This window comes from Camelus dromedarius, chromosome 2, assembly GCF_036321535.1.
Source record: "Camelus dromedarius isolate mCamDro1 chromosome 2, mCamDro1.pat, whole genome shotgun sequence".
In the NCBI taxonomy this organism is placed as follows: domain Eukaryota; kingdom Metazoa; phylum Chordata; class Mammalia; order Artiodactyla; family Camelidae; genus Camelus; species Camelus dromedarius.
This window is the reverse complement of record NC_087437.1, coordinates 21,076,793-22,048,573: the sequence shown is the minus strand read 5'-3', so window position 1 is coordinate 22,048,573 and position 971,781 is coordinate 21,076,793. Positions and strand designations below refer to the sequence as shown.

The 971,781-nt window shown below is 38.2% G+C and overlaps 12 protein-coding genes, 2 long non-coding RNA genes, 3 other non-coding genes and 4 pseudogenes across 47 annotated transcripts; 10 read left to right on the top strand and 11 right to left on the bottom strand.

Moving 5' to 3' along the window:
* Positions 1–40,962: 40,962 nt before the first annotated feature.
* PAQR9 (progestin and adipoQ receptor family member 9) lies at positions 40,963–45,211 on the top strand. The gene has a single exon (XM_031447786.2). The coding sequence runs from the start codon at positions 41,325–41,327 to the stop codon at positions 42,456–42,458; it is 1,134 nt and encodes a 377-aa protein (XP_031303646.1). The 5' UTR covers positions 40,963–41,324; the 3' UTR covers positions 42,459–45,211.
* Positions 45,212–96,623: 51,412 nt separating this feature from the next.
* PCOLCE2 (procollagen C-endopeptidase enhancer 2) lies at positions 96,624–161,565 on the top strand. Its single transcript, XM_064491819.1, has 9 exons — positions 96,624–97,004; positions 97,967–98,075; positions 136,199–136,454; positions 142,933–143,057; positions 145,813–145,949; positions 151,021–151,175; positions 156,050–156,133; positions 158,316–158,483; positions 160,976–161,565. Exons 1-9 carry the CDS (start codon positions 96,904–96,906, stop codon positions 161,104–161,106), a joined length of 1,266 nt encoding a protein of 421 aa, XP_064347889.1. The 5' UTR covers positions 96,624–96,903; the 3' UTR covers positions 161,107–161,565.
* LOC135322566 (large ribosomal subunit protein mL50-like) lies at positions 141,433–141,916 on the top strand (annotated as a pseudogene).
* Positions 161,566–170,269: 8,704 nt separating the features above from the next.
* Positions 170,270–230,440, bottom strand: TRPC1 (transient receptor potential cation channel subfamily C member 1). Of its 4 annotated transcripts, none has more exons than XM_010976822.3 (13): positions 229,804–230,440; positions 219,136–219,290; positions 212,990–213,091; positions 208,819–209,021; positions 201,554–201,685; positions 198,436–198,631; positions 194,114–194,450; positions 188,931–189,070; positions 187,119–187,262; positions 178,671–178,846; positions 173,971–174,172; positions 173,446–173,640; positions 170,270–172,298 (listed from the first exon to the last, which is right to left on the bottom strand). In XM_010976822.3, exons 1-13 carry the CDS (start codon positions 229,979–229,981, stop codon positions 172,071–172,073), a joined length of 2,388 nt encoding a protein of 795 aa, XP_010975124.3. In that variant the 5' UTR covers positions 229,982–230,440; the 3' UTR covers positions 170,270–172,070. The 4 variants fall into 4 exon arrangements, with proteins under 4 accessions (XP_010975124.3, XP_010975125.3, XP_064347887.1 ...); XM_064491814.1 differs by having other exon boundaries at positions 172,156–172,298; positions 173,505–173,640; positions 229,804–230,053; XM_010976823.3 differs by lacking the exon at positions 212,990–213,091.
* On the bottom strand, positions 199,959–200,050 carry LOC116155905 (U6 spliceosomal RNA; annotated as a pseudogene).
* A 2,533-nt stretch (positions 230,441–232,973) lies between the features above and the next one.
* On the bottom strand, positions 232,974–329,868 carry PLS1 (plastin 1). Of its 5 annotated transcripts, none has more exons than XM_010976820.3 (16): positions 329,736–329,808; positions 276,919–277,024; positions 272,719–272,882; positions 270,447–270,576; positions 266,492–266,624; positions 265,082–265,163; positions 257,648–257,813; positions 257,424–257,566; positions 256,506–256,601; positions 253,764–253,959; positions 249,163–249,241; positions 245,317–245,431; positions 240,021–240,154; positions 239,425–239,548; positions 235,333–235,457; positions 232,974–235,091 (listed from the first exon to the last, which is right to left on the bottom strand). In XM_010976820.3, exons 2-16 carry the CDS (start codon positions 276,986–276,988, stop codon positions 234,956–234,958), a joined length of 1,893 nt encoding a protein of 630 aa, XP_010975122.1. In that variant the 5' UTR covers positions 276,989–277,024; positions 329,736–329,808; the 3' UTR covers positions 232,974–234,955. The 5 variants fall into 5 exon arrangements, with proteins under 5 accessions (XP_010975122.1, XP_064347874.1, XP_010975121.1 ...); XM_064491804.1 differs by lacking the exon at positions 329,736–329,808 and adding an exon at positions 320,216–320,292; XM_010976819.3 differs by lacking the exon at positions 329,736–329,808 and adding an exon at positions 302,743–302,861.
* On the bottom strand, positions 271,247–271,322 carry TRNAD-AUC (transfer RNA aspartic acid (anticodon AUC)). The gene has a single exon. It is a non-coding gene; the product is annotated as a tRNA-Asp (tRNA).
* A 10,517-nt stretch (positions 329,869–340,385) lies between the features above and the next one.
* On the top strand, positions 340,386–424,650 carry ATR (ATR serine/threonine kinase). The gene is made up of 47 exons (XM_010976818.3): positions 340,386–340,559; positions 348,307–348,398; positions 349,471–349,620; positions 351,097–351,974; positions 352,805–352,983; positions 353,464–353,655; positions 354,668–354,858; positions 355,336–355,488; positions 356,077–356,269; positions 356,499–356,761; positions 357,677–357,867; positions 357,959–358,059; positions 358,254–358,425; positions 359,045–359,215; positions 360,881–361,075; positions 362,345–362,530; positions 365,177–365,269; positions 367,049–367,179; positions 368,580–368,723; positions 370,668–370,761; positions 371,749–371,874; positions 374,295–374,501; positions 375,206–375,319; positions 378,540–378,655; positions 382,011–382,131; positions 383,465–383,602; positions 384,415–384,625; positions 386,748–386,926; positions 389,433–389,597; positions 390,640–390,731; positions 393,233–393,324; positions 393,559–393,736; positions 394,928–395,107; positions 396,002–396,161; positions 397,864–398,043; positions 402,482–402,624; positions 408,264–408,361; positions 408,837–409,069; positions 410,011–410,145; positions 411,636–411,836; positions 412,865–413,008; positions 415,623–415,773; positions 418,376–418,532; positions 418,649–418,802; positions 420,034–420,185; positions 422,934–423,039; positions 424,270–424,650. Exons 1-47 carry the CDS (start codon positions 340,501–340,503, stop codon positions 424,441–424,443), a joined length of 7,935 nt encoding a protein of 2,644 aa, XP_010975120.3. The 5' UTR covers positions 340,386–340,500; the 3' UTR covers positions 424,444–424,650.
* Positions 424,651–425,595: 945 nt separating this feature from the next.
* On the top strand, positions 425,596–514,105 carry XRN1 (5'-3' exoribonuclease 1). Of its 7 annotated transcripts, XM_010976811.3 has the most exons (43): positions 425,608–425,929; positions 436,536–436,768; positions 440,495–440,592; positions 441,799–441,908; positions 442,000–442,110; positions 443,338–443,420; positions 445,317–445,404; positions 445,488–445,656; positions 446,424–446,491; positions 446,807–446,944; positions 448,647–448,710; positions 448,914–449,019; positions 451,822–451,911; positions 453,525–453,681; positions 455,234–455,353; positions 457,705–457,874; positions 458,804–458,924; positions 459,022–459,120; positions 462,942–463,045; positions 465,570–465,701; positions 468,070–468,232; positions 468,913–469,026; positions 470,705–470,803; positions 473,417–473,532; positions 474,046–474,192; positions 478,199–478,288; positions 478,663–478,798; positions 482,232–482,288; positions 482,425–482,557; positions 485,253–485,322; positions 487,621–487,828; positions 488,900–488,995; positions 492,441–492,543; positions 497,359–497,420; positions 498,622–498,732; positions 498,888–499,010; positions 499,464–499,623; positions 501,329–501,510; positions 503,124–503,237; positions 503,329–503,431; positions 508,044–508,082; positions 508,440–508,600; positions 509,085–514,105. In XM_010976811.3, exons 1-43 carry the CDS (start codon positions 425,855–425,857, stop codon positions 509,385–509,387), a joined length of 5,226 nt encoding a protein of 1,741 aa, XP_010975113.3. In that variant the 5' UTR covers positions 425,608–425,854; the 3' UTR covers positions 509,388–514,105. The 7 variants fall into 7 exon arrangements, 6 of the variants coding, with proteins under 6 accessions (XP_031302801.1, XP_064347866.1, XP_010975113.3 ...); XM_010976813.3 differs by lacking the exon at positions 498,622–498,732; XM_010976812.3 differs by lacking the exon at positions 508,044–508,082 and having other exon boundaries at positions 425,609–425,929.
* LOC116151696 (uncharacterized) lies at positions 508,370–526,991 on the bottom strand. Its single transcript, XR_004135234.2, has 2 exons — positions 526,702–526,991; positions 508,370–508,607 (listed from the first exon to the last, which is right to left on the bottom strand). It is a non-coding gene; the product is annotated as an uncharacterized LOC116151696 (long non-coding RNA).
* Positions 526,992–536,260: 9,269 nt separating this feature from the next.
* On the top strand, positions 536,261–595,769 carry GK5 (glycerol kinase 5). 3 transcript variants are annotated; one of them, XM_031446718.2, is made up of 16 exons: positions 536,261–536,542; positions 544,356–544,449; positions 546,112–546,187; positions 556,252–556,345; positions 560,830–560,961; positions 566,024–566,099; positions 566,654–566,715; positions 566,797–566,870; positions 567,078–567,138; positions 568,629–568,755; positions 569,831–569,935; positions 579,575–579,669; positions 585,582–585,685; positions 586,540–586,599; positions 587,383–587,482; positions 590,212–595,769. In XM_031446718.2, exons 1-16 carry the CDS (start codon positions 536,381–536,383, stop codon positions 590,236–590,238), a joined length of 1,449 nt encoding a protein of 482 aa, XP_031302578.2. In that variant the 5' UTR covers positions 536,261–536,380; the 3' UTR covers positions 590,239–595,769. The 3 variants fall into 3 exon arrangements, with proteins under 3 accessions (XP_031302578.2, XP_010975112.2, XP_064347857.1); XM_010976810.3 differs by having other exon boundaries at positions 587,383–587,516; XM_064491787.1 differs by lacking the exon at positions 560,830–560,961 and having other exon boundaries at positions 587,383–587,516.
* A 6,358-nt stretch (positions 595,770–602,127) lies between these two features.
* On the top strand, positions 602,128–758,366 carry TFDP2 (transcription factor Dp-2). 15 transcript variants are annotated; one of them, XM_064491736.1, is made up of 14 exons: positions 602,128–602,452; positions 618,663–618,755; positions 640,201–640,321; positions 647,932–647,998; positions 712,205–712,281; positions 716,721–716,842; positions 718,247–718,294; positions 734,247–734,409; positions 737,795–737,941; positions 740,575–740,643; positions 743,168–743,319; positions 747,727–747,893; positions 751,767–751,872; positions 752,052–758,366. In XM_064491736.1, exons 3-14 carry the CDS (start codon positions 640,307–640,309, stop codon positions 752,233–752,235), a joined length of 1,317 nt encoding a protein of 438 aa, XP_064347806.1. In that variant the 5' UTR covers positions 602,128–602,452; positions 618,663–618,755; positions 640,201–640,306; the 3' UTR covers positions 752,236–758,366. The 15 variants fall into 15 exon arrangements, with proteins under 15 accessions (XP_064347806.1, XP_031302271.1, XP_031302124.1 ...); XM_031446411.2 differs by having other exon boundaries at positions 602,129–602,452; positions 712,178–712,281; positions 737,798–737,941; XM_031446264.2 differs by having other exon boundaries at positions 602,129–602,452; positions 712,178–712,281.
* LOC116151047 (large ribosomal subunit protein eL21-like) lies at positions 723,833–724,327 on the bottom strand (annotated as a pseudogene).
* On the top strand, positions 731,891–731,963 carry TRNAN-AUU (transfer RNA asparagine (anticodon AUU)). The gene has a single exon. It is a non-coding gene; the product is annotated as a tRNA-Asn (tRNA).
* Positions 758,367–770,182: 11,816 nt separating the features above from the next.
* On the bottom strand, positions 770,183–807,927 carry ATP1B3 (ATPase Na+/K+ transporting subunit beta 3). Its single transcript, XM_031446185.2, has 7 exons — positions 807,634–807,927; positions 789,242–789,370; positions 785,746–785,853; positions 780,107–780,291; positions 777,607–777,657; positions 773,131–773,217; positions 770,183–770,859 (listed from the first exon to the last, which is right to left on the bottom strand). Exons 1-7 carry the CDS (start codon positions 807,740–807,742, stop codon positions 770,689–770,691), a joined length of 840 nt encoding a protein of 279 aa, XP_031302045.1. The 5' UTR covers positions 807,743–807,927; the 3' UTR covers positions 770,183–770,688.
* Positions 807,928–843,755: 35,828 nt separating this feature from the next.
* Positions 843,756–877,690, bottom strand: GRK7 (G protein-coupled receptor kinase 7). Its single transcript, XM_031446103.2, has 4 exons — positions 877,079–877,690; positions 875,149–875,586; positions 850,982–851,256; positions 843,756–844,092 (listed from the first exon to the last, which is right to left on the bottom strand). The coding sequence occupies exons 1-4, from the start codon at positions 877,688–877,690 to the stop codon at positions 843,756–843,758; spliced, it is 1,662 nt and encodes a 553-aa protein (XP_031301963.1).
* Positions 877,691–896,893: 19,203 nt separating this feature from the next.
* Positions 896,894–903,408, bottom strand: RNF7 (ring finger protein 7). Of its 2 annotated transcripts, none has more exons than XM_010976801.3 (3): positions 903,091–903,408; positions 899,523–899,570; positions 896,894–897,892 (listed from the first exon to the last, which is right to left on the bottom strand). In XM_010976801.3, exons 1-3 carry the CDS (start codon positions 903,263–903,265, stop codon positions 897,774–897,776), a joined length of 342 nt encoding a protein of 113 aa, XP_010975103.1. In that variant the 5' UTR covers positions 903,266–903,408; the 3' UTR covers positions 896,894–897,773. The 2 variants fall into 2 exon arrangements, with proteins under 2 accessions (XP_010975103.1, XP_031301868.1); XM_031446008.2 differs by having other exon boundaries at positions 903,098–903,339.
* A 1,960-nt stretch (positions 903,409–905,368) lies between these two features.
* Positions 905,369–947,898, bottom strand: LOC105086322 (ribonuclease inhibitor). Its single transcript, XM_010976800.3, has 12 exons — positions 947,666–947,898; positions 943,911–943,981; positions 942,905–943,114; positions 941,047–941,199; positions 936,615–936,760; positions 934,467–934,607; positions 933,924–934,069; positions 927,734–927,829; positions 919,333–919,468; positions 912,937–913,043; positions 906,121–906,258; positions 905,369–905,680 (listed from the first exon to the last, which is right to left on the bottom strand). The coding sequence occupies exons 3-12, from the start codon at positions 943,082–943,084 to the stop codon at positions 905,676–905,678; spliced, it is 1,248 nt and encodes a 415-aa protein (XP_010975102.1). The 5' UTR covers positions 943,085–943,114; positions 943,911–943,981; positions 947,666–947,898; the 3' UTR covers positions 905,369–905,675.
* On the top strand, positions 921,385–954,422 carry LOC116150808 (uncharacterized). Its single transcript, XR_010383202.1, has 6 exons — positions 921,385–921,702; positions 933,882–934,044; positions 936,509–936,773; positions 951,821–951,978; positions 952,208–952,440; positions 954,193–954,422. It is a non-coding gene; the product is annotated as an uncharacterized LOC116150808 (long non-coding RNA).
* Positions 954,067–954,139, top strand: TRNAP-GGG (transfer RNA proline (anticodon GGG)). The gene has a single exon. It is a non-coding gene; the product is annotated as a tRNA-Pro (tRNA).
* A 1,180-nt stretch (positions 954,423–955,602) lies between the features above and the next one.
* On the bottom strand, positions 955,603–956,168 carry LOC105086343 (large ribosomal subunit protein uL6-like; annotated as a pseudogene).
* Positions 956,169–971,781: the final 15,613 nt, after the last annotated feature.

Sequence of the window (971,781 nt, the reverse complement as noted above, 5' to 3'; positions counted from 1 at the left end):
ACCTGTTGCTTAAGGGTAATATGTTGTAAAACAAGTTATCAAGCTGTCAATTTGGTGGTTCAATAAATTGTATTTTCCTAGTGGAAAAAAAACTACAATGCTAGGGAGGTAAGAGGTATATAAACAGGTTTTGGGGTTGGGCAGAGGGATAGCTCAGTGGTAGAGTGCATGCTTTGCATGCAGGAGGCCCTGGGTTCAGTCCCCAGTACCTCCAAAGAAAGGATGGGGAGGAATAAATCAGGGGTTGGGGATTAACAGATACACATTACTATGTATAAAACAGATAAACAAAAAGGACCTACTGTATAGTACAGGGAACTCTATTTAATTTCTTATAATCATCTATAATGGAAAAGAATCTGAAAAGAAAATATATGTATGTGTATATGTATAACTGAATCACTTCACTGTACACCTGAAACTAACATTATAAAAATACTATGCTTCAATAAAAAAAAATTTTTAAAGCATATAACCCAAGAATGGTCTGGCGACATGTTGAAGATAATAAAAATATCAGCTATGTTCCTGGGGAGATTACCCTTACCATGTAGCAACCAATTTATCAACGAGATAGTAAAACCTAGGATGGTCCAGGAAAGTCTTCCTTTCGAGGAACACGGCACGCCTTTCTTCTTTCAAGTTTTGTTCAGTTTCCTTCATGTTCACTTTGCACATCCCTTGTTACCCTAATTCTTAGGGTGTTTTTTTTTTAATCTTTTCTGTTGTTACTGCAATAGAACGTTTTCCCATTTTTCATATGTGTGCTAAGTGACTTTATCTGTTGATTACTACACATGAATGATGTGCCCAACCACGTTGCCAAATTCTTTTATTTTTTGGTATAGTTTTTCAGTTTTTTCTCTTGGGCTTCCAGGTATACAACCATCTCATTTGCAAATAACTACAAGTTTACTTCATCTTGTCCCACTTTTTTTTTTCCTATCTTTTGTTTTTCTCTCGTGTAGTAGCATTAGCCAGTATCTCCAGAGTAACTAAGTAAGAACGGTGCTAATGGATACCCCTGTCCCTTTGCCACATAAGTTAACACATCCACCGTTTCTGGGGATTCAGATGTGGATGTCATTGGAGGACTATTATTCAGCCTACCATAGGATCTAAAATTAACTCTCGGTGTCTGTATTTTGTCCCTGGCTGGCAGGCATAGCTTTGGTCCAACCAGAAAACTGACATGGGAATGGTCCTAATAAATACAGTCTTCTCGAAGCAACTGAGTTCTGAAATTGTTATTGCAGAATTAAATGGGTAGAAGGTGTGGTTCCAGGGAGATGGAATGAAACAAGTTCCTGTTATAAGAGGACTTACAGAGAATAAACGATCCAGATGTGTCACAACGTGTAATGAGTAAAGACTGAAATTTTAGTCTGATGTGTTTACTGCTGTATCTTCAGTGCCTGGAACAGGGTCAGTACCCTGCAGGCACTCAGTGAATATTTGTTAATGAGTGAAATCTACAGCAGAGGCTGTTTTTTGGGGGGCACACAGAAGATCGACGCTGAATAAGAGGAGTCAGGAAAGAGCTGGTGAAGATGCTGTAGAACCTGTAGGGGTATCTGTCCTGCTCTTAAGAGGTCACCTCTGGGACTAACTCCCAGGATTTACTAGAGACTCTCAGAGAGCAGGATGGAGACCTTGGTACAGTGTTGTCTCATTTTAAGAAAATGCAAATTTTGCTAATTTTAAACAGAAAAGTCTCCCTTCGTGTGCAAATTTTGAAATAATGCGAAGCTCCTCTCATCCCTAATTTAAAAAGTGTTTTTCAATAATTGTGTAATTTCTGCACAGACAGGCTCAAGGGACGGCAAACATCGTTTACTATTTAGCTACATGGTGGTGCTGCTGCAGCTGGTAAACAAAAACACCCACCATCCTTTGTAGGTGTCTGCTCAACACACCTGGAACATCTGTGAGTGGTTTTGGTTTTATGGTCAATTCAAAATGTTCCTAATATATCCTGTCACTGATCAGTTGTGCTAGCTCCAGTGCTGAAAATAATTTAGAAAGGAAAGTTAAATGCAATAAAACAATGGTATAATGTATTGTTCATTTAGAGAGAATCAGTCCACAAAAATATCAGAGATAAAATATTAGAGATGACACTAGAGATCATCTCTTTCCAGTCGGGCTTGCCCTGCTTCTGGAGGAGGGCAGCAGGACTGAATCCCTGCAGCTGTTACTGTACACACAGTAGGCAAGCAATAAACCTGTGTTGAATAAATAAGAAATGAACATGGAAGATGGCTTCCTTCTAGCTACCAGCCACAGAGCCACTCACCCTACACAGAGACTAATAAAAAGTTCCTGGAACCAAATTCCAAAATTGCAGCAGCGAGTTTCTGAATAGTCCAGCTCAGATTAGCTGTTCATTCTGGCCTAATCAGCTGTGCCCAGCCAATAGGGCCAATAGTACAAATGGCTCCCAGATGCTAACTGTAGGACGAATGAAGATTTCAGGGGAGGGGCAAGGGGAGGAGCCAAAGCTAACTCTAGAGTGTATGAATAATAGGTCTCAAATACATATGCAATTATTTTTCAAATGTGTGGAGATGCTGCTGGGATTGATAAGATACAATTTGTTTTATTGTGGTAAAATGACAAGTAACATAAAATTTGTCATTCTAACCACTTTAGGCATACAGTTTAGTGGCATTAAATTCATTCCCATGTTGTGCAAACTATCACCACCAGCCATCTCTAGAAGTTTTTCATCTTCACAAACTGAAACTGTATGCATTAAACACTAACTTCCCATCTTCCCTTTCCCAGCCCCAGGAAACCATCATTCTACCTTCTGTCTTGATAAATTGGACTACTCTATCATGTCATATAAATAAAATCATACAGTATTGGTCCTTTCATGACTGGCTTATTTCACTTAGCATAATGGCTTCAAGGTTCATCTGTGATGTAGCATGTGTCAGAATTTCCTTCCTTTTCAATGCTGAGTAATATTCCATTGTACATCTATACCACACTTTGTTTATCTGCTCATCCATCCATAAATATTTGGGTTGCTTCTGGGTTTGGGCTATTGTGAATAATGCTACTATGGACATCATCAAAGCATTCCTTTTTTTTTTTTTACTGAAGTATAGTTGACTTACAATGTTGTGTTAGTTTTTTGGTGTACAGCATATCAAGTCAGTTATACATATATAGATTCTTTTTCATATTCTTTATCAGTGTAAGTTATTACAAGATATTAAATATAGTTCCCTGGGCTAAACTGTAAGATCCTGTTGTTTTTCTATATCAAAGCACTCTTGAATTCACAACAGCTCTCTGTCGTTATGCATGTTCTCAATCAATGGTCTTAAAAGTATACTCACAATCATATGAAGATCATCAGAAAAACTGGCACTATGGGTGCCCTTGTGCTTGACATTTTTTTGAATCTTAGAACAGGAGTATGTTCAGAGGAGAGGAATCAGGGCGGTAGTGCCTCTGGAAATCAATTCCTGGGAAGAAGGAATGATGCAAAATAAAGTCATCAGCCTGGAGAAAAGCATACAGAAGGAAGCTATGGGACCTCTTTACAAGGAAGAAAGACTTTTCCCCTGGGAGTCTATAAGGCAGATGAGGAAGTGTTGGGTGGGGACACAGAACAACAGACTTCTGATTTCAACTCAATGTGCAAAATAATTTTTAATCTCTAGAACTGTTTAACAGTGGAACAAATCTACCTTAATGAAATAAATGTATGCATATATACAATATATTTCTTTCAACAGTGTCCACTGTACTTCCCACCAGGGAAGGAAACTTAAGATTCTGGCTATCAGGGGTGAGGGAAAACTTACTTTTTACTGTAGAAACTTTGATCCCTTTCTGTCTATTGTTTATTCAACAAATGAACAAAGAGACAGATAACAACATTTTTAATATCCTCCAATAAACAATAATTCCAAAGGCTCATTTCTAAAATTCTCATATGAATTTTTTTTTCTGTACTACATACATTAACAACTTACTCACAAAGAAGCTTTTTCATACTTTCTTTAACTTAGGCACATATCATATCACTTCACATAAAAAAGGAGACTCTTTCCTTTCACCTCTTTGGGAGAACAGGAAAATGCCTTCGTTTCAGTCCCTCTGTCTGCCGCTTGTGGCCTGATCACCTTGTACTCCAGACACACCCAGGGTCCCAGCTCCACCACTGAGACCTATTTTCATCTTTGTCTCTTAACTCACACCTCCTCCCAACTTGGAATAATATCCCCCCACAGCCCCTCCCCTGGCTCGTTCCCATGCAGAATACCCAACTCCAGACTCTTCCTCTTCCCACTCCTGCCCCAACCCCCACTCATGCCTATACCTCCTAATCCAGCAATTCTGTTCCTGGATATGCATGCCAGAGAAGTGGGTCTCTTGCTTCTTCGGGCTATCCTTGTAGTTTACACTGAGTCTCAGATAAGTCTTCACCCACTGTCACGTCATTTTTTCTGTCTTCCCTACTAGACAGGGAGCTCCTTGGAGATGAGAGGGGATGGGATAGAAGGCAGGCATATGAAAACTGTGGTACTACATGCCCTGTTCACTCCCCTACTCCCAGTGCCTACTCAGAGCAGGAGCAGTGGATATGGTTAGCCCCTACAGAGGTCACATTCTTGACTTAAAATTCACAAGAGATATTTGAGGAGTTACATCACCTTAGGAAGCACTTTAGTTGCAATGGATGGGAGTCTCATCACTTGTGCGGCTTAAACTACAAGGAAATTTTATTATTTCACTCATCAAGAAGTTCAGAGGTAAGACTGTCCCAGGATTTGTTAATTTAGTGGCTCAGTCTCATCAAGGACCCAGGTTCTTTCCACCTCTCTGCTTTGCCATCTTCAGTGGGTCAGCCTGCTCCTCAGGCTAATTTCCCTCACAGTCACAAAATGGCTGCTACAGCTCCAAACATCACACCAGAGGAAGAAGTGTTCCTTTCTTTCTGAAAGCTTGTATGCCTTTTTTTTTTTTAAAGACTAAGAAAAAAACTTCCTAAAAGCCACCCGAGCAGGCTTCCTCTTCTTGTCTTATTTGCCAGAAATAGGTCAATGCCCATTCCTAAACCAACTGATGGCAAGGTGGGTAGGATGACCATGACTAGCCAAATAGACTAAGACACCTGCTATGTTTATGTTTCTCATTGCTTTCTGTTTTTCACTTTAGAACCTAGAATTTTCACTCAGATTTTTGTAGTGAGTTTTTTTGTTTGTTTGATTGGTTGGTTTTGTTTTTTGATGGAGATCGTGGGGATTGAACCCACAATCCTGTGCATGCTAAGCATGTACTCTACCACTGAGCTATACCCTTCACCCCACTCAGATTTTTTAAAACACAGAATTTCTTGACTTTTAAGAAAATGAGAATAGCCTTTAATGGAAAAGAATATGAAAACGAACAAAAAAAAGAAAGGAAAAGAAAATGAAGAGCTGTAAGTTTGAAAGTGTTTTCTTTAACCACTAGAGGGCACACTACATTGGCTGTTTTGCTTTTATTCTAATTCTGTGTAATTCAATTTTTTATTTTTATTTTTGTGTGAAATTTTAAATGTTTATTTCAAGAGAATGTCAAAGAATAAGAAGAAGAATGAGTTTTTCAATGTCAATAGTTTTTAAAACTTTCATTAAACTAACAGTAAATGATTAAGCATGAAGAAAGGGCCAAAATAAAAGGAAAAGAAAATCCTCAAAACCTAAAAATTGGTAAATCCAGGTACTATACTTGACAATCAAATAAATAAACGCAGACACTTTTCTCTTCAGTTCCTAAGTGGTAAGAAGGTAAATCTAACTCTCTAGGAAGCAAAAAAAGAAAAGAAAAGAAAAGAAAAAGGAGAGAGAGTTGCAGCACCAGGAAAGAGTTATACTGTGAAGTGTAGGCAAAAGAATATAAAAATGAATATGTGTATGTTCGTGTATAACTGAAGCATGGTGCTGAAACAACATTGTAAACTGACTATACCTCAATTAAAAAAATTTTTTTAAGTACAAAATAGTAAGTCTCCCTTCTCCCTACAATACAGTTCCCCTTTTTAGAAGCCACCATTGTTACTAATTTTTTATATATCTTTCAAACAAACCTACAATTTATAAACATGTAACTGGACATATATATTGAGTTCCCCACCCTACAAAAATGGCAGTGTGCTACCTACACAGCTCTCAGTTTGCTTCTTTTTTTTTTTTTTTTTTAACTTAATGATATATCCTGGAGACCCTTCTCTGTACCTTATTTCTGCCCTATTATCTTTAGTGGCTGCTTGCTATTGAAGTAACATTATTGTTTTATAACTATTGAAATTATATCTATCATTTATTTCATCACTCTGTATAAATGAATATTTAAGTTACTTCCAATTTTTTTCTTTTATAAACACAATTGCAATGAATACCCTTTCACATAGGTTGTTTTGCACTGTGCATATCTGGAGTATAAATACCAGGGTTGAGTCAAGGCATATACACAATTAAAGTTCAGATAGACTGTCAATTTGTCTTCTACAAAGGTAGTACTAACAAAATTCCTACCACCTTGTTTTTCCGTACCTTGCCCACACAGTTTGTACTTGATTTGTTTTTTTAAATCTTGGCCAATCTACTACGTGAAAAATATCTCCTTGTATTTTGCTCTGTTTCTCTTAACTTAAGGGAGCTGAGTTCTTTTTCACATGTTTAAGGAAAGGCTGGTCTTAATCAAGGTGAACTCTACTATATAAAGGGATAGAATGTGGAGATATTATCACCCATATTAAGACCAGAGGGGAGGACATGTTCATGGGAAAAGAGAATCTGTGAAAGTCTTGAACTGACCCTGTAAACAAGGCCCTCGACATCACCCCAAGCCATACTACTGCTTTCTATGCTGGGACCACAGCGCCTTGGCAGGTCTCGTAGGAGCCCTCCCCATCAAACTGAGAGAAGACCAGACACCCCCTGGGATCAAAATGCACCAAAGCGAACCCATCATTTCCAGAATATCTCTCGTCCCCACAATCTCAGCCCTGCTTTGACCTGCTCCCCATCTCTCAACCTTTTCCCCTACACTTTCTATGCGTTACTGTGGAGTTTTAGGGGGTGGGTAGGTAATTAGGTTTATCTATTTATTCGTCTTTTAAATGGAGATACTGGGGATTGAACCCAGGACCTCATGCATGTTAGGCATACATGCTACCACTGAGCTATAATCTGCCCCCTCCCCCTGCACTTTTTAGATCAACTCTATCCAATAGAAATATAACATGACCCACATATGTAATTTAAAATTTTCTAGGAGCTACATTAAAAGAGAAGATGCGGTTGCAATTACTTTTAATAATATTTTTATCTAACATAATACATCCGAAATATTATCATTTCAACATGTAATCAATATTAAAAACCATTACTATTGTATATTCTTCTTTTTGGACTCAGTCTTTGAAATCCATTGTGTATTTATGCTTACAGCACATCTCAAGGGCTCAGGAGCAGCAGGTGGCTAGACCAATATTGTCCAATAGAACTTTCTGCAATGATGTTAATGGCAGATCCTTGTTCCCATAAATACCCTCTAACCTCCTCTACATTCAGTCTTTCCCCAGAGCACTTCTTTCCTCTTCTGGCATCAGTGGGACCCAGGCCCACTCCTAAGGTCATGACACCGTCCCTTGGCATTTCTAGCACAGGCCACTCATTCTTCTATACCCCAAACAACCGGAACCCATTCCTCACACAGCTTGAGTCCGTTGTCCCATGTGATAAACACGAATAGCATGTGGCTACTTAAATCTAAATGTATCAGAATAAAATCTAAAACTTCATTCCCTCAGTTGCACTAGCCACACTTCTAGTGCTCAGGACCCACATGTGGCCAGTGGCCACCATATTAAACAGTATTTCTCTTCCACCACCAGATGAAGACTTCTCTCCTTGGAGACCTCTGCCATGCAGCTCTAGAACCTCCCTCCCAGGAGGCATGGAGCTGCCTCTCCTAAGTAAGACTACTAGAGGGGCCTCCTCATCCTTCAGAGCCTTCAGCGCTGCCCCAAGGTGTCCCCAACCCCAGCTCCCAGCATCACCCTGGGGCTTTTCACCACCTGCATACCTCTAGGTATGCAGCTTGGCTGACTATCTCTGGTACCTCCTTAACTCCAACCTCACCCTCACTTCATTTCAATCACCTACTCCCAGAAACTGATCTGGTCATCACCCGGCACCACTCCACCCCACCCAAGAAATCTTTTTTATTCCTTTATTTATAATTCATTCATAAACAATACATACTATGCTCTTCTCAGGAAAAAAAAAAAAAAATTGAACCACACAACTGAAAAGAAAGTCCCCTTTGGCCAGCCCACCCCCTCGCTCAGGCCGCCCTCTCATGCCTTTCTCCCAACCCTAGTCCTTGTATTTCTAAACTTTGATATGCGTGTGCATGTTGTTCAGCAACTTGCTTTTCTTAACAGTATGTTTTGCAAAGGGGGAGGGTATAGCTCAGTGATAGAGCACGTGCTTACCATGCAGGAGGTTCTAGGTTCAAGCCCCAGTACCTCCATTAAAAATAAATAAATAAACCTAATTACCCCAAACCCCCCAAAAAAAATTTTTAAAAACCAGTGTCTTGCAAACCTTTTAATGTCAGAATATGTAAACCTACCTCTTTCTTGTGATGTGTAGGTAGGGGAATCAGCAAATCGACACTTATTAACTTAAATTTATGAGTTAGCCCAGCCCTGCTTTTCCTTCACATTCCCCCCTCTTGATGCTTTCACAACCTTGTTGGAGTAAGCATCATCATTTACCTGTTGCAAGGGCTCATAATTGGAGGCTAACATCTGGAGTTTTATAGCCTCTATCCACTCACTGACAAAGCAGGTCAGGAAGTTTAGGACACAGGGCCCAAACAGCAGAACTGCAAAAATCAGGAGCAAGGGACTTATGAACAGTGACAGCCGGGAGGTCCAGCCCCAGGGGCCTGTCCATGGGCTCTTGTCTAAAATATGTTTTCTCTTTTCCACTCGGCTTGTAACTCTTGAACCGTCCCTCTGACAATTCCTGATTGATTGGCATAAAAACAGCACTCTTCATTTAGGAAGACACGTATTCTCCCCTCTTTGGCCGTGAGTAGGTCCAGACCCCTCCTGTTTCGTAAGACCACCTTGGCCAGAGAGTCAATCTGATTTTGCAGAGCTCCCAGGGTATCTGCTATTTGTTGGAGATCTTGGCTGAACTCACCTGTAAGCTGGTAATAGTAATAAGAGGATGAGGCTATGCCACCGACTCCTGTGCCTACCCTTGTTGCCATTCTGAGCCCCACTAGCAAGGGGGTCAGTTGTATGGCTCCTTTTATTCTCCGTGGATGCTGGTGAGTTATGACAGGGACAGGTAGACTTTGATTATTAGGCATAGTGTTCATTCGGGGAGTGAGATAAACCAAAGAATTTAACCCTGCCTATCCAGCAGGGAGGCATCGGTAGGCAAATTCGACGCACACAAAATAAGTCCCGTTATTAGAACAGCATCCTTGTGTGGGCTGGCACCCTAGACCCATGTGAGGTTTTAATACATTGTTTTATAGTTAGATTGCCCTCTAAAGGATTAGTTCCATTATTGAAATAACATTCTGGTGCCTTGTAGGCGAGCTGTACCCAGTTCAGCCTGGAACTCCTAGTGGTAGAGGCAACATCGCTATTAGTCGTAGTGAAAGTCTTAGTGAGGTTTGTCAGAAGTAAATAAAGCCAGGTGCTGGATGGGGCCGGGATGCAAGCAAAGCCAGCAATCTTTAGCCAGGTCTGGATTGGAATGATTGAGAATCCTGTGGACTGCAGCTAACAGCCCTTTTATTTGTGGATCCAGATCCTGAGGCTCGGCTAAAGATGGAAGCTTTATTGGCTCCCAGGTAGGTAATAATTTCTGGTGTTGCCTCTGGACTGCTTGTTGGACTGCTTGCCGGCGTGCCTGGTCCTGTGCCCCTCCTCCATCACTCATCCCGTAATGTGTTTGCTTGAGCCAGCACACCAGCTTGCCTGGTGTGCCATAGCACTTGATGCCAGATACATAATAAGCCTTAATCATGCCGATCCAGTAGGATCTGCCCTGATATGTGCACTCTGAAGCAGAGTCATAGCATCGACTCAGCTGATAAGTATAAGCTGAAAATACAGGTCAGGACATGGACAACCTGTCACCCAGTTCCATGCAGGTGCATTGTGCAGCCAAGGGGAGTGAGGGCATTAGCATCAGTATCATCAGCCTTATGATTATCTTAGACATGATGCTGCGGTGATGGCACTAGTTATAACAAGGTATAAAATCGCTATCAGAATCTTATGGCCTATAGTCCAGTCAGGTGGGGCGGTGCTGGCCAGCCCCACTGCCAATAAGCAGGCTGGTATAGCAAACAAGGAAAGAGGCAAGGGAGCACAAGAGGAATACATTTAACAGTTTTGTTGAGCCTTCCTCAAGCTTCGGCCGTGCATTGACTAGGCAGCTTCCGGGTGTGGCTAGAGCAGGGATCATCGATCTTTCTCTGGTCCCTCTTGATCTTGATCTTGAGAGGGTCTCCCAGGACACTCTCAATTTTCCAGGGACCCTCTGTCTGAGGTGAATTTGCTCTCTTAACCCTGGAGTGTTGGATCCAAGGGATGATTCCTGCAACTTTAACAGCTGTAGGGCTAGTTAATACCATTAAATATGATCCCTTCCGTGTTGGTTTGAGAGGTTCCTTTTTCCAATCCTTTACCTATACTTGGTCACCTGGTTTATGGGGATGCACTTGGACTCCTAACCAAATGGGGTTTTCTCTATTACCCAACCCCAGACTTCCTGTAGTACTTGTCCTAGTCCCAACAGTTGTTGGTGGAGCCCTAAATTTCCTATCTCTGGGGTGGGAGTTCCCATCCTGACTAAAGGTGGTGGTCGCCCATAGAGGATTTCAAAGGGAGAGTACCCAATATTAAATCTTGGGGTGCATCTAATTCACAACAGAGCCAGGGGTAAAATGTCCACCCAGGGGAGCTGGGTTTCTTGGCTGATTTTAGCTATCATTTGTTTTAGAGTTCTGTTCATTCGTTCTACCTTCCCTGAGCTTTGAGGCCGGTATGCTGTGTGCAGGTTCCAGTGGATGCTCAGTGTCTTTGCCACTTGCTGTACAATCTCTGCCACGAAGGCGGGTCCACTGTTGGACCTGATGGACGTAGGCATTTCAAACTGAGGGATGACATCCCTGAGGAGAGCCTTTGTTACTTCTTTTGCTTTCTCTGTCCTGGTGGGGTGGGCTTCCATCCACCCTGTGAAGGTGCAGACAAAAACCAGCAGGTACTTATACCCCTTACTGGGCCCAAGTTCAGTAAAGTCCACTTCCAAATCTTCGAAGGGAGCCAATCCGCATTGTTGTACTCCTGTTGGCCCAGTTGGCCCTTGTTTTGGATTGTTTTGAGCACAGAGCAAGTAGCATTGGGAGACTGATGCGCACTGAGTAGGAAGATGAGAAATCAAGAAATACAGCTTTAGGAGGGCCTCCAAAGCCGTTTTTCCCTTATGTGTGGCTTCGTGTTGTTGTCAGACTATGCAATAAGCTAGTCGTTCTGGGAAGAAAACCCTTCCATCCTTCATGATCCACCATCCATCCTTTCCTTTCTTTCCCTTGTTCAGCCTGTGCCCACTTGTTTTCATTGTAGCTAGATTCTGGGGCAGTGGGTAGCTCTGGCGCTGCCATAATTAATTACTGGGTGTTCCCAGGTGGCTGCCTCTCTTGCCTTTTGATCAGCCAGCCTGTTCTCCTGGCTCACAGGGTCATTTCCTTTTTGGTGTCCCTTACAGTGAATAATGGCCACTTCCTTTGGATCCCATAGTGCTTCCAGTAACTGTAAAATTTTTTCTTTGTTTTTGATTTCCTTTCCCCCTGCAGTCAAAAGTCCTCTCTCCTTATAGATGGCTCTATGTACATGTAAGGTTGCAAATGCATATTTGGAATTGGTGTATGTATTGACTCATTTTCCTTTCCCTTCCATTAGTGCCTGCCTGGACCAGTGCCCAAATCTCTGCTCGCTGAGCAGACCATCCTAGGGGAAGGGACTCTGCCTTTATTACCTCTTGGGTTGTTGTTACAGTGTAACCTGTTCGCTGTTGTCCATCCTGCACGTAACTGCTGCCGTCTGTAAAAAAGTTCCAGGTCTGGGTTTTGCAGGGGCTTGTCAGTTAGATCAGGCCTACTTGCATATACTTTTTTTGATGATTTCTTCACAGTTGTGGTAAGGCTGCCCTTCCCCTTCAGGTAAATATGTGGCTGGGTTTAAGGTTTGCACAGTCTCTAGATGGACTCTTGGATTGTCACATAGAAGCCCCTGGTAGTGGGTCATCCTTGTGTTAGTTATCCATTTGTAACCTGGGCCATTCATGAGGGCCACCACAGAATGGGGCACTTTTACATTTAAAGTCTGTCCCAGTCTCAGTTTGTCTGCCTCGTTGACCAGGAGGGCTGTGGCAGCGAGGGCCCGTAGACAGGGTGGCCATCCTGATGCCACAGGGTCCAGTCTTTTAGACAAATAGGCCACAGGGCACTGCCATGGCCCCACATTCTGAGTCAGGACTCCAAGAGTAAGTCCCAGTCTGGTCTGGTGTCAGGGGCCCGTGTCATGGCCCACCCCTCAACATCCAGTGTGTCCCTGGGAGCTAGTCCTGCAGCCATTTTCGTGCTTCAGTGAGAATGTGTCTCTTTTCCTCCATATTGAAAAGAGTCAGAAGCGGCTGGTGAACATCTTCCCAGGTGAGCTGGTGAGAATGGAAGACAGACTCTACAAGGTCAATCATAGCCTGCGGTTTGACAACCTGATTACACACATCACACACCATTGTGGACTGGACAGAGACCAAACATTGGCATGTCTTCACGACAGAGCCCCATGACTGTCCCAGCATCGCTTCGGGACTGGGCAGAGGTCGGCGCTCCCCTTCAGTTGCCATTGCAGCGGTGGTGGCGGCGGTGGCGGCGGCGGCGGCGGCGGCGGCGGCGGCGGCGGAGGCGGAGGCGGCGGCGGCGGCGGCGGCGGCGGCGGCGGCGGCGGCGGCGGCGGCGGCGGCCGAGGTGGGGGCGGTGCCGGGGCTGCACGGGCTGCTGCTGCTGCCACCTGGCGGCCACGGCCGCATCCGCTGCTCCGCCGGCCGCCGCCACTCAGCGCAGCTCCCCCTGACGTCATCCGCGGCCCGCTCTGACACTTTTTGCTCCTTCTCTTTGGAGGGCAGGCCAAAAATACTGACTCTTCAGTATTTACCAGTTTACCAGTGGCTCTTCATCTGCTATTATTGTGGAAGCTCTTTTTCTTAATTCTGTTCAGACCATAATATGACTGAAATGCCTGCGGCTTTTCAGAGTAGGAAGGAGTATGATGGCGCCAATTGAGAAGATCTGTAGTGCTAAAGGGTTGGTAGCAGAGTATGGGGCGCCCAGGATGAACAGTCCCGTCTTCCCCAACTTGCTGCGGCCCTTGTGTCTCCGGCAGTGGCATTTGGAGGGCCGGTGGTGCTGGTCTCCTGGCTTGTGCTGAGCAGAGTCTCCTTCCTACCAGCTCAGGCTGGGGGCTGGGCTCTGCCTCTGGGTCCTCAGGTTGGGGAGGTGGTGACACAGAGGGTGGCGGTGTCTCCAGTGGGACTAGGGTGGCGGTGCCCCGGGGGCATACGGAGGGGGCAGGCACATCTCGTCCTCTGTGTCTCCCTGGAATATAGGCTTTTCTTTGTCTGTCTTTTTGGCCTGGACTGGCTGAGCTGCTAATATCTTGCATTGCCCAGGTCCATTTGAGCAGAACCAAATCCATGAGGGTAGAGTCTGGGCGATATTCAGCCAGGAGTCAATGTAAGGGAATTGATCTGGGTGGCCTGGGGTTCCAGTGATTATTTGATAGACTGCTCACACTAGGTCCAGAGTTCCTCCTGAGGGCCACCTGACTCCAAAGGTCGGCCATTCAAGCTCACACAGTGTGGAGCCTGCCAGGGGTCATTCAAACTCCATAGTCTCCTGAGAACCCTTTTTGAAATTCTTAATCATGTAGTCTAGGATGATGGGTTTCAACTTCGAGTCACCCATTCTGTCTATATGCTTAAGAATAATAGATCTGTTGCTTTGGGTGTTTAGGAAGGTAGCCTTTATGTCTTTTCCTTCTTCACTCTTCAAAACACTGGAGTTCCCGGAAAGACTGCTCTCTTGCTGGCTCTATGAGTCATTTGAAGGCTAATTTGGTCAGGGAGTCTGGGTTCCAGTCATAGCTGATGTCTCTGGAGCTCAAGGCCCCAAGCAGTTCCAGGGGCTTTCTCATTAAATCCTCTCTATATCCTGAACTAACATACCAAGGGCATGGAATTGACAGCTGATGGCAAAACAAATGGACTAGAAAGGCAACCTCCAAGGCCAGGTGAGCCCAGTCCTGAAGAAATTCATCTTCTAAACTCAAGTCCTGGGGGTCTGAGGCTAGGCAAAAGGGGCACTCCCTGGGTCAGTTCAGTAGGGGAACAATAAGTCTCAGGTGTTCTGTGACAGAGCCAGGTAGGAGACTTTCTCAAAGAAACAGCATCCTAGCCTCCGAGGGCACAGGGGCATTGACTCATTGGCTGTTTTATGTCCTTTTCCCTCCCAGTGTAGCCACCTTGTGCCGGTGTCGCAGACAAGACAAGGGAGGGTTTTAGCTGCATCTGGCTGGCCACTCCCCTCATGGGGACGAAGGTGCCTCTTAGCTTTGGTGGGTCAGTATAAGCCACTGACTCCAATCGGGACCCTGAGGGACCGATACCACCCTGAGCCGTATGAGATCACCACAGAATGGCAGGTTGGGACTCACTCGAACTCAATAGCAGAATGCCATGGAGCTACAAACTCGAGCCTGATCACGTGCTTCACAAGCCACACATTCGCTCACACACGCACACACAGAGGTTAACAACAGTCCTCCCACCAATCCCAATGTCCTGTTTCCTGTAGGAGGGGATCCGCCTCCTCTTCTGTCCACTGGGACAGGACCTGATTTCTCCCTGGGGGTTCCTACCTTGTCCGGACGGCCACGTGGTGAGTCTGTCCAAGTCTGTCCGTCCCTCCACCGAGTCTGGCTCTGGTTGTAGCCCAGCCACCCGGGGGGGGGGGGCAAGTCACCATCACGAAAGAGAACCCAGAATACTGTTGGGCGGCGCCACCTCATTCACTGCTGGAGTCCTGTCCCCCGGTCGGCCGGAGCCACTAGTCCAGCGGCTCAAGGGGCCAGCGTGGTTGTATCTCACTGGGGCCTCCAGAAATGTTATGGAAATGACAGGCCAGCCAAGAAACAAGCACCACTCGGAGGGTTGGAGTACTCAGATTTATTACGCCAGCGGGCTCAGAGGGGCTTCTGCTCCAAAGCTCTGAGCACCTCCAAGACATGCGCATGAGGTTTTATAGGGTTAATTACAAGCTTGGGGTATTTGGCCAGTAGGCATGGAACAGCTTTAGCAGCATCATTATCACAAAAGTAGAGGCAGGGAGGCAGCAAACCAACATTTCAAGGCCAGATATGTCCCTCTGAAAATCCAGCTGGCTAGCAAAAAAAAAAAAAAAAAAACACGAGCAGAGAATCAGCAAACTGACACTTATTAACTTAGATTTATGAGTTCCAGCCCAGCTTTTCCTTCACAATACCACTGAGTGGAAATTACAGGCAGGCACTCCCTCAGTGGGCTGAAGGATCTCTAGTCTGGGAAACACTGTGGCTATAGCATTCCTGTTTTGTCCTAGATTGCTACCTTTTGAAGCTAATTTGTTTCCCCTTCTCTCGCAGAAGGTAATCCGCTTAGTTGACTCAGGACCTGGGTCTCCTTCCCTCTAGAGGATTTAGACCCTGAGGCTCTAGTCACATTTTCTCCCGCTTGCCCTTGCTCCTCTCCTTGACTAGTCCGAAGGAGCCACCTCAAGCTCATGGACAGGGCATCCTAACCAAGATGGGGACAAGTATCCCAAAGAACTCCCCATTAGGATACATATTAATAAACTGGGAGAAGTTTAAACAGGGTAGTTTAAGGAAAAAGGAATTAACTTTCACTTGTAATACTGCATGGCCCCTATACAAACTAGGGGACCAAGAGGTCTGCCCAAAGAATGGGTCATTAAATTACAATGCCATCTTACAGCTAGACTTATTTTGTAAAAGAGGAGATAAACGGGGGGAAGTCCTATACATCCAAATGTTTCTGACCCTATCCCAAGACTCAGATCTAAGGAACTCCTGTTGGATACGCCTGGCTCACGCCCCTTCAAAGTGGCTCCCCGCAGGAGCTCAGTGTTTTAGATGACCCTTTATGGGTCCACCTCCTCAAGGTCCACAGCCAGGAATTTTACCTCCCCCGACTCTGAGGTGGGGATAACCTTCCCAGTCATCTACCCCTAAGGCCCCTTCTGGGCAGCTGGGGACCCCAGGTCCCCATGAATCAGCTCATGGATCTGGCACTTGGAGTATTTAACAATAGAGACAGGGTTGAAGAGGCCAAAAGGATTCAGGGATAACAGCAAAAGGCACAATTCTTAGCAGGAGCTTTAATCCCTGTACCACCTAAGGGTTACTTACCCTCCACAAAGACCTATGGCAAGGACAGGATCCAGGATGCCTGGATCAGAGCCACTGTCTCACCAAAAAGGGATCTGTTTTAAGTGCAGCCAGAGGGGCCACTGGGAAAATGAATGTCCCATGTATGGGGGAAGTCCACCAGGACCCTGCCCCATACGCAAATAAAAAGGCCACTGGAAGCGGGACTGCCCCCTGTCCCAAGGGGGCTTGGGGCTCCCAAACCAATGATGGCTGAGATGACTAAAGACTGACAGGGCCCAGGACCCTCCCTGGCTCCCACAGGACACCTGGTCATTTCTCCCCAGGAGCCTCGGGTAACCCTTGATGTGGCAGGTTAAAAAAAAAAAAGATTGTCTTATTAGATAAGGGAGCCACCAACTCTGTGCTGACTGATTTCCCTGGACCCTTGTCTTCCCAATCCTGTGTACTGACAGGGATCAATAGAAGTCCCCAAACAAAGTGCTTACTACAAAATTTACTTATACACCTGGGTTTTTGCTGGTGGCTGAGTGCCCCATCCCCTCATTGGAAAGGAACCTACTTGCTCAGTAAACCCCCAAAAATGATCCAATTTAAAGACCCTCATATGAAAGACACCCACCAAAAGAAAAATGTCTACTCTTAGCTTTGGGAGCCTGCCTCAGTCCTTAGCCAGAAGAGGTCTCCCTTCCACCCCGTATTGTTTCTCAGGTAAACCCTGCTGTCTGGGAAACTGAGGTCCCTGATACAGCTACTATTGTCAGGTTATCATCAGAAATGGGACCACATGAGGCTATAGGCAAGTCTCTTCAGATCAAGGGCCAAACCAGAGCCTTAATTTAAAAATTTCTCAAACCCAGAAAGGCTCCTCAAAAGTGTTTGTAAATAGATGGCCAAATGGGAGGCCATTGGTTGGTCTAAACTGACCATAGCTGATATTTGGAGCCTAATAAAAAAAATTTTGGGGAAAGTCTCCCCTAAGCTAAGTGAGAAAAAGCAAAAGTCTTTGTACTACAAATCTAGTCTTTACAGGACCAGAGGTGTGGCCCCCAAAATGATACAAAGACCACCAATCCTTCTACCACTCCCAAAACCTCCCCTAAGTATTTACCTTAAGAGACAAGTATTCAAAAAATATTTTTTTCTGACCTTAAAGAAACAGTCTTTCTCAGAGAAACTTGCCTTCCTATGCCTTTGAGATACAAATATTCTACCTTGTCTTCTCCAAGAACTCTGATCTCACCATCTTTTTAAAATACAAATCTCAAAAACAGGGGGAATAAACAACTTGGAACTTAATTTGCTAAGGACAAGTTAAAATTGTATCTCTTTTTCACAAATATTAGTAAAATGGCTTAGCCATCTAGATGGGCAACTTTGATTTGTTCCATCTGCCCAAATTCCCAGTTTAAATCCAACCTCTCTTGTAGCCAATAGGTTTTACTTTGTTATATCTGATTCATGACTAAAATTTTAAAATAAAAACTATAAGGTGTATGGTTTGTATGTCATAGATGTGTTGTATTGGCAAAATTAAATGGTAAAAAAGCTCCTTAATTGGCTTACAGGAAATTAAGTACTTATATAAATACTCAAACACAGAGAAAACTGGCCAAAATAAATTTCGGGTTCACTTTATCTAAAAAGTATTCAGTACTGGTATTGGTATTAAAACTAACTTAAGCTTGTTGGTTTAATTAATATAAACACGTCTTTGGAGACATCAGTGTTAAGTATAATACTTCTGTTGTGCCTAGGCTTATACAAGTCAAATAAGACTTTATTATATCTGTTACAAATTTATCAACAAAAAAAGTAACTCAATGTAAAAAAATTTTTCAAAAAAGTAAACAAAATAAGAAATTTGGGGTAAACTCTATAGGAGTTTTATTTTGGAAATATCTAACTAAATTGTCTCCAAATTATTGTACTTAAAATTTGAATTTAAGTTAAAAGGTTCGCTGACTACCTGCATCATTTATAAAACATTAAAACATTAATTGCTGGGCAGGTCTAAGTTTATCTACCTTTGCCTTAGGAGAAAAAAACTAAAACATAAGTTTCTAGTCAGGAAACGGTGATATGACAACCAATTCACAGTTGTTTGCTTCTTGACTTTTGCCAGAGATTTAAGGTTTTTAAGGGCTAAAATTATAATATATGTAATTAAAGCTCCTAAAATAAGAAATATTTCAATATACAGTGGAAAAGTAAGATGTATGTTTTCAGTAAAAAAAAAAAAAAGTTTTGTAAAAAAGAAATACTAAAAATTTCATGCATAATCAGGATTTTAAGTATTTAACAAATTCTAAAAATTCTTCACAGCTCCAGTTCACTTTAAGATGCTACAAAGAAAACCTGAGGCATCTTAGATGTTAAGTTAACTATGATTATTTAATATGTTAAATTAAATATAATCAGTCATAATTCTAGTAATTACAAACAAATCTGTCTATGAATTACAGATGTTTAACCATGCCTTTTAAGTCTTTTTTGTTGATACAGACTGTCAAACTGTTGTTACAAAGATGCTTCATCTTTTAAAAAACTCATCAAAAGTCAATGAAAACAGTGGGTTACAGCACTCCCATGTCAGATGATGGCTATGCGAGGATTCCAGCACATACTCCCCTCAGACGCAAAAACAAAAGGCTCTCCTATCCCTGGGGCCCCTAGATTAGACATTCAGAGATTTTTACTCCCTGATTGGCAAGGTCAACGCCCCTACTCATCCTGGAAGTAGTTTCAGAAGACGGACTATCACCCCTCTGCAACCTCATAAGATTATAGGAGTAAATCTCTGAGCGGGGAATGAGACAGGAAGAGGGCAGGGCATGGCCATTAAAGGAATAACACAGCAGTTAACACCAGAGTGGCGGAAGATTCAACCCCAGTAGGCCTTGAGGCTCAAGATAGTGGGAGATTTGACTTCCTTGAGCTTCGTTATATGCTCACTGTAACATATTAGCATGGTGGATAACACGCCCACAGGTGCCATGGCAGTCCCAAGGCTAGCCACAAAAGGTCAAAGGGTGGGAAATGGCCAACTTCCTGGGAATCCCAGCCCCTTCCCCGGGCTAGTTAGACTGGTCCTTCCACTTATTAACATATGAAGCCACTGAGCCCATAAAAACTGGCAACACAGTGCCTCGTGGCTGCCCTCTCTCCCCCTTCAGAGACAGCGGCACTGTCTATGGAGTGTGTACCTACTTCTGCTCTAATCTGCTCTAATCCAACCCCCACACCTTGTGGCCTATCTCTTGCCTTTCAATGTATCCCTCTAAATAAATCTACCTTTACACAACTGTGACTCGCATGTGAATTTCTTCCGTGAAGCCAAGGATCCACACTTGAGGGGGCACATCCCAGGGGCTCAAATGAAGCTTGGGACACGGCAATCCTCACACCCCACATCCATTTTTCTACATCAGTTTAGTGCGCTGATAATGGAACAGGCAATTCCACTGACTTTCAATGAGCGTATTTGGCTGACTAGCAGAAAAGCAAAGAGAATTGTTTTATAAATGTATGCACATTAAGAAAAATTAGGTAGTTTTTCAATCTTACGCTCTCCGAATATGTGACAAAGATGTTCTTAAATGTAATTTCCTTTTCCTACAAATTTTTTTTCTATAGATCTTTTTAAAATTTAAAACAGTAATCTGAGGAATAGTGCTGTTAAATTCTGAAACAATAGGAGTTATCCCTAGCTATTGGGATTTTAAAAGACTTTCTTTGGCTTGGAGGGCTTAATTAAGATGATTTGTTTTGGCAGTTATGGAGTTTTGCCTTCTCTGCGAGTGTATAATTCAAAACTGACAGAGTAATGGGATGATAATAGATACAGTACCTGGTGGATTCAGGTCATATCCACAGTGGTAATGTGAAATAGCATTATTTACAAAATCATCAGAGCTTTCCACTCAAGGACAATAGATTACCAACGTGTCAATTCAAATGTTAATACTCTTCATGTATACCCTTCCCTACTTTCCTCTACCCTCAGTCGAATCTGTACAAATCAGTGGACGCATATGTAAGGCGGGTTTTCCCCTCTATTTCTTGTTTAACAACATGAAATTAAAGGATTCTGCTTCAAGAGAGTGGACCAGACGTTTGTCTCCTGCTGTTCCAGAGACAATTACTGTATAGACAATCTGGCAGCGGGTTGGGTGGTAGGAGGGAGGGAGAAAATTAAAACAGCAAAGAGAACAGGAGAGGATGCCACCAATGGACAATCATTTCTGGAAGATAAGTCAGATAAAACAGCAGAAAAAGCCAAACCCCAGAATACACCAGGGAGGAGGATGCAGATACAGATACAGTGAGAACGAACCCTGGCCATGGTGTTTAATGTAGAGCCCATATTTAAATGGCTTAGCACGTTGGAAGTACTCAGTAAATGTTAGTCATTATGTCACTGATGCAGGAAAACAGATGTGGGGCATGAGAAGGGCTGTGTCCCAGGCTTCAGTTGAGCCCCTGGGACATGCCCTGCCAAGTGTGGGTCCTTGGCTTCGCGCAGGAAAGAATTCAAGAGCGAGCCACAGTTGAGTTAAGGTAAATAAATTTATTAAGAGAGATACATTGAAAGGCGAGAGAAAGGCCACGAGGTGTGGGGGTTGGGTGCTCAGATTAAAAGTAGGTACACACTCCGTAGACAGAGTGTGGGCCGTCTCAGAAGAGGGAGAGAGAGTGACGGCTATGAGGCGCAGTGTTGCTGGTTTTTATGGGCTTGGTGGTTTCACATGCTAATAAGTGGAAGGACCAGTCTAAGGGGAAGGGGCTGGGATTCCCAGGAAGTTGGCCATTTCCCACTCTTTGACCTTTTGTGGCTAGCCTTGGGACTGCCGTGGTGCCTGTGGGTGTGTTATTCACCATGTTAATATAGTACAATGGGTCTTATAATGAAGCTCAAGATCTACTAGAAGTTAAATCTCTCATCATCCTGAGCCTCAAGGCCTACTGGGGTTGAATCTTTCACCATTTGGATGTTAATTGCTGTGGCATTCCTTGAATGGCTGTGCCCTGCCCCCTTCCATCCTGTCTCATCATGACTCAGGAACTTGCTTGTTATTCCAGATCAATACAGAACATGTAATGTCTTCTTCTGTAGACATGAGAGTCCCTAAACTGTTTATCCATTTCCTTATTTGAGAAACCTTCAGCTTATTTCCAGTTTGTTTTTGTTTTTGTTTTTTTTTGAGGGGATGGTGTACAAAAAATGATGCACCTAATTATCCCACCAAAAAAAATTTTTTTTAATGGTGCAACAAATTTCCTTATACACCTATCCTTTAATTATGCTCTTATTTCTACAGGCTAGATTTTCAAAAGTGAGATTGCTGGGTCAAAAGGTATGTGCAAGTTTAATTTTAACTAATTAGTCAACTGATCTAACTTTCCCAAGGAAGTTGTAACTGATATACTCCGGCCAGCAACATTGAGGACCACCTGTTTTTCTAGCCTCTGGCCAGAGCTGTATGTTACCAGTATTATACATCGTAAATTTACAACTTTTGCCAGTCTGTTGGAGTAAAAAAAAAGACATCTCAGTGCTATGATAATTTGCATTTCCCTGGCCTAGTAGATTTGAGCATCTTTTTATACATTTATCTACTATATAAAGTTCTTAATTCAAGAATTCTTAGTTCTTATTCATATCTTTGACCATTTTTTTTCCTATTTTTAAATCAGATTGTATGAGTTCTTTGTATTTTAAAGATATTAATTTCTTGTTTGTCCTGTATTGACTTTGATTACCATTTTTTGCTAGGCAGAAGTTTCTAGTTTTTATGTTGTTCAACTCATCAGATTTTTCTTTTATGGCTTTCGGGTTTCTGTCTTCCTATAGGCTGTCTCCCTCAAACTGAGGCTAGACAAATCCTCTCCTATATTTCTTTTTGCTCTTTTTTTTTGTTTTAGGTTTTAAACGTAGATCTTTAACCAGTCTGGGATTTATTTTTATCTGGTGAGAAGAAATAATAATAATGAGCAACAATAACAGCTAACATTTACTGAGCAATTCCTACGTGCCAGGTGCTCACTGCTTACAAAGCACTTAATACACTTCACATAGATAAGAAAATTAAGGACTATGGAAAACAGTATGCGGATTCCTCAAAAACCTAAAAGTAGACTTACCATATGAACCAGCAATCCCACTTTTGGGCATGTATCTGGAGGGAACCTTAATTCAAAAAGATAAATGCACAGCTCATACGACAATAAGAAAAAAACAAACAACCCAATCCAAAAATGGGCAGAAGACCTAAACAAGCAATTCTACAAGGAAGAAATATAAATGATCAATAGGCACATAAAAAAATGCTCAATATCACTAATTATCAGAGAAATACAAATCAAAACTACGATGAAGTATCACCTCACACCAGTCAGAACGGCCATCATTCAAAACGCCCACAAATTTATCAAATTGCTGGAGAAGCTGTGGAGAAAAGGGAACCTTCCTTCACTGCTGGTGGGAATGCAGTTTGGTGCAGCCACTGTGGAAAACAGTATGGAGATGCCTCAAAAAACTAGGAATAGACTTACCATATGACCCAGTAATCCTGCTCCTGGGCATATATCCAGAAGGAACCCTACTTCAAAAACCTGCACCCCAATGTTCATAGCAGCACTATTTACAATAGCCAAGACATGGAAACAGCCTAAATGTCCATCAACAGATGACTGAATAAAGAAGAAGTGGTATATTGATACAATGGAATATTATTCAGCCAGAAAAATGACAACATAACGCCATTTGCAGCAACATGGATGTCCCTGGAGAATGTCATTCTAAGTGAAGTAAGCCAGAAAGAGAAAGAAAACTACCATATGAGATCACTCATATGTGGAATCTAAAAAGGAAAAAAGAAGAACATAAATACAAAACAGAAACAGACTCATAGACATAGAATACAAACTTGTGGTTGCCAAGGGGATGAGGGGTGGGAAGGGACAGACTAGGATTTCAAAATTTGTAGATACTGACAGGCATATGCAGAATAGATAAACAAGATTATACTGTATAGCACAGGGAAATATATACAAGATCTTGTGGTAGCTCACGGTTAAAAAAAAAAAGTGACAGTAAATATATGTATGTTCATGTATAACTGAAAAATTGTGCTCTACACTGGAATTTGACACAACATTGTAAAATGACTATAACTCAATAAAAGTATGTAAAAAAAAAAAAAGATAAATGCACCCCAATATTCATAGCAGCACTATATACAATAGCCAAGACATGGAAACAACCTAAATGTCCACTGATAGATGACTAGATAAAGAAGTTGTGGTATATTTATACAATGGAATACTACTCAGCCATAAAAAGAATAAAATAATGCCATTTGCAGCAACATGGATGGAATTAGACATCATCATTCTAAGTGAAGTAAGCCAGAAAGAGAAAGAAAAATACCATATGATATCACTCATGTGGAATCTAAAAAAAGAAAAAAAGAAGACACTAATGAACTCATCTGCAAAACAGAAACAGATTTGCAGACATAGTAAACAATCTTATGGTTACCAGGGGAAAGGGGGTGGGAAAGGATAAATTTGGGAGTTTGAGATTTGCAAATGTTAGCCACTATATAATAGAGTAAAAAAAAAAAATAAATGTATGTATAGCACAGGGAAATATATTCAGTATCTTGTAATAACCTTTGATGAAAAAGAATATGAAAACAAATACATGTATTAGATGCATGACTGGGACATTATGCTGTACACCAGAAATTGACACCTTGTAACTGATTATACTTCAATTAAAAAAAAGAAAATTAAGGGTTAGAGAATTTAAGGAACACAGCCACTAAAGCACAAAACTGAAATGTGAACCCCAGCAACATCACTCAGGACCTCTTCCTTCTAAATGTCCAGATGAACAGTTAATTATGCCACTCCCATTTAAGAAATATCCTTCCAATTTAACTGAAGCATGAATTTCATAATACAAGTTCTCAAATAGAGTCTGTCCATCTCTGGATTCTATTGTAGTTGTTTCACAACTATATTGTTTTGATTCTAGTAGTTTTATTTTTAAATTCTTTTGTTGAGGGGGGTGGTAATTAGGTTTATTTATTTATTTATTTGACAGAGGTACAGGGGATTGAACCCAGGACCTCAATGCATGCTAAGCACGTGTTCTACCACTGAGCTATAGCCTCCCCCAACCCTAATTTTAGTAGTTTTATAGTATGTTTTCTCTGTCGGGTAAGGCAAGTCCTCTCTCACTAATCTAAATTTATCCAAGAAACTTTTAAATATTTTTATTCCATACAAACATTTAAATCACTTGCTCAATTTCAAAGAAAATGTATCTTTTTGATTTGGATTGTATTAAATGTGCCTATTAATTTGTTCAGAAATTGACAAATATGTTATATCTCTCTGTTCACGAACATGGTGTAACGTACAATTTATTTAGGTTCTTCAAGAAAATTTAGAGTTTTTAAAAATAGAATTCTTGTGCCTTTATCGTTGAAGCTGCTCTTTTTGTCATCATTTTGAATGGGATTTTCCCCCCATATCTAATAGGCAATAGCTACTATAGAAGAAAGAGTCATTTGGGTGAATTTATCCGGTATTCAGCAATTGAGCTAATATGTCTAATTGTTCTCATTGTTTTTTAATGGAGGCTTGCATTTTCTAGGTACACCACAAACAATTTCTTCTCTTTTCCAATATTTATACCACTTGTTAAATTGATGGAGGAGTCTCATTACAGTAGTTAAAAATTTCAAAACATATTGAATAGTAGTGACTGTGCCTGTCCTACCTTTGTCCCTGATTTTCATAACGGCAGCTTCAATTTTTCACAAAATAATATGATGTTGCCGATTGCAAGTCATAGTCTTTAGCAAGCTTAAGTAGTTTCCTTTTGTTCCTATTATATTTGGAATTTTTATTAGAAAACCTACTTAACTTTATCAGATCTTTTCATCTCTATTGCCATAATCACATAATTTTTAAATGTGATAATATTCTAGATTATGTTGATATATTTCCTAATGTTATAAAGTGATATAATTCTGGAATAAGCACTACATGATTATTCCTGTTTCCCATACCGTTCCAGACCATGAACAAAGGCAGAAAGCACATTAGTCCTCTATATGATTTTACTATATCCTTAACACTAAAACCGACTACAAAATATATAATACAAAAATTATGGAACAATTTTACTTCTGAAGATAGGGATAAACAATTCTAAATAAAACATTAGCCAGTTAAATCAAGCTCTGTGTTAAAAGTATGACAGCAAATGATATGAGAGTATAATTCAAAGACTGAAGAGATTCGACAACAAAAATATACCAGAGTAAAGGATTTGGGGGGAAAAAGGCTAGATACCAAAAATCAATCATACTGAAAATCAATAGCTGTTCTATACATTAACAACAACCGGCTAGAATTGGAAATGGGGGGAAAAATCCTATTCATGCCATTGTTTTATTTTTTTAATAGGCTTTTTGGAAAAAAATTATTTTCTATGTTATTTGGAGATTTGTGAAACATAATCTTGAAAATGGAAAGTACACATGGGTGGGGCCCTGTGTATCGTCTAATGATTAATTCAAAAAAGGCCATTTAGAGATAGAGTCCTGGGTGCACGGCTGACTCACCAGATCTTCATTTTCACAACCAGAACCAGTGGCACCAACCAAATTCACAATCATCCTGTCCTTTCCCTAACAGGTACTGAGTAAATTGCATTTCACGAGAGAATTTCTGAAATGAATTTCCTTTTGTTTGAGCTGGTTTTTACATCAGGGCATGGTTGGTGTTCACTTTAGTCTCCTAAATGTTGTGCTGTCACTGTTACCTATTTAAAAAAAAAAAAAAAAAAAAAAAAAAAAGGAAGGAAAGAAAAAAAAGAAAGCACCACATGCAGCTTGGATAGAAAGTCCCCTGGAGAGAAAGAACTGGGTTGTCTTGCTGATTGGAAGTTTCTTCTTTCTAGGAAGACATTCATTCACTTATGAATTTTACAAAGATCTCTTGCACTTCAGCTGTGTACCAGCTGCCGGGGACAGGGAGGCAGCACAACTGGACAGGTACCACCCTCATGGAGCTTACAGACTAGTGGACTGAGCAGAGTGCTCCACATTTGTGATGCAGTTGTGATGGACTCATCACTTTCCTTCAGAACAACCCAATGGAGAGCCATTGGTGAATGAAGCATTGGTTATCTCCACTTCTAAATGAGTAAGTAGGGTCTCTTAACATGAAACAACCCGATAACAGGACAGTACAGGAAATTCTATTACTATCCATGGGGAGGTCCCTTTCCAGTTCAGTTCTGTATCCTGCTCCCCTTCTCCACACGTTCTCTAAGCAGAATGAGCAGCATTTCTTCTCTGCCTTCTCTCCCAGGCTGAGGTCAGCCTGGAGCCAAGGCCATTGTGAGTCAACTTGTCCAGCACCAAGTCTCGCCTCTGCCTCGAGGCTGGCCTTCTAAAACCCTGCTGCACACATGAAGTGTGTCTATCCGGGGTCCAGGGCAAAGGTGGGGGCACGTCCCTGTGGAATACGGGGTGTGAGACCTATGTGGGCTTTCGGTTGACAGGGTAGTGAGGACAGAGATTTCAGTTTTTTCCCAAAAGAAATTTATCACTCATAACAGAAGCCACCAAACTGTTCATATATTTGATCACATAATTTTCTTGGGAGGAATTTAACACATTACTACATATAAAACAGATAAACAACAACTGTGTAGCACAGGGAACTATATTCCATTTCTTGTAATGAGTTGTAATGGAAAAGAATCTGAAAATATATATATATATGTAAAAAAAATTAAAGTGCTGAGCATAAAAAGAAAATTCTAGGGGAGGGCATAGCTTAGTGGTAACGCATATGCTTAGCATGCATGAGGTCCTGGGTTCAATCCCCAGTACCTCCATTTAAATAAATAAATAAATAAACCTAATTACCTCCCCACCAAAACAAAACAAAAACATTTTTTAAAATCTACTTAGGGGAATTTATGGCAAGGAAACAATGTTAAAAAAAATGTCCAAAGAGTCTCACAATAGTGCAATTGGTAATTATGATAAACTCTTAGCATCCTAAATCCGTCCAGTGGAGGACAGTGATATAATCTGGATGAGGCCTTGTGGAGGTATTAAAAATAGAAAGGATGTGTGCAATGTTAATTCACGGAAATATCTCCATTTAGAACAGAAGATGGAATTCACACATGGATTGTAATCATGTGAAACATCTGTAAGACTATTGAGAAAGATTAGAAGAGCATTTAGAATATTGCTAATGGTTTAGAATTTAATTAGTTTTTTCCCCTTGAATTCTCCATTTCTTTTAATGCTTTTATGAGAATAAAAATAAATGGCAACTGACACATCGACTTACACAAGCTACTCTTGCTAGACTTAAAAGGGAAGCCCAGAAGCAGTTGTCTGTGTGTTGGGATTTGTCAGTCGGCCCACCGCCAGCCTCGCCAGGACCACACATGAGACCAGGTTCTGTGGTCCCCCTACCTCTCAACAGAGCGCCCTGATGTTAGACCTGCAAGCGTGCTTCTCAGCTCCTCTGGGTCTCTGGTTGCTGTGCTGTGTTCCTCTTCAGGCTAACTAGATGGCATGATCTGAATATGGCTACCTCCCCTGAGGCTGACTGGAGCCCTGGACACCACTCTATCTGTCTTCCTGTTCACGTGTCCTCCTCACCCAGATCCCCTCCTGGCACCTTCAGGGGAAACCCTTTCCCTACCACTTAGCCCATCCCCCTGCCTGTAGCTGGATTGTGCTCGGTTGTCCACCTCATTGCTCACATTCAACTCTTTATATCCAATGGCTTTTTATTTTCAAGGATTTCCACTAAAAAATACTCTTCAGTAGTGTTTTGTAATATCTGTGGCTGGGTTTGTTTTTCCTTGAGTAAGTGAGGGGGTGGGTGCAGGAACAACATAACAGCTGCTTTTTATTGATACCTAGTCTGTGTCTAGAACTTTTGACACATCGATCTTTACAATAAACTTGCAAGAAAGTGTTCCTTTTGCAGATCAGAGAGGTTAAACAACTTGTCCAAGGTCACACAGTTAGTATATAACAAAGTTTTATTTCAAGTTCAGGCCTATCTGATTCAGAAGTCAGGGCTCACAATGAACCACAGTTATGGAGTTTCCTCAAAAAACTAAAAATAGAACTATTATACGATCTAGTGATCTCACTCCCAAGTATATACCCGGAAAAGATGAAAACTAATTCGAAAGGATTCATGAACCCCAATGCTCACAGCAGCACTATTTACAATAGTCAAGACATGGGAGCAACCCAGGTGTCTGTCAACAGATGACTGGCTTAAGAAGATGGAGTGTTACTCAGCCATATTGAAATATTGCCATTTGCAGCAACATAGATGGACCTAGAAACTATTATATTCAGTGAAGTACGTCAGACAGAAAGGCAAATATTATATGATATCACTTTTATGTCAAACCTAAAAAAAAATACAAATGAATCTATACAAAAAACAGAAGCAGACTCACAGACATAGGAAACAAGCTTATAGTTACTAAGGTGGAAAGGAAGGGGAGGAGTAGATTAGGATTAATGGATACAAACTACAATACATAAAATAGATAAGCAATAAGGATTTACTGTATAGCACAGGGAACTATATTCAATATCTTATAATAACCTATAATTGAAGAAATCTGAAAAAAAATATACAACTGAATCATTTTGCTGTATACCTGAAACTAACACAATATTGTAAATCAACTATACTTCAATTTAAAAAAAAAAGCCAGGGCCCTTTCAATCACCTCACACGGTCACAATGTGTACCCTATGAGTGTCAGAGAAAGCACCGGGCTGGGAGTCAGAAACCCTGCTGTGTGGCTGAACACAAGACTCTTAACCTCTCTGGGTTCTAGTCTCCTCATATGTAAAATGAGGGAACTGGACCTAAAAAGCTGCCCAGTAGGAAGGAATATAAGGGGATGAAGAAATGGCAAAAAGGGTCTCCAAAGGCCCTCCTTTCCCATTTCATCCCAGGACCACTGCCAGGCCACCACAGGGGCCCAATAGCACCATTCAGGCAGCTACCCATTCACAGGGGAGAAAAGGAGAAAGGGCCAAGGGTGGTCAGCACCGTCAAACTTCCCCCAGTTGTCACATGAAGAAATGAGCACAGGACTCTTTCCACACTTGTAGAGAGAGTCCTTTCTGATAGAGAGCTCTCAGCTGGCAATTGCAAGCCCTGCAATACCAAGACCTTCCCGTATAATATGGACATGATGTGGGGAAAATCCTTGTGGGAACGTTAGCTGCCATCACCCTGGGTGAAGAATTAGCGATGAGAAGGTCCTCTTGGGACAGGCTCTGAATTTGCTGAAAGGGTAGGAAGGAAGAAATGTATCTGGTTGTAGTTTTCGCTCACACACCTAAGTACTGTCATAGCCTCTGTCATCAAAGAAAATACACAGGATGCAAACAAGAGGGAGCATTACGTCTGGAATATTCCCCACCTATCCCAGCCACTCGCCTTGGAAAGGTCAGGTAACAAGGCACAGATGGTTCTTTTCCCAGGGGCTACCACCAGGGGCAGCCTTCCTGTGTCATCACACACAGATATAAAAGCACCCCTTTTGAAAACAAGGCTAATACTTTCCTAAGTTTCTTATTAAGCACATCAGATGAAATGAAACCTCAATCAGGCATTTAAAAATTCAAGGAGGCACTTTAAAGTTCAGCTTCAACCCCTCAGTTATTGATGCAGAACTCAAATCTTCCACCTCTCCCGTTTCCCAGAGATGTTTTCCCCTCTGAATCTGCAGCCAGCACTGGGCTAGACTCAGCCTTTAGCCTCCATTCTCCGAGGGAGGCTGTCAGCTCACTTAGCACCTGTTGGAGCTGCCCCGTCCGGGAGAGGGCATGTGGAGAAGGCCCCCAACAAGTCTCACTTTACAGCCGAGGCTTGGCTACTCCCCCCGTTCTCCCCAAACTGAGATGCCTCAGGGCCACATATGTGCTGGTGAGACAGGCCACCCCAAGTGTTGGTGCCTGAGTTGGGAAGAGACTCTGTACAAGGCAGAGTTTCTCTCTGTAGCTGCAAGCTCAGCTGCACCCTCATTAGTGGATCAAAAATTAATGCAGTGGTGAAGCAACCTAAGTGTCCATCAACAGGCAAATGGATAAAGATGTGGTATATATACACAATGGAATACTACTCAGTCATAAAAAAGAATGATTTTTTGCCATTTGCAACAACATGGATGGACCTGGAGAGTATTATGCTTAGAGAAATAAATCAGAGAGAGAAAGACAAATACTCTGTGTTATCACTTATACGTGGAATCTGAAAAATAAAACAAACAAATGAATATAACAAAAAAGAAACAGACTCAGATATAGAGAATAAACTTGTGATTACCAGTGAGGAGACAGAAGAGGGTAGGAGAAAGAAAGGGGTAGGGGATTAAGAGTACAAATTACTCCATATAAAATAAACTATAAAGATATATTGTACAGCACAGGGAATATAGCCATTATTTTATAACTGTAGATGGAGTATAATCTATAAAAATATTGAATCACTATGTCATATACCTGAAACTAATGTAATATTGTAAATCAACTATACTTCAATTAAAAACATTTTTTTAAATTACTGCAGTGTTCTTAAAAGCTCTTTGACGTTTGCAAATCCCCGAACGAGGCTTTCAAGAAAAGGATGTGTTACGTTCTCAAAGCTCAGGCCTTAGGCAAAGAGGGTGTAAATTTTTTATACCTCTGTGGCACTATATCCGCACTGACATTTGTTTCTTTATTATCTCAGTTAAGGTGAAACCATGGTGAGACAGAATCCTAAACAGGCTCTGCGGAGCTGCCGCGGTGCAAAATGATGCTATTAATAGAAGAGATTTGAGGAATTCTCTTTGATACAAACTACTTTGTTAGAATTGACCTTTAAAATTCAAATCAAAACACTGTGTCTTTCCTATCAGAATAGCCCATGTTATATACTGTTTCTTTCCAGATAAATTACTAGTCCACCAAGTGTTCAGCTGAGGGGAGAGGAGGGGTAGGGGTTTGTTCTGCTGTTGAGATCCCCAAGTGATTGATTCTGAAATGCAGAAACCATGGCCCTAGTCACTGAGGTTCACAGCCAACAGCTTTTGTGTTTTCTATTTTTGGTTTAGCTTTTCTGGGTTGTGGAGATCAGTTAATTAGAGAAGAGTCTGCTTGAGCAGGGTCAATACAAATGTTCTGAACCGAGCCTAACTGGGCTTAGAAAGCCTTGGGGATGGATGTTTTTTAAGCATTCCACAGATGTTTATTAAGTGCCTACTATGTGCCAGGCCCTCTGATAGGCGCTGGGGACAGAGCAGAGAGCAAGCCCTCGCCCTCACAGAGCATCTATTTCAGCAGGGGAGAAAGAAGGAATAAATACATATTATGTCATATACTGCATGGTGTTGGGCAGTGAAATACGAAGAAAATAAAGCAGGATGAGGAGGCAGAGAGTGATGGGGCTGTCATTTTAGATCAAGTGGGTGTCCGAGTTTTCCGAGAGATGGTGACGCTGAACAGAAAACTGACTGAAGGGACAACGTCAGGGCAGAAAGCATTTGAGACAGAGGAAGGCAGAGAGACATAGCAAGTGCAAGGGTCCAGGGGCAGCTATCAGCCCAGCAGTGAATCAGGAAAAGGCACCCCTTCTTCTGGGCAGATAGGCCATGCCTGGGCCCAGGGTGTGGCCGGCAGATGACGGACTGCCTGTCAGGCCTCACTGCCCCTCTGCCGGGCTGCTGTGCAGGGGACAGCCTGTGTACAGCCATACAAAGCCTCTCCTAGGGTATGTGTTTTTAGAGGAACAGCAGGAAGGCTGGTACAGTTGGATGAGAGAGAAGACAGAATGAGGGAGAGTGGTAACCAGCAACCTCAGTCTTAAAAGATGAGTGATTTAGATTAAAAATCCTTTTCACATATGAACTAACCACCAACCAACCACATGGGACAGGATTTAGGAGCAGCCTCCCCACCCCCACCCCCACCCCACCAAGTAGACTCCCCTCTATCCCCCTTTGGGGCAATGGTTTTCTGCCATCAACCATGAGGCTGACATAGAATTTTAGAACCACATCAGCTCTCATGACATTATCATTCCAAATTGGAAACCTCAGGCTGGCTATTTCCATGCCCATCTCACACAGAGCAATTCTCTCCTCCCTTCCACATTTTATTCCTTCCTGTATAGCATTTGTACCATGCCCGTCTCTCCTGACGCACGACACTTTGCGCAGCAATGTCAAAATATTCTTGGCGTAAGTGTAAAGTCACTAATGTTTTTTAAATTACAGAAGAAAACAAGACAAATAGCCTTTCCTCACCCCTTCTTCCATCTCTAACCCCCTTCCTTCTTTATAAGAGATGTTCATTTTCTACTCTATTTCTGAATTGTTTAAAATATCTTACAAATCTACTGCTTTGATGAGCCCAGGTCCAATTACTCACTATTTGTTTTAATTTGTTTTAATACTATGAGAAAACGAAGCGTTGTGTGATCTTGCATTGACTTCTGCCAGACCTGGATTAGCCTGCCTCCCTAAATTATTACAAAGGAGTTTGATGCCAGTGGATAGAAGGTCTTTACGTTACTGAAGGACCGGTGAGAAATGTTCATTGAGGATTTCCGATGCAGCCTGGAGCTGGGAATATGAGATAGAATTGTAGCCCGCCTGCCGAGCCATTCCATTCCTGCTCCTCTCCCTTCCCAACACTGACCCAATTAAATAAAGTCAGTATAATCAGGAAGCCTCCAAAATATAGGAGTGGCCATTCATGCAATTCACCATGGAAAACAAAGTAAATTCCATTTCCCCAGCATTCAAATCTATTTGTTAATTAGAAGTGAGTGAGCCTGGGCATTGTTATGGTGAAGGGGAAATGAGAGAACCGAAATGCAAACTAAGGGACAGACAAACAAATAATCCAGGATTGACAGTTCTCTTTGAGATGAACAAGGGCAGATGGCTCAGAAGTCTTAGTTTTACATGGTTTTCTTGCCAGATGGTGCTTAACCCTCGCCCCAGCCCTGACCTCTGTGGGCAGGGTGCAGGTGTCTGTCCGGCACATTACTTAACAGTAAAAACATTGGAAGCTTAAGGGTGTTCGAAGCAGCATTGAAATGTTCCTTGTTTCAAAATGACTACATTAAATGAATAATCACAAAGTGGTTGCATTAAAATATTGTGGGCCCATCATCCCTACAACTGAGATAGGGATGGTTCCCACTTCCCTTTGTTGTGCTCCAAAACTTGCTCCTATGCTCTTCCAGGCCCTGAGACAGCCATGTGCATAGGTGGGGTTTATGATTGCTTGTTAAATAAACAACTGGCCTGTCTCCTGAATGTTCGCTATAGATTTATTCCATAATCCTTACCCATCACTGGGATCTCTCTAGTCAGTGAGTTAAGTGTGCATGATAATACGGGGTCTAGAGTTGAGATTGGTGAAAGGAAGGAGGAAGATTGGAGGAGCAGGGCAGGGACCAAGAATAAAACAAAACTAATGCATGTTGACCATAGAATTCTCAGAACAGGCAGCTCAGAGGAAATGTCCCAATGGGTGACCACAAGAATACCCATGTTCCTAAAGAAAATGCTCCTTGTTCATTGTGTAGAAATGAATTAAGTGTGAGGAGGAGATTCTTATTGGTAACCCTACATTCTTGTGGTTCTCATATGAATGGGGAAAAAAGTGAATGAAACATCACTGGAATACACTCTGTGAAAAATCGATATATATAAGATTTGATACTGTCACTTAGTTTAGTGATCAGTCCCAAGATAATTATGTTGATAAATAATTTCAAGAGACATTGCACCTCAAAGAAGAGGAAAATCATTACATTAAAAAATCAAATGTACAGGGGCATGAAAAGATGCTCAGCATCACTGACCATCAGGGAAATGCAAATCAGAACCACAGTGAGATATCTCCTCACACCTGTTAGAATGGCTAGTATCAAAAAGACAAGAAATAACGTGTGTTGGCAAAGCTGTGGAGAAAAGGAAACCCTTGTGCACTGCTAAATGGAATGTAAATTGGTGCAGCTATGGTGGAAAACAGTATGGAGTTTCCTGAAAAGATTAAAAATAGAGTTACCATATGATCCAGCAATTCCACTTCTGAGTATTTATCCAAAGCAAATGGGAATGCTAATTCAAAAAGATATCTGCACCCCTATGTTCATTCCAGCATTATTTACAATAGCCAAGCTATGGAAACAAACCTAAATGTCTATCAATGGATGAATGAATAAAGAAGATATGTATATATATATATACAATGGAATATTATTCTGCCATAAAAAATGAAATCTTATCATCTGTGACAACAAGAATGGACCTTAATGACATTATGCTAAGTGAAATAAGTCAGACTGAAAACGACAGATACATATGCATGGGGTAGGGGTGGGTAGGATGGGTGAAGGGGGTCAAAAAATCAATTTCCAGTTTCTGCATCCAGGATATAATGTACAGCATGGTGACTATAATTAATACTCTATTGTATACTTTAAAGTTGCCAAGAGAGTAAGTCTCAAAAAGTCCTCAACACACACAAAAAAATTTTGTACCTATGTATAGAGATGGATGTTAACTAGACGTATTGTGGTGATCATATCACAATATATACAAACAGCAAATCATGTTGTGCACCTGAAATTAATATAACATTACATGTCAGTTACACCTCAATAAAATTTTTAAAAAGAAAAAAAAAAAACTAAATGAAACCACAGCAGAATATTTCTTTTCCGTATTAACCAATCACTGTAATCAATAATATTGAACTCAATGCAATGATCATCTATAAAATCATAGAATCTGCTATTTGCCTCTTTGTAGAGATCTGGGTTATGGGAAGCCCCCTGGTAACAACAGATGTTAATTGTTTACAGGAAAATGCTCTTTACATGAAATGTACCTTCCAGCCATGCCTGATCAATATATAGTTGTCACATACTGCATGCACACAAGCCTTACTCGGCATCATTCTTTTCGGGGACTTTCTAACCAGATCAAACCGGTGACCACATTCAATAACACTTATGGTTGAGCTTTAGGCCAAGGTGCAACAGTGGGTTTTTTTCTTTTTTCTCATCCATTGTGCTTATTTAAGTATTTATAAAGTTTTCCAACAACAACCATTTTAAAAGCTTAAAATGGAAGTGAGGACCATATGAGGGAGTTAAGTGCCTTTACTGGAGGTGTTCAAGGCTGGTTACAACAGCCTCGCAGGAGGCAGCACCCTGTAAAGGAGAGTGGAGTGTTTGGAATTAACGGTTTGCCTCTGGGTCTGCCACTCCACTGCTTCACATCTCAGAGCCTCTGGTTTCTTCTCTGAAAATGGGGAGAGTGGATTTATCCTGCAAAGAGTATCCTGAGAATTAGAGACAATATATGTAAAGGGTCTATCCCAGTACCTGAATACAGTATACGATCAATAAATTGAATCAACTACCATAAATGGGAAGAGAGTTGGACTAGATGACCAGCTCTCTGGATGACCAAAGGATTACATGACATCCCTATTTAAGATTCCAACCTGTTAAAGATTTACAGTACTGAAAAGAATTTCCCCAATCACAAATAGGTGCTGTGTGCTTACTATGTGCAGAGCATGCTGTCTCAAGGAAAACTGTCCACGAATAATGAGGAACAGGAACTCAATCATCTAGCTTATACACTTGTATCACTGTTTTTAAAGTTAAATAAATGGAAGCCACCTAAATGGCCCTACCCAGAAATCCTCCTCCCCACAGAGTAACTGTGAATTAGGGTGAATATAACATGTAAATATGAGGCCTTTGTTGGAAGACAAGTCAGGCTCAAGTCAGGAAACAGGAAAGGCAGAATTGGGAGAAGTAACTCCAGACTGGAGACTGTTAGCTCAAGGAAGCTGCAGGTGGGGCTGAAGGCCTGGGCAGTTCTGGTCAGAGCATAGGGACCGTCGGCTGACAGATGGCGACCCTGTAACACCCCTTCCAGTGACCTGAGAGGCAGGAAAGCGGAGTACCTCCTGGACATGGGCAAGGGGATGGAAGCACCCGGACAAACCAGAGCAATGGACTATAGGGCAGAAATCAACAAACAGTTTTGATCGTGAGCCTTTATCAACCAGTGTTTAGCTGTTCCTCGTGCCCCAACATGTTATTTATAAATGACCTGCATGGACTCCATATTAAGTGTATGATACAGCCTTCACGGAGTACAGGCATTTAAAAGTTGTGACATGTTATTCTCTTGAAACAGAAGTTGTGACATGTTATTCTTAACCTGAATCAGTCTTCTGGTGCACCCGACTTTAGAGAACACTGGGAGAGAGCAGGTGAACTTGTGTGGGAGAGAGGGGAGTATGGAGCTGTCACTCCCGGCATAGAACCTCAAAAGAAAAAAACACCCTCCGCAGGACTCCTTTAGCTCTTCTTTGAAAGGGAACCCATGTCAGTAACTGGGCAGGAACAGTGTCAGATAAGAACTCAGTCTCCCACCACTCTCTCTCTCTCTCACTTCCAGCCCTCTACCTGGACTTTGGATTGCATTTTGCCCTGAAAGTTGCCATGGTGACAGCTGATGCCACTTGCGGACCCTGTAATCTGGTAGAGACCATATCTATGGAAGAGTTTGGATGATACCATGACAACTGTTTTCAACATGAGGGAAAGGAAGCATTTTGCTTAGACTGTATGTTCTAAATTTATTTGTTTTATTATTATTTTGGGGGGTAATTGGGTTTTTATTTACTTACTTATTTTTAATTGAGGTACTGGGGAATCGAATCCAGGACCTTGTGCTTGCTAGGCACGCACTCTACCACTGAGCTATACCCTCCCGCTTCGGCTGCATATTCTAAAGAGAGGGATTGAACCTTATGGAGTTCTCTTCGTAGAGAGTCGTGGTGCAATTAAGCACTGGGTCCATACTGGGTTTTGTTTGTCTGTTTGGTTGGTTTTGGCTAAAAATGAGGCTAGCAAAAAATTATTTCCTCCCAAAACAGCTGGAGTATTAACAAATATCCTAGCATATTATTTTTTTGCAGTTTTACAAATCTGTCGTAATCCTTATTAGAAAACATCACATTTGCTGTGGAATTTTTATATATGCTTTATCTTATTACTATAGACAGAAACACAAATAAACCTATAGTTGGTCTATAAGAACATCACCAGAGCAAACCATCAGGGCAAAAGCATTCGTCCTGCTTGCTACAGTTCCTATATATGATTGATTTTTGCAGCCAGGACCCCTTAGTACCCATATGTTCAGAGCCTCCACAGAATTGCAATAAACATATTTGTGGCCTTAGTTTGACAAGATTCCAATTGGAAGAACTAGCTGGTTTCTGCCTCTAAACGCTGGCACTGGCTTTCCAATCTGATACCTGGTGACTCTTCTCTGTCAAGAACTTGGTAGTCAGTTCTGGTTACCTTAGAGATGCCTTATCTCCTGGGGCACCTTCGGGGAATGGCAGCCAGCCCGCTGCTTCTATCTGTTTAGCCAAGCCCAGGGGACATGACTGGGGCTGTCACTGACAAGGGGGAGTTAGTTTACTGGAGTTAAAATAAATTATGAAACCCAGCCTGTGTAGGATTTGGTGAACAGTGTTTTGCATCTGAAAAACCTTAAGAAAAATTAATCCAATAGATTGGTAGTAATTGAGGAAAAGTCATATTGCTGGGTTTGGGCTTTTTTAAATAAGTTAGGTCAATTTTGCTGCTTTTGTAGTTCCTTTTGACCTGGCTTTGTCAAGGTTTAGCCAGAACACCTATCTTGGTTGGCACCAGAGAGCTTTCAGAAACACCACGTCATGACAGCAACTGATTTTAGGCCTCATGTGGGGTGGGCAATGGATAAGAAAAGAGAAAAGCAGAAATCACAAAGACTTTCTGAAAAACTCACAGGAATGTTACAAGAGATTTTCTTGACTTCATAAAATACTGAGTGCTTTAAAGGACACAGTACCTTATTATAGCCAGTCTCACCACTCTTAGTCATAAAGATAAATGTTTTTCTATCTAACCAGTTTTTTTACATCCATTTACAGTCAATTCCATTATTTTACTTGATGTGAACTTTCTATTATATCCTCCCTGATTATGTAAGTGAGCTGATTATACAACTAAGAGGTTGGTAAATATGGGAATTATTATAAGATCAACTTTTTTTTTAAAGGCTACAGCTCAGGTTGTTTGTGGAGCAACAAAGAGAATATAAAAAAATCTTTTTCTGGTCTGCCCTGGATTCAGTTTTATTGTTCCTAGGCTTGATTTATAAATGTCTGAACCGTAATTCCTTTTACAAATTAGCCTGGGTCCTTAGTCCAGATGTGAAAGGAAATAAGGCTTTAAAACAACAAGGCTATAGACAGTGGCAAAACAAATTACTAGAACAAAAATACTGGCTAAGTAACTACAACAGTATCTCATTTATTTAAAATCCATTAATCAGGAATTTGTGATGGTTCAGAAAGGCACAAGACCCAAGTGTACCTCTGGCCTAATTGTGTAAGAGTTTGCTATATCAATAACTAGTGGAAAACATTTTTTTTTATTTTTTGAAAGAGAAAGCTGAAACTTCTAAAGAGACTGTTTCTAGTAGCCTTAGGTAAATTTAGACATTTACAATACTAAATGATTTCTTAGTTATAAATAATTCTTATCCATAACTTAAGTCCTTCTGAGCCACCAATAAGTAAATCTTCCTTGATCTAATTATAGGATTTGTTGTAGTGATGAAGGTAGCCTTTCATTTATAAAATGAAAATGAAAGCCTTTTCCTAAACCAGACTATCCTTTCCCTACTAGTTTCCTTTGAGCAAATCAGGTTGTTGGATGTTCTGCTTTAAGTACATGAGATCTAGAAGCAGCTTGCTGGGGTCAAATCCCCCTCCTACCAAGTGGGCATTTTATTTGTGGTCCCAGTGCCTCCACTTCCTTATCTGCAAAATGGGAAAAATAATAATGCCTCAAAGATTTAAAACTGTAAAAGCACTTAGAATAGTGCCTGGTTCCTTAAAAGTTAGCTCTTGCTCCCATGACACTTATCAGTGATGCAAGGCAGACTCAGTCACACCCCCAGGGCATCACTAAGAGAAACTTCCCTGAAATGGTAAACATTTTACAGGAGGCAGGCTTTTTTGCCCCTCTTTTCACAAGGCTCAAGGGCATATTTTCACACCGTAGTGCATCACAACCGTTTTCCATTCTTCAGTCTTCCTTTCTTCTGGCCTCCAGCCATCCAACCTAGCCTGCCAGGTACTTCTGCTTAATTATGCGAAAGCTTTTTTTCAAGCCACTCCTCCCAGTCCCTACGAATTTATCTCTGTTCTCTTTTCAGTTCAGGTTAGAATGCACCTCCTCCCTGAATCCTCCCTCTCAACGCTCCCCGTTGTGATCACCTCTTGACTCGGGCACAGTTCTGCTTGGGAATCCCTTTTTAATAAATCTCACAACTCATTACAAGCTTTCTGAATCGCCTGGACTTCATCTGAATTTTTTCATTAAAACGTGGAGTTTGAGCAGCCTGCCCTGAATGGTAGGACTTCGAGCTCCAAACAAGATTCCTAGTTAAAGACACAAGAACAGGAGTACGGGTGAGCTGCGGCCCCTGAGGGCTGGTGAGCGCGACCACAGGTCAGTTTAGAGGACGGTTCGTTTGGACAGGACAAGGACTAAGGAAGGTTAGTGACGCACCTGAATAAGTCCGCTAGACGAAAGGAGATTAATGCTTGACATGGTGCCGAGTGGGAACCGCGCGCGCGCAGGCGCGCGCACACACACACCCCGAAAGAACGGCAGTCCCAGGTATCTGACAATGATATGGTCCCAATCCAGACACGGCCTCAAAGCTCCCTCTCCCCTACCCCCGATTTCTGGAGCGCTCCGACCCCCTCCGGAGATTCCTGTTAGCACATCTCTCCGCCCTGGCCCAGCTCCCGCTCGCCGGCCGCCCTCCCCTACCACCCCCCACCCCGAGACCGCAGCTCCCCGCCCCCCGCGAACGCGGCTCCCCAGTGTCCTCTCGAACGCCCAAGTGGCTGTCGGGTTTCGAATCCCCGCGTCGACTCTCGCCCTCTGCGCGGGCTGCCGAGTCGCCGGCGGAGACTTTGGCCCCCTCATCTATCATTAACGGGCCAGCTCGGGCTTCTGCGACCCGAGCAGGGGGGATGGTACAGAACTCGAGACAGGGGACAACTCTATCCCACGAGGCGGCCACGAAACACTAGCCGGGGAGGTCCCCACCCTCCCTCGGTGCGCACTTCCCTCCCTCCCTCTAGCGCCTCGGCTCCCACATCCCCGCCTTCCGCGCCGGGGGCGGCGGCGGCGGCGGCGCCCGCACCGCGCGATGCCCAGTCACCGCAGCAGCGCCGCCGCCGCCGCCGCCGCCGCCGCCGCCGCCGCAGTCAGCCGCGCCGCCGCCGCTGCTGCCGCAGCGCGGGCGGCCGCGAGCAGGTAGCAGGGAGCCTGGCGAAGGGGCCGCCGAGCCCGGCGCGCTCCTGCCAGTCGCTGCGCGGCTTAGAAATTGATGATTCTTTTTTTTTTTTTTTTTAATTTATTTATTTAGGAACGGTTGCTCCGAGGCTCAGGTCTTCCCTTGAACCTGCAGCGACGCGCCCGGCGCGTGCACAAAGGCTCCGACGGCGGCCGGCGGGGACTGGCGAGCCCGCGGGAGCCGGCGCCAGAGGTCGCCTGTGCGCGCCCTAGTCAAGCCCCGGGCACCATGCCGCGGCGCCTGCAGCCCCGGAGCGCGGGCACAAAAGGCCCGCCCGGCACGACCGCGGCGGCTTCAGAGGCCGCCTCGCGCCCCCACCCCTCGGCCCCCGGGGACCCTCCGGCATCCGCCAAGCCGCTGCTGCGCTGGGACGAGGTGCCCGACGACTTCGTGGAGTGCTTCATCCTGTCGGGCTACCGGCGGCTGCCGTGCACGGCGCAGGAGTGCCTAGCCTCGGTGCTGAAGCCTACCAACGAGACGCTCAACTTCTGGACGCACTTCATCCCGCTGCTGCTGTTCCTGAGCAAGTTCTGCCATCTGTTCTTCCTGAGCGGCCGCGACGTGCCCTTCCACCACCCATGGCTGCTGCCGCTGTGGTGCTACGCGTCGGGGGTGCTGCTGACCTTCGCCATGAGCTGCACGGCACACGTGTTCAGCTGCCTGTCGCTGCGCCTGCGCGCCGCCTTCTTCTACCTGGACTACGCGTCCATCAGCTACTACGGCTTCGGCAGCACGGTGGCATACTACTACTACTTGCTGCCGGGCCTGAGTTTGCTGGACGCCAGGGTGATGACCCCGTACGTACAGCAGCGTCTGGGCTGGCACGTGGACTGCACCGGCCTCATCGCCGCCTACCGCGCGCTCGTGCTGCCCGTGGCCTTCGTGCTGGCCGTGACCTGCACGGTGGCCTGCTGCAAGAGCCGCACTGACTGGTGCTCTTACCCGTTCGCGCTGCGCACCTTTGTCTTCATCATGCCCCTGAGCATGGCCTGCCCCATTATGCTCGAGAGCTGGCTCTTCGACTTGCGCGGCGAGAACCCCACGCTCTTCCTGCATTTCTACCGCCGCTACTTCTGGCTGGTGGTGGCGGCCTTCTTCAACGTGAGCAAGATCCCCGAGCGCATCCAGCCAGGCCTCTTCGACATCATCGGCCACAGCCACCAGCTCTTCCACATCTTCACTTTCCTCAGCATCTACGACCAGGTGTACTACGTAGAGGAGGGCCTGCGCCAGTTCCTCAAGGCGCCACCTGACGCGCCCACCTTCTTGGGCACCGTGGGCTACATGCTGTTGTTGGTCGTCTGTCTGGGGCTGGTCATCAAGAAGTTCCTCAGCAGCGCCGAATTCTGCAGTAAAAAGTGAGCCTCCGCCTCCGAGGAGGCGGCCGGCTCAGCCTACCTGTTTGTTTGGAGTTTCTGTTGTTGCTGTTGTTGGTTTGTTTTCAAGTTTTGTTGTGTTTCCTTCTTTGCTCCAGGACGGTGCTGCAAAACCACAGGGAAAAATTCAAGGGGGTCTCAGTGCTTTGGGCCTTTGGAAGATGGAGGTGGGTTAATCAGGAGGGAGAGAGCAGCTGGTTCTTGCCCCTGAAAAAAAATTCAGGTGGTGTCTGTGACATCCAGGGATTTTTCTAAGGCAGCGAATAAAACCCCAAACATTTCGATTTTCCCGTCATCTTCTCTGCCAGAGGTAATAACAAGTAGCTCTTGTGAGGTCAGGCCTGCGGTAAAGACGGTAAGTAGACAAAATCCCTGGCTACTTCCATTTCAGTCTGAGGAATGCTTGGATTTGTCAAAGAATAGAGCTTTGTAGGACGCAAGCATGAAGACACAAACCCAGGGCTTAACCTACTAGAAAATGCATGGAATGTGAACACACGTTAATTATTTCAAAATGTTTCTCATACGTTATTTAAATAGTAATATATACAACGATTTTTCGTAATTTATGAAAGCCCGTGATCTGCACTGAATTTTCTTTGTCATGTAGTTTTGAGTTTTTGCAGCCCGTCTGCACTGCGTACTCTTGAACTGGACATCAGGGCAAGCTGCTTGAGCGTTCTCACTTTTTTAAACAGTATTTTTTGAAGGCCTGTGTGTGTCATGATATAACTGTGATTTCTCCTACCTTAGGAACTCTGGTTAAACTATTGGAAAGGAGCTCGGTTTGTATAGATCCCAGTTTCCTGTTTACTTTCATGTATTCCACAAATCCCATCCTATTTTTTTGTTTGTTTGTTTTTAATCTTAATTTTTCCTTCTCTACTAATTTAAATTGCCACTGGAATAAATGTGCCTTTTGAAGCAATGCCCAAGTGACTGGTCCTCACACACAGCTTCTTGCATGGGGAGAGCAGTAGGAGTAAGCTGTTCGTATTTCCTTACAAATCAAGGTTTGACATTCCACCCAGGAGGGAAGGAAGGTGCTGTTGGTTGTCAGTTTGGGGTAGGACCGAAAGTGGCTTACCAGGACATGCAGAGCATTTGACTTCTCTGCAAGGGGAAGACGCCAGCCCACTACTGTGGCTGTGGTTCTTAATGCAGCCATCATGAAAGGTGAGAGGACACTGTTCTAGACTGAGCCCATCTAGCCTTGCTTAAAATTAAAATTGTAATATTCAGGAATAAATATGGCAGTTATATTATGAAAGTCAGGAGGATGTTACTTGGGTCGTAACTGAAAATTTTGAGCTGCATAAGGTTACCTTGGCCTAGTTAAGCACTAAACTCTTGTTTGGATCCAGACCATGGAGATGAATGGCAGGTACCCTAAATCGCTGGAAAATTAGTGAACACGCTCCTGAGATCCTGTCTGACAACCACATTGGCCAGTGTTACGAGAATAAGCGCTAACCAGGACCTGAAGTGGCAACTCTAGATGAACACAAACCACGAAGTTGGCTAATTTAAATACTTATCGCACTTCCTGACAAGTTTTTTTGGTTAAGAGCCGAATAAGTCATTGAATGAGGAAGCCTTGACTTCAGTGGTATGATTTAGATAAAGCACATAAGGTGGATGAACACTTACCTCAGCAGCGGTAGGCTGGCACTCCTACCAAGACTGCTGTTTTTGTTTATGCTTTTAATCCCTACTGTATTTGTAAACAGGGAGGCTCAGCACAATTCCCCGGAGGAACCAGTATCCTTGTGTGTTCATTTGCATACAGAAGATAACTATATATGGCTATATTTAACTTAGGACTTCTTAATGGGATCACAAATAACACTTTGCACGTTTGCTGATGGGTGTCAGTGTCTCTTTCGCAAAGTGCAAGAGATTCTTTTCAGGTTACAGAGGCTGAATAATTGTGCCTGCCACAGTTGTTATTCCTCAGCTGTGAAGTAATTCAGTACCTGCATTCAAGGACAACTGTGGAAATCAGGATGTTTCCACAGGCAAACTTAACTTGCATGTCATTGTTGTCTCTTCTGGAGCCCCAGAGACTGTTAGTTTGGTGACTAGAAAAACAGGTTGAGGAGTATTTTGGATCCTCCTTGTAAAATGGGACCTTCTTTTTCAAAAGAAACTTTCTAGAGACAGACTGTTAGAAAAGAGTCGATGAGTTTGAGAACAGGAAATAAACCCTGTATCTGTCATTTTAAATTTTTGTTGGAGAACTTCCGGGTCCTCAGACGGAATTCTCTTCTTGCTCTGTGTCTTTGTCCTTAAGCAGAGGCCACTTAAGGATAAAATTATACCCATATCACTTTCCAGTGATTATGATGCATGAGCCCAGTAAGATGACACGCTTTTCTCCTGGAAGGTTTCAGCAGCGAAAGCTCACTTTACTTCCTAGACTTTTCCTTCCTGCACTTCCCCTTTCTCATTCCACCTTAGCTTTTATAGACCACACACAACATTGACAGAGGACATTCTAGTTGAAAACAGCGGTTTGGCTTCATTTCATGTCTCCAAATAGGTACTGTATACACTGCCTAAGACCAGGGATGATGTGTGCAGCTTTAGGTGTTATTTGCTAAATTTTATCGGATTTCTGTCAGGATAAATGATATTTTAGAATCAGCAAATACTTACTCTGTCTCCACATTCACATGGAGCTATCCAGGTATATTACATATTTCAGGGGTACTAGGGCAAGCTGGATAAAATCTCTTTTAAAATATTTTTTCACTCTGTCCATTTTGCCACATCCTTTAAAATTCAGGCTTGGTTGATTGTGGTTAGCTGTTTGAAATGTAGGACAAATGACTCCATTCTCTCTGTACCAACGATTTTGGCAGTAGAATTTTGAAGCCTATTATGTAATGCATCTTCTTTTCCCGTGTTAGTCATGATCTAGATGACATCTCAAAGAGCAGAATCAGAGAGTCATGCCTGGGAAATGAGGGTGTTTGACTTCCATGCCTGTCACCCTGTGGGTTGGTCTCTGAGGTTGACTCAGGCTGATTTAGATGGCTAAGGAAGGTGGAGGGGGGGTCCTTTCTTCTCTCGTTCTTGTATCTGCACCTTCAGGTGAAGAGGATGACCTTCCCAGAGAGAGGAAGTGAGTTCTTTGGTCACGTCATGGCTGGCTTGTAAAAATAAACGTGATGTTTTCCACTGGCCATACACTTTCTATAAATAGCCCAGGAAGAAAGGATGGGGCTTCAGAGCTGGCCTGAGTGGCCCTCTTGTGTTTCCATTCATAAGTCCTGCCTCTAAGTGATGGCAGTCAAAAACCATTTCACCTAATTTCATCATCATTTTGAAGACTGCAAAATTGGGGGATGGTGGTGATTATTAGTAATTTTTTTCTAATTTGGTGCTGAATTGGAGAGCCAACAGCAATAATAAACAGGGATTTCTAATCTTCAAATCTCTTCACAACTTTATTTAATCTGCACAAAGCTATAGCAGGAAACAAGTACAGGAGGAGTTATCTTCATTTCAAGCTTATACCGCTGGTCCAAGGTGACAGAGTTAGAATGTGGAGGTGATGGTGTGCTTCATAGTTCGCATGGCTGTGATGCCTGGCCAAGTACATCAACACTAATTGGATATATATATTTTTTTCCCCTTAAATGACCCTTTAATTATAAAACAGAGCAAAGTAAAATATGGCTATCCTTGAATTTAAGTTTTAAAATGTGATCAGCCACTTAGGTAGTTTTTATCTCCTTGGATTGTTCATCTGTTGAAGTTTGCCATCTCTGACTTCACTCTGTCAGGGTCCTTTCCATTGCTTTTCATTTGTTGGTTTATGTAACCCCTTTAGTGATCACTGAGCAGCTTTTGCATGTAAGGCAAGGCAAGGATCCATCCGTACGATTACAGCGGTTACCCTTTTGTCTGCTGGTGGGAGAGACGTAGGTGCACCAGAAAGGCCCTCTGGCCAGGGACCAAGCTCTGGCCCTGGCCGTGAGCACGGTGCCTAAGCCGCTGAGCTTGGTTGTTTCTCTGTCTGTTAGCTTAAGAGCTATGCATAGTATTTTATTTCAATTAACATGCTAACTTACCCACAGTCAATTTCTTTATTTTTTTTTTCTATCTGCTTCTAGGCCTATGTGAATTTTATTGGTAAAAATAACTAGAAAGGTCAATGTATAATCCACATGAAGGGAGAGCAGGCATACGTAAATGTTGAAAAATTTATTGTGACTCCTAATTAACAAAGACACTACTATCGATCACTTTTGGAAGGTTAGTAGTATTCACAGCACTATGAAGCAAGGTTCATCCAAAGTGCCTAAACTGCGACGTCATCATGAACTGTCTGCATTTCATAGATAGCATGATGAAGTTTTAAAAAATGCGAGCTAACAAACAAGCGAGCTTAAATGCTGCTATCTCCAAAGATTAGCTAACATTAACTCATGTTCTTTAGCCTTTTCCCTCTTTTAAGGTCTTTGTGTCGTAACCTATGAAAACTGTCATAGAAAAAAAATTAATCTGGAGGGAATTATAACGAAAAAGTATCAGATGTTAAAATAGGAAGAAGATGTGGGAAGCAGGGAACCAGGAGGATTAGATTCAAACAATTAGAGTGGGACAATAAGTTCAACCATAAACAATTTGATATTTTGTCCCTGGAAAAGCATGTGCACCTCCATGGCATTAGCACTCAAATAGGCAAGCGAGGAATTCTGTTTGGCAGCCTGACCACATCCTGTAGCAATATACCTGAGCTCTAGTGCCTAGGTATATTTTGAGTAGCACACTTACCTCTGGTTTAATGTCCTTAATTTGTTTTGATAAAATTAAGGCATAAAGCAAAAAGGCATTAGGAGGTAGCACCAGCCAATTGTAAATCACCTTTTGAGTCGTTTTCTTGAAGGATTGCCAATATTCTCTGACATGTCGCCAGAGAAAAAGCGCACAAGTCTAGATAAACGGAAAAAAGGAAGCAGTCGTTGGTGGACGCTGAGCACCACTGTATTCCATTGTGATGGGACGCACATCTTCCTACTGAAGATTTTATTCCTTCAATAATGATGAATAATTATTTCTTCATTGTGAAAATGGATGTCCACTCTTCTTAGTCACTATTCCAAAACTAGTACAAATTTTTATTGCCGTTAAAAAAGGACAAATGGATTGTATTTCTGGTTTGCAGATTTCTAACCAGTTGGTGGGCTTTTTTTTCAGACCAGCTTCTTAAAGAGTCTGTGAGTGCGTTGCAGAATTAGAGTGTTTATTTATAGGTCGAGGCCAAAAATGCTCATTTGGCTGTTAATTGTGGCAGGATGTGACTTCGGAAGGCTCTGAACACATACCTAGATGCAGCAAAATGCTCACTTATTGACTATTTACCTCCATGGAGAACAGCTTTTGGTTTGAGCTTTTGAAAATGTTCTCCAATGTATTGTGCTTCTAAATGAAATGCATGATCTTTGATACTTCTTGTTCTTGAACAATCTCTGAAAGCTATTGCAAACGTGGCACTTCTTGATTGTGCAGAATTATTCTCGAATGTGTAAAAGTGGCTGGCCACCTTTCTCATGCCTTATACTCCACCTAAAATATGCAATAAGCACTCAAGTAGGAGCGGAGGGTCTTCAGTTGGTTTTTTAACCAAGCTGTAGAGACAGCCCTGTTCCTCACGGCTCACCCCAACATTGAGAAAGGACACCATGTAAATAAACCCTCGTTTCTGGATGAAGGGAGGACAGGGAAATGTTAATTTCATTTCTTCTGTTAGTTCCATCTCTAGTTAGAAAGCATGATCTGTTTTTAATATGCTGGATGCAAAAAAGAAAACTTAACAGGAAAAATTTTTAGAGAAGTATTCTAATTTTATATTTTAAAAGTTTATAGCAGCAGTTTGTTTGTAAAAACAGGCCTTAGCACATAGATGAGAACCGAGCTTTTTGGAAAGCCTCATCTTTTGTCCTGGGAGTTTAATCACCTTGAGCTCTTACCCAAATGATAAAGACCTAGTAGGTCTTTAAAAATGTAAATAATGTATAGTTTCAAGAAGGATAAAACCCTTTTTTAAAAAAGAAGAAAATAGGTCAGTTATGTCATAGGTGTGTAACAAGGCTAAATTTAAGTCTTTTTAAAATTATAGTTAGAAACTTCATTAAATTCACTCTCCCAGCAAGGCTTAGCACAGAGGGTCTAATTTTCTACAGAGCTTTTCTTTTATGGATGCTATGAGCCAAATGATTCCAACTAAGCAACTGAGTACCCAGGCAAGAAAGAAATGAGGCTCAGTTGACTTTAATGGGGGTGCAATCACAGTGAATATCACAGCCAGTGAAATGTGCTGCCGCAGACTCTCTGCTCCGTGTTTCTTTGGAGCAAAAAGAAGAATAATACCCCAGCCATCATCCCACAGGCCAGGAAAATGCTGTCTGTGTTTCAGGGCTGGGGGACGGGTCGGGGGATGCCGTGGCCACGCTTTCCTCTGAGTAAAGCGCATGGAAGCCCTGAACTCTCCCCGTTTCAGCCTTCTACCAGACCATGTCCGTCAGCCCTGAAGCCTTCACTTTCCACAAACTCAGCCTTGAAGATGGAAGGTTTCTAAAAGGATGCCCCCTGTGTATTTAAGCCTTCTCAAACCATCTGCCTTAGGAAGTTCATCCATTTCTAAACGAAGGATTTAAACACAATTACTGTACTCAGATTTACCAGAATGTACAACCAGCAGGTCCCCTTTTGCAGTAAAGGGCATTAGTTGAAGGGCCATACTCATTTTTTTTTCCTCAGGGCAGAGGCAGAGGGAGGATTTAATAGTGACCAAATAGAGACCTCCTGGTGTCAGTGTTTTGTTTTGTTTTTTTAAGTTCATTTAATGGTGATAGTGGAGGAAGAAGGAAGTAAAAGATGATGCAGGCACGAATAAAGAAACTGAACAATGTTTTCCCACTGTTTGCTAAATCAATTCTTCTTAGGCTACCTTAACTCCAGTCGCCACCTACATCCTAAACAGCCGTGTTTAGCAAGCTGGCGATGCTTTCTTGGGATGTGTGGACTTCCAGCAGGGACTACAGTGTGGTTTCAAACCGTTGGTGAATTCTGCCAGAAAAGCATTATTTAATCATAATTCCACATTACCTGATAAATTAAGGGAAATATTCCATAGAAACAGATATCACTTGGTCAGTTCTGTGCATGTAACTGAACAAAATCGTGACTCATTTCTGTTGTATAGTTTGCTATGATTTTGGTTTTCTGAGACATTTGTTCCCTACGATCTTGAATATGAAAATCTGTAGAAACAATCAACTATGCATTTTTTTGCTGAAAAAACAAATGTATGGAATAAGAATAAATTATTTGTAAGCATCGTGTTTAGGACTGCATTTGTATGACTCTGTGTATGTTCAGAAGATATCCTTCAGCCAACAGATTATTCCTAAATTAATAGTATGTATGACACTAATAAACATGATAAAAAAAAAAAGAAACAACAAGATTTTTCTTACCAATATCAGCAGGCAGAAGGGAAGAATGTAAGTTTTTCCTGAAGAAGCACCGTTAGGATATTACCTTTACAGTTTTAGTTAAATGAAAAAGAAAAGTCATGAGTTTCTTTGAAACCATATCATCTAAGAAAATACTTACATTATCCCAGTAATGAAGCTTTTCCTGACACCTCACTATTTTTCAAGGGTACATGTGGTCCACAGACTTCTGTGCAAATGCAGCCTGCCCCAGAACCCTGTGATATGCGTAACTTTGCATCGTCTCGGTCCCAAATAATATTCGCAAGGGAGATTCAACTTCAGTTCTTAAGCTCTGTGGTGATTGCTAAGCCTTTAAATCATGTTGACTTTTGTTTCAGGTAGGGGTTTTTGGTTACGAGGAACAGAAAAATCTCTGAATTCAGCATGTAAAGGTTCATAGGCAGGATACTGGGGAGTTCCCAGAATGCACAGAGCTGACCTCAGGAAGGTCAAAGACCAGGGCAGAACTGGAGACTCCAGCTGGGAACTCCTGCCCCAAGTCAGCGGCTCCCCAGGGTACTGCTACCAGAGAGACCAACTTCAGCTGTTTTCTGACCCTGTTATACCTGTCCTCAAATCAGATTCCTGAGAGAGAGTATCTGATTGGTTTGGCTTAGGTCACATGGCTCTTCAGGTGACCGAGGGTACGGGTGCTTGTGATTTACAGCCCTTTCCAGAACCATGGAGAGGGGAAAGATTATTTCCCCAAAGGAAAGGGTGATGGGCAGACAAAAACAACAGCTGTCCACCGCATCATCCATCCCCTTGGCTGTCTGTACACAGACATACCTCTGTAATCCCCACTTCTGGGGAGCATGAGGACAAGGACGATGGGAGACTGAAGGTTTGGGCTGATGGGTACTATGTAAAGTACTTGTCCAAGCCCAGTGTCTTACCAATGTGGGCTTGCCGTCCAAGTTCTGGAGCACCTGGTTACAGAAGGAAGGAGGGAAATCCTGCCTGAAACCCAGAACTATAGCAACCACAGCCCAGTGCCTGGCTGGTTAGCTCACACTTTCCATTCTCTCTATGCTTGCCATGGGAAATACAGATGCTACCTGTGTAATCTGTGTTCTTGCCCCTTTTCCCCAAGTCAACCCGAAGTCCTCGTTTAGAGCTACAGCCACCTCCCGACAGCCAGGATCTCCATGTTAATGAATTTCTTTCAGCAAGACATTCAGCCACCCCCCCCCCCAACTCAATGCACAATGGCAGAGAAGAACAGGATCACTGAGAGACAAACTCCCACTCACAACAGCATACACTTCTAATAGCATGCTGTGCCACCAGCACATGGCAGCTGTACCTCCCTTGATGTCGGAAGGACAAGCCCTCCATGAGCTGGCTGTGGGCTGAGCTCCTCAGGTTCCATGTGCTGGGAGGATCTCTGTCTACCTCACTCCAAGGCCACTTCATCTCCTGGGCCTGTGCCAGATATCTGCCTGTTTGCCTTTGGATCCATTTCCCCATCTTTCCCATCATTTGTTCTGTGCTGGAGCTGATTCTAGGCCTCCTTCCCTTGACTTTTTGTTAGGTCCTGCGAAGGGGAGAAATGGTGGGGGATTGGATGGAAGGAAGAAGGCAGGTATTTTTTTCCTACCCTTCTCTCCCCACTCTTCCTTTGTGGTTCCAATTTTTTCTGGAATCCCTAATCCTGACTGCTGCTGCCTGTCCAAATGTAACCCTGAGAGAAGCCAGAACAAGAATAAAACCAGAACATGGAGTGGGGCCAAATAGAGTAAAGCACAAAGGGAGCCTTGATCAATCTGTGCCTGAAGCCTACCCATTTTTAAACTTTTCCTTATGAGTCAATACATTCCCTTCGTTATACAATCTAGTTTAAGTTGTATTTATTGCATATAATCAGAAGCATCTTAACTGATCCATATGGTTTGCTAACATCCTAGGAATGTATAATAGGATTTGCATACCCCCATTCCGCCTTCACTCAGACAATTCCATATTTTAGGGTCTGCATATTAGATGTTTGAAATAATTCATTCTTAAATTTCTATATTAGGGCTCAGTGCTGCCCAGGGACCCTCCTGTTCCCCATCGCAAGTATTTCATCTCTTTGATCCTCTCACTCCCACTTCTCAAATCTCTCATCCTAACCATTTCCATCTCTTCACACCCCATCTACTGCACATTGTCTCCTGTGTGTTCAACTACTTCTACTCAATATGGTTTTTCCTCTGAATGTTTTAAAATGTGCTACTAGTCTCTCCCTTCTTCTACAAAAAGAGTCACCCTCTCCCCACTGTGTCACACTCTAGCAGCCACCCCCTGCTCTCTCCTCCTTCACAGCCAGGCTTTTTGCAAGAGTGGTGTACACTTGTCTTTGTTTTCATACCTCCCACTCACTCCTTCACCCACTGCATTCTGGCTTCATTAATCTCACTAGAACAGTTCTTACAAGATTTCCAACCTCCTCCTTATTGACTCCTGGGTGTTTCTTAGATCCTCTTTTCCATTCCCTTCTGCTGAAACTCTTCCCTTGGCTTCTGTGACCCCATACTCCCTGGATTCCCTCCTACCTCTGTGACTACTCTTTCATAGCCTCTTTTGCTGACTTCTCTTTCCCTGGTCATGCCTGACATCAATTTTCTCAAAGTGTGAACACAGACCATCTACGGTAGTATACCTTGGGGGCTCACTTAGCAGCCTGATTCTGCTACTTCCTGTCAGCTCTCTGACTCGCAGCAGAGGCATTGTCATTCTTGCCCCAGGAAGCTCAACCTGCTACTCCTCCAGTCCTTCCAGTGGGTTTCTAGCCAACAAGTGCCTGTTAACTAATCCTCTTCAGCCTCAAGTAGCTTGTGTAGCTTGAGTGGATTCTGTTGTCTGCAACTGATGCCAAATTGATACATCAGCTAAGCAGAGAAAGATGGTGATGAGGAGTGCTGGAAATGGGAAGCTATAGCTCTTTATTCCCCAAACCAATCATTGGCAAGTAGTCTATTAAGCCTCTGATTCTTTACCTTTAAGTCTCCTTGGAAGACAAAGCAGATTCTGGATCAGGCAGCTTCTTCAGAGAGTTAGATTCTATTTCAAAGGAAAAAAGGAACATGGGAAAAAGAACTACCTAGGTTTTTTTTTTTCCCTTAATGTTGACTTTAAATAGATGAAAGGAGCCATAATATGCATACTCAGCATATACATCAAGTAAAAGAAATCTAAAATAACAAAACCCATAAAATAGTAAGAGACATTCCCATTTATCAGCCTAGTTTATATAATTTTTATATTGAGATTCAGCTCCTAATCACCAAAAACCCATTAAATATAAAAATACACAGAATTATAACATTGGAGAGGAAGCCTACAAGTGCCTGATGTAAAAAATTAATTGTAGTCCTCCATCCTAGTGAAAGGCACTCAGAAGTGAGCCAGCAGCTGCTTGGTTTTCTCTTTCCCTTGGCTTCCTTCTATCCCTGTAATGCATTCCCCCTCCTTTCTCTAGCAGTACCCTAAATTTCCTTTTAGGGAGAGTCCCTCTCTGAACCTTGGTGGGACTGCTATCCTTGGCTGGGGTGGGGAGGTGGGACTCGCATGTGACCCAAGGTAGGCCTGCAAGCCCGGAGCTTCTTTAGATTCTGTACTTACCACGACTTCCCTGCACATGCTTTCATGCAATTCTGTGAGCCATCCATAGTCTTCAATAAATTATTTCTTTTTTTCTTTTTATGTTAGCCAGAAGGTTTACATTTCCTGCAACTAAAGAATTCTTTTGTTGTCGGTTTTGGAGGGAGAGGTAATTAGATTTTTTTTTTTTTTTTAATAGAGGTACTGGGGATTGAACCCAGGACTTCATGCATGTTAAGCACCATGCACCTTATCACTGAGTTATACCCTCCCCCTGCCTCCAACTAAAGAATATTGACTGAGGACTTCCAGTGTCTGGTCTGGCATGTAAGAAGCTTACAAATTGTCACTCTGTCTTAACAACAACTAAAAATATGAATAAAACAAAATGTCAACAACTCTTCTTGGATTTATCGGAGAAGTGAGATTATGGGGCAAACCACTGTCCTCAAAAGTAGAGATCCAGACAGGTGGATACAGAGAATTAAAACTTATCACGTTAGGAATCCACAGTCAGAAACTTCTGTGGGAACAAGTACTGGGTTCCTTTTACTGATGCACATCAAGTCTAGTTTTAAATTAAAAATTACAAGGCTACTAGAAGGCAAAAAACAGTTTGAAGGGCCAGAAGCAAGCATCAGAACCAGACTCAGTTAAGGCAGGAGTGTTGGAATTCTCAGACTAGGAATTTAAAGCAATGATGCTAAAGGCTCTAATAGAAAAAGTCAACAACATGCAAGAACAGATGGCTAATTGTAAGCAAAGAGATGGAAATTCTAAGAAAGAATCAAAAATAAATGCTAGAAATCAAAAACATTGTGACAGAAGTGAAAAAAATGCCTTTGATGGACTCATTAGCAGACTAGACACTGCTCAGGAAAGAATCAATGAGCTTGAGGATACATCCATAGAAACTTCCAAAACTGAAAAGCAAAGAGACTGGAGAAAAAGATGGAAAAGAATATCCAAGAACTCTGGGACAACCACAAAAATTGTAACATATGTGTAATGGGACGACCAGAGAAAAAGGAGAGAAAGGAACAGAGCATAGTGCCTGATACAACACCTACTCAAAATCTGTAGAAAGGAAATTCTGCTCATAGACATGACATGACTTTTGAAGCCTTTGGAAATCATATCTTTCTCTCCTGTCTTAGGAGTCCACTATCAGTTTCTGACCTCCAATTTTTTTTTTTTTTTAAGAGCGGAAAGAATTCCAAAAAGATGGTGGAAATTTAAGAAACCTGATTAACTTTGCAATTTATAAGTACTTCCTAAAATCATAAGATTAATAAAAAGAAGTCCCACATCCTGCCTGCTCACATAATTTCCATCCTTCCTATCCTGAATCTATATAACTGTAAATATATATGTAGAAAACAGAGGTAGGGAGAAAGCATGTGAATACTTATCAGTACAAAATGTAATTCTCTAAGAGCTACATTTTTTAAATTATTATTGTTATTGAACTGTGGTTGATTTACAATGTTAATTTCATATGTACAGCAAAGTGATTCAGCTATACATATACATACATACATATTTTTTCCCAGTTCTTTTACATTGCAACCAAGAGCTACATTATTAATTAAAGGTGATCTGAGTGGGTTTTTGCTCCTGTTCGTAATTCAGTGGTTCACTGTATTATTGCACCCTTACTCTCTATAAATCTGTTTTGATAGTAATCTATAAATATTAGTTTAGAATTCTGTCATATTCATATTTTAGTTACACAGAAATGTCAAAAGTACAGAAAGAAATGAGTTTAAGGAAATAAGTATTTCTACAGATAGATGCATATAATATACCAACTATAAGAAGGCCATGATCTTATCTTGCAAACAAGGCAAGAAAAAGATGCATGTCCTCATTATCTCTTGTTGTTTGTTTTGGTTTGCTTTTTTGGTTTTCATTTGATTTTTTGCTTTCGGTTATGGTGTTTTCCTTTTGTCACTTTTAGATCTCAGAGAAAAGGTCAAATATAAAAAATGGTATATGTGCAATCCTGTCAGAAGCCCCTCATTTTGATCTCCAGTGTTACGTACATCTTACCAGATGCAAAGCTTGTTATTTTATAGGTGCCTATTTATCACATGAAAGCATAAAGAGATCCAGGGTAAGCGGTATAAATCTTCGAGGGTCCCTTAAATTTTGTTACACAAGAGAAATCAAGCTAAAGTGAATTTTAAAATAATAGTTTAAAAAGGAAACTTTAAGGGCTTTTCTTAGCACTGGGTGGCAATTCTACACCGTCTCGCCATCCTTCTGGTCCACTGAATAGTTTTAGCTCCGGGGCGGTCATTTGCTCCATCGTGGCAGGGGTAGCTGTCCTAGAAGGATGAGTCGCAGCTATCTTGTGAGTCAGACTCAAGTCTGGTGAAGATGAAGTTCTTCCTTTCTTTCTGAACGTAACACCAGCATAACACAAAGGGGCTCGTCATATGAATACCAGGGTACTTTAAAAACTAAACATTTTCCTTTCTGTCCTTGCTGTCCAGTGCCATAAATAGTTCTGATAAAGACATCTGTCAAGCCGCAGTGTTACCTGGCTTGCTGCCACCCCACCGTCCCACCCCAACAAGAGCTGATGACTATTCACAGTCCCTCCTAAGAGATCCTAAACAAGTGCCTTCCTATAAAACAGGAGGCTGCATCTGGAATCGCTGCCCAGGTGTTCGGGGGCATCTTCGCGTCCAGCCTGATTGTTGTGTCTGGTGCTCTGGCCCCACTGTCCCCGCTGCGGCCATGGAGCTGGATGACTGCCTACTCAGGCAACCTTGCGGAGGCGCAGCCTGAAGTTCCTGACAACCGGGAAGAAAAAGCTCGACCCCCAAGTTGTGGGGGAGGGTGTGGAAGTGGGGATCCTGCCCCTTCAGAGAGTGGTATCTAAAGAGTTGTGGACACACACATCCCAAACTCAAACACCCTGGTCCCTCGAGATGGCGAGATGACCCCTAAGCGGTCAAGATCCCCAGAAAGGCCTCTTTCAGAACCTAGGCAGGCAGAGCTGGCGGGGAGATGAGGAGCTGGGAGGGAGAGGAAAATGGCTCTCGCTGGGCTTTTTGCAGGAATTCCTGCAGCGCCGACGCGGGCTCGGGAATATATTTCGAGCAGTAGAAGGATGCGGGGTGCTCTCCCCGCGTGCGCGCGGGAGAGGTCACCAGGGGACCGAGGTTTGAACGGCCGCAGGTCGCGGGGCATCGGCGCCCGGGGCAGCCGCGGAGAGGGCGGACGCCGGACAGGTGGGTCCCCCCGGGACGCGGGCGCGGGCGCGGGCGCGGGCGGCGGGGTCGGCTTGGACCTCGGGGAGATCGGCGCCTCGGCCTCGGCCTCCACCCGAGGGAGCCAAGCAGAGAGCGCGAGCAGGATGGAGGGATGGCGGTGGGGTCCCGGGGACTGAAACTCGAGGACCAGGGAGGTTACAGGAGACCTGGCGATGGTCCTGACCCTGTCCATGCTCTAAGCACCTGCCTCCTCCTACTGCAGCTCTTGGCCTCTTGCATCATCAGATCTGGACTGGGTTTGCTTCTCACACCGTGATATCTTCGTCTTATCATCTTAGAAATTTACTTGGCCCCTCCATTTCCTCGTCTGTAAAATCGAGTTGGAAATATATCTTACTTCATAGTAGTGTGAGGATTCAGTGCATGAATGAAAGATTTTACTCAGTGCCTGACACACGGCAACTCTCCAGTACATTTTAGGTAGGGTTATATTAGCTCAAACTCTTAAGAACCCGTAACATCCCCAGTCCATAAGGATCCTTGGGGGCATGTGTGCACTCCGGAAAAAAGTGGAATTGAATTAACTTTCTTTCTAGATCAGTGCTGTCCAATAGAAATATAATGCAAACCATATGTGTAATTTTCTAATATCCACATTAAAAGGGTTAAAAAAACAAGTGAAATTAAATTCAGTGATATATTTTATTTAACCCACCATGTATTCAAAATATCATTTCAACATGAAACACACCACATTTCAAGGGCTCCCATCTCCCATGTGCTGGACAGCACAGGTCAGATTCCTTGTCACTATTTGGGTCTCAGCTCAAACATCACCACTACATTTGACTATCCATCTCCCCACATACACACGCATTCCCTGTGGCTTCACCCTGCTTTATTTCCTACACATCATTTATCACTGTGTGAAACCACCTTGTTTATTGTTTCTCTCTTCCTCTTAGAATCCACGATCTAAGACTGCACAGTTGGATCCTCAGTACTTTGCACAGTGCCTGGCATACCGTAGGCACTTGTTTAATACTTGTTATATGTGTGAGTTGTTGAGTTAACAAACGAATAGATGACTGCATGTGGTAGTATCTACCTATCCTACAGACAGAACTACCTGGTTTTGACTAAGACGAGCTCTCAGCATCCTGGACACAATAATATTATATTTGAAGAATACAGGATGCAGCGATATGAAAACAGGCTTCTGTAAGTTTGACGATTAATCAGGCAATGACGAGTGACTCAGCTACCACCTTTATGCTTGGGTTTAAAAACTCTCTCAACTGCGATGTGAGTTTCAGATGTCCTTCAACAGCCTTTATTTATTTCATAAATTATCTGAAATGTAATGCGAACTCAAAGATTTAAGATTTTTAAAAAGAGCTTTTAAAATAAAACTTAATATATAAAAATATTAGACTAAGCCCAAATGGTGAAGAGTCAGCCAACTATTGATGGGTTAACCTTCATGAAAGAGAGAGCAGATGGGCTGGCATAGGAGTATGTATATAAGCTCTGTTGAGACCGCTAAAACACCAACACTTTCTTGATAAAACTGAACATTTGGGCTATGGAGTCGGTAACAGTAGTTAAAACTTATTTCTGGGCAGGCTACACAATTAAGGCCATAAATGTGTTTGTAGTACCAGTTCTAATGGACTTATTCACTATTTATAAATTAGTTAGTAAAACTGTGGTCTCCAAACCTGGCTGCACAGTAGAATTGCCTAGGGAGCTTCACAAGACAGCTGATTCTTGGGCTCCCTCCTCAAAGATTCTAATGCAGGTATTCTCTTGGGGCTTTGAAACCTGTCATTGAAAATGCTCTTGGTGTCTCCAGTAATCAGGGAACCTCTGCAGCAGAACTGTCCAAGTATCACCAGAGGCAGATTCACCAGGACACCAAGAAGCTTCATTGTCAAGGGCTTCCCTACTGCCTGGGTCCTTCCCAAAGTCCTGTATCTAATTTCATATTTGTAATTTTGTTTTCTTTTCTTTTTTTAAAAGAAGGTCCCCTTGTAAAGGGCTCTCTCCTAACAAAACCTGCTTCTGACGGTAAACTATATATATATAGTAGTATATATATGTAGTTTTCTGACAACTATATATATATATAGTTGTCAGAAAACTACAGCCACAGAGCAAATCTGGCCCTCTGCCTGTTTTTGTACAGCCCATATGAATAGTCTTTACACTTTTAATGGCTGAAAAAATTAAAAGAAGAATAATACCTTATGATATGCAAACATTAAATGAAATTCAAATGTCAGTATCTACAGGTAAAGTTATATTGTTCACAGCCATGCTCATTCATTTACAAGTTGTCTGTGACTGCTACATGGCAGAGTTGAGCAGTTGCAACAGAGACTGTACAGTCCACAAAGCTTAAACTCTTTACTATCTGGCCTTTCAGACAACATTTGCCAACCCTGACGTATACTATCAAATGATAACGTCATAGATACCACAGAAAACTGAATTGAAAGGGTTACTTTATTTAATGTGAAAAGCATGCTAGGCGAATTGTTTAACTTAAACAACTTATAAACAATCCCAACTGTAGAAGTGAGAAGTTTATTTTATGAAAATCTACAAGTGATTGCATTCAGATATGAATATCAAAGACTTTATAGAATTGTAGCATCTTATTCAGTATCATTTAGCGTCAGCTGTGCCTGGTCTATGAGTTAGGAGCAACGTAATGTAAGACAGAAGGATTTGTGAGCTGATTCAGGACAGCATGATTATCATTAAAAACCTTCCCAGGTAGAAAATACTGGAAAAATCTTGGAGGGTAGTTGCAAAAGATGTATGCAATTAATGAGTAACCATTAGGCATAAGATAGTATGTGCTCTGGGTTGTGGAAAATGTTGCTAAAATTATACTTTGTAGTTTAGTTATGAAACCAGTTAACCCAATACTTTTAAACAAGGCTAAAACCATTTGAACAATAATGATTAGGTGAATTCGGCAAGAACTGTGACAGATCATTGAATTCTGGCAGCAAAACAGATGAAAAATATTGATTTAACTGTCCCTTTTCATGGAAGTATGATGGAAACTTATGCTGGGCAGTGAGGGTCACTCTGGAGATCGGAGATGAAGGGGGAAATCTATCAAAAGGATGGCCAGTGTAGCAACCTGTGTTGGTGTGAATGCTGACCGGTCAGATTCTGTAGACAAACAGCCGGTGGAAAACTAGACCAAAGGACAAATCAAGTGGGAAGATTAGTCAGTGAAATGTTATTAGATTGGGAGGTCAATGATAAAGGCAGAGCTTTTTTTATCAGTCAGTTGACTTTACAGAACTTACGACAGAATTGTACAAAAGAGAACAAGAGATATTTCTTAAATGACTCAGGCACCCAGTTCTTTGAAGATCTAGCTTCGGATGAAATCTTGGCTGTTTGAAAACAGTTGCTTCTGTGTCTTTTGGAGGGACTATGGTCCTCTGTGTTCCAAATACCATCTGGGAATAATAATCCCAACTGCAGTCCAACCTTTCCATTTCAATGATAAGAGAAGGATCTTGAGAGCTGGAAGGTAAGAGACTTGTTGAGTTACTCTGAAAGATGAGTGATTTACCAGGCAGACATAGAGAAAGAGGAAATAAAGCAACATTTTGGAGCATCTGCTATGCTGTAGGTACTTTGTGTATGTTCATTACTTCCACATCCCCTCAATATAATTATCATTGATTCCACTTAACACCTGAGGAAACAGAGAGGCTCAGTTTCATGCTTTCAACCATCCAGCCAGTAACTGTAGAGCTGAAATAGGAGCGCAGGTCTGTCTGTTTGCCTGGCCCTGAGTCCTGCCGCCTTCCTTCCTTCCTCACCCTTTCCCAGCAGGCTCTCCAAGCAGAGAAAGCAACAAGCAGAAAAGCACAGCATCATAAATACATTTTCCCACTTTCAGTGACCACTAAGACATTTCTTTAAGTTTATTAGAGTTATAAAAATAAAACTAATACCCTTCATGAATTAATAATACTGTCTCCAAGGTGGAAGGTCACATTACCCATCGTAAACTAAGTGCCAAACTCTAAATCTAGGAAATGTCCTTGATTAGGTCCCTTTGAGAATTTACACTATGTCTGTAAAAATTGTCTCAGATGCAGATGCAAAGCTTTGCAGACTACAAGGTATCCCAGACAGGCAAACAGCTGTCCTGACCCCTCATTCCGGTTGTGACTCGTTGTCGTTTTCACCGCACTCCAATTAAAACTGAGGTTGTAGTTCTGTCTTTCCTCCCCAGGGAGTTTCTTTCCATGGGCTGTTACAGTAATGAGTCACATGACCATTCTTCCCTTAGGTGATGGTCAGTGGTGAAAACACATGACACAACAAGTTTCTTCTGTATAGCACCAGGAACTATATTCAATATCTTTTGTAACCTAGAATGAAAAAGAATATGAAAACGAATATATGTATGTATATGTATGACTCTTATGCCATCCACCAGAAATTGACACACTGTAAACTGACTACACTTCAATTCAAAAAAGAAAAAAAAACAAACATACATTCAGTAGATCATTAGAGGAATTATTACCAGTGTCTTTAAAAATTGGTTAAAGAACATATACCGCCATTTAGAAGTCCTTTAATAAGTTATTGGATCAATTTATAGATATTTCTTTTCCCTCTAAAACTGCATCCTCAAATTGGTCAGAGTTTATGTACCTTCCCCCCCGCCATTCATTCACAAGCCATTCAGAAGAGGTTGTGGGAAGAAACTACTCTCAAGTAATGCTGTCTTCAAGCATCCTGTCTGCTCTAAATTTAGTAGGTTTTTGGGGGGTAAACCTAGGTCTAATCTCAGATTAAACAAAACAAATGGTAACTAAATAGATGGCCTTTTTAAATCTGTTCACTTTACCACAATGAACAAGCCAAGACTATCCTAATTTGCAGTTCAGAAAGCTCTCTTCCCAACTTAGAAGCAGCAGGAAAAGAAGACCAAGCATCAGCTTAAACAGATGTTTCATAATTACAGGATTTTAGGTTTGGAATCACTTCACTTAATCTTTACATGGCCCAGAATTCAACGCAGAAGGTTAAAAGAATAGCGTTTTCAATTCCATTCATGGAAATAAAGGGCTTGGTTAGAGTTAATAAAGCCAAGGAAAAAAAGTATAAGCTGTTAATCAAAGCAACATAATCCTCATTCCAAAGCAAAGTGAAAACAATTTAGTCGTATATTATTTCCATGATACTAGGCAATACTTCTGCTTATAGGTTTGTAAAAGAGGACATGATATCCTGAAGGTGAATCTCTCTCCATGTGGGTGAAACATATTAAGATTCCACTGTTGGAGCAACCCCAGAAGCTTATCAGATCTAAATAAAAGATTGATGATGATTCTGAGTTTAAAATTTAATGTTCAGGCTAGCTACTAAATTTTACATTATGAGAATGTTGATGGTACTGTAAATCAATAAAATCATTTATGCTGTCTTTATGGGGTAGATTTTATGTGATAAAAATTATTTACATATCACTGTGCTTTGTCAGAGGGCAGTATTTACTTACTTCATTCACTGTCGTTTATCAAGTTTTTCATTTTGATGGATTTAATGGGTCATATTTAGTATATGATACATGAGAAGTCCTATTCTGCTAAAAATGCCCATTTTCCTTATAAATTTTGAACAGACATAGTTATTTCTACTTATAAGCTTGATATACCAGATCTGCAGATACAGTGTAATAACCTGATATCCAAATTTAAGGAAACAGTTCCCAACTTCTAATTATACTTAGGAGCTTCAAGACAGCTATCTTGTGCTATGAAGAAACAATCAAAATAATAATCCTAGCCACGGGGCTTCTTTGCAAATAAATGGTAAGTGTCTGTTTATCCAACACCTTAGTTACTATGTAAGTTTTTCCTCAAAACCAGGTTACCAATTCACAAGGGCTTAACTTTGGCTAAGCCCATCCCTCAAGTGAGTTAAAGGTTTGTAAGAGAAGGTAAATGAACTTCTGTTGGTTTAAAACGGGCTGTGAGGTAAAGAGCTATGAAATGCCACTTGAAGACAAGAGCTGGCAGTGTTTTCTCCTGGCTCTGTCTTATGTTCTCTCACTGATCTCCCTTTCCCAACCTCCAGGAGGGAAAAAACCATCTTACTAAATAATGCAAATGTAAATACTGTAACAACATATGCAAATTGTGGTTTCATAAAACTATAAGATTGAATTGTGTTTTCATAAAATTATAACATCAAGATTTTTGATCATTTAGGCTGATCAGATACTTGGTTACATTCATAATCAAGAAATGAAAAATGCCAAGGGGTAGGTATAGCTCGGTGGTGGAGTATGTGCTTAGCATGCATGAGGTCCTGGGTTCAATGCCCATTACCTCCACTAAAAAAAAAAAAAAAAAAAAAAAAAAAAAGGTCACTCTCCCTTCTGAGTGAGACAGCCCACACTCTGTCTATGGAGTGTGTATCTACTTTCACCTTAAACTGAGCACCCAACCCCCACACCTCCTGGATTTTCTCTTGCCTTCTGAAACAGTCTGCACTCTGTCTATGGAGTATGTATCTCTCCGAATAAATCTACCTTTACTCAACTGTAGCTCACTCTTGAATTCTTTCCTGCACAAAGCCAAAGACCCACACCTGGCAGGGCACATCTGAGGGGCTCCACCAAGACTTGGCACATGGCCCTTCTCATGCCCCACATTTATTTTTCTGTATCACTTTTTAAAAATTACTAATGCACTGGTACCTTTAGGTTACCTTGTTAAGAGCACACTTGCCTCATATTTGGGTTACCTGGTACTTTAATTTTTGGAAAGGAAAAGATAGGTATCCCTTTATCACAGAGGTATGTTCCAACTGGATGTAGAATTTGAAATGAACTTTTTGAAATCTTTTAGTTTGTATCCACTTTGAAATGAAAGATATTCAGTCTCCCATTCATTCCACATTTTTCCAACTTGTTGAATTATGAGAAATCTGCAAACAATTTGTAGGGAAGGTGCTCTAAGGAAGTCACTGACATGATAGCTCTTTACTAAGGAATCAATTATATTGACATTAAAGAGTAAAGATTTTAAGACGAAAGTCAAGACTAAAGACTTGCCTTAGGTGAGCTTCGTTAGCTACTAGCACCCTGTAAGTATTAGAATGTCTAAGTCTAATTCATAAACACATATGCAAACAGATGAAAATAGTTTTTATTTTTATTCAAGAGATGAATGTGAAGTAGATTGAAATAATATACTGAAATCAGACTCAAGAAATTTAAATCAAATAGCTGACATTAAAAAAACAAATCTGGATTATTTATATTTTAATAACATGTACTATATTATCTGTTATTACTTTTAGATAAAAATAAAATTCTTTAGAGGAACTTTATTTCTAAAATAAATCTTAGCCCCAGGAAACACTTATATGTAATTAACTCCACTACAAGATATGACTCTTTAATGTTTCTGATGAAAATTTAGCATAGTTTTCTTCAACAAAGAGAGCCCATTCTGCTCTTAAAACATGTGATTCATCATCTTATTTGAATATATTGCTTAATCTAGTAAATGTGTGATGAATAGTAGTTAGTACTGACACAGAGCTAAAACGAGGTACTTTCACTCCCATAACTCATTATCCACCAGGAAAGCTAAAAATCTGAATTGTGGAAAGGTGATGTATCTAGTCATGACAATATCAGGAGGGGACAGCCCAACACTTTTACCCACTGTTTGTCATATTTCTGCATGGAAACATGTTTTAAAATAAAGTGGACCTAACATAGAAAAAAAGAAAAAAGAAAAGAAATGGAAGATGCCAGTGTGGAAAAACAATCTCAAATATTATCATAAAGGATCATTCAAAGCATATTTCACAATAAGTTATAAGAACTTATAACTAGTTTTTAACTCAGAATCTGAGAAAGACAAATTTCTAGGACAATAGTGAAATACTTTATTTTTTGTTTTCTTAACATGGGGGTGGGTATATTTTAATCGTTGAGGAGAAATCCTGTTTCCAGTTACTAAATATATTGGATTATTGTCACAGGTGCATCCACTTAACTAGAAAGAAGGACATTTCAAAGAGCGTTAATCATGCATATTAAAGGTAAAGTTATAAAAAGCAATAATAAATTATATTTAAGTTTGGAAATCAATAATTTACTCAGAAAAGCTTTTCTAGGTTTTTTTTTATCAGCTACTATGATTATTAGTTTTAAAATGTTTCTAGTATCAAATTTAAGCTTTTTTCCTTTTTTCCAGATCACTTACGTCATTTCCCCCTCTATAAAAAAAACCCCATATTTGAAAAAAACCCACAAAATATATGACACTCATTTTAAAAATTTACAGGGCTTTAAAAATTACAAGCTATGAACACCTATGTACAAGCCAAACATTATGGATGTATGTAAAGAAAAAGTTATTAAACTTCCCTTCCCTCCCTACATCCCTTGAATCCTATCCTCCTGAGAAACCCAATGTTAAAATTTTAGTGTATATTCTCCACACCAAATACGTACATATGCATTTATTTGAACACAAGTGCCTGATTACAGAGGCTCTGTTTCATATAAGAATCAAATCATTTACATCATTCTACATTTTTGGTTTTTGGTTGCAAGTAACAGAAACAGAAAGTAATTTAAGTAAGAAAGGGGATTTATTGGTTCACCGAACTGAGAAGACTTCAAGCTTAGCTGGATCTAGGGACTTAAATTGGCACCTGGCTTTGCTTTGCCTTAGCTCTGTTCTTCTCTATATTGTTCTATTCTTGAGCAAGTCTCCCTTTGTGGTGGCAAGAGGGGTGCTACAGCTTCAAGTTTACATCTTCACAGATCCAAACCCAGGAAGAAAAGAGTCTGTTTCTCTTTCAACAGAATCAATGAAAAGTTCTGAGATTTTGAATTCACTGCCTCTGATTGGATCAGTCAAATGTCTTTTCCTGAATCAATCCCTGTGGCCAGAGGAATGCTCTCATTGTGATCATCCAGGCATGTGTCCTGGGCACACATGGTTTGAGAATAGGCTTCTGGTCTGGGTCTGGGCTCTTGTAACAAAAATATACTAGACTTAAACAACAAACATTTACTTCTCACAGTTCCAGAGGCTGGAAATCCAAGATCAAGGCACTAGAAGATCTGATGTCTAGTGACTGGTTTGTAAACTCAGAGAGAGAGACAGACAGACAGAGACAGAGACAGAGAAAGAGATGGAAATGGAGGAGGAGGAGGGGGGAGGTGGGAGAAAAGGAGGAGGAGGAGATGGAGAAAGCTCTCATGTCTCTTCTTATAAGGGCACTAATCCCATTCATGAGGCTCCACCCTCATGAACTAGTATCTAAGTCCCCACTTTCTAGTATCATCTCACTGGTGGTTATGATTTCTTTCAACATATGAATTTGATGGGGTGGGGAACATGGACATAAACACTCCATTCATAACACTCCCAAAAGAACCCAGGTTCTGATTTACCAGAAAGGTTAATGAATCTTGGGTCAGCAGAAACAACATATTGTCCATTATATCCTGTATCTCTCTTTCTTTATTTAATAGTACCACATGGACATCCCTCCCTATAAAGTAATCAATGTACAGATAATGTCAATAATGGGAAAAAACACCTCATTTTTTGTAAATCCCTACAGAACATACCATTTCGTTACTGACAGATGTTCAGCTGTCTCTGCTCCCCCCTCACTTCCCACAGAGGGAACAGTGCTGCAGGTAACATCTTCGTATGGTCTAGTTCATTTATTTCTGCAAAATAGATTCCTAAAGTTCAAAAGATGAACACATTTAATGTTTTAATATTTGCTACCTGATACTGGAGGATGGAGTGCCCACCAACCCTGGGAAGGCATCTGGAGACTGAAAAACACGCAGACAGCTCCACATCATCAGTGAATCTGTTGATCGTAAGTAACTTACTCGCAGGGTGGGATCCGGATTGGCAGACAAAGATCTAGCATTTGCAGCTGCACTCAGCACCGCCAAGGGGCCACTGGGACAATTTTATAGTTAATCCAGGGTATGGGGGCAGGTGCTTGGAAAGAGGACATGCATTCCTAAGATTTTGAATGGGTAACTAGTCCCATGAGCACTAGGAATACATCAGTGAAGCTCTTCATCATTGTTTGGGGACTAACAGAGCATAGAAGCCACATGCTCCTAATGATTATTAAACAATTTCCATTAACTACAAAGCCCTTGACAACAGAGAAGTGATTTACCACACAGTACAGTCCCAGGTAGCATCAGTGGAGGGACAGGAGGAACTCAACAAGCTCAAGATGGCGTTAGTTATGCTAACAGCCATACAGCTTTTGTATTTCAAAATCTGTTGTTTGCACTCCCATCAATAACATGGGATGAGAATGTCAGTTTCCTCACATCCTTGACAACGTTATTATATATGTTATCATAATCTTTTCAGTTTTTGCCGATCTCAAGATTAAAAAATGATACTACGCTTATAAAAAGAATAACCAGTCTGCATACATGAGAAACATTTTAAATCTGCATGTCAATAAAAAAGGCAAAAAATTTGAAAACCAGAATCAGACCAGAAGAGAATATTAGCTGCAGATGTGACAAATGAAGAATTTCAGTCTCTAACTTGTGTTTTCTTAACAGTTTAATAGCAATACGAATTTTTTTCTATTTTTATTGGCCACTTACTTTTCCTCTTCTGCAATTAACCTCTTCAGGTCCTTGGCATATTTTTTAATTGCTTAAAATTTAATTTTAATAATTTAATTGGTTGCTGATTTTTTTCCATGAACTTTAAAAGTTCTTTATATGTTAGGAATGGTTTCTGAATTTTATCAATTCCTCTTGTAGGGGCATATATTTATTCTAACATAAGATTATTTACTTTTAATTAGTTAATAATGTATATTGAATTATGTTGATATACTTCCTAAGATTGAATCGTCTTTGCATGTGACCACAGGGCATTATTCTCAATCCACTTTTAATCCAATTCAATTTCTAGTTATTTTATTTTGAATCTCTCTGTATGGAGATATGTTGTTTTCCTTTGTTTAGACATTTTATTTTTAAGTTTTTTTCTACATATACACATTTATAAAAATTCCTGAACGTCATCACAAATTTTTGCATCTTTTGTTCCCTTTTTGTTGGTTTGGTTTTTGGGGAGTAGGGGGTAATTCGGTTTGTTTGTTTCCTGGAGGTACTGGGGATTGCAGCCAGGACCTCATGAATGATAAGCAGCAGCTCTACCACTGAGCTACACTCTCCCCACTTGCAGGCTCTTCTTATACTCACTGGGAGGGAGTCACCCATAAGTTTAAAGCCCACTCTGCCACTAAAACCTTAAGTATGCCATTAACTACTCTGTGCCTCAGTTTCTTCATCTGTAAAGTGGAAATAATATTAACACCTCCCTCATGAGGTTATTGTGAGGACTGAATAATTTAACACATTTAAAGCATTTAGAACATATATGTATATAAGTATGTACATACATGTGGCCCAGCAATCCTTCCCTTGGATATTATCCAGATCAGTTCTCACTCAGATCCTCAAAGGGACAAAGATGAGAATACTCAGTGCAGAGTTGTATATGGAATCTGGGAACTGGATGCATCCTGAGGGGACATGAAAACACACTACAAAGTGCTAGGCATTAGTTGGGAGCAATGAATCAGAGGTATGTATAGCAAATATAGTTGGATGTTTAAGACCCACTGTTGAGTGAAAGACAAGAAATAGACAAGTTCTGTTTCACAAAACTATTTACAAAAATTGAAAACATACACAACAACTCGATATTTTACAATATTACACTTATGTGGAAGGATACATATGTAATATTTTATAGCGGATGCATACGTGGAAGAAGAGGGAATGGAAATGGAAACCAGGGATGAATGGGAGAAATATCCATGAAAAAGCAGTAATTATAGTACACCATGAATTGAAGTATATGACTTTCCACCCAAGAGTTAAGCAAAATAAAGAAAGAACAGAAGGGAAGAATGGAGGAGCAGGAGGGAGGGGGGAAAGGAAAAAGATAATTTGTTAGCTGGTGTCTGGGCTGCTGGTGAGGTGATTAACAGGAAATAGGCTTGTCCTCAAAAGGCTGCTCAGAAGAGGTGACATTTAGGCTGAAGCCTGCCATACGGTGATCTGGGGATGAGTATTACTGGCAGAGGGAACAGCATGTGCTAAGACCCTGAAACAGCAACATGTTATATTCAAGGAATGGGGGGGGGGGGAGGGAAACAAGTGTGGTTGGAGCACAGTGAAAAAATAGAAGACAAGTTTTCATTTTAAAAGATGGTCTGGTGAAGGCCTATGCTCATATGCAAAGTCTGTACATATGGTTTAGGATAATTAGTTTCCTTGGGAACCAGTAATTCCCAAGAAGAGGGGAAGTCTTTTCCAGGCTCTGGTGAAGTGGTTTGTGACAGGGAGGTGGGAGGTGAGCCCCAGGCAACCAGACGGAGGCAGAACTATACTTTGCTCCCACTGGTATAGAAGGAGCCAATTCTCCAGCCCCTAACTGTGGGAGGCAGACATTATAGCTGGGACAGGACCTGGGGCCTGTGATCTAAGTCCCCCACTGAGGGCCAGACAGCCCAGTGAGGAGCCTGGTTGGACAGCACTTTGGACACAGTGCTTTCCCTGCTGTGGTCCTGCTCACGGCCCAGCCCCACCACTTCCCAGGGATGCTGTCCACACCTGTGCCCTCTGGCATTTGGACTCTGGTCTCCTTCTGCCCCTTCCAGACCTTCTTAGACATCAGATATTTCTTGGTTTCCTTCAAAAGAGTACCTGGTGCATCAAAAATACAAACCCCAAGTTTTCTTTCTGTCCTGGAGTGTTAGTCTTGTCACCCTGTCAAGTGCTGACCACCTCCTTCTAAAACAGCAAACAAATAAACAAAAACAAGAACAAGCTGTGTTTCATGAACAAGAAATCCTTGAGGACAGGGACCTCGTCTGTCTGGATCTCTGTCTATCTTCTTGCCTAGAAAAAGGCCAGGCTTAAGATAGGTGCTCAATAAAATGGGTTGAGTGAGTTCACACACACACACAAACGCATACACTTAAAATGATGAAAAAAATCATATGTTCTTCTTATGGTAAAATCTCCAACTGGAATTCATCTATCTCAAGATAAGTATAGATGTAGCCATGTTCAGCACCAGTTTTTGCTCATAAAGAATTGATTTCCCTCATCGGGACTGCAATGGGTGATGATAATGATCATTGAGCAATATGTGCTAGACACTGAATTATCTCATTTAAAACCCATGACAACAGTATGACATAGGTACTCTACTATCCTTATCTAAACAAAGAGAAAATTGAAGCTTGAAGGGATAGAGTAACCTTTAAGTGATGGCTAGATCCAGGTTTTTAATCCCAGGTCACCTGACCCCAGAAATCTTGGTTCAACCTTTGAAACTCTGGTCAATTTCACAAAAATAAAATGTATTAAAGTTGTACCTAAAACAATGATTACTCTTCTGAATATTGTTTTTTCTTTTCTAGACTAGTCACTAGCATCCTTACACTGAAGCTGGTTTTAAAGAACTGAAAGCTTTCCACAATATTGTGATCATTTAAAATAAAAGGTTTAAGGACATTTTGCAAGTGAGCAGCAGAGATAATAGAAGTGATCTCTTCCACGTCAGAAGCTATTCTTTGCCCTGTGAGTCCATGTCTGTTTTCATTTCAGTTTCCAGCTTTGAAATTCCCCTTTTTCATCCTCTATTTTTCCTTCTGCTAATGATTTAATTACTTTTTGTGACCATAAAACAATGTCTGAGCATTGTGACAATTTTGCTGCAGTAAACATTCTTTGTCTGAGTTGAGTTCCCTAGCAATTATGACCTGACACAGATTTTACATTCTGAAGCTTTATTGGAAGAATGCAAACCCGAGAAACAAGTGAGAAGGGGAATGGGGCAATGAGGCAGGAGGAAGGGGAAGCAGATGGGAAGTGGTGTGTGACTGAGCTGGCCCCACTTCGCAAGAAGGTACAGCTGGATGCGTAGTCACATGGGAAGTATCCAGAGGCCACATGGAAACTTTTCTCAAAAGAGTACTTTAGGGGAGAGGAAGGAGAATTTATCCAGGGATTCTTCCCCATCCTTTACCTCTGAGTGATTAATTTTCTTTGATTTTTTTTATTGAAGTCTAATTGATATGCAGTATACATAACAGGTGTACAATATAATGATTCATAATTTTTAAAGGTTATACTTCACTTATAGTTATTATAAAATATTGGCTATATTCCTTATATTGTGCAATATATCTTTCTAGCTTATTTTAAACATAATAGGTTGTGCCTCTTAATCCCCTACTTAGGTCCACTGCTTGCCTCTCGAAAGCCAATACATGTGTTGGTAGAGAGTAAAGTTTGCTTTATTCAGGAGGCTGGCAACAGCAGGGGTGGGGGGGGGTGCAGAGGGAGGACTCGTGTCCAGAGGACATCTCCTCCCTTGCCGATCAGTAGGCAAGAGCTTTTAAAGGGGGGTTTCAGGAGTGTATAGGCAGAGGAAGGGGACTACATGCAGAAAAGCACAGTCAGCTCTGACAGTCATCTCAAAATTGGTCCTGCAGTGGTCTGATCAGTGTCATCTTGATTGTTTTAAGTGCAGTTAATCTTCAGTTCCAGGGTCAGTTTGTTCCCCTCTCTTTGAGACCAGTTCTCAGAAAGTGGAGACTTATGTCATGGCCACAGTCTGGTCAACAAATAGTTAACTTCTTCCATCCAGTGGGGGTTTCAGTATCTACAAGATGGCTCAAAGGATACGGCTCAGAATATTATCTACAGCCCTTGAGGAGGAACTAAATGTCCTTGACTTTGCTTAATGACTGAACTATTATCATTTTGCTTTACTTGACTATTTCCCTTTGTTTCTGTATTTTCTTATTTCTCTGATTAAACTTTTTCTTTGACTAAAGACTTTCTACAGACAAGAGGCAGGCAGAGGACATGGTGGGAAGGTCTGTCCTGGGAAGGCTCCATAGGGTCCTGCTCCATTTCACTGCCCATCTTACCCCTCCCTGCTTCCTTCTCCCCTCTGGAAACCACTAGTTTGTTCTGTGTAAGTTGTGGTACATATATACAATGGACTACTACTCAGCCATAAAAAATGAAAATTTGCCATTTGTAACAACATGGATGCACTTGGAGGCTATTATGCTTAGTGAAGTAAGTCAGAGAAAGACAAATACTATATGATAGCACTTTAATGTGAAATCTAAAAATATAACAAACTAACAAAGATAACAAAAAAGAAGCCCACTCACAGATACAGAGAACAAACTAGTGGTTACCAGTGGCGAGGTGGAGGGGCGATACAGAAGTGGGGGAGTGGGAGGTACAAACTATTGGGTGTAAGACAGTCTACAGGGATGTAATGTACAACTCGGGAAATATAGCCAGTATTTTGTAATGACTGTAAATGAAAAGTAACCTTTAAAAATTATATTAAAATACAGATTTTTAAAAAGTGAATGGCTGGATCATCGGGAATACTGTCTTCAACTGTACCAGGTATTGTCAAATTTTATACTCCAAAATGATTTCTTCTTCTTGACTTGGTCTCATTCTTTTCCTTTCCTACGGTTATATCTAAAACTCAGCTATTGTTGAATAAACTCACCCTGGGGTGGGGTGGGGGCGAAAATCCCTGAATATACCTTCACAGTTTCCTCCTGCTTATAGGAATCTCTGACCAAACTCACAGGAAAACTGAGAATACGAATTAAATGGTGTCTGTGTGGTATTCTGAACTTCTTGGAGAAGCTGTCTAAATCCACATTAATTTTAAAACCAAAATTTCCCATTGTTTCCAGGAGAGGGCACAAATTCATTTTATGTGTATTCTCAGGGCTCTTTACCAGCCTTGCTAACCTCACGCCCACAGGCAAACATGCATGTCTGCACGCAAACACACCCTAACTCCTGCTACGCACTCACGGGTAGACACACGGCCTCTGCTGTCATTTCTGAGTCTATGATAAGCAACCTTGGGCAGGCTCCTTGCCCTGCGAGTTGCCGGGGCTCCCGTGGCTGCGGAATGGGGAAGGAGGGAGGGTGTTACAAACTGAATACATCTGGCTTTAGTTTATAGTTCCTATATTAATTTTCCTAATTTCCTGTGGCACTGGTGTTCCGAGAGTAGTCATAAGAGTGGTCCCAGGCAATAAGGGAGTGAATTGTCTGCAGAGACTTTTAAAACAATGATAAAAACAGACTAAGTTGGCCTACTTTTAAAAAATAACACACTCGCAATTTTACTCACCGTCGGATACAATGTGAGATACTCTCCCTCCCAAGTCTTTTGTTTATCTAAATTCTAAAAAAATTCTTTAGCTACTCTTCAATTTTATAATGGATAATATTAGCATGTTTAATTGCTTATCCTTTAATAAATATTATATTCTACATGGAAGTTCACTCACAGAAGCCCTGGCATAAATGGCCTTATCTACATGTGTCTGTTGGAGAGTGTAGTTCCTAATGGTTTAGAATCATTCATGCCTGCTTTGGGCACACTTTATGGCTTTAACTCCAGTGCAACTCTCTGCTTCTGCATTTAAACGCTAGATTTGAAATAAGTAGCGGCAGTCTCAACGGCAACAGAACTAGAACTATTTCAGTTCTCTCATTCAGTTTAATTGTCTCATTTTTATGTGACCACTTGGAGCTTTAATTTGTGATTAAAATTTAAAAGAGTGAAAGAGTGCAAACTGCAAGGTGTAATATTTTTGTCTGCTAAGTGCAAGTTTTAGTTCATTCATGAAAACTTAACAGCATTTGAATAATATCTTTAAAACTGAAATTGATTCCTTTTTAATCATCATTTTTCTTAATTTTTATTCACTTACTATTAACCTTAATGTTATTTATTTCTGTGGCAGACCAAGACATTCATTTGAAAAATAATAATGTAATTTTGAAGTATTAATCCACTACTTTTTCCTCTTTTTGGATCCTGTAATAATTTATCTTATTACTTAATTATTTATTTTTATTGGTGTGATTGTGTATACCAAGTTCAATAAAAGAAAAATCTCACTGTGTTTTTTTTTTCTGTTCATAGTATTATCATTTTACTTTATTATTATTATTACTGGAAATGATGTAGGGAGGAGGGTCTGTTAAACAATGATTTGCTCTGTGTGTCAGATACAGAGTGGGTCCTCCTGCCTCCCAGGATGGTAGGACTAATAAATTATCACATGTAGATCTGCAGAGCCAGCGGTGGGCGAGCTGCCTCAGCTGAGAAGACTGCCCCCTGCTGCTGGGGTGTGAATCTGCCCACAAGGCCGATGGAGGGAGATTAACCCTCACTTTACCTTCATCTTCCTCTTGGCAGTGCCAGAGACTCTACAGTTGCAGACTGACTAATTGACTACAAGGTCAAGCCTCAAAACCCTATTCTGATGAAACTGAAAATGGGCAAGGAGTTAAAACTCAATACGAAATAGCATTTCTAATTGTCTTCTTACCCTCTTGCTGATTTCTTTTGGAGGGAGGGCTACTCATCAGAAAATAAAATGATCAGCTTATTAAAAGATAATATACCTGATACTAATCTTTGCCAAATTTTAATAATTTACTGCTCATTTATATAACTGATGCTGGAAAATACATCTAACTATGTATTAGAATTACTAAAGGTTATATTCAAAGTTGGAAAGGAGGGCGAATGTAACTTTTAAAGGATCTGAGTAGCTCAGGTAAGGTGTTCTTTCAAAGATAAGTGATATAGAATGTTAAAGACCCTAAAGATTGCATAATCCAGCTTCAGTTTATCAGTAAAGAAGCCAGAGCCCAGAGAACATAAGACTTTTGTCCAGCCTCACAGTGTAGGGGGAGTCCCAGGGCCAGAAGCCAGTGACCGTGACTTTTAACTACAGGCTCTCCTCCTAAATGACAGAACTTCTAAATGGCAAGAAAATGCCCTTTACTTGTTTATTGTGTCAACTTAAAGTATTTAAGATAGGTGCTCCAGAGTTACCGCTGTCTATAGTGGCCATGGACCAAATAATGAAAAAGAACATTATAAAGATATCCCTGGAAATATACACAAAAGGTTATGATAACTCACAGAGAAAAAAATGTGACAATGAGTGTGTATATGTCCATGAATAACTGAAAAATTGTGCTGAACACTGGAATTTGACACAACATTGTAAAATGATTATAAATCAATAAAAAATGTTAAAAAAAAAAAAAAAGCAATTGAACCCATAGGTGCAGTTAAAAAATTTAGAAAGGAAGACAAAAAAGTATGTGTGCATGTAAATATATGTGCATGCTAAATAAGATATGTAGATATATGTGTAATAAACCAAAATCTTCCATCGGGGAAAAAAAAAAAAGGGAGTATCATCATAATAGTAGAATCATAATTATATACATTTAATTATATTAAAACAAAATATTTAGGTTTGTGTGATTATTTTTAAGTTCCAAATAAAATAATAACTAATATCTAAAAAAAAAAAAAAAGATATCCCTACCTTGGCAAATAGCTAGATACTGATTAATGAAGATATCTTTAAGAACCATTTGTTACAGCACCTACAGCTGCAAAATAGAATTAATAAATATTTACTGAGCATCTACCATGTACATGACATGTATTCCCTGTGGAGACTACTGAAGGACTAAATAATAGACAGCCTTGCATAACACACACCATACGCCAGTCTCTGTTCTGTGCAAACTATGATCCACTTCTCATTTTAAGGAACATAAATCCAGGAAAGGTGAACGGCTGTGCAGATCTAAAGAACAGTTAAGGAAGACAATAATGTCCACCGGGCAGTACACAGAGATGAGGGAATGGTAAATCAGAGCTCTTTGGGTCCAAGTGGCAGAAACTAAACTAGAAATAGGAAGAAAAGAAGGAAGGAAGGAAGGAAAAGGGAGAGAGAGGGAGAAAGAAAGATAGACAGACAGACACTACTTACTTGCAGTCCATATTTGTTGCTATGGGCTAAATTGTATTCCCACCCCTGCTCTCAAAATTCATATGCTGAAGACTTTAATACCAGTACCTCAGAATGTAACTGTATGGAGAGAGGGGGCTTTAAGAAGTAATTAAGGTAAAATGAGGTCATTAGAGTGGGGCCCTACTTCAGTCTGACTGGCATCCTTCTAACAAGAGGAGATTGGGATGCCGATAGCACAGACAGAGGGGGGACCACGTGAAGACACTGGGGGAAGATGGCCATCTACAAGCCAAGGAGAGAGGCCTCAGAAGAAACCAGCTCTGCCGATGTCTTCACCTTGGACTTCCCAGCCTCTAGGACCATGAGGAAATACATTTCTGATGTTAAAGCCACACGGTCTGTGGCACTTTTGTCATGGCAGCTGCAGCAAACTAATACAGAGGGGTACCGGGTAGTTGACAGAATTGAAGGAAGGGTTACAGGAACCAGTCAAAGCCAGTCACCTCAAGGACTAGAGCCAGGGCCTCAATACACACACACACACACACACACACACACACACACACACACAAACACACACACACACACAATCTCTCTTTCTCTCTCATCTGTGTTTGACTTCATTCTTCTAACTCTGCCTTTCTCTACAAACTCCAGAATATAAAAACACCAAGGATGGACTTAATTGACCTAATTTGGGTCTCATGTCCAACTCTAGACCAATCAGTTCATTCTCCTCCAGTCAGGTGTGTCTACCACCCTTGCTGGCCCGTATCCTGAGTCTGGAGCCTCATCCAGTTCACTCTCCCCAAAGAGTAAACCTGGTGTCTGCTGGGGTGGGAGAAAGGTAGCCATTTGGCTGCTGACTGCTCCTTCAAGATTTTCCATAAACCTCCTGTTTGCAGCTCTGCCCCCTATCCTCTCTTTCAGAAGAGGCCAATTCCAGGGCCTTTCTAGGGTGCGGTGCCATGAGCTGCCTTCCCTCTTAACAGCTCTCCCTCTGCCGACACCCGGATTTTTGTTGTGTTTCAGTTCTGCTGGGTTAGTCACCCTGGTCCAGCCCCTGTCCCTGTTTCCCCACAGAACTGACATTGACTCTTCACCGCTTCCCTCTGTCCTTGTGGATTTGGACCGTTTGGGCTTGTTTGCTGTCATTTCAGTGGCTTTTTTGGAAGGGATCAAAGAAAAGTGCATGTTTTTAAATGGCAGTGTTTAACCAGAAGTCTATTCTGGGGATTTTCACATAATCCTCTCTGAACATGCCGCAGTGGCTGCCTTCCGGCTGGGGGGTGCAGGTGGGGACCAGGGGCCCTGGCCCCCACCCCTCTATCAAGCAGAAAATCTCTGCTTTTTTTTTTTTTTTTTCCTGGTTTATATTTTGGGCTTCTAAGATTTCATTCGGACAAAAAGCCTTTGTCTAAAAATAGAAAAACCTTAAAAACCACTGCACAACACGAGGCTGACTCCCACATATTTTATAGAGTTGGAATCATAGTGTATACCCAGTTTGGTATTCTGGTTTTGTTTAGTTATTTATTTTACATTATATTGCAGTACAAACATGTTTTCATTATTTCTACTGTAGCTTTTTCATGACCACTTTCTCAACCCAGTGCCTGGCACATGATAAATCCTTAGTAAACAGTGATTGAATGAATGAATGATAAAATTTAATAGCTGCTGTTTCTAATTTTTTGTCATTATAGTCATAACTTTTGTTGAATTCATGCATTCGTTCACCTAAAACATATCTGTTGAATACCTACTATGGTCATGCACTGGTGAATGGTGCTGGAAATACGACAATGAATACATTAGACATGGTCTTTTCCACACCAAACTTACAGTCTAAAAGAGGAATCTGGCAGGTGAGTTGACAATCACAATACAGAAGCATAAATGCTAGAGGAAACAAAAAGAACAACTGGAGCACTTAGTAGGGCCCCTAGCCTATACTTGAAAGTCTGGAAAGGCTCCCTGGAGGAAGAGACCAAGGAAAATAATTTTTTAAAATAAACAGGACATGCCAAGTGCAGAAGGGAAGACAAATTCTCCATGCAGAGGAAGCAGCAGGTACACCATTGGGCACAGAGGAGACCTTAGCCCATCCCAGGACCTAGAAAAGGTTCAAGATGATTGGAGGGCAATGTGCACATAGGTGAAAGTCCAGGGAGGAGCTGGAGAGGCAGACAAGAGCCAGGGAATGAAAGATCTGATGAACTCCCTGCGTTTGAGGGCAATGGGAATCATTAAAGAATCTTAGAGTAAAACCCATTGGACATTTCAAGGTCAGTTCTGCAGATCCTGTAGGGTCTGTAAGCCGTGACAAGTCTGCAACTCATCCCTAAGAGTAATAGGTACTATTGAGGGTTTGAATTAGGGGACAATATTTGCATTCCAAAAAGCCCCAACAAAATAATAAAAAAAATACAGATATATACACATATATGTATAACCGAATCACTTTGCTATACACCTGAAATTGACACAATACTGTAAATCAACCATATTTCAATTAAAAAGAACAGTAAAATAGAAAAAAATTCTTGATCAATTGTCAACAAACCATTTATTGAATAAACCTCAATTTAAAAAAAAAAAACACACACCAACTGATTGCAATGTGAAGAATGGATGGCAGAGAACAGAAGACCACTCAGGACTAGCAGAGGCTAGAAGAGCATAGCGGTGGGGAGGAAGAGAGACAAATGGATTCAAGGAACAGGCAAGGGCAGAAGCAATAGGTCTTGGTGGCTGAATGTGGGAAATAAAGGAGAGGAAAGAGGCTCGGTCGACATCAAATTTCTGGCTTAGGCAGCGCGTGGATTGTGGCGCCGTTTATTAAGGTAGAGACCACAGGATGGGGGAAACCAATGAGTTCAGCTGGACACACTGCGATTAAGGTGCGTGAGGAACACCCAAGTGGAGCTGTCTGTAAGGGAAGAAGGAAATGTGATGCGAAAGCAGATGAGGATCTGGGTATCTTCAGTGGTAAGAGCTGCGGAGGAAGAGGCAGGAGGCCTGTGGTCAGATCCCCGAGGCATGCTGGTAGTTCAGGATGGGCAGAGAGAGACGAGCCTGCTAAGGATCTGAGATGAGAGAGAGCCGCTCCAGGTGTTAGACGAAATCCAAGGAGGTGCTGGGTTCTGGAAGCTGAGCAAAGACAGTGCAGGAGGAAGAGTCAGTGTGTCAGTGTGATACGACTGCGAAGTGGCACCAAGAATGTCCCTGGTGCTTGATTAGGCAGCTCCAAGCAGAATGATGGGACAGAAGCCAGGCTGCAGTGGTTCCGAAGCATCTGAGTTTCAGACAAAGTAGGACTTTCAAGAAGCAGGACTGAAAGGGAGAAGAGAGAGATCGGGTCTAGCTGGAGCGGAAAAAGAAAGTAACAGAGACTTGAGCATGTTTGATGCTACCAGTGGCTCCGCATTACCACCTATTTAAAAACAAAACCAATCAACCAAACTCCCTAATCCACTTACTCCTCGGGGTTCTCCAAAGTTGGGCTCCAACCAGCTTTATTTCCTACTATTCTCCCACCATCACCCTGTGCTTTGGCCAAACAGGTTAGCTCGGCAGATAAACTGCACGGTCTTGTTTATACTGTTTGCTCCCCTGAAATGTCCCCATCACGTCTCCTTGGTCCAACCCTAGCCACCTGCACCACCCACCTCTGGTTCTCGGGACCCAACGACACGCCATCCGGAGACTCTCCAGAGCTCACTGCTTGTCCCACTCTCAGATCCCTTCTTATCTTCTGTACCTAAGTCACTTGGACTTTCCCTCATGACCCTTCTAGACTACAAATTTTCTGAAAGCATGGGTTGTAGCTTACTTAGCACTTTGTAAGCACTTTTGATACAGTAAGAGTTCAACAAATATGAATGAAAAGTTTCAGTGAACTTCATGGAAGTGTTTCTCTATCATACACAGCTGATGCCCTGGCAAGAGGTGACCCTCACTCCAATCCTGTTTGAGCTCCTGCATTTTCATTAAATAGTGACTCCGTGGGCACACACAATGTGTCAGGCATAGAGTCTGTTTTACCCGTCACACCTATGAGGTTCATCACCCCATTTTATAGATGAGGAAATTAAGGCTCTGAGACGTTAAGTAACCTGCCCAAGGGTCACACAGCTAGTGAATGGCTGAACCAAAACTCCAAGTTCAGATCTCTTGGCCCTTAGTGGCTTGTGATCTTCTCCAGGACAGCACGGTGACATTGTTGTCTTCTCTCTGCTTTCACTGCTGATTTGAAAAATGGAGAAAGGCAATTTTAGAAAATGCTCCAACAGTGCTCTCAGTAACAGTCATGCAAAAGATTGTGAAATATGCTACTTGAGAAAGCTCTTTCCGACTGGTAGAAAAGTCATGGATTCTGTCATTTTTCCCTCTTTAAAATTCAGTAATGAGTAAAGAGCATAAACAGCAGGAGCCTCTGAGAAATAGTCAAGTTGAATACAGGCACTGAGAAAGCAAGGTACTGGAATACCAGAAGGGAGGGAAGGAACTAGACAGGAGAAATACTCACTTTTCTTGGGGCTTTTATCTGGCAACACTTAATATTTAATAAATTCTGAATGTTCAACTCCCTGGCCTGATTCTGAACACCAATTTTTTATAAAAATTGTATTTGTCAGTGAGTATCCTAGGAACATTCTTTCATGGTGACACAAAATTAGGTGGCCTTCGTTTTCCAAACTTGTGAAAATGATTCTTTGCTCATATGATTGTGTTTTTCTATTAGAGAAACATCAAGGAAAACAACTTATCACTGGCTGGAATGAGAGCCCTGCCCTCATTCCTAGGTAGTGATCCAGGAGCTGGATTGTCTCTTCTGTTTTCACAGACACGTCTGGGTTGGCCTTTTTCCATTCATCTAATAACGTTACTCATTATTTCTTGACAAACATTATTTAACCACTCATTTATTTTTCTTTGGGGTACCAGTTCTAATTAGATATTCATGAGGATGAAATTAAAACATAGCTCAATTTCTGCTAGTGGACTGTGGCATTCTTCATATTAGGGGGAAAAAATTCTATCTCTAAGGCATTATAAAGACATTGAGATCCAGGAATATGCTGAACAAAGTCAGAAATGGCCGGTCATAGTCCCTTCTTTGGCCAGATTCCAAGTAATGTCATTGTGCCTTTCCCCCAAGTAGTCTATCAGAATGAGGTTCCTCATCTTTTAACGATGAGCACTCCATCCTTGTCTGATGTGAAAGATTTCTCTTTTGGCCTCTCTTTCTTCTCTCCAACCACCTGTCTTCCATCAAAAAGCGTTTCCTGAAACACTTTTAAAAACAAAAGTGAGATTAAAATAGCTGTGTTTTGAGATTCCTTCCCCCTCGACAGAATTCTGGGTCAGGCCCAGAGAATCAGTTTCGGTCAAGATCATTTTATAACCCTTAGCACATCCTTCTAGATTCACTAGCACCTAAAAGTTTTATCACTGATTTATTATTTACGTCTTTTTACATAAATGAAAAATTGAGAAGTTGGTTCAAATAATCATCTTAAAGAGAGGGTTTTAGAGAGGAATACAGCTTTTGGAGGCAATGTCCCATTTTTAGCTGTGCAGCAGCCATGCCAGATCCTGAGTTCCCAGCCCCAGGGCAGTGGGTTGAGTATATCCCATCACGGAACTGGGTGAGGCCAAGGCAGGGATGGAAACCCAAGGGTGACCTGGAGTGGAAGCCACATGTCCTATCTCAGCTGTGTTATATCGTGTAGAGTATCCCCACACCATGCTGGCATCAGGTAGGTCTGGGCTCAACTCCCAGAGAACCACTCTGTGACCTTGGGGAAGTCCTTCACCAACACAAACCCCTATTTTCTCATTCATAAAATGGAAAACTGCTATGTCCATCAGGGGCCAGTCAAGAGACAAGAAATCATACCAGTTATCTGGGCAATGAGAATTTAATATTTAAAAAAAAAAAAACCCCCGTTGACTAGGGATAAAGTTGTTAACTGGGAGGCTGAAAAGGTAAAAAGAAGACACTAAGAAATCACCAGCAGGGCAGTCAACACTACTGCTACCATCCCCTCTCCAGTTATGGATTTACATGAAGAGGGCAGCCCCCAAGGGAGAAAGAGTTGGAAATCTGGGACTGGCCCAAGAGCAATCATCACCTACCCCTGTAGGAAAAGCCTGGTTCTCAGTAGTCTACCCTGTGCACTGATGGTCAGCCCAGCCTCCAGAGACTCACAGCATGAGAGGACTGCACGAAAGAGTATGGAATAACACACAGGGAGGTTTGACTAACCTCTATGGCCAAAAAAGCACAGCCTGTCTCAGAATACCATGCCTGCCCAGCCAGCATCTCTGGGAAAGGGGGTACACATCAGGCCATCAACTCAAGCTCAAGTCCATTTCTCCATCTGGGCGCTTCTCAGCTACCTGCTCCCCTACATCCCTGTACTTAGGCTACAAACTGGGACTTGAACAGGGCACTGCATCCAGGAATTTCCTTTGGTTCCGTGGATCCAGTCCCTTGGCTTTACAACCACAAATGGTTGTGTCTTGGCCCTAACCCCTGGCTTACCGGTTGGCTAGGCACATACCACCTGATCACCCATCCATCAGGTGAGAGGGACTGGATGGCAGAAATGGGAGTGAAGGGTATTGTCCTCATGTGGGGTCCTTTGGGGGAAGTGAGAAGAGACACCATCTTCTACAGGGTTTGCTGAACAAAGTCAGCAAACAGTCACACCATCCCTGCCGCCTTGGTGGGCATTGGGGCCTGGGGCAGCAGCACTGTGTTTGGGGTACCTTGGCCTTGGCAGCCATAGAAACATCACAGGAGGCCATAGCAAAGGGGGAAGGGGTTGCAGGTCCCGAGCGTTACCGAAAGAATTGTTTCACAAGTGCACATGGGACTCTTCGCTAAAGTCTCCCAGAATAATTTGGGAGGAAGCTAATGGGCTGGAGCTCCCACACAGCAGGTGGGGATAAAGCCAGAGGAATCCTAGATTGCATGCTCTCATGACTCACTTTGTTTCTCCCATCTGCCTCCGGCCACTATCACCACTCCTGTGTAGCCTGAGGTCTAAGGAGTTACACATGGGTGATTAACATCTGTTATTTTGTCACTTAGCTCTGTTCTCCCTACTGGTAACCAGGGCACAATTTCCCTTGGGGGATCACCAACTCTTCCTCATAAAATGATGGTGGAGTGGATTGTACCCTTGGCTCCAGGTATGGTCAGGTGACTACCTTATCAATCAGAAAAAAATATGACTTTTTTTCTGGTCACAATGATTGGTTTGGCATTGGGCATGTGATCAAAAGAGTCAATAAAACTCAATGAGGTTTTTGCTGAGAATCTTAGGAAAAGGATAATTACTCCTTTCCAACAGACATGAATGAGGTCTGCTGCTCCTGGAAGCATCTTGTGACCACAAGGGCCAGTAATATATGGAAACGGAGCCAACACCAAGGAGAACAGAGGTGAGAGAGAGGGGTTGGGTTTCAGGGTTGCCATTGGAGTCCAGGTCTATTGGGATTTTTCGGTTATGAGAGCCAATGTATCTTGTTTTCACTTAAGGCTATTTAGGTTGTTTTTCTCTGTCACTTGCAACCAAAAAAATCAGGACATAAGCAGTCTCCAACAGGTGCAGTACAGGGTAAGGAACAGAAAAGGTAGGCAAACTCACTTCAGTTTATGTCTCTCCCTTCATTTAATCTGCATTACAACTATGAGATGTAAATAGGGGTGGCGATTTTATTGAGCCATTGAAAAGGTGATAAAATTATACCTCTGTTATGCTGAATGACTTACCCAAGGTTTCCTAGCTAGTAGATGATAGAACTTGGGATTAGTGACCTTCTGATTTGGGAAAGAGGAAAAGTGAACAAGACGAGTAAGCCACAGCATGATAGGTAATCAGACCTACTTACTGATAGTGTTGTCTTGAAAACACTTTTGGGGAAGTATCTGATGCTTCAAACATTTTCTGTTTACATCCACTAATGTCATCTTATTCTGTCATTGGTCATATTTGCAACCCCATGCAGCTTCTCACATTAACAGAGCCAAAAAGTACCTGGAAGAAACAAATTCCATTGATCAATAAGAATTTATAAAACGCTTAGAAACTGTTCCATCACCTTCTACCTCATTCCCTCAGCTTTTGTGCCCCTGGCTTTCCAGAGTTGCTCACTCAGATCCCCACCTGACAGAGAATAGAGTTGGGCAAGAGTTGCCACAAAAATCAGTGCTAGGCGTGGGTGGCATTTAAACAGCCCTGGATTTCCTATTCCCAAGCATGCATCACTCCCCCAGCCTGGGAGTCCGGGTTGTGAGTGATGCCCGAGGACATTCAGACAGACAGAAGACTGACTGAATGACTGACTAACCGACAGATTAGTTCTTTCCCTTGTCGATCCCAAATTCTCCACAACCTTGCTCTGTCTACCTGCTGGGATGTGAATATCACTTATTGGAAATATTGGGTGCAGACTCTTACCTCATTCATTCATTCATTCATTTGTAACCAGTGCTAGTCACGCACCTACTGTGTGTCAGACACTGGGCTAGACTCTAAGGATACAAAGCCCACAAACAGACAGTCCTTGCCCTCAACAGCTTTGCAGCCTCCTAAAGAGAGAGCCACAATCAGAAGAGTGAGGATTCTCAAGCACTTTAGGTGCTGTGATACAGATGTGTACAGAGTACAGCGGGGGGGGGGAAATAGAGGGAGGGTCAGTTCCACCTAAGGCAGGAGAGCCAGGAAAAACTCATTGATGATTGGTGCTCGAAGTGAGTCTTGAAAGAGAAGGACGTATGTGCCAGTCGGTGGGGGTGGCATGGGGTGGAGAACAACTTGCCACTGCAGTTGTGTGTGACAGAAAGTCTGAGCCCAGAGGGTTTAAGCAAGAAGGGAATGTACTAGGGAACTGAGTGAGAAAACAAAAGTCCAAGGATGGATCTGTCAGGCACGGCTGGATGCTGGACTCAAGCCCTGTCTTCAGGACTCGAGCTCTCTGTGGAAGGTGATGGAACAGTTTCTCTGGAAATCTCATCTGACTTCTCTGCGGTGGCTCCAGTAGCATCGGGATGGTGACAGCAGATCCGACCCTACATCCTCTTAGGTTTCAGCTTCCGAGCCAAAAGTACTCCACGTCCCACTCTTCTCAGAAATGTCTCATTCTCCAAAAATGTTTCATGGCAACCCATGGCCTCTAGGGAGGGACCAGTCATATCCCCATCCCTGAAGTCACTGTGATGGCCAGGGCAGTGTGAAGCTCTGATTTACTGTGGCCTGAGTCACTGCTCTCTCCAGACAGCCGGGGTGGAGCTGTCCTCACCAGGACAACTTGGACCAAGGGTAGGGAAGGACCATCAGGGCACTATTATCACAAGAAAGGGGAGTTGACCACAAACATCTGTTTCAGCATCAGTCCTGCTGACCTTCGCTGTTTGGTGTCATTCTGACCAGGAACCTGGAACCAAGCAATTCAACACCACAGAGCCCCAGGTGACCAGCACCAAGTCTGATTCTCAAAAGGACCAATTTCTGGTCATGTCTCCTGTAAGCATCGTCTACTCTGGAGTCCACACTTGGGGTAAGGTTTTCTCTTCATTCCACCAGAGAGCCCCCACCTCTGAGGCGAGCCAGCGAGCAGCTGCAGTCTGGAGTGGTCCCTGGAGACTCAGGGGAGCCTGGCCAACTCCCAGGACCTGCCAGGGCCAGGCCACAGGCAGTGCCACCTCAGTTCTCTATTTCCTATTATACCTTACTAGAATCTATGAGCAAACAGTAGAACCAGCTTGAGGCTTCACCTCCCAGGAGCTGAGCTTCAGGTTTGTGCAGTGGCCTCACGCCTATATCTTGGAACCTATTTCTACCAGCTCATTGCATGGTATCCTCAAATCTAAGACATGGTTTCGTTCTTGGTACAGTTTATTCCTTGTTTGGAGCTTTCTGACTTCTATACTGTTCCCTATAACCCGATAGCCCTTCTTATACAGATGAGGGGAAAATTATTCACACACACACATATATCTACACTTTATGGGTAGATATGTATTTGTAAGTTGTTTTTATTGATATAAATTGCATACAATAAAACGCACCCATTTAAAGTGTACAATTCAGTGGGTTTTGACAAAAGCATACACCCGTTAAACCACGATCACAACTGAGATATAGAACATCGCCACCACCCCAGAAAGTCCCCTTGTGCCCCTTTGCAATCTATACTCACCCACCACCCATCCCTGTTCTGGCCCCAGACAACCACTGAGGTGCTTTCTGCCACTCCACATTAGTTTTGCTTGATACAAGGTTTCATACAAATGGAATCTAATATGTACTCTTTTACGTCTGGCTTCTCCTGCTCAGCGTAATGTTCTTGAGATTCATTCATGTTCTGGCAAATATCCGGGGTCCATTCCTTTCTATGACCGAGGAGTTTTCCATTGAATGCATAAACCGCAGTTTGCTTATCCAGCACACCTGGGCCCCTTCAGCTTTCAGCTATTAAGAATAAAGCTACAATATACTTTCCCGTATAAGTCTTTGTGTGGACATACATTATTATTTTGCTTGAGAAAATACCTAAGAGTGGGGTTTCTGGGGCAAAGGTGTATTTTAACTTTGTAAGAAACTAGGCAAAGCAACAAGGATATATTGTACAGCACAGAGAATTATAGGCATTATTTTGTAATAACTTTTAATGGAGTATGATCTATAAAAATACTGAGTCACTATGCTATACACCTAAAACTAATACAATATTGTATATCAACTATACTTCAAGGAAAGATAAATTAATTTTAAAACTAAGCAGATGGATGTTTAACAGAGAATAGAAGCACTCATACATGTCAACACTCCAGGCCTTGGTTTCCTGTAGCAAGATGGGAATAACATCTGCTCTAATTCTTGCCACCACTGCAATGATCAGAATGGATAATGCCTGTATTAAACATCAAAAAGTGCTACACTGCCGCATGGACAAAGGGCTATATGGGTTCTTAGGGAAGGGAGAGAAGTAAGAGTTAAAGGAGGACTGAGTGGAGAAGGACCTCACCCTTGGATGTTCAGTGTAATCTGCCCAAAAGGTAGATGGATGTACAGATGTGTATATAGATGGATGGATGGATAGATGGATGACACGGCCTCAAGGAATAAATAATAATATAAAGACTATAGGGAGAACATTAGATTTATTTTAATTACATATTTTAAAAACTCACATTGGCATAAAGAAGTTTCCTAACAACTTTGTAATATATATTGTCTTGTTCAGGTGCTCGACTGAGGCAAGTGACAATCGGCCAGTGTGGTCCTGCAAGAAAGATGATGCTCCTGTGAAAGAAAAAGCATCATCTCGGCTCTTACTTCAAATTATGTTATATCGAGCTCTAGACTTTCCTAATATTATTTCTATTTTCTACTAAAAGTCAAAAATAAGCAATGCAAGGAATATAAAATAAAAGGGGAGAAGAGCACAAGTTTATCAAAGAATGTTTACTCTTGTGTGGTAGTCAAAGTCTAAGATCATATTAAAGTTTCTCTTCCCTAAAAGCTGCTAGTTGCCCAAGTCCCTTCCTTACTGAGGCAGCCTGATGCGCAGCTCTGGGTCAGGGAGGAGGTGCACCGCCCCTCAGTGAGTACTGGAAACCATCAAAGCCTTCAGAGACCAGAAGCCATGCTCCTCCTCACCTTGGAGTCTCTGCTTACTGTTCCCTTCACCTGAAGCTCTCTTTCCCCCTTTTCATGGCTGGTTCTTTCTTATTATTCAGTTCTCAGCTTAAGTACTACGAGTGAGGATTCTGCTCACGCAGGCCTCCCTACACTAACATACTGTTTAGTTCTCTTTAGAGCTTTTACTACGGTCAATATTTTTCATGAATTTATTTGTTTGCCTTCTCATTGTCCTCCCTCCTCACTGGAACATATGCTCTATAAGAGCAAGGACTTTGTCTTATTTACCACCATATCCCTAGGGCCTAGTTCCTGGTAAACAGCAGCTCACTAACTGTTTGATGAATGAATGAATGAGATCACTCCTTGAAGAAGAGGAAGAGAAGGGAAGTGATGACCACTGAACTGCCTGAGTAACTACCCAGAATAAACTGAGAAGAATCTGGTAATGGCTTAGGTTTAGACTCAATAGGTAAAATGAGGCTTTCTGAAATTGAGGGCTTGAGAGATGGTGTCCTGTCAGCTGTAGAAGAGAAGAGAAAGTTCCATTTTTGTGACATCTAGATCTACCACTATAAGGTTCTGCACAATTGATCAAATAAATGAATGATTTTACTCGTGTAAAGATTGCTCCATTCAAAATTAGTGTGGGGTTGGGGAGGGTATAGCTTAGTGATAGAGTGCCTGCTTAGCGTGCATGAGGTCCTGGGTTCAATCCCTAGAACCTCCATTAATTAATTAATTAATTAATTAATTAATTAATAAACCTAATGTGACATTTGACCAAAGTAAATATAAAAATATTTCTGACTTCTTTAAAATGCTGGTAAGATTTTTACACATTGTAAAAAGTTTTAGAAATATGTCTTCAGAAAGAAGTCATTGATTTTTAAAAAATTCTCCCCTCTGAAAAGATAAAGCTGTTTTTCCTGACTTTAATATACTTTTTTTGTAAGCTCTTTTTTATGTTTACTTTGGTAAATAAATCATATAATTTTTTAATGTTTACTTGGGAATTAAGATAATATGATTTTGTTTAATTTGAAAAGCTTGAATTTATCCTAGAAGGAAAGCTCACTTCCAAGAGGAAAGGTACAAATCTCCAGTTGGTTACTATGAAATTCTAACTGATCTAAAGTCAAGCTTTTCCTTTGGGCTTAAACACCAGACGCAGGAGGAGCAGGCGAAACCTGTTGAGAATATTTACTAGACAGCAGAAGAATAAACAAAGGAAAGGAAAGAAAGACAAGGGAGGAAGGAAAGCAAGGAGAGGAGTTCTCACAGCAAAGAGAGAGGTTATAAGCATTTGGTAAAGGCAAATGCACCATTTAACCATTTGCAAGTGAGAAGCTGTTTGACTGTCTGAATACCAGGACAATTTATTTAAAATCTAATCAGCCATCTAGATCAGCACTGTCATAGCAGCACTATTTACATGGAAACAACCTAAATGTCCATAGACAGATGAATGAATAAGGAAGATATGGTATGTGTATATATCCATAAAAAAGAATGAAACAATGCCATTTGCAGCAACTTGGATGGACCTAAAAATGATCATATTAAGTGAAGTGAGTCAGACAAAGACAAATATCACATGGTATCATTTATATGTAGAATCTAAAAAAAGATACAAATTTTATTTACAAACCAGAATTAGACTCACGGACATAGAAAACAAACTATGTTTACCAAAGGGGCAAGGTGGGGGAGGGATAAATTAGGAGTTTGGGATTAACAGATACACACTACTATATATAAAATAGATTAAAAAAACAAGGACCTACTGTGTAGCACAGGGAACTACATTCAATTTCTTGTAACAAGCTATAAAGGAAAAGAATCTGAAAAAAATATACATGTATATGTATAACTGAACCTCTCTGCTGTGCACCTGAAACTAACATTGTAAATCAACTACGCTTCAATAAAAAATAAAATTAAAAACAACAACAACAACAACAACAACGAACTATCACGAGCTGGCAGCCTCCAGCTGCTGCACCTTAGGGATCTACAGTAGGATGTGTGCCAAGGCCACCAGGCTATTCCCAGCCCACAGCGGGAGGACTAGAGTCGGGCTGTTCCTAGGCAACACAGGTCTCCTCTCACAGGCTCCTGGCTCCAGCTCCTCGTTGCCCCGCCTGAGCTATTTTACTCAGGGCTGTACTGTCGTGTAACGTTCTTCCAACCCAATTCCCCTTTCCTCTCTAAGTCCTTTCCCAGGTGCCAGACCTGCACTGCAGCCTGAGGCTCCCCACCTACTCAGGCCTCCTCTTCCCTTTACCCTCCCCATTCGTTTCTCCCAATACATCTCTTGCACATCGAAGTCTGTATTGCTGTCTGCCTCCCAGAGGACTTGAACCAACACAAGGCAAAATGAATGTGATTAACCACTTAAAGAAATAACCTTGAAGGGCATTCTCCACTGTGAGGACACAACCTGGATCTGTTCTCTTCAACACCGTATCTCCAGGGCCTGGTGCAGCAGTTGGTACAAAGCATGAAACAGGCTGTCAAAAACTCATGAAAGGAAGGGAGGCAGGAAGGGAAGATTTGGGGTGAGCTGGGATTAAAAAGCAAATCAAGCTTTCATGAATGTTAAAAAAAACAAACTGTAGCATTAGAAGGAAAAACATGTAGACAGAAGAGGGTGGTCAGTTTGGAATATAGAGAAGGGAACTTCAAAAAGTAAAAATCGGTTAGTGTCTGGAGAGGCACTGTCTGGGGAGGCTGTGTACACACACAGATGCATGCACACGTTAATACCTACATCCACATCTACATGCACGTAAATGATAACCTGCGGGAAATAATAGGTATATCACACATACATTCATATACCCTTTCCTTTCCTCAGAATTCTCAGTATATGCCAATAATACCTAAACATACCACAAAGGTAAAAGAAAATGAAACAAACAACAAAATCTCCTCTAGAACAGCCAATGGAAACATTCCCAATTGAGAAAACAGATCATCGCCAGCTCCAGGCCCAGACACAGCACTTTTGTTGCTACAACTTCCCATTTGGGCAATTAGTTCTACACAGCAGGCCAGGCTACTCCTGTCACAGGCGTCTGGCAAACATCCCTCAGTTAAGAAGTGGCAATTGCAGAATCCCTGAGAAAAGGCTCTGGACTGTATCAGGAGCAGCAGTCCTATTAAATTCCATCAAAGAAGTCTCCTGCTAATTTTTAAAATGAATCACCATTTAATATCTACAATAAATATGTGGTGATGTTCCAGCATTTTGGCTTTATTTAAAATGTACTGAAAGTGGTATTTTTCCACACATATCTTCTTTTGCAATTATCTTAGTGGAAAAATGTGTATTCGGAGTTCGACTTGTTTCTTAGGAAAAATGAAGTTTTTGTTGGGATTATTTCAAAAGCATTTACATGATTGTAAAATGTTTTTAGAACTCTGAGGGTGAAGGACTCAGGACACATACTTTAAACTAGGTTTATTAATAGCGTGGATGTATAACTGTGTTCATACCCATAAGTTTATATATTATATATACATATATTAATTACATATAAATTCTTTACATATGATTTTTATATTTATATATTCTTTATATTAAAAGTTTTTGGATAAATTCTTAAATTTTAATTTAACTTCCATTCCCCTTTTTTTTTTTAAAGGGGAAGAAGTAATTAAGTTAATTTATTTACTTATTTTTTAAGTGGCGGTACCGGGGTCTGAACCCAGGACCTTGTGCATATTAGGGAGGCACTCTACCACAGAGCAATCCCGTCCCCTTTGTTCTTTGATTCTTAAATCTGGAATACTCTACAGAAATGCTTAAAACTAACTGCCAAATTCATAGAACTCTAAAGACTCTCTTAATGACTCAGGCTCATAGTTCTAATGTCTTTGTTTGCATATAGTATTTATTTGGATAATGCCTTTTAGGTAGTTATCTTACTTTTCCAAAAACAATAACCCTTAAGCAATCTTGCAACTCATAACAAACCAAGTTCATATTGGAAATACAAATTCTTTTATTCTAGATGTTTAATGAGCAAGGAATGTGAATCTTTTCCCTGAGGAACAAATAGAAGACTCTTTGAGTTGAGGTAGATTTGTCAGCTCTGCCTGTGATTAGAATTGGCTTCTCCAAACAGCAGTTTAGAAGAGCGATGAGTAAGCAGGAAGTTACTTGTGAATGGAGTTAAAATGGAAAAAGATCCACTACCATTCCTCGGGAAGTCATATTCAGTCTGTCACTGCAATAATGTTAACACTATAAAATCGTTATCATTGATTTTCTTTATTGGTAACTTTCCTAAAATCAAAGAAGGGCTTGGATTTAAAGCAAACTCTTCAAATCCTGAGATATAATTATATAGTAGAAGCAGCCCATCAGAAAGGACGGGAACCTAAAGTGACACTAGTGTCCTCTTTGGGTGGCAAAGTTCATGGTGATTTTCTTCTTTCTCTTTTTAATATTTTCTCGATTTTATGTAATAAGCATGTATTTCCTTTATCCTCAGGACAATTTTTACTTAAAAAACAAAAAGAAGAAGAGACAGTGACCAAAGATGGAAACCCACACAGCTTGAGAGAGAGCTGCAGTTTTCATTGCTGGGCATTGGTTAGCATTGGGTGCTGTCAGCAAAGTCTTGCCTGGAGCTTTGAGAATCACTGAGGAGGGAAGAGGGACCCCAGTGTCATCTGGGATAACGAGATCTGGGCTAACACCCTCTGGTACTCAGGCATTTCTTGGTTCAGACTCCTGGGTCCTTGTTAGTGGGCAGTCATCATGGCGTTCCTCTCATCTCTGGAGTCCCAGCCCTTCCTGCAAGGGACCCCATTGCATTACTTTCCTTGAAGACAACTACCAGCTTGGCCTGGACTCAAGATTAGGAGTAATATTGAGTCCCAGTGAGACAGCCAGATGAGTGAGCTACAAAGAGCACCCAAATGCTAACTGGATCAATCTATTGAGGTTACTGAAATATGGGGATTATACCATGAGCTTATTTAAATATGGGGAGTGTATCTAACAAATAAAAATACATTTCTTACCTACAGTTAATACTAATCATTCTTATAGGAAAAGATTTATCCCCAAAAGTCAGCATAATAAAATAATTCCAAGTGTTTGGGTTTGATCTGGCAGTGTTGTTAATTATACACTTCACTTCATGGCCCTTATTACCATCAATTTTTTAGGATCAAATTAGTTTTTTGATTAGCACTTGCATCTTTTTCACACGTTCAAGTCTCCATGTTATATGGTAGAATCTGGGTTCTCAATAGAATCTTTTTCAAATTCTTGTAGGGCTATCCTCACGTGGAAGTTGGGCGTCCTATTACTCAGAAGCATTCATCTCAGGCTTGCTCCTCCTATCCTGTAACACTTGCTTACAAGCTGCTTCCAGGGAAAGAAAGAGGGTAGGAGACCCTTTCCCCCAATACCTCCAGTAGAAAAGTCCTGGGAGAGCTCTCCGATTGGACAGTCCTTGGTCACGTGCCTTATGGGCTGGAGGAGAAATGACTGGGATCAGTGGTCCCAAGTGGATGCACAGCATCTATCCATCCACTACCCACACCATCTCCATGTACACTGAGCACTCCTGGGTCCCAAGAGAGGCTCTGCTGGATGGGTGTGCAGTTTTGATCAAGAGCTTGAAATTTCCAGTCAGCCTGGGTTCAAATCCAAGCATTTCATTTACACATCGCAGGTTTTGGATTAGTGGTTAACCTCTATAAATCTCGGAATCTTCACCTGTAAAATAGTGATAATCTCTCTTATTGCACAGGGTTTTTGAGAGAATTAAATGAGACATAACTGCAGAGCACTTATGTCAGAGTTCTTGGTGTATAATAAGTACTCATTAAAAGTTAGGGATGATGATGATGATTTATCATGGAGTGTTTCCACTGGACAAAGTTTCATCCAAACAGCAAAAAGCTGCTGACGTCTTTCTCCAGTGTGGGCAGGTGAGTGGAGTTGGTTTTATTCGGCATACATTATGTCATCTCTCGACCCTTAGACATAAAGACCACCTTGGAGCTGTTTTCCTTAGCAAAGAGGCTAATTGATCATTTTGTATCCTTGTCATGGGCATTCATCATACTTAGGCCTGCCATTATTTTCTGAGTAGCCTTTTAATATTTGGGGAAATTTCTATAGCAGGTGGCCCTTATCCTCTACGAAGAGTTGAGTTCCTAGCCTCACAGCCGAAACAGGCATATGAAATAAACATTACCACATGCGCTCGCATAAGACTGATTCAGAGCCCCACCTAAGGAAAGAGGGTCTGGGGTGTTCCTCAGGTGCCTTTCAAAACAATTGGAGGTTGTCCATATCTGAGATTAATTGTATTGGGAAAGGCCACTTAAAACTAACTTAAAACAGTTCCAGATCTTCATAGCAGATATTGAAAAATTGCTTACGGTTTTAGCTTCAAAAAATGAAACTGAAAAATTTTGAATCAAATTTATTTTATATTTAATAAAATTTCCTTTAGATTTGAGGCTATCTGCCAATTCTCATACTTAACAAAGAACGAATCAAATGTGGGGTTTTTTCGCATAATTTTCCCTCCAAAATGCATTTGACCAAAATACATTGTTCCCTTCACTTTCGACCTTTACAACATTCTAAGGCAGAAGAATACTTTTGAAAAAACAGCACAGGGATTCTTCATTTTTCCCATGGGGCTTTCTTTAATATTTTTTGCATTAAAAATCATTCTTCTTTGAAGGGACTTTCGGTCAGTGACCTTTAGCTTTTTTCTTTCAGTTGTTCACTGGAGTAATTCATCCAGGTCCTCATTTGCCAAAAACAGCCCATCAATTCCTCACTTCTTTCAGCAACACTTACATCCACCGTATGAAATTCTGGATCTTTTAGGAGATCATACTGCATCATGGATTAAATGTGCATTGTATTTCCACTGCATTTTCAGACGTTTGTAAGGTTGATGACTTGACCAGGGACTAACCAACAAAGATGTTGACAGACTGGGCCCAGCTAGGTGTAATATTCTGCAGCAAAGTATATTTTACTGGGGTCTAATTTTATTAAGTGCTCAGTTCACCGGTGAATATTTTCAAATTTCCATGACTATGGACTGTGACTCTCTGAACTTGGTTAACTGCAGATTCTGGATAATAGATACTCTGGACAACAAAGATCATTTCACTAACTACCCTGCTTTTTTTTTGAGGATGCATGCACAGGGCTTTTGTCCTCTCCACCTCTTCCCTTTCCAAGTGCCTGGAGTTCTGTGGCGCCCTACCATTATGCCAACTCTGCATCACCAAAGTCCAGAAATTGGTCTCACAGAAATGGACCTTACATGAATGTTCAGAATCCACTTGGAATCTGTCTCAATTTTAACACATTAAGCTTCTCAGGGCATTTAAAGATTGTAATTTTGGTCAGAACTGTAGTTCTAAGTTAATATGTATTTCTAAAAGAGCAAATAGTAAGGTCTTAGTAAACTTTTAAAGTCCCATGGTAACATTAGTGTCTTTCTGCATGTCTCAACAACAACAGGACCATCAATGTTGGAACCCCAACTTCTTAGTGAGGATACAAACACAGTCATCAGTCTATAAATTAAGAAAAGAATTGTTGCACATTTATATTCAAATGGTTTTCTGTCCACTTATCCTGTTGAATACTTTATTTTTTAATTTTAAATTCTGAAAACTTAGCTTAGTCCTAAGAATGAAGTATTTTCTGGCTATGATGACTTCAGATCATTACCAGAAAGTGAATTGAGCAATATTTTCACTTGATAATTTAAGGCTATGACTTTTTAATAAAATACCATCTAAAACACTTATGCTATTGGATAGCATATTCTTGAAATGTGTGCAAAGTAAACAATCATTTATTTTCCTCTTTGCTGTTTTCAGACAATTTTTATTGGATTGAGCGTAAGCTTCAGGATATAATGCAGTTTGCCAAATTCTGTAATTCTTTTTATTTTTTATTTTTAAATGTCATACAGGGTGTGGTGCTTTTAGAAATTTTTTTAAAAGTTGTAGTTCTTCGTGTTTTTTTCCTTCATTTTTTCAAAAATAGTAAGAAAATCTAAACCCTACAGGCAAATTCTGGTTCCTACTATTGACTCCTGGATTCCCTCCCTCTTAAAAGTAAGATCACTCCTGTATGTAGTTTTTGTTTATTTCCTTGCTGGGAGTATTTATGTTCTTAACATTACAAGCTCATTATTAGGAATGAAGTCTTGATAAGTACTATTTTAATGCTATATATATATTTATATTTATATGTATTTTATAAATATATATATATTTGCTTAGGATGGTGAAAATAATTTGAGAGGGACAACAAATGAGGCAGCTATATCCCTCTTGTGGTGATGTGATCATTGAAAATCTTGAGGAATCCATTCTGTTCCTGTATTTCTTCTATTAATCCCTGGTTATTGGGAAATACTTACCAAGATAAATACTTGATTTTATGTTAGTTAAAATTAATTACTAATTAAATAAGGGAAAGCCTTGATTCCATAAGGCTGCAATTGCTCTTAGAAAAACAAATTCTCTCTAAATCTCAGTATTAATACTACATAAAAAGACATTGCTGGAAAAGATCTTTTAAGAACAGAGACGCCAGGAAAGAAACACTTGGGATGGGGAAATCTGATGATTTGGATTTTGTCTTCGTTATTTGACACAGTATGACAATTCACTCACAAATAGCATGGCTGAAGACTCATTTCTAAAAACCCCGCGCCGCTCAGAAACTCTCTCTATTCTCACACATCAGCGAAAACAGAAAAGAATCTACTGAGGCTGTGTGTGTGTGTTTAAAGTAAGAGAATAAGAGTTAAAATATGATAGAATCTCCCTTCTACTTTCCTTGGATCTGGCTGTTTGAAGGAGACTCCCTAGGTTTTCCAGCAACCAGCAAACGCTAATACTTTCTATTTAAAAGCAACTAAGGAAAAACACTTCCCCAAAGCAAATTAAGGCAACCTCCTGCCTCCAGCGCCCCCACCCCACCCCCACCCCCCCATCATCTGTAGAGCATGGAGCCAGGTCCCATTTGGGTACCACTCGGCAGGGGGTTCGCTTTCATCCCTCTCCCCACCGCCCCTGCCGGCGGGATGTGACTAGGGTTGCGGGTCCCGGGGTGCCAGGGAGGAGCCGCCCGCCCGCCCCAGGAGAGGAGGCGGCTCCCGCCTGGGAGCCGCCCCCTCTCGTCGCCGGAGAACAAACGGGATATTCAGCAGTGGCCTGTGGCTGCCAGAGCAACTCCTCGGGGGAAATTGAGCGGCGAGGCAGACTGCACCGTGATCGCCTAGAAAAGCGCCCGGGCCCCGCTTGCCGCGCACACCGGGTACCTGGGCTGCCCCGCGGCGGTGCGCGCGCGAGAGAGCGGGAGAGGGCGAGCCGGGGTGCGGGCGCGCCGGGCGTGAGCCTGGGCGCTGCGGAGCGCGCGTGCTCCGGGCTGCGCGCCGGGGGCCGGGGGCGAGCCCCGAGCGTCTCCACCCGCCATGAGGGGCGCGGGCGCCTGGGCCCCGCTCTGCCTGCTGCTGGCCGCGGCCGTCCAGCCCTCGCGGCCGCAGCCGCAGCCGCAGCCGCAGCCCCAGGAGAGGTAACGCATCCCCCTCCATCGCTCCCTCCCTTCCTCCCTTTCCCTCGCCGGCTGCTTTTGCTTTACTCAGTCCGCTTCGGGGCGTCGGGGAACCCACGAGCGACCGGGACCTCAAGACGGCGCCTGTCCGCGGGGCTCCCTTTTGCGCCGCTGGCTCCGCCGGCCCGCCACCACGTGGTGGAGCCTTAACCTGCCCTGCGTCTCCTCTCCCCGAAGGTTTATGCAGGCGAGGGAAGCACTGGGGCTCAAATATGTGAACTTTGGTTTACTTCTGTTTTCCTCCCTGGAGAGGCTTTGCTCAGAAACGTAAGCCTAGGGAAAAACTCGAGTCGCGCGGGCGCCCGGGCGCCCGGGGAGCCACCGTCGGAAAGTTAACTCTTTGCCCACCTCCTAGCTGCCGGATGGCCCCAGAACCTGGGCTGGGGGACCCACTCGATGGCCAACTTTGGTATCTCCTCTTCCACCCCCATCACTGTCAACCTCCATTTTCAATGCGAGGCTCTGCCAGTGGCCAACGATTTTAAGAAAAGGGGAAAATTAAGCATCTCTTCAACTCTAGGACATTAAAACTTTTTTTTTGTATTAGCCAATTAATTGTCTATCTTTAAAACCATGGACCCCACAGAGCCTAGCTCTCACCTTCTCTCTTACAACCCCTCACCTCCCACCCCCACCCTCAGTTAAATTTTCCGTTTACCATTTGCTTGTAAGTTGCATACCACTACCTGGAGGACTTGATTGCATATGGATGGATGAATGGATGAATGGTTGGTTAAATGGATAGACGGATCTTGTGTTATTATGCTGGAGACAGATGGCAGCTGGGCTGAATATTTCATCAGGCTGTAATTTAAATATTCTAAGAGCCAGCAAGTATTTAAAATCCCTTATATTATTGCAGGCACTTAATAATCAATATTAACTTTATCCAGATTAAATTTCCTTTCCTTTTATTTTCCCAGACCTGTTTTCACATGTGGCGGCATTTTTACTGGAGAGTCTGGATTTATTGGCAGCGAAGGTTTTCCTGGAGTGTACCCTCCAAATAGCAAATGTACTTGGAAAATCACAGTAAGCATTTTTAAAAAGGGTATTCTCCTAGAAGTGAATATTGGAAACAGTGGAAGGCTGCTGCTTTTTCCCTCTGGTGTCAGAATTCGGGTTGGGGGCAAATGTCTGAAATAGTGAAATGTTGAATTTACCTCAACTATTTGGGAGGTTTTTAATAGAACTAATGGTGTCCTGCATTAGCGATTAGAAAGGGCTCAAGATAATGCTTGGAGGGATAAATTCTTAAAGCAGATGTGTTTCTGAAAACCTAGTGTGACTCAGTTGAGTTTCATGGATTCAGAATAAAGCTATTTTCAGGCAAAGGCCTGCCCTGAAAGACTTAGAAGCTATTTGCTGCCTGTGCCTTGCATATATGTCTCCCAGTGGGAGATAGAAGATCAAAGGTAATGATCACCTCTGACTACTTTATATCCATTAGGGGGAAAAAGTGGGAAAAGAAAAAGAAAAAATATACCACTTAGTGTCCCTGACTTAAAACCACCACCAAAAGCAATCTAAGAATAGAAAATAATAACTTAGGGGAGAAAAGTCTAAATATCAAACAGAAACGAATAAAATAGCCATGCTGGTTAGTAATGGCATGGATTATGTGGAGTCAAGATAAGAAGTCAGATTTAGAGACAGCCAGCTTTAAAAAAAAAAAGATCTGGAGTAAGTCAGCTAGACTGAGTTTGCTTTCCACTTAGCATTGTAGCAACTGTTATCTTCTTCATTTCTTTATTGTTGGGAAGTTGGTGATTGAACACACTGGTTCCCTGAAAGCTTCATCCAGATTGTGCCACCCATGAATTAATGATTTGTAAAAGTAGGTGCCTCTTATTGGGCACTTACTGTGTGCCAGGTACTGTCTCAAGTAGTTAACAAGCATGATTTCACTGAATCTTTGAAATCACTGTTAGAAAGTAGTAGTATTATCCCCATTTTATAGATGAAGAAGCTGAGGCCCAGAACAATGATATAAATTGGACTTGATCAAACATTTGGTAAGTCCCAGCTTTCTGTCAAGTGAAACCTATTTTACCAATGAGGCCTTCCCACCAGGAAAGTCATCTGACAGCCAGAGAGGAGGGGTTTCCCTCCTTGATGTAAAACCTGGCTCCTAGAGGCATTGATGGTCTCCTAGAAAATAATCAGCTGTCTGATGAATTGATATATCACATTGCATAGTATTTCGTTATGATATTGTAACACGTGGGGCCAGGAGAAGATGGGTCATAAAAAATAGCTTTGAAATCTTGGTATTAGCATAAATGTGAAATCAGGCTCTGAAATATACATGTAACTTGTTTTTCATATTATAGTTGTGTTTCCATTGTAATGAAATGGCTATAAAAATGATCCGAGGAAATTCACGACTGAGAGCCATCATGTGCCTAACAAGTGGAAATTCATGGTTAGCCAAGTGTTTTGGGTATTGTGGGCGTTGTTAGTGTGGAAACAAACTTTGATAAGAGGGAGGGTGTCCAGTGAAAGTTTTCCTTGAGAGAAGAAAGGTGTGCCCTGGGAGAGTCCTGACTACCCCATTCTTATGTGGGGGGGGGGGGAAATGTAATGATGCTTCCGTATAAATACAATGGAAAGGTGAGGCCAGTGGGCACTCATTCCATCACTCATAAGTTGGGCGACCAGGATTTATCTTCCTTAAAACTCAGGACTTTTTTGCTTTTTTTTTTTTTTTTTAACTTTATTTTCTTTAATGGAGGTACTAGGGATTGAATCCAGGACGTCGTGCATGCTAAGCATGAGCTCTACCAGTGAGCTATACCTCCCTTCCCAGATCTCAGGATTGTTGTGAAGATAAAGTGAGATAGTACATATTACAGCCTTTAGCTGAACGCCTGGAATATAATAAGTGCTCACTAAACATTAGCTACCACTGTTAACCATTGTTGCTGGTATTGACTTGTCTTTCCTTCTGACCTGCAAGCAATATGGCAGCTCACTGCCGCCTCCTTACATCGGCTAAACTGGGCTCGGCATCAACTTAAAGTGACTCAGACTTTCATGGAACAATCAATTATGTCATGTATATCTAGGAAAACTTACTTCTGTGCTTGGGTTCTCCTGTGCTCTCACTGGAGAGGTTCTGTGTGAGTTGGGACTAGGTGGGCTCCTAGTGACAGAGATCCAGAGTAACAATGGCTCAGACAGAAGCTTGGTTCTCTCTCCAGTGAAGGAATCTGGAGGTAGGCAACCCAAGGTTGGTGTGGCATCTTCAGACCACTAGGCACTCACTATCCACTCAGATGTGTGCACAAGTTCCAGCCATCAGGTTCATGTTCTAGCCAACAAACAGGAAGACAAGAAGGGCATAAATCCTCCCTTTAAGGACGTTGTACAGAATTACATGCATCTCGATGTTGGTTTCATTGGCTGGTTGTTAGTTACATGGCCACTTCTAGCTACAAAGAAGCCCTGAAGTGAAGGTTTCATGTCCGCAATCCTTGTGCTCCGCTAAAATTCAGAAGTCTCCTTTTGAATAAAAGTCTTCTATCAACTGTGGAAAGAAGGGAAAACAAGCAGACGACAAGCAGTCTCTGTGACATATTTATTTGTGGTTTGCCCAGGATGCCTGACCTCATGCTCAAAAGTTGAGTAACAGATGCCAGCCTTTTTTGAAAAATATGTATTTTTAGAAAGCATAGGCAATGCAGAAGAAAGGACTGCATAATTTGCTTTTCTAGTGAGAAGCTTTATGGTTCTCACTCTTAGCCGGTTAAGTTGATTCTATTTCAAGGGGCTGCCTCTTTTATGTTTGCATATGAGTAGCTCCCAAGAACTTCCAGAGGAGCCCAGCACATTCTCCTGGTTATAATTGTAGCCTCAGCAGAATGTTCACAAAGGCCCTGGGTGCTCTCAAGGTCTCAGTTTGACAATATAGTCATTCCTTTGTATTTTACAAGGAATAACACTGAATCGCTGGTAAAAATCTACCCAGTTCTTCATGGTTTGTTAGTAGCAGAAGGGAGCTCCCCAGCTCCTGGAGACCCTCTGGTTGATAAAAGGAGGAAAACTGGTAGAGTTAAAGCTTGTAGAAGCTTGTAGCCTTAAGATCTGTTATTCATTCAACACACATGCACTGGGTGTTGGGTGCTATTGGAGTTATGGTGAACAAGGCAGCCAAGCTCTTTGCTCTCATGCAACTAGCGTTCTAGTTTGGAGGGACAGGCAATTAATGTTTAAACAAGTGAGTAATCAAGGAAATATCAAGTAGTGATAAATGATTTCTGAAAATAAAAATCAATGCCACTTTGTATCCATTACGATAGCTACTATAAAAAACAACAACCCAGAAAATAACACCTGTTGACAAAGATGTGGAATAATTAGAACCCTCGTGCATTGCTGGAAAGAGTAAAATGGTGCAGCTGCTGCAGAAAACAGTATGACACTTTCTCAAGAAATTAAACATAGAATTTCCATATTACCCAGAAATTCGGCTTCTGGATATATACTCAAAAGAAGTGAAAGCTGGGATTTGATCAGATTTTTGTGTGTCCACATTCATGGCAGCATTATTCACAATAGCCAAAAGGTGGAAGCAACCCAAGTGTCTATCCACAGATGAATGGACAAACAAAATGTGATATACCAAAAGAAAAAGAGAGGGAAATGTGGTATACAAAGGAACATTATTCAGCTTTAAAAAGTAAGGAAATTCTGACACATTCTACAACATGGATGAACCTTGAAGACGTTATGCCAAATGAAATAAGCCAGTCCACAGAAGGACAAATATTGTCTGATTCTACCAACATGGGGCACCTAGAGTAGTCAAAATCAGAGAGACAGAAAGTAGAATGGTAGTTTCTAGAGGCTGGTGAGGGTAGAGGAATGGGAATTAGTATGAAATGGACACAGTTTCCGTTGGGAAATATGAGAATGTTCTGGAGATGGATTGTGGCGATGGTTGCACAACAATGTGAATGTACTTAATGACACTGAATTGTACACTTAAAAATGGCAAAAGTGGGAAATTTTATGTATATTTTATCACAATAAAGTATTTTAAAAATAAAACACAGAGGTGGGATATTATATAATAATAGTATCATTCCCTTACACAAAATATTCAGAAAAGGCAAATCTATAGAGACAAGGTAGATTAGTGGTTGTGGGGCAGGGGCTAGGTATGGGGATTAACAAGTTCATGGTCACTAGGGATCTTGAAAGGATGGAAATGGTCTAAAACTGACCTATGGTGCTGGTTGTACAACTTGGTATACTCACTAGAAATCATCCAGTTGTGCGCTTACAATGGGAGAGTTTTATAATATGTTAAATATACCTTAAGAAATTTGTAAAAAAAAAAAAAATACCCTGAAACCATAACATAGCAGTGGATAGAAGTAGCTGTGGATGAGGTGGTCAGGAAAGGCCACTCTGAGGAGGTGACATTTAAGCTGAGGCCTGAATGACAAGGAGTCAGCCAAGTGAAAGTCTGGGGAAGAGCATTTTAGGCAGTGGGACCAGAAAGTGCAAAGGCCCTGAAGTGTAAAGAAGTTTGATTGTATGAAGAGCAGCCAGGAGGTCAGTGTGGCTGGAACAGCATAAGCAAGTGGGGGGATGGGAGGAGAAGTGGAAAAAAGATGAGCAGCGTCCTGTGGGCCACAGAGAAGAGTTTGAATTTTATTTTGAGTAGGAAGCCACTGGAGAATCTTAAGCAAAGGAGTGAGATTACCTGATTTTAAAAGATCATCCCGGCTGCCTTGTGGAAGATGAATTGTGGGGAATTAAGAGTGGAAGCAGGGAGGCCTATTGGGAAGCTCCGTGGTACCCAGGGGTGAGAAGATGGTAGGATGGACAAGGGGGTAACAAAGGAGATGAAGAAATGTGGACTCTTCTGCCTAAAGCAGTTGTCTTAGGAGTTCTGAATGCAGCTCGGGTGTCATGGCACCAGGCGAGAGGCCGGATGCACTGGGCTCTGGACTTTCTTGACAGCTGCTCCAGGCAGGGCTGTGCCCTGCTGTGGCCTCATCCAACGCAGTCTCTTAAAGGCTTTCCTGAAGCCCGTGGATCCTGTCCATTTTCCAGCTCCCGCCATCAGTAAACCAAGAATAGCATTCCCACTGGTAATTCATTATCATAGAGGCCCCTCTAGATGGAAGAGTTTCAGAGTAGCCCTCAAACTCAAGTTCCTATACCTAGAAACACCCTGCCTCTCACTGCTCATCCGCCTCGCAGTCCGTTCTTCCGGGCTGGAGATGTGTCCCAGCAAGGTGGCTTTCATCACCAAATTGTCTTCATCGAACTGTGTCTATCTCGTGGGAGGGACTGGGGAGAGTCCGATGTTAACATCAGTTCAGTGCTAGAAAGGAGAAGGCTAGTTGTTACCACCAAACTTTCCAGCCCTTCGTAGGAGACTTTCTGATAGAGAACGGACATCGAGATTTAAATTTGGATGTGTCCTTAAATTACAGTACTTTAACATTTTCATTGCTATTTCTTGGACAGCTGCACTGTCTAAACACACTATCAACGTTGGCTATTTAAATTTAAACTGATCAAAATTAAGTTGAAAATTAAAAATCCAGTTCTTCAGTCTCACTGGCCATATGCCAAATGCTCAGTGTCCACATGTAGATAGTGGCCACCATATCGGATATATATATATATATATAATATCCATATAATATATTATAATGTAATATGAATATTTCCATTCTCGCAAGAAGTTCCTTCGGACAGTGCTGTTCTAGAAAAATCATGAGGTTAATCTCGCTCATGTAAAGGCCTGTTGAGGACGCAGGTGCTCCACGCTGCTTATGTGTACTCCTGCTTTGCAAACGGGGAAGCTCACGCTTGTTCTGCGTGGAGTTGAAGCTGTGACTGGAACTCGAGCCTGTCGACTCAGCTTTATCTTTGCAGCCACTGACTCTTGGTGACCTCAGCTGGTCTTAGGTCTTACTAGTTAATTTTGCTGAGTGTGCTCAAAAATGTATGAGTTCAGGTCAGAGAATTTGAGGGTCAAGAAATTGTTAAGTATTTTGTAATCAGTGATGCAGTTGAGGGTTTCTTAGTTTCCTGTAAGAGCTGATTTTCGGGACTGTCACCTAAGGGGCATCAGGATAAACTGCTTAGTCTGCCTACGCTCGGGGTGGGCAGGAGTTAAGTCTAATTTGACAGCTACTGGATGTATTATTCTTTGGAAAATGGTGGCTGGTCTTCTAAGCAGGCTTGGAAGGACAACATGATGGGGTTGAGGCAAAAGTCACCCTAACTGAAGGATGAGAACTAGGAACTCTCCTGTGTCAAGCCAGGCAACAGGAAATGAAACTTATTGCAAACTTGGCAAGTCACCAGTACTTCTATTCCTTGAGCTTTTCATCCATAACTTGTTCATTTTATAATTCCATAGTAGAATTAGAGATTCACATTGATGATTTGACACAATTTAAAAAGAAAAAGAGGCATCAGTAGCAAAATAATACCTTGTGAAAGCAACGCCGTCAGAGTCTGACTTGGGCTGCCTAGGGTACGGCCAGCTAAGTGGAACCAGCTGAACTTCTGTTTATAGCAGCTATGCAAATTAGAGGAAACTTGAAGCCTAGAACTTTCTGGGAACTCTCCTCGAATAGGTATGTAGGAATTGTTATTTTAAATTGGTTCCTGAAGTTAAAACTAAATATTGCCTCTGAATTGCTGTTATTATCGAACAGGACCAGCCATTGGTGTGCAGATGTCAGTGAGGAGGATTTTGTTCTTAGACTTAAAGCCTGAGCATAATTTACAGAACAGTCTCTACAAATGGGATAATTCATGTGTGTGGTCCTGTTGTTATAAATCATCATCGAAATTACAAGGTGTTTATTTATTATTTATATTGCTGCTTTATTTTCAAAAAAGGTTTCAAGGTAGTGAAATTAGAGAGCAGATCAGTTATTATTTTCGGCAGAAATCTGGTTTGGGAAAATCCAGCAAACGTTTGAGCAGTTTAAAATGTGGTATCAGAGTTTCCTTTAACTTTGAAGTGTTAATGTGGGAAGATCAGAAAGTCACAGACCCAGGCCAGAAGTGGGAGCATGATTATAGCAATCCCATTTAAGCTGAGAGTTTGTGGTAAATTTTTCCTTATTTAACTAATTCATGCAAAAGGAGAAAAGCATAACTTGTCATATGTAGACGATCTTCAGTTCTCCAGGTTATTCACATACTGTCACTTTGATAACTACTCACTGTTTTCTAATCAGCTGGAATTAAATATACCAGTTATTATATAGTTGCAGATCCAGAATAATAACATGGTTTTCAGCATCCCTTCAAAAATATAGTTATCATTCTGTCTCATGTACATCCAATTCTGTGATGTCAGCGGATACATGTTCGGATGTCCTTTTCGCAAATGGGGAAGCTGAGGCCTAAAGAACTTGTATGCTGCCTGATACCATCATCCCTGCAAATGGAGTGAAAAGATTGGGTGACAGAAATGCACCATCATGCACCTATCTTTTTTTTTTTTTTTACTTTTCTTTAGTGGGGGTAATTAGGTTTATTTATTTATTTACTTATTTTTTATAAACAGAGGTACTGGGGATTGAACCCAGAATCTTGTGCATGCTGGGCAGGCACTCTACCACTGAGCTATACCCTTTCCCCTTATGCACCTATTTAGCAAATAAATATTCACTCAGTGCTTATTGAGCATCTGCTGTATACCAAGCATTGGTTTGAGCCCTGAGGGTAAAAAGGGGCAAGGCACAGTTTCTGTCCTTAGGGAGCTTATAATCTGCTAGGGAGTAGTTAGACCAGAAAATCAGTAGCAATTATGTTGTGTAAATAATTATGCTGCTCACTGTTAAGTAGTTTTAAGTATTGATAATGTGGAATAAGGCTTATTGACATTTTAAAAATTATCGAAGATTATTAAATGAAAATAGTGATTACCTCATGTGGTGTAAAAGATGGTATGACCCATTTTATATCTGTGCTACTCTAAGACTTAACAGATTGTTACTGGGTCCTTCATTTAACAGCACAGGGCTGTTTTACAACACACACCTTGATATTTCCAAATACACCTAATAGACAATTATGTAAAGGCATTCCTATACGATTGCCTTGGGGGTGAGTTTGTTGCTAATGTATGTTAAAGTCGTCATACTGAATCCATCCACCAAAAGCCTGATTAAATGTAAATGGCGTTCACATTTAAAGAAATGATACATTAAAAAGGTGATTGGGATTTATGTCTTCCCAATAACCTTCAAATGGCTTCATGAAAAGGAAAGTCAGTGGTGGTGGGGCATGGGGTTGTGTGAAAATTGAAGCTTATAGTGATGCTCCAGTAAGGTTAGTGCTAGGTATGTAATTTGAGAAAACAAATAGTGAATTTAGACGGGAAGTCAACATTTAAATCACTTAATTATACCAAAGAGTATGGCAAAGTGTTCTAAAACTACTGTATTATTTGCCTGGCATTAACACAGCAGGATAGATAGGGGAATGGAATTTTGGCCTTACACACATAATTCCTGGCTTTAAGCTACACATAGGATTTAAAATTATATGGAGACTTAAATTCCTTAACTATGGGTTTTTAAGGTGTACATACACATTTGTTGGACTAGGCTTCGTTATTTCAGCTGCCTGAATAGTAATTTAACCCAATACCTGACTTCATATTATTTACATCTGATTCCTTAGTAAAGATGAGTGTAATTAACAGAGAATGTCTACATACCCACGCTTGAGGACTGTGTAAATGGGAAAAGAACACTATAGCTGTTTTTTATTTGTTTTTTAGTGAAGGGAGTCTAATTCAGAAACTGATTCTTATGATACTTAAACTGTCCCAACTAGGTTTCAACTGATAAGATACTGGAAGAATTAAAACATTTTCCTTGCTGCCTTAAATCCTTGTGGGAAGCAGGGAGAATATAAATCCTAAATAAATAAGCAAGTAGGTGACGTTTTCCCACTGGGGCCTCACTTAAATTTTTCTAAATTTGTTTAGTTTCCTGTTTGCTTTTAAGGGCCTCTGTTGTTTGTTTTTGTTTTGTTTTTCTTTGCTCTCTCACATGGAAATCGACTATGTTTTTATTGATTGAAAACTTGATGTTTTATTAATGTACTTACTTGTACTGCTTGTGTTTTTAGTGCTGGGCTAAGGCACCCTTAGAAAGGGCTTAATGACTAGAGAAGAAAATGAGAAACCATGAAAATGAAGCCTTCATTGCGTGTTTCTTTTTTTCCTGAACGAGATCTCTTTAGTAATACACTAATGACAAAAAAAGTCATTTTTTCCTGAAACATTGCTATAATAATAGAGCGCAAAGATAACATATTTAAAACCCCTCTATTAAAAAGCAGTGTAATGAGAAAGCATTTGACAGAAGTAGAACACCCAGAAATGATTGGGAAGAATTTGTTTTCAAAAAGACTGGTGGAATTATTTTCACATTCCTTTCGCATCTCCAGAGTTTAATTTATGATGTGAAATTATGGGCAGATTTGATTGTTCCATAAATTTGCAAATTCCTACAAGGCATCAGGTATTGACAGAAAAAAACAAAAGCAAAAACAACAGAGCATGTTCTCATGTGTTGGCTGCTATATGCTGGAGACCAGAGAAGCATTTAGAGGGCTCTTAATTCTAAGACTCTCTCTCTTTTTTTTAAACTTTCGCATGGTCCTGCTTTTAGGTTTTGGAAAATGTTCCCGGGGATGGCTGCTCGCCCTTGTTCCTTGCACAGTCAAGTTTAATCTCTGTGTAACCTCTGTGGCTCGTTGATCTTTGATGCTATGAAAAATGCAACCATGACCTTCAGCTTACACACCTGCACCTTATAATTTAGCAACTTTTTATCAACAGTGGCAATGGTGGTTCTGGGGTACTCTTGAATTTCTTACTCTTGGAACTTGGGAGAATAGAAATGTTTTCTTCAGATATATTATTTGTTAGATTGTAAGAGTCAATGTGGCAAGTCTCTGGAAAACCAACATAAATACCTAAAAATAAATGGAACACCCACAGAGACGTGGGGAGTTGCAGTCAAAGCTGCGCAAGCCCTGCCACTAAATATCACCTCTCTTTCACCACCTCCCCCTCAAGACGCTCCTGAGCACAACATATAATAAAACAGTGTTTCCCAAAGTGTGGAGGAAGGGACTTTTTAGTCACAAATGGGCTATTCTATGGACCAGGCTGATAAGAAACACAGGGAAGCCCGGTGGAGATTTGTGGCACTGCTTACTGCTCCTGGGAATGAATGAATGGGGTCTGAGACGAGTCTAACACAGACTTTGTAAAAGCTCTGGGCTACGACCGACCTTCTGTGAAGAAATCATAATTCATTAAAACTATTTTAAGGTACCTACCAGAGATCAGGTGTTGGGTTGAACACAGAGACAGCAATGATTGGAAAACCACGTCCCAGAACAGGGCTTGGCGAGGTAGGGAGGCTTTGAGTCAGGGAGATGTCCTGGAAATGCCTAATAGCACAGGGTGAGAGGGTTCATGGTGCAGGGCCGTATACGTGTGGCATTACTCAGTGACTAGAAGAATGGACATTGGCAAGTTGTACTGAAATACAAGCCATTGTACTGAGCCGTTTACTAGGTATGTGATGCAGTTTCCAGAACTTTCCGAAGGTGGTTGTCACAGCCAGACCTGCCTCGTAAGGGTATGGTGAAGACTGATGAAAGGCCCTTGGCACACTGCTTGATGCAAGCAAGGACTCAATAAATGTTTTTTTTTTTTTTTTCAACCTCTCTTCCAGGGCTGTAATAAGGCATAAAAGTGTGGTGTTTGTGTAGAACTTGACTGCAAGCCAACACATTTCAAGCTGGATGGTAATCCCTTTGGGGCATGGCTAGTTCCCATTGGAAATACTCATTCCTGCTCACTATGTCCTTTCTTCACTTAAAATATGGTCTTTCATAAGACTTTGTCCACAGAAAGTCTTCCAAAACTTCCCTAATTCTCCTCGAGCCTTGTGCCCTCAGCTGGCCACCTCCCACCCAGCACCAACCGAGCTGCCCCTTAACTTTGAAAACTAGGCTGTTTAGAGGCACAGAAAGCCTTGTCAGATAAAAATTACAAATAATTTTCTGTCTTTAGAGATGGAGACTTTAATTCACCTTTGGGACCTCAAATCATCAGAGTAGCCCCCACAAGTTACACAAATGAAGTAATGCATTTATTTGTTTATTCCTAATAGAGACACCCCATGATACATAGTTAAGAATGTAATTTCTTGAGCCAGACTGCCTGGGTTCAAAGACCAGCTCCACTATTGTGGTGGTGAGTCTCCAAAGATGACCCTAAGTACCCACACTTCCTGGAATTTGCACCTTTTCCCAGTACTGCCAAACATGGAATCTGGGCTGGCCCTGTGGGAAAATAGGATGGGGCGGACGTGACACTGCATGACTTCCAGGCGAGGGCATGTGAAATCTTAAAGCTTTGCCTTAGTCTCTTAAAATGTGAATTCTAGGGGAAGCTAGCTGCCATGTAAGGACCACCATGCTGTGAGGAAGCCCAAGCTGGCCATGTAGTGAGGCTTCATGGAGAGAGAGAAGGATGCTCTGACAGTCCCCAGCTGCGGTGCCAGGCCTGTGAGTGGAGAAGTCATCTTGGAGGACCGGCCCAGTCAAGCCTTGGGATGACTCAAGCCCTAGTTGATAACTGATAGTAACAGCATGAGATAATTCAAGCAAGAACCACCAGCCTGAGACCAGTGAACTCACAGAACCATAAGAAATAAGAGAACATTGTTGATTTAAGCCCCCAAATTTGGGGGTTGTATGTTATGCAGCAACAAATTACCAAAACAATGACTTACTAGCTGTGTGACCCTGAGTTTGTTAACCTTTCCATGCCCCAGCTTCCTCAACTATAAAATACGGCTAATAATACTCCCTGCCTCATAGGATCCCTTTGGGCATTAAATTAGCACATGTATGGTACTAAGAACAATGCTTAACATGTGGTAAATACTGAAAAAAGAAAATTTATTAATTCATCCATGAAATATTTAGTGAATGCTTAATATGTGTCAGTCCCTGTTTTGTATTCTGGAGATATAATAGTGAAGGTTCTTGCACTGATGGTGTTTACTTTCCAGAGGGGAAGAGAGACACTAAAGTAGATCACAGAGAGCGGGGTGGGAATAAGTACTATGAAGACAATGAAACAAAGTGATGCAGGTGATGGGACATTTGAGCTGAAACCTGGATGATGCAACACATCTCTCCACTGATGGTTCTTGAAAACATTGTGAGGTCATCACTGCTCTGAATGCAGATGATTGGGTATGTGGCATTAAGCAACTTCTGGGGTTTCTAGTCCATTATAAGTAGAGTACAAAATGTATTCTGGATGGTTATGAGTGGGAAGGCCTTACTCATGAGTTAAGTTTAGCTCCTGCAGAGAAAGTAGTGGATTTGGTTTGCCTCTTTGCTTCTTTGTATTTGATTTGTTTGGTTTTTACTTTTGTAAGGTGCTTTGGGATGTGGAGAGGGGACGGGCTGAATGGTCAGTTTTTGTGAGTAGCTTTGCCTTGGGTGCCAGGTGACACGGTGTGATGCAGAGTTGGGAGGAAACTTGTCATTGTCCCCACAGAGCATCAAGAATTAGCATCCTTGAAACAGGTAGAGGCTTCCTCTTCATCAGCCTGTTCAGGGGACTTGGAGGGCACATCCATCAACAAGAAAATTTTGTTTATCCATTTATTTGTGAATGGACACTTTTTGGGGGGCAATTTTGAATAATGCTGCTGTGACCATTGGTGTACAAGTGTCTGTCTGAGTCCCTGCTTTCAATCCCTTTGTGCCTACGCCTAGGAGTGGAATTGCTGGACCATGTGGTACTTCTATGTTTAGCGTTTTGAGGAGCCACCAAAATGTTTTACAGTAATAAGAGAGGAAAGACATGTGGACGTTACCGCTAGGGAGCCAGACGGCTTTGTGAACCTGTGTATGCATCCCTTGGAGGTGCTCCAAAACGACTGGGATTTTAGGGGGGATTCTGGCACAATCATCAAGCCTTAGGAACTTGTACCATTGTCCATTGCCCTTCAGAGATTACAACTAAGCATGTATTATTTGGAGATACATCTGTGTGGTAGAAAAAAATTTTTTTAGAGTCAGGGAATCATCAGGAGCCAGGCAGCTACTTTAAGAGTTAGCTGCCCAATATACTTGTTTTTATCATTGTGAGTTATAATTTTAGTGAACTTGATTTATTGTTCTCCATAAATCTTATATACATTTATTTATTCCTATAAATCTTAGCAAGGTGTATATTGTTTCAGTATTCTCTATAAATCTTAGCTGTATCCATCTGAAAATAATGAAACTACATTTCTCAACATAGAAATAAATCATAGAATTATTAAGTCAGAAAAAAGTTATCAGACAGCGTTCCTATCTCTCTATCCCCCAGTGCAGGCTGGAATCTACTGCCTCTGTGTTCCTGTAGCATCTGGGGAGTATCTTTATTGCAGCGCTGATCACTGACCATCTGCGTCCTTTACTAACTGTAAAGCTCTTGAGGACAAGACCCTTATTTTAGTTGTCTGTTTTCCAAGTAGTTAATAGAGTGCTTGGCACAGGCAGTAGTAGTTGAAAGAAAGAATGGATGTATAAATAAGTGAATGAATGAACAGGTCAATTAATTACTGCACCTGCTTTTAGGCAGAACAACACGGAAGCCATAGATCTCTGCAGAAGAGTATCTGTTTATTGCCAGAGATCTCTGGGGAAGGCGACTTGCTCTGAAAATGTTCGTAGTCTGTAGAATGCTGTCGTTGAAAGAGAGGCTCTCTTCCTGTGTCCTGCCCGGCTGCACCTCTAGTTGTGTTCCACGTGTGTGCTGTCTGCAGCCCCCCACCCCGGTTTGTGCATTGTCAGTCACTGTATGGTTGTCCTTGTGTGACCACCAGTTCCTCAGCATATCTACTTCAGTGACATGAACTAAACAACGCACCATTTGGATTTAATGTTGGTTACTGAATATTTACTTTCCAGTATGGGTGAACATTTCTTAGCAGCATCACGGACTGAAGGTCTTCTTATTGTGGCTTCTATGTTGACATCCCAGGGCACAGTTAGTTACAGTATAAATGCACATTACACTTCGCGTATGTGCAAGAGTCCAATGCTGCATTATTAATGTTGACTTTGATAGCTGCTAATTTTATGTATAAAACCATTTGGGGTTGGAATTTGTAAATAGTTAAATAGAGAAATAGATGAACAGTTAATATGAGTTACGGGTGTATTCTGTTAGCTATTTAGCTTTGGGAAAAACACTTTCTTTTAAAGCCATCAAATCCTTATAAAAAGTGGCAAAAGGCTGAATGAAAGAGATGAGATTATAGCATAATTCTAACATTTGTAGAATTATTTGGTGAATGAGCATTTATAACATTAAGTCACCTCCCCTAAAGTATTATGTTTAAGTTTAAATATTTCATTCCATTTTGGTCATAAATCTTTTGGAAAAAAGCCACTTGGGGGGAATTCTTCACATCTCGTGAGGATGAATGAACTGTAAAATCACCGTTCTGTTGATGATTATACCTGCCTCTGGCTGAACAGTGATTTTCACACTTACCCCAGTGATCCTGGAAACCTTTATGAGGGAAACAGACACGGTAGCTTCTGTGGCAGAGCCAGGCCAATAAGAGGCGAGATTTTTCTTTCCACTTGGTGTTATTTTGTGGACTGTGATGAAGACCAAAGCAGGACCAGTAGGAGATGTACATATACACACAAGCCTGTGTACAAACACATGCATATAAATACATACCCATGTATGCATATAAACATATGTACACACAAACATACACACATGTGCATGTAAACACACACCTGTGTATACGTATAAACACACGCACACAGCAACATACACATATGTGCATGTAAATACATACACGTGTATATATGTACATGCATAAAGAGATTTGTTTCAAGGAATTGGCTTATGTGATTGTGGCAGCTGGCCAGTCCGAAATTCGTAGGGCTATAGTGGGTAGACTGGCCAGGAACTGGTGCTGCAGTCTTGAGGCAGGATTCCTTCTTCCTTAGGGAAACCTTGATTTTGCTATTAAAGCCATTCAGCTGACTGGACGAGGCCCACTCCCATTAATCAAGATAGTCTTCTTTACTTATGGTGAGCTGATTGCAGGTGTTAACACAGCTATGAAATACCTTCACAGCAACCCTAGGTTAGTGTTTGAATTATGGGTTCTGCAGCTCAGCTGAGGTGACAGGTGAAACTAACCATCCAGCGGCACTGCAGGGTTTTGGGCAAGGAGTGACGTAATGTGACTTGAGTTTGTAAAGGATCACCCTGGAGGCTGTGTTGAGAATAAAACATGGGGTGCAGGGACCGACGTGGGGAGACTAGTTAGGAGGCTATTCCTGTAATTCAGCTGGGAGATGATGATGGCTTGGACCAGCGTGGGAGCCATGGAGGGGGTGAGGCATGGTCAGTTTCTGTATACTTTAGAGTAGAGCCAATAAGAATTACTGATGGACAGAATGTGGGGTGCAAGAGAAAGAGGGGAGCCAAGGATGACTTCCAAGTCATTGGTCTGAGCACACTGGGAGGATGGAAGTGAGAGCAACTGTGACAGGGAAGGTCAGGTGGAGCGGATTTGCCCGGGGTGATCAGGGGTTCTGTTTCAACATGTTAAGCTGGGGTGTACATCAGACCCCACAGCAAGATGTCATTCCAAATACTGCTTAACCAGCAGAGAGAACAGGAGGCAGGTAACATTTGCTTTGTATTCTTGAATCTGTGCTTCAGGAGAAGTTACAAAAATGCAAACGTGATCAGATGGCAACCAGTGAGCCCTGTCTTTAAAGCGTGCGGTTCCAGGACCTGGCTGCAGGAAATGGCTCTTAGGTGTGCTGGCTGCTGAAGATAAAGGTGCTCATGCAAGTTTCTGAAATGAAGAAGGATATATAGTAAAAAAAACAAAAAAAGAACGCTTCCCTTCACTGATAATGTCAATAAAGCCATTTCCTCTACTTCAAATGACCTGCTCTGGTGTATTACAGCAATAAATCTTATTTCTTGCCCAGCCTAAACCTATTATTCAGAGCCTACCATCACTATTTTACATTGAAAATAAGGTATTGGAATCTTTTGAGACTGAACTGTGGTACAGAGGGCTTGGTTGCTGAGAGTTTGGCATATTCCCAACACTGGAGATTTTTCTTCACTTTTCAACAGTTTATTGGGCCTGTTTTCAAGCCGTGCTCAAATGCTGCAGCAGAATGTGAAAAAATGCTTTCTAGAGCTAAACTGGGGGAGGGGGGGAGTGGTTTGCAGGGGGGGAAGTAATTAGGTTTTTTTCCTTTAAAACTTTTTTTGTGAAGGCACTGGGGAATGAACCCAGGACCTCATGCATGCTAAGCATGTGCTCCACCACTGAGCTATACCCTCCCCACTCTAGAGCTAAATGTTATCTGAGACAGAATCAGGAACCCGTGCACTGTTCCTGCCCAACTTGAAACAGTCAGCTTTCCAGGTCTTGAGTGTGATAGGTCCATCAGCCTAACATTTTACAGAATTTTACCCTTTATAATGAGCAATCACTCCATTACTCTGAGTCCTAATTTGATTTGACTCTCCGGATCAGCCTGACAAAAACAGCAAACACATTCTTGACATCCTGTTATTCTCAGGAGTTTCTGACTTTTAGAGACAAGAATTAAAAAATAAAGCTGACTGCCTTTGGGACCGTTACCAGATGTATCGGTGCACTTTAGAATCAGCCCTCTTGTTTATGTGAAAATAGTGTTAATTGTAAGACAGTACATTAATTTAATTTTAGACTTAAAAACAGGCCTAAAGTTGTCAAACTGTGTGTATTCCCAGTATCCATTAAATGGTCCTTGGAGGCTGAAAGTTTGAGAAACATGATCTGAGACAATGTTCTCAGAAGCTGTTCTCAGAAGCTGCTGAACGCAAGGTCATGTGCCAGATGGACAGTGAGGCCAAACAAATTGAAACATCGGAGTCTGGAGCAGAGAAAGTTTTAAGGCCGGGCCAAGCAGGAAGAGTGGGTGGCTTGTGCTCAAAAACTCTGAACTCCCTGATGGTCTTGGCGGAGGGAAGTTTTTATAGGCAAAATTTGGAGTGAGGGCTGCAGGATGCGTGACTTTCTTCTGATTGTTTGGTGGTGAGGTAACAGGGTGTTGTCCCAGGAATCTTGTGCTCAGCCTGAAGCTGCCATCCTTGACCTGGGTGGGGGCCTTCTTTGGGCAGAAGAACTCAAAGATATTGTTGTGTCTATTCCTTGAGGAGGAACCAGGACCCTGCTTTAGTTGCTGCACTATTGTTTCTTGACTGTTCCACCTTGTTTCTGCATCCTCTCCCCTGATGAGCAGCTGTTCGAATCTGCCCTTTGGAACTCCGGGAAGGTCTAGGAGGCTGAAGCCTATCTTCTGCAAACCAGAAACGGGACACTGAATGTATATGTACGGGGGTGGGGAAGGGGGGGGGCACACAGGGTCCTGCTCAGTTTCAAAGCCATAGTTACCTCTGACCTTTTCTTAGAGTCTAACAATGTGACCTGACACATGGTACATTGTTGATAAATATTTGATAAATTTATTGAAAAAAATTGGATAGCCTTCCTGGGAGAAACAAAAGAAGTAACATCGTTCCCTTGTGTTTTTACCCCTGCCCTTGAGGAACTTACATTCATTTGGCAAGAGTTTACAGCCATTGTGTTCCTGTGTTTTACTGACAAGTTATCAATACGTTCTGCTGCAGTTTTCTCACACAGTATATTTCTGAGCAGAAACCAAGAACCATAAGTCACAACCCTCCGCAACAATTCAGCTTTAGCTCTCTTGGGAAACTATCAAATTAACCACTGATATTTTCTAGTTTTATTTATATACAGAATGGCTGTTATTTCAGATTGAGAGTACAGTTGGTGTTAATGTCACTGAGCCAAACTTGGGTCCGCTTGCCTGCCCACTCTGCAGCAAAGCTAATATACTGACTCCCTGGTTGTGGTGAAGGAAAGTACAGTGTTTATTTGCAAGGGGCCAAGCAAGGAGAATTGGCAGCTTATGCTCAAGAAACCCAAACTCCTTGATGGCTTTCAGGGAAGGGTTTTTAAAGGCAACATTTGGGTTGAGGATTGCAGCTCATGGACTTTCTTCTGATTGGTTGGTGGTGTGGTAACAGGGTGATGTTTTGGGGATATTAAACATCAACCTTCCGGTTCCAGCCAGTCTGGGTTCTGAGTGCTTGTGGTCAGCATGTAGGCACCATCTTCCATTACGGTGTGGGTCTTATTTTCTGCAGAACAACTCAAAGATGTGCATCACATTGTTATGTATATTCCTTGAGGAGGAACAAGGACTCTGTTTTATCATTGAACTACTGTACAAGCTATCTTGCTTAACTGCTTTTCCTTTATTTCTTAATTTTTTTTCAACTTCTCTAATTAGTAAATGCTTGGTCTGCTCTTTGGAACTCAGGGAAGGCCTCTAGGAGACTATAGCCTTTTTCTACAAACAAGAAATAGGGGACGTGGAGATGCTTTTGTACCCAGGTGGGCTCACAGGGTCCTGCTTGATTTCAGTCCCCCCTTTTCTTTGATACTCTTTGATCCTGAGGGGAACAGGGGTGGGACAAGAAAGAGAGTAAAGTTTTGGATAGAGAGATTAATTATAAACTCGGCAGGGGAACCCAGTTTTAGGGAGACTGGGTTTCATTAACAAGACAGGATAAGTTGGATGTGGCATGTAATAAATTGTGGGATTTTTATAATCGACAACAGGGTGATTGACTATGTCTAAACTTTATAGCAATTTGTTATACAGATTCATATCAATTTCAAACTTTTTTCTAAATAGCAGATTTAAAGTTTGCACAGTGTTGTGGATAGCATTGTCATGATAGATAACACTTGTAATTTTAGCCAACATTTATTGGGCATTAAGTAAGCTTGGCAAGCACTTTCCTAGTTGATAGACATATGTTTGTACCACCTGCATGGCATTGTGTGTATCTGCTTGCTTTGGTTAGTTTTTTTTTTTTTTCTGGTATACTTTACAGAGTGAAATGCACAAAATTAAAATTTATATTTTAATGTATTTGACAAATGCATACACCTGTGTAACTGACACCTCTGTCAAGATGAATATTTCCAGCATCCAGAACATCCCCTCTTGCTCCTTCCTGGCCAGTTCCACATCCCTCCATGGTATAAGCACCACAGATTAGTTTTTTCTGTTCTAGAACTTCATTAAAATAGAATAATTTGGAATGTATTCCTTTTTCTTCTTCAGAGTTGACTCAGCTTAATGTTTTTGGATTTATTCGTATTGTGTCAGTAGTTTGTTCCTTTTATTACTAAGTATTGTTCCATTGTATGAACACACCACAATTCGTTCATCCATTCTCCTGCTGAGGGACATTTGGGCTGTTATGAATAAAGCTGCTGTGAGCCTTCTCGTGTGAGTCGTTTTAGTGCATATGTGTTTTCTTTTCTCTTGCCTAGCTACCCAGGGGTAGAGCTGCCCTGTCGTGGGATAGGTATATGTTTAACTTTATATGAAACTACCAGATCAGTTTCCAAAGTGGTGGTCCCTTTACACTCCCACCAGCAACGGTAGAAAGTTCTGTTTGAGCCAACATTCTGGCATTTGATACCATCATCAGTCTTTTTAATTTAAGCTATTCCACAGGATGTATAGTAATGTCTCACTGTGATTTTAGTTTGCGTTTCCTTGATGACTAATGAGGTTGAACTCTTTTCATGTGCACATTGGTCTTTCTTTGTAAAGTGTCTGTTCAAGTCTTGTGTCCATGTTTCTTACCAGATTGTTTGTCTCTTTCAAGTTGTGGGAGTTCTTTATTTATTCTGAATAAAATTCTTTATTAGGTATATGTATTGCAAGTATTTTCTTACCATCTATGGTTTGTCTACTCATTTTATGAGTTTCTTTTTTTCCTTTTGATGGCCAGAAATAGAAAAATATTTGAAGTCCAATTTATCAGTAAAAAGTCTTGAAGTTAGTCCTTTCTTGCTAACAGGGATTGTAAAGATATTTTTCTATATTTTCTTCTAGAAGTTTTATAGGTTTAGCTTTTATGTATGTCTGTGAACCATTTCAAGCTAATTTGTGTATGATGGGAGGTGGGAGTCAAGATTCATATTCTTCTGTGGATTTCTAGTTTTTCCAACATCTTTTTTTGAAAAGACTGTCCTTTTACCCATTGAAGTGCTTTAACACCTTTGCTAAAAATTGATTCACCTTGTAAGCATGTGTCTTTTTCTGGACACTCTGTTCTATTCCATTGATCTGTTTCCCTATCCTGGTTGTTCTTCTGTTGCTCACAGGAGTCTTTTGGACATGATTATTATGGTGATACCAAACAACAAATTAAGTGAACTCCATTTTTTTTAAAGGGAAAAACAAGCCTTAGATTAGGTGGTCTTCACATTTCTGTATCTCCTCTTTCTCCCCAGTCACACAAATTATTCTAAGCTCTCCAAACTTAGTTTTTGCTAATATATTTATATCATGAGTTAATGTTGATTACATAATATTAGTATTTGCAGTTATTTCTAAAATTTCCCCATGTGTTTAATTGTTGCTTTCTTTCATACCTCCTCTGAAAAGCAGTGAGGGGACTTCCATCCTTCACAGGGTGTTGTTTCTTTCTATACTCTGCAGAAATTGTTGCTGATTGTTCCTACCAAAGCATTCTTTAAGAGGTGCTGTTTTCAGCTCATTGTTATTTTGTGTAGAATAACTTCATCAAACAAAGTTGCTAGGGGGGCCTTGCCTCTACCTCTTGGCATAAAATGGATGTATGAAACCAGATTTTGCAGTGTGACTCAAATGCTCATCTTTATTACAAATTAAGTTTTGATGCTTTTCTTTCCGTTTGTAACTGGAAAGTGTTTTAGGGTGGACAATTTAAAACAACAGGCAAAAGATCTGAAAAGACATTTCACCAAAGAAGATACATGAATGGCCAACAAGCACGTGAAGAGATAGATGTTCAGCATCATTAGTCTTTAGGGAAATGCAGCCCAAACCACAGTGTTACCACTTCACATCCACTAGGATGACTATAATTGAAAAACAGATAATAAAAAATGTTGAGAATGTGGAGAAACTGGAACTCTTGTACACTGATGGCAGGAATATGAAGTAGTGTAGTAACTTTAGAAAACAGATTCTTTTAAAATTAAACATTGACTATATGACCCAGCAGTTGCATGACTCTTAGGTGCATGAAAAATGAAAACACACGTCCACATAAAAGTTTGCACAAAGATGTTTATAAAAGCGTTATTAATTATAGCCAAAAATTATACATCTCAAGTATCCATCAACTGATGGATGGATAAATAATAAGAGGTATATCATACAATGGACTACTGCTTATCCATAAAAAGGAATGAAGTACTAATTCATGCTACAACATGGAAGAACTTCAAAGCCACTATGCTAAGTGAAAGAAGGCAGATGCAAAAGACCACACATTGTATGATTCCATTTATATGAAATACCCAGAAAAAGAAAATCTATTGAAACAGAAAGTAGATTGGTGGTTGTGTGAGGCTGGACATGGGAGTGGGGAATGACTGAGTGGGCGTGAGGAATCTTTTTGGAGTGATGGACATGTTTGAAAATTGGATTGTGTTGATGGCTGCCCAACTCTAAACATTTACTAAAAATCATTGAAATGTACAATGAATGAGTTGTAGAGTTTGTAAATTTTACCTCAGTGAATTTTGTTTTTAAGTGTTTTAGGATTGAAACATTCTGGCCTGAATGGGGTCAGAGATATCAAGGAAACACCAAGACCCTACCTGGGAACATGGCCAAGTTGGGGGTGATAAAAGGAGAACTACTGTATCTGGCACTGTAGGACTTTAGTTTGAAGAATCATTTTCTTGAATTAAAAACCCACAGAATAACACATCAGCCGTCATTTTATAGGCAGCCAAGGGCTTTGAGGAAAGGGTACTTGGTGAAATGTGGGTTTTCTCATTTTATGAATAATCCCAAGGTTTGCAATTGAAGAAATAAGAACGGACAGGGGATGCCATGGAGGAGTGCCAGGTCCTGTTTGAATGTAATTGAGACAGGAAGGAAGGTGGCAGAGCACAACCACTGAGGCCAGGACATAAACTGGTTAGAACCAACGCCACCCAAGATGGCAGAAGGTTTGATTTCCAGGAAACCTTGAGTCTCATTATAGGTTCATTGTAATACATAAGCATGCTAAATGACACACTCACAGGCACCATGACTGTTCCCAGGCTGACCATAAAAGGCTAAAAAGTAGACAGGGCTCAATTCCTGGAAATCCCTGCCCCTTCCCCCAAATAGTTGGAGTAATCCTCCCACTTGTGAGCGTATGAAGTTACCCAGCCCATAAAAACAAGCCACCCCTGCACCCCAGGGCCACTCTCATTGTCTGAGACCACTCTATCTCCTGGGGCCTCTCTGGCCTTCTGAGATGGCCCACACTTTGTCTGTGGAGTGTGTATCTTCCTGAATAAATCTACTTTCACTCTACTGTGGCTTGCTCTTGAATTCTTTCCTGCGTGAAGCCAAGGACCCTCAGAGTGACAAGGCCATCCTGTCACACCCCATTTTCTAGCAACATAAGTACCTCTACCTTGCCATAACTTTCCAAGCCACCTGTGCCAGTCATACACAGTCTGGACTAGTGAGTTTGTTCTAAGCCTCTCTCCACTTTTCTTCCCATCCACTAGTGCCTTCTTTTTATGATTTTTTCCTAAATGTGCTGTTGTCACAGAACATTTCATTTAAATGTCACACCATCTGAGCAAAATGATTTGATGTCTTTTCTCCTGCTGACTAAACTCTCTTCTGGGAATCCTGGGCTTTTTTACTTAAATAGCATGTCAGTTTATCCATTTTTCTTTTGGTTTTAATTTCATTTATGTTTTTCGAAAAGCTTACTTGGGGGATAGGGGTCCGAGTGGAGGAGAATTTATAAGCAGAGTTAGCTAGGAGGTTGGCAAGCTTGGAGATACGGTCGTGGAAATAATGGAGGTGCCGCCTCTGTTTACGCTGCTAACCACCGTCCCAAGGACGATGTGCCCTTTGGGTTGTGGCTTCTGGCATCTCTGAGTCCCTCACACACCCTGTTTCTCTCTTGCTCTCTCCTTGTGGCTTCACATTTGTGAGACATCTGGCTAGAGTAAGAGTCATCTGTGGCCTCAGACTGTTTTCTCTTGTAAAACTTTTCCATGCCCTCTTTCTTGAGAGAACCACACCTTTTTTTTTTTTTGGAGGGGGGAGGGTAATTAGGTTTATTTATTTACCTATTTAATGGAGGTACTGGGGATTGAACCCAGGACCTCATACACACTAGGCATGCACTCTAGCACTGAGCTATACCGCCGTCCCAGAACTACACCTTTTAAAACCGTTTTCCTCCCTCAAACTGTCATTCCAACTGCCTTTTGATACTGAAACATATACCTCTAAACTTGTCATACTTGAAAGTGAACTTATTACACCCTCTGTCCCTCCCCCTCTTTCCTCTACAACAAAATAACACAAAAGCTTTCTCCTTCTCACTGCCTTTCTAATGTGGATGGTGCCCATAGGGCCTGAAGCCTCCAGATCACCTTTCATGACGTTCCTCTTCCCTGTCCCCTTCTCTCTTGTCTCCGCCACCTTACGTGAACCCAGCTTTCCTATGCAGATACTCACTGTGAAATGAAAACAACGAGCTGTCGGGTTTTTTGCCTACCAGATGGGCGGGTATTGACAATACCAGTGGAGTTAAGGGTGTGAAACTGGGAAGGTGAATTAACTCAGCTTTTTTTGGATGTATTCTATAGTGATCTAAAATGCCCATACTCCTTGACTCAGCAAATCCACTTCTAAGAATTCATTCTACAGAAATACTCTGTTAAACACAGAACGATTTATATAATTGTGATCATTATAGCTTCATTTACAGTAATGAAGAATTAGAACATACTAAAGGCAGAAAAATAATGTGATTGTTTCTGTAAATTATGGTACCAGCATACATTAGCATAAATAAAGCCATTGGAAAGGGTGATATAGCTGTCTTTCAGTTCTTTTGAGTCCTCCATGGCATCGAGCATAATTCTTGGTATTTGATAAGTGCCTAATAGAATCTGGCTTCTGTTTTTCAAATGTACTCTTCTATGTAATTTTATAATGGTATACATAACATACTCTTACAAATAATCTTAGAATATAGTGTCATATCATTCCTACTACTTCTTAATAAAAATCACCTTAGTGACTTCTGGTTAAGCATGGTAGATTAAACACATGTGTTTATCTCTGCCACCTCTCAAAACCCCACCAAAATTACAGTAAGGAAATTAAAAAATGTAAATCCACAAAGACAAAGGGAACTGAAATGGAAGGAACAGTAGATGAGAGATACCAACACAATTTTGGAAGATAAGAAAGCAGATGGTCAGTGGTAACTGAATTAGCAAAGGAGAGAGAATGAAATCATGTCAGCCAGAGCAGGTGGGGAGCGGTGCCACCCAGAAGCAAGCTGATTTGTGCCACAGAATCCCTGAAAGGCTTAGAAATTGGGGGCACCAGGTTTCTTGGATGAAGCAGAGCAGGGGTTAAAAACTGGAGTTACATTTGAAAGCCTTTTAAGAGCTGCTAACCTCCTAGGGTCCCTCCTCCATTCCAAGCAGCCAGGGGGCCGCCTCCCTTTCCTGTTGCTCCACCCCACTGCCATCATGGCAGGGCTTCTACTCTGGAACCAGAGGGCTTCTGGACTTGAGAACTGCAGGTCCAGCAGAAGGGACCAGGCCAATGTGTGGCACTGAAAACTGGGTAATTAAAGTCTACATATTGCATGGGGAAGGCTTCCCAATCCACCTTCCCCCTGTTCCTCCTGTGCAAGCTGCAGCAAGGTCTTTACTCCTCGGGTAAGTCACTGAAGGATCTTAGAGAAAATGAGCAGCCCAGAGGAAGGACCTCCAGACAGTGACTTTTGGAGGGCGCAACGAAAAAGCCAGTCTGTCCCCAATTACACTGTGGTGATAAGCCCTGCCACAGACCTTCCAGTCAGCCTCGCCTCAGCTCTGAATATGAATAGACCATCAAGGGTTCCCAGACATTTGAAGGAACCCTCTTACATGAATGAGTGGACCCCCAAACAGACAGAAACCAGAAACTCTCAGGAAACAGAGACAGTGCAGATGGTAGAAGAAAATTTCAAAATGTGTATGTGTATATTTGCATATTTTTAAAATATGTGTGTATGTATATATATACATAGTTAGTGGTGGTACCTGAGGATTGCATCCAGGACCTCATGCATGCTAAGCTCTACCACTGAGCTATACACCCCCTGACCCCGAAAATTTCAAAATGAATGTTGTTATCCTCAGAGAGATCAAAAAAGATGTTGTTTAAAAAAAAAAAAGGATATTGTTCATGTAAAATAAAACCAAGATGCTAAAAAAAAGAAAATAATAAGGTAAGAAAAACACTCCTGGAAATTACTAACTTGGTAGAAATGAAAAAATTGAGAAGGACCGTGAGATAAATTTGAAGAAGACACTCAGAAAATAGAACAAAGGAGAAGAGATAGAATATTAGAGGAAAAGGATAAGAAAGTTAGAGGACCGAGGAAGCCCTGATGTGACCAAGGAGAGTTCTAGAAAAAGAGAACAGAGAATATGAAGGGGATGGAATTATCAAAGAAATCATATTCAGTACAATGAATAGAAAAAGACAAACACCAAGGCATATCTTTGTTAAACTTAGACAAGAAAGCTTCTGGAGGCAGGGAAATTACATAGAAAGGGAAAAAGAACATTAGCCTATTGGAAGCCAGAAGGCAGTGGAGCAATGCCTTTAAAATTCTAATGAAATTTCTTTTTAAGCTACAATTCTATACCCTGCCAAACTGGCAGACAAATGTGAGCACAGAATAAAGGTGTTTTTAAGAAATGTAAGATCTGAAACTTTGTATCTCTGAACACCCCTTGTAAGAAAACTACAAGAGGATGAGCTCCAGAAAAATGAGGGAATAAAGCAAGCAAGAAAAAAGATACAGGAGCCCCGTGGGGATTTTCTAAGTTGATGGTGAAGCAGAGTCCCAGCCTACCAGCTGTGCAGCAGGCCTTGAGAGTGGCCAGGCCAGACTGGAGAGAGAGAGAGAGAGGTCAGAGTGTTGGAGGGCCCAGGAATCAATGTTTCCAAGAAGAAAATGGAACTGATAGGCCATTATTCAGAGGGGTTTTAGTGCCAGGCAAATGGAAGACAAAGGAAACTTAAAGAACAAGGCAATTTATTTGCCCTAGGGAAGACATAAAACTGTGCAAGAAATGGAACTTGTTCAACAGTGAGTAATATTTATGTGGTCATAGTAATGGAAATCCTGGATATTGATTTAACCAGAATTTTGGTGGAGGAACAGAGGCAATAATAGTGAGCAAAGAGATAAAGTTTTAAAAGGATAAATCAAGATACAGCAGCACAAACATTTTATTAAGAAGCATTTTATTAAATGCCAGATGAAACAGAAAATTGGTTGTCCCTGAGAGGCGGGAATCAGGGATAGGAAGAGAGACAGGACTTTATTTTCCATTAAAGCCTTGTGGTGCTATATTAAATGATAAACTATGGAACTGAACTTTGGGGATGAAAGAATTAGGTTCAAAAGCAATTTTTGTTCTTTCTGTAACAACCTAAGGCGGCCATGTGAACCCTGCTTCTTATTCCTGCAGGAGAACATTGGATGCTCACATTTGCATCTGTTCTGCTTGAAATGTGTTTATTACCTTCCTGTGACTTCTCTCATCCCAGAAGGGAAGGGCTTTCTGTTTCATTCCTAGTAAAATAGTAGAATTTTGTGTTCCTGGGCCATTACAGATTTCTCAGATTTCACACATGACAAAAGTATTTTCTTGAAAATTTCATAGCAGATTTTTTTTCCTTTAGATCATTACATAGAAATCAGTGCTGTCCTGTAAAAGCTTTCAAAGAAATTACACCCACAGGTCATTAAGAAGAAAACAAGGGTGCTGTAGGACAAAAAGGCCCCCTGCTAACAAAAAAGCAACCCTGGCTTTTATGTGCTGTACTCTTTTTTTTTTTTAAACCTTCATTGTGGTATATGGTTCCTGTGTAGTAAATTACACATATTTCAAACGTACAATTTGATGAATTTTGGTAGATGTACTCTTAATCCCAGCTGTCAGCATGTACCAGTGGCTTAGAGGAGAGACGCTTTTTCTCCAAGAATCTGCACCAGTCATGTTATCCCATTCTGGATTAACTCCTGTTGATGACTTCTGGAGAACTGAAAAAATATCCTGAAATGACTTAAGTACTTTTTTCCATCTTTTTTGCAGGCTTGAAGAAATTGGCTAGATTTAATTTCTATGACCTATCTGCAGTTTTCTTTCATGAAACACATCTAGGAAAAAGCAATGAATATCCTGACTTAAAAAAATATAGAATCTAGTATATGCAGATTGAGTGATTATAACAAAGCAGGCTGTTTGGGATGGGCATTTTTACAAAGTTCTGGTGCCATCTCTCACATGCTTCATTGGAGCCCCGACTTGCCCTAGGGAGGCACCGCCAGGTTCCAGGGCACATGGACCCTCAAAGTTGAGGTTTAATCGTTGCTGGCTGTATGTCCCTGTGCCGGCAGCTGCTGTTTAGCGAGTACTTACTGATTTGCAGAGCAGATAATCAAATGGCATAGAAAGTCCTCAAACTATTCACAGATCTGAGACTAACATGAAGATAAAAAACTCTTCTGCATCTCCAGCCTCATCTTCACTGCACTTTTTTGATGCCAGGCCTCCAGCTGCAGGTGGGTTCAGACTCAGACACAGTGAATCCAAGTCCTGCCCGTGAAGGGTTCACAGCCCACCTGGGGGCAGGGAACACACCCCTGACCCTGTGGGACTCTGTGGGCCCCATAGATGCTGTGGGATCTACCAAAAGAGAGGGGAGAGCAGCAGAACCTTGGACCCTGGGAGCGGAAAGGGGGAATGTACCGTCCCCCTGAAGTGTGCACATTGGTCGAGGAGAGGGAGGCTGGTGAGTTTTTAGAGAGGGTGCATTTGGCCCAGACTTTGAAATTGGGGTGGCAGTCTATAGTCTGAGATAGTCTGAGACAGAGAGGGAGGATTCCAGGCAGGGGATGCACACAGGATCTCCTGGAGGTGGGGAATGAGAGGGGCTGGTGTGCTTGAGGATGGGTAGATTCGAACCCAAGATACAAAGGATTGGGGTGAGGGACGGGGAAAATGAGACCAGAATGTCAGAGGGGTGGGCCTTACACACCGTTATTCTAAGGAGTTTGGACTTCATTCTGCAGGTGACAGGAAGCCATTCTGTTATCCTTTCATCCTTTTATCCACTCAGCAGCTGTTCAGTAGTCAACCTATAGTTTCTAACAGGACAGCTTCAAACTTCAGAGGAGGAGCCCAGATGCCCTGAGGCCAGGATGCCCAGGTGTCCTCATTTGCCCTGGACAGTTCCAATAGGTGACTGTCATTTAGGGCATCTCTTGTGATTTACCGTTTGTCATGGATTATTCATTGTTTTAAAAGAAATATTACTCTGAAGAGTTGCTTTAAAATAATCCAGGATCAGTTTGGTAGAGCATCCCTTTGTGTTTTCGTCTTCGGCCGTGCTCATTTCTAGAAGCGCGTTCTACACATATGCAGTGCCCAGAGTTCTCTCTTCAACACGGGTTAAATGTGAGACAATTAGTGAGAACCATCTCTCTTTTGCCAACACAGTTAAGACCTTCCAAGGACAGCATTTGGGACATGCAGCAATCACATGTAGTAGCTCGGGCATTAGGCACAATGTTCAGCTACTCCTTCCAGTCTTGGGGCGGCGGGGATGAGTATTTGCTGCTTCTGCTCCCGTAAGCCACATGGCACCAGTGCTGTGGTTGTTGCTGTGGCCAGTGGGATGCTTGAAGCCACCGAGCTGTCAGTTGGCTGGTTCGATGGACAAAATGGCAGGTGTCGGTTCGTTGTACGTGAAATACATGCTGGAAATGGAGTGCTGTAAAGTAGTCTGAGTGCTCTTGCTGGGGCGGTTGCATTATTTATAGCTCGGTATAAATCTACGGCTCTCTGTTTTATAAATCTATCTTAGTGTTCGGTAGTGCTTTTTAAACTTTATTGTAGGGTAAGTCTGTTTTATTTTGCAGTAAACCCCTTGAGGAACAAACAGCTAAAAAGACAGCTCATGTTTGGTGAAAACGTTAGTAGTGAATTTCTGGTTCTCAAGAAGGTTGACGATGGATGCATGATGTGGTCAGATTTGTCATCACCTACACCCACGGGAGGGACCTAGTGATACCCTGAGCCACAGGAAAACCAGAAGAGGCACCTCTGTGAAAAGGATTACCTACATTTACACCTGGCTATAATTTCTCCACCCCCACAAAACCTAAACCGGCAGCTCTCTGACCAGTTGCCTGTCTTGCAGTCCTGCTCGGATTCCCTCAGAGTTCCTGTTGCTCTGGGTTCTGCCCTGTTGTTCCTTCACTTTTTTCCCATCTGCGTTTCCCCCTTGGCAGACTTGAGTTCAGTAGCGCTCTCAGTGCTGAGAGGCACCTGCCCCTGACTTCTTCTTCACTCTGAGGCTTAAGACATGTGACCAGCTTCTTGTTCATTTCACAGCCAGGTCTTCGGTCAGAAAATCCATTTCTCTTCTCAGCTCAAGAAGTTCTCATGGCTGCCGCCTGCCATCTTCCCTGAGCGGACAGCCTCAGATAAAGGAGTCAGGGGTCGTGATGGTGGTGCTCGAGGTGCTTGTTAGACTTTGCAGGGGCTGTTCATTTACGGCATGTACCTCGGTGATGCCTACTGAATTTGCTCACTTTTGTGATTGCTCCAAGTTGTCTGTCGCCCCTCTTGCTATTCACGCGGCCTGAGACTGTGTCTGATTTGGGGGGGGGGGCATATTACAGTGCTGATTTGTATAGAACTTATAGACACCAAAAAAACAGCAGAGATGTCTTCAGAGTTGCTTGTCACAGAGCAGCTGGTTGAGGACAACTGGCACATGTCACTTTCTATTTTTTAAAAAAAATTTATTTATTTATTTAGGTGGGGGGAGGTAGTTAGGTTTACTTATTCCGTTTATTTTTAGAGGAGGTACTGGGGACTAAACCCAGGACCTTGTGTATGCTAAGCATGCGCTCTACCACTTGAGCTCCCCTCCATTTGTTAATCAGGATAATTAACCCAAAGTGCAGAGCTGAAACAAACAACCCCCCAAATACCAGGGGCCTGACTTAGACAGCACACGGTTATTTCTTGCTCCCTTCACAATCCAGTGCAGTTGGGTGGCTGTCCTGCACAGCTCTCCTTTGAGCATTAACTCCTGTGTGGCTCTGGCATCTCCTACAACCTTCCTGTTTCCTCTGTTGAGCCGCCTCCTTAGAGCAAAAACAGAACTCCAAAAGGATTGCACAGAGCACTTTTATGGCTGGGCCTGGAAGTGGGCACATCACTTCCACCGCCATCCCACTGACCAGGACCTGGGCGCCTGGTGCCAGCCTAGCTGCATTGCGGGCTAGGAGATGTCGACTTCCTGCATGCCCGGGGACAGTAAACGAGAGTGGTGAGCAGCAACTCAGCCTCCGCCAGAGTCAGGCCATGGGAGACACGGGGGTAGAGGTCAGGAGACCTAGGCTCTGCCCCGACTTGCTGGGTGTCTGTAGGTAAGTCATCATGGCCACTTCCTTCCCAGAGGGGTGCTGCTACTGCTTGCCTCGTACCTGTTAGTAAGTTTACATTGTTGTGTAAGCGTATGTGCGAGTACTAGGAGTCGTAGTCTGCACTGTTTTCTTTTAAGTTAAGATTTAAAGGATCCAAGACATTTATTCAATAACTACTTTTTGAACTCCTGTAATAGCTAGGTATTGGACTGGCTATGGACAATCTCTGATCTCTGGATGGAACATTCTGGTGGAGAGCCAGATGATAAGGAATCGATAAAGAAACAATCAATAAACATGGTGATGTGGTCTCCATGGTCTAGAGCAATGGATGGGCTCGGGATGGCCTCTCTGGAAAGGTGACACTGAGCTAAGATCTAAATGATGAAGTAGAGGAGACAGATGATTAGGGAGGGGAGTGTGCCAAGCAGAGGGGCCAGACTGTGCAAAGGTCCTGAGACAGAGAAGCAGCTTGGAAGGCTTCTTGAACAGCCAGATTATTGCATGAGAGGGAAAGATGATGTCAGAGAGCGAGGCAGGGGCCATATTCTTCAGGGCCTTAAGCCTCTCTGTGCCTCAGTTTCCTCACCTGTAAACTGAAAAACTGGGCTAATATCAACTTCATAGGGTTGCTGTAATTAAATAGAATAATATGTGTCAATTGCTTAGAAAAATCCCTGACATCTGATACACACTACGTAAGTGTGTGACTATAGGTACAGTGAGGATTTTATTCCAGGAGAGATGAGAAAGCTTTGGACAGTTTTCAGCAGGGGAGTGTCACCCCATCTCCATGGGTGCTGATGGGCTGGGCTTGAGGCGCTGGGCATTTCCACCCTCCTTCCAGACATGAGGGTGTAAAGGGTTTTTTGGGTAAAAATCCCCAACAAAAAAATTTTTTCCCCAAACATCACATGTTATTCCCCTTAATCAAAATGTACGTTTTATTTTCCAAACATTTTTAAGATTCCATCTTTAAAAAGGGGAATATTTAAATATACACGAATAAGATCTTGAAGTGTAGCCAAATATTTGTGCATAATTTGTACATAAATTTCCCTGGATTACATTTGGGGGTGTAGGGGAGCTGACACAGAGCTGCCATGCCTCTTGAACTTGATGTAAATAAAATGTGGCCTGCACCGTAGAACACGCTTTCCCAAAGGGCTGTTTGTGGAAGAGGAGGATCTTAGATTAAAACGATTGCTTTAAAAAAAATCAGGTAGGCTGCAGGAATAGATCGTTTTGCTCAAATTAGTAAATGATGTGTTGGGGGCAGAAAGCTGCAGACACAAAGGAGCACTACCACTTCTACAGAAATCTCCTCCTCCTCACAAAAGAAGCTGGCTTCTATCTGCGTTTGCTCATAGTATCCTGAAAATGCAAACCAGCAGCTTAGAATGCAATTCCCCTTTCATTCTCTGGCAGCAGCCTTGCCATTGGCATCAAGTGATTTGGCACGTTGGCCTGTGACCGTAGGCACATCCCAGGGGCCGTGGGGTGAGCTGAGGTCATGGCTGCAGTCCTGGGCTTTGGCCCACACAGGACTTGGCCACTGATAGGGAAAAATGTGAACACAGAATTCTTTTTCTACAGGCAGATAACAGATCCCCTGGTCAATATAATCTCACAAATCAGTAACCTGGTCTATTTTGCTACCAAAAAAGTGTCTTGATTGAGTTTCTGCATTAAGTGTTAGCTTTTACAGGAGATTTAAAATATAAAGTCTCCCCAAAGATACGTATCTTCTCTTTTGTAAAGAATGACCTAGAAAGGAGAGGGGCATTCTGGATGGAATATGAACTATTAGAACCCAAGAGGTGCCTTGTCCAGGATTTGTGCAAAGCAGCTGGCGTTCCATTTAGCTCTTGGTGGGTTCATTCATTTAATACATCTTTATGATGCACCTGTGCGCGGAGCCACGCACTGCCTAGAAGCTGGGGGTGCAACAGGGAACGAGGCACGAGAGATCCTTGCCTTCTAGAGCTCCATCTTTCAGGGAAAACAGAGGGAGTGAGCAAGTAGGTGCGTTGAACCATCCAGCGCTCGCAGACCCGAGGGGTGGGCTGCTAACTGGGCAGCACCCATTTTGAAAGAAAGAGGTGGGAGGGTCTAGAAGTGCCTCCAGGGAGATGTGACCTTGAGACTGAGACCCTAAGCCAGAATGAGAGAAAGACAGAAATGGCAAAGTGATCTAGGCAGAAGGAATAGCTTGTGAAGGCCCTGCTGTTGTTGTTTTTCTTTATTTCTCCCCCTTTTTTTCTTCTTCACCCAGAAGATTCAAGGATGCTGAGGTTGTAAAGTGATACGTACAGCATTGTTCCATTTTCATTAATTTTTAAAACAGGTGCGAAAACACAATTATATATTTTGCATGGATACATACTTATGTATATAAGAGTATTTTGAACAGACACAGAAGAAAACACTAAATTTGTGGTAGTGGTTGTGAGACAGGAGGGAAGGGAGCAGGGCACAACCACTGAAGGAAGGATGCAGCAGCTGAGGACAGGACAAATGGGTCAGAACTAAGACGGCGAAGACTCGACTTCCAGTAGACCTTGAGCCTCATGGTGCACCCACAGGCGCCAGGACAGTTCCCAGGCTGACCGTTAAAGGTCCAAAAGTGGGCAGGGGCCCAATTCCTGGAAATCTCTGCCCCTTCCCCAAAGTAGCTGGAATAATCCTCCTACTCAGTAGCATCTGAAATTACCGAGCCCATGAAAACTAACAGCTCCGCACGTCATGGTCTCCGTCTCCCTCTCCCTCTTCCCCACTTCCTCCCCCTCCCCCTCTGTCTCTCTCTGTCTCTCTCTGTCTCTCTGTCTGTCTCTGTCTGTCTCTGTCTCTGTCTCTCTCTCTCTCTCTCTCTCTCTCTCTCTCTCTCTCTCTCTCTCTCTCTCTCTCGCCTTCTGAGACAGCCCACACTCCTGTCTATGGAGTGTGTATCTCTCTAGATAAACTTGCTTTCACTTTACTACGCCTCACTCTTGAATTCCTTACTGCGTGAGGCAAGAATCTGTTCTCCGACAGCACTTGCTTCTGAGAAAGGAGGGCGAGTGAGACTGGGGATGAGGACAAAGGAAAACTCATTTTATCTAAAATTATTTATTTACTTCATTAAGGGAGACTTTAAAAATGTGTTTACAAGTGTTAACAATAATCAATTCAGGATGGTTGGCACCCAGGTGTTTGTTACAGTACTCTATGTATCTTTCTATATTTTTAAAATATTCATAACAAAGAAAAATCAAGGATACAGACTGTAGATTCTTTACCTACAAGGTCATTTTACTGTAGATTCTTCAAGTGGAAAGTCATCTTCAGAGAATACACTTTCCAGAGACCTTTAGAGTGATAATCCAGGAACTCTCAGCAAAGTTCACATCCCGGGGCATCAGACCATCTTGGTTCCTCATATAAATATGCAGAGCAGCTGTGTGCTGTAGTGAAAGGGTTCACTGCGGAGTGCATCTCACTTGCAGTAGAATTTCTCCTTGGCCTTTGGTGCAGGATGGCACTTGTCTCTGGTTCCAGTAGACCCACAGCTGGTACAGAGCTCCCCTGCAACCTTCCTTCAAAAGAGGTTTTGTCAGGGTTGTTGGGCTTTGTGTTCAAAATTACAGTGATGTAATCCATTTCCGACGCCAACGTATTTGTATCTTATTCTCAGAGAAGCTTCAACCTTTCATTGCATTGGGACCAAATAAAGAACGTTTGAGAAGGAATGATTTGTCCCATGGGGAATGAGTAAGCAAGCCCCTATTCCATCTCAGCAGCCTGACTACAGGAACGAACAAACACGATTTCTTAGTGTCAGAGAACTGAGAAATGACCAATGAAACAAGACTCTGATGCCCAGTGTCCTTCCTTTTTTCAATCATCTGAAGACTCCAGGAGAGTCTTCCTCATTTCTTATAAATTGTAGCTCCTGGCTTGTGGTCACTGTCTTCTGCACGCTTCCTTGTCATAATTCACAGTCATCTCAGTATCTGTGTGGATGATCCTTTGGGTTTTTAGCCTCCTCTCCTCCAATGAGCTTACCCTGCCTCAGTCCTCAGACACCCACTTCCATTGTCATCATCCTTGCTGCCGCCACGAACTAGGTTGTCACTGTCCTCATCCCACTGTGTCCTGATTTCTGTTCTTAACCCAGCTGGGATTCCGTGGTCCACCACTGGAGCCATTCCCCTGCCTCCGTCCTCTCTCCCCTCATAGTCCTAAGTTGGCAAACACCGCTCCACCTCCCCAACCTCCCAGCCACCACTGCTTAAATCCATCTCCACCAGCCCTGCGCCTCCACCCAGGGAGCCGAATGTGGCTGGGGAAAGGTACAACCATGCAGCGAGGACTCACTGTTGTTCCTTTCTATTGAGGCACAATTGATGTATAATATTATCTAAGTTACAGGTATACACATAGTGATTCACAATTTGTAAAGGTTACACTCCATTTATAGTTATTATAGAATATTGGCTATATTCCCTGTGTTGCATAATATATCCTTGTGGCTTATTTATTTTACACAGAATAGTTTGTACTTCTTAATCCTCTACCCCATCTTACCCCCTCCCCTTCCCTCTGCCCACCCGTGACCACTAGCCTGTTCTCTGTATCTGAGATTCTGTTTCATTTTGTTATATTCACTAGTTGTTTTATTTTTTAAGTTCCACATAAAAGTGGTACCACACAGTATTTGTCTTTCTCTGACTTATTTCAATAAGCATAATGCCGTCCAAGTCCATCCATGGTGCTGCAAATGGCAGAATTTCCTTCTTTTTTTCACAACTGAATAGTATTCCATTGTATATGTACACCATATCTTCTTTATCCAAGTCATCTGTCAGTGAACACTTAGGTTGCTTCCATGTCTTGGAATCTGTAAATAATGCTGCTGTGAACACTGGAGTGCATGTATCTTTTCGTATTAGTGTTTTTGTGGGGTTTTTTCCCCCTGAGTAAATAGGCAAGGGTGGAATTGCTGGGTTATGTGGTAGCAAGGACTCACTTTTAATTTATTTACTTCCAGTAACCCCTCAGCACTCATGGCAGCCCTGTGGCATTTCCTTCATCCATTCACACACCTTCTCAGTTCTCAGACACCCAGTAGCTCCTCTCAACATCCACTCTTGCTGCTGATGACCTTGTTTCCTATTTTACTAAGAAAAACAAAGCAGTCAGAAGAAGAATTTCATATGTGCTCACAACCTGATGTCCAATGTCTGCCTGCCTTCCTCTCACTGGGCAGAACCATCCTGTCTACAACCGCCCCTCCGTCTGTGTCTTGGATCACATCTCCCCTTGCCTGCCCAGCGACATTTCTCCAGCAATTCTCCCTCCCTTTTCCTTCATCAATTTTGCTCCCTCTACAGAATCATTCCCACTGACATGCAAACACCCATATTACAGTTGCCCCATATCACTGTGTTTATCTCTCCAGCAAAACTCCTTGACAGGTTTGCCTGTATTTATTAGCACCAATCCCTCTCACTCCATTTTCTCTGCTTCCTTCTCTTATCAGGCTTTGCCCTACTGCTCCACCAGAATAGCCTCATTGGAGCCACCAGTGACCTCTGGTTGCTAAACCCAGTGGTCATTTCTCAGTCCTCATCTGCTTGGACTCAGCAGCAGCGTCTGACTCAGCTGACCAGACTTTCCTCCTTGACACACTCTCTTCCCTTGGCTTCTGGGCACCACACCCTTCTTGGTTGCCTCCAACTTACTGACTCAGCCTTTGTGGTGGTTTGACCTTATCTTGAAGACCCGATGACATTGGAATGCCCTGGAGCCTCATCCTTAGACCTCTTCCCTTTTTCATCTACACTCACTCTGTGGGTGGATGAGTCTCATAGCTTTTTTGCTATGAGCTGAATTAAGCTGAATTGCCTTCCCTAGGTTTATCTAAACATTTACACAAAGTCATTATTCATGCAAGGACAGTCCTAATTAATTTAGTTTAGAATGTTTTTTGGGGCTGGGGATTTTTTCAGTGGCTCATGGAAAGCTTGCTTTTTATTCAAGGTTACAGATGTGACATCACATTTTGAGAATTTTCTGATCATGGAATAAACAGAGATTGTATGCAGCAAGACAAAACAAACGGAAAAAACCCAAGGATGTTCTACAACAGATATCTCAGTGAGAATGTTGAAAAGTTAAATTGCATTTTCTACATCAGTTTCTTAGACTGTGGCTTGGGATACTCACCCTATTAATATGAGCTCCCAGCAATTAGAATGCAACCATGGCAAAGCCAAACCATCCCCCTTCCTGTGACTACTCCACTACGGTTTCTATGTTGGAGTGTGTTTCTGTGTTGGAGTGTGTTTGCAAAAAAGGCAGATAGCACCAAAACGCTTCTTATCATAGGAAGAAAAAAATTAATGGTACTGAACTTACCAACATGGGGAAGCCATAGTTATGTGAAAGCATCTGTTGATTCTTGAGTCTGAGGCCATTACTTAAGATGGATGTAAACCAACCAGTGTTCCTTGTGGGTTGTTGTTGTTTTAAATCACTGAGCTTTCTTATCTGCAAGTTTTTACAGATTGAAATTGTTATACTACTGAGTATAAAACAAATCAGATTAAGACTTTATGACTTGAATGAAGAAATTAAAAGATAGTGTGAACTGGGAAAGAGATGGGGCTTTTGTAAGAATCCTGTCAAATGCTTTTGTAGCCATTTTTTCCCCCTACCTATTCAGGAAACAGGGAGGGATGAATCATAAGAATTATGTAGAGGAAATTATAGTGAAGAAAGTCTTATGAGAAAGTGAAAACACCTTTTATTCATCAGTGTGTGGTGTCTCAAGGCTGCCTGGTATATAAAATTTTCTCCTGGAAAACAAACAAAAACTCAGTGACTTTGAGAAGAAGTGATTCAACAGTTACTCAGTTAACATAATCAATAGTTGGTCTAGATTTTTCAGGACCCAAAGTGAATTATCTATAAATTAACTGCACAATTGCCAGATCACCCCTTCAGTTTGAACTTCAGAGAAACATTCTGTATATCGAGATTGTCCTGTTGTATTAGTGTGAGGAATGACATTTCAAATGTTTCTCTGCCAAGAGATGTCTCTGAGTGCCACAGTGTTCTAGGACCTGCACATGTGTGCTAAGGTCCAGTCAGGACTGGTAGTCTTTGTCAGCAATGACTTATCAATTAATGAGACAGCCAATATTTCACAGCTTTGTTGAGACAAGCTTCCTAGGGATAAAATCATGTACCCTAGAGAAGTGTGGAATTTGTTAGCAAACGCTTCTATTTTATCAGGAAAGCATTATGGCAGAAAACCTTTCCTGGCTTAGTTCAGAGCTGAGGGAAGAAAGAGCATCGTCTTGGGCCTTAGACTTTTGTCTGCTCATCTTAGTAACTGGCTTCAGACGTGCTGTTCGTGACATGATTTTCCTTTTGGCCCTTTTCTTGGCAGGTTCCCGAGGGAAAAGTAGTAGTTCTTAACTTCCGGTTCATAGACCTCGAGAGCGACAACTTGTGTCGCTATGACTTTGTGGACGTCTACAACGGCCACGCCAACGGCCAGCGCATCGGGCGGTTCTGCGGCACCTTCCGGCCCGGAGCCCTTGTGTCCAGCAGCAACAAGATGATGGTGCAGATGATTTCCGACGCCAACACAGCCGGGAATGGCTTCATGGCCATGTTCTCTGCCGCCGAACCAAACGAAAGAGGTATCGTTTCCACGTGACAGCAGTAATAAGGGCTCAGTTATTGAACGGCTGCTGTGTGTCCGTCCGGCACTGTTGTAGGCACTTTCTATGGACTTCCTCATTTAATCTAAAGTTTAAGAGCAGCTCTTCTCAAACAGAGAGCTAATAAACGCCACCAAACCATCAAGAGACCATTAAAAGGACAGTCTCTTTTTTTAAAAGCCCATATATGTTCTCATAAAAATTCAAATATGGAATCTCCTCAAGTAAAAATGTGAAGCTTGCATATAGATATACACGTGCAGATACAGAAACATTTCACCCCATTGTCGTCCCCTCTTACAGTCAGCCACGGATGGTGGTTCTCACACCTTCTATGTGCACTTGTTTGTGTGTGTGTACTTTTGCAATAGCTTCTAAAATACAGAAGTGGGATTATACATTCATACTGTTTCACAACTTCTTCGTTTCTCTTGATGCAACGAGTTGGGATATTTTCATATCAGTACACGTGAGTTCCCAAGGGTGGAAACCTGTACCGCTGGACCGAGACTGCAGTGGTCAGGATCTGTTAATTCTGCAGTCTTGTGCCTGAGGGCACTCCCTAATCGTCTCTTGCCTTGGGCTACAGAACAACATCACTGGTCTGAGATATTATAGTATGACGTACAGAATCTGGGGCTGACAGCAGCCAGGACATTTGGAAGGAAATCCTGGAGCTACTGAAGAACTGAGGCACAAAATAGACATATAAAATCCACTCAAATCTTTGGCTAACAGCTAAACTCTATAGTTGGGGGGAGCCCGGTTGGCCTGGCATCATCTGGAAGATGAATAAACCTAATAGAGATTACAGTTGCTACCCACTGCCAGGGCGACAGATTTTGAGCTTGCGTCTAACCAAGTTGAATGCCTGCTGAAACAAAAATCACTTTTCATAGGAACACAACAGAATCTAGAGACTTTATAATGTATCATTCATTATGTCCAGTATCCAGTCACATGATGAAATCAGAGATGTGTGTCCATATTCAAGAAAAAAAGAATCAATAAAATCTGACCCCCAAATAACCCAGAGGTTACAAGAAGCAGACAAGCACTTTAAAGCAACTATTATAAATATATTTAAGGATCTAAATGGGAAGTGTATGTGGAAAAATAAATGGATTGAGAACCTCAGAAAAGAAACACTATTTTCAAAAAACAAACAAAAAAATCTTAATACTTGAGCTGAAAGATAGAGAATATGAAATTTTAAAATTTACTTGATAGGCTAATAAGCAGACTGGAGATGGTAGAAGAAAAAGGCAGTGGATTGGAATAGAAGTGATTCAGTCTGAAGAACCAGGAGGAGAAAGATGAAAGAAAGAGAGCGTTGGAGACCAGTGAGACAGTATCACGTGGTCTAACATATGTGTAATTCGTGTTCCAGAAGGAAGAGAGTGATAATAATGCAGAAAAAATATCCCAAGAAATAATGACTTGAATGACTCCTCACTACCCAAATTTAGTGAGGAACACCAATTTATAGAGCCAAGAAGATGAACAAACCGCAAATAAGGTAAATAAAAATGAAGCCACACCTAAGCACATCGTCATTAAATTACAGAAATCTAAAGATAAAGAGAAAATCTTAAAGATTAATCAGATAAAAACCAACTTACATACAGAGGAGCAAGGTAGGAGCAATGACTTTCTTATAATTGGAAATAATGGAGGCCAGAGGGCAGTGGAGCAGCATTTTTAAAGTGCTGGAATAAAACTGAATTCTACCCAGAATTCTATAGCCAGTCTTCAAAAATGAAAGTGAAATGAAGACATTTTCAGAAAAGCACCTGCAGCACAAGAAATATTGGAGGACGTTCCTTGAGTTGAAGGGAAATGACCCCACAGGGTAACCCAAAGGTAATGGAAGGATTGAAGGCCACTGGAAATGGTAAATATCGAAGACTATGGATTCTTTTCTTTTCTTCCCTTAATTTCTTTACAGGGGACTGTTCAAAACAAAACTGACAAAAACGTTTAATGCTGTATTGGGTCGAGCGTGATGTATGATACATATGACAACATAGAACAAAGGATGGAGAGGCCAGTGGAAATATCCAGTAGACGAAGAAATACACTGTTAACACTAAATAGGTTGTGATAAGTTAAAGATGTGTATTGTAGTCCCTAGAGAACCCACGAACAATGTACAAGTTTTAGCTAAAAGCCAAAAGATGAAAATAGAATACCAGAATTATTCAGCTAACCTGAAGAAGGCAGACAGGGGAGCAGATGGAACAAGAGAAAGGTGAGACAAACAGAACAAAGTAGTAACAGGCACACTAAACCCAAACCCAAGCATGTCTATAAATACATTGAATGTAAAGCATGAAATGCTCCAATTAGAAGGCAGTAAGTATTAGAATGGTTAAAAAGCAGAGCCCAACTGCATGTTGTCTACAAGAAAGCACTTGAAATATGAGGACAAAGTAGGTTGAACATAAAGGGATGGAAAAATATGTACCACGCAAGGGCCATTAAAGTCAAAACTAATGCTTATAAAAAAAACTTGTTACAGGGGAGGAGGGTATGTAGCTCAAGCAGTAGAGCACATGCTTAGCATTCACAAGGTCCTGGGTTCAATCCCCAGTACCTCCTCTAAAAACAAGCAAACTAACAAACCTAGTTACTTCCCCCCACCAAAAAATAAATGGATTAATTAAATTTTTTAAAAATGCAGATGCCATTTTTTAAAAAAAAGTTACAAAGATAAATAGGCAATCTACAGAATAGGAGAAAATATTTGCAAAAGTATCTGATAAAGGATTTGTGTTCAGAATATACAAAGAACTCATACAACTTAACAATAAAGAGCTAAAAATGCCAGTAAGTATAAAAATAGTCAAACACTTGAATGGATACTTGACGAAAGATGTCATATGAATGATTAATAAGTACCTGAAAAACTGTTCAGTATCATTAGTTAACAAAGGAATGCAAATTAGAATGACAGTGCGATACCATTACACACCCGCCAGGTTGGCTAAAAAACCCGACAGCACTAAGTGGTAGCAGGCAAAGTGCTCATCCCTTGAGAGACAGAAAATGCTACAACCACGTGGGGAAAAATTTTGGTAGTTTCCTATGAAGTTAAACATCTACATCTACCCTTGGCCCAGCAGTTGCATTCCTGGATATTTATGCAAGAGAAATGAAAATACATGTCCACAAAGAGATTTGTACAGAAATGTTCAGAGCAGCTTCATTCACAGTAGCCCAGACTGGAAACCAAAGGCATATCACTGGGAGAATGGGTGAGCAACTCATGGTCCCCATACCCTGGAATACTGCTCAGCAACGTCAAGGAACAGACCACTGATACGCACAGCAACATGAATGAATCTCAGACGTTGTGTTAATAAGCAAGAGAAGTCAGGCACAGAAGAGCACACACTTTAATTCCATTTATATGAAGCTCTAGAATAAAACTCCTCTAAGGAGAAATTTTTCAGGAAAGTGGTATGGAGCGCCAGCAGATGGACCAGCGAGGGATACAGAAATTTTGTGGGAAATGGATTCTGTTATCGTTGGAGTGTGGCTCACACGTGTGTATCCATTTTTCAGATTTTCACAACTAAGATTTGTGCACTTCAAAGTATTGAATTTACCTCCCCCAAACCTATAAAGTAATAATAATAGTAATAATAATGCAGGTGGTGGGCACTGGGTAGTGATATTGATATAAAGAATAGTAGAATAGTGATAATTGTTGAAATTGGGTGATAAACACTTAGAGATTTGTTATATTGTTACGTTTACTTTGGTATATGCTTGAAATTTTCCATGAATAAAAAGTGAGAGAAATTCCAACCTTATAATACATTGTCTTAAATTTAGAGCTTTAAGAATGATTTGCTTCTGTGTCAAATATTTTATTAAAGTATATTAATTTCTTTCAGTTTTTCTTTTCTTTATTGGTTAAATCCAAGTAAAATTTAATGTGAAACCTGGGTTAAAATATCTTTCTAAAATTATTTCTGTCAATCTTTTAGGAAATACACGTAGAGGTATCTGAAATGAGATTTTTCAAATATTAATTGTGGTTAGTTTTAGGTGGTGAGATCTGAGGTAATCTTACTCCAAGTTTAAATTTTTTTTTCACCAATGAAGAAGCAGTCTTAGTAGGAGTCTAGATGTGTCCAGGAATTGCAGTTCAGCTCCAGAGAAGAGAGGCTATGCAGGAGTCTGGCACTGCAGAATATTCTCTTCAAAACCAGGTGTGACACTAAACCTGCATCTTCGTATCTTAACAGAAATAGCACTGAGTTCAGCTCTGGTGCAACTTCGGGAAGCTCCTAGTGAAGTAATGAGACTTGTCATAAAGGGAGAGCCCCCGGCACTGCTGATTCTGAGCTCTGCGTGAGCTCTGGGCTTGGGAGAGAGAGGGGAAGGGTCGGGAGAGGTTCTCACCTCCCTCACAGGATCTCAGTGAGCAGGTGGACTGAGGGATGCTGGCTGAAGATACAGCGCCCGGCGGGCTCTGGCGTGCCGCGGAGGGCCTGGCAGTCTGCTGTGAGGGCACCCGTCCCTGAGGCCCCGGGGAGAGGCCCTTTCCACTTCTGTTCTGATCTCATTCAGAACAGAGCTGCCAGTGCCCAGCGCCCAGGCCAGGGTGGTGGCTGTGAGGAAGAGCGCTCCCTCCCGCCTCCCCGCCATGACTCCTGTACCCGTTAATCTAGGACACTTTCCTGGAGCAGTCACCTTCTCAGAGCAAGAGAGAGAGCTTGCCAGTACAGGCCCCATCTAGAAACCACTCCCACCTTCTTAAGGCTTTTCTGTATTGCTGGAAATGGATAAACACATATTATTTTTACAAACAAAACTTTTCTTAAAAATTGTTGAAGATATATGAAAAGCTTTCTAGTAATGAGAGCTGTCTGTAACAACTAATTCAAATTTTATCCATGGACATGACTTTAGCCTTATTGATAAATACCCCTGCCTCGCCTCGAAGATGGCGGTGCTCAGGTTGTCTGCTGTTACCAGAAGAGGCCTCACGTGGATAGCCTTAGGGGCATCACGCAGAGAATCCTGGTCTCAATTCAGAAAAGAAACAGCCAGTGGTCGCTGAGACAGTAGAAGAGGTGAAGAAAGAACCTATCCTGGTGTGTCCACCCTTACGAAGCCGAGCACACATACCACCTGAAGATCTCCAGAGTCGTTTGGAATCTCACGTTAAAGAAGTTCTTGGCTCATCTGTTCCCTGCAGTTGGCAGGACATCTCCCTGGACGATGTTCATCTGAAGTTCCGTTTCTTGGCACATGTGGCTGATGACTTGGGCCATGCAGTGCCTAACTCCAGGCTTCACCTGATGTGCAGGGTCAGAGATGTTCTTGATTTCTATTATGTTCCTGTTCAGGATGGATCTAAATTTGATGAACTTATTGCCAGTAATCTGCCTCCCAATTTAAAAATCACTTGCGGTTACTGAGTAGTTCCGAAGAGGAACAAACACATTGGAATCATTTTTTTTCCCTGAAAAGGGAGCTGTTTATCAGACTGTTTGATACTTTTCCATGTGAAATGCTGTCAGAACTGTTCTCTAAACCCACCTTTTTTGTGGAAGAATGTATTATCTTTTTTTTTATCATCATGAATTGAAAAATAGCAGGATTTTCTCTTTTTGCCTTTGCTGAAACTTTTTTTAATGGAACCAGATTATTAATAATTTATGGAAATACTCTTTTCTGGAAGACACCATAATTAATTTGGGTTTAACATATAAGGCTGTTACATTTCAGATTGTTCTTTTGTTGTTGTTGTTGTCGAGGTGTGGTCAGTTTGCAATGTTGTGTCGGTTTCTGGTGTATGAGTCACACGTGAATATACATATATTCTTTTTCATATCTCTTTTCACCATAAGCTACTACGAGATGTTGAATATATTTCCCTGTGCTGTACAGTAAGAAAAAAAAATACCCCTGCCTTGAGAGTTCTTAAAATCTATGTAATTAGTTGAGCCTGTGTGATTTCTGAATGGGCACATGCCCAAATGTTTTGTCTCATCCAAAAAAAAAAAAAAAAAAAAGGGAAAAAGAGAAGAAACCATGGCCCTGATTTTATTCCTTCACTCTCTTGTGCTGATATAATGTCAAGTAACCTAGAGGTCAGCCTGTGTGTGTGTGTGTATAGAGGAGACTATGTAACATTTTGGGGTATTTATTTATTTATTTATTTAGGAGGGGGAGGTAATTAGGTTTATTTATTTATTTACGTTTAGAGGGGGTCTTGGGGATTGAACCCAGGACCTCGTGCATGCCAAGCATATGCTCTACCACTTGAGCTATACCCTCCCCACCCCCTGTAACCATTTTTTAAAGAGAAAATTTAAGAGCTCCTGTCCTTTATTTACTATACTGTCAATATTTCAAATCCATAATTTCCACATGGTTGCATTGCTATAAACTTAGATGTATTTTTTCACTTTTAATAAACTTTTTTTTTTAACTTCAGGGGATCAGTACTGTGGAGGACTCCTTGAAAGACCTTCCGGCTCTTTTAATACCCCCAACTGGCCAGACCGTGATTACCCTGCAGGAGTCACCTGTGTGTGGCACATTGTAGCCCCAAAGAATCAGGTGAGATTCCCTGAAAGTATGAAGGAGGCCCACCTGTGTGAATTGCCCAGACTGTGTGAGGGGCCCAACTCTCAAGAGCCCAGGATGCAGGGCGAGGAGGGGCCCTGCTGGGCACAGTACTCCTTCATGCAAAGACCCAGGGTAAAATTGCCTTTTCACTATTTGACTGGCAAAGTCATGGGTTTAATTCACTATTAGAGAATTACACTTTTCAAAACAGGTTTTGAAATGCAAATGGTAGGCAAATCCCATGTGAGATCGTTTAAGCCCGTGGAAGATGTAAGCGTGGGGTCATAAGCAGCAGTGACTGACTGAGGGAGGAAAACACATCCCCAGGTTCATGTCCACTTCAGGTTGCCATCTGCTCACAGAGCACACCCTTCGGGTCCTGATAAGCGCCATTCTAGCCACCAAAACAAAAACGGTCTGAATGCTCCACTTCGACAAAGCCAATGCAAGCACACCACGTCATCTTTTCTAAGAACAAGGTGTTTGATGTGAAAGCTGGTCTGCTCTGTGGTGTTTGTTTATCTTGATTGTTGTTTAAAATAAAATTTGTGCAGGTTCCCACAAATAACTTTATTCATTACTCTAAACCAATCAACAGAGAAGGTCTAGTTTTCCAGTGTTTATTGGTTTGTGGTTCTATGAATTCTTACCCTTTCTGGGGACCGCTTTCAGATATCAATTGCAGAGCAGAACTTAGCGTGGGAATAGACCAAGCCTATGTTGTGGGATTTTGAAAATAGCTTTTAAAAAATTGTTATTCTTACAAACATTACAGACTTTAATCTAAACACTATACTGTGAGCAGGATGATGTTGTTAAAAAAAAAAAAAAACAACTTTTCCAAACTGATCTTTTGTATTGCTTACACAAATACTATCTGCCATATATTCATTTTTTAATGGAAAGTTATTCAGGCAAATATACCATGCAAGTTAGTAATTTGAGCACATACAGACACTTTGATTATAATCCCAAAACTCAGTTTTATTTTTAAGAAAAAAATATGTTCTGTAACTCTATTGAACATTTTATAGCTTAAAATAGTATTTAAAAAGTTAAATTTCTCAAATACGTAAGCCATGATGTAATTCTTGAGATGGTATTGATCATTTTTCTCTGTGTCATTTGTGAATATGTTAGATTATATAATTTCAAATTACTGATACTCACAGATTACAATTTAGTATCTTTTCCCCACTTTTTTTCTCTTTATTTAAATTTAAATTTGGGTTTTATTTTATTTATGTGATTTTTGGCTTCAGCTGATTGAATTTTTAATCATTGTTGTAGTATCTGAAATCACTGGAAACTCTGTCCAAAGAAGAAAAATAAAATGAGACAGTTAAGTCTTGAGTAATTTCTCTGTAAATTGATAGGTATTTTCTTCTCTTAAAGACTTACTTTTTTAAATCATAGCTTTCCCCTTTACCCTGCTATTTATTTACCTATTTTTAGCTTCTCTCCAAAAGTTATGTGACTAATTTCTAAGTAGAAAAAGTTCAGCCAATTTTTTAATAACCTGGAAAGAATTTTATTACTAGCTGGTGAGAAGTTAGTGGACCCAAAAAGAAAATAGTTTAATATAATTTAAAGTGTTGTTAAGTATGAATAAGCTATTATTCACCCATCACTGGCACTGACTTTTTTAAAATGGGTAAATATATGGGTGTGTGGCAGTTATGTTCAAAGCCAAAATTTGCCTTGGTGTCTCTCTGTGATACTGTTTCTGTTACCATCTTCACTCAGATTATGGTGTCTAAGTCTCTGTTAGCTAATAGCTAATGGCTGTGTACCTGTCCTAATAGGAATTAATGCCTGTTATCTTCCATAAGCAGTAGGGAGGGTTGCCTGCCCACCTGCCACCCAGCAAGGATGGGGACCAGCTGTCTGGGTGCCATGGGTATTTATGAACATGGTGAGACTTCCTTTGATTCACACATTGGCTGTACTCTTGAAAAATCTGCTTACAAGGGGAATCAAAACTCTTAAATCAAAACTTCTTATTGACTCCAGTAATTTAAGACACTAGTGTTGGTACTAGCACAAAAAATTAAGAAATACTTCAGAAACACTGACTTTGTGTATCAGTGCTTCTGTGCAGCCTTTTAAAAAATCATGCACATCACCAAGTAGACTGTGCTTGGTGGGCACATTTATCAAACATACTTCCAGAAGACATCAGAGTCAATTCCCACTTCCCTGAACTTCTGGTCCTAAACAATTTGACTTCTTTACATGTGATGGGAATGTTAGTCTCCTTCCTTCAAAAGGGGACCAACTCTGTCCACCTGTCTCACCCACATAGACACCACACTCCAACACACACTATTTCAGGGGCCATCTTAGATTACTTTTTAGTTTAGTTTTCTTCTAGAGAAGAATGAAGTTGGTATATAGCCCTCTTCCCCACTCCAACACAAACTCAGTTTAAGTCTTAACATAGATTGTTAGGGTTACATAGTGTTTCTATACTTTCTTAGCTGTAGGTGAACAGAGTTCCCACGTTTAACACCCTAACTAGGGTGGATCTGGGCTTGAGATGATCTTTTGGAATGTTTAAAAATGAATGCAAAAGAACACCACAATTTTGTTAACCAAAGAAGTGTGGAAACATAAGAAAAAAATTTTAATCAGGATGGGTAACATTTTCTACAAAGGAAAATCACGGTACCCTAACAAATGTGGAGAGAGGAATAATTCTGTTCCATGCTGCTTTGACTCTTCTAATGTTGTGCTTTCCCTAAAGCTTATAGAATTAATGTTTGAGAAGTTTGACGTTGAGCGCGACAACTACTGCCGGTACGACTACGTGGCTGTGTTCAACGGCGGCGAAGTCAACGACGCCGAAAGAATCGGGAAGTATTGCGGCGACAGTCCCCCCGCGTAAGTAGCGCCTGCTTTATTTCATTAGTATTTTAGAGGCTCTGAACTTGTTTCTTGTTAAATTGCCCAACTACATTTTATTTTCTGGAAGATTTTACGTTGTGGTTCACAAATTCTTGGGTTCCGTGGCGGAGGAGTCCCATAAAGCAGCAGCACAAAGAGGTGCCCCCCCCCAAGAAAGCGAGAGACCTCGCGGCCGTGCGGACAGACACAGGCAGGGCTGGGGACGCGCCAGGGCAGGTGCTGAGCCGAGACCTGGGTACCTCGCTGCCCTGCAGGGGTGAGCTCAAGCATCAGTGGAACGAGGAAAACTCTGAGCGAAAACCAAGGGGCTGAACATTGGAAATTCAGACGAGGAAACCTGGGCGCTTACAACAGATCCAGATCAGAGATCTGTCTCGGACGTTTTGGGGCTTTATGCCTCCAAATGGTTGCTCAGATTTGTTGCTGAGTGAGCCTGAAAGGTACTGTGTATCAGCAGACTGGTGCCCCGAGCTCTGCCACTTACTTAGCTGTGTGACATTGGGTGAGTTACTTAACTCCTCTCTACTGTATTTTGGTGCAGCACATGAGTGTTTGGGTGCAAGGTATTTCACACCCTTACATACATTACTAGGAAAAACGGCAAATGAGATGACTACAGTTTGCCATTAGGGTCACCACTGTGCCAGTTTAAATAGCTTTTCCTACTCTGTTGCTTACACATAATTAGGTTATATGCTTCACTTGATCTTACACAGGTTTCTATGATTTCCTATAGACACATCTGAGTTAAAGCAGTTTCCAGTTTAAATTCATCTATATTTATTAAGTTTGATAGTATTAAGAATTTTCAATATATACAGATGAGTTATAAATTAAACAGTACTATAACCAGATTGGGTTTTGCTGAGGAATGTGTGGAGAAAGGCCCATTTCTGAGCTTCTGGAGGAGGTTGTCCCTCTGAGTCTTTTCCTGTCGCCACTGTGACAACTTACCATAGACTGAGTGTCTTAGAACAACACCTGTATTCTCTTACAGTTCCGGGAGTCAGAAGCTGAAATCAGTTTCACTGGGCTCCAGGGTCAGCAGGGCAGTTTCCTTCTGGAAGCTCTAAGAGTCCGTTCCCTTGCCTTTTTTCAGGTCTTAGAGGTGGTGGCTCCTCCCTCCCTCCATCTACCTTTGAAGCCCATTACTCCTGTCTCTGCTTCTGTCATCACATGACTGTCCTGTAGTCAGACTTCCCTCTTCTAAGGACACGTGTGATTACATTTAGGGCGCACCTGGATAATCCAGGGTCCTCTCCCCTTCTCGGGATCCTGAACTTAATCACATCTGCAGAGTCCCTTTGCGTATAAGGTAACATATTCACGGTCTGGACATCTTTGGGGCTGTTACTCAGCCGACCACACCCTCCTTTATTCAGAGCCAGTCTTTTCATCTCCATCTTCCTCCTGACCTCCTCCTTTAATCCCTTAAAACTTCCCTGCCACCAGTAACCGTCCTCATTTTCTCCGTCTTCACCCTCTGCCTCCCTTTTTTGTTCCTTCCTCATATAAACTTAAGTTCTCCCAAGTTAAAAAAGTCACTCTCTCGGCTTTGTCCTGCTGTAGCTTTTTCTGCCATGTCTCTCCTCTTTATATCCAAGTATTTTCTTGAACTAATTTCAAGTGTTATTTTTTAGCAGTATAGACAATAAAATATTCTTTTAAGAAATCTTTAAAAATTAATAAGGAAAAGACAACAACTCAATAGAAAAAATGGGCAAAAGACATGAAAAGGCATTCCCTAAAGATGAAAGCTGTACAGTGAATAAATCTTTGAGGAGAGTATAAACTGGCACGGTCACTTGGGAAGTCAGTTTGGCAACATCTAATGAAATTGAAAATGAGCTTATACCCCTGACCTTGTGGAGAGTGTCAGCCCTACCCTCCCGGTGTGTCCACCGAAGGCACTTTTGTCCATGTGCGTCACAAGGCATATGCAAGACTGTTCTTATCAATATTGTTTGTAATGGGGGGAGAGGAAACAGCCCAGTGTTTGTCAACAGGAGGGCAGTTAAATTCTGCTGTAGTTCGCACTGTGCAGCAGTGAGCACAGTGGATGAATCTCAACAGTTATAAATTGAGGGTGAAAAAAGTAACAGAAAAATACACACCATACCCTTCCATTTATATGCAGTTTAAAAGCATGCAGACGTATAGAATACATTGTTTAATGATGCATCTGTATTGGTAAATCCATAGATAAATGAAGAGAAAGAAAAGCACAAAACTCAGGGTAGTGGTTGCCTCCACAAAGGTGGGTGGGGGCAGGGGAGGGGCCGTTGAGCATCGCTGGCTTCTGAGAAGTTTGCCTGGAGCCACTGGACTGCCAGCCCACCAACTGACACTTCTGCGAGAGGGATATTTTTGCATGGTCAGAGTACTTCTGGGGTGGGGCAGTGCAGAAGATGAGAAAACCATCTGGGAAGCTTTTCCCCTGCTAAAAGTGTGACTGCTTTTAACTGGAGTAGTGTTATGATTGGTGGGACATCACTATCCCTGTGTCTGGTTCAATGCAGTATCCGTACCATTGGATTCAGGTCAGAAATGTTTACTACAGTCCAGCCGTGTGGTGGACACTGTGTTAGGTACCTGGAATTCAGAGATAAATAAAAGATGCAAAGGTAAGTAGTGAGAGGGACTGGAACAAGGCAGTTGCTTATTATACATAATTTATAGGTGGATTGGCAAAGGAATTGTCCTGGGTGAATTTCTGACAAGGATCTTTTGGTCCAGTTGGGGCAAGTGGCGGGGAGTTCAAGGGAGGTTTTGGGGAGGAAATTGTTCCTCTGGAAGCCAGATCTTGAAGGCAGAGTTGGAGTGAGTCAGAGACAGAACGGTGGCCAGACTCATTCCAAGCAGAGGGGGCTCCATTAGTAAAGATGCACAGGGGAGATATGTGCTATGCTGGAGCCCACACCTTGCGTGGGGGCCGAGACAGAGAGGAGGCTGAGGATTGAGCTGGGTTCCACGCCCTGCAGACATGAGAGCCCTCTACATGCAGTTAGGGGAAGTGGGAGGACCAGTGCCTCTGGAGCCCCCGTCCTAGACAAGATGAGCAAGTGGCTGATGAGGAGGCTATGGCAGTGGTCCCGGTAAAGCTGAGAAGGTGGGGGGGAGGGTTGATAGAGATGAAGAGGAGGAGGTGGGTCAAGGGATACTTAGGAGGCAAAATTGGCAGGACATGGTGGTTGGTTAGCTGCGGTGATTGAAGAAGGGGAGATTGTGGGATGACAGAGCAGAGACAAGTGACATGGATTCTGTACGACATGAAACAGTATCCTCCATCCACTCCTGGGATTGGCCCGTGGGGAGTGGGTCCAAGTGCGATGTCCTCTTGCCTTTCTAGGGATTTGTAACATGAATTTGCAGATGCAACACTTGGCCCGTGGGACATTTATGACACTGCAATTCTGTCACATTCATAAGAAGGCTCAGTAGCAGCATAACAAAAATGTGTCTTTGTTACTAAAATAATCTTCTTGAGAAAATTCAGCTCCCAATATAGTGCTTCCAAGATTAGTTCATAGAAGAGGCAGTGAATGGTCACTATAATTAGAGCATCGTGCCTAGAATGCTGACCTGGTGGGATCTTAAGGTTTTCTTTGCTATTTATATAGTAAGTGCTTTTTGTAATTTTATCATCTAAACAGGATTAACGTATCTTGTTTGTAATTGTAGCTGAGAACTGTGTTTCATGTACACTGTATGTTTTTAATGAAATGTGTTTTCCAAAGCAAGATAAAAAATTTCTGCTAAAGGCTTGATTCTCAAGAGCATTATTTAAATGACCTTGGTCACTTTTGTGACTGGAACTCTAAAGGCAGGTGGCAAAGCTTGCCCTTGGGCTTGTCTCATCCCTTGGCTTGGAAGGCAGTAACCTCCAGGACAGAAAATATCCTGCAGTTTTTCTAACTGGTTGGGTCAAGTCCAGCTCTCCCTTCCTCCCCACCTGCCCCACTCACGATAGCTGATAGGTGGGGGTAAAGAGAGGCGCCTCATTATTTCCTGTCCATGATGGCTAAGAAGTGGTTTGGCTGAGAAGACGCCTGAGAAAAGGAGTTTAATCAAACCACCAATTAACTCAATTAAATACTTTAATTTTTTTCCACAGCTGAATTAAATAGAATCAGCCAAACAGCATTTTAAGCCATTGTTTAAATAATAATAGCAAAAGATAAAGTGAAGCCACTGTCTTGTATAACACAGTAATCCCCGAAGATTTAAAGAGCTTCAGAGCCTTGGTGATTATCACCACTAAGTCTTTAGTACCCACTAACCAGCACGCTCCTAAAATGGCTTTAAAATTAGAATCCTTAATGATGTTGTTCACGACCACGGCATTTTGCTACCCAGATTATAAACAGAAATGTTTCCATTTCAGGCACGCAGAAGAACTCTCATTAAAATGAAAGTCCCATTAAACCGTGCATGGCTTTCTCCTCCCCAGGTGACCAGCCCACTGAGATGATCCCTTTGTGGGGGAATTTGTTCGTCAGATTTCTCCACCTGACTCTCCATGGCCAGTGACCTTAGCTCCCAGCCAGCTTGAACTCAGTCTTAGTTCAAAGAAGCTGTGTGGCTCCCGAGTCAGGCCAGACCCTGTGGTGCTTGTGCCAACCCAGCCGCAGCTTTAGTGTTTACAGTGGTCCCAGTGTCTCCCAGTCTCTAGAGTCACCTTGTCCTGGGTTGGAATCCTGACTCCCCCACATACTAGTGGAGGACCTTGGGCAAATCACTTGGGCTCTCCCATCTTTATTGCCTGTTTCATAAAGGGGATAGCAGCAGGACTGTTGTGAAGACAGAATTCAGGTCTGCATAAAGGACAGTGCCTGAGTGAGCAAACGTTCAGTAAATGTCTGCTATTAGCATTAATAGTCAGCGCATCAAGACCATCACCTTTTTAAGTATTTTTAGCTTTTAAGTTTAAACAAAGAATAATCTATTGTCAGAAACTGATGGAAAGTTAGGAAACATTTCAAGAGAGATGCCATTTAACATTTAAATATATATATATGTATATATTTTAACTTTTTTTTTCTTCTAGGCCAATTGTATCTGAGAGAAATGAACTTCTCATTCAGTTTTTATCAGACTTAAGTTTAACTGCAGATGGATTCATCGGTCACTACAAATTCAGGCCAAAAAAACTGCCGACAACTACCATACCCCCTGTTACCACCACCTTCCCTGCAACTACAAGTAAGTTTTCTGTTTTGAAGTTTGTACACAATCTTGAGGAGTATAAGAAAAATTTTTCTGAAGTAGAAAAAGAATTAAATAAGAGGAAAATACTTGAAACTAAGTTAAATAAGATGAAAACTTATATAAGAGAATAATATGGTTCCATTAATGAAAGAAAAGTATAAGGTGTAGGAATGCTTATAAGCTAATAATTTTTAAATGTTATCTAAGAAAATTATGGTCATGTAAAAATTCTGGGAACCCTGTTGTAGGCACAGATCATTATAAGCCTAATTTTTCTTTTCTGGCACTTATAAAATTGTGTTTTTCTTTTTATTACATAGGATTGTAGTATTTTAGGTTCAAGTTTTAGGGCCTTGATACCTCCCTATTTTCACATCTGTATTTGGACTTTATTTTTTGGTGTGCTCCAAAATGTGTGCATACAAAATATATTATCTTTTCCAATTAGAGTAAATTAAACAAAAATATTTGACATGTTATAGAAGCCAGTTGGGACACTGGTCTGGGTGTGACCTAAGAAATGGAGGGGCAGGAGTTGGGTCCCTGTGTCTTGTCTCTAACACCCTGTCAGCTCCAACCACCAGGATTTCAGGCTTTAGCTCTCAAACTCTAAATCCAAGGGGGAGGGAAAATGTAGGAAGGAAGGATCTCTGATAAGCTATGAAGTAAGCTGAAATAAGCCCAGCTTTATTGCCCATGATTTTCTGCGAGTACCCAGGGTAGGGCTGTCCTGAGTACGGGCACTTCTGGAAGGGCTGATTTTTCTGGGCACTCCACAAATGTGCCACCTTGTGGCCTGGATGTGTACTGCCTCATGTTACAGCAGTATTTCTGCCCCTCATTTCAGTGGTCCCTGGTGTCCTTATTCCTTCCAGTGAGTTGTCCGTCTGCACTTATGTGGCTCCCCAGCTTTTGTTCTCCAGCTTTTATCTAGTGGTTCCCCAGCTTTTATCTTGAGCCCTAAACTTTCTCTGAAGTTGCAAACATGAGTTTGCAATGATCTCTCCTAGAGTTTGGCAACTGCTAGATATTTAAATGAAAACATATCAAACTCAACTTGTTTTTATCACACTATTTTCTGCCTCAAATCTGCTTCTTCACCTGTTTTCCCCAGCATGGCCCACAGCATCCGTAGTCACGCTGCTAGGATCCCCTTTGACTGACTTTGTCTTAACTTCCCACAGCACCCCCCTCCCCACACACACACAGAGCAGACCGTGTCCTTCTCCCACTTAAATTCCTTGTCTCCACCTGTGCCATCCAATATGGTGGCCACTTGAAACACTTGAAATGTGACTGGTGATACTAAGGATCTGAATTCTTAATTAAATTTAAAAAGCCTCATGTGGCCAGTGGCTACCATATTAGACAGCACAGGAGTCAAGTCCTTCTCACTTTGTCCCTAGCCTCTCTTTCTAACTTCATCTTTAAGCCCTACCACCTCACTCCTTATGTGCTAAGTATTTGGGATTTTATCCTAAGTGTGGGGTAAGCTGTTGATGGATTTAAGCAGAGTTCAGGATTAGATTCACATTTTATGGGGGCCGGTCTATAGCTCAGTGGTGGAGTGCATGCTTAGCATGCACTAGGTCCTGGATTCAATCTCCAGTACCTCCTCTAAATAAATAAATGAATGAATGAATAAACCTAATTACCTCCCCCTTCAAAAAAGAAAAGACTAGATTCACATTTTGTGACGATCACTCTGGCCACCGTGAGGTGAATGGGCTGTAGGGTCAAGAGCATCAGCAGGTCCTGGTGTTTGTCCAGGGGAACTGTGCGAGACAGAAATGCAGAGACAGTCAGGAGATGCTGACTTGTGCAAACCAGAGACCTTGGGAGATACTGACAGGGTTTGGCGGTTAACCAGACTAGAGGGGTCAGGGAGAATGCCTCCCGGGCCCCTGGCTCACACAACTCTGGGGATGATGATACCGTTCATAGAAGCAGAGAACTAGGTTTTGGGGTAGATTCATAGGTTTAGGGGTAGATTCATAAGTTAAGCTGGTGACCTTGTTGGGTTTAAGGTGTCTGTGAGACCGTTAAATGGAGCTGTTTTGTAGACAGATCTGTGGGCCTTGAGACCAGAAGAGAGATTTAAGCAAGAGACTTAAATTTGAGAGTCATAACATATACGTGGTTCATACCATGATCCAGAATGAGACAGCCTAGGGAGAGGTTACCGTGAAAGGAGAAGGGCTGGAATTAAGTCTCTAGAAACTCCAACTTTTTGAAGAGGAGAATCCGCTGGCAAAGGAGACTGGAAGGGAGCCGCTACGGAGGAAGGGGGAGACCAGGAGCATGTGTCATGGGGCCGAGGAAGAGAATGTTTTCAGAAGGGAGTGGTCAGGAGAGCCAGGTGTTGATGAGACTTCAAACAAGGGCAAGATCAGAATGTCTCCATCTGATTTCATGACATGGAGGTGACTGGAGACCCTAGCCAGGGTGGTGAGTGGAGTCGTGCAGGCAGAAGCCAGGCAGGGGCGAGGGGCGTGTAGAGCAAGAAGAAACCGAGACAGTGGGTCCAATAACTCAGTCCACTAGTTCGGTCCTGACAGAGGGAGAGAGGCCACGTGTTTGAATGTGATAAAACAGATGGGAAGCAGCCGGCAGAGAAGGAGAACAGAATGGCAGAGTGAAGGAATAACCTGAGGAGGAAATTTCCACCAAGGTGGGGGGGGGGGGGGTGTCTGGCTCCAGAGGACTCGCAGAAGGACAGACCTGAGCCCGGAAGTGGGCAGGCTCCTCTCTCCGGGGAGGAAAGGAACTGAGGGTGCAGATAAGACACCTTGGAGGTCTGGGGGGAGCTTTGAGGACATCCTCTTCTGTGATCTCTGGTCTCTCTAGAAAATAGGCAAGTTCACCTGCTGAGAATGAGAAGGGAGGTGGGAGCCCTGGGGGGTCAGGGGAATCCGAAAAACAGCTGTGGAAATTGGAAACAGCTTGTCACATGGAGGAGGGTCCATTTGTATACTCAGCTGTCTGAGTGCAGACACAGAAAAAAAAACCCAGAGGCTCCAACAGGATTCATCCACAGTTGAAGGACAGAGGCGAAAGGGAGTTGAAGGTATTGTCAAGAAATTGACTGAAATAACGGACTGTGGCGACTATGTGGAATAGCTGAGGAAGCAAAGACAGGACAGGACTGATGGAGTTGGAAAAATGAGAAGGGTCATTTGCTGAACCTCTAAAGAAAGAAAAAAAGTAGTCATGAGAGTCTGAGACTGGTAAATAAAAAAGCTTGAAGGAGTGGAGGCTCTACTGGATAGCAGGATGCTTACAATTGGGAGACTGATGATGAGACTTTAGCAGGAGGATGTGTGAGGCTGGGACTGAGGGACTGGATGGAGCAGAGGGGGAAAGCCTCTGGGAAGGATGAGGCCACAGCACGGAGAGGGATCATCACAAGGAGGGTGGACCCACCGAGACGGTCCAGGAGCCCCTGGAGAGGAAGGCTGAGGACCAGTACCACGCCAGGAGCACAGGGCAGTCGAGAGAGGACAGTAAGATGGGCAGGCTTGGGGTGGTATAGCTGATGGCTTGAAGGCAAGAGTGCAGGATTGTACCACAGGGAGAGAAGAAGCTTGTGGGACGCCCTCCCAACCTCCAGACTAATGTGCTGAGGCTGAGAAGGAGCTGGTTTCCAGTGGTCCATGTAAAGAGATACTCTTTCATCGGGCAGGAGAACCACTAATGCCACTTCTTTGTGACTCAGTGAATTAGAGAAAATTAGGTCCCCAACTCCTAGAACAATATTCCCTCTAGTTGCTCTCTGAGCTTTTTCTCTTAAAAAAATATATATGCTGTTATGTGTATTTAACATTAATAATTGTATATATTTTAATATTATCATCCATTTCAGATCCCCCTTGTAGTTAAGTATCCCTACAAATTGAGTTAGCAGAACATATTCGAAGGGCAGTATTACACTTGCAAATGCTTACCAACGAGTACGATTCTGTGACAGTTGTTTTGTTTAGTTCTTCCGAGCATATTGCCACATATAAGTGAATCATTGGCACATATTTTGGAAACATTTTTAATGATGATAATGAGGGTTAAATATTTTCATTTATTAATCCACAGTCTGTCAGGTAATTAACTCTGTGCTGTTGGAGGCCGCTGTGCTCACTGTGTTTAGCAGTACCCGGGTACCTACCCGCTGGATGCCAGCAGCATACCCTAGGTGTGATAACCGCAGATATTCCCAGACATTGCCAAATGTCGCACAGTGGGCAAAATCACCTCTGGTCAGAACCACTGTGTTTGTTTCGTTGTACTTTCGACATTTGTCTCCTTCTCCATTCTTAAGATCATTACTGGTAATGACAGGCTGAAAGTAAATATTGAGTGATGGTTGCATCTAATGACAGCTATAACCCACTTCCTAAAAACCCGGACTGCTCACATTTGAGCAATTGCATATTTCAAATGCACCAAGAAAGCTCCTTATACCCTTAGGGGGACGCCATAGGATTCCTTTTGTAAAGTGAAGAATTAACCTATATTTCCTGTGTTCATATGTGTTTGTTCTGGGTTTTTCTAAGCAGAGCATATGAGACTGTACCTATTTTTGGTTATGCTATTAGTTACATATAAAGAAAGAAAAGAATAGGGCTAAATTTGGGTTATCTTTGATCTCAGGTTTAAAATTCAGCAGAGGGTACTGAGTTAGCCTAAAGAAATTAGAGCAGGAGTTGGTAGCATGAAGAATTTCTTTTGCATCCTTTTTAATTATCTCACTGCAGTGACAGATTGGTGGCTCAGGGAAATACAGAGAAATTTTAAATTGATAGATTCAGCTCTGAACACCGATTATAACTTGAATTCACTTTCCTGAATCTTATGTCTTTCTTCTTTGAATTAAGGTTTAAAACCCACCGTGGCCCTGTGTCAACAAAAGTGTAGACGGTCGGGGACTCTGGAGAGCAATTACTGTTCAAGTAACTTTGGTAAGAAATAAAACCCAGGCTTTTCTCTTTCATCAGAAACCTGAAACTGCATGCTTAATCTCAAAGGAATGGCCACGAATGTGATGGTAAAGGGTCAGTTACACTCTTCATTTGCCCAAGAAAATATTTTCCTACACGCTGAGGTATGTTGACTTGTGCCCTTCAAAGTGTTAGATTTCACAACTGAGAAAAAGACGAATACAGAAAATACACGTTTTTCACATAAACTTCATCATTTGACTCCTGGTACATGATACTGCCGCTCTGTGTATTCTGGCTGGCTCAGTACTCCTGGAGGGGGGAGGGGGGCATGTATTTTTTTTTTCTTACACGGCTTTCATAAACCTGTATTTTTTTTTCTCACACAGTTTTCATGTACTGAGTATTTTTTCACACATCTGTAATTCAGCTTAAGTAAATTAGAAACATATCTAGGCTGGCCTCTCTCAGTAGAAATTCAAGTATTTCCCCTGTAGTGTCTTTCCAAAGTACTAAATTAAAACTTGGAAATCTGAAGTCCATTTGGAACCTCTTATAAATTGGAACCTGAGGAGATGTTACCTAATGACTTCGAATCTCTAAGTGCTTTTTCCAATTTGAAAAAAAAAAAAAAAAAAAGCCACACTTGCTGTGAAAATCACTTAAGAGCAAAAGATCCCAAGTTTAATTATGTTGGTTGTGTTTAAAAGGAACATTTAAGAAAAGTCTTACCAGGAACAGAAGGTTGCTGCAGCCTAAGTAGGTCACCCAAAACAAAGAGCTTCCCAGAAGAGGCTTTGCTTGCTCTTTCTATGCCTTCAGGTGGGAACTGTCTGCAGCCCAGGTGGACTAAGTTGTAGCGAAGGTGTGATGGCACTAGAGAATCTAGGGCCTAAATCTGACGGGAGTTTGCACACCGAAATTCAAGTAACTGGCATAGACATGAAAACCGGCAGCTCCAGGTGCCATTGCTCCCACATCCAGGGTAGTCTTCTGTAGGCGGTGCTGAAAGAAGTCTCCCTCCCTGTCCTTCAGAGCCACTTGATTTCACTTGGGTATGGACTGACATTTTGCAGTGAACACTCATCACTGGGAAGCAAAGCAAAGCATGATTAGAATTGTGATGTTATGAGCTTTGCACACTACGGAAGCAGTGAGTTCTCACTTTATCCTGAAAGGGTCGTATCAGCCACGTGCAAAACTTGGTCTATTACACTGTGACTCCCTTACATGGCAAAATGACCTAATACCATCACCAGTGGCCCACTGGTTCTCAACCAGCATTGGTAACACGCCTTTTGGGGCAGGTTTTGGTTATTTTGAGGTGCCACTGGTTTTTCTGGATAGGGACAGGGTTCATAAAAAAGCCAGTCCATGCAAGTCCTGCATCACATGGAATGCCCCCCCCCAAATGCCAAAAGCACATCTTTGAGAAACACAGCATCTGTCTTTCTGTAGCTCAGTAGTGAGACTCTTAATCTCTGTCACATGGCAAAAAGAGAGAGTTACATAATGAAAAGCAGCAGAATTTTGCCTGAGATTTTTTTTTAAAGCAAGAAAATGTTTTCGGTTATACCTCTGTGCCATACTCTGACTTGTTAAAGGAGATAAACAGGATGGATAACAAAGACAATAAGAAAGACCCAGAAAAAGACAGATATTTACTGATTAATTAGAGACAGGGACCCCATAGACGAACCATAGCTGAAGGAGAGGGGAACAGGGTGAGTCACAGAACGGCAGGCGTTCACCTACACAGACAGAGACACAGGGACTCAGGTCTTCGTGGCTCAGTCCACCATCGTGCACCTGTTAGTACTGTATTGCCTCCAAAGATTCACGGTCTTGTGGAGTAGTCCCAGGTAGAGGCTCATGAGCCCAGTTATTTGGTAACTGATCCACATGTTGGGTGAAATATTGGGACGAGTCCCCATCTCAGCAATGGATTGCAATACGGCAGGTATTTTGGTTTCTCCCCTCGGTATCAATGCCTAACAGATGGGTGCCTTCCAGCTCCGTGGCCCATATTTTCAACCTGCATTTTGGAGACAAATGTACAGAATCAAATTCGACAGCTCTCTTGGGGCCCTCTCGCTAACATTAAACTCTCCCGTCTGAAACTTAGAGGAGTGTAGAATTGTTTTCAGTTCTGCTTATATTTGTCTTCATGGTCACATTATTTCAAAAACATTTTCCTCTGCAGTCTTGGCTGGCACTGTTATCACAACCATCCCTCGAGGTGGGAGTCTGCACGCCACGGTCTCCATCATCAACATCTATAAAGAGGGGAACCTGGCGATTCAGCAGGCCGGCAAGAACATGAGTGCCAAGGTCGTCGTGGTCTGCAAGCAGTGCCCTCTCCTCAGAAGAGGTGAGTGGGAGGAAGACGTCAGTCCTTCTTCTAGGGGAGTTCAGCAACAGAGAAGGGGACAAGAGAGCCCAGCCTTGCTGGGTCTTTCCATGCTGTGTCTAGTCTAGGCAAATAAAGTCAGGGCTAATATACTGCCCACTTCTGGTTTCGAAGGAGGGCCTCTGGAGTCAGAGAGAATTGGGCTCCAATCCCAGTTCCTGTCACTTGTGGAAGAAGACAAGGTAGTGGAAAGGATGAATGAGTCCAAGAAGCATTTGAAGTCAGATCACTAGGGAACAGACACAAAAAGAGCAGCTCAGCAGAAAGAAGTTTTCAATTATTGCACTTAAGGTGCTGATACTAAGTTTAGAGGAAACTATCCATCAAAGAACAGGAAGTTCAGAGCTGGAGTTCAGAAGACAGAGGTATGTATATATGGGCTAGAATGAAAGATTCAGGGCTCATTTGTAGACATAGGATTATTAAATCCAGCAATGAGAATGAGTTTATTATTAAGAGAAATTTTGAAAAAAGGAAAGTTACTCCAGAGACAGAGGCACATGATTTTTTTAAAAACAGGTTCTTTAACTTATAAAAGTAATGTTAAAAAGTTCAGCAACAACATGGATGGACCTGGAGAATGTCATTCTAAATGAAGTAAGCCAGAAAGAGAAAGAAAAATACCATATGATATCACTCATATGTGGAATCTAAAAAAAAAAAAGACGAACTTATTTACAGAACAGAAACAGACTCAAAGACATAGAAAGCAAACTTGTGGTTACCAGCCGGGGAAGCGGGTGGAAAGGGATAAACTGGGAGTTCGAGATTTGTGGATACTAACTACTATATATAAAATAGATAAACAACAAGTTTATACTGAATAGCACATGGAACTATATCCAATAGCTTATAGTAACTTATGGTGAAAGAGAATGTGAAAACAAATGTATGTATGTTCCTATATGACTGAAGTATTGTGCTGTACACCAGAAATTGACACAACATTGTAAACTGACTATACTTCAATAAAAAATATATTAAAAATAAAATTAAATTAAAAGTTTAAAGAAGTAGAGAAGGCTATAAAAGGTGAAGCCTTTTCCCTTTCTCCAGAGGCACAATGAAAAGTTCCTTTGGGAAAGTTCTCTCCATAGAAAGCATGCACCTACGCACATAGATGGGATCATGCTACACACAGCCTACTGCAGCTTTTCCCCCACATGATGTGTATGCAGACATCTTTCTGTCAACAGCACAAAAAGGTCTCTTTCTTTCTTTGGAGTGGTAATAATGCCTGGTATTCCACTGTGTGATAGATCGTGATTTTCTCTATCCAGTATCAGCTCATTCCTTTCCTCCGTCTTGTTACAAACCTCTCCCACAACCAAAACAAACCAAACCCCCACCACACACACATACACAGAAATACAAAATACCCACTTCAAGAAAGCTTCACTATGACTTTAGATTGTTCAGAAAAATCAGGAGGCCAGCAGCCTCACGCTGACTCTTCAGAGGGAACAGCAAAGTAAAAGGTGACACTTCTTCCCCAGAACTGTCAGGAGCAGCAGATAATGCACGTCTCGATACTTACTTACAGGCTGCTGGCATCTCAGAGTGATGCCAGCAGCCCGGCCCTGCGGTGGCATCGACCTGCCCAGCCTACCAAGCTTTCTGAGGCTCAAGACCGCTATGATGACAACGGTGGCCCACAGAGGAAGTGTTATGCAAGAGAGAAAGGAAACATATATTTTCTCTATGACATACAGGGTGAGAGGGAAAATAAGGGAGGTGATAACACACTTCCTTTACGACATTTTTCTGAGGGAACATAAATCTGCAGGCTTGAACCCAACATAGTTCAGCGTTGGCCCCAGTCTAGTCCTGATCTAGCCAGACACACTAATATATTAAAAAAAATAGTATAACAGATATAAGTACTTTTTAGTACCTATCTTTTTGCAAGGGACTATTATAGTAAGAAGGTAAAGAAGTGTATGATCCAACCATACCCTCAAAAAACTTACATAGTATAAATGTTCACAATGTTAAAAAAAAAAAGTTCAAGACAACAGCAACAGAAGACAGTGGATCATCAGTTGCCAAATGCCTGGGGAAATCCAGACGCGCTGTGGGGCCACGAGAGGCCACCTGAAGATGGCGTTTCAGGGAGCACTGGCGGCCCCTCGAGGAGGGACAGCCTCTCACAGGAACACAGTGTGTCTTTCATAGTGGAGACTCAGTAAGTACACTGGGCCTGCAGCACTGCTGGGCTGGACGTGACTGGATGTGACCATTTCGTCCAGTGTCCTCGTGTCCACAGACCTGGGACAAGTCATTCCGTTGAATTTAGATTTTTTTTGATGAGAGTCTTAAACCACATTTTATCCTAGAGAGAATAAATGTCTAATTATATCATTTATAGAACATTTACAGAGAGGTAAGTGATAGTCTAAGCTCTTTCAAACCAACACAGAGAAAAAAAATAATAATCTTATATTCTCTTTTAGGCCTAAATTACATTATTATGGGCCAAGTGGGTGAAGATGGGCGAGGCAAAATCTTGCCAAACAGCTTTATCATGATGTTCAAGACCAAGAATCAGAAGCTCTTGAATGCCTTGAAGAACAAGCAATGTTAACAGTGAACGGTGCCCATTTAAGCTGCGTTCTGTCACTGCCTCTGAAAGATCTATTTTTTTCTCAGTAGAAAAAAGAAAAATTTATAACATGAAATATTGAGCATCCAGAAAGATTTACTCTTCACACGATGTAGGTATGAGACCTCCGACATCGCTGATGGAAGTTGTGTGCCTGCGCGGAAGAGGAACAGACGTCCGATTGAAAACCTGCAGACGTAGTGGGGTGATGAGAAACTAAACATATCCAGCGTTGACAATTCGGAAGCCATTTATTTATACGTCTCTGTCAAAGGATATTTTAGAAATGAGTTGTGTGAAGATGTAAAAAAGAGATTTTTATATGTGCAATATTTATAGTGATACTCGTTCTGCCTTCAAGCATTTGCTCTGAGGTGTTATATTCTTCTCTTGCATTTTTTAAATCAATGCTTAATAAAATATTTTTAAATGATTATATAATAGCCATTAAACTTGTTTTTATAGAAAATGGGACACTGTGAAAAGAATATTCCCCACTATAGACATATAAGGTTGTCTTTGTATCAATTTATACTTTGCTAAAAAAGCATGCCAACAACTGCAGGACGGGATGGATCCAGGCATGTAAACAGACTATAAATCATCTCTGCAGAACCAGAGGATTGTGTGTCCCTCAGGAATCTGGTTCAGGTCTTTCATTTTGTAATAGAAATGGGAGGTCAGGCATATTGCGTGGCTTGTCCAGAGCACACATCTCCCAAGACAACAGAAGACAATCAAGCTCAGAAGTCCTACTTCCAAACCCAGTACCCTTCCTTCCACTACAAGCAGCTTTCTCTGCTCTAGAGGAAAAATCCTCTTACCTTGCAGAGTTCGGTCTTTGTTTTCCTGCCCTGTATCATAATTTGTCATCTTACAGGACTTGAAATTAGAAGTAAGCCTGAGCCCCCTATCCTGTTCATCCCTACTCAACTGCATCAGGCTGTATCAGCTAGGATGCTTTTCTGCCATTGCTTTGAAAAATCTACTCTCACTCAGTAATGGAAGAACTGTGCAAGGACCCCCATCGTTTGCATGGAGCTGCTAAAAATGCAGCTGGACCTGCAAGGATTGTGGCAACCAGCCCTCAGGAGGTTGCCTGCCGGGAGCTGTGGGAGAGGGGACAACCACCCCTATTTGAAGAAGGTTAGGGATAAACAAAGACTTGGGTCTCCAGGTCTCCCACAGTTGAAGCAAAGTTCTAGAACTAAGTAAAAATATTCTTTTGGGTGAAGACAATAATTCCCAGCCCTAGAAGTGACCAGACATTCAAAGAGCAGCAAAATGGAAGTTCAGAAGGAAGACAACTGTTTGGCAGCTGAGGGAACACAAGAAAGCCATGAACGTGGGCTGGTTGGCAGGATCAGGAATCACTCCTCAGCTCTCCCCCTGGGATGCCATCAGTACCAGAGAATTCACCAGCTGAGGAAGTGGAGGAGCTAGAGGAGCCACTGGCAGGCTCCATGGGCCAGAGGCACCTTTTAGAAAGGCCGTCTCCACCAGCTGAGGGCGCAGGGCACCCAGCCAGGCTGTAACTGTGGAAACCTGATTGAGTCCAGCATTCTCTTTCAGGAACGCATGTTGTGGGGCTTTGGAGTGATTACTAAAGATTTTAGCATTTTCTCTTTCAGCAGAACTCCACTGTTGGTGCGCTACAGGCAGCAGGCTTGCAGCTGTCAGCCTCCTGCACCCCCACGGGAAGACTCCCACAGGTTTCTGAGTGGGGGCTTGAGTCACAGTGAGGTTAAAAACTGGGTAGAGCAATCCAGACTTTCCAAACCACTGACATCTCTGACACAAGACTTAACAACTGTCTGTGGGATTAGTGGTTAACAACAGAAGGCAATGGTTTGTCTTTTAATTCAGTTATTCAAAACATAGATGTAAGCTGAACAGTGACACTGCTTTTTCTGCTCCAACAACCATCCCTTAATTTCTTTTCTTGTTTATTATATCATTTATTTTAACTGAACTTCAGTTTCCTTAGTTATAAATTGGGGTTAGGCCAGATGACTTCTGGGGTCCTCTACTATTTTCTCTTTTGGGACTTACTTTTAAAATTTTTTATTTCTTTTTACAGAATGGTGAAAAGGTTTTGTTTTTGTTTTTAGGTATTTGTACTTGGGGAATCAATTTACATGTGACAAACAAGTGAATGACCATATAAACATTTCAAAATGATAAACCAGACTCTGATGTGTTTCAGAGGATTCTGCTAGCTTAACTTTCATCCTTTGAATTCAATTCAACTCCTATAACAAAAACATAAGAATCTTGCAAAGTTCCCAAATCTTAATTCTGTTATATTACTTAATTGTTTGAAGGTTAACCTTAAGTTGGAAGAATTTTACCTTCTTTTTTTCCTTCCTGTAAGAGAGTACTGCTAGGCTTCCATTAGACCTTCTGGACTATTCAATGAAATAAAATAGTGACAAAAATCTTCTTTAAAGAAAAGCCCTATAACAAAACAGTCACTAATCAGGAAGCTCTAATGTTAGTCAAGTAATATTAACCAGAAAACCCTTTGGTTTAAATTCATGTAGAACAGTAAGTTCATGTAGAAAACAAACATTAAAAAAAAAAAAGATTTGAGCTAAGTGTTCTAAGGCCTTTATATTGAGAAAGAGAAGGATAAAAATATTGATTAATTTGATAACTTTTAAGTATTTCCATTAAAATATCTAGGGTTACCATAAAAGAATATTGAGTTTGAAAATTTAAAACTAGCAGAGAAAAAAAGGTAAGAAGTTCAAGAAAGTGAAATAAAGTAAAAATAGAACAAAATATGATGGTAGAAATGCAAATGTATCAATAACTTCAATATACATAATTAGACTAAATACTTAAATTAAAAGCCAAAGATTATCAGACTGAATTAGAAAAACAAAATCCAACTATATGCTATTTGAAAGACACATCTAAAACATAGGGACACAAAAAAGTTGAAAAGCAAAGGATAGAAAAACATAAATATATCAGGCAAATATTAACCAAAACAAAACTGATGTGGCTTTATTAATATTAGGGGAAAAGACTTTAAGTCATTTCTCCAGATGAAGAGGGCTACAAGGAAATACAACAATTTTAAAATTTGCATGCAGCTAAAAACATTCTTCAAAATATATAACTAAATTTGGCATAGTATAAATGGAAATTGACAAGTTTATCATCACAGTGGGAGATTTTAACACATTTCTCTCAGTAACTGGCAGATTTAAAAGGGAAAAAAAAATAAAGATACAGAAGATTTGAACCACACAGTTAACTAAATTTGCCTGATGGACATAGATAGAATCAAAAGCTCATTTTTAATCTCAGTATGAACAACTTCAAAACTTGACCACTGCACCATGAAACAAATCCCATCAAATTTCAAAGAACTAGCATCGCATGGTCATCCTCTCCAGCAACAACGAATAATTAGAAATTAATGACCCAAAGTACACAATAGTTAAAATAAAGAAAAAACTTGATGTTGGAAATTGAGAAATGTACTTTTAAATAACTCATGATCAAAAAGAAACTAATGGAAAATAGGAAATATTAAAAATTTGAACAATAATAGAAACATTGAATATTAAACTGTGTGGAATGCAACTTAAATAGCACTTTAAAATTTATAACATTAAAGGTTTACGTTCTAAAAGGGTGAAAATATTTTGTGAATGGTACAAATTAGGAAGTCAGTAAAAGAACAAAAGAACACCCTCCTAAAGAGTAGGAGGAAATAAGCATAAATGCAGAAATTGAGTAAAATAGAATTTAAGTAGAGAAAATTAACAAAATCAAAAATTGGTTCTCTAAAATGACTAATATAATTGACAAAACTGACAAGATTAAGCAAAAAAATAAATAAATAAATAAATAAAGGACAACAAAACAACTTAGGAATGAAAAGGGACCTTACAACAGATGTTACAGACTCTTAAAAAGGATTAAGAGGATATTATGAACCACTTATGTCAGTAGATTTGAACACTTACATGAAGTGGACAAATTCCTGGCTGAGGGGTGGGGACTTACTAACTTAGACTCTGGTAGAAATAGAATACTTAAATAGTCCTATAACCACTAAAGAAACTCAAGCATAATTTTAAAACTTTCTTCAAATAAAACTCCAGGCCCAGATAGTTTTATTTAGAAGGTCTACCAAACATCTGGGGGCCAAAGACTGCCAATCTAACATATTCTATTCCAGAGTATAAAAAAGTAACATCCAGCAATTCTTTTTATGAGATTAATATAATCTTAACATCAAAACTTTAGCAGACAATAGGATCTAGGAAGACCACTAGTCTGATTTTACTTACGAACATAGGTGCAAAAACCCTAAACAAAATATTACCAAAATCCAGCAAACAAAATAGGTCATGATCAAGTTGGGTTTATCCCAGAAATGCTTGATTGATTTAACATGAGAAATTCAATGGTCAAACTTCCTGCAGTGCCAACTAGGGAGTCTTAGGCACAACTAAACATTCAGATTCAACAGTACCACAGGCCTCCTTCGATATCAATATCCTTAGAAAGACAGAGCACAGGGACCAGAGCTTAACAGGGCTATGTCACACCTTCTTCTTCTGTGGGAGCCTTTGCAGCCATCTGGCAGCTGTCCACACAGCCATCCATGAGCTGTTTTCCTTGGCCTCCCTACATGATGTCTCAGATGCCAGGAGACAAGATTCATGCCAAGTGGATGCAGACACTCCAGTTAAAGGCCGCATTTTCACAGAAGCTGGTATCTCTTGTAACAACACCATAGGCCCAGCTTCCAGACTCCTCATAGATGACATAAATAGTTATGAGTTACACACTCAGGAAAGCCCAAAGCTATGGCTTCCCTATCAGGTATTCATAGTTCCTTTATATTGGATTAGATTCCTTCCAATCCAATGCAGTTCACCAATCAGGGGTCATTCCTACCATAAACAAGTTAGCCTAGCAACATAGTTGACATACTGTATTATCAGATTACTAGGTAGACTAAGCTAGAGCTAAACAAAGATCAACCGTTAATGGGGAAAGGTTCTGTTAAGCCCTATTCATGACAGATTAAAGAAGAAAAATCATTTGGTCTTAATAATGCAGAAGCACTTGATATAATTCAACATTTATTCATGACAAAAATAAACCCTGAGCAAACTATGAATAGAAGGGAACTTCCTTAAGCTGACAAAGAAACTTGCAGCAAATCTCATATTTAATGGTGTAATATTGAAAGCATTTCTTTTAAGATCAGTGGTAAGAATGCTTAAAATCACCATTTCTATTAAAAATTGTACTGGAAGGTCTGGTCAGTGTAGCTAGGCAAGAAAAAGAAATAAATGATATTGGAAAGGCAAGAAACAAGACTATTATAATGCAAAGATGATATGTTTATCCAAATAGAAAACTTGAAGCAACCTGCGCGGAAGTGATTAGAATTAATAGTTTCACAAGTTTGTCTCTTAGTCCTAGCCCCAAACAAAAAATAAATATAATTTTATTTTTTATAACTAAGCATCTTGAATTAGGGATTCAAGGGTCAGAGGGTCATTATTCACACACCAACAGTCCCTTTTTAACATAGAGCCTGTGGCAGTGCAAGCATCGGGGTATATACACATGGATGTACAGTTAGGTATGCAGACGAGGCACCTCTGGGATATATATAGACGTTTCTCTGAGGGATTTTAAAGTTATTATTTAAAATTTTGACATTTTGTTTTTGTCATTTGCTTTTTCCTCTTAAAAACAAAGTCAACAATTAGGTTTAAAAAGGCTAAAATTTGATCAGATATAAATTTGAAACAGTATCTTTTGCTTGAAGGATGTCCCTATGGCATTATGATAGTAAGATCAGGTTAGATTTAAACACTGAGATGGAGCTTTTAAGTTCAGAAGTATATTAAGAAAATCTACAAGCTCAAAGTACGACTTTACACAGCTGACCAATTTGTTTCACAGATAAGAAATTAGTATTAACAGTAACAATGCAATTAAGAGCATCCTGGATGAGGAGGAGAAAGACTTGGATTCTCCTTCACAGGGCAGCACTGGGAATTTTAGTTTCATTATCTGTAAAATGAGGAAGTTGAAATGAATTCTTTCTGAGATCCTGTATAGGTTTAAATTGTTTCCAGATCCTTGAATAACCAAATTGATAAGGATTTAAAGTGACAAAGAAAATTAACCAGTTTCTCCTTTCTAAACCCTTTGTCCCTCCATGGCCTGGCTTATTTATTTTCTAAGACTGACTCCTGCTTTTTTATGTTTGCGACCTCACTGCTCATCCTTTCCCCCTGACTCTGGCTCATCTCGCTGGTCTCTGCTTCTGACCTTGGTCATAAACTTAAAAGTCTTTAATAAACAATCACTTAGAAAAGCAGGAACTGAACATCTTAAATTCTGTTCTCTGACCAAGATGAACCTACAATGGGAATTCATTCAAAAAAGCAAAGGTTTGGAATATATCTTTCCTAATACAAACAGGAAATTGAGTTCAAGATCTCAAGTCAATCATTATACAACCTGGATAAATCACTTAAAATGTCAGTTTTCTTACCTATAAAATGAGAAGTTTGAAGCAGGTGCTCTGAGTTGTCTTCCAGTCCAACCTGATGAAATAGGACCGAGAGCCTGCAGTTGTTCGATGGCTAACCAATTGGATGTCAATTCCAGGATATTTACACAAACAGATAATGGCTAAATTTTCATTCAACAAATTTGTGTCATTTAACATCAACACTGTACTTAAGCTGAGGATATGGAGAAGAATAAGAGAACTGTTCCCTCCTATGCTTAGTTTAGTTTTATAGCTTAAAAAGAAAAAAGCCCTCTGTGTTAAAACAATCATTATAGAAAATACAGTGATTTCTTGCTACTTCCACTGAAAAATAAAGTGGGTGAAATGAGTTTTAAAACATGGAGCTGAATTATCCTCCAGAACTGCTTTAATTTCTGAGTGAATGAGGTGGCTAGTAAATTTTCTTCCTCAAAACTCTTTTCAAATGGCACTTGATCGTTTTAATATCCTTCAATGAGAATAATTTTACCTAAAACTGAAAGGATTGATTCAATAGTCTTTCTAATGGAGAGAGAGAGAGTGAGAGAGAAACCTCTAGATTGCTGGTAGCAGGTTGAAGGAGCCTGTCATTATCTGGCTGAAACAGTTCTTTTTTGAAACATACATTTACCTCCTACCCAAACATGCTGTTTTGCCTCTTGTATCACTGTAATTTAATTTACATCTGAAATCATATCTCTTAAAGAAATCATATCTCTTAAAGAGTTATTTTTAAAGCATGCAACTAACACATAAAATTTTTCTTAGTTTTGATTTCTATATTCGAAGTATTTATTTTAAACTAGGGGCAGGGGAAGCAGGAAAAGAAAAAATAGTGTGAAATAACCAAAGGAAGAGAAACACTGTCATTGTCATGTCTAAGTATATCTTCAAGAAACAACATGTTTACAAATGGGGCAGTGATGCCAGAAAGCTAACAAATTTACTTACAAATGAGAGATTCAGAGTAGCCATTACCCTGGCGCTATTAATATTTTCTTGGTGTAATTTTGAATAATTAGACTCTCTAGGGCCTATAACCTCAGCTTATTTTATATTTTATAAATGTATTTTCTGAGGAAAACCAAAAAATCAGTTTCAGTGCAATTCCAATTAAAATCCCTACGAGTTTTTTTTTTTTCAAGACATTGATGGACAGATTCCAAAATTTACATGAAAAAGCAAAGAACCTAGAATAGCTAACAGTTTTGAAAAGTACAAAATTCTTCACCTTGGCATTCATTACTGTACTTGACCTGACTGTTGTAATAGCAACGGGCTTGCGTATCACTGTTTTCTTCTGGGGTGGTAATAAGTCATAAAACTCCACTGTCATTTTCTTATTTCTTTATCTTAGAATGTTGTAGCATTATGTATTTTTGTCAGGTTTCCTGAAGCATAATTGAAATGAATACAGTAAAATTCACTTTTTTTTTAAGTTTAGAAAAGTTTAATAGGTATGCTGCTACAGGCAACAACAGTGGCCACACAGACGAGAGGTGCCTGTGTGAGCCAAAATTCACCCTTTTTAAATGTACAGTTTGAAGAGTTGTGCAATCAGTCTCCTCCCACCACCAGGTCCTGGCAACTAACGATCTGATTTTGGTTTCTACTGTTTTGTTTTTTCTAGGATGTCCTATAAATGAAATCATACAGTAAGTAGCTTTCTGTGACAAGCTTCCTCACTTAGCATACTATTAAGATTCATCTATGGCATTGCATCCATCAGCAGTTTGTGCCTGGGTCAAACTGAATTATGTTTCTTAGCATTCTCTCCCTTGTATGTTTCCAGTTAGGGTGGGCCACAAGACACATGTCAGTGGAATGTTTTTAGGAAGCAGCAGCCACTTCAGCTTTTTTCATAGTTCACACATGTTGAAACTTACCTGCTGGCTCAACTTGTTGGAGTGGGGCAGCAGGCAGGACTATAATCATTCCATCTTTCCTTGGATCGTCCTTCAGTGTCTCTGATTCCTGGGCCACTCGTGTATTTAGCAACGGAGCACAGGGCAACTTCTCCCACGGGACACCCACATCATCAAGGATGGAGACAGTGAGAAGGGGAATGGATCTCAGTCCATCCTCATGCGTTCCAGCTTCTCTGTGTTTCTTCCAGTTGACCCTTCTCTTCCCCTCCCAAAAGCCTACCTGGTGAACGTCAAGCTCTAGTATTAGATGCAAAATCAACAGCCTTAGAGTCTGCTTAACCAACTTTAATAACTGTGTAATGTCAAATCCCTGTCAACAAATCACTGTACACACATACATGTGTGCCTGCAAACATCCTAGTGGTTCTGCTTCTCTGACTGAACTCTGACGGATACAACTCTTTTTTATCGCTGAGCTGATTTCCATTGCACAGAGGTACAACTGTTTTATCCATTCACCAGTTCATGGGCATTTGGTTGTTTTCAATTTGAGATCATGAATAAAGCTGCCATAAACATTCACATACAAGTCTTTGTGTATACGTATTACTTCAAAACATAGTATTTATAAATATATGAAGAAATAGCTAAAAGTGTTAAATGTGACTGCCATTGGAGGTATGAAGGGGTACAAAGGGGTCTGATGTTGATATTTTGCATTTTAGCCCTTCGTTGCCATAATTTGAAAAAAGCACTAAACTGTATACTTTAAAAGAGTAAATTTTATGGTATGTGAATTATAGCAATAAAAAGTGTAAGAGTATATAATAATACAATGAACAGACTGTCAATTTATAATCTAATGTCAAGTTTTATTTACCTTTTTTCTCACAATATGCTGTCATTCAAAATACACCTTATAAGTAACTCATGCATACAGTAGGCACTCTATAAATATTTTGATTTAATAATTAGGTATTTTTTTTTAGAATGACTAAAAACCCTGATGTAAAATCCCAATTGGGAAGTGCATAATCCCATCATAGACAAAATATATTAACTTTACAATAAACATTTTTATAAGAATTTGCCCAAAAAAGGGAACACTTACAAGTTGGAAATTAAAAAATAAAAAGTTAAAAGTAAGATGAAACACAATACTAACATATTTCAACAATGATCCCTGGATCGGTGGTGCTTACAGACCAAGGGCTACCTGCACCCTGTGGCCTTAAGACCATCTGACATTCAGTTAAGAAGATAATGATACACCTAATAACTCTTAACTGGAAATGCTGCAAGAATATACAAGCAATATGAAAAAATGTTAACTATATCCCTTATATGAACACAGGGAAAAAATTTAAATACATATTTTATTCTCTAATTTAAAAAATCAGTGCTTTTCATCCTAAGTATCAAGAATGAGCCACAAATAAGCATGAAGTCACTTTTATAGAAGCTATATTAAATCTGGTGGAAAATAATTTGGGAGATAAGCTCAAGAACCTCAGCTCAAATATAAAACAAATCCTTGCATTAAATGGTCCACCAATGTTTACAAAAACAGAACAGTCTGTGATCATACATGATAAGGAAATATCTTCTAAATCCTTATTTTGAGTTAGCTTGATAACTAGGAACATTCACTCCAACTTAAAAAAAAATTAGCACTATTATGATAATGAAAAATTAAAAGCTAATAAATACCTAATCTTAGAGAAATAGTTGTGCAAACTTATAGACATAATCAAATACTCTATAGCTACAGAATGAAAAGTCTACTACATTTTTCAAAAACTATATAATTCTATAAAAATTTAAATACGTGAACTATATCAATATATGGAAATGTATATATAAAATACTATTAAGTGAAAAAAGCAAAATTAAAAATATAAAGTGATTACAACCATGTAAAAGTAAATATATTACAATAACAAACATTGAAGTGAATTTAAATTTACAGACACATAAATAAATTCAAATATTCATTAGGGTTTTATCTTTGTTGCTTAAAATTATAACAAAATAAAAAAGAAAAATAGACTACTATTTTAGGTAAAACTATACTCCTAAACAATAAATACTGAATTATATATACTCCTAAAACAAAGATTTTTAAAAAAATGACTTCTATATCTCAAGTGTAGCCTGTGGAAGGAGACCAGTCCACATTTGCTGATCTTCATTTTTACAAATCCTTCTGGAAAGTGTACACTTCTAACTGCCCTTCTTAAGCATAAAAAGAAAAACTGTTAAAGCACTCTTCAAATAAGAAAATGAAGCAGCATGCTAACAAAATCTATTACTTAATCTGTTTTACTCCTGCAAAAGCCACTAACAGAGGGTTTAAAAAAAACGAATTCTATATACATATTTTACATAACATATATTTATGCTATAAATATTTTAAAGAATGGCTTTCACATAATTATTTTAATGTATATCTTATTAACTTAATTGCAAGTTATGCAAATGCAGTGCTTCAGATTTATTATTGAAAATTATTCTCTACATGATTTAGAAAATGGCTAATTTCTTGGATAAAACATAGCATATTTAGAAGTCCGAAAGCCAAGTAAATCTCTTATTTCATTTCGGAATTTTGACAGATCTTGGCGCAGTTCATTTAGATTTTCCACAGTTGCCTGATCTGTACTTTGCATCTTTTGTCTCATGGAAGTCAAGTAACGATGCACTAAACAGCACATCACTTTTTGGTAGTTTTCATCTCTCTTTTGTTTCAAATTTCTCCATTCCTTCAAAACAAAATAATATAATACTAACAATGTGCACAGAAAATATTTAAACAAGGTGAATTTAAAAAAATTTACAGATACAAACACATATCTTGTTACACTGTATTAGACTATATTTTTGCCACTACTTATTACAAAATAATATTTAACACGTGTTTAAAATAAATATGCCCTCCATATTTGTTTTATTCATTTACCTGTATGTTTCTCTTGATTTAAAAATCCTCAGTTTAGCAGGGGAGGGTAGAGCTCAGTGGTAGAGTGCATGCTTAGCAGGCACAAGGTCCTGGGTTCAATCCCCATTATCTCCATTAAAAATACATAAGTCTAATTACCTCTCCCCAAAATAAATAATAAATAAAAAAATTTTTAAAATCCTCACTTTATAGTAGGGATTAGCAAACTATGACCCACAAGCCAATGTGGCCCACTTCCTGTTTTTGATGGCCTGTGAGCTAAGAATGGCTTTTACAGATGAACATTTGTAATCATTTGATGATAGGGAACACTAACTTTGAACCCCAGTTAAACAAAATGTTATCCCCCCCCAAAATGGAATTCCATTCTTTTCATTAACAGACCTGTATTATAAAAATAATTATTACTCCATTATTGTTATATTTTTAATTTTACCAATAAAAATTTTTGGAAATTTGTTTTCTCTCTCATTATATTACTACCCACATAATATCTACAATTTTGTCACGGCCCACAAAGTCTAAAATATTTCTTATCTGGTCCTTTACAGAAAAAGTTTGCCAAGTCCTGGTTTATAGCAACATGTATTGAATTATTCATATATCAAACAACTTTCAATAAGAACCAGAAATATATGCACTGACTCTAGGAATCACTCTTTATTTATGATGACAGACCAGGTATTCTAAATATTTTCCATGTTTTAAAACTGTTAGATGAGAGTTTGTGAAAAAAAATGCAGCTCTATCTCTCATTCTCAATAAATATTTATTGAATCCTTACTTTATGTTAGATACTATGCCATGTATTAAGGATACAGGAGTGGAAAAAAAACAAAAACAAGACAGTTCCAGCCCTTAAGAGACCTGCATATTATGCTTTAGGAAGCATCTGAGATTAGGAATTGTTTAAATTACCATGTTACATGATCGAACAGCTACCTTCTTACCTTTAAACTGTTCTGCCGTTTAACCTTGCCTTTTGATGTATGAGAGCAAATCCACTTACTGAGGCTGCTAATCATATAGCAGATAGTCTTGGGCGAAGGAATGATATTGAAAGGTGGGGGTAATGTACATTTGTCATCGAAGTAGCTAAGCCACAACTTTGCTCGAGCAAACTTCCATTCTTTGTCTTCATGATTCTGTAAGAGGCAAATGAAAAAGTAACACAAGATATGAATTGGCACACATGCGCACACACACACACACACACACACACACACACACACACACAGTGGGGGCCAGTGGGGAGAGATTGTTCAAAATTGTTCAAATGTTTCCACACTTTGCAGATAAAAATTTGGTTCAAGACTTGCAGTTAATATCCATTACTTACATTTTAAAAAATCTTTATTTAATTTTAAAATAATACTAATTCTTAATTCTTTTACATCTTTGGTTGCCTTACCTACTACATACATTTGGTTATGATCTGGAGAGAATATAAAGGTTTTAAACAAACGAACACTTACTGCTATCAACTGAAAACTTTTGTGAAGCATTGCCACCAGCAGCTTGGTGAGCACAATCACAACCACGACATTGTACGTCCCAACAATCACGGCTCCCACAAAGGACTGCAGTTCTTCTCCATAGCTAAATCTTGTGACAAAGATTGCCACATGTGCTAAGGAGAAAATATACCAGAACAAAGCAAAGCAAGTGCCAATGAACCTGTGAAGATAATTATACATCTGTTTAAAAAGAACTTAAAGAAAATAAGTAGCAAAAGTGAAGAATTCATTTATATCATTATTACCTAAGGGATACATTGATAACCCAGGATTAATATTTTATAAAATAAATGAAGTTGGACCCAACATCACAGATATGCCTTAAACAAAGAAATAAACTCAAAAGATAAATTATTTCTGTTTAACCACTTACTGCTTTTCTGTCTTTCCACAACACAGTAACCTATGTGATCTTGTTAATACTTAATTACAGATTTTCCCACTCCTTTGCTCAAAAACTTCAAATGGCTCTCAATCGCAAAAGCCCAAAGTCCATTCACAGGCCAACAGAGTCCTACATGATCTCATTACCTTTCTTTTCTTTTCTTTTCCTTCCTTCCTTCCTTTCTTTTTTTCTTTCCTTCCTTCCTTCTTTCCTTCCTTCCTTTCAACTGAAGTATAGTTGATTTATAATATTATGTTAGCTTCAGGTGTACAACATAGTGATTCAGAATTTTTGCAGATTATACTCCATTATAAATTATTACAGGATAACAGCTATAATTCCCTGTGCAATACAGTATATCCTTGGTGCTTATCTATTTTACACATAGGAGTTTGTACCTGTTAATCCCATATTCATAATGTGTCCCTCCCCAATTCCCTCTCCCCTTTGGTAACCACGAGTTTGCTTTCTGTATCTGTAAGTCTGTTTCTGTTCTGCATATATATTCATTTGTATTATTTTTTAGATTTCACATATAAGTGACATCGTAAGGTATTTGTTTTTCTTTGACTTATTCCACTAGGCACTATTATTTAGGTACATGCACATAGCTGCAAATGGCAGAATTTCATTCTTTTTTTTTTTAATGGCTTGTGATATTCTGTTGTGTGTGTGTGTGTGTGTGTGTGTGTGTGTGTGTGTGTGTGTGTATTCCATCTTCTTAATCCATTCATCTGTTGATGTGCCATTCATTTGCTTCCACATTTTGGCTATTATAAGTAGTGCTGCTATGAACATTGGGGTGCATGTATCTTTTTGAATTAGTGTTTTCATTTTTTCTAGATATATAGCAAGGAGTAGAATTGCTGGGATCATATGGTAGTTCCATTTTTAGTTTCTTGAGGAACCTCCATACTGTTTTTGCAATTTTAATTAATGGTATGTCTTGGTGTGGGTCTGTTTGGGTTCATCTTATTTGGGACCCTCTGTACTTCCTGTACCTGGGTATCTGTTTCTTTCTTTAGATTTGGAAAGTTTTCAGCCATAATTTCTTCAAATACATTTCGGATCCCTTTCTCTCTCTCTCCTCCTTCTGGAACCCCCATTATGTGAATGTTGGTGTGTTTAATGTTATCCTAGAGATCTCGTAGACTGCATTTTTTTTATTCCATTTGTCTTTCTTTCTGCTAGGTGATTGGGTCATTTCTGTTATTCTACCCTCCAGATCACTCATGTGTTCTTCTGTGTCACTCAGTCTGCTATTCAGAATGTTTTTTATTCAAGATATTGAATTATCTATTTTTGATTGGGTCTTTTTTATATTTTCTAGTTCCTTGTTAAAATATTATTTGTTTAGATCTATCCTCTTCCCTAATTTAGTTACCATTTTTATTACCAATGATTTGAATACTTTACCTGGTAAAATGTATATTTCTATTTCATTATTTTTTGAAGGTTTTTCTCTTGCTTTTTCAAATAGTTCCTCTGCCTTTTCATTCTACTTAATTTTCTATGCCTCTATGACTTCAGGTGAAACAGCTATTGTGGTCTTGAAGGTGTGTTCCTATGTGGGAGCATCCCTGTGCAGACTGTGGGTACCTAATGCCTTTGGTGGGAGGGCTGAATTTGATCCGGTCTTTCCTCAGGGTGTGCTGCCAGCTAAAATCTTGGCAGGGGGTGTGGCTAGAAAGGAAGGAGCCAGAGATTCCAGGGTATGAGGTGGGACATCCTCTCTGCTCAGTGGCCATCACCACCCTGAGGTCAGGGGTGGGGTCTGCTCCCAAGTTGCTGGAGTGGGAGCCCTGAGGGTACGGCTCAAGCTGGCTCTGTTTCTTTAAACTGTGTGCTTTTCCTTCTCCCCACACTGGGATCTTGCCCCAAACGAGAGGATGTGCTGAAGCAAGTAGGGCTTGTGCACTTACGGTGGTCTGATGCATTGCCTGTATAGGTATCTGCAGCTCTGCTCAGACGCAGCCCACGTTGTGTCTTATCTCCAGTCATGGCCACCCCGTGGCCACTCCACATCTAGTGCTGGGCTGTGGCATGGATTGACTGGGGCTAGAGTGTTCACTCAGCCTAGGCTGGACACATAGCAAGTTGGTCGCAGGAAACCCAACAGCTGTACTACTGTCAAATGTCTGGGCTGTTTCTGGGGCGCTGCTGGAGTAAGCGCCAACACGGCCACCACCCCACCTGGGCCATGCCTCAGGACTGAGTTGCCTCTGCATCCCAAAGTCCTGGCTGCCCTAGATCCAATGCTGGACTGTGATGTGGAATGAGCAGGGCTGGGATATTTGCTCAGCTTGGGCTGGGGGCCATGGCGAGGCAGTCACAGGAAACCTGGAAGTCACTAGGGCAGACCTCTCTCCACCCTGCTTCGGGGCAAGCCAGCACTCATGCTCCTCATAAGTGGAGTCCAGGCTTCTCCAGCCTATCATCTGTCCCAGTGGTTCTCCAACCACCTGAGGGGGCTGGTCTCCTATGTGCCCAGTGAGCTTGACTCGCTCATTCCCCAGGGCAGATGTCTACCCATGCAATCTCCCCTTTCCGTTGAGTCCCCTCCCAGGGGCACAGGTCCTGACCTGATCACTTTCTTCCCATCCTACCAGATTACGTGTGCTATATTTCTTACAGTCTTGGTTGTAGAGGAGTCCTTCTGACAGTTTCCAGCTAGCTTTCAGTGAGAGCTGTTTCACACGTAGATCTATTCCTAATGTGTTCCTGGCAGGAAGTGAGCTCCACGTCCTCTAACTCCACCATCTTGATCTGCTTTATTCCCCATTACCTTCCTGACTTCATCTCCTACAGCTCTCCCTCTGATTCCTACACACCATCCACACTGGCCTCCTAGCTCTTCTTTGAACATGCCAACCACACTCTCATCTTAGGTGTTTGCCTTTGCCATTCTCTGGAAACTGCCAATGCTCTTTCTGCAGATAAATTCATGGCTTGATCCTTGACTAGCTTTAAATTTTATATCATATATATATGTCCATCTCTTGTGAGGCCTTCCATAGCCTTCCATTAAAACTACACTCTCTCACACAAAAACTCCCTGGCCCAAGCTTTATTTGGGCTATAGGCCCTTATCACGTGTGATATACTACTTATTTTATTTCTCTTTTTATTTCCTGTATCACCTTACTAGAAAATAAACTCCACAAGGGTAGTTTTGTTCATTTATACTTCATTCACTTAGCAGTTAGAACAGCGTCTGGTATACTGAAGGTGTTAGATACATATTTATTACTCATTTAATCTTATTCATTAAACTGGAGAATAGGTGATACCTAACAGAAACACAACAAATGTGTAATTCCCTATCCCTTTTCCATTATTTTATTTAAAAATGAGTTTTTTCCCCCCAGAATTCTCACAGGGGCTGTGAGAACGGAACAAGGATACCCCACTTCCACAGGGGGTTCAGGCAGAGCTTCCCCGAGGAAGGGGCATTTGAGCCCAGATCTGAAGGATGAATAGGTGTCAGGGCAGAGAAGATGTGACAAGTGAAATGAACCTGGAGATGAGGGGGAGGCTGGTACGGGGCAGAGAGGAGAAAGCCTGCACCAACGCAGGGAGGGGACAGATGGGAAACAGGACAGGCAGGGCCTGGCTGATGGCTGGAGGCAAGGGATTAAAGGCAGATGTTAGGGACTCCTGGGCTTCTGGTTTGCAAGCTAGGAAGGATGGGATGCTGAGATACTGCAACCCTCTCCCCAGTGCACAGTCCCCCTTTCATGCTTTCTCTTTTGAGGAGAGGTATTTTGCCTGCCTCACAATTGGTTGTTCAATTCCTTATGATACAATAAATTAGAGAAAAAAGTTGTTCATGAAGCTTTAATAATCTCAATTCTAATGATCTCCTAGGAAGTACTGAAATGTGAGATGAGAGTGTCTTGGTTGTAACAATGACTGAGAATTGCTACTGACGGTGAATACTTAAGGGGCAGAGATGCTCTATATCTTGCAATGCATATAGAGGACCCACAAAGAACTGTCCTTCCCAAAATGCTAACGGTGCACAAAATGCAAGAGTTCCCCTGTTAAGACAGACTGTAGTCGAGGAGACAATGAATAAATAACTCAGGTCTATTAATTATTTAAGATTCTACATGTAAAGATGACCATCAAATGATTCATGGAAAATAAGTATCTCTTATCAAAAGTGAATTTCTTAAAGAAAGTCTGAAGTTCTATTTCTGTAAGTATGAATTCATACATAACAGGACAGAAAGACGGAAATATATTTACTACAAATTTAAAAGACACTCACGAGTGGAAGGTATCATTGCTTTGCTGTTCGCAGAAGATGCCGACACAGTCCTTCTGTTCTTTTGGAGTATAGCCTTTATCGTACAGTTGTGTCAGTCCAATTGTGAAAGAAAAAAGAACAAGAAGAAACATCCCAAGAAATTTTCCAAAATCTTGTAACATCTGTCCCATTGAAATCTGTGGAATATATTACACAGGCATTCATTAAAATTATCAGGAAAACAAGATATTAAATATTAAATGACCAGGCAACAAAAGGAAGAAGACATACAATCCACATGCTATGACTTTTATTCCATCTGTGTGAGATATTCCAACAGTTTTAAAACATCAAAAGTCCAGTTGCCTAACAAGCAGCCATTCTTATCATGCCAGCACCGTGAGTGTCGGATGGTACATTCCTTGAATCTGGACCAGGTCTGTGGGGGACATTGTTGGTGTAAAGGCAGAGACATGGAGATTTAAGAAAAGGCCTAATTTGCAAGGGATGAAAGGAAAATTCCTTGCTAAAACTGAAAGGGAAATAAATGCTTTTATTTATAGCTTCTTAAAGTTTACAAATATAAAGCCATTATGACATAAAGCATTTCATTTGATTTTTGCAACCAATTTTAAACTAATTCTTAAAGGATAGCATTTCTTCCTCTAGGACTGCCCTAATCTCTTTTGCTAAGGTGATCAATTTTCTTTCATTTTGGGTCTATTATAAGAAAAAAATTATGCATGTAAGTCAAATGAGAGGGTCTAATACTTATATGAGTATCTTTTGTAACTTAGACATGTGTAGTGCATTTAGGAGCTTTATTCAAGCCTAATTTCATTCTCCCACAATACTCCTTCAAAATCTGGGGAATAGGTACTTTTCATAAATTCTTGGTGTTTAAATTGGCATACAAATCTGGAGAAAAACTTAACATTACTCTTTTGACCCGCAATTTTATCCCTATGAATGTAGCCAATAGGAAGTACACAAAGATGCATGTATATAAAGGATTTAGAACATCCAAAATATTGCTGTTAAAACAGAATGAAGTACACCTGTATGTGCTGGCACAAAAGGGTGTCTACAAAACATTAAGCAAACAAGCAGGGTGTGGAACAGTATTATAACAGCTATTTTTAAAAGGGTAGGTCAGATATATATTGTCATACAGATAAGGTTTAACACACACAGGAAATGTCTGGAAGTTTATGCAAGAAGTCATTAACAGTGTTCATCTATGGGACTAAGGGGTGTGGAAGGCAGACTTTCTCACTTCATACTCCTTTGATTTTTCTTTACTATATGCATTAATTACTTTTAAGACACAAAAACTAGTGTCTAGAAATAATCCTTCCTTGAATGTAAACAGGTCAAATTTATATAATTAATTAAATCCAGCTTCAAAAAAAAATTCCAAATTGCCTCAAGCCTGCCAACATAACATATGCCAACCATCAATGACACAAAATGGGAGCATCAGGCAAGTGGCCAAGCCTCTCTTGTCCACTAAAGTGAGCCAGCTAATTAAGTAGAAGAGATGTGCCAAAATTTTTAGGCACACCTCAAGCTAGTAACCCCAAGCTACTACTTGGCATAGAGAGGTCCTATATGCCTGAATTCTGTGCATTTAACTAGCATGTGGGGCTTTACAAAGTCTTATGCTTCCCTCACTTGGCCCCCTTGCAAAATTCTGACAGAAGAAAACAGAGAACTTTTACAATCAGAAGGCTCAAATGGGTGAGAAAGGGAAGAAATACATTTCTCTCTCAACCAATGATAGCTTTATTGGGTCACTTCGGAAAAGAAATCATTTATTTAGACTGTGAGTGCTCAGAACAAAGCCGTGTCATACTAGTAGGGAACTTGATAAAATTAGGACAGTAAGGATACAATAATTGCTTTAGACAACTATTGAAAAGACTGGCTTTGAAGAAAATTTAGACATTATGAGCTTAAAGGTAAATAGAGTTTTCCAAGAGTGATTATGTATGCTATTATAATTTTAATTTTAAAAATTTAGTCCAAAACTAAAAGCTTTAATTTAACATTACTAAACTTTTAAAGAGTACATGTAATTCAATTTCAGTATCAAGATGAGCAATATTTATTGAGAACACCACAAACTTCATGACTTAGTTTTTAAAAACACGATATTAGTTCTTGTATAAGATAGAAGAACCAAAATTAGCTACAGTGGCTATTACTCAGGTGAACATTAGCTTGAAGAGCACACTAATGAAACATTCATGTAAAAGGCAAACATCAAAAGCAGTGAATTAATTTTCATCTGAGAAAGATTATAAGGCTCGTCTCTTTGTAAAAATAATAACCCTGCTTTTTAAAATATTTATTCACTTAAAACTACCTGGCACTTTTACTTGAGAATATGATGGTAAGAAATGAAGAGATAGGTAATTAAAAAATTAATACTGAAATTTACCCAGTAGTTAACACTAGTATACACAGAGAAAAATATTTCCCTAGTAATCAAAAAATGGAAATTACTAAGATAGTATAACAAAAAAAGATAGCACTAGATGTTATTTATGTGGTGAACACACAGTATGCTTTTACACTGTGTGACTGAAAATTAACACATCCTTTTGTAAAGGGACAGAAATAACTGAGGCACTATAAGAATCCTATCTTTTGATATGTTAATACTACTGAAGACGTATCCTTAGCAAATAAATTAACAGAGGCAAAAGCCTCATACACGGAGTGTTATGTGGAACAGTAAAAATATGCTAAATTCCTGATAGAGGTAAAAGCTGATAATCATTAAGGTTCATAGTAAGTGTTAAATTATAAAAGTTGCTGACAGAAAGACAACTTCTAGTCATTCTCCTTCCAAATCTTTCTTCAGAAAAACCCATAATTATCTTTAGAAAAGTTGTATCTACTCAAGCAATTCATGCTCAAAATGTCCTTTACCTGTGTCAAAAGAATCAAACTGGACTACTTTCTCATACATTCTACAAAAACCTGAAACCATAAAGCTCCTAGAAGAAAACATAAGCAGAATGCTCTCTGCTCAGCCTTCGTAATACATGTTTGGATCTGTCTCCATAGGCAAGGGAAACAAAAGAAAAAAAAAAAAAAAGGCACCTACTCAAACTTAAAAGCTTTTACACAGCAAAGGAAACCATTAACAAAATGAAAAGGCAGCCTACTGAATGGGAGAAGATACTTATTTACAAACAACATACTGATAAGTGGTTAATTTCCAAAATATACAAAAAGTTCATACAACTCAAGTTTCCTGACTCCTTGCAAGCACCAACTCAGTCATGATCCAAAGTACCTTGTATATAATCTTTAAAGCAGCATTTTCATTTTATACTGGTATTTATGTTTGTCTCTTCCCAGCAGTCTTAAGGACAGGCATAATGTCAGTAAGCTCCTGAGCCTGGCATATCTTGTCAGACTTTACCCCAATCTATTTAAACAGTATCTCTGACGGCAGGACTGAAGAACACAGATTTAGTGTGTTCCCCCACATGATTCTGCAGCCTCTCTAGTTTTGGAATCCCCTAGTAGACCATATGACTTCTAAGTTTCCCTCTAGCTATAACATTCTATACTTCTTTCAAGAAATATATCCATTCCCAGTATACCATAAAATCACTCTTTACTCATTACAAATGAAAATAATATGCCATTTATGTTACACAGGCCACTAAATTAAATCTAATAATTATCCAATAAAGACAAATAATTCACTAGGAATAAGGGATACACTCATGTGTCAGATGCTACATTCACTTTCCAAGTTTTCTTATATTATTTTTTAGGTCTGCCAAGGTTACCTCTACTAACTCTAAGGGCATGGAGGAATGGATCGAAACGTTTATGTTATATCATGTTGTCAGGTCCTCTGCTCTGTCTCTGATAGACAATGACCCATTTAATCCTCACAACAGCAGACACTGAAACTGAGATCCACAGAGATGAAATAACAGTAAGCTAAGGAACAAGATTCTGAACCAAGCTGTGTGATTCTGTCTTGTCCTTCCTGTCTAATCACCCAACTATCTTAAAGGCTGTTTAAGTCATCTGAAACACATGGTTAAATGAAGAAGAATTTTAAAAACCTATAAATTATGAACACTTGCCAACATAAACATTGTACAGTAGAAGTTAATGAGGGAATCCTATTTCTCAAGAAAACTCTGAGATGCAATTTGGCACCATGGTTAAGACCATTAGCTCTAGAGCCAAACCCCATGGGTCGGTATCCCAGTTCTGCTACTTACCAGCTGTGTGACCTTGTGCAAGTTACTTAATGTCTCTATGCCTCAGTTTCTTCCTCTGTAAAAATGGAAATAAAAGAGTCTGCCTCTTAGAATGGTTGTGGGGATTAAATGAGGTAATAAATGTAAATAAAGATCTTAGAACAGTACCTGGCACATAGTAAGGACTCAAATGTTCACTGTTGTTATTACTATTATCATGATTATTTATAGATTCTGTCTTCATGTCTTTTTTTGTTAAAGTATGTAACGTTACTGATTTATGTCCAACCATGACTCTTACATCTGCTGAGGTGGATGAGCTGGCGTCCTTCATAAAAGCAGGGAGAACTACCTTCAAAGTGGAGGATGGCCTCTGGAGTCAGACAGACGCAGTTCAGCTCTTGACTCTGCCACTTACTAGTTCTGTGAACTATTTCTCTCTCTAAGCCTTAAACCCCCCTGTTTATAAAATGAAAAAAAAAATTAAAGTGACAAGGTTTGTGATGAGGGTTAAGTAAATGGAAAATGTTTAGCAGAGTGCCTGGCCCACATGAAATGTTCAGTAAACGTTAGTTGCTTTATGACTATGATAAGCAGCTACAGCAAAGGCTAGGATATAGCCCTATTTCTCCATCAGCTTTTTCCTTTTCTCAGACCAATCAGTGTTTGTCTCTATCAATTCTATTCTAACCAGTTTTTCAACATTCATTAAGTAGCTACCATAGCAAGGTAGTGAATAAAGTGCAGATGAGAAAATGAAGATATATTCCCTACCTCAAGGAATTTTTAATTTAGTAGAAAAAAATAACTTACAATTTAAGACAAGCTAAATTTAAACTGTCCTATAATTAAGGCTAGCTATAGGAATTGCTCATTAGAGGTTCAAAGTATTAAATCCATCAAATGGAGATACTCATTCACGTGGGAGTGCAGGAATAGATTTTCTAATGGAGGGGACACTAAAGCATGTGCATGTTCCCTTTCCCTGGAATGTTCTACACCCAATCTCCTTTCAACTCATCTTCCAAGGCTTAATTCCAGTGTCATCTCTTCTGGGAGGTCTCCTCTGATACCTTAGACTGAAGTGAGTGCCCTTCCTCTGAGCTCTCTGTTATACCATTTATCATTCTAAATGCTGTCACTGGCTTGTTCGTTATCCTCAGTGAACTGTGACCTCTTTAAAAAGAGATTGCAACATATTCATTTTAGTATTCCCAGTGTCCAGTACCTATTAGACACTCACTCAATAAATATTTACTGAATGAACAAATAAAGTTTCAACAAGCAGAGGATATGTCTGGGACATTTTAAACAGAGTAAAAACAAAAATAACATGGAAGTGGGAAAGCACAGGACCTGCATGAGATTAGTGACTGGTCTTGGCCAGATAGACAAGTATTTCAGGAAGAGACAAGGAGATGAGTGTAACGAGCAATGGCTAGACAGTAAGTAAGGCCAGATTACAGAAGGCCACCTTCCAAAGTCTACCTACAGCATTTAATGTCACAAACTTAATGAATACAGTCATACAAATGTCAAGTACTAGAATAAAGGATTCAATCACTGCTGAATATAGTACTATTTTATGTATTCCATTATAGGATAATCCTATGACCTTGATTTGCCTGATTCAGTCCCAGTTTACACCTGTTATTCCCAACTTAGTAATGAACAGCGTCCTTTTCATTCCCCAAAGTGTCTCTGTTTATATGATAAATTATGGTCATTCGAACCAAGGGAGAGATCTGGACCCCTACTACAGGTTATATAACCAGCTAAAATAAAAGTCTGTCAGCTTCTAAATCTACAAAGGTTTGGAAGAAAAAAAAATTAGTAAATGGAAATAAATTTAACAAACAACTGCAGGAATCACATAAAAACATTATCTGACATAGGTTATGTATGTAAAGAAAACAAGTTGCACTTTAGCTAAAGTAGTCCTTATTGCCAATTTTTCTTTTGCATTTCTTTTAGTTTTATATTCACAACTGGATCACTCTATTTTAATTGAGGTCCATACTTATGATTAACAAAATGAAAAAAAGTATTATAAATCTTCTGCACAAAAATACTCTAGAATTCTTTGTCATTGATATATTAATACAAATTTATTAATAAGACTACACTGGAAAACAAATGTCTTTATTTGAGAAAATTTGTAAGCAAAAGCCTGAATCTAGAACTCTACAGATTCTATTTCAGTATCTATTTTTCATCCTTTTCCTGACTAACTAGACCCTTCATTTCTTAGGGGGCAATATGCTCAATTAAAACTACTCATCTCCTCAGACTTTCTCGTAGCTACAAATAGCCATGTGACCTAATCCTGGCCAATGAGTTATAAGTGGAAGTATTTGGTAGGACTTAAGGGAAAATGATTGTTCTCTTGATTAAAAAGAAGAAAGACAGCTTGTCATACTTTCTGTCTTTCCTCCTCTTCCTGCTGGATGCTGACTTGATATAATGGCTTGGAGCAGGGAGCTTGCAACCATGAGAACCAGTCACATTCTAACCAAGTTCATACATTTGCAAAACTCATCAAACTATACAGTTAAGATAGGTGAATTTTATTATATGCAAATTATATGTTAATAAAGATAATTTTTTAAAAAGCATTTGCTAGACAAGATCATAATATTTAAACATATATTATGACCCACCTGCAGACCATTTTAAAAATAGGAACACAATAAATATTGTTATCCTGCTGGAGAAGAAAAACACCACAGCTGAAATGACAAATACCCGCTTGTGTAGTACTTGCATACATCTATAGTTCTTTGGGGAAGAAATTAAGTTAGTAAGATCTTACTCAATAGTTCTAAGAAAAACAAACAAATAATTCATTAAAAAAATAATAATATACTCTCTCCTTTTTAACATTTTGTAAAAATCTGTAAAAAAGTTTCCAGTATAAAAACTTAGTGATACCATCAGTTTTTAGCTTAAAAAACCCACAAAACCCAAAAATCAATGTGCAGTAAAAATACTGTTGACCCTTGATTAAAATTTATAGAAGATAACAGTGGCAAATGAAATCAAAATAATACTTAGTTGAAATCAGTGCTTCACATATGATGTTCTGGAGAAAAAATAGAGACTGAGCATATTTCATGAAAAATGGGTATGACGTTAAGTGAATTTAGGTGATGATAGTTTGAATAAGGTTAAACAAGTTTCTTTACTTCTTTCTTGTAGGCTTTAAAGTGATACTGAGCACTCTGAATTCCCAAAAGGGGTAATGTTGAATGCAGTGTGTCCCAAACTTATTTCAGTCAGAGCATCTCACAGGACTTGGTTAAGGGACTCATACTTTGGGAAACACTGCTGCAGGATGATAGCACAAGCCAAATCAAACCAGGCTTTTCCTACGTACCTTATTTTCATATCTCTGTTGGAGAAGGTAATTATGCATTTTACTTAAAATATCTCCTTTAAAAATATAAAAGAGAATCTAAATTGTTAGTAAATTTTGACTTATTGCTTAGATTTTCAGACTTACAGGATAACTTAGAGTACTTTGTAGAGCTAATCACCTTGCAGAGTTGATCCCAATTTTCAAAAACAATCAACTACTAAGATCTGTGAGGTACATTCAACCAATTAGGAGTCCTTTCTTTAGTGTAAAGAGACTTAGAATTTAGTCCTGGACTCTCAGGCATAATGACCATACTACTCTGAACAAACCACGTCCCATCTCAAAAGCTCAATTTCCTTAACTGTAAAGAATTATGAAACATAAAGCTGAACTACATAAACTCTATGAAGTTTTTAGCTCTAAATATGCTATTTTTGAAATTATTACATTTAATATTTATTAAGCAAAGTGAAAGAGTACTTTTTAAATATAACTTAACATAGTTTCCAAATCACCACAAAGTATGAATTCTGTTTGCACACTTCCCTTAAACTTATTGCTTTAAATTTTAAATGTGAAATTCATTTTTGCAAATTTTTATGTCCCTCCATTGTCTTATGCATAACTATATTTTAAATGTATCTATGCCTACGGACTAGGGAGAGAGGGACAATGGACCACAGTTTAATAAAGTCTGAATATCTGAAAGCATAGGATTATCATTCAGCCAGAAGCAAAAGCAGGTGAACACACTGTGTTAATTCTCAAAAGCGAAGTTTAGCTTTAACACCGTGAGAGAACAATGTCCCAGTGGACAAGTAAAAAGATGTGATAATTCTAACAAATATTCTTTAAGAAGTTTTGGTTATTTACCTGTAATGGACCCAAGATAGAGCTTGTTGTATACATAAAAAAGAGACGAAGATAACTCAGAACATTTGCAAATGCAAAAAGCCCTTCTGCCACCAGTGTAGGATGGAACGCATCCCAGTCCTTCCGATCAGCAAAATCATGGAACTATGGTTAGGAAGAAAAAGCCAAAGGTAAACAGCTCTCTCGATTGAGGAAAATAAAAACAAATATTCTGACTGTTGAAAGAAAACTATTTTTATGTCTCCTTGTGGAGGAACTCCATTTATGTTTTATGAAGTTCTCTGCTTTTAATAGAAATTGTTTTCACTAAATAAAGGACTTCTACATATGTGAGGCAGTATACGTACTATATATAAAGAGGTTTTCTCAGAAATTCTTAGGTTTTAAAAAATTACATAATTTTTTATGAATGAAATGTTTGCTAGTTTTTCTCAAATTCCACAACAAAAACTTAAAGAATGTGTGCTGTCAGTTAATTAGCTATCATATTAAATTAACCTAGCCATTTGACTCAGGATTCTGGAATGAAACTGAGAAGCTCTTCTCCCTTCTAAATATCAAGAAAAAAAGTGTATTATTATACCCAGACATAGAGTGGCCACATGTTCCAATTGCTTGGGACAGTCCCAGATTACATACCAGTTTTCCTGGCATAATTATTAACAGCATCCCCCCCCCCCCCCACCACCACCACTACATTCTCAAAAGTGTCCTGGTTTGGATAATAAATTATGTGGGTACCTTGCTTCTAGAACTAAAGAGTCCAGTCTAAAAAACCAATGACCCTCAACCTCTCTATTGAACCATTTATCTATATATGATCAATTCTTATTTTCTTAATAATTTCACTACTCTGATCATTGAATATACCTAACAAACATGTTTTGTACTACTGATCAATCACAGGAATAGAGGTTTTAATAAAGTAAAATGATATAAGATAACCAGTTTGCTTTCTCTATAGTCTATAAATTAGTCAAAAACCAGAAAATATTATATAATAGTTCCTTGAATGTGACACCTCAGAATTCTAAACTCAGGTTTAAACAAAGATAGTTAACATAAACTCCATTACATTTTCTGGGCTTTTATAAATCATTACAAAAGTAAAATTATACGATGTCTATAAGGTTAGATTTTTGTCAGATTTTAAATTTAAAACAACAGGCATCAGAAAAAATAATTCAATTTACATCACTTTTTAAGCTGTGGAAGATAACAGTCATGATATGGAATGTGTAAAATACTATATAATGAATTCCATTCAGATAGACTTTCTCTGGCAAATATAAAGATATCTAACACTAATCAATTTAAGTAACTTTGTGTTCTCATTTTAAGTATATATAGGTTAATGAGGTAAATGAACCTAGCTCAGATATAAGGAATCGGCATCTGGTAGAAAGAAAATGCCTAGACAGACCTGGATTTAAATCCAGTCTTGGTTTCTTACTGTGTGGTCTTGGACAAGTTACTTATTATCTCTGAGCTTCCTTTTCCTTATTTGCAAAATGGGTATAAGGACATCTGTCTCATAGAATCCCTGTGAGAATAAAATGAGATAAAGTATAGCAAAGTATCAACCATGGTGCCTGGCATATACAGGTAACCAACATTTAAAGGTTATCAACACCCTTTAAACCATCAGAAAGGGAGGAAACAATGTGCACTATTCCCTTGCACAGGGGTAGGTTTAAAATGAAAACACATCAGACACAGATTTGGTCCAATGTAATTCTGAGTTACATAGCTAAGTATCTCGGGTTTTTCCTAAATTCACTTGTGTCTCCAATTGACACAGTTAATAGTCACCTTGTTGTGAGCAACCACTTTGAGGGCAAAGGTTGCCAAATAAAGTGAATTCATGACAAAACTGAGTTGATTACGAGATTCTTCTAAAAAGTCTTCCAACCCTTCATACCAGAGTCTTTTAATGTCTGACCAAATCATTCCTAAAAAAAGGAAGAAAAAAATCAGGTAATGCTCTCTTAATTCAATAATAAACTAAAAAATACTTTAAAACTCAAAATATTAAATAACATGTCACCTATAGTCTCACGCAGAAGAAAAAATAACTTCTTAGTAAAACATTCTCAAAATTTGAAAGAAAATAATATTAAGTTTCATATGGCAATATATTTCCCAGAGAGGGATGTTAATAAATGATGTGAAACACGTACATTAAAACAAATAAACTGATGTTAAACACACCCCCTACAAAGGCTGTTACCGATTCTTTTCTTTTCTCTGTCTACACTCACTCCTATAGTGAATTTACCCAGTCTAGTCTAATGGCTTTAAATACCACCTATGTGGTAGACTTTCAAATGTTCATCTCTACACTCAATCTGTATTTATATAATAAATAATATTTCTAAACCTCTCTCCTAAACTTAACTTGCATAGGTACCTGGCCACTCTACATCTCCAACTGGATGTTCTAACGTGTCCTAATCTCTGCCCCTAAATTCACTACACTTGAAGACTTCGACACCTTGGTTGATTGAACTCCATCCTAGTTGCTTACTCTAAATGTCCTTGAATCACCCTTGACTGATATTCTTTTAAACCACACATTCAATGCAAAGGCAAATTCTGTTTGCGCTACTTTCAAAACAGAGTTAGTATCTAAACTTTCTCATCACTACATCAACTTCAAGCCCTGAATTTCTCTGGCCTGGATTACTGAAATAGCTTATCTGGTCTCCCTGCTTCTAACCTGATCTCCTGAAAATCTATCCTCAACAAAGCAATCAAAGTAATCCTTTAAAATGCAAATGTTAAACTTCTCTCCTCAAAACCTTGTAGTAACTCCCAGAGCAGAAAGGATTAAATGCAAGACAGAACTCCTTCCCCGGGGAACATAACCTCATGTTATCCTCTATTAAAGTGGTTTCCTTGGAAATGTAGTCTGTTAAGAAAAATATGGAAGGTCAGCTGTATCCAACATTGTTATAAAAACAGCCACCGACTGGAAAACTGCATCTGTAGTGGGAGGACAATCAGTGGATTCACAGACCCTCAAAATATGTACAACCAGGACTACATCAAAAACATACTGAGAAACCGGGGCCTCAGCTTCTCTGTGCGGTGTCTCTCTTAATTTGATTAAGTGTGCCTGTACTGGGAGCTACACGCTTAGTCTTTATAAAATACGGTTCCTGACTGATCTGAGGCTTCTGTAGCTGGGGTAGCGCACACCCGTGAACGTGGCCTCATCTCATGCAACTGACTGTGCCCACCATGGGGCTGGGAAACAGCCTGGGTCTTTTGTGAGAATCACCAGTAAAGATATATTTGAAGCTGTCATGCTGATATGCTCTATTTCCTGTCTAATATCCTTCTAGAAAGCTAAGGAAACGTGGTGCCAGGTTTCTGCCTATTGCGTCCTGTGAATGTGAATGTCAATGAGAACCTAAGATCACTGCTGCTGACTGTGCAGAGTGGGCACTGCCCTTTCCCTTATATCTCACTTTACTCAGAGTCCAAATCAAATTCCTCACAGTGGTCTACAAGGCCCTACACCACCTCTCCTCCCAGACCTCCCCTATCAATCCTTCCTTCCGCTACTCTAGTCACACTGGCCTCCCTGCTTCCTTGCTCTTTTCTAAACACACAAGACTCCTGCCTTAGAGCCTTTTACATTGGCTCTTCCCTTTGGCTGGAACCTCCTCACCCAGATATCTGTTTGGCTAACACCCTCACTTCACATCTTTGCTCACCACCTACTCTGATCATCTTGTTTAAAACTGCAAACCCCATGCCCCTACTCCCAATCCCCCAACTCTTCTATCTTTCTTTTCCCTTAGTATTCACCCCTTTTAAATAATGGATATAGTTTACTTATTATGTCTACTATTAACTGACTATCTTCCTCTCACTTTCCGTAAACTCTTCAAGGGTAAGAATCTTTGTTTTATTAACCAATGTCCTAAATGTCCTAAAGAATGCCCGATACACAGTGGGTGCTCAAAAAATTTGCTAAATGAATAAAAATACACAAATAAAAACCAACCAAACAAAATCCTTCCCCTTTGGCCAGAAGTTCCTCTATAGTTATATATTTCTAAGAGCACCAGAGAGCAGTATTATAATCCAGGATAATTTCATGATACATTCCTCCATTAAGATATTTTTAAGGATAAATAAAGTGACAAAAGAACAGGATGCTACAACATAACATATGGGTGAAGATCAAGCTAAGCCAGAGTCATCCTCTGGCTTACCAGTAGGCAGAATAATTTTCTTGGGAAATATATGAAGTATTTTTGGAAAACTCTGTTTATAACATCTCAATTATACAATATCCATATTTTATGTAAAAAAATTAAATATTTGCAGATCTGACAGGTAAAACATTTTTTAAAAAATCCTATTCTATTTAAACTTCTATTTAATGTATAGATAAAAACTATCCAAAAATGTTAGCTCAAACAGTCTATATGTTATTAACTCAAACACTGTAACACTAAAACACTAAACCAAGAAAGTTGCTTAACAGAAATAAGTGTTTTTTTCTGTAAAAGGCAATTATTATACCTAAGGGGAACTCTTGACAAAAATTACAACATGAATTGGAGAAGATTTTTGATCAAGAAAGGCAGAAATATGAACCCCCGAACCTTTACTTAGCAGCACTCAACTCACTTGTGATTCTTAATTTATCTGTGTGATTCTCAAGTTATTGGGTTTTTTTTTTTTTTTAACCTTAATTAGGCCATAAGCTCCATGAGTGTTGGGCTATCTCTATTCCTGCCTGCGCTTGGACAAAATTGGTATGTAACATTTCAAAATGCACATTTTTATAATAGCTGTCTTATTATATTTTAACAGTAAAAAAAAATTAAGTAAAAGGATACCATTAATACTCTATGGATTCATCAACACATTGTTTTCTTTTTTCCTACCTTGTTTTTTTAATAACTTAACCCTACTTTTTTTCTGGAGGGGTAAGAAAAAGAACAGGAAACACACGTACAAAAGTCACTCATCATTAGTCAAAAGTCACTATGCTCACTGCATGAAATTGTAAACTGAATCAAGGAGTGCCTTTAAACAAGTAGGCAAATGGTTCTTAGATATTTCCTTAGAGCAAGTTCAGACATATGTATTTCAGGAAGCCTAGAGTGAGCTAACAACGTAACAGGTTCAGAAGACATCCTTGGCAAGGTTTATTCAGATCTAATTGTTTCAAAGCAGAAGCTGTGCTGGGAAAAGTAAAACACTTCCAGGAATTTTACTGGCTTAATTCACACTGCACTCTTCTACCAAGACAGAATATGGTTAGAAAATTAATAATATTGTGGGTGTGTTCACTAATGTTATTGGAAACAGGGCCATTGTGATTAAAAAAGAGTAGCTGAGTAGCCATAGTTTAACCATTTGTTATGAAATTCAGTGACACAGCAATATTATGCTATGCCAAGAGTGGTATGATTCTCTGATTTCAATGAGTTTTTACTCACTAAGAAATATAAACTTTAATTCTTATACAGACTAGGGTAAACTGAAACTTATTTAAAAAACAAAGAAAATATTCTTTCTCACTACTATTTAAATAATAGGTTATAGAAAAATAATACAACATTTCCTTTCTTATAACTAAGGTATATATAACAATCTCTCAAAGGTAGTTTAAATAAATAGAGGGGGAAAGTGCTTTTTTGGGCTTCCTTTCAGCCTAACTTACTCAAGGAAAAATATAAACAAATTTCACACTGAAAAGATCTGCAGCAATGCAACTTGGAAGCAAATATGATAAATTATAAATTATTTCCTAAATTAAAATATTAAATTTTAGATAAGACAGCAGAAATATCAGAAAGAGGAAAATATTAACAAGAAGAAATTATTTAATTCTCTTCAAAATAGAGTTCAGATGTGTATTATTTTTACCTTATCTACCTAATTTTAAATATTAATGCATCATGGATTGAATACTGCTTAAAGTAAAACTTTGATTTAAAATCAAGGTACTGGAAGTGAATTAATTTCCAAATAAAAATAAAAATCCCAAATACACAAATTATTTTTATAGCTGAAGAACTACCAGTGAACATTCATTGTACATTAACTCATCTTAAATTATTTAATAACTGAAACAATGAAGAACAAATTAATCAATCAGTGCTTCATACCACAGAAGAAACTAAATTTCAATATTCTTTTTATTCTATAGCAAATACTAAAAAAAGAAGAAGAAATGGTGGGAAATGCTGAGGTTATAAATAAGGTTGACGATCCAGAGGGAAATAAAGGAGATATCATTAAAAGACCATAAATAGACTATGTGATTACACCTCAACTCCCTGCCTTCCCCCATCCCTCCAAAAAAGGGCAAGGGTAGTAAAAACAGCAGAAGGTCATTCAAATATTTATTATAGCGTAATACTTATAAAAAACAATTTTCAGAAAACAAATATCTTTTTTTAATGTCATTTCTAAAGAGATCTGGCTACCATTATGAAGAACTGATTTAAAGACTGTGTCAACAGGGAATGCTTAAATTTAAACTTAAGTAACGTTCTATAATAGAGATAAGATAAGGTGTAACTACAAAAGTTCACAGGTTTTTAAAAGTAAAATTAATGATATAATAAAACAAAATAGTTAACTCTCAAAATGCAACCAAGTATAAAATGTATTACATTTCAAAATATCCAAGAAAATGCTCATAGTCTCATAACAAAAGAAATCATCAGCAAAATTTGTTTTTCTGTTTTAACAATCATAAACAATCTTAGCAACTGAGCATTTTTAACTTCCATGTAATTAAGTAATATTAAATAAGAGATCTGCTTCCTTATCATCAAGTTCAGGAATATATATCTTTAAAAAAAAGTTAGCTAAGTCTTCAATGATGATGAAAGTGTTCAAATTCTTGCTGTATCAACAGTATAAAATTACAGATTGAATGCAGTTTATAATGCCACCAAGCAAGGGAGAATTAATGGGCTAAATAAAGGCAGAACCTTTCAAACTAACTTGATACTTACCAATAATCCACAGTATAAGAAGATAGTCTATTCTTTCAAGGGCTGGCCCCATTGTGTTTTTCTTATCCTCATTATAGACAAGAGAGTACAGGTTGAGTAACAGCAGGAATGTGAAATATGATGCTCCATGAATAATAAATTTCATAAAAGGTGTGTGAATGATCCTCCCAAACTGAGATTTGGGAGCTATCAAATAACAAAGTGACAAAACTGGCCAAAAGATGCCAACTGTCAAAACAGTCATTATCTTCTTACAGGTAGGCTTACGTCGGTAACCTGACATCTGTCCAAACCAAACAGTGTTCAGGAACTGCTGGCAGTTAGACTGGGAGACAAACTGAAAAGGAAACACAAACATAGAGAAAAGTAAAATATAACCTGTAAATACGATCTGATAGTACCCTTATTTAACTGATATTCAAAGTTTTAGTAACAGTTTAAAATCAATTCTGTACAGTCCACATAGTCGTTTTTTTTTCCCCCTATATGTAATAAAAGAGTGTAGCAGTTAAGAGCATAGACTCTGGAGCCAGACTACCTGGATTTAAATCCACTTACTTACTAAATGATCTTGAGCAAGTTTTTAAACCGTTCAAAGCCTCAAATTCCCCATCTATAAAATGGGGATAATAGTAGTATCTAATCATACACTTGCTTTGAGGATTAAATGTAAAGCTCTTAGAATAGTGCTTGGTAATAGCATGCACTATATAAGTATTAGTAACTGTTACTAGCCTACTTGGTCATTTTGAAACACTTAATTTATAAAGACTCGTAATGTTTATAAAATTTCAAAATTAACAAACAATCCATAGAAAGAGACTTCAGAATAGAAAAACTAAATCATTTCAGTTATAAGAAAGCAACATGTTAAGACAGCAAAGCAATTAAAGTCTAAACATCAGATGTTTTATGCGCCACAAAGGCACTGAGGATTTCTTAAATCTGCTTAAAATGGACTTCCGTGTGAGAAAAGGAAAAATATTCCCAAATAGGAGGAAAATTCTAGTTCAAGTACAGAAATTAATTTACCAAAGTTCACAAAGCTTCTTAGTTTATAAAATTCAGAACAATATTTCCTCAATATAATGCTCATGCTGTGGAGTATAACTTAAGGATTTTGATAACTCTGGACACAGTAGTGTAATCAGGTTTGAAATCACCAAACCACAAGTGGTCATAGTATCATTCAGATACTAAATAATATTTGATCAATCTTCTGTTTTAAAATGATTTATCCTGAGATAGAATATAATTTATAGAATGCAACAACGTAGTTTAAAAAAACTGGACAGAGTTTTTCTTTTTGTTTTTTGTGCTTATCAAGAAATTTCCTAATGTACTAATACCTATTTTTGGCAGTTAACTCAAGTCTTACTCCATTATTTATCCTTCTGTTTAAATTCCAGGTTCTTAGGGAATCGTAATTTATCCCTCAAGAGGAATTATCAAGGAGAAAACAAGCTTTTCTTCCCACCAAACACCCAGTTTGGTAGCAGCCCAACCTTAGTGGTTTTACCCTTCTCCCAAGTATCAAAGCAGTCTCAGGACTGACTGCTACCCTTGCCATCCCTCCATATAACGGTGATGTAATGAATGGTAATGTTAAATATGTGACTGGAAGAATAAATTTTCAGCTGGAAATGTTCTAAGTCTATGGTGGTTTTAAAATATAGACACAAACTCTTTGATATTCTTCTCATCAACAGATGGGCTACCAATATTCCTACCTTTCAATTCAACAACCTTGTGGTTGCTTTAACCAACAGCTTCTGGAAGAAGTGATGCTCAGTGACTTCTGAAGGTAGGTCTTAAAAGGTCATTCAGCTTCCACCTTGTTTGAGAAATCGTGCTCTTGGAGCCAAAACCTGGCACGTAAAAAGTTCTACTACCCTGAAGCCACCATATTATGAGAAAGCCCAGGCTACATGTAAGCACTCTGGTCAGCCCTCAAGCCATCTCAGACCATCTCCTTGCAGCCAACCCACCACGATGGCCATGCCCCTCCATGGTTCCAGTCGTGAGTTCTCAGGAGGCCCACCCTCAATAGACCCATCCACCTGAGCACCCAGTCCATGTAGAGCTCCCTGTTGGAGTCCTCAGCTGCTGCTCAGGCACAAGACAGATGACTGTTAGCTCCCAGCCATTTTGGCCATCTCCAGCTGAGACCCTTGACATAGTCAAGCAGAAACAAATCAACCTTGCTGGGCTCCTTCCTGATTCCTGACCTACAGAGTCCACGAGCATAATAAGATGATCATGAAGTTATGGCAAAATGACTGTGAAATCCTCTTTTATGCTACTAAGTATCAAGGTAGTCTGTTATAAAGGATGGATTACCTGAACAAAGTCTACCAACTATTTGGGAAAATATTATCTTCCCCTTTGATCATATTTAGAAATCTATTTTAAAAAACTGATTTACATTTTCATTCATCCTTAAAATTACAGAGTATTTTCCTTTCAACTCAAAAATTACTATTACTTCTATTACTTCTTGTTTCCTTATGCCTAATCTTTTTTTTAGAATGGAACATTTGGCTATCCCCTGTGAGTCCTTCAGGGATTTTATATATATATGTATATATATGTATATACACACACACACACACACACACACACACACACACACACACACATATGTATTTAGGAAACTTTCTCTTAGTTTTTTCTTCCCTAAACGGGATAATCTTGGTTCTTTCCACTTTTCTTCGAGGGTCTTTTCCCAATTACTTAAGTTGATTTTGTATTTTGATATATCTTTATTTTACCATTTTCTAGTACTTCGTGTCTATTTTAGGTTATAGAACACAGAAATAAATAAATTAACCTAAGATCTAGTCAGTAAGATCTAGTCAAAATGTATATTAGAGGAAAATTACATTAGGGTCCTTGTTTTCTCTGTTTCTACTTATACAGATAAACATTGTATTTCCTTTTTTTCTTTTTCTTGCATTGTATTTCTCTTTTAAGCCACATAGTTATGTTGTTGATTTATAATCTTATAGCTACACTGATCCAAATTCCTATACTTAACTTTTTTTCTTATAAATGTTTTACCTGAAGCAAGAACTTTGCAGTACTATAAAAAGTATAGAATTTGAAGCCAGAGATCTGGATAAGAAATATAATATATAGGTAACCTTAAATATCTTAAAATTCCTTTATCAATTTTCTGAGTCACAAGCTATTGGGAGGCTCAAACTATCCACCAAGATTAATAGAAAACTCTGCCCCTAGCATCAAAGCTCCTATATCTTGCCTTCTACCATTATTTTGGGCCCATTCGAGATTTGCAGATACTAACTTATACACATAAAATAGATAAACAACAAGTTTATACTGTATGCACAGGGAACCATATTCAATATCTTGCAGTAATCTATGGTGAAGAAGAATATGAGAACAAATGTATGTTCCTATGTGACTGAAGTATCGTGCTGTACACCAGAAATTGTCACAACATTGTAAACTGACTGTAGTTCAATAAAAACATTAAAAATATGTATATATAAATTTGATAAGCAAATTTTATTCTAACATTTATGTTGATAACAAAAGTAATGGGTCTTAGAAGAAATACTTTTATCAACACCCTCTATTATTAACTGAACATTGTTATCTACATATAAATAACTATGTCTAATAAATTATCTCAAAAAGTGAAATAAATAATGCAAACCTTCCTTCTTCAAGTTCCTGAATTATGTGTATGTGTGTGTATGGGGAGTAGAAATAGGTATTATCCTTAACAGGAAGGGATGATGCCAGAAGAGCCAGATCCAACTTAGTTATTATATCATGCATCTCTCCACCTTTGAGTTTCACAATGAATTAACAGGTAAGAATAAGAAACATAATATCTGATACTTTATTTTTAAAGAGAAAGGCACTATTACTATAGAAAGGGCTATTTATAACCAGATCAATAGAACAAACCTATGACAGACAAAACACAAGATGGAAACTTCATTACGAAGACACTTACTACCCAATATTTTACCTGTTAGCCACTGTTTAGCAAAAACATTAAATTCACATCCATATTATTATAATAATTAATATTGCTAAAAATAATAGCAACTACCATTTATTGAATACTTGCTTAATACTAGAAATCATTGTACTAAACTCTTTAAATATATATACCCCTAATTAATTCTTAAAACTAAAGCTCAAACAGATTCAGTTAAGTTTCCCAAGGATACAGTTTCTATCAAGCAGAAGTAGGATCTCAACCTACATGTGTTGCCTCAAAGACTACTCTGAACCACTAGACTACTGGGGGGAAATAATTAAATATATCACAGAAAACCTCGTACCTCCTTTTGGTTATATTTGATAGCGAGTTTTAGACGACTTAAATTCATTCTTTCTTCTAGTAATCCCCGTTTGTCAAGAGGCTCATCACTAGATGTATGGTTTAGGATAACTTCCAATTCGCGTGAATTCCGGGCTTGTGCAAGCAAATCTTTAGCAAACATTTTACATTGCCGGGCTAGTTCTTCATAATCATTCCTGCAAAGTGCAACAGTCTATTATTAGAAGTGTCACTTCCATCTTCTAATTAAGCTGTTTTCACTAGAAAATTTTTTACTCAGTTACATTTTAATTCTGATAGTGCTAAACAAAATCTGAAGTCATTTGTGCTGACAGTCAAAGAAACCTACTGGTGCATAAATTCTCCAAAGCTTTGGGGAAAACTGTAACACGGTTACATTCTCTGTTTCACACTGATAATCTTAGATAAGCACAATGTTTTCTTATATATACTGATATTCCTAGAAATTCTGGTAATATTTGTCAACCAGTTCTTCACTTAACTCATTTGTCTTTATTCTCTATGAGTTTGGTATAAAACTTCCTTTTATATTATTTATCTAAATGACAGATAATATTTTGATGCTATCCAGAAATATTACTGTACAATTTTTAACTAGAAGTTCTTAAAATAATAGTCTACAACATGTTTATGCTACTTCTAATATTAAAACAGTATTTTGTTTCATTTTTAAAGTGATCATTTGAACAAAATTCAAGTTAGAAAAAAAGATACTAAAACACGCCTAGTAAAGAATTCTCTTTCAGAATCACTATTCCTTAAAATTTAAGATTTAACTGCTTAATAAAGGCAAGCCTAAATCAACTTGTGAGAAACTAAGAAGTTTTAGTAGATAATACTTTTAAAAACTATCAATTATATTAAGCTTACGACTGAGTGTTACAACTTAAGAATAAAATTAGAAATAAATAATTACATGTCAGTTGGGGGTTAGACTTCAGAAAATAACTTTTCATTCAGCATTTTTTTTTAAAGGGAAAGGAAGGGGAAACAGGAAGATTTCCTATTGATTAATGGTTTTCTGTGAACTGGCTGCATATGATTACAATTCAGAAAATTAAAAACTTTTCCTTGGAGGCTAACATTTTTCTCATCCATTGTTTGCATTTGCTACATAACCAAAATTATCTAAGAATAAGTAGTTAGATTTCTTTAACAAACGAAGTGTTACCTGCTTTTTAGTCTAGGAATCTAATTGGAGATCAGAACAACCATCAGAAGTGTATGTTACTCTGAAGATATCTCATCTTTAGATAAATGTTGACAGACCACTATATTCAAAGGTAAAATTACTACATTTTATCAGCCTAATTTGCTTAATCTCTAATAGATTACTGGAAGACTAATAAGAGGCTGTATAGTTTACATGGAAATATAGTAGACCAGAAGCCAGGAGTCCTATGTTCTAGTTACAACTCTGCTTCTACTTTCTTTTTTGTTTGTTTGTTTGTTTGTCGTGTGTATATATATATATATATTTTCTGAAGTATAGTCAGTTTACAAAAATACATGGAATGCTTTAAGAATTTGCATGTTATCCTTGCACAGGGGCCATGCTAATCCAATTTTAGTATGTGTGCTGCCAAAGTGAGTGCTCCTACTTTCCATGTCAATTCTGTTCCTAATTAGATGCTGATACCAGCAAGACATCTAACCTATACAGATCACTTTCCCTGCCTATAAAAATAAGGGGATTGAAGTTAATGAATTCTATGATCACTTCAAAATCTATCTTTATTCTCCTGTGATTACAATGCAATCATAGCAGTTGTTTTCAAATCCTTTCTGGAAGGAGTTGAATGAATTCTGTTTCATATGGTAATTCAGAACTCCAATTATGAGATTATAAGATATTTCATATTTCTTCATATTTAAGAGGAATAATTTTCAATAGCCTCATGTGCAAATAAATTTAAAAGTACCAAGTTACATTTTAACCATGTCTTATGTGCTCAGCAAAGTATATACTTTATCTCGTAACAAGTTTAAATGAATTAAAATTAAAATTAAATTAAATTAAAATATGGTAGTTGTAAACTAGAATACTTACAAAACAGGTATTTTTCAGAAGCTTCCAGAACTAGGAGCTATCAAGAACACAGTGTACTGATGTTAAGGCAAAAGAAGACTGCAAGCTTCTTATTGTCCTTCCAGTAAGCATAAGTTTGAATTTCCCAATCTAGTTCTAGTCAAGTCACTGAGGGAGTGCAATGCAAGACATGGGGCTCCAACATGAGCTGGACACGAAAGGAAAGGTGGGTCAAGGTATAACCCCTGCTGGAAACCTCACAGCAGGGACTGGCAAGAAATCTTGATCAATTCCTCCTTCTTTGGAGGACACCAGGGATACTTTGACATAAGAGAAAAGTCTCAAAGTTTTTCCTTAAGTCTACTAAATGAAGTTTTCTAAGAATTTTTTTTAATGTTTAAATCAGTAGTTTAATAGGCTGCTTTTTCCAAAGCCTTTTTCTCCCCCCACAACTTACTTCTTTAAGGGAAAATGATATCAGTGATTCTTTGAGTATGCAAAGTTCCAGAATCACACTTAACTCTTCATTTCAGAAAAATACCTCAGACTGAGTATTCATCACTCTTAGTTTAATTTTATGTCTACATATTAAGTTTCTCTCACCAGTGAAAAGGGACAGTGTCTGTGTGCAGCATACGTGACGTACAGAAAGCACTCTATGCTTCTCAAAGTTATAAAGGATCAGACTCCAAGGATGATTACAGAATCTAGGAATGAGGGGAGGCAGGACAGAGAGCAGGTTTAACTAAATTTGCTCTTGCTTAAAGCTACCACTCCCACTGTTCTTCACACTGCCCTAGAAGGCCCCTGGCAACGCTGAACAAAGCAGGGATTTAAGGGCGATGGGAGAGAGGAAGAGCGCAGATGAGGAAAGAGTGACCTAAGTAGCACCAGGGTCTATTCCACTGAGGGAAAAGAAAAATCCCAAGTACGTGGCAGCAAGGTCTGATCATATTGAATGAAATGTAAATAAACAGACATGATGATTTGGCCTATGAAAAAACTCAGGTTGAAAAGATTCTGAAAAAAAAAAAAAAAGATATAATTTACAATTTCCATTCATTCCCACCTGAATTCCACCTCCACAAGACTTAGTTCTTTTAAATCAGCACTCAGTTCAAATGCTCTCAGGATTGGATCCTCCTCTGTTAACATTATTAGAGCTGGACTGGCCAAGCAGCGATATATATCAAGACGAAACCTGTGATAAAATTTGATTCCATTATGTAAAATAAACTTGTTATATACATATGATTACTAGTTTTAACCTATAATTTTCACAAATTTAAAATTACATATCATAAAAAAGAACATAAAACAACTATAATATATTTATTATAAGGTAATCTATATAAGAAGAAAAAACTAAAAAATTAAATATTTTGAGATAGAATATTAACAAATTTTATATCTATTGCTTTTAAATAAATTGTTTTAGGATATCTTTTCATAGATTCAAAATTCAGTTTGAATTTTCTTCAGTTAGTATTCTTCAATTCAGTTAAATTAAAAATTTTCTATTCCTGAATCTAGTATTATTTTAAATGAGATATGCTGATAACTAACACATTTCAATTATGATGTGGATGATTATCAAATTTTTCCTTCCCCATTTATAAGTCTACTTTAATATACTACATATATATAACACATGACTCATTCAGCCAGGTTATTTTTGAAAGATGTTTCAAATCTTAAGAATGAAATCACTGGTTTATGCCTAATCTCTAGCTAATGGAAAAGTACTCCCTTTACTTTCTATAAATTAATGATCATATTCAATATCTAAGTAGGAATCCAACTAGAGAATATTTGCTATAGCTCTTTCATTTACAAATATATAATTCTTAATTTATAAATTTGGTAGATGTTATATAATGTATATTTTTCTTTTAAATATAAATGTAATACATGCATGGTTTTTTTAAAAAAGCAAGCAGTTTAGAAACATAATGCTTCCCAATTCTCCTCCTTCCACCAACTCTAATCCTCAAAGATAGTCACATTTCATAGAATTGTGAATATTCTCCTGATGTTTTCTATTAGCACACGAACATAATCAGACATACTATGTAAAGGGACAACTATTTCTACGTCACTACATACAGAGTCATCTCAGTATTTCCTAAAACTGGATGGTTTCCATTTGATGGTGGTACATTGCATCTCCATTACTGGAAATTTAGGTTGCTTTTAATTTTTTACTTCCATAAATAATGCAACAATGACTATTCGTTAGTTCACATATGCATGGCACACTTAGAATTGCTGGATAAAATGGCATGTATATTGTAAACTCTGATAGATGTTTCCAAAGCACTAACAATAAGGAGAGCTCATTTTCCCCACATTTTCATTAGTACTTTCCCACCCTAATAGGTGAAAAATGTAATTTTAAGAGTCGTATTACTCTGAATTTCTTTAGAAGCTTAAGCATCCTTTCGTGTTTACTATCCATTTATACTTCTTCTATAAACCACCTGTTCATTTTCATTAGCCTATTTTTCTGATGACTTTTTTAAGTCATCAATTTGTAAGATCTCTTTATATATCAAAGAAATTAGCCTTCTGTCTGGTCAAAGTGTTTTAAATATTTTTTCCCAGTTAGTTGTCTTTTTACTTTGTTTGCAATGGAGTTTTTTCTGTATGGAAATTTAAAACTTTCATTTAAATGAATTTATTGAACTATACCTTATTTACCTGATAGGCTCCATATCATATTTAGACATAAAAATAGATTCTATATAATGCATTTTTAAGAAAACAATATTTGTGAAATCTAGTTATGATCTAGCTACTCATATATTATATGATTATAAACAAGTATAATCATCTATATTTTAAGGATTTCAAAGGAGTATTTGCCTACACCAAAACTGCCCAAAAACTTGAGAAAAATATTTACAATTAATCAACTTATCTTTCTGTTTCTATCACGTCTATAGTAACCACTTTCTATAGTAATCAATTTTATCAGATTGTTTCTAAAAATGACTTTTGTATTGATCTACATTATCATGTCTCAAAATATGGATTAGTGACAATGCACAGGAAGCATGACTGCTAGTAATGGTGGCAACCAGTTATGCTGGAGTAACAAAATGACATTGTATGGAAAGCATTTAGATGTAACTTGAACAAATAATGAGGCAGCCTCACTTTATAAAATATCATTTTTGGTATTCAGAACATAATCAAAAGTAATGGTGGGTGAGATAGGAAGAGGTCAGTGATTCCACTACACAAAAATATGCATAAAAATGGACAAAATTATTTTTAAAAATTAACCATTTCAGGTCACTGAAAATTACATATCAAGAATCAATGATTGGAAAACTTTCAGAGCTTCAGGCAAGAACGGCTAGAATCTGTGGCCTTCTTGCCTGAGGCTGCCACCATCACCTCTGCCCCAGTTCATTCAAGGAGAACTGCAGTTTTCCAGACCAAAGCTGGTAAATCTGTACCTTTGTGCCAAATAAGTAAAAATCAATTTGTTGGGAGGCAAAAACCTATAGCTCCACTGGCAAAAAGGGTTGGATTTAGTAGAGATGAACAAGGAAAATCTGCAGTTTTGTAAGACCAAACTTGCAATCTAAGTTGAAGCAAAAAGTAGACCAACCAGAAATTTAACAGAGAGATTTTGGAAATGAGAAGAGACATTCAAAGATTCATATAAGATCTCCACAGATCTCTGGCTGACTTAAAAATTATGTGCAGAACATCAGAAAGTCTGATAAAAAAGAAAAAGGCAAGGAACTCTTGAGAAATGGCTACAACTCTGAAAACATTCCCCAACTAACCACAGCCTGCTCAAGGAGATAGCAGAACCCTTACAGGCTCAAAGTGTATTAATGTAAGCTTAGCCCAAATCATTGACATGGATAAAGATGTGGTATATATACACACAATGTGATACTACTCAGCCATAAAAAAGATGAAATCTTGAAGAGCGGCCGAGATGATAGAGTAGGAAGATCCTGAGCTCACCTCCTCCCTGGGCACAAAAACCCTTACAACTATTTATATAGCAACAATTGATGAGAAATAACAGAAGACTAGCAGAAAAGACCCTTCTACAACTAAAGATACAAAGATGGAACCACAACTAGATGGGTAGGAGAGGTGGAGATGTGGTCTAGTCAAGACCCACACCCCCAGGTGGGCAACCCACAAACGGGAGGATAATTACACTTGCAGAGGTTCTCCCTAAGCAGCAAGAAGTCCAAGCTCCACAATGGGCTCCCCAGCCCAAGGGTTCTGCACTGGGAGGATGAGCCCTCATAATGTTTGGCTTTGAAAGCCAGCAAGGCTCAATTTCAGGAGAGTGAGAGGGCTGTAGGAAATAGAGAATCCACTCTCAAAGAGCACACACAAAATGTAACATACTTCAGGACCCGAGGCAGAAACAGTAATTTGAAAGGAGCCTTATCTCAAACGTACACAAAACTTTACTAGATGTAGATCCTAGAACTATAAAATTTCTATAAGAAAACAGGAGAAAATCTTTGATCTTGGGTTATGTGAATTTCATAGGTATGACACTAAAAACTGAATCCACAAAAGGAAAAACTGATAAATTGGATCTCATCAAAATTAAAATATTTTGCTCTTCAAAAGACCCAAAAAAGAAAATTAAAATAAGTCATAGACTGAGAGAAATCATTTGCAAAACATATATCTAATAAAGGACTGTGTCCAGAATATACAAAAAACTTTTCCAACTCAATAAGAATAAGGCAAACAACTCTTTTTTTTTAAATCATTTTTCTTTCTTTCTTTCTTTCTTTCTTTCTTTCTTTCTTTCTTTCTTTCTTTCTTTCTTTCTTTCTCACTTTTTTTTTGGGGGGGGAGTAGTTAGGTTTATTTATTTATTTATTTTTAGAGGAAGTGCTGGGGATTGAACTGAGGACCTCATGCATGCTAAGCATGCAGCTCTACAACTTGAGCTCCTCCCAACAACAACTCTTTTTTTTTAAATGGGTGAACGTTTTTAATAGATACTTCACTAAAGAGGATATATTAATGGCAAATAAACACATGATAAGATGATTGGTATCATAAGGCATAAGGGAAATACAAATTAAAACCACAAAGAGATACTACTACACTTCTGCTAAAATGGCCAAGATCAAAAAAAAACTAACAATATCAAGTGTTGGTGAGTATGTGGAGGAATTAGAATCAACATACATTACTGGTGAGAATGTAAAATAGTACAACCACTTTGAAAAACAGTTTAGCAGTTACTTCAAAAGTCAAACATATGCTTAGTATACAACCCAGCAATTCCACTCCTAGGTATCTATTTAACAAAAATAAAAACATGTGTCTACACAAAGATTTGTATGGGAATGTTCACTGCCAAAAACTAGAAACAACTCAAATGTCCATTAATTAATAAATGGATAAAGAAAAGGTCAATCCTTACAACGGCATACTACTCAATAATAAAAAGGAAAAAACTACTGATGTGTGCAACATTATGGATGAACCTTAAAAAAAGTATGCTAAGCGAAAAAGACTATAGACATAAGTTAACATATTTTATGATTCCACTTATATGAAATTTCTAGAAAAGAAAAAACTACAGACTACAGACAGAAAAAAGATCTGTGGTTACCTGGAGCTAGGGATGGGAATGAGGACTGACATACGTGGGCATGAGAGAAGTTTTTCCAGTGATGGAAATGTTGGAGTACTGGATTATGGTGATGGCATATGACTGTACACATTTACTACAAATCATCAATCTCCACATTGAAAAAAAAAGTATTTGGAGGAGGGCACTGTGGAGTTACGTGATTATATTCTATGTAATTTTCTGAGGTTTTTGTTTTAGCCACATTTTCTAGGGTTTTTGTTTTAGCCACATCAAGAAGGATATGGAAATACGTAATTCCATTTGTCCAAAGTATTTTTAAAACAGGGATTTCATATGGCTCAGTCTAAATATTTAGACAATATTAAGAAGAATTGGAGTAGATGAGGCAAGAGTAATTATAGGCAAAATTAATAAGAAATAAGAAAGGAAACTTGAATGGAATCTGTATAGGTAGAAATCAGGAGAGGAAATTTCTGAATTAAACATGTAACTGACAGCCACTGATGAGACTCTAGTTTCCAATCTAACACTGGGGTGAAGAGTCACATTTCTAAACAAAAACAATATTAGCTATTAAGGAGCAGATATAGAACATCAAACTCATTACAGTGGTTAGCTTTAGAGAGGAGAGGAGAATTGGGATTGGTCAAAGGACTTCTGCTCAAAATTAAAGTTAGAATTTTTACAAGGATTTAATAAGAATTTATTCACATATTACTTGTGTAACTAAAATACTTTTAAATAAAAGAATTGCATATTCCTAACATTACTTTAGCCTCATAGTTAACTGATTTTCTCAATGCCAAGAGTTTACTTTCTTCGTGGATACCTAACCCAGTTTTTACAAATTCAGTTGCTTTGAATTGCTTCACTCAATAATACAAGTGAAGATGAGTATATGGGGCTTACAGGCATTCAAATTCAAATATTTTTTAAAAAAACACAGATTAAATAAAGCACTTCTGCAAATTAAATTTAATTGGCAGTCTACTACTTTGCTCTCTCTCCCAATTTGTGTTTTTCAATTCAAAGAAACTTTTTCCTTCCTTTAACAGATAACAAAGATTTCATATCTTCTTTTAAAGTTATTTGAAATTTCATAACACATCAAATATTGAGACAGAAATCAAATTACAGCAATAATATTACTGAAAATATTTTTCTAAATGACCCCATTTAAAATTATTGCCCCCTGACCTTACCATTACCTGCAAGTGCATCATCTCTAAAATTTAAAAATCAGTATCTTATGAATAGATTGCCTCTGTTCCTTATTGCCAGTACAGTGGCTCTTCAACTTCACTGAAACCTTTGCCAGTTTCTCTTTTTACTCATTTTATTAGCCTCTGTCTACTTAGTAATTCCTGGAAATGACTTTAGTCAGAACTCTTTGACATTTGCTATAACTGTTTTCTCAATCAATAACAAACTCTCTCGAAGTCTTCCACAAATACACCAAACCATTTTCAGTTCCCTAAATAAACCACAATCACACTTTGTACTTTCTCTGTAAAATGTCTTTCCTTTTTTAATTCTTATTACTCTAAAAGCTTTCAGAACAAGTTTTTTCCTCTTCTCCAACCAAGCCAGGTTAAGCGTTCTCTCTAGCTCAAATCCACCCACCCCACCAACCAACTGCTTCAACCACTCACATATTTTACAAGTATACTATTTGGAAAATATTTATATTTGACATTAATAAAAGATTTTAAAATCAGATAAAGCCTTAAAGATCATTTCTGCTTGTCATTTTATAGACTAGTCATTTTAAAACTAAAAAGTTAAATGATAGAGTCATAGCTATCAACTAGATCTTATCAAAGAGAAATAGGGATCTCATTGCAAAAGGAAATTCAAAATAGAAAAAATTTCTTGTTCAACCTCTGCAAACAAACATTAAATTAATTCCCAGGAGACATTTCCAATTTATGGATTTGAGACTATCTGTCGATCCACCAAAGATCTGTTCTTAAGGTGAGGAATGAGTGAGGGTGGATGGTTTGCAGCTTTAAAGCTAATTTCACATATACTGTACAACAATCTGTAACTTAAAAAAGTTTGTCAGCAGACTGCCTAGGACTTCCAGACTACATTTTCTGTATTAAATGCTATACGTGATACTATTTCAACTGTATCTGATTACTATACAGGTAATATTTACATAAAGGCTTATGCTGAAAATTAGATTCTCAAGTCAAGCCCAGAACCTTACAGCTTATACCACATGCATGTGTATGATCTTGCTCAACCTGGTACTTTCCTGTCCATTCACTCCTCAACTGTTCTTAATATTTTCAACTGGGGAGAACGGGAAGAGAAAATGACTTAAATACTGTGTGAAAGGGAAAAAAGAGGCATAACAGGTTGAATATTTAGTTAGGTAGATAATAGTTTTTATTTCTCTATAAATAAAATAGGAAATGGTATCTTCGCCCCTTCCACTACTTGGAAGTTCTCTTAGATTAATAAACTCTGCTTCCAAAAAGCAAATGGTAACCCCATCCCTCACCAGCAGGAGTATGAGATAAACCTTATTCATAATTTGAAAAATTTTCCTAATTATTCATCATTTGGTAAGTATTTCTTTAAAATGCAGAATTCATTGTATAAAGCAAAGGAGCTAGAAGTTTGATTTTTGTAAGTCACCCCAATTGCATATTTCTTAAAATCTACGTAGAAAGAACAATACCTTACTGCATCACACATCTTAATTTAAATCTTAATTTTCTAACCTGGAATGTCGGAGGCTGTCCTTTTTGTTTTTTGCAGAACACAATGTGCATTCACAGCCAACTGCATGGGGCTTAGGTAGGGACACATCCTGCTTTAACAACATTGTAAGAATCTCATAGTTGTTACGATGAGCAGCTAAAATGACAGGGGCAACATCCATAGTTGTTGAATACTCAGGATTCTGAATTCGCTCCATTAGTTTCTGAAAAATATTTATATAAATATCCAAAAGTTACTATTTGTGACTTTAAAATAACATTTATCTAAAAAATGAAATGAAAAAAATTGAAGGCACAAAAAAACAAAAATTATTTTAAGGAATATAATAAACATTTTACTAGGACTAACATTTTTTTTAAACCTCAAAACCTAACTTTAGTTAATAAATGCAGTATAATCATGACAGACAAAATCTTCAATAGGAAACATTCATACACTCAGAGTTCTGTTTTCCTAATAAAGAAGTGAGCACATCTAAAGAAATACTTTAAGAAAAAGTGTTTAATTTTTACAAGATTATGGAGACATACATGACAAGACAAAGAAGAAGAATTTTAGAAAAAGAGCATAATAAAAAAACAGAAATTTTGAAAAAAAAAAAAAGGCAGAGTATAAATGCATGAGAAAAAAATATTTAACTCCACCTCTATGGCAAACCTTGTCACATTGATAGCAATAAAGTTACTTAAAAGTGGTAAGTAAATAGAAGGCACTCTTCCTTTTATATAATTCTCCACATATTCTCAGTAACCATCTATAATGTTCCCTGTTACAAATGCACAAAAACACTAACAATCATAGCTACTGGAAGTGTTAGGCATTTATATTTATCATCTCATTTAATCCCCACAATAACCTGCAAAATTGAGCATTATAATCCCCACGAAGAAACTGAGGCTCAGAGAGGTTAATGTGCCCGAGCTACACAATAGAGTGGCAAAGTGCAGAGAACCCAGGTGTGTGTTACTCTGGAGGCTGGGCTCCTTTCACTACACCGGCTTATGCTTAGTGATGGCATGATACGAGAAAAGAAACATTAGTAAATAAAGATCAGGGTTCAGTTTTAAAAGGTTGACTATTTTATGGCTACTGCATATTCTTCCAAAACTTCTCACTTTTTCACAGATATTTTTCTGAGAGCTATTTGATTCCACAGTATAAGCTCATCTAGTTCACAGTTTATTTTTGTCATTTTTATTAACATTGTAAAAGTAGTGCACACACATTATAAAATATCTGAAAAATATAGAAAAGTGAAAAGAAGAATAAAAATACCTATCTTCCTACTACTCGAAAACATTTACCATATTTCCTTCTAGTCCTTTCTCTACCACACCCACTTTTAAGGGTAACATTGGCATGAATGATTTGGCACCAACAATTAAAAACAATGGTCCTTAATATTTTGAAGATCAAAGACCCTTTTAATGATCTCATAAAGCTATAACCTAAAATCTTTTGGAAAAAAAATCCATGTAGAGAATTTTGCATGCAATTTAAGGAAGCTAATAGATCCTATGTTCAAGATATTTTATTTTGCTGATTTAAATAACACTACCACAAACATCTTTATGAATATAGTTTTTTCAAAATTTAGGATTATCACATTAACATAGAACTCATGAAGTGGAATTATAGGTCTAAAGGCCATGAACAGTTTTGAGGCTTTTGATACATAGTATCAAAGTCCTTTAAATAAGTTTATATTACCAATAATACAGGAATGTACCCACACACTAAGGTTTACTCACCAGCACTGGGCATGATAACTCCCAATTTATGAGTAAAAAAACTATCATGAAATATTAATTTACTCTTCCCTGATTACTGATAAATTTTAATGTTTTCTGACATACTTATCTTTTTTCCCTCTTTCATGAATAGTTTGTTTATATACTTTCCATTTATTTATTGGGGACTTCAAATTAATGAACTTATTTGACACAACACTGTAAAATGACTATAACTCAATAAAAAAATGTTTAAAAAAAAAAACTACAGAGAAATCTAAAAATTTACTCCATTCTCCCTAATTACAAAAAAGAGGTTATAAAGAGGAGAAAATCATATTTAATCCCTTAGGGAAAAAATAGTTCTCACTTTTCCTATGAAACACACTTAACTATATGAAAAACACTATTAGACATAGATGATTAAAGTTCATAATTCCATTGCTCATAATATAAGCTATACACTATCAAAAAAAACCACCTGTATTTGAAAGTCAAAATTTATCAAAAGATAATTTTTATAAGCCAGGAATACAGAATAAATTCACTGAGGTGGTAAAAAAAAAAAGTATATAAAAATATTTGACATTGCCTGTCTAGAAGTAATAGGGCTATTAAACTATAATTCAAGCAAAGGCTGGATAACCTTTTTTGTTAAAGGTAAAGTAGAAAGTATTTTTTCACTGAGTAGGTGAGGACAGCCCACCCTTGCAACTCAAGATTCAATTGGCAGTGGTAATGGTGATGAAATAATATGTCAGTTGCTCTAATATCCTGACACACTACACCCAACCTCCCCAAGAAAGTAAATGGGTTAAAAGGCTAGAAAGTGGAATAGGTCTACCAAAATATACTAGTAACTGCAGGTTAGGTGACAGAAATTGAACAGGATTCCAGACATTTCTGATTCTTTGGACAGGGGCTATATTCTTAGCCTTTTCCCCCTCAATTCTTGTTGGTTTCTTACCACCACTTAAACTAGTTGGAACTATCCTCTGGAGAATGTCACGCTTACACAAACTTTGTAATAGTTTAAATGAGGGTAAAATATTTCAGCTAATATATGATAAAATATGTAATTTAGGGGAGCTTCTCATTGTTCTCAGATAATGGCAGATAATATGCATCCAATTGATAATTCTTTCTTAAAACAATATTTTTCATATGAGTATAGCTAGTTTACAGTCCCAGAAATTATTTTTACTGATTATTTCACTACATCCTCACCAGTAATGAGTGTTACAACTTTTAAATTCTGATATACAACAAATACCTCATTTTTACAGAATATATTTTCTTATTAGTAACTATCTTCTTAATTATAAAAACAATAAAGAAAATAAGAATAAGAAAAAAAATCCTTAATTTGGTAATGAGAGCCATACAGTTCCTTTTCTATGCATATTTTTAACCGTGGATTGTATTATATGCACAGCTCATTATCCTCATTTTTTTCACTTCCTCTATTATATGTTTTCATGTTCCTAAATACCTTTAAAAGTACCATTTTAATCATATGTAATTATTTATATTTCCAATCTTTCATTTTGGGATATTTAGAGTGTGTCACATGGTTTTTTCACTTCTACAAATAAGATTACAATTAATATTTTTGACCACTTCCTTGATAAATTTCTAGAGGAGGAAGCACAAGGTTAAAGAATATGAACATCTCTCTTGTGTATGACATATCCTGTCAAACTGCTTCCCAAAACACCCTCCCTACTTGTGATGTATGAGACTGGACTACTCCTTTGCCATCAATGATTTTTTTTAAAAAAACTTTGCTAATTTGATAAGCAAAAATTAGCATCTTCTATTTGATTGTCAGTAAAGTTTAATATTTTGTACCTTCTTTTGAGATTTTTTTCATGTCCTTTTCTCATTTTGGTGTTTTTCATCAATTCGCCTAATATTAAGATTATGAATTTGTGATATATGCTGAAAATATCTTTTGAAAGTTATCTATCTGCCTTTTAAATTTTGCCTGATGCCTTGATCCCAGAAATTTAACTTCTGTACAGCCAAAGGCTGTGCCGCATTGTCCATTGTTTTTATGCTCAGAAAGTTTTTCCCTCCCAATCATCTAAATATTCACCTACATTTTCTTACAGTTTTATAGTTTCATTCTTTATTTTTAATTCTTAGATCCATTTGGAAATGAATCTATATTTTCAACTTAACCTGCAGAATGTTTCAAACTAAAAATACTGGATCACATTAACAAAATTATAGAAATATCACTAGTTTTAAAAGGTTTCCTGAAAGCAATATTAATTATTCTTGCAAGTGTCTACTTACTTTAGAGCAATATTTTACGGAGTAAAAAAATCTATTTATTTAAAACAAAATAAATTGGAGGGGACGAAAATAATGGCAATGGGGCAGAGATCTATTTTGGCTTAAAAATCCAAATTAATAAATATTTAAGAGTACTAACTACTATAGTTGGTCTTGATGATCGTTTTGGTCGATGATTAAGTAGTATATCAACAGCTCCCACTACTTCAGAGTCGATTGCCACCAAAAGAGCATCTGCGGACTTTAAAAAAAAAAAGGTTAAAAAATGAAAATGGAGGATAAAAAAGGTAAACTATTTATTTTTACTAATAATTCATAAATAAAACTATTTTTAATTTAAACTGTATTATATACAGTAATACTGAACTTTCAAAAATTTAGACTGTCCAAATAGTACATTTGCTTGCCTTAGCAGTACTTCTGTGTACCACAACACACACATTTTTGTCCTGGGTTCACTGCATGAGCTGACAAAATAATGAATGCTTGACAGAGGGGTTTATTAATGAAATAGTGCTGACCCATGCAGTATTTAAACTTGAAATGTTCTTTTTTCCTAAGATCTTTACTCTTGAACTGTGGACCAAAAGAATCTTAACACTCCAAATCTATAAAAGACATTGCCAAGAACAATTACTACAGGTAAAGGATTGTGTTCAGCCTGATAAAAATGCTAATCAATGCAACCATGAGCTAAGGGACAATGAGAAAATATGTAAACATCTGCTCTCATCTTTAAAGCACAGATGGCTGACTGAAATTACAAATATGACATTAATGTTGCAATCTTATCAAGTAAAAAACACAAAGAACTAGGCTACCACTGTCCTTAGAGATAAGAGGGAGAAGTGACTTTATAGTTTTACTCTCAAACTCATTACTCCCATAGCTCATTTTGAAGCTCCAACTTTGATAGGAGGAAAAAGTAAATAGAAGCTGAGGAAATAGAGATTATTTTTTTCAATTCTCTGTAACCAAGTCTACAGTCCTATTATGGTCACTGGCAACTGTGACATCAGGTTTTGGGTTTCTTTTTGTTTTGTTTTGTAAGGAAAACCATAAAGGCAGAAGAGAAAAATGGGGATAAGTAATGATTTAACCTAAGAAAATGCCTTGATTATTTTCAGTCTTTATCTTTTAGACTATGATCATCTTTAATAACTATTTAAATAAACATTTTCTCCCTTGAAAATGAAATTATATCAGATGTTAAATATTCCTCATAGCTGAAAAGAATAAACTTTCACCTACTTTATCTAGATGTCAAAAATAGGACTAAAAATGACAGATTTTACCTGGATGTGTAAAAATAGGACTAAGCACCTCAAAGAAAGGGTTGGGGGCCATGTTCAACCATTAGAAACTGCCTATGTATTCATAAAGGAAAAACTCCCCACTCTCAGGGGACACTTAAATTACTATTTTATCCCTTTAAACTTTTAGGTTCATTGGGCTGTAGCTTATTCTTTAGAAACTAGCATTATTATTTTTCTGCTTTGCAAACATTTTTCTTCAGTTTTTACTGGACTTGGTCAGGTAAAGCAAACAAACAAAAAGAACCATGTGTTCATTACTACTAAATATTTCATTTATGATCTTTAATTTTAACCTATAAAGATAACTATAGTAATGCGCCTGATCTCAAAGTCAAAACACTAGGTAACTCCAATCATCTGAAACATAGGCATGGATCTAGCTGCAAGTTTCTTCCAGAACCATACTGAGCTGTCACAAACTAACTTCATGGGCATTATTTCCTAGAAGCAACTGCCTCAACCACACGGACAGAGTAGTCTATAAATGACGGATATCTGGCTTTCCTAAGTACACTTCAGGTCTCTACTGAAAAAGAGAAGAGCTAGATTAAAGCCAACAAAGAAGAGGGAAAAGGATGAAAAAATTGCTAAAAAGTTGATCATTGAGAAGATAAAATATCAGCAAAATATAGCAAAATCAGTCAATACACAGCAGGCTGAAGCCATTTAATATAAGGAAAATATGTCAATCGTTTCAGACTATATGAAGCAAAGTAAAATGATTACACTCTCGACACCCACTTACGATGGTAAAGTTAAATTATATTCAGATATACTATTTAGTTAAGAATAAAGAAAGATTCATGTTAAATCTTTCCATGCTTAAAAGAATAAGCTTCAGGTGTAAAAATATTTATTTATGTAAAAAAGTCATTAAATAAGGAGTTGCCATTGACTTATTCTGCACAATGCTGTGTTATTTGATAAAGAAGGAAGTTCTGAGGGAAAAAATGTTTTATTTTAAAAATATCTGTGGGTATACAAAATGTCCTCATTGGTTTTGTTTCTCAATTGCTCAGATATTTGATCATTCCTTATTAAAATCTATTCAGTATATATTATGTATTACTGAGGTTACTATCTTCCTTCCCTCCTCAGAATTTGTCTTTTCAACAATTCCCATACTCTTTCCTCTAAGCTCAGAGTAAGAAACTACTTGTTTCCTTCCCAAAGCTAAATTTCCCACCTTGGTTTTAATTTAGTGCTCCTGTCTTCTATAGGACCTTGGTCCTCCATTCGCAGAAATACCAGTCCTAGCCCCCACCTCCTAAAAACATGAAATTCTTCCTTACTCTTTGCTAACTTGACTTGACCTATCTTTTTCTTACCACTCAAGTTTTTACTCTCTCACTCTGCAAACTTCTCAAACCCATGCATATCATTTTCTCTAATTCTCGTGATGCCAGAGTTTCAGAATCCAATGGCCTTTCCTACTTCCACATGTTTCTTGATTTCTAAGCAACATAGTAAAACGGTTTCTTTGGTCTTCGCAATGCTGCATTATCCTAACTCCTTTAATGAAACCCTTTCCTTCTAATGTACTTTATTGATGTAGATGCTCCCTGAGAAAGAATCAGCACTAGTTTGCTCTTCTCTGTGATTTCACCCGCTGTCGCAATGTCGGTGATCTCCCCACGCCCACGACTGCTGTATCTCTCCAGCCCAACCTCTCCCTAGAGATGTAAGCGTTCCATCGGAAACTGCCTGATATCCTTAAAATAAACAAGGCTAAAACCAGAATTCACATTTCTCTGCCCTGAGCTTGACTTCTTAGCTTCCTGTTTTTCTTTCATCCTTCTCCAAGTCACCCATGTTTAAGATTTTCAAATCATCTTGGGACTCCTTCTCAGTTCCCTCCACCAAATTCAAATACTCACTAAATTCTATCAATACTTCCCCCATAACATCTCTTACATCTGCCATCCCTCTCTCATTCTTAGAGCCCAGTATTCTAGGTCAGGCTTTAATCTCTTCGTATCTGGATTACTATAAAAACCGCTCACTCAAGCTGTTTATAGCCCTCCCCACTTTCCACTTCTTAATCTATATTGAACACAGCCACTAATTGGTTTTTCTAAAATGCCATTGGACACATCACATCCTTTCTAAAAAATTATTTAATGATCTCACTATCTATCATATAAAACACAAATTCCTTAGCCTGGCATTCAGGCTCTTTTCATCAGTTTTGTTTTAGTTATTTTCCCAGGTATCTCCCACTGCTATCCAACCCAAATATTTTGTTCAAAAAGACTAAGTCAATTCACTGTCTCAAGAATATACATTGAATGTGCCTTTGTTTACATCTTTCTCCACCTCCTATTCCTGACCTAGCTATACATTTTTGAGAGTAGTTTCAGGAAATAGGTAAAAGCATGTACTCTGGAGCCAGAACCTGGGTTCTAATTCTGGATGTGGCATTTATGCAGTGACTTTGGACATGTTACTGAAATTTTCTGTACCTTGGCTTTCTCCTCTATAAAATAGGAATAATAATTGTACCTATCTCACAGGACTGTTGTGAGAACTAAAGAAGTGAATATATTTAAGATTCCTAGTACACGGTAGAACTATATAAATATTAGCAATTATTAGTATTTCAAGGCTGAGCTCAACTGATACTCTTCCATGAAACCTTTCTTGATGGCTCAAATCCAGTTTCCAAAACATTTATTGCAAACCACAAAAGTTTAAGTACGAAACAGAGTTTCTCAATAGTGGCACTATTGACATTTTGGGCCAGATAATTCTTTCTTGTGGGATAATTCTTTGTTTAGGGGCTGTCTTGTTCACCATAGGATGTTTAGCGGCATCCCTACCTCTGCCCACCAGGTGCCAGCAGTAACCCACTCCCAGTTGTAAAATCAAAATGTTTCCAGATGTTGCCAAATGTCCCCTGAGGGACAAAATTGTCCAGTTGCGAACCACTGGTATACCACAAGATAAAATACATGACAGCACCTTGTAATCTCAAAGGAATACACAAAGGTCAAGTATTATTACCACTTAGCACTTAGGGAATACATTTTTGTATTACTTAATTGATTGAAAAATTCATATATACTTTCATTGTGCAATTAGTCCTTTAGTACAGAACTCATGTTTTACATATTCATTTCCACAATCACAACCAACCCAAAGGCCTTGGACATTTGTTGACTTATAGCGAAGACAGAACAACCTGAGGTAACCTGAGACAGAACACAGTGAACTGGAAAGAGCATGGGATTTGCAGTCAGAAGACTAGGTTCAAATCTTAGCTTTGCCCTTACTTTAGAACTTTGGGCAATTCATTACAGTCTATGAGCCTCAGTTTTCTGAACTATAAAATAATACATCTATATAGGTTGGCTATGACGTTCAACTGTGATCAGGTATGTAAAAGAACCACGGACACTGCAGAAATTTTATATACATAGAATCTTACATGTAAAAAGACAACAATGATTATTACACCATAATACCTCTTTTATATAGAATCATCAGAGACTTACTTGGTAACCTTATTGTCTAGGTAACTGAAGCTTATGCCTTTAAGTGTTTAATTTTGAAATTTCAACTATTCTGATGTAAGTTTTCTGCTTCAGAAGTACTATATATATTCTTCCTTCTTCTAAAACAATACATACTGAATATAATTTAACTTTCCCTTACTGCCTCTGGGCCATTGTTATAAACATCAGTTACCACTCTCACATACGGCTCCCTTAGAGATTATCAGGCATGTAATGCTGCTGACGTCTTTATTAAGCAGAGTCAGAGGTCCTGTGCCTCATTTCGTTCCACCACAGCCCTTATGCCCCTTCTGTTGCCCCTCTCGTTCTCTATGGATTAGAAAACTAACTAAGTTTATTGATGTGGAATCTAAAATGAGAAAAAATAGACTTTGAAGAAGGTCTCCAGACATACTCCTATGACTAAAGTTCATAAATGGTAAACTTCATGGCATCTACTCTGGCTGCTCAGAGGTATTTTTTACTTCCTGGCTCTTGGTGGTGTTCTGTGTAACTGAAATGTCTGAGAAAGCAGTTTCTTTTTCTACTCTAAATATGTATACATAGAGACAGTGCCATATGTTGTAATACATATATGTATATTATTATCTGTATAAAGAAATGTACATAGGACTAACCTACTTATTTTTTAAAAAAATCTGTGAGTGCTCCCTGGTGCCACTCAAAAAAAAAAAAGTCTCATTAATTTAAAGCTACAACAATCACACTATTTGAAAGAAAAAAAAAAAAGAGAGCCAGAATTCATGTGCTAAGTCCCATAAGCAAACCAAAAAGGAAAGAAAATTATATTATTAAATTTCCTTCAGAATCTCTTGATTGAATTCTTTCGAGACCTATACACATGCCTGCTTTTTCACCTGAATGATATGAAGACAAACAGAAAGGTCAGTATTTTCCAGTTTAAAAAAATTCATTCACCTTTAATTATAAGCAAACACTAAATTTCAGACAAAAAGGAAAATTTAATTTAATAAAACTTAACAGGAGAAAACAAAGTCAAACTGAAAATTGCTTTGTGAGTGAGGAGCATTTTGTTCTTATGCCTGTAAATCATATGGGCTACAGAAATACCTGTTCTCCCGACACTTCCAGAATACTTGTACTACTTTTTGATATATATGACAAATAAGTAATAAGTAATAAAAACAAAGTCATCTTTAGTTATGATAATTTACCACTGTTGGATATTTTAAAATATATAAGGGGGAGGAAATAAAAGTTGGGAGAAAAAGATAAATCAAGTCAAAATATTATAAAAAAAAGTTTTTTGGGGTTGTTTTAAAAACTTTTAGTGGCTTTCACAAATACAAGGTGACAGAAAGAGAGAAAAAATAGATAGGAAGAGAAGAAGAAAAAAAGGGAGGGAGGGAAGGCAGGAGGGAAGTAGAAAGAAGAAAACAAGGCATATGTAACAGTACTTAGAAGCTACTGGATAAGATTATCTAGCCTTGTACCTGACAACCGTAGTCCAAAAGAAGCTGCAGTATATCCAAGTTTTCATTTTCAATAGTTATGGTAACAGCATTTCTCCCAAGCACATCTACGCAATTTATGTTCAAGTCACCTGAACTGTTTTCCTCCAAAATCTTTTTAACCATATAATAGTCACCTAAATAACAATATACAAACATAATTTAATATCCATGACATATTAAATAAGAACATCTGTAAAGAAAATTTAGCTTGTTGATTTAAAAGATTAAAAAATCTAAACTCAATTTTGTATATGGAAATGTGCAAAGAAAATGTGAACATTTCCTTGCTGAAAAACTTACATCCTGATAAAATAATATGTATATTGGCTGCAAACATAAAAAGTAGAAAAAATTTAAATATGCAGTTTAAAATAAAATTTGTTTAAAATTCATAACTGATTGATTATAAGGAAAGTTTTGGGAGACATTTAAAGCAGTAAAGAATGTCCAAAAGCACAGACTAAATGCTAGAAAAATTAGAAACATAAAGGATTTAAGTTTTATACCTCAAATACATACACACATTTAATGGTTTAATGGTTAAAAATGAGATCTAGTAATAAGTGGAGGATATTATGAAGAGGTTTTACAGGGCAAAGTACACTTCGGAAAAGCAGTGTGAATATGTATATGCTTGTAGGTATGTATAGTAAGAGGAAAAGGTGCCTGAAATTCCTCCTCTTCTCCCCACTCTCCCAACACACGCACGAACACACACACACCCATCTCATTAGTGAAGATGTTTAGATTAAATGAGGGAATAATCAACTGACAAAACTCCAAGGCAGGATTAGGATTAACACTGGTAAAGACCAAAGACAGAATATTTCATAGTGAAATTTGATCTGTCAGGATTATGCAGAGTAGCTTCTGGCTAACTACCCCACATCAAAACAGCTAATCCACAAAGGAAAATGAGAATAATTATGGAGGTAATCATTTTCAGAGGGCCCACAATACTCGTCTGCTAACTAGAAAATAATAAGGGGAATAAATCAAAAGATAAATATTAGAGAAAGAAAGCAAAGTGGGTTTTATTTTATTTCATCTTACTTTTTAACGTAAGAAAAATAAACCATTTTAAGTGACTTGCAAATACATTTGTTCCTTAGAAGTCTATGAATAAGAAAAAGGAAAAGAACAATCAGAGTGGAAAACAGAAGGAAAGAAATGATTTCATGACACAAAAAGAGAAAATCCTAAAACTGGACCAAATGAGTGAATAAGAAAGGTAACAGACTTTTTTGGGTTAAAATTTTAAATAAGTTTTGCTATTATTTTTAACCAATGACATTAAAGTCCCCACACATTTTGGAAGAAGATGAAAGGTAGTTTTCCTAATGGTGTATTTCCTTACTTCCCTCAAGAAGAAAACTTTTACAAATGTTAGCAACTATATATAAAAACAGACTTAAAAAAAAAAAAAAAGCTTCTTCCGTATAGCACAGGGAACTATGTTCAATATTTTGTAATAATCCCTAGTGGAAAAAAAAAAGTAAACGAATATACGCATGTATATGCATGACTGGGACATTGTGCTGTACACCAGAGAGTGACGCATTGCAACTGACTGTACTTCAATTTAAGAAATAAAATACATTAAAAAAAGAAAACTAGTCAAAAAGAAATTATTTTCCTCATAGCACTAATTAATATTTAGATACTAATGCTCCATGACAAAAACTTATCAAGCAATTCACAAAGTGAATTTCTTAGTCACAAGTTGAAATGATAGTGAACATACAGATTTGTCACTATTGGAAAATAACTTGAAAACCTTATTTCAGACGAATTTATTTCAGTATCTTAGTTGGAAGAGGATGCTACCCGTAAAAACTCCTGATGTATTTTCTTTGGTTTAATGATATATCTAGGTGAGGATTAGTTTTTTATTTATCCTGCCCGGAATTCACTAGGCTCTCTGAATCTCTTCATCAAAATGCAATATTTTCAGCCATTATCTCTTCAAATATTGCTTCATCCTATACTGTTTTTTCTCCTTTTGGAACTTCTTTAGACATCATTTTAGATCGTCCCACTCCAACTTCTGTGTCTCTAAAGATGTCTTATATTTCCTCTTTCTCACTCTCTTTCCTGCATTCTGGATAACTTTTGATTTCTCGTCCAGTCACTTATTCCTCCTTCAACTAGTTCTGCTGATGAAGCCACTCATTACTTTTAAAAATTTTAATGATTATGTTTTGTATTTCTATAAATCTTTCTATATTTATTCTATAAATTTATTTCCAAATCTTTTGATATATTTTCTTCTGTTTTCATTTCCTTATTTTAAGTTCTTAGTCTTTTTAAACATACTTATTTTATGGTCTCTATATGATAATTATCTGACAGTCTTAGGGATTTAATCCTATTTATTGTGTCTACTGACTCATGATAATGGGTGGCTATCTTCTGAATTTTTAAATTGGGTACTGCAAACTCATCTTCATGCAGCTTAACTATGGGAAACTAGGTAGCCTAGTATGAAAATCTGTCCCACCAAGGATGTTGTTTGCTTTTTCCAGGTAACTTTTTCCAGGTAACAAAGATTTTGCTACCCTATGAATCATTTTTGTATTAATTTCTCAGTTTAGGTTTTCCCAGATGAAGTAGGTAGTATTAATTTAAACCCCAGGCCAACAAGAGGCAGAACCATAGTTACAAATTCATAGAGAAGTCTTATTTAAAAGCTTCTTTGTAGTCTCCCTTTGCTGATGGACAGGTTCTTTTCTCATCTACCCCTCTTCTAAAAGTGTAGTCCTTTAAGGCTCCTGGTTTCATGCTTAGATGTTGTTCCAAACTCTCACGTTGTACAAACTCAAGGCTTTGTAGCCTGTTTCCATATGGGCATTAAAATTCAAATCCCTACAATGCCCAGACCAATAACTCTTGCTCCCACACCCAGAGCAGTCAAATGTCAGCTCACACACTCCTCTGTTATCCAGTCTTTTCTTTATGTTTGAATCCGCTTCCCTCACTTTCTTGAAAGCTCAGCTGTTCATTTAAATAGATGTTTGTTATATTTTAGCTAGCATTTCTAGGTGATCTCAAGCAGAAGAGTTTTCAGATTACCTAGTTAGCCATGTTGCTAGAGACAGAAAAGTCTAAAGCACTGTATATAAATATAATTCTTATAAAATTTTATAAACTTCACATATAGCAAATGGTCAAAAACAACTGCTACATGTTTTAAAAGTTTAGTTTGCTGTTTAAAAAGTAAATGTATTGCAAATGTCAGATACAACAGCTTTAAGGTTTCAAAGACTATTTCCATTACAGACAGGGGCTATATAAGGGGAAAAAAACTTAAAAATCAAAACCAGATAAGTTTTACCTCTAGAAATAATAAAAACTTCCACCCTGCCACAGCTGCTACACTCATGCAAAAGAAAAATTACAAACCAGTCACAGAACCTATAGGAAACCTAGAGTGGTTTCTAAGCATTCCACCTAAGTTTATATTTGCAAGTCATTTAAAACAATAAGCTATATTCAGAAAGCCCAGAATAGTCAATATTTAGGATGAGTGTATATGTAAGAAGAGGTTAGTAAATTTAAAATATATAACAAGAAGCGATAGAGTAAGGATTACAGTGCCTTCTTATGTCACGCATACATATACATTTTAAAAATTTTATACTAAAGTTGCTTTTAAGAGTTACATACACTTTTCATCTTTTAGAATATAACATATAGAAGGAAATGTAACATAATTCATTTACATTTTTAGCTCAATGGCTGTTTTTTTCCAGTGAAGGAAAAAAAACTTTTTATTTTGAGAAGAAACTTTTTCAATAAATTCCACCAGTATACAAATTCAACAGCAAGACTTCTCAGCTCCCGCTCTCCAAAATATTTCCCATATTTATCCACTTTATCCACTGCATACTGCTACCCCCAGTACAAGACACCATCATCTCTCTCCTGGACTCTGCATTAACCTCTCTACTTTTATACCTGCCTACATTCTAGTACAGGGGTCAAAAACCTTTTTCTATAAAGGGCCACATAGTGAAAATTTAGGCTTTGTGGGCCATACAATCCCAGTTGCAAATATTCAAATCTGCTCTGGCAGCACAAAAGTGGCCATGGACCATACGTACACAATAAGCTCCAATGTGTTCCAATAAAACCTTATTTATGGACTTTCAAGTTTGAATTTCATATAATGTTCACATGTTACAAAATATTCTTCTTCTTTTGATTTATTCCCATTAGAAATGTAAAATCTATTCTTAGCCTACAGGCCTTACAAAAACAAGTGGTGGGTGGATTTGGCCTGTGGACCAGTTTCCCCACCCCTGCTCCGACACCATGCCTTTAGTCTACTCTCCACCCAGCAGCCAGAGTGATCATTTTAAAATTAAAATCGTATCAGGTTTTCAATCCTCGAGATTTTTAATTACACTTTAAATGCCAAAATCTTCCCTGTGGCTTACTGAGCCCTATGGGATCTTGGCCCTGCTACCATTCTGAATTTACCTTGTTGCCACTCTCCCACTCACCCACTGTGATCTTTCTAAACCAATGTTTTCCAAACTGCAGGTTGCAACCCATTAGCAGTCATGAAATCAATGTAGCGAGTCCTAACGAGCAATTTTTTTAAATGAAATAGTACATAAAAATACCAGCGTAATCTCATGGATCCCTAGCAACAAATTCACGCTGGCCAACTGTGATAAACCCTTGAGAAATACAGTGGAAAACTGTTATAGTATCGATGAAGAACTGGTGATTCCACCTTTTCTACAATGGCATCTCATTTTATTTTCTGGCATATGATGGTAAATTTCAACACCACTGAAATGGGAGCATTAATATTGATCAGTTTAATTTTATAGTAACTAAATTTTCAGTTAGTTATGAAGCATGGAAGAATTTATCTGTCAGAAAAGTTTTTCAAATCAAGTTTCTATAACAAAACTTTTTGCTGTGGGAACTGCAACATTCTAATTGAACTTTTACTAAAGACACTTAAAACAGAAGATTTTATTATTAAGAGGAAAAAGAATTACGAAGTAAAAAAATACAAAGACATGATCAAATTCCAGTTGTTGGATATGGAAATATAAATAGTGACAGTATTGATTAAAATGTTTACAGCAAACTTCAAATTAGTTTGAACCAAATTCTAAAAAGAAAAAAAAAATACATACAAGATTTTCAGAGTGCAGATGATTTAAAATGTAGTTTACCAAATGTGCAAAACCCAGCATTTATCATAGACCCCAATGTATTTGTAATCATATTACTGTGAATGAAATCTTCAAAATTAAAGAGTTGGAAACATGGTATGCTGAATATTTTTGGAAAAAGATAATTATTACCATAATTGTCCATTAATGAAGACTATTAATGATAATAAATATCACCTGGCAAAAGAGCAAAGACATTGTTGCTGCAGGAAAAAAATTATACTTACAGCGTAGAAGGTAATGCTGATTTTTTAATAGTTACTTAGTTTATAAATTAAAAATTAACATATTCTTGAGTCTCTTAGAAGCAATGTTTATTTTGTAATTAGAGTCTGGTAAATGACTTGCAGTCCAATGCTCAGTGATGTTACAAGTTGTATAAAACTTTAGTTAATATTAGGTATGCAGCAATAGTTTCATAAAGAATTTGTTGTGTTGCTTAAATTTAAACTCATATACATTTAAATTATAAATATTTATAAAGCTGAAAAAATACACTATCGATCAACACAAATGAAGCTACAAAATTATAAAAGGATTAGTGATGGAGCAAAAATATGACCAGAAAATAAACATGAGGTTTTTTTTTTAATTAACAGAAACTATTGATAACAGTGCTGATCATCATTTTATAGATCACAAAGTTTTGGCATCTAAAGAAATTCCACTGAATCTCATAACTAAATTGATATAGTACTGGAATTCTTTTAGTTCTGATAATTCGTGTAGGCTCCTAAAAGTCACTACTTTCACCTCTCAGCGATAGCTTTTGAACTCTACATATAAACTACTATTCTGAGATCTTAAACTTCTCAGTGTCATTAAATTTGGTGGTGTCAGTTATGAAGAAGATATTTATAACACTGGCAGCATGGAAGAAGAGGAATTTTCTTAAGTTGCAACAATACCCACACAATACAAATTAATCTTTTAACACCCTTTCCCAAAGTTTATAATATACTAGGTAAAAGGGTTTGGCTTGGCTTACGTTTTTTAACTGCTCAGAATCAAAGACTGTATATTAAGAATATCCTATGTTCCAAGTCATAAATAGGCGATTAAAATTAAATTGATCATTTGTTTCTTCCCTTGAGACAGATCTGTTAGGTACAAATATACTTTTTTTCCCCTTACTGCTCCTCACAAGAGCACAAGAGAGCATTTCCAACACAGAAGAATCTACAAAGGACAGGGATGTAGTCAGTTACTTTTTGATGAAGCAACTTTCCAAGAGCCTTAACAAAATTAGCTTGATAAATATATCTGGATGATGACTTACAGAAAAGAGCAGCAAATTAAAAATGAAATAAAGAAGCATACCTGTGGGATCACTACAAAGAAATGCCAGTATTATAGTACTATGAAGCAGAGAGCTGCTCAATAATAAGTCTGTTATAAACTATCCAACAAGATTTTGACGAGTTAAGTCTTTTTTGTTAAAATAACTGTGAACCGTACACTATGGCTCCACTGGTGATTTGACAACTGTCCTGTACAAAATACTTAAATGCTATGCCTAATGACAATTTGTGAGCTGTCTGTAGAATTTCATCTATAGCACCCTTCTTACCTCTCCTTTCTGCAAAATTTTCTTCCCCCCACAGCACCTCTTTACATTAGGTCCCCCTTGTCAACATAAAACTTCTCGGTAGTACCCAGTTTTCTGCACTTTTTCTTCCCACTGCCATCCTCTTCAACCACACATGTCAGAAATTTCTTTTCAAATAGTTTTTTTAAAAGTTTCATTAAATGTATTAAGTAAGATGTTTTAAAACGGCAGCTTAATATTACTTCTCCCAGAAATGTTGCCCATTTTAAAAGCATGCTTAGCCAAAGGTATGCAAATTTTAAGTGGGAATTCAGGCATCAAAGCAACCTCCATACAATGCAGCAAATCAAACCACAAAGGTGACACAAGACTATTATTAGACTGAGGTGACTATTATTAGACTGAGTCCAAGAATAAAGGTGAAATTCTGCTCTCTCCAACCCTCCCCTGACCCCATGCTGAAATTTCAAGAAGGTCCTCCTGACTTAGTAATTGCAAGTCCAATTTCCTGAAAATGCTCTTCAAGGGAAGTTGGCAGGGACTAAATCCAGACTGAATCCTTTCATCATTTCCTTTTTCTGCACAAGAACTGATGACTGATCATCAGCAAATTAAAGGGTTTATACTAAAGCTACCATCTACTCAATAGTTACTTTAAAATAGGTGAATTAACGTAAACTATATTTAGCTTAGATGCTCCCAAAACAAACATATTAATTCCTTCTCCAGCCAGTAGAGCTGAAGTAAACCACTGGCTCCCGCAAATAAAAGTGGTTCATTACCACACTAACTCTCAATGAGAAAGGAAAAAGACATGGGTGGTAAGAATAACGGCTTAATATTTCATAAAACAACACACTTACAGCTGCTTTTGTTTCCATTAACCTTTACCTCTGAATTCCAGCATTCCATGCCTAAAAAGAATACAAGTGTACTTTTCGAGAATTTTACTTGGCCGGGGAGTGGCGGGGCAGACAACTTTATGTAACTGCACAGGAAACTTCGATTCATTTTTTCTTGTAAATTTTATAGAAAGAAAAGAACCAATATTACCTTTGAGATGATTCTGGCCCACTTTCAAGATCAGTAACAGCCACTATTACGTGGCCACTAAGTGAATTAGCACTTGCCTAGCTCTACTGAACTAATTTACATAAAATCCAACTATACAAACAATAAGATCAAACTATAAAATCTTTTTCTTTCTTACTTTTTTTCTTTACTCCTTAATCTGGGCATACCTTTCAAAAGGCCACTCATCCACTAGGAAACACATAACCACCCCAACTCCACAATTTTTGCTTTAGGAATTCTCCCTAAGTGGAATGTATTATGAACATTTTACACTTGTAGAGTAAAACTGCTTAATGAAAAAGGATGAGAAACATAGATGTTCTAGAGTGGATTTTCTCTGGTGCTATTAAAGCTTTTTACTTTTATTGGATAAATATAATTCACAGAAACCATGATTAATAAAGCATACATAGAGAGCAAGTTTAATTTCCAACTAGTAAGTCCAAATATGGATGTCTTTTCTAGCACAAATGATATTCATCCATTCAACTACAACTAGTTCAATATAACATATCAGTTAAGAGCACAGGCTGAAAATAGATCCCAGTTCTACTACTTCCTAACTAATGTAACTTTGGCCAGAGTAATTCTAAAATTTTGCTAAGTCTCACTTTCCTCATTTGTAAAATAGGGATAACAACAAATCTGGCTCATGGGGTTGTGAGGATTAAATGAAGTCATCTATGAAATGCCATATGCACTCTACCCCAAAAGTTGTTTCAGTAAATGTTTGCCATTTGATTTGATGAAAGCTCCAAAGTAATAATGGAAACTATAGCTACTTCAGGAAACTTCTCACTTTTAGATTTGGTTTGGGTAACACTAAAAAAGTTTTTAAAATTTTAGTGAATATAAACATGCAAACAAAAAAACCCTGTTATAACTCAAAGTTATTTTCTCAGTGTAAATATATGCTATAAGTATGTGTAAGAAATAAGCAATTTTTCCAAATCTAACCCAAGAACTCATTTCAGCACACCTGAAAAGGAAAATATCTATTTAATCTCACTCATGAGAAAAAATTTTAATTTAAATGGGGGAGAAAAAGCATGCATATTTATTTTTCACCTCACCCCCAAACGCCAAATCTCTCCAAGGATCTTAACGATGTTATAAAAGGGAAACTGAACTGACAAAGAATACCAAGCTATTTCACCTGGCACTACTGGAAGGGCTACAAAACTGTCAAACATATTAAAACTTTTTTGAGATATGTCATGCAATAATCCTAAATACACACACCATACAAGTTCTTACTCCACCATGTTCCATTACAACATTGCTCTGTCCTAAGTTTGGCAGGAATATTAAATGGACTCTTTTGACATACTTTGCTTTAAAATAACCATAGCTCAGTAAGCTGGGGGTAGATGTAGCTGTCAGTTACTAATTCTAGTACAGCAATCTTTTCCCTTTCCCTTTAAGAGAATTTTTGAAGGAAGAGAACTCAGACTATCTCTTCCAGTAATACTAAATAATGTTACATCATCCACAGGTAATGATTTTTGTGAGGTTATAGACATACATTCCATGCTTAAACTTCCAAGACTATTTGAAGTTGTGTCCATAGAAGTTATGGACTTTCTAAAATGCTTTCATAATATGATTTAATACTATTACATAAGATCATAAAAGTGACTCAGGATAGACACAGATGGACTTTGTTTATGTATCAATGTGTTTTCAAAAAGTTGTGTAAATAAAATCTTATTTCAAAAGCAGAGAGGTTAGGGAGGCTGTCCTCATAAATGCAAACAAACAAAAAATCCTCTGTAGTTAATCTTTTCACAGTGTAAGTTACCCATTGGGTTAGTATTTTTGAAGTTTGCATGACCCTAAACATTCTTCCTAAGTGAGCGTGGCCACTGTAAGGCAAGATGAATAAATTTACAAAGAGAAAATTTACGGCACTTTTTTACATGTAGGAAATAAAAGCAGTCTCAGGGCAATCAATTTCCCACTTTTTAAAATCACATTCGTCAATAGAAGGCATGCATAAATGAAGAGACTTTATTATGGCCTTTATAAAAGTGATCGATTTCTAGATTTTTTTTAAAAAAAAACGAAAACACATTAAATATATTCCACATTTCTGCCCTGTAATTATTTTGCACTACCTTTATTTCCCAAAGAAGGATGAGGAGCAACAAACTTTCCTCTCCAATAAAAAGCACGAACAAAGTTGTTCCGTAAATTTGGAGAAACTTTGGGACTACGGCAGAATTTCTCCATAAAGTCCTGTCTTATTTGTCCACCTAGGAAACTGATATACCTAATCCCACACAAAGGTCACTGAACACCAAGGTACTGGGTGGCTGGTGCTAAATACTACAACTAAGGTTTTAAAACGGATAACAAAAACCAGCTGAGAGCCCATAAACAGGAGGTATCTTAAGCAAAGTCTAGGGATTTTTGGACTGTAAGGTCCGAAACTAGACAAACCCTCTGGGCTTGCAGAAAGAAAGAACTGAAGCTCCGAGTGGGGGATACCAGGTCATTCAGGTGGTCAGTAGCGGAGGTGAGGCTAAAACCTTCGGTTCCGGGCCCCCACGACGCTACCCGAACACCAGACCCCACGAAGGGAGGCCACAGCCAGAGCCACCACCCTAGGTGCAATGCTTGGAGGGTTGCACCCGCGGCTACTCCCGCCTGTCAACTCCGCACACACAGGGCAGAGGCGGTGCCGGGCCGCCCAGGAGATGCAGTGGGCGCGGCGGGAACAGATGCTGGGCGCGTGAGGAAGAGCGAGTGCCCCGAGCTGAGGTTGGGGAGAGGATGGGAGTGGAGGGCAGGAGCGTCCAAAAGCGGAGAAAGGGGCCTAGCTCTCACCCTTGTCGCACGCCAGCAAGAAAAGCTTCTCGTTCAGGGTGTTCTCCTCCTTCACCTCCCGCACATCCTTCAGCGCCATCACCTCGTTCGGCGACGAAGAGGAGGATGGGGAGGAAGGCAGGGAGGAGGAGGAGGCGGCGCCCGAGAGGTCCGTGCTCGGGTACAAGGCCGCCATCATCGCGGCCCATGAAGGGGGCAGGCCAGGAGACGGGGGCGGGGCCCCCACCAGCCCCGACCCCGACCCCAGCCCTGCCCCCGGGCTGGAAAAGGGATGAGTTGTTCCCACGGCCGCCTCGGCGCGGGGCCCGTTGGCCCCGAAGGGCGTCGCCTCCCCTCGGAGCCAGCAGTCGCCCTCCACTGACAGCCCCAGGTTGGTGGCAGCGCATGCGCGGCCCCGGGGCCAGCGCCCCCTCCCCAGCCGCCGGCGCCCGGGCCGAGCCGGTCCGCGCCCGTCCGGGGACGACACAGTGGCGCGCGCCAGGGCGGCAGCCGAGCGAGGGGCCGTGCTAGGAGTCTCAGGGGCCGCGCGGGGGGCGGCCTGGCCCGAGAGGAGGACGAAAATCCGTGGGAGAGGAGCTCCAAGAGGCGATTCTGCACCCGCCGAGCTCCCAGGCTGGGAAAACAGCCGGCTGAGCTGCTCCTAGAGATGTTCGCGGTTTTCCTCACGTCATCTTCCGCTCGGAGGACCGCGACGACAACGGGGCGGGCTCGTTGGTGGGCGGAGCTTGCGGCGAGGCGGGGTTTACGAGTGCCCCGCCCCCTGCTCCTGACTAGCCGGCCGCCTTCTGGAAGCCTTCCAGCTGCCGAGGAAAAGGCGAACGACCGGGTGCACTCTGTCCACACCCAGATGCGAGTTTGAGGTAGTTTCCCCGCGGTCTCCTACTGCACATAACTAAACATCATGCGATGTGTTTCACCGAGCCTCTGACGACTTAAGGTGTAGTCGAAACCCCCTGTGGAATTGTCAAATTATTGCGTACTCCTTTGTCCTCTCCCTAGAGCAGAAAGGACAGGGCCCTCGCCAGTCCGCCACACCTGTGTTGTTTGTGTGTACTTCTGTTGGGTTAGCTACCCTCGTTTCTAAACTGTGTTTTTCGAAAACTCGTTTGTAATATAAAATTTGCGTAACATTTCTGAGGTCATCCATTGGATGAGCACATCATTCGGATCTACTCTACATCACAGTCCTTCCAGTGGTTTCTTGTTCATCTGAACACAAGTCAGATTTTAAGATAAGTGTTATTTAAGCAAAAGCTAACTGAAATGCAATAAATGTTACTTCCTTGAATTTTTTTTAATCAGGCTTTTATTTAAAGCAGATTCTTGCACCTATAAAAGCTGGGGGAGGAGGACTGGCAATTGGATCTCGAATTTTATTGCTTTCCACAGCCAACTACAAAAATCTAAATTGTGCCCTTAGTGCTTTAGGTTTTTAAGACGATGCATATATTTACTTAAGAGTATCGTATATTTGAGAGAAATACGTCCTATTCTGTTCGGGTTGATTTGTTCCATCCCTGCCAACATTAACTCCCAAAGTTCCTAAATATATCCTCATCATCATAGTCCACTTTGGATCTTCTCTAAGAGTCTTTAAGTAGACAGGATTGCCCACCTTTCCAAACATTTTCATGTGTTTATTTCAAAATAGTTACCTATTAAATGTTAGCTTTTTCTTTCTTCCTAGTAGATCATAAACCTGCCCCATTCTCTAATATAGTTCTAAGTTTGTGTATTTGGTGGAATGTCAAAATTGCTCATTGTAAATCTGTGGCCAGTGAACACAGTGGTACATATTTGGGTTTGTTTCTGTGTGTGTGCTTGTATACACTTTGTAGTGCAGTAAAATTTTTATTCAGTAGCAGAACAACTCTAACCCTGACCCACCCAAGAGGTCCAGAGTGTTTAAGGGTAAAAGTTCAGATGGCTCAGAATTATAGAAACCACTTTCATCTGAAGTTTTTTTAAAGCTTCGGGATTTAGGTGGTTCCTTATCCATAGGACTCCCACAGGTGCAGGATTGATTTCTTAGATTCAGGGGAATTCCAATCTACTTCAGTAGATAATCCTAGGAGGCATTCCAAAGTATTAGAGGGCTCTTCCTCTTGCAAAAGAAGTTAGTGATACTGCTGTATCCTGTTCTTCAGTCTTTTTTGAATCATCTCAGATGCAGAATATTCTCTCTTGCCTCTCTGGCACATTTTTATCCAGCATAAATTGGGGTATTTTAACATCCCCTATATGATTTGTTCATTTTCCCTCTGTGAAATGGAGACTAATGAGTTATCATGAACAATGGCATGCAAGATTCAGAAGCAGCACATTACTCAAAGCAGGTCACCAAACCTCAGATATTAACTAAATAGAAGAGCCATCACAACTCCAGTTGGATAAGTGAAAATCCAGATTCAGATCTAGTCCTAAAAATAATAGATCCTATCTTCATCTCCAGACTCTCTCCCTCACTACTCTTAGGCCACATTTGCCTATTTCTTTTCCTAAAATGTCTGCAAGACACTTCCTGCCTCAGAGCTTTTGCACTCGTTCCTTCTACGGAACAAGTTATCGCCTGGTTCCTTGACCTCATTCATATCTCAGTCCGAATATCATACCCTTAGGGAGACCTTCCCTTCCCAAACTAAAATCATCTTCACCCCAATTCCAAAGTCAGTCTCCATCACATTACCTTGTTTTATTTTTCCTATTGCATTTATCACCATCTAAAATTTCTATTTGTTTACTGTCTTTCTCTACTAGGATTAAAGATTCATGTGGTCAGGGAACTCTGTCTACATTTTTCTCAGCTGAATCCCTTGTGTCTAGCATCATACCTGGATCATAACAAATTTATTGATGAATTAATTGATTTACTCAAATTATTTCATCATAGATTAAATTTATAGTAATCATGCAGTTGGTCTTTCCTAAAATTCTTTATATTAAAGAACCACAAAACCACCTTCACTACCTCACGAAAAAACCTGATACAAATTTTTATTTTACTCATTAATTTAGGAATTTTTCTCTTTTCTGGAAAATAAGTTTCTGATAGGTTAATTTTCAAGGTTACATATTTTTCTTTAAATGAAATAAATACTGACACATTTGTGTATACATGGGATTTTTATTAAATATATTTTGTGAGAAAAAGAACACTCTAAAGTGCCAGATTTCATGTAAATCAGATAATTTAGTGAATGTTATGGTGAAAAAATCAAAAGGGGAAACATGAATAAATAATCTCACAAAAAAGAGCAAGAACATATCTTAATCTTCATATAAGAAAACAATCATCAAAATATAAAAGGAAAGGAAATTTCTTTTGTAGAAGAATATATTTCAAAGTTCCATCTGTTGATGATTTTATTTAAAAAAATTCTATTCTAAACACATGAGTAGTCTCACTTCACCAAAACACGTTTTAATCAATGGTAGATGGGTGATTTCGACTACTCATTCACAGTGAGACGGTGACAGCATTTTTTGTTGCACAGCAGTGTTGCTCACTGACACTAACAGTGGAAGATGAAGGAAATAGCCTTCTGAATTCAATTGTTAGCAGAATCAGCCTACTGGTAAAAATTCAGACAAAAATAGGTCTGAAGCTTAGCTACTCCCAAGTAACACAAGCATTGCCAATCTGAAGGAGGCTGTGGAAAAAACATGTGACAATTCTCTCTGTTGAATATTAGCTTTGTGTTACTTCCTGCTGAAGATTTCAGTGAGCATATTCTAAATTATTTAGGGCTAGGGTATCAAAAATCAGCATGTGTAATATGAAGCTAACAGTACAATGAAGCTAACAGTATGGTGTCAGCATGTCTTGAGAGCTGTTGCCAATGTTTGGCTATAAATATCTGGAAGAAGTCAGTTGAAAAGTACCTATCTGCAGATCCAAAATGATTATTTCTAAAAGAACTCTTCATGTACAGATAGCTACAATCTGAAGTGTTACAGACATAGTGGGGGCATAATAACTACTTAATGGTTGGCTAACTGACCAATGACAGTCATCCCTCAGGGTCCAGGGGATTGGTTCCAGGGCTCCCCAAGGATTGCAAAATCTGCAGATACGCAAATCCTTTATATAAAATGTCTTGTTTTTGCATATTACCTACACACCTCCTCCCGTGCACTTTAAATCATCTCCAGATTACTTATACTTAATACAATGGAAATGTGACATAAATAGTTGTAAATATAATGTAAATGCTACGTAAATAGTTGCTGGCGCTTGGCAAATTGAAGTTTTGCTTCTGGGAACTTTCTGGAATTATTTTTTTCAAATATCTTTGATCTGCGGTTAGTTGAATCTACAGATGTGGAATCATCAGATATACATCCATCGGATATGGAGGGCTGACTGTATACATACCATTTAAGAAAACCTGGGTAATTCAGGTGCAAAAAAATATATATATACGTACACACACATATTTCTCTAATAGCATCTTACCAACATATATATGCTGCATGTCTTAGTTAAAGCTGTATTACCAAACTAGTATATGTAAAGTATCAATGCAGTTAAAATTAAGTTTTAAGTAAAAAGCTCCTGCTACTTATAGAAGAGAATGAACTTTGGAGTTTATTCAAGTTAGTCCTCATATATAAAAAAGTATAATGTTAATGAACAATACTTGTCACTTAGAAATTTTAGACAATATAGAAATTTACAGAAAAGTTAAAGTTTTAGACAACTTCACGTAGCTGGAGGAAAAAAATAAAAGGATCAAACTGGATTATGACTTTGAATATATTTATGATCAAAATCAACACACACCAAATCAGAACACATTTCACAGCAGGACCTGCAAAAAAATTTTTTGTATTCATCATTTCTAAACCATGAAAAAGATGAATTAGTCTTGCTTTAATGAGACTTTCAGGAAATGAGAATAATTTAATCATGAAATATCAGCTTGATAATGAACATACTCTGTTATCAGTATTCACTGGTAAATTAACTGTGTTATCCAAAAAGGCCAACAAATCCTAACTAGTATGAACAGGATACTGGATTCATTAATGATTTATACTATTTTGAGCATACAAATAATCTCTGGTTTTATACCCACTATCTTTCAGAATTTTGTAAACTGTGAGGCATTCAATGTTTTTAATGTGGCAGAAAATCATATTAAATGTTTCATTATTTTATTTTGTTCAGTCCTCTTCCCATTAAGCATGCAAACACGGTCATAACCATCTTTGGTTTCACTTCCACGAGGTCATCAGGTAAGGCATATATCCGGGCGCCAATCTTTCGAGCAACTGAAATGGCGTATCTTGAAAAGACAAGAAAAATATCTTGGTATTTTCTCTGTTTTCATTTAATGTATGTTAACAAAAGAAAAATACTTTGATAAGATTAACTTTACAAGGAAGTTTCTTTATAAGAGAGTTTAAATTATATTTTCCATATAAGTTGTAGTTAAAAATGTGAATTTTAAGGACACAGTAACCTTACCTGTAAGGATTAAGAAATGAAAGAGCCACTAAGTTCTAATATAAACCGGAAAGGCTTACTTAGCATTGTTTAGCTTGTCCTCATCAGAGAGGTCTTCTCTCTTGATCATTTCTTGACGAACTGCATTTGGTGCAATGGCATCTATTAAGTCTAAGACAGGTAAACTAGTGCTAATAGATTTGTCCTAGAAAATACAGAATAGATGAACATTCATAAACATCTTTAATATATGTCAGACCAGAAGGTCATAACCATATAACTAAAAGAAATTTATAAATTTTCTTAATACTTAAAATTCAGCTGTTCTACAACCAATGTACATCACAAACCATATAAAATAGGATTTTCCTTTAATCTTTACAGACCTCACAGTATAGAGAATTGTCACCATACCTGGAATAAGGTTTGCAGATATGACAATTCTTTTTTTTTTAATCACTTTATTTACTTTTAAATTTTATTTTAATTTGGGGGGGATGTAATTATATTATTTATTTATATTTATTTATTTTAATGGAGGTACTGGGGATTGAACCCAGGCCCTTGTACATGTTAAGCATGTGCTCTACCACTGAGCTATACCCTCCCCCTGACAATTCTTAAAGTATGCTAACTACAGTATCCATTCTGTAAAAAATAAATAACTTTTGAAAGGGAATAGGAGATGAATTTTAATTAAATAGTTTTGTAAGTTCTAATAATATTCTTTTTCTGAAACCACAGATGCCTAAGTCTTCATTTTTCAGAAAGAAAAATTAAAATAATAGTGGAAAGGAACTCATATTTACAGAGGTATTATTCTTGTTGCTTTACATGTTCAGTTTATTTAATCATCCTAACAGCCTGGTAATAAATTATAATCTCTCTTTTAAAGATGAAGTACATGAAGGTCATAAAGCTCAAAGACTTGGTCACAGAACCAGTATGTACGAGCCAGTATTTGAACCCATGACATCTGACTTTAACGTCCAAGATTCTCTACACTTTTGAAGTTACCTCCAAGGCAACTAAAGATGGACAATGCAATTCTAATGGATAGAGCACTACTACTGAAGTCAGAAACCCTGACTGACTGACTTGATTTTACCACTTACCAGTACTTGAACCAATTATTTGTTCTGTCTCTCAGCCTGAGTAGTGGCGACTGTTGCCAGCCTACCCAGAACACACTCACTCCTTACTACTTCCTCCATCCTAACAGAATCCACAGTTTTGCTCTGTATCCATGCCTCCCTCACATGAATATGTGCTTCAAGGAAAGCTAACCCCATCCACAGCTCCAAGGGTGGTCCTGAATTAGTCTAGGCCATTTTTTCTGGGTGGTGAGGTGATATTCTATGTATACAGCATACAGTGAATAACAGATAAACTAATAATAAACTAATATATAACATTAAAATTTCATGAGGGAGAGGAATTTAGGAAGTAAATGTCTAAAAGACTCCTTCGGCAAACAATAATGAAAAACGGTTGAAAAATAATAATCTGAAAAGCCAAAGCGGGTAACCACATCTGATTACCACAGTGAATTTTTGGGGGGCCTAACTTAATTTAATGTGAGGCCCTTACTATTCAGGAACAGCTGTGGAAAGCTAGCAACACCCCCTCCTGAATGTGAATGAGAGGATGAAACCTCTGTCACAACCAGCAGCTATAGAATGACCAAGAGGAAAGCCAGCTTTAGGGTGAAGTTGTCACCTTAGATGGCAAAGCAGAGATGGACAAAAACTGGAGTCCTGAATGACATTCTTCACTTACTGGCTTAACCAGTCCTTACGTCTGCCCTACCTCTGGATCTGTGCTGCTGTTCTCTACCTTTCCTTTTAGTTTAAATCACTTGAAGTTGAGTTTCTGTTACTTGAAGCCAAAGGCTCTCTTTCCTAATCACTACAAGGGAAATGTCACAGGATTCTTGGGACTATTAAGATAAGTGAAAGCATCTAGTACAGTCCCTGGCCAAATGTGGTTCTTAATAAATGTTTGATAAAATAATTTGAAGCCATCTGGGCCAGGATCTAGGAACTACTATACTGATTAATTTTAGAAAAAGCTGTACTCTTCATTTTCAAGAGTGCTAATTTTATGGAACAGATTTTTTTGTAGGGGAGGTAGAAATAGAGGGTTAAACATAATAGGGTCCTTAAGTCTATATGATGCTGGTAATCCAGATCCGGTTTTTTGGCATCTTTTCTATTTCTGAAAAATTCTCACCCATGTTTTCTCCATGTGTAGTCTGCAGACCACTCATGTGAAAATCACCTGAGGTCCCTGTTAAAAGCACAAATTAATCCCTAAATTCAAAGTAATGAGTCAGATTATCTGTGGGTGGGGCTAAAAATCTACATTTTATAAGCTTTCTAGAAGCCTCTAATGTACACTGTTATACTTTCTATAATTAAAACTTAACATGCATGTCATTCTATAATAAATTTAAATTCTTTGGGCTTACTTTTCATATAATACTTCTATGGTGATTCAAAAACAGAAATGGCTTAATTGTGCTATATTTTGATTACTTCTTTACATATTTGTGAGGGTTTTTTTAAGTTCGGGGGAAACTGTTTGGGGTTTTTTTTTTTCAGCTTTACTGAGTTAAAATTGACAAATAAAATTGTAAGATACTTAAAGTGTCCATCTTGATGATTTGCTGTACCTATAAAAGTCAAAAGATTCCTCCCATCTAGTAAATAACACATCCATCACTCTCACTTATGTGTATATATATATTCCACATGCTTGTTACTGTCCTCGTGTTCTCCATTCAAATCCCTTCTTCATCTCTGTGCTCAAATCAAATCCAATTTCCCCATCCACTCTTCGATCATTCAGTTGGAAATGATCAATTAGATTTATAATTATTAAATAATTTCTTATTCTGTATCTTTTCCTTTACCTAGAAATGTTAACTTAATAGTTAGACCTCAATAAATATTTATTATTTGCTTCTAAATATCTTCTCATTGTATTTACATTAATGATATATATGCTTATTGTTTTTTGCAAATTAATGTACAAATGCATATAATTTCAGTATAATGATTTTAAAGAGTAACTGCCAACTGGAGAATTTTATACATCCCTTTCCTGTTTTACATTTTAAGTTGTGTTTTATATCTAAAATATATAAAGACAAATCATGGACTAAAAATTCTTTATTTTTTTAAGCAAGCAACAACAAAATCTCAATGTCATTAGTTCCTTCCAACATGGAAAAGAAAAAAACATTTGAACTAGAACTCAGGCAACAGCTCTGCCAACGTCCAGCTGTCCACTTTGGGGCTCAGTTTCTGGTAAAGAAGAAAAGACTAAATTGATCAGTTTCTGACATTTCTTCTGCTCTACAGTGTTGTCAAACAAATAGAGCAAAGGCAAAGAAGAAAATAAAGATGGGTAGATAACTCTTAGGAGAGCTTAGGGTTTCATCTGTTTGCACTCTTATTCTGCTAAAAAAAATACAAGTTGCTGGCTAATTTTTCACACATAATAAAATCACAAACACAAGGCTCACTGAATGAATGAGCACAAGCAGGCATGCTTATGTGTAGCTAGTATCAGCTTGCATGCAAAAGCAAAACACAATGGAAATGCATGACAATTAGTGGGTATGTATGTGCAGACTACATTTTGAGTGCTTTATGAATCATCCACAAATGCTCAGAAGTGAGTGTTAAGTGCAATTATGAAGCCAGATGACAAGAGTTTTTTTTTCCTACCAGTTTTCTCAATTGCCACTTGAATCGGTTTGGCTGGCTCTGTTATGCCTTGGAAATGATGTCAATACAATCTGAGACTGCTGCTAGGGAGCACAAAACATTATGGGTCCTATATAAACAATGGCTTTTTATCTTTCTTTTTCATCTGACAATTGGATTTTTGACTCTATTTCTTTTTTTAAGATTGGATTACTGGAGCCCAATAATATTACCCTTCATTTATACTCAATAGGATAACCAATCAAAAAAATAAAAAATTCAAACTAAATATTTCTGGTTTACACATGCCAAATAATTAGTATGTCTAAGCTCATCAGTTGTGGGTTTCTTAGATACAACATTGATATAATTCTAAACCTAAACCAATGTAATTCCCAATAAAAATTCCTTCCCAAACTTAATTTCTTGCCAAAAAATTTTTAAATAGCTTTTGATTACCTTGAAGCTGGAAATAAAAGTATTTTTCTGTGCACTTTTAAGAGTCTGATTGACCCATTCAATAATAATTGCATCATTTACTTTTTCACCCTCTCCAAGATCTGATAACACATTCAACGTGTACCTGTAACAGAAAAGATGCATACTGAAGACTGAAAGGGTTGAAATTTGCTCTTAAATCATTTATATCAATATTTAGATAAATATTTAAGAAATATTTCAGTTCCAATAAATATTTCTCATTTTAGCCAGGCATTTGCACTTGGCTACATTCCAAAGTTACAAAGCTCATAATCAGAAACAAAAACTGCTATGGGGTATTAAAAAAAAAAAATTAAAACAACTCTCTACAGAGCAGTTTCTCAGAGACACTAATAAAACTATGTTTCTGGAGATTTACCTACTTTTAAAATAAAGTATAATTTACAAAAAATATATTATCAAAAAACCAAATCATTTAAAAATTAATATATTTTGCATTGTATCTTTCTTCTGTGTTTACCATTCAAAAATAGCTAAAATTTTAGTGCAAATGACTTGTTGAAGGACACATTGAAGGACACAGACAGTGATGCCACAAACAGATCGGCCTTTACCTTCTCATCAGCTGCCATACCAACGCCAGAGTAAGTGTTGAGTTCCCTTCATTTAAGTCCTGCCCAGCAATGCCAACCAAGGAGAATTTGGCCTCATTCTTCCCAAGTTCCACTGCATAGTTACAGTTTTCAATCTATAAATAGTAAGTAGAAGCTTTAGTATGAAAACTATTTTTAAAGCATGTGTCCTGCATATGCCAGCCTAGTTCAGTCATCTGAAAAATAATTATGACGACACCATAAATTTATGACAATTTCAGAATTTCATTTTGTAATAACCAGTGAAATTAAGGAGATAACTATTCCCATTTTATAGTTGAACATATCAAAGCACTGAGGGGTTAATCTACATAGAGAAACAACTGGCCAGAAAGTTTAAAGATGCTCTGTTAAAGTCTTGACTGTCCAAGATTACACAGCTTATGAGTGTCAAATCTGTGACTGAAAACCTAGGTTTTCTGCATTCCATCAACAGAGGTAATAAATATTGTTTTGTCTAAATTTAAAGTTAAAGAATAGAGAAGAAATTGTCTCATTAAGAATCTAACGTCATCTCCAGTATTCTGTATTTGGATCTCACTCACCCTCTGAAATTCAGCTTTTAGCCAGTTTTCTTCAACAAAGGCTTAACCTTAATGTGCCAGCTGTATCCCTTGTTAGAACTCAGTCATGGTGACTTCATAATGCTTATGGGCAGTCATCTTCTTATACTTAGCATTTTACGTACTTTCTTTTGCCAAACATAGCATTAAGCTCCTTTAAAGGGCAAAAACTATAAAGTGTACAAATCTACATCATACTTTCCCCACCCCTAGCCCAGGACCCAGCACAGTGCCCTGCCTCCAGTAAGAATCTGATAAATGAACACCAAGTAAATTATTTATCTAGCTAACTACTTTTTTCTAGTGATTTAAGTACAATTAAAAAAATTTTTTATCTATCCTGGTCTCTGTAGAGGTTTACTATCTCCAGTCATCTAGTACTATAATTTTTTATCTCACAATACATACTTATATATATTTTTTACCTTTCCCCCAGTGAAATTGGAAGATCTCATAATCTTATTTCATTACTAGTAAAAATGCTTATTAAATATTATTTAGAATAAAGTAAACATTTAGTTAAGAAAAATTATAAATTCGTGTCTCCTGATTTTTCTTCCCAAGTTAGTTAAAGCTTCATTACAAAACAATTAAACTTGAAATACAAAGATACACTTTTTTGTAAGAATAAGAAAATATTCCTAGGAAAGGTGAGAAAAAGACTACACAATAACAATTTATACAAATTAATGGGTACTATTCTTTAAAAAGGAGAATCCAAATTCCCAAAGGTCAGCTTGTTACAAATAAAAATGCAAGAAGATACTTTGAACCTGCTGTAATACCTGCCTGGTTCCCTTAATAAGTTAAATGAAATTTTTGATATGTATTCATTTTTTTTAAATGCATGGAGATAATATTCCAAAATTCTTTCTCTTTCCTAGCAGTCATTTTATAGATTTAGCCTTTCAAAAGAAATATATGTTATAGAAATGCACATAATTTAAAAAGTAGATAGACCCCTCATTTATGGAAAATAGCATCAGAGCTCTGATTATGTAACAGTGTGAACAGGAGAGAGAAATCCAGCATGTTTTCCACTGGCACTCATTTCAGTGAAGGGCCATCTGTTTTATGGTTAGTTTAACCAAAATTCCTGAGGGTGAATAATGGGGAGAAAGGAGCTGAGGGTTACTGGTCTAGAGGGCTAAGATGTGGATGTGACCAGCAGTGAAAGAGAAAGTGGAAATGGATGCTGGTCTAAGGCAAAACATGTATTTTACTTTTTAAAGGTTTTTGGCAAAACACTTCTAAGATCTGGAGAGGTACCAAACTAGAGAAGAAGAAAAAATTAGGTTCTTAGAGGTAAGCCATGTTTATGGTAGTACTTAACATTCTAAACAAGGATCCACTCCCTGAGGATGTAAATATAGAAATTTAAGAGCATCAGGCTGAGAACTGAGCCTTGGAAATTGCTGGGCTAAAAAAGTTGAAGACCCTGTGAAAGGTAAGAATGAATACAAAGCAAGAAGTTGGAGAGTGCCATCTCAAAGAATTAATAGAAGAAATTATTACCAAGCACTTCAAATGCTTTGGACAAAAGTGAAGCTTAGATCATTTGGCAAATGAGAAAAAAAATTACATAATGGAATACGGGGTTTCAAGTGAAAAGAAATACTGAAGAGATAGTGAAGAAAGACTATTCAAGTGGTGCAGCTTTTATCAACTTCACAAATGAAGCAAAGTGAGGTCTGCTGACAAATGCCTAAAGTCTGTAAAATAAGTCCTGGAATGGATACTGTGTCATGAAAGTACTGCTTCTTTATTTTTTCAATACTGTGAACTTATTTCAGACCTTGTGTTTCATTCTATAAATAGCTAGTATTTATTGAGAGGAAGCATTCTACATGTGATTTATTTGAGATGTCTTATAATTAACATTAAAAATTCCAGGTATAATGAATGAGTGGTTCAATTCTGTTTTCCTGTTATATTTGGCTTTAAAAACTTATGTGAAATTGGTTAGCAAAATTTCCTGAATTCTACTCCCATGAGAATTATAGGCAAATCAAATAAAATTTAAAATGTAGACAGTCCAACCACTAGAAATACTGAACACTATTAATATATATAAACCTCTTATAATTACATTATCCATTTAATTACTTTTACTACTGTGTCTTTCCTTTTTGTCTTTTAAAAAATAGGATTTTAAAAAAATTACAAAGTCTATAAATACTCATTCACTCTAGAGATCTGGAGGAAGAAGCCCTTTTTGAATGCATGTCTGTATGTATGTACTTTACACAAATTAGATTCATATGTATATACGTAATTTTGTATCCTACTCATTTCCATGTCATTATTACTAAAACACTGTTTTTAATGGTATACTTTACTTCATTTTATGGGTGTATCCTAATTTATTAACTCTTTATTGAACAGTTGTTTTCTTCTTTTTTTTTTTCTCTATAAACATTGCTATGATAAGCACTTTGGCAAACAGCTTCTTGTCTTTCTGATTATTTCATCAGGATATAAGTGAAATTATTAAGTCAAAGGACTTTTTGAAGATTATGGATATGTATTACCAAAATGATTCAAGAAAGGTTGTACAGATGAACACTTCCTTGGACACTAGATGCAGTACAATCCAATTGCTTCAAATTGCTTATTTTAAATTGGATTTCTTTATTGTGGGTGAAAAGTTTTTCGTGTGTGTATTATCCATCATTATTTCTTTCTCTGTGAGTTGTTCACTCATGTTATCCACTTGCCCACTTTGTTATTACAATTTTAGTAATGACAATTGAGTTGCAGTAATTGATTCCTATGAACTATTTATATGTTAAGATGTTAACCATCTGCTGTATTTGTTGCAAATATGTGTCCAAGTTTACTGGCTTTGTTTGCTTTTTAATTTTATGGTGTTTATTTTTAAATACAGAAATTTTAAATTTATATGTAATGTACTGTATCAATTTTTTCCACTGTAACTTCTTTATCATTCTAAGAGTAGATAATCATTCACTTCTATTTTCTTAATGTTTTATTTATTTCATTTAACCCTTTAAGTCTTTACTTTTATTCCACTGGAATTTACTTTGGTCGATGCTATATGGTGAAGATTACTTTTTTCCCTAACAAGATAGTTAACCAGTTGTTCTGGCATCATTTTTTGGATGATACTTCCTTTCTCTATTGAATTTAGTAAGCACCTTGCCATTTATTAAGTTCTTATATTTTAGTATAGGTTCTGGGCTACTCCATTCCATTCCATTCCATTCTTACATATGTATTAAACTATTTCAATTATTTTAGCTTTATAATAAGCTTTTATATATTTTCTAACAACTCCTCCCTCAATATTCTCAGAAAATGTTCTTGATGATTTAGGCCTATTTCTTTCCTTTTCCAATGAACTTTAGAATCACTTTATAAATCCCATCCCCAACACATACATATACATGCCCACATATACACAAAAGGAGACATTATATTGCTAACTGAAAGTATTTTCCACCTATAAGCTAAGTTGCAAAAATTTAATGTCTTTATAATATTTAGTCTTTCTATCCAGGAATATGGTTGTATTTCCATGTATTCCATTAGAGATAGTTTTTAAGTCAAGAGACTGCAGGTTAATTTCGTAACAGTCATACTGATATTACAGCAATTTGTGTCCATTAATTTGTATTATATATTTAAATTATTCACATCATTTTAAATGAAAGGATGAAGTTAAATGAAAGGATAAAAATTTAAAAGTCATACATACTTTTACTTTAGAAAGCAAATGAACCTGATACAGAAGGTAGAAAGGAAAAGCTGAATATTAAAGCGCCAATTCAACAGAACAAGCACAAACACCACCACCACCACAGATCCACTACTGGAGGAAAAACACTGGAGACAATACTTTCTTTACCATTCATCTGCCAGATATTCTCCCACCAACTGTGATCAAGTCACTGCCCTGCTCAAAAATGTTCAATGGCTTCCCATTGCTTACAGTTTAAAACCCAAACTCCTTAATCTGACATTCAGGCTCTCAACAGCTGGCTCCAACCAAGATGTTAAGCATTCATACTCACTTCTTACTATCAGAATCCCCTGCTATAGCCCAACTACTCTTCCTAATCCTCAGCCCCTTCTCCAGTCTCCTACTGACAAAATTCGACCCATTTCTCAGAGTATAACTCAAAAATCCACTTCCTGCATCAAGTCTCTTTTGGTAAGTGCAGCCTATGGCTTTTTCTTCCTTTGAACTCAGGATATTCACTTTTGCATACAGAGTGTATTATAGTTATTTGCACATGTATCTTATCATTTCTGGGTTTCGTAAGGACCAACTCCATGCCTGTACTATTTTATATTTTGCATTGCACTCTACGGGTCATAGGTAATCAATAAATATCTGTTGAAAAATATTAATGAATAACCAGTAAAGATCTGGCAAGTTCTGGTGATTATAAAATAGGAATTCATTTAAGATGCATCTCAAAGAACATTAAGTACTACAACTCGCTAAACATAAAAACATTTATATAAAGTGTCTGACTGGGAGGACTGCCTTTATCTTTCCAAACATTTATTTAAGCTCACTGGTAAAAAGGCTTTATTAAGCTTAACACATTTTGGTTTGAATCATAATTGTGGGGACAGACCACGCTTTAATAAGCTTTACGAAACTCTAAATTCTCTGTTTTATATCAAAACAATAACAACATATCCATGGTCATTAGTTCATTCACCTTCTTCATGTTCCCTCCAAGAGCAGGATAAGGAGGTCTGTTGACATGGCTCCAGTTGACTGGCACGCGGATCATTTCGTAGAGCTGAAAGATGACTAGAGCATCTGCAAGGTCACTAGACAGGAGGAAAGAAAATGAAGAAGGAGGAAATGCTGGTACTATCTGATTTTATTAAGCACACCGGAGATGGGCTGATGTCTTTAAAAATACTACCAGGTCATTTAATGTTTAAAGAGTCATAGTCAGAACAAATCATTTGACCCAGAACTTCTAATCTAGAAATTAGTCCAGGTTTTTTTTAAATAAATATTTACAAAACTATATGTACAAGGAGATTCACTGCCACAGTATTTACAAACTTGGAAACAATTTAATGCCTGGCACTAGAGGCTGTTAAATAAACTATTCATAGCATGGACTCCTGGGCCACCATAAGACATAATAAGGTAGATCTCTATGTACTGACATGAAAAGCTTTACATGACACATTATGTTTAAAAAAGCAAGTGGCAGAATACTGCATACAGTTTATTCTTTATCAAAAATATTTTCAAAATTCATATTTAAATACCTCTGTGTGCTATGGGCTGTAAATAGCAATTTTACCTCTGGGCAGGAAAAAAAAAAAGGAATATGGCAGCGGTAGGAAGGGATTATCATGTTTTACTTTGTTCTACATACTTACTTCCTGAAGCTTGTACAGTGAGAATCAGTTCCTGAATCACTTATGGATTATGACTTTTAAAACTTAAAAAAAAATTACATAAAAATCACAACAGCTACTCAGTAGGAAGCTGTTCATGTTAAGTAGTGGAGGTTATGAGGAAGGAATTTATGGGCAAGTAGGAGTTCTTGTGAAGTAAGAACACTACTTCTTTGGATTCAGGAAAACACGTCCTCCTGAGGCGCTCAAGGTATGTCTACTGAGTATGTTTTCAATTCTATATGCCACGGACATAAAGCAGCAGCAACTCATTTTTAAACTGCTAGCTCAGTGATGAATTACGTGGCTTTTATCTCCCAACAGCTTACTCACTGAGTTATGTTTTGCTAATGGTTCATAGGAAAGTTACTTTGCATCTCTGAGCACACACCATATGGCCATGAAGGGGGCTGGGCCCTGTGCTGAGTGATGGAGGGAGAAAGTCTATTATGAAGGAAATCAAGAGCTAAGTTATCTATAAGCACATGGAGAATTTTGTATGAAAAATCACTGAAGTAGCTGTATAGGTTCTGGAGTCTCATCTCTTTTATGAATTTTTCTTTTTACTTAAAAGGAATTCATTCTTATTTGTATGTAGTATGGTGTTATTAGTCATTGTTTGCGAATAAGGAAACTGAGGCCCAGAACTGAAATGATTTTCAGAGAATTCAAGATGTGTTCCAGAACCAGCTTGTCATAGAAAAAAATCTAGGACTAGTAGTTCTTAAAACATATTTAATAACTTGTTGAGAGGAGAGAATTTTCAGTTAAAATCAATCTATTCTAGTGCTTTGCTTTGGTTTGGGTTTGGTTTGGTATCTGTAGGTGGGGAGAGAAAATCACTTACAGGTGGGTTTAGGAATATAAACACACAAACACATAGTTCTGGTGCCAACTAGACCTCTGGCTACTGTTTTTCTATATTCCGATGGTTCTTTTTAAGGTGATGTTACTTTTGAGAATCTTCTGAATTCCCTTTGCCTCTCAAAAAATTACATATGCCCAGAAGCCCTGTGCTGGCAGCTCAGAATCTGTATAACTATAAACAATCTTTAGCTTAAAAGTTTGGTCAATTCTTCTCCACCGTCAACCACAGAGAACTCTAGTGTTCCTGGCATTTATGAAGTTACCATGAAGTTTCAACAAATCTTAATCCCCTGGTCTTATATTTTACTTCTTAATTAAAAAAAGAAAATAAATGCTCATTGTAAAACAAAAAACATATTTAAGTTACTAAGATTAAAAATAAAAGTCTCATTACCCTCCTTTCCAGGTTGTATACAGTTTGGGATTCATCCCTCCAGATTTTTAAAATATTCATATACAAATATATATAGACTCAATTTTAAAATAAAAATGAGATCATAGTAGTCCTATTATTATTTTTGTCTCAATTATATATTACAAACATTCTTTCAGATTAGTCCCTAAAGATCTAACCCCTCTTTTCCCTCCAGCATTTGAGTCCTTTACTTCCCTGCTACTGTAGCAGAAGTTCCAGTCTAAATGACATAAACTTACTCTTGTCATCTGGCTGGAATTTACACACTCCTGTTAAAAATTTTATCAAATTCAAGTCTATCACATCAAAGCTAGTTACCACAGAAAGGCAATACTGGTTTTAAAGACTATTTTGAATATACACCAAGAAGCAGAAATTAGTGCATCATAAATCCTCAGTTAGCCAATGAACTTGGTCTTTTATGGCACTTATCTGCAGCTCATAGTGAAATAATAATTTAGTGTTCATTAAGGAATTTCTTTGGTGTGTAAATTATTAATAGGTTTAGTTAATTACACCTTTTTCCTAAAAATATATACAATTAGCTGAAGTTGAGTTCTTCTGCATTTTTTAAGGCATGCTGGTAGATCCTATAATAAAGAGAGAAAGGAGGTTTCCTCTCATCCGCACCTAGAAAGACACATTGTTAACACTACCAGAGAGCACAGGAAATGATTTGGTAAAGTATTTTCTCGGTCCTACCAATGTTGACAATGTGTTGTCATTTTTAAAAAAGAAAGAATAAAATAAATTACAAGTACTCAGGGAAACCAAGTTATTTCTACAAATTAGAAAAAATATGCAGAACAAATTGTGGGACAATTGAAGTTTCTGGCAAAAATAAATAGGATGTGAATTATAATGAAAAATACTGATAAAATGATAAGAGCAATTTATAAAATATTGTTCTAATCTGTTGAAGTAGAAATTATTATTTTCTTGATTAGTAATTATAAAAAAGCAAGATGGATTATCTTTACTAAAGTTGTTTTTTTAGATCATCAAAAATTATAACTAATATTATCACAGTCCTACCTTTTTAAATAATACTCTTTTTCCCCCTTTGGGCAGTTGATGGGCAACTTAACCTTATGGTGCTGTGGCTTAGATTTTTATTATTTATTTATTTATTTATTTTTATTTGTTTATTTATTTTTTGTATACATATTTTGTTGTTGTTGTTGAAGTATAGTCAGTTTAAAATGCTGTATCAATTTCTGGTGTACACCATAATGCTTCAGTCATACATGAACATACATATATTTGTTTTCATATTCTTTTTCACCATAAGTAACTACAAGATATTGAATATAGTTCCCTATGCTATACAGTATGAACTTGTTGTTTATCTATTATATATATATATATATTAGTTAGTATCTGCAACTCTCAAACTCTAAATTTATCCCTTCCCACCTGCTTCCCCCTACCAGTAACCATAAGTTTGTTTTCTATGTCTGTGAGTCTGTTTCTGTTTTGTAAATAAGTCGTTTGTCTTTTTTTTAAATTCCACCTGTAAATGATACCATATGGTATTTTTCTTTCTCTGTCTGACTTACATCATTTACAGTGACAATCTCCAGGTCTATCCATGTTGCTGCAAATGGCATTATTTTATTATTTTTATGGCTGAGTAGTATTCCATTGTATAAATACACCACAACTTCTTTATTGAGTTATCTATCGATGGACAAATACTTTTCTTTTAAAATCCACTGTATGGCTAATTCCCATTATTCTGAAACTCTAAATGACGGCTAAAATTCTTGAGATTTTTAGAAAATGTTCTCATGTAAACATACATACAGTTTGAAACAAAGTTGGACCCTGGCCATAAAGCTGAAACACATAAAATATTTACCTGTACAAATGATTAATATATGGGTTGACTCCCAAGGAATTCATCCAGTTCCGAAATGTCCTCTCTTCCTTGCTCTCTCCTAGAGTAGAAATAAGTTCACACTGATGATTCAGGAAAAAAGGAATCAAGAACTATATTTTAAGCCATTCTGACAGGTATAGACTGGCCATACATACCGTGGATCCTGTGATACTATATATAGTCTTTTTAGGGGGGAAAAAAACTTCTTATTGCCAAAGTCCTTTTTCTCCCTGTCTAGAAAGCCTCCATTTGCTTTCTAAATTTCTCCATCTAGAATCCCTTACTTGATGCCTGTTAATTACTGAGCCATGGGGTTTCTCTGTTCAGAAAAGTAACAGATAAACTTCTTTAAGAGTCATATCTGCATATGATTCTATGCAAAAGGACTGGCTAAAAATCAATAAAGCACAGTCTTTTAGCAGTCAGAGTAGCATTAGCACATTAAACAGAAATAGAAAAGTGGTACCTTTCCCAATGCAGTGTCTCTAAATTTGTACAGATGATGATTTTACACAGGAAAGTTTCTGAGCACACAAACCTACATTTTAATGATGCCAAACAGCAATGAAGGGGAGAAGGGATTACAGGTAACATAAAAACAAGCAATGAGGGGACATAACTATTTTACAGGCTTCCTGAGTTATTTTAGATGGTCACTACTGAAAATACATATAGGGCACGGCCCCCATACAGAGTGTTATGAAAAAGACACATTTCATCATAGTAAGTCACCAGACCTCAAAGATCACCTCAAGGAGAAACTATTGCAGGCACTATTATTTAACCTGTGGTACCCACCCTTCCCAAGCATTCCCTTCATAGCTGTGCTCATCCCATCTATAAGGACAATGTGGCTATCGTGTGCTGCCAAGTGGGCAGAGAGAGATGTGGGCTCTCTTTGCCACGACTGCTTTCCAGTCATCCCTTGGCCTGCAGATAGTCCTAAGTGACTCTCTGTAATATTATTATTTGTTTTTCAGCAAAGTTAGGAGTGGAATGGCCTTGCCCATATCTAATCACCATACTCTTGAAAAATTGAAACATTTATACCTCATCACTTCTAGGCCACTGCAAAGGCCAGGTCACTGTCTAGACTTTAGCTTATGTGGGATCCCCAGGGTAATTTGGCACATAAATCTGTAAACCACCTGAGCTCCAGGGGTCCATTCCCATGGAGCCATCCCTCAGTCATCTTCAGACTGAGTGCCACAGATAGTGTCAACCTGCACGCCCAGAACAGAAATCCAAACCTTGTAAAACCTGAAAGATTCGGTTTTTTGTGCCAACTGTTCAGGAAATAATCTGCCCACTGTGTTTTCATGTGGTTTTCAATGCCATTACTGAAAGGCTTTCTCAGAATCTGCTTTAATTCTTGCTCTATTCAATTATATATCCATATAATTTCTTGCTTAAATTTTGCTCCCTCTGGTCCGCATAAAAGCTAACTGACCAGTCTGTTGTATCTGCTCCTACCATTTTATAATATATAACTGATATGAGAAACTTTTTGAAAAGAACAAGATAAACTCCTGGAACCCATGTTTGCCTTGTTTTAGGAGTTATTAAATAGGTGCAAATTAAACATCTGAACTTTCCTGGAAGTGACAAAAATATAACCATACTATGATCAAAAGCTCGATGCATGTGACTTGGGTTTACCTTTTAGTTGTTTCTCTATTATATAATTTTCTTCTAGTAATTAGAGAATTTTTACATTATTTCTATCTAGGAAAATCCAAATTCTGTTTTAAAATTACAAACGTTGATAATGTAACAACAGCTTAACTTTTACTTAAAATAATATCCAATTTCTGCTGAAACTGATGATATATGAATAGTATTTTAAAAGACACTAAACCTGTATTTTGATTGAGTTCTGAAACTATTATAAACTTCAGCATTTTGTATTTCTTCCTGTTGTTCTAAACTAATTATATCATTAATTTTTGACACCTGGAAAGTAAAATAGATTTCATAAGTGAGCATTTATTTATCTAATACCGTTTCAAGTTGTCTTGGTAAATAAATGCTCAAAGCCAGAAGCACTATGCATTTGTGCAAAAGCCATGGTAAAGCATTATAAAAACATATGTATTCCAGATTGGAAATGTCTGGATGTCAGACAACTAAAGCAATCTTAGAAGTAAACTCTTAATTGCTGATATAAAGAGAGAAAGAACTATAAAACATTTTCATTTTGGGGGCCAAACTGATACTGCAATTGATAAAAGTTTCAGAAAGAATGGCAAATATATTAAAAGTAGGCTACCAAGAAGAAATAAAAGGAATTAATGTATACTGAACACTCACTACACGTGCTAAGCGATGTGCTATATGTTTTCCTCTTCCCCACCTGACCATCCATCAGTAAGCACATACTGTATGCTAAACTCATTCGTTCATGAAAGGTCATTTTAATTTGCTCTGTAATTTTTCAGAGTAAGTATTATAAGTCCTGTTTTATATATGAGAAAACCAAGACTCCCAAAGGTCACTCAGTTACTAAATGATGGCATCATGATTTGGACAAAGTCTAATTCCATGGCCTATGTATTTTCTATCACTACAAATGAATTCTGAGATGGTCTCCCTATACGTAGCCCACATGTTTGGCTCAATTTAATATGAAGATTTAATATTTAATTGGGCTTTTAATTTTCTTTAATTCTATACAGATAAAATTCTTTGCCAGTGAGGACATACTAATATATGAATATAGGATGTGATAAAATCAAGCTTCAAATTTCATAAGGATCTACAAAAACAAATCTACAGAGGAAAAAACTCCAATGACAGTCAAAGTAAAATTCACTTTTGGCAGATGTATCAGGACATACATATGTTCTAAATAAAGATAATTGATAAATATTTCCCACAGTACCTTTTATACAAATAAAGTAAATACTAATGGAAATATTTAGCAATCCTATTCACACTGAAAAATTCCAAAAGCATGCTAAACACTAGCAAAAGAATTCAAACGTGACAAATAGGAGAGCGAGCAAGTTGGAAAAGATATCTAGCAAGAATTCAGTGACTATAAAAAGCAGGTCATTTTTAATATGCCACTCTAAACAATGCCTTCTACCATAAGACACAGGGATTTTGAAATTTTCCAGGCTGATAAAAACCTAGCAGTTTTTTTTTTAATTTAATTTTTTAAAAGTTCCAATCTCTCACCCTAAATTTCTTTGCTGAAAAACCAACATTTTTTTAAAATCTATCTTATAGTTATAAAGTGACAAGGACCTTGGAACTGTGGTTGTGGCTGTCAAGGAGAAAATGATGATGAAACTGATTGCTCACTCTGTCTCACTGGGGAAGGGAGTAAGGTGGGTGATGTGAGAAGGAACATGCAGTATCAAGTTCTCCCCACCAAGAATAATCCCCACCTGAGGACTGTCCTCTCCAAACCAAGGTGACTAACGAGAATATGTTAGGAGTGGCCCCTGCCTCTGACAACTGCCACCAGTTTTTACTTTTAGTTCTGATACTAATGTGGGTTTTGGTATGGATGTGAGGGAGAGTGTGAGAATAGAAGAAAAGGAGGAGTCAGACAAGGAGAAAGGACTACATATTGAGGATGTTTTTGTCATTATGACAATTTCATATATCGTAAGCTTCGATGACATTTACTAAATGTAACATGGCTAAATAATACAGAATGATCTATGTTATAGAACCTAATAGATACTTTCAGAGATTACTTGTGATAAAAGGTAAGTTTGTTTATGCACAGCAGAGGGATAAAGGTTTTACATCAAATCATGGAATCCAATTGTCAAAACTGATTTCTAATGTGTTTACAGCTACAATATCCCATCATTATAGAAGGCAAATTAGGCAGAGGGTTTATATAATCAAGTCTTGCCCTGATATTCTAATTAAGTTTTATTTGTTTCTTGCTTTGTCATCATTCATTCTTTAGGCATATTAAGACAGAAAAAAAACACAACATAAACAGTGCAAAAAATAAATATCAACCCAGATAGAAAGAATAAATGGTACTAATAAAAACATTCAGATGAGTATATATAGAGTATAGAAAAGTACTAAATACAGTACCTACATTAGGAGGGGTCAAATCTGCATTTCATGAAGCAAAATAGGAAAGTATTATAAATTATGAGACAGATAACAATAGCCCACACACAAGACAAGTAATGAATATTACAAGTTTTTCCATGTACACTAAAAACATTAAAAGGAGAAAAATATTGGAGTCAAACTGTAGGTTTCAAAGGAGGAGAAAAGCTACAAATAATTATCTTTTTCCAATAGGTAATATTCATTGTCCGTATTGGTGGTGGAATTATGTTATGTGGTCATTTAAGAGAATATTTTAAACGTGTGACAGTTTTCATTAAACCCTTATGGAGAAATGACAGACAGGTAAGATTTAACTCAGCATTCTCTGTTAACCAAAATGAAAAATGACTGTAACGTGAACTTTTCAATGGATGTACATGTCTACACTCAGTAAACTGCATCTCCCACCACAGTCTCCTACCTCTGACAGTGAAGTAGGACAAGACCACAAGACACTTAGAGTGAATCAATGAAAGACAGAAAGAGCATACCTTCCAACAAATTCATATCGATGTCATTATTATCAGGCTTCTGTAGGCTTGGGTATGTGTTAAACAGATTAGCTACAAAGGCTAAATTAAGTTTAGGATTGCCTGAAACCACATCTGCAGGAGTGACAAACTGTCTGCAGCCCAGCTTATCTGCTTGTTGAAGCATGAATTCAGCCCGCTTCAAGTCATTTTTCTCCTAAACAGTGAAATAAAATGAAAATGGTCAAGGTTAAACTTTTGATTGGCATTTTTTAGAAACACATATTTATAAGCAATTACTTTTCCGGAAGAATATCAAAAAATGGCTCAAAACAGGGTCAGAAAGTGTAGGAATTCCGAATCAACTTCCCCATGTCTTTTAAATCAGTGAGAACAATTCTGAGTTTTCTTGCTGTGATTAGAGGAATATTTCACCCTCCTTGCTGAAGTCCTCAACAAAACTTTCAAATACTAAATCAGTAAGCTCCTGCTGGCTGAATTATAGGTAACCTGTCCAAGGCCATATATTAGAGTACCTTCTGGCTAAGAGGCCTAATTGTATCACCCATTCTACTCTGATATTTCCAGCAGACTCTTCTTTCAATGAAAAACAAGTTGGGACACATGTACAAAATATTAAGGTCAGAAGGAACAGCACTTTTCACAACTGCAAAACCCTGGAAACAAACCAAATGCTTATCAACAAGAGAACAGATGAAAACTGTGCAACTGTGTAATATTCCCACAAAGACATCTAACAATATGAGTGACTTCTAGTAACATAATATGTTCAAAGAAAAGTACTAGAAATGTAAGTACAACATGAGAAATTTTATATGAAGTTAAGAAGTTAAATAAAAAATTTTAATTCTGTAAGAAATATATTTGGTTGAAAGAAAACTATTTAAAAAGAAAAGCAACTATATAAAATGAGCATAAGATCCAAGATGGTGATGATCACATTAAAGTCGGGCAGCGAGATGGGATAAGGAAGAACAGCTAAATGTAAACTGATGTCAAAGTCTTAGCTTTCTTGGAGCGGAGGGTATAGCTCAGTGGTAGAGCACATGCTCGGTGTACAGGAGGTCCTGGGTTCAATCCCCAGGGCCTCGACTAAGGGGGAAAAAATAAAAAAAGAAAGAAAGAAGTCTTCGTGTTCTTGTTGGATTGAGGGTTCACATGAGCTGGTTACAATTTCAATACAAACGACTAACAAAAAAAAAAAATAAAAAAAGGGATATGCATGGACTCATAATGAGAGTATATCATGACCAGGTATTATGACTTACTTAATTCTGTGCACCAGTGTTGTAAGTAAAATGTAAATGAAATCAGAGGAAGCAATAGGTTCAGTGCTATTAAACAGCAATAAAAAGCTCCTCAGGTAGATGTGAACAAATCACAATATGTGGGCCTTATTCAGATCTTCATTCAAATAAATTATAACAAGAAAATCTGACATTTATGAGGCAATTGGAAATGTCAACATTGATTAGTCATTTTGATGATTTTATAAATTATTGTTAACTTTTTGGTATGATAAGGTATTATGGTTATATTTTAAAGAGTATTTACCTTTTAGAAATACATACTGAGATGCTTATTGATGTAATGATATGATGTCTAGGATTTGTTTCAAAATAATATGGAAGAGGAAGGAAATAAGTGGACGAGAAATGAAGGAAAAATACTGACCATGAGTTGATAGTTGGTGAACCTGGGGGATGAACACATGGTAGGTAGTTCACAATACTGAGTCTGTTCACTTTTGAATATGTTTGAAATTTTCCTTAAGTTTTTTTAAGTTCCTGATTTTTTGACTCAAACTAATTTGCAAATTTTGCAATAGATATTTCAGATGTTTTATTATAATAATGTGAAGTATAATCAATTAGTGATGTCTCAAGTTGCCTTTAAAACTAAATATTATGTATATTCACTTTAAGTACTTCATAGATTTTCATACAAACTATAATCTGACCAGATTTTAACGTTTAGATAGAACCATCCCTGGTATTTACAACTTACGCTGAAAGAATGGGCTTCTTAGGAAATGTGTTAGATAGGTCAGGATTTGTATCAGTCCTTCTTCCACCATGAATACTAGGATTTGCCATCTTTTATTTTGTGTATTGCCAAATATAAGTTGGAAAAACTGCTCATCAGTTCCTTAGAAATCTAGTAATATCCTGTTGCTCCATTTCCTGGTGCACAGTGACAGCCACAAAAGCACCCTGGTGAGTTCCAGTGATGTTGCACCAGGGAAATGCGAGTGTAGGGTTGATTCCATACACACTCAAGGTCAGAATTCTGCAATTCCCTTTCTTCAGGCATGACAGCCAGGTAGCTTAGCATGGAAATTTGGAGCCTAGGGCATGAAGGATTAAAAAAAAAAAAAAACTTCTGGAAAGCAAAGAGCCACGCTTTAACGAAGGGCTCAGGGCTCCACCAGGGAATGCTGCTTGGAGAGTGCTGTACTCTAAATATGACTGCACTGGCTAGTCAAATTCATAGAGATGCAAAGTAGAACAGTGGTTACCAGGAGCTTGGGAGAGAGAAGAATGGGGAGTTGTTTAATGGGTTCAGATTCACTATGCAATGAGGAAAAACTTCTGGAGAGGGATAGTGGTGATGACTGCACATAAAGCAAATGTACTTAATGCCACTGAACTGTACGCTTAAAAATGGTTAAAATGGTAAATTTTATGTTATGTAAAAAATTTTACAAAAATTTTTTAAAGTTTAATTAAAAACTATACTGACGTTAAATCCCGAAAGGTCGATGGCAATAGCACGTCCATCATCCCGGTCACCTTTAGGTGCAATCTGATTAAGCAGATGAAAATACGCTCTTGAATCCTTTAAGAAAAGAAATGAAATGGAATTTTAAAAATGAATAAAATCATCACTAGATATAGGAAAAAAGTAGTCAAACTGAAGAAACTTCCCCCATCTCAAAGAATGGACTAAGAACTTAGTAACCTTTACTTATTACTTACAGGTTCCTGAGCGCACGATGCTGTCTCACACTTCAGAGCATCTAGCAATCCTGTTTCCGACACCTGGAACGGCCTTCCTCACCTTTTTCATTTGTTTACACTCTTAAGCATCAGCATCAGTTAAGATTAGGGTCCAGTTTCCTTGATGAGTCCCTTCCAGTAAGGAGGGAAGTGTTTCAAGCTACTTTGGTTCACAGACATACCTGAAGACCTCCTTTTGTCTATGTTCCTTGTGCCTTCAGATATTTTGGTTTCCTATTAACTGCTTATTGGCAAAGTGGGAATAAGAGCATTAAACTGGTCAAGCCCACAAGGGCCTCTAGTGCAGCCATCAGATGTCATTCTCAGTCCAAATGCATAGACTGACATCCTCATTATCATTTAGTCTCCCTGGGGCACATCAAATGGGAAAGAATGCTTTAATCTGCTAATGCTAGCACCTCTTTCCTCTCACAACCAGCTGTATTTCTTATAAAAAGCCAATAAACCAGTTTTTTTTATTTAGTAAAAGATTTTCTGATTATAATCTGGGGATCCACATCAGACAGATAAACGCAAAATTTCATTTTCTATACTGTGTCCCTGTGAATTAAATTTCAAATTTAAGTCTGAAACCCTTTTTCTTTTTTATACACTCCACATCCTTATTTTATGGCATGAATCTGAACATTAAAATGTAAACCTTAATGTCTTGGCTGAAGTTGCTGATGGTACGCCACCCTGCATTGGTCAGATGGTAGTTCACCCACCGCAGCAGTAATTCCTCTGGAGAAAGCTTCATCAGCTCTTCCAGGTCCTCGCCTTCATTTAGCAGTGCAATCAGGGCTGAGGGGGAAATAATGAAATATAAATTCTCCTCATAGTAAGACTATGTCAATGGAAAGCAAATATTTTTGACTCTCTTACCTTCGTTCCTAGAAATCTCAATATCAGCAAAAAGACCCACTTTGATGATCTGCCAGAGAAGTCCCAAGACCAAGTGAGGTTTTCCTTCTTTGAGATCCTGGGCACCAATGTTGACCACGGTACAACCAATGGCGGAGGCGGAATTCAGGGCTAGGTTTAAATTTTCCTGAATTGCCACAGAGGAAAATGCGCGTGAGGAAGTACTTTCTAAACCCTTATCAACAAGTTGTGAAGGTAAAGAAGAAACAATGGATGGTGAACTTCCTCATTTATTTTTAACATAAGTAATACTGATACCACCTCTATATGCCAGTGATTTCCAAATCTCTAGGCTACGCACCCTCCCAGACCCCAGTCTAAACTCTACACATAGATATGCACTGGATTATGCCCACCTAAATGTTGCACAAGCACCTCAAACTCAACATGTCTAAACTGAAGCAATTCTCAGGCCATGCCTCCCTCGTCTTCCTCTAATTCCCTGTTAAAATGGGCTTTTCCTTTATTTCCCATCTTGGTTGACAGGACCAACCTTCATTCTTGCCTTCTTTCTCCCGAAGTCAGAAACCTGAGCAAAATCCTTGTTCTTCCTTGCCTCCTATGTGACCAATTTCTGTCAATCCACCCTTCTAAATACCTCTGGAAACTGTCAGTGCCTTTCTTCAAGTTTCTTAGTTCCTTCCTAGCACCCATTCTTCAACTTAACACTCTACAATCCATCTTCCACGACACCCTGCTGTTGGTGACCATAGTACAATATGAACCTGATGGTGTTCCCTAGCTTTAAAATCCTTCAAATTAGTCCCTGTCATTCCTACTATGTCTTCTCACTCACTCTGTTCCAGCTACATAGAGACTTCGAACTCTGCCTGCAACACACTTTCCCCAGATATCCACAATTCCTTTAGGACTGCTCAACTGCAACTAATGGCTTTCCCCGATTATCCTACACAAAATAGCAAACAGCCTGATTAAAATATGGGCAGAATTTCTCCAAAGAAGATATCAAATGGACAATAAATACGTGAAGAGATGATCAACATGACTAATCATTAGGGAAATGTCAATCAAACCCACAATAAGACACCACTTTATATCCATCAGGATGTCTATTATTAACAAAACAAAATAACAAGCATTGGAGAGGATGTGGATAAATTGGAACCTTTCTGCATTGTTAGTGGGAATGTAAAACAGTGCAGTTTCTGTGGAAAACAGTACAGCAATTCCTCAAAAAATTAAACATGGAATTAGCATCTAATCTAGCAATTTCCACTTCTGGGTATATACTACAGAAAATGCAAGCTAGGACTCAAACAGATATGTACACACTCATGTTCATAGCATTATTCACAAAAGCCAAAAGGTGGAAACAACCCAAGTGTCCATCCACAGATAAACAGATAAGTAAAATATGGTATAGACATACAATAGAGTAGTATTTAGCCTTAAAAAGGAAGGGAATTCCGACTTATGCTGCAGCACGGATGAATGTTGAAGACATTACACTAAATGAAATAAGTCAGTCACACATACAAAAAATAGCTATTGTATGATTGCACTTTTATGAGGTACCTAGAGTAGCCAAAATCATAGAGACAGAAAGTAGAATGGTGGCAGCCAGGGCATGGGGGAGTGGACAATGGGGAGTTATTATTTAATGTGCATAGAGTTTCAGTTCAGGAGGATGAGAAGAGCTCTGGAGAAGAATGGTAATTATGAATGCATAGCTATGTAAGTGTATGCACACTTAAAAATGGTTAAAGTGGTAAGTTTTATGTTATGTGTATTTTACAACAATGAAAAAAGGAAGAAAAAAAACACCTAGAGCCATCTTGAAGATGCCCTCTATGACTAAATCTGGGACAATTTAAGAACCAAAATAATTAAGCACAGTAATGAATTAAGCCACTGGAAAAAGTAGGAATTCCTGAGTCAATATCAATGACAGAGAGAGAAGAGAAGAGACATCTCTTGGTTACAGTAGAATGCCAAGTAAATGAGTGGTAAATGTGGAGGAAGTGCTGGAGTTGAAAAAGAAAACGTAATTTTGCAACCACCATGGTAACACTAGATTAGGAAAGAATCATCAATGCACACTAAATCTAGGGAGAAATTCCGTTAAGGAGCAGGATATCTGCATAGCCTTCAAGTGTTTCCCCATGGGGTGCTTATTAAGCACAAGGGAGAAAAAGAAAACAGTAATTTTACAGTGGAGAAACTGGGCAACATCTTAATCTGATGATAAAAACTAACATCAACTATAAGGGATATGTAGATCTCTTGTGCCTCTAAATATATCAGTGTATAAACTTGATGACTATACTGTGGTAATATAAGAGAAAATCCTTATTCTTATTAAGTATATGCTAAAGAATTCATTAGCAAAGAGTCATGAGGTATGGAACGTGCCCTCAAATGGTTTAGGAAAAAACACTGTGTACACACACACACACACACACACACAGAAGTAGGAGAGCACAAATATTAAAGCAAGTGAAATAAACAACTAACAACAGGGAACCTAGGTAAAGGGTATATGAGTGTTTTTGTACAGGTTTTAGTTTTGCCATTTCTTACAAGTTTGGAATTATTTTCACATAAACCTAAAAAAAAAAAAAGATAACTCTCTTAAAGGTTTTTTTGGGGGTTGGGGTTGGGAGGTAATTAGGTTTACATATTTATTTTTAGAGGAGGTACTGGGGAATGAACCCATGTCCTCGTGCATGCTAAGCATGTGCTCTACCACTTGAGCTATACCCTCCTCCCCCTTAAAGCTTTTTTAAATCCAGACATGCCATTAATTTTAATCTAAGAGCTTAACTAAAGGCAATATTTATTTAATAATATGAATTAATTTGTCCTTTAGTTTTCATCTATTAATGCTGTGCCAGTGACCAGAAACACAAATGAAAGGAAAAAGAAACACCAAACAACAAAAAACTGGGACAACATAAGGCAGCAAATTGGAAAAGACATCGAATTAGAAAAAGTATGTTACCTTGGCTTTTCATTTTTTTTTTCTTTCCTCAAACTTCTTTCCTAGAAATAACAAATGTACCTAGGCCTTTTTTGTAATCACCTTTTCACCTTTTGGAAGGACATAGTGGCTGCTGGGCCTTATTTCTGTGGCCATTTAATGGTAATAAATAATCAATACAGTTAGACTTTAAAGTCACCAGAGATAAGAAGAGGTAAATTTAATAGCTAGTGGATTTGTTGTTAATTGTGTTTGATTTGCTTTTGGGAAAAGGTAGAGATTGTCTTTTCCTCTTTTACTTCAACAGTCTATGTTTGGGTGGGGTCCCTGCTTCCACAGCTTGTTTAAATTTTTGAGTTTGATGTTTACCAGCCAGAAGATACACAAAGGGTCACAAAGCACAGCGATTATTTCAAATGCTTCTTGCAGTATGCTGAAGCAATCTGGCTTGCTGGGCTCCAAGTAAATGGCTGTGTCTCTTGGGGTTCAGTCCAGGATAATTAAAGTTAACATTTGGAATCAAATTATTTTTGTCATGGTATTAAGCAATATTCATTTAAACACAGTTCTCCCAGAAGAAGGCAGAACCAGAGAATCCTTTAATATATTTATAATCTAAATCCACTACAAATACACATGATAAATATGAAAATATTATCAGTGAATTTCAAGTACTTTCTGGATATTTAGAAGATTTTTCATATCTTCAGATATGTTTCAGCTACCTGAAATCAAATCAATATAACTTTCAAGAGACAGCCTCTGCCAATTGAGGCTTGACCAGTAATATTTTTCTATCTTCTTTTCCAAGAGCATAAAGGATGTTTGGTCCACTTGGGATTCTCCAGAATGCATCAGCAGGGGAAAGAACGGGACTGATGAAAATTATTCCAATAATAAGGGTAATCTTGTAATGACCCTTCATTATATGCACTGACAGCATGGTGCTGTGGCCAAAAGAAATATGCAGTTTCACTAAATTTATTATAATAATTAGTGAGAACCAGAAAACCTTCCACTGCTTGCCTCTGCCTGGACAGTGACAAGGAGACCACACCTTAACATGACTTTGGGCAATTCCTCTGTTTTCACTGACATGATTTTATTCTTCGAGGAAAAGAAGGCAAAGTGTTTGATGGTTCATTGCAGGCACTACTTGGGAGACTCAACTCTTCAGTGGGAAACACTGATGGACAGTTAATACTCTAAAAGATTCTTTGACTCCTTCCCCTCGAAATCCTCCCCTTGCTATTTCCACCAATCTTGATTGATGTATGGTGATCCTTACCCAGTAATCAGTCTCCCCTCTATTCCTCTCCCACACTGAAAGGCTGTCCTGAAACCACAATTCCAAATCTCAAATTCTGACCTTCACTGGAAGACACTGCTGGGGTTTTGCAGGTGGTGTTTTCTCTTACTGCAGTAAGCAGTAAAACTCATTTTTGTCTTATCAGTAGGTTGTGTTGGTGATATATGGGGAATCAGCCTTTGATGTTAATTTTATTTAAAAAATGTTGGGCTTTGCAAGTATAGCAAATGACTTACAAGTAATTGGATTAAAAGTAAGGAGCCAAAATGTGCTTCCTCAAATAAATGGTAAGTTTCCAATTGGTAACTACAATACCACCCTACAGGTAATTAGGGAATAGGGTTGACCACTATTGTCTAAAGCCAATTCTAAAGAACAAGAAGTACCAGGAGAACCCCACAAAGAGGTTGTTCTCCGAGTTTTAAAATGGACAACTGCCCTGAGTGCTCAATCTTCCTTCCTGAAGACCTGTCTTGGCAGGGGTAGACAAGGACAATGAGGAACTTCCAACAATTGAGACATGAGAGAGATGTTGTTTCTCCTTTTGTTTCAGTGTCCTAATCTGTGAAATAGGATATCTTACAGAGATATTAGGAAAAGACTCAACCAAACATGGAGGTTTATCTTGGATAAACCATCCATTCTCCCCCATTTTTTGTGTGGGAACATAACCTATTGATATTGAAAAGAATACAGCAGCCAGATGGATGCATGCATGCTCTCCCATCTTTTCTGTGCATCAGTGAATTCTCTGTGCCTAAGATACAGCCGACTTTACCAGGTAGGAAATTTTACACTGCTGGTTTAGATAGCTTCTCACATCCCTTCTATTTTAGTTAATTACCCAATTCTTTACTAACAGTCTCAAATAGGAACACTGCAAGTTTTCCTTCTTTTAGTTCATACCACTTTGCAACTTTTCATTTCCCTTAAAGCTTCAATTCCAGATGAGTTCATTTTTGTTAATGATTTCTGAGAGGGCTGTGCTATACAATTAATGGTTCAGTAAGGATAAAGGCATGATTTGCTATTCAGATTTCTTTCTTATTTTACATATCATCACTTCTCCTCCATTTGGAATGTCCAAATGAGATTTATGTTTTCCCTACTTAAACTGTAATTGAAATTAAGGTCATATGTGTGTGTGCACATTTGTACACAGATATAAGTGTAAAGTGTATACACATACATCTCGTATGTAGGTGAGTATATTAATTGCATTGGATTTTTTACATGTTTTAATGAACAGATTCAATTTCCTATACCCACTCTTGTGTTAGTTTCCTGGCTTTCAGGTCCCCAAATCACTACCGTCTGTTTTTCAGACTCTTATTCATATAATTATTTTTTTTCCTTTCAATAATGATGAACAATCAAGAGAATGCAGCTCAGTGACACACTGGATAGAAGAGAGATGACAGAGTCTCCAAGACCATAAATGAGTCCTGCTCTTAACTATTTGATCTGTCCCTTTCCCTTGCTTTCATAGTTATTGTATGTCATTTTCGTCCTTTCATATTCCTCTTCTTTCACACATTATGATACTTATCATCATGAGGTGAAAAACTATATTACTACAACTTTTTACAAATGAGTTAGGCTTCTTTGGGATAAAGTTTCATGGGAAACTGGTACTTTTCTAGCAGATCTATTCCCAGAGCTCTAAAATTACTGAATAAACAAAGCAGATTTGATAGCCACAGTAACACTCTGCCCCTTCCCAGAGGCCTGCCCTTTCTCATTCTACATTAGTACACTCTTTCAAGCATCCTAGAGACTTAGACTATGACCCCTACTCATACTAGAAGAACGCTCTCTCTAAAAACAGAAATGTAAAAGACTTAGACCCTCAGACCCATCCTATAGCTATTGCAAAATAGTTACAGAGCATTTTTCTTTAATGTCCTGCAAACAACTATTAAAAGTCAAGCCATACAATTAATTTATACAATAGTAAGAAATGCTGTATTTCGGACCCAGGGCCATAAAAAGTTATGTGACACACATATTCTAAAAGGAAGATGTATATGAATATTTCCAACAACTATAGATCCTAGATGAAGCACCCTGACACAAGATGTGAAAGAAAGTGAACTTATGGCAACTGCAATCAGAAATGGGCTTCTTCAAGAATGGTCGTTTCTGCTAGGAAGATGCCACATTATTGGCTTTCTGGAAAGTGGAGGACAAGAAAGCCATGCTAGTCAACACCCAATTCTTACTTCTCAGTTCTTACTTAACAGGAAATGGGAGTCCCTGTTAGATAGTCCAAGACTAACCACACACCACTGCTCTAAGGTCATGGCTTCCTTATAGAAGAGACTTAACTTCAGCAAAATCAAGCATTATACTTGCCAACAGAAATGAAGGAAACAGCTTAGCAGTAGCTTGCTGTTAACAGCTACAGCAGTGACCAGCACATTAACTAGTTGCTTACTACTACCACCACATGAGAATGGCAGTATAGAGTAGTGATTAGAAGGCTGGGCTCTGGAGCTAGGCTACTGGGGTCATATCCTGGCTGGACCACTGTGTAACCTCTCGGTGCCTCAGTTTCCCCACCTGTAAAATCATAGTATTTACCTTGTTTTAAGGCCGCTGGATGGAGTCAAAGGGATAATTCATGTGGTGTGTTTAGAACACTGATTGGTACCTACTACGCACTTAGTAAATACAGATGTCCACCTAATAATCTGGACATTTTGAAGGGAAACATATGGTGACTATAAATTCCTGGCCTTTGACAAGATCTGAATGGAAAAGCTGATGACAGAATGATCTAGTACAAAAAAAAAGCTAAAATTTTGTGAAATGGTAAAACATGTGGTAAAACTGTGTAGTATTCTTATTTCAACCAATCAACAAGAACACTGGCACTAAGCAAATATTCATTAATAAACATAACTCAGTAATTATAATAACATAATCTGAATACTATTATCTTAAGAAGTTCATCCAAAGTACCTTGAGTCTTAATTCCACTCATTAAAAAATGCAGCTGAATTCTTACCTAATGAAAACCTAGTTTTTTACAGGAAGCCAAAATTATGTTAAAGCAAAGGTTTTGCCTGGGTTTAAAGATCTGTTAATAAGGGATCCATGATCCTTACGGTAACACGATCACCAGCAAAGGACAAATACTTACAGAAATAGTGAAAGGGGTGAGCTTCTTCTTATTAATGGCTCTTTCATCGATCGTGTCTGGTTCAGATAAGTTGATCATTTTGCTAAAGAGAAAATGGAAATAATTCAGTTTAAGACCCCCAGAAATGTTTTTAGTTTAATTTTACAAGTAGATAATAAAATTAAAATTTGAAAAATAATAATCCATTTCTTTAAAATAGGATAGTGTAATTCATGTAGGGACTTAATTTTAAAAACCTAAGAAATACTCCCTAACCCAAAACAAATTCATCATTTACTGCAATAGCAATCTTAGATTTCTTTCTAGTTTTTTTCACAGTCTTGCATTTTCTGTCTCTGAATCTTGCCTTTATTTCATTTAATGAACATCTACATTGGGCAGCCTGAGATGTAAAACAAAGACATTTTCAAGAAGCCAAATTTCATAAAGTGCTATCAACAGTGTTAAAAGTACTGTTGTTGCAGAAAGATAAAGAGCCAGACATTTTGCCTTTCTAAAATCTCAATAGTGCAAACATTTTTAAAAAAATTAATATAAAATGTATCTCTGTATTTTAGAATATAATTTACATTTTAAAGTAAGGGTAAGAAAATACCCATTCAACTCATAATAGGAATTTCCTCTGAAGGTCAGAGGAAGAGGTCAAAGTTGCACGTGGAAGTCAAGGCATATTTTATACATAATGTCCTAAAAACTAATATTTTGTACTCATGGGTAGTTTTTTTTCTTAGGTAAAAACATGGGAAAAAAACTGAGGAAACTTGCCAGAATGTCAATAATAGCTAATTATAGGTGTTAAGAATATTTTTAATGGTTATTTTCTTCTTGGCAAGTTTCCTGTATTTTTATAAACTTCAAAAAAATAAAAAATAAAAAAGACATCTGCTTTGTTCAGAGATGTATGCTAGGACTCCAGAACATATAACTAAGACAAAGACATATAACTAAGACATGCCCTTAGAGAGTTTACAATCTCATGAGCAGAAACAGCAAAGAGCCAAGGATGACAGGAATGACTTAAAACATTAATGGCACTTAAGCACAAAATGAGATATATTATTTCTATTGTATTTCCTCATGTTCCTGTTTCAGTCAATAATGAACACTCTCCTACTGAGAAGTGAAAAAAGAAACCCTGTGAACCCATTAAAATGCACCAGAGGAATTCAAAAGTTCCTTGGTATTATTAAGGAAATGGATGAAAAAGACACCAGACAAATAAGAGCCTGCATTTGAAGGAAAATTTTGGAAAACAAATAGTACTTAATTTTCTATGCAATCTAAATTCTTCAAGATCAGTGTACCTCCTTGTTAACTAATTTGAAAAATTTGCTGAATTTTAGTTTTCACTGAATGCTCACTGATGGAGACAGTAAAAACATAGCTCCCTTAACCCAGTGCTCAACTCACCAAAGAAGGATGCCATCGGCAAGCGACTTGAAAAGACTGCCATCATTGGGATTCATGGGTATGAGATGCTTACAGTCAGGGTCATTCTCCAGGGCTTTGTTTATCCAGTTAACAAAAGCCACTTTTTCTTCCTCTGGAAACAGAAAATCTTAGTTGCAAGACCTCATTTCACAAAATTAACTGCACTACAAAAACATACTTTAAAATTTCTGTCCAAAAATAATATATGCCAATTTTTAAAACTCTACTAAAACACCAGAGGGTTTAAGAGGGCTTACGGGTTGAAGAAGAAAGGGGAATTCATTCCACTTTTTCATCTGATATATCAGGGGGGACTAAGGCATATATAGCTTAAGTGAGCACAGTACATATTCGGTTTGATTCCAAAATCTTTCCAAATAGTTATTGCTTCTGAGAGCTAATCGATCAGAAGCCAAACATCAAAGGTCAGATTATACACACACACATACACACACACACACACCGGGGGGGGGGGGGGAATACAAGAAACAAATATTCACAGCAATAAACTCCACTCCTCTCTCCCCTACAAAAAATGTACACAGTTGTGGTTTGGGGCTTACAACAGAAATACTGGTTTTAATCAAGAATTGAATGAGTAAAATAGTTCCATTTCTGTGGAATTTCTACTAGAAGGAAATGGACACAAATCTGGTTATCAGCATTACTCTCGGCCACCTTCACCCTCAACTTCTCAACACATGGCCTCTAGAGAGCAAGCACTGCTCTTTAGGCAGAAAGTGTTGTTGGGCTATGCAGTGGGGAAAACAGGAAGGAACTTACAGGGAAAATGTTCTACTGCCTGATTATTCTTCTCTAAATATAAAAATGATTTATCAATATAAAACCTAAAAGAAAAGAATTCCCATTTTCATTACAGGATAGCATACCCTACTCTGACCTTCCCCATTATTGCCCCAGTTCCTAGAACCAGGTAACCTTCCTAACAGCACATTTGGTAGGTACACCTCAAATTTAATCCATCTCACACACACACACACACACACACACACACACAATTGATAAAAACACATTTACTTTTGTACATATCATTATCTGCCTTCTTTTCTTCTTGCCATACTTCCTCAGGGACTGAGAATCTAGAGATTTAAAGATCACTAAAAAATACTGCATCTCCTCCCATCAAGGAATTTTTAGTGTAATGTTAAGATAAAACAAATCTATGAAGAAATGTAACAAAAGGAAATGGACACACCACAAGAGAGATAAAAGCAGTGTTTCAGAGAATTTAAAGGAAGAAAGGTTTCTGGTTGGAGTGATCAAAAAAGGCTTTATAGAAAAGGTACTATTTAAAAGACAGATTTTTAATAGGTGAAGATGGGCAGGGAAAGGGAGTATGTTCCAGGTATAGTAACCAGGAATGAGATACCACTTTACAGCCTCTGGGATAGCTGTAATAAAAGAAATGGACAACCACAAGTGTCGGTGAGAATGGGAAGAACTCAGAACTTTTAGACATTGCTCATAGGAATGGAAATGGTGCAGCCACTTTGGAAAACAATTTGGCAGTTCTTTAAAATATTAACCATGGAGTTACCAAAAGACCACTCCCAGGTAAATACGTAAGAGAATTCAAAGCATATGTCCACACAAAAAATGTGTACATGAGTGTTCATACAGCATTATTCATAATAGCCCAAAAAAGGAAACAACCTAAATGTCTATCAGCTGATGAAAGGATAAACAAAATGTGGTATTATCCATAGAACGGACTATTACTTATCAATAAAAAAGAATGAAGTATGACATAGGCCACAAAATGGATGATCCTTGAAAATGTAATGCCAGTGAGGAAGTCTGTCAAGTGAAAGGCCATGACTGTGAGTCCATTCATATAAAATTTCCAGAATAGGCAAATAGTAGATAAATGGTTGTCAGAGGTGGGGGGGATGGGAGAAATGAGGAGTGATTGCTAATGAGCATCAGGTTTTTCTCTGGGGTAATGAAAGTGTTCTAAAATTAGATGGTGGTGATGACCGTACAACTCTGTGAACACGCTGAAAACTACGAAACTGTGTACTTTCAAAGAGTGAATTCATGATACCTCAATTATATCTCAATTAAGCTGTTCTTTTTTTAAGTCATTAACTGTTCCATATCTGGTTCTAAATAATGGTAACATGGGTGTATTCATATGTAAAAAAAAATCAAGTCATATACTTAAGAATAGGGCACTGGACGCACTTTACTCTGTGCATCTTATACCTCAATAAACAAGTGAAAAAGAAGCTGTGGTATATTTACACAATGGAATACTACTCACTGATAAAAAAAGAATAAAATAATGCCATTTTGCAGCAACATGGACAGACCTGGAGATCATCATTCTAAGTGAAGTAAGCCAGAAAGAGAAAGAAAAATACCATATGATACCATTCATATGTGGAATCTGAAAAAAAAAAAAAAAAGAAAGAAAAAAAAAGAAAAAAGAGGACACTAATGAACTCATCTACAAAACAGAAACAGACTTGTAGACATAGTAAACAATCTTATGGTTACTGGGGGAAAGAGGGTGGCAAGGAATTAATTTGGGAGTTTGAGATTTGCAAATGTTAGCCACTACATAATAGATTTAAAAAATTTCTGATTAGCACAGGGAACTATATTCAATATCTTGTAATAACTTTTAATGCAAAAGAATACGAAAACAAATATATGTATATATAAGTATGACTGGGACATTATGCTGTATACCAGAAATTGACACATAACCGACTATACTTCAATTTTAAAAATTATGCTCAAGAATGTTCATATCTGCAAAAAAAAATTCTGTGGTGCGAGACATCAGAAAAGTAGTTACCTCTGGGGAGGCACAGTTACAGTTAGAGACATGAGGGAGCCACTGAAGGTGATAGAAATGTTGTCTGTTGATGTGGTTGGCAGCTGCATGGATGTAGTTACATGATGTATACACGTGTGAAAACCCACTGAGCTGTACACAAAAGATTATAACACTTTGCTAAATGCATTTCATACCTCAATAAAAAGTTTTGTTTTTTAATGAAAAAGCCATTTCATTAGAATGGACAGGCAGAAGTAGAGTTAAGGACTAAGTACCTTTCAAAAGATGGAGGTGGCTATTATAGACCATTGCCTTTCCACTACGCTTCCCTGGTGGGAAAAGGTTAGGAAAAAAATACATACAATGGGTAGGAGAAGTGTGAGTGCATTGTTAGGGGAAAATCCACTTAGAAAGGAACAGAATCAAGAGGATAATTAATAAATTCAAAGGAAGAAAGAGGGGGAGATGTTACAGTACATTTTTATCAACAATTTAAAAGGCAGAGTTCCAATTATGTTACCATGAACAAAAGGAACTTGGCCAAAGGTTCTCAGACATCTTGATCCTGAGAAGCAAGCTGAGCATGGCGCAAGCCATCTCCTCTTAGGAGTTAATGTGATTCTGGATTTCCCACTGAGCAACAATCCAGTGAGTCTATGCAATCAAGCAAATGAGGTGCTGTGCTCTGCTAGTCACTTGGTGGCTTGATAAAAGATGAATCAGGCATCTCAGTTCCCCCCCAGATGGGAAGTCCTTGCAATAAACCTCTCCCCCACCCCTAAAACAGGTCTGAAGTAAACGCACTTCACCAGTCAGGATGAAAAATTCATTCAAAGGTTATGATTAAACACATTCAATGCTGAAATACACACGACTTCTGTTTTTCTGTTGTTGCACACTGTGCCTGACACATAGTAAAAACTCGCTGATTTCAGTAATTCTGGGGTTTTTCACTCTGACACCTCTGAAATTAAGGTGCATTTCAAATCTGATGGCATGTTATAATTTAATCTGATCTTATCTCAGTGGCACATAAAACAATGGTGTGAATTACGATAAATGGCATGTTAGTTTGGATGAGATATAGGACTTGTTGAATGAAAGATTAAATTTGGAGCAAGTGGTTACCTGAATAAGAATGCTGGGTGCCCTCACTGGAAATGGATGAAGTTCCTCCAATAGCAGTAATCCCCTCCCTCTTGTTAATTATTTTTCTGAAGGTTTTGCTGATGTCTTTGCTTTTTAACTCTTGCATTAGCTGGAATGGAATAGAAGTAAAGTTGACTCTTGATTAGATAACCATTAAAATCCTTGCAACATAAAAGATGGTATTTATTTTGATGTCATTCCAAATAAATAATCATGTGTTCTTGCATTTGAGGCTTGTATACAGAGATAACTCTAACGTCATCTTAAAACACAAAATGGACAAATGTTTGCACTTCAACCTAGAATTAAACTCAAATTGTACACACTGAAATTGTTCTTCTAGATGTGCCGTAATCTTTTATACTTGAAAACTAAAGAATAACTAGCTACATGATAAAGACTTTAAAATTCCTCAATGAAGGCATTTTCCCATCTGAATGGCTCAAATGTATACATGTTAAAGTAAAGAAGTCAGCTTTTGCAGATGAAACAGGCTTAGAGAAACGCCCTCTGCCGGTCACTTTGTCACCAGGTCACTCCAGAGCCTTGCCAGGCTGACTTCAGTCACTTCACACAGCAGCCAGAGTAAGTTTTTTTTTCAAACAGAGTTTTATTAGGTCTTAATAGGTTTTAACAGGTTTATGTCATTAAGTTGTTCTTGTTTTGGTTTGCTTTTTAAATTCTTCTTATTTATTTTTAAGTGGCAGTTTCTTTTTATTTATTTACCTGTTTATTGGGGGGGGGGGTAACTAGGTTTATTTGTTTATTTATTTTTTAAATGGGGGTACTGGGGATTGAACCCAGGACCTCGCACATGATAAGCATATGCTCTACCACTGAGCTATACCCTTCCCCTTCAGAGCAAGTTTTTAAAAATGCAAATCTGATCAAGTTTCTTCATATTCTATTCCTCCCACATCACTGGCTTCCTATTGCTCTTGGGACTAACAACACTTTGATGGCCTGACCCTGATTCACTTCTCCAGACACATTCCTCACCCTTAGTAACTCAGCTCCAGCCACACTGATTTTTTTTGCAAGTGCTTAAGAGGATCAACCATCCCTAGAGCCACACAGCCTCTACACGTGCTCTCACCTCTGCCTGCCTTACACATTATTCATTTCCCTATTTCCCCCATGCACCCCTTTTATTTGTTTAACATCTTCCTTCAGATCACAGCTCAGTCTTCACAACTTCTGGGACAGTCTTCTGTTTCCCTGAATCTCTGAGTTCTCTGGCCTCCCCACCCCTACCCCCACCCCTGCCACCCAAGTTCAATTCCTCCTACTACAGACTTTCAAAGGACCCGTCTTGCTCTGTCACAGTGTTTAGCACAGTTATTTGTTGTCCCTCTGTGTGAGTCTGTCTTCCCCACCACCTGTAAACTCCAGGAAAGCTGGGGCAACATCTCTTTTTGTTCATCACATTATTCACAGTGCCCAGCAGAGTTCCTGGCAAGAAAGGAGCTCAAACATTTGCCCAATGAATAAAGAATGCAAAAGCAGGCAATTTATATTCCATTCGTATATATTCAATTATATTAGTGAATAAACTAGTTTACTCATTTTCATATGTAGTCATGGTGGTGTTGACGGACAGCAGTGACAGCTCCTGCTCAACGCCAGCTGGCAATGGCAACTGGGTGAAGTCCTCTCTCTTTGCGGGAGAGGTGTGAAATATAGGAGACTCAATATTCAGTTCTATAATCTACTTTTCTTTTATTGGTGGAGTTGTATATTATTTTTCATCTTGTTCAGTTCCCTGAACCCTGAGATAGTTCAATCATGAAACCAGAGGTGGCATCAAAATTCACCTGGTGACATTTACTGAAACTGAGGATTCAACTCATCACAAGGAAATAACCAATTTCTATTAGGTATGTCTTCCATTCCTTAGCTATTTCAGTTACAAAAAATGTTCCACTTCCCAAGACAGAGTGCTAAGATGTGAAAATACTCTGCATACAGAGATAATCAATAAGCACTGAACTCAACTGTAGTTTTATTAGGGCCTGAACTGTTATTATCTAAATCTGACTTCAATCCCAACAACTTGAGAATAATTTTTTCCTTTGTTTCCCGAATTATTTGTGGAAATTGTTGCTATTGTTGTTATTATCATCATCATCATTTTAAAGCACTGTTTTTTCTAGTCTGTGAAGCCAGATTTAACCCAAGAGAGCAATGACATTACTAAAATTCTGCACAAAGCAAAACAATCAGTAGCCAGGAGAGGATTTAGATTACTTACTGACACAAACTCTTCAAAACTGATTTTGCCATCTTTGTTACTGTCAGCAACCGCTAGAATTTTCTCCACGATCTCGCGCACCTTGTAGCCAGGCAGAGGAAGGCTTGCTTCCTTAAACAGGTCCTGAAGTTCATAGTCACTGACGTACCCACTGTTGTCAATATCTGTAAAGATAAATTATGAGCTGTCAAATATCACTTGAACTCCGTTGGAGAGGTGCACTCAGAAGGCCATTTGGGAGATTCACAGGCAGGCAGAACCTTTCAGGTTGGTTTCACAAGTGGCAATAGTCTTTTCTCCTGCACCTGAAGTGTACAAGGTATGCTATACACTTTATCAAAAACTTCTTATTTAATGAACTTTACCCCCATAGATTTAGGGCTACCATATGTATTTTAAGTGTATAACAAGGACATTGTGCTGACAGATGAAAAACTCAGGTTTAACACAAAACTAAGTTTCAAAGAATTAAGCCTGGGGAGGTCTCAGACATCGAGAAGAAATACAGCAGCAACAGTCATGAGGGAGCGCCCACCCAGTCTTTGACTTCTTCATAGAATTTACAAAAAGGATCTGCTGGCCCCACGTTCCATATAAACTTTGTGCAACATGCAAAATACACATAAGGCACTTCTCGTCTATATTTCACCTGGTGGCAGTTCTGTTTCATTTGTCAATAATTCATTGCATCTTCATTACGTCTTCATTACGTATTTATGATATCATTATGTAGGCTGAATCACGTTTGATGTCATTTGGAGATTAAGTGTTCGAGAAATAATTTCACACGCACATTTGGACTCTTGGAAAAGGGTTTCCAGGCATTTTCACATCATCACTGAGATGCCCTTACCTGGGTTTTCCGTAGAGACTGAATATCAATTCTTTACACAGAAAAAAGGCAACACAAGACACTTCTAGCCAGAATTGGCAACAGGGCTTTGGACTGTTTGGTTAGTTGCCTGGACCCACCTTATATAGCCTCTCTTTGCTCATCTGGTAATAGTTGCTTTGTTTCCTATATTCTTTTTCCTCTCAGTAAAAGAGCTGTCATCTCATAACTGAATTAATGTTAAGACAGAAAGTTTTCTTTCAGAGTCTCATGCACAAGTTTTAGAATTAATCCTGTTTGGAATGATGAAAAATGTCTAAATCAAGAACCAAAATAGTACTATACTCTCAAAAGTCAGCTGGGAAGCAAAATTCCTTGATATTGCAATAATTGCTTTCTTTGAATTTAGAGTAAAGTCTTATTATTTAGTACATTACCAGTTCAAAATTGTTTCCTATAATTCTTAAGTGGACAAACAGACTAGATAGGCTTACTTTTATCATAGCACTGTGGTGGGGAGTATTAAAAATTAAACAAGGTCAAGACAAAGTTTCTTACCTGCTAACCATGATGCTAAACTAATATTAAGAGTTAGAGCTCTGAAGATGGACAGACCTGCATGCTTAAATCCCAGCCCCATCTTGACAACCTCTGTGGTTTGAGTGTGAAATGATAAGAAATAATAGATACGACTTAATGAGCACATATTCTATGCCAAGTGATTTAAGAACTTGACTCAACTCATGAAATCCTTACAACTTTGAAGTAGTTAATAATATTATTCTAATTTTAAAGATAAGGAAATCACAGCTTAGGTTAAATAGCCATAAACATAACAGTTTAAAAAGAAACGAAACTTTCCTACAACTCAACAACAAGAAAACAAGCAACCTGATTTAAAAGTGGGCAAAAGACTTGAATAGACATTTCTCCAAAGATATATAAAGAGCCAATAAGCGCATGAAAAGACACTCAACGTCACTAATCATTAGGGAAATGCAAATCAAAACTACAATGAGATACCATTTCATACTCATGAGGATGACTATTTTAAAAACAAACAAAAATGGAAAACAACAAGTGTTGGCATGGATTTGAAGAAATTGAAACGCTTGTGCTTCCTGGTAGGAGTATTAAATGATGTGTTCACTATTGAAAACTGGTAGTTCCTAGAAAAATTAAACATAGAATTACATGATCTAGCAATTTCACTTTTGACTGTATACCCAAAATAACTGAAAAGGGAGACTTGAACAGATGTTTACAGCAACATTGCTCACAACAGCCAAAACACAGAAACAACTCAGAAGCCCATCAACAGATGACTGGATAAACAAAATGTGGTAGAGACAATGGAACATTAGTCAGTCTTAAAAAGGAAGGAAATTCTGACACATGTTACAATATGGATGAACCCTGAAGACATTATACTAAGTGAAATAAGTCAGTCACAGAAAAACAAATATTGTATTATGCCACTTATATGAGGTACCTAGAGGAGCCAAATTCATAGAGACAGAAAGTAGAATGATGGCAGCCCCATCGGGCAGGGGTGGGGGCAGATGGCTGGGGAGTTAGTCTTTAATAGTCTTTATTGAGTATAGTTTCAGTTTGGGAAGATAAAAAATTTCTGGAAACAGATGGTGGTCATAGCTGCATAACAATGTGAATGTACTTAATGCACTGACCAATACACTTACAAATGGTTAAAATGGTAAATTTTATGTTATGTATATTTTACTACAATTTTTTAAAAAAAGACAAATATTTTAAACTCTCACTTCTCCATAGATACCCCAAAATATCCCACCTAGCAAGGTTGGATGCGCATGTCCCTCTGCCTCTGAGAAAAGCTGTTTGGTACAAATTAGCAGAGGAGTACTAAATTTATGAGTAGCAGTTTACCGTATAAAGCAAGGAAGTATATATTCTGCTAGTGTTAGCACTTCCCTCACACAGAGCAATTATCCTGCTGCCAGAACTGTTCCACCAATGAATTATTTATTCAAAATATCACTAAATAAATACTGCAAGACTGTATGTCCACGAGTCATCAAGAGTAAAGCTGGCGTGTTAAAGAAAACACACTGCTAATTCACTCATTTTATTAAGACCTAGATAGCACTTTTATTCAAGCTACCAAACTGCACCTATAAAAACAAAAAATTACTTCCTCTGTTTCAATGCTCGAATTGAGCAGAACATTCCAATAGTTGCCCAATTTTTGTCTTGAAAAGACTGCACAATGTAGGTAATACCTAAAACGTGTCTTTTAACAGTAACTTTTTAGAAGTCATACCATATTCACACAATGCTCTGCTGATAAATGCACCACCCACAAAACAAAGACCACGATCAGGGCATTCATTATGAGCCTAGTGTGGCCACCACGCAGACAATATTCTGGAGATTTGAGTTAGTCTGCAAATGGCTGTGCAGGGAGAAGTGGACAGGCCCAAAGATCGATAGAATTCACTTTATTTCATAGCAATGGTTTGGAAGTCATGAGCTACCAGCCATTCCATCAGTGCACACTCCCTGTCTACCACCTGACTCTGTTTTCACGGGGTGCTCTGATGCCCTGGGAAAGAGCCTGCTCAGGAAGGGGAAGGGGGTGGTGTCACCATCTCGATGTTCACTCACTGGGCTCACCTTTCACCGGGGTCACCTTTCACCTGCACGCATGTGCAGACTAGAGGAAAACATGGTCTTTATATTCTCTTTGTTTGCCACAGGTCTCCTAAGAGCAAAATGCAGAACTGCGATCCAATAGAGGGGGAGGGAATTTTTTAGAAGAAAAAGTCAAAGCTGTCCAAATGATGTCATAAAGGCAAAGCATGGAATGGCTGTAAAACTGAAAAAAGAAATCTAAGACATACGGCCTTTAAAAACAACATTAAGACTTTTTAAATTATGCATGAGGGAGGAGAAAAATAAGATATACGGCTTTTAAAAATAATATCGAGAGTTAAAAACATTCTGCACGAAGGCAAAATGTTCATATTTGTGACAAACACATGAAGGCCAGAGTTCAGTTTAGAGACACGGAAGTGTTTCTTTATTTTTTCTCTGTAATGAGATCTTGTTAAGCATATTCAGTTACTCTGTCATTCATTAACCTGGATTATCCTCTGCAAAGAAATGGTCAAAGAATTCAAAGTCCAATTCTCCTAGAAGTTCAAACCAGTCTTAGATTATCTTTCAGAAAGAAAGAAAGAATCCAGTGAAACCCAGATGAAAAAAAAAAAAAGGAATAAATTTAGGGATTAATGGATGGTAGTAGAAGCAATAAAAGGTATTGTTCCACTCCTGGAAGGCTGATCTGGAGCAGAATAGTTAACATTGTACTCAGTTTTTCTCAAGCCTACCTATTTTATTAAATGCTTCTTGGAGTTCTTCCAGCTCCTCCCGAGAGATCGTAGTGGTACTGTTCTCCATCTCTGAATAGCAAAGACTACCTTCAGGTCTTTATACCTAGAAAAACCAATGTTAGAAAAAGAACATTAGCCCCTGGGAAACCTTTAACCAGGCAGTAAAATATCTAGAAGTCACCTGAGTGGCCCGGCTGACAAGGAAAAAATAGGAACAGAGCCCCTGGTAACACTCTTTCGCAGCCTAGGGCATAACTGAGACTCAGGAAGGGGAAGAAATACTGGTTTTTTATACACCCTGTGCTTATCTAGGACATGGGCATTTCTCAATGGTTTGTATAATTTTCATATACACTTGACCCCACTATTTCAGAAAAATAAGCATTTCAAAGTTGAGAACAGTCTATGAAGGATGTGGTCAGAAAGTAAAATTTTAGGATATGAATAATGTCCATAAAAAGAATAAAGTAAGTTAGAGCCTGATGGAGCTCGTGGCTTGAACGTTCACAATATTTGACCACTGCTACCTCCTTTCTCTCTCCCGGTGCAAGGACTCTCCAAGATCTGTGGAGCCCTTCTTACAATGAGCACGTGAGACAAACGAAAGAGAAAAAAAAAAAAATGATGTAAAGCTGGGTTGTAAGAAAAGCAAGCATGTGGTATTCACTGTAGAAAATAAGTGGTAACTTACTGGTAATGCCCAAATCAGAAATTTTAATTATCCACAATCCTACTACCCAGAAACGTAACTAGTATTGTTTTGTTGTCTACATCTTTCTGATCTGCTTTTCAAATGCACCTGTACCTTTTTTTTGAGGGGGGGAGGGTGTGAAAATATGAGTATGTTGTAATTTTTTGTACTAATACATTGTATATATTAGCATAATATTTACTGGCCACGTAGTCCTATGTCATAATTTATCTGGTAAACTCTTTGTTTCATGGGTACTTGCATTGCTTCCAGTTTTGCATTATAAACGAGTGCTACAGTGAACATCTGCATAGATAAAACTATGCTTATCCATGTTTATTTCTGTAGATAAATATTTCTAGGTGGAATTATTTACACTTCTAGGGCTTCTGATATGCAACAGGGCAATTCTTACTTTTAAAATGACTTTGTGCTTCAGCTATTCAACGTAAAGCTAAAGATGATACACACCTAATTACATTAGAGTTAATACATATTTCAGAAAGTAAGTGAAAATGAGTGTTTTATAAGATAACAAGAACTGAAGCTAAATAGGAAATTCTCTCTTTTTACACACTTGTATTTATATAAGAGGTTCAACGTCATCCCTGAACATTTCTAGTTTTTCAGGGAAGCACATAATTTTTGAAATAATTCATTAAAAATTTTCACTGATCATTTAAAAATCAAATCACATGAAGCCCTCTAAGAGTACAGTTCATTTGTGATCTGTATATCAACTTGTTTAAGATTTTTGTTCTTTCAAAATGACAGATTTTTTTAATTGAAGTATAGTTGCTGTACAATATTATATAAGTTGCGGGTGTACAATATAGTGATTCACAATTTTTAAAGGTTATATTCCATTTATAATTATAAAATATTGGCTGTGTTTCTTGTATTGTACAATATATCCTTGTAGCTTATTTTATACCTAATAATTTGTACCTCACAATCCCCTACCCCCATATTGTCCCTCCCCTTCCCTTTCCCCACTGGTAACCACTAGTTTCTTCTCTATATCTGAGTCTGCTTCTTTTTTGTTACATTCACTAGTTTGTATTTTTTTTAGGTTCCACATGTAACTTTATCATAGTGTCTTTCTCTGCCTGATTTATTTCACTTAGCATAATGCCCTCCAAGTCCATCCATGTTGCTGCAAATCTCAAAATTCATTTTTTTTATGGTTAAGCAGTATTTCATTGTAAAAATACACCCTATCTTCTTATCCATTCATCTGTTGATGGACACTCAAGTTGTTTCCATATCTTGGCTATTGGAAATATCACTATTATGAATGTTCGGGTACACGTATCTTTTTGAATTCGTGTTTTGGGTTTGTTTGTTTGTTTGTTTGTTTTGGTATATACCCAGGAGTAGAATTGCTGGGTCATATGGTAGTTCTGTTTTCAGTTTTTTGAGAAACCTCCATACTGTTTTCTACAGTGGCTGCACCAATTTACATTCCCACCAACAGTGCATGAGGGTTCCCTTTTCTCCACATCCTCGCCAATATCTGTTATTTGTGTTCTTTTTGATGATGGCCATTCTGACAGGTGTGAGGAGATATCTCACATGGTTTTGATTTACATTTTCCTGATAATTAGCGATGTTGAGCATCTTTTCATTTGCCTGTTGGTCATCTGCATTTCCCCTTTGGAAAAATGTCTATTCAGTTCTTCTACCTATTATTTAATTGTATCTTTTTTTTATGTTGAGTTGTATGAGCTGTTTATGTATGTTGGATATTAACCACTTATTGGTCATATTTGCAAATATTTTCTCCCATTTAGTAGGTTGCAAAATGACAGCTTTCTACGTCTTACAGTTATTTTGGGGCCTGATTCTAATTAAATGTGTAATTAAATCTTTTGGTTTTAAATACACACACACACACCATTGCCCACTATTTAATTGTACACTGTTTTAAAAATATCTAAAGAGTTCAAGTCAGTGGAGTAGGAAAAAGGTGGTAAATGAACTTCTTAATCCCCAGATGCAGTTTCTTACATGTTAGCATTAAATACGTATTCACACTTTATTGAATTTTCACTTTTAGAATGTTTTACTGTAGTTAAAACTATTTAAAGGCATACATATTTTGTGTTGAAAGAGATTAAACAAGTCCTTTTAGGACTTCTAAAGATAATTCCCCAGTCTGCAAAGTGCTAACTCTATCATGCTGGTTTTGATTCTGTGGTTTTGGACATCCTATTCAATATTCAAAATGGTTTCTATTCCTTGCCTCAAGTTTTAAAAATAGTGGTCCAATTTTAGCATCTGCATTCCACAGAAAGGCTGCAAATTCACAGTTCTTGTGTTGACCTTGCATTTGAGATGATAAATATATCCAGGGTTCTATTCTTTACTTAAGCCTTCAAATTTATATCATTTGTTAATTACATAAAATATTTTTATTCCCCCACAACTAGGCAAAACCAGCACACAAACTTACTGAAAAAGCAATTTACCCAAATGATATTATAAGTATAAAGAAGTTGTTTCAAGTCCTTTGATATTCAAGTGAAACAAACAGGAAAATACAGAACAATCTTTAAGGTGTATTCTTAAAAGAGCAAAGCAAGGTGCAGAAAAATTAGTATGGTTGGAGGAAGAGGAGCTATATCAGTTGTACGTTTATAAGAGCATTTCCAGAAGGACACAGGAAAGGTAACAGCAATTGCCTCTCTAGGGAAAATGGGGGATTGGAGGCAGAGTGGGAAAGAGGCTTATTTTTCATTATATACTTTTTTATTTTTTTTTAGACTATAAGCCTATCAAAACCAAAAATAACTGAAAAATAACAGAGGTAGTTGTGGTAAAACATTGGAAACCAAAATAAATACTAGTGGTCTGAAGGTATACATTATACACTGATAGACTCTGGTAAGAATAACATATACAGTACCTAAATGTCACAATTTTAAGTAAGATCACCTATATTTCCTTACAGAGCAATATACTCTGATTAAAATAGTAAAATAATTTATAGCTTTCCACAAAGGCATGAAGACTTAGCAGTAGAGTGGTTAATGAAAAACATATTGCCTCTTTTCTAAGTGTAGGCTCATGCATAAAAATATAGTATCGATATTTTTCTAAGTTTTTGCAAATTTATAATAATGTTAGGATTCTTCAAAAACTAAGTACAGTACATGGTATGCCTTAACAAGCATTTTTATGTAGCACAATGAACTTATTGGGAGCAACATATACTATTGGCTGAGAAAATAGTTGTTTGATTTGATGTATAAAAGATTGTTCTGGTTTGATCCTCCAAATAAACTACCTACTATCACGTTTTTCAGTGAAACAAAAAGTTTCTGCTACAAAAAAAAAGCAATTACTTTTTAAAACTTTATGGAAGAAAATTAAAATTTCAAAATAGTATATTAACATTTTAGCAGAAAAGGCCAGTGACCCGATAACTAGTAACATAATATTTATTTTTCTTACTAGTCCCACACTGAGATGATTAATGCACTGTCCTAAGTGCTTTGTGTCCATTCTCACTTACTCCCCACCACTCCATGAGGTAGGTACTGTCCTCATTTTGTAATTGAGAAGAGGATGCTTCAAAGGATTGAGTAACTTTTTTAAGGTCACAGTGAATAACTCTCACAGGCTCATGGCTGAGCTGTGGCAGAACCTGACTGTCTCATTCCTGCCTCTAGGTCAGTATGCTCTGTAGTCTCCCAAGTACAATCTGATAGCAAACCTTAAAAACATACAAATATGTACTTGTATAATAATCATACAATGCTTTACATAATATATATAACATACATTATATACCTATGAAATAAGAATTTGCATTTTAAAGAAATTGGCCTCTGTAAAATTCTTTGGAAGGTTTTGAGGGAAAAATTCTAGCTAGATCAACTCATATTTATCAGGCACATAACCTGTCAGTTCTGAAACACTCTACAACACAGTTACTAGAAGTTACTATGCAGTTTTTGAAATGAGAACACATCACTAACTGGTACACAAACACCTGGCATTGAAGCATACATACCTGGACGCCTGAGATGGCTCAGAAAGCACAGTTTTCCAAAGTCAAGTCTGAAAGATGCAGCCCAGAGGTGGCCAGGATCACTGACCAGAGACCCACCAACAGGGCAGGTTATGCTGAATTCTCTAGACCAATTTACCTTCTCATAGATTTTGACACGTGTCCTATACATCTTCAGTAATGCCAACCCTGCTTTCCCTCTTGGCTTTTTTTTTTTTTTTTTAGCCCATATAATTCTAAGTAAAACCTGTTTTTGCCAATTAAAGCCTTTTTTCCCTCTCCCAATCCTCAAGTGTACCTGGACCCAACCCAATATAAATTCAGAAAGTTAAGGAAGTATATTCTAAAAATGAACTTCTTAATTTAGATGAAATTGGATCTGATCTTTTATCCTCCCTTAAATTTCTAACTTCCTTGAACCTTTAAAAGCTATACCAAAATTAGTCTAAGTAGCCCTTTATGACTGGCAGAATCCAAAACCCTTAGGACAGTTTCAGAGTTAAAAAAGGCATTAGGAACAGCCCTGAGACCAACAAGACTTTGACGCCTTTCTACCAGTCTCAAAAGCCCCAACTGCAAGGGACCAAAGCTCTCTTCACTGTTACCTCTTGGCTTCCTGGCTATTCTTTCCTCCCTCCCTCTGTGGTCCTAGCCAGGGTCACTGGAGATTCTGAGTTCTCCAGGGACCCTTACCCCAGCCCATCCTTCACAATTCCCTTCCTCCCTTACTCCCCCTTCTCTGCCATTGTAAACAATAATGGCAAATATTTACAGAGGACTTTCAGCGGGCCTGGAACTATGCTATCCTCCTCACACACAGGAGCTCACCATTTATCTGTTCTACTAATGGAACAAGCATCCTCCTTTAAAATGTAAATTAGGGGGAGGGGGCGGGAAGGGATAGACTGGGAGTTCAAAATTTGTAGATACTGACAGGCATATGTAGACTAGATAAACAAGATTATACTGTATAGCACAGGGAAGTATATGCAGGATCTTGTGGTAGCTCACAGTGAAAACAACGTGACAATGAATGTCTGTATGTTCATGTATAGCTGAAAGATTGTGCTCTACACTGGAATTTGACACAACATTGTAGAATGACTATAACTCAACAAAGAAAAATGTTTAAAAAATAAAATAAAATAAAATATAAATTAGAGGCCCACAGAAATTAGGTAACCTGCCCAAGGAAAGCAGACAAAATAAAAGATTCAAAATTAAATCTGTTTCTAGTGCCCAAGCTCTTAAATTCTACTCACAGTTCAATTAACATCCCTATTCTCTCACAGCAAGCATCATAGGTAGTTTTAAAGAAAGGATCAATGACTAATTCACACCTAAGTGTGAGTGACTAATAAACTCTCAAAGTGTTAATCATTCCATTATTCCAACCATATTTATATGTTAAGGGTAAGTGCCTGTTTTCTTTAGTAGACTAATGGACAAATACATTGTTTAAACAACAGAATATTTATACATCAGTTGATTAAAAAAACTACATCTATCTGTTTTCTCCAAAATATAGTTACATGGAAAAAGCAAACTGCAAAAAGAAACATACAGTATACCAATTATTGTAAATTATAAAAACACAAAATATTCTGTTGTTTATGTTGTTGTACATATGAAGTAAAACTTTAAAACACGTGGAAATGACACAACAAATTCCGACAGCGGTTATCTACGGAGAGGGAGGTAAGGGGCACAGCTTGGTGCTAGAACTGGATCTGTTCCTTTTTTTTCAAAGATAGATTTGGAGCAGGGGGAGGGTATAGTTCAAGTGGTAGAGCGCATGCTTAGCATGCACAAGGTCCTGTGTTTGATAACCAGTACCTACTCCAAAAATAAGTAAACCTAATTTACCTCCCCCTCTGCCAAAATAAAATAATTAAATAAAGATAGATTTGGAGCAATTACGGTAAATATTTAGCATCTGCTCAAACTAAGCAATAAGATGATGGCTATCAGTTGTGTTGTTTTAAATAATTCATAATATAAAAAATTTTAATTTTTAAACTCAGATAGTAAAAATAATAAATAAAATAATAAAGATAACAAAAGAATAAGGTTTGAACAGAAGAAAAGTCCCTCTAGAGGCTTGGGGAAATTTTTTTTTAATACTTCAATTATGAACAGTCAAAATAGTATTATTGTGGCAGAATAATTTATTGAAATATAAAATTGTTTTATTCTTCCCCCCTCAATTAAAGTAGTAACTAACTTTTGTCTTAGGGATTCTGACAGCACAGAAGGTGAAACCAGCTTGGAATCTGTGGTCCCCTGAGTCTCTGGGCAGAAGCACAACCTTCTCAGGGCTCACCTGGGCTGGGTGTCCTGGGAGGGGGGCGGCAGGAGGAGGGCGTCTCTGAGAAGCCACCAGCTGAGGAAGACAGAGAGAAGGGAAGAGTATCCTGATGGAAAGGAAGGGGAACCTGTGAATGTCAGCAAAGAAGACAGCTGCCCCAGGGGAGGCAGAGAGGAGGGACAGACAACATGCAGCCGAACCTCCACTGGAGGGAGCCACGGGCCGCACCTGTGGGTTTGTCCCAGGCAGCCTCTGAGGACAGGGGACCCAGGACCAAACAGCTTCCTCTAAGCCTTGGCCCTGCTTCAGACCTCAGGACAACAGAGGCTGAGAGGCAGATTCTAGGTGCCTAACACTAGACAGTACTCAGGCAGGATGGGCCATCACAGTCAAAATGAAGTTGCTTTAAAGAACAGCAGGAAAGGGGTATTTCTTTCCTACTTGACTTTTATGGTAAAAGCCTTGATAGTGTTTCTCTGGAGAAGTGACAGGGATCTGAGGTTTCAGAGCATTTCAGTATCTCTGGTGAACGGCAGTTCTGCTGGTGTCCTGTCTCCTCCTTCCCTCCCTCAGAAACTCTCCTCCGAGCTCCCAGCACAGCCTTCCTCTTTTCCTGTTTCATCCTGTATTCACCTCTCCATTATGAGAAAGTCACAGGGTCACTGAAATAAGTCACTATATGAAACAATAAACAGCAAAGAAAAATGAATTAATTGAAGAGTTTTCTTTCTAGTTTAAAGAAAACCTGGACAATATTTTCACCTACCTGTAATATTCTCAGCATCTCCCTTTTCAATCATATTTCACAACAGGGAGCTGCATAGTTCATTTTGCAAAAAGCAGATATTCATATCCCCTATCAACCACACGTACACACAAGCACGTGCAAACATGCGTTTAAGAGAAAACAAGAACGAGAGAAAGAGACAGAGACCAAAGACTTTTGTAAGAAAACGGAAGTTCTTGGAAAAGCATTTAGCATGTGAAGGATTCATGTTGTGGCAAAACTCTCTTTCTTCCTTAAAGCAAAGTGTAAGTTAGAGTGGGGCATGACCCCAACCAGAATACCAGTGTAAAAGCCAGTGGTGAGTTAATAAGTATTCTGAGTTCAAAAATGGACTCAGGCAAAATAAATTATACAGAAGGACTTGGAAAAAACAACACTCCCAAGGACAGATACTGTCTGGAATTGGAAGCTGCTGGAACCACAGCTCTGACCTTCACTGCTTTGTGTATGGGATTTGGTCACTCAAGCACTGAGGTTCAAATGTTACTTGACTTGTGCAATTGAATGAATGGTGTGATGAGTAAGAGTTGGTCACTGAATGGTTAAATCAGCATGTTAAAAAAAAAAACAAAACTGGTTTCCTCTCACAAGGCCCTTTCTCCAGCGTTTTCCCCATTATCCCTGACTAACACCAAACAGGTGCCGACTCAGTTTTGAAACCCGAAGACTTAAAATCGTAGCAAGTGCAGAGGTGATAAAGGGTGGCCTGGGCAGAGAGGGACAAAGTGTACAGCTCACCTCCCACCCCGCACCCTCAACTCCACCCGGGTGAGTGGGCCCGCCATGACTCAGTGGTACAGACACGGCTCGTCCACTGCAGCCTGTCCAAGAGGCAGGGAAACCTCTGCTCCTTTTTTAGCTAAGCCAAGGTTAGGTACATGAATACATAAATAAGACAAAGTAGACTTTGTTGGTCAAAGCTTAAGTCAAGAGTCATAGACGCTTACGTCATAGAAGACCGTGATTAGAACCACTTGGAGGTATGAAACGGAGGGGAGGCCTCTGTCCCCAGTACCTTCCGGAAGCCTCAAGCTCTCTCAAATTCAACAATAAATGAATATATCTAATTTGTCAACTGAGGACATTACAATCCATGAAACGGGGATTAGTTCTTCTCAGGACCTGCTGGCCATGGCCCGAGGCTCAGCAACACTTCTGTTCCACAACCCATGAAAATTCGACCCAGTACCTGAAGTCCTAGATGAGGAAGGAGGATATCTGATTCCCCACCTTTACCCCTTTTCTGATGTGTCCACAATGCCAGGCTGAGGCTCTCAAAGGGGAAGCCACTGCTGAGCATCAATGGACTGCTGCCAAGAGGAATCAGGCCCAAAGCTGCCTGATCTTCTGATTTTTAAAGGTAAGTCAGAAATCCATATTTTTATGCGAAATTTAATTTTTAAATTTGGCAAACAATTTGAATTACTATAAACACTAGGGCTGTCAGATTCGAACTCTAGTCTATTAATTTGGATTTTCACGTCTCTAATTTTAAGGTACTTCACTTGGAGGACATGCTGTGTGCTTCTCTAGGAACATTCCAAACTAGCTCATTCTAGGGCCAGAAGAAAGTATTTTGTCCCTTGATGTGTCAAAACCCAACCTCAGTTATGCACCACTCAGCAAATCCCTGCCCCCAGTGAGGGACATTTCCAAGTGTCAGCTCCTCTGAGAAAAGAGGGGCCAGCAGGTCAGAAGCCCATCAGCCAGATTCCTCGCTCAGGTAACTGGATCTGCCCACCACCCTGGGATCTTTTTCTTCTCATTTTTTATTTATATCCCATCTTCTCTCCCCCATCCCCAGCCCCACTTCAGGACTTCTCTGGCTCCCTGAGAAAATTCAGCACAGTGTTACCCAAATTCGTGTCATACAATGTCACAACATCACCAACGCTTCAAGTAGAATTTTCTCAACATGTTTTGCTTTCTTCTCCAGCAACTATTTCTGTACTTCCAGTAACAGCACCAATTTTAGTTCTGGGGCCCTACTCATTCCCTATAATCTATCCATGCCTTCCAGGCCCAAGGCAATCAGCAAGACACATTGTCTGGCCACAGTGATTTGGTTTAGGGGTGGGCATATCATCCAGTTGGAGCCCACAAGACATAAGAAGGCCTTTGTGGAGACTTCTGTAATCAGAGTCCACACACTCCCCTGGACTGGACCCATATTCAAGAGGAAGTAGAGGCCGGAGCAGCTGTAGCCATCTTGTCTCCATGAGGAAAGGACCCACGGCTGAGAATGAAGCGAAAACCAACTCAGCAGAAAGCAGAGCCAGTGGGTGAAAGGAAACCACCACCTGGCAGGGCTGAGTCTTGAATCCCACTGTGCTAAAGCCTTTGTACTTTTTTAGTAACGTTAAAGAATATTTTTTAAAGCCAGTTAAACGGGGATTCTATTACTTGCAACAATGAGTCCAAACTGATAACATAGTCATAAGAGACAAAATTTACAAAAAGAAAACGGAAAGGGGAGTGTGTGTGTCAATTCCTCCAAAGATGGAGAGTATCTGGACATCCTGAATTGGGAAAGAAAATTAATCATAATAATGTTTTCTGAATAAATTTACATCTAGATAAGAAGTATTATTTTTGTCATAACTTGTACTTTACCCCACCACAACCCGGAAAGCCAGTAGAACAGTCAGTTTACGATGGCTCCCACAGGAACCAGCAGCATTAAAGATTATATTCATAACCTAAAGGCCTCCTAGCCTGTGGCTTCTTTGTACCTTTCTTTTTCCTTCCCTTTATCCAGAAAGGTTCTTCCCACTTCTCTCTTAAGTTATCTCTAGTTAAAGGTAATAAACTGAGTAGTAGTAATATTATGAGGAATGACAGGGCTTCCTGGTATGAGGCAGGGCAGAGCAATCAAGCTGCAATAATAAACATTCAAAGTCAACAAATCAAAAAAAACAAAGTCAACAAATCATTAAAATCAGGAAATTACTAATGCATTGCAGGTAGAGAAAAAAGAAGTAATCCACCCAATCCCCGAGAGTGAAAAAATATACATGCAAGACGTTTGCAGGTTTATCCGATGGCCCACCAAGCATCAAGTCCCTGGAAGTTAGTTCAATTTTCAAAGGAGTACTTACTCAGACCTCAGTAGGACTCATACTATAATTTGCTGTGTGGCACAGTAATGTGCTTCCAACACACAAAGAGAACAAGAAGGACGCGTGGCAGACAAGAATTCCAGAATGAATCAGGCTGAAAAAAATCAAACTCTCCATCTATTCTTATAATTGCATTTTTTTATACATGATCAGATACTGAATGCAGTTATAGCTTCTCAAAGAAATTGGACAAAAACAAATTTTAAGTAGGAATACTAGAAATGATAGGTTTCTTTTTTTTTTAACATTTTTTATTGATTTATAATCATTTTACAATGTTGTGTCAAATTCCAGTGTTCAGCACAATTTTTCAGTCATGACAGGTTTCTTTATGAAGTCTATTTCCTACTTTCATTATTGTTTTGAACTTCCAGTTTACAAAAATTTCCAGAGATGTCACTATATTGCTGTTTTAAAATTACACAAGCTGCCTAGTTATCCTCTATTCTTAAATTCTAGAGGAGGAAAACATTCTAAAAGCTGATGTCTCCTAGAACTAAATTTTCTGTTGTCCTTTTTGTTCCTTTAAACTGTATTTCCATTTCCTTCATCAGATCATGGCCTTACTGATTTTGGCTAAACCTCTGCCTCTGGACCACTAACTCCTTCCAGGGTAGCAATTCTTGGTTCCTACTCTACCCTGAGAAGGGCCTCCTCTTTCTCCTGAGGCCTCTTCCTGCTGATCCCAGAACCTTCCTTCATGTCATTTCCTGTCCCTCCCCAAGCACAGCTCCAACTCCACCATGACTTTCTTCATTGCCCTCATTTCATTTCAGCACATGTTTATTGAGAAGCTGAGGCACTAGGTGTTGAACCAAGTGCTGGAGACACTCGGATGGTGACTAACACAGGGGCCTGGCTCTCCAAGAATTTACAGTCTAGGCAGGGAGTCAGTAAACCAGAGGTGACAGCAATGGCAAACACACGATTCCCTCACCCTCTGCAGACGTCACTCACCAAGCACAGCTGTTACCCACTCAGCCTTGAGTTGCCTCAGGATCCCCTTTTCAACATGGCCCCCCATTTCAACATGGCCCCCGACATAGCCCCTCCCAGAGGGTCAGCTTTCAAGGTGAACTCAAATGCCACCTCCAGAGCCACACCACCAGCTGGAATGACATAAGCAGGAAAGGAAGAACCTTCTCACTGGCAGATTCAAGGAAGACTTTCTACAGGAGGTACCATTTGAGACCTTGAAAATGAACAGGTAGAGAGAGAATGATCTAAATGCCAGCGGAGGCAGAAAATTCTTGGTGGTTTCCCCAAAGAGCACTCGTTATGACAAAATGGAGTTCTTGACGAAGTATCTGTGTTGTATTACAGCATCTTGTCACCTTGTAATTTTTAATTACAGAAGAAATGTAAGATATGCCATTGCCTTCAAGAAACCTAAAAAATTTCAAGGGGATAAGATGATGCAATATATTACACCTACCTTAAAAACCCACTTTTAACTTCTTGGTGACAGTGATGGTGAGTGAGCCTATTGAAAATGTATCACTCCTTTGAAAATCTTTAACTTTCCTGTTAGGCTTTTTGCCTACTGGCAATTTCCATCTCTGACCTATGAAAAACAACTCCTGCCATTTCAAAGATGCCTGCGTGCTACATCTTATATTCAGAACAGACCAACACTGGCCGGCTTGAAGACTCTTCCTTTTTCCATTCAAATAGGCCAAAATTCACTTTTTTGCACCTCAAAAAACAAATGATATTCTCCTCCAAGCCATATTTTCTAAAGAGGAATTTTCTATGACTTGTAGGACTTTTGGCTTCATCTGTGTCCCCTTACCTACTGACAATAGAATCATTTAATCTACCTACCTGGTTATTGGTGCCAGGTAAGGTATTTTGATCATAAGCAAGAAAATTAAATCTGGTAAAATGTGCCCAAAAAGGACCTCACTGGAAGAGCACTGGGGGTTGGCTCAGAGAATCAAGAGAGGGCTAAACAAGCAGGGTCTGGAAGGACAGGTGCCAAGAAGCTCTAGGGAGGCCCACAGTGGAAACCATGATGCTCCACTTTGGAATGCCATCTCCAGATGCCTCAGCCACCTCCATCTGTGGATGGCAGCTTCATTCCCAGGATGGTGAGTCTGACTGGCAGAGCTCAAGCCACATGCCCATCCCTGTGGTCAGAGGGTACCAGGAAGACAAGATCTACATCTACTGAGAATCTCTTTGTCTTAGTGGTTCACTTGCCTTCTGCACATCTCTGTGTTTGCCTGAAGCAAAGACAAAGGTGTAAATCTGACTCCTAAGCAAATGCAGGTATTCCATCCTAATGGTCTTCTCCTGACCTGAGCTCATCACATCCAATTGAGAACACCTGAAGTTCAGATAAACAAGACTCAAAAAATTGCCCCCAAGTTCCACACCCAAAACCATAATCCACAGCACCCTACAAAACGGCAGTCCAAACAAGGCAAGGGAGACCTGGGTGCTCACTACAGGCCAAGCACTGTTCTGAGCAGTACACCTATTGTCTCACTTAATCCTCATAGCAATACCATGAGGTTGGTAATATTACAATCCCCATTTTACAGTTAAAGCAATTGAGGCCAAAAGCTTCACAGTCAGTGGCAGAGGTGGGATCCAAACCCAGGGAGTTGGCCGAGTCCAGGCCCTCAATTATATACTGCCTTCATAGCGGTGGTCTCCATCCATTCCCATCCACCCCCTTCCATCCCTGTAGCTCAAGTTAAACACCCTGTGGCCTTTTCTGTGAGAAGCTGCCCTAGAACCCTCCCTTCAGCACAGAACGGTTAGCGTGAAGTGTGGACACGGTGTGACCAGTCTTACTAGAAACTCAGGGAATGGGTGGAAGAGCTTGGATGAGCTTTGGGAAAATAATGTGAGTTATTTTACATCACATTTTTTTTCAGTCTCTGGAAAGGTACCTTGCTCCTATTTGCTATATATTATTCAATCACGGGAAATTAAACATTAGGGAGAGAATTGCTTAGATTGTCAACTACCTAGGTTGCCAAACATCTCACTCAGAATGGCTGCCTCAATACCAACAGCGAAGTGCTGGTGGAGAACAGGAAGACGTGAGTCATTTCCAAGTGCTCTGGAATAACCCAGGCATTATGTCCCAGTTTATAACCCTCTCCCCCCAATTCTAGCCAAGAATGTCGACATAAATGATTCACACCAACACAGAGATCCTGGTCCAACCTATGTCCAAGTGAGCAGTGAAGTCCTACCCAGAGTGGTGTTTCCATGCCAGGGTTTGAACTTTAACGTCCAAAGCACACACTGGTTGTGCTTTGAACACACTTAAAGTCTTCACATTTTATGCAGATAAACTAAAACAGTGTTTCCAGGAGTTGAATCTCTGAGGTACTTTATTTTATAACCTGCAGAATCCAACTCTGACATTTCCTTATTAACAAGCAAAAAAAGGAATTATCACATCTTTGTGTGTTTTTTTAAGAATCCATAGAAATAATCCTAAATTTCTATAAATTATGGATACAATCATTAGTACAGACAAGAGATTTTTAAAAAAGAAGGAAAAAAGTGAAGATTCACATTTAATCATTCCTGTAGGACAGTTTAAAAAATTTTTGAAAAATGAAGGGGATAAACCTTGAAGTACTACTAGAATAAATTCAAATTGTTATCTAACGAAATACCCCTATGACCAATCCAACCCATACCATCAGGAGTCACCGTTGACCACACTACATGCTCCAGTCAATCATACTGAGCTGCACATCAGTGGGTCCCCTACATGTTAGTTCTTCCTTAATACCAATCTTCCATGTCCTTTGCCTAGGATTCCCTTCATCCTTTCCTCACCCTGTAAAATCCTAGTAATCATTTCATCCTGGTCAAATGCCATTCCCCCGTGGAGCCTTCTGCACCGAGCAGCTGCGTCACTCAGTAATGCCAAAGAAAATCATTCAACACTCTGGTTAGTTCCATTTTGCACGCTGCATTTTCTGTCCATCTTACATCCATCAAGGATTATGCATTTGGGATGTAAGAAGCAACTTTTTTCAGATCACCCCTGAAACTGACTGTTCAACACACTCCTTACCCACAGTTGGTGCTGAATGAAAATTTTCTGTATGACAAGTCTAGCAAATCATTCCAATCCTACCAAAATAAACTTGGGAATCATCTGTTCAGTGTAGTTTTTCTCTCCTAGCCTCAGAGAAGTGAACTGGACTCATCTACCCACTGTTCACTTACCTCCTCTTGAACAATTGCCATCACAAATACCATTGGCCCAGTCTTTTATTTTTCTGGCCTTGTATTGTTTCCTGTCTCTGACACACCATGTCTGCAATCACACTCCCTTCACCTTCCTGGTTCTATAAAACTCTCCCAGCTGATTTTAACCAATACCTTAAACCATTTTTAATGAGCAGTTTGTAGCAGACATGGCTTTTCTAGGTTTCTTTGGGCACTGGAAATATATGAAGAAAGAGTAAAATAAAATGACTATCAATTCAATTAAATTAAGTAAATAGTTTGTGACTACTCAGTGTTCAACAATATGTTAAGCAACAGAGGAGATATAAAAGAAATATTAGATGTATTCTCTGTACTCAAAAAGCTTAAATGCATTCACTTATTCATTCAGCCCATGTTTACTGAGAGTCAGCTACGCACTTAGCCCAGTGCTAAGCACTGGGAAGAGCATCAGGACACTGAATCCTGGCCTGGGCATTCCAGGAGTCCACACACTAGTTAAGGGGGATGTAAAAAACACAAATAGAAAATTAAATAGCAGCGTTAGTGTTAGGCATGTAATCAGTAACATTCAGCAGAAAAGATGTGAAAAGACTATAAATGAGGTTGAGATAATTTTTCAGATGTTACAAGAGATGTCATTGGGTAGATAGTGTGGTCTGCACACAAAGAATTCAGAGAGGAGGGAGAGGCTTTTGTATACCCAATGATCCAGAAAATGTTCCAGGGAGAAGTGGGAACTGGGGAGACTATATGTTATCTCAAGTACAACAGGGTGAAATTGCAAAATAGCACGTTTCTGTTTCACAACCCCCACACCCCCTAGCCTCCACCATTCCACTACTCCACCAAGTTGACTTGAAGGGGACTCAAGGTCTTAATGAAGGGACACCACATGGACCACAGACCAAGTGGGAATTCAGACACTTCAGTAGATGTCAGCAGGGAGGGACAAGCACACCCGGGAACTAAGCAGGAACCAAAGTCTCAGCAGAAGCCAGTGTCAGAGACAGTATTATCTCCTATGTGTCTCGAGGAGTTTGTATAGAATTGCTATTATTTGTTCCTTAAATATTCATTAGAAGCCATCTAAGCGTGGAATTTTCTTTGTGGACAGGTTTTTAACTACAAATTCAATTTCTTCAATAGATACAGGGGCTACTCATGTTACCAATTTCATCTTGAGTAAGCTTTGGAACTTGTTTCATCTAAGTCATCAAATGTATTGGTATGAAGTTGTTCAAAGTATCTCCTTACATTCCTTTTAATATCTGTAGAGTCTACAGTGATGTCACCTCTCTCATTCTTCACATGTACGTTGTCTATGTTTTTCTCTGATCAGTCTGGGTAGATGGTGACCAGTTTTACTGATCACCTCAAAGACTAGCTTTTGGTTTCAGTGATTGTCCTCTATTGTTTTTCTGTTTTCTGTCTTGTTGATTGGAGCGCTGATGATTATTATTTTCTTTATTCTGCTCTTAGGCTTATTTTACTCTTTTTTCTAGCTTCTTAAGGAGGAAAGTAAAGTCATTGATTTGAGACATTTCTTTTCAAGTAAATTGCATTAAGTTGTCATTTAGTGCAGTAAGTTCCCCCTAAATACTGCTTTAGTGGCATCCCACACACTTTGATATGTTGTATTTTCATTCAGCTCAAAATACTTAATCTCCTTTGAACTTCTTCTTTCATCCCTCGGTTATTAAGATGTGTGTTGTAAGAAGAACTTGGTTTCCAAATATTCATGGATTTCTCTAATTTATTTCTAATTTAATTCCATTGTGGCGAAAGAACATGCTTTATTTGACTTGAATCCTTTCAAATTTATTGAGACTTATTTTACGGCCCAGCATTTGATATAGCTTGGTAAATATTCTGCGTGCACTTTAAAAGAAAGTATATTCTGCTGCTGTTGGGTATAGTGACCTATAAATATTAATAAAGTCAAGCTTGATGATAATGTTAAGTCTTCTATATTTCTGCTGAATTTCTGCCTACTGCTTCTATTCAACTGCAGTCTTCAATTGTAATTATGGATCTATTTCTCACTGCAGTTCTATCAAGTTTTCCTTCATTTATTTTAAAGATCTGCTATTTGGTACATAAATATGAACTAGCAATCTTTATCATTATGAAATGACTTTCTTTATCCCAAAAATAGTCTTTGCTCTGAAATCTACTTTCCTTAATGTTAACATAGCTAGAGTTCAACTCTCTTTTGATTAGCGTTACCATGGTATATCTTTTTCAACCCCGTTACTTTTAACCTGTCTATGTCTTTGTATTTGATGTGTGTTTCTTTAAGGCAAATACAAAGGTGGGCCTTGTGTTTTTACTCAATCTACCTCTGCTTTCTATGGGATTTTTATTTTATTTTATTTTTTAAATTTTTTTGGGGGGGGGAGGTAATTAGGTTTACTTAATTATTTTTAGAGGAGGTGCTGGGGGTTGAACCCAGGACCTTGTGTATGCTAAGCATGCACTCTACCACTTGAGCTATACCCTCCCTCCCCCTACCCATCTCTGCTTTTTAATTAGGGCATTTCATGTGATTATTGGTATGATTAGGTTTAAGTCTCTCATCTTGCTACTGTCCCATCTGTTCTTTGTTTCCTCTCTGCCTTTTTCTGTCTTCTTTCGCATTACTCAAAGACTTAAAATTCCATTTTACCTCCTTTCTTGGCTTATTAGGTTTAACTTTCTGTTATTTGAGTAGTTGTTTTAGGATTCATACTATACATCTTTAGCTTAACACAGCTTATCTTTAAGTGATATTACACCATTTCACATATAGCATAAGGATATTACAATGATACACTTCCATTTTCTCCCTCCTGTCCTTTATGCTTTTTTATGCTTCATACATTTTACATGTCATAAACTCCATTTTATTATTTCTATTTAAATAATTACCTTTTAAAATATTTTAAAAGTAAAACAAAACTTACATGTTTACCTACATAATAGCAGGTGCTCTTCACTCCTTTGATAGCTCTTTATTTCCATATAGTATTTTCTTTCTGCCTAAAGGACTTTCTGTAACCTTTCTGACAGTGTGGATCTACTGGTAATGAATTTTTTTTCACTTTTTACATGTGTGAAAAGTCTGGTTCATACTTGTTTTGGAAATTTATTTTTAAGTGCAAAATCCTAGGTTAGCAGCTTTTCTTTCAGTACTTTAATGATGGTCCTCTGCTGTCTCAGGTGCATTGTTTTAAACAAGAAATTTACATCATCTTTTTCTGTCTTCTGTATGTAATATACCTTTTTTCTTTGGCTTCTTTTAAGGTTTTTATCACTGCTTTTGAGCAATTTATTTACAATGTGCTTTGATGTAATTTTCCTCATGTATCCTTTGCTTGAGTTAATTGAGCTTTCAGGATTTGTAAGTTTATACTTTTCTTCAAATATGGAAATTTTTTTAACTATGACTTTTTCAAACATTTTTTCTGTTCCCCCTTCCTCCTTCAGGGACTCTAAGTATATATATATTAGATGATTTGAAGTTGTCCCACAGATCACTGATGATATTTTAAATTTTTTTGTAATCCCTTTCTCTATCTGTTTCATTCTGCATAGTTTTTATTGCTGTGGCTTAAAGGTCACTATTCTTTTCTTCTACAATGTCTAATCTGCCATTAAACCAATCTACTGTATTGTTCATCTCAGATATTTTAGTTTTTACCTCTAGAAATCTAATTTGAGTCTTTTAAAATATTCCCCATATCTCCATATGGAATACAGTGGTAATAATTCTTTTAATGTCATTGTCTGATAATTACAATATCAGTTTCTAGTGTCTGTTTTCTAGTATCAGTTTCTAGGTCATTTTTGGTTGATAGATTTCTTCTCTCATTACAGGTCATATTTTCCTGCTTCTTTGCATGCCTCGTAATTTTTGATTGGATGACAGACACTGTAAAGTTTACTCTGTTGGGTAATTGATATTTTTACATTCCTTTTTTTTTTACAGTGGTAAAAAGGATATCACAAATTTACCGTCTTAACCACTTGCAAGTTTAAAGTTCAGTAGTGTTAAGTATATCCATATTGTTGTGCAACTGATCTCTAGACTTTTTTCATCTTGCAAAACTGAACCTCTATATTCAGGAAACACTAGTTCATCATTCCCCCAAGCCTTGGCAACCACCTTTCTACTTCCTGTTTCTATGGTTTTTGATTAATTTAAATACTTCATATGAGTGTAGTAATATAGTATTTGTCCTTCTTTGACTGGCTTATTTCACTTAGCATAATGCCCCTGAGGTTCATCCATGTTGTAGCACGTGACAGGATTTCCTTCTTTTTTAAGGTGCGTATTATTTCATTGTATCTTTATGCCACATAGTCTTTATCCATTCATCTGCTGATGGACATCTGGATTGCTTCCACCTTTTGGCTACTGTGAATAATGTGGCAATGAACATGGGTATGCAAATACATCTTTTTGAGATATTGCTTTGAATTATTTTCTAGATATACCCAGAAGCAGGATTTCTGGATCATATGATAATTCTGTTTTTTATTTTTTGAGGAAATATACTTTTTTCCATAATGGCTGTGGCATTTTACATTCCCACCAGCAGTACACAGGGTTCCAATTTCACTATGTCCATGCCAACATTTGTTATTTTCTGTTTCTTTGATATTAGCCATCCAAATATATCTCACTGTGGGTTTGACTTGAATTTCTCTTATGATTAGTGATGTTGAGCATCTTTTCATATGCTTATTGCCCATATATATACATATATTCTTTGCAGAATTGTTGATGGAAGTCCTTTGCCCATTCTTACTGGGTTACAGGCACACCTCATTTTATTGTGCTTTGCTTTTTTGCACTTCAGAGATATTGGGTTTTTCACGAATTGAAGGTTTGTGGCATCCCTGCATTATCAGGTGATGGTTAGCAATGTTAGCAATGAAGTTTTTTTTAAATTAATTGTATCTTTTTGGACGTAATGCTATTGCACACTTAATAAACTATAGTACAGTATAAGCATAACTTTTATATGCATTGAGAAACCAGAAGATTCATGTGACTTGGTTTACTGCAATATTTGCCCCTTGTGGTGGTCTGGAACCAGACCCATAATATCTTCGAGGTATGCTTGTACTTTTTTGTGGTTGAGTTGCAGAAGTTCCCTATATACATATATACATACTGTGGTTCTTCTTTCCATAAAGCATTTTACTTAACCATTGTCTCCATTTGGTTTTTAGAAAATAGAGCGGAAAGTCTGTTTTTAAAGCAAATTATGCAGCAACTCCCCTAAGTTAATGTTTCAATTTAGGAACATAGAGGAAAAGCTTAAGAGTGTTAGGATTTGTTCTTAAGCTTAAATAAAGAGCATCTGGAATGCAAGGCTAAATGATGAATGGGGGTTATAACAGCAGACCTGCCTGGACACAGGAATGACCAAACATGGTATTAATAGGACAGTTTTTTTTTTTTTTTTTACAGTTCATATTATCTACATATGAAGAGAATCTACTGTGTGATTGATATAAATAATCTCTAATCCTTAAAAAAAAAAAAACCATAGTGGTTACATCTATTTTTACTGATAAAGAAACTCAAGTTCACTAAGGTTAAGTAACTTGCCCAATACCACCCAGCTGGTGAGCACTAGAGTCATATAATTCAAACAGTGTCAAGGTCCATGTTTCCACTACTCCATATAAGGCTGGGCCCAGGAAGGTACTCTGGACCTGGTCCAAGGAAGTTTAATCATTCTGCTGACAGAATTCTGCTACCCAACTTCTGCAATCTTACAAAATTTTACTTAAATCAATTTCAGTATCTCAAAATAACTTTAATTGGCTGATCCAGTGTTTTTTGTTTGTGAGTTTTAATGTGATGGGCTTTTCCTGTAAGTCTGTTTATTCAGTTAGTATAAGCGTCCCAGGCAAATTCCCTAGAGATTTTATTCTTTGCTAGTAATAATGACCTAAACTTTGTGAAAGAAAAAATAAGTATGAAACTGATTCTTCATAGCGGCCTAAAACCAAAGATTAAGGAAGACCACCATGATATAAGGAACATGAGCCATCATCAAAAGAAGTCTCACACTTACATGCTTCCTAACTTATAAAGCCCTTTCACATATATTACGACATTCAACTCTCACATCAATCCAGTGAGTTAATCAGAACTGAAAATAAGAATTATATTATATATATACATACACATATACACACACACACAATAATAGTATGATCTGTTTCCTCATATTATTTTATTCCCATTTTACATATGAGGAAATAGACTCACAGAGGTCAGGCTACACAGCCTAGATCATCTGCTGGTAAGTGTCAAAGCTGGTACTATTTTCAGTGTGCCTGAGTCCTAATCCCATGTTCCTTTCAATAAACCACATCTTGAATGCCCAAAACCAATAAAGACATGAACTAGGCTGTCAAGGAAACCAAAGAATCATCTTTCCACAAGACATTCAAAGAAGAGATCTGAGCCTCTTTTACGTAAACATTGAAATTAGATGACTTAGCACAGAGGTTTGTAGAATAGTTCTGTATGTAGTTCTTTTTACTCTCTCAATTCTAATTTAACCCCCAATTCTCCCTTTTTTTTCTAAGAAGTAAAATATTTACTTATTATCACTTTTTTATTTACTATTACAATATTTACTTATTATCAACAAGAATTATCACTCAAGCAAGATAGTGTCAGGAGTACATAAGTTAGTAGGAATAAAGCATAGCATTTTCAGGGATATGGTGTTAAGTACTGCTAATTTCCTGGTTTTCATAGCAAGGTCACAAAATGCTGTGCAGAGCTGAAAACATACAAAAGTGATGAAAATCAGGTTAGAAAGTAAACAAATTAAGACAAATAGGTTATACTTGAAATATCTGCATTTTCCCTATGGCGTTGATTCTTAAAGGTCTTCAGATGTTTAGCCTTTTTAATAAAAAGCTATGGGCCCTCCGCCCAGAAAGGTGCCCACAAATCTGAATTTTGCATATGATTTCAGGGACTTTGTAGCTGCATACTCCACCCTCAGGCTCGTTCGTGGAGTCTACAGGCTCCAGGTTAAAAACTCTACTAGCCCCAGGTTTTCCCAAAATGCTCCCTTGGGAAGAAAACATTTTAAAATAATTTCTGGGAGAACATGTTCTCAACAGCATTCTTCAACATTTTCTGGGAAAAACAGTCAGTTAATCAGCAAAGCTTGCTGGTATAAAACTTAGGGATAAATGTGTCTCATGAAAGGCAAACACATTCACATATCTATGATTCACATCTACTGATCAAAATGTACGGATAGCATTATATGTGGGGGTGAGTAAAAAGAGAAAGCAAGTATTTCAAACACGGGTCTGACAAAGATTTTCCTGAGGGGGTAAATGTTTACTCTGGGTGGGCCCTGAGAAGTAAGGACACTTAAAGGTGTGCTGTGGGTGTGACAGATACTTCTAAAATCTTGGCTTGGAAAGCAAATCCTAGTATGTGACTCATTTCTGAAAAGTATTCCTTATAGAAACAACTTCTAAGCAGTGTATTAGTAACTTATGGGGATGAGTTACTAGGGACATACCTGTCTAAAAAAAAAAATAGTAAACTAAATGGGAATCTCAGATAAAAACCTTAAAAATCATCTAGTTCAACCCCCTCTCTTTACAGATGAGAAAACTGAGGCCACACCCTTGGCTCCTCAGAAGACAAGAGTCACCAAGAATAATGGTCTCCACCAGAGTGCAGGAAGTAAACATTAGGAAGAAATATTAGGAAATGAAGTAAGATTCACAAATATTTAACATACATATTTTTCACTAGCATCCTAAATCTGTCCTTACGATGGACAATCTCATGTCACAAACAGTTTAAGGGATACCCCAGGAAAGGAGTGGACTTTCCACAAAGTAGGAGCTGGACAGAGCGACGTCACTCCTTTGATCACTGTCAGCACATCTGACAACCTGCCGTTTAGGATGCCTGGTTGAGGAGATAACAGACTGTACAACCAAGCTGATCTCAAGCGCATCTTTGCTAAATGGGCACGTAGCTTTAAATGATGCCTGCAAAGTAACTGGGTCCTGGAAATACACCGATCATATAAGCATAAGAAAATGGAGGAGCTGACACCTCTGCTCCTAGTATGTCTTCACCAGTTACTTTAAAAAATAAAACAGAGGCACATGTGACAAGCTGGACAAACAAATCAAAACTATCAAGACTATGTAAAATACAGCTTCACACCGTCACTGACAGTAAACAGTGCCCTGTGTATATGCTGTACCAAGAGATATTAGTTAAGGGTACTACAAAACCCTTCTAATTAACAAAACATTTTCTAATCACCTTATTCTTTCAAATTTATTTTTATATAGGCTCCAGTATCTATAACATATATATTAAGTAGCACTTGACTATAATAATAAATTAAAAATAGATACCTTGGAAGTGTTGAGTACACAAAACACACAAAGCTTTTTTACCGATGGGAGGACAATGAAAAAGACCTCAAGGCCACCGCTCCCAGGAGAAACAGCTCAGCTTCCCGGCTCAGCTGGAACAAGTAAAGGGATAAGTCTTTCCACTGTTTGCCACTTTGGTTAATGACAGCTTCTCTCTTATCCTAAAGGACTGGGAACTGGGTTGAAAACATTTGGAAGGAAAGAGAAAGAAGGAAACCTAAAAACCTTAATTCCAAAGAATACAGTCAGAGAAGGCCAGTATGGGGGAAGGTATAGCTGAAGTGATAAAGCACATGCTTTGTGCGCAGGAGGTCCTGGTTTCACTCCCCAGTACCTCCACTTAAAAATAAATAAATAAACCTAGTTACCTCCCTCCCCCTACCAAAAAAAATCTAAAAGAAAAGGCCAGTAAACTGGCTTTTTACAATTCTTAAAACAATTCAGGTCCAGCCACACTGCACGTTAGAGATTAAAATCAGCACTTAGAAGAAAAAACAAGCCCCCCAGGCGCTCAGTGGAATATATTCAGGAATTCAAGATGTATGCGCCTGCAGTGCACACACCCAACCCCAAGTGCTTCTCCTTTCTCCACCAGTTCGGATTACTGGGGTCCTAAGCAATAGGGCCGTTCACAGCATTGACCGTAAGTCAGCGTGAACATTGACTTTTTAAATGGCTAGATAAGTCCACGCCATTAGCAACATCTGTAGCTACACAAAGTAACATAATCAGGGTAATCAAATGTCATGCTTTGGGTGGTAAGCTGATCTAAACTGGGGATCATAGAGGAATGTTATCCCCCTCCTCTGCAAGAACACAATTGAGCTTGTGGCCCGTTCACTAGGAAAGGATTGGCAAAGGGTACAGCCTTTGTTGGACTCTGGACATAATACAGGAAAGGGAATTCTGGCTCCTTTGAAGCAAGCCATTAAGGGTTTAAAAAAAAAAAAAAAAAGAATTATGTGGAATTTGTCTATGGTACTTATTTTCCAGAGTTAACCATTCATGATGTGTTCATTTCTCTAAGAGCCACAGAGTAACTCTATCTATGACGCCTCCAAATAAATGTAAACGGCTGACTGCTTCACAAAGCTGAGCAGATAAGCCTTCACTCTCTACTTAGCTTTGAGAGCTCAGGTCACTGCACAAAGGGAACACACTCAGCTTCTTAAAAGCTGGCCTCTTTTAAGAAAATTCAAGAGTCTTTCATTCTTTGGCAGTAAGATCTATGCAAATTGCCAGTGGTATCAGTATCCAAGTTTCCTCGACATGTATCATTTAAGACCTTCTCAGCTTTACATGGACTGCGAACTGTTCATTTTCTGCTTTACTAAGAGAAGAGCTCAGGGAAGGCAGCTACAGCTTCCAGGACTCTGTGGGGTAAAGACACGTGGTTCTTCAGCCAACTTTAGCAACCATTAAAAGTGCTCGCAGTGGAAGGCTACATGTTTATTTGTAAAGAATTCATAGGAAGCTCTTTCTGAAAGCCTTCAGTTAGCCTCTGTCCCAATTCAATGAAACAGTGAAAAAAGCTTTTAAGCAGGAGTGCTATCTCTAGGTATATTGTGGTAATTTAAAAATGTAGAAAATAAAAAATAATGATAAAGAATTTATTTCCATTAAGATGTTTCCCTTGGACTCCAGATGGTCGCCTAGAATCACGCCACAGCCTTAGCACTGGCAATATCCTCTATACCACTTGTTTTCTGTACCTGTGGGATCCCTTTAGAAAAAAAGAGTTCTGCTTCTCCATGATTAAACTACAAACTGGAAGAGCTGTTTCGTCAGATTGAAAGGATCAGGCTTCGAAGCAACAGTACATATCCACTCTAGGTGACATAAAAAGACTATACTCAGTCACTGTAGCATTTTCCTAAAATTTTACATATATTTCTAAAGAGACAATTAAAGCCAAAATGAAAATTATGAATTTAATTTTTTAATCTAACCCAGAATAAACCAAAACGGTCCTTTCTTACTTACCTAACAAGTATTGCTTAAGAAAGAGTTTTTAAAACAGAAAAATTAAGAGAATTAAAAATTATGTGACCCTCACGCCATGGTCACTATTTGCACTGATTATGAAAAGTCACCTAGAATCCCAAAGCAAGAATGCGCTAAAACAAACACCACCCGCCGCCCCCGGGAAACATGAGGGGATTTATCTCAATTTAACAATCTTTTTTTTTTTTTTAAAAGCAGCTCTAGAATCTGAGGCTTCTGTATTATTGCTATTAACGTAAGGAAAATTGTGCATACCTGTTTCAGCAGGTGTTATCACCTAAGATTTGGAGGTCCAAAAAAACAATTCGGGAGATTCAAAATTCAGTCTCTCTAAACTGTATCTGTCCTCAAATAATCTGCCAAAGTCAGTGTTTGACCAAAGAAAACGAGCAACTAACTCCACGCTTAAGTCTTGTGCCTACTACCACAGATTTTAATCTCAAAAAGAACTTGGTCTCAGGTAGAAAGGCCAATTTGCAATGGGTGTGGTTTGGAACTATAAAAAAAAAAAAATCAGGAGGCAAAAATGTAGATGTCATCACTTTATCTGTTTGATTATGACTGTAGTGCTTAAAATACACTTTTATTCACTTGATATATATACCAGGATATTCACCCTTTAGATTCCACTCAAGCAGGTCTTTTTCTTATGGAATGAGACTCCCTGTCCTATGAGGTCTTATGTTACTTTTATAAATATTCTTTTGCCACTTTAATTTTGAAATGGCAATTTCTTTTTCACCATGTGAAAAAACATTAAGCAATTACATATACATGGCGATTCCTAAAAAGATTAGGAAATTGTGTTAAACTTAAAAAAACAAAAACAACAAAAACCCTATACCTTACTGAATTTTTTTTTTATAGTCACTGGACTAATTTCAGTCAAATGTACAAAACCACCTTTGAATAGTCACTAGAAACATATAGAATTATACAGCCTTAAAGCTAGAAAGTGCTCTCAAGGGTTATAGTCCAATTCTACTTTTTCAGCGAGGTAAGGATCACTTATAAAGTCTATAATTTACTTTCACCAAAGGGTTAGTTCTCTGAAGAGGAAGTCTGAAACACTTTTTATGATGGTTCTATAAAAGTGAGGAATGGCTATTATAAATCTGCTTCCTAAAGCGAAAGAAAAAGTTAAGGGTTCATTATGTCACAAGCCAGTTTTAAAAAGAAAGTATGTACTGTATAATTCCATTTATATGAGATTCTAGAAAATGCAAACTAACCCACGGTAACAGAAGGTAGATCGATGGTTGCCTAGAATGGGGCAGAAGGAAGGACAAGAGAGATGAAAATGTTCTGCATCTTGATTGTGGGGATGATTGTATATACTGTCAAGATATATCCACTTTAAATGGCTACAGCCTATTAGACCTAACTTATACCTCAATGATGGTTAAAAGCACATTGGTTCAATCCCCAGTACCTCCATTAATAAACAAACAAACAAACAAACAAACAAACCTAATTACCTCCCCCTCAAACAAGAAAAAGAAACTTCCCATACCATTAAGCATTTTTTGGAAACATGCCTTTCATGCTTCATAATGGTCCACCTTATTATGACTTTACCATGACTTATTTACGCACTCGTTGGTAAGGTGGTTTCCAATGTTTCACACTGAGAAACAATGTTTTGACATCCTTTAACACAGAGAATAAAGAGGGGATGAAGTTGTACCCTGAATCCAAGTTCTCTAACATTTTATACACTTCATTTTGCTACAATTTCACTTTCCACTCTGCCAGGAAGGTGGGCTAGACAATTAAAATAAGCAGCATAGCGGCTGCCACCTTTGCTGACAATAGTTTTTTTTCCCAAATACCTACTATGACCCTCAACCAAAATTCCAGTGAAAATATACTAATTTGATATCAATAAAAACTGTGTAGAAACTGATGTGGAGTCATTGATCAGGGCCAAGTGCATGGTGTAGTTTTAACAGCTTGTGAATATCAAGGCAAAAGGACTGTCTGAACACTTAAAAATAGTCAGTAAATACTGAGAAATAATCTGATTCAAAGTTGCTTATATAACTCAAATTATTTGATAAAACAAAAGTATTTAGAAAAGAATTTACTGTTCCATGTTTAAATGAAACTTTGGGGCAGGGGTGACATTTTAAAAATCTCTGTAAACCCACATATCCCTCCTTAGGAATTTGTTTAAAAGTATTTTCATGATAATCGTAAGAATTTTTTCTGTATCTTACAAATAGTCCATTTCTCAACCTTCTAAAACATCAGGACAGTGACTACCCTTGAGAGTAGTAACCACTGGAAGGAAGCAGGAGGATTTCTGGGGGTGCTGGTAATAATTCTGGTTTCTTGATACAGATGCTTATTTCATGGGTATATCATTTTATAAAAATTCATCAACTTATACACTTACAATATGTACATTTTCCTGCAAGTATACTATACATCAATTGAATATTCAAAAACAGACCAAAAAAAAGTCTGTTCCTTTACCCCCAATATACTGCTAGGTGATCTGACAGAATATGAATTAATATGTTTATTAAAAGAGGATTGGAAACCTCATCTCTAACAATCCCAGTTTTCCTCACTTAAATTAGACATTCCTAGCATTGCTCTTTTTGCCAATGACACTATAAGGAAACAATAAATACACATATATTGCAGAATTTTGGTGTGTACGTAATAGAATCACAATCACTCAAATTTAGTACTTCAAATTGGAAACGAGCAGAACTCTGTGTGCCCCACCAAGTACAAATGCCCCTGTAAGTCCCCTGCCTCTTGTTTGTAGAAAAGCTGAAGTCTCCCAGGCCTCCCAGAGTCACAATAGAGCAGGCTCAAGTGGTTAATGATTAGGACTGTAGAGTCGCAGACTCAGTGTCTGATGACAGAATGGGATCACCACTACTGCTCATAATAATCTACATCTTTATGGGCATTAGAGTAATTGTAGCTTGCTCTGCCCAGGTATGTGAGCAGACAACTAAAACTGTCAGCACAGCGATGCTACAGATCTATGTCGACATCTTCCATCTGCAAATACAGCACCTTGTGTCAGCATGAAGAAGTTACAGAAGATGGACCTTCACCTCTAATCCCATAGAAATGGAATGATGTCTGACAGTGGGGATTTGTAACCAGCTCATTTGCCCCTGTCTCTGTTCGTTCATCTGTTTTCCTCAGATCTTAAACATAAAGATGAGATCACTAGACAACATTTAGCCTGACTTCTGACTTCTGCTCTACTGAATGTACACAATGCCTTGCCTAACCTGTCGATTCTTTCCCTGGTTTAGAAGGAGTAAGAATGAAGAATTACATAACTAAAGAATGACCAACTCTCTACCCTAACTGTGCCTTAGTAAATCTGCAGGTTTACCCTGAAGGTGCGGGCAGACCATGCAGGCAAGAGAACAAAGGAAGATTAGGAGAAGTCAGCAAGTCTGCACACAATGGAAAAATGACAAAGAATCTGACCTCCTATCTTAATGATTAACTGAGATTTTTACCCCCATTTTTCTCTTTAAAAATTGTCATGGCTGAGCAGAATCTTCAGAGATGGTCTCTGGACATGAGTCCACCTTCTCCCTAGATTGCCAGCTTTTCTGAAAAAAGTAACTTTCCTTTCCACTGACACCTGCCTCTCGATTATTGGCTTTTGAGCAATGAGCAGCCAAACCTGAATTTGGTAATAAAATCAATTCAATATGTAGTTTTGAGTACCAGCTATGCCCAAGATGCTACAGGGGCTTCTTTAATGTTGTACAGCCTTATGGAGGCAGATCCTAGAGAAGAACTCAAAAAGAGACTTCAAAAGACCAGGAGATGGCATGGATTCTTTTTATCATTTTAATTCAGTGTCTAGAAAAATGAGTAGATACCATACCTTCTAGCACGTTGGAAAATGTTTCCCAGAATGAGTAGGTGTCAAAGTTGGTCATAAATATGTATTATTATAGATAAATGGGCAGAAAGCTAGAAGGGCAGACCAGGAAGTCGAAAGGGTGCAAACAAAGTTGTAGAAGCATAAGAGCAGGTGGCACATGATAACTACAGGAAAGCAAATATTCTGGTTGAAGGAGGGTGCCTATTTCCTATCATCTTTTTTTTTCTGAATCTAAATTACCAGAGAAGCAGGCACAATGTGAATTACCTCCCTTTGCAACACATAGAGGTAAGTGTCGCTGCAGCTCTGCTTGACTGTACAAAAGTCCTGAAACATCCTTTCCAAAACTTCTTGTTTTGGAATCTGGCCTTGAGATGATCTCAACTGAGAAAACTATCCAGTTGAGTCCCATTTTCTCATGCACATCAACATTAAATGCCTGAAGGCCCCCTGGCAGTGATAACCACTGCCGTCTTATTTGTCAACAAAGGCAGACAATGAGTCTGTGACAGGCAGAATAATTCCCCCAAGGGGCCCATGCCCTGATCCCCAGAACCTGTGAAGTTGCAACCTTCCATGGCAAAAGGGAATCTGCAGATGCGATTAAGGATGCGTACGGGCCTTGGGAATAGGGTAGATTATCCCCAGTTATCTAGACAGGTCCAATCTCATCACCTGTGTCCTTAAGAGCAGAGAACCCTGCCCTGCTGGGTGGGAGAGATGAAACAGAAAGAGGAGAGACGTGAAAGCGTGAGAGGGACTGTTGCTGGCTTTGAAGATGGAGGGAAAGGTCATGAGCCGAAGAATGCAGCCCTGCTGACACGGTATTTTAGCCCAGTGAGACCCAGGGGGCATCTAGAATCTGGGAATGGCCTTCAGCTTACACTCAGGAAGAAAACGGGGCTCTCAAGCCCACCACCTCAAGGATCAGAATTCTGCCAACACCCCCAATGAGGATTCTCCCCTAGGGCTTCCAGAAAGGAACACAGCCCTGCTGACACCTTGTTTTAGCCCAGTGAGACCCATATGGGACCTCTGACCCACAAAATTGTCAGATACTAAATTTGTGTTGTTGACGCCACTAAATTTGTGGTATTTTGTTATGGGAGCCACAGAAAAATAATAAAAGCTTAGACAGTTTTACTCCAGACAGGGTGTTCTTCTCACCTTGGCCTTGGATTTGCCCACAAGAGAGAACAGTTACCCTTCGGGAGAAGCAAAGAGGGAAGACGAGTATATCTGGCGGAAGAGGCCAATGTTAGCTTTACAATTTTGCTTAAATAAATTTTCCCTCCAAGAGAATATATGTACATACACACTAGAAGTCAAATATTCAGTCTGCTATTCAAATAGAAGCTTAAAAAGAAAAATATGGCAAAAATTAAAATATTCAAGATTTTGCCAATAATGATGAACAGAAGTGCCTTTGTCTTAACCATACCTGGTAGGCTGGGGCCAGGGGATCACTGCAGTAGACATTAAATGCTACCCAGCAATGAGGTGTGGTGTTCTCACTGGTAGTCACAGGAGCAACCCCTGGAGCTTAAATAATGCAGATTCCTGGATCTCATCCTCCAAGGTTCTCAGTCTCATTCGGAAGGGTGGGGCCCAGGAATCTGAACAGGATCGGAATGAAGAATTTCTGAATTCTGTCCCCTAACGAATGACTAACATTGCTGAACCATTCTCCACTTCTTCCACCAACCACTGGAGACTTCTGCTGGTCTCACCAAGATCCAAAAGGCAGTTCTTGTCAGGAGTTAGCCCAGGGGCTAGCCCATCTAGGAGACAAGATAGTTAAGGGTACAGCTTTGATATAAACAAACCTGGATTTGATTCCGCTCCTGCCTCTTAATGAGGGAATGCTTGGGGCAAGTCACTCAAGTTCTCTGTACCAGTTTCCTCATTTGCATAAAAGGAATGGAAGACCTACCTGCCCACAGGGCTGTTATGACAGATTGAGCACAGTTCTTGGAACACAGTAACTATTCAGCTATTGTGATTGTAACATGACCCTAATTCCATTTCTGGATGAAGTTAAAGCAAAATATTTATGAACAGAGGTAGTTTGAATCCTTTTCATCCCTGTAACAGTGTCAGGAAAGATTAAATATTTAATGGAAACAAGCTTCTACTCCAGACTGCATGGAATTGAGCGTGTTTACAAGAGGCTGTGTTGAGGGGGGAAAAATAAAGGGAACCATAATAAAATAAAGAAAACCATAATACAACAAAGAGAATCCATATTTGTTGAGGTTATATATACCTAAGGAAGCATGATTTTCTAACAAACCTCTAGAAAGGTTACCTGAAGCAAAAGATGTTTTTCCCAAGCACAAGCATTTAGGAAATTTACCTCTTTTCTCACCTTAGAACATGAAATGCCAACTAAATGGATTGTTGAGACAACTCCTTGCCATCACTAAGTATTTCAGTCACTGAGCCAGCCTCCATTCTGATTTGAAGACTGAGAGTGAAACTGAATTTCCTGCTCAAGGTTACAAAGCAAGATAAATAATCTCAACCTCCGGGTGAATATGAGGGACATAAATTATCACATCGCTGAAAACTACACACGATTCAATCACATGAAAATGAACAGATGCAAACAGGAAGGCAACAGCACAGCACTGCTGAGTCCATGCTGATGACATCTATCACAGTCAAATGGCCTGGAATTGGGGGTCACAACTAGAAAAACGAATCAGAGACTAAGAACTTAATTAAGAAAATACAAAATAAATGACAAACAAGGTCCTACTATGTAGCACAGGGAACTATATTCAATAGTGTATAGTAACCTATAATGAAAAAGGATACATATATATGTATGACTGAATCACTATGCTGTACACCAGAAACTAACACAACATTGTAAGTCAACGGTACATCAATAAAAAGTAAGTAAATTAAAACAAAATAAATGATAAATTAACCGTAAAAGATGATGTTGAAAGAAATATAATACCTATTCTTTATTTTCCTCTTGTATCTTTTAGTGCTCTCTGCTTTCCTTTTTCTCTTTTATCCTTTATAGAAAAGGTGGGGGTGGGGGTGGGAATAGCTCAGTGGTAGAGTGCCTGCTTAGCACGCACAAGGTCCTGGGTTCAATCCCTAGTACCTCCGTTAAAAAAAAAAAAGTTTAAAAAAAAAAAGGAAAAAAGGTAGGAAACATTAACAGATGAGAAAAGGGCATCTGAAGAAAATCTTTATGTCTGCACCTGCTGGTCCTTCTCAGACTACTGTCCTCTACACGAGGGGAGGCACGATTTGATTATCTGGTGGGGAGACCCATTCAGGGAATCTTTGCTTCCAGGAGGCCCTATTGTTAAAGCAGCACTCTGGCCTCTTTCTCTGCATTCCCTTCTCACTCTCCTCTGAACAAGGGTAACTGATTCATCTCACTCGTGAGAGAGTAAGTGTTTTGGGTCCACTGAACCTCCTTTCTCCACTGCAGTGATTCTCAAACTTTAACTGCAGCAGAATCCTAGGGCTCATTAACACATAGACTCTTGGGCCCCACTCCCCAGAGGCTCTGACTCAGTTCACCTAGGTTGGAGACCACAAATGTGCATTTCAAACAACTGCAGAGGTCATGCTGGTGCTGCTTGCCTGAGAGGCACCATCTGAGAACCACTGCTCAAGTGGGTGGGGCTAAAATGCTCCACATCGCTGTCCTCACGTGGCCTGCCCTTTCCCTCTTCGGCAGCAGCTTGTCCCCAGGATGCACACTGTCCTCTGCCCCCAAATGGTAAGCAACCCAGAGGCAACTGTCCAGCACTTCTGCCTGGGATGGGGTAGGTAGAAGTTAAAATTCTGGGAGGAAAGGAATGAGGAAGACCGTTTGGCCACACATCTAGCCTGCAATCCTGACCCAGCTCCACGAGGAATAAAGTTGGTATTTGGAGCTCTATGTAAGAGGCCTCTATAGATTTCTCAATCAGTTCAGAGAATAAAGAGAAGAAGAGTATGAACTATCAGCCTCCTCAATCTAAAAGCATCCAGCCTAACAATCATGGGAATGACAGGGAATGTGACTAAGAATTCCAAAGGCCTCATTCTGGAAGCAGAGTGACCCTGTCTTGTCTAAGCCATAATGCTGGAGCCATACAGCATCAACTGTGCATAATGAATAATGTTCCTGCTCCTGGAACACGGAGTTGCCACCAAAGTGGTGTAAGTGGAGAGAAGAAGATACAGAGCCTCCAGGAAATTCAGCCTAGATTACTTCTCTAGGTCAGTCACCAATAAATGTTCGGACCAGGCTGGCTAACTCAACAGCTCCATCCCCACCCACAGCAAAGCCCTCAGGCTGTTCCTCAGCACCTCAGGCACCTCTTGGCCACCACTTCCAGCTCTGCTTTGCATCCCTGGGCCTGGCAGCTCTGCTCCAGTGCCACGTTCTGCCCACCTACCCAGATCCTGCAGAGATGCGTTTGTGTCTCAATTCTCAGATGGTGCCCTGACTTCTTCCAACCCTGCAGTGTAGCCAGCGCTGCCCCACATCAGCTCAGCCCCACTCAGCTCCTGGGATCCCCATCTGGACTCAACATCGCCAGCCCCTCCTCCTTTAGGAAGGAAATCGGGACAGCAGAAGGTTTTCCTTAAGAGCAGAAAAATTACAAAACAACCTCATCAGCCAAACAGAAGAGAGAATAGGGTGAAATCCATGCGGGTCTTACATTCTGTGGCCTCCAGACTCCTGGGGCACCCATCTCAGGGCTCTGGTAAATTCTTCCTCACCAAACTAAGGGCCCCCTCTGGCTGCCAAAGGGACAAAATAGTACCATGGGCCAAATCCTGCCTGGACACATGCCCTCTGTGGCTCATTGGGTGTTTTCTAAATTTTGGAGCTAATATGTAAAAATGAGGAGATTCACATAAAATTCAGGTTTCTATTTTCTCTTTTCAAATCAGAATCTCATTTTTACATACCTGCTCCAAAATTTAAAATTTAATTGCTCAGCAATCCTGAGCCCATATTTCCACATGATGACACTGGGCTAGGCCAATGACAGTTGTGCTTTTCAGGTAAGGGGTAAACATTCAAGTTGCCCACAATCCTTACGGTCCCCTACCCTCCCAGTTCTCCCAAGGGCCTTTCTTCCACAGAGCATATGTGAACCGACAGTGGCTAAGCACAAGCTCTGCCACTGTGAATTTTCTCAGATATCCCTAAATTCAAATTAGAGTATGGAGGGGAGGGGAGAGTATAGCTCAGTGGTAGAGTGTGTGCTAAGCATGCAAGAAGTCCGGGGTTCAATTCCCAGTACCTCCAATTAAAAATAAATATATAAATATACCTAATTACCCCACCCAACAAAGAAAAATACAAATTAGAGGATTGTGATCTTGAAAGAAAGAAATATATGTGTGTTTTTTTTCTCTTCAGCAAGTGGTGGCTACCATTCTGAGTCATGAAGAGAGGAGAAGAGAGGTGACGAGAGAATAAAGGAACTCAAACTAAAAAGGCCATCTCTTTTCCAACATCTCTAGTTCTCCAGGACTCCCTGAAAGAAAAAGTAGGCATATCCTGTGTTGTTATAAGACACAAATTCCGTAATCCAAAGTTACCAGATGTAGAACTTTATGGCCTACTTAATGATAAACTACATATAAAGCAAATAAAAGTTTATTGTTTTTGGAAAGGTCCTGTCACTTGATGGCCTTCTTTATTTCGCAAGAAGCTGGAATACAGAAAAACGCAGAGGAGAATTATCACCTAATTAGGAAAAGATCCTTGTGCCATAATAGTGTACAAAGATCTTCTCTCGAGTCACCTGTTACTTGCATGCACAGTGAACTGGCTGACAGCACTGCTATGCCACCATCAAACCACTGCAGTGCCACCGCCAGAGACACGCCCCAGAGTCACACAGGTCTGGGCACCTTTGGAATTCCTGGTCTTTGCCCAGAAGATTAGATTAGTGAGTCAGTGTCAAGGTAAATATTTGCTTTTCAAAATTCTCCCTTCTCTGTCTCACTTCTCTCCCTGTAAGGCCAGCACTTAAATGGCAAAATAAAATGTGTCACACCTTACTTCTCTTTTCTTCTCAGAGGACTCCCAGGACAAGAATGGCTTTTGCAGTCCTTTTCCTCCTGGTTCAACATAACACAGGTCCAACAGTAAGTGAGGGAAATGTTAAATATTCTGCTAGGAGTCTTTCACAGGTTATGTTCGCTTGAGATCTAACCTTTTCTACTGATGCAACATAAGGAACAAGGGAAGTTAGGCTAAGGCTTATATCTATAGCAGCATGGCCCGCCAGAAGCACTAACAGTGATTCCTCCGGAATCTGATTTCCAGGTTATGAAGTGCTTCCACACAGTGTGTCACAAGCAAGAGAGTATTCTATAAACCCTACATACAAACATAAAGGGTCTGTATTACGATTTTTGAGCCAGACATGACGCACCATTCTATTGTGAATCATGCCCTGCCCTGATTCTCAGTTCAGAAAAGAGGAGGATCTCAGCCCACTGTTTACCCTAAAGCTAGAGTCTCCATTGATTATCTCTGCTCACGGACAGAAACAAGTTAAAATTAAGTCAATGAAAACTATTAGTATAGAGTAGTTTGCTTCCCAAATGTCTCCTTTTGCAATCACATGCTTGCCTCTTAGGGAAAAAAAATATTTTTTAATCTTTATTCACCATTCCTATTTTTTTACAGTGTAATTAAGAAATACAGTTTAGTTACTTTCACGCATATATTGCAGTACCTAGGGAGACATAATGTATCAGTAGGAGTCCTGACTCTGGAGTCAGAATCCTTAAGAAGAAATACTGACTCTGCTTCCTATTAAAATTGCATCAACTTGGGTGAGTTATTCCAAGTCTCTGTCTTCACAGCGAAAAAATGAAGATGATGATGATGGTAACACCAACTTTACAGATTTTGGGGAAGGATTAATTTTAAAAAACAGCAAAAGACTTAGACATATGGTAAGTGTCTGATAGATGTTAGCTATTATTTTAAATATTGGTGATTCATGATTTTCACAGCATTAGCGGTCCTCAAAAGTAATATAACTGTGTATACAATTGTATATTATGTGTATACACACGTATATGTATATGTAGGCACATAATACATATAGGGGAAGGGAGGAAAGGGTGAAGAAATCATCTCAATTTGCAGAAACGACATTCACCAATAATTGATGGGAGACTTGTTTATTGAATAAAGGCTTGGATGAAGTTAATGACATTTAAACACTGCACTTGAATAATTTAAGTAATCATTAAGGCAGTTCACTACCCATTTGTGAGAAGAAAACCATACAGAGCATTACAATTAAACTCCAACCACTTACATGCATTCTTTTTTAGAGATTCTGTGTTTTTTTTCTTTCTGTTTTTTAAAAGAAAAAAAAACCCTACAGAGCTGGTTCTAGACCAGGGGTCAGCCAACAGCCCTCCAGCCAAATCTGGCCCACTGCCTGCTTGCATACTACCTGTGAACTAAGAATGCTTTTAGATTTTTGAACAATTTTTTTAAATCGAAAGAATAATAGCTTGTGACATGTGACATTAAGAAATCAAAATTTTAGCACCCATAAATAATGTTCATTGGAACACAGCCACGCTCATTTACTTACATACTATCTATGGCTGTTTTTGTGCTGTAAGAGCAGAGCTACGTAGTCGAGACAGAGACCATATGGCCTATAAAGCCTAAAATATTTCTTATATGGTCCCTTACAGACTAAGTTTGTCACTCCCTTGGTCCAGACTATTGTTTCTAAGAAAGGTAAAGACTGCTAGGGCCTAGCCCAGTGCCCGGCCCAAACCGTGTTCAGTAAATATTTGATGAATGAATATGGCATCGACATAAAGAACCTGAGGTGGGGCTCCTCTGTGCTAAAGAGAGTTGTTCTCAAACAACAGAGAGCCTCTTTCACACAGAGAACAAGAGAGGACTGCTCCCATCTGTGCAGCCCATCTAGGGTCTCTGATATCCTGTAATTCCAATGGCAGAATCTGAGGCCACAATGAAGTACAGGGAAAGGGCAGATCATAAGGATAAACTAAAGAGGAGTTCTGTGTTAACCAGCAGTAGATTTTTAAGGGGAAAAAAATGGCATCACAAAAACACAACCAAAGAGGATTAGTTTGAAGGAAAAAAATGTACAAACAAACAAAAATCCTATGGCCCTAAGCCTTAGTTCACCACAAGCTTTTTTCTAGATAGGGCTGCTAAAAAGGTCTGCAGAATCTTAAGTTGCATCTGTACAAGTATAAATCCAAATCACAGTAAATATTGGGTCTCACTGTTACCTCTGCTGGTTAGAGCACATCCAGAGTACAGAGCCCAACCTAGGGAGCCTCTGTGTATGAGAATATAGTGACAATCTGGTTTCTAGAGGAGAGCTATCAGCATGGTGATGGGTCTAACCTAGATACCACTTCCAAGGTTAATTGATGGAACTGGAGAATATTTACCATCGAGATAAAATCACAGCCCTCAATCTGAATTCATTTAATTCATGTAAAACTCTTAGAATACCTTACTAAATACAAGCTTTGATCATCAGTACCATCACCTGAATAATTATCATATGAAAGAAGTAAACTTTATTGTCATCCTCTTAGAATAGCTTTGATATCCACAAACAGGTATCAAGTCACTGAATCAGCTGTATCTAAATCATCAAGTAATTATCACATTTCAGAAGGCTTTTCTCTCTTTACCTGGAGGTTCCCCTCCCCCAAACTAACCAGTTCTCTGGTTCTAAAGGTGAAGCAAAGACATTTACTGTTCACTGAATAGCCTTGTGCTCCCCCTCACTTCCAAGCAAGCTCATGTGATTAGTTCCAGCCGACCAGCTGTGTAGAAGTGACCTGTGTCCCCCAAGGCCAAAGCAATTCAGAGCCAGTATGTGATCCAGCTCCTCTCCCCCTGCTGAGACAATCTGTAAGTCCCACGTTAAAACAGCAAAATCACAAAAATCACAGCAGCCTGGGTCTTTGAGTCACTGCACGCAGAACAGCTGCCCTGGAGCAGAGCCAATGCACACTGACATTTCTGTGAACAAGAAATCAAAGGAAATATCAGGGTTGATTTGTTACTGTAACATAGCCTACTCTACCTTGACTCCTACAGAAAGTCTGAGCAGAAGAAAACCTTGTATTCTGTGATCAACCAAGTTGGGCCATTTACAAGGATTCATTCGCTGAATTAAGTAGGGAAATTTTCCAGACCTTCCTCAGACAGGTAATCCGTACAACTTTATTACTTCATTTCAAGTGCATTCACAGATTATTACTACATCCTCTCCTATTCAAAGGTAAGGATTGAAAACCAAATCCTCTATGCCACTCACTTAGCAAGAAAACTTAAGATCTTACTGAGACATACACTGAGTGATGCCCCTTGAGCAATGTTCACTGAACGATGTAACCCCAGACAAACCGTAGCTGAACATGCTGTTCTTCCATGTGGCTCCTGTCTTGCTTTATGACCCTCGGGCTTCATTTTCAGAAGACACGGGTAGCAATGGAGTTACTGCTCCACAGACAAGATGGTAGAGTGCCCCAGGCAAAGCTGGCTCAGTTCTCTTCTGTTAGCACTCAACAAGTATGCTGTTAATCGGACAGCCTGATTTCGGTGGGGCTTTGAGCACAGAGAGATGCTATCTTCTCCAGCTGGCAGTAAAAATATCCAGTAAGATAAGGACTCCATCCTGTGCCCTTTGATAACTTCCTGATTTAAAAACACTGGAAACTCTGGAGCCTGGTCTGGCAAACAGTAGGATATCAAATTCCACAGCCCTGGGTTCAAATCTCATCTCAACCAACAGCTGCGTGAGTCAGGCCAAATGACACAGCCTGTCAGAGCCCCAGTTCCCTGCCCCCTCCACAAGGCAACTGGGAGGATTACTGGAATGGATGTGGGTGGAAATACTCATTGCACGTTGGACCCTTGCCGCCTCACACTGTGGAATTCTTAAAGTCAATCGGAATTTCTATTCACTTTATGTTTTACTACAAGAAAAACAACATTCTCGGGTACATTTAAAGAAGAAAAAAACATATATATACACCTTTGGCTTTACTCTTAGATTAGATGCTGCCTGACAGTCACAAAAATAAATTCTGTTACATAATCTGATCCTCTTCCAATGCAACGATGACGATTTTCCAGTCGTCGCTAGGAAAATATAGCTTGAGTTAAATTTCTTCTCATCTTCCTGAGGCAAATGAACTTTTAAAATTCCTAAGAATTCCCTGTTAACCATACTTCTGATTTCCAATTCTGATTATGTAAGTATTTTTACAGCCCAAGAAGCTAAAACTCAGCTAAATGTAATGTGGTATCTTAGATGGGATTCTGGAATAGAATTGACTTAAGGTTAAAAACTAAGGAAATAACAATAAACCATAGACTATAGTTAATAATAATGTAACAATATTGGTTCATTTACTATAACAAGTGTACCATACCAATATAAGATGTTAACAGTAGGGTAAACTGTGTATCAGTGTGGGGGCATGTGGAAATTCTCTGTACTAGCTGCTTACTTTCTCTGTAAATCTAAAACTGTTCCAAAAAAATTAAGTTTATTAATTTTAAAAAAAAGTCACCATTGTGGGGAGGGTAATAGCTCAGTGGTAGAGCACACACTTAGCATGCAGGAGGTCTTGGGTTCCATCCCCAGTACCTCCATTTAAAAAGAAAAAAGTCACCACAATGAGACACCACTTCACACCAAGATGGCCATAGTTAAAAAGACAGATAATAACAAGTGCTGGTGAGGATATGGAGAAACCAGAACCTTCATACATTGCTCAGAGGAACACAAAATAGTGCAGTCTGGAATAGAGCAGTTCAGGAAAACAGTCTGGAAGTTCCTCAAAACGTTAAACATCGAGTCACCTATAACCCAGCAATTCCACCTCCAGGTATACGCCCAAGAGAAATGAAAACATATGTCCCCCCAAAACTTGTTCACGAATGTTCACAGCACATTTACTCACAATAGCCAAATGTGCAAACAACTCAAATGTCCATGAGCTGATGACTGAATAAATGTAGATCCACACAATGAACTATTATTCAGCCATAGAAAGTGAAGTACTGATCTACAACATGGATGAAACTTGGAAACGTTATGAAAAGTGAAATAAGCCAGACACAAAAGGCTACATACTGTATGATTCCACTTATATGAAATGTCAAGATTATGCAAACCTTAGAGACAGACAGTAGATTTGTCATTGCCTGGGAAGAGATGGAGGATGACTAACAGAATTTGATTTACAGGAGGGAGCATTTCTGAATAAAGCATGATCCACCAAATGTTAAAACTGAGGAAATGAGGAGTGAGTGCTAAAAGATACAGGGTAATGGAAATATCTTAAAAATGGCTTATACTTTAAATGAGTGAATTGTATGCTATGTGAATTATACCTCAATACATACATAAAGCTATTAGTTTAAAAACAACATCATGTGCACCAGGAATACTGAAGGAACACATTTAATCCTATTCAAAGACCAAGATTTTGACAATGTCTGATTGATATGAAATCTTTAATTTCCCTGAGAAGTCTTGCTGCTTGATTTTGTAACACCCTTAGTGTAATGCCTAAGAGCATAACATAATGGGATGAAACTGTGCAGGCACATGGTTTGAATGAGCCTTTTCAGAATAAATGAGAAACATATATAACAAAAGCCCTCTCGAAAGTGTGCCTGAGATATGAAAAAGGATGCAAAAAATATTCCCACCAATAGTTAATAATAAATTAACTTACAAAAATGAGTACTGTTGTGTACTCATTTTAGTATACTACCTCAGAATTGTCATTTCCTCTGAATTACTAGAAAATTACAGTGTTTTCACTTCTTCCATTATTTGCTGCCCTAGTCCTATGAGAAATGTAGTATTAACATTGCAGAAATACTTCAATTAAGGTTTAGCCTCCCACAGCACAATATATAGCACTTAGGTAAGATACAACTCAGTAAAAATTTAGAAAGTTTAATCTTTTCATCTGAAACATTTCCTGATGTACATTAATAGGAAATATAATAATTTTACAAACCAAATTACTTTGTTCAAAATGAAAGAGATGAATTGTTTTCCCACATTAATCAAGTCTAATTTCAGGAATCAAGAACTGGATTACTGTTAACATTAGAGAAACTGTAAAACCTAGGGTAGAATAAAGTTAACTTTTGGTTCTTGTTTCATTTAACTGCAGATAAAACAGGTATCCAAGCCTCTAGCAGATTAGTGCATTAATATACATTCCTGGGGAGGGTACAGTTCAAGTGGTAGAGCGCATGCTTAGCATACACAAGGTCCTGGGTTCGATCCCCAGTACCTCCTCTAAAAATAAATAAAGAAGTAAACCTAATTACTTCCCCCCCCCAAAAAATAGCAATATAAATAAATAAATAAATAAACATACATATATGTATATATATTCTTTAAGCTTCTCTATAAGCTACCCCCCTACTCACCTCTAATCTGATTTCTTTTAAAATAATAAGAAATACTTCAAGAGGAATATAACCTCAATTTACATGTCAGTTTATTTTAGAGGTGAATCAATTTTACATACAAGCATTATCTACATGTAACACATTATTATTACATATCATTATTGAAATCATTTCTGGAATTAGTTTAGAGCACATATGAACTGACAATGAGCCTTATACTTTGAATACAAGCTATGCAGCTATCTCTTGGATAAGGCGGGGGTATCTCTCAAGATTTACTGCCAGTAAAACACAGACCTAGGATTAGCAGTCTGAAAATAAGGCACCATGGGTCTTAAGTCTCTACAAGCAAGAAGCTACAAAATATTAAGTGGGTGAGGTGGGGGTGGGTACAGGTTCATCCATTCATTCATTCCATTTTTCTTCCATTCATTCAACAATTTATTAAGTGCTTACTTGTATAGTAGGCATTCAAGCAATGGTGATACAAAGTGAAAAAGATACAGTCCTGTCTTCAAGAAACTCACACTCTACGTGGCCACAGATGGGGCCACAAGAACTTAGAATAAATCTTAGTCGTAGAAGATTTTGATCCAAAATGTGTATCATATCTTCCCTATTTTATCTTACTTAATCCACAACAACAAAAAAAAAAGAACAACAAAATACAAACAACAATAACAACAACAAAAACCCAGGTTCAGACAGGCTCAAGGACTTGGAGATTCTCCCACCCACGGAGCCTCTCGGCTGTGCCCTCTAGTCCCCAGAGACAAGCTCCTCTAAACCAGTACTCAACCAGACACCTCCCAATGTATATAGATAGCTAAAGTGTTCCAGAGACACCACATGGCCACTCACGCTTACCTTTGGAATCATTCAGCACTTGAAGTCCCTTGAGAGTATTTGTAGGACACCATACTTTCAGCCTTAACTTTTGAATTCCTATCTCTTCCCAGAACAACCCTGAACAAGCAATATAATCACTAGACCGAACGATTTATTCATTTTTATCTCATTTTTATAATTTGTCTCTCAGAAATTGAAGTTGGATGGCCTTTTATATGTTACATATTTTTGAAAGACCCAGAAGCCTTTAATCATGGATTAACTTTTGCAAGTCTGTAAGATGACTGAAATACACATATTGAAATCAGAGCCAGGAAAAAAACATTTTTAGATGTTTTTCCAAGAGTACCACAGTTCCAAGGAACCACAGATCAATGCATAGTAAGAAATGGGAGATTCCTCCTCTTCTGTTGTGTTTGGGGGCTAGGAAGGACCTGGGAGTGAGCAGAGGTAAGCTTGTGACTCATACTGCCTATAGAATAAAGTCCAAACTCTACAACCTCATACTGAAAAGGTTCCACAATCCTCCCTGAACACCTTTCCAGTCTTACCTCCCTGTACTTTCCAAAATGAACTGGAGAACTCGGCTCTGTCTGTACTTGCATTTCCCTGTTGCATCTCCATTCTGAGGTTCAGCTGCCCCTTTGTCCGCAATGCCTCTCTCCCTATTACTCTCCCAGCTGCCCTCTCGGCCTGGTGAGCACCTGGCCACCCTCCACTGCCCAATTCAAATGCCCCCCCTCCTCCATTATTTTCTTAAAGTAGACAAATGCTCTTTCTCATCAGATGGTTCACAAAGATAGATAAAACATCAAAAGATCATCATTCTACATGAACTAAGCCAGAAAGAGAAAGAAAAATACCACTTATATCTAGAATCTAAAAAAATGACACAAATGAACTTATTTACAAAACAGGAAACTAACTCATAGGCATAGAAAACAATCTTGTGGTTACCAGAGGGGAAAGGAGGTGGGAAGGGATAAATTGGGAGTTCGAGATTTGCAGATACTAACTACTATATATAAACTAGATTAACAAGTTTCCACTGTATAGCACAGGGAACTATATTCAATATATTGTAGTAACCTATAATGAAAATGAATATATGAGAACGAATATATAGATGTATATATATGACTGAAACATTACGCTATACACCAGAAATTGACACAGCATTGTAAACTGTACTTCAATTTTTAAAAAATGAAGGAAAAAAAAAAGAAGATTGCATAAACCATCATCTCTCAACCCTGCCCTACTAGCCCTAATTGTTAAAATGGAAAGTGAATCTCTCTCCTCAGTTCTATCACCTTTGGTTTCCATTATTCTCACAGCACTTAGCACCAGCTGCCCTAGACTGGAGCCATAGATTCGTGTATCTTAAACCTCCTACAAGACTGCACTTTTCTGAGGGTAAGGAAGGAACTTCCTACAATTGTCTATGTCCTCTGTCTTAGCTCAGAGCTTGCAAGCTATTCCAAAAACACTTATTGAATGAAGTTTAACATTATATTCAGGTACACAAAATAAAATCCAAATATATATTCCTTGCATATACTAGTCATTCACACTTGGTTTGGATCAATTCCTAACCTCGTCTAGGTGATGTTGGCTGTTCAGCTTTCCATGGTTGGAATGTCACAGTGGCTGAACAGCAGTTATTTAAAACTATGGAATGCAAGAAAAGGGCTGGTTTCCTGGGAGAACTAGGGGGTTGGGGTGGGGGGTGGAGTGGGTAAGGAACTTCCAGAGGGCAGCAAAGGGCACAAGGCAGCAACCACTTGGTAAAAGACACTAATTTAAAAAGAAAATAACAACAAAACCTGAAACATCCATTTTATGAAGGTAGGACAGTTAAGTTTTAAAAGAAAACCATTTTTTCTAGCTCTCCTCTCTCAGTTACATGATGCTCTGGTCCAGTGGCTCTCAAAGTCCCAGAGCATCAGACTCAGCACCACTTGGGAACTTGTTAGAATGAAATTCTCCCGTCCCATCCCAGCCTGAAGAATGAGAAACTTGGAGTTGGGACCCAGCCATCTGTTTTTTCACAGGCTCTCCAGCTGATTCTCATGAGTGCTCACGTTGTAAACATAGGAAAGGACCTGCATTTTCCTGAACAGGCCAGCTCCATCCAGTCCCTATCCTTCCCACATGGAAGGCTCTTCCTTCTATCGATTCTCTGCAGACTGAGCTCATATTTTCCTTTCAAAGCTCAGCTCAAAAGTCCAGACACCTTCCTCAACCCACTGAACAGAATGAACTGCTCTCCACTTGGGCTCCCCCAAAGCCACATTCTGCTCTTCCTCCTGGTGCTCCCTCATGTCACAGGCTATCCCTGTGTCTGCCTCCCCCAGCTGACAGAGAACCCGTGAGGACAAGGACCACACCTCACTCATAGTGCTACCCCCAGCATAGCTCCCTTTCGTCAATCAAATCCCTTCAATTTTGCAGAGAAGGAAAAAAATTATTCATCTGCAACAAGCCTCTGACTGACAATGAGAAAGATGCTGAGAGGCGTCCAACCCCTCTCTCCACAATGGAGATGAATAAATACCCTGTCATGAGAGATCTGAAGTTTAAGTTGTTGAAGGCACCTCAGGGAACAGAGAAATCACTTATGGCTTAGCCATAAACACATTTAGGATTTTACAAAAACCAGATCTCAATTTCAGAGAGAAATTATTCTCTCTGGTCAGTAAAAGACTGATGGGAAGGGCACTGTATTTGGGGTAGACTGCCGCTCCGTGAGGACGGGAACCCCACATCTGTCTTAGCTGTCTATGGTCCCAGTGCTGAGCCCTGACATTCTGACAGATGTTGAAATTAGAAGACACAGATGTGAGCTCCATCTCTGCCATTTCACAGCCAGGTAACTCAAGCAGGCAAGTCATTCTCAAAGTCATGGCCACTTATCAATGAAAGGCAGTAACGTCAGAACATTATTGTAACAATAAATACCTCACCTCCTTACCTTATGGTTTACTAATTGCTTTCACATTCACTATCTTGTTTAATCATCAAACCCGTAGCTGAAGAGAAGGCCTCTCTTCTCGTGGGGTCAGAAACAGATTCCCAGACTTTGACTTCTCATCTGTGACTCTGATCAGAGGTCAACTGATTTCAGATATCTAAACTTTAATTATCCTAAGGGGTTCATTTAGATTGACCACTAAACATTCCAGTTTTCTCAGATTACCTTTTTTCCACTGATGGTGACCTTGGGGATTAACTCGGGCTGTTTAAGGATACGGAAAGGGATCAGGCAAATTGCTGCTACTGTTTTTCCAAAATTATTTCACCTGCATGACAACTTCTGCTAAAAAAACATCACTGAGCTATGTTTCATGGCTGGCACCTCACTGACCTAATAACACTTCAACTCTGCAAGAACTGGGCCACTCTTGGTAACATCTCTTGGGCCAAGAGTGTCCCAATGAACCTAAATCTGAGGAGAGAGGAAGAAAAAGGGAGAGGAAGAAAAAGGGAGAGTTCACCAGGACAAAATGCTGAGAACGTGTTCAGATGAAAGAATCCAGGAGTCTTTGAGAGCTTTTGTTTTGTTCCCAATGGTTATAAATACTAACTTGCTATCAAGCTAAAGGTTCAATTATGTACTAATTTATATTGTCTTTCTATCAAATTATTGATGAATAGCATTTTAACCCTAAGCAGAGACTCATTTACCAAACCTCAAAATTCTAGTTTGCATCGATTTTTATCTATAAACAGTACACAGTATACATCATCAAGGACAAAAAAAAAAAGTGAAATCAATAGAGCCATAAAAGGTGGCATTTAAAGTGACAAAGTGAAATGAGACAAAAAGTCTACTTGTGCCTTTGCTCATTCACTGTAAATGAGTCAGTTCTGAACCTGCTTTGTTTTTTGTTTTTTGTTTTTTTCATTTCAACAATGTAATCTAGATTCTGAGTACCTGCTATGGGAAAGAAGTGTGAATACAGCCAGTACTTTCTAAGGCATTCAAATTTGCTTGTTCAAGAGGAGGGTATAGCTCAGTGGTAGAGCACGTGCTTAGCATGCACAAGGTCCTGGGTTCAATCCCCAGCACCTCCATTAAGAAATAATTAAGTAAACAAACCTAATTACCTCCTCCCCTCCCCGCCAAAAAAGTTCAAAAAACTTTTTTGCTTGTTCAACATTAGTTTTAAATCACAGATTGTCATGCATCGCTTTGGATTTTACAATTGTGATCACAGAGACAGGTTTACTCATTTATTCGTGGAGTGCAGAGGGCCCAACATGGGACCAAGGAGGATGGTCTGGACAAGCCGACCTTGGTCCTAGGTATAATTAACATGACTGATCCTTCCACTCACACTTACCAATGTTTTAAAATCAAATTTAAGCCAAGTTCTATGCTGACAGCATGGCTAACATCTCTTGTTTCTTGGTTCTCCAACAAACTGAAGGGGTTGTCATTTTTTTTAAATGTGTTATTTCCTGGGCTGGATCTTTAAACAATTTATTAAGTTTCTCCATAATAAAGTAATTCTGGTTTCCTCTAGTATTGAGTTTCTCCTGTCAACTATTCCCCCAAACCTTTTGTTTTTCAGCAGGAAGGCCCTCCCACAAACCTTCCACCAAGAGATCCATCCTCCTCACTATCAGAAAAAACTCAGCTTCTCACGATTTCTTCATGGTTGGCTTGGATTATTTTTGAAGGCACATCTGTGTGCACTGAGTTCCCAAATGTTCTTATAGTTTTTCACAGCACTAAATTGCTCAAAAGAGCAAAACAAAAATGATAGCTTATTATTATAAAGTCTAAAGTTCCCTTAACAACTGGACTTTATGAACAAAAGACCTGTAACTCCTCTAGAAAGTAAAATGCTCTCTGATAAAACAAGTGTTTAAATAGGAGAAAAACTCTCCTAATCAACCCTCCTGCCCTTCCTGTGCCCACAGTAGTACTAAAAAGCAACTTTCTTTTACAGATGCCATGCTACATGTTTCTTACCAAAAAAAGGCAAGTAGGCACCTTTAGACACAGTAGTATTGAGAAGAAATAAAATGATCCAAGTTGACACAGCCTCACATCTCATGTGATTTTACAAGTCAGCAAAATTTCCAGCAATCGGCATTGTACAACTGCTTTATAACCAATAAACCTGTAGGCAGCACAAAGGCCTCTTTCTCTCAGATTTTTATCACTATCCAGAATGAAATGTTGATTTGGATTTCTGGATGTTGAAACAAGCAATGGCCTGAAGTGGCGGCCTTTCCTTTCATATCCAGAGCGCAGGCCCTGAGAAGGCACTGGACCAGCTCAGGAGAAGGTAAGGCAGAAGCAGGAAATGGACCGAGCGCTCAGGCGGCACAAGGAGGGGAAGAGCGAATGCCCTCGGCTGGCTTCCGTTTTGAGACTCCCCAGGGGGATTAATGAGGTTCATCAGGGAGGGCAGGAGGGGACATTTTCTCACAGCCAACTCAGCTGGTCAAATCTGAGGCCTGGCAGTCCTGCCTCTAAATCACTTGTTTCTGACCTGGGGCCTTCCCCGAGGGATCAGCACCCACCTGCAACTGCAGCAAGTCCACACTGACGTCAGAACTCCCTGAGTTTGAAGACCATGAAGGGAAGTGTCCAGGTCTGGGTTCAGCCTGGGGGTTTTGACCACAGTTCAAAGATCTGAGATCAAGATTAGGGCTAGGACCCTCAGCTACCCCAGAAGCTCCCAGCAGTGCATCCTGCCACCGCAGGGGAAAAAGTCCTTATCAATCCGGTCTCCCTAGAGTCCTCAGGCTTATACACAAGGTGAGTCTCACCCCCTAGGTCCAGAGTCATCTCCTGGATGACTACCAACTCTCCTCCAGCACCCCAGCTCCACCCCACAAAAGACGGTGGGAGCAGGACAGAATTAGCTTTATGGTGCACCCAGAGAAAGAGCTGCTGTCTCCGCCTCCAGGAATGCTTCAAGGGTAAAGGAGAAAAAGACAAAGTGGAATAATTTTAAAAACAAAACCCAGAAAGATTCATCACTGTTTTGTTTGTTATTAAAGTCTGGCTCACAGAATGTTGGGAGTGTCACCAGCTAAAATCTGTGGCCATTCTAAGCATCTGCTGGGGTTACCACAGATAAAGCCTTGCATTTTCTTAAGCTATTATGTTATTTGAGCTCTCAGTGCCTGAAGTCAGTAGGGCCCTTCCATCTAAGCTCAGCTCAGCCACTTATATCAACAAGTGACCTCAGAAATGTGCTTTTATCTATGTCTCAGTTTTCTCAGCCGTAAAATGGGAATAATAATTGCACCAATCTCATAGGATGGTTTGGAGAGACTTCAACATATTGCTTGTAAAGTGTTCGGTACAGTGTCTGGTCCATGGAAAACATTCTATTAATACTAGTTACTAATATTACTATCATTATTTTGAGGAACTTACATAATATAGTTATTTTACGCAGAGTTGTGGTATATTAATCTGGAATTTAATATCTGGGCGTTTTTTAAAGTGTATGAGACATTAACTACAATGTACTGCCTGATTTTGTATTTGGATGTCCAATTAACTGTGACTAATGTAATGATTATAAAAAGGTAATCCCTCTATACTTGGCCACCACCCCCCGCCAGGTAATCATCTCTCAAGCTGTATTTCCCCTCAACTGCTATCTCTTCTTGGCTCTTAAAAGAACAAGCATCACTGCCAGGTGAAGACGGTGATCAACTACAGCGTGAATGTCAACAGGAAGGATGTGTGCCATACAACAGCTCCCTCGATGCGATGTGCAGCTCAATGAAAAGGCTGTGTTTTGATTTGCAAAATGGCTATTTGCAACATCTGTTCCAAGTAAACAAATATTGTAAGCGACTTCTTGAACTTGGATTCTGGTTTCGGAAGCACTACTTTCTGTCTTGTTTCTACAGGTGATGAGACTGATCACAGTTCTCTCACTCTAAAACTTACCCCAAATTCCTGGGTCATAAACACCACGGCTATTGCTCACCACCTCCCGAAAGCGTAGACTGTCTTTCCCAAATACTCTCTCAGTCCAAGGACCCTGGGTCCATCCGTTTGGATATTCTGCCCCTGACAAGCTAACCTCTCATGTCCTTTCCAGATGCCTCCTCGACTGCACTGTATGCAGATTCCCAGGTCTGCAGCCTTGCCCACCCTCATTCTGTGTAATCAACCTTGAATTGGCCAGTCATCCCCTGTGTCTCTTCTCTTCCAGTGACACAGATGTCCTCCCATTGGCCATCAAGTTTCCCCCTTTCGATTAGGTCTCAGAGGGCTTTTGAACTACAGAACATCTCCAACTGGAGCGTCCTGCTGCCAACTCAAATTAATCTTGGGGCTGGTAACTTTGAAAAGTTAGGGTTAATGAAAAGAGCTTGGGGCTAGTGGTGATAAAACTTGAGCAGAGCCTCTGGCTTCACCACTAACTAGTGTTATCTCAGTTCCTTCTCTACATAATGAGGGGGTGGTCTGGATAAACTGCTGCCTTACAGCCCTAAGGTCCAAAATGCTCATCCTCCCCATGTCAAGATACATTTGTTTGTTTATTTGTTCATGGCGTAACTATTGAGTATCGAATACCGCAAAGCTATGAGAGATTAAAGATCATTCCCCAAAAAGCTTGCCATCTAGAATGAGAAATGAGACAACCACATCGACAACTGTAAGAAACAAGAGATTCTGTCACAACTGGAGGTGTTTACAAAATAAAAAGAACAGTACATGACCAGCACGTCAAACCTGAAACGAAAAGAATTTTCAAAATGTCTTTCCTCCTCCACATCGAGTTTTTTTACCAAATGCTTTCCCCTTTACATCATTTCTTAAATCTGTGCTCTCCACTCTGCACTTAGAATCACATGCTTAAATCCAGGCCCTAGGCAACTCTCCTCTGCTCCGATTTGACCCCTGTCTCCAGAACTGCCGCAAATGGTTTGTGATTCCTCACGAAGATATGAGAATCATCTCATCAGGCTGGTTTAGCTTGGCCACTATCTTGCTATATAGCTCTAAGGTGGCCTCTCTCATTTTACGGAGCACCCACATCAATACTATTTACAAAGTTGTCCCTACTTCACATCCTCCCTCCCACAATCAGTACTGAGAACATTATTTGTGCTTAGTTCTGGGTGGGATGTCTAAGTCACAGGCAATCAGAAATTCCAAGAGCTTACACTCACTGGTCAGGAAGTTGGGATATGTACTAAAATTCAACAACCCGGGATACTAAAGATGAGGGGGATACTAGCACAGACAACAATAATGAACGTTAAGAGGGCTCAGAAGAGGGAGAGTTACTTTCTAGCTGCAGTGATCAAGGAAGCCTTCTAGGAAGAGGTCAAACCTGAGCCACACCTGCGAGCATGTGCAGAACTTCAACAGGGAGGGAGGCAAACAGGGGCCAAGGGTCCAGCATGACTAAGGTAAGGAAGGAGGGCGGTTTCAAGACCAGGAAATTGTTAGGTGGGGCTTGTGTGAGAGGGTACTTTTTGAAAGCTCCAAAGCTGCTAGCAAGCTTAGTAGCAGGAATAACTAATTTTCTGTTTAAGCCAGACCACAAAGTATAGGAGGCAGAGGAGAGTAAGAAAGTTTATCACAGACATAGAAAACAAACTTATGGCTACCAAAGGGAGAAGGGGTGGGGAGGGATAAACTTGGAATTCGGGATTAACAGATACACACTACTATACATAAAGAATAAACAAGGTCCTACTGTATAGCACAGAGAACTATATTCAGAACCTTAATAGCCTATAATGAAAAAGAATCTGAAACAGAATACATATTTATATAAATATGTATACCTGAATCACTTTGCTGTACACCTGAAACATTGTAAATCAATTATACTTCAACTAAAAATAAAAATAAAGAGAAAGTTTAATAATCTAACCAAACTGAGGAAAGTACCAGCAGGGGGATGGTAAAAAGAGCCCTAAAATCAGAAAACCTGGGTCCCAGGCCCAGCTTTGCCAAGGGGCTTTAGCAGCCACAGCAAGTCATTTAACCTTGTTGGTTTCGGTTTTCTCATTTGTAAACTGAAGCAGCTGAACTGGCTGACCTCGAAGGTCTCTACAGTCCAAAACTAAACCAACTGTATATTATTTCTGCCATTAAAACCTTTATCTTGGGGGCGGGGGTGTGGAGGGAAAGGCAGGTATCTATATCCCCTTTCCATATAGGCTTCTCCTGAACTAAAAATTTTCCCCCTACACTTACTAATTTTATGCATATGCCTCACACATCATAAATTTAACACTTAAAGAATGTTCAGTATGTGCCCCCAAATTTTGTTGATGGCTTACAGGTTATTTAAGACATGTGTGCAGCACAGCCTTAACTTCCTACTAGTGTATCCAATACCACAGCCCCAGGGTAAAATGTCTCTGGGCGACCCATAAAATGTGACAGGGTAAATAAAGGGGAGAAAAGTGAGAACTCTGCCACTCATCTAAAAGACCGCTTCCTTTTAATAGTACCAAACAAAGCCTGAAATAACAGTAATGTAGAAAAGTAAAGCGGAATTTTTTTTTTAATTTTAGAAAGTCTTACTTAAAAATGCAGCTTAAATGAGGAAAGTTTTTGGCACTGAAATGCGCTGAAAGTTGGCATTATTTATGCCGCATCCAGAGGCCCCCCTGCTCCAGGAAAGGCACCAAAACCAGAAACCACGGATGCGATTTCACTCCAGCCCTATTGATCCTGTGTACAAAAAGGCCAAAGGCAAATAAACCGGTCACAGAATTCAAGCGAAACAGGCTGGATCAGAAAGCCTCACCGGCAGCACACCCCAACCCCCCAAAGTTTAAATGAGAGAAAGGAAAACAGAAAAGTTAACAGAATGCCTAATTTCATGCAGAGAATCATAATGCAGTTCTCAGGCTTACTGTGTAAGCAGCATAAATACACGAGTTAACACCTGCCCGCACTACGTGTTGCCCGGACTGGGCAGGACGCGCCGGGGAGCCGCCTCCCCAGCCAGGGAAACCGGAGAGACTCCTCTGGAGCCGCTGCGCGCGCCAGCGACAAAGTAAAGCCTTGTATTCTGCCAGGCTTCTTCTCGGACCCCACCGCCGCGCCGCGCCGCGTACCTGCCGCAGCCGTCCCGCTGTCGAGCCCGCACTCCCGCTCAGGATCCAGGCGCCCGCGGTCCACTCTGCAGCTACCTCTCGGCGCCCGCCTAGCTGCGGCGCTCGCGCCACTACGCATGCCCGGCCGGCATCCGGGTCAACAAACTCCGAATCCACTTGCCGGGTTTTGGCTGCGACTACCAAGGGAAAGGACCAGAAGCCGAGAGCTGAAGTGGAGCTGCAGGTGATGGGCACTGCGACAGCCTACTGCCCACAGCTACCCAGGACGCACCTTCCTCCATGCCTAAAGATGACCGTGTACACAATTGGAATGATCTTAGCACAGTGGTTCTCAAACTTGAGTGTGGATGAGAAACACCTGGAGAGCTTGTTGAATCACAGATCCCACGCTCAAGAGTTCGGATGAAATGTAGATCTAGGGTGAGGCGCGACTATTTGCATTTCTAATATTTTCCCAAGGGAAACTGGTGCTACTAATACGGATGCCACACTTGGCGAACCACTGGCCATGAGAAAAGATATATATTTGGTATAAAAAGAGCAAAGTTTTCTCTCTCCTTCCCCCCTTTTTGGGGGATTTCTCATAACACTTCATTTCACAGCCACACCCGCTTAAAAAATGAATGACTACAGCTCACACTCAAAGGTGGGCTATTTCCTCCAGCATGTGAGTCAAGCAAATGGAATGCAACCACAAGAGTTCTCACATAGTTTGCATGTAGCATAACCTATAGTTGTGGTTTCTCCGCTCTGTCCAGGCAATAGGAGGGGTCCTTATTTTGCTGCCCTTAACTCAAGTCCTGTGTGGCCCCTTAGCACCTAACACAGTACTGAATACAAAACAGGTACCGAAGAAATCCTGAGATGGTTTAAGTAGGGCTGGACAGATGAAGAAGAAGGATGTTGAAATTATTTTAGGAACCCAAAGGAATTGATAAGTAATTAAATATGGAAGTATGTGGGCTAAGGCTGAGGAGGATAAGAGTTTCTCCCTGCCTTCCACCTAGAGAAATCAGTGGATTTAGTGTCCTTATCTGAGTCCACATATACAGGAGGAGTTGTAAGTTCTCACAATATATTCCTTTAAAAGTGAAAGACACATCTGCCATATAACCCAGCCACTCCACTCATAGGTATTACCCAAGAGAAATTAAAACATACATACACAAAAAGACTTGAATATAAATGTTCACAGCAGCTTTTTTTTCACAATAGCCCCAAATCAGAAGGAACCCAAAAGCCCATCAACAGGTGAAATAATAAATTGTGGTACATTTATGCAATGGAATACTAATCAGCCAAAAAAAAAAAAAAGAGGAAAGAATTACTCATAGGCTTAATCATTATGATGAATAGAAGAGGTCAGAGACAAAGGTGTGATTCCATTTATATAAAGTTCAAACTAATCTAAAATGAGAAAAAACAAATCAGTAATTGCCTGGAGCCAGGGGTGGAGGGAGGGGTGGCCTGTAAAGGGGCAGTAAAAATCTTTTGGGTATGATGGAAAGTAAATCTTGTTTTGATTGTAGTGGAGATTTCACAGGCATATACAACTGTTGAAATTAAATTGTATGCTTTAAATTTATGAAATTTATTTTATATAAATTATTTTCCAATAAGGATAAAGAATAATTAATCAAATACTCCTATGGGCTCTTTATTTAATGGGAATGTTGACCAAGATAAGTTTATGAGGAAGTGTAGACTCTATGGTGTAACTTGATTTGGAGTAAAGGCAAAAAAAAAAAAAAAAAAAAAAAATCACCCTCTGTAGAGGAAGCTAAAAATAACCAGTATAAAATGTTTAGAACAACTCATCTCTAAAAGTAACCAACTCCCAAATGTAATTTGTAAATCTATTGTTGATAAAACTGAAGTTTTTCACAGAAGTACTTCCCAAAGGTAAAACAAAAACTAGAGTATATAATTAGAAATGCATAACCAATGCATAATAATGATGAAGAAAAAATTGTTATTTGCAAAACTGATTATATATCTACCAATGAGAAATAAGGTCTTCAAACTGTGTTTCCAGGAGCCTGGAGTGTCATGGAGATGATAAACAAGCAGAGCTCTGGGTCAAGGACTCCAGGCCACATAGCACACTATTACTTCTATATTGGGGTATCCTCTGAGATTTTATTTGATATAACGGTTCCACTGATAATTAAAAGAGTAATAGTTTAGGATGTGGGGGTATAGCTCACTGGTAGAGCATGTGCTTAGCATGCAGGAGGTCCTTGATTCAATCCCCAGCACCGCCATTAAAAAAGGGGGAAAAAAAGAGTAATAGTTTAAAGCAATGGAAGTAATGGCTTTAGATTGGAGAAATTCACAGAGAAAAAAAGCTGTATTTGGTTGGCACAAGTATTCTGGTCATCAAAAATATATGGTCTAGTTATAGCAACCATATAATTTCACTATTTTCCAGAACAGTCTCAATTTTAAATATGTGTTTATCACATGAATTTATGCTCAATCATGTGTTCCAACTGTTGGTTGAAAAAATAAAATCACCAACTTGAATGGAAATAGGATAATTTTCTGGCTTTTCTACATCTTACATAAAATATTGTAATATAATATTATTAATAAAAATAATAATAATAACAACATAGCTCAGTTATTGTGCTCCTACTATATCCCACTCACTATTTTAAGCACTTTACAACGTTTCCTTGTAGAATAGCCATGACAATCCTATTAAGCTGACCTCATAGGTTAGAAAACTGAGGCACAAAATATTTTTTTCATAATAACATAATCAAATAAAGACTAAATAAAAACTAAATTGTATATATGTGCATATACGTATATGGATATAAATTTATTTTATACAAACAGTCTTTGCTGATTTCACAATTCCCAGTAATCCTTCTGGATTATTCATCTGTTTTCCCAGGCTCAGTGACACTGGGAAGGAGACCATCAGGAGCAGAACTCCAGTGTCACCACCATTATCAGCTTCACCACCATCTCTAATGTCTATTCCATGTTATCTACATGCTAAACTGCTGTGCCAAGAACTTCATGTTCTTTATCTCATTTAATGCTCACAAGGACAAAAGTAAAGATTCAGAAATTTTAGGTAACAGAGAGGAGTGAATGAATGGTGAGCTAGGATTCCAATTCAAATCCAACTCCAAATGTGTCTTATTCATCACAAGTAGTCCCTGCAAATTTATAATACATCCCATATCCTAAGCAAACAACAACAACAACAACAACAACAAAAAAAAACCAAGTCTTTGGGGTTATAAAGTAAGTTTTTGTGAACATGGTTAGTGTTAGTTCCCAGAGCCTGATGTTTTCTAAAATGCTTATAACCACAACATCCAGCTGCCACCCAGCCCTGATCCTGATCCTGAAATCAGCTGCTACCTATGAGCACCAATTTACCTCCCATTTCAGGAAAAGTTGGAGCATTTTGAATGACACTGGGTAATACCAGGAAGTATGGTGGGAACATTTTTACTTTATTTGGCCTTTTTTTTTTTTTTTTTTTTTTTTTCAGAATAAAGGGAATAGAGAAGAATATAGGTAAAAAAGGCTAAGATTCAGTTTAACTCTAGCTTTACTTTTTACATCATTTGGAGGAGAAAAGAATAATCTGAGACATAAGACAAAATTATGCAAAAACCTCTCTCTCTCACACACGCACACACACACATGCATACATTATTTAATGGAGATTGGATCAAAATAGCTAACCAAACACATGCATCTATACCCTACCTACCACATAAAATTTCAGGAAATATCTACCAATGAGAAATAAGATGAAAAATAATAGAGAAGATACCTTTAAAAACTTAAAAAAAAAATCCTAGGAAAACAAGAAAACCTGCCATCAACAAACCAGAAATGTTAAGAAAAAACAGAATACAGAGAGGATCACACCTCAGGGAAAGAAAAGGGAAGGAACGTTGAGCTCAAATCATATGGAAGAGGAGGTGAAGGCAAAGGGTGAAGCAGCGGGAGGGGTGTGCAAGCTCAGCTCAGCTTAACAGACGAACAGTTGGAAGAAGGACACTGAGGTGCTGGTCGGAGAGAGTAGCTGGGGAAAGAGGTTTGAGTAGCTAAGCTAGTCAAAAACTTTCTCCTCCCCAGCTGGTCCAAATTGTGACCCAGGTAGCTACAGACTTCCAGGAAGAACACGAGTTTCCCACACCTTGAGGGTGAACTACCAACACAGCCAGGCCTCTGGAGTACTGTTCCTCAACTAAAACTGGAAGAGGATGTCCCCAGTGAATAAAAAGGTAAAATGCACAGAGATTCTAAAACACAAAATTGAACAGATAACTAAACACTGTATCATCCATTTGAAAAAAAAATCACTATAAGAGAAGCACCATTTCTATAATTACCATGAGATAAAACAGAGCTAGACAACAATCAGAAGACATCTGAAAAGGACAATGGATACCTTCAGTGAAACATGAGAAGATGTTGCAAGTACAGAAATTTTAACTAGAGAGTTGGGAATTTAAAACTTTGATGATTGAGATAAAGAATGAATTGGATGATCCAGGTTTCAGAACAGACACAGATGATGACCAGTTAGGAACTGGAAGATCAAGCTGAGGAATTACTGCAGTATGAAGTCAGCCTGAAAGGCACTGGGGGGAAAGTGGCTTTAGTGAAGAGAAGGATGATCTGGGGCAGTTTCCTTCATTCTCTATCCTCTCTCCACACCTTGCCCATCTTCAGTTGAAAAAACTAAACCCATGGACAACATTAACTGAAATAGATGGGAAACAGGAAAACAGCTGTGGAGTGTGACAGAGACTGACTGTCCCCAAATTTCTTTTCATCTATGATGTATTTATGAAGACGATGACACACCAAAATAATGGGAAAATGATAGACTAGTCAGTTACATACTAACAGACACTGTGGATTGCCCCAACTCCCTTCTTGGATGCCTTCCTGGAAAGCCAAGAACTACATTTCCAAGATTTACTTGTAGATAGGGTTCCAAACATGACTTAGGTTCCACCAAGTCATGTAAGACTTTGGTTAAAATTGAATTGCATGAGGAGACAGAGAAGGCATGATCCTCTTGTGGCAGCTTCCTGGTCCTTTCAGAGTTAGCAACTGTCTTCACAGGTAATTTGGGTAGTTTTGGGAGTCTCATGATGAAGTCCATTTCTCCCAATGACTCTGTATATTATCAATATCTTTTAACAAACCTCTTTATTCTTAAACTAGCAAAAGGGGCTTCAATACTGACAAATGCTGGTCCATCTGGGAAATACGTTGTCTTACTAAAAAATGATCAGTAAAATAAATGAGAAAATGAATATTAGGAAACTGAAGTACAAAAATCTTAGTAAAAAGTACAAAAAAACACATTTAACTTTGGGATTAACCTTCCTAAGCAAGACCCAAAACCCAGAAGCCATAAGGGAAGATATGGACAGATTTGATACAATAAAAATTAAAATTTCTGTATGATAAGAACCAACTGACAAAGAGAAAATATTCTCAGAAAAAGATTAATATCCATAATATATTAAAATACTCCTATAAATAAATAAAAAGATACAACCAAAATAAAACTGATAAAGTCCTGAGTAGTCAATTTACAATAAAAGAAATCCAAATGATTAATAGACATACAAGTAGATGCTTAAACTTGCTGGTAAGTAGACAAATGCCTATAAATATATGCCTTACTCCAAAACCAATCAACCAGAATCTCTGGAAATGCTCAGATTCTTTTTATTTTTTATTTTTTTCTTCCAGTTTTATTGAGATATAATTGACATTCAGCACCATATAAGCTTGATATACAGCATAATGATTTAACTTACATATATCATGAAATGTTTATTATAAGATGTTTAGTGAACATCCATCATCTCATATAGATATAAAATCCCTATTAAAGAATTAGGAAAAAACTTTTCTTGTGATGAGAACTCTTAGGATTTGCTCTCTTAACAACTTTCATATATAACATAGAACACTGGATTCTGTTGATCCTTATTTTGTGGTTGGCTTTATTTCTTTGATAACTATGTAAGTTTAAAAAGCTAAAGCCCTAAACTGTTCTTAGGAACAATGAACAGTACATATATGTAAATTTTAAAAAATATGTGCAGTATATTGTCTATATTATTTACACACAATATATTGTATATATGCAGTCAAATTGTAACAATTCTACTCAATAAAGCTTAAAAATGAAAAAAGAATAATTATGAGTTAGATGGATTCACCAAAAAAATAAGAGAAGTTATTTATGTTTATCATGTTGTCCATTACAGCCCTAGTACTTATTTATCTTATTACTGAAACTTTGTACCTTTTGACCACCTTCATTCAATTCCTCCTTCCTCCCCGCTCCTCCTCTGGTAACCACAAATCTGATCTCTTTTTCTGTGTTTGCTTATTTTTGAAGTATAACCGATCAGCAGATGGGTCTGACCCAGACTCTTTTCAAATTATTTCTTCTGCCCTGGGTCCTGGAGTGTGTGAGATTTTGTGGGCACCCTTTGAGAGTAGTTTCCCCCAGCCCTCTGGCTTTCCTGCAAGTAAGCCCCAGTGGCCTTCAAAGCCAAACTTTCTGGGGGCTTGCTTCCCAATACAGGACCCCCAGGCTGGGGAGCCCGATGTGGGGCTCAGATTCCTCACTCCTTGGGGACAGCTTCTGCAGTTATGATTATCCTCCATTTGTGGACTGCCCACCTGGGTCTTGACTACCGTGTTTCTGCCCCTCCTACCTGTCTCGTTGTGGTTCCTTCTTTATTTCTTTAGTTGTAGAAGATCTTTTCTGCTAGTCTAAAATAGTGCTAACTCCAGGTGTGGCCCATGGACAAGCATCATCAGCATTACCTAGGAGCTTACTAAAATGCAAACTATTAAGTTCCCTTTCAGACCCAGTGAATCATAATCTCTGGGGCTGGGGCTCAGGAATCTAGTTTAATAAGCCCTTCAGGTGATTCTGATGCATGCTCAGATTTGAGAACTCAGAAACCTCTCTCTTTGAGCTTTATTTACATTACAGAGCTACCGGGAGGATAAAGAGCCAGATGAAAGGAATTTGAGGAAAGTAAAAATAGTGGTTGCAAATGCAAATACCATTTGAACAAGTCTGATATAATCTTAGGGTCATACTTGGGGCCTTAGTAATGTAAAGGCCAATAATTCATTACTGAGATAGAAATCTCCTGGAAATATGGGAAAAGCAATCCATGTCATTTCTGAATTGTCTCCAAATACAATGGAGTCCTAGTCCTATAATACAGCCTTGGTAAATGTGAACCTGCCTCACGGATAGGAAGACAGATTTACTTTTAAGTTCCTTAAATATTTTAAGTTCCTCTATAAAAAACTAGGTGTTTTTTTTTTTTTCTGTAATGGGCTTTTTCAGTGTTTCTGCTAAATGGGTTGAACAGAATTAAATCAACTCATTAGTGCAGTTTGGCTATACAGGATTATTTGTTCTGCTTTATTATGTTTCAGAATGTTGACTTGTGGTTTTGTTGGTCTGTTATTTGAGGCTATCCAGTGAAAACCAACAGACATGTGCCCCTTTGTACACATTAATCTGTAACGATATTCAATATGTAGTCAAGCTATTAAAGCAGGGGAATGGCATGATCATATTTGAGTCTTGTAAAAGTGCTCCATCTGCTGTGTGAAACAACTCCACACAACATCGGCATCATCTAGGAGCAAAGTGTTTTTAATTATTAAACATGAAAATTATTAAATAATTTTAAAACTTTGAAATTATTTTAAAATGAAAGTTATTAAAATTATTTAAAATACAAATTATTGTATGTATGTGTATGTACCAAGGAGGTGTATATTGAAGACCACTCAGGTGTAGAAAGGAACTTGTAAAATTGTTTATATTTTTTTCATTTCTTTAAGATTTCTATTTTAGTGTATACAATAAAATCCTGACAAAATGGAGTTTTAAAAAAAATTCAATGCATTATTATTGAACTTGCAGAGCTAGGCAGCCAGGAATTCCGGCATCTGACTAAACCAAGTCCATCTTCGTCTCATTTCGGTTATGGTGCCACCTGGTGGTCATGGGACAATTCTACACACAGGCTGGCTGGAACTTCAAGGACATTGGTTGGTGTCCTGTTGTGGGCTCATCTGAGACATTTAGGAAACCAAAGTGCCAAGGCCATAGGAACCCACCCTCATCAGACTCTCTGCTTCCAACATCACTCTTCCCACACATTCCACTCCCCCAAATGATAAAAGGAGAGTGAGAGGAAGCAATCAACAGCTGTATTATGTCCAAATTTACATTATAGTAAGTTTTAGGTATATTAGAATACAGTACTAAATATTGTGGTTAATAAATAAATTTGTACATATTATGATGCATATTTGTAAAATGTCAACAATACTGTTGAAGAGCAAATAAAGTTGGAATACTCCACTGTAGAGAACAGACTGGAAGAAAAGCAAGCCCAAAGAAAGGCAAGCTAGAATGTCACTGATATAATTTGGGTAGAATACAGTGATAGTCTGAAATTAGAACAGGGGTAATGGGATTTGGAGGGAAGTGGATGGGTTTGATATTTAGGAGGTAGAATTTAGTCCTAATGTTTAAGAGATATGAAATAAAGTGCTTACAGATTAATTGATCTGATGCCTGTGATTTTCTTCGAAATAATCTGATTAGGTAGAGGGGAAATGGGAGGGGAGGTTATAGATGAAAGGAAGACTGGCCATATGCTAATTGTTGAAGCTGGGTGAGGGGCATAAGGGGGGTTCCTTATTCTAGTCTCTCTACTCTTGTATATATTTGAAAGTTTCCATAATAAAAAGTTAAACCAAAATAAAATACCTGGGAAAAATTCAAGGGAAAACATTCAATAGAAAGACAGATATATGAAATATAAAGCTCAGAGATCCGAGCAGAGCAAAGAATTTGGGAGAGACCAGCATGCTAGTCACCCAAGTATAACAGATGTTAAATTCATTATAATTAATTCTGATCCTATTAGAAGAAAACCTTCACAGATATGTTGAAACCTTACCATTTCATTCCTTCTCTCCCTCTCCAGAGATACAATTCTCCTGGAGTTATGTAAGTCCTTCTCAACCATGTTTTCATACTTTCATTGTATATGTATGTACACATAGCTCACTCACACAAAATCTTATTTTGTGGTTTTAAAATGGCATGTAAGTGATTTAACACTGTTATGTATTCTTCTGCAATTTGCTTTTTTTCCCACTCAACATCGTTTTCAGAATTCATACATCATTTATTTTAACTAACAAATGGTATTACACTGCAGGGTACAACCACCTCTTATTTAATCTTTACCATAATTTTATGAGGTATATACTATTAATCTCATTTTATAGATGAAAAACTGAAGTACAGAGAGGTTAACTTTACTGAGGTCATCTAGTTTCTAGCAGATGGCATGTGAACTTAAACAGGGCCTCAACTCGTAATCCCGTGTTCTTCCCACTATAGCATTCCACTATTTAACAAATATTTACCACACACCAACTATGTGCCAAGCACTGTTTTAGGTCCTGGATATCTAAGCAGTGAATAAAATAGACAAATCCTGCTCTCAAGGATCTTATATTCTAATTGGAGGAGACAGTCAACAAAATAACATGTAATATGTAATTTGGTTCCATGTGCTATGAAGAAAAATAAAGCAGGATGGAGGGGAAAAGAGTGTGCTAGTCTATGTGAGGCTCTCTGGTGACATTTCCACAAACATTTGAAGAGGGGTGATTTAAGAGGAGTGTTTAAGGTCAAGGTTAAGGGCACAGCAAGTGCAAAATCCATGAGGCAGGAGCGATTTGGCTGTCATTCCATCACTGTTTTTTTTTAAGATACTGTATAACGATTATTTTCATGTACTAAGGAACGGATGTAAGCACTTGCGTGGCCTTGCCTAATTAAATACATAATTTTGACATATTAACAGCCTTTTAGGATGACCATTTTTCATATAAACAAACTGGGTTGAGCTAGAAAATGTCTACAGCCCCAAATCCACTGATTTACTTTAAAAATTAAATCATAATTAATAGGTGCTCATGACGGTGACATAAATGTACACAATACTGCTGCTGATTTGATAAGACACAAACACAATTCAATCCTCTTTTTAAATATTAAAGGTTGGAAGCATCCTCAAAGGGAGACTACAAGTTGTTTCAAAAAAAAAAAAAAAATCCCCCCAAACTACTAAAACAGAAAGGGCAAGGAGGAGCCCACCTTTTGCCCCGTATCTGTCAGAAAGGCTGTCAAGAGAGTGGTAGGAAAATGAGGAACCTGGAGTGACGCCGTGGAGAGACCTGGGATCTAGTCTGGGCCTTTAGTTGATGGATTGTCTCAGTTTTCACATTGGTGAAGCCAGGGATTCTGGGCTGGTGCCCACCATGCCCCTTTCCTCCCCAGATCCAGGGGTCTGGCTTCGCTGAGCCTCCCAAGCTGGGAGTGACCGAGCAGGGCAGATAAAACACAAAACTCTCGCGAATCTCGCCCGCCAGGAAGTCCCCGATCAAACCGAACCCTACGTGGGAAACTCGACAGGAGCGCGCCCCGCCCCTTTCCCCGCCCCCTCCGGCCTCCCGGCCTTCCCCGGGTCCTAGGCGGGAAGGAACCAGCGCCTGGAGAGCGGGCCGGCAGCGGCTTCCGGGAGGAGTTTTGGGCCTCGCGAGCCCCCGTCGGGCGCCGCGCCTTCTCACCAGAGGTAGCTGTGGAGACGCCGGGAGCCCGCCTCGGCGTCGTTGGCCAGTGCCGCGCGTCCTCAGCATGGGCGAGCATGGCCTGGAGTTGGCGTCTATGATCCCCGCCCTGCGGGAGCTGGGCAGGTAGGGCCAGGCCCGGCATCTCACGTGCTCTCTCTCCCCGGCTGCGCGCGTTCCGGCTGCGATCCCCTCAACCCCGGCCGCGGCCCTTGTGGAGGTGTCCGCCGCTGACTTGAGCGTTCCTTCCTCAGAGAGGCGGGTGAAAGGCGTCGCCGCTGCAGAAAGGCGCTCCAAGGGGAGGGGTCGTCTGCTCACCACCCCCTTTACCTCAGCGGTGCCTGGGAGCTCGCCCCCTGGCCCCGCCTCAGGGAATTGCGTCTGTGGCGGGAGGGAAGGGTCCCTTCTGATCACTTTCTGGTCACTTTCCTTCACTCATTTTCTTCTTGAAAGCCTCTTTCCTCAGATAGAGTACTTAACCCACAGACTTTCCCTTTTCTATTCTTTGTTATCGCTCGTGGAGGAATTGGTTTTTAGCTTTATGTTTCGACTCAAGTATAAGTCAAACATAAGATTCAAACATAACATTCTGCTCTCAGAAGAAAATCAGTTTCTGATTTTATGCAAGGAAGACCAATTGCTGGAAAAACTTTCTTCGAAGTGAAACCATAGGCCATTCTGGAGAAGGGACCCCTTTCATACTGATCATCCAGTCCCCAATCAGACTAGTCACAAGTCTCAAGGATCTGCCACGACATCCACAAAGTATAAAAGTGCACAGAATGTTGCCAAAACTTGAAAATAACAATGTTCCATTTGCAAGAGCTTTTTTTTTTCTTTTTTCTTTAAATCAAAGAGTAGAATCATGTAAACCAATATCCTGCCAGAAGAAAGGGAAGAGTTGTTAATGGCTGTTCCCCATTCAACATACACACAGCCTTCCCTCAACCAGGCCTAAAGACTAGAAGGCTGGGTTTTTGTTTGTTTGTTTGTTTTCGTAACCCACTGTGAACAGGAAATAAGTGGGCTTGTACTGCTTTTGCAGTTGAACTATCAACTGGAATAGTTGCTTTCCAGTTTCTTAAACTGTTTGGAAACTTAGCACACAGCCAAACTGACAGTAAGCCCATGGGAGGTTTAATTCCTTTTCTTTTTGCAGTGCAATTGTGACCGCCACTTGTTAGCCATCAAAGACATTGGCATTAGTCTTCCTCAGTTATAGAAATGAGAGGAATGAAGGGACCATATTTGTCTTAACTGAGTCATCCTGTTTCTGTGTGTATGATGTCTTTTTCCACTCTGCGTGAATGTTGCTTATTCAACATCTACACCCAGAAATGAAAATTAACATATCCAAAGAAAACTCCTGATTTACTGTCCTTAAACCTGTTCCTTCCCTAGATTATTGTAAATGTACCAACTAAAAGCCTAAGAGTTATCCTTGATTTTTTTCCGCCTTACCCCTTAATAATCCATCAGCAAGTCTTGTCAACCCTACCTTTAAAAAACATTTTTCACTTTCTCCAGTGCTAGCACCGTAATTTCCTGTCTGGACTCTTAAACAGTAACCTCTCAGCTGATTTCTCTTTCCACTTTTATCCACTTATAGTGGATTTCCCACTCAGCAACCAATGTGATTTTTACAACAATAAATCACATTGTAGATGGTATAACATTACTCCTCTGCTCAAAGCCTCCTTTCGATTTCCAGCACGCTTAGAATAAAATCCAGGCCTGTGAGGTCCTCCATAATCTGGCCTCTGCCTGCCTCTGACTTTGTGGCCTTATATCCCTCCCTTGCTTACTCTACTCCAATAATAGTGCCTAATTTTTTTGTGTATACGAAGGTCATTTCTGCCTTTGTTCCTTTGCACTTGTTTCTTCCATCTGAACACTGGCTAGTCCCTTCAGATGTCATCTCTGAGAACTGTGCTGATCTTCCTGTTTAAGATTACTTTGTAATCACAAGATATTTTCAGTTAGTGAATGTTGATATTAAAATATCAAATGGGACAATGGGAGGGAGATGGGGGGCTGGGGAGTAGCAGCACTAGCCACGACAGGAGGTTTGGATGGTGAGAAGCAGCCAGTCATGTGAAACTGGGAGCAGTGTCTGAGCTGGGGTAGGAAACACAGAGGTGTCTAGGTGGGAATGAGCCTTCTTTATAAAAGAATAGGAAGAAGCCTGGAACATAGGGAGCAAAGAGGGGAGTGATATTAATTGAGGATGGAGGGGTAGGCAGGGGCCAGGTCCTTTAGTACTTAATAGGGCAGAATGAGGAGTCAGATTTTATTTTTAAGTGCAATGGGAAGCCATAGGGATGCTTTAAACGGGAAATAACGTAACTGAGTTAGTGTTTTAAAAACATACTTACCCTTCACTCACCCACTTAGAACCCTTCAGTGTCTCATTGCCCTCAGTACAAAATCTAAAGTCTTTAGTGGGTCCTTTTGAGCTTTGACCTTATCTTCTTTTTTCAGTTTTGTTTCCAGTTACTGCCTCCCTCTTCTTTCACCATGTAGAACCTCTTACAGTTTCTAGAGCAGTTTCTGTTCTTGTTCCTGAGCTTTTGCACATATTGTTTCCTCCTTTTGGGATACCCTCCTTCCTTCCCTTATTTTACTTGCCTATCCCCTTTGGGACTCAGCTTTGTATCACCTCCTCCAGGAAGCCTTGACTGATAGGTCCTGCTCATGGCTGAGTATCCCTCTTGTGTTCTGTCTTAACTCTATTAATACTTAGCTCTATCTTGGCTCTACATTAATCCTTTGTTAAAATTTCCCGCTTACCTTTTTGTCCTTTAATCTACAAATTCTTTAAGGGCAGATACATGGTTTCTTGTTTATCCTGGCATTTGATGCTTGCCCTAGAGGAGGTGCAAAGTGTTTGTTAAACATATCCAAACTTCATGTGATGCTTGAATTTCCACTCAAATATTACTGTATACTTTTGGAAAAGTATACCCTCTTAGCTCAGTTCCAAGGTAGAGGTTGCAAAATAAGAAATACTTAACTCTCACGTGAATTTCCTTATTCTGATAGTAAATCTAATGAATGATAATCAGTTCACCTTTTTTAAAAGCTGATTTTTAAAAATTATACAAATAACTCAGGAATGAATAATCTTTTTACAAAGTTAAACTTTATAGGAAACTCTGATCACCTCCCACAATCCCAATTCCTCTCCCCCACATACCTCCTCATTCACATTTTTAAATGACACTTTCCAGATTATCCTTGGTTTTTGACAAAATCTCCTGATTTTGTCTAAAACAATTCATGTTACCTTGTAATTCCAGACTTAAAATTTTTTTGTTACATCTAAATCTGTGATATCCTGTAATGTAATATGGATACTGAGCACTTCACATGTCACTAGTCTCAGTTGAAATATTGAGATGTGCTCTTAATGTAAGATACTGGGTTTCAAAGACTTAGTACCGACCCCCCCCCCAAAAAAAAAGAAATGCAAATAATATTGATTACATGTTCAAATAATATTTTGGATATATTGTTGCTATGAACACTTCCTGTTTCTTTTTACATTCTTAATGTGGCTACTAGAAAAATTAAAATTTAAAATGTTGTTTGCATTATATTTCTGTTGGCCAGTACTGTTTTACATAAGATAAATGGTGCCAAGTTTTTTTCTCTTTCACATGAAAACACAACTACTTAAAAAAAAAAAAACTACTTGTTCTTTGATTCTGTATACGTAGAGTTATATTACTTGTAAATGTTAATTTCAATAACTTACTGGTTTTCTGTCAAACAAGACACAGTTCTAGGTGAAGTATAGGGGATACAAAGAGAAATAAAACACATTTTCCCTCTTGGAGGAGCTTATGGTTTAGTGGTGCTACAGAGAATTCACCTTTATAAGCCTATGGTCTAGTGGTGGAGAATAAGTAGATACTCCACAGGTCCAGAAAGGTTATAATTAAGGAATAAAGAACCACAAGATTTAAGAAGATTCTTAAGAACCCAGCCATTTATTCAACAAAAATTTTTGGACTGTTTACTATGTACCAGGACCATTTCTGTCATGACAGTTATTAGCTGTAAATGCCATAGATCCTGTACGTAATCAGTTAGGATTGGACTTGGTGATTGAATAATCAAGAAAATAATTAATCTCATTTTTTCTTTTAGCATTGTTTAAGATAAGTGGGAAAAATATATGTACATTTTACAGTGCATACAGATGTATTAAGTTGTCATTATATGAAATACATAATTTTATTCTTTATAAATATCCAGCTTACTTACCTACTACATCCTCAGCTGTTTTGTCAGTAGAAATGATAGACTGATCTAATCATTTATACACAGCTTTTCATGAATCCTCTAGACAGAGTTAGTTATTTCCTGCTTTGGGTGTGTATGACACTTCCTTAAAATTATTTGTGTGCATTCTTCCCCTCTCCCCAGCAACTTCCTTGAAGCAGAGGATCTTTTCTTCTTTTATTTGCCTTTTGAGTTCATTATATTATTAGTATCTCTACCCATTTTTTCCTCTTGTATTAATGAATATGTATTAATGATTATCATTAGGATTAATAATAATCCTCCTGTCTGCAGATTATCTCTTTACTTGTACATGGTGCCAGGGAGGAAAGCCAAGTTTCAAGAATCAGTTGTTGAAGTCTCTCTATCTTACAGGAAACAAAACAAAACTAACTAAACCCTCTTGACCTCATATATTCCTTTAGTTACCACTAACCCCAATTCTGCATTTCATGGTCAAATTTTAGAAAGAGAATGCTCTTCTCAATATTCACATTTCATTTGCTTTTCAACTCCTTGCAATCTGGTTTCTGCCTTCACCTCTACATTAAAACTTTGAAATCCAAAGGACATTAAAAAATTACCTCAAAGTGGATCAAAGACCTAAACATAAAAGCTAAAACTATAAAACTTTTAGAAGAGAACTCTTACAGGAAAAGCTTCTTGTGATTTCCTGGATATGACACCAAAAGCATGACAGCATATGAAAAAATAGATCAAATTAAAATTCATTAAAATTAAAACATTTTGTGCATCAAAAGACAGCATCAACAGAGTGTAAAGGCAACCTATGGAAAGAAAGAAAATGTTTGTAAATCATATCTGATAAGGAGTTAATATCCAGAATATAGTAAGAACTGCAGGTCAATAACAGCAACAAAAAACAAGCTGATATAAAAATGGAGAGTGGGCTTTCTCCGAAGAAGAAAGACAGATGGGCAAAACTCACATGAAAAGATGTTCACCATCTCTAATTACTATGGAATTGCGAATTGAAAGATAACACTGCAGACCCATGAGGACGGCTGCTATTAAAAAAATAATAGTAGTAACAAGTGTTAGTGAGGATAAGGAAGTATTGGAGCCTTTGTATATTGTTGATAGAGATGTAAAATGGTACAGGTGTTGTGGAAGCAGTATGGCAGTTTTTCAAAAAATTAAACAGAATTACCGTATGATCCAGTATTTCCACTTCTAGGTATATACCCAACATAACTGAATCCATTTCATAGGGGTGTTATTCGCAGTAGCCAAAAAGTGGAAGCAACCTGAGTGCCTATGTAAGGATGGATGGATAAATAAAATGTATTATATACACACTGTGGAATATTATTTAGCCTTAGGAAGGAAATTCCAACACATGCTACAACATGCATGAACTGTGAAGACACTATGCTAAGTGAAATAAGTCGGTCACAAAAGGACAAATGTTAAGATTCAACTTATATGACATAAGTAGTGAAATTCATTGAGATACAATTATGGTTACCGAAGATTGGGAGGAGGGGGAAATGGGGAGATATTGTTTAATGAGTACAGTTTCAATTTGGGAAAATGAAAAAGTTCCGGAGAGGAATGATGGTGATGGTATAGGATAGTGTGAATGTACTTAATGCTACAGAACTATACACTTAAAAATGGTTAAAATGGTAAATTTTATGTTATGTGTATTTCACCATGATTAAAAAATATCCAAAGGAGTTTTTAACAAACTAATTTTATTTGATCCTGTTGATACCTCCCTCCTTAAAATTCTAACCTCCTTGGATTCTAGAACACATCTCTCATGGTTTTTCTTTCTGTTTCTCTGGCCCTCTTTCCTTTTCTCCTTCATGACTCCTCTAACCTTGACTTAGGGCTCTCTCTTTGGCTTTCTTGTTACTTAATACATTTGCATTCATATCCAAGGCTTCCACTACTACTAGCGCTAATAGTGATACGTATGTAATTTCTATGAGCATCAGTCTCCTCATATGCAAATAGGATTTAATATCCCTATCTTATTTCTTGTGAAATATGAAATAATACATGTGTAGCCTTGTTTGATATGTATTATTTTCTAATGATAACTTAATCAATATCTCTAGGCTACATGTTTCTTGAGGTCTGGAACTGTAACAACAATCTCTTGGACATCCCACTTAGTTGTTCCCTTGAGACTTTAAACTCAGTATTTCTAAAACTGTTCTTTTTTCTCCCCAGACCTGTGCTTCCACCTCTGTTAACTGTTTTTGGTGAATGGCTTCATAATCCAGGCTCAGGAGAGGGCTAGGTTGACTTATCAGTCTCCTCCACTAAACTGTCTTTCTTCTTCCCAGCAGTAGCTTCTCATGTGTTGTGTGGCACATTGTAGGTACTGGATGAATGCTGATGACATGAATGACTGTGTGATTCTTCATTATGTAATGGGACACAAACTGTCTATTATATTCTTATATTTATTCTTTGGTGGTTTACACCAAATCATGGAACTCAAGTTGAATTCATTCAAGATTTTAGGATATTCTTCCTCTGCTTAATTATTGTATCTCCTTTTACTATTATTTTTTCTTGATTGGACCTGAGACTCAATATGTGTATTTTTTCCTAACTTTTTATTCAATTTTTATTGTGGAAAATATCAAACATGAAATAAAAGATACAATGATATGTTGATTTCCCATTTCACCTAATAATTATTAGTTTATGGCTCTCTTCCTCTTATCAGATTACTTTGCAGCAAATTCCAGACATCTTTTTATCTGTAAACATTAGTATTTATCTCTAAAGGATAAAGACCTTTTAAACATACCACAATACCATTATCACACCTAAAGAGATAATTCTTAACAATATCAAATATCTAGTCTGTGTTTGAATTTTCCTCATTGTCATATGTAGTTTGCTATTAGTTTTTTATTTTTTAATCAGAATCCAGTGTAGGATCATGTAATTGGTTTATATGGTTCTATGTCTTCATTATAGGTTTCTCCTCCTCTTTTTTCACTTGGAATTTTCTTGTTGGAAAAAGTATTTTCTATAGATTTTCTAAAAGTCTAAATCAGCACTGTTCAATAGAACTATAATGGAAGCCACATATATATTTGAAATTTTTCTAGTAGCTACATTGCAAAATGGAGAAAGGAAATAGGTGAAATTAATTTTTAATTATATATATTATTTAACTCAGTATATCCAGATATTATTGTTTCAACATGTAATTAATATAAAATTATTAAAGCAATATTATATATTTCTGGTATGAATATTCAGAATCCAATGTGTATTTTTTATTTGTAGCACATTTCATTTTGGACTTACTACATATCAAATTCTCAAAAGCTGCGTGTAATAAGGGCTACCATATTGGACAGTGCAAGCCTAGACTTTGCAGACTGGATGCCTGTGGTGTCATTTAGCATGTTCTTTTTTTCCTTGTAAATCAGTAACATGTATTTAGATTTTCCTTTCGTTTTTAAACAGAAGGATACTGTGAATGTCAACATTAAGACTAAAACATACTTAGTAAGTTCAACTGTAGATAATTTTTTACAAATGAAATTGTTAGTCCCTTTTAAGGGTTAAAAACGTTTTATTTGTATTTTAGTGCCAGTCCAGAGGAATATAACACCATTGTACAGAAGCCAAGACAAATTCTATGTCAGTTCATTGACAGAATACTTACAGATGTAAATGTTGGTAAGAAACAGTTATTTCTTATATAAATTTTATAAATTAAATTGTTTTCTTTTCCATGTATACAGCATTATACTAGATATTTTTCTCTCCATGTAGTTTTAGATATATAGTTAGAATTCACGATGTTACTATTTTCAAGCAAGTTATTTACAGTGTTACTTGTTATATAATACAATTTAAGATTTTAAAGTAATTCTAGTTTCCTCTTTGTTTTCTAGATTTTCTGCTGCTTGCTATGAGTTCTTATTTGATATGTAGTACTATAGATTAAAAAATATTTGGCAAGTTCTAATGATACATTCCCTATTTTAGCTAGGCCTAGTGCCAGTGGTTGAGAAACAGCAAATGCTATCAAAAAAAATTCTAAATAAGAGTTGGTGACTTTGTCTATGGGATGTAATGAGATTTTGTGAGTGGTTGATCACCTATTTCCTGTTTGTGGTGGTCTGAAAGACAGATATTACCAGCTTGTCAAGATGGTGTCATATGTGTCCTGTCTGTTAAAATTACATGGAAGGAGTAATATAGAGTGCTTTAAATTTATAAATTTAATTCCAAATTTGGCACAGATTTTATGACTTATAATAGTCATTTAGCTTTTCTTTTTCAATCAGTAAAATTATGAGTTGTCTAAAAATAACAACAGACTACTGAATACTTGCAAAACATGTTTTCATATGCTATTCCATCTGTTTAGACCGCTTGCCCTTACCCTCCCTGCTTGACCAACTTCTCCTCATCTAGGAATCATCTCCTTCACAGCATGTTCCCAGACACTTGTTTCCACTATTCTGGATTACTGTAGTTAACATATTGTATTATAATTACTAGTTTATTTGTCTGACTCCCATACCTGATTGTGAGTGGTTTTTTTTGTCCTCAGATTTAATATAGTACCAGGCATATTGTAAGCCTATAGCATATGTTTGGTGAATGAATGAGTAATAGATGAATATACATGATTACTAAACATTTAAAAGTAGAAACATAGGATTATAGTGCTAGTTTCTTAACAAAAGGACTGCCATTTAATTTGTCATGACTTTTTTAAATGAATTTTTTCTTGTTTTAGTTGCTCTAGAACTTGTAAAGAAAACTGACTCTCAGCCAACCTCTGTGATGTTGCTTGATTTCATTCAGCATATCATGAAGTCCTCCCCACTTATGTTTGTAAATGTGAATGGAAGCCATGGGCAAAATGAGGCTAAAGGCAGTTGTATTGGTACGTCCTGCTATTTGTGCATTCCTTTGCTATCTCTTTTATGAAATCTATCTTCTTCTGCTCTTCTGAAATGTAACACACTTTGTTACACATATTTTAGTCAAATTTGCTATAAATTGAGAGAGCAAAATGGTAATGGTTAGTTTTATTTCATGCATCCTTGTTGTTTTACTTTGTTACGAACTAGATACCCAGAATGGAGCAGAGGTAATTGAATATGTTTATTTGCCATTGAACACTTCAGCAGTTTTCTTTTTTCTGTTTGTGGTAATCTTCTTCTAGATCAGGCATTAGCAGACTTATCACCCACAGGCTGGCTGCATGTTTTTGTGAACAAAATTTCGTTGTAACAGTCATTAAGCCACTAAGAACACTTAATTGTCTGCAACTACTTCACAGGCAACATTGAGTTGTTGACATGAAGACCGGCTGACCCTCAAGCCTAAAATATTTCCTATCTAGCCCTGTAAGAACAAGTTTGCTGGCTCCTGTTCTGGATGTTGAAGCATTTTTCTAGGCTTTATTCTTACAGTTCCCACTACTATAGTCCCTTTATTGGCTTCCTCATAGAAATGTAAAACAAACATCTTTTTTTTCTGTACAGTGCGTAGAGTATTTTAAAAAATTTTTGCTTGAATTTGAAGACTTAACTTTGATAGCATGTCCTCCAAAAAGTCTTTTCTGACCACCACTGCCTGCCTACCCTAGGACTGGCTTAGTTGCTTTTTCTTTATGCTCAGTACAGAGTATTCAACACTGCTTCTGTCATGGTGGTTATTAAACTGTATTATAAATACCTGTTTGTCTATATCCTTTGCTACACTGGTTTTTAAACAACAGGTCATAACCTATTTAGTGGGTTATGAAGATGAAATATAACAGACTAGAAAATATGTTATGTTGCGTGTAATAAAAGTACTATTTCATGAAACTTGTTTCACGTATATAAATGAAACAAATATGCATATGTATATACTGTCATGAAATAAAATATATCTCTTAGTTATAGTTAAAAAGTTTGAGAAACCCCTTATAGTATTCATGAGGACAGGCCTCTGATTTGTTCTTATGCACCTGGGACAGAATCACTACTCAATATTTGTTGAAGGAGTGAAAGTAAGTACTGTTTATTGAGCATTTGTTTAACTTTAGGTACATGCTGAGAATTTCATGTATATTATCTTAGTCGATCTTTAGGGTAACATGTAAAGTAGGTGTCATTATTTCCCTTTCATAAATGAAATTACAGAGGTTTAGAGAAATGCAAAGTTCACACAACTGATAAATGGAAAGCTAGGAATTTGTCTGACTCCAAAATTGGTATTTTAAATTATTATGATATGTTTCCATTGTGTAGGGAATGTTTTAGACTATTTTGTTAGTGAAGTTTATACTTTAAAAATAAATCATCAAGCATTTAGCAAATTAATTAGCACCTCTGATGTACTTATTTAATATCTTTTGTTTATTTCAAAGAATTCAGTAATTGGATTGTAACAAGACTTCTGCGGATTGCAGCAACTCCATCGTGTCATATGTTACATGAGAAAATCTGTGAAGTCATCTGCTCATTATTATTTCTTTTTAAAAGCAAGAGTCCTGCTATTTTTGGTGTACTGACAAAGGAATTATTACATCTTTTTGAAGACCTGATTTACCTCCACGAAAGAGATGCAGAGGGACACTCTGTGGAATGGCCAGTGGTAGTTAGCCGATTTTTAAGTCAGTTAGATGAACATGTTGGATATTTACAACCAGCTCCTTTGCAGTTCATGAACATGCAAAATTTAGAGCTTATTGAAGTCACTTTATTAACGGTTCTTATTCGTATTATTGCAGTTGTCTTTTTTAGAAGGCAAGAACTCTCACTTTGGCGGATAGGTTGTGGTCTGCTAGAGTATGGTAGTCCAAAAGTTAAATCTTTAGCAATTAGCCTTTTAACTGAACTCTTTGAGCTTGGAGGACTACCAGCACAACCAGCCAGCACTTTTTTCAGCTCATTTTTGGGATTATTAAAACACCTTGGAGAAATGGATGCTGACCAGTTGAAACTCTATGAAGAGCCACTGTCAAAGCTGATAAAGACACTGTTCCCTTCTGAAGCAGAAGCTTATAGAAATATTGAGCCTGTCTATTTAAGTATGCTGCTAGAAAAACTCTGTGTCATGTTTGAAGATGGTGTGCTTATGCAGCTTAAGTCTGATTTGCTAAAAGCAGCTTTGTGCCACTTACTGCAGTATTTCCTTAAATACGTGCCAGCTGGATATGAATCTGCTTTACAAGTCAGGAAGGTTTATGTGAGAAATATTTGTAGAGCTCTTGTGGATGTGCTTGGAGTTCAGATCAATGCAGAAGTAAGTCATTTTTAAGGTTACTTGTTAAGCATGTTATTTTGTTCTTAATTTAAGTGTATCCATATATTACAAGAGTAATAATGAGAAAATAGAATATCTTTAATAATAATGTACATTCAGAATAGGATGATTTTCATGATCTACTTTGGCTTCCTATTATGAGTTTTTAATTTTATTTCAGAAAAATTTATTCACTGCATTGGTAATGAACTGCCATTGGAGTAGAATGTTTTAAAATAGAGTTTGTACAATGTAAGCATGTTTGTTGCATTATTAATTAAAAGGGGGAAAGTTATCAACTTAATTGCAAAAACTTTGAGCACTCACATAGATTTTTCTTTGACAGGTTATAATCAATCCCTTTTAGAAAACCTATGAGTATACAGTACTAGTCATGCCAAATTATACCTTTTTTTCTATTTGGACTGTGGGACACAGGCAGTAGAATGAAATAAATAATGCAATAAATCGATTAAATATTTTAGTTGATTTTATCTGCTAAGTCTTGCTAGATTTGTAGTATAAAAGAAGTTAGAAATTCTCTTGTAGAATTTTTCGTTGTGGCATTTTGGTCAAGGGAAAAACAAGTTATAGAGAGAAAGATTTGTCTTCAACCTCATGGTTCTAGATAGAGAACTCTATATGTATTTATATATAGACCATGAAATAATATAGATTAACTTAGGTCTTTGTTTTGCTTGATAAGACTCTGAAAATAGTTGCCCTTACTAAAAATTTTATAACTAATACTTAATGCATTTTTGCTATCTATGAATAATATATACTTATTTTCTAAGAAATAGTTTTTGAAATTATTTTTGCTTTCTCAGTATTTGTTGGGCCCACTTTATGCAGCCTTAAAGATGGAAAGTATGGAAATCATTGAGGAGGTTCAGTGCCAAATTCAACAGGAAGATCTCAGCAGTGATAGTGATGGACTGTCACCCAAAAGACGTCGACTCAGCTCGTCTCTAAAGTCTTCCAAAAAGGCACCAAAACAGACTGAGGAGTATGACCATTCAGTTTGTATTTAGCCATTTGATAAAACTTTATTCACTTAAGCATCATCTTTAGTTAAGTGCTTTGACTTAAATACACAAAGAACATTTGTTCTTTCTAAAGGTAGTCAAAGGGATGCTTAAAATACTTTAATAGTTCTTGTAGTCTATTCTATTATACAAGATTTCATGGCTAAGTATGGTTACTTAAAAGACTTTGTAAGTCTTTACTTGCCTGGCTAATATAACTTTTTAATACATGAAAAATCTCCAAGACTATACATCTATTAGCAATTTAAGAAATGTTAACAAATAAACTATTTTTTTGTAATGTAGCCAGAGAATTCCTATATTTCAGCCAACTGTGAAAGTTGTTTTAAATTTCAGTAGTTGACATCACATGCTGTCTTTTGTTTTAAAGATTTTTCATATTTTAATCAAATTTATATTGAATATGAACATCTTTGTGCTGTGGCTATAATTAATTTCAGAACTAAACATGTGGATATGAACAACAAGAGCATACTATGGAGTGCACTGAAACAGAAACTTGAGTCCCTTCAGATTTTCCTTGAATTGAATAGTCTGAAGAATCCTGTTATTGAGACTTTAGAAGGAATCGCTGTCATCCTACAGCTGACTGCTCTGTGTACTGTTCATTGCTCTCATCAAAACATGGACTGGTAAAATAACTTACATTTTCTGGATGTGGTCTGAGTAATAAATTTGAGTTTTCTGTTTTAGGAGACTTCTTTATTCACTTTATTTTTGTGACCTTAGAACACACTTTTCAGTGAAATTGAAATTTTTTATTGAGTACCTGCTAAATGCTAAATACTGTGTTAAGTACTATACATATCTTGTTTAATCTTTACAACAGTTCTTTGAAGTAAATGCTGGTATGTCCACTTTACGAATTAGAAATTGAAGCTCTTATTTGTCTGAAGCCTAAACTAACTTTCCCTGGCATACATGAATAGAAAGCAGCAGAACACATTTTTATACAACTCAAAAGCAAGTGCTTTTCTAGCCAAACTATAGTCAAAAGAACTTTGCCCTTCAATAATAAGAGTAGGAATTTAGGACTAGTTAGAAGTATATTTTCGGTTTAGTATTCTTTTTTTTTTTAGTTTAGTATTCTTAATATAAGTTAATTACTCTATCAAAAGAAAGAAGTAAAATATGAACCCTCTCTGAAGATTTAGTCTTATTTTTATTGTCACGTTATAGCCCAACACTCTGTTACTTTTTTACATGATCATCTATTCGATATTTCCTGACTCACTCTTAATTAGCTAATACAAAGAAACTGTATTCGTCCATACTGCATTAAACTTGGAATTTGAGATAACTTGAAGGAATAGCTAATTAGGCTGAAGTCTGCCTTTGTCCTATTATTGAGAAAGGGTTTACGGGGGCATATCTTCTATTATTTTAAAGCCTGGTGTTGTCATATTTAAATATCCTAGATTAATTTTAATTACCAAATCCTAAGAGTAATTTAGACTAACAAAGAGATTAAACCTAAAGTAGTAATGATGTATTAATTGATATGCATGTACATTTACTTTGAATTGATTTTAAATTATAGGTTAGTTTTATACTCACAATTTCTTTAGGCTTACTATAATATTAGTTTTGCGTATAACAAAATTCATTTTTAATTCTGTGTCTTAAAAAATGTATTAACTGCAGCCATAATTTCAAGGACTGTCAACAGAAATGTAAGAAGAAACCTTCAGTAGTAATAACTTGGATGTCTTTGGATTTTTACACAAAAGTGATTAAGAGCTGTAGGACTTTGTTAGAATCTATTCAAAAACTTGACCTGGAGGCAGTTATTGACAAAGTGGTGAAAATATATGATGCTTTGATTTATATTCAAGGTGAGTACAAGTAAGCAATAGATCAAAATAACCTTTGAAGGTAATCAGTATAGAAACAGTTTTTCTCTTTTGCCAAAGGCATAAATGCACAAATGTTTGGAATACCCTAAATTTTTTTGTTTCAGTTCTGTTGAGCTCATCAGTAACTTATAAGTTCCAAATTTATTTGTATCATATTTTGATTGATTATTACATTTTAGTCAGTAGACATTATAACTTTAAAATTTTTGGTTTGAGAATCTGAAGAATGCTATGATCCTTCTAAAAATGTATAAATGTGTATTTTTATAAAGTTATATTTAATCCTTTTACTCATATTCATAGACCTCAGAACATCATCTCTGTGTTAACCTCTGTTTATTCAGTGTTTGCTACAATTCCACTTGATGTGTAGAACATCTTTTTTTTTGAAAGAAGACATAGGTAAATATGATTAAGGAAAAGGTATAATTAAGCACCTGTTCTGTGTTTCTGTAGTAAACACTTCATTTGAAGATCATATCCTGGAAGATTTATGTGGAATGCTCTCACTTCCATGGATTTATTCCCATTCTGATGATGACTCTTTAAAGTTCACCACATTTGCCACCAATCTTTTAACATTAAGCCAGAAGATTTCAGATAGCTACTGTAAGTCATTACAAAATTCTATATGTATGGTTTGTTTTGTTTTAACTTGTCTCTATATATGACTTCTAACACTTAATCATTTCTATTTTTTCATTAATTACAAGAGAAGGTACATTTTTTAATAATTCAAAAAGTAGTTAGACATGTGAAAAGTAATACATTGTAAGATTTGTACATCCTCAACTCTGTTCTGTCACATTGTTCTCAAAGATTTCATTCTAGTTCACATTCCTATTAGCAGAATATGTGAGTTCCTATAGTTTCACATTCTCACTGGCACTTGGCATTGTCAGACTTTAAAATTTTTGCTATCTTAAGAAAAAAGAATGCCAAAGACATAATTATCTAAAAACAATTTTTTTTGGTATCTAATGGGTGTGATTTTTCTAGTTGGATTTCCCAGATTATTTAGTAAGATTGTGCATAGATGTTTTTCAGTGTACATGCTGTATTTTTGGAAAGGGAGCTTTCAATTAAATACTATGTGTTTTAAATGTTACTTGACTCCACAACAAAGAATAAATATATAAGTATACATGTATAAAATTAACACTTAGAAATCTTGTTTAATACACTTAATTTTTTCAGCACCACAGGCACAGTCACGATGTGTATTTCTTCTAACTCTGTTTCCAAGAAGAATATACCTTGAATGGAGAACAGCAGTTTACAGCTGGGCCCTGCAGAGCTCCCATGAAGTAATCCGGACAAGTTGTATAAATGGATTTTTTATCTTATTGCAGCAGCAGAATTCTTGTAACAGAGTTCCCAAAATTCTTATGTATGTATTAATATTTTAATTTGATTATATAACTTGATTGACTAGATATCATATATGTAAATTTATGTTTGTTGCTGGGTATATAGAGCAAATGTTGGTTTTAGTTTTAGAATTAAAAATTTTTTCCTTCTGTCCTTTGTCTTACCAGTACTTTTACCCCAAATTAAGCAAGACTATCTAGACCACAAAACTAAGCAAGAAGACTTAGTACGTCTTTTTTTCCCCCCAGAGATAAAGTCAAAGATGATTCTGACATTGTCAAGAAAGAATTTGCCACCATACTTGGTCAGCTTGTCTGTACACTTCATGGCATGTTTTATTTGACAAGTTCTTTAATAGAACCTTTCTCTGAACATGGACATACTGACCTCCTCTGTAAGGGCCTAAAAGTCACTTCTCAACATGAATGTTCATCTTCTCGACTAAAAGCTTCTGTTTGCAAGCCATTCCTTTTCCTACTAAAAAAAAAAATACCTAGTCCAGTGAAACTTGGTGAGTGATTTGTTATGATTTATTTAATATTTTAAAACCTATTTAAGCTCTTTTTAAAAAATCAGTGATAGAATTAGCCTGAAGCCTTAAAAATTAGACTTGCTTGGTAGATTCATTGCTCAGGTGATGATAAATGGGATGTCAGGTATTAGACTGTATCACAGAACTAACAAGGGAAGTAACTTTTAGATTTCTTAAATGCTTTTGTGGTTTGACAGTGTAATGGAGGCATACATTATGTTTGGTTCAGTATCATGAGGTTTAATACCCTGTGTCCTCTTTAGTGATCCCAGGGACCTTCTTAATGTGTCCCCCGCCACTACTTTGGACCTTTAGAACTTTAAATAGTTAAATGCTTTGCCCAACTGAAGAGTGTAGGTTGTATCTTCTTGGCCACTTTCCAGTGGTAATGGTGTTTGAATTTGTTGGGAGCATGAGATATACAGATACTTGGAAGATTTCATTTGTTTAGGTAATAAGTTAAAACTTGTTCTTAAGTTTTCAAAACAATATAGTTTAGGTGGTTTCTAGGACTCCCTAAATCTAGTAATGTAAGACTAAGATGGCCCTTAGTTCAGAGCTCTTTAGATTGGTGAAACGCGCTTTTAAGTCTATCTCAGTAACAAAATGATCTGCAAAATCCTAAGTGACTAGTCATTTGATAACTTAAAAAAATTCTAGAATTTATTTTAGATTTAAATTATGTATAACTTTTATTAAGTATAAAGTAAATTTAAATTTTTAAGTATCTGTTTTAATCCTCCACAATTCTGTGTGCTTTACAAGTTTAAGCACTATTGACTTTATAAGGCAACTTAGAATTCTTTGTAGTATATTATTTATTGACAATATTTTTATAGTAAAACTTTTATATTTAATATGTTAAATTAGATATTATATGCTCTTGCCCTTTAGCTTTCATAGATAATCTGTGTCATCTTTGTAAGCACCTTGATTTTAGAGAAGATGAAACAGATGTAAAAACAGTTCTTGGAACTTTATTAAATTTAATGGAAGATCCAGACAAGAATGTGAGAGTGGCTTTTAGTGGAAATATCAAGCATATTTTGGAATCCTTGGATGCTGAAGATGGATTTATAAAAGAGGTTGATAATTTTTACTTTAAATTTTATTTTTATGTGTTTTCATAAACCTAGCTCTAAAATTTTCTCTAACTAGTTAATTTTATTGTTCTAGCTTTTTGTATTAAGAATGAAAGAAGCATATACACATGCTCAGATCTCAAGAAATAATGAGTTGAAGGATACTTTGATTCTTACAACAGGGGATATTGGAAGGTATATTTGGCAGCTTTGGTATACTTCCTTATTTATTTTGTCCATTCTCCTTTTTTGTTTGTCTGGTGTTAGACATGGTGACATGAAAGATGTAATATTATAGAAAGAAATGTGTTATCAGCATGCATTTATTTGTGGTTTTCCATTTATTTTTGAGACAGTGATGATAACTTTTTTTTTTTAAATAACTTTAGGGCAGCCAAAGGAGATTTGGTACCTTTTGCACTCTTGCACTTACTGCATTGTTTATTATCCAAGTCAGCATCTGTCTCTGGAGCAGCATACACAGAAATTAGAGCTCTGGTTGCAGCTAAAAGTGTTAAACTGCAAAACTTTTTCAGCCAGTATAAGAAACCCATCTGTCAGGTGAGAGTCAGCATTGGCCTTGACTGTAAAAAATAGCATTACTTTGCATGAGTTAAAAAAATATATATGTACATTTTACTTTTCTTGCTTTAAAATAGGTTTTTTTTTTTAATGATGTATTTTGTTTACTGGAAAGAACCTAAATCTTGTCATTTTTATATTTTAGCATCTTGGTCTGAAGATGTAAGTTATAAATAGGAGAGGGGGAAATTATCTTATAATTTTTATGTTCTATTAATCTATTAAGAGATGCCTTTCTTCATTAGTCTTTCTTTTAATAACAATTTCCGTTATGCCTTGATATTATGAGTAAGGCACTTTGTTTTTTTAAAAGATTGATTTAATTTGTGGCTGAAAAGTTAGAATATGTTAAAATACAGGCTCTGTTAGTGGTGTAATCCTTAGCAAGATATTCAAATTTCTTAACTAAGCCTGGTAGAAGGGAGGCTGTAGAAGGGAGATTTTACACAATCTGCCTCATTAAGGTTGTTTTTAAAAATTAAATCAACTGGTTCAGATAGTATGTTTAGAACACTGTCTCATACCGTCCTTCATTAACTTGCAACATATTAGTTAAAATTTCTTCCTAGTGTGAAAACTAACAAATCATTTGCTCTAGTTTTTGGTAGAATCCCTCCACTCCAGTCAGATGACAGCACTTCCTAGTACTCCATGCCAGAATGCTGAGATGCGAAAGCAAGATGTGGCTCACCAGAGAGAAATGGCTTTAAATACCTTGTCTGAAATTGCCAATGTTTTTGACTTTCCTGATCTTAATCGTTTCCTTACTGTAAGTTGCAAAGTATAATGGACTTAATTGAAGTTTTCAATTCAATGTTTTATGTTTATTCCATTCTAGATTATTTTAAAAAGAAAATCTGGACACAACATTGTAAACTGACTATACTTCAATAAAAATATTTTAAAAAATAAAGAAAATCTGGCAAGTACAGTGAGGAATATACAGACCGTAGATTTTCAAATTTACCTGTTTTTTTTTTTAGCTTTAATATGATAACATTGCTTATATTATAAAAGTTAAATTCATGTTAATTTGAGTCATTGCTCTAGATAGTTAGCTATCCTGAAAGGTTAATACTGATCGATTAATGTTAATTCAGTTTACTGAGCCGCATGTCTTTAGTACTATGATTGGGTCCATCAGTATTGCAAAATCTAATATGATAATATCTACCCTTAAGGAATTGGAATAATACAGTATAAAAACTAGTGCTATAGATGAGCTCCTGTGAAATCAGATGACAGTTTGTAATATAGAGGGTTTGGGAAGCCTTTGAAAAGTTGTTAGTGGGGCTGAGCCTTAAAAGATGGATGAAGTAGATGATCTTCATAAGTTTTCCCAAAGGCAAAGTTTATCATTATTCTTAGTTAATAAATTATAATAGCGATTCATGCAGAATTTTCCCCTACAGTATTATTGTATTTTAGCACACTTAAATTGCTTGTAAATTGGACAAATCCTGGAAGGAAATATGATAGCATACACTAAGGACCACAAAGTTATTTTTGCCTTTTCATTCAGTAATTCCACTCTGGAAGCCCCAAAGCACAGACATTTATTGCAACATTTTCCAAGTAGCAAATAAAACCCTGGGAAGAAAATAAATGTCTAATATTTAGGTCTTAGAATATTATGTACCTTAACATAATAATTACACTTTGTAGAGACTACCTGGTTATGTTATAAGTCTTACAGGATTAATATTAAGTTGAAAGGCATAACAGAAATAAGGTTTAAGTGTCTCTGAGGGCAGGGCCCAAGTCTTGTTCACTGTCATATCTCCAGTGCCTAGTATAGTTGACTGACGTATAGTAGTTGTTTCATTAGATACACGGATAAATGAAGGGCCAACTGTTTCATGTTTGGAATTTTGTACATATTTTATGAACAAGATCTTAAAGGAATTAGGATTAAAATCAAAATAGATTTCTTGCCATATTGGGATGGTAGATACGTTAAAAAGATTTTCTTTAATATTGTAGCATCAACTTTTTTAATTTAAAAAACTGAAAATACTGTTTTTATGGCTACTTTTGCTTGTTGTCTAAATATTGGTTAGCTCTATTTCAGGCTTGAAACCTCTGCCTTAGAGCATGAGTATGTTTTAACACGTACTCATGAGGAGTTATTTTCTTTACTGCTTATACATTAGCTATTTATTGTCTGTCTCTCTCCGTGTACAATGTAAATTCTGTGCCACCAGGGACCTTGTCTGTTTTCTTCATTGCTGTATCTGCAGTACCTGCCTGACTCATAGTAAATGCTCAGTATATATCTATTGAATGGATAAGTGGTAAATCTGAATGCAAATATGTCGTACATGAACTCCAAATTTGTGTGGCATTTAAAAATATTTTTGCATATAGCTTATGTGAATATTTTGTCATCTGGACAGCTGTACTTTTTGTTAATTGTAGTGTTTTTGTTTTTCAGAGGACACTGCAAGTTCTGCTACCTGACCTTGCTGCCAAAGCAAGCCCTGCAGCTTCCGCTCTCATTCGAACTTTAGGAAAACAATTAAATGTCAATCGTAGAGAAATTTTAATAAATAACTTCAAGTATATTTTTTCCCATTTGGTCTGTTCCTGTTCCAAGGATGAATTAGAACGTGCCCTTCATTATCTAAAGGTAATTGAATATTTGTATATATTTCAGTCTTTTGTTTGAATTAGCATTATAGGAAAGCTGTTGTGACATTCTTATAGGAAGTAGAATGGGTAATTTACAGTCTATCCTAGGGTAATTTAAGTTCAAATGGAATTATGTAAATAAGCTTTGTCTTGGGCCAAGAGGAGAGTATTAAATAGAATTATTATTTTGTTTTGTTCTTTGATTATTTTACCTTAATGGCATGTGATAGTCATCCAATCATGAATCAGATTCTCAGCTAATTTCATTTTAGAATTTATTAATTGATTGGAGCTCTAAATTGACTAATAACATGCAGGTAATTGTATCTATAGGAAGAGATAGTATCCTTCAGCTGTACTGTAATTTGTTAACATTGAGTTTAGTTACTTAGTTCTGATTATAATTTGGCCCAGTTTCTTGCTAGTTTTTAAATGTAAAGTTTCAAAATCTCTTTTTGGTGTCATAATAGGAACAATATCTGAGGAATAATAGACTACATGGGAACAGGAGAACTTGTGAGATATGCCTATATAAAGCAACTATTTTTTCTGATGTTAATTTATTTCATGTGTTTCATGATTTGCCAGCAGTAGATCTCTTTCCACACGAATTTTTGAATATTCAGTATATTTATTCATTTTGAGAAAGAAAATCTTTATTGTAAAGGTGAAATGATAATACCATTCCAGTGCTTACTACATGTCAGAAACTTTGCTAAACGGTTTTTGTGGATCACTTTATCTGCGTAACTCTTCACAGTTACCCAATGAGATAAAGGTACTATTATTTTTCCATTTTATAGAGGCGAAAACTAAGGCAGAGAGAGGTCAAATTAGGTTACTTGTCCAAGTCACAGCACAACTAATAAGTGACAAGGGTGGAATTTAAATACCAGCAGTGTGGCCAGAAAGACTGTGTGCTAAGTCACTGTGCTGTATTTCCCCCCAGGGGTTACATGAATAATGAGTAGATGACCTTTTAAGACTTTATAGAAAACTTGACTCCCTTTTTTAAGTTTAATTTCAGAATGAAGTCTGATCACTTTTCTTCATTACCTCTAGCCAGCCCATGGTAGACCTACCAGAAGAGAACAAGATTAGAATCCTTTTCCAATGCCTTTTTTATATCATTAGTAATTCTTGTCACTTGATGTAGAGCTCATGATTAACTAATGGTACATTAAAATCAGTATACTTATTTCCAAGGTGTCAGCATGGAGAAAAAAGTAAACCTATTTTCTTTTGTTTAAATGTGTCTTTGGGTTAGAATGAAACAGAAATTGAACTGGGGAGCCTGTTGAGACAAGACTTCCAAGGATTGCATAATGAATTATTGCTGCGTATTGGAGAACACTATCAGCAGGTTTTCAATGGTTTGTCAATACTTGCCTCATTTGCATCTAGTGATGATCCGTATCAGGGCCCAAGAGATATCACATCACCTGAACTAATGGTAAGGAATATGTTGTATGGGGGTTTTTTTTCTCCTTTTTTGTAGTTTAATTATGAAATTGGAGAAACAGGTGTTTTATGTGTTTTCCAAATGCTAGAGATGTATTTAAATTTTAAATTGGGATTTTTTTGTTTTTGAAAAGGCTGATGATTTAAGTTACATGGTCACAGCATACCTGTGTTGGAAAATATGCATTTTCAAATGATTTTAGATTTTATTTTTTACACTGAGTAAAACTTAATTTTTCTTCACTACTTCTAAAGTGTAGATTGAAATACATTTCATTCGAAAGACAGAGGAAAGGGGATCTTGAGTGATGAAATATGGTTAGCCTCCTAGGCATGTAACAAGGTAGAAAAGGGCAGAGAATGGATCTGAGGCTGAGAGAGGATGGCAAACAGAGACTGTCCATCTTCCTCTGTGTCATCTCTACTTGCCTGTCTTTTAAGCATCTCAAACAAGTCCCAACATTACATGTCCGTTAGAAATCTTTATTTTCCCTCTGTAACCTGCTTCTCCTATAGTCTTACCTTCTCAGGAAACAGTACGAATATCTACCTAGTTGCTAAAATCAAAACCTAGGAGATATTCATGAGCCCTCCATTTCCTACATCCTTTATAATTTAGTATCAAAAAGTCCTTTCAAGTCTATCCCCCAAATATATCTTTCCATTTCTGTGTCATACAAGTGACCATCATCTTTCTCCAGGACAACTATAAAAGCCTCCTAACTGTTCTCCTCTTTTGTTCTTCCTTTTCCTACATCTTTAATCAATTATTTATACAGCATTTGAAGTACTCTTCTTACAACTTCTTACAAACTCATATCATTCCCTTGGTTAAATTCCTTCTACAATTTTCATTGCTCTTAAAATCTGTAAGGCTATAAGAGATCTGCATACCTTTCCACCCTCATGTTGTGCAACTCTTATCTTCCTTTCTCCCTGTGTTTCAGCATTGTTTTGTTTGTGTTTCTTAAACATGTCAAGTTTTTTCCTGCATCACAGCCTTTGCACTAGGTAGTCTTTTTACTTGGAATATTCTACTGGATCTTTCTCATTTTAAAATCTTGGAGTTTCCTGATGACCACATGTAAATTCCCTCATCCCAGTTCTTCTATATTATATGATTATACTTATTTCTTTATGGCAGTTATTACCTTATTTACATATTTACTAATTTAATGTCTGTGTCTCTTAATATCAGTTTCCCATGTAAGCTGGTAGGGAGAGAGTGACTTCACTTATCTTGCATTCCTGCCCCTGGCACAGTATTCTAGGCAGATGTACTTAATATTTGGTGAGTGGCCGATGAATGGACTACTTCTAAATGTAAGAGCTATAAAATTAGAATGTTGACACAGACTATGTGAGTATCATCTATCTCTGCTTTTCATTTAAGAAGCATAGACTAGAACCATGCAATTAGTGAATTGTGGCTTATTAATCCAAATCAGAAGTCTGTAAGTTAAATGTAATTTTAGGCTTTGGAAAAATAGCTGATTACCTGTGCTTGGCAAGAGAAAAAAGTTTATCCCAGCATCTAATCTGGAGACTGTGTTGGACACCTAACTTCTTCTCTACTGTGTATTAGTGCACACCATTCTACCCTGCACCCCCTCAACCTAGCCATGTGTGTAAATGAGAGTTACTTAAATCTGGTGTCTCAATGTTAAACAGTGCAACTTTCTTCTGGAATTGGAAAATACTTTTAATCGCTACTTCTCCCCAGCCTTCCCCTCACCGTTTTTTGATTCTTTTTTCTTACTTATATATAAAGATTTTAAAAGAGGAAAATTCTTCTTTGCAGAGGATTCACATTCCCAGTTTATAATATTAACTCAAGTTTAACACTTGAATATTCTAAGTGCTTAATGCATGTTATCTTATTTAATCTCTACAACAACTCTATGCAATTGATGCTTTCATTGTTCCCATCTTATAGACTCAGAGGAGCTAAATAACTTATCCAGCATCACATGCTAGGAAGTGTCAAAATTGGGATCCAAAGTCAGGTTTGGCTTACTTAAAGCCCATAGCCTCTCCTCTAGGAACCTCTTTCAAGAAAGAATTAACCCTGTCTACTTCAGGAGACCCAAAGTGCCATGGTCAGTGATACCTCACCTGTAATTGTTGATGCACATGGCTTTTACCTCTTTATTGCTATTACCTCAGGTTATTGACCCCTATTTCAGACTATCATTCTGGCAGACTGCCTGTTCTTAGTAAGTACTTTTTTTTCCCCCACTGTAGTTCTAAATGCTCTAGACAAGGGTGTTCACTTGTCTTTTTCTGTTCTCTTCTCCTTAAGATAAATATCCTCTCCACTCTAGATCCAGACATGAGTCATCCTGAGGATTGCACCATAGCTCAACTCTGGATTTCAAAAGCTTATGATTTAGTCACTGTATACAGTACTGTTTAATCATGTTTTATCATGGTGATTGTAAATCAGTTTCACCAATTTTTGAAATATTACATGTGAAAATACATACTTTGGGAGAAACTTAATTCACAAAGTGTTTATTTCCAATATTCTAATATAGTCAGATAAAATAGAAATGATGTTAAATAAATTGTCAATTTATGAAATTTGATCTGTATAAATGTTATATAGTACTTTTAATGGGTTTTTTTTTCCCCTTAGGCTGATTATTTGCAACCCAAGTTGTTGGGCATTTTGGCCTTTTTTAACATGCAGTTACTGAGCTCCAGTGTTGGCATTGAAGATAAGAAAATGGTAGGTAGTGATTGTTGAGTTGCAAAATGCCAGAATAAAATTCATATAGCATATGCAGGAGACATGACTTCTGCTTCTGGCTGCAAACATTCAAAGATAAAAAATAATCAAGCATATGATATATTCTGTATTCCTGAACAACTTGCATAAGCTTTGGAGGAGTCTGAAAAGAATTACATCTTTTATAGTTCTTTTGTTTATAAGGGACAGAAAACACATCCAGACTGGCTTAGAGGAATTGGTTGGCTCTGTAACTAGAAGCATAAGGATAATAAGCTTTGGGCATAACTTGATTTTGGACACAGTGTTCTCAGAATTAATCTCTTAGCTCAAATTCCCTTGGATTGGCAGCCCGAATAGCTTTAGGCTCACATCACCACAACATCTAGCTCAGTGGGAAAAAGAGACCAGCAATCCTTGATAGCTCAAAAAGAAGTTGTGTTATTGAATTCATTGGTCCAAAGTGGTCTGATGTGAGTCATGGCCATTGTATTTTTGAATGCCAAGAATGGTAGGTTACAGAAAGTATAGTAACTTCAGTATTTGTCAGTTTATGTTTGAATGCATTTGGCACAATGAAGTTTCATTATGTTTGCTGTCACAGTTAGTTACCATTGGAAATTTTTGGCGATTGGGATAGAATTTTTTTTTACTTAAATAATATATTTATTTAACCACATACATCCCGAATATTATCTCAACACATAATCAGTATAAAAATGATCAGTGATGTTTGCATTCTTTCTTCGACATCTGGTGTGTATTTTACATTTAGAACACATTTAACTTGCACTCCCCACATTTCAAGCACCCAGTTGCCACATGCCGGTTAGGGGCTACCATACGGATCAGTGCAGCAGTGGCGGTTTTTCAAAGCCAAGAGCCTAGACCCACTTGGACAGTATAGACAAAGCACTTCCTTCAGAACTGGGATAAAATTTCAGATACTGATTAAATTTATATTTTTACTGCTTTCCACTCTGTAGTCAGTAAACTTATAGTAAAGCTTCCAGGAAATGGAAGCTTTTATTTCAGTCTGTACTCCCCTTTTCTTAAGAACCTCAAGGAAACAAGAAAGATAGGATACAGTATTAATCGCTAAAGATTTCATCAACAAATACTTGGTTTTTTTGGTGAATTTAATCCCCCAAACAACTTCTATGTACATGAAAAATCTTTCTTATTATCTCAAGTGAGAGAATAACCTCAAATCTAAGAAAACTAGGGTTTTAGACCAGAAAGAGCTTGCATGTTTTGGCACATAGTTAAGGTTGACTAGAGTTCCTTCACCCCTTCATTAAAATCTAGAGCTGTTGATAAAAGTCTGATTCTGTGTTCCACACCAATAAAATATGTATATTGTTTTCTGAGTATGTCACCAGTTAGCATTTTTGTTTTATTAAGTTAGAACATGTTGAATTTAGCACCATTAGGACAGAAATACATGTGCTACATAGCAGTTTGGGATGGTTATGAAGAAGACTAAACAATAGATACTATATTCTTAGTAAGTTTTAAAATTACTGCTTAAGAGGACTACTAGGATCAAAATAACAAATCACTTTAAAGGAAAAAGCAGAATTCAACTTGTATTTTTCAAGTCTATAATTCTTATGTAAGCAGTTGGACAAAATGAACTGACTACCATTTATTAGACCTTGTGTTGCCAGAGAGTAAATGCTACTCTGAGATTAGGGTGGGAAGCACTTGTCCTTGGGGCTCATCTGCTCCTGCCAGCTTGTTTCCAGGCTTTATTTTAAAGCCATACATGCTTTACAGGCTTTGAACAGTTTGATGTCTTTGATGAAATTGATGGGACCCAAACATGTCAGTTCTGTGAGGGTGAAAATGATGACCACGCTGAGAACTGGCCTTCGATTCAAGGATGATTTTCCTGAATTGTGTTGCAGGTAAATGACTACCAGAGTTCATTAGACATTTTGCATTTCCCAATAGCTAGCACTGCCTTGAATTCTTAGCTTTTTGAGGGAAATTGTTTTCAAACCAGAAATAATTAAGATGGAAAGTCTGTGTATTGAAAAGGGAATGTGTTGACTTCTTTAAAAACATTTTGGTATGAAATCTTTTAATATACTGGGAAATAGAGAAAATAATAGAATGAACCCCTACATACCCAATTCCCAACCTCAGTAGTTATCAGCATTGTTAATCTTATTTTATTTAAGCTTTCCAGTGCTACGTTTTTATTGTTACTTGGAATATTTTAAAGAAAACTCCAGTATCACATCATTGTGCTTGTAAATACCTCAGATGTATCTAATGGATAAAGGGCACTGAAAAAAATATATAACTATCATGAATTATTTTGCTTAGCAGAGTTAATAGGAATTCCTAAATAACATCTAAAATTCAGATTTCCCCAGTTGTCTCAAAGATGTTTTTCCCAAAGATGTTGGTTTGTTTGAATTAGAATCCAGATAAGGTACACATGTTGCACATTTGGTTGTTTGGTCCCCTAAGCAACTCTAATAAATAGATTCAGCCCTTAAGTCCCTTCCCCACACTTCTTTCAGACCTTTGAGATTTTGGCATGTATGATTTGACTGACTGATAATTTAATTTAATTTCACTATTACTGCTATCAGTAAGACTACTGAATGCAGTTTAAGCTTCTTGAAGGTTCTTTTTGTTCTTGACGATATTTTATTGGAGATGTATCGTCAGAATAATATGTTTAAAGTCATGTGAAGTTATTCTTTTCTGTGTGCATGCGCCATCAGCTTGATATTGCTAGGTTCAGTTATTTTAGTTTGTTTAAAATTTTTAGAGGTGGCTTTTTCTTTTTATTTTATTTTATTTAAAAATCATATAAAATATTGACATCATCCCAAGTTCAAATATGTGTAACAGGTTACACTCACAGAATCTAGCCTTCATTCCTGAATTCCTACAAATAGCTGTATCTATTTTCATTAATTTTTGTATAATTCCTCCCTATATAAAGTATAAGCAAATACACACACACTTCTAGATACTTTTTTTTTATATTAACCCTGCCCCAAAAGGCAACATATTATAAGGGCTGTTTTTCACTTTAGTCTGTGTGTGTGTGTGTGTGTTTTGTCTTTTTTTAATTTTCTTTTTGTTTTTACTTTACCCTGCTTTTTTTTGACTTACAGAAATCACTCTTTGTGAGTATACAGCATTGATTTTTATTCCAGTTTTACAACTGTCTTGTAATCTTATTGTTTGTGTGTATCATTGTTTGTTCAGCTAGTAACTAACTAGTAGAGCTTTACAAATAATAAAAATAATGTGACTTTTAACTTTTATTTGTTTTTTCACATAGAGCGTGGGACTGCTTTGTCCGTTGCCTGGATCACGCTTATCTAGGCTCTCTTCTCAGTCACGTAATAGTAGCTTTGTTACCTCTCATACACATCCAGCCTAAAGAAACTGCAGCTATATTTCACTACCTCATAATTGAAAACAGGTATTGTAAATAAAATTAATAAAGGTAGCAACTTTTTATTACTGTATTTTTATGTCTCAAGGTGTTAGGATTACTGTTGGTAATGTGGGACTGTTACATTCTTTTTAGAGTCCTTCAGTAAACAAAAATAAATGACATACTTTAAGTCAATACATATCAAACTGATGCTCTTTCAGTCGTGACATGGCCTTTATTATAATTATATCTTAAACTTAGTAATTCAGTAACTCAAAATTGTTTTTTAATCAATTTTAAAAGAGATGAGGCCAAATTTACCTTTCTTCTTACAGTTGAAAAAGACAGTTGAATAGCATGAGAAAAGTTAGGAGGGCTAATCACTTACTTTCTACAGCTCACCTTAGTTAATATCCTTGTTACTTCATTGTGTTAACTTTTTAACCAACCTCCCTTCCTTCAAGCTTTTATTGCATTTCTTCATATTGTTCGTATTTTAAAGCATCTCTTTGTCTGAAACATTCCAGCATACAGAAACATCCTGTAGTTCTCTATTTCCTAACTGATAAATTCCAAATTGTTTATCTTGATAGTCAAGGCTTTCCAAAATCTGGCCACATTTTATTTCTTAAAATCCTTTCCTAAAACAGATCCTATGTTGCAGCCAATCCAGACTGCTAATACAAGAATATACATTACACCTTTTCATTTTTATTTTTCACTCAGGCTGCTTTCTAGCCTGGAATGTTTTTCTATACATTTGTTTTTTTTCCCCATTTTTGTACATACTATTGTATATCATAGTTTCTTTGCTTCTGAAAAATTAGAATTTACGTACAATTTATTTACTTACTTACCCATATACTATTGCTATTCCCATTGATCAGTTTCAATAACTGTCCAGTCAGGGAGAAAGTACAGAAGAAAAGGTTAATGGAGTTTTTTCCAATTAAAATACTTTTATTTTTGATATTTTGTACATGATGAAATAATATAATCACTGATCTAATTCACTTTTCAAATACTTTTTGGATTATTATATTATATCTTTGCTGTCTATTATAGAGGAATCATTTTTCTGCCTTCTTCATATAATAAAGAAATTCTCTTTCATTCTTTTAAATAGAAGATCCTAAGCTCTCTGAGTGAAGGAGTTATTTTAGCTTTCTTTATTGTTACATCTCCAATGTCTAGCAAATAGTAGCACATAGTAGTTACTTAATACATATTTGTTACATGAGTTAATGAAAACTGGAATTTAGAAACACTTTTATTTGGACCAAAAAAAATTAAGAGTATTACATTGAAGCAAATTTAAAATTGTAGCCTCAGTAAGAATCATTTATGTATTTTTCTCTAACATTCTTTGTGAGAATTTGTGTTTTGGGGTTGGATTTGGCTATCTGTTGCTTTTTTACGCACTCATAATTTTGCAATCTGGGCTGGGTTCAGCTTTCTTTGACTGTTCTTACCAGGGGTCATTGCGGTCAGCCATCAGGTAGACTTGGCTGGACTTCTCATTCTTTCCATATCGTCTCAGAGCTTCTTTCTCTCTCTCCATGTAGTCTGTCCATGTTGGTGGCCAGACTTACATGGTGACTCAGGACTCTCGTGAGTATAAAACAGAAGCTGCCAGACCTTTTTAACACTTAGGCCTCAAATAAGCCCAACATCTCTTCTCCCATATTCTATTTTTAAAGTACATCACACACCTAGCCCACATTGAAGAGGAAGTGACCATACATAGGCGTGTATTCCAAGAAGTAGAGTTTATTTAGGGCCACCAGTGTAGCACACTGCTGTTTCTTAGATTTGATAATTTGTCACTATTAACTGAGCATCCTAGACATGGTTAGGAAGATTACTTCGCATGTCGATAATCAACTAGCAGTTTTAAATGTGAATTAAGTTGGCCTTAGTTTCATCCTCTGCTTTATATTTTTTTAATGTTCATATTCTTCAAATAATTCTTTTTCTTCCAACTATTAGGGATGCTGTGCAAGATTTTCTTCATGAAATATATTTTTTACCTGATCATCCAGAATTAAAAAAGATAAAAGCAGTTCTACAGGAATACAGAAAGGTATTTAACTTCTTATATATGGTTTAGATGATTGATACAAAATTGTTCCCAAGTTCTAATACACTGAGTAGAGATTCTTTAAAATCATGTCTAGGGATTTCATAGTCACATTCTGATGGCTAGTTCCTGATGACTAGATAAGCCTATCATGAATCCGAGACTTTTAGAAGGAAGTTTTAGCATCTAGATCAAAGATGAAATAGTATTAGATAGAACAGAGAGCAAAGAATACAGTTCTTGTGACTTTGCTACACAGATCAATATGTTCTTACTTACCATCCCCAAAAGAAGTGACCATAGCTACATACCATGAGTGAAGGCCAGAAAAAAAAAAAAAAAAAAAGCTGTGGGAGGATTCTAATTATTTTATACTACAAACCATGGTATGGAAATGTCAGGTCTGACTCATTCTGAGCTTTAGAAGGGGAGTAATCTGTTATTTACATGATCCTGAATTTCAGTGAACTCTCTGAAATTACAAAAGTAGCGGTGATTCCATAGAATTTTAGGGCAGAAAGTGGGATACCTGACCTTTGGTCAGAGTAGTAGATGTATTTACCAAATAGATCCCAAGACTGGTTCTGAAGACTTTATTTCCTTTTTTACTGGATAAATCATCAGTCATAAGAAAGTAAGTAGTCCAAATAAGGAGTGAATTATCTGCATAATCTGTAGACCTCATTTAAGGCTATTATGTAGTCCTTTCTTTGTAAGTTAAGGATTTATTTTGAGTAAGTAAATTCTTACTTAGTTGGGATAAAAGTTTTCTCCATCACTAAAGATTTTAGAATGAAATCCCTTTCCTTGAGAATTATTAAAAGTTCATACACTATACAAAGAAGACATGGAAATTATTTTTTAAAACTGCTTTCAATTGGGGTACAGTTTAACTACTTTAATAGTAACTATGTAGAGAATCCAGGCCTTCTGAAATGGTTCTTAAAGTGGTTAATTGATCAGGTGTATCTCTCTGTGCTCTTTATATAGGAGACCTCTGAGAGTACGGATCTTCAGACAACTCTTCAGCTATCCATGAAAGCAATTCAACATGAAAATGTAGATGTTCGTATTCATGCTCTTACGAGTTTGAAGGAAACCTTGTATAAAAATCAGGTATATTTTACAATATAATTTTAAAGCTATGGAAAAGAAAGGTGGGAAGTTTAAAGAAAAGATGAGAGATTGGCATATTTGTTTGAGATTCAGTAGGTTCAATGAAAGAATTGATTTTCATTTTACCGAGATTTCAGATCTGACTTAGAATCAGTAATTCATGAGATGCCTTTTGAGGCTGAAGAGGTTTGCATATTTTTTTTTTTGTTGTTTTTGAAGAGTCATGATTTGACAGTTATATTTTTGGTTACTGCATCTTCCTGAGGAAAGGTGTATTTGTTTGTACTGTAGCCATTCATGTGAGTCTTCTCATATAATTTCCTATAGATACCTTTCATGTAAAATTTCAGTAGTTGTATCATTTTACATTTGGACAAAATTAACTCTGTTAGTTTTAATCAAGCTCAATTTTCAAGTTTTCTTTTTTATGGGGTCAGTGAACTTTATTCTTTTTTTTGTTAACATAATGTAGATTATCCCTAACCTTGATGACAGTGAGAACTGTTGTTTAAAATACCAGATCACTATAAGTCTATAAAATGGAAACATTTTGAGTGAAATACTCATTTTTGTGTATCAAGAGCTCATATAATAAGATGTGAGAGCCTGAGACCCTTAGGATTTAGTGGATTGCAAAACTGAGTTGTATTTGTTTTCATGATGGAAAGAAGCATTTGCTTCTAGGACAGTAGATGTAATGGTGGCAACAAGTACACGTTTCTGGGTCATTGAGCTTATATAACCAACATGGGTAGCAGCCAAGGTGGAGGGGATCCTTCCACATGTGAGGAACCTTGAATCTCCTCGAGTGTAGGTTTTATGCCCTCCTAACTGTGGATCTACGTTATCAGTGTTACAGCCTCATTCTCTGCCCTACACTACACTGAAACTGCCCTGGGCTTTCCCCTAGTCCCAACCTCTACCAGGATTCCAGATAACTTAAAGGGCCTCTAGCTTTTTAATGTAATGTAAGGATTTACGAATAGCAAAGGATCTCTCCTCTTGGCATAGAGATTTTCTAGCTTAGGTTATTTCCAAGCAAATGACATGGTCATGGTTTAACACAAGAAAACTTCATATTAATCATCACATCTTAGATGTAAATGACTAAATCTGAGAACTCAAGGAGATTTCTTATACTCTTAGGAAAGAGCCAAGCTGCCCCACTGACAGAGTTAAAAAGCCTTTCTAAATAGTTGCATTGAACACATTCTTATTTGAAAACTTCTTTTGGAATTGAATATTTCTAGTTGAAAAATGAAACCCAGTTTATCTAACCTAGAAGTAAAGTGAAAACTTTTTTAAGCACTTAGGAGATAAGTATATTTTAAAATTACCTTTCATGTAGTGTTTTTCATAATATGTATAGTCTTGATGTGAACTGCATTTATCTTTGCCAACTTAAGTGTCCTTTTCCTTGTTCTCTAATTTTAGCAAGGGAATAATGTCTGTAATTATATTAGTTATGCTGTTTATTGATTACTAGTTCATCCATTTTAGGTATTTATGCTTGAATTAACCTAAATGTTATTTAAGTAAGCTAATACTGAAGATTCTGGGTGAGATAAAAATGTATTTTTTTTTTTTTTGGAAATGTATTACTCTAATTTGGGTCATTGTTTTAACATTCAGTTTGAGATGCTCGTATATACTTTACTTTTGCTAGAAGGAAAATTATGTAAATGAAGTAGTTATAAAATAGTTACACGGGTACAATATCTAAATCTTAACTGGCTTGAGAATAGTCTCTCCTCACCGAACAGTTTTTCATTATAGCATCCTCAGGAGATAGATGGGAAAAAAAACTACTTGAACCAACATATTTTTTCATAAAGGCTACCTCTTTCTTTGTACCTCTTTTTTTTTTTAAATCATCCCCAGGGAACTCATTTCCCATATCTTTTTCTCCCGTGTTAGTTTTTTATATACTTTTCAATTTTCTTTTTTTAACTAATGGCTCTTCTTCCTTCTTAACTTATGTACTGACATATCTGTCTGTTATCCTTGAAAAGTTACTGAGTTCTTTTTCATCTTCATTGTTCCTTTACTTTGTATGTATTTGTTATTGTACATATTATATATTTTAATTGTTTGTTTGCATGTTTATTTTCCCTTTAGACTGAGAGCTCATTGGAATAAGACTGTCTTATTTTTATATACTGATATAATAAAATAATGTTTGGTTAACTATTTGATGAATTAATGAATAAAAAACACTTAATGATTCTAATCCTGCAGAACATATTGTGCACTATATTATGTGAACTCAGCAAAAACTAAGTGAAAAGACTGCAGATATAGGAATTTAATTTTATCAGTATTTACATAAGATATTCCTTAATATTTTTAAGCTTTCTTGTTAGAAAAATATACTAGTTTGTAGAAGTTGTGTGTAAATGTTCTCTTTACTTTTATTTTAGGAAAAACTGATAAAATATGCAACAGACAGTGAAACAGTGGAACCTGTTATCTCACAGTTGGTGACAGTGCTTTTGAAAGGTTGCCAAGATGCAAACTCTCAAGCTCGGTTGCTCTGTGGGGAATGTTTAGGGGAATTGGGGGCAATAGATCCAGGTCGACTAGATTTCTCAACAACTGAAACCCAAGGAAAAGATTTTACATTTGTGGTAAGTTCTGGTAATTTGCAATAGCAGGAAGAGTTCTCTGTCCTAGTAGGGTTTCTGTATTCCATTTACAAAGAACTATTCAGGTTATCCTTAGTGGCAACTTGATCTAAACTAGATAATTTAGGCAACTTCTGAGTTTATTCTTTAATACTATTGCAGAGACCTTTAGCCAAAAACTATAAAGTTGGAGCCCAGTCTAGTGGGCTGTGTTCTTTTAAATAAGTTTTCTAACCTAACCTTGACAAATATTTAAAACCTAATTAATTATTTAAATATTATGATTTAAACACAATTGCTAAGTGTCTCGATGGGAAACTAATTTCCCAGGGTGTTTTAATAGAGTGTGTATAAAAATGTTTTCATGGTCAAGTGAGTAGATTAGGGAAATCTTGTAAAACAAAATTAGACAGAACTTTTAATATATTGGTGTACTTTGTGAATCTCCAAGGTGAGGTTATGTTGAAATTATTTTTTGAAGTTTCTTAAGTGACCAAGGTTTTACAGAATGAAATTAAGAAATGCTGTATATATAATTTTCTTTCTAATTATTAAAATATGCAAATTGTTGGAGCTATATAAAAGTTAAACACTTTTCTAAGTTAAATTGACTGGGGCAACTAAGTTAAATTCACCAGGGAATAATACATGATACAGTTTAAGAAATATATACCAATTAACTGTAATTTTTTCTTGTTTTTATTGAGACTGGAGTCGAAGATTCAAACTTTGCATATGGATTATTGATGGAACTAACAAGAGCTTACCTTGCATATGCAGATAACAGCCGAGCTCAAGATTCAGCTGCTTATGCCATTCAGGTAAGAGTGAATATAGACATTACTGGCTTTACATTATTAAATTCTACTAAGAAAGTTGTAAATTCTATGCTTTGGAAACTCTTATTTTTTTAACTATCATTTTTATTGTCAAAGTAATACAAATTCCTGGCAAAAATTTCAGAGTGCTGAAATATACCCTCCTAGTAGATTATTATAAGTACTTTGAACATTTTTCTATGTATATACAAATAAATATATGTTTTCTCCACAAGGAGAACATATTACATGATTTTCTTTTGTGTTTAATAATCTATCTTGTGTAATTTTCCACATCACTACATATATCTCTAGTTGCTTCTTTTCAGTGACTTAATATTCAATATGAATTTACCATAATTTTTTTAAGAAATTTATTTAATACAATGAGGTTGTGTTCATGTTTTGCTTTTAAAAAAATGTTTCAGAAAGCATACTTATAATTTCTGAGTACTTGAGTGAATATATCCACGACATAAATATCTAGAAATTAAAATATGTCTCAGAGCAAATACAGAGTTTATATTTGATAGGTTTTATCAAAAAAGTTTATACTCCCTTGATTGACAAATCTGCCTTTTAAAATTTCAAATCTTTGCTGATGTGGCAGATGAAAAATTGTATTGTTTCATTTTAATTTTCATTTAATTATGAGCGAGGTATAACATCTTTTATATATTTATTGCTTTTTTGTGTATTTTCTCTGGATTGTCTTTTTTCCCATTCTCCCTTTGGTGTTGGTCTATTTTTTTTTTTAAATTGACTTTGAAGACCTATTTGGATGTAGTGGAAATTAACACTTTGTCTACCATACAAGTAATGAATATTTTTAGTTTGGCTTTCTTTGCCCTTTTCATGGTATTTTTTTCAATTAAAGGGTCCTTGTTTTGTTAGATATTCAAGTCTGAAATTCATGGTCTGGGTCAAAGATACACATTTGGAGGTGTGCACAGTAGAGTTGGTATTTGAAACTGTGATTTCTGGATGAGATGATCAAGAGAGGGAATACGTGTAGGTAAAAAGATTCTGGTAATCTTATAACCTGGACAATGAGAGAGGTCAGTGAGAAGAGGGAAGAAAACTGAGAAAGAGCTACCAGTAAGGTAGGAGAATGTGTGTTCTGGAAGACAGGGAAGTGTTTCAGGAAGTATGGAGTGATCTAAATGCTGATCATAGGCGTAATAATTTAAAGGTTGAGAATTGACCATTGGCTATAGTAACATGAAGGTCATTAGTGACCTTGACAAGAGCAGTTTCAGTGGAGTTTAGAAAGCCTTATAAGCATATTTTTAAGAACATATGGGAAGAGAGGATTAGAGAAATTACAGAAACTCTTTTGAGGACTGTTGCTATCAAGGAGAGCAGAAGAATGACATAGTAGCTGTGGAGGAAAGAGGAATAAATATGGAAAAATAACAGTGTGCTTTTATGTTGCTTGGGAACAGTTCAGTGAGAGGAGAATAGTGATGATGTAGAAGAGAATTGATGTAATACTATTTTAAGTAGGTAAAAAGATGTGGAATATAGTGTACAGGTGGAGAGAATAGCCTTAATTAAAAACAAAAACAAGTCATCTGTAGTAACGAGAGAAAGCCGAGTATATAGGCACTGATACTGATATTGCCAGGCTGGGAGATATTAGCTTGGAAGTTGTGAAGTTCTCTTTGATTGTTTGTTTTCTCAATGAAATATGAAGCAAGGTCTACAACTGTAAGTATATTAGTGTTTTTTGTTTGTTTTTTCTTCCAGTTTTATTGGTATGTAATTGACATACAGCACTATATAACTTTAAGGTGCACAGCATAATGATTTGACTTACATGCATTATGAAATGATTATCGCAGTAAGCTTAGTGAAAATCCATCATCTCATGTAGATACAGAATTAAGTTTTAAAAAAGATATTTTTCCATGTGATGAGAACTCTTTAGGATTTACTCTCAACAACTTTCAGGTATAACATACAGCAGTATTAATTATATTTATCATATTGTACATTACATTACTGATATTTATTTATAACTGGAATTTTGTACCTTTTCAATGTCTTCATCCAGTTCTCCTTCCCCTAACCCTGCGTTAGTGTTTTTAAGAGTATAAATTGTCCCAAAACCAAAAAACTTAAAGGATTGCTGATCTGTTAAGTCTGTTATTGGAGATTGATTGCAAGGACTTCTGTAGCTAGAGTGACTTTACGAACATCAAAAGCTGGCTTCAAACAAAATTTTAATAGCATTTTAAAGTTAAATAAAAATAAATTTCGGATATTTCTGTATTTTAGCTTTCATATACTTTCTTACTTTTATTAAAAATACTATATGTAAGTATAAAGTGTATTTTATTGGACATTGCTTATATTTTATAATTATTAGGTATACATCTGCATATGGTCATTTTCAGTGGAATTGGAAAGAAAGAATAATACATGATGGCAGATGTAATACCCTAATATATTTGTCTTGTTTTAAAGATTGATATTAGAAAGTTTCCTCTGTATAGCACAGGGAAGTATGTTCAATATCTTGTAAGAACCTTTAATGAAAAAATATGAAAAAGAATATATGTATGTATATGCATGACTGGGACATTTTGCTGTACTCTAGAAATTGACACATTATAACTGACTGTACTTCAATGAAATAAATAAATAAACCAACAAATAAATAAATAAAGATTGATATTAGAGACCAAGATTTTTTTGGTTTTTTTTTCTTCATCTATAAAATCCCACTTGTTTTATTTTCAGGGAAGTAAAATATAACCATTTAATTTCTGGACTTGAGTAGCAAATTGGTCTTTAACATTTGCATCTTATTTTCAGAATTTTAAATTCAGTATTTTATATCTAGATTTGAGATATTTTGAACTATTTTGGATTTGTAGTTACTTTCATTAAAACTCAGAAAAAGTCAAATTTTATGAATTCTGCAAATACAGAAATTCCAGTTTTTTCCTCCAAATAGCTTTTAGTCATATATTTCAATACATGTTATGTACAGCACACAAATTTCACGTTCAGATACTACCACAGCTTGGTGACCTTGCATAGGCCACCTAAATAGTTTTAAGCATTGAGATGTTCACAACTAAGCAAGTTCACAACTCCAAAATTTTATAATTTTATATCTTTTTCTATGTATTTTTATAACCATACTGTATAGAATATTTATTAAAGGTTTATCTGTTTCGCTGTGGATTTACATGTGTAAAATATGTGTTTGTAGGAGTTACTCTCTATTTATGACTGTAGAGAGATGCAGACTGATGGCTCAGGTCACCAACTGTGGAGGAGATTTCCCGAGCATGTTCGGGAAATACTGGAACCTCATCTAAATACCAGGTCTGTAGAGTCATTAAAACTATTTTCACAAAATTGTTTTCAACTTTATAAAATTAAATGTTATTTTTTGATACAACATTTTAGCAAAGTATTTTTAGTATGTCCTAATATTTATTTTTCCACTGTGATTTATGCTTATAATCTTGTCAAAATGAGAAGTACAGTCTGCTCATTGGTTATATTCTATAACTTTAAGTATTTAGACCAATTCATTGAAGCTGAAAGGATTGATTTTCTTTTTACTTCAACTGTCAGTAGTACTTTGAAGAAATCTACTTTAAAGTGAATATGAGTTGAAGCTTTTGATGGGTCTAATTAGTACAGAAATTTAAGAGTTTAAAGCTAGTTCCAAAGCCATTAGTAATCCCAATTAGGGAGTAGAGATTTTTCAGCCATACCAGTTTCTCCTCATGAAAATATTTTCTCCTTCTACTTTAAAAAAAGTATTTTTGAACTTTTTTTCAATTTTAATAACTTTGCTAGAACTGATTAAAGTCCATAAATTATGGCCATGAAGTTAGAAACTTTAATTTTAGGTAGCCTAAGTCACAGGCTTATTAAATATGCGAACTTGGGTAAATTACTTTAGTTTTTGAGCCTTAGTACAGTACCTACACTCATAGTAAAATATTTTATAAAAACCCTTAAGTATGCTTACTTACTTGCTAGATACCTTTTTATATTTAGAAACCTTTTAAATATTTATTTCTTATGAATAGCATTATTTAAAGATATATTTTATTAAAATAAAGTATAGGTTTTTTCTTTTTTGAAGACTTCATATTTCTCTATTTCTTTATTCTGTATTTTATAACATATATAAATACTTAAGAGATTCTGTGACCTAGTGACAAGTTTATGGCTTTTAGGGTCATGTAGACCTAAAGTTGAATCTTGGCTCTGCATTTCCTAGCTCTGAAGTCTTGGGCAAGTGTTTTTAAATATTTCCAAGTCTTAGTTTTTTCATCTTGAAAATGTGGATAGTTTTACTTACCTTATGTGATCATTGTTAGGAATAAAGAAGGTAATATAAAAAAGTACCTAGCAGAGGCCTAACATTTGATTTATACTCAGTAATAAATGCTTATTCAATCTCAGCTTGTTGAATTAATTCCTTGCATTTTTTGGAAGGGGTGGGATGACTATACCTTACTTCACATGAAATAGAAGCCAACATTTCTGCCTATTTGTTATTCAATTTAATATTTCATAAGAAGCCAAAATTTTCTGCCAACTTATTCTTTCATAAGAAGAACATGGTCATTTATAAGAGTGATCTTAGAAAAGCTATGAGAATTCTTATGATCCTTCTACTTTTATATCTGACAGTTTGCAGGAACCTCTGAGATGGTCCCAAAATGGTAGAAGTTAGATTTATTTAGCTGGGATTTGCTCATTGAAATCGCTGCCTCATAAATATGAGGTTACTAGAGGGCAGTATTACTGGAATTGATCCACTTTTGTATGAAACACCGAGATACCAGGCTAGCCAATAGGGCAGTTTTATAGCTTGGACTGCTTGAAATTTGCCCCAGGAGGCTCACGGGAAATAAATTTCCTAAAAACACATTCTTATTTTTGCTGCTGAATGTTATACTCCTATACTCTCTTAAATTTTTTTTCACTTGGGCTATTTAAATGCAGTCACTAAACCTGGATGAAAGGATGGCTATGTTTGGGAGATTTGATCTTTAGAATTAGATAGATCAACTACAGTTTAAAGTTGCCACAGAAATAATTTTAGAAGAAATATCAAGATGTGTCTCAGCAGAACCTGACTTGTACCCCAATATCAGTAGTTTTCTAGCTAAGTTCACCATAAAACATGGTAAAATGATCTAGAGATTATACTCATGGTGATTCAAAATAGTGATGGTTAACTGAGAGATTATTGGATTTTTCAGTTGTCAGCAATTTGGAATATAGTGAAATACATGTTTGCTGAGACCCTTGAGTATCGGACATTAATTATGTGTGTCATTTTCTAATCTTACATTGGTGACTATAAAGGAACCCACTCCCCAAAAAATTGCTATACATGTGTGTAAGATGAGAGCTATTTTAATATGATTAAATGTTAGTGCTGAGGAGCAAATAGAAAGGATCATGTTGAAGTTATGGAAGACAGAAGTGGTAATTGGTATAATAAGGACACTGAGGAGCATCCAGAACAGTAGCCATGTGGGACTACACTAGAGGAAGTGAAATCTCTTTCTCTGTGATAGGGGAGGATAAAATGATGGATGGAGCTTAGCTAAATTTATAGATTTAGTTGTGGAATTGTGTTAATGGTTTCTTTTTTCTTCCATGAGGTAAGAGGTATGGGAGATAAGATTATTGGCTAAAAGTGGCAATGGAGTTGGTCCAGGTGATTTGAGGAGAATAGTGATGATATGAAATAGCCACTGTGGAAAACAGAAGAGAAAGCTGATAAGGGAAAATTAGAAGGATTTCTGAGCAGCACTGAGGTTGAAAACTAAGATATATAGTAGTATAGTACTAACCTCATAAACAATTTAGTGGTTTTCCTCCATCAATGCAGTGGCCTAGATATCATTTCAGAGAAGGCAGGCATTTAGATTGATCCAAGCTTGGGATGTTGGCAGATGGGTACAGCTAGTGAAGACACTGTGGCAGTGGAACAGGTAAAGGATATTACCAATGAGTGCTTTAAGTGAAGGACCATGGAGACCAAGCTGGTTAGGGAAAGAGGTAATGAAAGGAAGGTATTACAGATATGTTAGAGTAACTGGGTGAAAGAACTGGAACTTTGGGAAACCGTGGCCATAAAGTAAGGCTTAATAATACCTTTTGGAATTGAAGAACTTTCTCTGTATTAACAAGAAAGTCCCAATAAAGAAGTAGAGGAGAAAGTCATTGAAAGGTTTTCAGTTTAACTAGATGATCCAGCCAGACATTGAAGTCACTCAGGATGATAAATAAGACTTGGGGAAGAAAGAAAACACTGAACCGTCAGTGAGTTTGGTAATCAGTGATTTTGTTAGATGCCTATAATGAGGAGTAGAGAACAGTATATATCTCTGGGTAACTCTAACCTCAAAAACAGGCCTTTCTCAGGATAGAGTTGGAAGGATCTGAAAGGAGCATTGAGGGAGAGAGGAGGCAGACTCAAATCCTTTGAAGGACTTGGAGTTTGCAAGAGTGACTTCCTACTCCTCCATTAGTAAGGCTCTCGGGAAAGTGGTGTCTTTAGCCAGATTTCAGTAAAGGCAAGGCAGTAGTGGGGTAGTCAGTGAATGAGTTGATGCAGTTTCTTATACTTTGTTTACTAAAGTTCTAAACAGATAGATATATATTTATGTCTTTTTTAATTAACACAATTTTTAAATTATAGGTATAAGAGTTCCCAGAAGTCAACAGATTGGTCTGGAGTAAAGAAACCAATTTACTTAAGTAAATTAGGTAATAACTTTGCAGAATGGTCAGCATCTTGGGCAGGTTATCTTATAACAAAGGTAAGAGAACTCTGTTCAGATTTTAACTGAACAGAAATTGTAAAGGAAATGAGAGCATCTCTCTGAATGCATAGCACACACAGTGAACATTGAATCATTTGTGCTGATAGTTTTAGAAATTTTTACAGAAAATATTTACTACTCTCAATCTCTCTGTTGTTAGTAAGTTTCTGAGTAAGGACGGTAATTGTTTTATCAAGCAAATCGCTGGTCTTAATGTGTTTATAGAATATTTCTTACATTATGTCTGTTTATTTTACATTGTAAAATAGTACTGTTTAAAGGATGTAAATGCTTTATCAAACATTTTTGCATAATAAAAAGATTTCTTATGTAATAAAAAAATACATTATCCTTTAGTGGCTACCTCTAAAAGAAGATGCATTATGTGAGCTTCCTCCAAAATAAGAATAAAGGTTTTTTTAAATGATGTTTCATGGAAAACTAGAGGTATCTGATGTGTTCCTAATAGGAAATTTTTACATACCTGACAGACAGAAAGCTACTCTTGTGTTCCCAAAACATGTTTAAGACACATTTAAAATTTACAATTTTTGTTTTTAATTCACATGTGTTAATTAAAATATTATTTAATAATTAGTACCTAATCATTTCAAAAAAGTTTCTCTCATTTCATAATGAACATACTGAAAACATAATATGTGAAATGTAGAATACTGTTAATACTTTCAGCTGCGGAATATTTTATTTAGTTCTAGTTTAATTTTCTTTTTTTTTTTTTTTTTTGTTTAGTGAAGGGTTTATATTTGAAGACGGAAAAACCTTTAAAATTTTATAAGAACAGTAATGTTGGTAAATTGAAGGTTAGATCATACCAGTAAAATCTGACTCTAAACCCAAATAATTTAATTTTTTATTTCTTTAAGTTTTTTTCCTCCTAGTTAATCACTGTTTATTACTTATTAAAATCATGTATCATGTACTTAATGTGCTGACCTAGAGCTTACTTTTTGGTTACTTTTCTCATCTGTGTGCTTAGGGAATAAATATAATAAATTTAATGTTAGCTAAGTAAAATATAGTGTAATTAGGGAAGTTAATCTGTAACAAAACGTGATGCATTTTTAAATGAACTGTAAAGGGGAAAAGACCGTTTTTGCTGAGGCAGTTGGCAGCCTAGGTAGCTACATTGCCTGTAGTGGTCTCAGGCTCTTGACCAGAGGTGGTGATCTGGAATCCTCCCTGCTGAGTGCTTCTCTCCGTGAGAGAATACTCACTCTGCAGGGATAAATTAGCTCGCATGTGTTTTTTTCTAGCATTAATCAAAAGAATACAATATATATAACTGCTGGCTCTTTCTAAATCATTACAGGTTCGACATGATCTTGCCAGTAAAATCTTCACCTGCTGTAGCATTATGATGAAGCATGATTTCAAGGTGACCATCTATCTTCTTCCACATATTCTAGTGTATGTCTTGTTGGGTTGTAATCAAGAAGATCAACAGGAGGTGAGAAATACCATTTTATTTGGTTTCTGTTTGTGCAAACATTTGTCCATGTAATTACATATTAGGGAATGTAGGTCAATGTATACCATGTATGTTCATATCTAAATGCTTATAAATCATTTTAAAAACTTTTATCAAAGAATTATATAATGCTTAGTTCATATCTTTTACCTATTTGGAGTTGTGTATGTATATGTATCCTTTTTAAATAATTGGTAAGAATTCTGTATGCATTCTGGATCCCAGTTTCTACTAATCATATCTTAGAAAAGAAAAGTTTTTCTAGTTAGTGGTTTTCTTTTTAACCTTTGTTTATGCCTTTTGCCATGCAGAAATGTTAAATATAAATGCCAAATTTTATATCTTTTATAACATTTGAATTTTAAGCCTTTTATATGAAGTCTTCACTTATTCAATATTAGTGAACATGTGTTCCTACATTTTTGATTCTTTTGTTTTTACATTTAACCTTTCAATTACTTGGAAAATAATTTTTGCAGATACTCTGAGATATTGTTTTAAGTTTTGATTTCTACTAGTTAACAAATAGTTTCATTATCATTTATTGAATAATCTGGAAGAATTTTTTAAAATTTATTTTTGTATTTATTTTTGTGACTTACAGTAGATTTTCTTTTCAGAGAGACATTTTATTGGCTTAATTATAGAATAGAAAGATAATTTATTATTAATCCACAGTGGGTTTTTTCCCTTTTGAAATTGTTGCCTTAGAGAGATTAGTCTTATATGTCAGATAATAGTAAAATGATATTACATAGACATATTATTAACCACAAAATGGTTCTTCTTAGGTTTATGCAGAAATTATGGCAGTTCTAAAGCATGATGATCAGCATACCATAGGTACTCAGGACAGTGCCTCTGATCTGTGTCAACTCAGTACACAGACTGTGTTCTCTATGCTTGACCATCTCACACAGTGGGCAAGGCACAAATTTCAGGCACTGAATGCTGAAAAATTTCCACAAAACAAATCAAACAGAAATAAGGTAGACTCAGTGGGTAAGTCATAACTTCTGTTTATTTCCTTCTCTTAATTATTAACCAATTAGCTCCTTTTTGTATCAATTCTGTAATTTAAGCATTAGCTTTTAAATGACCTATATTTTCTTGCACTTTTTTTTTCTTAAGATGCCTTTTCACTGAGAAAAAGCAGTGAATTTATAGTTAGAAAATCTCTCTTTGAAAAACACATACCTAATTTTTCTTTGCATAGAATAGTGCTACTATTGTCTCTCTTAGAAGATTGAGGAATAAATGGGATGATGAACATATAAACTGTAGAATGTGAAATGAATGCCATGTTAATATTGTTAGTAACTAACCCCTCACTGTTAACCGTTTTTTAATGTCCCCTCAGTGTACTGTGTGTGTAACATACGTGCATTTACATGTATACATATGTGTGTGTGTGTGTGTGTGTGAAGTGCTCTTTATTCTATTTCACTTATGAAATACTCTTTGCAGTCTTTTTCACATTTAAGTTTTAAATTTCAGAAGAGATTTTAATTTCATTCATTTCATGGCCGATTTTTTTCCATTTTTTATTCATTTCATTCTTTTTATTCTTTCTTCCCCCTGTCTCTGGTAGTGTTTGGTATCCAGCAGTTTCTCCAAATATGCTTAATGTATGTTACTACAGTACACCCTGCTATACCTACTGCTATTTTTTCCCTGTGATATTACAACGCCCACTAAGATGATTAAAAGAAGAATCTCATTAGAGTTTAAAATGACACTTGCCCCTATAATATGAGCATTTGGTGAGAAGAATTATATTCATCAGACAATAATGGATACTCTTAATGTCTTTGAACTTTTATGTTTTTCATTCTTTCAGCAAGTTAGTAAAGTATATGATCCTTCTGCTTCTGTGTACCTCGGCCATTTTAATGGACATCGCATGATTTTCCTCCAAGGCTTTCGAGGCTAATTGAAAAAACTAAGATCTTTAAAGAGGCCTTCACTTACACTAAGTTCTCAGTTTGTGAGCTTTCCTCTTGTTTCTGTATCAGTGGAAGACATTACATTCTTATTGTTAAGCATAATGGTTTGTTATTTTTATAAGATTTTTTTTGACTTGTGAATAATTATCTGCTTAGGAGAGTATTTTTCTCTGGAATATAACTATTAATATACTTTACATCAATTCAGCAATTAAATGTTTGGTTTTGTTTCTGCATATAAAAATGGTACCAAAAAACCAAACACAAATTCTGTTATTACCATTTCTTACTAACATGGTAATGAAAATTCTAGCTTTTAAGAATAACATTTGTAATGATCTAAGTACAATATCTTTAACATTTCTCATAATTTGAAATGATATACAAATTTTGAAGGAAGTAAGAAACTTATTTTAAATACAATTTCTTTTAAATTTACTATCTTGATTATGAAATTTATTGTTTCCTGTTTTCTACATGCTGTTATGCATCATTATTAAAATTTCTAAGTTTTAAGTAAGAATTCTTAAATTGGGCTGTGCAGAATTTTCCCATTTATGTCTATTCTTAGACTCTTTCAAAAATTACCATTTTAAAGTATTCGTGATTTTCCTTGAAAAGCAATTTTACTTTCTATTTCCATTGTAATGGTTAATATGTTACATATGGTAATACAGGAGAAAAATAAGAATGTTAACAAAAAATTCTAAGCTTTAAAATTTAAAAGGCTATTTCCATAATTCTGCTTTTTTCTACTAATAGCTATACTTTATCAGTGTTTTTATAGTTATCAATAATAAATACCTCATCTTTGTATCTTTTATATCATCTTTATATCTTCTCAACATTTAATATAAATTTACATTTAATCCTCACAAAAACATTGTAAGGAGGGCAAGACAGATACTAATACTTCCCTTTTATAAATGAGGAATAAAAAGCTCAAATAAGTTAAATGACTGTTCAAGGTAAGGTAAGTAATAATGGTGCTGTTGGAGCAAGAATCCTCTGAGCAATCATCTTCTTGATAGTTACATCCTAAATATGATACCCTAATACATTTAGATTAATTTATTTAGTGAACTAAATTTTAAATAAATAAATAAAAATTTAAATGGATACTTAAAAATTTTCATCTTATAAGTCTTTAATCACTCAATTATCTTTTTATAATCTAGTATCTACTGTGGATTATGAAGACTATCAGAGTGTAACTCGTTTTCTAGACCTAATACCTCAGAATACTCTGGCAGTAGCTTCCTTTCGCTCCAAAGCATACACTCGAGCTGTAATGCACTTTGAATCATTTATTACAGAAAAGAAGCAAAATATTCAAGAGCATCTTGGATTTTTACAGGTTTGACATTAATTAAACCTAATAACGATATTTAATATTGCTTGTCTTTTATGTTTATGTTGTTCATTTTATTGAGTGTTATAGATGCTGTGCTAGGCACTAGGTATTTGTAAGCACTTTAAAACATTACAAATTAGTGGGGAGAGAGAAACATCAGTTCAGTAAGTACAGTGATAAGCCCTGTGGAAGGACACTTCTCTCAGCTTCTGTGTGGGGTGGGATGAGAGATGGAAGTGGGTGAGCAAGGGGTCAGTAAGGGCTTCTTGGAAATGATGTGTAGGCTGAGTCTTAAAATATGAATGATAGATAAATAAAAGGAGGCAAGAATTTCCAAGTTGAAGCGTCTCTGTGGAGTTGGGAAGGAGTGTGGTGTATGCTAAAATGTCAGTTTTGGAATGACAGAGAAAAGACAGAGATTTGGGCAGAGGAGAGATAATCATAAGAGGGCCTTTTAAATTGCCCAAGATTGTTAGAGGATTTGAACCAGGGAAGTGCTATGGTCAGAGTGTTATTTCAGCTTAATGCCTATTGCAGTAGTGCAGGAAGAGTATGAAAGGGCTATGAATCAAGGCAAACAAGCCATTACTATTCACATGAGAAATGCGGGCCTGAGTTTGGGGGTGCGGGATAGGGGGCTGTTACAGCAGAAATCAGCCATGACTGCTGGTGAAATAATGGTTTAGGTGATAATAACTATGGCTATGTAGGGAGGAAAAGAAAGTAAGGGCAGGTGGGGCTAATACAGCAGATTAAATTAGAAGTCAAGATTGGTGGGCTTCTTTTCAGGTGAAAAAGCGAGAGTATGGTGAGAGAATGGGAAAATGAGTAGCTTGTAGTCTTTGAGTGATTAGCCCTTTCCTGTCTTTGTTTTCCTTCTTGTCCAGCTTTGAGCCTCTTGTTTACTGTTAAAATCATTCCTTCACAAGGATATTCAACTCTTGTCTTTCTCCCTCTGTGTTGTACTCACTTTGTAAGACTCCAACCCTGGTAAAACTCACCCATGTGCCTTCCCAGTAAACTACTGAACATTTCTGGAGAAAAATCACACAGTGGATTTTTAACTGGTTTTCCTTTAAGTTCATAATCTCAAACATCACTAACACTGCCTTCAGTCCTTCTGTGTTTCTCTGCTAATCCTACTTTCCCACTCTTAAAGATGACTGTTTCTTAGACTTTCTCTTTATTTCTCTGCTTCCACCTCACTTACTCTCAACTGATGATCTTGCTTCGTTGTTCATCAGGAAAATTGAAGCCAAATGTCTACCAAATCTGAAAATACATTGACCCCTGCACCATATTCGATATCTTAACTTCCATTGCTTCTAAGGAAGGACCCTTTCCTGTCAAAATTCAGTCCTTCTACTTTTGTTCTTTTTTTTTTTTTTAATGGAGGCATTGAGGATTGAACCCAGGACCTCATGCGTGCTAAATGTGCCCTGCTACTGAGCTATACCCTCCCCCTACTTCTGTTCTTGATTTCAAGAATTTCACTCCTTCAAATATTCCTGCCTGCTTTCTCCAGTATCATTAATTTCTCTTTCTCAGCCAGAGTACAGAGAGTACATAGATGTGCTCTGGTATTTCCTCTCTTAATTTTTTATGATTTCCTTGGTCTTACATTCTTTTTCAGATGCTTTCCATCTCTCTGGTTCCCTCCACAGCCAGTTTTAAAAGAATTGCCTGTCTTCTCCATATTCCTTCTTTACTTCCTATTCACTCTTTGCCCATTTCAACAAGAGTTCTTTTTCCATTCCACTGACTCTACTCTTGCTATGAAAATCAGTGGCCCCCATGTTACCAAATCCAGTAAATGTTTCCCAGTCCTCATTTTCTTAACCTCATGGCATCATTTGACCACTCCTCTTTTTGCTGACATTTGCTTTTCTTCCACAAACTCAGGGCTACCACATCCTCCAGGTTTCTTCAAACTGCTCTAATTCCTCCTCTGTTTCATTTGCTAGTTATTCCTTGTCTGTAAATATAGAAGCCCTCTAGTCTCCTTCCCCAGCCCTCTTCTTCTCTCTCCTATTTATTTCCTAAATCATTTCCTCCTTTCCCCTGCCATTTTTGTGCTAATTTCTCCCAAATTTTTATCTTCAGCCTGAATATCTCCTTTGAACCCAGATTTAATGTCTTGGGTTTCTGGAAGGCATCTCAATACCAATATATTAAAATGCTTGTTTAAAATTTAAGTTTTAAAATGCAATGAAATGCTTATTAACTATACTCAACAGAATTTATCATGGATTGGATTTTTAAGAGTTCAGGACCTTGAGGTTCTTTACAGTTCTCCTTATCAACAAGTGTTACTAGCGTAGATTTGTATTTAAGTGGGATAGAATGCTTGGAAATAAAGCTTGCAATTTTACTGTCAGTCTGCCTTGAAACAAATACTTATTGTTACTTTGCTAAAAAATTCTTGTATGTTCTTTTCTGGTGGTTTTATAGTTTTATTTCCAGTTGTGTTTTTTTCCTCATTTGATTGTTTGTTAATGATTGAACAAAGAAATTGTATGCTGCTATGCATGAACCAGATGGAGTGGCTGGAGTAAGCGCAATTCGAAAGGCAGAACCATCTCTAAAAGAACAGATCCTTGAACATGAAAGCATCGGCTTACTGAGGGATGCCACTGCTTGCTATGACAGGGCTATTCAGTTAGAACCAGACCAGGTAAGAAAATAAATGAAAGGCAACATAATAAAAAGAACTCTCAACTAGGAACTCTGGAAATTTTAATTTCAATACTGTCTCCACCAGTGTCAGTGTGTCTGGTAAATATTTAAGCATCTGAGCTCGAGTTTCCTGACTGATGAAATTAGAGACATGCTAGATGATCTCACAGATCCCTTCCAATACCAAATTTCTGTGACCTTAGAGATCCCCCACATGAATAAGATTTATTGTGGAGTGTATTTATATTAAGCTGTATGTTCAGTTACTCTAAAATTGATGTAATTTTTGTTTGCTATTAAGGCTTGTATGATAATAGTGATTCCTTATAGCCTAAGAAACTTTTTCAGATTACACATACCCCCATCAGCATCTGGGAATCTCTGAAATGGTCCCTTAGAGTCACTGACGTACAATCACTAATGGGGGCATGTTGTATACCTCAGGTAGATCAGAACAGGAAAGGGGTTTAGACTCACTGATTTATGATCTGGGCCTCAGTTCTCTTTAATCTCGGGGTGTTGCTTTTTTGTCATAACTGACGTGTTCGTTTTCTCAGAAGTTAAGGGTATAGGGCCTTTATTTTTCACAGTCTTGTTTACAATTTTAAAGAATATTGCATAATCTTATTTAACTTTTTAGTTACTAAAGCCCAAAGTATATATTAATAATATTGTGACCTATAAGTTTTAATTTTTATGTGAAAAACAATGTGACACATAATCTTTAAACAAAATATTAAAGAGTACGTGTTACTTTTTAAAACTTGATCTGAACCAAAAATTATACCAAATCTGGAAAAAAATAATAAATTAAGTCTGAGATTTTCTTTAGTTTGTCTGCATTTAAAACAAATTTAGACGTGTTTAAGGACATTGGTAGAGGGCTCTCTACTGATGTCAAACAAGTCAGTTGCTAAACTAAGAAAGATAGGCTCAGTAAGGTAAATAATATTTTTTAATGAATATCAGGTAAACTAGTTTTGGTTCCTAAGATGTATTTGAAGTGACAAGTGCTATTTTAAATACTTTTGAATTTCCAGATTATTCATTATCATGGCGTAGTGAAGTCCATGTTAGGTCTTGGTCAGCTGTCTACTGTAATCACTCAGGTGAATGGAGTACATGCTAACAGGTAATTTTTTTTTTTCAAGAATGGCTTTCTTTTGTTACTGTTTTGGAATGGAAAATTTTAAATTAATTTATTGGATTGCAATAATGTTTACTAAAGTAATGAAATCTTTTTTATGTTTTAATGGTATTGGAGATAAGCACCAAAAAATATTTTTCCTACTTTCTTATTGATCAGTCTAGCACTTAACAGCTTATCTGCTGTCCAAAGAGTCATCCTTGAATTAAATTTGCTTTATGACAGGAACCTTCCAGACCTCACCTGCTACTAGTGAGGCTCATAAGAGCACTTCCAAAGGGTATCTAAAGCTCTGCCTGTATTATTAGTACCAGTTATTTTCTGTGTTGGGAAACAGGAAACTTTGTAATCGAATTAAAGAATACCACTCTAGGCTGTATAGGTTGATTTTCCCCTAAAGACTTAGAAAAATGAAAACAGCCTTCCTTTCCTAAAGAAAATGGGTTTCTTATATCAATGTAAATAATACCAGGAAAGAAAGAAAGAAAGAAAGATAGTACTTATATGTGGCAAAGATTAAGGCCACACAGTTCTTTTAGTTTGGAAAATAACTAGGGGGGTTGGTTCTGCTCTTGAAGCTGCCTTCCTCTGAGGGCTGAAAGCTTTATCCTTAATATATTTACCAGACCCCTACTGACTTTTCAGGCAGTGAGATCTGGTCAAAAGGGATGGGATCTTAGTTAACCAAAGAGCACTGGCCACTGTTTTTAGTTAGATCACTCTGAAAGCGGCTCTTCTAAGTACAGTTTCTGTAAATTCCAAACTGTGATATTAAGGACCACTGTTCTACAGTAGTAGAGAGAGCAGAGAAGCTCAGTTTTTGTTAGAGTTTCCCAGTAGTGGAATTTATGAAATGATGGAAAATGCTTTACAGAAGCAGGGGAAGACTGGTTATATATTTTAGATGTTTATCCAGATTAGTTGAGAGACTTCATGTATAAAGAGATTGCAGGAATTTGGGGAAGTTTGTTATGCTTCAAGCCAAGATGTTTCCTTATGATGCACAGTTAGATGACTCTTGTCTTTTCTTTGGATCTGGGATACAGAGAGCCTTCTGATCTTTGGGTTGTAAAAAGGCAAATGTCAGTATTCAGTGAGGGCTGCTGTATCATATTGAATCAAGTGGTCATTGAGGGGACATGCGTTCCTTGGGGAGAATATTTGCATTTAACAAATATTTTTCCAAAATTATTGACTGTACTTGGCCTACGCAATCATTCTTTTTGATGCATCTGTGGAGATAAGTTTTCACAGCCTGATCCTCATTGCCATTTGGTACTTCTTGGTATAATGCTTGCTGTGACGTTACTGTGTGACATTCTGGAGAGCGAATTTTGCTAATTCTACTCAGATTGGTATCCTAAAATTTTGATTTTTTAATATCTGGTGATAAGCTTGTAAAGTTCTTCAAAGTTGGACTTTTGAAAATTCTATTTATATTATACTACCTTAAGCTTTGTTCTAAATTGTTTTTGGTGGTAGTCATATTTAGAAATTGGAGAATATTCAATATTTATGCTGCTATTTTAGTTTTTTTAAATAATAATTAATTGAATCATTTGTTATGTTTTCTTTATGTGTTTTTACTACAGAAAGAACAAGGAGGGCTTTTAAGGACATTGATCCAAGCGTCTCTGAGCCTGTTATACCTTATTTATAGTATGGGGATATGTGTGCCTTTTGGTATTATTAGATAATTAAATGGAAAATGCTAGCCCAGGGTCTAACATATAGCAGATATTCAAATGATAATGATTAATAAAGAAACAACATGGAGAAAGTCTAGCTCCTTCTATACAGTCATGATCTAAAATATCACTAGCCATCCTAGTGTCATATAAGTAAAATACTTAGAAAAAATAATACAAACCCAAGTTTTAAAGTAATTTAAGAATAATATAATAATAGTTATGTATTTTAGATAGCTAATTTTGTATTCATTGTTGTGTTATTGACACATCATTTGTAACTTTCTTATTCCCTTATTACTGAGTGTCCTGTGTATCCCGGTGTCCCATTCCACCTCACCAGCTCTGTGTTTCTGTAAATTTAATTCAAAATCTCAAGTTATTAGAATTGCTTACCTCTGAATGCATGTATGTTCAGTTCGGCTTTTTCCTCCCTGCTCTTTGTTCACGTTAAGCATGCGGCTAATCTTACAGCTGCTCTTTGTAATTATCCAGGCATTAGTTCTGCTCTAAAAATATGGCATAATTTGTTAAGAAATGGCATTTATAATGGCTCTATCAGAAGTAATTATGAAAAAATGTTTTAGAGGACTGGAAAGATTAAAATCTGGGGGGTTGTTCTGGACAGAGATAATTAGTTTCTATCTAAGTACAAAATATACTGCAATACAAATACAATTAATAGAACAATAAATAAATACAATAAATAGAGTATTTAAACCAATGAAAAAAATCTCTAAATGCTACTTTAAATTTAAACAAATACAAATTTAATTGATAATGGGTTTCTTTTAATAGGTCTGAATGGACAGATGAATTAAACACATACAGAGTAGAAGCAGCTTGGAAATTGTCACAGTGGGATTTGGTGGAAAACTATTTGGCAGCAGGTAAAATTACTTCTTAAAATATAAGCAGTTTTAGTAAGCCATAAATATTCAGACTTAAGTAGCTAAGCAACATTCCTAATTAATCTCTCGGCTTATTTTATGATTGCCTTGTTGAGTTCAAAGTAGAATGAAACCATCTGTTCAGGATTTCTGTTGACCATTTTACCAAATGATATGAAGCTTGTTCCAGGACCCAGCCATCATGACTTTCCTTGACTCTCATTTGTTTTTCAGATGGGAAATCTACGACATGGAGTGTCAGACTGGGACAGCTATTATTATCAGCCAAAAAAAGAGATATGACAACTTTTTATGACACATTGAAACTAGTAAGAACAGAACAAATTGTACCTCTTTCAGCTGCAAGCTTTGAAAGAGGCTCTTACCAGCGAGGATATGAATATATTGTGAGGTATTTTGAGGTTTCCATTTTTATATTCCTGTTCTGTATGTGTCGATTGACAAGCTTGGAATTTTGTGCTTACTAAGTAACTGATAGTATGTTTGGTGTCATGCACAGATAGCTACACAAAATGGCTCTTTCATTTTTTTACATAATAACCCTATCTGTAGTTTTTTTAAAATGCTCAATACATCCTTTCAATTAGAAAGGCAATTATGAGACTTCTAAAAAATACCAAAAATATATTTGTCCTGTTGTAATGTCATAGTTTATTTCCTGTATAACCTAAATAATCTAGACATCCACTCTACCTGGCACATTGGTGCTCAGAACTTATTGATTCCCTTTACTTCTCATTTAGAAGTGCATCTGACTTTTCCCACTCGCCCCTCAAATGTAGGTGTTACTTTACTCAAAGGAATATTAACTTTTAGAGGTAAGGAAGGACATGATGGAAAACATTTTAGGTCTGTTAATTTACCTGAAGAAAACAATAAAACATATGTTGTAATTAAACTATAGTAAGTTAAAAAGAAAAGTAAGCATTTTTTTTCTTTTTCAGTTAGAAAAATTTACTATATTTTGTATCAGCCCCTTTGGTAACAGCTTAATGAAACCAGAAATTGGACCACTGAGATTAATTCAGTTCTGTAGCTACTCAACTGCCTGCTTGAACACTGAGTCATAGATACTGACAATTATACATGGGAAAAACCTAGTGTGAGTGTATCATGCATGTTTCCATCAGCCTTAGGAAGAAAAATTAGTTAAAGTTGCATTCATTTCACGATTTTTTACTGTCATCTACTATGCTAGGCCCTCTTATGATAGTACCAACAAAATATGCAAATATTTATGTTGATTTATTATGGATCCATATTTTCTTTTATCTTTATATAGGTGATAAAGTCTGGCTTTCTGAATTTAGTTTTATATACCTTTCTCCAATTTAATTAGGAGAATCTGGGGATCATAGCAAAACACTCAGTATTTAAATCAACATAAATTGGTGTTTATTCCCAGTATGAAAAGATATAAATGTTAGTGTTTATATACCAAGAATATATATTGGTTGAAGTTCTTCCAAAGAAAACTGCACGTTTCAGATCCTTCATGGTTAATTTAAAGTACATGCTTTATATGTGAGATTAAAATGGTTGGATATGATAACATACTAACATAGACTTTATCTATCTTCAGATTGCACATGTTGTGTGAGTTGGAGCATAGCATCAAACCACTTTTTCACCAGTCTGCAGGTGATAATTCTCAAGAAGATTCTCTAAATTGGATAGCTCGACTGGAAATGACGCAGAATTCCTACAGAGCAAAGGAGCCCATTCTGGCTCTCCGGAGAGCTTTATTAAGCCTCAACAAAAGGTTTTTTACACTTTTTTTTTCCCGTCAGTTATTGTGAATTTAGTATTATATTTGCTTATTATTTGAGAGTATTTATTTTTCTTTATTTTCTCTCTGAATCTGTATTTTTCTTTTTTTTCTTTGAAGTATAGTCAGTTACAATGTGTCAGCTTCTGGTGTAGAACATAATGTCCCAGTCATGCATATGTATACATATATTTGTTTTCATATTCTTTTTCATTAAAGAATCATTAAAGATTATTACAAGATATTGACTATAGTCCCCTGTGCTATACCAAAGAAATTTTTTTTTTATGTATAGTGGCTAACTTTTGCAAATCTCAAACTCCCAAATTTATCCCTTCCCACCTTCTTTCCCCTGGTAATCATAAAATTGTTTACTATGTCTGCAAGTCTGTTTTGTAGATGAGTTCATTAGTGTCCTCTTTTTTCTTTTTTTTTTTTTTGTGAATCTGTATTTTTCTATTGTCAGTTGTCATGACTACACTATATAGTTGAAATGAACCTAGAACTTAAGAATTACTTTTATATGCAGTATGTCATTTTTTAATGTTAAGAACCTATCTAAGGAAGGTACAGATATAAGCTAATAATAAGGTCTTCATAGACTTGTAATTGATAAAAATGGAGAACTCGGTAAGAAAAGTAAAATTAGTTTTTTGAGGTGCAGGGATATAGCTCAGTGGTAGAGTGCATGCTTAGCATGCACAAAGTCCTAGGTTCAATCCCCATTACCTCCATTTTAAAAAAAGTTATTTTTTTTAACAAATTAATCTTCTTTGATTCCTTTAAAAAGATACATTGAGAAGGTTTCATGTTGGGAGGAGATATTTTTGTTAAGTTGTTGAATACACTTTAAAATGCTCTTTCCCCCATTTTGTCACATTCCTTTAGACCAGATTACAATGAAATGGTTGGAGAATGCTGGCTACAGAGTGCCAGAGTCGCTAGAAAGGCTGGTCACCACCAGACAGCCTACAATGCTCTCCTCAATGCTGGAGAGTCACGACTCGCTGAGCTGTACGTGGAAAGGGCAAAGTGGCTGTGGTCCAAGGTAATGGCCAAGGGAATGTCAGCATATCTGTACTCCATTGTGCATTAAGTACCTCCTACAAAGGCCTGATTGAGAGATGATTCCTAACCTAAATTCAGACTCTTCTTTTCCTGTCGCCTTTCTTCAACATTTATCTCCCATAATCGGGAAGAAACTTCCTTCTATCCTGAAGTTCCCAAATATTTTTCAATTTCAAGACTGAAAGTGCAGTTCTTTCAGTTTTCATCTGCCTTCCCTTTTTTTCTTGAGGCAAGTGACCAATTTTTACCTTCTATACATATTATACGAGTGCATGTAGTAGGCAATTAAAGCTATTTAAGTGAACATAATGCTATCCTTACTCACATTCTTGACAGATAATTAGTTTTGCGTGGACTTGCCAGTGTTACTGTCAAGATTTGCTTCTAATCTAGCCTGCCAGAAAGGGCTTAGCTTTGGAACAAAAGTCCTCAGCAATCCTCAGATTAAAGCTACAGTTATGAGAAGGGGCTTTTAAAATTTCTTAACTACTTGAAAAGCTTATGAGGAGGACACGTTTCCTGGATGGGAGGTGAAAGTAGAATCTCAGCCTGCGTTAGTTGGTATCTGGTCATTTTCGGAGCTAGTGCTAGTCTCTGTATGTATTGTAATACCTTAAACTCAATATGCTGAGAATGCAATTCATCTTGGAAAATTCAATGCCTGTGTCTCCTCCATATTCCCTATTTTTCTAAATAGGACCCTATCTCACCCTCTCATCTACAACAGTAATCTGAGCATCATCTTGAACTTTTTCCTCTCCCTCAGTTTGCACATCCAACTGGAGACTAAATCTATCTTAGAAATATCTTTTGTTCTCTTCCTCTTATTTATCTTTGCTGTTTTCATTCATGGCTTTGCATTCATAGCCTCTGAAAATATTAACAACATTTTTGGGGGGCTGTCACCATTTTCCCAATGTTCACTACTACAGTGGTCATCTTTCTAAAATGCCCATTGAATCATGTTGCTCCCCTGGTTAAAATCCATCAAGGTATTCTTCATGCCTTTAGGATTGGTACTTTCTCATCAATTCCCAGCCCATCTCTTTAGCTTCATTTGTCACTATCTCACAAACCCTTTAGTCTTCAGCTAAAATCAGACTACTTGCCTTTCTCCCAATTAAAATAATTGTTACTTCTACCAAGAGTGTCCTTCACTGAATTCTAGGCCAGGAAAATTTCTAGTCATTCTTTAAGACGTAATTCAGATTTTCCCCATTTGACCGTCTTTCCTGACTGCTTGCTGCTCAACTCCATTTTCCTGTATCTTCAGGTACATTTAGGAAACTCTCTTCTCTTTCCTCCGTAATACTCATGTATATTCTTTTGTTAATAACACTTAGCACATTGTGCTGTTGTTTTACAGTTTGTTTCCTCACTTGATTATGAACTTTTTTAAGCCAGAGATTTTGACATATATATGTTTGTTTATCCCTATTTATCTACATGTATCTTCAGTTCCCTGCACTTTGACCGTAAAAAATGAGTAAATGAATGAATGAAATGAAGCAATGATTCCTTTTTAGGATTTTTATTCATAGGATGAAAATGATAGAGAACATAAAATTACAAATAGATTTATACATAAAATATCTAGTGAACTTTAAATCCTAATAATTGTTTTTCAGAAAATGGAAATATGTTCTTAAATTAAAAGGCTGTTGTTGCGTTTTTTCTTTCAGGGTGATGTTCACCAAGCACTAATTGTTCTTCAGAAAGGTGTTGAATTATGCTTTCCTGAAAATAAAACCCCAACCGAGAGCAAGAACATGTTAATCCACGGTCGAGCTATGCTACTAGTGGGTCGATTTATGGAAGAAACAGCTAATTTTGAAAGCAATGCAGTTATGAAAAAATATAAAGTAAGTATATGTATAATGCAATTTCAGTTAGAAGTGGACTTTGTTGTTTTGGAAAAATAGATAAAATTATTTTAAAGTCCAAACCATGTATAAAAATAGCCATGAAACTTTTTTGACTTTATAGTGAGTATATAACACAAGGATATAGCCAGAGGAATTATCACAAAGTAAATATACTCCTGAAACCACCACCCATGTCAAGAAACAATATGATTAGCACTCTACAACTCACCCTTTTACCCTACTCTCCAAGTTAACACATCCTAGCCTGAAAAATTCTGAACAAACACAATGTATACCTTGCTTACTAGGTTTTAAGCTTTACATAGGTGGTGTTATAAACGAGATACTTCTCAGTAACTCATAGGTCAAAGAAAAACATTGCAGTAGAAATTAAAAAATACTTTGAACTGAATAATAAAAGTATGACATAGCAAAATCTGTGGGATTCAGCTAAACCCATTCTTAAAGGGAATTTGAAGTTTTATTTGCGTATGTTAGAAGAAAATAAAGGCTCAGAATTAATGAGCTAAGAATCCATCTCAAGGAGTGAGAAAGGGAACTGAAAAAGAAAAAATTAAAAGTGAAAAAACAGAATATAGAAGATACAAGATAATAAATTAAGAACAGATGGCTAGAATTATGAGGCAGACTAACCAAGAAAAAAGAGTTTGATGAAAAGTTCAGCACAGGAATCACTTTGAGTCTTTGACTGAATACCAGGATGCACATGCATAACTCAAAACTCTAAGAGACCCAGCTAGAACAACTGCTAAGGAAAGAACAATCAGGACAATTTGCAGAGGGTAGATAGGCCAATTGATATAAATCATCAATGTCAATCTTTTGGGACACAGAGCAGGGTAGAAAAGGGTACAATGTGACAGCTGTATTTGGAGGGGCAAACTGAGGATAGCTAGCATACGTTTCAAGACTTACTATAGAGGTATAATTAAGGTGGTGCTGTGGTCATGTTAGTTTAGACAAATAAACCAGTAGAGCAGAAGAGGGAACCCAGAAACAGATTCCAGATACTATTGTAGAATAGTGACAAATAATCTTTTCAATAAATGGTGTTGTGTCATTTAGATATCTTATGGGGGGAATCAAACTTGATCCTTTCTTCACAACATAAACAAACATAAACTTCAAGTAGATTGTAAATCTAAATGTGAAAGACAAAATAATAAAGTTCCCAAAATAGAATACAGGAGATTATCTTCAAACCTAGCGGTAAGTCAAGACTTCTTAAACAGACCAAAAATTCTAACCATAAAAGAAGTAATTAATAAATTTGACTAAATTAAAATTATGAATTTTTCTTCATCAAAAGATACCATTAAGAATGTAAAGGCAAGAGGGAGGAGAGGTCTGTAGTGAGGGAAGAGATGAAGGGGATTAAGACATACAAACCTCCAGTTACATAATAAAAAAATCATGAAGATGTAATAAACAGCATGAGGAATGTGGTCAGTAATATTGCAATAACTTTGTGGACAGATGGTTACTAGACTTATCATGGTCATCATTTCATAATGTATGCAAATATCAAATCACTATACAGTACACCTTAAACTAACATAATATTGTATGTCAACAGTATTGCAATTTTAGAAATAGTAAATATATATTTATTAATAAGTATTTTTTGAAGAATGTAAAGGCAAGCCATAGATTACAGGGTATTTGCAATACATAAATGATAAAAGGCTCATATCCAGAATATAATAACTTTCTGTATAGCACAGGGAACTATATTCAAATCTTATAGTAACCTATAATGAATAAGAATATGAAAATGAATATATGTATGTATATATGACTGAGATATTATACTGTACACCAGAAATTGACACATTGTTAACTGACTATATTTCATTAAAAAAAAATAGACAGCTGAATTTTAAAATTGAATAGAAGCCTTCACAGAAGTGAATATATAAATGACCTTAAAAAAGTGAAAAGAAAATATGTTCACTGTAGTCTACATTCCTGTAGACAGGAATAGATGCAGATTTTAATATTATGAGATAGCAATATATACTTACCAGAATGGTTAAAATTTAAAAGCCTGATATTTTTTAGTATTAGAAAGGCTATAGAACATGTAGACTCCCGTTCAGTGCTGCTGGAAGTATAAATTGTTACAGTCATTTTGAAAAACAGTTTGGCATTTTCTCCTAAAGGTGATAATACTGTGACACAGCCACTTTACCAGTGCTCGGCCTGTCTCCATGGAAAATGTACAAAAATATTTACACCAACATTATTTGTAGATTTTAAACTGGAAATAATTCAAATGTCAATCAGTTACAGAATGGATAAACGAATTATAGCATATTCCTATAATAGAATACTACATACAGCAATGAAAACCAACAAACCAAAGTTACATGCAACAACTTAGATTGATCTCACAAACTTAATGTTGAATGAAAAAAAAAACAGATAAAAAAATCATACATATAGTATGATTCCATTTATATAAAGTTCAAAAATGAGCAAAACAGTAACAAACATGCCATAACAAACATAGTGTATACTGAAGGGCTTAAACAGCATTTATTTCTCACAGTTCTAGAGGCTGGGAAGTTCAAAAAAAATTTTTTTAACATTTTCTTATTGCTTTATAGTCATTTGAAAATGTTGTGTCAAATTCCAGTGTAGAGCACAATTTTTCAATTATACTTGAACATACGTATATTCATTGTCACATTTTTTTTCACTGTGAGCTACCACAAGATCTTGTATATATTTCCCTGTGCTATACAGTATAATCTTGTTTATGTATTCTGCTTATGCCTGTCAGTATCTACAAATTTTGAAATCCCAGTCTAAAATCAAGGTGCTAGCAGATTCAGTGTCTGGTGAGGGCCTGCCTCCTAGTACATATACTGCCATCTTCTTACAACCTCACGTGGCACAAGAGGCAAGGGACATCTGTGGGGCCTCTTTTATAAGGGCACTAATCACATTCATGAGAGTTCCTTACTCATAACCTTATCAACGCCCAGAGACCCCACCTCCAGATATCATCACACTGAGGATTAGGCTTCAACGTATGAATTTGGGGGTGGGGCAAGGAACACACAAACATTTAATCTGCAATGGTGGTTATTTGGGGGGGTAAAAAAAGGGAGTAGTGCAGTGTTTGAGAGGGTGAATTTGTATGTAAACTTTATTTTCCAAAGTAAATTTTTAAATCTTAAACCAGGAAGGAAGGAAGGGGAGAGGGGAGGCGGGAGAAGGAAGGAAGAAAGATAAAAAGCTAATAGAACCAGACTGAAAAATATCTTTATAGAAGAAATCTTAATTAGTATTTTCCTTTGTTCCCTTTGCTTCTCCTGTGACTCGATGGGAGAAGCACACTGGGAGCCTCATCCCTGTGGCTGTTTTTAGGTACATGAATCCAGCATCTATTCCGTACATCTAGCCATGTCATTTTCTTCTCTATCCAGAAGCAGGTTTCTATCTGTCAGGTTTCAGGATTAGATTCAGAGGAAACTTAAGATCTCATTTAAGGTTCCTGTTCTAAACCATGTTCTCAAACTTGCTGGAATTAAAAGTAGAACTTCATTTAGAAATTTTTTTATCCAGCTATTCTATATATTTTCCATAACATTTTCAAGTAATATCATTAAAAATTAATAAACCACACAAATATAAGGGCAGAGAAAGGGAGAGGAAATGACAAAGGAGGCTCAGTAGGAATGGCCAGAAAGGTAGATGAAAACTTGGAAGATTGTGGCCTCACAAAAGCAAAAGGAAGAAAGTGTTTCAGAGAGGAAATGGCATAGACGACAGAAACAGGTGCTGAAGAGAGCTCAGATGAGATCAGAATTGGAAAGTATCTCTTTATTTGCTGTTAGTGGAGTGGTGTAGACTGAAGCCAAAAAGAAATAGTTTGAGGGATGAATGTGAGATGGAGAATGCTTTTTAGATGCCTGATTATGAAGCAGTTGAGAGTAAGGGCAATAACTTATGTGAGATCTTGGAGAAAAACAAGATAATGTGATTTTTTTTAAACCATATTTGTATGCTTTTAAAGTCCTGTCCTTTTCAAGGATTTGATATTACTTCTACTTTCTTTGAGGTTATTTTAAAACAATAAAAATATACATATACACACATACATAAAATACTTTAATCTACCTGAAAATTATAAAGTACAATGTAAGTGGAATTTTTTTCCCCCTGTATAGTTAATTATCATGACATGTTGGTCAGTGGGCAACCCACCAGAACCTACCAGCTATCTGGAGAAAACCTTTGTAAGAAAGTAGCTATTCTTTATTCACACCAAAGAGTCAGTCTGCCTTTGACTTTGCTCTGCCTAGATGTGGATCTCATACTTTTGATCCCTAATTATCTATTAGTGTTTTACTTCCCAGCGTAGTGGGGGTTTTCTTAAGTGAGTATCCTGTGTTCTCTTTTATAGGATGTGACCTTATTCCTGCCAGAGTGGGAGGATGGACATTTCTACCTTGCCAAGTACTATGACAAATTGATGCCCATGGTCACAGATAACAAAATGGAAAAACAGGGTGATCTCATTCGGTATATAGTCCTTCACTTTGGAAGGTGAGAGTGAGAACTGCATGTTTGCTGATTAAATACATCAGGGTGACTCTGTTGATACTGAACTATTATTACAGATCTTGGCATATGCAGGATGTTCTCTGCTTTACCACTGATTCAAATTATCACCTTAGATGAGATGTAAATTCTTTCTTTATACATTTTTTCCTTCCCTTCAAAAAATAACTGTTTTAGTGGAATAAGTATTATAGGCATGTATTTTTAAGAATTCAATAGCACCAAGAATATATAGGAGGGGAGGGTATAGCTCAAGTGGTAGAGTACATGCTTAGCATGCATGAGGTCCTAGGTTCAATCCCCAGTATCTCCATTAAGAAAATAAATAAATAAATCTAATTACCTCCCCACCAAAAAAAACTAAAAAAAAAAAAAGTATATATATATATATATATATATATATACACACACACACACATGTATATATATACATGTATATATATAGTGAAAATTAAGTGCCCTTCCCATTCTGGATCCCCTGAGTCCCCTTCCCTGAAATTTCAGAAGACCCTAAATCTAATATTTAATGGTTGTATTTAATTGCTAGTGGAATATTTCCTTCCAGCCCATTCTGCTAAGAAGTAGTATATATAAAAGTAGTTTTGATATTAGACCTGTAGAAAGACATTATCTCTTAAACTAGGTAACAGGTGAAATAACTTAATTTCATATATTAGTGTATTATCGTTTCATATATTAGTGTATTATCATCAGATAGTGTATTGTCTCATGCCTGTTTATATTATCACAAGTTATTAATTCCTAAGAAGTAGTAGTCATTCTTCTTATCATACTCATGTACCATTGCTTTATGTTGAAGGGTAACTTACTTCAGAGCAGTAAATCTATTTAAAGTTGCCTATTATGTATTTTGACTTCTCAGTTCAATATTTTCAAGAATCAAAGCAATATTTATTCATCAGTAGTGTTAAGATTGCAAGATTTGGCCAAGCCTTTCTTCAAAATGGAATTCAGGTTTCATAAAGTCCAAACCTAATTTTATTTATTAATGATTATTAATTGTTAAATGCATTTTTCTTTCCAAAATGAGTAATACTTTTCATTTGTTCTTTGGTCTTAGCATATATCATGCATTAGTGTACAGAATTTATTTATTGTGCATTACTGTACAGAATTTGTTTAATACATTTCTTCTAAAAGAAGGAGTTATTTAAACTCCTTAATATGCATAAAAGTATCAGGTATAGTGTGAAATTTTTTAAAGTACAGTTTAAGAAAGTAAGGCTGTTTTAGAACATATTTCATCCACAATAATTAAAACATTTGGATGCCTCAAGGGTTACTCAGCTATTGATACTCATCCCCTGAGTAATTGAATTACTGTGTCATTACTAATTAAGCATTAGTCTTTGCCCTCAAGGAGGGATTGGATAGAGAAACCGTAGCACACAGAATATTTAAATAATGATACATAATAGAATGTGATCAGATATCAAAATAAATGGTATAAATATTAGAAATATCTTTTTGATATTAGCAAGATCCAGAAATGAACCAAACAGGTCTGGGCATCATAGATTTGGGACAAATCTGAAGTCAAAACTCAAGCCAGTGGCTTCATGATATCAAAAGTATACGTCTTTGAACTGCATTGCCCCAGAAGTCTGTTAGGCCTCATGAAGAGGATAGGATTTCAATGATAATTAAATTCAAGAAGGAAAGGACATTACAGGCATACCTCATTTTATTGAGCTTCACAGATACTGTGTCTTACAAATCGAAGTTTTTTGACAACCCTGCCTCAAACAAGTTCATCAGCATCATTTTTCCAACAGCATTTGCTCACTTCAGATCTCTGTGTCACATTCTGATATTCTTGCAACATTTCGAACTTTTCCATTGTTATTGTATTTGTTATGGTGGTCTGTGATCAGTGATCTTTGATGTTAGTTAACTACTATAATTGTTTTGGGGCATCGTGAGTTGTACCCATATAAGACAGGGAACTCATTCCGTAAATGTTGTGTGTGTTTTTGACTGCTGCACCAACTGGCCGTTCTGCCATCTCTTTCCCTCTTCTTGGGCCTCCCTATTCCTTGAGACACAACAATATTGAAATTAGGCCAATAAATAACCCTACAGTGGCCTCCCAGTGTTCAAGGGAATGGAAGAATCATGCATCTCTCACTTTAAATCAGAAGCTAGAAATGAAAAAACTCAGTGAGGAAGGCATGTCAAAAGCCAAGATAGTCTGAAAGCTAGGCCTCTTGTGCTGAAGTGAGCCAGGTTGTGAATGCAAAGGAAAAATTTTTGAAAGAAAATAAAAGTGCTACTCCAGTGAACTCATAAATGATAAGAAAGTAAAACAGCCTTATTGCTGATTTGGGAAAAGTGATAGTGGTCCGGAGAGAAGATCAAACCAGACACCATATTCCCTTAAAGCAAAGGCTAATCCAAAGCAAGGCCCTAACTCTCTTATATTCTATGAAGGCTGAAAGAGGTGAAGAAACTGTGGAAGTTTGAACCTAGCAGAGGTTGGTTCATGAGGTTTAAGGAAAGAAGTCATCTGCATAACAGAAAAGTGCAATGTGAGGTGGCAAGTGCTGATGTAGAAGCTGCAGCGAGTTATCCAGAAGATCTAGCTCAGATCATGAAGGTGGCTACACTGAACAACAGACTTTCAATGTAGACAAAACAGCCTTATGTTGGAAGAAGATACCATCTAGCGCTTTCCTAACTGGAGAGGAGACGTTAATGTCTGGTCTCAAAGCTTCAAAGGACAGGCTGATTCTCTTGTTAGGGGCTAATGCAGCTGGTAACTTTAAGTTGAAACTAGTGCTCACTTACTATTCTGAAAATCCTACAGCCCTAAGATTTATGCTAAATCTATTCTGCCTGTGCTGTATAAATGAAACCACGAAGCCTGGATGACAGCGAGTCTGTTTACATGTTTTACTGAATAGTTTAAGCCCACAGTTGCTTAGAAACTCTGCTTAGAAACAGAGATTCCTTTCAAAATATGAGTGCTCATTGACAATGCACCTGGTTACCCAGTAGCTCTGACAGAGATGTTACAATGAGATTAATGTTTTCGTGCCTGCTAACACAGCATTCATTCTGCAGCCCATGAGTCAAGGAGTAGTTTCAACTTTCAAGTTTTATTATTTAAGAAATATAAATACATTTCATTGATTGGGGTGACATCAGCAAGGCAACATGGCAAAATAAAAATGTACCTTTGTCTCAGTCCTTCATCTTCTACAACCAGTAAAACATCCACAGTGCAACAAAGGTGCCTGTTCAGTACACCAGGACACTGGAGAATCCACATATCAGTACCTCTAAAGGTGGGTGGACTGGAACACATAGAAGAGGTGAAAGCAGGGAACAGCAGAGGTGGTACCTGCAATCCCAGTCCTCCAGCCACAGCAGCTGAGCCCACAGCCCCAAAGAACCCAATAGTAGTAGGGAAGGAGGTGCACATGATTCCAGCCTCCTGCCCACAGTAACTCCTGTGGCCACAGGTAACTAGGAAGCAGCAGCAGTGGGGCCTGAGACCGTATCCCTCCAGCTGTTAAGGTGCCCACGAGTCCGGGCCTACTGTGGCAGAGCCCACGAACCTCACAACACCAGACGCAGCAGAGGCACCCACGCAACCATGACTTCTCTCCCAACTCCCCACTTTTCCCTCCCCCATGGCAGTGGAGCCTGCAATTCTTGGGATCCTGGACGGGGTGGAACAGCCTACTATCCCAGTGCACCAGGCAGCAACACCAGTGACAGTGGCAGAAGGGAGGCACCAGTGATTCCAGAGGCACAAGAGGAGCTAAGGAGGGCAGGGAACCATACCTCTAACAGAGATGGCAGAGGGTGGAAAGGGCAGATTCGCAAGTAGAACCAGAGGCAGCTCAGGTAAAAGAAACCAAAACCTTGTGCTATAGTGCCACCTACTGGAAAACAAAAGAAAGGCCTCTAATCTTTAACCCGTCCCTACTTCAAATATGCTGGCAGAGGAACAACTCATCTAGCACCATGAAGAACCACAGTAACACTGTACCACAAAAAGCAAACGACAGTTTTCCGGAAACCAAACTTAAAGACACAGAATATTATAATCTAACTGATAGAGAAATCAAAATGGCTGTCATGAAGAAACACAATGAGCTACAGAAAACTCAGAAAAGCAGTTCAGTGGGCTCAGGAATACAATCAATAAACAGAAGGAGTACTTACCAAAGAGACTGAAACTCTAAAAAAGAACCGAACAGAAATTCCAGAGTTGAGGAACTTAATAAACAAGATGAAGAATGCACTTAAAAGCACTGGAAATATAAAGGAGAAAATTAGCAAGCTTGAAGATAGAAATCTAGAAATGATTAAAGTAGAACAGGAAAGAGAAGATATTTTTAAAATGAGGAAATTCTGCAAGAGCTATACTCTTTTAGGAAGAGCAACTTTAGGGTAATGAGTACCCCAGAAGAGAAGAGAGGGAGAAGGAAGCAAGGAGTTTATTTCAAGAAATAACAGCTAAAATTATTAGAGAAATGCAAATCAAAACTGCAGTGAGGTATCACCTCACACTGGTCAGAATAGCTGTATTAAAAGTCTACAAATAACAAATGTTGGAGAGGATGTGGAGAAAAGGGAACCCTCCTACACTGTTGGTGGGAATGTAAATTGGTGCAGCCACTATGGAAAACAATGTGAAAGTTAGTTAAAAACTAAAAATGGACTTACCATATGATCTAGCAATCCCACTCCTGCACATATATCTGGAGAAGACTCTTAATTTGAAAAGATAAATGCACCCTGATGTTCATAGAAGCACTTTTTGACAATAGTCAAGACTTGAGAGTAACCTAAATTTCCATCAACAGATTAATGGATAAAGAAGATGTGGTATGTATGGTGTGTGTATCACATCTATATACACACACACATCACACACACACAATGGAATATTACTTGGTCATAAAAATGAATGAAATAGTGCCATTTGCAAAAACATAGATGGACCTAGAGATTATCATACTCAGTGAAGTAAGTCAGGCAGAGAAAGACAAATAATATGATATCACTTATATGTTGCATCTAAAAAAATAATACAAATGAGCATATTTATGAAACAAACACTCACAGACATAGAAAACAAACTTATGGTTACCCAAGGGGAAAGGGTGAGGGATAAATTAGGAGTTTGGGATTAGCATGTATTAGCTATTATTTATAAAATAGATAAACAAGGTGCTACTGTATAGCACAGGGAAAACTATATTTAATATCTCATAAAAAACAATAAAAAAACAGAAAAAGAATCTGAATAAAATATAAATATATTTTATATATGTTTTGCACTGCCATGGAATGCAAATGAAGGCACAGATTCTAAGGACAATTTGAAAAAAGTACTGACAGGACTCTGACTAGGTCAAAACTTGAATTATTTTTGGTCCATGTAATATAGAGCTTAGTGAGGAATGATACAGAAAGAAAAAATGTGGGGAGAGAAGAGTCAAAGGTAACTTGTACTAGGAGCAAATACTGATAATATAATTTTTGTCAGAAGGCTATCTGTTTCTCAAGTGGTAGTTTAAATCTTTAAATTTGAATTCATATAATGTAAAGAAGATTACTATGTTAATATCTTTTCCATATAATTACAGATCTCTGCAGTATGGAAATCAGTTCATATATCAGTCAATGCCACGAATGTTATCGCTATGGCTTGATTTTGGTGCTAAGGCATACGAATGGGAAAAAGGTACAATTTTTTTGGTAAAAATTTTAAGGAATTAAGAAGGATTTTAATTTACATGTGAACAGGAAACTCAATGTTAAAAAAGAAAGGAAATACTAAACATAGATTTTTAAAAAATAGTTGTAGTTGCAGGGCCTGCAAGTGAAAATCTGCTCATTCCTGGGTGAACCTAACACATATTGAAAAATATTAGTTTAAACCAAGTAATTTACATTAAAAATTACAGTGGATTGTGGCTTATTCTGTTTGCTTCTAGTGAAAATTAATGGCCCTTGAGTTTTTCAGTGGACCTAAATATTTTTTTCCTACTCGGACAAAAAAGAAAAACTATCTTCACAAATTGGCAGGTGATCTAGCTTTGGACAGGGGAGTAACATACATCATAAAGCTGTTTTTAAAACAAAAATTTTTTTCTGTGAAATTGAAACACTGTTTTATTTTTTACTGGTGTTTTTAACTTTGTTTTTTTTTCCCCCAGCTGGCCGCTCTGATCGTGCACAAATGAGAAATGATTTAGCTAAAATAAACAAAGTTATCACAGAGCACACAAATCACTTAGCTCCCTATCAGTTTTTGACTGCTTTTTCACAATTGATCTCCCGAATTTGTCATTCTCATGATGAAGTTTTTGTTGTCTTGATGGAAATTATAGCCAAAGTGTTTCTGGCCTATCCTCAACAAGCAATGTGGATGATGACAGCTGTGTCAAAGGTGATATATTAATCACAACAGCATCTTTTTCTGTTTTATGTGGCGTTGATTATTTAATGCTAATATGTAGGTACAAGTTCGAGTTTCTCTCTTACATTAGATTTGTAGCAAAACATAAATTTTAACTATTTTAAAAAAGAAATTTAGCACTTTCTCATTATAAAATTCAGAAATATTTACCGTTTCTAATGAAGTGACTAGTATGTCTAAGATCAAAGAATTTATCATGTTTTCTTTATGAAGTCTAGTAAACTGTTAGTGCTTGGTATAAATGGTAACCTGTTTTTTTCAAGTGTTTTAATCCAAACTATCTGAAATATTAGTACTAGAATATTTTTATTGCATTATTAATAGGAATACACCAGTTAGTAAATATACTTAAGAATTATTTTAGAGAATTTAGAAAATATGCAGATATAAAATTAAAATTCACTGTCATTAATATTTTGATGTATTTTTGTATCTATGCATATTTTAACATTAAATTTGGATTATATAGATGTATAATTTCATATTTTTTCACTTAAGATTGTTACCATAATCATGTTCCCATGCTATTAAATATTCTTTGAAGATATAATTTTTAAAATAGTATTAAACTCTGTAGTGGTTAGCCATCTATAATTTATATAACTGTTGTGGATTACTAAGCTTGTTTACTTTTTTGCTGTTACAAAACATCAGGATACATCTATACTTATTCTCATTTCTGACTGTTTCTTCGTGGTAGATCCTAAGAAGGGAATTCATCAAGTCAGAGGATAGCAGCATTTTTATGGCTATTGATAGTATTGCCAAATTGCTTTCCAGGAAATTGCTATCATTGTAAACTCTCATTATGTATACTCTTTAAGTTGATATTTGTCAATCAAAAATTTTGTGATCTTTTAAAAAAAAAATCTTTAAAAAAACTTACATTTAATTTTTTTTTTAAATGACAGTCTTCCTACCCCATGCGTGTGAACAGATGCAAGGAAATCTTAAATAAAGCCATTCATATGAAAAAATCCTTAGAAAAGTTTGTTGGAGATGCAACTCGCCTAACAGATAAGCTTCTAGAATTGTGCAATAAGTCGGTACTGTCATAAATCTTGTTATTTATAAACCAATGTTGGATAATTTTATACAAAACTTCTATGATTTTAGCTGCTTTTATTTCATCTGATTAATTAAATTAAAATTCTCACGTATGTTGGTGTACCCATATATCAAAAGTTATCAAACTGTATACTATAAATATGTACAGTTTATCTTAATAAAGCTGTTTTTTCAATTTCTAAGGTATGTCCCTCTCTCATATATCCTCTAAATTTTTTAAAGTTCTTAATGTAAGTTCTTCTGAGAGTAAATTATCCATATTTATTAGAAATTTTTTTAAGTAGAGGATATGAAATAAGCCATAAAAATATAAGTATATGTAAAATCCTTAAAGTTCTCTCTGTGTTCTGTCATATCTTTAAATTTTCAAAATTCATATACATTAATCTACATACCTGAGAGAAGATTAGAGTTTTGGGTTTCATTCTTAAGTACACATTTCATTGCCTGCCAGGGTACAAGCACTGTGCTAAGAAAAACAAAGATGAGTAAGACATGTCCTCCAGCCTTGAAGTGCTTATAGTCTCGTAGGGAACCATGCAGATGGTCGTCATCTAGTGTAATAAATACTTTTTTTAGTGGGCTTGTGACTGGACGATGGACATGCTTGTAGGAGTGAACCACTGTTCTACCTAAAGAATTGAAGGAAAAAATCCTAAAGAATGTATAGGAAAGGTAAAAGTGGAGTAGGGGTAATTATAAGGAGGGAAAGACTTTTTATAACGTAAATAACTAGACTTCACCATACACATATTCACTCTATCATCTATCCACAGGTGAGAAAATATGGACTACTGTATTTCTCATCTTCCCTTCCAATAAATGTCTTGAAAGAGTAATGTTTTTCCTGTCTGCATTAATCCTTTCTGACCTCTGATGCACTTGACATTATGAAAGACAGTGTTATGATAATGGCCAACATTTTTTAAACACCAGCACTTCTAAGTTATTTACATGTACATGTTTTTAATTCTTTATATGAAATCTTTGTGGCCAGCTACATTTAGAAATTCAGAATTTTTCAAATTTTTCACTTAATACAGTACATATACTTTATAGAGTATCATTGTGGGTAATCTCAGGGAGTTCTCCCATAATCAGATATATAACTGTTTCTGCAGTGAAATGTAATTTTGCAGAGAAGTTCAGGTATCTTTTTGCTGCCAAATGAGATTTGGTACAAAAAAAAAAAGGTTTGATTTACAGAGTTCTTTGGAATTTTTTAATGTGTGATAACAAATTGTAGGCCATTGCTACTGCTTTAGTCATTTAACATCCTATGATGAGGTAGGAGTACAGAGAGCTTAAAATGAGATGATTTTTTTTTTTTTCAATTAGGAAACTACAGACTGCTGAGCCATTGTAATTAAGATATTTTAGAAGTGAAATTTTTGTTTTGGGTAAGGTTAAGCATTCTATAATTCAAGATAAACAGAGAAATTAAAATGTACTACCTTTTTTCCCCCAGGTGGATGGAAGTAGCTCCACACTGAGCATGAGCACTCATTTTAAAATGCTCAAGAGGCTGGTAGAAGACGCAACATTTAGTGAAATCCTCATTCCTTTGCAGTCAGTCATGATACCTACTCTTCCATCAATTCCAGGTGCCCATGCTAACCATGAGCCATTTCCTGGGCATTGGGCCTATATTGCAGGCTTTGATGATACGGTAAACTGCAGTTTTATATAACTATGTTTTTAAAATTAAGTGTAAATTTTTAAATTAAGTTTAAAATTGTTTTTCTCAGAGACTAAGTGAATTTTATTTACAAAGAAAAAATGATTGGAAATACAGAAGAGTAAAATTGTTATACTGATGGGACAGAATTAACTGATAAAAATCCTGTGTTCAACCTAGTATTTTGGTTTTTCAGATGTCCAGATTGTTTTAGTATGACTAAAGTCTATTTTTTTCCATAATTTGATTTTTCCATACTCCTCCTAAAAAAGGAAAACAGAAAGAGAAGAAAATACCAAGTCTTGTTTGTAATTTGTTCTTTGGGAGAAAGTGAAATTCAACTAGGAGGAGCTTTTATTCTTTTTTTGTTGTTATTATTACTATCTTAAAGAAATGATACTAGAGCACTTCTAAGTAAATACTTTTGAAAACTCTATATTTATTCCAATACTTTTGTGGCTCAAAACACTTGTTTTAACTGCTTAAGAGCTAGTTACTAAACCATATAATAAAATAATTCTCGTTACTTATAGTCATGCTCTGTTTTTAACTTAATATTACTCAGTTTATTTACTTACATAATTTTGGAGGAGTTTCTTTTTTCAAATATCAAATTACTTTCCATTGATAAACATTTCTTACCATTAAAGGCATTTAAAAACTATCTCAGGTTCTGCAGAAAGGTCCTTAGAAAATGTTTCTAAAATCTTTTAAACATTGTGACTGCTTTAAGGGGCTGCCTAAATTTAAATGTATATGTACTTGCATTGCTGACAAAGTAATCCTTTTACTTTAATAGCCACTTCTAATGGGTGAAAATGTGTCTCTATTTATGGGGAACCATTCTTTTCATATCATAGATAATTAAGATAAAATAAATTATTAAAATAATAAATTGGCTATATAATATAGGTTATTATATTCTCCTTATTATGTTAGGTAACACAATATTTATAATACACACAGAAATTTGAACAAAGAATTTTGACCTTAATTATATATAACTCATCATCTTTTAGGTAGAAATTCTTGCTTCTCTTCAGAAACCAAAGAAGATCTCTTTAAAAGGATCTGATGGGAAGTTCTACATTATGATGTGTAAGCCCAAAGATGACTTGAGAAAGGATTGTAGACTGATGGAATTCAATTCTTTGATTAATAAGGTTTGGATATGGTTTCCTTTTATTTTAGAGTTACCATAATTACTATCAATGTGATATGGGCAAATAGATTTCTCTTAAAAAGAGGGAATGAAGTCTACTACCTTTTTTCACTTAATTTGTTTATTGAGATAAAATATATATAACATAAAATTTACCATCTTAACCATTTTTAACTGTTCAGTTCGGTTTAGTGGCATTAAGTACATTCAGATTGTTGTACAACCATCCCTCTGCAGAACACTTTTCATCTTCTCAAGCTAAAATTCTATATCTATTAAACAATAACTCCTTATTACCCTTCGTCACACAGCCTCTGGTAACCACCATTCTACTTTCTGTCTCGATGAATTTGGTTATTCTAAATATCTCACATAAGTAGGATCACACAGTATTTGTCCTTTTTTTACTGGCTTATTTCATTTAGCATTATGTCTTCAAGGTTCATCCATGTTATAGCACGTGTCAGAATTTCTTTCCATTATAAGGTTGGATAATCTACAATTGTATGTGTATACCACATTTTGTTTATCCAATCACCCATCACTGGACACATGGGCTGCTTCCAGCTTTTGGCTATTGTGAATTATGCTACCAAGAACGTAGGTGTACAAATATCTATTCGAGTCTCTGCTATCAGTCTTTTGGATACATACCTAGAAGTGGAATTGCTGGTTTCACTTAATTTTTAAAAAATAAGATACTTTTATTATATTGAGAACAATGTATAAGATGTATTAACAAGGGAAAATATTTTCTATTTAATGTTTAAATTATCTATAATATACTTTTTATCAAATTTATTTATGTTTAATATTTCAGAAAACAAAGTTAGATTCTATTTTACCAACACACTTTTTAAAGGCGATCACTAGTATTTTTTTCAGTTCTTTTGGTAAGTGTTTGATTTCTATCTCAGAGATGAGAAATATCTTTAAGGGGTTATCTATGGTCTTAGGTATTTTGAATTATTCTCTAGCCAGGTATTTAAAAGTGCATAGCATCCATTTTTCCATTGGTAAAAAATTAAACCATACTGTGGAAATTGTATTTTTCTATAAGCTCTTCATTCCTCCTCTTTATCCCCTCCCTGCATTTCATTGGTAACTCTTTTATTAGCAGAAAAAGTTTCAGACCTTTAATATAGAAAAGATAGAGCAGCAAATGAATTCATTTTTTTTTAAAAAGGAGAATTATGGTTTGGGCTTAGTTTAACCAGAAGTAATTTAAAAACTAATACCACATTAAAAACTCATTTCAAAGTTCTTGTAAAGAGAATGAATATTTTTTATTTAAAATGTTGTTTGGAATTTAAAAAATTAAAAATAAAATATTGTTTGGTAAATTAGTAACTTAATTCACTGATACTAAACCATTACTATGTTTGTCCCAAAGCTCCCTGAGTGTTTTTCTAGTAGGAAGTTTCAAGCAGCCTGGCTGTAGTTTATAAATGTATCTTAATCAGCTCTATTATCGATCAAGTTATTTCATTACTGTTCCCCAACATTAACATGGTCAAATAAAATAGCCTGATTGTGAAAAACTGTAGTCAGTGCATTGGTCTAGAAAGACATATCTTTACATGTGATTCTAATGCCATACTATTTTGCTGGCATTTATGTAGCCTATTTATTCCTAAAGTTAAAATGTATTTTCGGTCATCGATTGACCTTTTGAATTTGACAGGTTAACAATTATAGATGTGTGCTTAGTTTGTTTATTTCATATAGTTCTGGAATTAAACAAAATGCTGTTTATCCTTACCTAGTATATTTTAGGATTAATCAAATGAGATGGGAAAAGCTTTCTCCTGCTAGGAGATAATTTTTTAAATAAAGCTGTAATTTTAAACTGCAAGAGTAAGGGGGAAGGGTATAGCTCAGCAGCAGAGTGTGTGCTTAGCATGCACAAGGTCCTGTGTCAATCCTTAGTACCTCCACTAAAAAATAAAATAAAAAATTAATTAAAAAATACATAAAGAAACCTAATTACCACCCCCCCCAAAAAACCCAAAAACAAATAAACTACAAGAGTAAGAAATACATTTGGGGGTTTATCATAAAACTCATACTTTTCAGTTCATGCATTTTTTTGAAGTAAAATTAAACAGCTGTCTCTGTGCCTAAGGACTTAATGTTTTAGTAATATCTTGGGAGTAATTTTTAAAAAGTATTTTGTCATTGTTAAATATATAAATATAATATTTTTGAATACAGTATTGTTGTTGCATTAAAAATGAATAATTAAGAGAAATACCTACTCAAGGTATTTTTAATGATTTAGAAGTAAATTAAGGATATTGTCCCAGTAGTTTCTTGCCCTGCCGTTCTGAAGAATTGTTCATCTGCACTACATAATAAAGCTTTCTCTTTTTTTTTTAAGTGTTTTTTTTTTAATGAGGGGAGGTAATTAGGTTTATTTATTTAATTATTTTTTTAATGGAGGTACTCATGCATGCTGGGCATACACACTCTACGCCTGAGCTATATATACTTTTCCCCCTCATACCAAGCTTTCATAGACATTCTTTTGCTATGAAATGAACAATCTTTAGATATATTTGGCATAACATTTAGAAATTTTTTAACTTAAGTTTATGTGTGTTTTTTTTTAATAGTGCTTAAGAAAAGATGCAGAATCTCGTAGAAGAGAACTTCATATTCGAACATATGCAGTTATTCCACTGAATGATGAATGTGGGATTATTGAATGGGTTAACAACACTGCTGGCTTGAGACCTATTCTGACCAAACTATATAAGGAAAAGGGTATAAAATTAATTCTTATGATATAAATATATAAAATGGGTATAATAGTTGCTAACATGTAATATAGGTATAATTGTTATTAATGTATGCCATTGTACATTTTTTTGGTATAAGCCATAGTAAAATTTCTAGGTACTATGTACTGAAGTACTTAAGTAATTTCTTCCTTCTTTCCCTGTGTTTTCATTCCTTCTCTGTCTTTATCCCAAAAGGATTTGAGGTAGTTTACAAAAATGTAAATGAAAATTTGTTTTTCTAGGGGTTATTGATTAGCAATTCTGAAACTACTTTATGGGTAAACTAGACCTTAGCAAAGAAGTAAATATACTGTGGCTAATGAGAGCCAGTTTTCCATTGTTAGAGAAGGAAAAGGAAAAGGAAAAGGAAAGGGAAAGCTAGAATGAAGCCAAAAGTGTTAGATTGGAATTAGAGTTTCCCACTGGCCAAACCTGGGATAACTTGAGCACCAAAATAAATTATGATAGTAGCAGATTATAACCCATGGAATGAAATATGTAGACATGAGTCCACACTGATGTAAACAAATACTTGAATGAATAAATAAATAAATAGGAAGGTGGGAACAGTTCTTCCTTACAGTAGAATTACAATGAATAAATATAGAAGAAATGGAGGAAATAGAAAATCAACAGTCAGCAAACACCACAGTAATAACTGTTGCAGGCAGTGATTATCAGTGGATACTGAAATTAATTGGCAAAAATATGGTGGAAAATAGATTATTTGCAGAGTCTCAAAATATCTCTCTACAAGATACTTACTAATTACAAAGGGGTAAAAGTAGTAAATTTACAGTGAAAAAACAAAAATATAACTGGCCAGAACTTTAAAAAGTCAAGGTAATGAAAGACAAAAACAAATTTCCCAGATTTGAGGATCTAAAGGAGATACGACAACTGAATACAATGTGGGATCCTGGACTGGATCCTGACTCAGAAAAAAGGATGGTAGTGAGACAACTGGTGAAATTTGAATAAAGTCTGAACATCAGTTAATAATACTATAAAAATTTAATTTCTTGGTTTTGAATTGTATACTGTTGTGAATTGTATACTGTTATAAAAGAAATAAACAGTAACAAAATCTGGCTGATGAATATATGGGAACTCTTTGTTCCATTTATGCAATTGTTTGTAAGTCTAAAATTATTTCAAAGTGAAAGTTTTTAAATGCATATAATGCAATACATTAACTAGATCAAGTTGTCAGAGTAAAGTAGAAAATAATTGTATTAGTCCCCTAGGGCTGCCATAACAAAGTACCACAAACTGTTTACAAACAACAGAAGTTTATTCTCCTAGTTCTGGGAACTAGGAGTTTAAAATCATGGTGTTAGTAGGGCTATAATCTCTCTCAAGGCCCGAGGGGAGAATCTGTTCCATACCTTTCTCCAAGCTTCTGGAGTTGCCAGCAGTCTTTGACATTCCTTGGCTTGTAGGTTCTTCACTAATTCTCTGCTTCTATCATTACATAGTTTCTTCCTAAGTCTGTATGTCTCTGTTTTCTCTTATAAAAAATATCAGTCATACTATATTAAGGGCTCATCCTAATGACCTCATCTTAACCTGATTACCTGGACAAAGACCCTATTTTCAAATAAAATCACATTCACAGGTAACCAGGGATTAGCATATTTCTTTGATGGATACAGTCAACCCCATAGCATTAAATAATACTGACAAATTACTAAATTATGTGTATTGTGCTAAGTATATTATGTACCTTTTTTATTATTGTTAACAAGCTAAATTATCCCTATTTTATGAGCAGCTACTTATCCACATTCATATACTAATAAGTCACAGAACTGAAGGTCAAACACACTTGAATCTGATTTCAAGGAACTTGAATATACATTTTTCATCCTATCATGAACTTAGTTGAACTGTGCAACATTTGAGGCAAAAAATGCCTCATCTCAGACTTGTCTATAAAACTATTAGCTATGCCTTGGGTACAAAAAGCACCAAACCAAGGTGGGTCTAAAAGGCACTTTATAGACAGGAGTCGTATCAATTATATAATACGAGTTCACAAATGTATCAGAAGGAAAAGTTCTTCTGCCTCCCCAGGTGATTTGTACTGTACAAAGTTAGTTTAAGAATCAGGTATACTATAAATATAGACTAGCCTTCACACAGAGTAAATTATTTCAGAGCACCATTGTAGGTTTCTTAGTAATGATGCAGTGTGGACCTGTACTGCCTGCTGATTAATAGAGAGATCACCATATGTTTAGTAAGGGCTGCAGCATTCTTACATGCAGGGGCACTCTTCACATTGGATTTATTCTGAGCAGTGTCTTTTGGAATGTGATTCCACAACTTTGGTTTTAGTTGGCATTAATTATTACCAGCAACAGCTTTCACTTGGGATAAGCATTAAAGGAAGATAATGTGCTTATTATTTTCTTATAATATCAGAAGATAAGTTTACCTATGCATAATTGAAATGTTTCCATTTATTCTTGCTTTTGAATAACAATTTGAATAGAAGATACTTCCTATCCTGTTTTCACCAAAAAAATTACTACTTTTCTCATTTGGCTTGTGTGATTGATGGAAATCGCTCTACCTTGCAGGAGTTTATATGACGGGGAAGGAACTTCGCCAGTGTATGCTGCCAAAATCAGCAGCTTTGTCTGAAAAACTCAAAGTATTCCGAGAATTTCTCCTGCCCAGGCATCCTCCTGTTTTTCATGAGTGGTTTCTGAGAACATTCCCTGATCCTACATCATGGTAAGTTACCAAGAATATAGTACATTGTTATGGCTGGATTTTTTAAAAAATGTATTTTAGATTTACATTTCTCCATATGGTATAAAGATATTTGATAGGCAGTGTATTTCTTTTAGGTACAGTAGCAGATCAGCCTACTGTCGTTCGACTGCAGTTATGTCGATGGTTGGTTATATCCTGGGCCTTGGAGACCGTCATGGTGAAAACATTCTCTTTGATTCTTTGACTGGTGAATGTGTACATGTGGATTTCAACTGTCTCTTCAATAAGGTATGTGATGTGACTTACTCTAGTTAATTGTGTATTTTCACCTCGCTTCCTTTCCTCCACAGCTGCTCCTCCTAGACATACCTATTAGTAGCAGTTATAGTCACAGATGAATCATATTGAGAGTTTGTTGACTGGTTTGATCATTGGATCCCACAGCCCTCAGTAAAGCAACTTAGGTTGGAGAGAACTCAGAAGAGTGATATAGTAAAACATGCACTGAACTTGAAGTCCAAAAGCACAGATCCAAGTTCTGACTCAGTTCATAGTTATATGAACATGAGGTATTCATATAATATATGAATGGTTTATTTTACTGAGACTCAGTTTTAGAGATGGAGTAGTTTGATGTTATTGTTTCCAAACCTTGCAGCATATCAGAATCATCTAAGAAATTTTTTTTTATGCAGATACCTAGGAAACATCCCAGGAGATTCAGATTCTGTATGTCCAGACTAGGGTCTGGGAATAAATAAAGGTGGTTAGACTCTTCTTAAGGCCCCCCTCTAATTTTCCAGTGTTATGATCCTGAAAGGCAGACTGGTTATTAAACCCACTTTTTCCCTCATCCCCATTCTGTAATGGTTGCTGTCTGCTGGTCACAGGAAACCAAGAAAGGTTGCAGACCCAACTGAAAACAAATCAAAGATAAACCACTGGTATGGTGAAATCATACGAGAGAAGAATCTAGGGAAACTGATTGGAGGGATGATAAAGCCCTAGGAATGGCAGGATAGAGAATGGCAGAAAATAATGAACTGGACTTCATCATATTACATGTTACATTTCCTGTCTGAGGGATTGTGACCCTCTAACACTTGGCTCTTTCTTTTCACCTCCTGTTGTAAAGTGAAAGTCTTAAAAGAAGAAAAATATGAGAATACTTGTTTGTACTTTATATTATTCAAGAAGGACATTAAGGGAGTTAATATAAAGCTAGATCTTAATATATAAAGATTTCTCTATAATGCTATTCACCATAGTAATTCAGTGAAAGAAGAATCCATCCATACTCTAGATCTTATCCAAGGAGTTGTGTTTCAGTTCCTCAGAAGCAAAGGTAGAGTTATATGCCTCCCTCAAGATGTAGGCCTCTAATGTAAGTTGCAGATACAAATATTTTGAGGGTATATTTGCTCTTTGCTAAGAGTCTAGATATGAAGCTCTACATTTTTTGCATGAATATTTTAAGATTCTAACATTTTTAGTTTTTAATGAAATGTATTGTTTTAAGGGAGAAACCTTTGAGGTCCCAGAAATTGTTCCATTTCGCCTGACTCATAATATGGTTAATGGAATGGGTCCTATGGGAACAGAAGGTCTTTTTCGAAGAGCTTGTGAAGTTACAATGAGGCTGATGAGAGATCAAAGAGAACCTTTAATGAGGTAATAATCTATATTTTCTAAACAATTTAACAGTAACTTTGAATATGATTATTGGTTCCTAACCAATTTTTTTATGTAGAAGTCATTCTGCACTGGTTGAAGTAGAGATTTTAAATAATAGCTTTAATAAGTTATGCTTTACATACCATAAAATTCACTCTTTTAATGTGTACACTACAGTGGTTTTAGTATATTCACAAGATTGTGCAACCGTTACTGCTATCTAATTAAAAAACATTTTCATCATTTCCAAAAGAAATTAGCAACTCCCCAACTCTACTCCCCCACCATCTTCTAGTAACCACTGATTTCTTTCTGTTTCTATGGATTTCCCTGTTCTGGATATTTCTTTTTTATTTGTTTTTGTTTATGGAGGTGGGGAGGTAATTCGGTTGGTTGGTTGGTTGGTTGGTTTTAATGGAGGTACTGGGTATTGAACCTTGTGCATGCTAAGCGAGCACTCTACTACTGAGCTATACCCTCCCCCACTTGGATATTTCATATTTAAGTGGAATTATACAACATGTGGCCTTTCGTGTCTGTCTTCTTTCACTAGCATGATGATTTATCCATGCCATAGCGTGTATCAGTACTTCATTCTTTTTTATCGTCAAATAAAATTGCATTATATGGATATACCACCTTTTGTTTATCCACTCATCAGTTAATAGAAATTTGGATTGTTTCCACCTTTTGGCTTTTGTGAATAGTGTGGCTATGAACATTTGCTTACAAGCTTTACGTGGGTATATGTTTTCATTTCTCTTGGATTGACCTAGGAGTAGAATTCTGGGTCATATGTTAACTGTAAACTACATTTTGAGGAACTTTTAAACTGTTTTCCAAAGCAGATGTAATACATTATAGTCCCACTAGCAATGTCTGAGGGTTCCAGTTTCTCTACATCCTTAACAAAACTTATTATTGTCTGTCTTTTTTATTTTACCTATCTTGGTGGGTGTGAAATTGTATCTCATTGTGGTTTAATTTGCATTTCCCTAATGACCAGTTATGTTGAACATCTTTTCATGTGTTTATTGGTCACTTGTATGTCTCCTTTGGACAAATGTCTATTTAAATCCTTTGCTTGTTTTTTTTTTAACATTTTTTATTGATTTGTAATCATTTTACAATGTTGTGTCAAATTCCAGTGTAGAGCACAATTTTTCAATTATACATGAACATATATATATATTCATTGTCACATTCCTTTCTCTGTGAGCTACCATAAGATCTTGTATATATTTCCCTGTGCTATACAGAATAATCTTGTTTATCTATTCTACAATTTTAAAATCCCAGTCTATCTCTTCCCACCCCTTTGCTTGTTTTAAATTGGATTATTTGTCCTTTTATTGTTGAGTTGTAAGAGTTCTTTACATATTCTAGGTATAGACCCTCATGAATATATGACTTGCAATTATTTTCTCTGATACATGCAATTATTTTCTCACTTTCTTGATGATGCCCTTTGAAGCATAAAAGTTTTTACTTTCGATAAAGTCGTTTATCTATTTTTGTTGTTCTTTGTACTTTTAGTATCATATCTAAGAAATCTATATATTTTTTAATGTGTATATCCAGTTGTGCCAGCATCATTTTTTGAAAAGATTATTTTTCTCAATTTAACTGTCCTAGCACTGGAGTAAACCAGTGAAAGGGCATATGTAAGGGTTTATTTCTGGACTATCAGTTTTATTCCATTGATCTATATGTCTAACCTTATGCCAACAGCACACTATTGTGATTACTGTAGCTTTGTAGTAAGTTTTGAAATCAGAAAGTGTGAGTCCTCCAACTTTTTCTTCTTTTTCAAGATTGACTGTTATAAGTCTCTTGCATTTCTACATGCAGTTTAAAACCAACTGTCAATTTCTGCAAAAAAGTTAGCCTGGATTTTTATAGGAATGGTATTGAATCAGTAAATCAATTTAGGGAGTATTGCCGTCTTAACAATATTAAGTCTTCTGATCCATAAACATATGATGGCTTTCCATTTATTTGTCTTCTTCAATTTCTTCCAACAATGTTTTATAGTTTTTTTTAGTTTCCATATCTTGTACTTAACTTTTAAAAAATGTTCCTAAGTATTTTATTCCTTTTAATGCTATTCTAAATGGAATATTTTTCTTAATTTGATGTTTGGATTGTTCATTGCTAGAGTACAGAAATACAACTAAATTTGTATACTGATCTTATATCCTGCAACCTTATTGAACTCATTAGTTGTAATAGTTATTTTTGTAGATACCTTAAGGTTTTTCTCTCTACAACAGCAAGTCATCTGTAAATAAAGATAAATTTACTTCTTTCCAATCTAATTTCAATGCCTTTCTTTGTCTTGCCTTATTGCCCTAGCTAGATCAAAGTCAAATAGACGTGGTGAAATGTCTACATCCTTGTCTTGTTACTACTCTTAGGAGTAAAGAAGCCAGTCTTTCACCGTTAAATATGGTGTTAGCTGTGGAAAGTAGTTTTTTAAAGCACACTTAAAGCTCACTTACTTTTTTTATTAAGAGCTGTCTACCAGGCAGTTTGGTAGAATACATTGGTTAATAGATGTAGGCAAAGGCAAATTCTCTGAAAGAGCGAAATATAGCATCTTCTGAAATGGTAGTAATGTGTGCTATAAGAGTATTACCACTAGCTTCTCATCCTTCACTATTCTTCCTCTAAGTGCTGACTTTAATGAGATTTCTTTTTACAAAGATAACATTGTATTACCATAATATTTTTTTAAATTTTTAGTGTCTTAAAGACTTTCCTACATGATCCTCTTGTGGAATGGAGTAAACCAGTGAAAGGTCATTCCAAAGCATCACTGAATGAAACAGGGGAAGTTGTCAACGAAAAGGTTAGTAGAAGGTGTAGCTTGATATGAGCTGATATTGTATATCTCTACGAATGGAAACTGATTCTAAATACTGTCACTGACTACCCACTAAATACTCTGAAGTCTAGTTCTCTGTCTAGAATCACAATGCCATAAGTTTTCTTTATTGTCATTGCCAATGTTAACATTATCATTTGTATAATAAAAACAGAGTTCAAGACACGCTTGTTTAACCATAAGCAATTCACAATTATGAGATAGAGTGGGAAAAACTTGAACATAAATTGCCTGAATTTATAGAGCAGCAGGTCTCAGCTTCAATATGTAGAATTCAGTCTTTACTAATATAATTGTCCCTTGTCCCTTGGTTTCCATGGGAGATATGTTCCAGTACCACCCCCCACCTATGGATACCAAAATCCTGGGATGCTCAAGTCCTTTATATAAAATGGCATAGTATTTGCATATAACCTGTGTATATTGTCCTGTATACTTTAAATCATCTCTAGATTACTTATAATACTTAGTACAATGTAAATGCCATGTAAATAGTTGTAAATACAGTGTAAATGCAATGTAAATAGTTGCCGGTATATGGTAAATTCAAGTTTTCCCTTTTGGAATTTTCTGGAATTTTTTTTTCCCTGAGTATTTTCAATCCATGGTTGGCTGAATCCTTGGATGCAGAGAGCTGACTATATTAGTTGAAGCCTCAAATTTTGCGGATAGTTATTTTAAATAAATTAGAATAGATTATTGTTTTTCTAATAACATCATTCACACTTTGCATTCTGATAATGCTTTCTTGATTGAGAGAACTGTGTAGAATTCCAGGTAGCTCACTAGAGCTCCCAGGTGCATATACTAACATAATTTAAATATCAGGTATTAGACTGTTGTTGGTATTATTAGAATATTAGTATTCAAATGTTTTAGTCCTAAACACTTTTCAGGGTAGATTTTTTATATTATTATTTTTCTAGACTTCTAATGTGAAAGAGATTCCCTGGTATTTTACATAGTCCTGAAAAATATCCAAGCAGTTGATGTTAGATCAACATTGCAAGCCTCAAGATCAGTATCTCCAGTTACTGTATTTATTTCTTATCGGTATTTACTCTTACAAAAAAGGGTAATGAGCAGTAAAATGGCATTAACATTTGTTAAATAAGAGAAAGGCAGTAATTCCAAATTATAAACATCCATATGTCATTGGGTCCTTAGTCCTTATGATTTTTAATTTCTTTTTAGGCCAAGACCCATGTTCTTGACATCGAGCAACGACTGCAAGGTGTAATCAAGACCCGGAATAGAGTGACAGGGCTGCCATTATCTATTGAAGGACACGTGCATTACCTTATACAAGAAGCTACTGACGAAAACTTACTGTGCCAAATGTACCTTGGTTGGACCCCATATATGTGAAATAGAATTACTTCAGAGAATATGTTAATAATCTAAATTTAAGGCATTTGATATTCATCTGTGGTTGTATCTATTCAGTTCCAAAGTACAACATATGTTTTTGTTCTCAGAGTAACTGGTATTATTTCTCCCTGATTGTTAATAATATTTAAAATAATATATGTTGTTAAGAAATAAACTGCTTTCTTAATATATACTGTGTATTATAACTGGAGAAACAAAACATCCTATGTTCTTATGCTCTAACAAGATGTATTTGCAAGAAACAAGACAGCCTAATTTCATTTTACAAATTTCATTGACTTTAAGTATTAGTATAAGGATTCATTTGAAACAACAGAAAATTACACTGAATAAATACTGTAGACAAAGCACTGTGCTATATTTGTGCACAGAGCTACCTCCCCTGCACTCTGGGAACTGTCTAGTAAGAGATGTAAACAAAAATAGCACATCATTAAGTTCACTTAATAAAACCCTTTTTTGTATGTTGAAAATGTGATGGGGAAAAAAAATTAGCCAATCAGCATTCATATGAAAACTATATAAACATCCTGTAATTTTAAAGATGCAACCATACTTAAAGTACCAGAGTACAGAATCCAGTGAATTTCATGAGATTTTGAAATCTAAAAAAATTATAATGTTGTTAAATTTGGGGTTGTTTCATTGCAGATTTAAAATAATTCATAATAGTCACAAAGCAATGAGGTTATCACATACACATAAAAGAAGAACTTTTGTAACAAAGATAATTTCACTTGATGAATTCTGCGATTTTATACAGTTGAAAGTGTAAAGGGGAAAATATAATAACCCAAGAAGTATGAATGTGAAAACTAAACATATATTTTCCTATTGAAGGCCTAATGTTAAGGGTTATGCAAGTAATTGGAAAAGAACGTTTTAGAAGAAACTTTGTTGTAGGTTTACAATCCTCAAAGAAAAAAACTGCTAACAAAATTAACCAAATTATCAGACCTTTCCAAATCTGTGTTGAAAACCCCAGAGATTAGTAATCTCAGGAAACTGAAGTAGTCAGGACAAAATTAAGTGTTAAGTACTCTTCCAGCCGTCTCGTGACGTTTTCACGCCGTTTCCAAATATACTTATAGAGCACAGCTCGATCAACTTGACATTTTCAGAACGAAACAACAACCGCAAAGACGCCTGGGCGATCTTGAACCAGAATCGAGCGCGGCGACGGTGGCGGCGAGTTAGTGCCGGGACTGAAGCCCCGCCCAGGGGCGTGGCCTCGAATTCGGCCGCTCTAGGCTCGTCAGGCGCTCTCTATGGTCCGACGGGCGGTGTGTTGTCATCCGCAGAGCGACGGCCGGAGGCGGCGGCGTAGGCCTCGGCGGGGCGTTTGGTTTCGGTTTGGCCCTGACTGGAGTTCGTATTGACGGTCGAAATGGGAGTCCCCAAGTTTTACCGCTGGATCTCAGAGCGGTATCCCTGCCTCAGCGAAGTGGTGAAAGAGCATCAGGTGGGTGAGGAGCAAGGGGGCAGCGGCTCGGAAGGCGGAGGAGCCGGGGCTCCGCGGCCCTCTCTGCGCCCTGGGACCGGGGCTCTCCAGCCTCCTGTTTCTGCCCGTCGTCAGCGGGCTCAGTGGCTCAGGGAGGGGTGGGAACGTTTGAGGACACCCCGAGGATCTGAGTGGGGCGAAGACGCACGTCGCCTTCCTGTGGGCAGAGCCGCAGGGATCGCGGCCGTTCTGACAGCTCCTGCCCGGGCAGGGCCTGCGCGACTCCGAAATAAGTCCTGGGGAGGAACGCTTCAGGGAGTGCTTCCCTTTCCTCCCCAGGGAGCTGCAGGTTTCGTTTTTCTCTTCGAAGGTTCATCCTAGGATCTACCCCCAACTCCCACTCAGAGCAGCCGACCCACGTACAAACAATAATGACGCCTCCGCAGTTGAATCACCTTGTTTACTTTCCCTTATCAAGAGCCGCATCCTGCCCCACCCCCAAGGCCTAGACTTTTTGACGTGGCTGATGGTTCACATTTATGATACCTTCATTACTTTTTCTGCTATTCGAAAGACCGTACCAGTCCCCCGAGCCAAAAGAAATAAAAATACATTTGGACGGGGCCGGGCAGTTAATTGGAGGCTTCATTGTATGTGTGTGTGTGTGTGTGTGTGTGTGTGAGAGAGAGATAGAGAAAGGGGGACAGAGAGGGAGGAGGTGGGGGGAAAAGGAGAGAGAAACAGATTATTAGAGCACTAATACTGGTAGTAGTGTATAATTCGGTATATAATGATCCCAGCGCAACGTTTATATGCAGACTCCAAAAATGTAGTTTATTGGAACTGTGGAAAGAAATAGGAGGCAGTCATCTATTAGGTAAACTAGATTTGGGTGATATGCTAATGTTTGTCACATTTAGTGGTTTTAGTAGATGTATTGTCTGTTTTATATTTTACAGAAGAAAAAGTCAGCTTTAGAACTTACGTAGCTAATTGAGTTAGTTGTGACAGTAGCTTTGTATTAATATGGGGGAAATAACCCCCATGTTAATGGAGTGAACACCATCATGCTGTCTATTAAGTTAGTGTTTTATCTTTTTAAAAAGTACTGTAAACATCAAGGTAGAGTTTAAACTTCCAGAAAGGATCTTTGTTGTTGGATTCCAGTCAGACTTGGTATATAGGAGAAAGCTTACAAAAAATTCCAGAATGGAAGTTTGTCTTTAATTTATTTGAAACATGGGTTAGTTAGATTTAGGAAGATAATTCTTTCCAGAGAAGAGGATAAAATTGATAACAGCTAACTTAGGCTTTTCCTGTATCCTTCATTCAACAAACATTTGAGTACCGGCCATGCATCAGTCACTTTATCTCTAAAATTGAAAAAAAGTGACTGTCATTCAGACTGACTTGATAATACATAATCCATTCAGTAATATTTTTACACTGTACTCTTTGGCACAGAATTTGATTTGGTGTAAGGATCTTGGATTTTCTCCATCTTGAGGCCTTTTGTTACTGAACAAAAATAATGTCTTTAAGGCAGTGTAATGACATGAACACCAGTGATAGGTTTAAAACTTGGTTCATCAAAGTGATGTCTTTCAAAAGTGTTTGAATTTGTCATTAACAACAGCAGAAAAGCAAATGTTATAAAGAATTACCAGTTACCTCTCAAAAAGTGCTTAAAAGATGGTAATGTGTAAGTAAGTCACAGTGGTTCAAAAGCTTGTTCTTGGGGAAAGGCATTGGTTGGAGGGGTGGGTTTCAGGAAGATTGCTGCAGTGCTGACAGCACAAGTTTTGGTTTCTCTGAATCCTTACTTAAAAACAGAAAGTGCAACTAGATAGCAAAATTTAAAATCCATAGAACAGTTACAACAAAACCGTGTGACAGGATGTCCCCATGAACCCCAAGGTACAAGTAGGTGGGGACAATCTACCAATAGCCTCTAGACCCAGTTGCTATTAGCATCTCTGCAAGAGGAGAAAGGAAGCAATAGGGCAACATCTGATGGACCTGAGAACAGAACTCTAAAATAGTCACTAAAAGGCTATGCAGGCCTATTAGATGGCAGTAGCTATTACTGGGGTTTTTTTGAAAGGGCAGGAGAGTCTTAACTCCTGTGAACTCTCAAAACTGACTTGCCAAGGCACCATTCTAAGGCAGAGCCCACCCTAAGGAGAAACTGCTGGAGTGAAAAAATTTTATTACGAAAGGGACAAGAGAGATAAAAGAAGATTAAGATAAAAGTGGGGGGAGGGTTACAAAGTCAAGAAATCTTAGAAAACAAACCAAGCAAACCACTGTATTTTTAATACTACCCCAAAATAGCAGAAGAGGGAGCTTTTTGAAGTTAAAGCTTTCCTGAACCCCTCCTCATTCTAAAAATTGAGAAAAATGGAATTTGTATAGAAATGAACAACAGAAAACTGTCAAGGTCAAATAGCATACAAAGTTATGGGGGGAAAGGGGAACAAAATAACATTCCTATAGACAATAAAAGTTTGCAGTATGAACATGCACACAAAACAGACCAAAATTATAACCTATTTCAGAATGAGCTAAAAGGCACTAAGAAAGTTATATAATACATGGAAGAACAACAGATATCAATTACAGAAACTTACAAATAAAGTGACAGAACCTAGAGAAAATTAGAGATAAATGAAAAAAATCATTTCAGAAGTGAAGCCTGAAGTAGTAGCAAGGCAAAAGCAAATGATGCCATGAAAAAAAAAAACAAAATGGAAATAGGAGAAAGTTAAAAGATAAAAAAATCCAAGAGAAAGTAATTAATAAGAAAGATAAGCAAGGAAGATAAATAATAGGTGTCCCTGAAAAAGGAAATCAAAGCAATATAACAAAACAAATACTAAAACTGCAATTGAAGAAAACTTTTCTGAAATTAAAAAAATTGAAACTATGTTGAAAGAATATAACATGTACCCAAGAATATTGACTCAGATGACCAACATCAAGACCTTCTAGCAAAATTCCTGGACTTTAAAGGAAAAGGGAAAAAGGCTTTTGTCACCTGGAAAAAAGGAGCATATGACTTGTAAGGGAAAGAAAATTAGTTTCCATCACAGTTTTTGACAGTAGTGCTTTATGCCAGAAGAAAATGGAGTAACTTAAGATACTCAATTGACTTTTAAGCATAAAGGATAAGCTGATAAAGTGCTATCAGTGTATATCGTCAGGGAATATTGTTCCTTTGAGCCCTTCCGAGAGCAATCTGCTGGAGAATGAGCTTCAGACAATCAAAAGGACTAGGAAAGTATCAACATAAGGACCAGGGGTGAACATTAGTTATAATTACCTATAAAACAAAAACAAAGTAAGAGTTAAGAGGGAGTAAGTTTAGTGTGTAATGGCTGTGTGTCCTGACAATGTTTAGATAGCACAACTATAAAATAAATAGGGATAAAGGAGAATGGGAAAAGATTATGCAAAAAAAAAATTCTATCACCATTAATCATATTAGTGGTAATATTAATATTTTTCTGAAATTTATATATGTGATATGTGTGATAATTGTAGGGTATTTTAATTCTGTCATCTCTTGTATCCTTGAGAACCAAGATTCTTGGTGTTAAGAAAGGAGTTACAGGTGTAGTAGGGAAAACATTAAGTTAAAACTCTGTATCTAGCATTTGAATTGGAAGTCTCAATATGAACTTACAAAACGCGCGCACACGCACATAAATTCCCTAGCTCTGTCCTCTGTTCCCAGAAAAGACCTAAAAACAATGACCAATCCAGTAGTGATTGTATTCTTAGTGCCTAGGTTATGGTTTTGAAATACCATTTCTCATTAAAAGAAATCAGGATTTCTTGGAGAAATGACTGATTCCAAGTCAGAGTCAGAAAGTATTCTAGATGAGCCTGGAAGCTTTTGTCATACTCTGTATCAGAGAAATTACTAAAGACTACTAAGAACATGTCAGAGGATTGACGTGAAGAGACGACTGGAAGAGGCTTGGAATGGCCCCAAAATGGGACAGTTTGATCTTCAGTAATGATAATAGTCCAGTGGACTAAAAACCATCAAATATGCTTAAATCCTTGAGTTCATAATGGTACTTTAAAGAAAGAATCCCCTCCCAAAGGTGATAGGCACAGTTCCCAATCTTGAAAACCTTTCTTGTACTGCTGGGCAACCAAGAGGCAAAATGTTCTCTTTATAAAAGTATTCCGACTAATAAAAAAAGAAAGGATAGAATATCACCATTTTGCAACCTCAAATGAATTAATAGAAGTAGGCATTAAGCATCAATGGCTGCTAATATTAGACAAAAGAAAGGTGAGATAAACAAACAGTAGAGCTTAACTCTTCCTATTTCAGAGAATTCTTTTTTTTAACATTTTTTATTGAGTTATAGTTAGTTTACAATGTTGTGTCAAATTCCAGTGTAGAGCACAATTTTTCAGTTATACATGAACATACATATATTCATTGTCACCTTTTTTTTCACTGTGAGCTACACAAGATCTTGTATGTATTTCCCTGTGCTATACAGTATAATCTTGTTTATCTATTCTACATATTTCAGAGAATTCTTGACATTGATAATGTATACAAGACTTACATTGTACACACCTAGAACTACTTCCGATGCCTAGTTCAAGTGGTCCAGTAGTTTGGTAGGAGTATACTATAACTGTATAAAATTATAGTTATTTCATAAATCTGAATTGAATATTAAACTTTTATACCATAGGATTGAGGAATATAGAGGTGTACAGTAATTTGTGCAGTGTTATATTATTGTTAGCATATTTCTTGTTTGGTGAAGGGCTGGGAGTGAAGAAGGAGTAAGTAGAGAGAGGGGGGGAGAAAAGGAAGGAAGAAGGAAGGAGGGTGAGGGAAGAAAGGAAAGAAACCAAGCAAAACAGTGCCTTTTTTAAAGGCACTTTCCTGTAATAGAGTAGAACAGAATGTGGAGATTACAGAAAGATTATAAAATATAAAAGAAAAACAGAAAATCCAAGAGGAAGTTGCACATCTACTAAATATGTAATCAATGTCCAAGTTTACTGGAGGTGGATGGGGGAAAAGAATAACAACCTCTGACAATAACACTTAATCTAAAAAAACCACTACTCCAAGATCCAGTTTCCTTAACAGGATCACTGAGATTGATGTTGATGTGAAACTTTAGTATCTTTCCAGTATCACCTGCCACTTTCCCATACATCCCTATGCTATAGTTCTAACCTACTTGTTTCCCAGACAAATGGGTTTCATTCCCCTGTGCCTTTGTTCCTTTAGTTCCTGCCTGAAAGACCTTTTCATCTCCACCTTGCAGACTCCTCCTTTCAAGTCTATTTCTCAGGGAAGCCTTTGACTCCCTCATATTTCCTCTGCCAGTCCTTTCCTTAGGCAGGAAGGTGCATTATGTTGCTGCTGTTGATTTTCCTGTCTGCCTTCCCTCACTTTATTACACCTATAGGCAGAAACTATTTCTTGTGTGGTTTATTTCTTGTACAGTGTCTGGCACATAGTAGTTGCTCATTTAATGCTTGCTGATTTAATGAAGGAGTAATATAAATAAAAGAAAAAGTAGAGAGTACATTCCTATAAGGAACATATATATTTGATGAACACTTAACCTTTACAAAAACAAAAGTCACACAGATAAGGTTATGAACTCTTAGAGAATATGCAATTCTTGTCATGATTGTAGTCCAATACAGTGCTGTTATAATAGCTAAGATATGTTAAGCACTTGCCATGTACTAAGACACTGTTTTAAGTGCTTCACATACATTCACTTATTTAGTCATAGCAGTCCTGGTATTATTGTCTCTATTTTGTAGCTGAGAAAACTGAGTTACAAAAAGAATGAATTACTTACCCAAAGTACTTTACTACATAGCTAGTAAACTAAGTGTTGGAGCTGAATTTGAAACCAAGCAGAATTGCTGTAGAGCAGGATTTCTTAACCTTTCTTTCATTATTACCCCTCCTCTAGGTGGCTCTTTAGACATATTTTTTTCCCTAATCACCCATTCCCCTTCCCCAACCCCACCCTGTCCAGGGCACAGAAAATTTAACATCACAGATATACATAGCATAAAATATTCCATCTTAACCATTTTTAAGTATTTGGTAGTGTTAAGTGCATTCACATTGTTGTGCTAGAGCCTGCACTTTTAAAACCAATCTATTACGCATTTTGGTAAAAATAGTTTTGACTATGGAAACCTAAATTTTCAAATTATAGGGAACACAAGCTGACATTTCCATCTTAAAGTGTTTGCTCTTGTGTAGGGGGTTTTCTCTGTTTTGTCCTTTACTGGTATTCCCTGTACTACTGCACTTACTGTTTTTCCTAGCCCCTAACACAATGTGTGGCACATAATAGATTTTCAGTAAATATTTATTGAATAAATGAATTTATATTAACTATAGCATATTATATAATCTATAAAACAGTATATAAAAACATACATTTAAGTAGTTTATTAAAATATGTATAGTATGTTGTTATGTTTTAAAATAGCACATTTTAAAAAATGAATTGAAGCAACAAAACCTTGGGTTGTTTAAGATAAATAGTATTAAAGAACTGGACAAAAAGAGTTATTAACAGCTCTTTTAAACAGTCAAATATATGTTAGTCTTTTATAAAAGGCATTTTGCAACAACACTCGGTAGGATAACAATGTTATACTAACAAAAAGAAATTAGTACTTTGAGGAAATTAGATACCAAGATGTATAATACTTAACCATAGTTAAAGCAATATGAATGCATATTCTGAGTGGTATAGACAATATGTGCTATCAGGTTCAATAAAGGGAGAGCTCATTTATTTATTTATTAAATATTTTTGATTTGCTACTTTGTGTCAGGCAGTGTGCCAAGACTTCTAAACATAGTGAAATCAGAGACCTTGCTTTGAGGAACTCATAGTTTAACAGGCAAGGACAGACGTTACACTTAATGCATTCAACAGAATTATGTATAGCACCTAAAATGACTTGAAGAAAGGAGCATCATTTCCCATTGATCTTCTAGACAAATATACTTAAGCTGGATCTTCAAAGCTGAGTCAAATCCTACAAGATAAGTGCAGCGAGGAGCAAAAGGAAAGAAAGGCATTTCAGGAAGTGGGAACACCATCTGTAAAATTGCAGAGGTTTAAAAGAGCCCAGCACATTTAGGGCTAATTGATCTACTGTTAGCTTGTAAGTTGTATGTGGAGACAGGAATGAATATGAGATTGATGGGAAAAATAACAGCCAAATCATACAGGACATTTCATGGCATTAAGAATTTGTAATATCATGGGTTTAAATACGGAAGCAACATGATCAGATTATGTTTAGAAAAATGGCTAAGCTGTGGTAAGAAAGAAAATTAGAAGCAAGCCATCCAGTTGGAAAACTGAGGTTTTGAATTAAGGTGGGAAATCTAGGGTTGGAGAAAAAGATGATATTGCCTGAGACAATGGGAATGGATAGGAGAGTGAGATTCTAGAAACATTTTGGATGTTAAATTTAAAAACAAAACCCTCAGTGACTAATTAGATATGGGGTGGAGGGAGAGGGGAAAGTATAAGATACATTCTAACTTGCAGATGTAATAACTTAGTATGGTCTCTTTGTAAAAGAGTAAGATTCTACTATGCGTTCTCATTTTCTTTACCACACTGGCTGATGATTACTTAATTATTCTGTATCTTTCTTACTAATCTGAAGTCTAAGAATTTTTAAAATTTCTTTTCTAAAAGGAAAATTATAGTTTTTTTCAAATTATAATTTTTTTCAAATTATAAAGGTAGTATGTCTTCATTATGTAAAATTTCACGTCATACAGCAGGATGTAAACACTGTTATATAGTCTAGAGGAAAAGTAAAGCAACTGAAATTCCATCATCCAGTATTAACCACCAGTAACATCTTGTTTCTATGTACTCCTAACTTTTCTATGCAGATAACCATGTAGATAAATAGTTTCTATAAATGGGATAATAATTTACCTGCTGTTTTATAACCCACTTTTGTTAATTGACCATATGTATTGTATACATTTTCCCGTGACAAATATGAATCTATATCATAATTTGTAATTGCTTTGTAGTATTCCATTGTGTGGATGTACCATCAACAATTTTCTTTATTATTAGACAGTATTTTTGTTTTTTTACCTTTTCTAGACAATATTGCCATGAATATTCTTATATTTGTATCTTTGTGCACAATTCTGATAATTTCTTAGGATAAGTTTCCAATAGTACAAATCTTGGTCAAAGATGTACACACCTTAAATTTTGATAAATACTTTCATTATTAGTTATACCAGTTTATATTCCCATCCCAGACTATTGGGTGTAAATGCCATCTTTCTCTTTTCTAGCTCTGATTTTCCTCTAATGTTAAATGAGGAATCTAAATATCTCTCTTTTAAGATTATTGCCATAATAAAGTGAGAGAATGTATATAAATATCTAGCCCAATGTTTGGCACCTAATAAGTCCTTAATAAATGCCAGTTATTGCTTTTAATAGCATGAAATATGCATTTCTCCAAAACCTTACCAGTTGGGTAACATCAGTCTTTCTAATCTTTGCTAACATGATGGGGAAAATGATGTATCATTTTAATTAGAAATTTTGGGATGTTGAACATTTTTTTCACATTATTATTAGACTTTTGTGTTTCTTTTTTGAATTGCTTTGCATTTTCCATGCTTATTTTTAATATATGCTCTTTTCCTTAATATTTGAGGATTGTTTTGTATATTAGGAATGTTAACTTTGTCTTAATTAGCAAGCATTTCCCCTGCATTTTGTCATTTTCAGTTGAACTTGTTTATGGCACTTTTTTTTAACCCTATAAGATTTAAAAAGTACATTTTTAGGTAGCCAACTCCACCATTTGTTTGATTTATAGTTTCTGGCTTTCCCTTCCCCCAAATTACCAAAATATTTGCATGTAATTTTTTTACTTACATTTCTTATATTTAAGTTTCTAATCCTTCTGGAATTTATTTTGTTAAAAGATGAGATACAGTTTTGTTTCCAAATAGTTAGCTAGGTGCCGCATCCCTTTCTTTCACTGCTTTGATGTGTCTCTTATATACAAAATTTATATGTACACTTGGACTACTTCTGAACTACTTGGTTCAATTAAACTGTCTATTTTATAACATAAAATATCATATAGGGCAGCTTTTCCTTCATTACGCTCCCTTTAATATGCCTCCTTGCATGTTTATTCACCTAAGGAAATTTTGTAATCATTTTGTAAAGTAGTCCCAGAACTGTCAAAAAAAAAAAAAAAAAAAGCACATTGTAGGGAGGGTATAGCTCAAGTGTTGAACCTGCACGACATCTTGGGTTCAATCCCCAGTACCTCCTCTAAAAATAAATAATAAAACCTAATTACCTCCCCCCTGGGGGAAAAAAAAGAACAAGAAGAACAAAAAATCACATTAAGATTTTGATTGAGGTTTTTAGATTTCTTGAAACAAACAGTAAATCTTGAATGTACACTTGAAATCTCGTAATCACAATTGTCATTTCATTTAAGCCTGTTACTCAATAAGGGCATTTAAATTTTTCTTATGTGGTACTTAGTACAATCCTGTGTAAATGGGTTTTATAAATATCTCTTTATGGTGTTCACTAATTTAAAGACCAAAACCTTTCACTCCCAAAACTCAAAGATATGTCAATAATAATAGTATTATTAATAATAATAGTTTTATTTTCTCAATAATAATAGTATTATTATCTATACATATGGTAAAATTTAAATAATTATTCCAGGGATGGTTTTCATTGAGTTTATACAGGAAAGCCCATTTTTTTTTTATTGTTTTTATGTTTGAAAATTCAGAATACTTTTCTTCAATTAGTGTGTAAGGCAGACTACTCTAAAATTCCTTAATTACATTAGATATTAAGTTGTGCCCATTTGAGTTCCTTGTTAGTGTATTACTGTTTCAGTAGTGTTCCCCTTACTTGCTCACAAACATTTAAATACAGGAAACAACAAATTAGAGTCAGAACCATGAAGGCCTTTTTATAAAAGTAGATGCCTGTTAGCCAAAGTTTAGACATTATTTAATCCACATATGAAAAATAAGAAATCAGTTTTTGAAGTTTTCTCAATTTCCTGGTATAATCTAAGCTTTTTAAATTAATATAACCAAATTAGTGATTCTGTTTCACTGAAACCACATATACCATAAGGCTTTAAATCATTTGTAAACCTTTTAATGACCGTGTACAAACAGCCTTTTGATATAAATGGGCATTATGTTACTCATTATAGTAATAGGGCTTTGAGGAGTTAATGTCAAATAGTAGGAAACTAATATTTTGAGTACCAAATCAGCCAAGTGCTTTATTTGGTGTTTTCCTAGGTTATCTTATTTTAAATAAGTAGATAATTTCCTGACAGTCCATGTGATCAAGCTTTTGGTGCATAATGTAACCATTAGTATGTCTGCATCTTACAAATTCCTCCTATTTCTTTACTTTCTTTATTCAACTGTGATTGTTTACTCAGTTTTTATATAATAAGTCCCTATATTCTGCTTTTTATCAGCTGCTTAGATATTTGTGGTTGATTATAATGATGATCTTGATCATTTTTCTTTGTTTTTTAGATTCCTGAATTTGATAACTTGTACCTGGATATGAATGGAATTATACATCAGTGTTCTCACCCTAATGATGATGATGTTCACTTCAGAATTTCAGATGATAAAATCTTTACTGACATTTTTCACTACTTGGAGGTGTTGTTTCGCATTATTAAGCCTAGAAAAGTGTTCTTCATGGCTGTTGATGGTGTGGCTCCTCGAGCAAAGATGAACCAGCAGCGTGGGAGGCGTTTTAGGTAAAAAATTTATGGTTTATTTTAGAATACTATTTAGATTAATAAAATATATTATTTTTAAAGATAACTGACTTAACACAATGCATCTCCTGTTCATGTTTCTTTTCTGCCTAACCCTCCCCACCTCAGAAATGGAAGTATCACATACTTATAATGTCACATTTTATCAATCAAGTAAACAAATTAGTAATTCAAATAAGGTGTCTTTTCTCAAAGTGTATGTTGGGCTGTATGAAGTTACTGTGTTGTTCTCTATCACAGATTTTTCAAACTGCTCAAAACTTGGTAATGGAAATAGTAGTTGTAGAGAAGGCTCCTGTAGTAGTTCGTCCTGAGCTATGGAACTGAAGAGTGAACAAGGAGATTGTGCTAATGAGAACATTACTGACATTTAATTAGACCCTGGGCTTGAGCATCATGTAGAAAGGCCAGGGAGGTTAGAAGGTGATTGAAGGAGTATGAGAAGAGAGCAGTTAGGACACTCAAGATATTATTAGCCCATTGTATGAGTTGGGTAGTAGGAGAAGCAGAAGGTTGAAAAAGGTTGTACCCAGAGAGAAAGTTTTAAAGTCCTGGACCTGTGGAATATTTCTAAGTAACAATGACTTGCTATATCCTTCTCAGGAGTAGCGTAAGTAAAATTAAGAGGGTTGTTAGACTTGAAGGAAAGAAACCCTGAGTTGAGGGAGTCTGATCAGTCATTAGCAGAATGGATCCTTTCCTTTCATCACAATGGCAAGTATAGAGGTAGAAAGGGCATCTGCATCAAATGTGGAAATCATCAAGGAAGGTGGGAGAGTACCTGGGGAAGGCTAGCAGTGAGAATGGGAAGAGGATGGAAGACTGTACTGATTTAAATATCCAAAGAGGAAAGATACTGAAGATACTGGAACTGTGACATCCTTAAAGATAAGGACCATCTCTTACTAAAATTTAGATTCTCAAGTACCACCTAAGACTTACCTAATCTGAATCTCTAAAAACTGGGCCCTATTTTTAGATAGATGACAAATATTTTTTACCAGATTCCCCTGGTGTTTGTTAAACTAGTTTTGGGGACCTGCTTGGCTAGAAAATCTAGTGTTGAGAAAGGATTATATAAGCCCACTGTATCAGTCGGTGTTCAGTTGTAGGTAATGGAAATCTAGCTATTTTAAGCAGCATGGGATATAAATACAGAGAACTGGATGCTTATAAAAATTATTGTAAAAGTCAAAAGGGTGGGAATTTAGGTTAGCCTTTAAGAATGACTTCCAGAACACCATAGAACTGACCCACCAATGGCACTACTAATACAACATTTAGGAAGGTAAGGAGTTCAGAGGCCCTGGCAAGAACAGATAGATCTAGGAATTTATTCCTTTAGCTCTGATCCAGGAATTAAGAAGCTAACACCTGAACTGTTGGCTCCAAGAATGTATCACTTTAGTTACAGTTCCGCAATCAAGAAGCCACAACTTTGTTAGCTCCAGAGCCCCAAAGCATCTGCTATATCCAGACTAGGAAAAAAAAACACCTTGCTTCTTAGCACCTGTACAATTGCTGAATATTGAGATCTCTTTGACTATTGATGAAACACACCCCCACACACACAACTTCAGTGCCTCAACTGTAATACAGACTTCACCATACTTCATCATCCCAAACCTTTTATGGAAACATCTAACTGGCAAAGTCTGAGTCATATCCAGAAGCCTAGATGCAGAGAAGCATGAGAGTTTAATTTTTTTAGCTTTCCATCCTCTCTAGTATCAGAAGACAAACTAGGAGAATGAGATGGCTGTTGAGGGCTAATTCACCAGAACCACCACAAGCATTTACTCAATTCTGTGGTGGCATCAAGTGCTCCATGTGTCCCCAAAATCCCTCAGTCAGCTTTCTGTCATTCTCCACAATGACTATTTTCATCATTCATAATCTTTAATCATAATATTTCTGCATCTCTTACTCATTTTTAAATCTGCTGCCATGTCTTTCATCCTTACTATGCCATTGAAACCTCCTTATAAGATTACAAATAGACTCCTTATGGCTACATCTAAAGAATAATTCTATCTTTATACTACTTCATTTATCTCTAGTATTTAGCACTGTTGACTATTACTTCTTTCTTGAACTTCCTTCCCATGACCTTCAGGTAACTGCACTCTCTCCAACTATACCGTCTTAATCTCCTTGTTATCTTCTCTTCCTCTGCTTTTTTCTTAAATATTAATGTTTGTTAAGGTTCTGTCCTGGGTCCTGAGAGATCTTACCCAGTAACTTTAATTACTGTATCTTTACTGATGACTTCCAAATTTATCTTACTGGAAGATACCTCTTTTCAGAGCTTCTATATATCCAGATGCCTGCTAACTGATTCCTCTGGATATCACAGATACATTTCAGGCTTAACATGTTTAGAACTGAACTCATCTTTACCTCAAACCTGCTGCCTTCTGTGTTTCCTATTTCCGTGAATGACAACACTGTGCAAATAGCTGCTCATTTCCAAAGTCCAAGAGTAATTGGGACTCCTCCCTCTTCCTCATTCCCCACATCCAAGTCCTACTTATCCAGTCTCTTACATTTATCATATCTGTTTATTTTTTCATCTTTACTGCTACTATCTCAGCCTAGGTCATCAAAATCTACCTAGATTACATTAATAATTTTACCTTATCCCTTTCCCAGACATTCTCTATATTGCAGCTACATTAAACATGGCTGTTTAATTTTCCATCTCCCCACTAAAATGTAAACTTTGTGAGAAGAGGAATCATTTCTTTTTTGTTATATCCCAAAAACTTGTCACATAGTAACATTGAATAGTCATTTCTTCAATTAAAGAAAGAAGGAGAGAAAAGAGGAAAGAATAGCTTCCATTGGCAGGATTACACATGAATTGTTATCTTCAGGGTTTTTGTTCTATTAAAGAAGGTGGTAAGAGAGAGAGGTTAAATATGAAGAAGAGTTTGTTTATCACAGAAATAGAATTTCACAGGGCAGAGTAGAGGGAGCCAGTAACAAGGCTGTAGAAAATGTGCATAAAGCAGAACTTCCTAACTTGTATGCCTAACTGTATGTGACATATTTGTGTGCCACACGTGGATTACAGGAGAAGCCAGATAGGAATTGGGATGCCTGTATTCAAACCTAGGTCTATCAGACTCTAAACCTCATGTTCTTCCTAGGAAATCCTATTGCCTCCAAAATGAGATCCTTTTGGCTGCTTATGTCATTAATGTTATTAGGCTTTCATTTTAGATGTTTTCATGAGGTAACCCAGAGATATACATTACAATTTTATAACTTTTTATATGATATTCTAGGAGATCATTTTAATAATATACTTATCTGTTATTATTAAATGTAGTTATATATGGTGAATGTTTAATGCTGTACTTTTGAAATTATTTCTAGAACCAATAAACTGTATATTTGTGATAAGAAAAGAATTACTTTATAATAAGTATTTGTAATATTCTACATCCATTTTATGCTGTTATAATGTTCTACTTCTATAGTCCTCTTTTAAAAAAACTCAATTCTTTAAATAAATAAAAACAAACAGTTCTGAGGCTCATCTTTATTGATTATAGTCATTTCAAAACTTACGTGTTTTGAACCTTGAAATTGATAAATTATTTTAGTTACAAAAACATCTTAATAACAGTTTACTTTATGTAGAGATCTCTCCATTTTCCAGAAAGTTGAAGATCTTTTTTTTTCCTCTTAACATTTAAGGTCAGCAAAGGAGGCAGAAGACAAAATTAAAAAGGCAATAGAAAAAGGAGAAACTCTTCCTACAGAGGCCAGATTTGATTCCAATTGCATTACACCAGGTAAATTCACTGAGGGAAAAATTCTGAGAGATTTAAAATGTAAATGTAAATGTAAATGTGTTTTCCAAATGTAGTTTTCTTTTCTAACCTCTTATTTATTTTGTCCCTAGAACTCCGTATGCTGTATTTTCCCAGTTACGTCTCTTCATGAGATGCTTTGGTCACCTTTGTCATAAATTCCACTATGAAATCCACTGTAGGGATTTACAAATGTTGATAAGAGCAGCTATGGACAGGACTCTCCCAAATGCACAGAATTCCAGACCTAGAAGGAACTTAAAAGATCAGTCCTATTTCTGCCATCTATTTGTATGAAAACTGATTGAGTGAGGCTGTGGCTCACCCCAGTTCATGTAGCTGGCTTGTATTCAGGATAAGAAATCCATTTTCCTAGTCTAGAGTTCTTCTTATTCTGCTTCTCAAAGGCAGTTAAGATTTCCGTGACTTTAACGATACATAAATTTATCAGTATTACAAGTTTAATTTTATATGCAACAACACAGCCTGCACTTCTGGAGATTTGTCCAACATTGTAATCCTTTACTTTGAAAAGCAAATCTTAAAATCTTACTTTCTCATTAATTCTTTACTATGGTGGTGTTCTCTCTCATTAAGTGCCCCAGTAACACATTGCTTAATTTAATAACCAGTTTTATCATGATACAGTTTAAGACTGCATTGCCTTTGACTATTGACCATCGGGGCTTTTCTTTAAACAATCATTGTAGACTCAGTTTCCAGATTAATAATAATTTTTCAAGTTAACTGTAGTAATAATAATAGTAATGTTGTTATTGGTGATCTTATTGATGTTTTCATGCCTTAAAAACAAACAACAAACAGAAAACTTCAAAATCCAGCAGAGGAAATAGAAGACTGAAGTTCATTAGAGAGTTGAAACTATTTGAAGCATAGTCCTGAGGCAGTTCTTTGACTTTCATTCTTTGACATTCTTTGACTTTCCCTCTCTCACATTAACTTCATTTTAGGGTGACTCATGAAACTGGAAATAGTTGTGATATTTGCTAGGGAAAGTACAACATTTACTCTTGCTTTTCGAGGTAAGCAAGAGAGCTTTTGACCTCCTTTGGAGATCTTATACCTCGCTATTCCCTGGACACCCAGATCCAATTTCATGTTGTCACTGGGAACTTACTGTTTTTATATCTCTTTCAGATTAAATTTTTAAAAACTTTTTATTTATAGGGACTGAATTCATGGCCAGGTTACATGAACATCTGAAGTATTTTGTAAATATGAAAATTTCTACAGACAAGTCATGGCAGGGAGTTACCATCTACTTCTCAGGCCATGAGGTTATTATCTTTTTTTATTTAAAGAGTTTTTTTCATTTAAAATTGCAAAGCATAACATCTTACCACTTTCTTTTTTAAACATTATATTTAGACTCCTGGAGAAGGAGAACATAAAATCATGGAATTTATCAGATCCGAGAAGGCAAAGCCAGATCATGATCCAAACACCAGACATTGTCTTTATGGCTTAGATGCTGACTTGGTAGGTATAATGTTTGTTGTGATTATAATCTTATGCCATTGTAGTTAAACATCTAGGAGGCTTAGTTTTAATATAAGAAGGTTTCTGGCTGTGGGAACAAATATTGAAGACATAATAGAGATTGCTACTTCTGCTATTACCAAAGTTGTAAAACATTTGGGGAAGGAGTTCTTTTGTTACAGTTTATGATCAACAGTCTCTATAGTTAGTTGGTGTTCACACTTGACTGACCCCAGTGCTATGACTGCTGGGCCGAGGTCAGGGGAGAGGGCCCTTTTTACCCTCATGCTTATTAGTATATGACTTTTAATACCACCTGATCTAATAAATCCATAACCCCAGTAACTTTACTAGATTTTTTTGATTTTAACTTTTTATTATGGAAATTTGCAAACATAAACAAAAGTAGAGAAGAGAGTATAATATAAACCTCCTTGTGTCTTATTATCCACCTTCAATAACTTCAGCTCTTATCCCTAGCCATCTGTCTCCTTCCTCCTACTTCTCTGGATTCTTGAAGTATATCCCAGGTGTTGTGTCATGTAATCTATAGATATTTCATAATGGGGGGATATTAAAAATAGTAATAATAATTCCAATGTCATTATCCCACATAAAACAAAAATTAACAAATCACTATTTAATATATAAATAATCATTTAGTATTCTCATTTCCCTGATGGCTTCATAAATGTTTTGTTTGAGTCAGGATTTAAATAAAATAAGCAATATACATTGCACTTGGTTGATATGTCTCACTAGACTATTTGACTTACTTTGGAGTTTAGAATACTATGTGAGAATATTAACTGAAAATATCCTTTTCCAGTTTTTTCTGAGTTTTCACATAACTCCAGAAGAGTCCTGTATTCTTCTGTCATGGAAATGCTGCTGCCTCTAATTTCCTACCCATTCCCCCATGGAAAGTGGAAAGGTGTAAAAACAAAGGGAAAATTTTGGGGATTTTTTTGTGGGGGGTGCAGTGGAGTGGTTATAAAAGTTATGTGAGTTTAAGGTGAACTTTTTCCCTTAGAAAAATATACTCAATTTACCCCATTCATAACCTATAAATGGATCATATTTTGATATTCAGTTTGCTAATAAATTATTTATTTTCCTCACATAAGCATGTTCTTCTCTATATAGAAGTGTTTTTGATTGCTTTTGTGAACCTGTTGCTATAAAAAATGAGAGAATTAGAAACATTTCTTCATCATTTTTCAACAGATTATGCTTGGATTAACAAGTCATGAAGCACATTTCTCTCTTTTAAGAGAAGAGGTTCGGTTTGGTGGCAAAAAGGCACAAAGGTAAATCATATTGCCTATATATTGGAAAAAAGAATAGAAATTAAGTTAGGAATAGTAATCTCTTAACAGATATATGATCTGTAAATATTTTCTCCAATTCCATGCCTTTTCACTCTGTTGATAGTGTCATTTGATGTACAAAATTTTAATTTTGAAGTCCAATCTATCTGATTTTTTCTTTTGTTGCTTGTACATTTTAATGTAATGTTCAAGAAATCATTGCCAAATCCAATGTCATAAAGCTTTTCCCTATTTTATTCTAAGAGTTTTATAGTTTTAGCTCTTACATTTAGGTCTCTGATCCATGTTGAGTTAACTTTTGTATATGTTGTAAGGTAAGGGTCTAACTTCATTCTTTTGATATCCAGTTTTTCCAACACCATTTGTTGAAAAGACTCTTTTCCCTGTTGAATGGTCTTGGCTCCCTGATCAAAGATCACTTGATTATATATGCAGACATTTGTTTCTGGGCTCTGTACTCTATTCCATTGGTCTATATGCCTGTCTTTATGCCAGTACCACAGTATTTTGATTACTGTAGCTTTGTAGTAAGTTTTGAAATCAGAAAGGGTGACACCTCCAATTTTCTTCTTTTTCAAGACTATTTTGGCTATATCTTGGGGTCTCCTGAAATTAATAATTTCTGGGATGGATTTTTTTTTTAATTCTTCTAAAAAAGTTGGGATTTTGATAAGGATGGCATTGAATCTTTGGGTAGTATTCACATCTTTATATGAAGTCTTCCACTCTATTAACATGGAGTGTCAGTCTATTCATTTATGTCTTCTTTAATTCCTTTCAGCCTTGTAGTTTCAGTGTACAAGTCCTTTTTTTTTTCTTATTTTTTTCCTTTAATTAAAAAAAAATTTTTAAATATAGTTTCCATGCTGTGCGTTACATCCCCAGGACTTATTTATCTTATAACTGGAAGTTTATAGCTTTTGACTACCTTCACCCATTTCACCCAGCCCCCACTCCCTACCTTTGTGAATCATTAATCTGTTCTCTGTATCTATGAGTTCAGTTTTTTGCCTCTGGTTTTTTCTTTTGCCTCCCTGGTCAAGTTTATTTTTGAGTGTTTTATTCTTTTGGATGGTATTGTAAGTGGAATTGTTTCTTAATTTCCTTTTTGGACTATTTGTTGCTGCTATATAGAAACACAACTGATTTTTGTGTTGGTCTTGTACCCAGCACCTATGCTGAATTCATTTTTAGCTCTAGTAGTTTTTTTGGTATTTTCTGTGGTATTTCCTATATATAGAATTATGCCATCTGTAAAGGGAATTTTACTTCTTCTTTTCCAACTTGGATACTTTTTATTTCTTTTCTTGCCTAATTGCCCCAGCTAGGACTTCCAGCATAATGTTGAATAACTGTAGTGAAAACTGGCGTCCTTGTCTTGTTCCTGATCTTAGGAGTTCCTTGCCATGGGAGAAAAACAGACTTTCACCATTGATATAATATTAGCTGTGGATTTTTCACAAATTCCCACAATCATATTGAGAAAGTTTCCTTCTATTCCTACTTTGCTGAGTATTTTTTATCATGAAAGGGTGTTAAATTTTGACATTTTTTTCTGTTAAATGATTATGTGTTGTTTTTGGGAGCCAGATCCCACTGGTTTCTTACATCTGCTGTGTACTATTTAGACTTCCTTAATTCTGAGAGTCCTTCCACAGAAAGCATAATGTAAACCAATTATTTTGAACTTTATGTCTAGTATATTTGCAGTTATATTTTTATCTTAACATTACCCTGTAGTTTTCATATGAATTCCATGCCTTGATGGTAAGAATTAATTATCTTCTAATGATAGGTTTTATTTTAATTTACATTTTTAAACTTGAACCTTAAAAAATATAATTAACTCTTTGTTGATCATCTGACTAATTACAGGGTGTGTGCACCAGAAGAAACCACATTTCACCTCCTACACTTGTCTTTAATGAGAGAGTATATTGACTATGAGTTTTCAGCATTAAAAGTAAGTATTAATATAACCATAGGCCAAAGATGAATATGCAGAAATTTCCATAGGATTTGACTCTTTCCTCCATGTTGCTGTAGGACAAGATCACATTTAAATATGATATTGAAAGGATAATAGATGATTGGATTTTGATGGGATTTCTTGTTGGCAATGATTTTATCCCTCATCTACCTCATTTACATATTAATCATGATGCACTGCCTCTTCTTTATGGAACATATATTACCATCCTGCCAGAACTTGGGGGTAAGAAAAGTTTAATATTAATTTGAAGCTACTTTAATTTAGCACTCAGCTAACTCTAAAAATGTCCCTAAGCTTATTAGATTATTGCATGCACAACTAAAGTAGAAAAAAATTTGGAGTTTCTTTTGGTCTAAGGTACCAAGCTCTAAGGTTGTAATTTTCAGTGGTTCACAAGCAAAGAAAATGACCCAAATTAAACAGTATCATTTATTGATACCTAACTAATGCCCACTTTTAATTGCTTAAGAAAGCCAGCAAACATTATTGGTTTCACCTAGCCCTTTTCATATATAAGCATAGAAATTCAGTTTTACTGAATGGATAAGCATCAGAGTATTTAATATGAGGGAAATATTTTTAAGTTAAAATGGGAATTGACAAATAGCAGTGATACTGAATAAAACAGACAACAGAGTAGCAGGACATTAGTCTTTTTCTTCTCAAATTAACATATCAAATGAATGACCTAAATATATTCTAGGACATATTTAATTTAGTTAATTGTTACCTAATGTTTTTGGAAATTTGGCAGGATTATTATTTTGTAAACCTGGAATTTCTTGTATTTTGTTTCAGTTCTTATGTATTGTGTGTCATAGTAACATCAAGTTCATAGAAACTAGGGCCACTTATATAGCCTAACACTGAGTGTTTGTTCTTGATTAGTAGAATGTCAACAATCAACATTTTGTAAAAAGAATTTTGTAGAATTCTTTAGAAAAAATAATGTCAGTTTTTAGTACAAATGTAAATTTTGTTCCTTTTAGGTTATATTAATGAAAGCGGGCATCTCAACTTACCTCGATTTGAGAAATACCTTGTGAAACTATCAGATGTAAGTAACTAGAAGTTTTTGTTTTCCTATCTCAGAATAGCTTTAAATGGTCAGTTACCAATTATGTAATACTAGGAGTTTTTGTAAATCTGCTCTAGTTGGTCATTCTGTACAAATAATTTCACCTCAGTTATTTTTATTTCTATTTGCTTTTTAGTTTTAGTTTTCAGAGTAGTAGATGAAGTCCCCATATGCATAAAAAAGTAACATCCTCTGATTTCTTATGCCTCAAAAATAGTCACTTTTAAAATTTGCTTTGTATTCTTCCAGACGTACTTAGATTATTTTTTAATGAATTTAAATATTTCTATACAGTTTGATCGAGAGCACTTCAGTGAAGTTTTTGTGGACCTGAAGTGGTTTGAAAGCAAAGTTGGTAACAAGTACCTCAATGAAGCAGCAGGTGTTGCAGCAGAAGAAGCCAAGAACTACAAGGAAAAGAAAAAATCAAAGGTGTCCATTTTTTTAGATGTCCTTTCATTTTTTTAACTGTAAAGGCAAAACTGATATTCCTTGCTTCTGATTTTCCTTCTTATTATTTTGGGGTTGCTTCATTTTAGTTTTATTTCTTCTTTTCTTCTATGGACACTTAAAAAATTCTCTTGATTTCTTTTTCTCTGTTAAATCCTATCATTTAAATCTGATCTTTAAACATCAGTTTCTTATTTTCACCCTTGAAGAAGAATGTGGTGTTTTCTTTGCTCTTCCATTCTATTAATAAGTGTAGAAAACATTTCTAAATATAAGAGCCCAGAAAATCAGTTATCACTGTAAAAATGTAGTTATTTACAGTATTTAATGTTATGAGGCATTAACTAGATTCGTGATTTTTCTCTTGAAACAATTTATATATAAAATAATATATAAACTACACCGATAGGCTAGGTTAAAAGTAATTAATAGCACAGTATCTGGTAAATGATGGTGCTCAATAAATGAATAATAGAATCAATTAGACTATACCACTGCCCTGTAAAACACCTCTAATAAGCCCTAAAGAATGTCTTACATGTGTTAGCATGGAAAGTAAACCTATTCTGAAATTTTCCTCAGCCAGTCTACAATTATTGGATTCTGGAAAAATTGATGAGTTTCCTGCACTCTCCTTGCTGTACTGGTACTTTTTAGGTTAAACCCTAATATCTCTTTTCTGGGAAGGGCAACTATTCTGATTTTCTTTAGTGCAGTTCTTCTAATTGCTTAGCTTTTCCTCAGTGGAACTTAGCAGCAGTCATTCTGTATTCTTCTGTGTTTTTTGTCTTAATTGAATAGGCTCTGCAACTTTTGGGGGACCGATACTCACAAACTTAAATATCAGTAATCCATGGCTCCACCCTCCTCAGCTCAGTCCTTGAGCTTCGCCAGTCGTCCAGGAGTATGTAGTTGACATTAGAGACGCTGGTAAAATGAGAGGAGCTAGAGAAACAGCTCAGGCACAGAAAATTATCAGAGGCCCTAGTCTTGATGAAGAAAAAGAAGTGGGAATAATAGAGTAGGAAGAATTAAGGAAAGTCATTGGCAGTTGATAGGGAATCAGAAAATAGAGGAGAGAAAGGATGAAATCGCAAGGGAGGAAAACAGGTGGACAGGATGTGAAGGATGTGGTGAAATGGAAGAACTATAGAAAGCAAATGAGTTGCATAGAAGAAAAGTTTAGAAGTGAAGGGTAGATAACGAAGTCATAGGAATGATGGAAATCAGAGATACAGAAAATAAGTAATATCTGTAATTATTGGATTCAGTCATAAACAAATAGATTGTGTTAACAGTAGCCCAGAATTTGACATATAAAAATGTTAAAGTTGAAAGGATTTGATATTGATTGTGTACTTTTCTCTAAGTAAATGAAATATTCCTGAAATATATATGTAGTTAAGTATATTTCTCTTTTATATTGGTGAGAATTACTTACTACTTATCATTGAGAGGCCTAAATGTTAAGTTCCTCATAATAAAAGATTTCTAGCTTCAGGAAACAAGGGATAAAATGAAAAATATTTACACAATATTTGAGGATTATTTTTAAAATGAACTTTTGCAGTGTGTCACTTAAGGTCATTCAGTTATTTTTAGTATTTTCTAAATCTCCCTATTAAATATATCACTTTGAAGTATATCTTGCCATAAATTTTATATTGATTTATAATTTTTATAGGGCCAGGAAAACTCTCTATGTTGGGCTGCTCTAGATAAAAATGGAGAAGTGGTAACTTCTAAGGGTGAGTATAAACTATATGTTTTAATGTAGGTTATTTTTTTGACAGAATAGTTCTTATATATTTCCTTTATTAGTACTAATTCATTAATATTGGATGGAACAGATTTTTGTGATAGTTTATGAAGCATTTGCTTTGATAAGTGTTTTTCAAAGCATTAAATGGAATGCTAATTGTAAGCCACTATTTTTCTTTTTTTTTTCCAGAAAATTTAGAAGATGAGACTGAAGATGATGACCTATTTGAAACCGAGTTTAGACAATATAAAAGAACATATTACATGACAAAGATGGGAGTTGATATAGTGTCTGAGTACGTTTTGCCAGTGCTTTTACTTTAAAGTAGAAAATAATTAGATTTTGCAGTTCTTCAGAAAACAGCGTAATTTTGATGGTTAAGGTAGTGGGAGGAAAGGATTTTTTTGTTTTTATAGATCATTGTGTGGTTTTGGAGGAGAATGTTAATTAACTTGTGTTTTGCAGTTGACCCTTGAACAGTATGGGTTTGAACTACACAGGTCCACTTACACGTGGATTTTTTTCACTAAGTACTTAATACAGTACTACACATTCCACGGCTAGTTAAATCCATGGATGCAGAACTGCAGATACAGAGAGCTGACTGTAAAGTTATATGTGGATTTTCTACCGTGTGGAGGATTGACATCCCTAACCCCTGCATCGTCAAGGGTCAACTGTATTCCTATGATAAAAATTACCAAATAGAAAATGGTTAGTTTTTTGCTTTCCACCTTCTAAAGCTCATACCACATGTATCTCAAAGGCCACCTGACTCAGCGCCAGGTTGATGACTAGTACAAAGTTTCTGTGAGATCTTGACCTCTAGAATGGTGGCTCACATTATTAAACTACAGCCTCCAGTATGAATTACATATATTCATATTTTATTTATTTTAATTAATAAACACTTATAAAGTGCTTACCAAGTGCCAAGCACTATTCTAAACATTTAAAAATACTAACTCATGTATATTTTAACATAAATATATATAAGTAATATAAATACATATATGATATTAAAATGTTGACTCATTGTTAATAATTCTCACAACAATTTTTTAAGGTTAGTGGAATCACTATTATTTTACAATAGAGAAAATTAAGGAATAGAGAGGTTTAAGTAATTTGCTCAAGGTGACACAGGTAGTGAGTAGAAGAGCCAGGATTTGAAAACAGGCAGTCTGGGTCCACAGTCCATGCCTAACCACCAGATGAGGCTGCTTTTCTATAAGTGAAATAAGAGGTTCATGAAATGCTGTGTACCCTTATTACATGCACTATACTTAGATTATTTTCTATACTATTATTTTTACCTTTTAAAAAAAGTATAGTAAGATGCTAAGGATTAGATCTTTCCTAGAATCTGCTCAAAGATAGACCTAAGGTTTTACACATTGCTTCTTAAACTCAGGCTGTCTTCTAGTCTAGATACAGTCTTTCTGTGAGATCTGTTTTCATACTGACCTCCACTAACTAGAAGTGTAGAAATTTTAGTATTATTTACCAACTCATTTGAAGCTTCGTCAGGTGCCATTAGCAAGGAGGACTTTTGAAACATGAGAAATAAAATATTTTAAATAGTTATGCTTTTAATCCTTTATTCCTTAGTTCTTATATTTCCTTGATTACAATTATGTAGAACTACAGTACCTGTAGTTGACATTAAATGCTAAATTTGATAGGAAATTGTCTTCTGTTTTGTTTCCCTTTACTTTCATATATTAAAACATAGCCTTTTGAAAATGAGATAATTTGTTTACCTAGCAAATAAGCAAATCTTTTAAAGTTATTATATTCAGTGTTGGTCTAGTAGTGGTAGAGTTCTTCTTTTAATTACTGGTGAAAACATAAATTAGTAAAATTGTTTTGTAAAGTACATATCCAAAAGCCTTTAAAATATTCATCCCTTTGATTCAATAATTTTAATTGTTAATCTATCTAAAACCATAAACAGAAGATCCTTATATACAAGGAATTTTATTACAAAGTTTTTTATAATAGTGAAAAATTAGAACTAATTTACATGTCCAGTAGGAGGTTCATCATAATTGTCTCCACCTCCTCATTACAGTCATCATCTCTGCATCTCCACTGTTTCCAGAATATGCAGAACTAATAAACTGGTCCTTACAGAAAGTGCGTAACAATTTAGAAAGGTGTTTATAGTATGTTATTAAGTACAAATTTTAAAAGAAGGACACAAAATCATGCACACAGTGTACTCTCATGAATGCTTTTAAAAAAAAACAAAAAACCTGGGCATAGGAAAGAGACTGAAAGAAACATACCAAAATGTAATAGTGATTGCTATAAGGTAATAAAAATGCTTTTCTTTTTTATATGGATTTTCAATAATGAAGAAATATTTCTTTTATAATGAAAAAGTAATGCATCTCATTTTCAAAAGCATATGTCCCCAAAATATGTAGGTCTGGAATTTCTAAGTGCACCCCTACCTGAATTTTGGTAACAGATCCTAATAGGTTTTATAGCCACTTTTGGGTTTAACTGCAGGTGCTCTTTTTTTTTTCTTTTGTGTATGTGTGTGTGATGATTATTTTACCTTAAATGATGTTTTTTTGAGAAAAAAAGGATTAGAGGGAATATTATTCAGTGAACATAACATTTTTCAAAGTGTGTTCTAGCTGCTATAACCAGATTTTAAGATCTTCCTGGTTTTCTCCTGTGATTCTCTCAAGCATCCTCCCAAATAAAGAAGATTCCCATCACTGTCTCTCATCACACCATGAATATTTAAGGAAGTCGTAGTGCCACTTTGTAGAAAGCTTCATTAACTATGTCGTTCAAACTTTAAACCAAAGGCATAGTACATTGACTGAATAAATACACACAGCAAGTTTAAGTATTCTGATAGTTGGGTTTGGAAAACTATAAGGCAAACCTTTAATCTGGCATGATGGAATTAAAAAAAAATAATATTCTAGAGTTTTTCTGATTACAATTTTTGGCTTATTCATTGATTAAATAAAACATGTGAGGCAAAATGTGACAGTTAGCAGATGTCATGCTCTAAACACAATGGCCTGTCTTCAGAAAATAATGTTGTAATGAAAATACTCTTTTCTGTTTTCAGTGACTTTCTGGCTGATCAAGCTGCATGTTATGTCCAGGCAATACAGTGGATTTTGCACTATTACTATCATGGAGTTCAGTCCTGGAGCTGGTGAGGGAATAAAAACAAAAATAAAAGTTTGGTTTTTATAATGGTTCACTCTACTGTAAATTTATTTGGTAATCTCTTTTCTTTTTATTTCCATTTATGATAGTAAGTTTAAAAAGATGCAGCCAAGTTTGAATAAAATACAGATAAACCTTTCTTACATGAAAATACTTCAAAAAGACCTTTGTATAACAACAATACTTTCAGCAATAGCAGATAGCCCATAATAAAAACTCTGTTAATCTAAGGATTTAAAATTTTCTACCTTAATGAAACAAGTATGACAAAGTTTTGATGATTATTGTGTCTGAGTGGTGGTTATGTGGGGTTATTATATTCTATGTTCATGTGTCTGAAAAAATTTTTCTGTCAGGAGTAATTATTGAAGAATAGGTACTATGAATGTTAGACTGGGAAGGGTAAAGGAGAAAGGAATTATTTGCTTTTCCTGGAAAAAGAAATCTCCATTTCTCTCGTTTTTCTTGTTCCAGCAAGTTTCGTGTACATTTCCAAACCATCCACCAAATTAAAAAAATAACAAGACAAAAAAACGTTGCAGGGAAAAGCAGAGACTTTTAAGTGATGAGATAGCTTGTTCTGTTGTGTTTTGCTTTTAGAGCACCTCTGCTAGGCTTTGTTTTAAAGCACCAACAGCAAAGCAAACCAATGCAAAACAATGTGGCATTAATTATGATTTCACTTACTAATAGCCTTTAAAAAAAATCTTTGCAGTTACTAACACAATTCTTAGGGCTTCTCTGCAGAACATTCTAATGACAAAAATCCTTGATTTTCCATTTTTTAAGAGGGTAGGTATAAGTTATCCCTATTATATTACTAGGTATTAAGGCCACACACTTGAAAAGCATGTTCTCATATGATCCTTGCAACTATTTAAAGTAAGCATTATTTTCAGCCTTTTACAGATGAGGCTCAGAGAGAGTCAGTAATTTTTCCAATATCATCATGTAAGAATCAAGTCCAAGCCTATCTAATTCCAAAGTCTATACAATTTCCATTGTTTCACATGCCGTTCTGCCTCCTGAGCTTTCCCATCCTGTTGACTTTTGCTATAATTGTGGAATGTAAAAATATTTCAGTTTTGGGGGTCATATTTAACATACTAATTCAAAGATACAAGTTCTTAGAGCTGACTAGCAATAAGCCATATGAGCTCAGCCTCACTGTTCCCTCTGTCCTCATGAAAGAAGCCCAGGCCCACTGAGCTAACGCAGACTTCTGACTGCCTCATAACTTCACTCTAAGAATCTTGTTTGGAAAACTCACACTCAACATTTTGAAAACTGTAAGAGCCATTCTATTATTTATATATGTAATTAATAAATCTATCTCCTCCAATTACATGGTACATCCCACTTTTGGAAATGTGGAAGTGCACTTCAAAAATTAAGAAAGTACAAAATTTGTTACTATCAAATGACCTAAATTTTCCAATACTGCTGATTTCATTTATTCAAGTGGTAGAATTATAAGTGATTTTTTTCCTTTTGAATTATTGCTGTGTGTTGTTAAAATAGAATATGGAAGAGTATATACTTAATATTGATCTGTTTCATAAAGTTACCAGTTGTTTAAAACTCAATTTTGTTTTATAGGTTTTATCCATACCATTATGCACCTTTCCTATCTGATATCCGAAACATCAGTACACTCAAAATCCATTTTGAACTAGGAAAACCTTTTAAGCCATTTGAACAGCTTCTTGCTGTACTTCCAGCAGCTAGCAAAAATTTACTTCCTACATGCTACCAGGTAGGTTTTAGAATTAAATGTTTTTATGTCCTTATTAATATTCAGGAGTTCCTCCTCCAAACCTAAAAACATAGAACTCAAATTTCTTTAATAGCTAAATACATTTATTTTCAGTTTCAAATATAGTATTCCTTAAACAAGTCCTTTGAAAAGTAATTCCTTGATTTAAAGTTAGCTTTGTTTTAAAAACGCAGACAAATTGCATAAAACATTCAAAGTGTAGCTTCTTTAGTACCTTTCAGCACATCTTCAATTTCTCTCTGCACTGATGAAAGTAAGTTGAGATAGGCAGATAGGCAAGATCTGAAGGCAAAATCTGAAGCTCTCTACTTTGAGCATTTATAGATTTCATTTCAGTTCTCTTTTACCCTCTGCCTATTAGTATAGTGTTGGTTTTAATAAGTCATTTATCTCAACAAAATTACCTCACTTTATATTTGGGTTTTAAGCATTTCACTTGTCAGATTATGGAATGAAAGGCTTTTCTCTAGTTAGCATATTTCATATAATAGGAGGAAGATATTTCAGGGGTGATTGGGTCACCAAAATTTTATTCTGAGGGTAAATTTCATTTAGTCCTTCTAGAGCATCAATCTGTTCTAATTCCGTGGTCTGGTACCAGAAATTGAAGTAGACATACACATACACTCATGCACACACCCTTTGCTGATTGAAAGGTGTCAGGCTTCTTTCTGCATCTTTCTGAAATTTAATCTGTCCTTCATCCTGGCCTCTGGCCTTCTTTTCTTCATAAATTTCTTTGGTGATTTTTTTTTCCCCTACCTTAATACATTAAGTATTGATACTCAATCACTCTGGGTAAGTACAACCATGCAGGTTTTTATAGCCACATCTGTTTTGATTGTTCTGTACCCACAACATACTGATTATTAAACATTTTGAGTATTACCTTGAAAAATATGCTAATTTATTTCTTTAAAAATTGTCTATCATAATCTTCCACATTCATTTCCTACAAGACATCTTTATGCTTTCCTTATCTACCTTTGCTATAAAATATCTAATAAAAACATGTTTTATTGGACTTTTTATCTTTGCTATTGGTGGTGAAGAGATTCTTGAATTTTAGGATTTTTTTCTTTTTAAATTATCTTAGATGGTAGTTCTTACATTAATAAAATCGGTTGATTAGAACATGAAAGTAAATTGTTTAAAGGTTAAAAACAAGACCTGTGGAGTGAACTGAGGTCTGAATGAGAAAACAATTTAGGTGGGCCTTGTAGAGTGAAAAGACAATAGAAGATAAAAATGATAATATTAAAATATTAAAATTGAGAGTAAAGATGATTTTGCTACATAACTAGGTCAGTGGAATGGGCAAGTGGTGAGTAGCAGTGAAATTAGAAGTCTCATACTTAAAAATCAAAATATAGCAAGTGTATTGTAATGTATCTAAGAAGTGAAAGTTTACTTTTGCTTTGCTTGGAAATTTTAAGCTATAACAAATGAGGAAATACTATAAATATATTAACAAAAAGATATATTGATGTCAGTTATTACATTTCTATTACACTGTTTTATATTTTCACAGCATTTGATGACCAGTGAAGACTCACCAATTATAGAATATTATCCACCTGATTTTAAAACTGATCTAAATGGGAAACAACAGGAATGGGAAGCTGTGGTACTAATACCTTTTATTGATGAGGTCAGTGCATGAAATAATTATATATATGTATATTTTTTTAATCAGAGATTATTTTACATAAATTAATGAGCAATGAGTTTTAATCACCATTTATGTTTTATTAATGAGTTTTAACTTCTCTCATCTTCATTACGTGCATCAAAACTTTTAGGTATACTAATTATAAGAAAGCTGGTGTGGCTTTACTAACATTAGACAAAGTAGGCTTTGAAACAAGAATTATTACCAGAGATCAAAGACTTGAATAACACTATAAACCTACTCAACCTCATTAATATTTATAGAATGCTATGCCCAACAACTATGTGATACTTCACAAGAAGAAGAAAGCAAGAAGAAAAACTTTGTTTGCACATGGCATTATTATAGTGTAAAAAATTCTAAGGAATCTTCAAAAAGATACTATAACCATTAGATTAATTTAGCAAGGTCACAAGATATAAAATCTATACAAAACTTAATTGTAATTTCTATATGCTAGCAACAACAATTGAAAATACAAATTTTTAAAATCAATAAAAAAATGTTAAAAAAAATTAAAAGAATATTTTTATTTAAAAAAAAATACGAATTTTTTTAAATAAAAATTTTTTTATTCTCCTCACAGAATTATTGTGATGTAAAACACATCAGTGGTTGCAAATGGTTAGGGTTGGGGTTAGGGTGTGACTACAAAGGGATTAATGTGAGAAAGTTTTGTTAGAATGATGTGACAGTTCTGTATTCCAGTTTTAGCGATTGTTGCATGAATCTATACATATGATGAAAACACCATAGTACTGTACACACAAAAAAATATACACATAGAAACTAGTGAAATCTGAGTATCTGCAGTAGTGTTGTACCGATGTCAGTTTCCTGGTTTTGATAATGTACTATGGCTATGTGTGAGATGTTATCATTGGGTGAAATGTACGTGGGAGCATGTCATACTAATTTGCAACTTCTTGTGAATTTTCACGTTTTTTGCCACTGTATACAATACTGTGATAAAAGTATTTGTATATTTGCATATTCTTTTTGTTTATTTGTTTATGCATTCTTATGTATCAGAGATTTTATTTTTATAACATGGATTCCTGAAAGCAGGAGTGCTTGGTTAATGAGAATGAATACTACCAGATTCTTTTTCAAGAAGACTGGTCTAATTCACAACAGCAATATTTAAGTGCCTACTTCTTTGAGTCTCTAGTCCTGGATATCATTGCTTTATTTAATTTTGGCCAATCTATTGATGATGAAGAATGCCATTTTATTATTACTCAAATTTGGTTTTCCCTTACCCCTAATTTGAGTATATTTTTATGTGTGTTTGCCTTTTGCATTTTCTCTTTTGTAACCAGTCTGTTTATATCCTTTTCTTTTTCTTTTTTTGATTTTAGCAACTCTTTGTATATTAGGAATATTTTTTCCTGGTATGGCATTTGCCCCTTGATTTGTTTGTGACATCTTCTGTCACATACATATTCTTTTGCTTTAAAATGTCTTTTTCCTTAAAGCTGTTAGGCTTTTTCATGCCTTACTTAAGAATTTTTCACTCCAAATTGTCAGTACTCTCCTAGATTTTCTTCTAATACTTGTATTGTCTCATTACTCTGATACTTGTTTTTGTATATGGTATGAAGTTGGGAAGTATACGCGCTCTTTTTCCTAGCTGGATAGCTAGTTATGACAGCAACATTATTTAAATATCTGAAATACTGTGTTTGATAAAGATTTGAATTTGTTTTTGAACTCTTTATTCTTCTGGCTTGCGGGTGTCTTGTGATGTCAATACTAAAGTGTTTTGCTTACAGGTTTTATAAAAAGTGACAGGATCTGGTAAGACAAGTTCCTGGTAACTTTTGCAGCTCACACATTTATTCTTCCAGCATGAACACTAGCATCATTTTGTTGTAAAAATGTTTAAAAAATGTTTTAAACCATTGTGATTCTGATTGGAATTATGTTAAATATATAAGATAATTGGAAAAATGAACATTTCTGTACCATTGCATAGTATGTAAAGTAAGTGATTAATGACCTATGATTAATGAGAAATCATAGTTATGACAAATTCACATTTAAATTTTGATTCTCTGCTGTTCTTATCCACACTTTAGTGGCTACTGTTGGAATAACAGGTTCATAGGAATTTGTAGTGACAAGTAATTTTCTAGGGCCCTTTGAATCAACAGATATAGAACATCAGTTTTTCACGTAATAAAATGAAAAAGAATTCCATTAATTAAGATTTTTGTTTTTCAAAAGCACAAAAATTTATTCTGTATATTGAGGGAAAAGATTTATTCTGCATGTTGAAATTACAGAATTTTTGTACTTTTTACCCCCTCTTCAATTTTTAAATTCAGAAGCGATTATTGGAAGCCATGGAGACATGTAACCACTCCCTCAAAAAAGAAGAGAGGAAAAGAAATCAACATAGCGAGTGCCTAATGTGCTGGTATGATAGTGACACAGAGTTCATTTATCCTTCTCCATGGCCAGAAAAGTTCCCTGCCATAGAACAATGTTGTGCAAGGTAATGTTGTTTCATAATTTTTCAACGAAAACAAAGAGCTTAAAAAAATGCTTTTGAATATCTATTTGGAGAATTAACAAATAACTTACGACATCTGTAGTCAGTTGATAATGAATTATACCCAACTTGCCAAGGATCATAACATCTCTCTCATGTTGTTTCTATAGTTCTCTGCTTTGATCCGATTCTGTTTCTCTCTTTCCATCTTCTGTTAAAGTTGTTTTTTTAATTTTTCCTCCCTAGTGTATATCTGTATTTTTCCTCGAGAGGATGTGTGAATTTTTGTTTCCGTTGCCAGTATCTGCTCCCAGCATAATTTGACATGCTATGACTGCCTTTTATACTCCTCAGCCACTCAGCTGGAAAGAAGGAAAAAAGAAGAGAGCTCCTCTGTTTCCTTGCCTCAAACCCATTTCTTCTTTCTCTTCCTCATTAAAATGTCTTTCTGTTTTTTTCTCTTCTCTTCTCTTCCCTGCAAATAATACCCAGATGGCAGTTGAGTTGCAGATAAGATAATCTCTGTTATGATTTTTCCTTTCATTAAAGCAAAGAGAAAGATGAAATAGACATTATAAAATGTTTACTTTCCATTCTGGGTTTTGGAACATATAGGATATAGAGATTTGTAATATGTTCTATATGTTCTATTTTTTTTATTTTAAACATTTTGTATTTATGTGTATATATATATATATATTTTTTTTTTTTTTTTTTAATGGGGAAAACTTCAACTCAGTATCCTACTGGCATGGTAGTGTCTGGATCAATAGAGAATCTGCTGCTCTGTATTTTCTTTGTAGTAAAGGACAAATTGTCACTTCCTTGTTTGAAAACAAGGGTAACTCTTGCAAAATACTGAAGAGAATGCTGGAAAACTGTGATTGTTTGTAATGTGTGAATTTTAAATTAAATGCCTCTTTATTTTCTAGGTATAAAATAATATCATTAGATGCTTGGCGTGTAGACATAAGCAAGAACAGAATAACCAGGGTTGACCAGAAGGCATTATATTTCTGTGGATTTCCTACTTTGAAACACATCAGACACAAAGTCAGTGACTCTTTAGTTCACAGTTTTTTCACTTTATTGACTGGTAAAGTGATTATGGAGAAAGAATTAAAATTAAATTCTATGTGTTCTTTTAAAGTTTTTTTTGAAGAAGAGTGGGGTTCAAGTATTCCAGCAAAGCAGTCGTGGAGAAAACATGATGTTGGAAATCTTAGTGAATGCAGAATCAGATGAACTTGTACGTATTTTCTTTAGTATGTATTTGTTAGGTGCTTGTTATGCATAAAACTGTTCTAGCTGCCGCGTGTTCACCAAAGAGGTATAACCTGTAGTAACTCCAGAAGTTCACAGTAAATAAGGATGAAGTAGGGAAACGTACACAAATTAAAGGGCATGTATAATTGTGACATAAAGAGCATAACAAAATGCTCTAGGAATTTTGAAAAGGAGGTGGGCTGTGAGGGCTAAAGATTAAGTACAGACCTTTAGATGAGAATAGGCTTGAGCTGGGTGCTAAAAGAAAGACTGTCACAAAGAGGGAAAAGGAGGACAAAGGTATTCCGGTTGAATAACATAAGCTGGGAATTATAGTGAAAAATAAATGTGATACATTATCTTATTCTTTTTAACCTTTTTGTACGTCTGAAATTTTTCTTAATCCTTTCTCTTTTTTTAGAATAAATGTGATGTATTTGAGGAAAAGGATTAGATAAGCCTGACTGAAGCAGAGGACTTGTGTTGGGAAATAGTGGAAGATAAGGTTGAAAAAACAGATTGAGGCCAGATTATGGAGGACCTTGAATACCAGGCTAAGGAGTTTGGACTTATTTTTCATAACTGTTATCTTGAACTTGGTATTGGTGGCAATATAATAGACTAAACTGCACAAAAGAGAAATAGAAGAAAATGGAAAAGGTTCAGAGGTTGTGACTGTAGACGCCTTAGGTGATAAGGACGTAAACTGTTAAAGTGGTAATAGATCTAGGTGTACAACACTGAAATTCACAAGTTTCATCACTTGTTCAAAAATAGGAGATGAAAAGAAAAAAAATTAACTATGACTCTGAGGTATCCAGACTAATTAACTAGAAAACAATTGCTGTTGTTTATTGGAATAAAGAATTTTAAAATGGAAGAGGCATTGGTTTGAGGAGATTGAATGATAAATAATGGAATTTTAAGGTGGTACTCAGACATTTAACTGGAGCTGCCCTCTCAGCCTTTCTTAACAGGGTTCCACAAGAGATTTAAGCCCTAATGCCCTCTCATCCGTTTGTATATAATAGATAAATTTACCTTTAATGCATTTAGAATGGTACTAGTTATGCACCATCCTGGGGAGAATTGAGAAAATAGTCAAACTGTTTTTTGTGCTCTATAGTTTAGATGAAAAACCTCAGTTGAGAAAGGTAGCTTACGCACAATACCTGGACCTAGAGCTTGAAGGGAAGAAGGGATATACAGGTCATCAGCATGGGAGTGATAACTGGGGCCTTGGGGCTCATCGCCTGAAGAAAAGCGACTTTGAGGGCTCAAGGCCCCAGCATGAAGAAATACCTACATGTATAAAGAGTGGAAAAGGAACCAGTATAAGTGACATAGTGTTCATAAGTGACATAATCATTCAGAGAGGTAAGAGAATGATTCCTACTTTTGGTAGTATCACGGAAGCATGGAGTAGATGGAGCATACAGTTCAGGAAAAGTGAAAACTAAAACAAGGTCTGTGAATTTGTCCTTTGGGCATCATTATTGGCCTTTGAGAACTCCATTCCAATAGATTGGTGGAGGCAGAAGTCCAGTTTCTAAGGACTGGTCTGAGACTAGTTAGATGGAAAGTAGAGGTAGCAGATTTTAAGCCCTTGGTTAAGAGGTTTATCATTGAAAAGAAGTCTAAAGTCATAACTGTAGGTACAGAAGAGACAGCTCATTAAGCAAATCCATTCAAAAGAAGAGAGGTAGAACTGAAAAAGAAAAGAGGTCTTAAAGGCATTTTAGAGGGAAGGGATGTGAAGTAATGAGGGATTCCGTCTAGGGCTAAAGGGAAAGGAGTAATCTGGGAAAGGAGAACAACTTTTCCTTCAAATGAAGAAAAATGTGGGAGAATGAAATTAGAAATAGATGAGTAGAAAGGAAAAGGATAATTAAGGGAGCCTAGTTCTAATGTTAAAACTTGTTTTATTTATCAGAGTAGTCCTTCTTTTGTATGATCACATTAAGAAATGTCTAAATGTAATAAATAAAATTATAAGTTATGCCCCAAAAGTCTAAAAACAGCCATCTCTAGTTGTGAAAGAAATATTTGCTAGTAATGATTAAGCATAATAAACAGAAAAAATTGAATGAAAATTTATATTTCAACTCAGTTTCTACCACAAAGTTGTTGTCTAACTAATAGTAATAATAATAATGTTTCCTTTCAAGAATTTTTATATAAGGTATTGTTTCATACAGAATATTTATACAGTTGTCCCTCTATCCATGGGGCATTGACTCTGGGAGCACCCCCAACTGATAACCAAAATCTGTGGATGCTCAAGTCCCTTATATAAAATGATGTAGTATTCTCATGTGACCTACACACATGCTCCCTTATACTTTAAATCATCTCTAGATTACTTATGTAACACAATATAAATAATTATAAATGCAATGTAAATATTATGTAACTATTATGTAAATAGTTGTCAGCATTTGGCAAATTCAAGTTTTGCTTCTTGAAACTTTCTGGAAGTTTTTTTTTCCAAATATTCTCCATCAGTGGTTGGTTGAGTCTGCAGGTGTGGAATCCATGGATACAGAAGGCCAACTGTACAGCATTTTTTAGTTTACAAAAACTTTTGTGGATATTATTTTATCCTTAAATAAATATTGTGAGGTAAATGTTATAACTTCTCATGAAAGAAAACAGACTCAGTGGGATCAAAGGATTTGCATAAGAATCTATAGCTGAAAAGAGGTAGAATCCAATTTTGGACCTGTGATTTCTAACTTGAAATGAGTTGTGTTCTTATGTAATTATACCAACCACAAACTGAAATGAAATCACATTTCTTAGAGTCTGCTTTATCCTATCTGAACATTTGATACGAAATAGTGAATAATAGCCATTTTCTAGACAACTCTTCTTGTTCTTTTCACTTTTCTCAGTTTCCATGAGAAAAATAAACAAGATAATCATGAGAATAAAATAGAATCGAAGAAGTTTACAACTAGATGGAATTTTGTAAAGCAGCTTATCCAACTCATTAATTTTACAAATTAAGAAACTTAAATGGAGATTGGAAAGGGGCATTCACTCAGCTAGTTAGCAGCAGAACTAAGGACCTAGGTTTCTTACTGAACATTATTTTCCGCTAATGTTAGCTATTATCATGGACAGTAATACTCACATTATACATCAGTATTCTTCTGTTTTATTTTACTGAAACCTGTTTTCTCACCAAGTAATTTCATTCAGGATTAAAATCAGTGGGCCACCTTTACTAATAACTGCCAGTGCTGTTGAGAAAACGAGAAGGAAATCAAGCTTCTTAAGTATCATGAGGTTTATAGTGCTGACATACTGTAAGTTGGCCCTAATTCCCCTCCAATAAGAGATTGGCAGACGAAGAGGTAAACTTGGTAAACTTCCACAGATTCATAATAAATTAAAGGGTAAAGAAAGGAAATAGTTAAAAAAAAAACTGAAAAATATTTTTTTTAAAGGAAAGAAGAAAATTTAAAAGAACAGACATCCTGGAAAATGTACTAGAAAGAAAAAGAGTAGTTGGCAATAAAGGCACAACTTAGAGAAGAGTAATTAAGAAAACTAACTGAATTTGAATGGGTGGAATAATTAAGTTGAAATAAAGCTGAGAAAAGCAGGTACTAATAGGGAATAATTGGCTTGAGTGAGCAAGTGATATTTTATATCTGTTTTAATTATTAATGGGGTTTTATAGATCTTAAGTACACAGTTATAAACACAAGGCAGTTTTTAATTATTTAATTTTGCCTCTGTAAAATTTTCTCTCGGACCTAAAACATAAATAAAAAACTTTTCTACTTTTACTTTAAGAGTGTAGAAAATATAGCTTCCTCAGTGCTTGGAAAGTCTGTCTTTGTTAATTGGCCCCATCTTGAAGAAGCTAGAATTGTGGGTGTATCAGATGGAGAAACTAAGTAAGTAAGATTTGATTTATGTAATTTTTTAAATTTATATGAACTTTACTATTTGATAGCTTTTATTCATATATTTTTAACTGATATAATTATTGTAAAATATTTACTCTGTAATAAAAATGTAAGTCCTCTAATCACACCATTTGAAGTTCGGCCACTATTGACAGTTTATTGTACATCCCTTGAGATGCATATATTTTAGATGCATATATTATTTTTCCCCTTTTGCCTTCTTTTTTTTTTTTTTAATACCTTGGAAGTTCTATATCCTAATTCTTTTCTACCAATTATTATATTCTTTAGCAAGTATATTTCTCTTTCTGACAGGAATGAATAACGTTTATAACCTTACCTTTTTCCATGCTTCTCCCAGTTTTCATTTAAATAATACATTAATTTTTAAAAACATATCTTCTATTTTAAAAATAATTTCTTAACATTTTTGCAAGTTAATAATTATTTTATTAATTTTATTAATGATTATTTAGACAAGCTGTTTGTCATCTTTTACCTTTATTTCATGTAAGCTTGGTCTCATATCTTGTTCATTTGTTATTTTTCATGTCTAGAACTTTCTCAAGCGATTTTTTTTTCAAAGAAAATGTGGTGATGTTGTGGATTTTTTGTTTTTCTCATATGTAGGTTTAGAATTTTAGAGGCCTAATCCTCTTTTCTCTGATCTCTACAAACATATCTCAGTTGTGTTTTATCATATAATTTTGTTAACAAGAAGTCAATGCCAGTATGAATTTTTTTCCTTTGTAGGTGCTTTTCTGTATGAAATCTTGAGCATTCTTTTTTAATCATCAGAACTCAGTTCCCCTGCCTTTTTTTTTTTTTTTTTAGCCATTGTTTTCTTTCCACAATTTAATTGGCCATTTTATTTATTTATTTTTTGTCAAGGGGAGGTAATTAGGTTTACTTACTTAGTTTTTAATGGAGGTACTGGGGATTGAACCCAGGACCTCGTGCATGTTAGACAGGCAAGCAGTCTATCACTGAGCTATACCCTCCCCACAGTTCCCCTGCCTTTTTGATAAAGTCCTGTTCATCAGTTTTTTTCTTACAGATCATGCTTTTGGTTTAAGAACTCTACATCTAGCCCTAGGTCTGGAAGATTTTCTCCTGTATTTCTTCAAAAAGTTTTATAGTTTTATCTCTTCCTTTTACATTTAAATCCATGATCCATTTTGAATTAATTTTCTTTTTTATTTTTTGTTTGGGGGTTTTTGGTTGGGGGGGGAATTAGGTTGATTGGTTGGTTGGTTTATTTTAATGGAGGTACTGGGAATTGAACCTAGGACCTCATGCATGCCAAGCACACACTCTACTACTGAGCTATACCCTCCTGCCCCCAAAATTAATTTTTAAAAAAGATATGAGGTTTGGGTCAAGATTTATATTTTTGCCTATGCGTATTCAGTTGCTCTAGCATTATTTGTTGAAAAAACTATCCTTCCTCCTAAACTAGATTGGTTTTACACCTTTATCAAAAGTAAGTTGAATGTGTTTCTGTGGATCTATTTCTGGATTCTGCATTTTGTTGCATTTGTCTGTATGTATATTTTTATGACACCATACCTTATCTTGTTACTGTAGCTATGTAGTAAATCTTAACCTTAGGGAGAATGATTCCTTCCACCTTTTTTTTTTTCATAATTGTTTTAGCTATATTTGATCCTTTGCCTTTCCATGTATAATAAATTTTTATACCTAAAAATCTTGGAGAGATTTTGATAGAAGTTGTAATAAACCTATCGACTAATTTGTACAGAGTTGCTATCTTTACTATGTTGAATTTTCTGATCCAAGTGGATCTCCGTTTATCTCTCCATTTATTTTAATCTTTGATTTCTTTTATCACTGTTTTGTTTTTTTCAGCATACTGAGCCTGTGCATGTTTTGTTAGACTTATATCTATGTATTTACAATTTTTTGGAGCAACTATAGATTTTATTATGTTTTAAATTTCAGTTTCCCCAACTATTTTATAGAAATACAGTTGATTTCTGTGTGTTGATTTTATTTCCTAGGATCTGGCTGAGCTTACCTCCCTGCCTTTTTTTTTAAGAGCCCAGGCCAGTTATTTTGTAGAATTCTGATTTACCTGGTTGTTTTCTCTTAGTGTCATTTAAGTTGGTCCTGCATCCCACATATTTCCTGTAAACTAGAAGTTTGATGTAGTGGCTTGATTAGAATCAAGTTAAACTTTTTTAGCAAAAATACTTTATTGAATTTGAGAGTATTTTTTCATTCTTTAAAAATTTATATTTTTCTTATGTATTTAGTTTAAATTCTTAAAGAGAAAGAATAGTAATTTACTTCTTAATTTTGATTAAAATTTTTTACAAGTTTTTGTTCTGAAATTCATATTACAGTTTAAAAAGGGGAGGCTTTTTTTTCTTTTTTTTTTTTTGCTATTATACCATGTAGAAATCTTCACTTTGAAGACACACTATTGGAACTCTGTATTAAACCACTAATTTGGAGGCAATATAATTTTTATTTTATTTTAATTTTTAAGGTTTTACTTGGAAGAACCTCCAGGAACACAGAAGCTTTATTTGGGAAGAACTGCGCCACCATCTAAAGTGGTCCATCTTGGAGACAAAGAACAGTCTAACTGGACAAAAGAAATACAAGGAATTTCAGAATAGTGAGTGTCATAAAAAGTGTTTAATATTGAACTAGAATGTGGTGGTCTAATGTACTCATCCTTGAACTTATTTTTCACTTAACATTGTGATCACTCTGACTACTGACTGCATCTTTATTTTATGTTCTAAAAAAGTAATGTTCTAGCTTAAAATAAAATCTGGTTAGCAGCAGTTATAACTGTCACTATAGTTTGTCACTAAAATACGTGATGATGTATAGAAAAAGAGAGAAAGAATGAAAGAAAAGACGTGATCTCTTACACTGGGAGTAAACAGTTACCTGAATTTGAGTTATTTTTACTAATCTTAAGGGCGTTAAATTTCTTGGCTACGTGTAAGTAATAGAAAAGGAAGGAATACTCTCCCTTGTTCTTCACCCTCTCCCCTCCCTACTCCCCTACCCACCCTACACCCTACACGTAGGCCCCTGAATTCAGTAACCAATAATTAAGAAGCCCTACATCCTGGGAATGCTGATTTTTAGGATGCTTTGTGTCCCATGATCTCATCCTAACAATACCTCTTACTTTTCATCCAAACACTTTCCTTAAGTCAAAATAAAATAATAGAAATTGGCAGTAGCACATGAAATGGTGTTATAAATGTATGTCCATCAGCCGTCCTGTTTAAACTGTAATAGCAAACATTGATAAATGGAGAATTCAAGAATATACCTCTTCTGTAATTTTGGAGCTAACACCAGGCCATAATATCCTTATTCAAATATGTGTAAATAGAAAAAATGCAAAAAGACCATGAAAAGCCATCTAGCATGAAAGAAGGAGATAAATATAGCTGTCAGGGGTAGAGGTTGGGCATATTTTTGCTTCCCAATAGTTTAAGTTAGACACCTCATCATAGCTCACATTCTGAATTTTCTTTTATAGCACATAAATAGAATCATCGTAATACATTCATGTCTATGATTAGTTTAATGACTCTTTTTGTAGATAGTATACTCCATGAGGGTGGGGAACATACCTGCTTTTGTCACCATAATTGTAATTTTGCCATATAAAATACATATATATATATATATATATATATAAAATAATGTTACTTAACTATATAGGTAACTATATATAATATATATTATGTAATACATATATTTATGCATAAGCATATATACAAAAATTAAAATTATGATTTTTATAATGAGCTCACTCTAGGGTCTGAATAGGAATATGGGCATACTGAAAATTGAATCAGTGAGCTAAAAGATCAAACTGAGGGATTCCTTCAGCACATAGTGCAAAAAGCACAAATTATTGAAAATAATATGGTCAGAGTTTCTAGTATCTGATAGGAGTTCTAGAAAGAGAAAATGGAAGGAGGTAAGAAAACATCCCTCAGATGAAGAATGATTGTATGTTTAGATCAAGAGTCAATAAATGTTTTCTATAAAAGGCCAGATGGAAAATACTTTAGGCTTTGTAGACTTCACAATTTTTGTCACAACTACTCAACTCTGTTGAATCACAAAAGCAGCCATAGACATTAAATAAATGAATGACTATGTTCCAACAAGTTTTTTTATAAGAACAGGAGCCTGGATGTAGTCCATGGCCATAGTTGTCAACCCCTGCTTTAGACTGAAAAGGCCCACTGAATGCCCCTCCCTGTCAATCTATCTTCTGTCTCTCTGGATTTAGCTATTCTGGATGTTTCATATAAATCAAATCACATAATATGTGACCTTTTGTGTCTGGCTTCTTTCACTTAGCATGTTTTTGAGGTTTGTACGCATAGTGTATATCAGTATTTATTTCTTTTTATGGCCGAATATTCAATTGTATGGATATACATACCACCTTTTGTTTATGCATTCATCTGTTGGTGGATATTTGGGTTGTTTCCGCCTTTTTCTATTATGAATAGTGCTGCTATGAGCATTTGTCTATAAACATTTGTTTGAGTGCCTATATGCAGGTCTTTGGTTATATACCTAGAAGTGAAATTCCTGGGTTGTTTGGCAATTGTGTGTTTTAACTTTTTGAAAAACTGCCAAACTGTTTCCCCATAGTGGCAGCACTGATTTAAATTCCCATCAGCAATGTACAGGTTTTCCAGCTTCTCCACATCTTTCCCAACACTTATCGTTTGTGCTTTTTTTTGTTACAGCCAGCCTAATGGGTATGAAATACAGGAGTTTCTGTGAATTCTTATTTAATCTTACAGACATTGGGAAAGGTAGCCACAGAGGAAAGCAACTAGTGCAAAAAGTCTTAAGTTAGGTACTATTCAGAACTGCTAGCATATTTATTTAAAGTTATTTAAATATTTAGTTATAAAGTTGGTAGTTTGATGTTTATCATCATAGAGGTATACACACTCATGCACATCTATGTATTTTTTTAATTCTTTTAGCTACCTGAGAAGAAAGGGAATAATAATAAATGAAACGTCTGCAGTCATATACGGTCAGTTACTTACAGGTCGTAAATATCAAATAAATCAAAATGGTGAAGTTCGTCTACAGAAACAGTGGTCAAAACAAGTTCTTCCATTTGTTTATCAAACTGTTGTAAAAGTAAGTCTCCATCAGATCTCAATTCTATCTTAACGTAACTGTTGCACACTGTATAAATAAAAGTATATCATATTAAATATTTATTTATGAATAAAAGACTAATGCAGCAGTATATAATAGAGATTATTATTTAATGTAGTTTGCAAAATGCTTCAGTCTTTAAAAGGAGTATTACATGCTTAGACACTCATTGTTAAGAAAGTTTATTTTATTCTCAAAAAAAGTTTGGTTTAAATAAATTAGTAAATACAAAAAGCATTTGCTTTTGTGTTTGCAATCTTAGATGTGGTAAGGGGACAACATTTTTTTAAAACATGTGGTGATCCTATACTTTTGGGAAAACAGTATAGCATAGCGATTAAGAGCACAGACTGAGTTGATTTCTTAGCTATATGACCTTGGGCAAGATTCACCTTCTTTCTGTGCTTTAGTTTCCTTATCTATAAAATGGGGCTAGTGATAGTCTCTGCCACAGAGGGTTGTCTTGAAGTGAAGTACCTAGAAGAGTGTCTGGCGTGTGAGCAGATAGTAAATTTTGACTACTAGTATTGTTATGTAGGAAATCTTTACATTTGGTGTTGGTAGACAGCATCGTCATAATTGTGTAGGAAAAATACTTGATATGCAATCTATGAAAATTTTAACTGTGATGATTCACTTTTATATTTCATTCTGCATAGGACATCCGAGCCTTTGACTCTCGCTTCTCTAATATTAAAACATTGGATGACTTATTTCCTCCTAGAAGTATGGTCTTTATGCTGGGAACACCCTATTATGGATGCACTGGAGAAGTTAGTTTCTCTTATTATTACTAATTAAATTTCTGGTGTCAATTTAACTTCTCTTCATTCAGGTGTAAAAATTTAATACTGAAGGGAAAAAAATAGGAAAGAATTCATTCATCTAATTTGTAAACACATAGCTACATATATTTAGTCTTGAAAACGTTGGGATCAGGAGGTGGTGGGAAAAAATTCAAATTCTGATCTCTTTTTTAGTAGAACCAGGCTTCTCAGAGAAATGACTGATTACAGGGCTGGTGCAGGACGTGTACAAGATAAGCCTAAAACGTTATACAGGGGAGCAAGGAGGTGCTCAAAAGAATGATCGGAGCACATCACATAAAAACAGGAACCAGGTTGAAGAGACTTCTACCAGCCAAATCGGGGACTGTTTTGAGTACCAAAATAACCAAGTTCTTAGTGTGTTAAAAACCATTGCGGGTGGGGAATAGGAATGCATAATTCCAAAGTGATAATAAAAGGTGAATAAATGGGGAAGGGAATGGCTTTTGCTTATAGTATCATGTCTAGGGCAAATGTGGAGGAAGTGGAGGAGTTGGAATACCATCATTTTACAATAGTTATGATATAGATTGCATCAGACAACAGTCATCATTGGAAGCTAAATCAAAGGGGGATTTTTGATCAGGAGCAAGATATTTTCATGGTCGTAGAAAGTGTCTCCCTGCAGGCTATTTAGTTGCAAGGGAAGCAAAAACTGTAACTATACAGTAAAGAAACTGAGCAACATATGATTGTATGATCAAAATTAGTATCACAGTGAAGGACAAATAAACATCACGTACCTCCAAATGGGATACCCTACAAAGGACTCATCCCCTCTGCACTATTCTGGCTGAGAATATATAACCTTAACCTCATCACAGGGAAGCATCAGAAAAATCCAAAATGAAGAATTTTTTTTAAGGCAAGGTAGAGAGGGAGGAATGAACTGTATTCTTCAAAATGTCAGTGTATGAAAGACAAAGGAAGTTTCTGGATATATTCTAGATTAAAGGAGGCTAAAGAGATATGACATCTAAATGCAGTATCTGATCCTAACCTGATCCTGTAGTAGAGAGAGTAAAGAGTTTTCTATAAATATAGGACATTTTTAGGTCAACTGACAAAATTGGTATATGGACAGTAGATTAGAAAAAATATTGTCATAAATTTATGTACTTAATAACTGTACCATGGTTATATAATAAAATATCCTTCTTCTTAGGAAATATGCACCAAAATAGTTAGGGGTAAGGGACCTGATATATGCAATATACCCTCAAGAAGTTCAGAAAAGTAATTATATGTAAGTAAATACACACATGAAGCACAAATGTTAAGTAAATGGAGTAAAATGTTAACAACAGGTGAATCTGAGTGAATGTTTTTAGTGTTCTTTGACCTGTTTTTATTTTTGCAACTTTTTAATAGTTTGAAATTATTTGCAAATGAAAGTTAGTATGAAGTGAAAGACTGGTTAACAACTATTAAAGCAAGGGACAATGACTTAAATTTACAATATAACCAAATCCAGTTACAAATTCCAAGAGAATTTCCACTGTCACCTTTATTGTCTTAACTGTCTTTCAGAAATAACAAACACTATTCAAATAAGTAGAAAAATAAGTAAATAAAACATAGTGAAAGAGGCTAAAACATACTGTGATTTTTCTCCCCCTCCAAGGTTCAGGATTCAGGGGATGTGATTACGGAAGGCAGGATTCGTGTGGTTTTCAGCATTCCATGTGAACCCAATCTTGATGCTTTAATACAGAACCAGCATGTGAGTACTATAGTCTATATTATTTAATTCAGAATTAATTAACTTTTAAAATGTTAGAAGTATATTTTTGGTACCTCCTTTGAATTATGCAAGTATTTTATTTAATACTGATTAAATTCTCTAACAGTTGCATCTTGTATCATTCAAAAATAAGTATTAAATCTGTGCTGAAAACTTCATGCAGATCTTTGGAGGAAAAACCACTGCAATCCTGCTATTAATCTAAAATGGTTATTATGGGTTATTTTGTTCAAGCTTATAAGTGGCACATTGATTAGCATACCCTCTCGGAATAGAGTTAGGTTTTTTAAGTCTTTCATAATTAATCAAAGCCTGCCTTTTAATTTACAAGTGACAAATGGCTTCTCACAAAAGGTTCTATGTCTATATTCAGCTAAAGATGAACAGTCCCTAGAGAAAATTGGGAAACTGCCTAAACTGCATTAAGCCATTGAGTATACCTCTGCAGGATGACATGGCATCCTTTTGAGGGACCTTTTTCTCCAAAGATGTTCATTGACCTCCTTTTATTTTCCCATTTTAAAATAAAAGGATGATTCTGAAATCTCTTATTTGTTCTTATTGATTGATTGGATAATTAACTTGACTGAAATTAATTCACAGTCAGCCAGCTGTTGTTACTTACACTTTTACTTTCTCTAGTAATGTAAAGATTTGTATCCCATGAAATTAATTTAAGGCATTAGATACTGATAGGTATATGTAGAATAGATAAACAAGATTATATTGTACAGTACAGGGAAATATATACAAGATCTTGTAGTAGCTCACAGCAAAAAAGAATGTGAGAATATATGTATGTTCATGTATAACAGAAAAATTGTGCTCTACACTGGAAATTGACACAACATTGTAAACTGACTATAACTCAATTTTAAAAAAAATATTAAAAAAAATTAAGGCATTAGGCACCAGCATACCTATGAGGAAACTTTGTGGAAAACAGAATAGTCCCTAAAATCTTGCCGTTGGGTCTTTTTTGGAGAAACAATTCAGAAAGCATGGTCAGGAAACCAGGAGACTGGCCCTTTAGAGAAAGGAGCTGGAGGTCTGTTCTAGGGGTCAGTAGAAGTAGAAGAACTTGTGTTGCTTCATCCTTGGCTTTTTCTACATCTGAAAGAGCCTGTCCAATTCCAGGTGTAGAGTGTTGCTAGGCATGCCTTCTCTACTATACTTTCTCTTTACGTACTTTCTTTAACTTTTACTCAAGCCTTCTTCTTTCTCTAACTTATATATTTTCTAGGATATTTGTGATAATTTTAATTACTTTTTAGTTATACCATAACCCAGTATTTCTCAAAAAGTGTACTCATGGTATTTTGAGCAGGACAATTATGTGTTAAATAGGACTGTTCTGTATGTGGCAGGACAGTTGGCATCCTTGGTCCCTGGATACAAAGTGCTTGACACCTGTGCAATTATTGTAACTGAATGTGCCCCTACACATTTTCAAATGCTTATTAGAAGAGTGGTACTGCTGTGATAGAAAACTACCTTGATTTTTCCTTTCTCTTCTGGAAAGCGTACTTGATTTGTTTGTATTATTTCTAATAATACATTGTGTGATATTTTTTATGGAAAACCCTGTTGCATTTTTTGCTAGTGTATTAATGTGTTTTAATAGTGACTGTATGTTCCAGGCCACTAAAAAAGTGTATCCATTTAGGGACCATTATAGACAATGGTCATTAAAAAAAATAATAGTAACGGTGGAAAATAATGTATTACCAGTCCATGGAAATTTTGCTTTTGTTGATGATAAAATATCCTTATAGTCCTATAAAATAAGAGTATAAAGTATTTGTATGAAATTTTAAAAAGTGAACAAAATCCATATAAAACAAGTATGTGTTATTATTACATACATGATGGTAGGCGTATATGGCAGCTTACCCTTGTTGGTACTGGATTGGTGAGTAATTTGCTTCCTGGTTTAAAATTATATGAACTAGTACTTTTTTTTTAATTTGACAATCTTCATAGTTTCTTCCTGTAGGTACACAAAATTAAGGTTACATTGACTGAATTATATTAATAATATTCTAATTACAAGCCTATACATATTTGTTATTTTCCTACGGTAGTAAATAATTAGGGGAAGCAAATATAACTTATATCTATATATGAAGGACACCCTTAATTTTGCTCAGTAGCAACTGTTTTGATGAGCTCATGTTTTAATTCAGCGTAATAATTTTCAAGACCTCATTTTGTCCCAGGTACTTTACCAGGCCCTTCTTAGAATATAAAAATTCATTTTTTTAAAGTAGTTCTTGCCTCCAGAGTTTGCCATTTAGTACTTACAATAGAGTTTATTTCTTGAGACAGTTTCACAAACTGTATGTTTCCTCCCTCTTTCATTCATCCTTGGAAATTCTGTCCTTTAAGGAGAAAGAGGAGCAGAGAAATTCTGCCTGTAAATCCTTTCTAAAAATGAGGGGTGAGGAGGAGATCACTACTTTTGAGAATCCTTACATTGGCACAATCCAAAATGTTAGTGATGTCTTAATTATCTCCAGATTTTAAAGGTAAAGAAATAACATTTAATGCTTTGTGTTTCCATAATTGACCTTTTTGTTTTTATATTTAAAGAAATATTCTATAAAGTACAACCCAGGATATGTGTTGGCCAGTCGCCTTGGAGTGAGTGGATACCTTGTTTCAAGGTTTACAGGAAGTATTTTTATTGGAAGAGGATCTAGGAGAAAGTAAGTTTATGTTAGAGAAATTTACTTAAAGTGGCAGAAAAAATTAAATGATAAAGATAAAATGGTTAATATTTCAGGATTTATTTTTTCTTATTAATTGCTCTGAATTTTCTTTAAAAATTATGCATAAATTCCTCTGATGGTGATCTTTCATCTAAATGGCACATGCTTTAGGTGGTTGGAAAGACAGTTCTTATTTTTAGCAGCTAACAAATTGAACCTTGAAAAAAGGTATCAGAAGGTGTGTGTGAATCTCAATAATATATTTCCCTGCATTTTCTTGTTTCATTCTCCTCTCTAATTACATAATCTATTTATATGCCTTGTTAACTTGGGTTTTGAAGCCTTTCCTCTAGTTTTTCCATTACTGCTACTTTGGAAATAACCATGATAGCTAAAACATAGAAAGACAATCTAAACTTTTCTAAGAATCAAAAGCAAAACTTTTTATTCTTTTTAACAAAATTTTAAAACTTTTGTGTGTGTGTGTGTGTGTGTGTGGTTTAAATTCAGCCCTCATGGAGACCATAAAGCAAATGTGGGTTTGAATCTCAAATTCAACAAAAAAAATGAGGAGGTACCTGGATATACTAAAAAAGTTGGAAGTGAATGGATGTATTCATCTGCAGCAGAACAACTTCTTGCAGAGTATTTAGAGAGGTAAGTGCCTAGCAAGATCTTACTGGGCATCCAAAAACGTAGGAATATAACTGTTTTGACTTTCTGATGAAGCAAATGTTTCCTTTAGCAAAATGTGATATGTGTTACATATAAACTTAATTTTGTATCATAGAGCATCATAGCCATTACCTAAAATAGGATAGAAAAATACTTTACTTACATTATTTAAAATGAATAAAGGATAATGAGAATTGGCTTCCATTTTATTAAAAATTTCCTTACTTTGCTATCATAAAGTATTCACTACTCTGTTTGTCAGTAGTAAGAGGATTAGTATGGATAAACAGAACAGCTCTTGGCATAGTGAGCTTTCTTAAAACTCCAGCTGGCCAATAGATTACTATCCTAGAATTACTGAATTTTATTGCTAGAATAGTTTAAGAAATCAACAAGTCTCAACTCCTCAGTATAACAATAAGAAATATGAGTACCAAGATTAACTGAGCCACTTAGTGACAGAGATTTACAGGAAGTATCGTTACTTCTGATTCACAATTTAGTGTTCTTTCCATTGTTCGACTGGTTTCTAACCTTCTCATATTTGAGGATCCCTGTATTTAGTGTCTTAGGGCTGCCATAACAAAGTACCACAAACTGGGTGACTTAAAACAACAGAAGTTTATTGTCTCACAGTTCTGGAGACCAGAAGTGTAAAATCAAGGTGTTGATAGGGCCATGCTTCCTCTGAAGGTGCTAGGGAAGGCACTGTTCGCACACGTCTCCCAGCTGCTTGTAGCCTCACGAGTTTTGTTCCTTAGCCTCTTGAGGCATCAGCCAGTCCTCCAGCTTCACATGGTTTTCTCCCTATGTGTCTTCGTACCATCTCGCTACGTGTCTTCACATCTGTGTGTTTTCACATCACCTCTGTGTACATGCCTGTCTCTGTCCAAATTTCTCCTTTTATAAGGACACTGGTAATACTGGATTAGTGCCTATTACTTCTTTTAAAAACCCGTTTTCCAAATAAAGTCACATTCTGAGGCACTAGGAGTTGGGACTTCAATATATCTTACTTGAGAGGGTTGGAGGTCACACAATTCAATCACATATTACCATCTGAAAATTTAGATTATTTCTTCTATTTACTTTAAAATGTCATATTTAGATTGCTTTTTCTTGATTTTTCAACTTGACATATGCATTGATTTCCTACCATGGAAGATGAAGCTTTAGCTCTCTTCTAGCGCTCCCACTCCCTATTCCCTCACCTCCAGACACACACAAACATATTTCCCCCTCTCTACAGTTTTTAACATTAAACTGTATTTAAAGTTTACTTAAGATAATGTAAATGGACACAGCTGGACCTTGTAGAATATTAGGATTACATTTCCTTTCTTATACACATTTTTGTTCTTTTTGTATTTATTCATTTGTTTCTTATCTATGTTCACATGACTAATTTGGCTCTAAACTCTGTGCTGTAGCTGGAAAACTTAATACAGTCAAACAGATTGTGTGACTTGTCAGTTCCATTTTCTTCTTGTAGACTTCCTTCTAAAACCGTCTGTCTTCCTGCTTCAGTGTGAACTAACTGCTCCTGGCCATTGCACAGCTCTCATCCTAGAGTTTCTCTTTATGATCATCCTAGGAACTCCCTTCACCATTCCCCTGCATAGGATTCCTTTATTTCCTGGCTTTTATGCCTTACTCCTGGTTTATATCTCCATTTTGATGGAGCAGTTACACAGGCAGCTTCCTAAGAAAGCTTGCATATCTGGAAATTTGTTTAAACCTCCTAGACTGGAGATTATTTTCCTTCAGAATTTGGGAAGTACTGCTCCATTCTCTTCTTGTTTCCTTTGCTGTCAAGAAGTCGTATGCCATTCTGATTCTGAATCTGTGTGTGTGACCTATTTTCATTTCTGAAATCTTTTTAGAATCTTCCCTTTACCACTGCTGTTTAATAATGTGATGATGTGTACCTTAGTATGGGTCTTTTTTCGTTTGTTTTGCTGTCTTTTTAGACTTGAAGCTGATGCCCTTCCATTCCAAGAAACTTTTCTGAATTATTTCTTTTATAATTTCCTCCTCACCATTTGTTGTTGTTCTCTCTTTCTGGGACTCCTTTCGCTAGATGTTAGACTTTTTTGGATTAATTCTTCTGATTTTCGTATCTCTTCTTATCTATTTCCTATATTATACCCCTGTTCTACTCTGTAGGAGATTTCTTCAACATATCTTTTAAATTTTTTATTTAATCATTTTTAATTTCTAAAAGTGTGTCCTTATCCTCTGCCATTCCTTTTTTATAGCATCTTGTTCTTACAATGAATGAAATTTCTTTTATTTCTCTGAAGATAGTAATCTAGATTTTCTTCTATTCTCAGTATTTTCTGTTTTCTCCAAATTGCTTTTTTTTTCTTTTTCTTTTCTTATTCTTTGGGCTTGTCAGGTGAGACTTGGCTATTTCTGCAGAGGATCTCCAAATATCACTTCCTATATGTATATTCTTTCTCTTAGGCTAGGTAGAGATCTGTTCTCCAGACTTTTCTGCAGAGAATAAAACTGACTTCCAGTGGTTTGGAAGTTAACCAGGGAACTGGGGTCTTACTACATAGTGAATACTATGATACACCCCACCCAGGTACCCCACCCCGACAATGTCCCTTCAGGACTGAGGACATATTCCCTTGGCAGCAGGAATAGGTTAAAGTTATGCCCCTTGCCCACAAAAGCCACAGGTCTAATGCCTGATCAACAAGGAGGTGTCAAGGCCCAGCCAACCTGATTGCCCCAGTTCAGGACAAGTCTGAGGGGGCCTTCCTAGTCTGAGATCTGTATACTACTGGCCAAGGAGTTCATTAAGAATGAATCACAGCCCAACTTCTCCCTGTGCCCAATTCTGCTCCTTCCTATCTTCCTTCCCTTTACAGGTATTGATTCCACAAAACTCACTAATAAACTTCCTGCATGTTTATCTCCATCTCAGAGACTGTTTCTTAAAGATGTTATACTTCCTAGCCTGATTCCTAGTGACACATTGTACAGTAGTTATACTTTCATGAATCCCCTGTTTTCAGTAGGGCACCTGGCCTCTCCTCACGCCCCACCCATCCAGTTCCCTGTGCCTGGAATACCCAAGGCTAGAGCAGCCCCTAGTCAACCTCTCCAAAAGATAAACCATGGGAGTTATGCTGGAGTAGAAGGCAAATAATCACATGACCACCTACCTGCTTATTATACAAAATTTTCAACTAAAAGCCTAATAACCTCACTACATACTATAGCATTAAAATGTACCTGAAGCCCGTATCTCCTGAGCTTTTGCAGACTTCCACAGTTCAAATCAACTTGCTTCTTGTTGACCTCCCACCCTGGTGGCTTGTGGTGCAGCTTATTCCTGTCTGTCAGATCATTTCACACTTATCTATTCAGTTTTCAATTTCTTACATTTTGTTAACAACTCATATATAGTATTGGATTCTCTAATTCGCTCTTCATCTGTCTTTGTAAGTCTATGCCCTTTTTTATAATTAATTGTTCTTTTAATAGGTTGGGAAAGAAGCAAAAATAAGCATGTGTTCAGTCTGCTATGTGTATTTGAAAGTACTGCACTCTTCAGGAAACAATGGAATTTTGAGGAATATCAGAAGATTTAGTGGGTTTTCATTTGCTTTATTGAGGAGTACTCTAGCTTTGTTGTGAAAATTAGGGAATAACCCTGTAGAGGTTATTTTTGTCCATTTATCGCCTGTCATTATAGTCTATTAGGGATTGAGTCAGTAATTGAGGTTTGTAAGTAATTGGAGTTTATTGTAGTTCATGAATTGAATCTTTTCTCCCTCAACTACAACTCCCTCAACTTTTGAGAGCCTGTGAATACTTTTGAATCTTTTAGTCTCTATCTCTTATTAATACTCTGTGTCCTCAATATATTTACTGTGTCCCCTTAGGATCCAGAATTATTTGATAGGAAGTTTATATGAAACTAGCCATGTGTATTTTTTAAGCAGTATTTGTGTTTATTTGTTTGTTTGGCTAGAGCTCCAGAACTGTTTTGTTATATAGCCAAAAATAGCCAAGAGGATGTGTTCTACGAAGATGATATTTGGCCTGGAGAAAATGAGAATGGGTAAGCAAAATTTGTGGGATTTATTGCCTCATAGTTCAACTTGGTGGTTCCATTGAAAGGTACAGCAGTTAGTTTCTCAAGAATTTATATTACTTTTGGTAGGAAGGTTTTGTATTGTTTTGTTCTTGCTTTAAGATCTTAATATAATTTTTTTATTTCACTTAGATCAGTAAAGTACTGAAAAGTAACTTTAACTATAAATTAAATGAGATGTTCATGTTTATATTAGATTTATAATTACTACTAATTAAGTGTAGTGGTTAATTATATATTTAATGTCTTTTATAATTCACAGCCCTCAAAAGTTTGTATCAAACCTTTCTATAACTCCTCAGAAAGTTTTAATTAATGTGAAAAAATTGTTTTTAATATAGTGCTGAGAAAGTTCAAGAAATTATAACTTGGCTAAAGGGGCATCCTGTGAGCACTTTGTCTCGTTCTTCTTGTGATTTACAAATTCTGGATGCAGCTATTGTTGAGAAAATTGAAGAAGAAGTTGAAAAGTGCAAGGTACTAAATTGCAATAAAGAAGGTTGCTAATGAGATTTGAAGTTAAATGAACTGTATATTAGTCCGCAAATGATTTATTTGTGTTTCAATCAGATAAAACATATACTCAGTGATTCTAAATTATGTCAAATGATTCTGTAATTTAAAAAAATGTTCTAGCCATTTCCAATGTCTGTTAAGTTTATCTAAATAGATATAAATGCTACATCAATATAAAGCCATAGCATTTATATTTTATGTCCTTGTAGTGTTTCTAATTTTAAGAATTAATATTTTATGATTCTAGTCAAGATAGAAGATTTGTGATTGAGAAATAGCGTTAACCCCCTATTCTTTCATATTCTTCTGAGACACAGTTCATCTTTTTATAGAACATAAAAATTGTATTTATTTAACTTTTACAGAATCATTTCTAAAATATACTTTTCCACTGACAAACTCATTCAATTATGAAGTATTTTTAAAATCCCACTTAAACTAGCCTTTTTTATGTCTTAATTTTAAAAAACAAAAACCTATATAGCCTTAGCTGTTTTATCTAATTTGATTCCCTATATTGATGCAATAGAAAATAGATTAATTATATTCCTTTTTTAACTTTTTTATTTTTCAATATTTGCCTTTTTACTAAAATGATATTACTTTGCTAACACAGCACTCTCTTGTTTGAACTAATAGCAGAATAAGTTAAGAACTGGGCTTTTTTAAAACCTTCCCGCATCTCTCTTTCAATACTGAAAACCTTAGGCAAGATAGTTGACCTTTCCATTCCTCCATTTCCTCATTGGTAAAATGAGAGTAAAATAATACCTATTTCATATGGTTCTCAAAAGAATTAACTGAGTTAATACATAAAAACTCCTAATAATGTGTAGTTATTATTAATGCTTAATAATACTTAGCTATTACTATTTGAATTCTCTTATCACACATTCAAGAGCTGAGAATATGATCTGGAAAATCACCACTAGATGACTCCTCTTACCTTTAAGAAAAAATGTTAGGCTCAGAGCCAAGAGTTTGATATTTTGAAAGGTTATTGATACTCAGTTGAGGATGGAGAGCCTTCATTTCTTTTTGTCTTTCAATGTAAAGTCTATTTGTCCAGCATTGTTCTTGTTTAAGGAGGGAAGGTAACTAGATTTGTTTATTTGTTTGTTTGTTTATTTAATGGAGGCCCTGGGGATTGAACCCAGGACCTCGTGCATGCTAAGCACCTGCTCTACCACTGACCTATACCTTCCCCCCAGGATTGTTTTTGAAATGAGTTTTCCACTTACAATCTTAAGCCTCCAAATTTTATTTGAACCCATTTGGATGTGGAGCTTTCTAAATGTTTTACACATTTTTCCCTTACTTTGCAAACTGAAGATCCATATACAAAGTTGTAGTCAATTATTTTGATTACATTTTCATATAGGAATAAAAACCTGTTAATGTGTCAAGGTGTAGCTATGAGATTTTTTCCCCCTTTTCAGTGTTAGAATGTTATTAGGGTAATAAAGATAAGAAGAAGAAAAAACTAAAAAATGAACAATATTCTGAACATAATTTTAACTTTTTACTGCAGGGTCATCATTAAAAGTATCTGTAGTTTTCTTATTGGACAGTGATTCCCAGACTCAGCTAATTATCAAAATTACTGGAGGAGCTTTTTAAAAAACATGCATTCTGAATTCCATCTCCAGAGCAGTACTTCTTAAACTTTAATGTGCACACGAATCACTGGGGGATCTTGTCAGAATACAGATTCTGATTCAGTCACTCCAGGATGAGCCATTCTTGATAGTCTGCATTTCTAACAAGCTCCCAGGTGATCACATTTTGAGTAGTCATTCCCCAGAACTGTTCATTCATTCGGTAACTGTGGGTTGGAGCCTGTGGTGGAAATACCCTAGTTTATTAATTTGCCTAACGAATCAGGTTTGAATGCTAATATTCTCTAATCAGTGCTGTAATGTAACAATGCCTAGGGGTATGTTAGAGCATATGGGTTGTTTTTTCATATGCAGTCCTCTAGGCACAGTTATTGTGTCTGCTTTTTAAAATTACTTCAGATCTCTTCTCATATTCTTTCTTCTTGCTGTTGTCGGTAGGCGGTAGTTGTACTCTTAGCACTTCTAGTCTGTTGTGGACTGGAAACAGACACCTTGTTAGTAAGACCTTCGCTTTTCACCCTATTTAAAATTACAAATCTCTCCCCACACCAATCCCCCTTATCTGCTTTATTTTCCTCTATGCTTTTTACCTTCAAACATGCTATTTATTTTCCTTATTTTGTTTCTTGTGTGTCTTCCTCAACTAGAATAAAAGAACAGTTCACTATTTTGTCCCCAGGACCTAAATCAATAAATGGCACATAAATGGAACTCAGTAAATATTTACTGAAAGAAGAAATGAAATATCTCTATAAAAAAAAGAAAATAGACTCTATTTAAAGGCTTGAGCGTTTCACACTATATAAATACAAAAACTCTGTAATGTATGGACTTTAGCTTAGGGCTGTTTTATGCCCTTCTGTGCTTACTTCCATAAGCTGTGTCCTAAAGATAGGTGACTACCTCACAAGTAAACTACTGCCATTTTTCTTGATAGGTAAGAATCACTTTTTGAAAAAAATTAATGTGAATGGTAGTAATGGGTTGCAATGAATATAAATTTTCTCACATTTTTATTAGGTAGAACAGGTAGTAGTATTTCCGTCTTACAGATTGAAAGAAGCTGATGCTTACATGCAAAGTCACAGAATTAATTAGCAAAGATAGAAGAAAACTCTTCCTCCAGCATTGTTTAGTCAGAAATTCAAATATCAAAGCCATTTCCCCAAACCAAGGACATTGTAAATGAATGTCACCCTAATTTTTAATTTTTATAAGTAGCCACAAAACACATGATATTGACATAAATCAATCCTTTATAATGTTTTTTCTTTAATATAACTCTTTATTGACCATTGTAAACAATTCTTTTTACAGTAAAAAAAGCATTTGAATAGGATAGTTTTCATATAAAATTTAAAACAGACAAATATTACCTTTGTGTAAGAAGTAAGGTTACTTTGGGATAGAGTAGTAACTGGGAGGCAGTAGAGGAATTTTTTTTCTTAATTTCTTTTTTCAGAGGTTTTTAATGTTGTTCTTAGTAATGTTCTGTCTCTTGAACTGGGTTATACATAGGCTCATAATATAAAAATTCATCAGACTTTATACTTAGAAGTTTGCATTTTTCTATTATGTCATATGTCAACCAAAAATTTTTACTTTAAAAAATTTTAAGAATTTATTTATTCCTCCTTACTTGTATCTAAAGAAAGTCAAATTATCTTGAACTTACTCATTTCTTTCGGCTTTTTAAAGTTCAGATGTGTCCAAATGCTGAATAATAATTTTAAAATTTAGTATTTTTAAGTGGTTTCAAAATTTTCTTTTCTCAGCAAAGAAAGACTAATAAGAAGGTTCGAGTGACAGTGAAGCCCCATTTGCTGTACAGAGTAAGTTTCCTGTCAAATAGTTCAAAGTTGTTTTTGCTTTGAAAGTATAGAAGGAACAAAATATTTTCAATATATTAGTAGAAAAACTTTTTTAAATTAGAGTTAATAATAATAATTAAATCTATCTTCTCTTCAGCCTTTAGAACAGCAACATGGAGTCATTCCTGATCGGGATGCAGAATTTCGTCTCTTTGACCGTGTTGTAAATGTGAGAGAGAACTTTTCCGTTCCAGTCGGCCTTCGGGGCACCATCATAGGCATTAAAGGGGGTAATAATGCAATACTTGACATGTCTTCAGCTGCATTTTTACTGTAAAGTAAAACATAAATTTGTGTGTTCTATATGTAAGCAGAAAGCGACTATAATCAAGAAAAACACTAAATCCTTTTATGTTTTAGTTAAATTTTCTTTTTCAGTTTTAGTTAGAGAAATTTGTCCTTTTCTGTCTTGTGTAATCAGCTGGGAAGTGATTAAAAGATAGGGAAGTTGAGGAATGGCTGCTGAAAATTTGGTAGCTTGTGTATAGCACATTAAAATTATCCAAGACCTTGGCGAGAATACATACATTTTCATGAAACCAAAAGAAACATTTTGTCATGCCTCCTTAGTTCTTGTTCAGGGCTTTACCTTAATTTTCATTGTAATTTCCTGATTTCTGTGGAGAAATAAACATAATTTATGAGCTTATTTATAGCTGAAATATTTGAAAGTTAAATGTGCATATTAATTTGAACTTTATGACTACAACCTAGATTATGTATATAAAACAGACCTGTCAGTCTGTTGCACAATGATGTGCATCTTAGTTAACGCTGTAGTACAGTACACTTGAAGATGGTTACAATGGTAAATTTTGTTATGTGTTTTTTTACCAAAAAAAAAAAGATGAGAGAGTGAAAATAAAATGAAAGAATTAGCCACAGACCTAAAAGTGCCTCAGAGGGATGCCGGGAGTGAGTAGCTTTGCTGCATAGATTGCAAAAAAAGTCAACCCAACACGAAGCAGCCAATCAGGTACCTAGGGATCAGGGTGCTTGCAGCACTGTCCCTCCATGTCCCAGGCACTCAACTTTGGTCTCACTGTCCAGAAAGGAGGAAGAGCAGACAGGCCGTGAGCCTAAGAGAACTGCTTATTTAGTGCCAACGTGTGCCAGGCACTTTTACATTTTGCATTTAACCCTCACAACCACGTAAGAGGTAGATATTATTTTCTCACCTAAGAGGTTAAGTGACTTGACTGAGTTGACACAGATGAGTAGCAGAGCTGGGATCTGAACTCTTTCCCCTGATTCTTCTCTAACTTTGAGCAGTGGTTCTATACATTTTCCATCTGCACATCCTCTTGGGGTCTTCCCTGCCAACCTACCTCAAAAAGAAAATTTTCTTCCCTGATTCTTCTTTGAATTTTTTGGATATATTTCTGGCTGCTGAAAATGGAGGAAGGAAGATCTGGGCTAGTCATGGTAAGGGTCAGATGGGTGTAACGAAGCAACCTGCTTGCTGCTGTCTGCTCAACCTGAGACATCAGCTGTTCAAATGTTGAGCTTATTGCATTGTACTCTAACGAGGTTGTCCTGAAAAGACCTTACGACTCTGATAACAGAAGTTTCCTTTCTTCTGACAACTCCTGTCAGTAATGGTGACCATTTGGGATTTTATCTTGAGAAGGATTTTAGAGCTATATCTACACGGAGTGGAAAAAACTCAATCATTGATTAACCATGTCTGCTGTGGACATGGAATAGGAAGGGGAGTGTTTGTCTTACTGCTCTCAGCTAATACCTCATGTCCATAGTCATCTCCACTAAAGGGGGTGAACAATTCTCTTATCAATAATCTTTTGAGGAAGTTGCTCCTCCGTCAGACGAGAAACGGGAACCTAGAAGTGGGCCTTAAGCCTTCAGAGGAGAAACTCCTGCCTCTCATTAAGCCCCACTTTCCTGGGTTTAAATTTTAGGTAAAAGTGTCAGGTGAAAGGTACAGCCGGATGGGGAGAATGAGGAAGCTCTGCAGGCCTTGTTTTAATTGGGCAATGAGGGACTGGGAGTGAGGGTAACATTCTCCAACCCCTACCAGGGGCTAGCATAGTGTCAGATACCATATTAGTCAGGGTTCTCCAGAGAAACAGAACTAATAGGATGGAAAGGGGTTGGGGTGGAGGTGGGGAGAGAAATAGAGAGAGGGACTGAGTTCTGAAGTTCTGTGATAGACACAATTATTAACTTGGGCTTAGAATTCAAACATTGTTACAGCTAATTACTTCACCTTGACATTTTGGTAAATTTAAACTTTCAGTTATGTCCCATCACCCTCTCTGCCAGATTATTCTTCTCTGTTCCTAATTAAGTTTATTGTGCCACTGTCTTTCTCATGTGTCTTATGTCTCAATTATGACATCCATTATCTGACAAGTTATCTCAGCCAGAACCTTGCAGTCATCTTTGACATCTCTATTTTTATCTACACAGGTTACAAACTCTTGCCAATTCTATTTAATAATATATCCATTCTCCATTCTGTTCCCCACATTCCTGCCACATCTTCAAATCTTTATTTCCATTGTCTAATTAGAAGACCTTCTAAACTGCAAACTCCAAAGGGCAGGGTGTGGAACTAGGTTTATTTATCTGTTTATTTTATGGAGGTACTGGGGATTGAACCCAGGACTTCTTGCATGCTAAACATGTGCTCTGCCACTTGAGCTATACCTTCCCCCTTTGTATTAACTCTTTTTATGAATAATTTCCAATATATACAAAAACAGAGAAAAATATAATTAATTCCCGCAACATCTAATTTAAAATATTATTATTTTACTTTAATTTAATACCAGTAAGGTAATCTGTGAGCTTATTTACTTTTCACTCGCTGTTTGTATTGATAGTTGTAATGCTTCTTATACTCCAAAAACTTATATACTGATTTTTTTATCATACGATTTTTCAATCTCTTTCTTTAAACAGCTAACAGAGAAGCTGATGTACTATTTGAAGTATTATTTGATGAAGAATTTCCCGGAGGCTTAACAATAAGGTTTGTATTTCCAGATGATAATTACACTTTGTGAATGTGTCCATGTGGCCAATGACTTTGCATCATTTGTTTGTTCACAACTTGAATTCCTAGTATGTAAAAAGGCATCATACTTGCAACTAGAGATGTAACAGTGAATAAGACAGGCATGGTTTCCACCCTTATGAGCTTTCATTGTAGTAGGAGATATAATTAACTTATTACAATATTATTTTTTAACTAAAATGTGACAAGTGCTGGGAAGAAAAAAATTAGGTTTCTTTAAGAGTGTGATCTGTCCTGAGAGTTCTACAAAGGCTTTCCTGAAGAAGTGATATTTAAAATGGGACGTGAAGAATAAATAATAGGTAACTGGTGGAAGAGGGAGGAAGAGGGACAAGAGGTCAGGAAGAAAGAATAGCATATGCAACAGAGGACATTTTCACTCATTTAAAAACAAGGAATGCAAGTGTGTCAACTTCAGCAACTGTGTAAGATTAGGTAAGAGAGAAGAGGAACCGTGCAGGAACTTGTAAGCTAACTTTCAGGACATGCTTAGGATCTTTGGATCTTGGTTTTTATCCTTAAAGCAGTGTGAAGCCATCAAAATAAGAGATGTGACATGATCAGATTTGCATTTTTTTAATGGTTGAATAACTTGAGGAATAGAAATGTTCTTTGAATTGAGTGACATGTTAACTCTTTGTCATTTGTTTTACTGGAGTTGTGAGTGCTCAAGCCAGACTGGAGTGGTTTGAGGAATGAATGACAGTTATAATAATGGAGGCAAGAAATTGAGCTGACCCTTGAAAAGTTTGACCATGAAGGGTAGAAAAGATGACCGGCTGTTAGGAGATTTAAAGGAAGAGGATTGGATTGTTTGCTTTTAATTTAACATGACTAAGGCTTACTCAAGTCTATTCTAGGGGAGCATTAATAGAAAGAAAGTTTTAAGCTATGGGGAAAACATCATGATAGAATGAGAGGTACCATGGAATATTAGAAAGTGTGTGCTCTCTCACTTAACCTTTGTGTTACCTTGGGTAGGTTAGTTAAATGCTCTCTGACCCTCAATTTCCTCATCTGTAATGAAAATGTATACTTCACTAGGTTATTTTGAGGATCGAATGAAATCCTTTCTAGTTTTCCTTTCCTCCTTCTAAAAACCAGCTGAAAAACAAGTTTGCTTAGTTTTTTTCCCTCCTCTGTTTTGTTTACTAAGTAATTAAAATAAAAAATTAATTACTCTTCTTTAGCATCTTTGCATAAAAGCACAATTAGTCCTAATACCAGATTATCACCTTCAGAATGCTATTATTGTTTTGTAACGTGAATGTACCTGTTAGCCAAAGATTTTACTATCTGTGCTCTTAAATGCAGCAGCAGAGTCTGGATCCCATACCTGATTTTATTTTCCATGAAAATGATTAGTTACCAATAACCTTAGCCAAATAACTTTGAAATGTATTTTTCAAATGATTAACTTTTTCTCAGGGTCTTTTTTTTTCCCCTCCTAGGTTAAGGCACTGATTCTTGACTGATAGAGAGCTAAGTAAAAGATTACCTGCCTGCAGTATATTCATTTCTATAATGCAGAATCGTTAAGTATAGTTATCACAAAAATATTTTCTAGAAATCTAACAAAGATTTCTCATGGAAGAATTCTACTTCTCCTGATCTCAGCATATAAGAAAATTATATTCTTATAGAGTTGAAAACTTCTGACCAGAGCAGGCTTATTTTAATATCTAAACACTTTTACCAAGGCCAGGAAGGAAGGAAATCACAAATACTTGTCTCTTAAGTATAGAACTTTAGATGGGAAGATGAGAATAAAAAGAGCAGAACTCAACAGTTGATCAGGAGACAAACGTGATCAAAGCTATTGTTTGCCCTGTTGCGTAGGTAGAGCCACACTTAGAATGGCTCCTCACTGAGCAGCTTCATAACCTAGACTGTACAACAAGCCACTGTTTTTTAAAAGAAGTTTGACATTTAATTCATAAGTTTTTAGTTAACTCAGCTATTATGTTGCAAGCCTTCTGAGGGCAAACTAACACACACATGAACACACACCCCTACACACACAACTGCACCTCTGGAACAGTTTTTTCCCCACTTAGTAGCACTGAATAGTCAATTCAGAAATACATCATCTTCTAAATTGAGATCTTCCTATGAGTCAAGTTCCTCTACTGAATTTAAAAGTAGTATGTATTAATTCAGATTATAGACTATCCAAACAAAATTTGATTCTTCTGCTCTCTAGCACATTTAGTATTCGTTCCCTCTGACCTTGACATAACTTTTTACTTTTAGGTGCTCACCTGGTAGAGGTTATCGACTGCCAACAAGTGCCTTGGTGAACCTTTCTCATGGGAGTCGCTCTGAAACCGGAAGTCAGAAGTTGACAGCGATCGTGAAACCACAACCAGCTGTGAATCACTATAGCTCAAATTCATCAATTTCATCTGGGCATTTGGGAGGCCTGAACCATTCCCCTCAATCACTTTTTGTTCCTACTCAAGTAAGACTCTTAGTTTTTCATTTCTCTCTTTTATAAGTCATAGGTAGTTTTGTAAGTGGAAACTTAATTTAACTTAGTTTTTTAAAAAGTTTTAGTTCAACGCAGTTCCAAATTTACTTTAACCTAACAGACTAGTAAAGAATGCTATTGAGAGCATTCTACTTCTGTTTTAAAATTACAGTTATTTTAAAGAAAAAAAGACATTTAAATAATGAGCTTAAAAATGCCTGTTTTCTCTTTATATATTTACTTTGTGAACTAACAGTTACATTTTTTTCTTGTTTCACCTGAATGACCTATGCTGTCTGTTGTGAAATGACATTAATTCAAAAGGTGAAAAGGAGAGGACTATATCATGTTTATCAAAAGCAATTTTCAAATCTCCACCATGCATGGGATGGGAATTCATAGATGATTTCCTTTATTTCATCTTCCTGAGGACAAAAATTGAATTGTTTTGTGTGAGATACTTAATTTTAATACCATGGCCCCAAATCTGAACCACACTTTTTAATCTAAATAATACATGTGTATTATAGGCTAATTAGAAAACATATATAAGTAGATAATAACTAAGGAAACAAGCAAAAACCCTCTCAAATCTTGTAGGTAACCACTGTTAAATTTTGGTGCATATTTTTCCAGAGTTTTAATTTGCATGAAATAAGTTCCCCATAAGTAATAGCTGATTTTTTAATCTATTAGATTATTTTTGTGTAAGATGAAGATTTTTAAAATAAAAATTGTTAAACATTAGTTTGATAGAGGTAATCTGGAAGACAAAAAAAATCTGTTGGTGGGTATTGATTCAGTTTAATCTTTTATAGCATTTGTTATGCTTTAAATATTTTCAGATTACTAATTACATATGAAGAAGCTCATTTTCATTCCAGCAGTATACTTTTATGATTACTATACTGAGCAGAAGAAAAAAGAACTGAGATGTCAGATAATGAAATTTAAATATCCTGTCTACTGCTAAATAGCTTTAATGAATTGTTTGACTTTTAATTTGAATCTTTAATTTTTCATGTTTCAGTTTTCCATAAGAAATTTTTTGTACTTTCCCAGGTACCCACTAAAGATGATGATGAATTTTGCAACATTTGGCAGTCTTTACAGGGATCCAGAAAGGCTCAGCACTTTCAGCCAACTCTACAAGAGAAGGTTAGTATACCATGCCTGACGAACATTTAATTTTAAAAATTTATTTTTATATTCTCTTTTAGGTTTGCAATGATTAATTTTTCTCCTGAAATCTCATAAAATAGAAATAACAGTTTTGATCTTGAATTTTCATAATTCTCTTTCAGACATACATCTTTTTGGACCAGTAAGTGAGAATATAGAAAATTTTCCTTTTAAATCAGTTTTAGATTTTTTTTAGTTGTTTACAAAATCATAATAACCTGTATTTTAAATTCAATAAAGGCTTTAATGGCACTCATTAACTTACTCATTTCCACTTGAATATATGGCTTTATGCTGGCAATTGGTTATCTTAAATAGAATGAACAAATTCACATTCCTTGCTAGAGATTAGTAAGAGGAAAAAAATTCTGCCAGAAGAGTAGACTCAGATACCAAAAAAAAAAGGAAGAAAAGGAATGAATTCCTACTGCATTTTTTGCTAGTTACTGACCTATCTTCTCAGCATAGGTTAAAAAGGAATGTCCTCTTAAGCTTATAAACCAGTAACCTATACCATAAAGGCCTAATTTATTCTAATGTCCACCAGTGATGGTGGCATTAGCAGAGCTAGAGAGAGGAAAATAGCAAAGGGAATGATGGTAAAATAAACATAAAAAGTGAGAGTGACAAAGCACACAGGTCACCTCTGCCAGAATGCTAATATGAGTTTTCCTTAGATCATCCACAAATCCTTTCTACACAAATGTAATCCATATCTAGATTTTCAAACTCTCTTTTCCTCCGTTATTGATACTGCTAACCACTCATTCTTCAGGAGTGCTTTTTTATCATTCATTTGTTCATTCAACACATATTTATTAAGTGCCTACCATATACTAGGCATTGTTCTATGCAAAATACAGCTGTAAACAAAACAAAAATCCTGGCTCTCATACAATTAGTATTGTAGGGAGGAAAGGACAATACATAAGATAAAAAAGTAAATTAAATGGTATATTAGACAATGATATATAAGTTTGAGAAAAATTTCAGGGAAGCAGGATAGGAAATGTTGAGGGGAGGGAAGGTGAGGTTTTCCAATTTTAAATGGAATGTTTGGGTAACATTTGAGCAAAGATTTGAATGAAATGAGGAGTAAAATACACAGATACCTGAGGGGAGAGGCTCTGTTTTAGGGGGTGATCCCAGGCATACACAAGGAAGAGAAAGAAGACCATTTGGCTGAATCGGTAGGGTGAGTTATAGGAAATGCAACTGGCGAGGTAACAGATTGATACTCTAGGACCTTCTGACCAATATAAGGACATTAGCTTTTACTCAGTAAGACAGGGAGTCAGTAGAATGTTTTGAGTAGCAGAGTGACATGATCTGAATTACATTTTAATATGCTCTAGAGTTCTAGAGAACTCAACATGATTTTTTTTTTAAAGGTATTCAAGCTTCTGGAAAAGGCAAGGCTATGGGGACAGTAAAAATATCAGTGGTTGCCAGGGGTTGTGGGAAAGGGAGATGTGAATAGGTAGAACAGTGAATAAGCTCTGTATGGTACTGTATGGTGGATACATGTCATTTATATACATTTGTCCAGACCATAGAATGTACAACACCAAGAGTGAACCCAATGTAAAATGGACTTTGGCTAATAATTATGTGTCAATGTAAGTTCATTGGTTGCCACAAATGTACCATTCTGCTGTGGTTGGGGGTGAGGGGGGAGTGTTGATAATGGAGAAGGCTGTGCATGTATGAGGGCAGGGGGTACATGGGAAATCTCTGTACTTTCCTCTCAATATTGTTGTGAACTTAAAACTGCTCTAAAGAAAGTCTTTAAAAAATGCCAAGTTTTTATTGACAAAATATGAGAATGTGACTAACACAAATAGCTTTAAGTAGACATCAAACAGAACAACCAAAAAGACTGTACTTGTAAGTAGAATATTTTCTTTCTAATTAAACTTAGGGCACTTGTTCTTTGAAATGGTACTGTCAACATGGGTTTTAGAATTAGAGCTCAGATGTCAGCTCTTCTATTAGTCAGTTCTATAACCAAATTACTTTATCACTTTGAACCTCAGTTTACTTATCTATAAAATGGAATCAAAATACCATAGTATTTTTATGATCATAGTATTATTCTAATGATAAGATAATGGATGCAAAGTACATCCTACCATGCCTGGCACATAATAGACACTCATACAATATTTGTTCATACCAATCTGTTGATCCTGGTGTTCCAGTTCCCTTTCTTAGAGTCAAAATCCCCCATAGTGTGCTGCTCTGGGCCAAAAACCCCACCAACCATTGTGCTCTGCAGATAGACATCTCTTGGCCCTTTTCACTCTTACAGACTAAAGAGCCCTGGATGTTCCTGTGCATATGAGCTCACTGGATCTTCCTTCACACTATGGTGCATATCACAACTATTTTGCAACATGCCCACTGCCAACTAGGACGTGATATGCCTTTGCATCCAGTGTTCATTTGTCTGTGCCCAGAAAAAAATAATAAATAGGGCCCACCAAAAGCAAAATTGTGTAACCATTGTAAAGTGATTAGTTTTTATTGACCATCTCCTGCCCCTACTTTTGCTTCCCCTTCCCACTTGAGCTGTGGCATGTAATCTGTTTCTTTGTGCCTTCATGCCTCCTCTCTATTAGAAAGCAAAAGGATCTGATATGATCTTCATATGAGTATGCCATTTTGCTAATTCTGCCCATTCTTACACTGTCTCAGTTATGATAACTTTATAATCAGTCTTGCTATCTGGTAGTAGTCTTCCACCGTTTGAAAACCTTGATAATATAGATATTAATTAAAAAATCAGGTATTGGGGGAAAGGATGTGGAAGGGCTAATATCCTCAACTCCTGTAACAGGGGTAAGAATGATAAATTTTTTAAAACCTCTTTAATGGAAATTTTTTAAATAATAAAGTCAAGAGAATAGTATAAGAAACCTATAAGTACCCATCCCTACCTTGAACATGTCCAATTCTGTTTCTTCCATTACACCTTATTTCCCATCCCCACATACCTCAGAGGTAGGATTATTTTGAAGCAAATCCAGAGGAATCTTTAGAGGCTGATATTTCTGTTGTGAGGAAACATTTACCTAAAGTTTTGTCTTCTCGTTAGTTTCTGTATTAGCTTCAAGCAAAATTAGGTTTAATTCTTTCTATTGAAAGCATTTTTGTAAAATGATTGTTTTCTATATATCTTACTATCAAATGCATAAAGAAACATCTGGAGTGATGATCATAATGTTAATAATAGTTATTCCTGGGGTTGTAGAATTTGGTTTTTAAAATTCTCTTTACTTTTCTGCATTCCTTAAATTATTTTCTAATGAGGTCAATATTTTTTATAAAAGTGATGAAGTATTTATTAAACATTGAGGAAGAGAAGTATTTTTAATATTAAGAGTTTGTTTAAGTCATTTATAAGAATTTTAACTTTCAGGGTGCAGTTCTACCTCAAGAGATAAGTCAAGTAACTCAACATCATAAATCTGGCTTTAATGACAACAGTGTTAAGCAAAGAAAACATGAGCCTCACAGAAAATGTAAGTTTTGAGTTAGGAGTTTTACTTGTGCTAACTGCTTCCTTTTATTTTTATTAATTAACAGCTTTACTAAGTTAATTCACTTACCATAAAATTCATCCTTTTAAAGTGTACAATCAGTGTTTTTTTGGTACTTTCACAAAGTTGTACAACCAATGCCACTATCTAAATTTAAAATATTATCACCCGAAAAAGGAACACCATACTTACTAGTAATCATTACCCTACCCGTGGGAACCACTAATTTACTTTCTGCCTCTATGGATTGACATATTCTGGATATTTCATATAAACAGAATCATAAGATACGTGACCTTTTGAGACTGGCTCTTTTCACTTGGCGTAATCTTTTCAAGATTCATTCATGTTGTACCTTGTATCAGTATTCATTTCTTTTTATGGCTGACCAATATCCTGTTGTATGAATACTACATTTTATTTTTATCCATTAATCCATTGATGGACATTTGGGTTGTTTCCACTTTGGGGCTATAATGAATAATACTGCTACGAATATTCATATACAAGTTTTTGTGTAAACATATGTTTGCATTTCTCTTTGGTACACACAAATGAACAGAATTACTGAATCATACGTTAACTCTCTGCTTGACTCTTTGTGAAACTACCAAAGTGTTTTCCAAAGTAGCTGTACCATTTTACATTCCCACCAGGTAGATATGAGGATCCAGTTTCTCCATCCTCCATAACACTGTTACTGCCATCTCTTTTATTACAGCCATCCTAGTAAGTGTAAAGTGGAATCTCCTTATGGTTTTCATTTGTATTTCATCAGTGACTAATAATATTGAACATTCTTTTACATACTTATTGACTGTATATCTTCTTTGAAGAAATACATATTCAAACCTTTCACTCATTTTTATACTTGGATTTTTTATTCTTGAGGTGTAAGAAATCATTACATATTCTGTATACTATAGGTAATAGGATAATTTGATTTGCAAATATGTGCTCTCATTCTGTGGGTTGTCTTTTAACTAACATTACAGTGTACTTGAAACACAAAAGTTTTTAATTTTGATCAGATCTGATTTAACCTTTTTTTTTCCATTTTTTCTTTGGTTGCTTGTGCTTTAGGTGTCATATCTAAGAAACTATTGCCTAATCTAAGGTCACAAAAATTTATACCTGTTTTTTTCTAGGCGTTTCATAGTTTCAGCTCTTATATTTGGGGGGGTTTTCTTGGGGTTTTTTTGGTTTTTTTGTTTTTGAGTAAGTATATATATGATACAAGAGAGGGGTTTATATTCACTCCTTTGCATGTAGATAGTTAGTTGTCCTAGCACCATTTGCTAAAAGACTGTTCTTTGCACTCCATTGAATTGTCTTGGCACCCTTGTCAGAAATCAATTGACCATGGAAGTATGGGTTTATCTCTAGTCTCTCAGTTCTATTTCTCTGATCTGTATGCCATCTTTTTGTGAACAACACACCATCTTCATTACCATAGCTTTCTTACAAGTTTTGACATTGAAAAGTTTGAGTCCTCCAACTTTGTTTCCCTTTTTCAAGATTATTTTGTCTCTTCTGGTCTCCTGAATTTCATGTGAATTTTAGGATCACCTTGTCTATTTCTGCAAAAATGGCAGCTGGAGTTTTTATAGGGATTGTGTTGAATCTGTAGACCACTTTAGGTAGTATTGTTATCTTAACAATATTAAGCCTTTCTATTTCTTTCAAAGATGTCTTATAGTTTTCAGTGTACAAGTCTTGCACTTTTTAAGATTTATTCCTACGTATTTTATTCTCTTTAATACTGTGGTCAGTGGAACTGTTTTCTTACTTTGGGGTGGGGGAGATTATTCATTACTATTTATGGAAATAAAACTGACTTTTGTGTATTGATCTTGCATCCTGCCACCTTGTTAAACTTGTTTATTAGCCCTAATTTTTTCTGACTTCTGCAAATAGAGGTAATTGTACTTCTTCCTATACAATCGGGATGACTTATTTCTTTTTCTTGCGTAACTCTGTGACTAAAACCACCAGTACAATGTTAAATAGAAGCAGTGAGAGTAAACATCCTTATCTTGTCTTGATCTTAAAGATAAGTATTCAGTCTTTCAGCATTAAGTATAATGTTAGCTGTGGAGTTTTGATAGATGCCCTTTATTAGGTGAGGAAATTTCCTTCTGTTCCTCGGTTGTTGATTTTTTCCCCCCTGGAGGGGTGTTAGATTTTGTCAAATGCTATTTCTTTTTATTTCTTGAAATGATCACATGGATTCTTTCCCTTATACAATTAATATGGTGTATATCATTGATAAGTTTTTCATATGCCAAACCAACCTTGCATACTTGGGATAAATCCCACTAGGTCTTAGCGTACAATCCTTTTTATATGCTACAAGATTCTACTTGCTAGTATTTTCTTGAGGATTTTTGCATCTATATTCATAAGGGATATTTGTAATTTTTCATGTATGTCTTTGATTTTGGTATCATGGTAATACTGACCTCGTAGAATGTTGGGAATAACACTTTGAAGAGCTATAGCCTCATTCTAAACTCTGGTGGCAGCCAGGCTATTGCTTTTCACCAAAATATGTTGGCTGTTATTTTTCAAGGCTACATGGAGCTGAAGAGTGGGAATGGAGTAGGGCAAATTAAAAGGCCACAGAGCTTCCTAAGAGTCAGTCTTTTTTCCTGAATAAATACTGCCTAGATTGCTGCATGCCTTAATTAACTTTCATCATTCTGAATATTAGGATTCTGATCATTTATGTTCATTTTCTTGTTGCTTTTATGGAGGAGAGAATTTGTAGAGGTCTTTTGACATTTTTTGCTGTTGTCCCCTACTAACCACTTTTTGAGATAAGTTTTAAAATTTATTTAGAGTGATCCAGTTATTTTTGTGTGTGTAAACACTTGCCTATTAAATTACTCCAAACTATATTACAGATTTTTGTTAAAAATATATACACCATCATTAAAAAGTTCACAAACAGTAAATGCTGGAGAGGATATGGAAAAAAGGGAACCGTCCTACACTGTTGGTGGGAGTGTAATTTGGTGCAGCCACTGTGAAAAACAGTATGGAGATTGCTTAAAAAACTAAAAATAGAAATACCATATGATCCAGCAATCCCACTCCTGGGCATATACCCAGAGAAAAATCTAATTTGAAAAGATACATGTACCCCAGTGTTCATAGCAGCACTGTTTACAATAGCCAAGACATAGAAACAACCTAAATGTCCATTGACAGATGACTGGGTAAAGAAGATGTGGTATATAAATATGTAAATACAATGGAATACTACTCAGTCCTAAAATAGGCAAATAAACAATAAATTCCATAATCTGTAGTAATGATAAATCTATGATTAAAAAATTAAGCGGATTAAGAGGGTTGAGTGATACAGGTGCTATTTTAAATAGAGTGGTCAAGGAATACCATTTGAACAGAGACCCAAATAAAAGGGAAGTGGACTAGTATAGGCCATACAAGAAGCTTGCTGAAGAGCTTTCCAGCAGAGGAAATACCAAGTGCAGAGTCCTGAATCTAATGTATTATATTTTATATGTACGTGGTATTTTTTATACTTATATATTAATGTAGTGTAAGAATAGTCTTTTAAAAATATTTTCCTAAAAAAGCTATTTCGAAAAATTTTGTGGTTTTATAACTTTGGTTCAGGTTGTGGGGTGTTCTTGCACTAATTTCTATGTGTTATTTTTCTTTCTTTTACATTTTAACTATAATGTCCCTATAAACCTGATAAATGTATCTTAAAGATTTTATATTTAATTGAAATGTGTTGTGATTTTCCTTCAAATTATTGTTTATGTAAGTGTATGAAAACTGTGTTATGTGGAATTCCAGTTAGTTTGCTTTCGTGTGTTTCTCAGCAGAGGTTTAAATGTGAATACATATCAATTCACATTTTCTTTTCCTCCTTCCAAGATTACTTCCTTACCTTCCTCTCTTCCTTTCTTTTCCCCTCTGTTCCTTCTCTTCCTTTTCCTTCCCATCTTTGTCCCTTCCTTTCCTCCTCTCTCATTTCAACCTGTCCCTCCCTTCCATCCCTTCTCCCACTTCTTTCCTCATCCTCTGTTTCCTCTTTGGTCCTGTCCTCCCTCCTTCCTTCCTTTTTTGTCTTCCCTTCCTTCCTCTCTTCCTTCCTTCTTTTTTCCTTTCCTCCTTCCTCTTCTAATCCATCCTTTTCATTTCGCCTCTATTCCCCTAATTTCCCCTTAATGGGAATCCCAAAATAGCTTCCTAACTGATCTCTTACTCTCCTTCCATCTATCCAATAAGCCACTGCCGTATTTTAATCTTCTTAAGGCACAATTCTGATGAGATTACTATCTGCTCAAAACCATTCTGTGATTATGACCACTGCCTACCAGTTTAATTCCATAGTCTTCAATGCCTTGCAGATTATGGCTGCAACCTGCTTCTCTAGTTCAATTAAGCTTCATTATACTCCTCAACCTCCAGTGGAACTGATCTGTTTAGAGTTCCACAAACATTCCTTGCTTTCTGCTTCCATGCTTTTCTCCTATTATTTCCCTTGCTGAAATACTTATCCTCCTAGTCTGCCCTTTGGAAACCTGCCATCCTGCAGGGCTCAATCAGATGTTGCCTTTCCCTTTCCCTTATTGTTGTGATCTGTGAGTATCTTCTTCTCATCTAGATTATAAATTCCTCAAGATCAGGGCCTTTGTCTCCTTGCTTGCAACTTTGTGAGTTTTTTGCACAGTGCCCTGCTATGGTAAATATTTGGTAAATTTAATTGGTGTGCAGCAAGTTCTTTCATTTAACAAAATTTCTGTTTTCTTGTCTTAGTTAAAGAAGAGTGTAAGAGTCCTAAAACTGAGAATCAGTCACAAAAAATGTCAAATAGGCAGGTAAGCTTCTTAAAATCAGATTTCCGGTAGCCAACTTTTTATTGCAATTGGTAGCTCTGTGGCATCTCTTGCAATCCTTTGAGCCAGATTAATATGGTGAGTGGCAGGAGGGTTGTGGAGTGTAGCCTGTCAGTCACTTGGATGGGAGATTGCACAGCTAGAGTCCAGGATTTAAAACTACAGATACCTCAAGTTCTCGTTCTGCCATTTAATACTTAGGTGGCCTTGAGCAATTCACTACACTTCTGACAGCCTCAGTTTCCTGATCTTTAAAATGTAGATAAAAGTATATCAGTTGTCTCTCTCAGTATATATAGTCTGTATATACATGCATACATACAAACATACCTACATGCATTAATATGTGTGTGTGTATATATATAAAATATGTGAAAATATATTTGTTTATACAGTTAAAGTATATGGACCAGCATAGTAAAGTTAATGGTTAATTCTGTGGAGTTAAGTTAATGGAGGAAGCTGAGATCATTTACATTTTATTTTATATAGTCTTTGTTGTTTGATAAGGAGTATGTGTACATTTTATAATCAAAAAATAACATTTTAAATCTCAAAATTCATGTTTACTTATGTGCATTTTCTATATGCACAGTATATTTATAATGCAATTTTGTAAAAATAGATTTCTTATAAGCTAGTAATATATTACATTTATAAAAAATGCCTTAGCAGATATTTTAGCACACAACACATGCTCAGTAAATGGAGCCCATTGATATTTAGATACCAATAAAGGGTTGAATTACATGACCTTTAAGGCCCTCTCTTTCTAAAACTCCTATGCTATAATTTCCTCTCTTCAAGAGAAGGGATTCATAAACTCTTTGTGCCATGGACCTCTTGTGTGAAGCCTATGGACTCTTTCTCAGAATAATAATTTTAATGCTAAATAAAATACAGCAAATTTGAAAGAAAACCAATTATATTGGAATACAATTATAATCACCATCATTGTGGCTTATTGCCTACATTCATAATTGAAGGAAAGGCTAAATCTCACTTAGAAATTAATGAAGATAAAGATGTAATTTTTTCCTTCACCAAGTTTACGGGCCCCCCTTTTTTCTGATATAAAACAGAAAATTACACATAAAAAGGTTTGCGGTGATTTATTTAGAATACTATTAGGTAGTAACTATACATTTTACTTGCACAAAAACTCATTCTTACTCTTTTATAGACGTTTGGAGGGCCTGCAAAATGTAATATTAAGCTATTGAAGAGAAGTGAAAGTGCAGAAGTCTCAGAAAATCAAAATGTTGTGACTGGTTATCCAAATACTATTGATAAGGTAAAAGACCATTTATTCAATTTCTCTTCCCAAACTTTAACACATGGGAAGATGATTGAGTGAAAATTAAACGATCATTTTTGAATATAAAACTGTTAGCTTTTTTCGTGCCCTTGTACTTTCATCTTCATGCACAAGGTATTTTTTTCTTTTAGCCTAATCCTGGAATTGAGAACTTCATAGCATCCTTGAATATCTCCAAAGAAAATGAAGTACAGTCATCTCATTATGAAGAGCTTCCAAGTGAGGAACATTTGTCACCACAGTCATTTGCTATGGTTCGTATTTTGTAGGAACTTGTATTCCGTGATAATACCACTATTGTTGGCCATGCATGCATACCCTTTGCAATGGTTAAAATACTTCTCTCTCGTGTAGACTGGTGTGTTGCACCATTATTGTCATCCTGGGAGGAAAACCAGCTGCCCTGGGCAATTTAGCCATCTTCTTCTTTTTTCTCTTTACACCATAGATCCCTTGCTTTCAAACATTGCTACTAGGCAGTTTGGTCAAAAGTTAAGCATAAAGATAAGTATTGTTTCTTTGCCAGGAAATGTGGAGTGTTTTTTTCAACGCTAGACTACTGATTTTGTGCATTTTCTATCTGAATGTAGTTGTCTTCATTTTTTATAATGGAACTCATTAAAAGAAGAATCACTATGCTCTATAACTCTACTTTTAATTTTTCTCCCCTGTTCCCACCATCTCCCTGCCAATCATTTTCAAAACAGAAGGGAACTCGGATGCTTAAAGAAATTCTAAAAATTGATAGCTCTAACACTGTGGACCATAAGAATGAAATGAAACAGTTTGGTAATGAAGTCACTGTTTCCTCTAATAGAAGAGATGAATATGGACCTTCCTCACAGCCTAAGCAAAATAAGAAATTAAGTAAGTAAACTACGTCCTCGTACTAATCACCAATATAATATCACTTCAGAAATTCAGTTCATTTGTTTTTAATCATGTGATTTTTAAAGATAAAACTACTTTTATTTTTTAAAGAATATAATTAAGAGTAACAAGTAAGAGTATAATTTTTATAGTTGTGTCATTTATATAACAATGTAACTGTGTAACCAATAGATCTATAATCCCTAACTGTCTTCTTGCAACTACTTAAATTATACTATTATAGATACTCATCCTGTAGATCCCAAACCTGGAAAGTTTTCACATTTTAACTTTTTTTTCTCAGTAATTTTTAAATGATTATGTAACTTAAATATTTTATTTAACTTTGCTAAAATTCTTTTATCTATAAAGTTAAAATAACATTGCAAATGACTTGTAATAATTTACGACATATATAAAGCAGTTAGCACTGTCTGACACATCATAGGTACCAATGATTCATATTAATATTATGTTAAAATAACTTGATCAACAAAAAAATAGAAGCTGGAAAATCAATTAAAAATAATTAATGGATGCACACATTGGAAAGTGGTCATTTACCTCAAGTCTCTGAAGCCTGTAGCGTGATACCCGGCATAAGCTGCATTTCAGTAAATGTCCATCATTGCCCTTACCTTTTATATCTCCTATACTTTAATATTTTGTCTATGTAATTATCTGCAAAAGCCTACTAGGAAGAATGACTCATGTAAAAGTAGGTGGGGACAGAAGCTTCTCACAGGTAAAAAACATTTTGAAACAAGCAAATCTGAGTTTATTAAGGATCCAAATCTGAAACAAAATCAGAGCCTAGCTTCATTTATACTCCACTGAATATCAGGATAAATAATTAATTAAAAATTACAATAACTGTCAGGAAACAAATTATCATAGTGACAGATGTGCTCTTGAAATAGAGCAAAATAAAAGTTTAAAACAATATTGGATAAAGATGGTCCCACTGTCACAAACAAGTAACTTTTACTTTATTTCAGTATAGTGAAAAGTATATACTTTAAGAGTCAAGAGGTCAGAATCCAGCCCATGGAACAGAACTAACATGTGACTTTGGGCAACCACTCAACTTTTTTAAATCTATAATAGTAAGAGGTTTAAATTCATTCTTCACTGGAGTATGCTTTTGTTCTGTTAGAGAGTTTGTTCATTATAAAAAATGTCAACTTTCAGAATTTTTTAATCATATTCTATATAAAAGCACTTGACTTAATTTCAGAAAAACTTTTAAGAAGCATTCTTTTAGAGCAATAAAAACATTCATGCGTGTGTCTCAGAATATAAGATAGAATTTTCAGAAGTGAGACTGAAGCCAGAGCCTCAGAACTTAAGAATTAATTGTTATTCAGCTCAAGAAAGCCATTTGTTTATTTAAATTTTCCTGTGACATAGCTATATAGTCATTAATCTCTCACCATGTGAATTTTTGGCAGTCAGCTACTTACCATATTTTTTAAATCTTTATCTTAATTATGTATCAATAATTAATTATAATCATCTAAAAATCTTCATTGAATTCTAGTCATTTTAAGGGCAGTATTAAATTGTTCTTAATTTGTTTCATGGGAGATTACTCTTTTCACTTTTTAATAATGTCCTATTTACTGTTCTATAAAGCCCCGTCATAACTGCATAGTTTGAGACATCATTTAATGTAGATATGTCCTTTTCTCTTTTTTGGCAGCATCTTATACAAACAAGCCTCACTGTGCTAGTGAGTACCATAATGTTCAGTCTATGGACAGTGTGTGCTGGCCTGCTTCCAGCCAGATTCCTCCTGTATCCACACCAGTAACTGAACTTTCTCGAATTTGTTCCCTTGTTGGAATGCCGCAACCGAATTTCTCCTTTCTTAGAACAGCACAGGTATAGTATACTACAATTTCATTTACATAAGTTATTTAACACTGAGCTTAAATAAATTGAAAATCTTTTGCTAGAAATAATACAGTGGAGCTGATTTTTTTTTACTTTATGAGCAGCATAAATTAATACTTCTCACTCTGGCTCTTCCATTTATGCATAACCAGACCCCTCAGAAAGACGGACAGAGGAACCTAGGCAGCGGGTAGTCGGGCAAGATTCTTTAGATTGATAGAGCTGGGGATCTTGGTCTACAGCAGCAGGTTTCAAACTTTTTGGTCTCAGAAACTCCCCACCTTTTTTTGAGGATTCCAAAGAACTTTTGTTTACTTGTGTTATAGCCATAGTTGTCAAATAAAAAGTTAAAACTGAGAAAAAAGTTTAATATTTCTTGTTTATTAAATAAAACTTTCCAAAAAAATTTAGTGAGAAGAGTGGTATTGCTCCACATTTTTGCAAATTTTTCCCATTGTCTAGCTTAGCAGAAGAAACTAGATTATCAAATCTGCTTCTTACCTTGTAATACATGGTTTTTGTTGAAATATATGAAGAAAATCTGGCCTCACACAAATAAATAGTTGGAAAAGGGAGAGAATTTCAATAGCCTTTTCATGAATTGTGGATATTCTTTAATACTACAATAAAACATGGTATTTTTCTTAAAAGTTCATTGCAATGTAGAATCTTAAAATTATGTCAGTAAACCTTTGTCCTCTGTATGCTTGTGAGAAAATGAGAGTGAAAATGGCAAATAGCATCTTCGTGTTACTATGAAAATGGTTTGGACCTCAAAGATCCCCATGAAGGGTATCAGGGACTTCCAGGGTCCTCCAACTACACCTTGAGAACCACCACAAGAAAGTCATTTTATCCTTGTTATATCCAAATTCTTGATCCATTCTTGCCTAAAACAGAAAGCAATATTCAACTAATAATACTACATAAAAATGGCTACCTTTTGAAAAAGTAGAATTTTTTTTAAATCTTTTTTATAAAAGAAAAAATGTGTATTGTGAAGAGTTAATCATTTAAATGTAAATATAAAGTCATTTACAACTTCTGAGTCTTTTAGATTTTGGCAGTTAATTCATATTAGCAAAATAATCTGCTATTTATAGGATGATGGAAAGCAGAGATCAAAAAATGTTTCTGTAAATGGTCAGATACTAAATATTTTAGGCTTATGGGCCATATGGTCTCTGTCACAACTACTCACCTCTGCAGTTATAATTTGAAAACAGCCATAGGCAATGTGTAAGAGTGGACTTGGCTATGTTCCAATAAAATCTTACATACAAAACCAGTGAAAGGCCTAGTTTCCCAATCCTAGACATAAAGAAGAAAGTTCTGTTGGCTTTCATTTACATTAGGATGCTTAACCCTTCAGATAGCTTAGAGATCGTTTTAATTTTGTAAACATTGAAAGATAAGGCAACAGTTTTAAAGCTTTTGCATGGCAACCTAAAACTGAAGCTGATAGCCCTTTTTTTAATTCTTGAACTGTTTTTTTACAGAATGTTAGGTGAAATTGTTCTACTTATTTAGCCTAAGCTTTGGAGGAGGAGGTCGACTTCTTAGACAGATAACTTCATAAACATTCATGTTCTTTTTTCTAGACAATGACAGTTTGCCAGGTAAAATTATCTAATGGCTTACTGGTACATGGGCCACAATGCCATTCTGAAAATGAAGCCAAGGAAAAAGCTGCATTTTTTGCTTTACAACAATTGGTGAGAACTGTCCATGACTTCTCTACTAAATCTTTAATTAATCCCTCTATGTTTTGTTGCATTGTCTTATAACTTTTAAATATTTCCATAGGGTTCTTTAGGAGTGAATTTCCCTTTGCCTCCACCAATATTTCCAAGTTATCCTCCTGCTATACCACCTGGAACCATTCCTCCAGTTTTTCCTCAACCTACTGGTAAGGTATTTTGCTCTTCTAAATGTTTGTTACTGAGTTATTGTTTTTAGAAAGTCCTTTTAAGAAGCATCATTCGGAGGAAACCAAAAAAATTATCTAAATGTCTAGGGGATTTAAGAAGTTGTGAGAAAAAAAGAAAAAAAGTAGTTGTGAGAAGTAAGCCTGCAACCAGATCCTGTAGATTCATCTAGAAATACGAGTGCCCTCCTACAGTCTCTTGTGTGGCTAGATAGAGTAGGACAGTTCTTTGTTCTAGGTGACCCAGTAGCTGCCAGCACCCGAATCTGTGCTTAAGGTAGACATGAAAAACAAAGGAGCAGCGGGGGGAGGTGGGGAGAGGAGAAACAAGAGATGAAGGGAACACAGTACAGATAAGGCTTTGAAGCTGTGGATTTAAAAGAAACCGCCCTTGATGATAGAGATAGAGTAGAGGGGATTTTAAGCTTACTGTATGTATGTTTCTTAATATTCTCTCACAATTGTCTTCCTCCTTCAAACGTAGTGCCTGAGTTTCAAGCAGGTAGCTCCCTGTAGTCAGTTGGTGACTTCCTGATCTGCTGGGGGAATGGAAAGGTCACTGTGGAGTCAGGACTCTCTTTTTGTTCAGGCTCTTTTATTGAGAAAATCCTGTAACTTCTTGGGATTCCATTTTCTTATTTATACTAGATATTGTCCAGGATCTCTTTGAGACTAACATTTTATAATTTTTTAAATTCTAAATCTCAAGTTTATTAAGCATTGCTTTTATCACTCCTCTTTTTTAAATTGCTTCTTCATATCTTAATCATTTTCATTTTAAAATCAATAATTTGTTTTTTTTTTTAAGTTGAGAAAATTACTTTTCTGAGTTTCCTAAATGCCAGATATTATTCCAGGAGCTCTGCGTTATCTAATCTTCAACATTAGAAAGGTGTAATAATGCTGAGTAAACTAGTTATCTCTTCTCTTTGCCTAAACTCTATTAAACTGAATAATAAATGTTTTTAAAAGTGTAAACCTACAAGGACAAAGAGATGAGAAAAGAAATAGCAAATTAGACATTTGGAAAGACTTTGTGATGAGAAAAGCAGTTAAAGAAGTAGTCATCAATTTATAATAGCAGGATTATGCTACAAACTGAAGTGTATAAAAGAGTATACATATGAGCAGATAAGCAGATTGTCCCTCACAGTTCCCAAGAGATTCAGAACTCTGAAATGTCAGAAGCTGTCAGAGCTTCAGATGAGACATAGGCCACAAAGAGGGCGTTGGTTCAAAATCTATAACAGGAGTGAGGGGCCCCTCCTCTGCACAGTCAAGCAGTCAGCCTCTCAGGCAAAAGACTGGAGGTATGTTCTCCAGAGCGTTCCCTATGGACATGGGAACACTAGGTGCAGAGTAGAGGATGTGATACTAGACTGGAAACTGAGATTAAGTAAAGTTCCTTTTCCCCATCCTATTCCCAGGCTGTAGCCAGCCATAGCCCAGATAGGAAATTGGAGGATAGTTTGAGAAATTCGTGGAACTCCAGAGAAGACACTTACTGACTTTTTGAGGATGTCCCAACCAAACGGCTGGCTCACCATTCGGTCATTCTAGAGAGAAGCCCTCATGTCATCTAGCCCTGCTCCCTCCCCACAGAGACAGTGCTTCTAATCACAGTTCTAGTGTCTTGTTCTTGGAATAAATACTAGACTGTGAGAGATCACTAAACAGTTTAGGAAAATCTCTAAAAGAGCCCAAAATAAAGATAAACGAAAGGGATATGGAAACAGAGATAATGTAGGAAACAAGAGGACTTCAAAGACAGCTTTGCTTAATATTCTTATTGAAATAAAACAATATTGCAGCCAAAAAATAAGAACAAGAATGTATGAAAAAACCTATAATTAGAGAACAAAACTTAAATTGTTGAGCCAAAATTTTTTAGTTCAGTAAATAAAGCCCTAGCAAAGCCAAGGAAATCTCAGGAAGAAGATAAAAGGTGGAAAATAAGAAAGGAGGGAGGTTTGGAGGAACAGTCCACAGGTCCAGTACCCATCTAATTGGAGTTCCAGAAAAAGAGACCAGAGATAATGGAAAGGAGGAAAGTTACCAAAGAAATAAAGTTTCCTTGGACCAAAAGACATGCATCTTTAAATGAAAAGGGCCACCACACTCTTTGGCACAATGAATGAAAAGAGACACAGATTGCCTTAAAATTTAGAATATCACTGATAAAGAGATGTGCTAAGAGGTCAGCAAGGAGGGAGAAATACATATGAAAGATCAAGATTCAGAATGGTGTTGCGCTATTGAACAGAAACTAGAAGCTAGAAAGCAACTGAGCATTGAATACCTCAAAATCCTGAGGCACCTTTGTTAAGAATAACTATGCTCTACACCAGAAATTAACACAACATTGTAAACTGACTATACTTCAGTTAAAAAAAAAAGAAGCAGCAGCAGCTGCTACTGGATTATATGCCCTACTAAAACAAAGCATTACCTGAAAAAAAGAAAAAGAAAACCATGAAACTGACCACAGGATCTCTCATATACTTACGCAATGAAATCCTGGGATACCAACTGCTCAACAGGTCTAGAAAGTAACTAGTCTCAATTGGAAGAGCAGAGTGAGGTCTGGGCAGGTAAGATGATGATCTGATACGTGGGCAGCATTTGGAAAAACATTAAGGATTGATGCATAGAAGACTAAGGAACTTTTAAAAGGTGGTTACTATTAATACAGTTTTTTAAAAAAAGTTTTACAAGGAAAAAAAAATACATAATCAGAGTACCCAACTTGGCATTGCAGTGATAATAGTATACAATCACATACCACAAACACTGTTTGTATTTATAAACAAATATTATGATATGCTTACATAGGGAGGACAGGGCAAGTAGTGAGAGGTGGTATAAAAGAACTGAATTTTGATCTATCTTAATAGGAAGTCAGTAGGTCTAAAAATGCCTAAAATTGAAAAATTGCTAGGAGTATAAGCGAATTATTGAACAGTGTAGAAATAAACAGCTAAAACAGTTAAACCTGGGATGGAAAGGTGACTGCTGTATTATATTGAAAACTCTTTTTATTACAACATGTTTTTTTCTTTGATTTTTTTTAAATGCAATTTGTCTAAGGTCATTAAGTTACTAAGTAGACAAACTAGCATTCAAAAGCAAGTCTATCTAATTACAAAATCCATGCTTTTGTTGCTGTACTACGCTGACATTCCTTTGCCTATATAAACAATGTTTAGTCATAAAATTTTTATGACACACTGGATGTGATGTTTTCATAAAGCTTAAGGTAGTCCACTATAACTTAGAAAATCTAATTTGACTGCTTTTTCACTTTAAAAAATGAATCCAGCAACTATATATAATTTTAAGTAATTAGTATATGTAGGTTACCTAAAGATGTACCCACAAGCTTCTTTCTAAAAGAATTTGTATTATTAGAATATATTATCAAAAAGGACTGATTGTTTTCCTATTTATTATCGATAACTTAAAGCTTGATATTTTTTCCTTTTTTTGTTGATTATTGAGTTTACATTCATTATTGTATTATGTTTATTATTATATTCATACCTACCAAGAATTTTTAAAGTTTAATTGGAATTCTTTTGGTCTTGTGCTCTCCGCTTTTCCAGTTATAATACATGACATATGATATAAAAGCCAAGAGATTTGAATGTTAGTCAGGAGAAGAAAACCTATGCATCAGATTAAGATTTTAAAGCTATTTTATAGATTTCTATTTTAAGGTATGAAAAAGTCTCAATGAAATAAATGGAGAAAAATATATTTTATATTTAAGACAGTGACTATTGGGAAATTGTTAAGTTGACCTATATATGAGATTAATACAGCATCTTTTAAATAGATCTTCTTAATATTATAACTCCTACCAAAGTTGTTTATAGGTAGTATCAAGACATAATTTTCTAACTCTTATTAGTGTTTTTTATATTAAAAGTGTTCTTGGGGGAAGGGTATAGCTCATGTGGTAGAGCACATGCTCAGCATGTATGAGGTCCTGGGTTCAATCCCCAGTACCTCCATCGAAAAAGTAAATAAACAAACCTAATTACCTCCCTCTGCAAAAATAAAATAAAATAAAAGTGTACATATAAAAAAAAGTGTTCTTTATCCTGGAATTTGTGCATGTGTAATTCATAGCACTGAACAATATTATGATTCCTCTCTCCTGATCCAAACATTTCTTAGTGGCTGAATTTTAGTTAAGCTATACTGTCTTACAGTTCTGGCTGCCTTTTACATACCTTCTTCAGTGTCAATGTGCTGGTGTCTGGATTGTCATTATTTAATGCAGGAGTTCCCAAATGCTGCACTGGTACTGACTGCATAAGAATCACCTGTGGAACTTATTAACAGTACAGATTCTTGGGCCCCACCGAGTCTGGTGCACTAGATCTGGGGCCTTTGTATTTTATAAGCTCCCCATATGATTCAGTTACACAAATAGAGTCTGGGAACCATGATTTGATACACTTCTAGTGAGAAACTAAAAAATTTTTTAAATTCTTGAATTACAAATATTAGAATAGGGAAGAGAAAGATTCTGCATGTCATATGAAAGTGATCAGATTTTAAGACTTGAGCTTTTTTGGTTTTTTTGTAGGCTGGGATCACTATGGAAGCAACTTAGCATTGGGGGCAGGTGAGATCCTTAAGATTTCTCTCTTTATGCACTCGCTTTTCTCCCCCAAAGGACAGTTTCATGACCCTTTTATTATTTTTGTAAATAGTATTACAAATATTCCTAAAGCTGATGTCAGTATATGGTACTGGCCTTCATAGACCAGACAGCGTAATGATAAGCTGACTTCTGTGGTTGGTTCACAGTCTTAAGGGGGCTCCTGAGATTGAATGTTGTAAGCAAGATTAATCAGAAGTTAAGTATATGCCCTTTGCCAAAATGAAAAAAGCCAAAAAAAGGTAGCAGAAGAAGGTGTTAAAGTTCAGGGCTTTAATGATACTGTTTATTAAGACAGAGCTTTTCTATGATTTTTAACAGCTAATATAATGCCTTCATCATCTCATCTCTTTGGCTCAATGCCATGGGGACCACCAGTGCCAGTTCCTGGGAAGCCCTTCCATCATACTTCATACACCGGGACCATGTCCATGGCTGGGGGAATGCCAGCTGGTGTGCACAATCAGTTCATACCTCTGCAGGTGAGACCTGAAAGAGAATTAGTGTATTTTTAAGAGAATTAATGTTTTTTTAAACTACAGAAAGACCACTGATAAAAATTTGTTTATTCAGTAACTACTATTCAGTACCAAATAGAAGCCCAGTACTAGTCTGGGTACTGAGAATATATTTTGACCAGTAGTGACCAGTCTGACCTGGTCCCTGCTGTCTGAGTTTGTGTTCTAATAAATAATAATAATTGCAGCAAATAATAATATCCTTTTCTAGAAGAAAGTAATTTAAAATCAGGACTATAAATTTTATTTATATTTAAGTTATGGATAATTTTTAAACATTTTACTCATAACTAAATTCCTTGGATTTCTAAAGTTTGGTTTGGAGATCATAAGCGCAAGTCACAAGTCAACAGTGATTGACAAGTATTAGCAGCATGGTTTATGGTATTTTCTGATACTAGCTTTTTTTGCCTACATTGTTAATGAATGATGCTTTTATTCCTTAAAGGTGACTAAAAAAAGGGTTGCAAACAAAAAGATCTTTGAGAATAAGGAGGCCCAGAGTTCTCAAGCAACCCCACTTCAGACTAGCCAGTCAGCATCTTCTGATGTCACCAAAGTGATTCCACAGGAGAATTCATCAGTTTCCTTAAAATCCTCTCAGATTGCTCAGCCTGTATCTTCTTTTCAAGTTGAAGCTGCCTCCCCAGGTCATAGCACGTCTCACCATAAGTCAACACCAAGCTCTTCTTCAAGAAGAAAATCAAGAAAACTGGCTGTCAATTTTGGCGTTTCTAAACCTTCTGAATAAGTTTGGTACTTGAAATTAAATTAATTTCTTTCCTTTCCTCTCATCTTTTTATAAATCCATATCTGTGTCTCATAAAAAATTACAATGTACTATTTTAAAACAGTATGTTTCAATTAAATTTTTTTGACTTTTTTAGTTGTCAGGCACTTTTCATGCTATTTAAAAGACAGTACATCAAATTGTGCATCTTAAGTATGTGCAGTTTGTTTTACATCAATTATACCTCAATTAAGCTGTTAAAAAAAAAGACTAAACCTTGTTTTAAAATAATATCAGTGGACTAAGCATTTAAGTGTACCACTCTAACCATTGGCTTCATCATTAGACGCATCCTAAACTATGAATTAGACATCATATTGCAATAATAATAAACATTTTTTACACTGTCATTGAGGGATAATTAAATGGAGCATGAAAATTGGGCCTCAAGTGTAATTTACTGAAGTGGATTTTATCTCTCTATTTAATGATCTAACAGAATTGTAAGGAGAATGGCTCTTATTTATAAGTATTTTTACTTCTGTTGTCTCTAAAGGTCCTTTAGACCTGCTGTGAAGTAATCACACTTGTTGTGGTGCTGCCAGTTTTGCTTTATTCTCAATTTTGTACCAAAGCAATTTCAGAATACTAATCAGAATGTTTCATTTAACTGCTTAGAACTATAAATAGCAATCTAGATTTGAGTAAATAATTACAATTTTTTAGATTATTCAAGAACCAGCATTAGTAATTTCTAATAAAATTAAGTTTCAAAGTCTACAGGGTATAATGATTACAAATTAATCTTCTAATAGAATAAAGTACAAAATATTAATCATGTCATTAATTAAAATAAATTGTGTTATTCTTTTGTATAGCTTTTTTACCTGCTTACTTAAACATACATGAGAGCTCCATGTTGGTCCATGAGTAGTGCTTCCTGGGACTGATGGAATTCTAAATTTTTTAAAATTCCAAGGTGTGCACAGGCACAATCAGTGTATAATGTGTATTACTTACATGACAAATGCCTGTCTCATTCTCTTTCCCTATTTTTAGCTTTATGCTGAACTGTTCAGTGACTCTGGCATTTTGTCTTTGCATGTCACGTGTGGGTGTATGTTGTGTAAGCTGTGGCTGTTGAAATTATTTTAGAATTTATGAAAATTTCTCAGTGGTACCAGGGCCTGAGTTTTTATATATATATATATATATATATATATATATATTTATGCTTTAGTTTTTGTGATATGCTTATATTTTTAAGGAAGTAAATTATCATACTTTTTTAAAAGTAGGAACCACAATTTTTGTATGGAGCTGCTTATTACATCCAGTTTCATTTAGCTCATTGTAAACTCGGCCATGAGTCATAGTCTGTTCTTTTTTTAAAAAGCTGGTATTGAATTAAATGGATTCTTTTCTCTAACTGCTAATTTTAGAGTTTCTCTAAATGTTAATAGGATATTTGTATATTAGTAGTGCCTTTAGTATAAGAGATATATGTTCATTATTTGTCATTTATTATAGTCATGTAAGTTTCTGTGAATTTATTTTCTATTAATTTCCTGGGTTCAGATGTTTATTGGTTCCCAACGTTTCCTTATTGGGAATGTTTATCTGTAGTGGAATCTTGAGTAATGAGGCTCAAGTAAGTCTCAGTGTTTGTCCTTATTGCCTCACAAACTATTTTTTTAAAGGAAACATCCATTACCAGGACTACAATACAAAGAGTTTAAATTGTAACAATAATGTTATGTTAACTTTTTACAACTTTAAAGTGTATAATATTTTTCACCTTACTTAACTGTATAAACTCCAGCATTCAAGAATTGCCTCATTCATCATGGCTATGTGACAGCTCTGTAAACAGTGTACATCCCACATCTTTTTTAGAGCACAGAAGGAAGAGCACATGCCGTCTTATGAAAACTCCAAGACAAATTTTGGTAAGCATAGTGCCACTGAACCCATAGGATATTTCCTCAGTATTGAAGCAAAGCAAGCTGACAACTCTAGACAGATAAGCAATAAAAGTGGTTTCTTTTTGTTCCTTCTCTTTTTTTTTAATCTATTATTCTAAAGGTCAAGATTGAAGATAGATTAAAATAGGAGAGAGCTCCATAATGACTAGGTAGTGTCAGGCATTCATCTGACCTTTTCCCCTTGTAGACCTATTCGGAATAGGGCCTGAGAGCAATAGGAGATGTGCCCTCTCTGGGGAGGATGGAAGAGGTAGAGGCTGTTTTTATCTCATGATGCTCTTGAGGAGACTAGCTCCACTGATAGATTGGGAAACTTACAATTTTTCTTTTTTTGGATGAGGCAGACTCAAACTATCTTAGAGTTTAGAAATATGCCCACTCAACTGTTGAATCTGCTGTGGACTTTCTGTGAAACCACGGACTATATTGAAGAGCAGACTCCCACAAATTCTTTATATTTCTACATAACTAGAGCAGTTACTCAGTTTAAACCTTCCTCTACTCACTGAAACATTATTTCTAAATATCTTTCAGTAAGGTTTTTATTTTTTTGTTTTGTTTTTGTTTTTGTTTTGTTTTGTTTTTTGAGCAAATTAAGTGAATTTTAAAGATTGGTCCTTCCAGTTTCATTGTTCCTTTTCACCATTCCCTACATTACCTGGTCATTACCTGAGTTTTATAATTTAACAGCTAGAATGTGTTGATTGACTTAAACATGTAGATACAAGTCTTAAACATCTGAGACTCAGTTGCATGAGAAATTAATTTTACCTCTGTGTATGCCTTGGTTTCAATTTAAGACTTTCATTGCTTTTCAGAGGGATAGGTAGTTCTTTTAGAAACTGATAAGGAGATCTGATTTTTCCTGTTGGTGGGAGAGATGAAGAACTCTTGATGCAGGTTTTTTTGTTTATTTCCTCTTTTATGATCAGGCACTTGCTTTGGTTTTAGACTGATATTTTTCCAACTAATCTAGAGTCTTGGAGGGGGCAGAAGGGGAGGTAATTGGAAGAAGGAACCAGTTAAATAAGACCTATCCAGTCACTGCATTTTTCAGACTATAATATATCTTTCTAGCTCAAGGAAATAGATAAGCTACATGTCTTTTTTAGTCACTCACTTTTAAATTATCTGTTTGTATTAATAAATCGTACATTTTCATAGTGATTGTCTAATTTTTACCTGTAAGGTGTCTAGGACTGCCCAGCTCTCCACTGAACTTAGTTCTAATATGCTTCATCTCATTATTCAAAGCCTCTTTTTTAAAGCAACTGTGTACATACAGTTTTCCAGCTTTTTGAGCTTGCTATATTTCTTAGTACTGTCTTTCTTCCAAATTGTGTTTCTGCTATGGAGGAGAATTAATTTATTGGAGAGAAATGACTGACAGGCATCCTCTAGGTTTAAAAAAAAACAAAAAAACAAAAATAAAAAAAAAAATACACAAGTTCCCTTATCATTTCTTTCTAGAGGTAGTGATAGAACTCCAACTGGCAATGTTCTTCACGTACATTTTGTAAGCTTTGTCAGTGAAGCAATCATTTTTGTAGGAGCTTCCTTTCTTAGGCAGGACATAGCTTAAAATTTCAGAAATGAGTATGTTTCAGGCTGACCTGGTTCGTATTTCTGTCAGACCTCTACATCTCCTGCTAGGGAAGCAGTCAGAGACAGTGCTGAAACGGACAGCAGCAGGGCCGAGCCAGCAGGCAGGCGGGAGTTCCACTGAGTTAACAACTCCAACACCACTCATCCTTCTTTTAGAGAGAGGAAAAAAAGGTACAAAATAATTTTTGTAGTTAAGAATGTCAGCAATCCATAGCTGCTTTTGTGTTTTTGTCTGTATGTCAGTGAACCAACAATAATGCCTTGCTCAATCACTGCATTCAGCCATCTTAAGTGCAATTTGTGATGGAGACTCTGGTTTCCAGTAGATAAAGTTTTACATAGGTAAATCTATAAAAATTATTTTTTTTCCAACAGTACACCTATTGCTATGGATTATTTCAGCAATGGGTACACTATTAAATTGCCTAGGCCAAATAATTAAATTTCTGTAAATATTTTAGTAATTTGAGCCAAATCCTCATACTGTTTTCTCATGAAATAATAGGAGTGAGAATTTGGTCCACAGTTTTAAGTTCTTTTATTCCTTTCTTTCCCTTAGAGTTAAAGGACTTTTTTGTTTGTTTTGAGTTTTGGGGTTTTGGTTTTTTTTGTTTTTTTTTTTTGCCTCAGTCTCTTACATTTTCTTTTGCCTGCACCCAGTTGCTTCTTTGAGTGTTTTCATCTATTTTGATATATGACTGATGATAGCATACTGTATCATCAAAATGTTCAACATTTTGTTCATTTAAACAATATAATTAATTATAATTCATACATATATATATATATGTCTTAATTCCTTTCTTCACAACTATTTTATAAGTAACTGGAATTTTTCATTAGATCTTATACAGAGCAGTATTTTATTAAAAATTCAAAAGGGAAGACTTTTACGTGCTCACTTTGTAGTTTTTGTTTTTTAAATATCTTTACATTGTCTGCAATTAAAGTGTTTTAAACTTGCATTGGAATGGACTCTGAATGTATTTTTGTGTTAAGCTGTACATTTGTAGATTTCTAGCATGAAGTTAGCCTCAAAATGTTGTGCAAAAGGATTTTAAAATATGAGTCACTGAAAGAGTTTAAACATCTATACATGTTAAATGCTATATGGATTTTAATTAAATCACTTGAGAATGATTTCATAAACTGTTTGTTCTTGTATATCTGCAGTGATATTAAAAGTGGAAACGTCACAGTAGTCACTTAAACCCCATATCCTTTTATATCAGTATTTTGAGTCTATGTCATTTAGTATAAACTAGGCAGCATGATTAGTGGAAAAAGTCCAAATTGTAGATTCAGATGGCCACTGTTCAGATCCTAGCTCTACTTCTAATCCTAAATAAGTCATTATCATATTAGGATTGGCGAATTACATAAGGCCTGAGCCTCAGTTTCTTCATCTCCTAAAGGAAGAAAACAACAGCCCTTGTTTGGTTGATATGTTTAAAGCACTAGATACTTGATAGGTGCATTATAAATGTTAGTAAAAAGGATTTGTCACATGTACCTAAATGCACAGAGCCTTCTGGATGGTGCCAAACACCTCTATGCTTTTCCAGCTGAGGCACACTATCCAGTGTCCAGTTCAGAGTCCCCATACCTCACTTGGGCATCTGGGAGACTCTTCTCTTTCTGTTTTTCCTTTTCCCAGCCATGGATCCCCTCTATCTTTTCTACCAAGGGAAAGGGTCTTAAAGAGCCAGATTGGAAGAGGCTTTAATTCCTACCCGTAAGACTGGGGAATCTACAAAACTAACATCTTGCTAATACTGGCCATGTCTCCCAGTATAACTCTGATGCATTATGATACATACTGCCAAAATATCTGTATGGTAGGGGAGGAGGTGGAAGAAAGGGGTTAGGAGGAAAGAAAATGTCTTCTTGCTAGATCTGCTTCCAGCTCTGTTTACTCAGACAAACCTGAGACTGTCTCTCCTGTTGTACTTTACTCCAGACCCCAAGGAGTGGTCACATTCTGACATGGTGTTTGGCCACCTCGATCCAGCAGTAGGCACGCAGTGTAGGAATGCCATTGGAGACTGAGCTAGCTGTTTTCCACTTCATTCCCCAGACTGCCAGTTCCCCACACTGACATCCTCAACAATCACCCCTCTCCACCCCATCCCTGTAGCATCATTTGGCTCCCCCAATCTTGGTGTCAAGTTTTTGTCTTGAAAATCAACACTAAACAAACCAAGACCCACTCAAGCTAGATTAAGAAAAGAGAATTTATTCTAAGAATGTGGGGCAATCTCAAGAGAATCCAATCCAGGAAGTCCGGTCAGGCTTCTCAGAAACTGAACCTTAAGAGTATTACCTTCCAGTTCACTGTCTCCTTTCTGTGTGGCTGTCAGCCCTATGGCATCTGTGACCTTATCGTTCAGGTCTTTGCTCCAACATCTGTAGTTGGGGGCAGTGGGGCAGGTCACCTTGAGGGGCTGCCTCTACTGGACTGTGGATTGATAAGGAAATGCAGACCTCTCAAAGGCAGGCTCTTAAGCAACAACCACATTCTGGGCCAGCAGTCAGTCCTTACAGTTTATACATAAAAGAAGGCCTGCAAAACAGCTTTTCCCTAATGTTAACCAAAGCTTACTGTCTACAGTGTGCCTACAAACTGCCCTCATGAAAGGGCAGTACCAGTTATACTCCTTCAACTTGGAAAATGGTTGCCTTTAGAATTTTCCAGTACTTTTTTTTTTTAGTGTATTTATTTTATTATTTTGCAGGGAGGAGGATGGAGGTAATTAGGTTTACTTATTAACTTTTAGAGGAGGTGCTGGGGATTGAACTCAGGACCTTATTTATGCCAGCTAAACATATGCTCTTCCACTTGAGCTATACCATCCCCCTTCCAGTACTTTCTGAAGTCCCTGATTCCTACAGTTGTAGGAGTCTTAGACACATTTCACTGAGTTCCTAAATATAGGAGCCATAAATAAATATACTTACTAATTATTAAACGCTCATTACATATTTAATATCCTAGGCCACTGTGCTAAGTGGTTCACATAGATTATCTCCTTTAATGCTCAAAACCCTACCATGTAGGCGGGTTTCGCCTACACAGTAGCCTGACACCAAATCCTACACTCTTAGCTACTTGGCTATACTCTATAAAGTTTAGGCTTTATAATCTAGTTTTTATATCAACACTATCTAGTTAGTTTTTGTTATGAATATGTTCTTTTATTCATTTCATTTGCTATTGACTGGTATCTTTTAAGGGCTTAGCACAAGCATAGGGGTTATAAATTTGAATAAGAACTAGTCTTGACCATCCATAAAGTCTAGCAGAGAAGGGACAAGTAAACCACCAAGCACAAAAGCAGTATAACAAGGACACAAGAAAGGGATACCTCACAGCTGGGGAAGTATCAGGGTCTCTTTTCTGAGGGAGCCGAGCCTTATAGGACCCAAATGCGGGATGGAGACTGATCAGGGCAGAATTATATATGGTGCAGGTCAGAGGTAAAATGGAGATGAAGGTAGACATAGACCATAAGGAATACTGCAGACCATGCTAAAGTGTTCGGATGTCATCCTAAAAGCTCAGTCAAAACTTTTTTGTTTGGATGTAACAAAATCCCACTTAAACTAGCTCAAGAAAAAACAAAATGAGGTAAGGAGTAGAAGATTTATCATACAGATGCAGGAAAATCACCTAGAATCCAGAAAATGGAAATGCAGCCGAGCTTCAAAGAAGCCTGAACCAAGACCCAGAAAGCTACCAGAAACAGGTATCTACCAGAAACAGATATCTTACCTTCTCTAGTATACCTTTCTGTTTAACACTCAAGGCTTCCAAATTCTTGTTATACAGTTCCAGCAGCCAGCCTAGGACTAGCATCTCTCCATCTCAACTCCACATGGGCTAGGTTTGTATCAGATGTTCCCTTTGTGTAGGCAAGTAAGGTCAACTAATATAAATGAGGCTGCTGAGGCCCATTCATGTGAAGTGATGTTCTTAAGAGGAAGAAGGGTCAGGATGGGAAGACATCCTCTATGTGCTCTTCTTATACGAGCTATTACATGATTTTAAGAAGGGGGCTATTTGCTTTCAAAATGAAAACTGATGGCATTGTAGACAATAGAGAAAGTGGAAATCATAGACAAACAGAGCAATCATCCAAGTAAGAATGATGCAACTGCACTCTTAGAAGCTACTATACTGTTCAGTATGTTGGATATCAAAAAGAAGCAAGAAATATGGAATCAGAGTTTCCAGGATCAGCTTTTCAGGCTGACCATTTTACCAGAGATCCTCTGGTACATTGCAATTCATGGCATACTTGATCTAGAAACAACAACAGAAGAACTCCAGGCCTTCCTGAGGAGAATTATTTTCTCCCACATTCTCTTCATGTAAGACCTTCTCAGTCTCTTTGTTGTCTAAGGAATATGAGTTCTTTCCAAGATGTCTTTCTCAGGCTTGTGACACTTCCTCGAATGTCAAACAAATATTGACTGCTGCAACTATATTCATGGATTATCAGGAGCACAAACGCCTATTTCTTACCCAAAATATATCACATGGAGTCAGAGCTATCCTTAACCACAAAATCTTGAATGGCAGTAGGTACCCTTTGCTTCTTATATTAGAACACCATGTTCTACAAAAGACAACAGGGCACAGACTGTTGGAGACATCTCTCGCTTGATGGCCAAGGCTGGGAATTTCTCCGCTACGTTTGTTGCAGACAATTTGTATTGCTCCCAGGCACAACTCACACCGTCAATTATGTCTCCATGAATCTAGCACTCAAAGTTTGTGCTGCAGGCTCAGTGATAAGAAGTTACTACTGATGGGCTATCCACTAGGTACCGTTCACGTTATATCACACTTCCAGTCTTCAAAACGTTTATAAGAATATGAAAATAGTATTAAATCATTTCACAAATGAGGAAAGTAAGACACAAAAGCGGTTAACTTGCCCAGAGATGCAACACGGAGACATGGAGCTGAGCTGAAATTCAGAAGAGATCTGTTGAATTCCCAAATCCATGTTCTAGTTTACTTTCTCTTCTTAAATTAATTTTTAATTGTATAAGTAATACATGGCTACATTTCCCACAAATTTTGAAAGCATGACATGTAAGAGTAAAATCTTTTGACCACCTTCTAGAGGTCATCTCTGTGAGCATATGGTGTGTGTCCTTCCAGCCTTTTTTAATGTTGATGCTGCACATATTATCTGCACATATAACTACTTACAATTTTTTTGTTTTTATTTTACATAGATGGCATCATGCTTTATGCATCATTCTGAAACTCGCCTGTTTCCCTCAACAAATATCTCTGAGCCTTGATATGCTCCACTACTCATGCTGTTCCCCCTCCTAAGTCCACCTGCTTCCCTGAACACCTGGCAGAACAGGAGCTAGTGCTAAAGATCTTGGCTGATCACCACTGATAGCACCAGACACTTTAATGGAATTTTTTTCTTTTTTCCAACATTTCATTATGAAAATGTTCTAACAGACAGCAAAGTTTAAAATACTGTATAGTGACCATCCACTTACCCAATACCTAGATTCTACCATTAACATTTTACTCTACTGGCTTTATTACATATCCATCCATCCACATTAGCAGCGCTCTCTGAAGCACCTTGTTGAGCCATCAGCTCTGCACAAGTTGTCAAATGACCAACATGGTGCCTCGCTGGATGAGTGGGGAGCAGTGGTCAGAGCACCTGTGGGACCCAAACAGTTTGTCAGATGTCAGCAGAGTTCTCTATCCTGTTCTTTTATGGAAAAACTACATACTGTGCAGGACATCCAAGACTATTTGACTGAAAGAATCATTCAGAATGGCCTAGAATTGTACTTAGGGTAGAAAAGGCCATAAGAGAATGGAATGCTGTCCTGGGTCCCTGTTTTTCTGAAGGGCAGCACCAAGAGTTTCATCAATGAAGAAAACTTCAAGGAAGCCATCATGGTGGAGAGCTTCCCCAAATCAGTCCAGGTCTTTCCCTTTCCAGTTCAAACCTCTGGAGCAACAACAGCCCTAAGACAACTGTTTGCAGCACCAGGATGAATCACCATCTAAGACAATCATGGCAGGAATCACCGTCTAAGACAATAAGCCTATCTTTATTTCATTTGATATGAGGAAATTTGGTCGAGGTCCTTATTGTGCTTAAACCTACAGTTGGACAGACTGTGATGACAGCACGATCTCGGGGTACAAACTTCACCTTTTTTTAAGGAATGTGGCCAAGAGTAAATGAATGAATCAAAATCAATGTTGGTTTTTTTTAAATAGAGCATTATCTCAAAGCTGGCTTTGACTACCTGCAGCAAAATGTACTGAGCATACAGTATTCTGGTGGCAGCTTTGTCTGCAGGGATCTTGAGTTAGGTTTCTTCCAGGAGTGTGTTCCCACTCCTGTGACCTGGGTCATTGGGCCTGTGACCTGTGATAACAGACAGGCCAGTAGGGCATCCTCACACATAGCTGAGGCAGAGGTGTTCCTCGAAGAATGCAAGGGGTGATATGGTACCAGAAGAGGTGCGCTTTCTGGCAGAGGGAGAGAACTTAGTGGCGGAAGTACCAGCAGGGCCCAGGGGTAGATTTAGTGGGGCTGGCAGTGCAGAAGGGAGAACGTGTGACACTGCTTGAAGGAGATGCTCCGATACAGTTCCACAAGTATCAGCCTAGGGCCTGCTCTGTGCTGGGCGCTGTCCAGGAAAGAATGCCAAAGGAGGGAAAAGAGAGGCCAGGACAGAGCCAGCCTTCAGACTTTATTCCTTTCACAAAGAGGCAACTGTGTGTCACCCAATGCTCCTCCCTCATTCAGGACCCTCAAGGGCAGTTTTCTTTCTCCCTCCTTTAGTCAGAAACATTTAAAAGTAAGCTGACATGATTTCCAGGCCAAGAGGGACTTTTGACAGGGAATTTTTTTTTACATTTTTTTATTGAGTTATAGTCATTTCAGAATGTTGTGTCAAATTCCAGTGTAGAGAACAATTTTTCAATTATACATGAACATACATATATTCGTTGTCACAATTTTTTTCTCTGTGAGCTACAAGATCCTTGTATATATTTCCCTGTGCTATACAGTATAATCTTGTTTATCTATTCTACATATGCCTGTCAGTATCTACAAATTTTGAACTCCCAGTCTGTCCCTTCCCACCCCCCGCCCCCTTGGCAACAAGTTTGTATTCTATGTCTATGAGTCTGTTTCTATTTTGTATTTATGTTCCTTTTTTTAGATTCCACATATGAGCAATCTCATATGGTATTTTTCTTTCTCTTTCTGGCTTGCTTCACCTAGAATGACATTCTCCAAGGCCATCCATGTTGCTGCAAATGGTATTTTATTATTTTTGTGGCTGAGTAGTATTCCATTGTATAAATATACCACATCTTCTTTAGCCAGTCATCTGTTGATGGACATTTAGGCTGTTTCCATGCCTTGGCTATTGTAAATAGTGCTGCTATGAACATTGGGGTGCAGGTGTCTTTTTGAAGTAGGGTTCCTTCTGGATATATGCCCAGGAGCGGGATTCCTGGGTCATATGGTAAGTCTACCTGGTCTTTTGAGGAATTTCTATACTGTTTTCCACAGTGGGTGCACCAAACTGCATTCCCACCAGCAGGGTAGGAGGGTTCCCTTTTCTCCAGAGCCTCTCCAGCATTTGTCATTTGTGGACTTTTAAATAATGGCCATTCTGACTGGTATGAGGTGATAGCTCATCGTAGTTTTGATTTGCATTTCTCTTGACAGGGAATTTTGCTCTCTTCCTTTGCTGGAAAATAATATTTTTTTTCTCTTCTGGGGAATGAGAGATGCTTACTTAAGAATAATAGATATTAGTCACAGCTCATTTGTTTCATGTATTCCTTTCTGAAAAGGAAAAAAAAAAAAACCACTACAGGGTGATATCAGGGTCCTCATTAAGGGGACTTGACTGAAGGTACGAAGCAAAGCTCCAGTTAGCGGCATCAGACAAATGCAGCGTCCATAGCAAGGAGCCCAGGAGCTAGAACCCGGCATCTGCACGCACTGCAGCAGAAGCGGCAAGACAAATTATCACAGCTTTTGTGATCTTTGTTTTTCTTTCTTAGGCTGTAGTCCACCACTGCTAGATAAATGCTTCCTGAATTCAATACACACAAACCACTTCCCCCCCTCAACAGCTTAATCAAACACCAGTGGGGTCTTAACCAATATCTCTGGGGTTATCAGATGATAATTTCCCAATTACACTTCCTTAGCGCCACTGAGTGAAGGAAGTCATTTTTTGGCTGAAATGTCATCATGTGCTATGTCTACATGTATTATTAACAAATACTAGAAGTTGCAACCATGAGTCATCTTTGATTCCACCTTTTCTTCACCCTCACATGCAGCTCGCAAGTCCTGGTGCAGCGTCATCTCCTACATCTGCCCTGTTCTCTCCATCCTCACGGTTATTACTTAATGCAGGGCCTCTTCTTCTCAAACTTAGCCTATTGCAATGGTCCTCTTTTTTCCTACTTCCAGACTTCAGTCCATGAGAACAGCAATCGTAAAGACTGTTTACAGACCATGAGCTTTGTAACATTCTGCTATTTAATTCTCACCACAGTGTTGTGAGAAAGGCATTAAAATTTTTTTTTCTTTTATTGTAATAAGAACACAACACAAGATCTACCCTGTTTACAAGTGTTAAGGGTACAGCACAGTATTGTTGACTAAGGGTGCAGTACTGCCCCACTGCTCTGTAGAACTTATTCATCTTAACTGAATTCATGTAGAACTTGACTAAAACTTTATGCTCTTTAATTAGTAGCTCCCTCCCTCCAACCCCTGGCAACACCTCAGACTGAAGTTTTTTCTGAGATTTCCTCAGATTGATGTTTTCCTCAAGTACCCAGCAATGAATGGACATATGCTAGGACCCATCATCATGGCACACTAGGATCCTGGGTCCAAGAAGCTCTTGAAAGCTTTCAAGAAAAAAAAAAATCACACATGAAGGATTGGGAACAATACTGACTGAGACTTCTCAAAGGCAGTGCCAGAAGCTGAAGAGTAACAGCACAATGGCTTCAAAATACTGAAAGGATTTCTAACATAGAATTCATACCCAGTCTAAGTATCAATAAAATGTTCAGATATAATAAAGATGTTTTCTCACATAAAAGTCTCAAATCATTGAACTTTTGAGTGTCCTTTCTCAGAAAGGAACTAGAGGATATGCACTCACAACGTGAGAATGGAAGCCAAGACTGAAGATTTAAACCAGATGGAAAGAGAAGATCAGCTTCACTCAAGACAGTTTCCCCAGTGATAGCAAAGAGAGATCCCAGTGTGAAAGCTGTCCGTCAGGTCTAGAGGTTGACTAGTATGAACTGGAGAACATTACAGCACACCATAAGAGATGGCTTTAAGAAAACAAAGCTGAGAAAATTCCTTAAGGGGAGATTTATAAAATTATAAAAGGTGTTTGGGTTGAACTGATAATAAGTTCCTAAAAAAAATTTTAAAAAACAAACAAAAAAATCAGATCAAATATTAACTCCAGAGAAAACAGAAAAGTTTTGCAGGAAAAGAAAATAATCATAATATATGTCCGACAGAAAACAGCATAATTCAGGAGATCTTACTAAAGACACTAAAAATTTGTAAATGTGTAGGTAGATTTAAGAAAAATAAAAAGACTAATGGACAACGTAAGAATTGTTACCATTCCAGGTGAAAAGAACATGCCATTACTTGACTCCAGAGACTATCATTTAGAGAGAGTTGCCTGACAAGAGCCATGGGCTTTGTAGAACAAAGCAGCTACCCCATGGCAACCAAGCAGGGGGGAGCCAGGGGACAAATACTATGATCTCCTGTTCCTCCCTCCAGTGTCCTGCTGGTGCTTCCTATTGGTCAAGCCCAATAGTGTCAGCATGGGGCAAGGGAGCCCTTTGATGGAGTCCATGAAGATCAGACTCCAAAGACCCAGCAGAATGGAGAAGGATGGAGAACTGAATCAGGAAAAGTAAACAGAAGAGAAACAGCATAGCATTGATACGCAGGGTCAACTGTGGATTTTCATATGGTTATAACAATGGAAACACCAATTAGTGATCTAAACAAAATCATAACTGTATTAGGAACGTGGAAAGGGTACACATACGTGGCAGTGGTGGTGTGTGTCCTCTTCCATAGTGAAAATCAGTAGATCATACCCAAAACTGAAAAAACCAAGCATGTCACTACTAGTGGAAGGAAATGTGAAAAAATTTAATGTGACTGCCTATAATAAAATGAAATTAAAAAGGAATTAACTGAGATCTCTCACATCATTCTCAGTCCTAACACATGATTATAATTATGATTACTACTACTCCTGCTATTATTATCTGATGGTCCATAGGTGGAGAATGGGACACTTGACTAATGGAACCCCCCCACCTCAAGAACAATTCAGAAATTAAAAATCTAAAATTAGATTTCTCACCATCTCAAAACTATCACTCCATGGATGACTCATTAAAGTATAAAGGGAAGAATGTACCTTGAGAGTGTGGAGAGTTGGCAGTCACTACTTTACGCAAGTGGTCAAGTGTGGAGGCTTTGCCAAGAGTAGTAGGGAAGGACTGACATTCTGTGTTTCTCGATGTGATTTGCCAGAAATGCTTGTCCTGACCCTACTAGAGGGTGTCAGACAACTGTGGGATTAATGGTACCAACCTAGGTCAGATAACTGGCCTGTTCTCTTCAAAGTTTGGGGACAGGAGATACTGGGAGATTCAAGAAAACTGCCAGTCAGATCACAGTGTGTGAAGCTTGATTAGATCTAAGTTAGGAAAAAGGTAACATTTGTAAGGCATTTATGGAACAATGGGCATCTTTAAATATGGTGATTTTATGGAGTTAGTGTCAGTTTTCTCAGGTACAGCAATGATGCTGCAGTTATGTAGGAAGGAGACGCATGCTTAAAGTATTTAGGTGTGAAGTGTCGTATGTCTGCCTCGCACTTTCAGATGGTCTGGCACAAAGGAAGTGTAGAAAAGATGGAGAGTGGTCAGATGTCAACAACAGCCCTTTAGATAAGGACTTTTCTAGTGTGAATACCCGAATACTGTTCCTTTAACTCTTCTGCAGGTTCAAAGGAAAAGTTAAGTGCTTCTGGGGAGGGACAAATGTTGGGGATGGCTGGGCTGCTGTTTCGTTAGACTTGAGTCTATAGAGTGTCTATAAACAACAGAGTACATGTTTAACCTTGATAAAGATACAAACTAATAAAATAAGTCAAGATCGATAGAAGAAATGTTACAATTTTGAGAAATATTATTTGGAAACTAGTACCTTTTAAATTTGATAGTTGAGTCTTGGGGCTGGAACTTACCTGCCTTCTCCATTGAAGAGACTAATAAAATGAGGCACAGGGGAGTTCAGTGCCTCGCCCAAGATCACACACCTATGTAGCAGCAGAACCAGGTCTGGGATCTCTGCATTTCTGTTCCAATAATCTTCCCTTATGTATGATGACTTGTTCATTTTCTATTGGGTAACACCCCTGCATAGTGAGTACATAACCGTTCAGCGATCTGTGTTCTTTCTTACGAAACATGAAGCTAGAAAAACCACAGCTGGATATTGGCTGGGAAGGGAAATTGAAACTGACATTGCAGGGTGGTTACTCTTTGGCAATAAAGAATCCTTTCTACCAAGTGAGAGGGTTTCATTAGTTCACACTGTAATTGGCCAGTAAAGCTTAGTAATTGATACTAAGAAGCTTGTCAGCCCTTGGCTCCCAACATTTGGCCCAGCTGTCAAAAGTCAGCACAGTCAGACAAAGAAGCTTTGTTGCCGCTCGTGGTGATCACTGAGATACTTAGACAAAGAGAAAGTTCTTAGCATTTGGGGTACTTTGATTGTTAAACATCTGTCTGATTTCCTTTAAGACTCCAAACCATAAGGCTGGTTTTGATGATGTATAATTTATTGTTGTCCCCTATATCTTATTTTTAAAAGTTTCCAAACACACATAAGAGGTAAGAAAAAATACTTCAGTGAACACCCATACACACATCACTTAAATTCTACCATTAATATTCTACTGTTCATAATTCATTATCTATACATCTATCCATCTCTCTTTCCAGTTACCAATCCCTCTTATTTTTGGATGCATTTTGAAATAAGTTGCAGCCTTTGGTATACTTTCCCCGAAACACTTCAGCATGCAGATCACTAACTAGAATTCAATATTTTTATGGTTCCTTTTTGTTCCTTTTAAGGTAAAATTTACATACAGTGAAATGCACAAATCTTTTAAAAAATATTTGTTATTGTTGTTTTTTGGGGGTGGGGAGAGGTAATTAGATTTATTTATTTATTTTATTTTATTTTTTAATGGAGGCACTGGGGATTGGAACTAGGACCTCATGCATGCTAAGCATGTGCTTTATCACTGAGCTATACCCTCACCCCTGAATTACACAATCTTAAGTGAACCATGAGGTCCTGCAAATATACACACACGTGCAACCTAAGTCATCACCAAGACATGGAATAGAAACATCCTCCACAGAAAATTCCCTCACACTCTCTTCCGATAAATTCCTACCTCTAACTGCTCAGACACAACCATTGTTCTGAAATTGTTTCACCAAAAATTAATTTTGCCATATCTATAGCTTCCTGTCAATGGTAAAATACAGTATGAACTCTTTTTTTTAAATGAAGTATATTTGATTTACAATATTATGTTAATTTCAGGTGTACAACATAGAGATTGAATATACAGCAAGTACTCTTTCTGCAAGGTTTCTTTTACTCAATATAATGTTTTAGGATTTGTTCACATTGTTGTACATTTGTTTCTCTTTATCTCTGAATACTAGTCCATTGTATGAAGCACATAGCTTGTGATTTATTCTCCAACTGATGAACAGCTGAGCTGTTTCCAGTTTGGAGCTCTCATGAATGAAGCTGCTATGGACGTTCTTCCACAAGTCTTCTTGTGGACATTTGTTTTCATTTATCTTGGGTAAATACCCAGCAATGGAATTTGTGGGTCATAGGATATGCTCATGTTTAGTTACATAAGAAGCTGTCAGACTTATTTCAAATTGGCCGTACCATCTCACACTATCAATGAGTGAGAATTCAGTTTATTCCACATGTCCACCAACATTTGTCTTATTCGTCTTTAATATTAGCCATCCTGTTGGTATGTAGAGCATTTTTTTTTTTGATAAATGCATTAACACCATTAAAGTTTTAGAAAAAAAATAGTGTACCTGCACTTAGAGAAGCTGATGAGACTGTTTCCTTGCACCCACAGGAAACTGAGATCCTTTAAAACATGTACATACATTGTCTATTTTTCTTCTTAGACTCTGTCTTATTTTTTGTCTTGTCTTTTTTTTTTAATTGTGGTAAAAGACACATAACAAAATTTATCATTTTGACAGTTCTAAAGCGTACAACACAGTGGTATTAAGTACATTTATGGTTTGTGCAACCATCACTATATCTAGCTGCAGAACTTTTTCATCAGCTCAAATGGAAACCCCTCTTGTCACTCCCCCTCCTCCTTCCTCCTATCCCCTGGCAGCCACAAATCTGATTTTCATCTCTGTCGATTTCCTATTCTGGATATGTCAATAAATGGGACAATACCATACATAGCTGTTTTATGATTATAAGATATTAGGTATAATTATAGATTCTTTGGATGACAGGACACAACACAAAGGCACTCTAAGTAGATGCAAGGCAGAACTTTTTGTTACTTACAGCTCCAGATGAGAGAAGGCTTCCTTGCAGGGCCACACAGGGTAACAACATGCTAGAGCCGTAGGAGGCAGCTATGTATGACAAGCAGGGTGGAGTAGCAAGGTTTTGTGGGCTTCCTGGGAATTGGGTATTTTGAATAATCCTGTGGATCTAAGGAAGAAAAGACCACTCCTGTTAGGTATCTCGGGGCCTCTGGCAGTTGGGAATGTGCGTATGTAACCCAGGAGTGTCCGAGCCCCAGAGGGAAGTAGATGGGGTGGAGGCTTAGCAAGCTGTCCACAAAGGGGAAATGAGACTTTTCAAATTGGATCAAGACAGCACTTGTGAAACATACAGTACAGCAGCCTTTTGTGTCAAGCCTCTTTCACTTAGTACAGTGCTTTCAAGGTTCATCAATGTTGTAGCACATGTCACTACTTCATTTTTTGCTATGGCTGAGTGCTATTCCATTGTATGGATTTACCACATTTTGTATACTCATTCATCCATGTAATGGACGGTTGGATTGTTTCCACCTTTTGGCTATTATGAATAGAGCTGCTATAAACATTCATGTACAAGTTTTTATTTATCAGTTCTTTAGAGTATATTCCTAGCAGCGGAATTGCTGGGTGGTATGTAACTTATTGAGGAACTGCCTGTCCGTTCTCCACAGCAGCTGCGTGATTTTACATTTCCACCAGCAATGGACAAAGGCTCCAGTTTCTCTACATCCTCATCAACACTTGTTAGTTTCCATTTTTTTTTATTATGACTATCCTGGTGGGCATGGACTGGCATCTCACTGTGTGTTTGATTTGCATTTCCCTTATGACTGACAACAGTGAGCGCCTTTTCACATGCTTGTTGGCATCTGTATGTCTTCTTCTGAGAGATGTCTATTGAAGTCTTCTGCACATTCTCAAATTGGGTTGTTTGTTGTTTTGCATAGTCTAAACTCTGCAAAGCAACTTTCTTTTTCCAAATAATTTCCTCTAATTTTTTTCTAATTATAAAGTATTTAATGTATTTATAGTATAGTTGTAGACATGAAAAGCTGAGGGTAGGAGTGGAAATTTTAATGTGTATATTTTTTCCCAAATCATACTTCATTTTTCCATTTTCCTTTCATTGTAATTAGATACATTTTTAGTTTCTACTGTTGCTTATTTGTATCAATCTTTGTTTTTCATCAGTCTTAGAAAATGACTGTGTATTATTTTTGCCTTTAAGAAAGAAAATAAGCTTTTGGTTTTATGAATTAACTCTGCTTTTTGTTTTCTGTTCAATCCATTTGAACTTTCATATTTATTAATTCCTTCTGCTTATTGTCTTTGGTTTTCTATTGTTGCTCTTTATCTAATTGCTTGAGTTGAAATCTCAGGTTATTTATTTTCAGAGTTGATGTTTTCTAATTAATTAATCTTTAAATTATCTTCTGAATACCCACACTCAATGTGTTTTGATACATTGTGTTCTTGTATTCATTCAAATAATGTGTAATTGCCATTGTGATTAACCTTTAATTTGATAATTATTTAAGGATGATGCTTTTTTTTGTATATGTATATTTTTACTGAAGTACAGTCAGTTTACAATGTTGTATCAATTTCTGGTGTACAGCATAATGCTTCAGTTATACATGAGCAAACATATATTCATTTCATATTCTTTTTCACCATAAGTTACTACAAGATATTGAATATAGTTCCCTGTGCTATACAGTATGAACTTCTTGTTTATCTGTTTTATATATATTAGTCAATATCGGCAAATCTTGAACTCCTGATTTATCCCTTCCCATCCCCTTCCCCCACTGATAACTGTAAGTTTGTTTTCTATGTCTGTAAGTCTGTTTCCATTTTGTAAAGTTTGTTTGTCATTTTTTTTAGATTCCACATATAAGTGATATCATATGGTATTTTTCTTTCTATTTCTTGCTTACTTCACTTAGAATGACAATCTCCAAGTCCATCCATGTTGCTGCAAATGGAACTATTTTATTCTTTTTTATGGCTGGGTAGTATTCCATTGTATACATATACCACAACTTCTTTATCCAGTCATCTGTTGAAGGACATTAAGTTGGTTCCATGTCTTGGCTATTGTATATAGTGCTATGAACTTTGGGATGAATGTATCTTTTCAAATTAGAGTTCCCTCTGGATATATGCCTAGGAGTGGGATTGCTGGATCATATGATAGGTCTACTTTCAGTTTTTTGAGGACTCTCCATACTGTTTTCCATAATGGCTGCACCAAACTGCATTCCCATCAGCAGTGTTTTCTCCACACCCTCTCCAGTATTTATCATTTGTGGACTTTTTAATGAAGGCCATTCTGACTGGTGTCAGGTGATACCTCATTGTAGTTTTGATTCGCATTTCTCTGGTAATTATTGATACTGAGAATTGTTTCATGTGCCTATTGGCCATTTGTATGTCTTTGCTGGAGAATTGCTTACTTAGGACTTCTGCCCATTTTTGGATTGGGTTGTTTGTCTTTGTTGTTGTTGTTGTTATTGAATTGTATGAACTGTTTATATATTCTGGAAATTAAGCTTTTGTCAGTCACATCATTTGCAAATTTTTTCTCTCATTTGTAGCTTGTCATTTTGTTTTGCTTATGGTTTCCTTTGCTGTGCAAAAGTTTATAAGTTTAATTAGGCCCTATTTGTTTATTTTTGCTTTTATTTCTATTGCCTGGGTAGACTGCCCTAGGAGAATGTGCTAAGATTTGTCAGAGAATGTTATGCCTACAACATGTGATATTTTTAAAAACATGGTTAAACAAAATTTATGCATTGTTTACATAAAAGGATCAAATTTTCAGATGACACTATTCTAGTTTTCAGAAAGAAGTGAATATCCTGACCAGGAAGCATTAAATTAAACTGAAACTCAAGCCTTAAAATCCTCTTTAGAACAGGTAGCAGAAACACTGTTCTTGTAACTGGAGATGTTTGATACAAGGGAGAAATGATGAGTCTCCTAAATTAACCCTCGTTAACCCTCCAAAGTAATATTTTAAATGTGGGAAAAAGTTCATCGAACTATAGTAAGAAAAGTAAATTTTACTACTATTAAAATTAATCAAAAAGAGGCCTTGGCCGCTATAATTTGAGGCAGTGTTTTTTGCCTACATCAGGCAAACTATATCATAGCCAGGAAACTCATAGCCAATATGACCAATCAAGGGATTTAACTTTTCACATATTAGCAAATTGCAAACACGTAAGAGTCAGGAAACACACAAAAACTCTTCATCAACACCAACTGAATTCAACCCAGTAAGCAACCAGTTTCTCAAAGTGGAAAAAGAGGCAAAGCAGTAAGGCATCTTTCAAGTGCTAAATGAGTGGACAGGAAAACATATAAACAAGGACAAAATTTATTTAGTCTAGAAAAATGTGTTGCAATTAAGCTTTACACCAAAATCTCTGTAAAAAAAAAAAAAAGAGGTTCCTTGGTCTTAAGGAAAATTTATCTGGAGAACTGCCTTAGAGATGAGAAATCGGGCAAGACTAAAAGGGCTCCTCTTGTCCTGAAGATTATGATCTCAGAGTGCACACTTGTTTCATTTAACTTTCTGGTAGTCGGTCTGGGAGAGGAAGTTCATAGTGACATGTTTAGGTGGGTTGATGAACCTAATTTGTTGTTAGAAAAATGTCAATCCATTAATCAATAAATGTAGAAAGAATGATAGAATGAAAAAAATTACCCTTTGGCAACATCTTACTTGATTAAGGCAAGAATCATCCATAGATGCTAAAAGTATTGGATGAAAACTTGAAAAGTGATAGGATATTTTCATAGTCTCAGAGTATCTCCCTATAAGACATCTATTAATTACATAAGAAATTGTATCTCTACAATGCAGAAACCTGGCTGACACCACCTTAATCAGGTGGCCAACACACATCATGTTGAACTAATAGATTCTACACTCCTCTCAAGATTATGTGTTGAGAAGCAGGGCTAGGACTCAGGGGAGGCAAACAAGGCATCTCAGGCTGATCCTGAACTTGCATGAAGCTGAGAATGAATCTCTCCTTAAACTAAGGGGATCACCATTGCCTTACCTGAGGCCCAGCACTGCTGAGAAGAGCACGTTGCTTCTGTGCTATTCTGGCCAAAAGTGCATAACCTGAATCTAATCTTGAGGAAACATCAGAGCAACACAAAGTGAAGGATATTCTACAAAATGATTGGTCTATACTTTTCAAAAATGTCAAGGTCACTAAAGACAAAGGCTAAAGCAATGGTTCCCAGTGAAACGAGACTTTAAAAAACATGACACTGAATGCAACACATGATCCGGGATTTTCTTTTTCTATAAGGGACACTGTTGTGACAATTGGTGAAATCCGAAAAAGAACACTAGATTAGCTAATAGTATTGTGTGTGATGATTATGTAAGAAAATATATTTGTTTTTAGGAAGTTCTGACTCAAGTAGCTCGGAGCAAATAGGCATCATGCCTACCACTTACTTTCAAATGGTTCAGAGAAAAATATGGGTAAATAGATTAAATAGAAAAAGATGAATAAATGTGGTAAAATGTTAATGTTTGGGAAATCTGGGTGGATGGTGTATGGGAATTCTTTGTGATATCTTGTAACTTTTCTGTAAGTCTGAAATTGTGTCAAAGTAATTTTTAAAATCAAATATCTAATAGGACTTCTCAAAGGAGAAAACGGAGGATGGGAGGGGGAGGATGTACAAAGCAGTCTGTCACTAAAGAAGGAAAAGAAAACAAAGGGAAAAAGCAACCTAAACTTTAAACAATTTTCCTCAAAAGACATTTTATTTATATCCACGAATTAAAAAGTGTTTTCAGGCATTCTCTAAATGTGGTTCAAATCTTAACTCACAGAACCCATTCATTTGAGATTTTATAACGTCCCTCGTTGAATAAAAGGCTTCTGACCACAAGCAAAACAGGAAGACTGGGATGAGAAGGGGAGGGAGAATGCTCCTCTTAACAATGGCCTCTCTTTGGACCTTCCCAGCCTCTGAGTGTTCATAAAAGTGAAAGGTGTGTTCAGAAATCTGTGCACCAGAAGGCTCCTTCCCTCCCATGTCGTACACAGACAAGTGAGTGAAAGAAACGATTTCCTGTCATTTAATACACAGGAGGGGAGAATTGAAGACATGGAGGAACGAGCTGACTCATGTTCCTGACACAGGACGCCTGGGAAGGGCGTGGAGATGAGCAGGTACCTGGGCAGGTGCGGCAGGTGTGTCTCTGGTTTCTCTTAGATAAGATGGTAATCCTTTCAGAGACTCCCAGCAGCTCAGCCAGGAAGAGGCCCGTTTCTGCCAGGGCCCCATCAAGGTCTAGACAGGCCCCGCACCTATTCAGCTCCCTCTGCTGAGGCTGGGACGGGCCTTCCCAGACAGACTGGGTGGCAGGAGACGTTCTTGTTGTTTACTTCTGGAAACAGCTGATGTTTCAGGTGCTCTGAAGAACCACTGTTCAGGGGGAAGAATCCTGCTTTCATCACGTACTAGCTGTGGAGCTTTGAGGGCGATGTTGTTCCCCAAGGTACCAGCACAGGGACCCTCCCTGGGTTTCGGAGAGAACTAATATAGGATTGTACGTAGAAGCACAATCACAGTGACACAGCTGTTACTCACACAACTTCTTTCTTTCTGACAGACAAAACGTTCACATTTCCCTTTACACTTTGCTAGGAAGCATGGAACTAAGCTTTTGCTTATTTATTTGTGTTAAAGATTAACTTCCTCTAGTCTGAGTTTTCTGGTACAGATATTCTACCTTTCCATCTCCAGTTCTTCCCTTGATTTTGGTCTGATCCAAAGTCCTCTTTTATTTTCAGATCTTGATGGACATCAGGCTCGAGAACTCGAATTTCCTGGTTCTCCTTCCTTCCGTTTTGACTGCTTTCAAGAGTGAACGGGCTTAACAGCCAGGAAGGCAGGGACCTCAGCAGAACAATGGTGAGGAATGGGCAGGGGCTGGAGCTTAAGCTGGCCCTGAGGAAGGGAGCCAGGGCTTAGACCCACGATGTAGGAGATGTGTAGGGAGGACAGATGCCATCCCAGCTGATGTCAGTGCTCAGGGGGTTCCAAATGGTGAGTTGGGGGTTGTGGTACTCAGAGCGCATGCAGGCAGCATTCCCACCACCATATGGGGGCCCAGAAGAGGAAGTCCAGGCTTCGAGGACTATACAAAGGTGGGGAGGACTATGGTTTTGTGGGAATTGAAATGTGTACAATTTGGAGGACCCACTTTAAGAAAGCAATACAAAAATAGTTCACTTTTGCAAACGCCGTAAAGCACAGGCCCCTGAACGGTTCACTAGGGCTCTGCTCAGGGTCTTGGCAGGGGCCCGTGCAAGTGAGGGACATGCAGCCATGCCACGGTTACTTCCACCTCTGTCTCACAGCGGTGTTCAGGCCAGGGCTGCAGACACAATCAGAAGGGGAGGTACAGAGCAGGAAACCCAGGCAGGAGCCCAACCCAAATCAGGCTGGGCTCATGAAATGAGGGGGAAGAGAAAGGAGGTAGTCTGACACTCGGGTGGGATCTGGGGCTCAGTCCTGGTGTTCCAGATGCCAGGCTCAAGGCCGGCAGCACAACTCCAGGCCTCCCTTACACACTGGAAGGCCTGCATCAATGGTCAGATGCCAGTGCGCCAGATTGGCACAGACGTCAGGAAGGGCTCACTGCTGGCTGTCTCATGGCCACATCAGGCAGAAGGTAAGGTCTGGCAGAGACTTGCACATATTAATTAGTTTGTTCATATAGCCGTTTATCAGTTACTTTGGAGGAAAAACGAAGACAAAGGCCCTGTTTCTGTCCTTAGGGAGCTCACTGTCTAAAAGTGGTGGCTGACACCCAAACATGCTGTAGCCAGTGTCCAAAGGAAATCACCTGTGGACCCCAAGAGCCTCTGCGTAGTGAAGAGGACTGTTTTGGTTTTAGCATGGAAAGTCCTATGTTTCAAGAAATTCCCCAGCCCTGGGGAAACAGGGACAGCTGGTCACCCTAGGAGGGAGGGACAGTGACTGGTTTCCTTGGAGGTGGAAGGGCCTCAAGGTCCCTGGGCTCAGTCTTGAAACACCAATCATCTCCCTTGAGGGTGTCATAGGGAATGGTGGCCTCACGAACTTTCTGATCCAGCCCTGAGTAATCGCATCCAAGTTTCTTGAGAGTGTGGGAGGCGGGTCCAAGTTGTAATTTGGGGCCTGCTATCAGAAGAGAAAGTGTAAGGAGCGGCAGTGGTGGGGGGAATCAGCCTGGGAGAGAGCATCCAGGGCCACATCTGAGGCCAAGCCCAGAATCTGAGGAGAAGCTTCAGCGAGCCAGAGGCAGACCGAGGCCATCAGGTGATGGAGCTCAGAGCAGCAGAGGCGTCTGACTCAAGAGCGATGAATTGCCCCCTAGCCAAGGGACCTTCAGAGTTTCTGAGTAACAGCGACTCGCTCCTTTCCCTGAGGGCAGAGCTGGATGAGAGGTACTAGTGAAGAATAAGGAACATGGAAGAAACCCAGTAACCCTTTGTTCCCCCAGGCCTCTCCTAGGTCACTGTCTGTCCAGGTTAAGGAAATCACTCTGGATTTTTAATCTGAGATCTTCATGTTTGGTTTATACCACACCTGAAACTACATGCCACATTTTGTGTATGTAAACATCTTCTCAGGAAGATAGCATTCACCAGGGTCTCAAAGTTGTTCAAGACCAGAAACAAATTAGGAAACGCTAGACTAAGTTGTTGCTAAGCTCCCTGTTTTCAGGTTCTATGATTCTTTGATACTACTTAAGATAATTGATTCAAATTTATAACAAGGATCACAAAGGAAGTAAGTGCAGGTGTCCAAGAAGCCCAAGAATGATCACTTTGAGAAATATGCTAAATAGTAACATCAGGGAATACAAAACAGCTTTCTCTGTTGTGAAAGGGGACCTGTGACAGTTAATTTTATGTGTCAACTTGGCTGGGTTACTGTGTGGGTGCCCAGTTGTTTAGATGTTGTTGTGAGATAGTTTTTAGATGTGATTAATATTTAAATCAATAGACCATGAATAAAACAAACTATCCATGCTGTTGGCAGACCTCATCCAATCAGTTGAAGGTCTTAAGAGCAAAGACTGAGGTGTCCCAAAGAAGAAAAAATTCTCCTTAAGACAGCAACATAGGAACTGGCCTAAGTTTCCAGGCTACTGCCCTGCAGAATTTAGACTCAAGACTGTAACATCAACTCTTATTTGAATGTATAGATGTCCAGTCTGCCCTACAGGTTTCTGGGACTTGCCAGCCCTCACAAGCATGTGAGCCAATTCCTTAAAATAAATCTCAATTTCTTTCTCAATCTCTCTGTTACTGGTTCCCTTTCTCTAGAGAACTCCGGCCAGTACATCACCCATTAGTGATTTATTTCAAATTACAATACTGGGTAACATAGTACATATAACTCACCAAAATGGTCACCACTGGTGAAGGCAGTCCTGGGGCCATTTGGAACAAATGAATACTATTGGACAGGGACAGGGTACAAAGACAAAAACAAAAACAAAAATGCCTCCAAAACCATACTCTTCCAGGTGCCTGTTCCAAGCTTCTAGTAACCCAATTTGGTCAAATTGGCTGAAAGCAAGTTGGTTATCGTGACCGTTTGGTCAAGAGAACAATTTGGTTTAACATGAATAATCGTTGCTTTTTAATTGATACACCACTCCGCACTGTTAAACTTCTCCACAAAAAGCACATAACCATATTATTGTTATAATTTTACAAGAGTAAGATAATGAATATTTTCAGGCGCTGGTTTTTTGGAGTGCTGGCGGTGGGGGAGCTGGCTGGGGCAGGCCTGAACACCTCTGCACTCCCCACAGATAAGGACCTGGAGCTGGACCACCCCGTGGAAATTCCCCTGGCCTCCAGGCTGGTGACCAGAGCTGCAGGAAACTAGAAATTTCCACGGGCTTCCTTCCAGGTGGTGGAAGAGCCCATGCTCGTTAGGCAGGAGTGAAAGGTAAATGACCCTGAGGGGTTTTCAGATTCCTGAAAAAGCAATCTTTGGAGTGGAGGTTGACGATAAAAACAGCCACCTTGAGCTTTGTCCCTTTTCTCTACCAGAGGGCTGGGGAAGGTCTTACTCGTTGTGTTATTTCATTTATCAAGTATTTATTGATGTGCATTATATATGCAAATCTTACCAGGTTTTGGGGGGAGAGAATCTTGGGGGGAAACCCTCAGTTTATTAATAAATTCCTTCGGCCGAACTTTCAATTTCTTTTCGGTCACTTTATTTTTAAGAGATTCGTAAAATGTAATGAGAGTTAAAAGAAACGAAGACACTGCCTCAGGGAGCTTGGAGTTAGAAGCGTAATCATAAACATTAGGAGCCACGAAAACACTGAAAGCGGCGGCCGCTTGGAAAGTGGGGCAGCCTGGGTGGGCTGGGGCTGCAGGGAGCCTGCAGCCTCAGCTCACCTTCCCGCGCTCCAAGCGGCCGCCCGCCCCGCGCGCGCTCCTACAAGAGGTTCCTGCGCACCCCTGACGTCATGGCGTCGGGGCGGGGCCCGCCGCAGGGGCGGGGCCGCTCCCGGATCTCGCGGAGGGGCGGGCCGGGGGCGGTGGCCCCGCCGGGCGCTCTCGGCCCCTGAGTTCGGGCGTTTAAAGTGCGTCCGCTCGGCTTGGCGGCTGCGGCAGAGAGGCGTGCGGGTCGGAATGTCGGGTTTACCCACCGTCCCGGAGCAGGGGCGCCCGGACCAGAGCGCGCCAGATTCGCGGCGCGCACGCTTTGTGCTGGGGCTGGACGTGGGCAGCTCGGTGATTCGCTGCCACGTCTATGACCGCGCGGCGCGGATCTGCGGCTCCAGCGTGCAGAAGGTGACTGGGGAGCGGGCGTCGGGGCCACGCGTAAGGGTCGCGCAGGGCACCCGGTCCGGGTCGCTGAGCGCAAGAGGGCGATACCGCCTTATCCGGCCTGGACGCAGCCACCTGAGCGGCGCTCCGTGACCGAACAGGTCTTCGCACTACTTCCCCGAGCAGGGCTGTAACCTGCGCGCCCTTCCTGTCCCGGCTGCGGACAATAGGGGTCCGGTTTGTGACCTGGGGCCAGTCACTCGCTTCCACTCACCTGGGGATCTGCCTTTCTGGCCTTACCTGGGTGGGACTGCGGTGACTCGCAGGGCAGGGCAGGGAAGGAAGGGCAGGCTGCGCAAATCTAGCCAGAGGGTGCTTTGTGACTTGCTTGATTTTTCCTGCACTTCCTTGATAGACCTTCAGCCCCTGTCTTTATTTACATTTAAAAACTTAAGTTCTTGGTGGAATTTAACTTTATCTCCGTTCTTCCGTTGTCATTATTATTAACTGCTTCTCAAAGTGCTGAGCAACTGATCTCCATGGATATGGGAGTTATTGGACAAGTTTTGAAGGCTGTGTTGTCATTACTTTTTCTCCTTTCCATCTTTGAGGATTCATGAAAGTATCTCTTTCTGGGTTGAGAAACCTACCAAGTCATTGTTACTAGTAAAACAACCAATAGATTGGTATTCTTCTGTTCTCGTTTTAATGAAGTGTTGATTTCTACACAGTTGTCAGCACTCCAAAAATAACGTTGATCCGATGTGATGTTTTTATTTACTCTTCTTTCTAATATCAGCATCTTTTTATGTTAACAGTGTTGGAGAAACAGGAGCTGTTAGCTACCTATCCCATTGCCAGCAGCACTGATCTCTCGGTTGCTCGGTTCCCATCCTTGTTCCCACCCCCTTCTTTAGACGTGTTTTTCAGCCGCTGCAGTTGCCCAAGAGCGGGTTCAGCTTTTAAAAGACTGCTTGGAACGTTTGTTTGGAGGGCTTCCTCAGTCTGGTTTCAGGACTAGACAGAGCGCTGGGGCTAGGGCAGCTCCCTGGTCCCTTCCCTGTTCACCTGTGCAGGAACACTGCCTACCCAGCCACACATCCCACCCCTACCCTCACCTGAAGGACAGATGAAAGGCTGTCCTTCAGCGACTGTGTGCTCCTTATCTTTGTAATGAGTCTTTATCAGAACACAATGATACTTTTAACACAGTCTCCCTTATAATTCTAGACACAAAGTACTTTTGTTTTAAGCAGTGAGGTTTTTTTTTTGTTTTTTTTTTTGAAAGGAGTTGAACTATTTGGAACCAAAGAGATACAGAAATTGTTAGGAGATAACAGAGTTTCACAGTTGCTATATAATTTGGGGAGAATCATTAGTTTTGTAGAAATGAGGTAAAAATCTCAAAGAGAAATTGGGATTGCTGTGAGTAGCAGGAGACTAGAATGGTTTGCTCAGACTCTAAACTGGAGGTGTCTGGAAAGATATGTGAGTAAATAAAAATACAAAAATTCCCTGCCCTCAAAGGATGAAGCACTGTATCCTAAATTAAGGGGGTGAAAGCAGTGCCTCTCAAACTGTGATAAGCGTTTACAGCATTGCTTCTTAAAGTGTGGTTCCCACACTGCTGAGATTGAAATAGAGAAACTAAGATTTAGAAACTTGTGTAGCAGTTTGGCAGAGTAATTTTATGTCTGTTGACCTTAATAATAAAGCATTTGGGATTTTACTTTGTATGTAATTTTTTTTACCTAAAACTTGTTTTAATTGTGTCTTAAAAATTGTTGGTCCGCAATGAATTAGAAATCAGAAAAACAAAACAAAACAACAATCAGTCCTTTACTTCAAATAGCTTGATTTCTTTGGGGAAAAGGGTCTTGCTGGCCTAGATTACGATTTAGCATCTGGTTTATTACCTCATGGGCACAGAATAAAGAATTGAATTGCATTTAATCAAAGTATTAGGAATTCAGTTTGCTTCATGGGACTCTGTGAATTAGACACAGACCTGGTGTTTGTTTTCTTACATGAAAATCACACTTCTGCTAATATTATGTTGGGAAGAATATATTATAGAAACCCCAACCACTAGTACAGGATTTGACTGTTATTGCCAAATAAATAGCTTAAAAAACAGAAAAAAAAACTCAAGACATCACCTTTTAGGGACAAGAACAAAATAGGCTGTGTTGGTCTTTTAGTTAAAATTGAAATCCTAAACAGGAGCCTTGACATTAGGCAGCTAATACTAGGCCTCTCAGAAGACTTCAGCTTTCTCTCTTGTGACATTCATTTTTTAATAGCAGAGACACATTTTTAGCCTTTTTCTATAAGTTGTAGTCTTTAAAAAGTTTTTCTATGGACTCTTAAATATTGGTGTTATATACTAGAATAGTATTTGGAGTTGGAAATCATGCATGTGAATATTTGATATTTTTAGCTTTTAAAAATGGAGAAAGGTTATCATGTTCCCCATTTGAACATCATGTGATTGTGAGAAACAATGAAAGATAATAACTTTTTTGTTTGTTTGTTTGTTTTACTTTTAGATGTACCCAGGTTGCAGGAAGTTTTTATTTATTTATTTAAACTCTTACTTTTTATTGAAGTGTAGTCGATTTATAATGTTAGTTTCATGTGTAGAGCAAAGCAATTCAGTTATACAAACATATATATATATATATATATATATATTTTCACATTCTTTTCCATTATAGCTCATTACAAGAGATTGAATATAGATCCCCATGCTATTCAGTAAGTCCTTGTTGAAAGCTAACATCTTGGTTGGAAGAACAGAACAGAAAGGCCACTCCAAAGAAAACAGTGGACTCTCCAATACTCTGTACCCTCTGGACCTTCTTGAAAAAAATCTGGTGGTTGTCTTTTGTTTTTAATCAACAGAACACATTTTCTTCTTAGCTTTGATTATATTCTTGATCTAGTTTCAGTTTGGTCTTCCAAACTACTGTGACATGTTTGGGGGTGGTGAGCTGTCCGGGTCGGTGGAGTGGATGGAGATGACCCTGGAGTGCCACCGACAATTGTGGTTTGTAGGCTTGATGTGATGAGGGATGCAATCAGCTTTTAAGGGTGAGGGAGTACTAATTGCGACTGAGCCATTACAACCTGTGGTCATGAAAGTCTTGCATGGAAAGAACAGAGATGTTATTTGATAGAAGGGAAATGATTTTGTTAAATCTGTTTGTTTCTAACATGCTCACTGGGGAATAATAGATTCTTTTCTCATATCATCCCCATGTCACCCTCATGGCTCCCCCCATGGTCACTGTTTTCATCATGGTTCCTTTTTTTTCCCCCTCTTTATTTTGACCTTTCCATACGTGTTAGAAGTTTTCCTTAAATGGTGGTCTTTGGTTGGTTATCTCTTCATATTTTCAGTACCCTGTCTTACCCCTCTCAGCTATGTCTGGTATTTATTTGCAAGTAAAGAATTTCTCTCAACCCCTTCAGATAGTAGAACTTTGTGCCCACTTAGGAAGGGGAGTGGATCTGACTGGGTAAGGGGAGTTGAGGATTTTTATAAAGACTGAATCGATCTTGTGTTCAACCCCATCTGGCATGTCAGCCTTCTGACATACCTCTAATTTTCAGGGTTCTACCCTAGAATCTCTGCCTGGGATTATTGCGCAGAGATGGGAAGTAATCCTAGCAGGGGTGAGGTGTCAGTTTTCTCCTCTGTGCTTAGCCAGGTACCACCCACCCACTGTTTATATTAAAAACATTTGTTAAAACCTGCTCTAAGCCTGTTTGCTCTCCTTATCTTTCTGCAGAAACCTTTTTCATGTTTTTATTTAAATGGAGTCTTGAGAAGAATTGGAGAAAATTTATGTTCAAGCCATCATTTTAACCTGAAGCCATAGGCTCTTTTTATTTTGTTTTTAAAATCAGCATATGAGTAAAATTTACTTTTTTGGTGAATAATTTCTGTGAGTTTTAGCCACATCCGTAGAAGTAACCCCCCAGACTCCTTTGTGCTAGCCCTTTGTAGTCAGACCCTCTTCCCACACCTAATCTCTGAAAACCACTGATCTATTTTCCATGAGTATAGTTTTTTGTCATCTTGAGAATGTCATATAAGTGAACAATACAGTAAGTAGCCTTTGGAGACTGGCTTTTTTCAGCATAATGCCTTTGAGATTCATCTGTATTGTTGTCTGTATCAAGAGTTCATTCCTTTTTATTTCTGAGTAGTAATCATTATCTGGATATGTACACAATTCATTCACCTGTTGAAGTACATTTGGGTTGTTTCCAGCTTCTGGTGATTTTCAATAGAGCTGCTATAAACATTTGTGTATGGATTTTTAATGTGAATGTAAGTTTTCATTTCTCTAAAATAAATACCTAGGAGTGGGATTGTTGGGTCATAGGTAAGTGAATGTTTAACTTAATTAATTAATTGCAAAAGTTTTCAGTGACTCTGCCATTTTGCATTCCCACCAGCAATGCACATGAGTTCCACTTGTTCTTCCCCAACACATGTATATGATATTGTTAGTATTTTTTATTTAGGCATCCTAATAGATGTAGTGGTATCTCATTGTGGGTTTGATTTGCATTTCCCTAATGGCTAATGACAGTGAATATTTCTATGTGCATATTTCCTATCCATATATCTTCTTGGATAAAATGCCTGTTCAGGTCTTTTGCCCATTTTTTAATTGAGTTGTTTTCTTATTGTTGGATTTTGAGATTTTTTAATGTATTCTATATATAAGTCCTTTGTTAAATGTGTTATTTGCAGATATTTTCATCCAGTCTGACTTTGTCTTTTCATTTTCTAAACAGTATGTTTTGCAGAGCGAACATTTTAAGTTTTGATGAAGCCCAGGTTATCATTTTTTTAGTTTGTTTTATGAATTGTACTTTTGGTATCATATGTAAGAACTCTTCACCTAATCCCCAGTCACAAAGATTTTCTCCTGTGATTTTTTTCCAAGCATTTTACAGTTTTATGTTTTACATTTAGATCTATGATTCATTTTGAGTTAATTTTTTGTGTTAAGATGTGAGGTTAGGTTGAAGCTAATTTCTTTTGCATATGGGTATATAATTATTCCAGTCGTTGAAAGAGCTATCTTTTCTCCATTAAATTGCCTTGTATATTTGTCAGAAATAAACTAGCCATATTTCCGTATTTGTGTGGGTCTGTTTCTGGATTCTCTTCTGTTCTGTTGTTCTATTTGTCTGTTTTTATGATTACACTGTTTTGATTACTATGGCTTTATAATAAGTCTTGAAATTGTGTAATGTGACTCCTCCAATTTTATTCTTTTTCAACATTGTTTTGACTGTTTTAGTTCTTTTGCCTTTCCATATGAATTTTAGGATCATCATATCTATATCTATAAGAAAATCCTAGGATTTTGATGTAGAATTCTGGATGAGAGTTCTTTTAGCTCTCTAAAAATGTTAAGCCACTTCCTCCTGGCCTTCATGGTTCTGGTGAGAAGTCTACAGTCACTTAAATCATTGTTCTATGTATGTAATGTGTCTGGTTGCTTTCAATTTTGTTTTATTTTGTTTTCTGTTTTCAGCACTTGAATTATGCTGGATCTGGCCATGTAATGCTTTGAACTTATCCTGTTAGGAGTTTTCTAAGCATCTTGAATATATATATTTTAAGTATTTCACTGAACGTGGGAATTTTTAGCACTATTACTTCCTTGAAGTACTTTTTTTCTACACTGAACTCTTTGTTTTCCTCTTTGGGGCCAATGATGACATAAATATTAGACCATTTCTTCTTGTCCCACAGATCCCTGAAGATTTGTTCCTTTTTTCTTTTTGTTGTTCAGATTAGATAGTTTCTCTTGATCTATCTTCAAGCTTATTGACTTTCTTTTGTTATTGCCATTCTACTATTGAACCCATCCAGTATGTTTTTTATTTTAATTATTATATTTTTCTTTTTTAATTGATTTTTTTCCAGCCTTATTGAGGTATGGTTGACAACTAAAAGTTGTATATATTTAAGGCATATAAATTGATGTTTTATTATACAGATACATTGTGAAGTGATTACCATAATCAAGCTAATTAACACATTCATCTCACATGGTTACCATATGTATGTGTGTGTAGTGAGAACACTTGAGAACTACTCTCTTAGCAAATTTCAAGTGTACAATACATTAACTGTAGTCACCACACTGTACATTAAGTCTCTAGACTTTATTCAGTAATCTTATAGCTGAAAGTTTGTATCCTTTGCCCAGTATCTCTCCATTTCCTCCACTCCCCTAATTATTGTATTTTTAAATTCTGAAATTGTCATTTCATTTTTCTTTATGTATTTTATGTATTTGCCGAGACTTTCTATCTTTCCATTTTTTTGCCTTTACTTCTTGGAGCATTTTAATAATAGCTGCTTTAAAGTCTTTATCAGATATCTGTGTTATGTCAGTGTTGGTATCTATTATCTGTCCCATGTGAGCTGAGATTTTTCTGGTTCTTCATATACCTTGTAATTTTGGATTGTATCCTGGATATTTTGAATATCATGTTATAAGACTCTGTCTGGGACTTGTGTAAAGCCTATGATGAATGTTAGTATTTTTCTTTTAGTAGGTGATAAATACACTTGTGTTCAGGCTACAAGTGCTGACCAGCCTTCTGTGGACTTTGGTTTCAATGTTAGTTCTGTTTTCAAAACAGAACAAACAGTAGTGTTTTGATCTTCCCTGTGTAATGTTTGCCACCTTGAGATCAGTCTGGGACCTGGGCAGTGGTCTGTTCCTTAGTTCTGCTCTTAGCATCTTTGCTGTGTTGATTAGGGTTCTGTTCACACACGTGCAGCTTCGAGGTGAGCCTAGGAATTCATCCATGACTTTTCTGGAGTAGCTTTAGCAAGGTCTTCCCTCTGAGATCTTCCTGGTACTTTTCAGTTCCCTGAGTCTCCCCATTTGGGTCCTCTTGCCGGAAGCTGGAGCTTTCATTATTCCCATTCTGCTGGGCACTTTGTATGCTCGGATTTGGGGCTAGGGACCAGGAGCACACAGCAGACAGAAAAAGGCCATTGGGGGCTCACCTTTGCCTCCTGGGCCCACAGCTCATCTGATTAGAGAGGAAGTGTTCCCTCACTCAGCATTTCAGGTGCTTGTGGTTACTGCTGCAGCCATCACTGTGGGATAGTCCAGATAGAAAAGTGTGGAGGCAAAGGGGGATAAAAAAGAAAAGTGGAGGATTTCTCCCATTCCCTCTGAGTGTTAACCAGAACTCTCCTGGAGTTTCCACCATACCCTGATAGATACTGCTGGTTTCCAGGCTGCCTTGAGGTCAGGCCACAAGAAAAATGAGACGCTCACCCCCAGTTTAGTGATACTCTAATTACTTATCTTCTTCCCCAGTCTGCCTGCCACCATATGCTTTGTGCAGTCCACAGAACTGCTCCACGCGTTCTGTCCAGGTCTCCTACCAGTACTCATTGGGAGGGACGGGGTGGCGTGTGCTCACTCCGTCACAGTCTGAACTGGAACTCAGTACTTTATTTGCGAATTTTAACCTTTTTTTTTTGAAGTTTGACTTTTTCTTATTACAAAATCAATGCATCTTCATTGTAGAAAGCTTAGAAAGTAAAGATAAAATAAAGAAAACTAAAATCTTCTCTAAACTCATGAACTAAAGAAAACGTATTTTGGTGTATCATCCTTTTTTATTTCAGATATGTATTTTTTTTCCATCTTAACAATAGAAGTGAGTTATATAATACATAAAATCATGTTTTTATTTATTTTTAAACCAGCCACCTTAAGACCCGGATGCTACTGATTTGATCTAATGCTTTTACTGTATCTTCTCTTTTCCTGCATAGGTAGAGAGTCTTTATCCACAAACTGGCTGGGTTGAAATTGACCCTGATGTTCTCTGGCTTCAATTTGTTGCTGTAGTAAAAGAATCGGTCAAAGGTAACTGGATTTATAAAATAAAGCTAGTCAGTAAAGTCCATTTTGTATATATTACGAGTTTTCCTCAGGCGTCTGTAGAATTTTGTGAGTTCCCTAGGTTATAGTTATACATATGGTAGTATTTTATGGGGTCCCAGTTTCCCAGTATTTTGGAGGGACATTTGCAGTTTACAGTGAATCACTTTGTCAGGGGAAGGTAGCAACTGCTCTGTCCTCTGCTGTAAACCTTTTGAGCTGCGGGACAAGGGCTCACCTTCCTTCTTTGTTCTAGGCTGTAGCTAGTGCCAATTTGATTTCCTGTTATGTATAAAATACCAGAGTGTTATAAACAAAGTTACAGCACACAGTTCCTGCTCACAGTTTACAGCTGAATTACCTTTATTGTAAAGTAAGTTTTTGTTGTTTTGTTTTTTTTTTCCTGTGGGCCCTTCTGCTGCAAAATGCCTTCCTGGCCACAGCCATGGTCTGAAATCTTAGCTCTTTAAGAATGTTTTCAATGCAGCCTTCTTAAAGAACACAGCCAATGATGACTTGTAAATGTAAATTCTAAAAGATCTTTTACTTCATTTTTTTTTCTGACGGAATTGCTTCTCCTTAGGTTTGAAGTATTTCAAAACTTATTTTTAAGAAAAGGTGGCAGGAATACTACATTGAACACCTGTATACTTCCTCATAGATTCGAACATATTTTGCGGTGTTTACCATTCTCTGCAAACGTTTCTTCTTTTTGGCTGGCCAGTGTGAGAGGTGGTTGTGATGTAATAACCTGTCATCTCTATATACTTCATTATCTCCAAAGAAAATGAGTATTCTACATAAATACAGTGCAATTATTATATAGGAAATTGAATATTTTCTAATACTTAGTCTTCAATATTCCCCTCTGATCTTAGTCATGAATAATTATTTTTTCAATTCAGAATCCAACCAAAGATGAGACACTGCACCTAACAGTCAGTGTGTTTAGTCTCCTTTAGTCTAGAGTGTATTCTTCATGACACTGACAGTTTTCAAAGGTACAGACCAGTTTAATAGACTGTCCTGCATTTGGAGATTGTCTAATTATTTCCTCATGATAGATTCAACTTAAATATTTTTGGCAGGAGTACTATACCGGGGGGTGAAGTTGTTCCTAATTTGCTCAGTGGGATAAATTGCTTTTTAAAAAGCATATCATGAAAACATTTGAGTTGCTATACACTAAGAAATTTGGACCTCCAAAATGCATGTTTAAATTTGTATTCTAACATCTGTTTATGTGGAAAATAAGATCTGTGCTTCAGTATTTACATATTTTCCCTAAGGACTTTTCCCTTGCTGCCATTAATCAGCTTCTGTGATGGCTGATCATTGCGTAAATTAAGATCTAATTTTTTAGTAATTTCTAGAAGAAAATACGTGGCTTACTTAAAGTTGTGTTTTTCCCTAACCTTTAAAGCAAAAAGGCCATTTTGTTATTACAATATGACCTTTTTTCCCTTTAAGAAAAAAGAAGTACTACAAAAATCGTCCTAGTAATGCTTTATTAGCTCCAATCGTGTTATTAAAATGCTAAACCCAGTTTGTTTTTCTTAAAATTATATTGAGTGATTTCCACATTGATACTATTGTGAAGCAAAACTTCATGAACTTTAAACTTGTTTTATCTGTCTCTGTTTTTAGCTGCAGGAATAGAGATGAATCAAATTGTTGGTCTTGGAATTTCAACACAGAGAGCAACTTTTATTACGTGGAACAAGTAAGTGCATTGTGCAGTTAAGAACTCTAGTGCAGGGTTCACATCACAGCGAACGTATTGCTGTGAACCCTGTTTGGGGATTTTAAACTTGTGAATTAAGAACAGTTTTGCTTGGTTAAGAGAGTGAAAGTGGGCCTACTTTCTGGCTTACTTAATATGCTCCCTGCGTGTATCTGGGCTTCACTTATACAGGATAATAGCGAAAAGACTGTTGCTGTCATTAAATTTTCCATTCCTTTGGTTTGGTGTCAGTTTTTCAAATAAGCATGGATTGAAGATCTACAAAATTAACTTATACCTAAAAAGGTTCAGGAGAACCTAGCAAATTTCAGAAACACGAGATTGTAATTATGATTTATATTTTCAATCTACTCCAAATTTAATATTTAAGTACCTGTAACATATGAGATGTGTATAGAAGTGTATGGATTAAATACAACTATAGTACCATAATGGCTACTGTATAGTGAATACCTGTGATAATTTAGATTCCATTATCCTTACAAAGCTGTTATTTAGGTGTTATGTCTATTTTTACAGAGAAAGAAACTGAGGCTCAGAGAAATAAGTAAGTTGTTCAAGGTCACTCAGTTAATAAATAGAATCAAGATTCCAGATTATCTTTTTGAGCCCAAAGCACACGCTCTTTCCACTACCTCTATATTGCCTTCAACATGTATTTCTTATCTTAAAAACAATAACACCAAAAACGCTATACATTTTTTTCTTTGTTACAAAGCACTGGACTCCAAAGAGCAGCTGGAGCCTGGGGCAGTGGAGAAGAGAAGTGGTAAATGTAGAGGGTAGGGATAAGTTTAAGAAATATAATCAAGGTGAATTCACAAGGACTTGGCCTTTAATTCAGTGATAAGCAAGAGGAAGAAGTTTAAATTTTCCAGTATTTGCCTGGATGGGATCAAGATGGTGAAATAGGAAGACACTGAGCTCACCTCCCCCAACACACAGATCAAAATGGTAACTACATATAAAGCAACTCTCTCTGAGGACGACTTGAAGAATGTCAGAACAGCTCTTCTACAGCCAAGGTTGTACAGAAAGAACCACATGGAGTCTGGTAGCAGATAGAGTTTGGAAGTACAAATGCAACCAGAAAACAAGTAACAAAATGGCAATAAGTACATACCTATTAATAATCACTTTTACTGTAAATAGACTAAATGCTCCATCAAAAACCATAGAGGGTCTGATTGGATTGAAAAACAACGCAGCTATATGTTATGTACAAGAGACTCACTTTGGAGTTAAAGACACATGCACCCTGAAAGTGAGGGGATGGAAGAAGATATTCTATGCGAAGAGTAATGAAAACCTGGGGTAGCAGTACTCATATCACACAAAATAGACTTTAGGACAAAATCTATAACAAAAGACAAAGGAGGGCATTAATAATGATAAAAAGGTCAATCCAAGAGGAGAATATTAGACTTGTTAACGTATATGCACCCAATACAGGAGCACCTAAATATATAAAGTACTAAAGTACTTTCCAAAATCTATGGGACACAGCAAAAACAGTGCTATGTGGGAAGATTGTGGTGATAGAAGCTTACCTTAGGAAGTAAGAAAAATCTCCAACAACCTCACTTTCCATCTAAAGGAATAGAAAAAGAAGAACAAAGCACAAAGTCAACAGAAGGGGACAAATAATGATCAGAGTGGAAATAAATAAAAATAAAATAGAGGGCCCCCCCAAAAAAAATCAATAGAAAAGATCATTGAAACCAGGAGCTGGTTTTTTGAAAAGATAAACAAAATTGATAAAGTTTAGCCAGGCTCTAAGAAAAAAAAGAGAGACTGTTCAAATCTTTTAAATTAGAAATGGAAAAAGTTACCACCCATATCCATCAGTAATCAAAAAATTCCCAACAAACGAAATTCTAGGACTAGATGACTTCACAGGGGAGTTTTACCAGACGTTTAAAGAAGAGTTAATACCTATCCTTCTCAAACTGTTTCAAAAAATTGAAGTGGAGAGAACACTACCCAAATCATTCTTTGAGGCTAGCATTACTGTGATATCAAAACCAGATAAAGACACTACAAAAAAAATTGCAGGCCAGTATCTCTGATGAAATACATGCAAGAATCCTCAACAAAATACTAGCAAACTGAATTCAACAATACACAAAAAGGGTCATACATCATGATGAAGTGGAATTTATTCCAGGGATGCAAGGATGTTTCAATATCTACAAATCAGTTAATCAATTAATATGATATATCACATCAGCACCAAGGATAAAAACCTACAATCATCTCAATAGATGCAGAAATTTTTTTTTTCAAAATTCAGTATCATTTATGATAAAAATTCTCAACAAAGTTGCTATAGAAGGAACATACCTCAAAATAATAAGGCCATATGACAGAGCTACAGGTAACATACTCAATGGTGGAAAAAGGCATTTCCTCTAAGATCAGGAACAAGACAAGGATACCCACTCTTGCCACTTCTATTTAACACAGTATTGGAAGTCTAGGCACAGCAGACAAGAAAAAGAAATAAATGCATTCAACTGGAAGGGAAGAAGTAAAACTGTCACTGTTTGCAGATAACATGATACCAGATATGGAAAATGCTAAAGATTCCACCAAAAAAAATCCTGCTAGAACTAATATGAATTCAGCAAAGTTACAGGACACAATATTAATATACAGAAATCTGTTGCATTTCTATACACTAATAATGAAACTGTTGGAAAGAGAAATGAATCCCATTTACAGACATATAAAAAAGAATAAAATATCTAGGCATAAATTTAACGAAGGAGGTGAAAGAGCTGTGCTCTGTAAACTATAAGACACTGATGAAGGAAATTGAAGACACTATAAATAAATGGAAAGATATCCCATGTTCATAGATTGGAAGAATTAATTTTTTTTAATTGTCCTCACAATGCAAAGCAGTCTACAGATTTAATGCAATCCCCATCAAAATACTCATGACATTCTCCACAGAATTAGAATAAATAATCTTAAAATTTCTATGGAACCACAAAAAACCCTGACTAGCCAAAGTAGTCTTGAGAAAAAAGAATAAAGATGGAGGTATCATGCTCCCTGACTTCAGACTATGCTACAAAGCTATAGTAATCAAAATAGTGTGGTACTGGCACAAAACTGGACATAGATCAATGGAACAGAATAGAGACCTCAGAAATAAAACCACACACATATGGTCATTTAATCTATGACAAAGGAAGCAAGAATATACAATAAGAAAAAGACAGACTTTTCAGTAAGTAGTGTTGGGATAATTGGACAGCTAAATGTAAAAGAATGAAATTATTTTTCTCATACTATATACAAAAATAAACTCAATGAATTAAAGACCTAAATGTAAGACCTGACATCATAAAAGTAAAAGAAAGCGTATGGCAGTGAATTCTTTGACATTGGTCTTAGCAATGTTTTTTTGGATTTGTCTCCTCAGGCAAGGATAACAAAAGCAAAAATAAACAAATGGGACCTAATAAAACTTAAAAGTTTTTACACAGTGAAGGGAACCACCAACAAAATGAGAAAATGACCTCCTGAATGGGAGAATATATTTACAAATGATGTGTCGGATTAAGGATTAATATCCAAAATATATAAAGAACTCATACAACTCAATACCAAAACAACAAACAACCCAATTAAAAAATGGGCAGAAGATCTAAATAGACATTTTTCCAAAGAAGACATATAGATGGCCAACAGGTAAATGAAAAGATGCTCATTATCACTAATCATCAGAGAAATGCAAATCAACACCACGAGCTATCACCTCACACCTTAGAATGGCTAGTATCAAAAAGACAAAAAAATAAGTTGACCTTTGTGTACCTTTGGTGGGACTGTAAATTCCCTATGGAAAACTGTAGGGAAATTGCTCAAAAAATTAAAAATAGAACTACCATGTGACCCAGCATTTATCTGAAGAAAATGAAAACACTAATTCAAAAAGATATATCCTCTCCAATGTTTATAGCAGCATTATGTACAGTAGCCAAGTTATGAGAACAACCTAAGTGTCCATCAACAGGTGAATGGATAAAGATGTGGTAGATATGTGTGTGTATTTATATGTATATTTATGTAGGTATATATGTACATATACACAATGGATTATTACTCAAAATTTAAAAAGAATAACATTTTGCCATTTGTGACAACATAAGTTGTTCTGGAGGGTTATTATACTTGGTGAAATAAGTCAGATAAAGATGGATAGTATATGTGGAATCTAAAAAATAAAACAAGTGAAGAAATACAGCAAAACAGATACAGACTCACTGATTCAGAGAACAAACTAGTGGTCACCAGAGGGGAGAGGGCTGGGGAAGGGCCAAAATAGGTGAAGAAGATTGAGAGTTACAAACTACCAGGTGTGAAATAATTAAATTACAAGGATGCTCTGTACAGTACAAGGAATATAGTCACTGTTTTATAATATCTTTCCATGGAGTACATTCATAAAATATTGAATTACTATGTTGTACACCTGAAACTAATATAATGTAAGTCAACTCTACCTCAATTTTTAAAAAGTAAATTAAATTAAAAAAAATCAGTTACCAGTATTTCTGGCCTTGATGTTTGGGAGGTTATGATAGAAATGATAGAGGATATAAGAGGTCGAACGAGTTAGGTGGTGATGAGGGTGGGTAGAAGGGAACATGACAGAGTGTCTGGTTTGGGATGTGTGAATGTGGAGATATCCCAAAAGCAGTTTGAACATCAGTCTGGTTTAGAATGAGGCATGGCTTGTTTCCTCCAGATAAGAACTCTTCCTCTCAGGGCATAGCGCATCTCAGCTTGATGCGTGCATTTACGGTACCCATGTGCCTCCCTCCAACTCTCCACCTAGTGTCTTGGGCACAGCAAGTCTCAAATATTAGCAGATGAAGGAACAACTGAATTAAAGTCATCTGTAGAGATCAAGGTTTCTGAACAGTGGCACTGTTGACATTTGGGGCCAGATAATTCTTTGTTCTTGAGATCATTCTGGGAATTGTAGGGTGTTTAACAGCATACCTGACCCAGTAGATACCAGTACCCGGTTTGACAACCAAAAATATCTCCAGCTTTGCCAAATGTCCCCTGGGGAGCAGATCACTTCCAGTTGACAACTGTTGACATGGACACAGTCTGGAGGAGTAGGTGTGTTCTCTGGTAGAGATTGTATGGGTAGAAGAGAAGACGACTGAGGATTTGGACAGTGAGTTTCTCTCCCCTACCCACCCAATTCAAAGGGAATCAGAGAGTGAAATGAAGGATCAGAATGAATCTGGGAAGTAGATGGTATGGAAATAGGGGCAGGAAAGTGTTCCTAGGGAAACAGCTGGTTGGAAGTGTTGCATTGGATTAGATTTGGAGATTAGGTCATTGGCCAGAGATTGCTTTCGTCGGAACCTGGACACAAGGTCATTCATGGCAGGAAGGTCACAGCATTAGGGAGCGAAGTTTTTAGGTGGCAGTAGGATCATCCCTCACTTTTAGGAGAAATAGAAGAGTCGGATGCCAAGGCAGTTCACACTTCCCTTACTGGTGCTGCTGTTGTAGAGAGACATTGTTTTCCTAAAACAATTAATTGTGAGTTTTCTTCTTGGTTGTCCTTTTTTGAGATATTTGTGTTCTTTTCATAAATTTTGGAAACTTTGTGGGAACTGAAATGCTGGATATTAAAAAGAAAAAATTCCAATCCCCTCACCCCACCCACAAGGCTTCATTTATCTTTTATCTTAAAATAATGGAGTCTCATCTTGCTCCCTGGTTCCAGGTGAGCACTGTGGCATTTGGTGCTGGCAGGTCCTACGAACTCTCCAGCAGACAGCTGAGACGCCGCCCGGGAGTGGGCGCCTCTCCAAGCCAGCAGGGAGGGCTTACCGTCCGCTCCCGCCCCAGCCAGAGCCTCCTCCTCCCACTCATTGGTTTTTCCTCCCGTGTCCATGGTGCACTCTGTTCTTGTGGCCACAGAAATGTTGTTTTCCTTAGAATTGCTATTAGAAGTCTAAAACTTTGAACTTCCTTTTTATTTTTCTCTTTTTTTTTCCCTCTTTCAGATGCCAGGAAACTCATTTTTTAACTTTTTCAGTCCTTGAGTTTCCTTCATATTCTTCAGATTAAAAATTTTTTTCAATATATTTGCTCAGGTTATGCTTAGCCTGTTTTCTAAAATAATTCTAAAGAGACATCTCCTCCCTTTTGGTTATTTTAAATTCCTTTTGTTTTGAAAAATCTTGAGTTGTTTTCTTTCTTCTGTCACTGTCAGGGAGGCTTCTGCCAACTAACCTCAGGCCAGGGTGTGTGCCAATTAGTAGCATAAACTATGAGTCACTGAACCGGGATTTGCTCCGGAACTGTTTGATGGCTCATCATGAGTAAGGCATGGTGCTGGTTGCTGAACTGAATATAAAAGTGAGTTAGAGCAGCAGCCCCCAGGAATTTACAGTCTCATAATACAAGTATCTGAATTACTCTGTGTTCCCTCAGCACCAAGTATGCCTTTTACCTGATACTTGTGTTAATGGTTCTTACCAATTATTTGTGACACAAAATATATTATGAGCCACAGAATGGTAGCCTGTGTTGGAGTTGTCTAAGGTAGTTCATTTACCATCTCGCTATTCCTGCTTTTCCTCCACTTCTCCTTTTATTGTTAAAACAAACGTAAATCACTGCTAAGTGAATGTTGAAACATACACTATGACTTGAGATCAGCACTACAGATTGTCTTCTACCACTTTATGAATTAATGATGCCACATTCATCTTGTGACTTTCTTCCCTCTTTGTCAGCTACACTAGCCTTTCACATTTCATGCTTCATCCTGCCTTAGGACCTCTTAATGTAAAGAAATACACTTTATTGGGAATGTTCACCCTCCTTGTCTGTTCGTACTTATCCTCCCGAGCTCAGTTCCATGTCACTTCTCAAAGAAGGCTTTCTTGACCTGCCAGACTAGACAGAGTCTCCCTATTAAATACATTCATGTCAACCTGTATTTTTCCTTCATAGAACTTATTCCTGTTGTAAGTAAGCAATTGAGTAATTAATTATCTGTCTCACTTCCCTGGTAGAAAATATATTCATAGGGACAGAGATGCCATGTCTCTGTTCACAGCTGTGTCCCCAGCTCCTGGCACAAATTGCTGTACAAATATTTGATGAACCAGGGGAAAGAATCAGATTTAAGTATGTAAGTAGATGCTGATGTAGAATGTCTCCAAAGCATCATGTGTCAGTGAATTTCATTTCTGTCAAACACAGTCTGATAGTTCTCACTGGCAGAGCAGCATTTATTCATTATCAAATAAAATACCTCTTTAGTACCTGGGCTGGTTGAACTCACGGTCCCTCAGGAGGCTCATATGAAGACAGCTGTGTGAAGACAGACACAGGGAGAACACCATGTGAAAAAAGAGGATTGGAGTAATGCATCTGTAAGCCGAGGAATGCCAGAGATTGCTGCAAACCAGCAGAAGCTGAGAAGAGTCAAGGAAGGATTCCCTTACAGGTTTCAGAGGGAGTAGGCCCTGCCAGCATCATGGGGACTTTTAGTCCCCAAAACTGAGAGACAATAAATTGCTAGTTTTAGCCATCCAATTTGTCATACTTTGTTATCACAACCCAAGAAAACTGATATAATGGTCAGTTGATTTTCAACATGGGAGCCAAGACCACGCAGTGGGGAAAGAACAGTCTTTTCAACAAATGATGCTGAGAAAACTTGGTATCCTCACGCAAGGAATGAACCATACATTGCATATAAAAATTATCTCAAAAAAAAAATCAAAGATTAAATTTGAAAGATAATATTATAAAACTATTAGAAGAAAACATAGTGGAAATCTTTATGACTGTGTATGACTGAATTTTGCAGTGATTTCTTAAATGGCATCAAAAGCACAGCTAACAAAAGAAAAAATAGATAAATGGAACATCAAAATTAAAAACTTTTGTGCATCAAAAAATGCTGTTAAGATATTTTCATCTATTTATGAGTAATTTTTCTTTAATTTTCTTGACTATTGGAACTCTCCAAAGTAGAAAAAATCACCCTAAATTTAATCATAAATAATAAGAAATAAAGCTGTGTTGAAATTATTTTGACATAGTGTATAATTTGCATTTTAAAAATTTTTCTGAAAAAATTTATAGTCCTTGTTATCTTAAATCTGCAGTTAGATTCCTGAAAACTGACTGCAGTGGTAATATGGAAGATATGTGTCTTGGTATATTAGGCTTGAAATTTCATTTAAGATTGATAGGAGAACCAGTTCTCTGATTTGTACTGATAATGGTGACTCTTCAGATCACTAAAGGAAAAAGAAGTACCATGATCATGAGGTAAGTGAATGCTGTGATTCCCATTAATAAAAGTTAAAAAAACAGGGGAAAAAAAAAGGACACTAGTGAGTGAAAAGGAAACTCACAAAATGGGGGGAAATGTTTACAAATCATATATTTGATAAAGAATTAACATCCGGAATATATAAATAACTCCTGTAGTTCAACAATAACAAAAAACCTAAACCCAATTCATACGTGGACAGAGGGCTTAAATAATATTCAGATGGTCAATACGCACGTGAAAAGATGCTCAATATCATTAGTCATTGGAGAAATGCAAGTCAAAACCATCATGGGTGTGTGCTCCCACTTCACACCCATCAGGTGTGGCTGTAATTTTTAAAGTGGAAGATAACAAGTGTTGGTGAGGATGTGGAAAAATCGGAACTCATATACTGGTTGTCGGAATGTCGGATGGTGCAGCCGTTCTGGAAAGCAGTTGGGCAGTTCCTCAGAAACTAAACATAGAATACCACATGGCCCAGCAAATCCAATCCTAGGCATGTACCAAAGGAATTGAAAACAGGGACTTGAACAGATACTTGTACAGCAGTGTTTACAGAGGCATTATTCGCAGTAGCCAGAAGTTGGAAAGAGCCAGGGGTTTAGAAATAGTAGTGATGGTTACACAACATTAATGCCACAGAATTGTGCACTTAAAAATGGTTGAAATGGTGAATTTTATATTACGTTTCTTTTACCGCAATTTAAAAAAGAGAGAGTGTTGAGGAATAACGAGTGTATGAAGGCAACTTATTAAAGTGATAGACCATGGTATTCAGGAGCATGAGCCCAGGAGGGGTTGGTGGGAAGGAAAGGAGTGTTTGAGGGGTTAAAGGTTGCAGTGAGTTTGAAGGGAAGGTATTTGGGGAGTAAGATGGAGAGAACTGAAGTAATAGCAAGACGTGTTGACCGATATCCTACAATGTTAGGATTTCAGTGGTAGCATGTTTCCAGGTGACAGAGTTGAGGATGTGACCGTGCGTGTGGACTGCTTGAGAAGAGTGGGAAATGATGGTCTCGGGATCCGAACGTGGTTGAAGTTGCACAGGAGGAGGCCTGGAGGTAGCTCGGAAGGCAGGCGTGTGCTAGATGGTGAAGGTGAGTGGGTGTCAGTGGTTGATTTACAGGAGCTTCAAAGGAAAAAGGATTTCTTTCCACTCATTTTCTTAGTTTTGTGCTCGTATTGTAGCATTGACCCAGAGTTAGTTGAATTTCTTATTAGACAAATTTCGGTAAGCCTGGTAGGCTACCAGTGGCTAAAGCAGTGCGCAAGTTGAGATGCAGAACTGCTCTAGCCGCATTCCAGCTCTTCTGGACGGACGTGTTTGATCTGATTGTGTGTGTCAGGATCAGTACTGTGACTGGGAGGAGTGTCAGCTCCTTTTTCTTGCTTTTAAAAGTGTATAAACAAGTCTTTAAATGCTTTTCGTTACTTTCGTTTTGTTTTTGGAAGTATATACATTTTAGTGCTTCAAAGTATCTTTCTGGATAGAATCTGATCTGCAATTTCATACTATATGTCATATCATAATTGTTATAGGGTGTATTCAGTTTATAAAATCAAAGAGAAGGAGTCATTCAGAAAGCCCCATCTAGTTAAGTCATACTTTGAAATAATTTTGTTTTCTCTCATGACACATTTATGATATAGTATAGTCTCTGATTTTTATTGAGTCTCAAAATACTGTTTCCATCTTTCTTAGGAAAACGGGAAATCATTTCCACAACTTCATTAGTTGGCAAGACCTCAGAGCTATTGAACTTGTAAAATCTTGGAATAGTTCTCTTTTAATGAAGGTAATCTTTTTCTTATGTTCTGTGATTTGGATGTTACTGTTTTTTCCTGTAAATATCCTTTAACTGTAGGCTTACTTGTATAATCTACCACTGATGTTTTAGGACTTTAAGAAGAGAATACACCTATGCACGCTCCCCACACCAGTGAGATATATTCAGTCACCCAGAAGTGTGTTTGGTGGATTGAAGTGCTTAACAATCGCACTTCAGGAAGTCCTGAGGAGGTTTGGGGTGGACCAGAGGTTCACTTATGAATGAGAATTTGTTTCCATTCTGGGAGGAGTGGAAGAAAATACACATTCTATCCAGAGGAGATACAGAAGTGTGCAAATTTCATCATCTTTTGTTATAAAAGTGGAGAAAGGATAGCAGACTGCCACTCCCTCTCAGCATGACGCCTGGCACGTAGTAAGCCAGTGATGATGGTGGTGCTGGTGACGGTGACAGCAGCAGCATCTCATTCCTAAGTGTGAGATCACTGAGTCAGAGGGTAAGACAGTTTGCCAGCCCCTCACATGTGGTAAAACCTGCACCATTTGCTCTTATAATCAGTACTGCGTATTGATTATTTTAATGCTTCTAATGCCACACAGTTAAATGCCTTCTCAGCTAGGGGTCCCCTACCAGATGGTGCATGGGAGAGTGTCTGGAACATGAGTTTTCCTTAGTAAGTCTTTGGAGACATTAATTTTACATGAAAACAATCATGAACATGTTATAGACTGTGACAGTAATGCATGAGTGAAACAAATTTGCCATACTCTCATCCACATTGATTTTTTAAATTTTGTTTAATACATAAAAATGCACCTTTAATAATTTGTGAGGCTGGATCCTGAGAGATGCTGTTTACAGGGAAGACAGAGTCATTAAGGGAGTTGAAAGTGGTTATAAGGAAATGGGAACTTTTTTTTTTTTGGAAATGGGAACTTTGAATGGTATAATTTACAATTATACTATTTACCATGTGTGGTGTTGTACTTTCATACATAATTCTAGTTTTTAATAGATCAATCCAGCAGATGTTCCTTAAGTTAGTCAGTGATAACTTACAACTTTTATCCCTTTGAAAATAAATTGTGACGGTGGAAACAATTCTTTCTGCAGTATAAGCCCCAAATCTCAAATCATGAGGTAAAACTGACTTTAAGCCCAAAACTGAACCTTCAAAGCACTTGTTCTACTTGATATCAAACATGTATATGATGTAAGTTTTGCCCTCTCTTAGGAGAAGAATGCACACAAACAGACTCTTAGAGGTTAGCACACACGGTACCAGAGTCCGTCCTGCCAGTGAAGGAGCCCCATCCTGTAGTCAGTCATCCTTTTCCAGATGCTTACGGTCTGTTGATGGGGGCCCTGGCGAATGTTTCGGGAGTGTGTGTCAGAGCCGCACAGCGGCCGGCCGTTTGCGCCGGCGAGCCCCAGGCAGAGTGGTGAAGCATTGAGGCATGCTGGCAGTCTCCTGGCACACTTGTTCCCTGCCAGTCCCCCCTGGCACCCAGCTTCCTCTGACTGCTGTTCTGATTCTTGCCTAATGGTTGCTAAGGCTTCTCTTTGCTTTTAGCATAAAAATTCTAACTTCTTACCATGGTTTGACACCATCTGCAGCTCTGACCCCTTCCTGGACCCTTTTCTCCCTGAAGCTGCTAAAGATTAGGCTTCAGCCTTGCCAGCACTCAAGCCCTTTCTCACCTGAAGGCCTGGTACCTGCATGGGGCTCTGTCTGCCATCATGCCTGCATCCTTCTCACCCCTTGGGCCTGGCTCCCACGGCACCTCCTCTGTGGGAGCCCTTCTCTGCCATCTTATTTAAAGTAGCCCCGCCCCATCCAGTCTCTGTTACTGTCCTTTATTTCTTTCACAGCACTCATCAAATTTCAGATTCTGAGACCAACATTTTTAATTGAAATTTTAATTGAGATCATTGTAGATTCACATTGCAGCTGTAAGAAATAATACAGAAATCCCTCCTGCCCTTTGCAGTTTCTCCCAGTGGACTACAGCAGAAGTCAGTGTTGACATGAATATTTTATTAATTATTGTGAATGGGTTTTATTCGGATTCCCCCAGTTTTACTTACACTCATTTCTTTTTTGCATGTTTGTGTGTGTGTTAGTTTCTGTACAGTTTTTGTTTTTCCCTGTGTTCATGTATCCATCACCACAGTCAAGGGGCTGACCAGGTCCAGGACTACAGGGATCCCTCATGTTGCTCTTTTATAACCACAGCCACCTCTCTCCTGCGTACCTCACCACCCTCTCCCGTCCCGTGCTTCTTGCAACCACTAATCTGTCCTCCATTGCAAATCCTTCTCATTTCAAAAATGTTATATCTGTGGAATCATGCAGCACAAAACCTTTTGGCATATGCTTTTTTCAATTAGTATAATTCTCTGGAGAGTCCAAGTTGTTACATGTATCAGTGGCTTGTTTTCTCTTTATTGCTAGGTTCTATTCAGTGGTACAGGTGTACTGCCTGTTGAAGGACATCTGTGCTAATAATTCCAGTTTTGGGGCTGTTACAAATAAAGCTGTTATGGACATCTGTGTACAGAATTTTTGATGTGAGCATAAGTTTTCAAGTCTCTGGAATAAATACCCTGAGAGTACAATTGCTAGGTCATATGGTAATTGCATGTTTTATTTTTATAAGAAACTGACATGCTTTTTTTCCAAAGAGGCTGTGCCATTTGCATTCCCACCAGCAATGTATAAGACATATATTTTTTCCAGTTTTGAAAAGGATGATTTTCTAACCAGGGTGAATTTTTAATTACCAGGATTTCTTTGTTTGTTTTGTTTTGGGGGTTTTGTTTTTGGTTTTTCTTTTTTGGTCATTTTAACCATAAATTATATCTTAACATTATGTCATAATTAAAGTGGCAGGATTTTTTTCTTTTTTGGTGGTACATTAGATAGTGGTTTATTTTACAACCAGTGTCTTCTTAGGTTATCTCATTTATTGATTTGATTACTTATTTGTCTGTTTCTTCCCACTAGAATGTAAATTTCAGGAAGGTAGGGATTCTGCCTCTACTGTTCATTCTGTCTTCCCAGGCCTGGCACAGGCATTGGTACATAGAAGGTACTCAATAAATATTTGTTAAATATATGAACAAATGGGTTCATTGTTCATATGTTGACTAAAAATGCAGGTGTTAGAACTCTTAAGACTTTTGGTGCGCCCCTCCCAGCCCCACAAGTTATCTGCATTCTACAGGAGATCCCTGAAGGGTCCTAAGTTTTTGTAGAGAAAAGTATAGTTGCTTATGGAGGAAGAACTCATTTCAGTTTGAGCTGTTTCTTGACATATAGCACATCAGGCTTCCGGGCAGTCACTTTAAGTACTTTTTAAAAGTCCTATATTTCATAGTAATATAAAATATAAGGAAGTGCAGAAGTTTTGAGTACTGAATGAGGTGAACAGGAAGTTAAAAGGGTGCAGAGTTTCAGTTATATGATGAATAAAGTCTGAGGATCTCATGTGTAATATGGTGACTGTAGTTGATAATACTATATTGTATAACTGAAATTTGCTAAGAGAGTAGAACTTAAATGTTCTCACCCAAAAGGAAAACAAAAAGGTGGGAAAAAAATTAAAGTGAGGCTCATTGTTCAAGAAAAAAAAAAGACAAAACTGAAATGTAGAGAGAACTGAGTCTACACATTTCTTGATTGATGCATTATGCCAAAAGTGAAAGGAAAACAAATTTGTATTACTATTTTAAATAAATAAACCAAAATCTTTCAATTTATTTTGGAGAGAGATGGGAATAACAGAAAAAAATGCAAGAAGTGGGTAAATCTCTGTAAATGAATGTTTTGAAAAAAATCAACTTCAGAAGTTGAATTCTACATCTGCATCCTTGTAGTTAGGTGACAGGGTGAAGGTTTTTTTTTGGTTGTTGCTTGTTTTTGTTTTGTTTTTTTTGTATGTCTTACCTTAAAACTCAATGCTGATTTTCTGTGTAAGTTTATTTTTTTCAATTAAAGATTTTGCATACTAAGAAGTAAATTTAAAACTGTATGTTTCATCTTTGATCATTAGATAAATATAAGCAGTATTAAATAAAATCATTCATCCCAAATTTTAAGTATGTAATGTGTAGGGAAACTTCCCTTCTGGCCTAATGCTAACTTGATTAAAATATATTTCTGATAGAAAAATAGCCTTCTCCCTTGACTGTCTCCCTTTACTTCTGTAGTTAAAAATAGGTAAAGGGGTAGAAAATAGTTATTTTAGAAAAACTTTTATAAGTACTTGAGCCCTCGTGTTTGCTAAAGAAGTTCATAGTAGATGTGTTATATTTCATATATTAGAATGTAAATTGTCCGCTTAGGGTAATACTGCTTTACTTGGTTTCTTTAAGTGCTGAGAACACTCTGTAAGTAGTTAAACAAACTCTGTTTGTTACTGGGTTTGTTTGCAAGTGTATGGAATTAATATATTAAATGCATTTTCCTAAAAATTTTTTTAAAATAGCTCATTCACAGTTCCTGCCGAGTGCTGCACTTTTTCACTAGGAGTAAACGATTTTTAGCAGCCAGTTTGTTCACTTTCACAACCCAGCATGTTTCTTTGAGATTGGCCTGGATTTTGCAGAACCTGACTGAGGTAAGGGAAGACTGTGTGTGTGTGTGAATCTAGATTATGGGGCTGAAAAAAAATTGAAGGAATAAGATAGCAATTTGATTATCTGAGGGAAAATTAACTGCCCACCACATTGAGATAGAAAACACGGAATCTTTACTCTGTTTCTTTTAACCTTTTTATTGTGAATCATAGCACACATAGAAAAGCGAACAAAACAAACTGTACCATTCAGTGATATTTTGTGGAGCAAACATCTGTGTAAGACTACTTGAATCAAGAACTACAACACTGTGACAATATGTATTGCATTTTATTTCCACTTTTATGGTTTATGTGTTTATTCCTCAACACTGTACTTTAGCTTTCTTTGCCTGAATATATTAAAACTTTATATAGGTGGAATTATACAGTGCTTCCTCTTTTGTGTCTGACTCCTTTTGCTTAACATTATATTTGTGACATATGCCCAAATTGTGTGTAAATTAATTTCCTTATATTTTCATTGCTCTTCAGTACATGATTTTACCATAGTTTATCCTTTTATACTTCCTGTTCATGTACATCTGAGTTGTTTCAGTTTGGGGCCATTATAAATAATGCTATATAAATGCATTTCTGCAATATCTATACATGGGAATGGAATTTTTAGGCTTGAATGTGTATATATTTTCACCTTTAATAGATAATGGCAAACTCTTTTTTTTTTTTTTACAGTTTTTGATCATTTATATACCCATCATCAGTGAATGAGCGAACTTATAGCTTCATTTATCATCATAATGGTTATTATCAGTCTTCCTAATTTTAGCCATTTTGGTGGATAGGTAGTAATGTCTCATTGTGGTTTTAGACTGGATGAAAAAAATCAAACTATATGCCTTTTTATAGGAGACATGCTTCAGATTAGAAAATATAAATTAGTTAAAGGTAAATGGATGGAAAAGATATATCATAGAAACCATAAGCTAAGTGGCTATGCTAATATCAGACAAAATAGACTTTAAAACAACAAAAAATATTACTAAAGAGGGGCATTTTATAATAAGTCAATCCATCAGAAATATATAATAATTATAAGAACGTAATTGCAGGAAGCAAAAACTGACAGAACTGAATGGGAAATTCAACAGTGCTAGTTGGAGACTTTAGTTACCCACTTTCAATAATGGATAGAACGACTAGACAGGAGATCAACAATGAAATAGAAAACTTGAACAACAGTGTAGTGTTTTCAGGGAAATTCAGATCAAGACCATATTACATATAGAGACTATAATAAAACAAACCTAACTTTCTACCTTAAGACACTGGGAAAAGATGAACAAACTAAACCCAAAGCAAGCAGAAAAGAAATATAAAGACTGACTGAAAATTACTGAAATAGAGAATAGAAAAATAGTTGAAAAAAATCAACAAAACCAAAAGTTGGTTTGAAAAGATTAGCTAGACTGACAAAGTGGGGGAAAAAAGAGAAGACTCAAATAACTAAAATTATGAATAAAAGAACTTTAATTCAACCTCACAGAAGTAAAAAACATTAGGCAATATGATGAACAAGTATAGGCCAACAAATTAGATAACTTAGGTAAAATGGAAAATTTCCTATAAATACACAACCTACTCAAACTGACTCAAGAAGATACAGACAAACTGAATGCATCTTTTGTCGATTAAAAAAATTAGTACACTTTAACTTTAGAGGAGTTTTAGGTTTACAGAAACATGGAGCAGAAAGTACAATTCCCATATTCTACCCTCAATGCAGTTTTCCTATTATTAACATCTTGCATTAATATGCTACATTTGTTACACCTGATGAATCAATATTGACATGTTATTATTAAGTATTGTTAATATAATGTGACTGTGATTACAGTATTATACACAATAGTTTCACTGCCTAAAAATCTCTTGCACTTCACTTACTAGCATTCCTCTCCTCTTACTCCTGAACCTCTGGCAACCACTGATTTTTTTTTTTTCACTGTCTATAGTTTTTCCTTTTCCAGGATGTCATATAGTTGGAATTGTACAGAATGTAGCCTTTTCATACTGCCTTCTTTCACTTAACAGTGTGCATTAAAGGTTCCTCCATGTCATTTTGTAGCTTGATAGCTCATTTCTTTTTTTGTTTTAATCACTGATTAGTATTTTTTTTTATAGGAACATACATATATTCATTTTCATATTCTTTTTCACCATAAGTTAACTACAAGATATTGAATATAGTTTCCTGTGCTATACAGTATAAACTTATTGTGTATCATATATTAGTATAATATATATATGATATATATATATCATATATATATTAGTATATTATAGTTATGAATAAAGCTGTGGTAAACATTTGTGTGCAGGTTTTTGTATGAATATAAATTTTCAGCTCATTTGGGTAAATCCTTTTGTATGCAATTGCTGGATCATACAGTCAGACTATATTTAGCTTTGTACAAAACTGCCAAATTGTCTTCCAAAGTGGTTGTACTATTTTACATTCCTACCAACAATTAATGGGGATTGCTTCACATCCTGGCTAGTATTTGATGTCAGTATTTTAGATTTTAGTCATTCTAATAGGTGTGAAGTAGTATCTCATTGGTTTAATTTGCAATTCCCCAATAACGTATGATGTAGAAATATGACTTTATTTCTATGTCTTTTTCTTTGCATTGGCAAGGACCTCCAGGATATATTGACTGGAAGGGATGACTGCAAACATTTTTTTCTCATTCCTAATCTTGGAACAAAAGCTTTCAGCATTTTACTATTTAGTATGAATTTGTAGTAGGTTTTCTTTAGATATCCTTTATCAAATTGAGGACAATCTCTACTTTTCCTAGTTTGCTGGCTTTTTATGAGTGGATGTTGACTTTATCCGACACATTTTCTGTACCGATTATCTAGGTATGACAGCCTACTTGGGTTGTAGGACATCTTAAATTCATTGCTTGCTGTCTTTTGTTGATTTGGAAAATTTCTCAGCCATTATCTTCAAATGTAATTTCTGCTCCATTCTCCTTATCTTCTTTCATTTTGAAAGTCTGATTACATGTATGTTAAATCTTCTGACTCAATCTTTTTTGTGTCTCACTCTGTCTTACATATTTTCCATTCTTTGGTTTCTATGGACTTTATTCTGGATGTTTTTTTCTAACCTGTCTTCCAAATCTATTATTATCTCTTCATTTGTGTCTTATGTGCTATTATTAAAACCCATCCACTAAGTTCTTAATTTTTTAGTTCTAGAATTTTTTTTCTTCTTCACATAATTAGCATGGTTTTTTAAAAGTCCATGATGATTCATTCTGATATCCGTAACCCTTGTGGACTGTCTCTTCTTTTTTTGTTGTTTTTTCACGATGGCCTCTTATTTCCTCCCATGTGTGGTTATTTAATTTTTTTTTAATTTTAAACCACTTTATTGAGGTATAACTATTGCCATACAAAATGCTGTGCACATTTAATGTATACAACTTTATGAGTTTGGTGAACCTGGTTACTTATTTGTATGTGTGTATGTATCTGTATGAATTAGACATTGTATTTGTGAAACTGTGTGTAGAAATTATGAGAACCTTAACATATCTTGCTCTGGATAGGATTTATGTATGTTTCTTCCATTCTTCTAGGCACCAGGATTATCTAAATCCTGTTTAATGACTGAGATGATTCAAAGCTGAGTTGCAGTTCCTGTAAGAGCCCATCCTTCTAGCTTACCCTCTTCTAGGGTATAGCCATTTGGAATCCTCACCCAGCGTGAGGAGGATTGCCCTTGGTCCTCCTGCCTTAGAAAGCCCTGGTGTCTACAATGTGTCCCCTTAGCTTCACAAGAGGGCCTGACTTTCAAGTAGGTTCTGAAAGAACAAGTGAACTTACTACCTGGCAGCATTGTTGCTACTTGCTGAAATATGGATTAACCTTTGTTTAATCTGGAACAAATTTTAGAATCATAATTTCTAAATTTAAGAAGAGTTTGAAATACTAATACTGCTTTAAGTACTCTATATTTAAGTGGTATAACACTTGGCATCTTTAAAATACTTGCTGTACAAATGACCTGTTTTTGGAACTCATGTCATCTGTTTTCATTTTATTGATCCTTTCTACTATTAAAATATAATTTAACCTTAAATGTCTCCATTTGCTGAACTTTTTACCTCATTTATACCTCATTTATATAACAAGCTTTTTTTTTTTTTTAACATCTGCTATTCATATAGCAGGATCCCTGCTAGGTGTTGGAGTTATAAGTGCAATCTAGTTCCTGCTCTTAATGAGCTTACGGAAGTAAAGATGCTTTGCGAGAATGACTGTATGGAAGATACCCATAGGGGGCTGGGTTGGGTGTATCCAGGAAATGCTAGTCTTGAAGGATAAATAAGAGTTGGAGAGATGATAAAGTATGATTTAGGGAATTGTTTTCCTGTAAGTTAATATTCCTTTACAAGCATTTCAATTTCTTTATTAGGTAGTTTAAAGAAGTTCTCATTCGTTTGTTTCCTTTGGGAATATTTTTCTGCAATATGCCAGATAGTAACATTTTAGGCTTTGAATGTCATGAGGATTCTGTCACAAATACTCTGTCATTTTAGCATGAAAGTGGTGATAAGTAATACATAAAGAAATGTGTGTTTGTGTTTCAATAACCCTTTACTTAAGGACATAGAAATTTAAATTTTATATACTCTTCATGTGTCACAAAGTATTCTTTTTCCTTTCTTTTTTCTTTTGACCGTTATAAAATTTAAAACGTTGGTGTTGGATTTGACCTGTGAGCCATAGTCTGCCATCCTCTGTTTTAAACTTTTTATATTTAGACATATTTTTATCTAAACTAAAAAACTGATACACTTCGTTTTTTTCATCACAAAAGTGAACATGCTTGGTGTAAAACTAAAGCCTTTCATCCCCTGTAGTAATTGCCTAGAACCGTTTGGAGTAAATTCTAGAAATTATTTCCCTATGTATGTATTAATTTTTATTTAAAAATGGGATTGTATTGTATTTAGTGGTTGACACGTAATCACGCACTTAATAATTTAGCATTTTTGAACTGAATTTGTGCTGTTGTGTTTTCAAGGTGCAAAAGGCGATTGAAGAGGACAACTGCTGCTTTGGGACTGTTGACACCTGGTTGTTACATAAGCTCACAAAAGGTAAAGATGGTGTGATAGATCTGTCTCAAGTAACTGGAATTTAACTGATAGAAATGATTCATGTAAAAAAAGTGGATGTCTTAAACTCTTCCCCCCGCCCCACGCCCCCTTATCCCAGACATACTGTTTTTTGGTACCCTAGTAACTTCATGTTGTAGTAAAGCTAGATTAATTTCAGATTTGTTGAAGAGAAAGGTGATTTTAAAGTTGCGATGAAACCTCCAATATAAGACTGAGGAACAGTCTTAAATTCAAGAGTGGTTAGACTTGAGTTCAGTTCCAAGCCTGCCACTTTAGGTGATCACATTGCTTCTCTGAGCCCCTTTCCTCGTCTTTAAACTGGGAATCATGGTGTGACACTGGACATGAAAGTTCTTCTGTAAAGTATTAAAGTTCAGAAAGATTAAGTGGGAAATTGCTTTGGAGACTTCGCACTGGAAATACACATTTTGGAATGAATTTGAGGGCAGTCAAAGGGTCAAGATTATAAACTAGGGACAGGCGTTGGCTTACGCTATCTGATAACAAATAGATCATTTCCAATGTAAATTTAGGTTCTGAATTTGCCACGGATTTTTCAAATGCCAGTACAACTGGACTTTTCGACCCATATGAGGTAAACTTTGTTTTCTTTCTTTTTGAATCACCAATTTTATGTAATTTAGCTTGGATTCTGATGCCATGTTTTTCTGCTCAGATGTGTTGGAGCAAGTTCATCACCTCCCTGCTTTCCATCCCGCTCTCTCTCCTGCCTCCCGTGAGGGATACGAGGTAAAAATAAAAATCAGATATAGAAACCAACAAAACTGTCCCTGAATTCACTTTGTCTTTGTGGGGACAAGCATTTTATCACATTTGTGAAATGCCTATGTATGTGTTCATTATGTAACTTTTTGGCCTATGCTGAAAACAGTTTGCTAAACTTTAGGATTATATTTCTAGAGCTATAACTTACTTTTTCATCAATTTTATTTGAAGCTACAATTTTGGATCAGTGGATGAAGAGGTATTTGGTGTGCCTATACCAATAGTGGCCTTGGTAAGTAGAAGACTTGAGGGTTTCTCCTTGTACAGTGTAAACTAAATGCATAGTTGGGATTAGATTTAAGGATCACGAAAGATCCTTGCAGAATGAAGTTAAAGTTTTTTTCTTTTCTTTTTTTTTTCAAGTTAAAGGGCCCTGGATAGAATCAGAAGCATTCTCTATATTCTGGAAAGGGGACCACTGGGCCAGTCTTCTATTGTGGACATACTTTATAACCTTTTCTGAATTCTCTATATATTGTTTTTCAGAAAACTGCATTAAATTTTTTTAAAATGTTGTATTCTGAATAATGCATGGTTTATACTTGAGACAAAAGACAGTGATAGGGCCAGTGCTTAGTTTATATTTGATATAGTGTAATGATAAACTGTGATGGGGCAATTAAAGTCAAGAAGAAATATATTTTGAGAGGGGAGGATGTAGCTTAAGTGGTAGAGCACATGCTTAGCATACACAGGGTTCTGGGTTCAACTCCCAGTACCTCCTATGAAAAAATAAATACATAAACCCAATCTGCCCCCTAGCCGAGAAAAAAAAAAAGAAATGTATTTGCATTATATAAAATCCTTAGTCAGCATTTACTTAGCCAGTAGAGAATCTGTGGGAGAGTAAAAAATTTGCTGTTTCTAGTTTTTTGAGGTTCCTTTCTTGATTAGACTTCTGTCTGGCTGAATGAGAGAGTCAGAACTTGGAGAATCCCATGGATTCTACCACCTGATTGAGAGGCTGAATAGAAACTCAAACCTTGCCTTTGATTTCGTGTAAGAGATGTAGAGCATCTGTCTCTAGATAGATGATCAACCACGGTAGGTGGACAAGTCAGGTGAGGGGAGAGGAATTTAATTACCATGTTACAAATTCCTGGAGAGGATCAGTCTTACTCAACTCTGGGTAGGCTCAGGTTTAGTTTAAGGTTTGGCTGGAAGAATTATAGGTTAGTGAGAGAGTGTTCTTCAGATGAGTTTTAGTCCTTAAAATACTGCTAATAACATGTAATTATATGAACAAAATGTTACAATTTTTTAACAAGAGTGTATGGTTGGCAAATGTATGGTTTTAACCTACATCTACTTACAGTTAATCACACACTTATCACTCTTATTAAAAGAAATTTGTGTGGTCAGTTATTTTGAATGAAATTATAATGAATGAAAGCGCTGACAAGTTGAAAACGAATAATCTTAGTTGCTTTTTTTTTCTTGCACAAATTTTATTCTAACCTTTATTTCTAATATTATTATGATACTTAAAAGTCATGAAGTGGGTTCCCTGTTAAAAATCCCAGAGACACGTTAGTTATCCACATAATGTTAGTTCTGGAGAGACTCCTATGGTATAGTTGTTGCTCTCTGTTCTCACCAGTGATTTTTTTTTTTAAAGGAAAGAAAATGTTGAACAATGAGAATACAATAAGTAAGACAGTGGGGTACAGTGAAATGGACTATGCTAAGGGCCCAAAGGTTTTATTTGAATGTTTTTGGCAGGTTGCTGACCAGCAATCAGCCATGTTTGGAGAATGCTGCTTTCAGACAGGAGACGTGAAGTTAACCATGGGAACTGGGACATTTTTGGATATTAATACTGGAAGTAACCCTCAGCAGAGTGTTGGAGGTAAGTAGTTAGAATTTGTCCTACTTATTATAAAATAACACTTTTTTTCACATTTAACTTTTGTGACACTATTTTCCCATTTTATATTAAGAATATTCTAACAGTTTTCATTATTATTCTTAGAGACAGTCAATCGCCATTTCCTTTTTTTCTTTAAATTAAAAGCATTTAAAAAATGAGAAAGATTTTATAGAAAAATTCAGAAAGGTTAGGCTATTTTGATCAGCTTTCCAAATATTTACCTATAATACTTGTTATATTTATTTAGAATATCTTTCTGGGCCTCTAAAATTTATTTTATGTGTTATAAATTATTCTTCTTTTTGTGAATTTTTTTAGGGGTGGTACTTCTCAACTAGTGATCCATGCAATTTAGAGTTTTAATGACAATTGCTTGGAATTTGCTCTCCCTAATAGAGGAAATCCTGTAATGTACAAACCAGGAAATTTAGATTGTGTAACTACACCCAGGAGGGCTGGAGGCTCTCCGTCTGAGCCCTGGTCCCCTAACATGGCTACTAAATCTTTTTAAATTTTTTTCCTACCTGTCATCCCTCCTAAAGTTCTTCCTTTTTACCTAAGTAGGAAAATGGAAGCTAGAAAATGTTCATCATTGTTTCTATTTAGGAACTGTTTAGAAACTACAGATAATGCAATAGCATAGTTAGTTCTCTAGAAAATCAATCTCATAATAACCTTTAATTTCTCAATTAAAATAGTTTCTTTGTTTGTAGAGACATAGATATGCTTATAGCTAATAAAAGCTAATATTTATTATTCATATTATATGCCAGGCACTGCACTAAGTTCTTTTTATGTATTAATTCAGTTTATTCTTACAGGAGCTCTCTCTCTCTCTTTTTTTTTTTTTTTAATTTTTATTTTTTTACAGTTGAGGAAACAGGCTAAGAGGTTAGAAACCTATAAGAACACAGCTAGAAACGTGGTAGGGCTGGGATGAGAACTCAGGCAGCGTGACCTTAGAGCCATGTTGCTACAAATTGTTCCATCATAGACGTCTCTGTAATGAATTTGCTATCTACCATATGACTTATATTGTTTATTTGTTTTTAAGGCTTTTATCCATTAATTGGGTGGAAGATTGGGCAAGAAGTTGTATGCTTAGCTGAAAGCAACGCAGGAGACACTGGCACTGCCATAGAATGGGCTCAACACTTAGGTAAGTCGTCCTTTAAACAGATTTCACAGGCCAGACTCAAGAATCACACAGGATCACAGATAAGCAGGGAATGAACAGATCATTCAGATGAAAACCAAAATAAAATGGCACAAGCTAGAAGAAAATATAAGATGTTATTTTTATGACATTGAGATAGTGAAAGGCTAGGCATTAAAGCCAGGTACTATAAAGAAAAAGAATAGCTGTAAGTATTTAAAATATTAGCATGTGTAGGGAGGGAGATGCTGTAGCAAAGTTAAAAGAGAAACTGGTGAAGCCATGTTAGAAAAATTAATAAGGATGACTCCCAAAATGGATAAAGGACAGAAAAATAGGTATTTTATAAATCAAATGACTATTAACATTTGAATTATCTGTCTATAGGCCTCTATGGAAAATTTTTTTAAGTCTTTATTTCATTTGTTTTTGAAGATATTTTAACTTGATATAGTATTCTAGGTTGACAACTTTTTTTGTTTGTTTGTTTTTGTTTATCTTGGTGGGGAGGGGATTAGGTTTATTTATTTATTTATGTCTAGAGGAGGTACTGGGGATTGAACCCAGGACCTCATGCATGCTAAGCATGTGCTCTACCCCTTGAGCTATAACCTCCCCTCCAGGTCTCTATAGACATTGATATTACAAAGTCATAGTGTGAAAATCCTTAACAGTATGAATATAGGAGAAAATCATAGTGGTATCAGGCAATTAATGAGTAAAAAATGTTACACTATTTTGCTGAGAAAAAAATATGCTTCAAATTCAATAATCAAAGAAATATTCAAAAAATACACATTTTAAAACTGATGTCACCTGTCCTTGTCAGAGATCAGTTAGTTTAATGATGCTCACCACTGGTGGGCATGTAGAGAGAAAATCTTGTTTTCCATTGAGATGAATGTTAATTAGTATGGCCTCTTTGGAGGGCAGTTAGACAACATGTGTTATTTTGTAGAATGCAAACCCTTGGCCCTCAGGTCTATTCTTTGTTTCCTGAGAAAGTAATCATATAGGCATGCAAAAGGCATGTTCGTATATAGGTGTTCAATATGGCCATTGGAAATAAGTTCCTGTCTCATAATAGAGCATTAAGTGAGTAAATGTCAGTGCATCCGTATAGTGGAACATTGTACAGTGACAGATAACAGTGTTGCCTGTCTTACTGCAACCACAGTTGCTGCAGTGGAAGAATAGCTTGTTTAATTTTGCTTTTTTACAAAAAGCTTTATTGAAATATAATTCACATGCCATATAACTCTCTTATTTAAAGGGTAAAATTTAGTATTTTTAAGTAGTTTCACAGGGTTGTGCAGCCATCACCACAATCTAATTTTAGAAAATTTTTGTTTCTCCTTAAAAGAAACCATCATACCCACTGGCAGGGACTCTTCTCTCCACCACCCCTAAGCTACCGTTAGTCTGCTTTCCATCTATGGATTTGCCTATTCTGGACAGTTTCTTATAGATGGAATCAAACAATATATGGTCTTTTGTAACTGGCTTCTCTCATTTCAGCAAACTGTTTTCAAGGTTCACCCACATTGTAGTGTATATCAGTACTTCATTTCTTTTTGTTGCTGAATAATTTCCCATTATACAGACATACTACAGTTTATTTATCCATTCATCAGTTGATGGACATCTGGGTTATTTCCACTTTGTGGCTATTGTGAATAATGAACAGCCTGTATATTACATAGCCGTTTTTCATGCATGAGCTGTGTAATGTTACATACCAAAGTATTAACAGTCATTATTTCTGATAATTAAATTATGGAGAGGGTCGACTTTCTACTTTGCTAATATGAACTAAGCTGATTTGTTTAAAGACAAAGCAATTCCACTGGCAAATGCCAATCCATTTCTTCCTTTCTTCCTTTCTTCCTTTCTTTCTCTTTGTCTATAAGCCTGCACCCGCATTATAAGCTTAAGATTACTTATTTCAAAAAATGGTTATTTGGAAGCTTTTTACCGCTTAAAAGTCCCTTCTTCCTTAAATGTACTTTTAATTTTTTGGACCTGTATCTTTAGTTAACTCCAGATTATCAGAAGTAGAAAATATAGGTTGCATATTTCTTCTTTTTTAGTGATACCTTTTATTAATTTTATTCCTTCTCAAAAGACACAAAGAAAAAACAGAATAATTTCACATCATCATTAAAAAAAAACCATTCCCAAGTTTCATATGACATCATATATACAGTATCAGTGAAAATCACTTCCACTGCTTTGCTGAGTTGAGGCTCACTCACTGTGACTCTCAAATGATGAAAACTCTTTCCTGGGAGATGAAGCTAACTGACCCTGACCTAGAAAAGTGATGTAGTTTCCGGTAGAGGCACAAGTCCCTCCTGAAGGCTAATTTCACCTCTGGTAGGAACTAGGACCATTGGTCTAACTGGAGTGAGAGAGAATTGGGTTGAATTATTTAATTTAAAATTTCAGTCATTGGCAGAACTAAACATTACTGTCATATATCTGTCTGAAATCCATATAAAAAGTCGGTTTTTGGACTTAGAAATTATCATATTAAGTGAAGTAAGTCCGACAGAGAAAGAAATATCATATGATATCACTTATATGTGGAATCTAAGAAATGACACAAATGAACTTATTTACAAAACAGAAACAGACTCACAGACATAGAAAACAAAGTTATGGTTACCAAATGGGGAGGATCAGGGTGGGATAAATTAGGACTTTGGAATTAGCAGATATACACTACTATTTATAAAATAAACAATAAGGTCCAACTATATAGCACAGGTAACTATATTCAATGTCTTGTAATAACATATAATGAAAAAGAATATATATATATATATATATATATATATATAACTGAATCACTGTGCTGTACACCAGAAACTAACACAACATTGTAAATCAACTCTACTTCAATTAAAAAAAAATTGACCTTTATTTGAATATATTCTTAGAATTCACTTTAGTGAGTATATTAAAGAAAATAACTAAATTACATTCAGGAGAAACACAGTGAGTGAGAGCCTGAGTAACTGTCATTTCCTTGAAGATATGTGATCTGAGCCTTTCTGTCTGTGTGTGACATGCTGGCTTGCTCTGCTCTGAATGGTGGCTTCCTTCCACCTCTTTACTGGGTTGAACAACTCAGGCTCAGGAGTAAAAGCTCTCTTAAACCAATTTCATCCTGATTTTTAGATTTATTTTCTTAACCTTTTCACACGGGCTAGTTCTCTCTCACTTTTTTTTACCCCTGAGCCTCCTATGTCAACTGTCCCCTACAGGCTTTTCCTTTAATTTGGTCTGTTTCTGCTCCTCTTCACTCTTTGTTCTGTTTTGCTGTCTCAATCTTAGAAATATTTTTATGTCTTCCAGCTTTTATTCACCTAACAAGTAACTGAGTGTTGAGTACAAGCCTGGAACTATGCATGGTAGGAGACACCAGTGAGTAAGACAGACACTCCTGGCCCTCATAAGTCTAGCAGGAGGTTATAGTCTAGCAAGAAAGACATCTATTAAATGAATAATTGAAAAAAACAAAGGATTAGCAGATATACACTACTTAACACTAAGGATTTGTGTTAAGTGCCAGGAAGAAGTAGAATCAGTGATCTCTTTCTAAAGGAAGGGCTTTGTCTAGTGACAAAAAGGGCTTCTTTAAAGAAGTCATGTTTCAGGGGAGCCCTGAAGGAAGAATAGGGGTGGTGGGATAGGTGGGGAGGCTGTTGGCCAAGGAGCAGTCCACTCAGAGAGGACCAGTGAGGAAGGCCCCGAGCAGGGAGGAACATGACCCGTTTAAAGAACTGAAAGAATGCCCTATTTCTTTTCTATAACTGAGACAGCTCCCATCTCTGTAGTCCTCCAGTAACGTGGGTCCGGGGACGCCTTTTCCCCAGTGATACCACTTTTAACTGCTACTGCATGTCACATCTGCCGGCTCCAGGCAATCCCCATCAGACTTCCCTTATACATGTAGAATTACCCAGGACTCTTGTTTACTAGAAATAAAGGAAACTGATTTCTTCTCCCTGGGTATCTTCCCAGGAGAGATACAGCCTCATTAGAGGAGATGAGATAAACATTCTTTCATGTATGAACTAATGAGGTGGCGGTGAATAGTGACATGTTACTGCTAGTGAGTAGGGTCTTTGTTCATGACCTTGCCTCCCTCTTGCTTCCTGCTGGGATGACACACAGTAAGATGAGTACGGCTGTGGCTGGAATGGAGCCCAAACATGAATGAAGTAGACTGCAGGCGCAGGGTCTGTGCAAGGCACCAACTGAGTATTACTGGTGAAAATGTTAGAGGCTGGTGAGGACCCTGATATGCTATGGATGGAGGTTGATGAGTCAGGAGAAAATCCCGTCAGCATGTGGAGAAGGAAGAGCTGGGTCTGCCCATCCCTGGGAGAGAGCCTGCTAACAGTGGACGTCAGGACCAGTTGATCTGAACTGCTCCTCTTCCAGGCTGGGGCAAGAGGTCTAATCTTTCTCATACTTTAATAAACCCGAGGGGGAAGGGAAATAGCTCATGGTAGAGAGTATGCCTAGCATGCGTAGCACGCACGAGGTCCTGGGTTCAATCCCCAGTACCTACATTAAAAAGAAAGAAAAAAGAAACCCAAGAGCCAAGGGTGTTCACTCCCTTACTGCTCACTACCTGCTGAACCCCTCAGCCTGACCTGAAAGAGCACAATGTGTTTTAAGAATACGCAGCACCTTGGAGGAGGGTGACCAGTTCAATAAACCACAACAGGCAGCTCCCACAGAGGCAGATCTCATGGAAGAAACAGAAGATTACAATAACAGCAACAAAAGGGAAACAATAAATGGATAAAAGAAAATGTTGCATGGAAATGTTGGGAAAGTATAAAAAGTTTCAAAGAGCAAAAACCATGACATATAAAATGAAAAAAAATTAATAAAATGTAAAATGGACAGTGCTAACAGTTCAAATAGGAATCAGGAAGAATTTAAAAACAGAAAGGAATAAAAAATAGAAAAGGAAACTGAAAGGTAAGCAATACAGAGGGAAGACCAGAGGAAAAAAAATGTGACTAAAAATCTCTACCTAGATGGGTGAGAAATAACATCACAGTGTGTGAATGACGTTTCTCTTATTATGAGTGAAGTTGAACTTCTTTTCCTATATTTAAGAAAAAAATATTATTCAAAATCAACTTTATTGTGGTTTAATTTATATATAATTAGTCACCTATTTTAAGGATTCATTCAGTGAGTTTTGACCAAGTAGATACTGACATATAAAAATGTACAGTTATCGCTATAATCAATTTATTCATATCTGAATCTACAGCTGTAGGTTTATAGTGGTTGTTTTTGGTTTGGTTTAGGTTGGGTTTTTGGTGTATAGTTCTACTAGTTTTAAGATCTGTATAGACTGAATAACCATCACCACGATCAGGACTGTAATTGATGTACTAAACACTTTGATCATCCCTCCAAATTACCTTGTGTCATTCCTTGGTAAATCCCTGCCCTGTTCTGATCTCTGGCAGCAGATCCAGTCTGTTCTCCATCCCTATGCTTTTACCTTTTCCACAGTATCATATAAATGGAATCATATAACCAGTTGAGATGGTGTCTTTTACCTAGCATATTACCTTTGAGATTCATGTTTTTGTGTTTATCAATAGTTCATTTCATTTTATTGCTAAGCAATTTTCTGTTATGTGGATATATCACAATTTGTTCATCCATCCTCCCACAGAAAGACATGTGAATAAAGCTCCTATGAACAGTCATGTAGAGGTTTTTCTGTGAATGTAAGATTTCATCTTTCTAGGGTAGATACCTAAGAGTGGGATTGCTGGCTTATATAGACACAATTTCATACATGTCATATAAACACATACATAAATAACTATGTTTATTTTTTATTAAAAAAAACAAACCCAAACCTGCCAAACTGTTTTCCAGACTGGCTGTACCATTTTATGTTCTTAGCAACAATGTGCATGTTCATCTTGCTCCAGTGGTTGGTATTGTCTTTTTTCTTCTTCCTTTTCTGTAAGTCACTCTGATTGGTGTGTAATGTTACTTCATTTTGCTTTTAATTTGCATGCTCCTGATAGCTAATAATGTCAAACTACTTTCCATGTGCTCACTTTTCATCTGTGTATCTTTTTTGGTGAAGTATCCAGATCTTTTGTGTATTTTTTATTGGGTTTTCTTACTGATAAGTTTTAAGAGTTCTTTTTAAATTCTGAACACAGGTCCATTTTGGAATATATGATTTGCAAATATTTTTCCTTTGACTGTGCCTTATCTTTTCATATCATATCTTTTCATTCCTTAACTGTTTTTAAATTGGTAAAGTCTAATTTATCAATTTTTTGTTTTATGGATTGTATTTTGGGTTCTCTATCTAAGAACTATTTGCCAAATCAGACATAAAGATTTTTCTCCCATATTTTCTTCTACAGGTGTTGTAGTTTATGTTTTAGTTATACATTTAGCTATATAACCCATCTTTGTATAAAATGTGAGATTTAAGTTGAGGTTCTTTTTAAATTAAGTTTTTTTTGCATATAGATGTCCTTGAGCATTTCTTTTATAGTATGTTTGTTGGCAACAAATTCTCTTAATCATCCTTCAGTGGAGACTGTCTTTATTCCTGAGGGATAATTTTTGCTGGATGTCAAGTTCTGGGTCATCAGCTCTTTTCTTTTAGTACTTCCACTGTCTTTAGACTATCATCATTTGATGAGAAACCTATAGTTGTTTCAGTGTTTGTTCCCTAGTATGTAATCTGGCTACTTTCAAGACTTTTTCTTTGCCTTTGGCTGTCAGTTTTCAGTTTTATTATGGTGTGGCTGTGCATGAATTTCTTTGTGTTCATGCTGTTTGAGATTTGCAGAACATGTTTTTTGGGGGGGTGGTAATTAGGTTTGTTTGTTTGTCTATTAATGGAGGTACTGGGGATTGAACCCAGGATCTTGTGTATGCTAAGCACACACTCTACCAATTGAGCTACATACCCTCCCCTGCTGAACTTATTGAATCTATAGATTTATATCTTTCCTCCACTGTGGGAAATTTACAGTCATTTTTTTCCTTCACGTAGTTTTTCTGCAGTGCATTCTTTGTCCTTTCCTTCTGGGACTCAGTGACAGAAATGGGCCTTTTCTTATTGTCCCACTGACCCCTGAGGCTCTGTTTTCTCTTTCTTGCTCTCTCTCTTTCTCAGTTTTGTTTTTTTTTTTTCTTTCTTATTCAAGTCGAAAGAACCCCCCCACCCCCAAACAAACCAGGATAATTACTCCCTTTCTGTCCTATAGAGGCCCCTGGCTCCTATTTCTCAGGCCAAAGAGAGGGTGCTTCTTCAGAAGCTGCCCATTTTTGCACCTAGTATACAGACTCAAGTTTCAGGTTTCAGGTTGTCCCTGATCCTAGGCCAGGAGATACCAGAGAAAATAAAAAACAGGAAATTCGCTGCCAGTTTGGTGGTACTCAGAGTTCCCTGGTTGGACTGCTAGCTTGTTCTTTTGAGTCCTCAGATAACTTTTCTGTGTATTCCATCCCGGATTTTTAGTTGCACTCAGTGAGAGAGAGATAAGTTTGCTTACTTTAGAAGACTTTCCATCAATAAGCTCATTTGAGAACAGTTTAAGTGGAAGATTATTTAGAGAAATTCTTCAAGCACAGACAGAACAACCAGTAAAGAGTGTGAACAAACTAGATTTTCCCCCATTTCTTTGTCTGTTACAAAAAACTTTCCTAGGATCAGCCACCTAGTATATTTTCTAAATCTTGATTTAAAAATATAGACATTTGGGGGAGGGGAGGGTGTAGCTCAGTGGTAGAGCGCATGATTAGCGTACACAAGGTCATGGGTTCAATCCCCAGTGCCTCCATTAAATAAATAATAACAATAATAAATAAACCTAATTACCCCCCCAAAAAATATATAGACACTTGGATGTGATTTTTTTTTAAGTATAGATTTCAAAAGCAGTGTTTTCTCTTTAATATTAGTTTTTGAAGTGCTAGATGTATTTTGATGTGTTACCTGGACATTTTGGACAAATGAATGTAACTTATGGATCTGATAACTCTCATTTTGAGTGAAATTTGTGATTATTATTAAGTGATCCTCATTCTCTTGTGTTTTAATCAGTCTTTTTTTGGGTGGCATGGTTATTAGGTTATTTATTTATTTATTTATTTATTTACTTACTTACTTACTTACTTACTTATTTAATGGAAATACTGGGATTGAACCCAGGACCTCATGCATGCTAAGCATGCACTCTACTACTGAGCTATACACTTCCCACTTGTGTTTTAACACAAGAATTCCTTAAACTTCTTGTCTTGAGTTAATTCTTCATTATAATAACAAAGCATATAAGATATTAAAACCCTCTAATTAAGGCTGTGTAAAGCCAGCAGTACTTATTATGACCAGCTCCTGAGCTTTTTCATCTGATCTGTGCTGTCAGTTTCACAAATTTATTTTGGAGTCACAAACAAGACTATCCAAATGGCCAATGAAAAGGATTTCAACTTCATTAGTCAACAGAGAAATACAAATCAAGCCATCATGCAATACCACCAAATAGCTAAAATGGAAAACACAGGAAGTATCAGTTGTTGGCAAGAATATGGGATAACTGGAACTCTCATATTGCTAGCAGGAGCCCTCAATTGGTAAAAAATTACTTTGGAAAATGATTTGGCAGTATTTGCTAAAGCTAGTTCTAAGTATGAAGACCCTAGGACTAGCAATTCCACCCCTTGGTATATAGCAAACAGAAATGTATACATATGCTTTCCAAAAAGAATGTACATGAATGTTCACAGTGGCCTATTTATATTAGCCAAAAACAGGAAACTACCCATATGCATATCAGATGTAGAATAGTTGAATGAATTGTGCGTGTGGAGAGTGGATTACCAATCTGGCATGAGAATGAGTGAGTACAACTGCTTGTAACAAAATGGATGGATCTCACAGGCATGTTGTCGAACAAAAGAAGTTGGTATCTTGATCTGAGTGTTGGTTACCTGGGTGTATTCACACTGTGAAAAAGTCATCCAGCTGTACACTCCTAGGATTTGTGCATCTTCCTGTATGTAGATTAAATACTTAACTAAAAAAAAAGAAGTATACTAAATGAAATAGGTCTTGATTTTTTTTGTTTTATAAAGATTGGCTTTTAGTATATCTGTTTGTTACTGGCCCCTTATTGAACTCATTGATGGTGTAGTTTTTCAGTTGACTCTCTTGGCAGTATTAGGTAGATGATCTCTTCATCAGAGAACTAGAATGGGTGTTATCTACAGGAGAATAAATTTTTTAATGCCAGAAAACACTTAGAACTGATTTTTAAACAGCCCAAATATCTTTAAAAGGAAAAAGTAAGGGCTGCTGCACACAGAGCCCATCTAAGAGGGTCTTCTGTCTCCCTTCCATGGGCCGTAAATCTCTGCAGTGGGGAACCCGGGTAGCACTAGAGCAGACTGGCCTTTGTGTTGACCCTTTTAAGTGAGCAACCTTTCAAATTATATTCATAACAAATGTTGATGCATGTAAATACAAGTTATATAACATAATTCTGTTTGTCCCTCCCCAACACCTTCGTTTTGTTTTAGCGTTTTTTTGTTGTTGTTTGTTTGTTTTTGTTTTTGCAGATCTGTTCACAGATGCTGCTGAAACTGAAAAAATGGCCAGAAGTTTGGAAGATTCTGAAGGAGTTTATTTTGTTCCATCTTTTAGTGGATTGCAGGTATTTTTTAAAAAGAGTTAATGGCAATTACAAACATTTCTCTCTTCATACTCACACCCAAATTTATGTGTCTGCCATTCCTTTATCTGAAATGTGGGCGCTGGAAAGAACTAAGGTTAAAGTGGCATTCTAGGGCCGAGAAGCTGTGCTTTGACCTAGAATGAGTTCCATGAGAGGGCAGAGCAAATTCAGTCGGCTGCTTCTGTTCAGAACTCCTCTGTGGAAACTAAAAGTTGGCAGGTTTATTATAAAACTTTTACATAAGACCCATGGTTTCTTTATCATAACCAAAAATAGCCATTTCCCACTGGGGGAAAATACATTAGCAAATTGACATTCTTTGCTTAGAGGAGGTATACCACTGAAAATTAGAAAAATAACATTAAGGTATATACACACATATGTTTATGTGTGTATTTTGCAGTTATTTGTAGCTTTCATTAACTTTTAAAAAAAAAAATCAGAATTTCTTTAACTGTTGTGGTGTGGAATATTGGTTACTTTGCCTAACTAAAAAGTGCACCCTGTCGGGGAGGGTGTAGCTCAGCAGTAGAGTGCATGCTTAGCAGGCACAAGGTCCTGGGCTCAGTCCCCAGTACCTTCACTAAAAATAAAATAAAATTAAAAATTAATTTAAAAATACGTAAAGAAACCTAATTACCTATTCCCCCAAAACAAAACAAAAAAGTGAACCCGGTCTTGTAATAACCTTTAATTACAAAGAATATAAAACCAAATATATGTGTGTGTGTGTATATATATATATATATATATATATACACACACACACATGGCTGGGACATATGCTGTACACCAGAAATTGACACATTGTAACTGACTATACTTCAATTAAAAAAAAATTAATTGGTTTTGGAAAAACTCTCAGATTGAGCAATAAATCGAAAAAAAATGTGAACCCAATAAAAGATTTGATTTTGTAATATTTAACTTTGTATTTAATTGAAAGATCTTTAATACTGCCTTCAATTTTAGCATATTGTTATGAAGACTCTTAAAATCTACTTTCAGTAAATCAGCTATATTTCAATTTAAATTAAAAAAAATAAAAAATAAAATCTGTTTTTAGGTATATCATTAAGAACAGAATCCCCCCCTTTTTGGAATTAGTTCTTTTAATTTTCCTCCAAGTTTTTTTTCTTTCGAAAAATAAAAATTTACCTTCTGTCTAGTCCATTCCATACTCAGGCAATCAGTTACAACAAATTCAAAATTTGAGAGTTTAGGTAATAGGATGTAGAACCCAATGAGAAAGAAATAGATCAGGTGTTTTAAATCTCTAAAAATACCAGATTTTCAATCTAGGCTTTAAAATGAGCATTCTTTTAATATCTTTAATAATCTCCTTCTATGTACTTTTTTCTAAGGACTAAAAGTTTATAAACTACGTGTAGAGATTGCATTGCATCCTCTTCAGGGTGACGTGAGGCAACTAAATAGCACCCATGATAAGACAAGGAGAAAAGAATATTTGTCTGATTGAGGTTTAAGGACGAAGGTTAGGTGAATAGTTGTCATCAGCAAAGGTAGAGTTTAATTAGGTTCCTATGGATTCTTCTTTTTATGAAAACTGTGCTGGGGGAACCTAGTAGTGACTTTACCGTGGCAACTCTGCTTTTAACTTCTCTACCAGCTCATATGCCTGTAAAAATAATATAAAATATCTGATAAAGGAACCCAGAGTATTGCTAAAGTCCAAAAAGTTAGACAGGACTGTCACAGATGTAGTTTTTAATGCCATGTTGATAACGATATGTCCCTGTCCTGCCATGATTGCACCCTGGCAGTATGTTGAGGTTGGGTGGGGTGGTGGAGGACCGCAGGCCTGTCATTTCCTGGTGTGAAATGAAACTCTTAACTGGAAACTGAAAGTGAACTCAGACAACAATAGTGTGTTGATACTAAGCTGTTTGGAAAACAGTGGGGAGGATCACCTATGAGCAGCCAATGTCAACAACTAGAGAACGTGCAGGCTAGGAGAATGGCAGGAAGGAAGGATCCAGCATCTGTGACACTGCCTTTCATGTTAGAACCTTGTTACAGCCGTGGCTCATGGCGGGCAGGATGCCTCAGGCTCCTAACAGCCTATTTCTCAAGGGCATCAGCTGAGGAAGGGGCATGGGAGGAACTTTGAGGAGAGGGGGAATGCGGGGACAGCCACTGCAGGGAATGGCAGAGGGCTGGTCTGCAGCGTGGGAGCAGTACACGGGACTGCATCAGTTAGTGCGGCTGTTGTGGCGTTGTCTGGCAGGGCGGGTGGATTGGGAAGGGGATACTAGCGTAGAGCATCCGTGACAGGTATCGGAAGCAGGAATCGGCGATCGTTCACCTGACGTTAAAGTTTCTGTGATGACGGCCATAGTAGGAGGGACAGGACAGGCAGCCAAGTGCCAGTCTTCAGAGCTTGAGGAGTCATGCTCCAATGAGGGTTCTTGGGTTTGCAAGGAACAGGCTTGTTTAAGCCATTCCTGAGAGGAGCTGGCTGTTCACATCCTCCTGAGCATCTGGGATGGAAAGGAATGCTCTGTACTGACTGTACGGTTCTGTGTTCCTCTTTGTGGTTTCTGCTTCTCTGTGGGTGTGCTTTCCTCTTCTCCTTACCAGCTTTGCTCTGTGTCCTTTCGTCCTCATAATTTCGAATCGTCATGATTTTCCTTAACCTTCCTCCTTGTCATAATTTGGAAGTAGGCACAGACTTCTTCCACCTTGTGCGTCCTTTTAGCACGGGTGCCCTCTGAGGTCTTTCCTGGTTCAGATTTCCAGGGGAGGGAATCTGATTGGACCACCTTGTCTTTTCAAGCTTTGAATAGCCTTTGAGTCAGCTGTGCTCACCCCTCCTTACGGTTGAGATGGTGGCAGTGGGACTAGAGCATGAAACAGGGCTACTTTAGACAAGGATTGAAGCAGTTTCCTGAGAATCCCTTCCTCCTTGGCCAGCAAATACTGTGAACTCCTCCTCTAGCTCTGTGGGACGTCTGCACCATGGAAGGGCAAAGGGAGATAAAGCATGATGTGGATGTGGACTGACATGTCTGCTGACAGTAGATGCATAGTGACCACTTGTGGTCAGGGAAGGCTTGCACAGTGTCCTTCTGGTCCTTGTGGTATGCAAGCCTGGGGACCCTCCACTGAATAGCGACAGCTGAAGTCATTTGCCCAGCACAGAGCCAAGTTTGTTATAGCAACTAACCACAAAATAAGTGCAGAGACTGTCTCAGGGTGGTTTGAGGGTTAGGGGAGTTTATTTACAATAGAAGGAAATGTTCAGAAGGCATAGTGAAAGCATTATGAAGACAGTGAGTAGTAGTGGGAAGGGTTTGGGTGAAAAATAACAGTAAAATAAAAATTGGAGTGGCAGATAACCTGTGAATATGGACTAATGTCTCAGGCACTGTCCGAAATTCTTTACAAATGCGTTGTCTCATTCAGTCTTCTGTAACCCAACAAAAGTAGAAGGTAACTCTTTTCATCCCATTGTGAAGCTGAAGAAACTGAGCTTTGGAGCTGTTATATCACTTGCCCTGTGTCACACAGATAGTGAGCAGCAGGGCTGGACTCTGGAGTCCAGATCCTTAACAGCTCTGCTGTATTGTTTCATGGTATAGCATAAAATATTCTGATGATGGGGATACACAGTTGGGGCCAGAGGAACTTACGTTTAGGGTCTAGGACAAGAGGCACGGTGGCATTAATCATCCTGCAGGTCCCCAGTAGATTAGGCTGAGATTCCAGTGGGGACCAGGGCCGGGGGAGCAGGTAGTCTGTGCCCTGGGCCAGAGTCTGCTGGTTCTGCTCAAGGTGCCAAACAGAACTTTGCTGAGTCCTGCTGTTCCTAGCTGGTTGATGGTTCTGGGAAGGTCACTTGGTGGGGTTGGCAGTGACAGATTGGAGGTGTGGCTGGAGGCTGTCTGCCCTGGCAAGTTGTGACCAGGCCCTTAAAGGGATCTTGCCAGTGTTTTTCCTACCTTATCATCCCTGAGACTGGCTTGGGCTAACAAATGCAGGGACATTGTAACCTATAAAGAAATTTGTAGGTTTCTTCCATGGACTTTATCACCAACTCAAGTTGGCCTGTTACTATTGGTAAACTATGTTCATAGCTATTTGTACAAAAGTGATTTCAGTTCAATTATACCAGGATTTTATGTGGTATAAGTCATTTTTATGCAGAAAAACAAATTATAGCACATTATTGGGGACTAATTGAACTGGCTTAGTCTGACCCATCTTTGTTTTACAGTGTTTTACACTTGGAATACCTTTTGGTATGTTTACTGTCTAAGTCAGTTTTTCCTAAGTGAATCACCAAAAGGTGTTCATAAATTTGAAAAATTACTAAGATAAAATCACAATGGGAGGAAAATCATGGCTACTGTAAAGATAAGATATAACGGAGAAGTTCTTCAGTTAAGACATTAGGGAAAGTATTGTTTGTTCATGGATTCACCAAGTGTGTGTTGCTCCCCTGTGAGGGGCCAGGTACAGCACTAGGCCCTGGAGACACACTGTAACCCGTCAGATGAGTTTCCACCAGCGATGCTAACAGCGCAGCGGGGAAAATAGAGTTTCAACAAACGATCACACAAATATATGTGATTATAAACTGGGGCACATGACATGATGGGAAGTTACAGGTTCCCAAAAATGTATAATGGCGGACCTTATCTAGACTATGGGGTTTGGAGTTTTCCCAGAGGAAGCTAAGGCAAGATTTGGGAGGGGAGTGGGGTTAACTAGGAGGAGGCGTGGTAGAAAGTTTTCCAGCTGAGGAGATGACGTGTCACAGCCCTGAAGCTCAAGGTACTTTTCCTGGGGACCATCATTTCCCGACAGCACTAGCATGTCCCTCTGCCATGTGTTGGAACTGTTCTGTGTTTCCTTGTGAGACAGCAGGCTCTGGCAGAGATCTCTGTGTCTCATCTCCATGTCCCAGAATCGTTTTGCATTTCCAGGGATGCAAAGATGAATACAAACTTCATCTGACGAACACATAATTCCAGCTCAAGATTATGGCCTTTTAAAAGCAGATGTCATACGGGGTTGCCTCTGATACTAGGCAATAAGACTAAAGAGAAGAGAGAATAGAATAAGAGAAATGGGGCAAGGGGAATAGCTCAGTGGTAGAGCGCATGCTTAGCATGCAAGAGGTCCTGGGTTCCAGTACCTCCGTTAAATAAGTAAATAAATAAATCTAATTATCTCCCCACCTCCCCCAAAAGAATAAGAGAAATAGAAGAGTTTAGTTTGAGAGTCTGTCACAATATTGAGTGTACGTTATGACACTGAGAAGCACCTTTTTTACAGTATAGTTTTATCTAAGTTTAACTTACATCCTCAGAAAACCACTCTACGTAGGAAATAATTTCAGTATAAATGCTTAACCGTTGGAGAAAGGAGGAAATACTAGCATTACTGTTCATTTCCCTCATATATAAAAGCGAGGCATTTCATGATTTGTTACTCTGGGCTTCAGTCCCTTTTCTTGGCATGGGCACAAACGAAAGATCCAGCTCAGTCCAATAACTGTGACTCAGCCTTGCTTGAGTTCTGTCGAAAAGTTACTCTAATAATTAACGTCATTTGGGGGCTGTCATTTATGTTAAAACTACTTATATCTAAATAAGCTTTTTTTTTTCTAACATGGCTTTGTGGTTTTTAAAATTTATTTTATTATTAATTGGTACGGGTAGGTAAATTAGGTTTTTAACTGATTATTAATTAATTAATTAATTTTAATGGAGATACTAGGGATTGAACCCAGGACTGTGTGCATGCTAAGCACACACTTTATCACTGAGCTATACCCTCCCCCCCGTTTTTATTGTATGATATGTCTTCAAGTCTGTGGACATAATTTAGAACAATAATAATATATTCTTACTCTCTCACTTTAGGCTCCATTAAATGACCCGTGTGCATGTGCCTCTTTCATGGGTTTGAAGCCTTCCACCACTAAATACCATCTTGTACGAGCAATATTGGAGTCAATAGCTTTCAGGTACCAGAACCTGCCCTTAAACTGCCCCCTTCCCATACATTACTGCAGTTTCCTTTTATTAATTTCTATTAAACTAAATTAAGAAGTTTCTTAATTTTAACTATTAATATCTTTAGTTTGAATCATACTGTATATGAGATAATCTGTTCTTATTGCTAACTTCGTTACCATCTCTTTTTTCATATTTAATTTTTTATATCTGAAAAATGGAATGATTTTAAAGATATCCAGTTTCTTAAGCATAAAAGATTCAAAATTTGGACTTCCAAAGGTTTTTATATCATTATTCATGAAGGAGAATTCTAACTGTTAATGCTTCTGTTACACTCAAAGATTGACTCATCAAAATTATTCTTTATGTATATTTCCTGTAGTCTGGTTGTTATGGGGCAGGTGTAGCTTATTAAAGTTAAGAAGGCGGCTCTCATGAATGGAGCAAATGGAACAGTTGTAATGTTTAAAATAGTATTTTCTCTGATTACAAAACCATTATTTTTATATTTGATGATTTCTGTTACATGCTATTTATGGTGTGTCATATTAATAGCTACCTATTAAATGGATGCTTGCTTTAAATTTTCTTTTGCAGGAATGGTAATAAATTACATTTAGTGCTAATATAACAGTTATGTTCTCTGATAGCCAGGTGAAAAGCAGGAGGCCTTGAGCCTCTTGTTTATTTGAGCACCTGTTACTGACTTTCAGTTAGCAAAAAATATTTCATTAATATTTTCTTTGGCATCTTTTTATAAATATCATGTAAATAAAACCACAGTTTTTATTATTCAAATTGGAGAGAACTATCATGGTTTGAATTGCCTCTAAATATCTTGTTGTTTTTTTTTTTTAACTAGAAACAAACAATTATTTGAGGTGATGCAGAAAGAGATCCATATTCCTGTAAGAAAAATACGGTATGTGAATTTTGTTTCTAACAGAGTTAATTAGAAAGTAGAATTAAGTGGCAGCTGCTCCTAGCATTTTCAGCATTATCATTATTCAGGATTTCAAAAAGAACTTACGCTTACGTCCTCTGCAGCAAAATACTTGGTCATAGGAATTTGGAGAGGAAGGAAAGCTAATTTTAGATTTATGGAAAATAAAGCACAGTGTGGAATTTGGGAGGGTCTTAACACCCTACATGTACTAGAAAAATCTTTAATATCTCTTTTTTTGGGTGTGTGGCTATCCTTTTAGCATGAAAGCATCAAATTTTCTTTGCTGGAATGTCCACATGAATTCTTATGTTAGCTTAGTTCACATGGCCTATTCTGAACTAGTCCCAGGACAAGCAGGGTAGGTGGGAAAATTGATGGCAGGAATAAGGAAAAATGTTTAAAGATTACCTAGTAAGGTCCTCTATCTTCAGATCAATGCTCAGTGATATAATTTTGAAATTAAAAAGTTAAACTTCTTGGGGAGGGTATAGCTTAAGTGGTAGAGTGCATGCTTAGCATGTACAAAGTCCTGGGTTCAATCCCCAACACCTCCCCTAAAAACAAATCAATAAATAAGTTAACCTAATTGCCTCTCCCCCCAAATAAAAAAATTTAAATATATAACTTAATTAATTTAAAAAAGTTAAACTTTAAAAATAAAATCAAGGATCTAAAAAAGATTGTGTGGCTCTTTTAAAAAGAATAATGTTTTCATGCTTTTGTTGCAGTAATTTATCTCAAATGCCTTGCTCCCCACAGGGCAGATGGAGGCGTTTGTAAGAACAGTTTTGTCATGCAGATGACTTCGGACCTGATTAATGAGACGATAGACAGACCGGTCCACGTTGATATGTCCTGCGTAGGTGCAGCTTCTCTAGCGGGCCTTGCTGTTGGTATGTGTGGATTTTACAAGAACAAGAGCAGTCTTGCAGACTGTCTCTTACAGATGGCATTTCACCTCCCAAATCACAAAAATATGGAGAGTGTCTGGAAAGCTTTGGAGGCCATTACACTCCATACACATAAGCACATCACTCACAGAATACTCTTGTGACCTCCTCTGTGGGCGGGACATGTTGCCTCTCTTCCATCCTTCAGTCAGAAGTATGAGGCCAGGAAAATTCATTCTCAGCTGCTCTGGTCTTTGGCAAGGGAATGTCTCTGGGTAAGCTGTCTGATTAGATAAGCTGGTCTTTGGTATGAGAAACCACTCCATTCTTTTATTTATTGAACATTTATTTGTTGAGCACTTGCTTTATTCCCAGTCAGTGCTGGGAATAAAGAGTTTACATGCCATAATCACTTGAGACTTGCTGCGTTGCCGTGCCGTGAGAGTCTCCAGTGGGAGCAATCAGACAAGTCAACCCATCATTATACTTGTGTGATAAATCCAGTGAACAGCCGTAGTATTAAGCAACTAGTAGTGTGAGCTTTCCCAGAGGAGACAACATGTCATTCAGTTTTGAAGAGGCTAGCAGACAACCAGATGACGAAAGGATAGAGGTGAGTGGTCCACTAGAGAGGGCAGCTCATTGCAAAGGTACTGCCCAGTTACAGTGCTGGTAGGATGAGAGCAAGACTTGAGGCTGGAGAGGTACATGAAGGTGTGGTTGTGGTGGCCTCGTAAAGAGGAGTTTGGACTTGATCTTGAATTCATTGAAAAGCTACAGAAGAATTTTAAGCCGGAGAGGGACATGGATAGATCTACATTGGAACAGATCACTTTGGCCATTGGTGACAGGATTAGTTGGGAGGGGATGTGATGTGGGGAGGCCAGTTAGAGGGCTCTGTAGGAAGCAAGATGGCGCTTGGGACACTGGGACTATTTTCACGTGTTCCTCTATGGAAGGGAGGAGTGTTTGTACAAAACAGGATATTTTTACCCTTAAAAGTTTAGGCTAATATTTAGCAATGAAAGTTACAGATCCAAAAAGCACAAAATCTTGATAAGTTCAGCTTTATTCTACTAAAAATCTGTTAACTTTGAATAAAATTGAAACAGTCACTCTCATTTATTCATTGATGTTTGATTAATTCAAGTTGAAGAAAATAACTTTTCCTTAAATAATCATTCCCATTTACAAATTTAAATCCCTTTGTGTGTGTCAACTCTTTTAATATAGTTGATTTATTTTTAATAATTTCACTTGTCTAACTGAGCCAACTCAGAACTATAACAGCAAAAAATATTCTCAAGTACTTAGACAACTCTTGAAGAATGAATAAATTAAGCTTATAATTACAGTAAGTTAAATGCTCATAAGCATTCTAATATTATTTATAAGGTTATTCAAATTCTATTTACACTTATCACCTTATAAGACTAAATACGTCAAATTCTCTTGGACATTTAAAATACTTTAAATAACAAACACATGCAGATTATTCTTACACATAACGCAGTGGCTTAGTTGTATCTCCTTCATTCTGTCTATATTTAATTTCAAAACTTTTCAATACAAAGGTACTTCAGTAACCACAGGGAGCAGTTTTACCTTCTCAGAACAATCTGAAGTTTCTGGTTGGATTACTTCTCTCTCAGAAATTTGAGACCTGAAGGCTATGCAAATCCTCTGTATTTTCAAAATTCACCCAGAAACTGGGCCTATTCAATACAAACTTAATAAAATGACTTTTAAAAGTATGTAAATAATAAATTCTGAAAAATAAGAATTTTGAGAACATATTTTCATGAGTAGATTTATCTAAGTATAGTATACTAATAAAAACTATTTTTAATCTTTTAATAACGTCTATAAATTAATTAATATCTTTAAATATAGACAGTCTAAAATGCTGATTTTGTAAAAAGAAAGAAAGTGACCTATCAGAAAATATTAGAAGAAAGAATTTTATGTGTCAGCCTTATTGGTAAGAGAAAATGTATGTCTTGAACACTTGTCAACAGGTTAATACTTGACTAGATGAGGTGTTTGTACCAAGTTTATTAACAAGACATTGCTAGCATTTCAGACCATGTATGATCTTCGTTATAAATGTGTTTTCTTGCTTTTTTTTTTTAATTATAAATCACATGATCCTCTTTGTAAAAAAACAGTATATGCCAGAACTACAATTTTATCTTGAACTGGAATTTAAAAGCCTTGTATGAAATGCAATAGTTTAAAAAAGAAACTATTTCTTATATTAATTCCCAACTTGGAGTGTTATACATATCCTAGGGAGCTGCTTCTTACCTCAGAATATATGACAAAAAGTTTAATTTATCTTTGGTGTTTTTAAGTTGTATAAAAAGAAAATACACCATTTCTTACTTGGATTTTTTGTTGTTGTCCTCAGTAGCAAGTCATGAAGTGAAATGACAGGGTGTGGTTGCTCTAGAAGTGATTTGAGACCCTTCCACACAGAAATAAAGCTGATAGTTAGAAACCAAAAGATTTGTAAATCCTGGTGTATTTATTCCTGAGGAGTAATAAATCTAACAAAATTCAGAAGCAGCAAAATTTCCCGGGTTGCATTCTGCAGGAATAACTGTTTCCCTTAGCACTCGTTTGCATAGCTTTGTGGATATACTTGATGGACTCATTATTGCCTTAAAAACTTGAGAGTAAATTTTTTCATCTGTAGGGTTTTGGACTGACAAGGAGGAACTAAAGAAACTGAGGCAAAGTGAAATGGTTTTCAAGCCACAGAAGAAATGGCAAGACTATGAAATGAGCATGGGCAGCTGGGTCAAAGCAGTGAGACGCTCCATGAACTGGTACCACAAGTTATAGCACTGCCGGGATGGTGGAAACGGCTGGTGGCTGGGGCGTGCGATGAGACGAAGCTCCAGAATAATGGTACAACGATGCCTGAGAAGAAATTTAGACTGAGCTTTGCCACCCCAGAGAAAAAGCATTGCTTTTTTTGGTGGGGGGGGGGGAACTCCTCATTTCAAAAAATCTAAACCTTGGTAAGATTGTAAGGCCACAATACCTCAGAACTTTTAATCTCCTGTTTTGTAGCAAATTCCAAAGGACATTAGCCATTTCCAAGCATGTTTTGACAGTCACGGCTCCTCCTCCTTTTTATACTGGGCCAATATGAACATACTTCTTTGCTATCTGAGTTAATAGTTCTGGGTCAAGCACCATTTGTGTTTTGCTCCAAAATTATGTGAAAGTGTTCCCTAATTCTTTAAAATTAAGTGAGCTATTTGAAGTCTATATAGCTAAAAAGAAAGAATAACTGAGGACATGTGGGATTTTGAAACATTAATGCCCTAATTTTTTAAACACTTAAAGCCATGATTGTTCAATTTTATATCCAAGTATGAGCTCAGTATGTCTTTCTCAGATAGGCTTATTTGGTAGTCCGTTCTTTCCTTGATTGGGCTTAAGAGATAACTCCCTTAATTTTTCCTTATTTAACCAAAAATTGGAGCTTTCTTTAATACTGAAAAAATAGTTGTAGTTAATAAAACTCAAAAGGGTATTGATTCATAAGGAACAAGAAAAGGCTAGACTTTACTTCTTAAATAGCATTTCTTTCAAAAACTGGCTAAAGTATTAACATCCCATTTTTTTACAAAGTGCAGGTAGTAAATATAAATCTTGCCTTTCTTCCCCTGTCCTCCCTCTTATTTGTTGAGATGCTAACACAAACATCTTTTGTTTTTATCAAGTGCCTAACTGACAGGGCTTAGTTTAACGGAAGTGACCTAATTCACTGGTGACTGAAGAATTGCCTTCGTTGGGGTATTTTACCTACCCAGGTATTTTTTTCATTTTTCTTCCACTCTACTCATCTCTCTGAGATTTGTGCAAGGGAGTAGCTGCCAGAGGTGATGGGAGTGTGTTCATGCTAGTGACTGCCCCTTGGCCACCGAGCCAGACACCCACGGAGAGGAGCAGGGAAGATTCTACACGTGCAGATTCCCTTGCTGGAAACAAGGTAGGAGGTGTAAGAGCTGGGTGTGGCATCAGGCCGGGTAACATTTTCCTAAGGCAAGTTGACCACCTTCCAACCTGTTCTCATGTTATTCGCCCCTCCATACTTGTGAGCTAGATTCACTTTAGATTTGCAGCAATAATGTATTTATTTCTCTCTGGGTCAGGCTTATCACGTAAAGTCCTACTGTTAAAGAGCTAGCTGTTAAGTAATAATGTAATTTAAGAGGTGACTGTTGTAGGGAATTTTGCTGTTGCCGTGGTATATACCCATTTCAGACAGGTAATAGATATTAAGATTCGGAAATATTTTTGTTAAGTGTAGGCGTTTTGTTTAATAAGTCAGATCCCCTTATGTAGATAATATCTATTCTTGTTTTCATTCTTTCTGCTTTCCACGTTGTTTACAAAGCTTAGTGGCCAATTAAAAGCTTTCTTATCAAATTCATATGGAAGCCACTTCGTTTTACTATTTCTTATAGATTCTGCTTCTCAATGGGTATGATTTCCATAGGAAATAACTGTCTTTTTGTATTGGGATATGCTCAGTTGTAACATTATTAATACTTGAAAGTTTGTTGGTTCATTTATTTTCTGCATTCTTCTTTCTACTCATAAAACCACAAAATAAAGGAAAAAAAGCCTTTAGATAATGTGGGAAAATACCTTTGAATGTCTTTCACTGGAATTGAGCATCTCAAAAATCAGTGGCAAATTTTTTTTCTTCTGTTGCCCTAGAAATTAATGTTTATTTTTAATATTTCTGGCCTTTTTTTTTAAGTAACACAGTTTATTAAGTCCTTTGTCAGATTTTACCTAAATCAGAAATGTGTCCACTTTTGCTTTTGTGGTTGTAGAAACTGTTCGTTATCAAAATCAACTGAGAAAAAAAAATCATCCTATCTTTCAGTTTTTTTTTCATGTGTATGCTAATAATTCAAGTTAAAAAAAATTCTATGCTAACATTTCTCGGCATATTTTATTTTGTCACTATGGATCTATCAGAGTTTTTAAGAGGTCTGTAGCTATCTTATCAAGGAGAGGAATCTTCCTGTACAATCCTTAGAGTGGTACTAATTGCTTTTATACTGTAAACTTAACTGATTTTTAAATTTTTGTATGTCCAGCCATGACATGGTTTCTCAATCTCTGCATCATTGACAACTGAGGCTAGAGAATTCTTTGTTTTGGGGTGCTGTGCATTATAGGATGATGTTTAGCAGATCCCTGACCTCTACCTGCTAGCTGCTGGTAGCATTCCTCTCCTTATGGTGGTTCAGAATGTCTCCAAACACTGTCAGATGTCCCATGGGAGACAGTGGCCCCAGGTGAGAACCACTGATGTAGTCTGTTGGAAGAAAATTGAAGACTCAATGAATGTAGACTGTCTATCATACTCCTTTTCTCTCTGCCTAGGAAATGGTTGTTCGCAGAAAAGAAGTGGTAGTCTCTTAAGATAAATAGAGCTTCATACTTTGCTGGTTAATGAGGTAAAGAAAAAAAAATCTCATGTTGTCATTGTCTTCTGCTGTTTTTATCCACCCACCCCCACCCCCAGGTCTGTATCCTCTGCGGCCTTAATGAGTGAGTTTATGATTTCAGTATAGAATTAGTGTAGTCTGCAGATCATCTTTGATTTGATCTGCCTTCTTGTTTCTGTTCCATCTCTGAACAAAGGAGATGATCACTCCTTTTATCTGCCTCTGTCCAAGCCTCCACCAAACTAGAAGTTTCCTGAAAGCAGAAACTGTGTCTACTTCTGCAGAACTTGACTCTGTGCCTTCATATTTGTAGCATGAATTTTTACTTTGTGTTTATAAGTGCAACTTTCTTTTTGCGTATACTTTTTATCTTTGATCTTACATATTGATGTTACATACATTTTTGGATAGGGAGCAGCTTACACTTTTTGCAAAATGTGTTTTGTTGGATTAAGAAGGACTACTTTGCTATAAGAACTGTAAGCCTAATACTTTTTTATTTTAAAATTCTTCATATGTTTGTATACTTGTATCTGTATTTGTGTGGAGACACACATAGTTATATTAACTTTCTAAGGTACAACCGGCGCCTTTCCATTCACAGGTTTTGTGTACTTGACCGCATGTGACTAACAGACTGAATCTTAAGAATGCCAAAGACTCTGGTATTAGAGGGAAGATACTTCAGAAATGGCCCCTTCTGCAAGGCACTCCTGCTGATGAGTAGTCTTTAATTAAAAATAATCTAGCTCAGGAGTTTGGCAATCATTTTAAAATTCTTTGAGGGGAGACATAGCTGGAGTTCCTCAACTTTAAGCAATTCCAGATCATCCCAGAGATAAGCCTAGAAGGCTTGAATCTACCCCAGAGGATTCTTATTTCCTTCGGGAAATTTATAGCATGGTTCTCAATTAGAATTAAAATCCCAAACACACCCTGGAACTATCTGGTCCCAGAGTTATCATCTTGTATACCCAAAGCCAGGTTGTCTGGTTAAAACCAGGCTAAATGGGTAACCCCAAAGAAGTTAAAGAGGCTTCAGGAATCACATTGGTTTCTTAAGTTTTGGGTCCTCAGAGCTATAACTGTTTTGGTACCAGCGTCTATTCTCAGTCACTGGCTATTTAGTCATCATATTCCCAGGGGACCTTTGTCCCTAGAGGGATGCACAGATGAGCTTGGGAATGGCAATGTTAGAGGCAGGAACCTGCAGAATGAGATGTTTCTGAAATTCTCTGTTACTTGGTTTCCACTGTCCGCCCCCCTCCCCCACTTTACATTACTTTTGGTTTATTAAAATAAAATGGCTATGTCTGTACAGGTATCTATTTTGTTTAGAAAATGAATAAGGTTTCCAATTTAAATGAGCCATATCTTTACAAGAAGCTGCCAAGCAGTTTTCCAGAGGAACTGCACCATGTAACATTCCCACCAGCAGTGCGAAAGAATGATCCAGTTTCTCCACATTCTCACCAGCATTAGATGTTGTCAGACAGCATTTTTTACTTGAGCCACTGAGATAAGTGTGTGGTTTTTCTCATCGTGGATTGAATTTGCATAATTAATAATGATGTTGAACATCTTTTTGTGTGGTCTTTTGCCATCTGTTTATACTTTTCAGTGAAAAGTCCGTATCTTTTGTGCATTTGGTAATTGGGTTGTTTGCTAGATGAGCTGTACCTTTTTTAAGTACTATCTTTTTTACAAAGTTAAAAAAAAAATCAGCCCAGTGACTTGAGAAGTCATTAAGTAGCATTTTCAAATCTTTCTGGGCAAAATGTATATAACATTTGAACATAACTTAAGAGTTCTCATATTCCTTCCATACTCATTATATAGTGTGGTACTCATAGCAAAAAGTTTCAAAGATACCTTTACTTAGAATGGTAAGTAAAATGTATAAATATGTTTTGTACATAGCTATCATAATGGTTCTAATATTTTTAATTTAAAATGAGCTGATTTGTATAACTATTTCAGGGTGATTTTGTGGGAAATGAATTCAAAATGTTCCTATTTGTGCAAAATAGTTAATATAGATTCCAGTTTATATGCATCAGTAAGTTTACAATCATATTTCTCTGAGATTCTTTACGTATTTTGTAGTTTTATTAAATAGTCATTGAGAACCTCGTAAATCATCATCAAGATCTATACATAAAATCTAGAATGCAGAAGAAAAGGAATCTTTTTCATAAGTATGGGAATTTCCCCCTTCCCTTTTTGTCTACTTTAACTTTTGGATTTGTTTTTAAAAATTTTTTACGTAGAAATTCTCATTTAATACTATTTCCTGTTTGGGTTTCTACACATCAAGAATGTCACAGAGAAATAAGCATATGTTAACTGGAGTTTGACTCAAGATATATTTGGGCTTGTGTTTCCTTTTTAACTGGAAGGGGAAAAAAAATGGGCCTTAGTGTGGTTAGAGAAGAAAGGTTTTCTGTAACCTTCCCTCTTTAGATCCTGTTTAGGCTTATTCTATATTCTACATTCTTTCACAAAGGAAATTACTAGAGAAGAGAGTTAATTCTTTGTGGTGGAAAAGAAAAAGAATGATACAATATGTTGTGAAAATATACTGTCTATTTAAATGTTTAGAAAAATGTTAAATAACTGGAGGAAACATGATTTCAAATACTAATTTGATGGAATTAAACTAGCAGATGTTTAAAATCCCTTATGAAAATTATCATTAAAATGATTTGAGAAACAATAATGAAACAGTGAATGACTGATCGATACATGTGTATTAAAGCCATCTTTATTATGTGTTTCTCTGTTCGTTGCTTTGCATTCACACACTTATATAGCGACCTCCCGATGGTGGTAGAGGCTTCAGTTGGACAATCTGGATCCCATTCCCTGACCAAAGCAGAGAATGAAACCACGGTTTCATTTCATAGTAGGGATTTTGAAGGATGATAAACATTCAGTTATCAGGAGAAAGGAAGGGGTTTGGCTTTGATTTGATTTTTGTTCAAAGTAATAGTCCAATGAGGAGGACAAGGAAGGGGCATTATGGAAATACGTGGAGCTGACTTTTCTGAAATTTATCTGACTATAAATTACATTAAATATTATAAAATCATTTTTACAGAATCTGGCTCATGCAAAGGAAGTTGTAGGAAAAATAAATGGGGATGACAGGGAGTGTTAGTGGATTTTTTGCTATTTAGAAAAAGAAACAACCTATTAAGTGGTGACGATTTTAAGGCAGATGCCTTAGACTTACTAAATTCCCCTTCCCCCCGACCCACCACGTGGGCAAGAGCATTCACCACCAGATCCCAAGGAGCTCTCACATCCTCTAACCCAGCCTGCAGGATTGTCCTGTCTCTCCCAGAAAGTCCTGTCTCTGTCGGCATCCCAGCTTCGTTAACCAAACTGTCAAGAGCTGAGAAGAATTTGTAATTTTACTCTACTTGGAAACTAGCAAGTTAGCCTCCCACTGTTCCATGGCTACTGGCAGGAGATATGAAACTCCTGGGTCAGAGATTAAAGTCTTTATTACTCATGATGTAGCAAACATCATGATCTTCATATTTGCACTGGTTCTCTTTGCCTCTTTACTCCTATGGTGAGTGTCCAGGTTGATGCTGTGCACACAGTGGGTTTGCAGTATCAAGCTTAGGAAACTTGAGCCTCTTGTAATGGGCTGCAAGTAAGGATGCCTGATTCTTGAGCTAGAGGAAATTTTTTTTATTATATTGGACAGGAAACAAAACTGCCCTCTACTCTGGAGGGAGACACTCTCTGTTTTGCGACAGAGGCCTCAGTGATCTGCTTACAAGACAAGCAGGAATGAGAGAGCCACACGGAATTGCCTGCCAACAATAAATTCATTATCTTGATTGTGACAGTGGTTTCATGGGTGAATACATATGTCAAAACTCACCAAATTACTTACTTTATGCATGGTTTATTGTATGTCAGTTTCACCTTAATACAGCAGGAGGGAAAAGGCCTTGCTACTTAAATATGTTGTGGAGACCAGTAGCCTCACTGTCACCAGAGTGCTTTTCAGAAAAGCAGAACTTTAGGCTTCATTCCAGATTTACTGAATCAGGATCTGTATTTGAATAAGATCCCCAGTATTTATAGAGTTTTTTTTAAATTAAAGAATAGTTGATTTCCAGCATTTAGTTTTTTAACTTTTTATTTTGAAATAATTTTAGACTTACAGAAAAGTTGTAAAAGTAGTACACCGAGTTCCCCATTTCCCCATCTTCTCCTAATTAACATCTTACATAATTACTTAAACTGAGAAATTCACATTGAAACAGTAGTATAAACGAATCCACAGACCTTATTTGAATTTTGATAGTTTTCCAGCTGTTGTCCTTTTTTGGTCCAGGATTCCACCCAGGATCCAACATTGCATTTAATTTTCATGTCTTCTTAGTCTCTTCCAATCTATGACAGTTCCCTAGTCTTCTCTCATGACCTTCACATTTTTTAAGAACCCTGGCAGTTATTTTATAGAATGTTCTTTGGTTTGGACTGACCTGATATTTTCTTGTGATTAGGTTAAGGTTCTTAATTTTTCTTGGAATACTGCAGAAGTGATGTCATGGCCTTCTCTGTCAGGAGCTGTTGCCTGTCCTCCATTGATTATTCAATTATTGACCATTTGGTCACCTCTGGCCCCACTTCACATCCTCTTAGCCCACCTTTTTTATTCCAGTTGTTGCAGCAGTCAGCTGCCCAGGTGAAACCTGATAGCACCTTACTTTACCAAATCTCTTGTTTTCTGAGCTGGAATTTCTCAGCCTCCCTGCTGGGAATACTCATTTGAACCCATTTTGTTATCTTCCAGCATGGTCAAACCTGGAAGTTAGAGAGCTGGCACTGAATGGGTAATGTTTAAGCAATGGGAAAGGGAGCCAGTATATAAATAACGCTCCTCTTTTGTTCCTTACGTGGACAATTCTGAGGTGTGTTCTTCATAGCTCCTTGGAGACTACCCTGCACCATCCAGCCTCGGGGGCCTCCAGCAGTTATCATCTCAGTAACATATCCTTGGCTTCGTCTTTCCTCCTTTGTGTCTCATGCTTCCTAGCCCCTACTCCTGCTCCTTGGAATCGTTTTCCAGAATAAGCCACCTGCACGTGAGAATTTTCTCAGAGTGGGAGTGGGGAAGGAGAAGAAGCCAAGATCTGTGTGTTACCAGTTGTTAAACATTTTGACTCTTCACCTGTGGCACATAGCTGACTCTATGGCAACTTTTACGTGTATGGCAGAGTAGAAAAAAAGATAGAAAACCCGAATGCCTACCAATAAGTAAAGGACTATGTACATTTTTTTATTTTTCACATCAGTGCAAATCAGTGAACTGCAGCTGTTAAGACAGAGGTCTTAAAATTTTGAGCAAAAAAAAAAAAAAATGCATATAAGTAATAAAGTTTGACCCCAAAGGTATGTAGTTCAAAAAGATGCAAAACCAAGAAATAGAGTGTTTGGAGTTTCATACATATGTGTCAAAAGTTATAAAGGAAACCACGGAAATTATAATTTAGAATAGGGTTGTTTTGGGGAGGGAAAGGCAGAGGGCCAAGTTAGAGAAGCACACGTAGGGGCTCCAGCAGTGTTAATTTCCAGTTTCTTAGGCTGGTATGTGAGAGTTTATCATTATTTTTATATCTCTCATAGACTTTATATTTTTAGAATGAATAAAATATATGTCATACAAAGAACTTTAGGTTTGATAAAAAGTTTACTTTTATTTTTATTCATTTTTTGAAAAATACTTTTTATTGAAGTATAATCAGTTTACAATATTGTGTCAATTTCTTGTGTACAGCACAATGCGTCAGTCATATAGGAACATACATATATTCATTTTCATATTCTTTTTCACCATAAGTTAGTATAAGATACTGAATATGGTTCCCTGTGCTATACAGTATAAACTTGTTGTTTATCTATTTTATATATGTTAGTATCTGCAAATCTTGAACTCCCAATTTAGAGGTTACTTTTATTAATGGTGACTGTGAAATCCTTCTGCTGCCTGAACCAAGTCGTTCCAGAAATGAACTCTGGAGAAAGTTGTGTCCCTCACTGAGGAAATTCCAAGGCTTTGATTCCACTCTGCCCTATTCATGTGATTAAACTGCACATAATAAAACTGTCTCTGGAAGACAGGCCTTGATTTAACACATTTTTTCTCATAAGTGTTATTTCTTTTATCTCCCTGGATGGATTAGGTGTGAAAACAGGATGCTTTAAAAAAAAAAAGTCATATTTCCAACTACCAAAAGTTGAGACAACTGCTGATCCCTGGGTTGCTAATAAGGTGTCTCTGAGGACCTTGTGACTTAAAGTGTGGGGTCTGGGCAGCACCACACCAGCTGGGAGTCTGTTGGAAATTGAGGCTCCACACCGCACCTCAGACCTGCTGATTCAGAGTCTGAGTTTTAGTAAGATCTCCAAGTGATTCCTGTGCACATTCAAGTTTGAGAGGCACTGGTCCAGGAGTCCAGTAGCTCCACCTACAGAAAGCAGCACCCAGCACCAGGAGACAGCAGCACAGTGAAATTCCTCAGGTTTAACTGTACAGATCTGTCTCTTTCATGGCTGTCCCTTTGTTGGCCCACATGTTTACAAGTAGGGTATTTATTTATGCCTCTCTCCTCTTTCCAATGGTGCTGCGCTGTGCCATTCTCATCCATTCAACAAAAACTTACTGAGCTTAAGCACCGAGGATATTGAAGTGAATAGGATGACATAGCTCTGAATCTCAAGGAGCTTACAGTCTAACAGGCTACAGACGCTAAAAGAAAATTACAAGTTTGATGAATGTTAGAAAGACAAACAATTTTATGAGAAAAGAGCTGGAGACGGGGAGTCAGACGAAGATTTTCTGGATGAAGTTTTTTTTCAGCTTAGATGAGAAGGCAAACGTAGATGAGGTGTGGATAAACTGGGGGATTGTTCTAAGCCCAAGGACTACCCATGAACGGAGCCCTTTGGACATTCATGTCTGTATTTCCAGTGCCTCGCCCTGTTGTTCACATACAGTAAGTGCTTAATAAGTGTTTGCTGAATCAATAAGTGTTCTGTCATGTTTCAGACATCTACTCTCTTGCACTGGATATAGTGGAAGCGTTCTTTTCCTTTTCAAAGGAAATAAGATCCCTTAATGGGGGAAATGAGAAGGAAGGGAGAAAGCTGACTGTTAGGCAAATTTGCTAAATTGGAACTGTGAGTGGGAATGAAAAATTGATTTACATGAATTTTCCTCCCTGAAGCAACTTGACAATTTATTCCGTTCTGGAGAATTTTCAGTTTTTGGCTTCAAAACCAAGCTGTTCCTTATTCTGAATTTCTTGGCCTGCTGTGAAACCAGCATTTAGTGTCTTTTACAGCATTCCCTGATTAGGTCATGGAAATTCACAGCTAGATTAAACCAGTATATGGAAAACTTTCACTGCCCATTTTACTTCACAGTGTTGGAAGGTGCTGTGAAATATTGACTTTTAAAACATTTTTTTTAAAACCAGTGTTATCAAATCATCATAATTGCCATCATTTATTGAACAGTTACTTTTTGCATCACATAGCAAAATCCTCGTATTAACTCTACAAGTGAGTAAATGGAGCCATATGAAAACTACCAAATATTCATAATTTCTCATGGCTTAATATTATCTTCAGACTCTCACCTGACAAAGAGGTTACACAATTCCCGATAGCCATAGCCTGACTCCAAAATTCAGCAGAGTTGTCTTTATAGATAAAGAGATACTGAGGTACAGCTCTTCAATAACATCCACCAACCACCCTTCCCCCATAGCCCAAGTGCTGCTATGTGTCTGCTTCTACTATGATTGTTTACACATTGTACTGATGGATGGTACCACCCATCTCTCCTGCTAGGCTGAGCTCCTTGGGGATGGAGGTTTTGTCTGTTTTGCTCATTTTTGTATCATTGTGCCTAGAGTGTTCGAAAATTATTTGTTGAATTGAAACTTAAAATTTCTGTGGAAATTAAATAAGATCCTATTGATTGGTTACTGGAAACTGCAAGGTGATGACTCCATAGGGGATTTTGCATTTTAGAATCAGTCCAAGGAGACTGCATCGGGCATTCCTGACTAGGACTTTATCTATGTACACTTATGCAGAAATTATCTCTTCACTCTACCCCAGAGAAAGGTCCACCCACCTCCTCTCACCTCCTCCACCTCCTTCAGGTATTTATTTGAACAGCACCTTTCCTGCCGCCTTCCCTGAGCACTCTATTTAAGACAAGCCATCCCTCAAAAACCGTCGCGGACGGATTTTTCCCCATGGTAGGTACCAGCATGTAACACAGTTTGTATTTTGCTTATTTTTGTTGCATATTGTCTTTCCCACCCCACTAAAACGTAAGCTCACACAAGATAGGCACAGAAGTAATAGACAAAATCTATTAATATTGAACTAAATGGGCAGGTATTTGGGGGTGTGAGCAGCGATTTTCTTTTCAGCTTCCACGTGACCTGGTGACCTGGCCTGGTTTGGGTCTCACTTGCCTGTGTACTGAAGAACCCGCATGCCCAGAGGTCTCTAACCCACTGAATAATTTACAGGGTACTGCACACTTGGTCCCCCACGTGGCCTCACAGTCACCGGTCCCCATCCCCCTCCACGCTTGCTTCCCCTGGAGGTGACCCATCAAATGCCTGGGGACAGAGATGTACCCGCCCTAGTTCTCCTTTTTTCTAAGAGAGATGGGAGTTTTCCTGCTTCGGGTCTGGGGGATGGGGGTGGATGGAAAAGTCAAGATTCCCACCCAAGCCGGGGAAAGGGAGGGGGAAAGGGTGTGTCTATAAATTTTAGGCCTCAGGCCTGCAGCTTGCCCCAGAGGCGGCTGGGGAGCCAAGTGACGGGGTCGCTGCGGGGTACCTACTGGGAACCTCGGGTGGAAAACCCAGGGTAGGGCAGAGTGCCTAAGCCCCCACTCCTTTACCTCGCGGCCCCCTCCTCTCTTTGGGAAGCCTGGGGGCGGGGTTTGTTTACTCCTTGCACGCACCGACGGCCTGGCCAATCCGTGGGGAGAGGCGCCTTACGTCACTCATCCAGAGGGCCAATCGGCGCTGACCGTGCTGCTCCGCCGCCAAACCTCGCGCGGGGGAAGCGGGGCAGAGGCAGGCAGGGCCGGGCGAGGGCGGTCGAAGCCGCCAGCGATCTCGGCTGCAGCCGCCGGCGCTGCTCTGTACGCGGGGCGCGCCCTGACCCTTCCTCTTTGGGCAAGCTCGAGGGCGCGCGCGCGGTCGGCGTCCCGGGGCCTCGAACTCCAGGGCGGCGATTGGGCAGGCCGCGGATTGCTCACCCTGCCCCGAGCGTGAGTCCGCCGGCACTCGGCCGCCGCCAAGCGCGGGCGCCACTGGAGCGGCGGCGCCCGAAGACGCGCCTCGGGCTCGAGGAACAGCCCTGCGTGGCCACCTCGTCCTCTGCAGCCGAGCGGCGGTAAGGTCCAGGGCGCGGGCGCGGGCCCCGTGCAGAGGGCCTCTAGACCCGGCCCGGCGTGTTCCGGGGCAGGTTTCCCTCCCTGCGCCTCCGGGCCCCGTGTCACCCGAGTCCCATCTGTTTATTCCCTTGCGTTCTTCCAGGCCTAGCGAGTAACCCTTGAGTGTCTGGAAGGGGGTGGGAGAGTCGGAAATAGGAGACCCCCGCCCCACCCCCCACAGCAAATTGTGGGGAGGCACTGTCCCTGAGTCACGCCTCGTGGAAGAGAGGAAGGGCTGCTTTCTCCTCTCGGTACCTTCAGGGGAGGAGGATGGCTTCTAAGTCTGGTGTTCTGACTTTTCCTCCTTTCATGATCCACACGTCTCCATCTGTATTTTAGTTGTATTTCAGGTGTGTTTCAGAATTCCAAAGGCTTGTGCATTTGGAAGAGCCTCATAGCCCGCATAAGGGAACTTTTCTCTGAGACAGAGGATCACTTTTTGGGCCCAGATGCCTCTGAGACGTCCAGAGACCCAAGGTCCCTCTCTACAGAAAAGTGTAAAAGGTTTTTGTAGGATCTTGCAGAGACAGTTCAACTAACCGATGAGCGCTCGGCGTCTGGTGCCAGCTTGTGTTACCTTGCCTTGTGCGGTCTCAGTTTCTTCATCTGTAAAATAGTAATATCCACCTATTGGGGGTGTTGCTAGACGGAAAAGGACTAATCGGCAGAATCATTTGGAACAGAGCTTACCCCATATAATGTTACCTGCCCTGCATGCATTAGGCATTTTTGTTATTGACCACCGTGAAAGATGGTTTAGAAAATTTCCCCGTATTGTCTTTTCTCTTTTTCTGTTGAAATGGTTAACGCTCATCCCTTTCCGTATTCACTGCTGAAGCTCCCTTGAGCCTTTGAATACTTTTCTCTTCCTCATTCTATCTCAAAGGACTCAGACTCCCTGTCCGACTTCTTTACTCTCTTTTTAGTAAATCAGTAGCTCATTCCCTTCCTTCCTCTTTCTCCCCCAGACCTTAATGCTGTGTTTTTTCATTTGCCTTTTATAGCCTAATTTTTTCTGGGCCACTTTTCTTTCCTCTTATTGGCTTGAAATCATCTTCACCTAATAGAGATATAGTTGATCTCTATATAGATCTGTCCTCTATGTGGTGTAATCATGACCCTACCTTCTGTACAAAATTAAAGAGAATAATTAAGTTGCTCTGATATTGCATGTTGCTTTTCCATTTCATGGGTTAGCCTATAATTTAGCTGAGGCTTTATCACTCTCCTGTTACTGTAATAAATCTTTAATGACAGTGTCCATTCTCAAGTAGCACCCGGAGAAAAATCAAATGCCTAGACCCCGGATTCTGTCACACTTGAGTGCTGGCTCTGGATGCATTTGTTATTTATTAGAACATCTTGTGCCTGGAACTAGAGTCTAGGCTCAGGGCAGACATGGTGTCTGTAGCACTGCTCTGGCAGTGCACTTGCAGCTTCAGCAGTGTGGCACTTATATTGAATAAAGGCCCAAGACTTATTAAACTCTCCTTTTTCAGTTCTCTTTATTTCTGGTTGTTTAATGAAGAGAGAAAACAGAATTTTCAAGTGTGTGATAACTTCATATTACCATTTTTTGATCATGTAACTTTCCCCCCAACTCTTGTAAATATGTGGTCCATTTGGCACCTTCAAGTTTTTCCCTTGCAGCCAAAATTCTTAACTGTCTGAGCTATGTCCTCTTAATACAGCTTGAAATTGGATGTACAGATATGTTTCTCCTTAATGTGGAAAGCATTTGTGGATGAAAATTATACGCTGAAACACACCCTGAAGGATTCAAAGATTGCTTTTTGTAATTAGGAATTGAAATGTGAATATACCTTTACTTTTTTTTTTAACGTGGTAGAAAGACTGCTTTGTTTTCTTGCTGTTGCTGTGTTATGTTTTATAAATCATGCATGAGTTATTCATATTTACATAGCACTTTACCATTTTTGAAGCTCTTTTAGGTATATGAAAGTTCTTAGAACATGGAGAAGAAACAGACTAAGCCAAAATTAAATTCATGGCAAAGTTAGTGAATTAGAACCTAATATTCTGTCTTCTAGTCCACTGTTTCTTCTTTTGTCAACCTTAACTGTTAACTACAGATAAAACTTGAAAAGGGGGAGTTTAAGATGAAGTCTTAAAGAGGGGGAAATACCTAATTTGGCCATTAAATGTTAGATATTGAGTAGTATATTAGTGCCCTTTTTTTTCACCTTTACACTGAGGTATGTTTCTTTTAAAGATTAAAATAAGCCATCCTATATATGAACTTACTTACAGTCAGTTTACGTTGTCACTTAGCAAACTTGATTTCACTGTTTTTCTGAACTTACCATATTTTAAACTCTTATTGTAAGAGGTGTGTATCTTAATGTATCTTAGAAGAAACCAGAAAGCATAGAGTTGAGTTTTCGTATGTCATAAAATTTTAAGTTGTAATGAATTTTAAAGATAATTAAATACATTCATCTCTTCATACTTGAATCTTTTCCATTTTAACCTGGGATATATGACTCTAGGTATGGGACATGAATAGATTTAAAAAGTAGATTTGTGAACCCTTGGAAATTTTATACAAAATTATATGCATTTGTATATTTTTCTGGAGAGAAGAGCCATAGTTTCTTAGGCAAAGATATTTGGACAACTCTAATTTTTATAAAATTATTTCTTTCACTGAATTAGAAGTTATATCTTCACTGGTGCTAGTTCTGTCTCCTCTATATGTTTTCAGATATTTAAAGCTACTTCATATATCCTACTGATTCTTTTCTTCACTAGACAAGATATTCTCAGTTTTTACCTTCTAATGATTTTTGTTGTTTGATCTGCATCTTCTCACAATACTGATGGCTTATTTGTGGGTGTGTCTGTTCGCCCAAATTCTTCTTAAAAGTGTAGTAGCCATGGGGGTTGGGGTATAGTTGGTAGAGCACATGCTGAGCCTGCCTGAGGTGCTTGGTTCAATTCCCAGTACCTCCATTTGAAAAATAAAAATAAAAAGAAACTGGAAGTGTAGTAGCCATAATGAGACATTAACCAGTAGAGAAGACCATAAGTTATCTTTCTGATTTTAAAGCATGTACTTTAAGAGTAGACTTGCTTCTCTGGCAATGATATTGCACTGTTAATTCATGATAATGTCCTGTCTAAGAAGATGAACTCTGGGTCTAGCCTGCCTGGGTTTAGATCCTGGCTGTACAGTTTATCAGCTGGGTGACCTTGAGTAAATTTTGTAAACCTTTTGGGGCCTCAATTTTCTCATCTGTAAAATGGAATTTACAGTAGTACCTATTTCATAGAGTTGTTTTAAGGAATAAATGAATGCATATAATGTAGAGCATTTAGAGTGGTCCCTGGCATTTAAGTGCTATGTACATTACCCATTATTGACATTGTAATCAATTAGAATCTTTGAGTTGTTTTGTCGGTGCTCTCCCAGGTCTTTGATAGAACATTTTTTGGTAGGACTTTGCATTTATCTAAATTAAATTGTATCTTGTCAGGTTGGTTCCAGTATGTTGACTCTAAAAAAAAAATCTTGATTTGGTCATTCAGTACAAAAGACTTGAGAAACTATACGTTTGATAATGCTGACAGCCTTCATTTAAGTCTTACGAAAATGTTGCCTAGGCAGGCCTAAGAACAGAGGTCTTGCCCTGCTGGAGACCTCTCTTAGGATTGATTTTTAAAAACTTGTTTATTCTTTGGTTCAAGTTGTTCAGCCAATTAGAAATCCAGCTAATTTATCATTATCTACCTCAGATAGTTCCAGGTTTTCACAAGGAATATGTAAGAAATTTTAACACTTGCCTTCCTAAAGGCCAGATAATTTTATATACTTCATTTAAAAACTCCTGTCTGTTCAGTAACTGTCAGGAAAAGAGCATTAATTTGTCATTACTTGTCCTTAATGAAACTAGACTGGTTTCCAGTGGCGTGTGTTGGTTACTGCTTTTTTGTGTTCATAAAGTCCACTCAGTAATTGATTCTAACATCTTGCCTAGAGCTACATTTAACCTAAGTGGTCAGTAGTTGGCAAGACCCCCTTTCCCCAGCAGCGGTGTGGACATTCCATCTGGAGTGATAAACCTCACCGAAGGTTTGCTTGGAGCAGTTAGGAACTCTCTTTAAAAATACTCTCATCCGTATTGAGCTTTGGTTTCCATTAATTCATTGATTAAATTTATTACATGACCGTTTTGCGCAAGATGCCAATGCTTGTTTAACCCCATCCAGTCTGAAGAGAGTTTTTCTTGATAGAGATGCTGGAAACAGGTTAATCGACACCCATTTCTCTCCATTTCTACAGTTGTTACTGTAGCCTGGGCCTCCATCTCTACAGTAATAGCTTCCTATTGATCTTCCTTCTTTCCATCTTTTTCTGTCTCCAGTCCCTTAATCATTGCAGCCAGAGTCATCTTTGTTTTCAAAATGCATGTATCTCTTTAAAGTCTTTTCTTCCCCACTGGAAACATCTATAATGATCTAATGAGATTTTTTATTTTTGAGTACTTTCCAACTTCCTTATTCTGTTTTCTGTTTGCTATCCTTTTAAACTCAAGGTCCTCCCCTCACCCTTTTTTAACCTCCCTTATTCTTAAAGATAATACAAACCATCAGCCAGATAGCAAGCATGGAGAGGTGGTGTTCCCCCCCCCCCCAGCTGGACTTTGAGCTGGGCTTGTGCGTCACTCAGCTGACAGATGTGCAGTGCCTGCTATGTCACAGGCACCATGTGAGGCCCTGAGTTGACAGAGGAACATGACATTGCCTCCACCCTTGACGAATTCTAAGTGCAGGGAAAGATAGAATAGGGGAAAGTATTTGGAGAATCCAGAAATCTTTTTTTTTTTCCAAATACTCAAAAGCATAATAAGTTTATGTAACAGATTCCATTTTACTTTGAAAACAGCCAAGTTTTATTAAAGAATGAGCTTGTTAGGGGGAGGTGTAGCTCAGTGGTAGGATGCAAGCTTAGCATGCAGGAGGTCCTGAGTTCAATCCCCAGTACCTCCATTAAAAAAAAGAGTGCGTTTGTTAAAGTGACCAACTCAGTTCTATGTAAGTTAAATCAACAAAATAAACGTATTTTGTAAAATAACAAACCTCTAAGTGTGGAAGAACAGTGTGTATTTCAAAATTACCAAAATAAAATATTTAATAAAAACTGGAAGCATTAACTCCCCTCTTAGACCACTTGAGAGTGAACAATTAAAAAAATCAATCTACTAAGTTTTTTTTTTACTGCATCCTTGAAATTGTAATAGTGTGATATAAAACTACCTATAAAAGAGAAAGATTTATTACATGCTATTGGAAGACGTGGAGGGAGAGGGAGAGAAAGAAAGGGTAGGGGAGGAGAGGAGAGGATGATAACCAGCCACCATTAGAACTAGGGATGTAATGTACAACATGATGAATGCAATTAACACTGCTCTATGTTATATGTGAAAGTTGTTAAGAGAGTAAGTCCTAAGAGCTCCCATCACAAGAAAACATTTTTCTCTCTTTCATTTTGTATTCTATGAGATGATGGATAGTCACTAGGCTTATTGTGATAATCCTTTCATAATGTACGCAGATAAATCATCATGCTGTCTACCTGAAAGTTATACAGTGCTGTTTGACAATTGTGTGTCAGTATAACCGGAAGAGAAAAAAGAACGTATACAACTAACAAATAACAAGCTAATGAAAGTTTGGAAAAACTGTTAGATAAGTGATTCTGCACTAATTGTTACATTTTTAGCTATAAAGTCTTTACAAGTAGGAACATTATCTGAGCATGGTGATTATGTATTTTTAAGCTGAACAGATCAGTGTTCAAAGGTAACAGAATATATTACCTGTGCAGTCATTCTAAGAAACATCTGCTGAAAATCTGTGAAAAATGCCATCATATGTGAAAAGCAATAGAGTACTTACTGATGTTAACATTTTGCCTACAATTTTACCGTTAACTTCATACTGTTCAAGACATTCTGTATCACAGTTGCTGTAAAAAATAGTTACTAAACATAGATCTTTAAAGAAAATAATTTGTGGAACATTAACAATAGTGGTCAAAAAATGATTTCAGAAGGGTTTTTTTTCCAAGAGAGCTTATAAATAGGTAGTTTTTCAAATAGATTTTCGTAAGAACTATTTTGGTTGGAAAAGAAGTGGATGAGGGCAGCTTAAATTCTTATCTAAAAAAACCAATTACAATATGAATTCCTTGATTATTATATGGAAAAAGAATCATGAGCCTTGTTCTCTTGAAATCTTTGTACTGTCATAATAAAAACTTTAGATAACATGTCAGACAATTAAGATAACTTATTAAGCTTATTTTGAAATTGCAAAAATGAAAAAGCAAAAGGCAAACAATCATCTGATTTTAATTCAGGTGCCAAACGCTAATCATTGTTTGGAGGTTTTTGTCTTTTTAAAAAAGTGAAACATTTAATAAAGCTCAGGGATAAATGGAATAAATGCAGCTGTCTGATTTTCAAATATACAGAGTGCATGGTTTCTGTACATGTGTTTTGCTTCTTTCAAGTTTCAACTTTTCAGAGCTGGAACTCAGCAAAGCAGCTGTGAATAAGCAGGATTACTGTGGAAACAAGTAACGCAAAAACATTGTCAAAGAAAAATTCAAAACTGAAATTAGTTCAGTAGTACTATCAATGAGTTATTTTAAACCTAGAAAATGCTTTAGCATACATTTCTGTTAGGACGTAGCGGTATTTAGGTGTTAGCTGATGTTAGATGCTTTTCCAATTCATATCAGTGATTTTAGGTCTCTCAGTAGTAATAACTTCTTCCATTGACCTTAAAATTTGAGCAGAGATTAGCTAACGTAATTAGTAAGCTAGCTCATTACAAGGTAAAAGTGGCTAAATATTTTTTTTATAAATGGGCTCTCTCTGAAAGAACTAAAAAAAGTACTCCCTCTTCCCAGGTCAAATTAATTTCTTGTATTTTTACTATATCAGGTCCAACAGTATTCTTGGGACAATATGGACTATCAGATTCTATAACTCTGAGAAAGATCTACTCTGAGAAAGATCTGCTCTGAGTTGTTAATTTCATAGGCTAATTGAAGTTTTACTCTAGGGAAAAAAGTTCAAGACAATTGAATTTCCTCTCTTGACATAAGTGATATAAAATAAGAATAAATTTCAAGAAACTGAAACACTAAGCAAAAGCGTGTTAAACTAATGCTGAGGAAAAGACTTTTTAAAAAGGGGTCACCACATACAAAACCCTTCTTCCCCATAACAGAAAGAAATTTTAAGGGAGATGAGAGAGATTATAGTAAGTAAAGAAAATAAGGGATTCTGTTAAGATAAGCAGCTCGTTGGAAAAACTGAAATCCTATTTCCAAGGCTATTCTTTCGTAACCTACAAAATGTAAAAGACTTTAACATGTTTTTTAGGATTAAGTTAGAAAATAAAGATCCATAATCTGAACACTCTGTACTTGCTATGAATGTTAATGGATTACTTTACCCAACACGTGCAATGTGATAAGGATCTCGTTTAATCCTCCCTGAAGTGCTTGAGATATGTTCAGTTGTTTTTCATTTTACAGAGGACATACATTGCTTTACTGGAAGGAGAAAGACAATGATGGCAGAGTGGGGCTCAAACATGAATGTCTGTGACTGTGGAGCTAGCCATCCCGCTGTACTGCCTTGCTCAGATACTTAGGCCTTCAGACCCTGCAAGAACCCAGGCATCTTTATAGCTTATTCTTAGTTAGGTCTTCCCAGTATATAGTTTCTGTTTTCCCTAGAGTGTTGTGAGTTTATCCAAATATAAGTGTGTGATTTGAAAATTAGCCATCGTTTTTGATTGATTTTCCTTTCTCTAGTGTCACTATACTATAATTCCAAAATAGACCATTTCTGTATAATGTTGTGTGTGGTATCTTAAATTGAGCTGTATTTCAGTTAATCAGTTAAATCATGATTATGAGCTGTGTGAATCTATTATACTGACTGGTTTACTGTGAATAGAAAAAGTAACTGCTTAGATAAGTTATTAACATAACTCCTTCATAACATAAATTCATAATTTTGTTTTAATGCTGATGCTATATGTGACATGTCCTTTTGACTTGTTCAAAAATTAAATATATGCAGGCTGAAAGAAACATGGGTATTATGAAATGTTGTAAAATCATCATTGTCATGAAAGAAGAGAAGGCTAAAAGTGTTCCAAAAAGTAATAAAAATTAAAATATAATAGCAAATAATAGAGACAGTGTTTATTGTTAGTCACAGAGTGGGAGCACCATGTATCTTGTGGTCAAAGATGTGGTGGCTGTTATCAACGGTGGTGTGGACTTGTCTGGGAAATTGAATATGCAACAAGGAAATGTGTATTTGAAAATAAGAATGATAGTACATATCTTTTCACTAAAGTAGAAAATATTGTTCAAAAGGATTCTTTTCTCTTCACCTTTAACTCTAGGTATGTATGGAAGCATTCTGACCAGCTGCAGAAAAGAGCTCAGACTGGCTATCCATCTAGTTAGGTATCTATCTTACAATCAAAAATCTCTGACTTACTTAATACTCCTTCCTGTTTGTGTAAAATTCACTCCCATATTTCACCCTGGAAAGAAACACTTTGACTTGGATTTCCCTTGAGTGGAAACAGGCAACTATTACATTCGACTTATTTATGTGAAACTTTTTCTGACTATTCTTATCATCTTACCCCAAGCTTAGAGTAATTCTCAGCCTACTAACTAGTTATTTTTTAGGCTTTCCATAACAATATGCAGAATAGGAAGCATTTTTTTCATGCTGTGGCTGGAAGCAACTTTGATGAATTTTTTGCATTTAATCTACATCTATTTCAAATTTTTTTAATGTACAGTCAGTTACAATGTGTCAATCTCTAGTGTACAGCACAGTGTCCCAGTCATGCATATACATGCATATATTCGTATTCATATTACATCTATCTTAAGTAACCAGATGTGTTTGGTAAAATTTTTATGTCCAGTGTCGGAAACTCTCACAGTTTACATTTATGTGTAAATCTTATTGTGTCTGATAGTCCCCCATGAAGATACTCCCTATTATGTCTGCTCTTAGTCTTAGCCCTTGGATATCTTACACGAATCCCACTTTTTTTCAAGAAGAATATGGGGGATCAGTTGCTAAGGGCGAGGAATTAAAATAGACCAGTTGTGCTTTCTGAATTCTCCTGGGTCTAGGGTCTCAGGTTTGCCTTTCTGACTTGTATTAACATTTGGCAGTTATCAATTTAAAATTTTTCTAAAGGGAAAGTCTTCCTCATATTTTAATCCCACTCTCCAGAGGTAAAATTGTCTTTTAAAAAATTGCTTTTTACTGAAAGATTATAGATTTCTAAAATTGCACAGATTCTCACTAACTCAACCACACATCTGTGTAACCAGCACCCTAGGTCCAGAAATGGACCGTTACCAGCACCCTCCTGTCCCTTTCCAGTCACGAACACCTCTTCCCGAAGGGAGCTATCCGGAATCGGTAAAACTACCTTTAACCATATCTACTTTCAGTTCTTTTGATGGTCATCGCTCTTAATGGTATAATTATTGTTGTATTTCTTTTTTTTAAACTTTTTATTTTGAACTAATTTTAGATGTACAGGAAAGACGCAAAAGTTGTACAAAAAGTTTAATTGTATCTCTCAGTGCATTTCCCCTAGTGTTAACATTTTACATAACCATACTATAGTTACCAAGAGCAAGAAGTTAACATCAGTACGGTATTATTAACCAGACTATCGACCTTATGTAAATTTCATCAGCTTTTTCACTAGTGACATTTTTCCGTTGCAGGATTCTATCCAGGACCCCACATTGTGTTTACTTGTTTCGCCTTGGTCTTCTCTATTCTCTACTAGCCTTCAGCTTTTCTTTGTTGCATGACCTTGATGTTTTGGAAGAGTATTAATCACATATTTTTCAGAATGTCCTTTATTTGACTTTGTCTAATGTTGTCTTGTGGTTGGAGTACAGTTATGCTTTTTTATAAAAATACCACCAAAAATGATGAGTCTTTATCTTTCACAGAACTCATCAAGGGGTTCATCATGTCAGTGTGTTTTATTGTTGGTGATGTTTGCCTTGGCTACCTTCGTTTACCTAGGTTAAGTTGATGGATGCCCACTTTCATTTTTTACATCTTAATTTCTAATCCTTTTGGAGTTATTTGTGTGTGTGTGTGTGGTGTGAGATACACGATCTAATTTTATCTTTTTCAAAATGGCTACCCAGCACCATTTATTAAAAAGTCAGTCTTTTTCAGTTGATACAGAAAAACACTTGACAAAATTTGACACTCTTTATGATAAAAACACTCAACAAACTAGGAATAGGAGGAAACTACCTCAGTGTAATAAAGGCCACATACGAAAAGCCCACAACTAACATGACACTCAATGGAGAAAGACAGAAAGCGTGTCTTCTCAGTTCAGGAACTAGACAAGGATGTCTGCCCTCACCGCTTCTATTTAACACAGTCCTGGAAATCCTAGACAGAGCAATCAGGTAAGAAGACAAAATAAAAGCTATCTAAATTGGACTTATATGTAGAAAATCCTAAAGATTCTACATACATACACCTATTAGAACTAATAAGCAAATTCAGCAAAGTTGCAGGATAAAAAACGTGCCAAAAGCACAGGAAACAAAAGTGAAAATAGGTAAATTGGACTACATCAGAGTTTAAAACTCGGGTGCATCAAAAAACACCAGTAATAGAATAAAAAGGCAATATATGGAATGGGAGAAAAATTTTGCAAATCATGTTATCTCACAAGGGGTTAATACGTAGGATATATGAAGAGCTTCCACCAAAAACCAAACAACCCAGTTAAAAAATGGGCAAAGAACTTGAATAGACATTTCTACAAGGAAGATATACAAATGGCCAAAAAGCACATGAAAATATGTTCAGCATCCACTGATCATTAGAGAAATGTAAATCAGAACCATAGTAGGATACAGTCACATATCTGTAAGTTTGGTTCCTATCAAAACCAGAAAATAGCAAGTGCTGGGGAGGATTGGAACCTTGGTTGGTGGAGCAACTGGAACCCTTACACTGTTAGTGGGAATATAAAATTGTACAGACCGTGTGGAAAACAGCATGGAAGCTCCTCAAAAAATTCCAAGTAGAATTACCGTGTAATTCAACAGTTCCACTTCTGGGTATATACTCAAAAGAATTGAAAGCAGAGTCTCAAAGAGATATTTGTATACTTAGGTAAGTATCCATGTTTACAGGAGATAGAAGCAACCCACGTGTTCGTTGACAGATGAATGGATTAGCACAATGAGGTATATACATGCAGTGGAATATTTTTTAGCCTTAAAAAGGAAGAAAACCTTGACACATGCTGTAACAAAGATGGACCCTGAGAATATTATGCTAAGTGAAATAAGCCAATCACCAAAGGACAAGTACTGTATGATTCCATTTCTGTGAGGTACTTAGAGTAATCAAAATCACAGAGACAGAAAGTAGAGTGTGGTTGTCAGGGGCTAGGGGGAGGGGGTGAATGTGGACTTATTGTTTAATGATTATGTGGTTGCAGTTCTTCAAGACAAAAATAGCTCTGTGGGTTGGTTACAGGGCAGTGTGAATGTCCTTGGTGCTACTGAGCTCCAAGCTGTGAAATGGTTAACGTAGTAAATTTTATGTTATATTTTACCACAATTTTTAAGAAATCAAAAAAAGTGCATCCTTACCCAATGATTGGAGATGCCACCTTTGTCATATACTAGATTTTCGTATGTATTTGGGTCTAACTCTAGACTTTTATTCTATCCACTAACCTTTTGGCCTGTTTGTGCATGTGTACTACAATGTTTTAATTATAGTATGTTTTAATGTCTGATAAGGCTATTTTCCCTTTGTAGTTGTCCTTTTTCAGTGCTTTCCTAGTTATTCTTGCATGTTTGCTTTCCATATCAACAGTAAAATCAACTTGTCTAACTCTGTAAAGTGACTTGTTAGTGTTTTTATTGGGATTACGTTGAGTTTATGAATTAAAAGTTTACGAATTAACTTAGAATTTATATCCTTATAATGTTCACTTGTCTTAGCCAAAAACAGGATATGTCTTTCCATTGTTTAGGTCTTCTTTAGTGTCTTTTAGGAGTGTTTAAAAACTAACTCAGTTGTTTTTTTTAAAGAACGTTAGTATAATTCACTTATCATAAAATCCACCTTTTAAAGTGTATGATTCAGTGTTTTTTCCTATATTCACAGATATGTGCAGCCATCACCACTACCTAATTCCTGAACATTTTCATCACCCCGAAGAGAAACTGTACCCATTAGCAATCACTCCCCCTTCCCTTCTCCCTCCAGCCCCTGGCAGCTACTGATTTACTGTTTGTATGAATTTGCCTACTTTGAACTCTAGTTCATAGAAATGGACTCATACAACATGTGGCATTTTGTGACTAGCTCCTTTCACTTAGCATGATAGTTTCTAGGTTTGTACATGTATCGTAGTTCACCTCCTTCATATTGCCAAATAATACACATTCCCTGTGTAGAATCAGCCCATTTTATTTATACATTCATCAGCTGGTGGGCACGTGGGTTTGTGTACACTTTTTGGCTACTACAATAATGCTTCGGACATTCATGTGCAGGCTTTTGTGTGGATAGAGGTTTTTAATTCCCTCATACAAGTTTTATACATGTATTATTAAGTATTGTAATTTATTGTAATTACAATACTTATAATTTATTATTAAGTATTTAATCTTTTCTGCTATTAGGTCTCCTTTACCATATAATCCTCCTAGTGTTTATTGATCTCTGTGGTTTTCTGTATTGATTTTGTTACTGTACATAAGTTAAATTTGACTGTAATTTAACATACTGTTCCATTTCTTAACTGACTTTGGTGTCCGGGTTATACTGACCTCATCAAATGAGGCATTGTTTCAAAAGAGAATTCTTCAGGAGACAGTGTACATTCTCCCATTTTGGGGGCATGTTGCTACACATGTCTCTTAGATCACACTTACTAATTGTGTTGAAATTTTATGTATACCCTTACTGACTTTCTTATTTTGTCTGTTTGGCTCATTATTATTAAGAGGTGTGTGTGTGTGTTTTGTTGTTGCTGGTGGGGGGGAGGTAATTAGGTTTAATTATTCATTTATTTATTTTTAATGGAGGTCCTGGGAATTGAACCCAGGAGCTCATGCATGCTAGGCATGCACTCTACTGCCGTGCTATACCCTGCCCCCGGGAGATGTATGTTAAAATCTCTTTTTATAATTGTAGATTTATCAGTTTCTCCATATAAATGTGTCATTTTTTTTGCCTTACACATTTATGAGCTATGTTGTAAAATACATTCCAATGTAGAATATTTGTGACTTCCTGCTGAAAAGAACTTTTAATCATTGAGTCCTCTTTATCCTCTCTAATGCTCTTACCATAAAGACCATTTGTCTATTTATAGAGTCACATTGTCTTCTTTTTTTATTCTATTACTTTCTGTGGAGGTAGGCTTTAGATAGTGCAAAGAGCGGTTGGGTTTTGTTTTGCTTTGTGTTGTTTATTTTAAACCCACTGTGACAGTCTTTCTAACTAATGAGTTAATTTATGTATTTGCATTTCTACCATCTACTTAATACTGCCTTTTCTGTGCTGCTTCTGTGCTTCTGTCCTGTTGGCTTTTGATTATTCTTTTATACTTCTCATGGTTGTCTTTAAATTTTTAGTGAGCATATTTGATTTAGCACAGTGTTTCCTAAACAGCACAGGCTGTTGGAATCCTTTAATTCTGATCAAATGCTTCCCTTCTTACGTTATTGTTGCCCTGTATTTCCTCCTGTTTTTTCCCTCACTTTCTTTGTCTTCTAAAATTATCCAGTATAGCTATATACAGATGATGGTTGTTTATGTACACTCATATCTTTTTGTTTGTTTGTTTGTTTTGTTTCTCTTTTTTGAATTCCCTTGGCAATTTCCGTTTAGTTTCCATTTTCCTAAAGTAAATCCCTGGGATGCCTTTTTATTGAAAGTCTATTGAAGGTAGACCTACGGAAAATGTTTTTTACTTCATCTTTATTTTTGAAAAATAGTTCAGAATTCTACTTTGCTATTATTTCCTTTAACACCTTGAGGATATTACTTCACTATGTTTTTGCTTTTATTGCTGTTGAGAAATCTTCCGCAGTCTAATTGTCATTCCTTTGTAGATAATCTGTTTTTCTCTCTGCCTGTGTTTTTCCCCTAACTTTTAAAAATTGTGATAAAATACACATAAAGTTTACTGCCTTAACCATTTTAAAGTATACAGTTCAGTGTTATTAAGTACATTTGTATTGTTGTACAGAATCACCTTCGTCTCCAGAACTCTTCATCTTGAAAAACTGAACCTCTGAACCCACTGAACAATAACTCCCCATTCTCCCCCTCCCCAGCCCTGACAACCACCGCTTTACTTTCTGTAGCCACATAAATCATATAAGTAGAATCATACAGTATTTGTCTTTGTGTGATTGGCTTATTTCACTTAGTCTCTTCAGGTTTCATCCATGTTATAGGATGTGTGATCATTTTCTTCTTTTTTAAGGTCAAATGATATTGTATGTATATATGTACCATATTTTGTTTATCTATTCATCTGTCCATGGACACTTGGGTTACTTCCAAGTTTTAGCTGTTGTGAATAATGCTGCTATGAACATGGGTGTACAAATATCTCTTTGAGACCCTGCTTTCAGTTCTTTTCAGTTCTACTCCAAAGAAGCGGAATTGCTGAATCACACAGTAATTCTACTTTGAATTTGTCCAGGAACTTCCATACTGATTAAACTCCACACTGGCTGAACCATTTTATGTTCCTACTACCAGTGCACAACCTTCTCAGTTTCTGTACATCCTCGCCAGCACTTCCTGTTTTCTGCTTTTTTTTGTTTTTGTTTGAGAATAGCTATTCTGATGGGTGTGAGGTGGAACCACACTACGGTTTTATTTTTCTTTTTTCTAATGATTAGTGATGTTGAGTATCTTTTCACCTGCTTGGTGGCCATTTGTATATCTTCTTTGGAGGAAGGTCTATTCCAGTCCTTTGCCCATTTTTGAATCAGGTTGTTTGGTTTTTTTCTGCTGTTGAGTTTTAGGAGCTCTCTGTATATTTTTGGATATTGATCCCTTACCAGGTATATGATTTGCAAATATGTTCTCATGTTTTGTGGGTTGCTCTTTTACTTTGTGGATTGTGTCTTTGATGCCCCAAATTTTAAATTTTTCATGCAGTCCTGTTTGTCTGCTTTTTCTTTTGTTGCCTGTGCCTTGGCTTGCTCAAAGATCTCTTTATTTTGAGTGTTTTGCTGTGTCTGGGTGATTTATTTTTGTTTTTGTTTTTTATTGGAGATCATTGTGATATCCAAATCTGAGAATTTTAGAAGACCCTTTTCCCCCTGGTTTCCAGAGCCTGGAGACATTTTCTTTGTTGGTGGTTGATTTCTTTCCCCTTCCCTAGTCCATCCTTTCACTAAGTGTACCAAAGGGGTGGATCCTCAATTCCAACTTTTCACTTCATGAAGTTCCCAAGTCCTTGTCTCCTGTCACTATAAGCCCATTAAAAGCCAAAAATCTTGATTATTTGTGTTGACAAATTCCTCCATGGCAGCTAGGTTTCTTGTGAGCTCAGCATTTGAGAAAATATTTATTTTAATATATCCAACATTTCTAGATGTTTGTTAAGGTGAAGTTTACAGACCATTTAGTTCACTGTGTTGCCAAAAACAAAAATGTCACTTTGGGGGTATAATTTCTTTCTCTTTACTTTTTCTGAAATTCCCTTTTAGGTGAACATTCTGAATTAGTGCTCTCATTTTTTTTCTAATTTTTAAAAACTTTTTGTTCTAGTTTGTAGGAGATTTCCTACCCTTCCTTTGCTTTCTTTTTCTCTGTCTCCTGTCTTCTTTTCTTCCTTCCATCCTTTCTTTTTTTCTTAACTTGTTCTGCTCTTGTTTTGTTAATTTGGCCTCTTTATTCCATGTTAGAGACTTTCCTCAATTATTCAGTAAACTTAGGTCATCTGTTCAGATTAAAGAGTGAGGCGGTAAAAACTCTGTCCACGGAGTTGTTAACTGCAAGTCTTAGCACAGAGTGATTGAGTGATTGCGGGTCTTTTCTCTGGGGTCAGATTCTGTGTGGAGGAATCTCCTGGTCTCCTGCTTGATCGGCCTGTGTTCTGGAAGCTGATTTGGGGAAGAGGCTGGGGCCCACTGCTCAGGAGGTAAGTCTTAATCTCTTTGTGGTCTATGACACACAACCCCTGTGAGTACCTGGTTTCTACATCCTGTCTGCTTTAGTGTCTTAAGGCAAACCACTTGTCTCTTGCTGGAATACAGGAGAGGCAGTTTCTTTGCTACATGGTAAGGCTTCTGGGGGAAAACTGTTCCTTATTCAACTGTCTTCCTATTTTCAGCCCTAGCCTAGACCCCTGCCTTCTGGGGTCTCCAATTCTTAAACCTTACTATTATGTTTGCAGCTTATTGGTTTTATACCCTCACCCACCCTCCCATGCATAGTTTGGCTTGTTCTGTTTCACCAAGCCAGTTACTGTTCCACTGTCCTCTCTCTGGTTTCAAAAAGCTTTATTTATGTCCCTCATCAGCTGTTGTCTTCTTTTATGATATAAATGTATATGTTTTTGGATAGATTTATCCTTTTTTTAGTCCTTTAGCTTCATTTTAGTGTAGTTTCAGAAGAGAATGGATATAAACCTATGTTTTTATATTTAACAAAAAGAACCTTATGGACAACTACATATAAAAGAAGATTTTCTCACACAATATTTAAAAATAAACTCAAAACGGATTAAAGACTTTGTAAGCCCAGAAACCATAAAACTAGAAGAAAAACATAAGAAGAACACTCTTTGGTATAAATCATAGCAGCGTTTTTTTGGATCTGTCTCTTAAGGCAAAGGAAATACAAGTAAAAATAAATGAGACCTAATTAAACTTAGAAGCTTTTGCAAAGCATAGGAAACCATTGACAAAACAAAAAGACAACCTACTAAATGGGAGAAAATATTTGCAAATGATGTGACTAATAAAAGGTTAATATCCAAAATATATAAATAGCTCATACAACTCAATATCAAAAAAATTATCCAATAAAAAAATAGAAGATCTGAATAGACATTTTTTCCAAAGAAGACAGACAGATGGGCAATAGGCATATCAAAAGATTCTCAACATTGCTATTCATCAGAGAAATGCAAATCAAAGCCTCACACCTATCAATGTCTGTTGTCAAGAAGACAATAAGTGTTGGCGAGAATGTGGAGAAAGGGAAACTCTAATACACTGTTCGTGGGAATGTAAATTGGTGCAGCCACTGTGGAAAACAGTATGGAGGGTGCTCAAAAAACTAAAAATAGAACTACCATGTGATCCAGCAATTCCACTCCTGAGTATGTATTGAAAGAAAATGAAAACACTTAATTTGAAAAGACACGTGCACCCTCATTGTTCATAGCAACATTATTTTCAGTAGCCATGATATGGATGCAATCTAAGTGTCCCTCAGTAGATGAGAGGATAAAGAAGATGTGGTATATATATTCAATGGAATACTATTCAACCATAAAAAGAATGAAATTTTACCATTTACAACAACATGGATGGACTTGGAGGGTATTATGCTTAGTGAAATAAGTGAGATAGAGAAAAACAAATACTGTATATTATCACTTATATGTGGAATCTAAAAAATAAAACAAACTAGCCAGTATAACAAACACTCAGATATAGAGAACAGACTAGTGGCTACTGGTGGGGAGTGGAAGGGCGAAGATGGGGCAATGGGATTAAGAGGTACTAACTACTATGTATAAAATAAATCAGCTACTAGGGTATGTTGTATAGCACAGGGAATATAGCCAATATTTTATAATAACTGTAAGTGGAATTTATTCTTTAAAAATTGTGAATCACTATATTGTACACCTAAAACTTATATAAATCAACTGTACTTTGATTTTAAAACAGAAAGAATCTTATAATACATTTTAATTATGCTATATTCACTTAAAAATAATATTGCTATAAATTCAGGAATTTCTTCTCTCTTCCCTTTCTACTAATGGGTATTTAAGTTTCATATCTTAGGGGGAGAGTAGAGAGGATAGATAAATATATGAGGGAATGTATAAGGACAACGAGAGAGACATAAAGAGGAGGAAAAATAGGTCTGTTCACGGCAAAAGTAGAGAGGCTTAGATGTCGGTGCCAGTGAGACTTTAATGAAGTCATACTGCCATCTTCTGGCCTTTTACAACCTGTGTCCCTATAATTTTATCCTGGAGTCCCTCAAGTTGCTGCATTGCTTTATGTGTAAGACACAGTGAATTTGGTCTTCTTTAGTTGTCTTCCTTATTGTAGGAACAAAAAACTTATTTACACAGAATTTAATTACAGTATATTAATTACAGTTTTTCTCCCTAAGCAAGAATTCTATCTAAAACATTACAAAAACCATACCCTGCCCCTCTCTACCTCAGGTGATTATTTCTGCTTGTATTTTGAAAGCGGAAGTATTGTTTCTGTATGAAGGAAGGTACAGAATTAAACAATTTAAGCTGGTGTGTTACAGAGGTAATTTGTGTTTATGGCAAAAATACAGAATGTGTGAAGAGTGTAAGTAGCTCATCATATTATTTCATTAAAATTAATCAAAGAAAAGGAAAATGTGTTCTTACTCTGTCATAGATCCAGCCATTTCTTTGCCTCGGAGGTGGTCTTTTTATACAAATGCTGAAGTGCTACACGTCCCTCTCTATAATGTGCTTCCTGTCACCCAGCAGTTTACACTGGGGTCACTCTGTATCAGTCCACAGAGAGCTCCCTGATTTGTGTTTTCAGGCCATGATTTGGTTAACCAGTCTACTGTTGATAAATAGGGTTTGTCTTAACTTCTGCTGTAACATTGATACCATAGTGAGTGTCCTTGTATAGCTATGGTTTCATGTGCCCCTGTTAAGAAAAAACCTCATGGAATATATGCATTTATAACCTTCATGGATGTGGTGTAGTTACCCTCCATAAAGATTGTCCTTATTTATTCTGCCACCAGCAAGTATAATAAAGTCTGTTTTCCCGCATCCTTCTCCATACAGTATACTGGTGTCTGTATTTTTGACCTTGTATATTACAGCTTTATTTTGTATTTCTCTTAACTTTTTTTTTTATGTTTAAAAGCCATTTGTGTTTTCTGCTATGTATCCTTCGCCCATTTTTCTTTAGGCTCTTGGTATTCAATTTATGTATAGGAGCTTTCATAGGTTAGAAATTAACTCTTTTTCTGTAATGTGAATTGCAAATACTTTATTCCAGTTTATTTTTCTTATGACTTGCATTATGATCTTTTCTTTAAATGTAAAAAAAAAAAGGTAGTCATATCAGTTTTCTTCCTTTGATGACTCCTGAGTTTGGGTTCATATTTTAGAAAAATTTTCTACACACAGAGATTAAAAAATGTGACTCTTATGTTTTCTTCTAATACCTAAAAAATTACCTTGAATTTTTGATCTATCTGGAGTTTGTTTGTTTGTTTATGGGAATTTATTTTGAAAGAGGTGTAAATTATGGCTCCAGTAATTCTTTTTCAGATGGTTACTCAGTTGTCACTTATCCCATTGCTATTTATTGAGTAATCTACCTAACACATTTACACCTTATTGAAGTGTCAACTTTGATACATACTAAATTCCTATGTGGATTTAGGTCTATTCTGGCACCTGTCCTTCTGGTCTGTCAGTCTGTATGCTTTTTCATTTACAGTGTATAATATTTTAATTATTGTGACTTTATAATAACTTGTTTTAATAGTTAGATGGGGCTAATCCTTACTCTGTGTTTCCAGAATTTGTATGACTATTCTGCTTATTTTTCCATGTAAATTTTTTTATGCTCATCCCTACTTTATTTTCTGTCCATTAAAGAAAAAAAATTTTGTTGTGGTAAAATACACATAACAAAATTTACCACTTTAACCATTTTTAAGTATATAGTTCAGATTGTCATGCAGCCACCACAGCCCATATCCATAACTCTTCATTGTGTAAAATGGAAACACTGTGCATTAAACAGTGATCCCCCATTCCTGCCCCGTTCCCCAGCCCCAGCCCCTGGCAACCACCATTCGACTTTCTGACTCTGATTTTGCCCACTCTGGATACTTCATATAAGTAGAATCATACAATATTTATTTATTTATTTATTTTTGTGACTGGCTTATTTTGCCTAGCATAATGTCCTGAGGTTCATCCATGTTGTAGTATGTGTCAGAATTTCCTTCCTTTTTGAGGCTGAATAATATTCTATGTATAACGTACCACATTTTCCTTATCCATTCATCTGTCGATGAACGTGATTACTTGGGTGTTTTAGCTGCTGTGAACATGGGTGTACTGTATCTCTCTGAGACCCTGCTTTCACTTCCTTGGGGCATATACCCAGAAGTGGAGTTTCTATATCATCTAGTTATTCTGCTTTGAATTTTTAATTATTTGAGGAACTGCCATATTATTTTCCACAGCAAGTATACTATTTGACCTTCCCGCCAACAGTGTGCAAGGGCTCCAGTTTCTCCACATCCTCACCAACACTTACTGTTCTCTTTTTTTGATAGTAGCCATCCAGATGGGTGTGAGGTGATACCTCATTGTAGTTTTGATTTGTGGTTCCCTAATGGTTAATTATGAGCATGTTTTCATGTGCTTATAGGCCATTTGTGTATCTTCTTTGGAGTAATGTCCATTCAGGTCCTTTGCCCATTTTTGATTTGGGTTGTTTGGTTTTTTGCCATTGAGTTTTAGTTCTCTATATATGTTGGATATTAATCCGTTATCAGGTTTTTGATTTGCAAGTATTTTTTCTCATTCTGTGGGTTGAGTTTTTACTCTGTGGATAGTGTCTTTTGATGCACAGAATTTTTAAATTTTCATGAAGTCCCATCTCTGTTTTCTTTTGTTGTCTGTACCTTTGGTGTCACATTCAGGAAATCATTGCCAAATACAATGTTGTGCAACTTTTGCTGAATGTTTTCTGTAAGAGTTTTATAGTTTTAGGTCTTGCATTCCCAATTAACTTTGGAATCAATTGATCTGATTAGAAGAATAAGATATTATTAATTTTATTGTAATTCATTATATGTGTTGATTAATTTGGGAGAAGTTAATATTGTTATGATTTTGTATCTTGTTATTCAAGAACTTGGCATTTTTTTTCTTTTTAAAAAATCCCTATATTTTTCTGGTTGAGTTTTTCCCTAATTTTTGTTTTCACCTTTGACACTGTAAATGGGTAAATTCCTCCATTATTTCTTCTATGTTATGAGAAGGCATTTTTGTATATATATAAGAAAGTTATTAATTTCTGAGTATGAATTTTGTAATCTGCCATACGATTTGTTTGAAAGAGGTTTCCAGTTGATGCTCTTGGGACTTGTCTGTAAACAGTCATATTGTAAATAATAATAACTTTACCTCTTAGTCCACTTTATATACTTCTGTCCTTCTCGTCTAATTGCATTGGCTGGTATCTGTAGTACAGTGTTAAATAATAGTGGCAGTAATGAACACTCTTTCTTCTTATTCTTTAATGAGACTCTTCCTTTAATGATAGCTAATGAAAAATATATCCATAGATCCTGAAAGGACATTTGATAAAATTCCATATGCACTCTTCTTAAAATACAGTCATATTAAGTATTAATCATTTTTTCTATTATTGAATATTTATCATGAGAATTTAACAACTGTATAATTAATGCATGTTAAATCTTATCAAATCATTTAAAAGTGTATTTTAGCATTTGCTTGAAAGGCATTATTAACAGTTAAAATTAATAATAATTATTAGTAAATGCTTAAATTTTTTCTTTTTGATAGAACTTATTTGTAAAAGTATGGCCCCCCATTGGTGCTTAGATTGGCAACCCTTTGACAACTCAATTTTTTTCTATGTTAACTTGACAGCTTAAATTTTCTGTCTTCTGAAGGTTGTTTTTGGTAACATATTTTCCTGGAAAATCATCCATTTTGTCCAGGTTCTTAATTTATCTGTTTCCAGGCTAAAGAGTAGCTCTTACCATTTTTCAGTTTCCTCTGGCTTGGTGTTATTTTTCCTTTTTTAATCTTTCATATGCTGTGTTTGTGCTTTCTCCTTTTTTGTTTTCCTATTTAATTTGCTAGTGGCTTATCAGTTTATTGTTTTAAAAGACACAGATACTGGGTTGTTGCTGTTTTTCTTTTTCTTTTGACTTAAATGTTTGCTACACCTGGGATATACAAATAAATAAATGTATGGGATAATATAAGGAACCCCCTTTGTAACTTGTAACTGCATATACATCCAACATAAAACCTCTTTTCTGCAGCTTAACTGCTTTCCTTCTTTCGCATGGGGAGGGGATTTGGTGTCTGTGATTCCCGTGTGCTTCTTATATTTTTACTCTTAAGTGTATGTCTCTAAGCATTATGTATTTTTTTTGCATGCCTTAACTTATGTAAATATAATCATGTTGTCCATATACTTTCTAACCTGCTACTACATTTGCAAGGTTTACCCATGTTGTGACATGTTACTCAGTGAATTAATTGTCATTGCTGTATAATTGCAGTGGCTATTCCGGTGCTCTGCCCAGACCTTCTCTTTACAACTGAGTTACGCATTCTCCGCCGATGCAGGCTGGTGGCTCACAGCTGCATCCCATGCTGGGAACTGCCCTTGGCCAAGGTTATGCTCCTTCCCAAAGGAGGAACTAACTTGGTGCTGCAGGGCTGTAAGATCCAACCATTTGGGACAGCTCTGAAGGGCATCAGCTCCAGAGTTCAGTAGTATCAGCTGAGGCCCCAGGTGTAACCTAACTGAACCAGTTTCTCCCCAGTGCACTGCAGCCTCCTTCTCTTACAGGTGTGTCTCCTTAGAGCACTTTCCAGGAAACTTCCTGCATGCTAGTCACCCTCTCTCTTTTTCTAAGGAATGAATTTAAGACGAGTTGGTATTTTCTTTCAGATGAATAATGAATTGCGTAATGAACCCTTTATTAAATCAGCTCTTATAAAGCATAAATACAGTGTATTATGTACCCTGTAATGCTACCTGTTTGTCATTACAATAGGTATTATGTTCTATTTACTGTGTTTCTCTGTTTATATGTTCTCTTTGCTTTGTATTCCTAGAACATTTGTTTTTAATTGAATAGTATTATTATATTAATCATTTTAATTCTGCCCTCAATCTTTTTTCTTACTTAACTTTTTACTGTCAGTTTTAAATGGTATCATTTGACTCCCACGTATTAATTATATAACAGTCAGTGATCTTATTTATTTTCCTCCTTTTTCCTCCAGTTTTTGGTTGCATTCTTTCTATTTTGTCAAGAACATACACTGTTTACACATTATTCTTTACTCCATGACCTCAATCTTACTTTATTTTTCACTTTACAATTGAATATATAAAATGATCACTGCCAGTCTTCTTGCAAAATTTTCCCAGGCATATTTTGGTTGGATGAAGCTCATTCTCTAGCAGATTCCTCAAAAGGGATACACACATCCATAGTATTACCATTCAGACTTTTTTCTTCCAGCTTTATTGATGTAATTGTATGAGTTTAAGGTGCACAATATAATGATTTGATACATGTTTATATTGCAAATGATGACCACAGTAAATTTAGTTTATCAATTCACATAGTTAAAAAAATTTTTTTCTTGTGATGAGAACTTTTAAGATTTACTGTCAGTAAGTTTCAGACATGCAATACAGTATTGTCAGCTGTACTCACCATGCTGTACTTGACAACCCCAGAGCTCAAATTTATCTTGTAACTGGAAGTTTGTACCTTTGACCGCCTTCACCCAGTCTCCTCCCCGCACCCCTGCCCCAAACAACCACCAGTGTGTTCTCTGCTTCTATGAGTTCAGATTTTTAATATTCTACATGTGAGATCATACAGTATTTGTCTTTCTCTGTTTGATTTATTTTGCTTAACATAATACCCTCAAGGTGCATCCACGTTATTGCAAATACAGGATTTATTTTTTTTATGGCTGCATCATACTCCATTGTGTATATATACCACATTTTGTTTAGCCATTCATCTGCTGATGGACATTTACATTGTTCTCATGTTTTGGTCATTGTAAATAATTCTGTAGTGAACATGGAAACATGCAGATATCTCTTTGAGATAGTGGTTTTGTTTCCTTTGGACACATACCTAGAGGTAGGATTGCTGGATCACATGGCATTCTATCTTTTTATTCTGTTTAAAATTTTATTTTCTGTGTTTTTGATAATAGCCATTCTGACAGGGGTGAGGTGATATCTCAGGATGGTTTTGGTTTGCATTTCCCTGATGACTAGTGACTTGAGCATGTATTCATGTTCCTCTTGATCATTTGTATATTTTCCTTTCTTTTTTTTTTTCTTTTTGAAAAATGTCTGTTAAGATCCTCTGCCCATTTTTAATCAGATTATTTGGCTTTTTACTACAGAGTTGTGTGAGTTCTTTATTTATTTTGGGTATTAACTCATCAGATATATGATTTGTAAATATTTTCTCCCATTCAGTAGGTTGCAATTTCAATTCATTGATGGATTCTTTTGTTGTGCAGAAGCTTTTTAGTTTGATGTAATCCACTTGTTTATTTTTTTGTTTTTGTTGCCTTTGCTTTTGGTGTTAAGTCCAGAAAATCATTACTAAGACCAATGTCAAGGATCTTACCCCAAAGACTGTTTTTTGATGTCCTCGAGGCTTGAAGTACAGCTTGGCAGGTTATAATACCCTTGATTTACATTTTGTCTTCTTAAGTTTCTTGAAAGTGCTGCTCTACTGTTGTCTTGCTTTATATGTTATTTTTGAGTAATTTGATACTGGTCTCATTCCCTTGCCTTTGTAAATTATTTTATCACTTTGTCTGAATGTCCTGTTTCTCTTTCCCTTTAAGCAGCTGTACAGGGATGTGTGTCACAATTGATTGTTCTGGGTCCACTTTTCCCAAGTATCTGGTAGTCTCGTCAACATATAGATTCAGGTCTTTCATTTCTGGGAAGTTTTCTTTTATTGGTTTAGTTTTAGTGCTGACTCACTGTTTTGGTTTTCCTCATTAGAGATGCCAGTAACACCATGTAATGTCCTACCTCCTTTCCCTGTCATCTGTGTCAACCCATTTCTCTGACCCTTTTGCTTCTTTCTTTATTTCACTTTCACTCTGTTTAGTGTTTTCCTGCTTTTCTTCAACATCCTTTATTAAGTTTTCATTAAAATCTGTTCTCCCTTGTGTGCCTTACAATTTGATTTTCATTTTTTATATGATTTTTATCTTCTGTTTCCTCCTGGACTTCAGTCAACTGTATTTAATTTTTTTCTGTTTTTTCTTCCAGTTTTATTGAGATATAATTGACATACAGCACTATGTAAGTTTAAGATAAACAGCATGATGATGTGCTTACAGATAACCACAGTAACTTGAGTGAACATCCGTCATCTCATACAGATATGACATGGAAGAATAGAAAAAATTTTTTCCTTGTGATGAGAATTCTTAGGATTCACTCTCTTGACAACTTTCATATATAATGTACAGAATTAGTTATTTATCATGTTACATCCCTGTCTTTCTGTTTGTGTCCATTTTGGATCTTAGTTTTTGTGTTTCCAACTCCAGGTTTTTTTCATACCTGTAAATTCTTACTTGAGGATACTTAATTCCATGTGAGATGTGCGTTATAGTTTTTCCAGCCTTGTAATTAGATTTGCAGAGAGAAAACCATCAACAGAAAAGCTTTTATTTATATTTTTCTGACCTTTTGCCTCACTTTTACCTGCGCATTGTCTACTTTCGTTGGTGGTGCTGTCTGTTCATTTTGTGGGCAGAATTCCTAGTTTGAGATTCGTTTGTCGCTCTTCCCTCTTCTTTTCAGTTTCTTTTATGAATCTGTGGTGTTAATGGTGAGGGAAGTGAGTAGACGAAGGGTTGGTAGGTTTTGTTTCTATTTCTTTTCTGCAGGATCCTAAATTTCCCCCCTCTTTCCTTGTCTCCAAGAGGTACCGTCTCTTCTCTTCCGTCTGTGTACCTGATTCTCCCCCAGAAGCAGTTTCTGGGAGGCTGCCATTGCTGGTCTAGCAATTTCTAGACACTTCCACACCACTAGGTCTCTGAACTCTCAAGTCCTAACTTGTGTCCTACTCTTTCTCTGGGGGTGATTTTGTCTGTCCTTCCTCTAAGTCCCCTGGACCCCTCTGCTCTATTTCCTGGAGGGTTTTTAGCCTCCTCTCACTCACCCTCTGCATCCACAGACTTGCAGAAGGTAGGCAGTGGGATTTCTTATGGAATTGATTTGTTTTTTTCCCTCTGCTTATAGGTAACTTGAAGGTTGCTGTGATCTGTCTTCTAGTAATGCTGCTGTTGAAGGCGTGGGTTCTGTGTGGTTTTATTTATTCTCCTTGCTTATTTTATATCTGAGGAGGCTGAGGGAGAGATTTGTACTTTGAGGGGAAGATGGGCTACTTCCATTGTTCTACAAACTTGACAGTTTCAGCAGTCTCTATTTTCATGTAGTTTTATACCTGAGAAAATCCAAAAGACCACCAAGCCCCAAACTACTACAGACAGTAAGAGAGTTCAGTACCTACTGAACTAGTAGTTTCCCAGGGCTGCCATGGCAAAGTATCCCACACTTGGTGGCTTATAACAGCGCAGAGTTTTCTCTCACCGCTCTGTACACTGGAAGTCTGAAATCACGGTGTTGGTAGGACCGCTGTCCCTCTGGAGCTTTTAGGGGAGGATCTTCTTTGCCTTTTTCAGCTCCTGGTAGTCCCGGGCATTTCTTGATGTGGCAGCATAACTCCAGTCTGTCTCCATCTTCCCTGTGGCCCTTTATGTCTTTCTCTCTCTTCTATTCTCATAAGAACACCAGTCGTACTAGGTTAGGACTCACCCTAATTCCAGTGTGATTTTATCTTAAATTGATTACATCTGCTAAGACCCTATTTCCAAATAAGATCACATTCATAGGTACCAGGGGTTAGGTATGTATCTTTTTAGGGGACATGATTCGACCATAACATCTATATAAGGAAAATGTTAAAATACCCCTGAAGGACACAGAAGTAAATTTGAATAAGTGGAAATAATGTTCTATGTTCTTAGATAAGACAACATTTTGAAGATGAAACTTATAAATTAAATTAATTTAGGGAGGATTGACATGATCCAATAAAAACACTGACAGGTTGTTCCCCACCCCCTCCCAGAACTGGAGATGCATATTGCAAAGTCCCAAGTAGACAAGTAATGAAAGTCAAATTTTGGAAGAAAAGAACAAAATAAAATTGTAAGCAAATGCCATTTTAAAAACCTATTGAATAAACACACTGTACTGGTAAGGCTATGGAGAAATGAGTACTTTTATATACTGCTGGTTAGAGTGCCGATTTGTACAATGCTTATAGAGGACAATTTAGCAATATATCTAAAAATGCATATATCATTACATCAAAGAATTTCTCACGTGAAATTACATGTATATGTATATATAAAGTTATTCATTGAAGCATATTCATTGTTCCTTGTTTATAATAGCAAAAGATTGGAACCCCAAATTCCAGCCAGAGGAAACTGGTTAAATAATGTTACAGTCTTACAACAGTACGCTAGGCAGTTGTAAAAGGGAATGAAGGTGTCCTCTTGGCACCAGTTTGGCAGGATCTCAGTGTTACATTGTTAAGTGTAAAAAAGCAAAATACAAAAAAAAAAAGCAAAATAAACAACTAAATATTTAGCTTTTTACAAAGTGGGAAAACTAGAGTGTTTCATATTACTTATATATGCTTAAAGAAACCTGGGGCAGATACATAAGAAATATAAGTATGTTGTCCACGCAGAGGTATAGATGGGGCAGGTGGGAAACAGGCAGACAGGGGAACAATGTTGGGACAATGACATTTTACTGTGCCCCTTTTTGTACTTTCTAGTTTTCTTCTCCTTTTAAAAAATTATTTTTTAACCAGTGTCAAATAAATTAAAAATATATTGTGTAATAGCTCTTTCCAAGTGGATAGAGGGCACATACAAATAAGACAAGTGCTCTTACACTCTGCTGTTTTTCCAGAAGTCTCTTTTAGATCATTTTAAACTACATAATAATTTATGTTCTTCAACATTTACAGATAACACAAACTTCCTTAAATGGTTTTAAAATTTTAAATTACTTTCAAGTGAAAACTGCTTGGAACTCATCTTTTTATGATATCATGGAACTTGTACTTAGTAACGTCCCACTTATCTAAACTATGTTGTAAATTTTGGTTGTGCATGACCTTAGGCAAGTTATTTAAGCTCTCTGACTCAGTTTTCCCTCCTGTGAAATGGAGATAACTCTTCTGTAGGGTCATTTTGGGTAATGACGTAGTAAATAGCTCTTATGATGATGTTGATTGTAAAATTGTTTCCTTTTCATTTGAATATAGAGTAGGTATTTATAGAAGTACAGTGCTATTCTACATGAGGGTTAGAAATTGTGCTATTTTCTTCACAGATTGTTTCCTTTTGATTGCCCCCATTTTTCTGTTCTCCTTGGACTCTTAGAGAAATTGAACATTTGCTGCTTGTATAGTTTCTGTACGATGCTTTGTCCGTAAATTATATTAATACCCAAATGATGTTTTAAAAGCTCGTTTAGCCTGTTGTGATGGATCAAGTAAGGCTAAGTCTTACCATTTGTATTACTAATCTAAAGCTACATTTATCTGGAAATGAGACTTTGCTAAAGAGCATATGGGCAACAGGTGACCTAATCCATGAAGTCATTGTGCATAAACTGATGAATGATTTAAAATTTGGCTTGTACCACTTGGTAAAAGAACCTTTCTGTTAGGTTCTTGGCAGGATCTTGAAATGTGGTTTTGTTCTAAATTCTGGTAATCTCTTCTGATGTTACTTCTTTGGACAGGCCAGAAATAAGTTTTATCTCTAAGAGACTTTTGTTGTTAGTAATTAAGAAGTAATAAATTTTTTTGTGGGGGAGGGTGTAGCTCAAGTGATAGGGTACATGCTTAGCATGCACAGGGTCCTGGGTTCAATCCCCAGTACCTCCTCTAAAAATAAACAAACAAATTAATTAATTATCCCCCCACCAAAATAAATGTTATACTCTATGAAAATATTTGAAACAAAAGAATCCCATGGGTTTTGTCCTGGAAGCATGTGTAAGAACATGTCATTAATCCAGTTTTGCCTGGGAATGAGGGAGGAATTCTATTTCAGTGCATTTACCTAGTGAGATATAATAATAATGTCTAATTTTCCTTAGTATTAAGCTGCCAGTTGTCAATTACTGTGTCAGTGTGCTCATCTGTAACAGTGCCCAGCCCCTGCTCCATGTGATCTGCATCCTTTCTGCTGAGTATAATTGGCTTCAAACCTGAAAATCAAGATAAGCAAATTTACTGAGAATTTTATGTTAAGTAAAGTCAATAAGGTGAAGAAAGGCCTGTGTTCTTGAGTTACTGACTATGCATAGGTTTTGTGAAAGTTAATTTGAGAGTGGAGGACTGTTTTTTTCCCTTAATTCTAAGCTTTGAGTTTTGTTCCAGTAGAAGTAGGTGTTTGTTGGATGAATGGATTGTAGGTGGTTGAATACACATTCGTCTGGCATAGTCAAGAAATGAGTGAGCATTTCTGTTACCAAAAAATTATAGAATATTATTGCTAATATTGCCAATTTTTAAAGGATTAGAATTCAAATACATTTTACCTAATCTTTGGTGAACATAGTATTTCTGGTTCAGATGTTCAGCTCTTAAAATGTTTTCTGAGGCTTCCCACTAATCTAATCAAAAAGAAAAAAAAACAATGTCCTGCATGATCTGGCTTCCATCCTTCTCTCTCCCTCTTGCTTCTGTCTTGCCCTTTGTTTTCATGTACATAGACCTTCCTTCAGTGCCTGGAACTGCCCATATGCGTTTCTTCATGGTTGCACCCTCGGGCTGTGAGGTACCTCCTCTCTTTGCCAACTGTTTGCTCTGTTTGTTTCTTTGTTGAGCTCTGTTCAAACTTCAGTTCCTCAGAGAAATCTCTAAAACCACCAGCGTTCCAGTCCCTTTTTGTATATGCATCCTTTATATCTTTTTTTCTTTCTGTAGTAACACTGAAAGTAATTGTAATTAAGTAGTTTAATTGAGAAATTCATTGTTTAATGCTTGGCTTCAAAGTTAAAGTGTAGGCTCCCTGAAGGTAGGGACTGCGTCTTGTTTCTCGGAGTATCTTTAATGCTCATCCTAGTATTCGACATGCAGCAGGCAGTCAAGAAATATTTACTGAATAAGTGAACCCATGAGTGGTGTCCAGACATCAGGACCCATTATTCCTCTGCACGTGTGTGGAAGACTCTGGTGAACATTGTTATTGCTAGTTTATAGTGTCAACCAGTTTTTATCAGTGTAAAGGGTCCTGGGTAAAAGCTTGTGTAAACCTGGACAAATTTTTTTCAATTCAAAAAAGTGAGCAGTGAATATAAAGGCAATTATCTTTTTCTTTTTCTTTTTTTAATGTAAGATGTTGCTGGTTCCTTGGGAGAGCAGCTTTTAGTAAATAAGTGTTTTAAAATTTATCTCTTGCCTACTCTTCTTTTCATCCTAAACATTAGTGAAATTAAATAAACTCTATTATAAAAAATTTTCCCATAATAACATTTTTGAAATTAATGAACACAAATATGATGCTGGCTCCAATATACTTTTTGTTTATGATAGGAAAGTGGCATGCAAAACTCTGCTATATATATGTGTGTGTGTGTGTGTGTGTGTGTATATGTATATATTTTGTAAGTATACACACACACACACATATAGTGATATTTCAGATGTGTGAATGTGTTAAATGTTTGTTTTCTCATTTTCTGCAGCCAAGTCGTATTAAATGAGGTTATCATACATTATTAAAGGAAGAAAGTAAATAAAATACTGAGTATATAATTAATTTAATGAATATTTCTTTAAAAACAAACAAAAACCAAGTATTTCTTGAGTTCTAACCACGTGCCAGACACGGGATATTATAGTGAACAAAATAGATAGGTCCTGGCCCTCATGGAATTTACTCTTTAGTAGGTAGAGTGGGCCAACATCTGATAATCACATAAACAAATAGATAGTGACAACCAGCTGTGTACTGTAAAAGGAGAAGCATTAAGTAGAGACCCCTGACCTAGACTGAGGAGTGGCAGAGAAAGTGACATTTGAGAAGAGATCTGAAGGAAGTAAAGTTAGCCACTGGTGAACGTTCCAAGCAGAGAGAACAGCACGTGCAGAGGCCCTGAGACAGGAGCCTGTCTTTGAGGAATTGCCGGAAGGCCAGTGGAACGAGATGAGAGAAGGGAATGGGAAAGTGATTTAACACAGAACTGGCCAGATGGTCAGAGAGCAGATTAGACTTTAAGGACTGAGTCATTAAAATATGATTACCATCACCAGTGTAGAAACTTAGGATATCTAAATGTCCATCAGTAGAGGAATAGTGGAATAAGGTATGGTGTAACAATCTAAAGGAGTACTATACACCTGTAAAAATGAGGAACTTTACTTTCTACTCAGAAAAATAAAGAAATGTAAATTTAATATTGAAATTTTAAATAAAAGAACCTTTAAAAAAGGGAAAAACCTGATCCAGTAATACATGGTTTGTCCTATATAAAAAGAATTCTTTTGGTGTAGAAAGTTATCCTTTTATATATAGATTTATTACAATAGTAATTATATATTTTGTTATCTTTTGAAGATATACTTTTAAAAAAATTGAAGTGCAGTCAGTTACAATATGTCAATTTCTGGTGTACAGCACAATGTCCCAGTCATGCATATACATACATATAATCATTTTCATATTCTTTTTCATTAAAGGTTATTATAGGATATTGAATATAGTTCCCTGTGTTATACAGAAGGAATTTGGGGTTTTTTTTGAGGATGTACTTATTATATCTCAAGGCAAATATATTTTGTAAGTTAGCATAGTAGTTAAGAACATGTCTGCTCGTTTGAGGTCCTGGGTTGATATTCTGGCCATTTACATAGCTGGTTAACTGGGTAAATCACTTCCACTCTCTAGAACTCAGTTTTGTCATCTGTAAAATATGAACAGTAAAAACATGTACCTGATAATGTTGGGGTATGAACTGTATGAGATTATACACATGAAGCGCTTAGGAGAGTGCATAGATATGTTCATCACCTAAGAAAATGTTCTGTGCTAGCATTTTCTATGAAAATATCTTCTAATTAGTACCACTTACCAAAGGTGAGAGTGCAGAAAGAGAATACTGAAGGAAGTTATGTCAAAAACTTACTGTAGTTGCCTTTGTGAAGTGCTGTTTGTGCCCCGTTTTATTGCTTTGTGTATTTTCCAATCTTTGACACGTGAGCATGATATTTAAAATTAGCATTGTCTTCTGTTTAAATATGCTGGCTTTGCTGAAATTTAATTTTTAGTAGCATCTTCTCCAGCAGTGTTAGAAAGTTCACAAACTTTATTCAAGTGATGTTAGTTGTATACATTTATCCATAATTATTTTTGCTTTCTTCCCTATATTTTGATTACTGTTGTACCATTTTAAAAGGCTTTGTGCCCACAGCTGCTAAATTGTGATTGGAAAGGAAAGAGGCTTGCATTTTGAGACCATCTGTGGGAGTTGCATTGTCTGAATCTGACAAGAGATCATGGCAGATGGTGAGGTCACTAAGATTGACTTTTTGAGCTTGACATAATGTGTTCATGAAGCTGGAAGAAGAAATCCGACTTATTTTTTTAACCAACAGAAGAGCATGGTGACAGGAAGAAGTGTGCAATTGTTGAGTCTGGATGAAACATAAATGCATCAGTGCACATGACTGGTTTGTCTCTGAGAACCACCACTACTGCCAAAGACGGCAGTTTCTGGAAACATTTGGTGCAATGTTTATTTACTTTCTAGACACTTGGTTGAAGTCATATAAATCTAAATGATTTTTAGATTAAAGGCAGTGAAAAAGAGAGATGAAAGGCTTAAAAATACTTAGGCATGTATATTTTTTAATTAAAAGGTTATAAGCTGTCACTCAGTACAGGTTACTTCTTGATTTTGAATTGAATGAAGGAGATCTCTAGCACAATCCCATTTCTTTTTATAGCATTTATCTTAATGTAATTTTATACAATTTAAGTTACACTTAAAGGTTTATGCTTACTATTTCTCTCATCTCCTAGGAGGTCTCCAGTGTCTACATTAGTATTTTGCCCATAGTGGATGTTCAGTAAATGCTGGATGAATAAATTAATGAAGTTAATTGCCTACTCTTGTTAATTTTAGACTTTTTCTTAACCACAACTAAACATTTTTTTTCCTGCTTTAAAATTGGATTTATGTTGTGGTTCTTAGCACTTCTACTATATGTGAATTATGTATTATTTGTTTTGGAGGAAGAAACCTTAATTTGTCATGAGAGGTCAGTGAACCACTTTTTCCCTTAACATTGATTGAGTACTTTACCTTTTGCAAGGCAGTGTCCTAATTATTTTTCAGTTCTTGACTCATTTAATTAAGTAGGTGTACCATTACTATTTTGCAGATGAAGTAAATGAGGCGCAGAGATGTTAATGTAAATTTGCTCAAGACATTCATGCACTTTGGCTCTATTTCAAACATTTATTATTTAGGTAACATTTAGAGGTTGCAGTTTATGCTTATGTCTGGTGAGAAGATGCAAAGAGGGTACTAAACAAAATGTTTTGCCTTATCGAGCTCAGTTTTGTGGCTAAGAAGTATTTTTACTGGTGGCTTCTTGTTACAGTGTGTTGAAAAAGTAACGCCCTGTTTATTTCTTTTTATTTGCGTGATTAGCAGTGCTATGCAATAGCCCACCCCTTAGGAAATATAACCCCATATTGAATGCTGATTATAATATTGAAGCAGATGCATGGAGACAAGGAGCTCTGGCCATTACAACCACATTCTGGAAATGAAGAAACAGGGAATGGGGTGGAAAGGGCATTTGCTTGCTGAATCTGGTAGCCCAGCCCAACAATGTCTGCTTATATTTCATTGGCTGGAATTATGTCATGGTCAAGTCATCTGAGAGAGAGACTGAGAATGTAGCATTTTCAGTTGGGCACATTGCCATCTTCACCTTCTCCTAAAGAAGAAGAGGAAAATGATCCTGGGTGGGTAACAGGATCTGCCATAGGTAGATAGAAGAGGTTTTCTAAAATTTAACAAGTACTTTGGATAGAAAAGACTTCATTGTTTTTTGTTATAACTGTATTTCAGTAGGTCATAAGGCAATCTAAAAATATTTACAATTGAGTTTTTTCATGGTTTGGAGTGTTCAGTGTTCATGTGTAAATTGGTGGGCATTTGTTACATTGACTTGGGATCTGATGCTTTTCACTTCGACACAACGCCTGATTTACTCCTACCATAACCCTGAAAAACTCTACGTATCTATTTTCCCAATGAGGACACTGAAGCCCAGAGAGGTTAAATCACTTGTTCAAGGTCACACAGCTAATAAGCGTCAGAGCTGAGACAGTCTAAATTAAAAAAAAAAAAAAAAAATCCAGGCTGTCTCCACGTTGCTACACTGCTGCTTTACTTGCAGATGTCCACTTGCAGCAGGACACTTAGAACCAGCTGTTATTTTGATTTTTTTCTATTTCATTAATTCTTTTTTTTTCTTTTTGGGGAGAGATAATTAGATTTATTATTTTTTTATCTGTTTATTTTTTAATGGAGGTACTGGGGGTTGAATGCAGAACCTTGTTCATGCTAAGCAGACACTCTACCACTGAGCTTTAACTTACCCCTTCTATTTCATTAATTTTTGCTCTTTGTTTCTTTTCTTCTTTCTTCGAGTCCTTACTGATCTTTTTTTTAAACATAATTTAATTTATTTTTATATATTCATTTATTTTAAATTGTACATTTTTGTTAACTGATTTTAATTTTTTCATTTTTTTAAATTGAAGTCTAGTTGATTTCCAGGATATTAGTTTCAGGTGCACAGTATAGTGATTCACTTACACATATACGTATATATTCTTTTTCAGATTCTTTTCCATTATAGGTTATTACAAGATATTGAATATAATTCCCTGTGCTATACAGTAGGACCTTATTGTTTATCGGTTTTATATATAGTAGTGTGTAATAGTTAATCCCAAACTCCTCCTTTATTCCTCCCCCACTTTCCTCTTTGGTAACCATAGTTTGTTTTCCACGTCTGTGAGTCTATATCTAGTTTCTCGCTGATCTTTTTAAGCTTTTAAGTTGGTCACTTAATGAATGGAAAGAAGTGTAAATTTACTTCTAAGTGCTAATTTAGCTATGCTTTACAGTTTTTATTATTTTCATTGTCATTCAGCTCTAAATGTTTCGAATTTCCTTTTGTTCCTAGGTTACTTGAGCAATAATATAGTTTTACTTTCTAAATATATGACTTCTTGAAAAATAACTGATTCCTAATTTAATTGCATTGTGGCCACAGACCATAACCTGCATGATGTTGTCTCTTTGCAATTTGCTACTACTCTCCTGGTGACTTTGTATGTGGAGAAATTTTGTAAATACGTGTTTAAAGAGATGCTTTATATCTGTTAGGTACATAGTTTTATGTAGATCTGTTAAATCAAGCTTGCTTAAATAATTTATCTTCAAAATGAAATACATATATTTTAGCCTTAAATTCTTGGTTTGAATATGGTAGGTAGTTTGGTGAATGGAATATCAGGAACTTATGCTTCATTATTTATCTCATGTTTGTGACTCTGAAGAAGACGTAACAGATAATTGATAAACGTGAAGCAGCTTCAGTGTAGGAACATGATTTTCATATCAGGTCATGACAGACGTGAACAGATCTGCAGCTACAGTGGGAAAGCAAAAGTCACAGTTGTAGTTCAGATCTTACTTGGCTTTTTAAATATATGTTTTCTTTATCATTGAAAATTACACTGTTTTATTGAAAAGTAGAAATGTTCCCCCCCCTCCCTTTTACTCATAGATTCAAATTCTAGAATATAAGGCATATTTGGAGCCTCCATCTCTTCAGGCTCTCATTATTTATGGTCTTTTTGAAGTTAAGTTTTATTTTATCCTTCTCCTTGAATGTCTTATTAAAATTTTAATTTTGAAATAATTTTAAAATAAGAGAAAAGTTGCAGAAATAGGGCAAAGATTTCCTGAATAGCCTTTACCCAGATTCACCAATTGTCACCATTTTGCCAGACATGCTTCCCCTTTCTCTATAGATACGTATTATATATTTTTTGTCATTTGAAAGTAAGTTTCTTCTGTCACACCCTTTGACTCCTAAATATTTTGGTATATTTTTTTCTAAGAACAAGGACATTCACTTAAAAAAAGAACATAATCCTCTGATCAAAAGCAGGAAATGTAACAGTACAGTTATCCAGTCTGGGGACCATATTTTGATTTCTCCAATTGCCCCAATAATGGTCTTCATAGCAATTATTTTTTGTGGTCCAGATTCCAGTCCAGGATTATGCATTGAATTGATTTCAAATGTGACTTTAGTCTTTTTAAATCTGAACCATTTCTTAAGCTTCCTCTCTCTTTCATGATACTAATATTCTTTAAGAGTTCAGGCCATTATTTTGTGGAGTGTCCCTCAACTTGAATTTTTTTTATTATTTCTGCATGATTAGATTTAGATTATGCATTTTGGGAAGTACCTCAGGAGTGAGACTGTATCCATCTCAGAGCGCTTGAGGAGATGCATAGTGTTGGTTTGTCCCGTTGTGGGTGGTCATTTGTAGCTTTAATCACTTTGGCTAAAGTGGGATGTGCCAGGTTTCTTCACTATAAAATTCGAATTAATAGGTATTTAGTGGGGAGATATTTCAGGACTTTGTAAATACCCTTTTTCTCATCAACTTTCATCTACTAATTTTTGCATCTTTTGATGATTCTTGTCTAACCCGTTAATATCACAATGTTTATAAAGTCATGGTTTTCTACCTGCTTTATTTCTTTATATATGTAAGTTGTCATTGCATTATAAAGAAGAGCTTTCTCTTCTTTCTTATTATTTGTTTCGATCAGTATGAATTCCTGGATTATTTTATTCAGTGGGTTTAGAGTCTGTTAGTGTCTGTTGTTATCAGTATATACTTTGGTGCTCAATTGCCCCTTTAAGTTGGCTTAACTTGTCCCTCTGAGTTGTAGGCCCGTTAATCTGGCTCTTGTGGACTTTTGATATGTCGCCATCATTTTTTTAGCCCTTCTTTACTTTAGGTACAAGAAAATGTTTTAGCTTTATCTTGTACGTTTCCTGCCCCAGTGCTGGTATTGGCTGTTTCTCCAAGAAGCCCTGGTGCTACTTTCAGTGGATTATGTACAACAGCATAGTTTAATATTTCAAAGTCCAGACTCTATCACTTCTTAGCTGAGTTGATTTGCTCAAAATATTTAGCATCTCTAAATCCCAATTTTTATCTGGAAAATAACAATTAAAATGGTACATAATTCATAATGTTGTTGTGAAGATTAATTTAGATAATTTACTTAATGATGCATTTCACAGTAAATATGACGGAAACGTTGCTTATTAGTATTATTAATATTATTATTATTACATTACTATTTCCTTTTTTTTCCCTTTGACAGGACGTTCTTTTAAAGAATTATTGAAGACGAAGTTTTTTTGTTTTTTTGTTTTTTGCTCTTTGTTTTTTAATGGCTTTACAGAATTTTAAATTGAATACAGTTTGACATGACGGCAAAAAATGTAAGTATTTGTACATTTTTACATGTAAGTATTTAAAAAATGAGTTGTACTTTTTCCTACACATATTTCCTTTCACCGTTCTGATTAATCAAATTCAGTTTACTGACATTGATTTATCATTGTTTTTGTTTCTCTAAAGAACAAGGTAGTAAACTCTAATGCTATTGAATGCCCAGCTCTCACCTGCATGGTAGCATTCTTGTAAGTTGCTGCCAGGTTGCTCCATCTCCACAGCTGCAAAACTGCCGTCTCCAGAAAGTTTCCCACCCCTTCCTGTTCTGGGGACTGTAATAAGTTTGTTTGGATGCTTTCTGAACAGTTACTTGGCCTTATTGAGAGAAATCGTTTTCTTTGGCTCGATTTTTTTCTTTTGAATTTACTCTTAGAAATGTCTGTACTCAGACATTGTTCAGAAGAATCTTGCTATCCTTCCTGAGATGATTCCTGGGGGAACATTAGACTTCAGATATTTTGGAGAAATTATTCATTTTTTTCTTCTGCTCAAGACTGTTGTTTCTGAATCTGCTTGCTTTCAAGTTAACACTCTTGTCACCTTGTACCCTTGGATTTGTTTCCAGCTGCGGTGAAGGATTATGCCATGGAGAAAGTAAATACTGCAACATGCAGGGGAATGACTTATTGTAATTGCCTTACTGTTCCTAGGTTATTATGTTGCAATGTTTGTTTGCAGGTAACAGAAACCAGTTTAGGCTACCTTAAAGAAAAGGGAATTTTTATAAGGATACAGGGATTTTTCAAAGGAGTCAAGAGCGGGAATTTAGCAGGCCCTCATAAAGATCCGGGTCCAGAAACTTGAAATCTACCAGGAATCGAAGTGGGAATTTGATATCCATTTGTCATCTCTGTTTGTTTCTGTGCATCTGCTTTGTTACTTGCTGTTTCTCCACAAATCATCTTCCTCAGCATCTTAAGCTCCGTGGTACAGTACCAGCCTGCTCAGAGAGGGAGAGAGGTGCAAAGGAAGGGATGGGGCCGCCTGACAAATCCTGTCTGCCAGTGTCAGTGCTAATTTCAAACTCCTCCTTAGGAAGGACCTCTGGCCCTGCTCTAGTTTCACTCATATCCAATAGTGGTTTGGTTAGTTGTGACCAGAGGCAAGCGTTACATTGTGAGCCAGACAGGTAGTTCCAGATATGACCCCATTATACATCTAAAGAAGAGCATTACAAAAAAACACCCTGATTACTTATCTCTATCTTTTCATTAGTGACCTTGCTTTTAACCTAGTGCTAGTAGCAATAAGCAGGTACAGATTTTGCTTCATTATCGTTTAATTAATTTTGTTAGGATAAATTATCAGTAGTGGTCTACTTCAGTCCGTTGCTCTTGTTAAAGTGCTGTTTGGGAAAAAGAAGAAGGAAAGTTTTAATCTGTGTATTGGGAATTTTCTTGTAGGATATTATAATGGTTTTTAGAAAAAAAGAGAACATAAAAGTTATCCTGAACAACAAGATGGTGAACATTCCAGTAGCGAGTATATTTTGGCTTAAAATGGACCTGGAATCAACCTTAACCTTCCTAGCCATATGCACAGTTTGCTATATTCAAAGTTGTTTCCCTAAAGCAACAGAAAGCATTTGAACCAGTGGTAACAGTGCTCCCATTATTTTGTTTGTATATTTGGGAGAAATCACACAGCATGCAGTTCGTTTCTCCTTCTGCTACAGGAGCCTGGGGGATAGGGATGCTTGATGAGCTGACCCTCTTCTGATGCCCTGGAGCCGGGGACGCAGAGAGGTCAGGTCTCAGAGTGGGCTGAAGCATGTGGGCAGAATCGAAATAGGCTGTCTGAATAGCCAGTCATGTTCACAGGCCGTTTTGCAGTAGATAAGACCATTTTCGTGGCTTTTAGTGTATTTTGTCAAGATACTTACTGGAATGATTATACCAGTTTAGAATGCCACGAGCAGTTCATTCTCATCTCTCCCCTCCTCCTTTCTCCAACAAATATGTGTCTGACACCGTTATGCTCCTGCCTTCTTGGGGTTTAGAGTGTAGACAGAGAAGATGGTAAATACATAGATAATGTTTGGCAATGATAAATGTTACAAAGAAAAATAAAACAGGAGAGAGAGTGGTAGTCGTGAGGGAGAGCTCTTTCAACTAGGTGTTCAGGAGAGTCCTCTTTCAAGAAATGACGTTTAGACAGAGAAATGCTCTTAAGGTCACAGTCCAAGAGGAAGGTGCCAGCCATTGTGAATATCTGGGGAAGAGCATTCCAGTTGGAGGCAAGAGAAACTGTGGTTGTTCGAAGAACAGCAGAATGACCCGTTGGTAGATGGAACTAAGCAAGGGAGAGTAGGAGGAGGAGAGAAGAAGTCAGGAACGGAGCAGGAGCTAGATCATGGGGTGTGTGGGGGGATGGGGAGTGGTATATATTTTAAATGTCAGTGGGGGAGCTGTTGGAGGTGTTGAGGATGGTTGTGTGACCTGACTTAGCATTTTAAGAAGTTTGTTCTGGCTGCTGAGTAAGGAGACTGAGGGGGACATGGTAGTAGGGGAGACTCATTTGGTCCTTATCCCAATAGTTTGGACAGCAGAGCTTGGTGACTTGGCCTGGGGTCATGATACTGGAGATGCCGAAAAGTGACTGGATCTAGGATGTATTTGAAGGGACGGCCACCAGGACTGATTGAGTAATTAGGCTATGGGGACAGGGAGAAGTTAAAGATTTCTCAGCATTTGGCTTGTGTAAGTGAGTAAGCAGCTTTGTGGTTTAATGAGAAGAGGAACTCTTGGGGAAGTGCAGGATTTTGTGGCAAACTCAGAAATTGTTTTGAACATATTGAAGTTGAGGGATCTGAAAACATCCAAATGGAGATATTGGCCAGGCAGTTAATATAATGAGAAATAAGTGACTCTGGAGCTCAGAGGAAAGCTTGGGGCCAGATACAGAAATTTTGGAATCATTTCATATTAAATTATTGTAAAGCAGTGGGACTGCCTGAGGTTATATAGGCCCTATGTGGCTAGAGGATACATGAGGACCAAAATCTGAAAGCTCTCCCATCAACTGGGGAGGAGGGGAGGCAGCAAAGGAGGCTGAAGGAATGGATGAAAGGAAGTCAAGAGCATGACCCTGATGGTGTGGAAGCCAAATGAAGAAAGTGTTTCAAGAAGGAGGGAGCAATAATTGTGTCACACAGCTTTGGACGATATTGCCCAGGTCTTTTTGTTTTAAAGTGTTTTCTTTTCTTTTTTGGGGGGGAGGGGGTGGGCAGTTTATTAGGTTTATTTATTTATTCTTAGAGGAGGTACTGGGGATCGAACCTCGGGCTTCATGCGTGCTAAGCACGTGCTCTACCATTTGAGCTATACCCGCCCCCCGCCTAGGTCTTATGGAGGTGTTACTACATGTACGTTCAGGTATGTACATCTTTATTTTCTGTTCTCCTTTTGCATTCTTGCAATCTTACAAGAACAGTTTTTTTTTTTTTGTGAAGAGTCACTTTTACCTTATCACAGCCATTCCAGGTCTCTTATGGTTGCAGGTGTTAGAAACCCCATTCAAAATAGCTGAAGGCAAGAAACGGAATGTTGTGATTGACATGACTGAAAGTCTGGAGTACTCGGCTTCAAATACAGCTGGATGCAGGGGATCGAGTGGTGGGCATCAGGGCTTTGTGTCCCTTTTTCGGTCTCTTGGCTCTATCTGGTGGCATAGTAGCCTACACTGGTCTCATAATGCTTATCTCAGAAGAAGAGAGGGAACTTTCTTAGCATTTATATTTCAAATTCAATGGAGGAACTTTGGTTGACCCTGCTTGGCCCACAGGCTTTGACAAGTCATTGTAGAGGAGGAAGTGGGGTACCATAAGTGGTTTGCTGCTTCACTCTGGGTTGTGGGTCCACTTCTGCTGCTGTAGAGGCTCTAAGATGAACAGTCCGCCCAGAACTGCAGGGATTGTGGGATGGATCATTTTGCAAAAGTAAGTTCTGCAGAGCTGGCAATATATTCATTGTGTCTGGGATAAAATTGTTGTCAAGTAGTATCTAGTATCCAGTGATACTCTTCCAGACCAAAAATGCAGGTGTGTTTTAACTTACTCACTCAGTATACAATAGAGAATTTGAAAGATAATTTGAGGTATAACTTTTTGTCTTGCCAAAGAATCTTTTAAAAATATGTAAGCCATAAAATAGTCCTTACAGAAAAATGAGAAAATACAGACAAACAAAAGAAACCAGTTTAGAGATTATCAGTAAAATTCTGCCTATGAAGCCATCTGGTATTACACAAATGTTTATACATAAAAACCAAAATATATGTATGTTATATATTTTTTAATAAAAATGAGGCCAAGCCTGTTTGTAACCTACTAGCTTAATCTCTATGATGAATGTCTTTTCTTGTCTTGATAGCTCTTCAACATCATTTTATTTATTTATTTATTTTTATTTTATTTTTTGTTGAGTGGGGAGGCAATTAGGTTAACTTATTTATTTATTTGTTTTTAGGAGAGGTTCTGGGGATTGAACCCATCACCTCATGCATGCTAAGCATGTGCTCTACCCCTTGAGCTATACCCTCCCCACTTCAACATCATTTTAAATGGCTTTTTTATGTTATCTATTATATGGACATTACACCAGTTTCCTAAGTTAAGTTATTTCCATTTTTTTAACTTTTTCTCTATTTTTGCTTACCTGTTGGATTATTTAAATGAAGCAAAATTCTTAGGAAACTACTGGCACAAGGGACGTGTATTTTTCAAGGACTTTTGATTCATATTGGTAAATTGCATTTCAGAAAGATTGCACCAATTTATATATTCACCTTTGGTGTATAAGAGTGCCATTTCCCTTTATTTTCTCTTTAATCTTTGTCAATCTAATCAGCAAAAAATGGCATGTAATTTACTACATTTCGCTGATTGCTAGTTAGGTCAGACTGGTATTCTATATTCTATATGTCTATTGGTCATTTGTGCTTCTCTTCTATGAATTGTTTATATCAGTGTTGAAGTATTAAAGCCATTCCCATTTGAATAACAGCCCACACTTGAATATTGCTTTGCCATTAATGAACATGTTCACGTAATTATGTAATTTGATCTAAAGGGCTGAGTTTGTCGTACTCATATGTACTGTTGTCCCCACTTTACAGTGACTGTTTCAAGATCACGTTACTCGTGAATGAATGGCAGAGCTGAACTTTGAGCACAGATCGTCTCACTTTGAATCCTGTTTTCTTTCAGTTAATATCAGTCTGAAATGTTAAATATCAGTGAAATTATAGTGCCGTTATTGGGGAGTATGGTTTCTTAACATTTGGGCTTTGGATATTTTTTATTCAGTAGATATTTAATGACAGCTTGTAGTATGCAACATAGTGTTTGAATATTCAGATAGAAAAGTTTTCTCAGGATCTTATTAGATGAAAAATTTTGTGTAAAATGAGTTTACTTTTTTTCTCTTGATCTGTGAAACATAGAAATATCCTTTTTAAATAGAATAAGGAAAGAAGAGATAATATTCTAAATGCTTTTCCTAGTCAACTTTTTCTATTCTCAAATAATCTACTTTTTCTTTGAAACTTTTAAACTATACAGTGTTTATGAAAGCAGAAATTCATACATTTTTGAAGTTTTAATTAAATTTCGGTAGTATTTAAGCTATAAATACAAACATCTCCCCTCCATCTATGAGACTGAAATTACAGCATTATTGGTTCACAATTGACCATTATCCTCTTAGTGTATAATCTGTTGGTTATTAAGGTGCAGGTGTACAGCTACTTAGGAAGTTTCTGAATTCGTTTGCTACTTCACTCTGCAGAAGTTGGACTGTAAAAGCAGGTGTTTAAATGTAACAGTAATCCGGTAACTGTGAACTCTCGACTGTGAATATGTGGTTTTAGTTGCGGTTTTTGCCGTTATCTTTGTATCATAACAAAGGGATATAAACGGATGCTTTTGAAGTTATTGTAATTCATGTATTTCATGATCACATTGTATTAAGCAGGGGATATATTAAAAGCTGTCTTTGCCTTCTTTGCTTTCTTTTTTCAGTAGAACACCAACAAAAATTTCGCCTTCCTCTTCTTTTTATAGGAGAAGAGCTTTAAAAGGGGAGGCATGTTAGTGATGCCACAAAAAACTCTTGGCATTTACAAACTGAACACTTAACAGTATTTGTGAGCAACTCTGGAGATCCATGAGTGATGATTTGTTGGAAATTTTGTTGCAAAAGGTTTACTTTACTTCTAACATATTACTTATAAGAAACTAGACAGGATTAAGGATCTGCACCATTATCTGCATAGAATTAGGAAGCCATTTTTTTGTTGCCTTTGTCTCAGCCACTGCCATAAAAATTTAATATTAGGTGCTAGAGATTCATTTGCATCAGAATTACTTTTCTATGATATAAACAATATTCAGAAGTACTTCTGGTAGCATCTCTTGACAAAAGGAAATAGGTATTAGTAGAAATTTGAGTTACCAAATAATGAAATAGGTAGCTCTTATAAAGTATCAATTGAGTGGTTTTGAAGGGTATATAATGTTAAAGCAATGGATAGTTTAAAAACATAAAGCAAGTACATAAATAGAAACTTACAGAGCATTATGAGCCTGGAAATCCTTTCAATGTGATAGTACTTTGAAAGAATGTTTGAGGTACCGAATTAGCATTGATATTCAAGATTACAAATCTGTAAGGATTAAAGCAGCAATATAGTAGTAGTAGTAGAACCATTAACTGGATACTTTTTTGTGACAAATTTTCAAAAATGATGGGTTTTCCCCTGCTGGCTCTTTAATAAAAATTTAAAACTCCATTTGGTGGTCCTACACTGCAGTTCTATGATTTCAAGTTGTCCAGTGGACATCACATTGAAAGAAATAAATTATTTAAAGGAGAATTTATAAACACACTTGCTGTACCAAGTATCAGATAAACAGTAATGAGTGTTAACATGGATTGAGCACTTTGTGCCCAGCACTGTGCTTTATATGAATTATCTTTCTTAGTCTTTCTAACAAACTGAATTGGTGAGTACCTCTAGCATCCTCTAATTTATAGATGAGGAGATCGAGGTATAGAGAGCGTGTGTGACTTGGCCACGTCCAGGCACATTGTAGGCTTGATGAGCTGGAGTACGAACCTATGCAGTTGGACTTGAAGCCAGTGGACCTCACCTCTGCGTTGTGATAGTAATGGTCTTTATTTGATCCTTATGTGTCGTAATGTTGAAAAGCATTACAGGCAGTGATGCTGAACAGTAAAACTTAAGGGCAGCAGTGAGGGTGGAATTTTGGTCTATCTATCGGCAATTGCATGGCTCCCACATTACTTGCTTTCAAATAACCATCAGTAAAATCTGTAGATTTCATTTCTGCTCATAAGTAACATTATTTCATTAATTTTTGTCTTAATCTGGATAATTCATATTTTTCCCACTTCAAGCAATATAGCAACATTTCCTTTTTAATCTTATTCCTATAGTTGAAATAATTAACTCATCTTTATGTGGCTACGTATAATATATGATATGGACCTCTGGTGGAAGGTTATTAATAATAGCTTATTAAGTGATCATATAACATTAAGATCCTATTTTTAATTTTTTAAACTATTTTATTCAGGTTGGTTTGACTTCCACAAATGCAGAACTAAGAGGATTTATAGATCAGAATCTCAGTCCAACAAAAGGTAAGGACAGTTGAATAAAAATTTTTTGTATTGAGCTAGTTTTATTGCATTTGTTTTCTAAAATAAGCAACCACATTAATTACTTTATGTATAATAATAATTATGTAATACTGTTGTGTTGTGCTACATAATACCATAACTTAATCTTACCAAGTTATGTGTTACCATATACCAAATAACTTGTATCATGTAAAAGCCAGCTACTCTGAGAGATGGAGACAGAAGGAGAGAGCGTGTATTTTGTGTGTGTGTGTGTGTGTGTGTGTGTGTGTGTGTGTATTACTTTATTCTATTCTTTCCTAAGAGATCTTTAAGACCATCCTTGATTGATGATCATGTTACAATTGAAACTGACTGTTCAAGTGACTTCTTGATTTTTTGGTTTGAGAGCCTTGCTTCCTAGTGGGTTAACAGTAGAATGAATGAATATATATGTAATTCCTTTGTCTAATATGTGGTTTACTGGGGAAATGCTTATATCAGAAATCTGATCCATCAGTATAGGAGCTTATGCAGGACACTGCCATTATTTTGCAATATGTATCTTTCAACAGTATCTTTTAGTATGTAGAAAAAACATACTGAAATCTTTATGGTTAAAATGATACGATGTTTTTGGGGGGAGTGGTATAACTCAGTGGTAGAGTGTATGCTTAGCATGTATGAGTTCCTGAGTTCAGTCCCCAGTACGTCCATTAAATCAACCAATCAATCAACGATCTAATTACCTCCCCCATAAATAAATAAAATAAAATAAAATAAAATAAAATAAAATAAAATAAAATAAAATAAAAAATTACCTTCCCTTCACAAAATTTTTTTGAATGGTATGTTTGGGGTTGGCTTCCAAATAATCCACTGGGGGAAAGAAGAGTAAAGTGAATGGAATTGTAGAGAAAACAGAATGATCTATGAGTTGGTTGATTGTTTAAGCTGGGCAATAGCTATATTGGGTTTCATTATTCTTTTCTCTCTTCCTTTGTGTATGTTTGAATTTTTCCATTGTACATATGCAAAGGTGGAAACAAAATGTTTTCTATTACAATACAGATGGCTATGAGAGAAACATCAGCTTCCTCAAAGGCTTATGTCTAAGGTAGGCTGTATACTCTGGAGAAGAGGCTAGAGAAATCTGTTTTTCAATATAAAAATGCCTAGCTTAGTAATAGTAATGGTCTGTAGAAGTATACTAAGAATTTAAACATTTTTATGAAGTAGTGAAAAAGATACTTGAAGTCATGATGCGTCTCATTTTTCCCCCAATTTTTTAATTGTGATAAAATGCACGTAACATAAAATTTACTACATCAACCATTTTTAAGTGTATAATTCAATGGTACTAAGTACATTCATATTGTGCAACCAATCACCACCATCCATATTCAGAACTCTTTTCATCTTGCAAAACTGCAATTCTGTACCCATTAACAATGACTCCCCATTTCCTCCTCCTCCAAGCCTCTGGCAACCACCATTATTCTACTTTCTGTGTCTATGATTTTGACTACTCCACATAACTCATGTAAGTAGCATCATACAGTATGTGTCTTTTTGTGACTGGCTTATTTTGCTTTGTGTGATGTCCTCAAGGTTCATCTGTGCTGAAGCATGTGTCAGAATTTCCTTCCTTTTAATGGCTGAATAATATTCCATTTTAAGTTTGTACCACATTTTGGTTATCCATTCTTTCAGATGGACACATGGGTTACTTTGATATTTTAGCTATTGGGAATAATGTTGCTGTGAACATGGGAATATAAATATCTTTTCAAGACACTGCTTTTATTTCTTTTGGATATATTCCTAGAAGTGGAATTGCTGGGTCATATGTTAACTCTGTTTTTAATTTTTTGAGGAATTGCCATGTAGATTTCCACAGTGGCTGTACTATTTTCCATTCCCACCAACAGTGCACAAGTTTTCCAGTTTCTTCACATCTTTGCCAACACTTACTCATTTTTATTATATCCATCCTTGTAATTGTGAAGTAGTATCTCATTGTGGTTTTGATTTGCATTTCTCTTAATGCCCCAGGAAGTTGAGCATATTTTCATGTACTTATTGGTCCTTTGTATATCTTCTTTGAAGAAATGTCTCTATCCAACTCTCTTGCTCATTTTTGAATTGGATCATTTGTTTTTGTTCTGGAGTTTTAGGAATTTTTTTTATGTGTTCTGAATATTAATTCCTTATGAGAGAAATGACTTGCATACATTTTCTCCTATTCAGTAGGTTGTCTTTTCACTGTCTTGATAGTATACTTTGATGTGCAAAAGTTCTTTGTTTTGGTAAAGTCCACTTAATCTATTTTTCTTTTTATTGCCTGTGCTTTTGGTGTCATATCCATTAAATGATCACCAAATCCTGAGTCATGAAGATTTCCCCCAGTGTTTTCTTCTAAGAATTTTATAGTTTTAGCTCTTAAGTTTAGGTTTTTGATCCATTTTGAGTCAATTTTTGTGTATGATATAAAGTCAGGGTCAAACTAACATTTGGATGTCCAGTTTTCCCAGCACCATTTGTTGAAAAGACTGTCCTTTGACTATTGAATGGTCTTAGCACCCTTGTCAAGGATCAGTTGGCCATATATGTGAGGGTTTATTTCTGGGCTTTTTATTCTATTTGGTTGGTCTGTATGTCTGCCTGTATGTCAGTACCATACTTAATAACTAGTTATTACTGTAATTTTGTAGTAAGCTTCAAAGTGCGAATCCTCCAACATTATTCTTCTTTTTCAAGATTGTTTGGGCGTTTGAGGCTCTCTTGCAATTCCACATGAATTTGAGGATCACATTTTCCATTTCTGTGAAAAAAGCTGTTATATTTTTGATAAAGATTGCGTTGAATTTCTGGATCACTTTGGTTTTATTGACAGCTCAACAATACTATGTCTTCCTATTTATGAACATATTCCATTTACTGAAATCTTCTTTCATTTTACCATTTCTTTTTGAAGTAATGAAAATGCTCTGGAAATAGTGGTTATGGTTATACAACTTTTTGTATATACTGGAGACCCCTGAATTGCACACCTTTTAGGTGAATTTGAGGGTATGTGAATTATACCTTGATTAAAAAAAATAAACCAACAGAACACTTTCTTTACCTTGATCTCTCCTTCCAGCTCTGATTTGTTCTCCCCATCATTATCAGACTTCTTGGAAGAAGCTATGTGCTTGGAGTCCCATTCTCGGCTTTCATTCACTCCTCTGCCCGATGTAATCTGGCTTGTTACTCCTTAATCCATTGAAACTGCTCTTGGTTGTGTCTTTTAAAAATTTTTCCTGTTTGTCAGCTTTTGGCAGTTAATGTGCCCCCTCCCATGTAAAAAATAACCTTTTAAGTTTTGAACAGTTTAGGTTTACAGAGAAATTACAAAAATAGTAACAGTTTTCACAAACTCCTTACTCAGTTCCCCTACTATTAACATCCTGCATTAGTCTAGTGCAGTTTTTACAACTAATGAGCCAATGCTGATACATTATAATAAACAGAAGTCCATACTTTATTCAGGTTTCCTTAGTTTTTAGCTCATGTCTATTTTCTGTTCCAGGAGAGCTTTGAGGTTACCATGTTTCATCTCATGTTGACGCATCCTTAGCCTCCTTGGGCTTTGACAGTGTCTCAGACTTCCCATGTTTTTGATAATTTGACAGTTTTGACATGTACTGCTTGGGTATTTTTGCAGAATGTCCCTCAACTGGGATTTTTCTGATTTTTTTTTTTTTTTGTCATACGTAGATTGGGATTATAGGTTTTTGAGAGAAAGACTGCAGAGATAAAGTGCCTTTGTCATCACAGCGTATCAAGAAGGCATGCCACCAGCATGACTTATCACTGTTGATGTGAACCTTGGTCACTTGGCTGAGGGAGTGTTTGTCATGTTGTAAACTGACTCTCCCCTTTCCGCCTTTCCCATACCATCGTCTGGAAGGAAGTCATTATGTGGAGCCCACGCTTGAGTGGAGAGTTTACTCCACTTGTTTGAGGTGTGAGTATATACATAATTTCTTTGGAATTCTTCCACGTTAGATTTGTCTCTTCTCCCCTATTTATTTAGTTAGTTAGTTAATTCTTTATTTATAGCAGTATGGACTCATGGATATTTAGTTTATACTCTGGGTCATAGTCCAATACTACTTTTTGTGTATGTGTGTGTGTGTGTTAGAGCTGTGGCCATTGGGAGCTTTCAGTTGGTTTTCTGTATCCCTTTGACATATTTCCTGCCCACTCCTCAGATCAGCCATTTTCCCAAAGGGTCCTGATTCTTTTTTAATAAAGGATGTTATTAGAAATCAAGATAATGCTAGCTGAGCTCATTGTTACGGGGGTAGTGTCTTTTGAATCACTGTATTCCTTTGTGTCCATGATACCACACTTTTTAAGTCTTTGTAGAAAGCAGTACAGTGTAGCAGTTAAGAACGAGGACTCTGGGGGCCGGGGCATCGTGGTAGAGCGCATGCTCATTATTAGCATGCAGGAGGTTCTAGGTTCAATCCCCAGTACTTCCATTTAAATAAATAAATAAACAAACAAGTTAATAATTAAATGAACCTAATCCCCCCCCCCCCAAAAAAAAACAACCAAACAAACAACAACAAAAAGAACGAGGGCTCTGGAGGTCTAGGGTATAATCTTGGTCATACTTCTTACACCCAACCAAGTATGTAAACCTGAACAAGCTGATCCCTCTAAGCCGAAGTGTCCACATCTGTGATGATGCAGATAATAATGGTAAGTTGCTCATAGGGTGTGTAAGGATTAAATGAGGTAATGCACACAAATCACTTAGTACAACAGCTGCCACGTACCACCGCATGCTAAGCATTCATTAAGTACTTACTCCTTTTCCTCTAAGTTAGTATTTTTGGCTGTTCCGTTTCCATCTACTCTCCTAGCTCTTCTTCTGTTTGTCTTCTAAATATTAGTGTTCCATGGAGTTTTGTCTTAGGTCTCTTTTTCTTACCTTGCACATTTTCCCCAGGCAGTTTCATCTCTTCTCATCCCCCAAGTTATCATTTACTTTGTATGTGGTTGATTCTCAACTCTGTGTCTCTGGCCTGAACCTTCATCTTGAGTTTTTGTATATTGTGTATATATTCAGTGTTATGTTGAGTTTTTGTATACGTCTTGAGTTTGTGTATTTGAAGGTGCTTATTGGACACTTTGATTTGAATAACCTATATGCATCTCAGTCTTAATCTGTCCATAATTAAAGTGATTATTTCGTCCTCTCAAAACCTACTTTCCCCCTCTTTTTATCTTACTGAATGGTAGTACTGTAGACCCTTTGCCCAAACCAAAAACAAAAGCATCATCTTCGGCTCCTTCTTTTTTTCTCTCTACTCTCAATCAAATCACTTACAAGACTTGTTGATTCTACCTGAACCTCTCAGCCCTCGCCACCCTTTTCTCTATTCCGTTGCTATTCTCTTAGTTCAGACTACTGTGAACTGTTTCTTGGGTCACTGCAGCTATTTTATTTACTTTTAGATTTTATTTCTTTCTGTTTCATTCACTGTACTATAGCTACATATTTTTTTTCTCAAGCACAAATCTGAACAAGTCTTTCCATGTTAAGAAAAGACACTTTTTGTTCCTTACTGCCCTCAAGGTAAAGTCCAAGCTCCAACTTAAAAGATCCTTTATGACATGTTCTTGCTTTCATCTTCAGCCTTTTATCTCAGACAGTTATGCTTCTGCCACATTGAACTATATTCTGTCTGTCTCCCTCTCACCTACCTTCACCTCTTCCTTTCCTCTTACTCTCCCCCTTTCTTTCTCTCTCTCTCCCTCCTTTGCACTCTCCCTCTGCCTTTTTTAAGGCACTTCTCTGTGCCTGTAATGTTGTTCCTCTCTGACACTGTGCTCCATTCACTCCTGATGTGTGTACATTTCACCTGGCTAATTTCTGTTCATTCCTAGCATCTAAGTTTAGGTCTATTTCCACTTGGCCCGTAGGCCTCTGATACTCTCTTCTTGTCCCTATTGTGGTATTTATCACTCTGGACTTCACTGATTTACTTATGGACCCCACCTGACTCTATGGAGTCAGAGACTTTTCATCTTATTCATCATTGTATCTCTAAGAAGGATGTTTCAAAGTATCTATCTCATAATATATGCCCTCAACTAGGAACTTTGTTGAAAGAATGTATGTCTTTTCTTCAGTCTGTAATTCTCTTGGCCACTGGTCAAATTCCTTTTATTCTTTAAAATCTAGCTGACCGTGAATTCCTCTGCTTTCCTCCTTGTTACTGTGTCTCCCTTGTGTTAACCTTTGGACCCTGTACGTACTTTATTATTGTCCTTATCACATTATATCGTATTTCTTTATACTATCGTCCTTTTCTTTTACCAAACTATTTGCTCCTCAAGGGTAGGGTCTTTTTTGTATTTTTGTCGTCACAGTCTAGCTTAGTGTCTAGTACAGTTATACATGCTCAGTGAATATTGAAGTGCAAAAGCTTGTTTTGCCATAATGTTCCTAGGCTTTTAATGAAAATGTTTATTTATCTAACTTTTGAGAAGTGTATAAAAAGAAGGAACTTATCTTCAATACTTTTTGAAACAAAGCATTAAGGTATTCAGTGAGGAAGGTTTCTGAGCTTTTTGTCTTAAGGCATTTATCTTAAGAGTTGGAGGTTTAAAAGTTACATAGTTAATTAAAATAAGAACAAGCCTGAAGATAATTATATTCACTCATAACCAGGGGAGTAGGAGAGGATTTAAAAGCAGCCGAGTATGTGAGTGTATTCCTGATAAATCACATAATTATGTATTATTTTTTAAAAATTAAAAGAAAAAAATACTGTAACTCAGGGCTTCATTATCCTATGGTGTTGAAAGCCCAGCACAACCTTTGTTGAAGATCAGAGATTCCTCAGTTATCTGAGAGGCACATGCTGTTGGGTGGACTGTACCTTTGGATGGTTCTGGCCTGTGAAAGAGGCCATATTTGCCTGTGAGCCATATGCAGTCCTCTGGGAAGCGGCCGGCTCAGCGGCTGCTGTGGCTGAATTATTCGTGGCCCCGCAGGTAGATGAAAGCTGTCGCGTATCCTCCTCTTGTTCCTTTATATCCTAAGCACAGCAGTTCCACTTTGCCAGCTCATTCATTGCTTGCACATCAGATTTAAAATATGCATATCTTATACTGATTTCCAGTTCTACACCATCCAAGAGATTACAGTAGCCTACAGCTGTTACAATGACAGCCTATTAAAAGGAATGCAGCAACTCCAAAGAGGGAATATCACTGAATTCCTCCTGTGGAGGCAGAATGAATGGAAAAGGCAAGAGAAAGCATGATGTGAAGAAAGAGGAATGGAAATTCTCAAGAGGATACAGTTGCAATACAGAGACAGTTGTTTTGGAACTAAAACTGTATTCAGTATTCTTAAATCTAAGAAAGATTGAAAATTTAAAATGGCCAAAGATGTACTGTGAGCAAAACAATATTGATACCAAATAAGATGTACTAACAGCCACAAGCTATTAAAGGGACAAAGAGGAATATTGCGCATATATATTTTTTATTGAAGTATAGTCAGTTTACAATGTTGTGTTAATTTCTGGTGTGCAGCATAATGTTTCAGCCATACATGAACATACATGTATTTGTTTTTATATAACTTTTTCACCAGAAGTTACTACAAGATATTGAATATAGTTCCCTGTGCTATATACAGTATGAACTTGTTTATCTATTATATGTATATTAGTATCTGCAAATCTCAAACTCCCAGTTTATCCCTCCCCTCTCCCCCATAACCATTAGTTTGTTTTCTATGTCTGTGAGCCTGTTTCTGCTTTGCAAATAAGTTCGTTTGTCCTTTTTTCTGTTTTTAAGATTCCACATATACGTGATATCATATGGTATTTTGCTTTCTCTTTCTGGCTTACTTCACTTAGAATGATGATCTCCAGGTCCATCCATGTTGCTGCAAATGACATTATTCTTTTTTGGGGTACAATTTATGAATAAATGGTTCACATAAACATATTAATGGTTCTCATACAGATGAAGAGGCACACTCTACCTCATTCGTAAAACATATGTAATTTAACATTATACTAAGTACCATTATTCACTCTGTAAGATCGGTGAGTATTAAGAAGTTTGATAAAACACTGTTGTTGAGGGTGTAGGATAACACGTGCTTTCTTGTACTGCTGATGGGTCCTTTATGGGGAGCAATTTCACAATATTTATTAATTTAACATTCACATTTCCCATGATTGAGCAGTCCCAATTTTAGGAATATATAATCTACTGATATGCTTGTAAATTTGGGAAATAAAGCTTAATCTTTGCAGTATTGTGTGTAATAGCAAAATATTGGCAACAGCAAATATCCATCAGTGAGATCTGGTTAAATGAATTGTGTGCAATACATATAATGGCATACTATGCACATGTAAAATTGGACGTGAGAAACCTATGTACGAATATGGAGTGATCTATAAAGACACATTATTAAGTTAACAAAAGAAAAGTGGAGAACAGTGTCTTGAATATATAACCATTTGTTTAAAAAGAAGTGACATATAAGTACACGTATGTTTCTTGTAAGGATGTATAAAGACTTGACATTCCTTATCTGGTAGTAGAGAAACAGTATCTTTCACAGAAAAGTTTTAATTTTAATGAAGTCCAACATTAAAGTCCAGTATTTGTCTTTCATGAATCAGGCTTTTTGGTTTTATACTCTAAAAGGTCATAACTACACTGAAGGTCAGCTAGAGTCTCTCCTGTTTTCCTTTTAGGGGTTTTAAAGTTTACATTTAGGTCTGTGATCCATTTTGAGTTAATTTTGTGACAGATGTAAGATCTGTGTCTAAAGTCTTTTTTTTTTTTTCTTTTTTGCAAGTTCCAGCCTCATTGGTTAAAGGGGCTAACTCTTCTCCATTGAATTGCCTTTGCTCCTTTGTCAAAGTTGAGTTGAATGTATTTGTGTATAGGTCTGTTTCTGGGCTCTCTGTTTTATTCCATTGATCTATTTTCTTATTCTTTTGCTGATATCACACTGTCTTGATTACTGTGGGTTTACAATAAATTTTGAGGTTGGGTGGCGTTAGTCCTTCCACTTTTCTTCTTTAATACTGTGTTGGCCATTCTGCATCTTTTGCCTTTTCATATGAATTTTAGAATCAGTTTGTTGATATCCACAGAATAACTTACTGGGATTTGGATTGAGATTGCATTGAATCTGTACATCAAGTTGGGAATAACTGACATCTTAACAGTATTGATTCTTCCTATTCATGAACATGGGCTGTCTCTCCATTAATTAGATCTCTGATTTCTTTCATCACAATTGGGTGGTTTTCCACATATAGATCTTATACATATTTATTGGATATATTTTTTGGTGCTAATATAAATGGCCTTGTGTTTTTGTTTTCAAACTCCAGTTATTCCCTGCTGGTATATAAGAAAACAGTTGACTTTTATATATTAACGTTGTATCTTGCAACCTTGCTATAATCATGTATTAGATCCAGGAGTTTTTTGGTTTTGTTTTTGTCTTTGGTAAATGGTATTTTTAATTTCAATTTCCAGTTGTCTTTGCTAGTATGTAGACACACAGTTGGTTTTTATATTTTTCTACCTTGTGAAAACTTTATTTCTAGTAATTTTTTTTATAGATTTTTAAAGGATTTTCCACATATATCATATCATATATGAATAAAGGCAGTTTAACTTTTTCTTTCCAATTTGTATTTCTTTTTCTTTCCTAATGTCACTGATTAGGACTTCCAGTTCAAGGTTGAATAGAAATAGTGAGAACAGAAATCCTTGCCTTGGTCCTGATCTTAGGAGGAAAGCATTAAGTCTTTTATTATTAGGTATGATGTTAGCTGTAGAGTTTTCATAGCCACCCTCCATCTAGTTGGGTAAATTTCCCTCTAAGTTTCCTGAGTGTTTTGATAATGAATGGTTGTTGGATTTTGTTAAACTCTTTTTTTTTTTTTTTTTTGCACCTATTGCAGTGATTATATGGTGGGGTATTTTTAACCCATGAATATGGTAAATTACATTGATTTTTGCATGTCACAAAAACTTTGAATTCCCTGGATGAACACCACTTAATTATGAGAGAAGCTTGTGAATTCTCCATTTGGAGAGTATTGTTGATTAGAGCCTGTTTTGTGTTATTTTTAATCCTTCATAATCTAGAGATGATTCTGGGGTCCCTGAGTAACAGCAGGGACCCAGTCAAGATTAGAGTACATACATTTATAGTGAAACCAATTGTTCAGGTTTTGTAACTTTTTTTTTTTTAAAAGAGCTTCAGAGCGTGGAAACAGGAATAAAGGAAAAGCCTTTTGTGTGCAAGGCAGTAGGAACAGAAAGAAGTCAAAGTTTTCCCAAAAGTGTTGCTGGAATGGCTCCTTATAGGGACCATATGAATGTATGTCTGCCAAGAAGAGAATGTGAAAACTTCACTTTCTTGATGAGAAAAAGTTTAAAAGGAGCTGGAAAGGTGAAAGGGTAGGGAATTAGTGTTACAGATAATTTCAGTGCTCAAAATCTTAAAAAATAGAGTAGCTTGTATATTTTGGAGTTATATGTTTAATTAATTCTTTTTTATTTTAATTCACAAATTCACAAAGCATCTAGTAAGCTTTTGTTTTATTTTATATTACTTTGAACAGAAGGTATATGTGACATTTGGTTGTTATTTCTATTACAGTTCTTTGGCAGGCTTCTAAATCTGAGGTCATGTTAGGGTAAGCTTGGCCTCTCTTACTGTGTGAGGCTTAGTGAGAGATTGTGTTTTAATAAACACAGTGAATGGTTCTGGCTTTGCCTTTTGAATCTAGGTTTGGTTTCAGGATATTTTAAAATATCTTAATGATCTGAAAATAGACGACTAACCCATCCTACAAGTAGTTTTAGTGCCCTGTTCAGTTCAGCAGCTTGCTTTTCCTGTAGGACCTGTGCCATCTGATCTTCTCACTTGTATTTTCCTATGTTCATCTACCATAAAAGTTTTATTTAAGTAAAAGTGTTTAGTTTATCATATTACATAATTAAGTACTAAACTTAAATAAAAATTATCTTTCTGAAATAAAATTTGAGTTCCCGATTCAAAAAAAATAAAGGAAAAAATGAAAGTGCTTTAGACTGTAGTTACTGCATCTTTTATCTTCCTGTGAACTGCTTTCACAGTGGATATTGTGGTCAGGGAGAATTACGTAACTTTGCTCTGTGTTTTGATTGCACTCTGTGGATTTATAAATAGTTTTGATAACACAGTATGTTATACCTGAGCCCCAGTAAATTTACATGGCTTTTTTCACTTTAAAGTTTTATTCTCTATTCTGATAGTTCATATAGATTGCTTTATTATAGAGTATCACATGATGATACCTATTTTTTATAGTTCTTGAAATAGCCATTTACTGTTTCTAAAGACAGGATGATAAATGGATATTATGATTTTTGGAGGAAAAGATTTCTGCAATCTTGTTTCTGTAGTATTTCAAAATTCACTTTCAGTGAATCAGCTTGTAACTCAGTTGGCAGAGTAGAATATTGTTGATATTAAAATATCTTTCTTTATATGATTCCTTGTTTGCTTAGTAGTTGGAAAAATGGAGTTGATCTAATTACCTGTTTTTATTTCCTCTTCCTCTATGGCCCATTGTCTTCTAGAAGAAAACTTCCACACCTCGAACTTAGCCAGCAGTCTTGCTTACTGTTGGTTAACAACTGTTGATACTGGTTAATTTCAAACCCACAACACTAAGGGAAGAGGGTAATTTTGATAGCCAATTGGAATTTAGTTCTAAAATCAGCCTCTTAAATGTTTTCTTTTATGAATTTCCTCATTTAAATTCGTCTCATCTATGACCAACTTAAAATTTGCATGAGTTGCCAAATTAAAAACAAAAATATAAAAAATCATACCATAAAGCTGTTTAACAGCTTTGTTGCCAACACAATGTTTTTAAAATTAAATCTAGCAATTTAAATCATACATGTTTATCTTTTAGGAGAGATTAAATTGCCTTTTATGAAATTTAATCTGGTTTCTCCTCTTCTTTATAAATTACATAGTAAAAAAAATAAGGTAGCCAGAATATTTTTTTAAAGGTGTATATGTCTTTAAAAAGTACTAAATAGGAAAATTATTAAAAGTTGCTAAAATTTTACTAACTATATCTGTTTCTTTAGGGTTTTTTATTCACTAATGCAAACACACTGTGTTTTGCTACATGTTGTAAAGTTTGATATATTTGAAAAGACACAGGTTTTGGAACCATTGAAGCACAGCTTCAGTTGTCAGCTTTGCTGTTTACTAGGTCTACGACTGGTAACATAGAAAATTTACTAAATCTCTCTTTGATTTTCACATTTGTGTTTTGGTGATAGTAATACCAAGGGATTGTATTTTCTCATCTAACTCTCACATGTAAGGCTTTATACATAATACTTAGCATGTATGGGGTGCTCAATAAAATATTAATTCTCTTCTCCTTCACTTCCTTCACTGTTCTTTTGATATTTGAGCCTTTCTTTGTCATGATATTAAATATGTAGAAAATGTCTGCAAGTTGCTGGTTAAATTATTGAAGACCAGCCTGAATGCATTTAATTATAAGCCATATTTTGAAGTAAAAGGAAATTGCTACCTGGATTTACTGGTAATACAAATTACTTCTTTCATTTTCTGCCTGTGAAACTAATTAAGCCACAGTTTTTTGCACATCACAGAATAAGCTAGGAACTCTTCCGTCATCCCTTTCTTCAGTGACATCCTTTACATCCCCTGTAGTGAGTTCATTTGGGACCCATTAAAGTATGAAAAGCAGCATGACTGACTTTGCAGACATGTAAATCACAAATCTAAAGAGAGTGGAGCAAACATAAAACTACTTATCCAACAGGAAGGTCCTCAGTCTCCCAGATGAGCAAGATAGCAATTAGAATAATAGTGTCAAAAAATTATTTGTCTTTTTCCATTCCCTGATTAATAAAGGTGACGTTAAGTATGCCTGGAGGTTTAGAATGCTTTAGTTCAGTAGTTCTTAAATTTTAGAATCACTTTGAGGGCATCTTATAAAGATAGCCTCCAGACTTCTGATTCAGTAGGTCTGAGGTGGGGTTTGAGAATTTGTATTTCTAACAAGTTGCTTGGTGAAGCTGAAATTGCTAGCCCTGGACCGGACTTTGAGAACTCCTGTTCAAAGAGTATATAAAAGAAGTGGGGATTAAGCAAGAGGTAGCATCAGACTGATTTTTCTTGCCTAAAATTTTTCACTCAATTCGGAAAGCTTTTTTCTGTCAGTACCTTCTATGTGTCTAACACTGAATTACCATCAAGCTTTGCATGTCTTAGACTTTTAGACCAGGGATTTTTGTTTTACTGAGGGGCTCCACTGGCTAAGGAGCACTTTCTAAAAGAAAAGACCAGTGAAGAAAGCAGGAAGGGCTATCTATTTTGTTGCCCCCCCCCCTTTTACTGCTGTTTTAAACTTGTGTCCTCTTGTTATAGTAATATTTTATCTTTTGCTAATTTTATTGCAGAAACAGTGGCTCTTGTAATTCTACCTCTGTGTATCTATCCCAAGAAAGTAAATTTTGAGTTTTAATTAATATAGACAAAGACAGATACTTATCAGCGCATTTTTTATAAATAGCAAAAAAAGTGGCTCACACAGAAGTATATCTCTAGGTCATTTTAAAGTAAACTTTGTATGTATGTATATGATAGCTAATTTTGTAGTCAGGTTTTGCTTATGAAGAGAAATATTTTAAAGATGGATAATGTTTGATATATACATAATTGTTTTATGTAGAGATATTTTGATGTCATTTAACCACCCACATGTAAGTAAAATTTTGTGTATTATATGTTCTTAACCATATGAAGTGTATAGAAAAATGAAGACATGTATCAAACTGCAGGCATCTTTCAGAAGATGAGATTATGATTGATTGGTACTATATATTCTTTTTTGCATTTTGTAATGCATCCATAATGAGGTATTTACTTTTATTATGAAAATATTCATGTCATATATTTACATGCATATATATATTTCAAATTTTAGTTTAAATACCTAGAGAAAAGTACACGTATAGGTGTACAGCTCAGTGAAATTTCACAATCCAGCACTTAAAAGCAGAATATTAGCATCCCAGACTCATGCCTTGTGCTCCCTTTCAAGGCTAACTGCTACCTTGACCTCCAACAAGATGGGCTATTTTTGTCTGATTTTGTGCTTTCCATATGGAATAATACACTGTTTATTCTTTTGTGACTAGCTTTTCTTGCTCAACGTGTTTGTGAGATTCATCCATATTGCTGTAGATATACGTTTCTCATGGCTATGTAATATTCCATTGGGTGAATAAACCATAATTTATTTGTTCTAATGTAATTGGGCATTTGGGTAGGGATATTATAGTGAGTGATCTTATGAACATTCTAGTTCACGTCCTTTGGTGAACACACATATGCATTTCTATAAGACATGTACCTAGGATCAGAATTGTTTGGTTGGAATATACAGATGCTCAGCTTTAGTAGACGCTTCCAGACAAGTTTTTCAAAGTGGTAAGGCCAATTTTCACTGCCACCAGTAGTGTAGGACGATTCCCTGTGGCTCAAATCCTTGCCAGTATTTGATATCTTTTATCTTTTTCCTTATGCTCAGTCTGGTGGGTGTTTAGTGGTAATGCATTGTGGTTTCAATTTGTATTTCCCTGGTGGTTAGTGAAGTGATGAATCTTTTCCATATTTTTGATTGTAAATTGTGAAACAATGTTGTAGTGTGGAGTTCTGTATCAGATATATTTTAGCTTCATTCCAGAGTGCTGAATACAATATTTTACTAGTATTTAATGCATTTAAGGATGTAACCCTGAAAAACCCAATCAGAAAATCAGTAGATCTAAATAGACATTTCCCAAAGAAGACATACAGATGGCCAACAGGCACATAAAAAGATGCTCATCATTGCTAATTACTAGAGAAATGCAAATCAAAACCACAGTGAAGTATCACCTCACACTGGTCGGAATGACTGTCATCGAAAAGTCTACAAATAATAAATTTTGGAGAGGGTGTGGAGAAAAGGGAACCCTCCTACACTGTTGGTGGACTGTAGTTTGGTGCAGCCACTGTGGAAGACAGTATGGAGGTTCTTTTAAAAATAGACCTACCATATGATCCAGCAATCCTGGTCCTGGGCATATATCCAGAAAAGATGAAAACTCTGGTTTGAAAAGATACATGCACTCCAATGTTCATAGCAGCACTGTTTACAACAGCCAAGGCATGGAAACAACCAGGTGCCCATCAACAGACAATTGGCTTAAGAAGATGTGGTATGTGTATGTGTGTACACACACACACACACACACACACACAATGGAATATTACTCAGCAATAAAAAGAAATGAAATATTGCCATTTGTGGTAACGCAGATGGACCTAGAGTGTTATGCTTAGTGAAATAAGTCAGAGAAAGACAAATACTGTATGATATCACTTATATGTGGGATCTAAAAAAGAATTACAAATGAATTGATTACAGAACAGAAACAAACTCACAGACTTTAGAAAACAATCTTAAGGTTATCAAAGGGAAGAGGGAGGAGGGAAGGGACAAATTAGGAGTATGGAATTCACAGGTACAAACTAGTGTACATAAAATAGACAAGCAACAAGGATTTGCTGTACAGCACAGGGAATTATATCCAGTTTCTTGTAATAACCTATAATGGAATATAATCTTAAAAAACTAAATCACTGTGCTGTTCACCTGAAACTAATGCAGTATTGTAAATCAACTATACTTCAAAAAAAGGGATATTACACAAGCCAAGGTCATGGGTGTGGATCTTAAAAATACCACACATTTAATACTTGAAGTGTTAAATATAATGACTGAAGTGTTAGTATAGTGTCCTATAATATGACATATAATTAGATTTGGTTTGAGTCTGTCAAATGTATTTTTGTAATTGAATTTTATCTTCCTGTTAACTTCAGGTATGTAATTGGAGATATGTTCTCATATGAAAATTCTTCAGTAGAACTAGTTTAAATTTTTTGGCAAAGACAGGTTAGTAAGTTGATAAGCTTTGTTGGTGATTGTAATCAGGAGTGTTGCTAGACTCGTTTAAATAATATTTATAAAGCACTATGCAGATTTTTGTATTACTTTTAGAGCTTTGATAACTTTGAAATGTTCTTATCATCTTGGTTTTCTTTTTGTTTTATCCACTGATACTCTTATTCCTAACCCTACATGTGTCCTTCTCAGAATTTATTCCCTTTTTCCTGTTGGTTGAGTCTTTAGAACAAGGTGGAAAGCACAAAATAATTAAAAAACTCTCCACCAAAAAAAAAAAAAACAAACCCAGTTTATATATATATAATACATAAGTTTTATATATATGTATAAAATTTCATTAGCCTCATTGGTATTTTAAGATTATATCATAATGGCAAGCTCTTGAGACAAAGTAGGGCTTGTACCTAGCACAGTGCCTGACTCTTAGGAGTTAATATCTATTTGTTGAGTAGATGAAACAATGACAAAATTCCACTGTCAAGTTTTTCTCCTCAGGTTTTGTTGGAGATTCCACTTGTCCCCTCCAGTTTTACATCTTTAGTTTAAAAGGGCGTATTTGAGACAAATAGGAGAAAATTGTTATTAGTAAAACTTTTTAAAGTGGAACTTTCAAGGTAACCCCATAGACAAGTCGGAAAAGAGAAAGGTAAAACTGTGAAATCACTGGAGATATTGTGCATTTTCGTGATTTTTTTTTTTTTTGTAGTTACTGATTTTGGAAGAATCTATTCAAATTTGCATTAAAATTATAAACAAATAGTGTCATCTTAATGTTAATTAAGATGTATCAGTGAAATAATTCTACAATATATATCTATCACTTATGAGCAGAGAACTAGGAAAAAAGTAATACTTTAAGAGGAGGAAAATAAAAGAAGTTCCAAATCTGAGGAAAGAGAGCTGGAGGCGGGAAGACCAGGAACAATGAAACTGTGTCTGACTCGCGTCTGTTGTCCCAGATGATATTAAAGAGAGTTCTGTGCTGAATGTTTTTTTCCTGACTCTCTTCTACTTTGGATCACAAAATTTTAAAGTGTATTGTTTGGTTAGAAAAGACAGTTAATCCTCTAGAAACTGTTGATTATTTGCTGCCAGTTTTTAAAGCTTTCCTTGGTTTTTGGTTCCAGATCTTTAAGCCTCACTCTGAACTGACCCAATTGTTGAGAAGCATTGGATACAATCATTGGAAAATCTTGACCTTATGTGTTAGAGTGGCTACAAAGCAATGCATAGGGCTTAGGCCTGAAACTTCAGTGCTTTGTTTATTTAATATGTGTAACAATTTTATATAATCGATCAAAGCTAATTATAACTGCTGCTTAATTCTGTATCAAAATATCTAAATGTTGCTTTGTACTGTAATATCAGATACTCGAATTCAAAGATATTCTAGGTTTTATTTGTTCTGATTGCTGTGTTCTCTTTTTTAATATCTAGGATTAGTTATACCAAGGTAAGTTTTAAATGAATTAGGTATTTAACAAATAAACTATACCTGAAACAAATATAATATTGTAAATCAAGTAACTTCAATAAAATAAAATTTTAACAGACTACTTAAAAATATTAATTTATGTAGAAATGTCTAGGAAGACAGGTTAGATCAGGCTTTATTTAGATCAGTGAATTGTACTATCCCAAAGTTGTAAGCTTTTTAAGGCAATGTCCTTATCTCAGTTTCTATGAAATTTGAATTGGGGATCTTGTAAGATAATTGTGACTGTTTTGCAAGCCATAAGGAGAAAAGTAACATCTGATATTGTCTGGAACACAGATTTTAAAGGATTCCAACGTTAACACATACTAAGCTCAATTGGTATTGAACTGGCTTGCGGAATGATGTGTGTTATAATAATATATGAACTCTGAGATGGTTTGGATAAAAAACCTTATTATAAAGCCAAGAGGGCTGAGTCTGGGTGCTGTGGTCATGGAAAACTTCTAGCATCTCCCTGCAGCCACGTTTAGTTCTACAGTTATTACCCACTCCCTTCTAACTTATCCTGGATTTTTTGAAAAGGAGGGAAGTGTCTTTCTCTGAGATTTTTCTGTTCATGTTAGATAATTGGAATGTAATCCCTTAAACTTAATCTATTGGAATAAAATAATGTACTCAAAATTGTTTCAGCAAAGTACTCTTAGAAATTCTTAGTTGATTAACCACAGTTCACAGCTCTTCCACTGCACATTATCCTTAAATTTCAGAAATTCCTTTCTGGATGGAAGAGTCAAAACAACCCACCCAGGAACAAATTATTTTCTTGGTTGGCAGAGCAATCTCAATTCCTAACATACATGAAATCAAGCTGAGAACCAAGATTTAGAGTTTTCTTAGCTCTGCTGATTTTTGTTATTATTGTGCTTGTATTTCTATTTTCACACAGTTCCTTCAAGTGATTAAGCTGATCTCAGAAAAATATTTTGTATTTTGTGATTGTAAAAAAAACTTGTAAAATTATTTTGTTTCAGAAAGGCTGTGCTATTATTCATATACTTTTGTTATCCTGTGGAAGCTATGGAAATGGACCATTCAGATCTCCTGCTGGAGGGAGGCATAACTGATTGACAGTGACAGCTGGGACCCCTCTGGATCCATCACCTCATTCTTGCTGAGGCCACCCACACGAATTGTGGCTGTTCTCAATAATGAGTGAGCATGATCGTGTCCATCCTTACAAGATGCAGAACTCCTCTGATGGGCAGGGCATTTCTATTGCTACATAACAAATTATCCTGATACCTAACAGCTTAAAACAACAAATATCATCCCACACAGTTTCTGAGGGTCAGGAGTGGCTTAGCTGGGTAATTCTGCCTCACAGTCTCTCATGTATTGTAAACAAGCCGTAGGCCAGGGCTGTAGTCATCTGAGGGCTGGACTACGGCTGGAACGTTTGGCTTCCAAGATGGCTCACTAATGTGGCTCTTGGCAAGGGTCCACCGTTCCTCCCTGGCTGTTGTCAGGAGGTTTCAGATCCTTGCCACAGGGCTGTCTCCATAGGCCAGCAACTAATACACATTTTCAGGGGCCAAATTTGTCGGGGATTAGTAATAATTTGGTTCTCATCTTAGTTATCATTTCCTCTAAGACACTTCTCTAAACAACATTCCCACCTAGGGTTGCCAGATATACCAATAAACATACAGGAAATATTTGGGACATACTTACTCTAAAGATGTATTCATTGTTTATTTGAAATTCAGATTTAACCAGATGTCTTGGAGCCCTATTTTACACCCTCTCTGGGTTGTTTGTCTTTTGTTTTGTTTTGCTTTTTTTAGTGGAGGTACTAGCGATTGAACCCATGACCTCATTCATGCTAAGCATGTGCTCTACCACTTGAGCTATACCCTCCCCACCTCTCATTAAAGTTTTGATTTGCATTTCATGTGCCTGTTGACCATTTGTATGTCTTCATTGGAGAATTGCTTGTTTAGGTCTTCTGCCCATTTTTGGATTGGGTTGCTTGTTTTTTTGATACTAAGGTGTGGGTTGCTTGCTTTTTTGATATTAAGGTGTATGAGCTGTTTGTGTATTTTGGAAATTAGTCCCTCGTCTGTCGCATCATTTGCAAATAATGTGGCACCTTTTTCTTGACCTTGAAAGGTACTCAGTAAATATGCATGGGCTATTCGAAGAAGGAAAACGCTTGGTCTTATAACTGCATGTACTTTTTCTCCTCCTCCATCTTTTTTTACTTTTCAAGTTCATCACTACCATGATGAATGTCAAGGGAATGCTAATGCAGAGAAAGGGCTAGGAACTCCAGCATTTAAAAACTTACTTCATATATAAGTGTTTGTTTCCCCTTCTGATAGCTGGAGGTAATACCTATTTCCTGCCTACCTAAGATAATATCTGCCTCCTGTCTACATTTTCAGAAGAAAAATAAAAATTATTAAGCCTACTCTCTTCTAGGAACTGTGCTAGTTGCAATAATTGGAAGCTAGCCTTTTTTATAGTGGTAGTAGGTTTTAAGTAGTGGTAAAGGTATGGAATCCAAAGCTCTGAGTTTGAATCTTAGCCTTGTTGCACTGATGTCACATACTAATGAGCAGATTACTAAATTGTGTTTCAGAATGTCAGTTTTCTCATCTCTGAAACAGGAATAATAATCTCATCTCTAAAACAGCTACCTGATAACTGATAAGGGCAATTGTAAAGATTAAATGGTAAAACGTGTGACCTTGCACATATTTTTGGCACATGGTAGGTACACAGCAAATCCCTAATGAAGCTTCTCAGCCTGCTGTATTGTAATTCCTTGGGTGACTTTGACTTTTGATTTATAGGCATTCATAATTCCACCAATTATAGATTCTCAATGGAGCACATATATGAAATATCTGATCCTATGATTTCTCTAACCGAGAGCATTACTGTGGCAGCAACACATCCCTAGAGCAAAACTAACTTACTCTGTATCAGTCTAAAATAGCTAATTTTCCATATACATAGTGCTTGTTAAATCCTGTCCCCAATGATGGAAGGAAGCTACACTGAAGAATCAAAAATGGATGTTTCTCTGATTGGTTGTCTGCCTTGTGGTTACTTACAAGACAGCTCTCAAGACTCCACTTTCTCAGTTTGTGGTTCTTCTGAAAAGTCAAGTTCAAGTGTAACTTTTGGCCCATTGCTTCTCAGGAGGTTTCTTTCTTACTGGCCTCCCATGCATTGGGATTGCTGGTTGTACCACCCCAGTGTCCCCAGTACTGTCTTCCCCCTCTTGACCCCAGAGCTTTTCAGTTTAATGAATAAGGAAAGTGAGTTTCATATGGATTAAATGACTTACCACAGGTCACCCATGTAGTCAACTGGGATTTGAATCCAGGTATCCTGACTGCATTGCAATATGTATAGTACATTCTAGTTGTTTTATTAAATGAGAATTATGGAACCTGTGGATTGATAAACAAATCAATGAAGTGAGATGTTAGTATTGTGAAGTGCTATGCAGAGATGCACAGTAATCCCTATGGTAGAAAAGTTTGTAGTTGATTTAAATCATAAATTAAATAACAAAAGATAGTAAGTGCCAATGATTTATATAACAACAACAACAACAACAAAGAAAGCCTATTGAAAATCAGAATTATTTTTAGCCATATGGAATACTTTTGTATATTTTATTAATATCATTTGTGTCTAGATTCTTATACTTAGGATAATGCTTTTGAGATTTATTCATGTTGTTGTGTGTATCAGTTCTTTTTTTATTACCAACTAGTGTTCCATTTTATGGATTGTACCACAGTTTGTTTATCCATCCATGAGTTGATGAACATTTGTGTTGTTCCCAGTTGTAGACTTATTATGAGTAAAACTACTGTGATTAACATTCAAATACAAACTTGTGTGTTGATGTAAGTTTTCATTAGGAGTGGAATTGCTGGGTCAATAGTAAGTGTATGTTTAACTTTATAAGAAATCACCAAACATGTTTCCCAAAGTGTCTATACAATTCAGTCATGCCATTGGCAATATATGAGTTCTAGTTGCCTTATATCCTTGCCAGTGCTTGATAGAGTCAGTCTTTTTTTTCATTTTAGCTGTTCAAGTGGGTTTATATGACATCTCAGTGTGGTTTTGGTTTGTATTTCCCCAGTGAGTAATGATGTTGTGCATCTTTTCATGTGCTTATTTGCCATCAGCACATCTTTGAAAGGTAACAGTTTAAATTTTTTGCCTATTTTTTAATTGGGTTGTTTATCTTATTATTGTCTTATTCTGTGTACAAGCCCATTATTAGATATTTATTTTGCAAGTATTTCTCCAAGCCTGTAGCTTGCCTTTAATTTTCTTAACGTTAAGTTTTGAAGAGCAAACATGTTTTCTATTTGAAGGTACAACTTGTTAATTTTAAAAAGTTTGTTCTTCGTTATGTCCTATTTAACAAATCTTTGCCTGAGCCAAGATTACTAAGGCTTTTGCTTTTTTTTTTTTTTTTTTTAAGAGTTTAACAGTTTTTCCTCTTAAATTTAAGTCTTGGGTAAGTTTTGAGTTAAATTTTTATGTATGGAGTGAGGTGAGGGGTGAGGTATATCTTTCTTACATATGAATAACCAATCATTACAGCATCATTTATTGAAAAGATTATCCTTTCCCATAGAATTATTTTGTACCTTTGCCAGATATCAAATTGAGGGTCTGTTTCCAGGTCCTGTTTTGTTCCATTGATCCAAATGTCTATCCTCATGACAGTAACACACTGCTTAGTGCAGCTCAGTGGTTCCCTGCAAAGGGCAGTTTTGCCCTCTGTAGGATATTTGGCAGCTTCTGGAGATGTTGTTGATTGTCACAACTTGGGGTGTGGAGGATTTGCCTCTGGTAGAGGACGGGATGCTGCTAAGCATCGTACAGTATGCAGGACAGTTTCTCCATCACAAAGAATTAGCCAGTCCAAAAAGTCAACAGTGCCAAGACTGAGAAACTCTGCTGTAGCTGTATGTTAGGTCTTGAAATCAAGTAGTGTAAGTCCTCCAACTTTGTTCTTTTTCAGAGTTGTTTTGGCTTTACCAAGTCTTGTATTTTTATATAAATTTTAGAATCAGCTTATAAATATCTACAAAACTGCCCGCTGAGAGTTTGACTGGGATTACACTGAAGGTACAGATGAACTTGGGAAGCTTTGACATCTTAACAGTATTGAATCTTCTGATTTATGAGCATGGTTTATCTGCCCATTAATTGAAATCTTTTATAGTTTGTCTCGGAAGAATGTAATAGTTTTCATCATACAGGCCTTGCACATATTTTATTAAATGTATCCCAAAGTGTTTCATATTCATATTTGATGTTACTATAAATTATATGTTTTTGTTGCAAACTCTGATTTTTTTAGTTGCTAGAATATAGATATATAGTCGATATTTTTATATTGACTTTGTTGCCTGTGACCTTGCTAACAAACTTACTAGTTTACTAGTAAGTTAATTTTTATAGATTCCATAGGATTTTCCACATAGACCAACATTTTGTTTCTAAAACTTACTTCTTTATTTTTGTAATGCCTTTTTTCCTTCTTCTTGACTAATTGCACTGACTAAAACTCCTGTTCGCTGTTGAAATAGTGAAAGTGGATATCATTGTCTTGTTCCTGATCTTAGGGGAAAAGCATTCTTTTTTTTTTTTTTTTTTACCATTCAGTGTGACTTTTAGCTATAGGTTTGTGTAGTTGCCTTTTAGCACCCTGAGGAAATTCCCTTCTGTTCCTTGTCTGCTGAAAGTTATTATCATGTATGGTTGTTGAGTTTTGTCAAATACCTTATCTGATGATAATGTAGTTTTCCTTTTTTATTCTTTTGATACATGGTGAATTACATTGATTGATTTTCTTATATTAAACCAATATCAGAACCAATATTAAACCAATGGATATTGCATTCCTGGGATAAATCCCACTTAGGCATGATATATTGTCCTTTTTATATATTGGGTTCAATTTCCTAAAATTTTGTTTGGAATTTTTGAGGGATTTTGATCTATAATTTACTTTTTTTGTTTGTTTGTTTTCTTTTGTTTATTTTTATTCTTTTTCTGAAGTAGTCTTTGACTTTAGTTGTCACTTTGTTTACATTCAGCATTTTAAGGGATTAACACTGAAACAAGAGGTCAGTTTAATGTAAAAAGTCTGTTGTGTTTTGAGTGTCTTTTGCCAAGAACTGTGCCCAACTCTTTGTGTTCATTATTTCCTATAATCCTCACAACCTCCTTGTAAAAGAAGTGTTGCACCCATTTTAGAGATGAGAAAATGGAGGCTTTGAGCAGTTAACTAACTTTCTCAAGTGGTAGAGACAGTTCAGATCATGACTGTGAGATCAGGGATCAGTCTTCTAAACACATTGCTCCACATTCATATGTTTCTCAGGAAATTTTTGAGTAACATGGAACACTATTGACAAGACTAGAAGGAATATAGAGAACTCTACCTCTAGGTAATAGCAGTCCACCTTGATGTGCTAATTGATTATAGTATTTGTGTGTTAACTTATTTTTCAGTTTATTTTGAGAGTGTCTCTGGTAACTGGCATATTATCTCACCAGTTTGTAAGTTTTGTCATGTACATTTTATTTTGGAGGGACTTGAATATTTCTAGTTGGTTGCTGCAGTGTTTAAGTTTAAATCTTACGTCTGTTGGCAGTTTCTTGACATTTTAATCTGGATTAGAGCTTCCTTGAGAGAAACTAACACTTCTCTTTTTATTGTGCTTTATTTCTATATGCTCACTAATATCAATAAGCATATTTCTGTTTGTGTACATTTGTAGTGTGGTTGAGAGTTAAGGGAGGCAAGAGTAGATAAGAAGCTGTTTCTTCCACCTATCTGCTGTCCCTCAGTTGAACATGTGCCAGATCATTGTAGGACCTTTTAGCCTCAAGATTTCAACTGCGGGAAGGAAGCTTGGGTTTAGCCAGCAGCCAGCTAGTGGGCCCCAGCTTAATCTCCTCTGTGATCCCATGATCAAATAGGTGAAAATACACAGAGAAGCAGAGTTACAAATAGAATCAGAAACTAGAAATAAAGATCAAAATATGCCAGGCATAAGGAGGATTTTCTATCAGTGAAAAGTAAAGTCAGATCCCTGAGACAGAAGGGCAGGGACAGACAGGAAAAAGGTTGTTTTCTACCCATCTCTACTGCTTCCCTACAGTTTAAGGAAGTGGGGTCTTTGCCAACCAGAAGCGTGGCAACTACCTCCTGCGGTGTTGCAGCTGCTATCTGCAGCATCCAGGGCTCTTCTTCTCCCTCCCATCTCTTTTATCGTTACCTCTCCACTTCCCTTGGTGACCACAGTTCTGTAAAGGCGGGCAGAGCTGGACTGGTTATGGTGCATTTCCAGATGTGAAGTGGGAAGGGGCAGAGAGAGAAAGATCCTTGGGGTTGCATGCATTTTTTCAGGCCCTACTTCAAATAAACACACAACTAAAGCCTTTTATTTTGAAACTGTCAAATATTTACAAAGCATATAAACAACAGCTTAATGAACTCCTTTGTACCAGTCACCACCTTAAGCGCTCTTGGTTAGGCCCTACTTTTGACCAGGGAAGAACTATATTCTCTCTCGAAGTAATCAGGATTAAATTATCACCAGACTGCCTAACACCACGTTTGGGTAAGAGTTATGTGAATCAGTCTTTTTTCCAACTTAAGAAAAGAGTTAAAAGTCAAATAATACCCAGATGAATAGTAAAGGGAGAGCCTAAGTAGAATTTGCTTAACCTTTTTCTTAGCAAACACCAAACCCAGAAAGTTTTCTCAACTTTCAAGTAATTTTTTAAAAGGCATCATGGGTTTTATAAAGAAATTCTGCAGAATAAAAGAAGTTTTATATTTAAGACAGAAGAAAATCATACTTGGAAAAAATTGAGAAGGGAAATAAGATAGTATTAGATGGCATATGCTTTCTTCTGAAAATTGTTCAATCTGAAATAGTATGTGAAAGATAACAGACTGACATAGAAGCAAGCCAGCTGAGATATCAATGAAGATTATAGTAATATAGCTAAATATTTATTGAATGCCAGATACTGTGTCAAAACCCTTCATGAATTAGCTAATTAAATAATTAAATGATTATTCCTAAGAAAGTTGAAGTAAATAGGTTAAATTACTTCCCCTGAGATTATACACCTAGGCAGAGGTAGGTCTCATATTTGAGTCCCGATAGACTGAATGCAGGGCCCTGAACTAGAGGAAATAAGGATGATTGCAAAGGATCTTGAATCATTCTTTGTGCTTTTCTGCATTTAAAATTTTCCTCAAGACTCCTCAAAACTCATAAAGATAGTGAAATTCAATGCACTATTCAAATCCACAACGAAGATGTCAAAAGATAGTCAGTGGTGAAAATCAAGTAAATGATGTGGAAGAGAAGCTGGAGAAGGTCTTCCAAAATACAGCTGTTGAAAAGAGTCAAAAAGATGAAAGTGATAGGTACAGAGGATACCCAGTAGGTAGATTAAGTAGTATTCCTGAATAAAGGAGACTATAGATAGAAGAGAAGCAGTAATCAAAGGTGAGATGGACAACAACATCCTTAAGCTCAATGGAACACTATTTATGGTGTTGTTAGGAAAAAGAAAATGTCTACAGTGTGATTAGCAAAGGACAGAAAATAAAGGAGATAATATTAAAGAGCATCGAGAATAACAGAGTGGCAGAATGTGAGACCGCAGTATCAGTAATTAGAATGAAAGCGAGTACATTAACACATACGTTTAAAACTTACAGACTTGGGTTGGGTCAAAAAAAAAAAAAATCCAAGATTCATGCTACCTGGTTTTGAGGCTTACTATAAAGCTACAGTATCAAGACAGTATATAGTATTAGGAAAAGAATAGAAATAGATCAGTGGAACAAAGTAGAGAGCCCAGAAACAGACCTATTTATATAAACATATGAGTCAACTGATCTTTGACAAAGGAGGAAAGGCAATTCAACGGAGAAAGGAGAGTCTTTACAAGAAATGAGACTGGAGTAATTGAAGTCCATGGGCAGAAAAATGAACCTAGACATAAACCTTACACGCTTCACAAAAAGTATCTCAAAATGGATCATAGACCTAAATGTAAACATAAAAAGATAAAACTTCTAGAAGAAAGATAGGAGAAAATCTAGGTGATCTTGGGTGTGGCAATGATTTTTAGATAAAACAGCAAAACATCTGATAAAGGACTTCTCATAGTTGGACAATTGCTAAGTTTGGGAGTGGTGCACAGAAGTCTGCCTTTATTTACTTCTGACACCAGTTGCAAATTGAAGGTTCAACAAAACCACCTTTTAGGTTTGCTAATTCTCTAGAAAGACTCATTGAAATTCACTGAAAGTTGCTATACTCATAGTTATGATTTATTACAGATTAAAATCAATCAAGTAAAAAGATACATGGCGCAGAGTCCAGAAAAGTATACTATACGTGGAGTTTCCAGTCGTCCTCCCCATGGAGTCCTGGACAGCGTTACTTTCCTGGTGTTGATGTTTGACAGCTCACTTGGAGTATTTCCAACCAGAGAAGCTCACATGAGCTTTGGTGTCCAGAGTCCTTATTGAGGTTTGATCATGTAAACCTGACCAGCTGCTCATGTGGCCATTTTAAATTTCTAGTCCCTCAGGAGGTCAAACTGATACCACATGGCCCAAATGTCCATTGTTGATGTGACTCAAAGCCCACCCTAAATTACACTGTTACTCTGTGGCTGGCTCAATGCCCCCCGTTAAAGACACTTTTATCAGACAAGACTTTCCAAGAGTTTAGAGATTACCCTCCCCCAGGAGCTAAGGGCAAAAACAACACCTCTTTGGGTAAGGGTAAATTCTTTATTAGTTAGACTTGTATCCAGAATATTAAAAGACCTCAACAACAAGAAAACAAACTACCTAATTAAAAAGTGGGCAAAAGATCCAAACAAACACCTCACCAATGTATGTATACAGAAGGCATACAAGCGTATGAAAAGATACTCGATATCTTTTGTAGTTAAGGGATTGCAAATTTAAACAGTTGTGAAACAGCGATAGTGAAATGGTGCTGAACACCTTTTAGAATGGCTAAAATCCAAAAAACTGACAATACCAGATTGTTGGCAAGGGTGCAGAGCAACAGGGACTCTCATTCATTGTTAGTGGGAATGCAAAATGGTGCTGGTACTTTGGGAGACAGTTTGGTAGTTCCTTATAAAGCTAAACAGTTTTCTACAAGAAGTCCTTCTGGATCCCATTACCTTTTTTTTTTTAATATATTTTTGTTAGTTATAGTCAGTTTACAGTGTTGCATCAGTTTTTGGTGTACAGCACAATACTTCAGTCTTACAGGAATATACATATATTCGTTTTCATATTCTTTTTAACCATAGTTACTATAATATATTGAATATAGTTCCCTGTGCTATATAGTATAAACTTGTTTCCATTACCCTTTATATGTCTACTTATGTGATTAATCTGTATATAACCAACTTCTTGTCTCTGCCACCCTGCTAAGTGAACACCACCCTCCCATTACTTCAACTCTGACACTGGGTACCTTACAAAGAATACCCCTTCTTCTCGAACATTCATGGAACGTTTATAGAAGGTAACCATGCTAGAAAACAGGAAAATCTCAGTATAGTCCATATAGTTGAAATTTGATAGACCGTTGTATCTGGCCACAGTGCAATAAAATTTGGAATTAATTAAAGAAGCCCACTTGTCATTTCTTTCCCCCAAAATAGCTGTTGAATCAAGGCAGAAACCTGAATCTTAATGGCCATCAAAAATAATAATAAATTACGATTTTATATAAATACAGACATACACATATATACAGGATATAGCCTAAGTTGTATATATGCATTTATTATTTTGAAATGAAATAAAACAAACAAGATATTCACCTCCCAAAGTTAGCCAATGGTTAGCAAAAGGAGGCATATAATAAAAATAAAACCAAAATTGAACAAAATCAGAAGATAGAGAAGTATTAAAATGGAAAAATCCAGGTAGATTGCCCATAATAAACTCTAGGAAGTCATTGAGCAAAATGTTGGAATATTAGGAACAGTAGAGAAATATTAGAAATATTAGAGGATTTTTTAAATATAGAAATGTTTAACTTTTATCAGATTACCATATAACAGTTATGTTGAAGAATTTGAAAATACTGGTAAAAATTATTTGGTGGAAAATAAAAGTTACCAAAATTGATTTTTAAAAAGTAAAAAGTTTGTGAAGTCAGTAGAAATAGAAAATGTTGTCTAAAAAAAAAATCACTTAAAAAAAAACCAAACTCTATTCTTGACAGTTTATGGGCAAACTTTTTCTTGTTTCTGTGAATAGATAATTCAGGCAATAAAACATGAAAAGTATAAAACCAAAGGCTTCCCAGTACATGGAACAAAACTGATTTAACTCATAAGTAAAATTGAATGGTACAGAAGGTTATAAAACAATCACATAACTGTAGAAGCAAAAAAACCTAAGTACTAACTAATAAAATTAACTTTATATCAAGAGAACTATATACCATGAACCAAGTAGAATTTGCCTGAAGAAATGTAAGGATGGTTGATTTAATATTAAGAAATTACCAATAATATATTTACATAGGTAGATCAAAGAGGAACCATATTTTTGTCTGAAATACTTTTCAGCCTACATTTAAAAAAATTTGGTCACGTAAAAAAAATCTTACAAAATAGAACTTAAAAATACTTATAAATGTGTATTTTTAAAAGTCATTATTAGCCAGTACTGTATTTAATACATTTCCATTAGAAACAGACATTCTCATTTAAAATAGGAACAAGATAAGGAGGTCCATTAGCACCACTATTATTTGTTTGATTTTCTGTTGTTTTTTAAAGTCAGATTCATTGAAGTATAATCTATGTGCAGTAAAGTTTACTATTATTTGGTATTTTTTGTATGTTGTATATTTTGGGCAAATCTTGCTAAACTCATTAGTTTATTAAAATTTATTACTTTTGATAGCTTTTTTGTAAATTCATTTGGATTATCTGTGCCAACCAGCATTCTTTGATAGATCCCATTTGCTCATCATGTATTACTCTTTTTTTAATCTGTTGTTAGATTCAGTTTGCTAATATTTTGTTAAGAAATTTTTTTATGGTGGTAAAATATACATAACATAAAATTTACTGTTTTAACCATTTTCTCCAGTGTATAATTTGATGGCTTTAAGTAGTCATTATTGTTGTGCAACTATCACCATTATCCATCTGCAGAACTTTTTCATCATCTCAAAATGAAACTCTGTAAACAATTGAACAATAATTCCCTATTCCCCTTCCTCTAGCCAGTGGTAACCGCTGTCTCTGAATTTGACTATCTAGGTACCTTATATAAGTGCAAACATTCATTATTTGTTTTTTTTTTTTTTTTTGTATCTGGCATATTGCACTTAGCATAATGTTTTCAAGGTTCATCCATGTCATGGCATGTGTCAGAATTTCATTCCTTTTTAAGGTTTGTTAAGTTTTTTTGCAACTATTTTCATGAAGGATATTGGTTTGAAATTTTCTTATATATAATTTCTTTGTCTAGTTTTGCTATCGGGTTATGCTGGCCTTATCAAATGAGTTGATAAGCGTTTTCTACTATTCTGTTTTCTGAAAGAGTTTGTATAGTGTTAGATTAGTTTTACTATAAATATTTGGTAGAAATTGCTATTGAAGCCATGTAGGCCTGGAGTTTTCTTTTTCAAGAGGTTTTAAACTGTAAATACAATTTCTGTGATAGGTATAGGGCTATTTTGGTTGTCTGCTTTTCCTTGGCAGAGCTCTGGTAGTTTGTATCTGTCAGTGATTTTGAAATTGTGTTGTTTAGTTTCTAAATATTTGGGGATTTTCCAGAGATTATTCTGTTATTGATTTTTAATTCAATAATACTGTGATCAGAGAATATCCTTTAGGGATTATTTAAATTGTCCCACAGTTTTGAAGTTTGCTTCAAGATTTATTGTGTGCTCTGTCTTAGTAAATGTTCCAAGCACACTGAAAAGAACATGGATTTTGCTGATGCTGAAGGGAGTGTTCTATAAATATCAGTGATGTCAAGTTGATTGCTGGTGGTGTTCAGATTTTCTATGTCCTTTCTGTCTGCTTGTTCTGTTGATTACTAAGAGAGGAATGTTGGTCTCCAATTATGATGTTGATTTCTCTATTTCTCCTTTAAGTTCTATCAATTTTTCCTGCATATATTTTGGAACTCTGTCATTGGGTACATCTACATTTAGGACTGTTATGTGTTATTTTGTTCATTTGTTTGTGGTATTTTCTTTTATCATTATATAATACCTGTCTTTATCCCTGGTAACATTCCTTGTTCTAGGAATCTCTAGATTTTAATTCGAGTCTCTAGATAATTTGTATTTAAGGTAATTATTGATATGGTTGGATTTAAATATGCTATAGTGCTAATTTTCTTCTCTATGTCCCATCTGTTTCCTGTTCTGATTCTTTCTCTTTCTTGACTTATTTTGAATAAATTGAATATTTTTTTCTGATTCTATTTTATTTACATTCTATCTTTGCTTATTTGTTATACTTATTTTTAAGGTTTTGTTTTGTTATATTCATATGTTTATTTTTTAGGTTCTACATATACGTGATACAAAGATTTGCTTTTCTCTGTCTGACTTATTTCACTAAGCATGATACCCTCCAGGTCTATCCATGTTGTTGTAAATGGCAAAATTTCCTTTTTTTATGGCTGAGTAGCATTCCACTGTGTGTGTGTGTGTGTGTGTGTGTGTGTGTGTGTGTGTGTGTGTGTGTGTGTGTTTGACATCTTCTTTATCCATTCATCTATTGATGGACACTTAGACTGCTTCCATTATCTTGCCTATTATAAATAATACTGCTATGAACATTGGGGTGCATGTATCTTTTAGAATTGCTGTTTTCATTTTCTTTGGATATATACCCAGGAGTGGAATTACTGGATCATATGGTAATTCCATTTTTAGTGTTGTGAAACCTCCATACTGTTTTCTATAGTGGCTGCACCAATTTACATCCCCACCACCAGCAGTGAGTGAGGGTTCCTCTTCTCCATATCCTCATCAGCATTTGTCATTTATGGTCTTTTTGATCACAGCCATTCTGGCAGGTATGAGGTGATATCTCATTGTGGTTTTGAGTGTATTTACTCTAGTGGTTAGTGATTCTGAGCATCTTTTCATGTGACTGTTGTCCATCTGTGTGTCTTCTTTGGAAAAATGTCTTTTCAGGTTTTCTGCACATTTTTGATTTTTTTTTTTTGATATCGAGTTGTATGAGTTGTTTATGTATTTTTGAGTTTTAACCCCTTATCAGTCATATCACTTACAAATATTTTCTCCTATTCAGTGGATTGTTTTTTCGTTTTTTTGATGGTTTCCTTTGCTGTGCAAAACCTTCTGTTTTATTAGGTCCCATTTGTTTATTTTTGCTTTTGTTTCCTTTGCCTTAGGAGACAGATCTGAAAAAATACTGCTACGATTCATGTCAGAAGTGTTCTGCCTATATTTTCTTTTAGGAGTTTTATGGTTTTAGGTCCTACATTTAGGTCTTTAATCCATTTTGAGTTTATTTTTGTGTACAGTATAAGAAAATGTTCTAATTTCATTCTTTTACATGTAGCTGTCCAGTTTTCCCAGCACCACTTATTGAAGAGTCAATCTTTTCCCCATTATGTATTTGTGCCTTCTTTGTTTTAGATTAATTGACCATAAGTACATGAGTTTATTTTGGGACTCTCTATTCTGTTCCATTGATCTATGTATCTGTTTTTGTGTCAGTACCATACTTTAAAAAAAAAAAAAAGTACCATACAGTTTTGATTACTGTAGCTTTGTTGTATCGTCTGATACTACCAGCTCTCTTCTTCTTTTTCAAGATTGCTTTGGCTGTTTGGGGTCTTTTAGATTATTTGTTCTAGTTCTGCAAAAAATGCCATGGGTATTTTGAGAGGGATTGTATTTAATCTGTAGATTGCCTTGGGTAGTTGGTCATTTTAACAATATTAATTTTTCCGGTCTATGAACGTGGTGTATCTCTCCATCTGTTTGTGTCATCTTCAATTTCTTTAATCAGTGTTGTATAATTTTCCAAGTACAGGTCTTTTACCTTCTTAGTTAAGTTTATTCCTAGATACTTTGTTGTTTTTTGATGCAATGATAAATGGGTTTGTTTCATAATTTCTCTTTCTGATAGTTCATTATTGATGTTTAGAAATGCAACAGATTACTGTGTATTAATTTCATATCCTGTAACTTTACCAAATTCATTCATAAGTTCAAATAGTTTTTTGATGGAGACTTCAGTATTTTCTGTGTATGTCATGGCATCTGCAGACAGTGACAGTTTTACTTCTTCCTTTCCAATTTGGCTTCCTTTTATTTTGTTCTTTGTCTGATTCCTCTGGCTAGGACTTAATATTATGTTAAATAGAAATGGCAAGAGTGAAGTGGCAAGAACAAGTGTGTCTTGTTCCTGATCTTAGAGGAAATGCTTTTAGCTTTTCACCATTGACTATGTTATTAGCTGTGGATTTGTTATATATGGCCTTTATTATGTTGAGATCTGTTCCCTCTATAATCATTTTAATGAGAGTTTTTATTGTGAATGAATGTTGAGTTTTGTCAAAAGTTTTTTCTGCATCTATGGGGATGATCATATGATTTTTATTCTTCGATTTGTTAATGTGGTTTGCTTTAGGGTTTACCGTGTGCATCTTTATGTTGTCACAATCTACCTTCAAAGAATGTTATATAACATACTATGTTATGTTTCCATTTCCTGTCTTCTTTTTGTGCTTATTAGCATATATTTTATTTTTACATAGTTATAAATCCTATAATACATTATTAGTATTCTGGTTTAGACTCTCAATTATCTTTTCAAATGATTAAAGATTAAATATAGGAAAAATTTTTCCTTCCAGTCTAATAATGAGAAAGTTGAAATAGTTAAATTTAAGCCCCTGTCTGATACTTCCAACCTCCAGGTCATATGTGAGTCTATTTCTATTGGTTGTTCTATCTTTTGCAATGAGTTTTTTTTCCTTCTGTGTGTGTTTTACAATTTTAATTTAAAGCCAGACATCTTGTATAGAAGAATGGCAGAGATTGAAGTAAATAGTATTTATACCTGGAAATGGGCACACTTCTTCTGTTAGGCCATTTGTCTGTAGAAGATGAGTCAGTTAGTTGAGCTGGATGTGGGTTTTGGATGGTCCCGTGATTGTATTTAGTGTACCTCAGAGGAAGAAAGACATTGAACCTTTAAGAAAACTCTTGGTCTTTAGAAAGGGGAAATGATCCTGAATATTGCATGGTGCTCATTACTAGGGTTTGTCTTATAGCCAGACCTGTTCAAGTCATGTGTGAATCCTATGAGAATAGGGTGGTATATGCTTTTATGAAAACAACAAAACAGTTTTCTTTTAAATAGAATTTAACAGGAATCATCTCATTAAGTTACAAGCAGTGCTGCTTATGTGTATCTTTTATAAGATAAACTAGTAGGAAGCAAAATTTCTTCCTTATTTCAAAAAAGGAAGAACTTGAAGCTTTGGCATCTTAGGGATGCCCCGTGTTTCTGCAGAGGAAGAGAGAGATGGTCTGTGCCTAGTGGCAGCAGCATTACTCAGCAATACTTACTGGCAATGAGCCTTTAATGAGGCCATGTAAAAAGACTTGGTGGTGTTTCTCTAGCTTAGATACACATTGGAATCACCTGAGACCTTTAGAACTCTGCTTCCCACCTGAGATGCCGATGGAGTTGGTTTGAGATGTGACTTGGACATGAGATTTTAAAGGTTCCCAGCTGATTCTAATGTGCAGAAGACTAAGGATCCTTCCTCTGAAGGCTCACAGAAATCCTGTGGGCTGTTGGAGACTTTGGAAGATCTGGAAGATTTACATTAGCAGTTGGAGGAAATATCAGTGATATTGAAATTACTATCATTGCTGTGATATACAGAAAAAGCAATTGTTTTACTAGGTACTAAGAAGCGTAAAAGACAGCTCGACAAAGGAAAATCATCCAGTATTCCTGGAAGAGAAAAATAAATATTTCAAAGTTGACAGTTCTTTCCAAAGCAAATAAAAATGATGTAATGCTATTTCAACTAAATATTATTAGAGTTTTTAAAAGCCAGTAATGTCACCTACCAGTCGGATCTCGGTTTCTAATACTATTCTCCAATAAAAGGATCCAAGGCTCCTTGGAAAACTGGCTAATCTGGGTTTGGGCAGGAAATAGCTAAATCAACCTGGAGTGTCTTTCTAGTACCAGAAAGTAAGGAAATGTTGAGAAAGAAGGAAAAGGTGGCGCATGCCAAAGCAACACAGAAGCCAACCTGAAAAAGATCCCAATGGCCAAAACTGGAGCAGTTTGAGCGACAAAGTAAATAACGTAATGTTGGATTTTAACCTAAAGTATAAAATAAAAATACACAGGTACGTACTCATGTATATAAGTGACTGAATAAATAAGTTGGGGAGAAGAGAGAATTATTCCATACAGAATTCCAAATGATTTATGTAGTTACTCCCCACTCAAGGAGGTAGAGCTTAAACCCTCCAACCCTTCCTTGAGTGTGGGCTGCATTTTTTGCTGTGCTTCCAAAGAGTAACTTATGTCAGCTAAAGGTAATGCAAATAAATAAATTAAATATTGGCATTACAGGAAAAAACTGGGCTGCAGAAGGGGAAGTTCACAGAAGAAGTGCAGATGGCTCATGAAAATATGAGTGTGTATTTAATTAGCCAGTAATCAAAATGCAGATTTAAATGATGAAAGTCCATGTTTGCCAGTCACATTAGCAAAGTGATTTTTTTGTTAATACTTTGGGGAGGTAGAGGAGAGTATGGGAATTCATGGAGGGATACAATCTCTTTAGAGGATAATTTGCTTAGTACCTATGAAAAAAATCTTTAAAATATGCAACCCCTAACTCAGCATTTTCTCTTCTGTGGGTTTCTCCTAAAAACGAAAAGAAAGATCTGTGGGAAGATTTTAGCAAAGTGTGTTCACCACGACATTGTTGATAAGAATGCAACACTGTAAACAGTGTGATAAATAACTGAGTATATTGTGACATTCTTGTCTGGGGGTATTCTACAGATATTATAAACTGAACAATTTATTAAGTTCAAAACGTTACACCAGCATGTATAGTATGATTCCTCCCCAACTCCCCCTTTTTTTGGAAAAAAGGTAAATATGTAGCATAGAAAAGGACTTGATATATGTGTGTAAGACATTAATTACAACTGTTTCTGGGTGTTTGAATTATAGGTGATTTTTACTTTCTCCTATATGCATTTATATATTTTGTAATATTTCTGTAATGTGCATGTGTAGTATTTTGTTCATCATGTAAATAGCTATTTAAAAGCAAAATCATCTTCTATCAAGTTAATAAGATTTTTTTCTTAAACTTACGACCTGTGTTGAAAGGTAAGAAAAGTTGGTGTCTTCATTTCATATCAACTTCTTACTCCGTTTATTCTTCTTACCCACTTCTGTTACGAGGGTGAAGCAGCACAAGCACTCTGGGGAGCAAATTGGTAACACCTGTCAGTCTGCTCAAAGACATTTATGTTCTTTCACCCAGTAGAAGCCCTTCTGAGAGTTTGTCATTAGAGAAGAATAAGAGATTTGAGTGTAGAAGTGCCTTTTCCATAACTGTTTATAATTGCAAAATAGGGAGATTGTGTAAATATCCATTTATGGGGAGATAAACTATGACACATCCATACAGTGGAGTATGAGACATTCATGATAGTGTTTAGAGAATATTTATTGAGGTCTGATGATCTTCATGCTCCTTTTTAGTCTTCTGCTCAGAGTGGCATTCATAATCCTGATTTTTTTTTTAGATACCTGGAGTAAAAAATTTATTGATAGCTGCAACGTATCGTTTTATAGATGAGGAAACAGAAACCTAAAAATGTTAAATAAGGTGCCCAATTCACATGGCTAGTAAGTGGCTGAAGTACGACTTTTCTTTTTTTAATTGAAGTGTAGTTGACATACGGTAGTGTGTTAGTTTCAGGTGTAGTACATAGTGACCTGATACTTGCATACATTATGAAATGATCACCGTGATAATTCTAGCAACCATCTGTCCCCATGCAAAGTTACTATGATATCATTGAGCACGTCCCTTATGCTGTATATTACATGTCTGTGGCTTATTTATTTTATAACTAGAGGCTTTGTAGCTCTTAACCCCTTTCGTCTATTTCATGCCCCCCACCCCAACCCCTCCTTTTTGGCCACCACCCGTTTGTTCTCTTGTATCTATGAGTCTGTTTTCCGTTTGTTGTGTTTGTTTGTTTTGTTTTTTAGATTCCAGATGGTCCTAATTCTTTCCCTGTGTTCTTTGCTTTAGCCCCAGAGAAGACAGTAAGAAGTGGGTTCTTTCTATTTTGTGTAAATAATCAAAATTAGTAAATTACTTTTTCCCCGAAACTTTCCCTTATGTATATTTTATTTGTCTCCTTCAGTTTCAGTTTATTTAGCTTTACTTTTAGTTATGGGTGTTCTGTGAGCCTTTTCATGGTTCTGTTCTGCATGAAATGCTCTTTCTTCTCCTTGTTTTTATCACTGCTGACACCTCCTCATCTTCCAGATTGCAGCTTAAATCTCACTTCCCTCAGGGAAATCTTCCTGGACTACCTTGTCTAAAAGAGCTACATGTAATACGCCTTCCCAGCTCTCTAAGGTCCACTCTAATGCTTCTTTCGTAGCAATGAACACAACTGATATTTTTGTGTGTGTTTGCTTGTTTATAGTGTTTCCTCCAGTAGACTGTGACTTCCTGACACTTTTCCTTCACCAGTGTATTTTTAGGTCCCCTTCTTATGGCTAGCATGTTATAAAAAGTTTGTAAATGTGTGTAGACTGAACCAACAAACTTGATTTTACAGCTTTGACAACAGCTCATTAAGAATTCATCATATAGGATCACTGGTTGCCCGGAGGGTAGGGGTGGAGACGGGTGAATAGGTGGAGCGCCTAGGATTTTTAGGGCTTTCAAAATAGTCTGTATGATACTATGATGATGGATACCTGTCATTATACATTTGGTCCAAACCTACAGAATACACAACACAAAAGCAAACCGTAGCACGAACTACAGACTTTGAGTGATTATGGTGCATCAGTGTAGGTTGATCAGTTGTTACAACTGTACCACTCAGATGGGGGAGGCTATGCATGTGTCAGGGCAGGAGGGATACAGGAAACCTCTGCACCTTCTCTTTAATCTTGCTGTGAACTTAAAACTGCTCCAGAAAACAAAGTCCTAATAAATGGGGGGAAAAAAGAATTCATCATGTAGTTTAATTAAGAGTTATTATATCTTAGATTGTACCAATGTTATTCTTGCACCACATATTTAATTTATATTAGCTAGATTGGTCTTAATATGTTAATGTATTTTATGTGGGAATTTAGAGGAAGTAAGTTAGGTTAGACTCAAGGGGTACGAGAAGCTCTTAAGAGTGGAGGTGAACTCTTACGGGTGGCTGAGGAGTGCGAGACTTTGAAGAGGGAAAAGACGTTTTGGACAAGAGTGTTGTATACTTTTTAAAAACAGACTTTACTTTTATTTTTTTAAGCACAGTTTTAGGTACACAGCACAATTGAGCACAAGGTACAGATATTTCCCATGTACCCTCTGTCACCACTCCTACAAGAGTTTTTTAAATTGTGGTAAAATACACACAACATAAGATTTGCCATCTTAGCCGTTTTTAAGTATGCCGTTCAGTGGTACTGAATATATCCATAATGTTGTGCACCCATCACACCATACTTCCCCGTAACTCTTTTTCGCCTTGTAAAACTGAAGTCTATACCCATTAAACAGTAACTCCTCATTGTCTCCCTCTCCCAAGACCCTGCTAACCACCATTTTACCTTCCGTCTCTGTGATATTGATGACTCTAAGTACCTCATGTAGGTAGAATCATACGGTCTTTGCCTTTTTGTGGCTGGCTTATTTCATTCAGCATAATGTTCTCATGGTTCATCCATGTGCATTTCAGAATTTCCTTCCTTTTTAAGACTGAATGCTGTTCCATTGGATGTATATATCACATTTTGCTTAGCATTTATCTGTCAATGGACAAATGGGTTGCTTTCATTTTTTAGCGATTGTGAATAATGCTGCTATGAACATGGGAGGACAAGTATCTCTTTAAGACCCTGCTTTTATTCTGTGGGGTATATGCATAGAAGTGGACAGTTCCCAGCAGAATCATATAATAATTCTATTTTTAAAAATTTTTTTATTTTGAGAGGGTAGGTAATTAGGTTTACTTATTTATTTATTTTTAGAGGAAGTACTGGGGATTGAACCCAGGACTTTGTATATGCTCAGCATGTGCTCTATCACTAGAGCTATACCCTCCTCCCTAATAATTCTATTTTTACTATTTGAGCAATCTACAACCCAATTTCAGCAGCAGCTGTACCATTTTACATTCCCAATAGGGTTCCCAGTTTCTCTGCATCCTCACCAACACTTGTTTTCTGCTTTTTTTTGATAGTAGCCATCCTAATGGGCATAAGGCAATATCTCATTGTACTCACTGTAAATTTTTTTAACTTCCAAACTTACAAAGGAAAGGGTTTTTTTAATTGAAATATAGTTGATTTACAATGTTGTATTAGTTTCAGGTGTACAGCAAAGTGATTCAGTTATGCATATATGTATATATATGTGTGTGTGTATATATATTCTTTTACAGATTCTTTTCCATTATAGGTTATTATAAGATACTGAATATAGTTCCCTGTGCTATACAGTAGGTCCTTGTTGTTTATCTATTTCATATATACAGTAGTGTGTATTAATCCCAAACTCTTAATTTATCCCTCTCCCTCACCCCGTTTCCCTTTGGTAACCCTAGTGTGTTTTCTATGTTTCATTGTAATTTTGGTTTGCATTTCCCTAATGGTTAGCAGTGCATCTTTTCATATGCATATCAGTCATTTGTGTATCTTATTTAGAGAAATGTCTATTCAAGTCTTTTGCCCATTTTTTAATCAGGTTGTTTGCTTTTTGTTGTTGTTGAGTTTTAGATTTCTTTATATATTCTGGATATTAATGCCTTATCAAGATGGATGATCTGTATATGATGATTCACTTTTTGCTTGATGCTTTCACGATCCTCTCTTTGTCTTTTTCAAGTTTGATTATAATGAGTCTCTTTGAGCTCATCTTTCTTGGGGTTTCTTGAGCTTCTTGATGTTTATATTCATGTCTTTTATTAAATTGGGGAAGTTTTCAGCCATTATTTCTCCAAATATTCTCTCTTCCCTTTTCCATCTTCTCCTCCTGGGAGCCCCACAGTGCTTCCTGGCGTCCCACACATCCCTTAGGTTTCACTTTTCTTCATTGTTTTTTTTTTTTTTTTTTCTTTCTGATTCTCAAACTTGATAGTTTCCATTGTCCTATCTTCACGTGTGCCAATTCTTTCTTCATTTCAGTTATTTTACTTTCTTAACTCCAACATTCCTTTTCAGTTTCTTTTTGGGATTTTTCTCTATTGATATTTCCATTTTGTTCATATATCATCTTCTTGACTTTCTCCACATCTTCCTTTAGTTCTTTGAGCATCTTTAAGACAGTTGTTTTAAAGTCTGCCTGGTATATCTGCCACCAGGATTTTTTCAGGGAAAGTTTCTGCTGATTTATTTTTTCCTTTTGAATTGGCCATAATTTCCTATTTCTTTGTGTGTCTTGTGATTTTTTGTTGTTGTTGTTGAAAACTGAATGTTTAAATCTAATACTGTGTTAACTCTTGAAATCAGAATTTCCCTCTTCCACAAGGGTTTGCTGTTGTTATTGTTTTTGTTCATTTAAAAAAAAAATTGTTGTAGGTTGTCTCTGTGCTAAGAATTAGCCCAAGGTGCAAACTTAAGTTCTTCTCAGGTCTTTTCGGAGCCCTTCCCTGGGCACGTGTGGTCACTTTCTAATTATCCCCATATATGCAGTTGTTTTTAAATGTCCCAGGCTATAATGCCTGGCTCCCAAAAGGGTAAAAAGAGAAAAAGGAGGGAGGGAAAGACACCAGTCCTTTAAATCCCCTGGAAGTCACTTCAGCCAGAGGGGAGGGTTGGCACCGTGGGGGCAGTCACAACAGTGGCTGCTCGCTTCTTTGTCTGCATCTCTGTGAGCAGGAGCAGGAATCCCCAGTCAGAACACAGATGTCTGATATTTGGAGACAGGGTCCTTTTCGCCCACCCTGGCTCCCACATGCTGTGTGCAAACTGCTCCAGGAACACGTGCACAGCTGCCTGCCACATGGCTGGGTTTGGGGGAGGGGCGGCCACTACTGGGCCACCAGCCATAAATTGACCAAAATTAGCTGCAATTTACCATCCAAATCTTCCCCTGGAAGTTGTAAGACTTCATCAGGCTCCAGAGTTTCAAAATAGTTGCATGAGACAGATCCTACCAGTGCAGTTGCTGCCCAGCTGAGGAGACAGATCCCTGATGCTTCCTATCCCGCTGTCTTCCCAGAGTCCTCTTTCCTACGTGGGTCTCTAGGACAGGACCGCAGGAATATCTGGCATGTTTAGGAAATCGTGACAGAGCAGAAGACAGCTAGTTGATAGATGGTAATTAGTAATGGAAAGGTATTAGTTATAAAAATTAATCTGTGTCTAATAATTAAAAGCCTGGAAATCAGGTCAAAGTAGTTGGAATTTCTTCTGCTGTCAGTGGAGTTCTTTCAACAGATGGGAAGTGACTCGCGGTATTTGATCAGTAAAGGATACTTGTTCATTCATTTATTTGTTTAATAGATATTGTTTGAATACACACTGTGTGCTATCTGGTTTTCTAGGCAGGAAGCGGACAGGGATGGAACTGGGGGGCTGGAGAGTCAGAATCCTGATGTAGAGGAATTCACATACTATTGGAAATGGCATACACCCAGAGGAGTATGATAAATGTTATAATAAATGTGTGTCCACAGTGTTATGGGAACTGAAAATAGGACCAGATCTGCTTCAGGGAATTGGGAATATTTTAACTGAGCTGGTGACATTTTATAATTTTGGAGTGATACTAGTTTACAGAGTGAAGAATATTAAGAGCTTAACGGTAAAGTCCTGGGCTGTTCAGGGTGTGGTAAATAATTCATGCATCTGGAGTTGCGGGAAATAAACCTAGAAAAGCAATTTGGGACCCAATCACCTTCTGTGATCTATTTGATGAGGGAACCATCAAAGATTTTTAGACAGGGGACTGAAATGATTTTCTTTATGTTTTTTCTCATCTGGAATAGTTTGGCATTAATAAACTAATACATGACATAGAAAACAATACTAGATTTTTAGTAACCCTTTTAATTACCTCTACTCATTGAGTTTATATTCATCATTAATACCCATAGTCATTAAATGTGTGGGTTTTGAGAAGTTACGAGCTGGATTAGAATCGTAGTTCTACCACTTTGTAGCATTTATACAAGTTATTTGATGCAGTAAACCTCCATTTTCTCATCTGCATAATGAGGCTGCTGAGTAGTTTCTGGGCCTTGTTGACTGGGGGAGTAATGAGGAGTTGGGCGGAGAGGACAGTCAAGGGAGACTCTGCACTGGACATGACATAGTCTGCGTGTCCTCAGAGGACTGAGTGAAACAGGCTTTGAGGTAGATTTGGGAGTCAGGCATGAAAAGGTGTACATTTAATCTATAAGAGGTAATTAGTTCTAAGTAGGTTTTTGTATTCTATATTTAAAGATTTGGAGAAGGGAGCCAGGGAAGGTTTGAAGGAGGAATCCATATGATCCAGTTTTCCCAAACAGCTTCAGTTCTATCCCAGAATAATTATTAATAGTGTGACCCCTTTCACTCTCAATGGTTAACCCAGCTTGGATAATAAATTATGTGGTCAGTCACCTTCTAAAGCAAAAAGATACTAAGAACAAAGGGCCACGGTTGAGCCATTTAGAATACAAGTAATGAGAAAAAAAATAAAGGAACCAGCCTAGAAGGGTTGGAGTAAAACAGAGAAGAAATCGTCTTGACAAAAGCCAGGAGAGGACGGTTTTAATGGTATTAAGATGGTGAGATCTGTAAGATCAGCAAGGTCAGGTGGAGCAAGGTTACGGAGCAGAAGCGTACATTGACTTACCAAGGTGGAGCTCCGTGTTTACTTTAGACAGTGCAGTTTCATTTGAGTACTTGGAGAGGAGCCAGATTGGGTTGTTTCTCTGAGGAGAAGGACTGTGTCTTTTATTTTTATATCCCCGGTGCCTGGCACAGTAGTTATCATGTAGGAGGTACTTGGTGCATTTTTGAAAAATTGAAATACAATTAATAGTTGGTGAAAAAGGTGAGATAGTAGCCGTGGATAATCACTCTTAAATTAGGAAGGGAAAGAGAGACAGAAAGAAGGATGTTTTTAGTTTGGCAGCAGTTAGGAAATATCTCTGCATTTTAAAAGGTAAGATGAACTCAGTGGAGAAGGAAAAATTAAAGTTTCTGAAGATAGAAGGAAGTTTAAAAGCTAAAGTCCTTGCTGCTTCGGGAAGAATCTGTTACAGAGTGAACAGTGTGGCCTTAATGAGGTAAGTGGCTAACTCCCCTCACCTCTGCCCCACAACCCTTTGATGATTTAGGAATATTCTAATGAGAAGAGTCCAGTCATGGAATCAGAAAACCCAGAGCTAAGTGTTGACTTTACCTCTTACTAGATTAGTGGCAAATCATTTACTCTCTTATGTTTCAGTCACTTGGCTAGAGATTTTAGTGGCATCTGAGGGGTACCTAGAAGCTCCTCTACCATTCTCTTCCTCATCTCCCTAGCTATTACATTTTATGTGATTATGTCCTTCTGGACAGTTGATTGTCCCAACACATCATTGCTTTGACAACATTTCATTGGCCAGGAAGAGCGCCTGACTCACATTCAGCCAACGAATGTCTTCCTGGTATTTTAAGGCGCAGGATGAGAGAGGGTTAATGGAATCTGTAAGAATAAAACCAGTGACACATCAATGGCCATGTTTCCCACCATTTAAAGAATGCTGATCTATAGTGAAAGAGAATGATGCTGACAGGAGAGAAAAATCAGAGACAAAAGAAAGGGAGAGAGACAGACAGACACAGTCCTAGCAACCGTAGAGTTACGAGACCTGACTGCATCCCTGACTCCCCTAGTTTGGTTCTCTGACCCTTCTTTGCCTTCTGTGAGCCAGTGGAACCAACCAATTTCTTTTCAAGTCAAACTAGTTTGAGTTGAATTACTTTACCTTATGACTAAACTAACATGTCGAATTTGACTCCAGTGCTCATGCTTTCTCCATTTCCATCCCTTCCTGACTCGTGAGGGCTTTAATGAACTGTTTCTGTCCTCTCTCACGTCTTTGGTTCCTTCCCTTTCCGTAGAGCCTTCTCCGAGGGCCTGGCAAATGCCTCCCTCATCTTGTAAAGTCTTCAGCTTGATTCTTTGGGCTCTACTAATTCAGTTGTGACTAAAGCATGCATAGGGATTTTGGTAGAAGATAAAGTTATAAAGGTGGTAGACTGGGGCCAGACTGAGAAGCATTGAGGCTGCAGTCTTAAGTAGTTTGCTGTTATTGTCTAGACCAGAGATGTTTAATAGAACTTTCTGTAATGATGGAAATGTTCTGTATCTGCAAGTTGTTGGCCACATGTTGAGGACTTAACATTTGTCTAGTGCTACTGGGAAATTGAATTTTTAATTTTATTTAACTTTAATCAATTTAAATTTAGACAGCCACATGTGGCTAAGGCTACCCCTGTAGATAGTGTAGCTCTAGACACCAAGAGTTCATCAGAAGTTATACTTCTTAATTCTTTTGATTTTAAATCAGGGAAATGATGAGTATTTTAGGAAAAAAAAAGTAGAAACAATGTGAGCATCAGATGGTGAGGAAGAGGCAAGAATAGAAAGTTACTTTCTATTCTGGATAATGATGCCTTTAACATGGATGGGGAACATAGGAGGATGAGCTGGTCTGAGGCTGCAGACTTGGAGTTCACTACTACACAAGTTGCATTGGCACTGTGGGAGTGTAGACATAGACATCCAATAGACGATTGTGAATAAGAGTTCAGAGCGGAGCAGAATAGAGAAGGCTAAGACTAGAAGTGTAAATTTTTGTAGTTATTTCCACAGAGGCGATGAGCCATAGAGATGGGTAATGTCCTCCGAAGAGGGAAGAGAAATCTCGGGGGAAAGGAGCATCAAGGAGAGAACCTTGAACAATGTCCAAATTTAAAAGGTAGGAGGAGGAGAAGGAGGAGTGAAGGGGAAATCACTTACAGTGTGATAGTCTGAAGAAACCAACACTTACCCATGCGGGTGGTAGCAGTACCCTTTGCTTTAGGCATAGACCTCATCAGGGAGATTAGACATTTTACTTGCAAATGTGAGTAAGTGTATTGTATCCCTCATAATATGGATCTGGCAGGTAGTTATGCAGGCGTGGGGCATGTAAAAACTGTGACTTTGCTATCATAGTGTCACTTCTGCCTATAAAATCATCAGTGTATCTGTGAAAGGTGGTTAATCTTTGGTCAGGTTGCCAATAAACATAGCAAACCCTAGTGCAAATGAGCTTATAAACAAGCCCCCTTTGGTGTTTTCTAGATAATCAGTAGCTGTAAATAATATGATGCTTAGGTGGATTTTCTGTCTAAGATTAAGGAGAAATTGTCTGAGAGAACCTACATAAGATGTATTTTATTATGCCAGTGGGAAGACTCACTAATTTCCTCACAGTCTGGCATACACTTACGAAGGCATTTAGAAGGTAGTGATTAAGCTGCCTCCCAAGAGCGGCTTGGGAGTAGATTGAAGGGCAGTGAGAATGAGAATGAGTTCGGGGCTGGAAAAGCGTCACTGGCAAGGAAGGCAAACGGAGAAGAAATGTGGAAGACTAGAGGGAGGCTCCAGGTCAGGTCTCTGGAGTAGACAGGAGGGAGTGGGTCAGTTTGCTGCCTCGCTCAGGTGCTGGATACGTAAGAGGTGCTCAGGAAGTGTTTGTTAAAGGAAAGATGAATGATGGTTAGGGGGAAGAAACGCTGCTGCTGCAGGAACCGTGGAATCCTGCTTTGACCCCGCTGATATTTTATCCATTAGTTGACCGTTGCCATCGCCATGTCTTCCTGACCTTGGGTTGCTGTTCATTTATTGAAGGTGTGACTATTCCAGGTAGAATATTTGAATTAGTAAATCAACATCCAACTCCAGGAGTAGGGGCATGGGATGCTGTGCTGTTTAGAAGTAGGGGCGAGTGCACCTCAGTACGGGAAAGTTTAATTGCCTTTTGTTGTAAGACTCACAGAGTAGGTGTGACCGTATCTAGCCCCTGCACATCCTGGCCTTGGGTGACATGGGACAAGTGCTTCTGGCTGGTCTGAGAGGTTAGAGGGGTGTGCTTACTCTCTCCGTGTGGGTTCCAGTAAGGCAATCAAGAATGATGGGAAGCAGCATGAGGAGACAAAATTACCTCCAAATGTGGGTATGTGAATAGATGTAAGCATATTAGATTTTACTACACAAAAATGATTGGATGCTATGTAGTTTTCAAGTTTCTTTTTTTATTCAAAACTCCTCTGAAGTCTGATAGTCCACAAAACCTTAGTGTATAGAATTTTAACTGATTCTTTTTTTTTTTCCCCAAAATATAAGTTATTTGTTTGGTCACAGAATCTGCGGTCTGACCCTGCATAGAGAGGGCATTCAGGAAAGGAGGCAGGGGCATCGCCTGGGCTCCCACCACCCCTGCCGGCACCAGCGAGGTACTGAGTGATGGCCCAGGGCCGGGCTCAGTGAGAACCTCCTGTGACCTTCGATTTCCTGCTCTGGGGAGGTTAACTGATCCTTTTACTCAGGTATTTTAGTGACTTCATATCTGATATTGAAAACAGATTTTAGAATAAAAGATACAGGGCCATATAGATTGTATTTTCAGTTTTAAGCTAATATGTATTTGCAGCCTAATTTAATTTATACCCTGTGCTGTATCATTTCTGATATCTGTGTGTATATACGTGTAATATGTGGTGCATAGTCTGTTTACAAAGAAAAGTTTGACTAAGGAAAAGCTCTGTTTGATGTTTCATTCAGTATATATTTATTTGAGTGTCTAACAGGCACTGTTTCAGATGCGGGGGATACAACAGCAAACAAAGCAGCAGATCCTTGCCCTGCTGGAGTTGTCATCAAGACACACTTTCAGAGAGGAATATTTCAGATTAGGTGATACCTACTCAAAGAAGGAAAGGTTCCTTAATCATCCAGCAGAATTGTACTTGCAGGGAACTGAGACATAAGCTAATAAACCCCCTGAAGACAGGGATTTTCATTTGGCTTTTGTCTCCTGTGCTCACTGCTGTGTCCCCAGAGCCCAAAATAGTGCTCGGCTCATATGTCGTCGATTGACATGTTTATTGTTGTCAGTTTGTATAACCAGAGTTGTACTTTAGTAAATGATTTCTACACCTAGCCAGTTGAAAATTTTACAATCTCATTTACCTTATTTTTGTGTCTGTTGCCTACTTCTTATTTCTCTTTGTGCCCACATATCAGGACACAGGAGTAGCTTATTAACATTAATAATTAGTCATATGGTAATTTGATACTGCAAAGGTTAGATTTGGGAAGGAATTTAAGAGGTCATCTTTTGTTCCGCTTCCTGCCTAGGAAAAACTGACTAAGATAATTAGGTATGTATTTTTAATTAATCATTTAAAAAACTAGGACAACATAATTGTGTTTTCTCATGAGAAAATGCAGAAAGGTACTTAACCCTAGATATAAAGGTACTAACCTGAAAAACTTAGAACTTCTAACTGTGAGGGAAAGTGAAAAAAAAAAAAAAAAATCGAGCACCGCTAAGCTGCTCTTTGTTGATATCAGAAATGGGCCTGTCATTCATTTTGGCATTGAAGCATAGCCTCCTATCTCACGGGGCAGAACCAGGGCTTTTTTTCCCCTCTCAGAAGAGCTGGACAGTTATTACAGGTTGAAAAGCCTGACCAGTTTTTCAAGAGTTTCTCCTCCTATTTTTTTTTTCTGAAACTCATGGTGCTTTTGCTCCGCTTTCAAGATGCACTGAGGTCTCCTGCTTTGTGACTGCTTTGGAGCCAGCAAATGTACAATTCGAAATATGCAGGTTTCATGAGTAAGTTCCATCTTATTTTTTTTAGCCAGTTAAAATTCAAGTGATTTTCAGAAAAATGTTAGTGTGGAGTCCGACATTGTATTGTTTCACCACTTTAAGCCTATTTCTGAAACAGTCTTTAATAAGAAAGCAAGACTCTACATAAAAAGACCCCTTGGTCTTTTAAGACCTGTACTTTTGGTTCCTTTTTAAGTGTCTTTGTTGCATCAGACAGTGTTCATGTATCTTTTAAAAGCCAGTAGCTGAACAATTTTCTTGAGCATCTTTTTAGTTTTACTGAGAAGTATTTTAAATTGAGCGTGTCTGAGCTCGATTGCTTATGTCTGACACAGTCTCAAGTTTCCACTGAATGGTAACAAAGACTGGAGAGTGTTGTTGGTACTGCAGTGAGAGGCATGCTCCTTTAGACCAGGTAAGAGAGATCATTTTGTTTCTTACTGCTGGGTGCGTTTTTTGTGGCGTTTATTTTATAATCTTTCAACAGCAGCAATGTTAAATTGATAGATAGCCAGGAGCACGCTGAATTCAAGACGTCCTTGCTTGTTGCAGACAGGAAAACTACAGGGTATGGGGGTTGGGATGGGGGGAGGGGTAAAGTAAGCTTAGTTTAACACTCAGTTACTTATATAAGTCAATTAAAATGTAAAAACAATTCTGGAGCTCCATTTTCTCTGTTCAAGAACTAAGGAAGCAGTTGAGGAAAAAAATCTTAAAGGTACTTCGTGGTTACTTACTTGTGAGAGCAATTCAGATGTGAGTTTTTACTTTCATTTCTTTCCAGTAGTGAATAAAATAAGCTTTGCCTCTAACTATACATTTTTTTTCCCATTTATGAAAACTTTTAAATTGTCAGTAGCAAAATGAGCTTCCTCGGGATCTTTGGAATAAACCTGACACTTAAAAAAACATTTCAGCTTTTATAAGCTGTTTCATTCCTTTTTTTCCCCCTCCAAGTACATTTTTCTTAAAAGTATTTGTGCTTTGAAAATGTCAGCTGTATTCTAATGAGGCTCAGGCATTGTTTGCTCATAAAGGGGTCGGTGCATTCCAGTGCTTTATGGTTTATTATGAGGCACAGTGTGAGAGTGGGTGGCACCATTTGGTGTCTGCCTCTTGGGGTAGTGACTGCCATTATGCTAGCGTTGGAGTGGCAAAGAAAATATAGCATGCAAGATCCTATATGAATCTGGGTGCTGTGAAGCACAAACAATACTGAGTGAGCCCAGAATGTGTGACAACTTAAGTTGATCACTTCAAGTGTGCTCTCAAAGCCTGCATTTTAGTTACAATGAATATTCTGCCAGTCACATCTCTTGTTTTTTGATGTGTCTATAACATTTCCTCCTTCTTTGAACTTTAATAAAAAAGTACATGTTTCTAGGTAAACCATGACATTTTAAATGGAGACAGTATGATTTTCAGTAATACATTGTCTTTGAAAAAAGTTTTAAGGAACTTGGGGTGGGTGGGGAGGGGGTGGGAGAGGAGGTCAGGCAAAGAGGCTTTCTTTCAGTTAGGAAAGCCCTGCTGAAGAAAAAAGCAACAGATGTTTCTTCTGTTACAATTGAGGTGGTTTCATTCAAAATTCACAGTAGCTGGAATGGGGAGGGGAGGTCATAAATCTGACTTAATCAGTGAATAAATACAACTTAGTCATTTAACATTTATTCTTTAATATTCAGGGTTTAAGAAACTGTATAGAGTAACATATTTGGAGTTAACAGACTTTTTGAAGAGGCTTTTTAAAAAAATTATGTGTAATTAGAGGAAATGCGAGAAAGTTTAGTGCCTTTAAATGATGGAAAAATTAAATCGTATAGAATATTAGTGAAAAAGCCATTATAAAATATATAAAGATTACTTAGGTGGCAAAAGTTTGTCATTGCACGATAGGTTTTAAGTCTCAAAATGAAATTGCAATATGAAACATTATTTGCATTTAGAGATAGATTATTTTACCTTCAATGAGAAGCATGAGACTTATTCCTAAAGATCTTTGAACAAGAAATGTGGGGAAAATATTTTGAGTTTCATTGAAATGCAGGTTGCAGTTTCCTTCTTTAAAAAAAGATATGAAGCTTAGAGTAAGTAAGCTAATCGAAGGAGGGGAATGTTTATCTGCTGAAAAGAGTAAGAAGAAAGAGCTTGGAAGCGATATGCATGTAATGAAAACAGTCAAAAAGTAGTTTTTAAGTTTGTGGAGTTGCTAATGAGTAAAGTAAAAATCCGTTCTTTTACAAGTAACACAGAAGTTCTGTGCTCTCAGAGTGTGTGTTTATATACATTACAACTGTATGCATTTCTTTAAGTTAGCTCTTAGAAAACCTGTACTGAGCACCAGATCTTTCACATATGAGGCACTTAATAAAATTTTGCCCTACCCTACACTGTAAAGTTAGTAATAATATATAAGAGCCCCCAAAATTCTTTGAACCTTCTTCTTTCAGAATTTACCTATGGAGCAAATGTTAAGCAGTTTCCCAAATGTTTAATTGGTCTAAGCAGAAGACTGGGAAAGATAGCAACATTCAGGGGGATTATTAAAAGTTTCTCTTGTTCTTAGCTAGGGCCTGTGAGCTCCCCTGAAGATTTCTTTGCTTCAAATAATGACAGCAGAATTTAGAGATACTGAAACTTTTCAGATCACTATTTGAATTAAGATTGAGTCTAAACTGTCTATGTACATTTTGCTTTTTTAGGAATAGCAATATGTAACTATTCCTTATTTTTTTTTCCTCTCTAAGATAACTAACTTACATGGAGTTTAAAATGGATTTACAGAGTTGTGGATTTGATTAGAGTAAGAACTTGTATTATTTTGCACAAAGAATGTGTAATTCTAATGGAACAGACAACCCTAAAGAAAGCTGGTGAGCTCGCATGTGGTGTGTAACTATGACAGCATCATAGGTCGTAGTTATCAAAAATGTGTGTCACTTACAGATGTAGGCACGACAGTCCTGTACAGCAGCAGTGCAGAAAGAATCGAGACTGTTAACCCTTCAACTTAAGAACAATACACTGAAAGAAGACTTGTGGGGTGAGGTGCGCGTGGTTCCTGCCTTACGTATGAGCTCTAGCACAGAACTGAGGCCTGGGGGAGAGGGGGCCTCCCCCTTTTGTTTTTCTCCAAGTCAGAAGATGCAGAGAGTGACTGATTGAGACGTTCTCTCTGTCTTACATACTTTTATGGAGTTGGAAGCTATTGATGGCGACCTAAAATATCGCATCTCTGGTGCAGAGGTCAGAGGGAAGATTTGCCTGAAGCCTGTATTTTTCTGAGAGGAAAACCTTTTATGTTGCTGTTGAGGAGCAGCTGTGAGTGTTGTGCTTTAAGTGTCTTCTGAGTTAACTCTGTTTTGCAAGTGTCTCCAGGAACCTATGAGGTAATAGCATTATTTCTTCCCACCAAGTTTTAAGCAACCAGTTTTCAGATGAACTTCTGGGTCTTGACTCTAAAGCTGGAGATCAGCAGCAGGGGCTTTGTCTGTGCATTTTGCTCACTTTTGCAAAGGTTGGCAACTCTTCGCAATTTCTTTGACAGAAACATGAAGAGACATCTAACTGAGCACTTACTGTGTGTCAGGTAGACCCAGTGGAACTTATTTATAAAAGTCTGCAGAATATTTTAATAGGTAAGATTTTAATACAAAAGATTTTGTTGATATTGATGTAGAAGATTTCTTGCTCTTGGCAATATGCTTTAGACGTAGCTTCAGTAATAGCTCTCCGGTGGAACACGTTGTTGAAATAAGAATATTGATGGCAATGCAGTTGTGAATGAGCTACTTGGTATGGCAGATGGAATACAAGGATCCCTTTTTTTTAATCTGTTAAGTAATGGAACTGCTTTGAAATTCTAATTCACAGGTGGCCTTCGGTCTTTTTGAGTGTAAGTGTCCTAAAGTTTTAAAATTGATCTTAAGAAGGCAACTTCTAAATACTAGATCTGTCTGCAGTCGTTGCTGCCTTTTGTAACTTTTAGAAAAATATCTTCTCCTGACTGTAAATTTAAAATGATTTATTTGTTAACGCTGTCTGTGGCAGGTTACCATCTCACAGGGGCTGTGGGCTTATTCATGAGTGATGTCCACTTAAGTGCCCTGGGTGGCTGGGTGTTCTAGTGCTCATTGGCTCTGATCCTTGTGGCACACCCAGCTGCGATGATCTGCTCTAGCCATTCAGGGCTGTTGGTACAAGATAAAATGGGCTACTTTCCGCTCACTCTTTTCTTTTGCAGTCAGCGTCTATGTGCCATCTGGTGGGTGTATCGGCCGTGGTGACGGTGCTAAAAGTAGTGGTTGAAAATAGGCTGAACGTTGAAAAGATACAACATTTAAGAACAAGCGACTGAATAAATAAGGGTCACTCGGCCCTTTCTCTCTTTAAAATGAAAACAGAGATAAGTGGAGTGGCGTCTACTTAGATGCTGTTGCTTCTTTAATTTGAACACAGAGAAGACGGGAACTTGAAGCAGCCTGTCCCTGTCTCGCTTGAGCCTAAGAATCATCTGAGGCACTTGTTTAAAATGCGCATTGCCACCTGGTTTCTGATTCTTTCGTGTCTAGTGAAGCCCACAAGTATGTATTTTGAATAAGAGGGACATTGCCCTCTCCCACTTTTGTCGCCGCTTTGTGTCTTATGACCAGGCACATGCGGGAAGAGTTACTGGGAAGGCCTGGAAGAACCAAGTTGTTTGAGGCCATATGGCAAAAGCTTCAATTACTAATCAGAAGATACAGTGTCCAGAAATGGGAAGATGTAATTAGGCAGGTGGGAGAGAAGTGAAAAAATTAAGAACGAAAAGATTTCCTTGTCTGAGCAAGGTAATCAAAAAGGGACAAAATTACATGTTTTAACTAAAGATAAAAAAAGCCAGGGAAGAAGCTGTGGGATCGGACCTCTAGATGAGACAAACGTCTTTGGATGGACATTTAAAAAATACTGGAAGGGGAAGGTTCTGCAAAAGAGACCTAGTGGGAAAGGACTTCATAGTGTCTAAGATCTTTTAGCTTTGAGGTTTGATAAACTAAATGAAAACAATGATAATTTTCCAGATACTAGAGCCTAAATTAAGGAATTCATTTATGAAGAAGCACTATTTAAGTCCCAGCATGTGGGAAGATGGAAAAAGAAAAATTTTTTCTCCTTTCAAATTGAAGAATCTGGGGCATTTATGGTTCTGGATACCAGAGAAAGAGGGAGGTAGCTAATTGTTTTAAAAGGTGTCCTCCAAGTGAAAATGCTTATCAAAGCCAAGAGAACAGACTTGATCCTCTAGGGAAAGTATGTAGGAAAGACTGACATAAAAGATTTATTGTCCCATTAGGGCTGTGCCCTGAGGGCTGGAGAGCTGTTTTTTGTTACGGTCATTTCAAGGATCCTTTCTGTGGTTCGTTGGAGATTCTGGTTAGGTGGTCCACTTGGGGGAATCCTAGAAGTCCTGTGTTCTGACCGCTGCAGAAACATCCGCGCTTTGGCTTCCATGCCCCTGATATGAAGGAATATACATTTCAGATCTTCTGTCTATCTGTGCACGAAGGATGCTTGATTGCCATTTTTGGAACCACATAGAGAGAAGGAGGTCACTTTAACCATTATACTTTGGAGCTATTATGAACTTTTCTCTTCCTCACTGTCCCTATTTATAGTGATGTGGTCACCCACGTTAAAAAGTTTAGTAATGATGTTGGCCTTTGGATTTAATCTTAGCAATTTCGGTGAACCTGAGTGAGTCCACATGCAACAAAATAGAACGTAACAGTATTACAAGGTGTGTGTAGTTAATGCATGTTATAACTTTACTAGTAGCTAAGCTATAAATAGAATAAAAACTTAAAAAAAAGATCTGAACATATTTAAAGGTAACAATGAAGGAAGTCAGAGTGACTGCAGTATTTATTTATTTATATTCACCCCCCCAGTCCTGACAGGCACATTATACATGGATGTGCTGTATTTTACTGATCTTCCAGATTTGCTATTTCCAGTTGGGTATGCTGTCTTTTCAAATTAATTATGAGTTGTTTATATGTGTTTCATTTATGAAGGCAAGTGCTGTTGATCTACTGGGCCTGAGTTATTTTTCAAATAAAAGTGTTAACTAGCTATCCCCTGAGCCATCCATATTGTTTCTCCTGCCTCTACTCTGTCTCCAGTGACATCTCTTGCTTTCTAGATGGCCGGCTGAAATTAGAAGTGCAGTCTGAAGGTTGTGGAATCTTTGCTCTTTGCAAAATGAATTGGCCTATTCCAGAATTGACCTGGGACTTAACCTCATTAGTATTATATTTGAAACTGGTCAAGTCCTTTATAACAGTTATTAACAAATAATTAAAAGGTATTATAATTTGTATAGTTATATAATATAAGGGAAGGAAAAAAGTACTTGACACTTTCTTTTTCTGAGTCTCTCTGTTCTCTGTTGGAAATGTTAATCATGAATAAAATAAATCTGGTGATACTGTCGCGTAAATAGGCAGATCAGTGGAGCAGAATAGAAAGTCAATAAATAGACCTAAATAAGTAAATGATCAAAGTAGACTCTCATATTAGCATGGGAGAAGGAGGGTTGATTATTTATTAAAAATAGCCATCTAGGAAAAAAAAAGATGGATCTTTCACTTGTCACATCAGATAAATTCTAGATGAATCAAAGATTTATAATTTAAAATGAAGTCATTAAAGTATTATAAGAAAACATGGGTGATGTTTAATACAACCTTTAGCATGCAACTAATGATAGGTAATTTCAAAGAACAGCATATCCAACTGGAAATACCAGACTTGTAACAGAAGTAAAACACAACACATCCATGCATGATGTGGCCCTCCAGGGTGGGGAGCAAAGATAAATACATAAACTGTGCAGTTACTCTGACCTTCTTTATTTTAATATTTAAACATCCTCACGGACCTTTTTTTTTATCATGACACTAAAGTCATAAAAGGAAAGAACCATAAAATTGATGACATTCTTTAAAAATGTGCGAAGGAAATCATATATAAAAGCAAAAGACAGGTGTCAAATTGGGAAAAATATTTGCAGCAGGTAAGAAAGAATATACTCATTCCTTCAATATTTAAAGAGGATCTACCAATTTAAAGAATCACCAACAGCCAAGAGAAAGATGGACATAATTCTCACAAAGGAAAATTTAGAAGATTTTTAAACCAAAAAAAAAGGCCAGTCTTACTCATAATAATAAGTTTAAACCAAAATAAAATAAAATCAGAATGAGGTGCTTTTTTTAACCTAAAGGTTGACAGAAATAAAGTTTAATGACACACTGAGTAGGTAAGGATATGTGGAAATGGACAGTAATGCATTTCTGTACGGAGGGTTGAATTGGTGTATCCAGTTGGTACAACCAGTATGTGTGACGACTTATGCGTAGTCATTGCAGTATTGTTTGTAGTAGTAAAAGATTTTACTATTAATAATGTTTGTAATACTAAAAGCTTTCCATTTTAAGGGACTTAAACTGTTCGAGCCATAAAAAAAAAATGCTATGTAGCTAACAAAGTAAGTATTAAAGCAGAACTACATTATACAGGATGGGAAAGACATCTAACATAGATACAGTGTTATGAGGTGGGAAAAAAGCAACATGCAAACTAATATAATATTCAACCATTTGTGTAAGGAGAAAGCATATTTAGGTACATATGTTTGTATATGCCTAGAATATTTCTGGAAGGTTATGTATAGACTGGCACCAGTAGCTGTCACTAAGGAAGAGATTGGTTTAAGTGGTGGTTGGGGATGGGAGGAGACTTAGTTTTCACTGTCTACACCTGTCTCATGAATTTGTGTCGTGCGCTTCTCTGCAGACATTCAAGCCTTCATTCATGTGTTCAACAAATACTTGTTGAACTCTGCTAAAGCCCAGGCACTATGCTCGCTGCTGGAGATAAAGTGGTGAATGAGATAATGAATCCCCCGTTCTTGTAGAACTTAGCATTCTGGGAGTGGGCAGGCTCTGGACAGATAATAATCACATAAGAAGTAAATATAAATATGCCATACGTTGTATAGAGAAAAGTGCTCTGGTGAAAAATCGTAATGAGTGAAGAAGTGTGTATACAGTGGGGTCAGACATCTCTGATGCAGTGACAACCTAGTGGAGACTTGAAGGAAGCTGGAGAGTAAGGGCTGTAGATAGCTCTCTGGAGAAAGAAAGTTCTAGGCAGAGGAAACTTTTAAGGACAAAGGCCATGAGGCAGAAACTTGCTGGGCATAGCTTGAGGAATAGCAGAGAGGCCTGGGCGAACGTGGTGGAATGAAGGGAGAGATTGAAGAGAGACTTGACAGATGACAGGGTCACAGAGGAATGAGTCGGGTGGCATAGGGCTCTGTAAACCGTCATGAGGACTTACACTGCCTGAGATGCAAAGCCAGCTGGGGAGTTTTGAAGAGAATTACTCCACAAGGCAGGATCACGCTGCCTGCTGTGTGATGGTGGGTACTGCAGTGCTGTTTAGTAGTACAGTGTGAGTCACGTCGTTTTAAGTTTTCTAGTAGCCACATTTAAAAAGGCAAAAAAAGAAACAAGTAAAGTTAATTTTGATGATAGATTTGTATGTAACCCAGTATATCATTATCATTGAACATGCAATCAGTAGGAACAGATTTTTAATGAGATAATGTACACATTCAAGCACTTAGCCTTCAAAATCTGTATTTTATACTTAAAGCACATTTCAGTTTAGATGCTAAATTTTCAACAATTGAGGTGAAATGTAGTTCTACCAAAACAATAATACTGTTTTTTAAAGACTTACTTTAAATAATATTTTCATTTTTTGTTTGTTTTTTACTTTTGTTTTTGTTTGTACATCATAATCTTTTTTAAAAAAAATAATGCTGTTTTTAATGGGAAAATATTTTATACTGCTTCAGTTTTTAAATTTAAATTAATTAAAATTCAGTAAATTTAGAAATTAGGCCCTTGATCACACTAACTACATTTCAAGTGCTTAATAGCTACTGTGTCTAGTGACGACAGTATTCGAAGGCTGGGAGCAGAGCTGTGGGGTGAGGTGGGCCTAATGCAGAACAGGTTGATGAATCAAGAAAATATTGCAATAATTCAAACAAGAGATGGTGACTTGGATCAGAGTGGTAGCAGTGGAGTAGTGGTTGTATTCAAGATAAATTTTATTTTATTTTTTGTAAATATTAAATCATTATTTTTATTGTGGGTATGAATACAGATGTATAACAAAGAACTAAATAAGATTTTAAAATAAGGACCATCATCATAAATGTAAACCAGTGATGTTCTGACCCAGCCACCTCTTGTTACATAGGTTTTTTGTTTTGTTTTTTTACATTGTTCATCTGCTTTTAAAAAAATTGTAATACAATTTATAAAGGTTACTTTCCATTAACAGGTATTACAAAATTGCTTGTATTCCCCGTGTTGTACAATGAATACATCCCTGAGCCTGTCTTACACCCAGTATTTTGCCTCACACGCCCCACCCCTGTATCGCCCCTCCCCACCCCTCCCCACTGGTAACCACTAGTTTGTTCTCTATTCAAGATACGTTTTAAAGTCAGGGCCAACAGGGTTTATTAATGGATTGAATGTAGGGTATAAGAGGAGGTCAACAGTGATCTCTTTTGGTCTAAACAGTTGAAGAATGGAGTTGACATTTACTGAGGTGAAGAGATGGGAGAAGGAGGTTTCTGGTGGGATGGAGAGTGATCAGAAGTTAGATTCTGAATATGTCAAGTTTAAGATATCTGTTAAACATCAAAATGGAGATATGGGAAATGACATTTGATATGTGACTCTGAAGTTCAGGAGAGAGATGTAATCTGGAGGGATGTACACAGGAGCCATCAGATCACCTCGTGAGGAAGAGTAGACAGAGAAGAGTTGGAGCCCCGTTACGAGAGGCTCCTGAGTTTTTAGAGAGGGGATCCAGCAGTCAAGACTGAGAAGGAGAAGCCAGTGGGTTAGGAGGAGAACCAAGAGAGAATGGTGGCTTGGGTGCCAAGTAAAGAGTTTTTGAGAGAAAGGTGAGATTTTGAAAAGTGTCAGATATGGCTGGCAGGTTAAGATAAGTTGAAAACTGAGATTTGACCGTTGGATTTAGCAAAGCAACATGGAGATGATCTTGGAGGAGCAGTTTCAGTGAAGTTGGGGTGGGAAGTGGGAGTGGGTTAAAGAAAATAGTGGAGAAGTGGAGACAGCAAATGTTGACAGATTTTGTGAGTTTTGCTGCAGAGGGCAACAGACATGAGTTGGTAGCGGGAAAGCTGTGCATGATTAAGAAAAATTGGTTTTGTCTTTTGTTTTTAAGATGAAAGAAATAGTGAGTGTTTATGTGCTGAGGAGAATCATCCTGCAGAGGGGGGAGATGGTGATGCTGCAGGAAGACTTTCAAAAGAGAGGGTAGCTGGAGGAATATAATTTAGACAAATACATGAACTTCCTGTTTATAAATTAAACTTAAAAAGTAGACAACAAGGTAACAGAAGAGAAAAAAGCACAAGGATTGTATAATCCATAATTAACTTCTTACTAATAAATATGAAATTGCTTAGGTCACTTTTCCCCCTTTTTTTAAGGTATAATTTACATGTAATAGAATTAATCCTTTTTAGCCTAGAGTTCTCTGAATTTGACAGACACATACACCACCACAATGTGGGTCATTTTTAAACATTTATTTAGGGCTGCAGGTTTAGCTTGTGAAGTTTGGGCCCTGTATAGAAGTGATGTGGGATATACATTATTTCTGATTTGAGATATTTATAAACCCATAAAATAGGTGTATTCTTTCCTACAGTAAGTTACTAATTTGGTTCTTCTAGGAGGATATGATACAGGCTTGGGTAAAAAGGTTTTCTCCAAAACTAATTCAGACCCCCCCAAAATTTTTTTTCCCCCAGAAAGTCAGTGCTGTGAATAAATAACTTATACTGGCATCATGTAGGCAAACCACAATTATTTGAGTGAACTTTTTCTTTTTAATTGGACATATTGAAGGTGATTAACTATATCTGGAACCCCCTAAAGAACTTTGAGGGAAAGAAATCTTTGGTGTCTGGACAATTCTAATGGAAAACAGAAAGATTCCAGTTACTCAAGAAATTGAAATAAAATTGGAGCCAAAATTTGGTGCCTGTGCCAGGATTTGGCATAAGTTTTTAGCTCTTTTTCTAGCCCTTTTCGTAGGTGATTGATCTCATTTAGTCAATTCAGGGACTTACCAGGACCAAACTCCAGGCAGGTCTTTAAATTTTTGTTTTTTAATAAATACATCAAGTACCAGGAATTGGCTTCTGGACAGTGTCAGGACCCTGTTGCCAAGAAGCTGTGAATTAAGGCCAGGTACTTATGAAAAATTGTTTAGACTTGGTTTGGGTTACTTCTGATGTGGCTGAAATTTCCAGGAGACCGGATGTTTATAGCCTACTTAGATGTCCTTTTGAGTCCAAAACATGATGTTTCTGCTGCTGAGCCTAGTTGATTTGATGAAGGTAAATTGTATCTAAATACATGGCTTTTATGTCTGGGTATTACAATTACTGACGTCCCAGAAGAGCCCCTTTAACTGCTTCTAAGGCAGATTTCAGTTTTACTAATCATAAAGCACAGATCCCTCACTTATAAGTGCTTCAACTTGCTTCAGGGGCTGTGTGATTCTCTCTCACTCTCATTCTCACTTTGTTTTCCCCTTCAGAATGGCAGTAGCTTTTTACATTATAAAACAAGTGAATGCTTGTTCATAAAACATTTTTTAAAGTGTAATTAAAAAGTATAAACCAGGGTAAAACATTTCTCTGTATTACTCACCCAGAACTAACCTCTATTAAATTTGATGTTTATCTTGCCAGACTTTTTGTGCACATGTAAACTCGTGTGTACGTAGTTTTTAAGGTAAATGGTAATCCTACTGTCTTGTGATAGGAACATTTTTTCCATGGCAATATATACTTGTATTTTTTTAAGGCACTTCATAATATTCCGTCATACACATGTACCAAAGATGTTTAAACATTTAAATTGTTTCCAGGTCTTTGCTTTTATCCACAGTACTGCAGTCCTTGGACATGTGGAACTGTTCTTATCTGCTTAGTTTATTAGGCTACATAGCGGACCTGCGATACATAGCAGAGGACCTGCTGATCGGGGGAAGGCACGTTATTAATTGTGGCGTTTCTGCAGGGCCAGGGGTCATTTGCCACTTAGGTGACAGAGGGCAGTTGAAAGAATATTTGTTGAGATGGAAAGAAACTTTAACATGTGTATCATTCTTTTTAAAGCACTTATTTAAAATTTTATACTCTAACACAGAGTCCCTAAGCCCCTCAATTACACTGTAGGACTGCCCTCCAAAAAGGCTCTCCCGTGGATGTATTAGCTTGAGTGCAGTGGACAGTTCACTTGTCCTGAGTGTCTGTTGGGCTTAGCATTTGTACTTGACAATCAGTAGGTGCCAAGTAAATATTTTTTAAATGAATCCATTTTGCCACTTCTTTACTAACTCAGGACATTATCAAACTTCTTCATCTTTTATCAGTCTGGTCCATTGAAACGTTTCTTTTTTTTAGAGTATTAATTTTTTATTATTGAAATTCATCACCGTTTCTGTGTAAATTTCTTTTACCAAGTCTGTGATTTGTCTTAAGTATATTGGGTCTTTTGCCATTTAGAAAATATTTATATTTAGGTAGTCAAATCTGTTTTCACTGAAGATTTCTAAATTCTGTAATGTACTTAGAAGATCCTTCCTCATCCCCAGATTTAAAAAAAAACTACTATGTTTTCTAATACTTTTAGGGTTTAATTTTTATATTTAGATATTTGATCTGTCTGGGATTTATTGTTTGCAAGATGAGAAATTGAAATCTAAGATTTCTTTTATCCAAACGGACAATTTCTTGTCTCAACAACATTTCTTAAGTAATCTACCCTTTCCCCATTGGTTTGAAATGATACTTTTACTGTATATAAAATTTTCATATATAAATGAAATAATTTCTGGACTCTGATGTCTGTTTTGTCAATTTCTTTATCTGCTTCTTAGCTGTCACATGGCCTCAATCCCTTTAGCTATGTAATAATTATGAAATCTGGGAGGCTAAAGTTTCTCTCTTCCTCATTGTTCCTTTTTTTCAAATTTTCTTGGCTGTTCTCTGTCTTTACTCTTCCAGATACACTTTTGAATCAATTTGTCAGATTTATTAAGTTCCCTCTCAGTTCTCTGATATTAACTGGCATGACAGATCTGGCTCTAATGATGTCTTCCTTTTTGTTTTTGACCTAGTTTTATATTCTTCATTTGCCTTTACTGTTAGGTTTACAATTAGGGTCAGTCTGTTCCCTAACCTTAAATACCTTATTTTGTGTGTTTCTTATTTCACTGTTCTCAAGCTTTCAACTTTTGCTTCCAAAACAGGGTATCAGAGATGATCTTAAACATTCAGCCTCATTACAGTCATTTTGAAAAACCATCTGAGCCAGACTTTCTCAGGGCTGGGTCCTTCCTCTCATGAATCAGTGGCTGGTCCTTCTCCAGCCTGGACCGAGCTTATGGCATGTGTCTATCATTCCATAGCTGTGCCTCCCTCTAGAATCACAGATTCGTATTCTCCAGATAAGTAGATTCTTTAACAGGTGAATAACCATAGTTGGGGAGTTTTGACAACAACCTTAATTTTTAATCTTTGGCAATTGATAAGATTTGCATGTTATGCATTTAAGAAATCAGTTTCACAGTCTCAGAGTAAGGAAACTTTATTTGATAATACTGATTGTTCAGTCATGTTTTAAAAACAATAAACAAAGGTCCTGGTGTTTAAATTTACTTCAAACTCAGTGTAAGTTATAACACCTGTTAAAAAGTAACAAAAGATACAATTTAGGCCATATTACAGGAAGTGTGGTATCCGGATTAGGAGAGGTAACAGCTCCAATCTCTGCAAGTCAAACAGTTTTTGTTGTTTCATGCACCTATTTGGTGCCAGGGACCAAAACCAGGTGCTAGGATACAAAGCTGAGAGACACAGCCTCCTTACAGTAGGTCATAATAAGAGTAATAATAGGTTTGATGAAAAATCAGAAGAAGGGCATCCAAGACCTAGACCATTGAGGCTGGAGATGCCTTGTAAGGAGGAGGCAGCGCGGAGAGCAGGAGCTGCGGCCCTTTGCTCCCCGCGGGACCTCGTACAGATTCTTCCACCTCCCTCTGTCTTCATTTCTTCATGTGTAAAATGGAGTCAGTAATCATGTATTTCACACTGTTGTCCCAAGTGTTAGTGAGATGATGTATATAGGGGAAGCTTCTGGAGCAGACCCTGGCATGTAGTAATCGCTCAGAGAACGGCGTGGAATACCAGTTTGGAGTGCAGGAAGGCAGCAGTGAGCTGTCCCAGCAGAGAGAGACTTCCCAGCAGGAGGAAGGGTGTGCACCAGAGCTGGAGCTGTCGATTGGGGGTCTTTCTGGAACTGCAGAGTGTTTAATCTGATTGGAGCAGAAGGTGCCTGTGGAGGAGCAGTGGGGAAGAGGGGCCGGGGTGAGAGCTCCAGACGGGCTTTTGGTGCCACGATGAGGAGTCTGAAAGGCCTTGAAGACATGTTGTGGCATCTTGGAAGACCTTAAATATGGGAGTGTTTCATATTTCAGAACAGTTTCAGAACAGTTTCACTGGTAGAAAGACTGGTTTGTCACAGATGCGCGGAGTGGCTAGGAAAGCGGTTTGAAGTAGGGCATCCAGTTGGAGAAGTAATGCTCAGATCCGGCTGTACCCTGGAACCATCTGGAAAACTTTTAACTGTCTGATGCCCAGTTCACTCCGAATCTATTGTATCAGCAGCTCTGGGGGTGAGACTCAGGCATTGGTGTTTTGATTGCTTCCCAGATAATTCCATTGCACAGCCAGGGCTGTGAACCTCTGAATTAGAGGGTAACTGTATTCAAACCAGATCTGATAAAGTTTCAAATTAAACAAGTGCTGGCCACATAAAGGAACCAGGGTAAGAAGATAGCAGGTAGGATACGGTGGTCAGTTGAATGGGGAGGGGTTGATTATTTCTGAATTGTATCACTGGGTGCGTGATAATCACATGTGACGCCAAGTTCAGTCCTGTACTAAGACTGAAGGAGAAGCAGATTTGGGTCCTAGGCCTTGCTGGGTGGGCATAAGAAAGACAAAGAATTTGATTTTTGGAATGTGGAATTGGAGGGGAAATGATACATGACAAAGGGGCAGAGAGAGAAACTGAAAAGAAGGAGCCAAGGCTATAGTTGAAAGCTCAGGAGACAGAATAAATAATTGATGGGTGAGTTCCCTTGAGGAGACCAGAAGTACAAAGCAGACATGGAAGAAGTAATTTATATGAGACTTTCTATTCAGAGAGAAATACGGAAAAGTATGTGAGAGCACAGATCAGGGCACAGGTTGAGGAAGAAAAGCTGTAATTTAGCCTGGTGGCCTGAGCTCCGTGCTGCAGGCGTTGTGAGCATCTGCTGAGAGTTAGGAGATCAGAGAAGGGCATTAAGGAGGTGGACAAGCTTTGGAAGAGCTAAGGTGGGGAGCCAGCTGAGGAAGGAGACTGAGAGGAAGGCGTCTTTCTGGTCCCGCTCTTCAGTGTTGGTTTTTCCCCAGAGTTTCAATATTGACCCTCTTGCACACATTTCCTGTGTGACCTCCTTTGCTAAATTGGATCCCTACTGTTACCTTCTAAGAGAAACACCGATAAACTGAAGTTTGTCGGGAGGAGTTAAGTAGTTGATATGGGAGTTTAGAAAATTATTGGTTGGTTTTTCATTTGGGAGGATAGCACTTTGTTACCTTAATTTGAAATTTAAGTGGTTGAAATCACTTGAAAACACTATACAGATCCCACGGTTTCCAACATCAGTAACTAGGTGGCTTGTTTATTTCTCTACTAGAATAAAGCCTCAGAAAACTACCAAGTCAACATTTTCAAAACGTGTTAACTTTTAGTATAAAATTTTGTGTTATACTGTAAAGAAATTCTAATAGATATTTATCTTATTTCATGTTATACTTCATGCATTTTTTTCTTGTTCTATGATTTCTAATAAAGATCTAACTGGAAGTCTCAACTCTGATATAAACTACGATTTGCATTATGTGTTCTCTAAATATTTTTTCCTCTAAAAAACCAGCTGAAAGTCCAGTAGTTGTCAGATAGACCGAACTATTTATTCTGCAGATTTGCTCTTCAGCAGAGCTAATTGTATTCCCTACAACAAAGCGTTACTTAGTATGGCTTTTCAGTATGGCTTCTTGTTTCTAACTTCCTTATTAAGGTAGTTGGAAATTACTTAAGCAAAGCTAGGCTTAGGACCAGGGATGGATAGGTGGACAGAAGGTGCCCTTGATATCGCAGAACATTAACCTAGTGTTTTGATATCATTTCAGGTAACATTTCATTTGTTGCATTTCCAGTTTCCAGCACCAACTCACCAACAAAGATTTTACCAAAAACCTTAGGACCAATAAATGTGAATGTTGGACCCCAAATGGTAAGAAAATCATCAAATCTTGGGATTTGAATCTTCGCTTAGGCAAAGCTAATTTAAAGGGTAGTTGTCCTAAAGATGCGTGGTCAAATATTCCAGTTAATTTCTTATCTCAGTCACTTATTTTTTAAAGTTTGGTTTTTATCTGCATGTAACTGATTAGTCTTGAGAAAAAGAAGGGCATTATGTTCCTCAGTGTTTAATTTTCATGTATTTGAATGTGTTAAAGTTTTTGCTCCCTATATGAGGCTTCTCTTGTTTTCAATTGTTTAATTAAATGGATTTGAAATCTGTTTTATGTTCTCCTTTTTGCTTTTTCTTGTAAAATAATCTTTATGGTCTAAACTGTGTACTCTCATATAAATTGAATATGACCCAACAGTTAATCTATCTGAAGCTACTAATTTAAAGCTCTTTAATTAGAGAAGCAACACACCAATTGGGAAGAAGCAACACACCAATTCATTTTAATCTTTAGTAGTAGAAATAATGGATGAAAATGGAAAATATTTAACTATTTCTCTGAAGATAGCCCATTCATTATACTAGAGTTTGAAATATATAGCACTTTTAAGAAAGCCTTATTTTTAAACAAAGTTGCATGCAGCTACAAAACAGCAACACAACTAATTTAAATGGCTTCACCCACCATTAACAAAAGTACATACATGTTGGAACAATAATTCTTCATTCTGAGTGCTTATATCTTATCTATAGAGCAATAAGTATAAATTTTGTAATGTTCGGGACTCTGGACTATATTTAGACAAAAATCTCTTTGAACATACTTAATGGCTTCAGAAAATCTTTAAGAGCTTAAGACATTCTAGACATGACATTTCTCTCTATCCCTTGAGGACTGTTAATCATCTGCAGAATTCAAGCTAAAGGTGTTGCACAATACTGTAACTATGTGAAGAATGTAGTCTAGCTCCAAGCTTCCTAGAAACTTCAGTTCAGGTAGAGTATCCCCATTTCAAGGTAGTTCAGGGTATATTTTCAAACATTTGCTAAACATTTGCCCCTCACCAGCCTCTACGGTAGGTGTAGATGGGATTGCACAGCTGACTTGAAAGTCTGTATTTTGAAATGTGATTGTATAAACATCGAAACCAAACAAACATACCCAAACTTTCATGAGTTTGGCCCTTACAGTATTCCTCTGTTTTGAGAGACTGTTTCCTCTGCGTATTTTAGTGATGCTGCTATGGCTCAAATTTGATTCTTCTTTTGGAAGCATAACTTGTCTTCCCACTGTCAGTTTGAACTCATGTACATGTAGGTCTTTATGCACTTCGGTTCTGACACTGAGAAGCAGTCACATATATTACCTACTCAATTGCTGCAAACCTCAGAGTCAGCAAAGCAAAGATGAGGAGAAGGAGAGGAGATGGGAGGCCCTTCTGTAAAACAGGCAGGCCCAAGGTCTTAATTTGTCTCCCTGATTCTGAGGGGCTTTTTGAAGTTCTCAGTCCCTAGGCAGGGGTCAGAGTTTTCTTTTTGATTTCCTAATTTATGATCATTTGATTTCCTAATATATTGTAGAACCCCAGCGAGAGCCATTTCTCTCTTCTCCTCTTGCTTGTCTCTTATTTTGGGGGGTTAGAGGAAGTGCTGGGGATTGAACCCAGGACCTTGTGCGTGCTAAGCGTGCGCTCTACCACTTGAGCTATACCCTCCCCCTCGCTTGTTTCTTGAGTGTTGTCCTCTCACCTTCAATCTGCCATCTGTGATTGTAAAAAACATTTTGTTGTAAAATTCTTAAATAAAACCTCACCTGTTTGTTTCTTCCAGTTATCTTTCTCTACTTGCCTTTTAAATTCTACATGTCTCTTTGGAAGCCAAACCTTACTGGTAGATAGAAATTTCAAAAAGTCTCAAGAAATACATTTTCTGTGTTTGTAGGAAGTAGTTTAGCGGTAACTGTTTTAGTTTGAGATACTTGCCCTTTTCTTAAAAGTACTTTTTAAAAAAGTGGTTTTATGTAAGTAAGATAATCTAATGGTTATCTTTATTTTAACATGGTTAAAAACTGCATATTTCTTACAGTGAAAACAAAAACTTTGTCAAATCATGAAACCCTTTAATATAACACTTTATATAGATTCTTTCTCTTTGGAGTATAGATGCCCTCTTGGCTTTTCTTACTGTAGATGGCAGTAGTACATAAGAGATCTTGATTGAGGGCAGAAAATCTTTAGAGGAGGTTCAGTTGCTGTGTGATTTTTCACAGGATAACTGTAATCTGTTATCAAAAAACCCACATAATTACATTTAAATTAAGGATGTCTTTGGGTTTTTTTGGTGAGGAGGTGGGGGAGACTAAAATTTAAAATGAATGTTCATTCTCCTTTATCAGGTCAACTGAATCTTATATTAATTTGGAATTTCAAAATAATGGTTCAGTTTTATAAAGCATGTATGATCTATCACCTGTATAAACTGTTCTGTGTTCGTTGGTTGACCAGGTTCTGTTGACTTTCCTTTGGGTTTGTTTCTTAAGGCTCACTGTCACAGTCCTCGTTTAAGAACCCATTGCATCTCCTACGAACTTCTAACTTATGGCTCCAACGCAGGTCTACCATGCCTCCAGTTTGTTTATTCACGAAATGTTTATTAAGGGCTTGCTGTGTACCAGGCTCTGTGCCAAGAGAAAGGAACAGAGAGTGTTGCTGGTCACTCCCAGATCAGCAAAGAAAACCAGCTGACAGTCTGATATTGAGGAAGAAAAACCAAACTAGAATATAACAATTTATTTTCCAGAGTCATTCCCAGTAAGATAACTAGCTTTTCTCTATGCCCCATTTGCCTTCCCCTTTTCTTCTTTTTTTCTTCTTTTTTTTTCTACAGTGCCCTTTAAATCAGGTAAAACAAAGCTTGTAGGCTCCTAATAACAGATAAAGAAAACAACTCCTTAGTAATAATACTGCACAGGTAATGCAGTCTGTTTCAGGGGTGAGTTGGAATGCTTAGAGCTGATTTGTGGAGACTGCTGTTCTAGGAATAGAGCAGACCAGAGACTGATCAGATACTCAGAGTGTCCTTCTTAAGCCGCCACACTCAGGGTCAGCATGATAGAGAACATTTAAATGTGTGATGCAGTAATTGATGGGACTATGCCCTTTATATCATATTTCCTTACTGGATTTTATATGAGCCTTTCTAGCATATCAGTGAACAAAGAAGCAACTTTTCCCCCATCACTTTAAAAGCTAGGTGTTCTGTCTCAGTGCAGTCATGTTTACTGCACCTTTCCTGTGAGCGTCTCCTAGCACTACGGTTGGTCCCGCAGACACTGTCCACCCTTGAAAGATCTTGCGTTGAAATGGAGGTTGGGGTGCAGGTGGCGCACGTGGAGGGCTAGGCGGCATAAACACATTGTGTAGTGTTCGTGTTTTTTCATGAGGCAAGCTTCTGAATGCCCTGTTTAATAATCCTTGGTGTATTATGAGAATCAGATTAGGGGAACCAGACATCTGTCACTATTTGTTGTATTTTGTTTTTCTATTTTTCAACTATAGAATTAACTTACTAAAATGATTTCTGAAGCATTTGTATGTAGCAGCACCTCTCTGGCCCCATTAATTCCCCCATTCCCTGGAGCATGCCCTTACTGGTTTTTTTTGATGAAAATATTTGTAAAGATATTCTTATGGTGCCAGATTGTTTTTTTGTGTTGTCATAAACATTTTTGGAAAAAAATGTGTTCTATTCACCAATGAATATTCTAAGACCTGGAAAGCAATTTGATAACACATCTCAAGAAATTTCTTAAAAAGTCAATATCCTTAGTTCCATTAATTCCCTTTCTGGAGTCTACCCTTAGGAAATAGAAGTTAAGGCCAAGATCATTGTACAAAAATGTTTATCACAGCATTATTTATAATACTGAATAATTGAATAGTCATAAAAATCTAATAATAGAGAATAATTAATTTACATGGTGAAATGTTTTGTATCTTTGAAGAGTATTTAATAGCATGAGAAAATGCTTTAAAAAAACAGATAAATTGCATCTATATAATAATACAAATTGTATAATGTCTTTGCATGTATTTCTGGACTGTGAGGACCTAATTTTCTGTTACCCTAGTTCCAGTAAATCAAGTTCAACTGCAATTAGTTTTCATAATTTCAAAGAAGGCTTTTCATTTTTCTAATTTTTAAGATACTGTCACTTGCCAGTTTAATCCTTCCAAATTGCTGTTCACTTGCTGCAACTTACAGTATAACTTCACAGCAGTATTCAGGATACTTGTGCTGTAAGATCTCATGACATAAGTGAGTCAAAGGCATCGCTTACATTTTAGGTGATTGATATTAAGTGCTTCTTAGACAGGAAGTGTTCCTCCTTGTACATAGGTTAGCCTTCAGCATTGTTTTCTGCCTGTAAGCTTTTCTTAATAACTAAGAATATTATTTTCTTTGTCCTGACTTTGCAGATTATAAGCACACCACAGAGACTAACCAGTTCAGGAAGTGTTCTGATTGGGAGTCCGTATACCCCTGCACCAGCGATGGTTACTCAGACACACATAGCAGAAGCCACTGGCTGGGTCCCAGGGTAAGAGTGTTGCTCCAAACTGCTATTTTTAAAAACATTTTTTTAAAGTTCTGATCTTTTTTTCCTCACTGTCTTATCTTCTGTTCTTGTTTTATGTTGTTGAAAACTAATGTGTCTCCTTTAAAATCGCCTGTTTTATTCCACTTTGTATCTTAGATATAAATCAGCTTTGGAGCAACCATTTTTAAACAGAAGAATAGAACAGTAACTTGTAACTGGATCTTCTGACTTTCTGCAACTCTGAAAGACCTCTTTATGATTATGACATTTAGCTGCTTTTGAGATATAAAAGCTGCACTTTATACTGATTTAACAAACATAAGAAAGGAGTGATATGCTGAGTTGTAGACGTACTCAGAATTTCTCCTATGCATTCTTATTTCCTTTAAAATCAGAAAAAGAACTAGGAAAAAGAAGCCATATTTAAAACTTTCATTGAATTTTATATTGATTCTTTTTAAACACTGGGGTGTTAAATCAGTACCCCTTCTTTGTTACTCATTTGCCACTTTTAGTATCAAATCTCTACCTTTCATCCTGACCTGTAAAATACCCTTACCCATCCTTTCTCCACTCCTTTATCATTTCAGCATCTCAGCCTTCCGTAAAAGAAAAAGAAATAGTGAAATAAATGACTCAAGACTTCATTTGGTCACTTTAGAAGTTACTTCCAGAGTGGCATGCCGCACTGGTGGCTCCACCACTGACTTATAGCTGTGAGGTCTAGCAAGCAGACAGTAAAGCTTGGTCGAGTAAGAATCTCGTTGCTTCAGGAATATTGGAGAAATGAATGAAATAACAATCCTAGCAAAGAGCTTTAAGAAACACACGCACACACACACACACATACATGTGTGTACATATTTTTCCATTATCAAGTGAGATGAAGCGACAGAATCACCTGTAATCCCATGGCCTTTATTCAGTCCTTAACAACGTTCTCTTGGAGATCTAAAGGTTACCTTGGATTTTTGCTTGGTCTTGAGAGAGAGTTACGTGAAAGCCAAGCCTGTGCCAGCAGTGCTGGCCCCCTTTGGAGATAACCAGGGCTTGGGTATTTTCATCACCAGCTGTGCTTTATATTGGGGGTAGTATGATTATCTAGTGTTTTCATGGCCATTTAGTCTAGACTGAATAAAACTTTTCTGTGCCTCCTCCTCTATAAATCTACAATAGTTTCGTTTCTAAAGATTCATTGAGCTCATTTCAGACTATGAGTATTATGTTGGGATTTCTTCGTCCAGTGAGTGATAAAATTCAACTTTTTATTTTAAGTATCTGTCTTTTATATTTGTTGGTTTTGTGTTTAGATATATTCAGTGGAGGATTAGACAAGTTACAAGAAATTATTCATGAAATAATAATGCTTGTGCTCTTTTGACGGTTATCTTTTTTTCTTTTCAGTGACAGAAAACGGGCTAGAGAATTTATAGACTCTGATTTTTCAGAAAGGTGAGTAAAAGTTTAAGTATTTTGTTTGGGACATGCTGCTGCATAGAAAGGGGTTTGGTGCCCAGACTCTTAAGTAGTGAGATATTTTTCTTCATATAACTTTTAACTTCATTGAGTTTCTACCATCATTTCATTCTACACTGAGTATTCTACATCGCTCATCATTACGTAAACTTACTGTATTTGTATGATTTCAAAAGATACTATTCTGTGAGTAGCTTGGCCATTGGCAGTATGGCATTTAGCCCCCTTCCTCCTTTTGGGAGTTGAAGTATTCTGTCAAAGTGAATACTCCACATTACCCTAAGATTCCCAAGCTTTTTAAAAACAAGTTTTATTGAACATATATAAAGATCATAGTAAATTCTCACTTTTTTTCTTTCAGTTTTATTGAGATATAATTGACATACAGCACAGTGGAAGTTTAAGGTGCACAGCAGAATGGTTTGACTTACATGCATCATGAAATAATCAAACCCTCCTCATTCACATATATCATGGTTTACATACATCATGATACAGCCTATCACAGTAATTTTAGTGAACCCCTACCGTCTCAAATAGGTATAAAGTTAAAGCAGTAAAAAATATTTTGTAAATATTTTTGTAAAAAAATGCAGTAAAAAAAATTGTTTCTTATGATGAAAGCTCTTAGGATTTAGTCTCAACAACTTTTGTAAATAATATACAGCAGTGTTAATTGCATTTATCATGTCATACATCACACTCACTTCTTTCTTAACTAATGCATCAAGTATAACATAGCCTTTCCTGAGACTGTTACAACAGTAGTTCTCAGCTCTTATGCATTAGAATCACAGGTGGTCTGGTGAATAAATTGTAAATGCCTGTGAAGTCAGAAACTCCAGGATTAAAAACTATCACTTTAGGGTCGTTATTTGAACCTCAGTTCAATATTCCACGCAGACCACTGTATTGAGTATCATACTAATACCACACGACGTTAAGACACACAGTTGTCTAAAAGGCAGTTGAATTTTGTAAGATTGTTGCTATTTTAGATAAAATCTTGCCAGCAGTGCTTTTTAAAATTTAATTTTGATTCTGAGATTTTGTAATTGCTTTTTTCCATGATGGTTCTCCTGTTAGGTCACCTGCTTTCAATATAATAGTTTTCTCTCTCCTCCAGTTGCTCTGTCTCATTTGCTATGTACTGAGAAACTGGATGGCCAGATGTGTTAGAATTCTGTCTAAAATAAAAGTGAATAGGCTCTGAGTGAGGACCTTGGGGCTCTATAAAAGATCGTGTGTTTTCTTACATTGAGACTAGCTCTGCTTTAGTTCCTTGGTGGCCTTTGTTGCTTACTTCTTGGATCTTAACTGTTTTGAACAGACAGAATCATGTCTGAGGAACTGCTGTAGGTTGTACAAGTATATGACTAGATGGTCTTTCCTGGTCTTCGTGTTAATCCTTGGAAAGGGCAGCAGTACAAATTATAAACATGTATTTAGCAATGTTTAAGGCCTTAAAAGAGAACTGTTCATTAGTTATGATTGGTGGCACCTATGTATTGCGAATATTATTAAAAAACAAGATTTTTTATTCTCCTTGAGAGAAAACTCTAAAGATCATGTATAAAACTACCAGATTAAGTCTGTTGGTACAGACGTTGATTTAACTTTCCCTTTCTGCATTTGGTTCAGTGCCCCTTTTTCCTGTGCTTTTTGTTCTCTTTTTATTCTTTAATATAACTTTCCTGTAATGAGTCCCATCCCCCTCCATAACCAAATCTCAGACGTCTGGTTTTCTTTTTTGTTCCTATTCTTCCAAATGTTATTTTCCTCCAAAGGTATGGGTTTTTATGTAACGCTGTGGTCTTCAGTTTCTTTCTCCCACAAGCTGAACTTCAAAAAGCCAGCTCTCAACAACAAAATAATCTTCCTCTCTTCATTGTCTTATATGTTGATTTGGTATCGTATGTAAGTATTTGTATTAGTGTTTCTCAAGGATATATGTGTCTCTCACACACGCAGACTCCCACATACATAGATGTATATAAGCTTTTTATCCTCATCTTAACCACTTGGGTGTACAACTTTGTTTCACACAGCTGTCTCTTTGTCAGGTCCATTTGCAAGAGCAAGTCAGTTTCTGAAGAAGTTTCATTGTTTTTTCCTTATGTTCTGATTCATTGGACTTATTTGCAAAGAGCTTGTGGATGGAGCTGTGAAACCCCCCTTTCTGGTCTTTTCTGGGGTTTTGATCCTGAAAGATGTCTGTTCACTTTCTCTTTCTTCCTTTGGACAGAAACTGGTGGTGTCTTCTAAATGTATCTCTTCCAAATAGGGAAGGGGGAGACCTATTTGGGACCTTTGTTGGGGGAGGAAGGTCCTGGGTATATCGTGGGCAGCGGCGGTACCCTATGTGTGTTTTACTTTATTCCTGCCTGAAATCAGTAGAATTTACCACAGTGGTGTGTCACTCTTCCTTTGTACTCATGTAAGCTTAAGATCTTTCTTATTCTGTTGGAGTATAATTAAAACCCTTTTATTTACAATAAACTAATAATCTTCTAAAAAACTAATATAATTTAAACTATAATAAAAGTTAGTGTAATTAATATCTGTACTTCTTCAGTGAGATTTATGAATTTGTTTGTTTATCCAACAAGTATTTTAAATATCTGCTAAGCATTGGTATGTTCTAGGCATTGGTGGGAATAATAAAATAGATACGTCTCTCCTATTAAAGAGCTTATATATTTGGGGTGAGAGAGCAATAAATAAATAAGATAATTTTAGATTGTGATGGGTGGTATGCAGGAAACTAAGAAGGATGATTTGTAAAGTATTGGAAGGATGGTGGCTACCTTAGAAAGGCCTCTGTAAGGAGGCAACATTTGAATGCAGAGAAGTGAGGTATGGAAATAGCTGGGGTGAGATGAGGAGGCAGGGCTTCTACGCACAGGGAATGGCAAATGTAGAACCCCTAAGTGAGGAAGCAGATTATACCTGGGGAAACACAGGGGCTTGGAGATGGTGAGAAAGTCCGAGTGATCAGAGATGAGGATGGAGAGGGAGGCAGGGTCAGAGTGTAGGCCTTGTCGGTCATGCTAGAGAATTTGGTTTTTATTCTAAACAGGGTCTTAAGCAGGGAAATGACATGACTGCTGAGGGGAAAACAGATCCTAAGGAGACAAGGGCAGAAACAGGGAAATAAGTTAGAAGGCTGTTGGAGGGGGCAGTGGCCTGGCAGTGGAGATAGGGAAAAAATGGGTAAATTTTGCAGGTAGAACCAACAGAATTTATTGGTAGATTGAATGAAGGAAAGAGAGAAATAAAGGATGGGTTTTGGGTTTTTTGCAGTAAGAGCTGGGTGAATGTTGATGCCATTATGTTTACTGCAGTTAGGAGTAGGTTTGGAGAGGAATCAGGTTTTGTTTTGGACATACGAAGTTTGAAGGGTTTATGAGGTATCTAAGTGATGAAGTCATTAGTGTGTAAGTAGTATCATCAGCATGTAAATGGTCACAGGCCTGGATGACATGACCCAAGGAGGGGAGATAGTGAAGACCTGTAAGTGATCAGCATTTATTTCCCACTCCATGTCCCCCACCCAGCACACACACACAGTGGATGCATATTTACAGGAAAGTGGGGTTTGATTTGGGTTTTTCCCTAAATTATTTTACTAAATTACTGAATTATTTCATTGATTTAAATATTCTGGTTGACTTATTTTAATGGGAAATGAAGTTTTTATTGTATGTTATATATAATTTCTTATTTAAGTGGAATATATTTATTATAACTTAAACCTGGGGTATACTGTTATACTACAAATTTTAGTTTTATATTACTTTTGTAAATAAATTATTATGGGAAAATATAAAAAGACAGTGGTTGTGGATTCTAGTTAAGTGCCTGGAAAGATAAATACTTTTTTATTCTTTGGGAACAGTGCCTTTAAACATTTCAAATGAAATTATGAATACTTCAAATGAAACAAAATGTAACATGCTTTTCAAACTATGCTGTATTTATAGTTTTATTTTCTTAAAAACTTAAAAAGTTCTCAACTTGGTTTTATTTGTTAAAGAATGCTTCCTACTAGTTCCCTTTTTTTGACTTAGGGACTAACAGAGATGATAATGTTTACATCCCTGTGGCCAAATGTTGGTGTTATTTGGAAAGAGGGTCTTGGTGTTTCAAAGAGCTCAGGTTTTGAGAAAATGTGTAAACTCTATTTAAGATTTAGATAGAGAGCTTCCAGTTTGAGATGATGGACTGAACACTAATTTCTTTTATCGCGGTATAGTTGATATACAATGCTGTGTAAGATTTAGATGTACAGCAAAGTGATTCAGTTATACATATATATAGCATTTATATTCTTTTTCAGATTCTTTTCCATTATAGGTATTATAAGATATTGAATATAGTTCCCTGTGCTATACAATAGGTCTTCATTGTTTATCTCTTTTACATATAGTAGTATAAACACCCATGTTTAATCCCCAACCCCTAGGATCATATTGAAATTTTTGTGTGAAAAAATAATAAAAGAAATCTCTTAAATTGCCATAAAACATGGTAGAGATATAGATTTTCCAAAAGTTGGAAGATGAAAGGTGATGTGATTAGTGATGGCAAGGAAAAGTAGAGACATCCACGTCCCAAAGTATCTATGGGAGAAGTCAGAGTTGGAGCCAGAAGCCGTTCTCACCTGCACTGACATGGGGAGTCCCCACGCTTAGAGCTGACAGGTATAAAAAGCAAGAATGATTCGGTGGGGGAAGTACTGAGGGCAATGAAATGAAGACATCCAAGGAGCCCTTGGGCCAGCAGAACCTTCTTAATCCTCCAGATCCTCTGTACCTACCATCCCATCTCCACACACAGAGAAGTTACATGTTGTGGCATATGTTAGTATTCATATATTCCATTGTGTGGCTGTACCAGATTCTGTCTATATTCATTAATCATGGACATTTGGGTTTCTCCTTTTTGGCTATTATAAATGATGCTGCTTTGAACATTTGTCAACAAGTTTTTGTATGGACATAAGTTCTTCTGTCTCTTGGATATATACCTACAGTAGCTGTACCATTTTATATCCCCACCAGCAAAAGTTTCCAGTTTCTCCACATCCCTGCCAACACTGATTATCCATCTTTTTTTATTATAGCCATCCTTGTGAATGTGAAATGGTATCTCATTGTGGTTTTGATTTGCATTTCCCTGATGGTTAATGGTGTTGAACATCTTTTCATGTGCTTATTGGCCATTTGTATATCTTCTTTTTTTAATATCTTCTTTTTTTAAAACTAGTACAAATATTTTATAAATAATTCTTGGCAGTTTCTAACCAGTGGAGTATATTGTACAATAAGCCACCTTATATCTTCCAGAAAAAAAAAAACCAAAACCTAAATTTGAATAGTAACAACATCACCCACTGAATTAGGACACAATTAAAATTTGCTTTAAATCTTTCTCTGGGGGAGGGGACACCACACTTCTACTCAATTAAGAGAAACAATTTTCAGTTCAGAGGTCTTAGTTTTTTCACACTTATCATGCCATGAATTCATAGGGACCGGGTTCCAGCTGTTCAGGCTCCTTTCTGTTGGTTCTTACAAAGTGTACATCTCTGGGTGGAGAAGGCTAGTACTTCAGTTGAAACCCAGTGCCTTTCTCTTTGGCTTTTTTCTTTTTCTGATCATTTTCCTTCTTATGTTTCAGAAAGCTATCTCAGCTCTTAAGAGTGCTTAATATGCTCTGTATGTACATTAATTCTCTTGGCAGGGATTCTCTTGTGCTTAACGTGGTTGTTTACAACAGTGCCAGCAGTGGGCTTGGTAACATTATAGACTCTTCCAGTTTTGCCATGATAGCATTTGTGGGGCCTTCCTTTTTAGACAGGGCCCATTCCCTTGATGTCTGCACTGACACCTTGTAGATTTGCGTGTTTGTGGCCAAAGGATTTGTTTTCTGAAAGGCCTAGAGAAATATATAGCAGGTGTCTCTCCTCTTTCCTTTTGTGTTGGTCATTTTGGCGAATTACTGGAAGATGGCAGTTCCAGCCAAAAGGAAGGCTATTATGTCTTCTGAGAAGAACTCTATCCAGATTCTTTGAGTTTTGTTTTTTATTTTATTTGTCTTGCTATTGACCTGTGGGAGTTCTTTATGAATTATAGTTACCAGACCCTCATCTGATACATAATTTGCAAAAAATTTCTCCTATTCTATGGATTGTTCTTTCAGCTACTTGAAGCACAGAAGTTTTAAATTTTGATTACGCTTATCTGGTTTTCTTCTTGTGTTACTTATGTTTTTGCTGTCATTTATCATACTTAAAAAAAAAATTGCCAAATAGAAGATCGCAAAGACTTATACCTATATTTTCTTCTAAGGGTTTTATGGTTTTTGCTCTTATGTTTAGATTTTTGACCCATTTTGAGTTAATTTTAGTAACATGTGACATTTTAACGTTGATATATCAAATGTAACCCAAAAGCATATAGAAGATCTGTGAAAATGTAGGCATTTATTTTTATAACATTTTTCAACCATTTAAAAATTTTAAATAAGCCTGGTTTTAAGTTTAGTATTTTAAATTATTAGCTAAATTAGAAAAGTAAACTTTATGTTATTTTTTTTAACCCTCATTTTGTGTTGGGGAAACAAACATTCATGAACTATTTTTGTCAAGAAAAGGCACATCTTTTCTGAATGTGGTGACAGTAATAGTAAGTCAAGTGTGACAATAGAAGAAATTTAAAGAATGAAGAACAATTAAGTTTGTATTTGTTTTGCTCAGAAGCATGATCCCTTGTATATTGAATTTGGTTTTTTTTAGCAATGATTAATGATGAAATGCTAAAACCACAACATCTTGTTTTACAGAGATATACTGGCCCATGAAGCCATCAACAGTTAAGCATAAAAGATGACAAAGCATAAATAAGTTCAAAACCAAAAAAAAAACAAACAAAAAACAAACAAACAAAAACCTCACACAGAACAGAAAATAACCCACTGAGAAAACAAATTATTGTCCACTATCCATCTCTAGAACTTGTCACCATTCCACACTAAAACTCTTTCCAGTCTCTAGTAACCATAGTTTTACTTTCTGTCCCTATAAGTTTGACTGTTCTAGGTACCTCATATAAGAGGAATCATACAATATTTACCCTTTTGTATCTGCCTTATTTCACTTATCATGTCTTCAAGGTTCATTCATGCTGTAGCATCTATCAGAATTCCATTATTTTTCAAAGCTGAATAATATTCTGTTCTGTGCATATACCACATTCTGATTATTCATTCATCTGTTGATGGATATTTGCATTGTTTCACCTTTAGGCTATTGTGAATATTGCTGAAATGAATATAGGTATACAAATACTCTGTCTGAATCCCTACTCTAAATTTCTATGGATATATACCCCAAAGTGGAATTGCTAAATCATATGGTAATTAATATGCTTAATTTTTTGAGGAACTGCCATAGTATTTTCTATAGTGGCTGCACCATTTTACATTCTCACCAGCAGTGCACAAGGGCTCCAATTTTTCTATATCCTCCCAACATTTTTTTTTTTCAGTAATAGCCATCCTAATGGGTGTGAATGGTATCTCATTGTGGTTTTGACTTGCATTTCCCTAATGACTAGTGATGTTGAGCGTCTCTTCATGTACTTATTGGTCATTTGTTTATCTTCTTGAAAGAAATGTCTGTTCAAGTGCTTTGTCTATTTTTAAATTGAGTCGTTTGGTTTTTTATTGTTGTTGTTGAGTTCTTTATATAGCTTTTTACCTTTTAATGTTCTTTTCCTAGAGGCATTATTCACTTAACTTTCAAAGAAGTGGTTTATAGAATTGGTTGCAGAATCAAATCTCCTGTCTGTCTACTGCAGGTATTAGCTATCCTAAATTCTGTTGAATTTTAACGTAGACATTGATTGGGTTTTGGCATAATGCTCTACAAACCGTCCAAAGATCAAACTTAATTTCTTGATTCAGCGATGTTGAGTAGTATCCTTTGGTTTTGTATTGCTTGTGAAAATGTAGCAGCTTATGAAGAGAAAGATCATCCATAGTCTACCATAGTTTTATGCATGGTGTATAATTTAATCCTCACAACAAGACAGGTATTTGTATCTCTTTTTCAGATCAAGGAGGATTGTGGGTCGAAGTTAAATGAAGTAAACTGCTCAAAATATATAGCTGATAAATGATTTACCAGTGTTGATATTTGACCATAGTAATTTTCTTCAAGTCTCTCATTTCGTATACTGAACCTAATCTTATAAAACGCTTACTGTAGTCTTGTATCTATGTTTTAAGAATATGTTTATATGCATTTAGTAGTTGTTAAAAGTCTAGTTGTTCCTGTTTAAGGACTGTGTTTAGTTTCTTTATATATTAGCCATGTATGACTGTAGAGTCAAGTAAACACCCCAAAAAACTAACCCTATGATTATCTTACTACTTTCAAAAAAAGACCTAGTATTACGAAAAACAACAACCCTCCTTCGTCCTTGGCTTTTAATAAGTAATGTAAACACTAGCTGAGAATTTTATTTACTTTAAGCCATTGTCCAATTGTTAGCATAACTATAAAATCCCATACACAACATACTTCTTTCAGAATAACTCCTGTGCTCTGATTTTTAGCAGTTCTTAATTACTTTTGTCACCTAACTTGTACTAATTATATAAATTTATCTGTGATTAGCCATTTGTATCTAAATACACTAAAATCTAAGGGCAAGTCAGCATAGAGTGGGCTTTGCAGGGAAATGTACGTAGCAAATGGGCATTAATGGATTCTTGTCTAAAATGCAATTACTTAGAACAATGACTGGCACATCCTTACCATTCAGTAAGTGTATAGTATTGACCACACCAGCACTGGGTTTATCAAGTTTATGTAGGAAGATCCCCCTAATGGCCACATGGAGGAAGGGTTGGAATGCCTCTAGGCAGCACAAAGGAAAACAGTTACACAGCTCTAATTATTTTAGAGAGAGATTATGGGGGCCTGAACTAGGGCAGTGGGAACAGAGAGAAGAGACTGGATTCAAGAGCTGTTTTGGACAAGACTAGAATTAGATTACATACGATAGCAGCAGATTGGTTAGATAGAAAGGGCGTTTGAAGAGCATGGATGACTGTGTTGTTTCCGGTTTGGTGATTGGGTGGCTGGTGCTGTCACTCATTCAGATGAGACCTGTGGTAGGATCAGGAGTTACATGTTGTACATGTGGAGTTCTCCCTTGTGTTTATATCAGACTGATGTATGAGGACCCCTTCCTGAGAAGGCTGAGCTGAGTGTTGGAAACTGAGCCTATGAACTAATAAGCCTGTGTAAATAACCAAGGGTATGCTAGAACCATTCTTTTTCTGTTAAAAAAAAAAAAACTATTTTAGAGAATTTTAAATATAAAAATAGATGATTCATGTTGTGAGCCTCCTGTGTGCCTAGTTCTGAACTTCAGCAATCATCAATTCATGGTGTCTTGTTTTGTGTATACCCCTTTTATATTATTTTAAAGCAAATCCCAGACATCCTATCATTTTCATCATAAATACCTCAGTATTTATATCTAAAAATCTTCCTTTTTGCCAGGAGGGAGGGTATAGCTCAGTGGTAGAGTACGTGCTTAGCATGCACGAGGTCCTGGGTTCAGTCCCCAGTACCTCCATTAAATTACTAAATAAATAAATAACCCTAATTACCTCCCCCCAAAAGCAAGCAAAAATTCTTAAAGATTCCTGTTAAAACATATCAACAATATCATTATTAAACCTAAGAAAATTAACAGTAAATCCTTAATATCAAATATCTAGTAAGTATTCAAATTTTGAGTTGTTTCAAATGTCATTTTGTTTGCTTTTTGTGTGTGTGTGAAATAAAATACCAGTACAGAAAATCACCAAAAAGCAAATGGATAGCTAATGAGTTACTTTAAGGCAAGCACTCTTGTAAACATCACCAGATGAAGAAGTAGGACCCCAGAAGCACCCCCATGTACCCATCCCAGTCACTACCACCCTTTCCCCTGTAAATAACTATTATCCTGATTTTTATATTATCACTTCTTGGCATATTTAAATAGTTTTATCCCCTAAACGTGCATCCTTAGGCACTACATTTTAGCCTTGTTCATTTAAAACAAAAGTTGATACATCTTCTATGTATAGGATTTTCCTCTGTTTCATTATCTTCCTATACTTTAATCATTGAAGGAACTAGGCTATTTGACCTGTTGAATTTCCCACAGTCTAGATAGATTTTGCTGGTTGCCTGCTCAGGTGCATCTCAATATATTCCTCTATTTTCTGTATTTCCTGCAGTTTGGCAGTGAGATTCAAAGGCTTTATCAGACTGATGTTTGATCCTTTGGCAAGTATGTAGATAGTGGTGTATTCTTTCATTAAAAGGCACAAAAGTTTTATTTGTCTTTCATTTTATGATGCGACCACCACTGATGTTTAATGCTTGTATCTGTGAATTCGTTGTGGGTGGCTCTTAGTGTTATTCTAATTCTGTCACTTCCGCTTCCTTTACTACTGGCACTTCTTTTATATAAAGACCCTTCCCACTTCTGCTATGAGTTTACCTGGAGGGATAGTTTATATAGGAAAGCAGAATAAAACTTGATCTCTTCCCTTTACCAGTTTTCAAGACGATGAGTTTGTGCCTGTCTTCCTACAAAGGTGAAAAAGTCCTCCCTTTTAAAAATAGCATTATAAGCTCATGAATTTAACATAATTTGATGGGTTTCATGAATTGTAGTTATTACCACTATTGAAACATAAATTGTCCCATCTTTGGCCTGTGGGAGCCTCTTCTAGCTGGCCCATTGAGTCCTTTTGGCATGACCCTAGTTGTCTTTGATAGCTTCGCTGTCATCTGGTATGACAAGATGTTTCAAGTTCATCTTGTACATCTCCTGCCCTGTATGTGGAATCAGCCATTTCTCTTCGAAGACCTGGTTTCCTTTAGGGAGAATTATATGTCAAGCTCAAATTAGGGGCTGGGGATGCTCATTACTACTAGGTTGCTCATGTTTTCTAGTCCTTTTAAGTGGACAGAACTTAAGATACACAGAATCAAAGATACAGTACTTCGTGGGTTCCTATTGAGACTTCCAGTTCAAATCTTACTAAACCTCTTCTCCATTACATCCAATTTTCTTTTTTCCATATGGAGAATCCTGATTTTTTAAGGACATGGAGGATGAAAAGGATGATAGAAGTAGTGAATATGGTAATTACTCATTGACTTTGTCCCATATTATGTGCTTAGCAGTCTCCAAAAGTAATCCTAATATTACCATTAGTACGATTATTGAAAACATTAAAAATTTGTTTTTCATACGCTCTCTCCATTCTCGCCCCATTTTTCTAACAGTCATACATTAATAGTCCCACAGTGTGGGAGCATATACCTATTAATATGTTATACCCTCTGCCTCTTAGCCCTTTAGTCTGACCCCTGCAGGTAACTATACATTAAATACTCATCAGGCCTTCATGTCAGTGTCCCTCTAGTCATTCTGATTGCCTAGGTCGGTTTTGCTGGATACAAAAATCCTTGGCTCACACTTTCCTTCCATTTCTTAAATATATTGATTTTCTTCTAATGTAACACCTTGCTGTTGAAAAATCTGATACTCTTTTTTCCTAGGTGCCTAAAGAATTCCTTTTCTTTGAAACCTAGCAATTTTACTAGAATGTTATGGTATTTGTTGTTCTGGGTTGATCTCTTTTTTTCTTTTCTTTCATGAATGTTTTCTTGACTCACAGCATTTAGTATTTATTCTGTTCCCTTGCCTTGATTTTCTTCTTCAGATACCCTTGTTGTCTGTATACTCTGCCTACCTCCAACATTTTTCATTTTCTCTTGAATATCAGTTGTGGGAGTCATTCAGACTAGATTGTTGCAGTCGCTTCGGTCTTTGTTGTGGCCTCTTGCACTCAGCTGGTATTGAAGAGGGCAGAACGCCTTCTCATTTTCAAAAAACAAACAAACAAAAAACAAAAAACTGCTCTCAGATTGGCCTGTTGTGCTTTTTAGCAAATTCTTTTTTTTTTTTTTAATTGCAGTATAGTCACTTACCGTGTGTCAATTTCTGGTATACTGCATGTCTCAGTCATGCATATACACATATATGTTTGTTTTCATATTCTCTTTTTAGCAAATTCTTGTTGGCTGTTTTGGGATTATCCTGTTCTGAGTTCCATTAGATGCAGCCCCATTGGGTATTTCTTTTTCTGCCCACACAGACATTACTGTGTAGGCCTTTTGACTGTTGGTAGTTTGTATTCTGAGGTTTGTTGAAGATCCCTTGTCATCTAGGTTTGTTGTAAATGTTGTCAGGGGTTCAGGTTTTGCTGTCTAGTTGCTCCGTCTGTTTTCATGTAGGGATTTAGAGGGTTTGAGAGCGCTGCTGCTGTTGCTGTCTTCCCAGACTTCCCCATAACTGGTGTGTGTGTGTGTTTACAGTCTGTATGAATCAGAATTTAAATAAATTGGTAGGTCTTTTATAATCTGTAGATTTCCCCTCTGCATCTCTCTCACTCTTTCCCTCCTCTTTTCCCATATAAATGATTTGTTGAAGAAACCACATTAGGTCCTGAAGAGAAATCCTAAAGATTTTGCTTGTTGCGTCCCTGTAGTATAGTTTTTTCTGTCCTCGGTATTCCTTTTAAATTGGTAGGTGGATCTGGAGTCCCGATCAGACTCAGGTTCCATGATAGGTTGTACTTTAAACATACAAACAAACAAACAAACAAACGAGTGGGCCAGCTCGTGGAAAGCAAACAATACAGAATTAAACACTGGAGTGAAAAATTCAAGTTGAAGAGTTGACATTGAAGACTAGGCAAATCCAAAGAAACAGAAAATAGAATAGTGGCTTGCCAAGGGCTGGGGGTAGGGGGATGACGAGTGATTGCTCATGGGTACAGAGGTTTTTTTTTAGGGTGAAGAAATTAGATTGTGGTGACGGTTGCATAATTCTTAAAAACCACTGAATTGTATACTTTAAAAAGAAGTTTATGGTATGTAAATTGTATTTCAATAGAACTGTTATCTTGAAAAAGGAAGTTAGATTTGAAAAGGAAGAGGGTTACCTAATCCTCTGAGGCTGATAGGAAGGAAGTCAGTTTAGGTACACAGGTGGTGAGTTTGTTAGCTCTCCCGCAAGCCATAGACTTACATATTCAGCTGTCTGTTGAATATACCTACTTGGATATTCTATAGACATGTCAAACTCAACATCATTGCTGCCCCATAGAATGTAATAAAGCCACATTTTAATTTTCTAGCAGCCAATTTAAAAAGTAAAGTGAAACACATGAAATTGATTTTAATATTTTTTACATAATTCTGTATGTCTTAAATATTATGTTTCAACATGTAATTAATATAAAAATTATACATGAACTATTTTACATTCATTTCTCACAGAAGTCTTTGAAATTCTGTATGTATTTCACACTTCAGCATATCACAGTTCAGACTTGTCACATTTCAGATGCTCAGTAGCTACATGTGGATTATGCCTAAAATATTGGACAGTACAAATGAGAAGGTTTAAAATGGAATTCATGGTGGGTAGGTATAGCTCAGTGGTAGAGCGTGTGCTTATTATGCACAAGGTCCTGGGTTCAATCCCCAGCACCTCCATTAAAAAGAAAGAAAGAAAAGAAAATGTCATATCATATAATAATGCCTGCAATAGAGAAAAGAAAATAACATGATGAAATAGGGAATGATGAGAGTGGAAACAGTTATTAATAAATAAACAAAATAAAATAAAATGGAACTCATGAATTTGTTCCTGTCTCCTTGATCTCAGTAAATGACCCCTCCTTTTAAGGGTCATTGTCCTGTTTCCCTCTTCCTTAACAACGACATCAGTCAATCACTTGGTTTTACTGATCTTTGTCTTTAATGTTTTTGCAAACCTGTCTCTTCTTACTCAATCCTACCTGTTGCCCCAATTCCAGGAGTAGCATTTCTTGCCTGGACTGTTACAGAAGCCTCTCAGCTGGTCTTCCTGTTTCCGCTTTTGCCCTCTGTAAACTACTTTGCAGCCAGAATCTCTACCTAACAATTTCCCACTTAATACCATTTAGTGGTATCACAGAATGTCAATAGTAATCTGTGACCTCAATGAGTACACAGATGATTCTGTGGGAATGTGGGGGAAAGAAGGTAGATATCTGTCTTTACCTCATTCTTCTGAAAAGTACATTTAGTGTCTATTTCTTAATGGACATGACAGAGTAGAACATGTGAACAAATTATAAATGAATATAATTATACTGATGGAATATGATAAAGTCTAGGTTCCTTTGCAAACTCTCCATTTCCCCATTCCCTCCAGCCTCTGGCAAGCACGGTTCTACTCTGCTTCTGTGAACTTGACTATTTCAGATACCTCATGTAAGTGGAATCACGCAGTGTTACAGGTCCTTCTGTGACTAGTTTATTTTACTTAGCACATTGTCCTCCAGGTTCATCCATGTTGTTGCATATGGCAGGATTTCACTCTTTTTTAAGGCTGAGTAATATTCCATTGTAAGTACATACCACATTTTCTTTATCCATTCATCTATCTATGGTCATTTGGATTTTCTGTATCTTGGCTATTGTGAATAAAGCTGTAGTGAACATGGGAGTGCAGATATCACTTTGAGATTCTGATTTCTGTTTTTTTTGGATATAGACAGAAATGGGATTGCTGGATTATATGGTAGTTCCACTTTTAATTTTTTGAGGAACCCCCATACTCTTTTCCATAGCAGCCACACCATTTATATTCCCACCAGCAATGTACAAGGATTCTAATTACTTTACACCCTCACACTTTTTTTTTTTCAATAATACTCATCCTAACAGGTGTGAAATAGTACCTCTATGTGGTTTTGATTTGTGTTTCTCTTATGATTAGTGATGTTGAACATCTTTCTATACACCTGTCGGCCATTTATATCTTTTCTTTGGAGAAATATCTATTCCCGTCCTTTGCCTATTTTTTAATTGGGTTATTTGTTTTGCTGTGGAGTTGTAGGAGTTTTTAGGTATTTTTAGGTATTAGCTCCTTGTCAGATGAAAGATGTGTATTTTCTCCCACTCTGTAGATTGCCTTTTCATTTTGTTGGTTGTTTTCACTGACTCTTACTCCAGCAAGTCTTCATCCTCTACGTTAGACTAGGTCTCCCTCTCCCCAGTTCCCATAGAACGTTGTGAACAACTCTACTTGGCACCTATTATATCGAAATTACTGACCATTATGTCTGTTTTGCCTCTCTTCCATCCCTAAGACTCATTGAGGGAAAGGATTTTGCCTCAGTTGTCGTTTTTGACCTTCCAGTCCCAAATACAGTTCCTCGCATGTAATTGGTACACAGATATTAGTAGAACTAAACTGAATCTCTGAAATTTTAATGATTAAGTTACCCAAATTTAGGCCATGGCATTAACCAAACTTAAGATAATTGAAGATGTAGATCCATTATAATACCAATAATCTCTGATTGAAAATTGAGCAGATAAATGAAACTGAGAATAGTATACTTTTAATTTTCGGTGAAAAAAAAAACCTGTAGCATACATAGACTACAGAAAATTAGTATTGAGAATACAGACTCTGCACGGGCCGGGCTTTTGTCTGTTGTTTTCACAGATCTCTTCCCGATGTGTAGAACGGTGCCTGGCACGTAATAGTAACTGGTCAGTAAATAGTAGTTGAATAAATGAGTGATGGGCATAGAAAAGCACTCTAGCTTCATACTTTATTGGGCTTTTAAAGCAAAAATTAAGTTTAAAACACTCATCTCTAATTCAATTTAGAATTTACCACATGGGGCAAAAAATCAAATTGCTGTCTTCTCACATTATTTTACAGCTTTGTAAAGGAAGTCTCTAGTAAGTATAATAGAATATAATTTTGTTTTCTTTTAGCAAACGAAGCAAAAAAGGAGATAAAAATGGAAAAGGCTTGAGACATTTTTCAATGAAGGTGTGTGAGAAAGTTCAGCGGAAAGGAACAACATCATATAATGAAGTAGCTGATGAGCTGGTGTCAGAGTTCACCAATTCAAATAACCACTTGGCAGCCGATTCGGTAGGTAGATCATGCACTTGACATTGCCTGTGATGCGTCATGCAGCGGGACATCTCTGGGTTGTGTGTGTAAGTCTGAGGACTCAGACAAGCCAGGAAATCCCCAGTTCCTCCTTTATGTGAGGGTTTCATACTGTCTGTTGGGGAATCTTGTTGTTCTGTTTTAAACAGGATTCTTTTATTATTTATTTAAATATAAAGATGGACAAGTCTTTTAAAAACATCCTTTTGGGGGTTACTGAAGCAATATACTTTTAAAAATACAGTTTTTATATTTGAATAGCTTGGGATACATTTCTGAATCTTTTAGTGTTTGTTCTGTGTCTAAGTCAGTAAGAAAAGTTTATCTTGTTTTTAATTGAAAAAAAAAACTACATGCACGTGTTTATAACAGTTCAGTTGTACCAAAGAGTATATAATGCAAAATATCTCTCTTCTACCACAGACCCTAATGTACCTCCCCAAAGGCACTATTCACTATTACTGGATACTTAAGTATCAGTCTAGAAATTCTTTATGCATATATATAATAAAATTTATTTCAAACGCAAACGTGATTGTGCTTTGCCTGCTGCTTTTTTTTCTTTTTGGCGGGGGGAGGTAATTAGGTTTATTTGTTTATTTTTAGAGGAGGTACTAGGGATTGAATGACCTCGTGCATGTGCACTTTACCGCTTGAGCTACACCCTCCCCCTGTGCCTGCTGCTTTCTTAATTTTATTGTCTTAATGTATCTTAGGGGCTCTTTTTAGCACATAGAAATCATTCTCTTTTTTTTTAATGGAGATAAAATTACATACAGGGAGGGAAATGTACATGTCTTAAGTGAACAATTTATTATTTTTTTCCTTATTTATTGTGGAATAGTTTACGTATGATAAGATGTATCCATTTCAAGTATAAAATCCAGTGGGTTGTGACGGTTGTTTGCGTCTGTGTAGCCCATAATCAGGACACACAGCATTTTACATCACTCCCAAAAGGTTCTTTCCGCCCTTTGTAATCCATTCCTCCCTCTCCCCCTGTCCCCAGGCAACTGCTGTTAGGCTTTTATCATTATAAATCAGTTTGCATTTTACGTAAATGTAATCATACTATATGTATTCTATAACAATATGAAATAATAGGAGGAACTCTAGTCATACTGAGTCTTTAATTCTTGACGTTAATGGAGACACTTACAGTATTGCAACCTTAATTATGATAAAGGTTTTATTTTGAGATGTTAGTAACCATAATTTGATTTTTCAATAACAAACAATTATTTATTTTTTCTTAATTAAAAAAATCAGAAATGGATGTTGAATTTAATCAAATTCTGGATAGTTTCCTGAAAATTAGGATTTTTACACTAGCGTTCATGAATGAGATTGGTGGGGGTTTTTTTGCTTTTGTTTTTACCATCTTTGCAATTAAAAAAAATTCTTCCCCCTTTATTCTGCAGTTAACATATGACAGTCCCAAGCCCAACCCTTGGTTTTTCTATTCTGACTTTGTTATTCTTTCAGCGTCTGTGTCAACACAGACTATTTCTCGCAACAGCGTATGCAGTTTGATCCTCATCCAGTGGGTACACGTAGGCCCTCAAAGATCCTGCCTTTCCAGTATCAGAACCTGGGTCCTCCCTTTCCACTGCACCCATGTCTGTCTGTGCTGGGGCTCTGCCGCCTTGGTCCCAGCACCGCTAAGGCATCTTTAGGCTGGGAATGCCAAACATGTTAGGTGCCTTCTCTGAATAAATACAAGGGCTACTTCGATCCTAGGACTGAGGGTAAGGAGACAGACTGTCTGGGTTCTGTTACAAAGAAGGCTATGCTCCGTCAGCAGTGTCTGCCATGGCAACACTCAGTAGACACTCTGGCCACTGGTTCAGAAAGGGACAAGGCATGTATTCCATCCTTGCCTTAGGGTTGTCCTGTTTCCCAGGCTGCATTGTCTCGCTGGCCAGGTGTCTGGGGAGGCAGGCTGAAGGCCACGAAGCTTTGAATGGTTTCCCAGGTCCTGGATGGAAAAGCATAAGCCCCAAGCTAGAGGGAGCTTAGAAGGGCAGCCCATGCAGGGCCCTACAGGGGTCTACATGCTGCAGGCCACCCTGGTAGCTGCTCCTTATCCTCTGGACTCAGCTTCATCCAGGTGAAGCTAGCTGGCCAGCTGTCAAAGAGTTAGATGGAACTGACGGTTAGAAACACTTTTCCATGGCACTCACACAGAAGTAACCTTAGTCTCTGCGTAAACTTTCAAAAATTTGCAGTCCAGACTGAAATGGTTTGTCTCCTATATGCTAATGAGAAATCAAAATAGAGTAAAAGAACGGCCTTGATTTAATCAAGTTCCAGAATGAGAGTGCACTGCTTTACAGAGCACTGTCTCAGCAGAAGATGCAAGAGTGTGTGTAAAAGAATGTTTCTAGAAAATACCAAAGGCACCAGACGCAACCCCAGCTGCACCTTCTGCTTCCCCTCGGTGCCACTCCGGACCTGGGGCAGGAGGGTCCTGCGTCCCGCTGACTCTGGGAATGTCATCCATGAGTGTGCCCAGGAGTCTGCTGAGTCCTCTGCTGTCTGCTTGTGGGTTTGGATGCTTGCTTCAGGATCCTTTCCATTTGCTGCTTCTCTTGCATCTTCTCAAAGGCCACCTGGGCCATTTATTCACTGCTTTGTTATTTTTCTATCACTATTGGAAGGGGTATGAATTCAAAGCAGATGAACCAAGTAATAGTTTTGGCATAATATGTTCATTTAAAGTCGTGAAAACAAGTATAATAACAACTATAGTAATAAGATTCTTTTAACAACTGCCACTGATGTGTATAATCTGAATCCTGCAGTGGAGGGAAAGATGGGAGATGGGTGTAGATACAGGCATGTTAATTTCTTTTTCCATTCATAATCAACACGTACTGGTCTATAGGTGATAACTCAAGAAATAAAATAATGAAGTTACTTAAATTTATAAAAATAACCAAGAATACAGACTACAAAACTTCCAAATTATTTTAGTTCTCTCTCTATATATATATATTCTAGACTCCACAAGATGTCATGGTTTATACCGTGAATATTAATTGCGATTTACCTTTTGAGTTGGTCTTCAAGCCACCCTATGTCTCCAAGCTCCCATCTTGGATTATCTGTCTTTTACCTACAGAAGGCCCTTTAGTATTGTTGAATTTAGATCTGTTGGTAACATACTCTTTAAGATTGTTTTCTGTTTTAGGTTGTTTGAAAGTGTCTTTATTTCATCTTACCTTTTGAAGGATACTTTCACTGGGTGTAGAATTCTTTCAGCACTTTGAAGATATTGATGATAATATTAATTAAAAATCTTAGTACCCTGTGGCTGTATCTTAACCTTCAAAATGTATCACTCAATAAAAATATTTTTTAGCAGGCTTATGACCAGAAGAACATCAGGCGAAGAGTTTATGATGCTTTAAATGTGCTAATGGCGATGAACATAATTTCAAAGGAAAAAAAAGAAATTAAGTGGATTGGCCTGCCTACTAATTCTGCTCAGGAATGTCAAAACCTGGAGGTAAGTCAGGAAAATCTGTTTGCAAATAGTAGTTTACTTTATTTTACATGAGACATTTTAATTTAGAAATATTGTCACATAGTATTAAAATATTCCTAATTGTTTATGTAGGCTATACCTTTTTTTTTTTTTTTTAACAAACTCTTCTATGTAGAATTTTAGAACTGAAAGAAGATTTAGAGAGGTCTAGTCTGAGTGATGTCCTGATGAAACTGAGGGATGGAGAAATTAAATGACTTGATTTTTACTGTATTTTTGAGATCTTTATTTTATTCTGACGTAATTCTGAGCCCTCTCCTAATAAATGCTTGGTGACTCATGTAATAGAAATGGTATCGTATTTGACAAAATGCCTGCTGTGTGCATCCCCCCAAAAGAGCATCAAGTTAGCTATTTATTTCTTGTATTTAAACTTCGACCTTTGACTCTAGAACCAGTGTCAACAGGATGGTATGACATTTCATTTGAATTTCTGTCAGAATGGAGAGGATATTCATTTTACGTGAATTGGGGGATGATGTGCGCAAAACTTTTTTTATTCTGTTAACTTTAGTTGTTACAGAAAGTCTCTCTGAAATTAGCATATGCCCTGACATACTGTTTCTAAATTGATTTGACATTATTCGACTGTCATGGCCGTAAATGTTATAAACCCTGGCTGACGGTGAATATGGTTGATAATCATGTTTTGTTTTTTAGTCCCTTCCCCCCGCAGCAAATCAAAAAATTTTGGTATTACTATTTTTGTGGATGGAGGGAGAAGCCAGGCAGTCACCAGAAGTTATAGAATAGTGTTACTATAGAATAGTGTTACTCCTGTGCTACAGTGGAAATGTCCTTTTTTCTCCTTCTGACAGAGTGGAATTTGAGGGTCATTTAAATTACCAGTAATATTAAGCTGATGATTTACTGAGACTTAGTAAGCAAAAATCTGCTAGCATCTACCTTGTGCTTAACCGAAGATTATACAAGACAAAATACTTGACCCCAGGGGGCTTTCATTCTAACTGAGGAGAGGAGAAATGTAAAAAGAGTCACCAAAAATGTGATGACTCCTGTGAAAGAAGTAGGTAGAGATTCTCTGGAAAGGGAGATAAGGGAGGGCTTTACCAAGAAAAAAACAGTCTCTGTGCTCAGTCACGAGGGAGGAGTGGGAGTTTGCCAAGTGGTGTGGGGCAGGGAGGGCTTTCCAGGCAGAGGCGCTGTGTGGGCTGAAGCTCGCCCACAGCCAAGTGGGGCCAGAGTCCAGGCCAGGAGAGAGGGCCTCGATTTCTGAGTGCTGAGCAGTTGGGACCCGAGGACCCTGTAAGCAACGGGAAGCTACTGGGGAATTATAAAGAGGAGGTCCATGAGGATGTGGTCTAAAGGATCCTCTCCTAGGGTGTTGGAACTTGAACTGACAGGAAGAGAGGAGGGAAGTTGAGGGGTGGGTGGACCAGCAATGGTCTGAGTCACGGTGGGGGCAGTGAGGCTGGAGGAGTGCTTTAGAGGTAGAATCAATCCAGCTTGGCCTGCTTGATGTGGGGCACGCGGGGGCCGCCCTGCCACAGCTTCGGACGCAGGGAGAAGCTCCTGCAGCATCCTTTCAAGTGCAGAAGACTGCCTAGACTTTACAGTGGCCCTTAAGTGTTTTAGGATTAAAGTGTGGGAGCGGTTAGAGGAAACCGTGAGAGGAAACTCCTGGTGCAGAGTAGATGGGGAGCGAATAAGGAAGGATGCCGTTGCAGCAGACAAGAAAATGTCTTACTTGATGTCACTGGCTTTTGCCCAAAGAGGCAGTGAGGAACTGGTCTACAGGAAACTAGACTCCAATATATGTTTTCCAGCTCATTGTAAGAGTGAGGGAAAGAGTTGTTTGAAGCTGGGAAATTTGTCCCATAGGCCTGTTTCTGACTACAAGAGGAATTGTATATTGAACACGTAGGCTGTCTGTATTAGCAGCTGTGCCCGTTTAAAAGTCAGTTAAACAGATCTTAAATGAGATCTTCCCTCATTCTTTCTTTTTTCATATCCTTTTCCATTATAGGTTACTACAAGATATTGAATATAGTTCTCTGTGCTATACAGTAGGACCTTGTTGTTTATCTGTTTTATACATACCTTGGGGTGGGCGGTGGTCACTATAGCAAAGTAATTAGTGATAGAATCTCCGAAACCGGCTGGCTGAGGTTCAGATCCCAGCTCTGGCCGTTCGCCAGCTGTGCGACCTTGGGCAGGCACTCAGCCTCTCTCTGGGCCTCCATTTCTGTAGGTGCGAAGAGGGTCACAGGAGGCCTCACCTCGTAGAGCGTTGTGTGTGTGAGGTGCTTCGCTGCGCGCTGGCAGGCGAAGTCTTGCCGGGTGTTAGCTGTAGAACTCGGGCCATTCGTAGTAATAGGTCCTGCGGAGCGAGCATTTGTCAGGTGGCTGGATTTCATTACTGATGACAGTTGCCACAATTCTGCTGTCTTGCCTGCTTGCCTACCAGCCCCTGCCCCCCGGAAAGGGTGATTTGCCTTTATTGATGTTAGGAGTTAAAATGGGTTGAATTTCTCTAAGGAAAATTCTTGACATCTCAGAACTGGGGCCAGAGAGTGAGCAGCGCTTTAATACTCTACACACGTTCATGCTGTTTTGTAACCTATGTTTTAAAGATCGAGAAGCAGAGGCGGATAGAGCGGATAAAGCAGAAGCGGGCCCAGCTTCAAGAACTTCTCCTGCAGGTAAAGAAGCTGGGACGTGTTTCATCACCTTCCCTACCTGTATTCTGTTTCTTCCTTACTTGATTTTAGTCAGTGTTTTCTACTTTGGGTGCCTTTGAGCGTCTGGTAGGGGGAGCCACATTAAGGCAGCCGCCGCCTCCACGTCGAGGTCATTGCCACCGTACCGTCTGCCTTTAAGATGGTCCCAACCTCCCACTATCATCGGCCCCGAGGCAGCGCCGATTTGTGACTTAAATTATGCAACAGTTTACTTTTGACTCTTCTCCTTACTCTGAACCGTAATTATTTTAGCCCTAATTTGAAATATCAAGGAGTCAGTATTACTAGTTACATTTTAGTTGCTTTGAGTAAAATAATTCAATCCACGTGTAATACTTACTTTCTGTAAATGACATATGATTAACAGCTCAGCTTCGTAGAAATGCAAAACTTAAAATGCATTTCTGTTTAAGAAAATTAAATTGTACAATATAATAAAGATCTCTGTATTTATGCTTTTTTGTTAATTGTGTAGAATTTGGATAATTTTTAAAAATATAATAGATTCTTTGGTTAGCCTCTGAAATAGATGTTAGTAAGCCTGGAAAAGTACAAAAGGCTGAAGGAAATCAAAGGGCAACAGATAAGGAAATCAGTCCAAAACAAATGGGAAGTGATTTTTCTTTGTACTCTCAAAATAACATTATATATGTCTTTATTACTCTCCTCGCATGAAAAATCTTTGATGCTATTAAATGTACACAGTATTGAACAGTGAATCAAATGTATAAAAACTAGAGGGGTGGGTATAGCTCAGTGGTAGAGTGCATGCTTAGCATGCATGAGGTCCTGGGTTCAATCCCCAGACCTTCACTGAAAACAAATAGTATGACTGAAGCACTGTGCTGTACACCAGAAATTGATGCAACATTGTAAACTGATTATACTTCAATAAATATATATATACAAGAAAAAATTAATAAACCTAACTACTTCCAAAATAATAAATAAATTGTACAAAAAATAAATGTTATAAATAAATAAATATGTAAAAACTCTTACTTATCAATTGTTTATATTCCCCCCATAGCGAGGCCCTCTCATGGCCCTGGACCACAAAGCTAGGTAAATTATGGAAGTGTCTCCGAGATTCTTCTTCTGGAAGGGAAGGGAAGCTAGGCAGATGTATTCAAACATAGAAATCTTTTTCCCAGTTTTACAGTTTCAGCATACTTTCCCTGAACATTAAGTGAATTAAGCATTGACCATAAAGTAGCCTTAGTTCGTTAACAGTAGAAAATAACAAAAAAGTGCGGCGTAGGCCATGTTTGGTAATGAATGATATTGATAGTGATGGTTTTTTGATAGTGATTTTTTGGACCCACATTTAGGGCTAGAATAAATTGGTGTCCCATCTGTTTTGTGCATTTTAAAAGAGTACATGTTCACTTTCTAGACAGAGAGCACCCAGCCCTTTTAAGATAACAATAATTTTAATCAAACTTCAGTTAAGGCCCAGAACCTAAACAGTCCTGGGATAAGGTTGCTAAAACAGAAAAGGACTGAAATTCATCACCAGTGGGTGAGAAGATGGAATGAGCTGATGAAAGGGATGGAAGGCTCTGACTGCAGGAGCTTTTGAAAAGCAGTAAGCAGGATCTGTTTCCAGCAGATGAAAGACTTCAGCCGATAAGGCCTTTCTAGCTGTGGAATGCTGCAATACATCTGTCTTATTACAGACGGGAAGGGAGGGTCGCTTTCTTTTTCTTTTGCCTAATGGTTGTAACTAAAAGTAGCAGCAAGTTTCAGTATAAAGATTCAGGCCTCAGTATACCTTGGAATCAGTGCTAAGTGTCAGTTTCCTCATCTGGAAGATGTCAGGTGGGGAGACAGTTGGGCCAGACTCCAAACTGTGCCCTAAAAGATGCTTAGAAGTTTTTCTGTGAAGGAACCAAGGTGGGTCAGGGCAGAACTGACAGGGCTCAGCCCTCAGCCCTCAGCCTCACTGCAGCCAATCAGAGCAATGCTACTTCCATCTCTTTTACAAACAGTGGGTGGCTCGTAAGATTTCATTTGAAGAAAAGGTTCTGGGGCTTTGTAAAGTTTGTATATTTCTAGGCTGAACAATCTAAGAGGGATATTTAACCCTAAACTCTCAGGAGTCTGTGTTAGAAAAATGGAGAACAAGTTCACTGGGTGTCACTTCGCTGTATCACTCACTCGAAGAAGAGTTGCAGGTGCCACCAGGCTCTCGCAGGTTTGGAAAATCCTGTTTCTGTGGCTAATGGAAACCATGGGCCCCATTATTTATACTAGCATATGTTAGACACGTTTAAATGTATATTTTCCCCTTGATACATAGAGTTGGCTAATTCTGATCTTTTTCTGAAATGTTTAATTTTAATTAATTCACAGGTGGAAGACCTCTCTAAATGCTCTAATTTTAAACTATATTTTAACTGTATTTATCTTAATTCATTTAGTTCCAACTCACCTATCCACATTAAATGACTATATATATTTTTTTTTTCATTGATCATTCCAGCAAATCGCTTTCAAAAACCTGGTACAGAGAAATCGGCAAAATGAACAGCAGAACCAGGGCCCTCCAGCTCTGAACTCCACCATCCAGCTGCCATTTATAATCATCAACACAAGCAGGAAGACAGTCATAGACTGCAGCATCTCCAGCGACAAGTAAGTGGAGAACTGGGGAAGGATGCAGGGCTGGCCTCCTGTGAAGGCATTCATTTCATTTGCAAAATAAAGAAGGTTGTAGTCCATTATCTGAGCCCTCCAGGGCTGACTTCCTAGGGCAAGAGGAGGAGGCTTTGCAGACGTGGTGCACTGTCATGTACTAGCACGTGCTTCGTCATGCACGCTCGCAGCCCCCCTCCCTTGGGCCTGCCACCCTTCTGCCTGTGTTCCATGCATAGCGGTGCCTGGGCCCAAGCCAGGAGGTGTGTGTATGTACGTGTATGTGGTGTAACTCCAGGCAGGTACCTGCAGTAAGGCAAAGCATCATTGAGGGTCTAGGACAGGGTAGGTTCGCTGGTGACTCACTACCATAGTTCATTGTGGAAGTAGTTTAAATCAGCATGTGGCACTGTAGCTGTTCTTTGTTTTGTTATATCATAACTGAGTGTGCTTCTGCTTACTAATGAATAGATGTGAAAATGCTAGATGCATTCTCTGCTTGCTTTCTTTCTATCTTAAGTTATCTGATTACTTGAAGTTTTGTTTTTTTTTTTGACCACCTTCCTTCATTTCACTTACCACCCTCATCTCTGGCCACCACCAATCTGTTCTCTGCATGTAGGAATTCAGTTTTTTTTAGATTCCACCTACAAATGAGACCATACAGTATTCGTCTTTCTCTGACTTATTATTTCACTTAGCATAATATCCTCAAGGTCCATCCATGTTGATGCAAATGGCAGGATTTCATTCTTTTTTTAATGGCAGAATATGCCATTGTGTATGTACACCACATCTTCTTTATCCATTTATCCAGTGATGGACACAAGCTGTTTCCGTGCCTAGGCTGTTGTAAATAATGCTACAGTCAATGAACACATGTGTGCAGATATCTTTTCAGGATAACAATTTTGTTTCCTTCAGATAAATATCCAGAAGTAGGATTACTGGATTATATGGTAGTTCTATTTATAATTTTTTGAGGAACCTCCATACTGTTTACCATAGCAGTTGCACCAATTTATATTCCCACCAACATTTAAAAAATTTTAACTAAGATTGATGGCAATATTTATCATAGTGAATAAGAAGAAGCAGTTTTCAAAAATACAGAATTTGTAATTTATTTTACCCTTCCTGACAATAGCAGTGGTCTTTAGGCCGTGACCACTATGGAGGTGGTTAAGGCATAGGGTGCGGAGTGAGGCAGGTGCAGGTGCGGATTGTAGCTGCCTTGTGAAATTGCTCCAAAGCCCTGTTTCCTGAAGAACAAGAAGGGCTGAACAAGAAGGGCCTCTGTTACTTCCTCAGCCTTGTTGTGAGGGTTAAATGAGATAGTGCCTGAAGGGGTCTGACTCAAGGCAAGTGCTTTGTAAATATTATCTGCTGTTGCAAGGAGTCAGCATATAATGAATCACCCCAACTGGGGTATGTTTGAGAGTAAAAGAGGGCTCAGTGATCACATGAGTACCAGAGGCACAGCTCAGGGCTGTCCCGGGACCACCTTCTGGTCTCCTTAGACCCACAGCGTCACCCTTGGGCTTTACCATCCCTGGTTTTTCCCACTGTTTTCTCTGGCAGTGTTGCTTCCCTGTCTGTCTTGATTGCATACAGAGATTCTGGTTCACTTAAATAAGAAGGCACCGAAAAAAAAAAAAAAAAGATGAGGAAGATAAATAGTGAGCAGGGATTTAAAAAGCATTTGATAATTCAGACCGTAGACACAGAAACAGTAGGGACCACGCAAGCTGTAAAGTCTGAAGACCCACCTTCCGGTCTTGCTGCTAGCTCCGTAGTTTCCTAGCTTGTCTGAGATCTCATTTCTTCCTCCATAAAAACAAGAACTGTAGTACTTAACCTGCTGGTTTACAAGAGTTAAATTTGCAACAGACTAGCCCAGGGCTCAGAAAATGGCAGATGCCTGTATTATTGTTCACATACTTAAAATTCTTTACAGAAACCTATGACTAAAAGGACTGTTAACATTATCTCATAAATCTGAGAATTCTGGAGAATGGTTAACATATTTTCGGGAAAAACAAACTGTTCAGAGTTATAGTTACTCTCTCTAGTTAGTCTCTTGTTTTGTGGGGAATTGTTAAATTCTCTTCTTTGGTTAGTTATTTAAGTCTTAAAAGAGTAGCAGCAAGGTCGGGGGACCAGTGGCCCAAGGGAATGATGGATTCTCTTCACCCCAGGCTGGGGTCTAGTGAGGCTTCCTTCTTGGGTGGTTATTGACTCGTGCCCTTTCCTTGCCTTCTCCTGGGCGCAGTGAAGGAGGCTGTGAGCTGCCTGTACAAGCTTGTTATTCAAGGTGGGTCCTAAAGTCTTGTCTTTCAGTTACTTAGATGATGTAACCTTTTCCCCTGAGGTAGCCAGGGGGCTTTCCCACAATGAGGATTAAATTTACAAAACCATCAGCTTTTAACACATGCCTGTCATCCTTGGGGCGGCATCTCTCCAGATTTTGGGAGGTTTTTTTTTTTTTCTCTGAAGATCTGTTAATGTACTTTATTCAGATTCATGTACTTAACTTAAATATGGCATTCTGCTTTAAATTATAATTTTTGCCCTGATCTAAGATCTAGCATTAAAAAGTTTTACCCTTATGTGATTTTAATAGAATTTCATGACAGCATTTAAGTCCACCATTGTCCCAGAACACCCACCTGCACCCTGTCCCGGAGGGGCCTTGGTCTGTGAATGAGGTGCCCCGGGGCCGAGCCTGGGAGTCAGGACTGTTTCTTCTTATGTTTGCCTGTTTATTGAAAGCCTGTGCCAGGCAGCTGGGCATCTTGATTTGGTACTTTTCAAGAACATTTGGAAATGGGCTGTGTAGGATATGGGGCACTGTTTTCTTAAGGCATTTTTACTTCTTAGGCCCTCAGGGCAGGATTTGGGGGCTGGTTAGTTTGTGAGAAGTCTTCCATTTATTGATCATCTTAAGTATGGTGTAGCTAACACTTGACTGTGAAAATGAAGTAGTAAGCATCCAAAATGCTTTTTTCTCAATCCCAGTACGCGAACTCATAGTAGAAATGTTAGATATTAAATTGGAAAGGCTTTCTTTGTGTGTGTGTTTTTAATGAGTGCTTCACTTGCTTTATATATTTTTATTGAAGTGTAGTTGACATACAATATTATGTTAGTTTCAGGTACAACTTAATGATCCGACATTTGCATACATTACAAAATGATCACCACGATAAGTCTAGTAACCATCTGTCCCCATACAAATTTATTACATTATTGACCGTGTTCCTTATGTTGTGTGTTATATCCCCGTGGCTTACTTATTTTATAATTGGAGGTTTTCACCTTTTAATCCCCTTCACCTATTTCACCCACCACCTCCTCCCACTCCGTTTGTTCCCTGTAACTGTGAGTCTACTCTCATTTTACTTGTTTTTTTAGATTCCACATGTGAGTGAGGTCGTATGGTATTTCTTTCTCTGTCTGATTTCTCTTAGCTTAATACCCTCTAGATCTATCCGTGTTGTTGCAAATGGCAAGTTTCTTTTTTTCATGGCTGAGTAATAATATTGCTCTACGTGTGTATGTGTGTGTGCATGCGCGTGTGTATGTATGTGCACACTACACCTTTTTTTTTTTCCACACTACACCTTCTTCATTCATTCGTCTGTTGATAGACACTGAAGGTGCTTCCATATCTTGGCTTTTGTCAGTGATGCTGCAGTGAACACTGGTGGGCATATATCTTTTTGAATTAGTGTTTTTATTTTCTTCAGGTAAATACCTAGAAGTGGGGTTGCTGGATTATATGGCAGTTCTATATTTAACTTTTTGAGGAGCCTCCGTACTGTTTCCCATAGTGGCTGTACCAGTTTACATTCCCTCCACAGTGCTCCCTTTTCTCCACATCCTCGCCAACGTTTGTTATTTGTTGTCTTTTTGATGATAGCCATTCTGAGAGGTGTAAGGTGGTAATTCATTGTGATTTTTGATTTGCATTTCCCTAGTGACTGGTGATGTCAAGGTTCTTTCCTTGTGTCTCTTGGCTATCCCTAGGACTGTCTTTGGGAAAATATCTACTTGGAAGGGCTTCCTTAATATTTCACTTTTTGTGACAAAGCTATTAGACAACTTTGAAAAGTATTGGATTTAGACCAAAACTTCTGTCTCCAGTTTGCAACAGCTTAATGAGGGCTGAAATTTATGAACTCCTGTTGTCTGTCGGAGGAAAATTGTTTTAACTGGGAAAGTAGTTTATTTGAGATGTCATTCTTCTGAACCCAGCAGAATGACCCATTGCTCTCAATGGTAACAATTTCTAGTATCATAGCTGAGCTTGGGTCATTCTTTTATTGACTATACACAGAGAACAAAACTATTCAGGCCTCCCCAATACCACGGAAAATCCCACACTAACTTTGTTTCCTGATGCAGGTTTGAATATCTGTTTAATTTTGACAACACCTTCGAGATTCATGACGACATAGAAGTACTAAAGCGGATGGGGATGTCCTTTGGCCTGGAGTCAGGCACGTGCTCCCTGGAGGATCTGAAACTCGCTAAATCGCTGGTGCCAAAGGCTTTAGAAGGTTATATCACAGGTATGTCAACTAACGCTTTCACATACCAGACCCCAACTTGTTAAAACCTTTCTCGTAGGAAATGAAAGCCCACTGAGTGCCCGCCCTCGAGTCTGTGCTGTCCCTGTCCCCAAGTGTTCCCACGCTCCTGAATTTCTTGTTTATCACCACCTGCTTTTCTTTAGACAAACACAAACACAGTGAGCTGGAAACAATTTGTTAGTTTTGCCTACTTCTCACCTTTATATAAATGGAATCGTAATGATAGATTCTTTGGTGACTTGATGATTTTGTCACGTAACCTCATTTTCTTCACGTTTGTCCACGTGATGTAAGGTAGCCATCACGCCTACACTTTCACTGCTGTGTAGAATTCCATTATGTGAATATGTCGCAATTTACTTGTTCATTTTACTGATGATAAACCTGTAGTCTTGTTTCCAATTTCTTGATAACAGCGCTACTTTGAGCATTCCTATTACTGTAGCCCTGGGACCAGGTGCAGGTGTGTAAGTGAGCCTGCTGGGTCAGAGCCAGGGGCATCTTCATTTTCACTAGATGACGCCACAGTTTTCCAATTTGATTTTGCCAAGTTACACTCTCATCTGCAGAGTGGAAAGGTTCTACCTTCCCAGTCAAGTGGATGCGAAATGATATCCTTGTAAATTTTTTTTTTTTTGAGATTTAGCTCACATAAAATGCACCATTTTAAAGTGTAAAAGTCAGTGGTTTTTAGTATATTTACATTATGCATTTCTCACGTCTAATTCTAGATCATTTTCTCTCTCCAACAAGAAACCCCATATGTATTAGCAGTCACCCCCTATTTCCCCATTCCTCCCAGCTCCTGGCAACCACTAACCTATTTTCTGTCACTGTGGATTTGCCCATATAAACAGAATCATACAGTATGAAGCCTTTGCGACTGACTTTTACTTAGGATAATGTTTTCCAGATTCATCCATGCCGTAGCACGTATCAGTACTTCATCCCTGTTTATTGCCCTTTTGTGGATATAGCACACATCTTTATCTGTTGATTGGAGGATATTTTGATTTTTCTCACTTTTTGATTATTTACAAATGATGTTGCTATAAACATTCTTGAACATGTTTTTGTGTGAATGTAAGTTTTCAGTTCCGTTGGTGTCTACCTGGCAGTGGTATACTATTTCCCAAAGCAGTTGGACAATTTTACAATCCTGCCAGCAGTGTAAAAGGGTTCCGATTTCTCCACATCCTTCTCAACACTTGTTACTGTTCATCTTTTCTTGGTGGAGGGGGGGTAATTAGTTTTATTTATTTTCAGAGTAGGTACTGAAGATTTGAACCCAGGACCTTGTGCATGCTAAGCCTGTGCTCTAGCACTTGAGCTGTACCCTCCCCCTGTTCATCTTTTTCACTAGCCATCCAGGTAGATGTGAAGTGGTATTTCGCTGTGGTTTCCACTTGCATTTTCCTAATGACCGATGATGGTGAGCCTCTCTTCATGTGTTCAGTGGCCATTTGTATATCTTCCTTGGAGAAATGTCTATTCAGATGCTCTGCCTATTTTTAAATTGGGTTGTCTTTTCATTATGAGTTATAAGAGTATGCTGAGTAAGCAGCACTGTGTTTTGCATGTTCCAAAATGCACATTTTTTTCCACTAATTCAGAAATCTTTGTGATTGTCCTCTTTCCTCAGACTGTGGTATATTCTGGACATCTAACTGACAAAAGCATTCTTTTGCCTTTGCTTTGACCAGTTTCCTTCATTTATAAGTATTGCTACCTAGAATTTAACATCATGTTTTAAAGGCATTAGTTCTAAGGTGTATTAAGCCAAATATAACCAAAGAGGTGGTTTTCACTTTGTTTTGGTTTATGAGTTTTGGCCCTTTGGTCATGACGCAAGAGTCCGTTGATTCTTTTGGTCACGACACAAGAGTTTGTTGATTGAGATTTGGTATCTGTAGGATTTAGTTCTGAAATTCGCACCATCCACCTCCTCTAAGTGTGACTCCTGTTTGCCTCCTCACCCGCTTCATCTTCACCCCAACCCTCTCCGTTTTCCCTCGCTCCCCACAGAGGAGGACCTGCTGTTTCAGTAGCAGCTCAGTCGTACTGGCAGCCTCGCAGGATCTGCATAAAGGTCTTGCTCCATAAATCACCAGAACTTTATTTCAGCTTATTCTCAGTGAAAAGACTCAGGGCCATTAGGCAGGCTCTGTGGTTTTGATCTGTGTGTGACCTCATTTGCAGACTAGGATAGATTCTTGTTGGTTCAGAAGCAGAAACGTGGGCCTTCAGTGTGCAGAGTGGCCCGTGAGGACGATTGTGAGAACCAACGTGTGGGCCCCGTGACAGTGTCAAAGAAATGCCGGCTTTTCAGAGCCACGGTGAAAAGACAACATGAGGCAGCGCGCTCACAAGTCAGTAGCTGTGTTCTGACAGTGAGTTTCCATACGTACTAATTAATATTTAGCACAGGATTCTGGCTTTAATTTCATCGTGTACAGACTTGCTCTTATTTAATGTATTTGAAGTCTGCTATTCTTAGCATTGAAGGCTTTTGGGGTTTTTTTTTCTTTTTTGTTTTTTTTTCCCCCTCTACGGCTGCCTTAGCCTGTGAAGAAAAGGTTCACAGGGCCGCTCTAAGATTAATGTAGTCATTCAATTTATTTTATTTTTTTAATGGAAGTACAGTCAGTATTTTTTAATAGATTTTTTTTAACTTTGGGGGGGTAATTAGATTTACTCATTTATTTATTTAGAGGAAGTATTGGGGATTGAACCCAAGACGTCATGCGTGCCAAGCATGCACTCTACCACTGAGCTATTCCCTCTCCCCCAAAATTTACTTTTTTCCTACATGGGAAGCCTCTCACTTGGGCAAATAGTGCCAGGATAGCAGAGTTTCCAATCCAAGTACACACTTTATTTTTTGTTTTTATAATTTTTGCACAATAATTATTAAGCACATTTTGATTAAATATAATAAAAGCTCATTATGGCAAATTACCTTTTCTGAGCATACATTTGGTCTTACCTTACAATGTAAGTCAAATGATTTCTTTCTAGGAATGCATTTCTAATATATTTACCACCGACGTAACCTCACTGTTGAAAGAGGATACTCACTCATTCACTAACATTTCCATCATACGTGTGCCAGTCACTGCCTTCTCTGAGCTAACATCCTAGATGAGGAGACGAGGGTTACACAAGTCCAATGACAGTGAGAATTGGTCAAGGTTGTGATGGGAGAAATGTGGTAAATGCATAGCAAATGAGATAGCAAGGAGATATCCAAAATATGTTATGCAGACTAAAACTGTAATGCCTGTCTCACGCTCATGAAAATCTGACTGCCTGTGGCCTTTTAAAATAAGGTTTAGTTCAGAGTTGTAAAGCAAAGGATACCAGGAAAAAGAGTAGATCTTTGGCGAATAATAGCAGAGTTCACCAAGGGCACTTAAAAAGATGGTGCCGTGGGGGGTCTGGTAGAAATGTGTGTGTCCTTTCGGCCTGAGGTATCCTGACGCGGCTGTCTTCCCCTCCTCCTGCTTGGTTGTTCACACCCCAGTCAGAGGCTTTCGTGCTGAGTCCAGCAGGTGTCCAGGGATAGTGCAGCAGTCCTGTACTCCGTGAGCTGCCCTCTCGAGGTCTTATGTAAGGAAAAAGAATGAAAAAGGTCTGTGATTGGTTTCATTTGAATTCTTTCTTCCTGTATTTATTTCCTCCACGCTCATATTCTAGAAGTTTCTTTTTCACAAGCTGAAGAAACCTGGGTTCTTCCCAGGGCAGGAGACCCATCTCTCCAGCTGTAATTTAGAACAGGCTGGTTTCCTTCCTCGTCTGTGCTTTCTCCAGGCTGTAACAAGGGCTACCTCTGTTTTTTGGCATCTCCTGTAGATATCTCCACAGGACCTTCTTGGTTGAATCAGGGACTGCTCTTGAACTCCACCCAGTCAGCTTCAAATTTAGACCTGACCACTGGTGCCACCTTGTCCCAATCAAGGTACGTATTTTTTCAGGGTGAAGCAGGCCAGCCGTGGAGCCGGGGCCTCTCTGGAGGGGGGAGCCAGCGTGTTGCTGCCAGCGTGGGCTCTCCTTCCCCCGTGCTTTTATTCCTGTGTTTTACCAAGCTTAAAATGGCCAGCGCATTAATGAGCCTGTGTGTTTTTAATTGTTTGCTAGCGTAAACCAAGGGTTATGCTTGGATGCTGAAGTGGCCTTAGCAACCGGGCAGTTCCTTGCCCCAAACAGTCACCAGTCCAGCAGTGCGGCCTCTCACTGCTCTGAGTCCCGAGGCGAGACCCCCTGCTCATTCAACGACGAGGACGAGGAAGAGGACGAGGAGGACTCCTCCTCCCCAGAATAAAGACAGGCCAAAGCCCGCGTCTTACTGTTTGATGCTCATGTGTGTTTTTAGTGTGAGCTCTTGTTTTTGAAACGATTGCTTCAGTCTTTGCCTTTGTTTGCACTGTGTGTTCAGTGAAAACTAGGGAAACACAATAAGCAAATTACACGAAGGCTGAGATGATTGGGATGAAAGTTAACGTAGTGTGAATGGAAACTCTGGACAACAGAGCAATAGATCACATCGCAAACAAAGCGTGCTCTCCTGAGGTGGCAGAGGGGACAGTCCCCAGGGAACTGGCAGCATGAAAATAGCGCATTTATCTTCCGTGAGGTGGGGCCTCTGTGCCCCCCGCACCCACACAGCCCTCCTTAGCACCGAGACCGCCCCGGGGCCTGTCCCCGCCGCTCACGTGCCTCCCGCCCCCGGCCTGGGCCGCCTCTCACCCGGCGGCCGTGAACGGGAGGGGTTCCCGCGGGGAGGGGATGGACCGTGAGGGTGAGACGCAACCCCTGTGGCCCGCGGAGCGCAGACCGAACCGCTGAACTAGTTGAAAGCCTAGTTGAGGTGCTTTACGCATCAGCTGCCTTAGACGGCTTCTAGAAAGGAGTGAGCGTGAAATCTTAAGTACTTAAGTGACATTTAGAATAATTTATAGTAAAACAGAAATTACCATTAGCCAATGCATTGGTGCATAGAATTTTCTAGGGCTACTTCTGGAAGCCAAAATAGAATAGCATTTCCACGTGCATTAAACACTTTGCCAGCACTGCCTTTCGCCAGCATTCTAAATCTGGAGTTTTAACAGAAGGAAATTGTGTCTCGTTTTAATCAAGGTCAAAGCTATGCATTTCACACAGCTTTTTCATTTAAACAAAACAAATTCCTATGACCGAATTGCTTGCTTACAGTTCCCCATAATAATTGTATGACTTCACCCAATGTGCAATTTGTGAAAATGAACCAAATGTCATTACTTTTGTCTTAAAAGTATTTCAAGAATATGAACAGCAATTTTCCTGTACATGTCACCTTTCCTACATTTTCATCAATCAGAATGACCATATTGGGTTTAGTCTGGGGTACATTGCATTTCATACTAACCCGACATTCAGTGTTCACAGAAATACAGAGAAACGTTGACCACTCCAAGTGACCGGGTGTGTGGTCGTGGGTGTTTAGACAAATGTTATCTTGTAGCCAAAGGTGCCACCAGGACCCTTGTGGTGCTGGGCTCGCGGTTACCGCTCCCCTGAATGGGGCATGGAGGCAGGTAGGAGCCTCTGTCCCTCATGGAGACGCCTGCCCCCGTGGCCAAACCCTGACCTAAGCTTACATTAAGGCCTTGAGAATGAGGAAATGACCATGGAAAATGAACTCCAAATCTTTGACTTGAAGCATTTGGATTTGCCCCTAGATTCTGCATCTAGCGTCTGTGGCCTGGGCCCTGAGCTCAGCCCCAGCCCCAGCCAGCTCTTTCTAAGCCCCTGGGAGTGCAGGAGCTGTGTGCAGGCTCTTGCACAAAAGCCCTGTGCCTGTAGACAGTGAGCTGGCGGGGAAGGGGCGCCGGCCAAACAGCTGACACCCTGGGGCGTGCCGTGTTAAGTTCCTTTGAGACAAAGCTCAGTCTGTCAAAAATAAGCCATAGTGCAGACCCAGAGTGTTCAGGGCAGAGGTGGGGCAGGTGGGGAGGGGTCTGAGCACACTCCGGGGGCCTCCCAGAGACAGGCAGACTGGAAGGTGGTTGGCTGCACAGTCAGGGAAAATCGGGTGGCCCTTCAGACTCTCCTGAGAGGCCGCCTTTCCCTTCAGCAACCCTCACCTTCCTCATCCCTGTACTTGGAGGGGGACCAGCAGGGACCCAGAGAGGCCAAGAGCCACAGCTAGCTTTTCAGATTCTGAATTTCGTGCTACAGGTCCCAGGCCTGCACATCAGCATTGGTGGCAGGCCTGCTCATCATAACCATCGTGCAGAGGAGCAGGGTCCTTGCCCGGGTTCTAGGAGAAGGCTCCCTTCTCTGTTCTCTCTGCCGCTGTAGTGCTGTACATTGACGAACTGTGGGTGTGGAAGAAAAAGCAACCAAAGACTCCTGTCATTTGTTTTTGGTGGTGGTGTTTGGCAGGCAGGAGCCTCTGTCCCTCAGTAAAGTTTGGCTTCCTGCTGAGGACACCCCACAGAGCCGCACTGTGGTCACCAGGACACATCACTGTGTAAAGCTTTACCTGAGCAGAAAGCTAGATGATGAAGTTTAGAAAGAGAAGTTTTGTTATTCTGTTTCTCCCCTAAATAGGTTTATCTGGTCTCAAGTTTATAGAAATCGGAGAGAAGAAATGTTAGGAGATTGTGATCACAGCCTTCAGGCTTCCTCAGAGGAGTGGCTTGGGGTTACTGGCCCCACGGACACCCCTCTCAGAGGGTGCTGGTCACAGTCTGCTTTGGGGGCAGTTCAGGCGGCCTTTCCCTCCCCCCTTCTCGGGCCAGCTTAGCTGGTGACCTTTCCGGCACATAGTATCACCCAGTCAGTGCATTCTTGCCCTGTTAGCACTCGTGCGGGTGGCACACAGCCTGCGCTGTTTGGCCCTCGTGTGGAAGTGTCCACAGCAGTGCTGACGGCGCCCCGGCACCTGCCCAGCCCTCCCTGCCCCTGCCCCTGCCCCAGTGTGATTCTGTCTCATCCACTTCATGTTGTGATGACACGCTGATGAAGGCAGCTTCAGTAAGTGTGGATATAAATTGTGCCTTATGATCGTGGAGGTCCTGGGGAGGGGCCAGGAAAGGAGGTGCTAACAGTGACTCCTCACCGCTCGGTAATGCCCATCACTCCCCCCGCAGAACTTCACCAGTGATGGCACTGGGTTTGTTCCCTTCAATTAAATGTCTTACAGAAGCAGTGGGAAGAAAACTATACACGGCTTCTGCCATTTTACCAGGTAAAGAGGGTAACTCCTCATAGTTGTAACCACACTCGCCATACGTGAGATGATGCCGGGTGAGCCCCAAACACAGGCGAGCCCCTGCAGGCAATTCAGATGGAGCGCTTCCACCACGGATGGCCCTGTTCAGCTGTGCAGACAGCAAAAACCTGGCTGTTTGCTCAATCACAGCCCCTCCTTGGCTACTTGGGTTGTAGAGACAGCAAAGTTTGGATGAAACTTAGGCCCTGGTCGGGGTGGGTGTCCGTGGGGGCAGGGTTAGCCCAGGAAGGGAACTGCCTCAGCTGCTTATGCTGTGACCACACTCAGGGAGAAGCCTGTTTGGCTGTGTCAGTGATTGAAGGCCTGTCTGGCTCTCTCCCCTCGGGCGTGTCTGGGAGGTGGATGCAAGACTGCTGTGAAGTGCTCCATTCAGGTGGGAGTTGGACACTGAATGTAGAGATTGAATCTTTCAGTAAGTGTTTGAGGGAATACAGAACAGAAAACATTCAGATTGATTAGTGCTGAGAAAAAATGACAGGGCCATGGGACAGTGGGGGAAGGCTCCTATGGCTGGGGGTGTCCATGGAAAGCCTCCTGAGAAAGTGACATTTGTCAGGCAGGTGAAGGACCCCTCTGCCACGCCACCCTGTCCCATGACATGCACTTGGAGTCACTACCGAATTCCAAAGGCCCCACCGTTCCAGCTTTAAGAATACATTTTGGAGTCTGTTTTGGAATTTTTAAGATTTAAAAGAAAACCAAACCTAGCTACCAGCAGTATCCACAAACCAAGAGAACAGCCTCCCTATGAAGTTCTCGTCATTGGCTTTGTCACCTTCCAGCTGAACCTACACAACAGAAAAGTGACTAAAATTGAGAACTTTTCTAGGTGTTTTCTTCTAGTTTTACAAGTTGTTAGATACATAAAGATCTACTTTTTATATTAGATACACAAAAGAGAACCTTTTATTCTGCATTTGGACTGGCTTTAGTGGCACTCAGGACTATCTAAGGACCATTTTCCCAAATAGGTTCCCCATTTTCAGGCCCCCAAGGCAGTGGTCCCCCAGCACTGACGGTCACTGGTGTGTTTATCAAGCCCCACGGTGTGTGTGCCAGGGGCCTGCACCATGCCTTTGACCCTCAGAAACGTTGCCTCCCTGCTGTCTAATTCTCAGTTCATCATTTGTTAAACTTCCACTCAAGCCAAACACTGTTACCCAAAAGGAAAGAGTCTGATGTTTTACCTTTTTCTAAAAAATCCAAGCTACATGCCCACATAAATGACATTTCTCAGGAATTAGTCAAGATAGCTCTGAAATTTACACTTAGATAAGCTTCGGGACCCAGTTTTCCCGCATACATCTAACACACACTGTGCTAAGAAAGAGAAGGCAGGGCCACGAACTCTGCCCCTCCAGTTACGGCCTGCGAGTCCCTGGCGAGCGCAGGCGCGAGGTGGCCGCGGACGTGTGTTCACCGTGTGCCGAGACGGGAGAAAGCATATTCACTTGTGTGCAGCTGTTCTTTCAGACAAAACCTTGTGGTCTTACCTGGCCTTTGCTTTACACTAAGGTCCATGAATTCCATGCTATCCTGACCCCTTGCTGTTCCAGCAGACTGGACTTTGGTCCTCCCTGCTTATAGCTGCCTTAGAAGCCAGTGTAGCTGAAACGGAAGGGCAGGACTCGCCCCTGCTCCACCAGGGGCCTCGAGCCGGGGGAGAACCTCTCTTCCACCCGCTGACATGAAACAAGCCCAGAGCTTGACTTGCCGGACGTCCGTCGGCCTGTCTGGCAGAGTCTGCACCACATCCAGAATCTCTTCCTCCTGTGGGGGCTGCACTGCCCCCTACCAAGTGTGCTCTCACCACCATCCTTCCAGAGGGCTTTGGTGTTGGCATCAGCCCCTGTCACAGCAAGTGCTGAGCAGCTGGGGGGCAGGGGGGGACTTTGCTCACAATTGCAGCGTCAGGCTGTGGTGTCAGCTCTGGGTCTCTCCACTTGGACGGCCCAGGCTTAGACGGTCACACCTGGGAAGAGACCTGTTCCTGGGCAGGACCAGCCTGCACATCGGAGGGGACTTGAGAGGTTAAGTTACCGACTGACCCTTCTGTACCACGTGAGCTTGGTGTCTGTCTCAGCATAACAAGGAAACGTCCTCAGATCATGTTTGGGTTTTAAAACCCAGCGGTTTATCACTTCAGACTCCCCGTTTTGTCACTTACCGTGTGTCATCTTTGACATGCCAGGCACCACCTAGTAACAAGTGGCCTGATGGTTCTGCTGTTCGTGACCGGAGTCAGAGGTGGGCCTCACGCTAAGTCCCTGGGGATGCAGGCTTTTCTAAAAGGCTGCCCCGAGCACCTCACGGTTGTGTTCCCGGGTCGCACCACGGCGGGCCCAACCGTTCAGCGTCCTGAAAAAGGGAACCGCTGGCCGTGCCCAGCCCGGAGGAGCGGTTCAGTACTGCACGTTCCTCCAGGCGGCTTGTTTGCCATCGCCACCCTGACTGTTAGACGAAAAGGAAAGGTCGTGAGCCCAGATCCCCAGTTAGCTCACCTTTTCCTTTGGCGATGCCGTACTCTGACCATATGCTATTAGGTTTTATTTCCAGAAAATGTAGTTCTGCTTTTTTCTGCATGAAGGAAACATCATGGTGCCACATGCTTTAAGCAGTTTAAACAAGAGAAATAAGGGGGAAATGCAAACACCACATCTGACCTGCCTAATGTAGACTTTATTAGATTGAAGTACCTAACCTAAATGATGTATTATTTTGTAGCATCTCAAACTTTGTAAATAAATACCATTATTTTTATATGGAAATTTTATAGAAGAGCTATTTCTGTATACTTAATTATTCCTGGATTTTCTGAAATTGCTTCCAGTAGGTAAAGGACAAGTCCTCACTTGTGTTCCTATGAGGATGGTTCAAGGACCACCCGCAGCAGAATTGATGGGGGTTAGTTTTTAAATCTTGCATCCCTGAGGCCCACCCCAGAAGCTCACTCAAAATCTCTGCGGGTCGGGCCTGGGAAGCTGTATTTTTAATAAACTCTGAGTGATTTTTTTTGTCCATTAAAAAGTGAGTATCTCTGTCCATCCTGTAAGATTAAAAGGGATGAAAGAATAAACATTTGAAATGAGTGTAAGTGCCCGAGGAAAAAAATGTTACCAGATTGTTCTGTGATTTGAATGAGATGTACTATAGAAAAAATAAATAATTTAAAACAACAGTGGTCTCATTATTAGCGGGCTGATGGAGGGGGTGGTTAGTGGCTACTGCGGTGCATGCCCAGCCTCCTCCCCGAGGAATCGCCCTCACCCAAAGTCACACCACACGCAGCCGGTTAGGGAGTACAAAAGCCTGGCCTCCTTCCCCAGCTCAGGGTGCCCAAGGGGCTGCCTCATGGGGATTGGCCGACTCCTCCCACAGCTGTGTCAGGGCTCAGCTGCCTGCACTGGCCGTTTCCTCACACTCACAGGGCGTATTCCCTGGGCACGCCAGTTCACGCACACCACCTGTCCCACCTGGGATGGAAATAGATCAGGTACTTAAAAGGCTTCCTGTATTAGGGACCTTTGACTTTACCTCCTTACAAGGTCACTACAGAACATAATTGCATAAAGAAGAATAATGTCTTTATAGCCCCAGAAACAAATGACCTGAATACATTAGTTTAGGGAAAATGCTTCCTGATCTTCCCTTTAACCAGGCCAGCATCGGGAGAACGAGCACCGCTCCCAGGCTTCAGGTGGAAGTCGCCTGGCCTCCGCAACCGCAGCAGCCCTGGCACCTCCTGCTCAAGCAGTCTGCCTGCCTCGGGGAGAAGCAGGGCCCTTAATAACGCTGCCTGATACCACAGCCTGAGCTGGGCGCAGGGTGGGCACCTGGGCAGTCGGAAGCAATTGGGGGATCACAGAACAGGGCTGTGGCTTAAGGAGGCACTAGGAAATGGTTAAGGAGGCACTCACTTGAATGTTAGTGTTAGGGAAGAAAGGCATCGTCCCTTGAAGGCTCTCACTTGAATCCAGGAGACCAAGTAAGGATGGTGGTGTGGAGAGGGCATGACACCCGCTCGGGCTCAGCACTCCAGGGGGCCCTGGGGTGAGGGGGAGGGCTCTGGCTCCCCTCTACCACACCGGACATTGCACACCAGCATCCTTACTTGGTACTTCCTAGGGCCATTTGTCAATGTATCCAAGGACCCACGTGAGTAGCCACCAGATCATTTATTGGCCATGAGAAAATGCTTTTGCTTGTGGCCACAGGGGGATATTGTGAATGACTGTTGAGGGTGTCGTTGGTGGCAGTCAGCATGGCCACTGGCCACACTGCTGACCAGGGAGGATGTCCACAGAGCCCATGGAGTTGTTTACTTCAGCGCCCAGCTGCCTGCTGAGCTGGGCTCTGCTGAGGTCACAGAGCATCAGAGAGAAGCCAGCCTCAAACAAGAGCGTCGTCTTGGGAAGACAGCTCATCTGACAACCCACTTGCCTTTTTCGGTTCCTACTCCCAGAAGCTACTTTTGGCCCATACCTTTGGACGGACGAACTGCTTCTGTAGTCCCAGGCTGCTTCCATCTCTGTCTTCCCTGTGTGAGCGCTGGCTCTTGCTGCTGCTTACGCCCGAAGACACCTCCAAGCTTCCCTGCACTCCTGCCCGGGAAGAGGGCCCCGTGTGTTCTCCCTGGGGACACCTGCCAAGGGCCCGGGGCCGCCGCTCACTGCCAGCTCAGCTTTCTTCCTGAGAGGCCTTTCCAGCTTCTTGCTGAAACTTGCTTTCGGGAAATTGCAGAGTATAAGATGCTCTGTGGTAAAGGCAGGCCTGCTTGTATCAGGGTGGGTGAGACCAGTACCCGTTAATGCAAAACACACTTTGTCATAACCTCTTTCACTTCCATGCAAACCACTTCCTGGTATTCTTGCCACTGGGGCACAGCGCCCGCGCCACCTCCTTCCTTCTTGCCGGTCTCCTGCCTTGCTCAAGGGCCTCGGGGACTATGCTGCCTGCCACACTGAGGTCAGATTTGTCCTCATGCCTGAGCACTTGGCTGTGGCCCCCCAAAAGCTAGAACTCAATTAGAAATCCTGAGAAGAGAGAGCACTAAAGCCCCAAAATGATGGCCCTGCAAGGTACCATCTCCACAGGAATTATTTTCAGGTCCCTTTTTTGCTAGTAAAGACTTGATTTTTGAGCCTCCAGTTAACAAAGGTGTGTATTATAGGATCTTCCATCTGAATACAACAAAAAGTGCTTTTTGCAGATGGTGTTTTTAGAAGGTCCAGGAGCTGTGTGGTGGGTCCGTGCCATGCAGACCAGGCCATTTTGTCACTGGAACTGTGCTGGGCTCCTCTGCGTGGAGGGCTTCCCGCATCCTGCAGTCACCTAAAAGATGAACCGTCTCCACAAGTTTTATCAAAAATTAGTTTATAAATCACTATTAACAATTAAAGATGGGAACAAGAATGATAGGTTTTTATTTCAAAAAAATACTTGCGGAAGTTATTTTTAAGAACAAAAACCAGAAGAGTGGACACTGTCACATGTCAGATTAAAGGCACGTAAGATATCGACCATCAAACTGCAGGTCATGGGGGGTTAGCGTCCCCCACGTCCTCCCACCTGGGGCAGGCAGCGGGCGGGCGGTCAGGGCGTGGTGCTGACTCAGCCCCGGGCAGCAGGGCACAGCAGGCAGGCAGGCAGCTTCAAAGTCCCGGGCTCTGGCCTCCTCACCTGGATTCCTGGATGGAGCGCTTTGGCGGGGGAGGAGTCTGTCTTCAAAGACAGACAGCGCCTGTGAACGGACAGCACCTGCTCCAGGGCTTCCAGAGCCGGGTTCTCCAAAGACATTTCTAAAACCTCTTGGTTAAGGATCGGTATCAGCGCAGCTGGTACCTCTCTGTTGGGCCTGCGCCAGGAAACTTGCCTACACATGGATTGTGTGGGTTAAAGACAGGCCTGGCCAAGGAAATGCGCAGGCGGAGTTCCCCACCCCTTCCCTTGTCCTACCCACCCTGAACCCCTTTGAAAGGCTTCTCAGAGCCTGGAGGGCAAAAGCTTGAGCAAGCGGCAAGGCCAGGGTTAGGCCTGGGAGGTCGGTGCCTGCTAGGGCAGGCTGGGACCACTCCCAGTCATCATGACAAATGAGACAAAGAGCAGATGGGAGAAAAAAGTTTGGGGAGGAATACCATGAGCAGAACAAGCACAGAAATGAAAAACACCCACACATCATTAGCTCTGTGGGCCTTGGAGGCGCTGCTTCTGGCTCCAGGTGCCGAGGGAGCATCGGGCTGCAGCTGGAGAGCAGGCGCGCAGCCTCCCGCCTGGTGCTGGTGTGGTCTGTCTGGGCTTGTGTTTGTAACAAACACTTAACAAATACCAAATGCTGCGCTGGGAGTCCCTGCATGAGTGAAAGTCCTGCTGGGGACAGTTAACGACCTGACGAGACAAGCCAGTAACACAATCTACTCCTTTGATGATGCTGGATGAGCTGCCATTTGAGAAATTTTAGTTGCCATTTCTTTACGGACACACACACACACACACACACACACACAGTCCAGATCCCATAAAAGAATTCCCATGCATAATCCTACAACAAGATTCCAATTTTTCTGTAGGCTTTTGTCATGTTCAACAAGCAGTATTAGAGCGCACTGTGCAGCTGCCAGTCTGTTACCTTTCTCAGCAAGTGTTTAAGTGGTGACGCTGTCAGCAGGGAAAGTAGGGAGTGTACTTTGCACACCTTGATTTGTCTTCCTCCCCTGGACAAGATTGTGTGTGTGTGTGTGTGTGTGTGTGTGTGTGTGTCGCACATGCCTAGAGGCACAGACACTGTGGGTGGCTGGGGATATCTGGGACCGCCATGGCTGGGACACTCACTCACACGGACAAGGAGGGAGGGAGGGAGGGAGGTCACTGCAGCGCAGGGCCGGCGCCCACCCCACTCAGGAATCCTCAAGCTTCACTGTGAGTGTGAGGGGACCCAGTGAAAACCTGTTTCTCAGAAATCAGAAATTCTCTGAAAGTAACCTACAATCAGGAACTTGTTATATATGGACTTTCATCTTTGTAAATTCAGGGCCTGGTACAGTAGCTGGCACGGAATGACTGGTTCTCAGCTTTACTGAATGAATAAATGAATGAATGAGTAAGTGCATTACTCAGTCTTTATGTTGACCTTTTTGTTTGAATAAACAAATGTCGCTCTCACCTTCAGCATGGATGGTCTGGCCAAAGCCTGGGTCGGCTGGAAAGCCTGGCCCTTCATCACCCTATGTTGTGCTGGATTGAGTCAAGAGAGGCAAGGGAGATGGAGAAAAGAGAGAGACACCTGTCTGGCTTAGGAAGTGACTCGGGGTAGAAATCAGCTGATGCAAGGAGAACAACATGGCCTCCTGGGGAGGAAGCCTAGGGGCCCAGACCTCAGTCACCACGTCCGGGCAAGCCCTCCTAGTACCCACCTGACTGCGTCTCCAACCAGCCCCGGCCCTGCAGCCGCACCCCTTCTCTCCCCAATAGGAAGGTTGGGGGTTCACTGTCTATGAGCCAGGAAGAGACCACGGAGAGATGAAGGCTACACATCTTTGATAACTAAGTACCAAATCAGTATGGTCCGTGTTTCAAATTCAGAAACAGCGGCTTCATCCCGCACCCCACCCCAAGGCGAGGACCAGCTAGTTCTGTCTTCCCACTGCTGCCACTGACACACATGCTCTAATCCGCAGCCACTGATTTTTCCATTCTTGAGTGTGGGCAGCTGTTAACAAGAGAACACTTGCCCAGAGAAGCCAGCAAGCATGGGAGGGATTGAGCTTATTATGCAAAGACAGATGAGTAGGCACTACATCAAGAAGTCCACGACACCTCCAGCTGCTTTCATGGGAATTTATCAGTAGCATCTCCCCAGGAGGAGCCTGAGCAACAGAGAAGGTGAGTGACCATCCCAAGGTCATGAAGAAACCAGATCACTTGCAAAGAGAGAGTTCCAGCCAGAGAGCACCCACCACCCAACCTCTGTATCCAGGGAAGGAAAGGATTAAATGCCAGAGGGACCAACACGAGGCTCAGGCCACTGGTCCAGGCCTGAGTTCTGAAGGGCATGTCAAACACTCCCCCCAACCTTACATTCAAAGACAGTCATGTTTGAAATGCCTGGTTTAAAAGGTGAACCCAGCCCAAGAACATGCACTTGGAAGGCCACTGAAGAAGGCCTCCCGGGCCAGGCTCAAGCCCGTTTTCCTATCCTCTGCACTCACAGATGTCTTCACAGGCCAGGGAGGCACCTCTTTTAGGGCAGAACTTTTAGTCATTTGTATGTTGACTAGTGACCAGTGACTAGTATTTGACAGGGCAAGATGCTTCTCTGCTACCCCAGGGAACTGCTACAAACCCTGTGAGTCTCCCAGGCTGAAAATGAAAAGCGGGTGCACTGGCTCCAGACAGATGCCCACGGTGGTGAGTGTAGGGATGAACCCAGGCCAGGGACTCCTGGAGCCAGGGCAGATGCACAGGAGGGGAGAGAGGAATCACTTGTTCCTAAATGATGAGTCTTCTGAAACAGTAGTAATAGGTAGCTAAGACAGCTCGCACTAATTGCCAGGCACTATTCAAAGCACTTAGCCGTACTTTACACACAAAAACTGAAAAACAGAGAGGTTATTATTGTCCAAGATCACACAGCTCGAGCAAGGGGCACAGAAAGGACAGAAGGCAAGCAGCCTAACTCCAAGTTGTGCTCTTAAGGATAAATCAGAATCGCCCCGGTCCCCTCCTGGGAGTCTTTTCAAATCTGGTAAGTGTAAGGCTTAGTTTTTTACAAAGAAATCCAGGTCAAACAGGCTGTCTGTCATTTGGCACAGTTAGTTGTGGGAAGCCAGGGGAAGGTGAGTTTGGGGTCCAGTTTTGAGGTCTGTGCAATTTTAGTTGGGATAGTTGCACAGCAAAGAAAGACTAAGGCCTAGACAGAGCCCTTTCCTCCTCCCCCAGTCTCTCCCAGGGAGGGCCATGTCTTTTCGAAAATGGGGTCCCCAATAGGCAGTGTCTGAAGGTGGCACGACTGTGCCCACCAGTCTCCTGTGTTGGCCTCCCTGCCCACCTCTCGACCCTATGGGTTTCCTTCTCAGACAAGCTCTCCCAGGTTGGTGATAGCATGGGTCCCCCACAGCTGTGGGATTACTCGCTGCCCTCCGGTCCTCTAGCCCAGGGGTCAGTGCTTCTCCTGGCCTGGGGTTCACTCTCTGTGGACCGGCCTGGTCCAACCCGTGTGGCTGGGAAGGGCACGCAGATGAGCTTGGTCTGGGAAACAGGTCTGTGTGGCACCCCACCGGGACCGTGTGGACTGAGGTGTGGAACTCCAGGGGCGGTGGGTGACCAGGCCTGGCAGGAGTGAGTAAGGGCAGGCAGAGACCACGAACACCCCCACTCACACAGAGCAGCCTTGCTGGAGAAGACCCACTTAAAAGCAAAAGCATTTGCATCCCAGCAGCAGCACTGTTTTCAGGTACTGCTCTGAAGTTCAACACAGTGGTGGCAGATCAGGTGCTGATAAAAATACACATACTTTCCCATAGCGCACTGCAATGCTGGAATTCATGGGCCAGCAGGTCTGGAGCACCTGAATTTCTAGTGTGGCTCCACTAAAAAGTCAGAGGGTCCTAGGCTGGACTAGTCTCCATCCTTACAGAACGACAGCCTCACCTCTGCACTCCCTGCGTCACAGGCATTTCAGGGTAAACTATGAATTCCTGTGCAGAAATGTTGACTTCTGAGCAAAATCCCTCAGGAACAGGGGCAAAGTGAATACGGCCAGAAGTCAGCCTGGTAAATGACGAGTGCAGGGACAGCTGGATGTCACAGGTGGCACTAGGTCAGAGGGGAGGAGACCAAAGGCCCAGGCTTCTGGGCTCTAGGCCCTGACAATCACAGCTTAGAAAAAAATACACACTGCACAGACTTGCTAATCCGGCATCACAAAACAGCACAAATGATCAGGTCTAGATAGAACAGAGAAGGGCCGCTGCCTGGACAGGCCTGCGAACACAGCAGGCAGGCACAGAGGCAGTGGACAGAGGCACCCTCCTGGCAGGTGGGGGACAGTCGTGTGCTGCCTCAGAGGACCACTCATTTCAGAGTGATTATGAGACACACAAAAGATGGCGCTTTAGTACATGGAGAGAAGTGAAAATGGTACCAAGCCATCCTCTAGAAGTTCGGACTGGGTGTGCCTGCACCCGGCCCAGAGGACAGGCTGTGACCAGCTCCCGTGCGGCCCGGGCCACCCCTAATCACAAGGCTCATCATGGAAACCCATTCAGACTGTGAGAATGGGAAATGGGCCGGGGGCTGCTGTGTGCACCTGCAGTTTGAACACAGGAGAAAATCACTAGCTGGGGTTCTTCTAGTAAAGCTGTCACAGAGGCTGGGCTCCCCGGATGTGGCTGATGCTTCGGGTCTGTTAGGGAACCGCTTTACTTAAAATGCCTCATTAACAAACTTCCTCAGATGGATTTTGGGACAGAGCTGCTTCTCTGAGGGATCCAGATGACAGTCAAACTACCACTGGTGAGGTTTTCAAGGAGCCCTTGCACTACTTTTAAACCCTAATACGTTTCTTAGACTTGCAACACAACTATCAGCATCACAATGTTCTTTTCCAACTAATAGGGATTTTTAAAATTCTGCATGCTACACAGGCTAACCCTCTTGTCCACTGGAGCTATCTGTTAAGGATCTGACAGAATCTTCTACAATCCTTTGTCTCAGAGGCAAGGGTCCTGAGGACTGTGTGTGCAGACACGGTACTGCCAGCTTTCTGAGCGGCTTCAGAGTTAAAGCCATTGGAAGTCAGTTTCAACATGTCTCCTCAGAAAGAGGCTCCCCAGACCTGCTGAGCGCGGGCGGCCGAGGGAAGCACAGCATGCGGACCTACCTACCCTGGCCTCGGCACTGGCGGCCAGAGGCCATCACCTCCTGGAAGAGCAGAGGGGACGCCACCACGCACAGAGCCCATGAGAAGCACTTTCGGCCTTCCTGTAGTTGCCCGTCTACTGTCGGTGCCACGGGGCAGGGGTCGTTTTCACTCCCCAGTGTGTCCCAAGGTCCTAGCACACAGTGCCTGCCACACACTGGGCGCTCAATAAATATTTTTTAACGAATGAATCCATTCATTCCCATTAACTGCCAGCAACTTTACAGAGTTGTCTTTGTTGATGAGGTGGGTTCCCTTTACCTCCAAGCTGGTGGCCTCCAGAAGCTGACCTTCTGTTCAGCTGAGAGAAAGGGGGTGCTGGCAAGGAGTGCGCTAACTGAATCGGTGGTCACCTCCGTCAGCTTCTTCACCTGCCACACCTCATCAGTCCCTCCTCCCTGGCCCTCACCTTCATCCCAGGCACCACTGACCACCCTCCACCCTGCCATACAGTCCCTCAACACATCTCAATTCCCTTCCCCACCAGGAGAGCCCTTATTTGAGGACACACATAATTCTGCAGAAAGTCCACCCTTTTCACACCATCCCCAGCCATTCTCAGCCACCCAGAGGGAAGGATCACAAGGAACGAGGCTAATGCCAAAAAAAATTCAGCACCCACCCTGCCACTTCATGGCAGCCCTCACTGCCCTTGGGCTCTAGCATTAGAGATTGGAGGCTCTGACCTGCAGGACAGAAGGGGCACCGGAAGCGTGTGTGGCAGCAGAGTTCTCAGGGAGCTTGGTACCATCCCAAGTTCACCTGAGCCAGCAGCCCTGCCTCCTGGCTTTCCCAGGGTCTTTTGCCACCAGCAGGACTGTGTACTCTGCCAATTCCAGACAGACTCCTATCTGAGTGGATAGAGTGGCCTCGTCTTCAAGCAAATCCAAAACTAATGCTAGCCTGTCACTAGCTGGTTGGTTACCAGTCAAATCCAATTCATCCTTCAGGCCCTTCTGAGTCATCCCCAGGCCACACAAGTAATCTAAGTGTGGGTTAGGAGACATTCTCTTATCAATCTAGGCGATGTTTTTCAACCAGCCCTTGCCATCTTGACTCCCTAGTGAATTCTGATTGTTTCTAAAAAGCAAGTCCATCCTCGATGGACAAATCCTGCCACTTCTAACAGTGGTCAAATACTGCCCCACGCTCCTGTAAGCAAATCCAAAAACCATTCCTGAAAAGTTCTCAAGGGACTTACTCGAAGGACAAGTCTCGGATGTGAAGAAATCTGTTTGTTTGCAAAGCACTGACCGATCTCTGTGACCTCAAACGTGAAGGAAGCCCTCCTGGGAACAGGTTCCCTCTGCGGCACCAGCTACCCCGTGGGCTGGCCTCAGGAGGCACACACAAAGACTCACTGCTCAAAACACAGCCCTTCCATGCGGGAACTGATGGAGCTACAAAACTCTGCTCAGCCTTCTTTAAACTCCAACCTGACAACTTTATTAAAGCAAGAAAAAACTCCACGTGGACTGGGTACTTCAAATTCACATATCTGTGACCCCCGCCTTCCATACAAACCCGCTGCACAAGGCTGTAGGCGGCCAGGAGACTTTCAGCTCCTTTCCTACCCCGCCCCTCTCTGAGCGATAAACAATCCTCCAACATAGCAGCAAAACCGTAGTTACACACTGTTTCCAGACACCAGGAAGGAAACACTGGCAGGAAAATCTGCCAGCCCAAAGGGAGGGGGAGCCCTTGGAAACTCTCCTACAAGTTGGCTCTGAAGGCTCAGCCCCCGGCCGAAGGCTTCTCAGCAGTCAGATGCACATCAGGATTTCACACCGATTCCTCTCCCTCTCCTTCTACCATGACTGACCTCGAGTTCCACCTGAACGTCCCCTCTTTTGGCAGACTCCACACACAACCTGGGAAGTCCTCCTCACAGGTGGTCCTATTACACTTGGATTTTGCAAAGAGGGCAGACCAGCCTCCCGTATCTCATCACTGCACGCACGGGGGGTTTCCACTAAGAAAGGACAACAGGGCTTATGCTACAAGACAAACGACACACATTCGAGGTACAGAGTATCTTGTACAAAAAACCCTACTAAGAGACCCTCTGACAGTCTAAGGCTGAGGGCCTGTGTGTCCAAAGTGGGACAGACTGAACTCCACAGTAATTTGTTCCCTCCCATCCACAGAAGTGATTCAAAATAAGAGTTCATTTGTATTAAAAACAGAAAAAAAAGCTTGGAGATATAAGCCATAATTTTCTTGGAGCTAGAAATAGAACATACCTGCTGAATTTTAAATATCAGCAAAAGTCAACCAACAGTTGAATCTTTTCCATCCGGTAGTCCAACTAGTGCCAGACTCGACCGCTGAGGGCACGTGGCTGGTTGTCTTGAGTCCTCTGTCCCTTGCTATTTGAATTGTGGTCTGTGACCAAGCAGCCAGGCATCGCTTACGTGGTTGCTGAGTGTACAGAATCTCTCCTATGGAATCAGAATCTATGTGTTAACAAGATGCCCAGAGAAGTTCTGAGGAAAACTTGAAATGTAGCAGAAACACAGACCCAAAGAACGTCCAGGGCCCCCTTCATTCCTAGTCAGCCTCTTCACGGGGCCCCACACAGATCCCGCCCCTCCCCAGTCTCCAGCAACCTCTGGAATAACCCGGCCTCCCCGCCTTCTCGGCCCCTTGCACGCACCTGCATCCTGTCGACAAATCCGTCTCAGAGCTGCTCCCTCCTAGTTTAAGATCTTCAAGAGACCATGGCTTTTTCTCTCTTCACCCTCAGAGTCTGGCATCTCATTACCTGGCCCACAGCAGGTTTGTGATAAAGTTGCTAAACTCCCCTAATTTCAGTACAAAACAGAGTCGGGAAGAGTTGGGTAGGTGAGCTCCAGTCACGGCTGTCAGGGGCTGAGCCACACGCAACCTTCAGAACCAAGGAGGCACAGATGTGTATCTCTTTTAAATTTCCCTCCAAACCCCACTCACCCATCGTGGATCTCTCAATTCTTGTTACATGTCCTGAGAACTAGTTTGCTTTTACCTAAGCTTATTAAAACAGAAATTCCATCCACACTACACTTCAAAAGATACAAAAACACAAATTTAACCAGATATTCAATAAGCTGACAGCTACTGAGGACCTGGTTACACTGGGCCAACTGAAGTGCTGTCCTAGTTGCAGCCCATGACCCCACTTGAGCAGCAGGGACAGGGGAGAGAAAAAAATCAAGAAAAAGGTCTGCTTTAACAACTCCAAGAATCATTCTTTTCACTTGCAAAGGAGACTGCTAAAATGAAAATCTGTTATCACCAAGATCTTAGTGACAGAGCAGTAAGCAGGTCTGCAAAGGGGGCTGAGTGCCCACTACCAGAGTGTGGGGGCTGCCCTGGGCCACGGAGGCCCTTCTGGTCAGCCAAGGCCACCGGAGCATGCGTGTTTTCTCCAGACAGCCGTTCCCAAGACAGCTGGGTAGGGTCCCCCTTGTCCTGGCTCGCAATAATACAAAGAAAACCTCAAGAATATATATATATATATATATATTTTTTTTTTTTTTTTTTAAGGAGAAAAGTAACAATAAAAAATAGACTTTAAAAAAACCAGAGATCACATGGGATACACACCCTTCTCAACAAAGAAAGTAGCTCACGTTGTGAAAAGAACCATGCCAAACACCTTAGACTGAAGGAGGATGTATGTCACGACACTAATCAAAGAATACTGAAGTAAAACTACAGTTTGGTTTGATGTTTTGAATGAGTTCAAAGGTTTTATATTTCTTAATTTGTATTTTTATTAGGATCCACAGTCTGCTAAATAAAAGCAGTAATAAGAAATTTCACAAACTATTATACAATTTAAATCTTAAGAATTTCATTTCATAAAAAATCAGGTGCATATTCCTACTGGCTAACCTAAAAATGTTGTTTTTAATCTATAGTCTAATATACTTTAATCTTAATACTTTAAAATATTTAGTCCCAGCACTAAAAATAATCCCATTTTTTTTCTGTTTTGTTTTTACATGTTTTGCAAGAAAAACGTTATACTCTTAGTCAAAAAGACCCACAGGCTGATTCAGTATGTAAAAAATAATTTTACAAAAAACCCAAGACAACCTTTCAAATCCATTTTTATTTTCCTTCTACAGAATTTCTTCACACACCACATTTCTTGCGGCTATAAAGTCATTAGATGTTGGCCAGGTATCATTTTATCCCCTAAAACTTTGCTGGCATCAAAGTATGACAGTTAACCAGTGTTAAATCTATAAAATATTTACATAGCACAGCACATTAAGCTTTAGACACTTGGCAATTAAACCACATAAAAACTGGACAAGACCTCCCCATCCTCCACGTTCAGAACCAGGTGCTCACAGTCTCCATCTGGTGACTGTACAGGGTTCAACATGGTTCAAAAGGCAGCAGAGGCAACAGGCAGTTACTTCAGACGACACTGAACACTATGATCTGGAAGCACGTTGTGATGTTACCCCAGTGTCATGTACCACTCCACCCTTCTCCAAGGTGGTCTCATAATTCTGGAATGACAGGTCCAGCTGATACAAAATGAAGACAGACAACACAACATTTACTCTGTGGAGATACTGTAATTCCTACTATGGACGTGCGGTGATTTTGAATGCAACTCGTCCCAAAAACTTGTCGCGATCATCCTGGTTTTTTAGGTTGGGTGATCCATCAATCTTGCACTCAACTGTGGCTTCATTTATGGCATTGTTAGTTTCAAAGGTGACCTGGACAGCAACTAATGGCTGTAGATAGTTCACCTGGCAGATAAAGGAAAATACATTAATTCAAATTCTACAGTAACTTTATCTACATTTTATCAAGGAGTTGGGTTTTTTGGTAAAATTAAAAACAAGATTTTAATTTATTAATTAGATCTATTATTTTCTATCCTCAACCTTTTTTCCCTTAGCTGGATATTAATTTTCACTTTAATTTTTATTGATGAAAGTGTTTATGACTGAATTTTCCTCTTAGCGCTGCTTTAAATGTATTCCGTGATTATGTTGTGTTTCATTATTTTTTTTAGATATTCTATAATCTTGGTTTGAGTTCCTCCCTTAACCCAAGAGTTGTTTACAATAGAAAATTTCCACCTCCTCCTTTTCTGGAAGGGCCCATTTAATAATTTCTAGTTTTACTGCATAGTGATAAGAATGTACTGTAACATATTTCTATTTTATGAAACTTTAGGATGCATTTTTTAATAAACTTTTGTGACCGTTCCAGGTCTGCTTGCCAAGGATATATATCTTATTATCTATCTATTAGTATGTTTGATGAACATGCAGAAGATCTACCTTACTGATTATGTTCCTTAGGTCTCTCATATCCTTACTAATGGTTGCTGTGTAACTTGGTACAAATATACTCATAATTGTTTTGTCATCACTGTGGTTTCTAAACACAATTCTTCACTAAAAGGAACTAGGGGCTGATTCCAGGGCTTGAGGCAGGGAAGTACAAAATGAACCTGGAACATCGTTGTGCCAGAAAGTAAAGAAATGCTATAAAAAGCATAGGAGCATGTCAAAAGGACACAGGAACCAGAGCCAGCCTGAAGGTCTCCCACCAGCCAAATCAGGGACAATTTGAGCACCAAAATAAATTATTATAACCCCTGAATTAAATAAAAATCCATGAGAATATACTCATATAAATGGTGGAGAAGGAAAAGTGCTTCCTTATAGAGGAATGCCAAGTAGTAAATGGAAAAAGGAAAGACAGAGTCAGAAAAAAACATTTGGGAACAATTCTATTGGAACTAATTCAGGAAAGAATTAACAAATGCTAAAGCTATAGGAGAAACAATTTTATAGACTCTCAAACTATTCTCCCAATATGATACTTATTGATTACAAAGGAAAAAAAGAAAAAGAAAAACCGTACAGTGGAGAAACCTGGCTGACACCACCACAACCAAGTGTTTGAGGTTAACATCACCATTAATGGGACCACTCAGCACATCTCTCCTGATACGCTATTCTGAAAAGAATTTAACATTTCTTCTGAGGCATTTTTGCCAAAAATGTACAACCTACACTTACTCATGAAAAACATCAGATAAACTCAAATTGAAGAATATAAAACAACAAAATGAGCCCCCAAAAGGGCCCATACTCATCTCTGAAGAGTACAAGGGCCTGAAACAGACAGGCTGAGATGTTTCAGGCTATATGTGACGAAAGATGCAACAGTGTAACACCTGGATCAGAAAAACACCTTTTCTTTTGCAATAAAGGACATTACTAGAACTGGTGAAATTTCAACAAGGGCTGTAGATGGGATAATTATAATAGAGTTATCAATGTTAATTTCCTTTGGTAACTATATGATTATATACGATAAAGTCCTTATTTTTAGCAAATTTAATGTTAAGAGCATTTAAGGTACTTAGTATAAAGAGGTATCATGTTTATAACTTAGTGCCAGTGGTTCAGGGGTTGCATGCAAGTGGAGACTGGCAAGACAAATGAAGGAAAATAGTAACACTGGGAAATCCAGGCAAAGGGTCTGTAGGAATTCCTTGTACTATTCTAGCCGCTTTAAGTTTCAAATAATTTCAAAATAAAGTTTTAAAAGTATGTATATAAAATACTATTTACATACATATTCTTAAAGAAAAAATATGGAAGAAATTACACTACAATACAGTTGTCTCTGGGTATTGAGCTTTTTTATTTCTTTACTACTTCCTTATATTCTTTAAGTTTTTAAAATTTTTTTAAATTGAAGTATAGTAAATTACAATGTGTCAATTTCTGGTGTCAATATTCTTTAAATAAGCACACTCTTAAGTAATGAAAGAGAAAATAGTATTTTGAAAATAATAATCCTTTAAAATCTACTTGAGTTTTGTGTTCTCAGCTGTAGATCTGGAGTCTCCGTTTGCCATCACCATTTGTACTTAAAAACCAGAAGAGATGATGCACAAGTTACACACGTCTACCTAACCCAGACAACTGACATTTTAATACAGATGTGCCAATTTCCCAAGAGTCACAACCACTTAAGAACTTCTAAATACTTACATGCAGTTTCTTTCCATAATACGGAAAATATTTTAAGTCTATGTTTCCATTGGGAGGGTAAGTGGCTAGAACTGTTGTTTTTTCACTCTAAAGTTGAAAGCAAAAGAAATGTTATTTAGGTCACAGAAAAGTTTTTCAAAAAGCATTTTTATTAAAGCAGTATCAATTAAGGACAGTATGGAGAAACTACAATGTTGCTCCAAATGCAATAATTACAAGTGTATTTTTGAAAAGAGACTTACTCATGGTGACTTAAACCCTTTGACACAAGCTATGCTGATTTCCTGATATATCCTATACACTTCTCCTTGACAATCCCTTTTAACTTACAGCCAGATCTACTCATGTACTGTCTGTAAAATCTTATCTGCCTTCCAACTACCAAATGCCAGTTCTCCAGCCTGACAGCAGGAATGTACCAGTAGGTTAGGGACCAACGTATCCCTAAAATGAATGAAATATTGTGCTTCCAGACTGGAAAGGAACAGCCTCCCCAACCTAGAATGTACCACTCGGGCCTGGGAGGCAGCAGGACCAAAAGTTTCACTTGATTAACAACCATGATAACTGTAACCAGAAGGAGAAATTATGATACAGCTAACAAAAACTGTTAGGGAAAATTTAAAGTATTCGAAGAAATATCCTTCTTAACCAATTTAAATAACACATTTCCCTTGAAGTATTCTATGACCATACGTAAAGCAATTAAAAGTATTATATGTCTACTGCAGTTACATCCCATGTACTTAAAAAACTGATGTTAACAAAAGAAACAGACTCTCAGATATAGGAAATGAACTAGTGGTTACCTGTGGGGAGAGGGAAGGGGAGGACAAGGGGGTTAAAAGGTACAAACTACCATGTATAAAATAAAAAAGCTAAAAGAATATATTGCACAGCACAGGGACTATAGCCAATATTTTACAATAACTATAAATAGAGTATAATCTTTAAAAATAGTGAATCATTGATGTACACCTGTAACTTATATATAATACTGTATAAACTACATCTCCAAAAAACTGATAAACGTGATGAAACATATACAAATCCAGTATTCTTGAAACGTAAACAATTTATGCAAACTCTCATGTAACACATTCTCAATAGGCCTAATATTAATGACTAAGTTTAACACATACTGAGTAGGTAACAGAGGAACAATAATTAAAATCAGTGGCAACTTTACTAACACTAATTTAAAATAAAACATTACTAAATGTTTGAACTCCAGTTTTGAATAAACTGATGTCTGTTTTTGAAAGCAAACATAAACACTATAGCAAAACTAAGACTCTCCTGTAAGGGAAGCCCTACTCTCCGCTTACTTCACTTAGCTCTCATGAAGGAGCACGTGGACAAGTGAGTCAGGCAAGACAGCACAGAGTGATGACACCCACAAAGAGGGAACATCGCAACAGTCCAGGTCACAGACATGAGAAAAGAACAGGAGACAGCAAGGCCAAGACAAACTGCAGGAGCCACTGTCAATCACTATTCAGACACCACCCTATGTTTGTACTCCTTAATTTTAAAAAGTTGCAAGTCTAAAATAGCATTCACTTAGGAGAGAAAACAATAATCACTTACACGTAAGTGCTTTTTTCCATTAATTACTTTTGTGTAACCTACTTTCCCTTAATATATTGAGCTCAGTTCACAGCAACAGAGACGTTCCCCTTAACTGGTCTTCTCTGGGCTACAGTTCAGAGCACTTCAGGGTGTACTCCAGCAGATACCACACTCAACTGATATCTACCTCATTTGGGCCGAACAACCCTTAAGTGCATGCGATCAACCACAGCGAGGGGAACGGAGGCTCCGAGTTAAGGTCACATGCTCAATTAAAGGCTCTCTTGGCTTGTACCTAGACCATAACGTTGGCAGGCTTTTACTTAAACTTGTGTTTTATACCTTCTGTGAAAATAAACATTTAGAAATTGCAAAATAATAAAATGCATATCTGAAAATGATGAGATATTTTAGGGCAAAACTACACATCACGGTTTTTCTACACAACACAAATGGAATGATACTGGAAACTATGAACTAAGTCCAAGAGCCCATTAGCACTAAGTTCCACTGAAAACAAAATAAAGTTTTAAATTTAATGTATTTTGTTTCTTTTATACAGTCATCACCTGTAAATGACTTGAAAAATATAAACGGAATGTTCTAAGCAGTGGTAATCTCTGGGTAGTATTTACCTATAATTTTCCTTCTGCATTTTTCTAATTTTTCTTAAATAAAGTTTATTTTGTAAGAAGATAAAATACCGGAAAAAATTCATACATATGAGTGTTACATCTTTTGTAGGAACCATTCTTTAAAATTAAAGGCCACCTCTAAGAGCATGCTCTGTCATCAACGTTCTAGTGTTTCCAGGACTCTTAACTTGTATAAAAGCAATTAAAGCAGATCAAAGTTAAGGATGCAAGACAAAATAAAAGACAAATGTATTACATAAAAAGTAATTCAGCTAAAGAATTTACAGTAAAGAACACCTGATATAGGCAAACCTAATGGAAAACAGCATTATAAAGATACACAGCACATGTTTCCGTCTGTTCAGAGCCGCGTCTCTAAACTTTAATAGATCCCACCTGATTACTCCTTTGCGTCTAGCCTGGGAGTAAAATGCAATGTTTTACAAACATTTCTTCCAATTTCACGTTTTTCTAAAAACAAAAATATTCCACAACTAAATAAAACAAAACCCCCATCTATTTTGGTTATTTTCTGTACTTTCCACGTAATTCTTCACAACAAAAGGGACAGCAAACAGATATCCAAGTCCAGAAAGTTTCATTAGCATTTCCCCCAACTATTCTAGAAGTAAAGGATACATAATGGATAAACAAGGAGAAAAATCCATTTAAAATCTCAAGGGAAGAGTTACATGGAGTTGTTTATACCAGCCAAAGGCTTACAGAATGGAACCCTTAGGAGAAGAAAGCTTTTGCCCTTCTGCAAAATTCATGTGTGTATGTTTCCTTTCTTGGTGGTGTTGGCTCCACAGACCCACTGTTTCAAGAGTATCTCAGGGGTCTGCTCACATGCAGAGGCAAAATCTCCTGTACACAGGATACTGGCATAAAACCATCACTTCCACCTGGCTGAAGCCCTGTGTCCAGCCTCGGGAACTTTCTATTGGAAAGACTTGCAAGCAAGGGGGATCACAGAGTTACACAATACTTTTCTAAATCTGTCTTGTGGCCGTAATGTTTTCTTCTGTCTTAAAAAGATAACACTAGATGCTCACTAGATTTTTAGAAGGATTTGTACACCAAGAAAAACTCGCCTTAGACATAGCATCTGGTTTTAAGTGAGATTCTGTTTTTTTCTCCAAGTTTCCTGCTGAGCTAACTAAGGCATAAGGAGATAAAGTGAATTGTCTATGATCCCACATGCATACTTCGACTCAGATGAGAACCACAAACTTCCTGGCTTTTTATTCTACCCTAAACAGTGAATAAATACTCCACATAAATAAATAAGGATACTCTGAAATGGGAGTTCTCAAAAGTGTGGGTCCCAGACCCGCAGCATCAGCAGAAACTTCAGTGAGAAATGCAAGTTTCGGGGCCTCACACCAGACCTACTGAGTCAGAAACTGTGGGACTGGGACCCAATAAGCCCTCCAAGTGATTCTGACGCATGACCAGATTCGAGAACCACCCAGCAAGAAGCTCCTGGCTAAGTGAGAAATCCATTCATAGTTAAAAGGAATTACAGCTGGTTTTTTTTTTTTCACAGACAACTTTAGAAGTGATTTCAACGTAACATTTCAAGTAAGATATTTCTAACATATAACGGAGTTAGAATGCTAGTATTTCACACAACGATAAAATTAGGAATGTACAATTTAACAGTCTCTCCTAAGAACTCTTACCCATCATTTACATATCTGTCTTAGTTGCACTTTGCAGCATGGAGAGAAAACAAAAGAAATTATGAAATGAAAACTGCACAGCACTCTGGAAAAAATAAAGTAAGGATAGGAGACCAAAATAATGCCTCTACTCTAAGGAAAACGTATCATGTTTCATTAAATCTCAGATGCCATGGATATAACGGATCTATGTACTATTAAGAAAGAAAAACTCTTATACACCATTAAGACACTATGAATTATAAGGCCAACCCCAATTTCAGTGTTACTAAGCCAGAAAAAAAAAAAAGAAAGTGAATCTCAGAATCAATGAAACATGGTATATCTAAATACAAAGGCCAAATATATGAAATCAAATGCCAATGGAAAACAAGTCTTTTTGAATTATCAATAGCAAATAGAGAGGGGCTACCCCCTAGGCTGGTAAGGTTGGTGGAGTTCTTGTCTTCTAAGAATGGCAATACAATGGACTTGGGAAATGTGACAGGGAAGGAAAAAAGATGACTAACCTCGTTGGACTTTTAAAGAACTCTTAAGACACACTAAAGCTTTAACAGAAATTGGATTATTTTCTGAATACTAACCTTCAAAATACATTCTATCCTTGGTTCTCCTTGAGGCTTTAATCCAATTATCTATGGTAAAGAAAAATTGATTAATTGAAACATCACAAATGTATACACAGAACCTCTTCCTTTATTGCTGGGGACCAGGGATGGAAGGGCTGAGATGACTACTAACACTGTATTAAAACCCCGTTACATCTGCCCTTTAATTTTATTTTAGAAGATTAGAATGGGCTTTTCAAGACAATAATCTCTACCAATTAGCCATCTTATTATAATACTGGGGCAATTTAGAAAATAAATCAGTTACCCAAGAATTGACCAAAACAGATATTGCAATTTGCTACCCTTAAAACAGAAACCTTTAAATTTCATTATATATATGAACAAATCATTAACGAAAATAAGAACTGCAGAGGTAGTTTAATGACTAACTGGTCTTCATGAAAATATAGTTGGTCACAACCCTACCACATGCTTCCATAAGGCTTCCACAGAGCCCCACCATATTTCAAATCTGTCTGCTCTACAAAACGCATACGTTGGGAGAATCCCATTTTAAGACTCTCAGCGTCATTCAGTTCTATGTAACGAGGCTACTTAGTGTGTAAGTAGTTGATATAACTAACTCTGTATGAATGATAACATATTTATCTATTTTGTGAGAGGACTTTCTAGCATTTTGATCTTACGTGCATCTTACATGTGAATGCCTGTAAAATATAAATACTCCTCCCAAAAGACAAATACTGTTGCAACCTAAATAATAACTTCAGGAGCAGTAACTATCCTTGCCCTTGTAATGACTTTGGAACAAACTCTACTGGGACTAAATGCCCTGCCTACAAATGTGGGTAACATCTCATCACTGATTTCCCTGTGCCTGATGTCTTCCTGCCACACCTATAAAGGTCTGTCCTTATCAGCAAGAATAATCTTAGACCCTGAACATTTAAAGGACATACTGACAAAGAATATAAACAGAGGACTGGTCCTAAGGGAGAAGGCACTGAAACTTCTCTTGCCTTTACACTGGAAACAGATTTTTCTATCAATCTAGGTGTTGTGAAGATACTCCCAGGAGTATTACATGGATTTAATCCTGTTAAAAAGAATACATTTAATTATCTTAACAAGCTGGATCATCTAGTTTCACAGTATAGTTGGCCCTCCCTATTTACAGGCTCCACATCTGTGAAGTCTACCAACACTGGATCAAAAACATTCAGGGGGAAAAATTCCAGAAGTTCTAAAAAAGCAAAACTTGAATTCGCTATATTGAATTAGGTATTATTAGTAGTCTAGAGATGATTTTAAGTGTATGGGAGGATGTGTGTAGGTTACATGCAAATACTACACCATTTTATATAGGGGCCTTGAGCACCCCCAGATTTTGCTATCCTTAGTGGTCCTGGAACCAATCCCCCACAGATACCGAGGGATAACTGTATATGACTACAAGGATCATCTCGTGTGGATTATGAAAACCCATTTCTATTTTATTATAGAAGCTCCCACAGCATTTCTGGGGAAAGAATAGGCATCTCCTTGAAACAGTTGTTTACTTGCTCCTACTTCCCTGTCTACCTAGTCTTCAGCTCCATCTCCACTTTGTTAACCTTAATTCTTTCTCTTGCTAAAACATCCCACTCATCATTTATTGAGCACTATGTATCAGGCAATGTTTCAGAATGATCCCTAGAGTGCTATGGCATAATCAGAACCTAATGGTGGGGGTGGGGGAGGAGAGGATGGAGTCTGTTTAGGAAACTGCCTTTTCTCTGAGTAAATGAACAGGAATGACCTCCCTCTTCAAGGCAGACCTTGCAGGCCTCAACAGGTTAACTGTACCAGAACACAACTCTGCAATACATTTATAGAGCAGCACGGGGCAGGGTTGGGGACACTTCATGACACAAGGGAAGCGCCTTCCCTTGCACAATGACCCCAAGACATTACTACTTAGATGCAGAGAACATTAGCTTCTTGATGTGCTAATGGTGATACAGTTTAGGCACCTCCTCTAGACCATACAGTAAAACACTGCTGAGCTCATTTTAACACAATTCTATTTGTACTTTTACTATTTAATTACATAGACATATACTATAAAAATATGCTTTGCTACTAATCCAGAGAAGGTTAAGCAAGACAAAACTTTATAGATTTGCCGTGGGATTTTAAATTACCATACAGGATGCAAAGATGAGCACTGCACATTAATACAACGATGCTGTGGGCGTCACCCCCAGAACACCGGACCCCTGAAGCACTGATCCATGCTTAAGTGCACATGGCTAGTTCCAAAAGGAAAAAGCTAAAGTTGTTTTCCTCTCTAATCCATGACTAATTTATGAACCAACTGGTTTTTTTCTGTATTAATTTTTCAAAGGTCAGTATCACTGCTAGCCTTTTACACAAGCTACCCCTAGGTGAGACAGCATTTAATAAATAGTTGCCAGCTTCTTAATAGAGGAGATTAGAAAAAAGCAGCAGCAGCAATAAAATATGTACATACTCTGTTCATTTTCACAAGAATACAAGGGCTTCCTTTGGAGTAGCCAAAGTCGGGGTCATCCACACCACTGCATGCTTCAAGTAAGGCACGAGGAAACGGACATGCAACGTAAACTGGACCCTTCTGTTCATTCAGTTTTCCATCAGTACAAACTGTGAGATTCTTCTGTTCTTCTAAGTCATATGCTAAAAAAGGAAACATGTATGTGTGTATAAATCAGCCAAGAAAGGACCTTAAACACAACCAGAAACATATCATCCTTTGCATAATATTCTTCAAAGACAAAAACAGCACTGCTAATTACTGGATAATTTTAGGGAAAGAATGTTAAGTTTGTTCCTTTAACTTCTAACAGATGTCTAGTGCTCTGCACTGTACCGCACTTCAATGATACAGAACTGGGTTACATATCAATTTCTTTTGTCACCATTAGGTGGCACCAGCCATAGCTACAGCATTATCTGAATGCCTTTGATGTTCTTGGCCCAAAAGATACAAAGTTGAGGACAAGGGCATCAGAGTCTTGCCCTTATGGAGCTTATGGTGTAGTGGGGAAGACAGGTGTTAAGTATAAAATCATAACTGCAGGGCCTGAAGACACACAGGGCTATGGCAGCCCACACTACAGGGGGTGCACAGAGATGAGAGGTAAAGGCGAACGTGTGAGTTAATGTTAGCTTACAGAAGGGTGTTTTCAGCAGAGACGGAGGTAACTAGATAGACTCGAGGATTACAACTTGAAGATGGGAAAGAAAGGAGAGTGAGACATATACAATGGTTTTTAGAAATGTGCTGTGTACTGGAACAGTGTGGACAAGTGGCACAACAGTGAGCAAGTCTGCTGTGGTCCCTGCCTCGGTGAGTTTGGGCTACTGAAAGACACTCACTAATAAACAGGGAAGACAGGGTGCCACAATGTCTCGTAAGAACTGTGGATGTGTGGGTGTAACTGGTACCAGGAAGAGGCCACCTAAAATGAATTCAACCCAAACAGGAACCAAAAGTAAATGCATTTAAAAGGAAGTGTGGATCCTTCCCTTGGGAAAACTTTGTCAAAATTTTTGGTTTCATCTTAAATTTATCAAAAATTAGAATATCATGGGGACTATGTACCCCTGTGAAAGCCAAGAGTGACTCAGGTATTGGGATGGGGGAAACTTTCACAATAGAATAGCACCTTATGAAATTCATCACTTCCTTTTGACTTTCGTGGCACAACCATAAGGTCATTTTGCAGGAAACACTCAAGGCCTACACCAGTTTCCCCCAAGGGCTTCTCCCGCATATCCCCTGCTGATAGAGGCCAGTTCATCAGGGACCATTTTTCTATGATGTCAACTTTCACTTCTACACAAAATTGCTCTAATTACAAGAGTTGGATGATGAGTGTTCAGAATGAAGACCACTCATCCAGGGCACAGTGGGAATGGAAAGACCACTGACCCAGAGAGTGTAATCAAAGAGCCCCATACTCCTGAGGAAAGCCTAACATAAGAGAAAGAAAGGTGGAAGGGGAAAGGGAACAACAGCTCAGTGGTAGAGCATGTGCCTAGCAAGCAAGAGGTCCTGGGTTCAATCCCCAGTCCTTTCATTATAAAACAAACAAACAAACAAACCTAATTCCCTCCATCAAAAAAAAAAAAAAAAAAAAAAGGAAAAAAGGTGCGGGGGAGGGTAGGGAAGATCTGAAAGAGATAAACTAAACAAAATAAAACTTAAAATTGTACTTAGCATCTAGAGGAAAAAGGAAAAAGAGAAAATAATGTATCTCTTAACAACAGACTGTATCTTTTAAACATGAGAAAGGCATTTCTAAGAACAATGACAACTGAAAGTTTCGAAAAAGAGGGAGTGGGGGTTCAAACATTAAATTAAGTAATTAAGTAAATCCTCATTATAATAAAGTAAAAACAGAAAGTAAGAGAAAAACAAGAGATCCAATATCCAATGACTAATGAATAGTTCTAGCAAGAGAATCAGAAAGCTGAGGTGAGGGAATTTTGAAGTAATAATAGATAATTTTCCTCAACTAGAGAACCCAAGTCTTCATCCTGAAAGACCTCAACAAGTTTCCAGCAAAGTGATGTTTTAGAAACTGACACCAGTATACAGAACTTTTAGAACGCTAAAATTTTAGAATATTTAAAAAACAGACAAAAAACCAATTTTGCAGAGAAGAAAAAGGCAAACACAAAGGAACTAAAGTCCAATTCAACTTCATAGCTAAACTATGAACGATAAAAACAGAATTAGGTCACATTCAGAAATAAAGGGACTAAAAATTTAATTTATCTGTTTAACTTCAATTTTTTTAAACTGTGATATAACCCACATGTAACATTATATTCATTTCAGGTGTACAACACAATGAATGACTGAACGTCGTGAAATGATTACCGTAAGTCTGTTAACAGCTGTCCTCATATAAAGTTACAAAATGTTTTCCTTGTGATGAAGACTTTTAAGACCTGCTCTCTTAGCAACTTTCAAATACGCAATCCAGTATTACCAACCACAGTCACCATGCTGCACGTTAGATTTTATAATTGGAAGTTTGTACCTTTTGACTCCCCTTCATCATCTCATACAACGCCCACCCCCTGCCCCTGTCAACCACCAATCTGTTCTGTGAGCTTGGTTTTTGTTTTGTTTTGCTTTGCTTCTTATATTCCACATATAAGTGAGATCATGTCTTTGTCTTTGTCTTAGCATCACGTCACTTAGCATCAGGCCCTCAAGATCCGTCCAAGTTGTCACAAACAGCAAGACTTCATTCTGCAAATACTATAGTGGTAATAATATATATAACGGAATATTATTCATATATCTTTTTCTTATAAAGTTACTTGAGAATATGCCATCAAAACTAGGGAGTAAATTAAGAAAAAAAGGCAGGAGCCAAGAAACAGGTGAATCCAATCCAAAAGTAACCAAGGGTACAAATAAAGGAGTCAGAGGACAGTCTCTACAGATGATAGAATAGGTCGCAAAGACAAAGTACAACAAGGCAACCAACAATGAGACTAAAAATAGTAACTCAATTACCTTCGAACTGATGCTAGGGAAAGGTCTGAGTCATGTGAGCTAAGTCCTCTTCTAACATGGCAGGAAGTAAAGACAATGCATAAAAGTGATAAATCAAGAACCATCAGAAAAATATAATAAAGACATAGAAGAAAAATACAGTAAGAAAAAGGTAAAAAACATGAAGGTATTTCCTATTGGAAATGCATCCAGAATCAGACAATTTCTCACAGCCTCCACTGCTCCCAACCTTGCCAAGACACTACCTCCACTCATCTGGACTCTAACACCCTCCAAACTAGCTCCCCTGGTTCCCCCTATAGTCAAGTCTCAAAAAGCAGCCTAAGTGATCCTTTAAAAATTTTTGAGTGAGATGATGTTACTCTCTGCTTAAGAACCTCCATCTTGGTCACTATGAAAGTCAAAGAACTCAACAAAGGCCTCTAAGACCTGCAAAACTGGTCCTCCTTTAACTCCCTGACCTCAGTCCCCTACTATTCTCTCCCCACTTACTCCACCCAGCCCCTCTGGCTTCCTTGATGAACCTTGAACACACTGGACACGGTAAGCCTCAGGGCCTTTACACCTACTGCTGGACAGTTCCATGGCTAGTTCCTTCCTCTTCAGGTCTTCCCTCAACATTCCCTTTCAATGAGGCCTTCCCAAACCACCCTGCTTAAAACTGCAACCCTCTGAACTCTCCCTACCACCCTTCTCTGTATTACTTTCCTCCACAGCACTAACTACATTCTAATACACCACTGGATTATAAAAATTCCATGAAATTTCTCATTTGTTCATGGATAGAAATTAGAAGAGTGCATGACACAAAAAAAGCCCTCAAAATGTATTTGTTGAATAAATTATTAACAGGACTAGCAAGGAGTAGGGCAGGGAACTACTGTTTTTACCATAGACCTTTCTTTACTATTTGGTTTTTAAACCATGGATTATACTCTCACAAAAACATCTATGAGTTATTCAAATAGTAAGCGGGAAAGAGCTTCAGGAAGGTAGCCAGTAGAAGATGTGGGATCAAGAAGTTTTTGACTTGAGATAGGAGACAGTTGAGGATGTCTGCATGTTGACAAAAGGATCCAATAAAGGCATGATGCTAAACATACGTGAGAAGGACCTGTAATCAGAAAATGTTCCTGAGACAGTGAGAGGGGATGATGCAAAGCATGACAGGGACAGGGGGCCTCAGGTGAGATAAGGGCAGCTCCCTTGGTCAGAACAGGAGGATGTCAGACAATGGCTGCAACTGAAGGTGTGTTTCACTGGTAGTGAGAAAACAGAGGGAGTTTCCACCAAGTGTTTCTGTTTGCTCTTGAAGGAGGAAACCAGGTTACGTGAAGAAAGTGAGTTAAGGGGAAAAAGGAGCTATAGGCTTGAGTAGAGGTTGGCAATAATCCCTTCAAAGAATTATCCAGGGAAATCCAGGGTTTGCCAGGGAGTGGATCAGGTCCATTTGAGGGAGGTGTTCAAGTACTCACAAAGCTAATCAGTCCTCCAGGTCAGGTGCAAAGGAAGAGCTCCATCCAGGAATTAAATGGTTTCGAGTAAGAGCATCATATGGCCCCATCCATTTGCAAGTTTATGACAAAGGGACTGGGAGGCAAGGGGTTTTAGAGTACTGGCAAAATTAAAAATGAAATGGGGGGGGGTATAGCTCAGGTGGCAGAGTGCATGCTTAGCATGCATGAGGTCCTGAGTTCAATCCCCAGTACCTCCTATAAAAAATAAATAAGTAGACCTAATTACCATCCCTCTCTAAAAAAAAAAATGAAATGAAAAACTATGGGACTGATAAGCTTGACAAGAAGGGAAGCTGGGGGTGAGTCAGGGAGCTGGGATAAAACAAAAGGGTCAGTGAACAGGAAGTCCCAATGAGGTAGAAGAACAGCGAGGGCAAGTGAAACAAGGAAAGGAGAAGGTCATCTTAGGGTAGCCCCATCAGCGATCTTGGCAATGGAGTCCCACAAGTTCTCAGGGCAACCGCAGGTGAGGGTGGCTGAGGAAGAGCTGAGGCAATCAAGAACCAAGAGGTCAGGACACTGATGATTATTTGTGTGAATGTTAATACCACGGAGTTAAGCCAAGCAAACCAGAAGGGAAAACTGGGCCAGGATGGCTATTATAAGCCAGTTAACTCCAAAAAACTCACAACTGATAAAGACATTTTTTTAAAAATGATAACCACCATTCCTTGCACCCACCACCACAAACACTAAATTGGATCTAAAGACCCAAATACTTAGAGGCATTATTTTATAATATAGTTTTGCTCTATTAGTCAAGTACTTTTCATTTCAATGCAGATATAAATGTTATGTCTCAATGAGCTTACTCATGTAATTATTACAGGAAAAAAATCAGATCAATTGCCCATTAGGTTTAGGCCCCTGTGCTTTCCGTAAGTTAGAATATTCTCATGACTAATCATAAATCCTACTTGCCAAGTCCTTGGTTGACTGTGTTTTAATAGAAAGAGAGAGAGAGAGAAAAGATAAAATGGACTCTTAAGAATAATGTTTCTAAGAAGTAATCGTAAGTTGGTACTGGTTTCTTTAATAACTAAAATCTTTCACCTTACTCTAAGAAAACATACTTACGCTTTAGAAACTTCTTAAGGTCATCAATGTACCCTTTATAGGACTGTGGATCAGACCTGCTGAATGAATAATCCAAAGCAGTCACTGGTTTTGGAAAAACCATAAGTCCTATAAAGAGATAAAAGAAAAGAGGGTTAAATTAACTGTAGCAAATTCCTTTCTTCCTTTCTCCTTACTCTTATCTCTAAAAGGGACGATCTCAGTAAATTATGTGAAAATTGTGTTCACAAGTAGGTTGAAATTATCGTGAACTTCCAACTTCTGACTTATGAACTACAGACATCTAAAATGAAGAATGCCAAATCTTCAAAATCACCTCATTACCAGTTAGAAACCTCCTCTCAATCTGATTATCTACAGTTAATTGGAACTGCCCTGTTCCGTACTTTAAAAGATGCAAATTTTACTTTGTACATTCATTTTTCTAACACACATTTTAAGGTTATGTCTGAAAAAAAAAAATCCTAAAATTTTCCCTAGCCTCAACATTTTCCATGTAGCAAAGTTATTACAGAGATCACCCTTGCATTGACTTTAAAAATAAATAACAAGTGTTGGTTTAGTTTTCATTAAAATTGCTGGTCACAGACCTCTAATTCATTTTCAGTGAGATCCAGATTCTTTCAGATCCTAAATACTTGCCTGTGTTATCTGCATGGCTCTTGAGTTAAACTAGGTCGGGTGCTACCCAACAATGGCAGAGCAAATCTTATTTACTCTACATGCAGCACAGAGGAGCTCCAATTAAATTCCCCAGTCCACCACTTCTACATGCCACATCACTTGGTTTGGATGATCCCATATGGCTATTTTTCCTTACCACTCTACCTACTGCAAAATCAGTGGTAACTTTCTAATTTTTTTAAAAAATGTTCAATGTAGGAATAAAACCTGACCATCCAGCATACGGAGCAACCATCTGTGCATGTCTGAAACTGTTTTCATTGTTAAGGTTTTATAGCAGAAACAAGACAAAATATACTGTAAGTAAAAAAGTAACAGAATCAAGGCAGCTTACACAACTGTACAAAGACATCTAACTTTAAGAAAATCCAACTTTTTATAAAACAACCAGATGTAAACTAAAGAAATTTTTAAAGAAAAATATAAAATTATCTATAAATGTTCTATAAAATGTTCTGTAAATGAAGATTACATTCCTTAAGGGATAAATTTCCATGGGAATTTTTAAATGACTCAATTTACAAAAACCTTTGTAGATCTGAATGTCTAAAACTGAGTTTCTGATACAAGGCACTTCTTAGACCTTGCCTAGCTAGCAATGCTCTTGGAGCCTTAGTTCCTGGTATTTAACAGCCTGCATGAAACTCTTAAGTAAAAAACCACAGCAGGAGTGTGCAGTACAGCTGCATTTTTGACACAGTACACTTCATTCCTCCAAATAAAGTCTTGGCTTACCCAAAACCATGAACATCAACCGAATGTGAAGACTGCAATAACTCTTACCTCTTCACAGCGTGCGTGTGCATGTGTATGTGTGTGTCCACGGGGGCGGGGCGGACAGCATATTTATGTGATATGTATGTATATGTTAATATGCATGCCAATTTCAAACTAGCATTTATTTTACTGGGCACAAACACATTATTGAAATGATGCCATTTAAAAATAAAACTAATATGGCCATTGTTTAAAAAAGAAAAGAAAACCTTAGAAAATAGAAGTAGAAAGAAAATTTTAAATTACCCATAATCCCTTTATGAAGAGAAAATCATGTTTGACAAACTAGTGTATATTCATCTAATATATAATATGAATGTGTGTGCATCTATATTTATTTAAACTAGTAAGGTTTTTGTTTTTGTTCATTTTTTTTGGAGGGAGAGGGCTCATCAGGTTTACTTATTTATTTTATTGATGGAGGTACTGAGGATTGAACCCAGGACCTTGTGCATGCTAGGCACGTCCCCTGCTACTGAGCTGTACCCTTTCCCCTTATGATAAGTTTTTAAGTACTACAATATACTTGGTGAATAATTTTAAGGAACTCAGTTTAAAACTATACACTTAAAAGTACACTGAACACATTTTACTGCTTGTATCATTCATGTAATTAGAAACAGTTTAATATTTCTGAAATAGATCAGATTATATTCAATGGTAATATAGTCACATAACTTAGGCAGCAAGAGGAATAATTATCTTAGAATTCGTCTAGGTAGAAAGAAAACAGGACTCCAATGAGACGAGGGAAATATTAGCATGGAGCTAGTCTCTGATACATGGTCAAGTAGACTGAAGGAGTTATTCATGATATTTAGATAAATACTAGCTGCAAACAAAGGAAAAGCCGTGAGAACAAACTACTCTAAGAACATGGGTTGGGGAAACTGGTGCACTCGGGCTGCTAATGTGGCTGAGAAGTCCGTGCAGTGAGCAAGGCTCTAGATCAGGGTTTCTTAGGCGTGGCCCTCAGGACACTTTGGAGTGGATGATTCTTGGCTGGGATGGGGGTTGTCCCGGGCACGGTAGGCATGCTTAGCAACACCGCTGGCCTCTACTCAGTAGCACCTCTGCAGTTGTGAAAATCAAAGACACCTCCAAACGCTGCTGAAGGCCCTTAGGGGCAAATTACAGCTGGATGAGAACCACTGGTCCACACAGGAGCCCCCTGCGGACACCCACCTTCCCTGGCTGCACGATCACCCTGCCAAATCCCACTCTTCCACAAGAGCCTTCCGCTCGCTATCATCTCTGCAAGCTGTTCACGTTTTTGGGAATCAGATACACAGGTGTTCTGCACATTATTGTTATCTTACTTCCATAAAACTTGCCAGCCCCTCAAGGATAAGAGCCGTGTCCAACAATGAAGGCAAAGCTGGCATTCAAAGAATAAAACCAGGAGGGAGAGAATGTGATTTAAACAAGTGTTTCAGTTAAGATTTTTTCTGTACTAAAGTATATTCTCCAGTATCCTGGAGGGTTTTTTTTTCTCTTACTACAATCAAAAGAGAATAATTAAAATATTGAGGATACTCATTTTATTCTCTACTGATACATCACTATTTAATACTTCTTATCATTTCCATACTAAGCAATTAAAATCATGAAGCATGTGTATTTTATAAGATCAATGCTCTAACCCAAGCTAGAGCTGAAATATATACTTTATAAGTAAATTACTCAGGGCAAAGTAATCTGCTACACAATATTCATAAATGCCACTCATAACTATAACTATATTTGTCAATCTGGCTTCACTTTAATTCTCAATATTCATTTCTGCTTACCTGGAAAAGAACTCAAGACTTATCAGCCATGTTTTTGTATCAGTATGTAAATATTAAAGGTCTTTACATCAGTGTGTAAATATGAAAGCTCTTTATATCAGTATGTAAATATTAAACAAAATCAAAACTTTCACATTATCTAATCCTATAGTTTAACATCTTTTATCTGCTATATAATAGACATATGGAGAAGATACAGTATAATCTAATTTTGTTAAAAGCCACAATAATCACAACATGATTACCTGGACTAGGAATCTGGTCACGGTATTTTGGAACCTCATCATTCAGAGTCTGAAGCATAACCCACATTGTGAATGAAAAGAGTGCAGCCAGGAACCCATAAAAGACTAGGTAGAAGAGCAAGATCAAACCTGTAAAAGAAAATGAAAGTCATAAAATTTGGAGATGTACACGTTGCATGTGTCGGGTGAGGGGGCCAGGTTAAAAAAACAAACCAACCATTGCAAGGCTAGGATTCCAAGCTCTGCCATGCACACAGCCAAGCATCTTCATATTCAGACCGATATGAATTTGTCCAAGCAAGGGGTATTTCAGCAGGCAGCACCCCCCCATCCGGTGACCCCCTCCTCTCCTGATGCTTGAGAGTACAAGCAGTTTCCACAGATCATTCTGATTCAAGGTCACAGCTTTAAAATTCCAGCATATAAGGATGTGTTTCCCAAAATGGGCTATGTCCTCTAGAAAGGTAAAGGATGATTTTAGGTTGGACAAAACTCCCAATATGTATATGTCCTTTTAAGCAACAAACAGAAAAGAATTAGCACATCAACCCCACATTTCACACAGTAATTATCTGCATAAATTGGGTTTTAAAAAGTGAGTTGGTTTAAAGACTAGCCAGGAAATGTACAGAGAAGGCAAATCATGAAGATGGTATTCAATGAGTAAAGTTTAGGAAACACTGGTTGAATGGAAGCCTCATGCAAAAATAAAGAGAGGACAAGACCAGAAACAAGCCCCCGACCCAACGGGACCTCGCAATTCCACTGCTGAGCACAAAGCAAGAGCTGGCAGACGCAAGTTTCAACATCGAGGGCTTAACTTTTTTTCCCTTCACAATCTGGAAACACTAAGATCTGTCCTAAGCCACTGATTTATTTTGAGAACATCTAGAATTATTTTTCTCAAATGTCTATATTCAAAGTTCTAACATCACAAGTGGTCACCATCTAGATTATACTAGGATACACTGTTAAAGTCACACAGTTATAGTTGAACGTTTAAAAACTGATCAAATAATGTTAAATCCCCAGGGACAGCAATAGTAAAGAACACTTAATTCCCCAGAGATCAGCTTTATTTTCCAGTCTTAACAACCTGTCATTAATATTCGTTTGCCTCACTCGCTTCCTAGCAGAGGGGCTAGAGCAGGGGTTCCTAACCTAGAACCTATGGACTCCCTTTTCACCCTCACCCCCCAGCCCCAGCAAGGACTAACTTAAGAGCTTCTAAGATTTCTGTAATGATACATTTCTGAATATATCCCTTTTTCTTCTGGAGAGTGGCTCTACAACATTCTTCTGATGCTCAGAAGACCCCGTGATCCCAAACAGATTGCACCAAAAGCTAAATAACTTCATTTCTTAACTACAGGCCAGGAAACTGCCTCCCCTCTTTTTAAATAAAGAGGTAACAGTTAAAGCAATTTCAATTTAATTTAGACTAGCATTCCCCGTCCTCCCCCTGCCCCAATTACCAGAAGGCCAAAATAGGGAGCAAAAGGACAGAAGGAAGAAAGGCACTCAACACGGCACCTCCAGACAGCATCACTTCCCTGCCACAGCAGGGGTCGTGCTGCAGAAAAACAAAGGAAGACCAATCTCAAAGAAGTGATCAGTTTACTACAGAGGGAATGAAATACGTGCAAACCTCAAAGGCGGGTTTAATGAGATACAGGAGGAAAATGATTCTTTCAGATCTGGGTATTTGTAGGAACCAATGGGTAAAATGCTCCATACAGCAGACCATGGCTGACAAATACATAGATGTAACGAGTGGGGGCTGTGCTCCAATAAAACCTCACTTACAAAAACAGGCAGATTGAGGCCACAGCAGTTTATCAACCAATGCAAGAGATTTTGAACTGGAGAAGTTTAAAACAAAAGTACTAAAAGTTAAATTATTTGGCAGTGTTTTTAGGTCATCTCAAAATATTCTTATTACTTTCAACTTTGATTTTAAATTTCTAGGAAAAATAATATAAGTGAAATTTATAAAAATGGTTACAGAGCAAATGAATGTATAGCAGACAGGAACAAGCTGTATCCAAATATGCTTTCTAAAGAACCATCACACAATGAAGAAAGTGTTAAAACTTCCTATGAAGAGTTACATTCACAAAACAGATACACAAATTAACAGCCATGTCCCAAACCTGCCTCCACGCACTAAGTGGCTATAAAGTCAGTTTTGAATGTAGAGTGTACAAACTAGTAAATAGTGATTTCCATTGAAAAGATTTACCTACTTGCTAACATCCTTCTGCCAAGACCCCAATTAAACACTTTAAAATTAAAATTAATCTCACTTAATAATATCATATATGAAATACTACTCACAAGGGTGGCAGTACTTTATCAACTTAACCTCCTTTTCCCTAGTAAGAAAAAAATACAGGAAAATTTTTAAAAAGTTGTAAATGGCTGGCCTCATACAGGAGTAAACCTGCATTCAGTGACTCAGATGCAGATCTGCTAATGGGCTTAACACGATGAAGGGATGAAACTGCGGGTGCCCTGGCTCAGCAGTGGGTAGTGCAGACGGGACCTGTTCAGTGTGCCACATCTGCCTCACTGCTCGTTAACGTGAGTGGGACACAAATGAAGCTTTAATAGCGCTCGTTATGTTACTAATGTTCCCTAGCATAAAGCCCAAGCATTTTAAGTCATTCACCAACTAAAGAAACTAACATGGACTAGAATTCTGATGAAACATCAGTATTTTAAACAGTCTGAGGTCAACAGAATCATAACCAAAAATGTTTACTCAAAATAAATACCAAAAAGTTGAGTGTAACTGGCATTCCACATCAACACGCTGCCATCCTAACAGTAACGCAACACAACTAATGCTACCTCTATACTTTCACTCTGACATCTAATGGCACATAATGGAGAGCAACTGTCAAAAGACTCCACCCTTGCCTGATGCAGGAACTGACCCTCCTCCTTTCTCCATTTCTGGTCCTTAAGAAGCCTCAATTCTTAACCGGCTTTTCCTCTCTCCCCCCTAGTTTGGAGGGGTCAGCTACAGGATAGACACCGCTGGAGGCCGCGCATCAGGGCGGTCACAACGGGCTGCGCAAAGACTCAGGCTTAGGCTCAAATCCCAATGTGACTTGGGGCAAGTACCCCAATCTACTCCCACCTAGAAAAAAGGTCTAATAATACCTAACTGAGCAGTCACATTATAAAGGAAAATAAGAGATTTAAAGACATAAAAATGAAACTGTCCGGGGGTTGGGGGGAGTGGGGATCAATAACAAACTAGAAACACTGCTGCACTGATACTGCAACTAGGCTTTAAGGCTAAACTCCAGGTTTAATGCTTAACCTAGTCAATTGTATTTACATTCTCAAAAAATGTTTTCGCAAATGAGATTTGATTCATGCAGACTCTATAAAGGAAACTAAGCAGCAAGAAATCTGGCCAAGGTTTAAGCTGTATCACCCAGGGGAAGGAGAAATGGATCCTGTCCAAACCCCCAGCTTCAACCCTCAGTGGGCGCCCGACGATTTAGTTCATGCACCAACCACCTGGCGTAGCAGAGACCCCACTAGGGCTTGGTCCTCCACAAGAATGCCCTCACTTCAGATGACACCCAAACTTCTGACAAACTGGCTACCAATCTGGGAGGGTCCCATTACCCCCAGGGGTTTGATAATTCACTAGAATGACTCAGAACTCAGGAAAGACTACATTTAGGATGACAATTTTGTTACAGAGGATACATGTGAAGTGAGGTCTGGGAGGGAATGCAGTTTCTATACCCTCTCTTGGTGGAATGTGAGCACAACACCCTCCAAACACATCAATGTGTTCCCCAACCTGGACACTCCTCTAAGCTTCAGCATTCAGAGTTTTTACTGGAGCTTAGTTGTGTCTGTCTGATTAAATCAATGAACTTTATTTCCAGCCCCTTCCCTGACCTCTTGGTCAGGCTAGCTCCAAGTCCCAACCCTCTAATCACATGATCGGTCTTTCTGGGGAATGGCCCCTGTGGAAGGTACCTATAGGCCCACCAGGTATTTATTAGCAAAATGAGATATTCCTATTACTTCTAAGGCTCGCTCCCCACCTCACCAAAGCTCTCACCAGGAACATGAGACAAAGACAATACAAATTCTTCGCAACACCAGCACACATCTAGACAAAGGGCAGTCCTCATGCTTCACTGGGCTGGACACACCTAGCTCAAGATGCTCTGAGACCCTGTAATCTGACTCCTTACTTCTGCAACCTTCCTAGTTACCTGAGATCACCTAGAAACTAGAAAGACTGCGCCTCTCCTCAGAGAATTCTGGTAAGAAACTATTCCCCCTTGGTAAATAAATATGCATTCTGTTTACACCTCAAAAAAAAAAAATTAAAGCAGAGGCAGGTATGTTTTAAAAATCAATTATATGGACAAGTATAAGTTTAAAGTCCTTTGTATATTAAAATTTTTTAAAGGAAGTTTTTATTGAGGTGCAATTCACATTCAATTCACCTGTGAGTGGAAATGCTTGGTCATACGGTACCTCTCTGTAGCCTTTTAGGTTAAGTGACAGACTGTTGTCCAAAGCAGCTGCAACATTCTACATTCCCACCAGCAGGATTCCAATTTCTCCACACCCTCACCAGCACCTCTTATATTTTTCAGAAAGCCATCCTACTGGATGCGAAGTGCTATCTCACTGTGGCGTTTAATCTGCATTTCCCTAATGGCTAATGATGAGCATCTTTTCACGAGTTTATCGGCTCATCCAAATGCTTGGCCCATTTTTATACTGGGTTATTTGTCTTTTCCTTTGAGTTCTAAGAGTTCTTTTATACTGACACAGGCCTCTTATCAGCTATATGATGTACAATTATTTTCTCCCATCCTGTGGGCTGTCTTTTAATTTTCATGATAGTGTCCTTTAAAGCAGAAAAGTTCTTAATCTCAGTGAAGTCCAATTTATCTATTTTTTTTTTTGCCTTAGTTGCTTGTGCTTTTGGTGTCATATAAGACACCACTGCCTAATCCAAACTCATGAAGACCTGCACCTGTTTCCATCTAAGAATGTTTAGTTTTAGCTCTTAAGATTGGATCTTTAGTCCATTTTGTGTTAATTTTTGTATACAGTATGAGGAAGGGGTTCAAGTTCATTGTTTTGCATATGGATACCCTGTTGTCCCAGTATCATTTGTTTAAAAACCAGTTGTTTCTTATTGAAAGAATTTTCTTAATTAATATTTACTATAATTAAAAAGTGTATGTGTATATAGGCACATACACATTTATATTTTTTTAAAATCATGGTATTATAAAAATATTAAACAAGATTTAAAAACTTGACTAAGAATAACCTACCAGTAAGAGAAATGCCCAGACCAGTACTTCTCCATGTGGTACCCTTACCTGTCCTGTTTTCCCTGCGAGTCTCAAGCTGTTACCTTTTGTAATCAAAACTCCCATTCTCTGAAAAAATATCATTCACGCATTCTGTGTTACTCCAGGTGATCAAAATCTACATAGAATGAGATACCTGTTCCTTCTCTCCAAGAGTCTGGTTATCACAAGTGGCAGACATATAAATAATTACAGACATCGAGTACTAGAAAAAAAAGAAAGAATTAACTGTCTCTGGCAGAAAGAGGAAGGAAAGGGATTTCATCAGAGGACTCCCAGAAATAAGCGAGTTGGCTCAGCAAAGATGGAGAACAGGAGAGAGTTCTGGGTCAAATACTAGATGACTCCACAGCAGGAGCAGACAGATGCGTGTAAATCTGACCCTACCTCTAATACACGTATGCCTCTGGTGCCCAGCACCTACTAACAGTAGCAACAGCGTCTGTTTTGAAGTGGGAGCAGGGAGCATGGGTGCTTGGGAAGAAAAACTGGGCAAGGTCTCAGATGAGGTGCTGAAAACCTAAAGGAGCAGAGAGTCTCCATACTTAGACCAGCTCTTGGCGGCCTATGCCTCTTTTCTGAATGCTGTGATGGGAAAGTCTAAACGCGAAGAGGTGGCAGGTGCACAGAACCAATAATTATCAAACATTTGAGGAAAAAACTAATTAAATAAAGTGTCAAACACAACAAAGAAAGTAACGCCTGAAAAAAATGGGTTATAGCAGCATATAGAGCAAAGAGGGAGAAGTGTTAACTGTAGCTAAAATACAGAGTAGAAGCTGAAAGGGTAGTTTTTAAAAATCAGAGTTCCTATTCTTACTGTTGAAATAAAAAAACTTAGTAGATAAGCTGAACTGGAGAAAAATCAAACTAAAGAAAAATCCAGACACCTAAAACAAAAAGCAAACCAAAGACTGGGAAAATTTTTTGCGTAACATGTAACCAATAAAGGACTTGCATCTAGAGTACATAAAGAACACTTACAACAAATTTCTAAGATGAGCAAAAGTTTTGAACAGAAACTTCAAAGATGTAAAGATTACAAAAAATAAAGCTCATGAAAAGGTACTCAACATCACTAGTCATCAGTGACGGGCAAATCAAACCACTACATGTTCACAAGAATGCTAGGAATTCTAAAGACTGACCATACGCCAAGTGATGGCCCAGGAGTGAAGCAACTGCAACTCTAATACACTGCTGGTAGGAATGTACCAAAACAAATGCTAAAACAACGACCCATTTTGGAAAACAGTTTGACAATTTTTTGAAAAGTCAGCAGTATACACCGATGATAGTATCCAGCCAATCCATTCATTCCTTGATATTTAACCAAGAAAAATGAAAGCACATGTTCAGAAGGAAAGGGATATGAATATTCATAAATGCTTTATTTATAATTACTAAAAACAGGAACAACCCAAAAGCGCATCTACAGATGAATACATGCCTGGCATATCCATACACTAGAATACTATTCATGAACTATTTCTCAACATAATCACGTTGAATTAAAGAACTCAGCTCCCTCAACCCCAAAGAGTACACGCTACATGATTCCAAGCATTTAAGTTTTCAGAAAACACAAACTAATTTAAAGTGTCAAAAACCAGATCTGTTTTTGCCTGAGGAAGTAGGGAAAGAGGAAATTCAGGGGGCGATGGATGTTTTGATTATTTTGATTAGAGTGACAATTTCATGAGTACTGTATGTGTATGTATATAGGTTAAGTATTCATCAAAACTCAATTGTATGAATATGTGCAGTTTACTGTACATCAATTATACCTCAATAAAGCTGTTTAAAAAACAAAAATTAGGAAGAAGGTCTAACCTAGAGAACTGGCCAAGCTGAAGAAAAATTCAGTGAGCTAAAAGACCAAGCCAAGGTGTTCTAAAACACTAGGCAAAAAGGTGGACAGGGAAAGTATGGAGATAGTTTGGATAGAACATCAACAAATCTAATAGGAATTCCACCAGAAAAGGGGTGGGGGTGCTCAAAGAAATAACCCATTTTGTGTCTATATTGGAAAAGATGGAAAAATACTGGAAAACATCCTATACCTAGACACAAACAGGTAAAATTTCAGAATGCCAAAAATAAAATGATGTATTCCAAGTTGAGGAAAAACGATTATAAACTAAAAGATGAACCAACCAATAAAACAAAAGGACTTCTCCAGACACACAGGACTCAGAAAATCTACTACCCTCAATTCTGCCTGAAAGAATTGGTCATACAACACAAAAAAACTGAAGCATAATAGCAAAAAAATGCTAACAACCTAAGTGTCCTCAAACAAAGCAAAGAAGAAATGAAATATAATATATAATGGAAAGCTATACACTGTAGTTAAAAAAGGAATGAAACAGATCTCAAAAACTCCCAGTGGGAAAAAGTAACTTCAGAATGATACATACCACATGTTTAAATTTAAAACACTCAAATGAGTTACAGAATTCTATAAATTTATGTATAAATTTACAAATCAAATTCATAAACAGTGGTTATCTCTGAATAAGGGAGGAAGGGATTGGAGTTGGCAATGTGGTAAAGGAAGATGTGAGTTTTGGCTACATTGTCTTCATTCCTTTTTTGGGGGTGGAGGGTGGAACTTATATATTATCTGCCTAACCTGGAAAAAAGGACAAAGTTCAAACACTAAATCCCAAAAAGTTAATATAATTGTACATTTTCTATTTTTTAAAGTTTTCTTTTAAAAAATCTAAGGCAAGAAAAATATATAAAGCAATGGTGAGCAGAGAAACCAGTAAGACTTACTGGTAACATCTAAGTAAGTGTTGGTAAACATTTTCAAATCAGAAGTTCTTAGAAAAAACAATCAGAGCTCTATCTCTTATGTCCAAATGCCTTTAGTTCGTTCTCCCAATTTTCAAGAAATACATTCTTTTTCTAAACATTTTTTCTTTTTCTACAAGTTACCCAAACAGTTTTAATAAGGCTAGTACTATCCAGATACCAAAATTGGAAAGACAGTACCTCACACAAACTTCGCACATTTATTTTATTTTACAAACACTTACACAGAGGTTACACACTACAGTGTGACAATGACATAGAACAGAGATACAAATTAACAAAATAGAACAATGTCTAAGAAAGGATCCACATAAAATGGAGTTTTGCATGTAACAAAATTGGCAATTCAAATAGTGAGGAATGCTGGGTTATTCCATATATTTTAGGGTAAGTGATTAGGAAAAGCCCATAAAAACTGAATTTGTAATGTTAATTTAAAACAAGTACAATTTCTAAAACAAAGGAATTATGAGACTAAAGAGAGCAAAAAAATGAGCAAGTCACTGTAAAGAAATGGAAACTGAGCAAACAAAAATATGCTCAGTTGCAGTCATCAGAGATACTGCAAATCAAACCAACCAGATACCAGCATACTACCAAACTAGCAGAAAAAATTTAAAAAGGGATGATAACCAATGCCCAGAAAGTTGAAGGGAAACAGGCAGCAATCTCTGCTGGTGGGAGTGTACACTGGTACAGCTTTACAGGAGGACAATCTCAGTAGAAAAATAAACATATACTACAAACTGGTGATTCCATTTCTCAGTGTCTACCCAAGAGAAACAAATTGCAGTGCAATTTGTCAGAGGAAAAATGGAACAACCTAAATATTCATCACCAGGAAATATATGTATCTTGGATATACATCCCTACACTATGGAATATTATGCAATGATTCAAAGGAGATAAATATATGTAAAGAAAGACATGGAAACACAGTCAAGACATATTAAGTGGGGAAAAAAGCAGTTTAAGAACATACATTCTTCCTATTACTCATGTAAAAGTGGAAAATTATTCCTACACATTCCATACACACACACACACACACACACACACACACACACACACATCGACATATATAAATGTGTTGGAAAAGCACTGATAGTAAAACTGATAAGCAATCATTGCCTGCAGGAAAGACTCCATAATTGGTAGAAGACAGTCAAAGGAAATATGAATATATTGATTTATTTTTTCCTGCAACATTCAATTAGGAATATTTACAAATACACACGAAGGTTAGAAGAAACGTAAGTGAACATCCATAAAACCACTCATATTCTACAGTAAAGTCTACTATATATATTTCATATCTATTCACCATCTGTTTTTTAAGTGCATTTCAAGTTGCAGATATCCATACATTTTACCCCTAAACACTTCAACATGCACATTAACAAAAACTGAGGAAAAAATTACATTCAGTGAAATACACAAATCTCCAACGTACCATTACTTGAGTTTTCACAAATGCATTCACCTACATGATCCAAACTGCTATCAAGACAGAGAACGTTACCATCACCCTACAAAGTTCTCTCAGGTCCCTTCCCAGTCAACCCCCATGCCCACCATCCTAGAGGCAGAAACCGTTTTGGGCTTTTTTTTTTAAGCACAGGTAAGTATTGCTTGTTTTAGAATTTCATAAAAATGAAATTATATATATAGTATGTTCCTTTTGGTAAAGCTTCTTTTCTGCTCGGCCTAACTGTGGGATTCACACATGTTTTGTGTATCTATAGTTCATTCTTTTTTACTGTTGAGTGGTATCCCACTGTGTGGACATACCAGTCTGTCTGTCCATTCAGCTGTTGGACACCTGGGCTTTTCCAGTTTGGAGCTACTGTGAATATTTCTGTGTACTTCTGTGGACACACGTTTCATTCTCTTGGGTAAACACCTAGAACGGCTGGGTCATGTGGTAGATGAACACTTACTTTTACAAGAAACAGATCTTTATCCAAAGTGGATATACCACATGTTTTAAGAAGTATCACAGGTAACAGTGGTTACCCAGGGAAGAAGCTGAGGATAACAGTGGACATACTGACTACTCACATCTGTACTGTAAAAATTCAAATAATGATGTTACTTTTGTTGTATGAAAAGTACAAAGCCAAGGGTCCACATTCCACTTAAGACTAGTTCGTATTTCTTGGGTCAGCCTACATTGACCATCAACTTCTAAAGCAGAGGTCAGCAAATCATGCCTGCTGCCTGTTTTTGTAAATAAATTACTGAAACACTAGTTTACATATTGTTTACAGCCACTTTCAAGCTACTAACAGCAGAGTCGAGGAACTGCCGCAGACACTATACAGCTAGCAAAGCCTAAAACACGATCTGGTCCTTTAAAGAAAAAGTTTGCAGCCTCCTGTTCAAAAGCATTTATACAGGCTTTTTCATTCCAAACTGACTTTTTTTTTTTGGAGGGGGGCGTAATTCGGTTTATTTATTTATTTACTTGTTTGTTTCTAGTGAAGGGACTGGGGATTGAACCCAGGGCCTCATGCATGCTAGGCATGCACTCTACCACTGAGCTATACCCTCCCCCCTCAAACCGACATCTTGAAACTATCTTATGCAACTTTTCCCTTATAGAGGAAACTAAGACCAAAAGATTTTAAATGACTTGTCTAAGCTTAGATGGAAATGTAGAATTCGAATTTAGGTCTATATTCTGAGTCCTAGCCTGACCATCTACTCAATATACCGATAAACTTCTATGACTTATCAAGTAAAAATACATATGCCCACTGGCTCACTTTGACTATGATGCCCTATCTGGAAACTTCAAAATGAATTAGAAGTTTAGTGGAACAGAATCATGGTAAGCTAAGGGAAAGTATGCCTTTACTAACAAGTTTCTCCACAAAGAAGACTTTCACAGTGTGGAGCTATACCAATGAATCCACAATACTCTCAACTTAAACAGGTGACTCACAAGCGGAAACTGATTAAATGACAATTTTTTTCATCAAAAAAATAGTGTTTACTATGTGCTAGATGCTGCAGGGCTCTAAGTCCTGCTCTGTGAGACTATCCAGTTATTAGGAGTAGTGTATAGAAACAACTATAATCCAGGGCGCAAAGTTTTAGGTGTTACAGGTGATAAATGTGGTATTATTTTTCACCTGGGCATGTCAGAGGCGGCTTATGGCAGAGCTGGCACTAAAGCGTTTATGACGCAGAGCAGGGCGGGCACGGGAGAGGGAATGAGCCAGACCTCAGAAACACCCACCTGGATCTGACATGCAGTATACAGGGAGGATGGTATAAAATGACAGGTTAAGAGGTTGGAAACGTAGTTCTAAGCCAATGTGTAATACACCTGGAATGCCAGGATATCTGGAACTTATTTAAACTTTCTGAAAGCAGTGGGAATCCAAATAGTCCGGGGTACAGGGAAGTAGTGTGATCAAAGCTAAAGCCTTAGAAATAATCTGAGAAACGCTGGTTTAGGTCACAACGATTCTGACTGATTCCTTGGGTCTTTCCCGGGATGTACCAGTAGTTAAGAGCCTACCTTCCCCAGTAAACAACATTACCCTTCTTTTAAGCAGCAGATAAAAGCTGGAAAGCCAAGGGTCTATTTAAACTTGGAACAATTTTGAAAGAAAGTTACGAAAGATCTTCTGGTGCTTAAGTTTTTTAATCAGAGAATTTACATGAAAAGGCACTATCAGATCCTGATAAAGAGGGGCAGGATTGGTGGGAATGTTAAGGAAATTTGCAACAGGTGGTTAGCATTATGAAGCTAGGAAAAACAAGCACCCCGGGATTCCCTGTGAATGTGCGCCTTCACAAGGTACTGGAGGATGGGGTGAGGCGGAAGAGTGGTGAGCGGGTCAGAAAAAATTAATTCCTGAACTAACTGTAGTAGGGCGTGGGTCGCAGAGAGATTCAAGCGATGTTATAGAAGTTGAACTGGCATGATTTGGCCAGGTTCAGAACCCAGATCACAGCAATGATAGTGACAGTCTACAAAAATTAAAAATATAGGAGTAACTCAGAACTCCAGTGAAGGAAGGGGAAAAAGCTCTGCTTAATCACTTGATACATAAGGTACTGGAGTTATCTAAGCCTCACTCTCAGGTTTATGGGATATGTAAGAAGCAAGTGGAATCAAAGATGATGCCAAGAAGTAAAATGTGTCAGTAATCTCTGCAATTGTTTTGAGATGAAGATGAAGAGAAAACAAGGCCAAAAACAGCACCTGGAAATACACATTCAGGAAATAAGAGAACCAGGAAAGAAATGACTAGAGAAGTGTGGAGTGGGGGTAACGGCTACTTTTTATGGGCCAGATACTGCCAATGGGTCAGAAACCACAAAAGAAAAGTACCTCATGCTGTACACAAGGGTCAATTCCTTACCACAGCATTAGCAAAATACTAAGAGGAAGTCATAAATAAGAGCCAGCTCCACAAATGACTCGGTAACAAAGTTTAAACAGATATGGGGAGGTTGTCAGGTTAGAGAATTCTTTTCAAAAATATTATTAGCTAACAGCACCTTGTAGGGAGAGGATGACACTATTAAATTAACCCCCATTAAGTCTGAGAGCAGATAAGTTAAAAAAGAATAAAAAGCCTTTATGAAGTTCTCAGAAGAGCCAAATAAGCAGCTAAATACAACAATAAACCAGGACATAGGAGACCTAGATAGTAACTTTGGTTCTGTTATCCTAATCAGATGCACCACCCAGGCATGTCAAACTCTGCTGAGTCTCCCATGAGAAAGTTAAGGGGACGCTTCTTCTGAACACTGAACTATGAACCCATCAGTGCTGAAGTCAAAAAGAAAAAGAAAGGACACTGCCCAAACACTGAGTGAACCTTTATGCTATTATATGTCAATACCATCAAAGACATTAAAAATAATGTTGTAGAAGACTAATTACATCTAATTAGACTGGGAACATTCCATAATACTGCTCACTCATCCAATCGATTTTTATTATATTCCTGCTAAGGGCCAGGCCCCAGGCTAGGTGTTAGGAAGATGTGAATAAGAAGTTTATGTCTAGTAAACAGGCAACAATAATACTATATGAAGTGACAAATGCTACACTAGAAAAAGGTTTCACAGGACACACTGAAGCACTCATTTGACCCAGTCTTAAGGCAAAGAGGGGCTCAAAAACATTTATCAGAGATCAGGCTATGAAAGCTGACGTCTGAGCAGCCAGGCTAAGGTGAAGGAAGGAGAGGCTCAGAAGCTAAGAAACAGGCCCAGAAGGGGTGGGAGAGAACTCTGTGGAAAGTAAGATGACAGGAGAGAAATACACAAACGAGACTGCAAAAAGTCTGCAGGTCATGCTAAGGAGCCCTGGAGGACAGTAGAAATTTACATGAAGAAGTGCCTATAAAACATCCAACTGAAAATTTCTGACAGACAGTTGATTAGCAGAATATAAAAAAGCCTTAGGGACTAGAAATGCAGATTTGGAGTGCCAACACAGAGGCAGTTAACTAAAGCCACAAGAACACCAAAGTTCCAGCAGGCTGTGTGGACCGTATCCACACTGAGAGGTGATGGAGAGGCCCGGGGATATCCCCAGCACGTCAACCTCTAAGGAGATGGCCCAGGAATGAGAACCATTCCCCTTACATGTTAAGTGATACAACTAGGAATCTAGCTGAATATTTTAAAATTTTATTTATACATTAAAAAAAACTTTATACATAGGTAAAAAAAGTTAGCACTGATTATTCTAAGTGGTTAAAGATTACAGATGTTACTTCAAAATCAATGTAATAAATGCAGATTTAGAAAATAATAAATTTAACTTTCAAAGTTAAAATGTTTTTTTCTTCTACTGCAAAATCAGTGTTAAATGGTCCTTAATCAAACATGATGACAAATCATGGTAAAGTTGTTATTAAAGATAGGAGGGTTTTTAAACTTCTTTTAATACAACTAATTTAATTCTATCGATCAAAATTCAATTTCAAAGAAATCAAGTTATTTTGGGAGTGAAGGGAGAAGCTCTTTAACATAGTAAAGCACATACTACACTCATTACAAAGGTACCTGGAACACAACATACACTCCCTCCCTTCCACTACCAGTCCAGGAAATGCTGCCCCCTGCTGGGTGGTGGCTCAGTGAGCCTCTGCAGCTGCCGGGCCACACCCACCACTGACCTTCACTTACAGCCTGCACACGGGGTAAGGCACGTCCTGTTACTTTCTCAACAGCGCAAATTTTTGTAAAGTTTCTCTAAAACGTCACTCCACAGGACAAAGAACACCCTACAAAACTGCGAAAATAAACACATATGCCTTCTTGCCTACAGTCAAACACCTAAGATGGGATGGAGTCTGATCTCCAAAGCATTTACTGAGGCATGACATAGAAAGGGAGCAGGTGACTGAAAATAATGGCACTTCATGGATCTATAATAAAAGAAAAGCACATGAACAAAATGGAGATGTTAATAGTTTTGGTCCAGAATTTGGACCCTGCTTGGAATCAGTAACTTGAGTTTTCAGTTAATTTTAACATAAAATATCTATTAACAGATAACCTTGAAGATCATGAATGCCAAAGAAGCCCACAAGTGGATGTCACTAAATGACACCATGTCATTACATAGTTTAAAAAGAAAAGAAAAGCTCTGTCCTTAGAGGGAGTCAAGGCCAAGGATTCTATTACTGAGTGAGTGAACTTTGATAGATCAGATCTGTGGGTTCAATTTTTACACCTATCAAACAAATCAGGGCACAAGGCTAGTTTAGTAACTTTCGAGATTTTTTTTTTTTTTTTACTGTAAGAAACACATTTTACACCAGAGTATATGAATATACAAAACAAACAAGTTTCATGGAACATTTCCCCTTAAGATAAACTTCTTTAGGCAAAATAAACTGATGTTTTTACTATTCTACCTTATTATTTTTTTAACTGTTAATTGCAATACATTGTCCACTCCTTATAGTTTAAAAAACACTAGATAATCTCTAAGCTGTCTTTCACTCTTAATTCTTTATAATGCATTTAGGTTTAATATTTGCAACATCAGTCACAAGGTGCTAAATTTTCTTTGTCCTCTGTTTTTATAAATGGCAACTACTTATTCCTGATGTGTCCTTACTGTTCAGCTTGAGAAGCCAGCTCTTAGGTACACTTTGATCATCTACATAGTGTGCATTAGAAAGTTGTGAAAATCGAATGAGTTAAGTACATATATGTAAGCATTTTGAAACTGCTGTAACCAAGTGTAAGGTATTAGCCAAATATACAAGAAGCTACTCAAAATCTTTACATAGTTGTTTTAAATAAGATGATGCGGTGGAACATACAGTATTTTCACTTTAACCCAAATGTAAACAGCAAAATTGCTTTTTAAATGTGTTTTTAACATACATATTGCACTTGGAGAGGAACCTCAGATTAAGTGGGACAAATGTACTAAAGACTTGAATGTAAAAAAATAAATTTCAGGAAACATCTTAAATCAATATCTTTATAAAATCTCTGTGGGTAGAGAAAGCCTTTCTCTATATGCTGGCAGGCCCAGCAGCTTTATCAAGGTCAAAAAATATACAATAATCCCCACCCAGACCCACATTAATTTCAAAAGCAACTAAAAGAAAACATTTTGCACAAATGAGGTTTAAAAAAAAGGCTGTAACATGTTTTCAAAATGCAATCGGTCCATATATTATCCACGACCTAGAAATATCACCAATAAAAATATGTCAAGGAAATAAATTTGCAAAAATGTACAAGAATGAAGAAAATGGGACGAGGAAAAACCAGGACATACAATGCTGCACTGGTTTAAAAAAAAAAGAATCAGGAGTTGCTCATATTACCCCAGGTACCTCCCATGTATATATCAGGTACACGTATTAGTAAACTTGTTTAAAAAAAAAACTTCCAGTCCATCTGACCATATAATGGAATACTAATCAGCTTTTTAAAATGGTGATATAGACCTTTATTAACGTAGGAAAATGCCCACAATATACTCAGAAGATTATAAAGCAACATTCACTCTATGACCTTTATGTTAAAGAAAAAAAATTAGCATTATATACATTTCTTAAGTCTTCCTCGACATATATCGAAATAGGAATCCTGGACATCTTTGGGGTGATGAGATCAGGCAGCTAGCCCACATACTGCCTTTCTGAGAAGTACAAGAAGATACACTTTGTCCAGGCAGACCTCACCCTGTAGGGTACACAGCTCGGTGAGTTGAGTATGGATTTCAACCTCCATGCACCATTCCTCTGCACTTCCTTGGAGGTGTGCCCTTATGTTGGGATAGAGTTATGGATAATTTTCATCTATTTATGCCATTCTGCACTGGCTATTATTACAATAAGCCCTGGCATTTACTATTTGTTGGTATTTTCAATTTTGGAAAAAAGGTCTTGCCTTAATCCTCCTAAAACTAATCCCAACCTGACCTGTACTACTTCTACTGCCCTTATATAATGATTCATACTTGGATCATTTGTGCACATTATCTGTTAAATGCACATACCTAGTAAAACCCCTACCTCAACAGCATACAATACAAAGGTTCGAAAAGGAGCACAACCCGCATTAAGAAATGTCATTCTAACACAAAGTGAAGATACTTATTACTGGAAATGAGAAGGCACTTTGGAAGGTAGTATACACAAACTAATCCCTCTCCACCACTAAAAAATTCCCTCAGCAAAAAGTTAATACACTCTAGAAACAATAATCATTGTTTACCATTTTTTCCCTATTTAATTCCTGATGCAAGATTTATTTCCTCATCACACTAGTGGGCTCCCCAAAGACAGTCATTTGAATAAAAATCGTTGAGTGATTAACATGCAGTTAGGCAAGGCATCTGTAAAATAATACAACCGCTGGACTAGGATTAAAGGACAACTGGGTTCTTTTCTTGGCTGTGGAATATGTAATTTTACACAAAGCAAAATCACAACCTCTCTGGGGCTCATTTTTCTCGTCTCAAGCAGAGTTTGGGCTAAAAAACCTCCAAGGCCTTTTTCAGCTTGTGATAGGACTTTAACCAGCCTTTCTACTCAGGAGGAGCCGGTTTCAGGCAGCAGCAACAGTTTATTTTCTAAGTCAGAGTTAATTTACTCTCTTCATGCTCCTCTTGAAAATGTCGTGACCAAAGAATTCTCCACTCTAGAAATTTACTCACTCAGGGGAAAAAAAAGTCTGTCATGACCAACTAACAAAATATTTTTTTAAAAGGAGGGGAGGAGAAAAAAAGTAAATCAGTTTACGTAACTATAAAGGGAAGAAAAAACACTAGTCCTTATTCAGACAGTAACATAATTTTTCCAAAAAAAGAGTCATTCTAATGCAGCACCGCACTGGCGGATGGTTTAAATATTTCTTTTAAAACAAAGAACTCATGCATAGAAAAACTGTTAATACAACCATCACACGTTTTGAAGGCACAGGAGAAAACTGTGCCATTCAGACAAGATTTACTTTCCCGCAATGAAGCACGCTGGTAAGGAAGAAAACCAGTGTAATTAAAAAGGAATTAGGGAGAAAGCAACCCTTTCAAAGCTCTTTTCACTGTTCAAATTCAAGTGCATCTTCGTGTGCCGAGGACTTGTGTGCTCAACACGCTCACGATGCCCACCCACACTTAACCCTCACTTGCGCTCTTCCGACCAGCTGGGGCGGCAGCGCGGACGAGTCACAAGATAGCGGCGGGAGTGGAAATTTCCTCTCCGCGGGCGTGGGGCAGGGTCTGGCTTCCCCGAACCGCTCGGCGCCGCCGGCCGCCTCCGCCAGGGCCTCTCCGGGCCGGCGCGCTCCGTACAAAGAAGGCCGGGCGTACGGCCCCCACGCGCTCGGGACTGGGCTCCGGGACCCGGTCCCCGGCTTCCGGCGCCGCAGGCCGGGGCAGCACGTGCGCCCCGCTCCCGGCACGGAGGAAGGAACCGGGGCGGCCCGGCGGGGGCTGCCAGTGGGCCCCGCACCCTCGCCCGCCCGCCGGCCTTTCGAGAAATGAATGGGGTCGCCCTGCTCCGCCGCCGCTGCAGCCGCCGCCCGTCTTCGAACCCGGCGGCCACGGTGAAAACCGCTACGGGCGGCGGAGGCGGAGGCGGCTCCCGGGCCCCTGCGCGGGGAGCCGCCTCCCGCCTTTCCCTTCCCACTAGACCCCGCCCGGCGTCCCCCAGGACCGCGACTGGCCCCGGCGCCCAACAGCCTCCCGCTCACCCCAGCTCTTGGCGGTGCGCCCCAGGAACTCTCCGGTGGTCGGGTTGTAGATGAAGAGCTTCCACTCGGCCAGGCTTTGGTTGAAGGACTTCTTCTCTTTCTTCGTCATGGTGTGTGTGCCGACGGCGAGGGGAGCGGCGGCCGCGGGGGTGGAGGCGGCGAGGAGCTCGGAGGCGCGTCCCGGCTCGAGCGGCGCAGCCCGGCGACGGCGGCGGAAGGCGGGATGGCAGAGGAGACCTCCCGGTTGCCGTGAGCGCTAAAGCCGACTGCGCCGCGCCGCGCCGAGCCGGGCGGCCGCTCAGGCCGCGGGAGCCTGACGTCTCCGCCCTCCGCAGCCAATCCCCGCGCCGTTCAGGCCGCGCCGCCGCCGCCGCTACCGCCTCCCGCCCGCGGCGGGGCGCAGCCCTACGCGGCCGAGACGCCCCGCCCACAGCCCCGGCTCCGCCCCGCGGTACCCGGTGGGGCCGGGACGCTCCGGGCTCTCTCGGCCCTGGCCAGAGGAAGCAAAAATTGCGCGTAGCAACTTTAAAAACCATGAGGGCTTAATAAGAAGCAGATTGACAATGACAAGCAAAAGATGAGCGTCCCTGATCCTCAGGTTTTTCAGAAGGAGGACTCGGGAGACGCTTCGGGCAGCCGGGATCCGGAGTCCCCCCCAGTTCCTTGGCTGCGGCGGCGCGGGACCAGGAGTGCGCGGCAGCGACTCGGGTCCGCTAAGTCGCCTTCACCGAGGAGGGGACTTCACCACCCTCTCCCCAAACCGTCTCCGGGCGTTCTCCTCTGGGCTCTATGACGTGACTAAGAGAGTCAGCTGTAGTATCCCGTGTGTGATGTATTACAGACTGCTGCTTAGAGAATGTCCTGACTTGGCTCTTTTGAAGGATTTACGTAGGATTCCCGAGTCAATAGGAATTTCATTCTAAATATGACAGTATTAAGTAAATGCAGTATAATTTTCTCCAGCTTTAATTGAATTTATCAATGAAATCAATTTACATGCTTTCCTGAGGTTCCTGTCAACTGTAAGAACTTTTTTTTTTTTACCACTCGGTCTCTTAATCTACAGGAAATCAATTCCTCGTTTAGTGTTGATGCCTAAGTAATTTTCCCGACTTTTCATCTTTTTCACTGCATTGCTTGCTCCCCTAGGTCGGAGCTGAGGGTGCAGTCGATGCTTTCCTACACGAGATGGAGCTGAAGAGTGCAGTGCTCTGAAACTGTTGTGACAGCATGAAATGACTTAAAGAGGAGTTTAGGCAGAAGGTGCTTTTCTTTCTTTTTCTTTTTTTCTTTAAGAAAAATGAAATGAAGCACTGCCTCTGTTTTATTAGCAAATAAAACATTCTGAATGAAGAAATGTAGCCCACATCTTACTGTTTGGAACATTGCATTATAATCCATCTGAAAGTTTAAACACAGCCTGCAAATGCTTTAAAGGAGTTAATGGATAACGAAATTCTGGAATTTCTCTTGTTTCCTTACTTTGCTTATCATAGCAAGGAATTATGAATTACGCCTCCTACAAATGGAAAAGGGATAGAAAAATATATTATTATAAAGTGACTTTTTTCCCTGCACGTAGGAAAGCTAAGTTTATAATTATGACCTTGGGAATGATAACCAAAATCTAGTTACTTTGTTGAGCCAGTGACAGCAAAGGATTTGCAGAAGCGTTTTGTAAGATTTGGCATGGAAATAGTATTAGAAATAGCAAAACACCATGCAAGCAGACTAGAATGCATTTCTCTAGTTCATAAATAAGGTTGAAAGGGAACTGAGGAATGGAATTTAGTTAACTATTTTTGTCATATTAAAAATCTAACTACAGATTAGAGGACAGGTGAAATATTGGTAGAATTAATAACAGGCTTTCTAGTTTCGGTAAGAGGAAAGACACAGAGTCTAGAATAAAATCTAAAACCATTGGCTTTACTGCGTGTGTGTGCGTGCGCGCGCGCTAATAACAAGCACATTTTGAGAAATAATTACCTGGCACACACAAAGAAAACATGGTAAACAAGAACATTATGAAACAGTGTTTCAATGATATTGAATGCTGTCACGTATTTGTAGTTTGTATATTTTTAGTGGTCATTAATATGCCTTTCATTTGTAGTGCTTTTCCAAATAATTCTGTAAGCAAGTATAATTCAGTATTTTCAAAACTCATGCCCAGCTTAATATAGTAACTGATCCATCAGATTCCAGGCTGGGGAAAAGTTTACATTCTAATCCAAAATACGGGAACTATTTGTTTCTCTGATACATACTTGAGCACTACCTAGAAGAGAAAATACTGAGTGTATTGGTGGGTATTGGCCTAACAAGTATGAGCAGATGCAATATCAAATTTAATCACAGCTTTATTCCCTGCAGATTTACTTTACCAGGCCTAAGTCTCCCTTTTAAAAGAGAAGTTATTTTGCCAGATAAAATGCAGGATGCTCACTTAAATTTGAATTTCAGACAGGTGATGGATACTTTTTTAGTGTAAGTATATTCCATGCAATATTTGAGACATACTTACACTAAAAGAATTATTCTTATCTAAGATTCAAATTTAACTGGATATCTTGGTTTTTTTTTTCATTTGCTAAATCTAGCTACCCTACTGTAGAGGATACCTATGAATCAATCCCACAGCAATAATGACAATGATCATTTATACATATTTAAAAGTCCTAGGCCCTGGACTACTTGCTTAGTATGATTTATTTCTTAATCTTTACAAATACCCTAAGAAAGAGGTGTTCCCTAATTTTGTAAATGAGGAAACTGAGGTTAGGAAAATTAAGTAACTTGCCCATGGCCAAAAAGTTATCAGACAACAGCACAGTGATTCAACGCCTATCTCTCCTCCACCACCCAGTACTGCCTCCATACTGAATGACAGAGTTCTGGGGAAACTTCACAAAGCTGAATGGGGCAGAATGAGAGAAATGGTTGTTGACCACTGGTTGACTATGCTATCCAGTGGGCAGAATCCATTTTCTATTTTCTGTGGGAATAAATAAGATATTTTGGTGCTTAATTGCTAAAACTCTTCATTTTTTCCTGAAGTTTAGAATCATGTATACAGATAAAAAGTATTTGCATAGCAGCATCTTATTTATAACCTGCTGTTATAATGATGATTGTGGTACTAAATCACGGAAAGACCATTGTCTCTCAGAGAATAGATATTAAATTTTCCTTAGAAATAGTCCTTCCTTTCCCACAAGCAATAGCTATTATTGTGTTGGCATTTTATTGTATCTGAGAAACACAGTCGTGAATAGATGTTCCTCGTCACAGAAAATGTCCTTTTCCACAAATTGATTCTAATATTGAATGCTTTTACTAATCCTTTTAACAAACAGCATCTCTACATCCTTTGCAGGTTAAAGGACAGACACTTGCATTATTGATCATCTTAAATTAAATGAAACAGTGCTTTTGTAAAGCATGGGCACAGTGTCTGGTATAGAAAATAGTCTGTAAATGGTAGGAGTGTTTTGGTTATGATTTTTAATACTGGCATCCACTGTGTTAGGTGTTTTATGAAAAAGTGTGTGTTACGATCTAAAAGGCTTATTTACTAAATAAAAAATAAATTAGAAAAAAGTAAAAAATAAAATAAATAAAAACAAAAAATAGAAAAAAAGGGAGAAAAATTAAAAAATAAATTTAAATAACCAAGTCAATGAGAAAGATTATTAATAATTTGATTATAAAAATTTACAGAAGTGGGTGGAGTTATAGGTACAATAAGAATGGCAGAATGTTAATATTTATTGAAGCTGGGTGATGAGTACATGAAGTTCATTATACTTTGTTTACTTTGTACATCCTTGAAATTTTCCAGAATAGAATGTTTTTTAAAAATGAGGGCAAAGGATAAGTAATTTTCTTGTTGCATATTTTTCTGGTTCACTTAGTTGAAAAGTAACCAAAAGAAGGTATAGATGTAATGTTTTCAGAAGAACATTTTTTTTTTAAGAAAAGCTGGACTAATAGGAAACAGATAACTCTGGAAACATAAGATAATTTCCTTGTATTCTAATTAGTAACCTTAGGTAAATTTGAGATGCTATTGTATCCATAAAACAAGAACAAGTGTGTGTATCTGAGACCAAAAAATTAAAATATAATGAATTCCTTTAATTAAAAATCAAGGTAAGAGTTGAAAAAAAAAAAAGGTCAAATGACTCTCCCAGAGTGTAAAGCAAAAAGACAAAAGAAAAGAAATACTGTATTTTTAAAAATTCAAAGACTATCTAGGATCAGTCCAGGAGGGACAATAGTCAACTAATATTTCCAGAAGGAGACAAGAAAATGCAAGGGGAAAAATAATGAGAGAAATACAGAGAAAAAGATAATTCCCGAGAGTTAAGGGAAGATAGGCGTCTTCAGACCAAAAGAGCTTACTGAGTGAGTGCCAAGCAAAATAAATAAAAATAGACCCATACTTAACTATAACCTTGTGATTTTATAGTACATCAAATACTAAGAGAGGATCCTAAAATCTTCCAGAGAACAAATAACAGGTCAACTACAACAAAACAGAAACCTGACTGGCACCAGTCTTCTCATCAACAGTATTCAGTGCAACAGTGCTCAGACGGCAGAGCACTGCCTGCAGTTCTGAGCATCAGAACCCCACACCCAGCTAAGCTACCACTCAGCTCTAAGGGTAAAATGAAGACACGTTCAGAACTCCGAAAGTCCACCTCTCACAAATCCGTTATGCAAACATCAATTAAGCATGGACCAGTGAAAAGAAAAAGGAATCCAAGAAAGAGAAAAACCTGGGATGCAAGGAACACTGGTCCTAACCTAGGAGTACAATGAAGGGAAGGCCTAAAATGACAAGTGTACAGCAGGTCAAGAGAGCAACTGGTTTCAAAGGCAGAAGAATGTCTTCAAGCAGAAGGTCGATTCCATGGCCACAGAGACTGGGATTAAGATCCTGAACATATTTAGTCATGTGGTTGAAGGCATGTGCTGCTTTTGTTCAGAAGGAAAATGGAAAGCAATTAAAATGAGCAGAAAATTGTGTTCCAAGTATAAAGCTAACTAAAATGTGGTATTATTTTGAGCAATTCATGGAGTTTTGAAAACGTAATTATAGAATCTCAATGTTGGAGCATCCTTCCTAGTAGCACAGTGCTAGTGATATAGATTTACTTTTTCTAGTCTAATGGATGCATTTTGCTCTACAATGAGTACTATGTTCATGATCAAAATAGTATAATTGCAGTTTATTGACTTTCAAAACTCAGAGTCAACCAAATAACCATTCACAGAACAAAATATAATTGTTATAAATTCAGACAATGTAAAAGTGATGGTGGATTTGACAGAAGCCAAGTGTCTCTGGAGGAGAGATCTGAAGGAAGAAAGTTGAAGGGAAATGTTATCCTGTACTGTTTTCTTAGCTCAGAAATTCACCATCAAAAATATCAGGGTTTTTTTTTTTTAAAGAAAGTAATTTAAAGTGGACTTTTGTAAAGCTGGAAAATCATGATTCTCCAGAAATTCTATAAATTAAAAAAAAAAGTTACCCATCAGAGGTCAGGAATAAGGATGGTAAACAAAATACTTTCCATATCCTGAAGTCTAGGGCATCGTCCAATGAATAAGGAAGTGTGGGCTAAAAGAATAGTAGGTCCTGTCTTTCCATATTTTATCTTTATTTGAACAAAGATGTCTCCAAATAGTGATTGGGACTCATTTCCCCCTATTCAAATAAGCTGTAGTCTTCTGGCATGTTTGCCAGACAACTTCTAGGGAAAAGTTGGAACAATTCAAAACTTGAATCCAATTTTCTAGTTGCCAGGGTTGCATTATCTGATAGCATTAACAGACAACTGACATTATTTAAACAATCTCTTTTCCTTTCAGTTTGATGGTTTGTTCTTAGTGGAAAATAATTGTGTCAGAGAATTGACTGTGTTCCTTTAAGCAGGAACTATCTGTCATAATCTAAGAGGAACATGAAGGAAAATTTAAATGTCACTTGAGGCAATATCACAACATTATTTCCTAAGAGATTCGACAATGTCTCTAGGGACATGAGAATTCAAGCTCCTTGATTCTAATTTACTATGTTGCAACCAACTTACTGTATGACCATAGCTTAATTACTTTTACACAAATTCATTATCTCCAATGTATTGTGTACAAGGATATAACTCTGCCTGGCTGAGGATATTATGAGGAGAATGATCTTTCGGTTAAATGACAGTTTGGGAGTTAGGAAATCCCCATAAATGTATATTGTGTTTCAACTTCCTGCAAATCACATAAGCTTATATTAGTTAATGATCTTTCCTTAGCAAGAAACAGAAAGTAAACTCTAATTGACTTAGACAATAAGGAAAATTTATAGGTGAACCTAGCTTAAAGTCCAGCTTTGAAAAAGGTTTAACCCAGGGCCCAAAAGAACTCAATAAATCCTGGATTCTTGCTTTTCATTTATTGGTTCTATAACTTTAGGGTTAGTTTCCAGAAGCTTCTGGGTCTTCATAGTTCCAGGTTCAAATCCAGCAGAATAGAGAGATTCATCACCCTCAACAGCTTAAATAAAACCCCCCAGTGTTGTCTCATTGGCTCCCCCACTGCCCTGACTTGGGTGCTGTGTTGACTTAAACCAACTATGAAGGCCAGGGGGATGGGATATGCCAATTGGGTCAAGGCCAGGAGGGTGTACGCTTGCCCTGGGGATGGGGTCACTCCCTTTCAAAAGCTAGGTTCAGAAATTTGGAATAGTGTTAGGAAGGGGCAATAAAGCCTACAGCCTTCTATCTAAATGCCTCCAAAACCTAATGTTTCAACCTAGAGTCATTCTTGTCTTCGCTGATTCACTCAACTAACATTTCTTCAGGGCTCCCTATATGTGAGGTCTTGACACCATTCTGCTTCACTCCATTTCCAGGCTCCCTTTTAAGGGAAAGCACCAAGAATTAGAGCTCAGACTGGAGGCAGAATTATGAGGTTAAGAAAACTGTTCTCCCAAGAACCTCCTCTTTTGGGGGCTTGTTCCTTACATTTGTGGGTTTCTGGGAAAGAAAGAGAAATAGCTACCCGACCATCCACATACCCTACCCACACACACCTTCCAGCTGTGTATTTACAATTTGGGGGTTAATAGACTCCTCCCAGCCCATTCACAGGCCCAGGTTAAGAACCTTTGGGCTACAGGATCATTAAGATATATAAGTAATCCACTTCTGGATATAAGATTTATAATGATACTATGATTTGATAGTGACATTTGAAACAGAGCCTTACTTTTCTGAGTGACCAAGGAAAGATAAGCACATTCTACTTCTTGGGAGAGACCACCCCTTTACCTACACTGAGGGGAGGGGTGGCTACAGCATCTCTGGCCTGTGGGTTGTGTACAACATAGGAAGGGACAGGAATTGTTCCTCTATTTCTGATGTCCCGCTGGCTGAGTAGGAAACACAAGAGAGATAACAGATGATTAAGGCCTCTCCCCAGGTTCCTTTGTGAAAGCAGCCTTTGGGAAAACACAGAAAATGAGAGACAAGTACAACTGAAACGTTTTCAACCATGCTTTGACCTGTGCCTGCCCCATTTACAAGGCACTCAAACAACCGCATGAAGTTGCTACACATCTAGGATGTCATGAAACGAGGGAGGCCCTGGTGATTACCGGACCAACCATGGCTTGGTGTTAAGCACAGCTCTCACTCTGTGTCTCTTTACTCACTAAATCTGTGGACCCTGAGGATCCATTTGTATTTTTTTTTCCTAGGGGGAAGACAGGTTTTCATGTTCGACAGGATGCTCTGGTCCTCCTAGTGTAGACTTTGGGGCTTGTTCCTATGCCCTTGTAGGGGGGCAGCTGTACCTAAAGTGAACTTGAAAAGTGGGAGAGAAAATGGAAAAGTAGAAAAAGACCTGCTGATCCAACTTGGCAAAATAGCAGAAAATAAGACGTCCTTGGACTCTCACCAAGATTGGACTCTATGTCTGCAGTCAACATTTCAGTGGAAGCCCTTTGGGTGCTGTTGAGGGAGAAAATGGCAGAACATTAGAAAGATAGGATCTTATTTCTAAAACAAACGCACGTTGGCTGGGAGGAAACAATCGCAGCTTTAGTTCCCACCTTGGCCCCACGCTCTTCCTCTGCAGGACACCCCCAGGAGCCTGGCTTCTGGGCTTCCGCTCCTGCTCACTAACCGGAGCTGTGAGGGATGGGTTCTTTCAAACAGGCTAATCCCAATGGAGATTAATTTCCTTTTGTGTTCCCAGATTTAGAAATAGAGCTGGTCCTCAAAGTTTATTTTGGAAGTTAGGGCAAAGCGTTTACTTGCAAATCCTTGTAAGTGGGGCTTAGTCAAGGGGTATCCCGCAGGCACTTTGGACTTTTGGGATGAGCCAGACTTCCAAAGTGAATGTGCTTTGATTTCTGAAGTTAACTTGTAGGTTGGAAGAGGGTTTACATGCACTGAACACAAGACTTTGTCTTCAGAATTTTTTTCCAGATTTCAGCACTTTTGAGACTCAGGAGAGAATTAGGTCTTTTTCTTATACCAGTAGTTTGTCAGCTAGCTGAGGTGCTGAGAAAGCAGTTCATTCGTCTTAGAGCTTTTCCTTGGCTCCTGACTCTTCCCCACCCCATCCCGCACCCCCACCGCAGGTTCAGTGCTGCCTCTCACTCCTGGGACGATGCGGGCGGCAGGAGGTTCCAACCCTCACTGGAAATTCACTGGCTCAGGATAGAGTTGGTCTTGCTCTTTCCTGCCACTGCCTTGATCTTGGTTTCTGGATTTCTAGTAACCAAGCACCTGCCTATCTTCTTGTTCCAGGCTGACCCTTGCTCTGTTCCTGAGTTTCTGGTAATTATGTTTCCTTCCCAGCTTCACAGGGAGGTTATTGCCCTCTGTTCTCTCCAGTAACTCCATTTGTCTGACCTTGACTCCTCTTTCTGAGTTATCTGCATCCATTTCACGCCTCCTCGGCACATAATCACTCACCTACCACAGGTGTAAGACTGTTCATATTTTCATTGGGGGCATATATTTTACTGAGCTTTAATTTTTTTAATGAGCAGAAAGTCCCCCACCTGAGCTATTAAATTTATTGAAGGCTCTAAATCTCACTGAAAACAACTAGTTAACTTGCTAACATTGAATTGCATCAGCTGACAGAAACACAAACAAGATGAGCTTAAAAAAAAACAAAAAATCACCTAACACCTCATAACACAAGCAGAGGGAAACTTAACTATTTTAGTGTGACAAGGCAACAACCAGCGCAAACATTTCAATAAAATCTGAACCAGCTGTAACAGCCACCCAGCGAAGAATCCCATTTTAGTTTTTACGAGAGATCCAAAGTTTAAGATTAAGAGTCATAGTCATAACAATTACTATAATCATCTCGCTGTTTAAAACCAAAGGAAAAAAAAGACATTGATACACTCTGTCTTTTTCTCTAAGTTATCTTGGCAGGAAAAAATGAAATGTGGTTCAACTTTGCAGATAAGAATGTGGAGCATCTTTCTTAAAGACGGGGGTTTCTTCCTCTATTTTATCATTGAAACGCTTCAATAGACCAATTGCAGTATAGAGTTTAAAAGACAACATTCCCTTTAGAAATGGTACAGGAAAGTTTCTAGTTGTAGTAATGGGATTATGCAAGACCAACACATGCAAAATTAGCTGTAAAGCTCTTGAACTTTTTCCTGGCCTCTGAAACCATCGATATTACCTGGGGTACTTATGCGGTCAAAGTCTGATAGAGCTCACGTAGTTTAGTTAGGATTTCTCAGCTGCCATTCACCAAAAAAAAAAAACAAAGAAAAGTGGTTGATACAAGAGTATATTTTTCTCATGGAGGAGGGCCCAGCGTTGGCTCAGCACTCAACATCATAGAGAATCTAAGTTCTTGCCATCTCTTTCTCAGTGGGTCCGCTGTGTGTTCCCTCGGGGTTTCACGATGCCTGCAGCAGGTCCACAGGGACAGGTCCCTAACCAGCAAGGGGGCGCAGGGACTCCTCACATATCCCTTTTTATTGGAGAAGAAATCCTTTCCCAAAAGCACCTACCCTCTGCCCTTCACCATTCTTTCATCTCATTGACCAGAACTTGGTCCTACAGTACATTTTGCTAAGAAGTGGCAATCTGCTATGAGCAGATTTCCACCTTTTACTAACCCATGGAACATTTCGTAGCACATGGGGCTTATTTCCTCCTCAAAGAAGTCCATAGTACTCAACCTTACAGGCCACGTGGATTTGTTTTCTTTTTTCAAGGTAGACCTTTATCTGTTATGATTAGCAATTTCAGGCTTTCTATTTATGTAGTCCAGTTTGGAAATGTATGTTTCTCTAGAAAGTCATTGCCCATGGTCTGGTTTTTCAGTCACTGGAACAAAGCTGTACCTAAAAAAAAAATTGAAATCCCTGCGTCTTGTTTTCATTCCTCATGTTACTGTGTCTTTTTGCTTTCTTTCTTTTCTGGATCACACTTGCCAAAAGGCTTTCTGTGTTTTGATCTGGTCAGAACATGGAATTTAAATCTATTGTTTTGGGGTTTCTATTTCATATTATCTATTTTATCTTTATTGATTCCTTCCTTCTGCCTTCTTTGGTTTATTTTTTGTCTTCTAGTTTCTAGAGCTGAATGCTAAGTTCACTTATTTTCAAGCTTTCTAGCTTTCTAACATCTGGTTTTAACATCATAATTTGCTCCCTGAGAAGCTACTTTGTTATGACTCAGAGTTGAGATGATTTGTTCCCATTGTCACTGGTTTCTGAAAAGCTCTACTGCCCCAGCCTGTGGGAGAATTATACTTCCTTACCCCATTGTTGCTAGACTTGGCCATGCGACTCATACTTTAGCCAATCAAATATGAGCAGAAGTGAAGTCTACATTTTAGGAGTCACAGTGTGGTTGCATCATCTTCCTTTCTCTTTGACAAAAAAGACCAGCGAAGTCTTAGATAGGGCTGCTCTTTTGGTCCACAGACCAGACTGAAGAGGACACGAGAGAGGCAGCTGACCTGGAAGAAGGATATGGTATGAGTAAGAAACAAAATTCTGTTGTTCTCAGCTCCTGATACAGCCTTAAATAGTTCAACATGCATTTCTAAAGAATAAGAACACCTTCCTCTATAGCCAAAAATAACATTTCACATCTAAAAAAAGTAATGATGATTTCTTAATATTAATCTAATACTTAATACATATTCGAATTTCTTCATTTCGCCCAAAATGTCCTTTAGAGATGGTTTGTACAAACCATGAACCAATCCAGAGCCACCTATACCATGTAAGTGTTATGTTTTTAAACTGTCTTTTAACCTAGAAGAGTCCCTTTTCTTATTCCAGTGATCTGTTGAAGAGCCCAGGCCAGTTGTCCTTTTTAGGACACCTTTTAGACTTGTTTGTTTCCCCATGCTGTTGTTCAGCATGTCCCTATATCCCCCACATTTCAGTAAATAAGTTAGATGTAAACATTCGGTTAGATTGAAGTTAAACATTTTGGCTAGAATACATATACATGATATTGTGTACTTCGTATTGTATCACATGGGAAGACACACAGTTGGTTATGTCACCATTAGTCATGCTAATGGGATGGAGGACCACAAGGTTCAGGTGAGAACAGCCTGATCCCTCTGATACATAGTCATGTTTTTATCTCGTGACCAGAAAGTAACCCAAATGTTATCACTCTGATACCATATGAATAACCATTACCCATCCACAGAGGTTTTAGACCAATTGATAATCCTTGCTTGAATCAATAATTTCATTAGGGATTATAAAATGGCTCTTCTGTAGAGCTTCCCCTTCCTTGTTTGTATGGGTTTTGGGGGGAGGGAGAGATAATTGGGCTTATTTATTTACTTTTAATGGAGGTACTGAGGACTGAACCCAGGACCTCATGCATGGTAGGCATGTACTCTATCACTGAGCTATACCCTCCCCCAGAGCTTTGCATTCTTAATGGAGCCATTTGGTTTCTGCCGTAGAGTTGCTACCAGCAAGGCAGGATAAATTCTTAATTCTTTCTTCTTAGTTATCCACTTCCAAAGTACAGAGTTGGTTTAAATGTGACAAATGAGTTTTTCCCTGGATTTCACTTGTCCTTATGGGCTTCTGAATTCTCTGAGAGTTGATGTGTTTCAATCAACAATTGTATTCCTCTTTTCAATGTTCTAATTGTGTCTAATGCAATCCCTAATGAAATGATTGATTCTAGCAGGATCCTTCATGTAGGGGAAACAGAAGCAAAGAAACCCAAGTCCTTGGACTCAGTAAGTCAATGGAAAGGTCAGAAGGGAGAAAAATGGGACAGATAGCCAGGATATAGCCACAGGTCTCCATTTTCCTGAGAGGTTCACAGTGCATCACTGAGAATAAGAGGGATCTGTTTTGTCCCTTTGTACAACAACCCAAAGAAGGGAAGTTTATAGGCACCATTAGTTCTCAGAAGGAATCACTTGATGGGACCAAGCATCACCATCATTTATCAGATGTACCAAAATGGCCAGTTTCCATCAGCTCTTGCTCCTGAGCCAGGGGTGATGGGTTTATTTCTGGAATGTAGACGGCAAACATCATTGGGAAAAATCAGTCAATTTATCAATCACATCCCCTTCAAAGTGACACGTCGTGTTGGTGAAATAAAAAACTGCTTACACACTTCCAGTGATTTACAGTCCACTTGGGAATATTCATTCAGTTAGCATATACTTATGAGATCAGATGATGGGACAATAAATGTTAGCTATCAAACCATCAATATAACTGAGATTCATAAGAGGGATTCTTTAGAGGTCAGGGGACTTTCACTGAGAGAGATGGGGTTGGAATGAGGCCCTAAAATCTGGGAAAGAGCTTACTGTAGGAAGCTGAAGGCACCAGCTGGAGAGGGCAGACAGTTTCATACAGGATCCTGTAATGCCTAAGATTTCAGACACCAAGAATAACTCGGAGGACTGAGGAGCCCCTGCTGGCTCTGGCTGGGATCTAGTACAGAAAATGGTACCATGTACTCTGAATCACTGGTCAGTCACAGTGACTCTGTGATAAAATTAGCTACAGGAGGAAGTCGTACTTAATTTCATTTTGGTTTAGTTTAGTTTTTAATCACAGAGAATGGGCATTGTGCAAGAACAAGGGACTTGTCATCAGGGGGCCGATCTGGCCCAGCCTCTGCTCCCCTCTTATCTCCATGTGACCTTAGGAAAACCACAACCTCTCCGAGATTCAAGTCTCTCATCTGTAACATAAGCATGAGGATGCCTTCCTAGGGGCTGTGATGAGAACCCAAGGAATTTGCTGTGAAGCCCCAAGTAAATGAAACTTGTGAAAAGTTAAGTTAAAAATGTTTCGGGTTCTGGAAGTGCCTGGAACTTCTGGATTCAGTTCTGATTTTTTAAAATCGGGACTTGCCTGTGACTTTCTGGTACAGAATGGTGAGGGTGGGTGGGCAGGTTGGCAGAGTGCCTTGGCATGCCAGACTTGGTGGATGGAAACTCAGAAAACCATCACAAAGGGTCAGGATTCCCCTCTCCTAGAACAAGTCACTTATTAGGGATTTTTTTTTTAATTATGCACAGGTGGAAGCTTTCTAACTGATAGGCTGGGCTTGGGTTCTTATCTAGCCATGGGGAAGGAAGAATCACTTACCTCTTTTCCTAGGCTGAACTTTGACTAGCAGCTGTTCCCTCTCAGACTCACATTTTAAAGGACTGTTTAAAAGAACTCCTTAGTTTATGGTGTGAGGTTTGAAGAATGATTTGCGGGGTGTCCCCTCTGGAAAGTAAGCGGTAATACAGAGCACAGATTTCATTCTTCTGCCCAGAAAGTTCTGCTTAGATATCTCATTATAGATGACCTTAACGGAAGCTATTGTTTCTCTGGGCACTGCTCTGAAAATGGTGTGAGAAAAATGGAACATTGGAAGGACTGCCCCAACATCTCTCCTCTTTTTGCCATTTATATAGAAGTCCTTATTAGGCAATAGGAAAAAACTCTGCAGTTTCATCAACTGTGATCTCAAAAGTAGCCACACCCTCCTCTCAAGACTTCCCTCTTCCCACACAAAGCTTTTTCCTTTTGGAAATGAGATTTTTATCCTATTTATAGAAGAAATGTGTGCTCCTTTCTCCAACTATAGTCTAAGATTAAATCAATTCCACATCACGCCAAAGCTGATCCTTTCTTCTGAAAGGGCAACATAAATGTTCATGGAACCAGTGAGTTTTGCTAGTGAATTGGGTCCTAGAACAAGGGCACAACTAACAGATTGCTTTCATTTATCTGAGAGCAAGGCCAGATGAAGGCACACAAAGGAAAGTAAACACACAAAGGAAGAAGATATAAACAAAAGAGAAACCAGTGTGATTTTAGGAAATGATTTTTATATAGTCATTTCTACATGCTAAATATTTTATAGGTATTTTAGCATTTAATACAGCAACACTGTGAGATAAATATCATTATTATCCCTATTTTAAGATAAGGAAACCTCAAACAGGATGGTTAAATAATTTGGCTATGGTCACACAGTGAACCCTAGTCTCTGATAAAGACAGTGCTTCCCCAGAAACACTCTCAGGAGGGGTTTTTTCTCTCACCTCCACTGCTTGGAGCCTTGGGCCTGGGGGCAAGACAGGTGCCTTCACTTCTCCTGATTGCTGCTTCAAGGTCATGATCCCACTCTCCTCAAAAGCTTTTAGCTTAGAAGCACATTATCAGACTCTGTTGCTAAATATTCCTCTTGGTTGAGTCAACTGTAGACCCTGGGGGTCTTGAAGATTTTTGTTCTCTGTCATTTTTTTCCAAATTCATGGTCATTTCAAAACCCACATGGACCAGCTTGCCAACACCTGTCTGCCAGCACCTCGACCTTCTCTTTTCAGTGGTCTTGTTCATTCACCCTATCTGTGCCAGAGGCCGGCTTGTGACTCCTCAAATCTGTTTCCTCTTTTTCCTGGGTGGATGGCACTTCCCCTCCTCCTTTGTAGCTAGATGTGGCATCATGACTGAATTCTGCACAAAGGAATATGGAAAGCCCCTGAGCAGCCCTCTGCTTGGTCTTGCTGTGTCTGCCGGCCAGGTGGAGAGCATCTGATGGAGGTTTCTGAGGCGCTAAAACACCACTGTTCAGCAGAAATGTAATGTGAGCCACATGTGATTTAAAATTCTCTAGTAATTGCTTTAAAAAAGAAAAAGAAACAGGTGAAATTGATTTCAATAATAGATCTTATTTAACCCAATATATCAAAACCATTATCATTTCAACATGTAGTCAATATAAAAATTATTAAAGAGGTATTTCGTATTCTTTTTTCATATGAAGTCTTTGAGATCTGATGTGTAATTTACACTTGCAGCACAAATCAATTCAGATGCTAAGTTCCCATTAAAAAAAGACGCTCTATTTATAATTTCATAAAGCAGATGCACATACTGAAGTCATTCCAAATATTCTTTCCAATTTTTAAATGAATGAAGCATAAATAAATTCAGTTTCTGAGTTGCACAAGTCACATTTCAAGTGCACAGTACTGCAAATTGTGGCCCTAAAGTCTGAGCTGCATGGAAAGACCTTAAGACTGGAAATGACTTCAGGGAGCCAGCTTTCACCCCCACCCCATCAATAAGCATAGGGCTGTGGTGTGAGCAATAAGTAAACCTTGTGTGCCAAGCCCCTAAGCCCAGGGTCATTTGTTACAGCATCTGGTCTGACCGATACACAACCTCAGCCACCCACTCGTGTTTGGATGTTGTTATTACCATCAGCTCTGCCTCCTCCATAACCTTCATTTCAATCTTCCTCCTCTCTTCACTTGCTATATTTTCAGCTCCCTTCTTCTAATATTAAAACTCTAACGATTTGTCACCCCCAGTTTCCTCCTCATTCTCTGGCTTTTATTCCCTTCTATAGACCCTTAGCTCCCTTGTCCCTGCCTCTGAGCCAAGCTCCACTGGAGTGGAGTCCACAGAACCATGATGAGTTGCCTCACTTTAATGAATGACCAGATACTTCAGCTGGGCATTTAGTACTGCTGGGAATCTTCCCACATGTCCATCCGACACTGCTCTTTCTCAATTGTTCTTCTTTTCAACCCTCCACCTCTCCTCCCTCTCCCCTGTATCAGTGCTGACGGGCTACCTGTTTCCAATGAGAAGATAGCAACAATCCGAAGAGCAATTCCGTGCCTTCCCACCACCACACCAACCAACCTGTGCACTCATCCCAACCCTTCTTACCTCTTACACAACCTCCCAGCACAGCCCACTTTTCCTGCATCATTTTTGTTTTCTTTTAGATTTTAAAAAAATCTACTTTAAGTACAGCAAAGAACACCAATCATAAGTATGATAGTTGGTGAATTTTTGCATATGTATATACCTGTGTTATTACCATCCAGATCAAGACAAAGAACATTTCCAGCACTCCTGAAGACCCCCCCATGCTTCATCCAAGTAAATACCTTCTCAAGGGTATCCACCATTCTGACCTCTACCAGCCTAGATTGATTATGCAGATAAAATTTCATAGAAATGGATTATTAGGATGTATTCTTTTGTGCCTCACATTTCATTTAACATCATGTCTGCAAGATTCACTCACTGCAAGTAGCAATGATTCACCTTTTGTACAGCACTGCAGTGTTCCATTGTATGAATATACAACAATTTATTTTCTGTTTTACTGGCGGTGGCAGATATAAGATGGCTGAAAATTCTTTGACATTCCTCCCATTAAGAGTGGGATCCATGTCCCCTTGAATTGGGCTGTCCTGTGACTGCTTTGACCAGTAGACTATGGTGGAGGTGGGTCTAAGATGGTTCCAGGTCTAGCTTTTAAGAGGCTAGGTAGTTTCTGTTTCCTTCTTCTTGGAGCCCAGAACCACTATAAGAGGACTGAATATTTGGAAGGAGCCACGCTGCACGGAAGCCCAAGCTTCCAAGAGGCTAGGGGTAGAAAAAGAGAGTTTCCTTGCCAGTCCCCACACGTTCAAGTCATCCTACCAAGGTCCCAGAGATCATAGAGCAGAGATGAGCTGTCTCTGCTGTGCCTTGTCTGGTTTCCTGACCCTCAGAACCATACGATATAATAATGCTGACATGTTGTTTTAAGCCTCTAAGTTTTGGAATTGTTTGTTACACAACAATTAGTAGCCAGAAAACTACTGGTAAATATTTGAGTTGTTTCCAGTTTCTGGCTATTATGAACAAAGTGGCTATGAACATTCTTGTATGCGTCTTTTGTAGATATAAACCCCCATTTCTCTTGGGTATATGCACCATCACCAGTTTTTCCCTCTTTCTTGGATGCTTCCCATCAATAGGCAAGCATGCTGCAATTTCTCCCATTTAAAAAAAAAGAGGGAAATGTTCTGAACCCCAGCTACTGCCCCCTTTCTTTGCTCCCTTTAAAGCAAAACTTGAGTTTTCTACACTTTCTGTCTTCACTTCTCTTCCCTTGCATCCACTCCAGACATGCTTTTATCTCCTTGGCTCCACAGAAAGAGCTCTTGTCAATGTCCCCAGGGCCCTTATGCTCCCAAATCCACTGGGCATTTCTTAGTCCTCATTCTCACTAAACTTTCTCAGGAGCATAGGACACACAGGATCCCTCTCTCCTTGCTGTCATACGTTCTTTGTCTGCCTTCTAGACTCCGTTCTTAGTTCTTCTTCCACTTTTCTGCCCATTCCTCTTTAGCCTCATCATTCCAAATCGCTGAAGACTGACATTTCCCCAAGCTCTAGCCATACTCAGTAGATGTCACACCCAATCTCAAGGCCTTAAATACCATCCGTTTGCTACTGACTTCCAAATTCATACCTCCAGCCTGGACCTCTCCCCTGACCTGTATTCAACTGCCCACTCGTATGACCTCATCTCTTACCTCTCTTCCCCTCACCTTCCCATGTTATAGATTCGCTGGTCCCTTGCTTTCTCAGGAACTTCCAAATGCAATTACACTTAGACCCTTTGGTTTTGCTGTTTCTGCTCTCTGAAATGCTCTTTCCTAGATCTGTGCATAGCTGGCCCCATATCTTTCAGGACTGAATGAGTGAACAAATGAATGAATGATTTGAAAGATGTATTTTATAACTTTAACAATATTCTGTTACTAGCATCTATTTTTTTAGCCTATATCTTGAATATAAAGATGAAAAGAGTGACTTCAATCAAGCAGCTATTCAGGGGATTTTTGATCTTCAAGACACCAAATAGCTAGGTTGATGGCCATTTTTATCTGCAGGGTGTTTTGGATCAGAAATAGACTAGAATATTTAAATCAGACATCATTAGGGGAGGGTATAGCTCAGTGGTAGAGCTCATGCTTAGCATGCACGAGGTTCAGGGTTCAATCCCCAGTACTGTCATTAAGTAAACAAACAAACAGACAAACAAACCTAATTATCTCCCCCCTAAAAAAAAACAAAATTTTTTTAATTAGACATCATTAGATCTCATACTTCTTGTTTTCTCATTTATAAAAGGAATATAACTTGGAATTTTCTACCAGTCTTGCCAAATCATCACCCTGAGTCACTGAATCTCATTTGGATACTGCCCATTTGGCAGATGTTTGTACATGTGTGTGTGTGTGTGTGTGTGTGTGTGTGTGTGTGTGTGTGCATGCGTGTGTGTGTGTGTCACTGAATCTCATTTGGATACTGCCCATTTGGCAGATGTTTGTACGTGTGTATGTGTGTGTGCGCGTGCATGCATGTGTGTGCGTGTGTGTGTATGTAGAAGGGAAAAGACAGCATCAAGTACTTCACTTTACGATTTGGTATAATCAATTAACCTCCTTCTGGTTCCACTAAATCAGGAGGAAGCTCAAGGAAAGAACAAGAGCTAAAAGTCAACCAGATATTTCATTAAAAAGTCTGCTTTCCTTAGAGGTAGAGACCATTCAGCCTTTACAGTGTATCCCTTTGTAGCCCCAAAGAAGACAGGCATTTACCAGGCTGCCACTTAGCTAGCATGGTAGATTGTGTGTAAAAATTGAGCTCCCACATCCTTTAAGGAGACTGGAGACCTTTTCAGTGAGATGTTTAATACAACACAAAGATATAAAAAATAGTACAACAAATGCCCAGGAACCTACTATCCTTTATTAATGCAGGTAAAATCCCTTGTGCCCTACCCACAATGAACAAATTACAGGATAGAACTTGCTTCCAGTGACTTGTTTACATGGCTAATTAAAGCCAAATTGACAAGGAAAAGATTCAATGCACCATACATCCAGAAATATTAACTGGATGGGAAAGGACATCTGATCCTTGCAGGGACATCTTATCCTTGCAGGGGTGTTTAGAAGAGAAGATTAAGGTGAGTCATGATGGGAGGAGGGGTGGTGTATAAATACTTAGATTGCTCTTATGTGGGAGAGCGGGCGAATTTCTGCATCGTTCCAGAGTGACTAGCCCAGTTTTATGCAGGGCTCGATGTTGGATGCTGTCCAGCACCAGCATGCTTGCCTTAACACACAGGCAACTTCTGAACAGTTTTTTAAATTTTTTCAGCCCCCAGTTCATTAACTCATTTTTCATCTGGGGCTTGGAAGCTGGCTTTCAAACCTGACCCTTGGTCCAACCTTCGATCTAGCAACTTCTTCCTTCATCAAGACTGCATTTTCTCCCTAGAATGCTGCCTCCAGCTCTCTGGGTAAGTAGCTTGCTGGGTTTGCCAGGACTCACCAGTAGGACTTGGACATTTGAAGAGAAACTGAGGCCAAGGAATTCAAGTTGCAGAGGGCAGGTCTCAGCCCCATGAAGTGAAGGAGGCTGTCCTTCACCCTATCACTGAGCATGAGCAAGCAATGGCTGGAGGGCCGCCTCTCCAGATGGAGCAAAGGAAGCTGTGAAGGGGTTGAAGGCCAACACCTGTTCCAAATCTAATCTCCCAAGGGCCCAAGAACTGACAATACAAAGTGGTCTAGAACCAGCCAAGGATATGGCTTTTTATGTTGATGTCCATTTTATATTCCAGAAAATGACAGTGTTCCAGATCTAACCTTTCTGAGTCTGTTTCTTGAGCTGTAAAACTCGGGAAAATAAAAATACTATACCCCTGGGGTTACTGTGAGAATTAAAAGATGTTTGTTTTGTACATTGTAAAGTGCTTGAAAATATAAATAGGTCTGGATGGAAACAGACCAAACTGTTGACAGCAGTTGTCTCCAAGGAGTGGTCCTGAATAAAAATCTTTGAATTTTTTTCTATGAGGATGTATTAATTTTGCAATAAAAAATTAATATTTTAAAATATTACATGTAGTATATACTGATTCTGTAATTATATATGAATCCACAGATATGTTTCTATGAAAATACATCTCCTTTCAGTCTTTTTCCCCTTTGGGGATGATACATTATAATGTGAGTTAACATCATTTCAAGCTATTAAACATTCTTTGATAACATTCCTATAAGGATGTACAGAGATTTTTTATTTTAACTAGTTCCTTATTGTGGCTGTCTGGGTTGACTCCAGTTTTTCCATATTATAAGCAATATTGTGATGAATATTCTTGTGTCTATTTCTGATTATTCCCTTAGAATGGCTTCCTAGAAGCAGAACTGTCAGGTCAAAGGGAAAGCATACTTTTCAGCCTTCTGATTCTCATTACCAAAAGCCCTCTAGAAAGATGGTACCAATTACGTTTCTGCCAGCAGTGGACTGTCGAAAAAAAATTTAAGTCTGGCGTACTGAAACAATGAAAATTTAAAATAAACAACAGCAGTTGGATGGTTTCTCTGTCAGGTGATCCAGGAAACTTTGAGCTGAGGAGGGAGCTTCGTGGGTCGGTTCAGGCCCTGTAGGAAAGACTTACTCTGCTTAAAGCCTTGTCATCCATAAACTACTTTAAGCCCCCCCCCCCCCATGTTTCATCTCCCCAATGAGAAGCCTGTTGGATCAGATACACTCCCTCTCCTCTTAGCATCTGCAGGAGAGTAGACACTCTCTCCAGCTCATCCAGGCCCACCTTCTCTGAGCCAAGTTGATAGAGTGAACTGATGGCCCGGCCAGCCTGGCCAGCTTCCTAGAATGAGCCCCTTTGCTGCTGGTCTCACTGTCCTCCTATCCCCCCAACCCCCAAATTATTCGAAAACTGGCTGTGGATCAGGCCCTGCATGGGAGTAGCCCAGCCCTTTCCCCTCCTCTTGTGCAGAAGTGGGTCCCCACAACCCTGCTTGAGGTTTTTGTGAACCTGGGTGCAGCCCCACCAGCAGTACTAACATGCTCAGCGCTTTCTCCCCTATTTTCCCCCAAGACCTGGAGGAAATGAATAGGAATTCTTTTCATGCTTGTAAGTATTTTTTGTTGTTGTTGCTTTGTTATCAGAAGTCCAATCTGAAGCAGAAAGGAAGGGAGGCCTCCGGAAAGTCTTTGACCTCTTATTTCTGCAATAGCTTTTGGTTCCCAGCTTGTACGGTAATGCTTTGACATTTCCAAGCTAAACAGCAGACGATGTGGTAGGAGTGGGGAGGTATGTGTTGGGGAGAAAGTATTTCTGGACAGTGGAGAGATAGAAGACACCTGTGGATTAGTGAAAAAGACCCCTGGACTCAATAAACTAGGGATCTTCACAGTATTATTCATCATAGCCCCAAGGTGGAAGAATCACCATGTCTATTCACAATAGAGTAGATAAACAAATTGTGGTATATTCATGCAACAGAATACTATATAGCAATGAAAAAGAACAAATCCATTCACACAGAACATGGGTGGCTCTCACAAACATAATGTTGGGTGAAAGAAGCCTGACCCAGAAGGATACATATCTTATGACCCCATTTATATAAACTTCAATAACCGGTGAAATGTAACTATAGTGTTTAGGAATGCCTATCGGGCAATACACCATTAGGAAAAACAAAGGAGTGATTTCCATAAAAGTCAGGATAGTAGTTACCTCTGGTAGAAGACAGGGTTATTGGGAAGGGGCATGAGGGGGCTTCTGGGTACTGAGGATGAGCTATTTCTCTCTTCTTTTATTGAGATATAGTTGAGATATACAATACTATATGCTTCAGGTGTACAACTTAGTGATTCGCAATTTTTAAATATATGTTCCATTTATAGTTATTATAAAATATTGGCTCTCTTCCCCATGTTGTACAAATATTCCTTGAAGCTGATTTATGATGATGAGCTATTTCTTGAGCTGGGAGGTAGTAATTAGATGGATTTTCACTTTATAATAATTCATTAAACTCACATTCTATGCTTTGTTCATTTTTAGGTATGTGTGTTTTTTTCACAATTTAAAAAGTATGTCTGTGTTTTTGTGTCTGTGGTTTAGAAAGATTAAGGGTCAGTATTTTCTGGAGTCAATCACTAGTTGATGCAAACATTCTCTGTCTCTGATGTGCCTCGGAGGACCCCTCTGAGCCCACACCTGTTAGACCGCCCTGGTGAAGGAAAATTAGGACTGTGTGACAGTGCAGAAAAAGAAGACCAGCCAACTACTGAGTCACAAAGCTGTTTACATACTTACCTATTTTACCTTCTCAAAGACTGGAGCAGCAGAAGTCACAAAAGAATCCTTTTGTTTAAAAGGTGGAGGATATCTATTACAAAGATAGTGATTGCAGTTCAACAGCCTGGAGTCAAAGCGTGTCCAGGCCTGAGAGATCTGTAAAGCCGAGCAGAATGCTTCCTTCTTCTAGGGCTTTGGGGAGGAATGAGTGAGCTACTTTGTAAAGTGCCTGATACATGGAGATAATAAATAGTAGAAATATTATCCTCACTTTACTCAAGAAGACACGGAGCCCGGGTCTGGCTGGGACTTGTCCAAGGTCACCAGCTGGCAAGGAAAGGACTAGAGATTCAAGCCTGAGTGTTTCTCTTTTGGAGGTCATGTCCCATCAACACACACACACACTCTGTGGGAGGTCAGGGGAGGGAACAGGTACCTGGGCTGGGTGGGAAGGCTTGTCACAGACGATGTGACTTTTGAGCTAACCTTTGAAAAGGAGGAGGGAGTTGTTAGGCCGAAGAATGAGCACAGACCAGCCGAGGAGGTATGAACGTTTGTAGAATCATAGGGAAATGGTGGGTGCATGGTGGGTGCACGAGTAAGTCATTGAACTTTCCTAAGTGTCAAGCTCTACATGCGTCGGGGTGAAGGTAAGGATAGCTGCGCTGCTTATTTCAAAGTGTTATTCCAAGGACTGAAGGAGAGTATACTTCAAGGCTCTTTATAAATCCTTCAGCATTATGCAAACTTAAGACTATGCATGGGTTTCTGCGCACGAGCCCGTGCATGTGTACCCTGGGGAAAATTAAAAACTTGGCTTATGTCTATGGGTAAAAGAAGAAATCAAGACCTTATTTTTTGCCCTGTAGAGACCACTCCCAAGCCCAGGGCACAGGAGAATAAAGAAAAATTCCTGTGAATACTAACCTGGAAGATACTTAGCACATCCAATTAAACCTAGTGTGTGTGTGTATATATATATATATATATATATATATATATATATATATACACATATATATACTGTTAGGTCATACATTGGTACTTAGAGTTTATTATTAATAAGCAAGGAATTGTTAACACACTTTCGGATGTCTAGTATCTGCTGGCAGCAAATTTAAGGAGCCAAGGATGAGCCCATCTTCTGGGAAAACTTTATGGACAAAGGACTGACTCCATTAGCAAAATCATTCACAATCTCCATTCATCTTGTGATCCTCTGAATGTGTTAATTGCTAACACTTTTTCTGTGCTTACTATGTCAGACACTTTTTATAAGTACTTTATATGATTTCTTACTATTAAATTAATAATTATAAACACATTGTTAATCATCACACAATCCTGTGTGAGATATGCTATTCTGCTCCCTCCATTTTAAGATGGAGAGTTTTTAGGTAACCTGACCAAGGTCAAATAGCTAGTAGGTGGAATTTGAACCTAGGCAGGTCTGATTCTAGAGTCCACATGCTTATCCAGTTCCTGCTACTATCTTTCAGCCTGGTTAATTTATCAATGACAGTGACCATTTACAAGAAGAGACTGATAATTTATCTTTTTCGAATTCAGCATAGACTCTCTACACTTCTTAAAGCCAAACTTTCATCACCAATTTTGAATTCGATGCAGCATATAGAATACAGGTGAGGGTCACCTGTATCTCTGAGAGGTGTTTCTGAATGTTTATTTACTTGTTCAAAGTTTTGAGAGTTTCAAAAAGTATAAAAATGGCTGACCCATGTTCAAGAACGTTGAGAAATCCTATCGAAACCACTGAGGAGAGAGGAAATGGACAGGACAGAAATGGAGCTCTGTGATGATGGTGAAGACGGAGGAAAGAGAAAGAGGACAGAACAGAGCCGGGGAATGATTCAGAGCCTGAGAGTGGCGGGCCCCACGTGAGCTGTAATCAACAGGCATAACTCCTGGTAACGCGGGATGTTGAAGACCGCATTGTACTCTTGGACGGAAACAATATTTAATTAATAACCATTAAGAGTTGCCAGAACAGCCCACCAGAACACGTAGATAGCTGAAGGCAATTTAGTTGGTTTGTCTGAGATATTTTCTATCCTGCTTTCTTAACACCCCTTTTAAAATTGCCTTCTAAGCTTCAGCCAGAAGTGGGTGAATTGGCAACTACCCCATGGCAAGTGAGCTGCGTGGCTGGCTCTGCTGATGCCCTGGAGAAAGTGGGGGTGTCCAGGCTCTCCGTCCCCCAGTTTGCAGCCCCTGACATCACTGAACCTGTGGACCATGACTCCTTTCTGCCACAGATGATTCAGATGTGCCCTACCTGGGTTGTGCTGCTGGCAGGCTTTGGCACCAGAGACAGAAGATTTAACTCAAAGTGAGGTTTTTCCTCCAGTAGGAAAAAAAAAAAGTTGGCAATTGACAGAACTAAGGAAACGAGCTGAGAAAAGGCCAGACAAAGAATAGTGGTCAGATGATTCATGAGGTGGGGCACTCCGCTCTAGGGAAAAAAAAAAAAATTATTATAAGATTGGAATCTGCTAGTGGTTGTCTTGTTCTTTAATGACCATGTTCTCCTTCAGAATTCTAAGTGTAGGTTAGGTCTGGAAGGGGGAAAAAGTTAAAATGAAGGACTTTTATTATAAGCCCGTCCCTTGCCTCTGCCTTCCCCTCCTGTGAGCACTGCGGACATGACCACGTTGTCAGCCCTGCGACTGAGTTGCGGCTGCCCCTTCCCTGGAATACGATTCACGCTGCCACCTTGGAAGACACAAGGTGGAAAGAGCTTTATAAATTTGGCCTTGGTTTGCTCCAAAGAGACCTGGGGATTATTTGCAGGTTACATGATTTCCAGGTCCAGTAACTTTTTCCTCTGCCATTGTGAGTACTTTCATTGTTTTAAGCAACTAATAGCCCAGGAGTGGCCAGGACTCTTTCTTTCTGACAGGAAAACCCCAGGAAGAGCTGTCAATTAGTAACCATTCACAAGGTACAGTTGCTGGGTGTCTGTCATTTCCAGAGTTACTGAAGAGCTTAAAGTCTGGACATCCAGCTCTAACTCGACTAAATCACACACATTGTCCCCTCAGGCTGTACCCTGAGATGGTTTGCTTTAAGAATAGGGGGTTTCTATCATCAATCAGAAAAGAAGTTTAAAAACCACGAAGTGCCATAAAAATCTTTCCCTTAGGAGGAGGTGAGCAGTGACAGGCATGAGGGTAGGTAAAGGTGAAGAGAAGTGGGGACAAGATTCCAGTTACACAGGTGTTCCTGGAAAATTGGGTGGAGACCAGCCTGGCCTGAAAGGAATTATTAGTCATTAAATTTCCCTTCCACGATTGAAAATAAGGGATGTGCTGATAATCTATGGTTCCTTTTGGGTTTTGGACGGTATTTGTCTGGATTGGAACCTAGGATCTTCAAAGTATTTGTTGTGGGTCCTTTGTCTAGCTGCTTCACCTCCTAGTGCCTTCTTAATTTAAATGTAAAATGAGGATAGAATGGTAGCAACTCTAAGGGATGGGGAGGGATCAGGTAATTAATTCATGAAAAGCGTATAGAGTTGGTGCTCAACAGATGTTAGCCATTATTATTAGGGCTACAACACTGTAGTAAGTATTCTGTAGCACAGAAATTCCAGAAAGTTTTTAGTTAGCTGTGCGAACTTTGGGGCTGAAGTTTCTCTTCAGTAAAATTAGGGAGTTGGATCAGATAAGGTCTATACTGGCTGTAAAGTTCTCGAATTACGTACTTTGTATTTTCCTAATGGAAATACTGAGACATGCATACAATTAGTACCTGTTCTTGACACATCTTAGCAACAGTCAGGCTGGGGACGTAGCTGGCCACCGAGCCTTTGATGCTACTAGATTTCTACTATCAGAAGATCACAGTCCATGGTTCATGGGAGTGCAACCTGGCATAATCTTACTAGAAGTTTATCCAAAGCCATAAAATTATGTATTCCCCAGAATTCCATTTCTAAGACTATATACTAGGACAATGATAAATAATAAATAAGGGTGCTGCAAGATAGCTACAAGGATATTTATTACAGGACTATTTATAATAAGGAAAAACTGAAAAAAGTATTGATAATCAGAAGAGAGGGTTGATTAAATTATGGCGCATCTGTGGAATGAAATGCAGTTGCAAAAGTGATTAACAAGGAATGTTTTGACATGGTAAGATGCTTCCAATATATTGTTAAATGGAAAACAAGTTATCAAATAATATATATACTATGACCCTAGAGTGATTAAAAACCAATCTGGTGGGTTGGGCATAGCTCAAGTGGTAGAGCACATGCTTAGCATGCACGAGGTCCTGGGTTCAATCCCCAGAACCTTCGTTTAAAAAAAAAGTTTCAGAAGGGAGAACTTACTGGTTAGGAGGGATTCTAATATCTTCTCAGTGATGTTCAGCAGCCCAGCAGCTCATAATTGTGGCTTTGGGGTCTTTGGGTTTAGGTCTGTAGCAGATACTTGGGGTGGTGTTTATGCCTTCAGGACAGAATTCGTATCAGAAGGAAGTCTTTCTGTGCAGGACACTTTTAACTCTGTGTGTTTTGTATTTTTGCAGATGAATGAATCATGTTTGCTTTAAGTCAGTGCGTATGGAAGAGGTGGCAGATCCCACTAACGTGAATAACTTCCAGCCCTCTTTAGCTTCATCATCTCTTTAATGAACCCTCACTGTGGCGTGATGATTCAAGCTCTCGGGACATTATGCAAATATTTTCTTATGAACTTATGGACCACTTAGCCCATTTCCCTCTCTCTGACTTCTTTTCCTGCCCTCTGGTTTTGGTGCCTGCACCTGGTTTTCATGTTCTCTTACTGTCCTCTGTCAGATGTTGGTAGCCTCCAATCCTCCGATCCAGCTTCCCCTGGGATTTCTCAGCCTCTGAGTCTAGTGAGTGCCTCCCATGAGCAGTGGCCTGTGACTGGAGCTGACTTCTCTCCTCTGGGCTTGCCTACCCCCTGCAAATGGAAGCAAAGCTTGGGGCAGACCTTGTGGGGTCCTGGACAGAGTCACAACCTAACAAGCCACCGTATGTCTCAGGGGGAATTCAGCCAAGTCCTGGTAAATGCTTAACAATCCGCTCTCCAGAAAAAAACAAACCTGATGTGTCAGATTTGCCAGTTTTCGTGATGCAGCTACACCCACTGTGGTCTAAGCCCGACTACCAAGGTGAGGTCATCCCGACCGCGGAGCTGGGAAGAGGTGCACATGCCACAGGGCCAGCGCAGGCACGTCCTCATGATACAATATTTCAATCGCCCTTGTCTTCCAAAACAAGGAAGAGCCAGTCAAGCACATTCTCGCTGGAATTTTTTCCAGAGAAAACCTTCCTCACACTCACATTCTCCCTGAGTTAGTCTGTGGCCAGGGGGATGATTAGAAGGAAGCTTTGATTTGGAATTGCCTTTTGCTCTTAGTCTCCCCAGTGGTCCTCCTTCCTCCTTGAGTGAGGAAGTGCTGGCTTAGAGTCACTTTTCCTGGCAAGACAGTCACCATGCAAGGGAGGAAAGGGGCTAAATACAGGCGATCTAGCCCTTGTGTGTCTCAAGTGTTAACAGGCGAGAGATTGCCAACTTAATGTAACATCCGAGGTGAATTAGCTGAGTTATCTGTGGCCATGACAGAAAAGGGTGGGAGACGTGAGCAGATAGAGTATGTCATTTAAGTGCTCAGAGAATCCAGATTTCAGTGAATGGTTTGTGCCCGCTTTTAAAATTCCTGTTCCTGAAGCAAATAGATGGATTTATTTCTCTTCCTTTCGGTGCCCCTACACAAACCAGGGTGGGACACGGTCAGTGACACAAGGACCAAAGGTGGACTCTGGGAAGGGGAGGCAGGGTGACAGAGGGACAGATAGTCCACAAACTGCGTGAATTGATCACTCAACCGTGACAGGAAGGGTGGCCGACAGAGTCATGAAGTAATAACAAGCCTGAGAACTCCACATGCCTGGACCGAGCTCTGCCCTGCAGGATCTGCTGTGCGGTTTTACGGGCCCAGCCCCGAACACAAGCAAGCAGAGGTGAGGGCCGGAGGGCACCCCTGGGAAGTGAGGCACAGACAAGGCATCGGAATGTTTGGTTGAGCCGCTGTTTCACCATTGTCTGCCTCGTTACCAGTTATGACATGTGCCAGGGCAGGCTTTCCCCTTCATTCCACTGGCATTTGTTAAAACAACACACACCAAGACCCGATCTGGATGTGTCTTTTGGCCTGCCTGTAACTTTCCACTTTGAGACATAGTGAAGCGCTTACACGTCTTGATTTCACAGCTTTGATACCGACTAACAGAGATATCCAGCCAAAGGGGGACACCTTCAGGACAGGTGTGGTCTGTCTTGGGCCATATTCCTACAAGGCCCAGCACGTGATAAGCCCGAAATTAGAATCTGTTGTATGAGTGAATGAAGATGATTGTTTTTGAAGATGCAAAGAAATAGAGAAATGTAGTTTCAAAAGGACTTTTCTAAGTGTCTACACCTGAGCTGGCTGGTGCACAGGCCCAGACTTACAGGGAGCAAAGTAAAAGGTCTAAGGCGCAGAATAGAAGGAGGCACTCAATTCTGGTTTTGTGCAAGTTCAGAGGCTGTGCTTCCTTGCGTGATCCTGAGAGCAAGTGCCGTCTTAAAGGTCCTAAACCCTGTGCTGCAGCTGACTCGCTCACCTCACTCTCGTCCTGGCCCTGCTAGTCCATTTAGGGCCAACAAAATATATTTCTTAAAATTCTCTCCTCCTTGGGCTCTGTCCACTAACTCGTGCCCTGAGTCCCATAGGAGATATTTCAGGGAATAGGGAGGGATGGGGGCAGTTCCTACCTAGGAAACCAGTGACCCCCAGGCAAGAGCTACCAGGTACACCTGGGTTTACTCAAAACTTACAGTGTACTTGGGTAAGTCTGCTAACCTCTGAAGCTTGTCTTCTTCCTTGATAAAATGCAGGTAATAATACCCACTTCACTGACGAGTGTGCGCATTGGGAGTAACACACAAGAAGTGCTGAGGGCAGCACTCCACACATGGTAGGTGCTCAATAAACGGGAGCTTTTATTGTGTCATTATTAGTGGTGATGCTGGTGCCGCTGCCCAGCCAGCTCTTAGGTGAGACAGAGCACACATGTGGGCTTGTCGAAAAAAATTCATAGCAGCTGTGGAGGAGGACAGACCCAACAGGTGTGTAACCCAGGCAGCGCTCTGACTGTGTGCCAGGTGTGGTGCTGGGGGTTCTCCTGCATTTTCTTTCATCCTGGCCACTGACGATTCTTATTCGATGATGTGTACTTGTGGACAAGAGATATGTTTTTATATAAGTATGTCCCATGCAACATTTGGGACATACTTATACTAGAAAAAATGAATTGGAAAAAAATTAATGAATTTCTGCAATTTAAATTTTACAGGACATTCTGCATTTGCATTGGCAAACCTCGGAGGGGACTCATTAGTTCAGGGACTCTGAGATGCTGGGTGTGCCTCTGGAATGCATGTTTGCACGGATGGCCCTGGCTCAGCAGACGGCACTACCAGCCGGTGAATTTCTGAAGCTGTCTTTGGTTCTTGTGGCTCCTGGGTTTCTCCTCCCTGCCTCTTCTTCCCTGAGGCTTCTCCTGCTGCATGTAGGAATGGTGGGCATGGCAGGAATGCACATCCAGCTGGCCGTGCAGATGGGAGAGTCAGGGTAAGGCGAATAGGTTTAAAAATAGAGAAGAGTCAGCTGGCCCCATGTACCTCAACCAAACTTCCTGGGAAATGCCAGGGGCTTTCTGGGCTCACCCCTACTCCCACCAGCCCTCTGGTTAGGGCTCTGCTCTTTGCTGTGTGTTTCATGAGAGAACAAAAAGAGAGATAGCTCTTGCTGAGAACTTTATCTCATGGAAGCAGAATTTTTAAAATAGGCCCAGGTTCCCTGACGGCCTTGTGACATTCTGTGTTGTGTTAATGGATAATCCTCAAAATAAGAAAAAGCCAGAAAGAGAAAGAAAAATACCATATGATATCATTCATACGTGGAATCTTAAAAAAAAAGAAAAAAGAAAAAAGGACACTATGAACTCATCTACAAAACAGAAACAGACTCTCAAACATAGTAAACAATCTTATGGTTACCAGGGAAAGGGGGTAGGAAGGGATAAATTTGGGAGGTTGAGATTTACAAATGTTAGCCACTATATATAAAAATAGATTTAAAAAGTTTCTTCAGTATAGCACAGGGAACTATGTTCAACATCTTGTAATAACCTTTAATAAAAAATATGAAAATGAATATATGTATGTATATGTGTGACTGGGACATTGTGCTGTACACCAGAAACTGACACATTGTAACTGACTGTACTTCATTAAAAAAAAAAAAAACCGTGACTGTTATACAGAAACAAAAATGAACACATGTTAAAGACTTTATTTAAGTCTTTAATGAGGAAACTGGCATTACAACCAATTCAAAGAAGTAATAAAACCCACACATTTATATGAGGTAAAGGAATGTTGAAATGAATGAGTGGACATAAAATTGGCTTGAGGGACTGTTATAGGCTGAATTGTGTCTCCCCAAATCCATGTGTTAAGTCCTAACCCCCCAGGTACCTTGGGGTACCTGTGACTGTATTTGGAGTTAAGGTCTTTAAAGACGTAATCAAGTTAAAATAAGATCATTAGGATGGGCCTTAATCCAGTATAACTGCTGTCCTTGGAAGGAGAAGAAATTAGGACAGAGATCACAGAAGGAGGACGTGAGGCAGAAGAAGGTGGTCATCTAGAAATCAAGGACAGAGGCCTCAAAAGAAACCAGCCCCAAGGACACCTGGATCTAGCTTCCAGAACTGAGATAAATTTCTGTTGTGTAAGCCACCCTGTCCATAGAATTTTGTTATCATGGCCCTAAGAAACTAATACAGTGGGGATGGGTCATTTAAATATTTATAGACAAGAATTATTTTATATCTCAGTTAGTTACCTATAATCTACAGAGCTGTAAAAAGCTCTGTTAGAATCAGATAACCCAGTCAGTTTAATCATGAGACTTACGACTATAAGCAGTAAAGCTGAGGGTCAATCCAGCTCCACTGCCTGTTTTTGTAATTAAAGCTTTATTGGCACACAGACATATTCAGTCCTTTCCATTGTCTAAGGCTACTTTCCCACCACAAAGGCAGAGTTAAATTGTTGCATCTACACAGTCTAAAATATTTACTGCATTGTCCTTTTTTTTTTTTTTTTTTTTTAGTTGTTTGGTAAAAACTTCACCACCAACCAGCCACAGTTCATGGTCTGGATTGTGGAACCACTAATTCGGCTCAACCTTAGGCACCAACTGCTGGCTCTGTCCAGGGAGAATCTGCCGGCTCAGACCAGGAGCCCTAGACTTACTCCGCCCCACCCCCATCCTTTCAGCTGGGGAGGGCGTCTTTGGGGGTTGGTTTTGGCCAGATCCAGCTTGGGCACACATCCAGATCCAATTAGGACAGTTCCTGCCTTGCTTTAAATGATATAGTTTTTGTTGATTCTGAAAAGAAAGATATGTTCAGTGCAGAAAACTTAGGAAAAAATGGAAAGAACAAAATTTATCTCTACCCAGAGAGATATAAAGGTTTACTGATGCACAAGGGGAACAAAAGCACTTTCCAATCTAAAAATTTTAAAGAGGCAAAACCCAGCATATCTTCCCAAACTGAAATGGGCCTGGTGCATGGCGGGCACCAATATTTATTGAAAGAATAGTTAAACCTAAATAACTACAATTATTTTTCCTAGATGATCCAAAAAATTTAACAAGTCTTTTTAAAATTTTTTTTTGATAATCAAATGGCTAATATGGTCAGTCTTCCAGCCCCTTCCCCCCTAAATATTCTTGTACCTATTTTTTCCTTTATCATATTTTTTCCTTTTAGGGCTTATAACTGCCAAGAACAACCATTCAAGAAGCAAGGATTATAGGGGGAGGGTATAGCTCAGTGGTAGGGTGCATGCCTAGCATGCATGTGGTCCTGGGTTCAATCCCAGTACCTCCATTAAAAATAAACAAACCTAATTACTTCCCCCTAATAAATAAATAAATGAAAGATAAAAAAAGAAGCAAGGATTATATATTTTCACTATTTCCATCATGTTTTACTGCCCAATTTACTTAAGTTAAACTGCCCTAATGATAAATACAACATAATAATGATCTTTAAAAACTGATCTGGTACTCACTCATGATTTCAAATGTGTAATTCCTAAGAAGCAAAGTTAATATTCAGTTTTTTTCACTTCCATGCCTGGTCACCTAAATGAAAAACACCTTAAATTTGATACTCAACATAAACAATTGAGAATATTTTTTAACACTTTGTGGCTTGCAGTCCCAAAGTCAATAATTCACCACTGTTTCCTTTCAAAACATCATCCATACCTTCTGCTTTGCAAGGCACTTCTAAGCCCCTTCAAGAAGTTTATGAAATCCATCTCCTTCTTAAAGAAACAAATATTTCAAATAATCCCTAACAAGCTAGAAGAGTGAAAATGACTTCTCCCTGGTTCTTCTTTGTCTAAATACTTCACTCATACATGTCTTGGTTTCCCCTGATGTTTTTATTATGTTTATAGAATTTTTCTCTAAAAACATAATCTCATTTTAACTTTCTAAAAATCAGTAAGCATCATCTCTTTACAAAAATCACTTCTTTCCTTTGATGAAATATCTGGTTGCATCTTTTTTTTTTAATGGAGTTATGGGGTTTGAACACAGGACCGCTCTACCACTGAGCTATATCTTCCCCCCATTTTTTAAGTGGAGGTACCTGGTATTGAACCCAGGACCTCATGCGTGCTAAGTGTGTGCTCTATCACTGAGCTGTACCCTCCCTCAAGTTTGCGTCTTATTTAGGTCTCGAATCCGACCACAACCTGCACAGATCCTTCTGCATTGGCTTATTTCTCTCCATTTCCAATATTTAATCTCCGCGCTGAAGTCTGAACCTCACCTGCCCTGCCCTGATAGAGATGAATCTCTTTCCCTCTGACTTGGCTCAGGTGGATCCCGACCTGGCATAGGATGAGAAAGAGGCCTGGGATGGGCCCCCATGTCTCCACTTATTCCAATTCGATTTTTCTTTTGCTCTGCATAAAAAATTTCCTTCTCAACCACTCCCCAGGAACCAGCTGTCTTGCTTCTCTCACTTCCTCTGAAAGTTTTAATGAAGGTGACTGGGTTCAACTCTTAATAGTTTGTCCTTCGACCTAGAGTCATTTGACCTGCTGCCACTTACTTACCATAGTCTTCAATTTATTTTGCCTAGTCACGCACTATTTGCTTCCTATACACTATTTCTGGTCTTCACAACAACCCTGCAAAGCTGTGTGACCTTGGGCAAGCTATAAAAGCATCTCTGAGCATCAGTTTCCTCTTTTAAAATGTGAATAATTACACCCACAGGAGTCTGCATTCTACACTACGCCACAGGGACTTTCACAGATGGTTGTCTTGTTTCTCTATTGTGTCCTCAACACCACTCAGTATAGGGCTCAATGTATAGTTAGAGCTCAACACATACATACTTGGTGACTGTTTGAATAAAATTTTCTTATTCAATTGTTTTCCTGAGTTACTTCTAAAACATGAAAACAGAAATTTGTATATTTAAAATTTATCAAAGGTAGTTGGCATTCTCATGAAAGAACCAATGCAAGAAAGAAAACGTCACTTTTTAAATGTCTAATGTTTATAAAGTTAAATCCTGAGGCCTCTACTCTTGGAATACTCTGGTTAATTGGATTTCTGTTAACTGTTGATTCTTTTTTTGTTAAATAGACTCAGAAATTTTATCAATTTTTGAGCTATTTTCTTGCCTTAGGAAAAAGAACCTGCTAGACACACCTGAATTCTGCTTTGGTGACTCAGGACTCTGCAATATTTATTTCCAGGGTGGGGTTTGGAGCACCCCGAGCTCACTGAGGATGGAGGAGGAGCAGGGGGGTGAGTGGCATGTGCACTAACCCAGGACTCAACTCCAACGGAGTGTCTTACGCCTTGTTTCAGATACGGGTGACGCTGTCTTATAGCTGAGGATTGTTGGTAGCTGGATCCCAGCTGACCAACTTTATTTTATTTATTTATTTTTTGGCCAGTGTTTTTGTAACTCTTGTCAAGGATTAAAACTTTTTGAGTAAGTTCAGCCAGGTTTCTCACCATTGGGACAAGTGAGATTTCCTTACGTACACATGTATCTTTTTAAAATACATATATATAATCACCCTAGATTTATATTTGTGTCATCTCTCTCTCTCTCTCGTCAGCCTTAAAATTCTCACTTTGGCTGTGCTTTTGAGAAGTGCTAACCCTACAATAAGGTGCTGGCTGGGCAGCCACCTGAAATGAGGGCCACTGTTTGTTCAAATCATATTTCTTGAAATAGCCAAGAATACTACTTCCCAAGATAGGTGTGAGGAACTAAAGTGTGCAAAGACAAGGAAATCTACAAGATGAATACAGATTATCTTCAGTTTCATTGGCACTACAATTGCCAAAATTACATTTTTAGGATATTTGAAAAGTTGCTATCAAAATGTATGACTGGAGTTTTGAGCAACCAAACAAGGTCCCATGTGTAATAACATTTACATCTACATGGTCATGGTTCCCAAACTTTGCTGCACGTTGGAACCACCTAGGGAGTTTTGAAAATCTAAGTGCCCAGGTTCTATCCCAGACCAATTAAAGTCTGGGGGTGGGAGTCACACATTAGTATTTTGAAAGATCCCTAGGTGATTCCAAAGTTCATCAAAGTTTGGGAACCAATGGCATATGGAATTACATGGCTAAGCAGTTTGTAGAATGTTATTTAAAGGACTCAACATACAGAATACTTTAATCCACAGACCTCATGTCTGTTTACACGCTGTTTAATATGCTGCAACATTATAATGGTAGAATATTTCAAAAATATGAAAAAGAGACTTTCAGTAAATTAAAAATTAATTTGTAATCTGAAATATTGCCAAAATATTACAATCCACTCCTTTTTGGGGGGGGGGGGTAGAATATCAGGAATATTTATTTCCAGCTTCAAAATCCTTTTTATAAGTACAGAAGCAGAAGACATAGTGAAAGATGAAGGGAATAAAAGATATAAACAGAGAAAAACTAAAATGATTATTTACTAAGAATTGCAAATGCTCATTTTCTGAGTACACCACAAAGTTCCATTCTCTGTTCCTAGGACTTTGCGTAATTTTCAGGAACACAATGGTGAGGGCTCATGCTTTTAGTTTATCAAAATAAATCTGAGCATTCCTTTTCCTAGCTTTCAGTGAAAACTGAGACTTTACTCTTCTTTATGAAGGAAGAAAGAAAGAAAGAGAGAGAGAGAGGAACAAGGGAAGGAAGGCAGGAAAGAGAGGAAAGAAGGAAAGAAAAGGAAGGAAGGAAGGAAGGAAGGGGAAAAGGAAGAGAAAAAAAAAAAGGAGAGAGAGAAGAAGGAAGGAGGAAGGAAGGAAAGAAAACACATCCTACTATTGAGCTTGCCTGTCCTTTGAGCTGTTCTCTGGTTGAAATGCCCCTCCTGATTGATCGGTCCTCAGTCAACAAATTTTTGTGGGTTAGGATTCAAGGATTACACATGTCAGCCGAGACTCCTACTGCCTGTCTGGTGGAGAGAACAACTTACAATAACAAACATACACCAGACTTGGATGAATTACCCTCCCCACAACCTGCGGGCCTGTTGGGGTCGTTCAATTCTTCAAACAGTCCTGTTTCTATAATCTCTTCCTGCCACGCAATGGGAACGGCGCCTGTTGCAAATCTTTGGAAGAACTGCTTATCTTTGTCATCGAATTCAACTCCTCGAACCTCAGAGAAATCTTCAATTTCACCGATGTCTTTGGCATAAACCACTGAAGGGTCTGGCACAAATGGAGGTTCAATGAGGCCAGCTTCCAGGCGAGGAAAGTTGATGGTTTTGAAGAAATGGTGTTTCCTGGGATCATCAGACTTTTCTCTGGGAAGAGAGGGGATGGTCAGCCTAAGACACAGTAATAAACCAAAACAGGAGATGTTCTAGCAACACAAAGTGTGTGGCACTCTTTTCCTATGTTTCATTTTTAATTGCAAAGACGATATAAGTGAAAAAATAATTTAGAAAAATAACTTTAAAAATCACCCACAATTCGACCATTCACAGACAGTAGCATTTTCATTGCTTGCAGACAGCCTTCACCTGCAGATGTAATTTTTGAATAGCCAAGCAGTTGACATGAATTTTATTCTTGGTGTTTCATGGAAACACCAGCAAAATTCAATAGGGCCAGCATATATTTGCCTGCAACTTCCAGTCACTGCCTCTTGCTCTGTCCTTCAGGGTCACACAAAGCAAGTTAAGCATGTCTCTTCTCATCTGACCACCACTCACATTTTAAAAGATAGCAGTTGTATCTCCTCACTCTTCATATGACATAATTTCTAGGAGCCCCACCTACCTCTCCCAACGGCCACAATAATCTTTAAAGTCCTTTAGAAAATTCATTCATAATATTTAGCAGCATGAATGAGCATACCTTCAGTGCTCAAGACTATGGTTATTTGTTACCAAACCCTCCTTCCCTATGCTAGAAATTTTTCTAGTATTTGACTTAAAATAAGGGGGGAAAATGTGTGTTTCCAATTGTGTAACCTCTTGTATTAGTTATCTATTGCTGTGTAACAGATTGGCCCAACATTTAGTGGCTTAAAGCAACAAACATTGACTATCTCACAGTTTCTGTGGGGCAAGAATCTAGACTTGGCTTAACTGGGTGCCTCTGCATCAGGGAATCTAGTGACGTCACAGTAAAGCTATTGGTAGGGGCTGTGGTCTCATCTAAAGGTTCAACTGGGTGAGGGGAGGTCAGCGGTGGGGGAATCTGCTTTCAAGCTCACTCATGATTATTGGCAAGCTTCCATCCCTCACCATGTGAGCCTCTTCATAGGGTTGCTGTATACCATTGTTAACAATCTTTCCTCAGGACAAATGGTCTTAGTGAGAGAGACAGAGAGAGAGAATGTGAGCTCAAGACAGAAGACAGTATTTTTATTACCTAATCTTGGAAATGACATCTCATTACTTCTGCCATTTTCTATTAGTTAGAAGCAAGTCAATAAGTCCAGCCCATCCTTGAGAGGTTACTCAAGGGCATGCATGCCAGGAGATGGGGATCTTTGGGGACCATATTAGGGGTGGCCTACCACACTCTTCTCTTGGTTCCTCTTAAGTCCAGTTTTTAAAGAAAAAAAAAAGAGCTCAGTTTTGTGGCATCAGATTCAAATGATTTTTTTCCCCTTTTTCTTTTATATGAGAAGATATGCTGGTCTGTCTGAGAAATGTCTTTCTTTTGGAAGAAGTCAATTTCTGTCATGAGTCAATCTTAATAAAACTAATCACATTCATGGTCTTCCCTTTTACATTTTCACTCCATTTATCAAAAAAAAAAAACTTTTAGGAAAAGAACTGAGAACTTCTCACACATAACCCCTTCAGAGACTCCCCACCACGTCTGATGGTTGCTGCAGCAGACTCTGCCCAGGAAGATGACTGGAGTCTAAACACAATAATGACATTGCCAATAACAGTAGTGAAAATAGGTAGCATTTATTCAGAGCCTACTCCTGGCTAACACAACATTAAGCTCTTCACTTACTTTATCACAGTTAACCATCACCACAACCCCATCTGTCTTTTAACTGTATTTTTTAATCTCTTTATACTTGCTTTTGCTTTTATAAATAGCTGTGCATCTGAGAAAGCCAGAAAATACAGGTGAATTTTTCAAAGGAAAAAATTGTAGTCAAATGTTATTATGGAAAAGAGAAACTCAGTTGAAGGTGTCTGATGTCCAGCCATTCCCCAGTGGTTGTTCTGGATTGAAGCCCAGCCTTATCCAGAAAGACCCATCCAGGATTCCTTGGACTTGCCCCACTATAACCCCGCTGAAAAGACAGGTATGGAAAGCTGCATCATCATAAGATACTACAGGGTATCTCTTTTCTCCCCAAACCCACTGAGTCTCCATCAATTAAAAGAAAGGAAGATGTAGGCTTGCCATCTACCAGAACCTACTGACCAATTTCTGTGTGATTCACAGCCTGGAGAGTAAGAGCCTTGACGGAGGGTTACTGAGATAAATTGAAGCTTCAAGGATGGATTTTTTTTTAAAGTCGGATTTACTGAGGTATGATTTACACAGCAACACTTTAAAGTATCAGATAGATCCAAGGAATGGGGGTTGGTATCACATAGATTTTAAATGTGATAGAACAAGGATAGAGTGAAAATTCCACCCAAGGAGATCAGGAATGAACCCCAGGCCTGTATGTCTCAAGAGAACAAAGGAGTTGGAATGGGACTGGGTGCTGGGAGGAAGGAACTTGTACCACGTTGATGACCGCTGGCAGGCATGAACACCCTGTACCAGAGGCCAAGAGCGCACCTTTAAAGTCACTTTGAGCAGATCTAACGTGGACAAAGGAGAGTGCCTGGGGGTTCAGTAACCTTGGGGAACTTGCCAGGCCAGTCTTCACATCAAGATGCACTGTTCTCAACTAACATCTCAGCAACCAGGCTCCGATGGCCTTGGCTTGTCCATTAGGGATGGCCAACCACAGCCCTTCTGCAACTAGTCACAGAAGACAGGGAACGATGGGCCACTCAGAGGTTTTCTTTATGTTCTTCAACATCCCCACCTGGATGCCCCTGGAGGGCAGAGCCCACGCCTTATGCCCCTTTCTAATAAATGTCTGTGGTTGTTGATGCAGATCACTTGGCTCTTTTGCACTAGTTCTCAGTTCTGTAGTTAGAAATAGCACGAAGGTCATTTTACTGTTGAATTTTTCCCTGGCAGCTTTTTTGTTCAGGGCTCTTTTGGCCCGCCCTCGTGCAGTGCACTTTGGACAAATAGGAGAGGCCATCGGCGAAGGCAGCACCTTCTGTAATGGTTGGATCGGCAGCAGCAGGAAGACTTCTGCTTGCTGAACACATTTCAGAGCACTGACGGGGGCTCTTGTGTTACCGAACTCCATACAGAGATTACAGTGGGTCTTCTTATAACAGTCAATGAAGAAAAGATACCAGCTGCCCATACACGAGGGCCACAGTGTGGGATTTGCCAAGAACAATGGATTTTGGCAAACTGTGTGTTGGAGAAGCACTTAAGTCAGAGACTTGCATGGTTATTTGCCATTGTTCTGCTGCGTTGACTGATCAGAATAAACCCTGAAAAATACTTAAGCGGTCTTCGCCTTTTATTTTATTGGAAAACACCATAGTTGACCTTGTCTGGAGATCCCATAAGATGCTCAGAAAAGCTTCTGGCTTTCTCCACAAAATTCATTCACAAACTCGTAAAAGCAAAGGAGGAGATCATCTTCAGTGATGTCTAAAGAAGGAGAATAGTTTTTAACTGATTTCAAATGTTTGTGAATGCAACAGGGAGGGGCACTTGACCTCTGCTGTGTAACATGCTGTCTAGGCATTTGCTACACTTTGGAGGACGCGCACAAAATGATTCAAATGTTATCTCATTTGAATGAATGTTTAAAAACATACAAAGAGTTGAAATGAAAAAGTTGGAAGGTTTCCTGTTTCACCGAACAGCTGGTTTTTATATGCCTTCTCTCTAATGTTGTAAACAGTTTTATTCAAAACAGTCACAACATCAAATGCTTTAGCAAAAGGTTTTGCTGGATGGAGCAGCTTCGGGCCATGATCTGGTATTTTAAGGTGGCATTTTCCTGAAGAAGTTGGTCAATATTTCATTTTATAGACTCAAAGTGTGCTTATAAAGGACTGAGATAGATGTGTATTCAAACACACCAAGGGGGTGGTGTTCCCTTCAGGGAAGTTGTCTAAAGAGACCATTCGCTTCTTCCACTGCCTCGGCCACGGTTGGTACCGCCTCTGATACTCCCCGAGTGCACTTGAGAACAGGATGTTGGGGACGGTTAGTGGTCACCATCTCAAGCTCTCCTCTCCTTCCTGGGCAGACAGAAGGTAACACTAGCCAGCCCCTTGCCCTTAGGCAGGGCCTGAGGACGCATCTTGTCTGACAGAAGTGTGTCGGAAGTGATGTGCTTAGTGGGTCATTGCTGGACAAAGCCCTTCAGGTTTCTGCAGGCTCTTGTGTTGCCATAGCAACTGAAAGCCACCAGTTTCAATGGAACCTAAAGATGCAAGCAGCCTGTAGCTCTGAGTCACTGCTCAGAAGGGAGATATGCTGGAGGAACACTGGATCCATAAAGGACTTCGTGGGATTGAGAAGTAATCCTTTGGTTTTAAGCCGCCGAGACTTTGGGATTTGCTTGTTACCACCACATAGCCTATTCTGACCACACTAATACGACAAAGTTGGAATTTACATGAGAAAAGCCAGTTTCATGTTTTCCATCTGATAAATGTAGAACTCCACCTCGTTTCAAAAGACACATTTGTTTGGTTATCTGTCACGCTTGGGAAGTTACTATACATGAATTTTGTTTCGCTCCTTAAAAAAATCAGGTCAAAAATAAAAAGCTTGCCTCCATACACAAACATTGTGAGCTAAGGCAGCCCTGTTCTAGGGCCACACCTGGCAACTACTTGGAAGATTTGGAGTGACTTGGCTCCCTAAGTTCTGGTGTAATATTAAAAATCAGTCATATTATTTTATGGTGTATCTTTCATATTTGTATGTATTTTTAGATTTTGAAAATTCAGTCTAAGGAATTTAAGACACTCAAACTCATAGTTTAATCAAAATACTACCTGATATCACCTTTAGAGCAAATTAATAATAATTGCTATTACTTATTGAATGATTCCTAACATAACGTTATATGTAACTTTGCATACATTATATCTAAATCTCAAAATACTCCACCTGAATTAGTCAGAGTTCTTTAGAGAAACAGAAGCAAAAGGATGTTGAAGGGGTCCAGGATGTACAAGAGTGGTCTAACATTATTTTGAGCCGAAGGTATTTGAGAGTTAACAGGTGCCGGTTTTGAACTCCCTTTGTCTGCCTTTAAGATAAGCAGAGCCTTGGAAAATAACTGAACTCATAAATCCTCTCCCCAGGAGTTTCAGGAGTTTTGGAACCAGGAAAGATTGACTCTTATCACCAGTGACAGAAGTCAGCACCACACCTAAATAGACATTGTCAGAAAACTATCATATCTCTCATCTATTCTCCTAAGGGCCATTTATCTTTTCTAAAAGTCAACTGTTCTCCCATAACTGCCCTTCCCCCACCATTTCTAAGAAGTCATTTGTTTTCCTGTAAGTGATCTTCTCCCAGTCCCTTCCCCTATTAAGATGACATAAACCCCCAATTCTAACCACCTCCTAGTCACATTTTTCTGTGAACTCATTTGTGTGTACATTAATAAAAATCTATCTTTTCTCTTGCTAATTGTCTCTTGTGGGTTTAATTTTCAGGCCTCCATCCCTAAACCTAAGAGGGTGGAAGAAAATTTTTCCTCCCTGACAGTGTGTGTGTATGTATATGAGAGAGAGAGAGAAAGAGAAAGGTCTACGTGAAGGAATTGGCTCACAGGTTCATGGAGGTTTGGCAAACCCAAATTCTTCTAGGTAGGCTGTCCAGCTGGAGATCCAGGAAGAGTCACAGTTCAAGTCCAAAGGTGGTTGGCTGGCAGAATTCCCTCTTCTCCCAGTCTTTTTCTGTTAAGGCCTTCATCTGACTGCACAAGGCCCAACCACATTATGAAGTATCACCTGCTTTACTCAAAGCCTACTCATTTACATGCTAGTCTCACCTGAAGAATCCCTGCACAGAAACATCTTGAATAATGTTCGATCAAAATCTGAATGTTGTGGCCTCATCAAATTGACACATAAAATTAACCATCACAATCACAAAACCCCATTTTATATATGAGGATACGAAGACACACAGAAAGTAATTCAATTGCTTGAAGTAAAATGACTAGTACATAGCAGAGCTGGGATGTGGGTCTGTCTGTGACTCGAAAACCCTTGGTTTCCTTCCTGCATAACACAGTCACCCTCTGCCAAGGGTCTTTTCATAGGTCAGCTTTTCTTATTTTTTTCTTTTGAAATATCTTGATCTTGAGGGGAGGGTATAGCTCAGTGGCAGAATGCATGTTGAGCATGCATGAGGTCCTGGGTTCAATCCCCAGTACCTCCTCCAAATATAAATAAATAAATAAACCTAATTACCTTTCCCCCTCTTAAAACAAACAAACAAAAAATCTTGATCTTACTATTCCATTGTAAGCAATAAAGCTTGACTTCCCTCAAAAAATTTCAGCTGGACTTAATATAGCTGGCAACATCCTCTGTATTCACTAAGTATCTGTTGACTGATTAATGATACGGTACAGAGATGTATAAAAGGGACAGAATTTTCCAGAGCGTTGGCTATCAGTACTGGTGGTTTTTATTTCAAATTTTCATTTTACTCATTTTCGAATAGGTAGTTTATTCACACGGTTCAAAATTTAAAAGCTAATAGAATTAAGTAATGAAAATCCTCATTTGCATAGCTGTCACCAGCCCCCAATTTCCCTCTGTTAAAGTTGATGAATCCTATACATTCCTTGTATACTCTGATTGAAATATTCTATGCAAGTATTTGAATTAGTATTCTTTTTCTTCTTTTTTTATGTATGCTGTTTCCACTTCACTTTTTCACTTTAAAATGTATCTTGGAGGTTGTTCCATATCAAGAGTTCATAGGGTTTGAAAGTGTTGAAAATACTTAATCACATAATATACAAATAAAAACAGGAAAACACTACTAATACTTAATCACAAGGCTTTGTCATTAATCCAAAGTATTCTCCAAATCCCTGTGGACAATGCTGACTTCACTAATCACGTCTGTTATACAACAGTTTACCTGCTTCCTAAGCGTTGCTCTGGTGTCTTAGCCAAGAAGAGTCTGCAAATATCTTTCACTTCCTCTGTGAAGTTATCGTGTTGGAATCTGACTTCCTCTTTCAGTGTTCTTTGCTTTAAATCCTCTTTACTGACTTTTTCCTTGTAATCTCTGAATGGTGTTCGTCCAGCAACCATTTCATAAATACTGCATCCCATTGCAAACCAGTCCACAGGATAGGAATAACTCGCTTTTTCCATTAGGATTTCCGGAGCCATATAACCATTGGTTCCAGCCTGTAAAGCCCCAAACAAAAACAAAACAAAACAAAAACACGAATGTGAGCGTAACAGACGCTGCTGATTGCCTACCCAACCCCCCTTCTCCTTTCCTCTCCTTGCTGAGGGAGCCCTCATTTATTGGGAGAGGCCACGTGTCTAACCTATTGTATTCCCTGCTTTTCCAGCAGCCTCTGGTGCAGTCAGGGCCCTGGAATCCGTTCTGGCCAATAAGACACGAGGATCTGGCTGGAGTGCCCTCTGAAAGAGACAGATGAGGCTGTTCCTGCAGTGGGAAAATCACCTGGACTCTCCCAGTCTCCTCACCTCATCTCTCAGGTGAAAAATGGTTGTCTCTAAGCTCCCCTAAGCTCTGCCTCTGCTTTTTACTCACAGAAAATATAAAATTAGATGCCTGATTTTTTTTAAGGTTGAGCACTTTATTCCTGGATGTTCACATAATATTATCCAGTCTATGATGCTTCTTACTCTATGTGCTACGTAATGACATTGTTATGACACATTTTTGCCTGTTTGTCTCTGCATTGAAAAATTAATACTGTCATTTTAATCCAGAAAGTTTCACACATTTAACTTCATTTAACATGCATGACTATATATTGTAGGTACACTTATACTGACAATATATACCAAATGACCATTGGGGTAATATACATATATTAATTTATATATAATATATAATTATATATTAATACAACATATATTTTTGGTAAAGTATGCATAACTTACAGTTTAACATCTTACCATTTTTAAGTGTACAGTTCAAGAATATTAAGTACATTCACATTGTGCAGTGAATCTCCAGAACTTTTTTCATTCATCTTTCATAACTGGAACTCTGCACCCATTAAACAACCCCCCATTGCCTGGGTTCCCCAGGCCTTGGCAACCACCATTCTACTTCCTGTCTATGAATTTGACTATTCTAGGTTCCTCATGCAAATGGAATCATGCGGCATTTGTCTCTTTGTAACTGAGTGTGATTTTGTTACATCCATTCATTCAACAAATATTGAATGAACACCCACAACGTACCTTGTAATTATAAAGTATGTATTTCCATTATAATATGTTTTCACAAAAACTAAATTGCATTTGGTTAAAGTATAACGTATAACCTCTGCAGCATTAAAAAATGCAAGCAACACTCTAAAATGACAAGAAGCTTCTAGGAGTACATAAAAAGGAGAATACAAATTATTGGCAAAGTTGTGAGAAAAAAATACGCTCTGTAATTTGACTCAGATTTTTAGGAGTGCAGGAAGACACAGAGCAATAGAGAGAGATGCATCAACGGTCCCTGTGTTTTAACCAGGTCACTTAACTTGGGAGCACATATCTCCAAATGTACACAATACCTTAGGAATATTAGATTATATGGATAAATTTTACATGGGTAACAACAATGAAAAACACAAATGACCCAAGCACTAATGAGGAGTAATTGGCTTATGCAAGGAAATTCTGGAAGTGACCAAGATCTGACAGGCTGGGCATGAGTCAGCGTGGCACTGCTGTTTTCATAGAAGTGGGTATGTAATTTGGGTGACCATATGTTCCGGTTTGCCTGGGACAGCCCCAGTTTACATCTGTTGTCCTGGCATCTCGTCCAGTGTTGCATCTGCCCAGACAAAAGGGTGCTGTAGGCTCCTCTGAGGCCCAGGATCTAGTCTTACTCATCTTTGTATCCAAACCAGGTATTTACCTCTGGGCCTCCCCTGTTGCCCAACAAGACTTTTGTTATGTAAACAACAGTAAAGATGGTAACGAAATGTTTTCCATTCACCATCCAACAAATATTTGTTGAGCCATGTTCTGCAGTGATTTCCAGGGATTCCAAGACATATAAGACCTGGCCCCTGCCCTTGAGGATTTACAAGCTGGTGGAGACAGGTCAAAAGGTTAATTCAATATAGGAGGGTCAATGCCATAATGGGAGTGTAAAACAAACACAGGGAGGCCAGAGTGTGTGTGTGTGTGTGTGTGTGTGTGTGTGTGTTAAGGATATGTCACTGAAGGGCAACCGCAGAGCTGAATTACAAGGGAAGAACACAGAGAAGGCCGGCCAGGTTAGGGGCAGGTACAAGAATGGAGTCTGGAAAAATGTGGGGTGCTCAGGGAACTTTAAGAAATTCGGCCTTTCTGGAATATAAGATCTGTAGGATGCAGTGGTGGGAGGGGTGACTGGGAGGGGAGACTGGAGGGGGAGATGTGGATGAGAGTGAGAAACGCCATCTACCAAGACAGCAAAAGCCTGTCCCCAGGCTCCCTTTTCTCTTTGTTCTTCTCCTGTAGAGCCAGGAGGCTAAGTACTCCATCTCTCTGCCTCCTTTGCACCTAGGGTGGTCACGTGTATGAGCTTTACTTAAGAAGTGTGCAACGCACAGAAGGTTGGGGAAAAGGGAGGTATGCTTAAAAAGAAAAAGGGAAATACATAAAAGTTATAGGATGGATTCATGGATCAATAGAAGGAGGGATAGGTGAATAGACACACGATAAAGCAAGTTTAACAAATGTTAATAATGTACAGTGGAATACTGTTCAGCTACAAAAAGGAATGAAGTATTGATACATTGATGAACCCTGAAAACATTATGCTAAGAGAAAGAAGCCAGCCACCCAAGACCACTTACTGCATGATTCCACTGATAGGCAATGTCTAAAATAGGTGGTTCATAAAATGACTATACTTCAATAAAAAATAAATAGATTTCTTTTAAATGGGGGGGAGGGTATAGCTCAGTATTAGAGTACATGCCTAGCTTGCATGAGGTCCTGGGTTCAATCCCCAGGACCTCCATTAAACAAATAGATAAATAAACCTAATTACCCACCCCCCTCCACCCTCAAACAAAAGGTAACAAAACAAAAAATAATAATACCACCACCAAAGTAAAAAAAAAAATTTAAATAAATAAATAAGGCGATTTCATAGAGCCAGAAAGTAGATTAGTGGTTGTTTAGGGTTGGGAGAAGGGGAATGGGAGTAGCTGCTACAAGGTAGGAGGTTTCTTTTGGAGATGAAGAAAATATTCTAAAATTGTGATAATGTTTGCATATCTCTGGGAATATATTAAAAGCCATTGAATTGCACACCTTAAGTGGGTCAATTTTATGGTATTTAAATTATATCTCAATAAAGCTGATTAAAATGTCAGTGGTAAACTCTAGCTAATGGGTGTACAGGGGCTCTTGCTGTGAATTCTTGCAACTGCTGTATGTTTGGAAGTTTTCATGATAGAATGTACAGGGATAAAATGAATGAGGGATGGGGATGTAAGGCTAGATGTTGCAAGACTGGCTGCTAGTTCACCAGGCACATGGGACTCTTCTGGAAGGGTCACAAGGAGGAACCACAGGGAGAGAAGGGGGGGAGATGCTATCTCCCCCTCCCTCCCATCTCCCATTTCCATCAGTCAGTAGTTACCCTGTGTGATATCACTTACATGCAGAACCTAAAAAATACAACAAACCAGCGAATATAACAAAAAAGCAGCAGACTCACATATAGAGAACAAACTCATGGTTACCAGTGGGGAGAGGGAAGGGGGAAGGGCAATATGGGGCAGGAAATTAAGAGGTACAAACTACTATGTATAAAATAAATAAGCTACAAGGATACATTGTACAGCACAGGGAATATAGCCAATATTTCATAGTAACTATAAATGGAGAATAACCTTTAAAAATTATGAATCACTGTATTGTACACCTGTAACTTATATAATATTGTACATCAACTGTACTTCAATAAAAAAAAGAAATGTCCCTTTGAATTCTCTGACATGTAAATGTTTAATCATATTTTGAAATTATATATTATTAAAAACAATAAAGAATAGAATTGTTAAAGCAAGAAAAAAAAGTAGGGTTACCCCAAGGCTAGCTTGTCTATATTTCCAGGTATGTCATCCAGAGCCTTAGCACGTGCCCTGGAAGCCGGGTCCCACACCCCACAGTGTGGCATTTCATCCAGTTGTAGAGGTGGAGGAGCACCTTAGCCTAGAAGCTGTGCCAACACCGTGCTGCTTGAGAGAGAGAAAAGGAGGCAGTCGAGGGACTGTAAGAATGGGTGTGCGGTTTATGGCCCAGTGCACCAACTTGGTGAAATTTCTCAGTGACGGGCTTTGGTGTGGGGCACTTTTCATCCACAGTGCTGGCAACTGGCTGGTCTCTCAATCCAGAAACTAATGGCTGTCAGTACTGGGGAATTTTCTCAAATTATTTCTTTGATCATTTTCTCCCTTCCATTTTCTTTCTTCTCTCTCTCTCTCTCTCTTTTTTGAAATCCTGAATTTATCCTTTGTATTTCTTATCTTTTGCTCCTATTTTCATCTCTTTTGTCTTTTTTCTTTTCTTTTTTTTTTCTGTGAGACTTCCTCAATTTTTCTTCTAATTCTTCCATTTTTTTAAGTGCTTTATTGGGAAATTTCAGACATACACAAAAGAAAAGACACTAGAATAATAAGCCCAGTGTACTCTACATCCAGCTTCAGCAATTATCTATCTTATTTCGTGTGTCTCTACTCACTCCCAAAGCTCCAGTCTATCCTAGATATCATTTTTATTTCACTATGAACCTCTAAAAGATAAGGTCATTTAAAAAACAAACCCAAAGCACTACAAACACCATTATCTCACTTTAAAAATAACAATCATTCTTTATTATCAAATATCTGGACATGTTTACCCTCTCCAATTGCCCTAGGAACTTGTTCTCTAAAGAATTTGTTTAAATTTAGATCTAAATAAGGTTCATGCAATGAGATTGTTGATATCTCTCTTAAATCTCTGTGGATATATAAGTTTCTCCTTTATCTCTCCCTTGCAAGTTTTTGCTGGAGAAAACTAGTTAAACTGTAGTTTCCCACAGTCAGATTTTGCTGACTGCATTCCCGTGGTGTCATTTAACATGTTCCTCTGTTCTCCATATTACCTGTAAACTGATAGCTAGATCTAGAAGCTTCTACTGAATTTTTTTTATTGAAGTATAGTTGATTTACAATGTTGTGTTAGCTTCAGGAGTACAGCAAAGTGATTCAGTTATACATATACATATGTGTGTGTGTATATATTATATATATGTATGTATGTAAGTATGTATGTGTGTGTGTGTTTATGTGTATATATATATATATACACACATACACTTTTTCAGATTCTTTTCCATTATAGGTTATTACAAGATATTGAATATAGTTCCCTGTGCTGTACAGAAGGAATTTTTTTTTAATCTGTTTTATACATAGTGGCTAACATTTGCATCTCAAACTCCCAAATGTATCCCTTCCCACCCCCTTTCCCTTGATGACCATAAGAGTGTTTACTATGTCTGTGATCTGTTCCTGTTTTGTAGATGAATTCATTAGTGTCCTCTTTTTTTCTCCTTTTAGATTCCACATATGAGTGATATCATATGGTATTTTTCTTTCTCTTTCTGGCTTACTTCACTTAGAATGATGATCTTTAGGTCCATCCATGTTGCTGCAAATGGCATTATTTTATTCTTTTTTATGGCTGAGTGGTATTCCATCATATATATATACACCACAATTTCTTTATCCAGTCATCTGTTGATGAACATTTAGGCTGCTTCCATGTCTTGGCTACTGTAAATAGTGCTGCTGTGAACACTGGAGTGCATATATTTTTTGAATTAGAGTTCCCTCTGGATATATGCCCAGGAATGGGGTTGCTGGATCATATGGTAAGTCTATTTTTAGTTTTTTGAGGAATCTCCATACTATTTTCCATAATGGCTGCACCAAACTCCAGCCTTTATTAATTGTAGACTTTTTAATGATGGCCATTCTGACTGGTATGAGGTGATACTGAACGTTTTTATTTCTGCAAGTATGTTTTATTAATGTATTATTAGCAGAGAATAATGTGCACAGATCTTATATACTCAGTATCAGTAAATTTTGATAATTGAATACAAATTGAGTACAAAATTATCAGTGAGTTTTGATAACTGAATACACCCATGTAAATACAACCCAAACAAGTTAAAGAACATTTCCATCTACCCAGAAAGTTTCTTTGTGTCCCTTCTAGTCCATCCTCCTCCCCTCTTCCCAGGCAACCCACTTTCTCACTTCTGTCACCATAGATTAGCTTTGTTTGTTCTAGAATTTCATGTAAATGGAATTGTATGGTAGATACTCTTTTGTGTCTGACTTCTTTTTTTTAAAAACATTATGTTTTTGAGATTTATCCATGTTGTTCTGTAAACATATTTGTATATTTTTTTCTTTCCAAATGTCCTTGTTCTTTTCAGAATATTCTTTGTTTCCCAGCATCTGTTCTTCTTTCATGGACGCAATATCTTCCCTTAAATCTCAAAAGATACTAATTGTAGGTTTTAAAAAATATTATTTTCTATCCCCACATTGTTCCTGTTTTCTACAAGTTTCTTTCTTCTGTTTGTTTGGGCACCATCTTTCATTTTGGAGGATTTTTTCAAATGACAAATGATCTTTGACTCTGTTTATATTTAAGAGGGCAACACCAAAATCTGACAAGAATCTTGTCAACTGATGGGCATCACTGCAGGGTGATTATGCCAAGCCACTTCACTGCGATCCCACCTGTGAGTATCTGCAGGCGTTTTTTTTCAGGCTGCTCAGTTTCCCCAGAGGGAGATCATCCAACACCCCACCTGAGGGTGTCAGCCTGCTTGCCCTCACCCTGGGAACTGAGGCGGGGAAGGGGCTGAGGGTCTCCCTGTACGTAGTCGGTCACTCTCCACAGCTCTGAGTTGGGCTGTCTGTTCCTAGGGTAGGCTTCTCTCTGGTTCAGTCTCCTGAGCTGGGGTGAGAGAGGCATGAAGAAAGACCATAGTGGGGGAGGGTACAGCTCAGTGGTAGAGCGCATGCTTAGCATGTACACGGTCCTGGGCTCAATCCCCAATATCTCCACTAAAACAAAAACTAAAAATTATAAGGAAAGACTATAAACAACATCCCACTGCATGTCTGACGGTGGTGATAGGTAAATTCTACTCAGCAACAATTACTGTGAGCTTGCTCCTTGTGTGGCAAGCTTCCAAAGAGCAGATTTCAGAGGCGAGTGACTTTAAGGATTAACATCGCTAATCAGAGCACTGGATAAACATCAGTCGCTCAGTAGAAGGTGTGGGGTAAAAGTGGAGAGCATATGTCAGTCCTGAACAAAGGATTGTGAGACACACGCTGGGAGAAAAATTGGCAATAATAGTGGACAATGCTTATTGAGTGCTTATTACATGCTAAATATTTTCTCAAGTGCTTAAATGAATTTCCCATTTAATCTTCATGATAACCCTATGAGATAGAGGATGTTTTATACCCCATTTTTTAGACTAGAAAACTAAACCACAGAGAGGTTAAATCTTGCCCAAGGATACCCACCCGAGATTCACACACACAAGCCTCCACTGTGAACCAATACACGACACTGCCTCTGAGGAAACAGGTGAGGTAGATTTTTTTTTACCCCTCCAAATTCCCTTCAGGATTTCTGTTCTCCCCTTGGAGTGCCCTCCTTCCCTCTCTCCCTTCTGCCAAATAATACTAAGTCCTCATCGTGGTCCATTCTTGCTTAAGCTACTTCTCTTCCTCTTTTCCTAACAAGTTCTCCGTTCTCTGCCCATATCCCTGCTCACGAGTCTGGCCGCACTTCTCTACACGACACGAGGTTGCTGCTTGGTGGGGACCAGACCTTGAGCCCTGCCCTGGGACCACCTTGCTCTCCCCACTGGGGAAATAAGCTAAGAATTGGCCAGCCGTCTTTACAGTCCCATAGCCCTCTCCGTGCAATGGGAAGAACACTGACAGCAACCAGGGTAGCCTTAGTTCATTCCAAATAATTTTCAGGACTAAATTTACCTCTTGGTCCTAAAAACAGAGAATGTCAGTGATGGAATTTTGAAGGGCACCACCTCCTTGAAGAGTGGAGGTATTTCACAGATGAGAAGAATGGAATTAGAGGCGCACGCCAGAGTCTAAGCACCCAAATTCCATCGCAGCCTCCAGCTGAAAAAATTAATTGCCTGCCCTTTATGCCATTTGTCTTCTGCATGTGAACTGCCTCCTCCGAGCAGGGTGGGAGGAGAGACCAGGCCAAGCAGCATGGGGCAGGGTCCAACCACGCTGACCTCTCGCGGCTCAGTTTAACTCCTGCAGTTACAAAGGGTCCCCGCACATCGGTCTCTGTGGCATCAAAACAATCTCCTTCAGTCGGGGGACCAGAACAGCCGTGGCCAGGGCTGTGGGGATCACTCAGTGTCAGCAGCAACAGAACTCAGTGGAGGTTTTTGTGTAAAGTTTATCTTTTTGTTTTTTTGGCTTCATTTTGTTTTGCTCCGCCCCCCTCCCCGCAGCTTTGGTTTCTACAGTGCCCTTTGATGGATCTACGGAGCCAACACCTGGTTAGGGTTAGGCAAAACAAAGGATATCCAGCACTCAGGGCATCAAGCATCAGACCTCACAGGGTTTAGGAAGCCAGATGATGTCTGAACTCCTCCCCCCCCGCCCCCCCCCCCCCGGGTGGGCAGCAAGTCCATCTCCCACTGTCATCACACATGGATTGCTTAGTCCCTTCAGGGCCACCTGTCGCCTACAGGTGTCCAGACTTTGAGGAAGGTTGACAGCCTAAGCCGAGATCAAAATCAGAGCCAGCTTGTGGGGACCTGTGCCGACACCCCCTGACTCTCTCTTGCTGTTGGATGCTGGCTTCCACTGACCCTGCAGTTGTTGTCCCTCGCATCCCTGGGGGACCCATGGGAGCTAAATGGCAGGGCCCAGGCTGGGCGGAGTCTACGCTCTGAGGAGTCCCAAGGTGGCTCTGGGCAGGAGTGCACTGTGACCTCGCAGTGATCAGAACAGGGAGTGGCCTTCCAGTGGGGCTGAGAGGGCACAGTTCTCATCTTAATAGTTTCACAGGTCCATAAAAAAAAAGGTTGCCTCCCGGTGCAAGCATGCAAGTGTCTGTGCTGGTCCTTCAAGGTCAAGGTCACCTCCAGCTCCCCGTGAACTTGAAAAGTTGACAACTTTATATTCCATCATTAAAAGAAATGCCTGTATCATGGTGCCCTTGGTAAGGCTGGATTTATTGGGCCGGGTGGGGAGAAAGACGCAGTAAAGGAAGCTCTCTGCGTTTCCCGGCGGCCCAGCAAACTGGCCAGCGGAGCAAGAAACCGCCTGCGGATGCCTCTTCCCCACAGCTCATCACAAACCAGATCCACTCGAGAGCACAATCCAAACAGAAGAGGGAATCAGAATGTACATCTTTTGTTTGCCGTGGCAGGAGAACTGTTGAGCAGAGGAAAAAAACAAGCTGAGCTTAGCGCTATCAGCTGTTTCCTGGGGCTCCCTCCTTCCTTCCTCCGAGGGGGGCCCGGCCGCTTTGTTCTCGTTCCCAGCTGCTCCTCTGCGCCTTTAAGCGGTGGCCTTTGCAGACCTCGGAGGAATGCAGCCGAGACCCCAGGGGACTTTGCTCTGAGGCTCCGCCCTGTGTGCTCAGCCCTGGGCTGCAGCCTCCAGAGCACCCGCCCCGCCAGGGCCTACTTTTGCTCCGCGCCCACACCTGGGTCCACTTCCTGGGAGGGAGCAGGAGCCTCCCCCATGGGGCCTTCCTGCTCTCCCTGACACCCCTGGGAGAACTGACATCTCTAGGTTCTGACACCCAGAGAGCACCCACCCACTCCCCTCCAGGGGATCCAAAAGAAAGATATATAATTCTTTTTGCAGCTATACAGTCTGGCATCAGTCTGCTCTGGTACAGATCCCAGCTCTACCAATTATTAGCTGGTCACCCCAGGCCAGTTACTCAACCTCTCTGAGCCTCACAGGACTGTGATGAAGATTAAAGCAATAAGACACACGGCGTGCCCTTCCAAAGCCTGACACATAGCAGGCCCTCAATAGGTGTTAGTGACGATGGTCACCAAGCCAGGTTCCGGTTGTCTCAGGCAGGGCAGCTACACAAAAAGAAAACTCCAGGAGGCTCTAAGGTTGAAAGATGGGCCTGTCACATCATCAGAGATCAACAGATATGATTCCTCTACTAGAGTGTGTTCTTTGGTGGTTTCGTGTTCTGCGAATCTGCCCAGAGGCAGACTGAGGCCGATTTTCCGTGGTGCCTGTATGATGCTCAGAATAAAATCACACACGAAGTTCCATGCGCCTGTAAGGAAGCAGGACAATGGTGTGTGCCTGCCCAGCTCAGCCTGAGGCCCTCACCCACTGCCCACTCGGCTGCAGCCTTGGGGTCCTGCTGGCTCCTTGTGTCCCTCAGAGAACAAAGCACAGCAGCAAAGGTCCCCTGAGCAGCGATGGTGCCTTTCAGGTGAGGCAGAAACAGGGCAACAGTGGAGATCGTGACAGAGTCTGGTGCTCTGCTTCTTGCAGAATAATCAAAGCAATCAGTCCTTGAGCACCTACCAAGCGGCTTACCCTCTGCTAGGTATTGATCTAGGCATTTCTTAATCTTTTCATCAAGCCCAAGAGGTGAGCAGTATTAACCAGACTCAGAGAAGAGGCACGACCTCCCTGGGGTTAAGTGCAGGGCAATGGCCAGCCAAAGTGGCATATCTGGGCCAATGAGAAGAAGGCACTCTGCATGGCTTGGTGGGTGGAGCACAGGTTGGTCCTCTGTCCTCACTGTCCCTGTGGCCAGGTGCCCCAGGTGCTGGCACATCAGCCTGCACACCTGTACACAGCAGCCATAGTAAGTGGCAGACCCAAATTGGCACGCTCACCACCCTTCCATTTCGTTGATCCTGTGGACCATATCTCATCAGCTGCATTTGATCTGAATGGATGCTCTGAACTTCCAATACATGTCTACATCAAATCAAATGATACGGCAACCGTTTGTTCCCCGGGCTGCACCATCCTGCATGATAGCCCCCTTCTGCCATACCCTGCAAGCCTCCTGGCTCTCTCTCCTCACTGCCACAACTCAACAATGTGCCAGCCTGCCCAGTTCCTGGCTGGACCAAGGGCCAACCCGTGCTCTGTTCACCAAGCCATGCAGAGTGCCAGACCCTCTTCCCTCTCCCCTTTGGTAACTACAGGTTTGTTTTCTATATTGGTGAGTCTGTTTCTGTTTTGTGCATACATTCATTTGTTATTATTTTTTTACATTCCCTCTATAAGTGGTATCATACAGTATTTGCCTTTCTCTGTCTGACTTGTTTCACTAAGTATAATATTCTCTAGGCCCATCCATGTCATGGCAAATGGCAGCGTTTCATTCTTGTTTATAGAGGGGTAATATTGCATTGTATATTTACCACATCTTCTTAAGCCAGTCGTCTGCTGGGCACTTCCATGCCTTGGCTACTGTAAATAGTGCTGCTATGAACATTGCACCCCACGCCTCTTTACCTTCATCCCAGCTCCCTCTTCCTGATCATCCTTCCAAGGCTGATTTTGTCGCTTCCCTGCCTGGAAGCCTTCAATGGCTCCCCAACACCCTTGGCATTGAGTGCAATGCCCTTGTCTGACTCCTCCAGCCCCCGGGGGCCTGACATATGATACACTTTCCAGTTGCACCCACTGTCACCCCTCACTCCCTGTGACTGCACACTCTAGGCAGCTGCAGAGCCACTCTGTCCTGGGACTAAGCCCCAGGCTGCTGGCTCCAGGCCTTTACCTCAGCCAGGGCTTTTGGCCCTACGCAGCACTACGGACATGGTAGATCCTTCTTTACGGTGCGGGGCTGTGCGGTGCATATGATGTTCACAGCATCCCTGGCCTCTAACCACTAGATGCCAGTAGTAGTAAACTAGCCTTAGTCGTGACAACCAAAAATGTCTCCAGACATTGTCAAAGCACCCTGGGGGCCAAACTGCTCTTAGGTAAGGACCACTGCTCTGTGCTGACAACTTTGCCAAACCTACTCTCCTTTCTCTTCACCTGTTTCACCTCCGTTTGCCTTGTAAGTCTCGACTTGGTTGTCATTTCCTCTTGGAAGCCCTTCCTGGCCCCGTGTCGGGCTGGGCGCCCTTCCTATGCACCCAACTTGGACAGCTGACCACCGTATTGTCACTGCCCTTTTACTTGTCGGTCACTTCCCTGTCCTGGGCTTATGAAGGCAGGCATTTGGTTGCCTGGTATCCAGTTGTACTCAGGGCTCAAGTCTGTACCTGTGACATGACCTCACCTAGTAAATCATCCTTGACACCCTCTCTCCGTTACCCCAAGTCCAAACCATCACTGAGGCCTAGTCACTCTGAAATCCCTTCCCAGTTCAAACACTGTGCTCTGGCTCTACCACCTGCTCTGTGGGCAGAGCTGCCGTCCTCTCTCACCTGGATTACAAGTGACCACAATCCACAGGAATCCCCTCCCGTCTGTCCTCACTTCAGATGGAGCGATTTGTTTCAAAACCGAAGTCTAAGCTTGTTGCCCCCTTGGTTAAATGCTTTCAAAGGCTTCCCAGTGTTCTTAAACAAAAAACCAAAGTCCCTAACATGGCCTGTCACGCCAGGCTTGGCCTGGCCCCTGCCACCCTCCAGTTTCGTTAGAACCACGCCTCCTCTTGCTTTGTGCTTTCCATGCCCTGGTTTCCTTTCATCTCCCCTGAGCAGCCGGCACTTGGCACTGGCTGTTCCCACTACCTGGCTCTGCCCCACCTGGAGGGGATACTGCGGTCCTCTGCCCAGTTCCCTCTTTGGGATCTCAGCCTCCACCCAGCAGCTGCTGAGACCAGGGCCAGCCTCCAGTGCAGTCGAACTGGGCCCTGTGCTCAGGAGCAGCCCGGTGCTGGGGGTGAATGCTGTGGGAGGCTATCTCGACAAGTTTTTGAATTTGTATCTTGTAAGTTAAGTCCAATGAGACCACGGAGCAAGAATCTGGATCTTGGAGTCTCAACTCACACATGCAGTGCTGTCTCCTGAACTTTCCTGCCTCCCAGTGACGGGGTCTTGGCTGTCTGCTCCCCTGAATCTGCTCAGCGACTGTTGGCTACCCTGGACTTGGGGCAGGCAGGGCTAGGGGCAGACACGTGCCTCTTCAGGTCTAGTTGTAGAGCAGGGCCCTGGGTGTCTGTGAGTGTCTCCACTTAGTCCTTGCACATCTCAGAGCCTGAGGGAGTGCAACATTAAGCAGCAAATAACAAAAATGCCTTGACTTGTTGAAAGACTGAGCATGGAAGAAAGGAGAAGGCTTTTCCTTGATATTTGAAGAAGAGGCCCTGCATTTTCATTTTGCTATGAGCCCTGAAAATTACGTAGCCAGCCCTGGCTGGGACCATGGACTGCTGATGGCTCAGAGCCTCCCCCTGCCCACCGCCACTCACCCTCCAGAATTGCCCTCTGCATCAGGGAACAGCTTCACTCAAGCTTACGCCCCCTTCTGGCAGCTGACCAAGGTCACTGACTGACCTTGGCGAGACACAAAAGCCTGGACCCCTCCTCAATTTGGGACAACTTGGAAGGGCCATCCCAACTCTAGAGCTTGCTGAAGGATTGACTGGTATCTTAGGTCCCGCTCACTGTGGGTTGGCTTCTCCCTCTGCCCAATCCTGCCTTCCTCAAGCATGTATCTTAAGAGAATGAGACCTAATAAATCTTCCACATGTAGCTCTGTCTCAGTCAGTTTCCAGGGAACCCAATCAAGACACCACCCCAGCTGCTTTACTGAGTGAATTCCTCTCTGTCTTTCTGATATTCGTAAGTTGTATTTCCCCTGGGCTTGACTCTCTGATCCTCACGTGTTAAGATCAATCCTCCCTGGAGAGCCCCCTGTACCACATCTCCACAGCATTTATCATGATTGACATTTTATGTTCATTTGGGTGATTATTAAGTTCTGTCTCCCCCACGAGACTGTAATCTTTAGGAGAGCAGGAAATCATCATATCTGTTTTTGCTTATCATTCTGTGACTCTTCTTTAGCACAGTCCTGGCATGTGGGAAATGCTCAATTTATATATATATATAAATATAAAAATTTTTTTATAGAAATATAGTTGATTTACAATGTGTTAGTTTCTGGTATACAGTGTAGTGGTTCAGTTATATTTATATATATAGATACACACACACATATATATACTTTCTTGTATTCTTTTCCATTATAGGTTGTTACAAGGTACTGAATATAGTCCCCTGTGCTATACAGTAGGATCTTGTTGTTTATCTATTTTATATATAGTACTGTGTATCTTTAATCCCAGACTCCTAATTTATCCCTCCCCTACTTCCTCCCTGGTAACTGTAAGTTTGTTTTCTATGTCTGTGAGTCTGTTTCTGTTTTGTAAATAAGTTCATTTGTGCCATTTTTTAGATTCCACATATAAGTGATATCATATGATATTTGTCTTTCTCTAATATATGTTGAATGAGTGAGTGAATGAATTAATGAATGCCTTTTTAATGAGGAATGATAAAAATAATCCTAACACTGTAATGAACATTTTTGAACACCCTTAATAATGGTAAACACTTTAAGAATGGATTTGAAACTTTTGCAGTGGTCAAAAGTTACTAGGAACTAAATTTAGTTAATGATGATGGTTATGATTTTGAGGGAGACCATCATGTGACCATGAAGTAACCAGAATGCCTGTCCTGTGTAGTTTGTCAGAAGTAAATTCTCGAAGAGAAAAATTTTGGGAGCAGGGTCATGATGGTTGTGATGTATGTAGGTGTTAACTTCTGATGAAACACATTCAGAGATCTTTTTGTTGTTGCTTTTTGGGGGGTAGGTAGTTAAGTCTGTTTGTTTGTTTGTTTTAATAGCGGTAAGGGGGATTGAACCCAGGACCTTGTACACGCTGAGCATGCGCTCTACCACTGAGCTGCACCCTCCTCTGCCTCAGAGATCTTTTAAAAATCACTTATTCAGTGTCCCTAGCATGGTGTTTGATACAACAGAAGCTTCCAAATAAAAATAATGCCCGGACTTTGTCACCCATTATCCCTCTGAATGTGAGGAGTTGGTCAGAGGCAGGACAAGGTAAGCAGATACATGACAAGGTTTTGGGTCACTGCTGTAACTTCATCCCAATTCCTGACAATATAGCAAGTTTTAAGGACTGACTCATATTCCATAAAATCTCAAGGTCACTGAGCTCCAAATAGACTGTGGTATTTGAAAAGTCCCAGCACGAGTCCCACTGCTCGATTTTCCTATTATATTGGAATATATATCTATATTTCCTGGCATCTCTAAAAATGCTATGAGTTCATTTATTGTGTGCATGTGGATGTCAGCTGAGAACAGGAAGAAATGCTTATCACATTTATTAAAGGTGGATGTCGACAGTGGCTGGGAGCACGTTTAGGCATACTGTGCCTGTGTGTGGGAGGCTGGCTCTGGGACGTTAGTCACATCACTCCCTGAGAAGCTGGGGGCACTCCTTTCTGAAGCCTTAACTCCGACAGACGTTCAGCTAGGCTGAAGGCTGGTGTCCACGTAAGACCAGACTGAGGAAGATATGCTATGTTATCACATGCCCTTGCTCTGAGTTTTACTCAGTAGAGGGCCTTTCATGGCATTAAAAACCAGACGCCACATTCTGCCCCGTGTGTGAACTTAACAAGGTGGAGTCAAAACCACACATGCTCTTGAACCTGACATACCTGGATTCATCTCACATACGAGCGCTGTGACTTTGGGTAGGTAACTTAACCTCTTGGAATTTCAATTTCTCCATCTGTAAAATGGAGCGAATCATAGTCCCTACCTTGTAGAATCTTTTTGTAAAGGATATCATCATCCCTTGATTAAAAGGTCAGAAAGAAAGAAAAATAAAGGTCGGAAACTTCCAAAATTTTCAAACCATTGAGACAACAGCAGTCATTAAGTGTGTCCAGTGTTTTTCCCTATTTAACATCCATTTCTCATTCTCTCCCATCCCGATTTTCCTTTGGAAAACACTCTCCTCTGCCCTCAATCTGTGATATATATGTAGGGCAGATCATCTCCCTGGCTCCTGAGGACAGCAGTGATCTCATCCTGGCCAGTGGAATTGGCAATGGTTGGGCACGTGACTTGAGCTGTTACTGAGAGTCTCCCCTGGGAATCTGAGGGAACTCTCTGTCAAGAACTGTTCTCTTTCCACGGGATTACTCAATGGGTAGGACATGCATGGAGCTGCCAGTGGCCTCCACGCAGGAGCCCCTGAGAGTGAGAGTGAGGTCAACACTGAGGACAGCAGGGCTGGGACACAGAGGGACAGCTTCCAGGGACACTGTGGGCTATGTAGTTACGTAAACCGTCAATTTCATTTCCTTAAGTAACTCCATTTTGTCCCATAAGAACCCTGACTGATAGCCCAGTAAATCATAGTAAAACTTGTTCCATATGTTAATCTTTTGAGTTTACAAGTCTTTTCCTACAAATAATTCAAAGACTATCTTAGAGACTCATAAAATCTCAGAGATTAGAGCCATCCCGGGGCCTGCCTGAGATGGCAGACACAGTGAGTCAGTGATGAGTCTGGGAAAGGACCCCAGGTTTTCTGCCTCCCGGGCCAGTGCTTTTAAGCATCCCTGCCTCTCTTCATGTGTCTGCCTCAGTCCTTCTCAGACCTGGGCAGAGTTACCCCCGCCTCTCCTCCCTAAGTCATTGCCCAGCTACCAGCAGCCAGGGGGCCCCACGGGGTAGAAAGCACCAGTTTTTAGAAGTGGCTCCAGCCCCCCCACAACCCGCCCCTTCCCCAAGGACAGCCGTGTTTTAAGAGAAGTAGGTACCGATGTGGGTCTTGATGGAGCCTAGATGAGGCCAGGGGGCTGAGCTCTGGGTATAAGACTGTCCAGAGCCCAGAGCCCTAATTCAACCCTCATTACTGCATATGTGGATTCTTACAGCAGCACCTTACAGCCCCACCCCGTTTCTCCTCAATCCCCATCCCTTTCTCCTTCAATTCATCATATATAGTGTCAGCGTCACCTCCTTAAGGAATTACTCTGGTCATGCTATTTTCCTGTTGAAAAACCTTCAGTGGCTCCCTACTGCCTATAGAGCAATGTCCAAAGTACTTCGCCTGGTGTCCCTGCAATAGGCTGTCAGGGCCTGTGTCCCTCCAGGGAGGCCCAGCTCATATACCTAGGGAGGGGTTACCCACTGTGAGAATCACATCCGCAGCTTTAAATTCAATTAACAGCTTTGAGTTCTGTTATAGAGGTGTGTCTCGTTTCATTGTGCTTTGCTTTATTGCACTTCCCAGATACTGCGTTTTCCACAAACTGAAGGTTTGTGGCAACCCTGCATTGAACAAGTCTGTTGCATCATTTTCCCCAACAGCATTATTTTTAAGTTGAGGTGTGTACATAGTTTTTCAGACATAATTCTATTGCATACTGAGTAGACTATAGTACAGAGTAAGCATAAGTTTTATATGCACTGGGAAACCAAACAATTTGTATGACTCACTTTACTGCAGTATTGGCTTTACTGTGGTGGTCTGGAACCAAACCCACAGTATCTCTGAAGTGTGTCTGTAATAGGTTGTAGGTGTTCTGATCTTCGTTGGAAAGGAAAGCATCGTCCCTAACAGTGTCCAGTACTTTGCTATCATCTCCATTAATTTTGATGCTATAATACAAAAAATCTTTCCACTACCTACCTTCTGTACTAACGACTTGTATGAGTTTTCTATTGCTGTGTAACAGATTACCACAAACTCAGTAGCTTACAACAGCACCCATTTACTAGCTCACAGTCCTGTAGGTTTGAGCACAGCATGGAGGGGTTCTCTGGTCAGGATCTCACAAAGCCAAAGTCAACACATTTGCTGGGCTGCACTCTCTTCCGGAGCTCAGGATCCTCTTCCAGGTTCACATGGTTATGGCAGAATTCAGTTCATTGTGGTTGTAGGACAGAAGTCGCTTTCTGGCTGTCAGCCAGAGGCAGCTCTCAGCTCTGAAGACCACCTACGTTCCTTGCCACATGGGTCACTCCATCTTCAGAGCCACCAGTGGTGTGTTGAAGCCCTCTCATGCTTTAAATTTCTGAGTTCTGCTGCCTCTGACCCCTATACCCATATTTAAAGGACTCATGTGACTGGGTAAGGCCCACCTGGATACTTTCTCTTTTGATCAACTGAAAATCAATTGCTTGGTCATCTTAATTGTATCTTTAAAATATAACCTTGGGAGTGACATCTCATCATATTCACACTCAAGGGGAGGAAACTCTACAAGGGTCATTGGAAGTCATCTTAGAAATCTGCCTACCACATCACTGTAACAATTATTGTCTAGCTTTAATGCCTATGTGAGTTAAGAAGTTGAATCAGATTTCCTCATCCTTGTCAATATTTTTTTCCTGGGGGCAAATGTGACAGATGCCATCAGCTCACCCAACACCTAATCTTACTCCTCCCTTATCATTCCCTACAATAGAGGCTGGAAAACTATTTTTCAGGCTCCCTTGCAGCTAGAGGTGGCATGGTCCTGGCCAATGAGATATAAGCAGAGTCTGTTAATATTGTTCCTTTCTACCTCTTTCTTCCATCCTGGAATGTGGACTTGATGTCTGGAGTTGCAAGAGCCATCTTGCAACAAGGAGGAAAAGGCCAGAAGATTTTCACAGAGACCTTGGTTCTGAAATTGTTGACAGCCTGGTATTCTTTTCTATGTAGCAGAAAGCAATCCTAGCTGACACAAAGTTGAATGAGTAGCTGAATGAGAAGCATCTAGCCACGTCTCCAAAGCCATGATGCCTTGACTTTCCTGGAAGCTCTGCACAGAATCCATGCAGGTATCAGCCTTCATAGTCAGAGTGATTTTCCCTTTGCACTTTCTTCATAATGTTCATGGTAATTCTTTTCACAATCTCTTGACATCAAAACAATGTTAGTGGTTACAGAAGCTCTGTAAATGTGTTCCTTTTCATTTCTTCTATGAAATGTTGTGAGTATAATAACTTCAAAATCCACTTGGGGGCCCAGTTATATGTGCCAGAGCTGCAGAAAATAGGAAACTGAGGGGCTCTGCTTAACTGTATAGAGGGGTAAACAGTGAAGGAGAGAGGCTTTCCTTTTCTCTGTCTTTCTTTTTATGGTTTCTTTCTTTTTTTAAAATTTATTTATTTCTATTGCTTTTTTGGGGGGGTAATTAGGTTTATTTATTTATTTATGTTTTTAGAGAGAGTACTGGGGATTGATCTTAGGACCTTGTACACACTAAGCATATTTCCCAGTGCATATAAAATTTACAATACCACTTGAGCTTACCCTCCCTCCTTTTTATGGCTTCTAAACTTTCTCTCTGACTCTTTCCCCCCACCCTTCCTGATGATCATCTGGACTTCAGAGGCAGGCCTGAGGACTAGGGTATAAAACTTCTTGGAGAGAGCAAATGAGTTTGGTCTTATGGAACAAAGAGGGACTCAGGAAAGGCAAAAGGGCCAGAGATCTCTAGGCAGGAAACTTCTCCACCAACTGCATTTGTTATAGTGGACGATACTGAGGAGGCACAGAAAGTTTCCTGCGGGTTTCACAAGTGCTGGAGAGCTGGACACAGGAGACACTGAAGGAACTGTACAGGAAAATTCTCTTGGCCCGTGAACAGAGCTAGAGGAAGACTGAGAAGGGATTTACAAGAGAGAGAGCTATGTGTCTCCTTAACCTCCAGCAAGGCAGAGATGCATCACCAATTAGCATGATACACACTTATGGGACACTTAGAAGGAACATTTCCCCTCTGCATAACTGACAATACAAATTCAAAACCCTGAAGTAATACACTTCGATTTTTTCATGCAGAGACAGATACAGATTCATGACATTTCTGTTTTTATAGTAAAGTCCCAAGGAGGCAAACACTCTGCCTCCTCCCTATCTCCCCATCTCTGCTCTGCCCTCCCCCCACGCCCCACTTAGGAGATAGTGAAACTTCCATTTCTCCACCATCATTCAGCCTCTTTCCTTCCTACAGAACCAGCACTTTCTCTCCTGAATCTTGTCTCAGCATCCAAATCTCCACTCTCCCCACCTTAAAACTCCATTCTCCTCCCTGTGTCCTCCTCTAGCAATGAACCTCCCTCCTTCCTTAGTCTCACTTTCTTTTTCAAGCCAATCAAACTTCCACTGTCTGAGTTTTGACCTTGAAAATTACTCTTCCTAATTAATATTGTTAAAATGGCCATACTACCCAAAGCAATCTACAGATTTAATGAGATCCCTATCAAATTATCCAGGACATTTTTCACAGAACTAGAACCAATAACCCTAAAATTTATATGGAATCACAAAAGACCCAAAATTGCCATCTGCAATACTGAGGGAAGAGAATGAAGCTGGAGGAATAACCCTTCGAGACTTCAGACAATACTATAGAGCTATAGTAATAAAACAGCATGGTATTGGTACTAAAACTGACATATGGATCAATGGAACAGAATAGAGAGCCCAGAAATAAACCTACAGACCTATGATCAATTAATCTTCAACAAAGGAGGCAAGAATATACAATGGAGAAAAAACAGACTCTTCAGCAAGTGGTGTTGGGAAAGCTGGACAGCCACATGTAAATCAAACTCAAAATGGCTTAAAGACTTAGACATAAGACAAGACACAATACACCTCCTAGAAGAAAACATAGGCAAAACATTCTCTGACGTACATCTCAGCAATGTTCTCCTAGGGCAGTCTACCCAGGCAATAGAAATAAAAGCAAAAATAAACAAATGGGACCTGATTAAACTTATAAGCTTTTGCACAGCAAAGGAAACTACAAACAAAATAAGACAACCTATGGAATGGGAGAAAGTATTTGCAAATGATGTGACTGACATGGGCTTAATTTCCAGAATATACAAACAACTCATACAACTTAATAACAAAAAAAAAATCCAATCCAAAAATGGGTAGAAGACCTAAACAAGCAATTCTCCAATGAAGACATACAAATGGCCAATAGGCACATGAAAAAATGGTCAATATCGCTAATTATCAGAGAAATGCAAATCAAAACTACAATGAGGTATCACCTTACATCAGTCAGAATGGCCATCATTCAAAAGTCTACAAATGATAAATGCTGGAGAGGGTGTGGAGAAAAGGGGACCCTCCTACACTCCTGGTGGGAATGCAGCCATTATAGAAAACAGTATGGAGATTCCTTAAAGAACTAAAAATAAACTTACCATATGATCCAGCAATCCCACTCCTGGGCATATATCCAGAGGGAACCTTAATTCAGAAAGATACATGCACCCCAATATCTGTAGTAGCACTATCTGCAATAGCCAAGACATGGAAACAACCTAAACGTCCACCAACAGAAGACTGGATAAAGAAGTTGTGGTATATTTACACAATGTAATACCACTCAGCCATAAAAAATAATAAAATGTTACTGACAACCACATGGATGGACCTGGAGATTGTCATTCTATGTGAAGTAAGCCAGAAAGAGAAAGAAGAATACCGTAAGATATCACTTACATGTAAAATCTTAAAAAAAAAAAAAAAAAAAGACACAAATGAACTTATTCACAAAACAGAAACAGACTCACAGACATTGAAAACAAACTTACGGTTACCAGGGGGAAAGGGGGAGGAAAGGGATAAATTGGGAATTTGAGATTTGCAGATACCAACTACTATATATAAAATAGATAAACAAGTTTCTACTCTATACACAGGGAACTAATTCAATACCTTGTAGTAACCTATAATGAAAAAAGAATGTGAAAAGGAATATATGTATGCATAGGTATGACTGAAACGTTATGCTGTATACCAGAAATTGAAACATTGTAAACTGACTAAACTTCAGTTAAATAAAGGAAAAAAAAAAAAAAAAGGTGCTCTCTTCCTGAGGACACTGTGGTTTCCTAATTGTCAAATCCCACAAACTACATGACCACTTGGCTGCATTTGACAGAGCTGACCACTCTCCTCCCTTATATCCTCTTCTCCTTTGGCTCCTCTGGCAGAGGCTGCCAGTTACTGCTCCACATCCTGCCTTTCTCCTTCCTTACTGATGAGAACTCCTTTCTCCTCAAAAAAAAAAAAAAAAAAAAAAATTAAGTCATTTATCAGCTTCCCCTGCAGATAGGATGGCCAGATAACATTTCTAGACAATGAAATTTAAATGGGAGCTGTCAGATGGGCTTTCTAGGGAAGCTCCTTAAAGGAAGACATATTCAGTCATTGTGTGCATACCCATTTACTCCTGATCCTTCCTCCTTTCTCCTGCCTAGAACATGGACATGATGGCTGGGGCTAGAGCAGCCATCTTGCAACACACAGGAAAGGTCAAAATCACAGAGATGTCAATCCCATCATCCTGTAGCTACAGAATGAATGCCAGCTGTGCTCATTTCCACACTGTTTGTTACATAAGAAAAATAACTCCCTCTCTTGTTCAATCTAGTGTTATTTTGGTTTTCTATGATATGCTGCTGATATCAACCCTGAACTGATACAGCTCCCATGACTATGCTACTCTCGCCCTACTTCTTTAACGTCTTCAAGGGCCCTCTTCTTCCATACCCCCTACATGTTGATGTCCCTGGTCCTCTTCCTCCACTGTTTCCCAAATGACCCAGTGGTGTCCACTGTTTCTCAAGCCACAATGACTCCCAATCACGATGTCTAGCCTAGGCCTTTCTCCACAGCACCAGACTTTAGATCTAAATGTCCACCTGCCTGTCACACAGGAACCTCAATACAATACAGTCACAATTAAACTTGCCAGCCTTCCCAAAATTCTGCTCCTCCTTCTAGTCACTGGAGCTAGAGAGCCTCCCCGTCCCTCACCCTCATACCAAGCTGGCCCTGAAGTCCCATCAGGTCTCTTTCCAACTGCTCGAATTTACTCCCACTTTTTCAAGCCTACTGTCTTATACAGGCCCCATCATCTCTTCCTGGGCCACTACCTAAGCCTCCTAACTAGCGCCTCAGCCTCCCATCTACAACCCAAATTGATTCAAAAATGCAAATCTAATCATGTCATTCCCTTTCTTAAAACCCTTCAACAGCTCCTTGTCCCTCACAAGAGAGAATTCCAATGCCTTTGCATGATCTGAGCCCTACGATCTTGTCAAAACACCCCTTACTTTATAGCCACATAAAATCATCTTCAGTTTCCCAGACTTGCCCTGATTTCCCCCGCTTCCTTGTCTGATTGTCCTCTCTGCCTTATAAGCTGGAAACTGTGCAAAAACAAAGTTTTAAGAGAAAATTTAGGACCCTGACTTGAGCCCTTGCCTTCCTGGGAATTCTCCCACCTTTGTGCCCAGAAACTGAGTGGTAAAGACATGTCAGAATTCGAGAGATTGTGTATTATTCACTTAACATGATTGCTTAATTATAATTCTCTTTTAATCAAAGAATTCTCTGCAAGTCACTTTGAACCAAATTGATCAAAATAAACATCAGTTGCCTTTGTTCTCTTGTATGTATTTTTTCATTTAAAATTTCACCTCTGTCCAGAGTAAAACATTCCCCCATTCCATGCTCAACAGGGAAGGAGATATTTGCTATAATGTGCTAAGTGCTGGGGGATTCTTCTTTTTCTTATCCTATGAATTTTTACCTCCTAGAATCTTGGAATTTTAGGGTCCAGCCCCTATAATTTTCCAGAAGCGGAAACCAAGGCTCTATGGACTCAGGAACATGGCACCAGAGAGTTGGTTATTGGCAGGACCTACCTAGGTCCCAGCTGTGAATTCACTGTGAAGGCACAGACCATCTCTAACTCACAAAGTAGGTTCCCATATGCTTCCGATGAGAGAAGAACAAAGTAGCCCCCAAAGAACCAGTTAAGCTAATCCTCTTATACCACTCTACTTAAAGCAAGATGACAGCATAAGGGCTTTAGGCACAAGGAAATTAGAAGCATTAAGTCCAAGGCTCTGTTCGCCCTGGGAATAGAACAGCTCTCTCCCCATCTTCTCCAACTCTGTGCCCCACCCTTGGGGCCAAGGGAGAACCACTCACCCTCTGCGTGATGGGCTTGCCGTCCTGAATCTGCACGGCCAGCCCCAGGTCGGACAGTCTGCAGTTGCCGAGGTCATCCAGAAGCACGTTCTCAGGCTTCATGTCCCGGTAGACGATGCCGAGGGAGTGGAGGTGCAGCACGCCACAGGTCATCTGGGCCGAGTAGAAGACCACCCTGCTCATGTCCAGGCCCCGCTCGCCCACGCTGTAGATGTGGAACTTGAGGTCTCCCCCGTTCATCAGGCTCATGACCAGGCAGAGATGGGACTTGCTCTCAAAGGCATAGGCCAGAGAGACAATGAAAGGGCTGCTGACCTTCTCCAAGATTTCCTTTTCCAAGAGAGCCATTTTCTCTCCATTTTTCTTCTTCAGCCGCTTCTTGTCCAATTTCTTACAGGCATACATCTTACCAGTGTTTTTCACCTGGACAGCACATACCTTAAGGAGAGACAGAAAGGGCGAAGTAGTCAGCACTGGAGGGAGGAAGGGGAGGAGGTGATAGGGGAGGTGGAGGGGCAGAAGTCAACCAAGGTGGGACGGCAGGCTTCTGAGAAAAGAGATGCTGTGAGTAAGAAAGCTTCTTTGAGAAAGAGCTGGGACCACAATGAGATATCACTTCGTCCCCCCACTAGGTGGGCCATAATACAAAAAAAAGAATGAAAAATACTAGTGCTGGCAAGGATGTGGAGAAATTGAGACCCTCATGCATTGCTGGTGGTAAAACATGGAAGAGTTTGGTGATTCCTTAAAAAGTTAAACATACAATTGCCTTAAGATCCAGCAATTCTACTCCTAGGCATATACAAAAGAGAAATGAAGACAGGTATTCAAACAAATACTTACACATAAATGTTCACAGCAGCACTATTCACAATAGCCAAAAGGTAGAAACAACCCAACTATCCATCAATAGATAACAGATAAATGAAATGTATGCACACATACAATATATATATATATATACATGTGACCTGCATATAACATACAATGGAATGTTATTTAGCCCTAAAAAGGAATGAAATACTGATACGTGCTACAACATGAATGAAACTTCAAAACATTATGCTCAGGGAAAGAAGCCAGACACAAAAGGTCACATATTGTAGGTCACTCCATTTATGTGAAAAATCAAAATAGGCAAATCCACAGGGACAGAAAGCAGCCCAGTGGTTGCTAGGGGATGGGAGCAGGGGGGAATGAGGAGTAACTGTTAATGAGTTCAGGGTTAATGAAAATATCTTCTAACTAGATAGAGGTGATGGTTGCACAACCCTGTATTGCACTAAATGCTATTAAGTTGTACACTTTACAGTGATTAACAGTTAATTTTATGTTATGTGAATTTTAACGCAAAGAATTTTTTTTCTACTTTAAAAAAGAAAGAATTGAGCACAGCCGTGGTGCAAAAACAGATTCTAGGCTTTACCTCAAGGTGTTTTCTTAACTGAAGATTTTCTCAAATTAGCTCCACTGCCCCAATGAAGGGAAAAGGGAGATCTCCCATCGCATGTTCCTACCATTCTCCAAAGGGGCATCTCAGTGTGTTCCTGCCCGGTGTAGACCCCACCATCAAGACTCTCGGCCAGTTCCACCTTTTGTTGGCTTTTCTTATGACATTAGAGTTTTATATCACATGGTGACCAGAAAGAAGAGGTGAGAGCAAGCTAGGAAAGCTTTCTCCACATGTGGCACTGAAATTAGTTCTTTAATTTCAAAGTAAGTTCCTTTGAAAAGAAAGGAAAGAAAAAGAAAGAAAAGAAAGAAAAGAAAGAAAAGAAAGAAAGAAAGAAAGAAAGAAAGAAAGAAAGAAAGAAAGAAAGAAAGAAAGAAAGAAAGAAAGAAAGAAAGAAAGAAAGAAAGAAAGAGGCAAAACAGAACTCTATTATGCTGTATATTTTATCTTCCAGCCTGGCTATTCTGAGACACTTACCTCCCCAAAACCACCTTTGCCCAGAACACGGAACTCTTCGAAGTACTTTTCTGACACCGGTTGCATCTCAAAGACTTTCCACTGCAGAAACTTGTCATAGAGGGGGCTGGCCAGGAACTCTCGGAAGGGCTGGTCCTGCAAAAAGGCCATGGCCTCGGCCTTGGCCAGCTCCACCAGGGAGGCCCTCTCTTCCTCGGTGGCGGCTGCTTTGCACTTGGTGACCAGAGCAGGGCTGAGGAAGGGGTGTGGCTGCTCGGGGGCTGGGGGAGCCGCGCAAGTGGCCACCAGCCCCTGCAGCATGCTGCCCTTGGCGGGGCCCTCCTCGGCCAGCTCCCAGCTCTGCACCTCCTCCAGGAAGCCCATGGCCTCCTGGTACGCGGGCACCGTGGCGAGGAAGTCCCGGAAGAGGCGGCGGCCGATGGGCTGCTGTTCGCACAGGCTGTGGAAGTCGGCGGGCAGCGCCTGGCGGAGCTGCTCGCAGCTCTGCGGCCCGGGCAGCATCAGGCTCCGGCGCCGGCGCTGCAGCTCCTTGCTGTCGGCGTCTGAGGTCTTCCGGGCCTGCAGGTAGGCCGTGTTGGCGATCAGGTTGTCCAGGCCCCCCATGTCGACCATGGCTGAGCACCGAACGTGCTCTCCCGGCAAAGAAAAGGAAGGCAAAGAAAAGGAAGGCAAAGAAAAGGAAGGCTGGTGGGCAATGGCGGGGACGTGGTCAGGCCTGCGGCCAGCCGGCTGCTTCCCTGTACCGAGGTTCAGTAACTTCCAGGGGATTTACAGCGAGTCTTCTGGTAGCGGGTGGGACTGGTGGAGGGTGAGGAAAGAGGTTTCTCTTGTAAGAAGCTTTGCTGGCTATGTATAGCCGGGAAGGGCACATCACAGCTCACCCACCGGGGTGAAGGCAGCCTGAAATGCCTGCCGGGTCTACCGGTCCATGATGGAGCCTTTCTCCCTACGCACCTGCTCCCTGAGTCCACCGCTACCAATTTCCACAGGAAAGGAGTCACAATGAGGTGGTGCACGCTTTGTTGCTGACAGTGGTGTTTTCAATTGAGTCTAATTTTATGTGTTTGCCAGCCGGTACAAGCTCTGTAAACTCCTAGGAATGACAGGTCAGAAGAGGAACTTTGAAAAGCTGGAGAGGTTTTCTTCCTCATGTCTAGCAGCCTGACAGAGCAGTTACAGGACAGGGTGCTCTGAGCGGTGAGTCCCAAGACTTGTTCCCAGAGACCCTTGGGGACCCAGGTCGTGGTTCTCAGAGGGGGCTGTGGCTCTGAAGCCACAGACCCTCCAGCCATGACCTTCTTAGTTCTGAGGAGTCTGTGACCTAAAGTTAAATGGGTGGGGGAGGGGGTCACCTTGGCCCAAAAAAAACCCCCCAAAAAACATCCGGGGAAGTTACATCAGCAGGAAGAGCACCCCACTGCACAGCACGTGGTGGAGACTGTTCCAAGGGCACAAGCCTAACAAGGGGAATCTGAAGGCGAAGGAGCCACACGTGTGTGGAGACCCCAAGCAGTGAAATTCCAGGCGCAGCCCCCCTCCGCATGTCAGCCCAGGCTCCCTCCCGAAGCCGAGAAGCGTCCCTCCAGGAGAGATCGCTCAGAGCCGCCCCAGACCGCGACCTCACAAAGTACAGAAATTGGTTTAGACAGAGATCAGGCTAAGAATCTCTGCTCCAAAAATAACACTTGTGTCCTCCAGGGAAAGAATACTCAGGCTTTTTCTACACAAAGCAAGGCTCAGGGAGCTTAAAAACAAAGTCATTCAATCTTACGCCAGAGTGTTTAAAAGGAAAAAAGAGTGGAAGGAGAGGGAAAAAAAAAAAAAACAAAAAAAACCAAAAAGCTGGTCAGTCTTTTTCCAAGCAAACAACCTCCAGCACACACTCTGTCCAAACATCATCATGACGGCCATGGTCTGCCTGACAGAGCCGGCCGGCCATCCTCTGGGAGATACACACTTGGCCTCACGGCTACCAAGAATTATGTAATGAACTCGTGGGTGCCCTTTGGCTTTGCCCTGCTGCGCAGTAAATCATCAGCCCAGTGGCAGAGATGGGGGCTCTGCACGAGTGACCACTGCTCGGAACCATGCCATCTGCTTTGAAATCCACACAAGAAATGTTGGTCCTTTTTTTTTTTTTTTTGGTTCTTGATATGTCATCCTGGGGCCCACATTTCCGAGTAAAAATCAGTCTGAGACTCTCTCCCGAGGAGGAAGTGCCTTTTCCCGTGGTTCTTATGAATACAGTGGCAATCCAACAGGGCAGAACTTTGAGAAAATGGTAGAATTGTCATCACATCACTATTTAACCTTATTGGTGAAAAAAGAACATTTTTCACTGATGACTGCTACAAACTGCTTGATTCCACTCACACTGATGGATACTTTATTTTACCCCTGGGTAATCACTTAACCCAGCACTGTGCAATAGACACGTGCAAAGCTACATACGGAATTTCAGATTTTCTAGCAACCACATTGAAAAGAGAAAAAGAAACAAGTGAAATTAACTTTAATAATATATTTTACTTGGCCCAACATATGCAAAACGGTCTCATTTCAACATGTAATTGATAGAAAAATTGCTAAGGGGATATTTTACATCCTTTTTGTTTGTGTGCCCTGAGTTTTCCAAATCTGCTTTTTATTTTACTTACCACACCTCTCAATTCAAACCAGCCACATTTCAAATGCTCAGCAGCCACACGTGGCCAGTGGCTACCTTGGTGGACAGCACAGACTTAGCCCTTCTTTTTGTAGCTTTGTCATTCATAAATAGGAGGAACTTTTTCTTCTGTTTTGTTTTCTAATCAGTCATACCACAGATCATCTGGGTAAAAACACTCACTCCCTTAGTAATTAAAGATGATCTAACTGATGAGAACAGAGTTTAGGTAATATTTGAACACAAAGTCTAGAAGTTATGTTTTTATGTTGACTGCTGGCAATTTTAAACAGAGTACCATTATTTTTAATGTTTTACCTGCCTGAAAAAGAAAGAGATCTATTTAAAATGGAACACTTTATTTGATTCACTAACAATTAGGGTTCAGGGCTTTTCCCAACTTAATGAAATAATAATTGTAGATCCAATGAAGGAATAACACTGAATCCTTAGGTTAGAAGCAGAACTAAGTGCTGGGCACATTCAGGATATCCTATACCACTGGGGAAAAGTATCAGAAGTCTTGGATTGGAGATGTGGCCCTACGTTTACAAGCACTAACTCCAGCACTGCTTAGGAAAGTGAATTCTGGCTCTAGCAAGTCCTAGCTGTGTGACTTTAGCAAGTTACTTAACTTCTCTGAGCCTCAGTATAATTATGGGAAAATAGAGAAAATCAGTGTTGATTCTTGAGTAAGTCTTTGGGAGAGTTAAATGCCAAATAGTGCCTGGCACAAAGAAGTGATCAAAAAGCATTAACTTTTAAATAGTGACTATCAATCATCAAACCCTGATTCAGAATTATGCTTTTCTTATATGCATATTGGAGGCAGGAGAGAACTAGGCCAAGCGGTAGAAGGTGGGTTCTGACGTCCCATGCCCAGCTAGCGCAGAGCTGCCAACTCAGGGTCTCACGTGACTCTGGAAAGCTGTGGGGCCTGGTGGAGCTGGAAGACAGGGAGGTCACACTCATCAAGTGACATGAAAGATTTGTAACAACAAGCTATTGCAACCAAGCAATTTACTATATGCTGCCATAAAAAAAGATGACCAAACTCTGTCATGTGAAAAGCAGAGATATTTCACTTTGAAAGAAAAAGCAACTGTGATAATAGAAAAAAAAAACACCCCAAAAACGAAAATATCTTTGTATCTTTTAGGACTAATTCTGTAACCTAAAGAAAAGGAAAAATGCTCTTTACTCAGGTCTTCCATTGCATTTTGCCTCGTGTGGTTTAAAGCATTATTGATGACATGTATGCTTTTAAATTTTAAAATGCTCTGATGTCATACAACACTTAAAACATAAGGACCATAAAAAAGGAGTTTAAGTTACTGATTAGTAATTGAGTCCTGGTTTGTTTCTCTTTCTAAGGATTTTTAATTTTGAAAATACCCCTATGATAAGGTTAATGTAAAGCTAGGTCTCTAAGGAAGAATATGACCATCCTTTATACTGCACAATTCTCTGCATGGTCCAATAGCCCATCTTTTTGAGGTTCAAGAATTATGAAATAATGTAGCTTGATACTGTGTGATCTCAGAAGCAGAAGCTATGTTGAAATGTGTAAGTTCTGAAGCAGACCAATATGTCAGCATTAGGATACCCAAAGAGTCTGAATTATTCTTTTACTTCTGATTTAAATTGGCTCACAGTGAAGATTTTGCTTTTTTCGTTCAGTAGCAGCCGTCTACTGGAAGAAAAAGCAAAAGGGTCTTTATCTTTCCAACAACAGCTGACCGCACTGCACATTTTAATAATCTAAAGAAATCAAGTGTATCCTTTGTTGGTTAAAACATGTTGACACTAAACAGAGAAGAGGTGGAGCTAGATGAGTTTTAGACTGTTGTTTCAATGTGATCGTAGAGTTTTCTCACAGAAATTCAGTTTCCAAGCAGTTTGTCTTTTCTATTGAAATATTGAATAGTAAGACCAGTTGGTGGTCCTGCTAGATTTTCTTCAACAGAATTCTACAGATAATTAAGGTTTTCTTAGTGAAATTAGAAAGGAGTGATACACAAGTTATTTTCGGAGAACTAAGTATAAACATCATATAAGAGATAAAATCACCATTTTATCACACCATTTTTGGAGATCTTTTTGTTACAGAAAACCCCAAATGTGCATAAAAGTAGTGAGAATAATAAAATAAACTCCCATACACTCATCCAATTTTGTTAAAAGCATTATTAGCATTTGCCAATTTTCTTTCATCCAACTTTCATCCAACACACCCACTCATTTTTTGTTTTGTTTTGTTTTAAAGACTTAATTTTTTGAGAGTAGTTTTAGATTCACAGAAATATTGAGAAGGTAGAGATTCCCATCTATTCTCTGTCCCCACACATGCACAGCCTCCCATATTATCAACATCCCCCCAACCAGGTACTTTTCTTACCATTCATAAACCTACATTGACATATCATCATAATCATCCAAAGTTCACAATTTACATTAGGATTCCCCCTTCTCTCTTGCTCTCTCTCCTCTTTTCTTTCTTTCTTTTTTTTTTTTTGCTGGAATATTTTAATTTTTTAAATTCTTTTTTTGGAGAGGGGAGAGATAGTTAGATTTACTTACTTATTTATGTTTAGAGGAGGTACTGGGGATTGAACCCATGACTTTGTTTATGCTAAGCACACACTCTACCACTTGAGCTATACACTCCCCTGCTGCTGGAGTATTTTAAAGAAAGTCCCAAGTCTACATTTGTAAATAATTTGGTCTCTGTCCTAACAACAATGGGAGGCTAGAGTTTTTAGCCATGGTTATATTTGTGTTTTTAAAAAGATCTCACTGGCTGCTGTGTGGTGAAGAGAGTGGGGGCAGGGAGTCTGGGGGCAGGGAGTCCAGGGGAGGCAACCTCGGCAGCCCAGTGAGTGGCAGTCACGGTGGCAGTAGAGATGGGACAAAGCAGAACGAGCCTCAATCTGTTCAGAAGGCAAAATGGACAGGAGATGGGGAGACAGCGGGTGAGGAAGAGGAGATGACTTCTCCCTGCAATAGAAGGACTTTGGCTGTGACGAGAGAGAAACGATGGGGGTGGGTGTGCTGAAGGGGATGTGGGGGAGAGGGAAAAAATGAACAGTAGTGTCTTCTGCATGGGAATAGCTGATAAAGACCCAGTGTAGAAGCCAAAGTTATAGTATGAGAATAAATGCATAGGATTCCTGAGAAGACAGGGGGAGTTCAAAGCACAGGTGAAGGATTTTAGGATGAAGGACTGATCAGAACAAGATAGAAGGAGGGTGGGTCTGGGTACTGGGGTTTTATGTTTGGTAGCTCCATTTAACATACTTACCATGGTACCATGTGGTTAAAAGTCATCATAGAGGCAAGTACCAAATCCAACAGGAGCATTGAGGAGGGAGCAATTCATTTTATAGCTTTCAGGAAATGTCAGTTTAAACCAAGAATTTTATTATTAATTTCAAACATTATCTAACAGTCACAGACTCAGAGTTAAATATAATATAAATGACCTTAGTGTTGACCTGGTCTAAGCTCTCACTGTACATAAAGAAAACAGACCAGAAAAAAAACCCCAAAGCCAAAAACAAAACAGGTGCTAGATTTGGACTAGGAACTTGGGGGTCCTACCTTCCAGTCTAGGGCTTTTTTCACTCTGCACTGTCTTCGTGGCACAGAGAAGCTATGGGGTCAAAAGAATCCAGTCTGGACTGGAAGACGCTAGGGTTGTGTTTAGAAACGATTCTTGGGCTTTGTTTCCTGTCAAAATGGCAGATTTTCTAGTTCTAGGGCTTCCATGGTGTCACGGTATAACAGTAAGCATTTAGCTCAGTTCTGTTCCGACTGACAGTGAAACAGTTACTGTGCATCTGAAGGAAAAACCCTTTTGTCAACAGAAATCCTGACCTTCTTGAAAAGCCATACCAAAAAATTGTACTTTTGAGGCTACTCAAAACAGAAGAAGTTGCAAATACTTTAATGAGGCCCAAAGAATCTGCAGACCATTTTAAAGTCTCTTGTTTTTATCCTAAATTAAATTCATAAATATTGAACCTTAGGATCCATAATCTGGTATAACATAAACATCTTCCTCTCTGAACAAGTCTCTAATTATTTTAATAATGACTATGCACTCATAAAAGAGGGTATTCTTCTTAAACAAGGAGCCACGGTAGCTGAGAGAGAAAATTAAGCCATTGGTTCATTTGAAGCACATAGAAAATACTTCCTGATAGGGGTTCCATTTGGAAGTGGATCACGGCAGATGTACAGAAGAAAAGGACTGTATGTGTTCACACAATGAGATTTTAAACAACTCTCCAAGAAGTAAAGAGATTTTATTACAGAGATTATTAGAGGAGACGAAACAAGTGTAATGTTAACAAAGAAAAAACAAAATAACATCCACAAAACATATATTTGATATGTGGAGGAAATGGTATCGCCAGGAAAAAGTTCCGGGGGGTTATAAAGAAGAATGAAACAAGGGAATAAAAGTGAAAGTTATTTTTGGTAGAACATAAGAGACTGTATTTGGAATGATGAAGCGTAAAGTTTTTGTTACAAATTTTGTTAAGTCTGCTTCTAAAATATTTCCTTTTTTCCTGGTCAGTAAAGAATAAAAATAATGGTGAGTTGAGAGAATAAGAGGATTGTAAGGAAAGGTGAACCACTCAAGCATTAGACCCCAGCTCCGTGTCCACTGGTAAGGTGGGAGGGTTCTGTTAAAGATATTTTAGTGGGGAGGGTATAGCTTAGTGGTAGAGTGTGTGCCTCACATGCACAAGGTCCTCAGTTCAATCCCCAGCACCTCCACTAAAAATTAAATAAAAAAGATTAACTACCCCCCAAAATATTTTAAAGTATATGAGCAACATCAAATTTAACAAATAATGGTGACAGTAAGGTCACTTGGTAATAGCAAATGAGAGGAAAGCCTTACTTCCACATATCTTAGGGCCATAATAGAAGGCTGGACTCTGACATGGGATAAGCTAAAGAAAATGCAACACCAGATTCAGCTGGTGAGACTTTGAACGTTGAAAACCTGACATGACATTGCAAGTAATGACCCTGATGTACAAAATTGATGTAAAAAGAATTAGTAAAGGTAGAATTGAATACTAAGTCATACATATCAACTAAAATCCACACATAATTCTTCTGACATCCTTTCATTTGTCTCTTCAGTCTATTCATTCACCCCACAGATAGAGAGAGCGGACACATTATGTCAGTTATTGTTCTAGGCACTGATGCAACAGAAAACAAAATTAGAAAAAAAATCCCTGCCTTGATGGAGATTACATTTTAGTGGGTGAGACTATCAATGAACAAAATAAGTAAAAGATATAGTATATTAAATCGTGGTATTACAAACTACCCCGAAACTTCATAGCCTAAAATCATGATTTAGAATTTCTCAGAAGTCTGTGCTTCGAGGTGGCAGCTTTTTGCTGGTTTTAGTGGCTGTTCATCTGGGGTGTTGATAGTTGGCTGAGCTCAGCCGGGAGAGCTGGGAAGCCACTGGAAGCTTTTAGCAGAGGAATGCTGTGAGTAGATGGACGTTTTGACAGGATCTCAGGTGGAATTGGGCAAGGGTGAAAACACAATTATTTGTTTGTAAAAAGAAAATTTGGAATTGATGGCAGGAGCTCTGATGACAGGTCAGTGGAGGGCGTAAGAGGGTTTGCTCAGTAGCTGAATGTGGGGTGTGGCAGAAAGACAAAGGACAAGATCAACTCTTGGGTTTGGGCCAGGGTAACTAGAAGGATGAATTTCCTATAAACTCAGCTGGAAATCCTCTGGAGGAGCAGGTTTCAGGGACGATGCGGAACTCAGTCTTGTACCTGTAAAATTGGAACTGCCTATGGGACATCCAAATGCAGATTCTTAATTAGTCTGCTGGATCTATGAGTAAGGAGTGCAGGGGAGGGGCCTGGGCTGGAGATATTCATTGGGAATCACCCAGCATATAAATGGCATTTAGTTAAAGCTGTGAGACTGGATGCAGCAAACGGGGTGAAAGCAGAGAAGGCTCAGGACTGAGCCTAGAGGTTAGGAGGTGAGAAGGGCAGCGAGGAAGAAGGAAAGACAGCAGAGGATGCTCTCCTAGGAGCCACGTGACAAAAGGGCATCCAGGAAGAGCGTGATCAGCTGTGACAAATGCTGCTGGTAGACCAAGTAGTATAAGGACTGAGAATTGACTGTCCTTGACAGTTTTATTTACTGGCTTTTTGTGAAGTTGAAAAGGAACATTAAATGGAATGGAAAAGGCTTATTTTACTTGTAAAAGTGGGTACAAATGAGACATTATATAGGGCGTGGATATAGCTCAGTGGTAGAGTGTGTGCTTAGTATGCACGAGGTCCTGGGTTCAATCCCCAGCACCTCCATCAAAACAGTAAATAAATAAAAAACCGAATTACCTCCTCCTGAAAAATTTAAATTGAAAATGAAAGGAGTTTTTGGAGAAAAATGAGGATGGAGGTTGTTTTGCTGGTTGAATATCAGGGGGCAGAGGAAGAATTTCAGAGGCTGAGGAGAAGTGGGAGATAGAGGAATAAACGGGAATCTAAGGAACCATTTGGGATTAGATTTAAGGGAGTGCAAGGTAATCTGGGAAGCCTGGGCTTCTTGCTCTGACTAGGGATGGAGGGCTGGATGAGACTGCTGGTCTCAAAGCAGACGGTGGTGGCCAGACCCTGAGTTTTCCGGGCAGGGAGGTGTGCATGCAGGGTGCTGGAGCTGGAGCTCCCACTGGACCAGTGCAGCCAGAGTGGAGGGACGTCTATGCAGAGCCCTCAGGCCCCTCCTACCAGGTCCATGTAAGTGGAGCTGGCAGAGGGTTGGTCTGACCTGAGCTGGGAGGACCTGGGCATTTGCATGTGTTAGATGGTGGGTTTGAAGGCTGTGGTGGAGACGTCATAAGGACTTTAAGAGTAACTCCTTTGTCTTTGCATCTGTCTCAAGGACCTAACAGCAGGGCTGTGGTGGAGTTGGGGAGACTCAGCACTCCTAAACTTTATTAGGGTATCTGTATGCACTCACAAGACCTCAATTCTGGGCCATCTGTCTGAGACAAACCCAACACCACAGTCTCAGGGCTGTCAAGGGCTATTTTAAGCATTAGGTCTGGGAAAGACGCATATCCATACCTTTCATCCTTAAGAAGATCTAAGACTGTTAGAAAAGTTCAGAGTCTGTGTTGTTAGAGTCTAGAGCTCAGTGAAGAATTTCAGGCTACCCTAAAATTCCCATCTTATGATTGGGGGGCAGCTCCAAGATTTTGTACATTTAAAACCTGGAAAACATTCTAGAAGAGAGTTGGAATGAATAAAACATTTGCTGTTTAAAAAATTTTTCACTTCTTCCTTTACTCATTTCTTCTGCATTTGGATAAACTTCTTGAAAATGTAGCACTTCTAATGAATTCCAAGGAGCTTTCTCAGATTACCTCCACAGGGGACCAGAACAAGATGAGAAACACAATTATTTTGATTTGAGTGCTCTCTTGAAGAGTTGAACAATATGACAAATGGAACAACCATTAATGCATTTTCTTGCATTTTCCACTTAATGGCAAATATAAAAGGGTATTGGTTGTGATCTTAAATAATATGTTTCTCTTTTTAAAAAAAATCAGGTTTATTTTATACAAAGTAAAATTTGTAGATCTTTAAGTGTACAGTTTGAAGAGTTTTGACAAATGTATCAACTCTTGTAACCATCACCCAAGTCAATTTATAGAACATTTCTATCACTATGGAAAGCTTCTTGTGCTTTTGCCAGTTAATAGCCCAATTAGAGGCTTCCAGTCTTCTGATTTCTATCTCTGTAGGTTAGTTTTGTCTCTTCTTGAACTTCATAGGAACAGAATCATACAGTTTAGTACTCTATTATGCCTGGATTCTTTTGCTCAATATAATGTTTTGCGATTCAACCATGTTGTAGCATGTATCTGTTTTTCCTTTTCTTACTGCTATTCTATTCATTCCACTCTATGAATAGAACACTATTCTTCTGTTGATGGACATTTGGGTTATTTCTAGTTTGGGGCTATTATAAGTACAAAAAAAAGCATCTTTGAATATTCATCTATGTCTTTTTCTGGGCAGATTTTTTCATTTTTCTTGGGCAAATACCTAGGAATAGAATTCCTGGGTCATAGGGTAGATGCATATTTAACTTTTTATGATACTGACTTACTACTTTCCAAAGTGGCTGTTCCATTTTTCATTCCCACTAGCAATGCAGGAGAGTTCCAGAGCCTCCAAGTCTTCACTGAGACTTTGTGTTATCGGTCTTTTTAATTCGAGCTATTCTAAGGGGTGTGTAGAGATATTTAATTTTGATTTTAACTTGCATTTCTGATAAGGAATGTTAGGCACCTTATCATGTGCTAACTACCTATCTGAGGTGAATGAGCAGGGCCGTCTTAGATGTGGAGAAAGGTGATTGGAGGTAGGGAGAAGGTGAGGTCATTGGTGATCTGCACTGGTGTATCTGGTTAAATGCTTCTTCAGGGATGCAGGATCAAAAATGGAGGCACTTAGCATGATGGAAGGGTAGAGATTTTGGTCCTCTGACATCAAAAGATTATTCATGGGACACCTGTGTTGGCTCAGTTTTAAGATCAGTGGTCCCAACCAGTCTTAGCTGGCTTGAAGTGGACAAGAGCTGACTCCAAGTTCCTAGAAAACAACTTAAGCCTCTGTTAATAGCAACCCATAGTTCAGAGGTGTTATCCACAGGGGTCGTTAATGAGTTTTGTGATAGATGACCTAGGCTATGTGAAGCTTGGAGGGTGGACAGTTAAAAAAAAAAAAAAAACAGAAGAACTTAAAGCTAGCTTAATCAGTAAAAGTAGGTTACAAGCAGTGGGGTCTTAGCAAGCTTTTCCCTTATTTGTTGTTCTGTAAGACAAGCTCAAGAATTTCTGTTAGTCACCAGCTTCTGTGACCCCACAGGGCATCGTTTCACAGGGAGCAGCAACTCCCCAAGTATAAACAATTGTTATTTGTTAACACGAATTGTGGCAGATAATATAGGTTGATTCATTCAATGCCTATTCCCAATAACTGTTCCTCTTTGTGTGTCTGCAATACAAGCTGGGAAGCCAAACTTCATCTCCCTTTCCCTTTGCATCTGGAAGGGGCTCTGTGACATAACTCTGGCCAAGGGTAATAGACTAAAGACATTGGGAAGGGCAGCCCTTCCCAAGTCAAAATCAAAGTCTTGCTAAAGGAAAAAAAAATCTGGGAGGTGGGGATGAGTATAGCTCAGTGGTAGAGCGCATGCTTAGCATGCACGAGGTCCTGTGTTCTATCTCCAGTACCTCAATTTAAAATAAATAAAATTTAAAGGAAGAAGAAAAACCTTTTGCCCCTTTTATTTCTCCAAGAATGTAAATATGAGGCATGAAAATACAGCAGCCATCTTGGGGCCATGAGGGAGAGGTGTGAGAATGAGACGTCAAAATGAAGACGTAACAGAAAGGAGAGAGCCTGGTGCCTAATGGCACCACTGACCATTGTACTAGCCCTGGACTTCCTACCTCTCGGCTTCTTATTGTGTGAGACAATCGTCTCCTATCTTTTTAAGCCAATGTGCTCAGGTTGTCTGATATTCGCTGCCAAATCTATTGCTAGCTGATACTCTAGTATTTACAAGAAGATACTATATCTAACATGAAATTATTTATGTTATGCACTATTATCTCTTTATTGAATCTGACTTTATTTATTAAGGATATAACTGATTTTTCAAAAAACTCCAAGTATTGAGACATAATTACACTTTTACATGAACAGAAGGGTTTAACATTTTCCACCATATTATTGACTCTAGGAACCAAATTTTTAAAAATTGACAAATCTAGTAATAGCCTGCTCCAATACTGTTTTAACATTTGTGAAAAATGTACCAGACATTTTAATATTTTCCTTTTTAAACCAATGATTTCTTTATATGCTCCTACTCTTTTAAAATGAACAGATAGTTGGGAGAAGGGTATAGCTCAAGTGGTAGAGCACATGCTCAGCACCCAAGAGATCCTGGGTTCAATCCCCATTACGTCCTCCAAGTGGAGATCAGTGAAGAAGCCTAATTACCTCCCCCTCAGAAAACAAACAATACAAGTAAAATGAACAGATAATCCCTTTTCAGCCTATGAATATTTGGATTTTTTTCTTTTAATTTTATTGAAGTGTAATTGATGTACGATATTATGTGTTACAGGTGTACCCCATAGTGATTCAGTTTTTAAAGGTTATACTCCAATTATAGTTATTATAAAATATTGGCTATATTCCCTGTGTTGTACAATATATCCTTATAGCTTATTTTATACATAATAGTTTGTACCTCTTATGAACATTTGAATTTAGATCAGCTATGACAGCAGTATACTAAAGCACAATAAAATGGTACAAAGTACAGTAAAATGGTATAGGACATAATGAACTGGCTTGGCCAGTAGTTGAAAACACAGCACATACAGCTCTGAAATGCAGCTACGAATAAAGAAATATGTGTGTATCGTCACAGAACTGAAAGTGGAAAAATGTGAACAAACTTTAGAAAAGCAACTTTGAAAAAAAACAGAAAAGAAACATTGGAGAAAAACATACTCAATTAAGATATTCTATTGAGACAGTATAAGCTAGTGGTGAAGAACACAGATTGTAGAACCTGTCTGCCTGAATTCACATCCTGCTTTTTGTTTACTAGTTTTGTAAAGTTAGGCAGGTGTCTGAACTTGGGCGATCTTAACAAAATACCACAGGCCGGGTGGCTTCAACAACAGAAATGTATTTTCTCGCAGTTCTAGAGGCTGGAAAGTCTAAAATCAAGGTGACATCAGGGTCAGTGTCTAGGGAAGACTCTCCTGTGCTGCAGATGCTATATCGCTGTATCCTCACATGGCCTTTTCTCACTGCATTTGGGGGTGTGGAGTGGAGGGGGGACAGAGAGAGATCTCTTCCTCTTCTTGTAAGCCCATCAATCCTATAGGATTAGGACATTTAAATTAATTTTGGGGGGACACAATTTAGTCCACAGCAGCAGCTTACTTTACCTTTTTTTTTTTTTTAAATTTATTACTTTTATTTATTTATTTTTTTTTGAGGAGAGGGAGAGATAATTAGGTTTATTTATTTATATTTATTTATTTTAATGGAGGTACTGGGGATTGAACCCAGGACCTCATACATACTAAGCACACACTCTACCACTGAGCTATGCCCTCCCCCTACTTAACCTTTTAGTGTCTATGTTTCCTTAGCTGTAAAAAGAGTTAATGATAATGGCAAAGGATTTTTGTGAGGATTAAATGAATTAATATTTGTAAAGCCCTTAGAAGAGAATTTGGCACATAGTATTATACAAATTTTATTGTTGCTACTGACCATATTTTAGTAAGTTTCTAATAGGGAATTCCAACTTCTCAAAAATGTTATTAAAAGGTACACACATTAACATTAACCAAGATTTCTCAACCTCAGTGCTATTGATATTTTGGGCCCAATAATTCTTTGTTGTAAGGGACTGTCCTGTGCACTGTGGGATGTTTAGCAGCATCCCGACTTCCACCTGCTAGATCCCGGGAGCACCCCTGTCGCTAGTTGTGAGAACCACAAGTGTCTCCAGACATTGCCAAATGTCCCCTGCAGGGCAAAATCACCCCTGATTGAGACCCACTGCTATAAATCTATCCAGGACACAAAAGCAGCTACATGAATTTATAGTTTAAAATTTTGTCATTTTTCATAGTAAAAATCTTACGGTTACTGGGGGAAAGGGGCTGGGAGGGGATACATTTGGGAGTTTGAGATTTGCAAATGTTAGCCACTACATATAAAAACAGATTTTTAAAAGTTTCTTCTGTACAGCACAGGGAACTATATTCAATATCTTGTAATAACCTTGAATGAAAAAGAATATGAAAACGAATATATGTATGTATATGCATGACTGGAACATTGTGCTGTACACCAGAAGTTGACACATTATAACTGACTGTACTTCAATTAAAAAATTAAAATAAAAAAATAAAAAACAGAACAAAAAAATTGTCATTTTGAAAATATAAGAAGTTCTTACAAAACTTTAGGAAACTACGTCAACAATCTTTTTTAATACTTAATACAGGGTTGTCTCATATAATTTCAAATCTCTGTATTTGAGTTTTCCTCCCCGAGGTGCAATACATTGACCAGCTTAAGTTTTAAAATGTTTAATTCTTCTTATTTGTCAAGGATAAGATTTAATTAAAATAAGTAAAATAAGGCTCATATTCAACATTCTAGTTTCCAGAGATAATCTTTTAAAGGAAAGGTGGAAGGTCACTTAAAACAGAATTTGATGTACCTAAGGCTCCCATGATTCCTTAATTCTGATAGAATAGACCTTATAAACTGATGATCTACACCAGCACTGTCCGCCAGAAATTTTTTCCACAAGGGAAATGTTCTGTTTGTGATATCCAATGTGGAAGCCACATCCACATTGACTACTGGCCACTTGAAATGTGGCTAGTGTAACTGAGGGACTGAATTTTATTTATTTTATTTATTTGTTTTTTAATGGAGGTACTGGGGATTGAACCCAGGGCTTCGTTCATGTTAAGCACGCACTCTACCGCTGAGCTATTCCCCACCCCCTGGACTGAATTTTAAATTTTATTTTAATTAATTTAAATTTAAAATTAAATTTAAATAGACACACGTGGCTAGAAGCTAAACTATGAAATAGCACAGATCTGTACCCTTCAAGAAAGAAGAGATTTTATACGTTATTTTATTCCTTAAGGAAGTATTTTTATATGGGCAGGCTCCCCTCTCCCTTTTCCCTACACAGACGGATACCACCAGGGAAACATGAAGGTGTGTGGAGTGAAGTTGGAACTGAAGGCAAGGTAGGTAGGCAAGCAAGGGGAAGCGATGTGAACAACTATTACAAGGGGATGCCTGCTCTCTCCATAGAAATGCTATGGGGCTCATGTATACCACAGGCCGTTAGATAAAATAGAAATGGGTTTTCATAAACCACACAAGAAACGGTCCTCTTAGTCATATATAGTCATCTCTCAGTATCCAGGGGCATTGGTTCCAGGACCCTTGCCTGACACCAAAATTTGGGGATGCTCAGGTCCCTAATATAAAATGGTGTGGTATTTGCACTTAACCTACACACATTCTCCCCATACTTAAAATCATCTCTAGATTACTTATGCTACCTGATACAAAGTAAATGCTTTGTAAATAGATGCCAGCACTTGGCAAATTCAAGTTTTGCTTTTTGGAACTTTCTGTAACTTTTTTTTTTTTTTGAGAATATGTTTGGCTCAGTAGGTTGAATCCACTGTGTGGAAGCAGCAGACCCGGGGGCTGACTGTACTGTATTTGCTGCAAGTGAATGTAATCTGTCCCTTCTGCTGCCCAGGGCACTCACCGTGTGTTTCTGAGAAGCTTCACTACATTACACTTTACAATTCTGTTGTAAACCTAAAATTCCCTAACAGGCCCTGCCATCTCTGAAGATAGAAAACTTACATGTATTCAAATTCCTTCTACTGTCATAGCAAGCAATAAATAATATAATTTTATTATAAATATGTAATAAATATGTATTATAAATATATAATCTTTATAAAAGTAGAAAAAGCAGGGCAGGAGTAGCACTGCAGGGGTTAATTTACGATAAAAGTCTAAGAATTGCTACCAAAGAGGTAGATGATGATTACTTTCTACCAACCATGCAAAGCTTGTTCTATGCTATGTATTTTTTTTATTGATATATAGTTGATTTACAAGGCTGTGTTAATTTTTGGTGTACTGCATAGTGATTCACATATATATACACACATACATATACATATATATATATACACACACAACCTTTTCATATTCTTTTGTGTCATAGGCCATTGCAAGGTATTGAATAGAGTTCCTTGTGCTATACAGTAGGACCTTGTTGTTTATCTATTTTATATATAGTAGTTTTTATGTGCTAATCTCAAACTCTTAATTTATCCCTCCCCCTCTTTTCCCTTTGGTAACCATAATTCTATTTTCAATGTTGGTTAGTCTGTCTCTGTTTTGTAAATAAGTTCATTTGTGTCATTTTTAAAGATTCCACATATAAGTGGTATCATGTGATATTTGCCTTGCTCTATCTGACTTACTTCACTTAGTATGATAATCTCTAGGTCCATCCATGTTGCTGCAGATGGCAATATTTCATTCTTTTTTATGGCTGAGTAATATTCCTGTGTGTGTGTGTGTGTGTGTGTGTGTGTGTGTGTGTGTGTGTGTACACCACATCTTCTTTATCCATTTATCTGTCGATGGACATTTGGGTTGCTTCCATGTCTTGGCTATTGTAAATAGTGCTGCCATTAACATTGGGGGTGCATGTTTCTTTTCAAATTGGAGTTTTCTCTGGATATATGCCCAACAGTGGGAGTGCTAGATCATATGGTAACTCTATTTTTAGCTTTTTAAGGAATCTCCATACTTTTTTCCAAGATAGGAGATTAATTGTAAAGCGTATTCCTTACTACTCTGAAAGTCTATGAAGATGAAAACTGAGTGCTTTTAAAAAAAAGATTGCTTTTCTAAACCATGTGGATATCCCCAAAATCAAGTGGTCAAAAAATGTACTCCTATATTCATATCTGCAAGATCTGATGAAATATTTCTACTAAGATGGGAAACCTAAAATTAAAAAGAGCTCAACATTTATAAAATCTTTTCTTAATTGTGTTGAGTGAATGATTAGAAAAAAATGTTAACAGATGAGTGGAATAATGTAAAGATGGCAAAAGAGGAACTTTCATGTGCGCATTTCTCATGTATTTTGTTATAGCACTCAAACGTCCAATATAAAATAGCTTAAAACTTGTTTGTACTTTAATTCCAATTTTCCTTATATCTAAATTGGTAACATTTTCTTTAAGTACTTTTTTATTTTTTGAACAAGGGCTTTCTAAAGTAAACATGGACATTTGCTCATTTTCTTTTCAGAGCATTACCCAAAGTCAGCCTGTGGCAATAATCTAAAAAAGCAACAAAGCATTTTTTTAATAGTTACCTTTCTTATCCGATGTCTACTAAACTTCTAAAGGAACACTTACAATTTTTTTCTGATCCTAAATGCTTTTATATTAGCTTCAGTTATGTAAAACAATTTTAGGCTTATTCTTTAAGCCTAGAGGACTGTCAGGCGAATATTCACCATCACATAAGTGTCCTAGGTATTAAACACTAAATAGTTGTTTACATCTCTAGAGAAAAGTGCACCGATCAGTGAGAGTTGGCTCCATGAACTCTTCTTTTTAGGATAGCAGCTATTCAAAATTCTAAACCCTTTATACTTAAAAAAAAATTATTCTGTGTGTCATTTTAAGATACTTCTGGGAGACTGGGAGATCATGGCAGCGAAGTATTCATTATAATTCCATGTACAATCACTTAAACTATTGCCCCACCCCCACCCCCAGCCAATGCTACCTCTAAAGGGGATGTTTCAGAAATGAGTTTTCTGGGGATAGCACAAAGATTGATGGTGTCACTGGTGTTTGTGGGGTGGAGGCCAGGGAAGTTTGATGTCTTGTAGTGTGGGACAGTCTCACATGACGAGACAGTTCAGCATCCTGTATGACTTCTGAATATCCACTTATGCAGTAGAAAAATCTGTTTATTATCTGAAACTAGAAACTGACTTTTTATATATAAACACAAAGTAGATTTTTGCCCAGCTTTAAAATTCACTGCAGTTTCCAAATATGCAACTAAAATGTAAATCAACTTTGGACATTTGTTTTGTTTGGAACTTTACTAGCACAATTCACCATTTTGGGGGGAAAGTCTTATCAATGGAAATACTCCTCATGTTTGAGTCCCAACAGTCTACATTGTTGCTGCCTTTGTGTAGTGATTACGCACACCACACCCCGCCCCCCAACACCCCTACTGATCAGCCCACTTCATTATGTCTTCTGGTGTAATTGCGCCCAAGCATTTACACACTGAAATACAAATAAATTAGAAATTCCTTTCATTTCTAATGTTACAAATGTTATCATTATATATTTTAATTATGTGTGGAGACATTTATGAATTTCACTTCAGGATAAAAGGGATATATTTTTTATAAAAAGGAAGTAATGGGTTTGGTAGGGTGAGATTTACTTACACGTCAGCTGTAATACAAGAATGCAACTTGCATAGAAAAAAAATTAAATAGCCAAAGATGACAAACGTCTGTTTCCAATACACTAGTGAAGTAAAACTCAACATTGTTTAATCAAATGGAAAGAAAAACCTTTCCAATGCTTAACTTTTGCACTGGAACTCCTGAATGTCACACCGTGTTCTGATGAAACAACATGAACTAAACGTCAGACGGCTGTGCAGAGGACCTAGTGTCATCCCAGGATGGGTAGGATCAGCGCCGCTTTGTCCCAGTCCCTCCTCCTCTTCTACCCTGAGATGCTGATGTGCAGTAGAAACAGAGCTTGTTAGGTGGTGGGCCTGTGGTCTTGCTGTGTGGAAATCAACTTACTACCACCATCCTCCACATTTCATTTATATACTGTCATACTGACCAAAATAACTCAACATTCTTACTGTCCCTCTCTTCACTGCAAAGCAAATATTTGGTTCACAATTTATAGATACAACCTTTGAAAAAGGTCAAGGAGCTGCTAAAATAGTTTATTGCGTGAGAAACACAAATGGTCAAATGTATTTGTTTATTGTAATTAATTCTTTAAGTAGACTGAAAAGATATGGCAAAAATTTACAAGAAATCTGATTAATAAATAGTAGTCAAATGAATGCAGACAGAATTCTAATTTTTACTTTAATTATTACATTTTTAACATTCTTTTATGTATCCACCTTCTTCCTTAGATTTAGAAAGACTCAGACTGGCAAACTCTGAAACTGTAGGAGTGAATGGTTAAGATTTTAGTTTTTTAAATGCATAGCAGTAGCCTCTATTATAGAAAAATTCAAAATGGACTTGTAGTCCATAAATTGTTCCAAGATAACCTCAACTGAATGTGAATCAGTTTGATAAAATTTAAGTATTTTTTCAAACTTATGTTTCCAGGTAATAAAGTTTTATTATCAGTGAAAGAGTATATGAATATTTTTAAAAAGTAAACAAAAGCATTTACTTGACAAATTAGTTTATTAATAACTCTACGGCTGTGCATAAAATTGCAATAATGATCATTCAAATGAGGTAAACAGAATAAGCCATTTATTAGAACACTGTGTGATAAAATAAACTTTTTCACCCAATACTACAATGGTAAACATTTTCCCCTCATTAACATTCCACCTAAAACAGTTAAATTACAACCCAATCGGACCAGAACTTGAAAATACTCCTCATTTACTATTCAATGATTGAATGGTGAGGCGAATGCAGATCTGTTTTCTTGATAAGTCAAAGGTAGAAGATGATAACCTAAGAGACAACAGAAACCCCACACACTCAAAGGTTAAATTTTATTCACTGGTCCAAACTTAAAATTCTCATTATATCAAAAAAGGTTTCATGAATCATCCCCTTCCCTGCCAAAAATAAATATCAGGAACAGATTAAGGATAAGAATTGAGTTTTAAACTGCACTTTATTTGTTAGTATAAGGTTGTCATTTTTTAAACTGAACCACCATAAGCATGCAAAAAGTTCTGTTCTGAACAGAACTGCTTCCACAGCCCCTTGGATATGAGTACATAGATTATAAAGGTCGTTCAATTTTTAGTCCTCTCCTTTTTAGCACTTCTAAGCAGTGTGTGAGACACATACCACAGAGGTAGGAAAGACCATCTTTAATAAATTATCTTCTTAATTGTAGAGAATTTCTGAAAATAAAACTGAAAAAGGCTAAACCATGCCTTTGATGAGTCCTAGAAGACCACAGATCCATCTCCTCCTAATCGAAGAATTAGTCCCCTGGAGAGTTCCAGCCTTTGTAGGGCACTTGATAGCAAGAATCCCCAGGTCTCTGAACAACTGCACGAAGAGAACCTTCCACCGCTCTCACTTGCCGATTCTCTGGACCACCCAGTCCTGCTGGCAGAGAGGGCAGCGATTGTTCTGTTTCACCCACAGGGACATGCAACAGTTGTGGAAGGAATGGTTACATTCTCCCCAGACCACTGAAAGAAGGAAAAAGAGTATTTGACATTACACATTTCAACGTAAATGGCTGAACTCAAAATTCTAGCTTACTTTCTATTATGTAATAATTATGGTTCATAATCTTGAATAAAGATGGTTAATTAGTCAAAATAATTTTTTCTTGCTTTAAAGAAATAGAAACTTACATTTGTAAATTACACTTAAGAAATGAGATAAGGCACTGTGGGAACTTTCCAGCACTGTTTAGAATCTGTGGGTGATGTGGTGGCCCCGAGTTCTTACATAGTTCCACATGCTGCCTTTCTTAAGTTAGGAGATTAAAAGACTTGAGTCTTCCTTTGATCCCAGACCATCTCAGTCACGCAATAACCTTGGAGACCTTTTAGGGTTTATTTTATTGAAAAACATCCTCCTGATTTTTATTTACCAAGATATAATGACTTTTAAATGTTTTCAGCTCATAATAGGCTATTATATAAATAGATGACATGCTTCTAAACATTATTAGTTGTACATCTACTGAGTTGTTTTCTAGAAGTGCTGATGAACTGTGTTAAGTCATCCATAAGCAGTGTAATTGTACATGTGACAAGCAGAATGGAACTTTCAAAGTGGCTGGCTTTGAAAGAGAGGTCTCACTCAAGAGAAGAGGGGTCTCTCTGTGATCAAAGAAAGCTGGTCTATAGCTCACAATTCCCAAATTAATATTTTTTTAAAACAAACAGCAAGAAAGAAAAATTTTAAACCAAGGGAAATCACCCACAATCTGGAATACAATCTCAAACATGGGCTTCATTTGTCCCTTACTTGACCAACTGAGCTTTGAGAGAACAATGAAAGAAATAGGGGAAAAGAAAAAAAAAGAAAGAAAAAAGGAAAAAAACACCCTTCTTATGAAAATTGGCTGTGGGGGTAGGAAGCAATGGGGGCTCATTTTAAATCTTCCTGGAGGAAGAAACAGGATTTGATCAAAACTACATAAATCATTAAGAAGCTGTATGTAAACCACACAAGTACAAAGTTACCCTTTTATTCCAGGAAAACCTTTAAACACTTTTATATAGTAATCTAGAGCTGATGACCTCAAGAACTAGGACATAAAAACCTTTGAATTGCTTAAAATATTTACCTTAAGACAACTTTTATAGTCCAGCCTGTAAGTAAACTTTAATAGATTTCTATCTGTAAACTACATTCCAAGAAAAAACTTGCAATTTAGAATTGTTTCTACTTTAGTACAAAAATTAAATACTGGATCATAGAAGGGTATTGAACATTGAAATGCTTTGTTAGAATAGTCTTAACTGATGAAAAACTGACCTGTAACATACTCAAAATTTAAAGAATGTTCTGGCAAATTCCTTATTTTATAATTTTCTTAAGACTTATTTCCTTCTTTGATTATCAGAATGTTTACCACACCTATGTCTAGAATATATAACCAATTCTTCTTACAAGTAATTAAAGGACTTGGAGATTAACTCCATTAAAGCCTTTTGACAACCAATACATTTTATATTAATAATGGATCACTGCTTTACATTTATTTTTGTGTATTGATAAAGTCAATCTTAATTGCAAATGCAAACATCCCCACTGAGAGAAAGCCTTTAGTTGAAAAAGCAAGAGAACAAAATTACAACATACCAACACAATCCTCTTGTTTGTTTTCAGCTTGACATCTAAGACAGGCATCTAAAAGTAAACAAATAGCAATTCTCATTTTGATGCTCAGAATGCAATTTTTAAAGCCCATACACTTCAAAGTCAAATAAAGGCCCAAAGGGTTAGAGATGTAGATGAAAAGACTCATACTATTAATTTCTCATCCGAACATAACTGCTCAAAGATAAATAAAGTATCAGGCACTCTACTAATTTACTTATGACCAGAAGCCAATTTCACAAAGGTTACTGACCCTGTATTTTTATATCCTTGGATGAAAAGATGGCCTGACAGTGGATGTTACCACCAGAGAAAAATTCGCTATACTCCATTGTATCAGAAGTTGTTACAAGCTCACTGGGCATGTTCACACAGGTCAACCTTATGGGTAGTTTATTTTCAAGACACTCTTTTAAATAAGCCATGCATATATACTGGTGTTTGCTTATACATACATACAACCTCTATAAGGATACCAAAAAACTAATAATAAAATTTACCCAGGAGGGGATGAAATGGAAAGGAGTATACTTTCTCAAATTTTTAAATTATGTGACTGTATAATCTACATAAAAATTAAATGTAAGAAACTCTAAACACTAGGTTCTCTCTCTCTTTCTTATTTTCAGGAAATGCTCCCTTTACAAATAAGTCTGAGCTCAAAGCATTTACCCAACAACGGTAAAGTACTTTAATAAACTACTTGGGAGTTAACAGTAGGAATGGGAACCAAAAGGGTATACTGGAAGTTTTCAAAATTCAATCTATACTACTATTTGTTTGATGAAGGAGGTAATACAGAATATTTTAGGAACCAATGAAATAGATTCATTCACTTGCTGGAAGGAGTCAAAGCTGGGTAAAAGGAAGTTCAAACTAACAGAAAAAAGAAGTTTTTAACATAAATTGGAGAAAAATAATTCTGTAAAAATAGAAATGGTGGAGTTGAAGCCTGCTTCTCTTCTTACACTGGATTGTGCACAGGCATTTGTTTGCTCCTCTCTGCATGCTCTCACCCTTAAAAAAACACACCACCCTGGCCTCTTCAGTGTGGATTAAAAACAACCACTGCCTCCTGAGGCTTTCTTCAATTCCACAATTACTGAATATCTACTCTGTGCAGAGTTATGCACTGGGGACACCAAAATGACTGAGTCTGGGTCCCTGGTCCCAAGAGCAAACGGGGAGGGAGACAGGCAAACTACTAACAATCATAAGGATGATGATGTAAGCGTGAAGACATGGCTCTGGTTCTGGGCAATCACAGAATTAGAATTCATGGAGCCCAGCTGCCTCTTTTACAAATTAGAAACACAAGGCTCCAAAAGGTTATGTCAAATGTCCAAGCTAACATGCAGCTGTGGACGGCTGCGCCGGCTCTCTATCACACGACAGTTCAGCCAACTTACTCCCCTCCCCGCGTCCTCATCAGTGCTTGCTCGCCATCTGCTCCTTTCAGAATGAAGGGAGAAGAGTGAGCTGACAGGCAAATCTTAGATCAAGAAGTCATAACAAATTATGTAAGTGTATGAGATGAGTTTCAAATATTGAGGAAATGGGATTACATGGGCTCTTTGTAGAATCTACAAATCTCTGAATTATGCTCATATCTTTTAGATTCATTATCAAAAACTGACCTAAATGGATAAAAAATCCCTAAAGTTTCATATAAAAGAAAACATTTTCTTTTAATGATGTTCCAATTATCTACAACAGCATATTTCTAAGGAGTACAATAATAGTAATATCTTTTAGAATGATGCTAGGGTATGGACTGGGAAGTCTAAAAAACAAACTTCCTTCTGCTGTCACCTGACCACTAAGTGGATTTTAACACCTCATAAACAAAATACAGAGGTCTAGTTCAGAATACTTTCCTGAACCAAAGTACAGCTGTTGTAAATCTGCAACATTAATCCACAGTAGAAGAATACTTGCTATAATTAGAAAGTTAATGTGAATGTGTCATTTATAGCCCATACTTTGACTTACTTGAAATAGCCCAGTAAGGTTTATTTGTTTCAAAATCTCAATCATTATTTTAAATTCTGCATTTCTACTTACTATTTAAAAATTTTTATTTGGGGAGAAAGAAAAAATGCCCTTTTAGGAATTTTTTTTTTTAACTAAGGGAAATCTAGGGGATAAAATTTTTTTAACAGTTTGTTTTACAAAAGAACAGAAGTTGCCACTCAAACTAGAAACTATGATCCTAGCTTTTAAGCAAGGGGTAGGGTAAGGGGACTGTATAGCAAGCCAATAAAGTTAGGTACTTTTAAAGCCTAATCTGCAAATAAGTGCAGTCATGCCTTATAAGTTGGCCATGTCTGAAATCAAATTCTTTTAAGAGTGAAAAATAAAAAATATTTGAATCCCTTTGTTATAAATTCTCTTTAAAATAAGTCCTTATGAATGAAAAGAGCATACTACAGAGAGGGTAAATTAAGAAATCTCTTGATTCTGGCAGGTTTGCATTTTCATTCTTCAAGAAGGGAGAGCAATTTTTAAGTTATTTTTTCCAATTCTCTCACTTTTCAGTGCCAGACGTAAAGTTTTCAAACTATATAAACCTCAGTGTTCTCTAACTACCCTCAAGAACAACATTTGAGATGCTGAGAGTAGTTTTAAATGCCCTATTTAAAAACATAATGTACATTTAAACAGCACTTCTTTTCCAAGGTGGTCTGAGATCTTAAGACAGAAACCATATAAAACATAATGGGATGAAGCTGTTCTGAAAAGTTTCACTTGGTCCAATATTTTTATTAAAAAAAAATCATAGAAGTAAGACTTATTTATTTGTAAAAGAGGGTTCTTCAGAAAGGTCTGACTTCAGGGCACTATCTTTTCCAGGAAATGGCATCTATGACATGGAGAGGCCAGGAAGGAGATGAAGTTTTATGTTTCACAATCAAGGGTTTACATTCTTCCCCTTCAAGCCGAGCGACTGCCACCTGACCAGTCTTGAATCATCCAGATTTAAAAGCCAGCAGAACAACAGTAGCTAATCCAGAAAGGACACTGCTAGGAACACTTCTTCCCTGCACCTCTCCAGAGCACGACTAAGGGCCGTTTTTGTGGACGATGATTCCAGAGCATCACCAGAACCATCACAGTGACCCGCTGACTCAGGGTCTTGACCCTGACCTCCCTGCTGTTTGCTTTTAGAAAAGGGTGCCGGGGCTGGTCACACAAACCGAAGTGGTTCCTCCCCGCTCCCATCAAATCTACTTTTATTATCTTGTTCGCACCCATTACTACTTGAAATTTCCTTGGTTAACTGCCCTGCTTACCACCCGTTTCTCTCCCCAAAATACCAGTCTCCGGCGCTGGACGCCTGCTAAAAGACCCCAGGGCCCCAAGGCGGCGGCCGCAGCCCTCCAACCAGCTGCAACACCGGCGTAACCGCCGGTTCCCCGGGCGCCGAGGCAGGGCAACCCCGCCCCGACTCGCCCGGGAACAGTCTCTCCGAGGCTTGGTCCGTTCCCCAAGCCCGGAGCCGGGCCCTCGGAGGCCGCAGCGCGGCCGGGGCCTCGCGTGCAGCGCTTACCCATCACCTGGACCCTGCAGATGGCGCATGTATCGCACTCCACGTCCCAGCTCCACATGGCCACCGCGTTCCACTTCTTGAGAGAGAACATTTTGTCTCCCCCCGACTTGGATCCTGAGCTCCCGGAGTGAGAGGACAGGGCGCACGGTTCCTCGCCGTCTTCCACGTCGGCCATGGCGGCGGCGCGGGGCCGGCGGCGGAGACGTTGGGTCGCGGGAGGCGGGCGGCTATGGCGGCTCCGTGGGGCCGTCTGACGTGCCACAGCGCCGCCCGCAGGCCGCGGGCCACCGCAGGGCCTACGACGGGGGCCGCCGGCGATTGGCTGACGCGGCCCAGTGACGTCACCTTACGCCCGCGCCCTCTGCATCCCGGCCTCCCCGCGCCCTCGCGCCCCCCTCAACCCCGCGCCTCCGGGGTTGGCCAAGCACGAGGGCCGAGGCCTCGGGGTCCACTCCATGACGAGGGCTGGGCGCCTTTCGGTGCGAGGCTATACTGTGCAGGAAGCACGTGTCCTGCTTTATGCCTTTGTGACACTTACTACTCTCGAAGTTGTCTTGATATTTGTTTGCCTCATTCCTCCCAAATGTAAACGCCGTCGGAGCGGGGACCCTGTGTGATTTGTCCTTGGTATGTAAAAATGCCCGGCCTCAGGAGGGGCAGTTACTTGTTGAGTGAATGAATGACTTTGGGACCTTATAGAAGTCTGGTTCAGAGGTTCTCAAAAGTTTTTGGTCTCAGGACCCCTTTACACTTAAAGATTATTAAGACATTTTTGTTTTCGAAGGATGGAGATATATATATGTATATATATATGAAATATGTGTGTGTACATATATACATACACACATGTATTTACTTTTTAAGAAAACTGGAAAAAATTTAAATGTATTAATTCACTTAAAAATAACAGTGATAAACTCATTCATTACAAGTTATTAGAACAAAGCTATCACATACTGTGTAGGTTCTGTAAAACTCCACAGTACACTCACGAGAGAGTGAAAAGCTGTGAATGTTGTTATGCAAATAGTTTTGACCTTGTCCGTCCCCTGAAAAGTTACCGGGAACCCTGGGGACCACAGTCTGAGAACTCTGATATAGTTTAACCTCCTTGTATATGTAGGAGTAATGAGGTCCAGAAAAGTGAGTAACTTAAAGAGCCCACTGCTGTTCGGTAAAGGTGACAGTTTTGAAACCCAAGTTCTGTTGCTAGCCTGGGGTCATATTATTTTTTCCCAAGCAAAGCAGACAACATCTCCATTTAAAAGATAAGAAAGCTGAGGCACAGAGAGCCTAAGAAGATGGCTGGTTACCACTACCACCTAGTGGTGGACACCTGCTGTGTCAGATTTGGGGTTCAAAGCCTCGCACCTCTTCTTACTGGGCCTCCTCATCCCCTTATATTCCTGGTGTCTGGCCTTGTGCCTGGATCAGGGCTAACCAAACTCCAGAAATCTGGCAGGGGAGCCAAGTATGCATACATACGTAAAATATAAATGTGGACACGGGGTCACATTTGGCTAGATGCTAATGTGTGCTGTTTGTTGAGTGGTGTGTTAAGTGCTGTGAGGGACAGAAACATTCCTTAGGACTGATGTAGTGAGGAAAAGCCTCATGGAAGAGGTGAAGTTTGAACTGGGGGAGATGGGAGGTCTTGGAAGCCAGGAAGTGGGTGGAGATATCTTGCTGTAGAGGTCTTAAGTCTTTTTTTTTTCTTTTTTCTGTTTTTCTTGTTTAGCGGTTCTAAGTGAAATAACTGAAATGACTCCATTCTAATGTCAACAATAATACCAGCCACTAATATTTACTTTTGAAAACGTACTGTGAAACAGGTCTTGTCCTAAAATGCTTGACATGTGTCACCTTATCCAGTGCTCACCAAATGAGATAGGTGCTGTTCTTACCTGTATCCTACATAAGGAGAAACTGAGGCATAGTAAGGTTAACTGACTTGCCCAAGGTCACATGGAAAGCAGCAGGCTGCCACAGAGAATTCTGGTTCATCTAATTGCCCAGTCCATGCCTTTCATCCCTGTACCATATTCAACTTAACTAATCCAATTTATCATCCATGAATTGATCAGCGACACCTCTTCCATTTCCCATGGAGCTGTCTGAAATCTTAGTAAAGGTAGGGAGTCGAGTCATCAGAAGTTTGTTCATTTGGGGAAGATCCCCATTTTTAGGGATGCTATCTTTTAGAAAGTGGTTATTTCCCCAAATTCCTGTTGTTCCCAACTATAGATAATTTGGGAAAGAAGATTCTTTCTCTCTTAGATAAAGATCATGACTTTTTTCAAATTAAAAATTTCACATGCACAAGAGAAGAAGCCCCAGAGAAGGACCCCACTGATTTTTACTAAGGCCTACTTGTGAAATCCACATTTTAGAAAATGACAAGCCTGATAGGACTAGTAGTACTTTGAACTTTCATAAAATAGTCTTAATCAAATTTTAGAACTTGAAAGGGGCTTGGTTACAGTGAAAAGTATTATCATAGAACAATGAATATCTTTCCAGGCATGTCTGGCTGGCCATGGAAGTAGATAGAATCCATATGGAGATATGGCATCCATATTCAGTTTTTAGCCTGTGAAAAGATGAACAGGAAATCATAAATAGAAAAAAAGAAAAAGAAGTTCAGCTTCATATGATAGAGAGTAAGCATGTGTAAATCATAACCCCCTAAGAGGCAGTACAGCTTTATAAAGAGTTGAGGTAGGTAAATTCACCATCTTAGATCCATAGATAGGCTAACCAGAACCAGGGTGTGTGTGTGTGTTGGGGTTGCGGTGGGGAGGTGTGAGGAGAGAAGGTATGGTTTCCACTAATGTTTGCGAGAACTATCTTGTTCTCTGTGGTCTTTTGGTACAATCACCATCCATGAGAATGGAATGATGCTTTAGGGGAATGTTACCCAGATCTGAATGCTGGTGATCTTATCAAGTGCGAAATGTGTTAGTCAAGGCACCACTGACCCCAGCCTAGTGCCCAGGCTCCAAACAGCGCCCCCTGGTGGCTACTACTCACCAGCACAGGTATCTAACAGCATACTTTTTTTCTTCTTTTTACGAGTAATACTAGATTTCTTGCTGTTTTCCCAAATAGATCTGAAGGTGTCTGAAGAGATCTGGGGAGTGACTGTAATTTTTAAGACTGGCAGTTTACCTGAGGGGAGAAGAACATAATAGTAAGTGGGTAGGATATCTCACAATTCCATTTGATGGACTGGGCCTTGGCCTTCTGAGTGGGGCATTCTCTCATATTCTTATTAACTGAGCAACTTTCCTTTCACCTAATACCCTTTCCTTACATCTTCTTGATGTGAGTGGTCATAATAATTTATTTCTGTAATAACTTCCTATACTAGTCCTTTCTTTTCTGTTCCCACTGTCATATCTTTTACCTGGATGGTTAAAGTAGCCTTCTAAATGGTCTTCCTAACCGTAGACCTCCTCAGTCTCAAATCTGTCCTGGACCCTGCTTCCAGATTAATCATCTGAAAGCAAAATTCTGATCTTGTCATTCATCACCTCTCATTACGTTATCGGCTCTCCATCTTTAAGTCTAGTGAGTGAACTGAGTCCTGTGAGCTGCTTTAGAAAATTAATTGAACCCAAGGAGGCGGTCGTGGGAGACTCTGATTTACAGCCAGTTGGTCAGAAGTACAGGTAACAACCTGGATTTGAATTGAGGTTGAAACATGAAAATGGTTGTAAGGATGTGGGATAGAATCAAGCTGGGCACAATAAAGGGTGGTGGAGGCTGACAGAGTTGGAGGTATGACAGTACAGTTTATAATTTCAGGACTTGGAAAGGGCCAGAATATGGGTCACTGAGGGTCTGGGTGGTACACATATGCTTGGAAGAGAAGCAAAGTTAGTATCCTAGTTGGATATTGTCTTCCAGTGAGCAGTGCTTATTGGTACTTGGTGTGTTAGAGGGTCCTTCCATCCCATGGCTCCTCACGGAAAATCAAGGTGGGGGGTTTGCTCTGGTTGGTCCATAATAAAATCTAAGGTAATCATCTCCCAGGGTCCTTCCTAGATTGGGAAGTTGTGCAGTAGCCGCTCATGTTTCCTGAGTCTACTTTTGGCCCAGGTGTGTGTCTTCCATATTCCCTTGGAGAGCAGCAGGTTATGTAGATGCAGGTCTGCTAGCTGACTCAAGGGGACACACCAAATGTCTAATAAAGACCTTAGTGTCTCACCTGGGCCACTCTGGAGGGGCCGCTGGCTTCAAGGGCCTTTGACAAGGTCTAGGGTACAAAAAGACTGGCTGACCGACTCATCTATAGCAATCTAAAAGAGTTTGAGGCAGGGAACTATATTCAATACCTTGTAATAGCCTATAATGGAAAAGAATATGAAAAGGAATATATATATATGTGTAACTGAATCACTATGCTGTACACCAGAAATTAGCACAACATTGTAAATTAACTATACTTCAAAAAAATCCCCAAATAGTAAAAGAAAAATAATAGAATGGTTTGAGGCAAAGACAGCTAGATCCCTGCCCTGGTATCTTTTCTCCTCTTCTTCTTTGTTAAAAGGACTCTTTTTGTTTTTTTAAGGCAGCTATTTGCCCAGCTAAAAAAACTATTTTTCCAGTCTTCCTTGGCATAGGAGGTGGACATGTGACAAGCTTCTGACCAACTAGACATAGGCAGAACTATGCTGGGGATTCCTGAGATTTTGTCACACTGGTACCAGTACTTTCTCATTGTCCCTTCCTTCTGGTGTGGGATGGAAATGGGAGGCTACAGGCAAAGCAGCCACTTTGCAACCATGAGGATAAAAGCCACTTGCTAAGGTTGAAGGTGGAGAAAGAGAGAGGAAACTGGGACACAGATGACACAGTAAAGTGTCTGTTACCTGCCTACCCTTCCTCTACCTGATTAAGTCACTGTAGCTGGTTCTGTTACACAGGGCCAAACATTATCTGTAACTGATGCAGAATTTAATAGCAGATAGTATAAATCATGGTCAAGGAGAGAAACAAAGCTCAGAGTTTAAAAAGAAAAGAAAAAGAAATTAGATCCAAAGTAGAGGAGGGCAAGGTCTGCAATAGGAAAACAAGGTCCACAGTCTTGACCACTGAGAAGGTCAGGAGGAAGTGTGGGATGTGCGGCTTAGGCTGTGACAAGTGTCAGGGGCTGGAGACCACTTGATGGGCCATCAGTGTGGTGTGGGGCCCAGCCTGAGTCCTCGCAGTATTCCTGTGGCACCCAGACTCACAAAAGACTCATGTTCCCTGAACACCACACTTTTAATTATCCTCTTCACTTTTTTTCCTTATAAAGTTCTAGGTAGAATTCTTCAATGCCTCATAGTGTTGAGGCCTCTGATTCCTTAGCGGAAGCTGAGATAATTTAAGATTAGTGTTAGAAATTGAGATGAGTTACATGACAACGAATGGCATTGGTGAGAAAGCTATGCACTTTTCAATTCTCTAAAAATATTTCCATCAAAGTGATGTATACATACAGCTAAACAATGAAATAGGGCTAAAAATTTATAATTTATAATTTATAACAGACCCTTACCCCTCATCTCAGCAGCCTCAGCGCTCTTCTCAAGGGACAAATGCTTTCAACTCATTCACCTGTTTTTCATGTTTATTGCCTTACTTCAAACTAAGTACTTGCTATATTACTTATTGACATTTCTGTTTTAAATTTTACATATTGACTGTTGTTGTTTCCACTCACCAAACCTTCCAGTAGAGATATATTACAATTTTTAGTTAAATCAACACATTGTGTTCACTGGTATGATCATACACTTTTGTTTATTATGTTCCTTTTTCTTGTATAACTTTCTTTTTGCCTGAATTAATAATTGCCCTTTTTTTCTCATTTGCATAGTTTTCTATGTACCTATTTCCCCCAAGTTTCTTTCTCATATACCTCTCAGTATTTCTTTCAAAATATGTAAGCCTTTTCAGTGCTCCATTAGTTTAGTTTTTACCCTGGTATTCCTCCTATCCAGAGTCTTACGGTTTTCTGCTCCACTTTGGACTAGGTCTGACCCTCAACCACCATTTGGGACTCCCTTTTCTGTATTGGTTCTGCTGGTTGCTAGATTCTGTGTTCTTTGTCTTTGTGGTTTATTCCCTCATTTTGCTCAAGCATGTTCTCCGGATGCTTCCTGAGAATAGAGGTACAGAGTTTGAGTCCTTGTGTGTGGAAAACATCGTTGGTCTGTCCTCATACTCGGTTAGGGGTTGGGAATGTGTAGTCTCATAGGGTTGTCATGGCAGTGCCCCTCGGCCTTCAGCTTTCCATAGAAAGTCTGAGGTCCTTCTGATTCTCAGTCCTTGGTATGCAATCTTTTTTTTCTTTTTGTATGTTTTTGGGATGTCCCCTTTATTCCTAGAGTTCTGAAATGCCATGATGATATACAGTTTATCTTGCACTGTGCTGAGCACTCAGGGGGCTCCTCTCTCAGTTGCACGCAGATTTATGTCCCTTGGTTCTGGGAACATTCTTGATTTGTTCCTTTGATAATCCCCTTTCCTCCCTTTTCTCTGTACTTTCTTTCTGAAACAATGAGTTAGATACCGGTGCTCTTAGACTGAACCTCTATCTCTTGTATTTTCTCACCAATTTTTCATCTCCATCTTTTGTTTTACTCATTAAAGATTTTCTTGACTTCATCTTTAGGCATTTGTTCTGAAATTTTTACCTTGGCTGTCATTTTTACTTTCTTGTTTTACAGATGCACTGTATTCTGTTTCACTAAGGGTGTTATAACTAATTTCTTTTAAAATTTTCTGCATTGTCTCTGTATCTTCAGGGTTCCTTTTTTCTCTCTGTTTCAGGCTTGGTTTCCTGTGTTGGCAGATTGCCTCGTGTGTCTGTAGATTGTCAGCTTTCTGTTCACAGTGAAGCAGGAGACGTCCAGAGGCCGACGGGAAGCTCCTGTATATGCGACGGTAAGTTCCTTGCTTACCTGCTAGGCTTCTTTGAATAGTGAAGGGCTGGCCAGCCGTCAGCATCTTGAATTCCTTTCTCTGGGGCTATTCAGTTTCTCAAAGAATACCCCAGCCTTCTACCTGGCTATCAGTCTTCTGGAAGCAGGGCAGACACAGGAGGCTTGGATGATGGTAAAGTCTGAGTCCCAACTGTTTCATGTGCAGAATTTTCCTTGATCCTCCTCTTTGCAGCTTCTCACCTCACCCTCACTGCTGGGTGCCCTGGGTCTGCTGAAAGGCTCTGTTTAATTTTTCCACAGAAAACTCCCTAACTAGCCTCCCTGCTTCTGCCCTTGCTCCTCTCTAATCTGTTTTCTACATAGAGCTGGTAAGATGTGGGTCAGATTAGGTCACTTCTCTGCTTAAAATTCTCAAATGCCTTTCCATCTCAATAGAGTTAAAAACTAAAGTCCTCATAATTGTCGAGTAGTCCCCCTGCCCTCCATGCTTACTTCTCAGAATTTTTGTCATATTACTTTTGCGTTCCCTCTCACCCGATTCCAGCCATGCTGGCTGCCGGACTGGTGCTGGAACACCGGGTAGGCTCCTGCCTTACGGCCCCTGCACTTGCTGATCCATTTACCTGGAATGTGCGTCACCCAGATGTTTACATGGCTTGCTCCCTCCCTCCTTTGGGTCTTTACTCAAATATCCCTTCTCAGTACAGCTCTCCCTGGCAGCTCTAACTGAAATTGCAGCCCCTGCCCCCGACATACACACATTATCTCCTTTTCTTGCTTTATTTTTTTCTTAAGTATAACCCCCATCTAATATATAATAGTATATATTTTACTTCTTTTTGAAGTTGTTGTTGACTTACTGTCTGTCATTCTCCACTAGGGAGAAAGCCCCTGGAAGGCAGGAATTCATTGCTCACCGAAGTCTAGAACAGGGCCTGGCACATAGTAGGCATTTAATAAATATATATGAAAGAAAGAAGTGAGTAAAGAATAAATAAATGAAGTGATTCTGAAGTATTCTGTTTTTTTTTTTTAATTTGTCAGAAAACAAGCTTGTAAGATGTGGATAGCAGTTTGTCTTCTTGTTAATTTTGTTTTTAAGAAGTGAGGTTGCTAATATTGCTGAGGAAGTTTTCATTGTGTGTTCCATCATTAAAGTCATTAGGACTCCTTGGCAGGCAAATAAATAACTTTAGGCTGTTAGATTGGATTTCACGAGAGAATTAGAATTAGAATCAGAAATTAGCTTGTTAACTTGCTAATGATAAGAACACAGAAGCAATCAGAAGAAGAACATTAGCTCTATAAGCAATGATATCACTTAATTGCTTTTAATGTTTAAAATGATGCCATTAGAGCTAAATGGCAAGACATTTTCCCTATAGAATCCAAACAGGTAACCCTGTTTTGAGGAGTCTTTCTCGCTGTTCAGACTAACAATCTGATTGAACAACTCCATCAGAAATGGCTCATAATTATTTTGGTTCAAAAATATGGATGCATTAAAGCTACTCATATATACCAGCACATTTGGGGAAAAAACTGATTTCTTGAACAAGAAATTACTTTGTAATGCTTTTTAAATGAGTTATTTTCAGGTAGGTATTTTATGATCATCTTCCCATTTATGAAAATTGACTCATTTACTAAGCAAGCACAATGTTTTGCAGCCCCAGATGGTTCTCAATGATAATCATTCTCTGTCAGACTATCTGACGCCACCCATCATTAGCACTCACTATAGTGATGGTCAGAAGACTGCTGCACTCTTACAATGTCTTCTGTGCAGTGCCTAATGAAAAGGTTACTATAGTGCCATGAGAAATCAAATGAAATCATTAACCTGCCTTCAGTTTATTGAGCCTAAATTAAAGTTACATTTGAATTAATTTTAACAGAATAATTCTGTTGAATTTGAATTCAACTCAGATGGACTAGAAAGTAGATGTTCTGTTTCTCTAAAATAAAGAAATAATTTAAAAATCTTAAGAATCATTTGAATGGCTGTTAAGAAATGGCAATAGAGTAGTTTTACTTTAAAAGTGGCAGTGAGGTACACAGTAATATTACAGTTCCCTCTAAAACTGCCAGCATTGAAAAACTGCAACAGAAAATTATGTAATGTCTCTAAGACCATTTTACTGTAGAAATATAAAAAACTGGGTGCTTGTATCACCTAATTCTCTCCACATAATCTACCAGATAGAGCACCAAGACTTCTCTCCTCTTTGGTTAACACTGAATTTGAATTTTCAAATGTGTTTATGATGCCTTTCACTGAGCTTCATTAAAAATGACATTTCCTCATCTCTCGGTCAGCAGTAAGAGTGGACGTCATTAATTTTGGTCACACATACTGTGAAGGAGAGGACAGGTGTAGCCAGTACTAAACAGCTTGTTCCATATGTAATTCTGTCATTTTCAAAAGATTACATGATCATAAAAATACCCTTAACGCTGTCTCTATGCCAATCACTCTTTAACTGTTCTTTGATGATCCAGGAAGCACATCAGAATCTTATGAGGGCTATTACTTGAGTCTTCCAGCTGCTCTGGAGAAATCTTTGCAGGTTGGGTTGGGGAGGAGAATAGAGACTGGGAGAGAGTGCCTCAGAGAAGAGATGAGGATGAGAGAGGAGGGAGAAGAAAAAGCAATAGAGAAAATTTCACTTTAACAACATTCATTGCTTAGATCAAAGACTACATATGCATCCTAAGAGCTCTTGAACTTTGTGCAAATCACAGTGCAAATCAAACAATGGTGGCCAGCCTCTGACAGTGGTCCTGGTCATCACATAGCTCAGGCCAATTATTTAATGGAAAAAGTAGGGCAAGTGGTAGGTCGTACAGCATTTGGGAAGGAGTGGATGTGGATGGGGAAGGGGAACACAAACTGGAAACACCCTACCTGTCTTTCTGGCTCTCAGTGCTTCAAGTATGTCAGCAGCCGCCGCTTCTCCCAGGACATTGTTTCCAAGGTCAAGCTCTCGTAAGTGGGTGGAGTATCTGATCAGGCTGACCAGAGGAAATGACCAAGCAAAATGGTGTGCCAACCGTGGTTACTCAAAGAAATTCAATCCAGTTATTTTGCAGTATGCTCGCTCTTTTTAGGTCCTCTCTGCCCTCACCACCCCCCGCCCCTTTCAGAGATGATGCACTGACCCAATTTGAAACTGCAAACCTCCTGAATCTAGCTTTTTCTTTTTTTCCCCAAGTTTAATCTCTCTAGTTTGAATGCCTCTCCAAAGTAAGTTGGTAGGATAAAGATTTTTAGTTGTCTTAAATCTTCCATTCATTCATTTATTCAAAAGACATGGTGTGTAATTGTGCAGAGCGTTTCAGTCTTTTAGATTTTACACACCAGAAAATAAAATGTCAAATAACTTGGGGGGACAGATAGAGGTCAGTATGGCAACTTCTAGCGTATCAAATAAATAACTCTCACCTAGCAACACTATACAATAATAAGTATTTTTATATAAAAGTAGGAAGGGCATAGTCTCAAAATAAAGGCTAGCTTTTTAAATCAAGTAAATTTAGCTTTATGAAAAATGAACACTCCACCTGTCTTTATTTTTCTAATCTCTTTGAGGATTATTGAAAATTCCTTCATGTCCTGGCCTTGGCCTGCCAACTGGACTTTGGGAATCTCTGGCATCATGAGTGGACATGGACTCCAGGTGGGGAGGCCTGGGTTCCAGGTCAGCCTGTACTTCTTGTCAACCCTGTAATCATGAGTAGGCCATGTGCTCTCTTGGGTCTCACCTTCCTCATCCGTAAATTTGACCTTAAAAGGGCAGTTCTGCCTATTTCATAAGGTTGTGGTAAAAAGAGAATGAAGCAGTTCCTATGGAAGCATCTTGCAAAATGCATTACCAAGTATGCATATTGAACGCATACTTACTAGATGTATATTATGTGCCTAACATTGCAGGGATTAAAAGGAATTTAACATATGGCCTCTGCTCTGAAAGAAATTATCATATGACTATCCATAAAACAATTTTGAACCCTTACCATGAGCTGGGGATATGAAATTTCAGTTAGAGTCAGTAGTGAATACAAGGCCATTTTCTTGCTCCCTGTACACATTTTTTATTGATTCAGCAGCCAGAATTCAAGGCCAGGGCTGAATGGTCCTGCCAGACTCTGCCTCTCAAAGATCTTGCTCCCAAGGAAACAATCTGTCTAATCGGGACTTGACAGGCTTTGGCTTCCTGAACTGCCCAACTGTGTCCAATTCCTTCAGGCAAGATGGGGGCGAGCAGGGATGCTTCAAGAAGAAAGCAGGGATGCACAGAAGGAGTGAAGAGTGTTGAAGACAAACTTTACAACTCAACAATTCTACATCTAGGTCTGATTCCAGAGGCCATGGATTTAACCACTACACTACACAGGCCTCACAAGAGCCATGGTTTTACGGAGCATTCACTGTCAGATGTGATCATGGCCACCCACATGCTTAAGCACTTGTGCCTGGCACAAAGAAGCCTTCCAAGGGTACGAGCAGGGCTGAAATCCAGCCAACCTCTGCTTGCCAAGTCCTGCGCCTGAAGCATAGCCCTCGAAGGGGTAACTTCCTCTGACTCCTTGGGGATGAGAGGTAGTGCCTTTTAGTTCATCTGCCCGGAGGGACTCTTTTTCTCATTTGTATCAAGGTGCTAGTTGGAGCCTTGGGCTCCATATTTAGCACTTTACACATATGGTCTCATTTACCCTGTAACAGTCTCTCGAGTTAGTCACTATTATTACCTTCATTTTTGCAAATGAGGAGCTGAAATACAGAGAAGTTATAGATTAAATCATGGAGCAGAGATGTGAACTCCAGCAGTTTGCTTGAAAATAACCATGAATCATGATTCAAATATACCAAGAAAAATTTTAATTTTCAGCAGTTCTCAATATTTACACTTTAAAAAAGAGGCCAAAAAGATATAAGTATTTAGTGTCAGAACTGAAAAAACACAAGGAAGGAATTCCTGGCTCTGGTGCTCCTTGTTAGTGGTATTTTCGTCCCTGTCACACAGAGCCAGCAGTTGCACTGGGCCCCGTGCTCAGAAGGGCTCCTCACTTGGTTTAGTGCTCTGTTATCATCATCTTGAAGTTCTTAATAATATCTGAACAAGGGCCCATGAGTCTGCATTTACACTGGGTCCCTACAAATTCTGTAGCCAGTTCTGCTGTCATGTTTAGTGTGGTCAGGGCAGAAAACAAAATCTGACAAATGGTCAGCCTTAAGTAATTGTACTGTTCTGTTAGCCCCACAGACCACTACTAGATGAACTGTAATCAGAGGGAGGCCTGGTTCATGAGAGGGGGAACCAGGTTTCCTGCACCCAAACCAGCATTTGGTTCCTGCCTTAAGCCCAAAGGATCCACTGATAATTGCCTTCAGGGGTAGGCTTAAGCAGCAGAGATAGGTAAGGCCTCTTCACAAACAAAAGGCATGATACCCCTTGTAGCTGGACCAGCTAATCTGAAAGTGAGGCTAGACCCATGTAGTACTGAGGGCAAACAGGGCTACTGGGCAGGCAAGTAGTTAGTGCCCCATAATCTCCATCACCAAACCTTACCTCAACATAAATGCATATGCATAAGCCACCTCAATGTAAATACTCAATTAAGTAGACCCCTGGAGTTGACTTTGAAAGCAGGTACCCTGACCAGCTCTTTGCCTCCACATTCATCCATTGAGTTCCTCCTTTGTAGATACTTAGGACCCTCAATGATAAAAGGCAGGAAGCCATAAATCTGTTCCCCGGAATGCTCCCGGAGCCTGTTTGATCATCTCCCATCTTGCTCTACAGCTGGCTGAGAACTGGGCTTGCCAGGGTTGGGGATGAAAGCTTGTAAAGATGATGCTTTTACTTCCAGGGCACCAGCCTGTCAGCACTTAAGAGAGGTGCAGAAGGAAAATGAGGGTTGATCTACAAAGATGGAAATGGGTAGGGAAGCTGTCCTTGAGGTAAGCATGCAGCTCATTTCATAAATCACATCAGAAAGTCACCCACTGCCTACAAGACAGAGTGAGGTTGAAAAGGCCCAGAACAGATGAATGATACAAAGACCATGGATGTTAAATTTGGACTAAGCTGTCTTTATGAGTTTACGTTGGTTAGGGTACTAGAGTGCTGAAGAGAAAGTCTTAAAAGCAGCCAGAGAAAAAAGACAAATTATGTTGCAAAGAACAAAGACAAAAGTGATAGCAATCTTCTTTTCAAAAACAATGTAGCAGAAAACAGTGGAGAACATTTTGAAAGTATTAACTTTCAACCAAGAATTCTGTATCCAGAAAAAAAACTTTAAAAATGAAGGCAAAAATACTTTTCAAAAATACTAAAGCTCAGAGAATTCATCACCAGCAGATCAGGACTATAAGAAATGTATAAATTAAGTCCTACAGATAAAAAGAAAATGATACCAGATAGAAATTTGGATATATCCAAAGGAATGAAGAACACTAGAAACAGTAATAATAATAGAAATGATAATGTAAATAAGTATAAAAGACTTTGCCCGTATTTAAAAAAAGAATTAACTGCTTAAAACAAACATGATAATGTATTCTGGGATTTATAACGTTTGTAAAAGTAAAATATATAACAACAATAGTAAGAAGAATGCGAGGGAGTGGAAATGTACTGCTGTAAGATTCTTATACTGTAAGTGAAATAATATATTGCTTGAAGGTAAATTGTGACAAGTTAAAAGGAAAAGAATAAACACTATAGCAACCACTAAAAAAAAAGACACGTATAGCTAATGAAACAATAAGAGGCAAAAATGGAATTATAAATATTACTCAGTCCAAAAAGAGGCAGAAAAATAGTTAAAATTGAACAAAGAACAAATGAGACAAACAGAAAACAAATGGCATGATTATAGATTAAATACCCAACCACACTGATAATCACATTAAATATAATAGTCCAAATAACAAAAGACAGAGATTGTCAAAATGGATTTTAAAAAAAAGTCTCAACTATATGCTGTCTACAAGAACCAATTTGGATATAACAACATAGATAGGTTAAAAGTAAAAGGACACAGACAGATATATCATGCTAATTTTAATTAAAAGAAAGTTGCAGTGGCTATATTAATATTAGTCAAAGTAGATTTCAGAGGAGGGAATAATACCAGAGATAAGAGAGAAATATTACTAGGGATTTCATTATAATAAGGGTCAGTTCTTCAAGAGACTTAACAGTCCTAAATGTTTATGTTTCTAATAACAGAACTTCAAAATACATGAAGTAAAACTGATTAAACTGCAAGGAGATATAAATGTCACAATTATCCCTCTCTCAGTAATTGATAGAACAAGTAAACAGAAAATTTATAGATATAGAACACCTAAACAACGCTGCCGACCATCTTGACTTAGTTGATATTTCTAGAACTTTCCTCCAGTAACAGCAGAATGCACATTCTTTTCAAGTGCACATGGAACACTTACCAAGATTGATCGTAATCTGAGCCATAGAACAAGTATGTTCTCCAACCACAGCAGAATTTAATTAGAAATCAACCAGACAAAAATATCTGAAAAATTAACAAATATGTGGAAACTAAACAGCACTCTTCTAAATAACCCATAAGTCAAGGAAGAAATCAAAAGGGAAACTAGAAAATGGCTTGAGTTGAATGACAGAAATACAACATATCAAAATTGGTAGGATGCAATTAAAGAGTGCTTAGTGTTAATATAAACATTTATATTTGAAATAACAATGTTAATATAAACATTTATATTTGAAATCAATAACTTAAGCTTCTACCTTAGTGAACTCGGAAGAGAAGAGCATATTATACCCAAAGTAAACAATAAAGGAAATAATAAAGATAAAATAATGAAATTGAAAAAAGGAAAACATTAGATGAAACCAAAAGCTGGTTCTTTAAGATCAATAAAGTTGATAAATTTCTGACCAGATTAATTGGAGGAAAAAAAAGAAAACAATTTCAAGCATGGAGAGACATCACTATAGAGACTACAGACATGAGAAGGATTAGAAGGAAATATATGAATAACTTTATGCCAATAAATTTGAAAACTTGAATGACATGAACAAATTTCCTGAAAAGACACAAACTACCAAAGCTTTAGCCAAGAAAAAATAACCAGAATAGCCCTCTATCTATTGAAAAATTGAATTTGTAGTTAAAAAAAAAATTCCCATAAAGAAAACTCCAGGTCCAGATGTCTTCACTGGTGAATTCTACCAACTATTTAGAGTTGAAATAATGACAGTTCTACACAAGTTCTTTCATAAAGTAGAAGAGGAAGGAATAATTCATTCTGTGAGGCCAGAATTACCCTGATCCCAATACCAGATGAAGACATTACAAGAAAACTATGAACTAATATCCTTCATGAAAATAGATGTGAAAATCCTTAACAAAATGTTAGCACTATACTGAAAGGATAATACATTGGCAATATATTAAATCTAGCATCATATTGAAAGGCTAATAAAATGAAATTTATTAGTATAATTATTAAAAATATAGCAAAACTATCCAAGTTGGAAATCTTCCCAACATTCCTGAATAAGGTAGTAAAGTATATTAGATAAGGAATCTTTTTCTTCTAAAATAATAAACAGCCATCCTTCAAGCCCTCAAGCCTCAAATCTTGGCTGTGTTCTGTTGCCCTTGATTGCCTCAAGTACTGATGTCCTAAGATGGTGTAGCTTAGAGCCCTCTTTATCCAGAAAGCTTTCTTACAGTGCTAAAAACGATCACTTGTGGCTTGGCCCACTGGGTATGTGGATTCAGGAAAGTGGATAGGGAGATGTCCAAGGTTGTGCAGATAAATGTGTAAAGAAAATAGTCTGTTTTTTCCAGAAGCTATTGAGAATAGCTCTTTCTCCCTAAGGAGGTTGGAACAACGTTGTAATCAAACACAAAGGAGTGTTCACTCTTGAGTAGACTGCCTTTCTTCCTCAGGTCACACTGCTTACATCTTACATTACATTCATTCTGACCGTAGGAAAGAAGAATCTGGAAGTCATACCTCTTGTCTTTGCTTAGTTGCCAACTTCTTAAAATGCAGCTTCTAATGAGGTCTTTGAGACCCCTTTGTGGGCTTACGTACAACTGTCTGCCATGCCATTATTGTGATTTCAGGTCTTCCCATAAAATGATGTACCAAGACCAAGATGGGTCACTACTTCACTCTCAGATGAAAAATCTCACTTGGCACTGTTAACAAGCTGCAATTAAATCATTTTCCCCATGATTTAACCCAAGACCTAGTTTTGGAAGGAGAACAAGTAAAGCCTCTTAATTTTCTACTCACCGTGTTAAAATTTGAGTGAATTCCAACAAGCTATTTTCTTCCTCTTTTCCTTTTCCATCTATGCCGTTATCTGCTAAATACAACTTCACTAACCAAGGACCAGCTTCAGTCAAATCTTTAATTTTTTTCTTGATTCCTGCAAAATAAATTAGAGTATTTTCTTATTTTTAGACAATAGTTTCCCCACTCCACAGCTAAGTTGATTTTATTTTTTAAGATTGTACTGATTTGACTTGTGTGAGTAAATGCATTTTGCAATGTAGTCAAGGAAATACATATAATTTAAGAAGCCTTTTTAAAAAAACACTCAGTGCATCCTTCATCCTTTACAACAGCAAGCCCAAAATTGCTCTGTATGAAAGAAAATCTCATTTAAGATTTAAATTGTTGCCTTTACTTTGGCTACAGAGGAAAACCGACGTCTCTAGAAATCTCTTGGTAGAAGATGAATGAGTTGTCTGCTGATCCTAGGGAAGTGATAGCCTCATACAGAGATTTAGCCCTTTAAAAAAGCCTGCAAAATTGTCACGTTTTTTGAACTCTAGAAGGACAAATTTAAGGAGAAAGAAGCACCCTGGCTTTGTAGACTTAATGACCGAGTTCAGTGGTCCTGAAGTCTGGTTCACCCTTGTGATTATCCAGTTTTCACGAAGTTCAGCCTCAGTACTGTTGGGGGCATCATATACACATTTAATTTACAGGTTTACGAGTTTGGCAAAGAAAAAAGAAACAAAAACAAAAACAAAAACAAAAAACGGAAGGGAATGGAGAAAAAGAGCCATGGGCCTAATTCACTCAGAAAGTGTGAGAAAGGAGAGCTGAATCTCCAGTCCCACAGCCAGATTGCTTCCCTAGGGGCCTCCAAGTGTTTGAAGTTCCATGTTTTGTGTGCAATGTGACCATCTAAACGCCAGCCAACAACTTCATGTGGGGCTTAACTGAAAACCAAGGATCTGTCCCAAAGCTGGGGAAGAAACTGCATGGAACTTAGAGATAATATATCTGTATGTTGTATGGGTGACAAAGAATTTTAAAGGCTCATTTAGCTACACACTAATTTTGCCCAGCCTGCTTGAGAACCTAACCCCAGGGCTAGACAGGACGCTTCTGTACTTGAATTCATTCCGCATCCAACAAATATTTTTGAGCTCCTTTTATGTGCCAGGCACTGTTCTAGGTGTTGGGAATCCAACAGGGAACAAAAGAGACAAAACTTCCTGCCCTCCTGAAGCTGAGAGGGAATGTAACTAGGGTGTGGGACGAGCAGGGAAGAGAGAAGAATGGATGATAACTAAGGGTACATTTTCAAGTGAAACAGAACTGACTTTTTGGGGAAAGGTGATAAATTTGGACATTGGACCATTCTAGTTTGCCAGTTTAAAAAAATAAACGCTTTAAAAAAATTCAATTGATTTATTTGGATATGAATCAAATCTGCTGGGTTGCTGAAGGAAATAGAGAGGATTTATTTTCTTTCAAAACATAGTTGGAGGGATGAAAACTAGCCCATCCTTTCATTTTATTGTGGATAAGCTTAACTTGTCCCTATCTCATTTGTCCTTACATCCAGAGCATGGGAATGATAGCAGACGACAGCCATTATGAATAATATATCTGGCACACTGTAGGTTAACTGTACTGAATGAATGAGTGAATTAATGTAGAGTGCAGTCATATAGTGGAAACTTTTCTCTCACCGTTCCTTGTTTTTTCCGAGCACAGTATAGTTAATAATGCCTTGAGACAATCCATGAACACGAGTAAAATATGATTTTTCTATTTATAAAATCTCTTCACCTTTGAAAAGTTAAGTTGACTGCCCAGAATGATTAACAATGTGGTTACTGATCGCATGTGGCACTCATTTCTTTTTGCCCCCTTCTGGCATGCCAGAAAGCAGTGGTGATGAAGCATGAGGCCAAGGGGGCCAAGGCCATAGGCCAAAGGCCACATTCCTGTGCAGCCGCTCAGCTTTACAAGGAAAGAAACAAAACGATCTCAGCCAGTCTAAACCCCTAACTGAGCCAACGTGGCATAAATGTGTGCCGTTGGAGAGGAAGGGAGCTTTCTGGCTTGTGATTGGCCTGGTACAACTTGCACCCCCATGGGAAAACAATCCAGATCTCTCTCCAACTGGTGGTAAGAGAGGTAACAATGTCATCTTGGCCCGTGAAAAAGAACCAGTCTGGAAAATGCTAGTCCAAGTCCCTCTCCAGAATTGAGCCCTCTAGTGAGTCACAGTGCCCTGTTAGAGGGTAGGGAAGCTGATGCTGCTTCAGCGCAGGGATTTCCTGCTCCAGGCCTCTAACCAGAGTTCAAGCAGAACCAAATTCTTTTCTCTGGATGGAAGACAAATTCCTTGGAATAAGGGTGAGTCCATGCTCAGCCCCTGGTAATACTTGATCCACCCCAGCTGTGTTTACTCCAACCTATTTTTGCCTAATTTTCCATTTCTTTACTTTAAAACAAAAATAAGCTCGTCAACAATGACTACTTTAAAGTAACCCTCCTCTGTCTTGGAGAACTTAGCAGTGGTATAGCGATGCCAGTTGTACCTGAGGCAGGGTGATATACTGAAGTGAGCAGAATTTCCAGCTTTAAAACCTCTCTGAGAAATGCTGTGTGACTCCCCAGAAAGTCACTTCACTTCTCTGAACCTAAATGTCTTCATTGCTGCTGTAGAAATCATAACACTCATCTCCTGGATGCATTGTGAAGATCCACTGGGAAGCATGGTGACACAGTGGTTGTAGAGGCATGTACTTCACAGCAGATTTTACTGTCCAGCTTTGTTTCTAGGTCTTGTAAGTCACTGAACCACTGGAATGGGTGCAGTCTAGTGGCGAACTTCCATGTGTAAGATGTCCCCCCTTCTGCCACTCCCCCTCTGGGGATCAGATACATGCTTCTGACAACTGCACACCTCTCCGGGGAGCCACACCGCAGATACAGTATGGACTTCCTTACCGTGAGCTTCCTCTGATTTTCTCTTTGGTTAATTGCCAAGATTCCCCAATTGTTTTTGATTGCAAAATCTTTTTTACCACCCTGATTGAACCAGCCGCTAGGTCCTGCCAGTTCTCCGTCCTAGGTTTATCTAGACTATCTTTCCACCTCTGCAGCCTCGGTTCTGCACTTCATCTTCTCCTGCCTGAACTACTGTTAAAGCCTCCATTGTCCAGATGTCTGTCTCTCTAAAATATGCTCTGCAAAGTGGCCGAAGGTTCTTCTTAAAAATCCAGTTCTTATTATGTCACCGTCTTGCTTCAGAAGCATCGTGGCTCCGCCTTTGTGCACAGGAGAAATTCTCACTCCTTAACAGCATTCTTGGCTTTTGGCCATGTGCGTCCACTGGCCTTTCCAGTTATATCTCCAGCTCTCTCCCAGTGACCACTCTGAGGTGAATGTCCCACTTCCCATGTGCTGAACACTCCAGGCACTTTCACACCCTGAGCCTTTTCTCATGGGGCTCCCTTTGCCTAGAAGGCCCTCTCTTTCCCAGTTGATGAACCTCCTCTCATTCCTTCCAGAGAAAGCTCTATTTCCCATATGAGCCAGCTCCCAAAGGTTAAGTATGAATTTTCATGGAAACAGAAGGTCCCCAGAGGGGTTCCTCATCTTCTCCCTCACTCTCTAGCCTCTTCTGAGACCAACCGGTGGGCATCACACATTCCGGTGGGCATTGGACTGTTTGGCTTCACCACTACTGAAATGTTCATCTGTGGATGCCAGGTCTCCGTAGGATCTTCTTCTTGAGATTGATTTATTAACTTGTAAAAACAGCTTCTTTCCATCCGTAAGGAGTATGCATGATTTCCTGTGTAATTACGAGAGGTTTATAAGCCAGAATATAAATTCTATTGATTGCAGGACTTAAGGAAGCAAAGTGCAGTTAGTGTTGGATGATTCACACCTTGGACCTTGGAACCTGTCCACGAAAGTTTCCATTGTTTAGCTATCGCTCAGGATAAAATCCCAAGTGAAATAAGTTCAGGATTATAACTAATAACTTCTTGACTTGCAACTAATAAAACTATTTTGAAGATTACATTTTGACTTTTGAACTTGACTCTTGCCTTCCTTAATGCCACTAAGCATTCCTATGGTCTGTGGTGATAATATGAGCAATAATGCCTTATTTGGGGACGTGAATTTGCCACCTGGGTGGCATTGGTACTGTAGTAAAGGTCTGATCCATCCCAAGCTTGGGGACTGATCATTTTATGGTTGGATTTTGCTCCCTGTATGTGTCTAAGTCACATGCTGGCATTCCCAGTTCTAAATCCTTGAGGGTTATGACAGTACTGGAAACAATGGTATAGGATTTGGGCTGGGAAGCGGAGCAGACCCAAGGGACAGGACACCCCTAAGTCCTTGCTAGGTTTTCCAAGAACTTTGGGGCCTTGAGGTGACATGGCAGGACTGGCTGAATGGGTGACAGAGAAGCTGTCCGCAGATGGCTATTCCTGTTGACCTTTCAGTGACTTTCAGTCTTCAGCTATCTTCTGGCTCTTTATGGACCTGACAAGCTTGTGACCAGGCACAGGCCAAGCCAGACATCACCCACGTGAGTGCTGGTCACCCCGAGGCCCTGAGTCCACAGTTCCCACAGAGCTCCTGGTACAGAGCCATGGGGCTCAGAGGTGGGCCAGAGTGGGTCCAGAAGAGATAGAGAAGCTGGAACAGAAATGGGTCTTGGGCCCTGTTTGTTGTGTGCTTTCCATGGCCAAGAAGAGGCACTTAGGAGCCTCACTCTGCTCTCTGATTTTCTTTACTCAGCAAAATAAATCAAGAGTAGGCAATCGGGTTTTCTTTCGGGTCCAAAGCAGTGGTTTTCAAAATGTGGACCCTGAACTAACAGCGTCAGCATCAGCAGGGAACTTAACAGACATACAAATTCTCCAGCCTTATCTCAGACCTGCTGATTCAGAACTTTGGAGGGCAGGGACCAGCGGTCTGTCTTAATGAGACTTCCATGTGCCTCTGATGCTTCTCAACTTTGAGAACCACTGATCTAATGAGTCTTCCTGTTCAGTGATGCTTTGAGGAACGACTGGCTTGAATAGACATCTACCTTCTGCAAGAATAGAAATGGAATACTTTGCCTCGTCCATCAACTTATAAGTGGCTGCTAAATGTAAAAATGTCCAGTTCTTGTAATCATGCATTTGGAAGGAATAATAAGGGTGTCAGGCTTCTGAATGGGGGTTTTGACTCATACAGCATTGTAAGTTCAGCTCTCTAAGCAGCAGGCCCAGAACCTCTTGTCCACAAAGAGGAGAGAATAAAAATAGTTTGTCTGTTTCCAATTGGAACCAAATGGAAACCATCTGGACTCCTCACCCAGGAGGTTGATGTAAATCAGCTCAATCTGACCCTTTATTTTGAAACAAGTAGAACTCTTCTATGAAGACCAAACTCATCTCCAGACAAATAAACACTGTGAAAATGATTATCCAATGTGGACAGCTGGTTTTTAATTTGCTGTGTGAACTCTGGATAGCATGAAAAGAAGCCATAAAGTAAATATATAGTAGACACATAGTTGTTTCTGTTGATTTGAGGCACAGGATTCCTTGTGAGACAAAAGACTTTAATGGGTCCCATTGTCTATTGGATTAAGTCCAAACTCTTGGCCTGATATGCAGTCTTCCTTAATATGTCCCACCCCTCATACTAGGTTCACCTTCCCACATCCTTTTGTTCTAGCTAAACTTGTAGGCTTGTAGCTTGCATTGTTTTTTTAATTAAAAAAATTTTTTTTAATTTATTGAGGTAACACTGGTTATTATGTTTCATGTGTACAGTGTTATATTTCTACTTCTTTATACACTACAACATACGCACCACCAAAGATTTAGTTTCCATCCATCATGGTATAGTCGATCCCTTTTACCCATTTCACTTTCTCCACACTGCCCCTTCCCCTGTGGTTACCACTGCTCTATTCTCTGTGTTTAATATGTTTGTTTTTGTTTGGTATAGTTTGTTCATGTTTTTTGTGTGGGGTTTTTTGGGATTTTTGTTTTGTTTTTATATTCCACATATGAGTGGAATGATATGGTATTTATTTTGCTTAGTATAATAACCTCAGGATCCATCCATGTTGTTGCAAATGGCATTGTTTCGTTCTTTTTTATGGCTAATATTCCATTACATACATATGTGTGTGTATATATATGTATGTTATATATACATATACCACAACTTCTGTTCATCCACTGATGCGCACTCAGGTTGTTTCCATATCTTGGCTATCATAAATAATGCTGCATTGAACATAGGGGTGCATATATCTTTTCAAATTAGTGTTTTCATATTCTTTGAATGAATACCCCGAAGTGGGATAACTGGATAATATGCTAGTTTTATTCTTAGTTTTTGAGGAATGTCCATACTGTTTTCCATAGTGGCTGCACCAATTTACATTCCCTCTGACAGTATTTGAGGGTTCCCTTTTCTTTACATCCTTATCAACACTCGTTATTTCTTGCCTTTTTGATAATAGCCATTCTAACAGGTGTGAGGTGATTTCTCATTGTGATTTTGATTTGCATTTTCTGAGTAATTAGTGAAGCTGAACTAATTTTCATGCGCCTGTTGGCCATCTGTATGTCTTCTTTGGAAAAATGTCTACTCAGCTCCCTCTGTGGTTTGCAACAGAGCTATTATTTAAAAGCTGAAGGATGAATAATTGTATTGCTTTTTTCTTTTTTCTTATTTTTTTTTAACTTTTCCCTTAAATGAGCCACCTTTTATAAGGATTTAAAATCTCCAGGGTCTGCTTAAGGGTGGGGGTATGGGGGCTTGAGTGGGGAGTGGCACACAGGGGGAGTCATATTTGAGAAGGACCTCACATTCAGACTCTGGTGTCATCGTCTAATGAGGTTATGTGTGCATTTCCTGTGATTTTATGTGTGTCAGAAGAGTTGGCCTGTTAAATGCAAGGACTTCAAATGTTATGCATTTAAAAACCTTTGCCATTAATTAACTTAAAAAAATTTTAGCTCAGGTAGCTCAACAAATAGAAGTGGTCAGAGCCTCTCTCTGGGCTTTGAGAAGCCTTGAAGTTCCCAGATAGATTTTGTCCTTTTGGTCTTTATGCAATGCCAACTTGACTGCACAGCATGATACAGACACTCAGTCTTTGTCCTTGCTGCCACTTTCTGTAAAGTCCAGATGCAGAGTTAGAATTAGTGAGCCAGCAGTCCTCTCCCCTCAGGTGTCATCTGGCCCAGTGTAAGGACTGCCCTTTCTATGGCTACCTGTCTTGCAGACTCTAATCATCCTCATCCTCACAGGAACCCAAACCAACTCCTCTGAAAGCATTCTTGGTTGAAAGCATTCCCAAATGGAAACTGTCTAAAACAAATGATAACCTAGCATCCTCCCCTCCCCCCACAGCCTCCCACATTCCTCCCCCTCCTTCCTCTCCCCCCCCCATCTTTCCCCCTTTTAGTAAATTTTCCTAAATCTACTAGCACTATCCAGTGGAAAGACTGTACTTACATCAGACAACAGAGCCGGAGTCTGATAAATTCTCACTTTATCTTTTCATGTGGCTTTTTAGCTTATAAAAGTTGTATCTTTCTAATTCACTGAGAATTCATACAAGAGATACAAGGATAATTCAAGGACAGAAAAAGACCACACAAGAACAGGTTAAAATTGAGGAAGAAAAAGCCAACAGGTAAAGAGCTTCACTATAAGGGCCTGTTGCCTTCTATAAACAAACAAACACAAGAAGTGGACTAAAACAGAACAGCACAAGTTTAGGTTGGCCTCCACGTGGAGTTTCCCAAAGACTGTGCTCATGACACGCCCAGTGATGGGTCATCTTGTGCTGTCTCATTATAACTTCAAAATATTAAAGCTGGAGTAGAATTCAAGAAGGTGTGAGCACAAGGTCCTCAGAATAGGATGCTGAGACCAGGCATCGGGACAAGTGCTGGGAACAGAATCCTGGTTCCGTAACATTTAGCTGCAAACCTTTGCTACTTAGACAGCTTCTCACTTAGCTTAATCCTGCTCGGAGGTTATGGAGTTGGTGATTTCTTAAAATTCCCTCTCAATGACTCAATGTCTGCTTCTAAGTAGTGAGCATAGGAGAAAAGCCTCCAGGCTGAATTTATCAGGTCCTGCTGGCTATTTATTGCAGAGATATTCCCATGCTTGTTTTTTTGGCCTTTTTGAATGTGCCAAAGACAAATTCCCCTGGCAGATATGGCTAAACTGTTCTGTATTGGGTTTATATGAAGCCATCAGACGCTTAGTCTTCTTTTTCTCCACTTGATTTTGGGGTAATTACTTTAGCAGGGGGAACACACAGTCTATGGAAGGAAGGAAGTGATTTACAAGATGAAGGAAGTGGGAGGAATAGTTGAAACAACAACAAAAATACCTTTTTTTCTCTTTTTCTTCCCAGAAGTGGTTTTCACTGTTACAGCTCCAGATGGCTTTCTTATCTGGTTCAAAGCTGAACTTGCTCTCTGTCTGGCTGTATGGGGGAAAAAAAGATTAAAAAACAGCCAGTTCAAAGTTGCATGAGTGGGTTTTGGATGCACTTTGATATTGGTTATTGCCTTCATCTTATGTGCACTTAGGACCGAGATATTTCTCATAAGAGAGAATTACCCACCCCGTTGACTTCACTTCAGTCTTTTTCACGTTTCTCCCCTCACAGGCTTGAGGAGAACATGCGACCAAGCAGGGCCCCAAGACTCGTCCTGCAGGGACTTTTGTAAATTCTCCTTTGTTCCGCAGGTGCCCTCTATAAAAGCGGCTCCAGTATCAGGAATTAGTAAGGATGTAGCAGAGAGGAACACATTTTTGGCATGTTTAAAAACATGTTAGTATGTTACTGCTCTGCAGTCCTTCTGGACCCTTCTTTCCCTTTCTCTTGCACTCCATGTCCCATCCATCAGGAAATGGTGTAGATGTAGAACCTGACCTCTGCTACTGCCCTCATCCCACCTGGATTGACACCCCTCACCTCTCACCACCACCTCTCACCTGGATGACAGCAGCCTCCCCGTAGCCCTCCACCCCCACACAGACTGAGGGGTCCTTCTCAAACCTAAGACCCAACTGAGTCCTGACCCCTCTGCTCCTTCCAGGCTAACAAGGCCCTCGGCCCCCTTACCCCTGTTACTGTCCAGGCACCTGCTCCTTGTGCACAGGCTTTGGGGCCTTGGTGCCAACTGTGCCCTCTGCCTGGAATGCTCCTTGTTTATCCACAAGCTCACTCCCTGATCTCCTGTGTCTGTTCACAAATGCCACCTTTTCAAGGAGGCCTACACTTAACCATCTATTTAAAATCACACCCTGAATTTATGTGCCTTTTGGCCCTATAATTCCACTTCTAAGAAATTTTAGTATCAGTATACTGGCTCATGAAAGTGTGTGTGTGCATGTGTGCGCGCGTGTGTGTGTATGAACCCTAAAGTTAGCAAACAACAAAGCTATTTGGATTTGGGGAATAAAATAAAATAAAATAATACCGCAATCATCTTTTCCTTCCCCAGATTCCCACACTTGCTTATCTTGCTCAATTTCCCCCTTTTTTAATAGCAGTTATCACCTCCTAATAAACTATAGCAGGTATAGATTTATTATGCCTTTTAAAAATTGTCTGACTCCCCCCACTCCACATGTACACACATGTACACACACCCACGAGCATACAGCGTTCCCAGCCCTCTCCTCAGGGGCAGGGATCTTTGCTTTATGCTCTAATGTTTGTAAGGAGAGACACAGGTGCACGCACACACACAATGAAAGAAGGAAGGAGGGAGGGTCATTACTAAGACTGTATTTTACACATTATAACAAGTAATTAAGAAAAACTTGTCATTGGATAGTGAGGCATCCGTGCCTCTTTGGTGGTTGGCAGCAGAAAGCAAGAAGAGGAAGTTACTAGAAGGCCTGGGAGTAGCTCACAGAACAGGAGAGAAGATCAAACATTTGGGCCTTACAAACCAGTGTCCTCAAAACATTTTTACTCTCATAACATCCTAGAGGAATATGGTAAAGCTATGTATAATCTTGTACATTTTTAGTTTGGTATCTAAACTTATACAGCATAAGTTTTAAAATTTCAAAGGATGAAATTTCTAGCATATGGCAAATATTGATGTTTCAAAATAAAATCTGTTATACCATTCTCTTAAGTGTATCAGATGTAATCTAAATTCCAAGCACTCTGCTACCCACCATCATCCAGTTAGAAATCTCAGACAGCCCAAGACATGAGCAGTTCTTTTTGAGTGGCTGAAAATTTTACATGATTCCATTTTTTCTTGTTTTTTTTTTTTTATTGGTATTTCCATTCTACCAACTGTGCAGAATTTTATATTTGAAAGTCGTTTATTGGTCATCTTGTAATACTTCTCTGTAATAAAATTGCTACATTTACAAATATTTAGATTTTAACAATTTCTTGAGATCATAAGCCTCTAAAGTATTAAAAATTCTTCCATAGTTATTAACCAATTTTAGAACTATGAAATTAATACAACATACGTATTTTATATATTTTGATAAATCCTAATTAAATACAAAAGTAAAATTTTATTGACCACCTCTCCCAAAGAGATGGGTGGTGCTGTTATATTTATTTGCCTTTGTAATTAGTTTATGTATTCATGAAAGAATGTTACTGCTAAGCTGAGGCAGACTGCAGCATCAATGCTTTTCCTGGTTTTCATTGTTATTGTAACAGCTGAGAAATCTTGTTCACATAGATGGGAATGGAATAATAGGGTTGTCAGATTTAGCCTCCCTTGTCCCCCCAATACAGGACAACCAGTTCAGTTTAAATGTCAGATAAACAAAGAATAATAATGTTTAAAGTGTATCACAAACATTACATGGAACATACTCATAATAAATTGTTTTTCATCTAAAATCCAAATAAATCCTAGAAGGAGCTTTATCACAGCAGTATTATTCAATGCTTTAAACTCCTGAGTTATAAGCTAAAAATTATATAGTGTTTGATCAAAAAAATCTTTTTAAGTGATCTGTCAGTGTCCTCCTTCAGTTGTGTTAAAAGCGAAGAGTGGAAGCCACCTGATGTGTAAAAAATGAAATCATTGAATTATTAGAGTCATTCATTTTCTTAACACTTACATTCAATACTTTGAATTGTCACTTTGTTTTTGTATCCTAGGAGAAATATTCTGCTCAGATACTGGATGGGAGAGGAGTGTGTCTTTCTTTTGCCAAGTAGAATGATAATTGTGACCAAGGATATTAACCACAGTTACTGTGTCCTTATGGAAAGTGAGAATCTGGACATTTAAAAATACCACCCACAACCCCTCAAACACAGCCACTGAGAAGGCTGTGTGTACTCTGGGTCTCAGGGCATTTGGGCCGCTGTAACAAAACACCACACACTGGGTGTCTTATAAACAACAAACATTACTCCTCACAGCTCTGGAGACTGGGAAGTCCAGGATCCAGGTGCCAGCAGATTCAGAGTCCGATGACAGCCCGCTTCCTTGTTCACACATGGTTGTCTTCTTGCTATAAGCTCATGTGGCAGGAGGGGTGAGGAAACACTCTGGGGTCTCTTTTGTAAGGGCACTAATCCCATTCAGGATGGCTTGACCTTCATGACCTAATCACCTCTCAAAGGTCCTACCTCCTAATATCATCACCTCAGGGAGTAGGACTTCAACCTGTGAATTCTGGGGGGACACAAACATTCAGTCCATAACAGTAATGTACATGCCAGCCCAGAGTAAAAGTGCTTCTGTTTCAGAACTAGATTGCCCTCTGCTCAGGCAGTTTTCCTGCCTTCATTTCACTTTTTTTTTTTTTTTTGCCAGCAGGATTGGCCATAAATGAAAAAAGAGGCATATGTGGCAATAAAAATGATTGTGGTATCTTACCAGCCACAGGTGGGTGTGGGACCCGAGTCCTCTCAAATGTGATCCTTGAACCAAGGAATCTGGCACCCTCCTCCAGCAACCTCGTGCATCCTGTGAGACTCCTGGAGCTGCCCTTGTCCCTGCCCTTTGCAAACCTGTCTTGCAACAAACTGGGTTGAACCCCCAGTATGGCTGTATTTGGAGATGAGGCCTCTGCAGAGGTAACTGAGGTAAATGAGGTCACAGCAGTGGGCCCTGATCAGATAGGATCAGTGTTCTTATTAGACACCAGAGAGCTTGCTCTATCTTGCGTGCAACACATAGAAAAGACCACATGAGGACACAGTTAAAGGGTAGCCATCAGCTAGCCAGGAAGAGAGCCCGTACCACGAACCAGAGCAGCTAGCATTTGATCTGGGACTTCTGGCCTCCAAACTTCCAGAAAATAAACCTGTTGTTTAAGCCCCCCCAGCCTGCGGTGTTCTGTTTTGGCAGCCTGCGCAGACTAATAAAGTTAACAGAAGAGTGCAGAGTAGCTAAAATGCACCAGCTGAACTGGATAGAGATCAAGGTTGATGTGAATGAACGTGAATGTTAGAGACTGTCACAGTTAGCCTCAGGGGAGGAAGAGCCTAGAAAGGTACTTGTTAAGTGGGTTTTGTTGTACTGCTGAGATCTGAGTGATGAGAGCAACTTAAAAGTGGTTCTGTATGCTGAGCACTGACCGCAGGGCCCGGCCCGGCTGGGGTAGTTTCCACCCTGTTCAGGGCTGCTTGTGAAGAATGGAAGGAAAGACAGGGCAGGCCTCTCGGCAGTCAGCTGTGACCCTGGCTTTTTTGGCGCTCTAGGAAAACAAATCCAGAACCCTTAAGATTAAGCCTTAATGGCCTTTTCAGCAGAAACCACTTGGAACAACCAGAATAAGAGAGCTCCACGTTTCTTCCTTATATCCTTGTCATTTCTTACCTTTCCAATCCCACACCTCTCACACCTGTCCCTGCCTGCCACACTCCAGTCCTTGGAGATGGTACTTTCACATTTCCAATTATTTTTTTGAAAATCATAGATTCACTTATTTAGATCTGAACTTTATAGTACAGGACTTTATAAATGGGACTATGGCTTTTTATAGGAATGTTGGTAAATATAGCAGAGGGAAAATAATATTTGATGACAGACATCCCTTCCCAGCTTCCTTTTATATATTTATTGTGTTGACTTGAATTATCAAATTCAACAAATAACCTATATAATTCTGATACTGTGCAAGTTCCTAAATGAGGGATAACTCTTGTATTTAATGAATCTCTGTTAATTATAAATTCTTCGCATTCATTTCCACAAAGGAGCTTTGACTTCAGCTTTTTTTTAAAAAAAAAATAAGGCACGTTGGTATATAATTATATTTCAGTAACTTTCACTGAGATATAATTGACATAAACATTATACTAGCTTCAGGTGTATCACATAATGATTCGATATTTGTACGTATTGTGATCTGACAACTACAATAAGTCCAGTTAACATCCATCACCACATAGCCACAAATATTTTTTCTTGTGATGAGAACTTTTAATATCTACTCAGCAGCTTTCAAATATGCAATACAGTATTGTTAACTGTAGTCACCATGTTGTACACTAGACTTCAGTTCTTTATCTTCATTTTTTTCCCAGCAGTTAGAGTAACTGTGTTCCCTAACATGCTTCAAGATTTTCCTCTCCTAGGAAAAGGTGGTTGCTGTAACAATAATGATGAAGGTGCTGATGATAATACACCCCTCAAGTACTTATTGTGTGTAAGGCACCATGCTGACTACTTTACATCATTTAGTCCTCACTCAACGCCAGGGGCTAGTTACCATTTTGTTTATTTTGTAGCTGAAGAAGCTGAAGTTAGATCAGTTTGATAATTTGCCCAAAGTCATGAACAGCTGGAGAAGGATTTGAACCTAGGTCTGACTCTAAGTCTGTGCTATGAGCCACTTGCTATGGTTTACTGTAACCAGTGATTAAAAGCAGTCAGCTTTAAAATGCATCATGAGTATGTGTACTTGGGATCTATTAAACAAATGGTAAGCCTTTTATAGGGAAGTAAGCAGCTGTTGTTCTCATCTGTCCTGCATCTGTCTTCCTCATCTGTCTACTTCTCTGAAGGGACTGCGCCTTCCCTGATGCAAGTTGTGTGATTCTGGTGGGGTTGCCCATTGCAGTGTCTGGCCCCTCCCTCAATGGACTGTTTGATCACAAACTTACTGCTTAAAACAGTACAAGGTTATTGTCTTACAGTTCTGGGAGTCAGAAGTCCAATGGGTCTTATGGACAAAGGTCAGGGCATTGGCAGAGCTGCATTCCTTTTGGAGGCTCTGGGGAAGAATTCGTTTCCTTGACCTTTCCAGCTCCAACCTACATTCCTTGGCTCATGGCCCCTTCCTCACTTCACTCCAACCTTTCCTTCCATTGTGACATCTCCCTCTCTCTGACTCTGGCCCACTTGCCTTCTTATAATGATCCTTTTATTATGTGAGGTAACATAGTTACCAGTTCTGAAGATTGGGACAAAGACATCTTTGGGGTTCTGTCATTCTGCTCCCATACATTCTCAGGAAGAAGAGTCTCCATGGATCACTGGGAAGGTCACTTTTAATCACAAAGCAAATTCTTCTTCTTTTAGGTGGCACCAACAGAGTTTAGGGCGAAGTTCCCCATTGCTTACCTTGGAACGGCTGAGGGGGATTCCTGGTGTCTGGTGGGGCAGTGGCTGGCTGGTCCTTCCCCTGCATGTCTACATACTCCGCTATGGGCCTGAGGAGCCCCAGAGCTCCAGAACATTGCAGGTAATTGCCATCCAGGTGCAGCTCACTGGGGAAGGGACAAAATACACTGTTCATTTGACCTTATTTCCACTTTCTCAAATTTGGAATTGAGGTCTTCACCTCATAAAATAATAGACCTAGTTATAAAATAATAAATAACCATAATAAATAATAGACTATGTCAGAAAAAATAGAACGAGTGACCATGTCATCTGGCCAAAAACGTGCATTTAGGACAACATCCTCGATTTGCAAGCGTAACTAAAGGATCTTTCTCTTATAATAAAGAAAAACAAAAATAACTACAGGGGGAAAAGATGATTCAAAACATAGTGAAAAATCAAGGGGACCCATGGTCTAGTAGGCTGTGTGCATAACTGGCTACATGATTCAAGACAGAATGGTGTGGAGATGTGGGGGTGGCGGGGAGTGGGCCTCCTCACCGGACCGCACTCTGGCACATGGCAGAGCCCAGCCTTGGCCCACTCTGCGGCCCCAGGCCACAGAAGCGCAGGCTGAGGTCTCGAAGCCTCTGGTTGTTCTCCAGGCCTGAGAAAATACTCTCAATTTCTTCATTTCCAAATCTGAAAAGAAATGATAGGAGCAAATAAGTAACTTTTAAAACCACGTCACCCATTGGATTATTAATTTTAAGACACTACCCAGGGAAGTTAGAGGCACTCTTGCTGGTCCTAGGGCCAGGGCTGGCTGTGGGGGTGGGCAGAGATGGTGGAGGTGGGCAGCCTGGGAGTGGAGGAGTAAGTTTGCAAAGTGAAATCACACCCATCGTCTCATTCATGCCAGCAGCAGCCTCTGGTGGTAGGCAGGTGTTAGGTCAGAAGCCGAGGGCCAGTGAGGTAAAGGGCATCTTTAGGGAATTTGGAATGTCAAGGCTTGAACTTTAAAGTGAGGTGAGTAGAATTAATAGAAATAACTTAAAATTTATTAATTCATTCAACAAGTAATTATTGAGGGCCAGCTACCGTGATGGCTGTGGGGATGCAGCCGTGTATGAGAAAAGGGGCACCCTGCCCACTGAACTTCACAGCCTATCAGGGAAGACAATGAGGGAAGAACTCCAGTCCCCCAGAGGCTGGTAACCTACAGTCTGACCAGTGCTGAGGTCTCAGTGGTGATTCCCAGCTCCCACACCCTGACAACTCCAGGCATCTTAGCAGCCACAGGATTTCAGCTGTCAATTAAAATAAGCTGTTTCCTTGAGATGGGAGTTCCTTCATTCTTCCCACAGTACATGTCTCTGGGTCCAGCACAGGAGCTGGAGTCTAGAGGGATCTCTTAGCAGTGGGGCTGTTTCTGCCTGGTCCAATAGGGGAGCTAGGGAGACTCCGTGGCAGATTGTGCACTCATGGCGTGGTGTCCCAGGGACCCTAATCCTTCTGCTGCCCTGTGTTAGGAGGCCGTGGCTAAAGCTCCTCCCAGCATTTCAGAAACCTGGAGGACCTCCACAGAATATTCACTCTCCCCAGCTTTTGCTGATGGACTTGTCCCATGTCACCACCAGGGCCCTAGTAAGACCCTAGTCCTTTTATGGGGCCTGTTTGTCACTGTGGTACCACTTCTCAGGCATGACTCATCTCACTTCACAGTCCACTGGCCTTTTGAGTACAAGGTACCACTTGGCTCTATGGGAAGAGTCATGGAATCACAGACATGGGAAGTGGAAGAGATCATCTCAGTATAGGTCAGAGAGTTTGCATGACCTACCCCAGATCACACAAGCAGTTTGCAATTATTTATGGATGGTAAATTATAGACCCCAGCAATCTACTATCATGGGTCAGAGGAGGGCTCTGATTCAGGCAGCTGGATTCACATCTAGGCTCCAACCCCATGAGCTGAATGACCTTGAACAAGCCAATTAATCCCCCTAAATTTTTCCTCACCTATACTCAAGGGATAAAAATGGTATGTATCTATCATTATGTATCATACATCTATATGTAATGATACATATCTATCTACTGTTGAAAGAATAAATGAGAAAAATCCATGCACTGCTTGGCACACAGTAAGCTCTCAGTAACCATTAGCTGATACTATTATTATTATCATCACTACCCCTGACCTCCCCTGCCCGGTCCTCTGAAGGTCTTGCTTTGCTCCTCTGTAGCATCATACCTTTCCTCTCCTCCCCTGGTGAATATTGACCCATCACCTAAGGAATTCTGGTTTCTCTTATGCAACCCCCCCACCCCTAAACTGTGGATGGACATCTTTCTGCCTTGCATTAGACATAATCAAGAGCATGTCTCCTCTCTGTGTTGTACCAAAGACTCCCTCAGACAGCTGCATTGCCTTAAATATACCTGTATCTTCCTTAGCAACGAGCCGCATGTCTTGTACAAACTGGCCTTCAACAAATATTTGTTGAAAGAATAAATGAATGACAAGAGACTCTTTTTGAGAACCTCCCCATTTACTCAGGAACAAGAGCTCTAAGGAGGTTTTGGTGTGTCATTTTCAGTGATGACTTGATGAGGCACAAGGAACCAGAATTTTGCCCTCCCGGCCTTTGCCTCCCCAGCCTAGAGCAGGAAGGACCATGAAGGAACTCTGCGTTCCAGCCTTACTTGCAGTAATCGAGGACGAGAGAACGCAAACTGCTGAACTGCAGAGCTGTCCCAAGTCTCCCCAGAGACCACGCATCCATCCTGCAATCCATGAGTTTGAGGGTGGTAAATGGGCAGGCGCGCCCCTTCGATTCCAGAAGCGAAGCCTGAGAACACAAGGTAAAGAGCTCTGACACTATGCAGACCAACATGCCCTGTGTCTTAGTATGTTACTTTAAAGTCACTTATGTTAATTTCCTCAACATTTTTAACTCTAAGATAATGTTCTAATTACCCAAGGAGAAAGTAGCATGAAAACAAAATAATTTCCCTTTAAAATGAAGACTCATTGAAGAATTACATGGGAGATGCCAAGCTTGATGGTGAGATAGGACATATTGTAGCACAATATAAGCACGAGTCTGTGGGAAGGTCATTTCTTGTGGTAACAAAGGATCCCAGTGACACTTAAATCCCCACCTAACTGATAGGAGAGGGATTTTAAAGCTACAAATCGTGAAGGACACCTTTTAGCAATTAGCATCACCGCAACCTGAGGATTCCTTCAGTTCAGAATTTAAGCCTCAAAAAGGCTCTGATGGGGTTGGGAGGATTTAGGGTTTTTTGAGGTAATGACATGTTGGTCAGAGAGAGGATTCCAAATTATACTTTGGTTGGGAATGAAAAAGCACTTGCAACCTTAACTACAGAGCTGGTGCCTGAGGCCTCTTTAATGAAAGAACATCTAGTTGGTTTGAGCGCTGGATCGGATTCTCAAGCTGCATTTTTGATAGAGGAGGCCATGTGGCACGTCACTGCTGATGTTAACGTTGGTCTCTGCAAAATAAACTCTGGACCAGGTCCTAAAGATCTCAACCAGTGCTTTGCAGTGCCATCCCTTGGGCATCATTACTGCTGCGGGCAAGACCGCAGCTGTCTTCGATAGAATTTCTCAGCAGCCTCCAGATTACCCAGAGGGCTACATTTTAAGGAACTGCTAAGGATCACTTTCAACTTTTAACTTTTAATGGACAGCATTCTCTTTCTGGCTTGAATGGCCTGGGTACCCTGACTTACCCTCTGAATAAAAACAACCCGAAATTCTGCTTATATATTTAAAATATCTTTTTTAAAAATTATTTTTAAATTGTGGTCAAATACACTTACAATCTACCATCTTAATCACTTTCAAGTGTACAGCTCAGTGACATTAAGTATATTCACATTGTTGTGCAACCCTCACCACCATCCATCTCCAGAACTTTTTTTCATCTTGCAAATCTGAAACTCTGTACCCATTAAACAAAAGCTCCCATTCTCCCCTCCCTCAAACCCCTGGCAACTGCCATTCTACTTTCTGTCTCTATGAATTTGACTTCTCTAGGTACCTCTTATAAGTGGAATGCTACAGTATTTATCCTTTTGTGTCTAACTTATTTCACTTAGCATGAGTTCCTCAGGGGGTTCATCCATATGTTATTTTGTTTTGTTTTGTTTTGTTTGGTAGTAACCATCCTAGTCGATGACGTTGAGTATCTCATTGTGGTTTTGATTTGCATTTCTCTAATAATTAATGATGTTGAACTTCTTTTCAGTTGCTTATTGGTTATTAGTATGTCTTCTTTGGAGAATGTCTATTCAAGTCCTTTATCCACTTTAAAATCAGGTTGTTTTTTGTTGTAGAGTTATGGGAGTTCTTTATATATTCTGGATATTAACCCCTTATCAGATATAGAATTTGCAATTATCGTCTCCCTTTTCACTCGGTTGATTCTGTCATTTGATGCACAGAAGTTTTTCATTTTGAGGTAGTCCCATTCATCTAGTTTTTCTTTTGTTGTCTGTGCTTTTAGTGTCATATCCAAGAAATCGTTGCCAAATCCAGTCTCATAGTTTTCCTCCATGTGTTCATCTGAGAGTTTTAAAAATATCTTTTTAAAATGTGTTGATTGACTGGTAGGTTAGTGAGGAATACACAAAAGACAATAAATGAGAGAAAGTGGGAACCTAGAAGGGTTACAAGGCACTGAAGCCAGCTTTCCCTTTAGGAATATCAGTAAAGGAATAGATTTGAACTTTGGTTTTCATGCATCATACAGTCTAGGGGATAGATTAAGCCCAAGGTGAAGAGTCCAGTAGGAAATTCTGCAAAGAGATGTGGCCCAAAACATAAGGTGAGCTATAGTGCTATGCCCTCAGAGTAAGGATGAACTAGAAATAAAGCCAGCTCTGCCTTCCGCAAAGGATCCCAGGGAAGTGGCCTATCTCAAACTGATACTGAGTGTATGGGAAAAAATACACCCCTGAGAACTCACAAACTAGCCATAGCACAGGTTAGCACCCTGAATTAACATCACCTGGATGGTTCCAGGAAACATCAGATCAAGAATTTAATTTCACGTAGCTCTGAGATGGCAGCATCCTGAGTATGTGGCAGAAGCAAATGCAGATCCTCTCTGGAGAAAGCGGTCTTCAAATCAGAGCTCAAGGAGTGGCCACAACTGTTTTTTTTTTTTGCAGGAAATATGAGTTTACAGTAAAAAATAAATCACAAAAACATACAAAGAAATGTCACCATAAGTGAGAGTCAGTAGAATCAAGAGTCAGCAGTATCAGACTCCAACCTAATTCAGATTATTGAAACTGTTAAATGCAGATTATAAAATAAGTTTAACACATTCGGATAAATAAAATTAGGGATTTTTTTAAAAGGCAAGAGAGGAGAAAAATGGGCACCAATGCCCTCTTCCAATCTCCACTTCCTTCCTCCTCCCTGAGAGCTATTTTATGATAAACATTATAGCCTTACCTGTTTTTTGAACTTCATATGAATGCAAGCATAGAGTATGTATTCCTTTTTTTTTAATTTTTAAAAAGTTTATTTATTTATTTATTTTTATTTTTCTGGTTGGGGGAGGTAATTAGGTTTGTTTATTTTTAATGGAAGTACTGGAGATTGAACAGAGGACTTCATGCATGCTAAACATGCGCTCTACCACCAAGCTATACCTTCTCCCCAGTATGTATCCTCTCTTCATTTGTACAACATTATGTTAGTGAGAGTTGTCATATCTTATTTTTGCATAGCTGTAGTTAGTGTATTTTCATTGCTATATAGTGCTCTACTATATAAATATGCTATGATTTCTTTATCCACTCTATGTTGATAGACATTTGGTTGCTTCCAGTTCTTGGCTATTTTGACTAAAGCTTCCAGGAACATTTGGTGTATGTCTCTTGGTGCCCCCCAGCCCCACCAACACACACACACACACACACACACACACACACACACACACACACACACCCCATGCATACGCACGCACGCACATTTATGTTTGGTATATGACTATAGAGTGGAATTGCTGGATCGTAGACTTTAGTATCAGTAGAGACTTCAATACAGTTTTCCAGATGTACCAATTATGCGCCCATCACAGTGTATGAAAATTTCAGTTGTTCCCTATCCTCACTGACACTTGGTAATCTGCTTTTATTTTCATTCTTCCAGTGGCTATGTAGTGGTATCTCTTCATGTTTCTAATTTTTATTCTCCTCATTCCTAATGAAGTTGGACATCTTTTTATATGTTTATTGGCTGCTTGATATCTTCTTTTGTAAAATGCCTATTCAAGTTTTTGATCATGTTTCTACTGGATTATTTCTCTTTTTCTTATATAGCCTGCATAGGAACCTTTTTGGTTATATATGTAGCACATATCTTTTCTAGGTCTGTGGCTTCCTTTTTACTTTCTTAATGGTAACTCTTGTTGAACATTAGTTGTAATGGAGTCCAATTTATCAGTCTTTTATGGTTGGTGCTTTTTGTGCCTGCTTGAGAAGTTTTTCTCCACCCCAGTCACGGTGGTATTTTCCTTTATTATCATCTGGAAACTTTATTGTTTTGCCTTAAATTTGTAGTCCATCTGGAATTGATTCTGGGGTATAATGTGAAGTAGGAATCAAGCTTCTTTGCCTCCCATACTGTGTATTTTAGTTCCTCTTGTTGTCCTCAGTGAAAGGATTGATCTGAATGATCTGATTGCCCTTTCCGAAAGTGAAGTTCTATATATGTTCACAAAAGTGGAACTTCAATTAAAAAATGATAATGATTAATCTATAAGTGTATATCCAGCAAAACTATCATTCAAGGATAAAGGTTATGTGTGATACGATAGCAGTCAAAATTAGTGAACAAGGAGACATTTTGACAACATAATGTGAATAAAAGAGTAAGTCGCAAAATCATACACAAAGTACAGTGTCATGCATGTAAGTAAAAACATACATGCACATGTAATACAAGTGTAAAAACATGCATGGGGTTGTTACACATCAGCTCGAGGCTGGTAGTACCTCTGGGAAGTAGCTGGGGGAAAAGAAGTGAGATGAAGCTTTAGCTATTGTGTTTATAAATGTCTGCAATTTTCATTTTTTAAAACACATGACTCACGAGTCTGGCCACCTCTGGGTTGCTCAGTTGAAGGCCCCAGATGGAGATCTCTCTCCCCAGCATGTAACACTCATCCTGCACGGTCATGAGCAGAGGTTCCAAGGAAACTGGTAGGATGCTTGGTGGGGAATCATCAGGTCTTACAAGTACAAACTGGAATGGAAGAAAAAACTATAGGTGGGCATCGTAAAGAGAGGGCCATGTATCCGAATATGTGGAGAAAGAGTATTGTCATTAGACAACGTCAGAAGAACATTTAAGATTGTTACTGACTTTGGATCAGGTGTGCATTGGGGTGATAATTCAGTACCAACTTGGGACTTCCTGCCCTGTGCAAAGCTCCATGAAAAGTCCCATAGGGCAGAGATTTTTTTCAGCATGGCCATTATTGGGTCAGGAAATCAGTTTAGTGGGTTGCAACCAGCTTACTTTTTTTTTCTTTAATGAAACAGAAAAGAGAAGTTATGTGAGTGTATCCTATGCAGTAAGGAATAATTGTCTCATGAGACTTTTATTTGAGTGACATTCAAAATCAAAACAGAGACCCAACCAAAGCAACCAGCCCAACAGAAACAGCTCTTATGGTCATACTGATTCATAACAGTACTTATAAACTGGGTCACGATGTTAATTATATTTCTAATGGAAAACATTGCTGACGAGGTTATAGATTTGAACAAGATTTATGATTAACCCTTATGATTAAGTGGTGGAGGCTAATTATAAATACTACCATAGGAAAAATTAATTAGTGATTGTTTTACCACAAGAAAAGATGGCCTCCATTGGGGTGAGCTGGGAGATGTGCGGGGGAGAAGCTACTGCAAAAGAAGGAATCAGAGAGACCTAGGAGGGCACAGAGGGGAGAGGAGAGTAGAAGAGGTGGAGAGGGAGAGGCTGAAGGCACAGGACGGGAGGAGGGGGGAGGGCAGCTGCTCTGGGAAACGGAAGTTCAGGCGAAAGATGGTTAAAGAGGAACTTCAGGAGGTTCTTTTTGTGCGGGGTGCAATGTCATCACCCTTCTATCCCCCAAAAACATTTAGGAAAATATGGGTGAAATGGATTTCTGTCAAAGTCACCTTAAAATAATGATTTTTTTTAAACAACCCATCTCTAATTATTTTGTTTAATTTGTTGTCTTGTTTAACACTCAGCATTTTAGGAAATTAGTAGGTATGTGATTATTAAAACATAGACTGTCTTTCTGGGCTGGTGATAGAAAAGCTGTAAAGCCGGGCAGTCCATTGTTGGGTGCCAGGCTCCCTCTTCTGGTCTCTCAGGTGCCTCTTCCCATGAGTTGACCATTTATTTCACTGCTGGTCTCTCTTTTTTCCCCCTCTCATCCAGTTCCTGGATTTAATCTCAGAAAAGATACATCAGATTTTTTCCTGAAATCCCAATTATATGTTTGCTGACCTCACTCCAAGTGAGATGGGAGATGTGGATGTGTGCAGGTCTGGCCTGATGGCAGGGACACATCAGTTGTCAAGGCAAGAAGACATTCTCTTAGAGTCAGGTCGGGTGGCTGGAGTGCTGGGGAGGGAGGTCTTGGAGTGATGACAGAAGTGGTGCTTTTGAGCTGGGCTCTTAGAGGTAGAGTGGGAGGAGGGGCAGGTTGGCCATTCCAGAGGTGAAGTGGTGTGAGAAAAGGCAGCCCTGTTGGAAGGACTGGGATGGGCAGATTCAGAAATAGGACTGGGAAGACAGGAGAATTGCTGAGCAGATCTTGGTGCCAGAGACAGGCTTTGGATGTCATTCAGGCAGGAACCACCAGTTCTGGGCTGGAGGGGACTGAGGACCTGTGTTCCTTGGGAGAAAACTCATCAGTTCATTTCAGGGAAGGAGAGGATACACTTACCTTGCTGAGAATCTGCTCGTTGTTGATACTGGTTTTCAAGTCCCTTTTGATGGCCGGACACACGGACGTCTGAGTCTGGGCACAATGCTTCTCATATGTTTTCAGGAACTTTTGAAGAGTTGTAACGATGGGCAGGGGTGCTCCTTTAGTTTTTCGATTTCCTTCCTTTTCTCTTGGCATCGTTTCATAGTGTTAGATTACACTTGGATTCTGAAGACAGTAACTTGCCGTGAAACTCAACACACAGATGTCTTTTTAAGGAGCAGATCACACTTCTCCCACTAAAAATTGGCAAGTATTGCTGCACACCCTTCTCTGAAAATCGTAAAGTGCTTCACTAATCTTAAAATGGGAGTAGGGAATCAAAATAGAGATAGTTGAGCAGAATTTTTCAATTTGCAACTTCTATATTCATAGAACCAGGTTCTTTTTAGATTGTTTAATGGGAGCAGTACTCATGGAACTTAATTATAAAGGAACATAATTAACATTAATAGTGGGTACAAATATTTCCAAGGACATATGATTTAAAAGTGGAGTAAATCTCTTCATAGACATAGTTCTTGCTGGGCAGTATATTATAGTGATTAAGAATGAGGGGAACAGACCTGGATTTTAGTGTTATCTCCACTATGTGATTCATTGGGTGGCCTTAGATAAATTATGAAGACTCTTCAAGCCTCTATTTCCCTATCTGTAAAATGGATTACGGTTGTCCTAAGCGTTAAGTAAGATAAGTTTATAAAGCACTTAGCACAGTGCCTGGCACATAGTGGAAGTGCTCAATAAACTTTATTATTATTATTGATGTTCTGGCCACAAGAATCAGTACTGATTTTGTCCTTTTAATTGTCCAGCCTCGGAGAGTCTCAGGGTGTGATAACTTAATTTAACAGTTGGGTCTCTGAACTGGGTTCATAGGTTTATGGGAATTATTAGAGTTTTCCCACTTGACAAAGTTTCTAGATAGAGACTGTCAAAAAAAAAAATGTGTTTATTATCTTACATTAGAAGTGGCTCTCCTTGTTGAATCCAAGCCTGGTGGAGCATTCCAGTGAAGCCGGAAGGAGACAGGGGCTGTTGAGAAAAGCAGACATCAGGAGGAATACCACTTCTTTGCTGCCACTACCATTACTTTCCTACCTGCATTACTGTAGCAGCCTGTGCGCCCTGCTTAGGTCTGTTTTCCACCCAGTTGCCAAAGTGATGTTTTTGAAACATAAATCAGGTCATATGACTCTTCTGCTTAAATCTCTCCAATGGTTTCCTATTACATTTATCTTTACTGAATTTTATATACACTTATTCTACCAGTTATTGAGAAAGGTATATAAATGTAAATTTCTTTCTGCTATTAATCCATAAATGTTTGTTTCATTTATTTTGAAGCTATATTACTAGATATATTGCAAGTTTAGAACTGATAAATTTTCCTGGGGGAATCTACTCTTTTGCCATTATTTAATATCCCTCTTTATATCTAGAAATGCTTCATGTCTCAGAACCACAGTTCCCAAACTGTGTGCTGAGGTGCCTGGAGGCACTACAAACTTATAGGGCACTTCAGGATATTTTAAATTTTCAAGGGAAAGCTAGCAACACCTGTTAGATGCTATTGAGCTACTGGAGGTAATTCATCTTTTCAAATTAGATCACACTTGTATTACTATCCTATTGCTGCATAACAAATTAGCCCATCATTACTGAAAACCATTCTGGAAAGAGAGAGTGAACCCCACAGAATGTAGAGACACAGATACTGGGATAAGGGAAAATCACAATAGTAATAGCTTTGGTTGAGACTATACAGATTGTCTGATCCAGGGAAGCCATCACTAGGATGACCAGTGGTCCCAGGACTTTGAGTGCTAAAACCAGGAAACTACTGGGCAAACCAATGGTTATTTACCCTGCCAGTCCCTACATCCATGGCCGTCACTGTAGTCCCAGAATTCTGCTCACAGCTGTGCTTCAGTCAGCTGCTGCAGAGCAGCCAGACTTGGCAGCTACCTAAAACCTATTTGCCGTCTTGGGCCTGGTCTTTGTTTTACATGGAACAAAAATAAGGCCTGGGATGGGAAAGAAAGGACTTGTTCTGGCTGAAAACCACACTGGGCCTACTGACTCCCAAGACTATTCTGTATTTTTTGCATGTTAAGTTTTTTAGTTTTTAATTAAAAATAGTAAGTTTACAATGTTGTGTCAATTTCTGGTGTACAGCATGTTTCAGTCATACATATACATACATATATATTCCTTTTCATATTCTTTTTCATTATAGGTTACTACAAGATATTGAATCTAGTTCCCTGTGCTATACTGTAGAAACTTGTTGTATATCTATTTTATATATAGTACTTAGTATCTGCAAATCTTGAACTCCCAATTTATCCCTTCATACTTCCCTTTCCGCCCTGGTAACCATAAATTTGTTTTCTATGTCTGCTGAGTCTGTTTCTGTTTTGTAAGTAAGTTCATTTGTGTCATTTTTTTTTAAGATTCCACATATGAGTGGTACCATATGGTATTTTTCTTTCTCTTTCTGCTTACCAAGACTATTTTTGGAAAGCATCTCAGGTGATGCTTATCATTGGGCAATTGGCAAACACTGCATGGCATCATGGGAGACTGTGCGGGTGGGGAGAGGGCAGCCCAGGCTTCCAGTTAAGAACTTGTTTGAATCCTGTGCCTGTCAATTATTAGCAGGGTGATTGTGGGTAATCAGCTTCACTTCCCTGAAACTCATTCTCTTCATCTGTAAAAATGATGGGGATATTGACCTCTTTGACATTTGTAAAGATTAAATGAGATAACAAATGTAAAGTTTTTTCATTAGTAACATGTAGTTGATGATAACAAAGAATCATTATGAGGAATAATGGGTTAGTGCATGACAAATGCTAAGAACAGAGCCTGGCACGTAGTAAATGCTCAGGTGGGACACCTGAGGCATAGTGAGGTTAAGTGATTTGTCTAAGGGCAGACACTGGTAAATGGTGCAGCTGGGATTGAAATTCAGACAGTCTGGCTCCATGGCCCAAATTCCTAACCACTCTAAGGTACCACCTATTAGATACTGTTATGGACTGAATATTTGCAGCCTCCCCCCCTCCCCATTTATATGTTGAAGCCCTAACCCCCTAGTGTGATGGTATTTGGAGATGGGGCCTTTGTGAGATAATTAGGGTTAGATGAGGTCATGAGGGTGGGGCCCTAATGATGGGATTAGTGTCCTTATAAGAAAAGATACCTGAGAGCTCATTCCCTGTTCCCCCTTCCACCTCCCCCACCTCCCCCACCTCCCCCAAGCTGTTGAGGTGGCCATCACCTACAGGCAAAGAGAAACAGCTTCAAAATGAAGCTTACATTACTGGCACCTTGATCTTGGATTTCCCAGCCTCCAAACTTGGGAAAAATAGATTTCTGTTGTCCATGGTGTTTGATTATGGCAGCCCAAGCTAAGATGGTACTTATTCACAATATGAAGTATTTCTCATCAGCCTTTTCTGGGTATTTACAGAAGCACAAAGTATACACACATACAATCTATAAACATTCTATTAAGACACTCTTAAATTTTGAGTTTTTTGGTTACTATTTTATCATGAACGTTTCTTCATGTCATTTCCATACAGAGTAAATGTGTGGCCCAGGCTGGCAACTACCTAGGTGCTCAAGGCCAGAGTCATTGGCTGAGAAGTTAAGGAGGAGGCCTAAGGAGTAGATATGTGAAGGAAAAGCTGGGCTGGTCTAACAAGATAACTCACAGGTCTAGGAATGTGAAGGAGAGGCTGGGCTGGGCTAACAAGATAACTCACATGTCTAGGAATGTGAAGGAGAGGCTGGGCTGGGCTAACAAGATAACTCACAAGTCTAAGTATTGGAATACTGATCTGAGTTCTGCTGGACTAACTTGTAAATCTAAGTTAATTAGTGTTGGTTTGCTGTTTATGTTTTTTTGCTAGCCAGCTGGATTTTCAGAGATACATATCTGGCTTTGAAATGTTGGTTTGCTGCCTCCCCACCTCCACTTTTGTGATGATAATGATGCTAAAGCTGTTCCTTGCCTATTGGCTGAATACCCCAAGCTTGTACTTTACCCTTTAAAACCTCATGCGCACGTCTTGGATGTGCTCAGAGCTTCGGAGCGGAAGTCCCTCTGAGCCCGCTGGCTTAACATCTGAGTGCTCCAACCCTCCGAGTGGTGCTTGTTTCTTGACTGGCCTGTCGTTTCCGTAACAGATACTCTGCCCTATGCTAGGTTTTCTCAGCTCCTCTGGCTTGACTCTTCTAAATGTGGTGGTGGGAGTGGGTCTGAGGGGGTGACAGCAGAGCCAGAGGGCCCTGCAGTGGAGGAGGAGGGGGAGGGGGAGGAGGAAGAGGAGGAGGAGCTCCCAGCCAGCCCAGCCCCAACAGCTGTGGGCTCCCAGGGCACAGGGAGAGGGAAGGCAAAGCGGGGCTGCTTTCTGCTCCCTCTTCTAAGGCAACAATTTCAACAGATTCGGGAAAGAATCCTCATTACCTACTGAGGCCGGAAATCCGTACCCAGGGCGCCAGGCCCCCCTGCCCTGGGGATGTCCGAGTGGGGAGGGGCTGTGTCGCTGGGGTGGAGGAGAAGCGAACACAATCTCTATGGAGCCCAGGTCCCAGCCTGTCTGGAGTATCTAACCAGGGGCCTCATCGTTCGCGGTGCCGGAGCCGCGTCTCCCCTCACCCCGCCCGCCCCCCGCCCCCCGCCCCAGGCCTGCGCCCCGCACTCACTCCGGCGCACTGTCTCCGCGCGTCCCTCGCCGGGCCAGCTTCCCGCGTCGGGTGCGCGCTATGGAGACGGCTACCAGGGGCGGTCGCAGCGAAGGGCGGAGGTGGAGCCGGAGGGAGAAGAGTCGGGGGCTGGAGGAGGAGGAGGGGTGGGGATGACGGCAGGAAGGATCATGTTCCAAGGTTCGTAGGGACTCGGCCTTGGACCTGGAAAACTCCAGGTGTCCTCGCTGCGGGTCAGGGCGCCAATGGCACTGCGAGGGATGAGGTCTAAAAGGGACAGAAGCTGGGGACCCGTGTCCTTGGTCATCAGTGGGGAATTACGGGGCAAGGGGCAGAAGTTTCGGAAGGATAAATATCTGTCTCTTACTCGCCTGCGCGAGGTCAGCTGTGGACCGCACCCGAGCCCCTATCACGGTTTCCCAGAGAAACCGAGTTATACATGGTGGTTACATCCCACAGCAACAAGCAGAAACCAGTGTGAGAGGACTCTCCTGTCCACTCCAGAGATTTCTTTTTTCTTTTTTCCTTTCCTTTTTTTTTTTTTTTTTTTTTTTTTTTGCGATTTTTTTCCCCTCCCAATCACAGGAGGGCGCCAGGATAAAGGAGGCAGCTCAGAGGCTGGGCCAGGAAGTTCTTCTGGGGAATACGGAGAAAAGAGATGCAAAAGTATTTGGCGCTTTCGGAAGACGTGGATGGGGGAGAAAAAGAGATTTTAAGAAGTCTTGCTGTGGGCAGTGGCTTTGGGGCTTGTAAATTTAAGGATTGGGGGCTCCCAAAGATATTCATGCCCCTATCCATGGAACCTGTGAATATGGTACCTTACATTGCAAAAGTGACTTTGCAGGTGTGATTAAAGTTGCAGACCTTGAGACAGGGTTGTTCTTCTTGATTATCTGGGTGGGGCCAATCTGATCGCCTGAGTCTGAAAATAGAGTCCGGAAACTTTCCCCGCTGTGACAGAGAGAGAGGTGTGATGAGGAGAAAGGTTAGAGAGATGCAAGGAGAACTCAACCAGCTGTTGCTGGCTCCCAGGATGGAGGAAGGGGACACGACCCTCTAGAAGCTGGAAAAGTGGGGAAATGGATTCTCTCGAATCTGCATAAAGGAACCCAGCCCTGCTGACACCTTGATTTTAGTCCAGTGGCTCCCATGTGGGACTTCTGACCTCTAGGACTGTCAGATAATAAATTCCCTCCCTTTCTCTCTCTCAATATAGAATAGGTTCTTAATAAATGTTTAATGAAAGAATGAATAAATAAATTGGATTAAATGGATTCACAGGAAACTGCAAATGGAAAATAGTCCTATAACTTCTCCACACTGGCTGTAGTTTTTTCAGTGTATATTTTAAACCCACATGGATCTAATTTGGCACAAAGTGATCAAATTGGCAGGGGAGGTCAAGGAGGGCAAGGAGGAATCCTCTCTTTGAACAGACATGACTTTCCAATGAGTCAGCACCCCTGGGTTATTTCTGCTTTGTGCAGCCTCTTCTCTTCCCCTGTTGGGCCCTAGTCCCACTTCCTAAGACATAACCAGAGGCTGAGTGAGGGAGAAGTCTGGAGTAAAATGAGGAAGCGCACTTACAGGTCACGGACTAGGACTCAAACAGATGCTTGGGGAGCAGAGGATGATGAGGAAGGCCAGAGCCCAAGAGGATAGGGACAGAACCAGGGTCAGAAACTAAATAGATCATCAGAGACAAGATGAGGAGTCCCTGTGCACAGTGGGCAGGTTCATAAAGGAAATGTAATGCTAGGATTAGGTTCAGCTGCGAATGTCAGCAACCCATTAACACTGGTTGGAACAATATAGAAGTTCATTTCCCTTTCATGTTAATGAAATTCAGGGGTAAGCAGTCTAGAGCTGCCACAGAAGACCCAAGGTCATGAGGAATCCAGGCTTCTTCTATTTTATTACTCTGCCATCCTCAGTATGAGACTTTGACCTCACGGCCCAAAATGGTTGCTGAGCTCCAGCCATTTTGTTCCCATTTCAGATAGAAGGGAGGAAGGAGAACTGGACAAAGAAGGGCACATTCTCTCCCTTTAAGGACATTTCCCAGAAATCATGTATGACACTCTTGCTTACATTCCATTGGCCAGACCTACAGATATGATCATACCTAGCAGCAAAGGAGGCTGGGAAATATGGTATTTATTCCAAGCAGACATGAGACCAGCTAAAAATGGGAATTTCTGTTACTTACAGAAGAAGGGAAAGATGGATACTGGGCGTTAACTAGCAACCTGAGTCACAGCAGCTTTGTAAGTTGGGCAACCTGGAGCTCATTTCACTTTGTGTGACTTTAGGTGTGACTCACCAGGGCTGAATTACCGGGGAGGCTAAGCATGTGTTTTGAGCTCCTGCAAAGCTGGGAGACAACACAATGGCAACAACAAATGCAGGGGAAGAATTTGATATTTCATATTTCAAGAAAAACCCTAGCAAAGTAGTTTTGGGAAAAGTCAGAAATTTGTTGAACTTTATTATCTGTATTTTGCAGTGCAGTGTTGTTTTGGTTTTCGATTTATGCATAGGAGTGAGGTGTTTATTTCCATGATCTTTTTGATTCTACACTTAATCCATGTGGTGTGTCATCTTTTTATAATCAGTGACGCCATGTGGGGAAAACTATTCACACTACTTGCATGTAAAAAGTAATTTAACCTTTAACGTTAAAATATGTGGCAAAACCCAGAAAGCATCTGTCATGAATGCAAGATACTTCCAATAAAAAATAAGTTACATAGTAGGTAGTAAAAAAAAAAATCAGACCCTCAGAATGAATATTGGTATCAGCTCACCCCACCTGCGTGCCTTGCTCCCTGCTGACTGCAGCCACCAGAATCTCAGAAGGGCTTTGAGGTGAATTTGGCTTTTGGGGAGGGAAGCTGTTCTGCTACTGGATCATATGCCAGAGAGAAGGCAACCCAGGAGAAATCATGACGAAGAAGAAAAAGGAAGAGAGGAAAGAAGGAAAGTGAGCAGAGGAGGGAAGAGATACAGAGGAGGGTGTGAAGTCAGAAGGGGCAGAATAACTCAGGGGTGGTCCACCCTTGAGGCGGTGGTTCTTAAATGTCTCCACAAATATATCTACTCCTCCCTTCAAAAGGCAAGACCTAATCACTCATTCCTTGAGTGACTCACTTGTAACGAATAAAATATGGTGGAAGTGATGGTGTGTGACTGGGTCACAAAGGGCATCATGACATCCTCCTTGCTCACCTTCTTGGATCACTGGCTCTGGGAGAAGCCAGCCACCATGTGGGGAGGACGCACAAGCAGCCCTGGGAAAGGCCCACGTGGTGAGGAACCCAGGCCTCCAGCCAAGGGCTGTGCGAGTGACATACCTTGGAAGTGGGGACCTTCAAACCCACTGAAGCCTTGGACTCCTGCAGCCTCATGAGAAACCTTGAGCCAGAATCACCCAGCTAAGCCGCTTCCAGAATCCCGACTCTCAAAAATTGTGTGAAATAATAAGTGTATGTTGGATTAAGCTGTGCTACAGGTGAAAAGATGAATGGAAAGAGTCGGGTCCCTGATAGCGTCACGAAGCCGCTGAATCCCCGGGGCTGCCCTCCTCTGGGTTCTCTTTACATAAGGAAAGGAACACCCAGTTTATTTAAGGCAAAGCTATCCAGATTTCTCTTACCCACAGCAGAATGGCTGACACATCTTCAGAAAATGTACAGACATTCAATCACACAATTAGAAAAGGAAGCCATGGGCACGTTTCACAGTTTTGATTGGGATCATTTTATTTAGAATTTTTATTGTTGACCTGTCTCTGAAAGGACATAGTAACAGCTGTGAAGAGAACAGGATTATAGAGGCCAGAAATGATGACATTAATCTCTTTGGGTTCTCAAGAAGAACAAGGGGTTTTGAACTGAAAACATGAAAGCTGGCCCTGCTGGCAGCCAGGCCGCTGGTTTCCCCACATGCACATAAGCAATGTTCAGGTGAGCCTCCACCCTCCAAGGAGAGACAGAGCAAGGCCATTCCCCAAACACAAAAGTGACCAGACGACGCCCTCTTCTGATGAGTCTGAGTGACTGTTGCCCCTTCACCAGTTACAACCAAGTCCAGGGCTCCCGCTTTCTAGATGATATTACATGTCCAGTTACCAAAATGCTCCCTTCTTCCTCGCAGCATCCAGTCTAGGACTGCCTCCCACCTCATCCTCCTGAGAATCACCTATGAGAATCCTGTGAGAAGTTCCTCCCAGTTCCATCTCCTGAGGCTCCGGGGCCATCCTCTTGTGCAGCAGCAAGCCCAATAAACGGAACATCGTTTTTCTCTAACTGCAGGTAAGTCTCTGGTAATCTTTGGTCAGTGGGCTTTAATAGAAACCCCCCAAACCAGAGCTTTAAGCCCTTCCCATCTCTAGTGGTCCCAAACAGAGGCTTAGGAGTAGTGCAAGGAGCTCCCAGCAGACCACAGGATCTCGGCTGCTAGGGGATGCTGCTACTATAGCTAGTTTGCTTGACCTTGGCCTCAAATAACTTCTCCCCCACACCTGTGTGTCTTTTCTTCCAGCACTGACTGGAAGGATAAGAAAAGGACCGTGGACCCTGAGATAGCCGCCGCCACCACCTTCCCAGGCCCACGTCCCCCAGCCGAGTTCTTGGGAAGCTCCCCTCTCCTGTTTGCTCTCTCTGACCATCTTTCAGTCCTGACCAGGTCCATGTGGAAAAAAAGAGGCAAAATCTTCACTGAGGAAGCAGTGAGACCCTTGCATCAGGCAGGGAAAGAGGGAGTTTCTTCTTGAGGTATGCTTTGAGGGAATAGGAGGTTTTCCTGGGGTTGAGCAGGTGTGAAATTCATCGGCACTAGATGTAGGGCATTCAGTGAGCACTGGCCTTGCAGCCGTTTGCAGGTCTTTCTGAAACATGTTCTGGTCTGAAAAGACATCCCCAATGAAGATTGTAACTAAAAGAGCCAAGGAATGTTTTCCAACGAGAGACTCTATGGAGTAGGACATCTGCAGACAAGCTTCAAATAGTTTTTCAATGAGGTGAAGAGGATGATGATATAAAACTGAGTCTTCAATATGGGCGATATCTGTGCTTCTCAACCCCGACTACACATCAGAATCAGCTGGGAGAACTAAATGACTGCCCATGCCTGGGAACCTATCACAGACCAATTACATGGGAATCTCTGGGGTGGGGCCCGGGCATCAGTATTTGTTGTCCATGATTCTACCATGCAGCCAGGGTGGAAAGGCACTTGTGTACGGAAGAACACTGAGACCGGGAATCAGGAATCAGCTCTCTCCTTCCCCAAGCAAAGTGTTCACCCACTATAATTTTCCTCATCTGCAAAATGAGCAAGGTTGATGAGTGTTTCTGAAACTTTAATATGCACACAAATCGCATAGTGATCTTGTCAGTATGAGATGCTGGTGCAGTAGGTCTTGAATGGGACCTGAGATCCTGCATTTCTAAGAAGCTCCTGCATAAGGCTGAGGCTGCTGGTCCATGGACCACACTTTGAATGACAAGCCATAAGTTAGTGGTTCTCAAAGTGTGGCTCCCAGGCCAACAGCATCAGTATCACCTGGGAAACTGTTAGAAATGCAAAATCTTGGGCCTTGTCCCAGACCTACTGAATCAGAAACAGGACTTAGCTACCTGTTTTAACAAGCCATATAGGTGATGCTGATGGATGTTCAAGTCTGAGGAGCATGGCCCTGTGAATTCTAAAATCTCTTCGACTTTGGAATTCTCTGTGCCCAGTCTTTTGGACTATCACAGTCTTGCTCCTTCTGAGTACCCCAAACTAGAAATTGATCAGCACTAGAAGTGACCCGGGAGGACCACCACTGTATGTTCCTTCCCAGCATTGTCCAAGTTTTAGTCCCCTGAGGAGCCATTCCCTGTGGCAACTTGGAGCTATCACTGCTTCCCTTGCATGATTTTATGTGTTAATTTGGTTGGGCCACAGTGTTCTGATATTTGGTCAAACATGATTCTGGATTTTTTTTGAAGGTGTTTTTTGGATAAGATTAACATTAACTCCATAGATTTTCAGTAAACAGATTGCCCTCCATAACATGGGTGGGCCTCATCCAATCAGTTGAAGGTCTGAATAGAAAAAGACTAACCTCCCCTGAGAAAGAAGCAATTCTGCCAGCAGGCTGCTTTTGGATTCAATTGCAACTCTTCCCTGCAACTCCAACCTAGCAGCCTATTCCATCAGATATTGCAGATTTTGGACTCACTGGGGCTCGACAATGGAAGAATTGGACCATATTCTTAAAATATCTACCTACCTATTTATCTACACATCCTGTTGGTTCTGTTTCTCTGGAGAATACTAATGCATCTAGCATTTGAAATTCCTTTCAGCTCCTCCCCCTCTTTAATGCCTCTGCTTTTAAAAAATTATCTCGGGGAGGATATAGCTCAGTGGTAGAGTGTATGCCTGGGGTGCATGAGGTCATGGGTTCAATCCCTGGTACCTCCATTAAAGAAATAATAATAATAAAAAGTGGTCTCCACATCTTTTCTGTTCTCAAGGCCAGATTCTCCGAGTAATAGTCAAGCATTGAAGGGGGAAAATACCCAGAAACCTAACAGATCTGCCACCTTGAAGATCTCAGATCAAGAGCAGTAGACCAGAAGGGCCAGGCTGAATGGAAATTCACTTCTTTAACTTCAAGGAGAATCTCATTATTACTACACTATCTGCGGCAAAATATCAGACACTTCTTTTAGTAGCTGTTAATAAACAGGGCAAAGTTATAACATTGAAGGCTTATTGTGGAAGTTGACAATTCTTTTCTTATTCAAATGAATTCAAATTAAGTTGAATATTCAAGTTTTTCTTTGGGTCCCACCCCTTGCACCATCCCAACTGAGAGCAGGGACAAAAAATGTGCTTGGCCTTCCTTTGGGTGTGGGTCCTGTCATTGGCAGTCCCACCAGAACCTTAAGGAGTGGGGCGTTGGGCCAGAGGGAGGTAGGGGTGCAGGAGCCAGATGAAAGGTGAGGAGGATGCAGGTCAGGGAGAAACAATAAATATTCCCTATAGCATGAGATTCCCTGAGGGTAGATATGCTGGAAAGCAGAGTATGCTTTGAAACAGTACCTCTCACGAGCTAGCTTTGATTGCTGTGGGTCCTCAGTACAGTCATCTCTCTGGGTGAAAGGTGGCCCACTTCATGGCCAAGTGCCTGCCTATATTCTGTACAGAATGGCCAAATACAACTTGTTTTTCATGGTCATCTTTTATGAAAAAGTCTTACAGAAGGGAGTTCGATTCAGATGAGAATCACCCAATTTCAAATATAAAAATAAGCTGTATAGTCCAACTTAATATAGAAATCTGTAGGATTTGATATGATAATGTGCAAGTTATTTCTTGTTTTTTTTTTCTCAGTGCCACACCTGCCCTTGTACACTGTGAACCACTGGGGCTGCGCATCTGCAGCTTACATCTCCCAGGCTCTTCTGCCAGCTGGGTCTCTGTTGGGTTCTGCCAGTTGGAGCACTGGTGGGAGACCAGAGGAGGGAGGGAGAGAGAAGAGTCCGTCTTTGGGCCTGATGGTGTGGCCGTTGTTGGCAGGCCCTGATGGTTGCTGTTGTGGGAGTAGAAGTGGGGTAACTCCTAAGTCCCAGCAGTCCAGTCAGAGGAAGAAGCTTTTCAGTGGTTCTATATCTTTGGTGGACTTGGAAACAACTACGACAGTGGTTCCAAAACTGTGGCAGCAGATGGAGCATTCCAGACTCCAGCTCAGGGTGACTTTGGCAGCTTCTGATATTTGGTTATCTCTTCCCGTCCTCCCTCACTCCCTTCCTTCCTTCCTTCTTCCCCGCAAATAAACAGGGTTGTTTTTTTTTTACTGCATCTTTAAAATACCACATAGGTCTTATAGGTCCTAGGAATCATGTAGCATCTTGTTTCTGTAGCTGCACGGCTCTTAGATCTCAGTCATCAGCCTGCTGAACTGTTCCAATTCCAGAGATGCAGATACCAGCCCAATTTTCTAATATCCTTGTTCTTAACTGTTGTGGCTTGCTGAATCAAAGCAGCTGAATTTGAGACAACTTCACTGTCATTTCCTTCAAGAATTAACTCTTTTTTTTTTCCTGCGGCTTGAGATATTTAAGTAATGCCTGGCCTCATTTGAACCGGTGGGTGTATTTTTCACCCGAGAAATTTCAGATTTCAACAAGAGACTTATTCTTCTGAATAACAGCATTGGTGGGGGAATATACACCGACCTCATCTTGTAACGGAGGACCTTGTAGAACACTGTGATCGTGCTCTGTCCGTGACACAGATAGTACGACAGTAGCCAGCTCCTTTTGATTTCCCACCATTTGTCATCCTGGAGCCTCTTCTTTCTAAGGAGACTGAATTTGACATCAGTGTGACTGAAGTCCCTCTGCAGGGTTCCTCTGGGGCCCGTCACAATAACTGTGCGCCCCTTCAGAGCAATGTCGACATTTTCTGGAAGGTTGACGTTCTGATTACTACAAATGGTCTTCATTGTCACAGTAGACGCGGCAAAGAGAGCTCCCTGCTTCTTTCTTTTTGCTCCTCCTCCCTTTTGCTCTTCCAGTCTTCCTAACACCTTTGTAAAAATTCCCCGAGTTGAATTCCCTCTATGTGAAACACCTGAAGTGCCTTCTCTTTCTAACTGAACCCTGACTGATATGGAAAGCACAAATTTCTGAGTTTCATGTAAGGAAACTTAACTCTTATATTTAAATTGGCTCTACTACTGTGTGCTTAGCATGCACGAGGTCCAGTACCTCCATTAAAAATAAATAAATGAATGAATAAATAAACCTAAATAATTCCCCCTAAAATTAAGAAATATACCAAAAACAAACAAAAAATTTTTAAAAAAGTCAAGCTCGTGAAAGAAAGTCACATTAAAAAAATAAATTGGCTCAACTTAATTTGAGCAGACAGTTTACAATAGTAGATGTTGGATCATTTTGGTCTCACCTATTTTTTGTGTTTTGGGTCCTTATAGAGAAAAGCCCTCAGGGGCTAAATAGTGTCTTTAAGATGATCTCTGGTGAGAAGCACACTGAGCAGAGGCGTGGGTCTGGCTGGGAAGGCACACACCCACGGTGTGCGAACTTCACCTGCGGGGCTTCGGCCCGCATCCAAGGTCTCTGGTTCCCTCCCCCACACTCTGTCCAGCTTTACCTTGGCCTTCGTGTTTCTGGCCTCACCTGGAAGAGTTCTTGCTGTCTCCCAGGTGAGCCCATTGCTGACCTTCACACGTGTAACATTAGTTCTCAACCAGGGAGATAATAAAAAGCATCGGGAAGCTCCTCCTTACCAGCTCTTCCGCCCCATCAGCTTGTGGGCATGGCACTCACAGGTAGTCTGAACCTTGTGGGTAACAAACTGCTCCTCAAAGCCTGAGACCAGCCACACCCCGCTTCCTGGGTGGGAGGCCACGGGGCTCTCCCAGGCCAGTCCCGTCTTGCCTGTCCTCACCGAGTGGAGCTGAACAAACACCGATTTTGAGTAAGTAAGTTTTGCCTACCAAATGAGCAGTGATTTTTAAAGAAAGATATTACTCAGTGACTCAGTGGTGAGACTCTTACTCATGCTGGTGGGAGTGTAGATCGGAACTCTTCTGGAGCGAGGTGTGTCTGTGTATCTCAATAATCTAGATCTAGAAATTCCACACCTGGGATCCTACTGTAGGAAATCACTTAGATGTAGTTGTAAAGGTTAGAAGCTTTCAGCTGCCAGCAGCAGAACACTCAATGAATGTGGCAGCAGCCATCAGACATTTATTGCTCACGTAACAAGAGGTCTGGTGGTAAGAAGTCCTGGAATTGGTTCGGTGTATCCACGACGTAATGAAGGAGCCCGGTTTCTTCTCCCACTCTGCCATCCACAGTTTGTGGTTTCCCCTGGTGGTGGTGCTGCCAGCTGTTGTAGCTCAAAGTGTCCTGTCCTCATGGGACAGTGGCCAAACAGAAAAAAAGGGAGAAGGGGCAAAACGGATCTCCTGCAAGGAAGCCTTCCTGGAAGCCTCTGCAACACTGTTTATTTCATTGTTCAAAATGGGACCACGTGCACACCCCCTAGATGTATCATTAACACAAGGAGTGAGGTTGCCGTGGTGGACGTGGCTGCCTGAGTGACTCTGGGCTATTGTTGGCAGGGTGGGAGGGTGAATTGCTTTTGGGTAAGCAGCCAACTATGTCTGCCACAGGGAACCAAAATTTTCACACAAAGATGTTTGATGCAGTGTTATAAATATAAAGAAATGGAAACTGTGGGGCTACAAAGTTACAGTACATTTATTTGGATGAAGAAACGACTAAAACTAATAAGGCGTAGAAGCTGGCTTCTAACCAGGTCTGTCTGACTCCAAGCCCACTTTGTCAGTGGCTGCTTCCTCCTTGGGTTTAACAAAGGCATTAACACCACCAGAAGCAAAAGCAGTTAAAAACCCTTCAAAGCTTAGGTTACTTAATAAAAAACAGCCAAAGCAATACAGTCACCCCATTCTTCAAGGACTAGGGTTAGTTGAGGGGCTCCTGACACCCTGATCCCAACCGTCACTTTTGAGAGATTAGTAAGTCTCTTCTGAGACTCTCTGCCTGATTCCTGCCTAGAGACCAGAAACAGCTAGAAGTTAAAACAGCATGAGTTTAAGTTTCCATGGCTTCTGCCTGCTTTACCAGGTCACTCGTAATGAGACACCAAACACCTCCAACCAAACCCAGGGTATAAAAAGACTGATTACAGAAAAGCAGTTATTGGAGTATTTGGATAATAGTAATACAATTTTCTAACAATAATGGTAGATAATTGTCAAAATTAAAGGGATTCTTGTGGGTCTTTGGCTCAGGTTCTCCCTCCCGATTGTCTGCTGGTTCAATATGTACTGATTGGTTGTGCAGGTGGCAAACCCTACTGGCCTGTTACTTTTCTCACGCTACTTGTCTTCTAGAAATACACTGTTCCCCTCCCTCTTTTAGTTTTTCTATTAGACAACAGAAGTGGGTGTGGAGGAAAAGCTGGATGCTGCCTATTTAGTCACCTTAATTAGCTCATTAATAGATCTGACTATAGGTTTGATGGGAAAGGAAAAATTGCTGCCTTTTCTTTGGCACTGTAATCTGGTTAGATAAGGAGTATCTAAAATTTAGACAGATCTCAAAATTCACAGTGTATTTTCTTCTCAAAGCCATGCTCATGTTTACTCGGAATAACCACAACATTTTTCTTGCAAATGCCGTCACAGGCTCACTGTTTGCTTTGTATGAAGGGCGCACAGTTAGACCTGCTGTCTGCCGGGCTGGGGTAATCTCATCACCTTGAGGGCAATGGACCCACCCTGGTCATGGGTGCTTGACCATTTCACGCTGGTACCACAATCTCATTGATATCAGAGATTCAGTTTTCTGTTTATAGGTGCCAGGCTTGTGGGGTGGCTTGAAAAGCAACCATGAGACAAACAGCAACAACTGTTTTGCCTTCAGCCTCACAGCAAAATTGGAAGTGTGGCGTGCAGACACCTGTGAGAACATCCGTGTTCTTGCCCTGGTCCTTCCGTGGTCTCTCATGCCACGCCCCACACCCCACTTTGGAAATCTAGTCTCAATGATGTGGAGGTTTCTCTCTCTCTGGAAAATTCCTCGTCACTCTTCAAGACTCAACTCAAAGTTTCCTTCTTTCCTTCCGTAGGGCCTCCCCAAATCTCTCAGGCAAAATTAATACCTCTCTTCTTGGTTCTCATGGCACATTAATAGCCACCCACACTGTACTGGGATGATTTGATTTTCTGTTTTATTGACTATATGTCAAGTCTTCCAGAGTCAGAATATCTTTTTTGGGAGGGGTGGGGGTAGAGGAGGTAACTAGGTTGGTTGGTTTGTTTATTCATTTTTTCGTGGAGGTACTGGGGATTGAACCTAGGACCTTATTCTCGCTAGACAGGCACTCTATCACTGAGCTATACCCTCCTTCTAGAATAGTATCTTTATTTGATTTTCATGGCCTGGTTTAAAAATTATGGAATATTTTCTGTATACAATAGGACATGTATATATGTGTCTACAAGAGAATATATATGTAAAACATATGTAAGGAAATGATAATAATAATAGTGATGATGATGAAAAAAAATCTGTGAAGCCAACCTTCCTTTAAGTACTGAGATGGGGACGCCTTCCCACGTGCGCCCTCCCTTCATCCCACACTCCTGAGGTTGTTATGTCCTCTGGTATTTATTATTCCCTTATTTTTTGTTATAGATTTATAATATAAGTATAAATCTTGTAAAAGAATGCCTGTTGGCCCCAAATTGTTGGGTTGGGGATTTTAAATTTTGCCAATCGAGTGAGTGGAAACAGTATTTCATTGTAATTTTAATTTGCATTTCCACACTTCCTAATGGGTTGAGACTCATAAAGCATGCTGAGGCATGGTTAAATGTGTTTGTTGGTCATTTGGGTTTCCCTTTTTAGTAAAAATCTGTTCTTGTCCCTATTATATTTTGCAAAAGGGTTGTTTTCTTTTTCTTTTTGGTTTGGGGGGTTCATTATATATTTGGATACCTATCCTTTGTTAGTTATATGTATTGAGACCATACTCTACTAGCCTATGGTTTGCCTTTTCATTTTTTTATGGCTTTTTCATGTGAACTCAGCTCCCCGATTTTAGTGTGGTTTGATTTGTCAATTATTTCCTTTTTTATATGACATTTTGGTGTCGTGTTTAAAAATCCTTTCCCCCGTGGTCTTTAAAAAAATTTTTTTTTATTTATTTTTTCTTTGCTCCATGGTCTTAAAGATACTCTGTATTTTCTGCTGAGAGCATTTAAGTTTTACTTTTCACATTTAACACTTTATTGAGAAAAGCAATAAATGAAGTGTTTGGATAACAGTAATGTGGACAAGGACCCCTAATTGTTCCCTGCACCATTTACTGGAAAGTTAGTCCTTTCCTGGCTGACCTGAGGGTCCCCTGTCATGTGTCACTCATGCTTAGGGGCTTTTGTTTCTGGTCCTTTGGTATATTTTTCTGTCCTTGGGCCAATAACACACCATTTAAATTACTACAGCTGTATGGTAAGTTGTATTTCCTGACATGGCAGTTCCTGCCCCATCCCCTACTCCCCCACATTCAGGAAAATTTGGGCTATTTTTTTAAATTAAATTTTATTTTTTATTGATGTGTAGTTGATTTACAATGTTAGTTTCAGGTGTATAGCAAAGCAATTCAGTTATATATAAACATACATATATACACTTTCAGTTTCTTTTCCATTATATGTTATTATAAGAAATTGAATACAGTTCCCTGTGCAGTACAGTAGGCCCTTGTTGTTTATCTATTTTATATACAGTAATGTGTATCTGTTAATCCCAAACTCCTAATTTATCCTCCCCCACTCTTTCACCTTTGGTAACCATAGTTTATTTTCTATGTCCATGAGTTTATTTTTGGATTGTAGATAAAATTTGTGTTTTTCTAGATTCCACATATAAGTGATATATGATATATGTTTTTCTCTGTCTGACTGACTTCACTTAGTATGATAATCTCTAGGTCCATCCATGTTGCTGCAAATTTTATTCTTTGTTATGGCTGAGTGATATTCCAGTGTGTGTGTGTATACACACACACACACACACACACACATATATACCACAACTTCTTTATTCAGTCATCTGTTGATGGACATTTAGGCTGTTTCTGTGTCTTGGCTATTGTAAATAGTGCTGCTGTGAACACTGGGGTCCGTGTGTCTTTTCAAATTATATTTTTCTCCAAGGGTAGGATTGCTGGATCATAGGGTAAGTCTATTTTCAGTTTTTTAAGGACCTTCATACTGTCCTCCATAGTGGCTGCACCAATTTACATTCCCATGAACAGTGTGGGAGGGTTCCTTTTTCTCTACAGCCTCTCCAGCATTTATTATTTGTAGACTTTTTAATGATGGCCATTCAGACTGCTGTGAGGTGATACCTCATTGTAGTTTTGATATGCATTTCTCTAATAATTAGCAATATTGAGTATCTTTTCTTGTGTCGGCCATCTGGATGCCTTCTTTGGAGAAATTTCTATTTAGATCTTATGCCTATTTTTTGATTGGGTTGCTTATTGTTTTGATATTAAGCTGTATGAGCTACTTATGTATTTTAGAAATTAGTCCCTTGTTGTTCCTGTCATTTACAAATATTTTCTCTCACCATATAGGTTGTCTTTTTGTTTTGTTTATGGTTTCCTTTGCTGTTCAAAAGCTTTTATGTTTAATTAGATCCCATTTATTTATTTTTGGTTCTATTTCCATTCCTGTAGGAGCTAGTTTGAGAAAAATATTACTGCAATTTATATCAAATAGTGTTCTGCCTATGTTTTTCCTTTAGGCTTTTATAGTAACAAGCCTTACATTTAGGTCTTTAATTCATTTTGAGTTTATTTTTGTAAATGGTGTTAGAGAATGCTCTAATGTCATTGTTTTACATGAAGCTGTTCAGTTTTCCCAGCACTACTTATTGAAGAGACTCTTTTCTCCATTATATATATTCTTGCCTCCTTTGTTGTAGGTTTATTGACCATAAGTGGGTGGATTTATTTCTGGACTTTCTATCCTGTTCCATTGATCTATGTGTCTGTTTTTGTGCCAGTACCATGCTGTTTTGATTACTGTAGCTTTGTAGTATAGTCTGAAGTCAGGGAGCATGATTCTTCCAGGTCCGTTCTTCTTTCTCAAGATTGTTTTGGTTATTTGGGGTCTTCTGTGTTTCCATACAAATTTTAACATTTTTTGTCCCAGTTCTGGTAAAAATGTCATTGGTAATTTGATAGGGATTGCAATGAATCTGATTATTTCCTCGGTAGTATGGCCATTTTAATAATATTGATTCTTCCAGTCCAAGAACAGGGTATACCTTTCCATCTGTTTGTCGTCTTCCATTACTTTCATCAGTGAATTATAGTTTTCGGAGTACAGGTCCTTTGCCTCCTTAGGTAGGTTTATTCCTAGGTATTTTATTCTTTTTGGTGCAGTGGTAAATGGGATTGTTCCCTTAATTTCTTTTTCTGATATTTTGTTTTAGTGTATAGAAATGCAACAGCTTTCTGCATATTAATTTTGTATTCTGCAGCTTTAGTGAATTCATCGATGAGCTCTAGTAGTTCTCTGGTAGCATCTTTAGGATTTTCTGTGTATAGTATCGTGTCATCTGCAAACAGTGACAGTTTTACTTCTTTTCCAATTTGGATTCCTTTTCTTTTTCTTCTCTGTGGCTAGGACTCCCAAAACTATGTTGAATAAAAGTGGCGTGAATGGGCATCCTTGTCTTGTTCCTGATCTTAGAGGAAATGCTTTCAGTTTTTCACCATTGAGTATGATATTAGCTGTAGGTTTGTCATTTATGGCTTTTATCCTGTTGAGATATGTTCCCTCTATTGTTCACTTTCTGGAGAGTTTTTATTATGAATGGATGTTGAGTTTTATCAAAAGCTTCTATTGAGATGATCATATGGTTTTTATTCTTCAGTTTGTTAATGTGGTGTAACACATTGATTGATTTGCAGATACTGAAATGTCCTTGATCCCTGGGATAAATCCCACTTGATCATGGTGTATGATCCTTTTAATATATGATTGGAGTCTATTTGCCAGTATTTTGCTGAGGACTTTTGCATCTATATTCACCAGTGATATTGGCCTGTAATCTTTTTTGTGTGTGATATCTTTATCTGGTTTTGGTATCAGGGTGATGGTGGTCTCATAGAATGAGTTTGGAAGTGTTTCTGGAATAATTTCAGAAGGATACACATTAACACTTCTCTAAATCTTTGGTAGAATTCCCCTGTGAAGCCATCTAGTCCTGTTTGTTGGGAATATTTAAACTACTGATACAATTTCAGTGCTGGTAATTGGTGTGTTCATATTGTCTATTTCTTCCTGGTTTAGTCTTGGGAGATTGCACCTTTCTAAGAAATTGTCCATTTTTCTAGGCTGTCCATTTTGTTGGCATCTAGTTGCTCATAGTAGCCTCTTATGATCCTTTGTATTTCTATGGTGATGGTGGTAAATTCTCCCTTTACATTTCTGATTTTATTAATTTGGGCCCTCCCTTTTTTTTTCTCAGTGAGTCTGGCCAAAGATTTATCCATTTTTTAAAAATCTTTTCAAAGAACCAGCTCTTTGTTTCATTGATCTTTTCTATTTTTTTTTTTTTTACTCTTTATTTCATTTATTTCTGCTCTAATCTTTATGATCTCTTTCCTTGTACTAACTTTATGTTTTATTTGTTCTTCTTTCTCTAATTGCGTTAGGTGTAAGTTTAGGTTGTTTATTTGAGATTTTTCTTGTCTCCTGAGGTAAGCTCTTACCGCTATAAGCGTCCCTCTTAGATCTGATTTGGCTGCATGCCAGAGGTTTCGGATCTTCATGTTTTCATTTTCATTTGTCTCAAAGTAGTTTTTGATTTTTTCTTTGATTTCCTCAGTGATCCGTTGGTTATTTAGTAGCATATTGCTTAGCACCCACATGTTTGTGGTTTTTTTCAGTTTTTTTCTTGTAGTTGATTTCTAATCTCATAGCATTGTGGTGGGAAAAGATGCTTGATATGATTTTAATTTTCTTAAATCTACCAAGACTTGCTTTGTGGGCCAACATGTGATTTATCTTGGACAATGTTCCATGTGCACTTGAGAAGAATGTGTATTCTGCTGCCTTCAGATGGAATGCTCTATAGATATCAATTAAGCCCATCTGGTCTAATGCATCATTTAAGGCCTGTATTTCCTTACTGACTTTCTGTCTGGATGATCTGTCCCGTGGTGTAAGTGGGATGTTAAAGTCCCTCACTATTATATTAATGTCAATTCTCCTTTCATATCTGTTAATATTTTCCTTACATGTTGAGGTACACCTATGTTGGGTGCATATATATTTACAATTGCTATATATTCTTCTTGGATTGATCCCTGGATAATTATGTAGTGTCCTTCTTTGTCTCTGGTAACAGTCTTTATTGTAAAGTCTATCTCGTCTGATATAAGCATTGTTACTCTGGCCCTCTTTTGATTTCCATTTGTGTGGAATATCTTCTTTCATCCTCTGACTTTCAGTCTGCATGTGTCTCTAGATCTGAAGTGAGTCTCCTATAGGCTGGAAATATATGAGTTTTGTTTTTGTAACCATTCAGCCAGTGTGTGTCTTTTAGTTGTAGCATTTAGTCCGTTTACATTTAAGATAATCATCTATATATATGTTCTTATTGCCATTTTGTTGATTGTTTGGGATTTGTTTTAGTAGGTCTTTTTCTTCCTTTTCTTCTTTTGTTCCCTTCTCTTGTGATTTGGTGACTCTCTTTAGTGTTATGTTTGGATTCCTTTTTCGTTTTTGTGTGTATATCTATTATAGATTTTTGGTTTGTGGTTACCATAAGGTTTTGGTATAACATTCTGTATATAAATGTGATTGCTGTAAGTTGCTGATGTCTTATTTTCAAATGCATTTTAAGTACCCTGTGTTTGTACTCTCCTCCCCTCACGCTTGCTGGTTTTGATATCATATTTTACATTTGTTTGGTGTATCTCTTAACCGCTTATTGTGAATACAGATGACTTTACTACTATTGTCTTTTCCCCTTCCTCCTAGTTTTTGTGAGAATGATTTCCTCCCTTTACTGTGTGTTTGCCTTTACCTCTGAGCTTTTCCATTTTGTAATTTTCTTATCTCTAGTTGTGGTCTTGTCTTTCCCACCTAGAGAAGTTCCTTTAGCATTTGTTGTAAAGCTGGTTTGGTAGTCTGAATTCTTTTCGCTTTTGCTTGTCTGTAAAGCTTTTGATTTCTCCATCAAATATGAATGAGAGCCTTGGTGGATAGAATATTCTTGGTTGTAGATTTTTCCCTTTCATCATTTGAAATATATTATGCCACTCCTTTATGGCCTGCAAAGTTTCTGCTGAAAAATTAGCTGATGGTCTTATGGGAGTTCCCTTGTATGTTATTTGTTGCTTTTCCCTTGATGCTTTTAATATTCTCTTTTTATCTTATAATTTTTGACATTTTAATTATAATATGTCTTGGTGTGTCCCTTTTTGGGCTAGTCCTGTATGGGACTCTGCACTTCCTGGGCTTGGGGGACTGTTTCCTTCCCCAGGTTAGGGAATTTATCAGCTATTATCTCTTCAGATATTTTCTCGGGCCCTTTCTTTCCGTCTTCTCCTCTGGGACCCCTATAATGTGAATATTAATGTGCTTTATATTGTCCCAGAGGTCTCTTAAACTGTCTTCATTTCTTTTTATTCTTTTTTCTTTTTTTCTGTTCTGTGGCAGTGAGTCCCACCACTCTGTCTTTCAGCTTACTGATTTGCTCTTCTGCCTTGTTTAGTATACTGTTGATTCTTTCTAGTGTATTTTTTATTTCAGTTTTTGTATTCTTCATCTCTGTTTGGTGGTTCTTTTTTTTTTTTTTTTCCTATCTCTTTGCTAACAACTTCTATCTTCTCGCTCTGTTCATCCATTCTTCTCCCGAGATCTTTGATCATTCTTACAATCTTAATTCTAAACTCTTTCTCAGGTAGATTGCCTATCTCCACATCACTTAGTTCTTCTGGGCTTTTATCTTTGTCTGGAAGGTATTTCTCTGTTGCCTCATTTTGTTAAAATTTCTATTTGTATTATTATACATGTGGCAGGTTAGTAACGTTTCTCGACCTTGGAGAATGTCTTGTAGGAAGACATCCTATGTGTCCCACCTGTGCATTCCCCTCTCATCACCCAGGGGCCTGTGGCCAACTGGCCTCAGGTTAGATTCTGGCCTTGTTTGCGGACTTGTTCCACAGGTTGCAAGATCAAACTTTTCCAGCTTTTGATGTCTGCCACCTAGTGGGTGAGGCTGGTCTAGAGGCTTGTGCCAGTTTCTGGCAGGAGAGGCTGGTGCCTACCCACTACTGGGTGGAGCTAGGTTGGCCCTCTGGTGGACAAGGCCATATCTAAGGGCAACTGTGGGGTCAGGAATTCTTCAGGCAGTCTGTGTGCTGATGAGTTGGGGGGTGTGTCTGGCTAGTTGTTTGGCCTGAGGTGTCCCAGTGCTGGCGCCTAAAGGCTGTTGGGTGGGACCAAGTCTCAGTGCTAATGTCCAAGCAAGATGTCAGCCTCCAGGAAGGAGAGTTCGTTCAGAAGAACACCCTCAAATGTCTGCTACCATGTCTATGTCCTCAGAGTGAGCTACAGCCGCCCCAGGAGATCCCCAAGACTAGTGGGCAGGTCTGGCCCGGCTTGTATGAAATTCCTGCTTTTGCCCTTGGTCCTAGTGAGCGTGAGATTTTCTGTGTGACCCTTAAGCATAAAGTCTCTGCTTCCCCGAGTCCCGTGGAGCTCCTGTAATCAAGCCCCACTGGGCTTCAAAGCCCAACGCTCTGGGGCTCCCCGTCCCAGTGCCAGACCCCCAGTCTGGGGAGACATGGGACTCAGAATCCTCACTTCCTTGGGAGAACTTCTGCAATATAATTATTCTCCAGTTTGTGGGTCACTCATCCTGGGGGTTTGGGACCTGATTATGTGGTGAGTCTGCCCCGCCTACTGGTCTCATCGTGGTTTCTTCAAGTTTTTATCTACAGAAGATCTTTTCTGGTAGTTCCCAGTCTTCTGTACTGATAGCTGTTCTGCAGTTAGTTGTGATCCTGGTGTGTCTGTGAGAGGTGAGCTCCAGCTCCTTCTACTTCACCATCTTGGCTGAAATTTTGGCTATTTTTGGTCATTTCCTCTTTAATGTATGTTTTAAAATCAGCTGTTTTCAAGTTCCATGGGAAGCTCTGTTGGAATTTTGACTGGCATCGCACTGAATCTAAAAGTCAAGTTGGGGATAATTAATGCTTTTGTGATATTGAGTCTTCCTATCAATAAATATTTATTTTGATCTTCTCTCATGTCTGTGGCCGAGAACTGTCTAGTGGTTCACTGAGCTCACTCCCTTTTCTTTAGCTCACAGCAGGACTGCATCTCCCAGCTTCCCTAGAAGCATGGTGTGGCCCCTGCGGGTGGCTTCCGAACTGTGGAATGAGAGCAGAGAGAGCCTTGTTCAGCACTCCCAGGCCTGGCTCTCCTCTGGAATTTTGCCTGCTCCAGCTCTTCCCCTAGCTGTAGACATGCAGGGGATCATGAAGAGGGTTCTGAGACCCCCAAGAAGTGATGAGGCCACAGAATGAAAGAAACTGGGTCCCCCAATTCCTGTATGGAAGTCTTCTCACTGAAGACCGACACTGAACTGCTAGGAGAGCAAGAAAAAAAGTATAAAACTTCTATTATGTTGTACTGTGGAGAGTTTGGAGTTTGTTCAAATAGTTTATTCTAATGAATCTTAGAATTACATTTTATAATTTTTCCCCATAGATGTCTATCTTGTTAGATTTTCTCTTAAGTATATTATCTGTTTTATTGTTGTTATATATGGCATTTTATTTAAAAAAAGTTTTTTTTTTTAACCTGTTGCTGATATGTAAAAACACAATTAGTATGGGACCCATGTCCAACGGTCTTGATCACATCTCTTATTCTATTAGTTTGGTTGTAGTGTCTTAGTGGTTTTTCTATGAAGACTATCACCTGATTTAATATTTTTTCCAATCATTTCATCTTTTATTTCTTATTCTTTCCTTATTTGTACTAGCTGGGACCTATATATGCAATGATTAGTTATAAGAACAGGCATTTTCATGTTCCATTTTTTTAAATTGAAGTATAGTTGATTTATAATATTGTGCTTTAGGTATACAGCAAAATGATTCAGGTATACATATACATATTACACATACATATTCTTTTCTGGATTCTTTTCCATTATAGGTTGTTTTAAGAAATTGAATATAGTTCCCTGTGCTATACAGTAAGTCTTTGTTGTTTATCTGTTTTATATAAAGTAGTGTGTATCTTTTAATCCCATACTTCTAATTTATCCACCCCTGCCTTTCTCCTTTGGTAACTATAAGTTTGTTTTCTATGTCTGTGAGTCTGTTTCTGTCTTGTAAATAAGTTCATTTGCATTTTTTTTTTAGATTCCACATATAAGAGATATCATATGCTGTTTGTCTTTCTCTGTCTTACTTCAGTTAGTATGATAACCTCTAGGTCCGTCCATGTTGCTGCAGATGGTAATATTTCATTCTTTTTTTATGGCTGAGTGGTATTCCATTGTATATATATGTCTATCTATCTTATCTCACATCTTCTTTATGCATTCATCTGTTGATGGACACTTGGTTGATTCCATATCTTGGCTACTGTAAATAGTGTAGCTAGAACATTGGGGTGCATGTATCTTTTTGGATTAGAATTTTTGTCTTTTCTGAATATATGCCCAGGAGTGGGATTGCTAGATCATATTGTAACTCTGTTTTTAGTGTTTTAAGGAACCTCCATACAGTTTTCCATAGTGGCTACACCAATGTACAGTCCCACCAACAGTGCATGAGGGATCCCTTTTCTCCAAACCCTCTCCAGCATTTATTATTGGTAGACTTTCTGATGATGACCGTTCTGACTGGTGTGAGATGATACCTCACTGTAGTTTCTTTTTTTTTTTTTTTATTGTGGTATGGTTCCTCCATTAAACTACACATATTTCTCATTGTAGTTTTGATTTTGATTTGCATTTCTCTAAAAATTAGTGATGTTGAGCATCCTTTCATGTGCCTGTTGGCCATCTGTATGTTTTCTTTGGAGAGATGTCTATTTAGGTCTTCTGCCCATTTTTTGATTGGGTTCTGTTTTTTTGTTTTTTTTTTTTGAATATTGAGTTGTATGGGCTCTTTGTATATTTTTGTTCCATTGTTTTAAGCTTACAGTGCTTCACTGTTAAGAATGGTATCTGCCGTAGTATTTTAGGGATGTCCTTTATCTGGTTTCTCGTTTTTTATAGTTTTGTTTAATCATTATTCAATCTTTTCTGTCTCTATTTAGATGATCGTATTACTTCTTCAATCTGTTCATGTGGTCGGTTACATTAATAGATTTTCTAATGTTAAAAAGAAGACACCAGGCCCCAAACGCAGTCAGTCATGCTAAGCCCCACATCACCAAATTGAGACTTACAGTTTCTGGCTCTCCCAGTAATGGAATCTTAAACTGAATCAGTCAGGAATTGCCTGATCAGCACTAGTGAGGTCACCTGCCTGAGAGACCCCTGCCATCTCCTAGAGGAAAGTAACCCTGCAGTACTCACCCTGCTTTTTGGCCCAGTGTGCCTCCCTTGTCCCTGCCCCATTCTGCCTGTAGAAGTCTTTCACTTTGCCCAGCTCCTCACAGCTCCTTTCCATCTCCCTGATGGGGTGCTGTCTCACTTGTGAGTTGGTGAATAAAGCCAGAAAGGTCTTCAAAATTCACTCAGCTGAATTTCAGTTTTGGATACTAATATTAAACCAACCTTGTCTGAGATAAACCCAACTTGGTCATGTCATCGTTTAGTTGCTGGTCAATGCCTGATTTGGTTTGCTGCTTTTCTAGTTAGGATTTTGCATGAGCGAGATGGCCTCTGAATTTTTTTCTTGCTTTTTGTCTGGGTATCAAAGTGATATGACACCAGCGTGGCTGGGGTCTCCATTGAGAAAGCATCTGAGGGCCTGGAGGCAGTTGGGAGACACATAAACTGCAGATTTCATAGATTGCTTCCCTGGCCTGCAGAGGAGAAAATAGAGCAGTGACAGATGGACACGGTGACTTCAGCTCTGCTAAATCTGCATGCACAATCGAGACTGGAGGGGACTTCAGGAGTTAAATGGCCTTGTGAGCATTTGGTGGGATGCGGTAGGATATGGTGCTAAGACTATGAAAAGGACAAGCATTCCAGACCCAGAGTGTCCTGGGTTCAAACCCTGGCTCTCCCACTCCTTAGCTTTGTTGTTTTGGACATAGAGATCACCTACTCTGAGCCTCCACTTCCCATTCTTAAGTGTAGATTGAAAGGAGAGGTTAAGCATGTGGCAGCTAATTGGCTCAGTAGTTGTGGGAATTATCCTTACAGAAGAAAAATGTTTGAGTGTTGTTACAAAGCGGTTATAATAATTGCAAGATTGAAAGATATTTCTGGTTAGTACATGTTCATTGTAGAAAATTTGAAAAGTATGTAAATACCTGTTTCAAACCCTGGATCTGCTGGCCACTTCTTAGGCAGTTATGTCATCTCCCTTAGACTTAGTTTCCTGCTCTGTAAAATGGGTCCAGAAGCATCTCCTCATAAGGTTGTGTGAACATTAAATAAGAGAACGTTTATAAAACGTTCAGCCTGGCAGACGGCAGATGCTCAGGTTGTTGATTATTAATATCACAGTTGCTATGAAAGAGAGAGATTTATTCATCCCTGCCCTGAACACTCACAGGTGCACACACCATTATCTGGAACACCCATTTCTCTCTCTCTTTTGATGTCAGCAGCGCCCCACAAAAATCTGTTTCCAGGGGGAGGGTATAGCTCAGTAGTAGAGTGCCTGCTTCACATGCGTGAGGTCCTGGTTTCAATCCACTGTACTTCCATTTAAAAAATAAACCTAATTACCTCTCCCTCCCCCAAAATAACAACAAACAAATAAAATAAAATTTTCAAAGAAGAAAAAAATATCTTTTTCCAACTCAGCCAGGAAGGGGAGGGATGCTAGCAGAAATGTGACCAGTTTCTCCAAGAAACAGTCCGAACTGATAATCCATATTAAAGTTCACCGATGTATAATTGGCATATAATAAACTGGACATCTTCAAGTGTATAATTTGATAAATTTTGACACGTGTAATCGCCATGAGACCAACACCCCAGTCAAGAGAGAGAGTGGATCCAGCCTCCGTTTCCTTGTGCCCTTGTGACCCTTCCCCCAGCCCCCGCCGCCCAGGTGACTGCTGGTCTGCTTTCTGTCACTGGAGACTCGTTTGTATTTTCTAGAGTTTTATGCAAATGAACCGCACAGCACATACCCTTTTTTGCCCGGCTTCATTCACTCAAAATAGCGACTTTGAGATTCACCCCTGTTGTTGGGTTTGCTAGTTCATCTCTTCGTTTTGCTGGGCAGTGAGTTCTATTGTTGGTTATCCATCTGTTTTGGTTTGGTTATCCATTCACCTGTTAAGGGACATTTAGGTTGTCTCCACTTTTTGGCTGTTACAA

Excerpts from the sequence above, each read along its gene's own strand:
- GK5 (XM_010976810.3), top strand. The coding sequence starts at position 536,381 with ATGTCGGGTTTACCCACCGTCCCGGAGCAGGGGCGCCCGGACCAGAGC. Across the intron at positions 585,686-586,539 it reads TTGGAGTCAATAGCTTTCAG|AAACAAACAATTATTTGAGG; the intron begins GTACCAGAACCT and ends TTTTTTAACTAG. Across the intron at positions 587,517-590,211 it reads TCTAGCGGGCCTTGCTGTTG|GGTTTTGGACTGACAAGGAG; the intron begins GTATGTGTGGAT and ends TTTCATCTGTAG.
- ATR (XM_010976818.3), top strand. The coding sequence starts at position 340,501 with ATGGGCGAGCATGGCCTGGAGTTGGCGTCTATGATCCCCGCCCTGCGG. Across the intron at positions 367,180-368,579 it reads TTTCCTGAATTGTGTTGCAG|AGCGTGGGACTGCTTTGTCC; the intron begins GTAAATGACTAC and ends TTTTTCACATAG. Across the intron at positions 420,186-422,933 it reads CAAAGAGAACCTTTAATGAG|TGTCTTAAAGACTTTCCTAC; the intron begins GTAATAATCTAT and ends TTAAATTTTTAG.
- RNF7 (XM_010976801.3), bottom strand. The coding sequence starts at position 903,265 with ATGGCCGACGTGGAAGACGGCGAGGAACCGTGCGCCCTGTCCTCTCAC. Across the intron at positions 899,571-903,090 it reads CTGCAGGGTCCAGGTGATGG|ATGCCTGTCTTAGATGTCAA; the intron begins GTAAGCGCTGCA and ends GTTTACTTTTAG. Across the intron at positions 897,893-899,522 it reads CAAACAAGAGGATTGTGTTG|TGGTCTGGGGAGAATGTAAC; the intron begins GTATGTTGTAAT and ends TCCTTCTTTCAG.
- TFDP2 (XM_064491699.1), top strand. Across the intron at positions 716,843-718,246 it reads GCCACTGGCTGGGTCCCAGG|TGACAGAAAACGGGCTAGAG; the intron begins GTAAGAGTGTTG and ends TTTTCTTTTCAG. Across the intron at positions 740,644-743,167 it reads TTCAAGAACTTCTCCTGCAG|CAAATCGCTTTCAAAAACCT; the intron begins GTAAAGAAGCTG and ends TGATCATTCCAG.
- TRPC1 (XM_010976822.3), bottom strand. The coding sequence starts at position 229,981 with ATGATGGCGGCCTTGTACCCGAGCACGGACCTCTCGGGCGCCGCCTCC. Across the intron at positions 219,291-229,803 it reads CTTGCTGGCGTGCGACAAGG|GTGACTATTATATGGTTAAA; the intron begins GTGAGAGCTAGG and ends ATTGTTATTTAG. Across the intron at positions 174,173-178,670 it reads AGCAATGATACCTTCCACTC|GTTCATTGGCACTTGCTTTG; the intron begins GTGAGTGTCTTT and ends TTATCTTCACAG.
- XRN1 (XM_010976811.3), top strand. The coding sequence starts at position 425,855 with ATGGGAGTCCCCAAGTTTTACCGCTGGATCTCAGAGCGGTATCCCTGC. Across the intron at positions 440,593-441,798 it reads TTCCAATTGCATTACACCAG|GGACTGAATTCATGGCCAGG; the intron begins GTAAATTCACTG and ends TTTTATTTATAG. Across the intron at positions 442,111-443,337 it reads ATGGCTTAGATGCTGACTTG|ATTATGCTTGGATTAACAAG; the intron begins GTAGGTATAATG and ends ATTTTTCAACAG.
- GRK7 (XM_031446103.2), bottom strand. The coding sequence starts at position 877,690 with ATGGTCGACATGGGGGGCCTGGACAACCTGATCGCCAACACGGCCTAC. Across the intron at positions 875,587-877,078 it reads GCAAAGGTGGTTTTGGGGAG|GTATGTGCTGTCCAGGTGAA; the intron begins GTAAGTGTCTCA and ends TCTCTCCTTAAG. Across the intron at positions 851,257-875,148 it reads GCAAGCCCATCACGCAGAGG|GCTGGAACCAATGGTTATAT; the intron begins GTGAGTGGTTCT and ends GGGGCTTTACAG.
- PLS1 (XM_064491798.1), bottom strand. The coding sequence starts at position 329,853 with ATGCGTAGTGGCGCGAGCGCCGCAGCTAGGCGGGCGCCGAGAGGTAGC. Across the intron at positions 265,164-266,491 it reads GCCGATGGCATCCTTCTTTG|CAAAATGATCAACTTATCTG; the intron begins GTGAGTTGAGCA and ends TTTTCTCTTTAG. Across the intron at positions 245,432-249,162 it reads TATATTAATCATTTGTACAG|TGACCTTGCAGATGCTCTAG; the intron begins GTAAATATTTTA and ends CCTCCTGTCTAG.
- PAQR9 (XM_031447786.2), top strand. The coding sequence starts at position 41,325 with ATGCCGCGGCGCCTGCAGCCCCGGAGCGCGGGCACAAAAGGCCCGCCC.
- ATP1B3 (XM_031446185.2), bottom strand. The coding sequence starts at position 807,742 with ATGACGAAGAAAGAGAAGAAGTCCTTCAACCAAAGCCTGGCCGAGTGG. Across the intron at positions 789,371-807,633 it reads GCGCACCGCCAAGAGCTGGG|GTTTGATCTTGCTCTTCTAC; the intron begins GTGAGCGGGAGG and ends TTTCTTTTACAG. Across the intron at positions 785,854-789,241 it reads TGACCAGATTCCTAGTCCAG|GACTTATGGTTTTTCCAAAA; the intron begins GTAATCATGTTG and ends ATCTCTTTATAG.
- LOC105086322 (XM_010976800.3), bottom strand. The coding sequence starts at position 943,084 with ATGCCAAGAGAAAAGGAAGGAAATCGAAAAACTAAAGGAGCACCCCTG. Across the intron at positions 941,200-942,904 it reads ACGAGCAGATTCTCAGCAAG|TTTGTACTTGTAAGACCTGA; the intron begins GTAAGTGTATCC and ends CTTCCATTCCAG. Across the intron at positions 934,070-934,466 it reads ATGTGCCAGAGTGCGGTCCG|TGAGCTGCACCTGGATGGCA; the intron begins GTGAGGAGGCCC and ends TCCCTTCCCCAG.
- PCOLCE2 (XM_064491819.1), top strand. The coding sequence starts at position 96,904 with ATGAGGGGCGCGGGCGCCTGGGCCCCGCTCTGCCTGCTGCTGGCCGCG. Across the intron at positions 143,058-145,812 it reads TTGTAGCCCCAAAGAATCAG|CTTATAGAATTAATGTTTGA; the intron begins GTGAGATTCCCT and ends CTTTCCCTAAAG. Across the intron at positions 151,176-156,049 it reads CACCTTCCCTGCAACTACAA|GTTTAAAACCCACCGTGGCC; the intron begins GTAAGTTTTCTG and ends CTTTGAATTAAG.